General features: G+C 43.6%; 6 protein-coding genes, 1 long non-coding RNA gene, 8 other non-coding genes and 2 gene segments (V, D, J or C); 6 read left to right on the top strand and 11 right to left on the bottom strand.

Annotated features, from left to right (window-relative positions):
• Positions 1-44754: 44754 nt before the first annotated feature.
• Positions 44755-45452, top strand: LOC119941195. The segment is given in 2 exon segments: positions 44755-44812; positions 45001-45452. Coding segments are annotated over 2 exon segments (495 nt in total).
• Positions 45453-47715: 2263 nt separating this feature from the next.
• On the top strand, positions 47716-72991 carry LOC119941189. The segment is given in 6 exon segments: positions 47716-47726; positions 53220-53349; positions 53434-53503; positions 62984-63304; positions 66394-66462; positions 71950-72991. Coding segments are annotated over 6 exon segments (738 nt in total).
• On the bottom strand, positions 48720-48857 carry LOC119923530. Its single transcript, XR_005448875.1, has one exon. It is a non-coding gene; the product is annotated as a small nucleolar RNA SNORA7 (small nucleolar RNA).
• Positions 72992-86287: 13296 nt separating the features above from the next.
• STARD3NL (STARD3 N-terminal like) lies at positions 86288-159371 on the bottom strand. Its single transcript, XM_038742600.1, has 9 exons — positions 159300-159371; positions 112252-112549; positions 107997-108074; positions 105874-105951; positions 104600-104653; positions 104361-104478; positions 95588-95686; positions 89586-89674; positions 86288-86770 (listed from the first exon to the last, which is right to left on the bottom strand). The coding sequence occupies exons 2-8, from the start codon at positions 112474-112476 to the stop codon at positions 89622-89624; spliced, it is 705 nt and encodes a 234-aa protein (XP_038598528.1). The 5' UTR covers positions 112477-112549; positions 159300-159371; the 3' UTR covers positions 86288-86770; positions 89586-89621.
• On the bottom strand, positions 99073-99143 carry TRNAG-CCC. The gene has a single exon. It is a non-coding gene; the product is annotated as a tRNA-Gly (tRNA).
• Positions 159372-170611: 11240 nt separating the features above from the next.
• On the bottom strand, positions 170612-183754 carry RPSA (ribosomal protein SA). Of its 2 annotated transcripts, none has more exons than XM_038761082.1 (7): positions 183675-183754; positions 176465-176631; positions 175099-175217; positions 172983-173228; positions 171915-172043; positions 170920-171085; positions 170612-170793 (listed from the first exon to the last, which is right to left on the bottom strand). In XM_038761082.1, exons 2-7 carry the CDS (start codon positions 176595-176597, stop codon positions 170699-170701), a joined length of 888 nt encoding a protein of 295 aa, XP_038617010.1. In that variant the 5' UTR covers positions 176598-176631; positions 183675-183754; the 3' UTR covers positions 170612-170698. The 2 variants fall into 2 exon arrangements, with proteins under 2 accessions (XP_038617010.1, XP_038617019.1); XM_038761091.1 differs by having other exon boundaries at positions 170612-170790.
• On the bottom strand, positions 173885-174045 carry LOC119924688. The gene has a single exon (XR_005449385.1). It is a non-coding gene; the product is annotated as a small nucleolar RNA SNORA62/SNORA6 family (small nucleolar RNA).
• On the bottom strand, positions 175290-175444 carry LOC119924686. Its single transcript, XR_005449383.1, has one exon. It is a non-coding gene; the product is annotated as a small nucleolar RNA SNORA62/SNORA6 family (small nucleolar RNA).
• A 4857-nt stretch (positions 183755-188611) lies between the features above and the next one.
• On the top strand, positions 188612-204334 carry SLC25A38 (solute carrier family 25 member 38). Of its 2 annotated transcripts, none has more exons than XM_038761059.1 (7): positions 188612-188778; positions 195044-195165; positions 196524-196608; positions 197147-197326; positions 198098-198266; positions 199395-199561; positions 203329-204334. In XM_038761059.1, the coding sequence occupies exons 1-7, from the start codon at positions 188710-188712 to the stop codon at positions 203449-203451; spliced, it is 915 nt and encodes a 304-aa protein (XP_038616987.1). In that variant the 5' UTR covers positions 188612-188709; the 3' UTR covers positions 203452-204334. The 2 variants fall into 2 exon arrangements, with proteins under 2 accessions (XP_038616987.1, XP_038616997.1); XM_038761069.1 differs by lacking the exon at positions 188612-188778 and adding an exon at positions 192339-192380.
• A 7529-nt stretch (positions 204335-211863) lies between these two features.
• TRAK1 (trafficking kinesin protein 1) lies at positions 211864-341260 on the bottom strand. 8 transcript variants are annotated; one of them, XM_038759302.1, is made up of 16 exons: positions 341032-341260; positions 309173-309367; positions 270943-271019; positions 261751-261867; positions 257081-257181; positions 253851-253959; positions 250202-250280; positions 246670-246800; positions 245808-245882; positions 245085-245222; positions 242527-242603; positions 238013-238249; positions 235970-236286; positions 227010-227363; positions 221172-221274; positions 211864-214631 (listed from the first exon to the last, which is right to left on the bottom strand). In XM_038759302.1, the coding sequence occupies exons 3-16, from the start codon at positions 270991-270993 to the stop codon at positions 213866-213868; spliced, it is 2655 nt and encodes an 884-aa protein (XP_038615230.1). In that variant the 5' UTR covers positions 270994-271019; positions 309173-309367; positions 341032-341260; the 3' UTR covers positions 211864-213865. The 8 variants fall into 8 exon arrangements, with proteins under 8 accessions (XP_038615230.1, XP_038615222.1, XP_038615169.1 ...); XM_038759294.1 differs by having other exon boundaries at positions 340968-341232; XM_038759241.1 differs by lacking the exon at positions 341032-341260 and adding an exon at positions 339424-339466 and having other exon boundaries at positions 227148-227363.
• An 88176-nt stretch (positions 341261-429436) lies between these two features.
• Positions 429437-971827, top strand: ULK4 (unc-51 like kinase 4). The gene is made up of 37 exons (XM_038768285.1): positions 429437-429546; positions 435532-435728; positions 440540-440639; positions 444711-444850; positions 447062-447224; positions 452193-452294; positions 453162-453245; positions 455565-455640; positions 458287-458382; positions 467413-467540; positions 467691-467760; positions 470829-470925; positions 473453-473557; positions 474146-474206; positions 476195-476376; positions 480543-480589; positions 484009-484087; positions 528901-529008; positions 538688-538771; positions 564376-564537; positions 583107-583289; positions 610294-610421; positions 631872-632005; positions 633775-633896; positions 634059-634115; positions 640473-640524; positions 641443-641537; positions 663672-663723; positions 663823-663967; positions 671156-671248; positions 715662-715710; positions 752596-752701; positions 797071-797237; positions 809730-809828; positions 833318-833500; positions 967720-967808; positions 971198-971827. Exons 2-37 carry the CDS (start codon positions 435591-435593, stop codon positions 971256-971258), a joined length of 3837 nt encoding a protein of 1278 aa, XP_038624213.1. The 5' UTR covers positions 429437-429546; positions 435532-435590; the 3' UTR covers positions 971259-971827.
• LOC119925111 lies at positions 459597-459760 on the top strand. The gene has a single exon (XR_005449780.1). It is a non-coding gene; the product is annotated as a U1 spliceosomal RNA (small nuclear RNA).
• LOC119924041 lies at positions 555430-555567 on the top strand. The gene has a single exon (XR_005449028.1). It is a non-coding gene; the product is annotated as a small nucleolar RNA SNORA7 (small nucleolar RNA).
• Positions 557937-558074, bottom strand: LOC119924807. The gene has a single exon (XR_005449500.1). It is a non-coding gene; the product is annotated as a small nucleolar RNA SNORA7 (small nucleolar RNA).
• A 5298-nt stretch (positions 971828-977125) lies between the features above and the next one.
• CTNNB1 (catenin beta 1) lies at positions 977126-1016912 on the bottom strand. 3 transcript variants are annotated; one of them, XM_038772768.1, is made up of 16 exons: positions 1016851-1016912; positions 987865-987924; positions 986993-987220; positions 986555-986808; positions 985731-985969; positions 985444-985645; positions 984327-984471; positions 983538-983641; positions 982437-982775; positions 982019-982177; positions 979963-980082; positions 979699-979849; positions 979497-979618; positions 978684-978744; positions 978156-978377; positions 977126-977898 (listed from the first exon to the last, which is right to left on the bottom strand). In XM_038772768.1, the coding sequence occupies exons 2-15, from the start codon at positions 987875-987877 to the stop codon at positions 978169-978171; spliced, it is 2346 nt and encodes a 781-aa protein (XP_038628696.1). In that variant the 5' UTR covers positions 987878-987924; positions 1016851-1016912; the 3' UTR covers positions 977126-977898; positions 978156-978168. The 3 variants fall into 3 exon arrangements, with proteins under 3 accessions (XP_038628696.1, XP_038628714.1, XP_038628705.1); XM_038772786.1 differs by having other exon boundaries at positions 977126-977740; XM_038772777.1 differs by having other exon boundaries at positions 977126-977734.
• A 29112-nt stretch (positions 1016913-1046024) lies between these two features.
• On the bottom strand, positions 1046025-1152906 carry LOC119923033. The gene is made up of 3 exons (XR_005448754.1): positions 1152803-1152906; positions 1071534-1071664; positions 1046025-1046057 (listed from the first exon to the last, which is right to left on the bottom strand). It is a non-coding gene; the product is annotated as an uncharacterized LOC119923033 (long non-coding RNA).
• LOC119924829 lies at positions 1050741-1050878 on the bottom strand. Its single transcript, XR_005449517.1, has one exon. It is a non-coding gene; the product is annotated as a small nucleolar RNA SNORA7 (small nucleolar RNA).
• Positions 1152907-1153433: the final 527 nt, after the last annotated feature.

Genomic DNA, 1153433 nt, shown 5'->3' with positions numbered 1-1153433 from the left:
TCAATAAACATGATGGTTGTGCCACTTTCCTGCTGTGGGAGCTTGGGCACTTTACCTCAGTTTTCTCATCTGTAAAATGGAATTAAACTCCCTCCTACTTAGAGTATAAATCCCACATGGAACAGAAACTGAGTCCGACCTGATTATCTTGCATATACCCCAGCACTTAGTATGGTTTTTGGCACTTTGTAAGGGCTTATAATAAGCATCACAATTATTATTATTAATATTATCATTGATCATTATTTGACCCATCTGTGTTTCACTGAGGTGTGAGCATGAGGGAATTACTACAAAGAAGCAAAAACAGATCTACTCTATGCTAAATGCGTGTGAATTTGACTTTGTCATAAACCCTGGTGTCCTCTAAGGAACTGATGTTTGTCTACACAGAGGGACATAGTCCATGAAATATTTAATCATTAACAACTTGTACTTGGAGAAATAGTGTGGCCTAGTGGATAGAGCATGGGCCTGGGGGTCAGAAGGACTTGGGTTTTAGTCTGCTGTGTGACCTGGGGCAAGTTACTTCATTTCTCTGTGCCTCGGTTACCTCATCTGAAAAATGGAGATTAAGATTGTGAGCCCCATGTGGGACATGGACTGTGTCCAATCTGATTAGCTGGTACCTACCCCAGCACTTAGAACAGTGCTGGCACATAGTAATAATAACAATAATAATAATAATAAATATGGTATTTGTTAAGCACTTACTATGTGCCAGGCACTCAGCGTGGCTCAGTGGAAAGAGCACAGGCTTGGGAGTCAGAGGTCATGGGTTCAAATCCCAGTACTGCCCCTTGTCAGTAGTGTGACTTTGGGCAAGTCACTTAACATCTCTGTGCCTCAGTTCCCTCATCTGTAAAATGGGGATTTAGACTGTGAGCCCCATGTGGGACAACCTGATCACCTTGTATCCTCCTCAGTGTTTAGAACAGTGTCTTGCACATAGTAAGTGCTTAACAAATGCCATCATTATTATTATTACTAAGCACTGGGGTGGACACAAACAAATTGGGTTGGACCCAGTCCCTGCCCCACTTGGGGCTCACAAGTTCAATCCCTATTTTACAGGTGAAAGCCCTTAACAAATACTATAAAAAAAACCCGCAGGATTTTGTTCTTTGAATATGTGGTTTTATCATGAATGGCTCTACCGGGGGTGACTATAATAATGATAGCATTGATTAAGCACTTACTATGTGCAAAGCACTGTTCTAAGCGCTGGGGAGGTTACAAGATGATCAGGTTGTCCCATGGGGGGCTCACAGTCTTAATTCCCATTTTACAGATGAGGTAACTGAGGCACAGAGAAGTTAAGTGATTTGCCCAAAGTCACGCAGCTGACAATTGGCGGAGCCGGAATTTGAACCTATGACCTCTGACTCCAAAGTCCAGGCTCTTTCCACAAGCCACACTGCTTCTCAATATGTGGTTGTATTATGAAATGTTCCAACATGGGGTAACTTTTTGCATAGTTTTATGCATTATAAATTAGAATCTGTTTGAGAAGCTCTGGAGAAATTAATATGAAATTCCTTTACTACCTATATAGTGTAACAATAAACATATTATGATCATGAGTCTTTACAGGATGCTGCAGAGATAGAAGTTGTTGGTGCTGACTGAAGCAGAGCTACTTTCTTCTTCATTCAAGGACTTGTCCAGTAGACTCAACAACGGTGTTCTCATCTTCACTAAGTACCTTGCAGCAGGATAACATCTTCACAACATTTGAGATCCCCTAGGGTCTTTTTCTTTTTCAATCACTTTCATAAATGCATCCACTTAATCTCCAAATTTTAGCTGATAGTGGAGAGGCCTAACTCCTGCAACTTGTTTGATATTTTTAACGATGTGTTGGATTTTCAATGGGCTTGGATTAGGACGATTCCTCCAGTGAGATGCGATTGATTCATTGAAGTCTGCTTCATCCACTGTTCAGTTAAATAGCTTCTTTAGCTACCTGCTCAGAGGACTCCCTTATTCCTTGAAAATCAGACACCGACTGAACTTTCTCTGAACGCCAGGCTTTGCTGATTGCTTAAGGAATCAGCCCAGGGAATGAGGAGTTGGGGAGGGATTTACATACCCGTAGCGTTCAGCAGGAATGGTAGGGAGGTCAGGCTTTTGGGTGGAGTAAGGCAATAGACAATATAGGCTGCATCCCGAGGAAGAAGTAACATAAGTGTTGCAACCCTGTCTAAATTTCATATCAAACAATTTCTGCTCTTTCCCCAGGTTGTATTTGGCTTTAAAGCACTCAATCACTTTGCCCCCTCCTACCTTACCTTGCTGATTTCTTACTATAACCCAGCCTGAACACTTTACTGCCTCTGTATCTCGGTCTCATCTATCTCACCTCTGATCTCTTAGTTGCTTACCCCTTAAACATTCTGATACCCATCCCTGCCCCAGAGGACCTATGTACCTCCTATTTCCCCTACCTGTAATTTATCTTAATGTCAGTCTCCCTCTGTAGACTGAAAGCTCCCGGCTCCTCCAATTGTCAGCTGTGTGACTTTAAGCAAGTCACTTCACTTCTCTGGGCCTCAGTTCCCTCAGCTGTAAAATGGGGATTAAGACTGTGAGCTCCCCATGGGACAACCTGATCACCTTGTAACCTCCCCAGTGCTTAAACAGTGCTTTGCACATAGTAAGCACTTAATAAATGTCATTATTAGTAGTAGCAGTAGTAGTAGTAACAATAATTAAAACAATCAAACAATAACACCCTATTGCTAGAACTGTAAGCTCTTTGTGGGAAGGGAATGTATCTATTTATTGTTGTATTGCACTCTCCCATGTGCTTAGTACAGGGCCCTGCCCAGAGTAAGTACTCAATAAATACGATTGACTGACTGATTAGGATTAGACCAAAGGAGCAATAGTAGAGGGAAAACCAATCCCACAGCTCAGCGGGAAGGGAGAAACATGTGATCTCCTGCACACCTCGATTTACTGCTCTGAACCTAGCTGGCTCAGCGACCACTCCCCAACATATCCCTCCTCCCCACACCCCCACGTCCACCGAACTGGCAGCGATAATGCATATAAGCCACATCCCAGAGTTGAACACATTCCGTTCATTCCCCTCCCTTTCAAGGGAGAGATGTTTCATCCACTTCCTTTGTGTTTTTTAAAGTTGATTGGAAGTCGGGCTCCTTGTGAAAATGAACCTCCATGGAGACGGATTGAGACTTCAGGCAGTTCCTGGACGTCTCCCGCTGGGTAAATCAGTCAGGATGCTACACATTCCCCACCAGCACTGCCAGCTCACAGCTCTGAGCACAAGCTGAGGCTGAAGTTGGCCTCATGAAAGTCCTACATGTTGGCCAGAAGAGAAGAGGCAGAGAAACAAGAGGAAAGACATGTGAATGAAGGAAACCTGAAGTGGCCAATTAGCAAAACCACAGGGAGTAAATACTAGGGGAAGGGACTTTTTATGCTATTATTACTTTGTTCTAGGCACTGTACTAAGCACTGAGGTAGAGACGAGCTAATCAGTTTGGACACAGTCCGTGTCCCATGTGGGCCTCACCATCTTAATCCCCATTTTACAGGTGAGGTAAATGAGACACAGAGAAGTGAAGTGACTTGCACAAGGTCACACAGAAGATAAGTGGCGGAGTCACATTAGAACCCAGGTCCTTCTGATTTCCAGGCCCGTGCTCTATCCACTTAACGTGCTGCTTTCCTTGGGACTTGTTCTTGGGTCAAGATGTCGTCAAGTTGTTGAGAAGCAGTCTGGCTTAGTGGAAAGAGCAAGGGCTTGGGAGTCAGAGGTTATGGGTTCTAATCCCGGCTCCACCACTTGTCAGCTGTGTGACTTTGGGCAAGTCGCTTCGCTTCTCTGTGTCTCAATTACCTCATCTGTAAAATGGGGAGTAAGACTGTGAGCCCTATGTGGGACAACCTGATAACTTTGTATCTACCCTAGTGCTTAGAACAGGGCTTGGCACCTAGTAAGTTCTTAAGAAATATCATCATTATTATTATTATTATCAGCTCCCTGACTCCCAGCTGGACCTCCAGAAACCCTAGAACTTCAGACAGCAACAGCCCCCAGCCTGGCCAAGGCAGTGCTCTGGAAATGCTCCAAAACAGTTTGGTGATTGCTACCTTCATAACTACTGAGAGCCCAGAGGGGGACTCTCACCCAGCAGGCGAGAAAGCACTTACAAGCCTGTCCTTCTGGGCTCTGATAAGGCAGTCTCTCAAACAGTCAAGCAATCAATCACATTTATTGTGTGCTTACTCTGTGCAGAGCACTGTACAAAGCACTTGGGAGGGCACAATAGAATTAGTAGACTCAAGTCCCGCTCTGAAGGAGCTTACAGTTTAGCAGGGGAAACAGAGATGCTAAAATAAGCACTCAATCTCCTTGCCCCCTCCTACCTCACCTTGCTGCTCTCTTACTACACCAGAGACTGCTCACTTTGCTCCTCTAACGTTAACCTTCTCTAATCTCACCTATCTCGCTGCTGACCTCTCACCCATGTCAATCAATCAATCAATCAATCAATCAATTGTATTTATTGAGCGCTTCATGTGTGCAGAACACTATACTAAGCGCTTGGGAAGTACAAGTTGGCAACATGAAGAGGCAGTCCCTACCCAACAGTGGGCTCACAGTCTAAAAGGGGGAGACAGAGAATAAAACCAAACATACTAACAAAATAAAATAAATAGGATAGATATGTACAAGTAAAATGAATAAATAAATAGAGTAATAAATATGTACAAATATATATACATGTCCTACCTCTGGCTTGAAATGTCCTTCCTCTTTATATCTGACAATTACTCTCCCTCACCTTTAAAGCCTTAAAGAAGGTACATCTCCTCCAAGAGGATTTCCCTGACTAAGCCCTCTCCAACTCCCTTTTGCATCACCCTGATTTGCTTCCTTTATTCACCCTTCCTTCAGCCCCACAGCACTTATGTACATATCCATAATTTATTTATTTATATTAATGTCTGTGTCCCCCTCTGGACTGTGAACTAGTTATAGCCGAGAATGTGTCTATCATGTGCTTCTATTGTTCTCTCCCAAGCACTTAGAACAGCGTGGCTTAGTGGAAAGAACCCGGGCTTGGGAGTCAGAGGATGTGGGTTCTAATCCCGGCTCTATGCCTTGTCTGTTGTGTGACCTTGGGCAAGTCACTTAACTTCTCTGTTCCTCAGCTACCTCATCTGTAAAATGGGGATGAAGACTGAACCCCACGTGGGACAACCTGACTACCTTGGAACTACCCCAGGGCTTAGAACAGTGCTTGGCACATAGTAAGCGCTTAACAAATACCATAATCATCATAGTAAGCACTCAACAAATAGGATTGGTTGATAAGGCAGTCAATCAATCAATCATATTTATATGGTGCCTAGTCCATGCAGAGCACTGTACAAAATACTTGGAGGAGGACAATAGAATTAATAGACATGAGTCCTGCCCTCAAGGAGTTTACAGTTTAGTGGGGAAAGATGCTTAAATACATTACAGTTAGCGGGAAGCAATAGTGTAGTGTAGAAAGATAGGTACATAAACTCTACAGGGCACTGGCAGGTGAGGGGGAATAACCAAGGGCTGAGATGATGAATCAGTCAGACAGTCAGTCAATAGAGGAAGTGCGAAGGTGGCAGTAGATGGCATTTATTAAGCACTTACTATGTGCAAAGCACTGTTCTAAGTGCTGGGGAGGTTACAAAGTGATCAGGTTGTCCCATGAAAGCCTCACAGTCTTAATCCCCATTTTACAGATGAGGGAACTGAGGCCCAGAGAAGTTAAGTGACTTGCCCAAAGTCACACAGCTGACAATTGGCGGAGCCGGGATTTGAACCCATGACCTCTGACTCCAAAGCCCGTGCTCTTTCCACTGAGCCACGCTGCTTCTCATAAGGAAGCATAGAACCTATCTCATAGTAGATAGGGAGAGAGTCCTGTGATCTGGCTGCCCTTCCTGGACTGGAAAGTGGGGAAGGAACTTCCCAGGAAAGAAACAGTGAGGCTTTCACTCCAGCCAAAGGGTGACAGGCCTGGGAGCCAGACACTCAGGATTGGGGGTTGAAATCCCTCAGGGGGGCTCTGAAAACGTCAGACCTGATTTTTGACTTCCGCAAAAGAGATGCGACAAAACGAGAATGACAGAATTGAGAATGAACAGCCGATAACCAGGACGCTGAAAAAAGGGGAAATTATCCTAGTGGGAGGGGGAAGGGTGTATGTGACGACACTTGATTTGCCCAGGTAGCCTCTCTAAGCATTCTGGGGCTATGTGGGCATCCATATCTGCCAAATCCTAGTAGATAGGACCTGGGTTCTAATCCTGTCTCTGGCACTTGTCTGCTGTGTGACCTTGTGCGAGTCATTTAACGTCCCTGCGCCTCAGCTACCTCATCTGTAAAATGGGGATTTAGGCCGTGAGCCCAGCGTGGGAAGTGAAGTGTGTCTGGCACGTGGAAAGCATTTAAACAAACACCTCAAAAATAAAAAAACCTCCTCCAGGACTTTGGAGCAGTTCTTGGAGAGCAGTTCTTGGAGTTACTGGAGAGCAGAGACAGTGTCTTCTCCGGTTTTGGAGGGTACACAACCCACAGTATGACACAGGGGGGAGCTCTGGAAATGCTCTAAAAGTCTACAAAAGTCATCCTTAATCAAAAAGCACAGCTTCAGAAAGGCTTAATCCATACAGCCAATCAATGTTTTCAGAACTTACTAGGTGCAGAGCACTGTACTAAGCGCTTGGGAGCACACAGTACAACAGAAACAAATGCTCAGGCTACAAGCTGCAGGCTCCAGGCTGGACCATTATTTCTGTTAGTATTTCCAAGTTCTGAATAAAAGAAAAAGATTGAGTCCATATTCTTGTTTTCACTATCTCTAGATTTTGACTTTCTATCTTCCCAACAGTGAATGAGTTCACCTTTATCATTTATACATTATCAGCAACATCACCAAGGGCACTGGAGTTGACTACGAAGTTTAATCAAAGGAAGATTCCCCAACCTATTTCCCCCACCCCTGATCATATCATCCCAACACCGTGGCTCAGCGGAAAAAGCGCGGAGGAAAGTCACGGAGCCGGGAATCAGAGGATCTGGGTTCTAATCTCAGTTCCACCACTTGCCTGTTGTGATACCTTGGGCAAGTCACAACATCTCTGTGCCTCAGTTACCCCATCTGTAAAATGAGGATTAAGAGTGTGAGCCTTGTGAGCTCTGCGTGGGCCAGGGACCGTGTCCAACCTGATTATCTACCTCACTGTGTAGTACAGTGTCTAGCACCTAGTAAGCTCTTAATAAATACCATTTGAAAAACCCTCAGTATTAATTTGCACGATGCACATACTCCTTTTAATTATTAATTTGTTTTTTCATTTATTCAGTTTTTTCGTACCCTTACTACTACTTCTTGAGTCCATCCATCTTTTTCCTACTGCCTGCACTAGATAAATATGATTTATGGCTGTCTGCCTCCCTCATCAAATAGTTGACTCTTCAAGGGCAGGGATCATGTTTATTAATTTATTGTATTACTTACTTCTATTGTCTTTTGTTTCTTTTGTGCTCCCCCCAGGTTCAAGGTAAGTGTCTCTGAACATTACTGTTGGATTGATGGATAGATCCATTTAGGTTGAATGAGTTCCCTGCTGCTTAGTAAGCCCCATTTACATATAGATAGATAGATAGATAGATAGATAGATAGATAGATAGATAGATATAGATACGTATTTGTTAAACGCTGACTATCTCAGGAACTTTACTACACAATGCAGGTAGATATACAAGCTAATCAGGTTGAACACATTCCATGTCCCAAACTGGGCTCACAGTATTAATCCTCATTTTACAGATGAGGTAACTGAGGCACAGAGAAGTGAACTGACTTGCCCATTGACTCCAACTCGCCCCGAACCAAAGAGCAGCAAAGTCCTGAGCATAAAACACAAAAGCTTAGATAGCCTCAAACAGGGCAGGCAGGCTCAAATAAAAAGGACCTCAAATGGCAATATATTTAGAGTTTCCATAAGTTATTTAAGAGGGAGCAAACCCAAAACTCCCACTGAGATCTTCCTATCTCACCTGGTTCCTTGAATTTTCCATCTATGCCATGTAGTCTTGGCCCTCTGTCCTTTCCCAGATTCTTCTATTGAGCGGTGGCACTTACTGAGCACCTACTTTGGGAACAGCACTGTACTAAGCGCTTGGGAGAGTACATTAGAGTTGGTAGACATAATCTCTGCCCTCAAGGAGCAGTTTTTGTGCTCTCTTAAGACCTTCATTCATTCATTCATTCAATCGTATTTATTGAGCGCTTACTGTGTGCAGAGCACTGTACTAAGCACTTGGGAAGTACAAGTCGGCAACATATAGAGACGGTCCCTGCCCAACAATGGGCTCACAGTCTAGAAGGGGGAGACAGACAACAAAACAAAACATGTAGTCAGGTGTCAAAGTCGTCAGAACAAATAGAATTAAACTATATGCACATCATTAACAAAATAAATAGAATAGTAAATATGTACACATAAAATAGAGTAATAAATCTGTACAAATATATATACAAGTGCTGTGGGGAGGGGAAGGAGGTAGGGCAGGGGGGATGGGGAAGAGGAGAGGAAAAAGGGGGCTCAGTCTGGGAAGGCCTCTTGGAGGAGGTGAGCTCTCAGTAGGGCTTTGAAGGGAGGAAGAGAGCTAACCTTCATGAATCTCCCTTGTGTTATCTGCCTCTTGTAGGAGACACACAAACTGTCTGGCCCCAGTGATCCCAAAGCATCGCCCACAACCCCACATAAAATGGTGCTCTAGGGAGCATAACTATGGAGCACCCAACATTTCCTCTCCTACAGCTAGCGCTCCAGTGCAGCCACAGAGAATTGAAGCCACTTTCAGCACCTCCTTAACTGTGCAGAGAAGCCCGGACCATGGTGGGCCATCTCACCCTCCTTTCACCCTTCCTGGAGGCCTGGGCGAATGTGACCTGGGCCCCGGTGGTCTGGTGGAAGCCTGGAGTTGTCTTGGGAAAAAACTGGTCCTTCCTACTGCTGTTGTGTGTCCTCGTGGCTGCCGGGGATGCGATGGTCACCCTGGAGCAGGGGCTGGTCTCCGTCACCATCAAGAAGAGCCGAAATGTGGAGCTCTTCTGTAAGAGCACCGGCAAGCTCCCAAGCTACGTCCACTGGGACCGTTCACAGCCCGGGAAGCCCCCGCAGCGCCTCCTCTACTTCTCCACAACCAAGAACAACGTCAACTGGGATGAGGGCTTCAAGGATGAAAAATTCCACAGCATCAAGGAAGGTCTTCCAGGTGGAGAGCGACGCCGGCATGTATTATTGTGCCACCTGAGACCTCCTACAGTGCTCCAGGACACCCCACTCCCTGCACAAAATTGGGCTGCTGAGCTCGCTACCACCGTGCTTCTCTACCCGCTGGAGACTCAATCTCTTTTTCAGGCTCCAGAACTACCTTCCAAACCCTCAATTTTCCCGGGTTCGGGGGTACAGGAAGGCTCAGCTGGTGGGGCCTCATGCAGGAAAAGTTTCCAAGCTAAGGTGCCTCCCCTTCCCCCACCACCGCACCAAGTCTGAACATCCCCAGTGGACAGTCCATAAAGTCCATAAAGAACCTGAATCATATTCATTCATTCAATTGCATTTATTGAGCACTTACTGTGTGCAGAGCATTGTACTAAGCGCTTGGGAAGTCCAAGTTGGCAACATATAGAGACGGTCCCTACCCAACAGCGGGCCCACAGTCTAGAAGGGGGAGACAGACAACAAAACAAAACATATTAACAAAATAAAATAAATAGAATAAATACGTACAAATGACATAAATAAATAGAGTAATAAATGCTTACAAACATATATACATATATACAGGTGCTGTGGGGAGGGGAAGAAGGTAAGGTAGAGGGGAGGAGGGGGAGAGGAAGGAGGGGGCTCAGTCTGGGAAGGCCTCCTGGATGAGGAGAGCTCTCAGTAGGGCTTTGAAGGGAGGAAGAGAGCTAGCTTGGCAGATGTGCAGAGGGAGGGTATTCCAGGCCAGGGGGAGGACTAAACTCCTCCAGGGGCAGGGACTAGCGTGTCTCTGTACCCTGGAAGGAGCCTGGCCTAGACTGTGAGCCCGTTGTTGGGTAGGGACTGTCTCTATATGTTGCTAATTTCTACTTCCCAAGTGCTTAGTACAGTTCTCTGCACACAGTAAGTGCTCAATAAATATGATTGAATGAATGAATGAATAGTGAGCCCAAGGGCGTGGGTCAGGGAAGTAGCATGGCCTAGTGGACAGAGTACAGGCCCAGGAGTCAGAAGGACCTGGGTTCTAATCCTGACTCTACCACTTGTCTGCTCTGTGACCTTGGGCAAATCACGTAACTTCTCTGAGCCTCAGATCTGTAAAATGGGGATTAAGACGGTGAGCCCCATGTGGGATAAGGACTGTGTCCAACCTGATTAACATGTATCTACCCCAGACCTTAGAGCTGTGCTTGACACTTAGCAAGTGCTTAACAAATACGATTATTATTATTCTCTTGAAAGGGTTTGGTGAGATCTCCCTGCACAGCTGCAAAAACCCTGAATGGCAATCTCAGCACCTGAAAGGATGGATCATTCTGTTCTCTGACACATAATATGTTGGAGCAAGAAAGGCAGAGTCAGGGTAAAAGAAGCTGAGAAGAAACTCTAATCGACACAGGAGAGAAAGAGGTTGCAAGCCCAGAGATGCCTGGGCTTTATTGCTCTCTGAGAGCCTGGCTAGAGTCTGCCATCTTCTGGGAAGAGGACTGAGAGGAGAGGGATGTGGTTTGGTGAAGCTGAGATGGGGAGGGTGCTCCAGGCCAGGGGATGTAGTGAATGTAGGAGGGCAGAGACCTTGTGGACATTCCAACCGGTTGCACAGGATGCTACTGGGGTGGCTGTTCTCTCTGGCCTTGGTCTGGGCTGGTAAGTGATTCTCCAATCTCTTCAGTCCTGGGAAGAGAAGGGAGAGATCCTCTCCATTTGGGCCACATCCTCAATTCCCTCTAATTCCCATCCCTTTGATTCATAGCTGGACTTGAAGCCATTCAACCTAAGCTATCCATCGCCAAGACAAAATCAAAAACAGTCCACATCAACTGCAAGTTGGCCGGTGTCCAGTTGTCAGCCGCTAGCATCCACTGGTACTGACAGAGACCGGAGCAGGCCCTGCAGTGGCTGCTATATAGCCAATAATAATAATAATAATAATAATGGCATTTATTAAGTGCTTACTATGTGCCAAGCGCTGTTCTAAGAACTGGGGAGGTTACAAGGTGATCAGGTTTCCCACGGGGGGCTCACATTAATCCCCATTTTACAGATGAAGGAACTGAGGCCCAGAGAAGTTGTGACTTGCCCAAAGTCACACAGCTGACAACTGGCAGAGCCGGGACGATGGGCACCACTAGATACGACCCGGACACTGACAACAACAAGTTTGAGGTGGACAAGAGACCAAAGTCCTCCACCTCCATCCTAATGATTAACAGCTTAGAGAACGCTGACGCAGCCACCTACTACTGTGCCTGCTGGGATTCCCACGGTAACACCCGCTCACAGACGGCCTGTACAGAATCCTTCCTTCGTCCCTCGGCCTACATCAGTTCTCACCCAGGACCCATAATGATGGTTAAAATCCAGTGTGAGCTTCTAGAGAGAGCAGGAAGGTCTGGTTCTTTGCAGAAGGGGAAGCCCGGTATTGGCTTCACACGAGAGGGCAACACAGCTGCCTCTACATGTCCAGCGCTGACTGGCTGTTCCCTCAGTGAGTCACTTCCCCCCGTCAGTAAGGCCTCAGCCTAACCCACCGTTAAATCCCCCATCCGACGGCTCACACCTCACGCGTCCTGCCAAGATGGTCCTGCCGCAGCTCATCGTCGTGGTTTCCCTCTGGGCTGGTAAGTTCCATTCACGCCAATTCTTCGGTTCATCCCAGGTAACAGAAATCACACCTTCTATTCGGATGCTTTCCAGTCCGGGAACCAAACCTTTATTTCTCTTTGTTTGATCCCAGGGACCCATGGAGGAATAGTGCTGACGCAACCCGAACCAGTCGTGGTTAAGGAGAAAGGCAGAACGGTAACTCTAGACTGCAAAGTAGAGGGAGCTTCTTCCTTTGACAGTCTGTTCATTCACTGGTACCGGCAGAAACCCGGGGAGACGCTGGAACGAACTGTGCACTTCTCTACAAAGACGAATGCAGTTCACGAAAAAGACATTGATTCGAATCGATTTAAAGTGGAAAAGAGGCTTGCTGATTCCTCTTCCAGTTTAAAGATACACAAATCTGTTGAAGAGGATGCGGCAACGTACTACTGTGCCTGCTGGGATGACACAGTGAAAAGAAACCCAGGGAGACCGTACAAAAACAGCTTTCGGTGTCTCTGCACACAGATACCAGGGTAGTAACAAATGCTGCCTCTTCGGTTCCTCCTCAGAGACATAGACGTCCACCCGGGCTTGGTTTGGTGGTGGTCCTGGCTTCTGTCTGGATGGCTGCCCTATCGGGGAATTCTCTTTCTTCCTCCCAGCAGTGATTGGAATCTTAAAATCCTGATCACCCTGTCCTATTCCCTTTCTTCCTCCACCAATTATCTGTGGCAGCACCTGACATTGCCATACACAGTCCCAGACACCAGCAAACATTATGGGCAGGTCTAGAGTCCAGTCACCCCTTTGAGGGAGGTCTTGACCAGACCAAGAACAAACTATAGTACTCAATCATGCCCCTACCCCAGAGAAGTGGGGGGGTCAAACACTTGTGAAAAGTAAATTAAACACAGGTTTCATTTACAAAACTGTACCAAGGAACTATTCTCTAGTGCATCTAACTTTTGCCCCCAGCTTTCTGACCAGATTTCAATCAAGAATGCCCCGAGTCACGCACCACCTGCCCCTAACGGCTGGGGGAAATGCCAACTGCAGGGAGTGGATGGGACCCAAGTGAATTCTTCAGACAACATTTCCTAGTAGGATCCCACTCTTTTCAATCAGTCATTCAGTCAGTCAACCCTACCAAGTGAGCACTTTCTATGTACAAAGCACTGTACTAAGATCTTGGGGAAGTACAGTACAACAGAGTTGATGCTGCCTACAAGGAGCTTGGAGTCTCCACGGGTAGGTAACAATGAAAGTAATCTACAAATATGGGAAATAGTAGAGGGTGAGAATATATACCTAAGTTCTGGGAGGGGTATTCAACAGTTAAGGGGTACCCAGACAAGTGTATAGTCACCCCGGACGTGAGGGCAGAAAGGGGGAAATGAGGGTCTAGTCAGGGAAGGCCTCTTGGACAACCTCTTGGGTTCTAATTCCTGCTCTGCCACTTGTCTGCTGTGCGACCTTGAGCAAGTCACTTCCCTTCTCTGAGCCTCAGTTACCTCACCTGCAAAATCGGGATTAACACTGTGAGCCCCATGTGGGCAGGGACTGTGTCCAACCTGATTAGCTTAATAATAATGATAATAATTATAAAAGTATTTGTTAAGTCCTTACTATTTGTCAAGCACCTTTCTAAGTGCTGGGGTAGATACAAGCTAATCAGATTGGACACAGTCCTTGTCCCACAAGGGGCTCACGGTCTTAAACCCCATTTTATAAATGAAGCAACTGAAGCACAGAGAAGGTCATTCATTCACTCATTCACTCGTATTTATTGAGTACTTACTGTGTGCAGAGCACTCTACTAAGCGCTTGGGAAATCCAAGTTGGCAACATATAGAGACAGTCCCTACCCAACAGTGGGCTCACAGTCTAGAAGGGGGAGACAGAGAACAAAACAAAACATATTAACAGAATAAAATAAATAGAATAAATATGTACAAGCAAAATAAATAAATAAATAAAGTAATAAATATGTACATATATATATATATACATATATATATATATACAGGTGCTGTGGGGAAGGGAAGGAGATAAGGTGGGGGGATGGAGAAGGGGAGGAGGGGGAGAGGAAGGAGGGGGCTCAGTCTGGGAAGGCCTCCTAGAGGAAGTCAGCTCTCAGTAGGGCCTTGAGTGAAGTGACTTGCCCAAGGTCACACAGTAGACAAGAGATGGAGGCAAGATTAGAACCCAGGTCCTCCTGTCTCCTAGGCCTGTGCTGTATCCACTATGCCAAAGTGCTTAGTGCAATGGCTGGCACATTCATTCATTCATTCAATCGTATTTACTGAGCTCTTACTGTGTGCAGAACACTGTACTAAGCGCTTGGGAAGTACAAATTGGCAACATATAGAGACGGTCCCTACTCAACAGTGGGCTCACAGGCACATAATAAATGCGTAACAAAAAAACACTGAAAAAAAACCCAAAGATCTGCGAGGTACTGAAGGAGGGAGAGATCTGACAGAGCATGTTAAAGTAGTTAGTGAGGAGTTTCCTTTTGATGCAGAGATGGATGGGCAACCGTTAGAGATTTCTGAGGAACGGGGAGATACGGAGTGAGCATATTTTCAGAGAAATAATCTAGGCACTGGAGTGAAGTATGAACAGAGAGGTCAGTGACTAGAATCTGCACAAAGAAAACCTCAAACCCCCGGACCGAAGTATGGTCTTCAGCGATTGGCCCAGGCTAAGAAATACTCCTATTCTGGGCTACCTGATATCAGTTTTGAGCATACACAGGACCCAGATGCCAGAGACATGGGCTGCAATCCAGCTTCTCCTGTCCTCTTCCCCTGCTGAGAGGCAAGGCCTATGGCAGCGACACTTTCCCTCTACACACACCTTTCTGGGATACCGGGAGAAGCCAATTAAATAAATAACAATCCTGAATTTTCCTAACTGATCGGATTTTCAGTCACAGGTAGTCGAAAACAAAACCCAACTCCGATAGCATTATGTATCTACCCCAGTGCTTAGAACAGTGCTTGACTCATCATAAGCACATAACAACCACAATCATTATCCTGAGAAGCGGCGTGGCTCAGTGGAAAGAGCCCGGGCTTTGGAGTCAGACGTCACGGGTTCAAACCCCGGCTCTGCCAACTGTCAGCTGTGTGACTTTGGGCAAGTCACTTCACTTCTCCGTGCCTCGGTTACCTCATCTGTAAAATGGGGATGAAGACTGTGAGCCCCCTGTGGGACAACCTGATCACCTTGTAACCTCCCCAGCGCTTAGAACAGTGCTTTGTACATAGTAAGCGCTTAGTAAATGCCATGATATGATCATTATAAGTAAAATGGCCATTCCTCTGTTTTTATACCAGCAGGTTGATTTTCAGCTAGCAACACCCAGTCACAACCTGCACAGAATCCCTGTCCTCACTCCTCTACCTACATCCGCCTACAGCCGGGACGCGTAACAGTGGTTAAAATCCAATGTGAGCTTTTAGAGAGAGGCCTGGTTTTGTGCTGCTGTGGGAGCTGGATGTTGCCAAAGACCACTCCTTCAACTCAGATAACAACACAGCTGCGGCCACACGTCCTACGCAGGCTGGTTCTTCCTTCAGTGAGTCGCTTCACTGGCTCCAGTGAGACATCAGCCTCACCCACAGTTAAACCTCCCGTCTGACAGTCCAGAGCCCACAGGTCCTGCTGGGATGATCCTGCCTCAGCTCATCATAGTGGTTTCCCTTTGGGCTGGTAAGTTCGATTCACGCCGATTCTTCCTCTTCCTTCCGTCCCAGGTAACAGAAATCACACCTTCCATTCAAATACCTTCCAGTCCGTGACCCAAACTTCGATTTTTCTTTGTTTGATCCCAGGGACACAGGGAGGAATAGTGCTGATGCAACCCGAACCGGTCATCGTTAAAGAGAAAGGCAAAATGGCATTTCTGGACTGCAAAGTGAAGGGAGCTTCCTCCTTCAGTAGTCTGTACATCCACTGGTACCTGCAGAGACCGGGGAAAACGCTGGAACGAATTGTGTATTCCTCTACGAAGACAAACGCTGTTTACGAAAAAGACATTGATCCAAATCGATTTAAAGTGGAAAAGAGGCTTGCTGATTCCTCTTCCAATCTAATGATACACAAGCTTGTTGAAGAGGATGCGGCAACATACTACTGTGCCTGCTGGGATGACACAGTGAAAAGAAACCCAGACGGATTGTACAAAAACAGCTTTCAGTGTCTCTGCGCACATATACCAGGGTAGTAAAAATTGCTGCCCCCTCGGCTCCTCCTCAGAAACACAGACTTCCAAATGGGCCTGGTTGGGTGGTGGTCATTCATTCATTCATTCAATCGTATTTATTGAGTGCTTACTGTGTGCAGAGCACCGTACTAAGCGCTTGGGAAGTACAAGTTGGCAACATATAGAGACGGTCCCTACCCAACAGTGGGCTCACAGTCTAGGAATAAAACAAAATAAAACCTGGCTACTCTCTGGAGGGTCTCCCGAACAGAAGGCCTAGGGGTTTTCTCCGTCTTCTGCCCAGAAGCGATTGGAAACCTGCTCTCTCTGTCCTGCTCCCCGGGTCCCTCCAAAAAGGTGGAGGTGCCTGACATTGCCATTCATGGTTCTCTATCTCATGTCCAGCAGTGATTGCAAACTTGATCTCCCTGTCCTACTCCCCCAATTCTTCCACAAAGTGGCAGTGCCCAACGTTGTCATACATGGTCCCAGGCCCAAGCAAGCATTATGGATAGGTCTGGAGTTCAATCACCCAAGAGGTCTCCCCCTGACTAAGCCCTCCTTTCCTTTTCTCATTCATTCAGTCATTCAATTGTATTTATTGAGCACTTACTGTGGCAGAGCACCGTACTAAGTGTTTGGAAAGTACAATTCAGCAACAATATTCATTCATTCATTCAATCATATTTATTGAGCGTTTACTGTGTGCAGAGCACTGTACTAAGCACTTGGGAAGTACAATAAATCAATCAATCAATCATATTTATTGAGCGCTTACTGTGTGCAGAGCACTGTACTAAGCGCTTGGGAAGTACAAGTTGGCAACATATAAAGACGGTCCCTACCCAACAGTGGGCTCCCAGTCTAGAAGGGGGGTTGAGAAGGATTATTTCCTAGGAATAATCCCAAAGCAAGCCCTCGCCCACGGTACCTGGTAAAGTGGATTGATTATGACCAACCCAATGTTATACATTTGGGCTTTTGTACATCTCAGAGCTTTTCTTCCTCACTCCTGGTTTGGTGGCTTTGTGGAAAGATCTCGGGCTTGGGAGTCGGAGGATGTGGGTTCTAATCCCAGCTCTGCCACTTGTCTGCTGTGTAACCTTGAGCAAATCACTTAACTTCTCTGGGCTTCAGTTACCTCATCTGTAAAATGGGGACTAAAAGTGTGAGCCTCACGTGGGACAACCTGATTACCCTGTATCTACCCTAGTGCTTAAAACAGTGCTTGGCACATAGTAAGCACTTAACAAAAACCGTAATTATTATAGGTCAAATGAAATTGAACCTTAACAACAAAAATAGCATCTTCACTGTAACATCCATAATCACCGAGGGATTATGGAGGTGGTGGACCTATGTGAGCAGCCTGGTGCTAAATGTCATCCTTCTACCCAGACAGCAACAGCTGCAACCACATGTTCAATACCAACTGGCTGTTCCCTCAGAGAGTCACTTCCTCCGCCACTAGTGAAGCTTCCACATCATTTACAGTTAAACTTTCCATTCAACAGTCCAGAGCCCACAGGTGCTGCCACGGCTCATCATCATCATGGTTTCCCCTTGGGCTGGCAAATTGGAATCACTCCAATTCTATCTCATCCACTGGGACCAGGAAACAGAAAATATGTCTTTCATTCAATTCACCAAATGCCTGTTTTTTCTTTCCTTGTTCCCAGATACAAATGGGCAAAGAGGGCAGAATCAACTTGGCACAGTGGTCAGCAAGAATAAGGGCAACTCGGTTTTTGCAACCTGCCAAATGGATTTGACGAATAAGGACACAGTATATTTACTGGTACCGCCAGAGAGCTGGCAGAGCCCCTGAGCGGATTCTTATCTAAAAGATAACGAAGCTTCTGATCAAAAAAAGGATGAAACTAAATTTGTTGCCCAAAGAAAAGGTTCCTCCTGTCATCTCAGAATACACAAGCTTGTTGAAAAGGATGTGGGGATGTACTACTGTGCCTACTGGGTTGACACAGTGACAGAAAGTCCAGATTGACCTCACAAAAACACCCTTTTTGTTCTCCACCTATAAGCACCGGGGCACCGTAACCCTCTCCTCGGTTTTGCCTCAGTCAAACAGTGCATCAATTGATGGTATTTAGTGAGTGCTTACTTAGTGGACAGGGATAGCATCCACTGACTCTGTTTTGTTGCATTTTCCCAAGTGCTTAGTACAGTGCTCTGCACTCATTAAGCACTCAATAACTACCATTGATTGATTGCAATACAGTTGGTAGACACGATCCCTGCCCTCAAAGAGCTTACAGTCTAATGGGAGACATTAAAATTAAATAAACGTGAGGGAATTGATTAAGTATAAGGATATGTACCTTATTGCTGTGGGGTTAGGGAGAGTACCAAAGTGCTTAAAGGGTGGTGAGGGGACTAAGAGCATGGGTGATGCAAGAGGAAGGGAAAAGTGTGGGGGAATGGAAACTCAGTCAGGGAAGTCTTCTTGGAGGAGATATGATTGTAGTAGGGTTTTGATGATAGGGAGAGTGCTGAACTATTGGATATGTAGAGGGAGAGAGTTCCAGGCAGGGCGAAGTGAATGAGCAAGACACAACCCAACTTTTGTAGCAGGCTGAGGATCTCAAATTGGGCCTGGTTTTGTGATGGTCCTAGCTTCCGTCTAGTTGGCCACCCGACCAGGAGGCCCAGGGGGATTCTCCGCCTTTTGTCCAGTAGCGAATGAAAATCTGCTCTCCCTGTCCTGCTCTCCTGGCCTCTGTCCCACTCCCCCAGGTACTTCCACAGAGTGGTAGTACCCAACATTGCCATACAGCAAGAAGCAGCCTGGCTCAGTGGAAAGAGCAAGGGCTTTGGAGTCAGAGGTCATGGATTCAAATTCTGGTTCTGCCAACTCTCAGCTGTGTGACTTTGGGCAAGTCACTTAACTTCTCTGCACCTCAGTTACCTCATCTGTAAAATGGGGGTGAAAACTGTGAGCCCCCCGTGGGACAACCTGATCACCTTGTAACCTCCCCAGCACTTAGAACAGTGCTTTGCATATAGTAAGCGCTTAACAAATACCATCATTATTGTACATGGTCCCAGGCAACAGCAGGCATTATGGACAGGTCTGGAGTCCAATCACTCCATTGAAGGCTGTTTTGACCAGCCCCGGACCAGATTACAGTCCTCAATCATGCCCCACCACCCGACCCACAGGATCTGTGGATTCAAACACTTGGATAAAGTAAATTGAACATGGAGAAAGAAAGGAAAACTGAGCCTTACCAAACTGCATCCGGGAACTATTCTCTTGTACATCTATTTTTGCCACCAAATTTCGGAGCAGATTTCAGTCAAGTATCCTCCCAGCCAAACACAACCTGCCCTGAACGGTTAGGGGAAATGCCAACTGCAGGGAGGTGGGCGGGGAGGACACTGACCCAAGTGAATTCTTTAGACAACATTTTCTAGTAGAACCCCCTCATTTCAATTAATTCATGGTATTCACAATACAACAGAGTTGGTAGATATGATCCCTGCCCACCTGGGGAGGTAGATGTTAAAACAAATTGTATATAAGAGTAGTCGAGCATAAATATATATGCATAACAATAATAATAATCATAAATATGGTATTTGTTAAGCGCTTACTATGTTCCAAGCACTGTTCTAAACACTGGGGTAGATACAAGGTAATCAGGTTGTCCCACGTAGGGCTCACAGTCTTAATCCCCATTCTACAGATGAGCTAACTGAGGCACAGAGAAATTAAGTGACTTGTCCAAGTTCTCACAACAGACAAGTGGCAGAGCCGGGATTAGAACCCCCATCCTCTGACTCCCAACACCCTCCTTTTTCCACAGAGCCATGCTGCTTCTCTAAGAGAAGCATAGGAGCTGTAGGGCTGACGATAATCGACTACAGCATTACACGGTTGGACTTTTGCACATCACAGAGACTTTCTTCCTTACTCCTAAATTGGCAAAATCAAACAAAATTGAGCTCTATTGAAGAAAATGACATAATAACAATAATAATAATGGCATTTAATAAGTGCTTACTATGTGCAAAGCACTGTTCTAAGCGCTAGGGAGGATACAAGGTGATCAGGTTGTCCCACTTGGGGCTCACGGTCTTCATCCCCATTTTACAGATGAGGTAACTGAGGCCCAGAGAAGTTAAGTGACTTGCCCAAAGTCACACAGCTGACAATTGGCGGAGCCGGGATTTGAACCCATGAGCTCTGACTCCCAAGCCCGTCCTCGTTCCTTCACCCTAATGTCCACAATCACCCAGGGGGCTTGTGGAGGGAGTTGGGGATCCTGTGTTTGCAATCTGGTCCTAAACATCATCCTTCAACCCGGAAAGCAACACAGCTGCAGCCACATGCCCAGTACCGATTGGGCGTCCTCTCAGCGAGTCACTTCCCCCATCCCACTGAGGCCTCAGTTTCTCCCACAGTTGAACCTCCCATCCAACTGCCCGGAGCTCACTGGTCCTGCCGGGATGATCCTGCCTCCGCTCATCATTTTGGTTTCCCTTTGTGCTGGTAAATTCCATTCACGCCAATTCCATCTCATCCAATGAGTCCCGGTAACAGAAACCACGCCTTTCGTTCAATTCAACAAATATCTGTTTTTCTTCATTCTCAGGTGCAAATGGACAAAGAGTGCAGAATCAACTTGATACGGAGATCAGCAGGAAAATGGGAAAACGGTCAGTATTGACTGCAAAGCGGATCTAATTTTAGGAGTAATTATATTCACTGGTACCACCAGAGAGCTGACCAAGCCCCAGAGCGGATTCTCTAAGTCTCAGAAGACAATAAGGTTTCTTTTGATCGAGAAAAGAGTAAAAATAAATATGAGACCCAAAAGAAAGATTTCTCTTATCATTTAAGAGTACACAAGCTTGTTGAAGAGGATGCGGGGATGTACTACTGTGCCTACTGGGATGTCACAGTGACAGGATTCCCAGATAGAGTGAACAAAAACACTTTGCCATGTGTCTGCCCACATTCAGATGGTTCACCACAGTTTCCATCTCTGCTCTGCCACAGGGATTTAACACTGCTGTAGCTGCAGGCTTAGGGCTTGGTTCATTTCTGGCTCCTTTTTGGCTGCCTCTGGGGCTCAAGGGGCAAATTTGGACATTAATATCATTAATAATAATAATAATAACTATGGTATTGTTAAGTGTTTATTATGTGCCAAACAGTGTACTAACCCCGGGGGCAAGATACAAGATAAACAGGTCCCATATCGGGCTCACAACCTAAGCAGGAGGGAGCACAGGTATTGAATCCCCTTTCGGCTGATGAGGCAACAGAGGCACAGAGAAGTTAAGTCATTTGCTCAAAGTCACACAGCAGAAAAGTGGCGGAGCAGGATTAAAACCTAAATCCTCTTACTCCCAGGCCTGCGCTCTTTCCACTGGGCCACTCTGGCATTGTTCTTAGTGGACATGGTAAACTAAACTGTAAGCTGCTTGTTGGCAGGAAACGTGTCTCTTAGCTATGTTGTAGTGTAGCCTCCCGAGTGCTAGGTACGGTGCTCTGACCACAGAAAGCGCTCAATAAATATGATTGATTAATTCACCAGCCCATTCCTCAGAGCCTGTAAGAAGTATCCGTGTAAACACACACTGTAGTCATTCATGGACGCAGCCACAGTTGGTGCAGTGGGCAAGATTGAGGTAAAGTCACCCGGATCTGGGAAATGAATTCCATATTCCTCAGGGAATGCTGACAGAAAGCTCTGGGGAACCATGTGTCCAAACAGTGATGGAGAAAATTTAAAATGGAGGAAAGCCGAACTTTATTTTACTGATCCAAGGGACGCTTCTCTACGGGCTTTCCTTTCACTCCCAAACTCCTGAACCAAATTCAATTCCGACTTTCTCTCAGGCACACAAACCCTGAGAAAATAGCAAACACAAACGGGTGCATTTTCGCATGGCATTTTCTAGAAAAACATCCGTCTTTTGACCTAAATCCGCACAAAGGAATCCCCAGAGGAAACCTTCTGAGAAAAGGTCCCGTGAATCGCTCAGACCAGGGGACGATCCGAGCAAATACGATGTTGTCATCAAGTGGTTAAGTAATTCCAAAAATGCAGCAGCAAAATGTTACACAAAACTAAATGGACTAAAACAAAAATTCCAAGAGTACCAGGAGTAAATAAAATAAGCACCTACATTGTACTCTCCCAAGCACATAGCATACTTCTTTGCACACAGTCAGTGCTCAATAAATACAATTGATTGATAGAAAATTCAGTAACAAAAATTTTCTTGATCTCCTTCCCAGATTGCTACATTGAAACGTTACTGGTTTGGTCTGCCTATTCAAGACTTGGTAAAATAGAGGAATGAGCAATCATCTAAATCATTTTTTCTGTGGAAAAAAACAACAACTAGATAATTCTGGACAACTGACTGACTCTGGAGATTGAATCATCCATTTGGACTCTCTCCAGGAAACAAATCAACTGGATAGTTCCTCCATGCTCCACAGGCCGTGGGTTAGGTGGTTCCAGACATACTAGCCAGCCAACCAAAAGCCACAAAATATTCTTCCAATGTTTCCAATCACCTAGTTAAATTTGGATGGCACTGGGCCAATGACAATTTCTCCTCTCTGACTCTCCCCACCAAGCCAGGTGTGATCACGGCAGACTGTTTCCTGTAAAAAATCCAGAGCCAAACAACCCCTTAGGCGGCCCTTCGACGGTAGCACCCGATAAAGTGGATTCGTGATCAACCAACCGCAATATTACGTGACTGGACTTTTGCACATCACAAAGCTTGTCTTTCTCACTCCTAGCTTGGAAAAAATCAAATGAAATTGAACCCCATTGAAGAAAATGGCATTTTCACCCTAATATCCAAAATCACTCAGGGGACTTGCAGAGGGAGCTGAGAGTCCTGTGTGTGCAGCCTTGTGCTAAACATCATCCCTTCAACACAAACGGTAACATAGCCGCTGCCGCATGTCCGATACCAATTGGCTGTTCTCTCAGCGAGTCACTTCCCCCACTGTAGTGAGGCCTTGCAAGTTTAAATTTCCCATTTGACCGCCAAGAGCTCTCAGGTCCTGGTAGTATGTTCCTGCCGCATCTCATCATCGTGGTTTCCCTTTGGCCTCGTAAGTTCTACTCACACCAATTTCATCTCATCCTTTGGACTGAGGTAACAGAAAACTCATATTTCATTCAAATTCCTTCCATTGCTTTCACCAAATGCTTATAATTCTTTGTTCCCAGGGGCAAATGGACAAATAGAGGTGAAGCAACCAACCCCGGTGATCGTTCCGAATGAGTACAACATTGCCTATCTTGACTGTGAAGTGAAGGAGAATGGGTTTTGGTATGAAAATATTCACTGGTACCGCCAGAGAGCCGACGAAGCCCCTGAGTGGATTCTCAGTTTCCCATCAGATACTGGGGTTTCTAACCAGTTGGAAGAAGATAAAAGTAAATTTAAGGTCCAAAAATCACCTACTGGTTCTTTCTATTATCTGAGAATAAACAATCCTGATGAAAAGGATGCAGGGATGTACTACTGTGCCTCCTGGTATGGCACAGTCACTGGAAACCCAGAGCGACCATACAAAAACACCTTGCTTTTCTGTCCTTATGCACCTGGGACACTGTAGACACCTCCTCAGTGATACACCGTGGCCCTGCTACCTCAGGTTTGGTTCTGGCTCCCGTGCGGTTAGCTTGATTTCCCCAGCCCACTTCTTGGGCCCCCAAAGAACTATCTGCATGGACGCACCCTGTTGTCATTCATCAACACTGTCAAAGATGGCACTGTGGATATTTAAAGTAAAATCTCCCTGATAAGTGCAATTCCTCATGAGTTCACAGGCCCAACTACGATAATCCAGGAAAATCTGACAAACACTGTGTCAGAACCCTTTGAACGAATGAATTAAAAATGGAAAGTGGAGGAAAGCTGAACCTCACTTAACTGCTCCAAGAGACTTTCTCCCCTGACTTTTGTTTCACTTCCAAAGTCCTGAACCAAATTCAATCCAGACTTTTTCTCAGCCTGCCAGGAGTGGCCTGTCAACCACAGAGAAGAAGATCTGCATAGAGCCAGGGATGTTTTTGAATGGGAATTCTGATTCATGCATCCTTCATTTAACCCAAATCTGCACACATTGAAACCCCAGACCTTCTCAGTTAAGGTCCTTTATAACTGCCAAGGAAGGTACAAGCAAATATGAGACTGCCATCAAGCAGTTTAATAAGCTTCCAAAGTATAAATAGTAGAAGGATACACAAAAGATAACCGTCTAAAGAAGGAAGACACATCAACAAAAACAAACAGAAGGGGCATATAGAATAGCCACCCTAGTTAACTGTTTTAACTAATTTTTCTAGATATTCCTCCCACATTCTTGTATTAAAACATTACTAGCTTGAACTGCTTATTGAACACCTCCTGAAAGAAAGGAATGAGCAAGGAGCATTTGCTCTATGTAAAAAATGTTTCACTCCAGAGCTTGAATCACCTCGTTAAGCTGTCTCCATGGGAAAAATCAGCTAGATTGTTCTATCCTCCCCTGGTCTTATACTAGGTGGATCCAGATATGTAGCCTGCCATCCAGCAACCATGAAATGTTCTCCCAAGGTTTCCAGTCACCCACACAGACAGATCTGCAAGACTGCAATCGTTGTAGACCACTTTCAAGAAATAATCCAAAACCAAGCCCTTGCCCACAGTACCTGATGAAGTGGATTGGTGATGACCAACCCACTCAGAGCTTTTCTTCTTCACTCTTGGTTTGGATAGATCAAATCAATCAATCAATCAATCGTATTTATCGAGCACTTACTGTGTGCAGAGCACTGTACTAAGCGCTTGGGAAGGACAAGTTGGCAACATATAGAGACAGTCCCTACCCAACAGTGGGCTCACAGTCTAGAAGGGGGAGACAGAGAACAAAACATATTAACAAAATAAAATAAATAGAATAGATATGTACAAGTAAAATCAATCAATCATATTTATTGAGCGCTACTGTGTGCAGAGCACTGGACTAAGCGCTTGGGAAGGACAAGTTGGCACCATATAGAGACAGTCCCTACCCAACGGTGGGCTCACAGTCTAGAAGGGGGAGGCAGAGAACAAAACATATTAACAAAATAAAATAGAATAGATATGTACAAGTAAAATCAATCGTATTTACTGAGCGCTTATTGTGTGCAGAGCACTGGACTAAGCACTTGGGAAGGACAAGTTGGCAACATATAGAGACAGTCCCTACCCAACGGTGGGTTCAAATGAAATTGAACCCTGTTGACAAAAATGGCATCTTTCATTCATTCATTCAATCGTATTTATTGAATGCTTACTATGTGCAGAGCACTGTAATAAGTGCTTGGAAAGTACAAGTTAGCAACATATAGAGACGGTTCCTACCCAACAGCGGCATCTTCACCATAACATCCATAATCACTAAGGGATTATGGAGGAGGTGGACCTATGTGAGCAGCCTGGTGCTAAACATCATCCTTCTACCCAGACAGCGACAACTGCAACCACATGTTCAATGTCAATTGGTTGTTCCCTCAACGAGTCACTTCTTCCGCCACCATTGAGGCTTCAGCATCATTTACATTAAACCTTCCTTTAGACAGTCGAGAGCCCACAGGTCCTGCCAGGATGATCCTGCCACATCTCATCTTCGTGGCTTCCCTTTGGGCTGGTAAGTTGGAATCACTCCAATTCTATCTCATCCACTGGGACCAGGGAACAGAAAACATGTCTTTCATTCAATTCACCAAATGCTGGTTTTTCTTTCTTTGTTCCCAGATGCAAATGGACAACGAGGGCAGAATCAACTTGGCACAGTGGTCAGCAAGAATAAAGGCAACTCAGTTTTTGTTTACTGCCAAATGGATTTGACTAATAAGGATACTACATATATTCACTGGTACCGCCAGAGAACTGACCAAGCCCCAGAGCGGATTCTTTATATTTCTAAAGATAACAAGGTTTCTTTTGATCAAAAAAAGTTTGAAAATAAATTTGTTGCCCAAAAGAAAGATTCCTCCTATATTCTTAGAATACCCAAGCTTGATGAAGAGGATGCAGGGATGTACTACTGCGCCTGCTGGGATGACACAGTGACTGGAAGTCCACAACGACTGCACAAAAACACCTTTTCCTTCTTCACCCTTATACACCTAGAACACTGAAGCCCCTTCCTCGGCTCTGCCATAATCAATTAATCAATTAATGGTATTTACTGAGTGCCAACTGTGTTTTGTATTCTCCGGAGAGCTTAATACAGTGCCCTCCACACATCAAGCACTCAATAACTACCACCGACTGATTGCAATACAACTGGTAAAGATCCCTGCCCTCAAGGAGCCTACAGTCTAAAGGGAGACATTAAAATTAAATAAATGCAAGGGGATTGATTGAGTAAAAGAATGTGTACCTTACTGCTGTACCTTACTATTATTGGAGAAAGAGTCGTGTGAGAAGCAGGTTGAGAAAAATTACATTTCAGCACAGACTCATGAGAGAAGGGGGTTTACTTAGTTTGACTATGCTTTTGGTATTATTTATATGTAAGAGTAATGCATATTGGCTGGCACTAAATTTCTTTGGTTTTTCAACTTTTAAGTGATTTTTATGTAGAGCGGGTGGCAGACATTAATATAAATAAATTAATTAATATTTATTAATTTATTCACAAATTAACTAATAAATCAATGTCTGTCTCCCCCTCTAGAATGTAAGCTCACTATGGGCAGGGAATTAGTCTGTTTATTGTTACATTGTACTCTCGCACTTAGTACACCATGGCTCAGTGGAAATAGCCCGGGCTTTGGAGTCAGAGTTCATGGGTTCAAATCCTGGCTCCTCCAGTTGTCAGCTGTGTGACTTTGGGCAAGTCACTTAACTTCTCTGGACCTCAGTTACCTCATCTGTAAAATGGGGATGAAAACTGTGAGCCCCACGTGGGACAACCTGATCACCTTGTAACCTCCCCAGTGCTTAGAACAGTGCTTTGCACATAGTAAGTGCTTAATAAATGCCATCATTATTATTATTATTATTATTATTATTATTACAGTGCTCTGCACACAGTAAGCCCTCAATAAATGATAAATACTATTGAATGAATGAATGAAATGATCGAATAATAATATGAATGAATGACTGTCAGTGACTGCAACCTACGGTTTAGATACACTAATCAAGCCAGCATATTAATAACTGAGAATACCATTCAGAGTCATTTGGGTAAAAATGGGGTATCTAGCATAAACTCAGTAGCTAGTCTCCCATTTATGACTTTATTCCCATAAGAAAATTGGTTCTGAGTGTCAAGATTTTGGCTTCATGCAATTTTGGGGAACCAATCATGAAATAAGCCTGTGAAAATGGAGCTCTACACCGCAGCATGGTGTAGTGGAAAGAGCATGGGCATGGACGTCAGGGGTCATGGGTTCTAATCCCAGTTCTGCCACATGTCTGCTGTGTGACCATGGGCAAGTCACTTCACTTCTCTGGGCCTCAGTTACCTCATCTGTAAAATGGGAATTGAGACTGGGAGCCCCACGTGGGACAGGGACTGTGTCCAACCCAATTTGCTTGCATCCACCACAGAGCTTGGTATAGTACCTGGCACATAGTAGATGCTTAACAAATACCACTATTATTATTATAAGGGAAGTAGCATGGTCTGTTGCAAAAAGTATGAGCCTGCCAACCAAGAACCCAGTGCTCGTTTGCCCCTAGATTGCTCTCTGTCCTCAGGAAAGTGACTAACCCCTTCTGGGCTTCGGTTTCCTCACCTGAAAAATAGGATAAAAATCTTCATTCCTCATCACCCCCACCCCATGTCAAAAAGCATTTTCAAAATAAGAATCTTATGTTGAATTAACAATTTTAGTTTTCCAAGGCACTTTAACATCAGTTACTGTATTTTAACCTCAAAACATCCCTGTGAAATCAGAAAATATATATTTAGGACTTACTAGCATTTATTTATAATTCTCAGTTTGTATTAGCCCCATCATGTCATTTCTTTTAGTCAAGTACTACATCATTTGTTTGAGCCACTTAAATAAATGTGTGTGAGAGAGTATCTAAATAGACCTAGATTATCAAAGGATTTTAGTTTCATTTGCAAACCAGAGAAGCAGCATAGTCAAGTGGATAGAGCATGGGCCTGCGTGTCAGAAGGACCTGAGTTCTAATCCCACCTCCACCACTTTCTGTTGTATGATCTTAGGCAAGTCACAACTTCTCATTGCTTCAGTTACTTCATCTGTAAAATGGGGATTAAGACTGTGAGCCCCACGTGGGACATGGACTGTGTCCAACTTGATTACCTTGTAACAGTGCCTAGCACATAGTACGCCCTTAAAAATACCCTTAAAAAAATTTACAAGGGACATAGTTATATCCCAACCCAAATCTACCTGCCTTGCAACATTTACCTTTTCAATGGACTTCTTTGAAAAGCTGGGGGGAAAAAAATCCATATCTTTCAGGTAGCAAAGGCAGGCAACTGAACCTTGATTTCAATTCACCTGGTTCAGAAAATCAAATGCCCATAACTTCCCCATAAAATGCTCAGCTAGGAAGAGTGGATGTAAACAAACACTGAGACAACTGTCAATTATCCAGAGGCTTAGGAATGTACTTTTAAAACTAACTTCTTGGTTTTAAAGCCACATGATCTTCGAAGTCCAAGAAAATTAGACAACGAAGCTTTCCAGAGTAAATCTTCTAATGTTGTTTTTTATGGTGCTTGCTTGTTGGATATTAAAAGAAAATCATGGATTGCTTGTAAATGTTTTGCAGTTTTTCCTCTGTGGAATATGCATGTCTCCCTTTGCTCACCAGTGACTTTGATACATCCTTCACTTATCTACTCAGATTGCCTCCTTGTCATGTGTCTCTATAATAATTAATAATAATGGTATTTGTTAAGTGCTTACTATGTGCCAAGCACTGTTCTAAGCACTAGCTAGATAAAAGGTAATCAGGTTGTCCCATCTGGGGCTCACAGTCTTCATCCCCATTTTTTAGATGAGGTAACTGAGGCACAGAGAAGTTCAGCGACTTGCCCAAAGTCACACAGCGGCCAAGTGGCGGAGTCGAGATTAGAACCCATGACCTCTGACTCCCAAGCCCGTCCTGTTTCCATGAAGTGCTTCTCTATGTCTAGACTGTAAACTCACTGTGGGCAGGGAACATGTCTACCAACTGTAATACTGCTATATTATACTCTTCCAAGCACTCAGTACTTAATACTTAGCACTTAACACACAGTACGCACTCAATAATTATGACTAACTTATTGATATGTCTTGCACAGGTTGATCTGTTTGCAGTGTAAATCTGAATCACTCCCTAGTGGCTATTTTGGACTGTGATTTCCCCAGAGCAGAGACCGTGTTTGGTTACTGAGCTCGGCAAAGGCCTAAACCACTGACTAGATGTTTGAGGACTTTGTCAAAGGGACGAGGCTGGGGTGAATTTCAGTGAATCATTCATTCGTCTGGAAGAAAAATAATTATTACTCTGAGCTTTTCACATGCTTCAAAAGAAGCCCTGACTGTTGTGGATGGGATTCCACCTGGAGAAGTTTTCTGCATGGATGGGATTAGGACTGTAATCCCATCCATTTCAGAGGGGCAAAAATCCCTTTGTTTTCTAATGCAAATCCCAAAGATCAGTTTTATTGAATTGAAGTGAGAAAGAACCTTGCCCTGTGCCCAGAAGGTTTCAGGCACTCTACCTAAGTGTGAGGGTTTGGGGGTCTAATCAATCAATAAATCAATCAGTTGTATTCACTGAGCACTTATTAAATCCAGAACACTGTACTAAGCACTTGGAAGAGCACCTGTATATATGTTTGTACATATTTATTACTCTATTTATTTATTTATTTATTTTACTTGTACATATCTATTCTATTTATTTTATTTTGTTAGTATGTTTGGTTTTGTTCTCTGTCTCCCCCTTTTAGACTGTGAGCCCACTGTTGGGTAGAGACTGTCTCTATATGTTGCCAATTTGTACTTCCCAAGCACTTAGTACAGTGCTCTGCACATAGTAAGCGCTCAATAAATACGATTGATGATGATGATGATGATACAATATAACAGAGCTGGGTGGCTCATTCCCTGTCCACAGAGAGCTTACAGTCTACAGAGATTCCTAAACCACCATTGTCCCCAGAGTAGATAATAATAATAATAATAATAATAATAATAATAATAATGGCATTTGTTAAGCGCTTACTGTGTGCAAAGCACTGTTCTAAGCGCTGCCATCAGTCAATATCAATTTATTAAGCACTTATTCCGTACAGAGCACTATACTAACTGCTTGAGAGAGTACAAGCTAACACCACTATATAGTTTCTGGTAGGCTGAAAGCAAAGTAAGTTGGATGGAGAAAGATTTATAAAAATATTTACCATGGAACTGATGCCACTGGACTAAGTATATGAAGACAAGCATCTGTCCTTTAGAGAACAAGCAAAATGTAAGGAGATACCAGGCAGTTTAGAAGAGTGTGGAATAATCTGTGTTTCTCCTCAGCAATTCTCTCCGGCTCGTATCCCAGTGTAACACAGGTGGCACAATCAGCCGGGATAGAAGCTGCCGATACTTAAATGTCAGTGCTTCAGGAGAACCGAGCCTGTGATCTGCCCTCTGGGACCAATATATTGTACTGAGCTCTTGGAATATACAACAAAAGCACAAGAGAAACAGCGTGGCTCAGAGGAAAGAGGAGTCAGAGCTTTGGAGCTTTGGAGGCAGAGGTCACGGGTTCAAATCCAGACTCTGACAATTGTCAGCTGTGTGACTTTGGGCAAGTCACAACTTCTCTGTGCCTCAGTTCCCTCATCTGTAAAATGGGGATTGACTGTGACCCCCTGTGGGATAACCTGATCACCTTGTAACCTCCCCAGCGCTTAGAACAGTGCTTTGCACATAGTAAGCACTTAATAAATGCCATCATTATTATTATTATCTCTGCCCCCAAGGAGCTTACACTCTCATAGAGGGTTTATAGCCGATAGCTGCCGTGATATCTATAAGCTCCTCCTCCGTGGGTGAGAGGAACCGGGTCAACAGTCACGAGCCCAGGGAGAGTGAGAGCGACAGAGTCCGTGAACTGAAGTTTGCAGAGAATCAGCACCGTGTTGGAAGGTCCGAACTGCAGCCGGGATCGTGACCCCCTGACGGAGGTCTTCCCAGGTCATTCCCTCGGAGACCCCCAGCCGGTGCGGGTCCCCTCTGACACTGCCCCGTGACCTCCGCCAACACATCTCCCTCCGGCCCCCAGCATCCACGCCACAGGCCGCGTCCCAGCTGAGAGGATGTCACTGCTGTCTGTGCTTGCCGTGCTCACCCTATGCACCAGTAAGGTCTTTCCACCCTGCCCCCGGCCTGGGAAGAGATCCGAGGATTCTCTCCTTTTAGTCCCAATTCACGCTGTCTAGGGATTTTCTCTCTTTTCCTATTCCCAGTTGGATCCAGGGCGGTGAAACTGGAGCAAGAAGAACCGTACATCATCAGGCCACTCACAAAAACAGTCCGCGTGAAATGTGAGGTGTCCGAAGTTGAGTTTTCTACTGCTGTCATACACTGGTACCAGCAGAAACCAGGGGAGGCTCTGAAGTGGCTGCTCTTCGTCTCTTCAGCAGGCACCACTCAACATGACCCAAACACTGATAAGAAAAAGTTTGGGGCAGATAAGAGAACTCCATCCTCCAACTCCATCCTAACAATTAACAACATAGAGAGCAATGATGTGGCCACCTACTACTGTGCCTGCTGGCTTACCCACAGAAACATGCGCCCTCAGACAGTCCACACAAAATCCCTCCCCTCACCCCTCTGCCCGCATCCGTTCTTGCCTGGAATCCTCAACGACTTTCGACCTCGATCTCTTCCTGGCAAAAGGATCTTTAAAAAAACAAGCACAGAGACAGCAGTGTGGCCTAAAGGAAAGAAATTGGGTCTGGGAGTTAGAGGACCTGGGTTCTAATCCCCGCTCTGCCCCTTGTCTGTTGTGTGACCTTGGGCAAATCATTTTACATCTCTGTGCCTCAGTTTCCTCATCCGTAAAATGGGGATTAAATCCAACTCCCTCTTCTTAGACTGTGAGCCAGGGACTGTATCCAATCTGAATACCTCGTATCTACCCAAGCACTTAGTACAGTGCTTGGCACACAGTAACCACTTAACAAATACCATTCTTATTACTGTTGTTACTATTATTACTATTTTTAAATCCAATTCAGAGGAACCAGCTGGTGTTGCTTTTTTCCATGATCAGGTTTGCACACAAAGGCCTCAACAAAGGACCTGTAAAACAATTTAACCCCTTTATAAGCTGTTTCCTGCTTTGAACTAAGAGGAATTGATGTCACCAATTCCTAGTCTTTCCCTAATCCCACTTCCCCTACCCCACGAGCCCAGGCTGTTCACATACAACATCCGAACTGTGAATCCTCAAGGTCTCCATTGGGAACACCAGTGTCCTGCCATATACAGAGATTTGGCCAAACTTTTCTACCCTGCCCCATTCCCTACTCTCTGGCACCCTCAGATCTGGAATGAAAATCGACTGTGTCTGAGCCAGGAGGCCTGTAACTCTAGATTCTCAAGATTTCAGCAACCTTGTTGTGCCGCATTGAAACCTCATTGTCGTAATCGCCATGACGGACAGGATGTCACTGACAGGACAGAATGAGGGCTTCAGTGAACAGCACCACAGTCAAAAGTGCTGTGGGGAGGCATGTGACAAGTGTAAGGCAGGTCACTTCAATCAAAGAGCTTCCATTCCAATGGGAGAGACTAAGAAACATAAGAATGCCAACTACACTGGTGAACAGCGAAGTGCAGGAAGAGTAGAAAAATACCTAAGAACTTACTGTAAAAAGGGGGGAGGCACTTTCTCTAAAATTGACTAAGCAGTAGTTCAAAGAGTATGAGAGTGAATACAAATAATGAACACAAGAGAAAAAAGCAATGTCATGAAGCTCCTCTTTATATTCCTTTCAAATTGACACCCTCCCTCTTCATATCCGACAGACGATTACCGTCCCCTCCTTCTAAGCCCTATTGAAGGCACATCTCCTCCAGGAGGCCTTCCCTGACTAAGCCCTCCTTTCCTCTTCTCCCTACTCCCTTCTTTGCTGCCTTGATTTGCTCCCTTTATTCATCCCCGCTCCCAGCCCCACAGCACTTATGTACATCTCTGTAATTTTATTTATTTATATTATCTGTCTCCCACTCTAAGACTGTCAGCTCGTTGTGGGCAGGGAGTGTGTCTATTATATTAGTATATATAATACTGGACTTTCCCAAGTGCTTAATAATACAGTGCTCTGCACACAGTAAGCATTCAATAAATATGATTAACTGAATGACTGACGTTACTGGCTGGGGCAATGAAGGGGAAATCTGAGCGGTTATGCAGATGGTTTGATCTGTAGAAAGAGCTCAGTTAGATTATGCAAGTCACTATAGCCGCTCTGTTGATTAACTCAACAAGTTGGGCTGTCTCCCTGAAGCAAATCAACTGAATAATTGCTCCACAGGACTTGCCCTGGGCAGACCCAGCCACTGTAGCTCACCACTCAGTGACTAAGAAATGTCCTTCACAACTAGATCTGAGAGGAGTTTACAGTAATAATAATGATGGCATCTATTAAGCACTTACTACGTGCAAAGCACTGTTCTAGTTTAAAGAAGCAGCATGCATGGCCTCCTTAATGGAGCGAGCATGGATTTGGGAGTCAGAAGGACCTGGGTACTAATCCTGGCTCTGCCACTTGTCTGCTGTGTGACCTTGGGCAGATCACATCACTTCCCAATGCCTCAGTTACCTCATCTGTAAAATGGGGACAAAGACTCACATGGAATACGTCCCACCTGATTAGCGTGTATCTGCCCCAGTGCTTAGTACAGTGCCTGGCATATAGCAAGCACTTAAACACCATTAAAAAAAAATTAGTTTTCAACCCATCACCAAAGTCCTACTAAAAGTATATCTCCTCCAGGAAGCCTTCCCTGACTAATCTTTCATCCCAACACCCTTACTACATCACCAAAGCAGTGTGGCTCAGTGGAAAGAACCCGGGCTTTGGAGTCAGAGGTCGTGGGCTCAAATCCTGGCTCCACCACTTGTCAGCTGTGTGACTTTGGGCAAGTCATTTAACTTCTCTGGGCCTCAGTTACCTCATCTGTAAAATGGGGGATTAATACTGTGAGCCCCCCATGGGACAACCTGATTACCTTGTAACCTCCCCAGTGCTTAGAACAGTGCTTTGCACACAGTAAGTGCTTAATAAATGCCATAAAAAAGCACATGAGTTTTACCCTAAGCACTTAAATAGTCACCTCACCCTCTACCTAAACAATACTAATATTCTCTTTTCCTTCCCCTACCTGTAATATATTTTAATGTCTGCCTCCCTCACTAGATTGTAAACTCCTTGAGAATAAGAATTGTTTCTACACTATTGTATTCTCCCAAGGGCTTAGTACAGTGCTCTGCACTGTGGTCTAGTGGAAAGAGTAATTAATGGCTTTGGGAGTCAAGGACTTGGGTTCTAGTCCCGGCTCTGCCATTTGCCTTCTGTGTGATCTTGGGCAAGTCACAACTTCTCTGTGCCATCTGTAAAATGGGGATTAAATCCTATTCCCTTCTACTTAGACAAGGAGCCCAACATGGAACAGGGACCGTGTCCAACCTGCTTATCTCATATCTACCCCAGTGCTCAGCAGTGAGTTTGGCACGGGGTAAGTGTTTAAAAAGTACCATAAAAAACAGTACATGCTCAATAAATATCAATGATTGATCAATCGATTGAGCCGAACTGGTGACATCCGCTCCTTTCTGCCTCTCACCACCAAGCAAGGCCACGAACTCCACAGACCATCTTCTATAACTATCCTAACTCCAGTGACCCCAAGTAAAGCCGGACCCCCACAAAACCTGATCGAGTGAGATGGCAACCGACAAAAGCGGGGCGTTATTGGGTTGCTGCAAAACGCGGAGTTTTCTTCCTCACACTCGCATCAAAAGAAATTGAACTGCAGTACAGAAAACGACCTCCTCACCCTAAAATCCACAGTAATCTAGAGATATTATTAGATCAATCAACCAGTTGTATTTATTGAGCAGTTTCTGGGTGTAGAGCACTGTACTAAGCAATTGGGAGAGTACAGAGTTGGTAGACACGTTCTCTGTCACAACGATCTTACAGTCTAGAGAGAACTGGGAAGATAGTGTGAATAACGTGTTGCTAAAAATCACTCTTTAGCAGAGCAGAGGCAAACCTGCAGCCACACGTGTGACATGGATTGGCCGTTCTCTTAGAGAGTCACTTCCCCGTCCCCAGTAAGGCGTCAGCCTCCCCGCACCGTTCAACCTCCCATCCAACGGCCCAGAGCCCACAGGTCCTGCCAGGATGATCCTGCCCCTGCCCATCATCGTGGTTTCCCTTTGGGCTCGTAAGTTCAGCTCACGCCAATTCTCCCTCCTCCGTTCAGGCCAAGAGGCAGAAAGCCCACCTTTCGCTTAAATCCCTTCCTCTCCACATAGCAAGCATCTTCTTGCTTCTTGCTATTTCTTACAAAAAGAAATTTTGTTTGTTTGCAGGCACCAATGGTCAGACAGAACTGCAGCAATCCAAAGCCTCCACGGCCAAGAAAAAGGGCGGCACAGCCTACCTCGACTGCAAAGTGCGGGCAACTAATTTTGCCAGTGCTTACATTCACTGGTACCGCCTGAGAGCCAACCAGGCCCCCGAGCGGATCCTTTATCTCTCATCAAATGACGAAGTTGTTCTTGAGCAACAGCAGTATAAACGGAAGTTTGAAGCCACCAAAAAGAATAGCGATTCCACTTGTACCCTAAGAATTCATAAACTTGACAAGGAGGATGTGGGGACATACTATTGTGCCAGCTGGAAACACAGTGTCAGAAAGCCCGGATCTGTATTTTGCTGTACAAAATAACCTTCTTGTGTCTCTGCCTATTGGCACCTGGCATCCAAAGCCACCACCTCAGCCCCTCCACCACTTCAGCTCAGGACTGGTTGGGGTCTCTACCTCCTGACTATGTGGCTGCCATAGAGAGCACACAGGGAAGACCCTCTCTGTCATATTGTATTTTTTCATCATCATCATTATTATTATTATTGTACTTAAGTGCTTACTATGTGCCAAGCACTGTTCTGAGCACTGGGAACACAGGGAAGACCCTCTCTGTCATATTGTGTTTTTTCATCATCATTATGATTATTATTATTATTGTACTTGTTAAATGCTTATTATGTGCCAAGCACTGTTCCAAGAACTGGGATAGATACAAGTTAATCAGGTTGGAAACAGTCCCTGTCCCACATGGAGCTCACAGTCTTAATCTCGATTTGACGTATGAGGGAACTGAGGCCCAGAGAAGTGAAGTCATTTGCCCCAGGTCACACAGGGGACAAGCGGAGGCATGCTATTAATGCCTGTCTATTTGTTTTGTTTTGTTGTCTGTCTCCCACTTCTAGACTGTGAGCCCGTTGTTGGGTAGGGATTGTCTCTATCTGTTGCCAAATTGTACTTCCCAAGCGCTTAGGACCGTGCTCTGCACACAGTAAGCGCTTAATAAATACGACTGAATGAATGAATGAAGCGGAGGAGTCGGGATTAGAACCCAGGCCCTCCTGACTCACAGGCCTGTGCTTTTCCGCTAAGACACGCTACTTCCCTATACTCTGCCAAGCACTTAGTACAGTGCTCCTCACACAGTAAGCACTCAATAAATATGATTGACTGATTGACTAACTGACTACCCAGCAGGTAAGAGAAATTGATCCCATAACCTGCTCCCTCACCCTCCCAGGATGCATTTGTGCTGATGCATGATTTTTTTTTAAACAGGCAAGCCCACCAGATGATTGTAATTATCACTATTACAATTAAAGATCAATTGTAATTGAGAAGCAGTGTGGCCTAGTGGATAGAAAATGGCCCTTGGAGTCAGGAGGACCTGGGTTCTAATCCCGGCTCCACCACTTGGTTTGACCCAGTAATAGCACTGCTCCCTAACTGCTCCCTAACTGAGCTCCTTTGACACCATCAAAGATGAGATTGACAAAACAGCGTAGCTCAGTGGATCTAGCACAAGCCTGGGAGTCAGAAAGACGTGGGTCTTAATCCCGACTCTGCTACTTGTCCGCTGTGTGACCTTGGGCAAGTCAATTAACTTCTCCGTGCCTCAGTTACCTCATACGGAAAATGGGAATTAAGACTATGAGCCTCATGTGGGACATGGACTGTGTCAACTTGATTACTAATCACTACCCCAGTGATAAGTACAGTGCCTGGCATGTAGTAAGCACTTAGTAAATATCATTAAAAGAGAGAGAGAGAGAGAGACAGGAATCCAGCAATCTGGGGATAAGTAGACTCCTGCAGGGGTGAGGCTCAAGGGCTTCCATCCTACACATTTTATCTTTTCTTGCTGAATGGGAAAAAACCCCACAAGTAGCAAATCCCCCTTTGACACTGACTGGTGAATCAGAAATTGTGAGGGTCATTAAGACTCAGGAAGGTTCTACAAAAACTTTCCGCTCTAATGTTAGATTTGCCCCATGCAGACAAGGCAGTGGTGTCAGGACTATGATCACCCAAATATCGCAGAACGCGCATATGAAATAAAGGATGCTGTTCTAAACACAGGCCTCTTTCTGTTTCTATAGTGCTTGACTGCATAGTCCGGTTGGAGATGCCCCGTCTAGTGCTACTGGAAAGAACAGTCATTGGATTTGACCTCCACTAGCCATCTCCTCCTCCACCTACAACCCCAACCTGCTCCATCTCCCTTCTCGTTACCGATACCTCAGGTCTTCAGGTCCAAGACCGCCATGTCCGGTTTGATGCTCACCCTGGTAGTATTCACTGACGCTCGGGTTGGGGCCTGTAGGTTTGCTCTTCTCCTGACTTTCCCATCGTTGTGGAGTCAGCAGTGATGGTAAAAATCACTCCCAGGTGTTTCCACTTCACATGGATAACAGCTCTCGGCTTTGCCTTGCCAGCGTATGATCACGCTGGTACTGCCCATCTCCCAGGAAGTGGACAAAACCACCCTGGTAGCCTGTAAGCCATCTGACACTTCATTCAGCAGTGGCAAAGTTTCCTGGTATCCTCAGAGACGGCGTAAGGGTCTTCCCTATCTCGTCTCTGTCGGTTTGCCTCAGAACCAGCTGCGATTCGAGGCATCATCACCTTAATCATTAACAACTTTTCCAAGATTGATGTGGGCACGTACTTTTGTGCCTGCTGGTTATCTCATGGGGTCCAAACCCGGTGAGGACCGTGTGAAGGAAAAAACCCTGCTGCGGTTGCTGCCAATCAAACCACAGCAACCTCTTTGCCGCTGTTTCCCAGCCTTTGCCACTTGCCCTCATTCTTTGCCAGAGGAAGACAGCTGCGGTACAGTTCCTGCAAACATCTTGCTGCCGCTGTTGGAAAAGGAACATTGGGCTTGGTGGGCCTTTGGTCTAACCTAAGATGGCATGGCTCAGGGCCTTAGGAATTGATGGTCACTCTGTACAAAACCCTGCACTTAGTAAGCGCTTAGGAAATGTCTTGTGAACTGGCAAAAGGCAAAGCAGCATCTGTGGAGTCTTGGATTCAGACACTTTGGTGACGTCTAGAAACGGTGCACCCCCTGTTTTGACAGTGAGAGCAATCAATCGTTCAATGGTATTTATTGAGCGCTTTAAGTGTGCAGAGCAGTGTATTAAGGGCTTGGGAGAATGCAATTCAACAGAGATGGTAGACACGTTCCCTGCCCACAAGACAGGACAGAGGCATGCTGGAGAGATCTAGGCATTCAGCATACACGGATGAAGGATTGGTCTGACAGAAGGTCCCTTGTGGGAGACCTTCCTCCAGAGGCAATCCTGGGAGAACCTGCAGCAACTAATCAGGAAATGGTTGGGTTAGCTTTAGGCACCAAGTATTCATAAAGAGAAGCAGCACGGTCTAGTGGAAAGTCAGAGGATCTGGGTTCTAATCTCAGCTCCACCAATTTTCTGTTGTGTGACCTTGGACAAGTCCACTTCTCTGTACCTTGGTTCTCTCATCTGCAATATGGAGATTCAATACCTATTCCTCCTCTTACTCAGACTATAAGCTCCATGTAAGATGCAATTATCCAGTATATACCCCAGGCTCAGTACATTGTTTGACACAAAGTAAGCACTTAGCAAATACCCCAATTATTATTAGTAGTAGTAATAGTAGTAGTATTCGTGTTATTCATATTATTACTGCAAAGGGGGTGGGAAGGTATGGTCTCTTCATTGATCTGAGATGATGTATGGGGTTGTGATTCTGGAGAAAAGGAATCTGACAGGACATTGAAGTCTTCGGTATTGATTCTCTGGTTGATCTTTAATCAATCAATCAATCAATCGTATTTATTGAGCGCTTACTTTGTGCAGAGCACTGTATTAAGTGCTTGGGAAGTACAAGTTGGCAACATATGGAGACAGTCCCTACCCAACAGTGGGCTCACAGTCTGAAAAAGGGGGAGACAGAGAACAAAACCGAACATACTAACAAAATAAAATAAATAGAATAGATATGTACAAGTAAAATAAATAAATAAATAGAGTAATAAATATGTACAAACATATATACATATATACAGGTGCTGTGGGGAAGGGAAGGCATTTAATTGATTTGCCTCCATTTTTCATCATGTGTACCCATACTCTAATGCTTTGACATTTTGCATGTTTGCTAATTGTATCTGTTTGGGTCCCTCACTAGATTGCAAGGGCTGGGACTCTGCTTTTTCAATCCATCAGTGGTATTTTTTGAGTAGCTACTGAGTGCAGAGCACAGTACTGAGAACTTTGAGATTAAACAGAAAGCAAAATACACATTCCCCACCCTCGAGGAGCTTCCAAGACATTACTTCCGATATATATTCACAAGTGTCCAAAAGAGTGTTCTGCACCCAGTAGACATCCAATAAAGTGCTACGGCAAAAACTTACTGGGCACGGATGATATTGGTGATGATGATGATGATGGTGGTGATGGTGAATGCTCTGCACATAGTAAGCATTTAATAAATGCCATTATATATATATATACATATATATAATATACATACATGTATATATATATATATATATATATACATATATATATAAATACTTCAGGTTTATTTCTGAGAGCGATCATCTACAGAGGCTTAGGTTAAAACTGGCCGGAATTCAATAAATGATTCTCTGCTTATCCTGTAACTCACTTTCATTCACTCATATTTATCCGATCATATTTATTTATTTATATATATATTTATGGGGAGATGGAGGATGGGTGACGGGTAGAGGGGGGGGAAACAGCAGGTAGTCGAAACCGAGATGCTTCAGTGGTGACTTCAAGAGGGCTGGCCCAGGTACCCAGAATTAGCAGAGGAAGATTGAATAATGTTGACTAACTGTGGCTGCTCCCTTCACACTCCCCTACTCCATCTCCATGAGTATTTATTGAGTGGGCACCCTGTGCAGAGCACTATACCATCACTTGAGAGCATTCAATAGACATAAAAGACACAGCCCTGCCTTTAAGTACCTTGCACTCTAACAGAAGAGATAAGTAGGAAGCAACTGGTTACAAAGAATGGGAGCAGGAGGTAAAAATAGTTAATAATAATAATAATAATGGCATTCGTTGAATGCTTACTATGTGCCAGACACTGTGCTGGGGTGGATATAAGCAAATCAAGTTGGATACAGTCTCTGTCTCGCATAGGGCTCACACTCTTAATCCCCATTTTACAGATGAGGAAACTGAGGCCCAGAGACGTGAGGTGACTTGCCCAAGGCCACTCTGTAGACAAGTGGTGGATCCAGGATGACCCTCTGACTCCCAAGCCCTGCTATATCCACTATACTATGCCGCTTGCCTCATCTTGGTGAAATGTCATAAATAAACAAATAATAAACAAACAAACCTAAAGACATAATCTATGGGTCTCTTGAGACTGTAAAGTTGTTGTGGGGAGGGAATGTGTCTGCCGAATATAGTTTTTTTGTTGTTGTTCGGGTTTTTATGGTATTTGTTAAGCCCTTACTATGTGCCAGGAACTGTACTAAGCACTGGGGTAGATAAAAAAATAGTGGGGTAGATAAAAGCTAATCAAGATGGAAATAGTTCATGTCCCACATGGGGCTCCCAGTCTTAATCCTCATTTTACAGATGGGGTAACTGAGGCATGGAGAATAATAATAATAATGCTGATATTTGTTAAGTACTTACTATGTGCCAAGCACTGTTCTAAGCACTGGGGTAGATACAAGGTAATCAGGTTGTCCCACATGGGGCTCACAGTCTCCATCCCCGTTGTACAGATGAGGTAACTGAGGCACGGAGAAGTGAAGTGACTTGCCCAAGGTAACTCAGCAGACAAGCGGTGGAGCCGGGATTCGAACCCAGGTCCTTTGATTCCCAGGCCCATGCTCTAGCCATGCTTCTCTGTTGTATTGTACTCCCCTAAGTATTGGTACAGTGCTCTGCACTGCACTGCACACAATAAATCCTCAATCAATCAATATGATCAATTGAGAAGCACACATTCATGGTTCAGGGGCCTTTTTTTGTTTTTTTTTGGTGTATGTAAGTGTGTAGTGATTTGAAGCAACTAATAGTAGCATTTAAATTTGGGTCTTTGGGTTTTTGTCATTCTTTTGGTTTGAATGAGTGTGGCTTTGGGGTGTATAGTCACACCCAAATCCTCACTGAGGAATCTCCAGGCCTATGTGGAGGCTCAGCAGCCCTGCATTGCTCCACTCAGGCCTCAGTTTCCTCATCTGTAAAATGGGGATTAAGAGTGTGAGCCCTATGCGAGACAGGGACTGTGTCCAACCTGATTTGCTTATATCCACCCCAGCATTTAGTACGGTGTCTGGCACATAGTAACTGGTGATGGTCCAGATAACCTCAATTGTAGGTGAGGTTAGAGACTGGCCAGAGAAAAGAGACACCCTCCTCTGGAAAAGTGCAAAAAAATACAGCTTTCTGCACAGACCCGCAGGCCCCTGGGGGGAGAAGTCCAATCCTGCCTGTGAGAGGAGGCTATTATCATCGTCGTCATCATCATCCTCATCATCGGTAGTATAGCTTGTAGTCTAGAAGGGGAGACAGACACTAATATACATCAATAAATTACGGATCTGTACATAAATGCTCTGGAGCTGAGGGAGGGGTGAATAAAGGGAGGAAATCCAAGTGCAAGGGTGATGCAGAAGACAGTGGGAGAAGAGGAAATGAGAGCTAAGTCAGGGAAGTCTTCTTGGAAGAGATGAAGCAGTGTAGCCTAGTAGAAAGAGCATAGGCCCGAGGGTCAGAGGACCTGGGTTCTAATCTTGGCTCCGCCACTTACCTGCTATGTGACCTTGGACGGGCCACTTAACGCATCATCATCATTTACTGAGCACCTTCTGTGTGCAGAGCAAGATCAGACGGAGGCTGGAGAGTCCAAGGAGCACCGCTTCCCCCATGGAGTGCGTGCAAAATCCAACTCCCTTGTTGTGCCTGGGCTTCTTAATGTACACAGGAACCAACCGGAGACTAAGATTTGGGTTCAGTAGCACGGAACCAGGAAAAAGTGTTGTAAAGATGAGAGAGGAAAAGAAATCCGGGTTCTGAGGAGGAAAAACCCAGCTGTTGCGGATGGTATGCTTTGAAATGTTGGAGAGAACTGTGGGTCAGAGAAGTGAAGGGCGAAACTCTGTGTGTGTGTATGTGTGTGTGTGTGTGTGTGTGTGTGTGTGTGTGTGTAACTGTCAGTCTTGAGGACTTAGTTCAGGAGGAATCAATCAATCAATCAATTGTATTTACTGAACACTTACTGGGTGCAGAGCACTCTACTAAGTGCTTCGGAAAGCACAATATTAACAGAGTTCGCAGGTACGATCTCTGCCCTCAGTGAATTTATAGTCTAGAAGGGGAGGCAGACACTAATATACATCAATAAATTACAGATCTGTACATAAATGCTCTGGAGCTGAGGGAGGGGTGAATTGAGGGAGGAAATCCAAGTGCAAGGGTGATGCAGAAGAGAGTGGGAGAAGAGGAAATGAGAGCTAAGTCAGGGAAGCCTTCGTGGAAGAGATGAAGCAGTGTAGCCTAGTAGAAAGAGCATAGGCCTGAGGGTCAGAGGACCTGGGTTCTAATCTTGGCTCCGCCACTTACCTGCTATGTGAACTTATGAGCCACTTAGCTTCTCTGTGCCTCAATTCCCTCATCTGCAAAATGGGGATTCAAAGCTGTGCTCCTTCCTACCTAGAATGTGACCCTCATGTGGGACCTGATTACCTTGTATCTACACCAGAGTTTAGTACAGTGCTTGGCACACAGTAAGCACCCAACAAATGTAGTTCTTATCAATGGCAGCAACAATTTTTTATAGTATTTGTTAAGCACTTACTACGTGCCAGGCATTGTTGTAAGAGCTGGAGTAGAAACAAGCTAATCAGGTTGGACACAGTCCGTATCTCACTTGGGGCTCACGGTCTTAATCCCCATTTTACAGACGAGGGAACTGAGGCACAGAGAAGGCCTCAGGTCACCCAGCAGCCAAGTTGGGAGTCAGGATTAGAACCCAGGTCCTTCTGACTCCAAGACTCTTGCTCTATCCATGAGGTCATGCTGCTTCACATAATTATTACAATTATATGAAGAATATGTTTCTTCTAGCTCTGCCACCCCTGTTTCATCATCATCATCATCATCATCGTTAATGGTACTTCTTGAGCACTTACTATGTGCCGAGCACCATACTAAGCACTTGTATCGTACAACAAAGTTGGCAGACACAGGGCCTGCCCACAGTGAGTTTTCAATCTAGAGGGAGATGCGAACATTAATACAGCTTTACCATCCACAGTAGGACTTCAGCAATGACTCCTCTAGCTTCATTTCCCCAAGAAACCATGCTGCAGAAAATAACCATCGTTTCCACCAAGATTTGGGTAAATTCATGGAGGAAACATCCACAATGGGTTATTAGAGGGATGGAGAGGGAAGGCAAAGGAAAGCTGGGGGATTTTGGAAGGTCCTCCCCTAAACCGTTCCCCATCTCTTCTGTAAACTTTTTTTATGGTATTTGTTAAGCACTTACTGTGCACCAGGCACTATACTGAATGGGCAGGGATGGCGCCTAATTAATCTATTGCATCGTACTCACCCAAAAGCTTAGTACAGTGCTCTGCCCACTGAAATCGCTCAATAAAAACCATTGGTTGATTGATGATTGGACATAAGGAGGGCAGCCATCCTTTGCTTCTTTAATGCCACTGTCAAAGACAGACACTGGGATGGATCCTTGGTCTGCCTGATGATCAGTGAAGTCACCTGTGTTCTTATGTTCCAACTCCCAGCCCCAAGAGCCACTGAGGCACCAGTCCGGGAGAACACTCAAGGATTGCTTGTCCAATGCCACACACGGATTCATTTGTTGTCACTATGTAAGGGCTCAGCGGCAGTCAACACTTGGAGAACTTCCATTGGCAGTTATCAAAATGAGTCACTTCCTCCCAGTCTTTGCGCCCTGTTCCTACCCAGTTGGGTCAAAATCCCCCGTTCTCTGGGCTTCCACAGCACGCTGTACCATACAGTGAGGAAGATGGAAGCTCTCTGGGGTTGCTTGCTGGCTTCTCTCTGGGTTTGTAAGTGCTTTTTTACCCTTCTCCTGAACCCAAGGGCAGGGTAAGTGGAGAACCGCTTCTCCACGCCGGTTCCTTGCAGATGGAGTGACTGCGTTGTTTTACCTCTTCTCTTTGCTCCAGGTGGATTTGCCGAAAATCAACTTGCAGATAGAGTGACTGAATTGTTTTACCTCTTCTCTTTGCTCCAGGTGGATTTGCCGAAAATCGACTGCTTCAAGACCCATCAATGTCTCAGCAGCTAGGCCGTACAGCACGAATACCTTGTACAGTTGAAGGATATTCCATCAGTAACCTCCACTGGTATCAACAGAAAGAGGGAGAAGCTCTGCAGCGGGTGTTGTATTATTATCAGTCCAAGGTTTTTCCTGAGTCGGGATTCCCAAAAGAAAAATTTTTTCACTCTCTTAGCGGAACGAAGTCTTCCTTAACAATCTACAAGCTAGAGGTCAAGGATGCTGCGACCTACTATTGTGCTCTCTGGGACTCCACAGTGACAAACAGTGTTAGGCAGCCTGACACAAAACCCTCTGTCAGCTCAAACCACATCCTTTCAAACAAAGAAGCAGAAATGAAACACTTTCTCCTCTTTCCTTTAACTGTGAACATTTTATTGTCTTCAGAAAACAGCAGTATTCAATAGTAGTAGCAGTAGCAGTAAGTACTAGTAGCAGCAGCCTCTAGACTGCAAGCTCACTGTGGGCAGGGGATGTGTCCATTAAATTGTTATATTGGACCCTCCCAAGCACTTATCATGGCTCAGTGGAAAGAGCACGGGCTTTGGAGTCAGAGGACAGGGGTTCAAATCCCGGCTCCACCGATTGTCAGCTGTGTGACTTTGGGCAAGTCGTTTAACTTCTCTGTGCCCCAGTTCCCTCATCTGTAAAATGGGGATTAAGACTGTGAGCCCCCCGTGGGACAACCTGATCACCTTGTAACCTCCCCAGCGCTTAGAACAGTGCTTTGCACATAGTAAGCACTTAATAAATGCCATCATTATTATTATTATTATTACTCTGCAACTTGCAAATGCTCAATAAATTCAACTGACTGACAGGAGTTGTCGCAGGAATGGTAGTATTAGTAGCAAGAGGAGGAGGAGCTGTAGGTAGCATAGTAATAGTACCCATAGTACTATTAATAATAATAATAAGTGTGGCATTTGTTGAGTGCTTACTTTGTGCTAGGCACTGTACTATGCACTGGGATGGATATAAGCAAATCGGGTTGGCTACAGTCCCTGTCCCACATGGGGCACTGAGTCTCAGCCCCCATTTTACAGACGAGGTAACTGAGGCACAGAGAAGTGAAGCGACTTGCCCAAGGTCACAGAGCAGACAGTGGCAGAGCTGGGATTAGAACCCATGACCTTCTGACTCCGAGGCTCGTGCTCTATCCACTATGTAGTAGTAGTAGTTGTAGCAGTAGTAGTAACAGTAATAGTAGTTGTATCAATCAATCAATCAATGTCATATTTATTGAGTGCTTATTGTGTGCAGAGCACTGTACTAAGTGCTCGGGAGTGTACAGTATTACAAAACAACAGTGTTGGTAGACACATTCCCTGCATACAATGAGTTTATAGTCTAGAGGTGGAGATGGACATTAATATAAATAAATAAATTACAGATATATACATAATTATGGTACTTGTTAAGCACTTACTCTGTGCCAAACACTGTTCTAAGCACTGGGATAGATACAAGTTAATCAGGTTGGACACAATCCCTCTCCCACAGGAGTCTCACGCCCTTAATCGCCATTTTGCGGATGAGGTAACTGAGGCGCAGAGAGGTGACTTGTCCAGAGTCACAAACCGGAGCCGAGATTAGAACCCAGGGCCTTCAGACCCCCAGGCCCGTGGTCTGTCCACTAAACCAGGCTGCTGGGGGGCTGGGAGGCAGGGTGGTGAGTAAAGGGAGCGAATCAGGCAATGCAGAAGGAAGTTCATTCATTCAATCATATTTATTAACCGCTTACCCTGTGCAAAGCAGTTGGAGAAGAAGAAACAGGTTTATAATAACAATGATGGCATTTGTTAAGCACTTACTATGTGCAAAGAACTGTTCTAAGCGTTTATAGTCAGGGCAGTCTTCTTGGAGGAGATATGCCTAGTATTAGTAGAGGTAGGATTAGCAGAACTATCAATCAATGGTATTTACTGAGCAATCACTGTGTGCAGAGCACTGTACTAAGCACTTGGGAGAGTACAATAGAACAGATTTGGCAGGAGCTTACAAGGCACTTACAGTCTAAAGAGGTAGCAGTACTAGTAATATTAGGAGGAGGAGGAGAAGCAGCAGCAGTAGTAGTATAGATGTAGTACTAGTAGCAGTATTAGTTGTAGCAGTTGTAGTAGTAGCAGCAATTTTTATTGAGAATTTGTTCATTCAATAGAATTTATTGAGCGCTAACTGTGTGAAGAGCACTGTACTAAGCGCTTGGAAAGTACAGTTCAGCAACAGAGACAATCCCTACCAAACAACGGGCTCACAGTCTAGAAGGTGAGGTGATAATAATGGTATTTGTTAAGCGCTTACTCTGTGCCAAGCACTGTTCTAAGCCCTGGGGGAGAGATACAAGGTTATCAGTTTGTCCCACAGTCTTAATCCCCATTTTACAGATGAGGTAACTGAGGCACAGAGAAGATAAGTGGCTTGCCCGAAGTTACACAGCTGATAAGTGGCGGAGCCGGGATTAGAACCCACGACCTCTAACTCCCAAGTCCGTGTTCTTGCCACTAGGCCATGCTGCTTCTCTGTCCTAGAAGCCCTGTTCTAGTCTCTTGGGGATTACAGAGAATGAGGAAATGATATGTTCCCTGCCTTCCAGGAGCTTACATTCCAACAGGGGAGACAAATATAAAAATATTTACTACTAAAGTGGTCGAAATAAATAATGGAGTAATGGAGGATAGGTATGAATATGTTCATACGTGCAAGACTTGGCTGAGGGAACTTAAAGGCTCTGGCTGCTGGGAAATGAATCAGGGAAGGCTTTCTGGAAGGAGGTGAGATTTTAAGGGGGATTTGAATATGGGAAGAATGGCAGTATGTCTGATGTGGGGAGAGAGGGAGTTCCAAGCCAGGGGAATAGCGTGAGTGAGAGGAGGGAGGTGGGAGAGTCATGACCGAGGCACGGCTGGAAAGTTGGCATGACAGGAACCATGACAGTGTTCATACAACAGCCAAATGCATCCAATAATAGTTTTGAAGTTTAATTATCAAAGGCTACCATTAGCCTTTCCCTTTCCCTTTTTTTCTTTTTGGTATTTGTTAAGCCCTTACTACTTGCCAGGCACTGTACTAAGCTCTGCAAGCTAATCAAGTTGGACGCAGTCTGTGCCCTGTATGAGGGTCACAGTTAAAATCCCCATTTTACAGAGGAGGTAACTGAGGCATAGAGAAGTTAAGTGACTTACCCAAGGTCACACAACAGACAAATGGCAGAGCTAGGATTAGAGCCCAGGTCCCTCTGGGCCAGTGCCCTATTCCCTAGGCCACACTGCTTCTCCCTGCATCATCTGGGGTGAAACTACACCTCTGTCTTTCTATGTAAAGTGAATACTGTACAGAAGGAATTATTTGAATATTTCAGGCTAAAAAAAAAATCCTGTCTGATGTGTCCTGTAAAATCCTTTACCTTTCCTCAAGGCATCTTCTTAAACTCTTCAACATTACGTCTTGTCTTGTCTTATGCTGTCGAGTTGTTTCCGACCCATAGCGACACCACGGTTCCATCTCTCCCAGGATGCCCCGCTCTCCGTCTGCAGTCATTCTGGTAGTGTATCCATAGAGTTTTCTTGGTAAAAATATGGAAGTGGTTTATCATTGCCTCTTTCCGCACAGTTAACTTGAGTGTCCGCCCTCGACTCTCCCTCCTTGCTGCTGCCCAGCACAGGTGAGTTTTGATTTGTGGCAGATTGCCTTCCACTCGCTAGCCACTTACCAAGCTAGGAATGGAATGGGTAGGCCTCCGCTTGACTCTCCCTCCCATAGCCGAGACTGGTAAACTACTGGAAACTCTCCCGATGTGACCCCGAGAGGGTCAACTTTACGTGTTTATCTGTTTATTTATTTTTCTTTTTGTCATTAATTTACGTTGGCTTGTCCGCCCTAGTAAATTGTACATAGTAGTAGCTGCAAGAGTAGTATTTACCAAGTACCTACTGTGTGAGAAGCAGTAGGAAAAGTACAGTGGGGAGAATTAGACTCGGGATCAATCAATCAGTCAATCAATCAGTAGTATTTATTGAGTACTTACCAAGTGCGTGGGAGAATACAACAGATTGTGTCTGTTTATTGTTTTAATCTACTCTCTCAAGTGCTTAGTACAGTGCTCTGCACAAGTAAGCGCTCAATAAATACAATTGAATGAAAGAATGAATGAATGAATGAATATGGCAGAGTTGGTAGTCATGTTCCTCTCCTTTTCCTTTTTCCTCTCCTCCTCCCCATCCCCTTGCCCTACCTCCTTCCCCTCTCCACACTTGTATATATTTGTACAGATTTATTACTCTATTTTATTTGTACATATTTACTATTCTATTTATTTTGTTATGATATGCATAGAGCTTTAATTCTATTTGTTCTGACGATTTTGACACCTGTCTACATGTTTTGTTTTGTTGTCCATCTCCCCCTTCTAGACTGTAAGCATTTTGTTGGGTAGGGACTGTCTCTATATGCTGCCGACTTGTACTTCCCAAGCACTTAGTACAGTGCTCTGAACAAGTAAACGCTCAATAAATACGATTGAATGAATGAATGAATGTTCCCTGGCCACAGTGACCTTACAAGTCTGGAGGGATCAAAGAATAAAGGGGAGGGCTTGAGTTTGTCAGCAGACACATAAGGAAAGATGAAGGAATAAAAACACCAAAACAACAGAAAGGACAAGCACAATAATAAGAATGGTAGCAGCAATAAGGTGCCATTGTGTTGCCGACTTGTACTTCCCAAGCGCTTAGTACAGTGCTCTGCACACAGTAAGCGCTCAATAAATACGATTGATTGATTGATTGTAGACGAGCAGATTTACGGGATCTTTTAATAATAATAATGATGATATTTATTAAGCTCTTACTATGTGCAATGCACGGTTCTAAGTGCTGGGGAGGTTACAAGGTGATCAGGTTGTCCCACGGGGGGCTCACAGTCTTCATCCCCATTTTACAGATGAGGTAACTGAGGCACAGAGAAGTGAAGTGACTTGCCCAAAGTCACACAGCTGACAATTGGCGGAGCCAGGATTTGAACCCATGACCTCTGACTCCAAAGCCCATGCTCTTTCCACTGAATTACATTGCTGAGCCTGACAGGGCCAGTGGAAAAGGCCTCAGCAGTGGCCTGGCAGTGATGTGGCCTGGGTTGATCAATCTCCCATCACATGATTCAGGATCCCAGGATTCTGGAATTTATGGATTCTTCACTGCCACAGCTTAACCCTTTCACAGTCCCACAGGAGCAGGCCAACACTGTGGCCTAGTGGAAAGAACCCGGCCCTGGGGGTCGGCAGATCTGGATTCTAATCCCAGCTCCGTCATTTGCCCCTTTGCTACTGTGTCATCTTGGACAATTCGCTTAACCTCTCAGGGCCTCAGTTTCCTCCCTTGAGCATTCCTGGGATGTTATATAATCTAGGCTTTGTTATCTGGCATGCTGTTTGCCCACGCCTCCCATTCAATCAATCATCAGTCAATCCATCATATTTATTGGGCACTTACTACGTGCAGAGCACTGTGCTGTGCTTATGAGAGTACAATACAACAGTGTTGGTAGACACGTTCCCGGCCCATTTGCCTAGAATATGGGCAACTCAGAGCGGAAGGTTGCTGCGTGGGAAGCCATAGCCACAAAGAACTAATCCACGGTAACCCAAATGGGGTACAGAGTGTAAGCGTGGATACTCAAAACCTTGCAAACCAGGAGCAAGTCATCCTCATATCAACATCCTCATGTCCCCCATCTTCTCCCACTCATCAACAGGTGACCCATCTCTAGCTTGGGGAGAACAAGCATCGTCCTTCAGCAAAGGCTCTATGTTCCCCACACTTGGCGGCGTCACAAAAACTAAATCCAGTGGAAACAGAAGAGAAATTAGGCATTTACCCCATCCCACTGGCCCATTCTTGACTCGGGTTGGGCCCTGAAAGACTATGGTAACTGGCTAATTGAGTGAGCAGGTAAAGAGTCCTAGAGTCCTGGAAGGAACCTGGAACAGGTCATCTGGTCCAGCCCCCTGTCTCCAGATATATGATGATATAAGATGGAGACTCCATAACCTATGACCATCAGATGTTCTTTATGCCAACCGAAGTCTCTTGTGTTTTAGTTTCCACCTATTCTCTCTTGATCGGCCTCAGTCAGCAAAATCCCTGAGAGTATCTTGTCTTATGCTGTCGAGTCATCTCCGACCCATAGCAACGCCGTGGGCACATCTCTCCCAGAATGTCCCACCTCCATCTGCAATCGTTCTGGTACTGTATCCAGACAGTTTTCTTGGTACAAATATGGAAGTGGTTTACCGCTGTCTCCTTCTGCACAGTAAGCTCAAGTCTCCGCCTTCAACTCTCTCCCATGCTGCCGCTGCCCAGTACAGATGAGTTTTGAGTTGTAGCAGATTATCTTCAACCCGCTAGCCATTGCCCAAGCCAGGAATGGAATGGGTAGGCCTCCGCTTGACTCTTCCTCCCCTAGTCAAGACTGGTAGAGGACTCTAAGGGTTAGGGGGTGGGAGGCAGAGGAGGAGCCCGTGAAGGAGACTGAGAACAAATGGCCAGAGAGATAAGAGGAGAACCAGGAGAGGACAGAGTCAGTGAAGCCAAGATTGGATATCATTTCCAGGAGAAGGGGTGGTCCACAGTGTCAAAGGCAGCTGAGAGGTCAAGGAGGCTTAAGATGGAGAAGAAGCAGTTGGATTTGGCAAGGAGATCATTGGTGACCTTTGAGATGGCGGTTTCAATGGAATGAAAGGGATGGAAGCCAGATTGGAGGGGGTTCAGGAGAAAATTGGAGGAGAGGAATTTGACAGTGGGTGCAGATGACTCACTCGAGGAGTTTGGAGAGGAATTGTAGAAGGGAGAAGGGGCAATAACTGGAGGGAGCTGTGGGGTCAAGGGATTTTTTTTAGGATGGGGAGACATGGGCGTGTTTGAAGGCAGTGGGGAGGAAGCTATTGGAGAGTGAACTGTTGAAGATGGCTGTTACGGAGGGAAGAAGGAAGGGTGGCGAGAGTTTTGATAAGGTGCAAAGGATAAGGTGCCCCAGACTGAGCCCCCTTTTTCCTCTCCTCCTCTCCATTCCCCCCGCCCTACCTCCTTCCCCTCCCCACAGCACCTGTATATATGTTTGTACAGATTTATTTTATTTGTACATATTTACTATTCTATTTATTTTGTTAATGATGTGTATTTAGCTTTAATTCTATTTGTTCTGTCGCCTTGACACCTGTCCACATGTTTTGTCTTGTTGTCTGTCTCCCCCTTTCTAGACTGTGAGCCCGTTGTTGGGTAGGGTCTCCCTCTATATGTTGCCACCATGTACTTCCCAAGCGCATAGTACAGTGCTCTGCACACAGTGAGCTCTCAATAAATACGATTGAAAGAATGAATGAATGAATGAATGAATGAATGAATGAGGTCTGATACACATGTGGAAGGGTTGGCATTTGAAAGGAGGTAGGAGATCTCCTCTGGAGTTGCTGCTGGAAAGGATGGGAAAGTCATTTGAATGAATGAAAGAATGAAGAGGAAGCTAGGATGGGGAGGGACTCAAGACGGGGAGGGGAGACTTTAGGGACCTGATTATCTTATATCTACCCCAGCACTCCGTACAGTGCTTGACACATAATAAGTGCTTAAGAAACACCATTATAATTGCTAATAAGAATAACTGGCATTAGTCACTGCACCCTTGAGCAGATTTGCCCATTTATAGTGGCCTTGACCATGGATTCCAGCTCAAGACAGGGAGGAAAAATGGCTCCCGCCTGCTGGGATCATGGCCCTCACCTCTGACCTCTTACCAGGCATAACTTTCCAACTCCTCACACAGACAGGGCAAGGTCTGAGCCAAGAACAAGGGATCTGCTTCTCCCAACCTGTACCTCTGCTGCCTCAGGGCTTCAGAGCATCAAAGACATCTACCTTTGATGTCACAGCCAATCTGTTTCCTCCATGATTCATCAGCAGTGGAAAAACTCCGGCCCCCTCCCGCCTCTCCTCCCTCTGCCACACACCTAAGTTAATTTAAGGTGCACACAAAGAGCTTGGTGGGCTAATATGAAACTGCATAGAGTAAAAATGGACAGGCTTGTTCAGAAGCTTAACGAGGGCCTGTTCTCTCTCTGCCCCAGCTAAAGCCCGTCTGTCACCATGGAGCCAATCTCTCATCCCGGCTTCTGCATGTAGGAGCTCATTGAGACTTGGAAAGCTTGTGATAGCCTCGAATCAACAGAGAAAGACTGACCTTCCAGTGGATAAATGCTTCAAAATGTCATCTTTCTGGATTTCCACAGCTGACCAAGAAGTCGAGATTAGGGTAAAGGTGTTTACTCCTGGAATGTTCACAAATTAATTTTGGTCAAGGTAGGACCCCAGGGATTGTCGTCTGACTTTTCGTAAGCAGGCAAATCACCGTGATACTACAACAGCTATAAAGTATTTCGGAGCAGGAACCAAGCTGGTGATTTACGGTAAGTACTCTTCTGTCTTGCCTTCATGGTTTATGATGGAGCAACCCCAAAAATTTTTTTAAAAGAAAAAAGTCGTGGATGACGTGGTTAAGAATAACATTGTCCTTCCCATGGGTTTTGCCCTGTGGGCCTGCCTGCCACCAGGTCAAGGACCCAGGGTAGGGTAGGAAGGCATCGATGCACAAATAAGTGATGGTTCTCCCTGCTGGGGCTGGACTAAGGGGTCTCCATCAGCAGGACCAGGTAATAGAGCAACGAGTAAGGAGAAAAGAGGTCACAACTGTATCAACACAGAGAGGTAGCAGTGGGGATGGGGAGGATGATGGAGGGCATCCAACCCCATCTCCAGATACAGGGTTAGACTCCAGGACAGAGGGTACAACTCACATTCTTTGTGTCAGGTTAGAATGGCTAGGCTAGACTCTCTTCTACTTCTCCCTGGAGAATCATGCTAAAGCTTATCACATCACAATTGAGTTCCCATCCAAGAAGCTACACCTCAGTGACCCCTGTCCACCCCACAAGATCCTGTTCCCACTCTGTCCTGACCCAAGACAGAAGAGCCATGTGTCGGTCCCTTGAGAGGGGGAGAGTCCCTCGGTGCTAACTTGGGTCCTGAGTTTGAGAGATAATAGTCTTTGCCCATTTCCCATTTCCCTTAAAATCTCCCCTCACCTTCCCTGCCCCCCTTATCTGCAAACACAGCAGGATCCAGTGGGTCCAGACATGGTTCAGCCCCTGAATAATGATTGGGGACCCTGTCCATGGGGGACCCCTGAACATGTCTGCCGGCTCTTGGCCAAGATTGGGGTGGAGAGTGCCGGCCCAGTTCACAGCTGGAGACTGTAACCTCATCAGGATCCTTATTCCTGCCATCTGGAGTTCTCCTCTCTGTGCATTTGGGGGGGAACAACAAGTCAGCATCAATGAGAGGCAGGAAGAGGGGGCCCGGAGGGGAAGGTTTGTGGGAGAAGTGAGCCAGGTGGCCTGCTCTTCATTTCTCTTTTGAAGTAGTTTTAGTAGCGGTTCAGGGTGGGCTGGGAACAGGAGAAGATGGTTTTGCATCTTCTTCACTGTTCTGAGGAGTCCCTAGAAAAGGTCACAAGTCAGTTTGTAGCCCAACAGGGCCCTGGGAGTTCCCAGCTGCAAGAGAAAGGACACACTACTGTGGCACATGGCCCATTTGCCATAGGCATGAGCCACTCCTGACTGCACTGAGGGGGAGCACTGACCACTGACTACTGAACTGAGGATGTTCATAGCCAAGACCTGAACTGAAACAGGAAGCAAAATGGCAAATTAGCAAACTAAATGAAATAGAAAAAGACCTTTGAAAAAGACCAGCCTAGGATTCAAGGGGCTCCCACCACCTCATCCCAAATCCACACTCCTGAAAAGTGGCCCAACCGCCGTCTTGGAGAAAAACCATCGAAGGGGTACGAGCTTTGTTGTGTTGGAGGTGGTCCTTAAGCCAAAGTGCTGGGTGGTTTCCGTAAAAGGAGTTAGCACCGTGTCTGGAGTGAAGTACTTCGGCACAGGAACTAAACTGATAGTCACAGGTAAGTTTTAAACGGCTCGGAGTAGTTGAATGAAATGATCCAGTTGGAAGGCTCTAAACTGCGTTTAACAGCAGACAAGGTTAGACCAAGGTCAGCAAGCAGGTGTAGGATGGTGTAAAGTGCTGTACCAGTCTTGAACCCAATCTTATTCATAATAATAATAATAACAGTGGCATTTATTAAGCGCTTACTATGAGCAAAGCACTGTTCTAAGCACTGGGGAGGTTACAAGGTGATCAGGTTGTCATTCATTCAATCATTCGATAGTATTTATTGAGCACTTACTGTGTGCAGAGCACTCTACTAAGCGCTTGTCCCACAGGGGACTCACAGTCTTAATCCCCATTTTACAGATGCGGTAAATGAGGCACAGAGAAGTGAAGTAAATGGCCTAAAGTCACACAGCTGACAATTGGCAGAGCGGGGATTTGAACCCATGACCTCTGACTCCAAAGCCCGGGCTCTTTCCACTGAGCCACGCTGCTTCTCATTCATAGCAACTGGGAGAGACCGTGTATTGTAACAGATCTGTGCTTTCAGCGATGGTCAGTATAGAAATTAGCTGCAGAAGAGGAACAGCCCAAGAAACTCATTTTGGGGAGAATGTCCTGAGGACTTGGTAAGGATGTGGACCTATGTGTAACCAAGCTTTTCATTTGAAAGTGTTGAAGGGCATCTCTTACCAAAGAGAAAAAATTGGATGAAGGTGACTGAATTACCCCCAGTCCCCAGAAAACTACATTCTGAATCTGAGGCACAGACCAGTCAAACCCCAGGAAATAGCAAAGACTGGAATGAAACTCAGCCATGGATCGACCCACCCAGACTTTTGCCCATAGGGTCAGCCCAATGTTAAACCCCTGGGTCAGACCCTTGGACCCGACCAGGTTTTGGTCTTTCCCTGTTTGGAAACTCAGTGCTTCTATTTTCCGCCTTATGGGTATTTACCTCTGCTGTTTCAGAAGTGATGTTTGCCAGGAAACAGAAGTGAGTCTGTGGCCAAACGCCCCTGTGAATCATGTAAAGGAGAATCTGGCCCTTTAGGGACTGCAGAGATGCTTCTCCCCTGCAGTGGAAAGAGTTTTCAATTCCCCAGCTTAGGACCCTACCAGAGGAATGTCAAAAAATTACATGATGGAGCATTTCAGTTACTATTATTGTGATGGGACTTATGTAGGACAGGGGCTGTGTCTGATCTGCTTATAGCTACCCCAGTTCTTAGTTCGGTAATTGGCACATAACAAGCACTTAACAAACACTGTAATTATTATTATTCCATCTGATGTGACTTGAGCTCGTTGTGGGCAGAGAATGTGTCTGTTTACTGTTATATTGTAGTCACCCAAGCACTCAGTGCTTTGCACCACAATAAGCACTTAATAAATACAGATGAATGAATGAATGACAAGAAACTCTGAAGAAAGAAGTGAGCCAGCAAGCTAAATTCCAGGGGACATTGAGTTTAGGATTCAGCTCTGACCATGGAGCCAGGACTTATTTTAGAACAGGTGGACCAAATAAGCAGGAAACCGGAATCGAGTTCCTTGAGGGCAGGGAACATGTCTACCAATTCTACTGTATTGGACGCTCTTCATGGGCAGGGAATGTGTCTATCAACTGTGTTACACTGTACTCTCCCAAGCCGTTAGCTCCGTGCTCTGCACTCAGTAGGCGATCAGTAAATACGATTGATTGATTGATATATTATTCTCCCAAGTGCTCAGTTACAGCACTCGGCATACATTAAGCTCTCACTAGATACCACTGATTGATTCAAAGAAAGCTGAGGCAGAGGGTACTCTGGAATGAAACTCTAGGGCTGGGTTGGTATGGACTTTGTTCTAACTTAGTCTATCTGCAAAGAAAAGGCAGGAGAATGTACGCACACACACAGAACCATCTGTAGCCTCCAAGCATGTGGCTGGAGAGATTTCTATAAAGGGGTGACAGACTGTGGGACATCTGATGACTCCTTAATCAAAGTGTTTGGGTCCGGAACAAAGCTCATCATTTCAGGTAAAAGTTTCCATAAATTTAACTCGGCAAAGGGAACCAGACAACCGGGGGGCAGGCTTAGTGGTGGTACTACTTGGCAAGGGGCTCAGAGCAGAGGCCACTGCACTGGGGGAAAATCCCCTGCCTTTTTGAGGCTAAAGAGTGCTCAGAGAAAGCTCAGGGTGATGCCCATGAGTAGCTCTGGGTTCCTGAGAGGCCGGTGCTGCCAGATCAGGACAAAGAATGGTCATTCCTTTGGCCCTTTGATCCCTTTAATCTCATTCCCTGTGTCTTGAAAAGTGGGTTCAAAGGAGGCAAAGGAAGACTGAACCCTCTCTGGAGATCAAGTACTTAGTGTCGGGTCCCAGCCCATCTTGGGAAACACAGATGATGGACCCACCCTAGAATAAAGTATTTCCTGAGCTTCTCAAAGGGGCTGGAGAGCAGGGCTCCATCTCCTTCACCCAGTGGGTCTCTGGTGCCCCACTCCTGGGAAGCAGCCCACAAATAAAAGGTTTGCTGCAGGAGGGAGACATATGGACTTTTCCTCTCTGTGTCACAGGAAGCCCCTGGGGGCTAGGATTCAGGACACTAGGGTCTGTGTTTAATGCCTTCCCGACTAACAGTTTGTTTTTGAATCACTTACCTGGCCAAATCCCCAATTTCCTCACCACTGAAGGGAAGATCATCCCATCTCCCAGCTCCAGATCTGTCTCAAGGTTGGGGGAACACCGCTGAGGAGAAAAAAATCATAAAAGACTAAGAAGCTTTATTGGATCAATAAAGCTGGTGTGATCACCCAGATGAGTGTCTGGGAGAAAGGGAGCCAGAAGGAACAAATCTTTGAGCTACATGAATGGGTAGCGCTGAATTCTGGTTTCTCTAAGACTGTTATTTATGGGGAGATTAGACATCAACGGAGACAAATGCAACCGGCCACAGGGACTATAGGGAAGGGAGATTTGGAAATCCATCTCTGGGGTGATGGAAATCCCCATTGGCTGGGTGGTGGTTGGGGTGTCTGGGGGCTCTGAAAATTTAAAACTTTATATGACAAGGATGGAAAGGAAAAGGGAAAATGAAATGCCCTTTGTAACTGTCCCATGTTTTGTCTGATAAATATACTTGCACCATTAGCAACGTGCAGCAGCAGAGAAGCAGCGTGGCTCAGTGGAAAGAGCACGGGCTTTGGAGTCAGAAGTCATGGGTTCAAATCCCGACTCCACCAATTGTCAGCTGTGTGACTTTGGGCAAGTCATTTAACTTCTCTGTGCCTCAGTTCCCTCATCTGTAAAATGGGAATTAAGACTGTGAGCCCCATGTGGGACAATCTGATCACCTTGTATCCCCCCAGCGCTTAGAACAGTGCTTTGCACATAGTAAGCACTTAATAAATACCATCATTGTTATTATTATTATTATTGTTAAAAACACAAGCAGCATGAGAAACATCATGGCCCGGTGGAAAGACAGTGGTCCTGAAACACCCAGCTTCCAGATCACCCAGGAGAGGGAGGTGGCCATTTTAGGAGGAGTCTGGGAGGCTGATGAGAGGATCTGCAGGAAGAAAGGAAACCGCAGAGGTGGATTAGCCCCGGTGCACTGATTTCCCTCTGGAACTCAGCACTCACAAACTCTTGCATAGTGTCCCATGGCTACGTTTGTGTAAAGGGTTCGGGCACCGTGCCATCCAGAGCGGTGCTTATATTAAAGTGTTCGGTTCCGGCACCAAGCTCATCGTAAGTGGTAAGTATGGAGGTAATTCCTTCTGCAGAGATGAGGGTCCCGGTGCTGAGAGACCCCAGAAAACTTTCCAAATAGGGGCTCCTAGAGGGATTAGCTATGACACTCTGGGACCTCCTGACCACCCTAACCAAGACACCTTAGCTTTGGCTTGATTTACCTCTACCCCAACCCTTAGCACAGTGCTTTGCACTGAGTAAGCACTCAATAATACCATAACTAAGTAAATAACATTGGGTAGTTTGGCAGGAAAGAGCATCCCTGAAGGGTGACTTCATTGCCGAAGTTTCTTCCTCCTGGGAGTCTGATGCCCTTCCTTCTGAGTCCCAAGGAGAATCTTTTTGTGCCTCCAGGAAAAACAAAATAGTAAAACCCACTAGTATGGCTTAAATGCATATTTCAACTCTGCATTTGCTATCTTTAAGGACTTTGGAGGGTTTTTCGTAGTTCTGTGTCATACTGTGGGACTGGGGAAAGTCTTCGGAACTGGGACAAAGCTCATCGTAACTGGTAACGGAGTTTGGATTGACATGTTCGCTGTTTAGGCCATCCATAGACAGCCAACGTAGCCACTGTGACCTGTGGATGCTTTGAATGAAGCCAGAGATGATGGCTTGCATGTCTAAGGGTGTTTAAAAATGGCTTAGCGAGATTTCATTGCAGAAGTAATTGGGTATCGGGAATTCATTTGGTCCTTGAGTCCTCCTTGCCAGGGGACTAAGAAATAGGATGGTTTGGAGACTCCCTAGTCTCTGTAGAACTTTTCAAAGGTGATCAATCTATCGTATTTATTGAAAGCTTACCGGGTACAGAGCACTGTACTAAGTTCTTGGGAGAGTAGAATACAACAGAGTTGGTAGTCATGTTCCCTGCCTACAACGAGTTTGGTCTAGAGATGATGGCGTTAGAACGCCTTTCGTAAATAAACCCGATACAGTTCTGGGGAAAAATGGCCAAGCACGGGCACTCTATCACTCAATCTATCAATTAAAGGTATTTACTGGGTGCTTACTTTGTGAAGAGCACTGTACCGAGTGCTTGGGAGAGTACAATAGATTAGGTAGACCTGATACCTCCCCACGAGGAGCTTACTTACAGGCTTCTGATGGCATATGTGCAAAGTGATCCTAAATCCCATCGAACTCCTGTCCGGAGGTCAAATGTGCAGTGGAAGGCTTCGGCAATGAACCAGTAGGATTTCAATTGGACTTTCCAGAAAACCAGACAGACCCAAATGCTGAGAAACAGATTAAGCAAATTTAGCCATTCACTCACTAAAGCAATGATATGAACATTTATATGGTCTGACAGGGATTAAGCTCTTAGCAGTTTACAAAGTTAACACAGACCCAAATGCTGAGAAGCAGATTAAGCAAATTTAGCCATTCACTCACTAAAGCAGTGATATGAACATTTATATGGTCTGATGGGGATTAGGCTCTTAGCAGTTTACAAAGTTAACACAGATCGTGGAAGTTCCACAGCAAATTGTACCGATAACTGTCTTTTTTCATTTTTATGAAAAGTCACATTCAAAATGCAAATTTCCTCTAGGAAAACATTCAAATAAATTCCTTAAATAATACTAAGGAGAGCTGAAAAGAGTAGATCTGTTTATACATCAGAATAGATATGTGTTTGGATTTATTCTTTTCATGGCATTTGTTAAACACTTACTATGCATCAAGCAGTGTTCTAAGCACTGGGATAGATACAAGTTAACTAGGTCGGACACAATCCCTGCCCCACATTTAATAATTCAATATTAACTGACCATTCAACATGAATTATACCGGTTACTGTTTTTTTGAAATTGGTGCTAGAAATTCCATCATGGATTAATGGCATTTTGTGAAAAACATTATGATGAATATTGTCTTTCTAAAAATAGAATAATTCAAATCATTCAATCGTATATTTTGAACACCTACTGTGTGCAGAGCACTGAGTTAAGCGCTTAGGAGAGTACACTATAACAATGTAACAGAGTTGGTAGACACATTCCCTGTCCACATCGAGCTTACAGTCTGGAGGATTTATGATATATGTACTCTCAAAAGATGCTTAAATGTGTGGGGTGCACATATGAGCTTGGTAAATTCCACCAAGGATCACGCTGTGAAATTCTGGGACTGGAAGGAAGGGAGATGGATAGCTTTCAGTTAAAATTCTAGGAGAAAATGATCTTTTTTGCAAAGGGTAAAAACGTGGTGCAGGAGATATCAAAGCGTTTGGGCCAGGAACAAGGCTAACTGTTTATGGTAAGTGCAACCCCTAGGAATCCCAAAATAAACCGAGCCCTAGGGTGGGGGAATGAAGGGGAAATGTCCAAAGATTCATTCCTTTTGATGATCATTAGATGTGCTAAATTAATTAATCAATCAGTGTTATTTATTGAACACTTACTCTGTGCAAACCACTGTCATAAGTAAGCACTTGGGAGAGTACAATGCAAGAGTTGTTAGACATGTTCCCTCCCCACAAGGAGTTTACAAACTTGAGGGGGAGATAGACATTAAAATAAATGAATTACAGATATGTTGTGCTGTGAGGCTGAGGGCGAGTAAATATCAAGAGCTTAAAGGATACAGAGCCAAGTGCATAGGTGACCGCAGAAAGTAGAGGGAGTAGGGGAGAAGAGGGTTTCTGGACTGTAAGCCCATTGTGGGCAGCGACTGTCTATTGCTGAATTGTACTTTCCAAGCACTTAGTACAGTGCTCTGCACACAGGCAGCGTTCAATAAATACGGCTGAATGAGTGACTGGACGAGAGAGATGATGTGACATGGTTCTTGGCTTTTCATCTACGAAACTCAAGGCATGGGCTAGCTCGGTGGAGTTTTACTTTGGGTCAGGCAGAAGGGTCTGGGAGAGTTAAAGGAATTAGTATGAAACTACTAAAAATTAAAAATTTCACAGGAAGCCAGTGTAATAGCGAACCTTCTAAAATAGAATAATAAATGGTGGGAGATGGTTCCCAATTTGATTGATTCAATGGCACATCAATGTGGTGCCTATCTGTGGTGGGACATTACTCATCGATAAAATATTTGCCTTTGATCAGAAGTGAAGAAAATTAAGTAGGTTGACGTTTCAGTGCTCATCAAAAATGTCTTTGGGTGCCCATCGATGATAATATGCTATGAGTCTTTTCTTCCATAGGGTGAAAGGATAAAAATTGGGTTTAGGTTTTTGCGGGAGGGGGGTTGTGATATTTGTTAAGCACTTATTATGTGTCAGGCACTGTACTAAGCGCTGGGGTAGATACAAGCTTATGAGGAAGGATACAGTCCATGTCCCATATGGGGCTCACAGTCTTGATCCCCATTTTACAGATGAGGTAACCGAGGCACAGAGAAATTGCGTTTTATTGCATAGTCTGTTGTATTGGACTGTGTCCAAACTGATTTGCTTGTATCTACCCCAGGGTTTAGTACAGTGCTTTGCACATAGTAAGAGCTTAACAAATACCACCATTATTATTATCATTATTGCACTCTCCCAGGTGCCTAGTAAAGGGGTCTGCACACAGTAAGAACTCAATAAAGACCACTGACTGCGATACAAGCTTATCAGAAAGGATACAGTCCATGTCCCATATGGGGCTCACAGTCTTGATCCCCATTTTACAGATGAGGTAACTGAGGCGCAGAGAAATTGTGTTTTATTGCATAGTCTGTTGTATTGGACTGATTTGCTTGTAAGAGCTTAACAAATACCATTATTATTATGATCATAATTGCACTCTCCCAAGTGCCTAGTAAAGGGCTCTGCACACAGTCAATAAAGACCACTGACTGATTGATTGATTAAGTGATGGCCCAAGATCACACAGTAGACTTTGGCAGAGCTGGGATTAGAACCCAGGTCCTCTGACTTCTATGCCCATACTCTTCCCACTAGGCCACACTGTTTCCCGCTGTTCATTTCAGAACAGAAATTTTGCAAATCTACTCTCTTCTAAATGGCAATTGCCTCCCAGTGGCTTAAATTCCCAAGTTCAATGTGTTGGGTATCCATGGAGGTTTGAGCTCCCGAAATTGTACCACCAAACTTGAATCTCATAATGGGATACAAATCACCCATGTTTATAATCCATTTTTTTCAGGTCCGGCACTTTTTATTCATCAGTCTTAGTAAAAGTTGAATCTCTAAAAACGTTTTATGTTAATTTTCTCCCCAGAGGGTGCCACAAAAGTACCCAAACCAATCATGTTTCGTCCTCCATCTGAGCTGAAAAAAAGGAATGAAGGAATATACATTTGCCTCCTCGAGGATTTTTACCCTGAGTTCGTCACAATGACATGGCAGGAACAGGGGAGCACTACTGCTCTGCCCTCGTACCAGAGTGCCATAGAAAAGATGAATGAAGACAAAAAAACATTTTGGGCGTTCAGCTGGCTGCTTGTTAATAAAACAACGCAGGACAAGGTGTATGAATTCGTATTCAGTCATGAGCCAAGTAAAGAGAAAAATATTGTAGAATTTCCAGAAGCCGACTCAGGTAAGGTCAAAGTCACAGACTGCTCTATTGCTTTGGTTTAGTAAATGAGCAGAAACCTAAGAGATATTCATCCCCGCCTCTGAGCCCCAAGGCACTTATGTATGTATCTATTATTTATTTATTTATTATTTTTATTTACTATTTTTATCTATTTATTTATTTATTTATCTATCTATCTATCTATCTATCTATCTATCTATCTATTTATTTATTTATTTATTTATTTATTTATGTGTGTTAATGCCTGTCTTCCCCTCTTAACTGCAAGCTCTTTGTGGGCAGGAAATGTGTCTGTTTATTGTGATAGTGCACTCTCCCAAGCACTTAGTACAGTGCTTTGCACACAGTAAGTGCTCAATAAATACAATTGAGTGAATGAATGAACGTTCAACTTTTTGGAGATTTTTTCGTTCCATGGTAGTTGTTTAAGTGTGTACTATGTGCCAGGCACTGTACTAAGCTTTGGGGTAGATACAAGTTAATCAGGTTGAACATAGTCCAACAGTTCCTTTGGAGAGACACAGCAAGCTTACCTCTTCCCTATTTGCTGTGGCCAAATACCCTGTGAAAAGCTCCAAGCCCTTTCAGTTCTTGGATTGGGGTGTTTGCTTTATTTTTATCTGAAAGTGCTTAATTCAGTGTTCTGCACCCAGTAGGCACTCAAAAAATACTATTGATTGACTGACTGAAAGAATGAAATTACCAAGTTATTTGTTTCGTTTTGGGTTTTTTTTAACAGCAGTTGTTAAGCGCTTATTGTGGGCCAGGCACTGTGCTGAGCACCGGGGTAGACACCAGCTGATCAGGTTGGACATAGTCCCTGTCCCAAGAGTCTCACAGTCCTAATACTCATTTTATAGAAGAAATAACTGAGACACAGAAGAGTGAAGTGACTTGCCCAAAGTCACAGAAAAAACCTACTATTGCATCCTCTAAATAACTCGCTTCTTTGACGGATAATTTTTTTTATCACTGTCACTCTGTACTCTCTTCCATTTCTGCCCTTTTAGACTGTGAGCCCACTGTTGGGTAGGGGCCGTCTCTATATGTTGCCAATTTGTACTTCCCAAGCGCTTAGTACAGTGCTCTGCACATAGTAAGCGCTCAATAAATACGATTGATGATGATGTCCACTCCCTTAAGGGCTTAGTACAGTGCTCCGCACATAGTAAGCGCGCAATAAATACGATTGAATGAATGAATGAACAGACAAGTGGCAGAGTCAGGATTAGAACCCAGGTCCTTCTAACTCCCAGGCCTGGGCTCTATCCACATTTCTTGCACTTCACCGATGTATAAAAACCTTGCCTGCTTTGTGTCTTGGCGGGAACAAACTGACACTAGGAAATGCCGTCTTGAGGTCTCCGATGCAGTTCCGGTCCTGTGACAATTTTGGGAAAAGGTGTTCATCTTCTTCACCATCTCTCCAGCCTCTACCGTACAGACCATCTCTTCTTTATAACATTCCTAGTGACGGTCTCTATATGTTGCCAACTTGTACTTCCCAAGCGCTTAGTACAGTGCTCTGCGCACAGTAAGCGCTCAATAAATACGATTGATTGATTGATTCCTGTTGACGTGTCCTTCCCAAAGATGCAACCACTTTTCTCTATTCTTCCTCCTGACTTTTATGAAACAAAGAATTTCTGAATGTTGGGTCCAGCACCAGGAATCTCTGTTTGTTCTGTTACCTTTTAATCAATCAGTCAATCAATCAATCAATCAGTCAACTAATGATAATTATTGACTGCTTTCTGTGTGCAGAACACACATGATACTAAGCGCTTTCACCCGAGGGTGAAGATGCCAGGAAACCCACTCATTCTTCATCATGACCGTGTAGATTGTAAGCACCCTGTGGGCAGGGATCATGTCTACCAACTGTTATTTTTTACTTTCCCAAGTGTTTAGTACAGAAGGTCATGGGCTCTAATCCCGGCTCTGCCATTTGTTTACCGTGTGACCTTGGGCAAGTCACTTCACCTTTCTGGGACTCAGTTACTTCATCTATAAAATGAGGATTGAGACTGTGAGCCCCATGTGGGACAGGGACTGAGTCCAACCTGATTTGTCTGAATCCACCCCCACGCTTAGTACAGTTCCAGGCACATAGTAATCACTTAACAAATACCACTATTACCATTATTATTATTATTACAGTGTTCTGCACAATGTAGGTGCCCAATAAATACCATTGATGGATTGATTGCAATAATAATAATAATAATGGTATTTGTTAAGCACTTAATACATGCAAAGCACTGTTCTAAGCGCTGGGGAGGATACAGGGTGATCAGGTTGTCTCAGGTGGGGCTCACAGTCTTAATCCCCATTTTACAGATGAGGTAACTGAGGCACAGAGAAGTGAAGTGACTTGCCCAAAGTCACACAGCTGACAAATGGTGGAGCCGGGGTTTGACTTCGAAGCCCGAGCTCTTAGTGAAGGGCTCCATACACAGTATGTGCTCAATAAATACCATTAATCAATTGACTGATCGTATTAGTACAGTGCTCTGCACACAGAGAGTGCTCAGTAAATACCCTAGATTGATTGATTGTACTCTCCCAAGTGCTTGGTTCAGGGCTCTGCACATGATGAGCACTCAATAATTCATTCATTCAGTCAGTCAGTCATATTTATTGAGCACTTACTGTGTGCAAAGCACTGTACTAAGCGCTTGGGAGAGTTCAGTTTAACAATGAACAGACACATTCCCTGTCCACACGAGCTTACAGTCAAGAGGGGGAATAAATAAATATCACCAATTGATTGATTGCTTGATTGACCCTTGTGTGCCTAGCAGAATTTTTTGGGGGGGGGAAATATTCTCTTCCCATGCTGGGACATGAATGTCTGTGGGCCAAAGATTAATGTCTGGGTTTTAATGCAAAGATCAAAGATGTCATGTGCAGGTACGTGGGGTCTTGGTTTGAGCTGGAGAGCTACAAAGAACGAGGTTAGTGATGTAGGGTTTATTGGTCATTTTTCCCACTCGGAGTAGTAACATGTCTTTCTTCAGGGGTGAATGGGGATGTTTGTACTTAACTGACCTGAAAATAGCTCTAATTTTTGTTTTTGCTTCCCCTAGCTCTTCACCCCACCACTACCCCTACAGGAAAAATTCCTTGCACCGTCGGCCCAGATCACCATCCCGGGGGTAAGTCTCTCTCTGCTCTGAGCTGCGACCCAGGTAAAGGGCCCTTTCTGCTCTGTGGCCATTACCAGCTGGTGGCAGGAAGGGCCGAGCTTCTCAGCCCATAGCTTGTGGGAGAACGGACAGGTCTCTCGGAAAGGAAGGAGCTCTGATTCATTCGTTCATTCATTCAATTGTATTTATTGAGCACTTACTGTGTGCAGGGCACTGTACTAAGCACTTGGGAAGTACAAGTTGGCAACATATAGAGACAGTCCCTACTCAACAGTGGGCTCACAGTCTAGATGAGGGATGACCCATATGGAGGACTCCCCTGACCGTCACTGGAAGTTGCTGGGTGGCTAGAAGAGAGCTGGGGTCCAGGGCAGGGCCGGCTGTGAGGTCGCGGGGCATAACCACTCACGGAAATAAAACTCTCCCCATCAAGCAGCATTCCCAGTGGGTTTCCGGGCCCCTCTCAGAAACACCACCATCAGGACCTTCTCTCCTCAAATCCCCTCAGCTGCCTTCTCCTCCTCTTCCTCCTTCTCCTCGGTTGCCTTGTCCACATTCATTCATTCATTCAATCATATTTATTGAGCGCTTACTATGTGCAGAGCACTGTACTAAGTGCTCGGGAAGTACAAGTTGGCAACATATAGAGACGGTCCCTACCCAACAGTGGGCTCACAGTCTAGAAATCCCTCCACGTCTGGCTCTGCCGGTGGGGCTCTGGGTTCTGGACATCATTGCCCGCTTGGCTCGAAGCCCACAGTCCTGGACAGGGCTGGGTGACTCTATGCCCTAGAACTCTGGGGGTCCCAGTAGCCCCCCGCAACTCCCTGACCAGTCGCTCCATGTAACTGCTACCTCACCCTCCTTTCAGGTTGGGTAAGAGCAGGAGAGCTCTAACTCATCCCCCAGATAACTGGGAAGGTAGCCTGTCCCATGTCCCATGACATCTTTTAGACTGTGAGCCCACTGTTGGGTAGGGACTGTCTCTATATGTTGCCAACTTGTACTTCCCAAGCGCTTAGTACAGTGCTCTGCACACAGTAAGCACTCAATAAATACGATTGTTGATGATGATGATGATCCTGCTACCTTATTGAAGACCCGAGGTCTGGTCGGAGGTTCTGGATCCATGACCAGGGCAGCTGAAGGACTCTGGTTCCTCAGCAGCGTCTCACGGGGTGGATCAGATTTTTTTTATGGCATTTGTAAAGTGCTTACTATAAGCTGAGCACTGCGCGCCAGGGTGGACACAAACTAATCACGTCAGACACAGTCCATGTCCCAAGTGGGGCTCATAGTCCTAATCCCCATTTTACAGATGAGTTAACTTAGGCCCAGAGAAGTGAAGTGATTTCCCCAAGGTCACACAGCAGACACGTGGCAGAGCCCGGATTAGAACCCAGGTCCTTCTGACTCCCATGCCCGTGCACTAATCCCCTAAGCCATGTTGCTTCTCATATCCAATGGGGGCTTGGTTGTCTTTCCCCGTACCGGTTACCCGCAGCCAGCTGGAGACTGGAAGCTGCAGTGAGGAGGCGACTCTCCTGATAGAGGGAATATCTCTGTCCTCATTTTGGGATTGCCCCAGGCCTAGCTTCCAGTGGCCCTGGTTCCCCTCCAGCCCAAACTGAGGGAGGGATGGTGGACACCAGGAGAGTGTGCTGGTTTACATTTAGATGGGATGACCTGGAGGATTGGGTGTGCTGGACCCCTAATAATGACGGCATTTATTAAGCACTTACTACGTACAAAGCACTGTTCTAAGCAGTGGGGAGGTTACAAGGACATCAGGTTGTCCCACAGTGGGCTCACAGTCTTAATCCCCATTTTCCAAATGAGGGAACTGAGGCACAGAGAAGTTAAGTGACTTGCCCAAAGTCACACAGCTGACACTTGGCAGAGCCGGGATTCGAACCTCTCTCTCTCTCTCCTTGTGGAAAGGTCCCTGGCCTCAGGGTCAGAGTGAAAGCCAGGGCCCAGAAGCCTCTGTCTAGGGTTGGGATTGAGTTTCGGTAGGTGAAGGAGAGCTCCTAGCAGGGGAACCCCTAGGGCTGAATTTCTTTCTAAACCTTGTAAGTTCCTCCCATTTGCTCAGGTCGAGAGTTCAGGAGATCTGAGCTCCAGTGTCTCCCATCAATCAATCAATCAGTCATGTTTACTGAGTGTTTTCTGTGGCGATGGGGTGGAACTTCCAAACAGAATGGGATCAGGGGAAGAAGGTACTTCCCTGCCTGATGCCAAGTAAGAAGCAGCTTGGCACTGTACTAGACACTTGGGAGAGTACAATATAATAGAGTTCGTAGATATGTTCCCCGCCCATAACGAGCCTATAGTTTAGAGGGGGGAGATGGACATTAATACAAATGAATAAATTACATATATGTACATAAGAGCTGTGGGGCTTCACAGTGAGGGTGGGGAGGGTGGTGAATAAAGGGAGCAAATCCAAATACGGGGAGGGCAGTGAATAAAGGGAGCAAATCCAAATACAGGGACAATGCAGGAAGGAGAGGGAGAAGAGGAAATGAGGGCTTACTCAGGGAAGCCTTCTTGGAAAACACGTGCCTTCAATAAGGTTTTCAGGTGAGTTAAAAATTGTCTGTCAGATATGAAGAAGGAGGGTGTTTCAGGCCAGAGGCAGGATGAGGGCAAGAGGTGGGTGGCAAGATGGATGAGATTGAGGTACAGTGAACAGGGTGACATTAGAGGAGCAAAATACGTGGGCTAGTAGAAGAAGAAGCAGTGAGTAGTAGAAGAGCAGTGAGATTAGGTAGGAGGGGGCAAGATGATTGAGTGCTTTAAAGCCGATGGTAAGAAGTTTCTGTTCAATGCGGAGGTGGATGGGCAACCACTGGAGGTTCTTGAGGAGTGGGGAAACATGGACTGAATGTTTTCATAGAAAAATGATCCAGGCAGTAGAGTGAAGTATGGACTGACATGGTGAGAGACAGTTGGTAGGGAGGCCAGCAAGGAAGCTGATACAGTAATCAAGTACTTAAATCTCCACTTCCTCAGCGAATGACTAACTCCCTGTGTGACCCTGGGCAAGTCCCATAACTTCTGTGGGTTCGGGGTTTCAAGAGGGAGAGTCCTTTCTCACATGCCCAGGCCTGAGAGAAGTGTCAAGTCCTGAAATCTGGAGAGACGGCGCAGGGTTGGTCAAGGCCAGCACAGTTTTCCAGACACCTGAGAAAGATGGTCATGGTGGGGGTCTAGGGGAGGTGAAGCGAGGACTCCGGTAGGCTGTGAGACTCAATAAGATATATAAATGAATGAAGAGACCCTGGGTCAAAAGCATTTCTAGCCCTTCATCGTGGGAAGCAGAGCAAGACTTTCATGGACAATCAATCCAGTGCTCAGAACAGTTCCTGGCACATAAATACTTAACAAATACCATTAAAAAAAACCCAACTCAGCCACTGGAGAACCACCTTGAACAAGGGGTAACAAGCACCCTAAGTTACACCTGAGAAACTCATCGCCAGCCTCCCATTCATTCAATCATATTTATTGAGCACTTACTGTGTGCAGAGCACTGTACTAAGCTCTTGGGAAGTACAAGTTGGCAACATACGGAGACGGACCCTACCCAACAACAGGCTCACAGTCTAGAAGAAAATTTTATCTCGCACTCCTAGATGATTCATAATTAACCCTCCAGTATATTTGCAATTTTTTTTAACTATCATACCAGAGAGGGGATTAGAATCTAGGCCTCCAGGCTTCCACGGCTGTTACCTTTCCTCTAGGCCACTGCAGGCCTCACAACTACCCCCCACCTCCCACAAGAATGGTAGCAAGTCTGAGTCTTCTGATAGTGCTTAATTAATTGATTAACTAACTGATTGATTGACTGATGCTTTCCCTCACGGGATACTCCAGGAGTGAGCTGGGATGGTCCAGGGGTGGCGATGGGGTGGAACTTCCAAACGGAATGGGATCAGGAGAAGCAGGTACTTCTCTGCCTGATGCCAAGTAAGAAGCAGCTTGGCCTAGTGGAAATAGCGTGGGGCTGGGAGTCAGAAGGACCTCGTTCTAATCCCCGCTCCGCCATTTGTCTGTTGTGTGACCTTGGACAAGTCACTTCAACTCCTCTGTGTTTTGTTATCTCATCTGTAAAATGGCGATTAAGACTCTGAGCCCCATGTGGGTGGGTCTTGTGGGTTCTAATCCCGGCTCTGCCACTTGTCAGCTGGGCGACTTTGGGCAAGTCACCTAACTTCTCTGGGCCTCAGTTACCTCATCTGGAAAATGGGGATGAAGACTGTGAGCTCCAAGTGGGACAATCTGATTACCTTGTATCTCCCCCAGCGCTTAGAATAGTGCTTGACACATAGTGCTTAACAAATACCATTATTATTTATTATTATGTGGAACAGGGACTGTGTTTGAACAGGGACATCCTGTCCAACTCAATTAGCTTATGTCTGCCCCAGTGCTTAGTACAGTGCCTGGTACATAGTAACAAATAGCACAATTAAGTTACGTGAGGGCAGGGAGTATGGCAGGATGGCCCTGTTGGGATCCCCAACTTGGTAGCACCCAAATTTGCACTCTGGGCACCTCTTGGGCATTGCCTCCCCTTTCTGGGGTTAAAAATGCAAAATAAAAATCCCCAAGAACAGCACAACTATGTTGTCTGTGCAAGTCCAACTTGTTGTAGTCTTAATGGCATTTTTTGAGCACCTGCTGTGTGAAGTACACTGTACTAAACAGTTGGAAAAGTAAAACAAGCAGTACACGACAGGTTCTACGTCTATAAGGAGTTCATACTCTAATAAGGGAGAAAGAGATGGAAGTATTTACCAAGGGTGGAATCAGATCTAATAACTGAATGTGCGCTTGAAAATGTCCATACACCCAAGAGCTGAGAAGGGCTAAGGCTCTCACTTTACTTTTCTCATTTTTATCCACGGAGCAACCCCGTGAGGTACGTAGAAAACTTCCCTCAAATCAACTAATCGGTGGTATTTATTGAGCTCCTACTGAAGGAAGAGCACTGTACTGAGCACTTGGGAGAGCACAATAGAATTAGTAGATAGGATCCCCGCCCTCAAGAAGCTTGCAATCTAGCAGATACAAGAGGAGTTTGAACAGATTCATGGACAACAATAGTATTTACCGAGCTTCCACTGTGTGTGCAAAGCACTGAGCGAGGCACTTGGGTGAGTACAGTAGAGTTAGTGGGCAGATCCCTGCCCTAAAGGCACTTACAATTAAGTCGCTTCAAAAGAAGATTTGGACAGATTCACAGATAAGTGGTCCTCAGTGCGTGACCAGAGGCCAAGATAGGGACGTCACAGGTGAAGCTGGGGTGTTAGATGGCCCATCCGGACGGAGATATGTTCAGGAGGCCACCATCAAACCATTCCTCTGAACATCCTGTTTTTTGCTGTTGGATCTCGTCGTCCCTGCCACTGTCAGGGTTCCGGTTAACGGGGGGCCGCTGGTCTGGCGTTGACCTGGCATTGCTCACGTGTGATGTTTCTATTCCAGTCAAGCAAGACGTGCAGTTCATGAACACGTCCGCCTATTACACCTACACCATCCTGCTGCTCAAGAGCACCATGTATTGTGTCATCATGCTGTTCTTCGTGTACAAAAGGACCACGACCAGCGGCAAGGGGAGATGATCAGCCCGTTGACATCTCCAGAGAAACGTGTGGCAGCCAACGGGATTTTCCGGGACCATGCGCCAGGCTTCTCTCCGGACCTGCACGCGAGAAGCAGAGCGGCACATGGAAGTTGATATGTGTTATTTCTGTCACAATTACAAGCGTTTCTTTGTAATCACCGGGCAGAAGTTCATTTTATCATTTCATTTTTAAACTGTAACAAACCCTCTTTCATTGATGTGTTCTTTTTATTCTATTTTCTGGGATTATTTTAAACGTCTCACGTATTCTCTGCATCAATCTATCTGGTCACATAAATAAAAGCCCCACACCTACCTGCGATGTGTGTTATTTCTGTCGCAATTACAAGCGTTTCTTCTTTGTAATCACCGGGCAGAAGTTCATTTTATAATTTCATTTTTAAACTGTAAGAAACCCTCTTTCATTGATGTGTTCTTTTTATTCTATTTTCTGGGATTATTTTAAACGTCTCAATTTATTCTCTGCATCAATCTATCTGGTCACATAAATAAAAGCCCCACACCTACCTGCGATGTGTGTTATTTCTGTCGCAATTACAAGCGTTTCTTCTTTGTAATCACCGGGCAGAAGTTCATTTTATAATTTCAGTTTTAAACTGTAACAAACCCTCTTTCATTGATGTGTTCTTTTTATTCTATTTCCTGGGATTATTTTAAACTTCTCACGTATTCTCTGCATCAATCTATCTGGTCACATAAATAAAAGCCCCACACCCACCTGCGATGAAAAGTTGTTCTTTCGCTTGCTTCCACTACTTGTAAATAATTCATGTCTGTTTGTCTTCCCCATTAGATTGCAAGTTCTTTCCCCACGTAGGCTGGGAGCTTCATAATGGGCAGGAACTGTTGTATTTACCTCAGCACTTAGTACAGTGCTTGGCACAGAGTGAGCACTTAACAAATATTATTATTATTGCTATTGGTATTGGTATTATTATTATCCTTGCAGCAGGGACTGTCACTTTTATTGGTGGCTTCCTATTACCTAATACAATAGGAACTCAATAAACGGTATTGATTGAAAAATCTCCACCTTTGAACACTTTTTATTTCATTTTGACAAAATCAACCAAATTCTGCACAGCACTGAGGATCTAGTGGGGAGTAGAGGAAAGGGCGTAGAGTTGGCAGGAGGGAAATCTAGGTTCTAGTTATGGCTCTTCCCTGGCTCCTCTCGGTGACCTTGGACAAGTCCCTTTGCTTCTGTGGACCTCTATTTTCTCATCTGTACAATGGGGCTAACACTACATGCTGATTTTTTACCACTCAATGTAAAAATCACTGGGGTGGGGAGAGAAGGTTAAGGACTGAAATTACTCTATGCAAATAGAGAAGTAGCATGGTCTGGTGGAAAGACCACAGGCCTGGGTGTTAGAAGGACCTGAGTTATAATCCCAGCTCCATCACTTGAGAAGCAGTGTGGCTCAGTGGAAAGAGCACGGGCTTTGGAGTCAGAGGTCATGGGTTCAAATCCCGGCTCTGCCAATTGTCAGCTGTGTGACTTTGGGCAAGTCACTTAACTTCTCTGGGCTTCAGTTCCCTCATCTTAAAATGGGGATTCAGACTGTGAGCCCCCCGTGGAACAACCTGATCACCTTGTAACCTCCCCAGTGCTTAGAACAGTGCTTTGCACATAGTAAGCCCCTAATAAAATGCCATCATCATTATTATTATTATTGTCTGCTGTGTGATATTGGACAAGTCACCTAGCTTCTCTATGCCTCAGCTACCTCATCTGTGAAATGAGGAATAAGATTGTGAGAGCAATGTGGGACAGGGACCTTGTCCAACCTGAGCATCGTGTATCTACCCCAGCATTTGGTACAGTAACTGGCACATACTTAACAAATACCATTAAAAAAAATGGCTTTGGAAATGAAAAATACTACTGGCATTCCCCGTGACACAGTCATTCATTCATTCATTCAATCGTATTTATTGAGCGCTTACTGTGTGCAGACCACTGCACTAAGCGCTTGGGAAGTCCAAGTTGGCAACATCTAGAGACGGTCCCGACCCAACAGCGGGCTCACAGTCTAGAAGGGGGAGACAGACAACAAAACAGAACATATTAACAAAATAAAATAAATAGAATAAATATGTACAAATAAAATAGAGTAATAAACACGTACAAACATATGTACATATATACAGGTGCTGTGGGGAGGGGAAGGAGGTAAGGCGGGGGGATGGGGAGGGGGCAGTCAGCATATACTTATCAAGAAGATGGTTGAATCACAACCGGCTCAGCTATGTGGGGGACGTTTTCCCACAGAGCTACATACTATAAAACCTTGCAGAACCTCTGGAAAAAAATATGAAATTCCTTGACATGCAGTATTATGTAACATCTACCACTAAACTATTATTTATTCTCTACTAAAGAAATTCAGAGCATAGCATCACAATGGTAATAAAATAGGGAGCTGTAATATGATGTAATGTATAATATTAGTCTTTGCAGGAGGCAGTGGAAGTAAAAGCTTACTCTGCTAACTGAAGGTGTGATATTTCCGCTTCAGTGAAAAATTTGTCCAATTTAGGTTCAACAGCCTCCTCCTTTTATTCATAAGACACCTTGTAGTTGTAAAATCCTGATGAATAGCTCTGCCTACCTTTGAACTCCTCTATCAGGGTCTTTTTCGATCATTTCTAAAAGTCCATCTGATTCCTTAAAAATTGATACCAGACTCCTTTTTTTATGGTATTTATTAAGTGCTTACTATGAGTCAAGCACCGTTCTAAATGCCGGTATAGATACAAATCAATGGGGTCGGGCACAGTCCCTTTCTCACATGGGGCTCACAGTCTAAGTAGAAGGAAGACAAGGCATTGAATCTCCATTTTACAGTTGAGGAAACTGAGGCACGGAAAGGTTAAGTGACTTGCCCGAGATCACACAGCAGACAAGTGGCGAAGCCAAGATTAGAACCCAGGTCCTCTGACTCCAAGGCTTGGGCTTGTTCCATTAGGCCATGCTGCTTCCCAAGAAAATGGCCTGCCGTGAAACTCAGATTCTTACCTTGGTGGCAGCCATGGCACCCTCTTTCTTCTCCATCTCTTCCTCCTCCTCTGCCACCACAGAGGAATGGGGCTTCCTCCTTTTCACCCTAAAGCAACACAGAATTGGGGTGCAGTAGAAGGGCAGATATTTTCAATCAAAGGTCTTTATTGAGCACTTACTATGCACAGAGCATTCATTCATTCAATCGTATTTCTTGAGCACTTACAGTGTGCAGAGCACTGTAATAAGCGCTTGGGAAGTACAAGAGAGCACTAGATTAAGCGCTTGGGAGAGTACAACACAACAGAATAAGTGGACATGTTCCCTGCCCAGAACGAGCTCACAGTCTGGAGGGAATTTAGAAGATGGTTCTACTATGCCACAATTCTCTACCATTTTCAGATAGATCAGGGAAGCTAGCAGCTGTCGGTTTATTAATCAACAGTAATAATGAAAATAATGGTACTTGTAGAGTACTTACTATGTGCCAAGTACTAACCGCCAGCTTGGCTCAGTGGAAAGAGCACGGGCTTTGGAGCCAGAGGTCATGGGTTCAAATCCCGGACTCCGCCACTTGACAGCTGTGTGACTTTGGGCAAGTCACTTAACTTCTCTGGGCCTCAGTTATCTCACCTGTAAAATGGGGATTAAGTCTGTGAGCGCCACGTGGGACAACTTGATTACCTTGTATCTACCCCAGCGCTTAGAACAGTGCTTTGCACATAGTAAGCGCTTAATAAATGCCATCATTATTATTATCAGGTCAGACACACTTGACTCACTATGTAGGCGGGAGAACAGATACAGAATCACCATTTTAAAGATGAAGGAACAGAGTTACAGAGAAGTTAAGTGACTTTCCATGATCACCCAGAGGGAAAGTCCAGTCAGTCGATCGTATTTATTGAGCGCTTACTGTATGCAGAGCACTGTACTGAGTGCTTGGGAGAGGACGAAATAACAATTAACAGACACATTCCCCACCCACAAGGAGCTTACAATCTAGAAGGGGAGACAGACGCTAACATAAATAAATTACAAGTATGTACAAAAGTGCTGGGGACTGGAAGGAGGGGATGAATAAAGGGAGCAAGTCAGGGTGATGCAGAAGGACGTGGGAGAAGAGGAAATGAGGGCTTAGTCAGGGAAGGCCTCTTGGAGGAGATGTGCCTTCGATAAGGCACTGACGTCGGGGGGAGAGTCCCGTGAGATGAGAAGCCAGACTCAGAGGCAGCTGCTACACCAGCAGCAGGGCAGAAGGAGCCTTAGCTACGACCTCATAATCTTTGCATGCTCAATGGCCTGGCTGAATCAGCTGTGAGATCAGTCATTCACTCATCCATTCACTCATCCATTCACTCAAATACATTTACTGAGCTCTTACCGTGTGCAGAGCACTGTACTAAGTGCTTGGGAGAATACAAAATAACAACAAACGGACACATTCCCCGCTGAGCAAAATGAGAAGCGGTGCGGCTCAGTGGAAAGAGCCCGGGCTTTGGAGTCAGAGGTCATTGGTTCAAATCCAGGCTCCGCCACTTGTCGGCTGTGTGACTTTGGGCAAGTCACTTCAATCAAATCAATCAATCAATCGTATTTATTGAGCGCTGTGTGCAGAGCACTGTACTAAGCGCTTGGGAAGTACAAGTTGGCGACATATAGAGACAGTCCCTACCCAACAGTGGGCTCACAGTCTAAAAGGGGGAGGCAGAGAACAAAACCAAACATACTAACAAAATAAAATAAATAGAATAGATATGCACAAGTAAATAAATAAATAAATAAATAGAGTAATAAATATGTACAAACATATATACATATATACAGATGCTGTGGGGAAGGGAAGGAGGTAAGATGAGGGGGATGGAGAGGGGGACGAGGGGGAGAGGAAGGAAGGGGCTCAGTCTGGGAAGGCCTCCTGGAAGAAGTGAGCTCTCAGTAGGGCCTTGAAGGGACTTCACTTCACTTCTCTGGGCCTCAGTTCCTTCATCTGTAAAATGGGGATTAAGACTGTGAGCCCCATGTGGGACAACCTGATCACCTTGTATCCTCCCTGGTGCTTAGAACAGTGCTTTGCACATAGTAAGCGCTTAATAAATGCCATCATTATCATTATTATTACAGTCTAGAGATCCATTCCGCTTCACTTCAGGGACGCCCCCTCCTCCACCTCCACCGGCCCAATGGCCTGTGATTTTACAATGCCAGCACTGACCTGAGGGGAAAAAAATCCTGTAGGAAAGATTTAACACTAAGACTCCACACGCCTTGTATTTCCTGGAGATGTCCAGCTTTCTGTTTCATTCAGTTGATGGGGGAGGGAGGGAGAGATGTTTTGAGGAAGACTGGGAAAAGGAGATATTTTATATTCTGAATCACTAAGGCTCTCTCTTACTAGTTTTATCTAGCAAATACCAAAGTCATTGGTTGCTAAAGAAAGGCACAGCCCCATCATCAAATATAACAGTATTTTAAGAGCTTGGGGCTTCTAAGAGTAGTGCTGTACTTTGAAAACAAGTCTAATTTATATTTATGTTTTATCTATATACATATACACATATATATCACTACGCTGACGGTTATTCATTGCTAATAGAAGGCAGGGTCAGATCACTAAATAAAAAGTTATAAATGGGGGTTTAAATAGTCGTTCAGTCCATTGAAAACAACAATTCTAATTTTTTAAATATCATTTCATTTACAATTATTAAGAAGTGGCTCTTTTGATAACGTTTCCCAACCTACTTCTCCTACATGCCAAACAATTCATCAGAAAGTGTTCCCAACTAAATACTCAATCGCATCATCTCCAGAGTGTACAAACGGCCAAACCAAGGACACATCCTTCAACTAGACCCAAAAATGAAACAAACACCTCACCGGCAGCCTCAAGATGGTTTGCTTAAATGCAAGCGTCGTGGCTGTGTGCTGGCGGAAAACGGCCAGCTGAGGATGCTTAGTCCCTGGACGGACTTGGCGTGGATTCCCACCAATGCAGGGATGTTAATCAATAATCAATCAATCAATGGTATTTATTGAATGCTTCCTATGTGCAGAGCATTGTACATGACAACAGAATTAGTGGTCACGATCCCTGCCATGACAAGGTTACGGTCTAGAGGGGCAGATGAGCTTTAATATAAATCTTCTTCAAATGCCGTCGAGTCGTTTCCGACCCGTAGCGACTCCAAGGACACCCCCTCTTCAGAAGGTACCATCTTCTGTCATAAGTTTGTTCTGGTGTGTGTATCCATAGAGTTTTAGTATATAGTATAATAGCTGTAGAGTTAATATAATGTATAATATGCAATTTAAAGATATGTACAGAAGTGTTGCGGGGCTGAGGGTGGGGCAAACAGCAAATGTCCAAAGGTCAGTGATCTGAGCGCAAAGTTATAGAGGTGGGGGATTGGTGGCAAAGAAGCTGCCCCTGGCCTGCTTTCTATTTTGAGCTGATTGTGAATTGAAAAGAATTCGAACAAGAGGTTGGTAATGTGTTGCCACAATAATGTTACAACTGCAGAACTATGCTCCGTTCTTTGTGCTGGTATTTATTAATCCTATAGTGTTCAACGACCAGCGAGGCACAGGGCGGTGCATTTACTTCAAGAATTTCTGCATTTTTAGGTCAGTGCAGTTAAGACATATGACTAGGTTTCTGGGCTGCCCTAGGGATGACAGCGTTTTAGCACACAGGAAATGGTTCCCTCTATAAAAATGCTAAGAAAATTCATTTTTTAAAATGAGTTGCTGGATGTTAATGCGTTTCTCAATCAATCATATTTATTTACTATGTGATGGGCACTTGAGAGAGTACAGTTGGTAGATCCATTACCTGCCCAAGAGGAGCTTACAGTCTAGAGGGAGAGACGGACATTAACATGTCCACGCTCTCTCCTGGGCCATGTATGCACTTGGATCTGTGACTTTTGGACACTTGATAATAATAACAATAATGATGGCATTTATTAAGTGCTTACTATGTGCAAAGCACTTTTCTAAGCGCCAGGGAGGCTACAAGGTGATCAAGTTGTCTCATGGGGGGCTCCATTTTCCAGATAAGGTAACTGAGGCACAGGGAAGTTAAGTGACTTGCCCAAAGTCACACAGCTGACAATTGGCGGAGCCGTGATTTGAACCCATGACCTTTGACTCCTAAGCCCGGGCTCTTTCCACTGAGCCACGCTGCTTCTCCGATCACCCTACCTCCAACCCCACAACACATCATCATCATCATCATCATCAATCGTATTTATTGAGCGCTTACTATGTGCAGAGCACTGTACTAAGCGCTTGGGAAGTACAAATTGGCAACATATAGAGACAGTCCCTACCCAACAGTGGGCTCACAGTCTAAAAGGGGGAGACAGAGAACAAAACCAAACATACTAACAAAATCTCTAAATTACATGTTATAAATTGTTTATTTACATTAATGTCTGTATCCCCATCTAGACTATAAGCTTGTAATGGGCTGGGAACATGTCCACCTATTCTGTTTGTATCGTACCAAGTGCTTAGTACGGTGCTCTGCAAATAGTGAGTGCTCAACAAATATCACTGATTGATTGATTCATATAAATGAATAAATAAAATACGGGTATGTATACAAGTCCCTGGGGCTGAAGGTGGGGTGATTTAGGAGGGAAATTCTGTGCAAAAGTGATGCATAAGGGGGTGGGAGTTGAGGAAATAAGGGCTTCGTTGGAGAAGTGATGTTAATAAGGCATGGAGACTACCAAGGCCCAGCCTCCAGCTCAACCATTGGTCCCTCTGCTCCTGCTCCACAGGGTAACGCGGACCCCCGCGTCCTCTGCCCCCTTCCTGGTCCTCCCAAACCGGACCCCAGGAGCCCAGCAGCAGGAACAAAACTAAAGCTCGCTCTTGTCCTCACTGTCCATCTAGCCTGGGATGCCTGGGCTAACGCCTGCGGACCTCCGGTAGCCAAGCGGCCCACGAGCCGTCGCGACGGACCGGCACAGACGTCCGACGGTCCTGACCGTGCCGGGAACCCTGGAGTGAGGAAATACGGAAGTCCTCGTGCTCAGAGAGGTTTTTCGGGTTCGCTGGGATGGGAGCACCCCAGTTCCCCCTTCCACACTCCCGTCCTGGGCCGCGGTCCAACAGCGGGTGTTGCGGGGGCGGCTGTTTTCTCCTCGGACCCCAGTTGTGTTGTTTTGTTTTCATCAGCCTGCGGTCGGGGAGGAGGGAAATGCACTCGGTGGAAACCGGCCCAAACCGGTTAGGGATCCGGGAGGGGGCTGGGCTGTTTGCGAGTCGGAGCGAGGACAGTTAACCCACAGGCAGCTCTGGGCCCCGGACCCGGCCGCAAGCTAATGGAAACGCGGAAGAGCGGCGGCCCGCCCCAGATAGACATCAGGCGTGCGAGGGGGGCTGCGGTTGTCCCCGTGCCTCATCAACACCCCGGCACCCCAAACTACAGCTTCAGCGCATGCAAGACGCATGGCTCGTCCAGGCCTGGAGTCCGCAGGCAGCCATGGCGCGACCTATCCGGGCCTGTAGGCCTCAGTCACTCAGTCAGTCAATTGCATTTATTGAGCATTTACTGTGTGCAGAGCACCGTATTAAATGCTTGGGAGAGTACACTATAACAACATAGTCCCTGCCCACAACGAGCTTACAGTTCAGAGGCCTCACTAGCTGTAACAATAATAACTATTATTGTGGTACCTGTTAAGCACTTACTATGTGCCAAGCACCGTTCTAAGCGCTGGGGTAGATCCAAGTGAATCCGATTGGACACAGTCCCTGTCCCACATCATTTTACAGATGAGGTAGACTGTGAGCCCACTGTTGGGTAGGGACGGTCTCTATATGTTGCCAATTTGTACTTCCCAAGCGCTTAGTACAGTGCTCTGCACATAGTAAGCGCTCAATAAATACGATTGATGATGATGACGATGAGGTAGCTGAGGCCCCGAGAGAGAAGCACTTGCCCAAAGTCACCCAGCAGACGAGTGGCGGAGCTGGGATTAGAACCCACGACCTCCGCCTCCCAAGCCCGGGCTCTTTCCGCTAGGCCACACTGCTTCCCCAACTTGCCCAGGGTCACACAGCAGACAAGTGGTAGAGCCAGGATTCGAACCCAGGTCCTTCTGATTCCCAGGCCTGTGTGCGCTATCCATTAAGCTCTATCCATTGGGTAAGTCACTAAACTTCTCTGAGCCTCAGTTTATCATCTGTAAAATGGGGATTAAGACTGTGAGCCCCACAAGGGACAAACTCATTACCTTGTTTCCCCTCCCCAGCGCTTAGAACAGTGCTTTGCACATAGTAAGTGCTTAACAAATGCCATTATTATTATTATTATTATTATTATTATTATTATTATTAAGCCATGCTGCTTCTCCATGCTGTAGGGGAGTAACAGCATCATCTGTGCTCGGGACATACCACAGAAATGGCTTTTGTCAACTTTCCCTAACCACAAGGAGCGTACGCATCCATGGGGGAGACAGCAAAGAAAAATCACCAAGAAGTGGAACCTGAATCAATACAATCAAACACACTTTCCCAAGCGCTTAGTACAGCGCTCTGCACACAGTAAACTCTCGGGAAATACGACTGAACGAACGAGTGAATGATCAACCATAATAGGCTGAGCCGGGAGATTCATTCATTCATTCACTCAATCGTATTTACTGAGTGCTTACTGTGTGCAGAGCACTGTACTAAGCGCTTGGGAAGTACAAGCTGGCAACATATAGAGACAGTCCCTACCCAACAGCGGGCTCACAGTCTAGAAGGGGGAGATCGCATTTATTGAGCGCTTACTGTGTGCAGAGCACTGTGCTAAGCGCTTGGGAAGTACAAGTTGGCAACATATAGAGACAGTCCCTACCCAACAGTGGGCTCACAGTCTAAAAGGGGGAGACAGCGAACAAAACCAAACATACTAACAAAATTAAATAGAATAGATCATCATCGATCATCAATCGTATTTATTGAGCGCTTACTATGTGCAGAGCACTGTACTAAGCGCTTGGGAAGTACAAATTGGCAACATATAGAGACGGTCCCTACCCAACAGTGGGCTCACAGTCTAAAAGGGGGAGACAGCGAACAAAACCAAACATACTAACAAAATTAAATAGAATAGATCATCATCGATCATCAATCGTATTTATTGAGCCCTTACTATGTGCAGAGCACTGTACTAAGCGCTTGGGAAGTACAAATTGGCAACATATAGAGACGGTCCCTACCCAACAGTGGGCTCACAGTCTAAAAGGGGGAGACGGAGAACAAAACCAAACATACTAACAAAATTAAATAGAATAGATATGTACAAGTAAAATAAATAGAGTAATAAATATGTACAAACATATATACATATATAGAGAAGGGAGAGGGGGCAGCAGTGACCTTTCCTCACTGATGACGGTGAGTGGGGGCGGACTTCGGGGAAGTCACAGTCAGGTTGGCCTCCTCTCCCTCCAAACCACTTGCCATTAGGTCTGAAATGGGAGCCGGGTTTTCCCTTTCTCTACTGGTGCCCTGGTTTCCAATTTAAGACGAAGGAAATAACGGCCCCCACTTTGATTCAGAGAACGGGGTTGCGGGGAACTGTGGGAGAAGTCTTGGCCCAGGATGAGAGTTTGCAAACGTGAACTGGGTTCAAGTGGGCACGTCTGTGAGGCAGTGCAACTTGGGGTTAGAACCCGGGAAAGGAAGAAAAAAGACACTTTTTCACAGAGCGGGAGAGAAGCAACGTTGCCTAACTGATAGAGCACAGATATGTTGCCAATTTGTACTTCCCAAGTGCTTAGTACAGTGCTCTGCACATAGTAAGCGCTCAATAAATACGATTGATGATGATGATGAGAAGGACTTGGGTTCTAATCCCAGCTCCGCCACTTGTCCGCGGGTCACTTTAGGCTGTGAGCCCCACATGGGACAACTTAATCATCTTGTTACCCCCCAGTGCTTAGAACAGTGCTTTGCACATAGCGAGCGCTTAACAAATGCCATCACTATTATTTAGGCGAGTCCCTTCACTTCGCTGTTCCTCAGTTACCTCATCCATAAAACGGGCATTAAGACTGTGAGCCCTATGCAGGACACGAACTGTAACCAACCTGATTAGCTTACCCCAGCGCTTAGTACGGCGCAGGCACATAGTAAGTGCTTAAATATCGTAAAGAAAAGAAAAAACTAACTTTGAGAGAGAAAGCATGATCTCTCCGACCCAGTTGAACAGGAAATTTACCTAATTATAGCAACATCAGATAACAAAATCTAGCGTGATTCATTAGATTATAAACTAGAAGGTAGCAGCTGCGTCTTTTACTTCTCTTATGCTCCCAAGAGCCTAGTTCAGTGCTTTGCACCCAGATAATAATAATAATAATAATAATAATGATGATGGTATTTGTTAAGCGCTTACTATGTGGCCGAGCATTGTTCTAAGCGCTGCGGGGGATACAAGGTCATTAGGCTGCCCCACGTGGAGCTGTTTTCATCCCCATTGTACAGATGAGGGAACTGAGGCCCAGAGAAGTGAAGTGACTTGCCCAAAGTCACACAGCTGACAAGTGGCGGAGCTGGGATTAGAACCCATGACCTCTGACTCCCAAACCCGGCCTATTTCCACTGAGCTACGCTGCTTCTCTAATAGCCAACATATACTGAAGATAATAGGGCATCAGCAGTTTGAATATGTCGCAAAGTTGGCCGATGTTTTCCAAAAGGAACCACGGCTATTTTACACTGTTTTCCAGAACTGCAGGAGGACTTAGTGGCAGACTCTCTCCCTTGAGGCATGAAGCAGCAGGGAGTTTCCCTGAGGCTGACAGGAGGCACATTAGGGTGCACGTTAGATGGCTCCGCATCTAGAACCGTTCTCCAGCATTCAGCACAGTGCCAAGCTCTCTGTGGGCACTCAATAGATGACCAGGACTTACATCTGTCTCCCTCTCCCCACCCCTCCCACAGTGCCAGGCTCTCGTGGGATATCTTTCCATTCTGCTCACAGGAATGATAGTGGGATCTGAGGGGGAGAGAAGGGAAAGGATTGCTGATCAGTTACCACACGCCTTACTTAGGCTGAGATCTGTCAGAAGAAAAGATGCCAATGGGCACTGCCCTCTTCAAGGAGACGGACTCTGCTGGGAAGACCAAGTGATGCATAAAGCCTGGAGACTTTCCTTTTAGCAACAGCTCTTCATTTTCCCAAGCAAGCACGGCTGGGTCTGTCCAGCCACCGGGAAGCAGGGTGGGAAAAATCTCTGGACTCTTCCCGGGGACACGAATGCTGACACCGTCTGACTTACCGGCTAGCACAAGGAGATTTGCTCTTCAGTGTTCTTTACTGAGCCTTTACTATGTGCAGAGCACTGTACTAAGCGCTTGGGAGAGCACAATACACCAGAATTAGCAGACACATTCCCGGCCCCTAACAAGCTCATGACTTCATTCATTCAATTGTATTTATTGAGCGCTTACTGTGTGCAGAGCACTGTACTAAGCGCTTGGGAAGTACAAGCTGGCAACATACAGAGACGGCCCCTACCCAACAACGAGCTCACAGTCTAGAAGACTTTAGGTTGCAATCTAGCTCTCAGAAGGTGGTGCTGGAGCAGACGGCGAGTTCTCTCATTTGTCACAAGTCTTCTAGACTGTGAGCCCACTGTTGGGGAGGAACCATCTCTATATGTTGCCAACTTGTACTTCCCAAGCACTTAGTACAGTGCTCGGCACACAGTAAGCACTCCATAAATGATTGATTGATTGATTGATCGTGTCCTGAGGGCCGCTACGTGGCTGGGTAACCAAGGGGGCTACTGGCTGGAGCTCGAGGACTTGCCTGCCCGCCCGGGGAATTCCTCCCCAAGGTCTCCCAAGACTGAGGCATGGAGAGAGGTCAGCGAGGCTAGGGCAGCGGTGAGACTAGAAGGCTGCCTCTCTGTCTATTAGGCCCCAGGATATTGTCTGAGTCCTGGAACTGGCTTGGAGGAGGGGGCTAGTGGCTATAAAACTGTTGGCCGACTTGCACGGCGATTTCAAAAGACTCATCGGGTCCGAGCTGAGTGTCACGTTCATCTTCCAAAAGCTTGAGCCCTAGATAGATTCTCTCTCAAAATTCTCTTCCAGTCTCTTCTAGACTGTGAGCCCACTGGTGGGTAGGGACCGTCTCTATATGTTGCCGACTTGGACTTCCCAAGCGCTTAGTACAGTGCTCTGCACACAGTAAGCGCTCAATAAATACGATTGAATGAATGAATGAAAATGAGGATGCCCCGTGCAGGCCTGGTGGACCCTAAGTGAATAACTGGAGCATTTGTTAAGTCAATCAAGGGTAGGTTAAGTGTTTACTATGTACCAAGTGCTGTGCTAAATCCTGGGACTGCTAGCACTTAGTACAGTGCTCTGCACACAGTAAGCGCTCAATAAATACGATTGAATGAATGAATGAAAATGTGGATGCCCTGTGCAGGCCTGGTGGACCCTAAGTGAATAACTGGAGCATCTGTTAAGTCAATCAAGGGTAGGTTAAGTGTTTACTATGTACCAAGTGCTGTTCTAAATCCTGGGACTGCTAGCGCTTAGTACAGTGCTCTGCACACAGTAAGCGCTCAATAAATACGATTGAATGAATGAATGAATGAAAATGTGGATGCCCCGTGCAGGCCTGGAGGACCCTAAGTGAATAACTGGAGCATTTGTTCAGTCAATCAAGGGTAGGTTAAATGTCTACTATGTACCAAGCGCTGTGCTAAATCCTGGGACTGCTAGCGCTTAGTACAGTGCTCTGCACACAGTAAGCGCTCAATAAATACGATTGAATGAATGAATGAATGAATGAAAATGTGGATGCCCCGTGCAGGCCTGGAGGACCCTAAGTGAATAACTGGAGCATCTGTTAAGTCAATCAAGGGTAGGTTAAGTGTTTACTATGTACCAAGCGCTGTGCTAAATCCTGGGACTGCTACTACACAATCGGTTTGGACACAGTCCCTGTCCACACGGTCTAAGCGGGAGGGAGAGCAGGTATTCCATCCCCATACTGCAGAAGAGGAAACTGGGGCACAGAGAAGTCAAGTGATTAGCCAAAAGTCCCCCAGCAGATGGGAAAGTAGAGAAGTCATCTGACTCCCACTGGGCCACGCTGCTTCTCATCATCATGTGGCGAATGCAGAACAGGACACGGTGAACTCAATCCCACCTTGATATGTTGTCGTTTATTCACTTTTTACAACTGTACAAAGAGCAAGTCGGAATAAAAAACACAAATGGGGGAAATGAGGGGAGTTAAAAAAAGAAAATCAAAAGTACGCGAGTCATGAATTAAAACAATTCCATTTAGTGAACCCCAGGACGTAGCACACGCACCTGCATGTTACTGAAGAAGTGTTACTTCGCTATATTACTGGGCCTATTAAGCAGGAGGACAGCACGAGACTTTCCAGTCATTAGACGATCAGATTCAGCGTCGCTGAACAGAGAATGGACCGTGACATTATCTCCCCAGCCACAGCCAGGCTAATATACATACGTGGACGTGGTAAAGAATCCGTGAGGTAATACAATAAATAAGTTCTCGATGAGCAGCTCCGCCAGTTTACCCTCAATCGGTGCCGTTTCACTTCTCCCTTATTCCACTCCTTCCCATCCGGTCTCCGGCGTGGGTTTTCGCTCTGCGAGAGAAACCCGAGGAGAGGATGAAGGGAGGCTTAAGGGTCGGACGGAAACAAAAATCGCACAGGCTCTGAAGCAATGTTCCTGCGGTCAGCTTTCTCTGCCCCTAGCAGAAAACACCCATTCCTTCATCGGCAGCAATCAATCGTATTTATTGAACGCTTACTGTGTGCAGAGCACTGTACTAAGCGCTTGGGAAGTACAAGTTGGCAACATATAGAGACGGTCCCTACCCAACGGTGGGCTCACAATCTAAAAGTGGCATCAGCCACGGACGGATGTGTGGGGTTGGTCAGCGGCTTTAAGGCTTTATTGACTTCCCCTGGCTGAGTGAAGTTTGGTTTTACCAAGAATCGCTGGGACTAATCAAACTCTCCTTCCCACTAATGTCACCGGAAAGCCTCGTTCAGTAGGTGACAAGACTCTGAAACGGGGTTTCTTTTGTGATTCTGGAGACTAGAAGAATGTTATTATTGGAAGCGGTGCGGCCTAATGGAAAAAGGCCCTGGCGGGACGTGGGTTCTTATCCCAGCACTGCCACTTGCCTGCTGTGTGAACTAGGACGAGTCACTTAACTGCTCTGTGCCTCAGTTTCCTCATCTAAAAAATGGAGAGTCAATATCTGATCTCCCTCCTTAGACTGCAAGCCCCACGTGGGCCAGGGACTGTGTCCAACCTGATTAACTTGTACCTACAAAAATACAGAGATGCAGCGTGGCTCAGTGGAAAGAGCCCAGGCTTTGGAGTCAGAGGTCGTGGGTTCTAATCCCGGCTCCACCAATTGTCGGCTGTGTGATTTTGGGCAAGTCACTTAACTTCTCTGTGCCTCAGTTACCTCATCTGTAAAATGGGGATTAAAACTGTGAGCCCCCCGTGGGACAACCTGATCACCTTGTAACCTCCCCAGCGCTTAGAACAGTGCTTTGCACATAGTAAGCGCTTAACAAATCCCATCGTTATTATTATTATTATTATTAAAATGGAGATTAAGACTGTGAGCCCCCCATGGGACAACCTGATCACCTTGTAACCTCCCCAGTGTTTAGAACAGTGCTTTGCACATCGTAAGTGCTTAATAAATGCCATCATTGTTATTATTATCTGCCCCAGCACTTAATACAGTACTTAGCACACAGTAAGCACTTAAAATGCCATAAATGTTATTATTCATATTTTTGGAATCGAATGAAGAATACCATAGAGAAAGATAACATCTTCTAGACTGTGAGCCCACTGTTGGGTAGGGACTGTCTCTATATATTGCCAACTTGTACTTCCCAAGCGCTTAGTACCGTGCTCTGCACACAGTAAGTGCTCAATAAATATGATTGATTGATTGATTGATTGATTGGTAACATCTTACCATATAGAAGGCTAAGGCATACAACAACAATAGCCTACTTTTCCTTTTTTTGGTGCTTTTCCCCTTATCAGCCCATGGACTGTGACCATTAGCCTGTATCTACTAAGCTCTGGGGTAGATGCAAACTAATCAGGTTGGACACAGTCCATGTCCTGTATGAGGCTCACAGTCTTAATGCCTGTTTTACAGATGAGGTACCTGAGGCACAAAGAAGTCAAGTCATTTTCCCAAGGTCACACAGCCGACAAGTGGCGGAGCTGGGATTAGAACCCAGGTCCTTCTGACTCCATTAGGCCACTTTGCTTCCCACCTACTTCACTAGGCCATTCTGCTTCACTATTGTAAATAACGTGTCTGTCTGTCTTCCCGATTAGACTGTAAATTCCCTAAAGACGGGGACATCTCTTTACCTTGGCTGCCTTTTCCCAAACGCTTAGCCTAGTTCTCTTCACACAGGAGGTGCCCAATAAGTACTACTGATGGATGGACTCCTTAAAAGTCCTCTTACTTCAGCTATGAGCCCCATGTGGGACAGGGTGTGTGTGCAACCTTATAATCTGGCTTGGCACACAGCAAGCACTTCAGTACCATTCATTCATTCATTCAATCGTATTTACTGAGCACTTACTGTGTGCAGAGCACTGTACTAAGCGCTTGGGAAGTACAAGTTGACAACACATAGAGACGGTCCCTACCCAACAGTGGGCTCACAGTCTAGAAGGAGGAGACAGACAACAAAACAAAACATATTAACAAAATAAAATGAATAGAATAGTAAATATGTACAAGTAAAATAGAGTAATAATAGAGTACCACAACTAATAATGATAATAATAATAGGAGTATTTGTTAAGCGCTTACTTTATGCCAAGCACTGTGCTATTTCCTGGGGTAGATACAAGATAATCAGGTCTCATATGGGGGTCATAGTCTAAGTAGGAGTGGGAGCCGGTACTGAATCCCCATTTTTTAAATGGTAGTTGTTAAGCGCTTACTACATGTCAAACGGTGTTCTAAGTGCTGGGGTAGTTACAAGTTAATTAGGTCAAACACAGTTCTTGTCACACATGGGAATCACAATCTAAGTAGCAAGTAAAACAGGTGCTGAATCCCCGCTTTCCCACACCCACGCTCTTTCATCTAGGCCTTGTTGCCTCTCATATTGCATCCCCATTTTACAGATGAGGAAACTGAGGCCCAGAGAAGTAATGTGACTTGCCCAAAGTCACATAGCAGACAAGTGGCAGAGCCAGGATTAGAACCCAGGTCTTCTGACTCCCGGGCCATGCTGCTTCTCCTGAGTTGCTGGATACCATAATTATTATATTGTAGCATATAAAATAATAATTTCTCTTATATCTTAGCAACTCAGGATGGCTTCCTGATGGCAGGAGGACAAGACATATCCTGCTAACCACCCTAGGGCTTGCCCTTTCGGTTTCAACACTTACTTTTATTAATTAAGAGCACGCACGATTCACAGAATGTCACAGGACTGGCTTTTCACTATCCTGCTTTTCTTCAGATTCTTCATCAGATCCTACAATACAAAATCAGTGAGCAAATGATAAATCTGTTTGGCCTAAATATCAGTTGCCATTAAAGCAGAATAACTTTCTTAATAGTGCTACTCAGACATAAGCAAAAACATTTATCAGTCAGTTGTAATTATAGAGCGCTGATTGTGTGCAGAGCACTATAACTTACTTGTACTCACTTGGGAGAGTACAATGTAACAATATAACAGACACACTCCCTGCCCACAACGAGCTTACAGTCTACAGGAAGAGACAGACATTAATATAAATAAATTAGTGATTTTATCGAGGATTGTTTGCATTAGAAAGTAATGCGACTGGCGGTGAGAGTTCACCAGTACTGAAAAATGCCATAATTACCACATGCACAGGAGACAATTTTGTTTTCGAGGGATGGGTCTTATTTTTCTCTGGATTCTCTTCCTCCCAGACTAGGGAGAACCATATCCTCCAGGGCGGTTAAGACAAAAGTCGCTTCAGAATCCGTCTCTTCTAAATAGCTCATTTTCCTCTAGAGAAGGGCTGGTTCCTCAGTTCGTCAGTAAGTCAGTCGGTCATTCCACAAGAATTTCTCAAGCGTCTTCAGGGTTTATAGCTTCCACTGTAGAAGCTGCTTGGGTAGGTGCTAGGGAAGAGAACTGCACCCTGAAGAAGTTTATTAAAAGGGAATTTGAGGCAGACAAATAGGTAATCATCACCAACACACACAGGTGTGAGGGCTAGTCGCCAGAATAATCTGAGAGACGGGGCAGAGGGGGTCAGGGCCAGGGAAGGGAGTGAGATCATCATCATCATCATCATCAATCGTATTTATTGAGCGCTTACTATGTGCAGAGCACTGTACTAAGCGCTTGGGAAGTACAAATTGGCAACATATAGAGACAGTCCCTACCCAACAGTGGGCTCACAGTCTAAAAGGGGGAGACAGAGAACAAAACCAAACATACTAACAAAATAAAATAAATAGAATAGATATGTACAAATAAAATAGAGTAATAAATATGTACAAGCATATATACATATATACAGGTGCTGTGGGGAAGGGAAGGAGGTAAGATGGGGGGGATGGAGAGGGGGACGAGGGGGAGAGGAAGGAAGGGGCTCAGTCTGGGAAGGCCTCCTGGAGGAGGTGAGCTCTCAGCAGGGCCTTGAAGGGAGGAAGAGAGCTAGCTTGGCGGATGGGCAGAGATCCCCCTGGGTGCCATATCTGGACACGTTCTGGGAACCCAAGAGGGCTTTAAGGGTCAGAATTGAACCCTGCACTGCTGTACATCTCTGTAATTTATTTATATTCATGCCTGTCTCCCCCACTAGACTGCAAGCCCGTTGTGGGCACGGAATGTGTCTGTTATATTGTACTCTCCTAAACGTTTAGGACAGCACTCATTAAATACGATTGACTGACTGACTTCCCCCTCGCCAAACACCGGCACTGGGTTTACTGCATTTCCAACACCCACCCGGAGCTGGGGCCGGAGGTGGCTGAGAGGCCGCAGGGAGCCCGGAGGGCAGGGCGAAGCTCCCCTCAGAAGGCAGTGCCACCCCGCTGGGCTCCTTCGGCTCGGGCCCGGCCACCTGAGGATTGCTTTTCCCTACCAGAATCCCCAACTGGATTATGGCCAAGCAACGGTGGAGGAGTAATGGCTGAGAACCTCGCCGGGGATGCAATCTCACACTCCAACCCCAGCTGTTGCCATGAATTCCACACGAAACTTGCGGTTTGCCCAAAACGGTGCAACCTACGGGATGAAGTCGTGGTGTTTCGTTTTGTGTTTTCCACCAGACGACTCCCATGGTGTGGCTTAACTGCCCTCATACGTATTTTGAGGCCCCAAATCCAGATTTCCTGTTTCCTACCTCATAATGCACCTGCTGCTGCCGCAGATGTTATTCACCGACATGAAATGATTTTGTTTTCGAGAAAGGCCTGGGGGAGGGGGACAGTTCAGAGTCGAGCCTCTCAACTGCAGTGATCCGATTCCTCCTGCAGTTTCAGCACAATCAAATGTTCCTGAGTTGGGTTTTCAAAAATGTTCTTGGAGTCAGTGTTTGCGCGTATTTAGCTCTCCATTCACTGCGTTTCTCTTAAGCTGACGGCTTATAAGACCAGTTAAGATTTTATTGGCAGAGGTTGTTCCTCTACAATTTACTTGTTTCTCTTTATGGGTCAGTCTTCGGTTCCCATCTTCAACCTCCCCCGTTGTCCTGAGAAATGCAGAATATTAAGAAGCAGGGACCAGGTCTACAGCAGCTCAGGGATTGCGGCTTCATGGAAACAGCACAGGCTTGGGATGGGTTCTGACCTCAGTTCCATCACTCACCTGCTCTCTGACCATAACCAAGTCACTTTTTTGTACCTCAGTTTCCCCATCTGTAAAACGGGGATTAATACACGTTCTCCCTCTCCCCTAGACTTCGAGTTCTGTGCAAGACAGGGGCTATGTCTGACTCGATTATCTCCTATCTACCCCTGGAGATTGGTACACTGTTTGGCACATAGTAACAGCTTAGAGATTAGTACACTGTTTGGCACATAGTAACAGCTTAACAAATACCACGATTATTACGGTTATGTCGATGGATGATGATATAGAGGTCAAGAGAGTTGTGGTGAGCCAGGGCAACCAGGCCCAAGAGTTCCATAAGGCTAAGGCGTCAGGCAGGGGGAGGCAAATGGAGATGGAGAAAGAGGAATAACCAAAGGGGAAGAGAATCCAGAGGGACAGGAGTAATGGGAGAACAGAGGGAGAGATTTAGGATGAGCAAAGCAGAGGGATGGGCAGGGAAAAGCTGGACTGGGAGACAGAGAAAGGAGAAGGAAGGGACAGACAAGGAAAAGCACAACCAGCGAGTAAATGAAAGAAGTAGAGTAAGCAGGGAGATGGGAAGGCAACAATTTATTATTGTCCAATTTTTATGCTTTCTGGTTTTATATTTCAATCTTTCCTTACGTACCCACTGCCAACCCACTGTCCTCCAAACCCACCTTATTCTTAGCCTAATAGCTCCTACGGGGCCAGGGACCTTGTTTAATTCTATATTTTTGCTCTACTTTTTCCCATTATAGAAAAAATTCTATATTGTTTCCCAGGGTTTGGTACAGTCCTCGGTACCCAGTATGTGGTCAGTAAATACCACTGAGTGGAGAAGACAGAGGAGAGCTAAAAGGAAATGAGAACTGGTCTCATTTTGGGGGAGTGGAAGTGATAAAGCCTAGAGAGACAAAAGGGTTCCAGCTGGAGACGGAAATACAAAAATTCCGTGACTGTCATCGACTTTGGCTATTTCTTAAGTTCGAGAGCCCCCAAGTGGAACTTTGCTAACACTAGATTTTCTCCTCAGTCTTGAACAAACACTATGTGGAACCAAAGGTGCCATAATGAGCAAAGTATCATCATCATCATCAATCGTATTTATTGAGCGCTTACTATGTGCAGAGCACTGTACTAACCGCTTGGAAAGTACAAATTGGCAACATATAGAGACAGTCCCTACCCAATAGTGGGCTCACAGTCTAAAAGGGGGAGACAGAACAAAACCAAACATACTAACAAAATAAAATAAATAGAATAGATATGTACCAATAAAATAAATAAATAAATAAATAGAGTAATAAATATGTACAAACATATATACATATATACAGGTGCTGTGGGGAAGGGAAGGAGGTAAGATGGGGGGGATGGAGAGGGGGACGAGGGGGAGAGGAAGGAAGGGGCTCAGTCTGGGAAGGTCTCCTGGAGGAGGTGAGCTCTCAGCAGGGCCTTGAAGGGAGGAAGAGAGCTAGCTTGGCAGATGTAGTGACTGCAATCAATAATAATAGTGGCATTTATTAAGCGCTTATTATGTGCCAGACCCTGTACTAAGTTCTGGGGTAGATACAAGCTTATCAGGTTGGACACCGTCCCTGTCCCACATGGGGCTCCCAGTCTCAATCCCCACTTTACAGACGAGGGAACTGAGGCACAGAGAATCAATCAATCAATCAATCGTATTTATTGAGCGCTTACTCTGTGCAGAGCACTGTTCTAAGCGCTTGGGAAGTACAAGTTGGCAACAGATAGAGACGGTCCCTACCCAACAGTGGGCTCACAGTCTAGAAGGGGGAGACAGAGAACAAAACAAAACAGATTAACAAAATAAAATAATTAGAATAGCTATGTACAAGTAAAATAAATAAATAAATAGAGCAATAAATACATACAAACATATATACATATATACAGGCGCTGTGGGGAAGGGAAGGAGGTAAGGCGGGGGAGATAGAGAGGGGGAGGATGGGGAGAGGAAGGAGAATCAATCAATCGTATTTATTGAGCGCTTACTGTGTGCAGAGCACTGCACTAAGCGCTTGGGAAGTACAAGTTGGCAACATATAGAGACAGTCCCAAGGAGAAGTGAAGTGAAGTGACTTGCCCAAGGTCACACAGCAGACAAGTAGCAAAGCCGGGATTAGAACCTATGACTCCCACGCCAGTGCTCTATCCACTAGGCCAGGCTGCTTCTTAACCCACCGACCCACAAAGAAGACGACTGAAAAAAGAGGTTAAAATCCTTATTTTCCATTAGGCCTCCTAGGTTCAGTGTGAGCTTCCTTTTTACCTGGGCAGCTCAATGGGAGAGGCAACCATCACTGCTCAACAGGAAGCTCAAACAAGATTAAAAGCACCTTAACTAGACTGTAAATCAATCAATCAATCAATCAATCGTATTTATTGAGCGCTTACTGTGTGCAGAGCACTGTACTAAGCGCTTGGGAAGTACAAGTTGGCAACATATAGAGACAGTCCCTACCCAAAGTGGGCTCACAGTCTAAAAATCACTCCCACTAGGCTGAAATTCTGCCTTTACAATGTAAGCGCCCCAGGTAGATTTTAAGTCCCTCACAAAATTGTAAGCTCCCTCACCAGACTGAAAGTTCCCCCAGTAGATTGTAAACTCCCCCATGAAACTGTAGGCTCTTCCACTTCACTGGAAAGTAAAATCTCCCACTACCTTGTAAGCTCCTCCACTACAGTAGAAGCTCTCTCACTAGATTTCTAGGTTCTTAGCGGGCAAGGATCGTGTCTACCAACTCTGCTGCACTGAACTCTCCGAAGCATTCAGCACAATGCTTTACACCCAATAAAAATAATAATGATGATGGCATTTGTTAAGCACTTACTATGTGCAAAGCATTGTTCTAAGCACCTTGTAACCTCCCCAGCGCTTAGAACAGTGCCTTGCACATAGTATAGTAAGCGCTTAATAAATGCCATTATTATTACTACAAGGTGATCAGGTTGTCCCACGTGGGGCTCACAATCTTAATCCACGTTTTACAGAGGAGGTAACTGAGGCCCAGAGAAGTTAAGTGCCTTGCCCAATGTCGCACAGCTGACCAGCGGTGGAGCCGGGATTTGAACCCATGACCTCTGACTCCCAAGCCCGTGCTCTTTCCACTGAGCCACGCTGCTTGACTGACTATGGTCAAACATCATTCCGGTCCCTTGCAGATTTCCTGAAGGAGATCAGGTGGGATGATGCAAACAAGGCTCCTCCCTCTCTGACCGAGGAATCCGCAGCATTGCCCTACTGTGTCATGTCTTGTCGTTCACTGCTGCATCAGCACGCATTTGGGTCTGCATAATGCATATTTGGTGTTTTGGTTCAAACGCTTTTGGGAAATTAGGGCATGATCTGACAACCCAAGTCTATTTGGATACACCAGGCTGCCGTGCTGGGCCTATCTGGATACATCAGGTCTAAGTGGTGTAAGAAACGGCCTACACACGTGTGCAGCAGCATCAGACACAGGGTGACTACTCCGGTGTGAGTTTCTCTCAAGGTGAGGCTTGGCCAACTCCTGGGTTTGTTCTTGAAGTCCTCCCTCGGGGAAAAAGGTAGCGGTGGCGGGCCGAAGATTGGAGTCTTACCTGCTTCAGACTCAGGAGGGGAATAAAACTGTCCGTCGGAGAGCACTCCAGGCTGGATAAGAACTGCCCGCTCTGAAGCGTCCTGAACTATCAAGAGCCCTGGAAGAGAAGGGAAACAGACACCAGTAAATGTGTGGTCATCGGAAGTCCCTCCGAAGAAAGGGCTGGCAAAGAGGGTTACAAATATGTAACCGGACAGAACGTAATCATGCAAGCCTAAAGAGGTAATGGGATTGGACTTTGAAATGTTTGGGACTTTCTTCCCTTCAAAACAAGATCCCACCAAAAACTCCCTCTTACATATTTGACTAATTCATAATAACTGAATCGGGCCTCATTAATTCAAGAATGCAAGCTCCTCCTGCCATTTGGTGGGATGGCTTGTAGGGTCCTGAGATCTATAATTATTATTGGTATTTGTTAACAGTTTACCACGTGTCAAACCCTAAACATGGGGGAAAGCACATGCTAATCACATCAGACACTGGCCTTGTCCCACAGGAGGTTCTCAATCTAACTGTAAGAGAAAAGGGATTTTTTTTAATGGCATTTGTTAAGCACTTACTATGTGCCAGGCACTGTACTAAGCCCTGGGGTAGATACAAGTTAATAATAATGATAATGATAATAATGGTATTTGTTAAGCGCTTACTATGTGCAAAGCACTGTTCTAAGCGCTGGGGAGGTTACAAGGTGATCAGGTACCCACGGGGGGCTCCCAGTTTTAATCCCTATTTTACAGATGAGGTCACTGAGGCCCAGAGAAGTGAAGTGACTTGCCCAAAGTCACACAGCTGATAGTTGGCGGAGCGGGGATTTGAACCCATGACCTCTGACTCCAAAGCCTAAACAGGTTGGACACAGTCCATTTCCTACAAGGGGCTCACAGCCTTAATCCCCATTTTACCAATGAGAGAACGGAGGCCCAGAGAAGTGAAGTGACTTGCACACTGCAGATAAGTGGCAGAGTCAGGATTAGAATCCAAGTCCTTCTGATTTCTGGGTCCGGGCTCTATCCACTAGGCCAAGTGACTTGCCCAAAGTCACACAGCAGGCAACTCAGAGACCTGGGCTTAGATCCTGGGTCCTCGGACTCACAGGCCAGTGCTTTTTCTACTCAGCTACACTGTTCCTCAGTGGATCCCCGATAAGCAGCCGAAATGTACGTGAACCAAGCAGAGGGGCCTCAGAGGAACTCAAATATTGGTCTAGTTTCCCTAATGGAGCCTCACAAAAGGCTGGGAAACTCCTGAGAGCTCATCGGAACTCTTTGAGAGTTGTGTTGCCCAAGACTCCTTACTGAATTGAGGCTGAAACCCGAAGGGGAATACTGTTGAAAAGCCCCGTAAAAATCAAACAATCATCGTGGACACTCCACATTACTATTCCGAAGTGGTTTCTGGAGTGGTGAGTGGAATCAAGAAATGCACAAGTATATCCAATAAAGGGATGAGAGGGGGAGGGAAGGAGGTAGCCCGGGGGAGGCCTGGTCTAGCAAAAATAACACTGAACTAAGAAAAAGGGGCTGTGGATTATGCCCCCCAACCCAGCTTTTTAGCCACCTGAATCTGGGGAAGTCAATGACAAGGCCTCAATTTCCCTAACTGTAAAATGGGGATAAAGCCCCCCGTCCGCCCTACTTTACAAGCGGCATGCCCTACTGGAAAGAGCACAAGCCTGGGAGCCAGAGGACTTGGGTTCTAATCCCGGCTCGGCCACTTGTCCGCTGTGATTTCCTGGGCAAGTCACTTCACTTTGCTTTAGTTACCTCATCCAGAAAACGGGGATTAAATCCCCATTAGGGAAGCAGCGTGGCTCAGTGGAAAGAGCCCGGGCTTTGGAGTCAAAGGTTGTGGGTTCAAATCCCGGCTCCGCCACTTGTCAGCTGTGTGACTTTGGGCAAGTCACTTCACTTCTCTGGGCCTCAGTTCCCTCATCTATAAATGAGGATTAAGACTGTGAGCTCCCCGTGGGACAACCTCATCACCTTGTAAACTCCCCAGCGCTTAGAACAGTGCTTTGCACATAGTAAGCACTTAATAAATGCCATTATTAATTAATTAGTTAATTAAATCCTCCTCCCTCCGACTCAGACTGCGAGCCAAATGTAAGTCAGGGATTGTGTCCAACTTGATTCTCTTGTTTCTACAACCAGCACTTAGTACAGTGCCTGTCACATAGCAAGTACTTAACATGCACCATAAAAAAGATTGATATGAGGATAAAATGAGTTACTGAATGATAAGGGCTTTGAGTTATCAATCAATCAGTGGTATTTATTAATAATAATGATAGCATTTATTAAGCGCTTACTATGTGCAAAGCACTGTTCTAAGCGCTGGGGAGGTTAACAAGGTGATCAGGTTGTCCCACGGGGGGCTCACAGTCTTCATCCCCATTTTACAGATGAGGTAACTGAGGCCCAGAGGTTAAGTGACTTGCCCAAAGTCACACAGCTGACAACTGGCAGACCCGGGATTTGAACTCATGACCTCTGACTCCAAAGCCCGTGCTCTTTCCACTGAGCCACGCTGCTTCTCTCAAGTGCTATTAAGCACTTAATATGTGCAGAACACTAATTACTCAGAAGATTACAACACAAAAGTATTAGCAGACACTAATTAAGCGCTTAATATGTGCAGAACACTAATTACTCAGAAGATTACAACACAAAAGTATTAGCAGACGCGGACCCTGCCCCTAGCAAGCTTACAGCCTACTAGGGGAGACAGGAATTAATATTCATTCATTCATTCACTCAATCATATTTATTGACAAGCTGGGCTGGAGAAGGAGAGAAGGGAGGTGAGGTAGGAGGAGGCGAGGTGATGGACAGCCTTGAAGCCGAGGGTGAGGAGTTTTTAATATGAATTTGAGTATATAAGTAATTTATAATTTAAAGATATGTAAGTGCTGAGTAAGAAGCCACGGAAAATTAAGACAATTCCATATATTTTTTTGAATCATGAAGTACTGAGAAACCCCAACTGTTTGCATTCTGAACTTAAACGCTGGAAGCCCATTTCCCTCAGGGCCTGAAGTTACTTCCTGACCAAACACTGAGCACTTTGGGAGAAGAGCAAGCTCATCGGGCTATTACAGGGCCAGGTGCTGCACGCAGGGAGCAGACACTGCTTCAACGCCCTGCACGGTCATTCATTCAATCGTATTTATTGAGCACTTACTGTGTGCAGAGCACTGTACTAAGTGCTTGGAAAAGTACAACAATAAACAGACTCAGTCCCTGCCCACAACGAGATTACAGTTGGGGAGGGGGGGAAGACATTAATATAAATAAATATAGATGTGTACATAAATTCTGTGGGGCTGCGTAGGGACCGTCTTTATATGTTACCAACTTGTACTCCCCAAGCGCTTAGTACAGTGCTCTGCACACAGTAAGCGCTCAATAAATACAATCATTTAATCGTATTTATTGAGCGCTACTGTGTGCAGAGTGCTGTACTAAGCACTTAGAAAATCCCTGCATTGGCCGAGAATTGAACTCGGGTCTCCCGCGTGGGAGGCGAGAATTCTACCACTGAACCACCAATGCTCACATAACCATTCATTCCTTCATTCAATCCTATCTATTGAGCGCTTACTGTGTGCAGAGCACTGCAGTAAGCGCTTGGGAAGTCCAAGTTGGCAACATATAGAGACGGTCCCTACCCAACAGTGGGCTCACAGTCTAGAACCACCAATGCTCTGAAGGGAGAAGAACAAAGGGAGCAAGTCAGGACAACGCAGGAGGGAGTGGGAGAAGAGGAAAGGGGGGCTTAGTCAGGGAAGGCTTCTTGGAGGAGATGAGCCTTCAATAAAGCTTTGAAGGAGGGGACAGTAACTGTCAGGTTTGAGGAGAGAGGCAGGATGGGGGCGAGGGGTCGGCGGCGAGACAGACAAAATCGAGGCACAGTGAGAAGGTTAGTATTAAAGGAGTGAAGTCTGTGGGCCGGGTTGTAGTATGAAAGTAGCAAGGTGAGGTTCCTACTAGACCAGTGACAACAGCCCAGGCTTGAGAGTCAAAGGACATGGGTTCTAATCCCGGCTCCGCCACTTGTCTGCTGAGTGACCTTGGGAAGTCCCTTAACCTCTCTGTGCCTGTTTTACTTCACCTGTAAAATGGGCATTAAGACTGTGAGCCCCACGTGGGACAACCTGATTACCTTGCATCTACCCCAGCACTTAGAACAGTGTTCAGCGCGTAGTAAGTATTCAAGCGCTTAGTACAGTGCTCTGCACATAGTAAGCACTCAATAAATACGACTGGAGGCCTTCCCAGACTGAGCCCCTTCCTTCCTCCCCCCCTCGTCCCCCTCTCCACCCCCCCATCTTACCTCCTTCCCTTCCCCACAGCACCTGTATATATGTATATATGTTTGTACATATTTATTACTCTACTTATTTATTTATTTATTTATTTTATTTGTACATATCTATTCTATTTATTTTATTTTGTTAGTATGTTTGGTTTTGTTCTCTGTCTCCCCCTTTTAGACTGTGAGCCCACTGTTGGGTAGGGACTGTCTCTATATGTTGCCAACTTGTACTTCCCAAGTGCTTAGTACAGTGCTCTGCACACAGTAAGCGCTCAATAAATACGATTGATTGATTGATTGATTGACTGAATTAATTTAAGGTAGTCCCATCCCCAGGTCCCACACTGGGTGGAACACACAACCAGGAAAAAACTTTACACCCTGCAAGAGCCAGGACCTTTATTCCCAGGCTCCTTCTCCAGTCTTTGAGAGAAAAGGTTTACTTTCAGAAATCTGCAAACATTCTCACTGCAACTTAGCATAGAAACGGCACAGTCTAGTGGATAGAACACAGGCCTAATCCCGCCTCCACCACTTCTCTGGGCCTCTGTTAACTCATCTGTAAAATGGGACAGGGACTGTATCCAACCTGATTAGCTTGTATCTATCCCAGAGCTTAGTACAGTGCCTGGCCCATAGTAAGTGCTTTATTTTATTTTGTTAGTATGTTTGGTTTGGTTTTTGTTCTCTGTCTCCCCCTTTTAGACTGTGAGCCCACTGTTGGGTAGGGACTGTCTCTATATGTTGCCAATTTGTACTTCCCAAGCGCTTAGTACAGTGCTCTGCACATAGTAAGCGCTCAATAAATACGATTGATGATGATGATGAAGTGCTTAACAAGTACCAGAAAACAAAAAAATTGGGAAAAAAAAACCCCCACCAAATTGCCAAAATAAGAAGCAGAAAACAAGCTCGGTATTAAATTGCATAAAAGTGACTGAGCAAGGGTTTCTAGAGCATCATCATCATCATCATCATCAATCGTATTTATTGAGCGCTTACTATCTGCAGAGCACTGTACTAAGCGCTTGGGAAATACAAATTGGCAACATATAGAGACAGTCCCTACCCAACAGTGGGCTCACAGTCTAAAAAGGGGAGACAGAGAACAAAACCAAACATACTAACAAAATAAAATAGAATAGATATGTACAAGTAAAATAAATAGAGTAATAAATATGTACAAACATATATACATATATACAGGTGCTGTGGGGAAGGGAAGGAGGTAAGATGGGGGGGATGGAGAGGGGGAAGAGGCAGGAGAATATCTGTTCCCTTCAGAAAATTTTATTGGTAATGAACACTGACCTGCTGCAACTGGTTGCAAAGAAAGCCTTCACTTTGGTATGTCACTTAGCTTTAACATTATCGGTAACAGGACGGAGCAGTTCCCAGGATGAAACAGTTCCCTCAGATGCTATTTAAAGGCTTGCTTTCATCGCGTACCAAAGATCTTCTGGGTCTGGGGTCCATGAGTTTTTCTTAAGATGTTCTAAGCCTCAAGGGATCATCATCAATCGTATTTATTGAGCGCTTACTATGTGCAGAGCACTGTACTAAGCGCTTGGGAAGTACAAATTGGCAACATATAGAGACAGTCCCTACCCAAGTTTCCCAAGCAACAGGCACGAGACCAAATTTCTATTCGATGTTCTTTCCCATCCTCCGTCAGTCTCACCAACATCTACAATATTTTGCCTCACACGGCACTATAAGAGTCGGAGTCATCTGACCGCTCGACTCTCGGTTCTCCTTTTCCCTGTGTCTGTGGTCCAGCTGCTGACTAGAAATTGTTTAGGCAGCTCAGAACGAGTTATTGTCAGTCTCTCTCTCCCAGCCACGAACCGCCCTTAGAAATCCCAGAGATGTCACAGAGTAAAAGCCGAAGGGGAGGGCCGTCCCCCTGGCCAATATTTCTTCTCCCGCCTAACGTTTTGTTCGAGATTCCTTCATGAAACTGGAGCCACACCAGACCGAAGCCATGCCACAAAGACATTTTTATTCTCCGTCATGTTCTCTGGAGGTGAAACGGCCCCGTTTGAGTTCTTGGCCCAAAGCTAATTGTAGATCCTGGATTCAACAGGATTCTTATTGCAACATGGTTCAAGGGATTGGGAAACTAAGGGCTCTCTAGAAGACTGTTACTCAAAAAAAAGAGAGATAACATCCCATAGCTAGATGAAAGAAGATGAGGGATGGCCTGATAAGGGTGAGTCACCATGAACTTAAGAGAAGCAGCGTGGCTTAGTGGAAAGAGCCCGGGCTTGGGAGTCAGAGGACATGGGTTCTAATTCCGCCTCTGCCACTTGCATGGTGTGTGACTCTGGGCAAGTCACTTCACTTCTCTGGGCCTCAGTGACCTCATGTGAAAATGGGGATTAGGACTGTGAGCCCCACATGGGACAATCTGATTACCCTATATCTACCCCAGTGCTTTGAACAGTGCTTGGCACATAGTAAGCGCTTAACACATACTATCATTATTATTATTATTATTATTATAACTTGGCCATGTAACGCTCTGATACTCACCCCAGTCCCACAGCACGCTACATACCACCTCCCTCTCTGTCTGCCCACTTCTGTTCTCACACTGAAGCTCAACGTAAGAAACATCCTACTGGGAATTTTCACGGTTTTGCCATATTGCAGATATTTTCCCAAGCCGGTATCCTATCAATTCTGTGTGTTTTTTCTCCACTTCTTCTAAGGAGCTGCCAGTATGAAAAGTAGCATGGCCTAGTGGAAAGAGCATGGTCCTGGGAGTCAGAGGACCTGGATTCGAATCCCAGCTCTGCCGCTTCTCTGCCGTGTCGCTTAACTTCGATGTGCCCCCGTTCCTTTATCTGCAAAATGAGCCCCCTTTTTCCTCTCCTCCTCCCCATCCCCCCCGCCCTACCTCCTTCCCCTCCCCACGGCACCTGTATATATGTTTGTACAGATTTATTACTCGATTTTACTTGTACATATTTACTATTCTATTTATTTTACTTTGTTAACATGTTTTGTTTGGTTGTCTGTCTCCCCCTTCTAGACTGTGAGCCCACTGGTGGGTAGGGACCATCTCTATATGTTGCCAACGTGTACTTCCCAGGCGCTTAGTACAGTGTTCTGCACACAGTAAGTGCTCAATAAATACGATTGAGTGAATGAATGAATGAAAAAATGGAGACTCAATACCTATTTTCCCTCCTACTTAGACTGGGAGCCCTACGTGGGGCCTGATTATCTTGTATCTTCCCTAGAGCTTAGTACAGTACTTGACACATAGTAAGTGCCTTCCTGCCCTGCTAGGCATAGCAACATGTCACCCAGTCAATGCTCCAAGATTGGGTCTTTACCAGAATTCAGAGCAGACTGGCAACTCCTCCAAAGGTCACAGAGAGAACCACCCCTCAGCTCCCCACAACCTAACCCGGTCACTTATACCTCTGAGGCAGAAGAAATCGCTCTCCAGTAGCTACCTTGGAGAAGCAAATGGTAGCCCAATAGTGAACTTTTACTAGCCTTGATCTTTGGCTAGTCCCTCTCCTATAGCCTCAAGCCAATTTGGCCATTTCGTGTTTTCCCTTATCATCAATGGGGTTGATAACCCTGAAATAGTGAACTGTTTAGACTGCTACCCCCAAGCTTGGTAAGTAGGCATAAGTCACTGACTTGCCCCTGAGTATGTTTTCTTAGTCTTCCTTCCTGCCCATGAGCATACAAGTAGAAAAATTAGGAAAGTCATACTTAACTGGTACTTGCCTCAGGAGAGCCGGTTATTAGTCATCTTCAGATCCCACTGTCTACTGGAGCAGGTGAGTCTTACCGAAATAAGCATCTACGTCTTGGAAGCTAAATCACAGGGATCCTGAAATTCTGATCCACTAGGCACTGTGCCCTATTCATTTTTGGTCTTATTTTGTGTATTTGTCCTTTTCTGTTGTTTTAGTGCTTCATTGCTCCTTATAGGCCTGTAAACAATCCCCTCTCCCCTTTTCTAGTCTTAGATTGTGAACCTCTTAAGGTCAAGGACCTGTGTCTGACTCCCTTCTGTATATTCTTTCCAAGCATTTGGCATTGTGCTCTGCAAACAGCAAGAACTTCAGAATTATTATTGCTACTACCACCATCATTGGTATTTATTGAGCGCTTACTGTATGCAGAGCCTTGTACTAAGCGTTTGAGAGAGTACAACAGAATCGCTAGACAGTGTTTGCTGCCCAAGGTGAGCTTACAGTCTAGAGGGGGAGAAAGACACTATGATTATTACTACAACTACTACTACCCCATTGACTCTTCCTTCAATCTCCAATTGTATCTTCCCTTACAGGTTACCTAACAGCTTTCGCTATTTGAGGGGTTCTCTGAGAATAAAGGGGATAAGTCTCCTTCCACTGTGGAACCCCAATGAAACAGCTGTGATCACTGATCACTGAGGAGGCTATGATGATGGTAGATGAACTTACTGTTTTCTTCCTCAGCTTCCTGCGGCAAGACTTTGAAGTCCAGAAACCAGGTTTCGATCCAGGCCAGGATGAATGAAATGATGGGCAGCACATATCCAAAAGCACCTTGGGAGAAGAGCTTTAAAAAAAAAAAAAATCAAAGACAGGTAAAACCCTTTAACCCAGAAAGCAGATTTTTCTAAGAACCAAAGGCAAATTCATTTTAAAAATGGAATTTATGAGACTGCTCCTGCACCTACCTTGGAAAGAATTACTTTTGCTAACAAAAAGGCACTGGTCACTGCTGTCGTCAACTAAAAGAAAAGGGACTGAGTTCAGTTTAAACCAGATTTGACATAACAGCAATTGCATAACCAAAGTAAACTCAAACCATGTAAATAATTAATATGTGCATTCCAGGGTCAAGAATACAAGTAAGGCTGCGTTCGGGTTAATGGTTCACCCAGCCCACTATTCTTTCTTGAACGGGGCAGCAGGGATCGACCCTTACTGTTTCCCACTGCTCTCCTTGGCTACAGACCTTCCATCCATGAATTCCTCGAAACTCTTCTGGAACTTATTCAATATTTGCCACCCGGCAACTGCCATCTGCCATCTGGTCGCTGTGAACCTCCCACCTCCCACCTCTTTCCCTCACAGCCCTGGTCCCTAAAAATGAGAAGGGAGGAGACCCTCCCCTTTCCCCCACACAAGGTTGAAAATCTGGGGCGCAAAATGATCCATCCTGAATCCCAGGAGGGTGGCCCGACTAACGACCGCACATCTGGCCAGGCCCAACCTCTTTCCTTGCACTGAGACTTGTAGTCTCCCTGGGGACCCGGGAACTTCTGCACATGTGAGACTCACTGCACAAATACAACCTCCTCCAGGAGGCCTTCCCAGACTGAGCCCCCTTTTCCCTCACCTCCTCCCCATCCCCCCCGCCCTCCCTCCTTCCCCTCCCCACAGCACCTGTATGTATATGTGTACAGATTTATTACTCTATTTATTTTACTTGGACATATTTACTATTCTATTTATTTTGTTAAGGATGTGCATCTAGCTTTAATTCTATTTGTTCTGACTATTTTGACACCTGTCGACATGTTTGGTTTGTTGTCTGCCTCCCCCTTCTAGACTGTGAGCCCGTTGTTGGGTAGGGACCGTCTCTTTATGTTGCCGACTTGTACTTCCCAAGCGCTTAGTACAGTGCTCTGCACACAGTAAGCGCTCAATAAATACGATTGAATGAATGAACAAGACCGGTCACTTGCTAGCCAGAGGCCACGGTACTCATTCATTCAATCGTATTTATTGAGCGCTTACTGTGTGCAGAGCACTGTACTAAGCGCTTGGGAAGTACAAGTCGGCAACATATAGAGACGGTCCCTGCCCAACAGTGGGCTCAACAGTCTAGACCCAGCCCAAAATGTGAAAAGTCTTGAGATCTTGATCAAATCGCACTGACCCAGGTAACACGGTTTTCCAAAACCCAGTTTTCCAAGAATGTGACTACGGTGGTGTACACACTTACCGCTATTGCCCACCAATGGCGCAATTTGCACAGTGCATATGCAAATATTAACACTTTAAATCGGAAAACGGCCAAAAGCTGTAAAAACAATGAAATTCATTTCTCAGAAGAGTAATAAAGTTGTGGATCATAATTAATCTAGATTTTCTGTGTCTCTGGGGACATATTCATGTAAGATGTACCTAATCAGATACAGAACCATATTTAAACATTGGCAAACACACACACACACCCCCAACCCACTACATCAACCCAGAAGAATTTAGTTTGAGAAAAATGTTCAGCAGAAGAATGCAGAGACCATATTCCATTATCCAGGTGTAAAATCTAACAGTAGGACTTATAAGTAGTTTCTCTCTCTCCCTCTCTGTCTCACAGTCTCGTTCTTTGTCTCTCTCACAGGCTGCATATGTATCTCTCTGACATTTATTTTATTTGTACATATTTATTCTATTTATTTTATTTTGTTAATATGCTTTGTTTTATTCTGTCTCCCCCTTCTAGACTGTGAGCCCGCTGTTGGGTAGGGACCGTCTCTATAAGTTGCCAACTTGTACTTCCCAAGCGCTTAGTACAGTGCTCTGCACACTGTCAGCGCTCAATAAATACGACCGAATGAATTTGGGGGTCTTTGAGAGGTTCAAGCAGAGAGGGCACTGTGAGGGCACTGCGGGGGCCCACCGCTGCTTTCCATCTATACTGCAGCCAGCAATTAAAATGTAATTTTGGGTTCAGCCCCCTCTAGACTGTAAGCTCGTTATGGGCAGGGAACGTGTCCGCTAAGTCTGTCGCATTATACTCTCCCAAGCACTTAGTATTGTGTTCTGCACATTGTAAGTGCTCAATAAATACCACTGATTGATTCACATTTCTGGGAAAAAACCAGATATCATCTTAGCCGTACATCTGAGGGTCTGATAGAGACTGCCATCCAAGGGAAAGTGCTGCATCGGATCATGTCTGCTGCTAATTCTGTTGTACTCTCCCGAGTGCTTAGTAGGTTACTCCGCCCATAATAAGCACTCAATAAATACCATCAATCACTTGATCAATGCAGAGTGACCCGGCAGGAATCCCCCACCCTTTGAATTCCCTGAGATCACGTCTTTCGCTCCAGGAAACTCTGCTCTGCATGCAGTCATGACCGCTAGCTTGCTCCTTTGGGAGATCAGGGCTCTATTTACAGGTTCTCCAAACCAGAAACGTCCCCAGAGTGGTGAGAAGTCACCTGGGAAATGTCTTCTCCCACTTATTCATGAAGGAAATGGGGCAGGGGCTGGGTTGTAATGCTGGATTATTCCAATTTGATGGCATTTTCATTAATATTAACATTCCTCTAGACTGTAAACTCGTTGTGGGCAGGGACCACGTCTACCAACTCTTATACTGTGCTCTCCCAAGCATTTAGTACAGCGCTCTGCGCACAGTAAGTGCTAAATAAATGCTATTGCTTGAAACATTTCTCTTCCTAAATTGCCCATGGTACAATTTTGATGTATCTTCTAATCTGCAGCATTTTACAGTCCAATAACCTCAGTAACTTATTCTTGCCATATGAACCTCCAGTAGCTGTTCCTGCCGGTTGGTAATTTGCAAGGAGAGCATTTTAGGGAATTCTGTTGTATTGTACTCTCCCGAGTGCTTAGTACAGTGCTTTGCACAGAGTAAGCATTCAATAAATAGACTAAGTAAATTGGTTCCATACACAAATGCCAACTTTAAGAAGTCGAAGTCATAAAGTGGCATATACCAGTTTGGGCAACCTAGGTTCCTTTATTGCCCTGCAACAAGAAGGGGTTTTTCCAAGTCTCCCATCTCAATCCCTAGAGTACAGACACCACTTGGAAAACCTACCGGAACTCACTGATCTCATTACTGATCATTCCTACCATTCTCCCCACATAACTACTAGCCAATGCCCTAGCGGAATGGGAGTCTTCTCAAACAGAAAGAGCAGCATGTGGCTCAGATAAATGCAATGAGGATGTGGGATTGATTAAAGTAAGCCCCCTGTTATTTCAGGAAAAAGGGAACGTGAGGATGGAATGGAAAGCTATTTGAAAAAAGGGTAGCTTCTTGTTTCATCTCAATGCCTTAGGAAATGAAAAATGGCAAATACTTACAAATATATCAAAATAAGAAGAAGAGTAGTCATAATGTAAAACTTCCTTCTCTAAAGTGGTCTCGATACCCCCATTCACCTAGGAGTGGGGAAAAAAAGGCGATGAGAGGAGAAGAGTTAAGGCTGCAAACACAAGTGGCGAAATAGATTTTTTCAAAAGCATTTTTTCACTTACCTCACCTGACCGGAATGCTGAAGAGGGGGGAAGCGATGGATTATAGCTAGCATTAAGGATTAAAAAGGCTTCGAAACAGAAGGACAATGATCTAAATCTTTCTAGTAAAAACACCTGGAACAGAGGTTAGTTCAGGGAGCCAAAACTAATATTATTGAGCTGCCTACAGAAAATGTGTGTCAATTTTGTTCCGTTCTTTGACCATTTAAATTAGCCTGAGTTCAGATAACTCGTTGGCTGGAAGGCTGGCATTTGGGTGACAGACTTTCCACTTGTACAGTATTGGATTCTCTTGGGTTGGGAAGTTACATCAGACCCCTCATCAGTAATTTCCTGTGAAAGGTATCAATTTATGGTATCCACCTAGCTTAAGTCATCTTTACGGTCCCTCCAGCCCAAAGATCCCTGTATCATGCAAAGAATCAATCAATCAATCAATCGTATTTATTGAGCACTTACTGTGTGCAGAGCACTGTACTAAGCGCTTGGGAAGTACAAGTTGGGAACAGTTAGAGTGACTTATCGACATCTGCCATTTGTGGGAACCCAACCCAATACACCTTAGGACCGTCCTGGCTTAACTCATAGGACTTAACTCATCTTCTAAGCCTTCCTTCCTTCCTTCCTTCCTTCATTCAATCGTATTTATTGAGCGCTTACTATGTGCAGAGCACTGTACTAATCGCTTGGGAAGTACAAATCGGCAACATAACCATTCCCTAGTAAATTTCAACCTCCTCAGATCACGTCAGCCAACAGCCACCCTCCTCACTTTACCTCCTCCACTTATATATTCATCTCCTTACCTCCCCATTAGATTAAAAACTCTTTGAGAAAAGAGATCGTCTTTTCTGTCTTCTGTATTCTCCCACGCATTGCCTGTGGTAGGCGCCCAATAAATACTACTAATTGATCGGGAAGTAATTTCAGCAAAACACACACACACGACAATCCTAATTCAAATTCAAACAGAAAAGAAGTTAACTGTGAGTGAGAGGGCCCATAGATTCTTTGTATCGAGAGGTGTGAGAGTGAGAGCCCCGTTTAAAATCTGGCTACAACAGTCCAGTGCATATTAACGTATCTACTACACTAGTAGTGCCCTTGGGGAAAGTGCATTTAAATGGAAGTGCCGGTTCCCAAGAATCTCCCTGGCACACTTCTGGAAATTCCGTTCACACGAGAAGTTTTTCGAAAAACAGAATGAACCTCCTCTAAGGAGAAAAGATTGAAATGGTTCACTTTTTCCCCTCCCTGACTTTTGGTTTCAGAGATGATGATGACGCTGGTGGTGAGATTTTTATCTGCGTGGATAAATACGGCTGAGTGCAAACTCCACAGTCCCATCCAGTTTGAATGCACACACACTGACCCTTGGTGCATTTGCAGAAGATCTCATGCGGTGATCTTCTCGAGTCGTCTGCTCCAAGGATCACCTCGTTTCTGATGGTTAGATATCTGATGACCGCATCACCTGAGGTTCAGCTTGATCCAATATTCTGGCCTCTTTGTTCAGTCTCTCCCACTTCAGCTCATGTTGCACCAAGTCTTGGGCATCCTACGGGCAGCAAATCTGCGATTCAGTGGGCACTGCCTTGATGCTGGCAGATTGTGTTAAAGTACTTGTTGATTGTACTCCCTTTTTCTAAAAATGCTGTTGGTTAAGCACTTTCTATAAGGCCAAGCACTATACAAAGGACTAGGGTAGATGCATTGTTATCAGATTGGTCACAGTCCCACGTGGGCTTATAGTCTAAGGGGGAAGGAAGGGAGAACAGGTATTTCATCCCCTTTTAACAGATGAGGTAACTGAGGCACAGAGGGAGAACAAGTCTACATCCTCCCCCTCTAGACTGCAAGCTCCTTGTGAGCAGGGAATGTGTCTGTTGTATTGTTATAATGTATTCTCCCAAGCGCTCCGTAAAGTGCTCTGCAAACAACAAGTGCTCAATAAATACCACTGATTGTTCAGCTGATCTGCTTGATCCCATTAATGACTGGGAAAGGGGTGGATAAGGTGCTCTTTGACCATGGCTTGCGTCCTATCAATGAGGGGTAACCCTAGGCTCTTGACTCACTCTTCAAGTCAGCCGATCTAGTTCGGCAGTTCCGTGAGCTCAGAGGTCAGTCTGCTGTTGCCGTCAAAAGTTTTTATGTCGTCTAGAAACACCGTGTCCAGGTCTTGACGATGACTCCTACACTTCTCCTTGGTGTCAAAAGCAGCAAAGACCACATCTGCAGTGCTCTGGAGACACACTGTAAATCCAGGAGTGAGCAGATTTTATGTTCTTCGACATCTGGCTGGAATCCTGTGAGCCCTAAAGACCAGGGAGACATTTCCACACTCTGCTCTCTGCTTTCTTTTTGAAGGTGGGATTAATGGGATCATCTTTTACACCTTTTCTCAGCAGTGCCTTTATTGAAAAAGAACCTACGCAGGTGAGTGAGTGGACTGCAACCCCATAAACGTGAACTCCGCTTGTAGATCTTGCCAGATAAACCAGAGCTAGGATCTTTGCCAGGTAACTTTATTAAGCATTGGAGTGATGGCCAAGTTTTCACATGTTACGAGCTCTGCACTCTTTAGAGGGCCTCATGAGTGCTAGCAGGTGATGTGTTGAAGGAAGAATGAAGAACTGACCTATTCTTTTTAAGATTCCCTCCTTTTCTGTAACGAGGTTAGTGCCATGTACTCTTCAGGGATACACAGAAATCCTCAAAGCACTGAACCTACGGATACCTCTAAAAATAGTCCTTGGTACTCTTGGTTCTCTTCAGCTAGGGTGACCCCATCTGTCATGTACGTTTCTTTGAATGCTCTGGACTCCATGCTGTAGGCTTTGAGAATGCTGATCTAGAGCAAGGTGCCTCTAATGAAAATATGACTGAAAGCTCATTTTCAAATTTTAATCCCGATCCTCCTAAAACAAAGCGCAAAACCACCAAAACTTGGCAGCCTCGACTCTCCCTGCCCTTCTTCCATTTCTATTCTCAGATGTCTGTGGCCACAGCTTCCTCCCAATGTCCTGGGCAGCTGGTAGGAGCTGGCCGGGAGGAAAATCTGCCAACTGGAATAACGCCAGCAGGCAGTGCCCAAGCGAGAACTGTGGAATGCTTGACTGCCATTTCCTACCTGTTTGGGGGTGAGATCCAGCTCACCCCAAATCTACTGGGGTGACTAGAGTTCCCCAGACATGGTTCTGTAGGTCCAGATGGATCATGGGTCCCTGAACCAGCAGACCAGCCCTCGGGGATTTACCATATCTCTGAGCCTTCAGGTCCCTTGAAAGGGACACCTAACTAAAAGTGATGGTGAGTCCTACGCCCACCTTTCAAAAACATTCTCGAATCCCTGAGGTTTGGGGTCTCCCAAGCCATCTGCGTTCCCAGGGGAGCCCTAGGCCAATCTGGTTCCACCCAACTACCCAATCCCAGTGGATCTTACATCACAAGAAGGAAAACGGTCGGGCAATAAAGAGTTGGTCAGCTTCCCAGGCCTATCTTCCCTGGATTGGAGGTCCATCCAGCAACTTGAGACAATAATGGACCAAACCGCAGGCCTCCAAGAGACTTGACTGGATGAGAGATATAAGGTCAACCAACGGGGCCATAGGACACGAAAAAAGTCTGGGAAAGTCATGGCCAACGCGGCTAAGCCACTTTGACAAATGAGGCAAGCGGAACCCTGGGTGCAGCTTCTCCCCTAGCCCAGACTACTAATCCTATTCCAAGAAGCCCAAGCCAAATGAAAACCTTTAGCCAAAAAGGTTAAAAAAATAAATAAACGTAAAGCAGAGACAATAGAACCACATTTAAGTTCCCAGCTATTTTGATGTGGTAAATGATCACTAATTCAAAAGCCAAAGGACACATAAAAAAAGGACCTTAGGTTGAACTGGGGTGGGATTAACCAAGATGTTTTAAATCAGAGAATTAGGGCATTCAATTGAAACTGAAAGCAATTCTTAACACAAAGGCCGTGAACTAGAATCTGTGGGAAAAAAGATCATTTCTTCCCACTGATCATTCAGGAATCGGAGACTCAAGTAGAAAATTGTATCCGCGGGAAAGCCAAACTTACATTTAACTCTATTATCCACAGCAGAGTGACAAATAAGAGGTCAAAGGTGACGAACAGGCAGAAAGTCCTCCTGACATCCGATATGCCCTTCTTTTCCCGGCCTTCGTACGACTCGATCCTGGCCATCAGCTGGGTTGGGTTGATGGTGTGGACATCCCGCAAGGACGCGTGGGAGACCTGGCTACTGCTGAGGACGTTTTCCACATCCTCTGGCAGGTGATTCATCCTGTGAGCGGTTTAAAGGAGCCTCTTCCTGGCTTTACCATCACTAGCAGCCAGATCCATAGAGAAGAGAGACCTGAGGCAAGGGGAAAAGAAACAAGTGAACAAAATCAATCGCCACTTAGGGAGGGCGGTGAGGTCCGCACAGCCACGTTTGCCACGGGGCAACCGAGAATCTGGGGTCAGTGGAAAGCTATAGCACCACATCTAGCCAAGTGGAGACTCAAACCCTTTTAGGTCTAGAAACCTTCCACAGGGAGTAAAATAATGAATTTGCTCCAAGAAGACTGTTGTACCAAAGAAGACACAGGAAAAAGGGAAAACCAGGGGCTGGGGCGTGAGGCGGTGTCATTTGGAAACTCTGAATGAAACAGAATGGAGTTGATCAACCTACAGTAAAACCATGTCCCTCTATTTCCACCCAAGGGAGGCCCTGAAAAGCCATAAGAAGAAGAAGAAGAAGGATGATGGCATTTATTAAGCACTTACTATGTGCAAAGCACTGTTCTAAGCACTGGGGAGGTTACAAGGTGATCGGGTTGTCCCATGGGGGGTTCACGGTCTTAATCCCCATTTTACAGGTGAGGGAACAGAAGCACAGAGAAGTTAAGTGACTTGCCCAAAGTCACACAGCTGACAATTGGTGGAGTTGGGATTTGAACCCATGACCTCTGACTCCAAAGCCCGGGCTCTTTCCACTGAGCCAAGCTGCTTCATAGTCAGTGGAAGTACTCCCTGGACCCACTCAAAGCATGCCATGACAGACTTGGCTTTGAGCCATCAGCAGCAGCTCATTTACTAAGTGCCTGGATGCAACACGCTTGTAGAATAATAATAATAATAATAATGGCATTTATTCAGCGCTTACTATGTGCAAAGCACTGTTCTAAGCGCTGGGGAGGTTACAAGGTGATCAGGTTGTCCCACGTGGGGCTCACAGTCTTCATCCCCATTTTACAGATGAGGTCACTGAGGCCCAGAGAAGTGAAGTGACTTGCCCAAAGTCACACAGCTGACAATTGGCGGAGCCAGGGTTTGAACCCATGACCTCCGACTCCAAAGCCCGGGCTCTTTTCCACTGAGCCAAGCTACTGAAGATAAAGACAGGGCAACAAACTAGCATTTGAGCGGAAGTTAAGAGTGCTAGGTACAAATACTAAACCCAAGTGGATAAATAAATAACAACTACTGTAATGAGTATGTCGATTAGGACGTAGGAGAGCTGAGGTGGTTGAGGGAATGGTGAGACAGTGAAGGTGGGGCAGAGTTATCAGGGAATTCTTCCTGGAGGAGGTGGCTTTTTTTTTAAAGGACTTTGAAGAATGGGAAGGTCATGTTTGGCCCAGCTGAAAAAAAAAGAGCTTTCCAGTCTGGGGGAAAGGCACAAGTAAATGGGTCCAGGGTGGTAAGAGTTGAGAACAAACGACAGTTCATCTCGTGGAATAACTGGGCTCCTACCAGTGATTTTCAGGGGATGTCAAGCAGTCGATATAAGTGGGGTGTCAAGCAGTCGATATAAGTGGGGTCTGTTCTTGAGCCGGAATTCTAGCACATCCTAATTCTGATTAGAAACTCCTTCCTCACTGCAAGCATGTTCTGCATACAGTACGTACTCACTAAATACCAATACCATTGAGATTGAGATCTCACAAACCTGAACTAGTGAAATTTTGTACCTCGATCTCCTCTATCCCACTGCTGACCCCTGGCCCTCATCGTCTCTTGGGTCTGGAACTCCCTCTCTGTTCATATCTGAAAATCCACCATTTCCCCTGTCTTCAAACCCCTCCTAAAATCACATCTAAAATCGCATCTCCCCCCACAGCACCTGTATATATGTATATATGTTTGTACATATTTATTACTCTATTTATTTTACTTGTACATATCTATTCTATTTATTTTATTTTGTTAATATGTTTTGTTCTCTGTCTCCCCCTTCTAGACTGTGAGCCCACTGTTGGGTAGGGACCGTCTCTATGTGTTGCCAACTTGTGCTTCCCAAGCGCTTAGTACAGTGCTCTGCACACAATAAGTGCTCAATAAATACGATTGATTGATTGATTGATTGATCTCCTTCAAGTGGCTTTCTTGGCTAAGCTCTCCCCTATCTATTCTCCCCTCTGGATCGATTATGCACTTGGCTGTGTTAAATCAACCAATCAATCAATCGTATTTATTGAGCGCTTACTATGTGCAGAGCACTGTACTAAGCGCTTAGCACTGTACTAAACACTGTACTAAACAAAGTTAAACACTTTGATAGTCTCCCCAGCCCCACAGGAATTAGGTACATATCCTTACATTCCACTATTTTCCCTAACTATATTATAAGATCTGTCTCCCCCTGTAGACTGTGACCTCTTTGTGGGCAGGGATCGTGACTGCCAACTCTGTTGTACTGTACTTTCCCAAGTGTTTAGTACAGTGCTCTGCACACAGTAAGCACGCAATAAATATGTTTGATTGATTCCAGCAGCTCCTTGTGGGAAAATTCCCATTCTCGATTCACTCTGCCACCACTCAAAGCCAGCAATTTTGCCATGGCAAGAGAGCTGGGTTCTAATCCCACTCATTCCCTGACTCTGAACTGTTGCAATCGGTGCTTCCAATTCCTTGACTGAAAAACAACTCCACCTGCTGAGAATGGGCACATTTACCCATCTGATCTGCATTAGACTTTTAGACTGTGAGCCCACTGGTGGGTAGGGACTGTCTCTATATGTTGCCAATTTGTACTTCCCAAGCGCTTAGTACAGTGCTCTGCACGTAGTAAGCGCTCAATAAATACGATTGATTGATTAGTTGGCTCTGCCTCTCAATTTTACGGCAGCTACCACACCTAAGGGATGAATGGAATATCAATCGTTGGGGAAACAATATAGTTTACCTCCTTATCTCCGGAAGGAGTGTGATAATTAATAAGCTTTTTGGAAAGCATTGTGACAGGGATTTACTATTTGAAAACAATGGGAAGAAAGGCTTACTGGAATGAGCCCGGGCTTTGGAGTCAGAGGTCATGGGTTCAAATCCCAACTCCACCAATTGTCAGCTGTGTGACTTTGGGCAAGTCACTTCACTTCTCTGGGCCTCAGTTACCTCAGCTGTAAAATGGGGGTTAAGACTGTGAGCCCCATGTGGGACAATCTGATCACCTTGTAACCTCCCCAGCGCTTAGAATGCTTTGCACATAGTAAGCGCTTAATAAATGCCATTATTATTATTATTATTATTATTAAAGGCAGCCTAGTGGAAAGAGCCCAAGCCTGGGAGTCAAAGGACTTGGGTTCTAACTCTGGTTCTGCCAGTTGCCTGTCGTGTGACCTTGGGCCAGTCACTTAACTTCTCTGAGCCTCTGTTTCCTCATCTGTAAAAGGGGGATTCAGTACCTGTTCTCCCTCCTATTTGGACCATGAGCCCCATGTAGGACAGGAACTGTATCCGACCTGATTAATTTGTCATCTACACTCGTGCTTAGTTCTGTGGTTGGCACACAGAAAGCGTTTAACAAATATCACAATTATTATTTTTTTTTCATATGACAGAGCCATAGACAGCTGGGAGACAGGAGGGGAGAACAGACTGGCCTGGCAAGCAACATTAGAAATGAGATTATGTCTTAAAATGGAGGATTGGATAAAATTGTGGCATGAAGAGGGAAAAAAAAAACGAATGCAGAACCAGGCTTCATGGGAAGTAAATGTAACAGTGTCACAAGAAACAGTCCTTTATATGTATCTAATGTGGAAATAATAAAATAATATTTTGGATTTATACAATGCTTCTGTATAGATTGCTTCTCTTTTTCCAGCAGTTACCTCCTTTTGGCCTCATGACACCCCTTTGTAGTAAGGAGGGGCAAGCATTACCATCCCCATTTTACAGATGAGGAAGCTGAGGTACAAAGAGTTAAGTGACTTGCCCACACTCATCCAGCAGGCCAAGGGCAGCAGGGAAACAAAAACCAAAGGTCTTATCAGGAATCCTTCTATACACAGATAAAGTGGGCAGGGAACATAACCGACTCTGCTATATTGTTCTCTCCCAAGAGCTTAGTACAGTGCTCTGCACACAGTACGTGCTCAATAAATACCACTGACTAATCAATTTATAAAACCTCACAAAAGCATCATTTTGGTCTTTAAAGAAGAGCAATCAATATACCACTCAAAAAACCATAAAGATTGTCAGATTGGTAAAACAACTAAAATGTTTCCTGGGAGACAAAAGGATAGCAATGTTTTTTCTCCATAACCAATTCTGTGACTAGAATTTGCCACAACCTTCGAGAGTAGAGAATCCTCGGTGGGCTTTAAAGAAAAAAGTAGTATTTAAGCCCTTACTATATTCCAGGCACTGTACTAAGTACTGGGGTAGATACACAATAATCAGGTTGGTCACAATCCCTGTCTCACATGGGGCTCACAGTCTTAGTGCCCATTTTTACAGATGAGGTAACTGAGGCGTAGAAAAGTTAAGTGACTTGCCCAAGGTCACATACTGCAGACGCGTGGCAGTTCAGACCAGTCAACCCCAAACCTGATCACCTTGTAACCTCCCCAGTGCTTAGAACAGTGCTTTGCACATAGTAAGCGCTTAATAAATGCCATTATTATTATTATTATTATTATTATAAACCTGGTGACACACCATCAACATAAGGCTTTTTAAAAAGTCTGACCTTCCGTCATTTCCCATGGCATCCTTTCCAAACTCGCTGCATGGGAACAGCCATCTGTTTGCTGAATTTAAATAAGCCAGTCATTGAAATGCATTTTGGAGATAATATATACATACATTCTAAAACGGGCATACAAACGCTCCGTCATTTTTTCTTCAGAACTTGTTTTTTTCTTGCCTTTGTGAAACAATGTTTTTGAAAGAACCCAGCGTTTTTTGCAGATAAACCACGAGCCCTTTCCCCTGCATTTAACGGGGGGTGGGGAGAGTGCTGAAAAGCACTTCTGCTTTTAGACTGTGAGCCCACTGTTGGGTAGAGACTGTCTCTAGATGTTGCCAACTTGTACTTCTCAAGCGCTTAGTACAGTGCTCTGCAAACAGTAAGCGCTCAATAAATACGATTGATTGACTGATTCTGCAGAGGCTGTTCCGGCTGGTGTTAGGTTTGGCTTTAATCCTTCCTCAGCTGACAGAGTCATATGCGGGATGGCAGTTGGGTAAGTAAAAATGCTCTCTCAGAGTCAGCAAGTTTAAGATTTAAAAAAATCCAACGGAGCATTAGCCAAAAATTCCACCCCCGAACCACCTGGGCCTTTGGGGAGATGAGATGTGGGCAGTGCCAGCAGAATACCAAGTGGGTCACCGGGCCAGTTGCTAAAGTTGAGGTCACAAGACCCCAGAGACATCTGTCAGAAAACCAGGAGTTCATTCCGCAATCCTAAAGCAAATCCGGGTGCAAACGATTCCATCTGGTGGGAACAAATTCGCCAAGATGGCTTTAAGCGGGGGGGAAAAAAAAGGTTGAGAAACGCTCTGATGCCGCACTCCTATTCATAGTGGAAATTAAATTAACACTAGTCCCAGGGGGTGGTAGCTGGTGAGTTGGAGGTGTCAGCCACGGTGATGATGGTGGAAACTCTGATGAGGATGGGGCATAGCCAGCTTTGGGGAGAGGACAAGATAGAAGGCCGATGTGATGACAGCAACGAGGGAGAAACGGGTTCTATAATCTCACCTGGAATGGGCAATAGTACAGTAACCGATTGATTAGAAATCCCCCCATGTCAGTACAGGAATCAATCATATTTATTGAACGCTTACTGGGTGCAAAGCACTCCCCATCACCCTGACTCACTCCCCCTCCCCGCCCCACAGCACTTGTGCAAATATGTACATATTTATCATTATAATTCTATTTATTTTTACTAATGATGTGCATATATCAATAATTCCATTTATTTACAATGATGCTACTGATGCTTGTTAACTCGTTTTGATGTCTGTCACCCCCTGTCTAGAATGTGAGCCCATGATGGGTAGGGACTGTCTCTGTTGCTGAACTGTACTTTCCAAGCGCTTAATACAGTACTCTGCACATAGTAAGCGCTCAATAAATACGACTGAACGAATGAATGGTACTGTGTCCAACCCGACTACCTTGTATTTACCTCAGTGCTCAGAACGGTGCCTGGCACATGGTAGGTGATTAACAAATATCATTAAAAAAAGAAATATTCCCTGCCCACAAGGAGCTTCCACTGTAACAGAGGAGACGAGTACAGAAATAATACTGTGCAGTGGAATCAGAAGAAATAGAGTTGAATATTTGATCAAGTATCACATATATCCAGTTGCTTGAAGAGGGGCATAAATAATTTGATGTTCAAGTGCGAAAGGTGACTGGAGGGCTGATGAGATTCCTAGGGGAATAAACCCCCTTCCTCCCCCTCCCCATCTCCCCCGCCTTACTTCCTTCCCCTCCCCACAGCACCTGTATATATATATATATATGTTTGTACATATTTATTACTCTATTTATTTTACTTGTACATATTTATTCTATTTATTTGATTTTGTTAATATGTTCTGTTCTGTTGTCTGTCTCCCCCTTCTAGACTGTGAGCCCGCTGTGGGGTAGGGACCATCTCTATATGTTGCCAACTTGTACTTCCCAAGCGCTTAGTACAGTGCTCTGTACACAGTAAGCGCTCAATAAATACGATTGAATGACTGACTGACTGAATGAATACTAAGCGCTTGGGAGAGTACAATATAACAGGCACATTCTGGCCCACAACAAGCCCACAGACCAGAGAGGGTGGCAGACATTAATATAAACAAGCAAATAAATATATCAAATAATTAAATTACCGATCTCTACATATGTGCTGTGGGGACGGGAGGGAGGATGAATGAAGCAGCAGGTAAGAGTGGTACAGGGTTGAAGTCAGGGAGGGCTTCTTGAAGGAGATGTGCCTTCAATAAGGCTTTGAAGTGGGGGCGACCAATTATCTGTCTGATAATGAGGACGGGGGGCGTTCCAGGCCGTAGGTAGGATGTGGGCAAGAGGTCAGTATTAATAATAATAACAACAATTAGCAATACTAATATTACCATTAATAATACTGTTATTAATAAATAATAGCATTTGTTAAGTGCTTAGCATGTGCCAACCACTGTACTAAGCACTGGACCAAGCACTGTTCTAAGCCCTGGGGTAGACACAAGGTGGTCAAGTTGTCCCATGTGGGGCTCACGGTCTTAATCCCCATTTTACAGATGAGGTAACTGAGGCGCAGAGAAGTTAAGTGACTTGCCCAAAGTCAACTGAAAGTGAAAGTCAAGTGAAAGTCAAAGTCAAAGTGAACTAAGCACTGGAGTAAGTACAAGATAATCAGGTCAGATAGGGTCCCTGTCCCACTTGGGCTTCGCAGTCCAAGGGGTGGGAGAACAAGTACTGAAGCCCCATTTTACAAGTGAGGAAACTGAGGCACAAAGAAGTGAAGTGACTTGCCCAAGGTCCCAGAGCAGGCAAGAGGCGGGCTCTTTCCGTTAAGCTATGCTGCGCAGCCGGCTGGGTGGCAATGATATAAAAAATTATCATCACGCCTATCTTTGCTGTTGGCTTTGTTCAAGCCTTTGGCTGTTCAAAAGCAGTGGCCCTCCATGGTGAAGAATTAATACTGCACAAATGCATACACAGATGCTTCCTGTCAAATTGTGTCCATTCCTGCTCAAGACTGCTCCTTTAAAACCTTATCACCCACCCCCAACCTGAACTCCCAAGGAAGTACAAGCCTGTTTTGGCCTGCTCCTTACATAATCAATCAATGGTATTTACTGAATGCTTACCGTGCGCAGAGCACTGTACTAAGCACTTGGGAGAGTATAACAGCAGCATGGATAAGTGGAAAGAACACAGGTTTGGGAGTCAGAGGTCATGGGTTCTAATCCTGGCTCCGCCACCTAACAGCTGTGTGACTGGGCAAGTCACTTAACTTCTCTGTGCCTCAGTTACCTCATCTGCAAAATGGGGATTAAGACTGTGAGCCCCACATGGGACAGCTTGACTACCTTGTATCTCCCCCAGGGCTTAGAACAGTGCTTGGCACATAGTAACAAATACCATCATTATTATTATTACAACAGAATTAAGCAGATGCGTTCCCTGCCCATAACGAACTTCCAGTCTAGCCTGGAAACTCCCTTTAGACTGTAAGCTTATTGTAGGTGGGGAATGTGTCTGTCCTATTGTTGTGTTGTACACTTCCAAGTACTTAGTTCAGTGTCCTGCACACAGTAAACGCTCAATCAACACGGTTGACTGATAGAGGGTCAGACAATGATGGATTCCCTAGAACCCAACTTTAGTAGAAATGACCAGACCAGTAAGGGTCTTAGTTTATATTAGCCACCTTTTAAGCCTGAGAAAGGCTCCATTAGACAGTAATTTCCTTAAGGGCAGGGATGGGGTCTTTTAATCCTTTGGTAAACTCCACAGGGGGACTACTGTACAGTACCCTGATACTGATGGAAAAGGTCCAGGAGCCCTGAAACCTTGCTTTCCATAGCTAAAGGGAGATGAGGTGTTTTTATTGTTGTGTGTTGATGACTGTGGCCCCTGGGAACTGTCACCTTGGACAGCTTGTTGTCAACCACAGACCCAGCGATGACTCTTCTTAAGGCACCTGTGTTTCGGTAGTTTATTAGTCAGTCGTATCCGACTGCTCGGAAACCGAGGTGAGCTTCTGGGCTATTCCTAGGCCCGGGAACAAAAGAGTGGTCGTCAAATTCATTCATTCAATCGTATTTATTGAGCGCTTACTGTGTGCAGCGCACTGGAAGTACAAATGCCAGTGGGAGCAATTGTGCTCAAACACTGTCTCCCGATGGGGTGTAGAGAGCTAAGTCTCCTCTCTTCTGGCTCTGGTCCAGAAAAAGGTGTGGAGGCCTGATAATTTTTTTTTAACAGTATTTGTTCAATTCTTATCATAAGAATTATCACACAGCTACACTAGCAACCTTGATCACAGCAACAGTTGGTTGCCCCCATCCTGCCCTAGCCCGTCCATTGCCACGGAGGGGTATGGGGGGGAGGCAGGGTTACCAGCGGGGAAGCAGAAGGGGGACAGTACCCCAAACGGGGCTGGGGGCTGCGGCTCCAGTGCCCGGCTTGAGGAAGCAGCCGTCGGCGTCACTAGGACTAGCTTTCCAAAAGGAAACGAAATACGAGCGCCTGTGGCTGAGAAGTCAGTGAAGGGTCCAGTTTGGGGTGTACGAGGAAAGCTACAGGGGACAGGGGAGAGCGGGAAAGAAGCGGGGGAAGGGGACAGGGAGGGATTCACTCACTGACAGTGACTGCACCTTGTGTCAAAAGCAGAGTTTCTGGATGCTGTCTATGGTCAATCAACAAATATTTTGTTGTCTGTCTCCCCCTTCCAGACTGTGAGCCCGCTGTTGGGTAGGGACCGTCTCTATATGTTGCCACCTTGGACTTCCCAAGCGCTTAGTACAGTGCTCTGCACACAGTGAGCGCTCAATAAATATGACTGAATGAATGAATGAAATAGTGTAGACAGTATCCCTGGGCCACACATACTATAAAGTGGCTGTTATCCAGGCCAGGCCTGGAATACTGTATTAGTGCTTATTCAGTAGTATTTATTGAACACGTACTGTGTGCAAACAACTGTACTAATCACTTACCAAATCGCCAGTCATCCCCTACCAAATCAGGTTTCAGAAGCTGGACAAGTGGATCCCAATTTTTTTGGGGGGGGGGGGGGGGGGGTACTGGGGCACCCCTTTTATTTTAATGGTATTTGTTAAGCGCTATGTGCCAGGCACTGTGCGAAGCTCTCCATCCCCCCCGTCTTATCTCCTTCCCTTCCCCACAACACCTGTATATATCTATATATATATCATATATATATGATATCTATATATCATATATCATATATCAATGATATCATATATATGATATATAGATATCATATGTGTATATGTTTGTACGTATTTATTACTCTATTTATTTATTTTACTTGTACATATTTATTCTACTTATTTTACTTTGTTAATAAGTTTTGTTTTGCTCCTTGTCTTCCCCTTCTAGACTGTGAGCCCACTGTTGGGTAGGGACCGTCTCTATATGTTGCCAACTTGGACTTCCCAAGCGCTTAGTACAGTGCTCTACACACAGTGAGCGCTCAATAAATATGACTGAATGAATGAATGAAATAGTGTAGACAGTATCCCTGGGCCACACATACTATAAAGTGGCTGTTATCCAGGCCAGGCCTGGAATACTGTATTAGTGCTTATTCAGTAGTATTTATTGAACACGTACTGTGTGCAAACAACTGTACTAATCACTTACCAAATCGCCAGTCATCCCCTACCAAATCAGGTTTCAGAAGCTGGACAAGTGGATCCCAATTTTTTTTTTTTGGGGGGGGGGGTACTGGGGCACCCCTTTTATTTTAATGGTATTTGTTAAGCGCTATGTGCCAGGCACTGTGCGAAGCTCTCCATCCCCCCCGTCTTATCTCCTTCCCTTCCCCACAACACCTGTATATATCTATATATATATATATCATATATATGATATCTATATATCATATATCATATATCAATGATATCATATATATGATATATAGATATCATATGTGTATATGTTTGTACATATTTATTACTCTATTTATTTATTTTACTTGTACATATTTATTCTACTTATTTTACTTTGTTAATAAGTTTTGTTTTGCTCCTTGTCTTCCCCTTCTAGACTGTGAGCCCACTGTTGGGTAGGGACCATCTCTATATGTTGCCAACTTGTACTTCCCAAGCGCTCAGTACAGTGCTCTGCACACAGTACGCGCTCAATAAATATGATTGAATGAATAAATGAAATAATATAGACAGTATCCCTGGGCCACACATACTATAAAGAGGCTGTTATCCAGGCCAGGCCTGCAATACTGTATTAGTGCTTATTCAGTTGTATTTATTGAGCACGTACTGTGTGCAAACCACTGTACTAATCACTTACCAAATCGCCAGTCATCCCCTACCAAATCAGGTTTCAGAAGCTGGACAAGTGGATCCCAATTTTTTTTTGGGGGGGTACTGGGGCACCTCTTTTATTTTAATGGTATTTGTTAAGCGCTATGTGCCAGGCACTGTGCGAAGCTCTCCATCCCCCCCGCCTTACCTCCTTCCCTTCCCCACAACACCTGTATATATCAATATATATATCATATATGATATCTATATGATATCTATATATCATATAGATATATATAGATATATAGATATCATATATATATATCATGATATATATCATATATATGTATATATGTATCATATATATGTGTATGATATATCATATATATGTATATGTATCATATATATGTATATATGTTTGTGCGTATTCATTACTCTATTTATTTATTTTACTTGTACATATTTACTCTACTTATTTTACTTTGTTAATATGTTTTGTTTTGCTCTCTGTCTCCCCCTTCTAGACTGTGAGCCCACTGTTGGGTAGGGACCGTCTCTAGATGTTGCCAACTTGTACTTCCCAAGTGCTTAGTACAGTGCTCTGCACACAGTAAGCGCTCAATAAATACGATTGAATGAATGAATGAATGAAGAGCTGGGACATATATAAGCTAATCAGTCCCACATGGGGCCTCAAGGCTTAAACCCCATTTTACAGATGAGGTAACTGAGCCACAGAGAAGTGAAGTTGTGGGCAGGATACTTGTCTGCTGTATTGTTATGCTATATTCTCCCTAGCACTTTGAACAGTGCTCCACACACAGTAAGCGCTCAATAAATACAACTGATTGACTGATTAAAGTGACTTGCCCAAGATCACACAGCAGATAAGTGGCGGAGTCAGAACTAGAACCCAGATCCTTCTAAGTCCCAGGCTTGTGCTCTATCCATTTGGCCATGCTGTTTCATTTTTAAAACGTTTCCCCAGCATCTGTCCTCCAGCCACCCAGACAGCTACATCAGAAAGGTGACAGATTGTGAAGGTAAACTGTTCCAGGCTCAAATTTACAACTCAATTTAGTTATGGATTCTAATTCATTTCAATTAAAATAATGAAATTAGTGGCAAATTTTATTGCTGAGAGTCAACATTTGGAAATCAATGAAAGCCGATTAGTTCCTCTTTCTCAGACAAGGGGTTAAGATTCAAAGATGACCTTTAGCCAGAAAGGTGACAGATTGTGAAGGTAAACTGCTCAAATCTACATCTCAATTTATAGATTCTAATTTATTTCAATTAAAATATTGAAATAAATGGCAAATTGTATTGTTGAGAATCAACATTCAGAAAACAATGAAAGCCAATTAATTCCTCTTTCTCAGACAAGGCGCTAAGATTCAGAGATGACCTTTAGCTTAACTCTGCTTATTTTCCTTCAACTACCATTTTATCTTCCCTGTAGTTTAAACTGAAGAGACTTATAAGCTCATTTTTTAATATCACTCAGAGGAACAAAAGAGAACTACCCTAGAAGATCTGACAGGTTCTGACATCTTCTTTGAAAAGAAACTTCCCTGGGGGGAAAAAAAAAGCCTCTTCCTTAGAGAAGCAGCGTGGCTCAGTAGAAAGAGCGCGGGCTTTGGAGTCAGAGGTCATGGGTTCAAATCCTGGCTCCGCCACCTATCAGCTGCGTGACTTTGGGCAAGTCATTGGGCAAGTCAACTTCTCTGGGCCTCAGTTCCCTCATCTGTAAAATGGGGGTGAAGACTGTGACCCCCCCCGTGGGACAACCTCATCACCTTGTAACCTCCCCAGGACTTAGAACAGTGCTTTGCACACAGTAAGCGCTTAATAAATGCTATCATTATTATTACTATTATTATTAGTCTCTTTAAATTGCTTATTTCACTCCCTAATTAGCTTTTCGACACTCTGTTAGGGAAAGCACTCCCCTAGGTCGGAGGTTAGTGAGATTTTTACTAAATCATGCAACTAAACAAATTGATCCAGTCAATCAATGGCATTTATTGAGTGCTCACTGAGTGCAGAGCACTGTTCTCAGCACTTGGGAGCATACACTATAGCAGAGCTGGTAGAAACACTCCCTAGCCACAATGAGCTTACAGTCTAAAGACAAGCTTAAGACCGCACTAACCATCCTGCAGGACGCTGACACTCTCTCCCATCAGATGAAGCTTTTGAGCTCATTTGTAAAAGCTATTTAGTGAACAGGAGGACAGGGAAATGGAAGAGGCAGAGCCAGAGGAAGTGACAGGTGAAGAGAGCGGCATTCTAGTTTCCTACGCTTAGAGAAGTACCAGAACTGAAGTACTGCAGGAAAGCAAAACAAAACGCAAGGCCACGCATCTTTATTTGACATCTGAAGATATGCCTTCCGGCTCAAAATGCTACTAGCTTCTTTCCCGCTCTACGTCTGCCAAGATGAATAGTTCGATGACTAACCTCCAACCCAAATCATTTCTGAGCTTTCCAGGATCTTCAGGTGAATTTTCTATTGCCTCAGCCAGGTTTGGTAAGGAGAACGCTTTTTTAATTTAAACAGTGGAAAAGTACAGCAGCAACCCGGAGCGCCAGCATTATCGGAGTACAATCGGCCTACTTCATAAAATACGGGGCAAACATCAATGACCCATGTGTTTGGTGGAAATAGATACCAAATGTCACTTACACCAGCCGAGCACACTGTGGGCGCTCAATAACACTAACTGCACTGACTAAACAGGCTTTCACACAGGTTCGAGAAACATCAATCAGCAAAAATGTTTGCCAGCCCTGCCTACGGTCACTGGTTCTCTGAGTCCTCATTTCTCCTATCTGCCCTCCCCTCCGCATCCACTGTGTATTTGGCTGTGTATCCCTGAAGCACAATAATACCCACCCCCCGTTATGTAAATATCCCCATCCACAATATATTTTAATATCTGTCTCCCCCCCGGAAGACTGTAAACTCCTTGTGGGCAAGGACCGTGTCAACTGACTCTGTTGCACCATACTTTAAGTACAGTCTTCTAGACTGTAAGCTCCTTCTAGGTAGGGAAGGTGTCTCCCAATTCTGCTATACTGTACTCTCCCCAGCGCTTAGTACAGTGCTCTGCACAGAGTAGACGCTCAATAAAATACCACCGATTGACTGATTGATCAATTGATTGATCTACCTACAGGGAGTGCCAATGCCCTGCAGAAGGGTAGGATGTGCACATGAACTGTTCTTCCAGAAAGAGTGAGGAATTCTTTGAGCCATCCCAATCAATCAATCGTACTTAGTGAGTGCAGCACTGTGTGCAGAACACTGTGTGCTTGGGAGAGCACAACAGTTGGCACCAGGATAGTAAATCGCAGGTGTTTCACAATTTCCCTGCCAAGTTCCTTCAGAGGTGTTAAAGCAGAGGTTGCTCAGATGATCCTAAAATTTCCTGCACGGTTACCTCAGTTTTAATCAGAGGCTTCAAGGAAATCCAAAATCCAGGAGGCAGAATCAAAATGCCGGAGGAAGCTTGTATAGGACAAGTTCATTATGCACAATGTGCAGAAGGGATTGACAGTTACGTGGCGGCCTTTTTAATGGCATTCAACCCGCGGATAAAATCTCCCCACGAGTGGTGTCTTCTCCAAAATACTGAGGACAGTTGCCTGTGTACGGGCACCTCTCTGTTCATACAAATGGATTTGTACTGGAATGTTCCCCAACCAAACATTAACTTGTGGGAATCTGTGCTTAATAAACAGTATTATTGTTATGATTAGTATCAGTATTCATTCAATACTATTTTTCGAGGGGCTTACTGCGTGCAGATCAGCGCTTGGGAGAGTATAACAGAACAATAAACAGACACATTCCCTGCCCACGGCGAGCTTAGTATTTGTATTATTATCATCAGCACAGGCCTCGGAGTCAGTTCTAATCCCAGCTCTGCCACTTTGCTGTGTGACCTTAGGCAAATCAATTCTCTGGGCTCAGTTACCTCATCTGTAAAATGGGGATTAAATGCTCCTCCCTCCAAACGTGAGCCCCATGTGGGACAGACACTGGGTCCAAACTGATTGCCTTAAATCTACCCCAGTGTTTAGTATAGCGCCTGACACGAGAAGGCACTTAACACGTACCACAAAAAAAAAAACCCAAAAAACTGATGAGTTCAGTGTTGGCATTGTCATAATAATAATGATGGCATTTATTAAGCGCTTACTATGCGCAGAGCACTGCTCTAAGCACTGGGGAGGTTACAAGGTGATCAGGTTGTCCCACTGGGGGCTCACAGTCTTAATCCCCATTTTCCAGATGAGGTAACTGAGGCCCAGAGAAGTGAAGTGACTTGCCCAAAGTCACAAAGCTGACAATTGGCCAAGCAGGGATTTGAACCCATGACCTCTGACTCCAAAGCCCGTGCTCTTTCCACTGAGCCACGCTGCTTTTTGTCATACACTGAGGATAATGGTTTCATCATCCACTATACCATCAGGGCTTCTATCAGGCTACAGATCAACTTGATTGGGCTTTGAAACTGCAAGCAGTACAACAACTACTAGCAGATTCATTCAATTGAATGTATTAAGCGCTTACTATGCGCAGAGCACTGTACTACGCGCTTGGGAAAGTACAACAATAAAGAGTGACAATCCCTGCCCACAGCAAGCTCACAGTCTAGAGGGGAGGAGATCCAAGACATGAGGTTCATGTGAAAAAGCAGTACTGCCCTGAGGAGCTGAGGAAGCAGGCTAGCTGTCTTTACATCTGGAAAACCATTCTCCCAGTTTAAAATATTAAAAATATGGAACTGCTTAAAAACCCCGGAACTGCTTAAAAACCCCAGGTGAAGAATCATCTCATACTCAAGATTCATATTCCTCCATACCCTGACTGGAGCTCTCCTCGACACAGGGCAAATGTGGTACATGCAGTCTGCCCAGAAACTTACTCACAGTTGCTGCCAAACTTGAACTGTTAAATTTAGGTACAGATGAACCGGAAAACTTTTGTTTCCTGGGAACTGGAAAACTTTTCTTTCCTGGGAAATTTGAAGTTGTTTCTCATCAGGACCTACATTCTCTACTATTTAGTTTTACGCAAGAACAGAAAAGCCTCAGAATGAAGCTTTAGGGAGACCCCCGCTGTAGTGAGAGGATGAGAAGAGGAAGAAGCAGCACTTAATTAATCAATCTTATTGAGTGCTTACTGTGTGCAAAGCACTATACTGAGCTCTTGGGAGAGTAAAACACAACAATATAGGGACACATTCCCTGCCCACAGTGAGCTTACTGTCTAGAGGGGGAGACAGATATTACTATGAACAAATAAGTTACAGATATGTACATAAATGCTGTAGGGCTGGGGTCGGGGGATGACTAAAGGGAGCAAGTCAGGGCAATGCAGAAGGGAGTGGGAGAAAAGAAAATGAGGACTCAGTCAGGGAAGGCCTCTTGGAAGAGATGTGCCTTCAGTAAGGTTTTGAAGAAGGAGGACAGTAGCTCTCTGTTAGATATGGGTTGTGGTGGGGTGGGGTGTGACCTCCCCCAGCAAAGATAATAATAATAATAATAATAATAATAATAATAATAATAATAATGTTGGCATTTGTTAAGCACTTACTATGTGCAAAGCACTGTTCTAAGCGCTGGGGGGGTACAAAGTGATCAGGTTGTCCCACGTGGGGCTCGCAGTCTTAATCCCCATTTTACAGATGAGGTAACTGAGGCTCAGAGAAGTTATGTGACTTGCCCAAGGTCACACAGCAGACATGTGGCGGAGCCGGGATTCAAACCCATGACCTCTGACTCCAAAGCCCGTGCTCTTCCCACTGAGCCACGAGATAACATACCATACCCCTTCTAGACGGTGAGCCCGTTGTTGGGTAGGGACCGTCTCTATATGTTGCTTGGACTTCCCAAGCGCTTAGTCCAGTGCTCTGCACACAGTAAGCGCTCAATAAATACGATTGATTGAATGAATGAATAAAACTAGAAAGTAATGAAGAGAGCTGCTATTTGTGAGGCCAATACATAAACACAACAATAGCTTTCTTTTGTTCTGAGCCCACTTTCACTGCAACTGACTGAACAACAAGAGCAAAAAAAGGCTCCAAATGATAGCTCAAATGTTGCGGTAAACAAGACAATTACCAATTTAGCCAGGCAAGCTGCCTGTTCCAGATTCCCAAGCTGTGTTAGATGTCCTCCTACTTTGCCGAGAAGTGTGATAAATAATTTTCACTGAAGGGATCCGAGGTTGACAACAGAAGATAGAGATCAAAGCAAGAGACCTTGAGTGGATGAGGGAAGGTAGGTGATGGAATTAATCAATCAATAAATCAATCAATCGTATTTATTGAGCGCTTACTGTGTGCAGAGCACTGTACTAAGCGCTTGGGAAGTACAAGTTGGCAACATATAGAGACAGTCCCTACCCAGCAGTGGGGAATTAATGTCTCAGATGCAATTACTTTGAATAAAATGTAGTCACAATCTAAGAGGGAAGTGGACCTCAGTTCCAATCCCGGCTCCGCCACTTGTCGGCTGTGTGACCTTGGGCAAGTCACTTCACTACTCTGTGCCTGAGTTACCTCATCTGTAAAATGGGGATTAAGACCGTGAGCCTCACAGGGGACGGAGATTGGGTCCAACCTGATTATCTAGCAACCAGCGTTTAGAGCAATGCCTGGCACATAGCAAGCACTTAGCAGATACCATTAAAAAAATAAAATAACACAGAAGTCGGGCCAGAAATTCAACTGGGAAAGTCTCAAGCCCATGGAGAGGTCTGAAGTGAACCCGTGGACAGTTTGGGAGTCAGAAAGCATCCCTCTACGTCTAAACTTAAGACATGAAGACACGTGAGCCCCACGTGGGACATGGACTATGTCCACCCTGATGATCCTGTATCTGCCCCAGTGCTTAGTACAGTGCCCGGCATATAGTAAGCACTTAGCAAATATAACATCATCATCATCAATCTTATTTACTGAGCGCTTACTGTGTGCAGAGCACTGTACTAAGCGCTTGGGAAGTACAAATTGGGAACATATAGAGACAGTCCCTACCCAACAGTGGGCTCACAGTCTAAAAGGGGGAATATAATAATAATAATAATAATAATAATAATAACATAATAATAACATGAAAAGAAACAGCCTCAGTAGCATTTTACTGGAATATTATTAAGAGCAACCTAATGATATGCCCATGAAATGCTACCAGTTAACTCATCTGCAAGATGGGGATAAAACAAACACCTATTCTCCCTCCTTCTTAGACTGTGACCTGTGGGACAGGGACTGTGTCCGATCCGGAGTACTACACCAGTGCTTAGCACAGAGATTGGCACATAGTAAGTGCTTAACAAATACCATTATTAATACTATTACGGAATAATGTAGGGATGGGAGGGCCCCAGCGGCCTGGGACCTCTGCCCTACGTCTCCACTAGTTCCCTTCCGCCTATGGCCGTGGTTTGAGCCCCACCTGGGAAACCTCCCTCCTCACGGGTCCTGTCATCCCCTGACCCTTGAAGGAGAGAAGCAGCATGGCTACGTGGTCAGGGCATGGGCCTGGGATCCAGAAAGACCTGGGTTCTAATCCCAGCTCCGCCACTTGCCTGCTACCTGAACCCTGGACACTTCTCCATGCCTCAGTTACCTCACTTACAAAATGAGGATTAAGACAACGCACCTCATGTGGAACATGGACTGTGTCCAACCTGATAATCTGTATCTAGCCCAGCACTTAGAACTCTGCTTGGAATATACTAAGTGCTTGACAAATACCATTTTTTTTTTAAAAAAAGACTCCAGCAGCCTACTTCAGCCTCCCCTTGGCAGCTCAGGAACTGAAGAGATCTTCGATGGCATCTATGGGGAGGAGGCCATGGGAGGGAGATTCTCCCAATCAAACCCGTCCCACAAAAATCTTTCCACAGCTAAGCCCACTGCTCCCCTCACTACCCCTCAATGTGTCTGCTTATTGTTACATTATGCTCTCCCAAGCAGTTAGTACAGTGCTTTGCATACAGTAAGAGCTCAATTAATATGAATGAATGAATCTGCCACCACACCAGAGTGACTCCCCCAGCCCTTCGATTCTCCCCTCAAAGAAATCCCGGGCCATGCCTAACACCTTGGCTTGGTGGTTGGGGGCTGAAAGCCACCCTCTCACCCCATATAAAGCCACAGATACTTCACTTCCCTCCACGAACTCTCACTACACTGACGCATGGACAGACTGCACACAAACAGGAAAATGCAAAGGTTATAAGGAAGCCTACACTTGAGGCAGAAACCGAGGCCTCAAGTTGTGACACACACAGGACAAAAAGGCGGCACTGGAGCAAAGAAAGGCTCTGACAACTGCAGCAGAGAACCCCGGGGCAAAGTAGGGAGAGGAAAAGAAAGGCAAAAATAAGTTCATTTGCCCCTCTAAACCAGACTGACCCTGGGTATTTCTGCAGGTGGGTCAGAGCTAGGGAACTGTATCCTTTATTAGCTCTCCCGCTCCGGCCCATGGCAGCATGGATCCAGCAGGTCCTTGGACTGACCCCATGTCCCTCGCCCTTCCCCTAAGCCAGGGAGATGAGGGGATTTAGAGGGACGATCCCAGCCTTACCTCAATGTGTGAGCCTGGAGCAGTCCCTTGATTTTAGCAAGGTGCTGCCTTTGGGGAGGTGCCGGCTCTTTTCAGGGAGCAGCTGGGATCTGGCACCATTGGAAGGTGCCAGAAACAGAGCAGGAACTACACAGGCACACACGCTTGCGTGCATGGATACATCCACCCACACTCTCTCTCCCTCTCTCTCTCTCTCAGGTGAAAGCTTCCTGGAGCAGAGAAGGTCAGGGAGACAGACGGAGAACAAAACCAAGCATACTGGCAAAGTAAAGTGGATGGAGTGGATATGCACAAAGAAAATAAATAAATGGAGTAATAAGTATGTACAAACATATATACATATATATCCCTACCCAACTGCGGGGCTCACAGTCAAGAAGGAGGAGACAGACAACAAAACATTTAAAACAAATAAATAAAAAATAAATAGAATATGTACAAGTAAAATAGAGTAATAAATATGCACAAACACATATATATAAGCGCTTAACAAATACTGTTATTATTATTTGTTCACCACAGGTCCATGGTATTAAGAAGGCAAGGCCTCCCAGCACCTGGGGGGCTGGAGGTCTGATGAGTTATATATATGTGTATATGTTTGTACATATTTATTACTCTATTTATTTATTTATTTTACTTGTGCATATCTGTTCTATTTGTTTTGTTTTGTTAGTGTGCTTGGTTTTGTTCTCTGTCTCCCCGTTTTGGACTGTGAGCCCACTGTTGGGTAGGGACTGTCTCTATGTGTTGCCAATTTGTACTTCCCAAGCGCTTAGTCCAGTGCTCTGCACACAGTAAGCGCTCAATAAATACGATTGATGATGATGATCTTTACCTACAGTAAAGCCCTCTAAGCTATGAACCAAAAAGAAGAGTCGGTCCCCCTCTTTGTGGGCAGGGAATGTGTCAACCAACCCTATTATACTGTACTCTTCTAAGAACTTAGTACAGTGCTCTGCACACAGAAAGTGTTCAACATTCATTCAATCGTATTTATTGAGCGCTTACTGTGTGCAGAGCACTGGACTAAGCGCTTGAACAAAGCACTTCAACAAAGAAGCAGCTTGGCCTGGTGGATACAGCACGGGCCAGAGAGTCAGAAAGACCTGGGCTCTAAACCCGGCTCTGCCACTTCATTCATTCAATCATATTTATTGAGCGCTTACTGTGTGCAGAGCACTGTACTAAGCGCTTGGGAAGTCCAAGTTGGCAACATATAGAGACGGTCCCTACCCAACAACGGGCTCACAGTCTAGAAGGGGAAGACAGACAACAAAACAAAACATGTAGACAGGTGCCAGATCGTCAGAACAAATAGAATTAAAGCTAAATGCACATCATTAACAAAATAAATAGAACAGTAAATATGTACCAGTAAAATAAACAGAGTGATAAATCTGTACAAACATATATACAGGTGCTGTGGGGAGGGGAAGGAGGTAGGGCGGGAGGGATGGGGAGGAGGAGTTGTCTGCTGTGTGACTTTGGGCAAGTGACTTCACTCCTCTGGGCCTCCGTTCCCTCATCTGTAAAATGGGGATTAAGACTGAGCCCCACATGGAGAACATGGACTGTGTCCAACCTGATAAGCTTGTATCTACCCCAGCACTTAGTTCAGTGCCTGGCACCTAGTAAGCGCTTAACAAATACTATAAAAAAAATGTTTTAAAATGACTGATTAATTGATCCTTGTTCCTGAGTGTGAAAGGTCTTCCCTTTCAATCAATCAATCGTATTTACTGAGCGCTTACTGTGTGCAGAGCACTGTACTAATCAATCGACCATATTTACTGAGCGCTTACTATGTGCAGAGCACAGTACTAATCGCTTGGGAAGTCCAAGTTGGCAACATATAGAGACGGTCCCTACCCAACAGTGGGCTCAGAGTCTAGAAGGGGGAGACAGAGAACAAAACCAAACGTATTAACAAAATAAAATAAATAGGATATGTACAAGTAAAATAAATAGCCCCTAGGGTGGCTATTCATTGGGTTTTACACCCGAGAGTTTGATCTTCTTCAGTGGCCGGTCCGCAGCAGCCTGGCGCTGCTATGGTGATGACCACTTTTAAGCAAAGGGTCTTTACCGTAAGCATCCGACCTCTCACTGAGCCCCAAAGTTCAGACACAGCGCCCGCACTCCCAGGGACCTGGGAGGGGAACGTGATGACTGCAATAAGGCAGGAGGTCAAAGGTCAAAGGCAGGAAGTCTTAAATTATTAGACTGGGAGCCCACTGTTGGGTAGGGACTGTCTCTATATGTTGCCAACTTGTACTTCCCAAGTGCTTAGTACAGTGCTCTGCACACAGTAAGCACTCAATAAATATGACTGATTGACTGATTGATGTCACTTCATCTATAGACCATTCAGATGGAACTTACCTATCTGCTTTTTCGAGATCAGTAAAATATATATCTATAATTCTATTTATTTATATTGACGCTACGGACGCCCGTTTACTTGTTTTGATGCCTGTCTCCCCGCCTCTAGACTATGAGCCTAGTGTGGGCAGGGATTGTCTGTCTTTGTTGCTGAATCGTACCTTACAAGCACTTGGTAAAGTGCTCTGCACCCAGTAAGCACTCAATAAATATGATTAAATGAATGCTTAGTGCATTGCTCTGCACATAGTAAGCACTGAAATATCATGAGAGATATGAAACATCATGAGAGAAGCAGCGTGGCTCAGTGGAAAGAGCACGGGCTTTGGAGTCAGAGGTCATGGGTTCGAACCCTGGCTCCACCACAAGTCTGCTGTGTGACTTTGGGCAAGTTACTTAACTTCTTTGAGCCTCAGTTACCTCATCTGTAAAAATGGGGATTAAGACTGTGAGCCCCACGTGGGACAACTTGATCACACTGTATCCCCCCCAGCGCTTAGAACAGTGCTTTGCACATAGTAAGCGCTTAACAAATGCCATCATTATTATTATTATGGATTGGCATTTTCAGGTGTCATCAGCGGCCACTCTAACCCACATCCTCTCTCCTGTGCAAGAGCTTGGAAGCAGTGATAGAATAATAATGATGACGGTATTTGTTAAGCGCTTACTATGTGCCAGGCACTGTACTAAGCGCTGGAGTAGATACAAGCTTATCAGGTTGGACACAGGCCATGTCCCACATGGGGCTCACAGTCTTAATTCCCATTTTACAGATGAGGGAACGGAGGCCCAGAGGAGTGAAGTCACTTGCCCAAAGTCACACAGCAAACAAGTCACCGAGCTGGGATTAGAATCCATGTTCTTATTGAAATTCCCTGCATTTATTGAGCACTTTCATCTTTTTGAAAAAGGAGGGCAAATGGAATAGATACTAGGAGTTAACCTAAGTAATGTCTACCAACAAATATACCAACTCTGCTGTTGTCTACTTTCCGAAGCACTTGGCACAGTGCTCTGCCCACACTGAGTGCTCAATAAATACCAATGATTGATTAATAATTGTGACATCACTGAATAGGGTCTAGTGGAAGAACAAGGGTTAAGAATCAGGAGACCTGGATTTTAGTTCCAGCTCCATATTGGCCTGCTGTGGGACCTTGGGCAAGTCACTTAACCTCATCGGTAAGATGGGAAAAGTAATCTGTCTCCTTCCCTCATAGGGATAAGGTAGGACAAAATGAGATAACTTCTTTGAAAGCACTTGGAAAAAATTAAACAGCACTCTGCTGATTCGAGGTACTTAGTTTTGCCTTTTGGGTCACATTTTCTAAGGAACTTCAACACTTCTCCAATGAAGACAGTATCTTTTCCTCTGGCCACTGCACAAAAAAATTTTCCTGCCACATCAGGGAAATATGTTTTTTTAAGTCACTGTCTTCAGGAGGAAGCAAACCATCGGCTAAGCAAGGGAGAAATACATTCAGTTCCTATATTCCCGGGTGGCCCCTATTTCAGCCAGACACACAGATACATAAACCCTGCAGGGGAGTCCTTATGCTACAATCAGAAGCATTAATTGGGCACTTACTCTGAGTCAAGCACTGTACTAAGTCCTTAACCACACAGTAGGGTTGGTAGACATGATCCCTGCTCTCAAAGGGCTTACGGTTCAGCAGCAGAATCCTCCAGAAGGCTCCAAGAGGGACAGCCCACAAACCTTCTTCCTCCCATCCTTCAAATCCCAATTGAAAACTCACCTGCTCAGATAACATAATTGTCCCTTCAACTCAATATACTGGGATCTATGTGTCCATCTTCATTTGCCCCTGGTCCATGTAATAATAATCATTATCATTATTATTATTGCACTCCTAAGCACTCATTATGTGCCAAGCACTGTTCTTAGCCCTGGGGTGGATACTAGGTAATCAGGTTGGACACGATCCCTGTCCCCCGTGGGTATCACAGTCTTAATCCCCATTTTACAGACGAGGAAACTGGGGCATGGAGAAGTGACTTGCCCAGGGTCAACGAGCAGACAAGTGGCAGGGCTGGAATTAAAACCCAGGTCCTCTGACTCGCAGGCCTGTGCTTTTTCCACTAGACCCAACGGACGGTCCTGCAGGAAAAAACTCATTCTTGAACGCAATCGGCATGTGGAGGCAGGTCCTGAAGGAAGAGGGGCAGCCAGAAAGCAACGAAGGGGCCGAGTCAAGGAGAACAAGAGGGATGGAGGAAGGGAATGAGGGAACCGGGAGAAAGGGATTTGAAGGGACAGAGTAGAAGAGGTGCAGGCTCTGTCGCATTGGATGACCTTGGACAAGTCACTTTACTTCTCTGGGCTTCAAGCACCTCATTTGTAAAATGTGGATTAAGATGATGAGCCCTACCTGGGATGGGGACTGTGTCCAACCTGATTAGCTTGTATATACCCCAGCGCTTTGTATAATTAAAGCGCTTAACGAATACCACACACCAAAAAAGGGAAAAAAGACAAAGACAGTCCAAAGAGAGGACAGGGAGACGCAAGGCCTACTGGAAATCAGGACACCCAGCTTCTACTCCCTGCTCTGACACTGACCAGCTGTGTGACCTTGAGCAAGTTAAATCTCTCAGCCTTTCTCGGACTCTACTGCGTAATCTGTACAATGGGGAGGAGATGCCTTTTCACCCTACCTCTTAAACTGTGAGCCCTGCTAGGGACAGGGACTGTAGCTGCCCCAGTGCTTAGCACACAGGACTCGACAAACGCAACACAAATAATAACAGAACACAGAAGAATAGATTAAGAGAGTACAAAGAAAAACAATCCACAGGGACCCAGGGGGGAGTAAAATGTGAAGGGAGGGAGGGAGAAAGAGGAAGAGGAGGAAGAGATGAAGAGAAAAAGACAGGAGAAGAGCGGCAGAAAGAAACTAAGAGAGCGGGTAAAATTAGAAAAAAACAGGAAGTGAGTGAAAAGCTCAGAGAGCACAGTATAAACACATAAGGAGGAAACCCAGAGAGAGGATAGAAAGAAATACTAAAATCCCAAATACATTCCTCGGGCGTTCGCTAGTTTTTGAACTAGGTATCCAAGACTGTCCAGCCTCCTCTCTCTACGCTGGAAAATGTAAGAGAAGAACCACTTTCAACCCTGCCTCCTCCCATAGCAATGAGATCTGCATTCTAGTCCCACAAAGACACTGTTCACTGCAACGCACCGTTAGCTTTTCTTAAAAGAATGGCTCAAGAAGAAGCTTTCCCCTCCCTCACACAACTACTTTTCACTACCTTTCCTCCTGGACCCATTTTCTAACCTGCTTCAGGGACCCGGGGTTTAAACTCCCATGCACAATGATTTTTTTTTTTCTCATTTCAGCTATTCCAGACTCACTGTTTTGCCCTTTACCGTCCTGGGAAAGCCAGCGTTTCCTCTGTGCGCAATCTGCCTCCACCAACCCGCGGCTTCATTCTGGGCACGGGCCACAGATAGAAAGAAGAACCGTCTCTGTCCGGTCACGGCCTCTGGGCAGGCAATGGAAACCGGGTGGTGATTGGTTGGAAGAGAGCAGGAACTAATGGAGACGTACTGGCCACAGGGAAGGGAAGAGAAGGGAAGCAGCAGAGAAGAAAGGGAGGAAGCTTGGGAGACAGGAGGGTTGGGGCCTGGGACCGTCGGGACGGACTGAAAAACAATATCGGCTTCCATGTCGGGGGAAAGGCCAGGGCACAGAGAGGGGAAAGGACTACTGTTGGGCCACGTACAAGGCTAGGAGCAGGAGGAACAGTGACTATGGTCTAAATGATCCAGGGGGAGGGCCTCCTCCGCCTTCTCCTTCCTCCTCACGCTCCCAGGAGCTATCCCGCCCATTCCCGCTGCAGCTGCCTTTCCCAAGCCCACTCTGACCTCTCATATCCTGGCTCCTGCCTCCCATCACCCCCCCAGTCTGAGCACTGGAATAATCATTCTTCATGGAAAAAGTGAAAAAAAGGAAAAGAAATTCCTCCGAGGAAAGAACAGGGAAGAAGTCGGTGTCCCAGGGGCAGACTGGGAATTTCTGCCGGTCACAAGTGGAAAGAAACACTCCTGGAGACCTGTCCAATCACTTCCCTCTGGCTGAAAATGAACCACGGGGGTGAGTCTTGGGTTTGGAAATAATCGAACCTACTTGATTTTGAGATAAAAGCTCGATCCTGCAGGGCTAGTCAAGGTTTCCCTGACTACTGGGTAAATGGGAGTTTTCCATTTCTCGATTTTGCCATATAACTGCCGCAATCAACCCTGCCTGCTTATTTTGAGCAGGGAGGCCAACTTGGGGCAGAGGATTTAGGGGTGATGCACTAAGATGGAACAAAAGGCGGGGAGGGAGGAGACAGGACAGGAAAGACGAGGAAGAGAGGAGAAAGAAAGGGAAGAGAGAGAAGATGAAGAGGAAGAGGAAAGGGGCGCGGGAAAGGAAGGAAATGGATTTCTCATCACTCAATCAATGGCATTTATGGAGTGCTTACTGTGTGTAGAGTAATAATATAATAATAATGATGGCATTTGTTAAGCGCTTACTATGTGCCAAGCACCGTTCGAGGCGCTGGGGGATACAAGGTAATCAGGTTGTCCCACATGGGGCTCACAGTCTTAATCCCCATTTTCCAGATGAGGGAACTGAGGCACAGAGATGTTAAGTGTCTTGCCCAAAGTCACACCGCTGACAAGTGGCAGGGCTGGGATTAGAACCCATGACCTCTGCAAGCCCATGCTCTGTCCTCTGAGCCACACTTGGGAGGGTACGGTACAGCGGAGTTGGTCAACATGTTCCCTGCCCATGCGGAGCTTAAAGTCTGGAGAGGGAGACAGATATTGACACACATAAATAAAATATGGATATGTACGTGCGTGCTGTGGGGCTGAGGGTGGGGTGAATAAAGGGTGCAAATCTAAGTGCAAGGGTGACACCGAAGGGAGTGGGAGAAGAGGAAATTACTCTATTTTACTTGTACGTATTTACTATAATTATTTTGTTAATGATGTGCATCTAGCTATAATTCTACTTGTTCTGACGATTTTGACACCTGTCTCCATGTTTTGTTTTGTTGTCTGTCTCCCCCTTCTCGACTGTGAGCCCGTCGTTGGGTGGGGACCGTCTCTATATGTTGCCGACTTGTAATTCCCAAGCGCTTAGTACAGTGCTCTGCACACAGTAAGCACTCAATAAATACGACTGAATGAATGAATGAATGAAATGAGGGCTTTAGTTGGACAAGGCCTCTCACTAAGCCATAAATGAGGTCCAGAGAAGTGAAATGACTCGCTCAAAGTCGCACAGCAGACAAATGGCCGAGGTGGGATTAGAATCCAGGCCCTCTGACTCCCACGCCTTTGCTCTGCCCATCAAGCCATGCTGCTGCTCAGCGGCCCGCTGGTCCTAATAATAATAATAATAATGTTGGTATTTTTTAAGCGCTTACTATGTGCCAAGCACTGTTCTAAGCACTGGGGGGGATACAAGGTCATCAGGTTGTCCCACGTGGGGCTCACAGTCTTAATCCCCATTTTCCAGATGATGGAACTGAGGCCCAGAGAAGTGAAGTGACTTGCCCAAAGTCACACAGCTGACGAGTGGCAGAGCCGGGATTAGAATCCAGGACCTCTGACTCCCAAGCCTGGGCTCTTTCCACTGAGCCACGCTGCTTCTCTACCATTCAGGTGCTACCACTGACTAGACCGTAAGCTTGTCCACTAGACTGTAAACTCACTGTGGGCAGGGAACGTGTCTGTCTGTTGTTATATCATCACAGCGTGGCTCAGTGGAAAGAGCATGGGCTTTGGAGTCAGAGGTCATGGGTTCAAATCCCGGCTCCGCCAACTGTCAGCTGTGTGACTTTGGGCAAGTCACTTAACTTCTCTGGGCCTCAGTTACCTCATCTGTAAAATAAGGAATAAAACTGTGAGCCCCCCGTGGGACAGCCTGATCACCTTGTAACCTCCCCGGGGCTTAGAACAGTGCTTTGCACATAGTAAGCGCTTAACAGATACCATCATTATTACTAACAAATGCTCCAATCGTAATTATTATAAGCAACGAGAAAGCATGAACTATAAGAAGAGAAGCAATGTGGCCTAGTGGAAAGAGCACAGACCCGGGAGTGAGACCATCTGGGATCTAATCCAGGCTCTGCCATTTGTCCACTGTTTAACCTTGGGCCAGTCATTTAATTTCTCTGTGACTCAGTATCCTCATCTGTAAAACAGGGATTAACACTGTGAGCCCTGAGACAGGGACTGCGTCCAACCTGATTAGCTTGTGTCTACCCCGGTTCACAGTACAGTGCCTGGAAAATAATAAGCGCTTAACAAATACCTAAGTACTTTGGTAGGCATCTATCTATCTAGTGGTATTTGTTGATACCATTAAATACCATTAAATACATATGTATATAAAATTCAAAGGGAGAGAAGGAAGATTGCATCTTTTGAGAACACATTTTGGGTATTAGCACTTTTCTTTTTACAGATTGTGGTAAATCAATCAATCAATCAATCGTATTTATTGAGCGCTTACTGTGTGCAGAGCACTGTACTAAGCGCTTGGGAAGAACAAGTTGGCAACATATAGAGACAGTCCCTACCCAACAGTGGGCTCACAGTCTAGAAGATAATAATAATAATAATAATGATGACGGCATTTATTAATCGCTTATTAGGTGCGAAGCACTCTTCCAAGCGCCGGGGAGGTCACAAGGTGAACAGGCCATCCCACGGGGGGCCCACAAGTCCTCACCCCCATTTCCCAGAGGAGGGAACCGAGGCCCAGTAAAGACAATCAATCAATGGTCTTTGTTGAGCACTTACTCTGTTGAGCACAAAACTGTGCAGAGCACTGTAGTAAGTGCTTGGGAGAGTACAACACAGTGTCGGTACACGTGTTCCCAGCTCACAAGGCGCCTACAACCAACCAATCAATGGCATTTATTGAGCGCTTGCTACATGCGGAGCACTTGGGAGGAGTTCATTCATTCACTAAATCGTACTTATTAAGCACATAGTGTGTGCACAGCATTGTACTAAGCGCTTGGGAAAGTACAACACAGCAATAAAGAGTGACAAACTCTGTCTGTCTGAGGGGAGGTGGAAACATCCCCTGCCCACAACGCTCTTTCACACTCCCTGTGCTCCTAGGGCCAAAGCCCCAGGCTTCAAGGAATTTGTCATCCTAAGGAGAAAGCAAGCCCATGAAATATAAATGCAAAAAGGAAAAAAAAAACGGAGATGTGCACTAATTAAACTCAAAATAATTCATCTATATAATGATCTATCTATCCAGAGTGGAGGAGAATATGTGTTGGAGTTCACTCTAGGACAAAACTTGCTGCATAATTCACCTAAATCTAAAGATGAATGCAGGAGAAGTGCCTGCCAGGCTGAGGTGGGGGTAAAATTCAGAAAGCTGAATTTTACAGGACTTTTAATTGCGACTCTTTCACGTCAATGACCTCAATCACTCACATCACCTCGTTTTGAAGTGGGAAAAGCTCCAGACACTTGGTCGCTTAAAGAAAATCTTTCCCTTTGGGGTTAATTAGGTTAAGTCTGGGTTCAATCAATCATATTTATTGAGCGCTTACAGTGCGCAGACCACTGAATTAAGTGCTTGGAAGAGTACAACAGAACAAAGTTGGTAAACACGGTCCTTGCCCACAACAGGCTTACAGTCCGGAAATTCAGTCAGTTGCTGGATGTTGGTTGAGTGGGTGTGAAATTCATTCTTATTCATTTATATTCAGATCCGTTTCCCTCTTTAAACTCTAAGCTCACTGGGGCCAGGGAACGCATCTACCAACTCTGTTACAATGTCCTCTCCCAAGTACAGGGCTCTGCACACAGTAATTAATAAGTAATTCATACCATTGATTGATTCTTGAAAATCCAGCTTCTTGAACTCAGGAATCTTGTCTTCTCTACATTCTCTACTATAAAGTGCTTAGAGCAGACGTAGAGCAATGCCTGTACATAGTGACACTCATAAATATTATTGGGTGTCAGTGAGATTTATAAATTTGTCCCAAGGGTAGGGGGCAGAGAATTAGGGTAGGGGTTTGGTGGCCTGGTTTGGACAATCTAATACATTTTATGCTTTCCAATCCTCACTGAATGGAAAATGACTTTAATCTTCCAGTCACACAACTGTAGTTATTCCCATCCTTTGTGCTCCTCTAGATTAATATTTGGCGTTTGCCATTTGTACTCTTTTCTCATTCACAAACATACGTTTCTGCCATCTGTCTTGTGTCTACTGGGTGAGGCCATTTATGCTTGTCTATTTTTTTTAAAATCCTGACTCCCTCAAAAGACGTCAAGCGCCTTGAGAGGCAGTAATCAATCAGCTGTATTGATTAAGCACTTACTGTGTGCAGAGCACTGTACTAAGTGCTTGGGAGAGTACAACACAACAGTATAACTGACACATTGCTGTGCACCAAGTGCTCAATAAATATAATTGAATTCCCTGCCCATAATAAGCTTACAGTCCAGAGGAAGAGACGGACATTAATCTAAACAAATACATTTTAGAAATGTACATAAGTGCTATGGGGGTGGGATGAATAATGGGAGCAAGTCAGGGTGACGCAGAAGGGAGTGGGAAAAGAAGAAATGAGGGCTTAGTCAGGGAAGGCCTCTTGAGGAGATGTGTCTTCAATAAGGCTTTGAAGGAATGAGGTCGTCTTTAAAATCCCCCCTGCATAGACTGTAGGGTCCCACTAGGCCCTCTGTAAAATATGGTATTAACTTCTAAACTACGAATCCTCCCTATTTCTCAAAGCATCTGAGGGGTTTTTTTTTAATGATATCTGTTAAGTGCTTACTACGTTCCAGCACTGTACTTTGTGCTGGGCTAGGTTGGGCCAAATTCCACGGGGCTCGCGGTCCTAATCCCCATTTTCCAGGTGAGGTAACTGAGGCCCAGAAAAGAGAAGTGACTTGTCCAAGGTCACGCAGCAGACAAGAGGCAGGATTGGAACCCAGGTCCTTCTGATTCCCAGGCCCTTGCTCTATCCACTAGGCCATGCTGCTTCTCTTAGGCCACACTGCTCTTCTTGGGTGATGTCTTTTTACGATCCTGGGCCCACGCATGCTGAGGGGGGTCTCCACAGTGACAGGTAGGAGCCCCCTTCTCCCGTCTCCCCAGCTCCCGTCGACCCAAGTTAAAATTTCTAGGACCCTGCTGAAACAAACCAATCCAGATTTTCCGGTACCGCAGAGCTTTCTCCCTTTGAAACGCAAACACGTTATGGTCACCTGACGGATCGACTGCTAATAAAAGGGACGGACTTGTGAGGAAATACGAGAAAGAGAACAAACCTTCCAGAGAAAAATGAATGCCACCCTTCCTCTGCTTGGTATATAGACTTTCGTGAGCCCTATCATAATTTCACAGGTTGCACAAAGTCACTATTTTTCATTCTTTGAAGATAAAGCACAATTCTCAACTACGTCGTCGTTACAGACTAAATGACTTCATCTTATGATGTATCTCTCAGAATCGGACGAGGCTCAAGGATGTAACCTAAGTGCTTTCTTGATTACAGGGGGGAAAAGAGCATGAGCTAATTCCCAAAGTGAACCAGCTACTCCTGGCTGGTGTCCAAGCAGGCACCATACCATTAGAGAGGATGACGGGGCAGCGTTATTACAAGCAAATTTCCCTCAGCTAGGGACTTTTCATCTAAACTCCATGTCGGCTCTGTTTTTGAGCACTTTCCTAACCTTTCAAAACCTAATCCATTAAAATAATAAATAAAAAAAGAGACAAAAATAGCATCCAGCTCCAGACATTTTGACACTGAAATTTAGGTTTTAGTTATGATGCTGAGACCACAAGTTGTCTCCTTAGGTCTACAATCAATTGTATTTACTGAGTGCTTATTGTGTGCACCGCACTAAGCGTTTAAAAGAGTACAATATAGCTGAGTTGGTAGACGCATTCCCTGTCCACAAGAGCTTACAGTCTAGAGAGGAAGACAGGCATTAATATCAATAAAGAAAATTACAGATGTGTACATTAGTGCTGTGGGACTGAGGAAGAGGTGAATAAAGGGGGCAAATCCAAAGGCAAGTGTGACGCATGAGTGGGAGAAGATGAAGTGAAGGCCTCTTGAAAATGTGTTTTTAATAAGGCTTTGGAAGTGCGGAGAGTGATCGTCTGTCAGCTATGAAGAGGGAGGGCGTTTTGGGCTAGAGGCAGGATGTGGATGAGAGGTTGGCGGCGAGATAGATGAGATCAAGGCACAGGGAATAGGCTGGAATTAGAGGAGTGAAGTGTGTGGGTTGGGTTGTAATAGGAAATCAATAAGGTAAGGTAGGTAAGTCCCTTCTAGACTGTGAGCCCGCTGTTGGGTAGGGACCGTCCCTATATGTTGCCGACCTGTACTTCCCAAGCGCTTAGTACAGTGCTCTGCACATAGTATGCACTCAATAAATATGACTGAATGAATAGGAGCGGGGCATTCTGTTTGAGTGCTTTAAAGTTTATGATAAGGAGTTTCTGTTTGATGGAGGCGGATGGGCAACCACTGGTGGTTCTGGAGGACTGGGGAAATTATGGCCTGAACGGTTTGGGTCAGAGAAGCAGCATGGCTCAGTGGAAAGAGCACGGGCTTTGGAGTCAGAGTTCATGGGTTCAAATCCCGACTCCGCCAGTTGCTAGCTGTGTGACTTTGGGCAGGTCACTTCACTTCTCTGTGCCTCAGTTACCTCACCTGTAAAATGGGGATGAAGACTGTGAGCCCCCCAGGGGACAACCTGATCACCTTGTAACCTCCCCAGCGCTTAGAACAGTGCTTTGCACATAGTAAGCGCTTAATAAATGCTATCATTATTATTATTATTATTTGGGTAGAAAAATGAGCCAGGCAGCAGAATGAAGTATTTGGCCAGAGAGGGGAGGGACAGGAGGCAAGGAGGTCAGCAAGGAGGCTGATGCAGTAATCAAGGTTGGATTAGGATAAATGCATGGATTAACGTGGTAGCAGCTTGGAGAGGAAAGGGCAGATTTTAGCATTGTTGTGAAGGCTGAACCCACAGAATTTGGTGACAGATTGAATATGTGGGTCCAATGGAGAGGTGAGTCGAGGAAAACGCCAGAGTTATGAGTTTGTGAAACAGGGAGGATGGTGCTGTCCTCAGTGATGCGAAGGTCAGAGCGAAGACAGGGTTTGGGCTGGTTGTGGGCAGGGAATGTGTCTGTTTATGGTTGGATTGTACTCTCCCAAGCTCTCAGTACACTGCTCTGCACACAGTAAGCGCTGAATAAAAATGATTGAATGAAATGGGAAGACAAGGAGTTGTGTTTTGGCCTTCGGCGTACATTATGGAATGGATAGAAAGCTAGAATCCTCCAGAAGTGGCTACGGAACCCCTATCTCGTCCCCTGCCCCTCCTTCAGAGACCCTCCTACCCGAGGGAAGGCTTATTTCTCTGCTGAGGCACCTCGCCTGTCCCTCTGGTACTCCCCAAGAAGAGCCAAAGACGTCCGGGCAGAAGCAGAACCTTCTCAGCCGTCCCCAAGGTCATTCTGTCCGTCTCAGAGGACTCGGTAGACTATGCAGAAAACTTAGGTGAAAGGGAAGGAAAAAGACTGAAGGGAAAGGGAAGGAAAAAGATGAGGCAGAAACCGCAGCGGACTTTTCAAAAATTGGATCTTCCAGGAGGTCAAGTGCCAAAGACGCTGCTGGGGAGAGGAAAGGATGACAGGAAAGGAAGGCGTCAGCAGACTCTGCAGGCTACGGGGGTTGAAGTGTTCGGAGCCAGAAAGAGAAAGTGTAAGTCCTCAAATGTTAGAGAGAGGAACAAAGCAGAGATGAAAGAGAAACTTGGAAGGAAAAATAGAAAGGGAGTGTTAGCAACAGAATCAGTGGTCCAGGCGCACCTTAGTATGGTGGCCTAGTGGAAAGAGCACAGGCCTGAAAGTCAGGGGATCTGGGTTCAAGTTCCGGTTCTGCCACTTCCCTGTTATGTGGCCTTGGGCAGCAAGTCACCTCCCTTCATCATTCGTGGTATTTATTGAGCACTTACTGCATGCAGATCACTCCACTAAGCGCTTGGGAGAGTACAGTAATAACAGAGTTGACAGACAGCTTCCCTGCCCACAAAGAGATTATAGTCTAGAGACGAGTTTACTTCTCTGTGGCTGTTTCCTCATCTGTAAAATGGGAATTCAACACCTGTTCTTCCCCCTATTGAAACAGTAGGCCCCATGAGGGACACAGATTGTGTTCACTCTGATTATTTTATATCTCCCCCTGTACTTAGTACAGTGCTTGGCACATAGCATGTGCTTAAATACCACAACTGAATTCAGCACAGGTCACTAGTGAACCACTGCAGCACGCGGCGGTGAGAGGAAAAACAGGGATGCTTTCTGAGCATTTAAATTTAATAAGAAGAACAAAAATACCTTGACTCAAAGCTTCAGAGAGATGGGCCATACTTTGGATTTTACCAATGAGACTCTGAAGAGGTTTAATGTGGTCTCGTATGGCTTCACCGCAACAGGCCGTTTGGCACAATACGGTGTGCGACTGCATTCATTCATTCGATCGTATTTATTGAGCACTTACTATGTGCAGAGCACTGTACTAAGCGCTTAGCACCGTACCAAGTGTCCAGGGCAGCCTACAGAGCTGGGGAGCCCAACATCCCAGGCTCCGGCAGGCTACTCACTACTGAAGCCGATGGGTCTGCGTGTTTTTATCCGAGTGGATGTGATGATAATAATAATAATAATACTAATGATGGTATTTGTTAAGCGCTTACTATGTGCCAAGCACTGTTCTGAGCACTGGGTAGATGCAAGCTAATTGGGTTGGACACAGTCCCTGTCACACACGGGGCTCCTAGTCTTAATCTCGATTTTACAGAAGAGGGGACTGAGGCACAGAGAAGTTAAGTGACTCAACCAAGGTCACACGGTTGGCAAGTGGAGGATCCACGATGAGAACCTGGGTCCTTCTGACTCCCGGGCCTGAGCTCTATCCACTAGGCTAGGCTGTGCACGCCTGTGTGTGAGAATCTGTGAGTGAATGTGTACGGGGCTACTGAGGCGGCTACTCCGGTACCTGCCTGCTGGTCCATGGCACGGCACTGACGCCAAGCCACAGTCGGTTTGGCCGCAAGTGGCTTGTGGGCATAAAATGACGGTGAGCATCTCGCAATGCCCTTGCCGACCTACTCATCCGTGGCCCGGCAGGAACAGGAAAGAGTGTGAGTTGCGTTATGCAAACCTCTAGCACCCTAATCAATTTCTTAAAATCAATCAATCGTATGTATTGAGCGCTTACTGTGTGCAGAGCACTGTACTAAGCGCTTGGGAAGTCCAAGTCGGCAACATCTAGAGACGGTCCCTACCCAACAGTGGGCTCACAGTCTAGAAGGGGGAGACAGAGAACAAAACCGAACATATTAACAAAATAAAATAGAATAGATATGTACAAGTAAAATAAATAAGCACAGAAGCACAGAGAAGTGAAGCGACTCGCCCAAAGTCACACAGCGGACAGGTGGAAGAGCAGGGATTAGAACCCAGGTCTACTATCAGGCCCGGCCTCCTCCCACTAGGTCCGTGCTGTGATAGATGAGCAAGGACCTTAGGTTCTTTGGCTCTGCCCGCCAGTCTGTTCATTCATTCATTCATTCATTCAATTGTATTTATTGAGCGCTTACTGTGTGCAGAGCACTGTACTAAGCGCTTGGGAAGTCCAAGTTGGCAACATCTAGAGATGGTCCCTACCCAACAGTGGGCTCACAGTCTAGAAGGTCTCTCATTTCCCCACCTAATCCTAATCTCCCCAGGTGTTGTACAGATTTACTACTTTACTTTGTTAATATGTTTTGTTTTGTTGTCGGTCTCCCCCTTCTAGGCTGTGAGCCCGCCTTTGGGTAGGGACCGTCTCTGTATGTTGCCAACTTGGACTTCCCAAGCGCTTAGTACAGTGCTCTGCACACAGTAAGCGCTCAATAAATACCATTGAATGAATGAATGAATGCTCTTCTTCCCTTCTGAGTCACCTCTGTACCTGAATTCGTACCCCCTAAGCACTTTCATTCATTCATTCAATCGTCTTTACTGAGCACTTCCTGTGCGCAGAGCACTGTAACGATGGCATTTATTAAGCACTTACTATGTGCAAAGCACTGTTCTAGCGCTTCCCGCAGGTTCTCGGTTCCAGAGTCTTTGTGATTGGACCGAGGCTCACCCGACCTTTACGATTCTCCGTCTCCCCCTTTTAGACTGTGAGCCCACTGTTGGGTAGGGACTGTCTCTATATGTTGCCAATTTGTACTTCCCAAGCGCTTAGTACAGTGCTCTGCACATAGTAAGCGCTCAATAAATACGATTGATGATTGATAGCAGACTCCATCACCTGGATGGGCGTGCCAGGGAGAGGCCAGCCCTGCAGTGGGCTGGTTCCTCAGGGGGGTGAGAGGAGGGAGAGCCTCCTCCCACCTCCCATTTCCCCTCAACCTTCCTGGACGGTCCTTGTCCTTCTGTCCTATCCCACCGTCGTCTCTGTCCTAGTAAATCGTGTCCGCTTCCTCTACCGTGCTGAGAACGCGGGAGACTTGATGCTCCTTGAGGGCAGGGATTACGTCTATTTCATCTACTGTACTTTCCCAAATGCTTTGTGCACAGTAAGTTTCCTGAGGGCAGGGATGGTGTCTGCTGTACTGCATTCTCTCAAGTGTTTAGGACACTGCTTTGCACAGAGTAAACATTCAAAAAATACTGCCGACTGACTGATTCTGGCCCTCGCTGACCTGCCCTGCCTAGGTAGGAACTAGGCCACCTCAATATCCCCACAGTCTCTAGCCTGACCTGTTTATAGCCACCACCTGCCATCGCTCGCAGAATTCAAGCCTGCTGTGGTGGCTTGGTTTCCCCAGTAATACCTTCCATTTTCCCCAACCCCGCACGTTCGCTCCATTTTCCCCAACGCTCCTTCCATTTTCCCCACACTCCTTCCACTTTCCCCAACCACCTGCTATCGCTTGCAGAATTCAAGCCTGCTGTGGTGGCTTGGTTTCCCCAGTAATACCTTCCATTTTCCCCAACCCCGCACACTCGCTCTCTCTCAATCGCTCTCTCTGCGGCCAATCTGCCTTCTGCGTCCGGTCAACGTACCCATAATTTCCTTCCTGATTACCCCTTGGTCTGTTTTTCAGACCCCAAACTTTTCTCTAGGCACGTGACTCAACCTCCCTGGCTTCAGGACATGTGATCTGGATGATGTGGCCTGGTGTCTAATTTTTGATCCTTGAAATATCAAGCTCTTGAAGGGTATGCAATAGAACTCCTCACCTCAGGTCTGGACAAATATTCAGAAAAAATCCTCGGGGCCAGGAAATCATTTTGAAAGTTATCATTTCCCCTCTAGACCGAAAGCTCGCTTTGGGGCAGGGAACGTGACCGCTGATTCTGTTGTATCGTACTCTCCCGAGCTCCTCAAGAGTACGTGCTCAATAAATACCACTGATTGATGGATTGTTTGATTCCAGAGCAACAAAATTTCTCATTAATCAACCTGATTAACGTGTATCTACCCCAGTGCTGAGAACAGGGCTTGGCACATAGTAAGCACTTGGGCTAGTACATTCACCTCCTCCAATCCAAAAACATTAGCTGACAGCCGTATTACTCCTTGCCTGGGTCAGAAACGAGACGCAGAGGGGCTGTCGGCTTCTACCCATTCTCGGCTCCGGTGGGCAGATAGACCTTCAGAGCTGCCTCAGAGGGGTGGGATGATGAGGAGGGACCTGAGGCCAAATTTTTAGGCGCCCAGATAGACTTTAGTCTCACCGACAAGCGAGTCCCCCAATAATTTTTCACCCCTCTTTCAGCCCCAGTAATTTCCACTTTTTGTCACTGGAGACCGGGTATCTGTTTTAAGATTACTGGGGTTTTACCATCATATACGTCACCTGCTAAATCGCTGCCCAAGCAACACAGACGACCGTGAGACCCCCGACCCCCAGCCACCCTTGCCTGCCGCTGGCTCCGGGAGTCTTGGGGGTGTGGCCTTTCATTCATTCAATCGTATTTATTGAGCGCTTACCGTGTTTAGAGCACTATACTAAGCGCTTGGGAAGTACAAGTTGGCAACAAGTTGGCCTTGGGCAAGTCACTTCACTTCTCTGGGCCCCGTTCCCTCGTGTAAAATGGGGATTAAGAATTTGAGCCCCAAGTGGGACAGCGACTGTTAAGTGCTTGGTACAGTGCTTTGCACACAGTAAGTGCTCAATAAACGTTTGAGTGAATGAATGAACCTGACTAACTTGTATCTATCCCAGCGATTAGAACAGTAAGCACTTAACAAGTACCACTACTACTAATATTATTAAGACCCCCAGGGCTAACTGTTGAGGCAGTAAAAAAAAAAACATTTTTCAGCACCATTAGCCATGTGAGAAACCAGGTGGTTGAGAGGTCTAAGCAACTAAGACTTAATCCCGATGTATCATTTACTTTCTTTGTGACCTTTGACTGGTTACTTAACCCGACCGTGCCTCTATTTTCACACCTATAAAATGGAGATTGAGAAATCCTGTCTACCTAAAAAGCTTGTAATGAAAACTAATAAAAAGGTTACAGACCACGATGCTCTCTGCTTTCGGCTGACTGCTGTCTGAGTTTTAAGACCGAACTCCCTATATTAAGCTTTCTTGAAGTTGGGCCAAGAAAAATGCATCGGATGAGTCAGACTGATTTACATTCGCCAGACAATGACTCTTCAGAATCACAGCGGGGTCTAAAATACCGTCCTTCACAAAAGCACCCTGCCCTATGTACACTTCACACAGGGGCAAAGCTGCCCCTTCCTCAAATAAGATGTCTTTCTTGCTGCAAATGAATTCTCCCAGCATTTCATCCACTGATGCCTTCCTCTATTCATCTATCAAGAACCACGACAGGACTGCGAGCCTTTGATTTCTAAAATCTTAATCTAATCACCATCATCGTCAGTAGTATTTACTGAGGTGCTACTTGGTAGAGAGCTCCTCACTCGGCATTTAGGAGAGTACAGTGCAAACTGAAGGCTCAGTCCCTTCCCTCCTGTAACTTACCCTCTAATGGGATGGTGATTTGGTCTGCTCAATTTCTTAAATGAGAACTGCTGATTTAAACATTGAAATCGGCAAAAGTTTCCTTTATGTTACTTACAATACGGACTACTGATTTACTGTGGGGGCATCCAGTGATTTTTCCTTTTGAATTCATCCTCATCAACACTACGTATTGAGTGGCTCACGACCCCTCTCGCTAACCCCCTCCGTTGCAGAGTCCCAACCCACATCTCAAGGGGCAGTGGGGTAAAACAATGAATCCATCAGCGGCATTTATTTGCCACTTACTGTATGTGCAGAGCTTGGGAGCGGGCACTTGGGAGAATAAACTAAGCACTCGAGAGTACACGACGATACATCTGGAAGACATGAAAGTAGCCTGAAAGAGGGGCGTGCTTGTTGGGTATACGCCACTGATGGTGAAAGTTTCTATCAATCCACCAATCAGTCGTATTTATTGAGCGCTTACTGCGTGCCGAGCATTGGGAGACTACAATAACAGTTGGTAGACACGTTCCCTGTCCACAGCAAGCTTCGGTAAACCAAAGAACCACCTTGGGGATCTGGGGTTGTAAACAGATTCAGCAGGAATCCCACAGATAGCTGGTTAACATGGGCGGCAAAGATGACAGTGGCTTCCCACGAGGCCGCCCTGGCAACCATCTGCTGATCTATAATGCCTTAGCCACTTGGCCATGGACGGGTTTAGTATATAAAATTCTTGCTTGCACTGCCTAGTTAATCTGCCACCCCTGCTCACGCGCCGTCCCAGCAGGAACACAATTAGCCGGGAGAAAAGACGTGGGGAGGAGAACCGTGGGAAATTACCAAATAAGAAGTGGGTCATGTCCCTCTTCTCAAGGACTTTGCCATCTGATTGTGGAATTTATCATCTAACGGTTCGGCACCCTTCCTGCTACTACCTTGGTGGTAGCGTTCTGAACGTAAAAGTCGGTCAGAAGGTAAGAGTACTGCTTCAGGCAATCCTCAACTCCAGAGGCTGCGAGTAAAGAAGAGCCTGTTTCACTTTAAAACACTAATCTCCTTTATGGCACTAGCACCCGGGACAGGGGAAAATGAAGGAAGAATTTTAAAAACCAAGCGGGGTGGGGAGAAAAGAGTGGGAGAGGCCTGGGAAAGAGGAAAGGGGGAGGTTACTGATTGCCAAGCAAAGTCACCAAGGAGGGTCAAAATGTTCATATTTTCTCCCAAAGAAGTGAAAGTCTGCCACTCTGTTCTGGAACTTCTCTGACTCACTATAAATCCATCAATGTAACTAGGAGACTCATCTAGCCTTGACAGAGTACACAATCCTGGGTAATTTCATAAAAATAAAAATATAATTTTTTAAAAAAATAGAGTATCCAGTTAAAATCGAGTATCCAATCTTGGGTCAGTACGCAATTCCACATATATAAAGTCGTTTCTGACCTATGTTTCTCTTAACGACCCAGTTTTCAGGAACGGATTTTGTTGTAATTCCAAGGACCACCAATACTGGATTCAAACTGTGGTCCTATAAGATCATGGTTTTATTTCCTACTGGTTCGATAGGATGCTTGGAGAAACAGTGGGATGGCTACGTTTCCTGACAGCCATCCCCATGGGTAGATACCATGGTTAATAAAGCTAACACTTCCCTGTGAACCTCTAATCTTCCCTTTAGAGACCTGTTATGCACCTCCAGATTTTGAAATTACCCAAATCCCTCTCCAACCTACTGATATTTTCAGCCAGCACAATTTCCTCTATAACTAATCTCATCTTTATGTTGATAAATTACCCAATTGAGGTAATGTGCCTGAATAAAGAATACGTCTTGTCCAGTGTAGACATTCCTCCACCCTTGGAGAAGTTGGCAAAGCAGACCCTCCCGGACCGTCAGAGAGCAGGGAACGTGCCTACCAACTCTGTTGCACTGTACTCTCCTAAGCGCTTAGTACAGCTCTACCCACAATAAGCGCTCGATAAATGCCTTGATTGATTGGCCGGCAAGGAACGTGTCTGTTTATTATTGTATTCTGCTCCCCTAAGCGCTTAGTACAGTGCTCTGCACATAGTAAGCGCTCAGTAGATACCACTGAATGATGGCGAACTTTCAGCCCCACAGAGAGCAAAGCAATAATGATAATAATAATAATGATGGCATTTATTAAGCACTCACTATGTGCAAAGCACTATTCTAAGCGCTGGGGAGGTTATAAGGTGATCAGGTTGTCCCACGGCGGGCTCACAGTCTCCATCCCCGTTTTCCAGATGAGGTAACTGAGGCACAGAGAAGTTAAGTGACTTGCCCAAAGTCACACAGCTGACAACTGGCGGAGCCGGCATTTGAACCCATGACCTCTAACTCCAAAGCCCGTGCTCTTCCACCGAACCACGCTGCTTCTCAACAGAAAAATCTTAGATTAAAACCCCACCAGCAGACTATCAAGAGGCAGGCTGCCCCAGATCTCCGGCCCCAGAGTGGTTTCTTAATTATGGTATTTGTTCAGTGCTTGCTAAGAACTTGAAAGGCTGTGAGCCCGTTGTTGGGCAGGGACCGTCTCTATATGTTGCCGACTTGTCCTTCCCAAGCGCTTAGTACAGTGTTCTGCACACAGTAAGCGCCCAATACGATCTCCCCCTTCTAGACTGTGAGCCCACTGCTGGGCAGGGACTGTCTCTATATGTTGCCAACTTGTACTTCCCAAGCGCTTAGTACAGTGCTCTGCACATAGTAAGCACTCAGTAAATACGATTGATGATGATTGATTGAATGAATGAATGAAGAACGATTTCATCATCTTCTCAAGTGAAGGCTGATCAACCTGAATCCAGACAGCAGAGTAACAGGAAGGTGGAGTAAGAAATATTACGGAAGAAGTTACCCTTCAGTTTCCGATTTCCCTGTATGTAGTTGACCAATTGCTCCGGTTCGCTCAACCCTGCTAAATCCTGCTGGTTCTTCCTAATGTGACATTTCCTGATTCTGACCCTTCCTTTCCATCCGAACGGCTACCACCCTGGTCCAAATTCTTGTCAGATCAAAGCTACACTATTTTATCAGCCTCCTCATTGGTTTCCCTGCCTCCACCCTCTCCACCGCTTTTCGAAAACTGACGGCCGACCATTTCCTTCTTCATCAAGCAAAAACTTCTCACAATTAGCTTCAAGGCTCTCCTTGAACGTCGGCATGCACATTTTTTCTTTGGATTTGTGTATTCTATTACCTGTTCCGCTACTTCATTCTGATATAACCGAACCACTCTGGGCTCTATCTTCCTACGCACACTACTTGAAATAGTTTTTGTCACTTCATCTCCTTAAGATAGTGAGTTTCTTAAAGGCACGGAACCTATGATTGGCTTCTGCAGGAGACTCCCGAGTGCTTTGGACGGTGCTTTTCACATGCTAGGCACTCAGTGATTACACCCGTTGGGTGATGATTGATTTACAGTGCTCTGCACACAGTAAGTGCTCAATAAATACAATTGAATTTATTTCAAATAAGGCCACTCAGAAAAATAAGGGTTGGGTTTTTTTTCCATATATTCAGGAGGTCTGAAAGATTTCAAACCCTAGCTCTTTAACTAAATCGTAAGCTCCTTGAGGGCAGGGATCATGTCTACCAACTCCATTGTACTGCACTCTCCCAAGCGTTTACTACAGCGCTCTGCACTCAGACTGCTCAAAAAACAACAGGCCACGAAAAAATACGGCATATTCTTAGATCATCAGCAGATTTCTTAAAATACTGCCTCCTCAGCACTTGACAACAACTAATTTTCAGCAATCCTTAAACTACCTAATCCTTTTTACTAGCACATTCAAATAATCAAGGAGAGGCCTCACTGACGGTTTGGGCACATCCTAAGGTCTCCACAGCCAGGGCGTGATCGATCCAAACCAGAAACCGAAAGGTCACTGCTTTCAGAAAAAAGCAAAAACCTAACTGACCCCCAACCTGGTTTTCAAGGGGATACCTGAACTACCCAGACCCAAATCCTCCCGCATTAAGTAATGGAGAATTTAGATTTCAGCCTGCTCAACTGAAATTATCACAGAGGTCTGGAATGATCTTCCCATTTGACGGCAAGATGGTGCGGTAACTTCTCCGCTCACTCCTGACATCATCCCGGTGCTTTTTCACTGAGTCAGACGGAGCATTCCCTGGAACCCACAAACACCATATCCTGGGAAAACCGGCATTTCCCAGAGTTGAGGTGCCTGGCAGTGGGAGATAGGCAGTACCATCAAACCTCTGCATCTTCTAGACTGTGAGCCCGCTGTTGGGTAGGGACCGTCTCTATATGTTGCCGACTTGTACTTCCCAAGCGCCTAGTACAGTGCTCTGCACACAGTAAGTGCTCAATAAATACGATTGAATGAATGAATGAATGAATGAATGCATGCACAGGTAGCTCCGCCTTCTGTTTAAGCCCAGAGTCTGAAATTACATGACTAGGCTGACAACCTACTTAATGCAAGATTGTTCTTTCCTTGAGGGCAGAGATCATTCCACCGCTTCTACTGTATTGTCCTCTGCCACGTGCTTCGTATCTGCCACGCAGACAGTGAGCATTCAATAAATACCGGCTGATTGATCAGAACAGATACAGCTCCTCCAGTCAGGAAGCACTTGGGGTCACAAACAATTCAGATGGGTCCCTGGGAGAGAATGTTTTGGGAAACATCATTAAATAACATCAACAAGCCAAGTAGGAGCAAACAGCACAACAAAAAGAGAAGCAAGAGCTCACTGACTGACTCTGACCTCGATTGTTTAATTCCTAGGGTTCTTCAATTGCCAGGGCCTCTGGAGCACTGGACCCTAACAAGAGAGGCAGGTTGGGAAGGGGGTTTATTCATTCATTCATTCAATCGTATTTATTGAGCGCTTACTGTGTGCAGAGCACTGTACTAGGCGCTTGGGAAGTACAAGTTGGCAACACAGAGACGGTCCCTACCCAACCGAAGGCCATTTCAACGTATCACGCGTTTAGGTAAAATACTCTACTTTGTCAATTATTTATTCATTCATTCATTCATTCATTCATTCAATTGTATTAGTCCCGGGGCCCCCAGGATCCCTAAATGGGTGGATTCCTCAACATTTAAAAGAATGAAAGGGGTCAGAGGAATGACAACGCAGATGGGGATGGTCAGGAAACAGCAAGAAGACGGGGGTGCGGGGAGCAACAGGTGAAGCAATAAGGTAAAGGGCAATGTGGGAGTGGGGTGGCAAAACAAAAATACCACAGGTGAGGAGCCGGGATTCATTCATTCATTCATTCAGTCGTATTTATTGAGCGCTTACTGTGTGCGGAGCACTGTACTAATCGCTTGGGAAGTCCAAGTTGGCAACATCTAGAGACGGTCCCTACCCAACGACGGGCTCACAGTCTAGAAGGGGGAGACGGAGAACAAACCATATTAACAAAATAAAATAAATAGAATAAATATGTACAAATAAAATAAATAAATAAATAGAATAATAGTGTTAGCATGGGGGTGGAGAGGAATTCATTCGCATTTACCGAGTGCTTACTGCGTGCGGAGCACCGTATTACGTGCTTACGGGAGTGGAAGAGCGACGCATTAAAAAAGCGTTGGTCAGGGAAACGAGTTTAGAGGACACGATGGTAGGTATTTTATTATAATTATTATTATTACTGAAGCAGCTTGGCTTAGTGGAAAGAGTATGGGTTTGGGAGTCAGAGGATGTGGGTTCTAATTCCACTCCACCACTTGTCTGCTATGTGCCCTTGGGCAAGCCACTTAACTTCTCTGGGCCTCAGTTACCTCATCTGTAAAATGGGGATTAAGACCATGAGCCCCACGTGGGACAACCTGATGACCCTGTATCTACTCCTGGGCTCAGAACAGTGCTTGGCGCACAGTAAGCGCTTAAAAAATACCATTATTATTTGGGGAGGGCTGGCCGCACTGGACGTGATGCATAGGATGGGATGAGAGGACGGGTTAGGGCGAAAGGAACACGTAGCTGGGACATAATAATAATAATAATAATAATAATAATAATGGCTGGTATTTGTTAATTGCATCCTCCGCGCCAGGCACCGTACTAAGCGCCGGGATGGATCCAAGCAAATCGGGATGGACCCAGCCCCCGTCCCCCATTGGGCTCTGGGTCTCAAATCCCCATTTTCCGGATGAGGGGACTGAGGCCCAGAGAAGCGAAGTGACGTGGCTCAGTGGAAAAGGCACGGGCTTGGGAATCAGAGGTCACGGGTTCTAATCCCACGCTTGTTGGCTGGGTGACTTTGGGCAAGTCACTTGACTTCTCTGTGCCTCAGTTCCCTCATCTGTAAAACGGGGATTCAGCCTGTGAGCCCCAGGGGGACAACCTGATCACCCTGTATCCTCCCCAGCGCTTAGAACGGTGCTTTGCACAGAGTAAGCGCTTAACAAATGCCATTATCATCATTATTATTATTATTATTTAGCCAAGATCACGCAGCCGGCATGGGCCGCATGAACCTGGGCCCTGGGGATTAATAGAGTGCTCTGTACACAGTATGCGCTCAATAAATACGAACGAATAAATGAATGAATTCCACGACTGACCAGGCCATGCGGCTTCTCCGGGGAAAGAAGGGGCCGGGAGGGAACGGAAGAAGGGATGGGAAGGGAAGAAGGGAAGGGAGGAAGGGAACGGACTGGGAGGGGAGCGAAGGGAGGAAGGGAAGAAGGCTGGGGAAGAAGGGATGGGAAGGGAAGATGGGAAGGGCACGGACAGGGAGGGGACCGAAGGGAGGAAGGGAAGAAGGCTGGGGAAGAAGGGATGGGAAGGGAAGATGGGAAGGGGGGAAGATGGGGGATGATGGGAAGGGGGGATGATGGGAAGGGGGGAAGATGGGAAGGGGGGAAGATGGGAAGGGGGAAGATGGGAAGGGGGGAAGATGGGAAGGGGGGAAGATGGGAAGGGGGAAGATGGGAAGGGGGGAAGATGGGAAGGGGGAAGATGGGAAGGGGGGAAGATGGGAAGGGGGGAAGATGGGAAGGGGGGAAGATGGGAAGGGGGGAAGATGGGAAGGGGGGAAGATGGGAAGGGGGGAAGATGGGAAGGGGGGAAGATGGGAAGGGGGGAAGGGAACGGACAGGGAGGGGAGCGAAGGGAAGCAGGGGAGGGAAGGGTAGAAAGGAATGGGAGGGGAGCAAAGGGGAGGAAGGAAAGGGAGGGAGGAAAGGGAAGGGAGGGGGGAAGGGAAGAAGGGAATGGAAGGGGAGGGGAGCAAAGGGGATGAAGGGAAGGGGGAAGGGAAGAAGAGTAGGGAAGGGAAGAAGGGAATGGAAGGGGGGAGCAAAGGGGAGGAAGGGAAGGGAGGGAGGAAGAAGGGTAGGGAAGGGAAGAAGGGAACGGAAGGAAAGAAGGGAATTGAAGGGGAAGGGAGCCAAGGGGAGGAAGGGAAGGGAAGGAGGAAGAAGGGTAAGGAAGGGAAGAAGGGGAGGGAAGGAAAGGGCAGGGAGGGAGGGAAGAAGGGGAGGGAAGGGAAGGGGAGGGGGGGAAGGGGAGGGAGGGAAGGAGGGGAGGGCAGGGCAGGGCAGGGCGGGTGTCGGCGTTGGGGATTTTACGGGCGGCCCCGGAGGCCCCGGCAGCGGCAGCAGCAGCAGGAGGCGGAGGCCCGGGCCGGGGCCGGGGCCGGGGCGTCTCCCGGAGGCGGGGGGGGAGAAGGCGGCGGGCCGGGAAAATGGGAAAGGGGCCGGGAAAACGGGAAAGGGGCCGGGAAGATGGGAAAGGGAAAGGGAGGGGAGCGGCGGCTCTTACCCGGGAGGCGGCGGCGGGTCCGGCTGGTCCTGGGCCCGGTCCCGGGCCCCTCGTCCCCCGGGGGGTCAGGGGCGGGGGGCGGGTCCCGGATCCCGGTCGGCGGGGCTGCCGCAGGGAGCCCGGGGAGCCGGGGACGAGACGGCGCCGGAGGAGACGGAGGCGGCGGCACAGGGGGCGGAGTCCGGGCGGGCGGAGGGGGGGACGGAGGGAGGGAAGGGGCGGGAGGGGAACGCCTGCCTGCCTGCCTTCCTGCCTTCCTTCCTTTCCACACTGAGCGCACGCACCCCCGCCCCGACGCATAATAATAATGATAATAATAATAATGGCATTTATTATCAATCAATCAATCACATTTATTGAGCGCTTACTATGTGCAGAGCACTGTACTAAGCGCTTGGGAAGTCCAAGTTGGCAACATAGAGAGACGGTCCCTACCCAACAGTGGGCTCACAGTCTAGAAGGGGGAGACAGAGAACAAAACCAAACGTGCTAACAAAATAAAATAAATAGATTAGATATGGACAAGTAAAATAAATAAATAGATAAAGAGTAATAAATATGTACAAACATATATACATATATACAGGTGGATATTAAGCGCTTACTATGCGCAAAGCACCATTCTAAGCGCCGGGGAGGTTACAGGGTGATCAGGGCGTCCCACGGGGTGGGGCTCCCGGTCTTCATCCCCATTTTCCAGATGAGGTCACTGAGGCCCAGAGAAGTGAAGCTGCTTGCCCCGAGTCACACAGCCGGCCGTTGGCGGGGGCGGGATTCGAACCCATGACCTCCGACTCCAAAGCCCGGGCTCTTTCCACCGGGCCGCGCGGAGCCTGGAGGGGCGGGGCCTACTGGGGGCGGGGCCTAAGGACGGTGGGCGGGGCCTAAGGACGGTGGGCGGTGCTTGTGCGCATGGGCGGGGCCGCGCGGGTGCGATGAGGGGGCGTGGCCTGCGGGGCTGTGGGCGGGGCCTGTGACGCGTGGGCGGGGCCCGCCGTGGGTGGGCGGGGCCTGTTGGGGGGGGTTGTCTCCCCCTTCTAGACCGTAAGCCCGCTGTTCATCATCATCATCATCATCATCAATCGTATTTATTGAGCGCTTACTATGTGCAGAGCACTGTACTAAGCGCTTGGGAAGTCCAAGTTGGCAACATAGAGAGACGGTCCCTACCCAACAGTGGGCTCACAGTCTAAAAGGGGGAGACGGAGAACAAGACCAAACGTACTAACAAAATAAAATAAATAGGATAGATATGTACAAGTAAAATAAATAGAGTAATAAATCAATCAATCAATCAATCAATCGTATTTATTGAGCGCTTACTATGTGCAGAGCACTGGACTAAGCGCTTGGGAAGTACAAATTGGCAACACATAGAGACGGTCCCTACCCAACAGTGGGCTCACAGTCTAAAAGGGGGAGACAGAGAACAGAACCAAACATACCAACAAAATAAGATAAATAGGAAAGAAATGTACAAGTAAAATAAATAAATAAATAAATAGAGTAATAAATATGTACAACCATATATACATGTATACAGGTGCTGTGGGGAAGGGAAGGAGGTAAGACGGGGGGGATGGAGGGGGGGGGCGAGGGGGAGAGGACGGAAGGGGCTCAGTGTGGGAAGGCCTCCTGGAGGAGGTGAGCTCTCAGCAGGGCCTTGAAGGGAGGAAGAGAGCTAGCTTGGCGGATGGGCGGAGGGAGGGCATTCCGGGCCCCGGGGGAGGACGTGGGCCGGGGGTCGATGGCGGGACAGGCGAGAACGAGGGAGGGTGAGGAGATTAGCAGCGGAGGGTGCGGGCTGGGCTGGAGAAGGAGAGAAGGGAGGTGAGGTAGGAGGGGGTGAGGTGATGGATGGACAGCCTTGAAGCCCAGGGTGAGGAGTTTCTGCCTGATGCACAGATTGATTGGTAGCCACTGGAGATTTTTGAGGAGGGACACTGTTGGGTAGGGACCGTCTCTAGGTGGTGCCGACTTGGACTTCCCAAGCGCTTGGTCCGGTGCTCTGCACACAGGGAGCGCTCAATAGACACGACTGATTGATTGATTGGGGCGGGGCCTAAGGAGTGTGGGCGGGGCCTGGTGGCGCGCGGGGGCGGGGCCACCCCGCCTCCCATTGATTGATTCATCGGGTCGGGTCGCCGTAGGAGAGCAGCGAGCGACGGGACCCACTGACCGACCGACCGACCGACCGACCGACCAACTGACTGACTGACTGAGACTGACTGACCGAGACTGAGTGACCGAGACTGAGACTGACCGACTGAGACTGACTGACCGACTGACTGACCAACCAAATGACTGACCGAGACTGACCGAGACTGAGTGACCAACTGAGACTGACCGACTGAGACTGACCGACCAACTGACTGACCGACTGAGACTGACTGAGACTGACCGACCGACTGAGTGACCAAGTGAGACTGACTGACTGAGACTGACTGACCAACAGACTGACCAACTGACTGAGACTGATCGACTGAGACTGACTCACCAACTGAGACTGACTGACTGACCGAGACTGACTGACTGACCGACCAACTGACTGAGACTGACTGACCGAGACTTATTGACCGAGACTGACTGGCCGACCAACTGACTGACTGAGTGACTGACCAACAGACTGACCAACTGACTGAGACTGATCGACTGAGACTGACTCACCAACTGAGACTGACCGACTGAGACTGACTGACCGACCAACTGACTGAGACTGACTGACCGAGACTTATTGACCAAGACTGACTGACCAACCAACTGACTGACTGAGACTGACTGACCGACCGACTGACTGACCAACTGAGACTCACTGACTGACCAACTGAGTGACCGACTGAGACTGACTGACCGAGTGACCAACTGTGACTGACTGACTGAGACTGACTGACCAACTGACTGACCGACTGAGATTGACTGACCAAGACTGACTGACCGACCAACTGACTGACCAAGACTGACTGATGGACCAACTGAGACTGACTGACCGACCAACTGACTGACCAACTGAGACTGACTGACCGAGTGACCAACTGAGACTGACTGACTGAGACTGACTGACCGGCTGAGACTGACTGACCAAGACTGACTGACCAACCAACTGACTAAGAGTGACTGATGGACCAACTGAGACTGACTGAGACTGATCAACTGACTGAGGCTGACTGACCAACTGACCAAGACTGACTGACCAGCTGACTGACCGACAGACCAACTGATTGACCAACTGAGACTGACTGACTGACCGAGACTGACTGACCAACTGGCTGACCGACCAACCGACTGACTGCTCTAAAGCAGAGGGTCCCGACAGTCCCCTTTTAGACTGTGAGCCCACTGTTGGGTAGGGACTGTCTCTATATGTTGCCAACTTGTACTTCCCAATCGCTTAGTACAGTGCTCTGCACACAGTAAGCGCTCAATAAATACGATTGATTGATTGATTGACTTTCGGGTTGATGATGAGGCGGGGGGGGCAGTAACCACTGCACAGTCTTCAGGAGGTGCACAGTTGGGGGGGGGGGGCTGGACTCAACTGTTTGCAGGACCTTGGTGTGCTAATAATAATAATCATAGTAGTAGTACTCATTCAGTAGAAGCATTGAGGCACTGAGAAGTTGGGTGACTTGCCCAAAGTCACACAGCTGACAGTTGGCGGAGGCTGGATTTGAACCCATGACTTCCGACTCCAAAGCCCGGGCTCTTTTCCACTGAGCCACGCGGCTCCATGATGTGTGTAGAGCTCTAATTCTATTTGTTCTGACGGTTTGGACACCTGTCCACATGTTCTGTATTGTTGTCTGTCTCCCCCTTCTCCACTGGGAGCCCACTGTTGGGTAGGGACTATCTCTATATGGTGCCAGCTTTGGACTTCCCAAGCGCTTAGTACAGTGCTCCGCACACAGTAAGCACTCAATAAATATGATTGAATGAATGCCATTGAATGAATGAATACACACACATACACACACACACACACACACACACGTGAAGAAAGACATTCAGACAGAGAGAAAGGCAGAGAGATGCATAAAAGTGTCACATATACATATACACACACACAGAAAGATTGAGAAACAGGTAGAGAGATGCATAGAGTAACACAAACACAGGGAGAAAGACATTCAGACTTTGGGCCGGCTGTTTCTAGACGACTGTGAGCCCGCCGTTGGGTAGGGACCGTCTGTATATGTTGCCAACTTGTACTTCCCAAGCGCTTAGTACAGTGCTCTGCACACAGTAAGCGCTCAATAAATCCGATCGATGATGATGATGATAAATACGATTGAATTCATTCAGAGATCTATACAAGATCTTCAGATCAGAGCACAATCCCTGCCCCTCACCCAGCTCATGATATGAGAGGGATAGAGAGCTCATTTTACAGTTGAGAAAACTGAGGGCCCCGAGAGGGGAAGTGACTCTTCCAGGGTCACACAGCAGACCAATAATAATAATAATGGCATTTGTTAAGCGCTTACAATGTGCCGAGCACCGTTCTAAGCACTGGGGAGGATACAGGGTGATCAGCTCGTCCCACGCGGGGCTCACAGTCTTCACCCCCATTTTACAGATGAGGGAACTGAGGCACAGAGAATAATAATGATGGCATTTATTAAGTGCTTACTATGTGCAAAGCACTGTTCTAAGCGCTGGGGAGGTTACAAGATGATCAGATTGTCCCAAGGGGGGCTCACAGTCTTAATCCCTGTTTTACAGATGAGGTAACAGGCCCAGAGAAGTTAAGTGACTTGCCCAAAGTCACACAGCTGGCAATTGGCCGAGCCTGGATTTGAACCCACAACCTCTGACTCCAAAGCCCCAGCTCTTTCCACTGAAGTGACTTGCCCAAAGTCACCCAGCTGACAATTGGCAGAGCTGGGATTTGAACCCACCTTAGCTCCTTCCCCTCCCCACAGCACCTGTATATATGTTTATACGTATTTATTACTCTATTTTATTTGTACATGTTTATTCTATTTTATTTTGTTAATGGTTTGTTCTGTCTCCCCCTTCTAGACTGTGAGCCCACTGTTGGGTAGGGACCGTCTCTATATGTTGCCAAATCGTATCATCATCATCAATCGTATTTATTGAGCGCTTACTGTGTGCAGAGCACTGTGCTAAGCGCTTGGGAAGTACAGGTTGGCAACAAGGCTCAATAAATACGATTGAATGAATGAATCGGGGCATTTGCTGCGCAAATTTGGAGACAGAGAAGCAGCTTCGTGGCACAAAGGGCCCGTACGGGGCAGCTGCTGCAGCGTAAATAGCAGCCCAGATGTCACAAGGGTCCCCGTCGGGGCTGTTCATCATTCTGGAAGGGACCCAGGGAGACTGTAACACCCCCTAAAATGTGGATTTACCACTTTCTCCTCCTCCCCGACCGTAGGCCATGAAGCTGCTGCTCACCCTGCGCCGCTCAATTCTCCCTAGGATGTTGATGTGAATCTGAGGCTTTGTTCCTCAACAAAAAAAGCCAGGTTTGGGGACAGACGGTGCGTGTGGCTCAGGATTTTGTGCCGCCGTAATGTCTACGCTCTTCTCCTCCTCTGCCCCTGCCCACTTAATAACTGGGGTACTTATTAAGCACGTACTACTTCCTTAATAAGCGCGATAATTAAGCGTTAGGGTGGATGCAAGATAATGAGATGGGACACAGTCCCAGGTGGGGAGCTCCCTGGCTCCTCTTTTCCCTCCGCTTGTTCTCCACCCCCCACCATGCCCTTCTTGCCAATTCATTCATTCAATCGTATTTATTGAGCGCTTACTGTGTGCAGAGCACTGTACTAAGCGCTTGGGAAGTCTAAATTGGCAACATATAGAGACGGTCCCTACCCAGCAGCGGGCTCCCAGTCTAGAAGGGGGAGACACACAACACCACCAAACAAAAACCATCAGAACAAGTAGAATTCGAGAAGCAGTGCGGCCAAGTGGATAAAGCCCAGGCCCGGGAGTCAGAAGGGCCTGGGTTCTAATCCCAGCTCCGCCACTCAGCCGCTGTGTGACCTTGGTCAAGTCACTTCACTTCCCCGTGCCTGTTACCTCTTCTGTAAAAGGGGGATTAAGACTGTGAGCCCCGTGCGGGACAGCCTGATTACCTTGTATCTACAGGTACCTAAGGCACAGAAAAGTGATTAGTCAAAGGTCACACAGCAGGCAAGGGGTGGAGCCAGAATTAGAACCCATGACCTTCTAATAATAATGATGGTATTTGTTAAGTGCTTACTATGTTCTAAGCACCGGGGGGGATACAAGGTAATCAGCTTGTCTCACGTGGGGCTCAGTCTTCATTCCCATTTTACAGATGAGGGAACTGAGGCACAGAGAAGTGACTTGCCCAAAGTCACACAGCTAAGCGGTGGAGCCAGGATTAGAACCCATGACCTGACTCTTCAAGGCCCTGCTGAGAGCTCACCTCCTCCAGGAGGCCTTCCCAGACTGAGCCCCTTCCTTCCTCTCCCCCTCGTCCCCCTCTCCATCCCATCTTACCTCCTTCCCTTCCCCACAGCACCTGTATATATGTTTGTACATATTTTTTACTCCATTTATTTTATTTGTACATATCTATTCATTTTATTTTGTTAGTATGTTTGGTTTTGTTCTCTGTCTCCCCCTTTTAGACTGTGAGCCCACTGTTGGTTAGGGACTGTCTCTATATGTTGCCAATTTGTACTTCCCAAGCGCTTAGTACAGTGCTCTGCACATAGTAAGCGCTCAATAAATACGATTGATGATGATGACTCCCAAGCCAGTGCTCTTTCCATTAATCAATCATATTTATTGATTGAGCCACTAAGCCACACTACTTCTCATATCCACTATGCCATGATGCTTACAGATTACAGACGAGGTAAGAGGGGCAAAGAGGAGTTAAGTGACTTGACCAGGGTCACACAGCAGACGAGGGGAAGAGCTGGGATTAGAACCCAGGTCCTTTCGACTTCCAGGCCCGTGCTGTCCACTAGGCTAAGCAGCTTCCATCATCATCAATCGCATTTATTGAGCGCTTACTATGCACAGAGCACTGTACTAAGCGCTTGGAAAGTACAAATTGGCAACATATACAGTCCCTACCCAACAGTGGGCTCACAGTCTAAAAGATGATAACAGCATTTACTAAGCGCTTACTATGTGCAAAGCCCTGTTCTAAGTGCTGGGGTGGTTACAAGGTGATCAGGTTATCCCTCGTGGGGCTCACAGATTTAATCCCCATTTTCCAGATGAGGTAACTGAGGCCCAGAGAAGTGACTTGCCCAATGTCACACAGCTGACAATTGGTGGAGCTGGGATTTGAACCCATGACCTGACTCCAAAACCTGTGCTCTTTCCTACTGAGCCACGCTGCTTCCATGTTTCACGTGTCTTCCAACTGTTACATTGTACTCGCCCAAGTACTTAGCACGGTGCTCTGCACAGTGTAAGCGCTCAGTAAATATGACTGATGGGCAAATGAAATTGGAATCACCCCCAACCACCATTTTAAGAGATCAGTTTCAATGTAAGAGTTTAGTTTCAAACCTCCCTGTCCAGAGATGTTAACAAGTGTTAGGTTTGGTAATCCCTCCCTTCTGTTCCTTGTTCTTTGAGGGAGCAGCAGTGACAAAGCATCAGGGGAGAGGAGGGGAAAAGGAGAAATGAGGGCACAGATAACCCCCTGACTGTATAATCAGTCAGACAACTGACAACCCAAATCAGACAACACCATAGCCACTCAGGGGACTGAGAATCCACACAGGGCCACCAGCAATCTTGGCAGCCTTGCCTTTAAGCTAACATAGCGGTGAAAGAGGAATAAAATAAGGAGACCCCTCTACTCTTCTTGAGAAAGAGGACAAAAGGTGAAGGACACATTTTAAATCAAATAGGCATCTTATTACACCCATGTGTCTGGACCCCGTAGGCACTTCATAGTCACCCAACTTTCAGCCCCACAGCACTTGTGTGCATAGCCCTCATTTTTTTTAATTTAACCATCTCCCCCTCTAGAATGTGAGCTCCCTTTGGGAAGGGAATATATCTGCCAAGTATTTGTACTCTCCCTAGTGCTCAGTACAGTGCTCTGCACAGTAAGCACTCAATGCATACCACTGATGGATAAGGCATCCTATATGTAAGTCTATAATGAGGTTGTGGGTAATAATGATACCATTTATTAAGCGCTTACTATGTGCAAAGCACTGTTCTAAGTACTGGGGAGGTTACAAGGTGACCAGGTTGTCCCACGTGGGGCTCACAGTCTTCATCCCCATTTTACAGATGAGGTTAACAGGCACAGAGAAGTGAAGTGACTTGCCCAAAGTCACACAGCTCACAACTGGCAGAGCCAGGATTTGAACCCACGACCTCTGACTCCAAAGCACGTGCTCTTTCCACTGAGCCACGCTGCTTAGATGATCTTCCCCCTGAGGGTACTCAGTAAGTCCTAGCTGACAGCATCATCCTCCCTGCCTCTCCCACCTGCCAACATCCTTGACTCTTCCTTCTTCCAACCCCAATGCAGCGTGGGGAGGTTGTTATCCCATCCCCGCCCTCTGGCATTCCCAAGTCCTTTGACGCTAGCCTTGTCAACGGAGACTTGAGAGCCCGTTGTTGGGTAGGGACCGTCTCTAGATGTTGCCAACTTGTACTTCCCAAGCGCTTAGTACAGTGCTCTGCACACTGTAAGCGCTCGATGAACGAATGAATGTGCCAGGCACCGTACTAAGCACCATGGTAGGTACAAGGTAATTGCATCAGGATGCAAATTCCTGCCCCATAGGGATGTCTTAATCCCCATTTTAGAAATGAGGGAACTGAGACAGAGGGAAGTGACCGAGCCAAGGTCACCCAGGAGCCGAGTGGAGGAGCCAGGACAAGCCGCTGCTTGACTTTTGCAGTCCTTCCAAATGAGCTGAGTAACCCAGTGACTGCAGGAACGTGACGGGAAATGGCGAGAACTATCACAGAACCCAAAATAGCATCGGTTTTAAGCTTCCAGGGGCCACCTATTCAGAATTGATGCCGGCAAGAGGGGAACCAGCTCCTCTGCTAGCCCCTTCCACGTTCTTCTGGACCACGTCTATGCAGAGCGGCTATCAGTACCTGCTGCAGTCCTGCACGGCAGCGGAAAGGACCGAAGCTTTTCGGTGACGTCTGCAATCCAGGAGGGAGGCAGGCAGGCACATTTTGTTAGCCAGGACGCACTTTTACGCACTCCACGGCTTGCTAGTCTTCAAGTCGCAGCAAAGACGCTGTGTTTCCAATGAGGGTTAGAGTCTCCCCCAAAATGGTGGCCTTCTGGCCCGTTAGGTAAGCCGGTCCTCTCCTCACCGCTCTGCGGGTACCAAATCGGGGCGGACTTTCCACAAAGGGCTCAGCAGCCCGTGGATGACAAGAATTACGGGAAGACAAAACCGGTTGATTCGGCACCGCACCCACCCCCATCGACCTAGTGCTGGCACTGGATAGGTGATAAACTCCATCAACTATGTCAACACGATTACCCCTGAATAAAGCTCAGTATATATATATATATATATATACACACATATATATATACACACGCAGCATATCTATACACACACACTGCATCTATATATACACACACACTGCATCTATATACACACACACTGCATCTATATACACACACACTGCATCTATATACACACACACTGCATCTATATACACACACACACAGCATATACACACACACAGCATATATATATACACACACAGCATATATATATACACACACAGCAGATATATATACACACACACAGCATATATACATACACACACAGCAGATATATACATACACACACACAGCATATATACATACACACACACAGAGCATACACACACACACACACAGAGCATATATACACACACACACACAGCGTATATACATACACACACAGCGTATATACATACACACACACAGCATATATATATACACACACACACAGCATATATATATACACACACACAGCATATAAATACACACACACACACAGCATATATATACACACACAGCGTATATATACACACACAGCGTATATATATACACACACACAGCGCATATATATATATACACACACACAGCGTATATATATATATACACACACACACAGCGTATATATATACACACACACAGCGTATATATATACACACACACAGCGTATATATATATACACACACACAGCATATATCTACACACACACAGCATATATCTATACACACAGCATATATATACACACCACATATATACACACACAGCATATATATATATATACATAGTATATATGCATATATACAGCGTATATATATATATACACACACAGCGTATATATATATATACACACACAGCGTATATATATATACACACACAGCATATATATATACACACACAGCATATATCTACACACACACAGCATATATCTACACACACACAGCATATATCTACACACACACAGCATATATCTATACACACAGCATATATATACACACCACATATATACACACACAGCATATATATATACACATAGTATATATGCATATATACAGTGTATATATATATATATACAGTATATATACACAGTGTATATATATATACACACACACAGTATATATATATATAAACAGTATATATATACACACTATACTACACACACCCACACACACACCATCCTTGCATTTTTCCCCACAACCACAGGGATAGCTCAGATACTCTGGGCCAAGGGGAAGGCTTCCTATAGCTCTGAGGGTACTTCACACCTGAAAAAAATCAGTTCTCACACCCCTAAGCACTTTGGGTTCTTGAACTCCCAAAGCACTTAAAGCAGTGCCATATAATGGAGTCTACACTCATTATTGGAAATTCTGGGACAAGTGGCTGCTGAGCCACCAGTGAAGGGAGGAGGACTCCCACCTCCACGGCAACTTGGAGATGAAAGAATTCAGTCAATAGGAACCTATGAAGGGATCCAAACTCTGACCTAAAAAATAAAGGTGATCAATCTCATTGTGCTTGAATTAGGAAAAATCCTCAATACCAGTAGGAGCTGTAGATGGAGAGTAGAGTTCATTCAATCGTACTTGAGCGCTTACTGTGCACAGCACTGTACTAAAAGTCGGCGACATAGAGACAGTCCTTACCCAACAACAGGTTCCCAGTCTGGACGAGTCGGTGGCAGTGGTCCCTAAGTTAACTTAAAAACCGAGTACAAAGGAAATAACAAAATCTAAAACCGGCACTAGGACTGGGAATACCCGAAAACGAATCAATTTTGGATCCCACCTGTGCGAAAACAAAAGGAGCTCAGAGAGAGAAATCGAGGGATAAGAAACGGGATTTTTTAATTTTCCTTTTTCCATGGCACTCTAGGGCACTCCGCTGAAGAGCGAGAGGTGGTTTCCACTCAGGACCACTCGGTGGTAGTTCCCACCCATTCGGTGGCCTGGGCCGTGGGAGCGGCGGACCAATCTTCCGTGGCGGGCTGAGCGCTCCAGTCTTCTGAGAAGAATAACATACAGGCATCAGTTCTGCTCCCCAAAAACCAATTCAACGTGCCACCCTAGTCCTCCCTCCCCACAGCTCCACCCTCCACAGCAAGTCGCTACGAATAACCCTAAACCGTACCAGTAGGGAACTGCTGAATGGGCACGGACGGCACCTGCACTCCCTCGGACCAGTCGGCCACCTCGGGCTGGGCGGCGGTGAACTCCGGGGCCGGCGCGGTCCATTCTCCCTGGAACTCCTCCTTGGTCACGGCCTTCTCGGCTGCTGCCTGTTCTTCCTTCTCGATCTGGAGAACGCAAGATAAACACAAAAGGAAGGGTCACTCGAGACGTCCAGTACGGCGGCCACGTTTATTGGGAGAAAACACGCTCCACGAGACACAAACGCTACGTTTCTGACGCTTCCGCAACGACGGTATTGACGGGGCACCGGCTGGAGAACCCCTGCTTCAAACAGAGGGACGCAAAAGAGACTCGATGGATATTTGGATGGATGGCTGTGACAGTTGTTCTGAATGTCACCATGGTGAGCGCTGCCTAAGGTGACAAGCTAGGTGGAAGAGGGAATTCCAGGTGGGAAGAAGGGTGCAAGTAAGGGGGAAGCACGGAGATCAGTTTGAGTGGACCCAAGAGGGCTAGCTGGGGTGTAGTGGGGAAAACAGGGTGGATAAGAAGGGCTGGACACTTGCTTGAGGCCAAAAGGAACGTATAACCAGTGAAGGATCAAGTCGGGAGGTGATAATGATAATGATAATGGTATTTGTTAAGCGCTTACTACGTGCAAAGCACTGCTCTAAGAGCTGGGGAGGTTCCAAGGTGAGCAGGTTGTCCCACGGGGGGCTCACAGTCTTCACCTCCATTTTACAGATGAGGTAACAGAGAAGTCACACGGCTGACAGTTGGCGGAGCCAGGATTTGAACCCATGACACCTGACGCCGAAGTCCACTGTGCCACGCTGCTTCTCAGCGTGATGCTTTAGAAACGTTCTAGGTGGCAAAGTGGGCTGGAGGCAGGGGGATCGGTGGAGGCATTTGGGATAGGAGTGATCGGACCAGGTGGTGGTTGTCATCTGCACGGAGTGGAAACTCCACCACAACGCTCCCCACTTCGCTTACCTCCTCGGGATCCCTGTAGAAGTAGAGATCCGGCATGACCTCCCACGGGTGCTCGCGGGAGATTGTGCCGCGCATGCGCAGGACTTCACGGGCCAGCATCCACCACATCAGACCGACGGAGTGGGCCCCCTAAACGGGAAGATAAAAGGGCGATTCATTGCAAGCGCAAGGCTCTCTCCTTTCCTCACGCTGGCATCAATTACGTTTACTGAGCGCTTACTCTGTGCACAGCACTATAATAATCACCTGGGAGAATACAAGAGTCGATAGACCAACTCCCTGTCCACAAGGTCACGTCTAAAGCGGGAAAAAGACATTAGGTAAGCAGAACTGTAATAATCACTTGGGAGAACACAAGAGTCGATAGACCAATTCCCTGTCCACAAGGTCACGTCTAAAGGGGGAAACAGACATTAGGTAAGAAGCACTGTAATAATCACTTGGGAGAATACGAGAGTCGATAGACCAACTCCCTGCCCACAACGTCACGTCTAGAGGGGGAAACAGACATTAGGTAAGCAGCACTGTAATAATCACTTGGGAGAATACAAGAGTCGATAGACCAACTCCCTGCCCAAGGTCACGTCTAGAGGGGGAAACAGACATTAGGTAAGCAGCACTGTAATAATCACTTGGGAGAATACAAGAGTCGATAGACCAACTCCCTGCCCACAGGGTCACGTCTAGAGGGGGAAACAGACATTAGGCAAGTGCCATGGGGTTGAGGGAATAAAGGGTGCAAATCCAAGCGGAAAGGCAACAGAAGGGAGTGGGAGGAAAAGAAATGAGGGCTTACTCAGGGAAGGCCCAGAATTAAGGTACAGCACCTCCTTCAGCTTCAGCATTCCTCACAGCTCCTTAATTACCAGTTTTCATTAGGCATTGAGGCTTTTTAAAGAAAATCTGTAGCAAATACGCCTACTGTAATTCACTCACGGGGGCAAAAAGGCCGACCGCGTTGCCCTATCACACCCCGACTGCGGTAGTTCGATGGCCGGACACCGGCCTCAGCTCTAAACGTTCCCAGTCACGCTCCCGACGCTCTCCCCCGCCGGGAAGCCCACACACCTTGTTGTTGCACGGGATGGCGATGTCCACGTAGCGCAGGGGGGAGTCCGTGTTGCACAGGGCGATGGTGGGGAGGTTGACGTAGGAGGCCTCCGTCAGAGGCTGGTGGTCGGCCCGGGGGTCCGTCACCACCAAGAGGCGCGGCTCCCGGAAGGCCGCCTGGATCTGGTTGGTGAAGGTGCCCGGGGTGAAGCGCCCGGCGATGGGGGTGGCGCCGGTGGCCGCGGCGAATTTCAGCACGGCGCGCTGAGGGGGGGATTGACCGTTACAAGGAGGGGAAGGCGGCGCAGAGACAAAAAAACCAGACACGCTTCCTTTCAGTTGACAGAGCCTGAAACCAATTAAGAAAGGACGAAAAAGTGGAAGGAATGGGGGGGGGGGGTGGGGGGACGGAAGCCTATGCTTAACGTGTGCCGCCCCAGGCCCAACCGTGCAAACACCTCTACGCAGGGGGACAACGGGAAAAGCAGCAGGGCCTAGTGGAGCCAGGAAGACCTGAGTTCTAATCAATCGTATTTACTGAGCGCTTACTGTGTGCAGAGCACTGTACTAAGCGCTTGGGAAGTACAAATTGGCAATATATAGAGACAGTCCCTACCCAACAGTGGGCTCACTCCCAGCTCCACCTGAATCTGCCGTGTGACTTCGGGCAAGTCACTTAACTTCTTGTGCAGAGAGGCTCCAAGTGGCCCATCCTTCACCTGTTGCCCCTCACGCACCCCGAGCTCGAGGCCTGCCAGCTGTCCTGCTCCCATGGAGGGCTGGGCTTCCCAGGCTGGACAGCTGTCCCAACCCAACCAATCCTCCCTTTTCATTCCCTGTTTTCAAAGTCCCAACCCAACCAATCCTCCTTCTCACTCCCCCGTTTTCCAAGTCCTCACAGGGCACCGCGAGTTTAAAAGTCTTGTGGCAGATGTTACCATCAAACTCCACTCATCGGACCACAAAGGCCCTTGTGGCGTTAGCGAAAAAACCCGCCGCCCTTCGCTGTAGCACACAACCTACACTCGGTAGCTCATCGGCCGGTAACCGGCCTCAGCTCCAAGCTCTAACGGTGTGCAGACTGTCCGACTGTCCCGCGTTAATCCGGTAACTCCGCTTTCTACGGCGACTTCGGCAGCAGGTTTCCTTACTCCACCCGGCGCGGCAGGGAGTTTACCACGCACCGGCCCGGACTTGAGAACCCAAACACGACCAACCCGCTGCTGACTGAAATTATCCACATTCGTTCATTCAATCGTATTTATTGAGCGCTTCCTGTGTGCAGAGCACTGTACTAAGCGCTTGGGAAGTCCAAGTCGGCAACAGAGAGAGACGGTCCCTACCCAACAACGGGCTCACAGTCTAGAAGGGGGAGACGGACAACAGAACAGAACACGTGGACAGGTGTCAAGTCACCAGAATCAATAAAAATAAAGCTAGATGTCCTGCCCGAGGAGAAACTCTCCTTGCCAAAAGACTCTAAGCTCCCATATATACATATCTATATCTATATCTATCTATATCTATATATCTATATCTATATATCCATATATCTATATCTATATATATATCTCTATATATATATAGATAGATATATATATCTCTCTCTATATATATAGAGATATATATATCTCTCTCTATATATATAGATACATATATATATATCTCTCTCTATATATATAGATATATATCTATATATCTATATCTATATCTATATATATATACACACACCTTGTACCACAGCCTACATACTATGTAGGGGCGAGAATAGGTATTCAATCCCCCTTTTAGAGTTGAGGAAATAGAGGCAGAGAAGAGATCAATGACTTACCCAAGGTCTTTCAGCAGCCAAGTGGCTGAGCCAGAATTAGGACCCCAGTTCATTCAGTCGTATTTATTAATTTATTATCAATTAATTTATTAATAACACCACATCCCGAGGGCTGAGCCAAGCCCTGGCCCAGAGCAGCGCGGCCACCCCCACCTCTTTCCCCCACCCCCGGCCAGGTGAGCACCAGGCAACAAGGCCCAGGGGACCATCCTCCTCTTGGGCCGCCCCCCGCTCCAGGACGAGGGACGACGCGGGGACTTAGGGGTCAAACCTTCACGACTCTTATCCCACCAGGGCACTTACCTGCCCGGTGTTCCTAGAAGAGATGACACTGACGTCGGCGGGGTTTTCAATGGCAACGATAGCCCGGGCGGCCAGCACAAGCTTCTCCCACGTCCTCTTCAGATTTATGATGTAGATCCCTTAACGGACAGGAGAAATCACTGACGGCCCACCCAACGTACGGGCCGGGCAGCCCCTCCTAAAAGCCGGGAGCATGTGGCAGCGAGTACTATCAAACCCCAGTCACAGAGGCAAGCTCTCCTGGTGTTAGCGAAAATCCTGCCCGTTTTACTGTGGCACACTTCCGACACTCATGAGTTCATAGGCCCAGAACCGGCCTCAACTCTGAGCTTTAATAGTGTGCGGGACTCAAACACAAGAAGAAACATTTCCTTTCAATCACCCCTCCTTTTGTGCTCTAGTTTACCCATCACAACCATCATTAAACATAGGCATCAGGAAGGTGGGGGGGCCGGGGAGAAAGAGAGGACGACAAAACACTGAAATGAACTACCAGGGGAAGTTGGAGGTCTTCTAAGAAGGGGAAGGACAGAATGGTCAACCATCTACCCGGGGCGGTTTAGTTATTCACCTGCCTGAGGGCAGGGAGTTCCAGGTCCCTCCCAGCTCTGGGACGCTAGATTTCTTTCTGGCTTATGTCACACATTGCCTGCTACTCTGGTATATACTGTTGGCCGGGGTCTTGGGTATTTCATAAAGTGCCTGAAATAGACAGAAAAACCTGCTTCAGGAAATTTCAGAGTACAGAGAAGCACTCACTGAACTAAAATCCCCAAGGGAGAAACTGGACAGTGCTCGGCACATAGTCGGCGCTTAATAAATGCCATTATGATGAGAAAGCGGGCCTTAATTCTCAAAACAGTCTGCCCAGTATTTATCACTTTATCCGATCACTTAAGAGATACTAAACTGACCGTGGACTTTTAAATTGAGTAGAATTCAAAGTTTTTGGAAAATGGCTCCATTCAATTAAACACCAAATGGATTTAGTACCCCTCCCTTACTCAATTCTGGCCATGTGGCATACATAAAGAGTATCAAGCCCTAACTAGCCCCGGGACTTATACACATCAGAGATTAAATTAATCCAGGCTGTAACTGTGGGCATGTTTACCAGCGGTTATACATGTTGCACTCCCAAGCGCTAGTACAGTGCTCTGCACAGAGTAAGCACTCAAATACGATGTCAATCCAGAATTAACCCTTCTGACTGCAACTTTCCAAAGACCTAAGTGCGGTTTAGCCCCTATATGGATTGATGCTAACAGCATTTGGTCCCTAACTGGCCGACACTTAGCTGCAAGCCAGATGCAATTGGCATTTAAACGAGGGAAGCATCAACGCTCAAGGCACTTTGAAGACTCACCATCACTCTTCCTCTTGTAAATATACTGTTCCATCTGGAAGTCAAGGTTGGTGCCACCCAAGTGGGTTCCTGCGGCGAGAAATTTGAGGACATCCTCCTCCTTCATCTGCAGGACATCGAGGCCTCCGGACATCGTGAAAGTTTCCCTTGAAAGTTACGACGGGAACCTGGAAGGGTAAGGTAAGTCACGTTGGTGCGCCACATCCTATGTGCTCCCGGTGAAATCACTAGCAGTGCAAGGCACCGTTATTTTCGTCCCATCAACGTAGTCGATTAGTCACAAAACACTGTACTAAGCACCGGGGGGTATGAATGGTGGGAACAATCCCCGCCCCGAGGACCTTAAACTGAGCCTTAAATCTTGCGTGAAACAAGGATGGGCCAACTTGCCTCTTTTTGCATCCATTTCTGATAGGGCATCTTTAAACAGATAAATTGACAAGTCACCCAACTTCTCTGTGCCCTCACCTGTAAAATGGGGATCGAATACCCGCTCTCCCTCCTACTTAGACTGTGACCTCCCACCACGTGACACCTGATTATCTTGCATCTATCTCAGCTTCAGTACAGTAAGCTTGGCACTTAGTAAACGATCAACAAAGCGCAATTATTATTCCTGTTAACTGAAGTGGGGTGCTCTTCTCAGGGTACCCCGCAAGGTAAATGATAAATCGGGGATTCCCTCTCCCACCTGGAGTTGGAAACCGCTATCAATCCAGGTGAAGCAGTTTGGCCAGGTGGAAAGAGCCTGGGGACCTGATATTTAATCCAGGCTCTGCCACTTGCCTGCTGTCCTTTGGACTGTAAGTTCGTTGTGGGCAGGGATTGTACCAGTTTAATAATAATAATAATAATAATAATAATAATAATAATAATAACAAGTGCTTAGAACAGTGCTTTGCACATAGCACATAGTAAGCGCTTAACAAATGCCAATTATTATTATTATTATAATGATGGCATTTGTTAAGCGCTTACTATGTGCAAAGCACTGTTCTAAGCGCTGGGGGGATACAATGTGATCAAGTTGTCCCACGTAGGGCTCACAGTCTTAATCCCCATTTTTACAGATGAGGCAACTGAGGCTCAGAGAAGTTAAGTGACTTGCCCAAGGTCACACAGCAGACTTGGGGTGGTGTTGTACTGTCCTCTCCCAAGAGCTTAGTACAAAGTTCTGTACACAGTAGACGGACAATAAATACAAATGAATGAATGCTGTGTGACCTTGGATAAGTCACTTCTCTGTGCCTCAGTTTCCTCATCTGCGAAACGGAGATTAAGTCTGTCCAACCCGATTCACTTGTACCCACCACATGGCCTGGCACCCAGTGATGATGACATCTGTTGAGTGCTTATTATGTGCCAGGCCCTATATTAAGCGCTACAGTGGACACACTCTAGTAATGGTATTTGTTAAGCACTTACTATGTGCCAAGCAATGAGGGAGACGCAAGGTCATCAGCTTGTCCCACGTGGGGCTCACAGTCTTAATCCCCATTTTACAGATGAGGGAACTGAGGCACAGAAGTTAAGGGACTTGCCCAAGGTCACACAGCAAACAAGTGGCAGAGTCAGCATTAGAATCTACGACCTCTGACTCCCAAGCCCGGGCTCTCTCCACTGAGCCATGCTGCTTCGCTTTGCACATAATAAGCGTTTAATAAATGCCATTATCATCATTATTCTCAAATCGAGCTGGACCAAGGCCCCTGCCCTATGTGGGGCTCCCAGTCTCAAGCCCCATCTTACAAATGATGTACCCAAGGCCCAGATAAGTGACTCGTCCAAGATAATAATAATAATCATATTTGTTAAGCACTTACTATGTGCAAAGCACTGTTCTAAGCACTGGGGAGGTTACAAGGTGACGACTGTCCCACGGGGGACTCACAGCCTTAATCCCCATTTTACAGGTGAGGGAACTGAGGCACAGAAAAGTGACTTGCCCAGTCACACAGCTGGCAATTGGCAGAGCCGGGATTAGAACCCATGACCTCTGACTCCCGAGCCCATGCTCTTTACATCACAGTGTGGCTTTGCGGCAATAACCTGGGTTTGGGTGCCGGAGGTCTTGGGTTCTAATTCCAGCTCCGCCACTTAACGGCTGTGACCTTGGGCAAGTCACTTCACTTCTCTGTGCCTCAGTTCCCTCATCTGTAAAATGGGGACGAAGACTGAGAGCCCCCTGTGGGACAACCTGATCACCCTGTATCGTCCCTAGCGCTTAACATATGCCACCATTATTATTATTAGTGCTTACCGCGTGCCTGGTACTGTACTAGACACTGGAGTGGATACAAGCGAACTGGATCAGACACAGTCCCCATCTGACATGGAGCTCTGAGTCTGTAAAATGGGGAGGAAGCCTGGGAGCCCCACAGAGGACAACCTGATCACTTTGTATTCATTCAATCATATTTGAGCAATTACTGTGTGCACAGCACTTTACTAAGCGCTTGGGAAGTCCAAGATGGCAACATATACAGACAGGTCTCTACAAAACAAATTAACAAGATAAAATAAATAGAATATGTACAAATAAAATAAATGGAGTAATAAATATGTACAAACATATATACATGTGCTGTGGGGAGGGGAAGGAGGTAAGGCGGGGGGATGGGATCCCGGGGATTCACTCATTCAATCATATTTGAGCACTTACTGTATGCAGAGAACTGTACTGTACAAATATGCACACATATACATACACACAAACGTACATGTTTATGCATATACATAAACAAACATACATGTTTACACACAAATATACATGTATGCAGGTGCCGTGGGGAGGGAAAGGAAGTTGGGGGGGGGGGGGGGGAGAGGATCCTCCCCAGTGCTTAGAAGAGTGCTTTTTGCACATAGTAAGCGCTTAATACCATCATCATTATTGTTCTTCTCTAGGCCTCAGTGCCGTCATCTGTCAAATGGGGATGAAGACTGTGAGCCCCACGTGGGACAACCTGATTGCCCTGTCCCTTGGAGTCAGAGGTCATGAGTTCAACATATTTGTACAGATTTATTCTACTCATTTTATTTTGTTAATATGTTTTGTTTTGTTGTCTGTCTCCCCCTTCGAGACTGTGAGCCCGTTGTTGGGTAGGGACCGTCTCTAGATGTTGCCAACTTGGACTTCCCAAGTGCTCCGCACACAGTAAGCGCTCAATAAATACGACTGAATGAATGAATGAATCCCAGCTCCGCCAATTGTCCGCTGTGTGGCTTTGGGCAAGTCCCTTCACTGTGCCTCAGTGACCTCACCTGGAAAATGGGGATTAAGACTTTAAGCCCCCCGTGGGACAAGTTGCTGATTACCTTGTAACCTCCCCAGCGTTTAGAACGGTGCTTGGCACAAAGTAAGCGCTTAAGAAATGCCATCATTATTATTATTATTAGAACAGTGCTTGGCACATAGTAAGCGCTTAAGAAATGCCATCATTATTATTATTAGAACAGTGCTTGGCACATAGTAAGCGCTTAATAAATGCCATCATTATTATTATTAGAACAGTGCTTGGCACATAGCAAGCGCTTAATAAATGCCATCATTATTATTATTATAACAGTGCTTGGCACATAGTAAGCGCTTAAGAAATACCATCATTGTTATTATTATTAGAACAGTGCTTGGCACATAGTAAGTGCCTTATAAATGCCATCAGTATTATTAGAACAGCAGTTGGCACATAGTAGGCGCTTAACAAATACCATCATTATTATTATTATTAGAACAGTGCTTGGCACATGGTAAGTGCTTAATAAATGCCATCATTGTTATTATTATTAGAACAGTGCTTGGCATATAGTAAGCGCTTTATAAATGCTATCATTATTATTAGAACAGCGGTTGGCACATAGTAGGCGCTTAACAAATACCATCATTATTATTATTAGAACAGTGCTTGGCACATAGTAAGCGCTTAATAAATGCCATCATTATCATTATTAGAACAGTGCTTGGCACAAAGCAAGCGCTTAATAAATGCAGTCATCATTATTATTATTAGAACAGTGCTTGGCACATAGTAAGCGCTTAATAAATGCCATCATTATTATTAGAACAGTGCTTGGCACATAGTAAGCGCTTAATAAATGCCATCATTATTATTATTATTAGAACAGTGCTTGGCACCTAGTAAGCACTTAATAAATGCCATCATTATTGTTAGTATTAGAACTGCTTGGCACACAGTAAGCGCTTAATAAATGCCATCATTGTTATTATTATTAGAACAGTACTTGGCATATAGTAAGCGCTTTATAAATGTCATCATTATTAGAACAGCGGTTGGCACATAGTAGGCGCTTAACAAATACCATCATTATTATTATTATTAGAACAGTGCTTGGCACACAGTAAGCGCTTAGTAAATGCCATAGTTGTTATTATTATCAGAACAGTGATTGGCATATAGTGAGTGCTTTATAAAAGCCATCATTATAACAGTGGCTGGCACATAGTAGGCGCTGAACACATACCATTATCACATCCCAGGCAAGTGGGAGAGGCGGGATTAGCACCCACGACCCGCCTCCCAAGCCCGTGCTCCATGTTTCTGTTTCTGAAATAAGGGCCAAGGACCAGTTTTGACGAGGGGGAAGGAGAACGAGGAAGGTGACCCTTAGGCCCAAGGCGCCATTTTCCCTCCTCGAGCAGGGCCTGGTACTCTCTCCCCAGGCGCATCTGCGCACGCGCAGAGCACGGACGTGCGCCGCCGCGTGCGCCCAATTCCACGCGTGCGCAGTACTGTCCGGGAAGCGTGCGTCCCCTTCCACGCGTGCGCAGTACAAACCGGGGGGGGCTCGCGCCTGTCTCTCCCCCCCCCCCCTCCACGCATGCGCACTCCGGCCGGGGCGCTCCCCGAAGCCGCGCCGTACCGCCGCCGCGTGCGCCGGACAAACCGGGGCAAGTGCGTCCCCTTCCACGCGTGCGCAGTACAATCCGGGGCAAGTGCGTCCCCGGCCTGCCGCCTTCTACGCTGTGAGCCCACTGTTGGGTAGGGGCCGTCTCTATACGTTGCCAACTTGTAGTTACCAAACGCTTAATACAGTGCTCTGCACACAGTAAGCGTTCAGTAAATACGATTGAATGAACGAATGCCAACGCGTGCGCCCGCTTCCACACGTGCGTCCCCTCCCACGCGTGCGCAGTACGAACCGGGGCGCGCTTGTGCCCCTTTACACGCGTGCGCAGTACAAACCGGGGCGCGCGCGCCTCCTTCTACGCGTGCGCAGTACAAACTGGGCACGTGCGTCCCCTTCCACCCGTGCGCACTACAAAGCGGGAAGCACGTGTCCCTTTCCATTGGTGCGCCGTACAAAGCGGGGCGCGTGCGTCCCCTTCCATGCGTGCAGTCCTGGCCGGGGAGCTCCCCGAAGCCACCCCCTTCTAGACTGTGAGCCCACTGTTGGGTAGGGGCCGTCTCTATACGTGGCCAACTCGTAGGTACCAAGCGCTTAGTACAGTGCTCTGCACACAGTAACCGCTCAGCACACAACGGGGCAATCGCGTCCCCTTCTACGCGTGCGCAAAACAATCCGGGGTCCGTGCGTCTCCTTCCACTTGTGCGCAGTACAAACCGGGGCGCGCTCGCGTCCCCTTCCACGTGTACGCAGTTCAAAGCAGGGAGCGTGCGTGCCCTTCCACGCGTGCAGTCCTGGCCGGGGCGCTCCCCGAAGCCTCCCCCTTCTAGACTGTAAGCCCACTGTTGGGTAGGGGCCGTCTCTATATGTTGCCAGCTTGTACTTCCCAAGCAATTAGTACAGTGCTCCGCACACAGTAGGTGCTCAGTAAGTGCGATTGAATGAAAGAATGCCGCCGCGTGCACCCGCTTCCACACGTGCACAGTACGCACAGGAGCAATCGCGTCCCCTTTCACGCGTGCGCAGTACAAACCGCGGCCTGTTCGTCTCCTTCCACGCGTGCGCAGTACAAGCCGGAGCTCGCGCTTCTCCTTCAACGCGTGCGCAGTACAAACTGAGACACGTGCGCCCGCTTTTACGCGTGCGCAGTTCGAAGCAGGGAGCGCGCGCCGCCTTTCACGCGTGCGCAGTACAAACCGGGGCGCTCTCGCACTCCTTCCACGCGTGCGTAGTTCAAAGCGGGGAGAGCGCGCGTCCCCTTCCACGCGTGCGCAGTCCTGGCCGGGGCGCTCCCCGAAGCCGCCCCGGCCTGCCGCCTTCTAGACTGTGAGCCCACTGTTGGGTAGGGACCAACCCTCTATGTTGCCACCTTGTACTTCCCAAGCGCTTAGTACAGTGCTCCGCACAGTAAGCGTTCAGTAAATTTGATTGAATGAACTGATGACGCCGCGTGCACCCGCTCCCACACGTGCACAGTACACACCTGGGCAATCGCGTCCCCTTCCACGCGTGCGCAGTACAAACCGGGGGGGGCCGTGCGTCTCCTTCCACGCGTGCGCAGTACAGGCCTGGGCGCGCGCGCCGTACAAACTGAGACACGTGCGTCCGCTTCCACTCGTGCGCAGCTCGAAGCGGGGAGCGCGCGCCACCTTCCACGCGTGCGCAATAGAAGGCGGGGCTAGCGCGCCTCCTACGCGTGCGCAGTTCAAATTGGGGAGCGCGCGCGCGCGTCCCCTTCCACGCGTGCGCAGTCCTGGCCGGGGCCCCGGCCTGCCGCCTTCTACACTGTGAGCCCACTGTTGGGTAGGGACCAACCCTCTATGTTGCCACCTTGTACTTCCCAAGCGCTTAGTACAGTGCTCCGCACAGTAAGCGTTCAGTAAATTTGATTGAATGAACGAATGCCGCCGCGTGCACCTGCTTCCACACGTGCACAGTACAAACCGGGGACCGTGCGTCTCCCTCCACGCGTGCGCAGTACAACCCTGGGACCGTGAGTCTCCTTCCACGCGTGCGCAGTGCAGGCCGCAGCGCCCGCGCGCCTCCTTCTACGCGTGCGCAGTACAAACTAAGACCCGTGCGTCCGCTTCCACGCGTGCGCAGTTCGGAGCGGGGAGCGCGCGCCACCTTTCACGCGTGCGCAGTTCAAAGCGGGGAGAGCGCGTCCCCTTCCACGCGTGCGCAGTTCAAAGCGGGGAGAGCGCGCGTCCCTTCCACGCGTGCGCAGGCCGGGCCGGGGCGCTGCCCGAAGCCTTGCCGGCCTGCAGCCGGGCCTGTCGGCGTCGGATCCCCCGCGTTGCTGCTGCTGCTGCTGCTTTGGCCGCCGCCGCCCCCCGCCCCGACTCACCGGCTACGACGCCGTATGGACGCCACGGTGGGTATCGCGGAAAGAGGCCGGGCCCGCGGAAGTGACGTCCCTTTATAGCCCCGCGCCAGCCAATGGCCGCCGCGGCCCGGGCCGAGGGGGCGGGGCTTCCGCCGGCGCCGCGGAAGTGACGTCGCTTTATAGCCCCGCGCCAGCCAATGGCAGCCGCGTCCCGGGCCTAGGGGGCGGGGCTTCCGCCGGCGCCCGCCGCTCGGGCGCCCCCTGCCGGGCCGCCCCGAACCACCCCGCCCGACGGGTCTTCAGAAATTCATTCATTCATTCATTCATTCATTCATTCAATCGTATTTATTGAGCGCTTACTATGTGCAGAGCACTGTACTAAGCGCTTGGGAAGGACAAATTGGCAACACAGAGAGACAGTCCCCACCCAACAGTGGGCTCACAGTCTAAAAGGGGGAGACAAGACCAAAGATACTAACAAAATAAAATAAACAGAATAGATATGTACAAATAAAATAAATAAATAAATCATCATCATCATCAATCGTATTTATTGAGCGCTTACTATGTGCAGAGCACTGGACTAAGCGCTTGGGAAGTACAAATTGGCAACATCTAGAGACAGTCCCTACCCAACAGTGGGCTCACAGTCTAAAAGGGGGAGACAGAGAACAAAACCAAACATACTAACAAAATAAATAGAATAGATATGTACAAATAAAATAAATAAATAAATAGAGTAATAAATATGTACAAACATATATAATAATAATAATAATAATGGCATTTATTAAGCGCTTACTATGTGCAAAGCACTGTTCTAAGCGCTGGGGGGATACAAGGTCATGAGGTTGTCCCACGGGGGGCTCACAGCCTTCATCCCCATTTTACAGATGAGGGAACTGAGGCCCAGAGAAGCGAAGTGACTTGCCCAAAGTCACACAGCTGACAAGTGGCGGAGCCGGGATTTGAACCCACAACCTTTGACTCCAAAGCCCGGGCTCTTTTCCACTGAGCCACGCTGCTTCTCCTATAATGATAGCATTTATTAAGCGCTTACTGTGTGCCAAGCATTGTTCTAAGCGCTGGGGAGGTTACAAGGTGATCAGGCTGTCCCACGGGGGGCTCACAGGCTTTATCCCCATTTTACAGTTGAGGGAACTGAGGCCCAGAGAAGCTAAGTGACTTGCCCAAAGTCACACAGCTGACAAGTGGTGGAGCCGGGATTTGAACCTATGACCTCTGACTCCAAAGCCCGGGCTCTTTCCACTGAGCCACGCTGCTTCTCTAATATATATATATATATGTATATATGTATATACATATATATGTATATATGTATATATATGTATGTATATATGTACAGATATATGTATATATATGTATATATATATACATATATACATATATACAGGTCAGTCAATCGTGTTTATTGAGCGCTTACTGTGTGCAGGGCACTGTACTAAGCGCTTGGGAAGGACAAGTTGGCAACGTATAGAAACGGTCCCTACTCAGTTCCCTCATCTGTAAAATGGGGATGAAGACTGTGAGCCCCCCGTGGGACAACCTGATCACCTTGTAGCCTCCCCAGCGCTTAGAACAGTGCTTACCTCCTTCCCTTCCCCACTGCACCTGTATATATGTATATATGTTTGTACATATTTATTACTGTATTTATTATTTATTTTACTTGTACATATCTATTCTATTTATTTTATTTTGTTAGTATGCTTGGTTTTGTTGTCCGTCTCCCCCCTTTTAGACTGTGAGCCCACTGTTGGGTAGGGACCGTCTCTAGATGTTGCCAACTTGGACTTCCCAAGCGCTTAGTCCAGTGCTCTGCACACAGTAAGCGCTCAATAAATACGACTGATTGACTGATTGATATAGAGACAGTCCCTACCCAACAGTCATTCATCTGTAAAATGGGGATGAAGACTGTGAGCCCCCCCGTGGGACAACCTGATCACCTTGTCACCTCCCCAGCGCTTAGAACAGTGCCTTGCACATAGTAAGCGCTTAATAAATGCCATTATTATTATTATTATTATTATTATTATTGTTCATTCAGTCGTATTTATTGAGCGCTTACTGCGTGCGGAGCACTGTAATAAGCGCCTGGGAAGGACAAGTTGGCAACATATAGAAACGGTCCCTACCCAACAGTCATTCATTCATTCAATCGTATTTATTGAGCGCTTACTGTGTGCAGAGCACTGGACTAAGCGCTTGGGAAGGACAAGTTGGCAACATAGAGAGACGGTCCCTACCCAACATTCATTCATTCATTCAGTCGTATTTATTGAGCGCTTACTGTGTGCAGGGCACTGTACTAAGCGCTTGGGAAGGACAAGTTGGCAACATATAGAGATGGTCCCTACCCAACAGTCATTCATTCATTCATTCGTACTTATTGAGCGCCTACTGTGTGCGGAGCCCTGTACTAAGTGGCTAGAACAGGGCTCGGCACATAGTAAGCGCTTAACCAATGCCATTATTATTATCATTATGATGATGATGATGATGAGCCCAGCGTCTAGAACAGGGCTGGGCACATAGTAAGCGCTTAACCAATACCATGATGATGATGATGATGATGATGATGATGATGATGATCCCAGCGATTAGAACAGGGCTCAGCACATAGTAAGCGCTTAACCAGTACCGTGATGATTATTATTATGAGCCCAGCGGTTAGGACAGGGCTGGGCACATAGTAAGCACTTAGCCAATACCGTTATGATGATGATGATGATGAGGCCAGCGGTTAGAACAGGGCTCAGCACATAGTAAGTGCTTAACCAATGCCCAGCACTTATTACAGTGCTTTGCACATAGTAAGCGCTTAATAAATGCCATCGTTATTATTATTATTATTATTATTATTATTATTATTATTATTATTATTATTATTAGCCCAGCAGTTAGAACAGGGCTCGGCACATAGTAAGTGCTTAACCAGTATTATTATTATTATTATTATTATTATTATTATTATTATTAGCCCAGCAGTTAGAACAGGGCTGGGCACATAGTAAGCGCTCAACCAGTACCATGATGATGATGATGATGATAATGATGATGATGATGATGATGATGATGTGCCCAGCGGTTAGAACAGGGCTCGGCACATAGTAAGTGCTTAACCAATACTATTATTATTATTATTATTATTATTATTATTATTATTATCATTATTATGAGCCCAGCGTTTACAACGGGGCTCGGCACATAGTAAGCGCTTAACCGGTACTATTATTATTATTATTATTGTTATTATTGGAGCAGGGCTTGGCACATAGTAAGCGCTTAACCAATACCATTATTATTATTATTATTATTATTATTATTATGAGCCCATCGGTTAGAACAGGGCTCGGCACATAGTAAGCACTTGAGCAGTACTATTATTATTATTATTATTATTGTTATTATTATTATTATTATGAGCCCAGCGGTTAGAACAGGGCTCGGCACATGGTAAGCACTTAAGCAGTATTATTATTATTATTATTATTGTTATTATTATTATTATTATGAGCCCAGCGGTTAGAACAGGGCTCGGCACATAGTAAGCACTTAAGCAGCACTATTATTATTATTATTATTAATTATTATTATTATGAGCCCAGCGGTTAGAACAGGGCTCGGCACATAGTAAGCACTTAAGCAGTACCATTATTATTATTATTATGAGCCCAGCGGTTAGAACAGGGCTCGGCACATAGTAAGCACTTAAGCAGTACCATTATTATTATTATTAATTATTATTATTATGAGCCCAGCGGTTAGAACAGGGCTCGGCACATAGTAAGCGCTTAAGCAGTACCATCATTATTATTATTATTATTATGAGCCCAGCGGTTAGAACAGGGCTCGGCACATAGTAAGCGCTTAAGCAGTACCATTATTATTATTATTATGAGCCCAGCGGTTAGAACAGGGCTCGGCACATAGTAAGCGCTTAAGCAGCACTATTATTATTATTATTAATTATTGTTATTATGAGCCCAGCGGTTAGAACAGGGCTCGCCACATAGTAAGCACTGAAGCAGCACTATTATTATTATTATTATTAATTATTGTTATTATGAGCCCAGCGGTTAGAACAGGGCTCGGCACATAGTAAGCACTTAAGCAGTACCATTATTATTATTATTATTATTATGAGCCCAGCGGTTAGAACAGGGCTCGGCACATAGTAAGCACTTAAGCAGTACCATTATTATTATTATTATGAGCCCAGCGGTTAGAACAGGGCTCGGCACATAGTAAGCACTTAAGCAGCACTATTATTATTATTATTATTAATTATTATTATGAGCCCAGCGGTTAGAACAGGGCTCGGCACATGGTAAGCGCTTAACCAATACTATTATTATTATTATTATTATTATTATTATTATTATTATTATTATTATTATGAGCCCATTGGTTAGAACAGGGCTGGGCACATAGTAAGCACTTAACCAATACCATTATTATTATTATTATTATTATTATGAGCCCAGCGGTTAGAACAGGGCTGGGCACATAGTAAGCGCTTAACCAATGCCATTATGATGATGATGATGATGATGATGATGAGCCCGGCGGTTAGAACAGGGCTGGGCACATAGTAAGCGCTTAACCAATACCGTTACGATTATTATGACTATCATTCGGAATAACAGTAATAATTAGCAACCATTATTATTACTATTATGAGTATGAGCCCAGCGGTTAGAGCAGTGCTGGGCCCGTAGTAAGAAGCGGTTGAGCAGTGGGGTGATGCTGGTGGTGGTTGTGGTTGCTGTTGTTGTTGTTGTGAGTGTCGTTGTGATGATGGTTGTTGTTGTTGTTGCTGTTGTTGTTGTTGTGAGTGTGGTTGCGGTGAAGGGCGGGGCGGGGCCCGGGGCGGGGCCTGGGGGCCGGGCCCTCCGGGGGCCTTTCCCTTTCCCCCTTTTTCCCTTTCCCTCTTTCCCTTTCCCCTTCCCCCTTTTTCCCTTTTTCCCTTTCTCCTTCCTTCCTTCCCCCCCCGGGAGCAGGAAGGCCGGGAGCGGAGGAGCGCGGGCCCATGATCCCCAAGCGGCGGCCCCCGCTGCTGGCCCGCCCCGAGGCCGCGGAGCAGGCCGCAACGCACAGGGTGAGCACCCGACCCCTTGGGGAGGCGTCTACTAGGTGCCCGGCACCGCTCTGAGCGACGGGGACCAAGGGGGTGGGGTGGGGATACAGCCTCATCCCCCTTTCCCAGGTGAGGGCACTGAGGCCCACCCAGAGAATCAGCAGCAGCAGCATCATGATCATGGTATTTGGGAAGCGCTTACTATGTGCCCAGCACTGGGGACCGGGGGGCAGGGGGATACAGCCTCATGAAGGGGGACGGTCTTCATCCCCCTTTCCCAGATGAGGGCACTGAGGCCCACCCAGAGAATCAGCAGCAGCAGCAGCAGCATCATGGTATTTGGGAAGCGCTTACTATATGTGCCCAGCACCGCTCTGAGCGCCGGGGATACAGCCTCATCAAGGGGGGATGCTCTTCATCCCCGTTTTCCAGATGAGGGCACTGAGGCCCACCCAGAGAATCAGTAGCAGCATCATCATAATCATGGTAGTTGGGAAGCGCTTACTATATGTGCCCAGCACCGCTCTGAGCGCCGGGGATGCAGCCTCATCAGGGAGGACGGTCCTCATCCCCGTTTTCCAGATGAGGCCAGAGAATCGTCATCATCATAATCATAGTATTTGGGAAGCGCTTACTATGTGCCCAGCACCGGAGACCCGGGGGCGGGGGGAGACAGCCTCATCAAGGGGGACTGTCTTCATCCCCGTTTTCCAGATGAGGGCACTGAGGCCCGCCCAGAGAATCAGCAGCAGCAGCATCATAATCGTGGTATTTGGGAAGCGCTTACTATATGTGCCCAGCACCGCTCTAAGTGCCGGGGATGCAGCCTCATCCGGGGGGACTGTCTTCATCCCCATTTTCCAGATGAGGGCACTGAGGCCCACTCAGAGAATCAGCAGCAGCATCATCATAGTATTTGGGAAGCGCTTACTATATGTGCCCAGCACTGCTCTGAGCACCGGGGATGCAGCCTCGTCAGGGGGGACGGTCCTCATCCCCGTTTTCCAGATGAGGCCAGAGAATCATCATCATCATAATCATAGTATTTGGGAAGCGCTTACTATGTGCCCAGCACCGGGGACCGGGGGGCGGGGGGATACAGCCTCATCAAGGGGGACGGTCTTCATCCCCCTTTCCCAGATGAGAGCACTGAGGCCCACCCAGAGAATCAGCAGCAGCAGCATCATAATCATGGTATTTGGGAAGCGCTTACTATATGTGCCCAACACCGCTCTGAGCGCCGGGGATGCAGCCTCATCCGGGGGGACGGTCTTCATCCCCATTTTCCAGATGAGGGCACTGAGGCCCACCCAGAGAATCAGCAGCAGCAGCATCATAGTATTTGGGAAGCGCTTACTATATGTGCCCAGCACTGCTCTGAGCGCCGGGGATGCAGCCTCGTCAGGGGGGACGGTCCTCATCCCCGTTTTCCAGATGAGGCCAGAGAATCATCATCATCATCATAATCATAGTATTTGGGAAGCGCTTACTATGTGCCCAGCACCGGGGACCGGGGGGCGGGGGGGATACAGCCTCATCAAGGGGGACGCTCTTCATCCCCGTTTCCCAGATGAGGGCACTGAGGCCCACCCAGAGAATCAGCAGCAGCAGCAGCAGCAGCATAATCATGGTATTTGGGAAGCGCTTACTATATGTGCCCAGCACCGCTCTGAGCGCCGGGGATGCAGCCTCATCTGGGGGGACGGTCCTCATCCCCGTTTTCCAGATGAGGGCACTGAGGCCCACCCAGAGAATCAGCAGCAGCAGCAGCATCATAATCATGGTATTTGGGAAGCGCTTACTATATGTCCCCAGCACCGCTCTGAGCACCGGGGATACAGCCTCATCAAGGGGGGACTGTCTTCATCCCCCTTTCCCAGATGAGGGCACTGAGGCCCACCCAGAGAATCAGCAGCAGCAGCATCATCATCATGGTATTTGGGAAGCGCTTACTATATGTGCCCAGCACCGCTCTGAGCGCCGGGGATGCAGCCTCATCAATCAATCAATCAATCAATCATATTTATTGAGCGCTTTCTGTGTGCAGAGCACTGTACTAAGCACTTGGGAAGCCCAAGTTGGCAACAAAGAGAGACAGTCCCTACCCAACAGTGGGCTCACAGTCTAGAAGGGGGAGACAGAGAACAAAACCAAACATACTAACAAGATAAAATAAATAGAATAGATATGTACAAGTAAAATAAATAAATAAATAGAGTAATAAGTATGTACAGACATATATACAGGGTCATCTGGGGGACGGGCCTCATCCCCGTTTTCCAGATGAGGCCAGAGAATCATCATCATCATAATCATAGTATTTGGGAAGCGCTTACTATGTGCCCAGCACCGGGGACCGGGGGGATGCAGCCTCATCAAGGGGGACGGTCTTCATCCCCATTTTCCAGATGAGGGCACTGAGGCCCACCCAGAGAAACAGCAGCAGCATCATCATCATCATAGTATTTGGGAAGCGCTTACTATATGTGCCCAGCACCTATCTGAGCGCCGGGGATGCAGCCTCATCAAGGGGGGACGGTCCTCATCCCCGTTTTCCAGATGAGGGCACTGAGGCCCACCCAGAGAATCAACAGCATCATAGTATTTGGGAAGTGCTTACTATGTGCCCAGCACTGCTCTGAGCGCCGGGTACCTGGGGACACAGCCTCATCCCCATTTTCCAGATGAGGGCACTGAGGCCCACGCACAGAATCAGCATCAGCATCATCATAATCATAGTATTTGGGAAGCGCTTACTATGTGCCCAGCACTGCTCTGAGCGCCAGGGACGGGGGTGGGGGGTGGGGATACAGCCTCATCGGGGGGATGGGCCTCATCCTCATCCTGAGAAGCAGCGTGGCTCAGTGGAAAGAGCACGGACTTTGGAGTCAGAGGTCGTGGGTTCGAATCCTGGCTCCGCCACATGTCTGCTGTGTGACCTTGGGCAAGTCACTTCACTTCTCTGAGCCTCAGTTCCCTCCTCTGTAAAATGGGGATTAAGACTGTGAGCCCCACGTGGGACAACCTGATGACCTTGTATCCACCCCCAGCGCTTAGAACAGTGCTTTGCACATAGTAAGCGTTTAACAAATGCCAACATTATTATTATTATTATTAAATGCTACAGTTATTATCGTTATTATTATTATTGTTGTCGTTCAATGTAGGCCTCTCCCGGGTCGGGCGCGCCTCCCGAGCGCCCCCCTTAACGACCGCCCTGCCTCCTGATTGGCCGCGGCGGCGGCGGCCGGCCGGCTGCATCCTGATTGGCCGCGGCGGCGGCCGGCTACCTTCTGATTGGCCGCGGCGGCGGCCGGCTACCTCCTGATTGGTCGCGGCGGCGACCGGCCGGCTGCCTCCTAATTGGTCGCGGCGGCGGCGGCCGGCCGGCTGGCTGCCTCCTGATTGGCCGCGGCGGCGGCCGGCCGTCTGCCTCCTGATTGGCCGCGGCGGCGGTCGGCCGTCTGCCTCCTGATTGGCCTCGGCGGCGACCGGCTGCCTCCTGATTGGCCGCGGCGGCAGCCGGCTGCCTCCTGATTGGCCGTCCTGGAGGCGTGGGCGGGGCCTGCCGGCTTTCTGCTCCGCCCCCCGGCGCCATGGTCCTAGCAGAGCCGTTACCCGGGGTGGGTCGAGGGCGACCCCTGGCGGCGGCCCCTGGCGGGCGGCCCCATCAGTCACTGCTATTTATTGAACGCCTCTTAGGTGCACAGCACTTTCCCGGACCCAGAGAAGCAGCGGGGCCCAGTGGAAAGAGCCCCGGCTTGGGAGTCAGAGGTCATGGGTTCGAAAAATAATAATAATAATGATAATGATAATAATAATAATAATAATAACAACATTTATTAAGCGCCTACTCTGTGCAAAGCACTGTTTTAAGCGCTGTGGAGGTTACAAGGTGATCAGGTTGTCCCACATGGGGCCTCCCAGTCTTCATCCCCATTTTACAGATGAGGGAACTGAGGCCCAGAGAAGTCAAGTGACTTGCCCAAAGTCACACAGCTGACAGTTGGCGGAGCCGGGATTTGAACCCCTGACCTCTGACTCCAAAGCCCGGGCTCCTTCCACTGAGCCACGCCGCTTCTCCGTTAATGATGACATTTATTAAGCGCTTACTATGTGCCAAGCACTATTAATTAATTAATGATGACATTTATTAAGCGCTTACTATGTGCAAAGCACCGTTCTAAGCGCTGGGGAGGCTACAAGGTGATCAGGTTGTCCCACATGGGGCTCACAGTCTTCATCCCCATTTTACAGAGGAGGGAACTGAGGCCCAGAGAAGTCAAGTGACTTGCCCAGAGAAGTCAAGTGACTTGCCCAAAGTCACGCAGCTGACAGTTGGCGGAGCCGGGATTTGAACCCCTGACCTCTGACTTCAAAGCCTGGGCTCTTTCCACTGAGCCACGCCACTTCTCCGTTAATGATGACATTTATTAAGCGCTTACTATGTGCCAAGCACTGTTAATTAATTAATTATGGCATTTATTAAGCGCTTACTATGTGCAAAGCACCGTTCTAAGCGCTGGGGAGTCTACAAGGTGATCAGGTTGTCCCACATGGGGCTCACAGTCTTCATCCCCATTTTACAGATGAGGGAACTGAGGCCCAGAGAAGTCAAGTGACTTGCCCAGAGAAGTCAAGTGACTTGCCCAAAGTCACGCAGCTGACAGTTGGCGGAGCCGGGATTTGAACCCCTGACCTCTGACTCCAAAGCCCGGGCTCTTTCCACTGAGCCACGCCACTTCTCCGTTAATGATGACATTTATTAAGCGCTTACTATGTGCCAAGCACTGTTAATTAATTAATTATGGCATTTATTAAGCGCTTACTATGTGCAAAGCACCGTTCTAAGCGCTGGGGAGTCTACAAGGTGATCAGGTTGTCCCACATGGGGCTCACAGTCTTCATCCCCATTTTACAGAGGAGGGAACTGAGGCCCAGAGAAGTCAAGTGACTTGCCCAGAGAAGTCAAGTGACTTGCCCAAAGTCACGCAGCTGACAGTTGGCGGAGCCGGGATTTGAACCCCTGACCTCTGACTCCAAAGCCCGGGCTCTTTCCACTGAGCCACGCCGCTTCTCCGTTAATGATGACATTTATTAAGCGCTTACTATGTGCCAAGCACTGTTAATTAATTAATTATGGCATTTATTAAGTGCTTACTATGTGCAAAGCACTGGGGAGGCTACAAGGTTGTCCCACGGGAGGCTCACGTGGGACAACCTGATTACCTTGTATCCCCCCAGCGCTTAGAGCAGTTTAAGAAAGGCCATCGTTGTTATTATTATTATTGTTCTCTGGGCCTCAGTTACCTCACCTTTAAAGTGGGGATTAAGACTGTGAGCCCCATGAGGGACAACCTGATTATCTTGTATTCTCCCCCAGTTCTTAGAACAGTGCTTGGCACATAGTAAGCGCTTAACAAATACCGTCATTATTATTATTATTATTAGGAGAGGAGCAGGGCATTAGCCAACACGTTCCCTGCCCCAAACGAGCTTCCAGTCTAGAGCATCCTCGGAGATGGTCCTGCCCTCTGTCCCCGGGGTGCCCTGGCCTCTCTCCCTAGGGTTAATCATCATCATCATCATCAATCGTATTTATTGAGCGCTTACTGTGTGCAGAGCACTGTACTAAGCGCTGGCGGGCAGATGCCCCGACCCCCACCGCCCGCCTTCCCCTTCGTGCCCCCCGCTCCAGTCACCAGGAGCCCCCCAGGACCCCGCCAACCCGGCGGGACCCCAATTTCAAGCCGATTTCCCCCGTCCTGCCTCTGGTCTCCCAAAACAGGAATGGGATCAAACAAAACCGATCCCCAGAGGGTCAGTGAATTACCGGGTTAACTGTAGAGGGATTTATCAATCAATCAATCAATCAATCGTATTTATTGAGCGCTTACTATGTGCAGAGCACTGTACTAAGCGCTTGGGAAGTACAAATTGGCATCACATAGAGACAGTCCCTACCCAACAGTGGGCTCACAGTCTAAAAGGGGGAGACAGAGAACAGAACCAAACATACCAACAAAATGAAATAAGTAGGATAGAAATGTACAAGTAAAATAAATAAATAAATAGAGTAATAAATATGTACAACCATATATACATATATACAGGTGCTGTGGGGAAGGGAAGGAGGTAAGACGTGGGGATGGAGAGGGGGACGAGGGGGAGAGGAAAGAAGGGGCTCAGTCTGGGAAGGCCTCCTGGAGGAGGTGAGCTCTCAGCAGGATTTGACCGGAGCCCCATCAGGATGCCAAATTCATTTCAAAATGCAATCGTATTTCAGTTCCATCCAGCAATAAAGGCCTTTGTGTGTGGTTCCATCAGTGGGACTTGCTCCACTCTCCTCTTTCAGCCACTGGACCTCCTTAAAACCCGACTGCAGACCCTCCAGCCTTCTGCCCATGGGTAGGTACTCAACAGCTGCCATCCGCCTGTCACATTCTCCGTCTCTACCTCCTGCTTGCTTCATTCACAATCAATCAATCAATCAGTCGTATTTATCGAACGCTGACTGTGTGCAGAGCACTGGACTAAGCGCTTGGGAAGTACAAGTTGGCAACAGTGGGCTCACAGTTCTGAATGAAGGTTAAGGAGAAACTAATCACACTGACGATCAGCTCCTCTCCTGTCCCTGGGCGTTACGGTAGCTTGAATCCGCCCTGGTAATATTTAATTTACCCCAATCCGTCTTGGGTTTTCTTTATCATTACTTCTGGAACGGAAATCTTCACGTCCAGTGAATTGTGGCAGTCGCTGGCATTTATTGGGCCCCTACTGTGTGCAGAGTGCCATATATTATATATTATTTGGGAGAGTATGACAGGAGTGAAAGACATTCCTTGCCCTCGAGGAGATTAAAGTCTGGTGGGAGGCTGGAGAAGTCTGATGATTTCTTAACAGCATCCAACACTCTTGTTTATTGTGGAACGGAAACCTTATATTATAATCATTATAATATTATATTATATATTATTTGGGAGAGTATGACAGGAGTGAAAGACATTCCTTGCCCTCGAGGAGATTAAAGTCTGGTGGGAGGCTGGAGAAGTCTGATGATTTCTTCACAGCATCCAACACTCTTGTTTATTGTGGAACAGAAACCTTATATTATAATAATTATAATATTATATATTATTTGGGAGAGTATGACAGGAGTGAAAGACATTCCTTGCCCTCGAGGAGATTAAAGTCTGGTGGGAGGCTGGAGAAGTCTGATGATTCCTTAACAGCATCCAACACTCTTGTTTATTGTGGAACGGAAACCTTATATTATAATAATTATAATATTATATATTATTTGGGAGAGTATGACAGGAGTGAAAGACATTCCTTGCCCTCGAGGAGATTAAAATCTGGTGGGAGGCTGGAGAAGTCTGATGATTTCTTAACAGCATCCAACACTCTTGCTTATTGTGGAACAGAAACCTTTAGGCCACCACACTCTGTTGCTTAATAAATGCCATCATTATTATTATTATTATTATAGGCATAATTGTGTTATCGCAAATGGCAGTCTTAGGGAAGGGCTGGTGCTTGGCTATATAGATGCCTCTGAAATTCATTCATCCAGTCGTATTTATGGAGGGCTCACTGTGTGCAGAGCACTGTACTAAGCGCTTGGGAAGTCCAAGTTGGCAACATATAGAGCCGGTCCCTACCCAACAGCGGGCTCACAGTCTAGAAGATGTCACGCTTAGGAAGGGAGGGTGAAATCTACCTAAACGTTGCATTTCATTTTCTCCCTCTCGCTTTTTCTCTTCCAGATCGGGACGGGTTGGAATGGTCGCCCTGTTCGTTAGAGTTGTTCGCACAGAAAGCCTGTGGGGACTTTGGAAGGGAATCTCTCCAGTAAGCAACCCTCAGATCTATCCCCTACCATCGGGAGTATTGGCATTGCTTAGAAGCTGTAGCCGTTATTAGTGACCGCTGCCAGCTTTTGAATCGGAGAAGCAAGATAGGGTCTGTTTTTCCAGACTCTTTCTCTCGGCATTCTAGGCTCCAGATGAGGAGAGAAAGCCTCTTATCCCCCAGTTTCATCATCATCATCGTCATCAATCGTATTTATTGAGCGCTTACCATGTGCAGAGCACTGTACTAAGCGCTTGGGAAGTACAAATTGGCAACATCTAGAGGCAGTCCCTCCCCAGCAGTGGGCTCACAGTCTAAAAGGGGGAGACAGAGAACAAACCAAACATACTAACAAAATAAAATAAATAGAAATGTACAAATAAAATAAATAAATAAATATATAGAGTAATAAATACGTACAAACATATATACATCCCAGATTCTGAGCCGCCCGAATAGAGCTAGTGTATGCGTCCGGGGTGAATCGGGTGACCCCTGCGCCGCACCCGGCTCTCATTTCCTCTCCTTCTCTCCGCAGTCCATAGTGAGATGCGTCCCCGGGGTCGGGATCTACTTCGGGACCCTCTACTCCATGAAGCAGCACTTCCTGGTCGGCCGGCCTCCCACGGCCCTGGAGTCTGTCATGCTGGGGGTCGGCTCCAGGGCCGTCGCGGGGGTCTGCCTGCTGCCCATCACGGTGGTCAAAACCCGCTACGAGGTGAGTCTGGCGGCCTCCGGACCGGCCACAGCGGAGACTTCCACGAACTCTAGTTGACGGGTTTTGCCGTTTCGTCCGTGGGGCAAATTGGAAAGAAGTGAAGTAAGCGTGATTTCATTAGCTCCGCAACTGGCTCACTAGTGTGAGGAACAATTAAAATTAGGAAATGCTTCATAGAGGATCGTGTTTTAAAAGCATTTTATGCGTGATGAGCCAAGCTTAGTGGGCAGGGCTCTTCGGAGACCGAGATCTCTAATCTCCAGCTCCCCAGCTCGGAAGAGCTTGAGGGGCTGATATTAAACAGACCAACATCTCTAATGCTGATCCGATCTCCAGCTCCCCAGCTCGGAAGAGCTTGAGGGGCTGATATTAAACAGACCAAGCTCTCTAATGCCGATCCGATCTCCAGCTCCCCAGCTCGGACGAGCTTGAGGGGCTGATATTAAACAGACCAAGCTCTCTAATGCCGATCCGATCTCCAGCTCCCCAGCTCGGAAGAGCTTGAGGGGCTGATATTCAACCTCCCAAAGGACAGGATTGTTGACTGCAGGGCACAGGTGATAGACCGGATGAAGAAAAACCCGAAACTAAGCGCTTCCTGACCCGTACGTGCCGTACTGCTGTATCAACGAGGGGCCCACGGTCGTAGGACCCAGTTTAAAACAAAACTAGAGAAAGGGTCACCGCCACGCGTGAGGTATTTGTGGAGTTGTGAGCCACACAGACCCAGAAGGTGGGACGTGTGACCTTGGTTTTGCCTGCATCCCGCAGAGCGGAAAGTTTGGCTACGAGAGCGTGATCGGCGCCTTGAAGAGCATCTACCGGACAGAAGGGCACCGGGGCCTGTTCAGTGGACTGACAGCAACACTCCTGCGAGATGCCCCTTTTTCTGGCATCTACTTGATGTTTTACAACCAAACCAAGAAAGCCGTAGCCCACGGTAAGGCTCAAGGCGTGGACGTTTGACCCAGGGGAAAGGTCTGTTTCCTCTTATCGATTTCGGTGGGCTGTTAGTTTTGATTCAGGAGTGGGGTTAGAGCAAGGGTGAAACGTTTGGGTAAGCGGACACTTGCAGCTTTGAGGGAGCTCTAAGAATGGCTAAGAAGTTTGAGGTCGGGGAAGCGAAGGAGGGAATAAAATTAGCCATCGGCCTGGAGGGCACGAGTGGTAGGGTGCATTTCAGGCGGCAGTGTCCCTTCTCGCATCTCTCACCCGTGTCTAATCTTGTAATGGTGTTGGGGAAGCTCAGTATTCATGTTAGCTGGGGAAGTGCTCTTCTGTCAGTCAGTCTGTGGTACTTAGTGAGCACTTACTGTGTGCAGAGCACTGTACTAAGTCATCAATCGTATTTATTGAGCGCTTACTATGTGCAGAGCACTGTGCTTCGGAGAGTGCAGTCCAAGAGATTTGGTAGATACAATCCCTGCCCTCAAGGAGCTCACGGTCGGCGACAAAAAGTATTCCAAAAGTCACTCGAGACGGTGAGGATACGATCACTTAAAATTTCTGTAGTGCCTCTCTCCCGGAGAGGCTGTTTGGATCTTGTTAAGCCTCGCAGCTCCTCTGGGAACAAATCATTCTCAAATAGTTGATCTGCTACGCAGGGTGGGAAATAAAACATCAAGACATTTTATATGCCCTCCCCGCACCATTTCTGATCTGACTTGAACAAATTGCATTTATATCAGAAGGGGTAAATGTTGTGTCATGGCTAAAGCAGCGTGGCTCATTGGAAAGAGCCCGGGCTTTGGAGTCAGAGGTCATGGGTTCGAATCCCGGCTCCGCCACATGTCTGCTGTGTGACCTTGGGCAAGTCACTTCACTTCTCTGAGCCTCAGTTCCCTCATCTGTAAAATGGGGATTAAGACTGTGAGCCCCACGTGGGACAACTTGATCACCTTGTATCCCCCCCAGCGCTTAGAACAGTGCTCTGCACGTAGTAAGCGCTTAACAAATGCCATCATTATTATTATTATTATTATTATTATTAAAGGCTGGGCCTATTTAACGGCGGCTGGCCTGACGCTCGGAGAGAGTTTCCGTATCGGTCTGTCTGCGTCTGTTTCAGATCAGTTGGACCCAGCCGTCACGCCCTTAGCCAACTTCGCTTGTGGGATCTTCGCTGGTGTTCTGGCATCCGTGGCAACCCAACCCGCGGACGTCATCAAGACCCACATGCAGCTGTCGACTGTGAAGTATCGGCGGTTAGGCCAAGCGATTGCTCTCATCTTCAAGGTAAGGCGGAGGCGGTTGTGATTGACCAGGCTCAGCCGGTGTGCGCTCTGCCTGACTCACTCCAGTGAAAAGCTCCACGCCAGCTTTTACTGTTTCTGGGTGGGGGGGGGCAGGTCTTCAGCTTACAGGGATGCCCATTCCACATCCTTCTTTTAAAAGCCCGGATCAGGAATCTCCAGGATCCACCCCGCTGTTTAGCCATCGAAGGCTCGTGTGGTAGGTGGATCGGCAGCCACTGACTCGCTTCCAGCACCCCATCTCTCGGGCCTCTCCATATACAGGCACCCTCCCCTTGAGTGGCACCTATACTACCTGCTCAGTTCACCTCATCTGTGGTTGGGGGCTCAGTGCCGATTGCGTACGGCACAGAGGGGGAGATGCCACCCGAAGCATCTGAGTGAAAATTTCAGCCGCCCTATCTTGAGGGGCAGCCCTGACTCCTAAAAATTGAATCCCCAGGAGTTGAAATACTCATTTCCACGCAAGGACTTTCACCCCGCAAAATCCAGGAAAGGGCATACCGGCCAGTCTTGCATTTGTCTGCCCTCTTTAGAGCCACAGGACATTAGTTCAGTGCTGGTCTTGGTAAGCTGGACTTTCACAATTATAAATAATAATAATAATAATAATGATGGTATTTGTTAAGCGCTTACTATGTGCAAAGCACTGTTCTAAGCGCTGGGGGGATACAAGGTGATCAGTTGTCCCACGGGGGCTCATAGTCTTCATTTACAGATGAGGGAACTGAGGCACAGAGAAGTTAAGTGACTTGCCTAAAGTCACACAACTGACAATTGGCAGAGCCGGGATTTGAACCCACAACCTCTGACTCCAAAGCCCGGACTCTTTCCACTGAGCCACGCGCCCTAGGGACACCGTTCTGGCTCCACTCCACCTCCCCAGTTTAACCCTCCCGTAGCTCTCCAGCCTCCACACGAAGCCCTCTTGTTTTTATACAGATTTCCATCGCCGATCGCAGGGGTCAGGCTTAGGAGCAAAAAGTGGGGGACTGCTCAGCTTCAGTCGTGCCGGGTGAAATTCAAGAAGGTCTGTGGAAATCAGCAGACCAAAAAAAGCTACTTCTAATCGTGGGACCCACCCAGGCTTCTCTGCTTCACCTCACTGTATCACTGTAATGCTGTTCATGAGAATGAAGCGGGGAACTTAATCGGGACCACATAAAATTCAGTGCCGTCCCAGGTTCAGCAAGCGGGCCCTGTCAGGCACTGTTACCAAAGTGGCCAAAACTATGCACTGAGAAGCAGCGTGGCTCAGTGGAAAGATCCTGGGCTTTGGAATCAGAGGTCATGGGTTCAAATCCCGGCTTCGCCACTTGTCAGCTGTGTGACTGTGGGCAAGTCACTTAACTTCTCTGGGCCTCAGTTACCTCATCAGTAAAATGGGGATTAAGACTGTGAGCCCCCCATGGGACAGCGTGATCACCTTGTAGCTTCCCCAGCACTTAGAACAGTGCTTTGCACAGAGTAAGTGCTTAATAAATGCCATCATCATCATCATCATCACTGAGAGAGTCAAAATGCCATACACTGAACAGGGAACAGCATGGGCCGAAGAGTCGGAGGAGCTGGGTTCTCAGTCTCAGCTCTGCCACTTGTCTGCTGTATGACCTGGGGCATGTCACTTAACTTCTCTGTGCATTGTATCTCTAATTTATTATATCGAATGGATCATATCTGTGATTTATATTTACATTCATGCCTGTCTCCCCCTCTGGATTGTAAGCTCATTGTGGATTGTTGGACTCTTCCGAGCACTTAGTACAGTGCTCTGCCCGCAGTCAGTGCTCAATAAATACGACTGGTTGATCGGTTACCTCACCTGTCAAATGGGGATTAAACCTATCTCCCCCTTCCAACTTAGACTGTGAGCTCTATGTGATTATCATGTGTCTACCCCAGCACTTTGAACAGCACCTGGCACAAAGCAAGCACTTAAAAAATACCATTAAATAATAATAATAATAATAACGGCATTTATTAAGCACTTACTATGTGCAAAGAACTGTTCCAAGCGCTGGGGAGGTTACAAGGTGATCAGGTTGTCCCTCGGGGGGCTCACAGTCTTAATCCCCATTTTACAGATGAGGTAACTGAATTTATAATAATAATAATAATAATGACATTTATTAAGCGCTTACTATGTGCAAAGCAGTGTTCCAAGCGCTGAGGAGGTTACAGGGTGATCAGGTTGTCCCTCGGGGGGCTCACAGTCTTAATCCCCATTTTGCAGATGAGGTAACTGAGGCACAGGGAAGTGAAGTGACTTGTCCAAAGCCACACAGCTAACAATTGGCGGAGCCGGGATCTGAACCCATGACCTCTGACTCCGAAGCCGGTGCTCTGTCCGCTGAGCCACGCTGCTTCGCTATCCAAATACCATTTGGAGACTCAAAAACTGCAGTTGAGAAGGGCAAGTTATATTTTCAAAATTTCCAAGGTCACCCAGGCCTGAGACTACTGAACATGGTGGAAGCAGAATGAGGAGAAAAGGATGTTGCAAGTGGGGGCTCCCCAGTGAGTGGTTTTTGCGGGGGCATCAGCCGGCTGCCAGTAAGCTTCTTGGGGAATCTGGCCTTAATAATAATAATAATAATGGCATTTATTAAGCACTTACTATGTGCAAAGCACTGTTCTAAGCGCTGGGGGAGGTTACAAGGTGATCAGGTTGTCCCACGTGGGGCTCACAGTCTGAGGCCTTGCCTCAGGTCTCTGGCAGACTCCTGTCCTGAAAGGAAACAGGTAATCCTAGACTGCTCATGTATTGGCAGAGGTGATGTCGGATTCCTAGACTGGGCAATCCGCTAGTTCTGCTAGTAGGTGGCACGAGCACCCACCTTGCAGCAGAACAGACCTCTTCCGAAGGAATCAAGTTGATCTGAGGAGTATATACAGCGAAGGGCAGCTGAAATAATCAGCGGACCGCAACTGCTTTGAGACCAGAACATGACAAAGACAGGCAGAGGTTGAGAAGAAATAATGGAAGTTTGCAAAAAAGGATGTGGACAGGGTGCCTGCGGAATTGTTTAGCAAATTCCACCCAACCAGAGCAAGGAGAGACCCCCGGAAGCTGGATGGTCGCTAGTTCCAACGAACAGTTCTTCACCCAGCCTGTGAAGAACGTAGAATTTGTCCACTGCAGGAAGTCTCAGAAACTCTGAGGTCTAAGAAGGGTTTGAATAAATTCACGGATGGGTTGCGGGGTTCACGGCAGGTTATTAGGAGGCCAAAGTTAACCTAGTTGGTCCATCCTCAAAGTATGAGGAGCTTGAGAAAGATAACCATCACATGGGTCCTTCAGGGATCCTTTGATGGAGACAGAATATTGGACTGGACGGACTATTGCTGTGATCCATTCTGGCACTCGTGGTTCTTTCCATCTTAATGACAAGGTTTCTTGGCATAAAATGAGTGCTGTTTCTCAAGATAATCAGTCGTATTTATTGAGCACTTCTGTGTGCACAGCACTGTACCCAGCACTTGGGAGAGTACAGTATAACAATAGACCAGAGTGGTAGACATTTCCTACCCACAAGGAACTTACGGTCTAGAGGAGACTGAGTTTGGGAGCCGAGCTCTTCCCAAACTGCTGCAAAGCTTAAGCATTCTAATTATTATGTATCTGGACCACAATTCCCCCATTTTAGGGCAATTTGAGCCTCTTCTTTGTCTGGCAAGTTTTGCAAGAGAAGATATTCCTATAAAGGGTTTTCTTTTTCCACTGTTTTTATGACTTCCTTTCATTGGCAGGACTTTGGGCTGCTCGGCTTTTTCCACGGCGGCGTGCCCCGTGCCCTTCGCCGAACTCTGATGGCGGCGATGGCCTGGACAGTCTATGAGGAGATGATGGCCAAAATGGGGCTGAAGTGGTGAAGGGTTTACGATCTCCACCTGTTCGTTCCCTCCCACCCCTCCCGAGATGGCGAGACCCAGCTGGTTGCCTCATCGCTACCTTGTCCCCACCAGACAGTGTCTCGGTCCGACGAGGGGATTGGGGATGAGGGAGGAACGTTGGGAACTCTAATATAGGGGACCAGGCAAAGATGTTTTATTTCCCGGAAACGGGAAAGCAGTGAATGTGTTCTTTGCTATCGGAAGCATTCTGAGCGATCTGTAACCCCGCAGGACTTGCCTTGGCGAATCCAGGTGTCCAGTAAAACCCCCGAGGGGTAATTCTGTTTTAGCCATGAACTTGCGTCGGGTCCTCTCGTAGGACAAACCTGTTGAGCAAGAAACTGAGACACTGGACGTCAATATGCCAGTTGCTGGGAGAAAAATCACGGGGTTAGCTACAGCCACCTGTTTGAGCGGTGACCTGATATTCTGTCAACAGACAGAATTTTAGAGGAGTGGGAAATTTCCTTTCGCCTATTTCAGGGCACATTTGTGGTGGCTTTTGGTTTTTCTGATCCCCCAGGACAGCCGTTGCTAAAGGGGTTCAGCCCTTCTGAGCAGGTAGCTTTCCACACTTTAATCGTCTCCCACGTTGTTGACTTGTGTTGCGTTTACAGAAAAACACAGTGCTACCTTTGGCCTGCAGCCTATTTTACCAAGAGCATCCACAGGAACTAGAGTTACGGGAAATAAGCAATGCTATGATCGCTTGGCTTTCTGCAGAATGTGGCCCATGAATCATCAGTCATATCCGTATTATATTGAAGGTTGCCTATCCCATTTGCCCCAGTATAATGTCTTAGAGACTCTCTTTCACCTGCAGCTAAGATCGCCTGTTGGGCCATGCATTTGGCAAAGCTATAAATTCTCAATCAGTGAGGTCATCCTCTGCCTAGAAACCAAGCATCTTCATGTAAGACTCCTCCTGGGAAATCTTGCACCTAGAAATAGCGGGACCTGAATACAGTAGCAAGTGAGCCCCGTTTAAAGAATAAAGACTTCCTTCTTCAGGGTCAGCTTCAGACTCTCCAGCGATCCGGTCCCCGAAGAGTCACCAAGTCCTGGGGAGGTTTTCAGGCCATTGGTGTTAAAAAAAAAAAAAAAGCCAGTTCGTTTCCTTAAATTATTTATAGAAACATAAAATTGTGTTATTTTAAGATTGAGAGTAAACCGTCTTTCCCGGTTAAGAACCTTCTGTGAGTGGAGTGGGGGAGACCCTTTATTTTGTTAAATTCATCTCTATTAAATTATTTTCTGTTTTACCCCGATTTCAGGAGCATGAGCCCCTGGAGTTGTGTTTGTAACTGTGTGTGTGCGCTTGCGGGGAGGGGGCGTTGTGTGTGCGGGCGCGCACACAAGTGCTAGAGAACATTAGTACAGTGCTAAGCGCTTAGTACAGTGCTCTGCACACAGTAAGCGCTCAATAAATACCATTGAATGAATGAATTAAAGGAGAAAGTGCTTAGTTCCGGTCAGCCAGTGTATTAAACTGTGACAGCCACTGAGGAAATGTAAAAAGAGTGATGGGAAGGGGAGGGGGAGCTTCTTTTAAAGGCCCTTTTTTGGTGGCACTTTCAGGACTTTGAGAAGCTCTTTGAGCAGCAGTGGATTCAGCACGGGCCTGGCAGAAGACCCTGGGTTCCGATCCCCGCTCCATCACTTGTCTGCTGTGTGACCTTGGGTAGGTCACTTCACTTCTCTACCTCAGTTTCCTCAACTGTAAAATGGGGATTAAAACTGTGAGTCCCCCGTGGGACACGGACTGTGCCAGGGCTTAGTAAAGTACCTACCTCCAGCGGCATCCTTCCCACTGACCTCCTGCTGAAATCGGGCCTCCTTACAGTGCAGCGGGCAGAGCTTGAGAGTAGGAATCAGTAACTCCCTCCTCTCGGCCTCCAAGGTATCATAAGCGCTTAGTACAGTGCTCTGCACACAGTAAGCGCTCAATAAATACGATAGATTGATTAGAGCCCCGGGCCTGTTTGGTTTCAGTTTCTTAGCTGAAGAGATTGCAGCCCAGAGTGTGTTTCATGTTACCTCTAGTGCTCTTCAACAGCACTCTCCCCTTTCCATCGGATCCAAGCTGGTTTCCTAGGAATCCTGAAAATTCATTTCACACATTGAATGCCACATATTATTCAGCAAAAAGGATCCTGGAAACGTTAACTCCCAGCCTGCTGTTAAGAGCAAGGAGAAGGCAGGGAGAGTTTCTTCAATCATCTTGTGCTGTTACTCACCCTGGTAGGCTCTAACTTCTTGGCGGTTGATGGGAAAAGCAGCTAGTTAAAAAAACAAAACTTTTTCTCTCCTTGTGGCTTTTCTCACCAGCTGGTGACTGTTCACATTCATGGGGCACAACCACTCTGTGCTCCTGGACCACAGAAGAAAGGGAATCCTTGCGTTCCTTCCTAATGTGGAATATATGGTGAAACGTCCAGCGTGTTCCCTGTGTTAATTGCCTAGAGAAAACTGGTGTAAGGGAGCCAGGAGCTCCATTTTATTCAAGAAAGGAAACTCCAGCTGAGGCTAGCTCAAATATAGCCGCTCAGTGAGTTAGACATTCGCTTACAGGTATTTCCCTTTAGCTCGTCCTTTGTTCTCTTCCATTTCTTTGTTACTTCGTTTTCTAAGAACAGGAGATCGTGGGAATGCCACTTCTGGGTTAGATAAATGATCCATTCAGTCAATCAATCAATCAATCGTATTTATTGAGCGCTTACTGTGTGCAGAGCACTGTACTAAGCGCTTGGGAAGTACAAGTTGGCAACATATAGAGACAGTCTGAAAGTCCAGTACTGCCTCTGACAGGGGAACTCACTACGTGATAGTCGTCCTCCTTAACCCTCACCTTTATATTTCAAGATGGGCTATCTTGGCTTACGCTGTTGAGTCGCTTCTGACCCAATCTTCCTCTATTCGAAAGCCCACTGGGGCATTTGTGAAACACTTACTATGGGGTAGATGCAAAATAATCAGGTAGGACAACGGGGTCACTTGGGGATCACAGTCTGAGTAGGAAGGAGAACGGGTATTTAATCCCCGTTTTGCAGATACGGAAACCGGGGTCTGAGGGGAGGGGGCGCGGATAGAGGTCGGGGCTGGATGGGAAACGCCGGGGTGGTTCAGGGTTTGAGGGGAAGGGGAGAGTAAAGAGTGCTGAGCCTGTTTTGCTACTCTGCCAGAGATCTGCCAGAATATTGGACTGGACGGACTACCAGAGATCTGCATATTGGTGATTGGAGAATGCCAGGGTGGAGGCTTGTAATCTCCCTCCTTCAGCAGGCTCCTGGCCCGGGATCTGGGGGCCCAGCCAAATCTACCAGGAGAGAAGGTGCCATCTGGGAGCTAGGGAAACGATTTGAGGCTGGTTTTATTGTCCCTCTTGTTGTGCCGAGAATCAGCGAGTGAGACCCAGGTAGTAATTTAGAAGTGGATTTTATTAGCGCGCGGCTGCAAGGGGCCAGGACCCCAGATCAAGCAGCCCCGGTCCCATTCTCACTGTGTCTTTTACTGAGTTACAGCAACATGGGAGGGAGAATTTAGGAATTTCAGGAATCCAATTGGGACCGACAGGATGCTGTAAATTCTCTGTTTTTACTGCCTTGTAAAGGTTGGCCCTATGGCCTTGTATAAATAGGTGTGTAAATTCTGTTATCTTCTGTTGCCACTGTCTTGTCAGGATGTCATCTGACCTAGGACCTTACATAGATAAGTGTTACTTGTTAATGGCCTTGAAGGCATCTGTTGCAGACAAAAAGGAGTTGGTCTCTCAGCCTGCACAAAATGGAGGGTTCCTGTCAGCATCCACAAAATGGAGTCAGTCATGTCAAGTCCGCTAGTGGACAACAGGGATGGCTTTTGTCAGGCAGGTCAGGGTGGGGGAGGCCTTTGTTAGGCAGGTTTTGTGGAAAGGGAAGTTTTGGCGGGCATTCTTCTTCCATGAAGAAGGGTGTACAGAGGGATGGGAGGAAGGGATGGGAAAACAAAATGGAGATCAGACAAACCCCATCACAACACTCTCTCCTCCGTTTTCCCAGGAAACTGGGAAGAAAATGGTCTCCCGAGCAAGTTAGGAGCAAGGAAAGGAAGACGGCTTGAGGCCCGATCCACGCTCTGCAGCTGAATTCTCCCCAGAGCATAGTATAGTGTTAGAGTGGATAGTGTTAGAAAAGCAGCATGGTTCAGTGGAAAGAGCCCGGGCTAGGGGGTCAGAGGTCATGGGTTCAAATTCCGGCTCCGCCGCCTGTCTGCTGTGGGACTTGGGGCAAGTCACTTCACTTCTCGGGGCCTCAGTTACCTCATCTGGAAAATGGGGATGAAGACTGTGAGCCCCACGTGGGAAAGCCTGATCACCCTGTATCCTCCCCAGCGCTTAGAACGGTGCTTTGCACGTAGTAAGCGCTTAACAAATGCCATCATTATTATGGACAGAGAAGCAGCGTGGCTCAGTGGAAAGAGCCCGGGCTTGGGAGTCAGAGGCCATGGGTTCTAATCCCGCCTCCCCCACTTGTTAGCTGTGTGACTTTGGGCAAGTCGCTTCACTTCAAGCGCTTAGTACAGTGCTCTGCACACAGTAAGCGCTCAACAAATACGATTGATGACTTCACTTCTCTGTGCCTCAGTTTCCTCATATGTAAACCGGGGATTAAGACTGGGAGCCCCACGTGGGACAACCTTGATTACCTTAGATCCTCCCCAGCGCTTAGAACAGTGTTTGGCACATAGTAAGCGTTTAACAAATACCACTATCATTATTATGACAGAACATCAAGAAGAGATACCGAGCAAAGAAGTGAGGAAAAAATTCATGGTACTTACAGGCCTTCTCAAATAATCCAAGAAACTCTCCTGAATAAAAGTCTAGGTTTTATGCCCAAAGAGTGAAAAGGGAGATGGAAACCAAGTTCTTACACTTCACTAATCAACAAAGTTGCAGTACTTACCCCAACATCATTAATTAACCCAGCTTTTGTAGTCAAATAAGCCTTCTTGGGCCCCATTGTGTGCTTGGGTCCCTATTCCCTGTTTTTAGTCACATGAAGGTAGACAACAGCAGGAAGAGGGCAAAAGACACTCCTCCCCAGCGCTCAGAACAGTGCTTTGCACATAGTAAGCGCTTAATAAATGCCATCATTATTATTACAGGGAATGGCTCTACCAACTCCGTTATATCATACTCTCCTAAGCGTTTACTACAGTGCTCTGCATAGAGTAAGCCCTCAATAAATACCATTGATTTAATTAATAATCAGCCACACTCACAGACTTTAATGGGATTTCACTGTCTATTGGGCCTTTCAGAAATGAAGAACTGCTGTGTATACGAGAAGCAGCGTGGCTCAATGGAAAGAGCCCGGGCTTTGGAGTCAGAGGTCAGGGGTTCAAATCCCAGCTCGCCACTTAGCTGTGTGACTTTGGACAAGTCACTTCACTTCTCTGGGCCTCCGTTCCCTCATCTGGAAAATGGGGATTAAGACTGTGAGCCCCCCGTGGGACAACCTGATCACCTTGTATCCCCCCAGCGCTTAGAACAGTGCTTTGCACATAGTAAGTGCTTAACAAACGCCATCATTATCATTATTATACTTCTTGAAGTGAGCCCGCTGTTGGGTAGGGACTGTCTCTATATGTTGCCACTTTGTACTTCCCAAGCGCTTAGTACAGTGCTCTGCACATAGGAAGCGCTCAATAAATACGATTGATGAAGTGGAGGATAATAAGGAGTGCACCTCAGCGATCGATCAGAGAAGCAACGTGGCTCGGTGGAAGGAGCCCGGGCTTTGGAGCCAGAGGTCCTGGGTTCAAATCCCGGCTCCACCACATGTCCGCTGTGTGACCTTGGGCAAGTCACTTAGCTTCTCGGCGCCTCAGTGACCTCATCTGTTAAATGGGGATTAAGACTGTGAGCCCCATGTGGGACCACCTGATCACCTTGTATCCCCCCCAGCGCTTAGAACAGTGCTTTGCACATAGTAAGTGCTTAACAAATGCCATCATTATTATTATTATCGATGGTATTTATTGAGTGCTTAATCTATACAGAGCACTGTACTAGGCACTTGGGAGAGTACAATACGGTCGGTCCCTCAGGGAGCTGACAACAGAACAGTACAGAAAGCCTGTCTGGACTACATCCAATATTACTCTATTTATTTATTTACTTATTTTACTTGTACATATCTATTCTATTTATTTTATTTTGTTAGTATGTTTGGGTTTTTTTGTTTTTTTTTTCTCTGTCTCCCCCTTTTAGACTGTGAGCCCAATGTTGGGTAGGGACTGTCTCTATATGTTGCCAATTTGTACTTCCCAAGCGCTTAGTACAGTGCTCTGCACATAGTAAGCGCTCGATAAATATGATTGATTGATTGATCGATCCGAGTTACCGGTCTCATTAGACCGAAAAGTCCAAGTCATTGGGAGATCCACTCCCACCACGGGCTTGGCAATCACAAAGAGCTGCAAAATTAGGACGTTGGATAGAGGAGAGAGCAGGGAAGAGGAGCTCACTGCCCTGTTGAACCCTGACTGTGCATTGGCAAGGGTCTGGCATGGTGGGGGAAGCAGACCCCAGCCTTCCATCATCATCATCAATCGTATTTATTGATCATCAATCAGATTTATTCCACCCCCAACACCTCAGCCTGAAGCTGCTGCTGGAGGGAAGACCCCCTGTTAATCCCCTTAACACCCATGCCGATGCTTGCCTCCAATTTTTAGCTTCGGGAGGGCAGGCTCGCGTCTGCCAACTCCATTGCACGGACAAACGCCACCAGGAATCATTACTCTCCCAAGCTGGTGCAGTGCTCTGCGTAGGGTGAGTGCTCGATAAATACCGCTGATTGATAAGCAGCGTGGCTCAATGGGAAGAGCCGGGGCTATGGAGTCAGAGGTCATGGGTTCGAATCCCGGCTCTGCCAAGTGTCAGCTGTGTGACTTTGGCTACTTAACTTCTCTGTGCCTCAGTTCCCTCATCTGGAAAATGGGGATTAAGACTGGGAGCCCCAAGTGGGACAACCTGATCCCCCTGTAACCTCCCCAGCGCTTAGAACAGTGCTTTGCACATAGTAAGCGCTTCCTAAATGCCATTATTATTGATTAATTTATAAGGATTCCTGGGGAGCGTGCCACAACTCGCCTTTGCCCATCCTCCTTCCGACGAGTCCCGATCATTGTACGATGTACCCTCCCCATCCCAAGACTGTTATCTATTGGAGGTGTGGTTTTTTTTTAATGATATTTGTTAAGCGCTAAGTGTTCCACCCTGTTCTGAGTTTTTTAATGATATTTGTTAAGCGCTAAGCGTTCCACCCCGTTCTGAGTGCTGGAGTAGGTACAAATCAACTGGGGCGACACAGCCCCCGTCCCCCACGGGGCTCACAGTCTAAGTAGGAGGGGATTTGACACGGGATCCCCATTTTACAGTTCAGGGAACCTGAGGCACAGAGAAGTGAAGCGATCTGCCCAAGGTCACCCAGCAAACAGCTGGTGGAGCCGGAATTAGAACCCGGGTCCTTCCGACTCCCAAGCCCGTGCTCTATCCACATGAGAAGGAGTGTTGCCCAGTGGAAAGAGCACGGGCTTGGGAGTCGGCGGTCGTGGGTTCTAATCCCGGCTTTGCCACTTGTCAGCTGTGGGACTGGGGGCAAGTCACAACTTCTCTGGGCCTCAGTTACCTCATCTGTACAATGGGGATTAAGACTGTGAGCCCCACGTGAGACAACCTGATTACCCTGTATCTACCTCAGTGCTTAGAACAGCGCTTGGCACATAGTAAGCACTTAACAAACACCATCATTTGTTTTTCTCAGGCCAGGTTGAGTCTATAATACTGTCAGAGATAAAAAAAAGTGAGCCTACTACCAACTTAGTTCCCCTCGAGGAAGGGCTGTGAACTTTTACTTGATCCCATCATTTCTTTTCCCCCCTGCTTCATCTCTTCCCCTTATACTGGATGGCTTAAATCGCTAGAAAATATTCATCAGACTGGAGGTTCCTTAAGGGCAGGGATCAAGTCTTCATCTCCATTGTTTTTCCACTTAGTGGAGCACTCTGTTTCCAGCAGGTGTTCAATAAATACAATTAATTGATATAATTTAAATGTAACAGGACTCCTTTAATAAACTGCCTTGCTTTTCAATGTACTTCCCAACAAAGAGCGCCTTTTCTACACATCCGAGAACGTTTAAAATAACTTGGCATAAAAAAAAACCCAAACCCAGATTCTGCATTCTGTACACTATTCCCCTTCGTTTTATCAAGGCTCATTAATGCAGGAAAATTTTATTGTAGTTCTCTTTTTTGATGTATTACAACCCACTTTTTGGTAGTGGCTGTAGAGGGCCTACTATTTACTCAAAATATGAAATACTGAACACATACCTCCAAATGGCATGGTAACATTCACATGTTTAATTCCCTTATTTGTGGTAACTCTCTTAGGATACAGAAAATGGTCCATTCGGTCCACAATTTTCAGATTCCACTGTAGTCACTCAGTCTACTGCCTTAAGATACATTCAAACAAAAAGATACTTAGGTTATTCGCAAGGAGTGCACACATACAACAGCGAGTCAAGCTGAGACGTACTTTACTAAAACACTTTTAAGTCCGCGGAATAAATAAAAGTCTGAAAACACGGGTCGTGCTTAACGTGTCCTCTCAAAAAACACCTTTAGTGTCCATAGCACACACACACACACGTACTTCACTCCTACCATCCTCTCTTGGGTCACGTAAGTGGAGGTGACGTTTTTACTTCTAAAAGAAACGATCAGTGCTAATCGCTTAGTAACAGTCGGGTACGAAGGGCACCTGAATCCAGGGTGAGGGGTGATTGTAATAAATAAACCGGCTGCTGGCTTTTTGAAGCCAAGAGCTAAACGTTTGTGAAGGAAGGGCAGGGTGGGGACTTCTAAAACGTGGCTAGAAACCAAAGCACAAAAATCGTCTATACCAGTTAGGACCTTCCTGGACGACGCCGATTCTTTCAAGTCCTTCTTGAGCTTGCTGTAAGAACCAAGCACGGATGACGATGAAGAACAAAAACAATGAAAACACCCCACGGCGGACAGGTCTGACCGAAACCATCGTCTCCCAATAAAGGGGCCAGATTGGACCACGCGCTCATCATTCGATCTGCGAACGCCCAGATGCAAAACGAGTGGCAATTCTCGCACTCTGGGCCAAATCAAAACCCATACGTGACGGTAAACCCAAGGAAGGCTATTAGCCACTGGGCTTGCTGGATAATGCACCCAGAGGGGAACTGAACGGGAAGCTCAGAGTTCGAGCCGTTGCTTCCCTTCGTCCCTACATCATCCTATCCCAACAGTCGGCCGCGGTTCTCTCCTCCGCGACCCGGCACCGCGTTCGTTTTAAAATTTCGGCCGGCCGCCTGTTCTCGCCTGTGATCTTTGGCGCAAGTCTTCACCCGTCCGCTTAGAGGCTTTGGCTTCCGGAAGGCTGCTGTCCTTTTACTTTATGGAGACAAAGGAGATCGGTTGAGGGTGGTGGCCGTGAAGCTTGTGTTTCAGTGCTATGACAAGAAAATACAGTATCGAACTGCCACCGCTGGTCAGTGGCATATATAGATAGATAGATATTTATATAAAAAAAGAAAGATGTTCCCCCCACCGCAAACCAAACACAACATCCCTGTGCTGGTTGGTGACCCGTGGGAACGAAGCGGGAACAGAGAATCATTCTCTGCCCCTCCGGCCAACCGGGCTGACTGCCGATGACATCGCACCGGGTTTCGGGTTTGATACACGGAGGGCACGATCTTGCCATCCCAGGCTCCGTGACCATTCACTTGGGCAGAGGGGCAAAAGGTTCTGGGTGTGCTAGGTCCCTCCCCACAGCAAAATAAACCAAAGACCAAGTTGGCCGCTCCACCTGGTATCGAAGAAAGGATGAAGACTCTCCCAGTCTTTAAGGAGCCAGCGTCTGCTTGTCCCAACGAAGGCCCAGACGTTTCACGATCCACATCACCTAGCAGCCTTCCGTTGTCCAGGGCAACGCCCGGGATCCCATTTCCACCAGACTTGGAATTCCCTTTTTTCTATCCACGGGATAACGGAGTGTTTTCTATTTTCAGCGCACCTTAAGATGAAAAGGCCGGGGGCAAGGGAGGGAGGGGACAACCTTTGAGAAGGTTGGCTAGTTAAATTCTTCACAGGGCCGTTACGGCAAAGGAACAGCTCAACCAACCTCAAGGTCTCTGGTCCGTATTTACACATTCTGCAAAGGGTACGCTTCTCCCAATTAGGCACAAGGTTGATCTGTCAGATTCGGGAGCGTACGGAAGGAGCAGGGGAGGGAGAGCTGGGGGGTGGGGGGAAAAGCAGGGTGGGAGAGGGGGATCTTAGAGGGACGAGTCCCGCCCCCCCTTCATCGTAGGCTTGTCTGCTTGGGGAGCTTGGCTCCCATCAGGATGCCGGAGGTGAGGGTCACGGGGGCCTTCATCTGCATGCTGGACCCCACCATGGTGGGGAAGCTACGGTTCCTGCGGATGCCGGCGTTGAGCTGCAGGCCGCCGAGGGCGGGCGGGACGGCGGGGCGGCCCAAGGGGGGGCCCTCCGGGCCCAGGCTGCCCACCACGGGGGCCATCCCGTCCCCCGCCGCGGCCGGGGCCCGGGCCGGCCCCGCGCTCACCACCCTGGCGAGGCCGAACCGCTTGACTTTGTCCACGAGGTTGAGGTTGGAGACGGACACGTCGGTCTGGCTCTCGCTGCTCCGGGTGCTCCTGCTCTCCCTCACCTCCCTCAGGATGGAGCTGGCCGGCTTCGACGCCAGGAAGGTGTCGTACGGGGGACTGGTGCACTTGAACTCGAACGAGGGCGGGGGCGACGCGGGCGTCTGCATAGGCGAGTTGGGCGGGGTGGAGGGGATGGCGGCCATCCCGGGCAGGAAGGGGGTCAGCAGGGCGCCCCGGCCGGCCCGGTCCCGGCTCTGGGGGTCGTACACGGCCGCCGAGATCCCCCTCTCCTTCAGCAGGCGGACCAGCCCCAGGGACGTGCTCGTGGTGGTGGTGGACTCCCGGAGGTTGGTGAAGGACTCGGCCAGGCTGAGGCGGCGAGGCGTGCACGGCGTGCCCACCGGCGTGGGCTTCGAGCTGCCGGCGCTGCCGCAGGCCGGAGAAGGGACGGAGTTAAGGCTGCGAGGGAGAGAGGGGCCTGGTCAGTTATTCGGACAATCCGCCGATGGGGTTTACTGAGCGCTTACTGCCTGCAGAGCAATGCACTAAGCGCTTTGGGAGAGTACGCCGGAACAGTAGTCACCGGGGGGGCACGCGGAAAACCGGGGAGCCGCTGTGAGGGCTCGCTTTCCCGGGAGCCATTCGGTCTGCAGGTTTGATAGTTGGGGGGCTGCTGGGGTTGAGGGGGTGCAGAGGGGCCTTCCCCAGAGCAGCCCACCCGCCCTGACCGCTGACGTGCTGCTTCTCAGCTCCTTGCCAGGCCAGGAAACCCAATGAAAACAGGACTTTCCCCCCCACCCCATCCCCTTTTGGTATTTGTTAAGTGCTTACTATGCATCAGGTACTGAACTAAGCGCTGATGTAGATACAACCTAATCAGGTTGGTCACATCCCTGTCCCCCAAGAGGCCTTCCCACACTGAGCCCCCTTTTTCCTCTCCTCCTCCCCAACCCCCCCACCCTACCTCCTTCCCCTCCCCACAGCACCTTGTATATACGTTTGTACAGTCATTACTTATTTTACTTGTACATATCACTATTCTATTTATTTTGTCAATGTTGTGCATTTAGCTTTAATTCTGTTTGTTCTGATGACTTGACACCTGTCCACATGTTCTGTTTTGTTGTCTGTCTCCCCCTCCTAGACCTGTGAGCCCGTTGTTGGGTTGGGACCGTTTCTATATGTTGCCAACTTGTATCATCATCATCATCATCAATCGTATTTATTGAGCGCTTACTGTGTGCAGAGCACTGTACTAAGCGCTTGGGAAGTACAATTTGGCAACATATAGAGACAGTCCCTACCCAACAGTGGGCTCACAGTCTAAAAGGGGGAGACAGAGAACAAAACCAAACATACTAACAAAATAAAATAAATAGAATAGATATGTACAAGTAAAATAGAGTAACTTGTACTTCCCAAGTGCTTAGTCCAGTGCTCTGCACACGGTAAGCGCTCAATAAATACGATTGAATGAATGAATGAATGACTCCCCATTTCACAGACGAGGTAACAGGCACAGAGGAATTAAGTGACTGGCCCAAGGTCACACAGCAGATAAGGCGTGGAGCTGAGATTAGAACCCAAGTCATTCTTACTCCTAGGCAACACTGCTTCTCAACTATGCTGTTTCTTTTAAATAAGAGTGAAACATGGCCTGCTGCCGCCTTCTCAGGATCTGCACAGCCTCCTCCTGTTCAGTGCCCGTGAAGAGGCCCCATGGCCCACCTGAGCAGGGTGGGCAATGCTAAGCCACAAGCAGCCCCCACAGTCCCGGGAGACACTTTGGGGATCAGTTCACCATGGGGGAGGCTGAAACCAGCCACCGGCCATTTGTGGCTGGTGATCCTGTGCCCTGCCGTTGGGCTGAAGTCAATCACTGAGGCCTTCAGCCCATGGTTTGAGCGGGGATGGCAATAATAATAATAATAATAATAATAATAATAATAATAACAACTGTGGTGTTTTGAACCTGGTGAGCCCCCCCGCCACTCCCACTGGAAGCTCCTTCCCTAGATTGTGGACTCCTTGAGGAAAGGGATTGCCCCTACTTACTCTCCTCGGGCTTAGTACTGTGCTCTGTATACTGTAAGCGCTCAGTAAATACTATTGATTGGTCAAGGTAATAGTTGCTCTGAAACAATCCTAACCAGGATGTGGAGGAGTAAAGAGGGAGACGGGGAGAAGCCAGAGTCGGAAGTTTTCAGCAAACCTGTGGTGTTCCAGAGTGGGAGACAGAGTTGCCGACTGTACTTTCAATGAGGGGGTGAGAAGGGGTTTTGCGTGGAAGGAAGAACGAGGTTTGGGGCTTGGGAGGAATAGAGTCAACAATTTGGGATTTAGTAATAGTTGTTCTGAAACAATCCTAACCAGGATGTGGAGGAGTAAAGAGGGAGACGGGAAGAAGCCAGAGTCGGAAGTTTTCAGCAAACCTGTGGTGTTCCAGAGTGGGAGACAGAGTTGCCGACTGTACTTTCAATGAGGGGGTGAGAAGGGGTTTTGGGTGGAAGGAAGAACGAGGTTTGGGGCTCGGGAGGAATAGAGTCAACAATTGGGGTTTTTCAACCCCACTTAAATGCTCTGACTCCTTCTGCTGGAATGGTCTCCACTGGCCCCAGGGAGCCAGACCCCACAGCAGGGGATGCTCACTCCCGTCCTCCCCGTTCCCCACCCCTCCGACATTGCTCTTGGGATAGAGTGCTGCTGGAGAACGCGGAAACGTTCTCCCGACAACGTGCATTCACCAACGCAACATCCAGAGAGATGTCCGTGAGTGCGTGTGTGTTTGTGGGATGCAGTGGTTTGGGTGCGAGAACCGTCACGCTAGTTCCCCTTAGCTTGGGCTTTGACAAGAACATAACCCTCGCGTTGCAGGACAACTGAGTGAATCTTTTGGGGGACAGTATAGGGAAAATCGAAAGCCTATTAAAACTAGAAAAGTTAATGGGGAAGCTTAAAACTACTGAACGCCCCTGGACTATAAACTCGTCATGGACAGTTTACATGTACTCTCCCAGGCACTCAGTACGGTGTTTGGCACACAGTAAGCGCTCAATAAATATAATCGATGGATTGAATGCCCAGTACAGGTCTCTCCTCATTCTTTCTTTGGGATCCTGAGGAAATTCCGTCTTGCAGCAGCCGAAGGCTCTCAGAACCCAGGCGCCCGGGCCCAGCTGGGGTAGTAAGGTGCCCCTCTAGAATAGGATCCCATTACAGTAGAGCTTCCTTCCACCATCTGATGAGCTAAATGGAAACTGCAGAAGCTGCCTCCATTATCAGCAGTGGGAGCCAGCAGCCAGGGCTCTGGGCTTGCTCCACTGGGGAAGGGGCTTTTTAACGGTTACGGTAACCAGGAGGCAAGGGGAGAGAAACCCCCACCCCCCGCGACCCCCGAGTCATGCTCAAGCAGGAAGCAGGCACCGGGAAGAGGATGGAGTTAGCGGAGACGCTCTTAGGGCAAGGGCATAAAATGGGCCAAAGTCAAAGCTCCAAACTATTATAAGCAACACTCTTCTAATTAAAGCCAAGTGACCTTTGCCGGATTAGTGTGTGGGGGGAAGAAAATTCAACGGAAACAGGCAACCCGAACCTCAAACAACTTCAAAGGCATGACTGGGAGGGGAGTAAATGTAGCCCACTGAAACACCCAGGATGGAGAACAAAAGTTGAGGCTGCCGTCTAAGGGGGGAGCTCAGTTTTTGGAACAATTCGGGTGGAATTCTGTAAGCTCTTTCATAAGCAAGGGGAGCAGCCTTTTATGGGATGGGTAATAGTTGGCTTTGGGGGAAAAAATGATCACTCCTGAGCCGTGCTGAACCATCTGTCTCTGAATAAGCTGTTCTGGGCACTCTTGGCTCTGTTGCATTCTTCCTTCTGAATTAACGGCCCAGCTCGTGGAGGGCGGGCCTTTCGCCGCTCTCCCTGTGGAACGGTAGAGCACTAGAAGAGGTTTCTAATCACCACGGCTCCTGGGCCAGGCTGATCTGCTCAGCTGGCTTTGTGGAGGCAGAGTCTGTGGCATAGGGAAATTTTTCCCGCCCTGAGTGTCCTTCAGTTTCTTTTCATCGAAGTGTTGCAAGGAACTTAAAAAGGGGAAAGGAGAAAACGAAGGAGGAGGAGGAGGAAGAGGAGAGACAGAGAAAGAGAAAGAGAGAGCAGAAGGCAAAAGAGAAAGGGCAGAGAGAGAAAGAGAGGAAGAGATGGAGAAGAGGGCAGACAGTTGAGGAGAGTGGGCAGAAAGGGACTGTGAAAGCACAACTTCCCCCCTCTCCATCCCCCTCATCTTACCTCCTTCCCTTCCCCACAGCACCTGTATATATGTATATATGTTTGTACATATTTATTACTCTATTTACTTATTTATTTTACTTGTACATATCTATTCTATTTATTTTATTTTGTTAGTATGTTTGGTTTTGTTCTCTGTCCCCCCCTTCTAGACTGTGAGCCCACTGTTGGGTAGGGACTGTCTCTATATGTTGCCAACTTGTACTTCCCAAGCGCTTAGTCCAGTGCTCTGCACACAGTCAGCGCTCAATAAATACGATTGATTGATTGATTTAATTACAGCGTTACATCATTAATAAGTCAACAGCTACATAGAATTTAGACAGATTAGGAACGCCGTTAACCTGAGTTAAAACGTTAGCCCGGGTGAAGTGTCAGCGTCTGGGATCTTCAGGTTAGTCTGTGTGGGAGCCACACAAGCATGCTCACACACAAAGGGTCCCGCTCCCGGACCCTGCCGGGCCGGGCACGGCAGGCAGCATGGCTCACCGCGCCTGCCCACCTCGGTCAGTCACACAGTCTGCCCTACGTCTCCTCTCAGCACAACGGCACCTAAGGCTGTTCCATCGGCCTCCTCATCAGACCTGTGGAGAATGATTGAGCGTTTACGGAGCTTCTCAGGGTCGGAGGGGTATGGGAAGGGGGCAATCACTTCCACTGAGGCACTTCCTCCCCGTCCCACCCTACTGTCCAAACTTCTCGTGATGGACCAGATGGGCAGCCCCCTCTGCTAATGGGATGCTGGAAGCTTCCGATGGCAGCCCATCTGTCATGTCACAGATGAACTTCAAGACGACGCTTCTGTCCTGCTCTCTCCTAACTCCTAATGTCCTAATGAGGAAAGAGGCAGTTAAAATCCACTCTTGATGCCTGAGGGACTGAGGATTCAGAGTAGAACTGATCTGGGGCATTTGCTGCTCACCACACCTTCTGTTCCCTGAAAATAGAGGCTCAAAGTCCTCCCCTTTTGGTTACAATAAGGGACTTCGAAAGCTGAGTCCACTACTGAGTGCCTTAATGGTCTGTGAAACAGAAAATCCTCAGTAGCACTTAAGTTTTAGACCAACACATACATTAACTCAACCCACTCTACACTTTGAGGTTCTCAAACTGGGCAGAGGCAGGGAGAGGAGATGAACCCGGACTCCAGTCATTCTAGTCCTTGTTTGGAGCTCTAGTAATAATAATAATAATAATGATGGCATTTATTAAGCGCTTACTATGTGCAAAGCACTATTCTAAGCGCTGAGGAGGTTACAAGGTGATCAGGTTGCCCCACAGGGGGCTCACAGTCTTAATCCCCATTTTACAGATGAGGGAACTGAGGCCCAGAGAAGTTAAGTGACTTGTCCAAAGTCACACAGCTGACAATTGGCGGAGCGGGGATTTGAACCCATGACCTCTGACTCCAAAGCCCGTGCTCTTTCCACTGAGCCACGCTGCTTCAAAGTAAAAGATTTGGGAGGAAGAATGTGGAAACCACTGGATGGCCTGTGGACTGCAATTCTCTGTTGTGCCTGTCCCAATATCCGTGAAAAACTGAGAGTTAGCCCAAGTGGCATTTTGTAAGAAGGAATTAATCATTACAATGAAAACCTAAAGTTACACTAACCGATTTTTCCTCCAGAGGCTCTTTTTGCCTTTGAGATTCTTTCCTGAACTGGTCTGATGTGGCCACGTGTCAGCCTAAGCTTGACATCTACACTTTGGCCTTCCCAGAGGGATCCGTTGCCCTGCTCTAGAAAAGGAACAGTTTCTTCTATGAATCTGATAATAAAGGAGGCACGTGTGAGGCACCAGGAATGGTTTAATCACTGGCCTCTCTACTCCAACTTCCAAAAGCATAAATTAATTACGTAAATGTTACGGGCCTGAGGAGCCTGGCTGCCCATCCATCAGGAAATGCCTGGAGATCGGATTTATTTTAGAGCCCTGACCTCTCTTTGGAAGACTAGCTATGTTCTGAGCATTTCTAGCCAGAGCACCAGGACGGATTTGAAAAGCATATGCTCGGGTCCAATCAGCCCAGTGATTACCGAGGCAACCGGCTGCTGGGTTTTTTTTTCCCATGGTATTTGTTAAGCACTTACTACGTGCCAGGCACTGTACTAAGCACCGGGGTAGATACAAGTTAATCAGGTTGGACCCAGTCCATGTCCCACACGGGGCTCACAGTCTTAATCCCTCAATTGCAGATGAAGTAACTGAAGCACAGAGAAGTCACTTGCCCAAGGTCACACAGCAGACAAGCGGTGGAGTCAGGATTAGAACCCAGGTCCTTCTCACTCCCAGGCCCGTGCTCTATCCACTAGGTCACGCTGCTTCTCGGCGTGGACCTCAAATCCCTGGAGGTTCTGACAATGTTCTGCACCCCTTTCCCACCTACTTGCTCACCGGTGTCCCCGAGGGAACACCACCGGCTGGGAGGAGACGATGAGAGTCGGTGCTGAGCAAATCACGACCATGACCATCAAGTCCTTTGTGCCCATTCTCCATTCCAGCGGATCCCATCATCTCCCCATCAGTATAAGATGGAGCCCCTTGTGTAAGTGAGGGACAATGAGAAAACTAACTGGGTGTCACGGGGAAGAAAAGGCAACCTTTAGTGGGAGGAGCAGGCAATGCCTGGGGGGGCAGGGGGTGCTCGCCCATTCTGGATGTGCCAACTGCCGGCACGCCCCGCTCCCTCACCAGGCTCGAACCCCTTACCTTGGGGTGACTCGGGTGAGCTCGTCGGAAGGGTGCAGGATGCGGCAGGTGGTGAAGGTGAAAGTGGAGTTGGTCTGTGACATGCACTTCCCGGGATGATGGGCTGCATTTAACAAGAAAAACAAGCGGATTTATCGGGCCGATACTAGCGTGATAATAAAGAACACCTACCCTGGTCCTCGACAGACGCAAAAAGGAATGTGATGCCTCTGCTGGATCTGCATATGGAAGCTGACACCCAGACTTTTTTATTTTTTAATGGCATTTGTTAAGCGCTTCCTAGGTGCTAGGCACTGTACGAAGCGCTAGGGTAGATGCAAATTGATCAGACCGGACACGTTCCACGTCCCACATGGGGCTCACAGTCTGAATCCCCATTTTACAGATGAGGGAACCGAGACACAGAGAAGTCAGTTGCCCAGGGTTACGGAGCAGATAAGTGGCAAAGCCAGGTTTTCTGGGTCGCAGATGGGCCCTCTAAAATGCCCACAGTTGGAAGAAAAAGCTGAAGAGTGCTCTGACTGGGTAGTCCCCCTAGTCTCCATTCTGATCTAGGCAAAGGCAACCCATGTCCTGGTTTATTCAGTCAGTAGTGGACTCAGCTTCTGAGGAAAGCACAGGACACCAATGTGGAACTTGAAGGTTTTGAAGGGCACACGACAGAGTTCTTTAGAACCCTGTAGACTTGGGAGCTCCCTAAAATTAACTCTATTCATCGCCCCCAACCTTCCACCCCCGTGAAAAATTGGTTCCCCCTCTTTGGTTACAAAAGGGGATGTGGAAAGCTGAGTCACTACTGTCTGAGCGCTTTAATATTTTGTGAAATAGAAAATCCTCAGTAGCACTTAACAACAACTTTTAGACCAACACATGCATTAACTTAACCCACCCTAGAAATGCAAAAGATGTTTAGTAGAGTAGCGGGTCGGAATTACGTTTGCTCGCCTGGCCTTTCTTCAGAAATGATAATCTGAATTATGAAAGGCAATATGCCTGGCAGGAAAATATTTGCCAGTTTATCTCCCCCTTTCCCTTTCTTTTTAAAAGTTGTTGTAAGTGGCACTGTGGGCTTTTGTGATGTAAATCAGAAGCCATGCATGACAATTTGCTGCTGGAAGAAGTTGAATACTAGATCAAAGATATCATGATTGCATAGGATTGCTCCAGGGGTCATAAATCAGTTTTGTTTTTTTAAATGGAGACTGCTCCACATGCAGAAACACCGACATTTAACACCCATTCCTCAGCCCTCAGAGACTTCCGGTGAGTAGACTAAATTCAGAATCACGTCTCCTTTTTTGAAGACTCAGAGGTGTGTAGGTGTCTTTCAAAGGCAATACTCCAGAGACCTTCTTTGTTCCAATTCAGGATACTTGATCCCTGTGATGGATGCACTCCCTCTTTGATTTGGAAGGGAAAAACAAACATTAAGCAAAACAGATTCTGAAAGCATACTAACTTGGGGGCAGCAGATCAAACCCTGAAAAGAAACTTGGAAATTAATGGAGAAAAAAAAAATGTGCGACACACACACACCATGGAGGGGTGAGGGGTGGGTGGAGTCAGAGCACAAAGATTGAAGTGAGTGGAGAGTCAGTATGACACTTATTTTCTCAGATATTTTAGAATACAACATGTTTTAATTGGCACACTGCGGCTCAGGGGAAAAAAAACGGAATCATGTAAGAATCGAGAAAAAATTAAAAAGAGGCATACATATATTATTACATCTACTTAACCTTCTTTCTCAATGACTAAATTAAATGCTCGGGGAGTTCAGGTTATTTGGGAAAAACTCCAAACGTACGTTGTGGGGAAAGTTTTGAAGCCAGCCTAGCAATCATGATTCTCTTACTGTGGCATGGGAAAAAAAAATAAAGAGCGCAGCAGAAGAAAGGCACCCCAAAATCAGGCATGAAACGTTATCTGGGAGTGAGAAAAGAAAATGCAGTTGTAAGAGAAAGATGAGAAACAGTTCTTTGTTAGAAGACACACAGAAGAGGACAAAGCAGGGCTGTATTTAAATTGCACATCAACCCTCTTAGCCCAAGGTGAAAAACCAGACTGCAAAGCCACCTCCGGCCCTCCCCGCTTCACCCGTTATATATTACATCTCAAATCGCAACATTTATTTTGAAGTGGGCATTTTTAAGACGTAGCTGCATTAGCAGAAGCAAAACCCATCGCTGACGAATGGGTTTCTGGGACAGGAAAAGGCTGCTAAGAGTACAGAAGTCATCATTTTCCAAAGCAATGGCTAAAATTAGGAGAACCAGGAGATCGATCAGGTTTCAGAGCCAGAAATGCAACCCCTCCAAAGAAAAACCTGAGCCAGGGTCCCGCTCCTTCAGTCAATACAGGCTGCCGTGACGCTGAAGCACTTTCCTTCCTTGAGACACAACATAAAAACGATGAGTGCTCACTCTGGAGCGGACCCTGAGATACCTTTGGAGGGTACATCAAATGGAAGCAACAGGGTTATCACTCAATCAATCAATCAATCGTATTTATTGAGCGCTTACTGTGTGCAGAGCACTGGAAAAAGTGCTTGGGAGCGTACACTATTACAGAGTTGGTTGAGGTGTTCCTTGTCCACAATGAGCTTACAGTCTAGAGGGCTACTCCTAAAGTTCAAAATTTCAACAGAGGATGCCTGCTGGCACACACGAGGAATATCTGATTTTTACTTTCCTTATCTGAAAACAAAGATTTGTTTTCCTTTAGGTCTTTCCAGAAACCCACGTCATACTAATAATGATAATGATGAGAATAATGATGATAATGGCATTTGTTGAGTACTTTGCGCCAAGCTCTGTACTAAGTGTTGGGGTATATTCAAGATCAAGACGGTCACAATCCCTGCCCCATATGGGGCTTGCAGTCTAAGTAGGAGGGAGAATAGGTAGTGAATCCTTATTTTTTACAGATGAGGAAACTGAGGCACAGAGAAGTTAAGCAACTCGCCCAAGGTCACGCAGCAGGTAAACGGAGAAGCTGGGATAAGAACCCCAGTCCTCTGACTTCGAGGTCCATGGTCTTTCCAACTAGGCCTCAGTGCTTTCATGGAAGCCCTGCTTTAACTGGTAATAAACTTTTGTAACACTGAGAGATGTTGCAACTTAATCATTATCAGAGCTACCGTGAGGATAAATGAGGCTTACTAAATAAATAAATGGTGGCATTTGTTAAGCGCTTACTATGTGCAAAGCACTGTTCTAAGTGCTAGGAAGGATACAAGGTGATCAGGTTGCCCCATGTGGGGCTCACAGTCTTAGTCCCCATTTTACAGATGAGGTAACTGAGGCACAGAGAAGTGACTTGCCCAAAATCACACAGCTGACAATTGGCGGAGCCGGGATTTGAACCCATGACCTCTGACTCCCAAGTCCGTGCTCGTTCCACTGAGCCACACTGCTATAACTTCCTGGCTTTATGGCATATCTGAGGAAGGAGGGCTGATCTACTTGTGCAAAAAGGTGGCTTGCCTGTACTCTGGGCCTGCATCTGAGTAAATCACAATAGGCTAGATGTATTCCAGATGTAATAAGAACAATAATTGTAGTATTTGCCAAGCACTTACTAAGCACCAAGACCGTATTAAACACTGGGGTACGTATAGAGTCCCACGTGCCTGTGTCTGACCTGATTAACTTGTATCTACCTCAGTGCTTTAGAAGAATGTTTGACACATAGCAAATGCTTAATAAATACCAGGACAGTAAAAAACGATAATCCGGTCAGACACAGTCCCTGTCCCGCGTGGGGAAAAAAGAAATCAACGGTATTACTGAGTATTTACTGTGTGCAGAGCACTGTACCAAGCCCCTGAGAGAGTACAATAACAGAGAAGGTACTGAAAACTAGTGCGGTGATTCCAATGTCGGTCAAAAGTTTTAGCAGTTATTAGATGTTCACATGGCACTCGAAGAAATGGCTTTAGAAGAATCGTCGGCTCTTATTTTTTAAAGTCAAGCACCCACTCCCCTTCCCCAGTTGCAGATTCTGATGTATAATCCCGATCTTTCTGTCACAGAGACAACTTGAAGGATAATTTGTTCTTAGTTATTTATTACCTTTTCAAAATAAGGAGTGGATCCTTTACCCGCAGAGATGGGCCATGTTGGAAAGCTGATTAATAAAGCTCGTGGCTCAGTGGAAAGAGCCCGGGCTCGGGAGTCAAAGGTCATGGGTTCTAATCCCGGCTCCGCTACACGTCTGCTGCGTGACCTTGGGGAAGTCACTTCACTTCTCTGAGCCTCAGTGACCTCATCTGTAAAATGGGGATTAAGACTGTGAGCCCCACGTGGGACAACCTGATCACCCCAGCACTTAGAACAGTGCTTTGCGCATAGTAAGCGCATAACAAATACCATCATCATTATTAGTATTAAAACACTCGGCTAAAGTGAAATAAGCAAAAACCGCAAGAGGAAGAAGTGTTGACAATTCTGTCTTTCAATGACCTACACATCTGCACAGTTGATTCCTAATTCTAAGTGTTTGCAAGCATACTTACGGTGGAACAATCTGGGGTGATTATCCTGAGTGCTTACTGTCGGTAGAGCACTGTACTAAGCCCATCGGAGAGTCCAACAGAGTTGGCAGACACGATCCCTACCCTGAAGGAACTTAAAATCCAGTGAAAGAAAACAAATTACAGCTAGGGGAAGCAGCGGAGTATAAGGATAAGTACGGCGTCCTAATCTTAATACTTTCTCAGTTCCATGTTGGCTTTTTAAAATAACAGCACCACACGTTGTTAACTCATCTTAATTTTGAGGACAACCCTCACTTCCAGTTCTTAGTCCCTGTAGACTGTAAGCTCCTTCTGGGCAGGGATAGCTCTAACAACTATTGCACTGTACTTTCCCGAGTGCTTAGAACAGTTGTCGGCACAGTGTAAGCGCTCAGTGCTCAATAAATGCCATTGATTTATTGATTTTCTTCAGAACTTCTCCTAAAACGCCTTTCTCCAGCCGCTGTTTATGTTAGTTTTTAACCCTTATGCCATATCTTGTGCCTGCCTCCAAAGAACTTCACCCTGTTTTTGTAAACACCTGCCTAACTAGTCCTGTCAGGGACTGTCTTATGGGACTGAAGCAAAAGCCTTCCTCAAAGCTATTTAGTTAGTCTGCTTTTAGTCAGACACATTGCTGCCTCTGTTTGTTCACCTGTGATACACCCTGCCTCCCTCTCACAGCCCAAGCCCTCCACCCTCCAGTGTGAAAACGTGTCTGAAACACCACCAGGGACTGGGTGAGTAGTAGTAGTAGTAAGCCTCTTTACTGAGCGCTTACTGTCCGCGGAGCACTGTGCTAAGCCCTGGGACGACTTGCCGCCTGTCCACATGTTTTGTTTTGTTGTCTGTCTCCCCCTTCTAGACAGTGAGCCCATTGTTGGGTAGGGACCGTCCCTATATGCTGCCAACTTGTGCTTTCCAAGAGCTTAGTACAGTGCTCTACACACAGTAAGTGCTCAATAAATACGACTGAATGAATGAATGGGAGAGAAGAAGCTTTGCCAACGTCTTGATACCTGCCCCCCCCACCCAAAATGAACCACGACTTATAGCAGCCTTCCCCTGCTCCCGCTAAAACAGCCCCCGGGAGATCATGCACCTATTAACTGAACAGAGATCGGTTAGCAAGAGGAGGTTTTCTGAGTTGGAGTGTTAGAAATCAACAAATGGGAATGCTTTTAATCATCATCCGCACAACCGTGCTGAAGTTACACAGAAAGCGCCACTATGGACGATGCTCTGAAAAGATGGGAGGATGGCCCAGTATTTAACATCCTGTAAAGATGCCTGGTTTACAGGACTTAATGCAGTTCCCTCACCGGACCCCTCCTCCTCCTCCTCATCATCACCACCAGCACTGGCTGCCGTCGGCTCCTGCATCTCCTCTGTGAATGCCTGAGAGCGGGTCGGGAGGCTCTCGCGGGCTGAAACCGTCCCTTGTGCTTGTGACCTCTCACCTGAGGTCTCTGAGTGCTGAACGGGTGTCGAGGTAGTTAGGCCCTTGTAAGAAATGTCACCTGACTCATCTTCTTCAAAATCGTTAAGGCAGTACACTTCGTCCTGATCGACATCCAGCGTCCGAAACCCCTTGGTCACGACACCGGGCCGGGGGTCTAGGATGCCCCCGAGGTGAGGCTGGGCCAGCTGCTGCCAGTGGTGAAGGGTCACGGAACCTGGACGGGGGAAGACAAGAGGCAGAGAAAGCGGGGGGAAGAAGGAAGGAAGGGATAAAGAAGGGGAAGAAAAGGAGGAGGAGAAGGAAGGAAAGGAGGAGAAGGAAGGAAAGGAGGAGAAGGAAGGAAAGGAGGAGAAGGAAGGAAGGGAAAAAGGAGGTGGAAGGAACGATGGGAAAAAAGAAGGGGAAAGGAGGGAAAAAAGGAGGGGAAAGGAGGGAAAAAAGGAGGGGAAAGGAGGGAAAAAAGGAGGGGAAGGGAGGGAAAAAAGGAGGGGAAAGGAGGGAAAAAAGGAGGGGAAAGGAGGGGAAAAAAGGAGGGGAAGGGAGGGAAAAAAAGGAGGGGAAAGGAGGGAAAAAAGGAGGGGAAAGGAGGGAAAAAAGGAGGGGAAGGGAGGGAAAAAAGGAGGGGAAGGGAGGGAAAAAAGGAGGGGAAAGGAGGGAAAAAAGGAGGGGAAAGGAGGGGAAAAAAGGAGGGGAAAGGAGGGGAAAAAAGGAGGGGAAGGGAGGGAAAAAAGGAGGGGAAAGGAGGGAAAAAAGGAGGTGAAAGGAGGGAAAAAGGAGGGGAAAGGAGGGAAAAAAGGAGGGGAAAGGAGGGAAAAAAGGAGGGGAAGGGAGGGAAAAAAGGAGGGGAAAGGAGGGAAAAAAGGAGGGGAAAGGAGGGAAAAAAGGAGGGGGAGGGAGGAAAAAAGGAGGGGAAGGAAGGGAATGAAGAAGGGAAAGGAAGGGAATGAAGAAGGGAAAGGAAGGGAAAAAAGGAGAAGGAAGGAGGGGGAAAAGAAGATAGAAGAGGAAGAAAGGGAAAAAAGAAGGGGAAAGGAGGGAAAAAAGGAGGGGAAAGGAGGGAAAAAAGGAGGGGGAGGGAGGGAAAAAAGGAGGGGGAGGAAGGGAATGAAGAAGGGAAAGGAAGGGAATGAAGAAGGGAAAGGAAGGGAAAAAAGAAGGAAGGAGGGGGAAAAGAAGATAGAAGAGGAAGAAAGGGAAAAAAGAAGGGGAAGGTTAGGAAGGAAAAGAGGAAAAGGAGGGAAAAAAGAAAGAGAAAGTGAGAGAGAGAAAAAGGAGAAATAAGTCACCATGCAATTCTTGATGTGTGTCCCCAACATCTTAGTTCAAAATCTGAGTGACTTGTTCTAGGTAATGCAATTCAATTATATCAGTTTCAGCTTTGGTGCTCAAGAGACTGAAATCACTACATCACTGGAGTATGACACATCACCTTATATACCAACCCAGGACAGGTCTTTGAAATTAAAGAATCAAAAGTTATTGGTCTAATCAATCAGCTGTATTTATCGACTGTTTACTGTGTGCAGGGTACTGCATTATGCTTTTGGGAGAGTACAATATAACAGAGTTGGTACAAACAATCCCTGCCCAGAACAAGTTTACAGACTAGAGGGGGAGACAGATATTATATTAATACAAAATATGGATATGTACATAAGTGTTGTGGGCTGAGGCAGGGGTGAATAAAGGGTATAAATCCAAGTGCAAGGGTGATGCAGAAAGAAGTGGGAGAAAAGGAAATGAGGGAAGGGCTCCTATAGATGTACTTTTACTATGACTGAGAAGGTCGTTTAAAAACAAAAAACAAACTCACCATAGTATGACCTGGTTATTTGGTCACATATACATCTACAAAGGTTTTGCTCTAGTTCTTTCCTCTGTACACTACGATTGCTCTTTCTTTGCCCTCCCAGGGTTAAATTCATACTAACTACTCAGAAACGCCGTACTTTAAGTTTGTTAAAAAGAAGAAAAAAAAAGGTAACAGAATATCATGCCAAGAACTGCAATGGCAGAATCTTTTTAAAAACACATTGCCGGGCAAGAATCAAATCACCACAGCAACAAAATACCAAGAAACTGCCAGACATGAGAATGCACATGTAAAGTGAAGAATGTCAAATAAATGTAAATAATTTAGAGGATAAGTTTAAAAGAAAGTAAAGCAAGTTAAAGGGGAGCATCTGTGGAATGCATATGGTGGTCACATACTCTACCGCATCTTTCCCTCTATCCTCAGGAGCCTGATGTTTCAGGGAGGGTGGTGGTGGGGAGACAGAGGGGAGGAGGAGATGAAGTAAGTGTGGCAAAGAGGGTAATTCTAGCCAATGCACCAAAGCAGAAAAGACAATTTACCGGGTGACACGTGAACCCAGGGATTCAGATAGTATCATACATGGTTTGTAATAACATCTGAGTCCAGAGATAACCCAATCAATCTTCACCCATTACTCATTTATGTTAAAAGGAAATAAGTCCTGATGGCAGCACTTAGGCACTGCTAAGTCCTTCAACATCACTCAGTCCAATTCTGATAGGACACAGAGGCCCAGATGTTGGAGAGTTTCACTTCCCCGCAGCCACCCTGAAATGTCTTTTACACACAGAAGCTGCAATCATCTTAGCTCAAAACCTGAGTGACTTGTTTTGGATCATGCAACTTAATTACGTCGATCTTGGCTTTGGTGCTCAAGCGACCGGTCACTATGTCACTGGAGTATGCCACATTTTACATAGAAGCCCTGGACAAATCTTTGAAATGAAGGAATCAAAAGTTGTTGTTTTAATGAATCAATCAATGGAATTTATTTATCTTTGGAAATCTGGGGTAAGCCAAGCTTTTGGTGGGATGGTTTGGATTATTAAATGGCAGAGCACCTAACACTTTCACAGCTCTGTCTTGGGCTGTGGGCTTCACGATTTCATAGGTGCCTGCAGAGTCAGATGCTGTAATGGTTTAGAGTCTGAAATCTGGACCTCATCCAATGGAGAGGAGCAAAATTTGGATTAAGGAGACTGTCTGTTTCAGGCCGGGGTGAGGGAGACATGGAGAGAGCTGGGAGGATGAGCAGGGCGAGCAGCACGCAGCCAGTGACAGTCCTGTCGGGAGTCGGAGCTCGATTTCCAGGCTCATGAAGGGCTCTACAATGGCAGTGGTTTCCCACACAGACTAGTCTTAGTGGCCTGAACTGTCAGTGCCTTTTTGGTGGGCTGCTGCTGCTTCTTTCAGAAGAAATAGAATAATGATATTGACAATAATAAGTACAGTAGTTGTTAAGTGCTTACTCTGTGCCAAGCACTGTTCAAAGCCCTGGGGTATCTATAAGGTTTTGAGTTTGGACACAGTCTCTGCCCTACAAGGGGCTCACAGTCTAGGAAGGAAGGAATAATCTTGGCCAGATCATATGGCCAATGCCCCTGATTTGAGAAAACAACTCAGGATCTTCATGACCCGCTTCAGCCCGAGGGCTATCTAGGGGGCAGAGCCTGGAGTGGATGGCCTGAATTTGAGTCCCAATTCAGAGACCGACTCACTTGGGTAAGTCAGAGAGATTGCGTGTAGTCCCAAGGTAAACCCGTGTCAGCACTAGCTTCCTCCCAGGTGAAGATAGATGCTAGGATACAGGACAATTCTCTCTGTCTCCATCCAAGGCGTTATCACTATTGTGATTCAAGAAATGCCCTTCCAACAGTCCAGGAGCCTTCTCGGGCCATTTCAGCAGGGGCTCCTGAGGCAGATCCCAGCCAACTACCATCAATTCTCTGAAGCGTTTTGGATTTTTCCCCCATCAGGCTTTCCCCAAGCAATATTGACCTGACCTAAACCTGCTTGATCGGGGAAACCTGGTGATAGTTACAATTCAAGCTCGGCATGTAAACTTCACAGACGAGACCTGATGGAGTAGACCCCGGTTCCCAGGCCTCTCACCCTGTCCCATCCCCTGCTGGGTGACGTTTCTCTCATCAACGAGAAGCTCAGCTAATAAAGTACCCCATCTCCATGGTGAAAAGTGTGTAAAAGCCTTTTAGACTTTATATAACTTACTAGGAACAGTATTTATTAAGCTTACTGTGTACTGTGTACTTAACAAATGCTGTCATTATTATTATTACTGAGTGCTGGGAAAGAACAGGCAGGTGGTAGTTGGACACGGTTCTGGTCTCTCAGGGGGTTCACAAACTAAAGAGGGAGAGAGGGGACTCTATAAATGCAGTAAATCCCAAGCAATGGGGATACTCCATTATCACTTTCACTACTGACAATAATAATAATAATAACAACGATAATAATTTGTTAAGTGCTTACTCTGTGCCAAGTATTGTTCTAAGCACTGGGGCAGATACAAGGTAATCAGGTTGTCTCACTTGGGGCTCACAGCCTTAATCCCCATTTTACAGATGAGGAAACTGAGGGACAGAGAATAATAATAATCATGATGGCATTTATTAAGCGCTTACTATGTGCAAAGCACTGTTCTAAGCGCTGGGGAGGTTACAAGGTGATGAGGTTGTCCCACGGGGGGGGCTCACAGTCTTCATCCCCATTTTCCAGATGAGGTAACTGAGGCACAGAGAAGTGAAGTGACTTGCCCAAAGTCACATAGCTGTCAAGTGGCGGAGCCTGGGATTAGAACCCACAACCTTCCGACTCCCAAGCCAGTGCTCTTGCTACTAAGCCACACTGCTTCTCTACCATACAGGCAGACAATACTGGGCACTTTAAGCAACTGGTCAGAATTTTAGGCATAAAAGATAGCTTAGGGTCACAGGGGCAGTGGGGAGCCGGAATCTCACCCTCTTCATTTCTCACTGCCACTGGAGAAAACCATATAGAAAAAGCTCTCTGTCCTCAGGTTTCCTTTAACACCCCCTCCTCCCTTTTCTTTCCTTCCAGGTCCCAGTGTTTAAATCGACATGTTCTCCCAGCAGAAGCTAAGCAACAGACTTTGCACAACTCATTTCAACCATTCAAAATTCAAGCCTTCTGTTTCCTGTAGTACTGAGCCGGAAGGAATGTACCACTTGCTGGTAATCAATCAATCAACGGTATTTATTGAGAGGTTCCCGCGCACTGTACTATGTGCTTGGGAGAATACAATATAACAGAGTTGGTAGACACGTTCCCTGTCCACAACAAGCTTAATGAAAGGCTTAGCACAGTGCTCTGCACAAAACGAGCACAGACGAATCTACAGGATGGCCTCTTTTCAGAAGGAACGAGTTAACCGTTCAAACACGTCAGTCCAGTCCAGTTGGCCTGTTTCAATTGCTTGGTTGCCTCCAGAGCATCAATCCTCACTCAATCCTCACAGAGCTACCTGCATGATGTGTAGGACATACAGGAACGTGGACTTTCCAGCAAGGAGGGTTGATAAAGTGGCGAAGGGGCTGAGGGAGGGACAGAAGGTGGGGGCAGGGAAGCAGCATCTCCAAGAAACACTGCCTTTTAAATTAGCCTGTTCAACGTGATTCACTGGCTCCGGGCAACCAAGTTAGCTTTAAAAGCTGCTGCCTGCATTTCCTGTCTGTCACAGCATATCCTCTGTAACTAGTCAAGGGCAAGCCAGCCCAAGCCCATAGAGAAACCTCTGCTTTGAGGTTTTTCTAGGTCCCCTCTAGACTGAAAGTTTGTTGTGGGCAGGGAACATGTCTATCTACCCTGTTATTACTCTCCCAAGAGCTCAGTTACAGTTGGTACAAGAAGAGCTTGGTTAATACAATTGATTAGAGATGCTACTGATCCTCTGCTTCTCCCCACCATCATTACGGGGCTTCATTCAGGTTGTAGGGGCTTATGCTGCAGCAATTTGGAAAAACCCTGGGGATAACAGCATCAGTCCCTGCTACCTCACGGGTGAGGCACGATGAGAGGTCACAGCCAAAATCCCTTTAAAGCCCTTCCCAAAAAAACAAGTCCTTCTCTAAACCATAAGATCTTTGTGGGCAGGGAACGTGTCTGCTCCTTGTACTCTCCTTAGCACTTAGTGCAGTGCTCTGCACACAAGAAGCACTTAATAAATACCACTTATTGACTGATCGAAAGTGTCCAGCCAAGATATCGTCAGGACTGTTACATAGGGAAAAGCACTTCTCCTGCCCTGGACTTCCATCCAGACTGGGGTCCCTCACTCGGGGCGAGGGGCGTGAGGACAGGGGAGTCATGGGTGGCAGCTGTGGATAGGGGAAGGATTGGTGAGCAAACAAGTCTCCATGAGCAGCTTCTCTGCTGGAGCACGAAGCTGCCGATCCGGGACTGGTATGGATCATATCCCCTTGGCTGGCGCTCAATCCCCTCTTCCCAGAGGCTGGACGGGAGACTCCGCAATCCAGAGAGACGAGAATATACTGGTATTCCAAACTACAAAGCTGAGAAACTGGAAGACTGATGGCCCAAAGATCCCTGTAATGTGAGAATCCTCCAGAGAGCTACGTTACCGCACTGGACACTTCCATGAGCCAGCTGCCCACGTGCACAGAGGAGCCGGGACGAGTGAAAAAGGTCCAAGAGATGAAAGCAGATCTAGTAGCGGCTTTTCACCTCAGCCAGCCACAAAACTACTGCCTTTGGCCCGGGCAGAGGCGTGAGACCAAAGGCAAAATGGATCATTTTGGGTGACGGTATTTCATGAATTAAGAAAACAAGAAAAATCAGCAATTTGGATGTGTTTGAATCTGGAGAGCGCACAATAAAAAGCCACCTAAATGTGCCAAGAGCCAAATATAGACTATGGAGAAGCAAAGTCCTCTGATGATGATAACCCCGTGAGAAACAAGAAGCTGAGAGATGAAAGAAGAGAGACAGGTGGAAAGATTTATGGAAACTGAATGATTTTATTGAAAGCAAACACAAAAAAATGAGAGGTGAGAAACTCACAATGTTCGCAACCAATAAACGAGATAACTGAAATCAGAACTCCCTCTTCTGATCTCTAACACTTTCCGGCTGTGTGACCAAGTCTCTTCACTTCTCTATGCCTCAGTTTCCTCAACTCTAAAATGGGGCCTCAATACTTGTTCTCCCTCTCCCTTAGACTGTAAGCATCATGCGGAACAAGGACTGCACCTAACCTGATCAGGTTGTATCTACCCCAGCGCTTAGTGCAGTGCTTGGCAAATGTCACAATTATAATTATTGTTAAATGTTTAAAATAACTTTAAATTGAATACAGGAGAATCACATTGAAGAGGAAACGCCTTCCCTATACAAGTAGGGCCCCTTAAAGTACTCTTCCCCCTCTGAAAAAGCCCCCATCTTTAATTAATGCTGAAAATGATGTGTGTCTTTAAATATCAGTTGGTATAGAAAGTGCATGCTGGCTGATGAATGCAAATCACCTCATGAAGTTATAAAGTGCCAAAGGAAGAATTGGGTTAAGAGTCGGAAAGAAGAATGCTATCAATTCCCGCGTGGAGTGGGAAGAAGAAGACAATAAACTACAACACAAAGGGGCATTTTTGGGGTGGTAAAATGGAATTTGTGTTTTTACTCCCTCAGTGGTTTTAGTAATACTCCTGAAACTGAGGATTTGCAGCCGTTGGAAAATCTGACCCTTTTTGTAGTACAGCAATTCACACGCTTCCATTCCCCACCTCCCCTTCCTAAGCAACACCTGCTCTGTTGGTTCAGAGCCTAGTCAGTTCGCCTCATTCCTCTTTGGCAAGCTGACTCCACCCATTTTGAAGAAAGACAAACACAACCTGACAGGGGGATCAAGTCAGGCAAGAAGAGAGCCGAGCCAGATGGCTTCCAGACACCTCACTCCCCACCCCGGACTCTTTCCTGAGAGGTGTCAGACTCTGCACTGACCCACTGACTCCTCCTGGTTCCCCAAAACACATACAGGTACTTTATCAACCACTCTTACTCTCTTCGGATTCTAGACTGTAAGCTCGCGGTGGGCAGCGAAAATGGCTACCTACTCTGCTGTACTGTACTCTCCCGAGGGCTGAGTACAGTGCTCTGCACACACACGGTAAATGTTCAATAAATACCACGGATGGATAAAATTCTAGACGCAAAGCAAAGGGGATTAATAAATCAACAGCAAACTAGCGGAAAGGACACAAGACTGGGAGTCAAAAAGACCCAGGTTCTAATCCCGCCTCTGCCACTCTCCTGAGAAGCAGCGTGGCTCAGTGGAAAAAGCCTGGGCTTTGGAGTCAGAGGACATGGGTTCAAATCCCGGCTCTGCCAGTTGTCAGCTGTGTGACTTTGGGCAAGTCACTTCACTTCTCTGTGTCTCAGTGACCTCACCTGTCAAATGGGGATTAAGACTGTGAGCCCCCCCATGGGACAACCTGATCACCTTGTAACCTCCTCAGCGCTTAGAACAGTGCTTTGCACATAGTAAGCGCTTAATAAATGCCATTATTATTATTATTATTGAGCTCTCTATGCCTCGGTTTCATCCTCTGTCAAATGGGAATTATCTATTCTCCCTCCTGCTTACACTCTGAGCAACATGTGGGACGGGGCGACGGGCAACCTGATCATCTTACATCTATCCCAGTGCTTGTCACAGAGTAAGCGCTTAACAAATACTACAAATATTAACAGCGGATGCATTGAAATGCCAAAACAACATCTCCCCTACTGCGCTCTCAGTTTCATTCTGCCCCCTCAACTGGTAAGATTAAGCGACGGTCTTACGGAGCACGGACCAGATTACCCTAAAAAGATTTCGAACCAGCACCGGGGGTGGCTATCTCTAAAGTAAAAAGAATAAGCGTTGCAGAGGTTGCCCGCTTTCCGGTGGTGGATGAGGGACCACAGGGAGTCACTCAGTATGACCGAGAGGGGCCGGGGCACGCTGCTATCACCTTCCAAGGGCTTCACGATCTGCAGCTTCTCCGGCAGGTAGGAGCGGCTGCTGATGGACATGCCGGAAAAGCCGGTGAACTCGGAGAACCGGGAGTGGGTGCCGAGGGACATGATGCTCTCCGTGGGGGTCAGGGAGCCGCTGTGAAGCTCGCCTTTCTCCGCCAGTTCCCGCAGCTTCCTCTCCTGCTCCTCCTCGAAAAACCTCCGCTCCGAGAGGTAGTTCTCTCGGCGGAGAGACAACCGGCGCAGCGCCGTCTCCAAGTCGTTAGAGCCCGGCGTCCCTGGGGTGCCCGGTTTCTTGTTTTTGTCTTCACTGCTGCAGGGAAAAAGAGAAAACAAGGAGTCACGCCCGAGAGGCAAGACAGACAGAGGCTTGGCGCCTGGTTAGAAGAGGGATCGCTTCCTGGTCATTCCAGGAAAAGGGATCTCTAGACAGGAAATTGAGCGAGACATGTCAGGAGTTGAGTGGTGAGTCATGGAGATGAGGACGAGAGGTGACAGAGGGAAATAATTCGATTCCGCAATGGAGAGGATGGATTCCGCGCCGCCCACTATCAGACTTCCTTTCCTTTGTAGATGTCCACACAACCATTTGACACCCTGTGGGTTGGGAATCGGTACATAATAAGACGTTCACATACCACTGAACTTTCGCCTTTTTGGTCACACTGTTTCGCTTTCCAAATATGCTTGATTTGGGCACTTTGGGGTCCTGCCAGTACTCTGCTGGCAGAAATGAAAGGAAGAGATACATTTCTCCATCTAGTTGGGAAGACCCCCTGTTTGCTCAAAAGGTCATTTGTTTCCTCTGTAGGGTGGCCAGAGATATTTTGATAGAATGCTGGGGCAAATAAACAAATTCTGCATGGGGTAAAAGGACCTGGTGGTGGCATTAAGGACAAAGCGTGGCTGTGGAATCTAAAACCACGGGAAACCTAGAAGCTATACAGGTGTCCGGTTCTCCCTGACATTGGAGCAGATGTCTGACACAGGACTGCCAACATAGATTTCAAATCTAGGGCTCAAATCACAAGAGACATTCATCTACCGTCTTTCAGAACTCTGAGCAGGCAATGTCTACAGGACTGATTCATCCAAATACTCGGCGCATTCAGGGAGGAAACTGTACTCTCATAAGATAAACTGGAGAAGGCAAAATTGTGTATTTTTAGCATCTGAGTTCAAGCATTTCCTCTTCACACCACGTCGTACTACTCTAGAGCTTAGGATCAAAGCTCTAGCTTTGAGTGATCGGAGGCATTAAAGAGCGGCAAGTTAGCAAGCTGAACAGGTGGGAAATGCTTGTAGATAACCCAAACTTGTTCATGCCATGCTGAGAAATGGCGTTGGAATAGTGGAAAGAGAACGTGGCTGAGAATCAGGGGACCTGGCTTCTAAGCCCCATTCTGTAACTTGCCTGTTGTACGGCTTTGGGCACGTCACTTAACTTCTCTATGCCTCAGTTTCCTTATCTATAAAATGGAGATTAAATACCCGTCCTCTCTCCTCTGACTGTGATTCCCACGTGAGACGTGAACTATGTCCGTCCTGATTATCTTCTATCCATCCCAGTGCTTGGTATATAGAAGAATAATAATAACTGTAATGATAATATTTGTTAAGCACTTACTATGAGGCAAGCACTGTTCTAAGCGCTGGGGTAGATACAAAGTAATCAGGTTGTCCCCCGTGGGGCTCACAGTCTTTAATCCCCATTTTTCAGAAGAGGGAACTGAGGCACGAAGAAGTTAATCAATCAGTCGTATTTATTGAGAGCTTACTGCGTGCAGAGCACTGTACCAAGCGCTTGGGAAGTACAAGTTAAGTGACTTGCCCAAGGTCACACAACAGAAAGAGATGAGAACACCCATCCTCTGACTCCCAAGCCTGTGCTCTTCCCTCTAAGCCACGCTGCTTCTCATAGAAAGCACCTTTCCAACCTCTCCTTGGGAGACGAGGGGGCCGTGGGGGAGGGATGTCACTGAAGGAGCTGTTGGTTCAACGCAATGTCCCGCCGAAAAAGAATGCCGGGGCTTACAGACCCTGTGTCTGACGATTCGGTTTCCAGGATGATGCTGTTGGTCTTGTTGTCGATCACGATGTTGGTGATGTCTCCCCCGTAGAGGCTGGAGCGGGGAGTGCTGACGCAACTGGAAATGATGGAGTTCATGGCCGAGGACTGATTGGAACCAGGGATGTTCATGGGCGATGGCGTCAGGGACCGCTGCTTGACCACTTGGTTGACATTCCGCACCGTCTCAAAAACACGTTTCTGATAGCTGGACGCGCGCACACACACACACACACACACACACACATTAGACTTTAGTGGCCTCTGAGAGAAAGCAGCAGTAATCATAATAATAATGATGGCATTTATTAAGTGCTCACTATGTGCAAAGCACTGTTCTAAGAGCTGGGGTGGTTGCAAGGTGATCAGGTTGTCCCATGGGGGGCTCACAGTCTTAATCCCCATTTTACAGATGAGGGAACTGAGGCCCAGGGAAGCGAAGTGACTTGCCCAAAGTCACACAGCTGACAAGTGGCAGAGGTGGGATTTGAACCCATGACCTCTGACTCCAAAGCCCGCGCTCTTTCCACTGAGCCACGCTGCTTCTTGGGATAATAACACAACCACCTTCCAGAAGCCCGGTATCCCTCACTCAATGGCATTAATCGAGTGCTTATGGTGTGAAGAGCCCTGCACTCAGCACTTGTGCCTGCTGGGGATCGAGGCCGAAAGATGTTAAAATGTGGCAGATAACTGAAGAAGTTTAATTCTGCAGTTAAATGCTCTAGGGAGCTTGACCAATAGCTGACGATCTTGTTCCATGTAGGTTGAGTCCCCTTTATAGGGAATTGATTCCAATTTTCTGTCCTTAAGTTGTTTTAAGCAGCGTGTCCTAGAGGAAAGAGCCCGGACCTAGAAGTCAAAGGACAATAATATTCTAATAATAATAATAATGATGGCATTTGTTAAGCGCTTACTATGTGCAAAGCTAACTGTTCTAAGCACTGGGGGGATACAAGGTGATCAGGTTGTTCCACGGGGGGCTCACAGTCTTTATCCTCCTTTTACAGATGAGGTAACTGAGGCTCAGAGAAGTTAAGTGACTAGCCCAAGGTCACACAGCAGACACGTGGCAGAGCCGGGATTCAAACCCATGACCTCTGACTCCAAAGCACGTGCTCTTTCCACTGAGCCATGCTGCTTCTCTGCTAATCTCAGTTTCACCGCTTGTCTACTGTGGGACCTTAGATAAATTGCAACTTCTGGGCCTCAGCTTCCTCATCTGTAAAATGGGGATTGAGACTGGGAGCCCCACCCGGGACAGGGACCGTGTCCAACCCCATTTGCTTGTATCCCCCCCAGCACTTAGTACAGTGCCTCGCACATCATCATCATCAATCATCAATCGTATTTATTGAGCGCTTACTATGTGCAGAGCACTGTACTAAGCGCTTGGGAAGTACAAATTGGCAACATATAGAGACAGTCCCTACCCAACAGTGGGCTCACAGTCTAAAAGGGGGAGACAGAGAATAAAACCAAACATACTAACAAAATAAAATAAATAGAATAGATATGTACAAGTAAAATAAATAAATAAATAGAGTAATAAATATGTACAAACATATATACATATATACAGGTGCTGTGGGGAAGGGAAGGAGGTAAGATGGGGGGGATGGAGAGGGGGACGAAGGGGAGAGGAAGGAAGGGGAAGTAAGAGCTTAACAAATCCCATATTTATTATTTAAATCCTACAGTCCTACTTAGACTGTCAGCCACATGTGGGACAAGGGAATGTGTCCAACTGAGTTATCTTGTATCTACCCCAGCTCTTAATACAGTGAGTGCCTACTAAATAATAAGCTAATAACAAGTACCATAATTATTAGTAGTGGTAATAGTAACCCAAGGATGTTTTCACACCAGAGGCGAAATATGCTTGGAAACCAATTGATCTTCCTAACACATGCCCTTATCTGAAGTAAAATTGTACTTCTTTTGAAGGGCAGGCCATATCTTGCACTGCCTGAATCAAATCACGAGGCCCTGAGGATAGAGTTATGGTTTCAATAAGACATAATATAAAGAAATCCATTATCTACTACTAATAAGCTACGTTGTTTGGCTTCCCAAGTTCGACTGTTACTTCTGGTGTGCTTTGATAGATAACTCTAATTAACCCAACCACTTTTGGGCATTAGCTTTTAGGCTAGATCTGCAATCCGGGAATAGAATTGTTGCTGTTTTTGTTTGGGTTAGGGTAAGGTTGCATACATTATCATCATCAATCGTATTTATTGAGCGCTTACTGTGTGCAGAGCACTGTACTAAGCGCTTGGGAAATACAAGTTGGCAACATATAGAGACAGTCCCTACCCAACTGTGGGCTCACAGTCTAAAAGACGTAATGACTGCTGATATTTGTCAATATCAATACTGCATTAGCTGCCAGACTGAATTGGTCTTTAGGAGAAATTCTTTGGGTCGGGTTTACACTCCTTTCAACCCATATGTTGAGAGATAAAGAACCTTGCCAACTCTCCAGGGCCATCAACTGCTTGCATCAGGTCATCAGCCTGGGTCACTCACTGGATGACTAAGAACCAGCTCCAGACAACAATGTCCCTCATTTTACTGGAACTGAAACCACCTCAGCTCTTCCCGGGTGTTCTCGAAATGAAGGAAAATGGGTCCAACGCAAGTAAAAAGGATGCCCCATGGACAATTTGCTCTCATCTGCCAGGGATCTATCCCTTCAAAACAGCTGTGTACTATTTCTGCAGATCATCAGCTCCTGTTGAAAGGTGCTGGAATTTGTATAGCCATGTTGGAAGGCTGTTTCTGGCAATCAAATAAAGCTGTCATTATCAAAGGCTGTCTTGGTCCTTTAAAGCAAGGAGATGCTTATTGCAGCAGACACCTGGAATTTAGGTCAGGTCTGAGGATCCATGCTACTATCTGCATAAAACCCAAATGAACATAGTGGGCTTCATAATAATAATAATAATTATGGTATTTAAGAGCTTACTTTGCGCCAGACACCGTACTAAGCACTGGCATGAACACAAGCAAATTGGGTTGGACACAGTATATTCACTTTAATGCCACTAAACTTAGAAAAAGCACACTCTAAGCAGGCAAGCAAGGATGAAAAATTACCCAAAGTTGCCCTTAAACCAAAAAGTGTGCATTTAAAAATCTAAATATATTAATTTGATGCACAGTGAACACATATTCTGCCTTGTTGATCATGGAAACTGGGAACTTCCGTTTCAGAATCAAGTGCTGTAAATAAATGCCTCTCACCCTGAGAAATCCTTTTAAAGCTGAAAAACCTAAGAGAAAACTATGCAGCCACCCTCAAGAATTACGAAAGGCCAAAGCCAATGAAAGAGCACCACAAACATTAATTTTCCTGGCTCGAGGCACAATGCCATTTGTAAAGCAAGCTCAGTTACTGCTTTAACTGAATTTCAAAGTCACATCCATTGCCACTCCCTTACATAAGAAGTCACCAAGACAACATGGCATAGGCAGTGCGATTGATTCATTGATCATTTGAGAAGCAGCGTGACCTAGGGAAAAGAGCACAGGCCTGGGTGTCAGAGGACCCGGGGTCTAATCCCAACTCCGCCACTTATCTGCTGTGTGACCTTGGACAAGTCGCTTAATTTCTCTGTGCCTCAGTTCCTTCATATGCACTAAAGGGATTCAATACCTGTTCAGCTTCCTACTTAGCCTGTGAGCCCCGTGTGGGACCTGATTATCTACCCCAGTGCTTAGTACAGTGCTTGGCACATAGTAGGGGTCTAACTACTACTACTACTACTATTATTAGTGGTTGGGGCTTGGTATTACCGTTGGTTGTTCATCCCAAGCCAAAGCTCGGGAACCAGAAAGACCTGGGTTCTAATCCCATCTCTGCCACTTATCAGCTGTGTGACCCTGGGCAAGTCACTTCACTTCTCCGGGCCTCAGTTACCTCACCTGTAAATGGGGATTAAAACCGGGAGCCTTATTTGGGACAGGGACTGTATCCAACCTGATTAGCTTGTATCTTCCCCAGCACTTAGAACGATGCCTGGCACAGAGTAAGAACTCAACAAATACTATAAACAAAGAAATAAATAAAAGCTGACTCCAAATCCCCCTCTAAACTGAGAGCTCACTCTGGGCAGGGAATGTGTCTGTTGTTGTATTGTACTTTCCCAAGCACTTGGTACAATGCTTTGCACATAGTAATTGGTCAATAAATACAATTGAATGAATGAATGAAATGCCCAATCATCCCTTCCTGTGGAGCAGAAAGGCTCTCTGACAGGTCCAGCCCATCTCTTTGTCCTCTATATCACTCTCAACACCCTCGTTTAATGCCATCCCGGTTGCCTGGGTATTTAATTTAATACACCCACTGGCGAGACTCCTTCGAAACAAAATAAAAATCAATGGTTCTTCCCAAGCACGTCATCTCTGAGTCACCAAATATCGTCGACCCCCTGTATGTGCATGTGAATGTTCGGTATGAAATGCGCCTGGCCTTACGTAATGTCAGGAGATTCAGGCTCTTCCATCTGCAGTTCTTTCCGCATTGACCCTTCTATTTCCGCTGCCAGGGAGTCCTGGAAAAAAACAAGCAGGGCAATCAAATCATCCAACGACACAAGGGCCGGTGGCGTAGGTCTGTGGGCATCGGCAGAGTCCTAACCAGGCCAGACGTTGGGGTGGGTGGGGTAGCACCAACAGGAGACAAGGACGATCACAGGCCCTAAGAGAAGTTAGGCATCAGGTCTAAGAAACAGAACAGTAAAGTCCTCTTCTGCTTTCAGGTTTCTTCATAATAACAATGATAGTGGTGTGGTAAGTTGTCTATGCCAAGCTTTGGGGTAGGGATAAGATAATCAGGTTGGCCACAGTCCCTGTCTGTCTCTCTCTCTTTTATTTACTGATATTTATGTGCTTACTATGTGCCAGGCACTGTTCTAAGCACTGGGGTAGATACAAGGTAATCAGGGTGAACCCATTCCATGTCCTATATAGGGCTCACAGTCTAAGGGGGAGGGAGAATGGATATTTCATTCCCATTTTACACATGAGGAAACTGAGGTACAGAAATGTTAGGTGAATCATCCAAGGCCATACAGCAGACAAGAGGTGGGGCCATATGCCTTGACTCCACTAGACCACGCTGCTTCTTAGGATGTAATAATAATAATAATGATATTTGTTAAGCGTTTACTCTGTGCCAGACACTATACTAAAGTGCTGGGGCACTGTACTAAGCATGTAATAATAATAATAATGATATTTGTTAAGCGTTTACTATGTGCCAGACACTATACTAAGTGCTGGGGCACTGGACTAAGCACTGGCATTGGTGGATGGATTTAATACAGGCAGATACTCATATTCTCTTAACAAAGAGATCTGGGGAACCAGGTGGGATGGGGAGACGGAGAAGAGGAGGATGGGTTCCAGATGGTGGAAACCCATATTCCTGGGACAGATGGATTTTGAGGACCAGAAGGTCCTCCGCTGCTGCCAGGTCCTACAGGCCAGCTGTCCTACCGTCCAAGTTGGCACTAACGTGGCCTGCCTCTCGTCTGGGAGATAGGATCTGCTGCCCTCACTGCCAAGGCTTTTGGCGAGGACATGGTGAGAGAACCGCAGGAGTCTAGACTGACCTTTCCGACACTTGGGCCTGAATGGCTGCTGAGGGCAGCCCGTCTGTTGGGGACCTTGGGGCTGCTTCCGAATCCTGGCCACTCGCCATTTGGCTAAATCTGGGCAAGCTGGTGCACAGTTACCCAGGAGCTAAAGTCTGGCTCTTCAAAAGCTTGGTTTGACTTCTCTGAGGCCCTGGTCTGACCCCTGGAAGGGTAGGGGGAGCGGGAAGAGGAGGAATCAATCAATCCTATTTATTGAGTGCTTACTGGGTGCAAAGCACTGTACTAAGCACTTGGGAGAGTACACTATATCAGAGGTGGTAGACATATCTGGAAGCCCTCCCATTTGTCCAGGAACCCCTCGAGTCTCGCAAGAGTTCCAGCCCCACAGCACTTAAGTACATAGCCTTAATTTATTTATATTAATGGCTGTCACCCCTTCTTGACTGTAAGCTCGTTGTGGGCAGGGAATATGTCTGCTATATGGCTGTGCTGTACTCTCCCAAGCAGTTAGTACAGTGCTCCGCACCCAATAAGGGCTCAATAAACACGATTGATTGATTCCCGGGGCAACCTCAGCCATGCAAATCAGCACGGACCCTTAAAGCCCAGGACCGCTAAGGAATCAGATCATGACTAAAATAAATCAGGCAGGTGGCAAGCAAGGATCAGACTAAATTTAAAGAATACAATACCCAGCAATATTTTTAAACTTCTAGCTTCTGATGCCCCTGGCCATCAGGTGCTTGGATGTAAGGAAATGTATGAAACTTTTAGCCCAATAAATTACGGCTGTGTTTCAGAAAAAGAACATTTTACAGGTAAGATCATTTCTAATCTTCCTTTGGAGCTCCATAACCTTGATCAAACTGGTCTGCAGAGACTTCGAGTTCCAAATCCTCCAGTCTAATTGGGGTTCTCGTATCCCTTCTGAACGCATTATTTGGGGGCAGGAAAGGGAGGCCCAAGAAGAAAAATTCAGGATGGTTAGATGGATGGATGGATGGATAGATGGATGGATGATATATGGAACATTCTGTCCAAGCAGCGAGCTTGGAGCTGCCTCCGTTCTTACACTTTTGAGCTCCTCTTGGCTATCATTTCCCTGATACTTCAGCACATTTGGGCTTCCTATCTGGCTCCAAGCCACAAACTTCCAAAGGTGCTAGGGTGAGATCTCAGAGGGTCTCCATTCCACAACCTTTCCTTTAGATCTGGAATGGTTTCCAGAGAAAAGTGCGGCGGATGGGGAGGGGGTGCACAGCAAGGAGGCTCTGACAACGACAGTGCTGGGAATCTTCCTGATACAGGGTGGCTGGTGGAAGTGGGGAGGACGCCTGGAGCTGGGATAGAGATGCTTTGTTCCCAATTGTATTTTCCCGGCCCACTTTGTGGGCAGAGAGGTGGGTGTGCCCATCGGTCAGGGACTCTGCTCACCATGGGGAAGAGGCCCAGGGAGTGGTAGCGCCGGGAGATGGTATTCGGCATTGTTTTGTTGCGAAGGTTTTTCAGCTCTTCCTGCGCCTCATGAAGCATTTCCATGCACTCTGCATACTTGTCCTCCAGCTCCCGTAACTGTAAAGGGCAACAGAGACCCCAGAGCATTAGGGGTGACAGCCACGGTGGCTGCCCAGACGGGTCAATGGGACTTTGGGAAATAAACTAGAGCTAACGTGACAACCGACTGCGATGTGGGAGGCGAGCCTGGGCTGGAGCAGGGCAAGGACACTTGCAGACAAAATCTCAACAGCAACAACCGTTTTTCCCTTTGTTTCTGTAGTAGGGATTCAACCGGCCTGGCTCTAAAAATACCTCCCTCTGCCCCTCAACAAATCACTGCATTGAGATAAAAGGCATTAAAAAAACTGAATAAAATTTCGCCTTTTGGTCCAAGGCCTCATGTCAAGGCACATTCATTAAATGCTTTGCGTGGGTTGTGTGTACTGGGAAGTAAGAAAATGGTTTTGGGGACAAAAAAAAAACCAAAACCAAAAGGAGATGCAGTGAGAAAATACAAATGATGGTGTCCTGAAGCAAATTTGGACACCTCTAATTTGCTGTGATGTATTTGTCAGAATACATCAGAGGGCAGGAGGAGCCTGAAAACATCCTCAGCTAATCTCCAAGTTCATAACCAAGAGAGGCTCTCAGTCCACTTACCTCAGCCGTGAGCTGTCTTTGGGCATCTTTGGCGGCTCCCAAATGCTGGACAAGTTCTTCATTTTCCACTGCACACTGAAACGAGTCAGAGAACGTGAAACTGTGAGCTTTGCTCAATATTTGTTGAATGACTGACTTGCTAAATGCCCAGTGGATTTTAAATAACTAGGGTTAGATGAACCCCCCACCACTACCTCCCTTCCCTATCTCCCAAGAGTATAACTTGCTTTCAAAGCGACTCTGCTGATCAGAGTACGAGTTTTATGAGGCTGTTTCACAAATGAATTAATGGAAAAGAAACTTATCTAGGTTTGAGAACAAAGCAATGAAAACACCCTTATTCCCACTCCCAGTAGAGGAGAAATTGTGACTCAATTTTTGGTAGCATCTCAGGCAAAAATCCAAACTTCAGACTGATGTAAGCTCTTCAGAGATATTTTTCCTACTTCACATTGATGACTGAAGAGATGGTAATAGCATTCATTATTAAATGGAAAAACTGAAAAAGAATAATTCTTTGAGTTTTTGTGGAGTCCACTAGGATCCTAAAGCCCTTTTACTTCATACAACATTCTTGTGAGGTAAGGTGGGAAAAGATATTACGGCTTTTGAGACCATAAGATGGGGAAAGTAATGAAGAGAAAATTCCAGTGACACATCTAAAACTATTCAATGAATCTGGGCCTAGCCAGACATGGACAAGGACATGTGTGACTCACAAGCTGTTCTACCTCCAAAGGAGGAAGCAAAATGGCCTATAACTAGGGAAGATTTTCCTGCAGGGCAACAGAAACAAACATATCTGGCTTGTGCTTCAGCTTAACGAAGCTTTTTCTGAGCAGGGAAAATGTAAATGTCTTACAGCTTTTGCCTTCTTTTGCAGATCAACTATTTGAGAAAGAAGGTGGGTGATTTCTTCTTGCTGTCGAGCTGCGTCTTCAGTTTTTTTAGCTAGTTCCTCCGTTATACTGGCAATTTGGACATTGGCATCCCCTTAGAAGATAAAATGATAATTAGAACTAGCAGTCATCAAAACATTCAAACCCTGCCCACTACTATAGCCACCAACAGAATGCGTAGATATCACGGCAAGTTCCCCATGATCAAGAGCCAAAATATATACGCTTTTCAAAGTTATGTTGGCTTTTTTTTCCCCCCAGATAAACACAAAATCCTTTACATATACATGTATGGCAAGTAGCTTAGCCTAGAGGCAAGAGGGCCTGGGTGTCCTTTCAGAGTTTCCTCGTCTGTAAAATGGGCATGCAATACTTGTTCTCCCTCCCACTCAGACTCCGAGTTCCATGAGGAACAGGGACTGTGTCCAACCTGATTGACTTGTATCTACCCTAGCGCTTAGTACAGTGCTTGGCACAAATAGCATGGGGTTTGCCAGTGTTCAGTGCTCTCTGCTCTGTGCTCAGTGGAGTGCTCTTTGGCCTGTTCCAGCCAACAGGGCATGTGATTGCTGTAGCAGTTCTGGCTCACCAGAGGAACGTGGGCCAAGAGCCAGAATTCTCGAGTTCTCTCGGAAACCTACAAACCGTGGATCTGCAAGATGAGGGAACTCTTTCTCAGGCAGAAACTCCTCACCCCGGGCTTCAAGGCTGTCCATCACCTCGCCCCCTCCTACCACACCTCCCTTCTCTCCTTCTCCAGCCCAGCCCGCACCCTCCGCTCCTCTGCTGCTAATCTCCTCACCGTGCCTCGTTCTCACCTGTCCCGCCATCGACCCCCGGCCCACATCATCCCCCGGGCCTGGAATGCCCTCCCTCTGCCCATCGGCCAAGCTAGCTCTCTTCCTCCCTTCAAGGCCCAACTGAGAGCTCACCTCCTCCAGGAGGCCTTCCCAGACTGAGCCGCTTCCTTCCTCTCCCCCTTGCCCCCCTCTCCATCCCCCATCTTACCTCCTTCCCTTCCCCACAGCACCTGTATATATGTATATGTGTTTGTACATATTTATTACTCTATTTATCTCACTTGTACCTATCTATTCTATTTATTTTATTTTGTTAGTATGTTTGGTTTTGTTCTCTGTCTCCCTCTTCTAGACTGTGAGCCCACTGTTGGGTAGGGACTGTCTCTATATGTTGCCAACTTGTACTTCCCAAGCGCTTAGTACAGTGCTCTGCACACAGTAAGCGCTCAATAAATATGATTGATTGATTGAGGGTGTTCTTGAGGCACATCTCCTCCAAGAAGCCTTCCCTGACTAAGCCCTCCATTCCTCCTCCCCACTCCCTTCAGCATCACCCTGACTTCCTCTCTTTATTCACCCCACCTATCCCAGTCCCACAGCACTTATGTCCATAACTGTCATTGATTTATATTAGCATGTGTCTCCCCCTCTAGACTGTAAGCTCACTGTGGGTAGGGAATGTGTCATATTGTTATATTATACTCTCCCGAGTTCTTAGTACAGTGCTCTGGACGCAGTAAGTGCTAAACAAAAATGACTGAATGAATGAAAATACCATCATTATTATTACTGAATAACTTCATCACACCTCCAGGATCCCCAGCTGAATAACAGAGAAGCCGAGGCATGAGGAGTTTATACTATTTCAAAGTCAACGGTGGAACCAGGAAGAGCCCAGACACCTTCAACTCTGTGGCTAGAGCTCTCCTAATCACCTAATGCCATCCATTATGGGTAGAATGATTGCTGAGACCAAACCCATGGCAGAACTGCCTCTTGAAAAGCAGCAAAACATTTCGGCACCATACAGGAGGCGACACTAAATAAGAAAGCCTAAATTTGACACCCAACTCAAAACCCTTCATGCAGGCAAAGGAATGTAGCTATTTACAGAAAAGTCTTCAGAAGGTGGACACTGTATTTCCATTACTATGAAGAGATTTTTCAAAACCTCAACCCATTCTGTTAGGATTGAGGAAGGACGGTACATCTATCTTATCCGACATATTTTTCTTGGAAGAAATTCTCAGTTTCAAATTGACTTTTGCCCAGATTCTGTACGGAGCAAACTGCAATTCCAAAAAATAATAAGGAATATTTGTCAAGGAGAGACCAGTCTCATTATTACAAACTGCACAACTCTCAGCAACTGCTATCATCACACCTGATGTTACTACGTTGACCTGACCCCAAATACTTCAGGTTTTGCTTGTACTAAGCCCCCTGCCAGCTGGAAGGCCTCAGGGATTTTCCCGAAGTCCAGAAAGCTGGTGGAGGGAGGGGGTAGAAGGGCACGGCTATCACACATCTGTCAATCATGGAGAATCTTGAACCAATCAGGAAATATGCACTAAGAAACACCGCCACAGACCAACTACTTTGTCTCCAAAAATCCAAAGAGCAAATTCTATGCAAACCAGGCTGAATTATAGAGAAGCAGTGTGGCTCAATGGAAAGAGCACGGGCTTGGGAGTCAGATGTCATAGGTTCAAATCCCGGCTCCGCCAAATGTCGGCTGTGTGACCTTAGGCAAGTCACTTAACTTCTCTGTGCCTCAGTTACCTCATCTGTAAAATGGGGATTAAGACTGTGAGCCCCATGTGGGACAACCTGATCACCTTGATATCCTCCCCAGCGCTTACAACAGTGCTTTGCACATAGTAAGTGCTTAACAAATGCCATTATTATTATTATTATTTGCAGCAGGAGGCCCCAGTGAAGAATATTTTGGGTTGAAAGTGAATTGTCAAGTGGTTCAGAAGTGGAGGGGACCCATTCACACTCCTTCTGCCCCCCTGAGCCATACAGATCACCTGACAGAGACTATGATACTCTTTTTTAATACCTGTTTGTTTTTCAATGGAAAATCAAAATCAGTAAGGAAGGTGGCTAAGGATTCTGCAAAATCAAAAGGTCTGAATCTGAGCCCGCTGCTGGGTAGGGACCGTCTCTATATGTTGCCAACGTGTACTTCCCAAGTGCTTAGTACAATGCTCTGCACACAGTAAGCGCTCAATAAATACGATTGAATGAATAAATGAATGAATGAATCACACAGGCACCCAAACAGAAAATTGCTTAAAACTAGAGTGTGGCTTGTTCTGTTCCTAATGAAGACACTTTGGCCACTAAGCTTGATTATCAAGCTACTTTTTATTCAAAGGCTTCACAACACAGGTGACATCCATAAAGCTGAGAAAGGAATCAATTAGAATTTAGATGTCACTAATTGACCCTATTAGATGCAAACATGCATGATCTCCCCTCACCCTAGTTCTTGGGATGCGTAAGATGGGCTCTCACAAAAAAATGGGTCAATACTCAACTCAAATGCCTGGGAGGTGAAAAATAAGAGAAGAGAGAGAGGAAGAGAATGGAAAGAGGATGTGTGAGGGGAAATGACTCACTAGAGTCTATACATCTTGCTGCAAATGTCAGATACAAAGTAATAAGGGATGAAGGGTAAAATACATACTCAGTTCCTTCACGCAGTCGTTGACGAGCTGCTGCTCTTTCTCTTCAAAGGTGATTGTTTCGGTCTTCAGCTGAGAGGCCTAAATAAAAAAGGTCAGATCAAATACCCCATGCTTAAGGCTGCTAGGAAGAGCGTTACTCAGGTCAATCTGATTTGGGATGACAAAGAGAACGCACACACATGCACACATGTACGCACACACATACCCCCGCCCCCTTTTGCCCCTCTCCACCACGCATCCATTTTGGGGTCCTTCAGAGAAGGGGTTCGGCAAAAGCCCCCTTGTTGATGGGATTTGGATGCAGGATTTGGATCCCTCCTGTGTCACAAGCCCGCAACCTTAGTGTCATCCTTGACTCCGCTCTCTCATTCACCCAACATAACCCATCCGTCACCAAAACCTGCTGGTCTCACCTTCACAACATTGCCAAGATCTGCCCTTTCCTCTCCATCCAAGCCACTACCTTGTTAATATAATCATTCATCATATTCCAACTGGATAACTGCATCAGCCTCCTTTCTGACCTCCCAATCTCCTGTCTCTTCCCCACTTCAGTCTATACTTCACTTTGCTGCCCGGATTATCTTTTTATAGAAACTCTCTGGGCATGTCACCCCGCTTCTCAAAAATCTCCAGTGGTTGCCTATCAAGCTTCGTATCAAGCAAAAACTCCTCACTCTCGGCTTCAAGGCTTTCCATCACCTCGCCGCCTCCTACCTCAACTCCCTTCTCTCTTCCTACAGCCCAGCCCGCACCCTCTGCTCCTCTGCCGCCACTAACCTCCTCACTGTGCCTCGTTCTCACTTGTCCCGCCATTGACCCCTGGCCCATGTTCTACCTCTGGCCTGGAATGCCCTCCCTCCTCACATCCACCAAACTAGTTCTCTTCCCCCCTTCAAAGCCCTACTGAGAGCACACCTCCTCCAGGAAGCCTTCCCAGCCTGAGCCCCCCTTTTCCTCTGCTCCTCCTCCACTTCCTATCACCCCTACTCCCACCCTCTACTCTATCCCCCTCCCCACCCCACAACATTTGTGCATATCTGTACATATTTATTATTCTGTTTTATTAATGATGTGTATATATCTATAATTCTATTTATTTAAATTGACGCTACTGATGCCTGTCTATTTGTTTTGTTGTCAGCCTCCCCACTTTTAGACTGTGAGCCTGTTGTTGGATAGGGTTTGTCTTTGTTGTCGAATTGCACTTTCCAAGCGCTCGATACAGTGCTCTGCCTACAGTAAGTGCTCAATAAATACGATTGAATGAATGAAGGAAGTAATCGAGCTTAGCATGTCACCTCCCAGGAGTCATCATAATCTTGGAAAAATCACAGGTGCTTCAAAGACTATTCAGGAGATCTACTTGGGTTCTGTTCCGGCTGGTGCTCTCTCTTCTTTCCCTAAGAGGTCTGTTCCCCTCAACTCTGTCAGACAATAACTATTTGAGGAAAAGCAGACATAGTTCCTCATTCCACAAACCACACTGGAGTTCATTATTTCAAAAATAAGTTTGAGGTGACGTGAGCAATCCATACTCCTACTGGGATATAAAACTTGCATGACCAGCATGCCTTTTACAAGCCAACTCTTTATCCTCTTCTTCTTAAACTATTCCATTCGATATTGACTGAACCACTAAAAAAACGAACTACACCACAATGCCTCTTAGAAGCAGTGTGGCTTAGCGGAAAGAGAGCACAGGCTTGGGAGTCAGAGGTTGTGGGTTCTAATCCTGACTCCGCCACTTGTCAGCTGTATGACTTTAGACAAGTCACTTAATTTCTCTGTGCCTCAGTTACCTCATCTGGAAAATGGGGATTAAGACTGTGAGTCCCACTTGGGACAACCTGATGACCTTATATCTCCCCCAGCGCTTAGAACAATGCTTGTCACATAATAATAATAATAATAATGGCATTTATTAAGCGCTTACTATGTGCAAAGCACTGTAAGTGCTGGGCAGGTTACAAGGTGATCAAGTTGTGCCACAGGGGGCTCACAGTCTTAATCGCCATTTTACAAATGAGGTAACTGTGGCACAGAGAAGTTAAGCGACTTGCCCAAAGTCACACAGCTGACAATTGGCAGAGCCAGGATCTGAACCCATGACCTCTGACTCCAAAGCCCGGGCTCTTTCCAATGAGCCACGCTGCTTCTCTATAAGTGCTTAACAAATATCATCATTATTCTCCCTTTCTCAGCCTGCTGTGGGCAGGGATTACCTCTCTGTTGCTGAATTGTACTTTCCAAGCGCTTAGTACGGTGCTCTGCACACAGTAAGCGCTTAATAAATACGATTGAATGAATGAATGAATGAATATACCTAGCACCCCCTTTTCCACAAGTGTGGATAAGTTTTTACAATACAATAGCTGAGGCTCTCACCACCACAAGGTAAAATCTAGTTAAGGTGAAGTGTGCTCAATTTGCAGTTTTTTACTACTGGCTCAACAGCACTCCATTTTCCACCAAGATGATGACGGGCGAGCACAGGAGAGTTGCACGTGGAACGGCACAAACCACTAGAGCTACTGTCAATTTTTCTGCATGGATTCTCGGTCCTGAAATCTCAAGCCCAAAGCTCATCCATCATTCCCAATTGGAAACGCCAACACACAGCTGACCAGGTGATAGTAAGTCAAAACCAGGACAACAATGGTAGGTTTTTGTCACCTGGGCAGGAAATGTGTTTACTAACTCTGTTATATTGTTTGATTGCACTCTCCCAATCACTTAGAAATGTGTTCTGCACACAGTAAGAGCTCAGTAAATACGATGGATTGATTGATTGACTTTCAGGCAACTTGAGGGGTTTAGGCACTTTCTCGAGTGTATTTTTTCAAATAAGTATTTCTACCATTTAAAGCGGACTGATCCTAAAAAATTACCCAAGTAATTTAGGCTCTGAAGTGAAGTTTAGTCTCAAATATTCAAACATATAGAAGTTTGATACCTCAGAGTGTCTTTTATTTATTTTGGCTTTTTTTAGGGCAAAAGCATTTAGTCCTATTAGTCTTTACTAAATCAGAAAATCAGAGCTGCTAGTGTATACCTGACCTTCATGCTTCCTTTAAAAATAGCTTTGGAGCCAGTTATTATAGTAATTACTGGAATTAGTAACTATAGTGACTAAATTGGAATAGTACCTATTACCTTGGTACCATTTCTCCCAAGATAAGGGAAGCAAAGTTCCCACCCGTTTAAAATGAGATGAGGAGTGAGTCCTTCTCTGAGTTGTGTCACCCTTGCACTTGTATATTTTTACCCATATTCACCCATACTACAGTCCCACAAAAATTCTGTACAGATCCATAACTTATTTTAATGCCTGTCCCCTCCCCGCTAGACTGGACACCTGTCCACATGTTTTGTTTTGTTGTCTGTCTCCCCCTTCTAGACTGTGAGCCCGTTGTTGGGTAGGGACCGTCTCTATATGTTGCCAACTTGTACTTCCCAAGCACTTAGTACAGTGCTCTGCACACCGTAAACACTCAATAAATAAGGCTGAATGAATGAATGGAAGCTCCTTGTGGGAAGGGAATGTTTCTACCAGCTCTGTTAGACCGTGTTCTCCCAAGAGCTTAGTACAGTGTTCTGCACCCTGTAAGCACTCAATAAATAATATTGATTGATTAAGAGCCTCACCTCTGATCTAAGTACAACATTCTCTTCTTCAAGGTCCTTTAGTTTCTTCTGAAGAGTATCCAAGTGAAAGTAGTTCTGGACAGAGGAGGAAGACTCGTTCCTCTTCAGCCTGGCAAAAAATACACATTGAGATTTTCAAGGCCTTTTAGACACACAAACACACACACACACAGCCGCCCCCATGTCCAACATCAGTGGAGATGCAAACCAAGAAGTCGCAAAAACCTTTTAAATCACTCCAGTTTATCTGCATTTCATGGAGTTGTGCCAATGTATCAACACCAAAGTGGCTGTGAGGACAGTTTACATGATCCTCTCTAAACGGTAAGCTCCTTGGGGGAGGGAACATATCTACCAATTTGGTTATATTGTACTTTCCCAAGCACTCAGTCCAGTGCTTTGCACCCAGGACATTCTCAATAAATGATCGATTGCTGGCATTCATTCATTCAATCGTATTTATTGAGCGTTTACTGTGTGAAGAGCACTGTACTAAGCGCTTGAGAAGTACAAGTCGGCAACATATAGAGACGGTCCCTACCCAACAACGGGCTCGCAGTTTAGAAGGGGGAGATGGACAACAATACAGAACATGTAGACAGGTGTCAAAATCGTCAGAACAAATAGAATTATAGCTATAATGCACATCATTAACAAAATAGAATAGTAAATATGTATAAGTAAAATAAATAGAGTAATAAATCAGTACAAATATATACAAGTGTTGTGGGGAGGGGGGGATGGGGAGGAGAGGAAAAAGGGGGCTCAGTCTGAGAAGGCCTCCTGGAGGAGGTGAGCTCCCAGTAGGGCTTTGAAGGGAGGACGAGAGCTAGCTTGGCGGATGTGTGGAGGGAGGGCATTCAGGCCAGGGGAAGGACATGGGCTGGGGTCGACGGCGGAACAGGCGAGAACGAGGTACATGAACCATGTTCTAGCTTTAGATCACCATTGGGTCCCCAACTTTAAACATTTCAGGGATACAGAATCTCCAAAAGAGTTGTCCGCAGAATGGACAGCGTTTCTGGAACAACATTTCCCAGAAAGCTTTATTACTTACGAAGCCTTCCTTTCTCGTGACCCCACTCTCAAACACTGGGCCCCCCGCCCCTTCCTCTGATGAAAGCCCCGGTCGAAATCCACGCCTTCATGAAATGATCAGAAGTGAAAATGGCTAATGCCCTTCCCCTGTGCAAAACTAGGAAGTGCCAAAGGACCCGTTTAAGGGGGAAGTCTTCCAAACCTGCAAACATCTAAGTCAAACTACACCCCATGGGCCAGAGCTCCACTGTGTGATTGCTCCATGGATACACTTGAAATAAAAGCTATTCCACAATCCTGAGTCACGTCGGTCAATGCTCAAATGGCAGGCAGCACGGGGATAGGAGGAAACCTCTCCTACTGACCAGAGGATGATAATGATAACAATACTAACAATAATAATAATAATGATGGCATTTATTAAGCGCTTCCTATGTGCCATGCACCGTACTAAGCGCTGAGGTCAATACAAGTCCCACCTGTGAGCCCACTGTTGGGTAGGGACTGTCTCTATATGTTGCCAACTTGTACTTCCCAAGCGCTTAGTACAGTGCTCTGCACACAGTAAGCGCTCAATAAATACGATTGATGATGATGATGATGACGGGGCTCACAGTCTAAGTAGGAGGGAGAACTACTTAGGAGGGAGAACTTCCCTAAAGAAGGAGTCACTTCCTTAGGAGGGAAGCAGCGTGGCTTAGTAGAAAGAGCACAGGCTTGGGAGTCAGAGGACATGGGTTCTAATCGTGGCTCCGCCACTTGCCTGCTGTGTGGTCTTGGGCAAGCCAAACTTCTCTGTGCCTCAGTTGCCTCATCTGTAAAATGGGGATTAAAACTGTGAGCCTCACATGGGACAACCTGATTACTTTGTACCTACCCCAGAGCTTGGAACAGTGCTTGGCACATAGTAAGCGCTTAACAAATACCATAAAAAAAACTGGTACCGAATCCCTGTTTTGCAGATGATGGACTGGATCCCTTGAGAAGCAGTACGGCATGGTGGATGGAACACGGGCCTAGGAGTCAGAAGGTCATGGGTTCTAATTCTGGCTCTGCCACTTGCCTGCTCTGTGGCCTTGGGCAAGTCGATTCTTTTCTCTGTGCCTCAGTTATCTCATCTGTAAAACGGGGACTGAGACTGTGAGTCCCACATGGGACAGGGACTGTGTCCAACTTGATTTGCTTGTATCCTTCCTTCCTCTCCCCCTCGTCCCCTTCTCCATCCCCTCACCTCACCTCCTTCCCTTCCCCACAGCACCTGTATATATGTATATATGTTTGTACATATTTATTACTCTATTTATTTATTTTACTTGTACATATCTATTCCATTCTATTTTGTAGTATGTTTGGTTTTGTCTCCCCCTTTTAGACTGTGAGCCCACTGTTGGGTAGGGACTGTCTCTATATGTTGCCAGCTTGTACTTCCCAAGCGCTTAGTACAGTGCTCTGCACACAGTAAGCGCTCAATAAATACAATTGATGATGATGATGATGATCCACCCCAATGATTAGTTCAGTGCCTAGCATCATAGTAAGCACCAAACAAATACCATTATTATTACTATTATTATCCCTTCTAGATGGCCACCAATCGGACACATCCCAGAATCAAATTGTTTCCCCCCACCCCACTGACCACCGATGGGCTGGACTGGCCAACGATTTTCAAGAGAATGAATACGCATATTGATGCTCAGGGGAGAAATGAGATTTGTAATTCTGTCTCCTCCAACAAATATCCATTTTTTAAATGGTATCCGTTAAGCGCTTACTCTGTTCCAGGCACTGTACTAAGTACTGGCGTAGAAACCAGTTAATCAGGTTGGACACGGTCCCTGTCTCACAATCTTAATCGCCGTTTTCCAGATGAGGTAACTGAGGCACGGAGAAGTTAACTGCCTTGCCCAAGGTCATGCAGCGAACAAGTGGTGGAGGTCTTTCTGATTCTCAGTCCCAATCTTTATATCCACTAGGCTACGCTCCCCTTTTCTTGGGCCTTGAATCCACTCCATCAACTCTGACCTAGAGGCCAACAAGAAGAGGTGAGAAAAGTGGCCACTGATAGCTAGCCCCGTCACATAATGTTCCTCTTTTGGCTCAGGCGGTTTTGCCCAACTGTCCTGAAAACACCTGTCAACAAACCCTCTCTTCTCTGGCTTTTGGGAAGAGGTGACTCCTCTGGGACTTACGGGGTGGAGCAGACGGACTCTGGCTCACTCTCCTCAGCAGCACTGGTGTAGAACTGGAGCAGCTCATCCTTCATGGACAACTCATGGCGCAGCTGACTCACCTGATGGGAGACAGAGCACGGCCTCAACATTTATTTTCCTGAAGGAGCCTTAGCAGCCAACCCATCCCAGCACTTGAAACCAGCTTTTATCATCAAACACCACCAAAACCCCAACGCTGAACGATCCTAAGTGCCTTGCCATCTGTTCTGGGGATAAGGAATTGATCGTCAGAGGGGAAAGGAGGCAGTGGGAAGGAAAGAGGTTTGTCTCGCTTAAGAAAAACAATCCAACGTGCTTCGGCATGAGTTTCCCCGCCTCGGCTGATTCTCCTCTTTGTTCTGGGAAAGAGGCGGTGGCCGGGAGAGGAGAGGTTCTCGAATGGATGTCTTGTTCACTCCTCAAAGCGTCTGTCTCCCAATCTCTTGTAATCAAACAGCACCGGGCCTTTAGAAATGTACAGATGGACAAGCGGGGACCACTGCCAGACAAGCAGGTCATATTGCAGGGTGAAAGAAGAGGCCATTTCACTCCTCCGGAAATCAACTCCCATCTAAAAACGAGTGGTAGCTGTGCCAACTCCAGGTGGGACACAACGGGCACCATGACTGCACGCAGCCTCCTGCCTGCACAACCTTTGCTCTCTCTGCCAAACAGCCGAGGCAGCTTCAAACTAGCCGGTGCTCCAGGAAAAGCTTGCTTGCTCACGGTCCAGTCTACATTTGCTATAATAATAATAATAATGGCATTTATTAAGCACTTAATAAATGCTATTATTATTATTATTATTATTACAAGGTGATCAGGTTGTCCCACGGGGGGCTCACAGTCTTAATCCTCATTTTACAGATGAGGTACTGAGGCACAGAGAAGTTAAGTGACTTGCCCAAAGTCACACAGCTGACAGTTGGAGGAGCCGGGGTTTGAGCCCATGACCTCTGACTCCAAAGCCCGTGCTCTTTCCACTGAGCCACGCTGCTTCCCTTCTTCTTCACATACACACAAGTAAACACACACTCAATAAGCTATAAGCACTCCCATGTGATGTGCACGAAATCCCAGTGTGAGGATGGGATTTGAGGGCAGGATTCTGCCCCCTTTCCTTCCCCGCCTCCCTGTCGACACCCCTTGGTAGGAAGGAAAAGGGAGTGGGGGGGCCTTATGAGGGTTGTCTAGGCATAGTAAGCGCTTAATAAATGCCATTATTATTATTATTATTATCGAGCACTTTCTTCTGTCCAGGGTATAGGAGGGACTTGGGCACTGCGAGGCAGAGTGTATCACTGCTGGTGGGCCATGTCACATAAGACCCTGGAGAAAGGCATACAAATCACAGGAGAAAGCTTACGGTTTTCCTGACGCCCCTGGTCTCCCCACCGCAACACCCACCCAAGGCGCACCCCCAAAGGAGAATGCTAGGGAGGACAGGGGGTGGGAATATGGGGCTGGAACAGCAGTTTAAGTCTTTTGAGTTCTGGTGGCATGGCAGTTTGTAGGGATATAGGAACCAAGCAACTTGCTGAGCCCCCCACACTCATTTTAGGGCCAGGGTTGACACCCCCACCCACACTTTATCCAGATTTACAGTGAGCGCATTCAACACCACATACACACAAGTAAACACACACTCAATAATAATAATAATAACAATAATGATGGCATTTGTTAAGCGCTTACTATGTGCAAAGCACTGTTCTAAGCACTGGGGAGGCTACAAGGTGATCAGGTTGTCCCACAGGGGGCTCACAGTCTTAATCCCCATTTTACAGATGAGGAAACTGAGGCCCAGAGAAGTGAAGTGACTTGCCCAAGGTCACACAGCTGACAATTGGCAGAGCCGGGATTTGAACCCATGACCTGACTCCCAAGCCCGTGCTCTTTCCATTGAGCCACGATGCCCCTACTGTGTGCAGAGCATTCTTCATGGTGTATTGGGGACATTCAAAAGAAACAAGAGATCTCTGTCCTCTAAGAGTTTGCAAGTGTGTGTGTGTGCACACACACATACTCACACACACACTCACACACACACAATCTCAAATACACACTGCAAACTCCTTCACTTTTTCATCTTACACGCCCCAATGTCATAACTGAGATGCATTAGTTCCCAGAGACCCAGAAACCTGCCCTCAATTTCAAAGAGGCATTGTCACTCAGTTGTCTTTACTTGAAAAAAGTTGGGTGTTTCTTTTTTGATTATCGAGAGGCGAGAAGATTGGAGACGTAGCTGGCTCTCTCCTGTGATCCCACACAGGGATGTTTAGGGTGCCGTCTGTTTCCAAGGAAAGCCCTTGTTGTTGATCTTTCTGAATACTGCCGTGATGACTGACTTGGGGTTTTGGAAGGCTTTCACTGTTTTCCTTTCGAAAACATTGTACTTTCGAGGGTGTGCGCATGGATGTGTAATTTGTAGAAATATCTAGCGATTTGAATAGACAAATGTTCTGATTGAACAAAAACAGACCTAACTAGCCTTAGGGGATTTAAGCAGGGTCATTTCATCTCTTCAAACATAACCTTACCAGACAAAGGTCCTGTGTTTGATGGGGGAAGGAGGAGGGAAGGAACAAAGGGGAAGAAAGGAGAAAGGGAGAGAGGGGTGGGGGGACTAGGGAATAAAGCCAGATGGGAGGGTGGGATTATGACTGGAGAAGAAAGTTGAAAAACCCTCCTGTTCTAACAACCACCACCAGATTCTTGCCCCTCCAGGCTGAGTCCTGGAGAAATAAGTCAGCTGATTAAGGCTAAATGCAGATGTTCTGTACCTTTTGTCTTAACTGTCACAGTGGCTAAGAAGGCATTGATGCAGTATCTCAGAACAAAGAGAGCTGAGCCAGACTGACTAAATCTCTGTCCTTTCGCCCAGACTGGGCCCAGCGCTTAGAATAGTGCTTTGTACATAGTAAGCGCTTAACAAATGCCATCATTATTATAGCCTCCTCATTCTATCTCTAAGAAGCTTAATGCTAATGCAACCCCCTTGCACCCCAAACGATTCCACTCTCCAGCAAACTCCTGTAAATATTGCACTTACCTAAACAGATTTAATTGTGCTGTAATGCATTACCGTTGATTAAAAATTTGTGCTTTTAACTTCTTCTCAGGTTTTTGAACTCCTCGAGGGCTGGGCAACTTCTAATTATTAAAACATAACTCAACACCTTGTGTTCTGATAGTTGGGTAAGTCAGTCTAAAAGACCTATTTCTGGAACTTAAGACACTCTGGTAACGCACTGACTTGCCTGGGGGTAAGCAACAAAGAGGAGATGCAGAAAGGAGGGAGCCACCACATCCATCAATCAATCAATCGTATTTATTGAGCGCTTACTGTGTGCAGAGCACTGTACTAAGCGCTTGGGAAGTACAAGTTGGCAACATATAGAGACAGTCCCTACCCAACAGTGGGCTCACACCACATGATGAGAAGCAGTGTGGCTCAGTGGAAAGAGCACGGGCTTGGGAATCAGAGGTCGAGGATTCTAATCCTGGCTCCGCCACTTGTCAGCTGTGTGACTTTAGGAAAGTCACTTCACTTCTCTGAGCCTCAGTTACTTCACCTGTAAAATGGGGATTAAGATGGGGTTTACAATCTTAATCCCTGTGTGGGACAGGGACTGTGTCCAATTTCATGGGGCTCATAGTCTAGGTAGGCAGGTAACAGGAATTTAACTCCTTCTCAGGTTTTTGAACTCCTCGAGGGCTGGGCAACTTCTAATTATTAAAACATAACTCAACACCTTGTAGTCTGATAGTTGGGCAAGTCAGTCAACAAGACCTGTCTCTGGAATTTAAGACACTCTGGTAACGCAAAGAGGAGATGCAGAAAGGAGGGAGCCTGATAGGGGATCTGATGGAGACAATTTCTCTGGGGCTGCTTTTTTTTTTTTTTTTAACGACGCATAGAAAGCTTCTGTTTGCTATATCTAAAGAACTCCCAAAATCCAATTTGGGGGGTTAAACAAAGGAAATAAGAGAAATAGATCTGAGTTTTGTTGCAACATCTCTCACTGTTTTCCATTTTACATTTTACAGTTCAGGGAATTTGAGGCACAGAGAAGTGACTTCCCCAAGGTCACACAGCAAGCAATTGGCAGAGCTGGAATTAGAACCCAGGTCCTTCTGATTCCCAGTCCTGTGCTCTATCCACCTGAAAAGCAGTGTGGCTTATTGGAAAGAGCATGGGCTTGGGAGTCAGAGGTCGTGAATTCTAATCCCAGGCCCCACCACTTGTCAGCTATGTGACTTTGGGCATGTCACTTAACTTTTCTGTTCCTCACTTACCTCATCTGTAAAATGGGGATGAAGTCTGTGAGCCCCACATGGGGCAACTTGATTACCTTGTATCTATCCCAGAGCTTAGAAAAGTGCTTGGCACATAGTAAGCGCTTAACAAATACCACCATTATTATTATTATTATGATGCCACTTTTGACAGTAGGTCACAAGGCTTCTTCCATTATATCCAAGCAATAGCCTCCTCGCTTCTCACCCTCAGAAGACCCGGCTCTCTTGTTTTAGCCATCTTTCCTGCCCAACATCCACGAAAACCACAAACCTCCGCTTCGAGGCCCCTAAACCTCATGGGGGGCTGTGACCAAAGGAGTTTTCGGTAATCTGAGAACTCTTACCTCTTCCCTGATATGCTCGACTTGTTCCTCAAGCAGTTCGTTCCTCTCCGTTAGGGTTTTGTTCTTCTTCAACAACGACTGGCCGATCCGAGCAGCTAATTCTAAATCCCGCTCTTTCTGTCAGAGGAAAAAAACAGAGTTTCAAACAGGTTCCTATGGCAGGCTCCCGCAGGCGGAAGTAGTGAAAACGGAGCAAGAAGAAAGAAGAGTTTTTAAAAACAAAGGAATTAATCATTTGTCTCTCATTTTAATGCTAATGACCTGATTAACAGCAGATAAAACAGTTTGTGACACAGTAAGTGCTTAACAAACATCATAATGATAATAATGGTAATAGGGGTTTCAGCTGTGTCTACCTATATTTTGAACAGTTGTCTTTTAGTATTTATTGAGTGCTATGTGCAGAGCACTGTACTATGCGCTTGGGAGAGTACAGTGTTCTGCACATAGTAAGCGCTCAATAAATACTATTGATTGATTGGGGATCTGATGGAGACAATTTCTCTGGGGCTGCTTTTTAACTTTTTTTTTTAACGACACATAGAAAGCTAAGAGTTCTATATCTAAAGAACTCTCAAAATCCAATTTGGGGGGTTACACAAAGGAAATAAGAGAAATAGATCTGAGTTTTGTTGCAACATCTCTCACTGTTTTCCATCCACTGTCACCCCGATTGAAATGAAAATGGACAGTTAATCTGGAGCTAACCACCCTCAGCCAATACATGATGTGTAGTGGGGGAGCAGCGTGGCTCAGTGGAAAGAGCACGGGCTTTGGAGTCAGAGGTCATGGGTTCAAATCCCGGCTCCGCCACTTGTCAGCTGTGTGACTTTGGGCAAGTCACTTCACTTCCCTGGGCCTCAGTTCCCTCATTTGTAAAATGGGGATGAAGACTGTGAGCCCCATGTGGGACAACCTGATTACCTTGTATCTACCCCAACGCTAAGAACAGTGCTTTGCACATAGTAAGCGCTCAACAAATACCAACATTATCATTATTATTATTATGTGTGTTAGAAATCCTTGGGCATTTTGGGACAAGGAGAAGCAAAAGTGTAAATCAATCAATCAATCAATCAATCGTATTTATTGAGCGCTTACTATGTGCAGAGCACTACGTGTAAAGATCCTGATAGGACATCCCCACAGTTTACAGGCGAAGCAATGTAACAGAATACCATTACTTCAGCTCACTCGGCCACTTAGAGCTGACCATGCTGGTCCAGGAATGTACAAAATGAAACCAAGCCACCCTTGCTCTTTCCAGAAATAAAAATGCCAACTAATGCACTGATAGCATGCAGAGGCTAAAATCTTATTGATCCCATCTAGAGGAGCGCTTAAAGCAAGGCAGGCATCCCATTTCACCCCAATGCAGGGTAACAAGGTCTCAAACTACTATGTGGCCCAAGGGCCAGAGTCAAAAGAGGTTATTTTAGGACAGGTAGTGAATTCTGATTGAAGATACACCACTCCGGGATGGATTTATTTTCATCTTGGCCTCACCCATTCTTCCCTTCCAAATGAAAAAAAAAAACCACATTCTCTTTGGAACAAATTTTACTAACTACATGGAAATTTTTAAAGTGCAAAAGAGCCCATACCCCCATCAGATAATTTCCTGAAATCTGACGACTCTGTTCTTGGCTAATCAAAAGGAGTTCAGCTGCAATTTAGGCATTCCTATCCACACCCTGCATGTCCATTGTTCCCATTTCAGTGAGAAAAAGTGTGCTTTTGTGACAAGAGTTTTGGATTAGCACCTGGGAGTCTTTTACTTACTCAGCTAAGTCATTTAACCCTCTCTGAGAGTCAGCCTTTCCCAGCTAAAAATCCAGTGCAACATCAACAGCCCCATCACCTGCCTCACCAGGTTACCACTTAATTTCTCTGTCCCTCAGTTTCCTCATCTGTAAAATGGGGACTAAGACTATGAGCTCCATCAGTTACCTCATCCGTAAAATGGGGATTAAGACTGTGAGCCCCATGTGGGACAGCCTGATAACCTTGTAACCTCCCCAGTGCTTAGAACAGTGCTTTGCACATAGTAAGCGCTTAATAAATGCCATAGTAATAATAATAATAATAATAATAATCTACCCCAGTGCTTAGAACAGTGCTTGGCACATAGTAAGCACTTAACAAATACCATCATTATTATTATTATATGGGACATGGAGTGTGTCCACACTGATTATCTTGTATCTCCTCCAGTGATTAGAACAGTGCCTGGCACATAGTTAGCACTTAAATATCGTAAAATAAAAAATTAAAAGTGGCGGAACCCAAGCCCCCACAGTCCCAGGCCCATGCTCTTTCCACTGGGCCAACCTGTTCTCCATCCTTGTCCCAGGAACAAAACCACTGCTCCTAGCAAATAGTAGTTATACAGGCAATGTGATCCATAGCTAAGATTCCTTCTGCCTTCTACAGATTCCTCAAGGTCCCTGCTTGACTACAGTAACTCCACTTTGGTGGCTGGGGAAGTTGGGAGGGGGTAGGATCCAGCTGGGTCTACTGCGAACCAAGGTGATGGAACAGAGGAAGCCACAGAGTTTAATTCTCTTATAAGAAAGGGGTATCAAACTCATGGCTATGTCAGAACCAATGTCCGGATGTCCCTTAAGGGCTCTACCAGTAGTGATGCGGGATATATCCAGTGCTATAAACTAACTGCAAGTTCTTCTCTCTAGAGTAATAATCACAGAAGCAGCGTGGCTCAGTGGAAAGAGTCCGGGCTTTGGAGTCGGAGGTCATGGGTTCGAATCCCCGCTCCGCCGCTCGTCGGCTGGGTGACTTGGGGCAAGTCACTTCGCTTCTCTGGGCCTCAGTTCCCTCATCCCCTTTTACACTCCCCTTTTAGACTCCCCCCTTTTAGACTGTGAGCCCACTGTTAGGTAGGGACTGTCTCTATATGTTGCCAACTTGTACTTCCCAAGCGCTTAGTACAGTGCTCTGCACACAGTAAGCGCTCAATAAATATGATTGATTGATTGATAGAGTGTAAGTTCTTTGCGGGGAGGGAATGTGTCTGCTGTATTGTGTTCTCTCGCATGCACTTAGTACAGTGTTCTGCACACAATAAGTGCTCAATAAATATGATTGACTGAACAAGAAGAAGCAATGAATAGCCAAGGTGATAATGCTATTTTTCCTTTTCATGACAAAATATCTGACTTTGACTAGCAGACCTTGATCTGTTTCTGGGACCACCCTTCAGGTTCAGAATCTGTGGCTTTAGACCCACAGAATGTCAGGTTTTTGAAACGGCCTACCACAATTCCGGCTCCAGCTGAAGGAGTCTGCAGGAATCAGAGTTTCCGGTTCTTTAGCCGATTTTCACCGGCAGAGGCGATTTTTGCTTTCCCTACATGACTCAGGACTTTCTACCCTACATTCAAGGTTAGATAATAATAATAATGATGGCATTTATTAAGCACTTACTATGTGCAAAGCACTGTTCTAAGCGCTGGGGAGGTTACAAGGTGATCGGGTTGTCCCGCGGGGGGCTCACAGTCTTAATCCCCATTTCACAGATGAGGTCACTGAAGCATAGAGGAGTTAAGTGACTTGCCCAAAGTCACACAGCTGACAATTGGCAGAGCTGGGATTCGAACCCATGACCTCTGACTCATTCATTCATTCAATCATATTTATTGAGCGCTTACCGTGTGCAGAGCACTGTACTAAGCGCTTGGGAAGTACAAGTTGGCAACATATAGAGACGGTCCCTACCCAACAGCGGTCTCACAGTCTAGAAGGGGGAGACGGACAACAGAACAAAACATACTAACAAAATAAAATAGATTCCAAAGCCCGTGATGTAAAATCTTCCCCAGAATAAAGTATATCGACTGCTTGTTTCTCTCATTAATGCTCATTCCATTCCTAAAGGTTCAACACTAACCTGATCCTGGGAATATCTGAGTGCCTTCAGATCTTGCGGGCAGACATTCGAGCAAGATGTAGATAGTGGAATAGGCAATTAAATGAATGGCAATCAGCTCCACTTTGCATCTTGCATTCCCCCCGGAGAAGATGTTCTCTCAAGACTTATCTGCCGAATCGTTTTTCCATCATAATGAACTGTGTCTGGGGGCCCCCTTTTTCACTGGGAGCAAGATGCTGGGACACACCTAATGACCATCTCCAGATCATCTATTTAATAGACACCATGTTGACAGAATGGACCACCAGTCATCCTTAGGAACTAGAAGCCAGGAACCAGGCCCAGGCCCATGTTCAAAGCCTCCTCCTCACTGCCCTCAGCCTCAGTCTGCCCTGGGAGCACTCAGGCCCATTGAAGAGCTGGCCCCCATCACAAATGACAAGTCTCTCTGGATCTATTGCGAGTTGATGTGTTATCATGACTGTGTTTTTTAGACTGTGAGCCCACTGTTGGGTAGGGACTGTCTCTATATGTTGCCAACTTGTACTTCCCAAGCGCTTAGTACAGTGCTCTGCACACAGTAAGCGCTCAATAAATACGATTGATCGATTATCATGTTGGTTGAGCTCTCTGTGGGCAGGAATCATGCCTATCAATTTGATTGTACTTTTCCAAGAGCGTAGTACAGTGCTCTGCACACAGTAAGCGCTCAATAAATACGATTGATCGATTATCATGTTGGTTGAGCTCTCTGTGGGCAGGAATCATGCCTATCAATTTGATTGTACTTTTCCAAGAGCGTAGTACAGTGCTCTGCTCACAGTAAGCACTCAATAAATACAATTGAATGGCTGATTGGTCCACAAGAGTACTTAGTCTAGTGCTCCATATGCAGTAAGTGCTCAATAAATATGATTGATTTATAACTGGGAAAAGACTGTCTACTCTTGTAAACTCATGGTGGACACTGAACATTTCTATCAACTCCACTGCACTGTGCTGTCCCAAGCACTTAGTGCAGTGCTCTGCATATAGTAAGTGCTCAATAAATGCCACTGGTTGACTGATTAACCTACTCAATGAATTACCAGGAGCAACGCTCAAGTAAGCTCTCAATAAATGCAACTGATTGATTGATTAATCTACTCAAAGAATTACCAGGAGCAATGATCGGAACAACACAGTTTTGCCACCAGAAAACTTTGGACCTTTCTAGTCATTCCTTTTATCATCAATGACTCACTAATGAGACAAATAACTACTTTTGGGTTGGCATTTTGCACCTCAGGTCCAGGGGATGTAATAAATACTTGTAAGCTGATTACTCAAGCAAAGAAGAAAGGTACCCAAATAGCGACAAGTCTGTGTAATCTCCCAGGCTCTCAACATTATAAGCCATGCGCTTAGTACAGTGCTCTGCACACAGTAAGCGTTCAATAAATACAATTGAATGAATTATGAGTGGCTTCAGGTGGTAGTGGCCTAATCAATCGTATTTATTGAGCACTGTACTAAGCACTTGGGAGAGTACAGTACAAACAATATAACAGAGTCGGTAGACACATTTCTGCCCACAATGAGCTTACAGTCTAGAAGGACGATTTTATAGTCTTGACTGTGAGTCACTTAGATTCACACACCTGTTATCCTCTACATAATCCAGTTTCAGAACCTGACTCAGACTCAAGGCTATGTCTCATGCTATGTCTCACCCTAATCTATCTCTGCAACCTTAGGGAAGTCTGTCTGGGAGGCCTCATAAAAAAAACATTCACCAGGGAGTTCCTGCCATGTAGGATTGAGTGTCACAATAAATCAATCCTCAAAGAGAAGCAGTGTGGCTCAGTGGAAAGAGCCTGGGCTTAGGAGTCAGGGGTTGTGGGTTCTAATCCCGACTCCGCCACTCGTCAGCTGGGTGACTTTGGGCAAGTCACTTCACTTCTCTGTGCCTCAGTTCCCTCATCTGTAAAATGGGGATGAAGACTGTGAGCTCCACGTGGGACAACCTTGATTACCTTCTAATCCCCCTGTGCTTAGAACAGTGCTTGGCACATAGTAAGCGCTTAACAAATACCAACATTATTATTATTATTATTATAGCAAGTTCCCCACCTAGAATACAAAAAAAGAAAAACAAAAAAAAAACAACCCAAAAGGCCCATCCCCTTGAATTTCAACCCAAAACTATGCATGCATTCCTCCTGACTCTCTCTTCCAGTATAAAAGCCTTCTTTGCTGAGAGATGTGGGCTTTCTTTTCCCCAACCAAGGCCCTATTTCTTTGGCTAAGTCATATCTATGAACTTGGCAAATGATGGAAGACATTAGGCACCCTTTTCCTAGAAATAATTGGCCTGGTGGGCACCTCTAATGAGATGGAAGACCCCGCTTCCAACCTATCAGCATTTATTGAGCTCTGACTGTGTGCAGAGCTCTGTACTAAGCATTTGGGAGAGTAGCATACAATAAGAGGTGGTAGACATGACCTCTGCCCTCAACGAGTTTACAGTCTACCATATAACAAGTAGGGCCTAATTCTTCCTCTACCAGCAGGCCAGTGACAGGGACTATTTTACCTGCAGCAAAACAAAAAGGATGAAGTCTGATGAGGAGGAAAGGAGGAAAGCCATCATCTCCACCTTCAAAATATCTGGGGGATGAGTTAATGCTTTGGTCTCTCAATGCCAATTCCTCCAGAGCAGCATCCCCCTTCCCCAGACCCCTCCACTCCCTTTCCATTCCCTCTCACAGTACCTTTGTTCTAGACCTCTCTTATTCTTCTAAACAAAATGTCACGTTTACCTGCCCTTTGAGTAAAAAAACTACTAGTCTGCCCCGTGACTAGAAAAAAACAAAGAAAAACCAAATGTCTCTTGTAACTGTGGTCTGATATTTTCTCAATTACGATAGAGTATTAAGCTGTGCCTTAATTATAGTAATCTACAGAAAACATCAGACAGCTCAAATCTGACAAATCAAGAACAGCTTTGAAAAAGTGCCCATATACCCCAAAAGCCACATTCCAAAAATCACTTATGTAGAGTAAAGGCAACTTTATACAGTCAACTCTGCGAGAAGCAGAATTGACAGGCTTTCAGGTTTTAGTGCCTCCTTATCTCCTCTATTCAACTTCTGTCTGAACATAGTAAAATGAGAGGTAAGAATATTAGAAAGCAGTAGCAGTATCAAGGGACAAGAAAAATACAAACTGGAGAATTATCCTCTGAATAATTAAAGGCTAACCATACCCATTTCAGGATCTGACTGAACCCCTGTTTTGTTGACTAAATGCACTGAACAGGATTGTTATTCACCCAGTGAAACTTATTTTCCGTTATTCTCTGAGCATAAAACACTCTAGAAGCCTGAAAAGGTTAAAGAACTTCCCTAAAGGACCAATTGTCAAATGACCAACTGTCAGAAATTAAATTGATAGTCAAGCATGGAGGTGACCACTTCACTGACATGTGTCAACCAGAAAATCCAACTGTCAACAAAAAGCAACAAAAAACCACATTGGGGTTGGGATTAATACTTGAACATAAGGAAGCCAGTTTTGTGTGGCAACAGACTTAAAAATTTCTGATTTTAGAGGAATTAAGGCTCCAGCTTAAAGAAATGGTCAGGAAGAACCAAAAATCTGAATGTCTATTGGACTGCACAGCCAGTAAATAACTAAACCTGGAAAGAGTCTAATCTCAGTGGATTTGTTGGTGGCTTGAAAAATACTAATTTAGGAAAGGTATGAGACATCAAATCTTAAACCTATATGAAGAGTAAAGATCTTGATATGTTGGGCCGAGGGCTAGAGAGGCCAAGTGCAACAATTAGTTCGCTCACCTTTTGAAATGTCAGTGGATTTAAGATTTGATACTTGGATATGACAGCACTTTGCTGCTGGCTATGTGCTTGTCTGTGGTTCGTATAGCAATGATCCAATTTCCTCTATACTGTGAGCTCACTGTAGTGTAAACTCTGTTGTAGTGTACTCTCCCAAACACTTAGACAGTGCTCGGCACATAGTAAGCGCTCAATAAATACTATTATTGATAATGATGATCCAAGAACACTGAATGAGTTCAAGATACCTTTTCTGGCCCTTTGTTTGAAAAACACATTTATTTCTGTTTCAGGGAGAAATAAATACTAGGTCAGAGGTGCAAAAGAGTGCCGAACCTCTGTATCCTATTTTGGAGCATAAAGTAAACCATATTTGGGGAAATGAACTATCTATTTCTAAGTCTTGAATTCAGTTTGAAAGTGACCCCATTTCAGGTTCATTAGAGAAGACTGAGCAAAAGGAGAATTTATCCACAGATATAAACTGGAAAGTCTAGTAGGAGTTACGAAGTTGTGCAAATTCTCCAGAGCTCTAGAAGACAGTTTCAGGTTCAGGCCGCTCATTCTCCATGTTCACCATGGGTGGGGATTAGGGGAGTGACAAGCAGCGTGGCCTCATGGACAGAGCACAGGCCTGGGAGACAGAAGGACCTGGGTTCTAATTCCAGCTCTACTGTTTTGTTGGGAGACCTTGGGCAGGTCACTTCACTTCTCTGTGCTTCAGTTCCTTCATCTGCAAAATGGGAATGAAGACCGTGAGCCCCATCAGGGACAGGGACTGGGTCCAATCTGATTAGCTTGCATTTACTATTGTACCGTACCTGACACTTAGTACGGCACATTGTACAGTACCTGACACTTAATAAATACTATAAAAAAGGGTGGGGTAAAACAAAAACCTGGAACTCCTGGCCTCAGTCATTTGGGGACTAGATTATGGGCTTCGGAGGCTACCAAATTCTCAGTGCACGTGCCCCAATACCCCAAAATTGGGCTGTTTTCAGAGCCACTCAATGTTCAGGCTAGGCAAAATGGCAGACATTCCCACAGACTAAAGTTCATTTTAAATTTATTTTATTTTGTTAGTATGTTTGGTTTTGTTCTCTGTCTCCCCCTTTTAGACTGTGAGCCCACTGTTGGGTAGGGACTGTCTCTATATGTTGCCAACTTGTACTTCCCAAGCGCTTAGTACAGTGCTTTGCACACAGTAAGTGCTCAATAAATATGATTGATTGATTGATTGATTGACTGGACAACCCTTTAAGGTCTCAGGCAGTAACAGCAGAGTTACTGCTTAGTAGTTCCAGCTCTACTTTTATAACCTAAATGAAGTTCCCAAATTTATGATCATGGGAATCAACACTTCTTGGACAACTGATATTTTTAGACACACCATCAACAAGACCGCTTTTTTATAATGTCGTTGTTGCAAACAATCATATTTCCTCTTCGAGACAGGCTTACCTCCTCTAGAAGACGTGTAACAGCATCTATGTCATTGTATGTTTTAGTCATCTGGCCCACTCTTTCGGCGCATAAAACTGTAAGAAAGCAAATATAACAATAATGAAGACATATTTGGAAAAACACTAAATGATTTCTCAAAAACGGGGACGGAGGCTCTACACATATAGAACACACCATTCATTTTGGCAGTTTGTTAACCTTGACTTGAGTTAACCAGACTTAGACGCATCATTTTCTCACTTGTCTCAATTCAGTCTTTCCAAATAGAGGATACCGAAGCTTCTTCCTCACAGAGCAGGTGTTTGAAAATTGATTAAGTGTAGAGCAAGCAGTGCTACCAGATGGACTGAATTAGTAAAATTTCATCGTACAAAACCATGGGAAAAGAATAAAGTCAATAAAACGATCCTGATCATCAATGCAAGGATCTCTATAAATTATCTCAGTAAGAGTTAAAGCATAAATAGAGGGTGGTCTGAAAGTGACCCTAACTTTTGGAAAGCATTCTGCATAGAATGCTTAAATGTATTTTTTTTTACAGTATATGTATTTTTTTCCAATGGGAAAATTAACTGGAGATTGGAAAAAAAAGTGGGACTGGTTTTAATCTTAAAAAGGCTAGTTTCTTTAAATCAACTGGATTTCTTTGGCTAAATTTAGAGACAAGTGATTGATTTGCAGGGTCTGGCCTCCCTCCCCTCCAGCTTCTTTTGTGGACATCATTTCCCTACAAAGAAAGGAAGGACGAAAGGGTGCATTCTGTCACTCACTTGAACGTTAACTTAATAAGTGGCCAGATCGACTACAGCACAACTAATGCTTATTGTACACTCCCAAGCACCTAGGACGCTATTCTGCACAGAGTAAACACTCAATCAATACTATTGATTAGGGCTCTGCTCAATTTTTCTGAGCAGTCTGATGCAGAGATAGCTCATATTATGTAACTGGAGGACATCCCTGACTCTAACTGCAAAATGTTTAACTGAAATAAGACAGGCTCCAGCTACATTTTGTATTATATGCAAGTGATGCTATCATCAGAACAAACAACATGGGAGAAAGGTGAGCTAGTGGAATTATTTGTAAACCTTGGAAGAAAGGGCGGCCCTTGCTTTTCGAGTCTTGCTTGCCAAGACTTGGCAAAGTTTCGAGTCTTGCTTGCTTGCTTGCTTGCCTCCTGCTTGACAAATCCACCGGCTCATACTCTATCCTAATCCTCCTCCAGCTCTCAGCTGCCTTCGATACTGTGGACCACCCTCTTCTCCTCAACACACGATCCAACCTTGGCTTCACTGACTCCGTCCTCTCCTGGTTCTCCTCTTATCTCTCCGGTCGTTCATTCTCAGTCTCTTTTGCAGGCTCCTCCTCCCTCTCCCATCCCCTTACTGTGGGGGTTCCCCAAGGTTCAGTTCTTGGTCCCCTTCTGTTCTCGATCTACACACACTCCCTTGGTGACCTCATTCCCTCCCATGGCTTCAACTATCATCTCCACGCTGATGACACCCAAATCTACATCTCTGCCCCTGCTCTCTCCCCCTCCCTCCAGGCTCGCATCTCCTCCTGCCTTCAAGACATCTCCATCTGGATGTCTGCCCGCCACCTAAAACTCAACATGTCCAAGACTGAACTCCTTGTCTTCCCTCCCAAACCCTGCCCTCTCCCTGACTTTCCCATCACTGTTGACGGCACTACCATCCTTCCTGTCTCACAAGCCTGCAACCTTGGTGTCATCCTCGACTCCGCTCTCTCGTTCACCCCTCACATCCAAGCCATCACCAAAACCTGCCGGTCTCAGCTCCGCAACATTGCCAAGATCCGCCCTTTCCTCTCCATCCAAACCGCTACCCTGCTCGTTCAAGCTCTCATCCTATCCCATCTGGACTACTGTATCAGCCTCCTCTCCGATCTCCCATCTTCGTGTCTCTCCCCGCTTCAATCCATACTTCACGCCGCTGCCCGGATTGTCTTTGTCCAGAAACACTCTGGGCATGTTACTCCCCTCCTCAAAAACCTCCAGTGGCTACCAATCAACCTACGCATCAGGCAGAAACTCCTCACCCTGGGCTTCAAGGCTGTCCATCACCTCGCCCCCTCCTACCTCACCTCCCTTCTCTCCTTCTCCAGCCCAGCCCGCACCCTCTGCTCCTCTGCCGCTAATCTCCTCACCGTTAGGCCTCGTTCTCACCTGTCCCGCCATCGACCCCCGGCCCATGTCATCCCCCTGGCCTGGAATGCCCTCCCTCTGCCCCTCCGCCAAGCTAGCTCTCTTCCTCCCTTCAAGGCCCTGCTGAGAGCTCACCTCCTCCAGGAGGCCTTCCCACACTGAGCCCCCTCCTTCCTCTCTCCATCCTCCCCCTCTCCGTCCCCCCCTTACTTCCTTCCCTTCCCCACAGCACCTGTATATATGTATATATTTGTATGTATTTATTACTCTATTTATTTATTTATTTTACTTGTACATATCTATTCTATTTATTTTATTTTGTTAATATGTTTGGTTTTGTTGTCTGTCTCCCCCTTCTAGACTGTGAGCCCACTGTTGGGTAGGGACCGTCTCTATATGTTGCCAACTTGTACTTCCCAAGTACAGTGCTCTGCACACAGTAAGCACTCAATAAATACGATTGATTGATTGATTGATTGGAGTGAGTAGCCTCAGATAATGCTTTCCTGCTTTGCCATGCAGTGGAGCAATGGGATGATGTCACACAGTACACAAATCATGACATCATCAACTAACTTGAAAGGTGCAGAAAGAAGAGGAAGTCCATGGAGACATTAAGGAAAGGAGTGAGGAAGAAAAAACAATAAAACAGCTCTTAAGGTTTTTTTTCCTTTATGCGACTAAGCGCTTACTTTGTGTCACACACTGTTTTACGCGCTGAGGTAGATACAAGTTAAATAGGTTGGATAGAATCCCTGCTCCACAAGGGACTGACGGTCTAAATAGGAGGTAGAACAGGCACAGAGAAGTCAAGTTACTTGTCCAAGGTCACACAGCAAGCAACTGGTAGAGCTGGGATTAGAACCCAGGTTCTCTGACTCCCAGGCATGTGCTCTTTCCATTAGGCCATGTTGCTTCTATTGTGTGTGTTTCATGAATTCTGTCTACAGAAGCACTGTGGCTCAGTGGAAAGAGCCCGGGCTTGGGAGTCAGAGGTCATGGGTTTGAATCCTGGCTCTACCACTTGCCACCTAAGTCACTCGGCAAGTCACTTAACTTCTCTGTGCCTCCGTTCCCTCATCTGTAAAATGGGGATTAAAGCTGTGAGCCCCACGTGGGACAATCTCATCACCCTGTATCCCCCAGCGCTTAGAACAGTGCTTTGCACATAGTAAGTGCTTAAATACCATCATTATTATTATTATTCTTTGGACTGAAATGTGAGGGAGGGACTGACCTGCCAATTCACACAGTGATACATGACTCTCTCAGTTCTTGTTGCTATTGTGCGTGAACAAGGCAACTTATCCCCTCCTTAGAAATGGAATTCATTTAAATAAAACAAAAACAAATCAACAGTCCAACACATCCACAGATACCTGGATTAGAAAAAGCAACCATATACAAAGTCACCCTCTGTTGAAGTGTAAATTTCCTCCAAATTGCCACACCACCTTTGGACGGAGAGTTATCGCCTCATTATCTAGAGCTAAGTCAATGCCAACAGAGATACAAATGTCATGAGGCAACTAGACATAAAAACATGCAAGGTGACGCCTTTAAGGAATTTCCTTGAGAAAAGGGTGTGGAAGGGGAAGCAGGGAATGAAGGGGCCTATCTATGCAATTTTTAGATAGGTTCTGGACTACAGTAAATGAGCAAATTGGACTAAAAATCAGAGTTTATTTTGGGAAGTAGTAATCTGGATGACTCAAACCAACGCTCAAGACAAGAAACAGATGTGTAATGTGAATGTGAACAAATACAGGGAGAGAAGCCACTGAGTAGAGGGGTTTCAAGAACCATTTGAAATGACTAACCCCAAAATCTAAGATTTGGGCATTAGAAATAGAGACTGTGGCTGTAAGAATTAAACCCTAGGAAAACAGTACGGCAGAAGCCAAGATAAAGGTAGACAAGTGAGGTCGGCAAGGGAGGAAGAAGGAGAGATTCTTCTGGAAGTGGTAAAGAAGAGAAGTCATATAATAATAATAATAATGTTGGTATTTGTTAAGCGCTTACTATGTGCCAAGCACTGCTCTACGCGCTGGAGTAGATACAAGGTAATCAGGTTATCCCACATGGGGCTCACAGTCTTCATCCCCATTTTACAGATGAGGGAACTGAGGCCCAGAGAAGTTAAGTGACTTGTCCAAGGTGACACAGCTGACAAGTGGCGGGGCCAAGATTAGAACCCACGACCTCTGACTCTTCAGCCCATGCTCTTTCCACTGAGCCATGCTGCTATGATTCATTCATTCAATCGCATTTATTGAGTGCTTACTGTGCGCAGAGCACTGTACTAAGTGCCTGGGAAGTACAAGTCGGCAACATATAGAGACAGTCCCTACCCAACAACGGGCTCACAGTCTAGAAGTCTAGAGTCTGTGATGCTTCAGAAACTGGAGATTCTAGAAATGTCAACCAGATTCTCACATCATCTTCACAAATCTACCTTTCATTTTATCATATAAAACTGAGTTCACTTTACTCAGTCTTTTCTCAGAACCTGTGCCCAGTAGAAAGCACCTGGCTACTAGAGGTGCACAAAACCAACAATTTTGCATTGTCATTGAATAATCAATCAATAATCGAAAAATAGATGATACCACCCTACAATTGCTGGAGTTAAATAACCATAGGCAGTTGTATTCTTAAAGTAAATAAAATGAAGACATTAGCTTCCATATTCCTGAAACAAAAGAATAATTTCATTTCTACTTCTGTCAAAAGGTTAGCAAAAAGATAACTCTGCCTCTCCAGACTGCCATAAGTCACACATTCCCAAATCTAGAAAAGGGGAAACCTCATGATCATCCTCATGAATATTTACTGAGCACCAAAATGGCAGAGCAATGTACTGGGGGCTTAGAGAATGTACAATCAGTTTTCCGGATCTACCTTCACATCATCGCTAAAATCCACCTTTTCCTCTCCATCCAGACTGCTACCGTGCTGATTTAAGAAGTTATCCTGTCCTGACTAACCTCCCTGCTTTCCTGTCTCTCCCTACCCGAGTCCATACATCACTCTGCTGTCTGGATCACTTTTCCAAAAAAAAAAAACATTCAGCCCATGCTTCCCCAATCCTTAAGAACCCCCAGTGGCTACCAATCCACCTCAGCACAAGAGAGAGATTCCTTACCTTAGGCTTTAAAGCATTCAATCACCTTGTACACTTTTACCTTTCCTTGCTGATGTCCTACTACTACTACTACTATTATTAATAATAATAATAATAATAATAATGGCATTTGTTAAGCACTTACTATGTGCAAAGCACTGTTCTAAGCGCTGGGGGGATACAAGGTGATCAGGTTGTCCCACGTGGGGCTCACAGTCTTAATCCCCATTTTACAGATGAGGGAACTGAGGCACAGAGAAGTTAAATGACTTGCCCAAAGTCACACAGCTGACAATTGGCGGAGTCGGGATATGAACCCAAGACCTCTGACCCCAAAGCTCATGCTCTTTCCACTGAGCAACGCTGCTTCTCTGTGTGTACAATAAAAGGTGCACTTTTGCACCTTAAAGAAAAAGATAGTAGCAATACATGTGTGGAGGGGGAGAGGGACATGGATGGGAAGGGCCGAAAAGAACTGATAAAACAAACACCAGCACACCTTACTGCTTAAATACGTGGCAGGTGAGTACATTTAAAGAGAGACTGCATATGTCCAATGAACAAATGCAGGCAAGCACACACCCCAAAGAGCTGGCCGCAACCTAACAGAGGAACAGGAAGAGATTTTCTTTTCTCTATGAAAATAGCAACACAATACACAATGTGGTTTGAACAGCCCCCAGTTCTGTTCCATGGAATTCCGATCCAACTGAAGGAATGACCACAGGATTACTCAAGGGCAGAAAGTAACTCCTAGGATAGCACCAAGCTGCTGTCTTAAGAACAGGAAGCACCGTGATCTAGGGGGAAAAGCACAGGCCTAGGAGATAGGGGACCTACATTCTAATCCTGGCTCCACTACTTGTCTGCTGTGTGACCTTGGGGAAGTCATGTAACTTCCCTATGCCAGTTTCCTCATCTGTAAAATGGGAATTTAATAGCTGTTCTCCTCCTACTGACACTGGGAGCCCCATGTGGGTCAGGGATGGATCTTGTATCTCTCCCAGTGATTAACAGAGTTCTTGGCACATCTACCTGCTTAACAGATATTAAAAATGACTAATTATTAATTAGCAAGCCACCCCAGCATTGTCCTTTCCAGGATAGATAGGATAGAAGTTCCACCCTTTCCTACTTTGTTCTGCCTTTAGACATTCCTACCTAAACCATAACAGGATGGTAGGGGATTTCCTGAAAGATAGCCTGCAGAAATCAAATACTGTAAAAGGATTACCACAGACTAAAACACAAGCTGACAACTTCATTAGTAAATCTACCTGCTTCAGGTAGCTGAGCCCAGTCCTCGGCAGAAGTCTTTCCCTTCTCCTACTGCTAGCTGCAAACTGTTGAAACTGACCAACCCTCCTCGCTTCACCAGTAATTTTGCATTTTCTTCAAGACATGTGGAACCCAAGTTACCTTGAGCCCAGTTGCAACCATCTTTGAGAGGCCACAGGTGAAATTCAAAGTCCCTAGAGTCCAATACTGAATAGGAGAATTCCACAACAACGCTCTTCTTGACAGCCAGGAAAAAGCAAGTATGATATTACTACATGTAACATCACTAGCTTCTGATGCTAATAGTTACCCCATCCCCAAAACAGTTAGTGGGTTTACTGTCAGAAGGAGGAGGTTGGGTGCAGAAAGGAAGAATTGCCACTATTAATCTCATTTAGTTTATAAAATGCTACCAGCATCATAAGGTCTGCTGAGAGCTCACCTCCTCCAGGAGGCCTTCCCAGACTGAGCCCCTTCCTTCCTCTCCCCCTCTCCCCCCCTCCATCCCCCCATCTTACCTCCTTCCCTTCCCCACAGCACCTGTATATATGTATATATGTTTGTACATATTTATTACTCTATTTATTTATTTATTTATTTTATTTGTACATATCTATTCTATTTATTTTATTTTGTTAGTATGTTTGGTTTTTTTCTCTGTCTCCCCCTTTTAGACTGTGAGCCCACTGTTGGGTAGGGACTTTCTCTATATGTTGCCAATTTGTACTTCCCAAGTGCTTAGTACAGTGCTCTGCACATAGTAAGCGCTCAATAAATACGATTGATGATGATGATGATAAGGTCAAAAATACCCAATAGTTTACTGGCCTGTATTCTTGAAAATGCTTACTCTGAGCATTTTTTAAAATTTAGCAACTACATCTCTTTTCCCTTCATTTGGAGTCCAAGAATAGAATGGTTATGTAGATACTCTAATTTCAGAATTAAGCAAGTGAGTTCAGTTTCTACCATTCTGCCCGCTTCACATTGCACTCAGTCAATCTCTACAAAATCAGCTAAAGACTGGGGGATTAAAGTACCCCAAATCCCTTCTCTAAAAATGTTCTTTTCCCCTTATACCTATAAGTACCATGGGGGCCTGGGACCTGTCCTATATATTGAAGCCTGTGATACCTGACATCAGAAAAAGCCATTCTAAATGCTGATTCTGTGTTATTCACATTCACATCATCAGAGAAGAGGTTGACAGTCTGAGATTAAATAAGGAAATGGGAAAAATGATCCAGATTCTTGATTCTCTTTATTTTCCCCTAAGGATGGTCTACTGGCCACCCTTGAGGATACCAGTCACAGAGTGAAGCTTAGCTTTCTCCCTTTGTTACACCTACCCACTATGGCTTCTCCTCCCCGCTTCAGGCTACTGAATGAATACAGGTTGTGAAGCCTATAGTTGCTACAGCCTCTATCAAAGCCTAGAACCAGTTCGTACTCGCTGTAAGTCTACAACCAAGAAAAAAAAATCAGTTGCCCTGGTAATTATTTTCAACCTCTAGGAATTGTTTTCTTTATACTCCCTGACATGCTCAACTCCAGAACCTAGACAGCAGCACAGTGTGAATGGCCAGTATACTCTATCAACCCACTTAGCCTGTTCATTCCAATGTACTCTCCCAAGTACTTAGTACAGTGTTTTGCACAAAGCACTCAATAAATACAACTGGATGAATGAATGAATGAATGTTTAACTGGACAAAAGACCCTTTTCCCAAGGAAATCGGGCCCTTCCTTAATATAACTAATGATGCTGAAGGCTTTCACTCTCTAGAGCTGGCCAGTGTTGTCATAAATAAAAGCTAGAGCTGTTCAGTTTCTACTGTCTTATAGGAAAATGACCCTCTGAGGGAGCTGAAATTGGCAATTAAGCATTTTCCCACCTAAAGATGGGTATAGTGATGGGAACAATAAGCAGCTGAACTGAAACTGTATTTTTTTCCATCGAGACCCCAAATGAATGCAAAATACTGACACATCCCAATTTTTTTTTCAAAAAAGAGAGATAACTGCCACATGTATTACTGAAATCTTAAGTGGCTATGTATTCCATAGCTCTGGTGACCCAAGACATTACCTCTCCATTCAAATAAAGTGTCACTCCATCCCCAAGGCCCTTATGGAGAGTTTCTCACAGTTAATATAATCACCTTTGAATACAAAGGGCAGATTATATATACTTATAATATATATATATACACCTATACATTTGTATTTATATAAATATATATGTGCATGTATGCACAGAGAGAGAGAGAAAGAGACAGAGAGAGGGAGAGAGAGGACAGAGGAAAAGGAGAGGAGATGATGGAGGGGGAGGAGTGAAAAGGGAGGGAAAGGATAGGCCTCTAGTTTCACTTTTAAAAGCAGGGAAGGGATATATTGCAAAAATATCAATTCCCCCTGTCCCCAAGCCTCAATAAAAAGCCCCCTAAAAGAATCTTTGATGATGAGGAATCGATGGGAGTATCCTTACTTTTTTTTGGACTGAATCAATCTGTGATGGTGAGGAGAGACATTCCAGTTCCTACAGAACCCTAATTCCCAAACCTGGTTATTCCTTCTTCTTGGAGTGCTTTGCTAGCATGCTTCTAGGCTAGGAGCAAAGCTCTGAGTTCCTCCTAATGCTTCTCAGCCCTGTCATGCCTGGTGTCTGCTAGAGCCGAAAACACGCTTGGCTTCCGATAACCTGACATGACAAGAACCCGAGTGAGTTAAACGGAGTACAGTGGCACCCGGTAACAGTCCTTACACAGCAGGGTGGGGCTCGCTCAATTCTTAATAACAAAAGGTCTCTCTCTCTCTGGACAAACTAGTCCTCCCTGTTCTTTGACCGATCCATCCCCTCCGCACCACCACGCCATCCCACCCTTCAATGCAGGACACCTACGGGGAGAGGGAAGAGCAAGGTTAGGGAAGAAGGAGAACTGCTGATGGGAGAAGAAGAATTAGAGAAGCATATGGCCTTGTAGATAGAGCACGGATTCTAATCCCAACTCTGCCACTTGTCTGCTGAATGACCTTGGGCAAGTCACTTCACTTCTCTGTGTCTCAGTTACCTCATCTGTAAAATGGGGCTTAATACTGTGAGCCCCACATGGGGCAAAGACTGTGTCCAACTTGATTGGCTTGTATCTTCCCCAGTGTTTCATAGAGTGTCTGGCACATAGTAAGCACTCAACAAATGCCATTAAAAAATAAGGAATATGCCTAAACAGGGAGAAGACATCTTGACAAGTCTTAAGGAAACTAAGAGGGTGGGAGGAGAGAGGAAAGGGGGAAGGAAGACATTTAGTGAAGAGAAAGAATAGGGAGAAAGTAGCAAAAATACAATTACTGCAATACAGATTTGGTATTAATTCGACAGCTCTGCTATAGCTCCTTTTTCCAAATAACTTAATGCTTAGACAGACAGGGTGGGCAGGGCATTATCCGCATTTCATAGAGATAGGAAACAGGGGCAGAAAGGTTCAGTGACTCAGCCAAATCCAGAGAAAGTCAGAATCCAAACTAATTGCAGACCTCTCATCTTTCAGGTCCAGCACTGGAACTTTAGCATAACTACTTTATGCAAGTTTGCCCCTGCTTAATTTCAGATGAAATCCCAAGCACTGTACACATAAGAATGTCAAGGACATTTGATTTTTTCCTGTTTTGAGGATCAGAAAGCTGGGAGATAGGCAAGAGAGCCAAATAACCTTGAACTGCATACCACTGAGGACCTGTTAGGGTAAGTGTGAGCCCACTGTTGGGTAGGGACCGTCTCTATATGTTGCCAACTTGTACTTCCCAAGCGCTTAGTACAGTGCTCAGCACACAGTAAGTGCTCAATAAATATGATTAAATGAAGGAATGAATAAGTGAATTTAGACAAACGTTTTATTCTAAACCAGGCAGGTGTGATTTTTTTGGAGTATTTCCCATGCCACAAGTATAAATGTCTGAAAAACATTTTGGGATCCAGAAAGATTTTATTTAAAAGTTTCGTCCACAGTAGAAATCCTGCAACTTAGAGTGAAACTAGTCTTTGCTGTAGCATGCAGTAATCTTCCAGCCTAGGACTTCTGTTTGGAAAAGATTTCTGCCACTTGTCTAAAGCCAGCATACAATCAGGGCTCAGTAAGTACAATTGATTGATATAGTCAAATCTGAACTATCATAATTTTCCAATACAGAAATCGCCTTTAAGCTCCTTACATAAAACTCTTTCTGCCTCCCAACTAAACCCCTGTCTTGGCCATGATTTAAGACCTAGGCGGGTGGTGGTGGAACTGTTCCTTTCCTCTCCCAAGACCGGCTTAAGCCCTTCCCAGCCCAGGAGAAATCCAGGCTCCAAAAGCAGGTTCTTCTGTATGGTGAAGCATTCAGGACCTGAGGTTTTCACCTCAGATCACAACCTTTCACAGCCACTCTCCTCTCTTGCACTAGCGTTTTTCCCTTTCCCTCCTATCAAATCGGCACTGCTTAAAATAGGCATCGAGATTTAAAAATTTACTGAAAACATAAAACACAACATTTGGTCAGGATGCCCCTGATTGTTTGATTGGATGGATGGGGTAGCCAGAAAGAGAACAGGTTCACATTTATAAAATGACCCACCAGACGCCCTTCTATTAAGTTTAGAAAATCTAGTTCACGTAGTCCATGATCCCCTTACCCCGATACAGTGAAAATCATACAAACCTAATTCTTACTTTTTAAAAGCCATGAAAAAATTCCTGAGTGTTAAAACAGGAAACTAGGTCTCCATTTGTTCTTTGGTGGAGAAAAACACAACTTGGAAAAGAATAGATGAAATCAAGAGACACAAGCAGGTGCTGTGCTAAAAACTCATCTACTCATACGCTAAACCCCCAACAGCCAGCAAAGACCCTGGAGGTTCACCCAATTTGGCGAAATGGCCAAGCCTGTTTGTCCTTTAGCCCGAGAAAAGAGAGGATAGAATTTACCCTCTTCCAAGAAGTCCAGGCTTTCATGGTAAACACTGCAAGTTTTCGGCTGTTCATTCTCATAGTCAAACTCGAAGCACTCCTCTTCATTTTCATTTTCTTTTAATGACATCGCTGAAGTCACTCCAAAGCCAGGACATTATCTTATACTCTACGGAGTGGGGTGAGCCCCGGATACTTCTTTGGCCATGACCCGGGGACTCTTCCCACAGCCTGGATATCATCACCGGTAGCTAGCATGCCTCAACTAAACCCTTGGATGCTTATTTGTGTATAGAGCCATTAACACCACAACTCAGCAAAGGAGGGGACAGGGCGAGGAAGAGGAGGGAGGGCGGAAGGGGTGGCTGGAAGGGATGAGGAAAAAGAAGGAAATAATCACCTCATCCAAGATTTCGTATAAAAGAATGGCTCCCCACTGGCTGTGCTGGTTGTCAGGTGCACATTTTAAACCAAAAAAAGCTTCGTTCATTTTAAAGTTTTCCACATCTGTTTTACTGTCACACACCCTCTCTCCCCTGTGAGCCACCTAGAAATGGTAGCTTCCTCCAAGTTTCATAGCAACTGCAAGCGGAAATGCAGACCGATACTTAAATTACTACACACCTGTTTGAAGGCGGAGAGCCAGCTGGCGGGTTTCCTCGGTAAATTATTGCCTAATCTACAGAAACCACCGATTTCCAAGGAAGTCCGCCCACCTTTATTTTGGAATTTTAAGGAAATCTGATTTGGGGAACAAAGAGGACAAAGGGTGCAAAGAGCCTTCTGACCTGAAATTTAAAATGGAGCAACTGAAGAAACTCCAACTCTATCTTAGCTGAACTTGATTCCCATCATTTTCCTGCAACTGTATGTTGCAACTGCCTCATTCGTCCATTTGTTTTCTACACTACCCCTGGGACGACCATGACCTCGAATCTTTGCTCCTCTCTCCGACTATTTCAATAGACGGCCCTGGGATTAAAACACCAAAATCATGTGAGTTTTATCTAGTGCCAGAGAAAAATGAATGCCATGGCCAAGAGGATCTTTGTCAAACAAAATGCAAATGAACTTCCACTCCCCACCAAACACCCTCTACTTCAAATTCCATTTAGTTTAATTGAACTACCCTTTCTAAACTTCCATTCCAACAACATTTCCCCTGGACAGCAAGAGCTTTCATTAAACAGATGGAAAGCCTCTTGAACTTCAAGGAAAATCCACAGCTGATACTGTATATTGTGACTTCTTTATAAGTCATTCTTTTTAGTGAGTCATAGCGGATCACTCTGTCCCTAACGGCATCACCCTAGGGGACCCATTTTCCCAACTTTTAAGGAGGGATATCAGGGTCATCAACAGCTTGAATTCTGCTAGAATCCCTGCTAGTCACCAAGATGGAAGAATCTTACAAAAGGCAAAACACATGTGACCACAAAAGAAACTAGAAATGATGAAGGTTTTCAGTACTACAAAAATCCACAATGGCTTCAAATGATTCTTTCAACTAGAAAAATCAGGCTGTAACACAACTTGTCTGCTAAATGTTTAATGCTACAAGCATTTGAGTTGATTTTTTTTTTTTTTTGGTAACTGAATATAAGGGTCATCGTGGAACAACTCAAGACCAAAGCATTCTAAAAAGTTTCCGGAGGAAAATAAAACAGCCAGGACCCTAATGACTGTTCTTTGTAGGAGATAACAGCAAAGGGCAAAACAGCGCAAGTTTAAGTAACCATGCTTTATTCCTGAACATAACACCACTGATAGAAAGATCCTATCCATATGTGCAAGGGTGGATAGAAAGACGGACACGTGACCAGCACATCCTGTCACTCTGCACTTAATAAACCCTTGCTACATCATCGGGTTGTTCAGTATTTCTGTTTTGGAGCCTGCCTCTATGTATCCTGATCTTCTCAAAACCTTTTCTCAAGGAGAACAAGCTCTCTCCTGATTACTGTATGCTGGGCTGCTCTATCCCCTGCAGTGGTCTCCCAGCAGTCTGCTGCATAACCACACTATTTAAGACTGAACTTCACTGTACTTACACTGTTTATTTTCATTCATTCAATTGTATTTATTGCGTGCTTACTGTGTGCAGAGCACTGTACTGTGTTTATTTTGCCCTCTGGCCTTGCATGTGCCTCAGTTCGTTCACATGAGTTGGTGAGTTGAGAAATTCCTGGGTCTACATAGGAATTTCTGCCCAATCAGGAACCTGCTCTAGCTTCTCTGAGTGAAAGGAGTTGGAGAAACAGACTCAAGGAGGAACATTTAGCCAGGGAAAGGGAGAGAAATTTGGGTGTGCGGAGCTAGCTGTTTCAATTTTTTTTTTAATGGCATTTATTAAGAGCTTACTATGTGCAAAGCACTGTTCTAAGCGCTGAGCACTGCTCTAGGTTCTTCAGCCTTCCTTACTCCATTCAGTAAGGAGGGCATGCAGAGCAGCATGGTGTAGCAGAATAGCATGGCGCAGTGGATAGAGCATAAGCCTGGGAGTGAGAAGGTCCTGGGTGTTAATCCCGGCTGTGCCACATGTCTGCAGTGTGACCTTGGACAAGTCACTTAACTTCTCTGTGCCTCAGTTCCCTCATCTGTAAAATGCGGATTGAGAATGTGAGCCCCATGTGGGACAGGGACTGTGTCCAACCTCATTTGCTTGTATCCACCCCAGCACTTAGTATAATGCTTGGCAGATAGTAAGCGCTTAACAAATACCGCAATTACTATTATTATTATGCCTCCCACCCCAATGACAGTTGTCTTGGACCACACTTTAATTCCTCATGCCTGTTCCACAGCACAAATCCCTGCTTCCTCCTGCGTTCCCTAGCTCACCCTCCCACCAATCACTTCCAAATCAAGTGCGAGTCCTCTCCCTCTTCCTTGGATGCGGGCATTTGTTGTCCATGTATAATAAAGGCAATGATTGCATACCTTTGGATCAATAGAATGGGTGCAAATTTTAGTCCCTGAACTGACTCACGCTAAGATTCACCCATGGCAATAAAATGCTCTCCCTCTTTCCTGTAATTATTTTATTGCCGGTTAGGATCACTAAGTAAAAGCCTTGGTAAAAACCTAGAAACAAACTAGGTCTTCTACTAATCACGTGGAAAGAATGACATGGTATGCTAGGCTATAAAAAAATATCGACAACAGCTGACCCACAAACATACAGACCATTCAGTGTGTACTGTCTCTGAGTTTGACGAAGCAAGGCTAGGGAATAACAACAATAATCCAATAGAACAATAGTTTGTGCAGATACTGGCTTCTTCTCACATGGAGTTCTAGAAAAAGTGTTAGACACACAAGGAGAAATACAATATCCTTTCTCCAGAAATCCCAATAGGAGCAGATTCAGTATAAAATGTGCCATTCTTTTTTTAATGGTATTTGTTATGCACTCTATATGTTGCCAACTTGTACTTCCCAAGTGCTTAGTACACTGTACTGTGTACAGTGCTCTGCACACAGTAAGCGCTCAATAAATATGATTGAATGAACTTACTAGCATGGCCTAGTGGAAAGAGTATGGGTCAGAAGGACCTGGATTCTAATCCCAGCTCTGCCACTTGTCTGTTGTGTGACCCTGGGAAAGTCACTTAACTTCTCCGGGTCTCAGTCCCCTCATCCATGCCAGAACAATGCCTGGCACAAAATAAGCATTTAAGCAATACCACAATTGTGCCAGGCACTGTACTAAGCACAGGGGTAGATGCAAGCTAATCAGGTCAGACATAGTACTGACATTTGAGGTGTAAAACTACTGCATTCCAAAGCCACTTACCTACCTCTGTTTATTACACAAAGAGTGACAGCAGGTTGTTTCTGTATCATCAGATGTCCCCCTTCAAAAGTCATGTGAAGGACAGGCTTGCTTAGCTGGATTAGAAATCAACTACTGTTAGCTGTAATGATGATAATAGAGCCTTCAATCAATAGTGATGGCCTCAGTCTTATAATAATAGTAATAATACTAAGAGGAAGGGTATTTATGAAGCGTCTGCTTTGGACCAAACACTGTACTTACTAAGTGCTGGGGAAGAAACAGGATAATCAAGGTGGACGCGGCACCTGTCCTACAAGGGGCTCATGGTCTAAGGGGGAGGGAGAGCAGGTATTGACTAAAAGTTCTGAGGACCAAGAGGTTGGTCGGCCTAGTGAACAGAGCACTGGGAGTCAGAAGGACCTGGGTTCTAATCCCGGCTCTGACACTTGTCTGCTGTGTGACCTTAGGCAAATTCACTTCACTTCCCTGTGCCTCAGTGACCTCATCAGTAAAATTGGGATTAAGATTGTGAGTCCCATGTGGCACAGGGACTGTGCCCAACCTGATTAACTTGTATCTACCCCAGCACTTGTAAGCACTTACAAATGCTATTATTATTATTATTTTACTAATGACAGTGCTTTGTACAATCACTCATCCTCTATCACCCAGGCCTCTCCCATTCAAAGGGTATTTTTTTTCTACTTGGAAGACTCATTTATGGCTGAAGTGACCCCCCCACCCCCGCCCTTGAATAGTTCCAGTGCTGCCCCACAGCATCATAACTTGTACTTCCCAAGCGCTAAGTACAGTGCTCTGCACACGGTAAGCGCTCAATAAATACGATTGAATGAATGAATGAATAACCCAGCGGGCAGTTGCCTTGGTAGATATTTTGGTCTCTGCCACCCACATCAGCCAGATAGTTTTCATGATTCCTGCTGGCCTTGCCACCTTGTAGAATTCTCTTGGTGGTTCTTTATTTTAATGTCTACCTCACCCTGTAGACTGTAAAGTCCTTGGGATCAGGGGGATCGTATCTACCAACTCTAATACATGCATATTTTAAATTGCATTTATTAAGTGCTTACTATGTGCCAGACACAGGAAGCACTGGAGTAGATACAAGATAATCAGCTTGAACACAGTCCCTGTTCCACACAGGGCTCACAGTCTTAATCCCCATTTCACAGATGAGGCAAATGAGGCATAGAGAAGCTAAAACACTTGCCCATTGTGAGCTCATTGTCTCTAGACTGTGAGCTCATTGGGGGCAGGAATGTGTCTGCTGTTATATTGTCTCCCAGGCCCATTTTATTTCTACTAGTGGCTTTTTATTACATTGTGCTTTCCCAAGAGCTTAATACAGTGCTTTGCACATAGTAAGTGTTCAATAAATACCACTGGAAGCCTCCATTGATGGCCTTGCCTCAGCAGACATTTCCTTAGTTGCAGAGCTGGGACTAGACCCTAGTTTGCTGGGTTTTTTTAAATGGCATTTGTTAAGCACTTACTATGTGCCAGGCCCTGTACTAACTGCTGGGGTACATACAGGATAATCTGGTTAGACGTAGTTCCTGTTCCACATAGAGCTCACAGTCTTAATCCCCATTTTACAGATTAGGTAACTAAGGCACAGAAAAGTGAAGTGACTTGCCCAAGGTCACACAGCAGACAAGTAGAGGAGCCAGGATAAGAATCTGGGTTTTCTGTCTCTTGGTTCCTAAACAGCAGGGTTTTGCTGTAATAATGGCTCTGCGAAAAAAGTATCTATTATTTTATTTGTTTATGGCCAAATACAGGTGGACAGGTCCCAAAGGGAACTGTGCAGAATAGATGTCAGCAAAACATTCTGGGTTTTTCAAAATCTGTAACCTTCAAGGAGCTTTTGCTTTCTATTTGGAGGATTTAACAAAACCTAATCAGAGGACCCGGGAAGAAGAGCGGAGAGGAAATTAATCTTTATAATCTGCATCCTGAGAGTCTAAAAAGAATACAAAGCACACCATTTCCTTCAAGGACAAAAATCAGAAAATTCCAAAACTAGCCAAAGTGTCTTTTTTTACGACCATCACCAGTGCCCAAAATCAAACTCCAAAAGGGATGTGTGGCACCTGCTGGGACCATGCACTGACATCACAACACACACATAGCCTAAAATCAAGCTCTGCTAGAAATGTGCAGGGGCTTAATCATAGCTGTTGCTGGCAGGTAGCTGCCTCTTTTCTGCATAATCCCTTAGCAGGCTGTGTGTATCTTCCTTTTAAATTAATCACCTTTTCAAAAGCTTAAGAGAGTCTCTCTTGCTAAAGAATTAGGGAAAAGCACTGTGAAAGGAAGCCTTCCCTTATCAACTGCCCCCTTATCTGTTGGCATATTTCCCTGGGCACCGGGGCTGCTTTGAGACTGTTTATACAGATTGTTTTTTCAATTTTCCCTCTCAAAAAACAAAACCAAACCAGCCCCCATTCCTAAAATTACAAAAACTATTAACACAGCCTCAACCTAATAAGGTTCTGTTTCAAAGACAGAATGGGGACCCGATTTGCTTGTCATTGAGATTTTAAAAACTACAAATCTCTTGCCATCTCCAAGTATTTCTGCTTTTCCCAAAGAATACCCCAAGTTAGACTGTAAACTCCTCGCTACTTTATTGTAATAATAATAATAATTATGGTATTTGTTAAGCGCTTACTATGTGCCAAGCACTGTTCTAAGTGCTGGGGGAGATACAAGTTTATCAGGTTGTCCCAAGTGGGGTTCACAGTCTTAATCCCCATTTTACAAGATGAGGTAACTGAAGCAAAGAGAAGTGAAGTGACTTGCTCAAGGTCAAACAACAGACATGTGGGAGAGCCAGAATTAGAACCCATGACCTTCTGACTCTCAGGCCCGGGCTCTTTCCACTAAGCCACGCTGCTTCTCAAATTGTACTCACCCAAGTGTTTAGTACAGTGCTCTGCATACAGCAAGAGCTCAGTAAATACCACTGATTAACTGATTGCTTGCTCTTCTGCAAGGGAGTATTCGTCACTATTTATTTTGCAATCCACATAAATCAATATTTTAACACACCTCAAGTAATTTCTTTTCGTGGGAAATAACCAGGTACTAACAGCCCCAATACTCTTCTGGAAATATATTATGATTTGCCTTGTGAGAGCAATGTTTCAAATTCTGGAAGCGACGTGGCTTAGTGGATAGAGCACAGGCCTAAGGGTCAGAGGAACCTGAGTTCTAATCCACTAATCCAATCAAACTAATCTAATCCCAGTTCTTCCACTTGTCTACTGTATGCAAATCACTTAATTTATCTGTGCCTCAGTTACCTCACCTGTGAAATGGGGATTGAGACTGTGAGCCCCATGTGGGACATGGACTATGTCCAACTTGATTTGCTTTGTATCTCCCTGAGCACTTAGTACAGTGCCTGACACTCAGTAAACCCTTGACAAATACCATTAAAAAAATTCAGTAAAAAGTTCCACTCATCTATGATTCAAAAAGCAGGCAGAGAAGAATAGCATCCACTAGCTACTCCTACTTATTAAGGACACTATTAATATCTTCCACCAAAATTCTCTAGTAAATCAACTTACTTCAGGGTTAGAATTATGAAATATTATAATCATTAAATGGATTTGCACACTTTTCTGAACTAAAGTCACGGTGAATTTGGAGCTCCGTTCTGATCTAAGAAGCAGTAGGGCCTAGTGGACACAGCACAAGCCTGGGTGTCAGAAGGCTCCCCAACTGTCTGCTATATAACCTTGGGCAAGTCACTTCACTAGGCCTCGGTTACCTCATCTGTAAAATGGGGATTAAGACTGTGATCCCCACGTGGGACACGGACTGTGTAACCTGATTGCCTTTTATCTACCCCAGCAATTAGTACAGATCCTGCTTAACATAGTAAATGCTTAACAAATGTTTTAAAAAACCCAACAAACTTGTCACAGTGGCCGCCTTCGTCCGCATCCGGTGACCAAGGAAGAAGTTAAAGTGACAGCTTGCCACTAATTTGTGGTATTTAACCACGGCAAGCCCACACTAAGTTCTAATCTGCATTTCCCTGTCCCTAAGGGACCGGCAAACTATTTTACAATTTTATAGGAGGATTTTCATTTCCCAGCAAAGGAAGATTAAAGGATCAACCGAGAAACTCACAGAAGTACAATGCGTGGCTTCCTAATTGAGTGCATCGCTTTTAAGCCCTTCTTTATCGGCTGCGTTCGGTGCAACAGAAAGATGCAGAGGTGGCCACTTCAGAGGGGCGGTGGCCCTGGCAGCTCCCTGAGCTGGATTTGCAGACTCATTCACCACAGGTCTCTGACAAGAAGTGCCAGTTGCTAATCAGGACCCCCAAATCCCCAAAATGGTGGCTCTCTGCCCTCAACTCTCTCTAAGATGCCAGCTGTCTTCTGGCCCCCACACTCACAAAGCAGCAGAGTCAGCTCCTCTGAAGAGATGAATCCTTGACGTTTGTTCTCTCAGAGAACAGTAGCGCATCCGAAACCCAAGTCCCTTTGCCACGGTTTCAGAATTTCTCATTACGTGCTTTGTGATCTAAAAATATCTCCCAGCTCCAAAAGCACCTCTCCCCTTCCCGACATAACAACTGGCAGCGAGCGCTCGATTCCGGCCAGATTCCCTCTTTGAAAAATCATCTGGTTACTTTTCCCCGGTGGCAGGGCCAGGGCCGAAGTGGAAAAAGCCGACAGGGGAGTTCTATGTCGACTCCATAGGAAGCCTCCTCTTTCGCAGCAGGGCTGGATGACTGAGACAAGTGGTTTCCTCAGCCATGGGGCAAGGGGTGGGGACAACTGAGTTCTAGAAATATTTGGGTAAAGGTGGCAAGAAAACCTTGCCACACACCCTTCTGCTCCAGTTCTAAGCCCACAGACCTCTCCACCACCTCCATTTAACCGCCCATTGACTATTATAATTTCTCCTTCCCGGGATGGGATTGATTTGTCCTATTACTCACTTGCCCTAATCACCACCAATTAATTCAGTCACACGCAGTTCACAGAGGGGAAAAGGAAGGGGCCTGATAAATGAACCTCCCCAAAACATTAGATGTTTAGTAGGGTAGGAGTTTCTCAACAACTCTCTATGTCTTTTAACCACACCCTGGACTTCCCCCAAATTTCCATAAACTTCCTACTTGGTTGGTTGCCCCAAAGGAAGAGCAAAAAGCAGACTGGCTCCAAAAGATTGGAACTCAAGGGAAACTTTCCAGACTCCAGCAACACATATCAAATTCAGTGATTAGACTGCTTAATAGATATACCTTCCTCTCTCCACTCTCCAACACCGTCACCTCCAAAGATTTTATAAGCCCTCAAACCCTCAAACCTATGCACAGAACAGTTAAGGGGGAATAGTCTACTGGCCTAATCTGTGCAGCACTGGTCACTCTGATTGGAATTACAGAAGAAATTTAAGTGTGTCATACCTCCAGTACCAGAAACCCTCCTGGGTCTTTTTCCTTTCAGAGATATTTGTGGCTGAATTCAGTCGAGAAAAAGAGATAATGATTGTTCTCATTCTCCAGCTTGCTAACCAGGTCAGCTCAGACCATTGCATCATTCAGGCTAAGAAAATGTCTCAGCACTTGAGACATCTGAAAATGGCAAGTCATACGATATCGTTGGAAGTACAATCACGACCCCTAAATCCTGCATCTGTGCAGGGGAAAGCACTTTCCTTAAACATCTGGAGGTGATCCAGGCACTTTAAAATAACAAAAAATTTCCATGTTGAGATTTGGGAATCCTGCTGCTGAGGAGCAGTGTGGCCTAGTGGAGAAAGCATGGGCGTGGGAATCAGAAAGACCTGGGTTCTAACCACTTAACTTATCTATGGCTCAGTTTCCTTAATGTGAAATGGGGATATCTGTTCTTCCTCCTACTTTTTTTTTAAATGGCATTTGTTAAGCGCTTACTATGTGCAAAGCACTATTCTAAGTGCTGGGGGGGATACAAGGTGATCAGGTTGTCCCACGGTGGGGCTCACACTCTTCATCTCCATTTTACAGATGAGGTAACTGAGGCTCCAAAAAGTTAAGTGACTTGCCCAAGGTCACACAGCAGACATGTGATGGAGCTGGGATTTACTTGTGCTATAAGCCCCATGGGGGACAGGGACCGTGCCTGATCTAATTAATTTGTAACTGCCCCAGCACTTAAAACAGCATTTGACTATGTGCTTAAAGTAAGTGCTTAAAAAACACCATAAAAAACCCAAGAGTCATTACCAGAAAATAAATCAATGAAGATTCCAGGTAATGTATGGCAATGCATCATTTTGCTGTTTAGCATTCTGGTATTAAAGCTAACCTGCAAAAGAAACTTCTTAAATCACTTTGAGCTGCTTCCCAAATCTATTACAAAATGTTTCCACTGAGATCTCTTTTCCTAAGCTCTCTTCCTTCAGCCTGGGGTCATGGAAGTCCTGTCATTCTCTGGAATACACCTCACCCACATTCTTTAGCCTGAAAATCCTGAAGGAGATGTCCGCGTGATGTTACTGTTCCAAATGACAGCATGCCAACCGGTAAGTACCTGGCCCAGGTTCAGATTGTGAGAGAGAGGCCATTTGAACAACCCGCCAAGTGAGTGATATAGCTTCTGGTATGTGTGTGTATGTGTGTATTTGTGTTTTATGTGTGTGTTTCCCCCTGCTACCCACACCACCAGTTGCCTTCAGAATGAACCCATTCTAGGCAGGGAGAAAAAGCAAATTTTTCTAGGCTTAGAGTTGATGCTCAGGAACGAGATGGAGGCAGCCGTTTAACATAATGCACTACATGCTGTCAACTCGTCAGTAGCACATAGTGCAGGTTTTAGTTTAGGTAAATTCCAGGTACAATGCCAATCCAGGTTACATTTGCTGACTGTAGCAGGCTAGGCTAATTATAAAACCACACAATAATATTCATGTGACAGGCATTATACAACCACTTCTGCTGAGCAAATGTTCAAATATCTGAATTGGGCTCAACCACCGCATAACTCCGTGGACTGCAGGCATCTGAGAGAGGTTTACAAAAGACATTCAAATTTACAGGATAAGTACCTCGGCTGCACCAGCCCCAATGCCTCTACCTCTAACCAGTTTCCTTCTAAAGAACACAGACCCACCCATTAACAATGCATCTACATCCCGCCGTTAGACTATGAAAGGCCATAATTACCATCTGTACATTCTTCATAATACCAATCCAGTTCATAATAATCTGCTTCGATAAATTTCTGCATAGTCAGTATCCTTCGGGAGAGTAGAACCGATTTCACAGTGTTGCTGAGGTCAAGTAAAACGCAGCCATGCCTCCCTGCCCTTACAATACGTTAAACTGAAAAGCAGCCAACGAAACCCTGAATTCGAGCTACACATTCTCAATGGCAGGCTGCAGCCTTTTCCCACCCCCGCCCCCCCAAAAAAAAAAACCTAAAAAAAAAAAGAGAGAAAGAGAAATAAGGAAAAGAAAGGAAAAAAGATGAGAAGGCAAAAAAGCAAGGGAGGGAATGCTGATGTTCTGGCAGCCCGCTCTAATAAAGAAGCTCTGTACAGGAGCCTTGAATGGGAGTTGACTAAACCGTCCTATCGAGAGCCCGATCTGGTGACGTCAGGGACACACACCACCACTTGGTTTTTCTAACTCTATCCTCTCCTCCCTGTTCTCCACACATCTTTCAATCTAGCATGTTGCCATGGAGACCGGCTGGCTCTGAAAGCGATGCGGGGATGCAGGAAATGTCTTCCGTGGATGCTGGATCAGAAGCCTAAGGGTATCTTGCAGGGAGAAGGTGAGTGGAGTTTAGCCAAGTGCTAACACAAAATTGCACAGAATGTAAAAGTATCCGTAGGTTCATTTTGTCTCCTTGATTTTAGATATGTTTTGAACATACATTATACATTTCAATTAATATATATTCTCTTTAAATTAACGTATTCTGAGCCTGGGAAAAAATATGTTATGAATACTGAGTAGCCCAAATTTTTTGTTTTGGAAATTGGCTTTATAAATATAACTGAAACAGCAAGCTCTCCTTTGCACTATTTTCCCAAAAGAAACAAATTGAAAAAACAATGGAAAATGGAATTATACTTGAGCCTCGGAACCAAGCTTAGCCAGTTCTTGGCTCCCCATTTTCCAAATGCCAGTGACCAGCTTACTCCTCAACTTCTGTTTTCTTATTCTACATTTAACTTCTGGTTTCAATAATTTCCCTGCAGATGATTAGCAGTTTTCCACTCAAACCTATTCAAGTCGATGCTGGATGACTTTAAGGCTGTATGTGAAGTACTCTAAAAGAGTCTGCCACTTGGGGAATGTAAGTTTCTCTTTCTCCCCTGTCTCTTAATTCAGAAACTCTGAGAGCTCCATGCAAAGATTTAAATAAGAGCCGTGTACACCATTCAATCACCCTGTATTAGTCTAAGAGAAGGCAACCATAACTGAATTAAAGTTATATAGTTATAAATATCTAACTATACATACACAGTTTACATTATACAGTTTAATAGCATTCTATGCATTCTATGCATTCTAAGTCCTTTGCCATTTTCCAAAATTAGGAAAATGAAGTCCAGATAGGCCCTGCTTCTCCTCTGTTTTACTACAGACCAGATTTAGTTTTTCCAAGGAAAAGACCAAGTTCAATTATCACAAGGTCTTCATGCGCGGAAGAAATTCTTAGTGAGGGATTTAGGTGGGGGGCTGACTAAAGGAAGAGTCATGATGTAACATTTGGAGGTGGCAGCATGGGCTAGTGGAAAGAGCACAGGCCTGGGAATCAGAGGCCTTGGGTTCTAATTCCAGCTCTGCCACTTGCCGGCTGGGAGACCTTTGACAAGTAAAATGGATATTCAGGATCTGTTCTTCCTCCTCCTTAGGTTTTGAGCCCCATATAATAATTATGGAATTTTTTTAAGTGCTTACTACGTGCCAGGCGCTATACTAAGCGCTAGGGGAATACAAGCAAATTGGATTGGACACAGTCCTTGTCCCACCTCGGGCTCACAGTCTGAATCCCCATTTTCCAGATGAGGAAAGTGAGGCACAGAGAAGTGAAGTGACTTGCCCAAGATCACACAGCAGACAAGTAGCAGACCTGGGACAAGAACCCATGACCTTCTGACTCTGGGACTATGTTCTATCTGATTATCTTTTATCTACCACAGCACTTAGTGCTTGGTGCATAGTAAGCACTGACAAATACCACAATTATTACTATTATTATTATATTATCATATTTTTGAGGGACAGGTTACAGGGGCTTGCAGACTGTATGACCTTGGGCAAGCCACTTAACTTCTCTGTGACTCCGTTACCTCATCTGTAAAATGCGGAGTAAGACTGTGAGCCCCACATGGGACAACCCGATCACCTTGCATCCCCCGAGAGCTTAGAACAGTGCTTTGCACACAGTAAGTGCTTAACAAAACCCATCATCATCATTATTATTATTATTTCTTGATACTACAAGGAAAAGATCCAGGGAGGGACTGATGATCACAAACTGGTAAACAAACATGGGCCATGATGAGACATGAAGGGCGGGGACATTAGATAACTAAAAATGGATTTTAACAATTCTAAAGTTCAATCTGATGGCAGAGGACAGTCAAAAAAATCTGGGAATCACTGCACCACAAAAGACTATTTTTCTGAAATCAGGACACGCTGTTTGTTCAGAGTACTCATTAGGGCTTCACAAGTGCTGGCTAATCAATCCATCATATTTATTGAGCGCTTACTGTGTGCAGAGCACTGTACTAAGCACTTGGGAAGTACAAGTTGGCAACATACAGAGACAGTCCCTACCCAACAGTGGGCTCACAGGGAAACTAGTACACTGCAAATGAGACATTTTAGGCTAGCAGAAAGGGTGCAGGCCAGGGATTCATAAGAATTGGGCGTAGTCCCACCTCTGCCAATGGCTAGCTGTGGGACTTTGGACGAGCCACCTAACTTCTCTGGACTTCAGTTCCCTCATCTGTAAAGTAGGCATAATAATAGCGTGCCTCATATAGCCACACAAGATTGTTGTGAGGGTAAAATGAGATAACTACTTAAAAGCACTTTGGAAAAAAAATCAACACCGGCTCAAAGTATTATTATTTTCAAATGGGCAAGGCTCAAAGTATTATTATTTTCAAATGGGCAAGGCTCTTCAACTGGAGACTGGTGGTTTCCAAGGATTCATCTGAAAACCCAAGGCCTCGCCAACTATATACAAATGGTATTATCCTCCAAGAGGAATGGAAGATAAAAGAGAAGTTCTCTTAATGTAGGCCTGCTCTTTGATGGGGTCAAATGGATACTTAAAACATTTGGTAAATATTCAAGGAGACTGTGTTGCTTACCCTTTGCTTAAGGCAGCAGAAACCTACAGCGATTCTCTCTGAGCTGAGCTATGTATCAATCGATGTCTACTGATTCTCCCATTAGATTGCAAATTTAAGGGCAGGGACCATGTCTTCAACTTCTTTTGTAGGCTCCCCAGGTGCCTAATATACTTGATATTATAGTTTTTCCCAACCCCCATATTTGTTAAGCTCTTACCCTGTGCCGGGCACCATACCGAGCTCTGGAGTAGATACAAGCAAATCAAGTTGGATCCAATCCACGTCCCACATGGGGCTCACAGTCATAATCTCCATTTTACAGATGAGGTAACCGAGGCGCAGAGAAGTGAAGTGATTTGCCCAAGGTCCCATAGACAAGTGGCAGAGCCAGAACTAGAACCCAGGTTCTTCTGACTCCCAAGTCCGGGTTCTTATCCACTAGGCCACGCTGCTTCTCAATGATAATTCTGATATCCACTTGCAGCCAACTGGGAAATAGATTAACATTTTGCATAGTGCTTACTACATGCAAAGCACTGTACTAAGCACTCAGCCCTGCTTCACATGAGCATTATGACTAATATCAGGATACCTAAGCATCTGCTGAATGGTGAACAGAAATAGGGCATGAACAAGTTGGAAGAGCAGAACAAATGCTTTGAATTCATCATGGGGAACAGACTCGAACAAGTGATGTTATCAGAGGGCCATGGGGGGAAAAGGAGCAGCGGACAAATCAGCTCGGTGAGAGGCAATCTGGGACTGAGAATCAGAGGACTTAGATTCGAGTCCCGACTCCGCCACTGACCTACTGTGTAACCTTGGGTTTGTCACTTGGGCCCCAGTTTCTCATCTGCAAAATGGGGATGGTAGATTGTTAGCACTGCTTGGGACAGGGACTGTGTCCTCTCTGATAATCGGCATCTGCTCTAGCTCTAAGCACACAGTAAGTTCTGGATAAATGCCCTTATTATTATAACCACATAAGGCAATCTGCATGGAAAGCCAACCCAAACCCCACCCTCCCTGGGACTTATTCAGATTATTCTAGGTCGAGAAAGGAGGTGGGAAAAGCTCCTACACCTCTGAAATGTAAGCCTCCAGAGGACAAAGATCATGTCTGCAAACTCTGTTGTAATATACTCTCCATGTGCTTAATTCAGTGCTTAATACATATCAATCAATCATATTTATTAAGCACTTACTATGTTCAGAGCACAGTTATAAGCACTTGGGAGAGCATTAGAATTGGGAGAGCAACAAAATTGGTATACTTGTTCTCCGCCCACAACAAGCTTACACTCTAGAGGGGGAGACAGACATTAATATGAATAAATCAGTAATTTATAATATATAATTTAAAGATATGCACATAAGTGCTGTAGGGTTGGGGAAGGGCAAATATCAAATGTCCAAAGGTCATTCGGACATTTAGCACTCAAATACTATATACTAAATAGAAATACTAAGTACAAATACTATATACTAAATACTATAGTATTTAGCAATACAGCTAAATACTATACTATTAAGGAGAAGCAGCATGGCTCAGTGGAAACAGCACGGGTTTTGGAGTCAGAGGTCATGGGTTCGAATCCCGGCTCCACCACATGTCTGCTGTGTGACCTTGGGCAAGTCACTTAACTTCTCTGAGCCTCAGTTCCCTCATCTGTAAAATGGGGATTAAGACTGTGAAGCCCCATGTGGGACAAACTGATCACCTTGTATCCCCCCAGTGCTTAAAACAGTGCTTTGCACATAGTAAGCACTTAACAAATGCCATCATTATTATTATTATTATTGACGATTGAACGAAGTAATCTCAGGTCAGAAGAACTTTCAGATCTAGAGAGTGCCAGGATATGTTCACTCTCTGCAACCAGTATTTTATTATCTGTCTTAATGATGGGCAGCTACTAGAACCATAGGATATACATTATTTATTTACATTAGTGTCTGTCTCCCCCTCTAGACTGTAAGCCTGCTGTGGGCAGGGAATGTGTCTGTTAATTCTGTTGAATTGTACTCTTCCAAACACTTAGAACAGTATACTGAAGATAGAAAGCAGCATGGCATAATGGATAGAACATGGTCTTTGGAGATAGAAGGTCATGAGTTCTAATCCTGGCTGTGCCACTTGTCTGCTGTGCAACCTTAAGCAAGTCACTTCACTTCTCTGTGCCTCAGTTACCTCATCTGTAAAATGGGAATGGAGACTGTGAGCCCCACATGGGACAGGGACTACATCCAACCTGATTTGCTTATATCCACCCCAGTGCTTAGTACAGTGCTGGCACAAGAGTAAGTGCTTAACAAATACCATTATTATTACTACAATTATTTTTTATATTGATGTCTGCTTACTTGTATTAACTGTTTGTCTTCCCCTCTAGAATGTGAGCTCATTGTGGGCAGGGATTGTTTCTCTCTACTGCTGTATTGTACTTCCCCAAGCACTTAGCACAGTGCTCTGCACACAGTAAGCATTCAATAAATATGACTGAATGAATGAATGATGTGTTCAATAAATACCATTGATTGATTGATAGAAGAAACTGTAAAACACAACAGACTGTCTTGTTCAAATCGCTGTGCTCTGACCGCTGCCCCTAAAGCATTAGGGGCCCTTCCTTCCTCTCCCCCTCGCCCCCCTCTGCATCCCCCCCGTCTTACCTCCTTCCCTTCCCCACAGCACCTGTATATATGTATATACGTTTGTACATATTTATTACTCTATTTATTTATTTATTTTACTTGTACATATCTATTCTATTTATTTTATTTTGTTAATATGTTTGGTTTTGTTCTCTGTCTCCCCCTTCTAGACTGAGCCCACTCTTGGGTAGGGACTGTATATGTTGCCAACTTGTACTTCCCAAGCGCTTAGTACAGTGCTCTGCACACAGTAAGCGCTCAATAAATACGATTGATTGATTGATTGATGAGTCCGAGCCCACTCTTCTGGAGCAAATAGATTCTGGGTAGGCTGGACTAGAATCTGGTGCATCTCGCTCCTGAAATGGGGTTAGCTTTGCACTTCACTTTTCTTGCAAAAAGAGAAACTGTCAGTGATGTCTAAGCTCTCTCCCCACCACACCTACACAGGTTCCTCTTTTTAAGGAAAGAAAATTCCACTGGCGTGTATTGTCTGAACGGGATAACAACAGGCTAGGTGTGAGGTCCTGGCGTATGACTGGTGTGACTGGGCATTATCATCATCAATCGTATTTATTGAGCGCTTACTATGTGCAGAGCACTGTACTAAGCGCTTGGGAAGTACAAATTGGCAACATATAGAGACAGTCCCTACCCAACAGTGGGCTCACAGTCTAAAAGCATTACTGCTGAGCGGCTGTGGGTGGAGATCAGCAGAGAGGCTACAGGGCAGTCAGGCAAATAGTTAGCAATTATTTATCCTCCTGCCACTTTTGGCACTGCCCACCCAGTTGGCGAGGGGAGAATGAGGCAGCAGCTGTTATCCACACTGGAAAATGGGGGGTGGGGAAAGAAAAGCTCAGGTCAAACTCTTGTCCAGTACCTCCTTTTCCGCATGTCCAAGAGATGGCTATGGGGCTGAGTAGCCAATGGCCCAGCAACCTTTCCTCAGGGCGAGCTGATGTTCTCTAACGAAGCTGGAGGCCACACTCATTGAAAGTGCATGCCAAGTAGACAGTCCCACACCTTCTGTGGGGAACCAAATGTCACTCACTGCCTAAGCTATTTCTGGGGACCAAAACGATCCCTTTACCCTCAGCCTACTCTTCACCGCTAAACTTTACATTATTCAGTTTCATGGGGGCTGGAATGGGGAAGGAATGCTAGAACAACAGTAAATGGAGCGAAGCAGCAAATTTAACAGAACTCCAATTTTTAGAAATTGGCCCAATTCATCCATCTCCTAGGTGACTTGAATCCTTATATTACATTTGAAGTTATGCAATGAATTTTACGCAATGAATTTGAGGCACCACCACCTTAGAGATCTTCACATACAAGTCACTCATCTTTCATATTTCACAGAATTATATCTTGACAATAATTCCACTTGACAGCTAAAGGGTAAATCTATTACACCCTTTTAAGCAACCAGAAAAAAATGAAATGAAAGTAAATCCGTATGGACCTTAATTCTACATTTCACGATGCCTAGTGACACAAAAGGCAGACAGGTTCTACCCCAAAGGTGCTTCTTAATTCTAGCTCTGGCTTCACAGACTATTTTTTAAATGGCATTTATTAAGCACTTACTATGTACCAGGCACTGTACTGAGTGTTGGGGGTAGATACAAGTTAATCAGGTTGGACATAGTCCGCGTCCCATATGGGGTCACAGACTTAATCCCCATTTTACAGATGAGGTAACAAACAGAAGCCAAGTGCCCAAGATCACAAGGCAGGCAAGTGGCGGAGCTGGATTAAGAACCCAGGTCTTTGTGACTTCCAAATCTGTGCTCTACCCACTAAGCCACGCTGCTTATTTGTTTTAAACATAAATTCCCTGAGGGCCAGATGAGGATGAGCACTCTCAGAAGAACTCTTTTAGAATTTCTGATCTTGACTGGATTGTTTCTGGGACAGGGACAGGTTGACTTGAAGTGATAATACATGGCTCTTGAGTGCAGGGGAGACAGGAGACTTCACAAGACCCCTGGAGCCCACCAAAGACCCAGAAATGGAAGTCCGTCGGTAGCCACCGCCCACCCCCTCTCCGATACCACTGCAGAGTGGCCCACCTCGACTGACTATATTTTATACGTGATATTTGTTAAGCCACTTACTGTGTGCCAAGCACTGTACTGAAAATAAACCTCAGATTCAAGAACTCTCATTGCTTTTGCTGCTTCCCACATAGCAACATCACTGATGGCTTGGAAAAGGCATGTAATTCATAATTGTTTTTAGGAAACTCTCACTTCAAGTTGTCCTACACAGTGCCTTCGTATTTTTAGGATCTGCCTTGTACATCTAAAATTTTCCGGGTCTCGCATGAGAGAAAATGCTGCTAAAAAAATGCTTAGAGTACGACTCCTTGAAAAATATGAGAGAAGCAGCATGGCTTAGTGGAAAGAGCACAGGCCTAGAAGTCAGAGGACCTGGGTTCTGATCGTTTGCCTGCTGGGTAACCTTGGGAAAGTCACTTCACTTCTCTGTGCTTTTGGTTTCCTCATCTGTAAAATGGGGCTTCAATACTGTTCTACTCCTACTTACACAGTGAGTCCTCTGGGCAACAGGGACTGTTTCCAACGTGATCATTTTGAATCTACCCCAGAACTTTATTATTATTGATAATAATAATACTTATGTTAATATACTCCACGGGCAAGGCTCTTTACATTCCCCAGGGGAGTCCCTTTGAAAATCTGCACTATCATCGACGGTATTTACTGCGTGTTTACAATGTGCAGAGCACTGTACCAAGCACTTGGGTGAGTACAATTCTAGAGAGTTGGTAGACCCGTTTCCTGCCTGCAATGAGCTTACAGTCTACCAGAGCTACCATCTTTCAGAGCAGCTCCAGGTGGAATGGTGGGATGGTACATGCACTTTAAGCACCAAGAAATGTCCTTAAAGCCAATGACCCTAATTTAGTTCTCTGCTAAAAACTGTTTTCTTCATTGGAAAATGATGATTTAGTAGAGTCTGGCCATGAGCACAAAGCTTGGTTGATCCCCTGTGGGTACCTGGACAATCAGAGGAAGTGTGATCCGGGAAGGGGCTAAGTCCAGAGGAATTCTGTAAATGATTCATGTGAGCGATGTTAGAGACCTTTGGGCCACTATAGCAGGACCTCACTTGCATATGCACTTTTGCAGTCAATCAATCGCATTTATTGAATGCTTAATGTGTGCAGAGCACTGTATTAAGTGCTTGGGAGAGTACAACATACCAGACACATTCCCTGCCCACAAGAGTATACAATCTAGATGGAGAGAGAGGTGAAAAGTCCACATGTACCTAAGTGCTATGGGTATTTGAGCATGCAAAAGTACTCGAGAATACTGAATTCACTGCAATCCTTGCCAAGAGTTTGCTGAATTTCAGAAAAAGTCCTAAAATATATTAACCTGTCAGCATTCACCATTGCTGAAAGTAGCAGAATTACTTAAAATCAGCTGAAAAATTATGTGTGTGTGTGCTCTTTACTTAAATACTGGAATTAATATAAGCCAAGGAATAACAAAAAGCCAAATTAACAGAATATGAATTTCTCATGGTGATCCCGAAACCAGCTGGAAAAATCCATGAGACTCCAGAGGGAGGGAGATTCAGCTCTTCTAATTACTACACAGCTGAGTTTCAAATGAGTAAAGAAATGTGAACATCAACCTTTCTTTTGGTACTTTTCTTTTTTGGCAGGAATATCATTCAAAGGAAAAGCTCTATTTCAACTCAGGAAACAAAACTAAGCGAGTAATGATGCAGAATCACCATAACAAGTGTGCTAAAGCAGTCCATTAATCCATAACTTGAACCCAGAGCTGCCAACTGAGAAACATGTTTCTCCTGGAGTAGAACCATCTCCAGATTTTATTTTCACTCTAAAAAGGCCACTTACGAACATAAGAAATAACAACTAAATTAATTTTCTAAAAGCAACTCCCTTCAGAGAATTGAGTGGGATTCGTCTCCATTTCAGTTTGGGGGGTATTTTTAGAGGCAATGAGTAAATCTGTGTCACTTGGCTAAAGCCAAGTCCAGTTTACAGAGCCAGATTCTTGGGAAGCAAAGATGTAAGGATATGACTCAGGATTCTGGATGAATAATAATAATAATATTTGTGGTATTTGTTGAGTGTTTACTACATGCCAGGCACTGGTCTAAGCGCTGGGGTAGGTGCAAGCTAAACAGCTAACAATCAACACCGTAAATAATCTTCTCTAATGTTGCAAGTTTTGGCCTTCACTCTTCTAGTCATCATCTGTGGTCCTTTTCAATTGAACTTCTCTGAAGCTATTTCATCAAGGGGGTGACCAATTTGATACCTTTCTCCTAAACACTGTTAAAGAATATTCTTTCCAGAAAACTACACAGGTGGTCTGTTCCCTAAGTCACATATGAATGTTCACCTTTTCTGCTAGTTACTGTCCAATGACACCAACATTATGGGGGAATTCAGTCCTGGAGAGAAAAACTACCAACTGGGGTGGCTTCAAGAAAACTAACTGACCTGAGGTGGGGAAAAATTTACATCTCCTTCAATTCCACATGACGTCACACGTGATATTTTGCAGAATAATTGTTTCATGGTATTTAAGGGCTTACTATGTGCCAGGCACAATACTAAGTGCTGGGATGATACAAGCTAATCACGTTAGATACAGTTCATGCGACACATGAGGCTCACAGTCTTAATTCCCATTTTATAGATGAGGAAACTGAGGCACGGAGAAGTTAAGTGACTTTCCCAAGTCACTCAGCAGATTAGCGGCAGAGCTGGGATTAAAACCCAAATCCTTCTGACTACAAAGCCCATGTTCTATCCACTAAGCCATGCTACTTCTGCCGGACTTCTCCTTCTTCTCCTTGATTGAGTTCCCTGCTCGTTTGTTTTTTAATAGTATTTGCTAAAGCACTTACTACGTGCCAGGCACTGTACTAAGTGCTGGGGTATATACACGCTAATCAGGTTAGGCACAGTCTATGTCCCACATGGGGCTCACAATCTTAATCCCCCTTTTACAGATGAGGTAACTCAGACTGACAAAAATTGACTGGCCCAAGTCACAAAGCAGACAAGTGGCCGAGCCAGGATTAGAACCCAAGTCCTTCTGACTCCCAGAATGATGATCTATCTGCTCGGCCGTGCTGCTTCAAACTCTCTTCTGCCCTCAGAACTGAGGACAGTTCTGGTCTGATGTCTGCCCTGCTAATGCACCGGTTCCATCCTGTGCAACATACACAACCCCGATGCCACCATGCTAGAGACATGAAGCCCTTATTTCTGCCATCTGCCATCACACCGGGCTGCCCTTTCCTCACTCCACCACAGTGCCCCGAGGGTGGTTCCTTACATCCCGTACTGTCTAGAGCTGGCCCGACTACCAGACAACCTGCAGGTTTAACACCAAGCTGTCTCTAAATTCCCCAAAGTGGTACTATGTTTGTGGAGTTATATTTAATTAGGAGATGTCACATCATAGTACTTTATGTCAGCCTTTTCATCATCATCAATCGTATTTATTGAGCCCTTACTGTGTGCAGAGCACTGTACTAAGCGCTTGGGAAGTACAAGTTGGCAACATATAGAGACAGTCCCTACCCAGCAGTGGGCTCACAGTCTAAAAGATGGCCTTTTCCATCATTCATTGGGTGGCAATGTAAGCAAGTTGGCAGCAGAAAACCAGGTTCGAGCTATTTAATAACATATTTGTTTGGGGAAGAAAACCTTGAAGGCAACGACTTTCCAGTTAGAGCTGGAGGTGGAGCTTTGCGGAGTGGGGAGAGGGAGAGGAAAGAGGAAAGAGGTAGGACAGGAAGAGGACAGAGAAAGCAGCAGGACAAGCAGTGGGTAGAAAATGAGGCTAACCTCCTCTTCTTCAACCACTACCGCTTTGGTCTTCACTTGGCATCGGGGCTGGGTATAATTAGGGGCAAGGTACAAGCATCTCCCTCACTCCTGCCCCAAAGCCTCTGGGAAGGAGCCATGTACCTGCTTGCCTTGCCCCTACCTGGAAGCCCTGGGATCCACCAAGTAGGCAGCTCACTACCCACTGACCACCCACAGACCTACTGGGCAGCCAGTCAATCGTATTTATTGTGTGTTTACAGTGTGCAGAGCACTGTATCAAGTGCACCCCCACACAAACACTGCTGCTCTCAGGCCAGTCAGTCCATTGTATTTACTGAGTGCTTACTGTGGGCCGAATATATATATTCAAATATATATATTCAAATATATATATATATTCAATAAGCAACACTTTGGGGAGAAAAGGCATTGGGAGATTTAACAAGGCGAGATGGGGAGAGAGAGTAAACTGGATTCCGGTTTCATATACTCAGCCATTTTATAGGATCCTGCATCCTTGCCATTTGGAAGGACTTCTAAAAAGCATTTCTTGATGCCATTAAGGTGTTCTCTGCTACACATAATATCTGGTTTGTAAAGCAGAAAAGCACCTTCAATTTAATGTTCAATGTCTTCCACTCGCTGGAAAAAATGGTCCTAGACATCCCAGGTACCTCTTGGTAATTAAATCTCTTCATTACAGGGCTTGCTGAGGTTTAGCACTGCACTGGAGTTACAAATCATACTGTGAAGCCCAACCCTTACAGTCAGCAAGAAAAGGAAACTCAATTAGCTCTTTTTGCACCCTGGAAACCTGTTTACCAGATTTATTTGTTGGCATTCCTTGGGGCTGGGTGTCAGGAAGGTTTTGCTGGAATTGAGCTCCATGACACTGGGCCAGGGCCACAGTCATCATCATCATCATCAATCGTATTTATTGAGCGCTTACTGTGTGCAGAGCACTGTACTAAGCGCTTGGGAAGTACAAAATGACGGCAAAAGGAAATGGCATGTTCAGTATGGGAGGCATTTATTGAAGGGGCGTCCTCGCGGGCTTTTGACTTAGGTGGAAAGGGCAGATGGAAGTTCTTTCTTTGATTTTAACTGGTGCCCAAGAGCCTAACTATGACTCGTTTCTAGAGCAGCAAGTATTAGATTGGACGATTCAGGTAGCCGTGTCAAAAATAAATGTTTTAGGGTAGAAGTGACTTTTGGGGCATTTTGGCTTTTTTTTTTTTGCTTTACTTTGTGCTTTTCAGGCTTGGGATGGAAAACCACAAGCTACGTCTGACTGACTCCAATGACCAATGGTCACTCAGCCCAGTTCACACAGTGGCACTCCCCTCCCCACCCGTTCCCTCTTTCAGCTCATTTATGGCACCACAAACAGCAAACGTGCGTTTGGCTTAGGACAGTCAGGCCGTATGTGCACTCATGGTGTGGGAAAGGCGGCATGACCACTAGACTGTAAGGTCCTTGACATCAGGAATCGTGGATTGTACGTTCCCTAGTGCTCACTGCAGTGCTCTGTACTCAGTAATTGCTCAATAAATACCTAGATTGATTGAGTGACCTGTTCTGCATCTGCCTTTGCAGCCACACCACACCCAAAAGTAAACAAAGGACAGTGACTTCAGCTTCAAATATGAGGGATAACTAGGTACAATGAAGGCTTTGTTAGAAGGTTGGAGAAAGGGAGTGGTTGGTTAGTTAAAAAAGCAGGTCCACTAACTAGCACTTGGGGTGGGCCAGCAGAAAGTGCTGAACACAAGACCCTCCAGAAGCTCTGAGAGACAGAGAGACAGAGAGAATGAACACGAGAGAGAGAGAGAGCGTGAGCTTGTACACACCTGGCATATCCAAGAGGAAATGCAGACACTGTAAACTCCTTCTACCCAAGGGACCTAAAGACCCAATTTATTCAAAAATGGATTCTCAGAAACAGTGTTTTTTTAAAGCCACTGACCATTGAAACAAAGCTCCACAGCACAATCACGTGTGTTGGGTATATGGATACACACACGTATGCATGAATAAACATATATGGACTTTCCATCTCTTCGGAGGTTTCTTTTCTGAAAGTTCCTGGCTTGGAAAATGTGAGTTGGGAAAAAGAGATGGATTTTAGAAGAAATGTATCACAATGAAAAGCAACTTCCTTCTAAGAAGCTGAAGAGAAAAGCCCCAATTTTTGTTTCCACAAAAGATAGGGCAGAGCCTGGAATATATATCTGTTTCAGAATCTCCTGCCCTGTTTCCAGATGGAGGAATTTATTGACCAGAAGAGAAGAAACTTTCAGGGAGAGTGTTACTCAACAGATCACCACAGCTGTTGAGACACAGGGGTTTTTGTTGTAGGCATAGATTTTATTTTGGAGTGACATATGGTAAACAGAGCTTTGGTTTTTGAGAGGAAGATATTAGGGTGTGGTTGAAAGAGCCGAATTTACAGATAACAGAGGAATCTTTTCCTGGGCCATTAACGAAAAGGAACACAACCAGAGAAGTCCTGCACCACCCATGAACACCATCACCAGACAGGGGCATCCACACCAATCTAGCTTTCTTCCCCACAATCTCTACCCAGTATTAGGTAAGCATAGCCTGTGGAAGCCAAGAATGGTGAATGAGGAAGCAGCAGAGAGCTAAACCTAGCTTGGCAAATTGACTCTGGTGATTAGAACAGTGCTTTGCACATAGTAAGCGCTTAATAAATGCCATTATTATTATTATTACTATTATCTGGCACTACTCAGAAAGACCAATGGCAGCTTGGAGAAGTGCTCAGACTTGACTGAATTCCTGCATGCCCCAAAGTGGATTCTTGAAAGTTGGGAATGTAATGAGAAAATGTTTTTTATTTTTAATGGTATTTGTTAAGCCCTAACGATGTGCCAGGCAGTGGTACTAAGCGCTGGAGTAGATACAAGCTAATCAGGTAGGACACAGTCTATGTCCCAGTGGGACTCACAGTCGTAATCCCCATTTTACAGATGAGATAAACCGAGGCAAGGAGAAGTTAAGTGTCTTGCTCAAGGTCACGTGGCGGAGCAAGGATTAGAACCCAGGTCCTTCTGGCTTCCAGGCCCATGCTTGTGGCTGTCCTTGTGCGCAGGAATTGTGCTTACTCTACTGTCTTGTATTTTCCCAAGCGCTTAGTACAGTGCTCTGCCCCCAGTAAGTGCTCAGTAAATACCACTGATGGACTGACTGGTGGATAGTAGATTTATGATGAATTATTTCAGGGAAAAGTAGACAGGTTTGGATGGTCCACCCTTACTCATCCCATGGTTCTTAACCCAAATCCATCCAGGGTCGTACTCTGGTTTCCCCAAACTATGCCAGGTTAACTGTTTGTCATATTCAAATGCTCAGGAACAGCGCCATCGCTTTGACATAGCCGTGACCAAGCGGAAAGACCACAGGCCTGGGACTGAGGCCCTGGGTTCTAATCCCGGCTCGGCCACTTGCCTGGTGAGTGACCTTGGGCAAGTCACTTAAAATCTCTGTGCCTCAGTTTACTCAACTGCAGAATGGGGATTCAACACCTGTTCCCCCTTCTACTTAGACTGCAAGCCCCATGTGGGACCGGATCCAAACTGATTAGCTTGTATCTGTCCCAGTACTTACCACAGCGCTTGACATATAGTAGCATGTGCGTAACCAATATCAAAATTATTATTGCCTTCCAGATGAGCCAATTTCCGGCTAGCAGGTCAAAGGAATTCCCATGACAGCCTCGGTCTGACTGTGGAACCAAATATCTTCAACGGTCCTCTTCCATGCGGATCCAAAAAATCCATATCCTCGCTGCATCCATAACATTCTAGCTCCCACCTCCTGCCCCAACACCCTCCACTGGGACCAGTCAAAGTAAGGAATATTCCTGGAATTTTACACTCAACGCACATGTCCCTTTATCCATTTCATCACCAACCCCTCACACAGAGGTCGTGTTTCCTGTCTGAACACCCCGTCTATTCTTCCAAGAGGAGCATGTCTCCTCGGTGGGAGTCTGGGACCGGCGGGGGAAAAGCCACGATGGCCCGGCCAAAAAGGAGGGATGACTCACGGAAGTATTTCAGCGTCTCTTCTATCTGTTCGGTGGTTAAGTCGATGGTGGCATCGGGAGAGATGAGGGGAGTGTGCAGCCAGTCGTCGTGGTCATAACCGTAGATCGTATCGGCCCTTAGCTTGTAATGAGGGAGCTGTTCCTCCAGCAGGCTGATGATTTCAACTTCCGGAAGGTCGGTACTGTTGCACACATCTGACAAGAGAAGAGCCACAACCGTGTCGTTAATGCCTCAAAACAGAGGCACGTCAGGGAGGGCCTGGTAGATCGGTGAGCCCCTGGCATAAGCTTCGCCATCCAGCTCGTTTCTCCCAGTGTACCAGGCTGGGGATTGAGCGGAAAACAAGAGGTCAGCTTGCTTGGGATGACTGACAAAACATTTCTATGAGCCCTTCAACTATACATTTCAAACAATCAATAGTATTCATTGAGCATTTACTCTGTGCAGACTACTGGACAACGTGCTTGGGAAAGTACAATAAATGCTTAGTACAGTGCAGTAAACGCTCAATAAATACAATTGAATGAATCAATGAACAGACACGATCCCTGCCCTTAAAGGAGCTTACGATCTAGAAGGAGAAAGACACTAAAATACAGATAGGGGAAGCACTGGCGTATAAAGACATGCATGTAGGTGTACATATCTATTCTATTTATTTTATTTTGTTAGTATGTTTGGTTTTGGTTTTGTCTCCCCCTTTTAGACTGTGAGCCCACTGTTGGGTAGGGACTGTCTCTAGATGTTGCCAATTTGTACTTTCCAAGCACTTAGTACAGTGCTCTGCACATAGTAAGTGCTCAATAAATACGATTGATGATGATGATGATGATGATGTAGGTGCTGAGGGGAGAGAGAGTTCTTCCCAAAATGCCCTCAAAACTGTGACTATAGTTGATTCAAGTATCCAAATGAGAAACAGAAATTTGCTCCAGATCAGAGATCTAAGTTTTAGTCTCTCACCGTCCCACTGAATCATGTCACCTCAACAAAATGATGGCCTTAGTTGATTCTACTAGTCAGATCACTACATAACCTTGCCCAACAAGAACCCATACTAAACCCTGAATTTTAAAGACATAATTACAAGAACTCAGGGCTAATGGGCAAGATTGACTCCAAAGGACACTTGTCTGAGTGATAGCAAGCCCTCTCTAGAATGCAAGCTCCTTGTGAGAAGAAAACATGTCTAACAACTCTGAAGCACTTAAATACAGTGCTCTGCATGCAATAAGCACTCAATAACTACCACTGAATGAATCAAACAGACTCCCCCGAGAGTCTCTTCCCTTGGGTAGGATTCTGCAGAATGTTATAGGTCAGCAACAAGATGATTTGGCAAAGATGGAAGGCAGAAGTCCTGGGTTCTAATCCCAGTTCTGCCATTTATCTGCTGTGTGGCCTTGGGCAAGTGACTCTACTTCTCTGTGCCTGTTACCTCATCTGTAAAATGGGGAGAAAGACTGTGAGCCCCGATGTGGACAGGGGCTCTGTTAACCAGATTTGCTTTTATTCATCCCGGCACTTAGTATAGTTCCTGGCACATAGTAAGCACTTAAATACCACAATTATTATTATTTTTATTATTATATTTTCTGCAGGAGATTCTACAACCTTCCTAAGCCATCGCAGTGCTCTTCACCATGAATAAACTGCCTTTCAAATACACTCCCTGGATCTTGCATTGCTACCTCAATACTGACAAGTCCAGCAAAAAGGATGGCTATCCATTTACAGGGGTAATTTGGTCTACGATACTAATTTTCAGAAAATCAGTAAGCTGCAGCTTTGAGTGTAAAATATTCTGAAAGCCGGGTGGAAACTTACATGAGAAAGGAAGAAGCTTAAGAATAAATATGACCATCTGCCAAGCAATAAACACAACTCCCATCTTAAAGTGGCTGACTCTACCTAACATGGGAAATGTCACAATGACTGAAATTTGGCATTTCTAAAATAACAAATTTAAAATCTGCACTGGGCTTTTATCTCTTGCTGAAAAGGGCTTCCCAGGACAGATGTGACACAAACAGGCTAAACTAGGAAGCTTGCTATTTCCCTTGCCCTCCAATTCTACAACCAAATACCCCTTCAACAGAGCTAAATATGTGACCCAAAATGAACAGCACACTACTTTCTACAAAACACAATAATATTAGTAGCAGTGTGGCTCAGAGGAAAGAGCACGGGCTTGGGAGTCAGAGGTCATGGGTTCTAATCCTGGCTCCGCCACTTGTCAGCTGTGTGACTTTGGGCAAGTCACTTAACTTCTCTGGGCCTCAGTTTCCTCATTTGTAAAATGGGGATTAAGACTATGAGCCCCACGTGGGACAACCTTGATTATCTTGTATCCTCCTCAGCACTTAGAACAGTGCTTGGCACATAGTAAGCACTTAAATACCAACATTATTATTAGTAGACTTCTTCTACTTCCCAGACTGAGCCCCTTCCTTCCTCTCCCTCTCGTCCCCCTCTCCATCCCCCCATCTTACCTCCTTCCCTTCCCCACAGCACCTGTATATATGTATATATGTTTGTACGTATTTGTTACTCTATTTATTTATTGATTTTACTTGTACATATCTATTCTATTTATTTTATTTTGTTAATATGTTTGGTTTTGTTCACTGTCTCCCCCTTCTAGACTGTGAGCCCACTGTTGGGTAGGGACTGTCTCTATATGTTGCCAACTTGTACTTCCCAAGCGCTTAGTACAGTGCTCTGCACACAGTAAGCGCTCAATAAATACGATTGATTGATTCTACCAGACTTCTTCTTCTAGACTGTGAGCTCATTGTTGGGTAGGGACCGTCTCTATATGTTGCCAACTGGAACTTCCCAAGCGCCTAGTACAGTGCTCTGCACACAGTAGGCACTCAATAAATACGATTGAATGAATGAATGAATTAGTAGTATTTATTAGGCATCTCCTATGTGCCAAGCACTGTGTTCAGCACTAGGGTAGATACCAAATATGCAGACCAGACAGTTCCTATCCCTCACAGGTATAGAGGGGGAACAGATACTGCATCCCTATTTTACAGACGAGGAAACTGAAGCAGGCAGAGGTTAAGTAACTTGCCCAAGGTCTCAGATCAAGTAGGAAAACCACAACTCCAGACTCCTAATTCCATGTTCTTTCAACCAAGCAATTTTCTCAGTTCCTTTCTTCTTCCCCCGCTAAATATTATCTTTCTGCTTTCCTCCTCCCCACTGAGAGAGACAGCCATTCACTGTACGGCGGCTTCCGAAACTAGCACACACGTGCTACTGGAAGGCGTGAAGAGCGATCATCAGTCTGAATTTCTTGGTTAATCATAGATTCGGAAAAACCAGGCTTCTAATCGGGCAAGCTGCTCCATCACTTTAGCGCTCTTAAATATGGCCTCCCCAAAGCACTGACTGTCTCTGTCACTAACAGACAGAAAACTTGCAGACACATTTTCTTGTAAAAAGCATAATGCTAACAAACTATGTATTTTTTTTTTTTGTTTCATTTTCTTCATTTTATTTTGGTTCCTTCTGACTAGCTGAATGTCACATGCTGGCACATGATTAGCTGGGGAAGTGTCTTATGTACAGAGCAAAGCTCTGTCAGACACGGCTGGTGTTTGATTTGCCCTTCCACATATCCAAAACCTGAAAGGTCAAATTATTTACTGAACAAGTTCCTGGACCAAATAGATATAGCTTATGCTAACATATGCGATGCTTGGGGAGATAAAGTATCACAAAGCAAGGTGGTACCAAATTATCTTTTTTCGCATTTGCTTTTTCACTAATAATAACGATGGTATTTGTTAAGTGTTTTACTATGTGCCAGGCACTGTACTAAGTTGCCAACTTGTAATTCCCAAGCGCTTAGTACAGTGCTTTGCACACAGTAAGCGCTCAATAAATATGATTGACTGATTGATTGATTGGGGTAGATACAAGCAAACTGAGTTGGTTCAGTGGCTGCTTCTAAGATACAGACCATAAGCTTGTGGGCAGGGAATTCATTCATTCATTCAATCGTATTTATTGAGAGATTACTGTGTGCAGAGCACTGTACTAAGTGCCTGGGAAGTCCAAGTTGGCAACACATAGAGACAGTCCCTATCCAACAACGGGCTCAGGGAATGTGTCTACCAACTCTATTTTACCATAATAATAACAATTGTGGTATTTGTTAAGCATTTACTATGTGCCAGGCACTATACTAAGCACTGCGGTGGATACAACAATAATAATAATGATAATAATAATAATAATAATAATAATAATAATAATGGTATTTGTTGAGTGCTCACTATGTGTAAAGCACTGTTCTAAGTGCTGGGGAGCTTACAAGGTGATCAGGTTGTCCCATGGGGGGCTCACAGTTTTAATCCCCATTTTACAGATGAGGGAACTGGGGCCCGGAGAAGTTAAGTGACTTGCCCAAAGTCACACAGCTGAAAGTTGGCGGAGCCGGGATATGAACCCATGACCTCTGACTCCAAAGCCCGGGCTCTTTCCACTGAGCCACGCTGCTCCTGTCCCATGTGGGGCTCACAGTCTCAATCCCCATTTGATAGATGAGGTAACAGGCACAGAGAAGTAGAGTGACTTGTTCAAGGTCACACAGCAGACAAGTGGCAGGCGTAGGATTAGAACTCATGACCTTATCACTTCCAGGCCCTTGTTCTATCCACCGCACCATGCTACTTCTCCCAAGCGCTACTCTCCCAAGCAATAAGTACGGTGCTCTGCACACAGTAAGTGTTCAGTAAATACCACTGACTGATTGATGCAGGCTTGCAGTATGACAGCAATGTATTCTTCAGGGGAGAAAGGGAAGAAGATTCCTTCAATCAATCCATTAACCAATGGTATAATAATAACCAATGGTATAATAATAATAATGATAATAATGATAGCATTTATTAAGCGCTTACTATGTGCAACGCACTGTTCTAAGCGCTGGGGAGGTTACAAGCTGATCAGGTTGTCCCACAGGGGTCTCACAGTCTTCATCCCCACTTTACAGATGAGGTAACTGAGGCGCAGAGAAGTTAAGTGACTTGCCCAAAGTCACACAGCTGACAAGTGGGGGAGCCAGGATTTGAACCCATGACCTCTGACTCCAAAGCCCGGGCTCTTTCCACTGAGCCACGCTGCTTCGTGAGTACTTACTCTGTGCAGAGCACTGTACTAAGCACTTGGGAGAGTCCAAAACAGAGTTGGTAGATGTGACACCTGTCCGTAAGAAGCTTACAGTTTACAGGGAGAGACAGACAGGAAAATAAATTACAGGGAGGGAAAATAGTAGACAATATTCATTCATTCAATCGTATTCATTAAACGCTTACTGTGTGCAGAGTACTGTACTAGGAACTTGGTAATAAACAATTTTACAGATGTCATAAACAGTGACATTCCCTGCTCACAGCAAGCTCACAGTCTAGGGCGGGGAGACAGACAATAATACAAATAAATAAAATATGTATAGAAATATTTTATAGAGATATATACATATATAGAAGTGCAATGGAGTGGGAAGGGGAGGGAAGAGTAAAGAGAGCAAGTCAGGGTGATGCAGAAGGGAGTGGGAGATGAGGAAAAGTGGGGCTTAGTCTGGGGCAACCATTGGAGATTTTTTAGCAGGGGTGGTTGGGGGCAGAGGGAGGATGTGTCCTGAACGTTTCTGCAGAAAAATGATCCGGGCAGTGGAGTGACGTATGGACTGGAGTGGGGAGAGACAGTAGGTTGGGAGGTCAGCAAGGAGACTGATACAGTAATCTAGGCGGGATACGAAGAGTGATTGTATTAATGTGCAGTTCAGATGAAAAGGAAAGGATGGATTTTAGCAATGTGTACACAAGTGCAGGGGCTCCGAGACAGTGGGAAGTCCAGTACAGTGTCCACAATTGGAAGTAGATGACACCAATTATGGCAGAGTGGCTTAGTGCCAAAAATAAAAACCCGACAAACACATCTGGTAGGGGAACTGGACAAGCCAGCTGAACACTGGACAACTGGCCACTCCTAGCAGCATCCCATTTCTTCAGGAGTTTCTCCTAAATGCCTAGTGCCTATATGACACCCAAGGCAACCTGAGGTCAAATCAAGGTCCCTGGGGGCCTGGGGGACATGGGAGGGACACCAAATGATTGCCGGCCCTCGGCTGGACTTGAGGCAGAATTCACCAGGTGAGGCCACTGACATGGTGAACCCCGATCAAAGGGGCGCAGAGTAGACGAACAAGAGACGGAAAACATCCTCGGTGTTCAGAGTTAAGACGCACGGGCTGTGGACCATGGGCAAGGGAGGACAGCCAACCTTCCAGCAGCGTGGCTCAGTGGAAAGAGCCTGGGCTTTGGAGTCAGAGGTCATGGGTTCGAATCCCGACTCCACCACATGTCTGCTGTGTGATCTTGGGCAAGTCACTTAACTTCTCTGGGCCTGTTACCTCATCTGTAAAATGGGGATTAAGACTATGAGCCCCACGTGGGACAATCTGATCACCCTGTATCCTCCCCAGCGCTTAGAATGGTGCTTTCCACATAGTAAGCGCTTAACAAATGCCAATTATTATTATTATTATTCCAAAGTGGTAGACTTGGGCCACTGGACGGAGGGAGGTAGGGGCGTATCATAGGTGCCATTATGGGAAGAGTCAACCAAAACACCTAAAAGGAACAAGGAAGGGACATCGCACTAGCTGAGCTATCTGCGGACACAGAAGCCTAGTCACAGGATAGGCTCGCCAGGGAGGGAAAAGGAGAATTCCCAGGATAAGAGCTGGCTTCTGTGATTGAGAAAGACAGAAGACTCTTCCCACTGCAGGTGCTGGAAATATTTTGGTACCAATCGAGCAATCAATCATACTGGGCACTTACTGTGTGCTGAGCACTGTACAAGGTGCATAGGAGAAGCAGCGTGGCTCAGTGGAAAGAGCACAGGCTTTGGAATCAGAGGTCATGGGTTCAAATCCCAGCTCTGCCAACTTTGGGCAAGTCACTTAACTTCTCTGTGCCTCACTTACCTCATCTGTAAAATGGGGATTAAGACTGTGAGCCCCACATGGGATAACCTGATGACCTTGTAACCTCCCCAGCTCTTAGAGCAATGCTTTGCACATAGTAAGCGCTTAACAAATATCATCATCATCATCTGTAAAATGGGGATTAAGACTGTGAGCCCCCCATGGGACAACCTGCCCACCCTGTAATCTCCCCGAATTTAGAACAGTGCTTTGCACATAGTTAACAAATACCATCATTATTATCATTATTATTATTATTATTATTATTAAGAGAGAACACTAGAACAGAGTTGGTAGATGCATTGCCTGTCCGCGAGCCCTGTTGCTTCCAACAGCAGTTGACAAAGATCATGACAAAGAAAGACTTCTGGAAGCTCCATGAGCAAAGAAATCCTAGTTGTCATTTGTCCAGCTCCCTTTCTGGGATGGACAGAGATGAGTTATGCCCATGTGACCCATCGGGGCAGCTAGAAACACGCAGTTACAAGTATGACACCCTGCATAAATGCTTCTCCGTCTGCCTCTGCCTGACACATCGCGCTGCAACTGCCACTGCTCAGAGGGCAAACCACCCAGGCTTTACAGAAGTGTGGCCCAGTGGAAAGAGCACAGGCCTGGGAGCCAGAGGACCTGGGTTCTAATTCCAGCTCTAACACTTGTCTGTTGTGTGACCTTGGCCAAGTAACTCCACTTCTCTGTGCCTGTTACCTCGCCTGTAAAATGGGGATTAAGACTGTGAGCCCCATGTGGGACACTGAATGCATCCAACCGGATTATTTTGTATCCACCCCAGTGTTTAGAACAGTGCCTGGCACAAAGTAAGCGGTGAACGAATACCATTTTAAGCACTTGGTACAGTGCTCTGAACATAATAAACTCTCAATAAATACCACTGATTATCCAGATTGGGAATGCTTTTTCTCTGAGGCCCCCATAAAGCCTAATAATAATGATAATTGCGGTATTTGTTATCCAGATTGGGAATGCTTTTTCTCGGAGACCCCCATAAATCCTAATAATAATGATAATTGTGGTATTTGTTAAGCACTTGCTATATGCCAAGAACTGTACTAAGCACTGGGGCAGATCCAAGATGATCAGGTCTCACATGGGGCTCACATTCTAAAGTATCAGGTCAAACAGGTATTGAATTACCATTTTGCAGATGAGGGAACTGAGGCACAGAAATGAGGTGACATGCCCAAGGTTACACAGAAGGTAAGTGGCAGAGCTTGGTCTAGAACCCAGGTCCCCTGATTCCCAGGTCCATGCTCTTTCCTCTGTGCCTTGCTGCTTTTCAGGAAAATTGAATTTCCTCCAATACACATTTTTTTTTAATAGCATTTGTTAAGCACTGGGGTAGATACATACAAATCAGTTTGGATGCAGTCCCTGTCCCACATAGGGATCACAATTTTAATTCCTAGTTTACAGATGAGGTAAACTGAAGCCACGTCACATAGCAGATTAGCTACGGAGCCGGGATTAGAACCCAGGTCCTTCTGACTCCCAGCTCATGCTCTACCCACTAGACACACTGCCCTTAATAATAATAATAATAATGGCATTTATTAAGCGCTTACTATGTGCAAAGCACTGTTCTTTCCTATCCCAAATAAATACTCCCCTCCGGATGAACTTTTCTGGGGTTGGGATTTGCAAAGAAGCACAAACAGGAAAAATGAGTTCCAGGGGTCAAAATGGGCTCTCTGACCCTAACCTCTTCACCCCAGCTCTGGCTCGGGGCAAACTAGGTTGAAAGCCAAGGGGCAGTCAGCCTGTTGGCCTTCTCCTGCTTTGCCCAGCCGTCTCCACTCTCTCAGGCTAAAACACACTTTGTGTGTGTGCATGTGCACGCATGCACCCATTTATTTTAACCACTCGAGTTGTAAAAAAAAAAAAATGTTATGTTCAACTCCTGTGTTAGAGTGTGAGCTCCATGTGGGCAGGAATGTGTCATTTCTTTATCCTGCACTTCCCAAGTCTCTCATCCTATCCCGACTGGATTACTGCATCAGCCTCCTCTCTGATCTCCCATCCTCGCGTCTCTCCTCATTTCAATCGATACTTCATGCCGCTGCCCGGATCATCTTTGTGCAGAAACGCTCTGGGCATGTTACTCCCCGCCTCAAAAATCTCCAGTGGCTACCAATCAATCTGTGCATCAGGCAGAAACTCCTCACCCTGGGCTTCAAGGCTGTCCATCCCCTCGCCCCCTCCTACCTCACCTCCCCTTCTCTCCTTCTGCAGCCCAGCCCGCACCCTCCGCTCCTCCGCCGCTAATCTCCTCCCCGTGCCTCGTTCTCGCCTGTCCCGCCATCGACCCCCGGCCCACATCCTCCCCCTGGCCTGGAATGCCCTCCCTCTGCCCATCCGCCAAGCTGGCTCTCTTCCTCCCTTCAAAGCCCTACTGAGAGCTCACCTCCTCCAGGAGGCCTTCCCAGACTGAGCCCCCTCCTTCCTCTCCCCCTCCCCATCCCCCCCGCCCTACCTCCTTCCCCTCCCCACAGCACCTGTATATATGTTTATACAGTTTCATTACTCTATTTTACTTGCACATATTTACTATTCTATTTATTTTGTTAATGATATGCATCTTGCTTTACTTCTATTTATTCTGAAGACTTGACACCTGTCCACATGTTTTGTTTTGTTGTCTGTCTCCCCCTTCTAGACTGTGAGCCCGTTGTTGGGTAGGGACCATCTCTATATGTTGCCAACTTGTACTTCCCAAGCGCTTAGTACAGTGCTCTGCACACAGTAAGCGCTCAATAAATACGACTGACTGACTGAACGAATGAATACTGTGCCCGGTTGGTGCTCAATAAATTCCACACCATCCTCAACTATCTGCACAGTCCAGAGGGATAATTAGGGTCACTGAGGGAGGGGAACCAACACCTGTTCTAGGCCGGAATGAGACCCTCCCACCTGAATTGAGTCTTGAAGAAAACAATTTGGCTGGAAAAGTCAGCTCTATCTGCCAAATGCCCCAGAATTCTGAGTTAAAAGCTTCCTCAGATTTCTCTTGCAGTCAAATTTTAGAAGCTATAATGGGGCAGGAGACAAGGTCTAAACAAGTGGGTGGAATAGGCAGAGGTATTGTAAGAGCAGCAAAAACCTGCTTTGAAGCCCATCAGTCGCATATAGTTTACATCTCATTCTTCTATTTAAAACACTCATTAAAAATAGGCAAAGAAGAGGATCTGGATCATCAAACACAAAGCTGAAATGAAAGAAGAGCTATCGAAAAAACCCAAAAACACAGATGTCACTTAAAATAGAGCTAGGAATCTGATATTATGTGGGACAGGGAAAATTGCTACCGAAGGAGATGGCAAAGCTTTGGGAACAAGAGTGTTCAGATCATGGAAGACATGGAAGAGCGCCAATGGCCAAGAAATTCTGCTCTAGAGAGCTAGTTCTAAGTCCAGCTTCACAAGCCAGGAGAAATTCCTACTAAAAATGTTTTTGAGGACAAGGGTGCAATGTCTGCTTTACTCATGCTTGACCAATGAAGCCACTGGAACTGCAACTTTCTTTCCTCTTTTGATCGAATTCGGCCCTGAGCCTGCTGAGGGGAGAAAAATGTGGAACGGAGGTCATAGGCTACAGGAGAAGACTAAAATAGAACCCTAAAAAAACACTCCAGCTCTTTTATTCACATTCGTGATTAAATTTTGTCTCCCTCTCTGGACTGTAAACTCATTTGGGGCACGGAACACAACTGCTAACTCTGTTGTACTCTCCCAAGTGCTTAGTATTGTGCTTTGCATGTAGTAAGCACTCAATAAAAACCACTGAATGAATGGACTTTGCTAATTGATTTCAATGAGAACCAACACAGGGAAAACATCTAATAAAGAATGAACAACTCTTTTGCTTTGACGGCAATTTCACCGGCATATTATTTATCCTTAATACGAGTCCTGCTGTTATAAAGCTCCCAGGACCCTCTACTCAGATTCTAAATGGCCCCTCTCCTTTACAGTGGCCTTACTGTCAGTAGCTGAACGGATGTATGTTATGATGAAAAACCGAAGTGTAAGGCATTGATCTGCTGGTTCATAGGGAAGAATCAAGATTCAAGGCCCTCGCCTACCCTGCTCTATGGCACTCAAACAATTAAGTGGCATTTGGAAATAACATATTTGCAAATCCCTGCCAAAAGATTTGATTCTGCAAACTGTATTAACAACTGCATCTAGTTTTTTTTACAAAATGGAGACATCTAGTGCCTCCTACCACGAAAGAGTTATGATTTAATATTCATTATATTGGGAAGCAGCATGGCCTAATGTATAAATCACGGGTATGGGAGCCAACGCTCCTGGCTCCGCCATCAGCCTGCTGTGTGGCCTTGGGCAAATCACTTAACTTCTCTGTGCTTCTGTTTTCTCAACCACAAAATGGAGATTGAAAACCTGTTCTTCCTCTACTTGGACTGTGAGCCCTAAGTGGGACAGGGACATTATCTGGCCTGATTAACCTGTATCTGCCCAGCACAGAGAACAGTGAAGGCACATAGTAAGCGCTTATATAGTATAAAAAATTATATCGGTGATATTTGTTGAGTGCCTATACTGCAGATGTTAATAAAATTTATGGAAAACATCAGTCTCTGCTCTCAAGGAACTTACAGAGTAGAGGAAACACAGCAAGCAAAAGATAATGAACACAATTAGTTAAAAGCGCACACACATACGCAAGTGAATAAATAAGTATGGAGACAAGGTCCTGCTCCATATTATGTTGGCTGTAGGGGTTAGCTAAGAAATGGCTTCTCTCATATCACCAGAACAAATAGTAATGCTCTTAAGATGGGATAAGACAGACCAAAATGAAAGATTAAGATGTGTTTCTAAGGGAACGATCCATTACGTTGCCCTCCTTCCCCACTTTCTCTGCAGCCTTTTGCTAGCAAGCCCATTAGCAAAAGTTTTCTTTGGGGACAGAAAAGGGAATTTTGGCAAAGTGAATCCATCAACCGTATTTAACGAGCGCTTCACTATGCGCAGAGCACTCTTGGGACAGTACAACACAGAGTTGGTAGACACATTCTCTGCCCGCAATGAGCTAGGAGTCTGGAGGGGAATTTGCGCATTTCTCCGACATCTTCCCAGAAACACTAATTGAATCCCGTCCTAGAGGGGAGAAGTTTTCCATGATTTTTTCACTGAGCATTTCAAGTCAGAGAGTCTTAACACAATGGCACGGCAGTAGATGCTGCCATCTAGTGAATCACAGGGCTCTGAAACAAGATAAAGTGATGAAAAAGAAAAAGAGGACCGGTATCTGCCCACATTTTCTATAATTCTACCCTCATAGATGCAGGCTCACGGTCGACAGCATCACCGTCACCCTGAAGGCCAACTCTACACGTGAAAAGCATTCATTTCATTATTCTTTCCCAAGTGTTCCTGCACACCACAATAAGCGTTAGATAAATACCATTAACTGATTAAAACCAAAAAGTCCTCAGTGGAGGGAAATCAAAGGGCCCACTGTTGCTCTCCCAAAATTATTCCACAGGTGCTTGGACGAATCAGTAGCAGTGTCACTGACAGTCTTCAGCCTTCCCCGAAGAGCAGAATATAGGAGAGAGGTTTTCCCCCACATCTTACCTCCTTCCCTTCCCCACAGCACCTGTATATATGTATATATGTTTGTACATATTTATTACTCTATTTATTTATTCATCTTACTTGTACATATCTATTCTATTTATCTTATTTTGTTAGTATGTTTGGTTTTGTTCTCCGTCTCCCCCTTCTAGACTGTGAGCCCACTGTTGGGTAGGGACTGTCTCCATATGTTGCCAACTTGTTCTTCCCAAGCGCTTAGTACAGTGCTCTGCACACAGTAAGTGCTCAATAAATACGATTGATTGATTGGTTGATTGATTGAGACAAGATGACTGAGGTACAGAAATGAGCCGCTCTTTGGTTCTTGAGCCAGTATTGGATCTCGAAGTGGAAATGGGACTTAAACTCAATCACACCAGCAGAGCAAATCCTCTGCCTCTTTTCTCTGTGTTCCTCTATCAGGCATCCTAGATCCCACAACTTGTTTCCTCTCCTTACTGTTCTTTTTCTACCCTAGCCATCAATCCATCATTCACCAGTATTTATTGAGCACTTACGGTATGCAGAGCACTGCATTACACACTTGGTAGAGTATAATACAGGAAAGTTCACAGACACACACTCACTGCCCAAAAAGAGCTTAAAGTCTAGAGGGGGAGAAAGGAAATATAAATAAGTTACAGATATGCACGTAAGCCCTGAGGGGCTGAGGGTGGTGTGATTATCAAATGTTTAAGGAGTACAGCTCCAAGTGCATAGGCAACTCAGAAAGGGAGGGAGAGGGCTTAATTGGGGAAGGCCTTTTAAAGGAGACGCAATTTTAATAAGGCTTTGAAGCTGGAGAGATTGTAAATCAATAGGTACAAAAAAAATGCCACAGTAGGTTGCAATTGCCTAAATGCTGAGGTGGTAGTGGGGAAGATGAAAAATTAATCCAGGACCATTTCCTAAAGGAGGTGGGATACAGGAGGGCTTTGAATATGGGGAAACCCATTGGCTTTAATACACTCTTTCAGCTCGTCCCATCCTACTTCACCTCGCTAATCTCCTCCTAGGGCCCAGCCCACACACTCCGCACCTCTAGCTCCAGCTTATTCATCGTGCCCTGACCTCATCTAGCTCATCACCAACCCCTTTCCCACATACCCCCATGGTCTAGAACTCCCTCCCCTCTATATATGCCAGACCACCACTCTCTCCACTTTCAAAGCATTATTAAGGTCACATCTCCTCCAAGAGGCCTTCCCCAATTAAGCCCTATTCCCAGCTTGCTCTCCCTCCGCACTGTCTACACACTCGGATCTGGGACCTTTGGACACTTGAGAAGCAGCATGACTTAGTGGAAAGAGCACGGGCTTGGGAATCAGAGGATGTGGGTTCTAATCCTGGCTCCACCACTTGTCTGCTGCGTGACTTGGGTAAGCCACTTAACTTCTCTGTGCCTCAGTTACTTCATCTGTAAAATGAGGATTAAGACTGTGAGCCCCACGTGGGACAACATGATTACCTTGTATCTATCCCAGTGCTTAACAAATACCAAATCATTATTTGATATTCACCCCACCTCCAACCCCACAGCATTTATGCTCACATCTTTCAATTATATATTACAATTTATTTATTTATTCATATTAATGTCTGTCCCCCCAGACTGTAATCTCATTATGCACAGGAGGCATATCTGCTAATTCTGTTGTACTGTACTCTCCCAAGCACTTAGTACAGTGTTCAGCAAAAAATAAGTCCTTAATACATAACATCGATTGAGTGATAGGGAGTATAAGGCAGGAGGAAAGGTGTGAGCTGGTAGGAAGCAGGAGAATTAAGAATGAAATGGTGAGCCTGGGAGGAAAAGAGTAGAAGCTGGGATGTAGTAGAAGAGAGTGGGCAGGTAAAATGGAGAGAGCTGAAGGGGTGTCTAAATAGCCAATGGTCAGGAATTTGTTTGATGAAGAGAGGAATGGACAGTCATTGATTACAAGGAGATGGTGTTTTGGAAAAATGATCCAAACTGCAGAATTTTGTGCCAACTGGAGGCTGGAGACAGAGAGTCCAGTGAGGAGACAAAAGAAGAAGGACCAGTGAGAGGGATCAATGTGTCTTCAAAGTGGAAAGCAAACCCTATAGACATGAGATTGCAGACGTTCAAAGGAAGTAATTATTGTTTTTGAAAACAGACTGTTTCAGTAAATCCGTAGCAAAATCACACCTGTGAAGACTACTGAGCAACCTGACATCATTAATTTCTTTCTTCTAATTATCATCTGGAGATTGACATTTAGCTTTGTGAAATTCAAAAAGTCTACTGAACTGGTCTGTGCAACACAGAAAAATGACAAGAAAATCAGGAGACCATATGGTGGAACAAGAGACCCACAGATTCTAAATTTATCTTTCCTCCCCAGAAACAATAGTTCCATTCTTCTCCAAATGACAATGTTTTAAGCCAGCAGACAACAAAGGTCTGTTTCTAATATTTCCAGACCAGATTTAAAGCTAAACCACTGAAACGTTCAATTTACCAAAATAAAAGGCAGTAGTGACACACATACCCAGATCCTTAGTAAAAGAAATCAAGTTCAGGAACAGTGTATTGTAATTGTTATACATAAAGCTCACCCCTCCTTGAAATTCTATCTGGTCCTCCAAAAACAGATTTGGTGTCAATAGGGAAACTTTCCCAGTGAGACCACGCTTCTTCTCTGCCAAATTTTAGCCAGCTATTCCAGAATCCTGGAATTCAATGGCACCTGATCATTCTGACCCTTCCTAACTCTGGCTCAAAGGGAGGGGAGATGGGTCTTACCACTCCAAATGAATAGTAACTCCAGAATTTTCTAAGGGATTACCTCTTCCCAATCTATAATCTGGAGCTGCCTCATATAACTGGTAATAATAATAATTGTTATTGTGGTATTTGTTAAGTGCTTACTGTGTTCCAAGCATGGTGCCAAGCACTGGGGTAGATACAACACAATCACATCCCTTCACCCACGGAGCTCACAGTCTAAGGGAGAGGGAAAACAGGTATTTAGTCCCCATTTTACACCTTGGTCTCTCTCCCACATAACTTAAATTACTCCTGAATGCAATGGCTCTGCTACCTATCTACTGTGTGACCTTGGGCAAGTCACTTAACTTCTCTGGGCCTCAGTGACCTCATCTGTAAAGTGGAGATTAAGACTGTGAACCCCACGTGGGACATGGACTGCGTCCAACCTAATTATCTTGTATTTACCCGCGGCTTAGTACAACGTCTGGCATGTAGTAAGTGCTTAACAAATACCACTAACGAAAAAACACACAGAAATAAAGAGAAGGCTGATACAAATTACTCAATACAGGCACTTATAACAGGGTGCTTTGTAATGAGTTATGGGTACAGGATAGGTGGGTAATGTCTCAATTTGGCCCAAGGCTCGGGGACAGCTCCAGTAGCTTGTAAATAAATGAATAATGATGATAACAATAATAATAAGGGTATCTTAAGCACTTACTATGTACCAAGCACTGCAGTAAGTGCTTGGGTATATTACAAGATAATCAGGCCCCATATGGGGTTTCACAGTCTAAGTAGAAGGGAGACCAGGTATTGAACCCCCATTTTATAGATAAGGGAACTGAGGCACAGAGAAGTGTTAAGTGACTTGCCCAGGGTCACATAGTGGGTAAATGGCAGAGCCAGAATTAGAACCCAGGTCCTCTAACTCCCACGCCGGTGCTCTTTCCACTAGGACATGCTGTTTCTAAGAGGAGGGACACGAGACAGAGATCTGCCAAACATACTGTATCCCTTATTTTATCACTTTGTCCTGCATCAACTCTTGATAGCAAATTGGACGCAGAATATTCTTTTACGCTAGGTACTTGGGAACACACCAAAAGGAGCAAAAGTCTTGCAAAATTGGCCTGTATTTGAATGAGACAAGCCCGACTCCCTAAAGGAGCAGAGAATCAGTGCCAGGGAAACTCAGTCCGAGTCCTGATTTCCAATTGCTCATAATTGAGATCTGTCAGCCACGGATAAGGAATCAATCAATAGTATTTATTGAGCATTTACTATACGTAGAGCACTGTACTAAACGCTAGGAAGAGTACAATGCAATAGAATTAGCAGACATGTTCCCTGCCCGTAACGAGTTTACAGTCTAGAAGGGGAGACAGACATTAATGTAAATAAGTGGAAGCAGCGTGGCATAGCAGACAGAGCATGGGGCTAGGAGTCAAAGGGTCATGGGTTCTAATCCCGGCTTTGCCACTTGTCTGCTGTGTGACCTTGGGAAAGTCACTTAACTTCTCTGTGCCTCAGTTACCTCATCTGTAAAATGGGGATTCAGACAGTGAGCCCCATGTGGGACAGGGACTCTGTTCAACTTGATTTGCTTATAGCCACTCCCAACGTTTAGCACAGTGCCTGGCACATAGTAAGTGCTTAAACACCATAATTGCTAAAATTAAATAATTATATATTATTATTATATGATACTAATAAGTAGTCATATTTATAAAAGACTGGAAGGTGAGAAGGGAGGGAAGCAGCAGGAGGAGGGGAAGAGAGAGCAGGGTCCTGTTGTGTGGCTTCTGAAGAGATAAATTTCTTGTGTCCTAGAGAAGTAGCGTGTCAGAGCAAAGCCTGGGATTCAGAGGACATGGGTTCTAATCCCAGCTCTGCTACTTACCGGCTGTGTAACTTTGGGCAAGTCACTTAACTTCTCTGTGCCTCAGTTCCCCCATCTGCAAAATAGGGATTCAATTCCTGTTCTCCCTCCTACTTAACTGTGAGCCCCACGGGGGAATTGATTATCTTTCATCTGCCCCAGGGCTTAGTACAGTGCTTGGCACATAGTAAGTCAATCAATCAATCAATCGCATTTATTGAGTGCTTACTGTGTGCAGATCACTGTACTAAGCGCTTGGGAAGTACAAGTTGGCAACATATAGAGACGGTCCCTACCCAACAGTGGGCTCACAGTCTAGAAGGGGGAGACAGAGAACAAAACCAAACATATCAACAAAATAAAATAAAGAGAATAGATATGTACAAGTAAAATAGAGTAATAAATATGTACAAACAAATATACATATATACAGGTGCTGTGGGGAAGGGAAGGAGGTAAGACGGGGGGGATGGAGGGGGGACGAGGGGGTGAGGAAGGAAGGGGCCCAGACTGGGAAGGCCTCCTGGAGGAGGTGAGCTCTCAGTAGGGCCTTGAAGGGAGGAAGAGAGCTAGCTTGGCGGATGGGCAGAGGGAGGGCATTCCAGGCCCGGGGGAAGTGCAAAACAAATGCCACAAATGCCTTCAGCCCCACAAATGTCTCTTTGGCTCTTCCACGTCAACCAAGCACTTGGGTAGTCACACCCATCTACCTCTCCCTGCTATACTATAAGCTCCTTGAAGACAGAGAACATGTCCACCAATTCCACTGTACACATAGTAGGTGCCCATTAGGAGGCCTTCCCAGACTGAGCCCCCTCCTTCCTCTCCCTCTCCTCCCCTTTCCCATCCCGCCCGCCTTACCTCCTTCCCCTCCCCACAGCACCTGTATATATGTATATGTTTGTACGTATTTATTACTCTATTTATTTATTTTATTTGTACATATTTATTCTATTTTTTTTTGTTAATATGTTTTGTTGTCTGTCTCCCCCTTCTAGACTGTGAGCCCGCTGTTGGGTAGGGACCGTCTCTGTATGTTCCCAACTTGTACTTCCCAAGCGCTTAGTACAGTGCTCTGCACACAGTAAACGCTCAATAAATACGATTGATTGAATGAATTGAATGAATGAATAATTACTATTCTATTCATTTTATTTTGTTAATATGTTTTGTTTTGTTGTCTGTCTCCCCCTTCTAGACTGTGAGCCCGTTGTTGGGTAGGGACCGTCTCTGTATGTTGCCAACTTGTACTTCCCAAGCGCTTAGTACAGTGCTCTGCACACAAACGCTCAATAAATACAATTGATTGAATGAATTGAATGAACGAATATTTACTATTCTATTTATTTTATTTTGTTAATATGTTTTGTTTTGTTATCTGTCTCCCCCTTCTAGACTATGAGCCCATTGTTGGGTAGGGACCGTCTCTATATGTTGCCAACTTGTACTTCCCAACCGCTTAGTACAGTGCTCTGCACACAGTGAGCACTCAACAAATACGATTGAATGAATGAATAAATAATGTTTGATCGACTGCTTCGGATTTGTTAAAATGAGTGGCAGGACACAAAAAGCTGAAGAGCAGTAACGGGAGGGAGGTAAGGTTGGGCAGGTTTCAGGTATAAACTTGCCTTCCTCTTTCTCGTCCCTTCCGCAAGTTCCTAGCAATCCTTTTCTGGCTGTCCCCACTGTCTTAATAATAATAATAAACATAATAAACATAATAATAATAATAACAATAATAATAATAAACATAATAATAATAATAATGGCATTTATTAAGCACTTACTATGTGCAAAGCACTGTTCTAAGCACTGGGGAAGTTACAAGGTGATCAGGTTGTCCCACGGGGGCTCACAGTCTTCATCCCCATTTTACAGATGAGGTAACTGAGGCCCAGAGAAGTGAAGTGACTTGCCCAAAGTCACACAGCTGACAATTGGTGGAGCCGGGATTTGAACCCATGACCTCTGACTCCAAAGCCCATGCTCTTTTCCACTGAGCCACGCTGCTTCTCTACAAAACCTTCTCTACAAAAGCTGCTTCTGCAAAACCTCACAGTTCCTCAATTGCTGCTGGATGGCAGGGTGGGGGATGGAGGTTGGCGAGGAAAGGAAGGGGGAGGGTAGCAGGGTGAAGATCGGCTGTCTGCCAGAAGGAAGCGGGTGATGGGTGCCGGTGTGGTAAAGTCCTGGGGGCAGTGGTTTGGACCCTAGGAAAGGGAAGCACAGGGAGCCCCGCTTGGGTTTGGGACAGTTTACCAATCCCGTACTCTTGGACAATGTAAGACCAGGTCAAAAGTCAAACCTGGCTAGGCTAGATTCTCCTTTAACTATAACCATCATGACATTTGGGCAGGGCAAGTGTCTTAACAACTCTCGTGTATTGTACTCTCCCAAGAGCTTAGTACAGTGCTCTGCACAGAACAAGCGCTCACTGAATAACAACGCTCAACAAGCGCTCAGAGAAGCAGTGCTCTGCACAGAACAAGCGCTCACTGAATAACAATGCTCAATAAGCGCTCAGAGAAGCAGCATAGCCTAGTGGCAAGAACATGGGCTTGGGAGACGGAGGATATGGGTTCTATAATAATAATAATAATAATGGCATTTATTAAGTGCTTACTACATGCAAAGCACTGTTCTAAGTGCTGTAATCCCAGCTTCTGCCAATTGTCTGCTGTCTCCCCCCCACCTTACCTCCTTCCCCTCCCCAGAGCACCTGTATATATGCTTGTATGTATTTATTACTCTATTTATTTATTTTATTTGTACATATTCATTCTATTTATTTTATTTTGTTAACGTGTTTTGTTCTCTGTCTCCCCCTTCTAGACCACGAGCCCACTGTTGGGTAGGGACCGTCTCTAGATGTTGCCAACTTGTACTTCCCAAGGGCTTAGTGCAGTGCTCTGCACACAGGAAGCGCTCAATAAATACGATTGAATGAATGAATGAATGTGACCATGGGCCAGTCACTTAACTTCTCTGTGCCTCAGTTACCTCATCTGTAAAATGGGGATTAAGACTGTGAGCCCCATGTACCTTGTATCTACCCCAGTGCTTAGAACTTGGCAGATAGTAAGCGCTTAAAAAATACCGTAATTATTACTATTGAATGTTGTTCATTGGTACAGTTTGTGCCCACACTGAGCTCACAGCCTGTCTTAACCCCATTTTACAGATGAGGAGGGGAGGGAACAAAGAGATTAAGTGACTTTCCAAGGTCCAAAAATAGGCTAGTGGCAGGTAGGACAAGAAACCAGATGTCCTGTCTCCCTGCCCAGTGATCTTTCCACTAACGCCACCTTCTCCTCTTTCTTTCTCCCTCCCCCAGCCCTCCTCCTGAAGCCTGCCCCTTTAGCCCTAGACAGAGGGTGAGGCAAAGATTTTGTTTCCTCATGGACCCGAATAGCTTGCTAATATTTACCCCAAGTATAGCACAGTAATTTACCTTTTTCATTCGAGCCACGTACGAGGCTGTTGTACAAGGATAACTGCACATGGGTGTAAACATCACCCCCCGCCCCAAGCAACTGAGAACAGCCAAGATGGAAGCGAGGGGGCATCGCCTCGGAAAAGCTCAAGCCTCAGAAACTGACTCTGCCCAAAAAGACTGAGTGAATTCATCCTGAGTTCAAAGTTGGCATTTCCCTCCAGTCTCATCAATCAATCAATCAATCAATCGTATTTATTGAGCGCTTACTATGTGCAGAGCACTGTACTAAGCGCTTGGGAAGTACTCATCTGTTGGAATAGCCCAGCACAGTCCCCACTTCAATCAACCCATCAGTTGTATTTATTGAGCGCTTACTATGTGCAGAGCACTGTAATTAGAGCTTGGGAGGGTTTAATAGAACAGTCTCTGTCCCACAGGAGGTATACATTCCTAATCCCCGTTTTACAGATAGGGTAACTGAGGCATGAAGAAGTGAAGCGATTTGCCCAAGGTCACACAGCAGACAAGTGGGATTAAAACCCAAGTCTTTCTGACACCCAGGCCAGTGCTCTAGCCACTAGGCCAGGCTGCTTCTCAAAATTCTCACTTCCCTGAATTCCCTAGGAATTTGGAAACTTCTAGGACATTCCTGGAATTTTCACTGTTGTAGTGGCAGTAGAATTTATTGATTTTTCACTTGAGATGTATAAAATAGCAAAGTGACACATTCCCTGCCCACAAGGAGCTGAGACTAACTAGATTTCTACTTTTTATTTACAAAAAGTGAGGTTAAAGAAAAAAAGAATCTACACTAGGTGGGTAAAGGCAGCATCCATTCTTTCCATTACACCAAAGCCTCGGTCCAATCCAGGGGGAGAAGACAGACCAAATCCAAATTCACAAGGCAATGAAAACACCCGGGATACGATGCCAATTTTTCCCATCACTAACTGTGCACGTAGGACCGAACTTTTCCCAGTTGCCCAGCAATACTGTAGACACTTGGGATTTCACACCGAGATTCCTTGCTAACGCAGCTTATACTCCCTAGGGGAATTCTCCGTCATTTTAAGCGCTGGGACAGCTGTTCTCTTGTGGCATCTGACTCGGGGCGAGTCACTTCACTTCTATATATAGTGTATATATGTGTGTGTATATATATATATATTATATATATATATGTACACTAGATATGTATGTATCTATATGCGCTGTATACACTATATATACTGTATATATGTTTGTACATATTTATTCCCTCATCTGTAAAATGGGAATGAAGACTGTGAGTCTCACATGGGACAACCTGATCACCTTGTATTTACCCCAGTGTTTAGAACAGTGCTTGGCACATAGTAAGCACTTAACAAATACCGACATCATTATTATTTTGTACATATTTATTACTCTATTTATTTATTTATTTATTTTACTTGTACATATCTATTCTATTTATTTTATTTTGTTAGTATGTTTGGTTTTGTTCTCTGTCTTCCCCTTTAAGACAGTGAGCCCACTGTTGGGTGGGGACTGTCTCTATATGTTGCCAATTTGTACTTCCCAAGCGCTTAGTACAGTGCTCTGCACATAGTTAGCGCTCAATAAATACGATTGATGATGATGATGATTACATATCTATTCTATTTATTTTATTTTGTTAATATGTTTGGTTTTGTTCTCTGTCTCCCCCTTCTAGACTGTGAGCCCACTTTTGGGTAGGGACCGTCTCTATGTGTTGCCAACTTGTACTTCCCAAGCGCTTAGTACAGTGCTCTGCACACAGTAAGTGCTCAATAAATACAATTGATTGATTGATTAAGCCTACTATCTCTCACCCCCTTGCCCTCACTCCGCCATGACCAAACTAGAAATCATCCCAAATTGAACCCAGCAACAAGTGGGTTCACATGCCAGTGATTTGCTTTAGTACAGAGCTCTAGACACAGTAAAAATGAATGAATTTGCTTAGGGTTCCCATGTATTTTGCTCACTTAGCTTGCCTAGCTTTGTCCTAAAATCCTTACATTTGGTTTGCATAGGTGCCCGCTCTATGCCTTGGCTTATAAACTCCAGCTTATGCTTCAAATTAAGCACTATTTCTGGTCTGTGGACATGATGCATCAAAGCTCTCAGAGAGTACTGCAGCCCCCTGAAAACTGGGAACCATCTACTGAGGCTAGACCAGCAGGCTAGCAATCAACCAACTGAGGCTAACATTCATTCGTTCATTCAATCATATTTATTGAGCGCTTACTGTGTGCAGAGCACTGTACTAAGCGCTTAGGAAGTGCAAGTCGGCAACATATAGAGACGGTCCCTACCCAACAACGGGCTCACAGTCTAGAAGGGGGAGACAGACAACAAAACAAAACATGCAGACAGGTGTCAAATAGAATCAAAGCTATATGCACATCATTAACAAAATAAATAGAATAGTACAATCAACCCATCAATTGTATTTATTGAGTGCTTACTGTATGCAGAACACTGTACTAAGTGCTTGGGAGGGCATTCATTCAATCAATCGTATTTATTGAGCGCTTACTGTGTGCAGAGCACTGTACTAAGCGCTTGGGAAGTACAAGTTCGCAATATCTAGAGATGGTCCTTACCCAACAGCGGGCTCACAGTCTAAAAGGGGAAGGCAGACAACAAAACAAAACATATTAACAAAATAAAATAGACTAAACATGTACAAGTAAAATAAATGGAGTAATTCATTCATTCAATCGTATTTATTGAGCGCTTACTGTGTGCAGAGCACTGTGCTAAGCGCTTGGGAAGTACAAGTTGGCAACATATAGAGACGGTCCCTACCCAACAGCGGGCTCACAGTCTAGAAGGGGGAGACAGACAAAACAAAACATATTAACAAAATAAAATAGACTAAATATATACAAGCAAAATAAATAAATAGAGTAATTCATTCATTCATTCATTCAATCAATCGTATTTATTGAGCGCTTACTGTGTGCAGAGCACTGTACTAAGCGCTTGGGAAGTACAAGTTGGCAACATACAGAGACGGTCCCTACCCAACAGCGGGCTCACAGTCTAGAATGGGGGGACAGAGAACAAAACAAAACATATTAACAAAATCAAATAAGTAGAATAAATATGTACAAGTAAAATAAATAAATAGAGTAATTCATTCATTCATTCATTCAATCGTATTTATTGAGGGCACAGTATCACAGAGTTGGTAGTTATGTTACCTGCCCACAAGGAGTTTGTAATCTTGAGGAAACAAAATAGAACAGGCTCCTTCTAGGTACGAGAAACATGGGGTCGACAAAGAAACTATTTCTTGGTGCTGCAAGCATCGAACATGACAACTTAACAATGGAACAGCCTTTGTGTGTGCAGTGTGGCTGGACGGATGGTTCCCACCTTGGGATTTTTAGACATAGACGCACGCACACACACACACACACACACACTCACTCTCTCTCTCCCCTCACAGTGAATTTCACAATCAGTGGTGTCTTCTTTGAATACAAATCTTAACCAGTCAGTCTGCCATTTCTTGCTAATATTTATCCTAGTTATTACGCAGCAATTTATCTTTATAATACTTAATACACTCCCAAGACACAACAACCTGACTTGCTCATTCTACAAAATTGGGGGCGGTAGGAAAAGTAGAAATAAATCTAGCTCCCTTTCTTTCTTGAGGCAGTCTGCCCCGGTCGGCCCACTTTTCTGAAATTTAAGTGCAGGGGCAGAGATGGCTAATGAAGAGAAAAGGGCAGAGAGAACACAGTATTATGTTGCAGAGTCTTTGATCTCATCTGCAGCCAGAATGGGATCGCTGGCCCAAATCAAATCACAACAGTGGAAGGCTCTAACAAAGTAAAACAGTCTTCTTCCCTCCCCCTAAACCAATCCCTTGGGCATCTCCTTAGAAAATAAGATAGCTGCTTTGTTCCACACCTTAGAAGGGACGTGGACTTCCATATGCCTGGGAAAACCAAGCAAAGGAAAAAGAAAAATTCACGAAGCCCTTAAACCTGGAAGAATGGTACTTTTCCCCTTGACTGGATATGAAAGGGGAATATCTTTGAAAACAAAATTGGAATTCCAATGTGAGGACAGAGAAAGTGAGACTTTTTGCTGATTAAAAACTTTTCTGATGTTAGACCTCCTGCAGTGAGTAAATTTTCTGGCAGTTAAAATCCCTCCAGAGAAGTTAAACTCCTGGAAAGTCTATTGTTTTCTGAGTGAGCCATATAGTGAAAAAGCATCAGAAAACTCTGATCGGAATGGTCATGTGCAAGTTTTACAAACTGCAATGTGGGACGTGATGTTGTTTCAGAAGAAATCTGGGATATTTTTATTAATATTAGTACTAGTATTATACCAAAGGAAAAAAATTAAACGGAATAATCCCATAAAAATGGGATGTCTGTTTTGTTAATATGTTTTGTTTTGTTGTCTGTCTCCCCCTTCTAGACTGTGAGCCCGCTGTTGGGTAGGGACCGTCTCTATATATTGCCAACTTGTACTTCCCAAACACTTAGTACAGTGCTCTGCACACACAGTAAGCACTCAATAAATACGATTGAATGAATACCCAGCTGAGGAAAGGAGGTAATTTAAAAAGCCTAAAACTTGAGCTGTGTACTGAACTCTCTGCATGGTTTCCAGCCTCACGTAGGAAGCAGCGTGACCCAGTGGAAAGAGCACAGGTCTGGGAGTGAGAAGACCTGGGTTCTAATCCCAGTTCCACTTGTCTTGGGCACCTCACTTAGCTGCTCTGTGCCTCTGTTTCCTCATCTCTCCCTCCCCACCGGATGGTGGGACAGAGACTACGTCTAACTTGGTTACCTTTTATCTACCCCGGCACTTAGTGCTACGTTTGGCACACAGAAAACATAGAAAGCAACGTGGCCCTGATGCAAAGTGCATGGGCCTGGGAATCAGAAGGGCCTGTGTTCAAATCCCAGCTCCGCCATTTGCCTGCTGTGTGACCTGGGGCAAGTCACTTCACTTCTCTGTGCCTCAGTTACCTATCTGTAAAATGTGGATTGAGACTGGGAGCCCCATGTGGGACATGGACCGTGTCCAACCTGAATAGCTTGTATCTACCCAGTGCTTAGTACAATACCTGGCACAGAGTATACACTTAACAAATCCATTAAAAAAAAAAACCCATCTCCACAGTTATTATGATATAATCAGACTAACCTTGGGGACACAAAGGGATAATTGCCCTCTCTACCCTGAGACTGCACTCTTTGGTACCCTCTTTGGGATGGGGACTGTGTCTGACCTGAATAATTTGTAACTACCCCAGTGCTTAGTACAGTGCTTGACACATAGTAAGCACTTTACAAATATAATCATTGTAATGATGATGATGATGATGATAATGGTGGGCAATCTCTTGAGGGGGCGTCTTGTTGCCCCAATCCAGTTCCAAAGTAAAAATGAAAATGAAGCAATTTACCTAAAACCCTGAGGGAAAATACCTAAAATCAAATATCTATCAAGTATCTAAAAATCATCAATCGTATTTATTGAGCGCTTACTGTGTGCAGAGCACACCTGGAATTTGCCTTGCTGCTAGCCAGAGAATCTCCCTTTCCTGATTTTTCAGGTACAAGGGACCTGGCTGGATTTTATAATGCTTCATGACTTTCATGAAGCATTAAAGGAGTGACACCAATCTCTGAGCATTGGTTTTTATGTATAATGCTGAGTTTTTGAACTGTTTCCCGTGGACTCCAAGTTTTAAAGGTCTCAGAAACCAGAACTAATGTGGTTTACCTTGGTGGTGCTTGAGACAAAGTGCTGCCTAAAAGGACAACAGGGCAGAATTGGGCAGGCCACAGTCTGTGCTGCTGATACACTCAGGAAAGAACGCTATGCCCCTCTTACACAGGGCAGTAGGTCCCCAGGTAAGACGCATCCACTCCCCGGGGGCATTTTAGAGTTTAATGGGATGGAAAGATTTTTTTCCTTTTTATGGTATTTGTTAGGCACTTACAAAGTGCCAGGCACTGTACGTTTAAGTAGAGGCAAGCTAATTAGGTTGGACAAAGTCCATGTCCCCACATGGGATTCACAGTCAATCCCAATTTTACAAAGGGGGTAACTGAGGCACAGAGAAGTGCCCCGCCCATGTCCTTCCCCGGCCTGGAATGCCCTCCCTCCACACATCCTTGTGACCTTGTGTGTGACCTTGGGCAAGTCACTTAACTTCTCTGAGCCTCAGTTACCTCATCTGTAAAATGGGGATTAAGACTGTGAGCCCCCCGTGGGACAACCTGATCACCTTGCATTTCCCCAGCGCTTAGAACAGTGCTTTGCACATAGTAAGCGCTTAACAAATGTCATTATTATTATTATTATTATTACATATCCACCAGATAAGCTAGCTCTCTTCTTCCTTTCAAAGCCCTACTGAGAGCTCACCTCCTCCAGGAGGCCCTCCCAGACTGAGTCCCTTTTTTCCTCTCCTCCTCCCCATCCCCCCGGCCCTACCTCCTTCCCCTCCCCACAGCACTTGTCTATATTTGTACAGATTTATTACTCTATTTTACTTGTACATATTTACTATTCTATTTATTTTGTTAATGACGTGCATATAACTATAATTCTATTCATTCTGACGATTTTGACACCTGTCTACATGCTTTGTTTTGTTGTCTGTCTCCTCCTTCTAGACTGTGAGCCCGTTGTTGGGTAGGGACTGTCTCTATATGTTGCCGTCTTGTACTGCCCAAGCGCTGAGTACAGTGCTCTGCACACAGTAAGTGCTCGATGAGCTGGGATTAGAACCCAGGTCCTTTGACTGCCAGGACCTTGCACTATCCACTAGGCAACACTGCTGCTCAGTGGAGCATGTTGCCATGGTGGCAAACCCATTTTAAAAGGCGACAAACAAAATGCAGAAGCCCATCTTCCTCCTCCCCCTGAGAGCTGAGGTGGGAGGGAGGGAGGGAGAAGGCTGTTTCTCTCTGTAGTTTTTCTTCCTTAACTCTCCTAGCATTAACGCTTAGATGACTTAACTTTATCCAAAACCCAGATGACTTTTCACTCCACAACAGTGTTCTCACATCTGACTGTTACCACTTTTGGGTAAACCTTCTACATCCCCCTGGATTGGCCCTACTTCTGGCCAGGATAAGCATAAAGACATTTAATTCAGGTGTTTATCTTCATTCAACATCCCCAGTTCAGATGTCAGAAAGAGAAGAGAGGGTTTCTGGCACATGGACAGATTCTCAACCTCCAGCCTGGAATTTAAAGACCTAGAAGGAAGAAGGATTCTGTTTTGGATGTGCCGTACTTTTGAATTAGAAGTCACAGGAAAGCACAAAGCCTTTGGTTTTAAAGTTATTCAGGGATCGTTTGGGGGTGATCTGATACATTCACCAGAGAGCACCAGGTTTTTCCATCTTGATCCCAAGAGCCAAAACACTGATTTGAGTTACCTGGGCCTGAATTTTCCACCAACGTTGTCATATTCCTCTTTTTGCACTACACCCAGGTCTGCCATTTTCAAAAGCAGCATGGCTCAGTGGAAAGAGCACGGGCTTTGGAGTCAGAGGTCATGGGTTCAAATCCCAGCTCTGCTGCGTGACTTTGGGCAAGTCACTTAATTTCTCCGTGCCTCAGTTACCTCATCTGTAAAATGGGGATTAAGACTGTGAGCCCCACGCGGGACAACCTGATCACCCTGTAATCTCCCCAGCACTTAGAACAGTGCTTTGCACATAGTAAGTGCATAATAAATGCCATTATTATTATTATTATTATTATTATTATTATTATTATTATTATTAAAAGCTGTTCCAATTCCCCATCTTTTTTCTCCTCCCAACATCCTCTTTCATTCAATCGTATTTATTGAGTGCTTACTGTGTGCAGAGCACTGTACTAAGCACTTAATCAGCTCTTCTGGCTGATTCCCCCTATTTTTGTCCTACCCATCCTTTTCCCAAGAACTTCTGGTGCGAGAACCTGGAGTAATGATCTCTGCTCATTCTACAGCGACAGATCCTAGACCATTCCCCTCAGCTCATAAACAGAAGGAGAGCATTTGAAAAAAAGCATAAAAAGGCTATACAAATAGGAACATAAAACCACTCCTTATGCTATTTTTAGCTAAATGCTACTTCCCCAAGCTTCAGCACCACACTCCTCTTGAAAAATCAGATACTAAATAAATATTTTCATTAGCATTGTGACATTTCTCTGAGTGAGAGAGCGTGAAAGAGAAGCAAGATTGTGTTTATGTTAATGTGTTGTGCTTTGGAGAATGATGCTTGCATTGGAGCCTCCTTAACCTCCTCTCTCCCAAGTGAAACGACGCCCCCCTGGTCCCACCCCGGAGCAGGGAGGGCAACAGCTAAGGAGACCTAAATTAAAGAAGAAAACCAACACTTAGCAGGGACTTGAGCTCAAACAGCAGACAAATCCTCTTCACTGGAGAGGCTGAACAGTTGCCTAAAGCAGATGAAGAAGCAAACAGATCTTCCTCATCCTCAAAAAAACAGCACACTTGAGGGGGTTAATGCAGGGTGTTATCTGACAGAAAATTACTCTCCCCACCTTCACATCCTTACTGAAGGTACATCTCCTCCAACAGACCTTCCCTGACTAAACCCTCATTTCCTCTTCTCTCACTCTCTTCTGCATCAACCTGATTTGCTCCTTTTATTCACCCCTGCCTCAGCCCCATAGCACTTAAATAAATATCCATAATGTATTTATATTAATGTCTGTCTTCCCTGTAGACTGTAAGCTCATTTGTGGGCAGGTAATGTATCTACCAACTCTGTTATATTGCACTCTGTCAAGCACTTAGTATAACACTCTGTCCACAATAAGTACTCAATAAATACCATCGATTGACTGACTGATGCAAGCAATTTGGATCCCAGCATTACCTAGGGAACAGCCAAGTGTTACTACACTTATAGGTATTACCTGTTGACAGCATCATTACGTCTGTAATTGAACAGCAACCCTGATCTAAATATCGCCTTTTTACCACACTCACATTTTCCAATTATTAACTAAGTGGTTTCAAAGTCAATGCAGAAAACTAATTACTCCCCTGATCTCTCAGGTTTACTTCTCCCAGCTGCACTAAATTCCTGCTCCTTATGCAGCAAAGATATGACCAAGAGAACACTGAATTTGAAATGAGTTTTTAAAATGGAAAAAACAGAATCCATCTATTTCACTTCATTCTGCTGCACCTTTCCCTTTTGCTTTGTGAAAAACGGGTAGCCAATTACGCTTGTAGCACAGTGCCTTCAAACACCAAGGAAAATGACAACACTGGGTCATAATCAATGGTTTAAACTACATGTTTCCACAGAGGGGGACTTACAACAACTCGGGAGAGAAACTGTGGACGTTTCTACCAATTACCCCTAGAAAACTGTTAAAAATGCCAGGACAAACCAAGACTTAAGAAATAGCTGATCATTCTCAACACGTGTCCTTTAAAAGAAGAGAACCATTAAAACATCCACAGTTCTAACACTTTCAGCATGTGTCCTTTAAGAGAAGAGACACATTAGAACATTTGCAGTTCACTTACCAGATTTGCTTCTCCAGGTGAATTTGGCTGGCTGGAATTTTAGAGCCGCCCCAGTCCCTACTGTCGGAGTCACCAAAGCCATAGTTTAAAAATGAAAACTGAGCAGCAATTCAGAAATAAGTGCAAAATCCTTCATCCCAGCCAAGCGACCCCCAAACACGGCCCAGCCAGCTCCATTCCTAGGGATGACGTGGCTCACCCTCCTCTCCACGTACTTTGAAGATTTTGTGCGCTGGGGTAAATTTTTAAGGTCTAAGATGAGAAGGACAAGAACCTATTTTGTAACTGAGAACTGCCTGCCCACATTCTTGCCACCTTCCTGTTAACTCACCCGTGGCAGAGAGAGATGATATAACTGGCAGAAAATGTACTCGCCTTTCAGCCGGGGGGTTTTGTTGGGTTTTGCATCTGTGCATTTCTAACTTGTCGCTTACTTCTTTGCTCACGGAGGACTTTGAGGATAAAAAGGTTTCCCCAGAGGCCAAATAGATTTTATCCTGGGCAGGGGCCCAGAGACCTAGAAGTTCCCATCCACTGCAGGATTTAAAGTTCTTTGCTTTACACTTATTAGCATATTACGGGGACCAGGGGCTCTTCTTTGAAGACAAAGAATAATCCTGTGTTAACAGTTCAAATCCAAAGGAGCGCACCACCCTTTATCCTTTGCTGCATAAGCCTGAGAGGACGCAATCCAGAGTCACATATATCTACAGCGCAATGGAAACATTAGGGTTACTCATTAAAACAGGAAGCCAAATGTCTTAAAACAGCACAGTCCAAACACAGCAGGGGTGACCTTGATATTCTGGAGAGGAGACCGGCAGGCACCCAAAGTCAAATGGCCCTGAATCCCTGCTAATATCGGTCACTCTCTGTAGCGGTGCTTCTTACGTGCTTACTATAGAGTCGCTATGGGTCGGAGACGACTTGACAGCATAAAACAAGACAATGTGTCAAGCACTGCTCTAAGTGCTGGGGTAGATGGAAAATAGTAAGGTTGGACATAGTCCCTGTCCCACGTGGAGCTCATGTGAACCCCCATTGGGCATATGAGGGAACTGAGGCATGAAGAAGAGTTACGTGACTTGCCCAAGGTCACACAGCAGATAAGTGGTGGAGTCAGAATTAGAACCCAGGTCCTGTGATTCCCAGGCCTGTCCTCGTTCCACTAATCCCCGCTGCTGCATAAGGTGACATTTCCCTTCTACCTCTCTAATACTCTCCCACGCATTTAGACTGTGGAGACTTATAGACTGTGAGCCCACTGTTGGGTAGGGACTGTCTCTATATGTTGCCAACTTGTACTTCCCAAGCGCTTAGTACAGTGCTCTGCACACAGTAAGCGCTCAATAAATACGATCGATTGATTGATTGATTTAGAACAGTGCTTGGTGCACAGTAGACAGGCAGTAAATACTATTCATTGCTGGCAAAGGAGTTGAGTAGCACTGGTGCAGAATGAAACTACTTCTTGGAGTGCTGGTTTATTTTTAGTTCTTTTCATAGTTTACCCCCTCTCCCCAAGGTAAAGCACTGGAAGTTACCGGTAATGGTGCAGGCATCTCGGTATTCTCTGAATTCTGGCACATCTTCCGCGGCTTCACTTACATAGTGCTCTTCGTGAATGCCCGGGCTGCAGGCTACAACTGCATGGTGGCAGGTCTCCGAGAGGGGCACGGTGGTGGCCAAAGTGTCGACGTGCAGAGCTGTGGCGTCCAGCTTGGCAGGTTTCACGGGGATATGCAATGTGCCATCGGGGGGACCCGAGCTGGAAACTGAGGCTGCAGGCAGAGAAGCCACTTGGACTCTGCCTCAGCCGTGACTCCAGAAGAGGGCTCTGAGGATCAAGCGGGACAAAGAGGAGCGTGGTTAGTCTTTCAGTTTTTGCCTAGGCACAGCAGACCCTCAGGGAAAAATGCTGGGCTCTCCTTCTCCAGCCCAGCCCACACCTCCTCTGCCGCTAACCTCCTCACTGTGCCGCATTCTCTCGCCTGTCCGCCATCGACTCCCGGCCCACATCCTTCCCCTGGCCTGGAATGCCCTCCTTCCACACATCTGCCTCCCTTCAAAGCCCTCCTGAGAGCTCACCTCCTCCAAGATGCCTTCCCAGACTGAGCTCCCTTTTTCCTCTCCTCCTCCCCATCCCCCCGCCCTACCTCCTTCCCCTCCCCACAGCACTTGTCTATATTTGTACAGATTTATTACTCTATTTATTTTACTTGTACATATTTACTATTCTATTTATTTTGTTAATGACGTGCATATAACTATAATTCTATTTGTTCTGACGATTTTGACACCTGTCTACATACTTTGTTTTGTTGTCTGTCTCCCCCTTCTAGACTGTGAGCCCTTTGTTGGGTAGGGACCATCTCTATATGCTGCCAACTTGTACTTCCCAAGGGCTTTACAGTGCTCCGCACACAGTAAGCGTTCAATAAATACGATTGAATGAATAAATGAAAAATGAGATTGACATCACCCATCATACTCAGAAAGCTTCTTAGCCAGAAATATTTGAATCTTTTTTTTCAAGTGATTTTTACCAGAGAAATCCCTTGCCCACATCCTCTCTCTGGCCAGGAACTCCACCCCACTTCATTTCCAACAGATTAATACTCTCCCCACACTCAAAGCCATCCTAAAATCACATCTCCTCCAAGAGACCTCTCTTGACTAAGTCCTCGTTTCCCCTCTTCACCCTCGCTTCTGCATCATTTGGATCTCTTCCCTTTAAGCACTTGATACTGATGCCACTACTAGCATCACAGAACTTAGGCACATATCCTATTCTCTACCATTTATGATATACGACATCATGTACGATAGTTCATTCATTCAATTGTATTTACTGAGCGCTTACTGTGTGCAGAGTACTGTACTAAGTGCTCGGGAAGTACAAGTTGGTAACAAATAGAGACGGTCCCTACCCAATAGTTATTTTAATGTCTATCACTCCTCTAGACTGTAAGCTTCCAGGGGGCAAGTTTACTGCATTGAACTCTCCCCAATGTTTTAGTAGAGTTCCTGCACACAGTAAGCACTCAATAAACACCACCGATTAACCCATCTATTAAAGCAGACTTCCTCAACTGAAGTTTTGGAAACCCCTACATTAATGCATTGCCAGAGGGTTTGCACAGTGTAGAACATAAGAGGTTGCTGTGAACCCCTGGGAGTATTGAGAAGCAGCATGGCTCAGTGCAAAGAGCCTGGGCTTTGGAGTCAGAGGTCATGGGTTCAAATCCCAGCTCCACCAATTGTCAGCTGTGTGACTTTGGACAAGTCACTTAATTTCTCTGTGCCTCAGCTACCTCACCTGTAAAATGGGGATGAAGACTCTGAGCCCCGCGTGGGACAACCTGATTACCTTGTATCCCTCCCAGCGCTTAGAATAGTACTTGGCACATAGTAAGCACTTAATAAGTGTCATCATCATTATTATTATTATTATTGCAAATCACTATTTGGAGGATAGTCATGGCACACATGGGGAGTGAATAATGAGAATGTTAGAGAGTCCAGCAAAAAGTTGCAGCAGAGGGAGTATCTAGCTTAGTGCTTCAAGCTAATGAGGCTTAAACGAGTCGTTTTATTTTGTCACCTGTCCAGGCTGCTGCTGATCTCTACTTAAAAAATAAAAAACTTAAATAAGATAGCTCAGCCCCGATGAGTGAAAATGTTTAAGAGAGGATGCGAGAAGTCGTCCACGAGGGTAGGAGCCTTGAATGTAGGAAGAAGGGAGCTACGTGAGGGGGGGAAACCTGTGTTGTGAATGGTACTTAACAAGCCTCAAGACCTGATTGGAAATTTTCCTTAAAAAAGCCTGAAAGGTCCTGCACTTAGCAGTCCCCTTGCCATCTAAAAGATTAAGAAGGAGTGTGACCCAACAGAAAGGGCACGGGCCTGGGAGTACGAGGACCTGAGTTCTAATCTCAGCACTGACACTCGCCTGTTGTGTGACCTGGAGCAAATCACTTAACTTCTCTGGGCCTCACTTGCCTCATCTGTAAAATGGGGATTCAATGTCCATTCTCCCTCCTACTTAATAATAATAATGATAGCATTTATTAAGCGCTTACTCTGTGCAAAGCACTGTTCTAAGCACTGGGGAGGTTACAAGGTGATCAGGTTGTCCCACAGGGGGCTCACAGTCTTAATCCTCATTTTACAGATGAGGTAACTGAGGCACTGAGAAGTTGAGTGACTTGCCCAAAGTCACACAGCTGGCAATTGGCGGAGCCGGAATTTGAACCCATGACCTCTGACTCCAAAGCCCGTGCTCTTTCCACTGAACCATACTGCTTCTTGCTTACTTAACTGTAAGTCCTGAGTCTGACCCAACTGTTTTGCATTTACTCCAGTGCTTGGCACACAGTAAGTGCTTTACAAATATTGATATTATTATTATTATTATTGATATTATTATTATTATTAGCCCATGTTTTCTCACATGGTGCTTCACATACTACCAGTGGGACCCCAGGCTTCAGGGGAAGGGTCACTGCAGCTGACTCCAAGCTCTCCTCTCCTGGGATCAAAGTCCTTAGAGCTTGGGATGGGGAGGAGCATCAGTGTGAAAGGAGATCCAGAGCCCCTTGGCTGGTTCCCTCCTCCCTCCCCACTTTTTCCCTCCAGGGAAAATGTGTAACCATTGGTAATCGGACTCAACAACAGTAACAACATGGACACAGATACATCCCTATTAATGGCTTCACCATATCTATTAAAGTTCTTGTTGACAGCAGAGCAAATTTCTCACCAGGCCTAAGAAAAATTCAGCAGCCTGTATTGTATGTACCAGCACTGAAGTTCAAAGTACACTTTTTTTTTGTACCCAGCAAATGACAATGAAACTACTGCTTTTTTTCCCCTGACATGACTAAATTTCTCTGGGTGTGTTCAGCTGTCATCTTTTTTTTTTTCTCCACAAAGGGAGGAAGGAAAGGGATTTGAAATTTGGTCCTTCCAAGATTGTTCTTCAAGTAAATCAACCAAAGCAATCACCCAAAGGAATACTTCCATTTGATCATTCCCAGCTCTACCTTTCAAACACCAGTGATCAGTACCAGTTCCCGTTTTGCCCAGTACCTCATCAGCCTTCGGATCACAAGCATTTGCTTATCAACAGACTTTAAATCTGAATTCTAAAATAGTTTTGAAATTTCTGCATTAACTACCCAGTATCCAGGTTTTTAGGACACTGTTAAAAACCTTGGGCATAACAATAATAACTGTATTTGTTAAGCACTATGTGTCCAGCATTGTACTATGCTCTCGGGTAGGTACAAAATGATCAGGGCCCATATACGTATATATGTTTGTACGTATTTATTACTCTATTCATTTATTAATTTATTTTACTTGTACATATCTTTTCTATTTATTTTATTTTGTTAGTATGCTTGGTTTTGTTCTCTGTCTCCCCCTTTTAGACTGTGAGCCCACTGTTGGGTAGGGACTGTCTCTATATGTTGCCAACTTGTACTTCCCAAGTGCTTAGTACAGTGCTCTGCACATAGTAAGCGCTCAATAAATGCGATTGATGATGATGATGATATGCAGCTCATGGTCTAAATAGGAGGGAGAAGAGGTACTGAATCCCCTTTCTGCAGATGAGGGAACTGAGTCACGGAGAAGTGACTTGCTTAAGGTTACACAGCACATAAATGGTGGATCTGGAATTAGAATGAACCCGCCCCCCACCAAAAAATCAATGCCAACCCAAAACTCAGATTGTGATAATTAGTGCCCATTTTGTTGCCAAACAATGGACTCAATTAACCTGGCCCTTAGGCTCAGTTACAATCAAGCCACGGGAGTGCATTCATTCATTCTATCATATTTATTGGGCACTTACAGTTTGCAGAGCACTGTACTAAGCGCTTGGGTGCCAACTTGTACTTCCCAAGCTCTTAATACAGTGCTCTGCACACAGTAAGCGCTCAATAAATACGATTGAATGAATGAATGAAATGAATACACTACAACAATAAACAGACACATTCCCTGCCCACAGTGAGCTTATATGTTTCTTGACGCTAGACCAGAGGAACAGAAATGTAGAAAATGCTTCCAGGGATTCCACTTTCTTTTTACCAATGCTCAGTTTTCATTTTGGGTAATTACAGCAGCTGGTATTGAACTGAAACAGAAACCTCAATCTCCCAGAAAGAGATAGCCCAATTTTTATAGATGTTCCCACAGTTCATCCAGGAAGCTTCGAGACAGAAGAAATGTTGACCCAGACAAAAAAGTTATGGACTCTTTCTTTCTTTTAGATCCAGTTAAGGAAAGAAGGCTGGACCATGCCTGTCATTTCAACACCCTTGTATAATTTTTCATTGCTGAGAAGGGAGAGAGTAGGAAAAAAAATGGAAAGGACAGAAGGAGAGGAGAAGGGAGAGAATTCAGTCCTGTTGCATTTCAGGCTGACTGCTAAGCACATCAATTAACACGATGGAAGAAATTTAATGATGATGTCACTCAATCACATTTACTGAGCACTTTCTGTGTGCAGAGAACTGTACTAAGAGCTTGGGAGAGTATGACATAATGATATAACAAAGCTGGTAGACACATTCCCTGCCCACAATCAATCAATCAATCGTATTTATTGAGCGCTTACTGTGTGCAGAGCACTGTACTAAGCGCTTGGGAAGTACAAATTGGCAACATATAGAGACAGTCCCTACCCGACAGTGGACTCACAGTCTAAGCTCACACTCCTTTCCACTTCTATCACCAGTTATAATCCCAAGGGAAACATCTTTAGGAATGTTTAAATGTCAAGATTCTCAGCATTATAACTGCCCAGCCCGATTCTGGCTTCACCACGTAGATTTTTATAAACATTTAAGATCACTACAGTATAGAAGTGAGAACAAAGGAAATTGAGTCATGGCTAAAACCAGAAATTACTGAAACCAAGTCCAAAAAGCAATTAACCTTCTAAGGGGGCTTGCCAAGAAAGCACTGGAGCATTAATGCTAATTTATAAAAAAACAAGACATAGGTTAAGAGAATGAAACAGCAATTTAAACACATACGTTCTTACTTGGAATGAGCTTATTTATGTCAGCCACCCAAACCACTGTTGTGGGCAGGGACTGTCTCTCTTTATTGCTGTACTGTACTTTTCAAGCGCTTAGTACAGTGCTCTGCATACAGTAAGCACTCAATAAATGTGACTGAATGAATGAATCGATGAATGAATGAACAGGGGCCACCAAGCAAACACTTTCTTAGCCACACAGACTAGCTTGAGATTTAAGTTAAATTTTCATAACACACTTAATCTTGCTAAGCACAAAGCAAACCATTTTAGCATGGAAAAGCAGAAGGGGGGCTTGAAACATCCTATAAAATATGTCCATAAAATAATAATAATGACGGCATTTATTAAGCACTTACTACGTGCAAAGCACTGTTCTAAGAGCTGGGGTGGTTACAAGGTGATCAGGTTGTCCCACGGGGGGCTCACAGTCTTAATCCCCATTTTACAGATGAGGTCACTGAGGCCCAGAGAAGTTAAGTCACTTGCCCAAAGTCACACAGCTGACAATTGGCCTAGCCGGGATTTGAACCCAGGACCTCTGACTCCAAATCCCGTGCTCTTTCCACTGAGCCACGCTGCTTCACGAAAATTAGCTTCCCATCCCAAAATCTACAGCTACACCCGGTGTCCATTCATCCTGGTTTTCCCAAGATAGTCCCGGATACGGAAACTTTCCACAAATCCCTTTTATGGATTTGTGGCAACTACACCAGATGGTCTCGGAGCAAATGCTCCTGGGATTCACAGTCTGAGCAACACTTCCTTATATTCAGGGCCTGCCCAGAGCCATGCATGAGACCGGGAGTGTCTGCGGGCAAAGGCTCTTGGAATAAGGCTCACCGAGACACGTGCGGATTAGGAATCTCCCGCTCCCACTCTCAACCCAGCTGGAGGGATAGAGCCACACCCAGAGCAAAATGCCCAGTCATTACCTCTGGACATTAAGATGGCTCAGTGGGATGATATTTTAGAAAATTCCAGGAGCTTGCATCCAAGTTCTCCTTTTCATTTTTATGGTATCTGTAAATATGCTTTAACATCTAATAATCCTACGCATTCCCTTTAAACAAAAGCACAATGCCACTACCTGGAGAAATCTCTGTCATGAATGGAGTCGGACTGTCGTGGGTTCAAATCCCAGGCTCAGACCACTGGTCTGCTGTGTGGCCTTAGGCAAACCACTTAACTTCTCTGTGCCTCAGTTTTCTCATCTGTATATGGGGATTAAGACTGTGAGCCTCATGTGGGACCTGATTACTTTGCATCTAGCCCAGCGCTTAGGACAGTGCTTGGCACACAGTAAGCATTAACAAATACATTATTATTATTATTGTTATTAAGTCACTTCACTTCTTTGTGCCTCAGTTCCCTCAACTGTAAAATGGGGATTAAGACAATGAGGCCCATGTGGGACAGGGACTATATCCACCTCAATTAGCTTGTATCCACTCCAGCGGTTAGCACAGTGCCTGGCACATAGTAAGTGCTTAATAAATACCACTATTATTATTATTATTATTTAAAGTGAAGCCTCAAGATCTCATTGGTAATGTTCCTAAAAAGGATTGAAAGCCACTGCACTTCACAGTCCCCTTGTGACCTAAGATTAAGAAGCAATAGAACAGTGCTTTGCACATAGTAAGCACTTAATAAGTGCCATTATTATCAAGCAGCGTGGCCTAGTGGAGATAGCCTGGGCCCGGGAGTCAGAGGACTTGGGTTCTAATCCTGTCTCCGCCACTTACCTGCAGTGTGACCTTAGGCAAGTCACTTCACTTCTCTGGGCCTTGGTTCCCTCATCTGCAAAAATGGGGATCCAGTACCTCTCCTCCTTCTTACTTATACTGTGAGCCCCACGTGAGGCTTGATTATCTACTATCTATGCCAGAGTTTAGAACAGTACTTGACACATAGTAAACGGTTAACAACTACCATAATTATTATTCAGGGCCTATGCCTGACTGGACATATATCATCCAAGGCCCTACTGAGAGCTCACCTCCTCCAGGAGGCCTTCCCAGACTGAGCCCCTTCCTTCCTCTCCCCCTCGTCCCCCTCTCCATCCCCCCATCTTACCTCCTTCCCTTCCCCACAGCACCTGTATATATGTATATATGCTTGTACATATTACTCTATTTATTTTACTTGTACATACCTATTCTATTTATTTTATTTTGTTAGTATGTTTGGTTTTGTTCTCTGTCTCCCCCTTTTCGATGTGAGCCCACTGTTGGGTAGGGACTGTCTCTATATGTTGCCAACTTGTACTTTCCAAGCGCTTAGTACAGTGCTCTGCACACAGTAAGCGCTCAATAAATACAATTGATTGATTGACTGATTGAAGAGGAAGAGTGAAAAAAAAATTGTGCAGAAACTTTAGTATGGCCTCATGCTGCAACAGGGCAGAGCCCAATGGTCTTCACCAGCCAAGAACCCTAAAAGAAATGCACACAACGGTAACACTTTGATACACAGAGCACAGTGGGCTTGAGCACTAATTAGACAAATTTGGGTACCCAAGTAAATTCTAATCATATGGCTGGTAGTGTCTGATAGGATGAAATCTTTTCCCCTGATCCATTCCTTATAGCCAATGCAGTTAAGCAAAACTGCCGAAATGTTGCCAACTTCCCAAGCGCTTAGTACAGTGCTCCGCACACAGTAAGCGCTCAATAAATACGATCGATTGATTGATTGATTGAAAACATCCCACCTTATTCCTGCCGGTTGAGGAATCAACAAGGAACATAGTGATAAGACGACACACTGGCTCTTCAGGGAGACTCTCAACAGGCAAAAGGAGATTCCTGAAAAAGTCTCAGACATTCATTTGGAAACTACTGCCCGCTGATGACTGCTGCAAAAGGTCACAAAAGGGGACTGGAAGGGGTGAGTACCGTATCAGGTGTCAGCAATGTCATAAACAGTTTCGGGGGCCAAAGGTTTCCATCAGCAATGTAGAGCTGAAAGCTGTCACCAAAATGCTGGCAGCTGGGAAGCACACTGTCCAAAGTCCCTCTCAGAGGAGGCCTGGTGAATTTAGAAGATGGTATTTTAAAAACAGCTATAGAAATATTATCACGATGGAGGGAGGGGAGAAGTCATGCAAAGGTGATAATGAGCCCGGGGTTCTCTTCAAGGCAATCTATTGCAATTTAAATGCATTTTATCTAGTAGATTTGCCCACATTAATTCATTCATTCATTCAATCATATTTATTGAGCGCTTACTGTGTGCAGAGCACTGAACTAAGCGTTTGGGAAGTACTAGTTGGCAACATATAGAGATGGTCCCTACCCAACAACGGGCTCAGTCTAGAAGGGGGAGACAGACAACAAAACAAAACATGTGGCCAGGTGATCCCACCCACCACTCCATCACTTTGAAACACATGCGATGACAGTCAAATTATCCATTTAAGGCACACAGAACAAATTTCCAGGACGCCAGGCTACAGGGCAGGTCTTCAATATGTCCTTTGTTTTTAAATGGACAAGGATTTTCAGCCTCCGAAACAGCTCACTAAAGCTTTACTAGCCTTCTCATTATCTAGAAATGAAGAAAACTACCTTTTTCACTACCTCCTAGCTAACCCCAACTCACTTCTGACATGTCCTCCTCCCTCATCCCCTTTCCTTCATCCCCCAGCCTCTCTCCATTCATTCAATCATATGTTTTGAGTGCTTACTGTGTGCAGAGCACTGTACTAAGTGTTTGGGAGAGTACAATACAACAATAAACAAACACATTCACATTTCCAGCTCATAACAAGCTTACAGTCTGGGGGGGGGACAGATAATACGCATAAATAACTTATAGTATACAATTCATAAAGCAGCGTGGCTCAGTGGGAAGAGCACGGGCTTGGGAGTCAGAGGTCATGGGTTCTAATCCCAGCTCCGTCACATGTCTGCTGTGTGACCTTGGGCGAGTCACTTAACTTCTCTGAGGCTGTTACCTCATCTGTAAAATGGGGATTAAGACTGTGAGCACCACTGGGGACAACCTGATCACCTTGTATCCCCCACTGCTCTCAGAACAGTGCTTTGCACACAGTAAGCGCTTAACAAATGCCATCATTATTATTATATATAGATGTGTGTGTGTGTGTACGAATATTCATTCATTCAATCGTATTTATTGAGCGCTTACTGTGTGCAGAGCACTGTACTATGCGCTTGGGAAGTACAATTTGGCAACATATAGAGATGGTCCCTACCCAACAGTGGGCTCACAGTCTAGAAGGAGCAGATCTGATTTTAGCAGAGTTTGAAAATGGGGAGACTGGCAGTCCATATGAAGGGAGAGAGAGTTGGGCAAGAAGTAGAATATGAGCAAGGTGACAGTTGCAAGAGATATGAGATAATAATAATAATAACGGTTACTATATGCCAAGCACTGTTCTAAGCACTGGCGTAGATACAAGGTAATCAGGTTGGACACAGTCCCTGTCCCACATAGGGCTCACAGTCTCAATCCCCATTTTACAGATGAGGTAACTGAGGCACAGAGAAGTGAAGTGACTTGCCCAAGGTCACACAGCAGACAAGTGGTGGAGCTGGGATTAGAACCCACAACCGCTGACTCCCAAGCCCGTGCTCTGCCTCACAAGAGATCCAAGGCACAGTGGGTAGGGACTGTCTCTATATGTTGCCAACTTGTACTTCCCAAGCGCTTAGTACAGTGCTCTGCACACAGTAAGCGCTCAATAAATACAATTGATTGATTGATTAAATAACTTAAAAGTCGAGTGAAATGTGTGGGCTGGGTGTTAGTGGGAGAGGAGCAAGGCAGGCTTGTCTAACTCTGGCGAAGGGAAAAGTCCCATTCCACTAATAGTCGCATTCCCAAGTTGAGGCATTTGTGCTTGTTACTGATATTTATTCTCCCCACACTCAGCCTTACGGCACTTGTGTACATATACACAGCTTATTTTAATGTCTGTCTCCCCCACTACATAGTAAGCTCCTTGTGGGCAGAGAACATGTCTACCAATTCGGTTGTACTGAACTCTCCCAAACGTTCAGTACAGTGTTCGGCACACAGGAAGCACTCAATAAATACCATGGAATGATGAATTCTCCCATCTTTTACTTGTGTATTTGTAACCATTTATGTCTGACTTCCCCATTCGACTGTAATTTAAGTGGACAGGTTACATCTCTCACTTCTTTTCCCAACTTCCTAATATTGCACAGTTGCTTTTTTCACAGCAGGAGTATGACCCATCCTGTCTTCGATGAGGATTGTGAAGGGGGCCTGAGAGGAACAAAGGTGGAAATGTCCAGCAGGCAGGACAAGAGATGATTACTCCTTTCTAGCTCCCATTGTCCTCCAAAAAAGGCTAAGACAAGGTAAAAACTTTCAAGGTCACCACTTTCAACAGACCTGAGCCATGACAAAAGAATCCTCCCCATCCCAACCCCCTCCCCCAACTCCCCTTTCCAATTCTCAGCGCTACATGAAGAATTTAGGAAAAATACATGAAAACTTTGGCAGGAAAAACCAAGGGATGCCAGCGGACCCATGAAAGATATTCTCTTTTATTTACATGTCAAGTTAAGTATAGTGTGTGCTTGTTACCTGATGCTTCAACAGTACTTGCAGTGGGCCTTAAAAATAAGTACTTTTGATACATCATAGAAAGGCCCACAAGAGACTCTGAACTAATGCCAAAGGTGCTTGTTTTTATGGGCCCAAATAGACAAATACAATTTGTAAGCAAGCAGCTGTGTTGAAAAGAACCACCAAGACAAAGTAGAAAACATTGATATTACCCACAAATTTGTATGTGTTTTTTTTCCTACCAACTACCTTCAGTTTAACCATAACATTGGTTTTCACTATGTATTTAGGATAGGCTGCAATAGCACAATTAGGGAACATTCTCCAACCCAAACTTTTTCCACGCATCTCTCTGGACATCTGAACTTTTGAGTGAATACCTTTGGTATTCACCCCACACTCAGTCCAACAGCACTTACGTACATATTTATAGATTATATATTATAAGCTACTTATTTATATTATTATTTATTTATTACTTATTTATATTAATGTTATTCTCCCCCTCTAGACTGTAAGCTTGTTGTGGGCAGGGAGCATGTCTACCAACTCTGTTGCTTCTGTCCTCTCCCAAGTGCTTAGTACAGTGCTGTGCACACACTAAGTGCTTGTTGGGTAGGGACTGGCTCTACATGTTGCCGACTTGTACTTCCCAAGCGCTTAGTACAGTGCTCTGCACACAGTAAGCGCTCAATAAATATGATTGAATGAGTGAATGAAATACCATTCATTGATTGAGAAGCAGCTTGGCTCAGTGGAAAGAGCACAGGCTTTGGAGTCAGAGGTCAGGGGTTCAAATCCTGGCTCCGCCAATTGTCAGCTGTGTGATTTTGGGCAAGTCACTTAACTTCTCGTGCCTCAGTTCCCTCATCTGTAAAGCGGGGATTAAGACTGTAAGCCCCACGTGGGACAACCTGATCACCTTGTATCCCCCCAGCACTTAGAACAGTGCTTTGCACATAGTAGGTGCTTAACAAATACCATCATTATTATTATGATTATTATTATTATTGATACAATGTGACAGTGTCAGGTTGTGTGTATGCGATGTATGTGTGTGGCATGAACATGACCCATGCACAAAACACAAGTTTTCCCTAATTTGGGGTTCCACAAGAACACAACCCCTGCATTCTAGGAGAACTGGGTGTATAATTTTTTTAAAATGATTAGAATAAACCTCCATTAAACCTCAAAAAAGCAAAAAAAATCCAAACTAAATTTGGATTTGCTCCTTTCACAATGAAGTAGCAATTCTAATTGAAATGAAACAATGGACCCATAAAGCAGTGGTCTAATGAATGGCAAAGCGGATACCTGGGTCAACATGGCCTAGTGGCAAGAGCAAGTCTTTGAGAGTCACTGGTCATGGGTTCTAATCCCAGCTCTGCTACTTGTCTGCTGTGTGCCCTTGGGCAACTCACTTAACTTCTCTGTGCCTCAGTGACCTCATCTGTAATATGGGGATTGAGACTGTGATCCCCATGTGGGACAGGGACTATGTCCAACTTGATTACTTCGTATCTATCCCAGCACTTGGAAGAGTGCTTGGCACATAGTAAGGGCCTAATAAACACCATAATTATTATTATTACTCTGGACTTTGATCTTTTCCAATCGAAAAGGTAACTGCTTTCTGTTTCTGTTTTGTGAAGGTAAACAAGCTTTTGAAAGGTAGTATATCATATTGCAGTTCTTGGGGACAGTCAACCTCTTTACTGTTTTAAAGATTACACTTCACACATCAGTAACACTCAAGCACCTTCCTTGATGGTTCAAAGCTTCAGGTTTACAATTGAGTAAAACTTTGGATTTTTGAATAAACCAAGGGGTCTCTAAAGACATAAACTTATTAACAGTCTAAATCAGCTTGACATAAATTTGAGACAGACTTCCTGGTAGCGAAGGACATGAAAAAGCCTATGCAGATTCTTCTGATATTGGATATCCTGTTGAAGGGTTTGAACGTATTCAACTTTAAACACTTCTACATTTTTCAAAAACTCATTCTCTTTGAAAAAGATCTGAAGCACCTGAAGCACTATGTTTGCCGATTGTAGTGATCTACTTCCAGTTGGAGTGACTGGCATTTAGGGTGTTTGCTTATGAACACTATTATCTGCAAGGTACCAACTTTACCGTATTGTTCCCTCTCAAGTACCTTGTTCAGTATTTGCCCCACAGTAAGCGCTCAATATATGTACCACCGATGGATTGATTTGTGAAAAGCATCATTTTGCATGTGTTCAGGTTGTCTGTCAATATCTAAAGTGGAACAAATGTCCTCCAAGTCCCTTTGATCTAATGTCACGGAGCTGTCGCCCAAGAGTGCACCATTCAGATGAATCTATATATTTGCTTAAAATCAACACCACTGCAGCTGTTGTCCATGGGCCTTCAAATAGAAAGTATATTTTTAAATGAATGTAGACCACTGCGCAAACACAGCTTTTACACAGTTCAAAAGAAACAAAGATAACCGGCCTTCCTCCTTAGAAAAGGGCTGTCAAACCAATTGTAGAAAATTGACAAATTGAGATTCACCACCTGGCGGGGTCTTTTTTTAAAAAACAACAATAATAATAATTGTGGCATTTAAGCAGTGTATTAAATACGGGGATAGATACAAGATAATCAAGTCAGACAAAGTCGCTGTTCCCCATGGACCTCACCGTATCAAATTCCCATTTTACAGATGAGGAAACTGAAGGACAGATATGTTAAGCTAGAAAAGCAGCATGGCCTAGTGGAAAGAACACAGGCCTGGGTGTCAGAATCCTAACTCCAGCTCCAAAACCTGTCTGCTGTGTGACCTTGGGCAAGTCACTTTACATCTCAGTACCTCAGTTACCTCAACGGTAAAATGGGGATTAAGACCCCATGTGGGATGTGGACTGTGTTCAATCTGGTTACCTTGTGTCCACCCTAGTGCTTAGTACTGTGCCTGGCCCATAGTAAGCACTTAACAAATACTATTTTTTAAAAAAAGGAAATGGATGGAAATGCAGGAAATTCTGGTTCATCATCATCATCATAATAATAATGGTATTTGTTAAGTGCTTACTATGTGCAAAGCACTGTTCTAAGCACTGGGGGGATATAAGCTGATCAGGTTGCCCCACGTGGGGCTCACAGTCTTAATTCCCATTTTACAGATGAGGTAACTGAGGCACAGAGAAGTTAAGTGACTTGCCCAAAGTCACACAGCCGATAAGTGGTGGAGCCGGGATTAGCACCCGTGATCTCTGGCTCCCAAACCCGTGCTCTTTCCACTGAGCCACGCTGCTTCTGTCATGGAAGACGAAGTGCTCCAAGAGGGTAAATTCAGTTGGTGAGGTGAGCATGGGAAAGAAAAGGGAAGAGAAGGAAGTTGCTAGGCTCTCCCCACAGCTCTCTAATCTTCCTGGACATCCCCACCCCTATTCGGGTAGAACCATTTTGAAAAAGAGGAGTCAATGAACAATGGTTTCTTCCTCTCCTATCACACATGTGCAGCACTGTCACTCATGGGACAACTGCATACGTGTGAAAACATCAGGTGCTACTATTGGCGGTGCCACCTGTAAGTGAACCCAAAGCTCCTGCTATTCCCAATAGGATCAAGACCAAACCGTACCCCTTCAGCCACTGTGAGATTCAGTTCGGGTGTGAAAATGTAGCTTATACAGGGATGAAACGGGATTGCGGGTGGCAACCAAATACATCTGCTACAAATAGGCAACCATCTTAAATGGCCTGGAGTTGGCAGACATGGCTAGTTTCACTGTACCTGTTGCCATTTAATATTGAGATTTACAGCTAAATATTTCTTGAGCAATCAGCCCTCGTTTCCTGTTTTGCCACTCCCTTCAGCATCACTGGAAATATCAGTAATTTATTTATTTACATTGTCTGTCTCTCCCTCTGGACCCTAAGCTCAATGAGGGCAGGGAATGTGTCTGTTATAATGGTGTTGGACTCTCCCAAGCACTTAAAACAATTCTTTGCACACAGTAAGCACTCAATAAATACGATTGATTATTGCACGTGCGTGCGCACACACCCCCTCCCCGAAGAAGCTCACAATCTATCAGGGGATAGGTAATATCATCATCATCACCATCAATCGTATTTATTGAGCGCTTACTATGTGCAGAGCACTGTACTAAGCGCTTGGGAAGTACAAATTGGCAACATATAGAGACAGTCCCTACCCAACAGTGGGCTCACAGTCTAAAAGGGGGAGACAGAGAACAAAACCAAACATACTAACAAAATAAAATAAATAGATATGTACAAATATGTTAATGATTATGTTTTATAATGGTATTTGTTAAGTACTTGCTATGTGTCAAGCACTGAGGGAGATATTTATTCAATCGTATTTACTGAGCGCTTACTGTGTGCAGAGCACTGTACTAAGCGCTTGGGAAGTACAAGTTGGATACAAGGTAATCAGGTTAGATGTAGTTCCTGCCCCACTTAGTCGCAGTCTAAGTAGGAGGGAGAAGAGGTAATGAAACCCATTTTACAGACAAGATGATCTATAGATGATTATAAAAAAGAGTGATGTTAGATGACAAGATAATTAAAAGATTAATTACACCATCAAGTATGAAAATGAAGAGGTTTCAATTATGGAAAGCTTCCTGAAGGAGGAGAAGGAGGCTAAGCCACATGTGAAGAGGAATGAAGTAAGCAGCAAGGCCTACTGGATAGAGCACAGGCTCGGAGTCAGAAGGACCTGGGTTCTAATCCAACTCTGCCTCTTGTCTGCTGAGAGAGCTTGAGCGAGTCAATTGACCGCCTCAGTTACCTCATCTGTAAAATGCAGATTAAAACCGTGAGCTCCACGTGGGACATGAATTGTGTCCAACCTGATTTAATTGTTATCTACCCCAGGGGTTAGTACAATACCTGGCACAGAATAAGCACTTAAATACCACTGGAAAAAAAAAAAGGTCAGAGCAATTCAGAGGAGACTCCGAAGTGGAACAGAGAGTACAGATTGCAGTGTACATAAAAGGGCAAACTTGGTTAGAAGGGCACTGCCAGGGTTATAGCAGGAAATGAGAGCAGGCACTGGGGCTGGAGGGCAACTTTGAAGGCCAGAAGCTTCCATTTGGAGCTTGAATTTATCTGGAGGCTGATGGGAAGCCACTGGAGAGATTATAAGTAGCAATGTGACAAGTTCCAAGTGAGAGGCATGGAAAATTATTTTAGCTGCAGTGCTAACAACATTTTGGAGAGGGTGGATACTGGTGACTGGAAGCCAGCGAGATTACATTAGGCTATGTATCAAGTGACCAGAGACTGGATAAGGGATTTGATGAGGGAGGAATGGTGAGATTTAAGCAAAAAGTCCTATCTTTTTCCTTCTCTCTGACATTGTCCCTTTCTCAATTGTCCAAATTCAGAACTTCATAAAGACCTCTATAATCTCTCAATGGTGCCACCATTCTATTCAAATCAAATACCTTGATAAAATAAACCTTAATAAACCAGACACCAGTTTCAAAAGCAAGGAACAAAACCATTTCCCCCTAGTTTTCTTTCATTACCTAAAAGCCAATAATAATAATAAAATAATGGTATTTGTTAGGCGCTTAGTATGTGCAAAGCACCGTTCTAAGCACTGGGGGGATACAAGGTGATCAGGTTGTCCCACGTGGGGCTCACAGTCTTAATTCCCATTTTACAGATGAGGGAACTGAGGCACAGAGAAGTTAAGCGACTTGCCCGAAGTCACACAGCTGACAAGTGGCGGAGCTGGGATTTGAACCCATGACCTCTGACTCCAAAGCCCGTGCTCTTTCCACTGAGCCATGCTGCTTCTCTAGAAGCAATAAGAAGCTGTCTACTGCTACACCCAGTTATAAATAAATATGGTCTAGAAGGGTTATGTCCCCAGTTTTTAAATGATATTTGTCAAGCACTTACTATGGGCCAGGAACTAATCTAAGTACTGGGGTAGATTCAAGGATGGGTGCAGTCCACATGGATGCAGGCTCACAGTCTCAATTCCAATTTTAGAGATGAGGAAACTGAGGCACAGAGAAGTTAAGTGACTTGCCCAAGGTCTTTTAGAAGATAAGTGGCAGATCCAGGATTAGAACCCAGGTCCTCCGACTCATAGGCCCATGTTCTTTCCACTAGGCCACACTTATCCCCAAGTATGTTTTCAAGCTTCAGGAGATAGCCATACTCTAAACAGTGATGTCCTTTACAGCATTTCTGAACCTGATGTCTGAAATTGACTCTTTTTAAGGCCACTTCTTGTTCTAGATGATCGACTTGGGGAAAGGAAGAGACATGAGAATGATGGGCAACTGAAACATTAAGAACACCATTTCGGTTCCTCGGTTGGGCTTCTTTACTGTACTTCCCAAACCACTAATGGTGGCGGAGTGTTTTGAGGTTTCAGGATGTTCAAAAATAAAGCACAGCAGTTGGGGAAAATCACTTTGCTCTTAGATCTAGTCAGATCATCATGCAAGAGAATTCTTCCAGCACCAGGGAAAAAATAAGCCTTAGGAGGAGTGATAATATATAAAGTCACTACGGGATTGAAAGGAAAAAATAAGCCTTAGGAGGAGTGATAATATATAAAGTCACTAGGGGATTGAAAGCTACTTGGTCTTTGGGCAAGTCACTTAACTTCTCTGCGCCTCAGTTCCCTCATCTGTAAAATGGGGATTAAGACTGTGAGTCCCCTGTGGGACAACCTGATCTCCTTGTAACCTCCCCAGCACTTAGAACAGTGCTTTGCACATAGTAAGCACTTAATAAATGCCATTATTATTATTATTATTATTATTATTATTTAACACCCCAAATTCTGCCTCAGGAGCGATCTTCTGTTTTTGAACTTGATGAATTTCTTTCTACCTTAGTGCTTAGAACAGTGCTTGGCACATAGTAATTGCTTAACAAGTACCATAATTATTATTTTAGGTCATCAGCCAAAGGTGAAACTACAAAATACAGACAGCCTAATGGATTTTCCAGAAAGGAAATGGCTACAAAAGGGAGAACAAGGGCAGCCTCCTTGGCTTTTAAATAGTAATCGATATTCACTGAAAGCTAATCCAAAATAAGAGAGAACTCAGGTGCTCAATCTTTTGGATTTGTACTTTTTACCCGCATCTCTCCTTAGCTTATTCCTCCACATTCCCCGTCGCTCATCACTGGAGTCGGGGACAGAAGGGGAGAGAGAGAGTGGTGTGCTGGTTTATGAGAAAGTCTTTGAAGCTGCACTCTCATAAGCGGACAAAAAAGAAGTCGTCCTCCCTGGGTCAAAAAGTTATGAAAAACTTCCAACACTTCCTCCTATGTGTTTGCTCACGGCGGCGAAAGCAAAGAGGGCAGAGGGAAGATATTCTTTTCAACCCTATTGACTCCCTCTCTCCACCCATCCCGTCTGGGTCTGGGTCTACCACCTTCTGTGCCCCATGAAAGACTTCCATCGGATCCTCAGGACTAGGCTCATTATTTGGCTGGCAGAGCCATTGTCCACAAACACAAAACAGTCTTTCCCAAGGGAACAGACGGACGTGCGGCCTCCACGCTGGGTTTCAGAAGCCCTAGCAGACAAAAGAGCAAGAAACAGGACTTCTGAGCCAAAGTCTGGGCCCCTGCACAGTGAAAGTGCTTGGCAGCCTCCAGTCTACACTGCTACCAGTCCCTTGCCCACCCCTCTCTTCCCTCTCCCCACGAGTTTACGGGTTTGCAGCGCGCACTCTGTCCAAAGCCATGATTTGTCCTTGGAGATTCTGAAAACCCAATTCCTTCCCAAGGAAGTTTTGTGATCTTCAGAGGCCTTTTCTTTGAATGGCTCCTTCAAGTCTCAAGAGCGGGTTTACTATATAAAACAAGCCAGAAGGAAAATCCATTACAAATACACAGCCACAGCTAACCCTTTCAGCCCTATGGGAGGCTAGATTCAAACTCTGTCCTCAAGCCCACCGTGTAACTGACCAACCCACGTTTCAATGTAACAAAAATTATGCAAAAAAGCAGAACAATTATGCGCGTAAATATGATACCTGCTGTGGGCTCACTCCGGATTGATGGATTAGAAGAAAATTTCCCACATGCTAGTTTTAGCGCATTCTTTAGTTCAACAGCCTACGAACGGTTGTATGACAGGCATTTGTTTTATCAGATCACTGTTTGTCTTCTAAAGAGAGATGAGTCCAGGCAAAATAGTTGCCCCTCCTTTGATAATGAAATGGAACCCTCATTCCTGAAGAGAGGCTAAAAAAATGGGACATTCCCATGCCTTCTGTAAAATTGTATTTCTCCTCCTCTTCCTACTCTCCTCTCTATCCTAAAGGCCACTCTGCAGGTCCAGGCACATGCCGTAGACCAGTCTAACTCCTGCATCAGCCTCCTTGCTGATTTCCCTACCTCCAGGCTAATCTGTCTGTAGTCCAACCTTCTCTCTGTTGTCCAGATCATTTTTAAAGCACTGTACTACATTTGTCTCCCTACAGCTCAGTGGAATGAGCACAGGCTTTGGAGTCAGAGGTCATGGGTTCAAATCCCAGCTCCACCAATTGTCAGCTGTGTGACTTTGGGCAAGTCACTTAACTTCTCTGTGCCTCAGTTACCTCATCTGTAAAATGGGGATTAAGACTGTGAGCCCCCCGTGGGCCAACCTGATCACCTTGTAACCTCCCCAGCGCTTAGAACAGTGCTTTGCACATAGTAAGCACTTAATAAATGCCATCATTATTATTATTATTACTCCTTAAAATCATCCAATGGTTCCTCTCCATATCAAGCATAAACTCCGGGCCATTCATTTTGAAGTACTCGATTTGCTCTTTGCCTCCTACTAATATGTTCTCTTCTCCCACTGCATCCCCAGCTCACAATTTTCATCCCTCTCCACCAACCCTACCCTTGTGTCTCATTCTCATCTTTCCCATCACTGACCTCTTGCTCACATCCTCCCCACTGTCGAGCACTCCCTCCCCCTTCCTATGTGCCAGACCACAGCCCTCCCCATCTTCCAAATCTATCTGAAATCGCATTTCTTCCAGGACTGCCTTTTCTGAGTCCTCATCTCCCCACTTAATCTCATCTCCCTACCTTATATCCCTCAATTGCCATTTCAGCCCTTTTGTGCCACCTAAGCATTTAAGGTACCCCTTATGAATATACACTATTATTCTCCCTTTCTGAAATCTAGTCAATACTACACTGCTACACTGTAAGATCCTTGAGGGCAGGGTTTGTGTTTTCTAACTCTTTTGTACATTCCCAAGTCCTTCGTACAGTATTCTGTACCCAGTTGGTGTCAATAAATGACTAGAAGATAGACTGTAAGCTCCCTGTAAGCAGGGATCTTGTCTACCATCTCCATGGTAGTGTACTCTCCCAAGCACTTAGTACAGTGCTCTGCACACAGCACCCGTTCAGTAAATGCCGCTGATTGACAAGGCATTTTAATCCAGCCTTCCAAAAGACAAGACAACTGGTCTCTGAGCCTAGGAAAGCCTGGTTGGGATTCTAAGTATTCAGGCGAAGATTGTTACTTTTAACAATCAAATTTGGTGGGGATAAGGGCTCATAAGAAGGAAAGCGTTTTACTGGGTCATTCTTTCCATCCTTAATGAAAGTGCACTGGGAGTATCACTCAATAAATCATACTTATTGAGCGCTTCTATTGGCAGAACACTATACTAAGTGCTTGGGAGAATACAGAACTAAAGAGTTAGCAGACATGTTCCCTGCCCATAACAAGGTTACATTCTAGAGAGGAAGACAGACATTAATATGAATATTAATATGAATAATTTATCATCTATAATTTAAAGATACAGGGCTGGGGAATGTACAAAGATCACAGATTGAAGTGCACAGGCAATGCAGAAGGGAGAGCGAGCCAGGGAAAAGAAGGCTTAATTGGGAAAGGCCTCTTGGAAGAGTTGTGACCTTAGTAATACTTTGAAGGTGGAATGAATGGTCACCTGGTGTATATGGAAGGGAGGAATTCCAGGCTAGGAGGAGGATGTGGGAAAGGGGTCGGCACTGAGATTGGGGCACAGTGAGTAAACTGGTGCTAAAAGAGTGGAGTGTGAGGGCTGGGCTGTAACAGATTAGTGAGGTGAGAGAGGAGAGGAGAGGGCGAGCTGATTGAGTGCTCTAAAGGCAATGGTAAGGAGTTTCTGTTTGATGCAGAGGTAGAATTTAAGTAGGTAGGACAGTATAAATGTTACATGGCCTAGAGGCATCATTTTCTCCAGTGGTGCTGTGCAAAGTTTTGATTGGCTTGTGGATTTTGGCAATTCTCTACAAGGCAGTCTTAGCCCAGCATGACCTCTTTTCTACTCCTTTTCTACCGGACTCCTTGGCAGCTAATGGAATACCACTACAGAAGGGCTGTCCCTGGCTTCCATTTCCATCTTATCTTTCTCCAGCCTCATGTAACCTTTTTGACACTTGCAACTCTGGCCTTTCACTTCTACTCAGCCAAAGCCTGAAATAATGGGCCTGTGGTTAAGAAGTGGAATATAAAGGACGTTTAGCCGCGAAAAGAACAAAAATGAACTATACGGCATTTAGAGAGGGCAAGGTAGGGAAGAAGACATAATCATGAATTTGAAATAGGTCTGGAAAAACATAAAAGCAGTGAGAAAAGTGATGGACTCTCAGCAGACGCATGTTTGTGCACACATGGTGGAGAAAAACAAAAATAATGGAAACAATAACTGAAAAAAGAAGGCAGATCAGGAAAGAATACTTTAAACAGAGTAAAAAAACCCCTCAGCTCAAATGAAGGAAGGAAAATTTGGGCTAGACTGAAAGAAAGAAAAAAAAAAACCCTGAACTTCAAGAAAAGCTTATAACCCTCACTAGTACAATAATAATGGGCCAAATTGCATAAGTGCAATTTTGCTGATTTCAGGAATAGAAATACCAGCAACAGCTACATTTGTTTCAAATGGAGGAGGCTGGAGAAAATAAAAAAAACAGGACTCAATTTATCCACAACAGACAATTTTTGTAGACTTCCCATTGAAAAAAAAAATCAACATATTCAACAATGCTTACTTCCTGTTCCTGATTTCTTTCTTTCTCAGAAAGCTTTTCTATTGTCCACTGTAAATTTACCTATACATGTGTATCACTTGTTGGTATAAATCATTTTCTGCAAATTTTAGGGAAGTGGGAAGGGGTAAATGAGGGGAAGAGGAGGAGAAAAGGATAAAGGCCCTCAACAAATCCCATTACTTTGAGGGAGTCAAAGTTCTCTTCTGTTACCCTGTACCTAATAGTAGGGTTTTCCTGTATCTATTTGTCAGCAGGACACGTAATAAATGATTCTGCTGCTTTAGGATTATTTGATCACCTGAATCAAAACAGCTGATTCACCTTAGGTGGTGATCCATTTCCTACTCAGAAATCCTAAATTGTTCCAAGCAAGCTCCTAAATGAACGACAGGAGACAATGAAATCTCAGGAACAGGAAAAAAGAGAGTGGCAGCCCCAAAAGCAAAATAAAAACACCTCCACACTTGGAAGAGTAACGACAAAAGCAAGGAGGATCACCCTCTAAGAGCCCCGACTTCTGATCCTCTGTGGAGGAAATGAGTTCCCAAAACCACAACGGAACAAGCTAGCTGTAGCACAAGTATGAAACAAAGCAGCGGTTAACTGTAACCCTACTCTAAATCTGCTGGTCCTATCACCGATTCATGCTTCTTTTCACCAACCCCCAAGTTAGAACATGCACAGACCTTTAATTTCTCATCAGCAGCATTACGCTGTAAGTGAAACAAAAAGCCACTTAATGGCTGATTTCTCACCAGCGAAACTTAATGTCATGTGTGAACATATCCCCGTTTCCCAAAGTATTCCAACCAAAGCAGGGACAAAAGGCAGCGACAGCAGTCCGCGCTTTCCATATGACCTTCGCTGTCACATATGTGGGAGAGAGAGAGGGGGAGGGAGAAAGAGAGAAAGAGAGAGAGAGAGAGAGAGAGAGAGAGAGAGAGAGAGAGAGAGAGAGAGAGAGAGAGAAAGGGCGTAATTGGGAGAGGAACAGAGCACACCGTCAGCTTTACGTAACACTTCCCTGCCTACTCTGGCTACTTGCTGTAGCTTTATGAGAACCTATAAATAGTTATTTTGCTTGGAGAAGGGAACCAGAGAGCTAGAAGGCTGCATTACCAAGCCCCAGAGAAACACTCTGCTTTCTTGCACTTCATGGAAACTATAAGTGCATTTTGGCACCAACAAAATGAATTTTAAAAGGGATGGGAATAAGAGAAAAACAAAGAGTGACACAGCCACAAAAGACACACACTACCTCACTGCTACCTGGGAGACAGACCTGCAGTGCCTGTCCGTCACAAAGCAGTAAGGGATTCTTGAGGGGCTCGAGGAATTTGAGGGTCCACCCTCAATGAAATCTCAAGAGATGCAAGAACCGTAGCCACGTGCATAAGGAGAGGAAAGGAAAATGCTTACATCAGTTTTACAGAAACAGCCTTAAAGGATGAAACAAAAGAACTCGTACGAGAAAATTAAATATTCACGGCTGAGAAAACCTGGAGGAGAAGGAAGAGGATGAAGGACGGGGTTCTTACTTAACCCAAGATTAACACCAAAGCATTCCCAATCTTTGCTGGATGCATTGCAGTAAATCAATCTGCAGGGTTTAAGCTAAAGGTGCACAGAAGCACTGGGGCTAGGAGGGACATGGTGACAGTCCTGTGATTGACTGCCCACATCCACCAGAGAAAAGCCAGAACCCCTCCTATGCACTCTGAACGTGCGGTAGCAAAAACCAGGGGGGGAAGCCATTCAAACAATCAGTCAGTCAAATTTATTGAATGCTTACTGTGTGCAGGGCACTGTACTAAGTGCCTTCCTGGAGAAGGAGAATGCCGGATAGCATGGTGCCCATTTAGAAAGCGCCTCCCTCAACGTTGCAGATGAAGGGATTTTTGCATCTCGGATGCAAGGAGAAGGTTTGTGGAAGGATGTGGGTGTGCTGGGAACTGTGGGGGAGGGAGGGACGGATGGAGGCCTGGGGAGGGAAAAGGAACCAGGGACCACAGTACAGTAGCAGCAGTGGGAGGTTGTCATACAGTAACAAACTAAACTTCATGGCTCGGCCACAGAGTGCTATCACAAATCAGTTCAAAACCAGGTCAAACAGAAGGGGACACTGCAGAACATTATACAATAGCTATCTAGAAACCCTGCCCCTCAGTGCAGACAGGTTAACCCCTACCTGAAACAAAAATCCCCATGGGAAAGAGCTAGTACTCACTGAAAGCATAGGGGAGGGAGAAGTGGATAGGTGTAGGTGTGGGAGGGAGACAAAACATGCGGGGGTATGGTTACCAGTGACCTTGCTTACTTTTGGATTTTAACTGCCTTGCTGCGGTAAATGGGAGACCAGTAAAAGGTGGCTTTTAAATGATCAATTGAGGTCTCAGGATGAACCGAACTAGTGCTGAATTGAAGATTAAATCTGCCTTTATGTGTAAGAGCCTACTCCTTGGGGGCAATGGGGGGCAAGAGACCCCAGAATTTTCTCATCTAGACTACCCAGACTTGCTCCTTCCCAGTCTCAAGACCTGAGCTTTCAATCAAGCCTGAAAAGGCCCAATATGGTAGCTTTGAAACCTGTGTCCTCCCAGGCCTCATCAATCAATCAATGATAATTATTCATTCAATCAGATTTATTGAGCTCTTACTCTGTGCAAAGCGCTTGGGGGAGCATAATACAAAAGAGTTGGTAGTCTCCTCATCTCCCATAAAATCCCGGCCCATTTTTTGCCTCTGTGCTCAAAATGAAAAGTTGGAACCTCCGTAGGTTTCTTTTGTACTTATCTTAATGTCTGTAAGCTCCTTGTGGGCATGGATTGCATCTTCCAATTCTATCATTCTGTAATCAATCATATTTATTGAACACTTACTGAATTCAGAGCACTATGCTAAGTGCTTGGGAGAGTACAATATAACAGTTGTACTCTCCCAAGCACTTAGTACTGTGCTCTGTACAAAGTAAACATTCAATAAATGCTACTGATTGACTGGCTGAATTCCTTTTCTCTGAGCATAGGAGAATTTTTCCCAGTCAGCTTTGGGTACCATGGACACATGTCCTGCTGAGACTTGTACAGGTCTTTTCCTTGAGCAGGTCATCAAAAGATAACCCTCCCTTGAACCCGAAAAAGGTAGGGCAATGTTTCTAATTGGGGAAAGCTTAATCAAGAGTATCTGACTTCAAGTTGATGATAAAGATATGTATATTTTAAGAAACCACAATTTAAGGTGGTTGAATTAAAAAGGAACACACCACCACTCCCAACTCTTACTGCCTTTGGCAAAGTTCATGCCTTATGCCCAACTGGATTAACAATGCTTAAGCATTTCTTCTACATATCTCTAGTTATTTTAAAATATGTATTTTTTAAAAAATATACAGTTAAAAAAAAGATATTTTTTCCATTAAGAGTTATTATTCCACAACTCTTTCCCCACCATCTCCCACTTCAGTCCAATAATCACCACTGCAAATTTGGCAGGGTAAGAGGGTGAGAAGACAATATCACAATAGGTTACTAGACAAGAAAAGGAGATTACTTCTACCAAAACACTGTATTCAGCTCACCTGACACATTTCCTTTTCTATTTTCCAACCTCTGTCCTTCTCTGCAATCGTATATTTCCCCCTGCCTTCAGAACACTTATACCTCGATGTCCTCCTTCTACCTGGATGTCCCACTGACACCTCAAACTTAACACGTCCTCATCATTTCATCCAAACTTTCTGTGACTGTCAACAACAACGCCATCCTCCATCTCATGAGCCTGAAGCCTTGGCATTATCCTCGACTCATATTCAGTTCTAGCTTCACAACATCTGTAGAATCCACCCCTTCCTTTCCACCCAAAGTGTCACCACTTTGCTCTGGGCACCTGTCATAACCTATCTCAACTACTGTATCAGCTGATCTCCTTACCTCCAGTTTTTCCTATCTCCAATTCAGGCTTCACTCTGCCATCCACATCATTTTTCTATAATACAGTTCTGCATATGTCTTCCCCACTCCTCCAAAACCTCCAATGGTTAGCCATCCATCTCTGCATCAAGCAGCAACTTCCCATCACCAGCATTAAATAACTCAATCAACTATCTTTCCTTGTTCCTCTCCCTCTACAACCCAGCCTGCACACTTCATTACTATTAAGCCAATAAGACTGCATGCTAGATCCACTAGATTGTAAACCCCTTGAGGGCAGATTCATATCCTCTAACTTTACTGTCCTTTTGAAGCACTTTGTCCAGTGCTCTGCACACAGTTGGTACTCAATAAACACTACTGATTGGTTAAGACAAATGGAAACTTCTCTCTTCCACTAACAACCCATCTCTTCATTTAAGGTATTGGTTAAATGTGTGTCTGACATAACTATTGAATCTGCACAACAAAAATTTGTAAAGGACTTACCTGTTCATACCATAAGATAGCAGCTCAACATAAAGTAGACTTGTTTTAATACACTTCAAAAGTGTTTGCAGCCATAGAACTGAATTATAGAACTCCAGCATTGTTTTAAAGGACACATTAAGAGAGCTCACCAAAGAACAGATTAAACAAATACATTTTAAAAGGGAAAGATTTTTAAATCATTTTCTGATTTTACCAAACACATATGAAGAAAAGTCTCTTCTAGAACAGCATCTCTTCCAATTGAACTTGACAGTGAAATCATAGCCCTGTGTTTTCAAAAACAGAGTTTGCAACCATGGAAACAAAAGATGTCATTACATACTGACTTCCTTGCAGAATCAAATGAGAAAAGACATTCAGCTGGGAGAGGAAAAAATTTTCTGAAATAATACATGGATAAGACCAGTACAAGCATAAATGAAGAACAAAAAACCTGAAAAACAAGAGCCTAGTTCTTTCAGATAAATTTACTGGAAATATTCTCTGAACTTAAGGTCCTTCTTTAATACAATGCTTACTCGCATAAACTTTTATTCTATTAGCCGCATAAAAACTTCCAGTTTACAGTTTTCTCATTTTCAAATTAAATTATGTAGTACAAAATATTTGATGATGTCAGCTACTCTGATTTGCTGTGGAGCTACAGGTAAAAATCCATAGTATCTACGCAAACATTTAAGTACCTTGTGTGTGCGTACTGAGACCACTAGCACCAAAGCAATGTTCAATACACCGATCCTTAACTGGGAGGAACATGATCTAAGGTGTCTGCAAACAAATGTGACATGTTTTAAGGCACAGAATCAAAACCTTCAACAAGGTGATATAGTAGGGGTCAAAAACAGCCAGGAGCCAAGGAGATCAACCTGGGGCATAACAGCACTGAGAAATAATAATAATAATAATAATGATGATGGCATTTGTTAAGTGCTTACTATGTGCAAAGCACTGTTCTAAGCGCTGGGGAGGTTACAAGGTGATCAGGTTGTCCCATGGGGGGTTCACAGTTTTAATCCCCATTTTACAGATCAGGGAACTGAGGCCCAGAGAAGTTAAGTGACTTGCCCAAAGTCACACAGCTGACAGTTGGCGGAGCGGGATTTGAACCCATGACCTCTAACTCCAAAGCCCGTGCTCTTTCCACTTGAGCCATGCTCAGTGGCTCAGCTGAGATGGTGGAGTTGGAACAGAAATTTTAAGATCATGACATTGAGAAAGAAACAAAATCAATCAGTCGTATTCATTCAGTGCTTACTCTGTGCAGAGCACTGGACTAAGTTTGGGAGAGTACAATATAACAAGTTGGTAAACGTGTTCCCTGCCCACAGTGAGCTTAAATGTTGCCAGACCCAGCAGAAGAGTAAAAGGCAATCTTTATTCATACCAGTTGTAAGAGAGATCATCAGTCATGCCTTGTTCTCACTGGCTACGCTCTCACTCTTTGAAAAAAAAAAATCTCATGATCCATAGGTCCATCTTGGAACCCAAAGGACAGTTAGATGTATACATATATTTTGAGAGGATAGAAATCAATACTAGCTTGGCAAGGAAGGCAGCTCATTGCCTAAACTGACAATTGATTTAATATACATATTGAGAGAAAATAAGTCAGTATTAGCTTGGCAAGGAGACCAGCTCATTGAATTAATATTGAGTATCTTTTGCAAATACTGTTGAGAAAGAAAAGTGACTCCTCCAGTGCTCTTCAGTCAACAGAAATATAGTGACAGAAGTTTCTACTACCCTTCAAGCCCACAGTAGACAGAGCCAGAAAGTGCACCATTACCAAATCCCTGAGCTAAAAGCATGGCTAAAGTTGTGGCCAGTAAAAACGTTTGTGGGCTGATCGTAAATTCAACTGCCAAAGGGCAGCCAGCACCAATATCACAAAATCGTACGACCAATGGAAATGAGAAGAGAACTCTCCCCAATAAAGCTGCAGCCTGCAGATATTTCAGTAACCTCTACAGATGGAACATTCACCTTCTTGCCAAGAATGTGTCTGCTGTCCAACTGTCGTGTCTGTTCTTCCTCAGCTCAGCAACCAGGCTGATCCACTTGATTCCTTCTAGGCCCTATTGAAATGTGGGTCCTTACCCACATTCACCTTCAGTGATGTTTTTGTTGAGTAAAATTTCAGTTCTTAGCCGGTGGGATCATACTCTGAAAGTTGGCTGTCTTAGATATACTAGGTTACACTCAGAATCACTTGGATCTTTTCCCAAAAGATACCTCTTTTGACAAAGCAAAGACATGGGGTGGGGAACTGCGAGAACCAGTGTTGCCTAGTGGAAACAGCACAGGCCTAGAAGGCAAAATGACCTGGTTCTAATCGCATCTCCGCCACTTGCCTGCTGTGTGACCCTGGCCAAGTCACTTAACTTCTCTGAGCCTCAGTTACCTCACCTGTAAAACGAGACTGTGAGCCCCACATGGGACATGAACTGTGTCCAACTTGATTAACTTCTATCTACCCCAGGGCTTACCACAGTGCCTGGCACATAGTAAGCACTTAACAGATACCATCAAAAAAGTGTAAGACAGCCCATTTGCGAACTTTGGGGCTGGAATGGATGAGCTGCTACCTCATGAGGCAAGCAGGCCTTCTGCGTCCTGATTTTGCAATGAAAGCAATCCGTTTTCATAAAATTTAGTATTCTTCCAACTTTAATGACATCAGATAATTCCTGATCACCTTTGCAGATGACTTTCCGGATTGGATTTTTAGAAGACTTGACCCAAGGTGGCTGGCTCAAAGCAGTTGATCTCTGATTCAGTGAACTGGAATGCTCTTCAGGGCCGGACTAAGTGCCATGAGAGAGTTAAAAAAAAATATTGCAGGAGGAGTAGGTGACTGTATGGCCTGTGATTCAGGAAATCTTAGAGAGGATTCTGAGTTTTGCCATTTAACAGAAAAGCATCCTGGGTTCAGAGTAACAAGTAGCCGCATGTTTTAAAACACTGCCCCCATAGTTTTGGCAATACTGCACTTTTCCAGGACCTCTGATTAGGATCAAATGCATCAAATTACAAGGTAAAGTATTAGCAAAAGAAAATTCAAACACGAAGCTGTTCTTGAGCCTTGACCTCACCCTCAGGGCTAATTCATGTATAAGCCAGACTAACCCAGACATTTTAGGAAGGGTCAAAACTTGGCCCCACATGCAACTCTCCCAGGTTAGAGCTCATGAGCCTGGGGGACTCCTCAAAAACTACACCCCAGACTTCAACAGTTCACTGATTCAACATCCCACAATCCACCCTCAAAGTTGCCAGGAAATGACATGAAAAAGATCCTGCCAACGCAGGGAGTCAACTTTGGAACTCTCTAACTCATCAAGGTAACAAGACAGCCTTCACAAATAATATCCCTGTTTCCTGAAAAGATGTAAATGCAAACAGGCTGAATTCAGTATTTTGGAAAACAAGCTTGAAATGAACTTTACTCATTTGTTTTTATCTATAGAGTTTGCACAAAAAATCAAGTCTTGAACCTTCTACAATCTTGACATCCATGCCCATCCCTCAATAACCTGGCAGTTTTTCAGATCCCAAGTAGCATCTTGGTCACAATCACACAACCTCAGTTAAAAGATCTCAGGAATCCTCCCAAGTGGTTCTTTTAGCCATCTATTCACATTGCCTAGTTAATCTAATGGTTTATCTTGCACTTTTCCCTAAACCTCTATGGTCATAAAAATCTGAGACACAACCCCCAGTCATTCTGGGATATTCCCCCTATTATCATTTTGTCAGGTAAGTGTACAAGAGCTAAAAAATGACTCCCTTGATACCACTTCTGAAAAGTGAAGCTTTTCAGCTTCTACCAGCTGAAGAGTCACTGGTCAGCTCTTGATTCATATCCTGCAGTTGTGAGACCCCCATTTGCCAGTAACCATAGTCAGCCGCAAGGAACTGAAATAGCTTTATGAAGTGAGAAAATGCATGTCAACTCTTACTGTTTTCCTTCCCATCAAGGATAGAAATGCTAATGTCCCTTATTTGGCCCTGATGACTCCACAGTTAAAAGCTGTTCAATAGCAACTGGGAAAAAGTCCCCAACATCACCCTTCTGATATGTTAAACTATTTAAAATTACTTGGGGAGATGGGCAGGAAAGAGGAATAGAAATACTGGATTTCAAATAAACCTGGATGAACAGCAGGGCTATTTCCCTATTCCAGACTATGGATTCACTCTTAAGGTCCAATCTAGAACCGAATCCTCAGGCCTGGCCGGGGTCTAAACCATCCTGAACCAATATAGGAGCTTCCTTTGTCCTCAAGAAAGAAGATTGTAAGACCCACCTCAGGAATCCTACCACGATTGCTGTAGGTCTGACCTAAATTCCTCCTACTGCCACAGAAACCCATTTCCTTGATCTGTTTACAGAAGATCTGAAGACTAGCTGATTGCCCATCACCATGGGAAAATAGGAAAAATGTTCTCAAAGATTTACAAAAGGACTCACCACAGTTTTCTCCTCCGGGTTATATGAACCCTATTCTCTCAATGCATTCCATTCCTTATTGGTTCTGTTTCCTAATTCTTAGTCATCTTCATTTTCCTCCTCTGGAGTCTTTCCAAATCTCTCTCAAGCTCTGCACTACGCTCAGGACACTAATAAGGCCCAAACCAATGCTAAATTTAGCAAGAAGAATTATTTTCCCCAATTCTTCCCAAAACCTTGCTCCCCAAAACATGACACAAACATGATCATCTTTCATCCCGGATGCATTCAGTTTGGGACTTTAGACCCCTAGGTCTTTAACCTGCTATGCTTCCAAACAGTGAGTTCTTCTCCTTGGGTTTGTTCAGGGCCTTCCATACAGAAAATCTCTAACCAATGCATTTACTACAGTATTTCACCCTCATAATATCCACTGGTAAAAAGCAACTGTAGCAGTTCTTTGTTAAACTGTAAGCCCAATGGTGGACAGGGACTGTGTCCAACCTGAAAATCTTGTATCTTGCCCAGTGCAAAGAATAAGCACTTAGCAAGTACCACAAAAAAACAAAATACAGCTGCTCCAACAACGGCCAGAGGATCCTGGGGTTATAGGAGGAGACCCTTTGCTCACACCCTTCCTCCTGCCTGGATCTCCTTCCCCCTTCATATCTGAAAGCCTTACTAAAATCACCTCTTCCAGGAAGCCTTCCCCATCTAACCTCATTTCTCCTCCCTAAATGCCCTGCCTTCTGCAACATCTATGTACTTGGGTCTGAACCCCAAACACTTTGATACTCAACTCGCCCCTAGAGCACTAGTGTACGTACCCTTTTAATCTGTTGCTCTCCTGATCTGTAATTTCTTTTATTGTCTGTCTCTCCCACCAGACTGTAAGCTCCCTGGGGACAAGTAGCATATCTATCAACTATATTGTAATCAATCTATTGTATTTATTGACCTCTCACTGTGGGCAGAGGACTTTACTTAGCACTTGGGAGAGGACAATATAAGAGAGTTGATAGACATGTTCCCTGCCCACAACGAGTTAACAGTCTAGAGGGGGAAACAGACATTAATATAAGTAAATAAATTATGGATAGGTACATAAGTGCTGTGGATCTTGGGGAGGGTGAATAAAGTGGCTTCGTGGATAGAGCATGGGCCCAGGAGTCAGTAGGATCTGGGTTCTAATCCCAGCTCTGCTGGTGATCCCAGACAAGTCACTTCACTTCTCTGTGCCTCAGTTACCTCATCTGTAAAATGGAGATTAAGACTGTGAGCCTCACTTGGGACGCAACTGTCCAACCTAATTAGCTTGTATCTACCTCAGTGCTTGGAACAGTTCCTGGCACATAATAAGCATTTAAATACCATTAAAAATAAATACATACATGGTGCCAATCCAAGTGCAACGGCAACACAGAAGGGAGTGGGAGAAGAGGAAATGAGGGCTTTGCCTTCTCCCAAGGCACTTCATTCACTGCTCTGCACCCAGTTAAGTGCTCAATGAATACCACTGACTGATCAATCAAGACAATATCAGCACTTAGGTTTCCACTCTCTCAAAGAGTAACCTTCCCATGGTGCTGCCTTTTCTCCAACTCAAGATCCCAAAGCCTCCCACACCACAGAGTAGAAGCCCCAGCCCTTTCATGGGTAGGATTTCCCCTCATTCCAGCTGGACAGTAGATGCTGAAGCAGCTGTCTCTCTGCCTCCGCCCCAAAGGCAACTGGGGACGGTTAGGAGGTGGCATGGCATTCCGCAGGGAGGCTAGGTCCCAGCCCTGTCGGCTGATTATGTGGCGCCTGCGATGCCATTTGGACTGCGTATCTAAAGCCTGGGACGCGAACTGGAGTCCTTCCAGGAAAAAGCCCTGGGTCCACCTACCACTCGGCGAGATCAGCGGGTGGATTCATCCACCCTGCGTTATAAGCCAAACGGTTCACATTCTTTTCCTTTGATTCCTGATTTAAAAATCCACCGAAAGAAAACTGATTTGACTCGGCAGGCCCGGGTCCTGTAAATATAACCGGAATACTGTTATATCCATCCTGTGCAAGTTGGGATTGTCACATGGTAGCTAGGGTCTAGCTAAATTAAGTCACTTGGGGCAGTGTTCAACTAAATTAAGCTTGTGGCACGGAGTTCACATGACCGTCAAGGCTCATGAGGCAGCTGATTCTATTCTATTCTCACGATAGAGCCTGCTTTAGAGCGGAGAAGCAGCGTAGCTCAGTGGAAAGAGCATGGGCTTTGGAGTCAGAGGTCATGGGTTCAAATCCTAGCTCCATCAATTGTCCGCTGTGTGACTCTGGGCAAGTCACTTAACTTCTCTGGGCCTCAGTTACCTCATCTGTAAAATGGGGGGGGGGGGGGAGGGCAGGATACAAGATAATCAGGTTGTCCCACGTGGGACACGCTTCACATAATGCTTGCAACAACTTCACAATCATTAAACGAGTTATCAGGCTAATTATTGTACCTAATTATTACAGGAAAGCCCAGGAAGCTGATGCCCTGAAGCCACTGGGAAAAATAAGCAATCCTCTCCTTCCAAAAAAAGTTGGCAGTTGATACAATTTTTAAAGTTTCTTTTATCACTCAACCTGCTCTAAATGCAGCCACAAAGACACTGAAGATGAGCTACCTTTCTCAATGCAGCACCTGAAAACCTTTGTTTTACATGAAAACACTTAAAATCTAACCAAAAAACAAAAGGGCCACATGGAATAATGGAGCAAACATCCCAATTAATTCAATAGCTTTCTCTCTTCGACTATTTTGTATTTAAAATATTGTAGATAAATCTAGGTTGCTGGTTTACTGTGGGAAGGATGGATGCCCTGTGCCTATGAGAACTAAAATATGGAAGTTTATAACTTTAAAATGAATTTAAATTCTCCATATATGAATATGAGTCTAGAAATACCCTCTAATTGAGCTCTTTATCAACATCACATTATTTACTGCCTATACAGTAGAATTTTACTCAGCATCACAGATCTACCGTACCCAAAGAATCAGGCAAAGCAACTGAAACCAAGGAAAGTGCAGGCTCTGGCCTGTAACTAGAAAAGGCAAAACCTTCAGCCATCACTAATGGAAGATTAAATTATCTACCAAAATCTTAAAAATAGAAACCGCCAGGATGAATCTTGAAAAGCTGACAAAAATTAGACTACTTAAAAAGATACCTATTTGCTTCATAGATACTACTGGTTGGTTAACTGGGGAAGGAATGTGAGTTCTTATAACCAGAGTTGAATGCTGCTAACATATAGGAGTGTGGCCCAGGGGAAAGAGCACTGGCCTGGGAGTAAGAGACCTGGGTTCTAATTCCACTCCTATACTTACCTGCTGTGTGACCTTGGGCAAATCCCGTTATTTTTCTGGGCCTCAGTTTCTTAATCTGCAAAATGGTGATTCAATAACTGTTCTCCATGCTACTTAGACCGTGAACCCCATGAGGGAACTGTTCATCCCATATCTACTCCAGGGCTTAGTAGAATGCCTCGGAGCATACAGTAAGAGCTTAACAAAAAACACATCATTATTATTATTATTATTCACATAATTATTCTCATTATTCACATGAGAAGCAGCGTGGCTCAGTTGAAACAGCATGGGCTTTGGAGTCAGAGGTCATGGGTTCAAATCCTGGCTCCACCAGCTGTCAGCTGTGTGACTTTGGGCAAGTCACTTAACTTCTCTGTGCCTCAGTTACCTCATCTGTAAAATGGGGATTAAAACTGTGAGCCCCCCGTGGGACAACCTGATCACCTTGTAACCTCCCCAGTGCTTAGAGCAGTGCTTTGCACATAGTAAATGCTTAACAAATACCATCATCATCATCATAACCAGAATTAAATACCTGTGGCTCCCCAAATCGTGTTGACCCCTCTGATTGCAAGTCCTGGAGGGAAGCACAGTTGCTTGCAAGGCTGCTAATTATGTCCTCATCCTAACCCTCACGTACTTTTGATTTCCTTCACCTGACTCCGCACCTCAAGTCCCAAGATGACAACCTACTGGGCTTGCTCATCTCCCAGGCAGCTCCTGCTTGATGATTTCTCCCATCAGGTTTTACCCTGACTGCCCAATCTTTTACCAAAAAGTGGTGATCATTAAACTATGTTGAAAAGCCTTCCTTCACAACCCCTTCTTATCTAATCCTGGGAGAAGATCATCTGATCACTCCTCAGTACTCTCTGGTACACTCCCACAGTGCTTTGCCTACAGTAGGTAGTAAATAAATACCATTCAGTGAACTGAGTAGGTGAAAATGAGCTCAGTTTGTACATATTTCTATTTTGGCTTGTGTTCCATATCACAGCTTTACTGTATCACACAGATAGGTGTGAAGTCTTTACCTTACTGGCATGGCACTTACAAATTTCAAGAAATTAAGCTCAAAAATAGCACTTTTGCAATCTAAACTCCCTGGCTGATGACATTCCAATCCTAAATATTACTTACACTCCTTCAACGGGTAGGCAGTTACTTGATGAGTTTATTATTAGCAGAGGTTGCAGTAAATCGGGTGCCCTTCAAGCATACTCTGTTCTATCAATAGCTACTGTAGGTATATCACCTTACATGTTGGCTTAAATTCATTTATAATTGACTGGCTTTTTGCCTAGGGGAATTTTTGATAATTCAATCTCTCACACAGATTTTCATCTGCTTAAAAATCCACAGATTATGGCCGTCAAGAGCCCAGAAATGGGAAATTAAAAAAGAATAGTCATCACCTGCTGTGTGACCTTGGGCAAATCACTTAGCTTCTCTGTGCCTCAGTTACTTCATCTGTAAAATGAGGATTGAGAATGTGAGCCCTATGGGGGACATGGACTTTGTCTAACCAGATCAGTTTGCATCTACTCCAGCACTTGGTAGGGTGCCTGGTACATAGTAAGTGTTTAACAAATACCATTTAAAAAAAATTACCAACATACTAAACCTGGCCACTTTGGAAAAAGTTTCTGTGCCCTGGGAAACAAACATAGAGAAGTTAAATGATTTGCCCTAGGTCACATGAAAAGCAAGTGGCAGTGTCAGGATTAGAACCCACGTCTCCTGAACTCCAGTCCTGTGGTCTTTCCTCTAGGCCAAGCTAGTGAGTTCATTAAAAATTACTTTGTTGGAAATGAGAGACCTCAGAGCAAACCGCCTTAAAGAATGAGTAAAATGCAACCTGTTATTATTCAGTTCCTATATTAACTTCACACAAATAAAAAGGATTTCATTGTTTATTGCCAGTCTGGAAAGCTAATAAAAGAATCATTGTTTCAGGGAAAAGACTCAGCCAGCTTTATTTAATGAAGAAGATGAAAAAGCAACATTCAGCCAGTTTGCAGACTAAGGGACTCTAAATGTTAAATGGACTGGATCGCTTGATGCCTCTGCTTTTTCGCTGCCTTAAAAAGAACCCACACTTCAAGGTGATTTTGAGGCAGCAAAATACTATGTTAGAGTATGCTCAAAAACCACAGTGAGGGAAAAGTATCTCCTTGTGTGTAAAGACGAAACACCCTTGGGCCAGACACACAGACCATAATTCTGTCTAGACACAGAGTTTAATCACTTTTCACTGGCCACAAGAGTAATGGCAGGGTTCGAATCTCTGCCTCTTTTTGGTGTTAACCTGGGTTAGTAGCTGCTTTCTGAACACTTAGTCTGTTTATTCCCACCCACCCCAACTTTTACCCTTCAAACTTACACCACCGGCACTTTTTCTTGTTCCGTAGTTTCTGACTCCTACAAGGCTGTGGTTCAGAGTTTCAGCACATCCCTAGATGTTTGTCTCATGAGAAAAATACACAGTCCTGTAGACAAGGCATCAGCAATGTTTTCATTGTGCCGATCGCCAGGGTGGTCTGGGGAAAATGGGTGGGCTCAGCAGGTGCTGGGCTGCCCCACCACTGCCACTCTGGCATCATTCACTGTGGTTGCTGCTTACCATTATTCCCCTACCCCAGTGCCTTGCTGCCTGAGTGGTGGCAAGCAGTGGGCGGGACGAGAAGAGCAGGGGCTCAATGTGACTCCAGATTGGCAGCTCTGAACTGAACTAAATATCTATTGACATTATTGTCTGTCTCCCCCTCTAGACTGTAAACTCACTGTGGTGTGGATAAGGGAGCGTGTCTATCAATTCTGTTATATTATACTTCCCCAAGCGCTTAGTACAGTGCTCTGCAGACAGTAAGCGCTCAATAAATTCGACTGGTTGATAGAGCTGGGACTTGCTGACCAAACATCTTCTCTCAATTAGTTCAGCTGGCAGAAAGCCTGAGCAGTGCTGGGATGGGGAGAGTTAAAGAAGAGAGGAGAAAAAAAATAAATTTCTGGACTGTCCCCTGACCACAGAGAAGGGAACAGATCAGAAAGAGACCCAGGCTTACTTCCATTTTTCCATCAATTACAACTAAAAAGGTTTCATGGGCTGCTTATCCAGTTCCCTTCCCCTTCTCTAATACCAGTGAATATCTGATTTTCATTTTCACACTGTTCACTAGTTGTAACACAAGTAGCTATCTAGAGGGAATCAAAAGAAAATGCTCCAGTAATGTTCCCAACCTTCTTTCCCACTAACCCATGGACTAAAATGGGATTTGGGTTTTAATCTCCACCCATTCATTCCCTGTCCCCCAATTAGCACAGACAAGCAAGAATAGGTTACTAACAGGCATTCCATTTTCTTCTTAAATTGAAAACCTTGTCAGTGTATTCCAGTCCTACACTCTTCAGGCAGGAAGATTAAGACCCCAATAGATGAAGACCCCAAAAGGCCAGAATTTCTCTTTGATCAGCTAAGGAAAAATTATTGGGGGTAAAAAGGGGAAAGAATAAAAAACTGGGGTGAGAAACAACTGCTTAATTGAACATATCCAATCAATAACTGAAGACCCATACATTCCAAATGCTATAAAGTGCTGTTACCAGGATCTCATTTCAATGTTTGGCTATGGATTACGGCCGTGTAGTTAAAAAAGAAAAGTGTTGTTACCAGGATCTCATTTCAATGTTTGGCTAAGGATCACTACCATGAAGTTAAAAAAGGGATTTTTTTTTCCCCTCAGAATAATCGATGTGGTTTTGAATCCTGACTTGATTGAACTGGGTGAAAAAGCCCCAGCTAAGACTTCCCTCTACAGCCATCTGGGATCACATCATTATACCAGCTTTAACAGATCATAACCAAGGAAGCTAGTCAACTGAAGATTTTTTTTTCCAATGACACCCACAAAACAAAATGTCTGCAATTCAGTATGCTAAATGCCACGTGAAGATGAATCAAAACCTGTTTTCTCAGCAAAGGAAGCACTGAAGCTTCAAGAGACATGAATGATGGTGCACCCTCAACCCCCACCATCTTTTCAACGTCAGACTTTTCTTTCTGAAAAGAAATTTCTCTAGTGAAACCAAAGTGACCTTGACCTGAGAGTGGCAAAACACCAAGTCAGCTAGATGACCCTTACTACCCAGAAGCTGGAGACCATCACGAATTGTAATGCAAATGTAACGTCTTTGCCTGCACATTCTGCATATCTTCTCCTCTCTCCTAATATTTACCGCAAAGTCAGGATCTGACTGTAAATCAGGAGATAGAGCCTACCAGAGATTGCACTCTATTTGTTAAAATTAGTTTTTAAAAAGCCATTTGACTGAAATGAAGCCACCAAAACCTGTTTCCTGCTTAATCCTCACATATTTTAGCTGCTGATATTTGTGACATTTAATTTTAACACTTTATCTTGTTTTGATTACAACATTATTGTTCCTTATGTTTGTCCTATTCCGGTTTAGCTTCCATCCCCCCAAAAGGGAAAAACAGGAATCAAAAGAACAACTTCAGAGCAAAGAACATTATGAAGCTTACTCTCTCCATTTATTTACATAACTTTTCTTCTGAATAACTGAAAACAGGGTTGTCAGGTTTCTTCAACAGACACTGGCCACAGTTGGCCTTGCCCACCTCCTCTTTTCAAGAAAGGCTGAATTTATGTCTTGTTCTCTTCTCAACAGATCCTTCCAGGGAAACAAGAACAAATGTAATAAAATACAGGGACAACCTTTTTGTATGGAAGCTCTTACCTCCTAAAAACACAACACTTTCCGGAGATCTTGTTGATCATGCCAAAAGTCAATCAATCCCCAAATACTGTGCCATCCCTGATTTTTAAATCCAGAACACTGGGGTGCGTAGAGTTACCCCAAGGTTGTAACAGTGCCAGGGCTAGAATTCAAATCTAGATCTTAGAACTCACAATCCAGTGACATAAATAATGAAGTTAGATCCCTCCTAAATGTAACCTTTCCTAAGATACCCAGCATGTACCCTCTCCAAGAACAGAATGATCCTTCAACACCTGAAAACCCAATTTAGAAATTAAATTACTCTTTGCAAAGATTTAAAAGTGCTCCAAGTTACTGCCTTTATTTTCAACAGAGGATTTAAACTAGCCAAATATCTCCTCTGAAAAAATTAATCACAATTTAGCACTAGAGAGCACTTGAGTTAGTAAATGTATGATGTGGGAGTATATACACTAAAAAACATGGTATGTACTAGCAGTCATTATCCCAATCTCCTCCTCACCCTACCCAAACTCACTGATAAAATTTCAGAAGGAAGGCAGTGGGGCAGGTAATGATTGCCACTTCTGTTAAAGAAATTTAAATTTCCATCACTTTAATTTCTTAAACAGAAATGCTGAAAAATTATTCTCTCCATGGAGAGGGAATAAATGAAAAAAAAAGATGAAATCAAAGAGCAAAGACTAGCTAGCAAGCTATCAACACCTTTCACTATGCCTGTTTTATGGTAGTAACAGATCCCTCTACCTAGCTTTATTCAACCCATGGAAACTTAAGGCACCAAACTAAGAGGGAAAATTGAAATGGTGTCTTTTCCTCCCACACTGTTATTTCAGAGCCATGGATAGAAGCAATGGAAAGTATCCACAGTACTGCTTTAAATCTCACAGAGAATGTAATCAGCACTCTTGTAAGAAGCAAATAAACTGTTCTGAATCAGTCCGACAAAATTCTTCCAACAATATTCCTGACACTAAAATTCCAAAATAAAAAAAAACACACAAAAATGAATCCAGAAACAGATGCATTCAAACATCCAAAGGGAGATTTCTTGTTTTCAAGTTAGTGGTTAAAGAATTCTTTACTGTCTCAGCTTGTCAAGATAAGTATATGCTTAGGGTACCACACTTACCATTTTGTGACACTGACATTACCATTTTCCTTCTCTAGACTGTGAGCTCGCTTTGGGCAAGAAAATTGTGTTTGTTGTTGTATTGTACAATCCCAGGCAGTTAGTGGAGTACTTTGCACATTGTAAGCACTCAATAAATGTGATTGAATTGATCTGCTTTGGAGCCATTTGCCCAAATATTTCTGAAGTTCGAGAATCTCGATGATACACCTAAGATTTTGGAATTCCTACTTCCAACTGGTATTAATAAAGAAAGAACAAATCTCAAATAACCTTAGCAGCACAGCCTTTCCTTGGAAAAACAATCACAGTGGAATTCCTATTGGGAGGAAAGGAAAGCTAAAAACATGGTAGCATGCTCAGGAAAAATGTGCCTTTTGAATATATTTATCGAACTTTATACTTTCAACTGTGTCTAACAGTATCCCTCTGATTCGGGCAAGAGCTCATTATTTGGCTTGCAGGTAATTTTTTAAATGGTATTTGTTAACCACTTACTGTGTGCCAGGCACTGAACTAAGCAACAGTGCTTCGCACATAGTAAGCGCTTAACAAATAACATCAAAAAAATGGGGTGGATGCAAGTTAATCAGGTTGGATGCGGTCCATGTCCCACATAGGGCTCGCAGTGTTAATACCCATTTTACAAGTGAGGCAATTGAGGCAGAGAAATTAAGTGACTTGCTCAAGGTCACAGAGCAGAGAAGTGGCAGAGCACGGATTAGAACCTAGATCCTCTGCCTTTCAGGACTGCGCTCTACCCATTAGGCCACAATGCTTCTTCCCCCTGCTTAAGGGGAGAGAGAGGCAATGCTACCTCTTCCCTGCTTAATATGTAACCCAACATCCAAGAAGCAGAGGGTCAAAATGAAGTCAAGGTACAAAAGACATACAAGAAACTCACTGGGTTTACATTTGCCTCAGCAGATACTACTATCACCTTTCCATAATCTTGGGTAGAGGACTCAGTTGGTGAATTAATCTGGCCACTTGTCTTTCTGTCACCTACTTGCTTTGCCCCCATTTAAACAACGACACTTTTCATTTTTGCCTAAAGAAAAAAATCTTTGAGTATCAAATTCATTCACCAACTCTGTTACACCGCAGTCTCCCAAGCACTTAGTGCAATGCTCTGCACACACTAAGCTTTCAATAAATACGATTGATCAATTGCAGTCTCTGACCACTACATACTCAGTTGCTAAATTAGCACTGTTCAAAATTATCAATCAATAGTATTTATTGAGCATTTACTCTACAAAGAGCACTATACTAAGCTCTTGGGTCAGTACAAGAGTTGGTAGAGGCGATCCCTACCTTCAAGGAGCTTACTCTACGAGCTTTTCAATGTCCTTTAATGTGCTGTATGGATTTTAAAGATTAGTTTATTAGTGTGTTCAACTACTTAACAGATGGATTCATGAGTATTAGCTATAATGGTTTCCCAAGAGAAGGCCATTTTAAAAAATCGAAATAGAAAGAATGATAGATACTAGCCTCAGTTGGTCCAGAAAAATAACAGGCACAGCTACCAGTCAAAGTACCATTTTTCTTCTCCTCTTTCTGTAGTCATTGACCCAAATATTTACTGGAGTCCAAGATTTCAGTCTTGAAACTACACACAAGGTCCTGGATGCACAATATGTACAATAATAATAAAAATAAATAAATGTGGCATTTGTTAAGCACGTACCGTGCCCTGAGCACTGTACTAAGTGCCGGGAACATGCAGAATAATGAAGTCGGACACAACCCTTACCCCACACTGAGTTCAGTCTAAGGGGCAAGTGAAGAGGTATTTAATCCTCATTTTACCAAGCGGAAAACTGAGGTACAGAGAAGTGGATTGTCCAAGTTCACACTACAGGCAGGTGCAAGAACCAGGATTAGAACCTAGGTCATCTGGCTCCCAGGCCCGGGCTCTTTCCGCTAGACCACACCGCTTCAATGTATATTCAAATGTGCATACATACAGACATTAGATCAGGGATTTTCAAAAGTGTTCCACCACTAAATTGGGAGGCTATCATCCCTAACATTAGTCAAATCAAAATCGGCGGCCTCAACCGCAGCACAATATTCTTTGGAAACCACCGGCACAAAGAAATATTTTTATGGCACAACAACTCTAGCATCAAATAATGAACATATAGCCCAACAAATTTAATTCCTTCACACCTGTAACAGAACATGTTATAAATGAGGAAATACTTTAGTTCCCCATGCCAAATGGAGACAAGAGTACTTTGATGAAAACTCGTATTCAATCCCCCTGCTGATACAGTTCTGTTCCCACAGTGGACTTTATGACACTGCATTTGAGGAAAATATTTAAAGATGATCTGGGTAGGGGTTTCCCCAGGGAATAAACTGTCTACATTATTGTAAAAATTTTCCAGGGCTAGTCTAACTTTTCAAATAACCCCATACGCAGCGACTTCGCTGGTGGCTGTTACTCTCAGAAAACCAGCCCTTTTAACACAAGGCCAAAGCTGACTACATTATTTATGCTCTGGAAATCCTATTAATTCATATAACTACTCTCCAATAGCCCTACAAGTTTGAGTTTTGATGGTATGGGAGCACCCTAATTACGACTCAGATCATCTCCAGGAAAGAACAGAACAATTACCAGCCTTTTGCGATGTAATGAGCAGTCAGTGGTGAACATGCTTACTGTACTTATTAAATCAGTAGGCAACAGTAATTATCAGTGGCCCATTAAAAAAAGAGAGAGGAATCCTGTTAGTGCAACTTGGCTGCACAAGGTAGCTTGGCAATGGCAAAAGGAAAGTTTTCAAATACCAGTTTAGAAAGATTACTCTTCACAGCTTGGGATTTTATACTCTTTAATGTTCGAAAGATGTCACTGGAGAGTAGCTCAGTGTGAATAAGGCAAAATCCAAATATGTAATACAAAGCTATTTCAGAATTTATGGTAATAGCAAGTACAGGTTTATTGGAAGAGGCATAGTGCACATGCATTTCTCTTTAATTTTTAACAGCAGGGGCTCATAGGCCCTTCTAGACTGTGAGCCCACTGCTGGGTAGGGACCGTCTCTATAAGTTGCCAACTTGTCCTTCCCAAGCGCTTAGTACAGTCCTCTGCACACAGTAAGCGCTCAATAAATACGATTGAATGAATGAATACAGAATGAGCAAAATAATTTCTATCAGAGTTCTATGATTTGGGGATGAAAAGAGGAAGGGGAGGGGGAAGGAAGGGACCAGCGTGGCTTTAGTGTGAAGAACACAGGCCTGAGAGTCGGGAGATCTGGGATCTAATCCCAGCTCTGCCATTTGCCCGCTGGGTGACCTTGGGCAAATCACTCGACCTCTGTGCCCCAGTTTACTCATACTCATCTGTAAAATGAATATTGACTCCATACCTGTCCTCTCTTCTAGACTATGAACCCCATGAGGAACAGGGACTGTCCCTCCTGATTATCTTGTATCTACCCTGGTGCTTAAATACCACAATTGTCATCATTATTGTTACATTGTTATATTGTACTCTCCTAAGTGTTTAGTACAGTGCTCTGCACACAATAAGCCCTGAAATATGATTGACTGACCGACTCATCATTAGCATTAGAGTCATCACTTACCAAATGAAGTGACTCCCTCCCACACCCAGACACTACCTATGAGGGGATAACCTGAGACAGGCAGAAATCTTTGTTCCCAACTTCCAGAACGATGGGAACATTTAGACCTTGGTAATAATAATAATAAGAATAGTATTTGTTAAGTGCTTACTAAGTGTCAGGCGCTATACTAAGCACTTGGTTGGGTACAAGCAAATCGGGTTGGACACAGTCCCTGTCCCATATGGGGCTCCCAGTCTTAATCCCCGTTTTACAGATGAGGGAACTGAGGCACAGAGAAGTTAAGAGACTTGCCCTAGATCATCCAGTAGACAATCCCTCCTGAAGCAGTAAGAGACACCAGGGTTACTCTTCCCCAGCAGTAATGTACTACCACTTTTGTTGGGGTAAAGTTGTTGTTTTTGCCAAATTTACTCAGTTGGTTCTTTCAGTGTCTGACTGCCTCTTAGATTGTGAGCCTCCTGTAATAATAATAATAATAATGATATTTGTTAAGCACTTACTATGTGCCATTCATTCAATCGTATTTATTGAGCGCTTACTGTGTGCAGAGCACTGTACTAAGCGCTTGGGAAGTACAAGTTGGCAACATATAGAGACAGTCCCTACCCAACAACGGGCTCACAGTCTAGAAGGGGGAAACAGACAACAAAACAAAATATATTGACAAAATAAAATACATAGAATAGTAAATATGTACAAGTAAAATAGAGTAATAAATCTGTACAAACATACATACAGGTGCTGTGGGGAGGGGAAGGAGGTAGGGCGTGGGGGATGGGGAGGGGGAGAGGACGGAGGGGGCTTAGTCTGGGTAGGCCTCCTGGAGGAGGTGAGCTCTCAGTAGGGCTTTGAAGGGAGGAAGAGAGCTAGCTTGGTGGATGTGCGGAGGGAGGGCATGCCAGGCCAGGGGGAGGAGGTGGGCCGGGGGTCGACGGCGGGACAGGTGAGAATGAGGCACAGTGAGGAGGTTAGTGGCAGAGGAGCGGAGGGTGTGGGCTGGGCTGTAGAAGGAAAGTAGGGAGGTGAGGTAGGAGGGGGCGAGGTGATGGACAGCCTTGAAGCCAAGAGTGAGGAGTTTTTGCCTGATGCGTAGGTTGACTGGTAGCCACTGAAGATTTTTGAGGAGGGGAGTAACATGTCCAGAGCGTTTCTGCACAAAGATGATCCGGGCAGCGGCATGAAGTACAGATTGAAATGGGGAGAGACAGGAGGATGGGAGATCAGAGAGGAGGCTGATGCAGTAATCCAGTCGGGAGAGGATGAGAGATTGAACCAGCAGGGTAGTGGTTTGGACGGAGAGCAAAGGGCAGATCTTGGCTTGTTGTGCAGGTGAGACCTGCAGTTTTTGGTGACGGACTGGATGTGAGGGGTGAACGAGAGAGCAGAGTCGAGGATGACACCAAAGTTGCGGGCTTGTGAGACGGGAAGGATGGTAGTGCCGTCAACAGTGATGGGAAAGTCAGGGAGAGGGCAGGGTTTGGGAGGGAAGATAAAGAGTTCAGTCATCTTATACTTTCTGTACATCAGAAACTCTGTTAAAATCATTATCCTGGGACATTTGCCAGCATTTAATATCAATCCTCCCTATCTCACAAACCCATAATGTGGCATTATTCTCAATTTCTCTCCTTTATTCAACCTGCATATTCTGTCATCAAATCCTATCAATTCTACCTTCACATCATCTCTAGAATCTGCCCCTGCCTCCCCACCCAAACTGCTATAACCCTGTCAAGACTACAGCATCAGCTTCCTCACTGACCTCCCTGCCTCTCCCCTCGCCAGTCCACATTTCACTCTGCTGCCTGGATCATTTTTCTTAAAAATACAAAACAAACAAAGAAAAAAAACATTCAGTCCATACCTTCCCTCTCCTCAAAAACTTCCAAGGGTTTCCCGTCCAACTCTGCATCAAACTCCTTACCATCAGTTTTAAGACACTCAGACACCTCCTCCAAGAGGTCTTCCCTAAGCCCTCTTTTCCTTTTCTTCAACTCCCTTCTGCATCACCTTCACTTGCTCCTCTTATTCATCCCCCATCCCAGTCCCACAGCACTTATGTACATATCTGTAATTTATTTATTTATATTAATGTCTAGACTGTAAGCTTGCTTTGGGCAGGGAATGTGTCTGTTATACTGTACTCTCCAGAGCTCAGTATTTTGCTCCGCACACAGTAAGCACTTAATAAATACAACTGACTGACCTTGCCCACTCCTATCTTACCACACAGATTTCTTATTACAACCCAGCCCACTGACTTCACTCCTCTATACCCAGTGTACTTACTGTACCTCAGTCCCTTCTATTGCACTTATGACCCCTTGCCATCATCCTCCCCTTGGCCTCACACTGCCTCCTTCCCTCTTCATATCCTACAGACCATCACTCTCCCCACCTTCAAAGCCCCCCTAAAAATCACATCACCAAGTGACCATCCTCAACTAAGCTCGCATTTTTCCTATCCACCCTCCCCTCTGTATCACCTATGCACCTAGATCTGTACCAGAGAAGAAGAGAAGCAGCATGGCTACAGAGAAGCAGCATGGCTTATTGGAAAGAGCACGGGCCCTGAAGTCAGAGGACATGGGTTCTAATCCCGCCTCTACCACTTGTCTGCTTTGTGACCTTGGCCAAGTCACTTCACTTCTCTGGGCCTCAATTCCCTCATCTGTAAAATGGGGATTAAGACTGTGAGCCCCACGTGGGACAATCTGATTACCATGTATCTAACCCAGTGCTTAGGACAGTGCTTGGCACCTAGTAAGCACTTAATAAATACCATCATTATTATTATTATTACATCTTAACCCCTTAATATTCACCCATCCTCAGTTCCACAGCACTTATTTACAGTCATCTGTAGTTTCTTTTAATGTTTGTCTCCCGGTCTAGACTGAAGGCTCCTTAAGGGCAGGGATCATGTCTTCCTACTCCGTTATATTGTTCTCTCCCAAGCGTTCAGTACAGTCCTCTGCATAGGGTAAGTGCTCGATACACATTTCACATTTTAGACTGTGAGCCCACTGTTGGGTAGGGACTGTCTCTATATGTTGCCAACTTGTACTTCCCAAGCGCTTAGTACAGTGCTCTGCACACAGTTAGTGCTCAATAAATACGATTGATGATGATGATTGATGATACACACCACTGAGTGATTAAAGGGTATTTATTAAGCACATAGTTTGTGTCGAGCACTGTGCTAAGTAATTGGGAGAGTACAGTACAACAGAGTCAGCGGACATGATCAGTGCCCTCAAAGAGTTTACAATCAAGTCCGGGAGACAGACACCAAAATAAATTAAAAATAGGGTGCAGCAACAGATTTTAAAGGTATATAAATGTTAAAGGAGGTTGGTGGGTAGGGTGGGGAAGTACCCAAGCCCTAATGCTAGTGTGTAAAGGTGCAGTAGGGAGAGCAAATTGGGTGGGTGGAGAGATGAGAGGTTAATCAGAGAAGCCCTCTCAACGGAGATGTCATTTCAGAAGGTCCTTGAATACGGGGGAAAGCAGTGGCCTGCTGAATGTGACAGGGAGGGAGGGAGGGAATGAGCGAGAAATCGTTGGCACAAGAGATGAGAATGAAGAACAGTGAGTCGTATCGTGCTTCTCACAAAGTAAGGGCTTAACATATAAACAAAAGAAATTCAAATCAAATACATCAGGGCAATATTTTTGAAGAAACACTCAGGGATCAGGCAAGTAAGAAGCTTAACAAACACTGAAAATATGACAGTAAGGCCATATTTCTTAAGGCTGAGGCTCTTAGAAGCATCTCCATGTTGACACGATGGAAAAGGGGAGGGGGGAGAGTTTATGAGCTGGGAAAATTGTTTGTGGACAGATAGGCTGTATAAACATATTGCTACATGGTTTGTTCTTTAGCAAAATTGTATCAGCAGGAATGTGAGGCTATAAATAGTATTGCATAACTATTTGATGAGGAGAAGAGAAGCAAAGCTTTAACTCTATTGTATCCTCCCAAGCCTTTAGTATGGGCTCTGCACACTGTAAGGGCTAAATAAATGTGAGTGATTTTGAACTGTCATAAGGAGAAGTTTCTGTAGGCACCTTAAGGTTGGTGCGTATTTAAAAGTACTATATAAAATCCAAAAGTTTAAACATTTGCTTACCCACTCTATGACCCCCAGATAATCAAATTGGTTAACTAGGTCTGTCCTATGTGCAAACAACCTATAATGCAAGACAGCATTTTCATCCTATTACATTTCTGCTCTCCAAATATTTTAGATTCCAAGAACACATAAGCTCAGACCTCTTTCGAAACAAGAACGGTCAGCTCTCCAGGAGATGCTTTCAGAATGACGTTTGGCCGATTTCTTCTGGGACAGTGCCTGCTGCCTTTAAGATTCACTCAGGCAGTTTCAGTAGATGAAATGCAATTGTTAAGCCAGAAAGCGACACACTCTCTTTGCCAATGGTTCACTGTTAAGGGAACTTAAAATCATCAAGGTTACACATTTTTTTTATCTCTTTCAGTTTTACAGGGGCAAAATGATTTTCAATCCTTTCAGTTAAGTTAGCAGGGTAAATCAAACAGACACTTAGAACTTTAATCTAGTTATCTTCTCCCAGGTCTCAAATTCTGATCACAAAAAGCTGTGTTGTTCATCTCTTGGGAACTGACCGATGAAAGAATGAACTTCCCAGCAAACACCACTCTGGATTCGAATACAGCAAAAACATAATCTAGCCTAAGAAGACATAGTATTGATTCAGCCCGGAAAGACCTCAAAAACTATTTTATTGCACCTGAAAGAGGCATTTAGTTTTACCAGAATCCATTTACACACGGAAACATGTTAGTATTCATATGCATACCACTCCTTTGGGACTGGTTCAGAAAGTCCCCCCCATCAACCCAACAGTTTGGGATAGTGCCTAGTTTAATTAACACTTCCAACCCCCAAGCTGCCAATGTACCAAGAATAGACTAGCAAAAATAGTGCCTTTTTCTTTCCTCCTTTTCATTTCTGATTTTACTGCTTAGAACAACACCTTACCTTAGAAGTGGCTGAGATACCTTTAAAAAATACATTTAACCCTGGCATAAATTCAAACATAGTTCCTAAAGAGTCCCTGAACCATTAACACTCTGGGGCTCTAAAGCAGTGGAACTAGTGGGCCATGATGTAATTTATTATAAATAGAAAGAGAGTAAGCAAAGCATCTGTTAATGAAATCCAAGGCCTCAATGAGCTGTGGATGGAGCCTAGTTAACAATAAAAACGAATGATGGGCAAAAATAATTAGCAGATATTTGACTAATCTTATTCCAAGATAGCACAAGCGTACATTTGAATGCAGTGAGCTAAATTAGGTCTCTAAATCACCTGCAACTTTTTCAGCATTTCAATTGACAAGTCTGCAAATGCGCCTAAAGCAGAAAAATATTTCTCCATTGTTTTTTTTTTGCCCTTTCTACATAATAGCCAATTTTAAATCCACCTAATTTCCTTGTATTTCCTGTACTTTGCTCATGAAACTCCCCAAACCCATGTTTTTACTTAAGACCGATTCCCTCCTTTCAATTTAAAACATCCATGCATTTGGATTTGTTAAATCCGTACAGCGTTACCTAGACACACACACAAAAAAGCCATACATGGGAAAACACTGGTTTGGTTCATGGAAAAGCTATTTGACAAAAAGTGTCTCTCTTTCCATGTACAGCATCATGCCATATGCTGGAAGTGAACAAGGCTGGGATCCAGGCGAGGAACATCTGCCACAGACTTTAAAATCCCTAATAATAGCACAGCTGGTGTCCCCAGGCTAATGACCTCACCATCCCATCACATGATTTCAGTTTCTCCACAATCTCGAAGCGGCAGTCCCTTCCAGAGAAGAGGGAGAGGCACCCAAGCAGTGCTTCCTTCTCAGCTTCCCTTCAACCAGTCTCATTTATTGAGCCCTTACTGTGTGCAGAGCACAGTGCTAAGCACTCCGGAGGGTACGAGCTGATGGAGCTGATATAAGAGCTGATGGACATGTTCCCTGCCCACAGTGTGCTTGCAGTCTAAAGGGGGAAACAGGCATTGATATAAATAAGTTATGGAGATGTACATAAGTGTTATGGGCCTGATGGAGGGGTGAAAAAAAGGGGCAAAACCAAGTGCAAGGGCGACGCAGAGAGGAGTAGAAGAGGAAATGAGGACTTAGGGAAGACCTCTTGGGAGAGATGTGCCGTCAATAAGGCTTTGAAGGTGGAGAAAATAATTGTCTGTCCAATAGGAAATGAAAGGGAGGGTGTTCCAGTTCATTCCCACTTTAGAAATGAGTAGCAAAAAAGCGACATGCCTTCTCTAGGAAGAATGGCTCAACACAATTTCTGTTTCTACCAGTACAGCATATTTACTTAAAGCCTGCTTTGACCTGGGCATGCCCCATTGACTAGCTGCATAACAGACTATTTCTCTTCCCAAGTACCTGCTATGCCTCTTTTTATGTGATTCTCCTATCACCTCTTTACCCTCCTAAAGAGAGCATTTAGCAAGGGATTCCCTTCCCAGAGAAGGCCTAGCATTTAAATAGTCCACTAAATAGCAGGATAGGCTAGTGGGGCGACTTTAGAACAAACACGGAATATTTCAGCAGGCAATCCATTATGAATCATGGTCTGGCACCAAAGGTCTTTGTAGAAGAGTAGCCTTTTAGCCGCATTACATTGGGTGTTGCTATGAGAAACCAGGCTCCTCTATCCCACAGAAAAGAAGGCCTGAGAACAAAGGCGTGAAGCTGGTTGGGAAAAGGCAGAGTTCTCATTCCCTCCAACTTATTATGCAGGCTTCAATTCTTTGACAACCTTTAACCCTGGCTGGTATTGGTTCCGATCACAAAGCCACCCCAGGAAATGAATGCTGCTCATTCTGGTTGGGAGCTCCTCTTTTTCAACCAAAAGAATAATTTAACCATTCTGCGAAATAATTTCTCTGAACTAGGAAGGAAGAAAGCAAACTTCTCTATCAAGATTGTCACTTCAAGAAGGGCAACAACAAGGACATTTTTCCTGTTTCCAAACTAATATGTGAATGAGTAGGGAGATCTGGTATACCCCACACATCAATTTCCAAGGACTGTATTGGTCAAAGCTACTGCCTAAGCAGAGGAGAGAGATTCCTACCAGCATAGATTAAAAATAAATATTGACTTGGTTAATACATTACAATTTGAATGTGCTCCTCCTACAATCCGATCAAAAAGCAAGAAACACTTAAAATGAATTTGCAAGACAACATGCCATCAATCAATGGTATTTAGGGAGTGCTTACTTTGTGCAGAGCACTGTATTAACACTTGGGAAAGTACAATACCATAGAACTAGCAGACATGTTCCTCCTCCTGGTTATATTATAAAAACACCATGTAATTTGATCACCTCTGCCTGTACAGCAGAAACACAGGCAAACATTAACTTATTCAACTGCTGAGGATACTTGTAATTCTAGCAGCCAACATTTTACTTTGCCCCTTTTCATCATCATCATCATGTTTACTGAGCGTTCACTCTGCAGAATACTGTACTAAGTGCTTGGAAGAGTATAATACACAGTTGTTCATTACCATAATTATATGAGCAGGTCCTCATAAGCACCTGCTCATTTTCACTAGTATGAATAATAACTGTAGTGAATTCTATCATATAGAGCTTCTCTCATTCATTTTTTTAAATGCACATACCGTCAAGATGGATAATTTTAGCTTTAAAAATTCCTAAGCCAAATAAGGAAAAAATACTAGTACGATTTCTGTCTTGAAATTTAACTAAAAACCAAAAACACAACAAAGCCAAAAGTACCGGTTCTTGTTATGGAATTAAGAGCTAGTGGTTCATCGGTTCAGAAAGATCACTGGAGCGACTAATAAAAATATTAACTAAAGAAGTCAAAACTAAGGGAACTGAAGGGAAGTTGAAAAGGGAACTGAAGCACAGAAGTGACTTGCCCAAGGTCACACAGCAGACGAGTTGGGGAGCCAGGATTAGAACCCAGGTCCTCTGACTCTTAGGCCCATGCTCTTTCCACTAGGCCATGCTGCTTCTCTTTATCCTCCTGGTTTGGATCTTTGGGGGTCTACACTGATGTTACACCAGTGAAGATGGAGCTAGAGGAATTTCTCAGTAGGTTGGAAGGAACCAATCCAAGATCTCACGTCCACGTGAAAGCAAGCATGGCCCGTGCTTTTTCCACTCAGCCATGTTGCTTGGTTAGCTCTCTGAAAAACAGTTTGCTTTTGTAAAAACAGATTTTAAAAGGATGTGAAAAGTCCACGAGGCCTGAACACCTGTTGGCCTCTTGGAAGTTAAGAAGGGTCACAGGGCAGGTTGCACTATCTGCTCAACTTAGAAGTACAAGATTCAGGAGCATCTGGGTATGACGGCCATCCCCGGCCCCCAAATCGAGCTCTGATAAAGAGCAGAGCAAACCTCAAAAGCTCATCTAACCCACCCGCTGCTTGCAGGTAAGTACCACTTGTTCCTTTGAGGAAATCCCTCCTTATATCTTCCTCAAATAAAATGGCTGGGAAGAATCAGGGTGAGATGTGAAGACAGATGCCATTTATACTACTCTGAACAGCCTAACCCTGAATTGTCACCAAATATTATCTCCACACTGATGTGTAAATTACCTGCAAAGTTTAGAACTGTCCACCATCAAGGCTCGAGAAAGATTATTCATTTAGTATACTTACAGAATTACTAGTAGCTTAATTCCTCAAATGTAAATGCCCTGTCGGGTAGGAAGAATAGTTCACATCCCATAAACTTCCGAATCAGGCCCAAAAGTAAACTGCAGCGGCAGGTGAAGTTTTCCAAATGTAGAGAAATGATCCAGTCCCTCACTTTAACCTTTCAAAGATAAAAGGAAAGAGAATCACCAGTTGAACAAATACTTTTTATTAATAATAATCATAATAATGGTAGTTGTTAAGTGCCTACTATGTGCCAAGCATGATTCTAAGCGCTGTAGTACATACAAGATAATCAGGTTGGACCTAGTTCCCATACCACATGAAGCTCAGTCAATCCCCATTTTACACATGTGGTAACTGAGGCACAGAGAAGCTAAACGGCTTGCCTAAGGTCACAAAGCAGATTAGTGGTGGAGTCAGGATTAGAACCCACATCCTGTGACTCCCAAGCATATTCTTGCCACTAGGCCATGCTGCTTCTCACTGGGCCATGCTGCTTTTATATCATGTTGGCACACACCATGCAGTTCAGAATTTCGTAACTATTCACTAACCCATTTTGACACACTTCCTCATTTTTCCCACTTTGCCATTCTTTGATGGATCTGAGGATTCATTTACAGAGGAAACATTTCTTCATTTAACGAGTCAAGCTACATAAAATTTGACACACTACCAGAATTTTGCCCAGATTAAGGAACTTACATTTTGTTTCTATTCGTTAATCATCAGCACTGACCACCCTAACTTTGCTTCCTGTTTCAAGTGAAAGATGAATGACTCAACCCATCGAGAAAACAGCTCATTTCCTTTAAAAAAAAAAAAAACCCACAAAGTGCACATTCACACCACACGAGTTTTCTCTCTTCTGGAACCTGCTGCAAGTCTCTTCATAGCTGATAATCTATTCTCCCTCCTACTTAGACTGTGAGCACCAGACAGAGCAAGAAATATCATCGACATGATTATTTTATATGTACCAGCACTTAGGACAGTGTGTAAGTGCTTAAATACTGCAGTCATTATTATTATTTTAGTATCTGTCTCCCTATCGAGATTTTAATGTCCTTGATGGCAAGGATCACATGCAGTGAATTTATTGCACTTTTCCAAACTCCTGGTCCTCTCTTTATACAGGAGGTGCTCAATAAATACTAATAATTAATAATCACAGCATTTGTTAAGTGCTTACTGTGTGCCAGGCACTGTACTAAGCACTGGGGTGGATACAAGCAAATTGGGTTGGGCCTGGTCCCTGTCCCACACAGGGCTCATAGTCTCAATCCCCATTTTCCAGATGAGGTCACTGAAGCACAGAGAAGTGAAGTGACTTACCCAAGGTTACACTGCAGACAAAATGCAGAGCCGGAATTAGAACCCATTACCTTCTGACTCCCAGGGCCACGCTCTATCCACTACACCACGTTGCTTCAGATTAATTGATATACCTCCTCTAAAAGTCAAGCTTTGATGAGGAGTTGCCACCCAACTGCTGTGGTACTTCACTGTATGTGAGCAAACTCGTTGCACATCAAAATCCGTGGTATCCGTTGAGTACTTTCTGTGTGTAGAGCGTTGTACTTAATAAATGCTTGAGAGAGTACAGTACAACAGAGCTGGCAGACACGCTCCCTGTCCACAACGAGCTTACAGCACAGTTTCCAAAGGTAAATATCATCAATCGTATTTACTGAGCGCTTACTATGTGCAGAGCACTGTACTAAGCGCTTGGGAAGTACAAATTGGCAACATATAGAGACAGTCCCTACCCAACAGTGGGCTCACAGTCTAAAAATATCTGAAGAAAATTCATGCAACATGTATCATGACCTACAACCCTAATCAAACATAGCAAATTTACCTTTCAAGTGTAAATACAGGCAGTTGAGACCAGTCTTCTTTGCCTTAAAATTCCAAGTCACATCAACTAGCCGGTCACAGGGGAATTCACGTGAGTGCTGGCGAAAAGGCCAGGGATGATTCTGCATCTCTTTCCGAATATCCTACACGCCTTTAAGAACATCTCAGCTAATGTACTTAATCCCATAACCAAGTAACCTTCCTTTCTGCTTTGACCAATTAAATCAATCAATCCTATTTATTGAGCACTTACTGGGTGCAGAGCACTTTACTGAGCACTTGGAAGAGTACAACATAACAGAGTTGGTAGACATGCTCCCTGCCCCCAATAAGCTTACAGTCTAGAGAGGGAGAAAGACGTTACTATAAATAAATTACGGATATGTGATTATTGTAGGTGTTGTGGGCTGAGTTCCCTGCCCTGAAAGGATGCACCCAGACACTGACAGACAAATCATACCCCATGTTTACTTGGTTCAATCACCAGCCAACCCTTCCAAGCTGGTCTTTTCACTTGCATCTGTACCCTTTGTTTACACCACCTCTCCCAACTCAGCCAAAACAACTCTCCCAAACTCTGAACACAGTGCTCTGAACACAGTGAGCACTCAATAAATACCACTGATTGGTTGATTGATCCGAGTTCTAGGAAGCTTGTCTTGCATTGGTAACATAGGTAACAAAGTGTTAAGGGACTACTGCCTTTTGAGTTGTCTCCCACCAGCAGACGGTACAATTCACACCACTGGTAAATCTTGAAAAACTACTTACATCAGGCTATTATGAATTTTGCATAACAGCAGAGAGCAGTTTCCAATTAAGCCTGTTGTGTCAGCTATCTCTGTTGTATTGTACAATTCTGTAGAAAAATGAGGAGATGCAGGAGATGCGAGACTGGAAAGAGGGAGAGAGATCAGGACTGGAAATGTATATTTGGGTATCATCCGCATAGAGGTGGTAGCTGAAACAGTGGGAGTGAATGATTCTCCAAGGAAATGGGTGTAGATGGAGAATAGAAGGGAATTATGTACACTTATGTACATATCTATAATTTATTTATATTAACATCTGCCTCCCCCTCTAGACTGTAGGCTCATTGTGGTTAGGGAATGTATCTGTTTATTGTTATATTGTACTCTCTCAAGCACTTAGTACAGTGCTCTGCACACAGTAAGCACTCAATAAATGAGACAATGAATGAAATAACTTTTTTTAAATGTCTCCACTAAACTGTTTTTCCCCCACTCTGAAACCCACTTTACCTATTTTCCATAGAAATGATAAGCCAGACAGGCAGGCATAATACAAATGAGTCATTTACATAGGCTTACAAATTGCTCATTTTCCCTTCCTCCTGATTTATCCTGCTTTGTTCCTTTTCTGTACAGCCCTTCTAGACTGTAAACTCGTGGTGAGCAGGGAACAACTCTCCCAACTCTGTATACTGTATGTACTCTCCCAAACAGTACAGTATTCTACACATAGTTATCACTCAATAAATACAATTGATTGATCTTTTTAACCAATCTTCTCTTACGCTTTTGTTTGGTGATCAGCTTAAAGTGTCTCTCTTAGTTAATAAGGGAAAGAGGGAGTTAACAATGATTAAATTCATATTAGGTCTCTTCTGATTGCACAGACCCTCAACTAGATCCATTACCGGGGTAAAGAGGGAAAGGCAATGTGGATAAGTGCTCAACATACAAGAGATATCTGCTCCACCATGGACTCTGGGTGCCACTAAGGAAATTCAGTGGTATTTGCTGAGTGCCTGCTTACTCTGTGTGGAGCGCATCAAAGAGTACAATACAGTTGGTCAGTTTCCCAGCTGGGTATTCTTTATGACCACTGCTGGTTTTCCTTTCCCACATCGGAAACAGCACGTGGGAGACAGAGAAGCAACATGGCATGGTGCATAGAGCACAGGCTTGGGTGTCAGTTCTGCCACTTCCCCGCTGTGTGACCTTTGGCAAGTTACTTCTTTTCTCTGTGCCTCAGTTACCTCACCTGTAAAATGGGGATTGAGACTGTGAGCCCCACATGGAACAGGGACTGTGTCCAATTCGATTTGCTTTTATCCTCCTCAGTGCTTAGTACAGTTCCTGGCACAAAGTAAGCGCTTAAAAAATATCATTATTATTATTCAACACTTAAGAAAGGGACATTTCAAAGATACCCACATGCATTCTGCCAAACTGTTACATTTTTTTTACATTTTTTGTTAAGTGCCTACTATGGGCCAGGACTGTACTAAGAGCTAGGGTAGACACCCTAATAAGATCGTAACAAGTCCCACATGAGGCTCACAGTCTTAAATCCCATTTTACAGATGAGGTTGCTGAGACACAAAAGTTAAGCGACTTGTCCAGAGTCACAAAGCATACAAGTAGCAGAGCTGGGATTAGAACCCAGGTCCTTCAGACTCCCAGGCTCTTTCTCTATCCATCAGCCCATGATGCTTCTAGATCAATGTTCTAAAAAATACTTCACAAGATGTAGTTACACCTCGCACTTCTGAAATAGTTGTGGCAGCTGAAATACGCACTGACTGACTGTTATTCCAGTGGGGCTACCCTATGGGGTTGCTTTTCTCGTGAACCACTTTAGAAGCCACCTAAAGCTAGTTTATTCACCCTTTCTCCAGACCCACAGCACTTGTGTGCATATCCTTATTCTCTGCTGCTTCCCCTATCTATAATTTATTTTATATGTCTGCCTCCTCCACTAGATTATAAACTCCTGAGGGCAGGAACTGTATATACTAATGATACTGTACTGGACACACCCAAGTGCTTAGTACAGCACTCTGCACATAGCTAGCAATTGTGCGAATACCTGCACAACATCTCTACCCTCAACTACCTTCTGAATGCAGATGATTTACAAATATACATCTCATTCATTCATTCATTCAACCGTATTTATTGAGCGCTTACTGAGTGCACAGCACTGTACTAAACTCTTGGGAAGTACAAGTTGGGAACATATAGAGACGGTCCCTACCCAACAGCGGGCTCCCAGTCTAGAAGGGGGAGACAGACAACAAAACAAAACATATTAACAAAATAAAATAAATAGAATAAATATGTACAAATAAAATAAATAGAGTAATAAATACGTACAAACATATATACATATATACAGGTGCTGTGGGGAGGGGAAGGAGGTAAGGCGGAGGGGATGGGGAGGAGGATGAGGGGGAGAGATCTCCAGCTCTGATCTCTCTCCTTCCCTGCAATCTCGTATTTCCTCCTGCTTTCAGACATTTCTTGCTGGATTTCCATCAACACCTCAAACTAAACACGTCCAAAACTGAACTTCTCAAACTAAACACGTCCAAAACCGAACTCCTAATCTTCCCACCCAAACCCAAGGGCTGGGGGAGCCCTTCTGCAACTTAAATAGGTGTTCTCTAGACTGTAAACTCATTGTGGGCAGAGAACATCTCTACCAACTCTGCTGTATTGTAATAATAATAATAATGGCATTTGTTAAGCACTTACTATGTGCAAAGCACTGTTCTAAGCGTTGGGGAGGATACAAGGTGATCACGCTGTCCCATGTGGGGCTCACAGTCTTAATCCCCATTTTACAGATGCGGTAACTGAGGCACAGAGAAGTTAAGTGACTTGCCCAAAGTCACACAGCTGATAAGCGGTGGAGGCAGGATTAGAACCCATGACCTCTGACTCCCAAGCCTGGGCTCTTTCCACTGAGCCACGCTGCTGTACTCTCCCAAGTGTTTAGTACAGTACTCTGCACACATTAGGTGCTCCTCACCTAGCATTGGTTAATTAAATGGGGTCTGCTGGTAGAGGCCCAGCCGGAGAAACTGAACAGGAAAATCTCGTTCCGTGCCTTCAGCCTGCAGAGAGGCTGAGAAAGATTCAGAAACTGAGGCTAAAGCCGAGCCTCCTCATTGACCCGGTAGATACCCACTTTCAAAAAGTTCAAATTGTACCCACTCTATCACCTCACGTATCTTCGGGACCCACAATTTCCCTCTGAAATTAAGCCAGGAAAAGAAGCAGGAAGAGATGCAAGCAGTGGGTGCCAACAAGCAACACAAGCTGCCCTGACCCTGGGCGATTTAGTTACAGTTTTAATGTGTATGAGAAACAAATTAACAGTGAATTCCAAATTGATCCTCCTAATTTAGTGGCTTCTGTAGCCAGACAACACTCTGCATGGTTGGCACATTTTAAAATTGGCTTATAGCCATTCAAAAATAGAAATTATTTCCAATTGAAGCCAAGGAGCTTAATAAAAAGGGGCAAAATTGTGCTAGAGTCTTGTTTCACACTCTGATAAAACAGTTTCTCCTGGATCCCAAACCTAAACTAAGTCTTCTAGTGTTATTAGAATTAAATACTCCAATTTCCTTTTCATTATTGTAAGACTATGAAAATGTCCCCCATATGCTGTAAATCCAGAAGACTATTTTCTCCAAAACTACCAGAAAGGAAAACAAACAGCCACACACAACACTCCATTGTAGTTAGCAGCAAATACAAGAAAAACAAATACGTCCTTCTCTACATAATTGAGTCTAAGAATTACTTGGGAAGCTAATCTCTTTGGTATCAATAAGCCTCTTTGCAGGATGAGCATAAGCAGGTTGACTTTCTGCAGCCTTTTTGCAATGTAATTCATTCATTCAATCGTATTTATTGAGCACTCACTGTGTGCAGAGCACTGTACTAAGCGCTTGGGAAGTACAAATTGGGAACATACAGAGACGGTCCCTACCCAACAACGGGCTACTGACAAGTAATTAAAAATATTGTTTCTCCAACAGTGCTGAAGTTTGCCTTTAGAAAAGCCAGAATTCACCCCGATCACAAGCTGGGTAGCAAATGGCCTAGTGGACAAAGCACAAGCTTGGGAGTCAGAGGACCTGGGTTCTAACTCCAGCTCTGCCACTTATCTGCTGTGTGACCTTGGGTGAGTCACTTAACCTCTCTATGCCTAAATTAACTCGTGTAAAATGGAGATTGAGACTGTGAGCCCCATGGGGAGCATGGGCTGTGCCCAACCTGATTAGCTTCTAACTACCCCTGCAACTTAATACAGTTCCTAGCATGACGTACGCTCTTAAAATAAAAATCACTTCCCAAATACAACTTCTTCAAAAGCCCCAAGAAGAGCTAGAATATTACCCCCAGGCCTGAACACCAATGTCAGCGTTTACATACATCTCATATTTGTAGAGTCTCCCCAATGGAGTTCCATTTTCTAAGAGATGTAAATCAACCTGTTCAGACCCTGAAGCATTCCTTCATAGAATGGCTGAACACATCACCAAAACAGGATTTTAAAAACAAGCTAGTCAACTATTCTTCCATCTCAGGTGACCCAGACAGGCAGCTCATAATTGAGTTCGGCTTCAGGATTATCACACACTTTAACAACTGAGTAGATTCATTATGGTGCCTTTGTTTCCTACGTATTGCTTAGAAGCATCTATACTTCTTTGAAGATTATTATTAATGGTTTCACCACAAAACTTTTGTGTTATCCGTAGTTGGCTTTAAGATATATTCCATTTTTAGGATCCTGAAAAACACATCCATATAATACTTTGAGAAGCGGCATGGCATAGTGGATTGAACCTGGTGAATCAGAAGGTCATGGGTTCTCATCCCAGCTCTGCTATTTGTCTGCTGTGTGATCCTGGGCAAGTCACTTCACTTATCTGGGCCTCAGTTACCTCATCTATAAAATGGGGATTGAGACTATGAGCCCTCTTGTGGGGCAGGGACTGTGTCCAACTTTATTACCTCATAGAGAAGCAGCATGGCTCAGTGGAAAGAGCCCGGGCTTTGGAGTCGGAGGTCATGGGTTCAAATCCCGGCTCCGCCAACTGTCAGCACTTGACTTCTCTGTGCCTCAGTTACCTCAACTGTAAAATGGGGATTAAAACTGTGAGCTCCCCCTGGGACAACCTGATAACCTTGTAACCTCCCCAGTGCTTAGAACAGTGCTTTGCACATAGTAAGTGCTTAAAACAAATACCATCTTTATTATTACTATTATTATATCTATCCCAGCACTTGAAGAGTGCTTGGCATGTAGTTAGTGCCTAATAAATACCATACTTATTATTATTATTACTCTGGACTTTGATTCAGCGTGGCTCAGTGGAAAGAGTCCGGGCTTTGGAGTCTGAGGTCGTGGGTTCAAATCCTGCCTCTGCCAATTGTCAGCTGTGCGACTTTGGGCAAGTCACTTAGCTTCTCTGGGCCTCAGTTCCCTCATCTGTAAAATGGGGATGAAGACTGTGAGTCCCACGTGGGACAACCTGATTACCTTGTATCTACCCCAGAGCTTAGAACAGTGCCTTGCACATAGTAAGTGCTTAACAAATACCAACATTATTATTATTATTATTATCTTTTCCCATCGAAAAGGTGTTTAATCCCCTCCCTCCACTTTCCAGTAATTCCATCCCATTGACCACTCTGATAAATCCATGAGTCCCAATGCATCCACCATTTATTTGCTTGTGTTCCCTAATTTCATTTATGTCTATTGCTTCTTATTTTGTAAATTCTAGGGCAGAGATGGCTTTCTGTCAGGTGAGACAGGGACTGTGTCCAACCCAATTAACTTGTACCTACACCAATGCTTAGAACAGAGTTTGACACCTAGTAAATGTGTAAGAAATGCCCGGAAAGACAACGGAAGCACATGATGATGATGACCATGACTGTAGTATTTGTGCCAGGCACTGTACTAAGCGCTGGGGTAGGTAGAAGCTTATCAGATCAGACACAGTCCCCGTCCCACATGGGGCTCATGGTCTTAATCCCCATTTTACAGATGAGATAACTGAGGCACAGAGAAGTGAAATGACTTGCCCAAGGTCACACAGCAGACAAGGGGCAGAGCTGGGATTAGAACCCAGGTCCTTCTGATTTATAGGCCCCAGCTCTAACTACTAGGCCACGCTGCTTCTCAATCATGACCCAATTCCCGCAAACAAGGGGAAAATAAGGACAGACGGAGGAGCGAGAAGACCGTAGGAAAGTTTACCATAGAGTTTGGGAAGGAAAAAAGAAAAAGGAAAACCACAGAAATACCCAGGAAAGAGAGTCGTGACAACAGTAGGGAACTGGAGATGGGAAACCAAATTCTGTTTTGCTCCCTAAGGTACCAAACAGGATATTCTATTCATGCTGACGCCAGAATAAAATCTCACTCTGCCAAAGTTTAGTGATATTTCTATCTACTTGGAGGCTAATGAATATCTTGCCTTTACAGAGAATGCCTCTAAGTACTCAGGAGAGCTTTAAACTAGGGCTCCAGTGTGACAAACCCTTAGGTCAACAGCAACAACAAAAACTCACATCAGTTTATCTTCCATGTTACCTCTGCAACTGAGCTTGAAACAAATCCATAACTGCCCTTCTTTTAAACACAATCCACTTCTGAATGGACTGAGAAGCATCCTCTATATGGCCAGGAGAAAAGGCCTGCTGTGAAACCTTCCACGAGTCACTTAACTTTTCTGGGCCTGTTTCCCCATCAGTAAAACAGGGATAAAATATCTGTTTATTTTCCCTCTCTCCTAGAGGGTGAAACCCTAGATAGGAGAAGGATAGCTGATGTGTTTATCCTGTATCCACCCCAGGGTTTAGCACATGTTTGGCATCTGCTAAATGTTTTAATATGTACCATTATTATCATAACCACTACTCAAATAAAAGTCAGTTCTGGGTTTTTTTTTCCCCACTAGCTACTTATCCAGGGGGTTGATTATCTAGGCCCTGAATGTCCTTTCCAAGCCAGTCTACCTATCATTCTCTCCCACCTCCACTGCTTCACTCCCACTGTTTTCCATCTTGGAACGACAGACCTCAGCTGTCTATAAAGCCCTCCTAAATCCCACCTCTTCCAACAAACGCTCCCCAATCCACCTCCCAGCACCTTACACTGTATAAGCAACTCAGGTACTTATTAATTTATTTACACCCATCCTCAGCACTCTTGTATAAGTTTTTTTCAATTGTACAATCAATTCTTTTACGGTATTTGGTACGCCCTTACTATGTGTCAAGCACCATTCTAAGCTCTGGGGTGGATACAAGGTCGGACACAGTCCCTGTCCCGCTATTTTGACTTCTTCTGTAGGCTCCTGTGGTTTTTTAATGTTTGTCTCCGCCATTAGTGTTCAAACTCCTTGTGGTCAAGGGGACACGTCACTTCTTTTTCTGAACTTCCCAAACTTCTAGTACAATGCGAAACACCAAGTGGGTTTTCAATAAACACATTACTTGTTTTGTTTTGTTGTCTGTCTCCCCCTTCTAGACTGTGAGCCTGTTGTTGGGTAGGGACCGTCTCTATATGTTGCTAATTTGTACTTCCCAAGCGCTTAGTACAGTGCTGTCCACACAGTAAGCGCTCAATAAATACGATTGAATGAATGAATGAATGAACTACTACTACTACTACTACTACTACTACTACTACTACTACTACTTCTACTACTACCACTACTCTGCCTGGCCAAACACGAGTTTGTCCACCAGAGTGTGAGAAAGATGACAAAATTCAAAAATCAGCCACTTTTTCATTCGTCATTTATTAAGGCACATAAAAATTTGGTGTGAAAAGATGTTTGTAGACTATCCAGGCTCGGGCTCATCCCATCCTAGATAATAAAAAGCAAGCGAAACAGTGTGGCCTAGAGGAAAGAGCACAGGCCTGGAAGTCAAAGGACCTGGGTTCTAATCCTGCCTCCTCCACATGCCTCCTGTGTGACTTTGGGCAAGTCACCGAACTACTCTGAGCCCCAGTTACCTCATCTGTGAAACGGGAATTAAGCTTGACTCTACCCCAGAGCTTAGAACAGCGCTTGGCACACAATAAGCGACTAAAAAAATACCATGACACAAGAGCCTACTGTCTAGAGGTGCCCCACCTCTGCAGGTAAAGCTCTTCCTAGGAGGTCCTGAGGATTTGGGGGTGGGTGGAAATAATAATAATTATAATAATGATGATATTTTGTTAAGTGCTTACTCTGTGCCAGGCACATAGTGCTGTACTAAGCACTGGGGGCTGAGAAGCAGCATGGCTTAGTGTTAAGAGCCCGGGCTTGGGAGTCAGAGGTCATGGGTTCTAATCCCTACTCTGCCACTTTTTTTTTGATGGCATTTATTAAGCGCGTACTATGTGCAAAGCACTGTTCTAAGCGCTGGGAAGGTTACAAGGTGATCAGGTGGTCCCTCGTGGGGCTCACAGTCTTAATCCCCATTTTACAGATGAGGTAACTGAGGCACAGAGAAGTTGGGTGACTTGCCCAAAGTCACACAGCTCACAATTGGCGGAGCCGGAATTTGAACCCATGACCTCTGACTCCAAAGCCCGTGCTCTTTCCACCGAGCCACGCTGCTTCTCCCTTGTCTGCTGTGTGACTTTGGGCCAGTCACTGCAGCGTGGCTCAGTGGAAAGAGCCCAGGCTTGGGAGTCAGAGGTCATGGGTTCTAATCCTGGCTCCACCGCTTGTCAGCTGTGTGACTTTGGGCAAGTCACTTCACTTCTCTGGGCCTCAGTTACCTTATCTGTAAGGTATCATTAAGACTGTGAGCCCCACGTGGGACAACCTGATTACCTTGTATCCACCACAGTGCTTAGAACAGTATTTGCATACTAAGTGCTTAACAAATACCATTACTATTATTATTATCATTATTAGTATTATTCTCTATGCCTCAGTCACCTCATCTGTAAAGACTGAGCCCCACGCGAGACAGCCTGACAACCTTGTATCTCCCCCAGCGCTTAGAACAGTGCTTGGCACATAGTAAGCGCTTAACAAATATCATTATTATATAAGCAAATAGGGCTGGACACAGTCCTTGTCATTCATTCTTTCATATTTACCGAGCGTTTACCGTGTGCAGAGCACTGTAGTAAGCGCTTGGAAAGTACAAGGCAATAAAGAGAGACAATCCCTGCCCACAGCAAGGGATCACGGTCTAGAGGAGGGGGAGAGACATCAATACAGATAAACAGGTGTCAATAGAAATAAACAGAATTATAATACTAATAATAGTGACGGTATTTGTTAAGCGCTTACTATGTGTCAAGCACTGTTCTAAGCGCTGAGGGAGATACAAGGGGATCAGGTTGTCCCATGTGGGGCTCACAGTCTTTAATCCCCATTTTACAGATGAGGCAACTGAGGCCCAGAGAAGTTAAGTGACGTACCCAAAGTCACACAGCTGACAAGTGGGGGAGCCAGGATTAGAACCCATGACCCCTGACTCCTAAATCCGTGCTCTTTCCACTGAGCCAATTATAGATAATAATAATAATGATGATTACATTTATTAAGCGCTTACTATGTGCAAAGCACTGTTCTAAATGATGGGGAAGTTACAAGGTGATCAGGTTTTCCCATGGAGGGCTCACAGTCTTAATCCCCATTTTACAGATGAAGTAACAGGCACAGCGAAGTTAAGTGACTTGCCCAAAGTCATACAGCTGACAATTGGTGGAGCCGGGATTTGAACCCATGACCTCTGACTCCAAAGCCCATGCTCTTTTCCACTGAGCCATGCTGCTTCTCTGATATATACATAAGTGCTATATATACATAGGTGCCATATATACATGTGCTATATATACGTAGGTGCCAGGTGGGGATCACGGTCTCACTCCCCCTTTGACAGATGAGGAAACTGAGGCCCAGAGAAGTGAAGTGACTTGCCCAAGGTCACCCAGCAGCCCCGGGGCAGAGGCGGGATTAGAACCCAGGCCCTTCCAGCTCCCTGGCACTACCCACTAGACCACGCCGCTTCTCGGGAAGCATGGTGGCTTAGTGGCAAGAGCCTGGGCTTGGGAGTCAGAGGTCGTGGGTTCTAATCCCGGCTCCTCCACTTGTCTGCTGTGTGACCTTGGGCAAGTCACTTCACTGGCCCTCAGTGACCTCATCTGTAAAATGGGGATGAAGACTGTGAGCCCCACGTGGGACAACCTGATTACCTGGTATCTTCCCCACTCAGCCGCATGCCAGCTCTGTGACCTTAACTTCTCTGTGCCTCAGTGGCCTCATCTGTAAAATGGGGATGAAGACTGGGAGCCCCACGTGGGACAACCTGATTGCCTTGTATCCTCCCCCAGCGCTTAGAACGGTGCTTTGCAAATCATCATCGTCATCAATCGTATTTATTGAGCGCTTACTGTGTGCAGAGCACTGTAGTAAGCGCTTGGGAAGTACAAGTTGGCAACATATAGAGACAGTCCCTACCCAACAGTGGGCTCACAGTAAGCGCTTAACAAATACCATCATTATTATTATTATTACCCCAGCGCTTAGACCAGTGCTTGCATAGTAAGCACTTAAGAAATACCTTCATTATTATTATTATGATGCCCTATGCCTCAGTTATTTCAACTGTAAAGACTGTGAGCCCCACGTGCAACAGCTTGCCAACCTTGTATCTCCCCCAGCGCTTAGAACAGTGCTTGGCGCATAGTGAATGCTTAACAAATACCATCATCATTATTATCATTAGTAATAATAACAATAATAATGGCATTTATCAATCAATCAATCGTATTTATTGAGCGCTTACTGTGTGCAGAGCACTGTACTAAGCGCTTGGGAAGTACAAGACGGCAACATATAGAGACAGTCCCTACCCAACAGTGGGCTCATTTATTAAGCGCTTACTATGTGCAAAGCACTGTTCTAGTAGTAGTAGTAGTAGTAGTAGTATTGTCCCCGTCCCGCCAACCTAACAACCAGAGAAAATCTGATGCTTAATAAAAACAAAAAAAGAAGAAAGACAGCAGAGAGGAGAAGGCCGGGGTGCCCCCTGGCTCCGCTAAGCACTGTGCAGTCCGGGGCAGGGCGAGGAAGGAAGAGATGAAACTTACCCAGGGCCAGAGCAGAGCGATGCCCGGTGCTGCGGGGGCCGGTGCCCGGTGTCCAGAGCAGGGGGCAGCCCTGACAGCACCTTGGTCCCTACCCAGGCGGAGACCCCACCTGCCCCTGCTGCTGCCCAGGAGGTGATTACTTGCTGCCCCCCTCCTGCTGCCCGGTCCCTGGAGGTGATGGCTTGCTGCCCACCTGCTGCCGGTCCTGGAGGTGATGGCCTTAAGTGCCTTGGGGCTGCCCTCCTGCTGCCTGGGAGGTGATCACTTGCTGCCCACCTGCTGCCCCTGCTGATCCTGGAGGCGATGGCCTTTAGTACCCTGGGGTTGCCCTCCTGCTGCAGCAACTGCTCCGGGAGGTGATGGCTTGCTGCCCTCCTGCTGCCCCTGCTGCTGCTGGTCCTGGAGGCGATGGCCTTTAGTACCCTGGGGTTGCCCTCCTGCTGCAGCAACTGCTCCGGGAGGTGATGGCTTGCTGCCCTTCTGCTGCTACTGGTCCTGGAGGTGATGGCCTTAAGTGCCTTGGGGCTGCCCTCCTGCTGCCTGGGAGGTGATCACTTGCTGCCCTCCTGCTGCTGCTGGTCCCTGGAGGTGACGGCTTGCTGCCCACCTGCTGCCCCTGCTGATCCTGGAGGCGATGGCCTTTAGTACCCTGGGGTTGCCCTCCTGCTGCAGCAACTGCTCCGGGAGGTGATGGCTTGCTGCCCTCCTGCTGCCCCTGCTGCTGCTGGTCCTGGAGGCGATGGCCTTTAGTACCCTGGGGTTGCCCTCCTGCTGCAGCAACTGCTCCGGGAGGTGATGGCTTGCTGCCCTTCTGCTGCTACTGGTCCTGGAGGCGATGGCCTTTAGTGCCCTGGGTTCTGCCCTCCTGCTGTCCCTGCTGATCCTGGAAGCGATGGCCTTTAGTGCCCTGGGGTTGCCCTGCTGCTGCCCTGGAGGTGATGGCTTGCTGCCCTCCTGCTGCCTGGGAGGTGATCACTTGCTGCCCTCCTCCTGCTGCCAGTCCCTGGAGGTGATGGCTTGCTGCCCTCCTCCTGCTGCCAGTCCCTGGAGGTGTTGGCTTGCCGCCCTCCTGCTGCCCCGAGAGGTGATCACTTGCTGCCCTCCTCCTGCTGCCGGTCCCTGGAGGTGTTGGCTTGCTGCCCTCCTGCTGCCCCGAGAGGTGATCACTTGCTGCCCTCCTCCTGCTGCCAGTCCCTGGAGATGATGGCTTGCTGCCCTCCTGCTGCTGCTTCTGTTCCTGGAGGCGACGGCCTTTAGTGACCTGGGGCTGCCCTCCTCTTGCTGCTGCTCTAGAGGTGATGGCTTCCTGCCCTCCTGCTGCCCCGAGAGGTGATCACTTGCTGCCCTCCTGCTGCCCCGAGAGGTGATCACTTGCTGCCCTCCTGCTGCTGCTGCTGCCCGGTCCCTGGAGGTGATGGCTTGCTGCCCTCCCGCTGCCCCGAGAGGTGATCACTTGCTGCCCTCCTGCTGCTGCTGCTGCCCGGTCCCTGGAGGTGATGGCTTGCTGCCCTCCTGCTGCCCCGAGAGGTGATCGCTTGCTGCCCTCCTGCTGCTGCTGCCCGGTCCTTGGAGGTGATAGCTTGCTGCCCTCCCGCTGCAGCTTCTGTTCCTGGAGGCGATGGCCTTTAGTGCCTTGGCTGCTGCCCGGGAGGTGATAGCTTGCTGCCCTCCTGCTGCTGCAGCTGGAGGTGAGGGGCTGCAGCCTTCCCCCTGCTGCTGCTGCTGCTAGTCCCTGGAGGTGCTGGCTCCTGGTCCTGGAGGCGATGGCCTTTAGTGCCCTGGGGCTGCCTTTCCTCCCTCCCTCCCTCCCTCCCTCCCGCTGCTGCTGCTGCTGGAGGTGATGTGTTGCAGGCCTCCCCCTCCTGCTGCTGCTGCCGCTGCCGGTCCCGGAGGCGCTGGCCTTCCTGGTGGCCCCGCTCGGGCCTCGGTGGCCTCCGGGCACGTGGGGAGGGAGGGCGCGGCCCGGCTCCCTCTGTCCGCCCGTCCCTCCGCCCGCCCGCCCGCCCTCCCGCCCGTCCCGCCGGGGCGAGGGGGGGTCGGAGCACGGCTGGGTCCCTTGGGCTCGGCCCCCGGCCGGTCCCCGCTTCTCGCTGGGTCGGTCGGTGGGTCGGTCGGTCGGTGGGTGGGTCCGTCCCCGGGCGGGAGGCTCGGCCCCCCGGCTGGCCCTGGCTCTCTCCGCCCGCCCGCCCGCCCGTCCTCCCTTCCTCCCTTCCTCCCTTCCCTGGGCCTTAGGCGGGGCCCCGGGCAGGCTGCCTCCCGCCCCGCCCTCTGACGTCACCCGCCGGGCGGGGCCTGGACCGCCCGGGATCTCCCTCCTCCTCCTCCTCCTCCTCCTCCCCCCGGCCTCTGACGTCACCCGCCCCTGACGTCACTGGGGGCCCTGGACCGCCCGGGATCTCCCTCCTCCCCCTCCCCCCCGGCCTCTGACGTCACCCGCCCCCTGACGTCACTGGGGGCCCTGGACCGCCCGGGATCTCCCTCCTCCCCGCGGCCTCTGACGTCACCCGCCCTCTGACGTCACCCGCGGGGCGGGCCCTGGACCGCCCGGGCTCTCCCTCCTCCCCCCGGCCTCTGACGTCACTGGGGGTCCCGGACCGCCCGGGATCTCCCTCCTCCCCCCGCCCCCTGACGTCACTGGGGGCCCTGGACCGCCCGGGCTCTCCCCCTCCCCTGCCCTCTGACGTCACCCGCCCTCTGACGTCACCCGTCGGGCGGGGCCTGGACCGCCCGGGATCTCCCTCCTCTCCCCCCCCGCCTCTGACGTCACTCGCCCCCTGACGTCACTGGGAGCCCTGGACCGCCCGGGGTCTCCCTCCTCCCCCAGCCTCTGACGTCACCCGCCCTCTGACGTCACCCGCCGGGCGGGGCCTGGACCACTCGGATTCTCCCTCCTCCCCCGAACTCTGATGTCATCCACCCTCTGATGTCACTAGGGGCCCTGGACCGCCCGGGATCTCCCTCCTCCCCGAACTCTGACGTCACCGCCCTCTCTCTGACGTCACCCTCTGGGCGGGTCCTGGACCGCCCGGGTTCTCCCTCCTCCCCCGGCCTCTGACGTCGCCCACCCTCTCTCTGACGTCACCCTCCGGACGGGTCCCTCCCTCCCCCGAACTCTGACGTCACCCGTCCTCCGACGTCACCCACTGGACGGGGGCTGGACCACCCGGGGTCTCCCTCCTCCCCCCCACCCTCTGACGTCACCCGCCCTCTAACGTCCCTGGGGGCCCTGGACTGCCCTCCCTGCTCTCCCAGACTCTGACGTCACCCGTCCACTGACACCATAATAATTCAATCATTCATTCAGTCGTATTTATTGAGCGCTTGTTGTGTGCAGAGCACTGGACTAAGCGCTTGGGAAGTACAAGTTGGCAACACATATAGAGACAGTCCCTAACCAACAGTGGCTCACAGTCTAGAAGGGGGGAGACAGACAACAAAAAAAAACGTGTAAACAGGTGTCAACACTGTCAGAATAAATGGAATTATAGCTATTATTAAATAATAACAATAATAGTAGCATTTATTAAGCGCTTACTATGTGCAAAGCACGGTTCTAAGCACTGTGGAGGTTACCAGCTGATCAGGTTGTCCCACGGTGGGGCCTCACAGTCTTCATCCCCATTTTACAGATGAGGGAACTGAGGCCCAGAGAAGTGAACTGAGTTGCCCAAAGTCACACAGCTGGCAGTTGGCGGAGCCGGGATTTGAACTCATGACATCACCCTGGGGGGCTCCTGGACTGCCCAGGGTCTCCCTCCTCTCCCGGTCTCTGACGTCACACGTACTCTGACATCACTGGGGGCCCCCTGGACCACTGGGGATCTCCATTCATTCATTGATTCATTCAATCGTATTTATTGAGCGCTTACTGTGTGCAGAGCACTGTACTAAGCGCTTGGGAAGTCCAAGTTGGCAACATATATCGACGGTATCTCCCCAACGTCACCCGGACTCTGACATAATAATAATGATAGCATTTATTAAGCACTTACTACGTGCAAAGCACTGTTCTAAGCGCTAGGGAGGTTACAAGGTGATCAGGTTGTCCCACGGAGGGGCTCACAGTCTTCATCCCCATTTTACAGATGAGGGAACTGAGGCCCAGAGAAGTGAAGTGACCTGCCCAAAGTCACAGGAGCTCTGACACTGGAAACAGGCTGAAATTGCAGTTGGAGAAACTTGGGCTAGCTCAAAGGAACACTCTTCCAAGTCAGTGTGGGCTGGTGGGCATTAGGGTGAGCACATTTGGGGATACTGTTTTTAATAGGATAATTCTCACCTAAAGAAGACAAGAAGAGGACTCATCCCTCAAATCCTTCCTAATGCCAGGAGATGCTCTAGGTAAATACTATTTCATTAATGCCTCAGGGAAGCTTGTGTCATCAGTGGTGTTTGGAGCTGAGGCCAATTTCTCACCCCAATCCTGCCCCTCATCATCATCATCATCATCATCAATTGTATTTATTGAGCACTTACTGTGTGCAGAGCACTGTACTAAGCACTTGGGAAGTATAAGTTGGCAACATATAGAGACAGTCCCTACCCAACAGTGGGCTCACAGTCTAAAAGGGGGAGACAGAGAACAAAACCAAACATACTAACAAAATAAAATAAATAGAATAGGTATGTACAAGTAAAATAAATAAATAAATAAATAGAGTAACAAATATGTACAAACATATATACATATATACAGGTGCTGTGGGGAAGGAAAGGAGATAAGATGGGGGGATGGAGAGGGGGACGAGGGGGAGAGGAAGGAAGGGGCTCAGTCTGGGAAGGCCTCCTGGAGGAGGTGAGCTCTCAGTAGGGCCTTGAAGGGAGGAAGAGAGCTAGCTGGGCGGATGGGCAGAGGGAGGGCATTCCAGGCCCGGGGGATGACGTGGGCCGGGGGTCGATGGCGGGACAGGCGAGAACGAGGGACGGTGAGGAGATTAGCGGCAGAGGAGCGGAGGGTGCGGGCTGGGCTGGAGAAGGAGAGAAGGGAGGTGAGGTAGGAGGGGGCGAGGGGATGGACAGCCTTGAGGCCCAGTGGGAGGGGGGATACTTTTTGCCACTTGCTTCCAGTAACAGCAGGCAGATGCCAGTTCTTTCTGGTCCCTTGGGAGGGCTTGTGTCTTCCCCCCTCTCTTCTCTTTCCAATAATCCTGGCTTGCTGGGCCAGATGGAAGGCCTGCCTCATCCAACACCTTGGTTTTGGGCTCTGTTGTCTGTAATCTGCATGAGGCAGCTACTGGCCTCCACTTGCTTAATAGCAGGGAAGGAAAGCAGACATACAACTAACAACAGCAGCATATCCTAGGTTCCAGAGCATTTCATTGCCTCCAATTTATTCTACTTCACTAGTTCATTCATTCATTTAATCAAATTTATTGAGCACTTATTGTGTGCAGAGCACTGTACTAAGCGCTTGGGAAGTACAAATCGGCAACATATAGAGACGGTCCATACCCAACAACAGGCTCACAGTCTAGAAGGGAGAGACAAACAACAAAACAAAACTTCTTTTTCTTTCTCTTTTTTTCTTTCTTTCTCTCTCTATCACACTCTTTCTATCCCTCTTGTTCCTTCAAGCAAGGTGCCCATTACCTATACAACTATTGCCAAATTTTTGCCACCTGCTCCCTACCCCACTCCCAGCCCCACTTCAACGCTAAAGGTCTCTTCTCCCCGTCCTCTTCCCCTGCGAGGCTGTCAGTGGATATGTTGGCAGGGCTAGCAGTGAATGAAAAATACAGGATCCTCTCCTTAATTTTTCTTAAAAGTTTGGAAATGCTCATTTTGGAAAAGTGAATTCAAACCTGTCAGCTTACAGGTCTAAAATTCCTTAGGGTCAGGACATCTTAAAAAAAAAATACCTTAACTACTCAAGGACCAAATTTTCCCAGTATTTTATTGAATTTAATGTGGATGAGAATGCAGGGATGGTTCGGAGACTCCAGTTGCCAGGAGTATCTTGAAAGTTAGCGTTTTGTAGGGGATTGGGGTGGGGAGTGATTGCTGTTTAGATTGTTGGTGAGGTGGAGGAGAAAGCAAGAGGTGATTAAAAAAACCCTTTTAACTGGGTTCCAAACTACTTGGATTATCTCTGGCATTAGTTTCCTACTAAATCCTGATTTAGTATGAAACGTCTTAGCTGATTATATTGTACCTACCCCAGTGCTTGGCACATAGTAAGCACTTACCAAATCCCATTATTATTCTTTGTAAAAATAATAATAATGATAATAATAAAATCCAACACAGTTTGCTAGTGTTCAGGGACTTTATAGATGTTCTAGAGCTTTTATGAATGACAGTATGTAATAATAATAATGGCATTTGTTAAGCGCTTACTATGTGCAGAGCACTGTTCTAAGTGCTGGGGGTGGATACAAGGTGATCAAGTTGTCCCACGTGGGGCTTACAGTCTTAAGCCCCATTTTACAGATGAGGTAACTGAGGCTCAGAGAAGTTAAGTGATTTGCCCAAGGTCACACAGCAGACATGCGGTGGAGCCAGGATTAGAACTCGTGATCTCTGACTCCCAAGCCCGTGCTCTTTCTTCATAAATAGACTATAGGAATTTTAGAAATTTTGACATAAAAATGGAATAAAGGGGCACTAGTAGTGTTTAGAAGAAAATTGTACATGGAACATGCTGAAAGCATTGTTGGGTAGGGACTGTCTCCATATGTTGCCGACTTGCACTTCCCAAGTGCTTAGTAATAATAATAATAATAATAATAATAATAATAATAATAATAGCATTCGTTAAGCGCTTACTATGTGCAGAGCACTGTTCTAAGCGCTGGGGGTGGATTCAAGGTGATCATGTTGTCCCACATGGGGCTTACAGTCTTAATCTCCATTTTACAGATGAGGTAACTAAGGTTCAGAGAAGTTAAGTGACTTGCCCAAGGTCACACAGCAGACATGCGGCGGAGCCAGGATTTGAACCCATGACCTCTGACTCCAAAGCCCGGGCTCTTTTCTAGACTGTGTACTGACCTTCTTCCTGAAATTTCTTATAACTCTTTGTCTAAGGGGATGAAAGGCAGGAATCAAGGAAAAGGGGGGCCATGAGGGTTGGGGGACAGCAGGGGAAGGGGAGCCAAAAGGAATGGAACTACAAGAAGCCCCCCAAATAAGTCTTGCCCTAAAGTAGAGGAAGCAACATGGCCTAATGCAAAGAGCACAGGCCTAGGTGTCAGAGGACCTGGGTTCTAATCCCAGGTCTGCCATGTGCCTGCTGTAATGACCTTGGACGAGTCACTTAACTTCTCTGTGCTTCCATTTCACCATCTGTAAAAGGGGGATTTGATCCCTGTTCTCCCTCCCTCTTAGACTGTGAGCGCATTAAGACAGGGTCTGTGTCCCACCTGTTTATCCTTCATTTTCCCCAACGCTTAGTACAGTGTTTGACCCAGAGTAAGTGCCTCAATCCTTATTAAATATTTAAGACAGTATGGCTCAAGGAAGTTCTCAGAATCCTGGCAGACTGACAGCAGGGTGAGGGAATGAGCTCAGGCTCACCCATAAAACTGGGCTGTCAGTCAAGCCCCCTCACAGGCTAATCAATCAATCAATCAATCAGTTGTATTTATTGAGGACTTACTGTGTGCAGAGCACTGTACTAAGCGCTTGGGAAGTACAAGTTGGCAACATATAGACACAGTCCCTACCCAACAGTGGGCTCACAGTCTAAAAGGGGGAGACGGAGAACAAAGCCAAACATACGAACAAAATAAAATAAATAGAATAGATATGTACAAGTAAAATAAATAGAGTAATAAATATGTACAAACATATATACATATATACAGGTGCTGTGGGGAAGGGCTAATCAGGAGGAGTACAAAAGGAAGCAATCCCTCAGCCACCCTCCTCCATCTTCATGAGCACACATCCTAGCATTTCCCTTCCCTGCCATGCTGAGCTGGACAAAAAGAACCAGCTGCCAAGTCCCTTTTAGTTGACTGGTTCAAAAGTCAGGTCATGTTGGTGCTACTGAGAAACAAGAAGAATTTGTGTGTTTCTTTTAATCTGGCAACAGGCCTGCCCTGGGTCGATAAGAGCTTGGTCTGCCTGAAGTTCACAGTGTAAGGAGTAGGAGGAGGAGGATAGATGAAAAAAAAAAAAGAGAAAAAATGATTTAAAAAACAAGAACAGTTAAAAAATTGTGTGGGGGGCAGCCTTAGGGTTGTCTGACTGCATGTTTTTGTTGGGTTTTTAAAATAGCATTTGTTAAGAGTTTAGTATGTGCCAGGCACCGTTCTAAACGCTGGTGGAGGTACATGATAATCAGGTTAAACACAGTCTATGTCCCACATGGGGTTCACAGTTTTAATCCCCGTTTTACAAATGAGGTAACTGAGGCACAGAGAAGCTAAATGACTTGCCTAAGGTCCTACAGAATACAAGCGGCAAAGCTGGGATTAAATCCCAGATCCTCTGACTCCCGGGCCTATGCTCTTTCCCCTAGACTAAACTACTTCTTAGGAGCAGAGGGAGGTTCTAGGCTTCTGTCCTCCCTCTGCTCCTTCAGGTGAATAGGCATCATTCCCTCCAAGGTTGGTGGGATCAGGAAGGTTAATTTATTCTCGGGAGAGCAACCTCAAATCCAATGCAATATTTAATATTATTAATATTCGCAGGGCATAAAGCAATTTAAATTCCCAGTTTCTTCTGACATCAATTTTCTGCCTCAGTTTTCTCACCAGTAAAATGGGGTTAAAATATTTGCTCTTCCTACCTCTTCAACTGTGGGACCTAATTTCTGATCTGATTGTCTCATCAATCAATCAATTGTATTTATTGAGTGCTTACTGTGTGCAGAGCACTGTACTAAGTGCTTGGGAATACAAGTTGGCAACGTATAGAGACAGTCCCTACCCAACAGTGGGCTCACAGTCTAGAAGACTATAATAATAATAATAATAATGGCATTTATTAAGTGCTTACTATGTGCAAAGCACTGTTCTAAGCGCTGGGGAGGTTACAAGGTGATCAGGTTGTCCCACGGGGGGCTCCCAGTCTTAATCCCCATTTTACAGATGAGGTAATTTAGACACAGAGAAGTTAAGTGACTTGCTCAAAGTCACACAGCTGACAACTGGCGGAGCTGGGATTTGAACCCATGACCTGTGACTCCAAAGCCCATGCTCTTTGCACTGAGCCATGCTGCTTCTATCCCAAGGTTTGTCATATTGCTTAGTACATAATTAAGTGCTTAATAAATACCATAAAATGACCTTAAACATTTTTGTAAGGTCATTTATGATATATATACACAAAAATGGTTAAAGAATGGTATTTTTATATATATGTATAATAATAATAATAATAATAATGATAGCATTTGCTAAGTGCTTACTATTTGCAAAGCACTGTTCTAAGCACTGGGGGGGATAAAAGGTGATCAGGTTGTCCCATGTGGGGCTCACAGTCTTAATCCCCATTTTATAGATGAAGTAACTGAGGCCCAGAGAAGTTAAGTGACTTACCCAAAGTCACACAGCTAAGTGGCGGAGCCGGGATTAGAACCCACGACCTCTGACTCCCAAGCCCGCACTCTTTCCATGGAGTCACGCTGTATAAGGAGGGAGGGGAGGGAGAGAGAGAGACAGAGAAAGAGAGAGACAGAGAGACAGAGAGAGAGAGAGTGAGAGAGAGAGCGTTTATATTTTGTTTTTATGGCTTTACTGTCCTGGTCTTGGAGAAATAAAGTACTAATGGAGCAGTGAAATAAGGTTCATCCTGAGCAAGAATGTAGACGAATTGGTCAATCAATCAATCATATTTATGAGCACTTACTGGATGCAGAGTATGATACTAAGTGCTTGGGAGAGTAATAATAATAGCATTTATTAAGCGCTTACTATGTGCAAAGCACTGTTCTAAGCTCTGGGGAGGTTACAAGGTGACCAGGTTGTCTCCCGCGGGGCTCACAGTCTTCATCCCCATTTTACGGGTGAGGTAACTGAGGCACAGAGAAGTGAAGTTACTTGCCCAAAGTCACACAACTGACAAGCAGTGGAGCTGGGATTTGAACCCATGACCTCTGACTCCAAAGCCCGGGCTCTTTCCACTGAGCCACGCTACAGTACCACAGAATTGGTAGACACGTTCCCTGCCTATAATGAATCATCTCACGTCTTTAAAAATCAACTCAAACAAATGCCAGTTATCTAAAATACCTGGTTGCTAATTTACAATGCAATGAACAAAACTCCCAAGAATGTGATGATAAAATTCTGTGGTCACAGATTTGAAATGGTGGATGGTATTATCGCTGCTCCGCTATTTTCAGTGCCCTGGTCTGTAACTTTACTGGCTAAACAAAGTGCTGTCTTTCTCAGCATTTTCCTAAATAGGGCACTTTGTTAGGCCATACCACCTACTGCATTTTTTAAACACAACAAACACTGAGCATTCTGTGGCTTTTCATCCCAACCCGAAAAGCTCACTGGAAATGATAAGCTTCTGCAATTGGTCTGAGAACATGCTTAGACAGACTTCAATAATTTATTTCACCTAGAGGCAGGGATGGTGACACTTTAGATGATATTATCATTCAGCATTGAAAGGAATCACACTGGTGTAACGAGAAGCCAAAGCCTAAAGACACAATCCTTGCTCTCAGGAGGATATTGTCACAAATCATTTTCCATGCGTGTATCATGATGGGGTATTGAAAAGAAGCAATACCAGAACTTGATTTTTTCCATACAAGACAAATTCTAGCAGCTATTACAACCTTACTAACAACATTTTGGTTATGAAAGTTTTATAGATGTGGGTGCTTCTTGCATTTTGTCTGTAAAATCATTTTTGAAATTTCAAATAAGTATATGAGAGAAGTATAAGACTAAGTATATGTATAAGAAGTATAAGTATAAGAATAAGTATATGAGAAGCAGCGTGGCTCAGTGGAAAGAGCCCGGGCTTTGGATTCAGAGATCATGGGTTCAAATCCCAACTCCACCACTTGTCAGCTGTGTGACTTTGGGCAAGTCACTTAACTTCTCTGTGCCTCAGTTCCCTCATCTGTAAAATGGGGATCAATACTGTGAGCCCCCCGTGGGACAACCTGATCACCTTGTAACCTCCCCAGCACTTAGAACAGTGCTTTGCACATAGTAAGCACTTAATAAATGCCATTATTATTATTATTATTATACACCATTAAAGAACAAGTTAAAACAGCTAACATATTCAGTAAATAAATGGAGGTCGTGAGGAACGTTTTAAGCTTAAAAACCAAAGCCTATTTCCATGTAATGAACTCTTCCATCAGGTATCAGAGTTGTGAGTACAATTACGTTATTCTTGTTTTCCAATTTTCATTGACTGTTTCAGTCGCCCAGAGCCTCACAGTCCAGCATATACACCAACTGGGGACTTTTCAAATCCGTAGCTATTGACCATTTCCAAATTTAGACAAATTTAGTCGTAATTTGGCTCAAAAGGCTGCACTGATGGTGACAGCAAAGCTTGGACTTTGACCTGCTTTAAAATGACAGATAAGCCAGACGTTGCTGTTGCCAACAGTCCTTTGATTGCTGCATGTCCCAGAAAGGAATAGTTGATCAACCACTTACTCTAGAGTTTGCCAGAAAAGTCACAGTGAGGAATTTCAGTTATTCACAAGAGACTAGCAATATGGCTTTCATATCAACCACATACAGACCAGTCAATTGGTAGTATTCATTGAGTGCCGACCATTTGCAGAGCACCTTACTAAGTGCTTGGGAGAGTGTAATATAGACACTAGACATGATCCCTGCCCTTACAAAGTTTACGACCTAGAAGGGGACACAGAGGCAGAAGTAGAAGGAAAACAGAAAAAGGGATATGCATGAACTTCAATGCTCCCAGGGGTTGTAAGAACAAAAATACTGGGGTGCAGAAATGTTAAAATGGCAGTTAAACGTTAAGGCAGATATGCTCTGGGAGAATAAAGATTAATCAGGGAAGGCCTCCTGGAAAAGATGTGATTCTGGGAGGGCTTTAAATGCAGGGAAAAAGAAGTCCGCTGGATTTGAAATGGAAGGGAGTTCTAGCTAGGGGGAGAAGGTGGGAGCAAGAAGTCCATGGTGGGAAGAGATGGGAAAGAAGCCGAGCGTGTAGATGAGCTTGAGGGGAGCAAAGAATGTGAGCTGAGTTGTGGAGCGAGAAGAGAACAGATAGTAGGGAGGGGAGAGCTGACTGAGTGCTTTAAATCAACCTGAGATCAACCTTCTCCTTACAGTCAGAGTTTGAGAGCATGCTTACAAAACATGGTTTCCCTGTTTTTACATAAACCCAAAATATTGGGCTTCTCCAACATACATAACAAAAACACCATGCTCTCCAGTATTTGTTTAATTTATACCATCCTTTATAAAGGTAAGAGTGTTGGGGGTTCATTTTTACCAACGCCCTTTCTAAAATAATTTGAAAATCAGCCTCCTTACCTATTTAAGCATATTGCTGAAATTTGAAATTAATCCTTTTTAAGCATGTCATCGTTACACAGCATTTTTAACGCAAGCAATATACAACAAAATGCAATTTACAAATGCATCAGGATGTCAAAGTGAAAAATAAAATGCGAATGGCAAAACAGCTGTAAAAATAGCAGGTGTCTCCAATTTCTATGTCTGTGGGTATGTGGTTTGTATTTTTCATGGCTGGAGAAACAGTGTGGCTCAGTGGAAAGAGCACAGGCTTTGGAGTCAGAGGTCATGGGTTCAAATCCTGCCTCCACCACTTGTCAGCTGTGTGACTTTGGACAAGTCACTTAACTTCTCTGTGCCTCAGCTCCCTCATCTGTAAAAATGGGGATTAAGACTGTGAGCCTCCCATGGAACAACCCAATCACCTTGTAACCTCCCCAGCGCTTAGAACAGTGCTTTGCACATAGTAAGCGCTTAATAAATGCCATCATTATTATTATTATTATTATTATTATTACTAGGTGGGATGTCAGCTAGTATTCCCAGCCTTAGGAGAAGGATGGCCTCTGAGAGTATTCAACCCACTGCCAGTCTGGAGGTAATAGATGGTTTTTTTATGGTATCTGTTAAGTGCTTACTACACTAACCGCTGGGGTGGATACAAGGTAATCAGACTGGACAGAGCCCATATCCCACAGTCTTAATCCCCTTTTTCCAGAAGAGGTAACTGAGGCACAAAGATGTGAAGTTACTTGCCCATGCCACACAGCAGACAAGTGGCGAAGCCGGGATTAGGAACGAGGCCCTTCTGAGTCCCAGGCCCATGCTCTACTCACTGGGCCATGGTACTTCGTTATGTAATGCACATTACCCAACTTAACATAATCACTTTAAGGGGTACCTTTAGCTAAAGTAGATGGCACTTTAAACGATGTCACTGGTTGGGCCCCTGGCTAGGATGGCCATCTGGCTGGTTTTCAGCTGCCCTGCTCTTGTCTGGTCCCTCCTCCTCTCCCAACTCCTTCCCTCCTCCTTTCCCATCTCCTTCCCTCCTTCTTTCCCATCTCCTTCCCTCCTCCTTCCCCATCTCCTTCCCTCCTCCTTTCCCATCTCCTTTCCTCCTCCTTTCCCATCTTCTTTCCTCCTCCTTTCCCATCTTCTTTCCTCCTCCTTTCCCATCTTCTTTCCTCCTCCTTTCCCATCTCCTTCCCTTCTCCTTCCCCATCTCCTTCCTTCCTCCTTCCCCATCTCTTTCCCTCCTCCTTCCCCATCTCCTTCCCTCCTCCTTCCCCATCTCCTTCCCTCCTCCTTTCCTTTCTCCTTCCCTCCGCCTTTCCTCCTCCTTTCCCATCTCTTTTAGACTGTGAGCCCACTGTTGGGTAGGGACCATCTCTATATGTTGCCAACTTGTACTTCCCAAGCGCTTAGTACAGTGCTCTGCACACAGTAAGCGCTCTATAAATACGATTGATTGATTGGTAGTACAGTGTTAAGTGCTTAGTATAGTGCTTTGCACACAGTGAGTGCTCAACACATATGATCGAATCAATATTGATACGGAACATTCTTATTATGCCTGTTGAAAAAATTTCACCACAGAATTTCCCTCTTCCACTGCTCCAGCAACCAGGTTCCACTGCTTGGATGCGGCTCTAGAGTTCACGCAAAACTGAAAGGACTCTGGAGGGAGTGTGGAAGTGGGGTTAAGGGGCCCTTTTTATGGTATTTGTTAATTGCTCACTCTGTATCAAGCACTGTTCTAAGCGCTGGGGTAGATATAAGCTAGTTAGGTTGTCCCTGTCTCACATGGGACTCACGGGTAGGCAGTGGGTCTGCTAGTTCATTCATTCATTCATTCAATCGTATTTATTGAGCACTTGCTGTGTGCAGAACACTGTACTAAGCGCTTGGGAAGTACAAGTTGGCAACTTATAGAGACGGTCCCTACCTAGCAATGGGCTCACAGTCTAGAAGGGGGAGACAGACAACAAAACAAAACATGTGGACAGGTGTCAAGTTCTGTAGTAATGTACTCTTCCAAGTTCTTAGTTCAGTGCTCTGCACATAGTAAGTGCTCAGTAAATGTCACTGATTGATTAAGAAGGAGGGAGAACAGGTATTGAATCCCTATTTTGAAGCAGTGGAAACTGAGGCACAGAGAAGTTAGGTGACTTGCCTAAGGTCACACAGCAGGCAACTGGGGGAGAAGGGATTAGAACCCAGGTCCTTTAGCTCCCAGGCCCATGCTGTAGCTACAAGGCCATGCTACTTCCCTTGGACAGAAATGGCCAGCATGATGCAAAACTGCAAATGTGCAGCATTCTTTGCATTTCCTTGTGTGCAATCGTGAGGGCCGCCATGGTTAGGAAAGTACTCTGCACACAGTAACTACTCAGTAAGTATGATTGATTGAATTCCATCCCAACTTACCCAATCACCAACTTGGACAAATACTCTATCTCATCATCTCTAGTCACTGCACAATCTTTACCCTCACCAATTCTGAATCCTCTCTATCCGACCACAACCGCCTCACCTGCCTTCTCTCCCACACACTTTCTCCCCGAAAATCAGTGCTGTTCCACCACAGAGACCTCCGACCTTTTGACCCCATCCAGTTTTCTCAAGTCATCATGCCCCATTTAGCCTCCATACCCAAACTACCTTCCCTTGATGACTAAACTGACAGTCTCAAAACCACCATCTCTATTGAATTCAACTCATTCGTTCCCCTATCCCTTCTTTGATCTCATACCATTAACCCACAACCCTGGATCACCCTCCACAGTCCACCCCCTTCACTCTTGTGAGTGAGCCACAGAGTGCTGCTGGCGGAAATCCAGACATCAGGCCGACTCCATCCACTTCAAGTTAATCCTTGTGTGCTTTAACTCTGCCCTCTCTTCTGCCCAGAAAAATCATTTCTCCCTTCTTATTGACCCCCATGCCCATAGCTCTCTCCAGTTGTTCCAGACTTTTAACTTCTTCCTCCAGCCTCCTCCTCCCCCCTTCCCCCCTTGCCCCCACCTCCCCCATCCCTTATTCCTAATGTCCTGGCCATGTACTTTATTGAGAAAATTGACACTCTCAGGTGTGACCTCCCTAAAATTTCCCCTGCCCCTCCCCAGTCCCTCCCCACTCCTGCCCCTTCTTCAACTTTCCCATCTTTCCCAGCAGCATCTCTACAGGAAATCTCCAGCTTTCTCTGAAAATCCATCTGCACATCCAACCCCATTCCTTCAAACATCATCAAAACACTCGCCTTCTCCCTTCTTCCCTCCCTAACCGCCATCTTCAACGGCTTCTTTCCCACGTCTTTCAAACGTCCCCATGTCTTCCCTATCCTAAAAAAAAACCCTCCCTCGACCCAACGGCTCCCTCCAGTTCTCACCCCATCTCTCTCCTACCTTTCTTCTCCAAATCCTTGAGCGAGTTGTCTATTCCCACTGTCTCAAGTTCCTCTCCTCCAGTTCACTGCTTGAGCCCCTCCAATCTGGCTTCGGTCCCCTCCAATCCATAGAAACCACCCTCTCAAAGGTCACCAGTGATCTCCTTCTTGCCAAATCCAATGGCCTCTACTCCATCCTAATCCTCTTCGACCACTCAGCTGCCTTCAACTGTCGACCATCCCCTTCTCCTGGAAACACTAGATTGGCCGCTCAGTCTCATTCTCTTTCGTGGACTCCTCCTCTGCCTCCCACCCCCAAACTGTGGGGGTCCCTCAGGGTTCAGTTCAGGGTCCCCTTCTATTCTCCACCTACAACCACTCCCTTGGAAAACTCATTCGCTCCCATGGCTTCAACCGCCACCTCTAAGCAGATGATACCCAAATCTACATCTCCAACCCTGATCTCTCCCGCTCTCTCCAGTCTCACATTTCCTCCTGCCTTCAAGACATCACTACTTGGATGTCCTCCCGTCACCTCAAACTTAATTTGTCCAAAACAGAGCTCCTTATCTTCCCACCCAAACCCAGCCCTCTCCGTGACTTTCCCATCACTGGAGATGATACCATTACCCTATCTTTCCTGCCTCACAAGTCCATGAGGTCTTATCCTTGACTCCTCTATAATAATAATAATGATGATGGCATTTATTAAGCGCTTACCATGTGCAAAGCACTGTTCTAAATGCAGGGGTGATTATAAGGTGAGCAGGTTGTCCCACGGGGGGGCTCACAATCCCCATTCTACAGATGAGGTAACTGAGGCACAGAGAAGTCAAATGACTTGCCCAAAGTCACACAGCTGACAATTGGTGGAGATTTGAACCCATGACCTCTGACTCCAAAGTCCGTGCTCTTTCCACTGAGCCATGCTGCTTCTCTATCTCATGCAGCCCACGTATTCAATCCACCACTAAATCCCGTCAGTTCAACCTTCACAACCATCGCTAAAATCCACCCTTTCCTCTCCATCCAAACTGCCACCATGTTAATACAGTTGCTTATCCTATTCCACTTGGATTATTATATCAGCCTCCCTGCTGACCTTCCAGCCTCCTGTCTCTCCCAACTTCAGTGCATACTTCACTCTGCTGTCCAGATCATTTTTCTACAGAAACTTTCAGACCATGTTATTCCACTTTGATTATTGTATCAGCCTCCCTGCTGACCTTCCAGCCTCCTGTCTCGCCCAACTTCAGTGCATACTTCACTCTGCTGTCCAGATCATTTTTCTACAGAAACTTTTAGACCATGTTATTCCACTTTGATTATTGTATCAGCCTCCCTGCTGACCTTCCAGCCTCCTGTCTCGCCCAACTTCAGTGCATACTTCACTCTGCTGTCCAGATCGTTTTTCTACAGAAACTTTCAGACCATGTTATTCCACTTTGATTATTGTATCGGCCTCCTCACTGACCTTCCAGCCTCCTGTCTCGCCCAACTTCAGTGCATACTTCACTCTGCTGTCCAGATCATTTTTCTACAGAAACTTTCAGACCACGTTTCCCCACTCCTCAAGAACCTCCAGTGGTTGCCCATCCATTCCCGCATCAAACAGAAACACTTTACTATAGACTTCAAAGCAGTCAATTTCCTTACTCCCTCCTACCTCACATCACTGCTGTCCAACTACAACCCAACCGGCACACTTCACTCCTTTAATACCAACCTTCTTAATGGACATTAATCTCGCCTGTCTCACCGCCAACCTCTCGCCTACGTCCTGCCTGTGGCCTGGAACATTCTAAGCGCTTAGTACAGTGCTCTGCACATAGTAAGCGCTCAATAAATACGATTGATGATGGAACACCCTTTCTCCTCATATCCGACAGTGATTCTCCCCACTCTTCGAAGCCTTTCTGAAGGCAAATCACCTCCGAGAGGCCTTCCCTGACTGCCTTCCTTTCCTTCTCTCCCACTCCCTTCTGCATCGCCTTGACTTACTCCCATTATTCATCCCACTTTTAGACTCTGAGCCCACTGTTGGGTAGGGACTGTCTCTATATGTTGCCAACTTGTACTTCCCAAGCGCTTAGTACAGTGCTCTGCACACAGTAAGTGCTTAATAAATACAATTGATTGATTGACTGATCCCCCCTCCCAGCCCCACAGCATTTACGTACGTATCTGTAATATATTGATTGGTATTGATGTCTGTCTCCCCCTCTAGATTGCAAGCTCATTGTAGGCAGGGAATGTGTCTCTTCTAATGTTATAGTGCTTAGTCCAAGTGCTTAGTACAGTGCTCTGCACACAGTAAGCGCTCAATAACTACTGACTGACCCTATCTCTCTCCTCCTTTGCTCCAATTTTATGACTTTCCCCTTTTCATTCATTCAATCGTATTTATTGAGCGCTTAATGTGTCTGTTCTAATGTTATAGTGCTTAGTCCAAGTGCTTAGTACAGTGCTCTGCACACAGTAAGCGCTCAATAACTACTGACTGACCCTATCTCTCTCCTCCTTTGCTCCAGTTTTATGACTTTCCCCTTTTCATTCATTCGATCGTATTTACTGAGTGCTTAATGTGTCTGTTCTAATGTTATAGTGCTTAGTCCAAGTGCTTAGTACAGTGCTCTGCACACAGTAAGCGCTCAATAACTACTGACTGACCCTATCTCTCTCCTCCTTTGCTCCAATTTTATGACTTTCCCCTTTTCATTCATTCAATCGTATTTATTGAGCGCTTAATGTGTCTGTTCTAATGTTATAGTGCTTAGTCCAAGTGCTTAGTACAGTGCTCTGCACACAGTAAGCGCTCAATAAATACTGACTGACCCTATCTCTCTCCTCCTTTTCTCCAATTTTATGACTTTCCCCTTTTCATTCATTCAGTCGTATTTATTGAGTGCTTAGTGTGTCTGTTCTAATGTTATAGTGCTTAGTCCAAGTGCTTAGTACAGTGCTCTGCACACAGTAAGCGCTCAATAACTACTGACTGACTCTATCTCTCTCCTCCTTTGCTCCAGTTTTATGACTTTCCCCTTTTCATTCATTCAATCGTATTTATTGAGTGCTTAATGTGTGCAGAGCACTGTACTAAGCGCTTGCAAAGTATAATACAGCAATGAAGAGAGACAATCCTTGCCCACAATGGGCTTACACTTCCATGCTTGGGAGCACAGACATAAAGGCATTTGAAGGCATACCCCTATCAGAGAGGGGACAGACAGTTGGACTTAATTGTCCAGACTGTCTCCCCCGTTCTAGACTGTGAGCCTGTTGTGGGCAGGGATTGTCTCTATTTGTTACTGAATTGTACGTGGCTCAGGGGAAAGAGCCCAGGCTTGGGAGTCGGAGGTCATGGGTTCTAATGCCGGCTCCGCCACATGTCTGCTGTGTGACCTTGAGCAACTCACTTAACTTCTCTGAGCCTCAGTTCCCTCATCTGTCAAATGGGGATTAAGACTGTGAGCCTCATGTGGGACGACCTGATCACCTTGAATCCTCCCCCAGTGCTTAGAACAGTGCTTTGCACATAGTAAGCGCTTAACAAAAGCCATCATCATTCTCTGAGCCTCAGTTACCTCATCTGTCAAATGGGGATTAAGACTGTGAGCCTCACGTGGGTTGACCTGATCACCTTGAATCCCCCCCAGTGCTTAGAACAGTACCTTGCACATAGTAAGCGCTTAACAAAAACCATCATCATTCTCTGAGCCTCAGTTACCTCATCTGTCAAATGGGGATTAAGACTGTGAGCCCCCCATGGTACAACCTGATCACCTTGTATCCCCCCAGAGCTTAGAACAGTGCTTTGCACATAGTAAGCGCTTAACAAAATCCATCATCACCATTCTCTGAGCCTCAGTTACCTCATCTGTCAAATGGGGATTAAGACTGTGAGCCCCACGTGGGACAACCTGATCACCTTGTATCCCCCAGTGCTTAGAACAGTGCTTTGCACATAGTAAGCATGTAACAAATGCCATCATTATCATTATTATTTCCAAACATTTAGTAGAGTGCTCTGCACACAGTAAGCATTCAATAAATACTTATGAATGAATGGATGGATAACTTCTCTGTGCCTCAGTTACCTCATCTGTACCTCAGAGAAGCAGCATGGCTCAGTGGAAAGAGCACGGGCTTTGGAGTCAGAGGTCATGGGTTCAAATCCCGACTCTGCCACATGTCTGCTGTGTGATCTTGGGCAAGTCACTTAACTTCTCTGGGCCTCAGTTCCCTCATCTGTAAAATGGGGATGAAGACTGTGAGCCCTACGTGGGACAACCCGATCACCTTCTAGACTGTGAGCCCACTGTTGGGTAGGGACCGTCTCTATATGTTGCCAACTTGTACTTCCCAAGCGCTTAGTACAGTGCTCTGCACACAGTAAGCGTTCAATAAATATGATTGAGTGAATGAATGAATGAATCACCTTGTATCCCCCAGCACTTAGAACAGTGCTTTGCACATAGTAAGCGCTTAACAAGTACCATCATTATTATTATCTGTAAAATGGGGATGAAGACTGTGAGCCCCCCGTGGGCCAATCTGATCACTTTGTAACCTGCCCAGTGCTTAGAACAGTGCTTTGCACAAAGAAGCAGTGTGGCTCAGTGGAAAGAGCACGGGCTTTGGAGTCAGAGGTCATGGGTTCAAATCCCGACTCTGCCACATGTCTGCTGTGTGATCTTGGGCAAGTCACTTAACTTCTCTGGGCCTCAGTTCCCTCATCTGTAAAATGGGGATGAAGACTGTGAGCCCTACGTGGGACAACCCGATCACCTTCTAGACTGTGAGCCCACTGTTGGGTAGGGACCGTCTCTATATGTTGCCAACTTGTACTTCCCAAGCGCTTAGTACAGTGCTCTGCACACAGTAAGCGTTCAATAAATATGATTGAGTGAATGAATGAATGAATCACCTTGTATCCCCCAGCACTTAGAACAGTGCTTTGCACATAGTAAGCGCTTAACAAGTACCATCATTATTATTATCTGTAAAATGGGGATGAAGACTGTGAGCCCCCCGTGGGCCAATCTGATCACTTTGTAACCTGCCCAGTGCTTAGAACAGTGCTTTGCACAAAGAAGCAGTGTGGCTCAGTGGAAAGAGCACGGGCTTTGGAGTCAGGGGTCAGGGGTTCGAATCCCGACTCTGCCACATGTCTGCTGTGTGATCTTGGGCAAGTCACTTAACTTCTCTGGGCCTCAGTTACCTCATCTGTAAAATGGGGATTAGGACTGCGAGCCCCATGTGGGACAACCTGATCACCCTGTATCCTCCCCAGCGCTTAGAACAGTGCTTTGCACATAGTAAGCGCTTAACAAATGCCAACTATTATTATTAGTAGTAGTAAGTGCTTAATAAATGTCATCATTCATTCATTCATTCATTCAGTAGTATTTATTGAGCGCTTACTGTGTGGAGAGCACTGTACTAAGCGCTTGGGAAGTCCAAGTTGGCAACATATATCGATGGTATCTCCCCAACGTCACCCGGATTCTGACATTAGAATAATGATAGCATTTATTAAGCACTTACTATGTGCAAAGCACTGTTCTAAGCACTAGGGAGGTTACAAGGTGATCAGGTTGTCCCACGGAGGGGCTCACAGTCTTCATCCCCATTTCACAGATGAGGGAACTGAGGCCCAGAGAAGTGAAGTGACATGCCCACTTGTGACCGTAGAGACGGTCCCTACCCAACAGCGGGCTCACAGTCTAGAAGTCATCATCATTATTATTATGATGATGGATGGATGGATGAGTGGATGGATGAATGAATGAATGGATGGATGGATGGATGGATGGATGGATGAATGAATGAATGGTTGGCTGGATGGCTGAATGAATGAATGGATGGATGGATGAATGAATGGATGGATGGATGAATGAATGAATGAATGAATGAATGAACAAAACGTGTCGAAGCGTCACCGTGCACGAGGATGGCAGGTGGGCGGAGCCGGGCTTGGCGGTTGGTCGCTAACGTCGGGGAAAGGCCCCGCCCCTCCCGGCCTCGGCCAATCAGCATCGCCGCCGCTGAGCCAATCGCGTCCCCGCCCTCCTTCCGGCGTCCAGCGGGCTGCCATGGCAACGGAGTGGACCGGTCCAAACGCGAAGGTGGGGGGGTTCCTTCGAGGCCGGCGTGCTCCTCCCCGTCGAACCCACGGCCGACGCGAGGCTCCTCCCAGCCGTTCTCCCCTCCCAACCTCGGGAGTGGACCGGTCTTAGGCGGGGTGGGAGGGGGGAGTTGGGGACGCGCAGGCGCAGTGTGTCCTTGGCCGCCCGGGATGCTCCGCCGACGGTTAGTGCGCTTAGCGGGCCCGGGGGGTCCTGGGTTCTAATCCCGCGCCTCCCGGGTGACCTTGGGCACGTCACTGCTCCGGACCGCAGTTCCCCCGCCTGCCCGGTGGGGATGAAGCGCGGGCGCCCCCCGTGTACCCGCCCCCAGCGCTTAGTACGGTGCCCGGCCCACAGTAAGCGTGGACGAGCTGCCGGCACGGTTCGGATTTCGGATTGGGGCCCCCCCCCTCCTCCTCCTTCTCCTCTTCCTCCTCCTCCTCCTCCTCCTTCTCCCGTCCTGCGCGTGGCCGCGGCGCGCCGCCGTCTCCGGTTGCCATGGTTGCAGCCACGCTACGCCCCTTCCACACGTGCAACTCTGGCCCCCGGGCTGCTCAGACCTCCCTTTCTCTCTTCCTCCCTCTTCTTTTTTACTTCCTCCTTCTCTTCTTTCTCTTCTTTTTCTCTCTCCTTTCTCCTCCTCTTCTTCCTCTTCCTCTCTCTCTTCTTCCTCTTCCTCTCTCTCTTCTTCTTCCTCCTCCGCTTCTCTTCTTCTTCTTCTTCCTCCTCCTCTCTCTTCTTCTCTCTTCCTGTCCTTCCTCCTCTCTCTTCCTCTCCTTCCTCCTCGCTCTTCCTCTCCTTCTTCCTCCTCCTCTCTCTCTTCCTCTCCTTCTTCCTCCTCCTCTCTCTCTTCCTCTCCTTCTTCCTCCTCTCTTCCTCTCCTTCTTCCTCCTCTCTTCCTCTCCTTCTTCCTCCTCTCTCTCTTCCTCTCCTTCTTCCTCCTCTCTCTCTTCCTCTCCTTCTTCCTCCTCTCTTCCTCTTCTTCCTCCTCTCTCTTCCTCTCCTTCCTTCTCCTCTCTCTCTCCTAATTTCTCCTGTCCCTCTTCCTCTCCTTCTTCCTCCTCCCTCTCTTCCTCTCCTTCTTCTCTTCCTCTCTTCCTCTCCTTCCTCCTCCTCTCTCTTCCTCTCCTAATTCCTCCTCTCTTCCTCTCCTTCTTCCCCTTCCCTTCCTCTCGTTCCTCCTCCTCTCTCTTCCTCTCCTTCTTCCTCCTCCTCTCTCTTCCTCTCCTTCCTCCTCCTCCTCTCTCTCTTCCTCTCCTTCCTCCTCCTCTCTCTCTTCCTCTCCTTCTTCCTCCTTTCTCTCTTCCTCTCCTTCCTCCTCCTCCTCCCTCTCTTCCTCTCCCTCTTCCTCCTCCTCCCTCTCTTCCCTCCTCCTCCTCTCTCTTCCTTTCTTCTACTTCCTCCTCCTTTTCTTCTCCCTCCTCTCTTCCTCTCTCTTCCTTTCTCCTCTGCCTCTCTCTTCCTCTTCTGCTTCCTCTGCTTCCTCTCTTCTTCTTCCTCCTTTCATTCAGTCATTCGTTCAATCGTATTTACCGAGCGCTTACTGTGTGCAGAGCACTGGACTAAGCGCTTGGGAAGTACAAGTTGGCAACATATAGAGACGGTCCCTACCCAACAGCGGGCTCACAGTCTAGAAGACTCTTTCTCTTTCTAGAAGACTCTCCTGTTTCTCTTCCTCTCTCTTCTTCTTCCCCCTCCTCTCCCCCCTCACTTTCTCTTCCTCCTCCTCTGCCTCTATTTCTTCCACTACTCTTGTCTTCTTTCTCCTCCTCTTCCTCCTCCTCTTCTTGGCTCAGTGGCTACAGCCCGGGCCTGGGAGTAAGAAGGTCATGGGTTCTAATCCCTTGTCTGCCACTTATCTGCTGTGTGACCTTAGGCAAGTCACTTCACTTTTTTGGGCCTCAGTTCCCTAGTCTGTAAAATGGGGATTCAGACTGTGAGCCCTATGTGGGACATGGACTTGGTCCAACCCAATTTGCTTATAACCACCCCAGCGCTTAGTACAGTGCCTGGCACATAGTAATTGCTTAACCAGTACCACAATTATTTTTATTCCTTCTTTTCCTCCTCCTTCTCTTCCTCCTCTTCCTATTCATTTATATTGATGTCTGTTTATTTATATTGATGTTTGTCTCCCCCCATCCTCCTAAACTGTGAACTCGTTGTGAGCAGGGATTGTCTCTCTTCATTGCCATATTGTACTTTTCCAAGTGCTTAGTACAGTGGTCTGCACGCAGTAAGCACTTAATAAATGTGATTGAAGAAATGAATCTTCCTCCTCTCCCTCCTCTTCCTTCCCTTCCCCCTTCCCCTCTCGGTATGGGGATCCGTTTTCTTGCTGAGGAGAGACCATAAAGTCGTTATGGGCAGGAACTGTGTCCCTTATATCTTCCTCTTCCAAGTGCTCTGCACACAGTAAGCGCTCAAAAAATACCGTTAACTTGACTGACACTGCCTGGGACTCAGAAGGACCTGGGTTCTAATCATAGCTCTGCCACTTGTCTGCTGTGTGACCTTGGGCAAGGCATTTCACCTCTCTGGGCCTCTTATCTTCCCTTATCTGTGAATGGGGATTAAGACTGTGAGCCCACGTGGGACGGGGACGGTGTCCAACTTGATTTGTTTGTATCCACCCCAGTGCTTTAGAATAATAATAATAATTTTAATAATGGCATTTATTAAGCGCTTACTATGTGCAAAGCACTGTTATAAGCGCTGGGGAGGTTACAAGGTGATGAGGTGGTCCCATGGCGGGCTCACAGTCTTCATCCCCATTTTACAGAAGAGGGAACTGAGGCCCAGAGAAGTGAAGTGACTTGCCCAAAGTCACACAGCTGACAAGTGGCGGAGCCGGGATTTGAACCCATGACCTCTGACTCCAAAGCCCGGGCTCTTCCCACTGAGCCACGCTGCTTCCCCTGCTTAGAACAGTGCTTGGCATATTATAGGTACTTAATAAATACCATAATTATTATTAGTGAGTGGCAAAAGCGGCATGGCCTAGGGGATAGAGCCTTGTCTGTTGTGTGACCTTGGGCTAGTCACTTCAGTGGTCCTCAGTTTTCTCATCTTTAAAATGGGGCTTGAGACTGTGTCCCCCACGTGGGACAGAGACTGTGTCCGACCCGATTTGCTCGAATCCACCCCCCAGCGCTTAGTACAGTGCCTGGCACATAGCAAGTGTTTCACAAATACCGTTATCATCGCTATTAATATCATCATCATCATCAATCGTATTTATTGAGCGCTCACTATGTGCAGAGCACTGTACTAAGCGCTTGGGAAGTACAAATTGGCAACACATAGAGACAGTCCCTACCCAACAGCGGGCTCACAGTCTAAAAGGGGGAGACAGAGAACAAAACCAAACATACTAACAAAATAAAATAAATAGGATAGGTATGTACAAGGAAGCTGGTTGTGGGCTGGGAATGTGTCTTTATTGTTACAGTGTATTCTCCCAACCGCTTAGTACAGGCCGTTGCACTTGGGAAGCGCTCAATGAATGCGATCAAGTTATTTTTAAAAGCCTGCAGGTGCTCACGGATTAAACCACCTGCACTTGTAGAGGCTGGGGAGGGGTCTTGGCAGGTGTGATGCCCCCCGGCCTGATTGCCCTTCAAGCCCCGTGGGATTTATTACCAGCCAAGGGCTCATCGCTTTAGCTTCAGGCTCACTATTTCCTCCTTTTCAAGCTATTATCTAATTTATTACGGATTTGGACGTTGACCGGTTTTGGAATCGTTGCCTTTGTTATATCTTCTTACCTCCTTCCCTTCCCCACAGCACCTGTATATATGGTTTCCTACCTCCTTCCCTTCCCCACAGCACCTGTATATATGTATATATGGTTGTACATATTTATTACTCTATTTATTTATTCATTTATTTATTTTACTTGTACATTTCTATCCTATTTATTTTATTTTGTTGGTCTGTTTGGTTCTGTTCTCTGTCTCCCCCTTTTAGACTGTGAGCCCACTGTTGGGTAGGGACTGTCTCTATGTGTTGCCAATTTGTACTTCCCAAGCGCTTAGTACAGTGCTGTGCACATAGTAAGCGCTCAATAAATACGATTGATTGATTGATTGATTTGTTGACTTGTGTTGTTTGTGGTCCATTGTTTTCAGCTTGCCTCTGAAGTGGGAGTCCTGGGTGGAGCTGTGTTTTGTCTCCTTTTGTCTTTTATCTGCTCAATAATCCCTACTCAATCAATGGTATTAATTGAGCACTGATTGTATGCAGAGCTCTGTGCTTGGGGGAGAACTGTATAATGGGGGAAATAATAATAATAACAATGGCATTTGTTAAGCGTTTACTATGTGCAAAGCACTGTTCTAAGCGCTGGGGGGGATACAATGTGATCAAGTTGTCCCACGTGGGGCTCACAGTCTTAATCTCCATTTTTACAGATGAGGTAACTGAGGCTCAGAGAAGTTAAGTGACTTGCCCAAGGTCACACAGCTGACTTGTGGTGGAGCCGGGATTCGAACCCATGACCTCTGACTCCAAAGCCCGGGCTCTTTCCACTGAGCCACGCTGCCTCCCCTGCTTAGAACAGTGCTTGGGCATATTATAGGTACTTAATAAATACCATTATTATTAGTAACTGGCAAAAGCGGCATGGCCTAGGGGATAGATCGATCAATCTATCAAAGTATTGAGCACTTACTGTGTTCAGAGCACTGTACTAAGCGCTTGGGAAGTACAAGTTGGAGCGCTTGTGAAGTAATAATAATGATGATGGCATTTATTAAGCGCTTACTTTGTGCAAAGCACTGTTCTAAGCGCTGGAGAGGTTACAGGGTGATCAGGTTGTCCCACATGGGGCTCACAGTCTTAATCTCCATTTTTACAGATGAGGTAACTGAGGCACAGAGAAGTGAAGTGACTTGCCCAAAGTCACACAGCTGACAAGTGGCGGAGCCGGGATTTGTGCAATTTGGGAGATGCTGTACTACAACAAGCTTTGTTTTCCCGAGGGCTTAGTTTGGGTCCGGCACTGGGCTAAACGCTGGGGAGTAGGGTGAAGTGGCCGCAAGGTTTATCCTGGAGGATTTTTACAGTCTAGCAGGGGACGTGGAGTTTATAACAGACTGCGGGCAGGGACGGAGATTAATGGTTTGTGCTTGAATTTTGTGGTCGGGAGGGATTGGGGAGAGTTCTGAAGCCATTAGAGGTGGAGAGGTTGAGGGAGGAGAAGGTGAAGGGTGGAGGGGAGAGATGAGAAATTGGGGTTTCCAGAAAGAGGAGTGATTTTAGAAGGGCTTTAGCACCCAGTTGAGTAAATCGGTAACACGGCGACTTTTGTAAACCAGCTGTTTTAATCTTTTTATGGTAGTTGTTAAGCGCTGACTCTGTGCCAGGCCCTGTTCCAAATGCTGGTTGGACACAATCCATGTACCACAGAGGGCTCTTAGTCTAATCCCCATTTTACAGATGAGGCTCAGAGAAGTTAATGACTTGCCTAAGGTCACACAGCAGGCAGACAAGTGGTGGAGCCGGAATTAGAACCCTGGTCCTGCAGACTGAGGTTGGTCCTCTGTACACTAATAATAATGATGATGATGGTATTTGCTAAGCGCTTACTGTATGCCAAGCACTTTTCTAAGCACTGGGGTAGATACAAGGTAGTCAGGTTGTCCCACGTGGGGCTCACAGTCTTCATCCCCCTTTTACAGATGAGGTAACTGAGGCACAGAGAAGTTAAGCGATCTGCCCAAAGTCATACAGCTGACAAGTGGCGGAGTAGGGATTAGAACCCAGATCCTTCTGAGTCCCAAACTCGGGCTCTTTCCACTAAGCCATGCTTTGGGGCAGTGGTTGTGGTCAGTTATTTATTATATCACTGACCTACCCTGGCCTCCTGTTTCATATTTGAAGATAAGCAGTATTAATTAATGCTTATGCCAGAAGCAGCGTGGCTCAGTGGAAAGGGCCCGGGTTTGAGAGTCAGAGGTGGTGGGTTCGAATGCCAGCTCCACCACTTGTCAGCTGTGTGTCTTTGGGCAAATCACTTCACTTCTCTGTTCCTCAGTTACTTCATCTGTAAAATGGGGATGAAGACTGTGAACCCCACGTGGGACAAACTGATTATCTTGTATCTCCCCCAGCGCTTAAAACAGTGTTTGACACATAGTAAGCACTTAAATGCTGTTATTATTATTATTATTATTATTATTATTACCTGCCCTGGCCTCCTATTTCATATTTGAAGATGAACAGTGCTAATTGCTTTTTTTGGTTTATGATGCCCTGTGCAAATACTGGGAGAATGCTTTGCCAAAATGTCTAAGTGTGAATTTAAAAAACCTAGATTTTTCTTTTCCTTTTGTTCTAAGGTGGTGGGAGTAAATTTCAATGAACACACATCATTTATGGGATGTAAATTTATTTGAAGATGGACAACTTTATTCTTTATGAAGAGATTGGAAGAGGAAGCAAGACCACTGTATACAAAGGACGGCGGAAAGGCACCATTGATTTTGTGGCCATTCTTTGCTCTGATAAAAGCAAAAGAGCTGAACTAACTAATTGGGTAAGAAAAAAGTACACTTATATTCTCTGGTAAAGATGGATTATAAAACTAGTTTTAAACTAGTGGCATTGAACTTTTCCAATCCAAGCTCCATACTTTAAATGGTTTCTTTTTCCAGGTGTGAAGATGAAAACTCCTAATTTTCACCTTTGATTTTACTTGAAGAGTGAATATTTGCAGAGTTAGGAGAGGAATTCAGTAATTCAATCAGCCACATTTATTGAGTGCTTACTGTGAATTTATCTGTGGGGCTGGGAAGTATTATTATAATCCCAGGATAGAGCCAGCCTCATCTTTAACATTGAAGAACAATTTTAAAACGATTTACACGATTGTATTAATCCAGCCTCACACATAAATTAAAAAAGATCTTCAGGTTGCTGCTCACAAAATTGGCATCACCCTTATTCATATCCTTTATTCCCCTGCTCACTGCAGTCAAGTGATCTTGATAAATTAAGAAAGCACAACTATTTCCCCTTTAATATTTTAGATTATCAACACTAGACCCCATATAAATTAAAAACTGAGTAAATTTAATCTTCCTGCCTGATTTTTTTCACCTCCTGATTTAAGCACGGAGCATGCAAGTGTATAACTTTCCCAAGCTCTGCAAACAGTAAGCACTCAAATACCACTGGTTAAGCAGGGAATTTGTCAAAGTAAATCCTTCCTGCTTCAGTGAACTTGCTGTCTGGGCAGATGAAAGACTTTTGCAGAGGAAGTCTCAAGTCAGACCTGAGAGAGTCAAAGCCAGAGTATTTGGGCACATACATGTGGAGCTGTAGCTTTAAATAGTTGCCCTTCATAGCAAGTTTGGAATTTTTAATTTTTCAGGCTTTAGACTATGATGCGCCTTTCAATCTTTACCCCACATGTTCATTCTCCTAATGCATTCTTTTGGTACTTAAAAAAAATCAAGTTCCTTTTGTTAAGGACAGTGGTTCACTGGTCTTGCACGGTCACTCAGAATTTTAAGTGAATACTTTAAAAATACTTAAATGATATTGGCACTTCCTATGTGTCCGTGTCTCACAAGGGGTCCACAGTGTTAATTTCCACTTTACAAATGAGGTAACTGAGGTACAGCGAAATGGAGTTGCTCAGTGTCCCACAACAGACAAGTGGGAGAGTCTGGATTAGAACCCAGGTCCTTCTGACTTTATGCAATAGGCCATGCTGCTTCTCCACAACTCCTTAAGAGCAGAAGAAATGAGAAGGCGTCCGACTATTTTCTCGTATGCTACATGTGAAAGCTTCAAATTGTGACTACATCAAGCAGTGTAGCTCTGGAAGAGGACACACCGTAAGCTCCTTGTGGGCAGGAATCAGGTCTTCCAACTCTGTTGTACTTGCCCAAGTGCTTAGTACAGTCCTCAGCACTTACTAAGTGCTCAGCAAATACCATCGCCTGACTGACTGTGGTCTAATCAGGCATGGGAGACCTGTAATCTAATTCTGGCACCACCACTTGCATGTCATTTGAATTTAGACAAGTCATTAAACTTTTCTGTTCTTCTGTTTTCTCATCTGTAAAAATGGCTCTCTCAGATTGTGAGCCCAGTGTTGGACAGGGACTATATCCAGTCTCTGTATATTGAATCTACCCATCACTTAGCACAGTGCTTGGCACATAGTAAATGCTCATTAAATACCATCGTTATTGTTACTATTAACACATTTTCCAGTGGAACCTATTGATTTTTTTCTGGTTAATTATGGGAAATTCAATGCAGTTTTTATCAACTTTTCAAAACTAATTACAAGTGCCGTTATGGCAACTGTGGATAAATATAAAAGAACTTCATGCCTGTAAAACTTGGCACTCTTACCACTCAGGCATACTGGTCCCATCTCTTCCTCTCTTAACCCCTATCTGTCATTCCCTTCTTTAGAACAAACGTATACAAGGGTCTGTTTAAGAATGTACACCTGGTCCTCTTGCAATACGCTTTCATTAAACTTGAGTTAATAAGGACTAGAATATCAAATGATCCTCTAGACCGTGGGCACGGAATGTGACTACCAATTCTGTTATGTTGAACTCTCTGCAGTAAATGTTCAATAAATACGATTGATTTAATTTCTTTTAAACCTACTCCCTGACTTTCCACTAAGGTCACCTCGACTGAAACTCTGGTGTTGAAATGAGCTTGACTCATTTTAGGTTTTGCTATGTAAGCAGTCAGTTGTATTGATTTGTACTGTGGCTCAGTGGAAAGAGCACGGGTTTTGGAGTCAGAGGTCATGGGTTCAAATTCCGGCTCCGCCAGTTGTAAGCTGGTGTGACTTTGGGCAAGTCACTTTACTTCTCTGTGCCTGTTACCTCATCTGTAAAATGGAGATTAAGACTGTGAGCCCCCCGTCGGACAACCTGGTCACCTTGTAACCTCCGCAGCGCTTAGAACAGTGCTTTGCACATAGTAAGTGCTTAATATACGCCATCATTATTTTATTATTATTTTTTATTTTCAGGTTGTCTGGTGTGCATGACTCGTTTTGCCCAATGAAAGGTTAAGGTGGTGACATGTCACAAAGGAACGAGCTTCCAAGGGTGACCTGTTCCCCTATAACTGACATCTAACTGATGCACTTTAACTGCCTTCATCTTCATTTTCCTCATACAAAGGCATTATGATTATTATGTCCTCCATTGAATGTTGATAAATACCCTCGGGGAAGTCATCAAATGAATCAGGAGGCTGCCCGGAGAGAGGAACTTTCTGGCATTATTAGACTTGACTCTGCCCCCAGTAAACTGCTTTCCCTATTCCTGCAGTGCCCGGGGACTTCTTGGGAAGCTCAAGCCAGAGAATCCTTACTGCTGTGGGCCTGGTTTCCCTAGGGATTTCTCGCACCTGCCCCTCATTTCCCCTTCCACTTTTCCAAAAGAATCCTGTGCCCCTAGGTACCAGCTGTTTATTTGTGGAATGGAGTAGGGGCAAGGCTTTGAAGGGTTAGTTTCCTAGGAGGTGGTACTTTGAGGGTTTGGGAGCAGAAAGGGCAGCCCTCTCAGCCCCTGGTGATGGCGCGAAGCGTAATGTCCAGCCATTCTGCCCATCTAGACTCCTGAGCTTTCCCCGTCCTGCTCAATTTCATCTATTTTTATTTGATCCTCCCTTACTATATTTTATCCAGAGAGATTTGATCTGACGGATAAAATTAAACGTTCAGTCAATCGTATTTATTGAGCGCTTACTGTGTGAACTTGGAAATGACAATAAACAATAACAATGAACACACAATCCCTGCCTCCAGTGAGCTGACAGTCTAGAAGGGGGAGACAGACATTAATCCAAATAAATTACAGATATGTACGTAAGTGCTGTGGGGCTGGGAGAGGGAAAGAACAAACTCCTCATCTTTGGTGTTCTTTTTTAAAGGGGAGTTTCATCCGTTGTTGGGAACTTGATCTTTTCCAAGCTCATTTTTGGATGCATTTCTGTTTGAATGTATAGCAAGATAAATCAGTGGAATAAATCATCTTAGAACTTATCCCCCTGACTGTCTTCAGAGTCACCATTACCACCCACAAAAGATGTGGGTACCTATCCAGGGATGGACTCTACTTTTAGAAGCAGCGTGGCCTAGTGGATAGAGCATGGGTCTCAGAGTCAGAAGGATCTGGGTTCTAGTCCTGACTCTGCCACCTGTCTGCTGCGTGACCTTGGGCAAGTCACTTAATTTCTCTGTACCTCAGTTATCTCATCTGTAAAACAGGTTAAAACAGTGAGCCCCATGTGAAATAGAGACTTTGTCCAACCTGATTAGCTTGTAATTACCCCAGTGCTTAGTACATAGTAAAAGCTTAACAAATACCATAAAAAGTTGTGTATTGAACTGTTAAATCAGTTTTGCAGTGCAGTATCTCTCTTTTTAGGTGTAATTTCCACATTTTGGTTTGTGAAGCTTACATCTCCGTAATATATCCTTCAGCTGTTTTAAATATTATTTAGTTTGGGGATATCTGCTAACCATTTGATATTTGAATAAAGGGTCTCATTAACTTTATTCTGAAATTCAGCCCACCCTGAGAATTGGCACCCAAACCTTTCTTTGTTTCCCAACACCTGTTGTGGGTTTAGGTGCATCTTGTTAGGCCACACTAACTGCGATTTTCTTTTGAATTCTCTTTCCTACTTAAAAGATGAAAAGAAGACATTTTCTTCAAATAACATGTTTTTTTAGACCTTTCTTGTGACCATTGTTAGGTGTTGGTTTATTGTCTTTAAGGTTTATTTAGTGTGTGTTTCCATAAATATTCGTAGGTATATGAAGTTCATTTTTAAATGGTTTTTTGGAACAACTTTCCTTGAGAGAATATGAACTGATAATTTGAATAATAATGATAGTAATTCTAGTACTTTAACACTTTGTGCCCAGCACTGTGCCTGTGTCTTATGGCTCTCATAGGCTAAGTAGGAAAACAGATATTGAATCCCCATTTTATAGATGAGGGAATTGAGACACAGAGAAGTTTGGTGACTTGTCCAAGGTCACACAGCAAGCAAGTGGCAGAGCCAGGATTATAAACCAGGTCCTCTAACTCAATCAATGCTATTTATTGACCATTTACTGTGTGCAGAGTTCTGTACTTTTTCCACTTAGCCATACTGCTTTCCTAGGTGTGAGCTCCCTGTGTGGGGAGAAAACAGTGGATGTCATAGAACTAGTTGAGCAAATGAGCAGTAGTAGAATTTACTTGAAATTTAAGAGGGGAGAGAGTAATGATACTTTCTCAGGTTAAAGGATTTTATAATTGCTCAATTTTATGGTATGACATCCGTACAATAAATATCATTTTGTTACAGGTTCGTCTTACCCATGAAATTAAACACAAGAATATAGTAACTTTTCATGAATGGTATGAAACCAGCAACCACCTCTGGATGGTACTGGAGCTGTGCACAGGTAAAGGCAATCCATCAGTGGGATTTATTGAGTGCTTACTGTAGGCAGAGCACTATTTTCAGCACTTGGGAGAGCACAAAATAAATGTTATTGTAAAAAATCTTGGTTTTTTTTTTTAAAAAAGCTTAGATTAGTGGTTCCCAAGCTATTTGATGAGGTCGCACCACCCTATTTGCAACAATAGTAATATGTAATATTTGAATAATGTTTTTATTTTTCCAAAGAACTTTTTCACATTATCTCATTTTAATCCTTGCAGCTCTTACAGAGAAGCAGCGTGGCTCAATGGAAAGAGCCCGGGCTTTGGAGTCAGAAGCTCATGGGTTCAAATCCCGGCTCCACCACTTGTCAGCTGTGTGACTTTGGGCAAGTCACTTCACTTCTCTGGGCCTCAGTTACCTCATCTGTAAAATGGGGATTAAGACTGTGAACCCCCCCATGGGACAACGTGATCACCTTGTCACCTCCCCAGCGCTTAGAACAGTGCTTTGCACATAGTAAGCGCTTAATAAATGCCATCATCATCATTATAGGGAAAGGGTCTTCTTATCCCCATTTTGTCGTTGAGAAAAGTGAGGCAGAGGGCAATAAGCCACTTGCCCAAAGTCACACAGCTGGGTGGTGGTAAGGTTGGGACTAAATTCCAGGTCTTCCAGACCTGTTCTCTTCCTACTAGACTCCATTGCCTCACCCTCAGAGTTTGGACACATATAAATCATAACTTGAAACTCTGGGGATGGGTGGAGGATTCTGTGGCTTGGTGGTGGAAAGGGAGTTTGTAGCTCTGAAATGATCACACAGGAAGGCCGGGGCATAAGAACTCACAAGCTCCGGATCTCAAGTTGGGAATGGCCCCAAATTGCCCCCCAGTGGATCTCAAGTTGGGAATGGCCCCAAATTGCCCCCCAATGTCTGTCCCTACAGAGGGTTCATCTCCATCTTGAAAGGCCTAAAGCATTCTCTAGTGCTGCAGGTGTCTGTTTAGCAAACTTGGTGTGCATGATCTTGTTACACGTTGTAGGGATGTTAATTGCAAGTGGCAAAGTAATTGGGATAGAGTCACAGACAAGGGGGAACCATTACATCAGATGATGGATTAAAATCCCCTTTTAAGTCATCCATTTATTCACTCCAGTCTATAAAATTAATTTATCCGAACAATGTGTTCTGAGTTGACCAGATTAGATTCTGTGAAGGTCTTCTGGCCTTTGCATTTCTGGCCTCGCTAATCATCATGAAATAAAATAATTAACTTTAGCTTGGAAGTAGCTATTCCATTGGCATTTCTACATTCACTTTCTACTTTAAGAGACTAGTGTCAAAAAAGGATCAGGAAATAAGAGGTTTATGGTTATTTGGGGTTTTCAAATTTCTTACTTAAATTACTTAGACATTTAGAATATAGTGCCTTGTAGCTGGGTTGAGTCCATTTGCATTTTCTTTTCCTCAGTTGAGATAAGGCAGTCTTGAGCAGAATCAATCAAGGAAACATTTCGGCTAACTATTTGCAACTAGTCCAAATCCAGTGTTGGGGAAATTTACATTTTTCCATTAATATTTATTAATCTGAAATTAATAATAAAGCTTTGCCTAAATTATCTCCAATTTCTGTGATAAATTATTCCTTGCAATCTGGGATTAGAAAGTCAGTTCTAAATGAATACATTTTTTTAAGGACTTTATTCAGTCATAAATGTCTCCAAAGAGTCAATCTTCTTATCCCCAAATAAAAGCCCAGCTTTTAATTAAAAGTATAAGCGTCCACACAATCTTATCTCTTCTTCCAAGGCCCTTTGGGGAACAAGAAAATAAATTTGGAGCCATAAAATGGGTGGCAATTTCAGAGGAAACATTCTTGGAGAGATAATGAACTACCCAAATGAGCATGCTGCCAAAAGCAGAAGCCAGGGTAAATTGACAGAATTTTGGTGAAATAATGGCGATAAGACATGAGATAAAAATTCATGGAAGACATCAAGGGGAACAAAATAATTTGAAACGTCTATTCTAATGTTTTCTATAGGTTTTTTTCAAATCCTAGAAAATTGGTAGCTATGCCCTCAGACTAGACGTGAAGCAGAGGTGGCTACTATGTCCAGGACCCTAAGCTTCTCTGTATTCTCCTGGACATCTGATTAAAGTGCCCAGTCAGTGGTATTTATTGAGTGATTACTGTGTTCAGGACACTGTACAAAGCCCTTGGGAGAGTAGAGTACAACAGAGTTGATAGCCCAGCGCTTAGAACAGTGACCAGTGCTTAAAACAGTGCTCTGCACATAGTAAGCGCTTAATAAATGCCATTATTATTATTATTATTATTATTATAGACACTTTCCCTGCTCACAGTGAGCCCAACAGACCTAGCAGTTTGGGGGCGGTCCGTAGCAGAATTCCACTTTGCCATCAGGGAGCTGACCCCCTTAGTATGTTGTAGAGCAACAGGAGTGGCAGTGCTTGTGGCTCTCCTCTCCCCTTATTGTTCAGGAGAGAGAGTCTGGTGGAATACACCATGACTTGAGAAAGTCATTGTGTTCTTTGGCTCACCAATTCTTCCTGCTCGTAATGTTGGTCAAATGCCATTAAAAAAAAAAATACATTTTCCTTTCTCAGATGACCCTTCCAGTTGGTAAAGAAACTCTGCCTAAACAAAATGTCCAAAGGTTTGGTGTAATACTAATAATAATGATGGTATTTGTTAGACACTTACTACGTGCCAAGCGCTGTTCTAAGCGCTAGCTTTGTGACGTTATCTCCAGAATAATTTCATTTATTTTTTTTTTGTACGCCATTCGGTCAGTTGTATTTGAGTGCTTACTGTGTAGAAAGCAGCGTGGCTCAATGGAAAGAGAACGGGCTTGGGAGCCAGAGGTCACGGGTTCAAATCCCAGCTCCGCCAATTGTCAGATGTGTGACTTTGGACAAGTCACTTAATCAATCAATCAATCGTATTTATTGAGCGCTTACTGTGTGCAGAGCACTGTACTAAGCGCTTGGGAAGTACAAGTTGGCAACATATAGACCATCACCCCCATCTTACCTCCTTCCCTTCCCCACAGCACCTGTATATATGTATATATATTTGTACATATTTATTACTCTTTTTATTTTACTTGTACATATCTATCCTATTTATTTTATTTTGTTAGTATGTTTGGTTTTGTTCTCTGTCTCCCCCTTTTAGACTGTGAGCCCACTGTTGGGTAGGGACTGTCTCTATATGTTGCCAATTTGTACTTCCCAAGCGCTTAGTACAGTGCTCTGCACATAGTAAGCGCTCAATAAATACGATTGATTGATTGATTGATATAGAGACAGTCCCTACCCAACAGTGGGCTCGTACCTCATCTGTAAAATGGCGATGAAGACTGTGAGCCCCACATGGGACAATCTGATCATCTTGTATCCTCCCCAGCACTTAGAACAGTGCTATGCACATAGTAAGCGCTTAACAAATGCCATTATTATTATTATAAAGCACTTTACTAAGTGCTTTGGAGAGTAAAATATAACAATAAACGGACACATTTCCTGCCCACAATGAGCTGACTTTCTAGAGGGGGACAGGAATTAATATAAATAAATCACAGATTTGTACATAAGTGCCCTGGGGCTGGGGGCTGTGTGCAGGGAATGAATAAGGGAGCAAGTCAGGGCAATGCGGAAGGGACGGGGAGAAGAGGAAAGGAAGGCTTAGTCAGGGAAGGTCGCTTGGAGATGTGCCTTCAATAAGGCTTTGAATGTGGGGTGAGTAATTATCTGTCGAATATGAGGAGGGAGGACATTCTATCGTATTTATTGAGTGTTTACTGGGGGCAGAGCACTGTATTAAGCACTTGGGAGAGTACAATACAACAGGCCATGGTGCAGGACGTGGGCCAGAGGTCAGTGGTGAGTTAGATGAGATTGAGGTCCAGTGAGAAGGTTAGCATTAGAGGAGAGTTGTATTTGCCAAATTCAGAAAATATACTTGTTGTCTCTCTGCACTTGTAAGAGTAGCATGGCAGCCATCGTTCTTTCCATTCTTACTTTATTATTTATTCATCAGGAATGATTCTTATTCATATATTGTAGGTGGTTCCTTAGAAATGGTTATTGCTCAAGATGAACACCTCCCTGAAGATGTAGTAAGAAAGTTTGGTATTGATTTGGTTACTGGGCTACATCACATTCATGACCATGGAATTCTTTTTTGTGATATTTCACCCGGAAAGGTAATCAAAGCATTGGTTTTCTTGTTTCTATATTAGTATGTGATGTTCTCTGAGTTCCCTTTGAGATATTCTAATGATTGTGAAACATAACAGTACCTTCAGTCCTTCATTTCTGCAGGGTATTTTAAAATTCTAGGAACTATTGAAAACCATATCTGTAACATATGTATGATCATGTGTGTCTCTCCCTCTCAACTGTAGGCTCCTTGTGGTCAGGGAGCATACCTACCAACTCTGTATTCTCTCAAGCACTTAGTACAGTGCACTGCCCACAGTAAGCACTCAATAAATAAGACTGATTAATAAAACCACTTGATTAATCAGAATTGAAATTAAATTAACCCATATAGGTAACTATTAGAGCATAAAACAAGTTCTCCCTCCTTTCCGAGCTCTTATAGTAATTTCTTTATATAGCTCCTAGTTAAGGCCCGAAAGGTAAATGTAATAGAGGAAATAAGATTACACAATATATTTTTAACCTCCTGAGCAATATTGAATGCAGAACACAATTGGCTTTATTCATCATATGAAGGCATTCTTTTTCCTTCATTAGTGTTTGTGAATTTAGGATTTAGGTCTGTCCTGATACATGAGTTTTCAGGAATTAATCTTTGTCCTGGTTAATTCTAGGGCAGAGTAACCCAAACTAAGTCTCTCTGACTTCATGGGGAAAAAACATGGTGGGTAATGGGTTAATTTTTTTGTGAATATAGGTAGCTGAACTAGATAATTCCTCAGGTCTTCCAAAAACTTTCGCATCAATAACAGGATTTTTTTGAATTGATTGTCCTCAGCGGTATGTGGAAGCCACAGTGATACATGGGGTACTTAGGATGCTCATTAATCTGATGTCATGTGAATCACTAGAAAGTAATTATGATATTTGAGTGCTTACTGTATGCAGAGCACTGTACTAAGTACTTGGGAGAGTATGATATAACAGAGTTCATAGACACATTCCCTGCCCACAATGAGCTTACAGTCTAAAGTGGAAGACAGACATTAATATAAATAAATAACAGATATGTACATAACTACTGTAGGGCTGAGGGAGGGGTGAATAAAGGGAGCAAATCTGTGTTCCTTTGGAAAGTCGTGAAACTCTTAAGCAATGGTAATATATAATCTCATAGTCATCAACATTTGTTGACCATCTATTTACAGAGCACTGTACTGGGCACGTGGGGAAAATACAGTAGAATTTAAGACATGGTCTTTGCCCTTGCCTTTAGGGGAAATAAGCAGATATAAATTGCAAACATAATGAAAACAAGAATAAGAGCATTAATACTAATGATAAACACAGAAGCAGGCAAATCAAATAGATACACATGAGACTGTAGTCGTTATGGGCAGGGAACGTATCAGGTGTATTTGAGTGCTTCCTGTGTGCAGAGCATCATCATCATCATCAATCGTATTGAGCGCTTACTATGTGCAGAGCACTGTACTAAGCGCTTGGGAAGTACAAATTGGCAACATATATTGGCAACAGAGCATTGTACAAAGGACTTGGGAGAGTACAGTATAACAGAGTTAGCAGACACATTTCCTACACACAACAAATTTACAGTCTAGAGGACTGTATGATGTCTGCTGTCTGTCCTATTGTACTGTTCCAAGAGCTTAGTACAGTGCTGTGCACATAGAAAGCGCCCTGGAAATACCACTGATAGACTTGACCCAGATCCCCTTCTCCATCAGATGACCGTCTCCACTGCAGCTCTCAGGATCTGTTGCCAGCATGCCCTGGCCATTGCAGGCTGCCCACATGGACTTGCTTGCTTCTTGGTATTTGAAGAAGAACCCACCCTTGGCAGTGAAGTTCTTCTCTGAGTGTAAAAGGCCAATGTGGGAGCCACAGCCTCAACCCTGTTGGGTGCACAAAAAGGGCTGTTTCTTGTGTTGGCCTTAATATTTGTAATGCCTGGGCCGGTTTTCTCTGTTGAATTCAGTCATCAAGATACAACCTTAAGTACATCTGTCCTCGTGATTTTTTTTCCAGGTTTAAGTGAGGTGTTTAATTGTGACTTCATTTCCACAATTTAATGTGTCCCAGCTTTAATGATAAAAGTAACTCAGGGAATTATAATTAGTAAAAAAAATTGTAGTTTAAATATTCCATATACCAATTTAGTTGAAATTGAAAAAATTTTATCCTTGGAATGAATTGAATATTTCAGGGGTGCTTGTTTTTCATACCCATAGATACTCTTGGAAGGGCATGGTGCATTGAAATTCAGTAATTTTTGCTTGGCTAGAGCAGAAGGTGAGAATTTGGAAGAGTTCTTTGCTTTAATTACCACAGAAGAGGGAGGAGGTGATTGCGGTGAGAACACTTCCCAGAAGAACCTAAAAAATAAAACTAAAGGTAAGTTGTTGTTATGGCGTTCAAGGTAATCGAAGCTATGTACAGATCAGACTAAAGGTAACTCAGCAAATAATGTGCTGTACTTAGAGTGCATTGGAGTCTGACTAGTAGAAAATATGGAAATAATAGCTCCCGGAATTAAATCTGTAAGACGGGTGAACTATTTAATTTGTCCTGTAATATACTTCTCCTAGGAAGAATTTAAATATGCAAGTAAAGGTAAAGTGTTTAGAAAATATCTTCAAGTAATAGGCTGGAAAGCAAGTGCTGAGAAATGACTAAGTGGAAAATCCTATTTATTTGAAGCCACTGGTCAGTGGAACTAAGGCTAGTTAGAATATTCCCCTCCCCCCAAAATCCAGATAACTTCACATGATTGACTTGAGTTTAAAGTAGGTTATCCAGACTCTGAATGATCTAAACTATCATTTGTCCCAATTAGTTTGGATAATCTGTGTTCTATTGTATGTAGAAATGAAAGCTTTATTCTAACTGAATGTATTTGAAACAACACAATTCAGGGCTCAAAATATCTCTTTAAATGAGTGACTATAACAATTTTATAAAATGGCAAGCATTTCCTTGTTAAACTTAATGTGGATTATGGTTTATCAGGAATTTTAGTTGCCTAAGTATTTCATTATCCAGTTAAGTACTGTACTAAGTTCTGGGGAGTTTAAATACCAGGGTATTGATACAGTCATGGTCTTTGGCCCATGTTACACTTACAGTCTTCAAGGTTGGCTGGAGAAGAGCACTTGGAAAGAAACCAAGCTGCTTGAGAGCGGGGTACAGCTACCTTGCTTCTGTTCTAGTCTCCTAGGTACTTAATACAATGCTTGGGCCATTGTGTTTCATTGTATGTAGAAATGAAAGTTTTATTCTAACAATGTATTTGAAACAACACAATTCAGGGCTCAAAATATCTCTTTAAATGAGTGACTATAACAGTTTTATAAAATGGCAAGCATTTCCTTGTTAAACTTAATATGGATTATGGTTTATCAGGAATTTTAGTTGCCTAAGTATTTCATTATCCAGTTAAGTACTGTACTAAGTTCTGGGGAGTTTAAATACCAGGGTATTGATACAGTCATGGTCTTTGGCCCATGTTACACTTACAGTCCTCAAGGTTGGCTGGAGAAGAGCACTTGGAAAGAAACCAAGCTTCTTGAGAGCAGGGTACGGCTACCTTGCTTCTGTCCTAGTCTCCTAGGTACTTAATACAATGCTTGGGCCATTGTGTTCCATTGTATGTAGAAATGAAAGTTTTATTCTAACTGAATGTATTTGAAACAACACAATTCAGGGCTCAAAATATCTCTTTAAATGAGTGACTATAACAATTTTATAAAATGGCAAGCTTTTCCTTGTTAAATTTAATATGGATTATGGTTTATCAGGAATTTTAGTTGCCTAAGTATTTCATTATCCAGTTAAGTACTGTATTTAAGTTCTGGGGAGTTTAAATACCAGGGTATTGATACAGTCATGGTCTTTGGCCTATGTTACATTTACAGTCCTCAAGGTTGGCTGGAGAAGAGCACTTGGAAAGAAACCAAGCTTCTTGAGAGCAGGGTACGGCAACCTTGCTTCTGTTCTAGTCTCCTAGGTACTTAATACAATTCTTGGGCCATTGTGTTCCATTGTATGTAGAAATGAAAGTTTTATTCTAACAATGTATTTGAAACAACACAATTCAGGGCTCAAAATATCTCTTTAAATGAGTGACTATAACAATTTTATAAAATGGCAAGCATTTCCTTGTTAAACTTAATATGGATTATGGTTTATCAGGAATTGTAGTTGCCTAAGTATTTCATTATCCAGTTAAGTACTGTACTAAGTTCTGGGGAGGTTAAATACCAGGGTATTGATGCAGTCATGGTCTTTGGCCTATGTTACATTTACAGTCCTCAAGGTTGGCTGGAGAAGAGCACTTGGAAAGAAACCAAGCTTCTTGAGAGCAGGGTACGGCTACCTTGCTTCTGTTCTAGTCTCCTAGGTACTTAATACAATGCTTGGGCCATTGTGTTCCATTATATGTAGAAATGAAAGTTTTATTCTAACTGAATGTATTTGAAACAACACAATTCAGGGCTCAAAATATCTCTTTAAATGAGTGACTATAACAATTTTATAAAGTGGCAAGCATTTCCTTGTTAAACTTAATATGGATTATGGTTTATCAGGAATTTTAGTTGCCTATTTCATTATCCAGTTAAGTACTGTATTAAGTTCTGGGGAGTTTAAATACCAGGGTATTGATACAGTCATGGTCTTTGGCCCGTGTTACACATGCAGTCCTTAAGGTTGGCTGGAGAAGAGCACTTGGAAAGAAACCAAGCTTCTTGAGAGCAGGGTACGGCTACCTTGCTTCTGTTCAACTCTCCTAAGTACTTAATACAATGCTTGGGCCACCCAAAGTGCTCAGTATCGTGAACTGAAAAAACAGTTCACCTCTGATGAAAGCAACAGGCAGAGAGGGAACCGTCCTCAGATCTTCATCACTTCATCTTGGGGCAAATTGCCCTAATTGTACAGCTTGATGGGGTGCCCTACCTGGACCTCTGCCAGTTTGCTGAGGGAGTTGCTGGTCGTCTGGCACACTGCAGGCTGGCCCTGTTCTGCAGCCTTGGGCTTAGGCCTGTGGTGCCGCCTACTCATTGACCCACAGCCCAGAAAAGGACAGCCCACTCCACCTTGCCGTGGTCCACGCTTGGCTTGGCTTCATAAAAAAATGCTCCCCCTTCCCCTGAAAAGTCTGCTTTGAAATAATTCCACCCAGGTCTGGCTCTCTAGCCCTTCTCCTTTTGCTGGTGCTCTGTTCTGAACCATTTCATTGTATTTTTTTTGGGTGGGTGGGGGGGGATTTAAGCGCTTTCCATGTGCCACACACTATACAAGGGTAGATACAAGCAAATCAGGTTGGATACGGTCCATGTCCCACATGGGGCTCACGTTCTTCATCCCATGAAGCAGCGTGGCTCAGTGGAAAGAGCATGGGTTTTGGGAGTCAGAGGTCGTGGGTTCTAATCCTGGCTTTGCCACTTAGCTGTGTGACTCTGGGCAAGTCGCTTAATTTCTCTGTGCCTCAGTTCTCTCATCTGTAAAATGGGGATTGACTGTGAGCTCCATGTGGGACAACCTGATTTCCTTATATCCCCCACCCCCAGTGCTTAGAACAGTGCTTGACACAAAGTAAGTGCCGAACAAATACCATCATTATTATTAATCCCCATTTTACAGATGAGGTAACTGAGGCACAGAGACATGAAGTGACTTGCCCAGGGTCACGCACAATAGAGAAGTGGCGGAGCCAGGATTAGAACTCAGGTCCTTCTGAGTCCCAGACCCATGCTGTATTCATTAGGCCAAACCGCTTCCACACGTGCAGTTGTCCCAACAATTGAACATGCTGCCAAGGTGTGCTTGTGCCTTGCCTGATCTGGCTTCACCCTGTCAGTGGCAAAAGGGGGGCTTCAGGTGTCAGGAGCCTCCCCCTCTCCCTCTCGAGGCCTGATGTCGAAGGAACAAGTCAGAATACTTAACTGCAGGTTCTACTGCCCCATGACTTTTCATAATATTGGGTAAGCAGTGGGCATTTAAAATTTTCAACCCAGGTGACACATTGATGATCTTTCTACAGGTTTTTGGTGAGGAAAAAATGATCTGTCGTGGGTTGAATATGAATAAGTAATTTAAAAAATAAAGATATGTACATAAGTGTGGTGGGGAGAAATATCAAATGTCCAAAGGTCACAGATCCAAGTGCACAGATAACACAGAAGGCAGAGCGAACTGGGGAAAAAGAGGGCTTCAATGGGGAAGGTCTCTTGGAGGAGATGTGATCTTTGAAGGTGGAGAGAGTGGTGGTCTGGTGCATATGGGGCAGGAGGAGAGAGGTTGTGAGAAAAGGGTCAGCGATGAGATAGATGAGACTGGGGCACAGCGAGTAAACTGGCAGTAGAGGAGGACAGTGAAGTGAGGTAGGGTGGGGTGAGATGATTGAATGTGTTAAAGGCAGTGGTAAGGAGTTGGATACAGAGCTGGATAGGCAGTCCTTGGAAGTTTTTGAGGAGTGGGGAGATATGGACTGAAAATTTTTGTTGAAAAATGATCTGTGCAGCAGAGATTTGAGTCGGGGGAGAGAGGCAGACGGGAGATTAGTGAGGAGGCTGATGTAGTCATCAAGGTGGGTTAGAGTAAATGCTCGGATCAGCATGGTAGCAGTTTGGAGAGGAAAGGGAGGATTTTTAGCCACGTTGTGAAGGTAGAACTGACAGGATTTAGTGGTAGATGTAGGTATGTGGGTGGAATGAGAGCTGAGCTGAGGACTACTCCAAGGTTATGGGCTTGTGAGATAGGAAGTTTACAGTGATGGGAAAGACAAGGGGAGGACAGGGCTTGGGTGGGAAGATTAGGAGTTCCGTTTTGAACATGTTTAATATGAGGTGTTGGGAGGTCGTCCAGGTAGATATGTCCTGAAGACAAGAAGAAATGTGAGACTGCAGGGAAGGAGAGAGGTCAGGCCTGGAGATGTAGATTTGTTCTACCTGCTCCTTGAACTCGTGTTCCTTGAGAGGAACAAGAATATGTCTGTCTGGTAGGAATAATTAACGATCCCTCAACATTTCCAAAAAATAGATTCCCGAATTAATTCTTTAATATGAAAATTTTAATTTCAAAATGAGAAATGAGATGGCATAACAAGCAACCATACTCTACATTTATCTTTAGTGCCATTATTTTTAAGTATAGGCATTAGTCCATACCAGTGCTCTTCTAGAGCATTTTCTTACTGAAAAACCTCCCAAGAAACACCGCAAATTGAAGCTAGCGAACACACGAGGATTTTGGCAGCATAACTTTCCACTTCACTATTTCCTCCAAGCCAACTTTAAATGGAACTAGTAAAATGCCTGTGTCTAATACAGTTATAATTATAGTATGTGTGTTTTATTGTAGGAGTGTCGGTGTATACGGCTCCAGAAATTGTGACAGGAACTGATTTCTCCATAGCTAGTGATTTGTGGTCTTTAGGCTGTTTGCTCTATGAAATGTTTTCAGGTAACTCCTTTCTCTTTAAATTTATAATTAAGATAAGGAAAAAGCATTGATTTTTTTGTTAGTATTCATTACTGCATGAGTTTTTGCATTTTACTGAATTGTGAACTTAATCGGTTAGAGACTGGTGTGTATATTTTTGTATACCATATCTGTTTAGAAAGACCCTTTGTTCAATCAATAGTATAGAGTGTTTACTGTGTGCAGAACACTATTAAGTGGTTGAGAAACTACAGTACAACAATCACGAACAGTTGACTTTTTATTTGTGCCATGCTGTGATGGGTTGCATTTATTAATGTTGACTCTGGAAACGGAGCTGGAGAGGCTTATATGATGCTTAAGCCAGAACAGGTTATAAAAAAAACTCCAAAAAACAAAATGTCCTTTCCTCTTTTCTGAGTTTGAGCTTATTCTCCTGATCTCATCTTGGTGTTTGCAAAGAACTTTTTCCACAGGAAAAAAGGCTTCACTGTAAATGTTGAAAAATAAATACAATTTTAATCAGTCTTGAGCTTTAGGGGCTCTGAGAGCAATAAATTACTACCCTGAAGATATATTCATATACCTTAAAATAGTAAAAATACAAAATTAAAAAGAAGTTTTCCATAACAGAAAATTTGGTACTATATAATTAACTTATTGGATTGTATGTATTTGCTCAAAATTACATTATTATAGAAAACTGTAGTTACAGTTTTTCACTGAATTATGTGATAAGTGCCACAGGGTGAGACTGGGCATTTTTGGCCCACAGCTTATCAAGAATTGAGTAGCACTGATTTAGATAAGTTCAACCAATATTTATTTTATAACATTGGGAGACAGTAGAATATTGCTTAACTTGACAAAGAACTTTTTATTTTTTAGGAAGACCTCCCTTCTTTTCAGAAAGCTTATTGGAATTAATTGAACAGATTTTGTGTCAAGATCCTCCACCCCCTTTGGCAAAAGGTAAAATTTCTACAGAACAGATGACTTTTTTACACTAAGCAAATGAATGATCCTGGAATTCTTATTAGAGGCACCTGAGCCTGATCTTTTTGAAGCTTCAAATTTTCCATGGACTCAGATATTTCACCCCTGACTTTTCAGGAATTTGTACATAATGAAAGTGGAAGTATCCTACTTGAAGCGATTTAGAGATGTTGTAAAACTTCTGTGTAGCCACTGTGTAAACACAGCTAAGGAGCTCACATCTTTTGCCTAGCTTCACTTTTTTTTTTGTTGAAGTTCTAGGATGATGTCACTGTCATGTTCATTAATCTAATAATTAATGAGCTTTATTTGAGCTTTAGGGGGCTCTGAGAGCAATAAATTACTACCCTGAAGATATATTCATATGCTTTAAAATAGTAAAAGTAAAATAGTACAAAATTAATCTTTATTAGTCTGTCTAATGACACATGTGACAGAGCTTTCTAGCTCTGCCACTTTTCTGTGTGACCTTGGGTAAGTCACTTCTCTGTGCCTTAGTTATCTGTAAAACAGGGATTAAGATTGCATGTTCCATGTGGGAATATGGACTGGGTCCAACCTGATTAGTTTGTATTTAGAGACAAAGCATGGCTTAGTGGACAGAGCACAGGCCTTAGACTCAGAAGGACCTGGGTTTTATCCTACCTCTGCCCAATGTCTGCTATGTGTTCTTGGGCAAGTCATTTAACTTCTCTGTGCCTCAGTTACCTCATCTGTAAAATGGAGATTAAGTCTGTGAGGCCCATGTGAGACAGAGACTGTGTCCAACCCGATTTACTTGTATCTACCCCAGTAATAAGGGCTTAACAAGTATCGTTTAAAAAAAAGAAAAGAAAAAAGTTTCTGGCTCTGAGGAGGCATAGTAGAGCTCTATATAGTAGGTCCTTTAGGTCAGTAGGAACCAACCATGTCAGAATAGGTTGCCCAGAATAGGGCCAAACCAAGCCCAACCCAAATTTGGCTGGGGAAGCACCCTTCCTTGTGTATTCCTGTTGCCTAAATTCAACACTTAAGGATATGCAAGGAAGAGGGGGGGGATAGTGCAATTTACATGCATTTTTGCTCTAATTTGATCTCCTCTGATAGGAGCAGGGTACAACTGAGTATTTTACTCTCCATCCAAGTTGTGGCCGCCGGGGCTTTCCTCCAGAGTTGCCCGCCTCATTTTGGGAATGCCATAGAAAATCAATCAACCAACCAATTAACTTACGATATACAGAGTACTGTAGTCACCATTTGGGAGAGTACAGTGCAGTTGGCATGTGACCCTTGTATGGCTTTTTGTTTCTTTCTGGTTTCATTCTTTAGCAAAAAATCAGGTTTTGGAAAGAACAGGGGTCTGGGAGCTGGGGGAACTGGGTCTAGCCCCTGCTCTGCCATTGTCCGTTAAAAATAAAAACTCCTCACCATTGGCTTTTAAGCACTCAGTCCCCTTGCCCCCTCCTACGTCACTGCTGCTCCCCTACTACAACCCAGCCCACACACTTCCCTCCTGTGATGCTAACCTTCTCACTGTGCCTCTGTTTCTCCACATCTGCCTCTGGCCTGGATCACCTTTCCTCCTCATATCTAACAGACAATTCCTCTCCCCCCTTACTCTTAGTATCTGACTCTCCCCCCTGCCACACCCCCACAGACTGTAAACTCGTTGTGGGCAACGACTGTGTTTATTGCTTAGTACAGTGCTCTGCACAAAGTGAGTGCTCAATGAGTATGATTGAATGAATAATCAATGGTATTTATTGAGTGCTTATATGTAGAGAACTATATTAAACACCTGGGGGAGTACGCTACAACAGAATTAGCGGATACATTCCGCCCATGAGTTTACAGTCTGGAGAAGCCACTTGATCTTTTTGTTCCTCAGTTTCCTCATCTGTAAAATGGGGATAATAATACCTACTTCTTCCTGCTCCACTGGGAGGTAGATAGTTGACGTGAAAGTGCTTTTGAAAATAAAAAGTCCTTAACAAATTCAAGGTTCTAGCATTTTTATTTTTCCTCTTTGTCTTAATTATTTTGTTGATTGACTGAAGGCAGAAATCAATCAATCAATCAGTCGTATTTATTGAGCGCTTACTGTGTGCAGAGCACCGTACTAAGCGCTTGGGAAGTACAAGAAATGAATAACTACCTTCACTGGATGTTTTGAAGACTGTGTTGGTATTTTTAAAGCATTTTGGACCCTTTTGCCTGAGAGGTGTATGTAAAGAATGATTAAAGTGGCTTTTTAAAAATTACTGAAATGTAGTACTTTCACTTTTCAAATTTTAACATTTATTTTTGCACATTTAGGTTCCTCTGCTTTGAAAGCATCTTCAGAATTGGTTAATTTGCTCAATGGCTTACTTCAAAAAGACCCTCAGAAAAGGTAGAGATTTCCAAAAATAATGATTTAAAAACATGTTTTTGTATGTAGCTTACCTTTCAACTATGCCCTGCTCTTGACTCACTTCTTAGTTATTTCTGGGTGTTGATTTTAAAGGAAGGCCTATTACCTTTGTCCAGGAGGATGTTATTACTGAAATTGAGGTAAATTGGATGTAGTGATGAAGTTGGAATAATCAATCATATTTGAGTGTCTCCCCCTTCTAATAATAATAATAATAGTAATAATGATGGCATTTATGAAGCGCTTACTATGTGCAAAGCACTGTTCTAAGCACTGGAGAGGTTACAACGTGATCAGGTTGTCCCACAGGGGGCTCACAGTCTTAATCCCCATTTTATAGATGAGGTCACTGAGGCACAGAGAAGTTAAGTGACTTGCCCAAAGTCACGCAGCTGACAATTGATGGAGCTAGAATTTGAACCCATGACCTCTGACTCCAAAGCCTGTACTCTTTCCACTGAGCCACGCTGTAGATCAGCGAGCTGATTGAGTGCTTAAAAGCCAATAGTAAGAAATTGGCTCCTTCCCAATGATGAGAGTACAAAACTGAAAAAATACTTTTCTTATAGGATCTTTAAATATATATTTTTTTCTCAGTTGTAATTTATCTGAAAGCCAAAAGGATTTTAATATGGTCAGAATCCTCTCCTGAACATAAAATTAGTGTGAAACAGTGCCAAACATGAAGGCCCAAACTTGTTTCTAAATGAGCAATAGAACACTTGTTGCATCACTGTACCAGAAGTTTTGAATTATTTTAAAATTAGCTATCCACTTCATTTTTTTCTTAAAATGACATCTTTATTGTATCTACCCCAACACTTAAACAGAGCTTGTCACCTAGTAAGCACTTAACAAGTGCCATAATTATTGCAGAATGTAGAGGCAACAGCAGCCGGAGCTTTTCATACTTGCTTCTGCCTCTGCTGCTCTGCTTTCCAGGTTCAGTGGAGGTGAGGTTCCCTGGGAACTCTTCAAGAAGCTGAGGGGCAGGAACTCCTGCTGGCCCTGCAATCATCAGTGTTGCTGTGGTTCTCCGCCAGAGGAGAACATTTTGCCCCTTTAAGGCCCTTAGAAACTAGGACCCTTGGAGCTATACAGAGTTAGCCCTCTCCCAGCCCCTTAGCCTGGCTCGTACCCCTCCCTCCTCTCTCTGGGCTTCAGTGGCTTTTAGGCATTTTGGACTCTCTTCTTCTTCTGCCCCTGCCCCAATCCTGGACATGTTCCCTACTTCTCAGAAAAACCTCCAGTGTTTACTCACTCCTCAGCATTTCACCTTTGGCTTTGAAGGATTTAATCAGCTCTCCCTGTCCCGCCTTTCTACTCTTTTTCCACAACACCCGAGCTCATGTTCTTTGTTCTTCCCAAGCTAACCTACCCCCCACCCCTGCCTGCTTTCTTCTCCTCTCCTCTGTTGCCAACCTTGCCTTCCCCCTCCTACTTGGAATTCCTCCCCAGTCCAGATATGACAGAGCACATCTTTAAAGCTTTTTGGAAATCACATCTCCAGGAAATCTTCCCCAATTAATCTCTAATTTCCCGTGGCCCACCTCAGAGCTTCTGTGCCATCTAAGTGCTGGTGAACTCATGCCCGTAGAACTTACGTATTTATCTTGCATGCTCTAGTAAGTACTCATTAACTCACATATTTATCTCCTTTTCCTTATTCCTCCTATCTGTAAATTACTTTAGTGTCTGTTTCCTCTTTAGAGCTCTCCCAAGCACTTAGTACAGTGTTCTGTCCACTGTAGGTGCTCAGTAAATATTTATTCCCAAATTTATTTTTATAGATCTTTTTCTACAGCTCCAATATGTTGGACCTTGTGTCTGCTATTATTACCCCAGCAAATTCTGTGTCTGATGATCCCAGCTTTCTGGAATGGCAGAGCTGGGGGACCTTGGCCCCTGGTTTCACCCTGGCCGTCCCCAGCCACCTGACTTTGCAGTCCAGAAGGCAGGTACCACTGGACACAGAATGAGCCTGGAAGAGAACATCCTCAGAAATGAGGTCAGTCGCCTTGGAGCAATAGAAGAATGAATTCTAAAATGACTTAGAAAAGAGAGCAGGGCAAGGTACAAGGGAGACAGGGGGATAATCTTGGTGTTCAGGGAGATGGGAACCAGGAAACCCACAGGAAGGGCTGAGATACAAAGGACGGAATGGGACTGCTTCCCTGGAGAATTGGCTGAAGCTAAGACTTAATTAGCTCTCATTTTGAGAAGTGATTCTGCCTGGCTATTGAGGAACCAGCTTTTTGTCATGGCAGCTGTGATGGTTGTGGTGACAGCATCCAGTAGTTTCTGGCCTTAACTGTTCCTTTTTTTTTTTCTTGACATACGATGTCAGCTTTGGTAAATGGCCCTCTGCCTTCATATGCCTTTCCCTGTCTGTGCCTCTTTAATTCAGGGAAAAATGTGGGTAGTGTTTCTTTTGGGGGGTGGGGGGGGAATATAAAAAAAAATTCAATCATGATATTCATTAATTTAATCATATTTATTGAGTGCTTACTGTGTGCAGAGCACTGTACTAAGCGCTTGGGAAGTACAAATTGGCAACATATAGAGATGGTCCCTACCCAACAATGGGCTGGGATTTAAAAATGTTTACTTTCTTATTTCATAAAGATTGACCTGGATAGATTTGCTACAGCATCCATTCTGGAAAGAGGCTTTCAGCAATATTGATGGTGTGTCTGTAACCACTCAAGAAGCCAAATTCAGGTAAATTTATTTTTAATGACATTAATTCTTCATAATGTGCGGTAGAAATTTTTAAAAGCAATTGGGATATTATTTTTGGGGTGATTCGTTTTATGTTCATTTTGGAAAGTAATTTTAATTTGACATGACTCCTTGTCATTCATTAATAACTTTTATTAAGTGTTTACAATGTGTAAAGTACCGTATTAAGCGCAGGAAAGAATATATGGATGTTGATTTAAACATGGCCTCTTGCTCGAAAGAGCTTCACTCTTTAAAGTACAATAAGATACAGATACGAAACAAACCAGATTAAATTCACAAGGGCTGTCTTTCTGAAAGAATACCCAGAAATGTTGTCCTGACATCCCTCTAGTGATTGAGGGGAAAAGAACATGTAGGTGTTCTACATAGAGTTAACAGCAACTAAATCTTGTTGGTTACACCTTTATAACATCACTAAAATCCACCCTTTCCTCTTCATCACTCATTCAATCGTATTTATTGAGCACTTACTGTGTGCAGAGCACTGTACTAAGTGCTTACTCCATCCAAACTGCTACAGCATTAATACAGTCACTTATCGTATCCCACTTTGATTACTGTATCAACCTCCTTGCTGATCTCTCAGCCTCTTGTCTCTCCCTACTCCAATCCACACTTCACTCTGCTGCTCGAATCAGTTTCCTACAAAACTGTTCAGGACATTTTTTCCCCCACTCAAGAAACTCCAGTGGTTGCCCATCCAACTCCACATCAAACAAAAACCTCTCACCATTTCCTTTAAAGTTAGGTGAAGAAAGAGGATTTGGGAAGGAAAATGAGTTCGGTGTTGAGATTGAGGTGCTGGCGGGACATCCAAGTGGACTGGTGATATCCTGGAGGCATTTGGAGATGTGAAATTATAGGTTAGATCAAGATCCAGGGCTAGAGAAGTTGATTGCTTAGGGGTGGTCTTTCTGATCTCCTCACTCATTTTCTCCCCCATCCCACTTCCTGGGCTGACAACCACTTTCAGATATGAAAGTCAGTACTGCTACAAAAAAATTTTAGTTAAACAAAAGGCTTGTTTATGTATTGTTATGTAATATGTTGATACAAATTTCACGTCCTCTATTCAATTCCAGCTTTACTCTTTTATTCATAATGTATGACATGCTTTGCCAATGACTTTTGGGAATTTTAAGTCTAAGCATTTCAACTTTCAGATTAAACCCCTATGTGCATGACTGTGTATACTTACCTGGCAGGGGCAGTACCATGGTCAGATAAGTGTTTTTCCCAGGGTGAGGCTGATCCATTCCACTCTGGTTGTGCTGGTCCCTGCCATTTCCACAAATGGAGGACACACAACTACATAATTTGTGGTAATGGGGGACAGCATTCACTCTGTCCTCTGACATTTTGTTATAAGAGTAGAGTTTCTAATAGGTAGGTTTTGTGTACCCATATTTAGGGGTTTGTTTTAAGGGAAAGACCTTGATAACTGAGTTAGCTCCCTCATTCCAATTCTGAGTAGTAGGCCACAGTCTGCTGTTCTGTTTGTCTTTCAGTTAGGAACCAAATATTTTTCATTCAGTCAGTCATAATTTTTGAGCACTTACTGTATGCAGAGCACTGTACTAAGCACTTGGAAAGTACAATACAGCAATAAAAAGAGATAATCCCTGCCCACAATGCGCTTACAGTCGGGGCGGGGCGGGGGAGGGGAGTTTTTCCCCTAATTAATTGAGCTAGACAATTTGTCCAACTTGATTATAAATTTTGTGTGTGTGTGTTTACTGTGGACTGAGCATGTGCCAGGGTATTTATATTAATGCCTGTCTCCCCATCTAGACTCTAAGCTCACTGTGGGCAGAGAATGTATCTACCAACAACCCCCTTCTAGACTGTGAGCCCGCTGTTGGGTAGGGACCGTCTCTATATGTTGCCAATTTGTACTTCCCAAGCACTTGGTACAGTGCTCTGCACACAGTAAGCGCTCAATAAATATGATCGATTGAATGAATGAATATTGTACTCTCACAAGCACTTAGTACAGTGCTTTGTGCTCAGCACTCACTACATTGGGATGATGATATGCCAGGTGTATGAATGTCTGCTTTAGGGGTACCCCAGGTCCTGAGCAACTGTAATAAAGTCCAGCAGTAATGCCATGCATTTATTGCCAATGTATCTAGGATGCATAAGCTGTGCCCCTGACCTTATGTCTAATCGTTGCAAGGAAGTCAATTCTTTCTCCACCCTTTCCTCCCTTTGTCGTCCCTCCTCCTCCGCCCGCCCCCAAGTTCCACCCCTTCCCCAGTTACTGACCTGAGCCCAGTTTTCCACTTTGGCTGGGCTTGCAGGGCGGAGGCAGCACAGATGTGACAGGATGGAAGGGAAAGAGGTTTAAGTCTGACTCTGGCTTCCCTTTTTACCCTGTCCCTATCTGGGCTGCCTTTGGCCAAAGTGGCAAAATCACCACTCACCTCCCCATCCTCTCCCCCACCCCAAAGCATCTGCTGCTTCCTAAATACTAGCTTGAATCCGAGCTCCTCAGGGTTGGAAGGGGCAGCGGAGGAGGGAGAAGCACCTTGGGAGGGGATTTCTGCTCCTTTGTCTCTTGGCTCACTTTTGGTTCCTACAGATTACTCATTTCTTGGCTGTGCGTTATGGCCCCGGCAGGGATACTAGAAACAACAGGCTTCTGTTTTCTAGGAAATGAGGGAGGTGTATGCAGGAATGGGTTGGAGAAGGTGGGGGCTGAGTCAAACTGAGCTGGCAGGGAGTCCCTTGGGACAGGGAGGAGAGCCTGGAAACTAGATGTCTGGCCATTGGGTGGTGTTTGGACCCTGGTAATATCCCTTCCAGCTAGTGAGTGAAGCTTGAATGGGGCAACACATGACTCGATTAAAAAATAACAGCAAAATACCACCTTGTCATATGCTGTTGAGTCATCTCCGACCCATAGCGACTCTATGGGCACATCTCTCCCAGAACGCTCCATCTGCAGTCGTTCCGGTAGTGTATCCACAGAGTTTTCTTGGTCAAAATATGGCAGTGGGTTACCATTGCCTTCTTCCGCGCAGTAAACTTGAGTCTCCACCCTTGACTCTCTCCCTTACTGCTGCTGCCCAGCATAGGGGAGTTTTGACTTGTCTTCCACTCACTAGCCAGTGCCCAAGCTAGGAATGGAATGGGTTTGCCTCTGCTTGACTCTCCCTCCCATAGTCGAGACTGGGAGAGTACTGGAAACTCTCCAGGTGTCATCCTGAGAGGTTTCCTCCCCTTGGCCACCCCACTCCACCCTCTCCCCCAAAAGAAAAAAAAATATTGGCTGTGGAGGGGATCAAGTTTGGACTGCATGGGGATTGGAGACCTCTAGGAACAGGGGAGGTGGAAGGGAAGATGGGATGGGAGGAGAGCGAGGGATCTACAGTGTAAATTGTACTTGCCTTTAGGATTTGGCCAAGATGTTGGAGCTGGTTCTGGAATGGAACGTAACATATCCCAGAACCCAGCTGTGCATGACGCACTCACTGTGGAGGAACATATTACAGACAGGGTTACAGCTGTGTGTAAAATATTCTTCAGACCCTCTTATATGCTGCAGTCTTTGTTTCAACTCAAATGATTGTTACCTTTGATTTATGGTAAATATCAGGCTGGTTCAAGTTTATATAAATAGACACTACAATAGGAGGAGGAGCGTGGCTTAGTGGCAAGAGCAGGGGCTTGAGAGTCAAGAGGACAGGGGTTCTAATTCCGGCTCCGCCACTTGTCTGCTGTGTGACCTTGGGTAAGTCACTTACCTTCTCTGTGTCTGTTACCTCATCTGTAAAATGGGGATTGAGATTGAGTCCCACGTGGGACAACCTGATTACATTCTATCTACCCCAGCACTTAGAACAGTGCTTGACACATAGTAAGTGCCTAACAAATTCCATTATTATTATTATTTTCTAAAATGCTTAGAAAAATCTTTTTGATATCTGAACCTTCCAAGTTGGATTTTCCATCATTTTTAAATTTTGGAAAGACATGTTTCCCATGAAGGCCAGACTGGTTTTTAATTGCTCTAGATAGTAGGGTCTCCATGGTTCTTCCTGCTAATTCCTTCTGCTAACGCTCAGCATACATATGTGAATAAATTTACTACATGATTCTGATGATCGGCTTCACTTAATTTATATTCTGCTTGCTCGGATGGCTTTGACTGTAATTGAGGTGGAAAGAACCAAACACGGTGTAGCTGGAAGCCAACTCTGTTGTCATCCCTGTCGAGGCAGGAGAACAATTACCCTGAGAAATCAACTTGCAAAGTGACGGTTTGAGGGATATGAAACAGATTGTGTTGTTTTCCCAGGTTGTTATTCCTTGGATTCTTGCCTGTTCTAAGGCATTGCAAATGTCTTTTTTATCTCATGAAAGTGTTTGAAAATAAATTACATCTCATTAAGAAAGCCAAGGGATAGCATGCCCAATTCATGACTGCTTCCACTCTTCCATCCTTCAAAGCACTGTTCTAACCAAAGCATATATGCCGTGAAGCTGGGAATGCTGTGAAAGTGTGAAATGATGAAAGCGGATATAAATTAGAATGAAATACCAGAATATTGTTGTCATTCATTGGCATTTAATACGCTCTTAGTTAAAGGTACTGTATTAAGTGCTTAGCAAGAGTAAAAGGAGAATAATTCAAACGGCCCTTGGGCTACTGGAGGCTCATTGCCTAAAAATGGGGGTTGTTTGTAGGGCTGGAAGCTGCTGACACGCAGGGAAAGTAACAACAGAGCGAATTCAGCAGAAACAATGAGTTGGCAACAACAAAAGCAACAGTCGGATTTTTGCTGGGTGAGCCTTTTAAATCATCCTTAGTCCTCAACTTTTGAAAGTGAAAAATCAATATTCCCGTAGTTGAACAGTTTTTATAATTTAAGAAACATCGAGTATTGCCAGTTCTTAAATGATTGGCTTCCCTTTTTGCAGAGTTCTCACTTAAATAATTTCACATTTTTCACTCCTGTTGATTATATTTGAAGTGTTTTTTATAGCTTATCTTTTAAAAATGCTTTAAGAGGATGTCATTAATAATAATATAGCAGTAATGGTAGTAGAGAAGCAGCGTGGCTCAGTAGAAAGAGCCTGGGCTTGGGAGTCAGAGGTCATGGGTTCCAATCCTGGCTGTCAGCTTGTGACTTTAGGCAAGTCACTTAACTTCTCTGTGCCTCAGTTACCTCATCTGTCAAATGGGGATTGATTGTGAGCCCCACATGGGACAACCTGATCACCTTGTATCCTCCCCAGCACTTAGAACAGTGCTTTGCACATAGCAAGGGCTTAACCAATACCAAAATTATTATTATTATTATTTGTCCCTACTATGTGCCAAGCACTGGGCTAAGCCCTGGAAGAGACTCACTGTAATCAGGAGAGACACAGTCCCTGTCCCAAGTAGGGTGTACAGCCTAGTGGAGAGGGAGACAATTATTTAATCCCTATTTTACAGATGAAGAAACAGAGGTTCAGGGAGGTTGTGACTTGTCCACGGTTGCACATTAGGCAATTGGCAGATCTGGGATTAGATCCCAGGCCCCCTCCCAGATTTGTTTTCCTTTTACTAGGTCATGCTTTTTCTTTTTAGGTTTTTTTTTTCTATATTGCTTTCATACAAGGTGATTTTTTTTTAACAAAGGGGCCTTTTTTACATCATTATCCTGCCCTAAAGGAGTTTTACGGAGTGCCTCTGGCAAGGTCTTGCATCCAGAGGGCCCTCAGATATAAGTTATTGGCTATCATGATGCTGACTTAACTATAGTCCTAAAAGATTAAAAATGTTCTGTTTTCATAAACAATATATGATGGTAGTTATGCGCTTACTGTGTGTCAAGCACTGTTCTGAGCACTGGGATAAATGCAATTTAATCAGGTTGGACACAATCCCTGTCCCACATGGGGCGCACAGTCTTTATCCCCATTTTACAGATGAGGCAACTGAGGCACAGAAAAGTGAAGTGACTTCCCCAAGGTCACACAGCAGACAAGTAGCAGAGCCGGGATTAGAACCCACATCCTCTGATTCCCAAGCCCGTACTCTATTCACTAAGCTTCGCTGCTTCTCTATCAACCAACATAATTGCATTTGGTAGCTTTCCTTACAGTAAATCTGTATTTATTGAGCACTTACTGTGTGTGGAGCACTGTATTGTGTGCAGAGCACTGAGAAGCAGTGTGGCTTAGTGGAAAGAGCACAGGCTTGGGAATCAGAGGACTTGGGTACTAATCCCGGCTCTGCTACTTCTCTGCTGAGTGACCTTGGGGAAGTCACTTAACTTCTCTGTGCCTCAGTTACCTCATCTGTAAAATGGGGATAAAGACTGTGAGCCCCACGTGGGGCAATCTGATTACCTTGTATGTACCCCAGCATTTAGAACAATGCTTGGCACATAGTAAGCACTTAACAAATACCATTATTATTGTTACTAAGAATTTGGGAGAGTACAGCACCACAGCCTTGGTAGACACGTTTCCTGCCCATCATGAGCCTACATTCTTGAGGGCAAAACAGATATTAACATAATTATATAATTTATAGATATGTACATAAATGCTGTGGGCTTGAGGGTGGGGTGGATACCAAATGCCCAAAGGGTACAGATCCAAGTGCATAGGTGAGAAGGAGTAGGGGGAAAAAGGGCTTAATCCTCTTGGAGGAGATGCGAAGTTAATGAGGCTTTGAAGGTGAGGAGAGTGGTTGTGTGGCAGATATGCAGTACAGGGTATTCTAGGCCAGTGGGTTAAGGGCACTTATCGAGAACAAGCATTTATATCAATTAGCAAATGTTAATAGGCTTACTACTCCTGTAATCCTAAACCAATTTCAGTGAGTGCTTAGGCAAAAGCTAAATTCTCCCTGCCATATTCTAAAGGCAATTGCTAATACCATACGAAGAGGTAAGATGGACAGAGAGTAGCTGCTGATCACCAGGTAGGAGGAAAGCAGTGGATACTTTGGAAAAACGACTGGAAGAAGAAAGCATGAAAAGAGGAGACAGGCCCATTTTACCCTTTACCTACCTCATTTTACCTTCTCTTTGCTAATGCTCTCTTCTTGATTTTACCCACTTTCTGCCTGGTCAACTGACTTCTACTCTTATCCAAATCAGGACACCAAGTGGTCCCCTCTCCATCCCAGTATTATACAATTCCGTGCCCTGGATAAAATTATGTTAACTGGTCCACTCATCTTCCTCCCTCCACTCTTTTAATCTTCCCATTCCTTCTCAGTTTCTACTAATCCTCCCTAGTAAAAGTCTCTTTCCTCCACATTTTTGCAGTTTAGCCAGTCTCCTGACCCCATAGCTCCCCTTGCACTGTGGCACTGGTATTATGGGGCTAGTATCCAATTTTTAATCGAACCACTTTCTTCCCCTTGACTCCCTATTTCTATATAGTCTTGAGCCTTTCTTAAGGATTTGTTGATCTCCTCCCTTGGGGTCACAGCCATAGTAATAAGTAGTAGCAGCATTAGCATCGTAAGTGTCCACTTGGTGCGATGCATTATAGTAGGCAATTGGAACGTGTTGAATAAAAAAACGACTAGTTCACTGCCCACAAGGAGCTTATGCTCCAGTGGATGAGGTGAGGTGTGTGTGGGGGGGTGGGGGGGATGAAATATATGCACATATTTGACTAGAGAGGTCAAAAATAATGTAATAAACGTATGAATGCAAAGGTGAGTGCAGATAGTGCTAGAAATAGCTGAAGAGGAGATATGTCCCATGTGGGACAACCTGCTTACCTTGTATCTACCCCAGTGCTTAGAACAGTGCTTGGCACATATTAAGCACTCAACAAATACCATAAGTATTATTATCAGAACAGTGCTCTGCATATAGAAAGTGCAAAGTAAAACCACTGATTGATTATAGAGGGATTTCTGTCATATGGGAATTTCATTCCGAAAGACTAGATATGTGATATCAGAGTGACCATGGAAAATCCATTTTCCCTTTGGCACTTTGGCTTCTCCTCTTGGTTTGTGGGAGAGTGGTCTGAAGTGATGGCTGGGGATTTTGTGAATACTGAGAAGTACTTTATGTTTTTATCAGGGTTTTTGTTTTCTTTTTCCTTTTATTTTCGTGGCGTTTTCCATGAGGGCCTTAACTGGCTGCTTGGTATGGAAGATTTACTCTTGATATGGGCACTTGGAAACCACGGGCTTGCCCAGCCTTTAGTACTGCTTCAGGGGTTTGAGACTTTTGATTCTGAGGAAAAAGAGGTATAAGTAGAAGGAGATTATTTTTCTCTCTATAGCCCTAGAATTGTTGTTCCCAGTGTTTCTATTTATTCCCCATTTCAGTGGCTGACAGGAACCCCAACCTACGATTGAAATCCTATTCCTGCATGGATTTTGAGTTAAAACGAGGAAGCATCCCAGTTTTGCCATTAGTTCACTCTGAGTCTCTTAAACAGTTTCCCTGTCTGCGTTTTAAGAATGATAATGTACAGCCAGGCCAGCTACTTGGGTCAGATTGAGAATGAACCGATGGTATTTCTTGAGTGCTTGTACGCTGAGCGTGGTACTAAACACTTGGGAGAGTACAACACAACAGAGCTGATGGATGCATTCCTTGCCCACAACAAGCTTACACTCTAAAGGGGGAGAAATAAGTTAATGCCATTTGAGCTGGAGGAGGAAGGTATTTCAAGAATACAAACCCATATGGGTCATTATTTTGATATGTTTTTTTAAAGATAAAATCCAAGTCTTGTTCATTAACTATGCATTTTTTTGTTCCATTCCTAGTTGGAAAGGATATACAATTACAATACAATGGTTTTAATTAAATACAGTGGTTTTTAAATGAATCTTAAGTAAAGATGAATATTCATTTCAAATATTTGAAAAAGTCTTCTTTTCTAAATTAGAAAATCTTTTCTAAATTAGGAATTTGTCCGCCGAATGGTGGGCATTGATAGCACCTTTTTAAACGTTTGTTCTGCCTTTGTAGTGCTCTGAATTAAAAGTAGAAAACAGATAATGAATGGCTTTCTTTTTCTGAAAAGCCAGGAAACTGCAGTGTGCACAAGGCCTCAAGACTCTGAGGAACTGTTGGACAGCCAAAGAAGCCCTCAGGATGCACAGTCTACCAGGCTGAAGAACAGTCAGCAATTTAACCGCTCTTTCAAATTAGGTAAGGCTTTGTACAAGTAATTGTTAATTCTAAGAATGACTATTGCTAAATGTCTCCTATAACAGGGCTGTGACCCCACCGTGCCTCCTTTTATGATGATTTTGGTAGCTTTTGTAGTCAGTACTAGTAATATGCCACTTCTTGTCTCAGAAAATCCAGCGGAACTGCGGCCGAAAAGTGCCCTTGGTGGTGAGGTTCTTGAATCTATGTTTCTACTCAGGTATGTAAAGTGAAAGATTTTACTTGCCTTTTTTATGGTATTTAATATCATAAATACGATTCGAGCATGGTTCTAAGTGCCGGGGTAGGTACGAGTTTATTGGCTTGGACATGGTCCCTGGCCCCCATGGGGCTCACAGTCTTAATAGGAGGGAGAACAGGAATCCCTCATTTTATGGTCAAAGAACCTGAAGCACAGAGAAGCAAGTGACTTTCCCAGGGTTAAACAGCAGGCAAGTGGCTGAGCTGGGATTAGACCCCAGGTCCTCTGGGTTGTGTATTTTTTAAGAGTCAGAAAGTGCCGACCGCTCTTGTGACTAAGAATGTCACACAGATTTCTTTTTGTTACTGCCAGGCTCCCAGGGAATCACAGATATGATTTTTAGGATTAGAAACACTGTCTGATCTTGGCTTTACTGACACTGTGCTTTCCAGGTTCTCCTCCTATCTTTTTGGTTGCTTACTCTATCTTGTTTTCTTGAGCTTCTCTTCTCCCTATCACCCTCTAACTGAGGGAATCTCAAGGCTCACTTCTGGGTCCTATGCTATTCTCCATCTACACCCACCCCCTTGGGGAACTCGTTTGCTTCCGTGGCTTCAACTACTACTATATGCAGATGATTCCCAAATCTACATCTCCAGCCCTGAACTTTCTCCTTCTCTGCAGTCTTGCGTTTCCTCCTGTTCTTAGGACATCTTTACTTGGATGTCTCACTGACATCTCAAACTTGTCCAAAGTAGAACTCCTCATGTTCCCACCCAAACTCTGTCCTCCTCCTGACTTTCCCATCAATATAGAAAGCGTCGTCATCCACCCTGGCGTTATCCCAGACTCACCTTTCTCATTCAACCCTCATATTCAATCTTTCACCAAATCCTTCCAGTTCTACCTTCACAAAATCATTAAAATTCACCCTTTCCTCTCCATTCAAACTGATACTACACTGATCCGAGCGCTTGCCATATTGCTTTAGCTTGGCCCTTCAGATCTTAGCTCTCTAATTTCCTACTACAAGCCACGCTGCTCACTTCGCTCCTCAAATGCCAACCTACTCACTGTACCTCAAGCTTGTCTATCTCACCGCTGACCCCTCACCCACATCCTGCCTCTAGCCTGAAACTCCTTCCCCTTCATATTCAACAGACCACCCTTCTCCCCACCTTCAAAGCCTTATTAAAATCACATCTCTTCCAAGAGGTCTTCCCCAACCAAGGACTCATTTTCCCCTACTCCCCCTCCCTTCTGTGTCACCCTTGCACTTGGATTTGTACCCTTTTAGCCCTTAATATTTAACCCACCCTCAGTCTTACAGCACTTAGGTACATATCCACGATTTTATTTTAATATCTAGGCTGTAAGGTTCTTGTGGCTAGGGAACATGTCTGTTAACTTTGTTATACTGTACTCTCCCAAGCACTTACTACAGTGCTTTGCACACGGTAAGTGCTCAGTACATGCCATTGATAAGGATTGATAGGCTTAGTAGTTAAGGGAGATTAGATTATTGAGAAGCAGCGTGGCTTAGTGACAAGAGCCAGGGCTTGGGAATCAGAGGTCGTGGGTTCTAATTCCGGCTCCACTACTTGTCTGCTTTGTGACTTTGGGAAAGTCACTTAATTTCTCTGTGTCTGTTCCCTCACCTGTCAAATGTGGATGAAGACTGTGAGCCCCATATGGGGCAACCTGATTGCCTTGTATCTACCCCAGCGCTTAGAACAGTGCTTGTCACATAGTAAGCGCTTAACAAATGCCAACATTTTTATTTAGAAAAACTAAACATATGTTGAGATTTTTTAGTGTAAAGAGACTGTGGCTCTTCCCCTGAACCACTGTTAAAGTTGTTTAAACCTAAACTTTCCACGAGTAATAGGAGTTCTTAACTTGAAATGCCAATTTCTTGATCTTGATCACCAGTGGGTAACCAGTTCAAGTATGAACTGAATTGCAGTCACAAAACATTATCACTTTTGCTGTGTCATTTCTTGAAGGTGGTTTCATTCATTCATTTATTTGTATTTATTGAATGCTTACTGTGTGCAGAGCACTGTACTAAGTGCTTGGAAAATACAATTCAGCAACAGAGACAATCCCTACCCAACAACGGGCTCACAATCCCGCAGGGGAGAGACAGACAACAAAACAAGTAGACAAGCATCAATAACACCAAAATAGATTAATAGAATTATAGATATATACACCTCTATGGTTTAGCGCATAGAAGATGGCTATAAGAATCCCATTATATGAGGGATATTATGAAAGTTTAATAACTGACACAGTTACAGTTTTTCCGGTTTACTGAAATGAACACCAATAATGTGTGCAGATGACTGATAAACCTTAGTGTTTGTGTTTTGGTAGTGAGGGGTCAGTCTTTTTTAAAAAAATAATTTTCATAGCACTTTTGAAGTAATTCATTATTAATGTTATATTTGGGGTGAAAGTTCATCTGGGAATTATTTTGGATAAGATCAGAGTCCATTTTGTACTTTAACCTGGTTCCAGTGAGGGGGTTCGACCTGCACGTTGAACTTGCTGATGGCTGCTGCTACAACACCAAACCTTGTGTATTAGGCATTTGCCCCATCAAATAATCTTTTTATGTTGCTGAATCCAAGCAGCACTGTTGTTTGGCTTACCAGAATGTGTTTGTCAGACATTCATTGTAGTAGTTTATTGAATGTAAAGTTATGGCAGAACAAGTTATTGTTTGTGCCGTCAGAATTTCCCATGCATTTTCTAAATGTCTCTCACTGGCAGGCCTGTGGAAACAATGCTGTGTAGACTTTATTTTTTCAAAAAAGGTTTCCTTCATCAGAATCTACCTGTTAAAACATCTGTTGTTCATTTGCTGTTGGAGACAAGATCAATTAGTAAAACTGAGGGTGGAAAAGATGAGGATTAAATTAGTTTAATGTGTATCATTTTCCAATTTGAAGGCACCCTCTGCCCCTGAAGTGGGATTTTTTTTTAGTCTGAAACTGATTATCTTAAAAATATTGAACTTATGAATGAGTAGATAGAGAATATAAGTGTTGAGAAATATGATTTTGGGTGATTACTTTCAGTTCCCGGCCCACTCCTAGAACAAGTTGTACAGTGATGATGAACCATGGTAATGGAAAAACTCAGCAATCAGCCCCAGAAGCTTCTCATCTGGCAAGGGTGAGTAGATAATCGAGGGAAACTTGATTTTTGCCTAGGAACTTTGAAGAAGTGCAATTAAGAATTGATTTTTAATTATCTTCATTCACTGTTCATCATTCATATGGTAACATATTGGTAATTATGGGTGATAAAACTAAGTTATAGTCCCGGGTACATGTTTATTCTGCTAATAAACACATCAAGGAGAGTAATAGCTCCCTGTTGCTTTGTAGATATATTGGATGCCCAGTCTTATAAACCAACCCCTCATAAAAGGAAAGAGTGGATTAGTGAGCTCTTTAGAATGTGTAAAATAACTGAAGCAACCTTTAGTTTATAAATGCAATTGCAGTTGCTTTTGATGGGTTTGTTTTCACCCTTATATATTTTGCAAATAGCTTAACTTTATATTTGGTGGTTACATTAGATGTGCTGTAGTTTTAGAACTCAGGTGAGAATCAAGTCTTCCTATGCCAAACTTTTGGTGAGTACAATTTTTTGCATAGGCCTACACTAATTCTGTAAATTAAATTTGATTCATAAATGAATGTCATCAGTTTATATTTACATTGCTCCCTAGTTATGCACATACATGTTCATTTTAATGTTATCACTTTAGAAATGTCATTTTATTTCATTTCAGGAGCACTTTACCTGATTTTTCTCTACAAAATGCCTTTTTATAACCAGGGAACACATAAGCAACCATACTGAAATAGTTCTGTGTATATTAGTGCTCTTATAGGTTCTGAATTTATTGGTTCTTTGTAAAATAAGTAGAAAGTGTGACTTAAAAAGCAAATATTGTATTTCATTTTTAAACTAGCTATTGTAGCCTTTTCTCTCTATGGTATTTTAAAACACCTATTACCTGTGGTGCTTTCACTGTGTTTTGGCTAGAACACTGAAAGGAAACAAGGGTATGTTCTTCTTTAGTACTTGTGTGTATGGATAGGACATCTTTTAGTTTCAGAGTAGGTGGCTGTGTGCAGCCGTTGTGGTGCCAATAAAGGTATGAGTTGTCTTTCATGCAGACTTTAAGAGCATTGCTCCATCACTATTCAAGAACTGAGGGTGCTTTTAAATCAAACCATGAAGAGGAATCCTTAATAGGTGCCAAGTTTGTGGTGGTTATGTATGGAAAGAAACTTAACGGAAGAAATGAACCCCTTTTGAGTAGATCTACTGATAGATCCCTCCCCTTCTTAGGGGACGTAGCCCTCACTCTTGACTCTCCCACCTCTGTCCCCTAGTTCACATTGTTCCATCAGCTTGTAACTTCCTTGATCCTATATCAGGCCGATTTGCTGCCGATTTGTACTTCCTAAGCACTTAGTACAGTGCTCTGCACACAGTAAGCGCTCAATAAATACGATTGAATGAATTAATGAATCAGGCAGATCACAGTTCTCCCCACATTTAAACCCCTCTTTAAATTGCACCTCTTCCTCCACCTCTTCCTCCTCCTCCTCCTCCAACAAGCCTTCCCTAACATTTTCTAGCACTCTAAACCATATCAACCTGCAGCCAACTCTGGCACTTAGGAACGGATTTGCACCCACTTATGTCTCTGCTTTCCGAGGTTTTATCTATTTGTAAATATTTTTCTTTGTCTCCCCCACTAGGGTGTAAACTCCCTGTAGGCAGGAAATGTATCATTTTGTTATTCTGTACTTCCCAAGTGCCAAGTATGGCACGTTGCACCAAGTGAACATCGAATAAATGTCACTACTGCTGCAGACATTGTGAAATCATTTTCATTCTCAGAAATGTAGCACCATATAGCACCCGAATATTGAATTTTTCTTCAGTTCTACAAGTTAGTAGGGGAAGATCCATGGAGTAAGAAATAAAATGGACAGTTAGAATAAGGTCTTGGCTTTATATTGGCCAGTTGATTATGACTTAGGAACTTTGTATTTATGGCGACTGTCTCGTGGGTTGCTCTTTAATGTTTGTTGTTTTGCTGGGCACCTTCAGGTTGGCCCAGTTCAGGGCTCCCACACCTATGTACAGTGGAGAAGAGGGAGGGTAGTGCTGTTTCATTAAAGATGTGGTTTTCAACTTCTGACTCCAAAACAGTACGAAGGGAGAATTGTGGGTACCTCCATGAAGCGTATAAAATTGGTCCAGTGTCAATGCAGAGTACTTGTATCATTCATGTATTCAGTAGCATTTATTGAGGGCCTACTGTGTATAAAACACTTTATTAAATGTGGGGGGAAAGGACAAGGATGTGAATTAGATATGGTCTCTGGCTCTTAAGAGTCATGATTTAAGAATAAGGTGGGGAGAATGGGGTTGACTATGATCCTATAAGGAAAGATGAAAAACAGAACCCCACAAAACCAACATAAAAATAGGACACATATTAAAAGAACTTTGAGGTTGGAGGAGCAGAGTTTCAGATCACTTGCCACTCAGGGCTGTTCAGAGTCCAGCAGTATGGTTCCTGCAGTATTGTTTAAACTGATATTTCTGGGAGAGCTTTTAAGTGCTTTTTTATTAGAATTTTGCATTAATTAAATTTTGATGCTTGATCCAGGTTAAAGATACTCATTGTAGTCAGCAAGACGTGAAATCCAAGATGAAGGAGCTCGTCTACACAGACTCTGACCTGATTGTGACCTATATTATTGACAATCCAAAGGTATGGAAAGATGAAATAAGTTTGAAATACGGTCTGACATTGATTGCTGTAAATCTCAATATTTGTTATGGAAACAGCTCGTTATTAGAACTAATCTGGTCAACAAGCAGTTATCTAAATGTAAGCATACCCTGGCTTCACTTTGCCTGGCAGGCCATCCTGTGCTTCCAATAGGGCCCTACTTGAACCCCCTGGGTGATTATACGCGACCTCATAAATCCTGTCAGGGTTCTGCTCTCGGGATAATGTGATTAGGAAATAGTCCCCTCGAACCTGTTGCAGGCCTTTCTGTGTAATTATAAAAAACCTACTGGGCACCCTTGACTCTTTAGACAATTTGAAGTTTGAATTAACTGGTTTCTCTCATTGGCTAAGTGTGCCAGGTAGCAAAATCACCCAAAATAGACTGTTAACAAAGTCTGTATTTGATGGATTCAGTGGTGTTGACTTCAATAATGGGTTCAACACAAAGGCAACATGAAACAAAAATGTCTTCGACTATATTTTAACACAGCAGCATTCTGTTTTCGTTTTGAATCTAGTTGACTACTGCTGTCTGAAACATTTTGTCAAAATATTTCTCTACAGATAATCAAACAGCCGTCAATAAGATTTGACCCCAAAATATTGTCTTTACCAGCACATTCAGGTATGGTCCTGGAATTATTGCTAATTAGTCTAAATACTGAGTAAATTTGTGCTCCATTGTAGTCATCTGTCTAATTTTAACACAACTTCAGTTATGTTAAAGGCAGTTATTGCAGAGTTGATTGTTCGAAGATAGAGGTAAGCGTAAAACTTCTAATTATTGTATAACACTAGGTATCCATCAAGTGGCAGAGCTGCAGTAATCAATGTTCATTAAAAGAAAGACAGCAAATTAAGGTTTGAACTGCTTTACCTGAAAAACTTTGCTCCAATAAAATATATATATATATTTTTAATAGATTAACCTTTCTTGGAATCCTAATGAAACTCCTCCCAAGTGCCTTTTGGGTTAAAATTGGGGATGATTTTGCAAGGAAGTCCTGTTTTCTTTGAAATATGCTTTTCAAAGATTATCCATACTACACAGTGTCTAGAGACACTGAAAATTGAGGATTAACTGAATCCTTGAATGAGCCAGTCAACCCTTCTGCTTTAATGTTTCATTTTTTGGATTATGAGGAACTTTAATATATGGAAGGATAGAAATGCATTTTCAATCCTTTTTCTACAAAAATGGAAAATATTTTTGCTTTAGTGTTCTTTTCAAATTTTGTCAGGCTACTAAAGTAATAATTATGGTATTTGTTAGTGCTTGGCACATAGTAAGCACTTGTTCCAAGTGCTGGGTTAGGTACAAGGTAATCAGGTTGTCCCATATGGGGCTCACAGTCTTCAACCTCATTTTACAGATGTGGTAACTGAGGCACAGAGAAGTTCAGTGGCTTGCTCAAGGTCACACAGCAGACAAGTGGCAGCATCCGGATTAGAACTCATGTCCTCTGACTCCTAAACCCATTTTCTTTCCCCTAAGCCACGCTGCTTCTCTGATACGCAAATACCTTTTCATTCAGTATAATGCAAGTAAAGTGATCTTTCCTCCATCATCAATGGCATTTACAATGCAAGCAGAGAGTACAATACAGTGGAGTTGTTAGAATTCAGTGCTGTTTGTTTTCTAGTGACATGATGATATACCTATCATCCTTCCTCAGTGGCAAGAAAATAACACTATTTGAACCTGACGTTCCCTTTCATGCAAAGAGTTTTGTGTCAAATGAATTGGCCTGTGTGGTGCAGAGGTGCCCAGGAATAAAAATGCAACCATTTTAGGCATAATGTGTATTTTAGTTTTTAGCTCTCACCAGTGGTTCCTAAATTTTGTTTCCCAAAATGGAAGATAGTTGGGTAAGAAGAATACCAAAGGGAGGAGTGAATGATGACTCAGGTTAGAGAACCTGCCACCCAGGCATCATAGATTACTACCTTAAGTATTAAATGAAAGGGTGTGAAGTTATGCCATGCCTTTACTTTGGTATCCTCTGGTCCTATTTTCTTAATATCTTGGAAACGTTCTCTCTCACAAACTTTCTCTTTTTCTCTAAATACGATGTCACATATAGTATTATTCACTCTGTATGTAGTGGATCGTCGATCTATTATATCTATGGATCGCTTACTATGTGCAGAGCACTGTTCTAAGGGCTTGGGAGAGTGCAATACAAGATAAATTAGAAGACATGTTCCCTGTCCATAGTGAACTTAAAATCTAGAGGGCTCATGTAGCCTTATAATAATAATAATAATAATAATAATAACTATTATTATTATGATATTTGTTAAACACTGTGTGTGAGGCACAGTACTAAGCGCTGGGGAAGATACAAGCAAATTGGGTTGGACGCAGTCCCTGTTCCACATGGGGCTCAGTCTCAATCCCCATTTTATAGATGAGGTAACTGAGGCACAGAGAAGTGAAGTGACTTGGCCGAAGTTACACAGCAGACAAGTGGCAAAGTTGGGATTAGAACCCGTGACTTTGATTCCTAGGCCCATGCTCTATCCACTATGCCTTGCTGCTTCTCAGGAAATTCACCTCACTTTTTTCAAACTTTTACTATTATGTGTTTACATGTAATTCATTCTTTGCAGCGGACAAGCTAGAATTTCTGCAAGACCGAGACTGGGATGCCTTTTTGCAGCAGTTATGTCTATTAACTGAATCCACTGAGAAGAGTACAAGGATTTTGAGAGCAAAATTGAACCTGTTTAGCTACTTGTGCACTGTGGCTAACCATAAAGGAGTAGCAACCAGGTTAATCGGCTCACAACTGGTAAGTGATAAAATTCAGTTTATGAAGATGTTGGCTCCACCGTTAGTATTTATTGAGCACCCACTGTGCAAAACACTGTACCTAACACTTGGAAGAGTAGAGCATGACCTGACCGGAAAGAGCACAGGCCTGAAAGTCAGAGGGCCTGTGTTCTAATTTGCCACTTCCTTGCTGTGTGAACCTGGGCCAATTGCTTAACTTCCCTGTGCCTCAGTTTCCACATCTGTGAAATGGTGAGCCAATACCCCGTCTCCCTCCTAGAAATTAGTCTGTGAGCCCCGTGTGTGATAGTTCAGATTCGTGTATGTACTTCAGCACGTAGCACTGTAGGTCATGGGTTCAAACCCTGGCTCCTCCAACTGTCAGCTCTGTGGCTTTGGGCAAGTCACTTAACTTCTCTGTGCCTCAGTTACCTCGTCTGTAAAATGGGGATTAAAACTGTGAGCCCCCCATGGGACAACCTGATCACCTTGTAACCACCCCAGCACTTAGAACAGTGCTTTGCACATAGTAAGTGCTTAACAAACACCATCATATTATTAGTATTATTACTTAAAATAATATAATATATAATATTCATATACATCATTGTGGACATCCCCAGCGTCCTCCTTGTCTCATTAGCCCATATCCTAGGCATTGTTCTTGACTCATCTCTCTTTCAAGCGACGTATTCAATCTATCACCAATCCTGTCTGCTCTATCTTCTCCATATCACTAAAATTCACCCATTCCTTTCCATCCAAACTGCTACTATGCTGATCCAAGCACTTATCATATCCCGCCTAGACTGCTGCCTCAGCCTCCTTGCTGACTTTCCTGCTTCCTGTCTCTCCCCTCTCAAGTCCTTACTTTACTCTCCTGTCCCGATCATTTTTGCAAAACAAGTTCAATATATGTCTTAGTGTGCCTCATGAATCTCCAGTGTTTGCCCACCCACCTCCGCATCAAATAGAAACTCCTTACAGTTGGTTTTAAAGCACTCAATCAGCGCTCCCTTCTGTCTTATCTCACCGATTTCCTACTACAGTCACTTCACTCCTTAAATGCCAATTTATTCGCAATACCTCGATCCCATCTAGCTGAAGATCCCTCGCGCACATCCTCCCTCTAATAATAATAATAATGATAATGATGGCATTTATTAAGCGCTTACTATGTGCAAATCACTGTTCTAAGCGCTGGGAGGATACAAGGTGATCAGGTTGTCCCACAGGGGCTCACAATCTTAATCCCCATTTTACAGATGAGGTAACAGGCACAGAGAAGTTAAGTGACTTGCTCAAAGTCACACAACTGACAAGTGGTGGAGCCGGGATTTGAACCCATGACCTCTGACTCCAAAGCCCGTACATTTTTCACTGAGCCACGCGGCTTCTATAGCCTGGGATTCTCTCCCCCTTTATGTATGACAGACCACCACTCTCCCCACCTTCAAAGTCTTATTAAAATCACGCCTCCAAGAAGCCTTCTCTGACTAAACCCTCTTTTCCCTACTCCCTTCTGTGTAGCCTAGGCAACTTGCATCTGGACTCTTCAATCAATCAATCAATCAATCGTATTTATTGAGCGCTTACTATGTGCAGAGCACTGTACTAAGCTCTTGGGAAGGACAAGTTGGCAACATATAGAGACAGTCCCTACCCAACAGTGGGCTCAAGCACTTAACATTTCACACCGCCACTCCCCCCCACCCCAACCACTTCAGCCCCACAGCATTTATATACATACCTGTAATTTATTGTAATGTTTGTTTCCTCCTCTGGACTGTAAACTCCTTGTGAGCAGGAAATGTCTACCAACTCTCTGTATAGTACTCTAGCAGCTGCTTAGTGCAGGGCTCTGCACACAGTAAGTCCTCAGTAAATGCCATTGATTAATTGGCACATAGCAAATCCTAGTAAAGCCACAATTATTATTAATAAACCGTAGCAGTCCCCTCCCTTGTGGTTAAAAAAATGACAGCTACTGACTTGTTACGTGAACTTGCTTTGGGCAACAAACCCCACTTTTTGTTTATGCTGTTTTAAAGTGCTTACTGTGTGCCAAGCACTGTACTAAGCACTGGGGTAGATAGTAGATACAGGCTAATCAGGTTGGACGCAGACACTGCCCCGCAAGGGGCTCACAGTTTTAATCCCCATTTTACAAGTAATATATGATATTGAGCACTTTCTATGTCCAGAGCACTGTACTAAGCACTTGGGAGGGCACAAGACATTAGAATTAAGTAAGTGAGTGATTAAGTGATGCCTGTTTACTTGTTTTGATGTGTATATATCTAGAACTCTGTGTTGATGCCTGTTTACTTGTTTTGATGTCTGTCTCCTCCCTTCCAGACTGTAAGCCCAGTGTGGGCAGCGATTGTTTCTCCTTATTGCTGAATTGTACTTTCCAAGTGCTTAGTACAGTGCTCTGCACACAGTAAGTCCCCCTCGTCCCCCCTCCATCCCCCCATCTTACCTCCTTCCCTTCCCCACAGCACCTGTATATATGTTTGTACATATTTATTACTCTATTTATTTATTTATTTATTTATTTTATTTGTACATATCTATTCTATTTATTTTATTTTGTTAGTATGTTTGGTTTTGTTCTCTGTCTCCCCCTTTTAGACTGTGAGCCCACTGTTGGGTAGGGACTGTCTCTATATGTTGCCAATTTGTACTTCCCAAGCGCTTAGTACAGTGCTCTGCACATAGTAAGTGTTCAGTAAATACAATTGATGATGATGATGATGAGTAAGCGCTCAATAATGATTGAATGAATGAATGATTTAGCAGGCACGTTCTCTGCCCATAGTAAGCTTACAGTCCAGATAAGGTAATTGAGGCACAGAGAATTTAAGTGACTTGCCCAAGGTCACGCAGACAAGTGGCAGAGCTGGGATTAGAACCCTTCTAGTCTACTTCCAAAGACTAGAATAGTAGACTAGAAATACATACGTGGATGGAGCCAGGCACAGCTATCGTCAATGCTGGGTATTTAAGAGCATAGTATTTAGACAAGGAAGCCCAGGGAGTTGGTAGAGGCAGGGAAAGCTATCCAGAAATGTGATGGTAAGTCTGTTATCGTAATGGTAGGCACGTTATGGAAACTGCTCTAAAAATTGTTGGGCATTATCTGTATTAGTGTTGGGCATTATCTGTATCACATCCAAGCCGTCACCAAAACCTGCCGGTCTCAGCTCCGCAACATTGCCAAGATCCGCCCTTTCCTCTCCATCCATACCACTACCCTGCTCGTTCAAGCTCTCATCCTATCCCGTCTGGACTACTGCACCAGCCTTCTCTCTGATCTCCCATCCTCGTGTCTCTCTCCACTTCAATCCATACTTCATGCTGCTGCCCGGATTATCTTTGTCCAGAAACGCTCTGGGCATATTATTCCCCTCCTCAAAAACCTCCAGTGGCTACCGATCAATCTGCGCATCAGGCAGAAACTCCTCACCCTGGGCTTCAAGGCTCTCCATCCCCTCGCCCCCTCCTACCTCACCTCCCTTCTCTCCTTCTCCAGCCCAGCCCGCACCCTCCGCTCCTCCGCCGCTAATCTCCTCACCGTACCTCGTTCTCGCCTATCCCGCCATCGACCCCCGGCCCACGTCCTCCCCCGGGCCTGGAATGCCCTCCCTCTGCCCATCCGCCAAGCTAGCTCTCTTCCTCCCTTCAAGGCCCTGCTGAGAGCTCACCTCCTCCAGGAGGCCTTCCCAGACTGAGCCCCTTCCTTCCTCTCCCCCTCGTCCCCCTCTCCATCCCCCCCATCTTACCCCCTTCCCCACAGCACCTGTATATATGTATATATGGTTGTACATATTACTCTGTTTATTTATTTATTTATTTTACTTGTACATATCTATCCTATTTATTTTATTTTGTTAGTATGTTTGGTTTTGTTCTCTGTCTCCCCCTTTTAGACTGTGAGCCCACTATTGGGTAGGGACTGTCTCTATATGGTGCCAATTTGTACTTCCCAAGCGCTTAGTACAGTGCTCTGCACATAGTAAGCGCTCAATAAATACGATTGATGATGATGATGATGATTAGTGGGAATCTGTAAGAAGTCATACTACTCTTGGGGAATAAAATTCCGGTTTCCACTGTTTCATACACGGTTCAAGAGTCAAGGGTAAAGTGTGTTTTAATTTTTCTTATTTTTTTAAATTCTAGTTCCCATTGTTAATCCAGCAGTTGCGAGGAGCTTCAAATTGGGACTTGTAAGTAACAGTTGCCTTTCCTAGCACAATGTTTCTCAGTTTTCTCATCATGATCAAGTCTCACTTTGTAGGAATTATTGATAGTGAGTACATACTTTAGGTCTGCAGAGCACTTTACTAGGGACTTGAGAATATAGATAGAAGTAATAGACTCCATCTCCGCCCTCAAGGATTTTTTTCCTCTATTGAAGGAGGCAAGCACACAGACTGCCAACATTCAACAGGGAAACAATTAAGAGCATAAATACAAATTAAATGGAATAAAAAATAAAAGGAAATAGATGTATTCCCCTGAGTGGTAAAATTTGTATTTTGGGAGTCATAAGAGGCATTGTGGTCAGGGAATTTGTCTACTACCTTTTCTGTAGTATTGAAATTGGAAGTATTAGAAGCAGCGTGGCTCAGTGGAAAGAGCACGGGCTTGGGAGTCAGAGGTCATGAGTTCTAATCCCGGCTCTGCCACTAGTCAGCTGTGTGACTTTGGGCAAGTCACTTAACTTCTCTGTGCCTCAGTTCCCTCATCTGTAAAATGGGGATTAAGACTGTGAGCCCCAGGTGGAACAACCTGATAACCTTGTATCTATCCCTGCGCTTAGAACAGTGCTTGGCTCGTAGTAAGTGCTTAACAAATACCATCGTTATTATTATTATTATTATTGCGCACTCTGTAGCGCTTAGTACAGTGTTCTGCCTATGGTCAGCAAGCAATAAATGCCTTTGAGTTGTCTCTAGGTTTCAAGCAATTTGGCCTCAGGCAGTTCAGTATTACTAAATTTACATATTCTTTACAATATGAAAGAATTAGGCTCGGTGCTACACAGACTTTTAGTACCTGTTCTGTTTTCTCATAGTGCTTACTCTTTTGGTAATATTTTATAAAGGATTTCATACTTACAAATGTTCTGCTGTGCTTTGAAATTATAAATTGATGAAGAATGGACTATTTATAAACATCGTAGTTTGAGATTATAGGCTATAGATTTTGGTTAGCAGTAATAATAGTATTAAGTGCTTACTGTGTGCAGAGCTCTTTACCAAGCGCTACACATGTGGAAATTAAACATGGTTCCGTCCCTTTGTGGACTCACAATCTAAGATAGCATTTTAGAATTAACTTTGCAAACTTGGTGTTTTTCTTGTTTAATGAACCAGATTGTGTGTGATCTATTTTAATCTGTAAATTAGGCACTACAGAAATAGCATAACTCTTTTAGACCATTATTATAGCATCGAATAACTTATTCTTTCAAAATTCCCATAGCCTGCAAGAATTAATGCAGTTCCCAAAAGTGTCTAATTTACTCCTGCAGTAGTTTACCTATGAGAAGAGTGCCTCTTTTTGTGTTACTCTATTGGAAGTGTAGGGTAAAATGCAAGTGATGTGATATACAGAGATATTTTCCTCCCCAAAGTTGTACTTCCTCCAAAGTATGTCTTTTGATACAATATGAGAGATGAACGTCTCAAAAATACTTGGGGGCCAGCAAAACAGCAGTAGGAAGAGCAATAATTTATTGGCTTTTTTGTGGTATTTATAATTGCCAACTCTGTGCTAGGTACTATACTAACCAGCGCTTAGAACAGTGCTTTGCACATAGTAAGCGCTTAACAAATGCCAATTATTATTATTATTAACTGGTACTAGCCAGGTACTACCCCCAGGGTAGATACAAGCTAATGAGGTTAGACACAGTCTTTATCCCACATGGGGCTCGCAATCTCAATCTCCATTTTACAGATGAGGTGACTGAGGCCCAGAGAAGTCACACAGCAGCCAAGTGGAGAGCTGGGATTAGAACCCAGGTCCTTTTGACTCCTATGCCCTATCCCAAAGGCCGCACCCCTTCCCTTTTTGCAGCTTTAATAAGCAAAAACGGCTTCAGCCTAAATTCCATGTATCTTTTAGTTTTAGTAAAGGAAGTTTTACTTTGCTAGAACCTTTTCAATGTTTCAAATTTTGACTTGTGACTTTTGAGCTAGTCAGTAGTCAGATTGAAGTAAAAATGATGCTATAATTTCCACGCTTTGATTAATTTAAAAATATACTGAATGTAAAGAAGTGAACACTGATCTCAAATGTTATCTAATAAAGCAAAGTGTAGTCGTCTTTCCTGAACCTGGAAGAGACCGTATAAAATAGAGCCGTCTGCTGGATTTTTAATAGACACATTTCTCTAGATTCCTTGTAGAAGGTTGTTACAGAGGCTGTTTGTTAATTAGGGGCCTGGGAACCACTGGTCCCTTGAGAATCATTAAAAGGGAATACTGCCAATATAGCAGTAAATAGGGAGAGGTAGTAGATGAAGGGCGGTATATGTGGTGTGCGATGGCTGGCACATGGGGAGAACATAAATGAATAGGTGGTTGGTACTTCAGCTGAAACCTTGAAACTGCAAGGGTACAGTTTCTTTAATGGTAATAAACTTTTACTTTATTATAATCCCAGTTTGACTTCCTTAGGTATACTGTAAATTAGGCCATGATTTGCATTGTCATGTTTGTTTTTAATAAGTATACTCTTTCCACTGATATTTACAGGATGCAATAAATTACTCTCACTGTACTATAATAATAATAATGATGATGGCATTTATTAAGCGTTTCCTCTGTGCAAAGCACTGTTCTAAGTGCTGGGAAGGTTACAAGGTGATCAGGTTGTCCCATGGGGGGCTCACAGTCTTAATCCCCATTTTACAGATGAGGTAACTGAAGTCCAGAGAAGTGAAGTGAGTTGCCCAAAGTCACACAGCTGACAGGTGACGGAGTGAGATTTGAACCCACAACCTCTGACTCCAAAGCCCGGGCTCTTTCCACTGAGCTACGCTGCTTCTCAGCGTGTATTTATCACAGTCCTTGTTTCATGATATTATTTCATCCTTATCTTTCACCACCCACTCACTTTCTCTTATTCATAGTCAATCAATCAATTAATCAGTCAATCGTATTTATTGAGCGCTTACTGTGTGCAGAGCACTGTACTAAGCGCTTGGGAAGTACAAGTTGGCAACATATAGAGGCAGTCCCTACCCAACAGTGGGCTCACAGCCTAAAAGGGGGAGACAGAGAACAAAACCAAACATATTAACAAAATAAAATAAATGGAGTAATAAATATGTACAAACATATATACAGGTGCTGTGGGGAAGGGAAGGAGGTAAGACGGGGGGATGGAGAGGAGGACGAGGGGGAGAGGAAGGAGGGGGCTCAGTGTGGGAAGGCCTCCTGGAGGAGGTGAGCTCTCAGTAGGGATTTGAAGGGAGGAAGAGAGCTAGCTTGGCGGATGGGCAGAGGGAGGGCATTCCAGGCCAGGGGGATTATGTGGGCCGGGGGTCGATGATCTCACCCGGACATTTAATGAATACTATTATTATTACTAGGTGTTTTTTTCCAGAGGTTAACTGATTTCTTTTAATTTCCAGACGGTCCAAAGTTGCTCGGGTGATTGGTTTGCTGGCGTCACGTACAACAGAACTTAATGAAAATGTACCGGTTATTGAGGTAATTTTTATTACATTTAAGTGTTGTGAAAAGTGAAAGTATTCTGATTAACAGCCTCCGAGGTTTACACAGCTTTATTTTTCTTCAAGTTGTTGTGGAAAAGATTAATGAAATAATCAGAAGCCTATACGCTGGAAGCACAGATCCATATTGAAATATTGATCACTAAAAATCTAGCCATTGTTAAAAGTATTCTTGGTAGAATTATGAGACTCACATTGCTTTGACCAAAGTTGTTTTCATTTTTTAGAAGGATAACTTCATTATTGTTCTCATAGGAATAATTTTGGGGAGAAAATGATATCAGAAATTTGGATTTTGGCATTTATTGTTATTATTATTTAAGTGCTTATGTGTCACGCTCTGTACAAAAAGCTAAGGCATCTACAAGATAATCAGGTTGTCACAGTGTCTATCCCCCATGTGGCTCACAGTCTAAGTGGGAGGGAGAACAGGTATTTAATCCCCATTTTACAGATGAGGAAATTGAGGCACAGAGAAGGTAAGTTACTGCCCAAAATGACATAGGCAGGTAGTAGAGCTGGGATTAAGTCCCCTGACTCTAAGGACCATGCTCTTTCCACTAAGCCATGTTGCATTACAGAAAAAAAAAAATTAGCAAAAATCGCTTTTGATTTTGATTTGAGGGTAGTTTTCATCCTCTCCAGTTGTTACGCAGTTATCTGCGGGCACAGAAACATTAGAGAAACATTCAGACCAGTCAGATTGCATGAATTTTACATCTTAATTCTAAGAAATTATTTGCTGTTTTGTTGCTGGAGTGCATTTTCCATTGATTTAATCCAGATGTCAGTGATTTCAGTTATTCCATGGTGACAAGTTGAGTTTTCTGTCTAGTAGAACAGTAGCATATAGATTTCTTGTTGCAAATGCTCTAAAGAGCTGAGTAAAGCAGTTGAAGTTGAGGCCTAAATCTCTAAGAGGGCGTGTTTCCAGCTATGTAGTCCTGAATGGGCGCCTGTAATCTCCTTCTCACTGATCTTCCTTTTTTCATACTGGTTCACTCCAATTAAATGTGTACTCTCTACAACCATTTCTCTTGATAACCACTGTAATGTCCCTCCATCTGCTTAGAGTCAGCTTCCTAGACACCAGCAGCATGCCTTGTGAAATGGTTGGTTCGGGTATGGGAGCAATTTGTGACCATAGAACAGTGTATCCCTACCTGCCTTCAAGCAGCAGACTTTGCTGTGACTTTACTCGACTCAAATACCGTTGTGGAGTGAGCCACTCAAGTCCTGCCGAAACAATCGTTGAGGTCTTTAGGAAATCAGGTATGGGCTGTGGCCATGGAACAGAATATAATAATAATTGGCATTTGTTAAGCACTTACTATGTGCAAAGCACTGTTGTAAGCGCTGGGGAGGATACAGGGTGATCAGGTTGTCCCACGTGGGGCTCACAGTCTTAATCCCCATTTAACTGAGGCCCAGAGAAGTTAAGTGACTTGCCTAAGATCACACAGCAGACATGTGGCAGAGTCGGGATTCGAACCCGTGACCTCTGACTCCAAAGCCCTGGCTCTTTCCACTGAGCCACGCTGCTTCTCTATGTGCCCTCTCCACAGCAGACCCTACTGTTGCTCAAACTGACCTGTATGAAGGATTGGAGATCCAATAATAATAATAATAATGGCATTTGTTAAGCGCTTACTATGTGCACCACACTGTTCTAAGCGCTGGGGGGATACAATGTGATTAGGCTGCCCCACGTGGGGCACACAGTCAGTCCCCACTTTACAGATGAGTTAACTGAAGCTCAGAGAAGTTAAGTGACTTGCCCAAGGTCACACAGAAGACATGTGGCGGAGCCGGGATTCAAACCCATGACCTCTGACTCCAAAGCCCGTGCTCTTTCCACTGAGCCATGCTGCTTCTCAATAGTTATAGAATGTGAGAATTTTCTTTGTATTGGAAAGTTTTTTTATTTTTATTTTTTAATGGTATTTAAGCACTGACTTGTTCTAAACTTTGGGGACGATAGAGGTTAATGATGATGATGGTGGTATTTGTTAAGTGTTTACTAAGTGCCAAGCACTCACTGTTCTGAGCACTGGAGTAGATACAAGGTAATTAGGTTGTCCCATGTGCGGCTCACAGTCTTAATCTCCATTTTACAGATGAGGTAACTGAGGCACAGAGAAATTAAGTGACTTGCCCAAAGTCACACAGTTGATAAGTGGCGCAGCCAGGATTAGAACCCACAACTTCCGAGCCCCAAGCCTGGACACAGTCCCTGTTCCACATGGGGCCCACAGCTGAGTATGAGGGAGAACAGATATTGAATCCCCATTTTTCAGTTGAAGAAACTGAGGCCCAGAGAAGTTATGTGACTTGCCCAAGGTCACTTAGCAGGTTAGCGGTGGAGCTGGTCCTCTGACTGCCATGCTCCTCTTTCACTAGGTCACACTGAGTGATATCAGGGAGTTGATACATCAGCCCAGAGTCGACACTTAGAAAACAACTCACTCAACTTCATTAACGACTTAGCACCACTTTGGGCCAGGAGGCTGCTCCACCCCTCCGGGGTTACAGAAGCCAACTCAGAAAGAACACCAAGAAATACCGTATCAGCTCACCTAATTGTCCCACCCTGATTTTTGAGGTGAAAATAAGATTCTCGGTACCCCACAACTGCACGTGGTGATAGCAGTCTGTGCCGGACAAGGAGGAGGAGTAGGGTTCGAAAGCGCTAATGCAGCAGAGCTGGCTTATGCCAGGGGAGGAGAGTTATTTTGATATGGGTGATTTCTTGGGTGCTCTCTGGGGAGGAAGAGAAGGGAGGTGGGAGTTAATTGAGTTCCTATTGCTTGCAGCACTTGGGAGAGTGTAGTAGACGTAAGAGGTACAGTCTCAAGTGCCCTCATCTTTTTCTTCCTTCTCTCCTCCTTTCTTCCTCCAATTTCAATTATTGCTGGGCTTAATTTGCCCCATGTGGTGGTCCCACACTGTTATAATGTTACAAAAATTTTGCACAAGGTGGGGCACCAAAATGACCTAAACGAGACAAATGTCTGCTCTCCCTCTGGGCCTAGCTCTAAAGAGGGGACCCCAGAGCCTCTTGTATCCAGGTTCAAAGGCTCCATCTCCTACTGAGAACCATCACCTATCCATTGGTAAGAACCAGTCTGGGTTGACCCTTAGAATAAAGATTTCACCGAAATCTGCTGATGGCTTAATTTGGTCAGGAGGCCTCTGACTCGTCCTGAGCCAAACAGAGAGAGAACCAAAGAAATAAGGAGATGGTCTAAAAAGGAGGAATGGTGATTATGGTCTAACTAGAATGAGGAGGGATAGATATCCAGGAGGCCAAGAAGAGAACAGCGTCTTAGTGGAAAGATCCCGGGCTTGGGAGTCAGAGGTCATGGGTTCTAATCCCACTCCACCACTTGTCAGCTTTGTGACTCTGGTCAAGTCACTTCACTTCTCTGAGCCTCAGTTCCCTCATCTGTACAATGGGGATTAAGACTGTGAGCCCCACGTCGGACAACCTGATTACCTTGTATCTACCCCAGTGCTTAGAACAGTGCTTGGCACATACTAAGCGCTTAACAATGCCCTTATTATTATAAGAAAGAGTTGGTGGAGGAGTTATAATATGCCATTGGTAGACAGTGAAAGGGGAAAGACAGTCTGGTGAGTAGCAATGACGAGAAAGGCTGCTAGCCTTGGGCAGATTAGCTATGAAGAGGCAGTCTAGAAAACAGTGCTTTTAAGCGCTTAGTACAGTGCTCTGCACACAGTAAGCGCTCAATAAATACGATTGATGATGCTTTAAATTGCCCATAAGGAACTTGCCTAAATCCTCACTATGTGAAATGGATCGTGCATAGATCTTCTCAACCACATCCATAGCTAAGATCTTGCGTGCAGTGTTGTCATCTTCAAAAATGATGAAAAACATTGCCCTCAGTATGTTGACCTGTGTGATTTGAGCTCTACCACAGGTAATTCAGTGAGTAGCTTTAAATGGGAAGGATTGGAAAAAAATGGACTTGGATTTAGTGTTCAGAATACTCAAAGTTTTTGCTAACAATAGGGCATCTAATTGGTTGGGAAAAAGCAGTTATTTTGAGGGATGTCATTTGGAATAAAAACTGTATGTCAGTGGTATTTATTGAGCACTTACCTTGTACAGAGCAGTGTACTAAGTGCTTGGGAGAGTACAATATAGCAGAGTTGGCAGACATGTTACCTGCCCACAAGGAAGTTAGAGTATTCTATTATGTTAGTTTTCCTTGTTTGAATCAGCCAACATATAATCCTGCGCTTTTTAATTTTTCAGACCTCCTGGAGCAGCATTTATTGCTAATCCCTGTGGAATAATTGTCTATTTTAGGGAATGGGTGTGATCATTTGAGTAGCCAACAGAGGTCATTCAAACACCAAAAGCCACAAAATGCAAGCTGAAAGGCTTTTTCTTCTAAGCTTAAGTTCAAACAGCTAGTGCAGAAACTCAGCAGGCATTTGTTCCTCCGTGTCATCTTGAGTTTTAAAGGTTTAGTTGTGACTGAAAAGTAATTTTATTCCATTAGTACTTCATTATCTGGCCTCCACGAACAGGACTCTGTCAAGAAAAATGTCCTTATTAGTAACCATTGGGGTCTAACCGAGAAGATTCTTAATCTTTTTAAAGTGCTGAGTTAATTTAAAAATTCAATTACATGATTAGCTTTAATTCTCATAGTAAGGATACAGTATTGGACCTGAATGGTTGACAGCCAGGGAGATGAGACGTGTGGATGAAGAGGGAAGCGGTTCATTCTACATGCCAGGTTGTCATAGCTCCCACTGGAGTTCATAGGCCACGTGAAATGCTGCTCATAAAGCTATAGGTTGAGGACTTGATTAGCATTTAATGTATAAACATTTTTGCTGAAACTCAGTAATTGTGTTCCTGAAGAAACTCAATTTCGTGGAAAATCATAGTGCCGCTCGTGGTATTATAATAACCTGTTTACTACAAGGTCAATAGCTTGTGGGCAGGGACTTGTTTTTATACTTCTGTTGTACTTTTCTAAGTGTTTGGTATCATGTTTTGCAAACAAAATAGTTCAGTAAACACTATTGCTTGATAACCATGGATTCCACAGGAATTAATGCAATAGATGATTTGAGGATATCACTGCCATTTTTTCAGTCCAAATTCCTACAGTTTTCTGTTCACTGCTGTTAGCATGCTACACCCTTGCCACTTGTTTTTCTGTATTAAGTACTGTAAAGTTTCATAAGTACAAATACGAAGTACTGTGTGGTATTGTGCAGTAAGGCTGAATCTGGGAAGTGTAGCAGTTACCCCACCTTGAGTAATGCCATGCTCATGCAACTGGTAGTTCCTTCCCATACTGAGTCTACCTGCACCTCTGTGTGGACTGCGTTATACCAGAAGAGATCTGTCTGGAGGGAAGAACAATTTCTAACTCAAATCATGAAATGAAAATGTGTGTTGTAGCAGAGCTGATTACTAACCCGAGTCCCCACACCTCAATCATGTTAATTCCCTTGATCACCCAGAGGTGGGAAATTAGAAGTGTTGGGAACCATTTATTAATTTAAACTTTGAACCACACAGAATTGTAGTATAAAGGATCCCAATTCTTTGGATTTTTTGGGGGGTGGGAGGGTAGAAAAATGGTAGTGTAACCCCCTAAACCAGAACATTTGCAAAGTAAAAGGTACTTTTACTTGGCTTTAAACCAGACTTGATAGAGTGACAACTCTTCATAGTTACCTGTGCAGTAGTGTATTGGGGTTAGAGGGAGTTCTTTCTTAGTTCTTTTAGTTCTTCAGCCTTCACAAGATCTTACCTAAAATATGCTATATGTGTTTTTTAAGCACCTCTAGTGTAGAAGATTCAAAACCTTTCTTACTGATTGCACTTTAAGAAACCTTTCAAGTTTTTAATCTAAATTTTCCATCCAGTTCTTAAGTGCCAGCCTCCTTTTTCTGCTCTTTGTGGAAATCACCTTACTTCAAGCTCTCATCATTTCCCTGTTACACATTACTGAACAGCTTCCTCACTGTTCTCCTTGCCATTAAACTCTAAAAGGTTTGAGGGGACTCTTGGCTCTATGGTATACTCCACCACCTAGATTGTCTTTCCAAAATATCATCTGGAATATATCTCTTCACCCCCCCTAAACTCTCCAATGGCTACTGATTTCCCACAGCACTAGGCAAGAATTTCTGATGATTGGCTTCGAAACAGTCTGCCAGCTTTCACCATTTTTCAAAATTTGCTCTTTTCACCCACTAATCTAGAGCCCACCTGGAAAACATACCATAACAAGTAGAAGGGCCAGGGTCTTGAATCATGTGCTCTTAGCTAAAAGCTCCTCTCCTCTCCCCGTGCTTGCCTCCCCAGAGCAGGGAATTTATCTCCCAACTCTGTCGTGTTGCATTCTTCCAAGTGCTTAGTACAGTTCTCTGCACACAGTAAGTGCTCAATAAATACCATTAATTGATTGCTCCACCACTTTCCCTCCCTCACCCCTTAACAGAACAGAGGAGATGAAAAGGCCTCACAAATTTGAGGACCCTGGGGAAGCAGAGGCAGTTGGCAGCTCAACTGCCTGAGGGAAGATCTTGATCTTGAACTGGGTAGCCTATCCTCCTCACCCTTTCCCTCTCCTCTTTTCTCCAGATCCATGCTATTCCTTCCCAACACCTGTCACCCTTATACTCCCCACCTCCTGTTCTCCATTTCTGCCTTCCCCCCTTCCCACAATCTCACTCCACTGTGGGCAAACTTCCTGTCATTCATGACTGTTCCTTCCCAGCTTCCCTCCCCTCCTCATCACCACCAAGACTTGGCTTATGCCTGGTCACGGTCTCCTTTGTTTTCTCTCCCTCTCTCTTTTTCAAGAGACATTTCATATTCTCCCACTTCTCCCTTCTTATGGGGGAAAATGCCATTTTTTGCTCCATCTCACCCTCTCCTTTCCTTTCAAATCACACACCATCCATCTTTATCACCTTCTGCTGTTACTTCTTATCTAGGGCTCTCCTGGTTCCACCTCTAAATTTTGTATTTATTTTTGATGTTTTTCTCATCCTCCTCCTCTTGTCCCTTCTCTTAGGTAGATCCTAGGCCACTTCAACTTCAAACCGATGATCTTTCTGACTGTCCAGCCACCTGTTTCCTTTCACTTCCCAATTCTGCTGACCTTCTGCTCCGCCTATCCTCAGAGGCCCACTAGATCTAATCATCCTGAAGCACTATGCCATCTCTAGTTAACCACAACACTCTAACCCAACATTGTATCATCTCTCCCCCACACCACTGCCCCTTGGGCAAACTTATTCCTTCTTCTCCTTCTGCAGCCTAATACTCTGGGCCCACTTCTCATCACACCCATTCTGGAATCTTTGCCCACCTAACCCCTACTTTGATGTTGAAATATGGTGCTGTGAACTGGGCACCCTCCACTTTTGCCCTCTACCCCCACAGTCACCCCCGCAGTCTGCTTCCTCTGCCCCGTGTTTGAACAGTTGAATGCAAGATGACAGAAATCCAGGCACTTGCTTAAATGCCGACCACTTCAAGTTCAATGAGCCTTCCCAAAACTCCTCATAGAATCTCATACCCAGCACCTCCCTCCCTCCCAACCCCTGACAAGCCTGCTAAATTGGGAAATTTAAAACCTTCAGGGGAGAGCTTTCCAAAAGTTTCTCCATCAGTCAATCAGTGTATTTGAGTACTTACTGATTGCAAAGCCTTGTAATCAGGGCTTGAGAGAGTACCGCGCAATAGAATTGGGAGACACAAATTCTGACCTCAAGGACTTTACAATTTAATGGAGGAGATTGGCGTTAAAATAAATTACAGTTGGGAGAAAGAGCAGAGTATAAGGATATGTACTAAAGTGCTGTTGGGTTGGGATAACAAAGTCCTTAAAGGGTACAGACCTAAGTGCATATCTAATGCAGAGGGTAGCGCTAATACGGAGGGAAAATAATGGCTTAGTTGGGGAAAGCTGCTTGGAGGAGATATTTTAGTGAGACTTTCCAGATGAGATTTGTCTTTAAATAATAATAATAATAATGGCATTTATTAAGCACTTACTATGTGCAAAGCACTGTTCTAAGTGCTGGGGAGGTTACAAGGTGATCAGGTTGTCCCATGGGGGCTCACAGTCTTAATCCCCATTTTACAGATGAGGTAACTGAGGCCCAGAGAAGTGAAGTGACTTGCCCAAAGTCACACAGCTGACAATTAGCAGAGCTGGGGTTTGACCCCATGACCTCTGACTCCAAAACCCAGGCTCTTTCCACTGAGCCACGCTACTTGGTGGATATAAAGTGAGAGAGGATAACGGGAAGGGGGAGGGGAGCGGGAGAGCCAGAGGGAGGACATAAGGAAAGAATCGATGGTGAGAGAAATGAAAAGTAGATTGGCATTAGTGCAGTGAAGTGTGCAGGCTGGGTTGTAGTGGGAGATGAGGTATCCTAAGTGTGAAGGGGAGAACTGATTGAGTGCCATCCTGCCTCACCACTCTTCTACCCTCCCTTGATCTTTCTCTTGTTTTTTCAAGGTGGCGCTTCCAGTCTACTTTCTAAGTCCACCCTGTCTTCAACTTTCAAGGTTTTGCTTTGCTGACACAGTGATGACCTGGTTCTCCTCCTACCTCCGGCTGTTCCTACAGTTGCGTTCGCTGGCTCCTCTTCCACCTCTCATCCCTTAGCTGTCTGTTTCCTGTTCTTCTGTGTCAGCCTTTTCTTTTTGTTCTCTATCCACTCTCTCTGGGTGCTCATCTGTTTATAAGGCTGCAGCTACCACTTCAAAGTGGACGACTCAAGCCTGTAACCTTGGTGTTATCCTTGACTCCCCTCTCTCACTCAACCCATATATTCAATCGGTCACTAAATCATGTTGGCTCAACCTTCACAACATCACTAAAATCCACCCTTTCCTTTCCATCTAAACTGCTACCATGTATTAACATTACTCCCTGGGTCCCTCTACATTAAGCCCTTATCACTGTCACATAGATAATAATAATAATAATTAAGTGCTTACTATGTGCCGAGCACTGTTCTAAGCACTGGGGCGGTTACAGGGTGATCAGGTTGTCCCAGGTGGGGCTCACAGTCTTCATCCCCATTTTACAGATGAGGTAACTGAGGCACAGAGAAGTCAAGTGACTTGCCCAAAGTCACACAGCTGACAAGTGGTGGAGTCAGGATTTGAACCCATGACCCCTGACTCCAAATCTCGGGCTCTTTCTACTGAGCCATGCTGCTTTTACAGGGTGGGATATCAATCTAAACCCAAGGAAGTTTCCTGGACTATTCAATTCAGCCCTACTTCAGAAAGAATCTACAACTAGGAAGAATGAGCTAAAAGATAATAAGTGGAGAGAATTTCTGCCTCTTGTGCTCTAAGTATAATAATAACATTAATAATTGTGGTATTTAAGCACTTACTATGTGCCAGGCAATGTACTGAGCACTGGGGTAGAGACAAGATAATTTGGTTGGACAGGGACAGAGACCCACACAGGGCTCAAGGTCTTAATCCCCATTTTACAAATAAGGTAACTGAGGTCCAGAGAAGTGAAGTGATTTGCACAAGGTCACACAGGGGACAAGTGGGAGAGTCAGGATTAGAACTCAGGTCCCTCTGACACCCAGGCCCGTGCTCTATCCACTAGGCCATGCTCCCTCTCAACTCTTATGCCATAGGATTCTCTCTTGTGTTAAACACAAACCTGTCCTTGTACAAATAACATGAGAGCAAATCCTAAAATGCAAAACAGTCTACGATTTTATCTTTTTTGTTGTTGTTTGGGCTGGTATCAGTCCCAAGTTCAAGAACTTGACATTGATTAAAAACTTCAGTTTTATTTTCCTGACAAATTACAGGTTTTTTGTTTGTTTTTTTTTTGAAATCTCCAAAGAGTAACATTGAAACTAGCACAGTGGAAGAAAAGGATGAAATTTACAGTGAACCTATGTGGCTCTCCCAGAAAGGGTAGGCTTGAGAGAGGAATGATGTAGAGGGACTTACTAAGAGGGTAAAAAACACTTTAAATGGCAGATGAGGGACTTCATTAGGTCCTAAAAGCAGGACAGGAGTTAGATTTTTTTTTTTAAATCCAGGTCTCCTAATTCACCTTCCCTAGTATGCGTGTTTTTAAAAAACATATTTGTTCAGCGCTTACTATGTTTCAGGCACTGTACTAAGTGCTTAGGTAGATACAATCTATTCATTTGGACACAGTCCATGTTCTACATGGGGTTCAGTCCTAATCCCTACTTTTCAGATGAGGTAACAGGCACAGAGAAGTTAAGTAGCCTGTCCAAGGTCACACAGTAGACATGTGGCGGAGCTGGGATTAGAACCCAGGTCAATCAATCAATCGATTTGAGCGCTTGTTCTGTGCAGAGTATTGTACTAAATGCTTGGGAGAGTATAGAAAAACAGAGTTTTTAGACATGTTCCCTGCCGGTTCCTCCGACTCCTAGGCTCAGGCTCTTTCCACTAGGCCTTGCTGTTTTTCCAAAGCATAATTCCAGAGCTTCATCAGTGAGGTAACAAAGTGAATCATAATCTTTGTTTCCCCTAATTCAAATAATGAGTTTTCAGTTACTTAAAGGTCAAATTTTGAAAGATGGTACAGGTGACAAGTGGGATAAAGTTCTTGGGACCACTAATTTCCGGTTGATGTGCCCAATGTTGACACTTTTCCACATCAAATTTATTTATTTTATTTTGTTAGTATGTTTGGTTTTGTTCTCTGTCTGTCCCTTTTAGACTGTGAGCCCACTGTTGGGTAGGGACTGTCTCTATATGTTGCCAACTTGTACTTCCCAAGCGCTTAGTACAGTGCTCTGCACATAGTAAGCGCTCAATAAATACGATTGATGATGATGATGATCAAATGTTAGAGAGTCTAGGTGGCACACTGCAATGAAAATGTTTTTGTACTATACGGTAAAGTTTAGTTAGCAAAAGGCCTGTTCCTTCTTTATATTAATGTAAGCCGAAAATTGCTTTTAAACACTTTCTGAGCCATTTAAATAAATACTACTATCTGAAAAGACTAAATATAAACCGGTCTTTCTGGATGGCCATAATTCACTGCATTTTAAATAATCATCCTTTTTTATTATAGGCTATGCTTACCACAGCAGGTAATGTGGCATTTAAAAGTCATTTTATGAGGCTTTGTATGAAAAAATGTAAAAGAGAAACAAAATTATTACCAAATTGCTTTGCTTTTTAGAAGGGCTTAAAATCCCCAGTGCCTTTTTTAATTCACTATGAGATAAATACACATTATATAAATGAATACTATCAAATGATCTGTAAATTAGGTTTTTTAATTATCAGACCTTCACGAGACATTTTAGTTGCATCCCTTCTTTCTATATAGTGTACATTTTTACATAAAATAATGTATTTAACAACTAATCAAATGTATTTTTTTCTCATACAAATTGATTCGGTTTATATTAATTTGGGAACTTCTAAATAGAATGAATTTCTAGTGACATTTAAAGCTGGTGCTTAGAACTGGTTGCAATCTGTTGTTGTTCCACTTTCCAGAACATTTAGCCAGAGCATAGATGGGACAAAAACCTTGCAATAAAGCATAGGTGTCTAGTCTTCGAGAAGAAATAACTAATGCAGAGAAGACCCTCAAAGATGGGTAAAGGGCTGTAAAATAAGACTTCTGAAGAAAGGTTTAAATAATTAGAGTTGTTTATCCTGGAGAAGAGTTGGGAAAAGGGCATATGATGTATATGAGAATACCTTATTAGAAACCTGTTGAGTAATTTAAAAAATTTGCATTTGTGCACTTAGAAGAAAGTGTATGTGGGGATAAGTGTTCATCTGGCTTTGGCTTTAGTGCCCCCCTCTTTTGGAATTTTGCAGTTAAACTTATACTTGTAGATTAGTTGTGAATATTTAGGGATTTCTAGTGAGACATGGCCTAGTGGCAAGAGCACAGGCCTGGGAGACGGAAGTTGTGGGTTCTAATCTCGGCTCTCCCACTTGTCTGCTGTGTGCCCTTGGGCAAGTTACTTTTTTTCTCTGCGCCTCAGTTCCTTCATCTGTAAAATGGGGATTGAGACCGTGAGTCCCACATGGGACGGGGATTGTGTCCAACCTGATCACCTTGAATCTACCCCAGCACTTAGAACAGTGTGTGGCACGTAGTCAGCGCTTAACCAATAACCATAATGAATTATTACCGTGAATTTCACTCGGGCTCCTCTCCCAGTATTCCTAATAAACCAACTGGCCTCAGAGCCTTCTGTATATCCACCGTGGTCCTGTAGTTAATGATCACAGGCCAAGACATCATGAAGGGCTCAAGCCCCAACAGCCCCAACCAGGTCTGGACAGGAACTCTCCTCCAGACAGAACTCAGTCTATGTGCTTACGCAAGCTCTCTTCTTTTAAGTACTGTGGCTTTAAAGCACTCAATCAGCACTCAAGAAGCAGTGTGGCTCAGTGGAGAAGAGCACGGGCTATGGAGTCACAGGTCATGGGTTCAAATTCCGGCTCTGCCAATTGTCAGCTGTGTGACTTTGGGAAAGTCACTTAACTTCTCTGTGCCTGTTACCTCATCTGTAAAATGGGGATTAAGACTGTGAGCCCCCCGTGGGATAACCTGATCACCTTGTAACCTCCCCAGTGCTTAGAACAGTGCTTTGCACATAGTAAGCGCTTAATAAATGCCATTATTATTATTATTATTAATCAGCTCACCTTTATCCTATCTCACTTCACTGATCTCCTACTACAGCTCAGCCCACACTCTCCACTCCGCTCCTCTGTCACCAGCTTACTCACTGTGCCACCATCTCATCTGTCTTAACGCCGACCCCTTTCCCTCATCCTTCCCCTAGCCTGGAACTCCCTCCCCGTCCTCATCCACCCAGCCGCCACTCTCCATCTTCAAAGCTTTATTATTAATAATAATAATAATGATGGCATTTATTAAGCCCTTACTATGTGCAAAGCACTGTTCTAAGCGCTGGGGAGGTTACAAGGTGATCAGGTTGTCCCACGGGGGGCTCACAGTCAATCCCCATTTTACAGATGAGGTAACTGAGGCACAGAGAAGTTAAGTGACTTGCCCAAAGTCACACAGCTGGCAATTGGCGGACCCGGGAATTTGAACTCATGACCACTGACTCCAAAGCCCGTGCTCTTTATAATAATAATGGCATTTTCCACTGAGCCATGCTGCTTCTCTAAAGCCACATCTCCTCCAAGAGACCTTCCAAGATTAAGCCCTCTAACCCAGCACACTCTCCTTTCTGCATCATCTGTACACTTGAATCTGTGACCTTTGAGCATTTGATATTTGCCCCAACCCCACAGCACTTACGTACATGTCTTTATATATTATAAATTACTTATATTAATGTCTGTTGCCCCCTCTAGACTGCGAGCTTGTTATGGGTGGGGAATGTGTCTGCTACTTCTGTTGTATTGTACTCTCCCAAGCTCATAGTACAGTGCCCTGCACAAAGTAAGTGCTCAATAAATACCATGGATTGATTGAAGTGGTACCGGGCCACTGGAGGATTTCCTCCACCATCATCAATCGTATTTATTGAGCACCAGGTGACACTAACTAATGGGAACTCTGTTCCAGGCAGAACGCTACCGTAATTCTCCATAGGTAGTATGGGTCCTATACCAAGAGTCTGTTGGGCGTATTCTTCCTCCTCTCCAGGCAAGAATAGCTCTCTGGCTTGACTCATAGAGGCTCAAACCTCCTAGGGCAACAGCATTTCCAGTGAGGAGAACATCATTTGGATTCTTTCCAGCCCTTGATCCTCCCAGGCGGTCAATCAATTGTGTTTATTGAGCAATTACCGTGTGCAGAACACTGCGCTAAACTCCTCAGAGAGTGCAGTGCAACAGATCCGGTAGTCATGACCCCTGCTCACAAGGATCTTACTTTCCACAGGGGAGGTAGGCATTAAAATAAATTACAGCTGTGTTCCTAAGCGTTGTTGGGCTGGGGTGAGCATCAGTGCTACAGGGATGCTTAGACAAACAGAGGGGAGGGGATACAGGGGGCATTAGGGCATAATTAGAGAAGGCCTCTTGGAGGAGATGTGACTTTGTGGGGGTGGTTCACCTTGTTTGAGTCCCCCAGTGAGGTCTATCCTAATCCTCCTCGATCTCTTCGGTGCCTTTGACACTGTGGACCATCCCCTTCTCCTCAACATGCTATCCAACCTTGGCTTCACAGACTCCATCCTCTCCTGGTTCTCCTCTTATATCTCTGGACGTTCATTTTCAGTCTCCTTCATAGGCTCCTCCTCCCCTTCCCATCCCCTTGCTGTAAGGGGTTCCTCAAGGGTCATTTCTTGGGCCCCTTCTGTTCTCCATCTATACTCTCTCCCTTGGTGAACTCTTTCGCTCCAACGACTTCAATTATCATCTCTACGCTGGTGACACCCCAATCTACATCTCCGCTCCTGTTCTCCCTCCCTCCAGGCTCTTATCTCCTCCTGCTTTCAAGACATCTCCATCTGGATGTCTGCCTGCCATCTAAAACTCAACATGTCCAAGATCGAGCTCCTTATCTTCCCTCCCAAGCCCTGTCTTCTCCCTGACTTCCCTGTCGCTGTAGACGGCACTACCATCCTTCTCATCTCACAAGCCTGCAACCTTGGTGTCATCCTCAACTCCGCTCTCTCGTTCACCCCTCACATCCAATCTGTCACCAAAACCTGCCGGTCTCACCTCCGCAATATTGCCAAGATCCGCCCTTTCCTCCCTCCAAACCGCTACCTTGCTGGTTCAATCTCTCATCCTATCCCGACTGGATTACTGCATCAGCCTCCTCTCTGATCTCCCATCCTCCTGTCTCTCGCCTCTTCAGTCTATACTTCACTCTGCTGCCTGGATTATCTTTGTACAGAAACGCTCTGGGCATGTCACTCCCCTCCTCAAAAATCTCCAGTGGTTGCCTACCAACCTTAGAATCAAGCAAAAACTCCTCACTCTCGGCTTCAAAGCTCTCCATCACCTCGCCCCCTCCTACCTCACCTCCCTTGTCTCCTTTTACAGCCCAGCCCATACACTCTGCTCCTCTGCCGTTAACCTCCTCACTGTGCCTCGTTCTCGCCTGTCCCGCCGTCATCCCCCGGCCCACGTCCTACCTCTGGCCTGGAATGCCCTCCCTCCACACATGCGCCAAACTCTCTTCCTCCTTTCAAAGCCCTACTGAAAGCTCACCTCCTTCAGGAGGCCTTCCCAGACTGGGCCCCCCCTTGATCCCCCCCCTCCTCCTCTTCCCCTCCCCATCGCCCCCCTTCCCCTCCCCACAGCACTTGTGTATATTTGTATATATTTATTACTGTATCTATTAATGATGTGTATATAGCTATAATTCTATTTATTCTGTTGGTATTGACACCTGTCTACGTGTTTTGTTTTGTAGCGTGTCTCCCCCTTCTAGACTGTGAGCCCGTTGTTGGGTAGGGACCGTCTCTATGTGTTGCTGATTTGTACTTCCCAAGAGCTTAGTATAGTGCTCTGCACACAGTAAACGCTCAATAAATACGACTGAGTGAAGGAATGAAAGTCGGTTGCTCATCAGATGTTTGAGAACTTGGTCTAACGTGCAGCCCTGGGAAGGACTCAGATTATTCACCAGATGGCAGCATATTCCCCCTGCATTTCTGCCAGTTAATTAAAATTGTGGAAGTTTCTGCCGCTTTGCTATGGGAGCAAGGGGTCCTTTTCCTCTTTTTAGTGTCCCCTTGGAAGACTAAATAATATCCAGGCGTTTTCTAGTGCACAATGAACTCGTTCCATGCTCCTGGAAGCTTTCTACAAAAAGCGGCATTGAATGAAAAACAAAAAGAGACGCTTGATCCATTTAAGAAATCAACAAAGTCATTACCTTTAAATCCCTTCTTGCTTTTAGAAAACCTGATTGACCTGAAGCCGATGCTGCTTTGGGACATTCGGAAGTACAGTAGATAAATAAAGCTGGTGTTAATTACCACCCTTGTTTGGCATTCTGCAACTCGAATCCATTAGGCGGGATTGATGAAGCTAAATGAGCCAGAGTGTTTTTGATACTGCTATAAAGAGTGTGTCTCCTATTATTTCAGTGGTTTGATGCCCTCTTCGTTTTACGTGTAATGTTGTTCATATTGATTTTACTTGGCCTAATGTTTTTGTTTGCTTCGCTGGAGTTATCTCTGCAAGATCACTCGAGAGCATGGTTGTTTGTAAGTCCCCTGAAGAGTCTCCATCTGGTCGCATGAATCTTGGAATTAGGCTTTCTTTCGATCATTATTTCTGTGTGACTTGGCAGTCCGTCATTTCAATTGCTGTAGTTGAATTACGAGATCGTTCTTAAATGTGACACATCTAAAAGATTCATCTTGAATCTGTGTGCCTTCAGTTCTGTGATATATGTGTGTGTGTGGGGGGGGGAGACAGGCTGCATTGTGGCACAACTTCGTAGTAGTCCTGGTGTCTAATACTATGGGCAAATGGATGCTTCTCACATACTACTACTTCTCACAAAATACTACTACAAACTTGATTTTTGAGAAATGGGGTGACATGTCCTGAACGTTTTTAAGATAGGAGGAAGCAAATCCTGACAGTGGGGGTTATTAGACATTGGAATAAGTTACTGAGAGGGGTTTTGAAGTCTTTCTCTAGAGGTCTATAGAAGGGAGGACAGATGCTCGTATCTCAGAGAGTTTAAGCGTAATTTTCCCTGAAAATGGGAGGTTGGGCTTAGTGTATCTTCCACCTATGTCATTCTGTAGCTTCTCAGAATAAGTGAGGAACATTTTGTTAGCCTAGGAATTTTAATGGTTTCTAAATCAATATTCCTCCCGTTTTTGTTTTTCGTTGCCTTATCAAGTTTGTCATAGTATTTTTGTAGCAGTATTTATCAGGCACTTACTGCATGCAGAACACCGAACTAAGTACTGGGAAAGCTTATATAGGTGGGCATTAGACACGGACCTCATCTCTTGAAGAGCGTACAGTCTATTAATAAAGGTGGGGAGGCCTGGAGACAATGGATGAATCAATCTATGGTACTAGCCATTTGTATCTGTTGAATGCTTACTTTGTACCAAGCACTGTACTAAGTACTTGGCAGAGTACAGTATAACAAACACATTTTCTGCCCACAACAGGTTTGGCACAGAGCACCATACTAGGCCCTTGGAGAGTACATTAATATAGAGATGCAAGACACATTCTCTGCCCATAAGTTTACAGTGTAGAAGGCGAGATGGACATTCCAGTAGGTTAAGGATATGTATATAAGTGCTGTGTTACTGAAGGTGAGTTGCTCAAAGGGTACAGATCCAAGTGCATAGACAATATAGAAGGGAGAGAGTGTCAGGGGAAGGATGGTTTAATTGGGGAAGGCCTCCGGGAAGAAATATGATTTTAATAGGGCTTTGAAAGTGGGGAGAGTGGTGAATTGTGGTATATCAGGGGGAAGGAGTTGCAGGCTGGAGGGGGGACATCATGGGTAAGGAGGTAGTGGCAAGATAGGTGTGATCAAGGTTATAGTGAGAGGAGCTGAGGGTGTGGTTGGGTTGTAGAAATCAGTGAGGTAAGGTAGATGGGGGAGAGCTGATTGAAAGAGTGTTTTAAAGCTAACTGTAAGGAGCTTTTTGCTTGAAGGTTCTTGAGGAGGGTGAAGACAAGGACTAAATTTTTTGTAGAAAAATGATCTGTAATGGAGACAGGCAGAGGTATCAGCAAGAAGGCTGTTGGAGTAGTCAAGGAGGGATACAAGTACTTGCATCAGCATAGTAGCAGGTTAGATGGAGAGGAAGGGTGGATTTTAACGTTGTGAGGGTAGAACTGACAAGATTTGGTGACAGACTGAATGTGTGGGTGGAATGAGAAATAAGGATAATGCCAGGGTTATAGGCTTGTGAGAGCGGGAAGACAGTGGTGGTGTTTACAATTATAGGAAAGACAGGGTTTGGGTGGGAAGATGAGTTCTGTTTTGGGCAGGTTCAGTGGGAGGTGTTTGGTGGGGGATAGCCAGTTAGAGATATCCTGAAGGAGGAGGAAATGAGAGCCGGAGAGAAGGAAGGACTGAAATATTAAAACATGAAAACAGCTTGAGGCAACGACAAATATGCGACACACAAAATAAAAAGCCAATAGGGAACTGCAACTAGAGGAGCAGAATATATCCTCGTGGTTGAGTACACAGTAATGGCTCTGCAGCCACTACCTGTCTCAGGGTTGTATGAGACCTTGTGCTGCAGGTGCTGTTCTCATTCCTGCCAGAGTGGTGGAAAGCAGGACGGGATGGGACCTCCTCGATGGGGCGGAGGGGGCCCATATCTGTAATTTATTTATATTAATGTCTGTCTCCCGCTGTAGACTGTAAGTTCACTGTGGACCTGGACCGTGTCTGTTATATTGTTATAGCGTGCTCTCCCAAGCACCAACGTGGCTCAGTGGAAAGAGCCCAGGCTTGGGAGTCAGAGATCATAGGTTCAAATCCTGGCTCCGCCTGTGTGACCTTGGCCAAGTCACTTCACTTCTCTGTGCCTCAGTTACCTCATCTGTAAAATGGGAATTAAGACTGTGAGCCCCACGTGGGACAACCTGATCACCTTGTTATCTACCCCAGTGCGTAGAACAGAGCCTTGCACATAGTAAGTGCTTAACAAATACCATTATTATTGAGAAGCAGCGTGGCTCAGTGGAAAGAGCCCAGGCTTTGGAGTCAGAGATCATGGGTTCAAATCCTGGCTCCACCAACTTGTCAGCTGTGTGACTTTGGGCAAGTCACTTAACTTCTCTGTGCTTGTAACCTCATCTGTAAAATGGGGATGCAGACTGTGAGCCCCACGTGGGACAACCTGATCACCTTGTAACCTCCCCAGCGCTTAGAACAGTGCTTTGCACATAGTAAGTGCTTAATAAATGCCATCATCATCATCATTTAGTACAGTGCTCTGCACACAGTAAGCGATCAATAAATATGATTGTGTGGGGCCGGCCCCAGGTGAGGAGAGAAGGCTGTTGGCTAGGCCACAGTGAGAGGGGCTGAGAGCGCTTAGAGAGGTGCGGCTGACAGTGCTGGATGTTTTATTTGAATAGCCCTAATAAAATGCACTTTGATTAGGTGGTTGATTCTGTGCATTCTGCAGGATTCTTGTGGGCAATAAAATACTATTTAGCAGCAAAGACTGAGCACAGTCAGGTCGGATCCATACGGTAGCCTCGAGGAGGATTGCGAGTCATTTATTGGCCTTTCCATTGCTACTTTTTGGGCATATTGCACATGTACCTTACTGTTAGGTCAGCGTCTCTTCTCCCATTTTAATACGCTTTGTGAGATACGGACTGGTTTGCAGTGATAAAAGCAAGAATCTAAAGCTATCAATTTTTGTGTGGCACGAAGAAGTTAAGGCATTTTGAATTACTTTTCTGGGTAAGGTTGGGATATTGAAGTGCAATTCAGGTGGGAAATGACTGCTTGAATTATGTATGCAAGTAACCTGTCTCACATCAGAATACTTTAAAAATATTCTGCCTAATTACTTAGAATGTTGCAAGTCTATTTACTGTCTTACCTGGTGCCTTGAAGAAAAATATTCATCTTATATTTTCTGTAATCACTGATTTTTTTCATTATGAATTATAACTAGTACACATGCATACCTTTGTACTATTTTTAGAGTACGAGTTCAGGGTTCTATTTACAACAAAATGTAATTTTGTGATCCATATGAAACTAGAAAGACATCACATTTAGTTTTCCGTGAGATGAAAGAACCAGAGAAATGGGAGACATGATGGAGAGAAATTATTTGAAACACAACTAACCAGAACCTTTCCCTGAAGTAGAAATGCAATTTAAAATTGGCTTTACTTGCACTTCTGCTATTTAAGAAATATTGAGTATGCACTTTTAAAATTATAGTAGCAAGTAAATTTAACTATTCTATATAAAACAAATTGAAGGTCTTTCTGTGATTATAGTCCTTTAATTACCTTAGGTTTGCAAAATATAGCCCTTGTGATAGCCTCACTAAGAGGAAGGTCCAGGGTCCGTTATCATAGTAGTTCCTCTTAAAAAAAAAAAAAAAAAAAAAAAAACCCACCCCCAAAAAAACTTGTGCCCCCAAACTGGGGTATTCATGTTTGTTTGTTTTTTTAATATAGTATTTGTTAAGCATTTACTATGTGCTAAGTGCTGGAGTAGATACAAGCTAATAAGATTGGACACAGTCCATGTCCCACATGGAGATCACAGTCTTAATTCCCAGTCTTAAAATGAGGTAACAGAGGCACAGAGAACTGACTTGCCCAAGGTCACACAGCAGACAAGTGGTAGAGTCAGGACTAGAACCCAGGTCTTTCTGACTCCCGGTCCCATGCTCTATCTACTCATCCACGCTGCTTCGAAGTCCTAAGGACTATTGAAAGTCCTTAGTGGACAAGCCTACTTTGTCAGAATTTCATCTCCCCCTTCTAGACTGTGAGCCCGTTGTTGGGGGACCATCTCTATATGTTGCCAACTTGTACTTCCCAAGCGCTTAGTACAGTGCTCTGCACACAGTAAGTGCTCAATAAATATGATTGAATGAATCCTTTTAAAACCTTATTTTGTAGGAGCAAAATTGCTATGGTCCATTTGGGAGCTCTCCGTTTATCAAATGATCCCACAGAGACTATCTCAGATACACAGCTTGGGGTAGCTTCATGTCCCTGTTAGGCAGAAATCTACGTATTCAGCATTTCCTCTAAAACTCACTACCAACAGATATCTGTTCAAAAATGGAAGGTCTGAACTGCTGTGGGTCTTTTTTTGCTGGTCTCAGGAGAGCTGGTTTCTATCGTGACTCTGCCACTTGTGTGCTGTGTGACCTTAGGCGAGTCACTTCACTTCTCTGTGCCCCAGTTGCCTCATCTGTAAAATGGGGATTGTGACTGTGAGCCCCACGTGGGACAAGGGTTGTGTCCACCTTGATTTGCTTGTATCCGCCCTGGCGCTTAGTTCAACTCCTGGCTCACAGTAAGCGCTTAACAAATATCATTATTACTGTAGTGTCGGCAGCTCTCTGGCAAGTAATGCTGGTTGTTGGGTCTATCACAGGTGTCTGAAGAAGTAGTAGTAATAATAATAATAATGATGGTGGTATTTAAGCGCTTACAATGTGCCAAGCACTGTTCTAAGCACTGGGGTAGGTACAAGGGAATCAGGTTGTCCCATGTGGGGCTCACATTCCTAATCCCCACTTTACAGATGAGGTAACTGAGGCCCAGAGAAGTTAAGTGACTTGCCCAAAGTCACACAGCTGATAAGTGGTAGAGCCAGGATTAGAACCCATGACCTCTGACTCCCAAGCCCGTGCTCTTTCCACTAAGCCACACTGCTTAGTAGTGGAAATTGCATTTATTGAGCACCCTCATGGTATGGTGGCTTGTTCTAGGTGCTGCGATAAAGTACAGGATAAAGAAGTGACGTATTCCCAGCCCACAAGTTTGTGCTCTAATGGGGAAGACAAACACAAAATAATTTACAAGCAGCACATCTTAGTGGAAAGATCGTGGGCCTGAGAGTCAGAGGACCTGAGTTCCAACTCCAGCTCTGCTTTGTGACCAAGGGCAAGTCACTTAACTTCTCTGTGCCTGTTAACCTCATCTGGAAAATTGGGATTAAAACTGTGAACCCCCTGTGGGATTTGGACTGTGTCCGTCCTGTTTAGCTTTTATCTATCGCAGCATTTAGACAGTTCCTGGCACATTGTAAGAACTTAACAAGTACCATGAAAGCCCCAAAACTTTAGTCAAAATAGAATGTGTGTGTGTGAGTGCTACAGTTCACTGAAGGGATCAGATGACTCAGGGAGACAAGTTGGGAAAAGTTGTCGGAGTTGGAATTTTAGGGGAGCTTTGAATGTGGGGTGAGTTGTGGTCCCCCTGATGCCGGGAGGAAGGGAGTTCCCAGTCAGGGGAATAGCACGAGTCGAGAGACGGAAGCAGGAGAGCTAGAAAGTTAGCTAGGGAGAAATGAAGGCGGTGAGGAGAGAGGGTGAAGAGAGCAGATAGGCAAGGTGAGGCCAATGGTTTGGAGGCTTGAGGCCAACTGTAGAAGATTTTGTTTGAAGGAGAGAAACACAGGAAGCCAGGTGCGTTTTGAGGAGAGACATCTTTTCAGTGCTTTGGGTAGGTGATTTGTGCAGCAACAGGTGTATAGATTGGAGAGGGGAGCCGGGAGATGGGGTGATAGCTGGAGTGGACTGTCAGGTAAAGAAAGGCCTTCTTCAAAATGAGGGAGAATTTCTTGCGTTGAAGACAGAGGGGAGGGAATAATTGGAGAGTGAAAGGTTGTCTGTGAGAGACTGTAAACTCATTGTGGGCAGGGAATTCATTCATTCATTCAATCGTATTTATTGAGCGTTTACTGTGTGCAGAACACTGTACTAAGCGCTTGGGAAGTACAAGTTGGCAACATATAGAGACGGTCCCTACCCAACATTGGGCTCACAGTCTAGAAGGGGGAGACAGAGAACAAAACATAACATATTAACAAAATAAAATAAATAGAATAAATATGTACAAATAAAATAAATAAATAGAGTAATAAACACATACAAACATATATACAGGTGCTGTGGGGAGGGGAAGGAGGTAAGGCACGGGGGATGGTGGGGGGGGAGAGGGAGGGGAGATGTATCTATCAACTCTGTTGTATTGTACTCTCCCAAGTGTGTGGTACAGACCTCTGCACACAGTAAGCACTTAAGCCTGCGAGTCAGAAGGACCTGGGTTCTAATCCTGGTTCCACCACTTGTCTGATGTGTGACCTTGGGCAAGTCACTTCTCTGTTCTCTGTTACCTCATTTACAAAATGGGGATGAAGACTGTGAGCCCCATGTGTGACAGGGAGTGCGTCCAACCTGATTAGCTTGTATCTATCCCAAAACCTAGAACAGTGGTCAACACATAGTAAGCGCTTAACAAATGCCATCATTATAAATACCATTGATTTATTGAAGAGATATGAGGGAAGGGAGGAGAGTAGGAATGCATAATTTTTAGGAGGTAAATTGTAAGCTCCCTGACGACAGGGATTGTATCTTAGTCTACTGTACACTCCCTAGCGATCAGTATGGTGCCCAGTATACAGTGGCTCTGCCATCTGCCCGCCGTGTAACCTTGGGGGAGTCCCTTAACTTCACTCGGTATCCATTTCATCATCTGTAAAGTGAGGATTTAATACTTGTTCTTCCTCATATTTAAACCATGAGCCCCATGTGGGACAGGGACTGCCTCTGGTCTAAGCCCCTGTGCTTAGTACAGAGCTTGGCACTTAGTAAGTGCTTAACAAATCTTATAATTATGGTGCTGCTGATGGTGATTACGAAATCCTCAATAAATACCATCGATCGAGGGGATAATGTCTGAGGTGAAGGTAGGAGGGGGTGAATTTATAGAGCCGACAGGAGATTTCCTGGGAGACCGCTGGGAAGCAGGAGTACAGTGTGGAAAGGGGTGGTGTGATGACTTTGGAAAGTTCATGCCTGATAATGATAGGGAATTTAAGTGCTTACTATGTGTTGAGCACTGTTCTAAGTGCTGAGGTAGGTGCAAGTTATTGAGGTCCGACACAGTCCCCGTCACACATGGGGCTCACCCTCTAAGAAGGGAGAACAAGTATTAGACCCCCATTTTATAGATGAGGAAATTGAGGCACAGAGAAGTTGTCACTTGCCCAAAGTCACACAGCAAAGTGGACAAGCTGGGATTAGAAACCAGGTCCTCAAAGTCCCTGGCCTGTGCTCTTTCCAATAGACCATGCTGCTCTTTTTGTTGATTTCACCAAGAGAGTAGTTCATTCATTCATTCAGTTGTATTTATTGAGCGCTTACTGTGTGTAGAGCACTGTACTAAGAGCTTGGGAAGTACAAGTTGGCAACATATAGAGACGGTCCCTACCCAACAGCGGCTCACAGTCTAGAAGGGGGAGACAGACAACAAAACAAAACATGTGAACAGGTGTCAAGTCATCAGAATAAATAGAAGTAAAGCTAGATGCACACCATTAACAAAATAAATAGAACAGTAAATACGTACAAGTAAAATCAATAGAGTAATAAATCTGTACAAACATATATACAGGTGCTGTGGGGAGGGGAAGGAGGTAGGGTGGGGGGGATGGGGAGGGGGAGAGGAAGGAGGGGGCTCAGTCTGGAAAGGCCTCCTGGAGGAGGTGAACTCTCAGTAGGGCTTTGAAGGGAGGAAGAGAGCTAGCTTGGCGGATGTGTGGAGGGAGGGTATTCCAATCAATCAATCAATCGTATTTATTGAGCGCTTACTGTGTGCAGAGCACTGTACTAAGCGCTTGGGAAGTACAAGCTGGCAACATATAGAGACAGTTCCTACCCAACAGTGGGCTAACAGTCTAGAAGGGGGAAACAGAGAACAAAACCAAACGTACTAACAAAATAAAATAAATAGAATAGATAGGTACAAGCAAAATAAATAAATAAATAAATACATAGAGTAATAAATATGTACAAACATATGTAATTCCACGCCAGGGGGAGGACATGGGACGGGTGTTGATGGCGGGACAGGCGAGAACGAGGCACAGTGAGGAGGTTAGCGGCAGAGGAGTGGAGGGTGCGGGCTGGGCTGGAGAAGGAAAGAAGCGAGGTGAGGTCGGAGGGGGCAAGATGATGGACAACCTGGAAGCCGAGAGTGAAGAATTTTGCCTGATGCGTAGGTTGACTGGTAGCCCCTGGAGATTTTTGAGGAGGGGAGTAACATGCCCAGAGCGTTTCTGCACAAAGATGATCCGGGCAGCAGCGTGACGTATAGACTGAAGTGGGGAGAGACAGGAGGATGAGAGATGAGAGGAGGCTGATGCAGTAATCCAGTTGGGATAGGATGAGAGTTGTTGAGGTCATTGTAATTAGAGGTCAGGCAAGGAGGTGGTGGGAGGATTCAATCAATTGTATTTATTGAGTGCTTACTGTGTGTAGTTCATCGTACTAAGCGTCTGGGAGAGTACAATATAGTGGAGTTGGTAGATCCATTCCCTGCCTATGGTGAGCTTTCAGTCTAGAGGAAGAGACAGCCATTAATAGAAATAATGGCTTAGTGGATAGAGCACGGGCCCGGGAGTCAGAAGGACCTGGGTTTTAATCCTGGCTCCACCACCTGTCTGCTGGGTGACCTTGGGCAAGTCACGAAGAAGAGGGGGCTGAAGGAGGGAGGGATTGGAGAGGAGCAGAGGAGATTTTAGGGAGTCCTGTAACTTTCCAAGAGAACCCATGGCCTAGTGGATCGAGCAAGGCGTGGGAGTCAGAAGGACCTGAGTTCTAAACCTGACTCTACCACTTGTCTGCTGTGTAACCTTGGGCAAGTCACCTCAGTTCTCTGTGCCTTGGTTACCTCATCTGTAAAATGAGGATGAAGACTATGAGCCTCAAGTGGGACAGGGACTGTTTCCAACCTGATTAACTTGTATGCACCCCAGTCCTTAATACAGTGGCTGGCACATAGCGCTTAACAAGTTCCACTTTGGGGAAAAAAAACAACACCTTAACTTGGCTTCGCACCTTACTACTGTGAAAGTAGTAAGGCCTTCCCAGACTGAGCCCCTTCCTTCCTCTCCCCCTCGTCCCCCTCTCCACCCCCCATCTTACCTCCTTCCCTTCCCCACAGCACCTGTATATATGTATATATGTTTGTGCATATTTGTTACTCTATTTATTTTACTTGTACATATCTATTCTATTTTATTTTGTTAGTATGTTTGGTTTTGTTCTCTGTCTCCCCCTTTCAGACTGGTGAGCCCACTGTTGGGTAGGGACTGTCTCCATATGTTGCCAACTTGTACTTCCCAAGCGCTTAGTACAGTGCTCTGCACACAGTCAACGCTCAATAAATACGATTGATGATGACTATTGATGATGAAAGTAGTAAACCAGCACCTTAGCCTACCTGAAGATTTAGTTCTCTCCTTTGCTTCCTGACAGCTCCCCTGATGCCTCTAGAGGGAACTCTGGCCAGATGTTTGGAAACCACACATCTCTCACCAAAGAATGATTGCTGTAGTGAACTGCAGTTTAGTCTATCATAATCTTCAGGGTCTAAATTCCTGACCCAAGAGCAACTCAGTTAGTGGCATTACTCACTATAGTCATTGATTAGGTGTTCTTAGTTTTATTCCATTTTTACCCCTATTTCCCCCTTCTAATTCATCTTATCCATTCAATCGTATTTATTGAGCACTTACTATGTGCAGAGCACTGTACTAGGCACTTGGGAAGTACAAATCGTCCTGATATAGGATCAAAGGAGTTACAAGCTGATGGAACAGTGTGAACTAGGGGACAGAGGTGGGAGAGTCAAGAGTGAGGGCCACATCCCCTAAGAAGGTTGGCCTATCAGTAGATCTATTTAAAAGGGGTTCATTTCTTCCGTTAAGTTTCTTTCCATACTTAACCACCACAAATTTATAAAAATTGGGGTAGTGGCTGAATAAACTGTAAGCTCCAGATTGTGTCTGCCTGTAGAACTCTTCTCAGCTTTGTGGTTTGCTTCCTGTTCCATGCTATATCTGCCACTTCTTTTTACTCTTTCTCTTACCACCTTTCCTGTCACCCGATTCCCAGTCAGCTGCATTGGCATGGTTTAGCATTTCGGAAGCGGACAGACAGCAGTGTTTCAGGGATAATTCTCAGAGGTGTTGGGATCATATGCCATGATCCTAAAGGGCTTCCTACCTGCTGGCCCAATCTTTACCCTGCCTCCTTGTGATTTTTAGTCCCCCAGAGTTGTAGTTTTTCAAACTACCAAGTCTTGGTCTAGAAACAGTTGAAGAAGTAGGTTGAGCCCTTTTGGGGCCACTCTAAGTTTTGTTATGCCTGAGTCCTATTAATCCATGCCTGTATGCCATAATAATAGACCTGACATATTCATTTTTGACCTAATTAAAATTTAAATGCCAACAATAGTTGCATTTTTATCAGAGAGGTCTGGACCCCTGAAGGCTTTTTACACAGTCAGAATATATCTGCAAACCTAGAGATGTCCTTTGCAAATAAGTGAAATTTGTTTCCTTTACTTTCACTATTTCTGATGGTGACCATTAGGTAACTTTGCACGTGCCTCACATTTCACACCTCATTTTCTTTTACACTGGCATAAAGGTCAATTCCTTTTAGTAATCTTTGGATATTTTATTGGGAATAATGTTAAATCATCATCCATGGTATTTATTGAGCCCCTAGGATGTGCAGAGCACTGTACTAAGTGCTTATGTAATACCTTTGACACTCCAGAGGTAAGTTTGGGTTATTGTACCATCATATCTTGAGGAGAAATAGTAACTTGAGTGGGTGATGGTAACAGTAGTAGTTGTAGTAACTAGTTATGCATCCCCTGAACAAAGCCCTACTACAGTCATACTTCATCTAGGGAACCTTCTCTGCCTATCCTTGTCCATTTCTGCATTAAACAGAAACTCCTTGCCATCGCTTTAAGGGACTCAATCAGTTCTCCCCCCCTCCTACCTAAAATTCACTTGTCTCCCATTACAACCCAGACTGCACATTTCACTCTTCTCACCCCAACCCATTTACCTTATCTCAGCCTCATCTCTTGCACCATCGACCCTTTGCTCAAGTCCTCTGTTCTGCCAGGAACCCCCTCCCGCTTTGAGTCCAACAGATCAAGTCCAGCAGATCACCGCTCTTCCCATCCCCAAAGCCCTTCGAAAATCATATCTCTTTCAAGAAGCCTTCCCCGACTAATCTCTCATCTCCCCAACCCCGCTCCCTTCTGCAGCATTTGGGCATTTGGGTCTGTACCCGCTAAACCCTTGAATCCTCATTCCACCCCTCCATCACCTAAATGCATATTCTTCTACTTTTCTTACCCGTAATTTTAGTGCCTATCTTCCTCATTGGTTGTAAGCTCTTGAGAGCAGACTGTCTACCAACTTTATAGCTAAGCATTTGAGAGAGTACAAGTGCACAGCACAGAGACACTCAGTAAATACAATCAGTTTAATATTTGAATGCCCCCTTGACATAGTCCACTGTACTAGCAACTTGAGATGTGTTCTATAAAGAAGTGACATGGTCTTTGCCCACCAGAATTTTACACTCTAATGGGGAGGCAGACATAAGCTATGTTGCCAACTTGTACCTTAGTACAGTGCTCTGCACACAGTAAGCGCTCAATAAATATGATTGAATGAATGAACTAGAATGGTTAAAATAAATGAGTGTATGCATATGAATCTATGCATATAGATATATATCTGCCCCACAGCACTGATGTATGTATCTATAAATTGTATATTATAAATTTTTTATATTGTCTGTCTCCCCCACTAGACTGTAAGCTCACTATGGGCAAGGAATGTGTCTACTAACTCTGTTGTACTGTCCCAAACATTCAGCACAGTGCCATTTCACACAATAGGCACTCACTATCTACCATTGATATTGATATAAGGGCTGAGTGTGGATATTAATACATTCATAAGTGCCAGAATTGACTGGTGGAATTCTATGGCTTAGGGTTCTGGGGGATTGCGGAAGGTTTGTGAGAAGAGGTGGGATTTTAGGAGGGCTTTGAATGTGGGGAGAGCAACAGTTTGTAGGATGAGGGGTGGGGTGTTCCAAGCTGTGTGCAACGCATAAATATGAAAATGAGGCAGGAGAGTTGAGAACAGCATACAGCTAGAAATTTGGCTTCGGAGGAATAAAGACAGTGAATTGGGGAATACCGGGTGAAGAGCTGAGACAGGTAAGGTGGGTTAAGTTGGCAGAGAGCTGTGAAGCCAGTTGTGAGGGAGGAGATCTTGTTGAATGGGATGGATGTTCCACTGAGACTTCCAACTTAGCATGTCCAAATCAGAACTCCTTATAATAATTGTGGAATTTAAGGGTACCAAGCACTGTACTAACCACTGCAGTAAAATACAAGATAATCAGGCCCCACAGGCTAAGTAGGAGTAAGAACAGGATTGAATTCCTTGTTCACGCCTTTCCTCTGACCTGGAACTCCCTCATCCTTTACATCCGACAAACCACTATTTTCCCCACCTTCAAAGCTTTATTAAAATCACTTCTCCTCCAAGAAGCCTTCATTTTCCCTACTCCCTCTTCCTTCTGAAAAGCTCTTGCACTTGTATTTGTACCCTTTAAGCACTCGACGTTCACTCCTCCCTCCACTGCACAACACTTACAAACATGTCCTTAATTTATTTTAATGTCTGTCTTCCTCTTTAGACTGTAAGCAACTCACGGGCAGGGAACCTGTCTGCTGACTCTGTTGTAGAGTACTCTCCCCAAGTGCTTAGGACACCATAAGGAGGAAGCAGTGTGGCCTAGTGGAAAGAGCACAGGCCTGGTAGAGGATTAAATTCTAATCACAGTTCTACCACTAGTCAGCTGTGTGACCTTGGGCAAGTCGTTTCACTTCTCTGCGCCTGTTTCCTCATCTGTAAAATGGGGATTAATTCTTTCTCTCTCTACTTAGACTGTGAGTCCCATGTGGGCCTGGGGCTGTGTCCAAATCGAACATCTTATATCTACCCCCAGTGCTCAGTACAGTGTGCGGCACATAGTAAGCACTTAACAAATACCATAATTATTAAAACTAAATACCACTGATTGGGCTGAGTGATGCTTCTTGAAGATGATTTGTGCAGCAGTATGTAGCATAGTTTGGGGTGGGGAGAGGCTGGAAGCTGGAAGACCAGCAAAGATGCTGATGGTACGGTAAAGTGTCAGGGCTGACACTATAGAGGTAGAAGTCTGGGTGGAGAAGGGACACATCCGAGAAACGTTATGCAGGCAGAGTTTCGCAGTAGACTGAATGACAGTGAAGGGTCAAGGAAGGCACCAAGGTTACGGACTTCTGAAGCAGGGTGACAAGTGATCTTGTCAACAGAGTTGGGAAATTTACAGGGAGGACTGAGGTTCAGGGATGAAAATGAGTTCATTCAATCATACTTGAGTGCTTACTGTGTGCAGAGCACTGTACTAAGCCCTTGGGAGAGTATAATAATAATAATAATAATGGCATTTATTAAGTGCTTACTAAGTGTAAAGCACTGTTCTAAGCGCTGGGGAGGTTACAGGGTAATCAGGTTGTCCCATGGGGGGCTCACAGTCTTCACCCCCATTTTACAGATGAGGTTACTGAGGCCCAGTGAAGTGACTTGCCTAAAGTCACACAGCTGACAAGTGGTGGAGCCGGGATTTGAACCCATGACCTCTGACTCCAAAGCCCGGGCTTTTTCCACTGAGCCATGCTGCTTCTCTCTAATAATAATGGCATTTATTAAATGCTTACTATGTGCAAAGCACTGTTCTAAGCGCTGGGGAGGTTGCAAGGTGATCAGGTTGTCCCACAGGGGAATCTCAGTCTTCATCCCCATTTTATAGATGAGGGAACTGAGGCCCAGAGAAGTTAAGCGACTTGCCCAAAGTCACAAAGCTGACAATTGGCAGAGCCGGGATTCGAACCCATTACCTCTGACTCCAAAGTGCGGGCTCTTTCCACTGAGCCACGCTGAGTTTGAGGTGCCAGTAGTTAAGATGTGGTATTGCCCTTGAGAGATCAGGGCTAGAGAGAGCGGTTAGAGAGTCATCCACATAGAGGTAGGAGTTGAAGCCATGTGAATGGATGAACTGTTTGCATCATTTGCATCATGTGTTGCCAACTTGTACTTCCCAAGCACTTAGTACAGTGCTCTGCACACAGTAAGCGCTCAATAAATGCGACTGATGATGATCATTTATAGAGCAGATGGGAGAAGGCAGCTGGGAAGCGGGAGAAAGATGAGGAAGCAGGAGTAGAGTGTTGAGGGAGCAATGGCGAGACTTTTTGGGAAGCTTACGCCTGATGGCTTTGATTTTGCCAAAAAAGTATTTGGTGAAGTCACTGGGGGTGGTGGAGGGCCTGGGAGGATAGGGGAGCATGTTGGAAGGCAGCGGGGAAGCAGCTTTCAGAGACTCGGCCGTTGAAGATGGCAGTTTGAGCAGGTAGAACTGGAGCTTTCTTCTTAGTCTTAGCGCCTGATTCGCCCTTCCTCATTCAGTGCTCAGCCAGTGATTCCAGGTTACAGAAACTTTGACGAGTAGTAGAGTGGAATTCTTGGAAACCACTGAATATTTTCAAATTGCATCTTTTCAATCAAGGAATTAGGTGGATACTCTTGAAATCACAAATGATGAAAAAATAGATATTTTTGCCAGTGGACAAATATTGACGTAGTGTTTAGAGTAGGTGCCAAGAGGCGAGGGGATTTCTTACCGCTTTCCCACCCTCAAACTTTGTCTTCCCTTTCTGTTTCCTCTATATTTATACTCTTAAACAGAGACTGTGTTTCCTTCTCAAATCCTGTTAGCACCCGTGTTACTTTGGGACAGGGTGAAGACAGAGCTCCTTGAGGAAGGCATAGAGCTCATATCCCAAGAATACAGTCAGTGGGGAGTGGAACTCTCTACTCTTACTCTCCAGGTTTTGGGGGGATTTTCAATGCTTACTGTGTGTCAAGCACCATTCTAGGTGCTGGAGTAGATGTAACTTAATCAGGCTTAAAATAGTCCCTGTACCACATGGGACTCACAGTCTAAGTAGGAGCAATGGGCTGGGAACACCCTCCCTCCTCATATCCAACAAAGCCTTCATATCCTTCAAAGCCTTAATGAAGGCACATCTCCTCCAAGAGGCCTTCCCTAAGCCCTCCTTTCCTCTTCTCCCACTCCCTTTGCATCACCCTGACTTGCTCCCCTTTCATTATTATTATTATTATTATTATTATTATTATTATTATTATTATCCCTGCTCCCAGCCCCACAGCCCTCATGTACATATCTATAACATTTATATTAATGTCTGTCTGCCCCTCTAGACTGTACTGTAAACTCATTGTGGGCAGGGATTGTGTCTATTGTTGTATTGTAATAATAATAATAATAATAATGACATTTATTAAGCGCTTACTATGTGCGAAGCACCATTCTAAGCGCTGGGGAGGTCACAAGGTGATCAGGTTGTCCCACGGGGGGGCTCACAGTCTTAATCCCCATTTTACGGATGATTTAACATTAATTCCTGTGGAGAATTACACTTTAAAGCTCTTTCACTTAACACTTATTCTCATGGAACAGATTGAAAACACTGCTTACTCTGTCCAGCTTGATTTGTATAAATCCATCTAGCAATCAATCAATCAATCGTATTGTACTCTCCCAAGCACTTAGTGCAGTGCTCTGTACACCGTAAGCGCTCAATAAATATGAATGAGTGAATGGGACTGAGGCACAGAGAAGTTATGTGACTTGCCCAAGGCCACACAGCAAACAAGTGGCTGAACTTGTGTCCTTTGATTCCAAGACCCACGCTTTATTCCCTAGACCATACTGCTTCCCACTTCCTGCTGTTGAGCCCTGAGGCTAGAGAAATTGCTTCAAGAAGTGGAGTTAGCAAGCATTTATTCCAGTTCCTGGATGCTGTTGAGACCCCACAGATCCTGGTCAAATGAGCAATTTAGATTAGCCTTCAGCCTTCTTCCTCATGTGAATGATCCTCTGCTACTTTTTTTCTTTAAAGTTTTATTTTTCATTTGAGGCTTATCAAAACTTTAAAACACTTCCTGAAAGGTAGCTTGGTATTTTATTTCCCTCTTTGATGCTTCCTCCCCCCCCCCCCAACTCCCCCTGCAAATTAAATCTTCTGTGAAGTTTAATTTTAAACTTGCGGAACCATTGTGTTGTCTGTCTTGTGGTTTGATAGAAATAGACAGATCTTTTTTTGTAACATGAAGCCATGCTTAGAAGCTTTTGATTGTTAGGTGAAGTAGGGAAGAAAATGTTTCACTGATTTCTGCACGTATCTTGTTGTGGATAGGTTTACAGAAATGTTCAGAGATAATAATAATAATGGCATTTATTAAGCCCTTACTATGTGCAAAGCACTGTTTTAAGTGCTGGGGAAGTTACAAGGTGATCAGGTTGTCCCACGTGGGGCTCACAACCTTAATCCCCATTTTACAGATGAGGTAACTGAGGCACAGAGAAGTGAAGTGACTTGCCCAAAGTCGCACAGCTGACAAGTGGCGGAGCCAGGATTTGAATCCATGACCTCTGACTCCAAAGCCCGTGCTCGATGTACAATGGGCATGAGAAATCTATTTTAAGGGAAAAAAACCCAAAAAAATTCCACTTAAGCAAAGACGTGTGACTATTTTACAGTGTAATACCTTTAAATAATTCTGTCCCTTTGAATTTTTTTTTACATCAGCCTCACCAGGTGAAAGTTGATTTCAGTTTGTTGGAAGTTTTGGAATGGGGACTGCTTTGAATAAAGTCAGCAGGAGGCAGAATCAGATTCCCACCCTAAACCTTGTCATCCTCTGTTGGAGTCATTCTCACAGTTACTCTACATGATCGGGAAGGAAAAAAAAATAAGCAATTTAGGCCAGTGCAAATGTAAGATCTGTAGTCTTCAAAGGTAGAAATGGGACTACTTTTTTTTGTCTTTGTGTCTTCCCTGCAATAAACCATAATAGTGATTCATCGAGGTGATTCTCCTGAGACGGACATTCCATTTGATTTTCAAGCCTCCCACAGTATTGTGAACTCGGACGGTCAGTAAGGGCCTGCTTCTATATATTGACGGTTACATAGGTGAATTTTTTTTATTTTTTAGAAAGGAGCAGATGACATTCATTTTTGGCAATGGCACCTGCTAATTTATTGCATTTAATGTGCTTATGAAGTGATTTTAGGGGACCCTACTTGTAACTTATTTTCTTGTCCATCTACTTTGCTACCTTGAGGGCAGGGAGCCTGTGTTCTTTACGGTACTCTCCCAATCAATCAATCAATCAATCAATCGTATTTATTGAGCGCTTCCTGTGTGCAGAGCACTGTACTAAGCGCTTGGGAAGCACAAATGGGCAATATATAGAGACAGTCCCTACCCAACAGTGGGCTCACAGTCTAAAAGGGGGAGACAGAGAACAAAACCAAACATACTAACAAAATAAAATAAATAGAATAGATATGTACAAATAAAAGAAATAAATAGAGTAATAAATATTTACAAACATATATACATATATACAGGTGCTGTGGGGAAGGGAAGGAGGTAAGAAGGGGGGGATGGAGAGGGGGACGAGGGGGAGAGGAAGCACTCTCCCAAGTGCTTAGGACAACTCTGCACACAGTAAGTACCCAATAATAACTACTGATTGATTGATAGGTCCCGAATTCTGTTCCTAGATGTCTCACAGGGGCAGTTACTATTGACTGTGGAGAAGTAGTAAAGCTGTGTTGAAATTTGACTTTTTTACAGTGTTTTCTAAACTATTAAAAATGCTGCTTCCGTAACTTAAATTTTGCAAAAATCAGCTCTAACTACCGCATACTGATAACATTTGGTACACTCTTTCACCCAAATCTTCTAAATATAAGAAGGCTAAAGACGTTTTCAAAGCTTACATTGAAGCATCACCTGAAAGAACAGCAGATTTGCATAACATGAGTTTTTGTTCCTCAAAAAAACAATTTGCCTTGTTCTCCTAGCTCCATTTAGTGTTGGCATTTTCAAATGCCAGTGTATCTAGGTCAGAGCAAACATCTTTCTCCCTTTGGATTGTATTAATGCATATTTTGAGATTCTTTAGCAGAAGCATGCAGTAGCTTTTCTTTTCACTATACACTCTACATCCATTTAAGTGTTTTAAAAAAAATAGCAAACGCATAATCTCTACAAATAATACTACCTAGACAGTTTCACTTATCAGTGCTAATTTTATACATAACTTTTGCACCCAAGCAAGGTGACTTTGGTTAAAGGAATGCGAAGTTGTTTTGGCATTACCTGCACACATTATATGATGTGAGTCTACTTAGAAAACAATGAGCTCTAAAGCAATTTTTATTTCCCTGGAGGCACCAACAATTTTATCTCCATAAGGGTCTGCAGCATTAAAATATGTTTTAATTCCCAGTAATACTTGCTGACACCAAAGGCTAATGGATTAAAAATAAATCCCTGCCACTAGTATCATAAGACAGTAAGCTAGATCTCATTTGTGAACAGACTGTGATTTCGACTTGTCTTTTGTAATATAAAATAAAGAATTCCTTCTGAAATACAAAGAATTTTTATGCAACCTAAGATGGGTTGAAATTCCAAGAAATAATTTTTAAAAGTTCATATGTTCTCACGGCATAAATGCAGCTAATGAATGCCTTTCAGATTTGAGTCTTGTATGTTCTCACTTTTAATGGAACTAGATCTATTATATCCATCTAACTTGACAGCTAATATAAAATGCCTAGTAAATGTATTAAATTGAAATGCTCTCCCAAGACATCGAGAGTGGTATTGTTCATTCCTGATTATAATATAGGGAAAAGGTGCATTGGGAAAGAAAAAAATATGCCAAATGTGGAAGAGTTCTTGGGTCTTGGCACATTTTAGATAATAGAAATATCTTTTGCTAGAAATTACTTTGACATTTTTGCTTTGTAAGTCAGTAATGCAAATTCTTCATTTTTAATTTACTGCCTTAATTTTTTACTTCACTTTAATTGCCCTTGAATGACAATGGCATCGCTGAGCTTTCTATGTGTGGTTCTCAAAGTTCAGGGGCAATAACCTTATTCCCCAAAGATAATTTACATTTCTTCTTTTACAATATGAAAGGCAAGTCTGATTCAAGGGACCTATCGGGGTTCCTTGGCTGTAGAAGCAGGGTCAGGAGCTTAAATGGGCATTTTGTGAGAGAAATTTAAATGTGCGTATAGCTGTGGTTATTCTGTAGGCATTTAATTGGGTTCCAGAAAGTGTGTAATTTTGTAGGGTGATGGTATTTGTGCCAGTGCAACTTAACAACTTTATTATTGTTGTTCCTTGAGTTCCTGAGGGTCACCTCTGTCACAGTTTGTCCTAGATCCAGCCACATAGGCCAGGATCACCTTCTGTGTTTCATCGAAGCACTACTGTTACCCTCTGTGGTGTGTATAGTTTTCCTTTGTACTTTAAAACACCTCTGAAGTACACCTATGGGTACAACTGTGGCCAAAAATGCCAATGTGTGACCTGCTGGGCACACAGACTGTCTTTTGTGGTGCTGTTGTGCTGTAATATTTGTTATTGCAGTACTTGGTGGCGTGTTCACTTTTCCCTCTTTGTCTTGTACTAGTGCAAGTGGGTAAAACAACACAAAGAAATATCTGCATCCTGTAACCTGAATTCTCACAACTGAGGAAAAGATATTGAGGGAGACTTTGGAAAGACCTCAGACTCTGATAGAAGGATTCAGTCTAGTAATGATAATTGTGTCGTTCAGCTCTTACTATGTGTCAAATGATTTATTTATATTAAGATATGTTTCCTCCCCCCTCCAAGACTGTCAGCTCATTGTGGGCAGGAAATGTCTACCAACTCTGTATTGTACAAACACTTAGTACAGTGCTCTGCATAAAGGAAGCACTCAATAAATATTAGTAATCATGAATTTAATCAGATTGATCACAGTCCCTGCCTCTATTTAATCCTCATTTTGCAGGTGAGGAAACTGAGGCCCTGAAAAGCTAGGTGACTTGCCCAGGACCACACAGCAGGCCAGTCTTATTCAGGAAAATGCTTCCAATACTTTCTACTTTGGGAAAACTGTGGGGAAACCTACTTTTTTCTCTTTATCTTCTGTCCTTTGCTCCTTTCTCTGTTCCCATTTTCCTTTCATCCCTTATAAAAACCTGGTACTTGTAGGGAAATGAGGAAGGAGGAGAAGAAAGGAATCAAAAGGCAAAGAAGTGGAAGAGAAGGAAAGAAAGAAAACAGCAAAGAAAGGGAAAAAAGAGGTAGAGAGAGGAGAAGGGCTGTGACTTTTTTTTTTCCCTCCAAGTCCAGAGTCAGAGGTACTTAAATGGGCCAAGAACTGAAAATAAGATGTTACTTGGGAAGCGGTAGGGCTGGTTTGTGATAAGAGAAAAATCATGGTGAGAACTAGGAGTAGGGCCGGTACGTAGGATGATAGTTTGGATACCAGAATTATCCTACCAGGTTTAGTGGGACTACTGCCTTCCCCTGCTGATTCTCCCAACTCTTGCCTCTCTTCACCTCCCTGCCCCAAGCAGGAGCAAGGACCAGAGCCCTTATGTACTACCAGTATTACTTTAAGTACTTTCCCTTACCAGTAATTAATTTTTTCTTCTCTTCTGGTTCGTAAGCCCCTTAAGGACAGATATCATGCCTATTAATTCTATAGTACTCTCCCAAGTGCTCAGTACAGTGCTCTGCCCAGAGTAAGTGCTCAGTAAGTACTATTGATTAGTTGAAATATGAAGATATGAGCTTCAGGAGAGAGGGAAAATGTTAGGAGTTGCAGCCTTACATATTGAGCATTCAGTTGGTGTGATAATAATAATAATAATAATAATAATAATAATAATGATGGCATTTGTTAAGCACTGGTTATGTACAAAGCACTGTTCTAAGTGCTGGGGGGGATACAAGGTGATCAGGTTGTCCTACATGGGGCTCACAGTCTTAATCCCCATTTTACAGATGAGGTAACTGAGGCTCAGAGAAGTTAAGTGACTTGCCCAAAGTCACACAGTTGACAAGTGGCAGAGCCGGGATTGGAACCCATGACCACTGACTCCCAAGCCTGGGCTTTTTCCACTGAGCCATGCTGCTTCTCCCAAATAATAATGATGACATTTGTTAAGCGCTTACTATGTGCCAAGCACTGTTCTAAATACTGGGGGAGATACAAGGTCATCAGGTTGTCCCGCGTGGGTCTCACGGTCTTAATCCCCATTTTACATATGAGGGAATTGAGGCACAGAAAAGTGAAGTGACTTTCCCAAAGTCATACAGTTGACAAGTGGCAGAGCTGGGATTGGAATCCATGACCTCTGACTCCCAAGCCTGGGCTCTTTCCACTGAGCCATGCTGCTTCTGCTGTGATGCCTTGTACTATGCACTTGGTAAGTGTGGCGTAACGATGTGGTGTGTTCTCAGCCCTCAAATAGCATGGGAGGAACAAGCATAAAGATATTTACAACCAGAGAGATTAAAAATAAAGCCAACATGTATTCAGGAGTACCAAGGAAGGCGGTGTCTGCTGTTTGGAAGATGAGGAGGAGGAGTGAATTTGTGGGAAAACAAGCTTAATGATCACTTCAAGTTCAAGATGGCGATGGGATGACCTTTTGAGTTGTCCCAGGAATGGGAAGAAATGCAAAATTCTCAGGCAGGTGGACGGTTGGGGCTACAGGAGATAGATTTTTAAGTCAGTTGCATAATCAATTTTCCAGAACGAATGGTGGCACTCTCTAAAACTGGCTGGACATGGAATTGTCATTGAAGGAAACTAGTATACCTGTTGAAGCACAGTTCTCAGAAACAAGTCCTTTAAATTCCTTCTTCCAGAGGGACTTCCCTTCTTTAGAGGGGCATAAGGTAGCTATTGAATTTGCAATCACACAGTCCTTAGTCTCTGGCTTCCCAAATCTGCCCAGAGGCATAAATGACCAACTAATGACCCCGTGCCTGACTGAAAAGCAGAAGCTCTTTGTGCTACTGTCATTAGCACATATACCCCAATGACAAATAGCAACCAAGAGAAAGATAAAATTCGATAAGGATTTGGAGGGACTCACTTTAGCAGCTCCAAAATCTGACAAGCTAATCATCCTGGGAGATTTCATTGCCTGAGTGGGTAGTGAGGTTGAAGCATGGAAAAAAGTAATCACCCCTCATGGGATTGGAAGGCTAATTAGAAGTAGTCTACTTCAGCTCAGCAAATGTGCCAAATGTCAGCTGGTGATCACCAAAACTATCTCCCACCTCCCAAATGAAAGAAAGACATAATGGAAAATGAGGTCTAAAGGATGGCATCCCTTAGATTTTTATCATTGCCAGTTGGATTTTATAACTAGCTCAGTGCAGTCGCGTGGAGCTTTGAGGACTAGCGGATCAACAGTGTGGTCCAAAGTCAAGCTATCAAGATAGCTAGGATATTGAAAAATAACATCTAATCCATCAGGAAGCACAGTGGCATAGGGGAAAGGGCTTGGATCTTAGAGTTGGAGGACCTAGATTCTAATCCTACCTCAGCCACTGGCCTACTGTGTGACTTTGAGCAATTCTAGGCCTCCGTTTCCTCATCTCTAGACTGTAAGCACAGTGTTGGCAGGGAACATGTCTGTGCTCAGCACAGTGCTCTGCACAGTGTTCAACAAATACCACTGATTGTTTTATAAAATGTGGATTCGATACCTGTTCTCCCTCCCGCTTAGACTGTTGAGTCCCATGCAGGACCGGGACTCTCAAATCTGATGAGCTTGTATTTACCAAGGTGCTTGGAACATAGTAATGGTTAACAAATACCATTTTCATCAAGAAAGATAAGTACCAAGCTCTTGAAGAATAAAAAAATAAGCAAAATGTCCTTTGACAAAGTGTAGGTCCAGCTAAAAGTAAATGGGCACTTCAAGTCAAACTATAAATAGTATTTAAGCACTGACTACACAGAGCACTGTATCAAGCACTTCAGAAAGCAAAATAGTTCATAGACACAATCCCTGCCCTCAGAGAGTTTACAACCTATCAGGCGACCATCAAGAATGTGGGTGTGACAAGAGAAATCACCAAAAATAGTTTGAAGATAATGACTCAGATGGAAAAAGCAAAGCAAGAAATTAATCAATACTTTGTATCTCCTCATGATTATAACAAAATGAAAGCTTATAAAAACCAATATGGGACATGCAGATCAAGCCCTAAAAATGTCATGATCAGTGGTGGGATGCCAAAGTTAAAGAGGTTCAGGAATATGTGGAATGACATTAAAGTAAGGACTTTTTAGACATCGCTGAAGAACCATAGGACCACATCTACATTACCACAACACCACTAATGAGTACAAATCCACCCTTCTCGCATACATAGTAGAAACCTTAGACAGAGGTCAAGAACACTTTGATTGTCTTCTGGACATGCCTGCTACCATCAAGAATGAGGCCCTTTGAAGCAAAGAATACAGGTCAAAATTTGAAAGTTGGACCTAGCTCCAACCATTGAGGAAGTAACACTTCAAGCCACAAAAAATGAAGTGCCAGGATCTGAAGGTATTTCCGCAAAAACGTGTCTGCCAGGAGGAGATCTGATCCTCCTACATGAGCATTTTCTTATTATAAATGACATGAGCATTTTCTTATTATAAGGAACATTGAATCAATCAATCATATTTATTGAGCACTTACTGTGTGCAGAGCAGCACTGTACCATACAACTTGAGATATCACCATAAGTCACCATTTTCAAGGAAAAAAATCTAAACTATTGGGACATCCGTGTTCTTTCTCAATAGCAAGATTTTATTCAAATCGTCTGAACAGGCTACTAAAAATATAGTCAGGCACCTTCTCCCTGAATTACAATGCCTTCATAACAAAATTAGAATAGCGGATAGGCCTTTAGAGGCATAAAAGAGATGGGGGGAAAATGTGGAGAGCAACACCAAGACCTTTAATTATTTCCATAGGCTTTGCAAAACCCGTTGAGGTCAGGACTTTGGAAACAGCTAAACAAATCTGTCTGCCCTCACTTTACCAAGACCATTAACCAGCTACATGATGGAATGATCTGTTATCAGAATAAAAGGTGCTCTGCCTGATCGCTCAAGGTCCTTAGCATTTATGTATTTGCATAAATATAATAATGGTACCTCTTAAGTGTTTACTATGTGCCAAGCGCCATTCTAAGCACTGGGGTAATACAAGATAATCGGGTTGGACACACACCCAGTCCCACATGGAGCTCCCACTCTTAATCCCCATTTTACAGATGAGGTAGCAGATGTCCAGAGAAGTTAAGTGACTTGTCCAAGGTCACACAGCAGACAGGTGGAGGAACCGGGATTAGAGCCTGTGCTCTATTCATGGAGCCACACTGCATCTCATTACTATGTAGATTACTGGCCGATTATATATGTTGCTTGTTTTTTCATCTTGCATCTCATTACTATGTAGATTACTGGCAGATTATATACATTGCTTGTTTTTTCATCTTGCCATACTCCTGCTAATTCCAATTTTATCAATTTTTTTCTCCCTTTATTTGTAAAAGAAAAATTTCTGTCTTTAGATTATTAATACCTTGTGGTCAGGGAATGTGCCTGTGACTCTCTTAGGAACTTAATGGTGAGCTCTGGACATATTAGGCACTCTAAAAATACCACTGATTAATTGACTGATTGGAATCTGCTACCTTTGTAGTATACTCTCTAGTGACACACAGATAGACCAAGAAGTAGAAAACAGAATCAAAAAGGGCACATAGTTTGGGAAAATTGAAGAGTTTGGGAATAGTGAAGTGTAAAGCTTCATTCAAAAACCAAAGAGCTCTAGGGCTATAATGGTATTCATCCTTAACTATAGCTGAGAGACCTTTTCAGAAGATGCTTTTGGTTCCTTGAAAAGTTTGACCAACATTAACCGTGAGCCAGACTCAGTATCACAGGTGGTAGGAGAAAATAACTGACAGGGAAGACTTGAAATTCAGCTCACTTTGTGCTGAAGCAGTACAGCAGCACCACTTGGGTGGGATATGGATAACAGGCTACCCATGGAGCTGTTGCATTATGAACTGAAAGGGGGTATATTCAAGCAAACCACTCGAAGACTTTGTGAACCATAGTTTCCCGTAAACTGATAAGGCAGTGGATTATTGGGCATGCCCTATAGCCAGCTGCTCAGACTGACGACAATCAGGAGGGCGTTATTCTTCAAAAATTACTTTTAAAATCAGACACAGGCCCTGAAGGGGACAAACACATTAGTACAGCAAGGAGTTCCTACATGTGTACATAGCGTGAAATATGGCTTCAATTACACATTGGTCTTTTTAGCTACACCCACATGTATGCATTGGATTTCGTCATCATTAGGGTCATCTTCAAACACAAAGGCTATCAAATGTGGGTTTAGTGTATACATTTATGAATGGCTTCAGTCCCATCAGTCAAAGCCACGTCCAGTGGTGTAATGATTGGTTTTTAGATGGGCTGGCATTAATTTTTATTTTTATTTTATTCCTTTGACTTTCTGACCTTGTTTTGACTATGCAGTATCTCAGATCTTTCTAAATGGTGTAATTTAGTGACAGAGAGTAGAGAGTAATAGAAAAGTCCCCTAGAAACTAATTGGTAGGTTATAGAAAAGGAGGGAGGCAGTTGAGTCTATCAACATTCCAACTGAACCTATGTTTTTACTGTCTTAAGATTAGAAGCATGCTCTAATTTCCACAGGTAACTTCTAGAGAGGCCTTTCTTTCAAAAGAGAGTTTGCATTCTGAAATTGACAAGGCAAATACCCAATATACCGTTGTGGAAGTGAGATTTATAACATTTTTTTACTTTGCATTTTCTCCCCTTTTTCTTTCTCTTGGAACAGATGATAGTAGGGAAAAGGTGAAAGATGAAAGGCAAAGCAAAATGATGAGGAGGATGGAAGTGGAGGGTGAGGAAAGACTATGGTGCTTAGTAGCAGCATATTGGTGTTAGGAATGAACAGAAGTAAAGGAAACGGGAAGAGTGATGAAACACATTGCCTCTAACATATATATATATATCTCAACAAATAGATATCTGTGACTGAGATTGGAAGAAAAGGCAGGGAGATGAGAGGGAAGACATTTATCAAGCACTTAGTGCAGTGCTCTGCACACAGTAGGTACTCAGTAAATACTGTTGATTGGCCGATTTAGTTATTGAAAGTATGCACCAGCATTTTCTGTTGCTACCTGCTCTGGTCTGGCTCTTGTGTCTCTCCTCCGCTCCTGTAAAGTGGTTCCTGGGAGAAGCTTAGGAACCGGGCCATGGGAGAGGATCGTAATTCTTCCCAGTTTTTATCTGTCCTTGTAGGCTGATGTCCTTTTTGATTTGATTGAATTTGACTGGCAACAAAATGACTTCCAGCAGCATCTACAACCGGTTAGCTTTATCAGAGTACAAACTGTGTTTTTACATAGGCTTGTAGAGCTTGATCATACTCTTCACTCCTCTCACTCAACTGTGTAATACTAATGTGATTGTAATATTGAAACTGCTCTCCGAAAACTAGAAAAAGACTTTCCCAAGGACATGAACTGTCCTTCTGAACTACGTATTCATGAACTGGATTTATTAGCAACAAAAGATCTAATGGACTGGAGCATTTTTTTGTGTGCAGTTTTCAAAGCCAATTTTATGCAACTGTGAACCTGTGATGATACACCTATAAAATGTGTTGTTGCAGTATTCCCCTCTGGACCCTCACAGTATATGAATCCAAATCAGTTTTTGTTTGAACACATTAGTAATTCTCTGTGAGAATTAACCCTTTTAGACTACAAAGGGCCATTTAATATACCAAGGTGTTTAATACTAAATATGAGTACTTTCATCCCAAAGTACCAACTTATTATCAATAACTAACTAAGGCACTGAGAGGAGCAGGCTCAGTATATGTGAAAGTATGTTTTGGGGGTTGTGTCTGACTCCCCATCTAGATTGTAAGCTCCCTGTGGGAAGGTATATGTCTACCAACTCTGTTGCATTGTACTCTACACACAGAAAGCACTCAATAAATACCATCAATCGACTGACAGTTTGCTTTCCAACAAAACCTGAAGGCATGTCCAAAACTGAACTACTCTTCATCTTACCTTCAAACCAACTTTTGAGAGTTGGTTTTACAGTATTCATTCTGCTCTTTCCCTCTTACCCACTCTCCTCTCCTACTACATCCCAACTTGCACCGTTTGCTCTTCTCAAAAGAAGCTATTCACTGTGCTTCATTCTCGTCTCTTGTCTCTCTTGCCACTGACCTCGTGCCCACTCCACACTGCTTCCCCATTCCTCTGACAGACCACAGCTCTCTCCATCTTCAGTGCCCTTCTGAAATCACGTGTCTTCCAGAGGCCTTCCCCAATTAATTTATTATCTCCCCACCCTTATGTCCCCCAACAGCCTTAAGAACTCACAACTCCTAACTATTCTACCTGCGATTTACTTTAATGCCTGATACCACCCCAACTCCCCAATATATTAACCAGTCAATAGTATTTATTGAGCACTTACTGTGTGCAGAGCATTATACTAAATGCTTGGGAGAGTGCAGTGCAGCAGAGTTGTAAACCCATTCCCTGCCCAGAAGGGCCTTACATTCGAGAGGGGAAGACAGATATTAAAATAAATGAATATAGATACTTATATACGTAAGTGCTGTGGGGCTGAGGATGGAATGAGTATCAAGTGCTGCTTAAAAGGTACATAAAATATACCAATGCTAATGCTTTGCAGTAATGAGAGAATGTAATTTATATATATATGTGTGTGTGTGATAGAATTTCTTTTTCATGTATATGCCTGTACTGAAAGAGCATGAGCCTGCAAGTTGGAGGACCTGGGTTCTAATCTTGTCTCTGTCACATGCCTGCCATGATATTGGGCAAGTCACTTAACTTCTCTGTGCCTCAGTTTCCTCAGCTTTAAATGAGTGTTAATTACCTGTTCTCCTCCCTACTTAGATCATAGGCCCCATCTTTGACAAAGGACTGTGTCTGATCTGATTATCTTATGTCTTCCTTAGTACTTTAGTACAGTGCTTGATGTTCAACAAATGCAGTTGTTATATATTGAAAATAACCATTCGGGAAAGAATTCTTGAAAGGAAAGTGAAATGTACATTATAACGTAATGTTATAACCTTACGAAGGGAAGATGTGCCAATGTATTCTTTTTCTTGTTTCAGGCAATCACTCTCTTAACTGAGCTAATTAAAGAAAACTTCAGGAACAGCAAATTGAAGCAGTGCCTTCTACCAACTCTTGGAGAGCTAATCTACCTGGTAGCTAGTCAGGTAAGATTGTCTGATTCATGTTATAACTTGGTTGAACAGGTTCTGAAAGATTTGCATCAGGGAAATGAGTACTTTATAAAAAAAATATTTTGGTTCTGTGCCCTCAGCATGTCTACAGAGTCTTCCTGGCTGTCAGTTTTATCCCTCAAGATCCATACATCATTTGCCTCACTGGGACTCCCTAGCATGATTAGCTTAAAGTTTGGGAGATTTCACAGGTGGAATTTTCACACTGTTGGACTCAGTTCCCCTCTCGCTTTCTAGGTTTTTCCATCTTTGACTCAAGTGAGGGAAGGACATACCCAGAGCCAGCATTAAAGCTCCATTTTGGTTTGAAGTAAATCCTTTTTATACTAATGAAGTTTTGAAAGTGGCCATGGGAATTTTTGGATACCATATTAGATTCCCATTTCAAACAATTCTGCCACCAAAAGCAGCAGAAGAACAGGTAGTGTTTTATTAACATGTTATTTGGCATATAATTGGATAGGTATTAAAAATTAGTTGGGGTGAGTCTGAAATAGTGCACTTTTTATGAGTTTTCAATAAGTCCTGGAAATGCACTGACAAATTAATTGCTACTCTTTGCTTTCTTACGGTCCTCACAATTGCTTAAAATAAGTCGGTGTGTTTAATTTTTCATCCCTTTAATTTTTTTCCTTTTTCTTCCTCAATAATCCTGACTTTCAGTTTGTTCCAAAGTAAAAACTAACTTGATACTTCGTGTCATTGTGTCAAACTTACTAATCGTTTGACCTTACAGCTCTTCTCTATGCTATCCTTATTGTGGTATTGTATGCTCCCAAGCACTTTGTACAGTGCTCAGCACACAGTAAGCACTCTAAAAACGGTTGACTGACTGCCTAATCCTCTTTGACTTCTTGGCAGCCGAGACCTTGGGCCACTCCCTTCTCCTAGAAATGTTCTCTTACCTTGGTTCTTCCAAAACAGTTCCCTTCTGCTTCTCCTCATAACACCCTGGATAAACTTTCTCAGTCTCTTTGGCAGGTTTTTCTTCGGTCTCCTACCCCTTCACTGTGGGTGTCCTCAAGGTTCCATTCTGAGTCCCCATATCTTCTCAAGTGGATAGAGGGTATCTCCTAGTGGATAAAGAATGGGCTTAGGAGTCAGAAGGACCTGGCTTTTAATCCCAGTTCCTCCTCTTGGGCAAGTCACCTTTCTTCTGTGTACCTCAGTTACCTCATCTGTATAATGGGTTTTCAGACTATGATCCCCAAGTGGGACATGGACAGTGGCCAACCCAAGTAACTTGTACCTATTCCAGTACTTAGTACAGTGTCTGACACATAATAAACACTTAAAAATACCATAAAAAATACCTTTACCCCTTTGGGGAGCTTATCCACTCATGGCTTCAGCTATCACCTCTACTTGAATGAATGGTCTCTCACTTCTGCATTTTTGTATTTCCTCTTGCCTCCCAGACATCTCCACTTAAGGTCAGTATGTCTAAGACTGAACTCCTCATCTTCCCTTTCCACCTGACTTTCCTTCCACCTGACTTTCTTATCACAATGGACTCCACCACCATACTGCTTCCTCTCTTTCAGGAGTCACAGTCAGTCTGTCACTAAATCCTGTCTGGTTTTCCTACACAGCATTTCCAGAACTGCCCCTTTTTTGACATCCAAACAGCCGTCATCCTCCTAACCTGGGCACTAGTTGTATCCCAACTAGACTTCTGTATCAGTTGTGTTACTGGTCTCCCTCCTTTCAGTCTCTATTCTTTCCAATCTGTACATCATTCTGCTCTTCAGTCTGTATATCATTCTGCATGATTCTCCCCACCCACCAGAATCCTCCAATGATTACCCATTCCTCTCTGCATCAAGCAGAAACACCTGACCATTGGCTTTGAGGCACCCACTCTTACTTGTCCATTGACTTCTCCCACTACGTCTCTGCTTGCATTCCTCCTCTTTCCTCTCAAGCCCCCCTTCTCACTGTGCTTTGTTCTTGACTCTGCTTCTGACGACTTGACATTCCCTCCTGTCTGCAACTTCCTGTCTCTTGAAATCAGCCAGACACACACACCTAACAAGGAATTTTTGGGACAGCAAAACACAGCGAAGGCGTCGAGGGTGACGCTAAAGGTTTTAGCGTCCTGGGACAGAGGGGTTGATTGTGTTTCTGTCTGAGATGGGAAAGTTAGGAGGGCGGATGAGATGTTCAGTTTTAGACATGTTCTGATTGAGGTGTCAGTGGAGATGCAAGAGAAGGAAACGCAATAGGCCAGGGCAAGAGAGGAAGATTGTGGAGTCATTCACGAAGACTTGAGTGGCCCCAGAAGTTAGGAGAGGTGGAAGGGGGAGGTGAAAGAGAAGGAAGAGCCAGTGAATGAAACTGAGAAGGGGCAATTAGAGAAGTGGGAGAATCAGGTGTTTACAATGTCGACAAAACCACCAGGACAGTCAATCAATCCATCAACGGTATTGTGCTTACTGTGTGCAGAGCACTATACTAAGTTCTTAGGAAAGTACAATATAATGGAGTTGGTAGACACACTCACTGCCCATAAGAAGCTTACAGTCTATGGGGGAGAGGGAAATTAAAATAAATTACAGATAGGGGAGAGTATAAAGATAATTACACAAGTGCTGAGGGGCTGGGGTATAAAGGGCTTAAGGGATACAGAGCCAAGTGTATAGTCGACTGCAGGAGGAGGACAGATGGACTTAATGAAGGCTTAATCAAGGAAGACCTCTTGGAGCAGAAAGATGGAGATATATATTAATATACATATTAATCAGTGGTCTTTAGAAGGAAAACAACTGAGTTCAACGGGACTAGAAATTAAGTTTAATCAGGAAAACAGATCTCAAATGACTATGCAAACCAAATACTTTTATGCAAATCCAGGAACTCCACTTATAAATTGAATTTTGAAATTTATGTTGATGCTTTTCTTGAAACTGTTTTTCCGAGAGTGCTACTGCATTTGCATGCGAAGAGGGGAACTTCTGTGACAGGAGAAAAAAGGACCAGCTACAAAAGAAAATGGTTTTAAAGACTGTAATTACCTTCTAATAGGAATAATTAAAAAGTACCCATTGTCAATATGTCAGGGTACAAATGAAGGGATGCTCCACAATTGTTTTAGGAAATTAGGTATCTTTTCATTCATAACTTTGGCTTTTTAATATTTTTACTTCCCTTTCCTGTGGCTTGCATGAAGTTGGTGGTATTCTGATCATGGGAAATACCACTAGCCTGAAGAAATCAATATGGACAATTCTGCAAATTGGGTTTTTGAACACAACTTTCCTGCCAGGATTTCATTACTAACTAAAGTGCAATTTAAATTCACTGATGGAGTGAGTGCCTGGCTCCTACAATTCCCAGTTCTCCTGTCAACTGGATTGGCACAACCTTTGTTGAAAGACTTATTAGTTTTAAGTTTAAAAAAGTTTCTTGAACTCGTGTGTGTGTGTGTGTGTGTGTTGTGTGCACGCGCCCACAGGACTGTGTGTATGATTCTCTACTTCCAGCAACGATTGGAGGAGGAGGAGCAGTGTATAAAATTACTTAATAAGGTTTCTGCTTCTTCACTTCTTATTTGGTGCCTCAGAAGTCGCTCAGCAATGGCCAGTGATGTTTTCCTGCTGCCACCCCAATAAGTCTCCTGTATTTGTTAGTGACCAGAACAGAACTCAGGGAAAGAGTATCCTCAGCTTTAAGTTTGAAACATCTAATTTGATAATGTGCATATTTTAAAAAATTTCTCAGAGCTCTGCATTGTTTGTATGTGTTTTATTCCCTGAAACATCATCCTGAGTTCATTTTCTCTTGGTGGGATAGGGATGGAGAGCAGAGGGGGGTCTGGAAATTGGGCATGCTGTAAAGTTGAAGAGAAATCATTTTATTGTAATTAGAATTCTCTTCAGGTTGGGCTGGCCCAAAAATCTCCCTTTTTCTTTCCCTATAAGAATTAGCATTCTTTTAAGTTATTTGAAAACTTAGCTTAGTTCCGGCTAAGAAGAAATCGACCATAAAGGCAATTATATACTTTACTCCTGTATTTTTCCCATGAGGCGTGCGTACTTCGTTCATCCACAGTTTCCCATATTAGCTTTCAAGTTTGCACCCAAGGTCATGTGCCTGAGGGTAAAAGACCAGAGTTGTCGATCTCTCAAGGATATTAACATTAGGGAACTCCAATTAGAGTTCCACAGTTTTCCTTTCCTTTGTTAAGAATGTGATGTTTAATTCTGTGGCATACGCGCAGTCAAGTTTATCCTTACAAGCGCCTAGTTGAGGCTCTTAAAACTGACGCTATGATGATTGACCAAGCAGCAGCCTTCATCTTTAGGTGGCAAGACCTTTCTAGTTCATGCTTAGGCTCTGGTTTTAATTTAACTGAAGGGACAGCTTCTCTTTCAAATTAAGGAGTTGATACTCTGAAACTGTGTAAGCAGCCACCTTCCATGATTGAACCATGGGAGAAACAGGATTCCACTGGAGGAATCTTTGTCTTCTCTGATTCATAAACTTCGACATCAGTTGCTTTTAAACTATTAAAGCTACACAGTTTTACCCTTTTCATTATTTTGATGATGGCCTTTTCCCTCAAGACGGATCCGTTGCCGGAACTTGAAGGTCTTTCCAATTCCAATATTGAAAACTGATATTTGACAGTTTCACTGTAAATGCCTAATGGGTGTACCACAATCCATGTAAAAATGATTTCTAGGAGGAATAATATGCTGTTTTGCTGCAGTTATGCTCTTAAGTGTTGCTTTCACTTATTATTTTATTTCTTTTTAAGTGTTCCCAATTCCAAAGAAGTTCTTCTTTCCCTATTGAATTTACTTCCTTGTTTTTGGCAGTGAAGTCAGATTTCTGTTTTGGTTAATTGACCTGGGGAGTTTTATTTCATTGATCACAGCCTACATGGTTTAAATCCCCTGCCTATTCAAAGACCATTTGCTTTCATCTCCCATTCTCTAGCAGTCAATACCTCTGTTGCCTTACTAAACAACAGATTGAAGTCAGATTACTTTAGCAAGTAAGTGAATTTGAGTGTCAATTTGCCTTGGTTGGAATTTAAAAGTTGAGAGCTAGGGTTAACTCCAGTTTTAATAAAATGCTTTTTACCCTTTTTTATATTGCAAAAAGAAATATCCATATATCTAGTATTCTGGATAACCTTATTTACAACCACATTATCAGTAGAGGGGCCAAAAAGGATATCAGGAAGAAAGCCATTTTTCAACAAAAGGACAGGATTTAGATGATTGAGCCCTAACTAATCCCATTGCCACTGTGGTGAATAATTTTCAAGACCCTGGAGAGTAGCCTGGAATATTTTGTAATCTCAGGGTGCTTTAGCTGGGAAATTCTCTGTAAAGTTGAGCGGAAAGCTGGGACTCATGAGTTAGGAAAGCCATATTTAATGCAGGTACAAATGAATACTCTTGGGGATTCAATTTAGAAGTCCCTGGGGGGAACAAGCCCACCGTATCGCCCGCTGGTTGGGTATTATGGGTGAACCTGCTCCCCGATGGGTTTGCTGTTTACCTATGACTAACACTTTTATGCAGAAAAGAGTAAGTGATCTCCAGCCATGGGTCATAGCCAGATGATCCAGCTAAACAATTTCTCATGATGAGTAGTGGTGATCCAACAAACCCTATGTCCCGAGTTCCTGGAGACATCCAATGCAGCCATTATATGAACTTCCCAACCCATTAAGGGGGCTAGGTGCTCCAGAAAGAGCACAATCTTTGAACATGATTTTTAGGTAAAATTTTGGAAATCCAGTTGTAAATCTGCAGGCATTCCCACTATTTGTCATCCATTAGTAATTACCTCAGACTTCTTCAGTCTTGTTGCACTGATTTATGTATATGTATGTATATATACATGTATGTATAAACTACATACTCCTTTCCTCCCTTCCTCTTAAAGACGCAGCATGGCTCAGTGAAAAGAGCACGGGCTTTGGAGTCAGAGGTCAGGGGTTCAAATTCCGGTTCCGCCAATTGTCAGCTGTGTGACTTTGGGCAAGTCACTTAACTTCTCTGTGCCTCAGTTCCCTCATCTGTAAAATAGGGATGAAGCCTGTGAGCCCCACGTGGGACACCTGATCACCTTGTATCCCCACAGGGCTTAGTGCTTTGCACATAGTAAGCACTTAACAAATACGATTATTATTATTATATCCTACAGGTGATCACTCTCCCTACCTTCAAAGCATTATCTAGGGCCTTCCCTAGAGAGCCTGACTAGGCCCTCATTTCCTCTTCTCCAACTTACTTGTGCATCGATCTTGTACCTCGATTTGCATCCTTTATTTATCCCTATATGTGTGAATCCTGAGTCATATATGGGATTCAGATCCAGTTGAAGTGATTGGTTTAAAGACCAGTAAAATCATTTGACTTGTTTATGATTGCGGCTTTTGATGTGCCGCATATCATATTCAGTTTCTTGATCAAGTTACTTGATCATATTCAGAGAAGCAGCGTGGCTCAGTGGAAAGAGCATGGGCTTTGGAGTCAGAGGTCATGGGTTCAAATTCCAGCTCTGCCAATTGTCAGCCGTGTGACTTTGGGCAAGTCACTTCACTTCTCTATTCCTCAGTTACCTCATCTGTAAAATGGGAATTAAGACTGTGACCCCCCTCGTGGGACAATCTGATCACCTTGTAACCTCCCCAGCGCTTAGAACAATGCTTTGCCGTAGTAAGCTCTTAATAAATGCCATAAAAAAGCCACAAATACTGGTAAATGACAAAACTGAGCTATGGAATAAAGACAGTCTTTTACTATTAAAGCCATGTTTGCTGCAACCAAGTTCTGCAGGGTTGAACATGGTGTAGCTGTGAATGAACGCCAACAAAATTAATAGTTTTGGTTCCCTGGATAGTTTTCTGCAAGCTCTTTCAGCCTCTAAAAGATATTCATTTTTGCTTCTGTGCTTCATGAACTTGAAAAAGGGAAACAAGAAGCTAGACCAAACACTTGCAATCTGATGAATTAAACACTTGCATAAAATCCCTAAACATCTGAAAGTACATCTACTTTAGTCATGTAGTCTTCTGGAGCAGCAGAAAAAGAGCTTTAATAAATAGGGTTAGAAGTATTTATGGTATGCAAAATTTATTTACAAATTCATATATCTGTACTAGTTAATTCATGAGATTAAGGCAGGAACTGGTACACTCCCCCTTTTCCTCTCCTCCTCCTTCCCTCCCCATCACCCCCCTCCCTCCCTCTGCCTTACCCCCTTCCCCAACCCACAACACTTGTGTTTATTTATGTACATATAGCCTTGTGTTCCTGACTACTGTTACTCGTACAAAGCTGGAGAATAAAATTCAGTATGTTTCATAGTAACCTGAAGAAAATATTAGGTTGCCTTTTGTATTCCTGATAGAAGTATATAAAGCATTCCTATGTAAATAAATGCTCACGTTGACTTGCTTGGAGGAGTATTTTCTTTGGAGCATCGTATTTTCTGCTTAGAGAGAACATACATTTATTTGCCAACTTAGCATTTGATTACCTTAGGGTGTCTCTACATGTCTAATACAAAATAAAGACCCAATCTGTGTTGAAAATTAGACATATTTTGCACTTAGTGAAGATGGTTAGCTCGTTCTACCAGTTTTGAAATCATGCAGTAGAATGTTGTTGTCTGAATGAGATTGATTTTAAAAGATGTTACTTATTTTCAGTGGCACAAAATATTCTCCTTCTATTCTTAGGGGTAGACGTCCTTTGGATTTGATTCCTGGAGGGCTTCATGGTTACCTACATCGAACAGCAACTCCTGACACTCCCTTTTACCTTCTCACTCTCTTCTCAATTCCCACCTCACTCTCTGTTTCTTGAAAGATCACCTGCTCAATGAACCTCATTCCTGACTCTCCCACTTCTGACCTTTGCCTGGAGCTTCCTCTTCCTTCAAATCAGTCAGAACTCAGCGTGTCCCATCATCAAAGCCCTTCTAAATAATTTCATTTCTTCCTAGATTACCAATTCACTAGTACCTCAGAAATCTTGCACTGCTTAGGACTTTTGCGCTCACAGCTTCCCATTGAACTTTTATGCAAATTAAAGAATTTCATCTAATCTGTACACTTATACCTCTCCACTAAAGTGTGCACTATATTGCACTACCTCTGCACTATATTATGCTCCTCAATCTAAATCCTAAATCACTGTCACTAAATCCTGACTTTTCATCATCCACATCACTAAAATCCACCCTTTCCTCACCATCCAGACTGCTACCATGTTAATCCAATCACTTGTCCTATTCCACCTTGATTACTGTATCATCCTCCTCACTAGCCTCCCAGCTTTCTCCCCACTCCAGTCCCTACTTCACACTGCTGCCCGGATCATTTTTCTGCAAAAAGTTCAGCCCATGTTTTCCCCTACTCCTCAAGAGCCTCCAGTGGTTGCCCTTCCACCTTCATATCAAACAGAAACTTCTCACCACTGACTTCAAGGCACTTAATCACCTTGTTCCCTCCAACACCTCGCTATTCTCCTTCTGCAGCCCAGCCTGCACACCTTGCTCCTGTACCTCGATCTTTGTACTGCACCCTGATAATAAAAATGATGGCATTTATTAAGTGCTTACTATGTGCAAAACACTGTTCTAAGTGCTGGGGAGGTTACAAGGTGATCAGGCTGTTCTTATCTATCTCACTGTGGCCTGACTTCTTGCCCAGGTACTAGCTCTGGCCTGGATTACCCTCCCTCCTAATATCGACAGGCAAGTACCCTCCCTGCATTCAAAGCCTTATCTCCTCCAAGAAGCCTTCCCTGAATAAGCCCTCTTTTCTTTTTCTTCAATTCCCTTTTGCATCACCCTGACTTGCTCCATTTATTCACCCACCTTTCCCAGCCCCACAGCCCTTATATAAATATCTGTAATTTTGTTATATTAATGTCTGTCTCCCCTTCTAGACAGTAAGATCATTGTGTGTGTGTGGGGGGGGGGGGGGAATGTTTCTTTTATATTGTTATATAGTACTCTGCCAAGCACTTAGTACAGTGCTCTGTACACAGTAAGCTCAATCATCATCATCATCATCAATCGTATTTATTGAGCGCTTACTATGTGCAGAGCACTGTACTAAGCGCTTGGGAAGTACAAATTGGCAACATATAGAGACAGTCCCTACCCAACAGTGGGCTCACAGTCTAAAAGGGGGAGACAGAGAACAAAACCAAACATACTAATAAAATAAATAGAATAGATATGTACAAGTAAAATAAATAAATAAATAGAATAATATGTACAAGCATATATACATATATACAGGAATACGACTAAATACGACTAAGGTGCTCAAAAAGGAATACTGATCAAATCCCGATTCTTTTCACTGTGCTATCCCTTTCTAGTGAAAGTGATGCTAGTCTGCTGTAGAAAAAAATCAGAACTTTTTAAAAAAACCTGTTTATATACTATACAGACATTGAAAGGAACAAAACTGTATTTCTCGACAGTTGGATAGCAGCAAGAAAATGGGATTGAAAGTTTAAATCAGGACTCTAATCTTTCTCAATGGAATTACTCTCAGTAGAATTAATTTAGTCTGAAGTTTCGGCTGTTTTTTGTTTGTTATGCGCCTAAACTTGAAGGGGTTAATGTCGTTTGAGCCGCTAGCTTCATTGCGATTCCTTTCACTTCATTTCAGGAAGAAAAAAAAGGACACCCCAGAGAATGCTCGGGCCTTCCCTTGGCTGCTTACACTGTGCTAATGAGGTGCCTTCGGGAAGGGGTAAGGTCCTTTTATTGTCCTCAGTAGAAATTCTCCATTGTAATAACCCTTCAGGCATGATGTGAGGATTGTAGCCTGAAGCAGTGCAGTATCTTGTCAACCCAGTATTGCTCCGGAATTTAAATAATCGTGACAAGACCATGACCCGCACAGGAGCATGGCGCAAAAATGAAATGTGGTTTTTTCTATCACTCAGCACCCATAAGTCGTCACACGGTCTCAAAAAGGAAGATAGTAAATAAAGAATTAGCTTGATGAGCTGATTTGTTCCCGGAATAGATTTCTTTTGATGGCAACCAGTTCAGCAGCATATGCTTATAGAGATTTTCTTTTCTGAGATTGATAAAGATAGTTGATGTTTACAAGCTTCCTACCCTCCACGATTATCTTGTCAGGTTAGAACTATTCTTTAGAGGTTTGAAAACAGTACATCTGAAGCCGTATAGATGGTATTGGAAGTAGCGCTCATTCTGCTGAAAGTTGTTTGATGGATAATTGAGCTCTTCCACCATCCCTATTCTGCCAATGTTAAATTGGAAGATTTTAAAAACTCCAAACAAAAGCATAACATTTTGGGAAAAAAATAAAAAAGGGATTTAGGAAGAGAAAATGGCTAAAAGCTTGGCATTTGCTGTTTATTTGAGACCACTCGATATGACTTTTACCTGGGGCAAAGCCAAAGGCTAAAAACATTCCTCACAGCTTGAAAGAAGAATATCAAGATAAACATCTTTCTTTTGAGCTCATTATTCATTACAGGAATAGAATAATGGAATAATTCCCTAGATACACAAAAATTATCTGCTTCTTTCACAGTGACCAGTTGCATTCAGTTGATATTGTGCTTTGGACCTTTTCCAACCAATAGTAATGGGTTCACAGTAAGTTGCCCTTCTCAGACGAATGAATCCAGTAAATGCATAATATTTGAGAAATAGTAGATTTGAATAGAGTGTTTTTATATGGTATTTAAGTGTTTACTATGTGTCAAGCGCTGCTCAAAGTGCCGGGGTCGATACAAGTTAATCAGGTTGGACAGAGCCCTTGTCCTATACAGGGCTCACAGTTTAATAAGGAGGGAGAACATCCCCATTTTATAGTTGTGGAAACCGAGGCACAGAGAAGTTAAGTGACTTTCCCAAGATCACACAGCAGGTAAGTGGCAGAGCCGAGATTAGAACCCAGGTTCTCTGATTCCCAGGCCTGAGCTCTTTCCACCAGTCCATGCTGCTGCATGTTGACAAGAGATTCCTTCTGACATCCACTGGAATTGGGTTCGATAGGACATTTAAAAAGAAAAGTGCACCCAGAAGTCGTTACTAAAAGGTTTTCAAAGTGAATGTTTGGTTTTAAAAGGCGGTTAATTCCTAACCCAAGGCTAATATCCTTGTCGTATAAGTTTTCCCATGCTGGGGTTAAAACCCAAGTCCTTCCGACTCTCAAGCCCATGCTCTCTCCAGTAGGCCACACTGCTTCTCAGCCACAGATAGGGTGGCCTTATCTTTGTTGGGCCTCCTCAGGCGTTCCATCATCATCATCAATCGTATTTATTGAGCACTTACTGTGTGCAGAGCACTGTACTAAGCGCTTGGGAAGTACAAGTTGGCAACATACAAAAGTCCAGAACTCAGGACTTCCTCGGTGCACCGTCTGACATGTACCTTATGATTCCCTAAGGTATCTGCATGTTGGATCAGTTACTGATCATTTGTGAGTAATTTGTATGTGAGGAAACCTGAAATTCTAAATGCAAATCCACTCCCTGTACTCTGTTCACATTCCACCCGACCTCACACACATCAGTTTGGGCCTAGAAGGGTCCTTGCCCATATAAAGATGGGTCTGGAGCTAGGACTGGGCTTGAGGTGAGGCAGAGTCTGGAATATTGACCCCAGGATTGCTGTACCTTTTTGACTTTGGGTGGTCTTAATGGTAATTTGACATGAGCAAGTTCTATTACCTAATTGAAAAGCAGTGTAGCCTAATGGGGAGTGCATGGGCCTGGGAATCAGAAGAACCTGGGTTCTAATCCCCATTCTGCTACATGTTTGCTGTGTGACCTTGGGCAAATCACTTCTCTGTGCCTCAGTCACCTCATCTGTAAAACGGGGATTATGGTGGTGAGCCCTTTGTGAGACAGGGACTGTGTCCGGACTGATTGGCTTATATCTGCCCCAGCACTTAATTACCATGCCTAACAGTACTTAACAAATACCATTTAAAACAAACAAACACACAAAAAACCTACTGGGAGAAATAATTTTGCAGGGCTGAGACTATTCTCTCATTCATTCAATTGTATTGAGCACTTACTGTGTGCAGAGCACTGTACTAAGCGCTTGGGAAGTACAAGCTGGCCACGTAGGAGGAGTAATAGTAGTAGTAATAGCAATAGTACTTATTAAATAGCAACTGTGTGTAGAGCTCTATAGTAAGCACTGGGGACAAATACACAAATGAGAGTTAGACATGATCCCTGGCCCTCCAGGGGCTCACAGTCTTAGAATAATAATAATAATAATGGTATTTGTTAAGCACTTACTATGTGCAAAGCACTGTTCCAAGCGCTGGGGAGGTTACAAGGTAATCAGGTTGTCCCATGGGGGGGGCTCACAGTTTTAATCCCCATTTTACAGATGAGGTAACTGAGGCACAGAGAAGTGAAGTGACTTGCTTAAAGTCACACAGCTGACATTTGGCGGAGCCGGGATTTGAACCCATGACCTCTGACTCCAAAGCCCGTGCTGTTTCCACTGAGCCACACTGCTTCCCAAGGATGGTAAGGATGAGGTGGTTTAAAAAAAAAAGAGGAAATCTGCATGTGGGTCATATTTCCTTTAACTCTTCAAATGTTCTCTTTGCAGGCCTTAAAGGCCATAGGTAGAGAAACAAATGAGTGGGGTTTTTTGGGTTTGTTTTTTTTTGTGGCGTGAACCGTATTAGTCTTTGTCCCTCATACACTGAATACACTGACTCTGCAGGTCTTGAAAAGTTTCTTGCAAAGGTGGCAGACATGAAAATCTGGTTAACACTCCCCTCCCAAGCCTTTGATACCTCTAATATTTTCACTGGAAGATTTGATTGAGCACTCTCTCATTATCCGTCTTCTCGTTTTCCTCACCTTTCTATCTGCAGTTTATTTTGTGTCTGTTTCTCCTGCTGGCTTTTATGCTTCTTCCGGGCAGGAATCGTGTCAACTAATTCCATTGTCCTGGGCAAATGCCTTGATTTCTGATCACTTTCTCTTGCCTGAAACTCCCTCCCTCTTCAAACCGGCCTGACTACAGCTCATCCTATCTTCTAAGCCTTCCTGAAATCCCACCTCCTCCAGGAAGCTTTCCTCAACTCAGTTCTACTATCCGTGGCCTTTTCCTTGCAGCAGCCTTCAGTAGTACTTCTGGATAAATTGCTTGCCTTTCTCCATTTATTTATTCAATTCTTAAATTCATTTCCATACTCTTGATCTGATTTGTTGGATCTCTGTTTTCCTTCCTGCTCCTAGTCTATGTATAAATTTAGGTCTGCCGGTATTCTTCACTGGGTTAAGAGTTCTTTGAGGAGGTCAAGGAAAGGATCTCTTTTTAATTGTACTCTTCTACATGCCCAAAACAGTGCTCTGCAAATTATGAGGTTCAATAAAAACTACTGAATGAATGAGAAATACCCCTGAACGAATGAATGAGAAATACCACTGAATGAGTGAATGAGCATAAAACACATGCTGAATGTCTGGAAAGAACTTCAAGGAGTTACCTAGTTCCTTTTTCCTTTTTAATTTCTCTGCTCTATTTCGGATTTCTGGGCATGTTATTTATTCAAACTCAATCTCATGATGTATTCATTTTAACATAGGATTTCTTCCAGGTTTGCGGGCCGACTATCGCCAGGGTTTTTCTTCTCTGCTATACGAGGTTATTGATTTCTAGTTTAGTTGCCAGCCGTTGGAGTGGTAGATGTGGTGGAGGTTTTGTGCAAAGAGGGTTTGTCGATGTGGTTTTAAATCTTCACTGTTCCTTCTAGCCTCCCAAATTCCTGACGCTTTAATGCCATCAGACTAATCATTGCGATGACACTGATCCACAAGATAAGGGTGACTGAAAGGTTATAGGCTCTTAAAATTTTTTGTGGGCTAGTATTTTTTGAACCAAGAGAAGGTAGAGTAATCTATATTTCTGACACTTTTTTCCCCTTGGGCAGAATGAGTAAGTTTTGCACAGTTTAAAATGGTGGCTTATGCTTGTCTACAGAAAAGTGATAGAATTCTATTTTAATAAAGCAGTTATCCTGTCATTTTTTTCTTTATGTGGTGAGGCTTTAATCCACAAATTTAATATTAAAAGGCACCTTGACTTTTATTTGGAACAAACTAGCATGCTTGGAACATCTTTCCTGTGGCTTGTTTAATTTGCACAGGAACATTAAGTAACATTGTGTGTGTAAATGGTCCTGTGATGCTTTTTCATATTTCTTCAGTAATGGGCCTCAGACTCCAAGGATACATTAATGCATATTTGATCTGAGGTATGGTGCTCTGTAGCAAGCCCCAATCAATCCCATGTCCAATAGCCCATGCGAAATTCAGGATCTAGTATCTCAGAGCATCATTGCTTTAAGTAATTCTTATAGTCTGCTACAAACCCTCTTTAAAACCTGCTTCTTTTACGAAGCCTTCCTATACTGACAGCACCTTGGTGTTTTCTTGTATTTATTAATTTTGTTCCAGTGTCTGAAGTTAGATCACTAGTTAGCATTTCAGGGCAGAGATCTTGCCTTTCTGTGACTTGCAATGCATCACCTGTTCCTCAAGGGCTCAAGAGGTAAGAATTAGTAGAATTTAGGAGAAATGTTTTTATTGTTTCACAAGCAGGCTCTTGGGCAAGTCATTTCACTTCTCAGTAACTCGGTTGCCTTATCACTAAAATGGGGATTGAATACCTTCTGTCCCTATTGGACTGTAAGCCCGCTCGTGGACAAGAACTGTCTCACCTGTTGGACTTGTATCTACCCCAGCACTTAGAATAGTGCTTGACACATAAGTAGTGCTGGAACAAAATACCATGAAGAAAAAATGAGAGTATAGGAGAACTGACTGGATTGAGATTAATAGAATTTAGGAGAAATGTTTTTATTGTTTCACAAGCAGGCTCTTGGGCAAGTCATTTAACTTCTCAGTAACTCAGCTGCCTTATCACTAAAATGGGGATTGAATACCTTCTGTCCCTATTGGACTGTAAGCCCGCTCGTGGACAAGAACTGTCTCACCTGTTGGACTTGTATCTACCCCAGCACTTAGAATAGTGCTTGACACATAAGTAGTGCTGGACAAAATACCATGAAGAAAAAATGAGAGTATAGGAGAACTGACTGGATTGAGATTAATAGAATTTAGGAGAAATGTTTTTATTGTTTCACAAGCAGGCTCTTGGGCAAGTCATTTCACTTCTCAGTAACTCAGTTGCCTTATCACTAAAATGGGGATTGAATACCTTCTGTCCCTATTGGACTGTAAGCCCGCTCGTGGACAAGAACTGTCTCACCTGTTGGACTTGTATCTACCCCAGCACTTAGAATAGTGCTTGACACATAAGTAGTGCTGGACAAAATACCATGAAGAAAAAATGAGAGTATAGGAGAACTGACTGGATTGAGATTAATAGAATTTAGGAGAAATGTTTTCATTGTTTCACAAGCAGGCTCTTGGGCAAGTCATTTCACTTCTCAGTAACTCAGTTGCCTTATCACTAAAATGGGGATTGAATACCTTCTGTCCCTATTGGACTGTAAGCCCGCTCGTGGACAAGAACTGTCTCACCTGTTGGACTTGTATCTACCCCAGCACTTAGAATAGTGCTTGACACATAAGTAGTGCTGGACAAAATACCATGAAGAAAAAATGAGAGTATAGGAGAACTGACTGGATTGAGATTAATAGAATTTAGGAGAAATGTTTTTATTGTTTCACAAGCAGGCTCTTCGGCAAGTCATTTCACTTCTCAGTAACTCAGTTGCCTTATCACTAAAATGGGGATTGAATACCTTCTGTCCCTATTGGACTGTAAGCCCGCTCGTGGACAAGAACTGTCTCACCTGTTGGACTTGTATCTACCCCAGCACTTAGAATAGTGCTTGACACATAAGTAGTGCTGAACAAAATACCATGAAGAAAAAATGAGAGTATAGGAGAACTGACTGGATTGAGATTAATAGAATTTAGGAGAAATGTTTTTATTGTTTCACAAGCAATCAATCAATCAATCAATCGTATTTATTGAGCGCTTACTATGTGCAGAGCACTGTACTAAGCGCTTGGGAAGTACAAATTGGCAACATATAGAGACAGTCCCTACCCAACAGTGGGCTCCCAGTCTAAAAGGGGGAGACAGAGAACAGAACCGAACATACTAACAAAATAAAATAAATAGAATAGATATGTACAAGTAAAATAAATAAATAAATAGAGTAATAAATATGTACAAACACATATACATATATACAGGTGCTGTGGGGAAGGGAAGGAGGTAAGATGGTGGGGATGGAGAGGGGGACGAGGGGGGAGAGGAAGGAAGGGGCTCAGTCTGGGAAGGCCTCTTGGAGGAGGTGAGCGAGGCCCGGCACGGGGCTGTAGTGCCCCCGTCACACTCTACAGAGAAGCAGCATGACCTAGTGGGAAGAGCATGGGCCCCGGGGTCGGTCGACCTGGGTTCTAATCCTGGCTTCACCTCCTGTCTGCCGGCTGATCCTGGGTCAAGCCGCTAAATTTCTCCGTGCCTCAGTTACCTTGGAGAAGCAGCGCGGCTCAGTGGAAAGAGCCCGGGCTTTGGAGTCAGAGGTCATGGGTTCGAAGCCCGGCTCCGCCAATTGTCAGCTGTGTGGCCTAGGGCAAGTCCCTTAACTTCTCTGGGCCTCAGCTGGAAAATGGGGATTAAAAGTGTGAGCCCCCCGTGGGACAACCTGATCACCTTGCAACCTCCCCAGCGCTTAGAACAGTGCTTTGCACATAGTAAGCGCTTAACAAATGCTATTATTATTATTATTATCTTGGGCAAGTCATTTAACTTCCCAGTAACTCAGTTGCCTTATCACTAAAATGGGGATTGAATACCTTCTGTCCCTATTGGACTGTAAGCCCACTCGTGGACAAGAACTGTCTCACCTGTTGGACTTGTATCTACCCCAGCACTTAGAATAGTGCTTGACACATAAGTAGTGCTGGAACAAAATACCATGAAGAAAAAATGAGAGTATAGGAGAACTGACTGGATTGAGAATACTGTCTCCTGAAAGGATATGCATTAGTATTAATATTAGCTCCTTCATTTCCTCTCTCCCTTCTCCTTTGTCTTCCTTGTCAGCTTGTTGTTCTCCCTGTGCCCCTCTGCCTGTGCTCTTATCTTTTAACTTTCCTGTCCCCCTCATACTTCCCTCTCCATGGCCTCTTCCTAATCTCCATGTCTCCATTCCTCCAGCATTCCTAGGGCCCCAGGGTTCTTGCTCTGCCACACCCTTCTCTCCTCACCAAACTCGCTGTAGCCAGGGGATGGGGTAATTCTCTTTATTTCCCAAGCAAGCGCTCAGTGCAGTGCATTGCAACTTGTAGGCCCTCAGCCGGTACCATTAGCACTCCTCCTCCTTTTGGGAGGGGATTTATCTCATTTTGAACCAAAATAAAGGAGCACATTTAAATGAGTATTTTGTTCCCTTCTTTCCCCTTATCCTTAATGCCCAGTTGAGGAAGGAATGGGAGATGAGTATTCCCACCTGGGCCCAACCAACTGGATTTGTTGCAGTGCTTGCAGCGTGCACTCAGAACTCTTGGGCAAAGAGTGACTGGGATTGGCAGATATTCATCAATATTTTATATCCCATCTACCCACATAGATAAAATTTCATTAATAGTAGTGTTATGTTGGGGCCTGGGCCTGGGAATTAGAAGGGTCTGGGGTCAAATCCTGCCTTTACCACTTGTCTGCTGTGTGACCTTGGACAAATCACTTAAATTCTCTGGGCCTCAGTTACCTCATCTGTAGAATGGGGATTAAGACTGTGAGCCCTGTGTGGGACAGGGACTGTGTCCAACCCAATTCTCTTGTGTCTACTCCAGTGTTTAATACAGTGCCTGGCATGTAGTAAGTGTTTAACAAATACCGCACTTATTATTATATTATTAAAACCTAAAGAGCAGCTTAGGTGAAAGATATATATATATATATATATATATATAGAGAGAGAGAGAGAGAGAGAGAGAGAGAGAGAGAGAGAGAGAGAGAGAGAGAGAGAGAGAGAGAGAGAGAGAGAGAGAGAGAGAGAGAGAGAGAGAGAGAGAAGCAGCATGGCTCAGTGGAAAGAACATGGGCTTTGGAGTTAGAGGTCATGGGTTCAAATCCCAGCTCTGCCAGTTGTCAGCTGTGTGACTTTGGGCAAGTCACTTCACTTCTCTGTGACTGTTACCTCATCTGTAAAATGGGGAATAAGACTGTGAGCCCCACGTGGGACAACCTGATCACCTTGTAACCTCCCCACTGTTTAGAACAGTGCTTTGCACATAGTAAGTGCTTAATAAATGCCATTATTATTATTATTATTATTATTTGCAGTTCACTTATACTTTCACCCTTTATTCATCCCTACCTTAGCCTCACAACACTTATGTACATAGTGGTAACCTATTTTTCTTAATATCTGTGTCCTCTCTGAACTGTATGCCCATTGTGGGCAGGAAACATTTCTACCAACTCTGTTATGTTGTATTCATTCATTCAGTTGTATTTATTGAGCGCTTCCTGTGTGCAGAGCACTGTACTAAGCACTTGGGAAAGTACAATATGGCAATAAAGAGAGACGATGGGAGGTGAGGTAGGAGGGGTAAGGTGATGGAGAACTTTAAAGCCAATGGTGAGGCATTTTAAAGATAAATAAAGAGAGACGATCCCTGCCCACATGAGCTCACAGTCTAGAGGGGGGAGACAGACATCAATACAAGATAAACAGACATCAATATAAATAAATAAAATTATGCATAAGTGCTGTGGAGCAGGGAAGCGGGGGAAGAGCAAAGGCAGTGAGTCAGGGTGATGTGGAACTACCACTACCATCCTTCCTGTCTCACAAGCCCGCAACCTTGGTGTCATCCTCGACTCCGCTCTCTCATTCACCCCTCACATCCAAGCCGTCACCAAAACCTGCCAGTCTCAGCTCCACAACATTGCCAAGATCCGCCCTTTCCTCTCCATCCCAACCGCTACCCTGCTCATTCAAGCTCTCATCCTATCCCGTCTGGACTACTGCATCAGCCTTCTCTCTGATCTCCCATCCTCGTGTCTCTCTCCACTTCAATCCATACTTCATGCTGCTGCCCGGATTATCTTTGTCCAGAAACGCTCTGGGCATATCACTCCACTCCTCAAAAATCTCCAGTGGCTACCAATCAATCTGCACATCAGGCAGAAACTCCTCACCCTGGGCTTCAAGGCTGTCCATCACCTCGCCCCCTCCTACCTCACCTCCCTTCTCTCCTTCTACAGCCCAGTCCTCACCCTCCGCTCCTCCACCGCTGATCTCCTCACCGTACCTCGCTCTCGCCTGTCCCGCCATCGACCTCCGGCCCACGTCCTCCCCTGGGCCTGGAATGCCCTCCCTCTGCCCATCCGCCAAGCTAGCTCTCTTCCTCCCTTCAAGGCCCTGCTGAGAGCTCACCTCCTCCAGGAAGCCTTCCCAGACTGAGCCCCTTCCTTCCTCTCCCCCTCGTCCCCCTCTCCATCCCCCCATCTTACCTCCCTCCCTTCCCCACAGCACCTGTATATATGTATATATGTTTGTACATATTTTTTTACTCTATTTAATTTATTTGTACATATCTATTCTATTTATTTTATTTTGTTAGTATGTTTGGTTTTGTTCTCTGTCTCCCCCTTTTAGACTGTGAGCCCACTGTTGGGTAGGGACTGTCTCTATATGTTGCCAATTTGTACTTCCCAAGCGCTTAGTACAGTGCTCTGCACATAGTAAGCGCTCAATAAATATGATTGATGATGATGATGATGATGATGTGGAAGGGAGTGGGAGAGGAGGAAAAGTGGGGTTAGCATCAGTGGAGTAAAGCATATGGGCTGGGTTGCAGAAGGAGAGATGGGAGGTGAGGTAGGAGGGGTAAGGTGATGGAGAACTTTAAAGCCAATGGTGAGGCATTTTAAAGATAAATAAAGAGAGACGATCCCTGCCCACATGAGCTCACAGTCTAGAGGGGGGAGACAGACATCAATACAAGATAAACAGACATCAGTATAAATAAATAAAATTACGCATAAGTGCTGTGGAGCAGGGAAGTAGGGGAAGAGCAAAGGCAGTGAGTCCGGGTGATGTGGAAGGGAGTGGGAGAGGAGGAAAAGTGGGGCTTAGTCTGGGAAGGGCTTTTGGAGATGTGCCTTCAGTAAGGCTTTGAAGTGGGGGAGAGTCATTGTCTGGTAGATTTGAGGAGGGAGGGGGTTCCAGGCCAGAGGTAGGACATGGGCCAGTGGTCAGCGGCAAGACAGGTGAGATGGAGGCACAGGGAGAAGGTTAGCATCAGTGGAGTAAAGTGTATGGGCTGGGTTGCAGAAGGAGAGATGGGAGGTGAGGTAGGAGGGGTAAGGTGATGGAGAACTTTAAAGCCAATGGTGAGGCATTTTTATATGCTATGGAGAGAAATAGGCAACCCCTGGTGATTTTTGAGGAGGGGGTGACATGCCCTGAACGCTTCTATAGAAAGATAATCTTTCCAGAGATGGGAAAGTCGGGGAGAGGGCAGGGTTCGGTAGGGAAGACAAGGAGTTCAGTCCTTCCCTTCCCCTCAGCACCTGTATATATGTTTGTACATATTTATTACTCTATTTATTTTACTTGTACATATCTATTCTATATATTTTATTTTGTTAGTATATTTGGTTTTGTTCTCTGTCTCCCCCCTTTAGACTGTGAGCCCACTGTTGGGTAGGGACTGTATATGTTGCCAACTTGTACTTCCCAAGCACTTAGTACAGTGCTCTGCACACAGTAAGCGCTCAATAAATACGATTGATTGATTGATTGATAATCTGGGCAGCTGAGTGAAGTATGGACTAGAGTGGGGAGAGGCAGGAGGTTGGGAGATAATAAAGGAGGCTGATACAGTAATCTGGGTGGGATAGGATGTGTGATTGTACTGACTTGGTAGTGGTTTGGATGGAGAGGAAAAGGCGGATTTTAGCAATCTTGTGAAGGTGTGATTGACAGGATTTGGTGATGGATTGGATATGTTGTACTCCCCCTCTTGCATAGTACAGTGCCCTGTACACTACAGGTGCTCAATATTAAGATTGATTTGTGGTCAGTTGGGATGAAGAAATTCCTCCGTTTTAAAGAGCAATTGATTGGAGAGAAATGGTGGAATGTTGAATATTTTCACCTTGGCTGTTACAGCACAGACTGTGAAAAGTATTTTGTAATAAACTCTTGGATGCGATGTTTACACTCCACCTCTGCAGATCCGTTAGTTTTTCTCTAGGCTCAGTAGAAAGTACCTGCATGCCCCCAGAAGGCTGTGTATTTTTTTTTTTTCTTTCTGGCAATAGTCTATAGAGAATTACAGCACATTTAAATGAGTAGATTAATGTATGCAACTGAATTTAATCAACCACTTCTCTTTTATAGCTTTCCTAATAGCCTGAATAATGATAAGATGTTGAACTGACTGTTGGCACACATTGAATTTCAAAATGTGAGGTTTGGAGAAATTGTTTTATGTATATATTTTCATACTGTGACGTTTGTAAGAGTTTTGATAAAGTTTATACTACCTAAAAACACTCCAGTTTTCATCTCTCATGCAAGGTGCTTTTCGTAAGGGATAAGTAGTACATTATTGCATTTGTGTATATTTTGGAGGCCAGGGTTTAAATCTGAGCTAAAGAAACCCTACATATAGATGCTAGCTATTTTTTATATTTAATTATTTCAGTTTTAAGATTCCAACCCTCCCAAACAAGAAAAAGTAGTTAGAAAGTCTCTGATTTTAGTTCCTGAAATGTAATTATAGATGGTTTCTAGTTGATGCTCCTTTTTCTTTTTTTTCCCCTCCAGTTTGTTAATACTACAAATAAACCTTATGCCACTTCATATAGTCACTTCTTCTTTCCTTGATCTCTGTTACGAAAGGAAATGAGCCAGAAGCCGCTGGTTGCAAATGCAGGAAAAAACACAGAACAACGAACTGTGTTTCTGGGACCTTGATTAGTCCCTAAAGGAAACAGTGCTGTAAATTTAGGTGGCAGTTTGAAGATCTAGGGGACGGTAGGAACTGAAGGGAAGGAAGGTAAAAAGCTGTGATAGTTATTATTCATTCATTTATTCAATTGTATTTATTGAACGCTTACTATGTGTGAAGCACTGTACTTCACACTTGGAAGAGTACAATGTAACAACAGATACATTCCTGCCCACAACGAGCTCATAGTCTAGAGGGGGAGAAGAGTCCCAAGTGGGTGATAGAAGTTACATGAGCATACAGGACTTTACTTTTTTTGTGAGGCAATTTTTGTATTTGGTTTAGGTAATGAAAGTGCCCATGTTCTTATTGCTTTTTATGTTGCCAAGTGTTAGATTGTCCAGGGTTAGATATGATCTAAATTTGGGCTTGTAATTCAATCAAAGGTCCCGCTCTATTCTCCCTCTACACCCTCTTCCTTGGAGAACTCACTCGCTCCCATGGATTCAATTACCAGCTCTATGAATTCCAAAATCTACATCTCCATCCCCGACCTTTCTCCTGCCTTGCAATCTCACATTTTCTCCTGCCTTCCAGACATCTCTATTTGGCTGTCCTGCCGATACCTCAAATTAAGAATGTCCAAAACTGAACTCGGTATCTTCCTACCCAAATGCTGTCCTTCCCCTATCTTTCCCATCACCATAGACAACACCACTGTCCTCCCTACCTCACAAGCCCCTAAACTTTGGCATTGTCCTCCAGTCATCTCTCTCATTCCACCCCCACATTCCATCTTCTAGACTGTGAACCCGCTGTTGGGTAGGGACCATCTCTATATGTTGCCAACTTGTACTTCCCAAGTGCTTAGTACAGTGCTGTGCACACAGTAAGCACTCAATAAATATGATTGAATGAATGAATCTGTCACCAGATCCTGTTCAGTCATTCATCCATTCGTATTTATTGAGCGCTTACTGTGTGCAGAGCACTGTACTAAGCACTTGGAAAGTACAATTCAGCAACAGAGACAATCCCTACCCAACAACGGGCTGTTCTACCTTCACAACACTGGTAAAATCCACCCTTTTCTCTCCTCCAAACTGCTACCATGCTAACCTAAGCACTTATTCGATCCCACCCTGCCTACTGCATGCATTAGAGAAGCAGCGTGGCTCAGTAGGAAAGAGCCCGGGCTTTGGAGTCAGAGGTCATGGGTTCAAATCCCGGCTCCGCCAATTGTCAGCTGTGTCACTTTGGGCAAGTCACTTAACTTCTCTGGGCCTCAGTGACCTCATCTGTATAATGGGGATTAAGACTGTGAGCCCCCCGTGGGACAACCTGATCACCTTGTAACCTCCCCAGCGCTTAGAACAGTGCTTTGCATATAGTAAGCGCTTAAGAAATGCCATCATTATTATTATTATTACTATTATTATGCATCTGCCTCCTAGCTGACCCCCCGGCCTCCTGTCTCTCCCCACTTCATACTTATCTTTGCTGCACAAATCAACAAAAAACATTCAGTTCATGTCTCCCCCACTCCTCAAAAACCTCCGATGGCTGCCCGTCCACCTCTGTATCAAACAAAAACTCCTTACCATGGCTTTAGAGTACTGTCAGCTCACCCCATCCTACACCGTGTCACTGATAACCTACTACAGCCCAGCCCCTGCACACTCTGCTCCTCTGGCACCATCTTACTCACTGATTTGCCCTGATCTTGTCTATCTTTCCACTAACCCCTTTCCCACATCCTCCCATTAGTCTGGAACTCCCCTCTCCTCCAGATGCCAGACCATCACTCTCTCCCCTGCAAAGCATGACTAAAGTCACATCTCCTCTAAGAAGCCTTCCCCAATTAAGCCCTCTTTTCCCTAACTCACTCTCTCTTCTGTGTCATCTATGCACTTTGATCTGTGACCTTTGGACACTTGCTATTTGCCCCACCCCAAAACCACAACACTTAGGTACATATTTTTAAATTATATATTATAAATCATTTATTTAATCATATTAATGTCTTTCTCCCCCTCTAGTCTGTAAGCTTGTTATGGGTAGGGAATGTGTTTGCTAATTCTATTGTATTGTACTCTCCCAAGTACTTAGTAGAGTTTTCTGCACATAGTAATCACTAAGAAAATATAATTGATTATATCCCTCAATCAGTCGTATTGAGCGTGTACATGGCCTAGTGGATAGAGTACAGACCAGGGAATAAGAAGGACCTGGGTTCTAACTCCAGCTCTGCCACTTATCTGCTGTGTGACCTTGGACAAGTCACTTAACTTCTCTGTGCCTCAGGTACCTCATCTGTAAAATGGGGATTGAGACTGGGAGCCCCAATCCCCCCATTCATGAAATCAGCACAGCAAAATTAACAAGGAAGGATGATAAAGCACTTAGATTTGAATTTATGCCTATCCAAATGTTTTCATAAGGATGCCTTGCCAGATAGATTTTTTTCCCCTCAGCATATGGAACATCTAGGAAATACTAAGCATTTCACCGTTATTACCATCTTCAAGAGGAAAGATGAGAAAGTTGACAACAGGCTCTGTTGTCAAAAATCTCAACCAGAGATAAGGGAAAGTGTCTAAGTGTTTAATAAATGCCATTATTATTCTTATTACTAACTCTGTTCTGTTGTACTCTCCCAAGTGCTTACTAAAATCCCCTGGACACAGTGAGCGCTGAATAAATACGATTGATTGGACTGATTAGTGAAAAATTTCATTAACCAGGTACTACCGGAATCACAGTGTGGCCTTAGGCCATAATGTGGTTCAGTAGACATAATCCTTGCAGTACATAAGATCTAGGATAATTACAGATAATAACATCAATACATCTACAAGGCTCTTCTCCTATTCCCTCTCCTCTTCTCCCACCCCTTTATGCATCGCTCTTATTGCTCCTTCATTCCCCCACAGCACCTATTTATATATCTGTATATATCTGTAATTTATTTATGTATATTAATGTTTGTCTCCCCCTCTAAACCGTGAGCTTGTTGTGGGCAGAGAATGTGTCTGTTGTTATATGGTGCTCTTCGAAGCCCTTAGTACAGTGCTTTGCACACGATTAACTTGCAATAAAAATGATTGAATGAATGAATTGTACACTCTACAAAAGCACTGAGTACCTTCAGTAGGTCTGTAGTCTAGTATGTACTAAAACTGACTGCTATGAGAAATTTATATTAGCTTAAAGGCTACATCAGTCGTGTCTAAGATGAAGTTGCCCATTCTGACCCTTAAAACATCACTATTTGAATTCATAATGATGATGAGAATAAAAACAGCGCTTAGTGCAGTGCTCTACACACAGTAAGCGCTCAATAAGTCCGACTGAATATTTAAGCAAGGTTGTGCCCAATCGTGTGCTATGGAGCCATGCCACAAGTTTCACAAGTATATAACTTGGTGTTAAAATGTGAAATATGAAATTGATATTTAAGCAAGGTTGTGCCCAGTCGTATGCTATGAAGCCATGCCTCAAGTTTCACAGGAAGTATATACCTTGGTGTTAAAATGTCATAATATGAAATTGATATTATGTAATTAATTCTCTGGAAAGAAATCAGGGGCTATATAGAAGTGTACACTGTTTCTGAATTCTGCAACCTAACAGCAAATCATTCAGAAACTCCTCACCATCAGGCAGAAACTCCTCACCCTGGGCTTCAAGGCTGTCCATCACCTCGCCCCCTCCTACCTCACCTCCCTTCTCTCTCTCCTTCTCCAGTCCAGCCGCACCCTCCTCTCCTCTGCCGCTAATCTCCTCACCGTACCTCGCTCTCGCCTGTCCCGCCATCGACCCCCGGCCCACGTCATCCCCCGGGCCTGGAATGCCCTCCCTCTGCCCATCCGCCAAGCTAGCTCTCTTCCTCCCTTCAAGGCCCTGCTGAGAGCTCACCTCCTCCAGGAGGCCTTCCCAGACTGAGCCCCTTCCTTCCTCTCCATCCCCCCATCTTACCTCCTTCCCTTCCCCACAGCAGCTGTATATATGTATGTATGTTTGTACATATTTATTACTCTATTTATTTATTTTATTTGTACATACCTATTCTATTTATTTTATTTTGTTAGTATGTTTGGTTTTGTTCTCTGTCCCCCCCTTTTAGACTGTGAGCCCACTGTTGGGTAGGGACTGTCTCTATATGTTGCCAATTTGTACTTCCCAAGCGCTTAGTACAGTGCTCTGCACATAGTAAGCACTCAGTAAATACGATTGATGATGATGATGATGATTCCTGGTTAGGTCAGGAAGAAAGGAAGAATCAAGATGGCCAGCACAAAGTAATAATAATTGTGGTGTTTGTTAAGTGCTTACTATGTGTCAAGCACTGTTCTAAGTGTTGGGATAAGTACAAGGTTTAGGAGAATGGCAGATGGCACCAGCAAATTCTCCACTAATTTGGCTTACCTAGTATTCACTTCCCCTCTCAAGGTCTCAATTGGAGAGTTTCTAATACTCTACCAGTCTCGACTATGGGAGGGAGAGTCAAACAGAGGCATACCCATTCCATTCCTAGCTTGGGCAGTGGCTAGCGAGTGGAAGGCAATCTGCTCTAAGTCAAAACTCACCCATGCTGGGCAGCAGTGCCTGTTACTTTTCTCAGCACACAATAAGCACTCAGCAAATATCATAGCTCTCTCTCCTATGACATGCCCACCTTATGGTCTCTAGTCTGCCCAAGTTGACTTCTTCGCCAACTATACACTAGACTTTTCTGAGAAACTCTATTCTATTGGAAGCCTAACAGTGAACATAATAATAATAATGATGGTATTTATTAAGCGCTTACTATGTGCAAAGGACTGTTCTAAGCGCTGGGGAATTTACAAAGTGATCAGGTTGTCCCACCTGGGGCTCACAGTCTTAATCCCCATTTTACAGATGAGGTAACTGAGGCACAGAGAAGTGAAGTGACTTGTCCCAAGTCACACAGCTGACAATTGTTGCAGCCGGGATTTGAACCCATGACCTCTGACTCCAAAGCCCGGGCTCTTTCCACTGAGCCACGCTGCTTCTCCTTAACATCAGGCTATCCTAGTGCAGCATCCCTAAGGCTGAAAATGTCTGTATAAATCCTGTTTTATTTTTGCCCGTCTTCCTCAATTAGACTGTAAGCTTCTTGTGTTTAGGGACTTTGCTATTCACTTGTAATTCCTATCAGCTTTACTTGTTGCCCCAAATATGCTCTAAGTAATTCTAAATAACATCAACTCTTCTTGTCATCTTTTCTGTTTCCTTGGTTTTCAACTTTAATTTCCATGTTTGAACATGATGCAATTCCATATGCGGTTCCTTATGTTCAAAGAAAAAAAGCAGACTATAAATCTGAGTAAATGGGATGTTCAAAAGTTTGAAAGGGAAAGTATCAGTTTTTAAAATATGAAATACCAAAATCCCCCAAATGAAAATTATAGTCTTTTGGCATATTTAGTCCTTAATTCCTTTTAATTTTTTTAACTCTAATCATAATAAAACTGATTTTTAAAGCCTTATACAGTCTATTAGCGGCAATCTCCTTCAGCACATTGTCATCTTTGTGAAGAGTGCATAATTTCAGCTGTTTTTATCCTTCCCTTGGCTAATATTTTATCACCTCTCTAACCCTTTTTCTGAAATTAACTAGAATCTGGGAAAACAAACAAAAACCCCATTCTTAAATCTCATCTTCTGTTAATGAAGCTATTACACGTTGGCTGAAAAAATGATCTATGAGGTTGTGATGCTGGTGAATGAAAACCTTTTAATCATATCTTGTGATCTTGTGAATCCATTTTCCCCCCAACTAAGATAGCTTCTCGTAACATGACAGGAATGCTCCTTCAGTTAAAAGGCCAAATATTAGTTTAGCTCCTGATTTCTTTCCAGAGAATTAATTAAGCAGAAAATGGTACAAGTCTTGTTGCTCGTAGTCTTCAAGAATAGATTCCAGAGGGGCTAAAATAGCCACTCTCCAGTGACAGCAAATTGAATTAGTGTGACAGCCTCATTGAGTTTATAGAACACTGTGACAAAACATGACCCTTTTCCAGCCAACTTGCTAAAATGACCGGTTTTCTGGCGCTATGTGTGACTCATCTCAGAACTGGGTGAGAATTTTGAAAGTACACCTTGAGGAATGAATTTTGCTAAATTGCAGCACAATAGTGGCATTCTTAATAATTGCTCCTTGGTGCATACACTTTGATTTTTGACTTGCTCATGGAATTTTAATCTATGTATTAAATGCATCGCTGCCTTTTCAGAGTGGTACAGGAGCCCCAATTAGTGCTTCTAATTACTAGTGATCTGCAAGCCACACATAATAGTGTGGTTAATCTTTTGAAGTTAGAAGGGGATTGGTGAACATCCCGTGAACATTCTGTAAAAGCATATGGTAGTGCCAGCAGTAATATTGTATTACGTTTTCATTACATTGCATTTTCAGCCACACAAGGAATCTGAACTACAAAAATCACTCGATCAATCATGTTTTTTGAGTGTTTTCTATGTACAGAACATGGTACTGAGTGCGTGGGAGAATACAATTTAACAGAGTTGGTAGACACGTTCCCTGCTCGCGAGGAGCTTACAGTTTAGAAATGCCAAGATGTTGATTGCTTGTTTGGTAAATGTAAGATTGTTCCTTAAATTCCTGATGTGCAGCCAAGAATATGTTGTTAAGAACGGAAATATTTGAACCTGTAACAGGCAAATGCCAAAGCAGTCAAGAGGCCAACTCATTTGTCTTGTGTTGTTGTCATCTCCGACCCATAATGACTCTCTCCCAAAACACCCCACCTCCATCTGCAGTCGTTCTGGTAGTGTATCCATAGAATTTTGTTCGTCAAAATATGGAAGTGGCTTACCATTGCCTTCTTCTGCGCAATAAACCTATCTCCACCCTCAACTCTCTTCCATGCTGCTGCTGCCCAGAACAGGTGAGTTTTGACTTGTAGCAGATTGCTTTCCACTCGCTAGCCACTGGCCAAGCTAGGAATGGAATGGGTATGTCTCTGCTTGACTCTCCTTCCCGTAGTTAAGACTGGTAGAGTCCTGGAAACTCTCCAGGTGCGATCCTGAGAGGGGAAAAGACCAACTACTGATCTGTTTTCTTTGGGAGAAACAACGTGAATTCTGAAAAGAAAAAGTGTGCTTCACTAATCTGCTGGGCTCATTTGAAGAGATCAACAAGCATTTTGATAGAGGGGAAACCCGTAGGTAATTTATTTAGAATTTCCAAAGGCCTTTGAGAAGGTCCTACACCAGAGGCTCTTGGAAGAACTGAGTAATCATGGAGTAGATAGAAAAATGACTGAACTTATAGGAAAAACAAGGGGGACGTGGTCCATCTTCAGGATTGCGTGCTAGATCTGGGAGCATGCAGTGAAATGTCCAAATTCCTAGCTGATGTTAACTTCTGGGTGATGAATTGCCTTAAAGATGGGGATAAACTTCAGGAGGACTTCAAAGTTTGTGTGAGTGGACTGAAAAATTCATTCATTCAGTCGTATTTATTGAGCACTTACTATGTGCAGAGCACTGTACTAAGCGCTTGGGAAGTACAAGTCGGCAACATATAGAGACGGTCCCTACCCAACAACGGGCTAACAGTCTAGAAGGGGGAGGCATATGAAAAATGGCATATGAATTTCATTGTGAGTACAGGGTAGTTGCACCTAGGAAAAGCAATCCAGATTTCAGCTATGTGAACTCTACAACTAAGGGAGGTGATCTTAGACATATTATTGGCTAGTCTTATAAGTTTTTGTTAAAATAATAATAAAGATAGTTATAATAATGATCATTATTATCATATCAATTAATATGCTCCAGTCACTGCACTAAGCACTGGGAAAGATGCCAGATAATCACGTCCCACATGGGGCTCAAAGTCTCAGTAGGAGGGAGCAGATGTATCAAATCCTCATTTTGCAGTTGAGGCATACAGAAGTTAAGTGATTTGCCTAAGGTCACAGGGCAGACATGCGGTAAAGCCAGGATTAGAACCCAGGTCCTCTGACTCCCAGGACCATGCTCTTTCCAATAGGCTATGCGGTTTCTTATATTAGCAGTGGCAACCAAAGGCCCAACCATAAAACTGTGGTATGCCCGCACCTGGAATTCAGCAGACAGTTCTGGGCACTGCATTTAGGGAAAAACATAATGGACTTGGAGGAGATACAGAGAAGAGCAACCAAGGTGATGTTCAGGATAGCAGAGAAGCTGTCTTTCGAGGGTAGACCTAAAGAATTAGGACTCTACAGTCTGGTTTCAAGATGTCATAATTCAAATCTATAAAATCAGGAAGGATGTGAACAGGGTGAAAATGGAATTGGTCATAAAATCTCATAACACCAGGACAGGCTTGTGTGATAGGTTCCAAACAAACAAGCATCCTTCTTCAATATTGTTTTCATCATCCTCACCAGCTTTTACTGAATGCAAAAGAAATACAAGACTGGTCCATGCCCTCGGAGTGCCCAAATGTCTTACGGCAGCCCTGGTTCAGATTTAGGAATAACATTGCTTAAGTTTTTATAAGGGATTGTAATAGCTTAGCTTCTTCTCAATTGTACCCCGACTCTCTTTACTTTCTGTAATTTTATGTTTAAAATCTTAAATATTGGACGTCTTCAGTTGACTGACAAGTAGCATGGTCTAGTGGGAAGAGCACAGGCCTGGGAGTTGGAGGACTTAGGTTCTAATTCTGGCTCTGCCGATTCTCTGCTGTGTGACCTTGGGCAAGTCACTTAGCATCTCTGTGCCTCAGGATGCTCATCTATAAAGTGAGCATTACATTCTATTCCCTCCTACCTATACTGTGAACCCTAAGTGGGACAGGGACTATATCCAGGCTGATGACCTTGTATCTAGCCCAGGGCTTAGTACAGTGCTTGACACATAGTAAGCACTTAAGAAATACCATAGTTAATGACTTAAGCTCCTAGAAAAGGAATATCAGATTTTGTACATTTTAAATCATGAGTAATTTATACTTTAAGAAATTTATCTTGTGATAGTTTTTGAAGGTGCTCGTTGTTATTCTGAGTTGGAGGTGGTGAAAACATAATATATATGTTAGGAACCTGGAAAATAAAGCAGTATTCAAATAAAATTGAGACTAACCTACAGAAGGAATCCGTGAAATAAGACCATTATTCTGTGTTATTAGTGAAAGAGGTGACTATATAAGTTGCAGTGCTGACAGATTAAATCCCTGGAATGTAGGGATTCCTTTTTCCTTTATTAAATTTATTGCTGGCCAAATCATGAGTGGCATGGGACTAAATCTAGAAAGACATTGTACATTTACCACCATACTGTACGAGAAGCTTTTTGTTGGTGGTGATTTGAGAATTAAATTTGAAGAGAGATATACCACGTTCCTACACTGAGTAGGTCTGCATTAGAAGAGTGAAATATGCGGGCTCGTTTGTAGATCAGTGAGTGAGGTAGGAGGAGGAGAGATGGATGTTTTAAAGCTGATAAGGGTTCCCGTTTGATGTAGAGATGGATAGGCAACTAGTAGAGGTTCTTGAGGCACGGGGGGAGATGTGAACTGACTCTATCATTTTCTCTTCCATACCTGAAGGGAAGCAGTTGACATTGTTGTTCAATTAATGTCTGAGTGCCTGAATAAACCTGAGCATCAGTGACATTCTACACACCTACTGTGCATGTAAAGGTACCCTTTGCTGCTGTAAGTCTGCTACTTGCAGGGAAGATCAGAAGCCTCTGCCATAGAGTGTTTTTCTGTAATTAATTTTTACAGAAGATGTTTTCTTCTGAGTGTGGTGTCTTGGAGATATCATAGGACTGGGAGTCAGGGGACCTAGGCTCCTACTGCAAAATCATCACTCTGTGGCTCTCAGTTCCAAAATCTGTAAAGTGAGGAAGATACCACTTCCTTCTCCCTCTATTATAGGGTTTTTGTGAAGATAAAATGAGGCAATTAATGTTAATTTGGTAAAATACAGAACTAAACAAAATTACGGCATAATTATATTCATTATACTCTTAACTACCTCTTGCTCCACCTTCTCCCATTCAACTTTCTACTCTCACGCATTGTCCCTCTCAACAAACTGTGAATTTTAGTGCTGGTTAAAATGCACTAATTAAACAGAATAAGGTTGCTTTTTGTTTTTTTGTTTCGTTTTGTTTTAACAGTGTATACTCTTTTCAGCTAGCAAGGGCATTTTCAGCCATTTTATATAACCCAGTTAGGAAAGAAGGTGATCGGAAAAACAATAAAAAAAGCTGTCACAAAATATAGAAACGTGTTGTTTGTAAAGATCTATTGCTGCTGTTAGCTCCATAAAATTCTTTGCCATTCTTTACAAGGAAAAAGGAGGCGTGAATTGATGAAAGATAAAATAGTAGCCAACCAAAGATGTTGTAATGACAAAGCACTGATGGTCATCCTTAAACAGCCATGTATTTTCATTTGCTTTTACAATCAGCATCACAGATTTAAAATGATAGCTATAGTCACTTAAACCTTTCTCCTCCTATCTTCTGTTGCCGAGGCCTTTCTGTTCCAGTCCTGTTATATTTCAGGGAGCTAATGTTCTGGGATCTTAGTGTCAGGGCTTAGTTGGGACTGGAAGAGATGCCCCTGAATTAGGTGCCGGTACCTCTCCCCATCTTCACCCTGGAATAAGCTTTCTCTTGGCTGCAAAGCTGAAGTTGTTTGGTGGGTGGGTATGGGAGGTGTTTGAAGAGCAGAAACTCCCCTCCAGGCCCACATGCTTTAGTTCCAGATTTTGGGTTGTCCTTTGTACTGGGCTTTGCACCTGTTATTCACCCCTCCCTCAATCACACAGCATTTACGTACATAGCCATCATTCATTTATTTATATTAATGCCTGTCTCCCCGTCTACACTGTAAATTTGCTATGGTCAGGGAACATGTCTGCCAACTCTGTTGTACTGCACTCTCCCAACCGCTTAGTACTGTGCTCTGCACACAGTAAGCACTCAATAAATACGACTGACTGACAGTAAGCGCTTAATAAATATGACCAATTGATTGACCAGAAGGAGCTAGGTTCTCACTTTACGCCAGCGGAGAAGGACATTCAGGGCTCAAGGTCTAAGTAGAAGGGAGTAGGATTTAATCCCCATTTTACAGATGAAGAAACAGAGGCACAGAGAGGTTAAGTGACATGCCCAAGGTCACGCATCAGGCAGGTGGCAGAGTGGAATTAGAACCCAGGTCCTTTGAGTCTCAGACCCGTGATCTTTCCACGTGCTGCTTGATTATAGTGTAGTAAGCGCTTATCATTTGGGGCTAAATCTAGGAAGGTATGAATGCCTTTGGTAGCAGGGATCCCCTCGTCTCTTGATGAGGACTCACTCTGGAGAGGTACTTAGGTCTGAGATATCCTGCAGGGACCCCAAGGTGACTTGTTCATTCATTCATTCATTCAATCGTATTAATTGAGCGCTTACTGTGTGCAGAGCACTGTTCTAAGCGCTTGGGAAGTACAAGTTGGCAACGTCTTCATTCATTCAATTGGATTTATTGAGTGCTTACTGTGTGCAGAGCACTGTACTAAGTGCCTGGGAAGTACAAGCTGGCAACATATAGAGATGGTCCCTACCCAACAGCGGGCTCACAGTCTAGTCCTCTCCTAGCTGTTTGCAAGTCTTTCCCCAAGCAGCACTCTCCTGATGAGCCCCCCTTAAAAACAGCTCAGCTCACAAGGGAGAGAAGTCACCATCATTCATTCATTCATTCAGTTGTATTTATTGAGCGCTTACTGTGTGCAGAGCACTGTACTAAGCGCTTGGGAATTACAAGCTGGCAACATATAGAGACGACTTGTTCTGATCCTAGTGGAGGTCTGGGCCAAAGAGAATGGACTAGGCTATATGTGTGGGCACAGTACCCCTTTTCTGGGCAAACTAGGTTAATGAATCTTGTTCGGGCTCCCCTAGCCCTCTTCATTTAAAGCAGAATTCAGGTCAAATACTAGCCAAGGGATCAGACCCGCACACACACACACACACACACACACACACACATCCAAGGCAGCTGGGCTTTGGTTATTGTTAGCACCGAGGCAACAACCTACTGTGCAGCTATGATAATCATGTCCTGCCTGTACCCCATTTGCCATTCATGGTGGCCTTGGATAAATGGCTTCAAACGTTAAGATTTTTTTTTTTTAGAGGGTACACAAAAGAGAATGGTATTCATTGCTACTTGTCAGTACCGAACAAGACCCGGAGAAAATATATTACATTTCCAAAAAGTATTAGAATGACTTTTGAGCCTCTCCCCCTCTAGACTGTAAGCTTGTTGTGGGCAGGGAATATGTCAGTTATATTGTGTTGTACTCTCCCAAGCACTTAGTACAGGGCCCTTCACAAAGTAAGTGTTTAATAAATATGACTGATTGAAATAGATCTTGATGGCTTTAAAAGACCTACTGCAGATTTGGCCACTATTCAGCTAAGTCCACCGGTCCAGTACAGTGAAGTGGTAATTTACTAAGCAGGATTGGGAAGACCTGAAAAGTGAGGGCAACTTAGCATCAGGAAGAATCTCTGGCCTTGAAAAATCGAGCTCAAAAGTCAGAAATCATGCTCTCTGGCTCCCTGGAAACCTCAGCGTTATTAAAGAAATGTTGCTCTTGTCCCTTCCTCCAGGAAGAGCTCTGCTGGCACTGCAGGCTGTCTTCATGTGGTAGTTTGGTTACTGCCTTTTTCCTAATGGATTGTGAAAATAAAATAAATCTCCCTGCAATTTGTTTTGTTTTGAAGTTACACTAAACTAGCGATCACAAAAGCAAATTTAATCTGTGTTAATTTTTGTGTATATACTTTGGTTTTTACATTTTGTGCTAATTTTGTATCAGAAGTTTAAGAGCCTTCATTCTAAATTCAGTTGTATTTATTGAGCACCCACTGTGTGCAGAACACTGTACTAAGCGCTTGGGAAGTACAAGTCGGCAACAAGCAGAGACAGCCTGCCGTGCCATCAGAGTTCTCCCTGGAGGAAGGGACAAGGGCAGCATCTCTTTAATAATGCTGAGGTTTCCAGGGAGCCGGACAGCATGATTTCTGACTTTTGAGCTCGATTTTCCAAGGCCTGAGTTTCTTCCCGATGCTAAGTTGCACTCACTTTTCAGGTCTTCCCAAGCCTGCTTTATTGAAGACATAGCTCTGATCAGCATTTAAGGAAGTACGATACCCCTCCGGGGTAATGATGTCAGAATGTTTGAAAGGAATAACAGACCTCTAACTTATATCAGGGCTTATTCATCTTTATGACTGGCCATGGGGTTTTTTGGGTTCAAATCATGAAGGAGAATGGTCAGTGTATTTTAATGTGAAATAATACTTTTTCTTGATTTTTTTTTTCCCCTTCGCTCTCTAGGAAGAACGGGTGGTGAATCACATGGCAGCAAAAATTATTGAGAATGTCTGCACTACAACCTCCTCCACTGCGCAGGGCTTTATTTCAGGAGAAATTGGACCAACTCTATGGTACCTGTTCACTCATTCCACCATAGATTCACTGAGAATAACGGCTATATCGGTAAGCTTAAACCAACTGAATTATGTAATTGTACATTCAAATCAGGCCTTCACGATGTCAGTTTTATGATTGAAGTTAATTGGGGGTTAGGGTATGTAGATCACGATGTAAGAGAGATATTATTTAAATTATTTAAAGGCGAAAGGGTATGTAGAACATGCAGCCTCTTCCACATGCTCCTGGTGGACAGGGAATGTGATTGCCAGGTCTGTGGTATTGTACTCTCCCAAGTGCTTAGTACAGTGCTTGGCACACAGTAAATGCTCAGTAGATGCCATTGATTGCAGAACAAATAGTTTCTCAAAAGTTCTGAATATAACTCTACTTGTTCTCCATGCCATTTTTTTCCTTATGTTTCCATTTGCCTATCTTCCTTTCCCTTTGGTTTCAGGGTTGATATCTTATTTTGGGTTTACCTAATTCTACTTGTTCTCCATGCCATTTTTTTCCTTATGTTTCCATTTGCATATCTTCCTTTCCCTTTGGTTTCAGGGTTGATATCTTATTTTGGGTTTACCTGGAAGTCTGAATGAGTTTCATGGTTTCATTTGTGTTCCTCACATTTTCAAATGTATTCATTTCATACATTTGTTTAAGGCTCTGACAGGCTAGGGCGCTGACCACTCAGGATCCCCCTTTTGTGACCACAGAACAATAAATTTAATCCCGAATCCAAGAAAATACTCCATTTTAGATATTTTTTTTACCTAAAAAGGTAACGTAACATCTGGCATTACCATCTGCTTTGGCTAACACAGCCAAGAATACATTTTCAAAAAACTATTACGGAGGTTGGAACATGCAGCATGCTGTGAAAATTCCTGTGGCATCAGGTTCCTGCGCAGGGATTTCTGGGGTTTTGAGGTTTTAGATGCAGTGCAGGGTTCGTGAGGGTGGGATTTCCTGGGATTAGTGACATCGTTGACCCTAGAGGGTATTCATTCTTTTGCCTGGTAGCTTGTGTTTGTGCAGGAATTGGACGAGCCTATTTTCAGCGTGACTCACACTCTCCCATCCTTCCCAGTGGTGTTCCCACAGTCCTTTTTCCCGCACTGCCCTTGTGGGAACACCACTGGATGGGGTGGGAGAGTGCAGATAGGGCGGTGTAACCACCAAGGACCTTTATTCACTTCTTTATATCCATTCTCTATCCTGACATCTTTGAGACTGGACCAAGACTCCTCCATAGTATATTGTGGGAGACTCCATTCCTATCCAGTTGCCCCAAGGCTCAGTGTAGCAGTGAAATGGCACTCCCCTTTTCCTGGTAGAAAAGAAATGGCTGACTCACCTCTTCTGGGCTTGTTTTCAATTACTGGACTCGATCCCCCTGGTATGAATTTCTTCATGGGTGAATGTAATTCTCAGTAAGAAGGCTTGGTGACATTGATGTTGTGTGAGGGTGATGCTAATGACAGTAGTGGTGGCTTGTCGTTACTGTATAGATTTAAGTGGCACAGGCTCACTCATGAGGGAAATCAAGCCATTTTCTAGGGGCATCTCCTTTCAGGAAATATCTTTAAGGATAGTAAGTTAAACTAGGGTTTTCAGATTTTAGAATAGAACAGATTTTGCTTGGTTTGTTTTTAGCATGTGGGAACATTGACAGCACAATTTCTCTGAACTGTTTGCAGAGTTAAATAGAAGCTGTGGCTTGGAATATCACAAAAACAAAGTTCTTTCTGCAGATTCAGGCTTATGCTTTTTTATACCAAAACTTGCCCGCCGTGGATGTAGAGGTATTTGAGTATCACAGAAGCTCAGGAACGGATTCTCTTCAAGCCTGAGGAGACTGAGTCAAGTTGGGTCCTTAGGCAATAGATGGATCAAGTACTTCTCCAACCGCTTGCTGTGTGTAAAGTGTTGTACTATACGCTTGGGAGAATACAATACAATAGATTTGGTAGGCATGATCTGTGATCTCAAGGAGCTTATAGTCTATGCCATTGTTCGCCTCCTGAGAAGGACTGAACAAGCAATGGGTATGACTGTGTAGAGCCTCTCAAAACCAGGGCCCAGACTCCAAGATGCAGCCAGAGAGAGCTCCTTTGTGGTATCCAGGAGACTGACCATTTCAGCTGAACTGAGTTCAGTCACATTCCCCTTTGGGCACCAAACATACTCTTTGGAAACAGGCTCTGCTTAACTTCACAAAGCCTGGGGAGATCTAGAAGGAAACATCCAGACTTGGGTGACTTGTCTAGGCTAGGAATAACCCAAGAAAGTTGGAACTTAATCCCTATTTCGTTCTCTAGAATTGGGCTCACTTGGTTAATTCTCCTTGTACTGCCTTTTTGCCAATGCAATCCCAGTATAAGTTTCAGGAGAGCTCTTCAAGCTTCTCTCGAGGAGGAATTGATTGCCTCTGGGTCTTTCTTTGGTCTAATTGTTCATAAGTCAGGAGAATTTGTGGGAGACTAACCTCACCTCGACTTAAGCTGGAGGCAGACAGGAATGGCCAAACCATGCAACCAAAAGCCAGTTCAGTTAAGGGTTGCAGATACTGGGGAGGTTCAACTCAGGCTTCAGAAGAGAACCACATTATTTGCAGAAGCGTTCATTTTCTCACTCTGGTATATGCCTTAAATTTAACTCCTGAAGTGACATTACAGAGGTTCAAGTAATCCACTAGAGTGTGCATACGGCTCTCTTTAATTCTATATCCTATTATATTTTATTCTAGTCCTCGCATTTTAAACACTTAAATCTTAACCGGACCTTCTTAATTGGGGCTTAATTGTGTAGGTGATAACTCACTTATATGTTCTTTGAAAATGCACCCTACTAGTCATTATTGATCCAGTTTTTTGCTGCCCATGGCAGATTTACATACCTACGGTATAAGAAAAGTAGTGACAACTGTGAGAATTATACCTCAGAGTTCCAATGGCTATTTTCCTCTGGGGAAATTTGAAATTGTTTCCTGAATGAGAACTGGCAGTTGAGTTTTGGTGTAATGAAAAACTTCAAAATAATATTAAATGGAAGTACTTCTGTAATATCGATGATGATGTTGATAATGGTATTTGTTAAAGCACTTATTATGCCTCAAACACTGTATTAAGCAATGGGGTAGCAACAAGATATAGTGGAAAAGTACGGGCCTGGGAATCAAAAGGTCATGGCTTCTAATCCTGCTCTGCCACTTTGCTGTATGATCTTGGACAAGTCACTTCACTTCTCTGTGTCTTAGTTACCTCATCTGTAAAAATGGGGATTGAGACTGTGAACCCCATGTGGGACAGGGACTGTGTCCAACCTGAGTAGCTTGTATCTACCCCAGTGCTCAGTGCGGTGCCTGGCATATAGTAAGTGCTTAATAAATACCATAAAAGCAGCAACAAAATTAAAAACAAAGATCAGCGGCAGAGCCAGGATTAGAATCCAGGTGCTTTGACTCCCCAGCCTGGGATATTTCCACTATTTTATTCAACAATTTTATATAGACAGATCACTCCCAACCTCTTATTTGTGTCCCCTCCTGCTTTCAGGACATTTCCACATGGTTGAGCTTTTAGCCCAAGACTGTAAACTCGTTGTGGACAGGGAACGTGTCTACCTCCTCTCTTGTACTGTACTCTCCTAAGCGCTTAATACAGTGCTCTGCATGTAGAAAGTGCTCAATAAATACCATTGATTATGTCAAAAATTGGAACTCCTCATCTTTCCCTTAAACCTACCCTTCCCAACTCTCCTGTTACCATCGACAGCACTTTCATCCTCTCTGTCACTGAAACTGGCAATCTTGGCATCAACTTTGAATCCTATCGGTCTCTTTTCCTCCCCCATTCAGTCTGTTTCTGTAGCCTGTTGGTTCTTCCTCTGCAATATCACCCCTTCCTCTTCACCCTTATGGTCAGCAGCCACCCTGAATGAAGCGGTTGTCATCTTACTGCTATCCATGCCTCCAGGCCCCTCTTGAGTTAATGATATAAAGAGATGTTTGGATCATCTACCTAAAAACTACTTAGAAGGCATCATCACTCCCTTGTCAAAAACTCATTTCTCACCCCCCAAAAACTCCTATCCATTTGCTTTGGGGCTCTTTCCCAACTGCTCTTCTCTTGCACATCATATCCCAGCTCATACTCTTCATTCTCCCTAAGCCAATCTTTTAATTATTCCTTGCTTGGCACTCCCATCTCTAACTCATTGCTCATGCAGTGATGGAGCAATTCCACCCATCCACAGCTCTTCGCGCCTTCAATATTCTCCAAAAAAGCAACCTCCTCCAAGAGGTGTGCCCTGATTGCATCCTCCTGACGACTACCTCTTAGCCCCTTTGGGCCAACACTGCACTTAAAGCACTCACAGCCATCTGTAGTACTTCTGTGTGTATACACAGGTACACACACATACGCACGAATTCTAGTGTGCTTAAAACCACAAACTCATTCACAGATCTATATTTCCATTCACCTTTTCTTCCTTTCTATAGTTATTTTGTGTTTGTCTCCCCAGCTAAATTGCTTGGGAGTCAGAGGTCATGGGTTCTAATCCTGGCTCTGCCGCTTGTCAGCTGTGTGACCTTGGGCAAGTCACTTAACTTCTCTGTGCCTCAGTTCCCTCATCTGTAAAATGGGGATGAAGACTGTGAGCCCTATGTGGAACAGCCTGATTACCTTGTATCTACCCCAGCGCTTAGAACAGTGCTTGGCACATATAAAGCGCTTAACAAATACCACTATTATTATTATTATTATTATTGTTAAACCCTTTGAAGGTAGTGGTTGTACCTTCTAAGTGTATTGTTCTCAGGTGCTTAGGGTAGCATTCTATGCAGTAGACACCCAGTACGTTTTATTGATTAGAGAATCACTGCCTCTCTGGTGATTACTCCTTTAGTTTCCTTTAGCACGCATGTGTATCTAATTCATTAAATTGCCTACTTTTGTTTATCATTGGTGTTTTCATGCTCTTACACTTGTATCTTCTATATTCTTGCAAGTTCTTACTAACTTGTTTCCCCTATAAAATTATAAGCTCTTTGAGAGAAGGGATCTTGCAGGGACCTTATCTTGAGAAGCAGGGTAGCCTAATGGAAAGAGCACAGCCTGGGAGTCGGAGGACCTGGGTTCTATTCCCAGCTCTGCCACTTGTCTGCTGTGTGACTTTGGGCAAGTCAGTTAACTTCTCTCTGCCTCAGTTTCCTCATTTGCAAAACGGGACTTCAATATCTGCTCTTCCTCCTACTTAGGCTGTAAGCCTCAGGTGGGACCTGATGATCTTATATCTTCCCCAATTTGACATATAATAAGCACTTAAATACCACAATTATCATTATTATTTTATTTTAAATCAGGATTCGGAAGTATTGTACTCTGTATGCAGAAGGCACTCCATAAACACTGATGATGATGCTGTCTGTGTTCATTTTTTGAATTAGGGACTGTGTTTTCTATGTGTTCTGCTTACATGAGTGTGAGCAGGTCTTAATGGATGACAATTGAAGTGGTGAATTTTTTTCTATTAGTTATATTTTTGATGGCCCGGTTGGTATTATCCCCTATCAAAGATTCTATGATCCACAGCAAATACCGGGAAGCTACTTTTCAATCCTGTCTCTTTGGTTCAGGAAAAGGACATCCATGTGCATTCTCACCTCTCACTGGTGCCTTTGAAGATTTACCTCTGAAAAATGGCATATTTATTTTATTCTTTATAGGGTAATAGAATCTCCTGTTTTCCTTTCCGAAGGTAGATAAAGATTTTCCTCTAAAATGGGGACTTAAAACTCAAAAGCAATCACTGAATTACAAATGTGTGACACACGATTGTGTCTTTCCTCCAGAAATTTTCTCAGCAATATATGAAAGGGATGGATGCTCCTTGCAAAATAGGATGAACAGATATATAGCTTAGCTTCTTAAAGGAAATTTAATGGGCCCGAACCAGTCCTTTTTAATGCTCATTCCATGTGAATAGACTTTTAGAGTCTTCCGGAAAAGATAAACTTACCTGGAGGATGGGAAATACTCTGGCAAGAAAAGAATCAAAAAGAGGTCGTTCAAACATCTTCTTGATGGCTCACGTGATCTCAGAAGATGATCTCAATATTAAACTTGCATCTGTTTCTCTACGTGTAGGAACCTGTTCATGGTTTTTAAGCCCTGGACAAATACATCTAGTAGAGCTGACCTAATTTTGGAGTAATTGCCAGGTTACAAGATGGGCCAATTAGGCTTTCTTGGGTTGGTGATTTGTGAATTAAATGAAGGAGGGACATCTGGGAATCCAGTTCCGGGACCATGGGGCCTACTGGCATTCAAATCATAGACTAGCCTTAGTTCCCACGGTTAAGTAATTTTTGTTCTTAACAAAATTTAAGTCATTATGCTGATCGCAATCAACTTCAGAAAGCTCAGCGATGCACTCACTGGCGCTGAGAAGGGAACATAGCTTCGCTGTGTATTCTCTTCAATTTTGTGCTTGATGCAGGCACAACCCTGCTTCAAGCACAAAAAGCTTCAGGGTTTGTGCTCCCTTTTCTATGCTCTGTAACATTACAGCCAATCTGGACCACATTTCTTCTGCCGACAGCAGCCTGGCTGGAGACCACTGGGCTGCCAGGGGGCTCGGAGTAGCCTCAAGGGATCCACAGGGTCAGAGAGTCCACATCACAAGGCATTGGGTTGGCTTGGGGGGTGGCCCATGCCTGCTGTATTTAGGCAACTGCTGTGCTGGAGACGCCTAGCCCTGTACTCAATTCCAAATGGGATAGTATGGCATGCCCCTCTTCTGCATGTGTGTAGATGGGTAGGATACACCACCATTGTTTTATAATAATAGCACTGATGATAATGATGGTGATGGTAATGGTATAAGCGCTTATGTGCCAAACACTGAGTTAAGTACTGGGGTCTATACAAGATAGTCATGTTAGAAACAGTTCCTGACTCACATGGATCTCACGGTCCGAGGAAGGAGATCAAGGATTTTGTTCCCATTTTACAGACGAGGAAAGTGAGGTATGCAATCTAAGTGCCTTGACCAAAAGTCATACAGTAGGCAAGTAGCAGATCTGGGACTAGAGCCCAGGTCTTCTGATTCCCAGTCCCATACCTTTCCCAGTCGGCCACAATGCCTGCTTTGCTCTGCTCTCCCCCTCACCCCCAGAGACTTCTTTTTAGTTGGTAGGTCATCTGTACAGTCTACAGCTTTGTTGATTCTTTGAGGAGAAGCATCAGAAATGATGTTATTTGCGAAGCACTAACCTAGGGACTTGGGAACATATATATAAAAGGCTTACTATATCCCTGTCCTTCCATTCATTCATTCAATCGTACTTATTGAGCACTTAGTGTGTGCAGAGCACTATACTAAGCGCTTAGAAAGTACAGTACAGCAATGAGAGACAATCCCTGCCCACAATGGGCTCACAGTCTAGAGGGGGAGACAGACATCAATACAAGGAGAATAGGCATCAATATAAAAAAAATAGAATTATAGACATATACATGTATGCACAAGTGATGTGGGGGGAGGAGCAAGGGGAGCGAGTCATGGTGACGCAGAAGGGAGTGGGAGCTGAGGAAAAATGGGGCTTAGTCTGGGAAGCCCTCCTGGAGGAGGTGTGCTTTCAATAGGGTTTTGAAGGGGGGAAGAGTGTCTGGGGAATTTGAGGAGGGAAGGTGTTCCAGGCCAGAGGTAGGATGTGGGCCAGGGGTCGATGGCAAGACAGGCGAGATTGAGTCATAGTGAGAAGGTTAGCACCAGAGGAGTGGAGTGTGCCGGAGGGGTTGTAGAAGGAGAGAAGGGAGGTGAGTAGGAGAGGGCAAGGTGATGAAAAGCTTTAAAGCCAATAGTGAGGAGTTTTTGTTTGATACGGAGGTTGATAGGCTACCACTGGAGATTTTTGAGGAGGGGGGTGACATGCCCTGAACGTTTCTGTAGAAAGATAATCCGGGCAGCGGAGCGAAGTACGGACTGAAGTGGGGAGAGGCAGGAGGTTGGGAGGTCAGAAAGAAGGCTGATGCAGTAATCTAGGTGAGATAGGATGAGTGATTGTACTAACATGGTTGTGGTTTGGGTGGAGACGAAAGATCAGATCTTGGTGATGTTGTGAAGGTGAGACTGGATTTGATGACGGATTGGATTGTGGGTTGAATGAGAGAGTGAAGTCAAGGATGACACCAAGGTTAAGAGGCTTGTGAGACAGGAAGGGTGATGGTGCTGTCTACAGTGATGGGAAAGTTTGGTAGAGGATTGGGTTTAGGAGGGAAGATAAGGAGTTCTGTTTTGGACATGTTGAGTTTGAGGTGGCGGGAGGACCTCCAAGTAGAGATGTCCTGAAGGCAGATGTCCTTGAAAAGTGTGCAATCTAATGGGGGAGTCTAGTGAACATAAATTGCCAAAGAGACAGTAAAAACAGTGTGAGCCAAGACACCAGTGATAAAAGCAAAAACAATCAATTAAGCAACGTGGCCTAGTGGAAAAAACACATGACTGGGAGTCAGGAGATCTGGGTCCTAATCCCAGCTCTGTCACTTGCCTGCTCTGTTACTTTGAGCAAGTTTGTGCCTCAGTTTCCTCATCTGTAAAAGGGGAATTAAATTCCGCTTCTCTCTCTCCCTCAGTCTGTTAGGACAGGGGCTATGTCTGATGTGATTGTATTTTATCTACTCCAGTGCTTTGTAAAGTTTTTGTCACATAGCATTTATAAAATACCACAATTATTCTGGTTAATAAAGCATATGTAAAAACATATGTGCTATGGTGATTAACTGGGGAGGGGAGGGTAAACCAGGAGTACCTCTTGGTAAAGGTGAGATTTAAGGAGTGCTTCGAAGGAGAGGAGGCAGATAAGATGGGAGGAAGTTGCATACAGAGGGAAAATTGAATGCAGTGTTTCAGACACACAGGAGTTGTGAGCACAGATCTGTGAGAGAGGTGCATCTGAAGAGCCTAGTGACTCTGCAGGAGACTCTGGTGTTTGCTTATACTTCCCAAGCGCTTAGTACAGTGCTCTGCACACAGTAAGCGCTCAATAAATGCTATTGAATGAATGAATGAATATTATTATTATTACTAATAATAAACTCAGTGTGGGCAGGAAGGTGTCCATAATAATAATGGCATTTAAGCACTTACTGTATGCAAAGCACTGTTCTAAGCGCTGATCAACCCTAAGCATTGTGGCTCAGCAGATAGAGCATGGGTTTGGGGAGTCAGAGGTTGTGGGTTCTAATCCCGTCGCCGTCCCTTGTCGGCTGGCTGACTTTGGGCAAGTCACTTCACTTCTCTGGGCCTCAGTTTACCTCATCTGTAATAATAATAATAATAATGGCATTTATCGATCGCTTACTATGCGCCAAGCACTATTCTAAGCACTGGGGAGGTTACAAGGTGATCAGGTTGTCCCATGGGGGGCCCACAGTCTTTATCCCCATTTTGCAGATGAGGGAACTGAGGCCCAGAGAAGTTAAATGACTTGCCCAAAGTCATGCAGCTGACGATTGGCGGAGTCGGGATTCGACCCCATGACCTCTGACTCCAAAGCCCGGGCTCTTTCCACTGAGCCACGCTGCTTCTCTAATGCCTCTTTTGCTGTCTGTCTCCCCTCTTCTAGACTGTGAGTCCACTGTGGGCAGGGAGGGTCTCTGTTGCTGAATTGTCCTTCCCAAGCGCTTAGTACAGTGCTCTGCACACAATAAGCGCTCAATAAATACGATAGAATGAATGAATGATTCATTAGGGCAGACCAGTGACTGGTGATTGCATGTAGCCAACCATAGCAGCATACTGGGAGACAGATTTGACTTTGCCGAGCTGTTCAGTCGGGCGTAGTCTCCGCCATTGCCATTCCTTAAGCTATTGCTCGCAGCGTTATTCATTTTTGTTTTTACAGGCATGCCCCATGATGCATGAGTTGTGGTCCTTGAAAATGGGGGTTCTACCGTGGGGTATGTTTTCCCATCGATTTCGGTGTTATAACTTGGGATCCATTCCAGAATGCTCTGGAAGAGTAATGTGAAAATCCCTTTATATGCAGTATACCCGCATGATAAATTTCATTAATGATCCATTTAATCTTTATTAAAGCAATTTAGAGAGTAACAGCACCGTTGGAAATAATTGAGGAGCTGAACGATTGAGTCTTTCAGATAGCGGTGGAAGCGTGTTCCGCTTCTGGTTGTGCTTGTGGTTTTTCAAGCTTGGCAAGGAATAAGTCCAACTTACATAGTAACTGTGGTATTTGTTAAGCTCTTATTGTGTGCCAAGCACTGCTCTCAGCACTGGGGAAGATACAAGGGAACCAGGTCAGACGCAATCCCTGCCCGCAGAGGGCTCACAGTCTAAATAGGAGGGGGAACGGAGGGCTTTCTCAATAGCCTGCTTTTCATCTTAAAGCACCTTGTAGCAGGCTGACTCTAAACATGCTTGCACACCTTCCAAACCCCTCTCTCCTTCAGAGTAATTGTCTTCAATCATATTTATATGTCTGCTTAAAAATTGACGCAAGAGGTGGAACTCCCTAACTCTCCAACTCCCCAAGCACTTAGTACAGTGCTTAGCACTGTAAGCACTCAATAAATACAATTGGTTGAATCTCTCCCTCTCTCCCCTCCCGGACATAAGATACATCATGGGATGTTCCCCTTCTCCACTCTATGTGCCTTGTCTTAAAGATCTTTCTTGTTGAGGGATGCGTGAAATGGTATTTCCCGTCGCAGTAGCTAAATTGGGCCAAAGAGGCTGGGGAAAAGATTAGCGGTTTTGTTTTTGCTGTATTGGAAATTAGTTGTTGGCATTGCTTCAGAGTTCGGTTTTGGAAGCTTTAAGTAGGAAAAATTCTGAGGTACAATACAATGGAACTAATGACAGCCTATAGAAAAACCTTTGTTACAGTAGCTATTTATTGATAGATATTATTTAGACCATTCTGTAAGCACTCAAGAAATACAATTGATTCTTCATGAAGATAGTGTATCTGTTACTGTAGTATCTGATCAAATTATCCAGATACCTTCCTGCTTTAGTAAATGTGAAGAGAATGATGCCTTTGAGAATTGTTTGAGATAATTCATTTGAGGGCTTTAGAAACATTTTCATTGTGATATCATTTTAGAAATTTTGAGGGACTGTAATTACCCTACTATTTCAGTTTGAGACAAAACTTGGGATTATTCCTATTTAATATTTCATACCAGTTGTTCAAAAATAGTGATTTTTGGCCCCTTATCTGAGTAGTTACATTTGTTATGTTTTAAAGCTCTTTTCTTTGGGAGACTGCCCATACTAAATTCATTTTGGGAAGAATACTAAATTCTAGAAATGATATCAGCTAGGGGAGCCATTCCTCCTTCAGAAATTAATTTGGTTTTAGAAATGGCTGGCCCGTTCTTTTTGGGTTCCCAACTCCTACCTGGATTTTTTTTTACCATAATTATATGATTTCCTATTGAGGGACAGTCGTGAGATATGATACCTTTTTTTTTTGATAATGAAATTACAAGCACTTAGGATATGGAGCCTTAAAAGCATGCTTTCAGTTGCTCTAAAGCCCTCAACAGTGTCTTTTGAGAGGTTATTTTCTATTAAATCTGAAGCCGCTACATGTTTTTCAAAATGGAAAAGTCTATGAAGCTTTCAAACACTTTTAAAGATGCAGCATTTTAGTCAACCCAAAACTGGCTTTGAATAGTCTGTTTACAAGTATACCAGAGAAACCTTTCATCAAGTAGTTCCTCCAATTTATTTGGACGGGGATTTTATGTCAATAGAAAGTCAAGTTTTGCTGTGCCAGCTGCTCCAGGAATCTTTACAATGCTAATGGGACTGATTGTTTCTCTCTGTTCAAATCACTCCTAATTTATTTGGAAACTTTCTGATGGTGTGATCCCCAGGGAATTCATTTATTTATTTATTTTTGGTCTGTGGGTCCAAATAGTCAGTTTCCCATTTTAATTCATTGAAAATTCCATTTTAAAAAGCTTTTGTAATTTCCTTCTTAAAGAAATTTACTGTAGACTTAGTTTAATCAGTCTAGTTAATTATTTGAACCTGTCCCTGGAAAGTGTTGTTACTACTTCACTACAGTAATTCCATTGTAATAATAATAATAATAATAATAATAATGGTATTGTTAAGCGCTTACTATGTGCAAAGCACTGTTCTAAGCACTGGGGTAGATACAAGGTGATCAGGTTGTCCCACGGGACAACCATGTACCATTGTACCATTGTACCATTTTTACTTTTTGTTTCTAAGAGCTTTTCTCCCATAATGATAATAATAGCATTTATTAAGCACTTACTATGTGCAAAGCACTGTTCTAAGCGCTGGGGAGGTTACAAGGTGATCAGGTTGTCCCATGGGGGGCTCACAGTCTTAATCCCCATTTTACAGATGAGGTAACTAAGGCCCAGAGAAGTTAAGTGACTTGCCCAAAGTCACACAGCTGACAATTGGCGGAGCAGGGATTTGAACCCATGACCTCTGACTCCAAAGCCCGTGCTCTTTCCACTGAGCCATGCTGCCTCCCGTGTCTGTTTTACCCTTCCTCTTCAATCTGTCAAGGTGGTTTGTCTCTGATCTACTCATCTCTAGATCCCATTTTGGCATTGGTTAGGTAGCAAGGGTGTTGTAAAAATCAATAAAATTGAACGGAAAATTAGCAAGCACTTAAACCCAAACATCTAACTGAATTTATTGAGCACCTCCTGGCTGTGCTTGCATGAGGCAAAACCCATGCTCTTTTTTAGTTTAAATCTTGAATCTGTATTTTTTTCTGTGGTATTTGTTAAGCACTTGCTATGTGCCAAGCACTGTACTCAGCACTTTGGTAGATACAAGCTAATCAGGTCAGACACGGTTCGCGTCCCTCATGGAGCTCAAAATCTTAACCCCCGTATTACAGTTGAGGTAACTGAGGCACACACAAGTTAAGTGACTTGGCAGGCTGACAGGTGACAGAGCTGGGATTAGAACTGCCATCCTTCCAAATCTTAGGCCCACGCTCTAACCACTTCTAGTGGCCTAGTGGAAAAAGCGTGGGGCTCAAAGTCAGAGTATTTTCCCTCTAATCTTAGCTCTGCCACTTGTCTGTTGTGTAGCCATGGGAAAGTCACTTGATGTTTTCCTGCCTGTCTCCTCATCTCTAAAATGGGAATTCCATGCCTGTTCTCCCTCCTAAAACTGTGAGTCCTATGTAGGGTAGGAATTGTGTTTGAACTAATTATCTTCTGTCTACATCAGTGCTTAATTCAGTGCTCTGCACTTAGTGCTTCACAAATGGTACAGTCATTATTACTGTTATTAGTTTTGGAAAAGAGATTTGATGGACAGTTAATATGGGGAACGTGAACAGGGTAGAAGTAAAGAAAGAGCTAGATCTTGGTAAATCAGAAAATACTGTTGTGGGTACCATATCTACAGTTGGGGCACATTAATTTTTTTTTTCAATTTTGGTTGGGGTAGGACCCGGGGAAATTATCTGAGTTGATTGCAAACTCACAAGGGGCTATAAAAATATTGATGGACCGTTGGTATTCACATGTAAATGTGACCCAGTTGCGGCCCAAGACAGGACGTTCTGAGGAAAATATATCCACAGGGTCACCATGAAGCGAAACGACTCGACACTTGATAATAATAATAGTAATAATAATAATAAATAGTCTTCTAGACTGTGAGCCCACTGTCTTCTAGACTGTGAGCCCACTGTTGGGTAGGGACCGTCTCTATATGTTGCCAACTTGGACTTCCCAAGAGCTTAGTACAGTGCTCTGCACACAGTAAGCGTTCAATAAATACAATTGAATGAATGAATGTAAATGAACTTTCCTCCGTAACAGGGGTGGGAAACCCTTTGAACCTAAGATCCAAACAGAACTACATCTGTAAGCTGAAGCACAACCATACTGTGGGCTAAGAGTAATGCACTTTCAAACTCTCTATTCAGATTGGGCAAGTGAATTGGAGTGCCACCAAGGAGGAACTACTCGTCCCAGGAGGCAAAGGGATTGTCTGCCAACAATTCCCAGCGGCCACTAGGGCTCTCCGGGAGGGATTTTCCTTCCTTTTCAAGAGGAAAACTATGCCCACTCCTTCATTCATTCATTCAATCGTATTTATTGAGCGCTTACTGTGCGTAGAGCACTGTACTAGGCGCTTGGAAAGTACAAGTCAGCAACAGATAGAGACAGTCCCTACCCAACAACGGGCTCACAGTCTAGAAGACTCCAGAAGACACTCCTCTGTTGGAGCTGAGCCTTTATCACTAAAGAGACTACAAAATATCTCTCTCTCTCTCTCTCTCTCTCTCTCTCTCTCTCTCTCTCTCTCTCTCTCTCTAAGACCTTGTCAATATTCCGTATGGTGAAGCAGCGTGTCTTAATGAAAAGAGCACCCGCCTGGGATACAGAGGACCTGGATTGTAATGCTGGCTCAACCCATTGTTTGCTGTGTTAACCTGGGCAAGTCACTTAACTTCTCTGTGCCTCAGTTACCCCCTCTGTAAAATGGGGATTAAATCCCCCTTTTAGACTGTGAGCCCACTGTTGGGTAGGGACTGTCTCTATGTGTTGCCAATTTGTACTTCCCAAGCGCTTAGTACAGTGCTCTGCACATAGTAAGCGCTCAATAAATACGATTGATTGATTGATCATGAGGTCTGAGTCCTATCCCCTCCTATTTAGACTGTGAACCCCATGTAGGACAGGGATTGTGGCCAAAGTGATTAACTTGTTTCTACGCTAGTGCTTAGAACAGTGCTTGGTACATAGTAAGCTCTTAAGAGATCAATCCATCGTATTTATTGAGCGCTTACTGTGTGCAGAGCACTGTACTAAGCGCTTGGGAAGTACAAGTCGGCAACACGTAGAGACAATCCCTACCCAACAGCGGGCTCACAGTCTAGAAGGGGGGCGTGGCTCAGTGGAAAGAGCATGGGCTTTGGAGTCAGGGGTCATGGGTTCGAATCCTGCCTCTGCCAATTGTCAGCTGTGTGACTTTGGGCAAGTCACTTCTCTGTGCCTCAGTTCCCTCATCTGTAAAATGGGGATTAAGACTGTGAGCCCCCCTTGGGACAACCTGATCTCCTTGTAACCTCCCCAGCGCTTAGAACAGTTCTTTGCACAAAGTAAGCACTTAATAAATGCCATCATTATAATTATTTTCACAATTATTATCATTATTATTACTCTCTCTCTGCTTAAACAGTATTTAAGGTAAACAGTCCAGGGGCATAAGAACTGAATTTTGGGATATGTGTTTCCATCCCTTTTCAGAGTAAAAGTGTTAGAGTGCAGTGCACATGTGCTTTCAGGGGGAGGGAGGGTCTTGATCTGAGCACTAAGGCAGATGCTTTTTTAATCAGGCAATTGATCTCAGTCTGTGTGGTTGTAAATTTCCATATGGATATACTTTATGCCTTCTTTCCAATTGGAATATTGAGTAAACGTTGACTTTGGCCATTTTTCGGTACAGGAACTATGTTAGCTGTGATTCCTGGGTGTTTTGAAAAGTTCCCCTTCAAATCTTGGCCTGACTCTGTACCTGCTTTGTTCCTCTCGAGTGCCTGGGTGCAGAAAGGTTCAGTAATGTTCCTTTGTCTTCAGTGGGTGTCAACGAGGCAGTCCCAGGGTCAAAAATCTTGCATGACACAGTGTGATGGCTTCACCTATCAGCCGGTGCCCCAAAGCCATCACCATTTCCTTTTCCCAGCTCTCTCTCTCATGTCAGCTCATCCCTCTCCACCTCCCATCCCAAGCCCTAACCAGCAACGGGAAGGCAAAGGAGATGGCTGGAGTGGCGAGATGAGCTGGGACTGGCTTTTCTGTCCACAGCCACATCATCATCATCATCATCAATCGTATTTATTGAGCGCTTACTATGTGCAGAGCACTGTACTAAGCGCTTGGGAAGTACAAATTGGCAACATATAGAGACAGTCCCTACCCAACAGTGGGCTCACAAATTAAAAGGGGGAGACAGAGAACAAAACCAAACATACTAACAAAATAAAATAAATAGAATAGATATGTACAAATAAAATAAATAAATAAATAAAAAGAGTAATAAATATGTACAAACATATATACATATATACAGGTGCTGTGGGAAAGAGAAGGAGGTAAGATGGGGGGATGGAGAGGGGGAAGAGGGGGAGAGGGAGGGAGGAAGGGGCTCAGTCTGGGAAGGCCTCCTGGAGGAGGTGGGCTCTCAGTAGGGCCTTGAAGGGAGCTAACTTGCTCCCATCCTGACCTGCGCAGGCCAAGGTTAAGTAGAGAGTCCAAGTGGGCTATAACGATCTGGGATAAGTGGAGGGGATCTAGAGATCAGAGTCAACTTCTCTCCAGTGTTTTAGTACTTCATCATCATCATCATCAATCGTATTTATTGAGCGCTTACTATGTGCAGAGCACTGTACTAAGTGCTTGGGAAGTACAAATTGGCAACATATAGAGACAGTCCCTACCCAACAGTGGGCTCACAGTCTAAAAGGGGGAGACAGAGAACAAAACCAAACATACTAACAAAATAAAATAAATAGAATAGATATGTACAAATAAATAAATAAATAAATAAATACTTGCATGTATCTGTACCAGAGTGTATAGGTGAATAGGTGCATTTTTTGTTTAGATACACATTTTATTTTTTCAATGTGTCCCATTTTAGCAGTCAGTGAATGGTATTTATTGAGTGCTTCCTGTGAGCAGAGCACTGTACTAAGGACTTGGGAGAGTACGGTACTACAGAGTTTAGAACAGCCAGCGCTTAGAACAGTGCTTTGCACATAGTAAGCGCTTAATAACTGCCATTATTATTATTACAGAGTTTGTAGACACGTTCCCTGCCTTCAAAGAGATTACAGTCTACGTGGATCTATATTCATTACGTCTTCATTATTATAATGTAGGAAAGCAGAGATCTGTGTTTTCTCCTTCCTTTACAGTGCCTCACTTGATAAACTCTGTTGACTGACTGAGAGAGTATCATCCCGAGTACTGATTGTATTCCTTTAACACTCTTAGCTAAAGGGATGTGGATTTATATTCATTATGTCATCATTATTATAATGTAAGAAAGCAGAGATCTGTGTTTTCTCCTTCCTTTACAGTGCCTCACTTGATAAACTCTGTTGACTGACTGAGAGATTATCATCCCGAGTACTGATTGTATTCCTTTAACACTCTTAGCTAAAGGGATGTGGATTTATATTCATTATGTCATCATTATTATAATGTAAGAAAGCAGAGATCTGTGTTTTCTCCTTCCTTTACAGTGCCTCACTTGATAAACTCTGTTGACTGACTGAGAGATTATCATCGGGAGTACTGATTGTATGCCTTTAACGCTCTTAGCTAAAGGGATGTGGATTTATATTCATTATGTCTTCATTATTATAATGTAAGAAAGCAGAGATCCTGTTTTATCCTTCCTTTACAGTGCCCCACAGTGCACACAGCTGACACTTGATAAACTCTGTTGACTGACTGAGAGGTTATCATCCCGAGTACTGATTGGATTCCTTCAGCACTCTCAGCTAAAGGGAAGAGTTGAGGGGAAAAAAAGTCATTTCACTGCACATCCAACTCATGTCTCCACATGGTACGGTGGATGCGGATGAAGCAGGCAGAAATAGGGCAGCGCTTGCTGGGGCTAAGTCATCAGGGGGAGGCTTTCTGGCTGAAGAATCGCCTCCGGTGTCCTGCGTGGTGGGCAGGCCTATCAGCAATCCTGAAAAGAGCTAGCTGTCGTGGGCAGCGAAGACGGCAGTGACTACCCAGGCTGCTATCGTGGCCACCCCATGCAGCTCTTTGGCACCACGCCTCAGTGACAGAACTATTCTCTTGTCATTTGGGCCATAAATAGCCTTTTGTTTGTCAAATTTTTTTTAGTGGTATTCACTAAGCGCTTTCTATGTACCAAGGCACAGTATTAAGCACTTGGGAGATAGTTTTTTTTAGTGGTATTCGTTAAGCGCTTTCTGTGTGCCACACACTATACTAAGCACTGGGGAGATACAAGTTTTTTTTAGTGGCATTCATTAAGCGCTTTCTATGTACCAAGGCACAGTACTAAGCACTGGGGAGATACAAGTTTTTTTTAGTGGTTTTCATTAAGCGCTTTCTATGTGCCACACACTGTACTAAGCACTGGGGTAGATACAAGATAATCTGCTTGGACACATAATCCCTGTCCCAGGTAAGGTTTGCTGCCTTGCTGTCCATTTTACAGATGAGGTAACTGAGGCCCGGAGAAGTGAAGTGACTTGTCCAAGGTCACACTGCAAACTAGTGGCAGAGACAGGATTCAAACCCAGGTCGTTCTGAATCCCCGATCCATGGTCTATCCACTAGGCTACATTGCTTCTCAAATTCTCACATGGACTTGTCTGCATGCTGGATCATTGCCTGCCTTCTCACCTGTGGCCCCTATTTCTCCCCTGAGAACAGTGGTGGGAGAGACGAGAGAGCGTGTCATCGTCGTTGAAATCAAACTCATTCTGTGGGTTCTCAGTCTATATGAGGCTCCTCTGGGAGCATACCGTCATCTAGCAGAACAGTGTATTTGAGGGAATATAGCTATACCTAACAAAACATGTTGTCCTTTCCATACAGGCTTTATGCAGAATCACTCGCCATTCCCCTAGCGCTTTCCAGAACGTCATTGAAAAGGTGGGATTGCCTGCTTTAATCAATTCACTGGCATCTGCCATATGCAAAGTTCAACAGTATCTGCTGACCTTGTTCACGGCTCTGCTGTCACATGGAATTCATCTTCAGAGGCTCATTCAAGAAAAGGTTTGATGCATTTATTTTTTTAAATCTACCTTACCTTTGCTCTTCTCCTCCAGGACTTTTTCCTACTAATTGCTTGATAGACAGTAAGATTCAGCAACAGTAAGATTCAGAGAAGCGGCATAGCCTAGTGGCAAGAGCACGGCCTTGGGACTCAGAGGTCGTGTGTTCTAATCCCGGCTCCGCCACTTGTCTGCTGTGTGACCTTGGGCAAGCCACTTAACTTCTCTGGGCCTGTTACCTCATCTGTAAAAATGGGGATTAAGACTGTGAGCCCCACGTGGGACAACCTGATTACCTTGTATCTACCCTAGTGCTTAGTACAGTGCTTGGCACATAGTAAGCGCTTAACCAATACTGTAATTATTAATTATTATTATTATTAATTTCCACCAATGCTTTAAACTCTGAATTAGTAGGTTCATTGTTGTTGACTTCTGGCGTCAGCAACTAGTTTTACAAGGAAGATATTTTCTTTTGAAGGTGCTAATCTACCCTAACCCCCATTCAAGAACATGCTGTGCTCAATGCCTAGTCACTGGTCATGATTTTAGCCTGCCGATGGCTGATTTGGTTGGCCAGCCAGGCAGTTTTTTGGATAGATTGGAGGAAATCTCATGCGGAAAGTCTTCTTGGCTTGTGCCCCTAATCTGTCAGCTGATATCCAAGGCCACAGCAGTCCAGCTGCATACTCCACCTGTCATAGCAGGTGGGGCCCCGTTTTCGAAGAGGCCAGCCCAGTTCTGTACTCGAGGATTATCCTTCTGTACTTGGGGCCACCCATTCCCCAAATGCCACGCTCTTCCTGTCAACTGAGAGGTGGGCAGCTGTGGAAAGTGGGACCCTAGGGCTCTGTAAGGGCCATGGCCACCCTGTTTGAATGGCAGCTCCCAGGAGGGTCACTGCACTGCCCAACAGGACGACACTAAGGTTGCGGTGAAGGAGGAAGAGCTGCGGAAGAGTAACTGATGAAAGTATGATCAGAGGAGCCTTCCCTCCTCACCTTCCCCCAGTGACTTCCCCCTCTAAACCGTAAGCTTGTTCTGAGCAGGGAATGAATCTACCGAAATCTGTTGTATTGTACTCTCCCGAGTGCTTAGTACAATGCTCTGCACACAGTAAGCGCTCAATAAATGCCATTGGTATATTGATTGAAATATTTTGAGGCTTGCAACTACAGTTACTACTTCCAAACCCAGTCCAAGATCAAGAACTTTTGAAGGTGCTGGCTCCATTTCAAATCGACTTAGTTAACAAATTGGCCGGACTGGATTAATGCAGGGGCTTTAGCTCTGGGTGTGGGGGCAGAAGCAACTCTGGCTGGGCCAAAGAAATGTTGGCTCAAGCTGTTGCCACTTCAGATGACAGTCACACATCCCTTGACCATAATGCAAAGGCTACTTTGTGGGGCATTATGAAGATGGGGCCCGAGGTAGACCTTCGCAAAATGACCACCACACATTTGCAAAATTAGAAGGGACAGGGCAGCAATAGCATTAGCCTACAGTTTCCATACCCTCTTTCTCCTTCCCTTCCCTCCCCTCTTCTCTTGAATGTTGCACATGTCCCCTGGTCATCTGGGCAAGATCTATATCTGATGTCATCATCATAATGTTCCTAGTGGAAATAATAATAATAAAAATGGTCCTTGTTAAGCGCTTACACTGTGCCAAACACTGTTCTTAGCCATGGGGTAGAGACAATCAATTATATTTATTGAGCGCTTACTGTGTGCAGAGCACTGTACTAAGTGCTTGGGAAGTACAAGTTGGCAACATATAGAGACAGTCCCTACCCAACAGCGGGCTCACAGTCTAGAAGGGGGAGACAGAGAACAAAACCAAGCATATTAACAAAATAAAATAAATAGAATAGATATGTACAAGTAAGATATAGAGTAATAAATATGTACAAACATATATACATGTATACAGGTTATAAGTTAATCAGGTTGGGAACAGTCCCTTTCCCACATGGGGCTCACACTTTTCATCCCCATTTTACAGATGAGCTAACTGAGGCCCAGAGAAGTCAAGTGACTTGCCCAAGGTCACAATGCTGACAGGTGGCAGAGTTGGGATTAGAACCCAGGTCCTTCTCATTCACTCATTCATTCAGTCTCATTTATTGAGCACTTACTGTGTGCAGAGCACTGTACTAAGTGCTTGGGAAGTACAAGTTGGTAACATATAGAGACGGTCCCTACCCAACAGCGGGCTCACCGTCTAGAAGGGGGAGACAGAGAACAAAACCAAACATATTAACAAAATAAAATAAACAGAATAGATATGTACAAGTAAGATATAGAGTAATAAATATGTACAAACATATATACATATATACAGGTTATAAGTTTTCCCCCTTTTTCTCTCCCCCTTTTAGACTGTGAGCCCCCTGTTGGGTAGGGACTGTCTCTCGATGTTGCCAATTTGTACTTCCCAAGCACTTAGTACAGTGCTCTGCACATAGTAAGCGCTCAATAAATACGATTGATGATGATGATGATGAAGTTAATCAGATTGGGAACAGTCCCTTTCCCACATGGGGCTCACACTTTTCGTCCCCATTTTACAGGTGAGCTAACTGAGGCCCAGAGAAGTCAAGTGACTTGCCCAAGTTCACAATGCTGACAGGTGGCAGAGCTGGGATTAGAACCGAGTTCCTTTTCATTCATTCATTCATTCATTCAATCGCATTTATTGAGTGCTTACTGTGTGCAGAGCACTGTACTAAGTGCTTGGGGAGCACAAGTGGGCAACATCTAGAGACGGTCCCTACCCAACAGCGGGCTCACAGTCTAGAAAGGGGAGACAGAGAACAAAACATATTAACAAAATAAAATAAATAGATTAATATTAATAATAATAATAATAAATAAATAAGGTCCTTCTGACTCCCAGTCCCAGCTGTATCCACCAGACCGCACTGCCTTCCCGTGTTGGCCACGTTGGTAAGGTTAAGAGGCTGGCTCTGACAGAGCATCCTCCCTGCCAAGCACAGCACCAGGGGAAAGACTGCCCAAACCAGTCCGGTGTCATCATCATCATCATCATCATCGTATTTATTGAGTGCTTACTATGTGCAGAGCACTGTACTAAGCGCCCATGGCCTGAGCTGCTGACAGAGCCGCCTCGGAAAGTGGCTTAGCAGGACTCAATTGCAGGCCAAGATGTAGGCGGCCCGAGAGAGGAGCTGGCGCATCCTGGAACCAGCAGATGAGGTAGAACTGTAGGATTCCCTCTGCCACCCTTTCCCACCCCAGTTTCCTGGAAAATCTGTTGGGATGCTGGATATCTTATTAGGGTTGGTTTATGTGGTATCTCCCATATGCAGAGCACTTTCCTAAGTACTTGGGATAATACAATAAAGGTAAAAGACATAATCTCTGCCCTCAAGGAGATTACAGCCTAATGGGAGATGGGCATATGCAAAGGACATCAGACAAAAACTCCTGACCATGGCTTTAAGGCAGTCGATCAGTAGTTCTTTCTCCCCACTTATCACCCTCTTCTCCCGCTTTACTCCAATTTGAACACTTTGTTCCTCTCAAGCTGACCTACTCACAAGTCTGGTTTATATTTTCTCCTGCTGCCAATGTTCTGGTCACGCCTTTCATTCTGCTCCAACTCCCTCCCCCTTTCCTATGCAGAAAACCACTGTTCCCCCATCTTCAAAGCCCTTTGAATTCACATCTCACTGGGAGGCCTTTCCTGATTAATTTCTAACCTCCTCGCCCTCAGTGCCCTCCAAATGCCACTATAGCACTTCTGCCCTTCCTAAGCATACTCGTGTACATGTCTTTATATTCTGTTGCTTCCTCCTACCTGTAGTGTGTCTCTCTGCTCCACTGCAAGCTCCTTGAGGGCAAGGACCATCCCCCACACTGCCCTACCTCCTTCCCCTCCCCACAGCACTTGTATATATATTTATACAGATTTATTACTCTATTTATTTTACTTGTACATATTTACTGTTCTATTTGTTTTGTTACTGATGTGCATATAGCTTTAATTCTATTTGTTCTGAGGATTTTGACACCTGTCTACATGTTTTGCTGTCTGTCTCCCCCTTCTTGACTGTGAGCCCGTTGTTGGGTAGGGACCATCTCTATATGTTGCCGACTTGTACTTCCCAAGCGCTTAGTACAGTCCTCTGCACACAGTAAGCGCTCAGTAAATATGATTGAATGAATGAATTAAATCTCTTGTCCTCTCCCAAGTATTTAGTACAGTGCTTTTGCACAGATTACATGCAATACTCTCTTTTCTAGGAGAATGGAAAGATACATAGATGAATAAATAAGTGTGAATTAACATCAATTGAGATGTGCATACGTTTAAGGATACACCTAAAAGTGCCAAGGATGGCTGTTAGAGTGACGAGACCTGGGATGTCTCTTGGAGATGGGATTTCAGGAGCACCTGGAAGATGGAGAGTTGTGTAGTTTTTTTAAATGTATTTATTTTTTAATGGCACTTGTTAAGCACTTGCTATGTGCCAGGCACTGTACTGAGTGCCAGTATAGATATAAAATAAACGTGCTGGACAGGCTAAGATGGGGGAGAGAGTCCCAGGCCAGAGGAAGGGTGTGAGCAAGGAGTCAGAGGCCGGAGCATTGAGAGGAAGGCACAGCCAGGAGATTAGTAGTGAAGAATATGAGCTGGGGTGTGATGGGGTGATGAGAGCAGAAATTGGAGGAGGAAAGCTGGCAGAGTGCCTTGAAGCCAGTGATGCTTGATGAGAGAAATGAGTGATGGAGTTTTTGAAGAACCAAAAGATATATGCAGACCGTTTTAGGAAGATTATCTTGAATGCTACCTCCCCATTCAGGCGTGAAAATAAATCCAGTGTACTTGGAATTTGTGAGGGAGAATAAGAAGAGTATAAGCTCCAAATTCCATCAGTCAGTTTTTTAGTTTTAATTCCCCAAATGTCTTTTTCTTCACATGTACTTTTATTATCCTGCTTTATAATTTAAATGGTGGGAGACTGATAATTTGGAAGAATTCATAATTGTGTTGAGGAGAGACAATTTACTATAAAATTAGGTAGCCTCATTATAGTTTAATACAAGTCTCCTATTTGTTTTTGATCCACATCATTAACAAACATTGATTGAAGGTTTGCTGTGTTCAGTGATTTGAAGGTAACTTTAATTCCTGCCTACTGAATTGTTGGCTTCAAAAAACTATTGTTTTGGTGGGTTTTTTTTCCGTGCTGCAGTAGATACCAGTTAATCAGGTTGGCTACAGTTCCTGCCCCTGTCCCACATGGGGCTCACAGAATGTTTACGGGGGTTAAAAAAGTGACATGAATTAAATTTCGTAAAGGACCGAATCCTATTTGAGTGACTGTTCCAATAATAAGGCAAGATCTTTCTTTTCGGCTCTGCTATATTTTCCAAGCCCATGGATCCAATCCAGAAAATGACCTGGGCACTTTGGAGCCTAGGATAGGGAGACTGCACTTCTTTGGACATTCTGGTTATTGGTTGGCTTCTTGCTACAAGGAGAGAAGTGTGGATTTGTTCAGAGTTGGTCCGCTTAGCACTGGTGGTTGGTGTCTCCTGTAAGCGCTTAGTACAATGCTCTGCACACAGTAAGCACTAAATAAATATGATTGAATGAATAAATATAAGGCACAGGCAGTGGAGGCTGGGAAAAGGATGTTAGTAAAGGGGGAATGGGATGACACAGTGCCAGTGGGGTTTGTTCCTCCTGCATAGTGATGGACTATGAACTCCTTCTGGGCAGGAATTGCATCTACCAACTCTGTTTTATTGTACTTTCCCAAGTGCCTAGTTCAGAGCTCTGCAAAAAACAACCACTCAATAAATACCATTGTTTGGTTGATAGATTCCATGCAAGTGCTTCAGGCTCAATAGATCTGTGTGTTCAGATCAATCAGTGGTATTTATTGAACGCTTACTTTGTGCACAGCACACAGCTTGGGAGAGTACAATTAAACAACCTTAGCAGACACATCCCCCGCAGATCCATCAGGTAGATCCTTTTGGTTGGACATTTGAACATTTCTTAGTGCCACTCTGCCCCATAGAAAGGTGCAGGCCATTAGTAACAAGCTCGCGTGTTCAGAGAAACACAGGCATGTCTTCAGAAAATATTTTTTAACATTTCATAGTATTAAAAAATACTTAGTTTTTAGTTCTTTGTAGTTATTTATTAATCCCTCCAAATCTCTACAGACTGCACAATTTGTTTTTTGCATTTGATATATACTGAGAAGAAGGTAATAATTATCTTGCGATCATGCTCCATTTTCTTGTTTGAAAACAGGATTGAAGGGGCATATTGAAGTTCTCGTCCAATCTAACCATGGGCCGTAGTCCATTTAGTGGCCTTTAGTAATTTCTTGGAGTTTCTGACTAAGGAGCTAAATACCCAAGTTGCTATGCCAAGGGAGAACCTTAACTAGGAGCTGCCTAAAATACCACAGCTGCTGTTTCTTCCTCCTGCGGGGTTCATTCATCAATCAGTCAGTCAGTAGTATTTATTAAGCACTTACTGTGTGCAGAGTGCTGAACTAAGCACTTGGGAGAGTACAATACAGTAGAAAAGGTTGACAGAATCCCCGCCCTCAAGGAATGTACAATCTAGAGGGGGAGAACAGACTAGAATTGCATCCAGGCTATTGAGGGAAGTGAAATCAGAGGCTCTTATGGCATGCTAAAGTGGCAGAAGGATCAGCATACTACAACAGAGAAAACCCCTTCAAGAGCAGCTATTCATAATGAGAGTCGTCAAACAGGCGGATAAATGCAGCCTTATTTGTGTTACCCTAAGCTTTGCAATCCAAGAGGCAAAAAGGCAAATTGTCAGCAGTCTTCTAAGTAGACATTTCCCTGCAGTAAGGGCTTAATTGGGAGAATCTCTTCCATGGTGGGCAAGAGATTTCTCATGTCCGCACTTGTTTGTGCCTTGCACTGGGTAGTTTTCAGATTCCCTGAAGTCCCACAGTGAGTATTCATTCATTCATTCATTCATTCATTCATTCATTCAATCGTATTTATTGAGCGCTTGCTTACTGTGTGCAGAGCACTTTACTAAGCACTTGGGAAGTACAAGTTAGCAACATATAGAGACGGTCCCCACCCAACAGCGGGCTCACAGTCTAGAAGGGGGAGACAGACAACAAAACAAAAATACATATTAACAAAATAAAATAAATAGAATAAATATGTACAAATGAAATAAATAGAGTAATAAATACGTACAAACATATATACATATATACAGGTGCTGTGGGGAGGGGAAGGAGGTAAGTTGGGGGGGGAGGGGGAGAGGAAGGAGCGGGCTCAGTCTGGTATTCATGCATTTCTTCTGCCCAGTAGATATAGCTCAACAAATTGGCCAGGCCCAGGGTGGGTCAGGACCACTGGAGAGCATGATAGAAACTGGGGGTTCATTTACAAAAACGCTTTTGTCTCTTAAGGAGCCCCAAAATTCCTTAGTGCAGAACGACAGAGGTTGGATTGATTTCTGAGCCTCAGCTATAAAGTCAGCAGCTGCTTTCTACCTTTTGGGGGGTCTGTAACTTTCGGAGCTGCCAGAGCTTGGGATCCACAGATGATTCCTGTTGGGAAGGGTCATTAGGAAAGACTCCACAGGACCAGGATGTTACAGGATGTGAATACATTTGCCCAGCTAATTTCAAAACTAGTTCATATTATGAAAAATAGCACTGTTTTGAAACGACGGCCTCTTCAGAGTTTATAAAAATACCCTGGTTTCATCTCTGAGCTCTAATAGGCGGTGTCAGTAATATAGAGCACTGTGAGTGTATGCCTTTCAGGTTAGCCAGCAGTATCTTGGCTGAGAATGTATTAAATGCATGGTCACAACCCTGTCATTACCCACTGTGTAACTCAAGCTTTTTCTAACTCTTGAGCCATACCATACCTTAGCTTTATAGGCAAAGGAAAAGGGCCTCTGAGACCGCATTATAAATTTGTCTTTTTTCCCCCTCACCTCGTTTGCTCTTTATATTTTTTTAGCTCAGCAAACCGCAGTGAGTTATTTTTAGAGGTTGTTGAAAGCTGTGGCTTGTGAACTGGGCTGTTTATCTAAAGAATTATGCCGATTTGCAAATCTGCCCTGTGATTATGGAAACCAAGCATTTAAGTGGAAGTGACCCTTTTCATTGACTCTATCTTGATTTAAAAACCCTCTGGCAAGTGATCTAAAGCGGGACAACATCACTTTCTTAAAAATGATTGCCCCCTCCCCCCCCTTTCTTGATTACATGAATGAGAAAACCCTCCAATATGGGGACATTCCAACATTTTTTCTCTCTGGGGCCTTCATCTACTCCTTTTTACTTGGGTGCATCCCTTTGAGTACATGTAACTCCATCCACTGCTGTTGCTAGTGTGCCCAAGGAAGCAACATTTCATTACAGGGAAGTTTTACACTTATGCCCAAGGAAACAGCATTTCATTATAGGGAAATTTACACTTAATCTAGTAGGACCTTTATTCAGCCACTGGCATACCTCAGAGTTTCAGTATTATTCTGTATAACCAGACAAGGGAAAAATGAGGAAATGAAGGTATTAAGGGAATGGAAAAGGCTAGTATATACTGGGAATAGGGGAACAATATTTCTTAGGTGGGTAATTGGTTCTTTAATTCTGAATATCTGTTACCTTGGGAGTACCATCCTGAGACACATTGTTCTCCTATCCCCAGAGTATCTAATGTTAAGCATTATTTCACGTTTAACAAACAAAGATTTCTTGCCAGCAGACTACTTTAGGATTGGGAAAAAAACCCGAAACAATGATGTCTATCTTGATGGGGGTGAAGAGATGGAGTGTGAGTCTGTCTGTATTCATCAGAGTTAATCTTTACCTTACTTCAGGTTACGAGGCTGTCTGTAGCCCTGTTAGTAAGAGGTAGAATAGGATTTTTCTATTATTAGCCTTTTGTGACCCTCTCCTATTGTTACAAAACTTCCTTTCCAAAAACCTCTCTTTTAACCTGAAGTTCCTCATGGTTGGCCTTAGGCAAGAAAGGGGCATGGGGGGGGATGCTTGAAGTTAATTGGACCAACTATTATTGAGTAATGGTTCATAGAAAAATAGCCTCTTTCATTTTTGAAAAAGTATACCAATCGGTTTTTTTCCCTCCCCTTGGACTTAGGTAGTGCTGTTCTCTGAAATTCAAACAATTATATCCCGACACTGAGCTAGAACTCCGGTCCCTGTGGTGTGACAAAGTTTACTTTACAAATGGAAACAATGATCCGGGGCAGAGGTGTCTCCACTTTTGTAAGGTGCTTGATAAAAATGACACAGCCATTGGTGTTTCAGGAACATTTATAAAAATGGTAATTTCTGGATGACTTTTGGCCTGTGTCATCCAGGCAGCATTAATTTCACAGGCTGTATCTATGTCAGGTAATTTGAAGGATTCCATTGCTTAGACCTCTGAGGGAGAAGTTTTCCATTCCACTGTGGATTAGGTCCAAAATCCATCTCTTCTGCTTCAAAGCCTTTCACCAATTTACCCCAGAATTCCTCACTTCCATTATCTCTTTCTATCATTAAGCCCTCCCATTTCACTTCTGTCAGCCAGATTTGCTCAGTGCCCGATTTACTCATCCACTCATTACATTTCCACCTTTCCTAAATAATTGGAAGAAATTGCAAATTCTCCCAGCCTATTCATACTACAGCGAGGATTTTCTGTACATTTCCCACCTCACAATATGGATTTACTTTGTACGTGTTGCTAAATTTATTTATCTATTTAATGTATTTGTTCAAGGTATATGTTTAATTGCCTGTATTCTCCTTATCCGTCTGTCTGTAAGGGTGTTTGCTTGCCTTATACTGTAAATTTCTAAGAGGCAGGTGCAAGGCAACTCTTTGCAGAATCTGGCTTCATTGACTTTGGGGGTTCTTTCTCCCTTTCCCTTTGCCGAGTTGAACATAACTTTAACCCCCTCTACTCTTTGAAGTGATTTTGCAGGGAGGATGTGGGGAAGCTTAGAGCACACTTGTTTCCTCTTCCAGGTTGTATACTGAATTGGCAAGGGGTAGGCAGATTGGCGAGTGGTTGAAAGCAAGTGGGCAGCAAGGATAATGGTGCTCCCAAGGGTGGTGGGATGTAATAGGCATATCTTTATCTTCAGCACCTACTAATCTGAGGTTTGGGTGAAGGACCCTACTCACCCTGATCTTCACCCAGTCCTGTATAAGCTCAGTCCTTACTTCAGTCAAACTCTTTGAAGCATCGTCTCATTGAGTGGACGGCAGAAATTCTCATTGCATAACACCTAGCCGAGTGTTACTTGAAGACAGGGCATTGTAAACACTTATGTGAAACAAGATGACACATCGCAGATAGTAGTTTCCCTTTTCTTAGACAGTCATGTCCCTAATCAGATGGTATGGGCAGAAAGAGGAGCTGCAGTCGGATGACTCTGGGCACCCCCACCTCTGTCTCCCATCATTGGAATAATGAGACACGATGAGGGGAAGGTGGATCTGCAGCATATCTGCAATGATTGCTGGAAGAGTCTTGCCCTTTGGACCTGGAGTTGCCCTGCCAGATTGGTGAAGAGCTTGAAACTTCAACCTTAATGGACTGCACCTTTTATTGTTCTTAGTATTTTATTCATCTAGTTTATTTCTTTGCTTGTCTTTTGCCAGTTCGGTTGGTCTTCCCCTCCCTCTCTCCCCTATTCTTCTCCCCCTTACCCCTTTATTTAAGTTGAGGTAGGGCTAGGGACCTTGTCTGAAGTATTATTCTTGTATCTTTCCCTCCAGTGGTTTAATATGGTGCTTGAACAAAGAAAGCACTCACCATTGATAAACATAATAGAAAAGGTGAGATGATGGTGTGGAGACTCCCAATATAATTACTTACTGCCATATTTAGTTTATGTGGTAGGTAGTCACGTGGCTGTCTGTGGTTCCATAGGCCATTTTATATGTCTGTTAGCATTTCTGTATCTGTTGTCAGTTCTAAACTTAGCTAAGACAGAGAACATGTACAAGTTGCTCAATATTCCCAGCATATTGCAAACATTTGGGCCTTTTATAAATGCTTTTGATAATATGGTCAGGGATAAATACTTGACCAAAGGCGGTACAAAAAGTCCATGACTAAACTGGTATTAGAGTGTAAGGGCTTTTAATTGCTAGATTTAGTCATAGTCCACTGAGCTGTATTGACTCTAACCTGAATGCAGCAACTTACAATAGCTCATAAAAGTACACAGAATCCACCACTGATGCCAAATCATGCAATCTTTTGCTTGGGGCCTGTAACTCTGTGAAACCCACATTTCAAACTAGTGCTTGAAATGTGTTGTTAGCACTTATTGCTTGAGATAAAAACAAATCAATCAATAAAACCTTAAATTCCTCATTGTTATATCTGTTCCACATCTCACATGGGAACTTAAACATGCCCAGCAGAGGCACCCTCCCCTTCCATTCATCTCTGCCAAAAACTGGAGATTCTGTTTAATCTTGGGTATTTTTGAAGTCTTGATGAGGGAACTCTGTTATCCAGTGTAGTTTAGATTTATTTATTTATTTATTTTATTTGTACATATTTATTCTATTTATTTTATTTTGTTAGTATGTTTTGTTTTGTTGTCTGTCTCCCCCTTCTAGACTGTGAGCCCGCTGTTGGGTAGGGACCGTCTCTATATGTTGCCAACTTGTCCAAGTGCTTAGTACAGTGCTCTGCACACAGTAAGCGCTCAATAAATACGATTGAGTGAATGAATGAAAGGAGATGAGGGTGCTAACCTGCTCTACCACTTGCCCGTTCTGTGGCCTTAGGCAAGTAAGTTATGCTTGCTGGACCTCAATTTCCTCATCTGTAAAAGTGGGGATAATATACTCATTTTCCCTTCTTCTTAGAGTGTACAAGCCTGAATGGGACAAGGCCTATGTCTAATTATCGTTTATGTACCCCAGTGCTTAACACAATGTTTGACCCTTAATAAATACCATTGCTTACACCAACAGAAAGTTCGGAGGAAGACTCTCTCCTTTCTCTCCTGCAATGGAATTTCATGAATGAAACAAGGCAGATATTAATTTCTTCAAAATGTAATTGGTGTGGTTTCCTGGACCACAAATCCAGTAAGGCTATGACAATTAGTGTTTTACGAAACTTTATTTGGTAATTTCTTGAGTAGTTTTTGCAGCACTGCTGTTCAGTTTACACCTACAAGTAAACTGAGTTCATTTTTGGATTTTGATAGAATCCAAGTATTGACTTTAAAATCAGATTTGTCTTATACAAGTGGATGAACAGTTTATATCATTGCTAATCATATGTCTGAAATAGACTGAAATTAAATTTCACACATTAATCAGATTTCACAGTGATAGTTTTTGAATTTTGTTTAAAGTCTATCCGAGTTAATAAAAAGAAGAGTTCTGCAAGAAGCATTTCACTTACAAATTAGCTCAGGGTCCTTTATGGAGCATACAATCCAAGAACAGCTTTAGAGTCAATCAGTACATTCATTATCTTTCCTTTAAAATGTCTAAGGAAACTATGTTAAAGTAGTTGTCCTCATGCATTTCTCGTTGCTTTTCCTTGGGGCTATTATCAGTTGATGGCCAGGCTCAGCTCATCGAATTTTCGCTGTGGCAGGGAATCAGGAGCAGATCAATCTCACCTCTTGAGATTTGCAGGGGATCAATTCGGTGTTCTCATCCTCATTATTTTACACTTACTTATTTAACACATTCTGTTCTTGTGCTGTACACTGGAGGAATAGTTCTGTTCATCCTTTCCTGAAAGAGAAATCTGCTTTTTATTGTACTGAAGTAGGTATTAAGGAAGCTGGTTACTTCAAGCTAAATGTAGATGGGTAATAATTGGAGTTTTCTGTAGCTCTGTTTCACGTTTGCTCATAGCTGAAAATGGATAGAACTGACAGAGATGCCTTCCAAAATACCTATGGAAAGCCCACCCAGTCTGACTTCTAGCCTTCTTTATCTTATGTGCCAGGGAAAAACTCTTGGAGTGTAAAGTTCTGGGGGAGTCTCACCCTGACTTGGTCTGCATGTGTGCACAGTTTATCCTCTTCATTATGCTTCCCTCCTATCGCCCTTCCAAGTTTAGATTAGGTAGACTGGAACATTTGGCAAAGAGATGAATGTGAATCATAGCTGAGTGCACAGTGGACTGCAGGCTGAACTGTTTGTTCTCTAATTATACACACCTACTACTAATTCTTTGTTCAAAGGATATGAGCCTGAGTTGAGATTTCTGACCCACCAGCGGCTTAGTTAGGAGCCCTGCAGAAGAGTTCTCCAAAATTGGGTATTACTAGTGAGGAATGTGGCCTCGTTATTCTTCCCTTCCCTGCTGCCACTTTCCATCATCTAATGTCAAAGCATTTACTCCTTTCATTGTCTTCTCTGCGAATGTAGCCAGAATAGAATCCATCTAAGACTCTCTAGAGCAGCAGTATGTAACCTGAAATTGGACCCTAGATTATGGTGGTGTGTTTAATTTTTGTTTCGTTTTTCACTTGACTATGGATTCTCTTCTAGGTCAGGAATCCACACATGCTGAGACCCCATCATAACTGGGAGGACCAATTATAATGGGATTTAATTATAGCTGGTTACCCGTTAAAGAAACAACTACTAGCAGGGTACCCCACAGCTCAGGGATGTTCACCATGCTGTTGGGCAAGATATTCTGTGCATGCTATATTTCCCATTGAAATAATTGTTTCACTTTTTTTCCCCACTCCTGCCCCAATCAGTCATATCTGCAGAACACCGTACTAAATGTTTGGTAAAGAATAACAAAACAAAAGACATGGGACCTGTTCCCAAGGAGCTTAAATCCCCATTCCCCTGATCCTTAAAGTGCTGCTAGTGCTGCTTTTCTGTACCTGACCTCTTCTCCACCCTCTTTCCCCTCACCCCACACCCTCCCAACTCACTCCTTCCTTCTTCCTCCTTGGGGATGGCCCAATGCCTGAAACTGGCCCCGGCTTCTCTCTTTACTTGTAAATTTCTTTCATGGTATGGTGGAGCCCCACCACTGCACTCTTCACCTCACTGTCCCGTTTCCCCAGCTTGCAGCCCCTTGCCTCCTAGAACTGCCAAAGCCGGGGGAAGGGGACCGGCTTGGAGTGGAATAGGGTGAAAGGAAGGTGGAGGTAGGGGTGGAGGACTGGGAGGGTATTGCCTTCATCCGCCTTACCTCCATCCCCATAGCATTCTCACCCTGGATCCCTAGCATTGGAGGTCCCAGAAGATGTTTGCAAACTAGGAAGAAAAGATGGTTAGGGTTGCAAAAAGATAAAAAAAAAAAGTCAGGGCCAAATTCAGATGCTGGCCTGGTGGGATGAGAGTGGGCAAGTCTGGGAAGCAGGGACAGAGGATAAGAAAGCCATACTGGGGATGAGTTAAAGAATGTCAGGGGCAGGGCAAGGGGAGGCGGGGAGGGAAGGGTTAGGTATTTGGTCACAAGCTTTCTTGGAACGGTCCAAGACGACAGTGACCACGACTGCCCCTTTCCACTCCTGTCTTTGCCTCCCTCCACAAAACTAGACTCTGCATACTTATTCTCTTCCCTTCTTGTCTCAATTTCTTTCCTGCTGTTTCTTTTCTCAATAAACAAAATCCGGGATACTTGGAAAGTTACGTCCTTATAGTAAGCATATGTAGCTTACCTTTGTGTTGAAAATAGCAGTACTGCCAGTGGATTTGATCCATGTAGATACCCATAACCATGTAAGTTGCTTGTTAGTATCCTAGGTTCTTTTAGGAGGCTGCAAATTAGTTTATTTATGGTTTGCTTTCCTTTAATGCTTTGAAAAATTTTTTTTTTCTCTCTCTCTCTCTCTCTATATATATAATAGAGAGAGAGAAAGAGGTAGACATAGCTATAGAATTTGTCCACTGCCATCCATCTATGCTTAATACACCTCAGTTTGGAAAGATCCTCTGCAGTAAAATTCACTGGTTATGAGAGAAAGGTCCCTAATGACTTTTATCCCTTCTGATGTGTCTCCTCCAAACACATGCATACTTAACTACACCCACTTATGCAGCCACATGCACACATGCAAATGTAGGTAGGATAACATTCACATAAACCCATTAGTTATTTGCTAACACATTTCTTTGCACACATAAACCCACATACACTGAAGAAATGCCACATTACTATAATCACCGGTTAGAGACCACCTAGCTAAGGAAACTCTCCTAGGATCTCATTAACTACCCAGATCACATTGTGGCTTCAGATTACAACTCATCAGTATGACAGAATGATAGATAAAGAAGTTCAGGGGATAATAGCAAGGCTGCTAAATTGTTTTCATATGTCTTTTTCAAAACAGTTTGACACCAATTATAAAACTGGGCTCTGGCAAATACTAAGCTACTCCACTGAGGTGTGGCAGATGAGTCAGAGTTAAGAGTATCATATTCGATCTTCTCCCCACTAACATCCGAGTAAAGCAAGCCCAGGTGAATATTGGTTCCATCCTGTTTCAACTGTTCTGCCATCACGCTTAAGGATGTGCTGAGGTGCTTGGAAACTGGTGTCAGAATTCTCTTCCTCTCCACTGGGAAGCTCTATCAACTCGGGCTTTTGAGGATCATTGAAAAGTTTAGAGAGTCATTTAGTTACTGCTCTAACTCATGATATACCTCTTGAGGCACACAGGCAAGAAGACATATCAATGACTATGAATTACATGGCAAAATCAGTTCAGTAAAGTGGACTGACCATAAACCTGAAGAAACCCACCTTACTCGTGAGGTGCCCTACCCACAACAAAGATTTTCCTTAGCTCCATTGACTTTAGTGCTGTCACACAGTTCTGCCAGATAGGCAGAGCACTATTAACTGATGCATGGATACAAAGTAGAAAATAAAATTGAGTAGACTAGCATGGCCTCTGGGAGTTTGATGGGCAGAATTTAGTGGTAACAGGATATTGAGCCTTATTCCAAATAGAAATAAAAGTGATGATCAACCTTCTATATGGCTGTGACACCTGGCCTAACACAAAAGGCCTATTTGGCTTTTTCAGCAGTTTCACCATGACCCCTATGGGGTCAGTTTAACATCAAGTGGCAGAATAAAATAACCAAAAATGAGGTCCTCAAATGAAGTCAACTTCCCAGCACTGGGAGTGTTCCTTGCAATAGGACTCCATTGATTGGGTGGTGGAGATGAATGACTGTGGGCAGGATACCCAGAGCTGTTCTGTGATGAACTGAAAAAGTAAATGCAGGAGAAGAGGGGAGAATAAACTTTTTTAAGACCTCATTTCAAACAATGTGATATACAGAGGACCGTTGATAGACACCAGCAGCAGAAAGGCCGACCTGGAGAGTTACAACTGAGAGAAAGGTTGTGTTCCTTCACCGGAGTCTTCAGGAAGTTCAGCATAATAGCAGGCAGTCTTAAAAAACAGAACAAAAAAACCCAGAACTGATAAGTGGCCAACATAGCAGTTCAGCAAAGAACTATCTTTAGATCCTCACAACAATGGGTATGAGTCTTTTCAGCCACACATTCACATGTGGATACAGTCTCACTTCAGTAGCATCGTTTTAATATAGGACTCAGGTACCAGGGATTTAAGTGTTCCAACAGGCTAAGTCTTTCAAATCTTGATTTCCTCTCCAGAAGTTTCCCTTGTAGCCAGTGAGGCATATGTGTCTTTACAATGCTACAGCCAATCAATCAGTGGTATTTATTAAGTGTTTACTCTGCATATAGCGCTCTACTAAGAACTTGGAAAGAATACCATACAACAGAGGTGGTGGACAAGTAAGAGGGCTTAGTCAGGGGAGGCCTCTTAGAGGAGATTGTTTATTAACAAGTGTTAAATACCTATACCTGTGTAAAAAAAAAAAAAACAAGATAAAAGCATAAGCAAAAATAAAAAAAGGAAAATATACGGGATGCATAAGAATTTAGAATGATGAGTGAGACCAGATAAAGTAGGGGATGACTGGAAAAGAGTGGCTAAAGCGGTGGATTGGAGATGACAATATGTGGGTAGGAGAAAGTGGAGATCAAGTAGAAGAGGGTAACTGACTAGATGGATGAGAGATAATTGCCGAGGAGATGGGGCAGGTAGTCTGGAAAGTGACCATGGGATGTTTAGTATAAAAGGATTTTCTCAACTTTAAAATACTTGGAAGAAACAATTTTCCTAATTTATATAGCTGTTTACTGGGTATCCTTATTTTCCATTCTTTTTTTTTTTGCCAATTTATACATGTCCAATGCAGTAGACAATAACAGTAGGATTGCTTTATGCAATTTCTCTCAACATTGACAGTTTATTACGACCAGCTCCACAATTACACTGGTGTCTACTAGTAAATCAAGCACATACATGGATTATTTTTATTTGGACAAAACATCTGTGTTTTAAATGGATTTTTCCCTCTACATTAAGTGAAAAGTTTATTGTCTGTAACATAATGATTCTGGCTGCCATAATGCTAAATACTGTTATGGATCATTTCAAGAGAAGTCAAAACAGAGTAAAACACTAGTGGATTTAACATAAATTGTCACCAAATTGGATTTTAGGTTTCTTGCTGAGTTATCTTTCAACTATGTTGCAGTTTTCCAAGAATGAATTGCTGAGCATATTGAGCAAATGCTACACTGTCAGGCATTGATTTTTCAGTCACCTTGCTACAAAGAAATCAAATGATGACTGAGTGCTTTTATTGTCTCTTGATATCAAGGAGCCTAACTTACTGATTTTAGTGTTTGGGTTACTTAACTCATGTGCCATCCACTATAAAAAAATACATGAATAGTGGGTTTTATGACATCCATACCCTGTTATTTGTTTGAATGTTTGTTTTTCAGTAATGTGATTGCCATTAGGATTGAAAAAAAGAGATTCTACAAAACTCTTATTGGAACAGTCTTTGGAAAAGTTAGTGTTTTTTGAAGTGTGTGCATTCCTCTCTTTTTAGTCCAGTTATTTCAGCAACCCTTAAGACTTTGATGAGTATTTATAAATTGTGTTTACTGGTTCCTGTTAGTTTTTCTCATGTGTATTTACTATGTTTTCCCTTTTTTTTGTCATGTTCATTTTACAGACATTTAGATACTTAGGTACTTGAGCTTGTCCTGTACCTTCTTTTAGGTTGTGAATTTCTCCAGAATAAGATTGGGGCTATAGTCTTTGGTAATGCTTCAAAGCATCAAATGCAATCCTCTTCTTTCAGGCAGTGCTTAGTAAATGAGATTGGCTTATTAGTCTTAATAGCTAATGGAAAAATTGAGCTTCCAGTATTTAGTTTGGAAGCCTTATTTATTTTCGAAGAGTTTGTTGAATCAAGATACATTGCAAGACAAGACAAGAAAGCAGTTTTTTGAGTCGGTGATATTAAATAGCGTAATTTAAATCTTTACTTGAGAGTTCTGCAGATCTTGGCAACCTAGGTACAGCACAACGTCTGCATTTAATAACAAGAGTTTAGATTTGGCTTTAGTAGATGAGAAAATCAGCCTATAGTTCTCATTGCATTTAGCCCTGTCCTCAAAATATTTGAACATGATTCGAAGAGGTCAGGAAGAGCTTAGTTGGTCCCTTTAACTTTTGGGACATTCCAAGAGTAAAAGTAGTTTATTCTTCAGAGGGAAATGCCCCTTAATGTTTCAAAACATATTTGAATGTACAGATATGAAACATTCATTCCCGGTGATTTTCTTTGTTACAATAGTAATAATAATTATGGTACTTGTTAAGAGCTTACTATATATGAAGCACTGTTCTAAGCACTGGGGTAGATACAAGTTAATCAGGTTGGACACAGTCCCTGTTCCCCATGGGGCTCACACTCTTAATTCCCATTTTACAAATGAGGTAACTGAGGCCCAGAGAAGTTAAGTGGCTTGCCCAAGGTCACACAGCAGACATGTCGTGAAAGCAGAATTAGAACCCAGGTCCTTCTGACTCCCAGACTCATGCTCTATCCACTAAGCCACTCTGCTTCTCCTATTTGATTATTGGGTCTTTTAAGTTGGTGTGAAAGTCTTGAAAAACCAGTGCAAGAAATGAAAACATTTTCAAAGAAAAATCTTCAAAATTTTCAAAAGAGTTTACTGTACTAAACTCTTAATACTATACTAAAGCTGTACTAAATGCCAGAATTCACCTCTCCCACTCTCAGGTGTTAGGATATTTCTGTGCCCAGGAAGAAATCTCTGTCACCAGGATATATCCGAAGTCACAAAGTCTGGGTTAGTGGTATGGGGTTGCAACTATTGATATTAATCATTGTAATTGTGGTATTTGTTAAGCATTTACTCTGTGCCAAGCACTATGTTAAACTCTGGGGTAGTTATAATACAGTCTCAGAGATAGTCTCTGCCCCACATGGGGATCGCAGTCTAAGAAGGAGAAAGTACAGTTACTTAGTCCCCATTCTACAAATGAGGAAAGTGAGGCACTTTCTTAAATGACTTGCCCAAGGTCATATGTTAGACAAATGCCAGAGTGGAATTAATTAGAACCTAGGGGGTTCCATAGTGCTAGTGCTACCTTATTAAGAGTTTATATTAAAAAACATTAAAAAAAATAACCTTTATTGATTCTTTAGTATACACAACAGAGCCCTCTATTTTCCCTATGGGATATTAATGTTGATAGTAGGCTGGATGCAGAATACATACAGAAGAACTTTCAGGTAATATAAAGGCCATTAAACAGCAAAGCCAGTTTAGGCTGAATGTACTAACTCAGCTCTCTAAAAACCTCTATCTAATGTAGTGTATTTCAGTGAAATTGTAAGGCCTTTCTCAAACTCTATTTGTAGAGCTTTTAAATGAACTGAAAATATGAACATTTGCGAGAAAAAAAATCAAAGGTCTACAGCATCGGTCAAGTTGATAGGATTGCAGTGTTCAGAGTACCCAACCCTGCAGACCTTATTTATTTTATAATCCATAAGCATGGGAGAAGTTAAGTGAAGAATATCCCTATTTTGTGTGGTTTTTCCTACAGAGAACATTTGAAACTACTGAATAAATATCAGACACCTGAGAAAATTAATATACTCCCTTTTTTGCCTCACTGAATTGTGGTCTGTAAAAAAATCAAACAGACTTCTTTTACCTCCCGTCTCTCCAACCTAAAGATCTCAAAAAGCAGCTTTCATAAATCCCTTAACCTGTGAGTTCCATATGGATCAGGGACTCCGACCAAACTGGCTGTCTTGTATCTACTCCAGTGCTTAGTTCAGTGCTTGGCACATAATAAGTGCTGAACAAATACAAGTATTATTATCATTTCCACCACCATTTTGGAATGTGGGCGTGAAAAGGAAGAACAGATCAGAAAATAAGGTCTTTGAGAGATGAATGACTATTAGGTTAAAAAAAATGTATGTATGCTTCGGCTGGATAGTAGTGACTGACAGAGTGTGTGTTCCTCCAAAAGTGTGAATTTACAACTAAGCCTAATTGAGCCCACATAATAATAACAATGATAATGATGGCATTTATTAAGCCCTTACTGTGTGCAAAGCACTGTTCTAAGTGCTGGGGAGGTCGCGAGGTGATCAGGTTGTCCCACAGGGTGCTCACAGTCTTAATCCCCATTTTACAGATGAGGTAACTGAGGCACAGAGAAGTTAAGTGACTTGCCCAAAGTGACACAGTTGACAATTGGCAGAGCCGGGATTTGGACCCATGACCTCTGACTCCAAAGCCCAGGCTCTTTTCCACTGAGCCACGCTGCTTCTCATGTGGCAGAAGGAAGGAGAGATTAAAAAAAAAAATGTCTTCGGTACAGGGAAAATCTGTTGGGGAAGGTGCTCCTAAAATCCATCTGGGAGTTGTTTTCTTGAACCCATATTTCAGTGTGACTCTTATCCTTTAAACCACCACAGTTGAGTGGTGTGTTATCAAAGCATGCATTTCCTGATCAATCAGCTGGTGCCACTGGCAGCCCCTTTCTCTCTCAATCTGCTGCAGAGAGGAGAAAAGCGAAGGTCCGTGCTTGCACTGAGTTATTTTAACACAATATGTTCTAGAAATATAGCTCGTCATGCTGCATTAAAATAGCTTCACGTCTGCACAGATGGCACCTATTTACAGCCATTAAATCCAGAGGGCAGATTCCAACAATTGAGCACCTACTTCTCCAAAGCCTAGCTAAAGTGTGCTCAGACCTTTCCAGATTTTGTCTGGGTGTCCAATCAGTCAATCAATCAATCGTATTTATTGAGCGCTTACTATGTGCAGAGCACTGTACTAAGCACTTGGGAAGTACAAATTGGCAACACATAGAGACAGTCCCTACCCAACAGTGGGCTCACAGTCTAAAAGGGGGAGACAGAGAACAGAACCAAACATACCAACAAAATAAAATAAATAGGATAGAAATGTACAAGTAACATAAATAAATAAATAAATAGAGTAATAAATATGTACAACCATATATACATATATACAGGTGCTGTGGGGAAGGGAAGGAGGTAAGATGGGGGGATGGAGAGGGGGATAAGGGGGAGGGGTCCACCGCTGCCAGTGCCAGGAGACTGCTCTGCCCACAGCTCCCCAGGACGAGGAAGAGCATTGTCAGCCTAGAGCTAGGAGCAGTGTTGCCTAGTGGGTAGAACATGGGCCTGGGTGTCAGAAGGACCCAGCTCTACCACTTGTCTGCTGTGCGACCTTGGGCAAGTCGGTTCACTTCTCTGGGCCTCAGTGACCTCATCGGTAAAATGGGGTTTAAGACTGCGAGACCCATGCAGGGCATGATCTGCCACCTGATTACCTTATATCTACCCCAGCTCTTAAAATAGTGCCTGATACATAGTAAGTGCTTAACAAATACCATAAAAAAAGGCAGGGGATGAGAGTTGTGGGACAGTCTTTTTGGCTGCTTGTCTCTCCTACAACTGAGAACTGAAAGATCACTCTCACTTCTCGACAAACTATCGTCTCCCAACACCACTGACCAAAGCTTTCATCCTCAGCCAAGGCATTGCTACCTTCCACTCTTCTTCCCCACGTATAATACTATTTTGCTGCACCTTGTGGAACCTCTACTCTATCGTGGCCCAAAACCGATTTCTTGCCATGATCACTTGACCTTCTCGGCTTTACCGTTCTCACAATCCTAGTATTATAATGACCCTGATTCTCACCCCAGAGGAAATCTCATCTCTCATTTTCATGGGAAAAGGTGGTGCTTTCATTCTACTGCTTATTCCCCAATGTCCCTTCCAGGCCATCCAGACTTTTTTCAATAGCCTTCTCATATTGGAAGTCCTCCCCTTCGCTCACTATGACCATATTATTATCATTATTATTATTATTATTTTCATACTTGTTAAGTACCTATGTACCAAGCACTATTCTAAGCACTAGCCCAGATACAAGATCGTCAGGTTGGACACAGTCCTTGTCTCATAAGTGGCTCACAGTCTAAGTAGGAGGGAGTAGGACATATTCCCTTTTTTACAGATGAGGAAATTGAGGCATAGAGAAGTTGTGACTTGCCCAAGGTCACACAGCAGACCACTGGTGGATTCAGGATTAGAACCCAGGCCCTCCAACTCCCAAACCTGTGCTCTTTCCCCTAAGCCCACGCTGCTTCGCATACCCATGTCTACATTTCTGGATAGGTTTGCTATCTTTCTCATCTTTGCCCTTTCACCTCTGTCACATGAGTTGATTCTTATAAACTTCAACATCCAAGTTGATTGTGTATCTGATTTGTCTGGCCTCTTACTCCACTTACTACTCAATTATCCTGATTTTCTGCTCCACCACCTGTCATCAACACACCAATATACAGTCACCATCTTCTTTTCCTCTCAAAATCATTACTCCAACACCCTTTCCCTCTCATCGTTGTGTTCACCTTCTATCATCTAGGTCTTCCCTTTCTACTTTAAGACAAGCCTTTCCAAACTACTTGCAGTCTTCAGGTCTTTTCTTCCACATCTCTTCTTGATCACTTGCAATTTAAATTTCCTCTCCCCTTCACTTAGAGGCCACACTCTCAAAAATCTCCAACGGCCTCCTGGTTAAATCTAATGGATTCATGTATGTCATAATCCTCCTCTACGTTTCAGCTGCCATTGGCACCCTTGACCATCCTATCCTCTTGAAAACTATCTGCCCTTGATTTTAGTAAAATAGAAGTCCTGGTTCTCTTTCTAATCTAACTGTTCCTTTTCAGGTTTTCTAGCTGGTCCTTCATCCTCCACTCCACCTTAAGTATGGGTGTTCCTCTTGGTTTTGGTTGCTATACTTTTCTGGCCTTCTTCTCATTCTCTTGGAGGGCTCATTTGATCCCATAGTTTCACCTTCCACCTCTATGAAAGTGACTCCTAACTCTGCATCCCTAGCCCTGATCTCTCATTTCCTTTTCAAGCTTATATCTCCTACTGCACGGGGGAAGCAGCGTGGCTCAGTGGAAAAAGCACGGGCTTTGGAGTCAGAGGTCATGAGTTCAAATCCAGGCTCCACCACTTGTCAGCTGTGTGACTTTGGGCAAATCACTTAACTTCTCTGTGCCTGTTACCTCATCTGTAAAATGGGGATTAAGACTGTGAGCCCCCCATGGGGCAACCTGATCACCTTGTAACCTCCCCAGCACTTAGAACAGTGCTTTGCACATAGTAAGCGCTTAATAAATGCCAGTATTATTATTATTACTGCCTCTTGGAAGATCTCCACCTGGGTGATTTCACTGACACTTAAAATCAATGTGTCAGAAATTGAACTCCTCATCTTCCCTCCTAACTCTTCTTTTTATAACCTTCCCCCGTCTACTGTCAACCTCACCATCCTCCCATTGCAGATGTTCACAACCTTTCCATTATGTTTGGCTCCATTTTGTCATTTCAGCCTAGATTTAGCTGGTGGCTAAATCTTGCCGATTCTCCCTTTATAATAGTGTATCTTTTGATTCTTGTCCATCCTAATGGCGACCACTCTTATTCAGGCCTTAATCACTCCTACCTTAGGACAGTCCCTTCTTCAATCCCTACATTCAATCTCATGCATCATCTTTTGAAAAACATGTTTCTGTACACGTCACTCTCTTCTCTTGGTCCATCCCAGCTTTCATTCTTCCCAAGCAAGCCTTTCAACCATACTTCACTATTTTTGCTTCTCTCAGCCCTAACTCACTGGCCACATCTCTTCCCTTGAATGGAAACTCCTCTCCCCTTTCAAATCCATCAAGCTGTTTCACTCGCCTCTTTCAGAGTCCTGAGTATTAATCCCCTATCTTCTCTGTCATGTCACCCACGAGTCACCTAAGAAGTCATATATACCAGTGTGGCTCAGTGGAACGAGCACGGGCTTTGGAGTCAGAGGTCATGGGTTTGAATCCCGACTCCACCGCATGTCTGCTGTGTGATCTTGGGCAAGTCACTTAACTTCTCTGGACCTCAGTTACGTCATCTGTAAAATGGGGATTAAGACTGTGAGCCCCACGTGGGACAACCTGATCACCCTGTATCCTCCCCAGCACTTAGAACAGTGCTTTGCACGTAGTAAGCACTTAACAAATGCCAATTATTATTATTATTATTATTATTACATTTTCCATTTGTACCTATGCTATCTTTCACCTGTTGTATATTTGGCAATGTATGTTGTGAATCCATTAGATTGCAATCTTCTTGAAGGCAAGGAAAGCCTCTAACTCGTGTTACCTATTACTAAGTGCCTAGTGCAATGCTCTGTACTCAGTAGGAACTGAATAAACACTGCTGATAATATGATGATGAGGTAAATGTAGTGATGAGCCATTTTGTTATATTTAGCATTTTTTTCAGGTAATAGCGCCTATGAAGGAAGGCTTATCCTGGCACTGAGGCGGGTGCCACAGCTATTTTTTGGTCAGAAGATTCAGTCTTACACACTCTTAATCCCTAAACACATCTTAAAACCAGAAGAGCATCCTGAAAGGACACAGAATTCTTAGAAATGTAGATAGGCCGGGTGCACCTCCTGGGGGATGGCCCCAGTGAGAACAGTAAGACCATGAGGTCCGGTGACAAAATTGCTTTGCCTCTCGATCCCATGAGGAGATGTCGACAGTTGTCTGCATCATAGGGATTAGCAGCCTTTCAACTCCTCACTCAACTCCACGGGGTTTGAGGTTTCCCTCAGAACCATTGCCAATCTCTGTGCCAAACTTCTGCTCTGACATAAAATCTCAAGAAGCCAACATGCCTTATCGTTTAATAATAGATCTGTCTCCCTTGCAAAATAACAGAATACACATGTATTAGCAAATTAGAGAAGCAGCGTGGCTCGGTGGAAAGAGCCCGGGCTTTGGAGTCAGAGGTCATGGGTTCAAATCCTGGCTCTGCCACTTGTCAGCTGTGTAACTTTGGGCAAGTCACTTAACTTCTCTGAGCCTCAGTTCCCTCATCTGTAAAATGGGGATGAAGACTGTGAGCCCCACGTGGGACAACCTGATCGCCTTGTAACCTTCCCAGTGCTTAGAACAGTGCTTTGCACATAGTAAGCACTTAATAGATGCCATAAAAAAACCTAATGCATTCTGCATCGGGCCCTCTATTATATGGGGACTCCTTGATATAAATATAACTCCGAGAGCATGTGGAGAAGCAACTGGTGCCTTTCTGTGAGTCAGGTGCATTTTATGCATGTGGACACATTCATCACACTGTCACATGGGTATAGAGCTGCTGATTACTTGAGCGTGTCCCAAAAAGCAAGAAAACCAAAATCTCAGTGAGATCTGCGTTTGTACCTGGCACCTGTTATTCATTGTCATGTCATTATGCTTAGCTCATTTAGTGAATCAAAGACCATAATGCAGTTTATTTGAATTGGCTGGCTGTTGAGGCTTGCGGAATCTAAATTTAGATTTACCAGCTGTAGTTGGGTAGAGGGTGTGGCTCTCCATGAAATGCTAGCCCTGCAGATTATCTGTAATTTATTCATTTGGGGATGCAAGAGTGATACTGATGTAGTGAGGAATTCTATATTCTGAAACAGCAGGAAAACCCAAGTGAGTCTTTGGATAATTAAAGAGCCTGCTTAGGGGGTTGTGAAAATCCAAGAGTATTTTGCCTTTATTGTAAAATGAGATATTGGAACAATGTAACTTCATGACTTTGGTTTTTGTGCCCAAATTGATTTTTTTGATACTGAAGAACTTTAAAGATCCTCCAAAATACAGTTTTGTTTCAACAACCTAGGTAACATCATTTTTAAAGGAAGAAAAAACTGAAATGTTCAAACCATACATGGCTGGACCCAAGCAGCATCATTTTTTGGAGGTTCATTGTGGCTTCACTCCACTGTCATCTTGAGTTATTTAATGTCTTAATTACACTGTTGAGAAAGTACATGGTGAACTTAAATTGGTAGAGAGGACGTGGAGATGGATTTCTCTTAAAATCGGAATGCCCTTTCCAAAAATCTATACCTTCATATTAAATGGGTTAATAACATAAATAGGTGTAGGTTTATGTATTAGCATAGAAGACAGTGAATTGGAAGATTAGTCTGATCTTAAAAAATCTTAGAATTCCAAGTTCATTTATAAAAAAGGAAAAATCCTGTTACCTCTGTATAGTTTACTATTATCTAAGGGAACAAATTTCCCCAGTATGTATATGGAGCACTTAGTACAGAGCTTTGCACACAGTAAGTGCTCAATAAACATGAATGAATGAATGAATGTAGTTCGAAATAATTGGCAATGTCTACTTTAATTGGAGCTCAGTATTGTTCAGTTAAAAAAAAACACTTTTAATCTCTTAGGACACAGATGACCACAGCTACTGATCGGGTTTATAGGGTAATTTATCTGGAGATCAATGCCTTTTTGTGGTGGCTGAATCTAGTCAGATGTAAATATTATAATGGTTATACCAAATTTGAATGTAATTTCTATCGTGGTTCTGTTGGTCATGGACAATCTACTTCTACTAAAAGAAGAGGCTGGCTGGTCATTTTCTAATAAGTCTGATCAATTTTTTTTCTTTCCCACAGGGTTTTGTTACCACGATCATCCGTTTATTTGACAGTCCTTCAACTTCAATTCGAGCTAAAGCCTTTTTGGTCCTTTTACATGTTTTGATTCATAACCGAGAGATGCTGCTGCTTAGTTGCCAAGCAAGGTATGATTTGCTCTCTTGGTTTAATCAATATGTTTAAATCTATACTGTGAAACAAATCAAATTGTGGCATAAGCAGCACTTGAATCAAGTGCTTATATTACTATTACAGCCAGAGAATGTTCCTGAGTCAACTTTTCCAAAGTTGTTAGAAGTAGAGAAAAACAGATTTCTGTAGGTTTTCATCCAGATCTAACACTGACCTGTAATCTTACCGTTGTATGTCTGTAGTATGTTCCATGAAAGGCAGAGAGGTCAAAACATAAATCTTTTGGATATTGGCCAGGAGTCAAATGAATCAAGTCAACTTTGCAAAGTTAAAAAGACCCATCCACCACTATCTAATAGTGTTTAACAGGTGCCCAGTTCTGCATGGCTCTGTTAAAACTCTTCGATACTGTACATGCCTGGTCTTTTCAGAATTACTATGTGTCGTTAAAGTATAATTCTCAGAGATTACTCTTTATCCTTATTCCTGTCCTGTGGTAATCAGAGATACATGGGGTCATCAAGTAGAGGCTTCAGGAAGATACACCATGAGGATGAATCTAAAGTGGTGCCAAGTACTGCAAATAGCAATTGCAAATTCACAAGAAAGTATTTTCTTTATGTATGAACAATGTAGATGGTTCTGCCAATAACAAATCCATGTTTAGCCATCCACAGTAATGGATTAAGTACACAGTTGGTGGCATGATCTCAAGCATGAAAGACAGCTAAGCATTAAACACTCCCTTATTGTGTATATATATGGTCAAAGACATACTATATATTGCCATCCAAATTCTCACCTTCCTTGGCAGTTTCTTATAAATCCCTCGAGAGAGTCTTCTGAAGCAGATTTCCTACTTGCTTTAAGCAACTCTTCATTCATAAAAAGTGCACTGAGGAAGATATAAATGTGATCTTTTTATTCTGATTCCATATTTTTAGTGGCAATCCTGTGAATTTGAGCAATGATGAAAGGTACTACATTATCTTGATATGGAGGTTTTAGTGTTCATCCCTAAAATATAGCTTCAGTTGGAAATATCTTACATATATGCATAAATTTTTTTTTGTGGAAAGTCTGTGTCTCGGCCATATTGTAAATGCAAAGTAAATGTAATGATAATCCTTTGAATTTTGTAGAGAGCTTTAAAAATGCTTTTTCGAAAGCACTTTCACCTCCCTCATTTCCGCTGACAGTGCAGGCAGTATCCTCAAAGGTCCCAAATAATCAAAAGAAAAAGAAATGAAAGGCCGTGCTCATCCCTGCTCTGAGACCACTCTGTGGTTTTTATTTCCTTGCTTAGTTCTGTCTCTCCCTATCTGGAACAGAGATGTGATGTGTAACCTTTGATGAGATGCACTCTGTGCTTATTCATTTTGTGTTGCTGGAATGAACCTTTTTGGAGGGCTAGAAGCACACCGTCCAGCGATGGGTTCAACCCTTTCAGTGCCTAACTTCAGATACTCCCAGCTTTCATAGCCCGCTGACGTGGACTGGCCGAAGATGTCTGATCCTTCCTGATCTGTACCCAGTGATTTTTGCTTGCCTTTGGGAGACTGCACAGGGAGCCAGCCATAGGTTTGGGTCCACTCATGTAGAAGGATGAGTGAGCTCAGGCCCAGGCGGGACAGTTAGCTCCAAGGAGATTTTAGGTCTTGGAATCTGCTATGTTGACTGAGGGTGCACAGCTTGGGGCTGTACGGTTGTTCAGCAGTGTGCACCTCTGGCACTCCTGGAAACAACACACCTCAACTCATGTTGGCAGCCTTCAAAAATGATCTAGTTATCCTAGTGCAGGCGTACACTCTGCTTAGTATGCACACTGTTGGCTACTCATGGTTGTGAACACTATAGAGAAGCAGCGTGGCTTAGTGGAAAGAGCATGGGCTTGGGGGTCAGAGGACGTGAGTTCTAATCCCAGCTCCACTGCTTGTCTTCTGTGTGACCTTGGGCAAGCCACTTAACTTCTCTGTGCCTGTTACCTCATCTGTAAAATAGGGATTAAGACTGTGAGCCCCACGTGAGGCAACCTGATTACCTTATCTTTACCTCAGGGCTTAGAACGGTGCTTGGCACATAGTCAACACTTAACAAATACCGTTATTATTATATGATATTGGCTGTCCTCTGTTCCCCCTCCCTCCCAACCTCCTGCCCCGACACCCAATTGCCAGGACGCAGGATATTTAAAGATTAGTGGTGAGGAATGGAGAGGTCTCTAGAATAGGGTATAGGGTGAACATGAAGAGAGAAACATACATGGAAAGATTAATGGTGAGCTGGGCTGGAAGAAAAATTTGTTAGGGGTAGGGGCAAGGATTGCTGGGTGCTTGAAGTGGTCCATCTTTGCCCTTTCCTCTCCATCCAAACTGCTGCCATGTTAATCCAAGCATTTATCGTATCTCGCCTTGATTACTGCATCAGCCTCCTTGCTGACCTCCCTGCCTCCTTTCTCTCCTCTCCCTACTCCAATCCATACTTCACTCTGCTGCCCAGATGATTTTCTACAGAAACATTCAGTCCATGCTTCCCGACTCCTCAAGAATCTCCAACCACCTCTGCATCAAACAGAAGCTTCTTAGTATCAGCTTTATAGCACCTTCCCCACTCCTACCTTACCTCACTGTTTTCCTGTTTACAAGCTAACCTGCACACTTAAATCCTCTAATGCCAACCTCCTCACTACGTCAGTCTCATCTATCTGATGCCAACCTCTTATGCACCTCCTGCCTCTCGCATGGACCACTCTCCCACTTCATATCCAACAGATGATCATTCTTCCCACCTTCAAAGCCTTACTGAAGGCACATCTCCAAGAGGCCTTCCCCAACTGGGCCCTCATTTCCTCTTCTCCACTCCTTTCTGCATTGCTTTTGCACTTGGATTTGCACCTTTTATTCCCCTTTTCCTCAGCCCCACAACATTTATGTAAATATCCATAATTTGTTTATATCTGACTATTCCATCACTGTAGATGGCACCACTATCCTTTCTGTCTCACAAGCCCATAACCTTGGCATTATCCTTGTCTCCTCTCTCTCATTCAACCCAAATATTCAATCCATCACTAAGTCCCGTCAGTCCCACCTTCACAACATAGCTAAAATCTGCCCTCTCCTCTCTATACAAATTGCTCCCACATAAATAAAATCACTCATCCTATCCTGCCTGGATTAGTGCATCAGCCTCCTTGCTGACCTCCCAGCCTCCTGTCTCTCCCCACTCCAGTCCATATTTTACTCTGCTGCCCTGATCTTTTTTCTACAAAAACACTCAGGATATTGTCTCCCACTCCTCAAAAAAACTCCAGTGGTTGCCCATCCACCTCTCTATCAAACAAAAACTCCTCACCACTGGCTTTAAAGCACTCAATCACCTTGCCCCCTCCTACCTCATGTTGCTACTCTCCTACTACAACCGAGACCACACATTTCGCTTCTCTAATGCTTACCTTCTCACTGTGCTTCTTCCGTGTCTATCTTTTCACCGACTCCTAGCCCTTGCCCTGCTTCTGCCCTGGAACACCCTCCCTCCTCAAATCCAACAGACAATTACTCTCCCCACCTTCAAAAACTTATTGAAGGCACATTTCCTACAAGAGGCCTACCCTTACTAAGCCTCCCTTTCCTCTTCTCTCACTCCCTTCAGTGTCACCCTGACTTGCTCCCTTTTTTCTTCCCTCCTCCCAGTCCCATAGCACTTATTTATGTATCTGTAATTTATTTATATTAACGTCTGTCTCCCCCCCCTCCCCCTTTAGACTTTACACTCGTTGTGGGCAGGGAATGTGTCTGTTTATTGTTGTACTCTCCCAAGTGCTTAGTATCATTCTCTGCATGCAATAAGCCCTCAATAAATGCAATTGAATGAATGAATAAATATCCATCTCCGTGTCTAGGCTGTAAGCTCATCATGCGTGGGTAGTGAACATGTCTACCAACTCTGTTATACTTTCCCAAGTGCTTAGTACAGTGCTTTGCAAACACCATAAGTGCTCAGTAAATACGATTGATTGAATTTCTGTAGGGTGTGAAAGTTTGAGGATGGGGAAGTTGCAAGAATGGCAGTGAGAGACGTGGCAGAGGACAGGAGGGAGTTTGCTTAAGGAATTGAATTGGTAACATTTAATAAACTGTGATAGTGTATATTTTTCTAGTTTGAGGTTACATTTTATAATAGATGGAGGATTTTGAGTCATGTTTCTCCGTGGAGGAGATTATATCATTTGCATTTCTAAAAGAAGCATCTATTTGACAGAAATTGTGCCTTGAGGCTGTTTTAAATATCACACTAGTTGAAATATGAAAATACATAAAAATCCTTAGCAGAAGTGATTATTAAAACATGCAAATAAAGTCACACAACTTAATATAAAACAGCAGATCCATCACGCCGTATCATGGGGGAGAAGGTGGCTTATTCATAGATTCTCTGTATCACAGAGGACACCAAACTAGAACTGACCCAAAACAAAACAGGCAGGAAGACTTCTAGTTGATAATCCTCCATGAAATTGCTCTGCCTTCAGTACCCTGTAGTGAAAATTTGAGAACCGATGGCAGATTTGCTTCTATTAGCCTCAACTGTTTTGAAGGGTCGTTTTAAAGGAAAAGCACCCAGTGTTCACACTATAGAGGATCGGAGCTGCAACAAACATGGTCTGCATGGTCCTTGACAGTATGGCTTAAAGAAATTAAAGCTGCATGACATAATTCAAAGTTTATAGCCCTCTAGAATGTAAGCTTGGCTCTCTAGACTGTAAGCTTACTGTGGGCAGAGAAAGTGTCTGTCAACTCTGTTGTATTGTACCCTCTCAAGTACTTAGTACTCTGCACATAGTGAGCACTGTATAAATACCGATGACTACGATGATGAGGGTATCAAACAATACAGTAGATTACTGAGGACATTTTGGGAATTTCTTTCCCTGGAAATATAGACAGCCATTTGTTTGGAGGGTACCAATTTGGCTTGTTTCCTGGGTGAGGATGGACATAGGCAGACAATAGGGAAAACTCCTGAAGATGCTATGTCTACCTTTTTGTAGGTTCCTAAATTATCTACTTATGACGTTGTCTTAGTCCTCTGTTCACTGAGTTAGTTCAAAAGGAAATATGGCTAGAAATTTAAGGCACTGTAAGTTTCACTCTCAATTATGTCACTAAAACCGACTACATTGTCCTGGAAAAAAATATGTGAAATTCTCTGGACCTTAGTGTCTCTATCTGTAAAATGAGAGCCATGTTAAATTACCTCCTTTGGTTATGTTATGATCTATCACATTATGTAAAACACACATTTGAGTAAAAAATCTGTCCTTTGTGGTCCCAGGTGACACTGAGATGTTATTGATGAGTACAGGTATACTCAAAAACCTCCACAGGTGGCCCAGTTAATAATAATAATAATAATAATAATAATAATAATGATGATGATGGCATTTGTTGAGCACTTACAATGTGCAAAGCACTATTCACATCAATCAGGGGTTCCTGACCACTGGATTTAGAACACTCAGGCATCTCCTTACCTCCTTATCCTCTCTTCCCCCATTACACCCCAATTCGCAATCTTCGTTCCTAATAAACTAACCTCTCACTGTGCTCGTTCTCATTCTTAAGAAGCAGTGTGGCTCAGTGGAAAAGAGCACGGGCTTTGGATTCAGAGGTCATGGGTTCAAATCCTGGCTCCGCCAGTTGTCAGGTGTGTGACTTTGGGTGAGTCACTTCTCTGTGCCTCAGTTACCTCATCTGTAAAATGAGGATTATGACTGTGAGCCCCCCGTTGGACAACCTGATCACCTTGTAACCTCCCCAGTGCTTAGAACAGTGCTTTGCACATAGTAAGCGCTTAATGAATGTTATTATTATTATTATTATCATTATTATTATCCCTCCTGCTGCTGCCTTAAAAATCCGTCCCCTTTCATAGAACAGAACTCATCTCTCTCCATCTTCAATGCTCTTCCATTTCATGATATTTATTTAAAGAAGGAGTGTGGCTTAGTGGGTAGAGCATGGATCTGGGAGTCGAAAGGACCTGGGTTCTAATCCTGACTCTGCCATGTGTCTGCTGTGTGACCTTGGGCAAGTTACTTAACTTCTCTGTGTCTGTTACCTCATCTGTAAAATAGGGATCAAGAGTGTGAGCCCCATGTGGGACGGGGGCTGTGTCCAGTCTGATTAACTTGTATCTACTTAGGTGCTTAGAACAGTGTTTGGCACATAGTAAGCGCTTAATAAGTACCAAAATTATTATTGATCACTTACTCTGGACAGAGCTATCTCTTCCAGTCAGCCTTCTACGTCCTATGTAATCAATCAATCAGTTGTATATCCAGACCCCAGGTTAGTACTTTCATATCAGCACTTTCACACTACCTAAGCACTTAAGTTCCTACAGATCTATATCACTTAAATACATATTTTATGGAATAGTATTTAATGATTACTGTGTGCAAAGCACTCTACTAACGAATACGAAGTTGGGAAGTACTTATGGTTTCTGTTCCTTGTGGGCTCATTATATGAGTGTACACATTTTATATACTCTCTTAATCCCCATATCTGTAATTTTCTTAAGTTTCTGTCTACACTCCTAGGCCAGTAAGCTCCTTGAGAGCAAGGATTGTATCCTCTCCGATTTTTGTACCCTCCCACGCACTTAGTACAAGGTTCTCTATATAGTAGGTCCTCAATAAATGCTACTGATTGATTGAGGAGAAGCTGCAAGGTCTCAAAGATACTAACATCTCTATCTTCAAGAATAAAGATGAAGAGAAAAGTCAGGAGGCTGCAATTATCAAGGCATCCTCTCCATTGTCGACTGGATCAGAGTAGTCCTGTTAGCCAGAGTATTTCTGAATCAATTGCTGGAGAATATTGTCGACCAAATGCCGCTGGGGTTACTTTGTGACTTCAGCTCAAAATATGACCCAGAGGGCAAGATCTTTGCAGCATGTTAGGTCAATCAGTCAGTCCATTGTATTTCTTGAGCAATTACAGCGTACACAGCACCTACTGTGAGCAGGACACTTATTAATCACTTGGGAAAGTACGATACAGTATTAATAATAATAATTATGGTACTTAAGTGCTGACTGTGCACTAACATTATTTCAAGTGCTGGGGTAGATACAGGTTAATCAGGTTGGACACAATCCTTGTCCTACCTGGGGCTTACAGTCTTATCCCTAGTTTACAGATGAGGTAACTGAGGCCCAGGGAAGTGAAGTGACTTGCCCAAGGTCACAGAGCAGACATGTGGTGGAGTCAGGATTAGAACCCAGGTCCTTCTGACTGACAAGCTCGTGCTGTATCCACTAAGCCACAGAGTTGGTAGGTGCGCTCCATGCCCATAAAGAGCTTACAGTTTGCATTAGATGCAGGAAATTCACATAACATTATCATTCGTTCAGTTCATTCAGTCGTATTTATTGAGTGCTTACTGTGTGCAGAGCACGGTGCTGAATGCTTGAGAAGTACATCAGGACCTCGTTGTGGTTTTCATAGACTCCGTAAAAGCATTTGACACCATCAGTAGATGTTGACTCTGGAAACTGCATAGCAGATCTGGTTGCTTTGAAAAGTTCATTAAGATTCTGTGACTATTCACAGTGGCATGGCTCTCACCAAGCCAGAGCAGGGGTGTCCTTTTTTATGGTACTGAGCGCTTACTAGGTGTCAAGCACTGTTCTAAATGCTGGGTTAGATACAAGTTAATCAGGCTGGGTACAGTAGTGGAGCTCACGGTCTAGGAAAGGAGGAGAACAGGTATTGCATCTCCATTTTACAATGGAAGAAACTGAGGCACAGAGACGTTGTGACCTGCCCAACGTCACACAGCAGACAAGTGGCAGAACCAGGATTGGAAGTCAACTTGTCTGGCTCCCAGGACCATGCTTTATCCACTAGGCTACATTCTCCTGTCTGATCTAGTCTACATTTCCAGGGGGTTGTAGTGGGGATGCATGGTATTCAATTGATTCTACATAGCTGAGTCCACATTTCCAGGGGGTTGTAGTGGGGATGCATGGTATTCAACTGATTCTACATAGCTGTGCTGGGGATACAAGAAGAGAAGTGGGTGCAAGTATTAGAATATATTTCATCAATGGAATTTATTGAGGGCTTATTGGGTGCAGAACATTGGGAGAGTGCACTACAACAAAGTTGGCAGACACTGTCCATAATGAGCTTACAGGCTCTGCTCCCTTAGGGAACTCTTCCAATTCAGTAGACTTCAGGCATCATCCCAAGTCCTGAAACTGTCAGTTAAAAATTGCTGTCTGTAGATGACTGGTGCCCTAGGGGCACCTCTCTAAGAAGATAGCAAATGATCATAAACCTCAGGCTGCTGATAAACTTTAGATAAACATGAAGCAATCTGTTAAGCTGCAAGATTGTGTTGGAGACTGTATGCTGACTACGGGCAGGGAACGCATCTGCTAGTTCTGTTGTGTTGTACTGTCCCAAGCACTTAGACCAGTGCTCTGCACATAATGCTCAATAAATCAATATCATCGAGGGAAAATAACTGTACTTGTCATTGTCACAGGGGCATAATATAGGAGGTACAGTAGCAGTTTTACCTTCCAGCTACTGAAAAGTCTTTACAGAAGTCATTATCAAATGTTCCGATTTCTTTGCACCAAGTGAAAATTCTTTTTGTGACTAATGCTTTCTTAGGCTGATTGACCCTTAAATATTCTCTGGAATTCAGTCCGCTACATAGATGCACTGGGGAAATGGGTCATTATATGGAGATGCAGCTACTCTGATAGCATTTATGGATCCCAGGGGCATTTTATTTATCCCAGCAGTGACAATGGATGTTTTCTGAAGGCTTAACGGGTGTGCATTGATGTCCTTAGCTATTCGAGAGAATTGCTTGCCTTGAGAAAGTACTGTTAAGCCATCTCTGAACTCTTAAAATTAAACAACACTGAATAGTTTTAAGATGGGAAACATCATTTTATAAAGGATTTCATGTTTGAAAGATTACTAATGACATTGGGCCAAACTTGGGAAAATCTTATTAAAAATTTTTGTTTTGGGTTCTAAAGTTTTTTTTCAAGTAACATTTTGCTGAAGGTTAAAAAAAAACCATAGTCATTTCCTTTAGTACATATTATATTGCTTCTGCACTATAAAACCTAGAGATAAAAGACAATCAATACACAGGAATAGTTCAGCGTGAATTAGTTGAACCAGATGATACAGCCGCAAAAGTAATAACTATCCTGAGGCCACACAACATAGATCTCCACAGTGCAAGATAAATGTTTTTCCATTTGGTTGTGGACAGGATTTTATTTCAACCAAGGTATCAAGATTAATATCACTGTGGAGCTTTCTGTGAGTTGTTATTGTGAATCTGTAAAAACTGTAGTATGTGATTTGTATTTTTCATAAATTCAATAACTAAATTGGTCAGGATCTTCCAGGTCTGGTATCTTTTTTGAGGGTTTTTTTGGCAAATAGAAGAGCTGAGATTTTTACATTTGGTTGGAAAAAGTAAATCTAATGCTTCTTTACATTTTCAGTGTAAGCCCTGCATGCAAGGAGCCGACAAGGTAGAAGATGCAAATGTAAATTATTCATCATTGAATGGCAGATATTGGATGGACTAGGAAATTGTTAATAGGATATGGGGCATTTCATCTTGTGACTATAAAAAAGAACCCCTTCATTTCAGTTCAGTAGGAGTAATGTTTTTCAGAATATTTTGAAGGAACCAGAAAGAGGGTGTTTGAAATTGGCTATTTGATTTAGTTCACAACATCTATATCATAAAAACATATAACAGCACCACAGTGTGCTTATAACCCTCTGCTTGACAAATCTCATCCCTGGCAATAATCCCTTCTGAGTCTTGTTGGCAGAACATTAAAGGGCAGGGTTTATTGGCAGTTCACTACAGGACAACTTGCCCCCCTACTAACAGCAACAATAACTGGTTGAGACCAAAGAACAAAATAGTCACAGGATTTTAAAGTGGGGTGTGTTTGTTTCTTTTCATTAATTTTTCTTGACAGGGCTTTTTTTTTTGCATTCTCTACTTTTTTTACCTTTTTAAACACCTTTCATTTCCAGTCTACTTCTCTGATGAACTCTCTCTCTCTCTGGAGCACACACACTTCTCTCCCTCTCTCGTGCCCCCTTCCTCTCACTTGTTTTCTCTCCTCCTTATCTCATCCTTTATCTCCCTCTCCTCTCTCTTCTGTCGGTACAAATCTTTTGCCAGAGTGGACTTTCCCCTCAAGCAGGACTGTGGAGGCAGTGAAAATTCAATGCTCTTTTCATGCTGTTGTGAGAACATTCACTCTAGTGACTGTACAGTACTGGGTGAAGTGTGTAGAGGAGTCAAAAAGTTCAGGTCCCCCTGTAAGTTTGGTTCTAGCAAAGTCTGGGAAAACTTAAGGTTTCTTCTGGGTTTCCTGACAATTTTCAGTTCTTCCCACTGCCCCGACAGCACTGTATTTTCTGCTGTCTATCCCAGCCAGTTGGAGTCTCTTTCTCCTACCCAACTGGCTTTTTCTTCTCTGCTCCAGCCCTCCTACTTCCAGCAAAGCCCTCCACTTATCCAGTTTGGCTCACTTTCCATGTGTTGCTAGTTTGTGGGGCTGGGCCAGGTCAATACAAAGCTAAATTTGGTTCAGTAAGGCCAGATTCGAACGCCCCATCCAAGTCCCTGCAGATTTCTGAGTTTGTAACTGTGGCAGGAGATATTTTCTTTCATGCCTCCTTTGATGCCACTTTTAGAAAGAGAATTATTCAGGTTGGGTAGGTAGGTGATTGTTCTAACCTGCTATGCTGTTGCTTATGTTCCTATGAGTTGCTTTTTACACATGTTAAGTTGTTCTAATGGGCTACTGGGACAACTACCCTTGTGCAAAAACCCTCATGTATAAAACCACTTAAAGCTGAGCCCATCCATCATCATCAATGGTATTTATTGAGCACTTATTATATGCAGAGCACTGTACTAAGTGCTTTGGAGAATACAGTACAACAGAACTAGCAGGCATGTTCCCTGCCCATAATGAGCCTCTAGCCTAGTGATCACTTTTTCTCCAGCCCTTTCAACTTTGCTCATTGCTCAGATGCTGGGCTGCTATTGCAAGCCATGCAGTTACTGTTACTACTACTTACAGGGCATTCAAATATTTCTACTACTATTACTACTTCTCCTCCTCCTCCTCCTCCTCCTACTACTGATCATGGGCCAGAACCGGAGTTAGCCTTGTCTCAGATCTCCAGCCTAAACAGTCTCTTACCAGCTGGGCTCTGCCTTTCTCTCTGCCACCTTCCCATCTATTTATCTGTTGTATCATGCCTTCTCAGCTGTCTAATTCTTCTCCTTCTCTAGACAGCTAGATCTCTTTCTCTCTCGAATCATCTGTCCGTGCATATGCAGAGAAGCAGCTGCAAGCACATTTATGGGACAGATGCCCTATGAAGATAATATATAGGCATTAAGAACAATACTTTATATTAATCAAATACCTTATTGAAGGGTCTCAAAATACTTTAAAGACATTTGTAAAGACATTATTCTTACACCAGATATGCTTCATGCTACAGTGCTATTCTAAAAAGCTTCCTTCAGTTTCTTCGGTTTAACAACCTGGTATCTACCAAAAAGTTTCAGTGGCCCTTTTCTAAAAAGAAAGCAGATAGATTATTTAGTGTTTTTATTGCTTGATAATTTTTTTGTCATTTTCGGGGCATTTTAGAATTCAGTGAGCGATGGGGTTTGAAAAATGATGATTGAATTGAAAGTATTCATAATCTTTCCGTCCAAGTGCTGGATTATAGAAAAGAGCTTGTGACTTTCATAATTAATATATTGTGATGAGAATTTGGCACTAGATCTGTAATCTTTTTAGAACTTTGGGGGATATTGAATGAGCTCTAGCTCTCACCCCTATCTCCTTAAACTATTTTTACAGCTGATATTTTAAAATTCACAATAGTGTTCCCAAGACCATTCTTAGGATTTGATACAACAGATTCATCTGTTTCCTTTATATTTTTACAGTGATTATATTTTGTCCCACTGTCGTCATCTATGCTTTCTTTTTCAATGCAGTGAAGCAGTGTTTTGCTGTGGACTTGGAAGTTATGCCAGAGGAGCAGTGTCACATTATAAAACGTGGGGTGGGGGCACGTGTGTGTTTGTGTGTTTGTGTGTGTGTGACAGTTTTTCTTGACTTCCCTAAAGCAGCCCCAGAAACCACCATTGTCTTGATTGTAAATCTAAAGATGATGGCTACTGCGGCTAGTATCCTATTTGCATTCCCTACTGATCTTTTCTATAGCTACTCCTGTGCTTCCCCTAGATACAATCCAGCAATCATTGTCACATTTACTAAGCACCTACAGAGCACTGTACTAAGTGCTTAGGAGAGGACAATTCATGTCCTCAAGGAGCTTACAATCTAGCAGTAGGGGACAGATACAAAATAATTTACTGATAGGAATAAAAATAAAACATAACAGTGTTTAGGTGGATGGGTAAGAGTTTAAATAGGAGAGCATGTAAGTCAGTATTTACAGAAGCACAAGGGTGATTGTGAGTGTATATGTGCAGAGGTTCTGTAAAAATGTTGAAGTGGTAGTTGGGAGGAGATGACTTGCGGAGAAGAAAAATTAATTGGGGAAGGCTTCCTGGAGGAGCTCCAGGCTCTCTTGACCTTTGGGCTCCTCAGTCATTTACACAATTTCTGTGCATGCCCTAAGCTATTTAAATGCATGCAGCATGAGCGGAACTGTATTTCTAAAGGTAGATTTGACATCCCTTAAGAAAACAAGGTAATGTTGGAAGCATTAGGAAGGTATGCTTAGTTTGCTACCCACAATGGTATACTTCTGTTCCTGCAGCCTAAAGAAAGTAAGAGTACCGAATGCACATTTCAATAAAATGGACATTTTGTTGACTGTATTTAGAAAAGCAGCATGCCAGCGTGGAAAGAGAAGACGAATAAGGCCTAGGAGTCCTAGGTTTTAATCCCAGCTCCACTATGTCAATTTTGTGTGACCTTGGACAAGTCATTTATATGCTTTGTGATTGAGTTTTCTTGCCTGTAAAATAGAGATGAAATACCTGCTCTCCCTCCCGCTTAGACTGGGAACAGTGACTGTTGTCTGATCTAATTAAATTAAATCTGTACCATTGCTTATCACAGTGTTTAGCACATAGTGCTTAACAAATCTGTCTTATGCTGTCGAGTTGTGTCTCACCCATAGTGATGCCATGGACACATCTCTCCCGGAATGCCCCACCTCCATCTGCAGTCGTTTTGGTAATGAATCTATACGGTTTTCTTGGTAAAAATAGGGAAGCAGTTTACTTTTGCCTCCTCTTGTGCAGTAAAAAAACCTGAGTCTCCGTCCTTGACTCTTTACCATGCCGCTGCTGCCCAGCACAGGTGAGTTTTGACTTGGAGGAGATTGCTTTCCACTCGCTAGCCACTGCCCGACCTAGGAATGGAATGGGTAGGCCTCTGCTTGACTCTCCCTCCCTTAGTCGAGACTGGTAAAGTACTGGAAACTCTCCAGGTGGCTTAACAAATACTGTTATCATTATTATACTTCCACAATGAAGTAACCGTGTTCCTCTTTTTACTTTTCTTCCTTTCTTCTTCCTGCAGATCAATCAATCAATCAATCAGTCGTATTTATTGAGCGCTTACTGTGTGCAGAGTACTGTACTAAGCACTTGGGAAGTACAAGTTGGCAACATATAGAGACAGTCCCTACCCAACAGTGGGCTCACAGTCTAAAAGATATTTTGATATTTTGATATGCAGATATTTTGAGAATAAAATGACTCAGAAAGTAAAAAAAATTAGGGCATTTTTCATCATCAATCGTATTTATTGAGCGCTTACTATGTGCAGAGCACTGTACTAAGTGCTTGGGAAGTACAAATTGGCAACATATAGAGACAGTCCCTACCCAACAGTGGGCTCACAGTCTAAAAGGGCATTTTTGAGAATCAATATGGCCTTGTGGAAAGGGCATGGGATCCAGGGTTCTAGTCCCCATTATGTAATTTGCCTACAATTAACCTTAGGCAAGTCACTTAATTTCTCTGCTCCTTGGTTTCTGTATCTGTGAAATGAGGATAACATATTTGTTCTTCCTTCCTTGTTGACTACGAGTCCTGTGTGGGACTGGGACTCTGGCTAGTCTGCTTTCTTGTATGGACCACAGATCTTGACACAGACGTGCTTAATAAATACCCTTCTCATTGTGCTTTCCTTGAAAAAATGGACTGTAGAAAGCTAAGTACTACTTAAACTTTTCCCAGTATTTAAAAATAAAACAGTTGATAATTGGGGCTAGGCTATTCTCATTAGAGCAAACAATTCTTTAAAAAGTAATACATCCTTTCTTTGGTTTTTCTTCCCTTAGGAACTTGATGGCAATTTTAGTTTGTAATATACATTTCTTGTTCTATTTTACTATGGAGAATTCCTAAGAGCTAATACTACAACTTTCTATGGGAGGTGTTAGAGGCAAAAACTGTTCCTCCTCTTGCAGTGGTCTTTCCAGTGTTTGTGTTTTAAGTACAGAGGACTTTTGTACTTTTAACTCAGTTAACAGTTAGGTCGTGTGAATATTGATGCTCTAATCTCCATCCATCTGTTAATTTTTGCTGCAAGGCATGTTCCAAACTATATTGCTTCCAAACAAGTCAACCGTTTCATGGATTTTATTTTCCACATTTTTTAAGCTCTAGTCCCAAAATACTCTCGGCATCAAACCTAATTGCTGTTTGCATAGTTTAGGTTGCTCATCATTGATTTCAAACAAAGATAGTGTTAGAACTTGGGTACACCATGACCAGTCTGTGCCTTGAAACCCAAAGTGTGAAAACCACTGTGGGTAATTGTCATGGGTGCTTATTATGCCACAATTGGGAAAGTTGGCCTTTTGAACAGCGAAGAAAATCTGTGATCATCTGCATGTTAGCCACAGATTGAAGACAAGGAAAAAAAAAACTCTGTTGACCTAATTTCCTGCAAGTGAAGCAAACTATTAATGTATTTGACGCACACACAGGGTTTTTGCTTGCTGTTTGGGGATGGTACCTAAAAAAAATTGAAAAAGAATGTAGCCCTTTTGTGATCTTCACTGTTTTTGATTCTCTATGTTTGTCTACTTTCTGTGGAAAGGAAGCTTCTTAAAACGAAGCAATACATGATTATGCAGTGGTTTTATATGACCTGTGAGATGCCATTATTTAGATTTTTTTGTATGCATCTATAATGCCTGCTTTTATTTGGGTGGTGGAAATTACTGTTGACGATCAGAACTGAATTTCATAGCCTGGACTGAACAGACATAGACATTGCTCTTTAGCTTTCGGATCCCGTAAGGCCCAGTGAGATTCTGCCGTGCTCCAGCTACCTAAATTGTGATCTCCCATGATGATCTGTGTGTTAGATTTTCGAGCCACCTTATTGAGGTCCTCTAGATCCTGATGACTTCATTGCTGTGTATTACTGTGGGCATATACACTAATGAAGGTAGCAAGGGGCCTTTTGCTTTAAAGTCAGGCATAGGGTCATTGTTGGATCACGTATGCCTCTGGGCAGATTTAGGAGGCCAGAGACTAAGGATTGTCTAATTGCTAATCCAACACCTGAGGGATGCTGCTCTGAGGAGAGGGGACTTTTCCAGTAGAAGCAATATGTAGCATTTATTTCTGCAAACAGTCCTTTATCAGGCTGTGAACCTCACAGCTGGCCATTTATCCCCTAGACTGTAAACCCTCTAATTATTGCTGTGTACTCTCCCGAACCCTTAGTACAGTGCTCTGCACGCAGTAGGGGCTCAATAAATAGCACTGATTGATTGATTGAAGTGCCATTCTTCTTTGTGAGCAACACTTACCACTGTCACAAAGTCCTGATGTCCGTGAGGTGATGATTAGTTCCTTTTTCGTCATTCATTTTCTATTAGAGAACTGCAAATTAAAGTTCACTGGCTATGGTCCTGTGGTGAGCATGTTGGCATAGTGGATAGAGCACAGGATTGGGAGTCAGAAGGTCATGAGTTCTAATCCTGGCCCTGCCACTTGTCTGCCGTGTGACCTTGGGCAAGTCACTTCACTTCTCTGTACCTCAGTTTCCTCATCTGCAAAATGGGGATTGAGACTGTGAGCCCCAGGTGGGACAGGGAGCCCCACGTGGGACTGGGTCCAACCTGATTTGCTTGTATCCACCCTAGTGCTTAGTACAGTGCCTGTGTGATAGTATGTGCTTAACAAATACCATAATTATTATTCTTATATTTTGAATATGGAGAGATGACAGTTTCAGTAGGGTACCTTTTTATCCCCTTCCCCATTTAGGGTGACCCTGGAGTGTTCCCAAACACTACTGCGGCCTCATCACTTTCAACCAGTTAGCCAATATCATATAACTTGTGCATAGATAAGGCCTAAGTGCTGGCATGGCAGTAGTGGAGGGCCTAGGATGGGGAAATAAGAGTTTAATCAGAGAAGGCCTCTTAGAGGAGTTGTGTTCTGTGTAAATAGTGAACTCTCAATGAATAGCATAACTAGCTAGCCATCCTACACACCAGCCCAAAGCATCAGGCATTTTTATTTACCTCTAGCTTTAGGCAGGTCTAGGTGAAAGGGTCGGGGTTGGAGTGTCCTAAGCTATAGCAATGGGAAGCAAATATCTATCTTAGCTTCCACGAGTACCTCTTCTGGTAGCCCATAATAACCATTTCTAGTAAGAATTTTTCTCCCTTCCCATCACTTTCTTGCCATTCTTTAATTGTGCTAATATTATCTAATTCAATTTCAATGACAAGTTTTTGAATGGTCCAATTTTAACTAAATTCATTCCCGAGCCAAGAACAGTTAAGACAGCAGGTTTTTCTGAGTGCCATTATTATTTTTAATGAGAAATTAATGGGAATTGGCAATATCCTACTACCGCTTCTGAGAGTGATTGTAAAATGTGTCTTTTTTTGTATGCCACAGGCTAGTCGAGAACAGAGTTAGTCCCTAAAGAACAGGTACGGGAAAGTGCCGGCTTATATTTGTGTGTGCATGAAAAGATTTAAATGGATAGGTTCTCTAGTCTGGTGCAGGTTAAAGTAGGACTATTTTATTAAATTTTAGCTTCTTATCCTAAATTCCAAAACAGAATCACCTCTTCTTCCCGTAACCCCAAATTTACACCCGCACTATATATGCAAAAATTAGACCTTTGTTGCTGTCTCGCTTACTCTGGAGACCTCAAGTTTTAAAGTGCTGCCCCACCTAATATCTGATTATAAGGCTTGAAACAACAACACATACCACATCAGGCCCTTGGAACAGTTCCATCACTGTTATTTATAGGTCATGCTTAATATCTCTGTTAATCATTGGTGTCTGAGCAATGTTCCTCTGGAATGGCAAGGGGTTGGGAAAAGTGCACGATTTTATTTTCATGAGCACAGTGCAAATGCATTAGAGATTGTGTCTCAATGACAAGCGCACTCCTGGATACACCTTCTCCATCCTCTGTGTTGTGTTGGAACTGAAGGACACCTTTATCCTGCATTCTCACTGTCAATTGGCAATCCTCGATCCCAAACAATGAGTTGTGGGATGAAGTCAGATGGCTACAGCATTGAAGCTGTGCTCATCTCAACACACCTTCTTGATTGGACATGTGAGGAGAGTGGTTGACAGTAGAATACACCAACAGCTACTTTATGGCGAGCTGAAACAGGGGGACTGAAAGAAAGGGAGGAAAATGACATGCTTTAAGGATGTAGTAAAACACAGCCTCAGACAGTTCATGTCACAGCTGAATGTTGGAAATCAACTGTGGCAGATGAACCAGCTAATGTGCCGCAGTCAAGGAAGGAGTGACTCTCTGAGCGGAAACTCGAGAGATTCAGGAGACTAAGACAAAAACAAAAACAGCCCCAGGTGCTACAGACAGTCATGAGCACAAAAAGCAACTGCCTTTGTGGGTAGGTAGTGTGGTGTAGACTGTCAGCCTTTCATTGGCTTTTTTAGCCACAACTGCTCCCATAGGTAAAGCTTCACTATCAGTGGTGTCATCTTTGAACCAAAGAACAACTACACACACACTCTCTCTCTTTCTCTCTCACTCTCTCTTATTTCTGTTTTTCATCTGCCTTTCAGGTGCTATTTTTCCAAGTATATAAGCCTGGATAAGTGGAATTCCCCTTCTCAGCTTCATGTGAAGTTCTTTCTTCCCCCAAATCTTATGTTTTTACTGTAATGCGTGGCACTGGGCCACCAATATCCAGAAGTCTGAGTCCTAATCACATCACTTTAGTTTTTTGAAGATCACCTCATCAACAAATATCCAGATGAAATAATTTTTTCACTGATATCTTGTAGCCTCTTGCATTAATTAGCTAAATATTTTACCCCACATTTTTCCTCTTCTAGTTTTAACGGTAACATGCATTCAGTTCTAGGCCTTTAATTGTGACCTACTTCTTGAACTCTGGATTCCCATAATTCAGAGAGCTAAATGTAATATATTGGGCTTTTTTCGTCAAAACTAAGATGCCTCAATGTTAATTTTTTTTTTAAAAAAAGGCCAGAGACTGAAAATCACAAGCAAGGCCTCATAATTGAAGTGAATTCAACAAAACTGAGGCAGTCTATTGCCTGAGGAAATATGGGGGTTAGGAAAGAGGAGAACAGAACTTTCAGCGGTGTTTCCTATAAAGTGAAAAAAAATCCTCACATTTTGGGAAAATCTGTCAGACCCTAAGATCCATGTGGACAGGGATTGCATCTACCAACTCTGCTGTATTGTACTCTCCTAAGTGCTTAGTACAGTCCTCTACAATAGTAAGTGCTCAGTCAGTACATTGATTGAAAACAAATTTCTATTTTATACACAAAAAAGTAGCAAACCATATCAACTTCATATTCCAGTTGCCACTGCCCAGGATTGTCAACATGTTAGAGATCCAATTTAAATTAAATAAAGAATATATTCTTAAATAGTTGGCAAAATGGAAACAGGAGGGAACATGTAACTTCTGAAATAAAGATTAGTACATACCGTTCATTTTTGGGTTGGGTAGGTTATGATGTTGAAAGAGGGGCTATGCATTCTTTTCTTAAGAATAAGTTTAATCTCATGTTTTTGAAAGAATCTGCTTCTAATTCACAACTTTGGCCCAGGAAAGCCCAGTTTGGAAATTTCCTAAGGTGCACATGAAATCTTCTAAAGCCAGAGTGGTGAACTGTCTTATGTGGAGGGGGAAGGAATTCCGGACAAGAGGAAGGATGTGGGCAAAGGATAGACCTGAGTAGTGAGAGACTCAAAATGAAAAGTTGACAGCTCCGATGGAGGCCTGACTCAACATTAAAAAATCATGAGAGGATTAGATAAAGTGTCCATGGAATTGTTGTTAAACTATTGTCACAACACCAGAGCACAGGACAACCACTGAAGTTTAGAAGTAATGTATTCACGCACACTAAGAAGCGCTGCTTCATATAACTGATGGTAAGAAATTGGGATACATCACCACAGGAAGTTGGACAGGCAGAAACTCAAAATTCAAGAAGGGTTTGGATGAATTCAGGGACCACAGTTTCATGAGTGAGTTTACGTATGCATCCTTCACCATCAAGGTGGGTTTTTGGTGTGGGGTAGGGATGGGTGCGAGGGAGAGCAGTCACCACACTATATTCTGTTGTCTCAGCGGAAGACTGAATACTGAGCTGAATAGACTATTGACATTTTTTATATTAGCAGTATGGGAAACCTCAAGGAGTAACCAAAAGGCCAAATCAGTTTATGAGGGGATAGGGTTGATGGCAAGAAGAATTTGGAAAGAATTAGGATGTGGAGAAATAGTGAGTATCTATCAAAGGCTATTATTGAGTTCTTACTGTGTGCAGATTAGTGTACTAAGTGCTTGGGAGAGTACAATCCATGCCCTTAAAGAGCTTGGGGATAGGATGTTTTCTGGAAAACATTGCGTGACACAGTAGCAGCGTGGTTTAGTGGAAAAAGCCTGGATTTAGGAGTTGCAGGTCATGAGTTCTAATCCCCCCTCTACCACTTGTCAGCTGGGTGACTTTGGGCAAGTCACTTAACTTCTTGGTGCCTCAGTTACCTCACCTGTAAAATGGGGATTGTGACTGTCCTTCCCCCCCGCCTTACCTCCTTCCCCGCTCCACAGCACCTGTGTATATGTATATATGTTTGTACGTATTTATTACTCTATTTTATTTGTACATGTTTATTCTAATTATTTTATTTTGTTAATATGTTTTGTTTTGTTCTCTGTCTCCCCCTTCTAGACTGTGAGCCCACTGTTTGGTAGGGACCGTCTCTATATGTTGCCAACTTGTACTTCCCAAGCGCTTAGTACAGGGCTCTGCACACAGTAAGCGCTCAGTAAATACGATTGAATGAATGACTGTGAGCCCTTCGTGGGACAACCTTTTTACACTGTATCTACCCCAGCGCTTAGAACACTGCTTGGCACATAGTAAGCGCTTAACAAATACCGATATTATTATTATTAGTACTATTTTCCTGAACACTCAGTTCCCATATAGTGTGGGGATGATGAATTTTGATGAACTCTGTTGAGCAAAATCTGAATTCCTGCCTTCATTCCTTGATTGATGCCATAAACATGAGCACAGCCATTTCTTCCAACCTTTATTTGTTAAGCACTTGCTCTGTGTCAAGCACTGTTCTAAGCAGTGGTATAGATACAAGTTAATTAGGTTGGATCCAGTCCCTGACCCACATGGAGCTCACAGTCTAAGTAGGAGGGAGAACAGGAGAACTGAGGCACAGAAAAGTTACATGACTTGCCCAAGGTCACACAGCAAGCAATTGACAGCGCTGGGATTAGAAATATGATTGAAAAGAACCCAGGTCCTCTGATTCCCAGACCCACACTCCTTCCACCAGGCCATCCTGCTTCTATGCATCATGTTCTTTTCAGATAGACGTACATTGTTGGAAGAGTGTTCTTTAGCAGTATGCTAACCAAAATGTGTATTAAAGCACTATTGAACTTAACTTTCTAGATTATCCAGAGTTTCCTGTATTGGTGTATGGGCCCAGTTGATGTGGATATTAGAAGTAGTTTTAGGAATGGAAAATATCTGTTTTGAAATAAATAGTTCTTCTAGTCCTAAAATTTGTGACAGAAAGACTTAGAAAATTTAACCATGTGGTTGACACACGACTGCCTACCCAATGCCACAGCAAGATCCATTTGAATAATTTTCTTTTCGAGTGAATAAAAATTGTTTTTTCCTTTCTCCTCACGCTGAAATGTCTATGACAAGCTTCTACTACATCACCTAAATGTCACTTTGAATCTGTGCCCTGTGGAAATCCTGGCCTCAGTGGCATTTTTAGAGAGATGAGATCAGTTTTTGTCAAGAGAGATAATCTTTCTGCACTTGCTTATATGTAGACTGGTGATGTACATCGAAAGAGACAGCAGGAAGGCCACACCAGGAAAGGAGCAGCAAAGTGGCAATGAATACCTGTCAAAATGCCTGGATCTTCTCATCTATCACGTTGTGCAGGAGCTGCCAGGAATTCTAGGTAAATTGAGTAGACTGATGGTGAATGTCCTCCATTTCTCCCCGGAAGGCGCAGGAAAGTCACAAAGATGAGGGCTTTTACCCTTGACACTTACTGGAATTTATCTTTTCTCTATTTGGTAGGGCAGATTATGAATCTTACATCTTAACAGTAGGTCAATCACAGAGTTTAAGGGTTTTGATATCTAGGCTACTCTTAACATTTTTGTTTTCAATGATTTTACATTTTAAATGTTTTTTATACTCCAGGTACAAATGGTGGCTGATAGTAAAAGCAGCTGCAGAGGGAGGTAGTGATTAGGGACTGCTCAGAATTTTGGGAGGTGATTAAATTTAGAAACCCAGAATGTGATCTGTTTAGTTCTTTTTTGAGGATTCTTACTTGCTTTTAATAATAAAGTTTTTCTTCACCTTTCAACCCAGGCATTCTTCAGAGGTTCTCTATAAGTATGTGAGAATGAGGAACGGTGTTGCAGTTATTATGGCCTGGTGGAAAGAGCATGGGCTAGGAATCAGAAGGACCTGGGTTCTAATCCCTGCTCCTCCACTTGTCTGCTATGTGACCTTGGGCAAGTCACTTCTCTTCTCTGTGCTCAGTTACCTCATCTGTAAAATGGGGATTAACGGATTAAGAATGTAAACCCCTTGTGGAAAAGGGACCCTGTCCAACCTGATTAACTCATATCTACCCCAGGGTTTAGAACAGTGCTTGTCACGTAGTGAATGCTTAACAAATTCCATTGTTGTTATTATTATTATTTTCAAATTTCTTAGTGTTCAGAGTAGTGAAACTCCCTTTCAAATAATGAAGAAGAATTAGTAATGATTCATGTTAATATTCATATAAACGGGGCTCTCCTAACAACCATGGCAGTCAATTAAAAAATGAATCCAAATATCCATCTTGTTTTTAGGAGATATATTAGGGGAATTTCTTTTCGTTTTAGCTCTCCCTCTAATCCCATCATCTTCCAGCAGATGTAGCTAGAAACCAGATATGTGTAAAATTTGAAGTGAGTCATAATGATGAACCATAAAAAAAATCCATGGAAACTCAAGTCTTGCTAGGAAGGCATCCTTTTTTCTCAGTTAATATTTATCAAATGGTCATTTCTAATATGAAAGAACATATGTTTTTAACAAATTTACATAAATACTTAGTTGTCTGTGTATAGTTGTACATCAGGGTGGCCAAATTTAATGACTCTTCATAGTTCATGCAATAATCTTGAGAAGTTAGAGCACTCCAGAATATACATAACCTTCAGCTTATGTATCTCACAGCTCTATTATGTCTTTATCATCCTCAAAATTAACTAAGGTTCAACAATTTAAATGTAAAAATCCTAATTTCTTATGGTCACAAATGTGGTCTTTTTTTAGAGCTTCCTTCTTTTGTCCTTTTCCCCCAGTTTTCCTACCTCTCCTCTTTTTCCTTTCACACTTACCTAATCAGAGACATACACACAAATGTTCTTTATTGCAAGCTCTATTCTGACACCAACACAATGGCACACAATTTTTTCTCACACATTTTTACCTCAAGCACATGTTAACAGCAGGATGTCCATAGCTTCCAATTTCTTTCCCCACAGTAATTCTAATCTCAGTTGATATCAGTTCCTCAATAAAGAGATCTACAAACCCTATTTTTTACATTGGTTTGATGATTCATTGTTTCAGAAGTAGGCGTCCTGTTAAATCAGTGACTAACTTTTACCTTAAATCAGTTATGTTTCATTTCCTAAACTGTGTATGCCATGCTTTCAGATGACATTCTTCGAGTGTTGGAAAATGTTTCTGGACGTAAACATCCATCAACGATTCAAGCTAAGCAACTAAGAATATACCTTCCCATGATGCCAGTGGTGCTTCATCTTGTGACATCACAGGTATTATTTTTCATAAAAATCTAAGGGAAAAGGATTCATTTTCCGCCTTCAGGATTTCGGGAAGTCCACCAAAAATAAAGAATACATACTTTAAATTTCTTCCTCTCTCGGAAATATGTACACACTTTCATTATGTAATTTGGTACAACTTTTCTCAAACAGGTATTCCGCCCTCAAATTATAACAGAGGAGTTTCTTTTCAACTATGGAACTTTGCTTGTAAGTAACAATTTCAATTATTCAAGTGTCTATGCCTAAAAATATTTAAATGTAGTAAATACATTTTTGTGGGCAGAATGAGGCAGTTCCAAAATCTAAGTGGGTTTTCAGTTTTCTTTGGGAAAGAAACTTTTTTATCCTCTGGCTTTAATAAAGAGAATTCTTCTCCAGTAATTTATTTGCTCAGTAAACAGTTACAAATAGGGTGAATTTCTCCATAGAGACATGATTCCAGTATTTGATATTAAATATGAAAAATCTTTAAACAATAAAAGAGATGAAATCAGAATTTATAGGACACCTCATGTGTTGTATAGCAACACATAATTTCTTGTTTTTATTAACATTTAAAAATTGTGTGTGCTCTTGAATTAAACCCTATGAAACAGAAATGAAAGATTAACTATGACACCAGCTTTACTTTCAAAATGCCATTCAATAAAACAAATTCTCCCTTAGTTTAAGGATGTAACTCTTGTGAATTACGCTATCTTTTTCTCCTTGCCAGCACAGTTACACTATATTTAGTTGATGAAAAGCAGAGCCACATAAAGGAGAATTCGAAGACATTAGTCACATTCAGCATCTCCAGTAGTAGCTCTGATATGAACAATAAAAACTGTGCTGGGATTTCAAATGTGCCATAGAGTTATACAGTTAAAATGAAGTAGTACTCTTCAATTGTACTGTTAGTTCAGAGAATAAAACTGATTGTCACTGACAAGTGAAGAGGACCTTTCCGAGAAGTTCATTTCAGAGTGAAACATTATGTTTTGTAATGTACTTCGTCAGTGACGGCCCCTAATTTTAATGAAGCATGTCATGTATGCCTCTATCCAGTTTTATCTTTCCTAGCTGTTGTCCTGCTACATTTTAACTCATGCTTTCCACTTCAGTGTAGCCATCCTACTCACTGTCCCACACATATGCCTGCATACTACAGAGCTATTAGTCATGTCCTCTCTTCTTGGAATACTTTCCCACCTTCCACCTCCCTTCTTTGAGACTCTGCTCAAGATCTAGCACTTCCATGAGTCCTTTCCCAGATGAGGCCCTCCACCTTTGAACATTCCGATTACTCTAGCTACTCTAGCAGTTCTTGATCTCTGTAAATGGGGGGAAAATTAATCTCAATCTTTCTGCCCCTGCACTTATCCCAAACTCCCTCCTCCACCTCACCGTTCTGCTACCACTTCCTCCTCAGTCAAGCAATGGCATTAAATAAGCGCTTACTGTGTGCAGAGCACTGGACTAAGTGCTTGGGAGAGCACAGTACAATAGAGTTGGTGCACAAAATCTTTGCCCTAGAGGGATAGAGACTAAGGGAGAAAGGGAGAAACTGTTTTATCCCCATGGTAAAATCTGCTTTCCTTTCATAGCAGCGTGACCAACAGCACGGGCTTGGGAGTTAGAGGGCCTGGGCTCTAATCCTGGCTCTGTCATTTACCTTCTGTGTGACCTTGGGCCAGTCATTTAACTTCCCTGGGTTTCAGTATCCTCATTTGTGAAATGGGGATTCCATATCTATTCTTCCTCCTATAGAGACTGTGAGCCCCAACTGGGACAGGGACCCCACCCCAACCAGCCATCTTGCATCTCCCCCTAGCACCTAATACAGTGCTTGACACAAAGCACTGAACTCCTCTCTCCTCTTTTCCAGTTGCCTCTTAAGAAATCTTCTGCCTGTTTTCTAATTACTCTCATTTCTAAGTACTCACCCCTCCAACCTCATCCCTTCTCATTTCTTAAACACTCTTGCTCCCACTCTCCTCCTCCTCTCCCTTATTGGTATCTTCAAACTTTCACTCTTAGGTGACTCATTTCTTTGCCTTAAAATACATTGAAGTCTCATCTTTACTAAAATAGCCTTCTCTGGATCCCACAGTCCCCTCCAATTATTGCCCCATGTCCCTTCTTCCTTTCAATCAATCAGTCAATCAGTGGTATTTATGCTTACTGTGTGCAGAGCACTAAGTGCTAGGGAAAGTACAGTGCAACAATGTTTTGGTAGACACGTTCCCTGGCTCTAAGGAGCTTACATTCCACAGAGTTTCCGATCCAAGCTCTTTATCTACCCCTCTTCACTTCCTCTCGAGCTCTCTTCTTTACCTACCAGAGTCAGGTTTCATTCCCTTTACATGACCAAGATTGCCCTCTCCAAAGCCACCCACAGTCTTCTCTTAGCCAAGCCTAGTGGGCTGTGCTTTGTCCTAACCCTCCTTGACCTTCATTACCTCTGAGACTGTTGACCACCCTTCTCCTTGGAATATTATTAGGTTTTGGCATTACCAAAATGGTACTCTCCAGGTTGTCTTCCTGACTCCTTTTATCTGTTTCTTTTGCTAGCTCCTCTTCCATCTCTCATCCCCTAACTGAGGATGAACCCCAAATTCTGGGTCCACTCCTCTTTTTGCTCTGTGCTCACTTGCTCGGATAGCTTCAGCTGCCCCTTCTGTGGAAGATTCTCTGTAGCTTTTACCTGTCTGCCACTATTTAATGTCACATCTCCTCTTGCCTGCAGGCCGTCTTCACTTGCAGAGCACCTAAAACTCAAAAAACTGTCCAAAAGTGATTTTCCTTTTTCTTTTTTAGGGGCATTTGTTAAGCACTTACCATGTACCTGTCTCTGTTCTTAGTGCTGGTGGGATAGATACAAGATAATCGGGCTGGTCACAGTCCATGTCCTATATGGGGTTCACAGTCTTAATCCCCATTTTACAGTTGAGGAAACTGAGGTACAGAGAAGTTAAGTGACTTGCCCAAGGTCACATAGCAGACAAGTGGTGGAGCTGGGATTAGAACCCAGGTCCTCTGACTCCTAGGCCCGGGCTCTTTCCTCTAGGCTGCATTGCTTTTCATCTTCACTCCAAAACTATCCCCTCCTAACAACTTTCCCATATGCATCAATAAAATCACTCTTCTCCCTGCCCATGAAGCATCCAACCTTGATTTCTTCTTAGGCTCCTCACTTTCATTGAGCTTTCTAGTGCCACTTCCCTCTACAAAACTTCCCAAAATAATTCTCAGTAACTCAAGATGTATTACCCCAACAACCGCTTCTAACACTTACCTTGCTCAGTCATGGCTTGATTGAGGGTCCCTTGTGGTCTGCTCTTGTTGAGGTCTCAGAAGTATTGGATTTTGTGACCACAGGCTGCATCTGTTCTCTGGAACAGCTGTTTCACAGTATGTGCCAATGAGCAGAGGGAAATGGGGTAAGGGAATGTAGATGGTGAAGTGTGTATTATCACTACTCCTCACTGTTGGCTTCAAAGCGCTCCATCACCTTGCCCCCTCCTACCTCACCTCCCTTCTCTCCTTCTCCAGCCCAGGCCACACACTCCGCTCCTCTGCCGCTAACCTCCTCACTGTGCCTCATTCTTGCCTGTCCTGCCATTGACCCCTGGCCCACATCTTCCCCCTGGCCTGGAATGCCCTGCCTCCTCACATCTGCCAAACTAACTCACTTCCCCCCTTCAAAGCCTTACTGAAAGCTCACCTCCTCTAGCAGGCCTTCCCAGACTGAGCCCCCCTTTTTCTCTGCTCCTCCTTCCCTCCCTATTGCCCCTACTCCCTCCCTCTGCTCTACCCCCCCGCCCCACAGCACTTGTGTATATATTTATTATTCTATTTATTTTATTAATGATGTGTATATATCTATAGTTCTATTTATTTTGATGCTATTGAAATTGATGTCTGTCTACTTGTTTGGTTTTGTTGTCTGTCTCCCCCCTGCTAGACTATGAGCCTGTTGTTAGGTAGGGATTGTCTCTATCTGTTGCTGAATTGTAGTTTCCAAGCGCTTAGTACAGTGCTCTGCATACACTAAGCTCTCAATAAATATGATTGAATGAATGAATGAATGAGTACTGCTGCTAAAGCAATTTTACTGACAATAGGATGTATTTTTTGCTCCCCTAACCTCCCCTCAGCTGAATGACAAGGGACCTGAAAAGATGAACTGTTGTATTTTCAAGGATAAAGTGTATGGATGTAGTGTCATCATCTGGATAGTCATCTTTTCTCTGAAAGAGAGCTCTATTCCCATGGGCTGGGAGCTTGTGTTGTGCATCTGTTGTGCTTTCCAAGTGTTTAGAACAGGACATTGCACCCAGGTGCTTAATAAATACCATTACTACTAATACTACTTAGCTGTCCTTTTTATTCTTTTCTTCAGTACTGCCATTTTTATCCATTTGAGTGGTCCCACTTTTGTCTTTTTGACTATTCCAAATCATGTTTGGCCAATTAGAATCTAGGTCTTTGAAGGCAGGGACTTGGTTTGAGCTGCCACTCATTCTTGAAATACTCAGTCCAATGCTATGTAGATGGTGATTAATGATGGCATTTATTAAGCGCTTACTATGTGCAAAGCACTGTTCTAAGCGCTGGAGCACTGTTCTAAGCACTGGGCACTGCTCTAAGCGCTGGGTACTCAGGAACTGCTTGCTTGCTCGCTTTCTTTGCTATCTATTAAATGCTTACAAGGTGTAGTAGTAATAATAGCAGCAGCACTTTTGAAACATAGACTTGTTACATTGCACTGTATTAGGCACTTGGGAAGAATAGATGTGACACTTACCCTGCCCACAGTTGTAAATAATTTATGCTGGTTACTTAATGGTGGGGATAAACATAAAAAGAATTTACAACTTGGGTGGTCAAAGGGAATAATTGAATACACATGTATACATGAGTACCAAGAAATGTGTCAAGTTATTAGGTGCAAGCATTGGATGAAGCAATGCTGTGTGGTAAATCAATCGAGGAAATCCTATTGGAGGAGGTGGGATTTTAAGAGGGCTTTGAATGTAGGGACAGCTGTGGTCTGCATTCCTTCTTAGGCTCAAGACTCATTTCCTCCATGAAGGAGATACTTATCCTATCTGGTTAAAGACAGTTTAAGTACTATAGCAACTCCCACTGACGTTTTTCCTTCCCTTTTTCAGCTGTTCTCGCTTGTGAATATGTTCATTGGTTTCTGTCACTCAGTTTTCTGTTTTTATTAGTATGTTGTCTCCCTCCCATCGCTTGGTCAGCATTGTAGTGCCTCCTTCAATTATCTATCCATGGTAGGCCGTCAGTAAATTTCGGTGGGTTGACTGCTTCCCATACTCGAGATGTCAATTCCCTCAGACATAATCACCCAAATCATCATCAAAGACATGGCTTTTTTAGTTCATATGTGTAAAATATAATTCAAGACACTTTTGTGTTTCTTTGGGTAAATTAACTGTGCCACTTACTCATTCCCTCTGGTTGGATGGTAGTGAAATACGATTGAATGAATGAATGGAGGCTGTCTGAGATTGTCCAGTAGAGCCCTCTGGACCAACAGAAGGTAAAGGTGAGGAACAGGAAAAGAGCCTATGCAACGTTCCCCAGTGTTACATGGGCTCCTTCTGCAGAACGACTGATGCTCACATGACACTTGCTAGGATTAGTGATTTGTTTAGTTTATCCTAAAGAAATGTCCTCTTGCCTTTATGGATCTCCATGCAGTCCTCTGTGAATCTAAGTGTAAGTACAAGTAGACCTTGCTATTAGCTTGGCTATTTTTGTGGAATTTGGAGCTGTCTTGCTAACTAAAACCACCAACCACAAACAGTTTATAGTAACATGGGGTTAGGTTCCTGCTTTTGTTAGTTCTGGGTCTCCTAGCTGCAATCAGATAGTGAGCCTCTTAGCCATTTTTTGAGGTCCATATAGCTCTCTCTCCCACCATTATGTTCTTAAGGCTTTGAAGCAACCCCAGGCTCCCATAATAGGAGAACTACATTCTTACCTGGGGCAGGAAGAAGCAAGGAAGCCAAAACATGCAGGTCTCTAATCCTAGTTGTACAGTTGGTAGGAATTGCTCGCTATTTATGGTTTTTGCATTTTGTGCTGTGAATCAGAAATGAAATAATTCATGGGGACTCTGCAAACTTCAGAGCTACAACAGCAAAGACTACTTGTATAGGCATGTAGCATATGTGATGTATAAGTATGAACAAAGAGGAAAAGAAGTAAGAAAATTGCATTCCAGAAGATTTTGGAAGCATGTCAGGAATCATTTTATTATGGTGGTGTACCAGAAGTTCCAAGTCCCTTTCAAAGTATGCTTTGGTTACTATTAAAATTCACTATAAAATTGCTTCATTTATATCTGTGGTAACTTTGTCATTACTAATGGTCAGTTTGTACATTACTTTTTGTTTCTGCATTGAACTGAACTGTAAGGTTAAAATATGCAATATGTTTATAGATAACCTAGTTTTAATACTTAAGATCATCTGTGAATATGACAAAATTATAAGCATCTGCAATTTTTGTAGATTTTATTTAAACTTTTATTGTCTGTTTTATTTTTCACAGAATCATATTAAATCAATAGACTCACGAGAGACTAACATAGATGGAGCTTTGGGTAAGTAGTAGTGTTTATTAAATGTTTACTTTCATTCATTCATTCAGTCATATTTATTGAGTGCTTACTGTGTGCAGAGCACTGTACTAAGCGCTTGGGAAGTACAAGTTGGCAACATATAGAGACGGTCCCTATCCAACAACAGGCTCACAGTCTAAAACGGGGAGACAGACAACAAAACAAAACATGTGGACAGGTGTCAAGTCATCAGAATAGATTGAAGTAAAGCTAGAATGCACATCATTAACAAAATAAATAGAATATTAAATATGTACAAGTAAAATAAATAGAGTAATAAATCTGTAAAAGCATATATACAGGTGCTGTGGGGAGGGGAAGGAGGTAGGGCGGGGGGAATGGGGAGGAGGAGAGGAAAAAGGGGGCTCAGGTTCACTGTGTGCATAGCCCACAGTACTAAGCCTTAGAGACAAAATATATGTAAGAATGAGAATGAGATACCTCCTTGACCCCAAGGGGCTCTCAGTCTAAAAAATAAGGGAGTGGGGATTGGTATCAGACACACATAGAAAGATGAAGTAATAGAAGAGATGTAGATGGTGATAAATACAAGAATAGTAGGGCACTGTGACTATGGAAACAGGGTTTCAGGCTCCTCACGGCTCAGTCCAACTGTCCCAATAGCCACGGGCATGGTCTTTTCCAAGTTTAAAAACTTGAGAAACCTTTAATGGTGCACAGGAATTTCCTCTTCTGTCTCAGCCCGGAGCAGGGGCTGACAGGATTCCCGTTGGCAAGGAGCCGGGCAGCTTTTCTCCTGCATGGCAGGCCCTGGCAGTCAGCTCATCGAGCACTGGTCGGGAGCCCGCTGCCTGGACCAGCCCTTCCTCCTGAGTTACAGAACTTGGTAGAGAAATGGTGACTTTAAAATGGAGGTAGCTAACAATTATTTATTTTTAGGTCAAAGTGCATCAGAAGAATTAATTAACATCACTTTGTTGGCCTTGGAAGCGGTAACACAGCATCCAATCTTCTTGACACTCTTTCGCTCTACGGTCAGTCCCCTTGATGAAACCCTGGTTTATTTTGGGGGGGGAGTTCCTAACAATCAAAGGACTATTTCCAAGGGAGGCAAAAATCATTCATTGATTTCCCAAAGTCATGTTGTTCAGGATCGGTATGTTGCAGTTGCCAGCGCTTGAACCCAAAAAGTTGAGTATCGAGCGACAAAGCTGAGTATCGAAATCTTACTGTGCACCTACCCTAAACATGCCTTTTGGAATCCGTTTTGGGTAATGCTCCAATTTCAATTTCTGCCATTCTGAAGTTTTTTGGGGGTATAAAAATCCTAGTTGGTCTTTAAAGGTTAATGTCTTTTCAGTCTTTGCCTATATCCCCTGAGGAATTAGCATTATAAGATTAAAAAAGGGTACTGTTAGGATAAAAGTTTAAATTGGGGTGTTCTTTTTTTCTTTTGTTAGATCACCAAAATTGAAGAGGTATATGGAACTATTTAGCTTTGCCTAACAGTATGCAACATTTTGAAGGGCTGTACTAGTTGAAAAGGAAATAAGCTCCTCTCTCTTCTTCCTTTCCCCATCTTTGGAAGCTGAGGTTGTATTTTCCTCTCCAAGCAACCCTTTGTAGTGGTTATTGGATCAAAAAATAGTACCATGTCTGAGATTGGGAGAGATCCTCCTTGAGAGCAGGGAACATGTCTACCAACTCCATTATACTGTATTTTCCTAAGCGCTTAGTACAGTGCTCTGCACAAGGTAAATGCTCAATAAATGCCATCAATTGACCCCCACTGATTTAAGCCCTTCATTTAAAAATGAAGCTGATAAGACTGAGGAGTGTGAGCATGGGCTTGCAAATATGATGCTTTTATTAAATTGAGTATTTGCATTTATGCATTCGAGGGGCTAGGGTTCTCAGTGGGACCTTGTGCTTCACAAAACACATATATAATGCTAAAGGAATTTCACTCAAGAATGACATAAAAGAGTTAGAGAAAACCACAATGAATGAAAGAAAAAAAACCAGAACCATGATGAATTTCCTTTGGGACTTCAGGTGCTTGTTAGAACACCATATACATTTCATAATCTCTAGGATAGAAGAACAAATGGCACAGTCAGGTACTAGGATGAGAACCCCATATTCCAAAGAGTGAAGTAAAACTTTAATGGCTTCAATATTTCAGGTAGTAGAGAAGCAGCGTGGCTCAGTGGAAGGAGCACGGGCTTTAGAGTCAGAGGTCATGGGTTCAAATCCCAACTCCGCCAATTGTCAGCTGTGTGACTTTGGGCAAGTCACTTAACTTCTCTGTGCCTCAGTTACCTCACCTGTAAAATGGGGATTAAGACTGTGAGCCCCCCGTGGGACAACCTGATCACCTTGTAACCTCCCCAGCGCTGAGAACAGTGCTTTGCACATAGTACACGCTTAATAAATGCCATTATTATTATTATTATTTCAGGTAGTGTTCACTTTTTCAGATTCTCCCAGTTCTTTTTTAAAATTTTCACAGTGTCTGTGTATTGAGTTCATTCTGTCCTTTTCAGCTTCTCAGTCATTTGTTTTATTATATCAATGTTTTAATAAATGTTGGGCCTAGGCAGGATAATAATAGTAATAATGGTATTTAAGTGCTTACCCTTACACTGTCCTAAGCACTGGGGTAGATAATCAGGTTGGACACAGTCCCTGTCCCACATGGGGCTCACAGTCTTGATCCCCATTTTACAGATGAAGCAACTGATGCACAGAGAAGTTAAGTGACTTGTCTCACAGCAGACAAGTAGAAGAGCTGGGATTAGAACCCAGGTCCTGCTGACGCCCAGGCCCGTCCTGAATCCACTAGCCCATAAATGCTTCTCCATAAGTATCAAGTAATGAATTTCCAAAGAATCAAACAAATTCAGGTTTTGTGGAGTGAAAGTGTGAAATTTTCAAGGTTTATTAACATGTCTTAAGCATTGCTTAAGAAACACATTAACAGAAGACATCCAAATGGAATTTCTTATGTTTTTAAATTCTAGACATATGGAAGTAGCACAAAAATAGTGTTTCTATTTGGGGTTTTTCGTTTCTGGGCCAATCCATGGGAAAATGGCAAATAGAAAATGCATTGGCTTTTAATTACAACTTTTTTGGGTCCAAGCCAGTCAGTGCTTTCCAGTTAGTGGTCCATTAAAGGACTTAAGCTGCCTTACAACCATTGCATAATTAGTGTTGCAACAACTCTGCCTGCTGAGTTCTCATTAAAATGCTTAAGTTAAAACCATTTTACTAATTCATGTTTGCCTTTTGTAGCACTAATAGATTCATTTTACCATTAAAATGACTTAGTAAAAGGTTATTATTTTTCAGTTACTTCCACGAATTTCAAATAGTCACCCAGTTTGGAGTATTCTAACGTATTGTTTTAAGTGAGTGCTTTTGACCAGTCCAAAGGTGGTGGTATTTTATCTTACCAAAATTATCATACCAAACCTAGTATTTTTCTACTAAATCTCCCTTTGACTGGATAATAGTTGCACAATGCTTCGTCATTAAGTAGTGCATCTTTCCCAAATGTGAATTTCCCAGCCTTTTTCAGATTTGCTGAATATGTTCTATGATTTTAAAAATGATTGTTTTTCAGGGGAGGGAAATTCCAAAACTTTTCTCTGTTGACCTGCTCAGCAGAACTCCAGTTGATGATAATAATAATAATAATAATAATGATGATGATGATGGCATTTATTAAGTGCTTACTATGTGCAAAGCACTGTTCTAAGCACTGGAGCGGTTACAAGGTGATCAGGTTGTCCCACAGAGGGCTCACAGTCTTAATCCCCATTTTACAGATGAGATAACTGAGGCACAGAGAAGTTAAGTGACTTGCCCAAAGTCACATAGCTGACAATAGGAGGAGCCAGAATTTGAACCCATGACCTCTGGTTCTAAAGCCCGTGCTTTTTCCACTGTGCCATGCTGCTTCTCTAAGCAGCGGATATTTGATGGATAAGCTAATTGTCCGTCAAATCTATTGTCCTGATGAAAAGCATCTTTGGTGGTTCCATCACAAAAGGATGTTACTGTAACTATATCTTTCATCTGGGACACCAACATGCTAATTATTGGCTATACAGATGATAGTACTGTGGAGAAAAGTGCTACTTCATATTGCATGATGCAGGTGGAATATTTTTAGAAATTCTGTAACTCATGGGATAGCTTCTAATTACTTCTGGTTGTGCGTGACTGGAATTTATGAATATAAATACCCACACCCAAAGGAACTTAGTGCCGTTTGAAAAGTTAATGCAAGGCCTGTTCAAGGTTCCAGATCAATACTTCAAAGTATAAAGGTGGTTAAGAGGACATCCTTCTTCCTGACCAAAAAAGCTTACCTTAGATTAGACCCCAGTGAGTAGGACAGTTTAGCTACACAAATATGGCAATCATTAATATAGTGTAGAGGGGAATAAAGGGTATGAAATTGGTTTGGTTTATAGAGAGCCTTTGCTCCATTTTCTCAACACTTTTTTTTTTCTTTTCAAAAGAGCTTCAAAGGAAGAAAGAAATGTTTTCTTATGTAAAAGTCAGATCATTCAATTCAAAACCTGTTTCTACTACATTCCCAAGTTAAAACATAATAAATATTATAGAGGTAGATTTTTTTTAAAATAAATTAACTGAAAGCCTGGCCCTGGGATATATTACCTAGAACCAATGAATCATGGAATGATTAATGGGCCCTTGAGAAATCCTGTGGCCCAGCCCTCTGCCCCAGGACAGATGGTGGTGCCTTCCTTAGTAAAGACCCCAAATCTTCCCTCATTAGCCACTGTTTCGGTAGTGTCAAACAGTTTCTTCTTAAGTCCACCCCAAAATCTCTGTTGCTATAATGATCGTTTCCTCTTATTTGGTTCCTGGTGGACCTGGAGAATAACAGCTTACCACCCTCCCAGTAAAAACCTGTCAGAACTCCAAAGGTAATTATTAAATCACTCTGTAGCCATCTCTTTACCAGGTTGAGCAATCCTAATTCCTTCAATTTTTCCTCATAGGATTGATTTTGCATCCTTTAATTGTTTTTGTCATTCTTATTTGAATTTTCTCCAGCGTCTACATATCCATTTTGAAGTTTGACCAAAACCAAGCGTAATGCTCTATTAATACTCTATCAGTGCAGATTATAGGGAAAGAACAACTTGCTGGCTCCCTAATGCCGTATATCCCAATACTGGGTTGCTTTTTAAATCATGGCAACACATTGCTGACTCTCATTAACTTGCAGCAGACTGATTCTTCGTTCTTTCTGTTGTTTTTGTGCTTAGATTATCTCCCCATCCTGAATTTGCGGTATTTTGTTTCTGTTTAAAAGGGTATACATTTCATTTGTCCCTATGGGACATTATCCAGTTTATTCCTCTTATTTTCAATTTTATTCCAGGCTTCTAAAATATTAGCCAACTTGCTCAGTGCCATAGTTCTGCAAATTGGTGAAGATTTCCTCTGTTCTTTTATCCATATTACTGGTAAAGATGTTAACCAGGCATTATGGAAGTTTATTGGGGACTGACTGTGCTGGGGTAAATACAGGATAATTGAATCAGACATAGTTCCTCTCTCACCAGGGTTTATAATCTAAATAGGGCAAGGCGAGCACAAGAAAAACAGCAACAAATTGTGATTAATGGTAAGGGACAAAACCAACCAACCAAGATAGCAATGTTAAAATAAGTTTGAATAGGCAGGACAACGTGCGATGCACAGTTTCAGCCACATTGTGTGTACACAACTATGTTTTGTGTTGTTACCCAGCGTTTGGCACTGTTTTCTCTTTTGCCTTCTTGTCTCCTTTTCTTTATGAATTTTCTACTATTTCTTGATAACAGTGCACCACACTGGTTTATCCTCAGCAACTGACTCCCAGTTTTCAGTAGAGATGTGGCATCGGTTGAGAGTCCTTTCCACAGTGCCCTCGACACATTTCCCTTGCCCACCTTGCTTTGATTTCCCAGTCACAGCTCTCCATTCAGCAGCCGTGTGTGCATCCTGCCGCCGCTCATTCTCTTCCTATATTCCACCCAACGTGGCTGTGCGAAGCTGAGATTAGCTTGGGGGCTATCAGATCAGAACTAGATTGTTTGTGATGTTGTCTTGACAGCAGGGTTCAGGTCTCACAGCCGTGTAGAGACGGTTGGACCACACTACCACAATCCCCCTCTAGACTGTGAGCTTGTTGTGGGCAGGAATGTGTCTGTTGTTAATAATAATAATAATAATAATGGCATTTTATTAAGCACTTACTATGTGCAAAGCACTGTCCTAAGTGCTGGGGAGGTTACAAGGTGATCAGGTTGTCCCACAGGGGGCTCACAGTCTTAATCCCCATTTTACGGATGAGGTCACTGAGGCACAGAGAAGTTAAGTGACTTGCCCAAAGTCACACAGCTGACAATTGGCGGAGCTGGGATTTGAACCCCTGACCTCTGACTCCAAAGCCCATGCTCTTTCCACTGAGCCACGCTGCTTCCTGTTGTATTGTATATATTATAACAACAGCCACGCTGTTGTTATATTGTACTCTCCTTTGCGCTTAGCACACAGTAAGCGCTCAATAAAGGTGATTGAATGAATGAATGAATGCTGCTCTGTTGGCCTTTGGTTTGGTCCAGAGCCTGATTTCACACTACCCCTACACTCTTGTAAACACAAGCGATGCATCCGAGTATGCCATTCACTCAGTGGTCTTGTCAGCTATCCTTTCATTAAAGTCTTACCATAAACACCACCATCTTTCAAAACAAAAGAGAGCTAGTTAATACATGTGGCCTTTGAGGTCCAGAGCTCAGGCCCGGATGAATCTCCATGTTGTGTCTGCAGTGTTTAGTACAATGCTTCTCACCCAGCAAGTGCGTAGGTAACATTAATGGTGCTTTTAATCTATCGTTCTAGTGTGAGTGTAGCTCCAAGAACTAAGTTGTGTTGAACTGGGTAAATGCTGAACATTTGGAATCAGCAAATTTAAGCCCCAATCTTTGGAGGAAATGCTACTAAAACAAGTGAATTAGGGTTATTAGGCATGTCTAGTAAAGTCATAAGAAATGAGGCCCATTTAGATTTACTTAAACAGAAGCCGCAGGGAGATATTACCGAGGCAGGTGATCTATTTGAGCCCATAATCTCACTTAGTGTCAGCGTTCTGTTTGTAATAAAGGTTTTGTAGTTTGAGCTGTTCTGTGATGTAGGCAGGGTAGATGATCAGCTTACTTATTAACACCATCTTTTATGCTTTGTTCACTGTTATATTTAAAATTCCTAGTGTATTCATGTAATTTAAATTGGTTGTTTCCGTTTTCCACCCAGCAAGAGTCCTTTTTAAAGAATACTTTTAGTTTCCAACCTGCTAATACCTCATACCATAGAATGCCACATGACGGTGTCTCTCGTTGAGAATGGCGATGAGGCCTGCTCGACCCTGAGGCCTGAGAACCTGCACCGAGACATCGATTGTGGTGATAGTGGTTTGGGCAGAGCCCCTCAAGCATGCTCTAATCCCTGTTAGTCTTTTATTTTATGTGATGGTATTTGTTAAGCACTTACTCTGTGTCAAGCATTGTTTTACAAGCTAATCAGGTTGGACACAGCCCATGTCTCTCATGGGGCTCACAATCTTGTTACCGATTTTACAGGTGAGGAAACTGAGGCACAGAAAAGTGAAGTGACTTGCCCAAAGGTCACACAGCAGACATGTGGCAGAACCGGGATTAGATCACGACCACCGACTCCCAGGCTTGTGCCCTTTCTTCTAGGCCACCCTGCTTCTGGGTGAAGTGAAGTGACTTGCCCAGAGTCAGACATCTGACAAGTTTGCAAAAACCCATTTATGGCCCAAGGGCCAGAGATCAGCAGGCAGTTGGCCAGGGAAAGTCACCTTGGCAGTTGACACTCTTCCCCCTCAACTCTCCCCCTACCCCCATAGTGTAAGGTGGTTATTTTCCAGATTCCTGCCGAGTCTGAAACCTTCACCACTGGTGGCCCTTGCAGGAGGCTTCACTCCATCTCCATCTCCCCCAGTCGCAGTGAGCCATAGGTCAGACTGTGGAGTTACATCATACAGCATGTAGATCATAGAAAACATGACTTCCATATATGTGTTTTCACAGGGAAATAGACAGCCAAACGGTACTGTGATTATCTGACTTGGATCTTGCCCCAAATGCCTTGCCTTGAGAAACTGAAAACGCAGACTTGAAATATGGCTAGTTTGTCAGACATGGATAATGAGAAGCAAAGCATTATTCATGAATACAAAGAATAGTTGACACCCTATGTCAAAGTTAGAAAAGTGCTTTTCTGACACAATTTTGCCTACTCTATTTCCCATATTCTGTTTGGCTCATTAAGCATGTCAACTCCATCCTTGTGTTTTCCAACTTCATTTTCTGTTGGTTCCAACCTTGAAATCATACATATGAAGCTTCAGTAGGATTTTACTGCCTCGCACTAATTAAGAGACTCACTGTGGTAAACCAAAATTTGCAAAATCACCAATGACTGGAAGAATGAGATTTGATCAATGCTCTCTTCTTTTTTGAGACTGCCAAGTTTAATTTGGTTTTAATTATTCATCATTGTGCTGTGCTTCATTGACTAAGGATAATATGCTTAGGGTTTGGGTTTAGACCCATGGGATCCTGACGTATTCTACAATCGACCGGTCACACTACAGCCCTTTTGGACCATCTTTACCCTCCCACAAACATTCCTTCTTTCCCTGTAGCTCTCACCCCATCTCCCACATCAAGCAGTGCTTTCACTTGAAAGCATTAAGTTCACTGGCACCATTTTGGTGACTCCAATTCCTTATTAATTTTGAAAATTACTCAGGCGGATTTTAAAAATCATTCATCAGCCTTGCCTTTACTCTTTCAAGCATTTCAAGCTATTTTTTGCTAAAGCTAAAGTTTTTCTGTTCTTTTTCATGTCAAAAATATACCAAGATTCCCCCGCCCCCCAAACAACTCTCATTGAGAACTCAGGACTTACAGCTACTTTCTTCATTCAATCGTATTTTTTGAGCCCTTACTGAGGGCAGATCACTGTACTAAGTTCTTGGAAACTACAATTCAGCAATAAAGAGAGACAGTCCCTGCCCACACTGGGCTACGTAGTGGTTTTGGAGTTTATTCATGGGCATTTTATGCAGAATAAAAAGACCCAGTGCTTAGTGCTGTTCTCTGCCCGCTGAAAGTACTCAATAAATACCACTGATTATTCGTTGCCTTCATATTTGCAGAGGACAACACTAGCAAAATTCATCTAAGAGTGTATATGTGGCTGAAAGGCTAATGTGGGACCCTGTGTTTACAAAAAGACTATCCCTTGTTGTGGTGCTATATTTAGTGTTTTCAAGCAACTGGAAATGTCCTCTCTTCTGCTGCTTCCTCTTTTGTTCTTTATGAAGCTTTTACTTGAAAAGAGTTGCTCCTTTTGTGGTAGCAGTAAGCTATGCTGGTCTGGTCTCAGCAATTGAAACCCCGTTTTCAGCTGGGATTCAGAATTGTCTAAAGCTTTGTTTTACCTTGTTTTTCAAATATTTCCTCTGTGCTCTTTTCTGTGTCTTTCCAATCTTAGCTCTCCATTCGGTAGTTGTTTAGGTAGCCCTTTTTTGCTCATTCTCAGCAGAGTGAAGTATGGACTGGAGTGGGGAGAGACAGGATTCAGGGAGACCTGCAAGAAGGCTGATGCAGTGATCAAGGTGGGATAGGAAAAGTGTTTGGATTAACATGGTATCAGTTTGGAGGGAGAAGAAAAGGGCAGGTTTTAACGATGTTGGAAAGGTTGAACTGCTAGGATTTGGTAACAGATTGATATGTGGGTTGAATGAGAGATGAGTTGAGGAAAATAACAAATTTACGGGCTTATGAGACAAGAAGACTGGTGGTGCTGCAGTGATAGGATACTCAAGGGCAGGGCATGTTTTGTGCGAATATGAGAAGTTTTGTTTTGGACACGTTAAGTTTGAGGTGTCAGTGGGACGTCCAAGTAGAGATGTCCTGAAGGCAGGAGGAAGTACGAGACTGCAGAGTAGGAGACTGATCAGGACTCAGCCAAAGGAGCTGGGTGTTGTGTGTCTGTGGTGCTGAGGTATCCCAGCCGAAGAGAAGGTTAGGCGGTACATTTCTGTGGACCTTTCATTTGGTAGGCTGCTTCCATACTCTGTTCATTCATTCAATCATATTTACTAATAATTGTGGTATTTAAGTGCTTACTATGTGCCAGGCACTGTACTATGCACTGGGGTAGATACAAGTGAATCAGGTTAGACACAGTCCCTGTCCCACGTGGGGCTCACAGTCTCAATCCCCATTTTACAGGTGTGGTAACTGAGGCACAGAGAAGTGAAGTGACTTGTCCAAGGTCACACAGCAGATGAGTGGTGGAGCTGGAATTAGAACCCATGACCTCCTGACTCCTGGCCTGTGCTCTATCCACTACACCATTATTGAGCACTTATAGTGTGCAAAGCACTGTACTAAGCGCTTGGGAGAGTATAATACAACAACAGAGACATTCCCTGCCCACAACAAGCTCACAGTCTAAAGGAGGAGAAGTCTCCCAAAAGCTACGTTAGCCTCCTTGATTTGGTTTTCTACTTCACTGTGTCACTGGTTAGTGTGCTCTCTAGATAACAGAATTTGGTGACACCAGACCACCACTGTCTCCACCTTCAAAGAATTACAAAGATTACATTTCCTCCAAGAGGCCTTCCCCAATTAAGCCTTCTTTTTCCCAGCTTGCTCTCCTTTCCGGGTCATCTGTGCATGTCAATCTGTGACTTGATAGTTTCCCCAACCCCACAGCACTTCGTACATATCTTTTTATGTTATAAATTATTCCTATTAATGACCTGTGGACACTTGATATTCTCCCCAACCCCGCAGCACTTCGTACATATCTTTTTATGTTATAAATTACTCCTATTAATGTCTGTCTCCCCCTCTAGACTGTAAACTCATTATAGGGAGGGAACATGTCTGCTATTTCTCTTGTACTCTCTGAAGCACTTAGTGCAATGGTCTGCACATAGTAAGCGCTCAATAAATATGGTTGATTGATTGATTGACTGTGACAGCACTAAGCTCTGCTTGGCCAAAATACACTTTTGGTTTGGTGTATGGCTTCCCTGGTGCAGGCTGTACATCTCATTTGTTTCCTTTAGCCTTATCAGCCCAGGATGTTTGGCTGATAAACAAGTACCCCTACTTTACTCCCCTGGCAATAGTGAACGCATCAGACCAGGAACTCTTGGCTCTGACCTGAACAGCCAGGACATCATAAAGTAATTTCACCATGTTCATCAAAAATAAGACCATAAGCCATGCCATTACATGGTAGGCCAGTATTTGGTTTCCGGCAGTGATAACATAATAGTTATGAGAAGAATAATTATGAGAAGAAATAATAATAATAATAATTATGAGAAGAAATATAATGAGAAGCAGCGTGGCTCAGTGGAAAGAGCACGGGCTTTGGAGTCAGAGGTCATGGGTTCGAATCCCGGCTCTGCCACATGTCTGCTGTGTGACCTTGGGCAAGTCACTTAACTTCTCTGAGCCTCAGTTACCTCATCTGCAAAATGGGGATTAAGACTGTGAGCTCCACGTGGGACAACCTGATCACTTTGTATCCCCCCAAGCGCTTAGAACAGTGCTTTGCACATAGTAAGCGCTTAACAAATGCCAACATTATTATTATTATTATTAATTATGATTGTGATATATGTTAAGTGCTTACTGCATGTCCAGCACTGTACTAAGCACTGGGGCGGTACATGATAATCAGATTGGACACACTCTCTGTCCCCCATAGAGGTCACAGTCTAAACAGGAGGGAACAAAATCAATCAGTAGAATTTACTGAGCACTTACTGTGCAGGGTACAGTACTAAGTTCCTGGTAAGGTAAAGAGAAAGAAAGGTGGAAAGGTGCACAGGCCTGGGAATCAGAAGACCAGGGCTCCAACTTTGGCTTTGCTGCTTACCTGCCGTGTGACCTTGGGCAAGTCACTGACTTCTCCGGGCCTCAGTTCCTTTATTGGCAAAATGAGGCTGTCCTACCCCAGTTAGAACAGTGTTTGACACATTTGTTAAGCACTTAACAAATACCATTAAAAAGAGGATCATGCCAAGATTATGGGCTTGTGAGACAGGGAGGATGGCAGTGCTTTCTACAGTGATGGGAAAGTCGGGTGAGTTAGCCATGGTCCCATCCCTTAAGGAGCTTGTGGTCTAGCAGGGGAGATGATGGGAAAGGCAGGGGTGAGTTAGACATGGTCCCATCCCTTAAGGAGCTTGTGGTCTAGCAGAGGAGACATATTAAATTAAATTACAGGTAGAAAAAGCAGTGAAGTGTTGAATTATGTTTGTAAGAGTTATGTAGGTGGGGGGGATGTGAGTACCCTAATGATGTTGAAGTGGCAGCAATCAATCAAAGGTATTTATTTAGTGCTTACTGTGTGCAGAGCACTGTACAAAGCACTTGGGAGAGTACAGTAATGGAGAAATAGGTTGATGAGATGAAAGATTAAACAGGGATGGCCTCCTGGGGGGAGATGTGATTTCAGAAGGGCCATACAGATTGGAAAGAGCAGTGGTCTGCCATAATAATAATAATAATAATAATAATAATAATAATAATAATTACAGTATTTGTTAAGTGCTTACTGTGTGCCTAGTACCGTTCTAAGCTCTGGGGTAGGTACAAGGTAAGCAGGTTGTCCCACGTGGGGCTCACAGTCTTATTCCCCATTTTACAGATGAGGTAACTGAGGCACAGAGAAGTTGTGTCTTTCCTAAGGTCACACAGCAGACAAGTGGGAAAGATGGGATTAGAACCCACGTCCTCTGACTCCTAAACCCATGCTCTTTCCACTAAGCCACGCAACTTCTCTAAAGGAGAAAGGAGAGGGAGTTCAGTATAGAAGGTGAGGGCTTGAGTAAAAAGTCGGCAATGAGAGAGATGAGAACAGGGCATAGTGAGTTGGTGGGCTTGATCAGAGTGAAGTGGGAGAGGAGTGAGGAAAAGTAGAAGAGAGAATGCTCACCACCTTAAAGCCAATGACTGGGAGTTTCTACTTGTAGATGAATGGACAGCCATTGGAGGTTTAGGAGGCATGGGGAGAGGAGTGCGAAATTGTGTTTTAGAAAAAATGACATGAGCAGCAGAGTGAAGTATGGACTGGAACCTGGGAGGACACTGAGGAGGGTGTTGCAGGACCAGCGTAATGCCAGGATGTGGAGAAAGGAAGGGGTGGAGAGGTGAAGAAAATTCTAATATGATTTGGTGACTGACCAAATTTGGGGGTTGGAAGAGAGATGAGTCAAGGATAATGCAAGGTTGCAGACTTGAGAGTCTGGGATGATGGTGGAGTTGCCAGCAGTGTTCGGAAATTTAGATGGAAGAGAGGATATGGGAGGGAAGATGACAAATGAAAATAAAGTGAATGAATTTTGTAATTGGAGATACTCACCCTAGAGTTATTTCCCTTTTTACTTATCTTAACTATTGCTATTATGACCCTTAAAGTCAGTAGTCTAATAATCAGAGAAAAATAATAATATTTTGAAATATAGCATTCATCCTTTTATAACAAATCAGGCTATAACTGATTGTAGTTAGTGCAGATGTGATGTAAATAAAAGAGAATGAAAATGTCTTTTCAGTTGAGGGCTATCATCATAATAAAAATACAATTACCGAGCCACGACTTCAGTCATCACACTTAGTCACTGTGCTTCTGATGACAGCCTTAGTTCATTCATTCATTCAGTCATATTATTGAGTGCTTACTGTGTGCAGAGCACTGTACTAAGCACTTGGGAAGTACAAGTTGGCAACATATGGAGACGGTCCCTACCCAGAAGCAGGCTCACAGTCTAGAAGGGGACATCCTCAGTAGCCTGACGATGTCAAATGCAGTACATTCCTGATTGTCTGCAAACGGTCAATCAATCAATCAATCAATCTATTTATTGAGCGCTTACTATGTGCAGAGCACTGTACTAAGCGCTTGGGAAGTACAAATTGGCAACACATAGAGACAGTCCCTACCCAACAGTGGGCTCACAGTCTAAAAGGGGGAGACAGAAAACAGAACCAAACATACCAACAAAATTAAATAAATAGGATAGAAATGTACAAGTAAAATAAATAAATAAATAAATAGAGTAATGAATATGTACAACCGTATATACATATATACAGGTGCTGTGGGGAAGGGAAGGAGGTAAGGAGGGGGATGGAGAGGGGGACGAGGGGGAGAGGAAGGAAGGGGCTCAGTCTGGGAAGGCCTCCTGGAGGAGGTGAGCTCTCAGCAGGGCCTTGAAGGGAGGAAGAGAGCTAGCTTGGCGGAGGGGCAGAGGGAGGGCATTCCAGGCCCGGGGGATGACGTGGGCCGGGGGTCGACGGCGGGACAGGCAAGAACGAGGTACAGTGAGGAGATTAGCGGCAGAGGAGCGGAGGGTGCGGGCTGGGCAATAGAAGGAGAGAAGGGAGGTGAGGTAGGAGGGGGCGAGGTGATGGACAGCCTTGAAGCCCAGGGTGAGGAGTTTCTGCCTGATGCGCAGATTGATTGGTAGCCACTGGAGATTTTTGAGGAGGGGAGTAATATGCTCAGAGCGTTTCTGGACAAAGATAATCCGGGCAGCAGCATGAAGTATGGATTGAAGTGGAGAGAGACATGAGGATGGGAGATCAGAGAGAAGGCTGGTGCAGTAGTCCAGACGGGATAGGATGAGAGCTTGAATGAGCAGGGTAGCAGTTTGGATGGAGAGGAAAGGGCGGATCTTGGCAATGTTGCGGATTGTGTAGTCGATATACATTACAAATTATATACCTCAATCTGAGGAAGTTCTGCACTTCACCTATCTCAGCTTCCTTCGGCTTCCCTGTCTCACAGCTGGAAGCAAGGAGAGAAGTTATAGTAAATAATGGGTTATCGGTGCCACCCTTCTTATTAGAATGGATAATCAAGGGTATCTTTTTCTAGTGTGGATGGCAGCATTTACAATTTTTATTGACGTACTTGCCCTTTGTTTTGATTTTTTTCATACATAACTCGATTATGTTCAAGCCCTGGACTTCTTGGGCCTGTACTTGTTTCCATGGCTACTATGTAACATACCTTGAGAAAATATTAGCCTTCTGGGAATTGGAAGTCCAAAATAGAATCCTACTTATGCATCAATTTCATGCATCAGCATCTTCCATCTCTGACTCAGTGTGATGTTTCATTCCTTCTAATCAGAGTTCATCCACAGTTTAGCTGACATCAAATCTCCGAAAGCAAATTGTCCTTGTAAATTAATTTTAATTTGCCTGGGTAAAGGTCTTCTGTTGGAATATTTTCACTCAAGTATTTTTTTAAAGAAGTGGAAATTCCCTTTTTCACAGCTCCATGATTAATATGTTGGAGGAGTTGAAATAGATGACTTTACAAATCTGCAATTCCCTGGATTCATGTTTGCCCTTTCCCATTTTTCAATGTCCTCCATGAGATTTCAGCAATAATTACTTATGGTCTCAATACATGTGCTTTTGTTTCTCTCCAGTGGAGGAGTTAGAGAAAGGACTGGGGATTACATCAACCCCTCTGCTGATTTAAGAACATTTACATTTTGAAGTATTCTTTCATTTGTTCCTTCATGATTTTGCCTTCTGAATTCCCTTCTTCATCAACTGCATTGCATTAATCCTCCTACTATGCTTTAGTGCTGCCAAGCAAAGTAGATATATAGAATATTTAAGCCCTTTCTTTCTCTGGCATGTCTTATTAACTGTTGTTTATTACCTTTTAAATGAGAAAAGCAATCCTTTTCTTCACTTCATGCATTTACAAAAAGTGTAAAGTTATGATTGCTCAACCTCCTAAAGTCATCCCAGTTTTGTGTCCTCTTTCGGGCATTGTTCCTGCATTTTCTTGTTATTATTTATAGTTTTTCCTTTAGGGTTAGAGATTTCATTTTTATGTTTCTCAAAAGCCCGTACTATAATACCTATAGCTCTTTCCTTTTCCCTCATCTGTTGCATTGGGTGGGTTTCCTGAATGATGCAGTAGCCTGAGAATAAAGTGGAATGTAATTGATCTTGAACCCATATAATCTGCTCACTCCCAAGCCAAAGAAAAAAAACCAAACTACAAATGCGAATCTTTGTACGCATATGAAATTACACATAGGTGTATTGCATATGTCTTTTTATTTACCTCTCAGAATTATTTTCTTAACCTTTACCTTCCTCCACATAGTTACTCCTACTTCGGCCATTAAAAGGAACCCCCCGAGGGCCACATTTAACCTCAGTGGTTGACTCCTTCCCTCCACTCAGTGCCTAAGGAGTGTGTAAACTACCTCAATGGAATGCTCCTTATTGCCTGTTTTGCCTTTTAAGGCTGAATATCAAGTTTAATCATGCTTCTCATACTTCCTTGCCTCCATCTTTCCCTATTGGGAAAATGGGCTTATCTGTGCTGCACTTTCTTCTGGGGGAGGCATGCTGGGGAGGTAAAGTGGTCCCCCCAAATCCATAACTATATAGATCATGAGAACATGCATTTAATTATTCATTATAGTTATCTGTTCCCTTTTCTTCATTATATCATCTTGTTGCCTATTCTACAGTCACAGTCATTTATTTTAATAGCAAGGATTATGGTACTTGTTAAGCGCTTACAATGTGTGAAGCACTGTTCTAAGCGCTGGGGTAGACACAAGATGCAAGGTAGGAGACATGGGACTCCCACCCTTTATCCTCATTTTCCAGATGAGGTAACTGAGGCACAGAGATGTGAAGTGACTTGTCCAAAGTCACATAGCATTCATTCAATCACATTTATTGAGCACTTACTGTGTGCAGTACAGAGCACTGTACTAAGCACTTGGGAAGTACTCATCGGCAACATATAAGAGATGGTCCCTACCCAACAACGGGCTCACAGTCTAGAAACAATGATGGTATTTAAGAACTTACTATGTACCAAGCACTGTTCTAAGTGCTGGGTTAGATACAAGGTAATCAGGTTGTCCCATGTGGGGCTCACAGTCTTACTCCCCATTTTCCAGATGAGGTAACTGAGGCACAGAGAAATTAAATGACTTGCCCAAAGTTACACAGCGGACAAGTGGTGGAGCTGGAATTAGAACTCAAGACCTGACTCCAGGCCCGGGCTCTTTTCACTAAGCCACACTGCTTCTCATAGCAGACAAGTAATGGAGCCAGGATTAGAACCCAGGTCCTTCTGACTCCCGGGCTTATGCCCTATCCACTATACCATACTGCTTCTCTCCATAGTATACCTGATTTTGAGATTGTCCTCAGTTATTATGCCTCTAAGGACATCACACCCTCCAGAGACCCTGCCCAGTGGTCTGAAAGGAAAATTTTCCCTGCCTTATTGGTCACCATAGTCCCACTGTGACACTAACCTTCTCAGTCTTTATTGAAATCTAGAGCAGTTCTGCCTCTTTAAGAGCTCTCTGCCCAGTCCCAGGAGAAAGGGGAGGGGCAGGGAGGGATGGAAGCAATTTTCAATCTGCTTATCAAAAGGGCTTAGTGTGCTCCATTAAGTATATCATCACATTTGGGCCAGAAGGCTTTTGACAGTAAGCTGTACCATTCTGGTGATAAAAAGCACCCTCATATTCAGGCTAATTTCAATTTATAAGCTGTCAACTATTCAAAACCATTTTTCTCTTCTATTTTAAGGCTTTGTGGCTTTACCAGTTGTCTTAAATGTGATCTTCCATACATGCCCCTTGAAGGCCATTATCCTCAGAAACTAAAGACAAATGACCTCTGAGATTTACAAGGCAAGGGCACCGTTTGAAACATTTTACTTTTTAAAATTTTATTTTGCCTTCATGTGCCTTCTGCCTGAAACCGTAGCCTAGATTAGCAGCAGTTTAATCAGTTTCTTTGCTTCAGTCTTTCAAGGAAATGCATTTTTGGAACCTCGTATTCGTCAATCTTCTAGCCAGAGCCACTCGTATTTTACCCTGTTAGTTTTAGGTATTTCTCTGTCTCTGGGTCACATTCTCAGTCTTTTAGAAGATGTGTTTAACCTGAAAGTCATTCATTATTTAGTTCTGATAATTATCTCGTGTGATTAAGTATTGATTTTTAACAGATTCATCTTGTATTAAGCAGCTTGCTATAGGTGCCAAGTGTTAGAATCCTTCTATATCTCATCTCACCTCTTGTTGATGTTATCCCTCTGACAAGGTGATCACTCAGTCACCCTTGTTACAATTTTTCAAGAAAGTCAGGTCACGGGGTGTTGCTCCCCTAATGTAAGGAAATTTCAGTGCATCAACTCTGTAGAATTTCAGGACACCTCTCATCATCATCAGTCATATTTATTGAGCGCTTACTATGTGCAGAGCACTGTACTAAGCGCTTGGGAAGTACAGATTGGCAACATATAGAGACAGTCCCTACCCAACAGTGGGCTCACAGTCTAAAAGGGGGAGATAGAGAACAAAACCAAACATACTAACAAAATAAAATAAATAGAATAGATATGTACAAGTAAAATAGAGTAATAAATCTGTACAAACATATATGCATATATACAGGTGCTGTGGGGAAGGGAAGGAGGTAAGATGGGGGGATGGAGAGGGGGACGAGGGGGAGAGGAAGGAAGGGGCTCAGTCTGGGAAGGCTCACCTTGGCTCACCTGAACTCTTACTAGCTTTCCCATACTTTTCAAAGCCATGCATTTTGTAGCCACTCCAACTTGCCAGCCGGATTATTCTGGAATACTCGGGTCCCAGCTTCCGTTCCTTCCATTCCTGTGGAGCCAGTTACTGCTGTCTTCAGCCCCTGCTGTTCTCCCTGTGATGCCCTTGGCCTCTGCCCCTTCCACCCAGTGAGCCTACTCCCTGGCCCTCCCTCTTTCAATGGTCCTATCTCATCAGAGCTCCTGCAGCTCTCCCCCCAACTCCCGCAACGCCCTCCTCCCTCGACTCTGGAATAGTGGTTCAGGATTAATCAGGGCACTTAAACCACAGCCTCAGCTTCCCTCCCCGGCCGGGGATGGAACAACTTACCTGTTGCAGCCTTTGCGTCCGAGATAGGGGAACCACCCACTTCCCCTTTTTCTTTCTTGTGCCCCTGTTCCCAGCTTGTGAATCCCATGGGCCTTCAGGTTCCCCCACTGATGTCCGGTTGCCCCTTCTGCCCCTCACCTTGCATCCCCTGGATTTCTTGCTCTCCACCCTGGTTTCAAATGGCGTATCTGGAGCTGCGTACCTGTTTGGCTTCAGGATGGGGGAAGGATGAAGGGAGTGGGGAGAGAAGAAAGTGAGGTCCTTTACATTCTCCCCTTCCCTACCTCCTGACCTCTTCCCCACTTCTCTCTCACTGTCTCGTTTCTTTTTTTCTTCCCTTCCCTTTTTATCTTCCCTCCCCCTCCCCTTTTTTGCCACTTCTCTCTCTTCTCTTCTCTCTTTCCTGCTCTAGCACCCTCCCCTTCTCTTCTTTGGTGTCATTTCCTTCTGCCCCCAATTGCTTGGCTTGGGAGAGGGGTTCAGGGGGCTGCTGCTTTAGAATTCGGTATCAGAACAAGGCAGGGAGGGAGTAACTATGGGTTTTATATAGCTCTGAGTTGTTCCCTTTGCCCCTCTGTCCCCCAGCACCTGGGTACGTTTCCATGCAGGGCTCTAACCCTGTTTACATAGCCCTTGGCATCATGTATCTGCTAGATTCCATAACTGTTGCCCAATTACCATTTTTCAGTCAATCAGTGGTTTTCATTGAGTGCTTATTGTATGCAGAACACTGTACTAAACACTTGGAAGAGTACGATACAACAGAGTTAGTAGAAATGTTCCCTGCCCACCAGGAGCTTACAGTCTACAGGGGAGGCAGACATTAAAATAAATTATAGCTATGTGCTTTCGGCCTGATGGCAGGGAGAATATCAAGCGTTTACAGGGTATAGATGCAAGGGTATTGATAATGCAGAAGGGAGCGGGAATAAGGGAAAAGAGGGCTTAGTTGGGGGAGGCCTTTTGGAGTCTGCACACTTCATTCCTCTAATGCTAACCTTCTCACTGTACCTCAGTCTCTCACCCACATCCTACCTCTGTCCTGGAATGCCCTCCCTCCTCATATCAGACAGATAATTGCTCTTCCCCACTTCAAAACCTGATTGACGATACATCTCCTCCAAGAAGCTCTCCGCTCCTCTCCTCCCACTCCCTTCTGCGCCATTCTTACTTGAGCCTTCATTCATCCTCCCACCCATCCCCACAGCGTATATGTGTATATCTGTATGTATCTGTAATTTATTTATATATCTATTTATTTACATTAATGTCTATCTCCCCCTCTAGACTGTGAGCTCATTGTGAGCAGGAATGTGTCTGTTGTTATACTGTTCTCTCCCAAGCACTTAGTACAGTGCTTTGCACACAGTAATGAATGAATAAATAAGGAGGGATAAGTGCTTGATTCAGCGTAGTTTGGACGGAGAAGAAATATACAATTATTTCACTAAGAAACCCTGAAAGTAAAATCTTTTTCATACTTTTTGTGAAAACCTTTCTCAGCAATTGGCAACTCTGGCATAAATGTGCTTTAGAGAAGCAGCGTGGCTCAGTGGAAAGAGCCCGGGCTTTGGAGTCAGGGGTCATGGGTTCAAATCCCGGCTCCGCCACTTCTCAGCTGTGTGACTTCGGGCAAGTCACTTAACTTCTCTGGGCCTCAGTTACCCCCTCTGTAAAATGGGGATGAAGACTGTGAGCCCCCCGTGAGACTACCTGATCACCTTGTAACCTCCCCAGCGCTTAGAACAGTGCTTTGCACATAGTAAGCGCTTAATAAATGCCATCATTACTATTACCATCACTATATAAATTCCAATTGCAAAAATGCATTCTTACAGCTTTTCTTTTGTATGTACTCCTTAGTAGGAAATTCTAATACCTGGGCTGGAAGGGAGGGGCCACAAGTGAATATAAATGGTGTTAGTTTTTTCTTAGCATTCTGCTTGGCTTGGGGAGTTGCTGCAAGAACCTTGTAGGCCCGTGTTGATAAGATGTACGACTGACAGACAGGCCCTTGTAGAACACAATGTTCAGCAGGGCATGGCAGTTTTGTAAGGGTTTAGGACATGAGATGAAGAGTATTCTTTTCAAGGACAATGGCAGAAAGAATCAAAATGTAGTTAACATGCAATACAAGAGGACCCATCTCATATCATGCTGAGAAGCAGTGTGGCGTAGTGGAAAGAGCACAGGCTTGGGAGCCAGAGGTCATAGGTTCTAATCCTGGCTCTGCCACTTATCAGCTGTGTGACTTTGGGCAAGTCACTTAACGGCTCTGTTCCTCAGTTACCTCATCTGTGAAATGGGGATTAAGATCGTGAGCCCCACGTGGGACAACCTGATTATCTTGTGACTACCCCGGTGCTTAGAATAGTGCTTGGCGAATAGTAAGTGCTTAATAAATACCATCATTATTTTATGAGGAGAGAGTATGCACTGCTTCAAATAGTATTTGATAGAAAAGAAGAAAGTCAGTCCTGAAAGTCAGTCCACTCTGCAAGGCAGTATCTTTCAAAATAGATGTAATTTTGGTTCTCTAGTCACACTAGATCTGAGTTTTTGCAAGCATAATGAAATAGTTTACAGGGTTGTTCCTGAGCATCACGTCCAGTTGAGATCATGAACTGACCTGTGGCCATTCACTAGCACCAAAAGCCCCCTGGAGCCCCCTGGAAGGGAGCACGGGTGAAACAATAAGTGCCGTTGTCTCGTTGTGTGGTATACATTATTTGAAAGAGCCTCCTGGGGTGGTGACGGAGGGAAAGCGTGCCCGGACTCATGCTGCTCCCACTCTGTCAGCTGGCAGGGCCTGGCCAGCAACTTCACTGGGCATCAAGGTGAGCTGGAGCAGCTCTTCCTGCCCATTCTTTCTCCCCACCTCCTCCTCCCTCCCTCCCTGTCCCACCATACAGAGCCTACTTGTCTGTCTCCTTGCCGTCTCTGACAGTTTTAGATACCATGTTCTCCCCCATTCCTCCACCTGCTCAATAACTGCTCTTACTGGGACGGCTAGGTATCGACCATGGCTACAGTGGCATTCTTCAATTCCTTGTCTTCCATCCACCCACCTCTTCCTCAGCCCACATGCAGACACACAATGCCCACTTGCTTTTCTGGTAAAGCCCTTTTTTTCCCACTTTTCCCGCAGGTTGTGACTATACTCAATGCTGGTAATGCCTGTTGCTACTGTAAATTATGGTCTGGGACTGCAGACCTTTTGACCAAGCTTTAGAAGACATGGGCATAAGGCACTGAATAAATTCTTGATAACATTTCTGGGATTGGGTAGTGATTCCATTGAGGGCCCCTATCCAAACTTGATTGTGCCCCAGTTAATTGAAATGATTTCAGCGTAAAGTTTATTTTATCTTCCAAAAATGACCGATGCCAATCAGAGGTAATTGTAGCAGTATGATTCCACTGTTGGGTCACTGTTTCTGTGGCTGACTTTGAGAAACAGCATGGCCTAATTGAAAGAGCATGGGCCTGCGAGTCCTGGGTTCTAATCCCACTTCTGCCACTTGTCTGCTGTGTGACCTTGGGCAAGTCACTTCACTTGCCTGGGCCTCAGTTCCCTCATCCATAAAATGGAGATTAAGACTGCAAGCCTTATGTGGGATAGGGGACTGTATCCAATCCGATTACCTTGTATCTACTCCAGTGCTTAATACAGTGTGTGGCACATAGAAAGCACTTCACAAATATCATTATTATTATCTTATTTTCCCCAGTTATAAAGGGGACTATCTTACACATGAAGTGTGAATCCTTATTTCATTAACTTGGAACCATAGCTTACATAAGCACAGGATCGTAAATTTTATGTATTCAGTTTTGGTGATGAATGCCCCATATCTTGGAACCTACTGTTTTGATTTAAACAGTGCCTCCAATGACCAGAGTGATTTTTCCAGGGCAAACTGAGTTTGATGGTCTAGTAAATGTGATTATAGTATGCATTTCTAGGATGGTTGAACTCTTTTAAATACTTCAGCATGGGAGTACCCATAGATTGTTCTATTTAAGTTCTATTTTTTCTTTGGAGAAATCTGATCCTTGTCTTTCTAAAACTCTCTTTTAGGTTGTGGACTCCATCCTCCCGCCCCTAGTTTCTTTGGTTCTCAGTCAAAATGGTAAGTGTAGCCGCATCAGCAAAAATTTTTTTGGGAATTCCACATTATGTTTTTATTAGACTTCAACGTGGTCACATTTTTGGCTCATCTTCTTTCAAGTGGAACGGAGGCTCTTCAGCTTGCGGTTGCTCTCAGAAACCACATCACTTCTTGTGAGCCACGAGGTCATGGCCGGGGAGAAAGAGGAGAGACTGGACTCGAACAACAAGCTTCTGTCTCTCGTTAGAGAGATATTACTTCCTCAGTAAGTACCTTAATCCCTCTGAAATGGGGAGTAATTGATGCTACCCAATACATTTCTGCCCAGTTGGCTTGTGATTTAGCCAGCACAAGAAAATGGTAATAATCATGGGGAAGGTAGTTTTTCTGCTGTTGCTCGTTATTGAAGAGTGCCCATTGTGTAGCAGGCATTGGAAATTATAATGATGGAAAATTGGGGTGAACATTATTATTATTGTTAACAATAATACTAATAATAACTGCAGTATTTGTTAAGTCCTTACTATGTGCAGGTACTGTACTAAGTGCTGGAGTGGATACAGGCACATCGGGTGGGATACAATCCCTGTCCCAAGTGGGGCTCACTGTCTCAATCCCCATTTTAGAGATGAGGTAATTGAGGCACAGAAAAGTGAAGTCACTTGCCCAAGGCCACACAGCAGACGAATGGCGGAGGCAGGATTAAAACCCATGACCCAGGCCTGTGCTTTATCCACTACGCCACTCTTTCTGGATTTTATTCCCTGATGATTTCACATGACACCTCTCTAAGGGGGAACAACCTCAGTGCCCCATCTGTAGTACAAAAGACATAGTAATAATAATAATGATGGCATTTATTAAGCGCTTACTATGTGCCAATCAGAGGTCAGGCAGGATTTGGTAAAAGGAACCAGTAATAATAATAATAAACAAATAAAAGGTCCCTTGTTTGGTCTGGGAGACCATCTGGTTGATAGCTGCTTCTTTGGGAGATAATTGCTCTCACCTAGCTGCTTCACCTCTGCCTTACTTATTCTTTGGGGAATTCCTTGACGTTTCCCAGTGGGGCAGTGGAGATGGAGGGTGATTGTCAGACATAAAGGATGCTACAAGTAGGGCTAGTAGTTGTTCAAACAGATTCAAATGATTTTTTTACCAAAATATTACCATCAAAAGAGTCCATCTTCCCCATTTAGAAATGATCAAGGTGTGTGTTATTTATATGCAGAATTTGACCTAAGACAATCCTAAAGTGAATCAGACCATATTGCTATTTTTGCCCTCCCACTGTGGCATTCCCATTTATTCTCTTTTACCACAGGGGTTTACTGAGGCACTGAGAGCCTGGATTTAGTGAAAATCATGTGAAATTACACAATTCTACTTTGCATATTCTTAAAGTTCTGTGAAATGTGATGTTCTCTGATAGGCAAAATAATAACTTGAGTCTAGTTTTACAAAATATATTTTGGGGTGGTGAGTCCCTTAAAGAGATATTTTTACATGAAATATGTGCTTATTGTTGATTGTGTTTCTGCTATCTGAATATAAATTGTAAAGTTCATTTCTGCCATGTTATCATTCTACACCTTCAAGGTAATGATTTACTTGCAGAGCTTTCTGCATTCTAGAGGTATTTAGCCAGCATGCACATCTAATGTATGGATCCAAGTATAAATTTGTGCACAAAGAAACTCTCTAGCTTTTGGAAAGTTCATAAAATGACAAAGTAAAGCCTGTGAAAATAACTGGTTTTACTGCAAAAACCAGAGTAAAGTGTATCCATATGCTTCAAACCAAAATTTTGATATTATAAGAGATGAGGTCATGAAGAATCAATTTCATTTTTTAAAATGCAAGAATGTAGGACTGCTATGTGAGCAGAACCTTTCAGTCCCCCACCAGATATCTGTTGGAATTCATTTGTGAGGATAGATTAGAAATTTCAGCAAAAATTGTGAAAAAAGGTGGAGAATGTTTGAGCCCATGGATGTATGTGTGTTTACTTCACACACTTGACATTATTAAATAGTAGAGAGGTAGCACCATCGGATACATAAAGGCCTACAACTGAATCAATACCAGTTTGGTGGAAATTATAGTACTACTAATAATAATGGTATTGTTAAGCACTTACTATGTGCCAAGCACTGTTCTAAGCACTGGGGGAGATACAGGGTTATCAGGTTGTCCCACGTGGGGCCCACAGTCTCAATTCCCATTTTACAGATGAGGTAAATGAGGCACAGAGAAGTTCAGTGACTTGCCCAAAGTCACACAGCTGACAAATGGCGGATCTGGGATTAGAACCCACGACCTCTGACTCCCGAGCCCGTGCTCTTTCCACTAAGCCAGGCTGCCCTGGACCAAATCATCTTTTCAGCCAACTCTAGGACTTATGAATTTATTTATGCCCTACTTAGGACTCCCTAGGAATTTATTTTTGACTTCTCTAGTTGTCAGTATTTTTTATGTTGGTTTACAATATAAGAATGCAAGCTCCTTGTGGGCTGGGAATGTGGCACTTTGTTATTCTGAACATACTTGGCACTTGACTACTACCAGCTATTCATGTCCTAACACACTGACCATCACATTTAGTTAAATTTCAAATTTAGACTATTTTTGTCATATTGATTTAGACTTCCTGAAGCACCGGAGTCGAATATGAGGTGAATGATATTTGATGTGTTTATGGTGGAGCACTTAGGTTGGTTTTTGAAAGGCAAGTTATTTCAGACTTAATCGTTGGACTCACAGTGTTTTCTCCCTAGCTCTTTGTTTACATGAAATTAAAGAGGGCTGACTGACTGACAAAGTATCTGGAGTGATTCATTGACAATCAATTAGGGAGGCTTTTTGTCTTGAAAAACAACACAACAGAAACAAAAGCTTGAAAATAAAGGTGAAAAGCAAGGGTAGGAGAGACCATTGCGAATATTAAGATGTTGCCACATAGTAAGGATAAGAACTGCCACCTGATGATTAACAATATTAGTAGAGTGAAACATCTAAAATTAAATTGAGTAGCTCATCGAAAAGTTATTAAGCTTTAATCAACCAGAGTTTGTCCAGCTAGAATCTGCCTCAGAGGAGTCTGACCGAGGGTTAGAGAGAAGATAAGCACTACAGACTCCTCCTGAGGTCACAAGTCTGACTGTACTGAGGGGCTAGAAGGAGCATGGGAACATGGGTCAAAATGAGTCAGAACATCAGGCAAAAACTCCTCACCCTGGGCTTCAAGGCTGTCCATCACCTTGCCCCCCTCCTACCTCACCTCCCTTCTCTCCTTCTACAGCCCAGCCCGCACCCTCCGCTCCTTTGTCGCTAATCTCCTCACTGTGCCTCATTCTCACCTGTCCCGCCATCGACCCCCGGCCCACATCATCCCCCTGGCCTGGAATGCCCTCCCTCGGCCCATCCGCCAAGCTAGCTCTCTTCCTCCCTTCAAAGCCCGACTGAGAGCTCACCTCCTCCAGGAGGCCTTCCCAAACTGAGCCCCCTCCTTCCTCTCCCCCTCCCCCTCCCCCCTGCCTTACCTCCTTCCCCTCCCCACAGCACCTGTATATATGTATATATGTTTGTACGTATTTATTACTCTATTTTATTTTGTTAATATGTTTTGTTCTGTTGCCTGTCTCCCCCTTCTAGACTGTGAGCCCGCTGTTGGGTAGGGACCGTCTCTATATGTTGCCAGCTTGTACTTCCCAAGCGCTTAGTCCAGTGCTCTGCACACAGTAAGTGCTCAATAAATACGATTGAATGAATGAATGAGTCCATTAATGGTATTTGTTGAGCACGCACTGTGCTCAAAGCCCTATTCTGGGCTCTTGAGAAAGCACAATATAGTAGAATTGGCAGACACAATCCCTGCCCACAAGGACTACAGTCTAGAGGTGACAGATACTGAAATAAATGATAGGGGAAATGGCAGAGAATAAGGACGTGTACATAAGTGCTGTGGGACAGGGGTGGGGGTATCAAAGCACTAAAGGGGTTACAGTTCTAGGTGCTTAGGTAATAGTATGGGAAAATGAGGGTGAATCAGGGAAAACCTTTAGGAGGAGCTTGGCCCCTAAACCTTAGAGATAAGGATAAATCAGCACCAGTGAAAAACCAGGATTGAATAATCCACTTTTTCCATTGTATCGGAAGTTTTCATGGGACTGGCTTGAATGAGCTTTCACAGATTTCTTTGGTGGTTGGTTAACTATTTCCTGAAAATCATTCTTCTTTAGAAATATTTGTGCGCACCAGTTTCCTTAACTGAGGAATCTCCTACTTATTTAAATGACAGAACAATCTAAGGAAAGTCAGGTTGAAGTCACATAATGCCCCTCTACACCAGAGCATTTGTGGTTTTGCGTGTGGAATTGGAGTTGCAAGTTGGCTTTGATATAGAATCACATTTCCAGTTTGATAAAAGCCTTTCATTCATTCATTCATTCATTCATTCAGTCGTATTTATTGAGCGCTTACTGTGTGCAAAGCACTGTACTAAGTGCTTGGGAAGTACAAGTCAGCAACATATAGAGACGGTCCCTACCCAACAACAGGCTCACAGTCTAGAAGGGGGAGACAGACAACAAAACGTGGACAGGTGTCAAGTCATCAGAATAAATAGAAATAAAGCTAGATGCACATCATTAACAAAATAAATAGAATAGTAAATATGTACAAGTAAAACAAATAGAGTAATAAGTCTGTACAAACATATATACAGGTGCTGTGGAGAGGGGAAGGAGGTAGGGCAGGGGGGATGGGGACGAGGAGAGGAAAAAGGGGGCTCAGTCTGGGAAGGCCTCCTTTCTCTCCCAGTTTATTTTAACATTTTATTTAACTTAAGGGCTTTTTCATTGGACTTTGGTATTGCAAATATGCTTTCAACTGTCTATTTTGTTTATCACTACTGTATTCAGTATATCTTGCTTATGAAAAATAATTATCTCCTTTATCTTTGTGCTTCTAGTATGACCCATACAGCCACCAGGGCCTTAATGACTTAATAAATTATTAAGTTTTTTGGGGGTATGAAAGAAATAAATATATTCAGTTCAAATGAGAAATTGTAGTCACTTTGATGAATTGAAATTGAGAAAGAGGGTCCATTATTGTTAGCATGGTATAGAGCTGCCTGGATATTTTAAAATAATGTCAGGCCAAAGAGATGAGTTGTTTTCCCTAACCCCTATGCTGGCAGGAATGATGAACACTCTGGTGATTCAGAGTAACTTGGTCTCAGTGAACAGTGACCATTTTCTATTAATTTAGGAATGACTTTAACCAGCAATGACTAGAATCCCAGATAGAGCTGGAAGTTAAGTCAGTTGATAAGTTCTTTCTTAAGATCATTTCTTCAAACCAGTGCACTCTGGAAGTATTCTGACACCCAGGAGGAATAAGCTTACAATTCTGTCCATTTTTCTTTATTATCAAATAGTTCACACCTTCTGATGTAAATGGGGTAAGATGACTATTGTCTGACAAATTGTGGTTTCAAGGTGAGGAGACAGCATGTTCCTGTGGAGAGAGAATGGAACTGGGAGTCAGGAGACCCAAGTTCTAATCTCAGCTCTGCCACTTGCCTGCTGTGTGACCTTGGGTGAGTCACTAAACTTCTCTGTGCCTCATCTGTTCAATGGGGATAAAGTCACTATTCTCCATCTTTCTTAAATTGATCCTTTTGTTGGATAAGGGACTGTGTCCAATTTGATTATCTACTTCACCACTTGGCACAGTGCTTGGCACATAGTAAGCACTTGATAAATGCCATCATCATGTGGAATTTACAGCCTCCTCTTATTGATGAGAAGTTTTACTATTAGGCAGAAAGGCGAATGATCTGTGTTTGCTCTCTCTAGGTCGAGGCTTTTCCGGCCCACCTTTGGTCAGTTTTCTTGTCACCTCTTTGAAATAAAAGAAAGGACAAACCTTGAGGGTCAGTGAACTGAAGTTCCTGATTCTGGAAATAAGGCTAGAGCAATCGTCCACATTTCACTGTTGGTTAGTCCTCTTTGGGGAAAAAAAAAACACTTTATAGAAGATCTGGTTGGAGATTGAAAAATAGAATCGTAGGCCTGGAAGGACTTGGGTAACACCAAGATATTCATAAAATTCAGATTTTTTTTTTTTTTTTCACGAGGTCCAAGATCAGGTAGAAACCTTGGTGCTGGAAAGGAACTCTAGAGGCCTCTGATTACAGACAGAGTCTCATTTAAGTTGGTAATTGGCTATCAGTGCTGTTCTTCAGATACCCAGAGAAGAAGTTTGTTTTAGACTTGAGCAACTTTCACTGATACAGTCTTCTTCCTGCTCTTTAACCTAAATTCCTCTTTCTTCAACTCGAACCTATTTTAGTTTATCCTGTTCTCCTTTAAGATACATTAGCACCCTCAAGGTGGCCCGTTGTTGGGTAGGGACGGTCTCTATATGATGCCGACTTGTACTTCCCAAGTGCTTAGTACAATGCTGTACACACCGTAAGCGCTCAATAAATACGATTGAATGAATGAATGAATGAGTGGTCTCCCAGAAGTTCTCCAGTCTGGGCCAGGGCATTTTCAGAACCCAGTGGGACCGCCAGAGACTTCTCTGACTTGAACCAGTTCAGGCTTCAGTTTTTGGTATTATATTCCGGAATGCTTATTGATGCTAAACTTCATTTCCTGTGAATGCTCTTGCTTTCTTCCCATCATCACAGTCACTCATTGGGTGCTTACACTGGATGAAACAGTGAACACAGTGCAGGAAGCCAGGGAGCCCATGGTCCCTTGCTCATATCGTAAAGAGGGAAGTCTTTTAAAATAACTAAAATATTATTTTTTAATTTTAATTAAAATCAATCAATTTTAATTTAATTAAAATTTAAATTCTAAGTGGTATTAATTATAACAATACAATTATTTTATTAAAATATTTCAAAATAATAAAATATTATTGATGATAACAATTTAAAATATTGAATTTTAATATTGTTAAAATTTGATTCAAAATTCAGCCCGTCAAGGTGGCAACTAATAAAGGTGCAGCAATCCAAAGATCCATCAGTAGAAGATTGGGTCACTCTTTATTGCATCCTTTATGGTGGTATAAAGGGAATCTCAGTCCTCAGGCTCTCCACCACTCCAGGAAGAGACAGCTCTGAGACTCCGGGTAAAACGGAGTTTTCTGTGGCACCATTCCACCCTTACATAAGAGTTAAGGTTCCTGTCCCCTCTCTGTCTCCGTGAGGGTTGTGACTTTGTCCTTGCAGTGGTTATGGGGGTGGAGGAGGAGCCTGCTGGTCTTCACCTGGGAATCCTGGAGCTCAGAAATGGGAAAGGTCAAGATCATGTGTTGCCAGTCTCCTGCTATCCTGGTTCTGTGTTTTGAGAAGAATTTTATGGGCCAGTCATTTGTTGCAGACATTTATTTCAAATCCTCAAAAACTTTGTATTGTTGTTTATTCCAGATGTGAACATATACTTCTGGAACCCGATCCGGTCCCTGCTTATGCCCTGAAACTTCTCGTCGCAATGACTGAACATAGCCCCATTTTTACCAGGTACTGCACTTTTAAATATTGTCTTCTGATCAAAAGTCTCCTCATTTTCATTCAATGATTTCATCTGTAAAGTGTTGAGAGTCTCGAGGTAAAGGTTTAAGCAGTGCAAATCGATACACTTCATGCTTTGTAATATCCATCAGTTTGGCTTCTTAGACTCTTAATTTTTACATTTCTATTTATTGCAGTTTGTACAATATTTAGTGTGGTTCATCCTGCTTTGAAATGATTTAAGAAAAAAAGAGTAATCCAAGGGATTTCTGAAAAAAATGCAGTGGACCCTTTGGCAAAAGTTTGTGATACTCAGTTTTGCCATAAAACACTAGAATACAGCAGAATTAGGAAACATTTTTCTGTCATTGTTCTTCTCTCTGGGTAAAGCATGATGTGATGATAAAAGAAAGGGTGGTTGGGCTCATGCGTCTGGTGGCAGATACTGGGTGACCATGCCAACGGGTTGTGTAAGATTGTGATGCAATATTCTCAATGAACTGGATGACCTTGGGTTTTCAGTTGTCAAGATTTTTGGTATGACTCCTATATTAGAAATGGTAAATATGGTAAATATACTAAAGGTCATCTTTATAAGCATTTGTCAATGTAGGGTTCTTGCTGGGCTATTTGAGCACTTCTGAAATGAATTGGCTCTGCACGCTCTGTGAACTACCCCTTGTTGTCCTCCTTTCCCCTGCTTGAAGGTACCATTAAACAAGTTAGGGCCACACTGGTGGGTTGGAAGTCGATGGAAAAGCTCCCTTCCACAACAACATACATCCTCTGCTCCCAAACCCCCTGACCCATGCCCTATTATAAGTCACTGAAAGGCCTTCGCTGATCCCCTTGCTTCTCCACCCTATTTTCCCTCCCGTCTGCATCACATATGCACTTGGTATGTACCCCTTCAGCATTTGATACCCCCACCCTCAGTCCCACAGCACTTGTGTACATATCCTTATGCTCTGCCTTTTCCCCCCAGTTGTAATTTATTTTAATGCCTGTCTCCTCTTCTAGACTGTAAGGTCCTTGTAAGCAGGGATCTTGTCTGCCAACTCTATTGTACTGTATTCTCCCTAGCAGTTAGTACACTTTTCTCCACATAGTAAGTGGTCAGTAAATGTCATTGATTGATTAATTTCCCATCAGGGCATTTCTGGGACCCCTGGTTTGTTTGGTTTTTTTAATAGAAATATCAGATCTGGCCAAGAGTTAAAATAGTCCATCACTAAAATCAGAATAATCTCACCTTATGCCCCTTAAAGACTTTCATTCCTTTAATTGTGGGCAATGTCTTAGCTGGTTTTAGGGCTGTAGTAATCAATGGCTGTTGGCAGCTTCTCAGGGATTTTGAAGTTACTGCACCAAAGAAAAGAGAAAAATTAGAGGCAAACAAAGGCCAAAATTGGAAGCAACAGTGGAGATTGAGGATGTGTTCACCAAGGGATAGTCATACAGTGGGAAGTGGAGCAAGTGATGCTCAGTGGCCCAGAACTCCAAGAAACAAAAGCATCAACCAAGAAGTTTGAACTGAGTTTTGCCTGATAAAAAGCCCAACAAGCACCAAAGCTGGACTGTTGAGGCAGTGAATTAAGTGCTCAGCAGAAATGAATTCACTGTTACTTGGAAATCATACAATTAGAAACTGAAATTCAGATATAGACAAGTCATGTTGAATTTTAGAGCCAAAATCCTTACTTAACAGTGAGGGCAACTATACAAAATGTAGCCATTATGGTAAGGAACTTGGTTTTGAAGATTGAAATTAATATTATCTGGCAGAAGGTCTCGGGACAATGGGAATTAACAGAAATGTGGATAAAGAGATCCTTGTAAATATAGATCAGATGATGGAGAGCTACTCCTAGGTGAAGAAGAATGAGAAGTGAAAGAAGAACCAACAGTAATTGTGAATAAAAGTCATGGAGTTTGATTAGTTAGAACTTCTGTAACAGGTCAAATTATGGTGCTGTTTCATAGCTGTTTCAGGTAGTTGAGTATCCGATACACACACTTAGAGGTACAGACAACCAGCAAGTTATCCATTTCTGAAAATGCCATCTAATGGGCTATCTATCTGCATAATCCATTTTGCCTCAGTATCTTAATGAGAAATATCAAACCTGAAATATGTGCATTATATAATGAACTGTGCAGCCGTCCCTGAAATAAGATCAGTCTATAAAGAACGCCAAAGCTTAACAATAAACAAGTCAACAAGGTGAAATGAGTCACCAGTGAAGATGCCTAGAAAAAAAATCCACTAATTTCAGTAAACATCTGAGGCTTAGCCAAAACAAAAAAAGGCAACTGATAAAAAAAATTGATCAAACTGCTTGGATAATCACTCTTCTTGCACTAAGTGTGAGCCCACTGTTGGGTAGAGACTGTCTCTATATGTTGCCAATTTGTACTTCCCAAGCGCTTAGTACAGTGCTCTGCACACAGTAAGCGCTCAATAAATATGATTGATTGGTTAAGCAAAGATAAATTAATTGAAATAATGAAAATTAGCTATTCAAATGGTTAGGAGGACAAAATTAAGAGTGAAAATAATCAAAATATGGGCTTCCCTACTAGTTAAAAAAATGTGTCAGTAGAGAATGAGAATATGAGAATGAATGACTATATACCAGTAGTTGAAGATGCAATGGAATTCAACTGAGGTTTATGAGGGAAATGCAGATACTACACTATAAGCAGTATGCTTGTGAAAGATAAGAGCGAACAGATGGAATCATGAACACGGGCCACCCTAAGATACAACAATGATGTGTTCCTCAAACATGGTTTTAGTTTGCAGACATTTGCAGATGCAGAAGAGAGCCTGGAAGCTGAAAGAGGGCTGTAAGAAGAAGGGGCAACAGTCCCTTCCTTTGCCACCTTTCCATTATCCCTACCCAACCGCTCCCAGTGATTTACAAGTCTAGGTCTCCCTTCACTTTGGAGAGGCTTCAAGTTGGAAAATGGTGGGCACGGTCAGTGGAGGTGGGAGGAGGGAGTGGCTGAACAAGGGTTTTTCTACTTTGCATAACAATGGCACAGAATTAGGGTGGGAGAGAAGGGGTGGCTTAAGTCAACTTAAGGCCTCTGCCTCATGCATTCCTTCCCCGTGTGTGCCGTCTCCCTCCTGAGGCCCTGGCTAAGACAGAGAACTCAGCCTGCAAATCACTGATTAGGAAGCGGTGGGGTAGTTATGGGGCAAGGAGAAGAATGACTGCAGAAAGTATCAACTTCCCAGCATTGACTGGACATCATGTCGGGGTAGGGCTGACTGATCCCGGGCTGCGTCAGCCCTCAGTGCGTGACATAGGTCTGGATTGTGGTCCCTTTCATTCATTCATTCAATCGTATTTATTGAGCGCTTACGGTGTGCAGAGCACTGTACTAAGTGCTTGGGAAGTTCAGTTCGGCAGCAGATAGATACCCAACAACAGGCTCACAGTCTAGAAGAGGGAGACAGACCACAGAACAAGTGGACAGGCATCCATGCCATCAAAATAGATAAACAGAATTAAAGTTATATGTGCATCATTAATAAAATAGAGTACTAAATATGTACAAATATACACAAGGGCTGTGGGGAGGGGAAGGGGGTAGAGCAGAGGGAGGGAGTAGGGGTGATGGGGAGGGGAGGAGGAGCAGAGGAACTGGGGGTGCACCTGTGCCTCAGTAATTGTCTCTGAAGATATTCCAATATGTGGCAAAGCAGCTATTAGTTGGAAAGCATCATAATTTGACTTGTTAAAGATCTGTCTCAAGTAGCTCATAATACCATACTTTATTGCAAGATATTTCTTACATATTGGCCATCGCCAAGAATAGCAGAATTTTCTCATTTCTGTAAGTGTTTTCCTTTGGCCAAAATATAAGATTAATTCAAGTCAAGTCAAGAACAGGCTGCTAGAAATGAAGGTCTACCATTGCCAAGGTAAGGAAAGCCATTTTGACAAAAAAGGAAAAATACTTTATGCATGTGTACACAGTGAAATGGTGGGAGTGGGTGGGATGTAGACATTGGAAGTACAGCTACTTCTGCCTGTGATGGCTCTAACCTGCCCAAGACCCCACAGGGAATAAATTCCTGGACTCCTGTCATGCCGCTTTCTCAGTAGTGCGAGACCAGTAGGCTCCTGAGTAGATCCGTGGCTACCAAGCTACTGATGAAGGAGCTACCGTGGGCCAGTGGCCCTCTGGAAGCAAGTCAAAAGGGGGTGGTGTGCAAGCTATATTGAGCCCATCCCATTATAGACTGTGATAATTACTTTATCTCAAACTTCTCAGAACAAAATCGGAGTAGACAATCTATCGTTTACAAAAACCTTACATTCAGGTCCTCAAACTTATAAAATAGAGGCTCTAAGTGTTAATAAGATTGAATCTTTGCTAGGTTTTTGCAGAATGAGTACTTGGTTACAATTCTCATGCATGGTAATCAAGTGAAAGGATTAGGAAATTAAAAGGAACACAGTATTCCTAAAATGCCAGAGTTCCAGTCTTGTGAGGACAATTCATGGTGTGGCGGTCATCAGTTTCTGGTGTTGCACTCTTGTATCATGTGTGTGTTCACAAGCTGTTTCTTCCAGCACCACAGAATTCTGTGTAAAGTCTTGCCTTGGTGGGCCAGTTTCTCCCAGTTCCTTCCAGTTCCATAACTTGATAGTCAAACACATAGTGAAAACATATGTTCCGGGAGAATTGGGTGTCTGCACATAGGAAGTGCTCAATAAATACGATTGATAATGATTTATGAAGTGAGAATATTTCAAGATGACTTGCTTAGCTCTATTCCTATTTTATTTGGGATTGAATCCCCTAAGCAGAAAATTAAACTGGAATTGGTGTTGAAAACAAAATACAATGATGACTATCGTATCATAAGCCATTTTCTCATACTTGGTTGCTTTGAACATCTATTAACTCTGAAACCTAGCTATCAAAATTTTAAAAATCCCTTAATCATGATATAAATTGGAATTTGACACATCAATTCAAATGGTGAAAGGACACTTAAGTATGATAGATTAGATCACTACCCATAAAGACCAAATTATTGAAGACCTACTCCAAGAGAAAGCCGAGGAAGATTTGGGTTTACTACACGTCAAAAGCAATAATCACATCACAATGCAAGAAAAGCTGAAGAAAATGGCTTGGTTTAATGTACGGAGGAAACATTAGTCACAAATGTATTTCCAGTACAGTTCTAAAGATTCTGACATTGTGGCACGTGGACGTATGGTTCTGTCTGCCTCACCATCAGTGGGCACGCGGGAAGTTGGGATGGGGATTAGGGAGGAAAAATCCCTGTCTCACTAAAGTTCATTGGAGTGTGGCTCAGTGGAAAGAGCCCGGGCTTTGGAGTCAGAGGTCATGGGTTCGAATCCTGGCTCCGCCACATGTCTGCTGTGTGACATTGGGCAAGTCACTTCACTTCTCTGGGCCTCAGTTACCTTATCTGTAAAATGGGGTTTAAAGATTGTGAGCCCCACGTGGGACAACCTGATCACCTTGTAATAAATACCAAAATTATAGAGAAGCAGCGTGGCTCAGTGGAGAAGAGCACGGGCTTTGGGGTCAGAGGTCATGGGTTCAAACCCCGGCTCTGCCAATTGTCAGCTGGGTGACTTTGGGCAAGTCACTTAACTTCTCTGGGCCTCAGTTGCCTCATCTGTAAAATAGGGATTGAGACTGTGAGCCCCACCTGGGACAACCTGATCACCTTGTAACCTCCCCAGCGCTTAGAACAGTGCTTTGCACATAGTAAGCGCTTAATAAATGCCATTAAAAAAAAGTGAGGAGTAGGCATAGTGGTAAACTAGAGAAAGATCAGTTGGATGTATTCCATTGCGCAAAAGCCACTACCTTGCCTTTTTGAGAAACTCATGGGGTTCCTGACATCATAATAATAATAATAATAATAATAATAATAATGGCATTTAATAATGGCAAAGCACTGTTCTAAGCGCTGGGGGGATACAAGGTGGTCAGGTTGTCCCACGGGGGATCACAGTCAGTCCCCATTTTACAGGTGAGGTAACTGAGGCACAGAGAAGTTGTGACTTGCCCAAGGTCACACAGCTGACAATTGGCGGAGCTGGGATTTGAACCCATGACCACTGACTCCAAAGCCCGGGCTCTTTCCACTGACATGCTCTTCTCCCATTTCTGCAAACAGCATTTTGCAGTTTTCCAGGGTGGATGCGGGAGGAGGCCATCACCCATAAGCTATTCAGGCATTATCTTTTTCTTCTGGTATTTGTTAAGCACTTACTATGTTTCAGGCACTGTTTTAAGTGCTGGGGTGGAATCAAGAGAATCAGGTTGGACACAGTCCCTGTGCCACATGGGGCTCACATTCTTAATCCCCATTTTAGAGATGAAATAACTGAGGCACAGAGGAAGGGAAATGACTTGTCTGAGGTCACACAGCAGACAAGGGGCAGAGCTGGGCTCAGAACCCAGGTCTTTCTGACTCCCAATCCCATTCTGTATCCATTAGACCATGAAGCTTCTGTAAACTAGGACTGAAGGGGCCACCAAAGCTGAAACACAAGCTGTAAAGCGTAGCACGTTATAATCTGAGTGTTGTTCTTGACTGTTGATCATAGTTTTACAAAACTAAAATTAGAGCATATGCAGTATGCTGCAGCAGCAAAGCTACAATTGAACATGAGGCTGAGATCTGGATATAAAAAATGTTGACCAGGACAACTCATCAGTTTTAACGAAATAGCATAGCCAAAACCATGGCAACTTCTGGAAGATTGAAGGCTTTAATATATGTTGTAGGGACTGATGGACCAGCTATAGCTGTCTGTGGTAGAACCGTTGGGAAGGAAAATCAGAGTAGCGTGGCTCAGTTGAAAGAGCATGGGCTTTGGAGTCAGAGGTCAGGGGTGCAAATCCCTGCTCTCCCAATTGTCATTCATTCATTCATTCAATCGCATTTATTGAGCACTTAGTGTGTGCAGAGCACTGTACTAAGCACTTAGGAAGTACAGGTTGGCACCATATAGAGACGGTCCCTACCCAACAACGGGCTCACAATCTAGAAGGGGGAGACAGACAACAAAGCAGAACATGTGAACAGGTGTCAAGTCATCAGAATAAATAGAAGTAAAGCTAGATGCACATCATTAACAAAATAAAATAAATAGAATAATAAATTCTATTAAATAGTAAATAGACTTGTCAGCTGTGTGACTTTTGGGCAAGTCACTTAACTTCTCTGTGCTTCAGTTAACCTCATCTGTAAAATAGGGATTAAGACTGTGAGCCCCCCCGGGACAACCCGATCACCTTGTAACTTCCCCAGTGCTTAGAACAGTGCTTTGCATATAGTAAGCACTTAATAAATGCCATTATTATTATTATAGAGTAGGTATGTACTAAAAAGGAATTCATTTGACAAGAGCAGATGATATGTTGTGACCCCGAAGGTATTGGATCGGGTACAATTGGAGTTTAATTGACAATAATAATATTAATAATCATGGTATTTGTTAAGCGCTTCCTGTGTGCCAGGCACTGTACTAAGCGCTGGGGTGCATGCAAGCAAATCTAGTTGGACACAGTCCCTCTTCCATCTGGGGCTCACAGCCTCAATCCCCGTTTTCCAGATAAGGAACTGAGGCCCAGAGAAGTGAAGTGACTTGCTCAAGGTCACACAGCAGACAAGTGGAGGAGCTGGGATTAGAACCCATCAATCAATCGTAGTTATTGAGCGCTTACTGTGTGCAGAGCACTGTACTAAGCACTTGGGAAGTACAAGTTGGCAACATAATAATACTAATACTAATAATGGTATTTGTTCAGCATTTACTATGTGCCAAGCGCTGGGGTAGTGATGAGGTAATCAGAGTGAGCCCACAGTCTTCATCCCCATTTTTCAGCTGAGGCCCAGAGAAATGAAGTGACTTGCCCAAGGTCACACAGCAGATAATTTAGTGCTTAGTACAGTGCTCTGCACAGAGTAAGCACTCAATAAATACAATTGAATGAATGAATAAGAGTGGCGGAGGTGGGATTAGAACCCACGACCTCTGGCTCCCAAGCCCACGCTCTTTCCACTAAGCCACGCCACTTAGGACCAGCCAAGGGGGAAACGACTTGGATTGCAGCAGGAGACTCCAGTCAGACCCACAGAAGAACTTCCTGGGGTCCAGAGGGAGACCCATGACCTTTTGTCTCCCAGGCCCATGTTCTATCCACTCCTCCATGACCTCTGTGTTGCTTAAAGTGTCTATCAATGGCAGGTCTACAGATTCAAATTATTGAAATTATGAAAACAGGAACATGTATAGAGACAGCTGGCAGAAGTTGCCTAAGAAGGAGCCACAATAATTCGCTCACACTTCCTCCCTTCCTGATTGCCATCTGCAGCCACTACTCCCTTGCTTTCAAACATGCCCATACCTCCCGTGTCCTAAGAACACCCTCTCTTGACCCCACAACCATCCATCCAACTATCACCCCATATCCCACCTACCATCTCCGTCCACACTCTCTGAGCAGGTTGTTTACATATACTGCCTCCATGTCCTCTTCTCTGCTCTCTCCAAAGACACCATTGATCTCCTCCTTGCCAAATCTAACAGACACTGTCTGTCCTAATCCACATCGTCTCTAGGCTGCCTTTCTCCTGGATATACAATCTAACCTTGGTTTCTCTGACACAGCCTTTCCTTTTTTCCCCTCCAAGTCTCTTCCACTGATTGTTCTACCCCCCCAACTTCCTAACTGTGGGAGCCCCTCAAAGCTCAGTTCTTGGTCCCCTTCAATTCTCCATTTACACTCACTGGCTTGGGAAACTCATATGCACCCTCTCAGCTTCTACTACTAATAATTATGGTATTTGTTAAGTGCAGACTATGTGTCAAGCTCTGTTGTAAGCACTGGAGTAGACACAAGTTAATCAGATTGGACCCAGTCCCTGTCCCACATGTGGCTCACACTCTAGGAGGGAGAACAGATATTTAATCCCAGTTTCCCGGGGGAGGAAATTGAGGCACCGAGAAGGTAAGCGACTTGCCCAAAGTAACAAAGCTGGCAATTGTCAGAGACAGGATTAGAAGTCAGGTCCTGTGACTCGCAGACACGAGCTCTTTCCACTCAGCCATACAGCTTCAACAAGCACCTCTATTATGGTTGACTCCCAAGTCAACCTCACTAGCCCTGATTGATCTCCTTGTCCACTGTCCTGCATCTCCTCCTGCTTCCAGGTCATTCTCTATATGGATGTCCAAATGGCAACTCAAGCTCAGTATGTCCTAAACTCTTCACCTACTTTTCCAAATCCTTTCTTGCATCTAACTTTTCCATCACTGCTCCCTGGTAGGCTTTCTAAACATTTTAGGGAACTAGGAATCTATTTGATACGGTGAACTTAATTCGAAAGGCAGTATTACTGGACACTTGTCAAGTTTTTTATTTCAAGAAAAGTTTTATTTCAAGAATGTATAGTGATCGTGTTTTTAACTAATTCCAATATTAAGATAATGTATAAAGATCAGATTAATCAGCAAAAAGAGAAGGAATAGTATTAATCATTTTAGATTTAAATAGCACCTTTCCTCCAAAATTACATTATTTCCACTCATTCTGTATGTAGCACTATTTGGCATTTAGTAAAGCATAGAATTGAAGTACGACGATAAAAGAATAATGCGAAATCCAAGGGCACAATTGTTCCTTCTTTACCCATTATTCTTGGCTAGCCTCCTCCGAACATTGTTGCTACTCTAGTTTTAAGATTGTTACAATTGTTCAAATGCCTGTGCTTTGGGGAGGTTTAAAAATAAATATTTGGGCTGCATTTAATATGAACTCAATTTCTACTGTTTGCGAAATAGTGCTTCTGAGAAGACTGTCATTTTCTGGGGTTGAACTAAATTTATCAAGTTTCTAAATCATTATGATAATTCTTATAATAAGGAGGTCTTCCCCAACTAAGCCCTCATTTCCCCTCCTCACTATCCCTTCTGCATTGCCTGTGCACTAGGATCTGTACCCATAAAAACACTTAACATTCACTCTACCTTCAGCCCCACAGCACTTAAATTGCATATCTGTAATTTATTTTAATATCTGTCTCCCTGTCTAGACCATATGCACCTGGTGGGCAGAGAATGTGTCTACCAACTCTGTTATATTGTACTCTTCCAAGCGCTTAGAGCAGTACTCTGTAGACAATGTGTCAAACACTACTGATTGATTTTTCCCCCCCTCCTTAATATTTAACTTATTTGTAGGAAATTACTTAGGTTTCTTGCTTGGCTCACCCCTGTGGTCTATTTTCAAGAGCAATATTCTTACATTTCAAAATTTGGAGTGACTCTGTGTTGCATCTCCTTTTAAAGTCTTTGTATTTTTAAAATCTAATCTTCTTGCATCCTCACAGCTGGTAATTGGAGAGGAGCCCACTAGATTTAAATAATAATGATAATTATGATGGTATTTGTTAAGCACTTACTATGTGCAAAGCATCGTTCTAAGTACTGGGGAGGAGTTAAGGTGATCAGGTTGTCCCAGGTGGGGATCACAGTCCATTTCCATTTTACAGATGAGGGAACGAGGCACAGAGAAGTGAAGTGACTTACCCAAGGTCACACAACTGACAGTTGGCGGAGCTGGGATTTGAACCCATGACCTCTGACTCCCGAGCCCATGCTCTTTCCACTAAGCCACGCTGCTTCTCTCCAGTGCTCAGATTGGGGTGGATCTACATTGCTTTAGGTGAAAATCCCCTTGTAGAGTCATTTTTTAAATAGAGAAGCTTCTGAAGACTTTTGAGTTCTTTCCAAAGTAGGTAGGGATCAAGTATCATTGGCAAATCCATCTTCAAAATGCAGTAGTGTGGGTCCTAGACACAAATCTTCCCCCCAACCTTCATCCTGCCTTACAAATTGCTCTTGCTGGGGAATGAAAACTCTTACTGGTGGAAGAGGTCAGTCTGGTCAGATCCTGCCCCATCTATTTTCTAAAGAGTCAAAGCACATCCCAGTCCGCATCAATGTGTATCTAACTGCCAAATACAGGCAGCTCAAGGGAGGTAGCAGCTGCTGCTGCCATGGGCCCTTCGGTTGAGATTCTTCATCTTGTCTCGCTGAATTCAGCTGCCAAACCTGCACAGAGCAACCCCTTCTCCAAAGTCATTTGTTGCTGTCTGTGTTAAATAGGTGATTAATAATTGGAGAACAAGAAGTCTGACGCTGGTTTAGTGGTGCTTTACTAAGCAAGCCTAGAAAAATCAGTCCTCCTAAGAAGCTGTGTTTTACACTGGGATCATCATCGTCATCATCAATCGTATTTATTGAGCGCTTACTGTGTGCAGAGCACTGTACTAAGCGCTTGGGAAGTACAAGTTGGCAACACATAGAGAGAGTCCCTACCCAACAGTGGGCTCACAGTCTAAAAGGGGGAGACAGAGAACAAAACCAAACATACTAACAAAATAAAATTAATAGAATAGAGGATGAATGTGAGGGTCTAGTGGGTGTTCAGTAAATACTACTGGTACTGATGCAGCTACCTCAGTTTACTGAATGGCCATCTTTTAGACTGTGAGCCCACTGTTGGGTAGGGACTGTCTCTATATGTTGCCAATTTGTACTTCCCAAGCGCTTAGTACAGTGCTCTGCACATAGTAAGCGCTCAATAAATACGATTGATGATGATGATCTCTGCTTAAAAGGAAGCTGTGCATATTCTATCTAGTGAGGTGCATGGTAAAAGCTATATTAGGGAAGTTTGCCTACTCTTCCTTGTCTGATTAAATCGCTCCTCTCTCTCCTTCAGGAACAGTAAATGCACTCATAATTTAAATCACAATAAGGACAATGGCTTTCTCCAGTTTATAAGGAGTTTTTGTGAGGAAAATCTTTTGAGTGCTTAATTAGAACAATTTACTCTATTGTGATATTGGTAATTATGTAGATTAGGCTGAGAAGCCTATAACAAGAAAAGTTGTGGACTAATGAAATTCATCTCAGAACAATTGAAAAATTGTTTTATGATAGATTCCACCCCCATCCCCTTTTTAATTACTTTTGAAAGATTGTACTTGCGAAATTGTTGGAGGAACTGAACTCATGAACTTCCATTGGGAACAAATGGTTGAAATATCCAATATATATATTACATATGTATAATTCTACCTATGTGAGGACTACAAGCCACTAGAACAACATAATTAGGTGTTTTATGTTTTGTCTGATTATGAATTAGATTTAATTCTCACAGAAGGGTTTAAAAATGTATAATTTAAATAAGCATTTTCCCAAATTCTTTTATGTTTTCACAGTATTATAATGATCTTGTATAAAATAATAAGAAATAATTATTCAGAGAGGATGGATTATTTGGTTGGGGTCTATAGCTATTTTTTAACAGATATTTTCTCCTAGGTTTTTATGTAGTTACAATTATAATTATCAATATTTCATTTCAGTAATTATGGCATTAATTGACATTATAAATAATAAGCCTTTTAAAGGGTGAACATATTTTACATTTATTACTTCCATCCATGTGATTGTTTTTCTGGAGCATTACGACCAAATACTTATTACCCATTTTTCTTCTCTTATGGTGATTCATATGCTATATGAATGTGCTGAGAACTGCTTTCTCATACAGATGAAGGCTTTCCTCTCCTGGTCTGGTATGCACAGTTGGCATGTGCTACTATAACAGGTCATCGACAATCAAAAGATAAATAGTTAACTAATGGCACTTCCAGGTAATAAAACTTGGCGTCAGCTTGCTGAACATGCAGGGCTGACTCCAGGAACCCTTGCGCTGGGAGGTGAGAAGCAAGTTCCCGCCTCCGCGCCGTAATCACATACCCTATTGATGGTATGTGTTGTTCCCTTTGTGGTATAATCATTTTGAACTACCTGTGTGGGAAAGTGTGGAGCACACGCAAGGGTCACAGGCTCTGGTTCTAGGTAGCAGCACCTAGCTTGCCTGCCGGGAGGTGAGGCATGCCTCCATCCCTTCAGTGCACCATTTTGAGGAACTCTTTACCTTGCTCACTGTCAAACCCAGTCTTATAAGCATCACCCAACCTAGTCACTAGTTAGAGCTGGAAGAGAAGGCATGATGATGCTTTCCAATTGAGAACTGACCCCTCAGAAGTCGCACATAGATCGGCTTCCTAACTCAGTTCCTAATTGTCCACCCGGAATGATCTTTGAAAAAGACCCTCTACCCATAATTTTGTACTCCTAACTCCCCTTCCCCCTTTCTTCTGCAGTCGAATCCTGATCAGCAATTCTCAAATTAGGTAGAAGTCATCTTCATCAAATTGGATACCGTCTCCATCCGCTCAGAGATCATATTTTGGGGGGCAGGTGAACCGGGTCCTGCTAAAGTGATTTTTATTTTTTATTTTTTACCTGCAAGTGATTTGTCATCAAGCGAATGTCAGATTTTGACATTGTGAGATGTTTTTGGTCTGACATAAATTCTGACAGTTTGTCAACAGCTAGTATGTTAGCGAGTGTGTTTTCCATATGCTGAGTGGTTGCTGGTTTCACTGTACATGTGCCCATGCAGCCAGAATGGAGAGGACACATATAGCCCACTCCCTCCAAGCCCAATGGACAGCTGCTGGATTGCTAGCCCATAGGCAAGCCTGATGGGGAGTGAAAAGTCAGAATGGGAGTAGATCTGAAAAGAGGCATAAAAAATGATAGTTCAAGCTAATAAGCCACAGAACGAAAAACTGCACGAAGAAGAAACAGTGCAAACAAAAAAGTGGAAAGGGAAGTTTTTTTAAAAGAGCTTACAAATGAGAAAATAGATTTTTTTTTTAAAAAAAAGCCAAAGAACAGTTTTGCTAAATGACATAAAAAAACAAACCTACCATGACTGCTAAGTAAATTGAAAATCTGAGTGGGGGAAAAGTACACATAAGGAAAATGGAAAACGTACTAGAAAAAACAGATAGAAAAAGTCAATTAAATGATTGAAAAACAAAGCCCAGATATATTCACAATATAATGAGTCCCAAAGAAAAGAGACAGTGAGTTTGAAATAAAGGAAAAGTAAACACTTTTGCTCCCTAGAAAGAGAAAAATAGTCCAAAAAATGAGAAGAAAACCCCCTAAAGCCTACTGGAACTTTTGAGAAAGTGAATGCCAATTGGTTCTTAAAAAAGACGGAAGAGGGAAAACTATGTAGCAGAAGAAAGATGAAAAGAAGATAGGGGAGAAACCACCAGAGGGGAAATTGGACTTCTTTATAGGACAGCGAGAAAGAGGACTGAAGAAGGAAACTGGAGAGAAGCAGCAGGGAGAGGAAACAATATTACCAGAGATACATGAAGAAAGAAAAGGAAGGAAAGTGAAAACCATGGTAAACACCTACTCAATATGTCTAAGGAATGATACCTCTGAAGAAATGACAAAACTGCTTTCCGAGATTTTCTAGATAAGTGGTAATGTTGAGGTTACAAAATGAGTATTCATCCCATTTGCTCATTCACCTTTATGGAATCTATTAGTCAATCAGAAATATTTATTGAGTGCTTCTGTATCCAGAATACTGTTCTAAGCACTTGGGAGAGTACTGTTCAATTGAGTTGGTAAACATATTCCCTGACTATATGTTGACAATTACTATCCCCACCTTCAAAGCCTTAATGAAGGCACCTATCTTCCAAGAGGCCTTCCCTGACTAAGCTTTCCTATCCTCTTCTCCCATTTCCACAGCTCTTCAATCAATCAATCAATCACATTTGTTGAATGATTATTGTATGCAGAGCATGGTGCTAAGTGCTTGGGAGAGTACAGTATACCAGACACATTCCCAGTGTACACATCAGCAATTTATTTATATTAATGTCTGTCTCCCCCTCTAGACTGTGTTTTTTGTGGGCAGAGAATGGGTCTGTCTGTTTTATTGTACTCTCCCAAGTGCTTAGAACAGTGCTCTGCACACTGTAAGTGCACAATAAATGCAATTAAATGAAGGACTTAGATATTGGAGGCTGTGAATAATCCCTATATATCAATCAATCAATCAATCGTATTTATTGAGCGCTTACTGTGTGCAGAGCACTGCACTAAGCGCTTGGGAAGTACAAGTTGGCAACACATAGAGACAGTCCCTACCCAACAGTGGGCTTACAGTCTAAAAGGGGGAGACAGAGAACAAAACCAAACATACAGCTGTGTGATCTTGGGCAAGTCACTTAACTTCTCCGGGCCTCAGTCCCCTCATCTATAAAATATCTGTAAAATATGCTCTTATACTTTCTCTTGATCACACATCTTCAGGTCAAGCCCACCTGTCCCAACTCTCCCATGATTGGTCTGTTGTGCTATGACACAGCATGAGCCTTTTATGCTTATCACTTTGGTTTTTAATGAGTTTTGTACATTAAATTATTTCATGCACTTTTCAATATTCCACACCCCTGCCTTTGTACTCACTTATTGCACCCATTGTCTCAGCAAGAAGATCACTGTCAGGACAAGATAATTCCTTCAGGCCGGCTCTCGGTCCAGAGGTCTTCAAGACTGGACTCTGGAGACGCGTACTGGAGTGACACAGCAGCAGCTCTGACCAAGCACCCTAAGAACTATGACAGGAGAATTTGGAAAATTGTCAGGGCTTTAATGGACATTTGAGTCTGTCCCAGGGCTCAGCTAGATAGTGGGGGAAGTCATTCAGAAACGGTGCACGAAGCACTTGAAAATCAATTACAGGGATAATATGCCATGCAGATAACTTATGTAGGGATAATTAGAAATGCACTGTATCCCCATTTCCATAGGATGTACACTTTTTAAACATAACCTTCATTTTTTGACACATCCTTTTTTTAATTGAAGTCCAAACCGAAAACTTTCTCAAGAAGTTTGATCAGCAGCGTGGCTCAGTGGAAAGAGCATGGGCTTTGGAGTCCGAGGTCATGGGTTCAAATCCTGACTCCACCAACTGTCAGCTGGGTGACTTTGGGCAAGTCACTTAACTTCCCTGTGCCTACCTCATCTGTAAAATGGGGATTAAAACTGTGAGCCCCCCGTGGGGCAACCTGATCACCTTGTAACCTCCCCAGTGCTTAGAACAGTGCTTTGCACATAGTACATGCTTAACAAATACCATCATCATCATTATTATTATTGAATACTTCTTGTGTATTTTTAGTTACAATTACGTGAGGGTAAAATGTCATTATAAAAAAAAGCGTGATTTAAGGAAAGTAATTTTAGAAAACTATTTCAAAAACCTCTGTAATCACATGTTTTAATCTCAGGAGCATTAAGGCTTTGATTAGCAAAGGTGAAGTGAAATGTTTTGCAGCTCTCTGGATGATTTGACGCTAGCCAACAACCTGTCAGGCAGACAGATTTTGGAGGAGTCTGATTTGCTTGGAATTGCTGTTATGACAGTCCTAAATTCACCAGATCATTGCTCAAACCTCTGCATTTTTGTGGACAGAGATCTGGCCAAAGACGTGGTCTTCTAATACCCTGGAACAGTCAGGGTGAACAAATGCAGTTGGGTTTTTTTTTATACTTTCAGAGAGTTATTTGCTCATGAGTAAGATCTGTCCTATTTCTCTATGTCCTGTGCTAAATGATCTGTCCTAAGCTCTATGTCAGCATTAAAACTGAAATTTCAATGCAGCAAAATCCATCTGCCTTCATCACCAAGGTGGCCAATAAACGGACACCTTCATAAGGTACTGTTTACTAGGTAGCCTTTGGGAATGACAAAAAAAAAAAACCCCACTGGGGCTGGCTTGAGGAGAATGGATCAGAGAGATACAGTGTAGGTCCTCATGAGACTGCACTCCTACTGAGAGCTCACCTCCTCTGAGAGGCCTTCCCAGACTGAGCCCCCTTTTTCCTCTCCTCCTCCCCATCCCCCCTCACCTCCTTCCCTTCCCCACGGCACCTGTGTATGTGTTTGTACAGATTTATTACTCTATTTTACTTGTAAATATTTACTATTCTATTTATTTTATTAATGATGTATATATAGCTATAATGCTATTTATTCTAATGGTATTGACACCTGTCTACTTGTTTTGTTGTTTGTCTCCCCCTTCTAGACTGTGAGCCCATTGTCAGGTAGGGACCGTCTCTATATATTGCCAACTTGTACTTCCCAAGCGCTTAGTACAGTGCTCTGCACACAGTAAGCGCTCAAGAAATATGATTGAATGAATGAATGACCCTAGACAAAAGGGGTGCTTTTCAAAGCCAGCTGGCTACTAGTAGCTATTGCTGGCTACTTAGTCTGAGCCTTTCCAGTTCACATTGGAGAAAAGAAGGACTGAAGTTTTAGATTCAATCATGTTTACCCCATAGTCATGCTCAGGAATGTAATAAGGAATCCTATAAATCAATGAATCAGTGGTATTTATTGATCACTTACTATGTAAGTACCAAGTGCTTGGGAGAGTACAAAGCTTGGAGGGCTCCTTCAACTCAGCAGACCAAGAGCATCATATATGAGCTTTGCATCAGTCATACAGAGTCCCCTCTGCCATGGTTATTGTGATCTAAAAGCACCACCCTAGGAAAACACAAAGAAAGCCATTGAGCAATGTGCTGCAGCAGCAGATGGGAGGGAGGAAAAGACTGGGCATTCATTCATTCAATTGTATTTATTGAGTGCTTCCTGTGTGCAGAGCACTGTACTATGCGCTTGGGAAGTACAAGTCGGCAACATATAGAGACGGTCCCTACCCAACAATGGGCTCACAGTCTAGAAGGGGGAGACAGACAACAAAACAAAACATGTAGACAGGTGTCAAAATCATCAAAGCAAATAGAATTAAAGCTGTATGCACATCATTAACAAAATAAATAGAACACTAAGTATGTACAAGTAAAATAGAGTGATAAATCTGTACAAATATACACAAGTGCTGTGGGGAGTGGAAGGAGGTAGGTTGGGGGGGACGGGGAGGAGGAGAGGAAAAAGGGAGCTCATTCTGGAAAGGCCTCCTGGAGGAGGTGAGCTCTCAGTAGGGCTTTGAAGGGAGGAAGAGAGCTAACTTGACGGATGTGTGGAGGAAGGGCATTCCATGACAGGGGAAGGACATGGGCTTGGGGTCGGTAGCGGGACAGGCGTGAATGAGGTACAGTGAGGAGGTTAGGCTCCTCAGGCCTTTCGGCTATATTTCTGGCTATATAAGGAGTGACATTTTTCAACATTGTGCTAGTGAAGGGCCAAAGGGAGAAGTGAAATCAGTTTTTACCAGTATCAATACCTGCTTCAGCATTTGTGGAGTATCCATGCCAAAAATTACTATCTATCTAACTGCTTGCTATCTTATGGGATCAGTGAACCCCATAGAATGCGCGCTCTCTCTCTCTCTCTCTCTCTCTCTCTCTCTCTCTCTCTCTCTCTCTCTCTTTCTCTCTTTCTCTTCCTGGACTCATGAAATACATACACTTTCACCCATCACTGTTATTTACATTCCATTTATTTTTCACTAGTTGACAGTGGATTTTGCTCATAGTTTTGCATCTGTGTCAAGTGGTGTAATTTTGGCAGGGTGAACCAGGCCCTGGGGAAACCCAGAAATACTTTCACAGCTTCAGCTTCCCGATCATGCTCCTGACTCTCTATGTGGGCTGGCAAGGTTCTGACGAACCCCAAGGGGCACATTCAAACAAAGGGCCATTGCTTAGTGAGAAGATGCATGGACAACAGCTCCAAGATGCAAAGTCCATCACATGAATCACCTCAGCATGAATGTGATGGTGTCATGTGAATATCCTATTTGTGGCAGCTCACTGGATTCCACCCTAATCTAGGGTGTGTTTTATTGGGCACCACAAACTCCCAATTTGCTTCAGAGCCATTATCCCTGTGAACACAGCCAGTGGTTCTGAGCCATGAAACTCACTGATAGGAAATTTGGTGCTGAAAATATAAATACCCTGCTAGGGCCTCTTTCCCAAGTGGTTTTATTTTAAAGCTTTTGATTTACTCAGTTCAGTGGTAGCTTTTTTTCCCCCCACTGCATCGATGTAAGGGGCTAGACCCTTTTTTTTTTTTAGCATTTTTCAAAAGGGTTTTCCAAATTCCTTTAATTGATAGTTTAATTAATCTTAAGGAATTTAAAGAACATATTAGGTGCATAAATAAGGGGAGAAAACAGTCAATTTAGATAATGGTAAAAGTGCTGTTTATTCATTCTTTCACATTGAGGACTCTGGCTTGTGGGAAATATCAAATAGTAAAATTATATAAAGAATCCTATTGAAAGCCCCTCTGTTAAATTATCATTTCGTGTGGATAAGAACCAAAGGATCAAACACTTAATTAGTCTCTGAATGTTGCATCTAGTCATTAATGTTATCTTTCCCCACTGGCTGGGTTTCTCTGATGGCTGTTTTAATGCTTGCTAGACTATTTTTAAAAGAAACAGCAGATTAAAGTAGCCCAGGCTTTCTCTAGAAGTGATGATCCCATGAATGACGAATTATAAAGCAAATAGATTAGGGACGTGTTCCGAATGTGCTGATAGAGCTAGTGACATTGGGGATGGAAGCTGGAGTTCTGCTAGAGGAGCCCAAATAAAGGCAGAAATAACAACTCTTTAAAGCTGCTCAGGAAGAATTAGGCCTAAAGGAGTTCTTGTCTTTTGACACTGAGCAGTGTTTTCTTGAAGGATGATTTCACTCCAAACATTGTAGGGTAGTGATGCTCTGTTCAGTTTGCTTTTATGTTTCCTCTGTAGTTAGACCCATTGCATTATTTCTGGGTTGCCACATTCCCAGGCCCTGGCTATTTTAACAAAATATGTACCTATGAGTACAGTTTTTTTTTAAATTTTTTTTAAATGGCATTTGTTCAGCACTTACTATATGACACGTGCTGTTCTAAGCTCTGGGGTGGATACAAGCTAATCAGGTTGGACTTAGTCCCTGTCCCAAAAGGGGCTCACAGTCTTAATCCCCATTTTAAAGATGAGGCACAGAGAAGTGAAGTGATTTGCCTAAGGTCATACAGCAGGCAAGTGGCAGATCCAGAACTGGAACCCAGAATTGGAACCCAGGGATTCTGACCGACACGTAACTATACCTGCAGATTTTGGAGCAACTCTTGCTGGAATATGATAGTCATCAAATAGAACTGATGCTAAATTTGAGGTACTTCTAATGACCGTGGCACCCAAGTCAGGTGCGCAGGACAGCAGATTGTGGGATGAGAGTGGGATCCCCTGCAGCAAAGTGAGAGGTCTGGAGTAGCTGGCTGCCTGTGATGTAATAAAAGAGGTGGGAATGTAATTGATGTTACTTTGTCATTACTTCCACTCTAATCCTTCTGTGTTCTTCAGTTTGCTATTTACCTGCTTCTGTTGTTATTAGAAAATTGTATAATGCCTAAATTCCTTGTCAGGCATTATACAGTTAAAATTACTAAAGGCACTGTTCTGTTCCAAAATTCATAGATTGGGCTGGTGAGGTAGATTTGAAAGTCGCCTACAGAGAGGTGGTAACTGCAGCCAGGTGAGCAAATGAACTCCCCAGAGAGTGAGGGTACCGGTCTGAATAGGGAATCCAAAACAGAGCCCTGACTTCACATTTCCTTTTAATGCATTTACATTTGCTCACATTTCGATGAATTGAGGAATTTGACTATCTCATTTTCTGGTGCTTGTTCCTTGAGTTGACAAAAGCAGTAGAAGAGTTTGCCTTTTTCTCATTAGAACTGAATGCAGATAACTTAATTGCTTTTGAATCTGAAAGTAAGGTCTTTAATGCACAAGTTCTATTGTCATTTGTAATGACTGCGATGGAAAAGAGAAGATTTAGATTACAAAACATCCCCGAATGCATCTACTTAATTTTCTTCTGAAGTGAATTAATGAATGTTTGTATAATTTATTGAAAAAACATTATGGGTAGTTTTAAAATGAATGGTTTTACACCAGTTTTATTTTAGTTTTTAGGGTTCTGCATGTAACAGGAAGAGTCTGAAACTAAACTTGAATTTTTGAGGGGTTTTCTACTCATTTTAATATTTTTAATATGTGTTGGAGGGGAGTTACCTAAAGTAATTATGAATGCTCCCCAGTAATGAGGAAATCTATCTTTTCCCACTCGTTGTTTAACCAGTAAGTCAACTATCATTAGCTAAAACTCTATAACCAGACTGTCATAGCATTGTAAACCTGGAAGGGCCCATGGGAGGTCATCATGAGTTTATCCCACTGGCTTCATATCCTGTTGTATAGATCTTGAATCAATCAATCAATCAGTGGTATTTATTGAGCACATAGTAACTGCACATTGCTGTATTAAGTGGTAGGGAAAATACAACAGAAGCAAAGAGTACCTATCCATTCCCTCATGAAGCTTACAATCAAATGGGAAAGACAGGCAGAAAAACAATTATTAAGAGGGTACAGGCAGAAGAATGAAGATATAGGTAGGGGTGTGAATGTCAGAACAAAGTAACAGAATGAATAATTGAATGTATGTGTATTCATAATTGTTGAGGAGGGGTATAAGTGCCTAAATGCTAAGAGTGATTGGGTTGATACCACTTGGGACTTTTGAAATCAATCACTGGTATTTGTTGAGGATTTACTGCATGCAGAACACTGTACTAAGTGGTTGGGAGAGTACAAGAAAACAGAGTTGGCAGACACATTGCCTACCCACAGCAAGGGAGACACAGACATTAATATAAATAAATAGTTTACAGAGTTGTACGTAAGTGCTGTGGTCCTGAGGGTAGGGAGAATACCAACTGCCTAAAGAGTACAGATCCAAGTTCAGTTAGGGAAGGAGGAGGAGTTGGGATTTTAGGAGGCTACTGAAGATGGTGAAGACTATAGTCTGTGGATCTGGGCATCAAGGGAGTTCCAGATCAGATGAACATTGTGAACAAGTGGTTGGAGGTGGAAGAGTAGAGAGAAAGGTACATCCTAACTGTCATCGACGTCTCAGCTGTCTTCGACACTGAGGACCATCTCTCCCTCAACCCTTTTTAATAGTATTTCTTTAAGCACTTACTATGTGCCAACCACTGTACTAAGTGCTGGGGTAGATACAAATTAGGTTGAACACAATCCCGGTCCCACATGGGCTCAGAATCGTAATCCCATTTTACAGATGAGGTTACAGGCACAGAGAAGTGAAATGAGTTGCTCAGGATCACACAGCAGACAAGTGGCAGAGGTGAGATAATAAATAATAGTAAATAATAAGTAATTATGGTATTTGTTAAGTGCTTACTGTGTGCCAGGCCCTATACTAAGCGCTGGGTGGATACAAGCAAATTGTGTTGGACACAGTCCCTGTCCCAGGTGGTGCTCACCGCCTCAATCCCCATTTTATAGATGAGGTAACTGAGGCACAGAGAAGTGAAGTGCCTTGCCCAAGGTCATACAGTAGACAAGTGGAAGAGCCAGGATTAGAGCCTTCTGACTCCCACGCCCACTGTGCCATGCTGTTTCCCATGATGGATTAGAATCCATGCCCTCCGACCCCAAGACCTTTGCTCTTTCGAGTAGGATGTGCTGATTCCCCTTCCCCTGAAAATATTTAACTTTGGCTTCACTGACACTGTCCTCTCCTCACTTTCCTGGTTCACCTCCTGTCTCTCTGACTGGTTCTTCTCAGTCCGTTTAACAGGCTCTTCTTCTGCCTCTCACCCTCTAGCTGTGGGAATGCTCAGTTCTGGGCCCCCTTCTATTCTCCATCTACATCCACTCCCTTGGGGAACTCATTTGCTCCCAAGGCTTCAACTAGCATCTCTCTGCAGATGATTCCCGAATCTCCATCTCCGACCCTGATCTTTCTCCAGACCTGTAATTCCTTTTGTTTTTTTAAAAAAAGGTATTTCTTAAGCACTATGTGCCAGGCACCGAACTAAGCACTAGGGATACAAGATAATCGGGATGGACACAGTGCCTGCCAATCATTCATTCAGTCAACTGTATTTATTGAGCTCTTACCATGTGCAGAGCATGGTTCTACGCTCTTGAGAGAGTGCAATACAAAAATAAACAGACCTAGTCCCTGGCCACAGCAAGTTTACAGTCTAGAGTGGGGAAGACAGACGTTAATAGAAAAAAATAAATTTTACAGATATGTACATAAGTGCTGTGGGGCCAGGAGTGGGGAAGAACAGAGGAAGCAAGTCAGGGCAACGCAGAAGGGAGTGGGAGAAGTCAGGGAAGACCTTCTGGAGGAGATAATGCCTTTAGTAAGGCTTTGAAGGAGGGGAGAGTAACTGTGTGTTGAATTTAAATAGGGAAGGCATTTCAGGCCAGAGGCAGGACATGGCTGAGGGGTCAGCGGCGAGACAGGCAAGATTGTTGATCAAAGGAGTATATTAGCTGTCCTGGCCTCCAGAGTTTTCCCTCATCTTCATTTAACAATATTTTGCTAAGAATCACGTCTCACAAAAAGCACCCTGCTAGTTTATTTCGCATAAAGGCTCCATGAACTGCCAGTAAAGCTTCCTTTTCCAACACACTAAACTTTAACTTTTTCACAGTTACTTTGGAGGAAGTGAAACTCCCCAAATGTTGCTTTAGTATTATCAAGAAAAAAAATAACTGAATATTATCACAAGGGCATAATAATATAAGCAATTCCAGTTCTGGACCAGACCAGTGATCCATCTAGACCAATATTATGTCTTAAAAAGAGCACCCAGCGCTTAGAACAGTGCTTGGCACATAGTAAGCGCTTAACAAATACAATAATAATAATAATAACTGGATGCTAGGAGCAACTAAACGTTACTTTATACTTGATGCAGAGGTTCATGTTGGTTTCTGTTTGAAGCAGAAGTGGATGGGCAATCACTGGAAGTTCTTGAGAATTAGGGAAACATGGACTGAATGTTTTTGTAGGTAAATGATCTGGACAGCAGAGTAAAGTGGGGAGAGACAGGAGGTAGGGAAGTCAGCAAGGGGGCTGATGCAGGAATCAAGGCAGAATAGTTTAACAGCCTGGATCAATGTGGTAACAGTTTGGATGAAAAGGAAAGGGCAGATTGTAGCAATGTTGTCAAGTTTGAACCAACAGGATTTAGTGACAGATTGACTATGAACATGGCCAAAAGTCATACCTTCGTTTTTTGGGATTTATTTTTTTTTCGGTTCAAGAAATTTGCTGGTGTTCTTTGGGCTCTGGGCTCAGAACATGGCCTACCTCATTAACTTTTCCTTTCTCTGACTGTCGAGAAGAGTCCTGTAAGGTGGAGAGGAACTACAATTTTAACTGGATTTTCATGTGGTTTTTTTTCTTTATAATTTATGGGACAGAGCTCTATGGCAGTGGAATGTTTTTATAAATCCAATAAATAATGCAAACTCTGAGTTGTTTGCAAACTGTGACTATCAACATTTTATAGCTCACTGAATTTTAAAAATGGAGAAAATTGTATTTGGTAGAAAGAGAAATACATCCCATTGGTGAGTAAATTACTTCCTGGATATAAATTACACTCTTTTTGGAGGAAAAGTGACCATTTTCAGGCTACTGGAACACAATTTAGCAAAATGGAAGGGCAATCGTATGGATTAGTGGATGCAATTCTTTGAGTTTCAGCGAACTGCTGAAGGTTGTACACTTAAACTGTTTGTTCATGATGCCTATCAATAAAATTGCTCTGGAATTTATCGTATAAAGAAACTTTATGCTATATCCCCACAGATTTTCCCACCCATTAGCATGTTTGTCCTTGAGAAAAGCTGTATCAGTAATATTGAATAGATCTTTACTTTTGTGAGCATAGCGTTAGATGGAGTCGAATCAATTCATTCATTCATTCAATAGTATTTATTGAGTGCTTACTGTGTGCAGAGCACTGTACTAAGCACTTGGGAAGTACAAGTTGGCAACATATAAAGAGTGTCTCTACCCAACAGTGGGCTCACAGTCTAGAAGGGGGAGACAGAGAACAAAACAAAACATATTAACAAAATAAAATAAATAGAATATGTACAAGTAAAATAAATAGAGTAATAAATACATATAAACATATATACATATATACAGGTGCTGTGGGGAAGGGAAAGAGGTAAGGCGGGGGCATGGAGAGGGGAAGGAGGGGGAGAGGAAGGAGGAGGCTCAGTCTGGGAAGGCCTCCTGGAAGAGGTGAGCTCTCAGTAGGGCCTTGAAGGGAGGAAGAGAGCTAGCTTGGCGGATGTGGGGTGGGAGGGCATTCCAGGCCAGGGGGAGGACGTGGGCCGGGGGTCGACGGCGGGACAGGTGAGAATGAGGCACGGTGAGGAGATTAGCGGCAGAGGAGCAGAGGGTGCGGGCTGGGCTGGAGAAGGAGAGAAGGGAAGTGAGGTAGGAGGGGGCGAGGGGATGGACAGCCTTGAAGCCGAAAGTGAGGAGTTTCTGCCTGATGCGTAGGTTGATTGATAGCCAATGGAGATTTTTGAGGAGGGGAGTAACATGCCCAGAGCGTTTCTGGACAAAGATAATCCGGGCAGCGGCATGAAGTATGGATTGAAGTGGGGAGAGACAGGAGGATGGGAGATCAGAGAGGAGGCTGATACAGTAATCCATATGGGATAGGATGAGAGCTTGAACGAGCAGGGTAGCGGTTTAGATGGAGAGGAAAGGGCGGATCTTGGGCAGTGTTGCGGGGGTGAGACCAGCAGGTTTTGGTGACAGTTTGGATGTGCTTGACGTGGCTTGCGTTAATAATGGCATTTATTAAGCACTTACTATGTGTATAACACTGTTCTAAGCACTGGGGAGGTTACAAGGTGATCAGGTTGTCCCACAGGGGGCTCACAGTCTAAATCCCCATTTTACAGATGAGGTAACTGAGGCACAGAGAAGTGAAGTGACTTGCCCAAAGTCACAAAGCTGGCAATTGGCGGAGCCGGGATTTGATCTCATGACCTCTGACTCCAAAGCCCATGCTCTTTTCCACTGAGCCACGCCGCTTCTCATGAATGCTTCTGTACAATGTTTTTACTATACTTTTCAGTAGAATTTCAATTATCCCCACCCTTCAGTATTTTCTGGAGAATCTGTAGAATCCTTTGCGTAAATTCTCCTATTTTTGCATATTCTAGCAAGCCTAGCACTCTAGAGTCAGTGAGTGACAGAAGCAGAACTGAGGTGAGTGAAGAGACGGGGTTTTTCTCCACAGTCAAACAAGAGTTCTGGACTGATGGAGAAATGCATGCCTCTTTTCGAAATTGCATGCTCTCAAAAAGCAGCCAAGAATCCTCTTGCAGCTGAACAAGAAGTGTTTCTCTTCTGCTGGAGAAATCCTTGCAATTATTTGAAAGTACCCAAATCCACAGAAAGCTTCTGAGAGGAGGTGAACAGGAGGAAGGGAGAGAGGGGTGCTGGTCCATTTAAAAATTCAGCCCTGGCTCCCGGTAAGGTAAGGAGGTCAGAGTTAGGTTCGAAGAATTGAAGGGAATTGAGATCTGAGGGTCTGGAGGGCTGAAGCTAGTGATAGTACAGTGCTCTGCACACAGTAAGTGCTCAATAAATATGATTGATTGATTGATTGATTGATAGTGGTCCAAAGCCTCATTTGAAAGCATCTTCAGAAGTTCAAGTGGACCAAAGGACTGTCTCCTGAGGGCCCAATTTTAGAGATTGAGCAGAACAATTTTTTTTTTTCCCCAAAAGGGTCTCGCAGCAGATGGTTACCTCATGTAGAGCTGAGGAAAATAAAGTACAAGTTGAGGGTAAATAGTTTATCCACTCTAGCATAGCATTATTGGGATACTAGCCAAGGTTCTGAGCCAAAAAGCTGACACCAGACTAGAAACAACATATTGGAGTATTCTAAAGTACCATTCGCTCACCTTAGAAACTTTGGCAGTTACTTTACCATAGCTGTATTTCCATTTCCAACCCCATCTCTCACTCCGCTACCATAACGATAATAGACTTAGGTTTTAAAGTATTTATCTTTAATTTCAATGTTTCAGTAAAAATGGATGTAAGTGTGTTACATTCATTTGAGAAAAACATTGAACTGGGAAACTTAAAATGGTCATTACAGTGGTCAACAGAGATTTTTCTTGGTTTGAAAGTACTTAATTTCTGGTTATTTACATAGCTACATAATAATAATCTACTTTTAGAACAAAATTACTTCTAAGTGGATATTGATCTTTGAACAGCTGTTCTGTAAGTTTTGTTGAATGTTGTTAATGTGCCACAAGCAATATCCTGATATTATAAGAATCTGTAGTCACATTCTGGCAAAAATATCAGAAGAATACATTTAGTGCTTGAGCCCTGACAACAAAAAAATAAACTTTAAGTGAATGTCTTGGAATTGTAAAGAGGACAAAATTTGCCAAACTTTCATCTGAACCACTTGCAAATTTTAGGCTTTGTAGGCATAAACTGAGGAATTTTATGGGACTGATAAAAAAGTGTTTTGAAGTAGAACGATGTGGAAAAGGAAAGCTTTTCTTTTCAACTTAATTCTCTAAATTTATGATATGGAGTTGAGGTTTATCAAAAGTTAATCACATTCTTGGTCATAATTTAAAAGTATGGTGCATTTTCTCTGCTGTTGAAGGCTCAAAAATACATACATGTGTGTTTGTGGATATTCCACAAAATTAATTTTGAAATACATTTCTTCAAAGAAAATCTGAATTAAATTTCCATATGCCACTATCTCACCATGGTTGAACCTGGATTATTATCATTCATATTGACTAACAGATTTTTAACAATTTTTGCCTTTGCACATGCAGAGGCTAAAGAGCAGTCTACAAAGTTTGCATTTTTATTGTTTTAGTACACATTCAATCTAAGTAAATTTGCTTGTTAGCAGTTCTTTGTGGGCAGGGAGCATATCTCTTCATTCTGTTGTACATTCCCTAGTGTTTAGTACAGTGCATTTTACCCCTTTGGTGCTCTCTCTGTAGGTACCATTACTACTACTAGTAATAAAATTGATCTTTGCAGCAAATGCATACATTTACTTTTAACTCAAAATTAGTATTGAAAAATGAGTCCATAAGAGTTGGTCCATAAAAAATGGTGTCCTTAACCCCTAAGTCTTGGGATAGCAAATTGGAGCAATTCCAAGTTGAACACAAGAATAGGAGTTATATGCTAATTACCCTGGCCTTGGTAAATGAGAAGTTCAGAGTAGGTGCAGAATTATCTTGCCTTTTCCTGAAGGAACACATCAAACAGGAGAGGAGTTAAAATCTAGACTGGATTGCCCCTCATCACTATTTCATTTCAATTGGTGCTCCTCTTAGAAATGAAGACAAAAATCCACCACAAGTTGTAAGGTTCCAGTTTTTACCTAATTTCCCTCGCTATACCATAGCTTGGCCCTAAAAAAGATATATTACAAAATATATCTAAAAGCATTATGGTTGTGTGATGTGCGTTTAAATCATACTTTGACTCTGAGTTCAGGAAGAAAGCTAACTGTTGGAGTTTTTGCAGGGAAATAAAAACACCTGAGTTCATAGACACGGAGAACTTTTTCCATGTTATTCTCTTGTCGCTCCTTTTTTTAAGTAGGGGTAGGTATTTACTTGAAAAGTGTCCCTTTTCAAAATCGTGTTTTTGATATTAAACCAAAAATCCTCAAACAAAAGAATCTGCACAAATTCTCAACTGGTAAAGATGCCTAACACCATCCTTGGACTAGCTTTTCATGGTTAGTTTCATTGTCCTTTTATCTTGCGTGACTCCAGCTGAAGAAGGCTAGTTGTATAATTTCATCCTAGATCATGATTGGCAACACCTCTGGGAGTTTTGACCATCGTATGTGGAGCAGGGTAGGAGCATTTTTCCCTCAAATACCAGTACTACTAATAATTATGCAGTTTGTTATGGGCTTACTGTGGATCAAGCACGGTTCTAATTGCTGGGGTAGATACAAGTTAATCAGGTCAAACAGTCCCTGGATCACAGGCTAAGTCGGAGGGAGAACAGGCATTGAATACCCATTTTACAGATGAGGAAACTGAGGCCCAGAGAAGTTGTGATTTAGGTCCATTGACTCCCAGACCTGTGCTTTTCCCCACCAAGCCACACTGCTCCTCCGCCATCTCCCAGGAACAGGTGCATAATATTGTCCCTATATAGCTCAGTGTCAATCTGGGTCAAATAGCCTCTAAAAGTGCCGCACAACTCACAATGTAACCTCTCAGAAATTAATTTTTCAGTGATCCACTACTGATTTCTAACATGCTGATTTTTCCCCCCACCTTTTAGTTCTTTCCCTTTTCCATTTTAGTGATTTACTGAGAAATTTTTCACCATTTTTCACAGGGCTGTGCGTATTATCAGTTTTTAATAAATGATAGTGTTTCAACCATCATTAGAGCCACAGATTGCTGTGCTTTTGTCAGTATTAAACTTAGATGCATTGCAAACTCTTCCAGGCACAGTGAAGCTAAATAAGGTCTAAGAAAAGATAGATGCTTTTGTCTTAAAGCTCTGTATTGTAAACAAGCCGAAAATAATCTATGCCCTTCTTCCTTTCTATGTACCTTACTACTTTTTCTTTTCCCTCCTGCGTTTCTGCACCGGCCTTTGACCCCCTCCTCCCCAAGTTTTCTCCTCTCTTTCCTTGCCAGTCTTCCGCATCCTTTCCCTTTCCCTGCCTCTTGTGTTTGTTCTCCGTTGCTGCTCCTGTCCAGTGGGCAGGGAACGTGGCTACTAACTCTGTTCTGTTGTACTCTCCCAAGCGCTTAGTACAGTGTTCTGCACACAGTAAGTGCTCAATAAATACCACTGATTGATACAGTGGCCCAGCCCCAACCCATCCCATTGAGAAGCTGCATAGTATATTGGGTAGAGCCCGGGCCTGGAGGTCAGAAGGTCATGGGTTCTAATCCTGGCTCTGCCACTTGTCTGCTGTGTAATCTTGGGCAAGTCACTTCACTTCTCTGGGCCTCAGTTACCTCATCTGTAAAATGGGGAATTAAGATTGTGAGCCCCACACAGGATGGAGACTTTGTCCAACCCAATTTACTTGTATCCACCCCAGCTCTTAGAACAGTGCCTGGCACATAGTAAGCGCTTAATACCATCATTATTATTACTACTATTGGTGATGTCTCTGAGTCCAGCTTGCAAGCTTGACTGGAGACCCAAGTAACCAAACTATGGCCCTTGATATGAACAGTGAATCCTCTTAAATCTGAGGCCACTGATCTAATAAAGTGAAATGGAGTACAAATGGCAAGTTACATCACAGCTCTGTTGTTCTTGATTTTTCTCTCCTTTTCCCTCTGCCTCCTTGCAGTGAACATCCTATGCTCTGCAAGGTGAATATCTTAGGAAAATCACATTTCATTCTTGGATTCACCTTCCATGAATTTGAAAGTTATCTGTAAGTGTGTTCTTAATACCTAAAGTTTTGAGCAGACCTTTGTCAGCTTTGCAGAAAAATGTACTCACCTAACAACTGAATGAAATGTAATGTGATACCTAAGGCACAAACTCTGAAGTCATTTTTCAGGTCTCCAAGCCAAATCTTCTTTCATATCTTGCACTGTGTGATTTTGTTAGATGGCACTTTCTGTTCAGTGCCCGTGGCTGTGTTTCCCCTGCAGATGGGGATATTTATGCTGCATAATGAGAGAGAACATGGACAACTAGACTAAACAGTAGTCTGTTTCAAAGTGTTTGGCGATTCCTTTGGCAAATTCTATTACAGGCACAACATGTGTTATTTTATTTTCTTTCAGTGGTGCATTATCCAGAGGGTGGAGAAATAACTGATGGTAATTTAGGCTAATCATTGCATCCTCATAATGAACTGTTAAAATTGTGTAGTAGATTTTTTCTGTTCAGCAGAGAGACTTAAATTCCATCTGCCTAATATAACAAGTAGAGTATGCAGCTATTTTGGCAACACCTTACTAGATAGGTTGAGGTCCTAAAGTAGGGGTTATGTCTAACTGATTGGAGTCCAAGACCCCCCGCATACATTGGTGTGGTAGACCTAAGCATTGTCGAGAAGCAGTATGGCTCAATGGAAAGAGCACGAGTCAGAAATCATGGGTTCAAATCCCAGCTCTGCCATTTGTCGGCTGTGTGACTTTGGGCAAGTCACTTAACTTCTCTGTGCCTCAGTTCCCTCATCTGTAAAATGGGGAGTAAGACTGTGAGCCCCCTGTGGGACAACCTGATCACCTTGCAACCTCCCCAGCTCTTAGAGCAGTGCTTTGCACATAGTAAGTGCTTAATAAATGTCATTATTATTATTATTATCTGCCAAGTGATGCCACCTCTCTGTATTGGTACCTAAATTCCAGTGGTCTATAAGCCTTCAGTTTGGCCAAGGGGGCATGTATATCTAACTCCCTAAATATATTGACCAATGGGAGGGGGCCCCAAAGCATCTTTTGTGACCATCAGGACTCCCCAAATGGCCTCTGCTACTCCAGTTTCTCCTAGGAGATTGGGGAAGCCAGAAAGGAAGATCCAAAATTATGGAAGTTGGGATGAGGATTTTTTTTGGTAGCTCAGGCCCCAATAATTCTGGCAACATAAAAAGTTTGGGGGATTCCCATTGGATTACTGCCATTCTAAGCACTCTCCCTACCCATCCCAGTCCTTGTGGCAGTCTTTCCCTCATGGTTGTCTCAGCGAAGATACTGGGGGAATCCATGAGCAACAGCTGCCATAATAACACTCTCCACCCCCTCCTTCCCTAACCAGACATGCCAAAGGCTAAAATAATTCCTAGTAAGTTCTCCGAGCCCCTCCCCGCAGCAATCCCTCCTTCAGAGCCTTATTGGAGGCACATCTCTTCCAAGGGGCCTTCCCTAAGCCCTCCTTTCCTTTTCTCCCAATCCCTTCTGCATCACCATGACTTGCTCCTTTATTCATTCTCCTTGCCATCCCCACAGCACTTATGTACATATCTGTAATTCTTTTTATTTATATTAATGTCTGTCTCCCCCTCTAGACTGTAGGCTTGTTGTGGGCAGGGAATGTGACTGTTCTATTGTACTCTCTGCATCTTGCAATGAGGGGCTAGGTTTGGACTCTTCTAGTCCCTTCTAGACTGTGAGCCCGTTGTTGGGTGGGGACCATCTCTATATGTTATCGATTTGTGCTTCCCAAGCGCTTAGTACAGTGCTCTGCACACAGTAAGTGCTCAATAAATACAATTGAATGAATGAATACACTTAATACAGTGATCTGCACACAGAAAGTGCTCAATACATGATTGAATGAGTGAATTAAGGCTGTGCCTCCAGCAGATGACCCAGTGACACCCTATATTGCTTCCCCCTCTGTGTGATTTTGTCATAAATGGCTTCTTTTTCATGTTCACATAGGTTCCTTTCTAAGGTTACCCAGGACTACATATTAAAGAGAAGCAGCGTGGCTTAGCGGAAAGAGCCTGGGCTTGAGAGTCAGAGATCGTGGGCTCGAATCCCGGCTCTGCCACTTGCCAACAGTGTGACTTTGGGCAAGTCACTTAACTTCTCTGTGCCTCAGTTACCTCATCTGTAAAATGGGGACTAAGACTGTGAGCCCCACGTGGGACAACCTGATTTCCCTGTATCTATTCCAGTGCTTGGAACAGAGCTTGGCACATAGTAAGCGCTTAACAAATGCCATTATTATTATATTAATATTTTCATATTAAACTCTTAAATGCAATTCCAAGACCAGTTTTCTATGTGGTAGGAAAAAAAATCCTCTTTTTTATCATTCTCAATCAGCAGTGCTGTTCAAATGAAATAACACATAGTACAGGGCAGGCTAGAGCAAGTATTTTAAGGAGAAATGTTGCTAACATTATTGAATACAAAGACATTACTGCTTCCAGTGTAGACATAATATTATACCGTAGCTAAACATTATGAAAGCAATGTTTTCAAAAACTGCCCCACTGATCCAATAAATTGCAATCCAACTTGGTTCTGCAGAACTTTAATTTAAAATGCCTGTCTTTGGCTCTCTGGACTGGTGAATTATGTAAACAGTCAGAAATGGAGATTCCTGTTTAGTGTTCATTTCTACACTAGGGCTACAGTTGGTTGTAGAACAAATAGTTTGTCTAAAATCCTACTGTGTGTTGTTCGAAAGCCAAGCCAGCATAATTTGCATTTTTTTCTTATTAGAAGTATGAAGTGTCATGCTGAATCAGGAGCACTGATAACTATCATTGGAGAGTGTTCTTCATGCTGTGGGAATCATAGAGCTGAGCGGGAAGTTTTGAGAGGTCATCCAGGCCATTCCCCTGCCTCTAAGCAGGATTTAATTTAAGACATTCCAATTGCATATTTTAATAGTAGAGAGATGTTTTGTTTATTTTAGGTCACATTTTTGTGATTGAGAGGCCTCTTCTATTCATTTGAGAATTTTTGTTCAGTATTTATTGGGAATTCACGAAACACTATACTTCAGAAAATGCATTCCGCATGGTTTTCGAGGCTTGCAGAGGTGGCATTGCCCAAGACTAACATATGCGGTAGATCGATACTACACAGCTATATGGAGCATATTGGTTTTTAATTTCGATTTATGTTTATTTCTCAAGGGCTTTTTTCTTATTTTTTAATAATCTTTTGTCTGTGAGTCTCAGAGATACCATAAGGAAGGGAAATTAATGGATTTTTAGGAAGGCTGAGGAAGCAAAGAATTACCTATTTCTGCAGTTTGGTTCTACATTTTGAAATGACTTTAGGAAGCTGTCATCCTATAGAGGAAAAACCCCAAGAAGAAACTGGCCTCAATGGGGAGATTCCCCAGAATTAACATTCAGTTTTGAGAAAACCCATGGGAAAACTGCTCTTCCCAAGTGTTCGCAGGATGGGGGCTCGGCTGGAGCATTGCTGGGAGAGGTGAGAGTGGGAATTTTGCCACAGGTCGCTCTTGCTCTCTTGCAGTGTCCTTGGAGCTGGCCTTTATACGTGTTGATTTTCATTAGAAAATCGTATTTGCCACCATCCAACTGTAAGCACGGCTGTGGTGGCAGTCAGGTAATTCTCCGAGGGGGCCTGGCTGTCTTGGAGAATCCAAGGAAGGAGAGGGAGGATCTCTCCTTCTCCTCGCATCCCAGGAGGGCACGTTGTCCCTCCCATCAATTGAACAGGAGAATTGAGCAGAATAATAACTCGTGGACATCTGTGTGGCTTCCAAGCCCTGGCCTCTAATCGTCTTGGCCCTGGACTTGGGTATCCAAGCTAAGCCCCCTTGGCACTGCTTCTGGATCAAACTGGAAATGGATCTGGATTCACATCCACATCTTAGAAGGGCCAACATGTGCTGAACTGGCACCTCAGCCTAGAGGTGCTATCTAGGTGAGGCCCACGCTCACATCTGGTTGAATGGCAACCCAGCCACCAAGCCATGTTGTCCTCTGCCTGAAAGGGATGCTGAGAAGGCCTAATGGCCTCTTGAGCCCCAGCTGGTTTGGCTTTGAGATGGCCTAGCCTGTTGGCCCCTTGGTCTAGGGGTTTGGTCCCTTGGAAGATCTCTGAGCTCCCATTTGTTTTCCTCTTTCTCTTCACAAATACCAAAGACAGGCACCATCATCTCACTTGTATTAGAAAGTTGAGTGCCAGAAATAGAGCTTGGTGTAAAGACGTGAGGAGATAAGTAGAGAGTTTGAAGCTTCATTTGAATCAATAACATTCTAATGGGATGTCTCCTTCAATCAAATATTTTTTGAAATCCAAACTAAGCATTTGTAGAAGCTTTGGTTGAACTGAGTAGTAGGTTGGACATTAGCGAAAATGGGTTCCCTGGGAATTTTCTAAAATTTTCTAAAATTCTCTTTGGGGGAGGAGATCATTGGAAAGTTAAAATCTGGAGTCTCAAGATTTTTAGGAACCCATTCAAGCAAAATGTGCTTTAAAAACTTGCCAATCCAAAGAATACTCTGAGTTTTGGGGGGAAAAAATACCCAAATCCCACACATACATTAAATCCCCACGAATCAGCAGAAACAAGACCTCACAAACAAAACTCGCTCACCACACAAAATCTCTTATTAAATTGTGCTATAAAAGCAACATTGCCGTCAAAGTAGTCATAGTAACTGTACTGTGGAATTATAGTACACTTCACTCAGCACGAGCACCCATCAGGAACTATTTAAACACAGCATGCTTCTGCAGCTCACATTTCTGAAGAAAATTATTAAACTGACTTGACTATAACCTAGTAGGCTTCTTAAAGTAATTTGAAGGTTGGGAGAATGTTTTAAAAGTTTATTATTAGTATTATTAATAATAATAGTAACAATGATAATTTAGTTATCAGTTCTGAATCCCCTTCTGTTCTCCATCTACACCCCCTCCCTTCAAGAACTCAATCGCCTCCTTGGTTTCAACTATCTATGCAGATGATTCCCAGATCTACCTCTCCAGTCATGACTGCTCTCCTTCTCTGTAGTCTCACCTATCCTTCTGTCTTCAGGGCATCTCTACTCAGATATCCCACCGACACGTCAAATTTAACATGTCCAAAACAGAACTCCTCATCATCCCAACCAAACCCTGTCCTCCCTCTGTCTTTCCCAACACTGTAGATAACCCCTCTATTCTCCCTATCTCACAAGCCCCTAACCTTGGCATTTCTCAATTCATCTCTCTCCTTCAGCCCATATAAGCAGCGTTCTGTTTTCACAACACTGCTAAACTCCACCTTTTCCTCTCCATCCAAACTGTTACCATGTATATCCCACTTAGAGAACTGCATCAAACTTCTCACCAAGCTCCCTGCTTTCTGTCTCTCCCCATTCTAGTTCTTACTTCACTCTGATGCCCAGATGATTTTATTAAAACACTGTTTAGTTCAGATAATCTTCTACTCTTCAAGAACTTCCAGTGTTTGCCAATCCACTGCCATATCAAATTGAATCTCCTTACCATTGAGTTTAAAGCACTCACTCAGCTCTCTTCTCTTCCTGTTTTACCTTGCTGATTTCCTACTACCACTGCTACTAATAATAATGATGGCATTTATTAAGCGCTTACTATGTGCAAAGCACTGTTCTAAGCACTGGGGAGGTTACAAGGTGATCAGGTTGTTTCAGGTGGGGCTCACAGTCTTAACCCCCATTTTACAGATGAGGTAACTGAGGCACACAGAAGTGAAGTGACTTGCCCAAAGTCACACAGCTGACAATTGGCAGAGCCGGGATTTGAACCCATGAACTCTGACTCCGAAGCCCGTGCTCTTTCCAGTGAGCCACGCAACCCAGCCCACATGCTTCACTCCTCTAACATCAGCTTATTCACTGTAGCTGGATCTCATCTATCTTACTGCCAGCCCCTTGTCCACATCCTCCATCTGGCCTGAAACTCCCTTCGTAGTTGACAGACCACCACTCCCCCCACCTTCAAAGCCTTATTAAAATCACATCTCCAAGAGGCCTTTCCCAACTAAGCCCTTTTTTCCCCTGCTCCCTCTATCTTATATGTTTTCTAGACACTTGGATCTGTACCTTCAGCCCCACAGCACTTATATACATATCCATAATTTATATTCATATCTGTCTCCCCCTCTTGACTATGAGCTCCTTGTGGGCAGGGAACATGTCTACCAACTCTGTTGTGCTCTCCCAAGCACATAATACAGTGTTATGTACATAATAGCAAGTGCTCAGTAAATGCCACTGACTGATTTGATAATAGCATTTAAGTGCTTAGTAGATGCCAACCTCTATAGTAAGCGCTGGGGTAGATACATGATTACCAGGTTGAGCACAGTCCCTGTCCCACATGGAGCTCGCTGTTTAAAAAGAGAGAACAGAAATTTAATCCCCATTTTACAGATGGGGAAATTGAAGCATAGAGAAGTTAGGCGACTGCCCAAGGTCACCCAGCAGGCAGGTGGCAGTTCCCAGATTAGAACGCAAGTCCTCCGATTCCCAGCCCCACACTTTCCACTTGACCATGCTGCTTCTCAAGTTCCTAGTACACATTTGGCTCAGGTTAAAAAAAGGTTCAGACAATTCTATCATTTATCCTTACCTTTTCAAAACTCACCAAAAGAGTATTCTTTTTGACATGAAAAGAATAGCCACAGGGAGTAAAATAATATTTGTATTTTAAAAATCATGGTGACCAAGCCTGCCATAAGATTAGAAAAAAATTCAGTGTCATTTTCGGCGTCATTTATTGTACAGACTGCTGCACTTAGCTGTTTAGGGTGCATAAACCAACTCTATTGCGTTATACTCTCTCAAGTGCTTAGTGTACAGTTCTGCACATATTAAGCACTTTTATTTACCGAGTGCATACTGTGTTCAGAACACTTTCCTAAGCACTTGGGAGAGTATAATACAACAGAGTTGGTTGGCACATTCCATGCTCAGAGTGAGCTTACAGTCTACATGGGGAGATGAAAGACCCAGTCCCTGCTCTTAAAGATCTTAGAGTCCAAAGATGGTGATGAACAAACAGAAATTGCCAAAACAAGAGTTAAAGAGTGACTGTAGTTTCCGGCCGTTGACACAAGTGAGGAAGTAAACCCAATAAACGTGTGAGTCCTAACTTAGCTCATGGGGTGGCATAGCCTGGAAGGAGGGGGCTTTAGGGAATGTTTAAACAGGAAGCACATTTGCTTTATCTCTTGCACTAATGTATTATGAAGATTTTAGTACTTTTGGGTTGATGAACAGGGCAAGATTTGGGATAATTGATGAAAAATGACAGGTCATTTGGTTTCTTTGCAATGAACGTTCTCAGAAAGATTTAGTGGACTGTTGGGAAAGACAAATGAGGATGTAAGAAGGTATCCAAGAGTCTTTTGTCTTTAGAAAAGGTAATTAAAGTAGATTTAAACTGCGTTAACACCAGTTCTGCCCACTTTGTGCAGAATGTTGGAATACTTATTGCTCCTGTTTGAAAATCTGCTCTTCTACTGGAGAGGTTCAGTTGTGAAATTAGACCAATGGTGTGTGTTATTATAATGATGTGATAATGCATTATACCATGTTGGACTGTAGATTCTTAAGGTCCTATTGCATATCATCATTGAAAATCATCATCTCTACAGATTTTAATCACATCTACTCTTCGCAAACTCAAGTAGACCATTGAAAAAAGTATCCATGTGATAAAAGAGAACACATCTGTCCAACTAATCTACTTCTTTCCGATATGAATGCAATCTCTATTTATTTCAGATCTCCAGTCACTATGTCGTGGTGTCAGGTGCCAAATTAAGCCAGAATCCAAAGTTTTCTTACAGAAAACAAGAGCATGACATGAAAATTTACTGTATGAATCCACATTATTTCCTACTTGCTGTCTTCACCTCTCATTTGAAGATTGCAGACTCCTTTGCAGCCAATGATGATTCTAGCAGTCTGGTCCTCTCTTTTGCAATGGAACTGACCCTGAAGGACTGCAGCCCCAAGGATGTATCTTCTAAGCTTTCTTCAGAGTCATTTTTCTCCCTGCGTGTTTGCTCTTGGGCACTGTGTTTGTGTGTGTGCGTGTATGTTTAGCAAACAGAATCTTCTGGTTCTTAGTATTTTCTTCATCTGTCCCTTTGTCTCACCTTTAAACCATCACCTTGTAAAACCATTGCTATAAGAGTCTCATTAGTCTTTCTGCCTCAAGCTTCTTCCCTCTTCACTCTGCCCTAACTACAGATGCACATGCCATCTTTGTAAAATGGCAGTTAGTATATACTTCTTTTATATACCCAAGTGTCTAGTGCAGTTCTCTGTGCTTTGTAGGCACAGAACATTGGTCTGCCCACACTGCTGTTCCCATTCCAGCTTGTTTAATTGTCAGATACATGGCTATAATTATGGTTTTCTATTGACCTCTGGGTTCAGAGAAAAGGACAGTGTTTCAATTCAAGGCCCCGATGACTGCACCAGGGCCTTTTGGGATGGACTGGAGGGTGCCAAGAAAAAATATTTGGGCAAAGGAGGTCAGAGGAGAATTAGAGCTTGAAAGGTGAGGCATGTGGAAGAGACTACCTTTTGTGCTTTTACCAGTTTTTGTCTCAGGTGCCTACATTCTCAGTGTTTTTCCAGCAGGGATCATTTTCCTCACAATAGAACCCCTGTTTTCTGTCACTTTAAATAATTCAAGAAGTAGAAAACTAATCTCTTTGGGGGTATGAATAAGTAGAAAATCCTGGTTTTTAGGATTGTTAATTTGTCACCTTCTAAGAATATTATGCTTACTAAAATGTTCAAGTATTTTGCTCATTGCCAACAAGCCACATGAGACATCCAATGGTAAAACAGCCTGGTGCAATCAATTATTGATTATGATTACTCTGCTGGTAAATGGATATATTCAGTCTGTCTCCTCTGCTAGAGGGTAAACTCACTTTTGGGCAAGGAACGTGTCTTGGGCTTCTGCTGTATTTTCCCCACCGCTTAGTATAGTATGTGCCACCCATTGGGAGCTCAATAAACGCCATTCCTACCAACAACAACCATCATTCCTTGCCTCCTTCTCTTCTGTCAGCTAATAGTGCTAATAATGATTGTGGTATTTAAGCACTGGTTAGAGCATGGGCCTGGAAATCAGAAGGACCTGATTTGAATCCCAACTCCACCACTTGTCTGCTGTGTGACCATAGACAAGTCACTTTGCTTTTCTGTGCCTCAGTTCCCTCATCTGTAAAATGGGGATTAAGACTGTGATCCCCGTGTGGGACAGGGGCTGTGTCAACCTGATTAGCTTGTATCTACCCCGGTGTTTCGAACAGTGCTCAGTGCAGAGTAAATGCTTAATAAGTGTTGGGATAGATGCAAGATAAGTAGACGCCCCGTGGGGCACACAGTCAAGTATGAGGGAGAATAGGTGTTGAATCCCCAATTTGCAGATGAGGGATCAGAGGCATAGAGAAGTTAAGTGACTAGCTCAAGGTCACACAGCCAGCATGTGGCAGAACTGGTATTAGAAGGTCACAGCGAGAGCAGTGTGTTTTAAAACCCTTTCCAGCACATCTAGCTAAAAGGCTGTCAAGAGAATTGCAGGGGAAGAAAGGGACAGATCGATGGACTCCGAAATCCATGGTGCAAAGAGGCTAATTTCCCTTACCCAGAAGCTATTGGGATATTCTGGGAAGAGTTTGGTGTCTCTGCTACTAGTAATGATAGTAACAGTGGTACTTGTTAAGCGCTTACTGTGTGTCAAGCACTGTTCTAAGCGCTGGAGTAGATACAAGCTGATCAGTTTGGACACAGTGGTTACAGGTTACCCTAGTGGAAGAGCTCCACCCCATCCTCCGTGGAGTGAAGTTTTCCACAGAAGGAATTTACCAAAAATCTTCAGTTTGTCTGGGACTCTGGTTCCTGTCTATTGCTGCCCTGGTATCTGGCTAGAAGAAGAGTTCATCATGGTGATGCATTTTCCTTTGCTTAAGCTCCGCCTGCAGTAAAGAAGAAAACCAGGTTGAGCTAATTGGGATTTATTTTAATCAAAAACTTCTTCTATCCCCTAACCCCAAGTGAAGCACATGGTGAGTGATTTCTGGTAATTAGTCAAGCTCTGCACTTGGAGCCTAAAATATCATTCTGTACAGAGCAATCTTCGTCTTTTGTTTTGCTATTCTGTCCAGTTTGCAATAGTGATTAAATCTTGACTTAGGCCATATTCCTGTTTGGGAATCTAGTTCCCCGTGATTCCTGTGAACTTCACGGAACTGTCAACAGGATCCTGGTCACAGAACTGTCAACAGGATCCTGGCTGGAATTTCTAATCCTGAATCTCCCCTTGGATTGCTCTGAATATGAAACAATCCATTTTCACCCTAGTTTGGTGTTATTCAGCAGAGGCCCCTGTCTCAAACCTGTGAATCTCTTGGTCTTGCACTCTTGCAATCCCTTGAATCTCTTGCAGTGTCTTACACTTGGATTTGCACCTTTTATTCACCCTTTCCTCAGCCCCACAGCACTTATGCACATATCCACAATTTATTTATATTAATATCTATCTACCTAGAATGTAAGCTAGTTATGGGAAGGGAATGTATCTACCACCTCTGTTATATTGTACTTTCCCGAGCACGCAGTACAGTGATCTGCACATATTAAGCACCCCATAAATAGTTTATTGATTGAGTGTGAAGCAGAAGCTTCTGAATTTAACCAGTCGGTCCTGAATTGAATGATGAAATTCAAAAAAGCAGCTGAGCATCATAAACTCTTATTCCCAAGAGCCCTCCAGAGGTGTCTCTTTCTCTACACAGCAGGTCTAGAATTGGTCACCTAACCTCATGAGGTGGCCCTCTACCCACCTTCGTGGTCAGGCTTTCACCAGTGCCCCTGGTTCTTTTTCTAGGCACCTATGAAGGAAGAGTAGGTGAGTGACTTTTTCATAATTGGCCTAATTGAGGTTTGGATAAATTAATCCACATACTATAAATGGTGTAACTGTGGTTAGAAACCTCTTCAGATCAGGTCATACTTAATATTCCATTTAAAAATGGAAATTTAATCCCCTACTTCTCATAATTTTTCCCCAAATGTACATCTTCCTTCTTGCCCCTGTACTTCCAGTAAAGTGGTTCTTACAAGATCATAAGGCTCCTTATTTACTTTGAGAAAGCCATTCAAAATTAAAATTTGGAGGAGGAGGAAGTTAGAATAGCAGTGTGACCAAGTAGAAAAAGCCCAGGGCTGGGAGTCCAAGGACCTAGGTTCTAATCCTGGCTCTGTCATTTGCCTGCTGTGTGACCTTGGGTGAGTTACTTAACTTCTCTGTGCTTCAGTTTCCTCATCTGTAAAATGGGTATTAAATACCTGTTTTCCATACTACTCAAACTGTGTGCCCCATGTGGGACCTCATTATCTCTTTTATCCGCTTAATAGTAATGATGGCATTTGTTAAGCGCTTACTATGTGCAAAGCACTGTACTAAGTGCTTGGGAGGTTACAAGGTGATCAGGTTGTCCCATGTGGGGCTCACAGTTTTAATCCCCATTTTACAGATGAGGTAACTGAGGCTCAGAGAAGTTAAGTGACTTGCCCAAAGTCACACAGCTGACAAGTGGTGGAGTCGGGATTAGAACCCATGACCTCTGGCTCCCAAGCCTGTGCTCTTTCCACTGAGCCACGCTGCTTCTCTTACTTGACATCTGTTCCTCCTCCCTCTTGGACTGTGAGCCCCATGTGAGATAGGGACTGTTTGAACTGATTATTTTGTATCTACCCCAGTACTTAGCACAGGGCTTTGCCTAGTCCTTAATAAATGCCACAATTATTATTATCATCATTATTGTTAAAGCAATGCCGATTCTTTGAGAGGCTACATTTTAAGTGTTGTAGTATGCTTGTATTAGAAACACCATTATTGGGTCAGACTAGCAATCTAACCAAGTCTACTATTTTGTCTCTGACAGTGATAGAAATGATTGCCTTCTTTGACGTTCATCTTAATGTTTAAGGATGTTTCATCTGAACCCCTAAGGGAAGGCAGCACTACCTAGTGGATCGAGCACGGGTCTGGGATTCAGAAGGACCTAGGTTTTAATCCTGGTTCCACTACTTCTCTGCTGCGTGACCTTGGGCATGTGATTTAACTTTTCTGTGTCTGTTACCTCAGCTGTACAATGGGGTTTCATACTGTAAGCCCCATGAGGGGCTTGGACTTTGTCCAACCTGATTACCCAGTGTCTACCCTAGTGCTTAGTACAGAGCCCGGCACATAGTAAGTGCTTCACTAATGCCATAAAAAGCCCCCTCCGCACCATTTTCCCTCTAGTAACCTAGAGCAGACCTCTGTCATGGACTGGTCCAGACCCCTCTTGAACCTGCTGATGTTTCCAGGCTGAACAGCCAATTCCATATGCTTATCACTTGCCATGTGAAGAAGTGTTTCCTTGATTTGCTTTGAACCTACCACTTTCAGACTTCACTGGGCATCCCATTGGCCTCATTGTTGTGGGGTTTGGTGAATAATTTCCTAATTCTGTAGACGTTAATCATGTCCTCTCTCAACTTTTCTCCCCACCCCCTTCAAAGCTTTATTGAAGGCACATTTCCTTCAAGAGGCCTTCCCTGACTAAGCCTTTGCTTCCCCTTCTCCCATTCTCTTCTGCATTTCCCAGACTTGCTCACTTTATTTTTGCCCCCTCCCAGGCCCACAGCACTTACATCCATATCTACAGTTTATTTACTGAATAATATTAATAACCATCTCCACCTCTAGACTGTGTTATTTGTGGGGAAGGATGTGACTGTGACTTCTAGACGGTGAGCCCACTGTTGGGTAGGGACTGTCTCTATATATTGCCAACTTGTACTTCCCAAGCGCTTAGTACAGTGCTCTGCACACCGTAAGCGCTCAATAAATTCAATTGACTGATTCCCAGACTGAAGAGTCCTAATCTCTTCAGTCTTTCCACTTAGGGTATCTTCTTCACCCAGATCCAGTCATGTTTTAGGTCCTTCTAGACAGGTAAGATATCTTGTGCTTTAGCTGCAATTCCCAAGCAATACTGTTACTACTGTTATTTCCTTGACAAGATGCAGTGACCAGAACTGTACAGACATATCTCAGGTGTGAATCTACCGTGTTTTTCATAGTGGCCACGTTATGCCTTTGTTTTATTTTCTATCCCCTCCTGATGCTATTTAGCCAAGTCAATCCATTTAAAAGAGTGCCCATTTTAGGACTATTATGATTTTCTTTCAAATAACTTGAGGAAAATTTTCCTGTTGTAATAGGTGGCAATTTAGATCTAGCTTTATGGGTGTAAATGCATAGAATCTACTGGATGAGCAGTGTCTGACTTTTTTTAAGCTAAAGATGCTGGATAGTCATTGTACATTAGTTCATTAATTTGGAAAAGATAGCTAAAGTGGCATACATAAAAAATGATGGGGAGGCATAATGGTAGCTTAACGGTATGCAGTGTGAGTTGTTCAAATTATTTCAGTCTACATTATATACTGTGATGATCCTTAATGATTTTTCTTCATTTTAATTCATTTCTCCATTTAAAAAATATTAATCTACCCGAGAGTTCCACTTTCTTGCTTTAGAACAGTAAGGCAGAGCAAGAGGTAATTTGCAAAGAAATCTTCTATTTCTTGTGCTGAATAGCTCTAGAGAAGCAGCGTGGTTCAGTGGAAAGAGCACGGGCTTTGGAGTCATAGGTCATGGGTTCAAATCCCAGCTTTGCCAATTGTCAGCTGTGTGACTTTGGGCAAGTCACTTAACTTCTCTGTGCCTCAGTTACCTCATCTGTAAAATGGGGATCGACAGTGAGCTCCCCGTGGGGCAACCTGATCACCTTGTATCCCCCCCAGTGCTTAGAACAGTGCTTTTCACATAGTAAGCACTTAATAAATGCCATTATTATTATTATTATTATCTAGTTGAGTGTATTAATGTGAACAGTCAATCAAAGGCTAAGTTTTGAGGTCATTGGTTTTAGCAACACAGGTTTTGTATAGCACTGTCCCATATCTAAGTGCAGTGTTCTAGGTTTTGGAAGATTTACTAAATACCTGAACTTAGAAAAGTTTTATAGAATTTTCTTTTTTTTTTTAACAGCCTCATGAAGGAAAGCAAGCTGGTTCCAGTTCTTTTTCAAGTTATTCTGGTAAGAAACTAAATCTGCATTTTAAACATAAGCAGTAAATCGAAGAAAGTATTGAATAGTATGTCTAGACGTGTATTTTATCATTTGCTCTCTCAGATTCCCTCTGACCTTTGGCTCTCCTTTGGAAAGCTTCACTATTTTATTGCTATTGCCAATCCTGCTCTTCCTTGGGTTAGTGCTCTTAATTGGCTCCATGATAAAAGTGGTGAATGAAAGAAGGCAAAATGAAGTCCAAGACCTAAAAAAAAAAGCAACCAAATCAATATACTATATTAAATGGTTATAAAAATAGTTATAAAGGAGTTATATTAATAGTCTGTAGTAATATAAAGCACTCAATCACTTTGCCTCCTGCTACCTCACCCTGCTGCTCTCCTACTGCAACCCAGCCTGCACTCTTCACTCCTCTATTGCTAACCTACTCACTGTACCTTGATCTCATCTATCTCACCACCAACCTCTAGCCCATGTCCTGCGTCAGGCCTGGAATACCCTCCCTCTTCATGTCCGACAGACAATTTCTCTCCCTGCCTTCAAAACCTAATTGAAGGCCCATCTCCTCCAAGAGGCCTTCCCTGACTAAGCCCTCTTTTCCTTTTCTTTCACTCCCTTCTGTGTCACCCTGACTTGTTCCCTTTAGTCACCCCCTTTCCCAGCCTCATAGCACTCATGTACGTGTCTGTAATTTATTTACTTGTGTAAATGTCTGTCTTACCCTCTAGACTGTAAGCTTGTTGTAGGCTGGGAATGTCTGTTATATTGCTATACTGTTCTCCCCCAAGAGCTCAGTACAATGCTCTGCACACAGTAAGTGCTCAATAAATATCATTGATTGATTGTCAAATAGTAAATATGAACCAATAATTAAATAGTTTTTCCACATTTACGTAAGTAAACATTTAATTTTCATAGGGTTATCTTTCACAAACTAGAAATCTATCATTATCTAGAACACTTAAAGAAGAGCAATATTATGCCAGACGGCTTCAGATCTCCTTTGGCATTCCAAATTGAATGAAGCTGGTGTTTTCTTCCCTAGGAGTAGAATAAAACTTTTCCACACCCTAGCCCGTCTCTCCCAGACCCAAGGAAAACACTAGGTACAGAACAGGACTATTTTTGGTTTAACTGATCAATAATTCTAGTCAGTGGAGTTTATTAAGGATTTACTGTGTGCATAGACCTGGATAAAGTGCTTAGGAGAGTACAGTATAACAGAGTTTGTAGACACGTTCTCTGCCCACAAGGAGCTTACAATCTAGGGACAGACATTAATATAAATTACAGAGGTGTACATTAGTGCAGTGAGGCTGAAGGTTAGATGAATATCAGGTGTTTACAGGATACAGAGTCAAGTGCATAGGTCGCACAAAAGGAATAGTGACTAGGGGAAATGAGGGCTTAGTCAGAAAGGCCTCTTGGAGGAGATGTGATTTTAATTAGGCTTTGAAGTTGTGTAAAGTAGTAGTCTGTCATATACGAAGTGGGAGGGAGAGAGTAGGTTGGTGTTAGAGGAGCAAAGCGTGTGGAATGAGTTGTAGTACCAGACATAGCCCTGTCTCAATACTTTTGTCTCTACAAGGCTTTCCTGGGTTGCAGAACTGAGGTCCTAGAAGCTCCATACTTAACCTAGGTAGATGAACAGAAGGAAAAAATTTCCTGATGCATTTTATTCAAATTTGAATCTTTGTATAATATGTTATGTAGCTATACAATATTTCAGTTGATGGAGGTTTTTTTAAACTAACCAAAAGTAATTGACCTGATACGCTTTGGAAAAACAAGACATTTCTGTGGTAGATTACTTCATTCCAACACAGTTTAATAATCAGTTGCACACATTTGCTTAAATGTGGCTCAGAATCAACCTTGTTTTTTTCTTAGGACTAAGAGTGTTTATCTTTTGCCCTTTCACTTCAGTAATTTATGTATTCTTTATCATGAATCACCTTACTCCCAAAGAATTTGAGTTCTATTTTGTTGGAAAAATGGTTAGGCCTGGCAGACTTTCCAGTAGCATCCTAAATACCGTGATGTTGTGGCATTTTATATGTATGTTCCTGAAGAAATTTTCATGGCAAACATTAACTGCAAATGAAGGACAGGCAACGTATTGGGTAGACACCTTAATTATTTTTGTAGTTCTGTGAAATTACAACTAAAGAAGATAATAGAATGGGCATGGTAGCCTTCATATTCTGGTGCTTATTTCCTCATTTTTCAAAGTGTTCACTTCCCTTCCCCAAATCATATCATTTTCACCAATGGGAAAACTGGGTAATACAGAGATAAAATAGCTTTCCAAAGCAGGTGTGAAAAGTTCCCAAGGTAGCAGAGAGTAAAAGTTATGATTCTTTACTCTGAAAACTTCAGCTGCTGGATTGTGCTCACTTAAATCTTCCTTGTTTTTCAGGAACCTATATAGTAATAATAATGATGGCCTTTATTAAGCACTTATTATGTGCAAAGCACTGTTCTAAGCGCTGGGGAGGTTACAAGGTGATCAGGTTGATCCCATGGGGGGCTTACAGTCTTCATTCCCATTTTACAGATGAGGTAACTTAGGCACAGGGAAGTGAAGTGACTTGCCCAAAGTCACACAGCTGACAGTTGGCGGAGCTGGGATTTAAACCCTTGACCTCTGACTCCAAAACCCGTGCTCTTTCCACTGAGCCACGCTGCTTCCCCTATATGTTTTTCTCTGAAGCAAAGAATTTGTGAAGCTTATTATATACTGAAATAGAGTTGTCAACAGAAAGTTTACTCTATTGGATTTCGGATTTTGATTAAGTATAACAATAAACCATCTATGGGCATCTAATTTCTATTGCTTTTTGTATTTGTTTTCTTGGGTGAACATAAAAAACTGAATTTATGCACCCAACCACAACTGCAAATGATTTCTCATATTTCTCTGGGAAGCTTGATAAACTAAAACCATTTTATGAATTTATGGAGTAAGTAGAAGTTTGCCAGGTGTGGGCTCATTCAAAGCTTTTGATTTCTTCAGGCTCAATGTTGCTCAAAGACCTCTTTGATATATTTTGTAAAAATATAAATTTAAAGCTAAATAAATAGTAGATGTATAGATGTGAAACAAGAATGTTTCGTACATATAGCCCAAAAGATCCCTCCACAACAGGGCTGTCTTCTAGTTTGTCAACAATATTCATTCATTCAATCGTATTTATTGAGTGCTTACTGTATGCAGAGCACTGTACTAAGCACTCGGGAAGTACAGTTTCAAAGAGCGTAAGTTAAAATAATGTTCCTTATTACAAAAATGCATCTTCTTTATAAATAATACTAACCTCTGATGAACTATTAAGGATTATTCTTAAAATTTCCTCTAAAATGTATCCACCTTTTGACAAATTTTTTTAGGGCATATGTTGCCTATTTTGAAATCAGCTTATCAACCCCATTTCTTGCCTCTTTCATGAACCGTTTATTTGGGTGCTTATGAAGATTTTTTTCTCTTGATTTTGTTGGTGATAAACTTTTGGAGTCTACTATTTTTACGGCTTTTAAAATGAAAAACAGCAAATTAAGTAAGTGACATGAATGGACAATGCAGCACAGCACATTCTTTGCAGAAGCAGCAACTAAGGTTAAATATAAAATCTGGCTTATTCTTTTTATTCCTCCTGCCTGCTAGTGTGCACTAATGTTGTTCCTATATGTTTGATGCCTGTTAAATTAAAATTCATGTTATGGCTGTTCCCTGAAATTAGTCAGTATGAGGACATTGTTCTATTATCTTTATTGTAATATAGCTTCTGTGTTTTCACCACTGAACTCTTCCTGCTGCATCTTATTAGTCTAGGGCAACTTCTAGATTTAGTTGTAAAAATGATTCATTTTCTTATCTGTGGCAGGTTTTCCTTTGAAATATATTACCCATGCACTTTAGGAGATTGCTCACATATGTCTCTCGGTCTGTTCTTCAATCTTGCCCTATACCTGTGGAATGCAAGGCGGTGTTACTATTACTTCACTCCAAAATGTTTTAGAGTTTCTTCCATAACTTCTGTTTTGCTGCTTTTGATAATATATTAGAAATTGTGATTTTGGAGTTATGTTTTAAAAAAAAATGAAAAGCACACATAGTTTTCCCACTTGATAGGATAAGTAAAATGGTGGTTGATGCTGTGGGTGGTTCTTACATTATTATCATAGTTTTATTTAGGCTCTGTGAGTAGTTTGCCTAAAAACAAAGAGGTAAAATGTACAGAGTGCAACATTATCATTAAAGAAGCATCGTGGCTCAGTGGAAAGAGCACAGGCTTTGGAGTCAGAGGTCATGGGTTCAAATCCTGGCTCCACCAATTGTCAGCTGTGTGACTTTGGGAAAGTCACTTAACTTCTCTGTGCCTCAGTTACCTCATCTGCAAAATGGGGGGGGATTAAGACTGTGAGCCCCCCGTGGGACAACCTGATCACCTTGTAACCTCTCCAGCACTTAGAACAGTGCTTTGCACATAGTAAGTGCTTAATAAATGCTATTATTATTATTATTATTATTATTATTATTAGGGATAGCCCTCCCAAGTCTCTTGGCAATATCACTGCCCTCCACCCTTATCCCTACCTTTTGCAAATATAAATCTCTTTATTCCCCCTGCCCATCTTTCCAGACCCTTAAGTCTTTCAAGCATCCTTCTCTCACTTGAAATTCCACACCACCTCTAGCCTGAATTCTGCTAACTGAAGCATCTCTCTAATGTAAAAGGTCTACAAATCCAGCAGAGAGGAGAGCCTTGTGCTTTTCTGCCCGTGAACATGCCTCTGTTCTGGCACAGTGGGACCTCCATTAACCAAATTCTGTGAGAATTTCTCTGAGAGCCCCAAATGAACTACAAATGTTAAAAAAAAAATGTCCTTGCCAGGAGCAGCATAATGCTGATAAATTTCCAGTTCTTCATGTACACCTACACTTTGGATTGCCAAGTCAAACTCGGCTAGAACGAAGACTTTAAACTTCTCTATTGGATGGTCCTGCATAAAAACTAATGTTTGGCCTTACGTTTTGAAAAATCATATTTATAAGAGAGTTCGGAACAATTCCCCAAGGTAATCTGTTTTGATGTTTTTTTAAGTGCTTTCTATGTGCCAAGCACTGAACTAAGTGCTGGGATAGATACAAGATAATCAGGTTAGACACAGTCCCTGTCCCACAAGGGACTCACAGTCTTTGTCCCCATTTTACAGATGAGGGAACGGAGGCATAGAGAAGTTAAGTGATTTGCCGGCTCCGCCAATTGTCAGCTGTGTGACTTTGGGCAAGTCACTTAACTTCTCTGGGCCTCAGTGACCTCATCTGTAAAATGGGGATTAAGACTGTGAGCCCCCCGTGGGACAACCTGATCACCTTGTAACCTCCCCATCGCTTAGAACAGTGCTTTGCACATTGTAAGTGCTTAATAAATGCCATTATTATTATTATTATTTGCCCAAGGTCACACAGCAGACATGCAGCAGAGCCGAGATTAGTACCCAGATCCTTCTGACTTCCGGGCCTGCGCTCTATCCACTAGACCATATTGTTTCTCTATTGAGTTTAGACTTTAGAATTAGATCTACAACCAGATTAGAAATCCCAGATGGAAGATTGTGATTTCTTAGTTGCGGTCCTGGTCTTCTTGGAACTGAATATCCCGATTGCCAGTAAGGATTTCCTCTCGGCTGAAAAGGGATCGATGAAGGAACGTTGGGAAGCAGCGTGGCTCAATGGAAAGAGTGCGGGCTTGGGAGTCAGAGATCCTGGGTTCAAATCCCGGCTCCGCCACTTGTCAGCTGTGTGACTTTGGGCAAGCCACTTAACTTCTCTGTGCCTGTTACCTCATCTGTAAAATGGGGATTAAGACTGTGAGCCCCAAGTGGGACAACCTGATCACCTTGTATCCCCCTCAGTGCTTAGAACAGTGCTTTGCACATAGTAAGCGCTAAACAAATTCCACTATTATTATTATTATTATTATTATTATTATTACAAGGTTTCCCCCCTTAATACACAGAAAAGCTAAAAGCGTGCCTGGTCACTCGGTAACTTACCAAGAGGTGCTGCCCATATTGAAAGCGTTGATCTGAGTCCACCCCAAAACTACATTTGAGGCATATTTGTAGGGGCATCTGGCCTCCAAACATCCCCAGCAAGATTGGGCTAGCTGGGATGACTTTGTTGGACAGTAGCAGAAAGCCAATTGGAACTGGAAAGAAGGGTTAACCCTTAATTCATTCATTCATTCATTCAATCGTATTTATTGAGTGCTTACTGTGTGCACAGCACTGTACTAAGCACTTGGGAAGTACAAGTTGGCAACGTATAGAGACGGTCCCTACCCAACAACAGGCTCACAGTCTATGACATCCAGTTAGTTCCACGTTCTTCTCCAGAAGGATGCAGCAAAAAAACAAACAAAAAGCCAAACCAACACCCAACTAAACAGTTCATGTATAGAAGGGTCACCCAGATGTAAAGCCTTTTAAAAAAAAACTTTTTTTTAATTGGTAAGACTGTATTTATTTACAGTTTCACAGTGCATGGGGCAGATGCCCGCCTGTTTATCTGCGTATGTCAGATAATTGAATGTAAGCACTCAGCCAAATATAGCCCAGTTGTTTCTCTGCATGCCCATTGAACTCAGACCCCTGGTGACCTCAACCATGTGGAACTATAAGGGACCCTCATTGAGTCCCATAAGAATTATTGTGTTGACCTTGAGTGAATATGGATTTTGCACAACTTTGTTTTTTGTTTGTTTTACTGGGATGTGTTAAGTGCTTACTATTTTCCAGGCTCTGTTCTAAGTGCTGGGGTAGATACAAAATAATCAGGTTGGGCACAGTCTCTGTCATACATGGTGCTCACAGACTTAATCCCTATTTTATAGAGAAGTGAATTGACACGCCCAAGGTCCCACAGTAGTCATGTGGCAGAGTTGGGATTAGGACCCGGGTCCTTCTGACTCCAAGGCTCATGCTTTAATAATAATAATGTTGTTATTTGTTAAGCGCTTACTATGTGCTGAGCACCGTTGTAAGCGCTGGGTTAGATACAGGGTAATCAGGTTATCCCACGTGGGGCTCACAGTCTCAATCCCCATTTTACAGATGAGGTAACGGAGGCACCGAGAAGTTAAGCGACTTGCCGAAGGTCACACAGCTGACAAGTGGCGGAGGCGGGATTAGAACCCACGACCTCTGACTCCTAAGCCAGGGCTCTTTCCACTAAGCCACGCTGCTTCTCTAGTCACTAGATGATGTTGCTTCCTTGCTATGGGAGGAGCAGTTAAACTTAATTCAGGCTGCATACTTTTGGGTTCACCAAGTGTCAGAGAGACAGTACCCTAGAAGGGACAGTGCTCTTGAGCCAGGGTAAAATCATTCATACAGCACATTAGAAAGAAGCATGATTACTGCTCTGATATCCCCGCTGCCCATTTCCAGATAACTGAGTTAACAGACTCTGTGTTAGAGAATATTTTCTGGGTTGGAAACTTCAGCATGATGAAGTGCCATATTTCAATGTTAGTAACAACACCACATTATTTAAGAAGGCCTTTAGATGGAAAAATAATTTATGGTTGTGCAGGTCACGAACATGTATAGGATGGCAAATTACAGGCCAAATGATGTAAAATAATTGGCAGTACTGGTGGTGGGGCCTACCAACCATAATGGTATGAAAACTTGATACACAAGACTCTGGTTGAAAGGTCAGCTCAATTCTCTGTTTTGGGCTATTTGCGCAATAGGTTGGGGTTGATGGAAAGACGAAGATAAATTCTAGGCTTCTTTGCCTAGTGGCAGATTTCACCTCCCTATACTGCAGATTTATGGTCGCGAATTGCAGCGGATATTATTTCGACAGAGATGAATTTGCTGTACAGTTAATTTTTCCTTATTGCAAGAGCTGATGGAATGTTTCAAATTTCAGCTAGACTAAATAGCAAAAGACAAACTAAGATGAGCCCTGTTTCTGACACTGAGAGGGTCTTTTGACAATTTTTTTCCCTAGGTAGCATTTCAGTCTAACCCATTTGTTCATCTAAAAACTAAAGCCAGTGTCCATGATCTCCAAGCCTGATTGAGATGGTATAAGATCTTTATCTGAAATGGTGAATGTATGATTGCCTTTTAATTTTAACCTTAACTGATTCTCACACTGTTTTTGTGAATTTAATATCGGTATCCTTACTCTGATATTGTCTCTTAGATATTGATATCCTTAGAGAAGCTTAGAGAAGCAGCGTGGCTCAGTGGAAGCAGCATGAACTTTGGAGTCAGAGGTCATGGGTTCAAATCCCGACTCCGCCACTTGTCAGCTGTGTGACTTTGGGCAAGTCACTTAACTTCTCTGTGCCTCAGTGACCTCATCTGTAAAATGGGGATGAAGACTGTGAGCCCCCCGTGGGACAGCCTGATCACCTTGTAACCTCTCCAGCACTTAGAACAGTGCTTTGCACATAGTAAGCGCTTAAAAAATGCTATCATTATTCATCATTATCCTCCCCAGCTCTTAGAACAGTGCTTTGCACTTAGTAAGCATTTAACAAATGCCATTATTATTATCATTATTATTATTATTAATATCTTATTGATATACTTATCTAATATTGATAATGACCCATATTCTCTAATTAAGGGTAAGTGGCTTTTTGGCTGTGGATAACTTTGACATCCAAAGTATTTTGTGAACTGATCCATGAACATATTTGATTTTTAATAAGTTCACCGGAGAGGAGTTATTACAAGACACATGACTCCTATAGGCATCTCTGATGAAGTAGATGGGCCCAGAGGGGTATCAAATATTAGTGTAGAAGAAAGATAGAGTGCTATTAAGACTTGCAGTTTACAGAAACTTTAGACTGCGCATACCTGCTCATTTCCAGGAAGTTGGCTCATTCAGCATCCTGGACAAGTTACCCTTATTACATTAATAATAATGATAATAATAACAATAATGATAATGGTGTTAGGAGATTTCTGTGTGCCCAGCACTGTACTAAGCCACTGGAGTTGATCCAAGATAATCAGGTTGGACATAGTCCTTGTCCACATAGAGCTCACAGTCTAAGTAGAAGCGAGTAGGATTTAATCCCCATTGCACAGATTAGTAAACTGAAGCACAGAGAAGTTGACTTGACCAAGACTGCACAGCAGAAAAGTGGCAGAGCTTGGATTAGAACCCAGGTCCTCTGATTCCCAATCCCTTAGTCAAGCACTGAATTAATTTATGAGCTGAAGGCAAGTGTTTGTTGCTGTAACATATGTTTGACAAGGAATGTGATGTTTAGGTGCCGTGGACTTCAAATTAGATTCTATTTTTATATGCCATAAAAGGGGACTTTGCTATCTTGTGATCATCATCCTTTGAAATAGGGAGCTGCTGACAAACCTTACCACAGAAGCAGGGCTATTTTAAAGAAAAGGATTCAGCTTGCTGATGAGTGGTGGTGTTTTTTTTTTTTAAAGACTCAGCTAGAGTTAAGTGGTCACTAAGAAGGTTAGGTAAACAGGAATAGTGAATAAGGGGAGAGCAGAATTTGTAATGTGAATGTTACAGGGAAGCCCTCTTGTCTCTGAGGATGCTATTTTCATAAGCCACTGTTAAGGGGCTTTTGGGAGTTAAAGCTTCCCTTTTGTGCTGGAAAAATCCCAGTGAACTGGGGAAGCATTTAGAATTGAGGCATCATTTGGATCTGGAAAAAAACCTGTGGTGAAAGATGGTTTGACCACTGACAGATGTTTTGCATTCAGCTACATGGTACTGATCTTGATTTTTCTTCTCCTTTTAGCAGAATATGCTTTCCTGTTCTAAGCCCCTTATTCAGATGATCTATTATGCTTCTAAATTGTCAGTTATTTTTCTTTAATAGGGCAGTTAAACCCTTACACAAGTAGATTTTGTGCCCCCAATTCAGTTGATCTTCAGCCATGATACTACTGGATTGCCAGGCTTCAGAAATGTTCGCCGAACCTGCACAATACAACCTCCTCCACCCTTCCCTTGATAGTAGCTTGGTAATGGTATTTGGTAAGCACTTAGTATGTTCCAGGCTCTGTACTAAGAACTGGGGGAGACACAAACTAGTCAGGTTGAATTCAGTCCATGTCCCACTGGGGTTCACAGTCTTAATTCTCATTTTATGCATGATTACAAATTCAAGCCCAAGCAGGTTTTGTTTCTACCTGAAGATTCTCTTTAAAAAAGATACCTAGCCCAAATTGGTAGTTTCTACCTAAACATAAGAAAAAGATGAGAACCGTGGAAAATGCTAAAGGTGGAATTTATTTTTTTCTAAAAGCAAGTTGATTTTGAGGCCATACATGGTGTGACAAAAGATTAAAAACTGACTTGGAAGATGAAGTTTTCTTTTCAGCATGGCTTCAGTTACTGCTGTCTGCGGAGGCAGTAAGATGGTTTGTGTTCTCTAACACTCATAAGCACACATAAACACTAAGGAAAGATAGATATGAAAGCAGAACTGTACTGCAGTGTGACTCAGGATTTGGGCTGGATGAGATAGCATCTCAGAATTGCCGTTTTAACATGTTAAAAAAGAAGAGGCTGGATAGCATATGCTCAGTTTGCATTGGGTTATAATATGGCCCTGTGCCTTTTCTCCCACCTCCCCGAGAAGTCAGGTTGAAGCTTATTTTTGTTCCATAAATAATAGCAGTGTGTTCTTTACTGCTACTTACAGGCTTGTTTCTAATACACTGTGTGTGAACGTCCCTTATATGACCAAAGACCTTTGATGGATTTTTTTTTTAAATAAATTTGCTCTTGACATGACTTCAGGATTTTTGAGTTCTTAAGTAATTAGCTCTCATTTGCAGACTTAAACCTTTCTACTTTAACTTTTGAAAAGGCAAAAACTTTAATTTTTTTTAGAAATGAAAGTGCTTCATTTCTTCCTAGAAGCAATCATTGAATATAATTCCCCAATATTTATATGAACTCACATTTTATAAGTAGATAAAATCACAGTGCCTGAAAAATGAAAATTAAGCTACTGCTTTTCATTACAATTAGCCACATTATTTTATAAAGATGTGGGTTTTCATATATATAATTTTCCAAAAAATAAAAGTTTGAGTTTGCATACCAACATAGGATGGGCTGAACTTCATTGTAGCATCCCAATCCAATACTGAAGTATTGTTAGGAAAGAGATCTTTGAAGTGAGCTTAAAACTTGAAATGACACAACTTTGAGGAGAAAACCAACTTACTTTCCCCCCCATCCCAGATGACTTGAGACCTAATCTTGAGGCTTTTTTTGCACCTTAAAAATGATTTTGATTGGACCAGGAAAACAAAGTGTGATATTATCTACCTTGCTGTATCTTATATCGAGCCTGAAAAAGTTTCTAGTGATTTATATATACATATATATATTTATAACTGAAGATAGATTCATTATACTTTTTGACACTCTATTACCTGTTAAGGTAGTCTTCTTAACTGTATACTGCCTTTCTCTCTAGCCATTACTAAAGGGACTGGGGTCATTTTTATGATGGGTCCTCTTTATTAAAGGGCATCAGTAGCCCAGTGTCTGCTGTGGGCAGGGATTGTTTCTGTTGCTGAATTGTGTTTTCCAAGTGCTTAGTACAGTGCTCAATAAATGTGATTGAATGAATGAATGTGCCAGTGTGCACCGTCCCAGCATAATCTGGTAGATGCACTCTTTTGAAGTGGAAGCTTGTCCCCATTGTATCCTGAGAAACCCAAATTACCAACTGCTTCCCCTAACTTCTCCCTTTAGTTCCCAGTTCATAAGAGAGTCCCACTTGATGATCAAGTTCATTTTTTGATGATTTTATGGGAACATCTTTTTTTGGCACAGTGGGGGGAGATCTTTTTTTTTTAATTTTGGCAAGTGGGAACCCTTGAGAAAATCCCTATGTCTAGTGATTCAAGTAGTTCTGGCCCCTTCTTCTTTTGATGCTAATATACAGGAACACTGTAGGCAAGAGATCATTGATTTGATGATGGCATGCATGAATCCGGAAGAAGAAGGTGCTGCTGTTTCTGGAAGCCCTTCTTTCAGGACTGACTTGTTCCAAAGAAGACCAAACTACCTGTCCTGTGTGATGCAGTCTTGGTGTGCTGCCTTGCTGCTGTTACTTATTCTACAGCCAGCACACTGCAGCTGTTCAATCAATTTATCATATTTATTGAATGCTTACTGTGTTCTGAGCACTCTACTAAGCACTTGGGAGAGTATTCTATATCAAGTTGATAGACACGTTCCCTGTCCACGTGAGCTAACTCCCACTGGACCATTGGCTATATTTTCTACCTCTACTTTCACTCTCAGAGATGGACACCATATTACTTTAATCTGCTAGCTTTTTTTGGTTTAGAGAAATCCGATTTTCAGGATGGAATTTGGAGTTTATGCATAAACTCTCCATGGTCTTTGACCTTCCAATTACTGTTGGGAGTTTAAATCTGGGGGACCTTATTTAATTGTATTCATTGATCAAATTTGCTCTTTAGTCAATTTAAACAATGATGTTTCCTATGTAATAATGGCATCTGTTGAGGGCTTACTATGTGTCAAGTACTGTTCTTAAGCACCAGAGTAGATACAAGCTAATCAGGTCAGACACAGTTCCGGTCCCCATGGGGCTCAAAGACTAAGTTGCAGAGAGAACGAGTATTTAATCCCCATTTTACAGATGAGGCCCAGAGAAGTGAAGTCACCTGCCCAAAGTCACAAAGCAGACAAGTGACAGATCTGAGATTAGAACCCAGGTCTTCTGCCCCCCGGGCCCATGCCCTTTCCACTAGGCCATCCTGCTTCTATGTAAATAAATAATATATAATACATTATGTAATTTATTTAAGGACTAAGCTTACTAAGGTCTAAGCACAGTCTTTATTGCTTCAGTTTACTGCCTTCCCTTTTCCAAAGTTTTAATATTTGCAGGAACACTTATTTTGACCAGTCATTACAACAATCACATTCTGAACACTCTCTGTGTACCATTCGCCATAAGTGGCCATACTTAACGATCCCCAAATTCCCCATAAATTGTGTTTTTATAGCTTCATGTATCCTTAGATTGTTGTGGTGAGACTTGAACTAGATTTTTAAGTGTGCTCAGAGATAGGGCATTGGAGCCATTTATGTGGTCATCTTTTCAGCCCAGAAACTTTTTCATCTTGACGCTTTGGGAAGCAAATAGACGTTGAAGAGATTTCTAAAATGACATCTCTGTATATTGACAGTTCCTTCTGTTCCTGCAGAGAGCCAAGGATTACAACCCAATTTGCTTGTTACTGTACTGTGTGATGTTCCTTATCTGTGTGCTCTGTGACAATTTCTTGGATGGTTTTCTAAATTCACCAAACGTAGCAATCTTCAGGATTCACATCTGGATGGCATTGCAGGAGCATATTGCTGAAAGAAAAAGACTAGCAGTTTTGATCAATAACAACGGAGTCTCTGAAAACACTCTAGGCCTGAATAAGATTCCATTAAAAAAAGAGGGAGGGCAAAGAGAGAGACTGTGAATCAGGAAAGAGAAGTTGTTTAATGCAGTCCATTTAATGTAGGACTCTCCAGAGAATCAAGTAGGGATTATTACTGCTGCCCTTGCTATTAAAGCTGGAACACAAAATGCTTACTGGTTGAATGTCATCTCCATAGCATACGCTCTATTACTAGTGAATAAGATTCTAATTATGCCTTAATGATTTCAATACAAATAGCAAAACACCATCTTCATCTATGCGAATGGCTTCATTCATGGCTGCAAGATGGGCAAAATTTTAGATTGTCCATCTCTTTTCCCTAATCCCGGGGGGCTTTATTGTAAAAAAAAGAGACTTGTTTATGGTAGAGAATCAAATTGCTGTAAAAGGTTATTTCAATAGATAGTAGGGAAATCATAATAAAATAATTTCGTGAAAATAGGACCTGAAGTAAGCTTAATGGAACATGATTAGATTTAATTTCCTTACCATTTCAGTCATTAAAGGTACATTATCCTTTCGGAGACCTCATTTCGGCTCCCTGCCACAAAGCCGTTCAGAGAAACTTACATAGGAGAGGATACTGAGAGTTGTAAGTTCCATTAGCAAATGAAAATAGCTAATAATAGACCACCCTTTCATTTTTCCTGGATGTTATTGCTGCCTTTCACCCATCTTTTAGATATTTTCTTCTTTCTCCCCTCACTTTTTAAACTGTAATGATCATCAAATACAATGAAAAGATACGTTCCACAGACTAGAATATTGTCAAATATCAGCAATCAGGAAAGACACGTTTGTTTCTTTGGTCCACCACGAAGCCCAGTGTTGCAAAATTATAGGATTGGAAGGTGGGTTAGGAAATGGAATCTTTCGCTCTGCCTGCAGGATGGTCATACCTAAAGCACCTGGTTAATGATAATCTGCTCAACCTCATTTCATCTGTAATTTAAGTTTAGAAATGCCATTCTCTGAAGGAATCTAGAAGTTGAAAAATCGTATTTAAGTTTTAGCTTCTCGTCCTATTGGAGGCCAAGAACATTGAATTCCTTTAGAAACTCCTCTGAAATTACAGTATAAAAGGGCATCATGAGGATATTGTGTCATTCATTGGAATCATTACATTGATTTCTAACTTTTCAAAATGCTGCTATATTTAAAGATGATTAAGGAAATTGAAAATCCACCACAAATAAAGGCTTTGCCATTTTTAGAAAAAAAAAAAGAGCCAGGTACAAACTGAGAGTAAATTAGGCACCCTGGGAAGGGAGAGAAACTTTTTAGACCAAGAGAGGGTTATTTGGTGCCTTGAGTCAATAATTCATTGTGGCCTCCTGGTGATCTGAAAGAAGGAATGCAAACTGCCAAATCTTTGTGATGTAATTTACCCTTTAAAGAAAAGCAAGTCAGCCTGGTATAACGTGGGAGTGTGTCTGGAAAACTGAAATATTGTAACAACTAAGACAATGGAAGGGACAGGGAAAGGAGAGACACAAAGGCTGGGGGTGGGGGGGAGCTGAATATTTTTTAAAATCCCACCCATATGTCAGATGTGTCCTTTACATACGTGCGATCCGAAGTAGGTTGGAGCTGTGACATGTTTTCCCCAACTACTGGCTTTATGCTGCAGTTAGAAAATTGGTTTTCTTGCATCTCTGTAGTATGTAAAAAAAAAAAGCAACAAAAAACTTGCATATATTCTGTTGCAGAATGAATTGTTCTGTCTTCTTTTGGAAGTGGGAAGAAGGATATCCACATAATCACATATGAGAGACTTCCAAGGATATCTGAATGTAACAGCCTTTCAGGTTCAAATATGAGAATACTGAGGTTGTTTTTTTTTAATCAGTGTGTTCATGTGTCCAATGGGACTGATGAGTGACAGACAAGTCTTTCCCCTATCATGGACATATGAAGACTGCCTGATTTCACACTGTGGCGTTTTCTTCCTTCAATGTCTGGTGCCACTTTTATTTCTCTTTGGGTCACAGTCTTTCCCAAACAGGTGTTTTAAAGTAGTCACCCCGTTTTCTGATTGTTCTCTCCCAGGCTGATCTGTGTTCTGTTGCTTCCTCCCAGCCACCCACAACTATGCCACCTGGTTTGCGTTCCTTAAGGATTATTTTCTGTCCCCTTTTTAGTCTCCTCATTTCGAACATATGGCAGCCCTTTAGTTTTCTGCTATTATCCATTCTGTTACCAGCAAAAAGCGCTAACCCACAGCCGCCAACAGTGTCACCCCATTTATCTTATGTGTCTCATCTGGCAGAAGTGGGAGGTGATGAGCATTTCTGCAGGGATGGCTGACTGACTGTGATTAAGGACTTCATTCTTTGTGATCTTATCACAATCTTTGATGATCAGCATTATATGGCAAGCCTTGCTTTAGATTCAGTGGACATCTATTTCTCTGTAAAATGGGAACTTCCTTATTGAAGGCACATCTCCTTCAAAAAGTCTTCCCTGCCTAAGCCCTCCTCTCCTCTTCTCCCACTCCCTTCTGCGCCTCTCTTAATTGCTCCTTCATTCATCCTCCCTCCCACCCCGGCAGTACATATGTATATATCTTTATACATCTGTTATTAATTAACGTATCTACTTATTTATTCATTTATATTAATGTCTGTTCCCCCTCTAGACTGTGAGCTTGTTGTGGGCAGGAAAGTGTCTGTTGTTATATTGTACTCTCCCAAGCACTTTGTATAGTCCTTTGCACACAGTAAACAATCAACAAATACGATTGAATGAATGACTTTATACCTGTTCTCCCTCCTACTTAAACTGTGAGCTCCTTGTGAGAGGAGGGACTGTGTCCAACCTGATAAACTTATATATCGACCCCAGTGCAGAGAACAGTGCTTGACACATGGTAAGCGCTAAACAAATACCAATTTTTAAACAATCTGGCCTGGGTTGTAGTCTCAGTTCTGACAAAGGGGCTATGCCACCAATGTGGAAGATTTCTGACTAGAGAATCACCTAGAGCATTTTGGAAGATGGATAGGCCCAACAGGAATTCGGAAACAAAAGTTGCTGGACAACACGGTTGGCAGGGATGTGGTGGCTATCAACCTGATCAAAGCACTACAGCACAGCCTCAACATCATGCTGCGCTCACTTTAGCAGCAAATGGGTCCTAAGTAAATAAAAACCGTCACATCTACTTCAAAATATGCTGCAAGCCTGCCTGCTCAGTAGTACTAATGCTAGGACTTCCCTCTCTATCCAAACTGCCATGTTAATACAATCACTCATCCTGTCCCTCCTGGATTACTGCATCAGCTTCTTGCTGATCTCCCAGCCTCCAGTCTCTCCATACTTCACTCTGCTGCCCAGATCATTTTTGCCCCAAAACGTTCAGGACATGTCATCCCATTCCTCAAAAAACTCTAGTAGTTGCTGATCCACCTCTGCATCAAACAAAAACTCCTCACCTTTGGCTTTAAAGCACTCCACCACCTTGCCCCTTCCTACATCACCTCACTTCTCTCCTATAACCCAGCCCACACACTTCACTACTCTAGTGCTAACATTTTCACTGTGCCTCCATCTCAACTATCTCACCACTGAACCCTAGCCCACATTCTGCCTCGAGCTTGGAACACCCTCCCTTCTCAAATCTGACAGATAATTACTCTTCCCCCCTTCAAAGCCTTATTGAAGGCAAATCTCATCCAAGAGGCTTTCCCAGACTAAGCCCCACTTTTCCTCATCTCCCACTCCCTTCTGCGTCACCCTGAATTGCTCTCTTTGCTCTTCCCCCCATCCCAACCCCACAGCACTTACGTATATATCTGTAATTTTATTTTTTTGTATTCATGTCTGTCTCTCCCCACCACCCTCCCCAAGACTGTAAGCTCATTGTTGGCAGGGAATGTGTCTGTATTATTGTACTCTCCCAAGCAGTTGGTTCAGTTCTCTGCAAACAGTAAGTTCCTCAATAAATATGATTGAATGAATAGATAGTTATTAAGCACTTACGAAGGGCTGGAGAAAAAATACACAGGTGAAAATTAGATGTAGATCCTGGTCCTCACAATCTAAGAATCTCATTGCACACTAATCTGGTCTCTCATTGTCCTCTGGGCTTCTGCAGGAACTTACCCGACAGGGAGGAGAGAATGTGAGTGGTACTGTGTATTTACTGTTCTAAAATATGAGATAGACACCATCATCATCATTATGTAGTGCCTTTGTTTAGCTCAGCGTGGCTTAGCAGAAAGAGCATGAGCCTGGGAATCAGAGGACTGGGATTCTAAAGCCAACTCTATCACTTGTCTGCTGTGTGACTTGGGCAAGTCATTCCACTTCTCTGTGCCTCAGTTACCACATCTGTAAAATGCGGTTGAGCTCCGTTTTGGACATGGACTGTGTGCAACCTCACATCTATCCCAAAACTTAGTATAGTGTGTGGCACATACTGCTGAACAAATGCCATTAAAAACAACAACTCTATAAGTCATATGTGGTATCTGTAGTGCTTTCAAGTCTTACCAACTTCTAGAATATTGGGCATGACAACTGGTGTTTTGATCTTCCATTACAGCTAAATCTTGATATAATAATAATAATAATGGTATTTGTTAAGCACTTACTATGTGCAAAGCACTGTTCTAAGCGCTGGGGGATACAAGCTGATCAAGTTGTCCCACTGGGGGCTCACAGTCTTCATCCCCATTTTACAGATGAGGGAACGGAGGCACAGAGAAGTGAAGTGACTTGCCCAAAGTCACACAGCTGACAATTGATGGAGCCAGGATTTGAACCCATGACCTCTGACTCCAAAGCCCGGGCTCTTTCCACTGAGCCACACTGCTTCTCTAATATGATATCATATTGGCATGGCAGTTTTTCTTCATCACCCAAAAGAACATTAGTTACCTTAATTGTTTTTTGCCTCTTTGTTGCTCCCTGTATCAGTGGTCAGTGGGCTGTCCAAGCAATAGTATTAAGGGATGGCACTTAGTTGTCTTTGGGCCATTGGAGATCATTAGCCATTTGAAAGTTGTCAAGGTACATAACCTTGGATTTCATCTGGTTCATTGTCAGGCCATACCACTTTGCTGACTCTAAAATGGGCTCATAATCATGTGTGTATCTTTGTATATATTTGCTTCTAGAGCATAGTTCTCAGCTTATAAAAGTTCTTGCATGAATGATTCAGGAACTTTAGATGATTCTTTCAGTCTGTTGATGTAGCTTCCCAGAGGATTAGACTCATATTCTGACCCCAACATCTAGAATCCTGTTGTGATTCTGAGTGGCTATAAAAAATAAGTTGAACCTTGCTGGAAGTAATGTACAGCACTGTTTTACTCTATTGATGATGGGATAATGACCAGAGAAGGTCTTCCCTTCATATAATTATCATATCTTGGAATAATTGTAGAATGTTGATCAACTTTTCAGGGTAATCAGTGTTTCAGCAATTGCCAGAGCCCCAGTTTACCAATGCTGTCAAATGCTTTTATGAGGTCTGCAAACACCATATAGTGGGCTTAATGTTATTCCCCACACTTCTGGTGTGTAATGAAGGTCACTGCCGTTGTGCCTTCCTGTGGTCTGAAATTGCATTGAAATTCTGTGAACACCTGGTTAACCATGTTTTCCAGTGGTTCCTCCGGGTAGAATCTTGCTGGCAATGGACAGCAATGAGATTTCCCTGATGGTTCCCACAGTCAGCTCTCTTGCTTTCGCTAATTCCAGTGAAAGATTGTGACATTTCTGAATTACCTAGCCCCCTTGTTTCCCCTACTTTGTGAGGAAAGGGAAAAGCAATGAAAATCAAATTCATCAACAGTAGGTATTGATTACTGAATCTGTCATCAGTCACATTACCACACTTATTCGTTTGGGCACATTTCAGGGTGACTTAATGGAACAGGATGTGTGTATTCTGACTAGAGGTTCCTATTGAACAATAATATGTTTCCTATAAAATAATTTACTCAAGTGTGGATTTCTCCATGCACTCAACTAGTAATTTCAGTGGAAATTATAGTATGTTTGTGAATTGAATATGAGTATTTTTTCAATTTTATGTGGTTTGGGGTAATACTGGCCAAGAACTACTTCTTCTAAAAAAGAAAAATCAACCGAAGGGATTTATTTTGGTCATTCCCATTTTACAAATGACTAGATATTTAAGCACAAGCACCCCAATATATTTAATTTTCTCTCTAGTAGTTTTGCACTTAGGGCCTTTAAAAGAGTTATTGAACTGAAAATATGGGGGAAAAATTCCTCTGGAGCCACAAGCATCAGGTAGTTGAGGCTATAATTATCTGTCTTACAGGATTTCAGGAAACTGATCTTCAGGTTACTTTTTCAAAGCAGGAGGAAGAGAGAATTGGGACACACCATTAAAAGGGCACATTTTTATAGGAATAGTCACATATCCCTAGGATTCTAATCCCTGCTCTGTCACTGACCTGCTGTGTGACCTTGGGCAAGTCACTTGTCCTGTCTGTGCTTCAATTTTCTCATATGTAAAATGGGGGTAGTAAACTGCTTGTGGGCAAGGAATGTGTCTTTCTACTCTGTCTTACTCTCCCAAACCTTTAATACCTTGCTCTGCACACCATAAACACTCAGTAAATACCTCTCATTGATTGGGGATAAAATGCCTTCTCTTTCAGTTGTAAATCCTGATACTATCAAGGACTGTCTCTAATCTAATGATCCTTGATCTGCCCTAGATTTTCACACAATACTTGATCCATAGCAAAAGCATAATAAACGTTCATAATGAAAAAATTAGGGTTTTAGGACAATTTTAAAAAGATAAACTGTGCTCCAATATTGGAACTATCATGACTCAATTTATCAGCCTGCCTTTCACCTATTCCTAGCTATTTTTGCTCAATTGAAATGCCTAAGCTTCCACACCTGGGCAGCAACATGCACAATACATTCTCATTTTAGGTCCTACAGTATTCTAGGATTTATAATATGCTATCCTAGGGGACAGTAATCCCAAAGTACTCCACTCTTCAAGGTCCATTGTTTATTAAGAGGGGGTTGGAGAGCATTCAAACTAGATAAGATGCCCCAATATTCTAGTCTTAACAAAAATAACGTATTCAACTCATTAACAGTAGCATCAATAGTTGGAACTTCTTAGACAATTTAGAAACAAATTTCTTAGAGTCTCTTGGGACATCTCAGAAGCACCATTTATGACAAGCAAGGTTTTCCATTTTGGAGAGTACCTGGAGAAGTGCAGAGGTATTGCAACAAATGGTATTTGTGTTGGTGAAAGGCAAACAACTTCAGATCATTGGAATTTACCAAGCTGTAGAACATGCCATTAGCCGACCACACTAGTCTCAAGATTAATTTCTAGCAAGCATTTCAATTACTTCTGACAAGGAATATTCATTATTACACCCAGGCTGTGTCAAATTCATCAGCAGTTTAGTTTTTTTGGTTGGGTATTCACCATTTGCAGGTTCTCATGCATACTGGCCTCTTGCAGGATCAGAAAAGTGTTAATTGATATTGTTGATGCTTTTTTTTTAGAAATCTAGATCAATCTCCCTTCTGTGATTCACTCATCCATCACTTTATATGAATTTGATTCCCTGTGTAGCATAGATTACAAGCACCTAGGGCAGACAGATATTCATTTGTGAAATTCTGGGGAATATTTCTGAATACTCTTTGCATATACCTTAGTTAAACCAAGAACTCTCAGTAATCAAGTGCCAAACTGTAAAGATCATCTCTTCAAAAATCATTTTAATTTGCCTTAAATAGTACTGAGACAAAGCCCTATTCTTAGACTGAAATTATCTCTAGTAGCAGAAAAATCCAATATATAGAGATGAAAAGGTATAAACTCCTTTTATCCTTCAGTATGCATGAATACATTATAATTTTACCCCATAAAGTAGTGTTTTGATAAAGTAGACATGATCTAATTTTTTCAGGGGATCACACCTGGGAAAACATTAGCTATTGTTTAAATGCAAGCAAAATGTGAGTGTGGGATTAGAGGCTGTGTCTGATATAAGAATAATAATAATTGCATTTATTAAGCACTTACTATGTGCAAAGCACTGTTCGAAGCACTGGGGAGGTTACAGGAGAACAGGTTGTCCCACAGGGGGCTCACAGTCTTAATCCCCACTTTACAGATGAGGGAACTGAGGCACAGATAAATTGTGATATGATTATCTGCCTACCCCAGCACTTAGCAATCAATCAATTGTGTTTATTCAGTACTTTGTGCAGGGCGCTGTACTGAGCACTTATACAACAGACACATTCCCTCCCCAAAACGAGCTTAGAGACTTGTGGGGTTGGGGAGAGACAGACATTAAGATAAATAAATTACATTTATGTACATAAGTGCTGTGGGGCTGGAGTTGGGGATGATAAATAAAGGGGGCAAGTCAGAGAGATGCAGAAGGGAGTGGGAAAAGGGGACATGAGGGCTTAGTTGGGGGAAGGCTTATTGGAGGAACTGTGGATTTGAAGGCAGGGACAGTAATTGTTGGATATGAAAAGGAGGGCATTCAAGGCCAGAGGCGGGAGGTGGGTGAAAGGTCTGCAGCAAGAGAGATGAGATGGAGGTACAGTGAATAGGTTAGCATTAGAGGAGTCAAATGTGCAGGCTGGGTTATAGTAGGAGACTAGCAAGGTGAGGTTAGCACATAAAAGGAAGGACATAGTAAGAAAGTTAGCTCATACTAAATTTCTTAATAAATTCTATTATTATTATAGGTTCTATGGCTTCTTTGGGCATATGATCTTGTGGCATATGAAGTCACATCCCGAGTGATTATTGACTGATGAATTAATCAGTCAATAATTAATGGTATTTATTGCATGCAGAATAGTGTACTAAGTGCTTGGGAAAGTACAATTCCACTGAGTTGGTAGATGTGATCCCTGCCCTCAAAGAGCGATTAAAAGATTAAAATGGGAAAACATTTCTGGGGAGCATTAGTGAAGTTTTAATGTAATTAGATTGAGCAAACTAGCTAAAATTGGGGTTGGGACTTTTGAATTTCATTTTTAACTTTATGACCAATTTGTATTCCAAGTTAAATAAAAGTCACTTAACTTCTCTGTGCCCCAGTTACCTCATCTGTAAAATGGGGATTAAGGCTCTGTGGGACAACCTGATCACCTTGTAACCTCCCCAGCGTTTAGAACAGTGCTTTGCACATAGTAGGTGCTTAATAAATGCCATCATCATCATCAAACAGTCCCTGTGTATGGAGACTTGGAACTCTAGGTGTGTGGTCATGCATAAAATGTTAACAGTGCAAGCAGCCTTAAGCCATTGATTTTTGAACACTCCACATTCAGGCTTTCCATTACTCTAATGGCTGAAATGTTACATGATCAGAATAGTATATAAGAAAAAGTATGTTCTCTTTTAAAAACCTGAACTATGACCAACTATGTGCACTGTGAGATAGCAAAGCCCGTGGAGGCATCCTCTCTGCTACTGAAACAAGCTGATTAATCCTATTAGATTCAGAAAACGTTTGGTTTTGGGGGCCAGCCAGCATTATTATGAGATTTTTCCCATTTTCCCAAGAGTAACTCACTTGACACTCCGATAGAAGAGCTGACCGCACCAGACGAGGCTTAAGAGTTGAACCAAAGCTACAGCTGTAGGGAACAATATTATGAAGCATTAATTCCACTGTTGCTTAAGGAATTGTTTAGAAAGAAGGTAGGGAAACTGCCTAAAAGCAGCCATCAATTTCATCAATAGCCTCTGATTAACAAGAAAGCTCTCCAATATCACTCTTCACGTGTATGCATTTTTGAGCCTCACAGTTTTCCTTTGAGGTAGGGAAGATAAGCATTAATAGTCTTATTTTACAGAAAAAGAATCAAAAGCACAGAGGGTAATAAATTTGAACAGGACCATCCAGTAGGCGATGACCTACTGGTCATAAAAGATCACCCAAATCTCTTGATTCTTAGAGCAGCATTTTAGTCCCTAGAATTGTTGCCCAAATTACATTCTCCCTGCTTGTGGCAGTTTTTGGTTTTTCTCTCCTTTGGAAAGCTTAAGTGCAGTCCTGTCTAGCTGTAAGAAGCATCATTGCTTCCAGCTCCGAAGAGGGAAAGTTACTTAGCAAATGGTTTGTGAAAAGCAGAGCAAATGAAGAGAAGTTCTTTGGTTTTGCCATTCTGTTTTTGAAAAAACCTCTCCCCCTCTCATAATAGCAGCTCCTCACTACAGAGAGAGCTGTGCTGAGAAAGATGCCTAAAGAAATAGGCACTCCTTATAATGAAGCTTTTACTATGAGATCTAGGGAAATCTGGATAACTGGATATTCTGAATCCTTGAGTCCTCTGTATTGCCACAGAAGTGATCAATCTGGAGTTGCTGTGACAAGTTGACTTTCAGCAAATTTAGCCCTCCTGCCGATATTGCTGTTAGTACTCTGGAAAGTTGAATTTTGGAACATGGGAGTATTACTGAACTATTTAGGAGGAGTAGATCCTTTCGAAGGGAAGATTATGCCTCCGGGTTAAATGAATTAGAAAGATCCCTGAAGCTTTCTAAAAAAAAAAAAACCAAACATATTTTTATGAAAACCACCAAAATAAGAGTCTGAGTGGCAGTGGTTCTCACCTCTCTTCATTTGTTTCTCAGGGGAAACAGGTGAAACAGCTTATATGGCCACGTGCACAATAAAGCATTAAAGTGCCCAAGAGTGCCCCACCCCCTTAATAGGAAGAGGAAGGACTTTTCTTCAGAGTTGATTTGGATTTTATTAGTGTTTAAACGTATGTTTTCATTCAGTCATTATTCAGATTACCATTTGGGTTTGTCACCAAACCCCTACATTGAAACTGAAAAAAAACCCCAAGTGTCTGCCTTCTTTCAGTGAGATAAGATAGTGGTTTGAAATAGTGAGTTCTCCTATTAAGACATATTTGGTCATTAATGAAGCCTTAATGATAGAATCAGATTATTAATAAGGAATATGACATTTTCTTCTCATAAATTTAAGGCAATATTATTGAACAATTAACACCTTCATTATGAAATTCTTTGACCCATTTTTTTTCCTCAGTCCCACATCATCTCCGAAATTGTAATTGCGTTTACAGATTAAAGATCCTCCCCTAAGCATTGTGATCCCAATTACAAGGCAATTTAGGAGTAATAATGACTTATTGAGTCCCCAGTGGGTGCAGTACATTTGAAGTAAGCACTTAAAAAACGTATTAAAGAGGATCCCTCCCTTTATCAAAAGTATTTTCTTCAAGTCTTTACTTCAGCCAATTAAGCTATAGGCTATGTGAGATGACAACCTTCATATAGAGAGCTTAAATGCTGTTTGAAAACAAAAGTGGCATATTCTTGGATCTGCCAAGGTACTTTGTCCATCACTGGATACTTTGATAGAAGCAGTTCTTTATGTACAGCTTAATTTGTTCCTCAGTAAATACTCAGGGCATGGCACTGAGAGGAAGGGGAGAGAAGAAACAAAATCAAGACAACAGACGTCATCAAAAATATAAGGAAAACTTTGCTTTCATGGTGGTAGATGAACTTTCCATTATCTTCTTGTTTTGCCCCGTTGGCTACTAATTTTAGTATAAGATTCCTGTAGCAATATCAGTTGGGCAGGATAAATGTTATAATTCATCACCCCATCACCTGGGCTAGGCTCATCAACAAGGCTTCAGAATCAGTCCCACCTGCCAAAGGACAGGTACGTGGGGTTTCAAAGTGGCACAGCTGCTGGTGGTTGAGTTGATTGGCAGAGCAGAACTTGAGGTAATGACAAGTTTGGAGCAACATCTAAACTGTCTCTGAGGAGAGAGACCTGCAGTCCCTGCCGTGCATGTCTATAAAAAGGGGGGACAATGAGATTTATTTTCTGGGTTAATGTTGCCCATTTACCTCTACGTAGCTGACTGGTGAGTCAGGAAACAAGTCAGAATCTCCTCTGAGGTTATCTGAGCTCTGCTGTTTTTCCATGTCCTCTAACTTCCGAATCAAGTGGGGCTGAAGATCATGTCTATCCATGCATGGAGCAAGGCCATTTGTCGGACTAACCTGGTAAGAGGGAGGAATTAAAGAAGATGGAAAAAGGAAATGAAAAATGATTGATGAATATTTTTATTTGGATTTTAGATGCCTCATTGCCCAGTCTCTATGTACTTCCTTAGAATGTACTAGCACCAGTACTGTTGTTCTGCCTGGATTTGGAAGATGTAGTGGTTCTGTCACTCCCCTTTTTACCTTTTCCCTCCCTTCTCTCCTGTAATTATCTCTTTGCTACTTCTTTTTGTCTGCTCCTCTCCTTGCCCTTACTGAGCTGGAAGACGTGGGACCCAGACAGGTAGGCTTTAGGGAGTGGGTAAGCCTAGTTTTTAAAAAGTGCAGCTATTATTGGTGGTAATTTTATTTTAAGAACTACATTTTTTAAGGTGTAGGGGAAATGTGGGAGTGTGTCCTCTACAGTTTGGGCACGTTATGAATAACAAAGAGTAACAGAAGAGGAGTGAGGTTGCAAAATTTCCATTAAAAGTAAAGCCACTGAATTTCTTAAATCACGCTTGACTCAAAAAGAAATGTGTGGGTGAGTAATGTTGTGGAAGCTACTTTCTCACACCTAATGGGTGCATTTGTTGGGAGGGTGTTTCTGGGCTGAGAGGTTTGCAACCAATCAGTTATTGATCATGGTTTTTCACTTGTGTATTCTAGTAATAAAGTGTTCTCATTTGTCCTCTCATTTTCTGACTGGCTCAAGTAGCACAGGCAGAGTGTGTTCCAAACAGATTGGCTTGTCTTTCAGTGCTCAGGGCAGGCACATAAAAGGGTTGAACTCAGTCTCGGAGGACAATAGCGCTGGCTACATTTCTCTTCAGCGCTTCTGCCAACTGATTCATCAAGGAGCATTACTGGCTCCATCCCACCACTCCTGCCTTGAGGCATGAGGCCTCTATAGCAGCCAACCGAAAATGTAGCTTCCTGCTAGAACAATAAATAATGTGCAGGGACAGGGTTGGAAAATTCAAGTGGTAAAATTAAATGGCCAGAAGTACATACATCATAGGTATAGTATTCAGTTGTCTTTCGGTTAGAAGACAGTGTGACAGGTGGTGAGATTTTATCCATGTGTCTTAGTGTCACAGATAACCTCTTACATACTTTTACACCATGTCCGTGGAAATGAAGTGGCACACCTTTCATGGCACCTGGCCATTTGGGGAGAACATTGATCAGGCCCCAGGCATTAATAGGGGAAAGGTATGTCCTACTGCCAGCAGGATACGTGCTTGAGTTGTTTTTGCAGGAGATTCAGTGGTTTGTGTTTAACCAGCCCCGTTCTGTTGCCCAATTCCTGTGTGTCCAGTGGCAGTCAAAGGGAATACTGAAAGAGAAATCCAGCGTTCTGATTGGCACATTTGTTCCAAAATATCTTCCATATATCAACTGGGACATGATTACATAATCACTATATTTGGCTGATGCTTAAGGACTCTAAGATCCCAGGTAGCCAAAATATATGAAGATTTTTAAGCCGTTTTTCTCAAAGTACAAACAATTTTTACCATCCAATCATTTGGGATTCTTAAAAATAGAGCGATAAATCATAATTAAAAAATGTCTTCAGAAGGTTACCAGCATTGCAATGTAGACTCCATCCGAGGTGGGAGTATTAAGTGAGGAGAATTTCAGATTGGCTTTGACGGTATGGAAACTCCCTTTGAGGGGCTCAGAACGAGCCCAATCTCCCAGTGGATATCTGGAACACCAGGAGTGAGCCCCGACTTGGGCTGGCTCCCTAGAAGTTGTTCTAGATGAGAATGAGCCCCTAAATCCAACCAAGAATTAACCAGTGGGAGCAGAACCAGTCTGAGTCTTGGGGCGCGCTCACCCAAGTGTGTCATGGGCTATAGAATGGCAGTTTTCCTTTCAAAATCACTGTCTTTTCGTCCTGCTATGCAGCCAACAAGGACGACCTATATTCTTCCAAAATCAAGACCTGAATAAGTTACCCGTGTTTTCCCACCTGGAACACTGTGGAGGACTGTGTCCAACCTGATTTGCTTGTATCCACTCCAGTGCTTAGTACAGTGCCTGGCACATAGTAAGCGCTTAAGAAATGCCACTGTTATTACTTGAAGGCATGACCTCTTTTTAGTAGTAATAGTATTTAGTGGTTATGGCATGCAAGAAATGAACTAAATGCTGGGTGAGAATTAGTTGAATCCATCCCTTCAACTCCATCATGAAATCCAGGGTCCTCCAGGGCCTGTTTACTACTTCTGCCCTTCTGAAGTCAGTGCTGTCTCTGCTAGTGAAGTGACCTTGTCTTGTCATGCCTCCAGAATATGTAACATGTCCATCTTCTTCCATTCTTGGGAGAGGTCTGTAAGTGTAACTCACTTTCAAAGACTGTGTGTGGCATGATGAAAGCCCACTTTGCTCTCCATCCCTAAAATAAACTTGTAGCACATTTTTAGGCTATTTTCTCTGTCTTCCATCCAATATGTTTCTCCTGTGCTCAAATGGAGCCAAGCAGATCTAAGTGTTAAAAGGAACACATATGTGCCCCAATGATGTCATTAAATGAAGAGAAATCCCTTCAATATTATCACCCAACTTTTCTTCTGTAGTAGACTTGAAGTTATGAGCGTGGCAGTCTGGGTGGGGCCTGTGAGAAACCAAGTTCATCACTTGGGACTGAAATTTGTGGTTCCATAAAAACAAAAAACTACATTTGAGCCTAGTTAGAACTAACCATGTCAATCATAAATTGTTGCCTGTCCTCTGATATGGTGGCTTTTGTGGACACACCCTTTTCTTTACTGCCATCCAAATGAAAACCTGGGAGAGTGTGGAATGGGAATGCATATATGCAAGTGGATGTATTTGTGTAGGTATGGCTGTGCAGTGTACTGATACAAACAGTATACACATCCACCTCTCCGAGCTGCAGGTGTTTTCCAATCTGTAGACTGTTTACGTGGCTTGCAGATACATCCTTAGGCTGTTATTTGGCATTATTTATGATCCACTTCAGGAAAGAATGTAGTACTGCTGTAATTCACCCTGCTCTGTTGCAGAAAATCACATTCTCACCTTGCTAATTTGGAACAACTTACCTAACTTGTTTAAACAAAAATTTGAGTCATATCTTTCATTAACACACAACCCTTCAAATTTAGAATAAAAAGTTTAATGGCCTATATACAGTGAAGTCGCTTTGAAAAGCTGATTTCTTTTTTTTTGAAAACCCGTTTTTCCTTGTTATGCCCTTGGTATTTCATAGCTGTCCTGTTTAAGCACTGAAGCAATTAGTTTTGAGAAGGCTGATTCTTCAGGGTCCAGTGCTTTCCTGCCTTTCATTTGCCGAAGCTGTACATTTTAATGAAGTTGTTTCATCTATGTTGCCAAACACTAGAATTTTGCTGCTTCAATTCTAATTATCTCGGCTGGCGAATGCTATGTTTTATTAAAGCTGTCAAGTGCACTGTTCATTAAATGTCCACAGTCTGTGGTGTCGTGCACACAAATTAGATCAGCTTTGCTCATTGATGGATTACGCGGAAGTTAAGTATTTTCTTCATAAACCTTTAAAATGAAATGCAGCAGCCATTCATGGCATCTTGGGGTAATCTGTGCACACTTTTGGATTAGCCAGATTTAATATATTTTAACAATCAGCAAATGCTAAAATCTAAGCTATTTAACAAAATCGCCTTGCAGTAAATAGGTTCCCTATAGTATTTATTTTGTTCCTTCGGAGAGCACATTTCTTCCTTTCCTGCAGCTACTTCATATTATTTACCGAAGTTTAGAATTGTGCATCTCGTAGTATATTGAGTTGCATTATGGTGCCCTTTTAATACAAGTGTAAGTACCTCCTTGAAAAACTCTGACTAGAGGCTTACATAGCCATTGATTTATAATGAAGAAATCATTGGCATCGTTTAAATAGCCTTAATTTTGTGCCCAAGGGACACAGTATACTTTGAAATTGCCCTCTTCTTTATTAGTGTAGCCATAATAAAAGGGTGAATTTGGTCATTAAAATATTCATTAGCAGTAAAATATTCATTAACACAGCAGGATCGGTGGTTGATTATTAGGAATCTCCTGTTTGCACAGCCCAAGTTTCTGAACAAATCATGCCATCCTATTGCTCATCTTCTTTCTTTTTACCCCTCTTTCCCCCCAAAAAATGGCAGGTCTGGGAAGAGGTGGCTCAGAGGAGCAGGGTAGCCCTAGTGGAAAGAGTATGGGCCTGGGGGTTAGAGGATCTGAGTTCTAATTTCGGCTCTATCAGGTCCATGCTACTTAACCTTTGGTAGGTCGCTAAATTAATTGTATTTATTGAGTGCTTACTGGGTGCAGAGCACTGTACTAAGTGTTTGGGAGAGTACAAGCAGCATGGTTTAGTGGATAGAGCACTGGCCCTGGGAGTCAGAAGGTCATGGGTTCTAATCCCAGCCCTGCCGCTTGTCTACTGTGTGACCTTGGGCAAGTCACTTCACTTCTCTAAATTACCTCATTTGTGAAGTGGGGATTGAGACTGTGAGCTCTATGTGGGACAGGGATTGTGTCCAACCCGATTTGCTTATGATAGTGCCTGGCACATAGCAAGCACTTAACAAATGCCATAATTATTAATATTACAGCATAACAATATAAAAGAGTTGGTAGACTCGCTCCCTGCCCACAGTGAGCTTAGTCTAGTGGGAAAGACAGACACTAATATAAATAAATAAATTACAGATATGTACATAAGTGCCGGCCCTCTTAGGGCCACATCTGGAGAGTTTCCACTAGTCTACCAGTCTTGACTTTGGGAGGGAGAGTCAAGCAGAGGCATATCCACTCCATTCCTAGCTTGGGCAGTGGCTGGCAATCTGCTACAAGTGAAAACACACCTGTACTGGGTAGCAGCGGCATGGAAGAGGGTCAAGAGTGGAAATTCAAGTTTAGTGCGCAAAAGGAGGCAATGGTAAACCAACTCCATATTTTTACCAGGAAAACCCTAAGGATACACCAATTGCAGATGGGGGTGGGGTGTTCTGGGAGCGATGTGTCCATGGTGTAGCTATGGGTCGGAGATGACTCGACGGCATAAGACAAGACATAAGTGCCGTGGAGTTAATGGAGCGGTGGATCGAGGGAGCAACTCCAAGTGCTTAACTTCTTTGTGCCTTAATTTCTTAATCAGTAAAATGGGGATTTAATGCCTGTTCTCCCCCCGACTTAGACTGAGAGCCCCGTGTGGTAGTGTGTCCGAACTGATTCATTTATATCTACCCTAGTGCTTAGAACAGTGCTTGATGCTTAGCAAGCTCTTAACTACAATAATAATAATTATGAGGATCACAGGGGTTGGGTCTGTCCCAGGCCCTTGGACCTCTCCGCGAGATCACCTAGGCTACCTGACTGCTAGTTCCCCTGGCACTCTTCGGCCCTCACCACTACTGCAACAGTGTCAGGTGTCAGAGCTCTTAGACTGGTATCAAATGATGGATCTCTCCAGTGAGAATTTTTTATTCCCTGAGAGATGGGAGATTGTGCAAAGAGTGTCATGTGCCATTATGTTAAATGGAGAGATTCACTTGTTTCACATTTTTATTTTTTACAAGAATAGGTTTCCTATGTATCATTAGTTACTTTGTCATGAAAAACACGGACTGCTATCCTGGTGCTTATTAATTGATCGCCCTTCAAACCAGCCTTAGGAGAATTAATTGGATTTAAACTGGAAGCAGACATCAGATCTGCATTTTTTGAGCCGAAGTTGATGTGAATCCTAAAACCCCGTCACCTCCTACAAAGGCATCTTTGGTCTTGGGAGCAAATCGATTTTCTGCATCTGTGTATGTCGAAGGCTCTGGTAGTTTCCATCCCATTTGGACACGGCAGGAAATCTGAGGGCAGAGATTCAGATTCCTGCTGTTGTCACTGAAGTTAACAAGGACTATTTCAGGGCAAGGGAGGTAGTAACTATTTTATTTTCATTTGTATCTGTAGTGGGCTGAGACTTTTCCTGTCCAGCTCTGCTCATCAGCTCCTAGGTCTAAACTAGTAGAACTAGATGATGGTGGTTAGAGTATTAGAATCTTTGATTTTTTTCAGGACCTTTCCCCCTCTGCAAAGAAAACAACTCATTTATAGACAGAAGAAAAATCATCTTAATGGCTGTTTGCAAAGATGGAGGAGGAAGAATCAACATTAAAGTTCAATTAGAAGGTGATAGTGGGAGCAACAAAGGGTGAGAACTGGAAAGTAGTGGGTAAAGAGATCCAGTACTTAAGACAGGGATAGATGGCACTTTGTATATCTGTGATTTATTTATTTATTTGGCATGCATCTCTCCACCCCTCAAAGCTCAGCTTGCTGTCCATCAACCAAAATTTCTTAGAATTGGTTTCAAGGCTCTCCTCCATTCATTTGATTGCTTACTGTGTGCAAATCACTGTACTAAGCGCTTAGGAGAGTACACTATAACAATAAGCAGAAACACTCCCTGCCCACAACGAGTTCACAGTCTGGGGGGGAGACAGACATTAATATACATAAATAGATACAGAAATAAGTTACAGATATATACAGAAGTGCCATCTATCCCTGTCCTAAATACTGGATCTCTTTACCAGTTCTCACCTTTGGTTGCTCCCATGGTCACCTTCTAATTGAACTTTACTGTCGACTCTTCTACCTCCATCTCCTCTCTCATGCTGTTCCCCCAATCTGGAATTTCCTCCCCTCTCCCCACATCTTCCAGACCACAACTCTTCCCATCTATGAAGCCATCCTCAAATCCCACCTTCTTTAGGAAGGCATCCCTGAAAAATTCTCAACTTCCTAGTTATCAATCAATCAGTGGTATTGGAGTGCTTACTGTCTGCAGATCACTGTATGCTGATCACTGCAGATCACTTAGGAGAGTTCAATACAGTAGAGTTGGTAGACATGATCACTACCCCCAAGGAGCTTACAGTTTAAAGGGGGAAGCAGATATTAAAATAAATTACAGATGGGGGAAATGACAGAGTTAAAGGATATGTTCATAAGTGCTGGGGACTGGAGTGAGTAATGAAGTGTTTAAGGGGTATACACTCAAGAGCATAGACAGCACAGGGAGGCGAGTGAATTGAGTGGGAAGTAAAGGATTAGTCAGGGAATATATGAATATATGAATATATATCATATGATATATGATTTTAGTAGAGCTCTGAACATGAGGAGAGTGGTCTTCTATCAGATATGAAGGTGGAGGGTCTTCCAGGCCAAAAGGAGGGCTAGGGGTTGGCAGCGAAACTGAGATCAAGGTGAGCTCAAGACACATTAGAAGGAGCATGTCCAGATGGATAAAGCATGTGCCTAGGAGTCAGAAGGACCTGGGTTCTAATCCCCGTTCTGCCACTTGTCTGCTGTGTGACCTTGAGCAAGTCACTTCTTCTCTGGGCCTCAGTTACCTCATGTGTAGAATGGGGATTATTCATGTATTTGTATAGGACAATTTTGTCAGAATTTCAATTTTCATGTTCATGTTTACCCTCTAGGTTTTTTTTTTTCTGCTTTGAATCTTTGGCTGTCTTTGCTGTTTAATTAGACAGTATGACTGCTTATCGATCAAATTCAGATGTGCAGTATCTCTTATAATAAATATCTCCTATACTGCAACATTACCATGTTTCTTGGGGAACAATTTGCAAAGGCTAAGAAAAGTGCCAGTGGAAGTGTGGTGTTAGTGGGAGATTATCCGTCTGGAAGTCGAATTTATTTTGTTAGTATGTTTGGTTTTGTTCTCTGTCTCCCCCTTTTAGACTGTGAGCCCAATGTTGGGTAGGGACTGTCTCTATATGTTGCCAATTTGTACTTCCCAAGCGCTTAGTACAGTGCTCTGCACATAGTAAGCGCTCAATAAATATGATTGATTGATTGATTAAGAATGTGAGCCCCATGTGGGACATGGGCCGTGTCCAACCAAGCACTAGGGAGCTTAGTACATTGTCTGGCGTATAGTTATCTCTTAAATACCATTAAAAGTAATTGAGATACTGAATAATCCTTAATAATAATAATAATGGTATTTAAGCGCTTACTATGTGCCAGTCATTGTTCTAAGCACTGGGGTAGATACAGAATAATCAGGTTGGACACACTCCCTGTCCCACATAGTTCTCACAGTCTTGGCTCAGTGGAAAGAGCCCGGGCTTTGGAATCAGAGGTCATGGGTTCTAATCCTGGCTCCACCACTTGTCAGCTGTGTGACTTTGGGCAAGTCACTTAACTTCTCTGGGCCTCAGTTACCTCATCTGTAAAATGGGGATGAAGACTTCTGAGCCCCACGTGGGACAACCTGATCACCTTATAACCTCCCCAGCGCTTAGAACAGTGCTTTGCACATAGTAAGTGCTTAATAAATGCCATTATTATTATTATTATTATTCCCGTTTTACAGATGAGGGAACTGAGGTACAGAGAAGTTAAGTGACTTGCCTGAGGTCACACAGCAGACAACTGACGGAGTTAGGATTAGAACCCATGACCTTCTGACTCCCAGGACCATGCTCTTTCCGCTGAGCCGTGTTAGAGGAGTGAACTATGTGGCCTGGTTTGTAGTGGGAGATTAATGAGGCAGGTGCATCGTGGCTCAGTGGAAAGAGCCCGGGCTTTGGAGTCGGAGGTCATGGGTTCAAATCCCGGCTCCACCAACTGTCAGCTGTGTGACTTTGGGCAAGTCACTTAACTTCTCTGTGCCTCAGTTACCTCATCTGGAAAATGGGGATTAAAACTGTGAGCTCCCTGTGGGACAACCTGATCACCTCGTAACCTCCCCAGCGCTTAGAACAGTGCTTTGAACATAGTAAGTGCTTAACAAATACCATTATTATTATTAGGTGTACCAGTGTGAAAGCTGACGAATGCCTTAAAGTCTGTAATAAGGAGGGGTTTTTTGTGGAGGTGGTTGGGCAAGAGAGTGAGGATGAAGTAATCAAGGTGGAATATAACTGTTTGGTTCAGTTTAGTCAACTCTTTTTTTAATGTTGTTTGTTAAGCACTTACTATGTGCCAGTCCCTGTAGTAAGAGCTGGAGTAGATGCAAGGTTGGCCACAGTCCATCTCCCACATGAGGCTCACATTCTTAATCCCCATTTTACAGATGAGGTTTATTTTACTTGTACATATTTACTATTCTATTTATTTTATTTTGTTAATATGTTTTGTTGTCTATCTCCCCCTTCTAGACTGTGAGCCCGCTGTTGGGTAGGGACTGTCTTTATATGTTGCCAACTTGTACTTCCCAAGCGCTTAGTACAGTGCTCTGCACACAGTAAGCGCTCAATAAATACGATTGAATGAATGAGGTAACTGAGGCACAGAGAAGTGAAGTGACTTACCCAAGGTCATACAGCAGACAAGTAGTGGAGCCGGCATTAGAACCCAGGTCCTTCTCACTCCCAGGCCTGTGGTCTTTCCACTAGACCACACTGCTTCTCCAGGAGCCATAGCACTTACGTATTTCATTTTATTTCCTATCAGCGTCTACCTATCAATGGACATTTTTATTTGGATTTTCACTTGTTTATTCAATTATTTACTATGCTAGATGCAGGCTGAGTTTGGCCAAACTGACCTAGGTAGCAGAATTTAACGACCGGCGGAATTTGCTGGCAAAATTCAGTTCTGTGCGCTGATGAAAAGTCTTTGGTCATTTATAGAGTTTTCCAGGTGGAGACTAGTCTTAACCTTGCTTTCTTTGGGCTGTGAGTGCATAGCCCTGTGCTGACACTGCAGAGTGGCTTATAATCATCTGCAGACCTTCTCTCTTCATCCCTCCAGGGTCCCATCAGTTGCATAAAGCAGCTTCTGGATGATTGTCTCAAGGACATTCATTCTGTGGTGCACTGCAGCAGCATTGAGCTCTGCCTGGGCCTGGAAGAATTTGGCCCCAGCTGAGTCCCAAGCAGCATGCCCTCTTCTATCAATCAATCAATCAATCAATCAATCATATTTATTGAACGCTTACTGTGTGCAGAGCACTGTACTAAGCGCTTGGGAAGTCCAAGTTGGCAACATATAGAGACAGTCCCTACCCAACAGTGGGCTCACAGTCCAAAAGGGGGAGACGGAGAACAAAACCAAACATACTAACAAAATAAAATAAATAGAAAAGATATGTACAAGTAAGATAAATAGAGTAATAAATATGTACAAACATATATACATATATACAAGTGCTGTGGGGAAGGGAAGGAGGTAAGATGGGGGGAATGGAGAGGGGGACGAGGGGGAGAGGAAGGAAGGGGCTCAGTCTGGGAAGGCCTCCTGGAGGAGGTGAGCTCTCAGTAGGGTCTTCTAGACTGTGAGCCCACTGTTGGGTAGGGACCGTCTCTATATGTCGCCAACTTGTACTTCCCAAGCGCTTAGTACAGTGCTCTGCACACAGTAAGCACTCAATAAATACGATTGATTGAGAGCATGGGACTTGGAGTCAGAGGTCCCGGGTTCAAATCCTGGCTCCGCCAATTTCAGCTGTGTGACTTTGGACAAGTCACTTGACTTCTCTGGGCCTCAGTTCCCTCATCTGTAAAATGGGGGTGAAGACGGTGAGCCCTCCGTGGGACAACCTGATTGCCTTGTAACCTCTCCAGCTCTTAGAACAGTGCTTTGCACGTAGTAAGCACTTAATAAATGCCATTATTATTATTGTTATTCTCTGTGTCTCAGCTACCTCCTTGTTAAATGGGGATTAAGACTGTGAGTCCTATGCAGGGCAGGGACTGTGTCTAACTTCATCAATCATCAATCGTATTTATTGAGCGCTTACTATGTGCAGAGCACTGTACTAAGCGCTTGGCACTGTACTAAGCATTGCTGAGTACAGTGCCTGGCACATTGTAAGCACTTCTCAAATGCATCTAAAAAAACAAAAAAAGAAAAACCCAGGCCAAGGTCAGTGAAGGTCTGCCGGTGAAGTGCAGTCATACATATGCTCCTTCTTTTCTGTCGCAACAGGGATTCATTTCTGGGCAGTGTGAATGCACCAAGCAAGTGGCCGAATATCTCATCTACTGCTACCTTTCCTCACTGTCCCCCCTCCAACTCCCAGGCCACCCAAACCTGTTCTAATCAATCAATCGTATTTATTGAGCGCTTACTGTGTGCAGAGCACTGTACTAAGCGCTTAGCCCAAGATTGTTCTGTGGGGCAATGGTCCTGCAGTGGCCAGAGAGTGTAACTTTCCATTAGGATGAGAGCCAAGCACCTGGGAAAATCTGGCTCATTAAGTTTCAAATGCTGATAATTGAACTGTGAAAGGGGAAAAAAAAGTTGGGCAAGAACATTTGCTCATTCATCTTTCTTAGTAACATGATTTGAGTGGGCATGATCGTGATGCTAATGATTATCTATTGCAGAAACACCAGGACAGCGTGCTGGGTAATACTATGTGGAATGTCATCGCCTTACTCAACAATTTGATTGCCTCTAAAGATTTGGAAATGAAGTTACTTTATGAACAAGGTAAGAATTCCTTTGCGTTGATCTCTGCCTCATTCCTCCGATTCTATTTCAGAAATTGATCTTCAGTTGCTTAAACTATCCTAGTCACTGCCCTGATTTTGATATAATATTTATCTCTTTGTTGACATATTGACTGCAGTTAACTTCAGTGTTGGCATTGATCTTCATTTCTGATTCCTCTGTATTATTGTTTCTGAATTGTCTACTCTGTCCTTTTTTAGAATTAACTGCTCAGGCCTAATTAGGGTTCTTTGGGTACTGGAAAGTTACTTAGCTATAAGCTTACAATGATCTATGGGACTTGGAGAGGTTTCAAAGCTTAAGGAAGGGCTTAATTTTAAATCTTTACCCTGTCAAATCTTCCAGACTCCTAATTATTTAAAATAGAGAGGAAAAAGGCTGAGAGGTGACTTTGTAAACAGATGTAAAGTATGTGAAAAACCACTTTTGGGAGGATGGTAAACAGATTTTCCCCTGCCTTTACTGTGATGAGAACAAATGCCACCCCTTTCACATGCACATTGGACCCCATTCCTCCACACCCTATCAAAACTGTCGCCCCTTCCCTCCTTCCCTCCCTTCCCCAGCCGTCTTCAACTGTTTACTCTCCAATGGCTTCTTCCCCACTGCCTTAAACATGCCCATGTCTCCTCTATCCTAAACGCCCCCACCTTGACCCCACAGCTCCCTCCAGTTATTACCCCATCTCCCTCCTACCATTCCTCTCCAAACCCCTTGAGTGAGTCATCTACACCCGTTGCCTCAAATTCCTCTCCTCCAATTCTCTCCTGGACCCCCTCCAATCTGGCTTCCGTCCACTTCAGTCCACAGAAACTGAAAGGTCACCAATGATCTCCTTTTTTGCCAAATCCAAGGGCCTCTACTCCATCTTAATCCTCCTCAACCTCTTGGCTGCCTTCCACACTGTGGGCCACCCCCTTCTGGAAACGATATCCAACCTTGGCTTCACTGACCCTGTCCTCTCCTGATTCTCATCTTATATCTCTGCCCACTCATTCTCAGTCGCTTCATGGGCTTCTCCTCTGCCTCCCACTCCCTAACTGTGGGGGTCCCTCAAGGTTCAGTTCTGGGTCCTCTTCTATTCTTCATCTATACTCATGCCCGTGGAGAACTCATTTGCTCCCTTGGCTTCAACTACCATTTCTATACAGATGATACCCAAATCTATATCTCCTCCCCTGATCTCTCTCCCTCTCTCCAGGCTTGCATCTCTTCTTACCTTCAAGACATCTCTGCTTTGATGTCCTCCCATCACCTAGAACTTAACATATCCAAAGCAGAGCTCCGTATCTTCCCACCCAAACCCTGTCCTCTTTCTGACTTACCCGTTACTGTAAATGGCACCACCATCCTTCCCATCTCACAAGCCCATAACCCTGGCATTATCCTTGACTCCTCTCTCTCATTCAACCCACGTATTCAATCCATCACCAAATCCTGTCAGTCCCACCTTCACAACATCTCTAAAAACTGCCCTTTTCTTTCCCTCCAAACTACTGCCACGTTAATGCAGTCTTTCATCCTATCCCGCCTAGATTACTGCATCAGCCTCCTTTCTGACCTCCTGACCTCCTGTCTCTCCCCACTCCAGTCCGTACTTCACTCCGCTGTCTGGATCATCTTTTTACAGAAACATTCAGGACATGTCACCTCCCTCCTCAGAAATCTCCAGTGGTTGTCCATCCACCTCCGTATCACAGAAGAACTCCTCTCCATTGGCTTTAAAGCACTCCATCACCTTGCCCCCTCCTACCTCACCTCACTTCTCTCCTTCTACAACCCAGGCCACATACTTTGCTCCTCCAGTACTAACCTTCTCACTGTGCCCCTATCTTGCCTGTCTCGCCACTGACCCCTGACCCCTTACCTTCCTGCCCTTGGCTTGGAAGACCCTCCCTCAAATCAGACAGACAATTACTCTCCCCCACTTCAAAGCCTTATTGAAGGCACATCTCCTCCAAGAGGCCTTCCCAGGCTAAGCCCTATTTTTCTTCAACTCCCACTGCCTTCTGCATCACCCTGACTCACTCCCTTTGCTCCTTTTCCCCTCCTGCCACAGCCCCACAGAACTTATGTACATATCTGTAATTTTATTTATTTGTTTGGATGTCTGTTTCCCCCATTCTAGACTGTGAGCTCATTGTAGGCAGGGAATGTACAAGGGAGTTTTTTTTAATGCTGATATTTCATTCATTCATTTATTCATTCAACAGTAAGCCCTTAATAAATACTGCTGAATGAATAAATGAATGGATGAATGAAATCTCAGCATAAAAAAAATCTCCCTTGTAAAACAGCAGTGTATTCCTGAGGGTTGTTATGGAATTTTCTACCCTAACTTCAGTTAGGATAGATTTACTGGCTTGAAGGGTAATACATCATATATGTAAAAGCAAGGAAGTAGACGTTTATTGCTCTGATTTTATGGATAAGTTTTAAACGACTTTCTTATAAACCTTTGTATAAAATCAAATGCAATTCTTATTGACTAATCATTGGACAACCACACCTAAATGCAAAGAGATTTCATTTGTAAAACTTTTGGGTAAAAATTCCACTTATGAAGGAATGTGTGTGTATGAAAGCTCCCTTGAATGTTGTTTATAACTACTTTTAAAGAGTCAAGTCAATGATTGGCCATGCTTATTTACATATATCATTATCAAGATTTTAAGTGAAGAGCCATTGACTAAATCTAACATAAAACTGAATTTTAAAGTTCATTTCATGGCACAATTTTAATGGTGTAGAACATTTTTATTTTTAAATGAAAGATTTTGTGGAAAAAGCATTCGTAGCAAGAAGACCTTTTGTTTGTTTATAGATTTTAAAAATAACTGAATTATTAACATTTAAAAGCTGGCTGCTGTTGAGTGCATGTGCACTGACCTTTATATAATGGATATTAATGCAAGTTTCTGTATTATCAACATGACTGTCTGAATGATAGATTTACATGACAAACAAAAACAATCCAGTAGATAAGAGTGTCTCCAAAGGAGTATTTAAAGAAATTAGCTATGCTCTCAACAACTCATAATAGCCCAGTTTAACTGTGGGCTTATTACAAGATTGCCCAAAATGTACATCTATCTGTATATATTTACCCAAGAGACCAGAAAAAATCGCAGTGGGTACCACTTTGGCGTTATGCGTCAATACCTTATTCTTTATAATTTGGTGAGAAACCTTTCCTCAGAATAAAATTTGAACTAATGTTTTAAATTAACATTCACTCGAATGCACGGATTCTGCAGGTATGTTTTGCCTCTTTCAGGCTAAGCATTAGTAAGAGTAAGTAATAATTTCAGTCAAAAGATCTTCGTCCGCCGTAACAAAAGTATTTTGTGCCCTTTAGGCAGAATTTTGTATTAAATACTGAGACGCCCAGAACTTTGTATTTTTAACTAATATTCATTAAAATCTTTAGAGTGTAGCTTTTGCTTTCACACTGGTACAGGTGAAAAGAGGAAAGCAGTCCTAAAGTGAACTTGAAAACAGTAAATAAATATGGAGGTGGTTGAGCAGAATAAAATCTACAAATAAGCTTCAAAATAATGGTACTGTAATGATGGCCTGAGGAAAGGAGAGATTAGCAAGAGGGGCCATTGACCCCTGCTTCCAAATCAATCAGTAGTATTTGTTGAGTGTCTCCTGGGTGCAGAGCGCTGTAATGAGCACTTGGCAGAGGACAGTAAAGTGAATAGAGATGATCCCTGCCCTTGAGGAGCTTATACTCTAGCAGGGGAGATAGACCCTAAAACAATTTACAACTAGTAAGAAGGAAAATGGATATTTCAGTGAGTGAAGGCTTAAGTAATAGGACATGTGCAAAAGTTGTTCAAGTGGATGAGTACGTGAATGTGTGGTTGGTGCAAACTGCTGGGCTGGAAGTTGGAGAGGATAAAACAGTGGGAGAGGAGGCCAGGCATAATAATAATAATAATAATAATAATGGCATTTATTAAGCGCTTACTATGTGCAAAGCACTGTTCTAAGCACTGGGGAGGTTACAAGGTGATCAGGTTGTCCCATGTGGTGCTCACAGTATTAATTCCCATTTTCCAGATGAGGTAACTGAGGCACAGAGAAGTTAAGTGATTTGCCCAAACTCACACAGCTGACCATTGGCAGAGCTGGGACTTGAACCTATGACCTCTGACTCCAAAGCCCATGCTCTTTCCACTGAGCCATGCTGCTTCTCAGGCATCTAATCCATTATGTGAGGAAGTGATTGGGAGCGTTGGAGGCTTCCAGATGAAGGCAGACTCTGGAACCATGGTAGCTGCATATCCCTCTTCTGGGAGCATCTTTCCCCCACCACATCTCCTGATAGCTAAGGGGGTGAGTCGTGTGCCCCCGGCCCCTTCAAGTATAGATGGCTACATTTTTTGATGCAGACTCCTTTATTACTGTTATATCCACCCCTCTTAGAATGCTCCCCACCCACGTACTCATTTTCAATTTACTGTATCAAATACTCAAAGTTGTGGAAGCACAGCACAAGAGGGAAAATCTGGGAAGTGACCCCATGCCTTGACTTACACTGTGCAGGTACATACCATTTCTTCCTAAAAAACGAATCTTCAGCCATGTCACGTGTTGTGCTACTACCAGAACATTCTCGTGTTGAAGAAAGAATGTTCCCTAATTCGTCCATCACATCATAGCCAAACTGTGTAATTGAAACATAAATCGGAGCAGAGCTGGGTGTACATGCCTAGGTAGGTGTGCCGTGAGGGCAGACGCTGTAGGGTAGTGGAGAAGACCTGGGAAAAGGAAGAGACTGACTGCAAAGTGATTTTTTTTGGAATAGTACCTTCTGTAGCCCTCTCTAGATCGGTCATGGGTTTACTTTTCAGTGTGCGGATTATCCAGGTTCTTTGTTTCTTTTCATGCTCCTCCTGCTGCTTGCCTTGTGGGCATTTCACTACTCGTTGTCACCGGTTCTCTCTGTCAATTCCATAAAACTCAATAATATGTTCCCCCAGATTGTGGGTGGAGAGACTAGAAAGTAGCGGAGTAATGCCCGAGCAAACAGAAGGATCTTAAAGTGTGCCTTGAAGAGAAAAGCTAGATTTTTTTTTGAGGCAGCAGGGGGGTAAATTAAAGAGCCTTCTCTAAGACCTCTTCTCCTGCAAGAAGTTCAAACCAGGAGGGAGCTTCGAGCGAGAGTGCCTCAGTTTGTTCCCAGCCACCATGATGAGGGACGTTAGGTAAAGAAATGGTCTCTGAGGTAATCTGGCCCTAACCCACTGAGAGCTTTATAGATCAAAGTCTGTACTTTGACTGCCCCCCTCTCCCCTGCCACCCAACCCCCAGGAAACAAATTGGTTGCTAAAGGCAGACTATGAAGAAATAGGTGTTTGATGCTCCCTTCAGTTGAGACTCGAAGGCACACAAGCCTCTGCACAGAGCATGAGCAGAAGTTTCAAGAGTAACCCCAAGTAAAGTGCTTTGCAATAATCCAATCTGAAGGTTACAAAGGGGCCCAGATAACTGTTGAGAGGTCTAAGTCTGTGAGGAGAGATAAGTGCCAACACTACAGAGGAAAAGGAAAGGGCATACATGATCACCACTGCAAACTCTGATTTCAGGAGCACATGGGGAGGCACAGAGCCCTATGGGTCTCAAGTCTTTGTAGCTAATGAAACTTCAACCCTTTCAACACAGGAGGTCCCCGAGCCCTGCTACTTTCCCTGGATACCTTCTTCAATTTACCAGTGTGATTTCATTTCTATCCAACTCAGGATGTTTATCTCCAGGTGAACATTTGAACATCCCTATTCTACACATCGGCCACAGTCTTGGACCATGTTCAGTGTCTTTGTTTTGCTTTCTCTTCGGGGACAATCATTTCACCTCTCCTGAGCAAGTTCCTGGCAGTTATCTGCTTTTACATATTTAGGGTCATCAGTGGGGAAATCCAGTGGGGAGCGACAAATCTCAGCAAAATAAATCATTTAAAAATTTGAAATAACATTTAAACAATTCCATTTGGCATTTTCACTGTATTTGGTGACTGACTTAAAGCGATGAGATTTCGCTCTTCGGGTCACCTGGTTCCTGAACCTTCCTACTATCCCATGCCATAAAACCCTCTATAATAGATCATGGCTGTTTCATATTTTTCTTCTTATTCCCAAACTTTCATATTTTATGAACAGTCTCATTTTATCCAAAGCAAAATTTAAAATGGCAAATGAAAATTATGAGGAGGCAGTAATTCAGCACTAGTCGCTGAGGTGCGAAGAGTACCGAAGCCTAGACATTTATTGTGAAAGCTAAAACTTTCAAATACAGCTGTAAACCATGGATATTCCATAAGAACAGCAAATCTTAGAACAGAAAACTTTAGAAGGATGTGGCATGAGAATTGCTTGATTTGTTTAGCCCATAGTGGGTAAAATACGATACCCATGATTTGATTCACTCCAGTCCAAAGAGTGAATGAGTTGAGAGGCCAAAGTGGCCTTGCTTCTGCTCACAGTGATGCTTAATGGTCTCCAAGCCTTCCACTGATGCTGTCAGCTGCATGCAATGTTATCAGTTGATGGCATTCATTTACTGTATGCAGGGCAATGTACTAAGCGCTTTAGAGTGTACAGTATAACTGAGTTGGTAGACATGTTTCCTGCCCACACTGAGCTTACAGTCTAGAGGAGGAGATGGACTTTAAAATAAAGTATCGATACAGATGGAAGTGCTGTGGGGCTGAGGGTCGGGTGATTATCAAGTGCTTAAAGGGTACAGATCTCAAAGTGTAGGCTACTCAGAAGGGAGCAGGAGTAGGGGAAATGGGAGTTTAATAGAAAAAGGCCTCTTGGAGGAGATGTGATTTTAATAAGACTTTGAAAGTAGGGAGAGTGATTGTCAGATGTGAAGAGGGAGGGAGTTCCAGGCCAGAGGTAGAATGTAAGAAAGGGGTTGTGAACAAGAGAGACAAGATCAAGGTACAGTGACTAAGTGCATTAGAGGAGTACATTGTCCAGGATGGATTGTAGTAGGAAATCAGTGAGGTCAGGTGGGAGGGGGAGAGTGGACTGAATGCTTTAAAGCTGATGGTAGGGAGTTTTTGCTTGATGCAGAGGAGGATGGATAGCAACTGGAGGTTCTTGAGGAGGGGGGAGCTGTGGACTGAATGTTGTTTGAGAAAAATGATCCAGAGTAGCAGAGTGAAGGACTGGAGAGGGGAGAAACAGAGAGGTCAATGAGGAGGTTGTTGCAGTAGCCACGGTGGGGTAGAATAAGCACTTAGATCAGTGTGGTTGCAGTTTAGCTGGAGAGGAAAGACTGGATTTTTGCAGTTTTGTGAAAGTAGAACCGACCGGTTTTGGTGACAGACTGGGTTGAATGAGAGAGATGAATCAAAGATAATGCCAAGGTTATGGTCTTGTGGGACAGGGAAGGTGGTGGGTTGTCTGCAGCGATGATAAAGAAAGAAGAAGGACAGGGCTTGGGCAGGAAGATGAAGCAGCGTGGCTCAGTGGAAAGAGCCCGGGCTTGGGAGTCAGAGGTCATGGGTTCTAATCCCAGCTTCACCACTTACTGGCTGTGTGACTTTGGGCAAGTCACTTCACTTCTCTGTGCCTCAGTGACCTCATCTGTAAAATGGGGATGAAGACTGTGAGCCCCACGTGGGACAACCTGATCATCTTGAATCCTCCCCAGCGCTTAGAACAGTGCTTTGCACATATTAAGTGCTTAACAAATACCATTATTATTATTATTATTATTATTATGAAGAGTTCTGTTTTGGACATGTGAAGTTCAAGGTCATTGGCAGGGCATCAGAGTAGAAGATGTCCTGATGTCCTGAAATGTGAGACTGAAGAGAAGAGGAGCTTTGGGGGCTGGAGAAGTAGATTTGGGAATCATCCACATGGAGATGGCAGTTGAAACAGTGGGAGAAAGTGAGTCCTCCAAGGGAGTGGGTGTAAATGAAGATTAGAAGGGGACACAGAACTGAACCTTGAGGGACCCCCACAGTTAAACGTTGGGAGGCAGAAGAGAAGCCTGAGAAAGAGACTGAAAAGGAGCAGAGAGGGAGACAGAATCAGGAGAGGGCAGTGTTAGTGAAGCCCATGTTGGATGATAATAATAATAATATCATTTATTAAGCGCTTACTATGTGCAAAGCACTGTTCTAAGCACTGGGGAGGTTACAAGGTGATCAGGTTGTCCCGTGGGGGGCTCACAGTCTTAATCGCCATTTTACAGATGAGGCAACTGAGGCACAGAGAAATTAAGTGATTTACCCAAAGTCACCCAGCTGACAATTGGCAGAGCCAGGATTTGTTTCCGGGACAAAGGGGTGGATTATGGGGTGGAAGGAAGCTGAGAGGCCAAGGAGGGTTAGGAGGGAGAAGATCAAGCAGATCAAGACAGACGGCGTGTGCGGTTGCCGCATGCATTTGCAGCACACTCAACCATAATTTGGTCCTGCTTAGGGCATGATCACAGAGAAGCAGCATGGTTTAGTGGAAAGAGCACAGATTTGGGAGTCAGAGGTCATGGGTTCTAATCCTGGCTCTGCTACCTGTCAGCTCTGTGACTTTGGGTAAGTCACTTAACTTCTCTGTGCCTCAGTTACCTCATCTGTAAAATGGGGATTAAGACTCTGAGCCCCACCTGGGACAACCTGATTACCTTGTATCTCCCCCGGCGCTTAGAACAGTATTGGCACATAAGAAGCGCTTAACAAATACCATCATCATTATTATTATTCTGTCTCCTAACCAGGCCCCACTCTCTCTCAGCCCATTCATCACCTTGAGATATATGGCCCTCAACAAAAATCATCTCGTTAAGTGGCACACAGAACAAATCATTTGCCCACCCCAGATTTAACCATTTCACAAATGATACCAAAGGTTAATACCTGCAAAAATGTAAGAGGTTCATAGGCTAGAGGTACTGAGAAGTACTACTTCTCTAGGGTAGATTTCCAGCCCCCACAACTTGTTGCTTAAACTGCTTTCTTTGATCCTTTAAGCTACTGCTCTGGTAAGCTGAACTGAGTTAAAACTTTCCCAGAGGCTGAGGAAAAGGCAGAGGAAAACACCTCCAGACTCTCAGAAAACACATTCTCTTTGGTGTAATAAAAAAGCAGAGCTATCTTTAGAAAGTCGTGCTTTATTCGAGCTCTTAGAACTCTTTAAGAATTCTAGGTAAAAGCCATAGTTCAAGCAAAAATTCATTGTACCTGCCTTTGAAGCAATATAGATGAGCTTATTGCCCATGACGTGTAGTGTCAGCTAGGAGTGTGTGTACCATCTGTTTGAAGATGATGTTATAAATGGTGACTGGTGTATGCAAGTGTGGCTGATGAGACCAGTACGTGACTGGCAATCCTATCCACATCATGTTTATGCAATAACTGCCCTTTGCTGCACTTTTTGTCCACAGTGCTTGGTGCTGTTTTTGCTTCTTCCTTTTGATCAATCAGTCGTATTTATTGAGCACTTACTGTGTGCAGAGCACTATACTAAGCGCGTGGGAAGTACAAGTTGGCAACATATAGAGACAGTCCCTACCCAACAGTGGGCTCACAGTCTAGAATAAGTTTTGATGAAACTAAAGCTCTACTCCAAGGCAGTCTCCCCTCTTAGGAGCAATATATGCCAGGCTGATGGAGCTCTGACTGACAGCTCCCCGTTGTCCACGACTATGCATATAATTTGAGATTTTGCTTCATTTGTTTTTAAAATGCTTCTTATGTCCACCATATTTCCATTTGCCCCATTTTACCGCACCATAGAGCAATAGCTGTTTGGGAACTGGTTCTAAATCGTATTCCTCCCCTTCACTGCCAAGTGAAGGCATAGGGTGCTTCTTTCCTGGATTCCAGGACCTTATTGTGATGGTGTTTTACCATTTGATTTTACACTTTGCTTGCAGGAGGCAGGCATTGTTGGAACTGTTCTAGAAGTTGAATATGGTATATGTAAAAAGTCGAAGTACCATAGCCATAAGGGAAGCAGCGTGGCTTAGTGTAAAGACCACAGGCTTGGGTGTCAGAGGTCATGAGTTCTAATCCTGGCTCCGCCACTTGTCAGCTGTGTGACTTTGGGCAAGTCACTTAACTTCTCTGGGCCTCAGTTCCCTCATCTGTAAAGTGGGGATTAAGACTGTGAGCCCCACTTGGGACAACCTGATTATCTTGTATCTACCCCAGCACTTAGAACAGTGCTTTGCACATAGTAAATGCTTAACAAATGCTATTATTATTATTACTATTATTATTTTAAGGGGCCATGAAATTCCATTTTCATCTGAATCCTGATTCTATGTTGGTTTCTTATGTCACTCTCTCTCAGAGCATAATAATAATATTTATGACATTGAGTGCTTTTTACATGCTAAGCACTGGGTAGATACAAAGGTTGTCAGATCTGTCCCTGTCTCACATGGGGCTCACAATCTATCTTATTCCCATTTTAGAGGTGAGAAAACTGAGGCCCAAAAGAGCTTAATTATCTTGTCCAAAGTCATAGCAGACCAGTGGTAGAGATGGGTTCAGAATCTGGGTCTACTAACTCCCAGCTGTGTGCTCTTTTCCCAAAACAACCCTGCTTGATTCTATTTTTGACCTCCTTTTCCATCTTTAAATCACTAGACTCTGCTGCCCAGGTAGTCAAGTTCATTGAAAGTCTACAGCTCTGTGTCACCAATAGAGAATGGTATCAAGTATGGGCTGGTAATTATCCCTGCTTTTCTTCACACTTAATGTCAATCGAGAGCCTTTTTCTGAATGCTTTAGATCAAGAAAATGTCATCTTGGGTGTGTACCTGCAAAACATAGCCAGGAGTATAGAGAAGCCTCCGGTATGAGTGATTCATAGATAGTTGATGATGCTTTTATCCTGTTTAGTGGGAAGGGTTTCCCAGAGGATCAGAATTGTGTTCTGGCATCAGCTTCCAGATTCCTCATTACCGCCTTCTATCTAACTGCATACAATAGGTTGCAAAAAAATGGGACTTGGTACACAACCCTGTTTTACTCCATTGGTGATGGAAAAATAATCAGACAAGCTCCCTTCAATTCTGACGCAACCAGTCATTCTATGGAGTGTTTATCAGATCTCGATTAACTCAAAAAGGTAGCCAAAATTGAAATGACAAACATTTACAGTAAAAAAACCTTTCTGTCTCTACCATTGTGATCAGCAACTGGGTGTCACTTGAGGGTGTTTTCTACCAGGAAGCATTTAAAACTGGGAGCACTGGTAGAAGGACTGGTTTGGTGGACATAACTCTATCAGAGATTGATTTGCCGCAAAGCAGAAAAAGCACAGGAATCTGAGGACCTGGATTCTGATCTCAGCTTCACCATTTGCCTGCTGTGTGACCTTGGACAAGTCACTTCACTTCTCTATATCTCAGTTTCCTTTTCTGTAAAATGAGGATTCAGTACTGTTCTCCCTCCTGTTCAGACTGTGAGCCCCATGAGAGTGACTGTAAGCCAACAGGGATGGTGTCCAACCTGATTATCTTGAATCTACCACTGTCCTTCCTTCCTTCCTCCCTTCCTTCCTTCCTTCCTCCCTTCCTCCCTTCCTCCCTTCCTCCCTTTCTTCCTTTCCCCTGCCCACAGCGGCTTACAGTCTGTTGGGGAAGACAGACATCAATCAAGTAAACAGGCATCAATATAAATAGAATTTATTGATATATACATATATATGTAAGTGCTGTGGGGTGGGGGGGAGAGAAAAGGGAGTGCATCAGGGTGACGCTGAAGTGAGTGGGAGCTGAGGAAAAGTGGGGAAAAGGAAAAGGAAGGCCGCATGGAAGAGGTGCACCTTTATGAGGGGTTTGAAGGAGGGGAAGAGTGATTGTCCCAACTTGTATTTCCCGAGTGCTTAGTACAGTGCTCTGCACACAGTAAGTGCTCAATAAATACTATTGAATGAATGAATGACTAGCGGATTGGAGGAGGAAGGGTATTCCAGGCCAGATGTTGGACGTGGGCCAGAGGTCAATAAATCCGATTGATTGATTGATTACTGCTACTTGTGGAAGTGTTGCCCAAAGGTGCTTTTACCTTGATCCTTCCTTCTCTTATCCTGTGTCAGACTGTCTGGATTCTATAACTCATCCTCAGATCTCCCTGGTGGCAGTGTGGTGGGGAGAATTAGAGCTGGGGTTTGGAAAAAACCCAAATTCAGGGAATAACTTAGATCAAGGTGTGCTGAATAGGGCAAGTTCTGAGGCAGGAATAGTAGTATGTGATGCCACAGACAGTCCCATCTGTGTAGCATGATTCCCCTGCAAATGTGAGGCTGGAATCTGATATTATGTTTGCCCTGTGCAGGTTGAGTAGTGGAAATGAAATTTTCTACAGAAAAGTTTTTGAAACTGTTTCAGTTTAATGCAGTCTCAGCAGCGTGGCTCAGGGGAAAGAGCATGAGCTTTGGAGTTAGACGTCATGGGTTCGAATTCTGGCTCTGCCACATGTCTGCTATGTGACCTTGGGCAAGTCACTTAACTTCTCGGAGCCTCAGTTACCTCATCTGTAAAATGGGGATGAAGACTGTGAGCCCCACATGGGACAACCTGATCACCTTGTATCCCCTCCAGTGCTTAGAAGAGTACATTGCACATTGTAAGCACTTAACAAATGCCATTATTATTATTATTAAGGAACTGATTCCTACTCCTGGTTCTGCCCCAATTTACTATATGACCTTGGGCAAGTTTGATGGTTACCTACTTGTAAAGTAGTTATTATACTTATCTCCTTCACACAAGTGCTGGGAAGCCTAATTAATTAATGTCAAAGACTGTTTTGCGATTTCAAGTGGAAGGCACTGTGGCAGAGCATTTTTTGTCTTATGACAGCTCCTATTGTTAGGATTTTATCTCCTCAACCCTTCTTATGAAATTCTGCAAAACCAGACATTATTAAAGGCAAGTGTATTTTTTTCAGGCATTGTTAATTTCCAGTTGATTAATAGGGTTAGGAACAGTCATTACAGTGTAAGAATGTTTACTATCAATACCTCTTTCTTAAGCTATCCAGTTATTTTATTGTGTATCATTGCTGTTACAATTGAAGGATTGAATCTTATTTTCCTCAGGCCTAAGTCTCTAACCTGATCATTTAATTTAGTAATTATGGTTAGATTAATCTCCAAATCTTTAAAACAACTCTTGAAGCTCCATTTTCTTTGGGGGAAACAAAACCTGGGATTTCTAGAGATTTAATCACAACTGGCATTCATCATTCCACCCAGCTACCTTCCTTTGTGCTTTTTTTGGGACTAGCATTGAAACCACACTTCACGGGAAGTTATTTTTTCACAGTTCAAATGAAAGACGTAAACCGCTTCCTGTTCTATATTTGCAACTCCCTCTTCCACAGCCAAAAAATATTTTTGAAAGTAGATTAGCAATTGCAGTTTGTTAGTTCAATTTTCTCTTTTGGTCTATGTTCCCAGCTGTTGTTCATCCCCTTTACAGAGTTGTGATGGATGGTGTTTAAACGCTAGCTATATGCTAAGGGCTGGGGTAATTTCAAGATAATCGGTTCAGACTCAGTCCCTGTCCTACATGGGGGACACAGTCTAAGGGAGAGGGGGAATGGGTATTGATTTAATCTCCATTTTACAGGAGAGAAAGCAGGCACAGAGAAGTGAAGTGATTACCCAAGCTGACCCAACAGGCAAGTTGGGGTTAGACCCAGGTCTATGAGCCAGGCACCGTACTAAGCACTGAGGTAGATTCGACCTAATCAAGTTAGCCACAGTCCATATCCCATGTGGGGCTCACAGTCTTGATTCCCATTTTGCAGGTGAGGTATATGAGACACAGAGAAGTAAAGTGACTTGCCTGAGGTCACACAGCAGACAAGCAGTGGAGCTGGAATTAGAACCGGTCCTTCTGACTGTCAGCCCTGTGCTCCTTCCATTAGGCCACACTGTTTCTCAGCAGTAGCTCTTGGATTTTGAATATGTCAGAGTTGTGACTACCACATTAACACTTTTCCCCTATATTATTCTGGATTGTTAAGTCAGTTTTAATAATAATAATAATAATGACAGCATTTATTAAGCACTTACTATGTGCAAAGCCCTGTTCTGAGCACTGGGGAGGTTACAATGTGATCAGGTTGTCCCAAGGGGGGCTCACAGTCAATCCCCATTTTACAGATGAGGTAACAGGCACAGAGAAGTTAAGTGACTTGCCCAAAGTCACACAGCTGACAATTGGCGGAGCGGGGATTTGAATCCATGACCCCTGACTCCAAAGCCCATTCTCTTTCCACTGACCCACGCTGCTTCAGTGTTCTTACTTTTGTGTTTTGCTTTTTTAAATATGTCCTCCCGAGTACCTGTAATTTGGGGGCTGTCCTCCAAGAGCATAGATATAGTAAAAAGACATGACCAATATAGTGTCATTCAATCGTCAATCAATCAGTCGTGTGGGTAGAGCATGGGCCTGGGAGTAAGAAGAGCAGGGGTTCTGATCCCAGCTCTGCCACTTGCCCACTGTGTGACCTTGGCCAAGTCACTTCTCTGTCCCTCAGTTACCTCATCTGTAAAAGGGGGGTTGAGACCGTGAGCCCCATGGGGACAGGGACTGTGCCCAACCCAATTTGCTTATATCCTCCCCAGTGTTTGGCACAATGTAAGCGCTTAAAGGCCATCATTATTTATTGAGTGCTTACTTGTGCAGAGCACTGTACTAAGCTCTTGGGAGACTACAGTATCACAAAGTGGGTAGACATGTTCCCTGCCCACGAGGAGTTTACAGTCCTAGAGGGCTGCTCAATCTGAAGCATTAAAGTGGGAAAATGGATCCCCATAGACCCTCTCTGGGGCAGAGAAAGATGATGGAGGGGGTTGGGGGTGTTTCCTTTCTATTTCCAGTTGTGCTGGGACTCTGCTTCCACCTGCCTCCCTGAGCACATGCATTTTTTAGGAAGAGCATTCAGCAGAAGCCCCATCCTAGAAATAATGCTGGAAGGATTTTGCCAGCCGCACTATTCAGAGAAGGGGTTAGGAGTTGAGGAAAGGCCACCAGGAGTTGTCCCTCCTCCTATGGTGAAAATTTTCAGCCACAGAGGCAGCATTCTGGCTCCAAGCCATCTGGAGGTGGGTCATGACTAACCAATTTAACACAGCAGCTTGGCCTTCTGAATCTGCTGCTACTGTACAGTGTTGCTTTCATTGCCACACAACTTCTTGAACATGAAAATTTAAGTGGCCCCTTTCATGATCACTGATTAGGCAGGAAAACCTCATCCACAGATGAAGCCCAGCCAACTTCCAGTCATGGAAGCATAACAGTAGAATTTAGGAAAGAAAGGAAAGATATATGAACAGGCCTCACTTGGATCCTTGACCTTTGGACATTTAAGAGCCCGGGCTTTGGAGTCAGAGGTCATGGGTTCGAATCCCGACTCCGCCACATGTCTGCTGTGTGATCTTGGGCAAGTCACTTAACTTCTCTGAGCCTCAGTTACCACATCTGTAAAATGGGGATTAAGACTGTGAGCCCCACGTGGGACAACTTGATCACCTTGTATCCCCCCCAGCGCTTAGAACATTGCTCTGCACATAGTAAGCGCTTAACAAATGCCATTAGTATTATTATTATTATTTCCTGGTCAGTGGCTCATTGTGCAGGAAAGTAGATTTTATTTGGTGCACAAGCCAACTCCTAAGCCTCTTGCTTTCCTTCTCTTCCCCAGTTCTGATGGTGCAAGAACATTCAGATGAGGACAGGTCCTATCCCTGAAGCTCTGGGACCCAAGAAATTAAGTTCCACTACACTGAAGAGCCTTAGGCTCTGGCTTATATACACAAAATGGTCCAGTCAATTTCCAGCAGTAGGAATTGAAATGGTGATGGTTGCATTCCTTGGCATCTGTCTTATGATTAGGGGTTATTGTCCAGGTCCTTAACTCCCTCTACATCCTTCTCTTTCCCTGTAGTATCCCATTATGGCTTTCTCATCCATGATTTTATCCAAACACCTCTTGAACATCCCACTTGTCACATATTGCTGATCATTGGAGACCAGTGAGCCTGTTTTTGACAGCTGCTTCCTGTCTCCAGGCTCAAATTTATCGTCATCAGCCATGAGCTAAGCTCTCTAATTTCAAGATTTATTTACAAAATATGGAAATTCTAAGCAAATATAACAAGAGGTAGACTATCCTGACAAGCTGGAATCTGGCTACAATAAGCATAGAAAGAAGGAAGTAGAAAACCAAAATCAACAATCAGTTGTATTTGTTAAGCATTTACAATATGCTAGGCACTATACTAAGCAGTGGGGTAGATACAAGTTAATCAGGTTACATATACTTCATGTCCCTCATGGGGCTCACAGTCTTAAACTCCATTTTGCAGAAGAGGTAACTGAGGCCCAGAGAAGTGAAGTGACTTGTCCAAGGTCACACAGCAGACAAGCAGCAGAAATGGGATTAGAGAGGGTCCTCCTGACTTGAAGGCCTGTGCTCTGTCCATTTGGCCACACTGCTTCTCAGGCCATGATACTTCTCATGCACATGCATCATCTGGCTTGTTATCACTTTCTGTGCCCTCTCAAATGCCTCCATATTGGCGTTTTTATTTTGGACATATTGCTGACTTTTCCCCTGCAGTCCAATGGAGCAAAGTGTGGTATTTGAGGATGGAAAGGAAGATGTCAGCTGTTGGAAAAAGAGAGAAAACTGGCCAGAAAAATTGGGTGGCTGTAGGCAAGTCACTTAACTTTTTTGTGCCTTGATTTCCTCAAATGTGAAATAGGGATTAAATACCTGTTCTTCCCCCGGTGGGACAGGAACTGGGTCCAACCTGATTATCCTGTAGCTACTCTAGTGCTTAGTATTGTACTTGGCTTGTAGTAGCTGCTTAACCAATACCATTATTGTTTTCTTGTTACATAGCAGTAGTAATAATAGTAAATACTTACGTTGTGCAGAGCATTGCTCCAAGCTCTGGGGAAAAAAAAATATGCAGGCAAAAATTAGAAGCGGTTCCTGGCCCTCAAGGACTTCACCAGCTAAGACTAAGGGAGGGAAGACAGGATAGACATCCCATAGAAAGGATGAAAAAGTGAAAACCCTTCAGTCTGAGTTTATTCTGAACTTTTTAAAAAATGCTATTTAAGTGCTTATTGTGTGCGAGGCACTGTACTAAGCACTGGGGTAGATTCAAGCTATTTAGATTCAAGCTAATCAATCAATCAATCGTATTTATTGAATGCTTACTGTGTGCAGAGCACTGTACTAAGCGCTTGGGAAGTACAAGTTGGCAACATATAGAGATGGTCCCTACCCAACAGTGGGCTCACAGTCTAGAAGGGGGAATCAGGTTGGATATAGTCCATTTCCCAAATGGGGCTCACAGTCTTAACCCCCATTTTACAGATGAGGGAACTGAGGCACAGAGAAGTTAAGTGACTTGACCAAAGTCACAGAGCAGACAAGTGGCAGAGCCAGGATTAGAACCCAGGTCCTCCTGACTCCCAGGCCTGACTTCTAGTCACTCGGCCATGCTGCTTCTCCAATCTAAATTAAACTAACAATTAACGGCAATACTTTCAGTAGTTAGCTCAAATTCTCCTCCTCTCCCTTCCGTCTTCATTCCCCACTCTTCCCTGACCCCTGCTTTTACCCCCTCCCCACCTCCTTCACTCCCTGGGTTGCATAGTGCCCAACATCAAATGGAAGCCAAAGCTCCCTGAAAATGTTTCCAAAAAAAAAATCCTTTTTCTTGTCATATTTCCCAAATTATGGGAATCCGCAGGAGTAAGCACCAAAATGGAGACGAGGAAATAAATTAATGTAATGGAAAGATATTCAGATGTATTTCATAAAATGTTCCTACAACGTATCAAAGCATCCATCCTCTTTTATTCTGTTCAAGCTGCAGACATTCAGGGACTGTAGCTAAAGATGGTGGTGCCATAAAGATGGTTATGATAGCCAACTTATGGCTCCTTCTGGGCAGGGATCATGATTCCTACTCTCTTGTACTCACCCAAGCACTTAGTACAGTTTCTCTGCATGCAGTAAGCACTCAGTAAATACTACCGATTGATCACTATGGCTGTTATGAAAGGTTAAGTTCTGGTGGATCCAGGACAGCCGAGTCTTTGGTGAAACTGAGGATGTGAAGGAAAAATCGTAGAAGAAACAAAGAAGGAACCTGGCAGTGGGCTCACATCACATCCACTACCGCTGTTAAGGAAGGCCTGGAACACTTAAAATGAATATAGTTATTAAAAGGAGAGGAGCTGCAATAAAACTCTGTTGAAGGATCTTAGTAACTCATTTGCACCTCATGAAAAAAGATAATAGTCAACCTTCATGGGTGAGGTATCCAATTCATCTTGTGGTCCACCGCTTTGACTTTTAGTCAAATGTCAAGAGATTAATTAGATTTCAAATGCCTTTATGTGTGTCTCAGTGTTGAAGTCTGCTGAATCTCCCACACTTAAAAAGTGACTCCCCAAAGAGTAGCAATCTAGCATTAACATTTTTAATAAAAAAGGTCATGTGTCAGCCCTTCGCATTTACAGATGTGTAAATGTGATAGGCAAACTATAAAATGTTCTTTCCTTTGGATAAGCCCCCAAACATTTGGACTATATCCAGACCTTTTAAGGTTATCCTCTTCCTTTCCCTCCCCCTACATATCATTCTCTTACCTAACTGTAAAATTCTGTTGTCCTTCCCCTCACCATCAATCTGTCAATCATTTTTATTGAGTGCTTACTGTGTGCAGGGCACCATACTAAGCGCTTGAGAGAGTACAATACAACAGAGTTGATAAGACCCATTCCGTACCCACATTCCACACCCTTTTAACAACTTTTTGATAAGAATGATGCCCTATCGTTTCCCTCCCTAACACTCCAGCCACAATCCATCAGTTAACAAACCCCTAGACAAATTCACTTCTGCAAAATTGTTTGACTTATTCCTTTTCCTTTTCTCACTCCCCTCCACAGTGTTTGGACAGAGTTTTACAGCTTTCAACCCATACTGTGGGATGTTAGAACAGCTACCCGGAAATTTGTTTTTAAGAGCAAGACACTGGGGAAGAATAAGGGCAAAGATGTACTTTAGAGAAAGCAGAATTCAGAAAAGAAGTAATCAGCAAGACCATGTGAATTTACTTATCAGTGCCTATTTCTTCATAAGCCCTGAATCAGACATTAAAAGTTTGAGCAGACTTGTGTTTTATAGGTCCATCAGCTTCAACTACAGAACTAATGTGATTACCAGTAGTGAAATGTGAAATCATTCAGTTTCCATTCCATGCCCTTATGCCGAATTCAAACCAATTTTCAGATATTACAGTGAATAGATAAAGATAGTGGTTTATGATTATGGTTAAGCCTGATTCATAAACTCATCAAAAACTGCATCAGGTAATCCAGCCATTGTCCTGAGGTCTAATATTTGTGGATCAAATGTTGGAGTGGAAGTCATCTCTTCACATTGAGCGATTAGCTTTTCTTTGTAGAACATAGTTTTCGATGGTGAAATGTGTGTTAATGAAGTTGCTGGAATGACCCCTCGTTGTGATTCCCTCTTTATCTGTGATGACAGTGAAGCCATTTCTCCCGAGTGGTGCCCTGGTAGACTGAATGGGTACAATTACCCTCTTCAGAAGTACATAGAAGTCCAGGTTAGGATTCTGTGTGACTAGTCTCTTCAGACCAAAGTAGAACACACAGCAAACGTGATTTCTGCTGCAAGTCAGGTATGGGAGAAGTTCAGGCACCTTCATCGAGCACCCTACTAAGTGTTGATTAACTTTAGAGAATTGATACCATCAGCAGATCTGGGCCCTGGCAGCTATTTAAAAAAGGTTGACTGCCCTGAAAAGACCATCGAGATCCTAAGGTGACTCCATGCTGATGTGCCTGTCTGCTCCTTTCCCCATATCACATACAGAGCAAAGCCGGATTGGGTATTAAATTCAATCCTGTCAACCATCCTTGAGGATGCAGTCAGGAACCTGATTCCGGAATGTAATTCCGGTCTTATGGAAAACTTTCAGCTAACCAGGTTGACCACATTATCCAGTGTTCTTGAATCATATGTAGGTAGATCTGGTCTAACTCACCACTGAACTCTTGTTCACATCTTGCCCCTGTTCTGGAACACCCTCCCTGTTCATATCTGACAGTTACCCTCTCCACTCTCAAGGCATGATTGAAGGCACATTCATTCAGTTGTATTTATTGAGTGCTTACTGTCTACAAAGCACTGTACTAAGCGCTTGGGAGAGTACAGTATAACAATAAACAGTCAGATTCCCAGCCCACAGCTCAGTCAACTAGCTCAGTCACATAACAGAAGCAGCATGGCTCAGTGGAAAGAACACGGGCTTTGGAGTCAGAGGTCATGGGTTCAAACCCTGATTCCGCCAACTGTCAGCTGTGTGACTTTGGGCAAGTCACTTAACTTCTCTATGCCTCAGTTACCTCATCTGTAAAATGGGGATTAAGACTGTGAGCCCCCGTGGGACAACCTTATCACCTTTTAGCCTCCCCAGTGCTTAGACCAGTGCTATGCACATAGTAAGTGCTTAATAAATGCCATTATTATTATTTATCTCTTCTAAGAGGCCTTCCCTGACTAAGCTCTCGTTCCCACTTCTCCCACTCCCTTCTGCATTGTCCTAATTTGCTCCCTTTATTCACCTCTTACCTCACCCCCACAGCACTTGTGTACATATCCACAATTTATTTATATTAATGTCTGTCCCCCACTCTACACTATAATCTTGTTTTGGGCGGGGAACATGTCTTCCAACTCTGCTATTGTACTCTCCCAAGTGCTTAGTACAGTGCTCTGCACATAGGAAACACTCAATAAATATGATTTGTTTGATTCATCTACTGAGCAGTTGTAGCACCTGAGCTGCTTTATCCTGTGAGACACAGACCAATCATGGATGCAGTATCCAATTCCTAGAAAAGTTCCACTGATGTAGTGTATGCCATACTTAACCTGAAGTAAGACCAGTTCACAAGTCAATAGGTTTCTGGAACAGAGTATGTTTATAAGGATCAAAGCACTGTTATCGTATCACACCTTTACTGGACAGGAGATATGAAGAATAATAGCCACTCCACTCCAACTTAATGCTCTTTATTTCTCCCAAGATAGCCTTTCTCAGGGCCTCATTCTCAATTGTCCCACTTCTGAAGCCTTGCTTACACTCTTCCTCTTGCCTGGAACTCTTTCCCTCACAGAATTCCCCATCTTCAAAGACAGAATAATAATTGTGGTATTTGTGAAGCACGTACTATGTGCTAAGCACTGTACCGAGTGCTGGGCCAAATAGAAGATAATCTGGTCAGACATAGTCCCTCACCCACGTGGGTCTCACAGTGTAAGAAAGGGAACAGCTATTGAATCCCCATTTTACAGATGAAGAAAATGAGGCACAGAGAAGTTAAGGATTTGTCCAAGGTCAGCAGCAGGCCAGTGGCAGAGGTGGGGTTTGAACCCAGGACCTCCAGCTCCCCAGGCCTGTGCTCTTTCCACTAAGCTGTGCTGCTTCTCAAAGTCCTCCTGAAATCCCATTTTTCTTTTTCCCCCCAGTTATAGCACCCTAACTCCCTCCTTTCCCCCTTAATACTTATGAATTCACAGCTGCCCATGGCACTGTTACACTTCTCAGTTCATGAACTGTACTGTTTAAGCACTTATCCACCAATTCAACTTTCCATTCCCTTTTTTCCCCTATTGTGTCTTTCTCTCCCCTATTAGATACTAAGCTCCTCTAGGGTAGGGACTGTATGTTGTCCTAACTCATTAAGAGAACTTTTTTATTATTATTATTGGTAATTAATAGTGATCACCATCATCATCATCATAATTTTGGTGTGTAAGTCCTTGCTCTGTGTTGAGCACTGTTTTAAGCACTGGGGAGCATAAAAGATAATCAGGTCAGACACAGTCCCTGTCCCACACAGGGTGCTTTGTCTAACTAGAAGGGAGAACAGGTATTGTATCCCCATTTTACAGATGAGGTAACTGAGACACAGAGAAGTTAAGCGAGTTGCCCAAAGCCACACAGCAGGCACAAGGCGAAGCCTGGGTTCTAGCTCGGATTAGAACCCAGATCACCCAACTCCCAGGCCTGGGCTCTTTCTACTAGGCCACACTGCACCTCTTTAAGCTGGTGTCAGAATATGCTTTCGATCACTGGGAAAATATTCCAGCTGAACAGGTGGAGCATCATCAGAATCTTTCAGACCATGATTCAGGAACTGCTGTATGCCGATGGCTGTTCTGTAGAGGCATATACAGAAGCAGACATGCAAGTAACTTGAATCACCTGGCAGATGCAATACAGTGCTGTAATCTGACAATGACTCGAGGAAGCAGAATTCTTGTATCTGCCTATACTCAGGAAACCTAAAACAAAATCAAAGGGTTTTTTTTATTTGCAATACAGAACTTAAAGCCTTTACTAAATTGTGCTACCCAGGCCATAGGGTTTCCTCCCGTGCATGAAGAATAGAGATAGAAAACAGAATCACAAACATTGTCAGTGACCTCGGGCAGACTGAGGTCTGAGGGCAGGGATCCTGTCGACCTATTTTATCATATTATTCTTTCTCAAGCCCTGAGTTCAGTATTTCCAGCTGGCTGGGAGTCCCAACTCCGGCCAACTCAGCTCAGGAGGCCCCAATCTCAGCTTTGGGAAACCATGGAGAGGAGAGAGAGTCTCCAGATACTAAAGGAGAGAAGGGTGATCACCCCCTTACCTGCCCTTTCCACTCATTCCCCTGTTTCCAAAACTCTTGACAGGTTTCCTGTCCAAAAGAAGACTTTAGGCCTCCTGCCATTGGGAGGCAGAAAATGATTTATGAGTTTGAATTGTCCACTGTCTCCAAGGGGGGAAATAGGGCCTGGGGAGAGGCAGGTGACTCCAGCCTCTGGAGGCTTGGAAGACGCAGGAGTTGCTTGCTCTGCTCTCTGAGGGTGCTAAACTAAATAAGAACAATAGGCCTCATATATATGTTTACATGGTCCTCTTTAACTGTGGTGGTTCATCCTGAAATTTACCCAGAAAATGAATGGTTTCTTCTAAATTAATCAGTATGTGAAAATAAGGACATGTAGATTGAGATAACCATACACCTCTGGCAGAGAACATGGCTCTGAGAGATTTTGCCTAAAGCACCAAGTTCAGTTCACCAAGGAAGAGAACTGTCTTCCCTGAAGGATGTTATTCAATTTGCACAACTGCTAATCAGATGGTGCGGGGTTTTATTAGTGAGAACAGAATGAGGGTCCGTAGCAGAGGAGGAAGTGTTGAACCTTACACATACACTCCTGAAGCATTTATGTTGAAGTTGTGTCAGGGTCTGACGTTAACAAGACTGTGTTTGTGTCAATAGCCGTTTATTTTGCAGTACACTGTCATATGGCTAATGATGTACTACTCTCAATGTTGGGGGAAAAAACGCCTATCTCTAGCTATAAGTATCTTTATAATTGCCAAATCATTCAGTGAAGAAAAGAAACCCACCCTACATGTTTTATCACCTTTTCAGCTCTAAAGTTATCTCCAAGCAAGAGAACACATGTTAATCAGTCAAGCAATCATATTTATTAAATGTACACTACACCCTACATGTTTTATTACCTTTTCAGCTCTAAAGTTATCTCCAAGCAAGAGAACACATGTTAATCAGTCAAGCAATCATATTTATTAAATGTACACTACATGTAGAGCACTGTAGTAAGCACTTGGGAGAGTACAATGTAACAGAGTTGGTAGACTTTTTTAATGATTTTTTTAATGGTATGTTCCCTGCCCACAACAAGCTTACAGCCTAGAGTGAGACAGACATTAATATAAATAAATAAATTACAGATATGTACAGAAATGTTGTGGGGCTGAGGGAGGGCTGAATAAAAGGTGTAAATCCAAATTAAAGGTTGATGCAACATGGAGTGGGAGAAGAGGAAGTGAAGACTTAATCAGGGAAGTCTTCATGGAGGAGATGTGCCTCTAAAGCATCATGGCTCAGTGGAAAGAGCATGGGCTCTGGAGTCAGAGGCCATGGGTTCAAATCCTGGCTCCACCACTTGTCAGCTGTGTGACTTTGGGCAAGTCACTTAACTTCTCTGTGCCTCAGTTACCTCATCTGTAAAATGGGGATTAAGACTGTGAGCCCCCCATGGCACAATCTGATCACCTTGTAACCTCCCCAGCGCTTAGTATAGTGCTTTGCACATAGTAAGCGCTTAGTAAATGCCATTATTATTATTATTATCTGTAAAACGGGGATGAAGACTGCCAGCCTCCTGTGGGACAACCTGATTACCTTGTATTTCTCCCAGCATGTAGAAGCACATAGTAAGCGCTTAATAAATGCCATCATTATTATTATTAATGAGGCTATGAAGGTGGGGAGAGTGATCACCTGTCAGATATGAAAAGGGTTTCCAGGCCAAAGGCAGGGCATGGGCAAAACTTCAGTGGTGAGATAGAAGAGGTGGAGGAACAAGGACTAGGTTGGCACTAGAGGAGTGAAGTGTTGGAGTGAAGGAGAGAGTTGTAGAAGGAAATCAAGGAGGTGTGGTAGGAGGGGGCAAGGTGATTGCTTAAAAGCCTATGGTAAGGAGATTTTGTTTGATATCAAAGTGGATGGGCAACTACTGGGGGTTCTTGAAGAGTAGGGAAACATGGACTGAATGCTTTTGTAGAAATATGATCTAGACAGCAGAGTGAAGTATAGCCTGGGGAGTGGAAGAGACAGGAGCCAGGGAGGTTAGCAAGGAGGAGATATATACTGTATATAACATTTAGAATATCATATTAGTAGAGCATTGAGCATCCACTGGGCTAAGTAGATTATACTGAGCATTTGAGAAAAGTACAACTGAATGAAAAAATATATTCCCTGCTCACAAGGAGTTTGCATTCCTATAAAACAGAAAATATTGACAGAGTAAATCATAAATAACTGTGTACAATTAAGTATATATATATATTTATATACATGCTGAGGATGGGAATAGAGAGAGAAGCTCTAGACAGGGCTGGTGAGATTATATGATTTGGGGTGTTCGGATTTAATCAGGGATAGCTTGTCATATTTAGGTTGTCCTTCAGTTACTTCAATTCTAGTCATTGTAGTAATGCCTTCCATTTTCTTCATTTTTTAAAAAATGACATTTGTTTATTCATTCAATCATAATTATTGAGTGCTTACTGTGTGCAGAGCATGGTACTAAGCACTTGGAAAGTACAATTCAGCAATAGACACAATCCCTGTCCACACTGGGCTTACAGTCTAGAAGCGGGGAGACAGACATCAAAACAAGTGAACAGGTAAGTATAGCACTTACTATATGCCAGGCACAGTACTGAATGTGTATACAAGCTAATCAGACTGGACATATTCCATGTCCCACATGGAGCTCACAGACATAATCCCCATTTTAAAGATGAGATAACTGAGGCACAGAGAAGTTGTGACTTGCCCAAAGTCACACAGCAAATGAGTGGTGGAGCTGTTAGCAATGAGAAGAGACCGTAAGCCTGTAGTTGGGTAGGGACTGTCTCTATATGTTGTCAATTTGTACTTCCCAAGCGCTTAGTACAGTGCTCTGCCCACAATAAGCGCTCAATAAATACGATTGAATGAATGAATGAATATCGAACCCCCTAAGTTGGTCCTTGGCTCTTGTTATATTTTTGAAGGCATCGTAATTTACATTCAGACCACAAAAGCACTATTTGAAGTTCCATCTTTTTTGTGTGTGTCTTACTTTTTATTCATCTGACAATACAACACAGGATAGCCTTTTTGTGTACCTCATGTGGCTGGTATTCTGGTCTCATTTTGGCCTTTCAGTCCCACGGGAATTCAGTATTGAACTTCAGGATCAGTGTGGTGTCTCACTTTGAATATGATGGATAAGTACAGTGCTCTGTACATAGTAAGCATTCAGTAAATATGATTGAATGAATGAACCATGTATATATATATATACACACACACATGCCCTTTACTCTTCAAGACCCTAGAATTCATTTTCAAGAAAAAAACCACTTGTTAAACCCAGGCAAGTCCATTGTCATAAAAATTGGTATTTGTGAAATCATTGTTCTTTTCTCTTTGTTCCTGGAATTTTTATAATATTATGGTATTAGAATAATAGTTGTTATTCAAACAGGTGTTACCTGTAGAAAGTTTAAAAAAAAAAAAACGCCCAGGCCTATTGAGGAAGCAGAGAAACCCGACAGGTTTTTCTCCTGTATCCATTTAAAGGTAGACATGGTTTGTCAGCTTTTTCCCTGGTTAAGAGCACTTATGAATCCCCAGCCAAGGAAGGGCAGATTGGAGTAGGATCATTAATAACTAAGCTATCAAGGTGGGAATAATTTTGCTGGGCAGAATTTGAGCAGGCAGGTGAGTTTTGTGAATGTAATTTCAAGACTGTTTTAGCGGTTTCTGTAAGTAAAATTGCAGTACAATTTATTAGTTACCATTGATTGCTTGAGTAGTTCCAACAAGGGATCCTAATAAATCTCTGAAAGGGGCCTGAGATTCAACCCAAACAAATTATGTCAAGGCTCTCCTGTGTATTACCCAAAATATGGTTTTGTTGTTGTTGGAGATTCATTTTGAGGCAGGGAGAGCTTTAGTTTTTTCAGGCATACTTTTTTTCAGGCAGATTTCTTCAAAGTAGCCCATTGAATGTGACTCAGAAGTCAGAGGCATCATATTGTTGGAGGCCTTATTGAATAAGTGGAACATCTTCATAATTTTCACATGGATCGAACTGAATTTTAAAGCACTGCTTATCTCCTTTCTAGAACTGAGATGATTTATATTTATGTGAATTTTTTTTTAAGGGAGATGATGGCCTAAGGAGATCATAACAGAAAAGTAAATAAAACTGAAAGAGTCTTAGAATGCTCACTATATGTACTGAAGAATACTGCATAGGTATATGTATTATGCCAATCAATCAATGGTAATTACTGAGTGCTTATTGTGTGCAGAGCACTGTACTATGCATTTGGGAGGGTTCAATACAACAGAGTTTGTGGACACATTCTCTGCACACAGGAGGTAAGACTATGATCATTTTTATTTTGTATATAACATTGAGTACATAGCATCTAATGCTTGTGGGAGCTCGAGATAAACTACAATAAAATGGTGTAAGCTTAATCTTGACTTTTGCCCTTTTGCAAATAATCTTTTGCCATTTCTTCTTCTTAATGACTATCATTGTATGTCCATATTGACGTGAGCTGTCGCTTTATAAAGTCAACTTCTTTTAAGTGGCTGGAACTCAGATTTTGGTCATTTATTTTCTCCACGACTTCTGTCCTAAACTTGAAAATAAAATCTGTTCCCTATTGATTTTGTTTTTCCCTCGAGTTGAATGTGTAATATAGCATTGCATTCTCTGTGAAATAAGCTGGAATGCACATACTTGGGAGTGGCATATTAATAAACAGATGCCATTTCCAAGTATGTGTCGTAAGAGAGTGGTTCCCTAATTTTTTCCCCTAGTGACCCACTCCCCCTCCTCCAGACTCCCAGGAATCCTCTGGCCCACAGTATTCTTCCACAAAAAGGCCAAAGATGTAGAGAACAGGGCTAATAGCTTTTTTCCCATTTCTTGTCCAGATAAATATTCATGCTAATGAATTGTCATGAACTATGCCCCTGGTCAATGCACCTTTGGAAGAGTAGTCTGGGGAAAAATATCACTTGTCTAGGAGAAAATAAGGAGGGAGAAGAAGGAGTTTTGGGAAGAGCCCTTTGTTCCTAGGGCCCCAGTTCTGGTCACTAGGTTCCTCCTAGTTCTGGACTTCCTTACTGTCTCCAGATGGAAAAACCCAAGATTCGTAACAATCAGTTGCCTGGAGATTTGCAATTTAAAATGTTACCACCAGACTGATGAACCTGTAGGAAAGCAAGTGTGAGCAAGGAAAGACAGGAAGAATTTGAGGTTTTCTATTTTTATGGATTAGGGGTTTCTTGGGGATCTCCCCCGTCAGCAGATTTTCCCCAGGGCAGAAGATCTGTGGCAAACAAGATCTCCAGAACAACACCCTGTTAGGAATCCTGGTAGAATCACAGCCTTGCATAGCATGTAAATGCTGAAATCATTTTTGAGAAATACAAGTAAAGATAAGTACTTTCAAATAGGAGGCATTGACACCAAGATGGTTTTTCGTTAGTATTGTATTTCTGGGTGACCAATGGCCGATAAAGGTCTTATTATTACAGGTAGAAGTTATTGGCTTGCGTTGAGCCGTGATGTTTAGTCGTCCTGACCCAGGATCACTCCTGATGTCATTTTATAGGCAGTTATCTCAGTATGTGAGTTAGCATGAAGAATGGAACTATTGCTACACGATTAATCTCTCCTAGTTGATTGGCTTGAAGGTTACTGATTTTTTGCTTTTAAGCCAATCAGAATGAATTTCATAAATGCACTTCCCAATATGTGCACAGTGTGTCTATAAACATCATGATCTCTGAATAGCGGAAATTATACTTTCAGGCCTTTGTCTTGGGGAAACAGTCTCTCATTTATCAACTTTATTGGCTGGTCCAGATTGCATTTATTGAAATAGTGGATTCTGTGGTCTGAATGGCTTAAACAGTTCTCAAGGAGTACAGCATTAAAAATGAACTACTGTATTTGCGGGATTTTATTGTAGACCTGATCCAGAGCAAAGTGAAAGGGCCAGAATTGGAAAATAATAAATGTTTTTTATCTCTCTCCAACGAAAGAGTGTATGACCTTTCAAGAACAGATACATAGATTTCTGTGCACATATTCTTTACTAGCTGTGAAATTGTGTGAGTACCCTTCAATTTCTACCTCAGAGTCAGCTCTTAAATCCATTGAGGGGTCTTGGAAACTGAGGCTTTGTCATTTCTTATCATTTTCAGTCCAAAAACTCCCGAGACCCAGGCTATAGCAATTAGCCTGGTAACTTTCCTCAAAGCCTCTGAACACTGCATTGAGCTGTGACAGCTTATGACAAATAGTTTAACTAAGTATCCAGCCATATTGCTCGGATCTGAGTTTAATAGATTTTATCCAAGAAGCGACTTCCCAAGTTTGAGTGTACTTACACATTTGGGAGAAAAGAAAGTAATGCAAAACTAGATTTATATGCAGCTTTTAAAGGCAGATAATCCAGGATTTTTCGTATACGGCAGGTATATGTGCTCAAAACGACGTTACTGGGTCTCTTCCATTAGAATGTAAGCTCCTTGTGCGTAGGGAACTTGGTCGCTTCATTATTCTGTACTTCCCACTTGCCCACTACTGCACCAAGTGAGTGCTCAATCAGTCGATCCATCAGTAGTACTTATTGAGCACTTACTGTGAGCAGAGCACTCTACAAAGTACTTGGGAGAGAAATAATAATGAATAATTGTGGTATTTGTTAAGCACTTACTGTGTTCCAGACACTGTAGTAAGCACTGAGGTAGAGACAAGATAATCATGTTGGACACAGTCCCTGTCCCACATAGGGCTCCCAGTCTCAATCCCCATTTTACAGATGAGATAACTGAGGCACAGAGAAGTTAAGTGACTTGTCACACAACAGACAAGTGGCAGAGCCGGGATTAGAACCCAAGTCCTTCTGATTTCCAAGCCAGTATGCTATGCAGAAGGCCACGCTGCTGTTAGACACAGGCATTATAATACTGTAATTTTCTGTACTTCTGTATCTGATGCGCCTTTAAGAGCATGCCCACTGTAGCACACCATGGTCTAAAGCCACAGTGTGATTCTGGGGTTAGCAGTGTGGCTCAGTAGAAAGAGCAAGGACTTTGGAGTCAGAGGTCATGGGTTCGAATTCCGACTCCGCCACTTATCAGCTGTGTGACTTTGGGCAAGTCACTTCTCTGGGCCTCAGTTCTCTCATCTGTAAAATGGGGATTAAGACTGTGCGCCCCCCTGTGGGACAACCTGATCACCTTGTAACCTCCCCAGTACTTAGAACAGTGCTTTGCACATAGTAAGTGCTTAACAAATACCATTATTATTATTATTAATGTTGATGTATTTCATTATTGGGCCAAGAAGCACTCTAGGTAAGATTTTTTTTTTCCAAGCCCGTTATAACAGAGTTGGTAGACACACTTCCTGTCCACAATGAGTTGAAGTGCTACTACTGTGGTAATATTTATCCAGGTGTGACTGAAAAGGCATATTGGCAACCAACAACCCTTTCATTTATTCTGACCTTGCTTATAATCCTTTGTCCTTCCTCCTCCTTCCTCTTTCCCTCTCCACCCCCCTTGCAGACAATCATTCAGGCGAGTTTTGGGGATCTTGTCGTCCATTCTCTTTTCACATGCCCCACCAGTGACACTGAAGCATGACGATCATTTCTTCCCTCCTGTCGGACTGATTGTGTTCTAAGACCTCATTGCATGTGATCCCATATTTTCATTTGATTTTAAATAAGACAACTGTTTAGTTGTCATTGAGGAAACTGTCCAGTTAGTAATCTGTGATGTCTGATAGGGCCAGGTTTCTCGGCCAGGTAGATGACTGCTTTGTAGATCCTAAAATATATATATATATATATATATATATATATATATATATATATATATATATATATATATATATATATATATATATATATATATATATATTAGTACAGTGCTCTGCACACAGTAAGCGCTCAATAAATACGATTGATGATATGAAGTTTAATAGTACTCTTCTTCACTGTCAGTCTCCCACAAAACAGGCTGACTTTCTGGTCTGGATTTCATACTTATTTGTCCATTATATTTGAAGTCTGTTGAGTTTGAAGTTTCCCAGAGGATGGGGGGCATTCTCTTACACTGTCTTCCACTTTTCATGTTGCATACTCAAAAACTGCATCATAATAATAATAATTATATTAAGTGCTTACTATGTGCCAGGTACTATACTAGGTACTGGGGTAGATACAAGCAAGTCTGGTTGGAAGCAGTCCCTGTCCCATGTGGGGCTCCTTGTCTCGACCCTCATTTTACAGATGAGGTAATTAGGGCACAGAGAAGTTAAGTGACTTGCCCGGGGTCACACAGCAGACAAGTGGTGAAGCCGGGATTAGAACTCTTGACCTTCTGACTCCCAAGCCTGTGCTCTGTCCATTACACCATGCTGCTTCTCCAGAACGGTTTGAGCCCGTTGTTGGGTAGGGACCGTCTCTATATGTTGCCGATTTGTACTTCCCAAGGGCTTAGTACAGTGCACTGCACACAGTAGGCGCTCAATAAATACGAGTGAATGAATGAGCAAGATTGAATGCATTACATAAAACATCTTTTCGGCATTCCTATTAGTAATGGAGAAAAGGATCTGACTAGGCCCCTCTGACATGACTAGTTATGATAATATTATTATCACATTGCAATTACAGTATCATGATGCATATTGTGGATTTGTTTTAAGATTCTTGATAAATTTCATGCCTGTGAACTTGTTCATTAGCTACCAAAACTGAGCAGACTTATGGTGTCCAAAACTGGAGAGGGCTTCTAGACTGTGAGCCCACTGTTGGGTAGGGACCGTCTCTATATGTTGCCAACTTGTACTTCCCAAGCGCTTAGTACAGTGCTCTGCACACAGTAAGCGCTCAATAAATACGATTGATTGATTGATTGTTGCTGTTTTCTGTACTTCTGTATGTGACATGCCTGTAAGAGCATGCCCGCATGCCCACTGTAGCACACCATGGTCTAAAGCCACAGTGTGATTCTGGGGTTAGCAGTGTAGCTCAGTAGAAAGGGCACGGGCTTTGGAGTCAGAGGTCATGGGTTTGAATTCCGCTCTGCCACTTATCAGATATGTGACTTTGGGCAAGTCACTTCACTTCTCTGGGCCTCAGTTCCCTCATCTGTAAAATGGGGATTAAGACTGTGAGCCCCCCGTGGGACAACCTGATCACCTTGTAACCCCCCAGTACTTAGAACAGTGCTTTGCACATAGTAAGTGCTTAACAAATACCATTATTATTATTATTATTATTAATGTTGATGTATTTCATTATTGGGCCAAGAAGCACTCTAGGTAAGATTTTTTTTTCCAGCGATTGAGAACTGTGAGATCAATCAATCCCTCAGTGGTATTTATTGAGCATTTGGTACAGAGCTCTTGGGAGAATATAGTACAGTGGAGTTGGTAGACACATTCCCTGACCACAGTGAGCTTACAGTCTAGAGGAAGACAGACATTAAGTAAATAAATAAATTACAGATGAGTGCTATGGGCCTGAGGGTGGGGAGACTATCAAGTGCTCCAAGGGTACAGATCCAAGTGTATAATAATAAGAATAATGGCATTTTTTATTAAGCACTTACTATGTGCAAAGCACTGTTCTAAGCGCTGGGGAGGTTCCAAGGTGATCAGGTTGTCCCACGGGAGGGCTAACAGTCTTAATCCCCATTTTACAGATGAGGTGACTGAGGCACAGAGAAGTGAAGTGACTTGCCCAAAGTCACACAGCTGACAATTGGCGGAGCCAGGATTTGAACCCCTGACCTCTGACTCCAAAGCCGGGGCTCTTTCCACTGAGCCACGCTGCTTCTCATGGATGATTCAGTAGGGAAAGGGAGTTGGGGAAGAGAGGGCTTAATCAGGGAAGGCCTCTTGGAAGAGATGTGGCCTTGATGAGGCTTTGAAGGTTGGGTGAGTGATGATTTGGTGTATGTGGAGTGGGAGGGAATTCCAGGCCAGAGGAAGGGCGTGGGAAAGGGGTCAATCAATCAATCAATCATATTTATTGAGCGCTTACTATGTGCAGAGCACTGTACTAAGCACTTGGGAAGTACAAATTGGCAACATATAGAGACAGTCCCTACCCAACAGTGGGCTCACAGTCTAAAAGGGGGAGACAGAGAACAAAACCAAACATACTAACAAAATAAAATAAACAGAATAGATATGTACAAGTAAAATAAATAAATAAATAAATAGAGTCATAAATATGTACAAACATATATACATCTATACAGGTGCTGTGGGGAAGGGAAGGAGGTAAGATGGGGGGGATGGAGAGGGGGACGAGGGGGAGAGGAAGGAAGGGGCTCAGTCTTGGGAAGGCCTCATGGAGAAGGTGAGCTCTCAGCAGGGCCTTGAAGGGAGGAAGAGAGCTAGCTTGGCGGATGGGCAGAGGGAGGGCATTCCAGGCCCGGGGGATGACGTGGGCCGGGGGTCGATGGCGGGACAGGCGAGAACGAGGCACAGTGAGGAGATTAGCGACAGAGGAGCGGAGGGTGCGGGCTGGGCTGGAGAAGGAGAGAAGGGAGGTGAGGTAGGAGGGGGCGAGGTGATGGACAGCCTTGAAGCCCAGGGTGAGGAGTTTCTGCCTGATGCGCAGATTGATTGGTAGCCACTGGAGATTTTTGAGGAGGGGAGTAATATGCCCAGAGCATTTCTGGACAAAGATAATCCGGGTCGGCAGCGAGATAGAGTAGAATGAGGTATAGTGAATGAGATGGCACCAAGAGGAGTGAAGTGTTCTTGGCCAGACTGTAGTAATAATAATATAATAATGATGGCATTTGTTAAGCACTTACTATGTGCAAAGCACTGTTCTAAGCTCTGGGAGTGATACCAGGTGATCGGGTTGTTCCACGTGGGTCTCACAATCTTATTCCCCATTTTACAGATGAGGTAACTGAAGCCCAGAGAAGTTGTGACTTGCTCAGAGTCACACAGCTGACAAGTGACAGAGCCGGGATTAGATCCCCTGACCTCTGGTTCCCAAGCCCGGGCTTTTCCCACTGAGCCACGCTGCTTCTCTCATTGAAGCAGAAAGTAGAAAGTCACTGAGGTAGGGTAGGAGGGGACACACTCATTGAGTGCTTTAAAGTTGATGGTTCATTTCTGTTTGGTGCAGAGGTAGATAAGGAGCCACTGGAGTTTCTTGAGTGGGGAGGCTTGGACTGAATTTTTTTCTTTTTTTAAAGAAAATGATCTGCCCAGCGTTGTGAGGTTTAGACTGGAGTGGGGAGAGACGGGAGGCAGGGAGGTCAGCGAGGAGGCAGGTAAATGATGATGGCATTTGTGAAGTACTTACTATGTGCCAAGAACTGTACTAAGCGCTGGGGCGGATACAAGCAAATTGAGGTGGACACAGTCTCTATCCCATGTGGGACTCATAGTCTCAATTGCCAGGTGAGGTAACTGAGGCCCAGAGAAGTAAAGTGACTCATCCAAGGTCACACAGCAAACAAGTGGTGGAGCCAGCATTAGAACCCATGACCTACTGACTCTCAGGCCCGAGCTCTCTCCACTATGTGGTTATCGAGGTGGGCTAAGATAAGTGCTTTGAATAATGTGGTAGCCATTTGGATGGAGAAGAAAGGGCAGATTTTAGTGATATTTTAAAGGTAGAATCGACAGGATTTACTGACGGATGAAATGTGTGGGTTGAATGAGATATGAGTCAAGGATAATGCCAAGATTGTGGGCTTGTGGGATGGGGGGATGTTAGTATTGTCTACAGTGTTGGGAAGGTCAGGGGAGTGTAGGGTTTGGACACGTTTGAGGTGTTCGTGGGTCATGCAGGTAAAGATGTCCTGAAGGCAGTAGGAAATGCGAGGCTGCAGAGAAGGGAAAAGGTAGATTTGGAAATCATCTGTGTAATGAAGATAGCTGTAACTATGGCAGTGAATGGGTTCTCCAAGAGAATGGGTGTAGATGGTGAATAGAAGGGGACCCAGAACTGAGCCTTGAAGTATTCCCAAAATTAGAGGGTGGGAGGTAGAGGAGGAGCCTGTGAAAGAAACTGAGAAGGGGTGATTAGAGTGACCGGAGAACCAAGAGAGGACAGTGTCAGTGAAGCCAAGGTTGGATGAAGTTTCAAGGAGAAGGAGGTGGTCCACAGTGGTTGAATAATAATAATAATAATGGTATTTGTTAAGCACTTACTATGTGCAAAGCACTGTTCTAAGTGCTGGGGAAGTTACAAGGTGATCAGGTTGTCCCACGGGGGGCTCACAGTTTTAATCCCCATTTTACAGATGAGGTAACTGAGGCACAGATACGTTAAGTGACTTGCCCAAAGTCACACAGCTGACAGTTGGCGGAGCTGGGATTTGAACCCATGACCTCTGACTCCAAAGCCCGGGCTCTTTCCACTGAGCCACGAGGCAGCCGAGAGGTCTAGAATGATTTTGATGGAGTAGAGGCTATAGAATGTGGCTACAAATAGTATCCACAGTCAGCCTTCACACCTATTTCTTTCTGAAAATGATGGTAACGTTGGCATCTTTGAAATTCTGTGGCATTCCTCAGTGTTTTTGATGAAGAGCCTGTGCAGGTAAATCCCCTGCTTGCTTATAGATACCGATAAGTTTGCCATCAGAGTCTGGGCTTTGTGTGACAGAGAGCTTATCATTAAGTGCAGGTCCCCTTAGAGAAAGTACTGGTTGTAAATTAAAGCTGCGCTTCAAAGGGGCACGGGCATATTCTATTTCACGGCTCCAAACTGCACCTGTAGTTCTAATCGATCCCCTAGCAAAGACTATTATTGGTCACCGGTAGATCGGGCGAGAGAATGGAGCTGCTCAGTGCAAATCATAACCACTGCTGGAAAAATAATTCAGCCAGTGTTCTTCTGGCAGTGGGATAGCACCACAAATGAGGAGGGGCTAGAGAAGTTGTCCTAACCATTGCCATTCTCCAAACTAGCTCCCAAGAAGGAATATTCCAGGTAATCTTTAACCTAGTGATGCAGTAGTGAATAGAGCGAGAGCTGAGGTTGAAAATGAACGGGATGTATGAGACAAACTTTTTAGCACAGTCCTCACGGGAGAACAACACAGAAGAAAGTATGTAGCACAGCAGTCCTTTCAGCCACTCTCAGCCGTCAGCATCATCTTCGAAGACGAAACAACTGTTTATAAATGTATATACACAGAAGGTGAGTGAGAAATTAATTGTTTAAAATCCGCAATAATATCAGGGAGGTCTGAGCAATCTGTCACTTAACTGCTTGTTGCCTTGGGCAAGTCACTAAGCTTCTCTAAGCTCCTTGTGGGCAGAGAGTTTGTTATATTGTTGGGTTATCCTTCCCAAGTGCTTAGTACAGTGCCCTGCACACAGTGAGTGCTCAATAAATACAATTGAGTGTGCCTCAGTTTCCTCATCTGTAAAATGGGAATTACAAACCAGTTCTCTCTTCTACTTAGTCTGTGAGCCTTGGGTGGGACAGGGGCTGTGTCTGACACGATGATCTTGTATCTTCCCCAGTACTTAGTACAGTGCTTGCTGCATAGTAAGTGTTTAACAGGTGTTGTTATTATTATTGGTGTTACTGTTATTATTGTACTCATTTAGCCTCAAAGGTCCTGGGAAGGAATGTTTTTCTCTGCTCATTTGAAAGGTATATTCTTTAATAATAACAATAATAATAATAAGAATAATGGCATCTGTTAAGCACTTACTATGTGCAAAGCACTGTTCTAAGCGCTAGGGAGGTTACAAGGTGATCAGGTTGTCCCACGTGGGACTCATAGTCTTAATTCCCATTTTACAGATGAGGTAACTGAGGCACAGAGAAGTTAATAATAATGATGGCATTTAAGCGCTTACTGTGTGTAAAGCACTGTTCTAAGCGCTGGTTAAGTGACTTGCCCAAAGTCACACAGCTGACAAGCGGTGGAGCAGGGATTTGAACCCATGACCTCTGACTCCCAAACCCGTGCTCTTTCCACTGACCCACGCTGCTTCTCTTCCATGCCTTTGAATTGACCAACCATAGTTTGGTTCCCATGCCTACTGATATCGGGTAGTGAGAGTGGGGACAAACTGGTAAATTCCATATCAAAATTGAGAGTGTACACCTTAGTAAAGAACTGAGACCTTTAAAGAAGCCGAAGCAGAAGAACCAAGATTTCACCGACCACGGTCCTCATCTAAGTAAAGGGAGGAGCATGCCTCATTTGAATTCTGAGGAAGGGCTCCCTTGACAAGGAAAGTATAAGGGCAAGACCGTTCCTCACTGAAAGGAAAATTCCAAGCATCAGTTGTTCATGGGCTGGATGCCTGAATATATTCCTGAAAGAAGAGAATAAATTCTCACTCACCTTTGGTGTACGGCTGATTGGGAGGGGAGGTCCTACAGAGCTTTTCTCTGCCAGATTGCTATATTGTCTGACAGTACATTTTCATTACTGGGAAAACTGTAGAATCTGGCTGAGAACATGATATACTGAGAGCTCACCTCCTCCAGGAGGCCTTCCCAGACTAAGCCCCTTCCTTCCTCTCCCCCTCGTCCCCCTCTCCATCCCCCCATCTTACCTCCTTCCCTTCCCCACAGCACCTGTATATATGTATATATGTTTGTATGTATTTATTACTCTATTTATTTATTTATTTATTTATTTTACTTGTACATATCTATTCTATTTATTTTATTTTGTTAGTATGTTTGGTTTTGTTCTCTGTCTCCCCCTTTTAGACTGTGAGCCCACTGTTGGGTAGGGACTGTCTCTATATGTTGCCAATTTGTACTTCCCAAGCGCTTAGTCCAGTGCTCTGCACATAGTAAGCGCTCAATAAATACGATTGATGATGATGATGATGATGATATGGGAATCTCAGATATAGAGGAATAATGCTGGAATCAGTTAGAATACATGGACCCCTGAGTATTGGTCCCCTGAGGACTACTTAAGTAAACAACCAGTAAATAACAGAGATTGCTTGGTTTAGCATCCACTGGTTTTTTGGCAGGATCGTGAGGCCAGGTTGTGAGGTGCTTGGAACTGGGATTCTTCATTCTTCAAAGTCTTAAAAATGTCCTTTCAACAAAGTAGTTATCCATTTGCTGTTAGGATATCTCGTAAACAACAAATAGCGTGCTATATTTAAAATTGAATTTTACAAATATGATGTGAAATATGGCATAATCCATATTCATGCTATTCATATATTTTCTTCAGAATGAAAAACAGATGATAATACCTCACTGTGACACAGAAAGGCCTAATGAAAACCGGTAAAAGGGGGTTTTGTGATTCATAGTTGAAAGGACAGGGTACAAGCATCAGTGATGAAGGTAGTAGGGATTTATTATGAAGCAGGTCAGTGGAGAAATGTACAGTATGTTGTGTTAAAGGAATGACATGGAGTCGTCAGAGATTTTGGAGAATCAGGAAATTTAATTACGTGAACCTCCGTGTTCTTTTTTCTGCTACCTTGTGTTAAAGGTGACCATAACAATGCTTCAAATCTGTAAGAATATTTAGCCACAAGAAATACTGAGGTCCCATTATTTCTGAAAGAGGGAATCCAGTGAAGGAGAAGATCTGACAGGGTGTTTTTCAATCCAGATGTTCTCCAGTTAACTCACATTCCGATTCTGACAAATCAGTCTTGACATGATTGTCTTCTATTTTATTTGCTGGGGTGGGGCTTGGGGGTTGGTATAGAAGGGAGATTTTAACCCATCTTGGGAGTAACATGTGTCACCCTTAGAAACCAGAAACCTGCCAGGTAGGGAAAACTAGAAAATGCTCAGCTTTCTTCCTTTGCTATTCATTCTTCTGATCCTGTCTCTCTAGTAATGTCTTTTCGTTCATTCATTGTCGTATTTATTTAGCACTTACTGCGTGCAAGAGTACTGTACTAAGCACTTGGGAGAATGCAATACAACAACAAACAGACACATTCCCTGCCCACAGTGAGCTTATGAGCGAGACAGGGAGAGACAGGCATTAATGTAAATTAATTACAGATATGTACTTAAGTACTGTGGGGCTTGGAAAGGGGGAGAATAAACTAAGTCAGGGTGATGCAGAAGGGAGTGGGAGAAGGCGGGGGGAGCTTAGTCACGGAAGGCCTCCTGTAGGAGATGTACCTTCAGTAAGGCTTTGAAGCAGTGGGAGAGTAATTGTCTGTCAGATTTGAGGAGATAGTGTGTTCCAGGCCAGAGGCTGGACTTGGGAGAGGGGTAGATGGTGGGATAGGTGAGATCGAGACACAGTGAGAAGGTTAACATTAGAGAAGCCAAGTGTGCGGGCTGGGTTATAGTAGGAGAGAAGTGAGGTAGGTGAGGGCAAGGTGATTGAGTGCTTTAAAACCAATGGTGAGGAGTTTTTGTTTGATGCAGAGGTGGATGGGCAACCACTGGAGTTTTTTTGAGGAGTGTGGTGTCATTTTTGTAGAGAAATGATCCAGGCAACAAAGTATGGATGGAGTGGGGGAGAGGCAAGAGGCTGGAAGGCCAGCAAGGAGCCTGATGCAGTAATCCAGGCAGGATAGGATGTGATTGTATTACCGTGGCAGCAGTTTGGATGGAGAGGAAAGGGTGGATTTTCTATTTATCCTTTTCACTCTCTGTTACCCACTAATGAATGAGGAAGCACACTGCCACACTGGACTGTTGTCAGGGCAGGCCTGGATATGTGAATCTGTTCCAGGGTTCTGACTGAAAACCATAATGAACATCCCAGAATCAGAGATGAAACCTAGATATCACCTGACTCTGTTGCAACCATGAAACCCAAGTAGTAAACTGGCTATTTGGACTCCCTTCCCACCTCATGTTCATGGCTGCAAAGGGAGTCCAGAGACTCCCGGGTCCCATTTCCAGCCCTGAATGGGAAGGACTCACTGGGTCATGAGAAAACAGCTCTTGGACTCCTCTTGAAATTGACTCCCATCATTGTCACATCTTAAAAAAATGATGTGGCCAACCAAGTTTTCAAATGAGGTTGTACAGTGCCCAAAGTCTTCAGGAGCCCCACTTAATCACTCAATCATATTTATTGAGCACTTACGGTTTGCAGAGCACTATACTAAACACTTGGGAGAGTACAGTGTAACAGAGTTGGTAGACCCATTCCTTCCCACAGGGGCATGGAGAAGCAGCGAGTTCTAGTGGAAAGAGCACGAGCCTGGGAGTGAGAGGACCTCGGTTCTAATCTTGACTCTGCTATTTTTCAGCTTTGTGACTTTGGGCAACTCCTAACTTCTCTATACCTCAGTTACCTAATCTGTAAAATAGGGATTCACTATCTGCGCTTGCTCCTACTTAGAATGTGAGCTCCTTGTGGTACCTGATTATCTTGCATCTACCCCAGCGCTTAGTACAGTGCCTGCTCCCCTCTAGACTGTAAGCTCATTACGGGCAGGGAATATGTCTGTTATATTGTACTCTCCCAGGCGCTTAGTACAGTGCTCTGCACACAGTAAGCGGTTAATACATACAATTGACTGACTGACTCATAGTAAGCGCTTAACAAATACCATTAAAAAAAGAGCTTACAGTTGAGAAAGACACTAATATAAATAAATAACTTACAGATAGATATATATATATATATACAGATATATATATATATATATATATAGTGCTCTGGGGCTGAGGAAGGGGTGATTAAAGGGTGTGAACTGAAGTGCCAGTATGACACAGAAGTGAGTGTGGAGGAAGAGGAAATGAGGGCTTAGTCATGGAAGGCCTCTTGGAGGAGATGTGCTTTTAATAAGGCTTTGGAGGTGGGGTGTCGGATATGAAAAGGGAGGTTGTTCCAGGCCAGAGGGAGGATGTGGGCAAGGTTTTGACAATGAGATAAGTGAGAGCTAGGTATAGTGAGTAGGTTGGCATTAGCGGAGTGATGTGTGTGGGTGTAATAGGAAATCAGGGAATTATGGTGGGAGGGGGCAAGGTGATTGAGGGCTTTAAAGACTATGATAAGCAGTCTCCAGCTGATGTGGAAGTGGATGGGCAACCACAGAGCTTCTTGAGGAGTGGAGAAACATGGGCTGGACAGTTTTGTACAAAAAAATGATCTGGGCAGCAGAGTGAAGTATGGACTGAAGTCGGGAAGAGACAGGAGGCAGGAAGGTCAGCAAGGAGGCTGATGCAGTAATCAAGTCTCAGGATAAGATAAATACTTGGAATAATGCGGTAGCAGTTGGAATGGAGAGGAAGGGCAGATATTTAGTGATGTCATTAAGGTCGAACTGACAGGATTTGGTGACAGATTGATATGTGGGTTGAATGAGAGCGATGATTTGATAACGCCAAGGTTTTGGGCTTGCGAGACAGAAAGGATGATGGTGCTGTTTACAGTGATGGGAGAGTCAGGGGGAGGACAGGGTCCCCCCACCCCAGACTGTGAGCCCATTGTTGGGTAGGAATCATCTCTGTATGTTGCCGATTTGCACTTCCCAAGAGCTTAGTAGAGTGCTCTGCACACAGTAAGCACTCAATAAGTACGAATGAATGACTGAATGAAATGTGAACAGTAATTTAAAAAAATAGCCTCACTCCAGGTAATGGAACACCATTTGGGAGAATTTCCTGCCTTTCCCTGGGGAAAGGCATGAAATGGGCATCCCATGATACCCATTGCCAGGAAGCAGTAAGTGTTGTCCTTCTTGGAGTCCCATAATCACAGACCAGTTTCCTCTAATGCTGCAGGACACCTGGGCTGGAAGCCCCCATCTTTGCATGGAAGGGGGTGGGCAGCCACTGAGTCACGCTTGGTCCCAAGACCCTTTAATACCTGGGCTCCAAGGTCAGCAGGGGCCTCCTCATCAGCTCTCCCAGTGGCCCAGGATAGGGGAAGATGACTTTTACAGCCTTTTGAAGCCTGGGAAATTCTGAGGACCACATCTCCAAGATCTCTTCTGTTTGCTTGTCTTGACATTCTCGTAGCTTTTTAACTCCTGCTTCTTGTTGTTGCCACCCATTATTATCTGTCTACCCTTGCATCTGTTATGAACCTCAGATGGGGCAGGTACTTACGTGTGTGATCTGTTATGTTTCTATCTGCCTTATTGCTCGGTGTTAGTAGGTGTTTAATAAATATCACAATTAACTAAGCACAGTGGAGCACTGGAGCTCTCTTCCAGAACTCTGATTCTGGACTCTTTCTTTGCTTTACAATCTAAAATTGCTGAGCACGCAGGACGAATATGCTTACCCGGGTGTATAGCTCATGGGTATTAAATTGCATTTTCATTCATTCATTCAATTGTATTTACTGAGCGCTTACTATGTGCAGAGCACTGTACTAAGCGCTTGGGAAGTACAAGTTGGCAACATATAGAGACGGTCCCTACCCAACAACGGACTCACAGTCTAGAAGAGATGTCTCCCAGAGAGGCTTTTGCCAGCTTTGCCCATCAAGCAGAGGGATTGTTTGTTTGTCTTGATTGTTGAGGGTATATGAAATTACGCCAAATGACTCATTCAACTGATGTCGTGACTAGTGGGGAAATATTTAACAATAGGAGTAGGAATAGATTGTACTTAGGCATCTCCTGCTGGCTCTTGCCCTTTGATACATACCTGTCTTTGTGAGGGTGTTTAAATTAAATATATCATTCGTTATAACAAAGATCATCAGTTTTGTCTTGCATGGCTCTGCTACTAAGTTTGGAGGTAGAAGGGAAGCCCCTAGGTGACAGTGGTGATGTTACACAAATGTACCCCAGGTTATGGTATCTTTTTTAAATGCTGCATTCAAAATTACTAATAATGTTTTTAGAAAAGCCAGAGAGGTGAATAAATTGAGTAAATATTTTTTGAAATTATTTTTAGTGTGTGTCCTTAGTTGAAATAGAGCTAAGACATTCAAACTTTAGCCTGGCACTTGGTTTGTAACTCAAGCCATTGTGGAAAAAGTAATAAGTATGCAATTCTATGAACTGAGAACAGCTTTACATATTAATATTGAATGTACTGGATGGTGGGTGTTACATCTTTTAAAAGAGCTCTTTAAATTTGGCTAGCTGCTGGGCTTTGCCAGACAGGGATATGGAAAAAAAAAATCAAAACCTTTTTCTTGGAAGTTTTGTGTAATACTATTTGGTTGCTCTCCCTTTTTCCAAGGAAATAATGATAGTTCTACCAAAACTTTAATTTCTTAGAATAATACATTCTAGAGCTCTTCTCTGAGCTTTTTTTTTCCAGGTAGTATCTATCAAGGCCCTACTGAGAGCTCACCTCCTCCAGGAGGCCTTCCCAGACTGAGCCCCTTCCTTCCTCTCCCCCTCGTCCCCCTCTCCATCCCCCCCATCTTACCTCCTTCCCTTCCCCACAGCACCTGTATATATGTATATATGTTTGTACATATTTATTACTCTATTTATTTTACTTGTACATATCTATTCTATTTATTTTATTTTGTTAGTATGTTTGGTTTTGTTCTCTGTCTCCCCCTTTTAGACTGTGAGCCCACTGTTGGGTAGGGACTGTCTCTATATGTTGCCAATTTGTACTTCCCAAGCGCTTAGTCCAGTGCTCTGCACATAGTAAGCGCTCAATAAATACGATTGATGATAGCAATTCCTCACTAATTCCCAGTAGGTTAGATATGGATAGGTATTATCGCCTTCCTTTGTAGATGAGAAACCAAGTCACAGAGAAGATTAGACTTCAACCACATCCCCTCTCAGTCTCTCCTTTCCAGACTGAAGCATCCTAATCTTTTGAGACTGTCCTCATTCAGAAGATTCTCAAAGGATCATTACTTGCCCTTCTCTGGCGATTTTCAGCTCTGTTCTGCCCTTCCTAAGATGTGGTGACCAGAATTGCCAGCAGTTTTGCAGGTGAAATTGGAGCCAGACCTCTTAGTGCCCACCCACCCTCAGCCTCACTGCCTCAGGATGGCCTAGCTCCTTCCCCTCCCCACTCCCTTTCTCCACAAAGACAAAGAATGGTGTCTGTGCCCCTAACTGCTTGTGGACTTCAGGGCCTACACACTAGCTATTATTTACTGAGATTGTTTGCCCTAGCTAACCAGTTGCTAGTTGCATTCAACTCAGTCAATCGGATTTATTGAGTGCTTACTGTGTGCACAGCACTGTACTAAGAGCTTAGGAGAGTAAAGTATAACAATATGATGGACACAGTCCCTGACCACATGAGCTTACAGTCTAGAGGGGGAGAAGTCCCTGACCACATGAGTCTAGAGGGGGAGACAGACATTAATATAAATAAATAAATTACAGATATGTACATACAGCCGTAAGGCTAATTAATGATATACATTTTACTGAGAAAAATCACATCCTTCCTGTCAAACTGGCTCTCGCTTGCTTACTTCACAGCAGGACTTATAGAGCCATTGTCCATCCTTACTCACCTCTTGATTCTCTTATCCATATTTCTGTTCTCCTCTTCTCCTATCTGTAATTTATTTTGTGTCTTACTCCCTTTCTAAATTATAAAGTCCTTGAAGACAGGGATTATGTCTTCTAATTCTCTGGTCCTCTCCAAAGCACTTAGTGCAGTAGGTGCTCAATGAATATTATTGATTGGTTGATGGATTGGTCTTCAAACACGTTTTATGTATCAGAATTTGGAGATTTATTTTGTCATTTTTTGCTCCCTCAGGACTGGTCTCTCACGTCTGTCACCTCTTAACTGAAGCTGCAGCAGCGTACCTGGATACGGACAATAAAAACAGAATCAAGACGGCAAATACACTGCTGCTTTCTCTGCTTGACACTTTACACTGCATGCTAACTTATACCTCCAACATTGTCCGGCTGGCTTTACAGGTAAGGAATCTGTTTTCCAGTCCAGTGAACTTCACAACAGCCATGCCATGCTCCTCCCTAATCTTACCCTTATTTAAGAATCTTTGATAATGTATATCAATTTAAATGAAAAAATGTACTATGAAAGAGAGCGAGAGAGGAAAAAAGAGGAAGCACACAACTAAGCTTGACAACAGAAAAAGAAGATCCGACCAGGGCCTTGCTAAGGCACCTCTGATCTTCCCAAATCTCCAGCCTTAAGGGCCATGGAAGAGTGCCTCATTCACTGGGGGCTTCTCCAAGGTGGATTTCAGGCATTGCAAGGCTGTGGGTCTGCTACATTTGTGTGTGCATGTCTGTGTGTGTACTGGCCATCTGGAATGGCTTGAAAGGCTGTTTATTTGTGGGATTTTTCTTTATGGTATTTGTTAAGCACTTACTGTGTGCCAGGCACTATTCTGAGCACTGGGCTAGATACAAAGTAATCAAGTTGGACGCAGTCCATGTCCCATATGGGGCTCACAGTCTTAATCCCCCTTTCACCAATGACATAACTGAGGCACAGAGAAGTGAAGTGACTTGCCCAAGTCCCCAAAGCAGGTGGAGCCAGGATTAAAACCCAGGTTCTTCTGGCTCCCAGGCCTGTGTTTTATCCACTAGACCAAACTGCTAACTGTGTTTCTATTACAAGACTATCATTTGAAATTTTTGAGTACCTGTAAGAACTAAAATGTCCTGTGGAGTATTTCGTCGGAGTGATAGTCCCTCTCCTTTGGGCACTACCAGATGTAGTTTGAAAATTCAGAATTTCATTAATCTAGGAGCATTTCACTAATGAGGCATGGAATGTGTATTTCAGCCATGGTTACCCTCTACTGAAATCCTTGAATAGTTACCTTGAACTGTCTGTTTAGATGTTCTGAAAGAGGTGAGACACTTAGGTTCTACATTCCCTCTACATACTAGGTCTGTAAAGAAATACCTAGCAAGAATCAGCTAGAAGTCAGAAAATTTCTGCTAATCAGTCAATCAATCAATAATATTCATAGAGTGCTTACTGTGTGCAGAGCACTGTAATAAGATTAATTTAATTTAATGATGGCATTTGTTAAGTGCTTACTATGTGCAAAGCACTGTTCTAAGTGCTGGGGGATACAAGGTGATCAGGTTGCCCATGTGGAGTTCAAGTCTTAATCCCCATTTTACAGATGAGAGAACTGAGGCTCAGAGAAGTTAAGTGACTTGCCCAGTGTCACACAGCAGACATGTGGCGGAGCTGGGATTCAAACCCATGACCATGGATCTTTGGAGAGCACCATATAACAGTATAACAGAGTTGGTAGACACATCCCCTGCCCACAGTGAGCTGAAATTTGCCACTTAAAATAGAAAGAGTTTAGTAAAATCAAGTTGTAAAATGTTCTAAGATCTAAATTTTCTCATTGCATAACACACCTGGCTGTAGTTTGGGGTCAAAATGTTGGAATTGTTAATAGGATTTTATCAGTGCAGCTGATATGTGAGCAACAGTCCTTTCCTCATTGTGTACCCTTATCAATTGACCCTTATAAATAATATTTGTTATATTTAAGTGCTTACTGTGTGCCAAGCACTGTATTAAGTGCTGGGGTAGATACAAGATAATCAGGCTCCAAATGGGGTTCAGAGGCCGAATAGGAGGGAGAATAGGTATTGAATCTCCATTTTGTAGATGAGGGAACTGAGGCACAGAAAAGTTAAGTGACTTTCCCAAGGTCACATAGGTACATGGCCAAGCTGGGATTAGAACCCAGGATCCCTGATTCCCAGGCCCATGTTCTTTTCAATGGGCCAAGTGATTATTTGCTATCCCCCCTGCCTGAAGGCACTGATATCATTTATGCTTTTGATGTAATGATTTTGAAGAACTACTGTCCAGAAATTCACCCTGTTTTTAATGTCTGTATTCCAGGCTAGACTGCCTTTTGTTGCAGACTCCCATTTATCTACTGCTATGCCATAAATTTTCAGATTTAGGATCATAGTGTTTTTAAAATGTTGCTTCTGCCTATTTGTTTCTGTTCTGCCACTTTCAGGATATCATTCAGCATGTTTGGACAGTCCATTTTTATCCATTCTCTAGCCTGTTTTCTTCAATAATTTTTACTGAACAGAATTCTGTTTGAATAGCTTGAGTATCATACCAAAGAAAAAGACACAATCCCTGCTCTTAAATGGGGAATGCAGACATAAATTGACAAATGCACAATAGAAGGTAACTTTATGTCATCAACACTGATAAGTAAATCAGTAACAAATAAATAATCACGAAGGTCTAGAGGGCTGGCCCAGAGCACCTCTGGACCAAAATATACTTCCCAGATAACGCTTGTTCATTCAATCGTATTCATTGAGGGTTACTATGTGCAAAGTTTGTTCTTGTCTTGGACCACTTAGTGAAGATATGATGCTGTGAACGTTATTCTTGACTCGCCTTTAGACTGTAAGATCCTTGTGGGCAGGGAAAGTGTCGACCAGATTCGTTGAATTCTTCTCAAGTGCTTAGTACAATGCTCTGCACACAGTAACCGCTCAATGTATACTATTGATTGATTGACTGTTGTGTTTCTCACCTGCCATTTGATGCTAAGAATATTTGGTGGAACTGCTGGATTGATTGACTTCTTCTGGAATACAGATGTGGTATGTGAGAAGTCCAGGAATGAACACCTAAATTGTTTTACCTTCCACAGTTTTGTAGAAAAGTTATCGAGAAGCTTGTTGATCAGTCTCCCAAAGAACATGCTGACCTCCTTGATTTTGTTTTCTGTTTGCCTTTTCATGATCTGTTGACTGCCCAGATAAGAGTTCAGTGACAGCAATGAGTTCTGTGATTTCCTTGGGAAAACTGATAAGTACCTGGATTTATTTAGGCTTATTGTCAGTCTATAGCACTGCAGCAACACAGTTCAAAATCACATACAGGTCTTCTGGTATGTTTGTCTCCAGAAAGCAGTCAGTTATTGGTATTTGAGCACTAACTGTGCAGAACACGGTACTAAGTGCCTGGGAGAGGACAACAAAGTAGACACATCCCTTCCCCTTTAAAAACTTACAATTTAGCCAAGGTGTCTGACATTAAATTCTGGGTAGTGTAAAGTGTAGGCTGAGTACCTACGTGCTTAGGAGGCATGGGCTCAAGTGCTTAGGTGACACAGTAGGGAAGGAAAATATGATGGGGAGCAGAAAAATTATTCAGGGAAAGCAACCTGGAGAAGATGTCATTTTAGTAGGCCTTAGTTGCTGCTAGATAATGGTCTCAAACATTTTGATGATACTTTTAGCCTTTTTAGTTGCAAGAGTTTCTTGTTGGATTGAGAGCACATTCTGAGAGCTTTCCAAGTTCCTCCTTAATTTCTCAAACATGGAAACTTAGAGTTGTTGGTGCTCTCTCTCTCTCTCTCTCTCTCTCTCTCTCTCTCTCTCTCTCTCTCTCTCTCTCTCTCTCACACACACACACACACACACACACACAGAGTAAGCACTCAATAAATACAATTGAATGAATAAAGTGGCTAGGCAGGGAAACTTCTAGGCTGTAAGCTCATTGTGGGCAAGGAACAGCTCTATGAACTCTGTTGTACTATACTCTCCCAACCACTTAGTACAGTGCTCTGCCCACAGTAAGCAGTCAATAAATATCATCGATTGATTAATTCTTCCTCAACACTGACTTGATTCATCCAGGTTCTTAGTACGGTGCTCTCTGTACGCAATAGGCACAAAATAAATTCTTTTAATGATAAAGATGCAGTGATCAGTGAGGGATCCTGGTTCTTTCCACCAGCACCTCTCTACCGCTCCATCCAAACTGCTACTACGTTAATCCAAGCATTTATCCTGTCATGCCTGTCTCTCCCCACTCCAGTCCATACTTCACTCATTTTTCTACAGAAATGTTCAGGCCATGTTTCTCCAGTCCTCAAGAACCTCCAGTGGTTGCCCATCCACCTGCACATCAAACAGAAACTCCTTACCATCGGCTTTAAAGTGCTCAGTCACTTTGCCCCCTCTTACCTCACCTCGCTGCTCTCCTACTACAGCCCAGTCCACACACTTCGCTCCTCTGTCAACCTACTCACTTTATCTTGATCTCATCCATCTCATCACTGATCTCTCACCCACATCCTGCCTCTGGCCTGGAATGCCCTCCCTCTTCAAATCCGACAGAAAATTACTCACCCCTCCTTCAAAGCCTTATTGAAGGCCCATCTCCTCCAAGAGGCCTTCCCTGCCTAAGCCCTCCTTTCACCTTCTCCCGTTCCTTTCTGTGTCACCTTGACTTGCTCCCTTCATTCATCCCCGCTCCCAGCCCCACAACACTTAAGGACATATCTGTAATTTCATTTATATTAGTATCTTTCTCCCCCCTCTAGATTGTGAGTGCATTGTGGGCTGGGAATGTGTCTGTTATATTGTTGTGTTGTTCTCTCTCAAGGGCTCGGTACAGTGCGCTACACACAGTAAGTGTTGACTAAATATGATTGACCGACTGACTTCTTGTCGACATACTCTAGAGTTCTTTGGTATTTCTTTAGTATTTCATAAGTTAAGGAATAGCCTGTGTTGCCATCTGATGCTCACTCAGTCCCCTAGACCGACCACAGGGGCCCGGGTGGTTTCTCCAGTGATTTGAAAAGGACCAGATGGAAGAATAGGGTTGCCATAATGAGCTGTGAATTGGTTATAATGTCTACCACTCTGCCAGGATTGCCTGCTTACCATAATGAGCTGTGAATTGGCTATAATATGATGGGACTCTGCCAAGATTGCCTGCCTAGCCTAATGAGCTGTGAATTGGTTATAATGCAATTCAACTCTGCCAGGATTGCCTGTTATAAAGCTCGTTTCAAGCAGATGACAGAATCAGGGTGACAAGCTAATGAAAGACTTGTGTCCCACAACCATCTTGAATTTCACCTGGTCGGGTAGAAGCCTTATACTGTTTCAATTGCTTTCAAGCCATCTTTCCGCATTCCCTTATTTACCATTGAAAGAGTGGGACAAACCCGGGAATTAGTTGACCTGGGTTCTAATTCTGGGTCTGCCACTTGTCTGCTGTGTGTTTCTGTTCCCTTATCTGTAAAATGGGGATCAAATCCTACTCCTTCTACTTCGACTGTGAGCCCCACGGGCAGAAAAATTATCTGTTTATTGGTGTACTGTACTCTCCAAGTGCTTAGTTGAGTGCTCTGCACACAGTAAGCGCTCAAATAAATATGATTGAATGAATAAATGTGGGACAGGTACTGTATCCAACCTGAGTATCTTGTATCTACCACAGTGTTTGGCACATAACATGCACTTAAATATTATTCATTCATTCATTCATTCAGTCGTATTTATTGAGCGCTTACTGTGTGCCGAACACTGTACTAAGCGCTTGGGAAGTACAAGTTGGCAACATATAGAGATGGTCCATACCCAACAACGGGCTCACAGTCTAGAAGGGGGAGACAGACAACAAAACAAAACATATTAACAAAATAAAATAAATAGAATAGTAAATAAGTAGAATAGAGTAAATAAATAAGTAAAATAAATAGAGTAATAGATCTGTACAAACGTATATACAGGTGCTGTGGGGAGGGGAAGGAGGTAGGGCGGGAGGGATGGAGAAGGGGAGAGGAAGGAGGGGGCTCAGTCTGGGAAGGCCTCCTGGAGGAGGTGAGCTCTCATTATCAATATTATTATTATTATTTTCCAACGGGATGTTTTGAAAACATGAAGGCATTCGAGCATTGACTGCTGTTTGGTAGCAAGAATACCTGTACTCGGCATCAGTGTGTTCATGGAGGCCGTGGAACACAGACAGCTCAACAGTATCGAGTCAGTGCTCAGCTCAAACAACTTTATCCGGCAGGGAACAAGAGAAGAGTGAAAGCTAGTTTCAGGCCTAACCTGCGAGTGTTGAACTGAAAGGGAGAACCAGCCAACAAGAAGGGCAGAAAAAAGGGTTTTAAAAACCATGATGCCCAGCCCAAACAGTATGGTGTTCCATGGGCGTTTCAGGTAGTGACCCCAGTGGACCAGCAGTAATCAGTACAACTCAGCCTGCATACTTTCTCCTCTAACGCCAACCTACGAGCCCGGGCTTTGGAGTCAGAGGTCATGGGTTTGAATTCCAGCTCCGCCACATGTCTGCTCTGTGACCTTGGGCAAGTCACTTAACTTCTCTGAGCCTCAGTTCCCTCATCTGTAAAATGGGGATTAAGACTGTGAGCCCCACGTGGGGCAACTTGATCACCTTGTATCCCCCCCAGCGCTTAGAACAGTGCTGTGCACATAGTAAGTGCTTAACAAATGCCATCATTATTATTATTATTATTATACCTTGATCTCGCCTCTCTTGCTTCTGACCCCCCGTCTACATCCTGCTTATAGCCTGAAACTCCCTCCCCCTTCATATTCAAACAGACCGTCCCTCTCCCAGCTTTCCTAGCCTTATTAAAAGCACATCTCCTCCAAGACTTCCCTGACTAAGCCCTCATTTCGCCTACTTCTACTCTGTTTTGCATCACCCTTGCACTTGGCTTCATACCCTTTTATCACCCCAGCCTCAACCCCAGAGCACTTATGTACAGATCCATTATTTATTTATATTAATATCTGTCTCCCCCTCTAGAGAAACAGTGACCCAGTGGAAAGAGCAAGGACCTGGGAATCCGAGGACCTGGGTCCTAATCCTGACTCTGCCCCGGATCTGCTGTGTGACTTTGGGCAAGTTACTTCACTTGTCTGTACTTCAAGTACCTCATCTGTAAAATGAGATTTAACCCTACTCCTTCCTACTTAGAAAGTGAGCCCCATGTCTGATCTGATTAACTGTATGTACCTCAGTGCCTAGGAACTCTGCCTGGCACATAGAAAGCACTTAACAAATACCAAAGTAGTTATTAGACTATAAACTCCTTCTATCAGTCAGTCAATTGTATTTATTAAATGCTTACTACGTGAAGAGCACTGTACTAAGCGTTTGGGAGAGTACAAAGCAACAGAATTAGCAGATACATTCCCTGCCCACAATGAGTTTACAATCTAGAGAGGGAGACAGACATTTATGGGCAGGGAATTTACCAACTCTGATATATTGTACACTCCCAAGTGCTTAGTACAGAGCTGTGCACACAGGAAGTGCCCAGTAAATGAGATTGATTGATTTTACTGATTTCATCAGAGGCTTTGAGAAGTTTGGGATCCCAAGGGGCTGTCTTGAAAAGAAACCCTTCAGATGGCAAATGCAACAGTTCTTCTAAGAACTATCTTTTTCCATGCTCATCCTGAGGAACGGACTGTGGGTTGTAAATAAGTATTAGCAACATCAACGTCTTCTCTCAAAATATATCTTGGGGGAAACAGGTAGCAAATGCTAGTATTCTATTTTATATGTTGACATATTAACATCAGAATAATATGGCCTACTAAGAAGTGTGTGGCTTAGTGGAAAGAACAAAGGCCTGGTAAATCAGAAGGACCTGGGTTCCAATCCTGGCTCTTTGTGGCCTTGGGGAAGTCACTTAACTTCTCTATGCTTCAGTTACCTCATCCATAAAATGAGGATTAAATTCTCCTCTCTCCAAATTAGACTGTGAGCCCTCACGTGGGACAGGGACTGTGTCCAACCTGATTATCTTGTACCTACCCCAGTGCTTAATACAGTGTCTGGCAAATAGTAAGCACTTAAGTTCCACTGAAAAAATAGCAAAAGCAACAAATAATGAGAGTAAGGCACTTCAGAAAGACCATGGTGGCGTAGAAAAAATCAGATCCAAAAATATATTAGCCATCATCTGTAAATCAGTCAGTGGTATTTATTGAGCACTTAACCGCATGCCGAGCATTGTACAGAATGCTTGGGAAAGTACAATACAGCAGAGTTGGTGCACACGTTCCCTGCCCACAAGGAGCTAAACCTAAAAGGATGATAGCATTTTTTAGATTTCATTTTGCACTGACAGCTTGTATGATAATTGAATGAGGTGGTTTTACAGACATCTTCCCAAGTTTGTTTAAGTTAATACCAAAGGTGCTTCCTGATGTCGGATCAAATTGTGCTGTCCATCAATCAATGGTATTTATTGAACGCTTACTATGTGCAGAGCACTATACTGAGTGCTTGGGAGAGCACAATATAATGGAATTTGCAGACAAGTTCCCTGCCCATAAGAAGCTGGCTCTCTAGAGGAAAAACCAGCGAATGGAAATAAACCTCAAAGCCCCATCTTTCAGATGGTCTGCAGAGCCCCCAGAAGAGCAAACTGTATCAGGGTTGTCAAGTTCTCATGAAATCGTGAGCTTATATTGTCTTTTCCTTTATTACATGTCATGAGAGAAGAATGAAAAGTCTCTATTTCTTATGAGTGTTTCACTCCTTATTACCTATTCCACAGTGGAGGTTATAATTCTCCGTGATACAAAAGATAGTTACTGTCAAGAAAGTCTTTGCTGCTCCAGAGAAAGATCATTGGTGGTAGATTGACGCTATAAAAGGTTCAGGGGCTGAAGAGCTACAGAATCCTCTTCCAGGAGTGGTCAGAATGACAGAAAGAAGCAAAACCCAGTAGTTGATAGTTTTTCTCAAAAGTTCATATTTCCACTCTTTGGTGATTTTGAAGTGTTACTGATAGCCTCAGATCTCTTCTTCTCACCTCTTCACCTCCCTCTTCTTCCAGGATCAGTGATCAGTGCCTTTGATTGCTATTCACAGCCAGGCATCCTGGCTGTGGTGTGGGTCAAAGGAGCCTGGAAATATCCTGGCAAGCAGGAGTGAAAAGGGGAATATGTGCACCAAAAAGATATGATAACAATAATGATGGTATTTGTTAAGCGCTTATGGGCTTGGGAGTCAGAGGTTGTGGGTTCTAATGCCGGCACCGCCACTTGTTAGCTGTGTGACTTTGGGCAAGTCACTTAACTTCTCTGTGCCCCAGTTACCTCATCTGTAAAATGGGGATTAAGACTGTAAACCCTGCATGGGACAACCTGATTACCTTGTATCTACCCCAGCACTTAGAACAGTGCTTGGCACATAGTAAGCACTTAACAAATATCATCATCATTATTATTATTATTACCATGTCCCAGGCACTATACTAAGCACCAGGGTGATTACAAGCAAATTGGGTTGGACACAGTCCCTGTCCCACATAGGGCTCACGTCTCAGTCCCCATTTTACAGATGGGGGAACTGAGGCACAGAAAAGTGCAGTGACTTGCCCAAGATCACACAGCAGACAAGTGGCAGAGCCAGGATTAGAACCCATGACCCTCTGACTGCCAAGCCCATGCTATATTCATTACACCATGCTGCTTTTCTGAACCCCAAACCTGGACCTACAAGTCGTCATTCTTTTCAACTCTCTTGAACATAAACATCCACACAGACTTTGTAGGCTGTTCCTAAAAATTAACATTTGTGATTTATGAAAGGAGAGATGCTTGTTATATTGTACTCTGCCAAGCGCTCTGCATACAGTAAGCGCTCGATAAATTCATTCATACATTCAATCGTATTTACTGAGCGCTTACTGTGTACAGAGCACTGTACTAAGTGCTTGGGAAGTACAAGTCGGCAACATATGTATAGGATTGAACGAAGAAATGGAAAGTGAAATGAAAACAAGACTACTGATGGTGGAATTTTCTCAGTGCATATTGGGTATGACTGATAAGACAAAGGAGTACAGATTGACCCAGACTCCCATCCTCACTGGGTGCCTTGTGGCTCTCTCTTGCTTGCATCTGTTACCCTCACTAACAATTCTGGATATTTAGGGACTGCAAGGTGTTGGAAATTCATCACTGGCTTTTTGGCAAGGTAGCCCCTGTTTGCTGAGCCATTCGTGAACCTGTCTTACTGGCACCATTTTATGTCACTTTTAAAGTCTCTGGAGACCACATCTGTCTTGATAAAGAGGGGAAATGGGATCGCAGGAATGGCTTGGCTTGATGCAACGTGGCTCAGTGGAAATAAATAATAAATAATAATAGCATTTATTAAGCGCTTACTATGTGCAAGGCACTGTTCTAAGCTCTAGGGAAGTTACAAGGTGATCAGGTTGTCCCACGGGGTGTCACAGTCTTCATCCCCATTTTACAGATGAGGTAACTGAGAGAAGTGAAGTGACTTGCCCAAAGTCACACAGCTGACAAGTGGTGGAGCCGGGATTTGAACCCATGACCTCTGACTCCAAAGCCCATGCTCTTTCCACTGAGCCATGCTGCTGGGCTGGGGAGCCAGAGGTCATGGGTTCTAATCTCGGCTCCGCCACTTGTCAGCTGTGTGACCTTGGGCAAGTCACTTAACTTCTCTGGGCCTCAGTTCCCTCATCTGTAAAATGGGGATGAAGACTGCGAGCCCCACGTGGGATAACCTGATTACCTTGTATCTACCCCAGTGCTTAGAACAGTGCTTGGCGCATAGTAAGCGCTTACAAAAATACCAACATTCTTCTAGACTGTGAGCCCATTGTTGGGTAGGGACCGTGTCTATATGTTGCCGCCTTGTACTTCCCAAGTGCTTAGTACAGTGCTCTGCACACAGTAAGCGCTCAATAAATACGATTGAATGAATGAATGAAAGGGGTTAATTTTCCATTTTGCCATTTAATGGGATTTCCTAGTCTGGCAGACCTTAAAGTGGTCTGGGAAGTAGCCCGAGAGGGTCGAGGGGCTGGGAAGATGGAACTGGCCTGAACTAGAACACCAGTGACTGCCAAAACAGGGCCCATTCCTCTAAATTTCATGGCACTTCTGGCTAGATGGACATAGAAATGAACTGCAAATGGAGGAGTCATTGTCACTATGTGTGTACAGAGGATATGCGAGCATCAGGAATGCACTGCCCATTGGCTATCCCGGTCTTTTAAAGCCAATCAGAGTTTATGCGCATATCCAGTTCAAGTGATTATCTCATAAACTTCCCCTGTTCCTTTTCAAAACTAGTATTATGTTTTCCAAGAAGGAAGCTTGCTCACTGATAAGAGGGAAAAGGATATTAAAGTCAAAAGAAAAAAAATACTTTTAGATTGATGACCTGTCACACCTCCTGCTTCAGGGATTAGGAAATCACTAGTTTGGAACTGAAAGGGCTTGCTCTTCTAAGAGAACACTGCAACTGTTACTTTTGTGGGGAATTTTCCCCTTCTTATTGCAACACTCAATATAAGCTACCAGAAAGAGAGAATACCAGTGAAAAGTCCAGAAGAATACCCGTTTAGTCTTCAGGAATAGATGAACCATGTTCTGAGAGGACCAGTTATTTTAAAGCAGGTTAATGTTAATGATCAAAGAGTCCTCTGACAAAAAAAAAAGGAGAGGGGGACCTATAAAAAATATTCTGGTGATTGAACTCAAACTTGCTGGGGGAAGGAATCTCTGGTCCTCCCTGAGAGGAGAAGCAAAGACTAATGTACATAGTTACATTAGAGTTAGCGTAATGTGTTAATGTACATATGTAGGTGGGAAGTATAGGGGAATTTGTTACCTCAAGAAGTTGGGGAGGGTGCAGGTATCAGAGGTTCAAATTAAGGATGTTGGATGGTTCATTCGTAACTATTAGGGTTGAGGTCAAGGAGAGCAACCATTAAATGGTATTCCGAGCCCCCTGCTGCATTTTTGGAAACCAAATAGTCAACTCTCTTAAAACATGGAAGCAGTATTCTTAAGGATCCCCACATTCAGGAAAATTTATGTTATACTCACACTCACTGACACTAGTCATTTCTTCCATCATTGCAACCCGTTCTCTCCAGATAGATGGCTGTTATTGGAAGAATATTCCCTAATTCCCCCACAGTCTTTTATCAAAAATGCATTGTGAAAACATACATTATGGGAGAACTGAGAATACTGAGCTGAAGGAGCATAGGTCTAAGCTGGTAATGGCTTTTCTTTCATTCTTCTGAATGAAATGTATACCTACCAAAGATTCTGTAACAATATTCCTTCTCTCCTAAATCATTCAGGCTTTGAAATAGTAATTTTAGTTGGCTATTCATCATAGAACTCCTGTGAGAATATGGTCCTAAAATATAGATCTATTTTATTTCCCTTGTTTCAGGTTTAGCATAAATGCATACTGGCCTCGTGTTTCAAGACTATCAGTGCAATTATATTCAGTAATGTTACCTATATACAACTCATGCCTAGGTGGCATAGGTAGATAGATATATTGGTGTGAATGTTCTTGGAATGCTTTCGAATAAATAGCTTCCATTCTCAATTTTTTTTTAACATCGAAATGAGTGTTGTGACGTGACTGTGTGAATGGATGTTCTTGCATCTTGAGCTTGTATGAGACAACAACTGCTTGTTTGGGGGCGCGAGGGGGGTCTCCATTTTCTCAAGCATCAGAGTAAATAGAAATGCATCTCTTTCCCTCATTTATATTTACCCCACCTAATGGATGCAGTGTGCCATTCCAAAATGAACATTCTCACTGTGAGTCTTTTTCTTTCTGCTTTCTCATTTAAGGCCCAGAAGTCTGGGACAGGAGGGGACACTCAGGCTGCTGAAGACCTTCTGCTTATCAATAAACCCCTGACCGACCTAATTAGCTTGCTTATTCAGCTGGTAAGAATTTTCTTGTTTGTATGTCTGTTGGAATATTGCTGATGTTGAAATTCCTCATTTGAATTTCACATCTCTCAATGCTCAGTGCTGGATTTTCATTTGTTTTAGGGGCTTTAGCGGAGAGATGTTGCTAAAGGACTGCTTACTGAAGAATATCAGAAATTTTCCAGTATTTTTCAGACCAGGGTCAATACAAAGATAGGGCTAAATTCCAGTAGGTTCTCAATCCAGTACCTTTTTGGTGGGCTTGGGAAGAAGTAGGAAATTAGAAAACCTGGCTAACCTAACTGGGAAGGGGAAGCCAGCGCTTCTTAAATAGGTACATACTGTACTCTTCTATAGGCCTGGTCAAATAGTGAGAGAATGAGGACAAACATTGTGAGAATGTGGGCAAACATTGTGGAGGAGGCAGTGAAGTTGTAATTGGAGAAAAGAGTAGCCCAAGGGAGGTTGATGGTGGAGAAAGGACAAGGGGAGTCAGTGAGGGACCTTTCCGTGGGAAACCTGGCTTGGCTAGCCTACCCTCAGCCCTCTCTCCCCCAACCTCTGCTCTTCTGCTCCTCCCTGAAACACTCTCAGGGACAGCTCTCTCTTTGGTGTTTCTGCTTCGCCTCGGAAATGGGGATAGGATGGATGGTGATCAGTCAGATGCTCTTAATATTTATTCGGTTCGGAGTTTTTGATAACTGGCCAACATCCTTGCCGCATTAATACTGTGGTTAGAAAATCTTTACTGTAAAGAAATGACTCTTGCGTTTTCAGAAAATGCAAACTAAAGTAGGTTTAATGCTTTTTGTACTTAATAATGTTATCAAATTGGTCTTTCCTTTGGCAGGATTAAAATTGACTTTTCAACTCTATTGCTGATCTAATAATCTGTGTCTCAGAGGGTTTAGTACTTCCTTCCAAAGTGGAATTATTTACCATCAGGTTACCTAGCAATAAGTAGCCTCATCTAGGGTGGTTGTTACTTATTTTGGATTGTTTTATCAGAATATCCAAGTTGAAGGGAATCATAAAGTGATCATTAAATCAATAAAATAGTATTTTTTGAGAGCTTACTGTGTACAGAGCACTACACTAAACGCTTGGGAAAGTACCGGACAATAAGTAGGTAAGCATGATTTCTGCCCACAGGCTGCTTACAGACAAAAGAGGGAGACAGGCATTTAAGCAAAATTTCAGATGACTATGTATGTAATTGCTTTGGATTTGGAATGAAAATCAATGGGCTTAAGGATTAGAGACCCAAGCGCTTAGTTGATGCAGAAGGAAGGATGATTAGAGAAAATGAGGGCGTAGTCAAGGAAGGCCTATTGGCGAGGACATGATTTTAGTAGAGCTTTGAAGCTGGGGAGAATGGTTGTCTGTAAGATATGAATGGGGAGGGATGACAAGCCAGAGGGATGACAGCCAGAGGGTTGAAATAGGTAAGGGGTCAGCCGTGGAAAAAAAAAGGAGGCCACGGTACCGTGAGTAGATTGGCATGATGGGAGTGAAATATGTGGGCTGGGTTGTAGTAGGAGATCAACAAGATAGAATAAGAAGTGATAGGAACTGATCGGTAGGATGTCTATTTTGTTGCCCTTGCAGGAAAGCAAATGGGTAACTTCTTACTTGAAAGGCCTGCTTGCCTTACAAACAAACCTTGTTTTTGAGTTGCTCCTCTCAGAAAATCAAGGGAAGGGAAGCAGCATGGCCTAGTGAATAGAACACAGGAGTCAGAAGGACCTGGGTTCTAATCCTGACTCCACCACTTGTCTGCTCTGTGACCTTGGGCAAATCACTTAACTTCTCTGAGCCTCAAATCTGTAAAATGGGGATTAAGACGGTGAGCCCCCTGTGGGATATGGACTATGTCCAAAATGATTAGCTTGTATTTACCCCAGCGCTTAGAACAGTACTTGACAAGTAGTATCTAACAAATGCCATTATTAAAAAATAAAAACACCATTTAAACAAATACTTGGGAGTTTAGAAGGACAACTTTCCCCATTTTCATGTTGGGGAAGAAGAATCACAATAGGAAAGGTGCCACTAATGGAAAAAATAGGTAGAATTTCTCACTTCACAAAGCTTCTCTTTTTCAGGAAGGAAAAGGAAGGCAGTTATTTTACTTATCCCCATCACGTAGTAATATTCAATCCCTTAACAACTTAAGATATAGCACTAATGAAGACAGTCCTGAAGAATGCCCTCGTGGCAGCATAAATGTCTCTGATGAGCCTCTGTTTGATTACAGTATTTGTGCCTGTCACCCTCTTGGCCTTGTTTGTTGACAGTGTGGCAGGTTTCAGCTCAAGGCTCTAAAAGAAGCAGACTACCCTAGCTCTGTCTCCCTCCCTGCAGAAATATAGGAGGATCAGCCTCTTTCAGAATTGTTTGTTGAGCATGTTTCTGTCCCAGTAAACCCAACTACTGTAACAGACCATTAATGGGAAAAAAAAAATTCTGGCAATAGTGCAATTGTTAGAACTTGAAATGGAGTTTCGATTCTATACCCTGAAGCGGAACATGTGCTGCGTTGGGAGTCAGCTTGATAGTCCTAAAGTAGATGAGGAATATAGACACAAGACTGTCATTTTTGGAGAGCCTGGAGCCGACGGGCTTGTCTGCACAGGAAGATATTATTTGTTAAACAGATGCATACACTTCTACCAAAGTCGAAATCCGGCGTCAGTCGACTGACTTTAGGTACGCAACGGGTCCAAGCGGTTGTCTTTGAACGGAGATGGTGGATATGATATTTCTGTTTAAAGATTTACTGGGCTGTATTCTAAATAAGCCACTAATTGACAGAGCTTAGCATCTTTCCTTCTGAACTTCATCCATTCTTCTTATGCAGTATTAATCATCAGCATCAGTAGACAGTCACCACCATTTTTTTCAGAATTGTTTGATGGTCGCTCATCACTGACTTTGGTTGCATCCTCTCCTTTTCGCTCACAGCTGGGCAGGTCAGGCCATTTATTACCTTATACCATCTTCCAAATGCAGCCTTTCCTTTTTCTCCAGTAGCTTAGGTATTGACTTTTGGCTTGAGTAGGCCCCCGGTGAGTCCCAGCATGCATGAACCAGAATGGTACTTCAAGACATTCTAGCTTGCTGTATCCTTGGTTCTGGCATGGGAATCAGAGCTTTTCCGATTTCAAGAACCATCCACACAAACACGCCCAGCCTTTTGATGTCATACCTTCTGCCACTGTCTCGTCCGATGATGCCTTGACTCAGGGGCAGAAGCCCCAGGGAACACTGTGGACCAGTAGCAGAATGGAACTGAAGCAAGCAAAAGTGCTTCAAAAATCTACTAACTCTGAAGAGTCTCTCTGGGGGCAGCTTGCTCCCCACTCCCTTCCCCTTCAAATTCCCCAGGCATCATCCACCCCCTGGCACCAAAACTGGGAAAAGAAAAATTTGTGCTAGTCATTGCATTGGTCCTCCTTTTTACATTGCTATCTCCTACATTATAAACTTGCAATGCCACTTCTAAGGGCATTTTCCTGTTCTCCTGTCTCCCCCTTCTAGACTGTGAGCCCGTTGTTGGGTAGGGACCATCTCTATATGTTGCCCGACTTGTACTTCCCAAGCGCTTAGTACAGTGCTCTGCACACAGTAAGCGCTCAATAAATACAATTGAATGAATGAATGAATGACCTTCTGAATCCCAGGCCTGTGCTCTATTATGCCATGCAGCTTCTCATCTGACTTGTTATCCCTGTAGCCATTAACTTTTAAAGTCAAGGTTAAGTCTTTTACTATATTTTCCCACCTGAACAGAGTAGCAAGCATGTATGGCTACATATTATTAATAATTATAATAGGCAATTGTGAGAAATATCAGTGCTAAAGATGAAATTCATAGAGATTTTTGAACAGGTTTTGTAAGAAACATGTGGAATCTCTTTTCATGAGGGTGTTGGATTAGAATATACAAAACATTATTTTCAGTGTGGGATGAGATCAGTGAAGTTCCTTACTGAAGCTCCTGCATCCTGACTAGAAGTATCGTAAGAACCACTCTAGCCCTCGGATGCAATGAAATCTCTTTATGCCACTTAAGTGTGAATTCTGTGTATAGTTGTAAAGTACACTGATATATCAAAGGACCTCTTCGTTTAAAATGTCATTTTCCCCTGAAAAGTAAGAGCTAAGGCAATCATTTAGATAGAAATATGTGACACACATTATCTCCCTAAAAAATAGGAAATTAAGAATGCAATATGGTTTAGTTGGTAGTACAGGGGCCTGAGTGAGTGCTAATCCCAACTCCGCCACTTGCCTGCTCTGTGACCTTGGATGAGCCAATTAACTTTTTTATGCCTCAATTTCCTCATTTGTCAAATGGGAATTCAATATTTGTTATCCCTTCTATGTAGACTCTGAGCCCCATGTTGAAAAGGGACTTTGTTTGCCCCAATTATGATGTATCACCCAGCACTTTGTACCTTGTTGGACAAATAGTAAGTGCTTAAGAAATAGCATGAATATTATTATCATTATTAATATTAATAATAATAATGGCATTTGTTAAGTGCTTACTATGTGCAAAGCACTCTTCTAAGTGCTGGGGAAGATACAAGGTGATCAGGTTGTACGTGGGGCTCACAGTCTCAATCCCCATTTTACGGATGAGGGAACTGAAGCACAGAGAAGTGAATTGACTTGCCCAAAGTCACACAGCTGACAACTGGCAGAGCTGGGATTTAAACCCATGACCTCTGACTCCCAAGCCTGTGCTCTTTCCACTGAGCCACACTGCTTCTCTTTATAACAATGATGGCATTTATTAAGCGCTTACTATGTGCAAAGCACTGTTCTAAGCAGTGGGGAGGTTACAAGGTGATCCGGTTGTCCCAAAGGGGGCTCACAGTCTTAATCCCCATTTTACAGATGAGGTAACTGAGGCCCAGAGAAGTTAAGTGACTTGCCCAAAGTTACACAGCTGACAACTGGTGGAGCTGGGATTTGAACCCATTACCTCTGACTCCAAAGCTCATGCTCTTTCCACTGAGCCACACTGCTTCTCTATTATTATTATTATTATTACTGGCTTGCTCTTATTACTGTACATTTAATGATACAAGAGAGTGCAAGAGCTGGCTACCTTGTCTCAAAAAACTTTTGACTTCAGTTATGCAGAACATAATCTGTTTTTCTTTTTTCTGCATGTAATCTGTTGATGTTGAAGGTGTTCGCCACCCTATAATATTTTGTTTTGGTCTTTTGGTTTTGATTTTGAGGCCTACTTATTTCGTGCTTCCTCCTTTAGGAAAGGTACACCGTCCCCTCTTATGATATATATATGAATATACTAGTTCCTAGCATTCTATCGAAATAGCAACCACTCTTTCTACGAGATGACTAAAGGGCTGAAACAACCTCTGCCAGTTCTTTCATTCTTCTGCTAAGCACTTTTCTGCTTTTGTCAATGATCGTGTCATTTATCTGCTCTCATTACTGAGATCATAATTTCTGTTTAGAAAAAAACTGTGGAAAATTAAGCTGCCAAAACCAGTTAATAAGTGCAGTCAAAATTGATTTCGTTGTGCTCTTTTCTATTTTCTTTAAGTTATTAATTTAGAAGATGTTTTGCAGAGCAAGAAATTTTCTCCCACACTATCTAATGTGTACGTGATAATTACCTATCATAAGTGAGTGCATGTTTCTGTCCTGGTAATGGAAATTTTTCTTTGTGCCATTTCTCAAATTATTATGTATTGGGTATAGCTCTCCTCGCTGGTGGGAATGAAAATCATTTTCTCTAGGCTCTCCATTTTATTAATCATTTACATTTTGTAAATTTGGATTCTGCTAGAAGCGGGAGCTTTCAGAATTAAGTTTGCATTTGTTCCACATTATTTCAACCCCTGCTTTTCCATGGTCTTACTGTGTGGATGTCCAAGACAATTAGTCTTTTTAATAATCAGTGGTATTTATTGAGCACTTACTGTGTGCAGAATCCTGTATTAAGCACTTGGGAGAGTACAACCGAATAAATAGATGCAATCTCTGCCCTCAAGGAGCTTAAAATCTAATGGAATTTTAACCACAGACAATAGGAGCCCTTACACTCTTCCATGCTTTTAAAACTGAGGTCCAGGACTTTTACTCCTGAGAAGCAGCGTGGCTCAGTGGAAAAAGCCCGGGCTTGGGAGTCAGAGGTCATGGGTTTGAATTCTGCTCCACCACTTAGCTGTGTGACCTTGGACAAGTCAATTAACTTCTCTGAGCCTCATCTGTAAAATGGGGATGAAGACTGTGAGCCCCACATGGGACAACCTGATCACCTTGTATCCCCCCCACCCCAGCGCTTAGAGCAGTGCTTCGCATATAGTAAGCGCTTAACAAATACCATCCTCATTATTATTATTAATATTCCCTTAATTTTTTTTATGGTATTTGTTAACCTTTGGGCCAGGCATGGTACTACGTGCTGGGGCAGGTGCAGGTTAATCAGGTTGGCACAGTCCCTGTCCCGCATAGGACTCACAGTCTTAATCTCTAGTTTACAGATGAGGTAACTGAGGCACAGAGAAGTTGCCCAATGACTTGCCCAAGGTCTCACAGCAGATAAGTGGCAGAGCAGGTCCTTCTGACCCATGCGCTGACCTCTATGCTATGCTGCTTCTCCAACTTGTACCTAACTCTAACTTCCCTAGCTTCTCTTAACTTGTAAGGTTAAGAATCGTATTATGCGAATGCCTGATACATGTACTTTTTTAAATAGTTCATGAATAAATCTTTGATTGAAAAGGCATATGATTATACCTAGAGCTGTGTGTTCATCATCCTAAGCTTGATAAAAGAAATAGATGAAATAAGGTGGCCACTATATATTTCACATACCTTGGAAAAAACCGTGACGAGGAGAATATATTTGGGATTATAATTTCCAAAATGCTAATTTTGTTTAAGGTCACTGGGAAGGTAATGACGGCTCCTTCTGGAGGTCAGGGGATGTTGAGGAGGATGCCTTACGAGCTCTTTTCACGGCCTTATTCTGTCGCAACTCTTTTGGGGAAAAATACAATTTCACCAGTTTTCTTCTTTCCTTAGCAGTGATCACTCATGTTCCCCACAAAGCTCGTCCCTCAGGTTCTCCCTCCTTTCCAAAAATAAAGCCATCTGGCTCTTTACATCACGCTAGCACTGGGGCCGACCTCTCCTTGTCTGTCCATGCTGTAGCCAGTAATTTTTTTCAGCTAGATTTACAGCAGACCTTCTTGATTCCAGTGAAAGTTTGCTGGAGAATCTGTGCATCTGCTAGTCAGGCATTCGGACCTCCGTGCTGGGCAGGATTTGAGCCATTTAGCATGCAAACCACTGATGTGGATCTTCCTATGAAGTGTGGTTATAAATCTCTAAGGGTTTGTTCCCTAAAATGTAATTGGGTCTAGAGATTTACCTCATAGAGCCCCAGATTTCTGTGCCTCTTTCTGTTGATTCAGTCAGTAGACTGGCTGTCCATAACTAACCACCAACAGTTTTGCAAACTCCATTTGGTTTATAAAAACTGAATTTGTATTCATTGGCTCCAGCTTTGTAAAAGCTTTGTTTTTGATGCTGAAATTCACCAATTTATGTGTTTTGTTATTCATTTAGCAACCACTTTTATTCAAAAACTTGGGACTCTGCTGATTAATTTGAGGCTAACATGAGATTTTCCCCCTAAGGAGCTCTTCCTAAAGGAGGACCTGCCCCTATCATTGCAGATGGCAGTTTACAGGATGGCCTTTATGTTAGTCTTCTCTCCATACATCCTGATCAAAATGAAAATGAGAGGTCCAGGCCTTCAAAGTCTCACCAGTCTGTAAACAGCTTAAAGAACGTTTTAACCAGGATTTAGTCAGTCAGTGTTCCCTGAGTAAATTTTGCCCATATCGAGATTGAAGGAACCGTATAGATTATCAAGATTTTGGATTGAAGGAAGAACTGTCCTCCCTTTGCAGACGATGAAACTGTGCACGACCTACAACATTCATACATTTATTTAATGACAGAAGCAGCATGGTCTAGCAGAAAAAGCACAGAACTGGAAGGCAGAGGACCTGGGTTCCAATTCCAGCTCCACCCCATGCCTGCCAGGGACTGTGCAGGACCTGATTGCCTTGAATCCACCCCAGCAATAAACCCAGAGCTTGGTTCATAATAAGCACTTAATAAATACCACAATTATTATTAATTCCTATTGAGCTCATTACATTGTTATACCAAAGAATTTCCAAGCACCAGTTCAGTACAAGAATAGAACTGGTGATGGGCACTTTTTGTAAGAGCTTAGCTCTGGTTCATAGCTACATCTCTGTTGTTGCCACTATTGTACTGCTTTTCATCAATCCATGGTCTTGAGCACTCACTATGTGCAGAGCACTGTGTTAATAAGCACTTGGCAGAGTACAATGGATTTTATAGATGTTATCCCTCCCCTCTAGGAGTTGACAGTCTAGTGGTGGGAGACAGATATTAAAATAATGTTACATAGGGGAAGCAGCAAGATATAAGGCTAAGTACATAAGTAAGAGAAGCAGCATGGCTTGGTGGGAAGAGCAAGGGCTTGGAAGCCAGAGGTCATGGGTTCTGATCCTGGCTCCACCACTTGCCAGCTCTGTGACTTTGGGCAAGTCACTTAACTTCTCTGAGCCTCAGTTACCTCATCTGTAAAATGGGGATTAAGACTGTGAGCCCCACGTGGGACAACCTGATCACCTTGTATCCCCCCAGCGCTTAGAACAGTGCTTTGCACATGGTAAGCGCTTAACAAATACCATTATTATTATTATTATATTACAACAAACTCTTCTTCAGGGAGGCAGCCACATCTTTGTGACAGACTAGAGAGGTGTTGAGGGTACATGAAGTGTGTGATGGGCTCTGGATTTCCCCATCCCACTCTGAATTACCCCTCTGATTTCCAATTTGACTTCCACTTTTCATGTTCAGAGAGTTAACTGGCATTGGAGCGTATGATCGGAATAAAATGGCAGAATGCAGTCAAAGCTAAAATGGCTGATGTCCCTGCCTCCAGTCTCTCCCCTCTCCAGTCCACATTTCATTCACTCTGCTGCTTGGACTTTTCTAAAAATATCATTCTGCACACATCTCCCCATTCAACACAACCCACCAATGGTTGCCTGTCTATCTTTACATCAGATAGAAATTCCTCGCTATCGTCTTTAAGGCACTAAATCAGCTCTCTTCCTGACCTTACTCCTCTTCCTCTATGACACGGCCTAAACAATTTGCTCCTCTAATACCAATGTACTTATTATACCTTGATCTTGTCTCTCTTGTCATTGACCCCTTGCTCACTCATGCCCCTTCATAACCAGCACTCTCCCCATCTTCTTGCTCTTTCCACTGAGCCACGCTGCTTCTACTATTGGAAAAAAAATTATTCTTCAAGGAAGTCCTTGAAGAAATTACTAACTAAAGAACATCCTCCCTGTTCAGTCAGAAATGGTAGTATTCTAAATCCAGTTGTACTTAATGCCTCGCCATGCACTTGGATGGGCTCACTGGTCTCCCTGGGGAATTAAAGCCTTCAGGAGAAATTAGTCAGCAGAAGTAGTCGTCTACCTGGTCTTCTTGGTGTTGTATAGATTACACCTGCTAAAATTCCAGAAGTATTACTTGACTCTATCTTAATTATTTGAAAATGAAAAGATAGTAGAGGGAGGTCCCTGCTTGATATTTCTTTTTTTAATAGCTGTCTCTTGGCCAGATATATAAAAGAAGGTTTGTGACTTTTAAAGTCTGGGATTAGAATCCCGATCATCAAACTCATGATAATTTGAAATTCCAGTTGATTTTCTTACCCAATTTTGCATTCAAAACAACTCAAAATTTCAAAATTTAACCTGAGGGCATACACCAGGCCTCTATGAAAGATTCAAAGCCCCCAGTCAATTAATAGTATTCATTGAGCCCATACTATGTGCCGAGCACTGTAATAAAGTACTTGAGAGAGAATAGTAGGGGTAAAAATAATAATAATAATAATAATAGTGGCATTTGTTAAGCGCTTACTATGTGCCAAGCACTGTTCTAAGTGCTGGGGGAGATACAAGATAATCAAGTTGTCCAACATGGGGCTCACATTCTTAATCCCCATTTTACAGATGAGGTAACTGAGGCACAGAGAAGTTAAGTGACTAGCCCAAAGTCACACAGCTGACAAGTGCCAGAGCTGGGATTAGAACCCACAACCTCTGACTCCCAAGCATGAGCTCTTTCCACTGAGCCACACTGCTTCTCTGGCGCTATCCCTGCCCTCAAGGAGTTTACAATCTGCAGGGGGAGACAGAAGCCAAGTGTTACGCAGATGAGAGGAAGAAGAGACTGAAAGGTAGATATATGAAAAATCAAGAGTTTGAATTGCGGAGTATGTTATGGGGTGGGAGGTGGAAGCGGGGTTAGCAAAAGAGACTGAGAAAGTGGCAGAAACGTAGGGGAACTGAGTCGATAAAATCAAGGTGGTAGTCTTTCCAGAAGAAGGGAGTGTTTTAGCATTTCAAAGTCATCTGAGAAGTTAAGGAAGATGAGGAGTGAGTAGAGTCTATTAGACTTGGTACCAAGTGAACCTTGGAGAGTGCAGTCTCAGTGGAGTGAAAGTGCCACACACCAGATGGGAGTGGATTAAGAAGGGGTTTGCAGAAGGGGAAATGGAGGCAGTCCTTTCAAGGATTTTGGGCAGGAATAGGAGTAGGAAGATAGGATACTACTTGGAGGGTGAAGTATTCTCTTCCCTCTCTGCCTTGCATATTGGAGGCTCTCAATAAATAATCAACCACAGAATTGTTGTGTTGTGCACATTGTCATCATCAATCGTATTTATTGAGCGCTTACTATGTGCAGAGCACTGTACTATGCGCTTGGGAAGTACAAGTTTGCCACCAGCAATGAAAAAAATGTTCCCCAGTTCAGATGACAGTTCTCTTGATTGCAGAATAAGAAAGGCTAGGCACTCATCCATAGTGCTGCAGTACTAGAATAAAACTTGTTTTGGTCACCAAATAAGCAGCTATGACTCAACAGCCTCCAAAACAGGTATGTTGAATAAGAGACTGTAAGCCCGTTATTGGGTGGGGATTGTCTCTATTTGTTGCCAAATTGTACTGTCCAAGCGCTTAGTATGGTGCTCTGCACACAGTAAGCGCTCAATAAATATGATTGAATGAATGAGTGAATATCACTCTTAAAGTCTGATTTTCTGGCTACAGCTAAGACTGCGTTCAACTATGTACTTGCCTAATCACCCACATTTTGCCTTGCAACCCCCAAGAAGGACAAGAATCATTAGGCTTTTTTGAAAGCGTTTATTTTGTGAATCTATCTCTTGTGACATTCACTAGTACCAATTCATAATACCTGCTTGAGGACAAGGCGGCTGACTTTTAGGACTTTTGAAAAGTCCCCACTTTTTAGACAGCTATAATTCACTTCATATACAGTAAAAAAGCATTTCAGCACACAATGAACATGACCATTTGAGATGGGCTTCCATTTTTACAAACTATACACGATTTCCTTATTCTCTGGCACATTTCTGAGTTTTGTTTATCTGCTGAATTTCACAGGTATTTCAAATGTTTATCTCTCTTATGCCCCTAAAATTGGAAAACTGGATTAAATCTGGACACCCTCTTATCCCAAGCTTGGCATGTGTTTTAGCCTCACCCAGGAATGAATGCCGCTTGAGGCCAGGGGAAAGAAACTTTGAGTGCCATTCCCTAAGACAGTGGGAGCATGTTAGTGTACTTGTATCGAAGGCATGTTTGTTTTGTTTTATGACACCGTATACATTTTTGAGGCCTAGAGTATCAGAGGAAAAAAATAAATTGGTCTAGCCTCATTTTGAAATTTAACAGGACAAAGCATGAAAATAAAAAATAAAAAAACATTTCCTTAGCGGTATTGGAATTATGGTGGCCCCATTTTAGCATTTTGATTATTATAGTATGGTAGTACAGTGAGAGATTGAAGGGAAGGACCTAAGAAGCAGAAAGGTGAGATGCCTTGCAAAATAGATGTGGTTACTCCATTCCCCAGGAAAGAAGGCCTGGGGGGGATTTATTTTGTCATGATCAAGCTATTCTATTATTGCCTGTTATTTAAATGTTGAAATGTCAGTAGATAATTTAAAAATAAAATTGAGTTTATTTTAAACTATAATATGACTTTTTAACGAAAAGGGGATCACAAAATCCTCTGCATATATGCTTATTAATTGAGGCTTAATAATTTCTAGGGAAGACCACATAGTGAGAACTTAACAATAGCATATTGTCCATATTACCAAAGAGTAAATTTGTTTGCTGGTGAATCAATCAATCAATCGTATTTATTGAGCACTTACTGTGTGCAGAGCACTGTACTAAGCGCTTGGGAAGTACAAGTTGGCAACATATAGAGACGGTCCCTACCTAACAGTGGGCTCACAGTGAAGTCATCCCTATCATAATTGTTTGGCCAAGATGCCCCTGTTCTATTCTTATCTTCCTTTTACTCAGTGTGAGTAGAAGAAAATTTAAAAAGTGAATAATTTTTTGATAATTGTGGTTCAGCCCATCAATAAAGACACAGATGAAGCAAAGTAGGGAACTGAGATTGCATGTAAATGAGACTGCAAAGCTCTTAAGAATATGGAAACAGATAATTACAAAATCCATCATGCTGAAACACTGTAAATACCAAAAATTTAATATTTAATCCACTGATCGGTATTTCCCTTAATTTATCACTCAGCGCAAAATGCATTTTTAATTAATCAATTATTTATTTACTTAGTGGTATTTGCTAAGCACTTACTATGGGTCAGACACTGTGCTAAGCACTAGGATAGGTACAAGATAACTAGGCTGGACACAATCCCTGTCCCACACAGCCTAAGAGGGAATATGATTTAATCTCCATTTTACAGATGTGGTAACTGAGGCACGGGGAAATTAAGTGACTTGCCCAAGGCCACATAGCAGACAAGTGGCAGAGCCGGGATTTGAGCCCCATATTCTCTGACTCTCAACCTCGTACTCTCTCCTCTAGGCCACCCTGCTTCCCACTGAGTAAGTGATGCTAGATTCTTCTTGGAAAGTATTGTTTAATAACAGATTGCATCAGTGTATTTTGGTCATTAATGCAAGCATTTGCTAAATACAAAAGTGCCACGCAACTTGAATAATTAATAAAAGATATCAGGAATGATTAAATGGTGCATGTTTACCACATGGAATGTGGGAATATTTGTAGAAGATCTCAAACACAAAGTATTATGGAAGGAATGTTAACTGTGCATTTTCCAGCGTGTGGTGCTTATGCAAGCACTGTGTCTTGGAATTTTGTATATTTTGCGTAGGAAAGAAGATGGGAAATAGGTTAACATATTTTATACTAATGTGAGTTGTGAGCTCTTGAGTTAAAGTTGATGTATCTTTCGGAAACTTTTCCATGTAGCCACAACTGAGAAGTGAGATTGTCACAGTCTGTGCACTCTAAAGCAATGGAGCTTTGTGATGGCTACTAATTCCGAGTCGTGGTTATAATAAAGGAACTTGTTTATTTCCCCAATGACTTAGACAGAGCAGGCTTTTCTTTCAGCATGTGCAATACTCCAGAGAGAGTGCCCTTTTCAGGAAGGACTGATTTCCCTCGAGTCTTCCGTACTGTTCCTCACCACTCGTTCATTGCTAGTAAATGGGACAGGACGAAGACATATTACAGTATATTGTTTGGATTGGAAGCTGGGGGAAGCAAAGTCCTCTTTAAGATTGAACTGTCAAAAAACAATAGATAATGTCCATGTTCTGTAGTTTTTTCTAATGCTTTTGGGTCACTTGATCTCATGTTCACATGTTCAGTAAATAACAGAATTTGGTATCTCAAGCTCCTTTGTGGAGAAGCACCAGAAGTAGGTGGTGTGACAGAAGCCACTTTAGGGTTTAGGGTAATGCTAGGTGGGTAGGGAAAGTTCTTTTTTTAATCAGTCTTCAGTAATTCCTGATTCTTGTTGTGCGTAAACTGATATCGTCACACATTGCAGTAAGTTTCTATTTGAATATCTCCCTCCATTGATTTGTCTCAGTGGGCATTTCTTTGTGTATCTAAAGGGACAACTACCTGCCCTATTAGATGGGCCAGAGAAGATGCGCACTTTTTCTGAAATGTCAAGCATGAAAATAAGGCCCTTGCTTTCTTGGTAATTAGACCGTGTTTAAGATGAAGAGCACAGCTCCTCAGTTTTTTAAGATCATCATCATCAATCGTATTTATTGAGCGCTCACTGTGTGCAGAGCACTGTACTAAGAGCTTGGGAAGTACAAGTTGGCAACATATGGAGACAGTCCCTACCCAACAGTGGGCTCACAGTCTAAAAGAAAAATGGCATTTATTAAGTGCTTACTATGTGCAAAGCACTGTTCTAAGTGCTGGGGAGGTTACAAGGTGATCAGGTTGTCCCACGGGGGGGCTCACAGTCTTCATACCCGTTTTACAGATGAGGGAACTGAGGCACAGAGAAGTTAAGTGACTTGCCCAAAGTCACACAGCTGACAATCAGCAGAGCGGGATTCGAACCCATGACCTCTGACTCCAAAGCCCGCACTCTTTCCTCTGAGCCACACCTTGTAGAGGACTAGACCATCCTCTTAAAGCCAGAAACTGCTGTTAGGCATTCTTTGAAGGAATCTCATCTGACAATGCAGTGATTACTATTAACAAGAATATAGTAAAGTTAGGAGTTTGAATAATGATGTTTCGCTTTTGTATTTTGTTTAGTGTTTGCAAAATTGTCTTGTCTATGGCTCCCAAAGGCCCCTTCTAGTTTGGCATATTCTGTAATCATATTACTGATCTAATGAGCATCAGTCCTTTATTATAATAAACTCTCTTTGTGAATAACCTTATTAATTTCCTGAAATAATGCACCCATGGGGTGTTCCAGTCAATTCCACTGTAGTTCCAAACTGAGATGCCCTAAACAACTCCATCTATGTGAAGCATTTCAGCTGAAATGATCACACATATTTTTCAATGCTTTGTGGTTCATGAACACTGATAGAATAGAGCTCAAAATTAAATTACTTTGAATGCCTTGGGTTGTGAAAGTGCAGAAGTTCAAACAAACTGTCTTTTATTTGAACCTGGCATAATTTCAACAAACAGATGATGTGTTAGACTGTACAGCTGAAAAAGACTTTATTCAACTTTGGTAAATTTCCAGCCAGTAAATGTCTGCATGGTCCAGTATTGTTTTTTATTTTTCATTCCCCATTCCGTCAAGTAAAATTTGCAATATTTTGCGTAATTTCAGGGAGTTTCTCTCCTTTTTATTTGAAAAATCCTACCTACTTCATAACGTGAATTTTCCTATTCCTTTTTGGGTCTCTGTATTTTTGTCCTGAGTTTACTGAAAGCAATCTTAGAAATGAACTTGGATGAACTTAGATATGAAAAGAGGGATTTTATTAGATTCATGGTATAAGTGTTTGCACTGTTCAGGATGAGTATATATCAGTACAGCAACTGATGATAGAGAATTTTCCAAAACATACAATTCTAAAGTACACTTCTGAACTGCAGTAGGGGAATCTGGTATTTCGGAATTTCTGTGCTCATCGGTTGATAGTCATAACAGACAATCGATCAGTGGTATTTATCGAGTGCTTCTTGTGGGCAGAGCACTCTCCTTTGGGAGAGTACAGTACAACACTGTGGTTAGGCATGTACCCTGCCTACAAGAAGCAGCATGGTCTAGTTGATAGAGCACAGGCTTGGGTGTCAGAAGGACCCGACTTCTAGCATGGACTGAGTGAAGCGTGGACTGGAGTGGGGAGAGACGGGAGGCAGGGAGATCAGCAAGAAGGCGGATACAGTAATCAAAGTGGATTAGGTTAAGTGCTTGGATTAATGTGGTAACAGGATGGAGAAGAAAGAGTGAATATTGCATTGTTGTGAAGGTTGAACTGACAGGATTTAATAATAGATTGAGTATGTGGGTTGAATAAGAGAGAGAAGTCAAGGATAGCACCAAGGGTACAGGCTTGTGAGACAGGAAGGATAGTGATGCCGTCTACAGTGATGGGAAAGTCATTAGGAGGACAAGGTTTGGGTGGAAGATATGGAGTTTTGTCTGTGACATGTTATGTTTGCGGTGATGGCAGGACACCCAAGTAGAGAAGACTTGAAGATGGGAGGAAATGTGAGACTGCACAGAAAGAGAAAGATCTGGGCTGGAGTTGTAGATTTGGGAATCATCCGAGTAGAGGTGGTAGTTGAAGCCATGTAAGCGAATGAGTTCTCCAAGGGAGTGGATGTAGATGGAGAATAGAAGGGGACCCAAAGCTGAACCTTGAGGGATGCCCACAGTTAGGGGTTGGGAGACAGAGGAGGAGCCCACGAAAGAGACTGAGAAGAAGTGGCCAGAGAGATAGGAGGAGAACCAAGAGAGGCCAGAGAAGATGAGGCCAGAGAAGATGAGGTTGGATAATGTTTCCAGGAGAAGGGGGTGGTCGACAGTGTCAAAGGCAGCTGAAAGGTTGTGGAGGATTAAGATGGAGTAGAGGCTGTTCGATTGGGCAAGAAGGAGATCATTTGTGACCTTTGAGGGAGCGGTTTCTGTGGAGTAAAGAGGACAGAAGCCAGACTGGAGGGTGTCAAGGAGAAAATTGGAGGAGAGGAATTTGAGGCAGCAGGTGTAGACAAGTTGATCAAGGAACTTGGAGAGGAATGGTAGGAGGGAGGTAGGGTGAGAACTGGTGGAAGCCATGGTTTCATAGGAGGCTCTTTTTAGGGTAGGGGAGACATGAGCATGATTGAAAGCAGTGGGGAAGAAGCCTTTGGAGAGTGAACAGTTGAAGATGACGGTCAGGGAGGGAAGAAAGAAGTGGGCAAGTGTTTTGGTAAGGTGTGAAGGAATGGAACCAGGTGTTCACATGAATTTTGAGAGAAGGCAGGAGATCGGCTCTTGAGATATTGCTGGGAAGGATGGAAGAGTTGAAGGAGGGACTGAAGAGGAGCAGGGGAAATTTTAGAGAGATCATGCTTGAAAGATTAAATTTTCTCAATAAAGTAGTTAGCCAGATCATTAGGGGCAAGGGATAAGGGAGGTTTGGGGGGAAGGGGTTTGAGGAGGCAGTTAATCTACGGAACAGCTGGTGATGGCAATAGGCATGGGTTTTAATAAGATGGAGAAATAATTTTGCCAGACAGAGAAGAGGGCAGAGTTAAAAGCACACAAGGATAACTCGAGGTGGAAGAGGTCGGCCTGATGCCTAGATTTCTGCCAGAATTTTCCTTTCTAAATTTCATTCTAATGCTGACTCTATAAGATTGCATTTGTAATTCCTTAATTGAGTTTGTGAACATAGGACTATCCTCCAGATTTAACAGATTTGATCTGAGGGAAGGAAAGGTGGGATAAGAAAGAGTGAAAAAAATACACTCCTATGGCATCTAAACAACTAGTCCAAAGTAAGAAGCAAGGAAAAAAAATACCTTTTTTCTTGGAAGCTGCATTTCTCTATCTTTAAGAGTTGTCGCATATCTTGTTTGTCCAGGGGCTGGATGTTTATTTCATTCTATATTGACTCTGATGATGATTTTTATTTTTAATAAGCTTTGTTGCATTCTTCCGCTGTGACTAAGAAAAAGACCATTTCATGATCCTGGTACACAACTGAGGAAATTGTTAGTATATTTGTTAACTGCTTACTATGTGCCAGGCACTGTACTAAATGCTGGAGTAGATGAATGTTAATCCAGTTGGACACAGTCCAACATGGGGCTCACAATCTTAATCCCCATTTTACAGATGAGGTAACTGAGTCACATGAAATGACTTGCCCAAGGTCAAAGCAGACACGTATCAGAGCTGGGATTAGAGCCAAGGATCTTCTGACTCCCGGGCCTCTGCTCTATCCATTAGGCCCCCGTGATCTTTGATAAGTGGATCAGCACTATCAGTAGTTTGAAAAGTACTAATTTTAAATTTCTCAGTATTATGGAAAACTACATAATGATGATGGTATAATGCTAATAATAATTATGGTATTTGTTAAGCGCTTACTGTGTGCCAGGCACTGAACTAAGCACTGGGGTGGATACAAGCAAATCAGGTTGGACACAGTCCCTGTCCCACATGGGGCTCACAGTCTCAATCCCCATTTTACAGATGAGGTAACTGAGGCACAGAGAAATGAAGTGACTTGCCCAAGGTCACCCAGGAGACAAGTGGCGGAACCAGGCCCATGCTCTACCCACTCCACCATTCTGACCTCTTGGGCATGTTTAAGAAGTTAGGATAGTCCAGGGATAAGAAGACTTATTTTATCCTTCCAATGACTTTCTAAAATGTTTCCTTATATTTCCTTCTTAATACTCCCTGATAGTATATGGATTGGGTCAACTGGATCGATAAATGAATTGGCAGAGTCTCTTCTTATAAAATCCAGTGTCATGGAGTCCCTTGAGGCTTGGGTGTGTCCTTATTTCTCAAGATACGGGGATAGTGTCAAAGCCAAAGGCAGTAAAGTACTTTATTCAGCTAGATTGCCTAGAAGTAGCACCATTCATCACCCTATGGCTAGTTAATGTCATTTTATTTCTGCTTTTTCAGCAAAGTTTAGTGAGTAAGGATGTGAGCAAATCTAAGGGAACAGTGATTGACAGAGTCGAATTTGAAAGCCTTGTAACTTGTCAGTGATGTCCCAACAATGAGGAGGAAAGCTTTTATAAAAGAGATGCCAACAGGCCGTGTAGGGACAAAATTTAGTTTTCAGCAAATGACAGTCTAAAGCTTCATATTAGCATATGTGTTTTGTGACTTTTTAATGCAATTTAAATTTAAATCTTCTATTATTTGGATTCAAGTGTAGTAATACATAATCCTTTAGTGTTTGCTCCCAAGCAGGTTGCTAGTTCCATAAACTGACAGTAAGCAAGAATGATTCAGATTCTGCCTTGATTTTTATTGTCTAAATTGAATGACGAGAAGGAAGTAAACAAAGCAGCGAAAATGGTGAAAAGGAAATTAGATTTTGAAATTTCAATTCTCAGTGGAAATGTAAGGGACACAAGTTTTGTTTCTGCTCTTCAAGACCTCTGCCTGACAGTTTTCTTTTAGTATGAGTAGCCCTAGAGTGGTAGAGATCGGAAGAACCTCAGAAATCAGAGAATGCATCACTTTGTTTCCCAGGGAAGACCTCTCCCCTCCTAACAATCCATTTATGCTACTTTCTAAAGATCTCCACATTATCCCTCAGTAACCTGTTCCCTTCCATTGAAATATAAAACTTGTTTCAGAAGCACTGACTTCCAAAAAGTGTTTGATTGCATTATTTACAATCCTTATATTCCAAAAACCAGGAGAGACTCATGCAAGATTTATGGGATTTCTCTTCCCCAGTGTCGTTATGTTTCCTATTCCTTCTGTGTCTTTTTCCTTTTCTTCCTAGTTGCTCTTATGGTTTCCACTCTCCTGGGCCCTTTCCTACTCCTGAGGCCTTCAATTCACAGTTATCTCATGTGTATGTGTGTATTGGGTTTTGTTGGTCCCTATTTACATTTGTGTGGGTGCTCACATGTATTTTAATTTGCCTGTGGCCTTATTTGTGTTAGTTAATCATATTGAGCACTTACTGTGTGCAATGAACTGTACTAAGCGCTTGGGAGAATACAGTATAACAATATAACATATACATTCCCTGTCCACAAGGAGCTTACAATCTAGATGGGGAGACAGATATTAATATAAATAAATAAATTATAGATATGAACATAAGTGCTGCGGGGCTGGGAGGGGGGATGAATAAAGGGAGCAAGTCAGGATCATACAGAAGGGAGTGGGAGAAGAGGAAAGTCAGGGAAGTCCTCTCGGAGGAGATGTGCCTTCAATTCCTTATATGGGTGTGGAGAGAAGCGTGTGTTTTCATTCATTCAGTCGTGTTTTTTGAACGCTTACTGTGTGCAGAGCACTGTGTACTAAGCGCTTGGGAAAGTACAGTACAGCAATAGTGACAGTCCCTGCCCACAATGATCTCACAGTATTGAGGGGGGGAGACAGACATCAATACAAATGAACAGACATCAGTACAAATAAATAATATTATAGATATGTACATAAGTGCTCTGGGGCAGGGGGTTGGGGGAAAGAACAAAGGGAGCAAGTCAGGTTGATGCAGAAGGGAGTGGGAGATGAGGAAAAGTGGGGCTTAGTTTGGGAAGCCCTCTTGGTGGAGATATGCCTTCAGTAAGGCTTTGAAGGGGGGCAAAGTAATTATCTGGTGTGTTTGAGAAGGGAAGGTGTTCCAGGTCAATGGTGAGTTATTGTATTAATATGGTAGCAGTTTGGATGGAGAGGAAAGGATGGATTTTAGCAATGCTGTGAAGGTGGAACTAACAGGATTTGGTGACGGATCTAGTATGTGTGTTAAATGACAGAAGAGTCAAGGATCAAGGTTCTCTTGCTTCCCAGACATGTGGTCTTTCCACTAGTCCAGGCTGCTTCGACATCATATCCAACACTCACCTTCAGCAGCCCCTTGCCTAATCCCACTTCAGTCTTGGGAAAAATCTCATCATTTCCTCGTGAAGACAAAGAGAATGCAGCATGGTAGCATTTTGGTCTGGTGGAAGGAGCCCAGGCCTAAGAAGCAGAGGACCTGAGTTCTAATACCAGCTCTGCCACTTTCCTACGTGACATTGGACACATCACTTAACTTCTCTGGCCCTCAATTTTCTCATCTGTAAAGTGTTCCTTGTGTGAACCTGTGTGTATCTGTTTCCCATTGTTTCTGAAATGGGGCCTCTGGGCCCTGAATGCCTTTATCCACGTGGGCAAGGGTGTCTGAAAAGATCAGTCCACCACTACCAGCAGACTTTTTCTCTTTGCATAAGTTTGTGGCCAAGGATCATCCCCAAGAAGCCCTACAGGGGCCACGGTGGTAACTTCATGTGTGGGCCAAAATGAAATGTGGATTAGGTACCGTCTGCAATTCCACAAGACTACAGTGCCCTTCCCTTAAGTCCTTCAAACTGGCACCGTCAACAAACAAATGGCCTAATAGGCAATTAACTATCAAAAGCATAGATGCTTCTCATATAGGGATAAAACAAATCTGAAGATTATAACTGAACTGATGAATTGAGTTCTATGAACTATTTTTCATAACTTCTAGTTCACTGTGTGCCAAATCCTCTCTTCAAAAAAAAAAAACAAAACAAAATCCTCATTTGGTTTGAAAAGTCATATGCATGTACCTATGTACCTAAGTAGCTATGTACCTATGTACCTACCTATGTACCTAGGTACCTATGTACCTAAACGCGTGTACCAGCACTTAGAACAGTGCTTTGCACATAGTAAGTGCTTAATAAATGCCATCATTATTACCTGGATAAAGACAGATTTTAAAGAGTTTAGGAGAAGGGAAGGCAATTTGACAAATCCTGTACTTTTGTTACTGAAACAAGTATAAAGCAAGTTTAAAATGTGCACTGAAAAGCCAGGAAATCAGAATTCCTAATTTGTATTGTTGTATCTACTTTCTGAGAGTCATGGGGCATATGAAGTCATCCATTGTTCTGAAGTCTCTTGGTAGATCCTGCATCCTTTTTGTGCAATTCTTAAGTGAGAGTAACAAGTTGGCATGCCAGCCATTTATGCAAATTTTTTGACATTTCCTTGATAGTGTAACATTCTATTTTTAGTGCAGACGCCTGAGAAAAATAAAAGGTTAATCAGCAGACCAGAAGAGAAAAACGCACTTTGATCATTTTGCTGGACCCCCAAATCAGCCTGAAATCCATCACCCACCACTATTCCTAGAGCAGTTCAACCTTAGAGTGAAGAGTAACTTATAGTATGGTGCTAAAGCACTAGAGCAGATATAAGATAATCAGATAAAACACAATCTCTGCCTTAAATAGGGTTTACGTAGTCTATAAAGTAGAGAGAGCCGGTATTTGATTACCTGCTAGGAAAATTGGGGCCCAGAGAAGCTCAATGACTTACCCAAGTTCCCTCAGCAGGGCCAGTGACAGAGGTGGGGTTAGAACCGTGGTCTTCTAATGCCCAGTCCCATGGTCTTTCCACTAGATCATACTGCTTTCTTTTCTCCTGCTCTGTGATACTTTTCATGGTCTGAGAGAACTCTGTGCTGCTGTGAAAGAAAGTTGCAGGGCAGAAGGCCTTGCCAAAATGGAGAAAACACAAAAACTCCCTACCTGAGTAGAGGCCATAAGTACTTTGTTCCAGGTAGGGAGTTATTCTGTTTTAATGAACAGAGTTTTTCCTAAAAATGCAATAATTGCCGTCTAATGGCAAGGATGATAATGATGATGAAATGTTATAAAGTCTGTCAAATGATACTAAGTTGCATAGGAATAGGAATGAAATTCCTAATGTTAATGCACTGTTTTAAAAGTGTCCCACCCAAACTTGATGAAATTTAATAAGGAAAGATTGTGGGAAGTAACCTTCGAAGGAATCAACAAACGAAACAAATACAGGACGAGGAAAGATTTACTAGGCTCAGGTACACCAAAAAAAGTCCAGAGAGCCTAAAATCTATCACTCAGCACCTGATGTGAATGAGCGGTGTAGAACCAGCCTGGTATTCAAATTGGCTGTATGAGCTTGAGTATGATCTTGTCTAATCCTGAAAACTGGTTTATCCACATCCTTTTTAATACATGGGTATCATAACTGGGCGCAATACTAAAAACAAAGAAGTAGCTCTCTGGTTTCAGTTATGTAGAATTGCAGAACTCGAAGGGACTTTTGAGAGATCATCGAGGCAGACTCTTGCCTTGAGGAAGAGATAGAGCACCAGGGAGTCATGTATTTACCAGCCAGGCCCAAAAAACCTGGAAAACATCCAGGAGAGAACATTAAACAGTATTAGAAGGATGGGAAATAATCCTAAAAAGTTAGGATTATTTAGCATGGGAATGAGATGGGTAAAACCTTCATATTCTTGAAGATAGTTATTGAGGAAAGAGCTGACTGTTTGTTCTCCATGAACCCAGAGTACTGACAAGGGGAAATGAGCAAGACAGAGTTTGGTCAGACTTCTTGATTATCAGCGTGATGAAACACTTAGGTTATCAAGGGGATTTCCAGCCAGGGAGATGTTTGAAATGGAGAACGTTCTATCCTTGTCATTTGCCGGTCTGAAAATGAGACTCAATCAGACAGTCTCATAAGGTCCCTTCCATGTCTATGATTCCATAGCTTTATGATAGAGCTAATGGCACTGAAGATCCATCCAGGTTTCAGATAGCCATACAACAAACATAGTTATCCTGCTAAAGAGCAAAGACACCAGCAAGGTAAGAATGTTCATGGTAACATTTATACCCAGTTCCTCTTAGTTAAATGTGGATCAACTTGGAATATGGCAGGAGAGGTGATAGGGAATGGTATAAAGGGAGTGCTAGCATTTCTACCAGATATCTTCTGTGGAATAAAACTGTGATGTTCCACTTTTTATTTTTAGCTTCCTAGTGAGGACCCTGAAATATTCGAAAATTCATCAAGGTGCTTGTCAATACTGGTTCAACTGTATGGCGGAGACAACCCAGACAGCATGTCTCCAGAAAATATTGGGAACTTTTCTAAGGTACTGAAGACCAAGAAGCCAAAGGAACAGAAGCTGTTGTTGAGAATCATGAAGAGACTGGTGAGTGAAGTGCATGTCTCTATTTTGTACAACAGTAAGTTTATGCTCATTTAAATAGAAAAGATGCACTTGGTTTAAAAATGAATTTCTAGTTACCTGCTTGTTTGCTACCCAAGAAAGAGTTTGGCTAGAATATTGATATATATTATCCTGAACATCTACAAAACTAGGTCTTGAGCATGCAGTTTTTATCAGGTTTAGAGTCAGTACAAAGAAATGCAAGTGTCCTTTTCCATAGTTCTCCTTTCTTTCCAGTCTTTTGTCTCAGCCCTATAGAGTCACCAAATTACAGTGGTAGCATGAGCTCAGCTATTTAAAACTGGATTCCAGCTGTTGACTTTACTGTTCAATAGGAAACTCCTTTGTAATCTGCATGAATGTGATCTCATTCATTCTTGTTCACAGTAATTATTCACTTGTATTGTTCAACTGACATTATATGCTTGTGTTTAGCATCAGGCTAAATAGTCTAAAAAAGAATGATTTGTTCCATTTCAAGAAATCAATATGAAGGAGATGTCTTTTATAGGGCAGCATTCTTTTCGATAATCTATGTTTAGAAAATTCCAGAGTGGGAGGAGTATTGGATTTTCTGTTCTGATTTGTCAGAAAATTGGAATTTGTTTTATACTTTTACTTGGTCTTCTATCATATCAAATGCAAAGGAAAATTCTCCACTGGATTTCCATGTTTGCCAAGAGACTAAACTTGCAATCTTTGGATAGCGATAAATTTTCCATAGTAGTGATTGTGGGCTTTTAAGAATGACCAGTTTCTTACAATCCTGTTGATTACACAGGATTTGTGGTTGAAATGGGCTTGGACCAGTGCTATTGACTATTCTTTCGCTTCATATGGGGGGAAATGATTATAGTATAGATCCTGCGCAAACGAAAATCACTCAATCACTTCAGTTTAAGATCTCGAAAAGTCACTGATGTATTGTGGCTTCCAAACCTCTTGTTTCGTCTTAACACAGAGAGAAGGCTGCTTCTTTGAGCGGGATTAATATTATTGATCTGTCTAGGATATTTCTCTCCCCACTATCCTTCTCTGCTTTAGGAGATCTCTTGATGTTTGGTAAATTCTGTTGTGCTCAACCCCTTTCCATTTCACATTATCTCAAAGATACATTGGCCTGAGCAGAAGTCAGCTTTTCTTGATACCAGATATGGCTCCCTAGCCTACGTACCCACTCTGCGGCAGCTTGGGCCCCACGAACTCAGCCTCATGTGGACAACACCTTTAGCTTTACCCCCAAAACTTTGGGGCAGGAAGTAATTGCACCACCCCAGCCCTTGGAGCCAGAAAGGGTGCAAGTGGAGCCAAGATGGAAACTCCACCCCCTTTCCTCTGTTGGCAGAATGTGACCCTGCTTGGCCAGGGGACTGGTTGGATTTCCATCAGTCTCACCAGACATCATAAGTCCCTGACTCTGAGCTACCCCTCCTGTGCTGCTCACTCACCCGCCTGATGCTGCTATTGGCAAGCAGCATCAGTACCAAGGCCGGCTAGCCAAACTGGGCAGCAAGGGGATTGTTCACCTCCCCAGATTGCAGGAAGAAAGGCTAAGAAAGTCTCATGGGTGTGCCACATTCCTACAATGCAGTCTCTTTAGCCTGTGTCCCTCCATGCCCTCCTCCCTGTCCCCCATGGTTTAAAAACCCTGCACCTCATACCCCTCCCCCAGGCTGAAAGCCAACAGACTTTCTATCTGTCCAACTTGAATTAAGGCTAGCACCCTTTAGCAAAGTGTGTATAATGTGTTAGCAGGGGGCTTTGTGGCTCTGGCATCCCAACTGCCCCCTTCCTGAAAAGGAAACTTCATTTTCTCTCTTCCTGTCTTTCCCCTTTCTCCTCTCCTTTGCTATCTTCCCCCCCTTTATTATTATTTCATAATTACACCTCTACACTGAAGTAAGCTACCTTTAAGTCAATTTAATGTGTGTTTAATTCTTATGACTGGTTCTCTGCATGTCTCCTGCTCAAAGATTTCATTTCATTTGTCTCTCTTCTTCATGAAAAGATTACAGACCCCTGGACTAGACCCTTGCTGTTAAAAGAGGAGTACAGTGCCCTCCATTTCCTCTAGTTTAGGGTGTCTTCCTCTTTCTTTAGAGTTCCAGGTTTAAAAGAACCCGAAGAACACTATGGAGAAAATTAGGATTTTATGAGAAAATTATTTTCCTTTCCATTTCCTGATCACCAAAAAAAGTAATATCTCTTGAGGTGCTTCAGGAAAATAACCTCCAAAACCTCTTCTACTCTCCAATAACAGATCCTTCTGACAATAATAGTAATGATGGCAGTGTTAATTAAGCACTTATTTATGAAGATACGAGATAAGCAAGTCAATGTTATTAATTGAGCATTTTCTGTATGCTGAACACTTTACTAAAATTGGACCGTTGCTATCTCATACAGGGCTCATAGTCTAAGAGGGAGGAAGAACAGGTTGTTTAATCTCCATTTTGTAGATGAGGAAACTGAGGCACAGAAAAGTTAAGTGACTTACCCAGAGTCACACCATAGGCAAGAGGTAGAGTTGGAAGTTCAGCTGTTGGCCTCCTGACTCTTGAGCCTTTGCTCTTTTTTCAGGGCAACACTGCTTCTTTGATATTTCAGGATCACCTTGTAGGAAATAGATGTGGTATAAATGATTGAAAAGGAGTGAAATACTCAGGAAGCTCTAGAAAGAGCAAAACAGGAGGTGCTGTGGTGATTGACTATTTAAAAATGGATAGATTGGCATAAAATGAGTGTTGTTCATTAAGTAATTCTAAGAAGACTCAGAGAATACTTTCACTAGATCAACAAGAATGTCTTCTTTCATTAAATCCACGTAAAACTATATGTTCATGAGAGTAAGCAGTATCCAGCTACACTGTGGATTCAGAATTTACCCAGAGGGTTTGCCACTACTCTAGATGATTTTGTTGCATCCTTCCTACTCTCTATATATAGGCTCCAGCGAGAAATTTCTCTAGAGATTTTAATATAGGCAGCCTCTGGAGGCAAATACTCCAGAGATGTTGATCTTTGTGATGACAAGCCAGTAACATATTCCCCAAATTAATAGGGTGGGTATTACTTCACGCCACCCCTAGCTCCCGAGTGAATAATACTTCCAGGAACCATTTTTGAAACTGACTACTTGTTTTAATCAAAATTGAAAACTGAAAAATTACCTGTGAAAAGACACTGGAAGGGAAATGAATCAGCAGTGAGCCATGCCTGGTAGGAACAACATTTAGGTAAAGACAAAAAGTGATGTCCCCAAATTTAATCGTGTCCAAAAGGTCCAACAACAACAACAAAAAAAAATCCAGGAATTGGTGTCCTTGAAATTTCAGCCAATCTTTTCTCTTCCTAATTTTTCAGTGGAATATCTACTCACTCTGATAAAGGGAAAAATCTCCAGAGAATGGTGAGCCTCTTGTCGCAATGCATTTGCCTTCCTTTGTAGCCTTAAGCAGGATGCACTATCCGTGTCTGAGTTAGAACCAAAAAGGAAGGTCCCTATAATTAGGAAAGGTAAAGTACATTTTATAGGTTAGCTAATTTGATAGATATTTTTTGTACTTTCTGCTACCCTTAAAAATTCTTATTCTCAAGCTCTTGTAATCCTGCCTGATTTAGATGATGATGATGATGGTGTTTGTTCAGCACTTTACTATGTGCCAAGCACTGTTCTAAGCGCTGAGGGAGATACAAGGTTATCAGGTTGTCCCACTTGGGGCTCACAGTCTTAATCCCCATTTTACAGATGAGGGAACTGAGGCACAGAGAAGTTAAGTGACTTGCCCAAAGTCGCACAGCTGATAAATGGCGGAGCTGGGATTAGAACCTACAACCTCTGACTCCAAAGCCCGGGCTCTTTCCACTAAGCCACACTGCTTCTCTAACTTTAGAGTAACTGTAAATCGCGGAAATGAAATCAGATGTATTTAAGATGATTCCGACTAATTTGCTTCTATTCTTCCACTTGGAATTGTGACCTTGGGACATTTGATATTCGCCCCCCCCCCCCCGCCCCACTTATGTACAGATCTTTAAATTCTGTATTATAAATTATTCACTTATATTTGTATCTGTCTTCCCCTCTAGACTGTAAACTTGTTTTGGGTAGGGAACATGTCTGCTAATTCTGTTGTACTGTACTCTTCCAAGTGCTTAGTACAGTGCTCTGCACTCAATAAATACCATTGACCTTTGATTATTCTTAGTGAACATTTTAACCCCAGTTTGCTGAGATCATTAGCTACATTGGGGCTACCAATGCTAGACAACAAACTCATTTGCTAATCAGGAATTTCATCAATTGGTTCTCCAATACTGATTTTCTTCCCTCTTAAAATGAATTCCTGTTAGAAATGTGTTTAAACATTAGCGACAGATAGTTGACTTCCATGAGATCTGGACAAGGGGGATGATCTTTTAGGCCTGGCCTTTTCTAATGAACTTTAGTCTAATCTATTTTTATTACTTCAGAAACATTTTTAAACCCTATATTTTATAAAAGAAAACAAATTCTTCCAGAAAATCTGTTTAATGAAAGCCTTCATCAGGCTTGGAAAAGTGTATATGCCAAAGGGCTTTATTTTTATTAAAAAAAAACCACAAAGCACAGTCTCAAAATGGCCTAGGGAAGAAAAATGTCCTTCCCTTTGCAATTTTAAAATGTTTATCTGAAAGTGGTTTTCAGTTTCATGCTGTTAGACACCTTGCATTTAAAGAAGCAGTCTGACCTGCTTTTTTTTTATCAAGCCTGAATTTGAAATGCAGACCAGAGGACTGCAAATTATTTGACTAAATTGATTTAATGAAATATTATCAGGCACCTGGACGTTTTAGAGAGTCACCACCAGGGTAGGGCTATGTAAATGGATAGAATTGTCTTAAAGCTTAAGCATTATTTTTTTGTTTTGACTTTTTTCCTTTCAAGTCAAAAAGTCTATGTGGGAAGTGTTGTCAAGGCATAGGGGCCAGCACCTCTGCTTTACTATTTGCAAAGATGCCAGCAGTGTTGCAGCAGTATGCTGGAGAAATGTTATTTTTGATAATATCACACCCAGCAGTTGTATTGAGATACTTAGCATGGAGAACGAATGAGGTTCTTATTACAAAAACTATCAATTTCCACCACCGCTATTCCCTTTGCATGTTTATGCATAAAGCACTTTCATATTTTCCTTAAAGTGCCAAGTCTAATAACATTTTATACCAGGTGCTAAATAGTTTTATGTGGTATCAAGGGAAAACTGAGTCTTCTCATGTAAACCTAATCAATACTGAGTCACATTATGTGTATCACTAAATGAGAACTGTTTATCTGAAATATTGGGTTGCAGATGTAAAAGTCTCGGTTTCACTTTATCCCTTCCTATTGTGTCAGAAAAGCTCTCAAGCTGTTTATAAACATCACATGGGCCTTTTGTATAATAGTTATGGACAGGTTTTAATGAAATTTGAGAGTCTCTAGAGATCACAGATACGGAGGCCTTTAACTCTGTGGTGTTGCTTAGCAACCTTAAGCCATTACATTTCCGAGCTCTGTAATAACATGATATACTGCTCTTCTACCAGTCCCTGATGAAAATGTAATGGAAATAATCCCATTCTAAAGGTTGTACTCCATGAGCATTTAGGTGGAGAAATAGAATTTTTTCCCCCCCTCATCACAGCTAGGCCAGGTTTTAATCCAGTTCACAAAGTGAGGCAAAGTATTGTTTTCTGAATACTGCCTGTGTCCTTATGAAATGCACCTTAAGAGGATAGCTTTTAAAAGCAAGACATAATACTCTGGAAGAATACTTGGAAATAGCACTGAAACTAGTTGTACAATTTGAGATATCCACAACCTACCTTTGTGCTGTAGTATCAAAATCCAGCACTCTGCAAGAAGAATTGTAGATTAGAAGAGGTAGTAATTGCATTTATTGAGTGCCCGCTGGATGCATTGCATTGTACTAAGTGCTTGGGAAGTGAAAAACAAAGTGAACCATTCCCTGCCCACAAGGAGCTTCCACAAGCCTTCATTATCCTTTGCTTTCTATTCTCTGTCTCCCAGAGATCTATAGGTCTCATTAACATAATGGGGTTAATCTTTAGGCCCACAAAACTCATGAATTCAATTTCCAATTTGAAACCTCAATAAATATGTACGTGCATGTGGTAACTCATTGATGATAGGGAAAGGATTGGGTCTGATCAGATTATCTTGTGGTCACACCAGGATATTGCACAGTGCTTGGTGTAAAGCAGTCATTTCGTAAATACCATAAGTCCGTACACGCTAAATTTTACTCTTAGCATTTCCTTTCAATGTAACTGGACAGTAATCCTAAACTATGGGGGATTTTTCATTGAAAAGGCATGTAGCTGCCTTTCTCACTGGCCTAAGAAACCTCGAATCAAAACTGCTGTGCATTGCCTTTCCTGAGTTCTATTTTCAGAGGCTGTATTTAAGCAGAGATGAGGGCCATGGTCGACATCATGAAAAGCAGGAATTCTTGAAATGCTTTTGGCTTGGCAGCAGCAGAAAGCAACCCTTGTAGCACATTAAGAATCATACTCTAGACCTTGGTTTGTGGTAGGTTATGTTTGCTGAGTGTTCAAATGAACCTAAGTGGGTTCCTTTACTGAATCACACATATTTTGAGACATTAGATTATGCCCTTTGAATGTTTTCCCAGCTGGGTCACCCCTGTGCTAGATGAGCAGGCCAAAATGCTTGCAGTTGAAGATGGATTTTTCCATTGCATCAGCATTTGAAATTGGTAGTGGACTTTATTTGTCTCAGAGGGTGGCATATGGAGGAAAGGCCATTCATACCTCATGCTTGATGAAGTTGTCTCATCATCTTGGTGCACTTAACTACCTGTAACCTCTAGAAGCTCATTAGCTGATCAAGGTGACACTGGTTTGATTGGAAGAATGTCTCATGGGGGCTTTGGGAAGTAGGTTGTATCAGTGTTGAAACTATGAATGAGTCCCTTCCTGTTGGTCTCAGTAACGTATACTAAAGGTAAGCTTCAGAGCATGAAATGTTCTTTCCCATTTACCTCAAGAGCCTGCAACCCTGCTTTGCTCCATCTGGTGCCGGCACAATGGAGCCATCCGTTCCATTCTATTGTACCAATCTCTGCATCTTTTAGAGCTTGAGGATTAAGAATGTTCTGCCATACAGCCTAAGTAATTAACTGATGTCTATCTCTGGTGATTGCTGCACCAAAAGTTTCATAATCAATTCAGTTTATAATGCATGGTGACACAAATAAGTGCAAGATGTCCTACTTAAATATCCAAAGCCTACTTTGGACATATTCCCTCCTCTCAACTAGCTGACAGTCTCGGGGTGGATGAGGAAGCTTACAGGAGTACATTATACTTCTTGAATGCTTAGTACAGTCCAAGTGAGCATTCAATAAATGGTACTAAAATACTAATAATAGTGTTTTTCTTGAGTGCTTACTATGTGCCAAGCACTGTACTAAGAACTAGGGTAGATACAAGGTAATCAGGTCCCACATGGGGCTCACAGTCTAAGTAGGAAGGAGGACAGGTATGAAATCCCCATTTTGCAAATGAGGGAACTGAGGCACAGAGAAGTTAAGTAACTTGCCCAGAGTCACACTGCAGAGTTGTGGCAGAGCTGGGATTAGAACTCAGGTCCTCTGACTCCCAGGGTCGTGCTCTTTCCGCTAGGCAGGGCTGCTTCTTGTAAAAATTTGTAGATAAAATATTTTTCTAACACCAAAATTTTTAGCATTGGGAAGTCAGCTTAAGTCAAGCTTTACTTGATGAGACCCCATTCATTTTCTTTAAAACCCAGTTCCTATCAGACATAGGAGAGGAGTAGAAGGTTGATTACCTGATGCTGTTTTTTTGTGGTCAGATCCATGTGAGACTGGTGCAAAAGGGGCATGGTGACTGGCAAAGATAAAGATGTTACACTTCTTCCATAGCCTGGCCTACTTCCTTGTTCATTCAATTGTATTTATTGAGCGCTTACTGTGTGCAGAGCACTGTACTAAGCACTTGGGAAGTACAAGTTGGCAACATATAGAGACGGTCCCTACCCAACATTGGGCTCACAGTCTAGAAGTTATCTCCCACTCTCAGGATTTAAGCATACCTTTTTAAAATTTTGTAAGAAATAAAGTCCTGCCAATTCCCCTGTGTTTTCAGTGTCAAAAAGTAAAAATGAACCAGGCTAAGTTCTCTTCATCATCTTTCTTCTCAGTGATTTCAGTGCCACCTTCCACCTCCATTTCAGTAACAGAATTGGCGCTGAAAAGTGTGCCGATGTTGTTGACACTGTATTAGGACAGCAGATTTCATAGCAATAATGGAGTCTGTACCACTTGCCTTCATTTCCTATTATTTTCTGTGTCTGTGTTCATGACAGGCTGCCACATATTGTGAAACTCTTTTTATAAGTCTTTTACCTCCTTGTCGTTTAGTACAAAATATATTAGTATTTAACCTAACCTGCTTCTCATACTTCTGGTAAAAAAAAGAAAAAAAAATCGTAAGGTCGGGGGGAATTATAGAGGCTTCACTGTGTCTTTGATTTCTTGGGCCTCTTTTAAAGGTGACTTCTGGTCCGACAGACTCCATTTCCAGCATCTGTTTCATCAGTAGTTCTCTATATTGGCCTTTCTGGGTTTGGCTGGGCCAAGAAAGCCTACACATTCCAGGAAGGGAGATATCAGTCTAACATGTGCTCTTTGATTCAGATATTTCTGGAAGCCTATTTGCTGTCTTTTTAGCATTTGGCCCAGAGAACATTCCTCATCTTAACAAAAATGTCCATGTTTGTGTTTGAGCCATGTATGTTGCTTGGACCTGGGAGTGACACATCCGTCATAGTGGAAGGTGAGTTGATCAGATTTCTGTTTCCGGCATCCAGGTCCAGTTTAAGATTCCGGTGAGCAGAGACAGCCTGCGTGGTCTCTCCAGGTCAATGCTTGCTCCCTTTGACCATCCCCAGAGCATCAACGTCCTTGCCTCTTCATGTTTTGGGTTTTTTATGTTGGTGTTGCAGTTTTTCTTCCTCCCCAACCCTGCCAGGGCTATTTTGAATGCAGAGTAGTGACTGAGATAAGAGTAGATGGTGAAAGGTTAGGTCCTGCACTGGGAACAGTGGGCCTTGAGGATGGCTGCCGCTTGGACCCAGGGCTGAGGTGGGATCTCCTGAGGCTGTGGCCCACGGTAAGGGTAGGGTAAGGTAAGATTTGCCCAGAGGCTGAAGCAACCCTTTGGGCACCCTAGGATCCGGTTAGAGATCTCAGGATAACCAGGCCAGGTGCACCTTCAGCTTCGCTTGTGGGGCGATAAAATATCGGCTGAGAATCCAGATAAAATTACTGTGTGAACCCAGGATGCTGGTAAGAGGAGAAGGCTGGATGCAGGGGTCAGGCGCTGCCGAATACTAAAGCAGGCTAAGAGAAGGAGCCATATACTTGGGCTCTAGCTAGTTCTGATGGGGATGTTTACTTTGAAAATCAAATTTATCTGCCCCAAATATATAGGTTCTGAGCAACCCCTTGCATGATAAATTCCTCAAGGGAAAGCCCAAGGCTTCGGTTTCTTTCATTCATTCATTCATTCATTCAATCGTATTTATTGAGTGCTTACTGTGTGCAGAGCACTGTACTAAGCGCTTGGGAAGTACAAGTGATTTCTGATTCCCAAGTCCCTAGAACAGTTCTTTGCACTCAGTAACTACTCAGTGAGTACTCTTGTCAATGATAGCATCTTTCAGAAGTGACATCAGCCTTTCTTTTTTTTTTATCCTCGGATATTTCCTTATTTCCTTGACAGAGGAAAACGTGTGTGTGTGTGTGTATGTGTGTGGACACACATAGCTACTCAAATATGGGCCATTTAGGTTATTTCAGCAGAGATTTAGCACTAGGTGGCCAGAGAAAAGTCACTTGCACTAGACAGCATACATTGTTATATCATGTTTCAGCCATGAGCTAAAGATCTAAAGTCAGCCTTGGGGTGAGCCAGAATATGAAATGGAGAGGCAAGACTGTTTCAGCGGCAGTTCCCACCAGGACAAAGGAGGCTTCTGTCGGCCTATAGCCCAGAAACCACGGACCAGCTTCTTTGTGTCTCAATCGAGATAGAGCCAAACAGTAAATAGAATGCCTCATGACTTATGCATGAAAATGGGTTATCCCATCTGGCCTCACCCGGGTCTCCTGACCCTTCCCTAACACGTTCCCTGCTGCCAGCATTTAATCCCCATCCTCTGGAGAGTCAGGTGCCTGGTTCCAATTACTGGAGGTAGCTCTACATTCCCCCCAGGAGTGTCTGTTGTCTTGTTAGGCCTAATTGCTTGACCACTGAAGACTAGAGCCTCAGGTAGCAATCCCATCAGTGGTTCTTGGACTTTCTGGTCTCCTTACACAGCTCTTAGCCTCCTGTTACCAGACTTCCTCCCTATCCTGAAACTCCCTCTCGGGCAGACCTCTATTCTCCCCTTCTTCAAAGCCTGGCTAAACTCTTATCTCCTCCAGGAAGCCTTCCCTGACTAATCTCTCATCTCCCCTTCTCCCCACTTCATTCCCCTCCCTACTGCATCACTCGGCACTAAAATAGTCCCCTCTCCCCACCCAACAGCATATATGTGCATATCTTTAAAGTGTCTGTCACTTTGCCTCCCCTCCCAATACAAACACACACATTGTAAACTTTTTAAGGGCAGGGATCTTGTCTACTAATTCTATTGTTCTCACTCAAGGACTTACTAAGGTGCTTTGCACAGAGAAAGCAGTCAATAAATACTATTGACTGATGGAAAAATCTTCAGAAGAGAGAAGCTGGGTGTGTGGTGGATTTTAGTCAGCATCAAAAATCTCACTGCAATTATGAGGTGATAGCAAAGAATTAAATGGATGTTAACCCATTCGATTTGTTTCTGGAGAATCTTTGAAGGTTAATTTTGGCATACAGAGCGATAAGCGCTACTGAGAACCAATTAATCAGAAGTATTGGCCAACATTTGGGACTCAACAAATGTAAACGTGGCTTTGATGTGGGTTTTTTTTTTGTAATTCCTACTCATAACAGGCTTTTTGACTGGCACCTCTTCTTCAGCCTCTCACCTCCTCTGGGAATCCCTCTGGGCTTTGTTCTTTGTCTCCTCCACTTCTCACTGGACATTCACTCCAGTCCCATGGTTCTAGCTACCTCCTCTTATGTGGGATGACCCCCAAGTCTGTCTCACTAACCCAGCTCAATATCCCCTCTGAAATCTCACAAATCTCCTCCTCCCTCCAGGAAATCTCCACATATATGACCCACTGTCATCTTAAGCTTTAGCTTAATCAGTGTTATTTAATGAGTACCTCCTCTGCAGTGCACTGTACTGAGTGCTTGGGAAAGAATACAGTAGAGCTAGTAGGCATGATCCATGCCCTCAAAAAGTTTGTAGTCAATTGAGGGAAACAGACATGAAAATAAATGCAATAATCATGGAATGGAAAAATAAATAATCAGATAGAATAATAATAATAATGGTATTTGTTAAGTGCTTACTATGTGCCAAGCACTGTTCTAAGCACTGACAGAAGTAATAGAGTTAAAGTGCTTTGAATGGTGTGAGTACCCAAGTGCTAAGGTGATGTGGAAGTTCAGTGATGAGAGTTAGTGGAGAGAGGAGAGATTAATCAGTGAAAGTCTCCTGGAGAAGGTGGGATTTTAGACCCTCCCAAGTCCACTCCTCCACCTAAATTTCCCAGAATAGTTGACACCACCATCATCTTCCCTAACTCCAAGACCTACAATCTAGATACTGTCCTTGACTTCCCATTTTCTTTCACCTCTTACATTGTCTATCGCAAAATCCCGTCTACTTTTTTTTTTAAGTGCTGGGATAGATACAAGTTAATCAGATTGGACACAGTCCCTGTCCCACATGGAGCTCACAGTCTTAATCCCCATTTTATAGACGAGGTAACTGAGGCACGGAGAAGTGAAGTGACCTGCTCAAGGTCACACAGCAGACAAGTGGTGGAGTCAGGATTAGAACTAAGGTCCTTCTGACCCCCATGTCCATGCTGTATCCACTAGGCCACGCTGCTTCTCTACAACATTTTTCCTCCACAGCATTTCCCAGAACCATCCTTTTATCACCATCCAAACAACCACCATGCTGTTTCAGTTGCTTGTCATATCCCACCTATCAGTCAGTCAATCAGTAGTATTGAGTGCTTACTGTGTGTAGATCACTATAGTAAGCACTTGGGAGAGTACAGTACAACAGAGTTGGTAGACCCATTCCCTGTCCACAACAAGCTTAGAGTCTAAAGGGGGCGGCAGACATTAATATACATTATTTAATGTAATTGTGTGATATATTAATGTTAGGGATCTATAAGATGAATAAATAATTTGTAGAGATACATGTAAGTGCTGTGGGGCTGAAGTTGGGATGCATGCCAAATTCCCAACTGGGAAAATGTGTCAGCCTTCTCATTAGCTCCTTGCCTCCAAAACAGCCCCAGTCCAGTCCATACTTCACCCTCCTGCCCAGATTATTTTTCTAAAATGTCATCTTCCCACTCTCAAAAACCTGGATGACTATCCATTCCTCAGCCCCATCAAGCAGGAATTCCTGACCATCGGCTTTTAAGGCACCACATCAGCACTCTCCGTCTTATCCACCTTCTTCTCCAATTATACCTGTAAGCCACTCACACACTTTTGTACTCACAAACTCCTGTTGTGCTGAAGTAAATATCTTATTACTGAAGCACTAACTCCTAAATATATCCCCTCTTGCTCCTTTCTCCCCTCTGCAAATCATTTTAGTGTCTGTCTTCCCTGATAGATTGCAAGCTTTGAGAGCAAGAAACATGTCCACTAATTCAGTGCTCAATAAATACCATCGATTAGTTGATTGACTTTGAAACTGTAGTTATTCGGGGAGGCTCTTGCTTCCTCTTTTCTCCATCAGAAACAGAATAGTAGTTTCTCACGTGCATGATTTGTGTTTACCTTGAAACATTACATTTACCTTGAAACATTACCCTTCTTCAAGAGCAAGAAGTAGGGAAGCAGTGTGTGACCTAGTGGAATGGAAAAAGCAAGGACCTGTGTTACAAACCCAGATCTGCCACTTGCTTGCTGTGTGGCTTTGGGCAAGTCACTTAACTTCTCCATTAACTTCTCCGTCCCTCAGTTTCCTCATCTGTAAAATTCATTCATTCTATCAATGGTATTTATCGAGTGCTTACTATGTGCAAAGTACTCTACTAAGTAATTGGAAAGTACTATATAGCAAATTCATTCAATCGTATTTATTGAACGCTTACTGTGTGCAGAGCACTGTACTAAGGTCTTCAATAACAAGAGACAATCCCTTCCTACAGCGGGCTCAGTCTAGAGGAGTTTAGAGGAGGATTCTAAACCTGTCCTCCCTCCTACTTAGACTGTGAGCCTCATGTGGGACAGGAACTGTGTCTGACCTGATACAGTGTTTGTAACATAGTGTTTAACAATACCGCAGCTATTATTATTATTAATTTTCTGGAACATGCAGGCAGATAGAGAAACTTTTTAAATATCAGTCCACATACGCTAGCATCATCAATTCAGCAGGTCTTCTTGCTACTCCTACCTCTATCCAGTGATGAAAAGCCAGAGAAAATGCATTTTACAAAGCTCTACCATCCCACCCCAGCCAATCTAAAGGAGGACTAAATCTGTGTCCAACCCGATTTGCTTGCAGTAATAATAATAATTTTATTTAAGTGCTTACAGTGTGCCAGGCACTGTACTAAGTGCTGGAGTGGATACAAGCAAATCGGGTTGGACACAGTACCTGTCCCATGTGGGGCTCACAGTCTCAATCCACATTTTACAGATGAGGTAACTGAGGCCCAGAGAAGTGAAGTGACTTGCCCAAGGTCACACAGCAGTCAAGTGGCAGAGCCGGGATAAGAAGCCATGACCTTCTAATTCTCAGGCATGTGCTCTATCCATGACACCATGCTGCTTCTCTAGAACTATAAAGGACCTTTTAGCCAAATTTAAACCAGTCACCTGAGGATGTCTAAGAATTCAGTAGTTCAGTCCTCCATTCTACCAGCTGAGCTATCGAAGGCCCACATCCACCCCAGCGCTTGGTACAGTGCCTGGCACATAGCGCTTATCAAATACCACAATCATTATCATTAATCATTATTATTATTATTAAAGGGAAGTTAGACAGCCTGTCACTGTTCAGCATGATCGACACAGTCTCCGCTCACTCCCCCAATATTCTTCTTCCCTTTCGTAGTTGTTGATGATGATTCCCCTACCACAGTTGGTCCCTTGAACTGGTCATTGTAATAACAGAGGATTTAAGATGCTTCTTGAAAATAATATACTGCCTCTGTGAAAGACTTGCAGCTGTATTTTTAAAGTAAGAAGTTAAGAGGAAGCCCATTGGGACCTGATACAACTCAGTCTGCTGTGTAGTTTTACATTTTATCCTGAACAAATCTATAACATAAATTTCAAGCTTTTCCATTTCTACAGTTGCAAGGTATTAATCAGAATGGATGCCATTGTCTAGTTTTTTATTTGGTAAGTGAAATGAACCAGAAATGCTAAATTGCAAATACCCTTCCTGGCATTTTCCTTTTTGCCAAAATTCCTTTAGTGTTTTACAATGTCTTTAGTTTAGGTGAAGCAATGTGTCACATTTTAGACTTCTAAGGATGAAATGGTAAGTGTTTTTATTTGGTGTATTCTAGAGTCAATCTGAAGCTTTTTAAGGTGAAAAAAATTTAATTCCAATGTGAATCAAGCATTAGATGTCAAAATTAGTATGTAAGCCAGTTAAATATCCTCATTAAGTACTGCCGTGTTTCTAATTCATTCAATCGTATTTATTGAGCATTTACTGTGGGTAGAGCACTGTACTAAGTGCTTGGGAAGTACAAGTTGGCAACATATAGCGATGATCCCTACCCAACAACGGGCTCACAGTCTAGAAGGGGGAGACAGACAAAACAAAACACATAGACAGGTGTCAAAATCGTCAGAACAAATAGAATTAAAGCTAAATGCATATCATTAACAAAATAAATAGAATATTAAATATGTACAAGTAAAGTAAATAGAGTAATAAATCTGTACAAATATATACGAGTGCTGTGGGGAGGGGAAGGAGGTAGGGCAGGGGGGTGGGGAGGAGGAGAGGAAAAAGGGGGCTCAGTCTGGGAGGGCCTCCTGGAGAGGTGAGCTCTCAGTAGGGCTTTGAAGGGAGGAAGAGAGCTAGCTTGGTGGAAGTGTGGAGGGAGGACATTCCAGGCCAGGGATAGGACTTGGGCCGGGGATCGACAGCGGGACAGGCGAGAACGAGGCACAGTGAGGAGGTTAGCGGCAGAGGAGTGGAGGATGCAGATTGGGCTGTAGGAGAGAAGGGAAGTGAGATAGGAGGGGGCGAGGTGATGGAGAGCCTTGAAGCCGAGAGGGAGGAGTTTTTGCCTGATTCGTAGGTTGACAGGCAGCCACTGGAGATTTTTGAGGAGGGGAGTAACATGCCCAGAGCATTTCTGCACAGAGATGATCCAGGCAGCAGTGTGATACAGACTGAAGAGGGGAGAGACAGGAGAATGGGAGATCAGAGGGGAGGCTGATGCAGTAATCTAGTCGGGATAGGATGAGAGATTGAACCAGCAAGGTAGCGGTTTGGATGGAGAGGAAAGGGCAGATCTTGGCGATGTTGTGGAGGTGAGACCGGCAGGTTTTGATGACGGATTGGATGTGTGGGGTGAACATGAGAGTGGAGTTGAGGATGACACCAAGGTTGCGGACTTGTGAGACGGAAAGGATGGTAGTGCCTTCTACGGTGACAGGAAAGTCAGGGAGAGGGAAGAGTTTGGGAGGAAAGATAAGGAGTTCAGTCTTGAACATATTGAGTTTTAGATGGCGGGCAGACATCCAGATGGAGATGTCCTGAAGGCAGGAGGAGATACGAGCCTGGAGGGAGGGAGAGAGAGCAGGGGCCGAGATGTAGATTTTGGTGTCATCAGTGTAGAGATGATAGTTGAAGCTGTGGGAGCGAATGAGTTCACTGAAGGAGTGAGTGTAGATAGAGAACAGAAGGGGACCAAGAACTGACCCTTGAGGAACCCCTACAGTAAGGGGATGGGAGGGGGAGGAGGAGCCCACAAAGGAGACTGAGAATGAATGGCCGGAGAGATAAGACGAGAACCAGGAGAGGACGGAGTCTGTGAAGCCAAGGGTGGATAGCAGTTGAGGAGAAGGGGGTGATCCACGGTGTCAAAGGCAGCTGAGAGGTCGAGGAGGACTAGGATAGAGTAGGAGCCGTTGGATTTGGCAAGAAGGTGGTCATTGGTGACCTTTGAGTCTTCAGTGTCTTCTAATAGTATTAGAAATACTCTGATCTAATTACAAAAAAGATCCTTATTTTGTTTTCACTTCCACTTTACTATGATGGTCTTTTTCCCATAGAATTCTGCTTCCTTTTCTATCTCAGTCTCTCGATAGAGTTGATTTGCCTGTTCCATTTTTGAGCAAAATCTCTATCATTTTTAAAATCCGGAATTTCCAGTTTGCTTCCTACACTTTATCTCATTTATTAAATGACAAATTTTATTAGGTGGAAAAGAGTTTATGGGATTCAAATTTCTTGGCATTAAAAGGCAAGCTATAAATAAATATGTTTTAAATCACTCTCCAAGATGTTGAATAACTAGTCACACTAATAGATAGTCTAAGGTTTTCACTTAATATCCGTTAGTCACATTTTTTCCATATTCCTTCTTCTTGTCTTTTGTATACGTGAAGTAGAGAACTATATCCTATTTCCTTGTCAATTTCCTTGTGGGGGGGTGTTTGTTTCTCCTCCTCCCTTAACTTTCTGATATCTTATTACCACCCAGCTGACACACTTTGCTGTTCTAATGCCGACATACTCCCAGCTCCGCCACATGTCTGCTGTGTGACCTTGGGCAAGTCACTTAACTTCTCTGAGCCTCTGTTACCTCATCTGTAAAATGGGGATTAAAACTGTGAGCCCCCCCGTGGGACAACCTGATCACCTTGTAACCTCCCCAGCGCTTAGAACAGTGATTACCCTCCCCATCTTCAAAGCCTTATTAAAAGCACATCTCTTCCAAGAGGCGTTCCCCGAATAAACTCTCATTTCCTCTTCTCCCACTCCCTTCTCTGTCTCCCTTGCATTTAGATTTGCACCCGGTATTCATCCCACCCTCACTCCACAGCACTTATGTCCAAATCTGAAATTTATTTATATTAATGACTGTCTCACTCTGTAGACAGTAAGCGCAGTCGGCAGGAAACGTGTCTACCAACTCCGTTGTATATGACTCTCCCAAGAGCTTACTACAACACTCTGCGCACAGTAATAAATACGATTGATTGATTGATTGATTGCTTCTGCTGGTTTTGGTAGTGGTTTGGCAATGTGTCTAGTGGAAAGAGCATGGGCCTGGGAATCAGAAGGACCTGGGTTATAATTCCAGCTCCACCACATGTTTGCTATGTGACCTTGGGCAAGTCACACTTCACTTCCCTGTACCTTAGTTACCTCATCTGGAAAATGGGGATCAAGACTGTGAGCCCCATGTGGGACAGGTCCCATATCCAACCTGATACCTTGTACCCTAGCACGTAGAACAGTGCCCAACACATAGTAAGCACTTAAACACCATTAACAAGAACACTACCTGCATATGTGACCGCTCTTCAAATTTTTGATGCCTCCTTGTTTCCAAGACCACTGTCTGGTTCTGTAATGTAGCCCTGGTCCTATCTGTGCAGTTGCATTTCATAGTTTTGTTGCTGATCTAAAATTTTTCAGAAATGACTGAACAGCAAGACTGCTTTTAAACCTAAACACTGACTGCTTTAGTATCCAAACATATCAGAAGTCTAATGAAAGATCCATTTTTGGAAATCAGTTATTTCACACATAGATTTAAAATTCTAGTGAAATAAAGGGAATTGTGCTAAAAAATGCACTTTTTAACAAATATCACAACATTGTCCATCTTCCTACTATAGCTTTATAGGTAATTGGCAAATACGTGAAATCCACAGGGGCCACCTTGCCATTTCAGCGTGGCTCAGTGGAAAGAGCACGAGCTTTGGAGTCAGAGGTCATGGGTTCAAATTCCAGCTCTGCCAATTGTCAGCTGTGTGACTTTGGGCTAGTCACTCAACTTCTCTGTGCCTCAGTTACCTCATCTGTAAAATGGGGATTAAGACTGTGAGCCCCCTGTGGGACAACCTGATCACCTTGTAACCTCCCCAGTGCTTAGAACAGTGCTTTGCACATAGTAAGCGCTTAATAAAATGCCATCATTATTATTATTATTATCATCTGGTGGACCACAAAATTCTGCTGTATTACCTTAACCTGTACAGGATACCACCAGTATCCTGCCCTCTCCCGGCCTGGGGTCCTCTCCAGACAACTTGTCCTATTTCCCCGTGTGTAAAGCATCTCTGGAGAAGGAAAGAGGCCCCCTTCCCCCCGCCCCCAACCCTCTCCTTTATTGTCATAATCATCTCTTGACATTTCAGAGTCATGAGGAGAATCAGAACCAAAATTTCTATTTGTACCATGTGTTGATTTTTTACTTTGGTAAAGCTCAGTGGCTCAGTGTGTTGATTTTTGCCATGAAGAAGCTCTAGGCTGTTCAGCAGGTGAGTCTAGAAATTCCTCTCAGCATCACCTTTTTGTTTCAGAAACTGATCACTACATTTATTGTTAATTCCATTTCCCTGCTTATTTTTGTTGCACCTGCTGAACTTCCTCAGATTCCATAAACTAATCATAATAGCCATAATTCCAGAAGACTGCTCTCGCTGTAGGGAGAGAGAGCTAAATAATAGCTCCATAAAGGATCGAAATGGAAGGCACCAGAGTGAGAAAGTAGGGGATCCTTGTCTTTTTTTCCTCCTCCATTTTATTAAGGAAATGTGAAGGAGTCATTTTCTTCTCCTGCCTTCTTTCCCTTGGCTCAATCAACTTCAGATTACCAGCTGTTTCTTTGACATATCCTTGTGACGACTTCTTCTAAATGTCAATTTGCTGAAGTCTGGATTTCCCCTAGGGAAACTAATTTTTCTACTGAGAAAAACAGGTTAGAAGTGTGGTCAGAAACTTGATGGTCAGAAGGTGTATGAAAGGGTCATAAAGTTGGATGAAGACCTAGCCTGAAGAGAAGGTTAAGGGAGTTCTGTGTCATTCATCTTAAACAGGAGATGGTGAGCAGTTATTCTCCACCTCTACTTAAAAGAAAGAATCAATAAATAGTATATTTTGAGCATTTAATATGTGCAGACTACTATATAAACAGTTGTCAGAGTACAATAGCTTGTAGTCATTGTTCCTCCCCTAATCAATCAGTGGGATTTATTGAGTGCATACTGTGTAGTGAGCACTTGGGAGAATACAATACAACATATCATAGATAAAGTCGTGGCCCACAAGGAGCTTACTGTCCAGAAGAGATTTCAGTGTAGAGTCCCAGAGGAGCCTATGATCAAGTAGAATAAGAGGGAATGAGGTTAATATGCACAATGAGAGAATTAGGTTAGGTATAGAGAAAAGCTTCCTGTCAGTGAAGATTGTTAAGTATTTGAATGAACTACTAAAGAAAGCTGGCCTCATTTTTTGGAGAGTAAATTCTCATTTGTCTGGGGTGGTTCAACAGTGATGTCCTACAACTATAGGGGAATAAATCTCTTCATGGCCAGTCCAACTATGGGATTCTACTATGGAGACTGCAAGGTTTTATGTTTCTTGGGAGTTAGGATTGGTTGGCTAAAATTCTACATGGATCCAGACCTTATGTTTTAAGGGTGTTGATTCTTTCTTTTTAAAGCTCAGTCCTTCATTTAAGCATTTCCTATGATAAAATGAACAACATTTGAATTATGAGGCAATGCTAGTTAAACATTTATAGAAGCCCAATCCTGTCATTTCCTGAAACTATTAAAATGTGATGTTTTTATATGAACATCATTATAAATTTATAACAAATGGAATCTGTAGTGATGTACTGTTCTATGGACTGTGAATTATTTTCCTAAATTTAGCATGGCAGATGCTGTCTCCGAGTCGTGGTGCTTAGTTGATTAGTTCAGGTGATGCAATATAAGAATATATCTCCTCATTTGCATACAAGCACTGCAATGATTATGCTCTTTCATTTGCAATCTTATAAAATATGTTTTAAAACTCACTTTATCAATGGAAGTTGACTGCAGTACTCTGAATGCTATTCCAAAATTGACCTGCCTGAAAACCTTCTTATGAAACAGGCTTCATTCAAAGAGAGGGATGACCCACTTTAAAAGGACCCCAATTAAAACCTCAATAAATTAAGTGTAGCACTTTGCACATGCTAAGATAAGCACTAGAAGGCATAAATTTTTTCGATGACTGGCATCAAATGTTGTCCCCTGTAAAGGTTACCTTTAAAAATGTCAGCTGAGAATCACATGTTGTAGGAGAGCATGTTGAAAATCAGGCTCCACGCTTCCGAGGGGCTTAATGGTGTCCTCTGCTTTTAGCCTTTAGAATATAGTGTTTGGAGGTGAATGAGAGGAACTTTATCAACTGAGCAATGACTTGGAGGAGCTGAAGGAGGCAGGGCATAGCAGAGGAGAGGAGGAGTATCAAGTGGCATTCTGGAATTGTGTTGCATTGTTTATTTCCTTTTTGTTCATAGTGACCTAAGAGAATGACTAACTGGACATTAGTAAGCACAAAATAATAATTCTGAAGTTCTTGTCTTTCCAAGGAGCATAATCTCCGCTTCTCTTTTCCTTATTTCCTGAGTTTTGTTTCTCCAGTTTCTTTATTCCCTTTTCCCTTGCCATTCCTGCATTCTAGAAAGAATGATCTAGCCTTGCTAAATTGGAATACCATTCTCACTGCTTGGGGTTTTCTGACCACTGGTCAGGAAGAAGAGAAAATCCTCTCTCAAACACAACTTTGCTACTAATATGAAGATAAAAGTAAGTTAACGAAGATTATCAAAACCATTTATAGCCCAGGGCCACAAGTAAGTGTGTTCTTGAGAGACAGGGAAAGAGAGAAAGTTATAACTACAAAAACTTTTTTTTCTCTCTGCTTATCTTTATCTTCTAAGCTTCTACAAGAAAATGTTCTATATGATGAATAGCAGGTTAGTATGAAGAATGGGAAAAGATTTGTATTAGTGAAGAATTGATCTTTGCAACTCTCATTTATCATGAGAACTTTTGAATTATAAAAATGTTTATATTCATGGTATGAACGGGATTATATCTGGAATGGCATTCAAAATTTATATCAATGTTTAGTAATGGCAAGATGGCCAAAGTAATCTGTCTCGTTCTTCATTATGATATGTGGCCTTAGTGGTACACACACACACACACACACACACACACACACATCTATTTACAATTTTCTCAAAGTAAAATATATAAACATATTTTTGCTTCAAGGGAAAATATTATTACTTAATGAAAAATTATGACAGTTAAATGAATAATATACCTTAGGTTCCACAATTTCACCAGGAGACCCTAGGAAGAAAAACTCCTGAAAAACCCCTATGATTTATTTGTGTGACCAGAACTCAGGGAGGAAATCAGAGGTCTCTCTTTGTATAAGATGACCATTGTTTTTGAAGTCCAAACTAGGACTCTCATCTCCTCATCATGGACACCCTTTCTTCCTCTTCTCTCCATGAGATTCTTTTGGCTTTCAAGGCTACTCCATCTCTCACTGATTCCTCCTTCCCTCTTCTAAGAAGGGCCCAATCCACAGCTAAACAGATATGGAGCTTGTGGAGCTGCAGTATTATGTCTACAACAGAGGCAAAAGGTTGCATGAAGGATCCATGTGGTAGTTATTCCTATTGACTTCCATTCTCATGGTTGGGGATGGACCATCTAATATCACAAAGCCTTAACTTTACCTCTAGTAAATACTAAAGGATGGACTACTTCATCATTAATGTATCCAAAGCACCTTTTAATCTGTTAGTATATTTGTCCCGTTCAATATCCTGTCTTGTCTTATGCTGTCAAGTCGTTTCTGACCCATAGCGACTCCATGGGCACATCTCTCCCAGAGTGCCCCACCTCCAGCAGCAATCATTTTGATAGTGTATCCATAGAGTTTTCTTGGTAAAAACACAGAAGAGGTTTACCATTGCCTTCGTTCATGCAGTAAGCTTAAGTTTCCTCCCTTGAGTCTCACCCATGCCTCTGCTGCCCTGCACAGGTGAATTTTGACTTTTAGCAGATGGCCTTCCACTTTCTAGCCACTGGCCAAGCAGGAATGGAAGGGGTAGGCCTCTGCTTGACTCTCCCTCCCGAAGCTGAGACTGGTGGAGTACTGGAAACTCTTCAGCCATGATCCTAAAAGGTGTTCAGTATCCTGTCGCACATGCGTATCACAAATTGGGTAAAGAAGGGTTTCCTATTCTATTTTTTTCAGCTACCACCCTCAGCCTTCAATAGATGTCCCCTTGTCCTCTTATTGTGGGATTTGGTGAGCAGCAGTTCGGTGTGTGTTCTATCTGTACCCTTCAGTTTTTTTGTAGGCTTCATTCATGTCATCTCTCAACTTTCATCTTCTCAGGCTGGAGAGTTTTAATTTTTTCAAAATTTCTCCCCATTAGCTTCAAGGCTCTCCACCAACTCACTCTTCCACAGTAATTTGTTCTCTTACTCCACTACTCTCCAACCAGCTCTCTCCATTCCTCCCCAGCTAGTTTTCTGAGTACCTGACTCTTGACTGTCTCACTTCATTCCCCCACTCCCTTTGTTTTTCTGCTTTGGAACTCCCTCCCTCCCCAATTCTGTCAGGCCATATCCCTTGCCAGGTTCCAAGCCCTCCTGGAAGACCACCTCCACTAACCTACCCACCCTGGTTAATTATCAGTACGTGGAATTACTCCATCATGTCATCACTCTGTATTTCCCCTGTACTTCATACAGTGAGTTGCCCCTAGTAGGTGCTCAATTTATCAGAGTAGTCCTACTACTCATATACTTGTTCAGGGTAGGGAAAAACTAGTCTACATTTTCAAAGATCAATTTCAGAATCAAAATTGCAATTAAGCCAGTTTTCTTGGCCGCTTTTCAGATGAATTGTGATGAATCTGTGAAATCCTCTGCAAGTTTGCTTGCAAGTTTGGGAAGCTTGGGAAGTTTGGGAAGCTTGCAAGTTTGGGAAGCAGCGTGGCTCAGTGGAAAGAGCATGGGCTTTGGAGTCAGACTTCATGGGTTTGAATCCCGGCTCCGCCACGTGTCTGCTGTGTGACCTTGGGCAAGTCACTTAACTTCTCGGAGCCTCAGTTGCCTCATCTGTAAAATGGGGATGGAGACTGTGAGCCCCACGTGGGACAACCTGATCACCTTGTATCCCCCCAGCGCTTAGAACAGTGCATTGCACATAGTAAGCGCTTAACAAATGCCATCATCATCATCATCATCATCAGTCAGCTGGTTGCACAAAAATATGAACTCTCAATTTAAAGCCTGGGACATTCCAGTGATGCAATAAGTACCTTTGATTGATTGATGCATGTATTCTTTGGGTTTGGCCATCAGCTCTCTTCTTTTGGTGAGTTTACCTGCAAAGTAGATTGAGTACATTTTGAAGTGTTAGGGGAGTGTTTTGTATGTCTAGTAGATGAGTCGTTTTAAATTATGATATTGGTATTGAATATGTTCAAAATAGAAGGGCTTTTTTACTTTATCTTCTTAATATGCCTACAAATGTTATATTTCAGTGTCAGGAAATTGGAATGATGCAGTAAGGATTGGTTGAATTTAGTGAGTTCATTTTACTTAGCTTTTACCTGATCTTCCTTGTAGAAAAGAACTTTAAAGTTAATGAAACAGCATTGAAATCAGGTTGCAATCACTGTGGAACTTTTATTTTACTTCTCTGAAGAGAAGAATAGATCTTTACTTTGGGACTGGTGTTCTTTTTCAGCATTTTGCCAGGCATTAGAAAAAGCTCCAATTAGAGACAGTTGCAATTGGAGTTCTTTGAAGATAAATTCAGAGTATTGGTTCCTGTGTAAATTTTACATGTGGGGCTTTGTGAACTTATTAATCTTGGAAAAATTTGGAGCTCATCAGAGAAAAAGTTTGGTGTGTGTGTATGTATACTTGTCTATCTTTAAACATACTCTCAACTAGAAGTAAGAGGATGGTTTAGAAAGTGATAATCTGAAAAAAGCAAAGGTCCAAGTTGTCTGATTACTTGTGTATTTTGGAATTTTTTTTACTTGCAAGTTTAAAATATTTTCTCTTAGTGGAGTTTTTTTTAATTTGTTCTTCAGTTGGTCATGTATAGTAGACACTATTCAAAATACTGGCAGTTCATGGATCCACAACAGAGTTGGTTCCTGAACAACAGTGCTTTATGTCAAAACACTGGGTATAAATCAGAACCAATTTTCTCATAAAATAATATTGTATTGGAGGATTGGTTAGTTGAACGAAGAGAAGCAGCGTGGCACAGTGGAAAGAGCTTGGGCTTTGGAGTCAGAGGTCATGGGTTCAAATCCCGGCTCTACCAATTGTCAGCTGTGTGACTTTGGGCAAGTCACTTCACTTCTCTGGGCCTCAGTTACCGCATCTGTAAAATGGGGATTAAGACCGTGAGCCCCCCCCCCCCCCCCCCATGGGACAACCTGATCACCTTGTAACCTCCCCAGCGCTTAGTACAGTGTTCTGCACATAGTAAGCGCTGAATAAATGCCATCTTTTTTTAATAACCTATTTTTACCAAAATTATTCAGAATTTTGTTCCCAGTCAATTATTAGTTAGAAATATGGCTTCATTAATGTATTTATGTGACAGTGACGTTTTGTTGTTTTGGTTTTTGTTTTGTTTTGGGGGTTTTTAATGGTGTCTGTTAAGCACTCACTGTGTGTCAGGTTACTGTACTAAGGACCGAGGTAGATCCTTGGTAGATAATCAGGGTGGGTTCAGTTCCTATCCCACATAGGCCTTGCAGTCTTAATCCCCATTTTACTGATGAGGTATCGGAGATAACAGAGAAGCTAAATGATTTGCCCAAGGTCACACAGCCAGGATTAGGATTCAAGTCCTCTGACTCTAAGGCCCATGCTCTTTCATAGAGTAGTGGACTTCACCATCATTGAAAATGAAATAAATGTGTCAGTACTCCATGGTAACCTCCCTCCTCCCCATCCTCAGTCTCTCCAAGTCCATGCCCACCCTGCACTCCTTAAACTATCCCTTGTTTCTCCCCGCAATTCTGACTGTTCAATCAATAATATTTATTGAGCACCTGTTGTATGCAGAGCACTGAACTAAGCACTTGACACCATCCCTGGGCACAGGGATCTTTTAATCTAACTGGTGAAAAAAATATCAAATAATTTGCAAAGAGGAAGTGCCTCAGATAGTGCGGTATGTAAAATGACATGTACAAAATTGCTGTAGAAAGCGAGTGGTGCAAAAAGGCTGAGATAATAGAAGAGAGGGTGTGCGTTGGGGGAAGATGGGAGCTCAGAAGGGTTTCGTAGATGGGTAGAGCTGTTTTGTCTTGAAGCATACAAGGGGTAGGAAGTCACATGCAGAAAGAAGAGTGAAAGCCCAGGCATCATAGTTGGCAAATTTGAGAATGAGGTACAGTGTTGAGATTGAGAGGAATGGTGATTGCAAGTTGAGCTTCTGTGGGAGAAGAGAATGGCTAGCTAATAGGGAAGAAATAATGGAGTCCCATAGAGGCAATAATCAGGAGTTTCTGCTTGATGTTGAGAGGAAAGTTTTTGAGCCTGGGGAGATGGGTACAGAATGATGTTTTAGAAAGATGAGCTGATCAATAGAGGGAAATATAGACTGGAAGAAGGAGAGGTTGGAAGATGGGAGACCATGGAGGAGACTGATTCAGGAGTCAAGCTGGGGTATGCTGAACATCCGGACCATGGTGGAGATGGTGGTGGTGGTGGTGGTTTGAATGGTCAGAAAAAAGCAATTTCAGGAAATGAGGAAGAACTGACAGCATTTAGTAAAAGACTGGATAAGAGAGTTGAAAGAAAGTTGGACACCTGTCTACATGTTTTGTTTTGTTGTCTGTCTCCCCCTTCTAGACTGTGAGCCTGTTGTTGGGTAGGGACCGTCTCTATATGTTGCCGACTAGTACTTCCCAAGCGCTTAGTACAGTGCTCTGAACACAGTAAGCGCTCAATAAATATGACTGAATGAATGAAGATAATGCCATGGTTCTGGTCTGACAGGGAGGGTGAAGAGGGGGTAGGGAAAGGAAGTCAACTTTGTCGGGGAAATTTTGTGGAAAAAATGGATTTGGGAGGGAAGATGAGTTCATCTTTTGCAAGGGGCTCTTTTGGGGGTTCGTAGTAGCAGTCCAATAAAGACCTCTAGACTGTAAGCTTGTTATGGGCAGGAAGCATATCTGCTAATTCTGTTGTATTGTACTCTCCCAAGTACTTTGTACAATGCTCTGCACCTAGTAAGCACTCAATAAATATCACTGATATATTGGAAGTGGAAGAAAGAAGAGGAGGCTGAGAGTGTGTCATTTTTAGCCAGTCAGTTGTATTTACTGAGCGCTTATTGTTTGCAGAGAACTGTACTAAGCACTTTTTTAAATTACCTCTAGGGCTAGATCATGTCGGCCTGGTTCCAGAATGGGGCCTCATTGAATTTAAGTCTCTGAGAAACCAGACTCTGCTATAGGACAATTCACAGTATTTCTGGGCTTTTGAGGAACATATTAAGGATGTATCTTGTAAAGAAGCAGCTGCGAGAAGCAGCATGGCCTAGTGGGTTAGAGCACCAACCTGGGAGTCAGAAGGACTCAGATTTTAGAAGAACTTAGGTTTTAGTCCCATCTCTGCCACGTGCCTGCAGTGTCGTCTTGGGCAAGTCACATCACTTCTTTGGGCCTCAGTTACCTCATCTATAAAAAGAGGATTAAAATTGTGAGCTCCATGGGAAGCATGGACTGTGTCCAACTGATTAGCTTGTATCTACCCCGGCGCTTAGTATCTGCTACATAGTAAGCACTTAACAAATACCATAAAAAGGAAGTATATAAGTGGTAGAGATGACTGATCCATTTTTAGGAATTGGGATGCTAGGAATTAATCAGAGAAGGCTTGCTGGGGTGAGTGGGATTTTGGGGGGGCTTTTAATATGAGGAGGGGGGAGAGCTGTGGCCTGTAGGATTTGGGGAAGAAGGGACTTCCAAGCTGGAGGACCAGTGTAAGCTAGGGGACAGAGGCAGGATTGTTGAGAGTTGGGAACAGCGAGATAGGTACATTGTAAGGCTATTGTTTTTTGCGCTGTCACATCTGCCATTCACTGCACCCAATGCAGTATTAGTTTGGCTTCCTTGTCTCGTGAATGTTTCCAAATATCTGCTCCCAAAGAACTGCTCTTTTCTCGGTTTGCAAGTTCCATGCTGGCCTCTCTGCCGCAGTTATCTCCCAGTTCTTGATTGAGATGTAGTATCATCTGCAGGTCCTCTGCCAACCACTCTATCAGTGGAATTTATTGAGTGCTTACTGTAAGCCAAGTTGGTAGACACATTCCCTGCTGACAACAAGCTGTCCCCCTTTCTTTGAATGTCCCAGTTTAAGCTCACCATACAGGAGCTGTTTAAGTATCCTACCATCAGCTGTTGTCTTTCACATATCCTACCCAGCTTAGCTGTAAGGGCTGAAGTGGCATTTGGGGGATATAAAGCGGAGAGATTAGCGATTACTCAGGGAAGGGCTCCTGGAGGAGATGAGATGAAGAGAGACCATATTCCCCCTTTAGCAGAATTCCACATGGACTTGGTTCCTCCTCAGGGATGATCGCATGAAGATGCCAGTAGTTGTGTTTAAGTAGTGGAGAGAACATTATTTGGGGAGGCAAGGAATCTGGCTTTGCTCTCTGCTCTTTTGTTGATTTTCTACAGAACACAATTTCCTCATCTGTAAAATGGAGATCAAACCTACCACCTCCTCCCTTCCTCCTAGGAGGGCAGAGAGGGTGAATTTGTGAGTTGTCTTGAGGTTCTTTGAAGAAATGTGGTGGGAAAATTAAAAGTATATTATAATCAGTATTCTGTTAATGAATTTTCAGAAGTGAGAACTGACACTAATCAAGAGTTAGTGTGACTTAAATGTCAAGTATGCCTTCCCTCGGTGTTGATAAAATAATGATGACTGAAATGAAATCTGTGAAAAGGAAACAGCACTAAAATCTTTATACAAGGTATAAAAATAATCTCAAACTATTGCACATGAAGTCATGTGATTGTTAGTGTCTCTTAAGTGGGTTATAATGCCTTTCATTTAAAGCTTGTAAAGTGAAATTGAAGACTGCGTAAAAATTCATCTAGTTTGCAGAACCCATTCTTTTCAGTGGATTTTTTTTTTCCTGACAGTAATCTTTTCTTAAAGAATGTAGTTGAAAACAGAATGAAAATTAGCATTCGCTCTTTGAGAAGATGCAAGTGACAGAGGCTTATTTATTGTTATGTGCAATTAAAATGTGATGTGAACTCATGAGGATTCAAATTAAAAGAAGACAACAGCTTGTCAGTAGCTTTCTTTTTGTTGACTTTACTTTTTATTAGGCCATAGCTGCTTATGTACTTTTTTATGCTACTTTAACTTTCTAATAACAGTAGCAATATCTCAATTATTGGACATCTCTAAGCCAGCTTCGATTGTGAAATAGAGAGAAGGAACCCATTAGCAACTTGACATGTAATGGCAATAGAAGATCTTGATATGAGGTTATAAACACCTCCTGGTCAGCTATTTCTTTCAAAATATGCTGAGCTCTATGCCATTGTAGCAAAAAGGATAAAGACTGTTTGTAAGACTTGGCAGGGAGATCTAGAAACTTTGACACAAACCAGAGTTGGAAGAGATCGAGTTTTAGCAGGGAACATGTCTACGAACATTTTTTAATGGTATTTGTTCAGTGCTTATTTTGTGCCAGACACTGTACTAACCACTGTGGTAGATACATGACAGGAAGGTTAGGCACAGTCCTTGCCCCACATGGGGCTCACAGTCTTAATCCCCATTTTACAGGTGAGGTAACTGAGGCCCAGAGAAGTGAAGTGACTTGTCCAGGGTCACATAGACAAGTGGCAGAGCTGGGATTAGAACCCAGGTCCTTCTGACCTCAGGCCCATGCTCTTTCCACTAATTTTGTTGTAGTATACTCTCCCAAGAGCTTAATACAGTGCTACTCTAAGTGCTCAATAAATATCATTTATTGATTAATGATTCCCTAGCTCTTTAATTTCCCCATATAAATCTCACCAAATGTTTTGAGAGGGTTTCCACAGCCCACTGTCCCACTTTATTCCAGTTCATAATTATCCTGCAAAAGATTGTCTCTTGCCTAGTCCAAAGTGTACTTAGAAATTAATATTTTTTATGATATTTATTAACCACTTACTATGTGCCAGGAACTGTTCTAAGCACTGGAGTAGATACAAGCTAATCAGGTTGGACACAGTCCATGCTCCACATGGGGCTCATAGTCTTAGTCCCCATTGTGCAGTTGAGGTAACTGAAGCACAGGAAAGTTAAGCGACTTGCCCAGAGTCGCACAGCCAACTAGTGGAATATATATATTCCATTGTATATATGTTTGTACATATTTTTTACTCTATTTATTTATTTATTTTATTTGTACATATCTATTCTATTTATTTTATTTTGTTAGTATGTTTGGTTTTGTTCTCTCTCTCCCCCTTTTAGACTGTGAGCCCACTGTTGGGTAGGGACTGTCTCTATATGTTGCCAATTTGTACTTCCCAAGCGCTTAGTACAGTGCTCTGCACATGGTAAGCGCTCAATAAATACGATTGATGATGATGATGATGATGGAAGAGCCAGGATTCGAGCCAGGTCCTTCTGACTCCCGAGTCTGTGTTCTATCCACTAGGCCATGCTGATTTTCCCATTATATCCAACAAATGATCGATTAATCGCACCTGCTGAGATTAGGGACTGTACTTTCTTTTTCACACTTTGGTGGCTTGTTCATACTTAGCTCAGTGATCTGCTTTCTAATTTGCAAGCCAATTTACACAAACAGTGTCCGCCGCTTGGTAGCGTAAAGGAAGGACACGGATCAGAAACACGTTAATTGCATGAGTTTATTTCTCATTGTTGGTGAACACGGGCACCGTAATCATCGTAATAGTAATGGTACTTAGTGAGTGACTCCTGGGTGCATGGCACTGAAACAAGCTCTTGAGAAATACAGCAGAAGCACAGGGCCTGTTCCCTGACTCCAAGGAGCTTATATTCCTGCACGGAAGGCAAGCACAGAAATATTCACAAGCAGTGAGGCGTTTACGTTGAGCATGGGCCAAACGAATGCATAAATGCAAGTGGCACCATTGTAGTTGTTGCCCTTCAGTTTGAGGTTGATACTGCCATCTGTGATACTGCATCCTCCTCAAGCGTGATTATCTTTCAGGGAAAGTCTCTGGCACACTTGCACACTTTGTCCATGAAAATATGGTAGTGCATTATTTTCTGGTCCCTCATCATTAGGGTGAACAGTATTCAAACACCAGCCTAGACATATGCCTAGGTTCCATGCTCTGAGTATATTTTACACAGGCTCAGATGGAAATAGCCTGAACATTAATGATAGAAGAAAAAATTGTGTCAGCCTTTGTATACTACCTGGAAGGAAAACTGAATTGAACCTTGTGATATACAGGTGTCTTTACTCTTGGTAAGGCATCTTGTTTTCAGAAAACCAGTTGAGAAGGTTTTTGGATGACAGGTAACTTAATAATAATAACAATAATGGCATTTATTAAGTGCTTACAATGTGCAAAGCACTGTTCTAAGCGCTGGGGAGGTTACAAGGTGATCAGGTTGTCCCATGGGGGGCTCACAGTCTTAATCCCCATTTTACAGATGAGGGAACTGAGGCACAGAGAAGTTAAGTGACTTGCCCAAAGTCACACAGCTGACAATTGGTGGAGCCGGGGTTTGAACCTATGACCTCTGACTCCAAAGCCTGTGCTCTTTCCACTAAGCCACACTGCTTCTCGACTTAACAGACTCCCGTTGCCCATCAACTCAGTTATTTTGGGCGTGCTTATCATGTTTGTCAATGATCAAGGCCCCTTTATATTCTTCTTTTTCCCTCCTGCTTTTCACATTTTGTTCCTTGTTTACCTGTCAGCCATGGACAGCAAGGGTGGAGGACATTGAACTTCTTAACAGACAACGTTGCATCCACTTAGCAATGCAGCCAAAGTTTCTCAGTGTGGGCAGGGAATGTGTCTGTTTATTGTTATACTGAACTCTCCTAAGTGCTTAGTACAGTGCTTTGCACACAGCAAGTGCTCAATAAATACCATTGAGTGAATGAATGAATTCACAGGTTAGATAATTGAATATAGAGGCTAGAGTGAAGTTTGCGAATAGTCTGGGAATTTCACTTATTCATATTGCCATTTTCCCTCCAACATGGATAACTGAAGTCCCTACAATAAAAAGTAAAAGATCAATAGAATGCTTTCTTGCATTAGTGAATGGGAAATGTGTTTGTAGTACGTTCTGTCTCATTCAGTCATTTATTAATTATTAATATTTATTGAGCAGTGGTGAGCATAGAGGAAGGGGGTTGCCCATTTTGGTTTTGGGGTTTTTTTTAGTATTTACTCCAAGATGAAGTAATATATGGAAGTCACATGAGCAACAAAGAATGGGGAAAGAATGCTTCCACTTTTGCTGTTCTCAAGGATTTGAACATTAGAAATACAATCAAACATCAAAGAACTTTAACACAGTAGAAATAATGTACTTTCCATCCCAATTAAAACACATGCTCCTAGCAATATAATTATGTAAATGTGACAAAAAACCAATGATGCTGTGTTAAGGGGAAAATGAGAAGATTATTAAGCTAAACCCTGCCCCGACACTTTTCTTTTATTATTTTTCACGCAAAAATGATGTTGATTTTCATGCAATATTTGGGTGAATACTTAATTTTTTGAGGCGCAACTGTGAAAGTGTAAACTTACAGTAATGAAATCCTCTCCGTGCCCATCAGTGTGACTGAAAATACAGGTGTGCGATTGACGCTCTTCTAGATTGTGTGCATCTATAGAGCTTTGTTGGCCCAAGAGCCTTGCCCTATCAAAGGCTCTTCTTGCTTTCCAGTCTACTGCTTGACCTCTTGATATTGCAGAAGGCTCCAGGAAAGGAGAACCATGTGCCAATTGCTGCTTGCTAAGCTGGTTAGTTTGCTGCAGAGGTCTCGTACTACACTACTATATAGCAGTGCTTGACACTCCACTTCACTATGTCTTTAAAAAGTTGGACTCCCTTTCAGTTCACCATACAGCGGCTGCTTAAATATTCCACTAGCATCTATTCTTGTGTCTCCTTCCTAGCTTGTGGCTATTAAGACTTGCTCGATGTGGGTCTTTGCCTTGAATGACCTTGGTGTTAGCCTAGTTTTTAATGGCATTTGTTAAGTGCTGTGCTAAGCACTGGGGTAGATACAAGCTAAACAGATTGGACACAGTCCAAGTCCCATGTGGGACTCACAGCCTTAATCCCCATTGTGCAGATAAGGTAACTGAGGCCCAGAGAAGTTAAGGGACTTCCCCAAGATCCCACAGCAGACGAGTGACAGCCAGGATTGGAACCCAGGTCCTTCTGACACCCAGGCCTATGCTGTATCCACTAGGCTACACTGCCTCTCTTGCTTCTCTCGCCCTGCCACATCGTGGTGTTTGACTTATGGGTGATGCTGGGGAAATAGCTCAGGTAGCTGGATGTGTTTCTGTAGTAGATCTGTATAGAGAAGGTTGAGCCCACTGTTGGGTAGGGACTGTCTCTATATGTTGCCAATTTGTACTTCCCAAGTGCTTAGTACAGTGCTCTGCACATAGTAAGCGCTCAATAAATACGATTGATGATGATGATGGGTACTGTTAAGAGTTAGAAACCTTCAAGTTGGCATGGTGCCTGATGCTCCGTGGTCCTCCAGTTCTTGAATGCCTCCCCCCAAATCGTCTTAGTCTTTTTTGCTGTGTTTTATACTTCTTTGTCTGCCGGAATATCACTGGATTAGTGTTCTGCCTTGGGTGAATAGTATTTGATGTAGTTCTTGGCTGCCAATGAAAACGTGTGCTAGGGCTTAAATACACACTGGATTACGTGTGCATATTATTTGAGTTCCTAGTGCTGTGCTGACTCTGTGAAGTGGCTCGTTGTCCCTTACATATCTTCTTTTGCTAACACCTCAAGAGTACACTCATCTACGGACCGCGATTTCTGGATCGCTGTCACAAAGTCATTTGATGATGCCTTGTGAGTCGAAATATTTTTTTAATGGGTCGAACTCCTACCTCCAGAACCCTCACAGCATCCTCAAGAAAGGAAGGCTGGAATAGACCTGCTTTATGCGATTGGGTGAGAGGGAAGGAGTCGGACTGGACACCATAACTCAGATTTGATAAAACCATGCCGGTGTTAAGCAGGTCCCAGAATTCAGGTGTAATGATGAAATTAAATGGCTTTGTCCGGTCTTCAAAAGCAGTGTAGTGGTTTTGATGTGTCCTGCTCTTTGTCCATATCTTGCTTGGTCAACCAGTCAAGCAGTGAAATATTTTTGAGCACTTTCTGGTTGTAGAGCACTGTACTAAGCACTTGGGAGAGAACAGTACAGTTAGTAGACACAATCCCTTCTCTTGAGGATCTTACAATCTAGCGGGGGAGACCAACATCAAAATAAATTACAGGTAGGGAAAGAAACTGAGTGTAAAGATCTGTACATAAATGCTGCTGGGGGGCAGGGGGGATGAGCAACTATGTGCTTAAGTCATCAGATGTAAGCTCACGGTTGATGTGATGGGGAGATGAGAGATTAGTCAGGGAAGGCTTCGTGAAGGAGAAATGATTTTAGTAGGGTTTTCAAGTTAGGTAAAGTATGGTCTCTTGGATGACAAGAAAAGGTCTTCCAGGCAAGAGGGAGGAAGTGAGCAAGGGGTTAATGCCTAGAGAAGTGAGAATGAGACAGCATGAGTAGGTAGGTATTAGAGGAGCAAAGTCTAGGAGCTGAGTTGTAGTGGAAAAGGAGTGAAGTTAGGTAGGGGGAAGAGAGCCTTAAAGCCTAGAGTGAGGAGTGGTGTCTACTTGATTACGCTTATATCCAGTGTTCTCAGATATATCCAGTGTGCTGTGTTTTGGTCTGAAGCCACATATGTACTGGACTGAATCGGTTCGACTATATTCTTCAGAAGCCTGGCCAAAAGGATTCTTGCTAGTTTCGTGTAGGCCGTGGAAAGCAGTAAAATGCCTCAGTAGTTTCCACCACTCACTCACTTTCTCCATGAAGATGGTGATTTTTTGGAGGCACCAAGGAAATCAGATGGTATTTCTTCAGATATTAAACATTAGGTGTCCTCCGTGTGTGAAGATTTGTGCAGGAATGCCATCAAACCTGGGTGCGTTTACCACCTTTCACGGCTTTGACTGCAAAAGTTACTTGCAGATTTTGGCCAGTTTTGCCATTTGCTGAATGTAATTGATGTCTGGGGCAATGACAAAGAAGTTAGGTCAGAAGCACGTAAGTTGGCAAGCTCTCCTCATCCTGCTGCTTGTGCTGGCTCAAATGCCGAGGGAGAGATTCATTCCAGAGCAGCCCCAATGGACCCTGGAGACATCAACTGGGCAGTTTACTTTGGGGTTGTTTTGGAATTCAGTCATTCCGCTGGGCTTACTGTGTGCACAGCACTGTTCTAAGTGCTTGGGAGAGTACAATATAACAATAGAAAGACAGATTCATTGTCCATAATGAGCTTTTAGTCTAGAGAGGGAGACAGACATGAAACTGCACCCATATTAGAGGCAGCATGAGAATCTGGGTGAGAAGGGCTTGCCAACTCTCTGTGAGCTCCTTGAGAGCAGGGATTGTGTCTTCCCTCTGGATTGTGTTTTCCCTCTGGATTGTGTTCTGCCAACCACGTAGTATAGTGTTCTGCACAAAGTTCTCAATGAATACCATTGATTGATCAGAGAGAGAATCAGAAATTGATCCCTGATTGTTTCCGTGCTCCTCTTATGCCACTGCTCATCTTCGCTGCTTTAAGTTGATAGGGGGTACCATTAGTATGTCAATAATCAATTTATTGAGGGTCTATTGTGTGCAGACCACAGTACTAAATAAGTACTGTGGAGAATGCTACAAAATTGGGAAACATGATCACTGCCTGCAAAGAGTTCACAGTCCAGTGATGGAGACACACTAAAATCAATTACAGGTAAGGGAGAAGAAGGAGTTGTATTTTTAATTGGTGTTCCGTACTCAGAAGAATGTAATCGAGGATGTAGCTTGGCTTAGTGGAAACAGCATAGGCCTGGGAGCCAGAGGGCCTGGGTTCTAATTCTGCCTCTGCCACTTGTGTACTGTGTGACCTTGGGCAAGTCACTTAACTTCTCTGTACCTCAGGTATCTGTCAAATGAGGAATAAATCCTCCTCCCTCCGACTTAGACTCTGAGCCCCATGTGGGACAGGGACTGTGTCCAACCTAGTTATCTGGACCCCACCTCAGTAATCAATCAATCAATCATATTTATTAAGCGCTTACTGTGTGCAGAGCACTGTACTAAGCGCTTGGGAAGTACAAGTTGGCAACATATACAGTCCCTACCCAACGGTACTTAGAGAAGCAGTGTGGCTTAGTGGAAAGAGCACGGGCTTTGGAGTCAGAGGTCCTGGGTTTGAATCCCAGCTCCGCCACTTGTCAGCTGCGTGACTTTGAGCAAGTCACTTAACTTCTCTGTGCCTCAGTTACCTCATCTGTAAAATGGGGACTAAGACTGTGCGCCCACGTGGGACAAGCTGATAACCTTGTATCTACCCCAGTGCTTAGAACAGTGCTTTGCGCATAGTAAGCGCTTAACAAATACCATTATTATTATTATTGCTTAGTACAGTGCCTGGCACATAGTAAGTGCATAACAAATGCTATTTGTGTTAAAAATGTGTAAATTTGAAGTGCCACTACAGTGCTTAAATTACTAAGACCCTGGTAGTTTGTATCATATTTTGTTTGGCATTGTGATTTTTTCCAGTCTGTTCTTTATTTGGCAGTTAAAAACTTTATACTTTTTTATGGTACCTGTTAATCACTTACTATGTACCAGGTGCTGTACTGGGATAGATACAAGCTAGTCAGATTGGGCATAGTCCAAGTCCCCCATTTCTTAATCCCCGTTTTACAGAGGCACAGAGAATTTAAGTAACTTGTCCAAGATCACACAACAGACAAGTGATGGAGGTGGGATTAGAACCCAGGTCCTTCGGACACACAGGCCTATGCTCTTTCCTCTAGGCCACACTGCTTCTCTTCAAAAAATCTGAAATTTTTTTAAATTCTGAGAAAAGCAATATTCATGCCTATATGTCCAGAGGCTCTGCATCTTTTTATGACATTGTTTTCACCATTGACGTTTTAAAAGAGGCAATTTAAGAACTTCTGAGTTTCTGGTCTATTAGAACTTTCAACATCAATAAGATATGTTCAGATCTATGTTTTCTAATCATTAAAAATAACAATTTACCCATTTCTACTTAACAAATTTTCTGGGTTTTTCATTATTGGTGCTGATGATTCTTCTTCAGGGGAAAAGTATTTTTATAAGTAACAAAACAGTTGGGTATGTCTGTTTCATTTTTCTTAGATATGTTCTGTTGCCATAGTGCTAAATTATTTCCCAATGACAGTAATTTACTTTGGGCATATATTTTAATAGTTTCCAGCTCTACATTGTTCATAATATTAAATGGAAAGAGATTCTTGTATGCATAATACAAGTACATATACACAGCATTATTGGTACCTACTAGTGCCAGTTACACGGTTCTGTGTTTTACTATATTTTATGGAAAAATATACCATAAAACATGGCTCCTTACATTTGAACCAACCTTGTTATAAAGCTATCATTAATCAACATTAAATAACGTGGTATTTCACATTGCCATACTTGCTAGCTCAAGTGAAATTAACTAAAACTTCACTTTAAATGAAAAAACTTGAGCATTTATATCCTCCTATGTGGGTCTAAAAGAACCCTCTTAAGGAATGGGCATTTACTGTACCTTAAGGCACTTTATTCTATTTTCCATTGTGGCAGCTTCAGTTTCTTTGCTGAATGTAATTGATGTATCAGGCAACAGACATGGACGTTCTTGTTTTTCATTGAGCTCAGTGAAATCTCCGGTACACCATTAGCTCCCTTGAAATATCGGTTCCAACTTAATAAGGTGAAATATCTTAAAGCAGACTTTGAATGGCCATCCTGCTAATTTCTCAAATGTCCCCTGAAAATGACCTGCAATTTTAGAACCATCCCTCTTCTCCCACTGACCCCTTACGTTTAATCAATCAATGGTATTTATTGAGCACTGTACTAAGTGCTTGGGAGACTACAATATAACAGAGTTCCTAGACAGGTTCCCTGCTCCTTATGAGCTAGAGTCAACTTTGACCGCCTTTCCTTGTTTCCCATTTCTTCATCCCTATCTCTTTTTGTCTTCTTTCCCCGCACTGATGAATAAAAACACAAGAAAATGAAAACCTGCAAAGTAGAAAACAGGTTTACTGTATCTGATGGTTTTCCTGAATGTAATTAATGTCGCTATCCTAATAAGCATGTGTATTTTTGCAATATCAAAGGATCATATGTGCTTAGAGGGCTAAGGCCCCTGCCTTCCTTTTAGATGGTCTCTAGCACAGCCCTATTTCAATAATGGTGCTTAATTAAAATGATTAAATAATAGTAAACATATTCATCCTTCCCCTCATAGTGAAATAGGTCCTTCCACTGGGGAAGCAGGGTGACCCTGTGGGAATAGCATGGGTCTGAGTGTCAGAAGACCTGGGTTCTAATGCTGACACTTCCTCCGGCCTGCAGTGTGACCTTGAGAGCTTAACAAATATTGCAATTATCATTAGTAGGGGTGAAGAGAAGTTAAGAAATGTCATCCTCATCCAGACCCAATAGTCTGCTCAGGCCAGTATTCATCTCTGGTAGTGGCTAAAGGATGCTCAAAAAAACCAACAGCCATATGATAGATTCCCTCTTTGACACTCATTTTCATCTATCCCTAACTTTTTGGTATGAAAAAGGAATTCCGATGGTTAGAACTCTATCTTTTGGCCCGTGAATAACAAGTCCTTTAATATTGCTGCAGTTAAATGTAGATCTTGCTGTTTCGGGTTACCCCATTAACTGCCACAAATGCTGTGGTAATCAATTTGCATTAGCTAGAGAATTGCTAGGGCTGTCTGGTTTCATCTGCTCAAGTAGTTCCATTCAGTGCCACTCCATAAAATATCATCAATACGTGATGTTCCTCAAGGCCTGTTCTGTTTTTGATACTCATCTACAACGCTGCCTTTGGGAAAGATTCTTTTGGCGATATCACGGCCGTGAATATTTTTCTGCCTCTCTAGTCTTAGCACAGTTTCCAGGGCTTGAAGCAGTGCTTTTCAGAAACTCTAGGTAGAGTGACTACAGCTGATTTGGTATGGCTGGGAGCTGCTTCAGGAAGTCATTGCTGAATGCTAATTGGCCATAAGTTGTGGAGTCTTTGTTCAATTCTTGGATACTTTGTATCATTTCAGGAATTTTCTGTGAGGTTCAAACTTATCCCTATCCTCAGAATTGGGCTAAATCATAGTAATTGTATTTGTTAAGCACTTATTGTGTACCAAGCACTGTGCTAAGCCAAGGGGTAATTACAGTCAGATCAGACACAGTCCCTGTCCAATACGGAGCTCACCATCTAAGGGGGAAAGAGAACAAGTATTTAATCTCCATTTTATAGATGAGGAAATAGAGGCCAGAGGTGTTGTGACTTGCAGAAGGTCACACAGCAGGCAAGTGGCAGAGCCAGGATTAGAACCTAGGCCTTTTGACTCTGTCCTGTCCACTAAGCCACACTGGTTCTTGTGGTTGGCCTGGTACCCACTGACAAGGACTTGGACCTTTTCTTGACCATTGGTGTAGCATAGAAGCTGAGTTCTATTTTCTTTTCCTTTGTCATTTAGCTACCAGTATCTGAATGCAGTGGCAGCTTGTTATATCTTCTTATGCAAACTACTGTACCATGCAATCAATGGGTACTCTGTGGTCATAGCTAGACTTTAAATGGGACGCTGCCAAGCATTCTTGATATTTACATTTATGTAACTTAAAACTTACTTTCATTTTTACATATAGTCCTCTTGCATCCTTACTTTCATTTTTACACATAGTCGTCTTGCATCCTTACTTTCATTTTTTACGTATAATCCTCTTGCATCCTTACTTTCATTTTTACATATAGTCCTCTTGCATCCTTACTTTCATTTTTACACATAGTTGTCTTGCATCCTTACTTTCATTTTTTACGTATAATCCTCTTGCATCCTTACTTTCATTTTTACATATAGTCCTCTTGCATCCTTACTCTCATTTTTACATATAGTCCTCTGGCATCTCTCTCTGAGTGAGACACAGACTGATATTAACTTCAGCGTTTACCCAGTATGTTTTTTCAGGAGACCAAGAGGAAAAAGTAAATGCCAAAAGCATTATGCTTTCTGGCCACTAAATGGCATTTTAATTTTTAAACATTTCCTTCTAGAAAATGTTAAGTTTGGGAATGACAATGTAATGTGGCTACACCATGGAGCTCCCTATGCAGTATCTTGTACAGTGATATTTAGAGTAAATAGAAAGATAGAGCTTTGGGAGATTCCTAAAGGCATAGTTAGTCTTATATTTATGAACCTTCTTCCAAGGATCATAAATCACTATTCCAATCTTAAGACCATCATTTTTATATAGTACTAGCAAGGTTATCCCAGCTTCTCTCCCAAAGAGAAGATTGGTAAATGTAAAAGTCATTGTTAAAAGACTTAAGTCTGACATCAAATTTATTTAACCTTAGATGTCTATTTCCCCAGTTTTGCTGAATGGAGAGTAACAACATTATGACTTTCTAAGTGTGGACAAAAATGCTGCTGAAATAGACTGACCGTACGCTTTTTTTCCAAGCAAACCAGGATCCTGGGTGGGGATTTCAGAGGGCAGGACTTTGAAATGGCCTATCCCAACCCCTGCAATTTCAGCAAGTTTCCCTGAAATTCAATAAGGCGAGGTAACTAAAGGGTTTATTTTCCTATATTTTTCAAAACCACCCATAGTCCTTGCTATTCTCTGTCCCTAAATTCTTCTTCCATGTCTTTGCCCTCTTCAGTAAAATCGTGCTGTTTTCTTAACGATATTTTGTTCATCTCTGAGCTAAACTGTGAGCTCTGCCTTTATCCTGTACCTTTTTGTTTTGTTTAGTGTTTTGTGGGGGCTGTGAAACCTTCTGGGGCTACCCTGGTCCGGGACCGGAGTGGCCCAGTGGTAAGCCTTCTTGGTAGCCAGTGCCCTTGAAGATCGGTAAGAATTTCAGAGGCAGGTCAGTCCCGGTCTGTTACCACTCTGCCTCTGACACTCTCCCATCTATCAACACAGATTTGTCTGCTACCCGGTCATTAAACCAGCCTCCTTGGGATGGTCTTTTCCAGCTATTCACCACAGCCCAAGAAATCTACCTCACTGGCAGGTTTGGGGCCTACTATTCTTCTATTTTCTCTCTGTCAACCTTTAGGCTTCTTTTTAAAATGGTGTTGTGTTTAGAAAGTTACGGGGCTAAGGTGGTTAGGCTACTGTTTTTGTAACTGGGCTCTCTTCTCCCCGGCCCCTATTCTTCACTCTTCTCCTGTCCCCTCCCTTCTATTCCTTTCCCTCACCCTCATCTCCCTTACCTGTCCTGTGGCCTTCTCCCTTGCCCAGTCCCCTGGCTATGTGATTAGGTCCAGACTGGAAAACCCCAGAAGTTGGACTGCTGGTGTAGTTGCTGCTTCCTGCCCAGAGTCTGGGGTAATGCGTCTCAGGCCTTCAAAGGCAAAAGAGTGCCATGGGATGTAGTTGAGTGCTGAAGTGGAGGTGAGAGTTGGGTTTTTGCAGTGGCAGCCAGGAAATTGGATTCCTATGGTTGTTGGTTGATGTTGGGGTAGAAACATGCTGGATAATTCTATTTCCCGGAAGGAGGAAGATGAGAGAGTGGGGCATCAGAAGTGTGGTGGGCATTGGGAGGGAGATGGAGTAAAAAGGGGTCTAAGGGAAACATGGAGGTGGGGTATAACAGGGGCTTCAGGGGCAGTGTCTGCGTCCTTTCCCACAGATTAGTGGGATTTCTATTACTCTTTGAGTTAGCGATCACTCAAAGTGGGAAGACTGATACCATGAGAAAGGGGGAGGGAAGTGGACAGTGGAACTTCTACTCTACGGCAGGGCATTTTCAAGTAGCCAGAAACCCAGCTGAACTTGGATAGGTAAACCTTTGCTAAAACACAGTCCCTAGCTATATAATTGTACTTCCCAAGCGCTTAGTACAGTGCTCTGCACACAGTAAGTGCTCAATAAATACGATTAAATGAATATAATTATCTGGCAACAAGGGGTCCCCAAATACCATGTTGATGTAGGGTACTCCAGGGTGGCTGGAGCGGCCTCAGAGATTTTGCTTCAAAATCATAGCCTCTGAGGAGGAGCGAGACTGGAGACATCTAGGACAGGACAGATTCAGGGTCGTCCAGCTCATAGATTTCTGATGGGCTGAAAAGGAAAATTATGGGGTTCCCAGTTTTGTCCTGACCAACCTAAGCCCATCAGAGACTCCGAAGGTGCTGTTGTTTGGGAATCTCTGAGTTTCTGATGGGTTTGGATGTGCCATGAACCTCCCCATAAACTGGCTCAAGTCCTGATAGTCCTGTTTGGCTTCCTAAAACCAATGTGGTAAATGGCCACTTTCCATCCTGTTGAGAACTAGAATGGCAGAACAGTAGTATGAAATAATAGTGTTGTTCCACTACTTCTCCAAGTCCCGTATTACTTTGCTGTAAGAACTCAGCTGTTGAACAGTAGAAATCTTCGGGACTCAATGTGGATGATCCTGACAAATGTAGGCCACACGAGTCAGGGTAATTATCCTTATTAATTAGCAAGTGTGGCCAACAATAATAATAATCATGATATTTGTTAAGTCATGGTATTTGTTAAGCGCTTACTATGCGCCAAGCACTGTTCTAAGCACTGGAATAGATACAAGGTAATCAGGTCATCCCACGTGGGGCTCACAGTCTTAATCCCCATTTTACAGATGAGGTGACTGAGGCACAGAGAAGTTAAGTGACTTGCCCAAAGCCGCACAGCCAACAAGAGGCGGGGCCGGGATTCAAACCCACGACCTCTGACTCCAGATATGTTCAGGCCAGAAATGTTCAGGCACTTTGGGAGAGGTGGGAAGATGGCTAAATAATATGGTTTTCACAGAACTAGGTTATTGTGAAGACGTTTACGAAAACCAGTATATATTACTCATTTCTCTTATAGTGCAGGGGCTACATTCTTGATGAACTCCAGATTAAGGAAGACTTGTGTTTTGTTGTGTGAGCCCTTATCTTCATCACAGCTGTTTCTTCTGTCACCACATCACATTCTATCTAGAAAGAAGTGAGTTATTGGAAGCACATTCCTTAGTTCTCTTAACAATGTTCTGTCCTAAATTCAGAGTGAGACATGCATTCTGGAAAAATGGAGTGCATTGTAATTGGTATCTTTATGAAGGGTTTAGTGTGGCCTTAAAACCTCTTTTCTCTTTCCCACGGAGAACCCCAGGGTAGTACCTTCCATTTTCATTATATCTGGGTTCATATTAAGTTAAAAAAAACTGTTCAGGGAAATATACTGCCCTTTAATGGTTACTATGATTCATCCCAAGCTTGCATCCCCACAAAGAGGTGGGAACTTAAAACTTCACTTGTAACATGTCCACTTTTTCCATTCCTACTGTTTCCCTGGCCCGTTCCTTCCTTTGTCCCTCATTCCCTAATGAACCAAAATCTTGGCCTGTCCTCTTGGTTCATCTCTGAACTCCATTTCACCAAAAGAATTTGGTATCAACTGAACTCCTCTCTCCATCATACTTCATCTGTTAGATGACTTATTTGTTGGAGTCAACTCTTTGGCTTGACATTTGGGTTTGTTCAAGTGTCAACTTACTGTGTGATTCATTCGTTCATTCAATTGTATTTATTGAGCGCTTACTGTGTGCAGAGCACTGTACTAAGCGCTTGGGAAGTACAAGTTGGCAACATATAGAGATGGTCCCTACCCAACAGTGGGTGTATGATGCATCTCCAGTCCCTTTTGCATCATCAGTTTGCTCTATTTCCTGCTAGGAAGAATTTCTGCCAATGAAGGCCATTCCCTCCTTCATCAATCAATCAGTTGGGCAATCAGTGGTATTTATTGAGTGTTTACTGTGTGCAGAGCATTGTACTTAATGCTCGGGAGAGTATAATTCAACGGCATTGGTAGACACGTTCATTACCCGTGAGGAGTTTACAGTCTAGATACAGATATCATGCAAACAGTCTTAATTTTGGGGCTCCCCATAGCTCTGCTTTCCTATGAGGGAGTTTCCTGAACATCATGCTTAGGATTGGACTTTGAGTGCCCATTGCATCTGGGAGTTTAGTTGGTACTAGCAGACACTTTATGCAGAAATAACAGCAAAGCAAGCGTTTTCAACTGGAAAGATAAATTCAATGAGAGAGGGTGTGCATTTTCAGATGGTCAGATGGTTTTTGACATCTAGATAAAGAAACCAATAAATAGTTGCTACCATTGAAAAGTAAGTATAATGCTGAAATCCACTGAGCTGATAGTGAAGGAGCCTTAAATTTATTGATGAAAGATTAAACAAGAACAACCCAGAAGAAGAGGTAGTCAGAGCGAGATAGAGGAGCAGTGAGATTGTCTCAGGTCAGGTTTACTACAAACTGTATTTTGATCCACAAGTCCAGGGAAGTAAGAAAGCTCATCAGTAACATAGCAAGATTTATCATCAAGAAACAGCTTTTTGCTGCAAGGGAGAGAGACGTTTAACTGTCTGGAAGGAAACCACAGAGCTTGTGTAGGTAAGGCTAATTAATGTGATACCAATCTAAAACTTATTCATGTTAGTACAAGCTAGGGAACTGTGATTTTTGCATTTATAGCCAAATAAACCATTTATTTCTCCTATTTTTTAATCCTGCATATTTCTTTTATTATGTCTTAATGTACTATAGTTTGGCAAATCCAACAAATTTTTAAGAACCAACCAAGGAGCTTCCTTAGGAGGAGAGATCCATGTTTTTCATTCAGATAATTTAAAAAATCAACAGAGGGGTAGGTGATCTGATTGTTCCAAACTGGATTCTCTGTCTCTCACAGTAAGCCAAGCACCTATGGAAACATGAAAAATCAGGGAATAGCCAGAGGTGTTCGATACAATACCACTGATTGATTGTTTGATAGACTCATGATGATTCCTGCTCTCCACCTCCCAGCAAGTTGTCATTGGCCTGAGCCATATTGCACTTGAGGAAGGGAAATCCTGTTCCCGGAAAATGGTGACTGATTGCCACTGCTTATTAATAATAATAATAATAATAATAATAATAATAGTATTTGTTAAGTGCTTACTGTATGTCAAGCACTGTTCTAAGCGCTGGGGTAGATACAATAGGTTGGACACAGTCCCTGTCCCACATGGAGCTCACAGTTTTAATCCCCATTTTACAGATGAGGGAACTGAGACTCAGAGAAGTGAAGTGACTTGCCCAAGATCACACAGCAGAAAAGTGGCGGAGCCGGGATTAGAACCCAGGTCCTTCTGACGCCCAAGCCCATGCCCTATCCACTAGGACATGCTGCATCCCTCATGTTGCTTGGCAACTAAGGCATCCATTTGCCGGTTTCAGTTCCACCTCAAATGAATAGCATCTTTGGGGAAGTATCTTATAATGAGCGTTTTTTTTTTTAATGCTGAAGAGGCATAAATAGTTTGTGACTCGAGGAGTTCAGCACAATCCATCAGTGGTGTTTCTGAGTGCCCACTTTTTCCAGAGCGCTCAACTAAGACCCAGCTCCTGCCCTCGAGAAACCGTAATCTGAGGGAGACATTAGCAGCGGAAGCAAGAGCGAAAACATAAATAAAACTGATTATAAAAAGAGACTGGCAAGATGAATAAGTGAATACGTAGTGGAGTATTTTAAACAAAATAAAGGGCAGTGGACTCAAAGAGACGTTTTAGATGTGAAGTCAGAGTTCCTTCCCCTGAGGCGAGGGAATGCCTAATCAAGGTGGCATTTCTTGCCCCAGCAACTGATTTTCTATCCGAAATGCCATATTTGCCACCCAGAAGATGTTAAACCTTCTTTTAAAGTTCCCTGTGCACCTCTCCTCTCACTTTGAAAAAGATTCTGTGTGATTTTGGGGAGGTGCAAGTGTTGTGTCGATTTTTCCATCTATCAAAAGCTGATGTTAATTGTATGGTTTTGTGCTGTTCTCAGGATGCTGTGGCTGTTTGGCGCCACATTAAGTAGAATAAATCATCACTGTTATTATTATTACCTCCCAGTGAGGTTAGCTGGATCCGTTGGCCCTTTCGCTTTGGCGAGCACTAGAGTTGTGTAATTATAAAATAACTAAACATCTGGTTATGTCTCTACCTTAATTGCTACACTTGAAAGGTGACTACTAGCTTACTCTAATACAAAAAGGCGTTAATTATGATAATAATCAGGGAATTTATACCTGCATAGCCCAGAGCCCATTGTTGGGTAGGGACCGTCTCTGTATGTTGCCAACTTGTACTTTTCAAGCACTTAGTACAGTGCTCTGCACACAGTAAGTGCTCAATAAATATGATTGAATGAATGAAAAGGGGCAACTAAATAATTGTGCTGAATGATGTCGAATTTAGTGGACTGTAGAGCAAGCCAGTGCCTACTAGAAATCAAGGGATGAAAAGTTACACAAAGGGAGTCACAATATGTAAGGGCATAATGCCAGGGTGATTTTAAAAACTGGAAGTTATAAATGTCCACTGAGGCAATTTGTTGGGTAATTCCGAAAGCATTTTGTTTGTGATGACAAAAAAGGCATAATGAATTGGAAAGTAGTCTGGTATAAATGCTATTTGACTCCTTCTCCTGTATATCAAGGGCTTTGCATTAGAATCTTCCCAAGGAATAAAGAGACTTGGGGGTTTTTTAACGAGAAATATCAGAGGGTTTCATTCCTCCCGCGGTCCCACAGCACTTATATGCATATACATAATTTCTTTGTTTATGTTAATGCCTGTCTCCCCTTCTAGACTGTAAGCTCACTGTGGGCAGGGAATGTGTACCATCTCCATTATATTGCACTCTCCCAAGTGGTTAGTACAGTGCTCAGTACACAGTAAGTGCTCAATAAATATGGTTGATTGATTGTTCCCTTCGGTAACAGCTGAACTTCTCCGCTCCTGCTCTTGGTGCCTACCAAAAAACAATACCACCTTCGCTGTCCTGAGACCCTCCATTTCTAAGCTCAGGCTGACGAGCCTAAAGGTTGAATTACAATGAAGGGGAATTCTGCTCTCTAATTATGAAATGATTCCTCAATTTGATATCGTCTATAGCAAAGAGATAGCAAATGTCATGCTGAGATTCCACGAGATTCCCTCACACAGGTGAGAAAATAGGGGTTGGAAGTTTCCCCCTGTGCTAACATAGGTTGGTGTAGTCCCACATTCTGTTGACATAAAGGTGCCTTAGATGACAAGTGTGATGGTTTTGATGGAGTCGCCTGTCAAGAACAATGAACTAGCCTCCGTCTCAAGATTTCAGGACTGAGAAGATGTGCAGAGAAATTGATTTTAGAGCAACCAATTTTAAGGACAGCTGCCCTATCACTCTGGCTTTTATTCCCCACACTTTACAAACATCCACCCCCAAAAATCTACAAAACTTTCCAACAGCAAAATGAATGCACTTGCTTCTTATATTTCCTTAGCATTTGAAGTATTTACTGTGAATAAATCTGCCTTCCCTCCTCGGCTTCGCAGCTCTTTCACCTTCAGAAAGAACTGCCTAGTAATGAAGGAGGGAAAGGCACTCTATTTTATGTGGATTTACACACAGTCCTGCGGGCACGCACGCGCGTACACACAACACACACACACACACACACACACACGAGCTCAAGAAACTTTTTTAAACTTAAAACTAATGAGTCTTTCAACAAAGGTTGTGCCAATCCAGTTGACAAGGAGAACTGGGAATTGTAGGAGCCAGGCACTCACCCCATCAGTGAATCTAAATTGCACTTTAGTTAGTAATGAAATCCTGGCAGGAAAGTTGTGTTCAAAAACCCAATTTGAAGACTTGTCCAAATTGATTTCTTCAGGCTAGTGGTATTTCCCATGATCAGAATACCACCAACTTCATGCAAGCCAAAGGAAAGGGAAGTATAAATATTAGAAAGCCAAAGTTATGAATGAAAAGATACCTAATTTCCTAAAACAATTGTGGAGCATCCCTTCATTTGTACCCTGACGTATTGACAATGGGTACTTTTTAATTATTCCTATTTGAAGGTAATTACAGTCTTTAAAACCATTTTCTTTTGTAGCTGGTCCTTTTTTCTCCTGTCACAGAAGTTCCCCTCTTTGCAGGCAAATGCAGTAGCACTCTGAAAAACATTTTCAAGGAAAGCATCAACATAAATTTCAAAATTCAATTTATAAGTGGTTTGCATAAAAGTATTTGGTTTGCATAGTCATTTGAGATCTGTTTTCCTGATTAAACTTAATTTCTAGTCCCGTTGAACTCAGTTCTTTTACTTCTAAAGACCACTGATTAATATGTATATTAATATATATCCTCCATCTTTCTGCTCCAAGACTGTGAGCCCACTGTTTGGTAGGGACTGTCTCTATATGTTGCCAACTTGTACTTCCCAAGCGCTTAGTACAGTGCTCTGCACACAGTAAGCGCTCAGTAAATACGATTGATCATCATCAATCGTATTTATTGAGTCCATCTGTTCTCCTCCTGCAGTCGACTATACACTTGGCTCTGTACCCCTTAAGCCCTTTATACCCCAGCCTCCTCAGTACTTGTGTAATTATCCTTATACTCTCCCCTAGCTGTAATTTATTTTAATTTCCATCTCCCCCATAGACTGTAAGCTTCTTATGGGCAGGGATTGTGTCTACCAACTCCATTATATTGTACTTTCCTAAGAACTTAGTATAGTGCTCTGCACACAGTAAGCACAATACCGTTGATGGATTGATTGACTGTCCTTGTGGTTTTGTCAACATAGTAAACACCTGATTCTCCCATTTCTCTAATTGCCCCTTCTCAGTTTCATTCACTGAAACTCATTCATTCATTCATTCACTCCTTCTCTTTCACCTCCCCCTTCCACCTCTCCTAATTTCCGGGGCCACTCAAGTCTTCGTGAATGACTCCGCAAGCTTCCTCTCTTGCCCTGGCCTATTGCGTTTCCTTCTCTTGCATCTCCACTGACCCCTCAATCAGAACATGTCTAAAACTGAACGTCTCATCCTCCCTCCTAAACCCACCTGCCCTCCTAACTGTCCCATCTCAGACAGAAACACAATCAACCCTAAAACCTTTAGCGTCACCCTCGACGCCTTCGCCGTGTTTGGCTGTCCCATTCAGTCAACTTCAAACCCTGCCAGCTCTTCTTCCACGATACTTCCCGGATCTTCCCATTCCTCTCCACCCTTCCCTGCCTCTTCACCCGAGCAGCCCTCAACCTGATTCAAGCTGTCATCTGTCATATCACGATTAGATTTCTGGGCTGACTTCCTCACTCGTCTCCCAGGCTCCAGCCTGTTCCCCACTTCAGTCTATAATGCATGCAGCTGCCTGGTGGTTTCCTTCTTTAAATGCTGCTTAGTAATAATAATAATAATGGCATTTATTAAGCGCTTACTATGTGCAAAGCACTGTTCTAAGTGCTGCGGAGGTTACAAGGTGATCAGGTTGTCCCACAGGACGCTCACAGTCTTCATCCCCATTTTACAGATGAGGGAACTGAGGCACAGAGAAGTTAAGAGACTTGCCCAAAGTCACACAGCTGACAATTGGCGGAGCCAGGATTTGAACCCATGACCTCTGACTCCAAAGCCCGGGCTGTTTCCACTGTGCCACACTGCTTCTCTACACCTTTACGCTCTTATGAGAGTTTTCCAGTGGCTTCCTACACTCTTTACTCCTCCCAAATTCACCTTCCAACTGCACCTAGCTCTCAACTCTTCCACTTCCAGTCCCTCACTTGTGCTGTTCCCTCTACCTGAAACTGCTGCCCACTGCAAATATGCCTAGTGGATAGAGCACAGGCCTGGAAGTTGGAAGGTCCTGGGTTCTAATCCCAGCTCCGCCGCTTATCTGCTGCGTGACCTCAGACAAGTCACTTGACTTCTCTGTGCCTCAGTTACCTCATGTGTAAAATGGGGATTAAAACGGTGAGCCCCATGTGGAACAGGGACTGTGTCCAACCTGATTGGCTTGTATCTACCCCAGAACTTAGAAAACTGCTTGACACGTAGTAAGCACTTAACAAATAGCATTATTATTATTAAAATCCCATCTTTTCCACCCCAATAAATTCCTAAACTCCAAGTTGCATCAATCATACAGCCACACGTAACATCTCCAAATTTATCTGCATCCTCAGTACTTACATTTTAAAGTCATTTAACAATAACTTTAGCCTGGCTGTTAATCCAGTTGATGGAATACAGTTCTAGGTAACAGGAAACCTGGATTCGAGTCCCAGGTTTTGCTGGCTAATGTGGGCAAAGACCATGCTCACACTTTGTAACCTGCTGCACCCTCGCCTGCCTACTCTCTCTGTGTGCTCTGTACCTCAGTGGGACTACCACTGGCAAGGAAGAGAGAACGTAAAGGGAGCTGCATAAACCACTAGCACTGGAATCAATCCCTCTGTGCAAGTTCTCCATTCTGAATTCTCAGGACCAAGGCTTATCTGCCATTCCTGCCAGAAGAGTCCGTCATATTCAGTTGCTCATCCGATGTTTCCCCCTCACACATTTGTAGCACCAGTAGTTAATATCTTTGTTCTTCATCCTGCTCCTACTATTTGTAAAAAAAAACAAACCGAAAAAAAGCCCACCAAAAAAAATGGTCCGTACACCCCATTAGATTGCAAGCCCTTGGAAGACATAGTCTGTGTCTTCTGGTGTAGTCTCTCATGTACTTAGTACTCTGCTTTGTATACAGTAGGCACTTATGCCATTTATTGAGTCCTGAAATTCCTTGTTTTTCCTCTCTCCCACTCCAATGCCTCCGTAGTTTCTTTTTTCTTTTTTTTTTTAAGTCTAACTGAGGGCAAATCCAGTAGTCATTGTGTTCAGGTGGGTTTATAGAGAGCACTTCACTAAGATAGATGTTACTTTCTTCAAAAAGCCATTTAACTGAGAAATTTTCTAGGCTCATATGTTACAGCAGGATCTAAAACTTAATCCAACAGTCCTTGGGGACTAGGTATGCATGGCCAAACCACACTTAATGAAAAACTTACCATCTAAATAGAAAATTGTAGGTTATAATTTGGAAAAAAAAAAGGCAGCATTAATGTAACTGTTGTAAGCTCCATTGAGTCTCAGCTTTTTTCTTATCTCCACAACAGACACTATCATTTTGCTGGGTAATTGCCTCTTCGGAATAGATGGTCATTTCTTTTTAGCCAGCTGCCATTAATATTTTTTTCACTATAATGTTTTGAAAGAACAGCAATCCCCTGTGTATGAGTTGCACATGTGTAGTTTGAATGGAAATGCTGGTTTCACAGATAAGTTACCATAGTGGAATCCCACAGCCATTGTGATGTAAGAGATAGTGCTGTGTCCCCACAAACATTAAGATGTTAGATGCTCTATGGGCTCCTGGCTAGGAAAATAATTTAAGAGAAACAGAGAGAGAATAAATGGCAGGGAACTGCATTAATGAAACACATTCAGCAATGTCTCTCATGCATTATGTTGAGTTGCCGCGTCTAACCTATTTAAGATGCCTAGTAAATCCTGAAAGAAAAGAGACCAAGGTTAGGTCGTCCTAGTCTTCCCTCCCAATTAGAGAAGGCAAGGTGTGATTGAATGAGGGTTAACTTAGAAGGCCTGCAATGAGGTTTGTGCCCTCAGTTTGGCATCTGATTTTCTGTTTCTCTGGTCAAATTAGTTACTTCTTTGTATCTTGTTCCCTACTGGTAAAGTGGCGACACTCTGAGATAATTTGTAAATGGATCCTAGTGATTTGAAAGTAAGATGGTAGTGCCAATCCCCTATTACATAGCGATAGATAAGAGAAAATTGCCAAAGATGTGATGACAGCAGTTGTTCTTAATACTTTTCAAGGGGTCAGAAATATTTTCTTGGAAAAAGAGGTTGGATTTTTCAAAGGACAGGAAATTTAACAAGAATGGCAACGATAACGCTAGCCATGAATGGTTCATTCCAGCCTGCCACTTTGTAAGAACAGTGGTGCAGTTTATTTAAGATGTAAAATGATGGGTGTGGTCCTTGATTCCACAAAGGTGCTCCCCTTTTCATTCAAATGAAAATCTCTTTGCTGCTCTGGAATTATATTACTTAATTTCAAGTACTAGCTGGGTAGATATAGGCTTGCTTTTAGAAGAGGGATGTTCAGATAGACTAATCCCACTCAGCAGGCTGATCAAATTCCTGGGATACCAGGCCACTGACTGGATGTCAGGATTTACTTAATAATAATAATAATAATGTTGGCATTTGTTAAGTGCTTACTATGTGCAAAGCACTCTTCTAAGCGCTTGGGGGGATGCAAAGTGATCAGGTTGTCCCACGTGGGGCTCACAGTCTTAATCCCCATTTTACAGATGAGGTAACTGAGGCTCAGAGAAGTTAAGTGACTTGCCCAAGGTCACAAAGCGGACATGTACTACACACTTGGGAGGGTACAGTACAATAATAAGTATGGTATTTGTTAAGTGCTTACTATGTGCCAGGCACAGTACTAAACTCTAGGGTGAAAACAAATTGGGCTGGACACATGGGGCTCACAGTCTCAATCCCCATTTTACAGATGAGGTAACTGAGGCCCAGGGAAGTTGTGACTTGCCCAAGGTCACACAGTAGACAAGAGGCTGAGCCGGTATTAGAACCCATGTCCTTCAACTCCCAGGCCCGTGCTCTATCCACCTGTCCATGCTGCTTCTCGAACAGAGTAAGCAGTCACATTCCCTGCCCATAGTGAGTTTACAGTCAAGAGGAGTTGAAGAGGATAAGGACAGAGTAGAGTCCATTAGATTTGGCAAGGTTCAAGAAAGGTAGTGGTGGAGCAAGTGTGTGGCAATATCTGGATGTTGCAACGGGATCAGGAGAAGAGCTTTGTTTTGTTTTTTAGTCATGGAATGTATCTGCAAATTTTTAAAATATAAACTCCTTACCAGCTTACTGAACCACGTACAATGCTTAAAACAATGGGAAAATTTAGAAAATAAAAAAAATGATAATTGAGCATTTCATTGCAACAAGTGGGCAGGTGTCAATGCCATCAGAATAAATAGAATTATAGCTATATACGCATCATTAATAGAGTAATAAATATGTACAAATATACACAAGTGCTGTGGGGAGGGGACAGAGGGGGAGGGGGTTATGGGGAGGGGAGGAGGAGGAAGTGGGGGAAAAGTGGGGGCTCAGTCTGGGAAGGCCTCCTGGAGAAGGTGAGCTCTCAATAGGGTTTTGCAGGGAGGAAGAGAGCTAGTTTGGGGGATGTGTGGAGGGAGGACATTCCAGACCACGGGGAGGACGAGGGCCCGGGGTCGACGGCGGGACAGACGGGAATGAGGCACAGTGAGGAGGTTAGCAGCAGAGGAGCAGAGTGTGATGGCTGGGCTGAGAAGGAGAGCAGGGAGGTGAAGTAGGAGGGGGCGAGGTGATGGAGAGCTTTGAAGCCGAGAGTGAGGAGTTTTTACTTGATTCGAAGGTTGATAGACGACAACTGGAGATTTTTGAGGAGGAGAGTGACGTGCCCAGACTGTTTGTTAGCAGAGATTTGTTCTGTGAAACAATAGCAACAAAAATCCTAGGTTAAAAGTATATAAGTAAAAGGAAGAATTATATTAAAGTGTTTTCTAATCAAAGTGGTGATGGCCATATTCATAGAAGGAACTGTTGGCCACTTAAATCTGACATTATGAGGCAGCAAACTCCATTTACAAGTGGAATCTGTGGGGAAGAAAAGCTTTTATTTGAAAGAGTTTGTTAAATTTTTTATGCCACCTAGTCCTTTTCACACTACTGCTGAATTTCCTACCATCTCTCAAGTCTTCCAAGATGAGGAAAGGTGTTTCTGTGGCCATTACCACTCTAATTAACACCTCTCCTCCTCTTTGAAAGGAACCCATGGGGTAGTTAATGGAGCTGTGAGAGCTTGGGGAAAAACCCTCCTGGAGAGCAAGCTTGGGGTGTGAAAGATAAAAATAATAAGAGCAGAAAAACTAAATTAAAGCCCTTGGAAAATCTTATACCCTGGAAAAAAAACCAGACAGGAATAAATAGTTACATTAAAATACTAAATCTTGAACCCTAGCAATCTGATGTTAGAAGATGGGTTATCTCAGGACAGGGACAGGGTGGATGGCTAGAATTTAAAGCAGTTGCTCGGCAGGCAGGAGACTTCTCATGACCTCCCACGCTTACTATCTCAGTTTGTCATCTGTCCGGATTTCACAAGCTCAGCAATATCAGGGCTCTGTAGGAGACAGCCAGGCGTCACTCAAAGTAGGTGTTGCTTTTGCTTAATAACCAAATTCGTAGATGGCCTTTAACATCTCTCTGCTGAGTTTCAGCCCTGCATCAAGGCTGGGGGAACTGTTTTCTGACAAGGGTATTAAGCTCAGGTTGCACCATTTGTGATCATGTTGAATCTGGGCTTGGAAGACACTTTAATAATAATAATAATAATGGTAATAATGGCAATAATAATGGCATTAAGTGCCTACTGTGTGCCAGGCACTGTATTAAATGCTGGGCTAGATACAAGTTCATCAGGCCGCATACAGTCCCAATCCCACACAGGGCTCACAGTCAGGTAGGATGGAGCACAGCTATTGAATTCCCATTTTGCAGTCGAGGGAACTGAGGCACAGAGAAGTGACTTGTCCAAGGTCTCACAGTAGACAAGATGCAGAACCAGGATTAGAACCAGAACCAGCGCTTAGTACAGTGCTCTGCACACAGTGAGCACTCAATAAATACGATTGATTGATTAGAACCCGGGTCCCCTTACACCCAGGCCTGTGCTCTTTCCACTAGGAAACATTGCTTAAAATGTGCAAAACACGGAACTAAGTGCCAGAAAAAATATCTGGATATGATATCTGCTAGACTGTAAAATCCTTGAAGGCAGGGATCATGAATATTCATTTTATTTTACCCTCCCAAGCACCTAGTGCTGTGTTCTCCACACAGTAAGCATTCAATAAATGCTGTTGTTTAATGAAGGCTAGGAAGGCACAAATGACACTCAAAACTATTAGGCAGAAAGAGGCATGTCTGTCCACGATGTGACCTTGGGCAAGTCACTTCAATTCTCCGCACCTCAGTGACCTCATCTGTAAAATGGGGATTAAGAGTGTGAGCCCCATGTGGGACAGGGACTGTGTCCAACCTGGTTAACTTGACTCTACCCAGGGCTTTGAACAGTGCTTGGCACGTAGTAAGCACTTAAGTACTATTATTATTATCATCATTATCCACATGGCATCCACATGGCACATAGTAAGCACTTAAGTACTATTATTATTATTATTATCATCATTATCCACATGGCATCATCTGTGAAACACTGAGCACAGATTGGAATGGTATCAAACCACTATCAATCAATTGTATTTATTGAATGCTTACCGCTTTCCAGAAGTTTGCCGAGTTAACCTGAATCTAGAGCATTTCTCCAAAGGGGACCCCATCACCAGAAACTTTGAGTTCAACTCCCTCTAGACTGTACACTCACTGTGGGCGGGGAACGTGACTACCATCTCTGTTATATTGTACTTTCCCAAGTGCTTAGTACAGTGTTCTGCGCACAGTAAGTGCTCAATAAATACCATTATTGGTTGGTCTCCCAGTTACCTGTTAACCCATGCATTATTTCAGAGAACCTGGAGTCGGGAGCCATGGAAGAGGGAGTCTGGATGCTGAAAATGTAAATACTGGATCAAAAGGCATCTAGGGCTATAATCACATCAAGCGGGGACAGATCAGCAGAAAACCAGACTGCCTGGTGTAAAACCAGAAGGCACTCTCTCAGAATCCTAAATGGGAGAAGGGAGACTGAAACTTTTGGAAAAGTAAAAAGAAAATTACGGAAGTATACAAATTTACCCCAGGCACCTGATGAAACTAGCCATCGTTTTCCCTTTCGTCATGTGGTCCCTAGATCTGTGTTACACAACAGTAGATACCAGGGCATCATTACTTAATTAAACCCAGGAAATCATCATGAACTAATGATGCCACAGAGTCTTTAGCTCGGGCCTGTTTTGATTTCACAATGCAGTTCATTTATCAATTCTGCCATCTCAGCAAAGTGGATAATATTAAATATCCTAAGTGATTTTTAATAGGTGGTGGTAAAATCTGCATTTCTGTAGTGGTAATTGGATATACTACACACTTACGATGCCCAGTATACTATGCCCACTATACTGAGTGCCGGGAAAGCCCTCAAGGAGCTCACAAACCAGCACTCAATACAATTTTATTTCACATCTTTAAGCCCAACCATTAAAGGGCAGAACATGCATGATTATGATATCTAGAAATCAGTGAAAAGGGTTAGCTTGGTGAGAAATTACCCAAGATGTGTCCTATAAACTGCAGTTTCACTACTCTCCTGCCTGGTTTGCCCACCTTAACTTCTCTGTGCCTCAGTTACCTCATCTGTAAAATGGGATTTAAAACTGTGAGCCCTATGTGGGGCATGAACTGTGTCCAACCTCATTAGCTTGCATCTACCCAGCACTTAGTACTGTGCCTGGCACATAGTAAGTGGTTAACAAATACCATTAAAAAACAAAACAAAACCAGGGAGGAGCTTTGGTCCAGAGTGAGAATAAGTAATTCAGGTTCTAGTTCCATTCAGGATTGAATGAACACCAAAGGGCCCCTTCAAGCAATTTTGATTTGATATCTTGGCAGTAAATGTTTATCGTGTGGGCCTTTTGCAGTTTGTGGTAATATATTTTGACTGGGAGTCTCTTTACTCACAGGATACTGGTAAAAATCTATTCCTAAAGGCAAAAGGCATAATAAGGTATCGATTGTTGAATGCCACTGTCAACTCCTTAGCCTTTCAATTTCAATACATTCAGATGTTTTTGCAATATTATAAAAACTAATTTTCAAAAAGAAAGATAATCTGCGTAGTTGCTCTATATGTCTGTTTCTTTATAGAATCTGTGTAGTGTGGGAGCAAGGCGGCTTAGTGGAAAGGGTGCAGACCTGGGCGTTAGAGGACCTGGATTCTAATCCTGGCTCTTACACTTACCCTCTGTGTGACCTTGGGCAAGTCAGTTCTCTTCTCTGTGCCTCACTTCCCTCAGCTGCAACATGGGGATTCAATATGTATTGACCAACTCTGTTATACTGTACTCTTCAATTGCTTAGTACAGTTCTCTTCACATAGTAAGTGCTCAATAACAGCCATTGATTGATTCTTGTTCCTCCTACATAGACGGTGAGCCCCGCGTAGGGCCTGATTATCTTGTATCTACCCCAACACTTAGTATATTGCCAGGCACATAGTAAGTGCTTAACAAATTCCTTTATTAATAGTTTTATTATTAGAGTTAATGAGGCTGGATTCTATTTGAAGAATCTAGACCATCCTTAGGTTAAATTGGGAGTACAGTTTTCCTTGGGTGGGAATGTCTAATTAGGAATGTCCAATTTCAGTCTTTGTTTTTTTTCCCCAGAAATTTATGGTATGCGTTAGCCTGTTCGAGCACTATTTGAAGAACTTAGGATCAGGTTTCTTTGCTTCTAAGTAAGCCCGTTGAGGACAGGGACCATTTCTATTTTACTGTGTGTACTACCCTTCTCTCCACCCAAGACCCCAGCTATTGTGCCTTGCCTGCAGTAAGCAGTAAAATGGTCATTTGTTCCTTCATTCAATCGTGTTCATTGAGCGCTTACTGTGTGCAAAGTACTGTACTAAGTGTTTTGTCAATGATGGCTATCATAAACAAGTCTCTTCTCAAAAACAATGGATGAGCATTGGGCCTGAGATTTCAGGCCATTGAACCCGTCTGAAGCAGTTGGTGGTCGTGGTAATGCTCTGTGCAGTGTCATTCGCACTCTTGTCGCTGCCAGTTGTGTTCCCTTTGGGTCAAAGGGTGCAACAAGTGAGTCAGTGGGAAGGAGTGCATCTGGGGCATTAGAGAAGTTAATGGAAATTGTAAAAGATACAGTCCATGCTTCAAGACCTGAGCCTACATAGGGTAAAGGGAGGGAGAAAATTTTCAAAAACAATCAATAGAAATAAACACCACAGGAGCCCAAGTGTCCAACAGCCCAAGGAGTAAAATTACAGTCGTTTAGCACCCAAAACTTGAAGATCCTCCAGACTAGAGACTCAGCAACTCAGAGTTCTGGCTGCCTCATTTTCCTTGAAGGATTGGGGTTTAGGTACTGCTGACTGGATAGAAAGAGGGGGAAGGAACCCCTTGATGCCTGGGTGGTTTCCCAAAGACCCTGAGGATTGGCCCCAGAAACCCCAGGAGCTGGGGAACCCCCAAGCAACATGGCATTGACATCTGTCAGCCAACCATTTCTACCATGACTTGATTCTCACTGTCCTAATAATGGTCTTGCAACAAAGCACAAAGCTTCACCCAATTCCGTGCATTTGTGTGAATTTGTCTCTGGCTTCCCTTTATGGCTTGTAATGCCGAAAGAATGACAGAACTCAGAATGTACTGCATTTTAGCACACATTCTTCTCTCATCCCTCCGTCCCCCATTAGAATCCCCGTGGGAGAAGGGGAAAAGTTGAGAGCTACTGTTTCCATTGAATTCATAAATAATTCACCCTGAGCCCTGTAACAAGAGTACCGGCTACAACCTATTACAGGGAAGTGACAGTAACAGTGTCTCCCTATGGGAGGAGAGAGGCAGAGGAGGCTGTTGTAACTAATTTTCTTCAATCACAGTAAGATTACTGTAAACAGATATAAAAGAGGAGTAGCTGGCTTCTACTTTCTCAACTTTTGAACTAGGAAATAAATCTGCACACAGGCTGCAGTAATTGGAATTCATTTTGGCATGTTGAGGAACACCAATATGTAGGTTGAATAGCACTGTGCTGTGAGATAAATCAAAACATCCACTAAAATATTTTATTAAATTTTCATCTTCCAAATTGCAGCTCCACTCAGTCAGTCATTCATCCTGATGTTCACACCATAATAAAATCAGTAATTTGTTGTTTAGGGGAACAAATGACTTGACTAAGGAAAAAGAGTTGCTGCAGTTTGCTTATTCTACATATTGGAGGAAAGAAAGTAGCCCACCCAATTGTATTTATTGAGCACTTACTGTGTGCAGAGTGCTGTACTAAGCGCTTGGGAGAGTACAGTACAATAATAGACATGTTCCCTGACCGCAGCATGCTTACAGTGTAGAGAGGGGAAGACAGACATCAATACAAATAAATAAACTACAGATATATACCTAAGTGTCATCGGTCTTTGAGGGGGGAAGAAACAAGGGAGCAGGTCAAGGCGACACAGAAGGCAGTGGGAGAAGAGGAAAGGAGGGGCCAAGTCTGGGAAGACCTCTTGGTGGAGATGTGCCTTCAGTAGGCTTTGAAATAAGGGAGAGTAATTGTCTGTTGGATTTGAGGAGGGAGGGCGTTCCAGGCCAGAGGCAGGATGTGGGCAAGGGGTCGGTGGCAAGTTAGGTGAGATTGAGGCACAGTGAGAAGGTGAGCATTAGAGGAGCAAAGTGTACAGACTGGGTTGTAGATGGAGAATGGCGAGGTGAGGTAGGAGGGGACAAGGTGATGGAGTGCTTGAAAGCCTATTGTGAGGACTTTTTGTCTGTTACAGAGGTGGATGGGCAACCACCGGAGTTTTTTGAGGAGCAGGGTGACAGTCCTGAACTTTTTTGTAGAAAAATGATCCGGGCAGCTGAGTAAAGTATGGACTAGAGTGGGGAGACACAGGGGACTGGCAGGTCAACAAGGAGGCTGGATCCTATCCCCTAATCCAGGCAGGATAGGATGAGTGATTATATTAATATGGTAGCAGGTTGGATGGAGAGGAAAGGGCAGATTTTTAGTGATGTTGCAAAGGTGGGACTGACAGGATTTAGTGATGGATTTAATATGTGGGGTGAGTGAGAGAGAGGAGTCAAGGATCACATCAAAGTTACAGGCTTATTAGACAGGAAAGATGGTGGTGCCATCTACAGTGATGGGAAAGTCAGGGAGAGGACAGGGTTTGGGTGAAAAGATAAGGAGTTCTGTAAAGCTTGAGATGATGCGAGAACATCAGGCAGAGATGTCTTGAAGGCAAGAGGAAATGTGAATCTGCAGAGAGGGAGAGAGATCAGGACTGGAGATGTAGATTTGGGTATCACCCACATAGCACTGGTAGTTGAAGCCCTGGGAGCGAATGAGTTCTCCAGGGGGGTGGGTGTAGATGGAGAAGGAGGAGCCTGTGAAGGAGACTGAGAATGAATGGCCAGAAAGATAACAGGAGAACCAGGAGAGGACAGAGTCAGTGAAGCCAAGATTGGATAATGTTTCCAGGAGAAGGGCGTGGACCACAGTGTTGAAAGCAGCTAAGAGGTCGAGGAGGATTAGGATGGAGTAGAGGCCGTTGGATTTGGCAAGAAGTAGATCATTGATGATCTTTGAGAGGGCAGTTTCTGTGGAGTCAAGGGGACAGAAGCCAGATTGGAGGGGGTCCAGGAGAGAATTGGAGGAGAGGGATTTGAGACAGCAGGTATAGGCAACTCGCTCAAGGAGTTTGGAGAGGAATGGTAGGAATGTAAATCAAATGGCATGTGAATTCTCTTTTTTTAAGTAAAAATTTGCAGCTGCCGTAACCAGCTCTGTTATGTGGAACTTATATAAAAAATGTAGAGTTTAAAAAAGTTTTTAAGTCTAAATACCTTTTCTCTTTCCTACACCAAGTATGGTTCCAGTGTGGTAGTGACCGTTTTAAAATTCTAGCCCTGTTTCACTTTGTGAAAAAAACACATTTTATTCAGTTTTGATTATTGTCACAATTCCTGAATTAAGTGACTTCAACTGTATAGTTTTCACAAAGCTTTTTTGACCCCACCCATCTACTTTTGGCTCGTATTTCTTTAAGGGAGAGAGTACAGGATATGACCGTTAGTATGGTGCTCTTGGCAAATATTCATCCTTTTCTGAGTCTCACATACCAAATTATTAAGTAGTCTCCTCTGACCTGGCTATTAGCATCCAAGGTTTGCATCTCAAAAGTACAACTGGACTAAACTGGACTAAATATTTTTCAAACAGATTATAGGCCTCTTAAATTGCCCTTCCCTGTCTGATAATGCACCAAGTGAAAATTATACACATAAGTTCACGTAAATATCCGAAAAGTCTAGAAGACAATTTCCTTATACTTAGCATTCCTGTGGATAGTGTTTATTTTGGAAAAAATTGTGACATAGCATATTGATTCTGCATCAGTACAATAGGAAATGGGAGTTTAGTGATATCCCTAACTGGGAATTTTCATTCTATAGTATCCTGGCGCTTGAGCTGTGCTTTTGTATGCTTTTCTGTCTACACGTATATGTCCAGTCTTCCATGCCTCAAGTAAATTTGTTGAAATCCGATGCTTTAGTTTACACTAAATTATTGGACAAAAATAGCTTACCTTTGGAAATAGCTAATTTCTTACTGTGTCAGATCGTTTATTCCAAAATATTCAATGGATGGTCTGAAAATTATGGTTTTAACTAGCTTCCATTAGGGTTCTTAGAAGGTGAGATTTAGGAATAGTCTCTGGGCTTATTGCATTTTTATTTGATTATGAGGTAGATACATTTTTATCATCATTAATCCTGCCTCAATATGGTATTTTGTTTTGCTATAGTTTAAGGATTAGTGGGCATATAATGCAGCTTCCCATGCTTAAATGATCACTTTCAGGTTTGTTATTTCCAGTGAAATATGGTCTTGTGCTTGCTGACACATTTTTAGTGTTTGATTATGGACAGAATGTTAGTGTTTTTCCACCAATTTGAGCTTTTCCTTCAGTGTAGCGCCTCCTTTTTCTTTTTTGAAGCCATTGGCCACTTTTGTTGGAACAAATCTCACAACATCTTAAAAAATATGATAGATTTCACCTACTTCCTTACAGCCCCAGTGGGCTAGTCAAATACCAGTAGAAGCAGCATGGCCTTGTGGAAAGAGCATAAGGCTGGGAGTCAGAGGACTTGGTTTCTAATCCTGTCTCCTCCATTTAACCTGCTCTGTGACCTTGGGCAAGCTGCTTAACTCTCCCGTGCCTCAGTTCCCTCATCTGCAAAATACCTGTGTTCCCTCCTACTTAGATTGTGGGACCTGATTATCTTGTATCTACCCCAGCACTAAATCCAGTTCTTGGCATGTAGTACATGCTTAACAAATACCACAATTATCATTATTATTGCCATTAGGGGATCTGATACTCATATTTGTGGTTTGCTCTTCAGTGGTTAATTAAAATTCTGGTATTTGTTAAATGCGCACTGTGTGCCAAGCACTTTTCTAAGTGCTGGGGTCTTCTTCTTCAAATGCTGTTGAGTTGTTTCTGACCCATAGCCCCTGCATGGATTCACCCTCTTCAGAACATCCCATCTTCTGTCATAAGGTCCTTCTGTTATGTATATCCAAAGAGTTTTCTTGGTAATGATATGGAAGTGGTTTACCATTGCCTTCTTCTGCACAGTAAAAATTTGAGCCTCTGCCGTTGTCTTTGATCAATGTTTTGATCACTTTGACATTTCGGCTTAGACCTTTCGGTTCTGCGAAGCCCTATAGGGCATAGCCCTAAGCTCCATCAGCATACGCGAACTCTCCTGCCACAATAAGGTGTCAATTCATAGGGGTACTGGGGTAGATACAAGTTAATCAGGTCTAACAGAGACCCTGTCCCATATGGGGCTCAGAGTCTAAATAGGAGGGAAAACAGAAATACTATCCTCTCTTTCTTCATGATGCTTCCTGATAGGTCTGGGAGTTGCCCGATTGACAGGAGCAATGGCAATTCTCCACTCACCCTCATCTCCTCGAGCCTACCTGGATCCTTGGTCTATCTTAGGGTCCCCAAACTCTGTTACCTTTTTCTCACTATTAACTTTAGAATGCTTCAATCTGCATATACATCTCCATGCTCACTTTCTATTGTAAGCTCTTTGAAGGCTAGGATGGTGTCTTTTCAATCAATTATTGCTATTTATTGGACACTTCCTTCTTTTGTGTGCTCCCCAAGCTTCTAGAACAGTGCTTCCTACACAGTAGGTGCTCAGCGAGTATTATTGATGCTGGTTCTGCCTTTAATGGGGAAGCAGCATGGCTCAGTGGCTAGAGCACAGGCCTGGACGCCAGAAAGACCTGGGTTCTGATCCCGGCTTGCCACGTGTCTGCCGTGTGACCTTGGTCAAGTCACTTCCCTGGGCCCAGTTATCTCATCTGTAAAATGGGGATTGAGTGTGAGCCCCACATGGGACAGGGACTGTGTCCAACCCAATTTGCTTATATCCATCGCAGTACTTAATACAGTACCTGGCACATAGTAAGTGCTTGACAAATGGGCAATTATTATTATTAATTATTAATTATGGTGAGATTTGTGGTGCAGTTCTACAAACGTGCCGGTCTTGTTTATTCGGAGCAAACTCCACCAACATGAGCTTGGCACTAAACTTACGATTTGCCCTTTGCAGAGTCAGTACAAAAATATACACCTGTTTTATGCAGACACAGCCACTGTCCTCTTGGTGTGCAAATGTATTTAAATAACTCCATAGCAAATGGCATCTATTGGAAAGAGAATTGCATTTCAAGATGCAGACCGACTAACCTCAAAAACTTTAACAAAAACTTGTCACACACTCAAAATCACTACTCTTTGATTAAAAAAAAAAGCTCCTGGAATTTTCATGAAAGTTGATGTTTTCTGCATATGCTAGATGGATTTTTATGTTCCATAGATGCCTTTACCCTATTCAATTTCAGTTATTGTAGCAATATGTGAACTTTCCAAGAGTAGAATTGTATTATCACCCAACCCAACAGCATTGCCCAGGATTTATTCTAAATACAATGCCTTTTTTCTTCATTGTGTTTCAGCACAATACTCTTCCCCTTCTCTTTCCTCTCCCTGGGACCCTCCCCTACACCAACCACACTAATAGCAAGTTTTACTATTTGTCATTCTTTTCATTCCCTCACTGCGCTGCCAGTTGTATAATGGAAGAGTCCTCGACAGTCTGAAATGATAGTGATTCAGTTATGTTCCCTGAGGATCTGTTTCATTCTTCCCTTCTTTCCGCTCTTGGCCAGTTGTTCAACTTTTCTTGGCCTGCAACCTTCCCAACGCCATTTACTAATGGTCAGAAATATTCCCATTCCTTCTGCTGTGCTCCTGGTACTCCAGTTCCTTCCATTCTCATTTTCTCCACTGCTGAGTGTCTGCATTACATTGAGGCAAGGACCCGGGCCTCTAGATGTGGAATGAGAGCTTTCTGTGGGGCAAGAACAGAACTGGCTTGGTGGAGAGAAGTGCATTCTGTGCTCTGGTTTAATTTTTATTATTATTATTATTATTATCATATTTGTTTAGCACTTACTATGCACCAGGCACTGTACTAAGCACTGGGGTAGATACAGTTTGGGTACAGTCCATGTCTCACATGGGGCTCACAGTCTTAATCTCCATTTTACAGATGAGGCACAGGGAAGTGAAGTGACTTTCTCAAGGTCACCAAGCCGGGATTAGAACCCAGGTCCTCCGACTCCCAAGCCTGTGCTCTTTCTACTAGGCCACGCTGCTCTGGGCCATCAAGATTTTTCCCATTATTCCAGAGGCCATCTGTCTCAGATTTTAAATGTGTGGTCCCGCCTCGGGGAAGATGATCTACTCTGCAGAGCTCTTCCAATCCTGTGACCCAGGAGCCAGATTTTCCCCGCACCTAGGCCACTTGTGTTAGGTATAGGTTAGTTGCCAAGGAAACAAATCAAGCCTGTGGAGGCTAAAACCTTTCTTTCATTAAGGTATCTCTCTTAAGCTCCTAACTACATGGTTCTTCATGACTGTCCATCAGGAGAAGAGGTCCAGAGGTCAATATGGTAACTTAATTTCTCATGGAGTAGGCCGGATATGGAATTCAAACCCAAAGGCCAGCAGGCTGAAGCCTATAAATAATGCTGCACATATATCTGTCACCCAGAATAAGGCTTCAGCAATAGATGTGTTTCATGAGAGCTCTGAAGATAGGTCAGAGGGTATATTTCTTCAGCCACTTCATCTACTCCAACTTAATTATACCCAAATGACAAGAGATAATTTAAGAATACCTTTGCCCATGAAAAGAGAAGCCATGTTGTCAGGTGTTTAGAGCAGGTCTGGGAGACAGAAGGACCCGGGTTCTAATTTTGGCTCCACCAGTTGTCTGCTGCGTGACCTTGGGCAAGTCACTTAACTGCTCTGTGCCTCAGTTACCTCATCTGTAAAATAGGGATTAAGACTGTGGCCCATGTGGGACAAGGATTTGTGTCCAACCTGATCAGTTTGTATCTACCCCAGTCCTTAGAACAGTGCCTGGCACATAGTAAGTGCTTAACAAATAGCATGAAAAAAAACCACAGGCAATATGACCAGATTTGCCCAGTTTTCCAGAACAAACCTTCTTTACTATTACTCTGAGCAGTCATCTTGGGTTGGAAGGGAAAGGTACCTAGCATGAATGACTCGGGATCCCATCTGCCTTTTAATCCTTACGTCCCCTCCCATGAGCTCTTACCATTTTCTGTTTTGGGGGGGGGGGGGGGGGGCACGCTACTGCATTCCCTCTCCCCCACAACTCTTGATGCCTGTATATTCCTGTCAGTGTGGACAAGAAAGTTTTATCTTTTTAGACATCGAGGATGGACTTTACATCTGGATGCACTAGTGTAATTTTGGGAAAGTTATCATTAAAGCTTGATTTTTGTCATGCAGAGAGTGAAGAATATGAAATCCAATGTTGTACAATGTTATAAATTACTTACTTTTATCAAATCCATCATAGCCCAACTTGATCATATTACCAAGTCAGACATCAGATATTTGTCTTATAAACACTGAACTTGCTATTGATGTTCCCAAGTGTCAGACAGTTTTCAATCTTGCTGGAAGACCTGGATAAAAATCTTAATAGCATCATATTTGAACCCAAAGGGCAGCTTTACATGGTTCCCTACTGGACTCTCATTAAGAAAGCTAAACCTCACTTAGGACTGTAATTAAAGCTCTGAAAAAGTCACACCTTATGGAGTAGCGTCTTTTAAAATATTGTCAGTGAAAACCCAGATTTTTACTGTTTTAATATTTTGACAAGTATGTATTTAGAATGGTTATTACTCACACTATCTTGAATCTCTATTTTCATTCTTCCATTTTAATACTGTGATCATTTTACTAATAATAAGCATGTGGCACAAACCTGAAAAAGCAGTTAGTATGGTACAAATAAATGTATCTTGAGAAATGAACCTGAAGGACTAATGGTGACATTGGTGAAGCTACTGGCAGTAATTATCTAATGAAGTATTACCGAAATTGCTGGAAGCGAGTGTAAACCAAACTTGCAAGGTTGGTTTACACTGAGCTAGTCCTCCTGTTGAGTAAAATCCAGGTTTCCATTAAGGCTTGGCCTCGTTCCTCATTTAGCTAAAATTGGGCTTGTCAAACCAAATCTTACCAGGGTCAAGTTAGTGCATCTCTTGGGTCGCTTAACCATCTAGGAGAGCCTTGAAGAATTCCAGCTTTTAATGAAAGAAACCCTCCAACCCAGTGAATTGCAGTGTTAATGGAAATATTGCTGAAGGATTTGAACTCCCATAATTCTCAGTCAATCAATCAATTATATTTATTGAGCACTTGCTGTATGCCGAGCACTGTACTAAACTCTTGGTAAAGTACAACTGCTCGCAAGGAGCTTATAGTCTAGGGGGGAGACAGATGTAAAGGGAAGCAGCGAGGCATAATGGATAGAGCATGGGCTTGGGATGATATAGAAGCTCGTGGGTTCTAATTCCAGGTTCACCACTTGTCTGCTGTGTGAGCTTGGGCCAGTCACTTCACTTCTCTGAACCTCCGTTACCCCATCGGTAAAGAGGCAATTGGGACTTTGAGCCCCATGTGGGACAGGGAGTGTGCCCAACTCGATGTGCAAGTATCCCCCCAGCATTTAGTACAGTGAGCACTGAACAAATACTACTATTGTTACTGTTGTGATTCTCATTACATAAATTATGGTTGTGTACTTGAGCCCTGCGGGGCTGAAGGTATGGTAACGTCAATGTTTAAAACATTTGGGAGTTCCAAATAAATGCCTAAACTGTTATCTTAGTGCCCGTGATTACAAAATAATTCTTGCAACATGCCAGTGGTCATCCCACTGGGGAAGCAGCATGGCTCAGTGGAAAGAGCCTGGGCTTGGGAGTTAGAGGTCATGGGTTTGAATCCCAGCTCCTCCCCTTGTCAGCTGTGTGACTTTGGGCAAGTCACTTAGCTTCTCTGGGCCTCAGTTACCTCATCTGTAAAATGGGGATGAAGACTGTGAGCCCCCCTTGGGACAACCTGATCACCTTGTATCCTCCCCAGCGCTTAGAACAGTGCTTTGCACATAGTGAGCGCTTAACAAATGCCATTATTATCATTATTATTGTTATTATTATCCCCTCTTCTGGATACCAAGCTAAAGAAAGTCAGGTTTTGGGGTTAAATGATTCATTTTGAACAACAGAGGGCGTGAGTGTCATAGCGGAGCCTTGAACTCATGATTGTCTGACCCGAATCCCACTCAGACTGGGTATTTATTTCTCTAGGGCAATTTGTGACTTCAAAAAAAAAAAAAAAAGGGAGGGCCCTAAATTCCCAGACAGAGCTAATCCTCTCTAAACCAGGTTCAAATAAATCAAAAAAAAAAATTTAAAATCAGAAAAAGCACTTATGGACATAGAAGAGTATCTTAGTAAAACATTTAAATCTTTCTACCATACCTGACCAACATTCAGGCTTAGTAGAGGTCCAAATGGTTGTCTTCTTGCTCCTGGAGGAAGCTGGTATTTTTATCAGTACAGTTCCAATGCTGGGTTGTTGTTTTGTCTGTTCTCATCAACAGAAAGACTGAAATTCAGGCACTCGATTTTCAGGAGAATCTAAACCCGAGCCTTTTTTTTTTTTTTTTTAATGTGTATCTCAGTAGTTCTGGGGGTTTTGGTTTTTTTCTGTTGGGCATTAACCCGAGTATTAGGCCTGCAGTCAAGTATAAAATTATTACAGTTATTAGTTACAGTTTTGTTGGAGGTTATGTACTTGCTAATGATAGTTTAAATTTGCTTATTCCCTATAGACATATATGAAAACCAGAGTATTTTGGAATGATCTGGCAAGTTAAAATTTATTGCTTACTGATTCATAGTAATTACTGTTTATAGCTTAGGCATTAAAGGTATTGAAACTGTTAGCATCACATTGCAAGTATTGTTCATTACCCTGAGCAATCTTCCTGATTTATGCATTCATCTATTATGACGGTATGAAATAACGTATCTGATCGTCAGAAAATTCGGCATGCCCTGTTGATCATTCAATAATAATAATAATAATAATAATGGCATTTATTAAGCATTTACTACGTGCAAAGCAATGTTCTAAGCCCTGGGGAGGTTACAAGGTGACCAGGTTGTCCCACGGGGGGCTCACAGTCTCAATCCCCATTTTACAGATGAGGTAACTGAGGGACAGAGAAGTGAAGTGACTTGCCCAAAGTCACACAACTGACAATTGGTGGAGCTGGGATTTGAACCCTTGACCTCTGACTCCAAAGCCCATGCTCTTTCCATTGAGCCACGATGCTTCTCTACACTCCCAAACACTCAACATTGAACACTCTCGAATGATGTCCAAGCCATGTCACTGCAGAACAGTAGCTCTTGCGATGAAAATACCCAGGCGGTTGGAGGGCAGGGCAGTGTTAGATGGGTGAGAAGCCGCTAGGCCATATGGCTGCTGTTGCTTCACTTCTTGTCTCTTTTGCTCTCATGGGGCTTGACTTGATTGCCAGCTCTGAGGAGGGTGTGTGGGCAGGAATGATGTCTCTCCTTGATGATGATGATGGCATTTATTAAGTGCTTACTATGTGCAAAGCACTGTTCTAAGCACTGGGGAGGTTACAACGTGATCAGGTTGTCCCATGGGGGGCTCACAGTCTTAATCCCCATTTTACAGATGAGCTAATTGAGGCACAGAGAAGTTGTGACTTGCCCAATGTCACACAGCTGACAATTGGCAGGGCCAGGATTTGAACCCATGACCTCTGACTCCAAAGCCCAGGCTCTTTTCATTGAGCCACGCTGCTTCTCCTTATATCCAAGGGCTCCAGTGAAGGAGAGGCTCCCACGCCATGAGGCTTTCTACCTATCCAGCTCCAGTGGGGGATGACCCTGAATCATTAAACTCAGTGCTTCACCCTATGATGGCATTTAAGTGCTTACTATGTGCAAAGCACTGTTCTTAGCTCTGAGGGGGGATACAAGGTGATCAGGTTGTCCCACGTGGGGCTCACCGTCTTAATCCCCATTTTCCAGATGAGGGAACTGAGGCTTAGAGAAGTTAAGTGACTTGCCCATGGTCACACAGCAGACATGTGGCAGAGCTGAGATTCGAACCTGTGACCTCTGACTCCAAAGCCCATGCCCTTTCCACTGAGCCACGCTGCTTCTCTACTATCAATCAATCAATCAATCGTATTTATTGAGCGCTTACTATGTGCAGAGCACTGTACTAAGCGCTTGGGAAGTACAAATTGGCAACACATAGAGACAGTCCCTACCCAACAGTGGGCTCACGGTCTAAAAAGGGGAGACAGAGAACAGAACCAAACATACCAACAAAATAAAATAAATAGGATAGAAATGTACAAGTAAAATAAATAAATAAATAAATAAATAGAGTAATAAATATGTACAACCATATATACATATATACAGGTGCTGTGGGGAAGCGAAGGAGGTAAGATGGGGGGATGGAGAGGGGGATGAGGGGGAGAGGAAGGAAGGGGCTCAGTCTGGGAAGGCCTCCTGGAGGAGGTGAGCTCTCAGCAGGGCCTTGAAGGGAGGAAGAGAGCTAGCTTGGCGGATGGGCAGAGGGAGGGCATTCCAGGCCCGGGGGATGACGTGGGCCGGGGGTCGACGGCGGGACAGGCGAGAACGAGGTACAGTGAGGAGATTAGCGGTGGAGGAGCGGAGGTTGCGGGCTGGGCAGTAGAAGGAGAGAAGGGAGGTGAGGTAGGAGGGGGCGAGGTGATGGACAGCCTTGAAGCCCAGGGTGAGGAGTTTCTGCCTGATGCACAGATTGATCGGTAGCCACTGGAGATTTTTGAGAAGGGGAGTAATATGCCCAGAGCGTTTCTGGACAAAGATAATCCGGGCAGCAGCATGAAGTATGGATTGAAGTGGAGAGAGACACGAGGATGGGAGATCAGAGAGAAGGCTGGTGCAGTAGTCCAGACGGGATAGGATGAGAGCTTGAATGAGCGGGGTAGCGGTTTGGATGGAGAGGAAAGGGCGGATTTTGGCAATGTTGCGGAGCTGAGACCGGCAGGTTTTGGTGACGGCTTGGATGTGAGGGGTGAATGAGAGAGCGGAGCCGAGGATGACACCAAGGTACTCCTCCTCCTAATAATAATAATAATAATAATAATAATAATAATAATAATAATGGCGGTATTTGTTAGGCACTTACTATATGTCAAGCACTGTTCTAAGCGCTGGGGTAGATACAAGCTAATCAGGTTGGACACGGACCCTGTCCCAAAGGGGGGGCCCACAGTCTTAATCACCATCTTACAGATGAGGTAACTGAGGCAGGGACTTAACCAAGATCACACAGCAGACTAGTGACAGAGTGAGGATTCGAACCCAGGCCGTCCCAACTCCCAGGCCCGCGTGCTGCTTCCCACTTGACTCACTTCAGTTGGTTCGCATCTGTGCATAGACTCTCATGGGTCTACACTTATCCCATCAGGCGCTTAGGACCATATTTCGTTGTCCCTTTGGAAGACAGTCCTCCAAGCTCGGAATGTGGCTCGCCTAGTCAATTGCTATGTTGCATCCCATATTCTTCCTCAGCCATCATTCCCGCCTCTGAGGCGGGGAGGAAAATGGTATTTATCCTTGTGGCATATCAAAGGTGAATTGTTATGTATGTACATTTTTATTTAAATCAACTCAGCACTCCTCTGCAGCCCCCGTGACACCACCGCCGCCACCACCAGATGCAGGTGTCCATGTTTCTTTCTTTAGAATAACTACATCACACCGGCTCTCCCCAAGCCCTGCAACCTCCGCAAGTTCCCAATCTGATTCTTTTCAATTTTTTTTTTTGTCACGGTTTCAATTGATCAAATGAGCATATTCACTTTAGCCCCCAGGTAACATTTACATCAAAAACAAGTTGTGATCAAACCATCCCTTCTTCCCAGGGCCAACTCCTCCACGGTGTGGTTTCCCCTGCTTCCCAACCCAAGGGCACTTCCTCTATCATGTAATAATAATAATAATGATGGTGTTTGTTAAGCACTTACTATGTGCCAAGGACTCCAGCTGAGCCTTCAATTGCCCAAACCCTCCCATACCTAGATGATGATCCCCTCCTCCCCCTACACCTCCACTCTTTAGAGGCCACAGCAAAGTCACTGCCCTGGAGGGACCACATACAGACCACATACCCCATGGGCTAACTGCTCAGACAATTGGGAGAGGAAATGCAATTTGGAACTTCCTGTGATGGTAATAATGGCAATTAATAATTGTGGTTTTGTTCCGTACTTAATTGTGTGTAAAGCACTGTGCTGAACTTTGGGGTGGGTACAATGCAATCAGATCAGACACAGGCCCTGCCTCCCGTGGGGCTCCTAGCCTAAGGGGGAGGGAAAATAAGTATTTAATCCCCATAGTACAGATGAGGAAACTGAGTGCCAAAGGAGGTTGTAACGTGCTCAGGATCATACTGCTGACAAACGGTGGAGCTATTGTGATATGCTGTGTCTGGCTTGCTCTCCTGAGACCAGCAGGAAGAAATTCCATAATAATAATGATGGCATTTGTTAAGCACTTACTATGTGCAAAGCACTGTTCTAAGCGCTGGGGGGATACAAGGTGATCAGGTTGTCCCACGTGGGGCTCACAGTCTTAATCCCCATTTTACAGATGAGGTAACTGAGGCTCAGAGAAATTAAGTGACTTGCCCAAGGTCATACAGCAGACATGTGGCGGAGCCGGGATTAGAACCCGTGACCTCTGACTCCCAAGCCCAGGATCTTTCCACTGAGCCACACTGCAATAGTAATAATAATATTATTACTATTAACAAATTACTATTACTACTATTACAAATATTATTACTATTAACAAACTAGTAACAAATTGCTATTAACAAAGTTAAACCCTTACTATGTATCAAGCACTGTAAAAGCACTGGGGTAGATACAAGATAATCGGGTCCCACTTGGGGCTCCTAGTCTAAGAGGGAGGAAGACCAGGTATTGAATCCCCATTTCGCATATGAAGGAACTGAGGCACAACAAAGTTAAGTGACTTACCCAAGGCCACACAGCAGACGAGCGACAGAGCTGGGATTAGAACCCAAGCCTGTGCTCTGTCCACTAGACCACACTGCTTCTTCATGTGATAAAATATTTCTGCTTACTCTACCTGGGTTTAAAGGGAAGCTAGGGCAAGCAAATTTGGAGATTATTTTAAATTAAACTCCTCTCCCATCTCCTTCTCCAAGCATAGACTCTAGATGTCCAAGACCCATTGATGTCTGAGCTCTGTTCATCAGATCCCCAAATTGGCCCTCACATTTTGGATTTCATCACCTTTGAATATTACCTTGTTAACCTCCACGATGGTATTTTCTACTGTTATCCTCTCCAATTTGTGGTTCTGATTAAATTCTGACTTCAGTCATTGCCATGTTTGGGAATATCAACTGTGGTCCCTCAGGCCTTCTAAACTGGGCCCTGGCTGGAGCTTTTAATTACATATTTTCCTTGGATGGCCCTAAAGGCAGGATAGCTAATTCTGATCCTAGTTTGAGGTTGATTAAACAACCAAGTGGCCCCAATTTCCATCTCAAGAGGCCAGAGCCTCTGAGTCTAATATCAGCAATTCATTGCTGATCCCACTGATATATCTTGGGATTGTGTGGAAGATAGCCTAATGTTTTATTCAAAACATTGTCACTAAGTAAGCCACTGGCTTACTGGAACTGTTTAAATGCTAGTTAAAAAGTGTAGTTGTCCCACTAGTTCAGGTCATTTCTGAGCCTACTATACAAATACTCTTACTTAGGTCACATAAATTATTGATCTCTTTTTCTCAAATAATCAATGGTATTTATTGAGCACTTACTGTGTGCAGAGCACTGTACTAAGCACTTTGAAGAGTGCAATGCAACAGAGTTGGTAGACACATTCCCCTCCCACAGTGAGTCTGCAGTCAAGGGGAGTCTAAGTCTCCATTCATTCATTCATTCAATCGTATTTATTGAGCGCTTACGGTGTGCAGAGCACTATACTAAGCGCTTGGGAAGTACAATTTGGCAATAAATAGAGACAATCCCTACCCAACAATGGACTCACCATCTAGACAGACACACACAGACACGCAAACACTCACTCTCTCTCTCTCTCTCTCTCTCTCTCTCTCTCTCTCTCTCTCTCTCTCTCACCACAGACAGACGGAGATAGACAAAACGAGTTTCCATGGCTCCATCAACTCTTCACTGTTTGCCCTTGGGCAAATCACTTCAGTTCTCTGGGCCCCGGTTTCACATCATTCATTGATTCGATCGTATTTATTGAGCGCTTACTGTGTGCAGAGCACTGGACTAAGCACTTGGGAAGTACAATTTGGCAACAAATAGAGACAATCCCTACCCAACAATGGACTCACCATCTCGACAGACACACACAGACACACAAACACACTCTGTCTCTCGCCACAGACAGACGGAGATAGACAAAACAAGTTTCCATGGCTCCATCATTTCCTATCCCCCAATAGCAAAAATGTAGCTTAGCTTCCTTAAGCACTGTTCAGGTTAGTTCTTCCACAAAACTTAAACACATTTATTTGTCTTATGGTACTCGTTAAGCACTTACAATATGCCAGGCACTGTACTAAATTACGGAATAGACACAAACTTATCGGGTTGGACAAAGTCTGTGTCCCACGTAGGGCTCACAGTCTTAATCTCCATTTTACAAATAAGGTAACTGAGGCCCAGAGAAGTGAAATGACTTGCCCAAGGTCACACAACAGACAAGTGGCAGAGCCGGGATTAGAACTCAGGTCCTCTGACTCCCAGGGCCCTGCTCTATTCACTAAACCTTACTGCTTTTAACCAATCTTTTAATCAAGGATTGCTGTATTTTGTATCATTTTTTTACCGTCCTTTTATTTACCTCTTGGAATTTTTATAGTTGACAAAACTCTACCACATCCTGAGATTTCCTGTATGGGTTTTTCCGCTTCTGTGTCTTACTATTTATGATTTCAAGCTTTAGAAACAGTTTGGTCTAATGGATAGAGCAAGGGGCTGGGAGTCACAAGGACCTGGGTTCTAATCCCAGCTCTGCCACTTTTCTGCTGTGTGTAACCTTGGGCAAGTCACTTCACTTCTCTGTGCCTCAGTTACCTCATCTGGAAAATGGGGATTAGGACTGTGAGCCCCAGGTGGGACAGGGACTGTGTCCAACCTGATTAGCTTGTATTTACCCCAGTGTTTAGTACAGTGCCTGACACAAACAAATACCAAAAAAAAAAAACAAAACATGGAAACAAACAAATCAGTCAGTGGTATTGAGTGCTTACTATGTGTAGAGCACTCTACTAAGAACAGGAGAGAAGACATTATAGTAAATTGTCCTTGCCTTTCAAGGAGCTTGAAATCTAACCAGGGACAAAGACATTAAAATAAATTAAAGGTAGGGGAATCAACCAAGTTTAAGAATATACTATATATTCTATATATACTATATATTCTATATATAGTCTGTATATACTAGTATATATACTATATATACATATATATGCTACTACAAATCTACTATATGTATATACATAGTATACTATGTATATATATATATATGTGTTGTGGCTGGGGATTATCCTAAAATGCCTAGGGGGTGTGAACTCAAGTAAATTGGTGATAAAGAGGGAGGGGAAATAGGGGAAATAGGGTAGGGAGACCAGTGATTAATCTGGGAAGGCATTAACACAATAATAATACTACTAATGGTGTTTGTTAAGTGCTTACTATGTGCCAAGCACTGTTCTAACTGCTGGGGGGATACAAGGTAATCGAGTTGTCCCAGATGGGACTCACAGTCTTAATCTCCATTTTACAGATGAGGTAACTGAGGCCCAGAGAAGTTAAGTGATTTGCCCAAAGTCACTCAGCTGACAAGTGGCAGAGCCAGAATTAGAACCCATGACCTCTGACTCCCAAGCCCATGTTCTTTCCACTGAGCCACGCTGCTTCTCATAGAAGAGGTCTGATTTTAGTAGGACTTTCTAAATATGGAACACTTCATGAATTTTCATATCACCTAATATTTATATATTATATAATATTGTATAATATTATATAATATTGTATAATATTAATATTGCATGTTATGATATTATAATATAATATTTATTTATATTTATTTATATTAGCATTTATAAATGCTAATATTTACTGTATTGTTCCAGTTTTAGTATATGTGCAGTCGAGGATATCAAAACTTTCTTTGAAACTCCTTTAGTAATAGAAATAATCATAACAGTGGTATTCAAGAGCTTATTATGTGCCAAGCATTGTACAGTCAACTTAAGTTAAATATAGTCTCTGTCCCACAGGATGCTCATAGTCTAAATAGAAGGGAGAACAAGCATTCAAGTATGAGGAAACAGATGCAGAGAAGTTAAGTGACTTGCCTGAAGTCACACAGCAGGCAATGGAGCGGTGTGGGAGTTAGAACCCAGGATCTCTGACACCCAGGCCCAAGCCCTCTCCATTAGGCCACACTGTTCCTTTTAAATGCCTTTTGTGTCCTTTTTGGTTCCAGGCATCTTGGTAGGCAATTGCCATGCTCCTTACTCTTCCACATAATGTAATAATAATGGCATTTGTTAAGCACTTACTATGTGCAAAGCACTGTTCTAAGCGCTGGGGGGGATACAAGGTGATCAGGTTGTCCCACGTAGGGCTCACAGTCTTAATCCCCATTTTACAAATGAGGGAACTGAGGCTCAGAGAAGTTATGTGACTTGCCCAAGGTCACACAGCAGACATGTGGCAGAGCCGGGATTCAAACCCATGACCACACAGGGTTATTACACAGAGCACTCACATATTCAAATCCCTGTTTAAAATCCATAAAAATGTAGTCCTATTAGCACTCTGGGGATTGGAGGGGGAAAAAAAATGAATCACGGTTCAAGGAATTCCATGCAAATATAAGGCCTTTACAACCCATTTTTTCCCCAGTGTTGGGGTACCCTTTTGTCAATTGTTGACATTGCTGTGAGGGGTTTTTTTTATCATTGGAGGAGTTTACGGACACACTTTTTCCCAACCAACTGTTCTGCTCTATCGTCCCCTTCCTGGATCCCACTAACCCAACTTGGGAAAGAAAGTAACCTTTCTTTAGAAGATGTAGGCCATTTGGCCTAGCTGCTGAACTTTGGTGCCAGTGGGTAACAGTATATCCAGCTTCTAAGACTAGCCCAGCAGCTGGTATGAAGAAGATTCAATGTCAAATTTCCTCATACCACCACCCAGTTTGGTCTCTTTCTCCGGTCCATTACCGGATCATTTTCTCTTCACTCACATGCTGCTTGGGAGGCTTGACTTAATAATCTTACCCTTCCGAGTTCTTGTCCAGATTTTGGAGTACCTCTTGAAAGATAATTTTTTATGAAGAATGGGATTCTTGAGTGAACTGTGAACAGTAGCCAAAGAACCTAAAGGTAGGAGCCAGAAAGATTCAGCTGAGAATATAATAATAATATCTCATATTTATGTGCATATATTTATTAGCTCCCTAAGGAGTTTAGAACACTATGCGACCGTCTCATTAATCATCACAGGTTATTATTGAAAGCCTTTTTCTGGGGTGTCATTCAAATGGGGGAGGGAGGGGGTTCATTTATAAGCATGTTAAATGACAGTTGCAAAAACCTACTCTGTATTCTGACCTTTGGATGGTTTCCTTTTTCAATCAGAATCTATTTATTTTTACACATCTCATTTTAAAAGCTGCTAATGTGAAAGAGTATCTGAATATAGATTTTCTGCTCCAGGGAGAGTGTCTACCTACCTTTTTGTAATTTACTCTCCCAAGCTCTTAGCCCAGTGCACTGCACACAGTAAGTACTCAATAAATGCCACTGATTGATTGATTATCCTACCACACGTTTCTTCTCTTTCTCATGTCCCATTTTCTTCCCGCTTTTGTTGTTCCTCTCTTTTTAACAGCCTTATCGCCTGTCTCTCCTCCAATTCTCTCCTTAACCCCCTCCAATCTGTGTTCTTCCTCCTCCACTCCACAGAAACTACCCTCTCAATCAATCGTATTTATTGAGCACTTACTGTGTGCAGAGCCCTTTACTAAGCACTTGGGAAGTACAAGTCGGCAACATATAGAGATGGTCCCTACCCAACAACGGGCTCACAGTCTAGAAGGGGGAGACAGACAACAAAGCAAAACATGTAGACAGGTGTCAAAGTCATCAGAACAAACAGAATTAAAGCTATATGCACATCATTAACAAAATCAGTAGTAAATATGTACAAGTAAAATAAATAGAGTGATAAAGCTGTACAAATATATATACAGGTGCTGTGGGGAGGGGGGAGATCATCGGTGATCTCCTTCTTACCACATCTAATGACCACTACTCCATCGTAATCTTCCTCTACCTTTCAGCTGTCTTTGACACTGTGGACCACCCCAACTCCTGGAAACATCTCCTATCTCTCTGGCTGCTCATTCTAGGGCTATTTCATGAGCTCCTTCTCTGCCTCCCACCCCCTAACTGTTGGGATCGCCTTCTATTCTCCGTCTACACCTACTCCCTTGGAGAAGTTGTTCAGTCCTATGGGTCCAACTACCATCTCTATGTGGATAATTCCCAAATCAACATCTCCAGCCTTGATCTCCCTCCTTCTCTGCTGTCTTGTATTTCCTTCTGCCTTCAGGACATCTCTACATAGATGTCCCACTGATACCTCAAACTTAACAAGTCCACAAGAGAACGTCTCATCTTCCTACTCAAATCCTGTCTTCCTGCTGACTTTCCCATCACTATAGACAGCACCACCATCCTCCCTGTTTCACCAGCCAGTAACCTTGACAATATCCTCATCTCATCTCTCTCATATATTCAGTCTGTCACCGAATCCTGTCAGTTCTACTTTCACAACATAGCTAAAATCCACTCTTTCCTCTCCATCCAAACTGCAGCCACATTGATCCAAGCACTTATCCTACCCTGCCTTGATTACTCCATCAGCCTCCTTTCGAACCTCCCTACCTTCTGTCTCTCCCACTCCAGTCCATACTTCATTCTGCTGCCCAGATCATTTTTCTAAAAGAAAACTGTTCAATCTGTGTTTCCCCACTCCTCATGAACCGCCTGGGGTTGCCTATCCACCTCTGCATCAAACAGAAACTCCTTTCCATTGTCTCTAAAGGTCTCTATCACCTTGCCTGCTCCTATCTTCACTGATTTCCTTCTACAACACAGCATGCTCACTTTGTTCCTCTAATGCCAAATTATGCACTGTACCTCGATTTTGTCTATCTCACCGCCCACTCCTCACCCATGCCCTGCTTTAGCATTAAACTCTCTCCCCCTTCCTATCTGACAGACCATCACTCTCCCCACCTCCAAAGCCATATTAAAATCACATCACCTTCAAGAGGCCTTCCCTGACTAAGCCCTCATTTCCACTACTCCCTTCCCACTCCGTGTCACATTTGCACTTGGATTTGTACCCTTTATTTACCCCCATAGCATTTATGTACATATCTGTAATTTATTTTAATGTCTGTCACCCCTCTAGGCTATAAGTGCCTGTGGGCAGGGAACTTGTCTACCAACTCTGTTGCACTGTACTTTCCCAAGCTCTTAGTTCAGTATTATGCACACAGTAAGTGCTCAATAAATGCTATTGATTGATTGATAATTAGTGCTTTTTGACAATGCTTTTATTGTCTTTCAGTTTGTAAAATATTCACTATTGTGATTACCCTTTAACACTCTATTTTCCATCCTCACCTTCCCTCACCTTTTCACATAGTTCTTATGACCTTCCCTAATAATAATAATAGTAATGGCATTAAGCACTTACTATGTGCAAAGCACTGTTCTAAATGCTGGGGAGGTTACAAGGTGATCAGGTTGTCCCACGTGGGGATCACAGTCTTCATCCCCATTTTACAGATGAGGTAACTGAGGCACAGAGAAGTTAAGTGACTTGCCCAAAGTCACACAGCTGACAAGTGGCAGAGCCAGGATTTGAACCCATGACCTCTGACTCCAAAGCCAGTGCTGTTTCCACTGAGCCACGCTGCTTCCCAATCCCAATACCGAGCACACTTAGATCTGTAGCATTCATTCTGCCTCTTCTTCTGGTTGCTTCCCAAAAAAGTTCTTGGTATGGGTTGAGGACCACCAAGTGCTCTTTCATTCCTTCTTCTAGCCATGGAGTAGGCTTGTTTCTTAGCCTCTCAAATTCCATATCTCCCTTAATGAGCAATTTCCCACATTTTATTTCTCTGGCAGTTTGATGTACTTAAAATTCTGCTTTACATTTATCCTTCGTCCCCCAAGTAAATCCATAAAAGCAGCATGGCTTAGTGGATAGAGCCCGGGCCTAGAAGTGAGAAGGACCTGGGTTCTGATCCCAGCTCCTCCACTTGTCTGCTGTGTGACCTTGGGTGAATTCCTTAACTTCTCTGTGTCTCAGTTCCCTCATCTATAAAATGGGGATTAAGAGTGTGAGCCCTATGTGGGGCAGAGACTGTGTCCAACCTGATTAGCTTGTATGTACCCCAACACTTAGAACAGTGCTTGGCACATCTTAAGCACTTAAGTGCCATAATTATTATTACAATCATAAACTATTTGTGGATCTTCCATCTTCATTCTTTGAGGTTCTCCTTTTTTTTTTTTGTATTTTCTTCCCCTACTCTGATCACCTGTATTTCTTTCCATTAGTTCTGAACCCGAATAGTTAATGTTACTTAGGATAGAATTAAAGTAGCAGTGCACCTCCTCCTTATCAGAAGTCTTATCTGAGTACACGGGAAGGTGGGAACATGGTGAAGCCGTGGGAGACGAAGGCATGTGTACTGATGTGCCTCCAGTGTGTGACAGCCCCTCTGCAGACAGGACATCAAGTCCCCTTTCCTCCCAGGTCAGTGCTGGGCCAGGGTTGTCACCACATTCCTAAGGCTCAGCTCGCCCAAGGCCAGGTTGAGCCAGGGAAGTCTTCGTTTCTTACCAACGCAAGGGTTTTGTGTGCATAAGGGACTAAGTGCTTGCAAGAACAGGAAAGCTCTTTTAAAAAATGCCTCCTTCCTCCTTCCCTCCAGTGTTTACTCCCCTGCCCTTTTACTATTTGCCATTCATTGATCACCTACTGTTTCTCTGTCACCTCCTTCTTTAACAGAGGGACCACAGTTTCTTCCTTGCTTTCTTCAGACCACGAACCAGTAAACACAGTCTATCCTCGGCTGAGGGAGAAGAGTAAGGGGGCGATTGGTTTGGTGGGGGAACAGGAGGGTTGGCAGCAAGACCTTTGCAAAGTAATAGTCAATTTGTGGATGGGAAGTGGGAAAAACTTGGCCCAAGGGTGGAGCTGGAAGAGGCGAGGAAACCAGAAGATGCACCAAAGTCTCTATTCCCAGCTCACTTTCAGGTGTTTGGGGCTGTTGGGAATTTTAATAGAGGTGCTTGAGAGCCTACTGCAGACACAAAACGTTCTCCTACCTCTAGAATGGCTTTAGCATTCCAGCTGGGGAAATAGTTGATTTCAAGAAAGAGAACAAGCGGTAGGTTGAGAAAAAAATTCTAAACTCTGAAGACAGCTCTCATTCTGAAGTGGGAGGATTTTTTTTCCTTCAGAGAAAGAAATCTTTCATAATTAAAATTATGGTAAAGATTGGCAGGAAAGATGACCTCTCTCAGTAAATACTTACAATTGAAACTCTGAGTTCATCCCAATAAAACGGCTTTTGGTCTGTGATACAATATAATAAAAACACTGATACTATGTCCAGTGTTTACAAAGCTCTTTTAATAGGAGGACCTCAAAGCACTTTAAGAAATGCCATAAGTAATTAATGATAATAACAATCCTGTAAGGCAAGCAGCATTATTTTCCCCATTGTCCATGTGGAGGGACTGGTTTTCAGAAAAGTTAAATGATTTTGCCAGCATCATTCAGTGATAGAGTGAAAATGTTTCATTAAACCTGGGTTGCTTTGGCAGTGTCTGCCAGAAAGCAAATGTTTATCACTGTCTTCATTGGCAACCCTTGGGAATATGCAGGGGCCTCATTTCCTTTCACACTGCCTAAGACAACAAACTCACATGGCATTATGGAATCATAAAATTGGCAGGGCTTTCAAATGGCCATTCATATCACTCTGTGCCCTCCAAATAAGTCTGCACCTAAACCTGACAAGTCTAAATCTAAATCATCCTAGGCAGAAAGCCACCCAGCATCTTCTTCAAAATATCCAGGAATTACATTTTCTAGTCATCTCTTGGTAGCCTGTTCAGTGTATAATTACCGTTACTGTTTGAATGGTCTTCTTTACCCTGGAAATTCTTTCTGTATATGGTGTTGATGATGATATTATTGTGATGATGATGATGTTAGTATTGAGTAAACACTTACAGTGTGCCAAGATCTGTATAGATACAAGATAATCAGATTAGAAACAGCACTTGTTCCTGTCCTTCACAGTCTAAGTAGGAAGGAAATCAGGTATTTTTATCTGTATTTACAGATGAGGAAACTGAGGCACAGAGAAGTGAAGTGAGTTGCTTAAGTTCATGCAGGTGGCTCCTTTCTCGTCAGTCCTTGTGCTCTTTAATGTACTGTGAAGTGGTTGCTTTTCCCACAGAGTTTAATCTTTTCACACACATGTGAAAAATCTTTTTAGTGATTTTGGTGATCATCTCAGGCTTAAGCTTGCTAGAATAACCAATGAGAGCAGTTAGCCCAGCCTTGCAAATTAAAAGGGGCTCACAGGTCCAAAGCCTAAAAGAAACTTAGCCAAATTGTACAATTGAATAAAATCAGAGATTGTGCCCCAGCAAAAGTGCTGAACATCAAGTATCCAATTCTCATTGTTTTCAGATGCATCATTTTGAAAATAATGAGAATATTGAAGTTTCCAGTGAACAATTTATAAATTTATTTTCAAGGCTGAGTTAGCCCATTATGATATTTTTCATCAGGACTGTGGATTAACAAATCAGATTCAGGAAGCTTCAGTACAATCCCAAACAAGTGCTGGGACTTTAGATCAGACTATTTGGTTAATAATAATAATGATAATAATAATAATAATGGTATTTGTTGAGCACTTCTTATGTGCAAAGCACTGTTCTAAGCGCTGGGGGAGATACAAGGTTATCAGGTTGTCCCATGTGGGGCTAACAGTCTTAGTCCCCATTTTACAGATGAGGTAACTGAGGCACAGAGAAGTTAAGTGACTTGTCCAAAGTCACACAGCTGACAAGTGGCAGAGCTGGGATTCGAACCCCTGACCTCTGACTCCAAAGCCCATGCTCTTTCCACTAAGCCACACGAACAGTTTAATTCCCTTCAGGTTCTTTAATTCCCTTCAGGTTCAGAACTTATTCCTGGAAGTCAGCTAAATGCTTCTCTCCTCAAGAACCCAGCTGTTTGAATGACACCAGGAAGTCTGGAGGTGTCACAGTGGAAGGAATTGTGTAAACTTTTTCTTTCCTTAATACATACCTCTATGTAGTATTCTGAAAAGCAAAGTTAGTTACACCATAAAATTTTACCCTTCTGACTCCCAATTTGGGTTTTATTTGCAAAGGGATTTTAGTTCAAGAAAAAAATGTATTTAAGGAAACTGTAATTATCCTTCAACCACAGTCCAAATTCCTATCTCTGGGGGAAAAAATGAGCAGTACATAATATCATTTCCCTTTGTCATTCTATTCCCTAACCAGAAACCAACTGGATCTCTCTTTCAGCCCTTTACCCTCCTCTTTTTCTCCTTTTGACTTCTTCCATTTCTTCTGTCATTAAAACAGAAATGGCATAGCCTAGTGGATAGAGCGTGAGCCTGGGAGTTAGAAGGATCTAGGTTCTAATCCCAACTCTGCTAGTTGTCTGCTGTGTGACCTTGGGCAAGACACTTCACTTCGTGTCTGTTACCTCATTTGTAGAGTAGGGTTTAAGACGGGGAGCTCCATGTGGGATATTGACTGTGTCAGACCTCATTAGCTTGTATATAGCCCAGCTCTTAGAATGGGTAAGTGTTTAATGAATAATATTAAAAAACAAACAGACAAAAAAGTATGTAGAAGGGAACAGCACTTTCTAATTGTAAAAAGAAATCAATTTTAGCCAGTTCTTTTCTATGTTAGTCTTTTAGTTACCAGTATCCTTTGGATTATTTCAATGCAATTCCTTATTCATCTTCACTTACCAGCCCCCCTCTCTTTCTCTCTGAAATGTAAGGCAAACCGCACCTCTTAGTCGCCCATCGACACATACTTTTTGCTGCTTCTCCTAGTTGTCCCCACCTACTTATATTTCTCACAGAACTATTTTTGTTTACTCCTTTGTTGTAATTGCTATAGTTTGCATTATATTCATATGATCAATGCATTATACATTAAAATTACCTCTGTGATTTCCCTCAAGGCCATCCTTACCTCTCCAATACGCAAAGCCTTTTAGAAAACAAAGGAATCTAGGATCCTAGTGTGTGTCCGGAGTTGCAGCAAAATAATGCTTTGGAGTCGTAACTGATTGGTAATGTTCAAGGGGAAGGAAGGGAGGGAGAAGAGATAAGTGGATTTTGCCACAGGTTAAAACCCCTAAATCAGAAAGTGATAGAGATGGCGGGGAGTTTGATATGGTAATGGTGGCCCACTGAGTCAGTGGAATTAAAGACTCTTGATTCCTGCCTTCAGACATAACCACTTGGAGAATGAATAAATGATCTCTCTACCCACACTCTACCTATATATTTTGCTGTACTCTGCTTTTTTCAATGTCTTTTTCCATTTTTTCTCCTAATTGCAAACAGAGATTTCTGCTTCCATCTTTCCTTGCTTTTTCCTTATACTTCATTCTTTCCCTCTTCCTTTGCTATGCCCTCTTCACATTCCTCCTCCGCCCAACTCTTAGTATCAGAGTTACCAAGTTGGAGTGGCTTAAAATTGTCTTCTACTCTACTGTAAGCTCATTTTGGGCAGGGAACATGTCTGCTAATTCAGTTGTATTGTACACTTCTAAGTGCTTAGTACAGTGCTCTTCATGTAGTAAGTGCTCAATAAATATCACTGATTGATTGATTCTAGCCTATCCTCCCTACCTGCAGGTAGGACTGGGCCTAAGCCTTCTGGCAAAGGAAATTTCATATTTTCCTCTGGTAATTTTCTTTAGCATTTCAGCTTTTTCCCAATGCCATAGTCGATCTATCAATGAATTATGAATATTTATTGAGCACCTACTGTGTGCATGGTACTAAGCACTTAGGAGAGTACAACGGAGTAAAGAGACATGATCACTTCCCTCAGTGAACATGCAATCTAGTGGAAAAGATAGATATTAAATAACATGTAGGGAAAGCAATTGAGTTGAAAGATGGGTACATAAGTGCTTGTAGGTTTGGGGGGCATGGTGATACCTATGTACTTAGCGGGTACAGACTGAAGTGTATATGTGATGCAGTGGGGAAGGAAAATCAGATGGGGAGAGGAGAAATTAGTAAAGAAAGGCTACCTGGAGATGTAATTTTAGTAGGGCTTTGAAGGTGGAGAGAGTAGTCATTTGTTGGATGTGAGAAGGGAAGGAGTTGCCAAGCAAGGAGGGAGGAGGTGAGCAAGGGGTGGATGGTGAGAGAGATGACAGTGAGGCAACTGGAGTAGGTGTTAGAGGAGTGAAGTGAGTGGGCTGAGTTGAAGTGCACGAGGAGCAAGGATAAGTAGCGGGGAAAGTGCCGATTGAAGGCCTTAAAACTGATGATGCATTTCTACCTGAGGCGGGGATGGATGGGCAACCATTGGAGATTTTTGAGGAGCAGGGAGATGTGCACAGAATGATGTTTTAGAAAAATGATCTGGGCAGCAGAGTGAAGTATAGACTGGAAAGTGGCAAGGCCGGAGGCAGGGAGGTCAGCGAGGAGGCTGTTGCAGTAGTTGAGTTGGGATATAGTAAAAGTTTGGGCCAACACCTTTCACTGAAAGCTCTTTGCTACATCTAAGTTCTCTAAACAAAGGTCATGACAGAAGACCTACTGAATGAATGACTAATGGTAGTAGAAAAGGTTTCCCCAAATCCGCCTGGATCTTAATAGCCCTAATAATCCCTCATTTATTATCCAGCTGTAGAGTTTGAAGGAAGTATATGTCTACCAACTCTGTTATATTGTCCTCTCCTAAGCGCTTTGTCCAATGGTCTGCACACAGAAAGCACTCAATAAACACCACTGATGGATTGAATGATTGATTCAGAGCCAGGAGACCTGATCTGTGTGTGACCTTGGGCAAGCCACGTAACTTCTCCGTTCCTCTGTGTCCTCTTCTGTAAAATGTGAGCCTCATGTGAGACAGGGACTGTGTCCAATCTTATTGTCTATTTCTACCACAGTGCTCTGGCTCCTGGCTCATTCTGTGCACAGCCCGGTAAGATTCAAAACTGGTTATTTAGGTTGGGCAGACTCATGAGATAATTCCTTCATTCCTGTTCACCAGATTAAAAATTGCTGTATGGAATTATAAGTGGCTCAAATGGCCACATTGGGGACTACGAAACTGCCCATTTGCTGGCCCCCATGCTGTTGTCCAGGTTCCCCTGGCTGGAGTTGCAGACAAGACCCATGGACCAAAAACATGACTGCCAACTCCATTGCCCCAACCCTGCCGAACATTAGCACGGCACCTAATTTGAAGTTTGCCCCAAATAGATTCAAAGAACAAAAATTATGGAGAGGAATATTCTATTTTAAATATATGCCTTCTTAGAGAGGCAAGGTTTTTTCATCTTAGCAGCCTTTTGACCCTAGAAACACTGCCAGGGTTTTCCAGCCTATAGCTCAGCTCAGTCTAGGAAAGAAAAAGACAAAAAAGGGAAAAAAGAGAAGCACAGTGATGTAGTGGATAGAGCATGGGCCTGGGAGTTAAAAGGACTTGGGTTCTAATCCTAGCCTGCCTCTTGCCTGCCATGTGACTTAACTAGTCACTCAACGTCTCTGTGCTTCAGTTACCTCATCTGTAAAACGGGGATTCATATTTTGAGCTCCTTTAGGGTCGTGGACTCTCTCCAACCTGATTAACATATATTTACCCAAGTACTTAGTACAGTGCCTGGCACAGTGTAAGTGCTTAACCTTAAAAAAATCATCATCCAGGATTTGGGTATCTACCCTGACATATGAATTGCATGGTATCATAGCAGGGAGATGGTATCCCAGGCAGATCTCAGCCTGCCTATCAAGGCAAAGACCCCAAAGGAAGTCACTTTCTAGATGGATAGAGAAAACATGAATTCCACATCTGGGAAGGATTCTGCCCAATCTGTGAGGAAAACACAATCCTGGAGGTTTTGTGTTGGAAGACTTTCCTTTTAATCCCATTTCTCTGGGCAGTTTTTTTTTTTTTTTTTTTTTACCTCTGGGACTATTAAGACTTCTGAATAATCGGGAAGACGTTCCATTTTTATACCCTCTGAGCACCTTTCCATTTTGAACAAAATGGTACATTCTTGGCTAGTGGAGACCACCAGACATGAATAGCTAAAGTACTCTCCGATGTCCCATCATGCAGGATTTACATTCCTGAGGAGCCCTGCACTGTGTCCATCAGCAAACGCATGTGCACCATCATTGCATCGTACTGCAGTTTTTTTCCAAATAAACGAGTGCTGTCAGAAGAGCATTCCAATTGCCTAACATCGTCCTGACCAAAGCCATCACCCATCTCTTGCACATGTAGATTTATCTTTCCCTATCATGCAGCTATATCTTTTGATTACTCTATTTGTAAATATTTTCTTGTCTGTCTTCCCCATTGGAGCACAAGCTGTCATTGCTTTGTTTTGCCCCTTAGGTCAGTTCAGTGGGTGTTCACTAAATGCTGTTACTATTCATTCATTCATTCCTTCATTCATTCAATCGTGTTTATTGAGCACTTACTGTGTGCAGAGCACTGTACTAAGCGCTTGGGAAGTACAAGTAGGCAACATACAGAGTTGGTCTTGCTACCTACAGCTGCCTGGCTAGGTGGGCTATCGGAGTGGAAGGTGGAGGAGGAAAGCCTGAATCAACCAACCTATCAGTGGTATTTATTGAACACTTACCACGTGCAGAGCACTGGACTAAATGCTTGGGAGAGTACAATGCAATAGAGTCTCATGGGGGACACAGACATTAAAGGAAACTACAGGTGGATATATGTACAAAAGTGCTGTGGGGCTGGGTGTGGCATGAATCTTTCTGCCCACAGGAAATGTTCGCTAAAATAGCAAGGCAGCAGATGTGGAGGAATATTTATGAACCGGCTCCGCATTGAGCCAGAATTGAATGGAGACTACCAGTTCAGTTTGTTCTATTTTGAACTTTTAGGCATCCATCAAGTGGCAACAACTTTGAACTGGCAGTTGAGAAGCACTGTAAAACACCTTGTATCTGCAAGCCACCCACCCTTTGGCTGTTCTCTTGAGCCCTATTCCAGTCTTCCTTTGAAAGTGGCATTTCCTGAAAGAAATGTTTCTGCTAGTCACTTCAGCAAGAGGAGCAGATGAACAAGAGGCTTTGATCTTCCCCGGATTCTTTTTAAGTTTGATCTAGTGATTTCTATACTTTGTTTTCATATTCTTGGTAGTTTGCCCCCAAATAATCTAATTATTAGGTCAAATAAGACAAATGACTTCAAAGGCAAAACTCATTCTCAAGTTTGATTTTTAACACCCGACTAAGTTAAACCCTTAAACTGTTTTCTTAATGTAGCAAATTATTTCTAACCTGTCAAAAAGGAAAATAAATCCTCTAGATACATTAACTCTAAGGAAAAGGATCACAGACTTGATAAGATCACAAATCTCCTTTAAATTGCAAATTAGGAATCAGGAACTATTCTTTGAAACTCTTGTCATTTTCTTTTTAGAAATAAGTGGAGCTATCTGATTACAAGTGTACTAAGTAGTAATTATGAAGCCCCATTTATCATCTTGTCCTCTTAAACCCATTTATTTAAATACATGTAAGGACAGTATGTGATCCTCCTGTTTCCCTTGGCCTTCTTAACAAAATCATTATTTGGAGGCATTGTCTTCCTCCTGCCTCTTGAAACTTTGCCCAATTGTCTTGTGTCCATGTAACAAGTTTTCTCCTATTTTTAAACCACCTCTCTCATCCTTCCTTCATATTATAGCCCCAACACCTGGTCCCTTTCCCAGGTTAATACAGTTTTCCAGCCCACCAGCCTAATCAGACCTTACAGCGCATCCTAGACCACTGTAGCACACTATGCTAGTTAAAGATGTCAGTTCTGGTGGTCTTGCCTCCCCTATTTATGTAAGCTCCTTGAGGGCTTACTAGCACATACTCTCGCAGCGTGGCTCAGTGGAAAGAGCCCGGGCTTGGGAGCCAGAGGTCATGGGTTCTAATCCCGGCTCTGCCACTTGTCAGCTGTGTGACTTGGGGTAAGTCACTTGACTTCTCTGTGCCTCAGTTACCTCATCTGTAAAATGGGGATTAAGACGGTGAGCCCCAAGTGGGACAATCTGATCACCTTGTATCCCCTCCAGTGCTTAGAACAGTGCATCTCACATAGTAAGCACTTAACGAATACCATAATAATTATTATTATTATCCTACATGCTTAATAAAGTTCTGCACCGCACCATGTAGCCACTCAAAAAAGTAAATGGGCGTGAAAAGGTTTGGGGCAAATGTGTTAGTGGTGGGCATGAGGTTCGTGGCACCCCGAGGTTGTAAATTGCATTCCCTTTCCCCTGCCATTTTCCAACAACTCAGTGGCCCGAGCCACGTTGCTAGAGAAGTACTTGGGAGTGGTGTCAAGCTCCTGCCCATCCCTGATGGCTGATTGTTTTGATGCAAATCCCTCCCAACCTAGTTCACATGGACCTGCCCAGCCTCAAGGGAGCACCCCTTGTGCAGATATTCCCTGGCCTCCATGTCCAGAGGCAAGGAGAGCTCATAATAGTCTCCCTGCCCTTCAGTGAGAGTCCTTGATAGCTCCCCTCTCCCTACGGAGAAAAATTTGGTGAATATAATTAGTTGACAGAATTTGCTCATGTTGATTTTAATGGGATGTTGCTTGTCACAACATTTGAAGCCAAGGACCAGACTTATAGACAAAATGTGGCCCCTTTCCATACTCGAGCAAAATATGGCCGCTTTATTCATTCAGTCATATTAAGTGCTTACTGTGTGCAAAGCACTGTACTTTATTAGGCCACATAGAGTGTCTTAAAGGAAGTCTTTGCCTACTCTTAATAGAAATTTTAGTGTTTTCCAAAAAGAATAAAATTATGTACAGTATCAGTTAGTATTGGGTACCTGATATCTTAAGACTTTTTTTTAATGGTCTTTGTTAAGTGCATATTAAGTGCCAGGTACTGTACTAAGCACTGGGGCAGGTACAGGGTAATCAGGTTGGATAGGCCCCTGACCCACACAGGACTCACATTCTTAATCTCCATTTTACAGATGAGGTAACGGAAGCACAGAGAAGTCAAGTGACTTGTTCAAGGTCACCCCACGGATAAGTGGTGGAGTAGGGTTTAGAACCCAGATCCTCTGAGTCCTAGGCCCCTGCTTTTTCCACTAGACCACAGAGCTTCATTATTGAAAGACTCCTTTTCAGTTTTAGCTGATTCCCTCTATGCCTAACTTGGACATCTCCTTTCTTGATATTCAAGCACTGTGCAAAACGTGACTGAGCAATCTGTTATCGCTACTGAAATATATTCATGTTTGAGTTTAAATTAACAACACAGTTGGGGTAGCTGATTTTACCCTCCATTTCCAGGAAACACCCTGTCTGTGATGACTGTACTCTAAATACAAAATAATGAGGCAGCGTGTCATCAGAAATGACTTCAGATTGAGAATCTCTTCTCAAGTTTGTACAAAAATATTTTTACAGGATGATAAAGCTTAGCATCCGATTTAAGTAGGTCATCTGCAAAAATGATATGTTTGGGGTAAGCCAAACTCCTGCTGGCTCTAAACACCAAATGGGTAGTTCTCCACCCAGGAGAAGCCCCAGGACTGGAATTAGCAGGAGATGATTGGGGGCCTCAGCTGCTTAATTCTGCAAAGCAAGTCTTCTGCTGGATTGGTGGCAGCTGCTGTAGCTGAGTGCTGCAAAGTCTCCGCTTGTAAATCTCTGCCAGATAGGCTATGTTGGTGAAGAGGTGGCCTGGAAGGAGATTTGAGGGCAAAACTGCACCAGGTCTGTCAGCAGAGTTTCTGGCTCAGGACAAAGCTGCCGGAGCCTTTCACGGACAAAAAGAGAAAAGACCAAGCATCATAGAAGGCAAACCATTTCCATAAGTGAGCATCGAATGTCGGGAGGAAGACATTAGTCAAGAGCCCGGATTAACCTGGTGACCCTTTAGATGGAGTGGGAAGGGCAGATCCTGGAAATGCTGTGGAGGAAGTAATGACAGGATTTGGCAACAGGCTATGCAGATTGCAAGAGAGGGAGGACTCAAGGATAATGCCACAGTCACAGGGTTGAGAGATGGGGAGGATGCTGGTATTGTCAACCGCGATGGGAAACTCCAACTGCGACGGAGGAGAGGATTTGGAGGGAAGATGAGGGGGCTGAGTTTGGCATATACCGAGCTTGAGGTGCCAGTGGGACATCCCTATAGAGATGTCCTGGATGCAGGAGGAAATGCGAGATGTCAGAGCAGGCTAGGTAGATTTAGGAGTCATCCTCACAGAGTGGTAGTTGAAGCCATTGGAGCCAGTGTAGACTGAAAAGAGAAAGGGACCCAGAACAGAGCCTTGAGGGACACCCACAATTAGGGATTGGGAGGCAGAGGGAGAAACAGATTGGCCAGAGAGGTATCTATTAATCAGTTGATTGAGTGCCGTCTGTATGCAAAGCACAGTACTAAGCACTTGGGAAAATAAAATACAGCAGAGTTGGTAGATGCAGTCCCTTCCCACAAGGAGCTTACCACCTACAGTGGGGGACAGGCATTAAAATGGATTCGGGATAGGAGAAATAGTAGAATATAAGAATAGAGAAGCAGCGTGGCTCAGTGGAATGAGCACGGGCTTTGGAGTCAGAGGTCATGGGTTCAAATCCTGGCTCCACCACTTGTCAGCTGTGTGACTTTGGGCAAGTCACTTAACTTCTCCGCGCCTCAGTTACCCCATCTGTAAAATGGGGATTAAGACTGTGAGCCCCACGTGGGACAACCTGATCACCTTGTAACCTCCCCAGGGCTTAGAACAGTGCCTTGCAGATAGTAAGCACTTAATAAATGCCATTATTATTATTATTATTATTAACATAAGTACTGTATGGGGCTGGGGTGAGAATCAAAGTGCCTGAAGGGTACACAGCCAATGCTTATTTGACACAGAGTGAAGAAGGAGGACCCTCTAGGCTGTGCACTTGTCATGAGCAGGAATGTGTCTGTTGTTATATTGTACTCTCCCAAGCACTTAGTTACAGTGCTTTGCACACAGTAAATGCTCAATAAATACGATTAAATGAGTGAATGAACCAGAAGAGGAATCATTTCAGAAAAACCAAGGTCACATGATGTTTCCAGAAGGGAGTGGCCCAACCAACCACTGGTATTTATTGAGTGCTTACTATGTGCAGAGCACTGTACTCAGCGGTTGGGAGACAACAATACAACAGATCTGATAGACATTCATTCATTCAGTTGTATTTATTGAATGCTTACTGTGTGCAGAGCACTGTACTAAAGCACTTGGGAGAGTATAATGCAACAATAAACAGACACATTCCCTGTCCACGATGAGCTTACAGTCTAGAGAGGGAGACAGACATTAATAAATTATGGATATGTACAGAAGTGCTGTGGGACTGAGGGTAGGGTGAATATCAAGTGCTTAAAGGGTACAGATCCAAGGACTTGGGTGACACAGAAGGGAGAGGGAGTTGGGGAAAAGAGGGCTTAACCAGGGAAGGCCCCTTGGAGGAGATGTGATTTTCAAAAAGGGGGAAGAGTGATGTTCTGTTGAATTTGCAGAAGATGTGGGCAATGGGCCAGGGGTAGGATAGAAGAGGTCGAGTCAGCTGGAATTAGAGGAATGAATGGGCAGACTGGATTGTGGTAGGAAATCAGCGAGGTAAGGTAGGAGGGACAGAGCTGATTGAGTCCTTTAAAGCCGATGGTAAGGAGCGTCTGTTTGATGTAGAAGTGGTCGGGTAACCACTGAAGAGTCTTGAGGGGTTGGGAGACATGGACTGAACTTTTTTTAGAAAAACTATCTGAGCAGCAGAGTGAGGAGAGAAGGGAGGTGGGGAGATCAGCAAGGAGGCTTGAAACAGTAATGAAGGTGGGATATAAGTGCTTGGACCATATGGAGAGGAAAGGTCAGATTTCAGCAATGTTGTAAAGTTAGAACTGACAGGATTTGGTGACATTGAATATGTGGGTTGACTAATCCCAAGGTTATGGGTGGGTGAGATAGAGAGGTTAATAGTGTTGTCGACAGTGATGGTAAAGCTGAGGGAGGATAGAGTTTGGGTGGGACTGTGAGGCCCACAAAGTCAAAGGCAGACAAGAGGTAAAGGAGGAGTAGGATGCAGTAAGAAGTTGACGGTGAGCTCGGTGGAGGTAAAAGGGACCAAAACTGGATTGTGGAGGGTCAAGAAAAGTATTGGAGGAGAAGTGGAGGCAGCAGGTATATAAAACCCATCCAAGGAATTTGGACGAGAGACGGAAGAGAGAAATGGGGCAATAGATGGGAAGTGCAGTGGGGACGTGGAGAAGCATTTTTTTAGGATAAGGGAGACATGAGAGTATTTGAAGACAGAGGGTAAGGAGTCATCAGAAAGTGAGGAGATGAAGATGGCAGTCAGGGAGCAACAGAGAGTGAGAGGCAAGTAATTTAATAAAGTGGTGTACTCCCCCAAGCACTTAGCACGTTGTTCTGAATCCTGTAAGCTCTCAGTAAATACCACTGATTGATAAAATTGTGAAGTGATGGGGAGTCCTAAGCACAGATGGAGGGGTGATAGTATATAATACAAGAAGGCATCCTAGCATGTCTCAGCAAGCACTTGATGACAAAAAAGAAGTAATAAAAAGTATCCCAAAGCCAGTGAACAAAAGGCTGCAAAAACAAGCAGAAGATCATCTCTTGAGAAACATCCCAGAAGAGTATCACAGTATTTGGAGAGGTAGAAAGGAATGGAGAAGTGATTTTGCTCTCAAAGAAGTTGGCAAAGTCATCAAAGGCAAGATAGGAGGAGAAGGAGGCTTTGGTTGTTCAAGAAGGATTTGAATGTCTGGTATAGTTGGTGGGATAAAGGAACGTGGAAGTTGAGGGAGGGGATGTAGCATTGTTGAGTGAGGAGAGGGCCGAGGAATAGCAGGTGAGGATGTTTGTAATGAACGAAATTGATCTGGTGTTTGGATTTCTGCCAATGGCTCTGACCATCATAAGTGCAGATGAGGAACAACAGTATTGAAGAGGTGGTCCAGAGCTGGGTATTGGTGGTGCAAGAGTGGAAGAGGAGTAGGGGCAAAGTGAATAGAGTTTGGCAGAGAGAGCAGAAATGAAGTCATCAATTTATGCTACAATAGAAGAAAGGTTGGGGAGGGAGTTCAAATAGGATAAGTGAAGGGGGGTAAAACATAAGAGGTTTTTATTGGGGGAGAATATTGCCCAACAAATAATAGTAAATGTGGTATTTATTAAGCACTTAGTATGTGCCAATCATTGTACTAAGACTCAAGATAATCAGGTCCCACATGGAGTTTACAGTCTAAGCAGGAGAAAGTACAGGTATTGAATCCCCATTTTGTAGATGAGGGACCTGAAACACAGAGAAGTTGTGACATGCCCAAGGTCACACAGAAATTAAGTGGCAGAGCTGGGATAAGAACCCAGGTCCTCTGGCTCCCAGGCCTGTGCTCTTTTCACTAGGCCACACTGCTCCTCAATACTATTGATTGATTGAGGGGGTCCGTGGGAGAGAAGGCTAGGTAGGAGTTTGTGGTTGGAGAGTGGGATTTCAGGTTTGGAGAGGTTAGAAATAGTACAATAATTAGTAATGCTGCGATCCAGTGTTGTGTTCAGGTCGGTGAGTGGGTGAGGTGGGGTGGAGGAGGAGGCGGGTGGAAAGACAACATAATAAATAGTACAAGAAGGCATCCCAGCATGTCTCAGCAAAGTGCTTGATGACAAAAAAGAAGTAATAAAAAGTATCCCAAAGCCAGTGAACAAAAGGCGGCAGCTGCTGGACTCATGTTTTATTAGCTTTTTCACAGTGACTTAACCCATACTCTTACTTATTAGGTCCTTTAATGCCACCTCAGGAGAATCAGAATTCTAAGTTGGATTTCCATGGCAGTTGTCAATTTAAGGATGTATGTAATGTCTGCAGGCTGTGGCGTGTTTTTAGTATTCCTGGGGGACCCGGAGAAAGGGTTCAGGAACAGCCTGCATTTCAGGAAACATATGCATTTGTGTAGGTATGCCAGCAGGGTGGAATTGGTGGGATGATCAGAACCAGTTGTCCAGACATAAAACAAGGAGAGCTCCTTCTCCTACTCACTCAAATCACCCTCTAGTTCACCTGCCAAGGCCTGCTCCCCACTTACCTCCCTTATGAGAAAGGTATGTCCCTCTCCTAGGGGAAGGAACAGAACTTCTAGAATGTGAGCCCGTTGTTGGGTAGGGACTGTTTCTATATGTTGCTAACTTGTACTTCCCAAGCACTCTGCACACAAGTGCTCAATAAATACGATTGAATGAATGAATGAAACTGTTTCTAACAGAGATCTCCCTCCCCACAGGAGAATTCTGGAGGGGTCCGCTTCCCTGTGTGAGTTAAACAAGGAGAGTCTTTTTCCACAAAGTGGAAAAGCCACTCAGGCCCAGTCTGATACCTAAGAGGGCTCAACCTGATTTCTTTGCAGCGTGTTTATGAGTGTCCAGTTGTCTTTGTAGTCCAGATTTATAATCCCAGCAGCCCCTAAGGGTCCACTGGTCATGTGCACCTGAATGTTAGCAGCATTACCACTGGGCTTGCCAGGACCCTTGGCTTCTCCTCATGTTAGGGTGTGCAAGCCTTGGAGGAGAGCGATTATTGGCCTCAGCATGATCCAGGCCCAAATATCCTTTTTACAGCCTAGCCAGCCCAAGACTCTAGTTGATGGGATCTAGTTGATGTAATTCTTTCTCCTTTGGTTTTGCCCTTAGCCCACATCTGAACAAAGATGCCTGATATAGGGGAGCCTGGGAAGCTGAGAGAATATACTGAGTTGGAAAAGAGCCTTCTGGTCACCCTCTCTCTCGCCTAATGAAAAGAGGAAATTCCAAAATGATCCCACCCTCCATCAAAAATACTGTCCCAGAATGAATCCCAGGATGTAATATTCACATGAATCTTTCTTGGAAGATAAAGATAGGCTAAGATTGCTGTCAGGCCAAGGCAGGCAGAAATGTAGACCCTCTCTTTAACTTGTATCAAGGTATTGGCTGTCAGGTGGAAACTTTGTCAACTTTGTCTTATGAGCCTGAAAAATGCTATGGCCTCTTCCATCATCTTTCTTTTCCAACCAAAAGTGGGAGATTACTGGGCCCTGGAATGAGGGGTGATTTGTCTTCCTTGCCCTTCCAGTAATTATGCAGACCACATTTCCTCCAGCCCCAGCTGCTAGCTCGAGCCAGATCACTCCATCTATACTGTCAGCAAGACATATCAGGTACTCCTATTTCTCCTTAAGCAGAGCGAGGCTTTGGTCTTTCAGGCCTTGTTTTATTGACAGGAACTTGGTCACTTGCAGTCCTACCTCTAGCACACGCCATCTGTATGGTATCACATCCCTCTTTTATATTTGGGTTTTCTTCTGATGGAATGTGGTGAAGGGTAAGGCAGAGGTCCTTGACCTTTCTTTCTACCGTGATCTAGCTATAGTATTTGTAAGAAGAGGGAGGGAGAGAGAGAAATAGAGAGAGGTAAAAGGACAGAATTTCATTATACGCATTACCTACGAAGAGAGAGGGCTGTTTGGGTGATGTACTGTCATTACAAGTCACTGTTGTAAATCATTTAACCTCATCTTTTAGCCCTTCTGTTTGTGCATTTGCAGCAGAGAAACTCTGCAGTGCTCGCTTTCATTTGCTTCACTTGTGCCTTCAATAGGACTATGAAGAGCAGTAAAAGCAGCGCGGCTCAGTGGAAAGAGCACGGGCTTGGGAGTCAGAGGTCATGGGTTCTAATCCTGGCTCCGCCACATGTCAGCTCTGTGACCTTGGGCAAGTCACTTAACTTCTCTGAGCCTCAGTTACCTCATCTGTAAAATGGGGATTAAGACGGTGAGCCCCACGTGGGACAACCTGATCACCTTGTATCCCCCCCCAGTGCTTAGAACAGTGCTCTGCACATACTAAGCACTTAACAAATGCCATCATTATTAGAGAAGCAGTGTGGCTCAGTGGAAAGATCCCAGGCTTAGGAGTCAGAGGTCATGGGTCCTAATCCCGGCTCCACTGCTTGTCAGCTGTGTGACTTTGGGCAAGTCACTTTGCTTCTCTGGGCCTCAGTTCCCTCATCTGTAAAATGGGGATTAAGACTGTGAGCCCCACATGGAACAACCTGATCACCTTGTATCCTCCCCAGCACTTAGAACAGTGCTTTGCACATAGTAAGCGCTTAACAAATGCCATTATTATTATTATGGCAGGGATAGCTACAGGAGTCTGTTGCACTGAGAGTTGTTTGAATCTGGAATTCAGCTAATTGATGGAAGCCCCCCAAACTATGAGCAAGGAACTATGAGTAAGTGAGCTGAAGGAACTTTTCACTGGGTGGCTGGAGAGGTTCAGTGGAAGTAAATTTGTCTGTGGAGTTATAAAATCATTATCTGTTTCCTGACATTAAGGCAACCAATGAGATGGGAGCCTCTGAGGTCAGCAACACTAATGGTGTAGATGGTAATTCTGATGAGATCCTAAGTTAGAACTTTCCATCTTTCCTCGTATGCCTAGATTTATCTTACTTTAACAAGGCATATCTGCAAGCATCTCTCTAGGGGTAGTTGCCCCTTGAGGGCCAGGATCACACCCACCGAGTCTTTTGTATTACAGTCGCCCGAGTGCTTAGAACAGGGCCCTGCGCAAAGTAAGTGCTTAATAAATACCAGCAATTAATTGAATGATTGATGAGCTGATGAAGGCAGGGGTGCCTATAGGTGGCATGGAGCAAAAGTCACAGATTTTGAAAACTGCTCCAAGGCCTCAGTAAAGGCTGCCTTTCAGTCGTTGATGCTAATGCTGTAGTCTGTGCGTTAAAATAAACATCTGCTTGTGGGGGAGTAAAAACAACGTCCACATGTCTCATCTTCACAAATGCTTGCAGGCTCATTTTTAACCACACAAGAGGAATTTTTAGAACTAAGGGCTTTGGCCACAAGTTGGCAAAAAATAACTGAAATCTGTTTGTTGAGGTATTACGGGCAGGCTTTTTTCTTCCTGTGAGATTGTGAACTCGTGGGTGGTTCCTGGTTGGCCTGGATATCTGCCTAATGGGGAGCTGCAGAGTCAACCTCACCATTCATTCATTCATTCATTCAATTGTATTTATTGAGCGCTTACTGTGTGCAGAGCACTGTACTAAGCGCTTGTGAAGTACAAGCCGGCACCACCATCCTCTCTGTCCCAGAAACCTACAACCTGGGTATTAGTCTTTTATCCTCTCTCACTGTTTCAACTCTCATCATTCAGCCTGTCACAGATTCTGCAATTTTTTCCTTCAGAATATTTCCTGGTTCCCCCCTTCATCTCCATCCAAACAGCTACTACTCTGGTCCAGGTAATCAGCCTGTCCTGGCCCTACTCCCGTATCAACCTTTCCCATAGCTAGCTCTCTTCCTCCCTTCAAGGCCCTGCTGAGAGCTCACCTCCTCCAGGAGGCCTTCCCAGACTGAGCCCCTTCCTCTCCTCCTTGTCCCCCTCTCCATCCCCCCCATCTTACCTCCTTCCCTTCCCCACAGCACCTGTATATATGTATATATGTTTGTACATATTTATTACTCTATTTATTTATTTATTTATTTATTTTACTTGTACATATCTATCCTATTTATTTTATTTTGTTAGTATGTTTGGTTTTGTTCTCTGTCTCCCCCTTTTAGACTGTGAGCCCACTGTTGGGTAGGGACTGTCTCTATATGTTGCCAATTTGTACTTCCCAAGCGCTTAGTACAGTGCTCTGCACATAGTAAGTGCTCAATAAATACGATTGATGATGATGATGATCAACCTCCTTACTGGTCTCCCTGCCTTCAGCCTTCCCCCTCTCCAGCCCACTCTGGTGCCTGGGTCATTTTTTTTAAGTGTCATTCCAAACAAGTCTCCTCACTCATCCCTTCCACAGCAAACAGAAATTCCCGGGCAGTGATTTTAACCACTTCTTCAGTTCTCTTCCTCTTATCAGTTCTTCTTCCACCCCATCCCAGCTCACAGTCTTCATTTCTCCTAAAACCATCTTCTCTTTGCATCTCTGAACTCTCTCATTTCTGATTCTTTGCTGACACCCATCTTCCTGCCTGGAACCATCTCCCCCTTCAGATCCAGCAGACCACAGCTCTCTGCATCTTAAAAGCCCTTCTGAAATCCCACCTCCTCTAGGTAGCCTTTCCCAATTAATTTTCTTCTCTTCTCAATACCACCTCAGCATGTAGGCACCCAGAGCCACCGTTACTACTTAAACCTCATTTATCTATCTATCCATCTTTCTATTCTCTTTTTTTCTATCAATAATTTAGTCTGTGACTGTCTACCCTTTTAGAGTTTATCTTCCAAAGGGGCAAGGATTGTGTCTTTGACCTCTACTTGTTTCAGTGTTCTGCACAGGGTAGGTATACAAAAAGTATTAGTGATAAGTTGAAGTGCTTTTCCTTTGGTTCTTGATTGCACAGTAAACACTCAGTAGATATGATTGAATGAATGAAAGGTATTTAATCCGTATTTTACAGTTGGGGAAAGTTAGGCACTATAATAATAATAATTATAATAATGGCATTTATTAAGCACTTACTACGTGCACAGCACTGTTCTAAGTGCTGGGGAGGTTACAAGGTGATCAGGTTGTCCCACAGGGGGCTCACAGTCTTAATCCCCATTTTACAGATGAGATAACTGAGGCACAGAGAAGTTAAGTGACTTGCCCAAAGTCACACAGCTAATTGAAGTTAATTGACTTACCTAAGGTCACACAGCAAGCATTGGAAGATCTTTGATTAGAACTCAGACCCCCTGACTCCCAAGCTCATGATCTTTCCATTAGGCCTTGCTGCTTCTCTTAGGGCACAAACCACACCAATAGTTCTGCTGCCAGGAAGATGGCTGATAAATTCCCAGGCAGTTTTCCCCTCTGTCCCCCTGGGTCGAACGCAAAGAACAAGGCCAGCAGCAAAAGAGAGAAGCTGGGAGAAGTGACAACTGGACCAGGTGCAAACCTAGAGACAAATTTTTCTCCAAGGTGGGAGTGACTTTTTTTTTATATGCCCACAAGACCAGTTCTGGCCAGTGAGAGCTCGGAGGGGTGAGCAGCAGGAACAGCTTGATGGGGAGGAGAAGGAAACAGATAGAAGCAAGGGCAGCCAGACACTAATGCAGGAAGCTCTACTCCAAGCGTGGATGAATGTTTAGTACTGACAGCAGAGAGATTTCAGCTGAAACTAATCCAGAATACTTCCTTCCACCCTGGGCCAGGGGAAAGGGGAAAATACACTCTAAATTCCTGAGGCCCGAGGGAGGAAGTCCAAGAAGATAAGATGTGGAGTGGAGGGCCTTTGAAAGAGAGTGTGACATTTTGGCATTAGCCATTATTCTCCTTGATGTTTCATCTGTCAGGGCTGAATAGGTAGCCCCTGGCCACCTGAACTACAAATGCACTGCCACTGGAGGGGCCTGCTGACTTTTGGTCCCAATGTTCTCCGGTTGGTTTCAACTCGCTGGGTTGACGGTGAATGTCCGATTCATTCATTCAATCAATTGTATTTATTGAGCACTTTGTGCAAAGCACTGTACTAAGAGCTTGAGTGGGTCCAGTATAACAATAAACAGAAATATTCCTGCCCACAACAAGCTAGTGTGCCAGACAGAAGGTTTAAAGTGGAACTGGCTGTAGATGGTTCCAAGAGTCCCTAGATCTTCTCTATTCTTGTCACATGATATACACGCAGGCAGGGAGCATCATGGTGGTCCATGGCGCTGTAGAGAAGCAGCATGGCTCAGTGGAAAGAGCCCGGGCTTGGGAGTCAGAGGTTGTGGGTTGTAATCCCGATTCTGCCACTTTTCTGCTGTGTGACTTTGGGCCAGTCACTTAACTTCTCTGTGCCTCAGTTACCCCATCTGGAAAATGGGGGTTAAGACTGTGAGCCCCATGTGGGACAACCTGATTACCTTGTATCTCCCCCAGATCTTAGAACAGTGCTCAGCACATAGTAAGTGCTTAACGAATACCATCATTATTATTATTATTAGTAGTAGTAGTAGTAGTATCTAGAGGGGGTGTGGACATCCTCCAGAATCCCACATTCATCCCGGGGGCTGCTGTAGTGACTCTGAGCCACGAGGAGCCTGAAGTTATTCTCCCCAAGGCACAGCAGCCTAATAATAATGATAATTGTGCTATTTAAGTGCTTACTATATGACAAGCACAGTACTAAGCACTGGGGTAGGTACAAGTTATTCATGTCAGACACTGACCCTTTGTCACATGGGGCTTATATTATAAGTAGGAGAGAGAACAGATATTTAACCCCTATTTTACAGGTGAGGAAACTGAGGCACAGAGAATTTAAGTGAGTTGCCTAAGATCATACTGTAGGCCAATGGCAGAGCTGAGATGAGAACCCAGGGCTTTTAACTCCCAGGCCTGTGCTCTTTCCACTAGGCCTTGCTGCTTCCCTACTGATTTTTGTTTTTATTTTGTACATTTGTCCTTGTCTTTTATGTCATTTTACTGTTTTATTGTTTCAACACTCCTTATATGTTTGCCTCCAATCCCTGCTCCCTACCCTTAATAGAGTTTAACAAATACCATTAGAAAAGATAAGAAAAAAACCCACCTTTGATGGCTAGGGACCATGTCCAATTTTCACCTGTGTACCTTCCCAATGCTTACAACACAGTAAACTATTATTTCTGCTACTACTACTGTCCTTCATATTCAAAGACATCACTGACAATGATAATGCCCAGTGAATAAGTCGGTGGCTGAAAAGGCCAATGGTGGAACCACAGTCCCAACCACATTTGTTTGTGGTATGTGTTAAGCTCTAACTATGTGCCAGGCATTGTACTAAGTGCCGGGGGGTAGATACAAGATAATCAGGTTGAACACAGTCCAGGTCCCTACATGGGGCTCCCAGTCTGAATTCCCATTTTACAGATGAGGTAACTGAGGGGTAACTGAGGTAACATAGCACTTACTATGTGCCGAGCACTGTTCTAAGCGCTGGGGGAGATACAAGGTAATCAGGTTGTCCCACATGGGGCTCACAGTCTTAACCCCCACTTTCCAGATGGGGTAACTGAGGCACAGAGAAGTTAAGTGACTCGCCCAAGTAGCTTGCCCAAGGTCACACAACACACAAGCGGTGGACCCAGTAATAGGTCCCTAGCTACACATCATGCCCATAAAAGATCTGTCCCTTATATTGTCATTCATAACGTTTGCAACGCCTGACAATTTCCCCTTCACCATCTCTTCTCTTTTTCCCTCCAAAGCTTTTGCTCGATGAGAGCCACTCCTTTCTTGATAGCAGTATGCCATGCTGGTCTGTCCTCAACAATTGACTCCAATTTCAGCTGGGATGCAGCTTTATCATAGGATTTGTTTTATCATGTCCTTAAAACATTTCCTCTGCCCTCCTTGCTTTGAGTTTCCCAATTCCAGCTCTCCGTACTGCAGCCGTTGGGGTTGGCTTGCTGTCGCATATTTTCTTTCCACATCCCACCCAGTAGAGCGGTGCTAAAATGGGCATAGCCCGGATGCTAGGAGACCGATGGATTTCCAGAACCTTACTATCCATGATCCTGTCGAATTTATTTATCAAGCGCTTCCTGCATGCGGAGCATTGAACTAAACGCTTGGAAGAGTATGATATGGCAGAGGTAGACATGTTCCTTGCCCACAATGAGTCTTTCCATTTGATCTTGCGTTTGGAAGCACTGTCACCTCAGAGACTCCTTTCAGTCTTTTGTGTTGGACAGTCCAATCCTCTCCTATCTTGTTCTCCCAGGGAACCGCATAATTATAAAGCAAACTAGCCGGGGACCCCCTGAGGTAAATGGATTTGGGAAAAAGAGCTTGGGGCTGAGAATCCAGGTATTCCTGGATTCTAGTTCTAGCCTTGCCACCAGTCTGCTGTGTGACTGAGGGCAAATCACTAAACCTCTCTTTGTTGGTTTTTAGAACAGTGCTTTGCACATAGTAAGCGCTTAACAAATGCCATCGTTATTATTATTATTGGTTTTCTCATAGTATGGGGATAATAGTATCTGCCTCACAGGGCTATAGTGAGGATAAAGTGAGATAATCAATGTGAAAGCACTTTGGAAAAAGCAAGTCACTAACATATACAACATGGTATAGCCTATATTATACTGAGTGCCTCTCTGGGATACCGCACAACTTCCTGTATTGTATTGTCTTTCATTTCCATAGGAAACTAAATTCTTTATGCCAAATCAAAATGTTCCTATCGGGGCGGTTGGTTAGAGCAGTTATAAGCAGATTTTCCAAACCAACTCTATTATGTTCTGCACTTTTACCTCACTGGCTATAATGAACTGAAAGTGGTTCACTTATGGTACATTTTACGGGTAATAAATACATTGGGAGAGCCCTGGATTGAACATTGAAAATTGGCTGGCTGGAAACAAAAGGCAGGTAATTATAGATATTTTTCTCTTACCAGACAATATCTTTGATTAAAGTCAGTAATGCCATGCCCTGTAGCAAACCAGACTTCCATTAAGTAGTTATGTACCCTATCCAGTGACTGTGGTTATAGGTGTAGTCTTTTCAGGCAAGTAGGTGGACCAGGTTGATTTGTGCAGGGCCACAGAAGGAGGAGAGTTGATATTTGTATTTTTCCTGCAAACAAAGGTCTGGGTCTGTTGATGGCTGGGTCCTCAGTGATGTTAAGTGATGACAGGAGGAGGGTGGTTCTTTAAATAACTTCTTCCCTCCCCTCATCTTTCACTAACAGCAATTTGCACTCTTGCTGTTGACTTGCATTGAGCACCTATGCTATTTGTTTTCTGGCACTTACTGTATGCCAGGCACTGTACTGAGCACTGGAATAGATATGAGATAATTGGGTAGGACAAAGTCCCTGTTGCACACAGGGCTCGGTCTTAATGCTAATTTTACAGATGAGGTAACTGAAGCACAGGGAAGATAAGGGACCTGCCCAAGGTCACACAGCAAGCAAATGGCAGAGCTGGGATTAGAACTCAGGCTCTTTCCACTAGGTCTCACTGCTTCTTGGCATTGTTGTACAAGAACCAGAACTCCATTCCTGGGCATCCTGCTAAACATGGAGAGCCCTGGGATGTACATCTGTGAATTCATTCAATTCATTCAATCATATTTATTGAGCGCTTACTGTGTGCTAAGCGCTTGGGAAGTCCAAGTTGGCAACATATAGAGACGGTCCCTACCCAACAACAGGCTCACAGTCTAGAAGGGGGAGACAGACAACAAAACAAAACACATTAACAAAATAAAATAAATAGAACAAATATGTACAAGTAAAATAAATAGAGTAATAAATACGTACAAACATATATGCATATATACAGGTGCTGTGGGGTGGGGAAGGAGGTAAGGCGGGGGGATGGGGATGGGGATGGGGATGGGGAGGGATGAGTTCGAAAGATTGAACCAGTCTCTCCCTATGAACTGATCAGAAAAATGACCTAGTTGCCTTTTTGAATGTCAAAGTAGCCATCCTTTCACATTTTCTCATTCTCCAAATTCCCAATCCATTAAGAGGTGAGAAAAATGGGCCCAAACTGTAGACTCACAGGATCTTTGGTTCTGAGCAGGTATGCCACATCTGCTTCCTCTTCCAGGCCATGGCACCAACGCTGGCTGGGAATGCCATCCCTGACACCTGGAAACGCTGCTTCCTTGCCACCAAAATAATAAGTGACTGCTCGATAGGACCTGGCCAGCCATGCAGCCAAGAGCATGTGTTTGAGATGAAAATGCTAGTGACATTTCCATGGAACAAATCAGTCAGTCAGTCAGTGGTTTTGTTGAGCACTCACTGTGCAGAACACTCTTTGAAACCCGTGGGAGAGTACAGTTTTTTTGTGTAAATATGACCCCTGCCCTCAAGGAGCATACTGTCTAACGTGGTCAGGCAGCCTAAAAGAGGACTTGTCCAACATGTTTGGGCAAGGATTTCCCAGAGATCGGATGGTCTCTCAATAGCAGGTGTAGCTATCTGCCTGCTTCACATTATTGTTAATGTTCTCTGTAACTGTTTCCATTAGAGAAGCACCATGGCCTAGTGAATAGAGCATGGGCCTAGGATTCAGAAGGACCTGAGTTCTAATCCCAGCTCTGCCACTTGTCTGCTATGTGACCTTGGACAAGTCACTTCACTTCTCTGTAGCTCAGTTCTCTCATTTGAAAAATGGGGATTAAGACTGTGAGCCCTATGTGGGACAGGGACTGAGTCCAACCCAATTATCGTTTATCTACCCCAGTGCTTAGTACAATGCCTATCACATAGTAAATGCTTAACAAATACCGCAATTATTAATAATAACGATAATAATGATGGCATTTGTGAAGCGCTTGCTGTGTGTCAAACACCGTTCTGACAGCTAGGATCGATACAAACTAATCAGGTTGGACACAGATTGACCATGGGGCTCCATTTTACAGATGATATAACTGAGCCATGGGGAAATGAAGTGGTCATGAGCCCTTGTGAAAGCCCAGGAGATGGGAGACAGTGGACTGAGGAAATGGAAACTGGTGTTCACTTAGCATTATCATTATTATTATTGGAGATGGCAGGGTCAGGGAGAGAGGGTTTGTGAGAGGGCAAGGAAAGAGGGTAAGGAGGTGGCCCTTTAAGAAAAGTTCATCCGGCAAAATAATATCCACAGATGGTAAATGTAAAAGTTGCAAAGACTCTGGTAAATAGCAGTGGTCAGAAATGAGGAAACTAATACCATAAGTAATATTTGAAGGGACAGATGGAATTGTTAAATTTATTCTAGGTGTGGTACAGATACCATAACGCATTGCGTCTTGGGAGCACTGGAAGCACTGCCTGAAGGGATAGATAAAAAACTCAGACATTATCATTGGGAAAGAGCCATCAATCAATCAATAGTATTCATTGAATGCTTACTGTGTGCAGAGCATTTACTAATTGCTTGGGAGAGTACAGTACAACAGAGTTGGTTCACCTGTTCCCTGTCCATAAGGACCTCACGGTCTAAAGGGGGAGAGAGGTATTAAAATAAGTTGCGGCTCTGTACATAAGAGCTGTGGGTCTGAGGGTGGGGTGAATATCAAATGCTTAAAGGACACAGGTCCAAATGCATAGACTTAACAATAGGGAAAGGATTAGGGGAAATGGGGGTTTAGCTGGGGAAAGCTTCTTGGAGGAGATGGGATTTTATTTTGACTTTTAAAGATGGGGAGAGTTGTGGTTTGTTGGATATGAAGTGGGAGGGAGTTCCCGGCCAGAAGGGGGACATGGACAAGGGATCAGCGTGGCCTAGTGGAAAAAGCATGGTCCTAGGAGTCAGAGGACTTGGGTTCTAATCCTGACTCTGCCACTTGCCTGTTGTGTGACTTTGAGCAAGTCACTTCACTTCTTTGTGCCTCAACCGTAAAATGGGGATCCAGTTCTTAGACTGTGAGCCCCATGTGGGACAGGGGCTGTGTCCAACCTGATTTCCTTGTATCTACCTCAGCGTTTAGAACAGTGCACACATAGAAGGGCTCAATGAATACAATAAACAGGGGGTTGGCGATCAGATAGATGAGATGGAGCTCCAGTGAGTAGGTTGGAGTTGGCGGAGCAAAGTGCAGGCTGAATGGTAGTAGGAAATCAGCGAGGTGAGATAAGTGGGGGAGAGCTGATTGAGTACGTTAAAGCTGACTGTAAGGAGTTTCTATTTGATAGGGACATAGATTCATTCATTCAATCGTATTTATTGAGCGCTTACTGTGTGCAGAGCACTGTACTAAGCGCTTGGGAAGTATATATACAGCCCCTACCCAACAGTGGGCTCATAGATGGACAACTACTCGAGGTTCATGAAGAGTGGGGAGAAATGGACTGAACTTTTTTTTAGAAAAATGATCCGGGCAACAGAGTGAATAAAAGACTGGACTTGGGAGAGACAGGAAACAGGGAGGCTGTTGCAGCAGCGAAGGTGAGATATGACAAGTGCTTGGATCCCTGTGGTAGCAATTTAGATGGAGAAGAAAGGGCAGATTTTAGCAATGTCGTGAAGGTGGAACTGACAGGATTTGCTGAGCGATTGAATAAGTGAGTTGAATGAGACAAGAGTCGAAGATAATGCCAAGTTTACTGGCTTGTGAGAAAGGAACTGTAGTGGTATTGTCTAGAGTGATGATGAAGTCAGTGGGAGGACAGGATTTGGGTGGGAAGATGAAGAGTTCTATTTTAGACAAATTAACTTTGAGGCATGGGTGGGACACCCAAGTAGAAATGTCCCGAAGGCAAGAGGAAATGGGAGACTGTAGAGAAGGAGGGAAGTGGGGCTGGAGAGGCAGGTGTGTTCATTCTTCAGGGTTCTACCCCAAGGCCAAGCATTCTGACTTAAGTGTGAGGAAGACTGTACAACATTTTTCAATTCATTCACTCATTCATATTTATTGAGTGGTTACTGTGTGCTGAGCACTGTACTAGGCACTTGGGAAAGTACAATACAACAATACACGGTCACATTCCCTTCCCACAATGAGCTTATTGTCTAGGGATGGGGAGGCAGATATCAATACAAACAAATAAAATAACAGATACAAGTGCTGTGGGGCTGGGAGGGGGGAAGAGCAAAGGGAGCAAGTCAGGGTGATGCAGAAGCGGGTGGGAGATGACGAAAAGTGGGGCTTAGTCTCTGTCCACTGAGGTGGACAGTTTGAACACTGCAAAAAATTTCTTAAGAGATAAAGGAAGGTCAAGCCCCCCTCTCAAACATTATGTAGTAACTAGAGGTCAGATGTCCAAATGCCATCCCCGTGGCCAAAGGTTTTACCTCTGGAATACAGCCTGCCTTTTAAGATGCAAGAGAGCTGGTATGTCTCAACAAGCTGCTAGCAGAAATTTCTTTGAACTAATAATAAACATGAAAAAAAAAACAGCTGAAGAAGAAGCAAAGTATACATTGAGAGAGAAAAATAGAGGGGCTGGACAGATAGGTTTAGTTCTTGAAATTTAAGCTCTCTGAAGTAGATTTGTTGTCATGGTTACCTGCTTGTTTTTACATGTATTTATGAGATCTGAAGGCTGCAGATTTTAAGTAATCCTGGGGTGTATGAAATGTATATCTATAATGACACTTGCCAAAGCACACCTGGAACACCCCTGCTTATCCCACTTTCTTCTCATGTTTTTACGGTCCATCAGTGTTGCCCAGGCCTGTTGGAGGGGTTTGTGATTGGAGATGTAAAGTTAACGTGCCTTTCCTTTACCACGCACACAGACACACATTTGCAAACTCCGGAACTATTTATAGCAACAGGCCTTCACAGAAGACAGAAAGAATAAATACTTGAATGCTACTAGAAAAGGAAATGGCCAAATTATATTTACAAGTTTTAAAATGTCTCATTTGTGAAGCAGTGTTGCCTAGTGGAAAGAGCTTGGGCCTGGGTTCTAATCCTAGCTCCGCCACTTGTCTGCTGTGTGTCCTTGGGCAAGTCACTTAACATCTCTGTGCCTGAGTTACCTCATCAGTGTCTGTTCTCTCTCCTACTTAGATGGTGAGCCCCATGTGGGACAGGAACTATAAATGTCCCAATTACCTTATATTAACCCCAGCCCTGTTAGAGTGCTAGGCATATTGTAAGTGCTTAACAAATACCACAATTATTATTATTATGAATGAGCCACTGTAATTTTAAAAATGAAAGTCATAGACTGCTGAAAGAAAGGGACTTGAGGAGATTATACTCTTTAGGCAGATAAATGACCAAACCATGCAAGACAGATGCCCATATCGAGCTTACATTGCCGATGCATCCTGTCTTTGTTTTCATATGTCGTTTTGTTATTATTGGGCAGGTCACTTACTCCTCTGTGCCTCAGTTTCTTCAACTGTAAAAGGGGATTAAATACCTGTTTTCCCCCCTACATAGACTGTGAGCCCTATGCAGCACGGGAACTCTGTCTGTCCTAGTTGACTTGGGCCTACCCCACTGCTTAGAATGTATTGACACATAGTAAGTGCTTAGAGAAGCAGTGTGGCTCAGTGGAAGGAGCATGGGCTTGGGAGTCAGAGGTCATGGGTTCTAATCCCAGCTCTGCCACTTGTCAGCTGTGTGACTTCGGGCAAGTCACTTAACTTCTCTGTGCCTCAGGTATCTCGTCTGTAAAATGGGGATTAAGGCTGTGAGCCCCACGTGGGACAACCTGATCACCTTGTATCCTCCCCAGCACTTAGAACAGTGCTTGGCACTTAGTAAGAGCTTAACAATTACCATCATTATTATTAATAGTAGTAGTAACAAAAACCATTTTTTTAAAATGTCTGACCCAGTAAAGACATTCATTTCTTTTTGGTTTTATTATTTTGTACATAGATGCTTTTTCTTTTACTTATAGTACGTTCGGTGATGTGCTTGTCCACCTCATTAGATTGTAAGATCCTTGAAGCTCTGTGTTTTACAGCCAGGTATTACATATTCCCTAAGTACCTAGTAAAGCATGCCAAACACAATAGCACTCTAACATGGCCAATTCGGGTTGGACACAGTCCCTGTCCCACATTGGGCTCACACTCTTAATCCCCATTTTTTTACGTATGAAGTAACCGAGACACAGAGAACTGAAGTGACTTGCCCAAGGTCACACAGCAGACAAGTGGTGGAGCTGGGGTTAGAACTCATGACCTTCTGATTCCCAGGCCCGTGCTCTATCCACTGCACCACACTGTTTCTCAGCCTCTTGGAGCTTTTCCACATCCATTTTAAAGTGCTGTGATCCGAATGAATTTGGGGCAAAATATAGGAGAATTACTTCCTGACTCTCGCACACATTACTCCTGTTAAAAGGTAGCTCAGTATTATATATATGAGCTTGTATCTTTACATAGCCCTACACTGCCAACTCACTGAGCTTATATTCGACTCTGATCCCAGGCCTTTTTCAGCCAAAATTGAACCTAACCGCACTTTCCCCATCTTCAATTTGTATTTTTGGTTTTTGTGTAATCTCCTGCCCTTCCCCTGCTGAATCTCATCTGGTTTTCTAGAGCCATTTTACCATCTTATTAAGGTAACCTTGAATTGTATTCCTGTCTTCCAAAAATGACTAGCAACCCTGAAGACCTCGGGTCCAGCCTTAGTCATTGCATTTTGAAAGGATGTGGAAAACTGAAAAGCAACAAAAATGATTAAGGAGAAGGAAGATGGTTCCATTCTGTCCTCAGGAAAGATTTTGAAAAGATCTTGGCTCAGAATTAATCCCTGTGAGATGCGATTGAGTCCTTCCATACAAGCTGATACTGAGCTCATGGTGACCAGTGGCTGCCCTCAAGCTAGTTGTGCAGACACCAAATACCAGCCCAGTTTACTCCAGGCTTTTGTACCTGGTCATTGAGAATGGCAGGGGGAAAGGGATCAAAGGCCTTACTGAAGTCTAGATTATTTGCACTTATTTCTTCCCTCTTGTCTACCTGACTTGTCACTCTACCACAGATGGACATTAAATTGACATGGCCTGATTGCTTTTCATTAAGTTAAAATGGTCGTTTCTTGGAATCTTATGCTCTCCTAGTTGGTGCAAATTGATTGCTTGGTTATTCTAGTGTCATCCCAGGTATCAATGGTAAATGAACTGAACTGTAATTGTTATTCACATCCTCTCCCCCTGCCCCCTGCTTTTTTTTTTTTAAAGGCCACTGCATTTGTCTTGTTCATTTTTCGGGGACTTCTGTCCTCTGGGAACTCTCAAAAAAATAGCTAGTAGTCCTATAGTAACACCTGTCCATTCCTCAAAAACCCTAAAATCCATTTTTATCAGGTCCTACTTATATAGTTCCCAAAGGAAGTGAATTCATGAAGCAAAACCTCAATGTGGTTGACACCCCTCACTTCTAGAGAGACAGGGAGACTCCCTGGATAAGGCACTTTTCACATTCAGTCAAAGCCCTCCATTTGTCCAGAGCCCTTCCAAGGAAAGCAGCTTTTGATCTCCCACAAGAAGCTTTAGCTCTGCACTATGATTAACAAAAGCCTCAGTTAAATGCATTATTCCAGTTGTGCAGAAGGGCAGGGAACAGTAGCAGGCTCAGGACAAGATAAGGCAGCATTTCCCGTTTTCTCTGTGTTCAGGTTTAAAGAGACAGTCAGAAAAAGAGACAAGGAAGAAGAAATATGGCAAGAGTAACACTTAAGTCAGCCTACAAGACAGTTTCCTTCTAATAGAGAGAACCATCACATGACATTTTTCTGTCTGATTTTTAATCTTTAAGCACTTTCCTTTCCTGTTTTAGTTTGGCTTTCTTGCCTCCCATCAAAAATAGTGGATTGTTTCTATTTTGTGGGAATACATATCCAACCTATCTCTTCACTTTGAAATTTTTCAGACTTAAGGATTGCCAGCTCACTTTTGTAACTTCAAAGTTATGAAAGGCTAGGAGGCAAATGGCACACCAATATTAGCATTGCTGCGTCGTATTCAGTGAAATTGAGAGCCCACCCAGTGAGTCAGGGGAGAATGGATTAGGGTTAAAGTCATATTTTCTCCCTGAGTCATTCTGCTGTTCCTTTAGTCGGTGATGCTGTGAGTGTGTGTGTATGTTTATCTTTGTGCATATTTGTACAGACGGTTATTAATGTTTCACCATCATCCCCATCTGTATTAAGTGTCTATTGAGCACATAACCCTTTTAGTAGGCTCTTGGGAACATAAAGTAATTCCTGCTACAATGTGTTGATTGTGTTCCTGAAAAACTCCACATTATTAAAAAAAAGGTAGTCAGTCAGTCGTAATTATTGAATGCTTACTGTGTGCAGAGCACTGTACTAAGCACTTTTAACATTCTGGCAATCATGGAGATGGGAAACTCAAAGGGTCAATCTTCTGAATTAATCCATCAGACCAACAGTATCAGCTGGCACTTTTGGCTTAGGATCTGTGAAAGGCAGAAAGCTGCTACTTTCCCTGCGGCTTTCCTTAGCTAGAACCACCATGTGCTGATTAATCAGCAGACAGAAGATGTGAGATGGGCAGCCCCTTGGATGGGAATGTTTAACAACCAAGTGCATTTGAGCTGAAAGAAGTAACTTTAATATCAATTACACCTTAAACCAATGGCTGTGTTGACCATTGTTTCAATGAGAAAGAGAGGGTTGAGGAAAGATGATTCAAAAATCCCAGCATTCACCATCAAGAGAGAAGAAAACCAAGGTGGAGAAGTAGAGAAGGTGGGCTTGTGGAAGGCAGTACCTTTTCCAACAATTTATTTGTTAAAAAAAATAGCTTCAATAGTTATAATCTACAAACTTTCAGACCTATACGTTTGTAACCACTTATAAAACGTTACCTAAACATCATCAAGCAAATCTTCTCTTGTTTGGCAGCTTTAATTTTATTCTGTAGGAGTTCCGTGCAAGGGGTCGAAGAACTTTTCACTCCAGTTATTTGGCCACTGCTGTCATGTTCCTCTGACTTAATTCCTCTTCTATTTGCTGAAGCATCGTGGCTCAGTGGAAAGAGCACGGGCTTTGGAGTCAGAGGTCATGGGTTCAAATCCCGGCTCCGCCAATTGTCAGCTGTGTGACTTTGGGCAAGTCACTTTACTTCTCTGTGCCTCAGTTACCTCATCTGTAAAATGGGGATTAAGACTGTGAGCCCCCCCGTGGGACAACCTGATCACCTTGTAACCTCCCCAGCGCTTAGAACAGTGCCTTGCACATAGTAAGTGCTTAATAAATGTCATTATTATTATTATTTGCTGCAAAGATGGTAACAGAACAGCTTTGTTCAGCTACATCTCCCTCGGTGACACACTCTGATTCACCTCCCCAACCAGCGGAAACACCTTTTTTTTCTTTTTAATGGTACTTGTTATAGGCACTGTACTAAGTGCTGGGGTAGATACAAGAGAACCACGACAAGTCCGCCGTGCAGGAGCCCAGCCCGCACCCTCCGCTCCTCCGCCGCTAATCTCCTCACCGTACCTCGTTCTCGCCTGTCCCACCATCGACCCCTGGCCCACGCCCTCCCCCTGGCCCGGAATGCCCTCCCTCTGCCCACCTGCCAAGCTAGCTCTCTTCCTCCCTTCAAGGCCCTGCTGAGAGCTCACCTCCTCCAGGAGGCCTTCCCAAGCTGAGCCCCTTCCTTCCTCTCCTCCTCGTCCCCCTCTCCATCCCCCCCATCTTACCTCCTTCCCTTCCCCACAGCACCTGTATATATGTATATATGTTTGTACATATTTATTACTCTATTTATTTATTTATTTTACTTGTACATATCTATCCTATTTATTTTATTTTGTTAGTATGTTTGGTTTTGTTCTCTGTCTCCCCCTTTTAGACTGTGAGCCATCTGTTGGGTAGGGACTGTCTCTATATGTTGCCAATTTGTACTTCCCAAGCGCTTAGTACAGTGCTCTGCACATAGTAAGCGCTCAATAAATACTACTGATTGATTGATTGATTGATAATCATGTTGGACCCAGGTCCTGTCCAACGTGGGGCTCACAATCTCAGTACATGGGAGTAGGATTTAATCCCCACTTTGCCAATGAGATGACTGAAGTGCAGAGAAATTGTGACTTGCCCAAGTCACCCAGCAGACAAGTGGTGGAACCTAAGAGAACCTAAGTCCTCTGAGTCCCAGATCTGTGCTCTCTTCATTGGGTCATGCTGCCCACTCCTCTCTCTGGCAATCCAGCAGCACCTCAATGTCAGCATCATTCCCCTCCTCTGACCAAGCAACACACTGGGACAGGAGCCTCCTCAGCAGAGCAGACTGCTCATCGAACCCCTGAAAGCCGTTCAGCGCATGTGTGTTGCTTGGCAGCAGGGTGCACCACACAGCGTTTGAGCACGATGCCCTAACAGCTGCACGTACCAGAGCAATGATGTCAGTGACATCCTTGTTGCTAAGCTTTCCCCGTAACTCCTTAACACTTGATTTGCCCTCCTCATCCGTCATCTGTTAGCGTTGCAATTGTCCCAGATAGCTGGTAAGTCTGGAAGGCAGAAAAAAGACTTTGGTCCGTTGGCTGAAGCAGCAAAGTCATGTTTAGAGGTTGAGAAACAACTTGACCATCTCTGACAATCCCATAATGCACACCAACTTGTACTTCCCAAGTGCTTAGTACAGTGCTCTGCACACAGTAAGCGCTCAATAAATATGATTGATTGATTGGGGCATTGTCAATAATCAGGAGACTCTTGAGTGCTTCATTTCCTGCCGTTAGGTCCTTGGCTCATCATCATCATAATAATAATGACATTTGTTAAGCGTTTACTATGTGCAAGGCACTGGTCTAAGTGCTGGGGAGGTTACAAGGTGATCAGGTTGTCCCACAGAGGGCTCACAGTCTTAATCCCCATTTTACAGATGAGGTAACTGAGGTCCAGAGAAGTGACTTGACCAAAGTCACACAGCTGACAACTGGCAGAGCCGGGGTTTGAACCCACGTCCTCTGACTCCAAAGCCAATGCTGGCTCAGAAAAATCTTGAAGAAAAATTCCTCCTGTGACCCCCTGTTGCTTGAATAACAATGTTCGGGGAGTTGGAGCTTTGCTGATCCATTCAGGGCTCAGGGAGTGGTAGCAGGGTAGGTCAAGCCGGCTTCCAGATCCCAGCCACCTTCGATATCAGCCGCAACATAATAATAATAATAATAACAATGGCATTTGTTAAGTGCTTACTACGTGCAAAGCACTGTTCTAAGCACTGGGGAGGATACAAGGTGATCAACTCGTCCCACTGGGTCTCACAGTCTTAATCCCCATTTTACAGATGAGGTAGCTGAGGCACAGAGAAGTTAAATGGCTTGCCCAAAGTCACACAGCTGACAGTTGGCAGAGCTGGGATTTGAACCCATGACCTCGGACTCCCAAGCCCATGCTCTTTCCACTAAGCCACGCTGCTTCTCTGCCACATGAAGATGCTCGATCCTGAGCCACCTTGAACCCCAAAGCGGAGGCCTGTTTTTTGTTTTTTTTTCAATAGCATTTTGTTAGGCACGTTCGTTCATTCATTCATTCAATCGTATTTATTGAGCGCTTACTGTGTGCAGAGCACTGTACTAAGCGCTTGGGAAGTACAAGTTGGCAACATATAGAGACGGTCCCTACCCAACAGCGGGCTTACAGTCAAGAAGGCACTTACTATATGCCAGTCACTGTACTAACCACTGGGGTAGATACAAGTTCATCAGGTTGGACACAGTCCATGATCCACATGGGGCTCACAGTCTTAATCCCCATTTTACAGATGAGGTAACTGGGGCACAGAGAAGTGAAGCGATTTGCCCGAGGTCACACAGCAGACAAGTGACCGAGCCTGCATTAGAGGTCCTTCTCTATCCAGGCCTGTTCTCTATCCTCTAGGCTATGCTGCTTCTCTTTTGAAATACATCTGCAGACTGGCTTTCTCTCTCTCTAAAGAGGCTGGACTCCTGTTATTTAAAGTTTTGCTCTGGAAACACTCTCTTCTTCCCCCTCTTCCACAGTTTCCTTTGACACTACAGGGAAGCTTGCAGCTGTGGCTTCATGCACACTGGAAGTTTCACCCATCAGTTTAACACTAGGCAGGTTAAACCTATTCTTAAATCCAGCAAACCACCCACCACTGGTGCTGAATTTCTTCATTTCCTCATTTATCTGATAAGTGGTTTTTTCTTTGTGGTGAAGAATGGGGTTCTTGATTGTCTCCTGGTTTGTCACTGAACCCAAGTGTCTGGGGTTTTTTCCAACTGCTCAATCATGCCATTGCTCTTGCGCTGACCTGAATAGCCATTAGTGGTATTTATTGAGCGCTTACTTTGTGCAGAGCACTGTACTAAGTGCTTGGGAGAGTACAACAAATGGGCACATTCCCTTCCCACAACAAGCTTTACACATCTCAACTTCCTTTCATTTTCTCAGCCTTTGCACAGATGGTGTGCTGCTTGGATTCAGTTCATTTCATTGCTGTGATATTTCAGGTTCTTTTGTTCCTAACAGAACGCTTCATCACATCAAGGTAATTGTGTTTCTCTTCTCCATTTCACGGGCACCAGGCTTCACACGCTTCCCGCTCATTGCTAGTAGAGAATCCTTATAAAGCAATCTTTTCATGAGAAGCACAAGTTTCCTCTGGGTGTCAGGGAGCTGGTGGGGAGTTTCGAAGCCAGTGGTCAGGGATTTCTATGTGTTTCATAGAGAAAGAGTAGCCATCGGAGGGGTTTGAATGGCATTCTAGAAAGGTGAGAATTGGGCGGCTGAATCTGGGATTGGCAGGAGAAGGGACAAATTTGGGGCAAGAAGGTAGTTAAGGTGGTTGAAGGCATTGCAGAGCCAGGCTGTGATGAAAACCTGAACTGAGGTGATGCATATAAAGTGGAGAGGAGACTGCAGGCTCCAGACTTCATCTTAATGAAGAGTCTGGCCTCTGATTAGGAAGTGAACCATTCGCATAGCTTTTGTCATGGAAAAACAAGTCCAGCCCACCTACAAAGACCTATTTGAATCTCATAGATTGTGCTTAAATGACAGAGGGCAGAATCCTTAAAGAGTTGCTTAGAGAAGGCAGGGCTAGAAGAGATATATTGATCAAAAATGTGTGGCTTGTGTTTTAATTTTCTAATTTTCACATTTTGTCGGATGGGGTACAGTGACTCCGGTAGCGTTTCGTGGTTGCTTAATGCTAATATGAAAAAATGAAATTGCATTTTCTTGTCCTGGAAAAATCGAGAGTAGGTGTAAGTAGAGACGGTGGGGGAAAAGAATATTAGATTCAGCCTTTTGTTCAGTTTGATTAGAGTTGAAGTGATAATAATCTCTAGACTGTAGGCTCCTTGTAGGCAGGGAAAGTGTCCACCTACTCTGTTACACTGTTCTCTCCCAAGTGCTTAGTTCAGGGCTCTGCACATAGTAAGCGCTCAATAAATGCCACTGATTGATTGATTAATAATCCGGCTGTTGAGGAATCTCCAAGTATCAAGCCCAGAATTAAACCATAGTGGGGCTCATCCTTAACGGAAGATGTGTTCAAACTTTCTCAGCAGCTTGCATCTGTAATTTACAAAAAAACAAAAAACCCAACAAAATTTATGCAAACTTCAGGTCAAAAAAAAAATGTAGTTGTCTCTTTTGAAAAGAGCCATTATCTAATGGGCAAGCTTTGAGGTCCAAAGAATTCCCCATGAATTGATGTGCCCAAGCTTTGAGGAGCAGTGTGTGTTATCCTACAGATCGAGCTCCTGCTCAGATGGAAGATTCCAACTCGTTTTTACAGCCCTTAATAAGGGAAGAAGAAACTATATTCTTTGGGGGTGTCAGTGTGAGTCACTCCTCAAGTTCAGTGACTGCAGACATTTGAAAATTTTGAATCACCAACAGTGACTGACTATAGGAAAAAGTTTAGTTTCGCAGTGCCAGGGAACTTGAGGAAACATTGAGCCTCCTTATCTTTCCTGAGAGTTCTCAGACCAAATTTTGCTCTTATCCCATCTTAAGAATCCATGTTTTATCAAATTCTAGATTCCGTTTATCTCATTAGCACTGAAATAAAGTGCTTTCTGTGAGTTTTTCATCTTTTCATTTTTTTCTGCTCATTTAATGTATTTGCAATTAGTATCACCATATTACCTGAACAGCTAGCTAGTCTATAGTTTGGGAAATAATGGTATTTATATATCAATTATGCTTTTCCTTATGACTCATCCTAGCCTACTATAATTGAACAGAAGAAAGTTGCCATGTGGTTATTAGCTTCATAAAGAAAAATCATTTTGAAATGTTAAATCGCAAGGAAATTGCCACTAAACTGAGTTTTAATTACTTTTTTAATTAAAGGACCAGTTACTGGTGGTAAGTCACTGAGCACATGTTGTAAACCTACGGCAATATATCAACATTATGATCAGAGTTTTCTAAACGATCTGGGAGCAACATAGTGGAACTCCCAAACCGTGAAAGAGTGAAGTAATGACCCCTTTGCCCATCTGCATAGTATAAATATTCTAAGCTAGCTGAGTATTTGAGTGTAATAAGTACATTTTTATCAGTTATCTAACAATCTAATTGTTTGTGTTCAGCACCCAAATTGAAGTTAGTGCTGTTATAGTTGCTCCCTGGCTTAGCAGTGTGCAGTGAATGAATGCTTAAAAAAGGTGGTCATCTGTCTACTCCGGTTGGAGTAGAGATTCCTGAAATCCCCCAAAACATATCTCATTTCCATTTTGATGAAAAGAACTGTCAGCCAAATCAGATTATTGTATTATGTACACATATTCATCAGATTTTAATGTGATGTTCCTCCTGAGGCCTCAAAATGCTGAACGTAATAGACCTTTCTAGACATCCACACTGGTCCAGGGTATATTTATCAGTTTCTTGCTACCATCCCCACTTTTCGATTGTTAGCACCTTGAGAGCAGGGATTTTTTTTTTTTAATGGTATTTGTTTAGCGCTTACTATGTGCCAGGCACTGTACTGAGCACTGGGGTTGATAGAAGCTAATCAGTCCATGTCAGTCAGTCAGTCATATTTATTGAGCGCTTACTGTACTAAGCACTTGGGAAAGTACAATATAACAGTCTAACAGACTCATTCCCTGCCTATAGCGAATTTACGGTTTAGAGGAGGGAACAGACATTAATATAAATAAAATTACAGAGGCATACATAAGTGCTGTGAGGCTGAGGGGGGGCGATGAATAAAGTGATCACGTCAAACCGTCATAGAAGAGAGTGGGAGAAGAGGAAAGGAAGGTTTAGCTAAGGCCTTCTGAAGAAGGCCTCATATCCCACATGAGGCTCACAGTCTTAATCCCTAATTTACAGGTTATGTAACTGAAGCCCAGAGAACTGAAGTGACTTGTCCAAGTTCACACAGCAGACAAGTGACAGAACTGGGGTTAGAACCCTGATCCTTCTGGCTCCCAGGCCCTTGTTCTGTATAATAATAATAATAATAATTTTTTGTTAAGTGCTTACTATGTGCCAAGCACTGTTTTAAGTGCTGGGGTATATACAGGTTAATCAGGTTGTCCCACGTGGGGCTCACAGTCTTAACCCCTATTTTACAGATGAGGTCACTGAGGCCCAGAGAAGTCAAGTGGCTTGCCCAAAGTCACACAGCTGACAAGTGGCAGAGGCGGGATTAGAACCCACGACTTCTGACTCCCAAGCCCGTGCTCTTTCCACTAAGCCACGCTGCTTCTCCCATTAGGACACACTGCTTCTCCATCCCATCTTTACTTTTACAAGGGCCTAGGACAGTAGTCTCTCCCCATTACTCCCTAAAAACTCTCCTTTCAGAGTTTTGGCTCAACTTTCCCACCACTGCCATCAGCGAAAGGGGCTTGGCTTAATAGTGGATGTACCTCCCCTCACCTGAAATTTCACCCCTTGCTGAGGTTTGAGAAAGCGTCTTCTTGGAAGATGGATAGCCACGTGGCTTTGTGTAAAGAAGTCACAGGTTACCCAAGGAAGACCTCACTCAATCAGTGGCATTTATTGAGCACTTAAATTTTTGTCAGCTCCAGCCACCACTCTGAACCAAAAGATGGAGGAATCGGCCAAGCCTTCCTCGAAAGCCAGGCATGACTGCCAGCCATGTCATTTAACATTCTCAGAGGGCCCAAACTCACTGGGCCTATGACAGAAGAATAGAGATGAAACTTAATAGCGGCTGACTTAACAAGGTGGATTCACATCAGGAAGCATTGTAGGTTTAGATGCAGCTGCTTTGAGGATTTTTTTTTTTTAAGTTTCAGTCCAGGGTGGGATAGTAAAGGCCAACTCCTAACAAATGCATTTCTAAAAGAATAAAACTCTGTTCACCCCAGACTTCATCCACAGGAACGAGTTTTTTGGACAGGTCATTTCTAGAGGGTGTAAGGTGTATCAATTCTAATTAGCAAACTTGTTATACTGAATACTCCCTCGAGGTTGTTTTAATAAGTTCCCCAGAAAGTGTAAGTCTTAACATTCTTGGTAGAGGCAATGATGGTAATAAAAATCTCTATTTATGTAGTGCGTTGCGAGGGAATCTAAACATTACTGTATTCATTTTTGCGTGTTATTTCTCTGTGGAGTAAATCGGTTGACAGTGTGATTAACCTCATTTTGTAAATGGGGATTCCCTACTGTTGAGCCGTGGGCAGGATTCTTCTCCATAATGTCCTGATTCGTACCCTTTTATGTCTGCCCAGAGGCAGATAGATTCCATTTGCAAGAAAAACGCTTAGCAATATCCGAAGGCACAAAATCCATCTTTAAGTTTGGCTACTTTATATAGGCTTCTCTATTTAGCCGTCTTTTCATCTGGATTTCTATTTCTTGGGAAGCCTCCATACTTCAGAACAGCACAGCAGTGACAAGCCAGGCTGTGGATGGCTTGATTCAGGATGCAGACTGCTTCTAACAGCTTCTAACCCTCACCTGTTCTTCAGAAATGATGGCCACTGTCTGTCTCATCATTTCTCAGCTTCTGGAGGAACGCTTTTCACCTGGGTTACCTCCCAGGTGGAGAGAAATTAATTTCAGGGTTTTTTAAAAAAATTATTTTATAACCAGGCTGTAGTGGGCAAAGGTGGACATGGAGTTTGCTCGTAACGGTCTGCTCTTTCTATTGTGATCCTGTTGGATTTTACTCTCCCAAATGCTTAGGAGAGTGTTCTGCACATAATAGTGCTCAATAAATGCCGTGGATTGATTTATCAGTCTGGTGACCCTTTTCCCTTTTCGCCCTTTCTCGGGCAAGTGAAAATAGCTCAGGTCTCAGCAGGAGATCTTTCTTCCATGAGAATTCCAAAAGGGGCCAACAGCCCAAGTCATGAGTGTCACAGGTAATGCTGTCTAGGTGGCTCCTTATAATCACAGAGAATTTGGAAATTACCAATGCATTTCTACTTGGAGGAAAAAAACAAAGCCACTGTAGGAATCGTAATGATTTGGGTATGTATTAAGCCTTTACTCCATGTCGAATCCTGTGCTAAACAATGGGAGAGGTACTAGTTAATCAGATCAGAGTGATCAGATACCAGTTAATCAGGAGAAGCAGCGTGGCTCAGTGGATAGAGCATGGGCTTTGGAGTCAGAGTTCGTGGGTTCAAATCCCGGCTCCGCCAATTGTCAGCTGTGTGACTTTGGGCAAGTCACTTCACTTCTCTGGGCCTCAGTTACCTCATCTGTAAAATGGGGATAAAGACTGTGAGCCCCCCGTGGGACAACCTGATCACCTTGTAACCTCTCCAGCGCTTAGAACAGTGCTTTGCACAAAGTAAACGCTTAATAAATGCCGTTATTATTAGTATTATTATCAGAGTCTGTGTCTTGGCTTGGGCTCCCAATCTGAGCGGTGGGGAGAGCAGGTATAACCTCATTTTGCAGATGAAGAAGCTGAGACACAGAGAAGTTAGATGACTTGCCCCTGGTCACCCAACATCCAGTGGCAAAGCTGGAATTAAAACCCAATCTCCTGCTTCCCAAGCCTGTGCTCTTTCCACTAGACCATGCTTGTCTCCAACAAAGAGAAACTGTTACCTAAATCTCCTTTTCCCACCATGTTGGCTGGGTCCTGCATTCTCTCCATGGACTGCTGTTTGCCTCTCCTGCCCTGACCCCAATAAAGAAGCAGCGTGGCTGAGTGGAAAGAGCATGGGCTTGGAAGTCAGAGGACATGGATTCTAATCCTGGCTCTGCCACTTGTCTGCTGTGTGACCTTGGACAAGTCACTTAACTTCTCTGTGCCTCTGTTACCTCATCTGTAAAATGGGGATTAAAAGTGTGAGCCCCACGTGGGTCAACCTGATTACCCTGTATCTACCCCAGTGCTTAGAACAGCGCTTGGCGCATAGTAAACGCTTAACAAATACCATAATTATTTTATTATTATTTACTGAAACATCCAGGGCTTTCAGAAGACAGAATCTCTGGTCTTTTCCCTGATGCTGTTTTGGGGCACACAGACCAGAGGGATCAGTGGCCAGAGTTTGGAATCAGGAGCTCCGTGGGATTCATTCATTCAGTCGTATTTATTGAGCACTTAATGTGTGCTGAGCACCGTATTAAGTGCTTGGGAGAGTACAATATAATATAACAGACACATTCCCTGCCCACAATGAGCTTACAGTCTAGAGGGGGTCTCCACACTCAGTCCATGGGCCCACTGACCATCAGGAAGCATTTCTGGGACCACTACTCTCCTTTAAAAAGGACCCATTAAATCTTTGGCCAAATGCCCTCAAAGCATGCCAGATTCTTTAATTACAATGAAAAAAAAAATTCCATTTTCTTGAAAAAAGCAGAGAATGTAGACCAGCTTTCTTCAGTACATATTCTCCCCTCGCCATCTGGACTGGATTTGCACCTGACTTTCTAGGACAGCTCATTTTGAATGAGGGAGCAGGATTTGAAAAATCAGGTGCAGACCCTGTCTGAAATAGCACCCAACTTTTGGAGTGTTCCTTCAGAATGGATTTGTACTTCAAAACATCAAACGTGACTTCGTAATTGCGCTGGATCTGACATTTCCAAATGGCACTACCTTGAACTCATCAAGTTGGGTGTAATTTCAGATTGAATTTGCGTGTCTGGCTTTTTAAAGTGCAAATCTCTGCTGAAATCGCAACTCACTTCCTGGGAGCAATTGGATTGAACTAGAAATCGGTCAGTGTGGTCCCCTCAGAAAGATGAATTTGGAGCCACGCGGAGAGGCGAATTTATGCAGATGCACTTCCGAGTGCCCGACTTGGTTTTCATTTCACCTCTGACTTTCCTTTTCAGTGTTCAGCCTCTCAAAATATACTGGGTCAGATGGTTGTGATCAACCGAAAAGAAGAGGCTGTCAAAGTCCATGGGTCATCAGTGGACATCACTGACCTCTTATGTAAGCGTGGGTTCAACCTGTCTTCCATGTTGAATCGATTGTACCCTCCCAAACATTTAGTACAGTGCTCTGCCCATAGTAAGTATTCAATGAATACCACTGATTGATTGATTTGGAGAACTAGAATGGCATCTTATAAAAGGTCAGAAGTCTCACTTCTTGCCCTGCAGGCAAGGGCATTCCCAGTTTTGTCTTCCCATTCTTTGAAATGAATCTGGGAAATGAATTGTTTCATTGTCTGACTCAGCGATCAGTCAGAATAGCATTTCTTATTGAGCATCTACTGTGTGCTGTACTAACATTTGGGATAGTACAGTAGAGTCATTTGACACAATTTCTGCTTCCAAGGAGGTTACAATTTATCAGACTGAGACAGGTACTAAGATAACTTACAGACAGGAGGAAGAAGGAAAAGGGGTTTTGTACATGACTTAATGGTTACATAGTAGGGTATGTAAGGTAAGTAGGTAAGTACTACAGGAGATTGTGAGTTCCTGAGAGGTCATATGCCACCATAGTATTGAAGTGAAGTGAGAAGCAACATGGCATAATGGATAGAGCACAGGCCTGAGTGTCAGGAGGACCTGAGTTCTAATCACTACTCCATCACTTGTCTGCTGTGTGACCTTGGGCAAATCACTTGACTTTTCTGGGCCTCATTTACCTCATCTGGAAAATGGGGATTAAGACTGTGAGCCCCATGTGGGACACGGACTCTGTCCAACCTGATTAGCTTGTATCTACCCCAGTGCTTAGAACAGTGCCTGGCACATAGTAAGGGCTGAACAAATACCATTAAAAAAAGAGGTGGGGCGGGGGGGGGATATCTCCCAGGGAAGGCCTCACGAAATAGATGTGATTACAGGAGGGCTGTGAAGAGGAGAGCAATACTCTTGTCAGATGTGAAGGGGAAAGGGAAGTCAAGGCAGGGGGAAGGATGTGGGTAAGGGGATTGATGGCAGGATAGGTGAGAACAAGGCCCAGTGAGTAGGTTAGATTGAGAGGAGTGAAAAGTATGAGCTGGGGTGGAGTGGGAGAGTGAATAAGTAGGAACGAGAAACCTGATTGAGTGCCTTAAAGCCAATGGTTAAACATTTCTGCCTGATGTGAAAAGGAGTGAATAGGCATTGGAGGTTCTTGAAGATTGGGGAACATGTGCAGAACAGTGTTTTAGAAAAGTGATCGGAACAGCAGAGTGAAATATGGGTTGAAGAGGGATGCAACTGGAAGCAGGGAGAAATGGGATCAATCAGTGGTATTTATTGAGTGTGAAGCACTCAAAAGTATACAATACAATAGAGTCGGGTGACATGATCCCTGTCCACAAGGAGCTTACAATGTAGAGGGAGAGAAAGTCATTAAAATAACTTTCAAATAGGGGAAAAGGCAGATTGTAAAGATATGTACCTAATGGAGTCAGGGATGGGACATCAAAGTGCTTAAGGAGTTCACACCCAAGTACATAGGTGCTGTATAGGGAATGGAAAATTCGGATGGGGAAATGAGGAGCTAGTCAGGGAAGGCCTCTTGGAGGAGGTGTGATTTTTGTAAAGCTTTAAAGCTGCGTAGAGAGATGGTCTGCCAGATATGAAAGGGAAGGGAGTTCCAAGCCTAAGGGAGGATGTGGGTAAGGGGTCGGAGATGAGATTGAGGTACAATGAGTAGGTTGATTCATTCATTCATTCATTCAATCATATTTATTGAGTGCTTACTGTGTGCAGAGCACTGTACTAAGCGCTTGGGAAGTAGAGTGAATTATGTGGGTTGCATTGTAGTGGGAAATCAGTTAAGTGATATAGAAAAGGGAGAGCTGATTGAGTGCCTTAAAGCTGATGGTAAGGAGTTTCCATTTGATATGGAGTTAGATGGGAAACTAATGGAGGTTTTTGAGGAGTGGGAAAACATGGACTGAATTTTTTTTTTTTTTGAAAAATGATCTGGTCAGCAGAATGTTCTATGGATTAAAGTAGGGAGAGACAGGAGGCAGGGAGGTCAGCGAGTTTTTTCCAGCTGAAAACAAACAAGGCACCTTTTCCCCCTGGTTTTCCCAATAGTCAAGGTGGGATAGGGTAAGTGCTTGAATCAATGAGGTAGTGTTGTCAACCATAATGGAAAAGTTAGGTGAAGGAGAAGAGTTGAGGGGGTAAAATAAGGTGTTTACATGAGGGAAATATAACTTGTGAAAATTTTTCCAGCCCGAGAATATGGTTTCGATCAGAATCTGCAGAAGGTGAAACCTACCATCAGAAGGTTGTGGCAGTTCATTCAATCGAATTTATTGAGTGCTTGCTGTGTGCAGAGCACTGTACTAAGCAATGTGGAGGAAGCTAATGATTTGGCAACTTCCTCATCGCTTTCTCCAGTAACCTTGCTGTCAGGCACCAGGGGAGGTGTGGGCATGTCTGCCTGGCTTATGCACTCCCACCCAGCCCAGGCTCCAGCCCACGTTGCTGCCCGGGGAGTACTGAAGAAAGGAAATGCCCTGTCAAATCAAGAATGCAAGCAGAGTTTCAGAGAACTCTTAATTGCCAAACTTGCTTGCCTGCTGTTTATGAAAAGGGAGAAGGAGCTGAATGACCTCTGGGAAGAGAGTTTTTTCCAGCTGGAAACAAACAAGGCAGCTTTTCCCCCTGGTTTTCCCAATAGTTACGGGCCTGCCAAGCAATTACAGTTAGCACCTCCTCAGAACGGGCTGTGTGTCAGTCTAGCAGACTCTGGGGTCAACCAGGATGTGTGGTATTTGTTAAGTGCTTACTGTTTTCCAGGCACTGTACAAAGCACTGGGGCAGATACAAGTTAATCAGGTTGGACACAGTCCCTGTCCCACACAGGGCTCACAGTCTTAATCCCCATTTTACAGATGAGGTAACCCTGGCACGGAGAAGTAGTGTGCCTTAAATCACATGGCAGGCACGTGGCAGCCGGGATTAGAACCCAAGTCCCCTGACTCCCAAGCCTATCCTTTCTCCATTAGGCCACGTTACTTCTCTAGACTTAAAAGACACAAAAAGCAAGGCCCGGTCCCTCAAACTAATAGACTTCAGCTGATCCATAAACATTTCCATGGAAAGAAAAACTGGCAAATCCCCTTTTAGTTACCTTAAAAATGAGACCGTTGTGTATATGCTGCTAACCAAAGCGTATACTACTGAAATGAACCCGTGTTAGTTTTCTCCAGTCGGACTCACTCATCCCAAAACGAGAGTCACTCTTCCTCAGCAAGGGCAGCTGGGCCTGAGACACCCGGGTTCAAATCCTGGCTCCGCCAATTGTCAGCTGTGTGACTTTGGGCAAGTCACTTCACTTCTCTGGGCCTCAGTTCCCGCATCTGTAAAATGGGGATTAAGCCTGTGAGCCCCACGTGGGACAATCTGATCACCTTGTATCCCCCCAGCACTTAGAACAGTGCTTTGCGTATAGTAAGCGCTTAACAAATACCATCATTATTAATAATAATTATAACAACAGTATAACAATAATATATTATTATATCATATTATTATCATATTATATAATTATTATTATATTGTTACATATAATATATCATTATATTTCATTATATTATTATGATCATTCTCATAATATTATAATTATATTATATTATATATTATATATTACATATTATCATAATATATCATATTAATATATATCGTTATAATACATTATATTATATTATATCATATTATATCATATTATATCATATTATGTTATATTTTATTATATTATATTATATCATGCACAATATTATTATATCATATATTATCATTACATTATTGTTACTTTATTATATAATAATATATTATTGTATATAATAACAATGATATTATATGTATAGTATATCATATTGTAATTATTATATTATTATAATAATATAATTATGTTATATAATATTATTATTAGCAGTGATGATAATTAATAATAATCATCATTATTGATAACAGTGATGGTATTTGAATAATAATGATGGTATTTGAATAATAATGATGGTAGATTACGGGCAGATTACGATTCTCGGGAAGGTGAAAGGCTCATCGGTGTCACCGCTGTTTTCTCCTCCCTCCCTCCCTGAAGCAGGGACCCCCGTTGGGTGGTTGTGTGAGGGTGTGGAGGCCAGTTGAAGCCTGCCCATAGCTGCGTGGACGGCTTCCAGAATCACTTGTGCCTTGGTGTGAATTCTTGTGTATCCCTTCACAGGGACAACTGCTTATCCCCCTGCTTCCCCACCCCCAACCCCCCTCCTATGCCAAGGGCCCTTTCTGAAGTCGTTGCCAGATGACTTTCTCTGTAGCCTTCCCATCCCTCTCACTGCTCTTGGGGGAGGATTGCGGGTGGGAGTTGAGGAAGCTCCTGAGGGACATCCATGGTTGATGGCAGGAACTTCCATTTCCCTTTCTTGAAAAGGTCAAGCACACTGGGATTTCGCTTATATATATATACACATATATATTATATATATAATATATATTAGTATATATAGTATTAGTATATATATAGTATATATTATATACATTTCGCTGTATATATATATATATGTTTGTACATATTTATTACTCTATTTTACTTGCACATATCTATTCTATTTATTTTATTTTGTTAGTATGTTTGGTTTTGTTCTCTGTCTCCCCCTTTTAGACTGTGAGCCCACTGTTGGGTAGGGACCGTCTCTATATGTTGCCAATTTGTACTTCCCAAGCGCTTAGTACAGTGCTCTGCACACAGTAAGCGCTCAATAAATATGATTGATTGATTGATTGATTATACACAACTCGGCCCACCGAACCCCAAGGCGTGCAGAGGGATCTCAGACTGCAAGCAGCATGGCCTAGAGGCGGGACCCGGGTTCTAATCCTGCCTCCACCGCTTGCCTGCTGTGTGACCTGGGGCAAGTCACTTCGCTTTTCTGCGCCTCACTTGTAAAGTGGGGCTTAAAACCGTTAAGCCCTGTGTTGGACGTGGACTTTTTCCAACCTGATTAGCTTGTAGCTATCCCAGCGCTTAGGACAGTGCCTGGCGCATAGTAAGCACTTAACAAATGCCATTAAAAAGAAGTAGGGATCTCGGCAGTGGCATACAAGAATTCCCTGGGACCCAAGATCAGGCTGGGAGAGGGGGAGCATGCCTCCCCCCTGCTCTGCCCCAGGAACACCAGCCTTCCTTTCTTTTTGGCAAGGCCAGCAATGGAAGCCCTGGCCCAGAGCAAAGCCTGAGCCCTCTCCGAGGTTATCACGGCTCTCGTTACTTACCCGCCGCCAAAACGGAAGCGTTAGGGCCTCAGTGACTCACTTTGGACAAATCTTCATCCTCACAAGCACTTAAGGAGTACTTATTACGAGAGAAGCAGCGTGGCTTAGTGGAGAGCCTGGGCTTGGGAGTCGGACGTTGTGGGTTCTAATCCCGACTCCGCCCTTATCATCTGTGTGAATTTGAGCAAGTCACTTCACTTCTCTGTTCCGCAATTACCTCATCTGTAAAATGGAGATTGTCTGTGAGCTCCACATGGGACAACTTCATCGTCATCATTATTGAGCGCTTAGTATGTGCAGAGCACTGTACTAAGCACTTGGGAAGTACAAATTGGCAATATATAGAGACAGTCCCTACCCAACAGTGGGCTCACAGTCAAAAACTTGATTACCTTATGTCCACCCCAGCGCTTAGAACAGTTCTTGGCACATAGTAAGTGCTTAACAAATACCATCATCATCATCATTATTATTATTATTCCATTCTTCTAGACTAAACCTTGTTGGGGTTAGGTGATGTGTGTTTTTTGTTATTTTGCACTCTTCCAAGTGCTTAATACAGTGCTCTGCATACAGTAGGCGCTCCGTAAATACAACTGACTAGACTAAACCTTGTTGGGGCTAGGTGATGTGTGTTTTTTGTTATTTTGCACTCTTCCAAGTGCTTAGTACAGTTCTCTGCGTACAGTAGGCACTCAATAAATACAACTGACTAGACTAAACCTTGTTGGGGTTAGGTGATGTGTGTTTTTTGTTACTTTGCAATCTTCCAAGCGCTTAGTACAGTGCTCTGCATACAGTAAGCGCTCAATAAATGCAACTGACTAGACTAAGCCTTGTTGGGGTTAGGTGATGTGTGTTTTTTGTTATTTTGCACTCTTCCAAGTGCTTAGTACAGTGCTCTGCATACAGTAAGCACTCAATAAATACAACTGACTAGACTAAACCTTGTTGGGGGTAGGTGATGTGTGTTTTTTGTTACTTTGCAATCTTCCAAGTGCTTAATACAGTGCTCTGCATACAGTAAGCTCTCAATAAATGCAACTGACTAGACTAAACCTTGTTGGGGTTAGGTGATGTGTGTTTTTTGTTACTTTGCAATCTTCCAAGCGCTTAATACAGTGCTCTGCATACAGTAAGTGCTCAATAAATGCAACTGACTAGACTACACCTTGTTGGGGCTAGGTGATGTGTGTTTTTTGTTATTTTGCACTCTTCCAAGCGCTTAGTACAGTGCTCTGCATACAGTAAGCGCTCAATAAATGCAACTGACTAGACTAAACCTTGTTGGGGTTAGGTGATGTGTGTTTTTTGTTATTTTGCACTCTTCCAAGTGCTTAGTACAGTGCTCTGCATACAGTAAGCGCTCAATAAATACAAATGACGACTAAACCTTCTTGGGGTTAGGTGATGTGTGTTTTTTGTTATTTTGCACTCTTCCAAGTGCTTAGTACAGTGCTCTGCATACAGTAAGCGCTCAATAAATGCAACTGACTAGACTAAACCTTGTTGGGGTTAGGTGATGTGTGTTTTTTTGTTATTTTGCACTCTTCCAAGCGCTTAGTACAGTGCTCTGCATACAGTAAGCGCTCAATAAATACAACTGACTAGACTAAACCTTGTTGGGGTTAGGTGATGTGTGTTTTTTGTTATTTTGCACTCTTCCAAGCGCTTAGTACAGTGCTCTGCATATAGTAAGCGCTCAATAAATACAACTGACTAGACTAAACCTTGTTGGGGTTAGGTGATGTGTGTTTTTTGTTATTTTGCACTCTTCCAAGTGCTTAGTACAGTGCTCTGCATACAGTAAGCACTCAATAAATAAGATTAACTGACTGGAAGCCCTGTACTGAACACCCATGAGGAAAGATCAGTGAAAAAGACACCACCCATGAAGGAATGAAAAGTTTAGCAGACAGAAAAAATTAAACAGTTCACAAACTTTCAGCAGCTCTCCAGTAAACAATTAAGATGACACATGAGCCCAGCTGTCCAGGAACCTTCCGAACAGGTGGAGAGGTTTCTCGTGTTTCAGATACCTCACAAGAAGGGGCATCTTAATGGAGCCCCATGGGGGACACGGACTGTGCCCAACCTGATTTCCTTGTATCAACCCCAGCGCTTATTACAGTGTCTGCCACATAGTAAGTGCGTAACAAATACCATAAAAATTAAGGCTGGGGGGTTTGGGAAGGGCAAATCTCTGATGCCCCTGGGAGCCCCAGTTGATTTTATTTTTATGGTATTTGTTAAGCACTTTCTATGTGTTAAAAACTGTTCTAAGCACTGGGGTAGAGACCAGTTGGATCCTGTCCCTGTCCCTCATGGGGCTCACGATGTAAATTGGAGGGAGGAGAATGTTGAGGTAATAAAAGGGGAGGGTTTGTGGAGTCCCTAGAACCTCTGGCAGGGGCTGAGTCCCAGTCAAGCAGTGGTATTTACTGAGTGCTTACTGCGTGCAGAGCACTGTACTAATTGCTTGGGAGAGTACAATACAACAGAATTGGTAGGCACATTCCCTGCCCACAACGAGCTTACAGTCTTGCGGGGAAGACGGACATCAAGATACAAAAATAATTTTTGAACACGTACAAAAGTGCCATGGAGCTGAGGGTGAGGTGAATATCAAATAACTGAAGGCTACAGATCCAAGTGCATAGAACACCTCACCGGGCCTCGTTCTCGCCTGTCCCGCCGTCGACCCCCGGCTCACATCATCCCCCGGGCCTGGAATGCCCTCCCTCTGCCCATCCGCCAAGCTAGCTCTCTTCCTCCCTTCAAGGCCCTACTGAGAGCTCACCTCCTCCAGGAGGCCTTCCCAGACTGAGCCCCCTCCTTCCTCTCCCCCTCCTTCCCTCTCCATCTCCCCCACCTTACCTCCTTCCCTTCCCCACAGCACCTGTATATATGTATATTTGTACGTATTTATTACTCTATTTATTTTACTTGTACATGTCTATTCTATTTTATTCTGTTAATATGTTTGGTTTTGTTCTCTGTCTCCCCCTTCTAGACTGTGAGCCCACTGTTGGGTAGGGACTGTCTCTATATCTTGCCAACTTGTACTTCCCAAGAGCTTAGTACAGTGCTCTGCACACAGTAAGCGCTCAATAAATACGATTGATTGATAAAGGAGAGGGAGTTGGGGAAAAGGGGGCTTGATTGGGGAAGGCCTCTTGGAGGAGATGTGCTCTTAATAATAATGATGGCATTTATTAAGCGCTTACTATGTGCAAAGCACTATTCTAAGCACTGAGGAGGTTCCAAGGAGATCAGGTTGTCCCACGGGGGGCTCACAGTTTTAATCCCCATTTTACAGATGAGGGAACTGAGGCACAGAGAAGTTAAGTGACTTGCCCAAAGTCACACAGCTGACAACTGGCAGAGCTGGGATACGAACCCATGACCCCTGACTCCAAAGCCCGGGCTCTTTCCACTGAGCCATGCTGCTTCTCTGCACTTAGGTATGTCTCTCCAATGCCATACCTCTTAATGAGGCTTTGAAGGTGGGTAGGGTGGTGGTCTGGCATATATGCATGGGGAGGGAGTTCCCAGGCTGCTGAGCTGCTTTTGTCTGGGCATTGCTTGGACTCATCCCTTTTAGACTGTGAGCCCACTGTTGGGTAGGGACTGTCTCTATATGTTGCCAACTTGTACTTCCCAAGCGCTTCGTACAGTGCTCTGCACATAGTAAGCGCTCAATAGATACGATTGATGATCCCACAGGAGTCAGGGGAAGGAAGGGGGAACCCGGGCAGTGTCCCCTTGACAGCCAGCCATTGTCCTTTGGAGCCCCAGGGGTGGAAATCCATGGACCCCGCCTCCCCACATCCCTCCCAGAGGCTAGAAGAGGCGCCTCTCACAATGGAGGGGCCAACCTTACCTACCCCTCACCCCTCCCTGCCTGGCCCCGCACCCCAGTGCCCATCTGGTGATCTGAGGGCTGATGGGGGAGGAACTGGGGAAGGGGGAACCAAGATCCGGCTCTCCTGCCCTTCCTCCTCCCTACTCCACATGCTCCAAGTATTTGTGTTTGGCCTCAGATGTTTTTTCCAGAATTTCAGGCCCAGTCAGCAAAACCATTTCAGCTGTGTGTTTTCCCCCCAATCCGAAGCTGGGAATCATTCTGGCAACAGTGTGTCTCTCGCTGTGGCGCACACATCCCCACCCACACACACCGTGATCAAGGGCAAGAATCCATCCCTGCTCCGTATTAAGAGCTGAGCTCACCTCCTCCAAGAGGCCTTCCCAGACTGAGCCCCGTTTCTCCTCTCCTCCTCCCCTTCCCCCGCCCTACCTCCTTCCTCTCCCCACAGCACCTGGTATATATGTTTGTACAAATTTATTACTCTATTTTACTTGTACATATTTACTAATCTATTTATTTTGTCAATGATGTGCATTTAGCTTTAATTTGTTCTGACGACTTGGCACCTGTCCACATGTTTTGTTGTCTGTCTCCCCCTTTTAGACTGTGAGGCCGTTGTTGGGTAGGACCATCCCTATATGTTGCCAACTTGGACTTCCCAAGCACTTAGTACATTGCTCTGCACACAGTAAGCGCTCAGTAAATACAATTGAATGAATGAATGAAGGCAGCATTGTATTAAGGCAGCTAATTCAGCTCTTTCCCAGGAAAAGTGGGCTGAGTCCCGATTCCCTGAGCATGGCCAGAGTGTGCTTGTTCAAGGCATGGACGCTGCCCTCTGGGCCAGGCCCTCTGAGCCTTAGGTCTGTGTCCTGTGCCACCAAAGTGAACTATCCACTAGTTCCCACTGCTGCTGCAACATTGTCTCTTCCCTCTGCCTCCAGTCTGGTCACTGGAGCGGCCTCTCCTTCTTCCGTTACTCCCTTTCTGGCTACCTCTGTCTCATCTCAGCCATTGTTTTACCTTTGTTTCTTTCCAACTTCTTTAAATATCCATATTTAGGTCCCAAAACACCTTCACGCACCTGTCTAATGTCACAGCCTCCCTTGTCCTCTTTGACATGGCCACACAGTGTCAGACATTTCCCTTCTGCAGTTTGGATAGTTGGTCATCGCTTGAGTCGGTCCCTTGTGTGGTTCAGGTGGACATGTGAGAGCTACCTCTCTTCCTCCCCTCAAGGCCCTACTGAGAGCTCACCTCCTCCAGGAGGCCTTCCCAGACTGAGCCCCTTCCTTCCTCTCCCCCTCGTCCCCCTCTCCATCCCCCCATCTTACCTCATTCCCTTCCCCACAACACCTGTATATATGTATATATGCTTGTACATATTTATTACTCTATTTATTTATTTATTTATTTTACCTGTACATATCTATTCTATTTTATTTTGTTAGTATGTTTGGTTTTGTTCTCTGTCTCCCCCTTTTAGACTGTGAGCCCACTGTTGGGTAGGGACTGTCTCTATATGTTGCCAACTTGTACTTCCCAAGCGCTTAGTACAGTGCTCTGCACACAGTAAGCGCTCAATAAATACGATTGACGACATGTGACCAACGCCTGGACAATCCCTCTGGGTGACAGCGGTCTCTTTAACAGAGACAGAGACTGTCTGGTGGGCCGCAGGTCAGGGTTTGTATGTCCAGGACAGTAAGAACCCAATGCTCCTTGAGGGGAAAAGTGTCCCTTCGACTACTGCTTCACCTTTACACCCACGACAGTGTCCAGGGAACTTTACATTTGAGCAGCCCCAGTACCCAGGCCCTGTGGTCCCACAGAAACTACTCTTCTCTCTCACTTGGACAAATTCAGGTTCGGTGTCCAGCCAACGACATTCCTTTTTTTGGTGTACTGTTTCCTTAACTGCCTCTAGCCCTTTCCCCCGTGATGTCCTGCCTTTTGGAGTTCTCCTCCGTCCAGAATAGAAGCCCGGGCCTGCCAGGGCCAGATTTTGTGGGGGGCCTGGGGAGGGAGAGGGGATGCTGGATAGGCAGAGGCTAGAAGTATGTGTCACATAAGCCGCCGGACCCCTTGCGGAGAAGGCCTGGGCTTGATGAGGGGTTCACAGGGTGGGCACTGATCCGGTGGGCAGCAGTGGATTTGCGCTGGAGGTCCGACCTGGCCCACTGAACATCCAGTCCCTTGGCCTGGTAGCTGGAGGGCAGAGTCATGATTTGGGTCTCGGGGGCCACAGACAGATAATAATAATAATAATGATGATGTTTGTTAAGCACTTACTATGTGCCAAGCACTGTTCTAAGCACTGGGGTAGATACAAGGTAATCAGGTTGTCCCACATGGGGCTCACAGTCTTAATCCCCATTTTACGGATGAGGTAACTGAGGCACAGAGAAGTTAAGTGATTGGCCCAAAGTCACACAGCTGCTAAGTGGCAGAGTTGGGATTAGAACCCATGACCTCTGACTCCCAAATCCGTGCTCTTTCCACTAGGCCACGCTACCAGGCCGGGCTTGAAACCTGGAAGAGAATGAATACCCCTGGGTTAACCCAAGTCACTCGGGTGGGAGCTGAGCCTTCTTCCAGGCCCGGCAACGTGCCTGGGGGTTGGGGACGTGGCTGTGACAATGAGAGGGGTAGTCGGGAGGCAGGAGGAGAGGGAGACAGTAGGGCCGTGGACTCCTGAATCCCTCAGAGCCATTCTGCTGTGCTGGGGACTCGCTGCCTCAAGGGTTCCTGCCAGGAGTGGGAAGGGCGAGGAGGAGGAAACGGAGCTGGGCTTCTCTCATCTGTTGCTGCTTTAATTTTACATTCCACTGAGTAGCGCAGCCATTGCCATAACTTGTTTCCTTCTCTTCCTTCCCCTCCCTCCTTCCTCCTTCCCAAGAAAAGCACAGACTGCTCTGCCTTTCATAACTCTTCCCTTTCATTCCAGATCACTTCAAACAAGCAGCACTTGGAGAGTCTGAGGAATGATGGAGGAATTCTCATCCAAGCCCTGGAGGAAATGGCCCCGACTGCCAGGTGAGCCTCCTCAGGCTCCGGGAATTTCCTGGGACCCACACTGTGCTCCCCTCGCGCCCCCCCCCTCCCGCCATCTCCCACTCCCCCTCCGCCCACCCCCCACCCAACAGGGAACCGAGAGCATGCCCCAGCTTCGCGGCCCCCCAAGCACTACAAGCTTCTCCAATTACCTTTCCTGTTTCCCAGCCGCCTCTCTCCACACAACGCCCTCCATTCAGAGCTTTCCAGTGCTGGGCTGGAGCGGCTGCAGGGTCCTTTGATCCTCTGATGAGAAAATCGGCAAACCTACTTCTTTAGTTCCCTCAGACTCTGATACTGGACCATTGTTCCCCCGTGTGCTGACAGCCAAGTGTGCTGCCGCCTTCCTCCCAGTAATGGCGATGGTGCTGTTGTCCGGTCAATTCGCATGAAAACCATATGGTTTTTACTTCTGGATTGGGTTCCATTTTTCTTTCTTTTTTCGGGTGTTAATTTAGATGTTAGGGCTTCTAGAAGCAGAGCCAGAATGTTACTCATTCCAGCTGGGGGAAGGAGAATGGGGGGGAAGAGAAGGCTCTGGGGACCTCCGTCTCCCTCCACCCCAAGCTTCAGGTCACCCCAGTTCAGAGGATCCCGGGAGGCTGGTTAATTTGGGGGCCAGGATGGGGTCCCGTCTCGGGGAGAGCCGGGATTGTGAATCAGTCCGAGGTTACTCTGCTTCTGCCACCCCCATCAGCCAGGAATTCTCCCCCACCTTCTTCGGAAATAAGGGCCTCCCTAAGGTGACTCCAAGCCAGAATGTCCTGTCATTTCCCCGCCATTGCCTCCCGGGCCGCGGGATTTGGTTTGGGAAATCCCAAACCGGGGATTTGGTTTGGGAAGCTGTTTGCTGGGCTGTTCACTCTCTGACCAAGTGGCCAAGGCTGTGCTGGGGGTGGGGATAGGGGTGGGATGAAGGTGAAGAGTGCAACCCACTTTGGCTAGCACAGACATTAGAGCATAGCCTCTGGCTGCCCTGAACTGACCAGGGAAATCGGACTAACACCCGCTCTTTCTAAACATGGAGGTGGAGATCCTGGCTGTTTCCAAACAGGGCACGTAGCCGTGCTGCCTTAGGAGCAGAAGAGGAAGACACCTAAAGGGATTTCATTTTGGGGGACGTTTATATCTTCGAAACCACTGATTCAGAAATCTGGGAGCCTCTTAAATCTGGTTCAAAATGCAGTTAAAATGGTAACCGGAGAACCACAGAAAGGGTCTCTGGTTATTATTTTAGCTCCCACTGTCCCGCTTGTTTGAATGAACTTGGTCTATCCCAGCTCTCCGTTCCCCCGTAGCATTGTAGGCGGTGAGCCCAAAGCTAGTCCCGGACGGGCCGGGCTCAAGCGGTAGAACTCATCTTTCAGATGTACAGCTGCTAGATTCACCCTCAGATTCACAGCTGACATCCTCCTTTCTCTGCTGCAGTTGGGTGCCACTTGCTGGCACAGAAGCGGGACAGGTAGCAGACAGTGTGTCACAGAAGCACATTTCCCCCTCTGACGCCCTTCCATAAAAGGCTGCCCGACATGGGAAGGAATTATTCCTCATTTCAAGAAGCCCCTGAATCTAGAGCGGAGGAGAGAGCACCAAGGCTGAGATTGCTCCCTTTTACCCCGACTCCCGCAGGGAGACACCAAACCAGAGAAGCGAGAAAGGCAGGTAGGGTCCCCTGTCACAGGGCTGCGTCGGCCCCAGCCTAGTCTCTGGCGGGCCACCAGGCACAATATTCCGCCCGAATGTGACATCAGGAAAGATTTTTTCAGTGGCTTTCGTTTCCCTCGGTCCCAAAAGGCCGGGCTCGTGTCCGCCGCCGCCCCGAGGGGCCGCACGGGCACGCGGGGCCCGGGGTAGATCAGCCAGGAAGGATCCTCAGACTAGGTCTTCTCAGAAGCGCGATCACAAACCAGTTTCTCACTCTTCCAAGCCGTCAGGCCACTTTGTCTTGAGTGGCTTGGGTCGACGTGGGGCTGAGCCGCGATGAGGACTGAAGGGGAAATACGATTTCTAGCCCTTGAGATCTCCAGGTCTCCCTTCCGCTCCTCATTATAACCACATCATGTGGTAGGGGCAGGGATTCTCCCAGGTATATCTGCTTTTTTGGCTATCAGTTCAGTAGAGTGAAAGAAACCATGCTGTACTTACCAGGCAGTACTTAAATTCCCAGCAGTGATCAGGGAATTCAATAAGGGAATGGCCCGGCCCCTTCGGGGTTTGAACCGGGGTTAGTGCTGTCTTGCCGAAAGTATGTTTCTCCTGAATAAAGCCACCGTAAACACTCAGCTGTAGGCAGCTGAGAGAACAGGCCACATCCTTTGTAGGGTGAGTGTGTGTCTAGGCGTAAGTATCGAATTGTTCCCGTTCACCTTTCTGTTCTGCTGGAGAGGCCTGGCAGGCTTCCAGCCCTTTCCTGGAGTTCGGATTACAGAACGAGCCACAGTTCCAGCTGAGAAATGTGGTCCGTCCCCCTAACTAACCCCGTCTTTCTAACCAGCGAGCAGGCAGGCTCCCTTCAGAGACATTCCTGCTGTCGCTCAGGAACTTGGGCAGGCGGAGCAAGAATGGCGGATGCCCTTTCCTCTGCCAACTCACCCATTCAAGACCGAGGGCCTTTTATGTAGCTTGCATCTCGCTTTTATTTGTTAACTGCTCTATTTTTGTGAAGTCCGAGGGTGCCATGGACTAATTTTATACTTCAAGGCTCAGGGCTATTTGATCTTCGTTCTTTCTTTGATAACAGTTGTCAGGGCAGGAGCTTGAATCGGTTTCAGACAATGAGCTCAAATAACGAGGTTGCCGTTAGAAGCTGCTCATCCCAAACATACACCGGACGGGAAGCCAAGGGCCAAAAGGCTCGTGACTGAGTTGGGAAATGCCGGAAGCCGGGACCCACTGCTGGCTCAGCGTTTTCCAACCCAGCAGCCGGGGCAGGACTCGACTCCAGCAGGTTCCCCGCCAGGCAGGCACCCATCCAGGTCCGGGTCTTGGGGCCTGGGATCCGGAATAAGTCGCCGTCAGACAGAATTCCCGTGCAGGTTCGCTCCTGAGCGAGGATTTGTGTTGCAGTTGTAGCTCTCAGAGAAAAGGGGTGCTCGTCTCCACCCCCTCACCGCGCCCAGCAGGCAGCAGCAGCTGGAAATTGCGAACACAAGATTGGCTACACATTACCAATAATAATATGAATTATGCCGCCTATTTTGTGCATCCTAAAAGGTCCCCACTCTCAGCAGCTGCTTTTCAGCCAGTGGTGTGTAGGCACATGGGAAGGGTTCAGATCAGACCCTGTGGATAACAAGATGGAGAATTGGAAACGGGACATTCAGCCCTAAAGACGCTTAAACCTTGCTTCTGTTTTTGTTTTTCTTGAACAGCGGTGCTGCTGACACTATTGCTTCCTTGGCTTCTGAGATTCTCCAATCGATCAGATGCTAGAGAGATCAAGGGCCGCTTAAGCGTCTCGGTTTGCGCATCCCAGCCCTGGCTGTGGACGGGAGCCCCCCCTCTGAATACTGGGAAAGCAAAGAGCAGCAGCTTTGGAAGCCGAGGGACGTTTCGGTAGCCGTTTCCTGCGGGGGAACGCTTTCTAGCTTTCGAGCCGGGCCACCCCGACTCAACTTCGGCATGGGCTAGTTTCGGTGCCTGTGGTCACGCTGAATTCACCTCAGTTTGTCTTTCCGAAGGCTAGAGTGGGAGAGCGGCCCCATTGTTTGTCTCACGCTGGCCAGGACACTGGGCCTTGCCCAAATGGGATCGAGTTGCAAATAAAGGGTTGAATGGGAATGGAAATTCCTCGGTTCTCCATTTCTCAGATCACCTTCCTGTCGGAGGCAGGGAGTATAGAAACGGGGCCAGCTGCCGATGGAGGGAATGCTTTTTGAAGCTCAGTTTAGCCTCTAATCCTCCTCCCACTTCACCTGCCTTTCTTGTTTTCCTTTGGGGTATAAACTGACACCAGGAATGCTCAGCCGAACTGTAACCGACATCACTGAAAGGCAGAGGTAGCGGGGACCCTTGTCTCGGGGAAAGCAAAATTCCTCCAGGGAAGGCTTGTTTGCTTCAAGTCCTGCCCATCTAGATAAGACGACGGCTTAAAAGCCAAATCTTCTCAGCCCTTGGGACCTTTCCTCCCCGCTTCTTAAAAAAAAAATGCCTGTGTGCAAAATGGCCTGGAAGGAGCTGAGATCCAAGGAAAACGTTTTTTAGGGTCCGGGGTAGGATCCGGTTACTGCAGGATGATCCGGTCAGTTAAACTGAGGAGGAGCCTTGCGGTTTTGCCCTGGACTTGAGGATCCCACCCTCAATCCAAAGAAGAAAACTGAAAAGTAAGCACTAAAGTCGTAGCAGCCTCCTTTTGCCCTTCGAGATCTAGGGGACTCTCGGCTCTTCTCCATTTTGCCATGGCTGCGGAGTCCAGCCCAGGACCGGTTGGGTTGGGGGTCCCAAAGGGAGGCCGGGGGCTTGCTACAGTCTGCCCCCTTTGCCCCACCTCCCTCCCACAGGGCAACCTTCTCATCCAGTGCACAGCAAATTGGTGGCTTCCTGGTGAGATTTCCTGGGCGGCCTCGGCGGGACTTCGGGTGGGAAGCGGGAGCGGTCCTCCTTTCTGCGGCTGGGGATGAGAGAGGACGAGGGGGGTCTCGGACAGAGCCGAGGAGCTGGGGTCGGGACCGTTGGTTAGAGCTGGGCAGAGAGGAGGCTCTGCCGGACAAACAGGAAAGCTTTGAACGCTGGCTGATTTTTGGCTTGCCTGGAGGCACTGGCTATTTGAACTTGAGAAGCAGAGCGAGACACCCCAGACAAGACTGAAGTGGGTATTGACAAGCTCCGTCGGGCGGCTGAAAGGCCTCTCCCAATCAAGGGCGGCGGGGCAGTGGCAACCTCCTCTCTTGGTTAATGATGGTGTTCGTTAAGCGCTTACTATGGGCAATGCGAGATGTCAGAGCAGGCTAGGTAGATTTAGGAGTCATCCTCAGAGTGGTAGTTGAATAATAATCATAATAATGGTATTTATTAAGCGCTTACTATGTGCAAAGCACTGTTCTAGGCGCTGGGGAGGTTACAAGGTGATCAGGTTGCCCCACGGGGGGCTCACTGTCTTAATCCCCATTTTACAGGTGAGGTAACTGGGGCACAGAGAAGTTAAGTGACTTGCCCAAAGTGACACAGCTGACAGGTGGCGGAGTCGGGATGTGAACCCATGACCTCTGACTCCAAAGCCCGGGCTCTTTCCACTGAGCCGCGCTGCTTCTCGGTTGTGCCTGACTCATGAAAAGAAACTGAGGACTGACTGCAAGCCTCAGTCTGGCCTGTACTAGAGCACTGAGTTGGGCCTGAGGCTCTGCCATTGAGCCAGGGAATCAATCAGTCGTATTAATTGAGCGCTTACTGTGTGCAGAGCACTGCACTAAGTGCTTGGGAAGTACAAGTTGGCAACATATAGGGACGGTCCCTACCCAACAGTGGGCTCACAGGGAAGAAAAGTGGAAGTGATTCAAGGTGAGAAGTAGGACCTCGGCTGGGCTCGAGGCCGACTTGCAGAATCCACTACCACCTTGTTGTAGTATTTGAGGTGTTTGGAGGGCACTCTACCGCCCTTCACCTGACAGGCTAGATCTCTGGGTTTCCACTCTCCCTTCCTTTTCTCTTCCCCCCCTTCCGATTCTTCAGACCAGCCACAGTCATGCGGCGGAGGAAGAGAGGCTAGATGGCACGGGGGCATTTGTGTCTGGAAGCAAGGGGCAGCGGGCTCTACGGAGAGCCCGGTGAACGGGGTTATCGGTCAGATATGATTGTGCCTGCCTGCCTAACCTCCCAGCTGCCCTGGCCTCTTTTTCAGAGAAAATAAAAACAAAAGCCACGGCTCATTGCCAACGGTCCGCCTTAAAAGAGTCTTCTTTTCCACACGCTTTCAAATAATTCATTTACCCCAGTTGAAGAAGTAGGCCGTGCCATGCCCTCCATTGTGGTGGAAAAGCAGTCTCCTTCCCAAAGCATCCAGCCACACACAGGGCAGTCGGCTCGATTAGATGGAACTTGTCAGAGAGTCTTCTCAGGCCGGTCCCGGGAACAAACGGGTGCCCACTGGCCTTCCTTCCCCCTCCTGCCCTGGACTGCCAACTGCCTTCCCGCCAGCCAGCACCTTCCCAAGGAACGACACCTCGGCCGCTACCCAAGGAACGACACAGCAGCCGTAAACCTGAATTCAACAGCCTGTGCTGAGATACCCTCCAGCTCCTTCGGATGAAATGCGACCGAGGAAGCAGGAAAGAGAACTCTGACCGTTTTCGAAAGTAAGTTTCTCCTGACACTTGAAGTCATTTCAAGACTTTTTATGGTATTGGTGAAGCACTTTACTATATGCCAGGCACTGTCCTAAGCGCTGGGGTAGATACAAGCTAATCAGGTTGGACACAGTCCAGGTTCCAGTCTTAATCTCTGTTTTACAGATGAAGTAACTGAGAAACAGAGCAGACAAGTGGTGGAGGCAGGATTAGAACCCAAGGCCCGTGCTCTATCCGCTAGGCCAGAGTGCTTCTCTCCATGGGTGTGTTGGGGAGGGGTTTACTACCATGGCAAGAAAAGGTTAGTTATTGCTTGCTTCTGAAACCCTGAGGGGGGTATGTCTGGCGCTTTAAGAACAGGTTTCGACTTGAAATTCCATGCTCCACCTCTCCTCCACTGCAGACATTTTGGTCTCTTTTGTTACTTCCGATTCCTGCAGACTTGGCCCGTGGAAAGGAATTGGAGACCTTTGGAATTCTGCTGGGTCAAGTTACTCTGTCACTGAATTTTTCCCACAAGGAAAAAGAAAGGGAGGGAGGGGAACAAAAGTGATGGCTACAACAAAAATCCTTGGTCACAATTCTCTGACCACGTAAAACATCACGGCAGTTGTTACTAAAGTTTTCTATTACAGAGCTCCTTCAGAGCCACGAGCAAAATTCCAGTGCAGGTAAGGTTGTCACCATTCTTGAAAAGTATAGTGCTCTGCACACAGTAAGCGCTCAGCATGGCTCAATGGAAAGAGCATGGGCTTTGGAGTCAGAGGTCATGGGTTCAAATCCCAGCTCTGCCAATTGTCAGCTGTGTGACTTCGGGCAAGTCACTTCACGTCTCTGGGCCTCAGTCACCTCAACTGTAAAATGGGGATTAAGATTGTGAGCCCCACGCGGGGCAACCTGATCGCCTTGTATCCCCCCCAGCGCTTAGAACAGTGCTTTGCACATAGTAAGCGCTTAACAAATACCATCATTATTATTATTATCAAGTACCATGTTGAAAAACCAATGTAAAACAATTCTGTTTGTCAGAAGGTTTTTGTAATTTTTTTTAATCCAGTGGTTTGCCAAATTCCATTTTGGCAATAGCTCTAGTGACTAGTACATTTGGGGGGGGGGGGGGGGGGGGGGGGGCAGAGGGACCAGCAGCTCTACTATAAAGATGATTTTTTTTTAAATGGTATTAAGTGCTTTTAATGATGACAAGCTATCCAGGTTGGACACCATCCATGTCCCACATGAGTTCTATCTTAATCCCTATTTTACTGATGAGGTAACTGAGGCAGAGAAGTGACTGGCCCAAGGTCCCACAGCAGAAAAGCGGCAGAGCCAGGATTATAGACCACACTGCTCCCCTCTCTGTAAAAGGAAAGCTTGATGTATTGTGAAGAGAACAGTTAAAGCAGACACAGAGCAAAATGACCGCCATTTATTTGGATTTTATATTGAGCATGTGTATCCAGGTATTTTTTTTTTTTAATTAAACTTTGATTACATTGCTAAAGACTTGGCTGAAGACTCCGTAAGGACCCAAGGGAGTGAGCAGACAGACTGGGAGGCCCAGCAGTGAGTATAAAAGGGGACCAAGTAATGGGCGAATAATGCTTCTTACTGTTATTTTTTCTGATGTATGAAGTCCCTCTTAGACAAGGGGTAGCAGAAGTTGATTGCTTTAAAAATTAAGGTTTAGGGCAGCCCGGCCTCCCACCATGCCTAAGTTTTTCATGAAAGAAAATCTTGGCAAATGTGTTAGTTACAGAGGATATGATAAATATCCCTTAAAACTAGGTTCTTGTTCCAAACTGTCACTTCCTCTGCACTTTTCTCTACCCAAACACACCCAGTTTCTATGTGGTGCACTTGCAAAACCCTGGGCTAAGGACATGCGTGTTGGTTTCTTCCAACACGATGTCGGTCAAAAATGCCCCAGTAGGGCTCTAGTCAAAAATGTGTAGCGAAATCACATGTGATGGCAGAACTGCGTGTACTTAAATATTTTTTCCCCTGGCTTGAATTCTTAGCTCACCCTCACTTCTCTTTGAACCAAAACAATTCCTAAAACAGTTTCCAGCTTTAAACAAGCATCTGGTATTCAATGGATGAACTATCAGTCAGTCTGCGAGAGGCTTGCTTGGTAATTCTGTTCTTAAGCTGGTATTTTTTTATTTATTCATTTATTTATTTTTATTATTTATTTTTATTTTATTTATTTAATTTATTTATTTACTTATATGCTGCAATTATTTTTCCCAGGAGTTCCGGCAGCGTTGGTCCTGTCAGGAGGAAAAGGCCGTAGTCCTGGCCCACGGAGCCGCTAGCCTCCCACTAGGAGATGGATGGGCTCCTTCTCCCAATCTTCTGGGGAAAATGTTTATGTAAGTATCAAGGCTTTGGTTCCTTCAAACTTGAGGCTCCAAACCAGAGGTTAATCAATCAATCGTATTTATTTATTGAGCGCTTACTGTGTGCAGAGCACTATACTAAGCACTTGGGTACAGTGCTCTGCACATAGTAAGCGCTCAATAAATACGATTGATTGATTGGGGAAGTACAAGTTGGCAACATATAGAGACAGTCCCTACCCAACAGTGGGCTCAGTCTAAAAGGGGGAAGACAGAGAACAGAACCAAACATACTAACAAAATGAAATAAATAGAATAGATATGTACAAGTAAAATAAATAAATAAATAGGTTAATGTTGAATAATATTCTGTTTTTCCATGTTCTGTAAAGCTAACTAACCTATTTGGCATCATCTTAAATCTAGGGAAGCTGCCATTCAGGCTGGACCAGTTCATGGAGCCTGTGTGCAACCAAAGGTGTAATTATTAACCCCTGGGAACACAAGCAGCCCCATCGGACAAGGCCAGTTTTATGCCAGCGCCTGGATCTCAAGGTGAGTGGCGATATGAAAACCGACAGCTTTACTACTTCATCCTAAATGCGCTCCCATTTAGTCTTTAACTAGACCTGAACTACCCCCGGCTTCAAATTTTGAAAAGAAACAAGTGACGCAGCTGAATGAATTAAAAGTTTACTCTTTAATTCTGAACCATTTTTATAACTGCATTTTCTCATGAAGCTTCTGTATCACAGCAGGTTACAACAACTTTGGGATAAAAGGCAACTGGTAAACTGTCCAATACAAGGTTCCAAATAACAGTTCTGACTGGCCCCCACCCAGACATATCCCAGATAAAGTTTTTTGATCAAAAACATGAAATAGATCCACCTGCTTATTTTAAGCATATTAAAAAGGAAACTAATTGGACCATTTCTATTTGTCTATTTTATACAAAAAGGCTACACAATGTTACACTTTATTCAGAATACAATTAGAGTGATTATGAATTAGTTAGTGTTCTACACTGTTATTCGATCCTTTAAAATTAGAAACTGCTGTAGCAATAATCACTATAACTTAACACTACGAGAGACTTAAAAAACTAACAGTTACTGCAAAAAAAAGGCTACTTTCAAAGCAAGCAAAGTCAGTACCATTACAGAGATTTAAAAAAAAAAAAAAATTAACAAGCAAGGCTAGGGTTTGATAAATTCCATCTTGTGATCCAGTCTTGTGCACTCTTCATTTCTTGAGTCACGCCCAAAATCCATTTGTATTGTTACTCCTCGACCAAAAAGGACCAGAACAAAAAAGTTTACTTCAATTGTTCCCATAGGAAACTCAGCTTGGTTAGTGTGTCAGGCACTTTCTGAGCTACTAGCCCACCCCTCGAGCCCTCTCAGCAACTCTACAGGCCAATCACAATGCAAGTTCATTCAGACAATACAGCTGTATAAAAAGAGAAAGGCTGCTATTAATTTTTTAAAAACAGCAAATGTTACCCAGAAGAGTCTTAAAACACGCAAAAAAGCTGTAGCACACAACATTGAAGTTGATAACTTCCACACACAACCAGAAAACCGAGAACTTTTGGAGACGAATCTCCGCCAAACACCTACACCGGCCCAGCCCCTCCTCGCCAACCAAGTCCTCTCAGAGTTCTGTGGTTGAGTACGGTATTTTTACCCCCGTTTTGAACTTCTTACCTAAAAGATGATTTTACAGGTCAGTATCGAACCAGGCCAACTGATTACTATCGCCCGGAGGAAGCCCATCCATGAGATCCTGGGCGTGGCCCAGGTCCGGCAGCCCGTCGACTGGGTAATCGGCCCCAGGGTGGTGGCCCCCCATTTCATGCTCCATCATGGGGTCCATCCCCAAGGCATCTTGGCCGTAGCCGCCAGAGTGGAAGGAACGATAGCTAGGATCTAGGGAGGGGTAAAGGGAGAGAAAACAGAACACGATACCCTTTACGCTACTGTTAAAAGTATCACGCTTCGAGCTTCTTGTAACTTTGACAATGCAGTGGCTTTTTTGTGTGTTTTTTGTTTTTAAACAACTAGTTGTCCCCTCCTGCTGGATCTGCCCCCCTCCACCGTGGCCGGACAAAAGCGGGGACTATTCATGGTAAGTGGATGGATTTTTCAAGCAGTATTTCAAAACAGAGCGGCCTAAACCCCTGGGGTCTGCCGTGCTGCAGAGGCCCCTTTAAACGTAGAGTCAGCATCACCTACCATCTTGACGGTATCCCAGGGGTTCACCTTGGGCAGCAATATCAAGTCCGAGATCTGCAGTCTAGAAGAGGATATAGGTAAGAGGAGAAAACAGATTAGCATTTACGTTTCCAAATACCTGGTGCTCAGAGGAGGAGTGACTACTCTCTGCTTCAGGTTGCTGAGCCAAGCAGGCTAGGGAAGAGTGGGACATTATAACCCAGGGGTTGCCCTGTTAACACAGAACCACCCCGCTACTCCAGGCCTTACAACAGTTTGCCCTCCAATCGGCCAATCATATCTGATTGTACGTGAGGGGGCTGGTAAGTTTGTGTGTGCAGAGCACTGTACTAAGCCCTGGGGAGACTAACAGAGCGATAAACACGTTCCCTGCTCACAAGGAGCTGACTGCCTAGAAGGGAGACAGACATTAACATACATTACCAGTATGTATATAAGTGTTTCAGGTTGAGGGTGGGGTGAATAAAGGGTGCAGGAAGGGAGAGTTCCAGACCAGAGGGCAGGATGTGGGTGAAGAGATCAAGGTACAGTGAGTAGGTTGGCGCAAAGTGAGCATGTTGGATTGTAGTAGGAAATTGGCAAGATAAGATAGACGGGAGCAGGGACGGTGAATGAGTACTTTAAAGCCCAATGGTTAGGAGTCTGTTTGACGCAGAGGTCTTGAGGGGTGAGCAGAGGCGGAGAGGTCAACAAGGAGGCTGATGGAATAGTCAAGGTGGGATCGGAAAAAGTGCTCGGATCAATCGAAGTAGTTGCTACTTCTATGCTGAAGGTTATGCCGTTTCATTAGGCTTTGAAAGATTTCCTCCCTACCTCATTCCAAGCCATTGGTTCGGTTCTGAAGAGCGAGCTTGTCAGCTCAACTGAAAGGCGTTTTTTGTAATCCTGCGGTTTGTCCTCAGACATTCGGAATAATACTGCAGCAGCGTATGTTGCTGAAAGGGGAAACGCGGGTTAAGATGAGAGGCCGAGACTTCACTGAAACCGTGCTCCCTGTCCCGTTTCCCCCGCTTACCAACACCCTCATTCCTCGAGTGAAGCAACTCCGTCAGGGGAGCAGTGGCTCCTTCTGCTTCGATAGCTTCCGCGGCTTCCTTGTCCTGCGCCAGTTCACAGAGCACCCCGGCAGCTACTCTCTGGATGTTCTCGATGGGAGAATACAGCAACTGAGGAGGAAAAAAATATTTTCAGGAATGGTAGAGAACTACAGGCGAAGAGCAGCCAGGAACGATCCTTGACCAGGCCAAGACTCTAGGGTCCAAGATGAAATCTCACCTACCTGCACGAACAGCGGAATGGTATTTAGGCCCCTGATTACAATTCGGTTGTGGACATCGCGCGCCAGGATATGGAGGGCTCCAGTGCAGCCTTCAACGATTTCTTCCATACGTACGCCCTCCTGAAAGAGACAAAAAATGACGGTCAGTTCCATGTCATTTCACATGGCCATATAGGAGATTGGAGTGCTGGCTGGCTGTGCTAGTGTAGGAAGAAGCAAGTTAGTTAAGGAGCAAGCACTGTGGAAGCTCAGTCACCTGGAGCAGGTTAGGTTAGGGAGCCTTTGCCTTGGTAGGTAAGGCAAAGGGGGACTACAAATGTCAAAGGGAACCAAGTTCAATAATTAAAGTTGGCCCATCCCATTTAGTACAGTGCTCTGCACACAGTAAGCGCTCAATGAATACGATTGATTGATTTACTCTTTGGGTCCCCCGTCATCGGGCAGCCCTCCAGTTTGTCAACTTGATTCTTCAAGGTCTGTGCCTGTCCCTGAGAAGCAGCGTGCCTTAGCGGAAAGATTGGAAATCAGAGGTCATGGGTTCTAATGCCAGCTCCGCCACTTGTCAGCTGTGTGACTTTAGGCAAGTCACTTACCTTCTCTGTGCCTTAGCTACCTCATCTGTAAAATGGGGATTAAGACTTTGAGCCCCATGTGGGACAACCTAATTACCTTGTATCTACCCCAGCGCTTAAAACAGTGCTTGGCACACAGTAAGCGCTTAAATACCATCATCATTATTATTATTATTATTTCCCTTTCCTTCGGTCCACTGACTTGTGTATTTCTACTTTTCTTCCAGGGGAGGTTCCAACAGACTGTTCTGTGAATCGGTGGCCACTCCTGAGCCAGCAATGTGCTCACACACATACTTGGCTAATAGGTATGTATCAGTGTTCAGGACCGTCATCCACAGAGAATGAGGAGGGCTTTCAGAAAACAGACACAGACAAAGAAATTCATCTCTGGCAAAGCCTACCCTGAGCTACTCTTGCTCAACAAATACCTTAGTAAGAGAGCGGTTTAGCACCTGCTCTCTATCTTATGGGGCAATAGACGTTCACAATCACTTTCTGGCCAATCCAGCTCAATCACTTTTCTTTTAATGCTCTTTGAATTGATGCTACTGAGTCACTGTAAGAAATACGGGCATTAGGTCTCAGAAGTGTTTTTATGGTTCTTTCACCAAGCACTCTGAGGAAAAAAAAATGCCTTTGAAATATTTTTGACTAACAGCCCATTTTAATTTAGCATTACACAATAACAAGATCCCTAATTTAGCACAGGGTGTCCTTTTGCCCCATAAAAAATTAACAGTATATACTGCATGGCTATTTGATTGTGAAGCTATTGGTTGCACCCACGGCCCCAGTGGGAACAATCCCATCAGACCACATAAGGGGATCATAATTGTGTGCCCATGTCCATGAAAACAGCAACAAAAGACTCCAGGGACCCAAGGAGTCATCTTATTTACATTTTTAAAATGGTACTTGTTAAGTGCTTCCTATGTGTTAAACACTGTTCTACACGCTGGGGTAAGTACCTGTTAATTACGACAGACACAGTCCCTGTCTCACATGGGGCTCAGAGTTGAAGTAGGAGGGAGAATAGGTATTAACTCCTTCCCTCAGTGGAAAAATGGAGGTTCAAGTGACTTGCAAGGTCACACAGCAAGCAATTGGCAAAACGAGAATTAGAACCCAGGTCCTCTGACTCCGGGGCCCATGCTCTTTCCACTAGGCTTCTAGGGAGCCAAGGGGGAAGAAAGATATTCTGGAAATGACTGTCTAAATTTCCCCAATTAATACTGTCATATTACCTGGATTCCTTCCAGAGTAAGCTCAACTGTGGGCAGGAAACATGCCTACTAATTATGGTGTACCGTAAGCGTTCAATACATGCCAATGACTGATGATCCAAAGGCAGGTTCCCCCCCCCAACCAACTGAATCATGCTGGACTTGCCCACTTCTGCACCTGGAACTCACGGTGGCCAAGACAAAATTAACCCAGACCAAGTCGGATCTTTTTAGTTTTCCTTATCAAGGGGTACATACCACAAACTGCTGTTGTGTCCCACCCATCGATGTACGACGCTGGGTGTCTTGATGCGCTCTCACCAGCAGCTGAACTAACCGTGGAATGGCACCTTGTTCACGCAGGGGAGCGTGATTGGCCGGACAGAGGGCAAGGTTACGGATGAGACCGACAGTAGCCTGTAGAAAGGAAGAGAATTAATCTATGCCTTCCCGCTAGACTGCAACACCCTCCCCCAATTCTGCCAGATCCACTAGCACCATCTTCCACCGATCGGTACACACGTTTACGTGATTTCAGACTGTGCTTTCTCCCCCGTCTACTCTCACCCACTGCTAAACCTAGTGGCTGGCTAACTGACCGACCGACTGAATGTTCCTGAGCCACAGCAACAAAACATTCTCACTTGCACTCTGGCCTGACTTTACAGACACTTACCTTGATCAGAGGCCAATGAGACGGTGGGTGGAGAAGTTTCACCACAACGGGAAGTCCATAATGAAGGCGGACGGCGTTTTGAGCCATCTCCGCTTCCTGGTGCCTGCTGGTCAAATGGCGAAGGGCACAGATAGCAGGCTCGGTGATATCCTCCCTGTCACCAGCACGCAGCACGGTACGCACCAGCGCTTCGATGCCCCCAACCTGACACACCATCATCTTGTTCTTGTAATTATTGCAAGTGAGGTTGGACAGGATCCCGGCGGCACAAGTGACGACGTTGATGTCATCTGAACCTAGAAGTTGGACGAGAGTCCCTAGCAGTCCTTCCATTCCTTCCTGTGGAGAGACGCACATTTAGAAAAGTATTTCAGTTCAGGAATCAGAGCCTGCCTGATGGGGGATCCTGGGCAAGTTACTTAATGTCTCTGCCTCCATCTATAAAATGTGGATTAAAAAACTATTACTATGCTGTTCGTTAAGCACTTCTGTTCTGACTGGGTATATATGTTTGTACATATTTATTACTCTATTTTTTACTTGTCCATATCTATTCTATTTATTTAATTTTGTTAGTATGTTTGGTTTTGTTCTCTGTCTCCCCCTTTTAGACTGTGAGCCCACTGTTGGGTAGGGACTGTATATGTTGCCAACCTGTACTTCCCAAGTGCTTAGTACAGTGCTCTGCACAAAGTAAGCACTCAATAAATACGATTGATTGATTGATTGGGTAGATAAAAGATAATCAGGTCAGGCGGTCCCTGTCCCACATGGGGTTCATAGTTTAAGTAGGAGGGAAATCAGGTATTGAAGCCCCATTTTATAGATGAGAAAACTGAGGCACAGGGGCAAGTGGCAGAGCTAGGATTAGAATCCAGTTCCTCTGACTCCCAGGCTGATGCTCTTTCCACTAGGCAAGCTGCTCCTCCAACTCCAAGGTGCTTCCCCCTCCTACCTGGACTGTGAGCCCCATGTGGGACAGCAACCATGTCTGACCTGATTATCTTGTATCTACCTCAGTGCTTGGCACACAATCCTAAGTGTGCCACAACTATCAACAGAACTTTTTCTTTTGACCCTTTCTTGGCTCAGAACATTTACCTGTTTAGTCGCAGCATCTGAAAGGTTCCTTAGAGTCCAGAGGCAGTTCTGCACAAGACGCTGGCTTGGATCTGTGAGATGAAGGCCTAGAGCTTGCATTCCACCTGGAAAAATGTTAGAGAGGTTTTTAACCATTCATACAGCATTTTCACATTGAATGTTCCACCTTGAACCGGACCCCTGCCACCTCTCTAATCTAGTTGAACATAAGTCACTGTTAGCTGGAGTCTGTTGCTTACAGGTGTTATAGATTCATCTGTACTGTCACCCCAGAGAATACTCCTCCTCCGCCCCAACAAATCCACATCTCTGCAGTTTGTGCGACAAGAAGTCAAGGTTCCAACAGAACTTTTACATTAGTTTTGAGAACCAACCCCTGCTCTGTTGGCAAAGGAAATTATAACTTTCCAGGAACATTTTCTGGTAGCTCGAGAGACACTGATTGTGTTGGATCACACTAAGCTATAGGGCAGATTTTAGGAGTACGAGTCCTAGTAACACATGGAAACATCATACAGCATGCAGTTATGATTATCTAAGGACATGCATGTAGACTCTAAGCTCGTTGGGAGCAGGGACCGTGTCCGTTTTAGTGTTGTATTGTACTCTCCCAAGCTTTTAGTACAATCCTTTGCACACAGTAAGCACTCAATAAATACGATTAACTGACTTGTAAGCATGGATCTTATCTACCAACTCTTGTGTTATACCCTCCCAGGTGCTTAATACAGTGCTTCGTACACCCAGTAAACACTCAATAAATATAACTGACTAAGGCAAGACACTTACCTGCTTCGACAATGGCCGGCTTGTTACTAGAGCAGACTGACAACACCTTCAGTACTCTACTTGTGGTCCAAAGTAGTTTTTCATAGGTATAAGTCCTCATTATATTTACTAGTGCCTGAGGTCCTCCACTGGCCAGAATGATCAGCTACAAAAAGGTAATTAGTTTCTTTTAATATATTTTGGATTAATTCTACAGTTAATAAAATGCCAAAGGAGAAACATATCAACTCTTTGTTCAGTGGCTAACTGAAGGATAAAAGGCAGATGTTACCTTTACCTGGGTATCAATCATCTTTAATAACTACCGTGGACCCCACCTGTGTCTATTTCCTCCCTGGACAGCCCTACCTGTCTTCCTTTTGTCCTGACATGGCTCAATTCAGGAAAAAAAATACAATTAAACAAAATAAATGATCCATGTATACATATACATACACACGTAGAGACTTCACATTTTTAGTAATGTGAGGTGCAAACTGTTTCCTTATGGAGCTGTTCTGGAGCGACCTAACATCCACTACAGAACATATTAATCTACTCAACAGCATGCCTGCACTATACATAAAAAAACAAAACCCAAAACTGACCCTGACACCCACTCAACTAAGCCCTCTCTTGTCATGACAACAGGCCAGAGCAAACAATCCCCCTGCTCCTTCCCACCCACCCAATTATACAGAAGGACCAGAAACATGGGTGCCCAAAGGACCACAGCTATTTTGGGATTAGGGGACAGTGTTGGAATTGCATTCAAAAAAGCCAAGGACTTTCCAAATGAATGGTAGTTCATGCATTTATGAACATAATAATTATTATAATACATACAAATGAAAGAACTATTTCACCAGGCTTGGCAGGGGGCTAAACCTTTCCCTTTCAGTTTAGTGAATCTATTCACTCCCATTGGTGATCACAATCTTTGGTAGGAGAGCTACTGACAGGGAGGTCTGCCCTCCTCAAATAAATCCAATCAATTCCATTCTTAAAACACACATCTGAGTAGACAGACAGCCCTTCTGTGACTCAGGCCCTATACGGACCTTGTGTCAATCACGGTCGTCTCAGTACCATTTGAGACCAGGTTTCCCAGAACAAAGCACTGCACAGACAGACTTACCTTGCTTTCTTGATTGCCATAAGCTAAAATCTGAAGGCAGTCTGTTGTGATAGCCAAGAACTTAACGTTTGTTTTGTTGAGCAAGGCAACCATTTTCTGCAGCCCACCCGCTAGACGCACTGCCATTTTAGCTCCTTCTTGATGCAATAAAAGGTTGTGAAGAGTAGTAATGGCATAGAACAATACAGAGTCCACTGGTGACCTAGAAACAAGAGACCAGTTCTAGTCAGCACCTCCCACCGGCACACCCGAGACAGCGATCGTTTTCACACTAGAAGTTAACATACCCAAGCATTTTCACCAGAGCGGGGATGCCTCCAGATTTGAAGATGGCCAATAAGCCTTCCCGGTGATGAGAAAGATTATGCAAAGTCCCAGCAGTGCAACGGGCTGTTTCCACATCATTTGTATTTTGCATGGTACGTACAATAGCGGACACCATCTGAGGAGAGCGCATGATGGCATGTCTGGAGGCTTCCTTTTTAGATAGCTGATGGACCATAACCGCAGCCTTATTAACCACCACCTGTGAAGGATGAAAGTTTCAGAATACTTTTTAGAAATGGGATACGGGCTAGGCATTAGGAGCCCCCATGTCAAGAAAGGAGCGGTTCTCTTGAGAAAAGTCTTCACAGGAATGAGATGAGGAAGCAAAGGGGAAAAGAGCACCAGACACGGCAAACATTAAGCCTGTCAATATAACAAGGAACGGTCTGCTTTTGCGTGCACAGCATGGCTGAGGCTGTGGTCAGAGTGTATGCAGTGCAAGGTGAACTTCACCATCAGTCGTGTCTCTCTGAATATGAAGGGCAACTAATATATATAAGATATATTATTAATATATATTAATTATGTATATATTTTAGTTGCCCTTCATATATAAAGAGCCTAAAAGTCTAAGTCCAGTAGTTAGTCACAAGGATATACAGCCTCCCAGATCTTATTAGGACAATGTCATCCTATCTCTAAACCGTAGGCTCGTTGTGGTCAGGGAATGTCGGCTTATGGTTGTACTCTACTTTCCCAAGAGCTCAGAACAGTGCTCTGCACATGGTAGGCGCACAATAAATAAAACTGATTGAATGACTCAGGAAGGTCTCTGGAACTTTACCTGGTCCTCGTCATTAAGCAGTTTGGTCAGTTCAGGGATGGCACGAGTGGCAAGTTCGGCATCATCTTGGTAGTTAATCAAGTTTACCACTGCATGTTTCAGCATCTGAGAAGGTTCGGCCAAACGCTGCACGTTGGTTGGGTGAGCTGCATCAAACTGAGTAGATGGGATCTGCATGCCCTCGTCCAGAGTTTCCGGGAACATGGCAGCACGCACTCTCTGGGCTCTGGTCATTGCATATTGTCCATCGATATCTGCAAGTTATAAATCTGAAGTCAAAAAATTACCATAAACTGCTCAAAATTTTAACTGCCTGATTGCAAGCCTAAAAGCTGACAAGCAGAAAGGGATTTGATGGATAATTCACTTCCCATTACTGTGGTACTGCAAGTTACTCAACGTCCTATTCCATAGTGATTAGCTGACCGCTCTCCTTACCTGCCACTTGTTCCTGGGTAAAGGACTGAGAGAATCCCTGCTCCCACTCATACAAGACTTGGGTGGTGTCGACATCTTCCTCCTCGGGATTCCCCTTGCCACTCAGGGATGGAGCTGTGGTTGTGGCCCCAGAATGGATTCCAGAGTCCAGATATGATTGTTGCTGCCAGTGACTGACAGCTGCTTTTCTATCTGGTTCCATCGCCATGTCCAGCTCCATCAAATCAGCTGAAACAGAATATGCACATAAAAGCATTAGCATTCAAGAAACCAAGCAACACTAACAACCAACACTATATCCCACCTAGGAGTTTTAGACAGAATAGCAAAGGATGCAAGGAGGAAGTGTGACGACTATCCTCCTATACACCCTTGCCTTGAGGCTGTCACCTAACTTTTTTCCGCCAGCAGATTCATGGACATTTTAGGTCAAAGACGTACCACCTGAAGAGCCTTCCAACTTTTCCCTTTTATTTTGAACCAATCAAGGGAAGTTTCTCCACTACAGTCAAATTGAAATGGCTTTATAAATACTAAAGTCTGGTCCAAAAAATAACCAGAGAAAACGTGATGGCCAGAAGCAGCTTAGCAATCACATAATTATGTTTTGGGGGTGGGGTAGATGGCCACTATACAGTTACTTACTGAATCAATAGGAAAAAAAAAAAAAGGCTGTGCTCTTGCTGGTGGCTACTTGTTTGCTATTTAACGAAGCCATTAAGTAGTGGTCATCAGAAAATAAGGTAAAAGGCAGCCTGACAAATAAGCAAGGAGAAAGAGGAAAGCAAGGGGGTCAGGGCCAGACAGACTGGGTTTGATGCCAATGAAGAAGACCCAAATTCAAGAGTGCTTGAAAAATCTATGATACCAACCTTGGGTAGCCATGGCCCTTGCTGTGTTTCCAGAACTGTCACCAACTCTGTTTCAGGGACCTTAAAGAAAGTTAAGTGGAATCTATTAGTTATGTAAAGTGTTGGCAAGCTTGCATCTAAGTATTTTTCACTAGTCAGCTGGTAGGGCTTTTGCACCTGGAACTTCTTAAAGAAGGTTTTGACAATGGGGTCCTGCTGCTGAAGAGACTAAATAACAGAAAATTGGAGCTGCACCTAGTAGTCGCACCATTTTATTGTGTGCTCACTTGATGGGATGCACTGTACATTAGAGGCAAAATAATTACAACAAGGAGCTTACACTCTAAGGGGAGAAGAAAATTCAAAATACTTATAACCTGAGGCATCAAAATAAATGAATACACATATTAAAAAAAAACAAACACATGAGGGCTAAGGACTAGGTCAATAAATTCATATGTCCTCCAGCTGAATGACTGGCACAGGGTGCTGGGAAACCTTCAACACCAAGTCCCAGTTTCACTAGCTGCTAAGAGCTTTTAAGTGAAAACTAATCTTTAACATGACCTCCTTTCCTAAATTTTACTCATCCTATTCATGAGATGCTCGAAACAGAAATTTTGACTCCCAGAGGCACTTCGGATGAGAAAACTAAATAAAAAGAAAAGGCAAATCACTTACACAGTAAGGTAAGTGGTCTCTGCCACAAAAGTAAAGTTAAATAATTCTGAGGGTCAGCTGTTCTATGCATTTTACATTTAACATTTTCTAAAATTAGCTTCCAACTTCCACTGCATTTAAATCAGTCAAGATAACACTCCAGCATTCAAACTATTCAAAGAATTTCAAGGAGACCTTGCCAAATCTTCAGCTTATTTCCTCGTTCTAGCTACATCCAACTCCATATACTAGAAGCATAAGGCTTGTGATACAGTCAGACTCTCTCTACACACAAGGTAGAAGTGTTTGCCAGTGAACTTCTTCGTTTAAACAGCATTGAAGTTCTACTTCATCAAGCCCAAATCAAAAGTTGTATGAAGTGATGAGCACCTGGGAAATAATAGCTGTGAATTAAGCATTAAAGCAGCCTGGCAGCTTAAAGAAAATTCAACCATGCCTACATTCTATAGAAGTAATCCAGCAATATCCATTTTCTACCCCAGGAACTCAGGTTGAATCTGAATTGAATACAATTCAGCAGTAAACCAGTTATGATTGTTTTACTCAAAAGGTTAGAAGCAACCCTCCAAGTTAGACTTGAAATAAAAGTTCACAGACTTAATTATGTTTTTGTTAATCATGTCATACATTGTTCGGAATAACTTTCTAAAAATGATTTAAATCTTCCCAAAGCAACTGCTTACCTTCTGAACATTAATCCTAAATCTCCATTTTCAAAGCTTATGGTCGCTAAAACTAAGTTTACACAGCAAAAGATATTTCCCAAAAAAATATTTACTTGTTTCTAATTTATTACATGGCTCTTAATGTCAAATTGATGTTAACTGGCTATGTAAGATCAAGCAAAACTTTAGACGCTTTAAAAAAGTATCTGCCTCTGTTCCAGAGCAGAAGAGCAAGTTAGAGCAACGTGCAAAGCATCTAGAGACTCAGAAAGTGTCAACACTGAAACCGATGAGTCAAATTAGTTTTTTGTGATCAAGTTAGGATTTTGTGGCAATCTTGATTTATTCAAACACTCGCTATACCCATTTGATATTATCTTGTATCATTTTCAGTTGCCACAGAACATTTAAGAAACTGATCCTTTAGCAAGGCATGTATAAATATCTATGTACAGGAACATCCATTGCACAATGGGAAGCAGTGTGGCTCAGTGGAAAGAGCACAGGCCTGTAAGTTAAAGCAGCTTCTAATCCCAGCTCCGCTACTTGCCTGCTATGTTACCTTAACTTCTCTGTGCCCCTTCCTCATCTGTAAAATGGGGATTCTATATCCTATCCCCTTCCTACTTAGTTTAAACCGTGAGCCTGTGGGACAGGAACTGTGTCTGATCAGATTAATTTGCATCTTTCTCAGTGCTAAGAGCAGTGCCTGACATATAAGCACTTAAATAAATTATTATTATTATTGTCCATTTTAAAAACTGGCCCATTCTTTTGGGAACTATAAATTCAGCTTTGCTGATTAAAATAAAGTCATCTCCTCCCCACTGCATTCCTCTTTTGCCCCTGTATTTTCCCCAATGTTACTCATTTTCTCCCCCTACCCCTTCCCAAGCTCTTCACCTTCTCCAAAGGGGCAGAGTGGGGAGAGAAGAGATGACTTGGGTTGGTAATAAACAATGGGGAATGACTCTTGGTTGCATGAACCCCAAAATGATTATAGTTCTCCAAATCCAGACTTCTCTCTGCCTCAGTTCCCTCATCTGTAAAATGGGGATTAAACACCAATTCTCCCTCCTAGTTCCAAGGGGAGCCCCAGGTAGACAGGGACTGTAGCTGACCTAATTGCCTTGTATGTACCCTAGCACTTAGTACAGTGCTTGACACATAACCAGTGCTGAACAAATACCACACCTTTCACATGAAGTGGTTGTTCTTCATGCTGTTGATGCTCACTGTCGATTGAGCCTAACAAGTTCTGAATAAATCATTGGATCTTCATTCTTTAGAAGAGGAATTTTAAAAAATTACACAAAAACATTATCTGCACCAAGTTGGGTTGATCTACTTCTTTACTTCACTCTCCCAGGCTTGCAGGGGAAGACTAAAAATTTTTCCACGCCTGGAGGTTTCTTTACACATTAGTAGCTTCCTCACTTCAATTTCCCCCTCCTTTTAAATGTAGGCACCTCACTGACACTTTTCCCTGTCTCTGCAGCCCAGCTCTCTGAAAACTCAGAAATACAACTTCCCTCTAACACCATCCAGGTTGCAGTCCTTTTTTTTTTTTTTTGGGAGGGGGGGCGGGCGGCAAAAGGGAAAAATAGTGAGAGCCAAAAAGGACGAGGTCTGCTTTTCCCTTCCCATCCGAAGTGCTAGCTTTCTCTTGGTTCTTTTGTTTTACTACTGTGCTCCCATTTATCAATCCTATCAATTGTAAAGCAATGTCTCCTTTGTACTTTACGATTTTACCTTTAAAAACTTTACTCTTCCTTGGCAATTGGATCTACCTGTAACTTTCTAGGCATCCCCACTGTGTATGAACAGTAAACCCCATATAAATATTATGGTTTAACACAGCCATAAAGTGTTAGATTGAGTCATTCTTGTCACAGTGTGGGGCACACAAATCTATTGGTACAGGCATCTCCCTCCGGCTTTATACACCTGGTTGCTTTATTTCATTCCAAGTACAGAAGCTAAGATTCTATTTTACATTCTTTAAGTTAAGAAATTCTAGCAATTCCCCTGATCTTAAGAAGGTTGCATTAAAGAGCCAATTTAAATTGCACTATATCTAATTCCCTTACCCCCCCAAAAAAATACTTAAATAGCTTTCAGATCTCACCAATTTAGGATTACTTTTGGTACATAAAATAAAACTAATGTGCCATAAAACTGCTTCCTAATTAAGGCTTTTGCAGACTTATTGCAGTGATCTGTCAGTTCATGTAAATATTTAGTTTCATTTGAGAATTCTGATGTGGAAGAACGAAAGAGGGGAAATGACTCAATTCTTACTGAGCCTACCCAAAAGGAGTGAAATAAAACTAGTTCATTTCAAGAGTATGGGTTAGGTGTGTAACAACGGACTATTTGACAACAAAGCACTTATTTACCAAGATGAAGAAATTAATATCTCCCTGTGTTGAGACACAATGGGAGTCAAATGCACTAACAACTCCTTGTGACAAATGCAGTCATAACAATAAACCCTTTGCCCTCTGAGACACATCATTTTTAGTCTCCTATAACAATAATATTAAGCTTTCTTGACGGATTTCATGATTAGATTTAAACCTTGTACTTTCATTTCTGCATTTTAGAAAATATACACAGTTGGACAAATAACTATAAACTCACTGGGTTGCCGCACTAGGATTTAACAGTTTAAAAAACAGCAACTGCAGCCTTACAACCTAACATGGAGAAGCAGCATGGCTTAGTGGAGAGAGGATGGGCTTGGCAGTCAGAGGTCGTGGGTTTGAATCCTGACTCTGCCACTTGTCAGCTGTGAGACTTTGGGCAAGTCACAACTTCTCTGCCTCAATTACCTCATCTGTAAAATGGGGACTAACACTGTGAGCCCCATGAGGAACAACCTGATAACTTTTTATCTACCCCAGTGGTTAGAACAGTGCTTGGCACATAGTATGTGCTTAACAAATACCATCATCATCACCATTCCCAATTTAGTAATGCGTTAATCAACTTCATACAGTAAATTACAGCAAATTAAAAAGCGTTATCCTTCTGATTCTTGCTCCAAAATTTAGATGGATTAACCCCTGCTGCCTTTACTACTTTAACTTTTATGAATCAGCATGGCTCAGTGGAAAGAGCACAGGCTTGGGAGTCTGAGGCCATGAGTTCTAATCTCGGCTCCGCCACTTGTCAGCTGTGTGACTTTGGGCAAGTCACTTCATTTCTCTGTGCCTCAGTTACTTCATTGGTAAAATGGGGATTAAGACTGTGAGCCCCATGAGGGACATCCTGATTACCTTTGTACCCCCCCAATGCTTAGAACAGTGCTTGGCACATAGTAAGCGCTTAACACATATCATCACTATATTATTATTATTAATAATTATTACTACTAAACCCAGATCTAGTTATCATAAAAGATTCTCATAAAAGGGAGAAATAGGGGCTAGAGACTATGCTCTCCCTTCTCTCCTTCCACATCCCAGCCGACACACTCCGGTCCTCTGGTGGTAACCTTTTCAATGGGCCTCCATCCCTCCTGTCTTGCAGACCCCCTGGCCCTCATCCTACCTCTGGCCTGGAATGCCCTCCCTCATCAAAACCGCCAATCACTCTTCCTCCCTTCAAAGCCCTACTGAAGGTGCACCTCCTCCAGGAGGCCTTCCCAGACTAAGCCCCCTTTCCCTCAGCTTCCCCTCCCTTTTGCATCACACCCACTTGTTCCCTTTGCTATCCCCCCTTCCCAGCTCCACACCACTTACATATGTATATATCTGTAATTTTACACACACACACACACACACACACACACACACACACGTTTACCTGTTTTGATATCTGTCTCACCCCTCTAGCCTGTAAGCCCACTGGGGGTAGGGACGGTCTCTACTGCTGTATTGTACTTTCGTAGCGCTTAGTACAGTGTTCTGCACACAGTAAGCACTCAATAAATACGACAATGAATACACAGACTCTCCCTCCAGCAACAATAAACTGTGGTTCTAAGACTCAGGACTGCGAACCAGCATACCAAAAATGTATACTAAAATTTCCATGGATTAAAAAAAAAAAAGCCCCACACTGGTAAACAAACTTACTTGAATATACAACCTTAATTTTAATGTGCAAATGGGTAAATATGAAGTTCTTTGGAGGAATTGACATCATATAATGCCGTGAGAATTCTTTAGTTTGGCCAGTTAACACTATGCCATTTCATTAGTTTATTTCTCCAGTTCCTAAGGTTATCGAGTGCTGTGTTGTTTTCAGTCCAATTAAGCACACCAGTCAGAATTAGCTGCAAGTCTTTTTTAAAAACTTCTTCAATTCAAAAGGTGAGCCCAGTAAACTGAGCATCACTTTGAAGGTGCACACTAAATTCTGCCATCACTTGGACTTTCACAGTGCATTTTCGTTAAAACGCTGCCAGGAAATTTGGGAACATTCTTTAGATAATGTGTTAGCTGTGTTGGAACACTTGTGTGCTCTCACCCAGCAATCACTGCAGGTATTACAAGTTTTTCCAAACGTGGGGTTTTGCAAAGACCCAGTACCCACGTTATAGGAGAACTTGGTATATGTACTACAAAGTTTAATTTAAACTGATCGCTAGAGGTTAAGCATTGATTTTTTTGTGTTTGATGATGCGTCTAACTTTGAAGATGATCACAAACATTAAAACAATCTACATCGCCAACTTTTGATTCAAAATAAAAACAAAAAACCCCAAAACTTCAAAAATGGGTGGGGCAAGTTCAGTGAGCAGAGGTGAGAGGGAGGAAATGAACCAGGGAGGTGAGCAAATCCTGGATAAGGGGCTGGGGGCGAGGGAGGGTGGGCATGCAGGGAAGGAGGAATAAATCTCTTTAATGTCCCGCTCTAACCCTCACCAAAGCCTCTGCACATGTTCAAAGAACACCCAGGTCACAGTAATAGAATAGACTGTTCTAGAGTGCTGGCGTGCTCTGAATGTCTAAACTGTTCTGATGCTTTAAACTTTGAAGATCAAGTGACAAACGAACCCATTGTATTCATAAGAAAGAGTTGCCTATGCTTTCTCCTAAAGGCTATGCCTCTGTGTCGTGGGGAGAGTACCTGCTAAACATGTTCAAATAAACTTGACATTTCTCCATCTCTACCATATACCATCAGCCACTGCTTTTATTACTGCAAATCTAAACTGACAACAACGAGAGCTATCTTCCACTCAGAATACCTTTCAGAGCTTGTAAGCAGCTCCTTAAAAACTGTGGCTGCCCGGTCCACAAACCCATCGCCTAAAAAAAATCAAAATTTTAGCCACCTCTAAGACAACGGATTGGAGCTCAATGGCTCCCTGACAGTCAGTGCCTGGGAGAGGAAGAGACAAAGGGAATGGAAGAGGAGCAGGGATTAGGAATACAGAAAAATCAGGAAAAAGGAAGTTTTGGGTGCAAGTTACCAAGCCTTGGAAGATAAGTTCAGCTACAGGGAACAGGACCAAGGGCACCCAGACATTTCTGGTAATGTTTTTGAAAACCATGTATTCTCTGAAAAAGTCCAACATCAAAGTGATCTCTTCTGAACAGAGTATAAAAACCACAGCTGTACATTAAGAAAGTAATTTTCAAATTCTAATAAATCCCAAGCCAGTTCTGCTTTCTAATCAAGTGACTGAGAACCTTCACAGCAAAAGTGCATTTGTAAAGAATAGCTCCATGTTAGTCATATTTTTATTTTTAATAATGTGTCACTTGAAAGTCTTAGATCAATGGCTCTTATGTGACCAATAAAGTAAACTCAAACTTAATAAAACCACAGAAAAAACAAAATCCTTAATCCGTTATTTACCTCGATACTTCCATTTCAAAACCATTTATCATGTTTAACTTATTTTGTTTTAATGTGCTGCCAGGGCAAAATATTATTTGAAAACCACTGCTCTATTTTTCTACAATTAAGCAGGATTTCAAAATGTTATCCTTTGAGATTTAGCCTACTGCTGATCTAGCAGTAAAGGACCACACTTTACCAATACTTTGAGAAGCATTTTTGAGGAGCTTTGAGGCAGGATATGAATTAGTTTTGTCATTTCAAAAGTATTTCCTTTCCTGTTTATCACTGACAGTTAAAGGGCATCATTATGACAAAAGAAATGGCTGACAATGACAATTCAAATTCTATTTAAAGCGGTATTTAATGATATTAAAGCAATTTTGATTTCTAACAGACAAAATGCCAAATCAGAAATTGCAGAACGAGGATTAAGATGTCATCTGCAAGTTGAACTCAAAAACACCACCTGAGAAAGCCTTGATGGGGGGACTACTGCCTAACTTCAAACCATAGTTTTATAAGCAGCATGACCTCTTCTTCATTCACCTTTATTTTTCTCCCTATTAAAGATCAATTCCATAAATGGAATTATTTGTGCTTTGGACTTTATTATACTAAAATTGCCTTTAAAAATTATCTTATATGTCCCTATTCCAATTCCATAATAAATGGAATATGTGTCAATCCCAGCATAGTTGCTAAAGTGGCCAACATGATTTACTAATCTAGCGTTTCTGGTTAAACAATGGGGTGGGGGGGGGGGGGAACTAAAGTGACTGATGTTCTGGAAAGCAGGATTTATGAGAAGGTCAAGGAATTATTATACTGTCAACACTATAAAATACAGTGTAAGGGTATTTCACATACATAAAACTGAAGTCTTCCAGAATGTCTGAGTTGACATAATCCCAAAATGAAATATGGTTGCCAGGAGGGTCCACTGACCACAGCTCTACAACCCATCAGTCAGAGGGGCGGGGAAGGACAAGACTAGAAGGATTAGAAGTCCAGATAGACAGGCTCTCTGCATGAAGCCACTGGGAGGGGAACTCACTGGCCGCGAGTTAACCCACTCAACTCCCCTCCAGCATGAGGGGAGGAGGGTCTCAGCAGGACACAGCATCAGCACTCCCTAGCACACTGACTGGGCATCTCCATTCTCCAGAACGGATCTCTTCTGGGAATAAAGGGGGAGGGAAGTGGAAAGGAGTTTCATTAAAAGTATACGTCTAACATATGTCAAACTATATGAAGCTGAAACATTCAAGTCAGTTTACAAGCTCTGGTAGATAGCATTTTAAACCCCACTGGAACCCCAGCACTTAGAACAGTGCTTGGCACATAGTAAGTGCTTAACAAATACCATTATTATTATTATTACTGTTATTATTATGAACCTACAGTAAAACTATTACATTCAGATTCCAAATTTAGGAATTCATTATATAATTTGGACCTGGTGCTACCTCCAGCATCATTCTTCTTTGTCCAAGGAAAGTAGGTTTTTCTCTTAAGAAGGAAGCTTTTGTCCTAAACTGTGGAAGACTCTCTCTCTCTGTCTCTCTCTCTCTCTCCTAACCTGCCTAATGTGAGTGTATTCAGTGGCATTCGGCATTCCTGCCCTTCAAACTTAAAAACACAAGAGACATAAACATCAACCACAATGCTGTACTAAAATTGCCTTTAAAAACAATCTAAGTGCTTACTGTGTCCACAGCATGAGCTAAGCACTGGGACAGATATAAAACTATCAGACTGGACACAATCCCTGACTCGCACGGATCTCTCAATCTAAGAGGGAGAACAAGCATTCTATTACCATTTTGCCATTTTATAAATGAGGAAACTGAGGCACAGAGAAGGCACAAGGCAGAACCACACTTAGAACCCAGAACCTGGACTCCCAGTATCATGCTCTCAAATGTTTCACTGATTCAGACTGGATGTAGTCCCTTTTCATACAAAGTTAGGTTTTACTGTAGTTTCAAGAATCCCCCATTTGGTCTTTTACCAGCACTTAAAACAAAGTAGGACAATTGGTTGAGTGATCACTTTTGCTCACTCACCTTCTGATGGAAGTGCTGAGGAGCAACAAGCAGAGGTAGTTTTCCTATCATATCTGTCCAGTGAGCTCTGCAAAGCATAAATGCCAACATTTCCACCTTTCCTCATCCTAGATAATGCCATTGCTCTTAGCCTGGAAAATGCCAAAGTTGGAAGAGGGTCAATCCTCAGGGATCTCACCTACACTGGGCTCTCCTACCCTGAGTCCTACCCTACACCCCCAGTAGTTATCACTTTCAAGTTTCCTATGTCCACGTGAAGCAGCACTAGGCTAGTCCCAGAAATCTCTCCAAACCAACCACCCCGAGGTCCTGAATTTAGGAATTGGTGGTGCTGCTACCATTGATTCCTGCCTCTCTTGCCACTGCTTATAGCTGAGGTTCCCCTCATTGAGCTGCTACTCAAGTCAGTGTAAGAGAAAATGGAGATGAAAGAGTACCGTGAGTCACTTTCCAGAAAGTTTTCCTCAATTCCCACACTTGTGCCATCAGTGTATCTATCAAACCTGGTCTGGTCCAGATCAGGAACTGTGTATCAGAAACAGGAGTAGCTCAGAAACTGCCCAAGCAGATGATTCACAGCCTTCCCAGCACCACCACTTGAGTCCAACTAAACTCACCCAACTGAATTAATTCCCAAGTTCCCCTCCTGTTTGCTGCCCTACACCCTCGTCACATGCATATAAAATGTGTTTTGTTTGGCTCTCAAAAGTCTTCTCTTTACGATTGATTATTCACAGCTTTAAATTAGTAGTATTATAGTGAAACATTGCTATGTTTTGCATATAAGCATAACCATAAAGCAGGTGTATTTCGAATTTTAACGAGTCCCTGCCATTTTCAAAAAACACTTTGCAGGGGAGAGAGCAAAGAAGTCTTCAGCCAAGAGAGAGTAGGGGGAAAGAGGATGAGTAAGGCCTAAGACCTAAGCCTCTTTGGTTGGATGCCAACTGGAGGAGACTTTTTTTCCCTTGCACCACTCTGAGAAACCTGCCTTTTAATCAAAGAACCAGAGGCCCTTGGGGTGGCAGTCTGCCCTGGAAAAGGTATCTTTTTTTTGAAATTCTTTACCAGCTGTATGTACTGCACTATTAATTGTAATGAGTAGGTTTTATTAAAGGGTTGGAACTTTTCACATGCTTATTTTAAAATGAGACAAACTTACTATTTTTATTGTCCAATATAGTAAACTTCATAAACAGTGATGTTATCGTCATGTACTTGGATCTATAGCCTTTGGGCATTTGATATCTGCCCCACTTTCAACCCCACAGTACTTATGCACACATCTGCATTTATTCATTCAATCATTTATTGAGCGCCTACTGTGTGCAGAGCACTGTACTAAGCACTTGGGAAGTACAAGTTGGCAACATATAGAGACGGTCCCTTCCCAACAAGGGGCTCACAGTCTAGAAGGGGGTATAAATTGTTCATATTAACGTCTGTCTCAAATTCGGCTGTACTGTTCTCTAAGCACTTAGTACAGTGCTCTGTACACAGTAAGCACTTAGTACCATTGATGATGTATATTTAGTTTACATTTCTCCTAGTGCTATGAAAGTATTTGCCATACTGCAGTGTTTTAATAAAGATCTGTAATGATGATAGAGACCATGAGTGATCTTTTAAAAAAAACCCAATCAAATTACTTGTAATTTCAATTCAGGTTGCTTGGAAAATGCAATAATCTGACTGATTTATACCAGACAGAATCAAGCTGAGAGAGAAAATACCTTCAACTCATTTAGATTAAACCAAAATGGCAAAAAAAATCAAGTGCACCCACAGCAAAACTGGAGAACCAATTATCCCAAGTTGTACGGCAAACTTACAACATATAATAACTTGAAGAAACAGCCCTTCCCACTCATTTTGTCCCACAATACTAGTGGCATCTTCTGAGACTAAGGGTTCTGATCTGAAACACTTGTTTGGAACGTGAAACAGCTTGGCCCAGTGGAAAGAGCATGGGCCTTGGGTTCTAATTCCAACTCCATCACCTGTCTGCTGTGTAAGCTTGGGCAAGTCACAACTTCTCAGTGCCTCAGTTACCTCATGTAAAATGGGGAGGTTTAGACTGTGAGTCCTATGGGGGATTTGGACTGTATCCAACCTGATTAGCTTGTATTTACCCCAGCATTTAGTACTATAGGAAAAAAAAAAAGGTTCAGATTCAGAAGTACTTGCTGATGGGATCAGAGAAACTGAAAGGGTATATAGAATAAAATTCAGTGCTGCCCTCAAGAAACATTCTCTCTGTATTTAGTTCAGGTAGCACTATTCTCTGCGTACAGGTCAGGAGGTAGGCAACAAGTTTCTTATCCAAGATTGTTCAGCAAGGAAGTGAAGATAACAGGACAGGAAGTCTACCAGTGGTTTTTCAAATTGAAAACCGAAATCTTTCCACATTATTTTCCATAACACAAAATCTTAAACTTCTATGCAAGGCATCTGAAGACAAAGTACAATAAATATCATGGTTTTTTGTCAAAGAAACCCCTAGAAATTGTAGTAGTTTTAAGATGCAAACAACCACTCCAGATTTTTCTTCCTCTCAAAAGGTAGTTTAAAAAAATAGATTTTCAGTGGCTCAACTGCTTCGGCCAATTTTTTTTTACAATAGAAAGAAATAACAAGCAGCATTCATATTCCCTTCTATTTGTCACTCCCATAGCAATTATGATACTAGATGTCACTCAAGTATGAGTGGAAGAAACTTCAGAGGAAGAAACTGAGGCACACAGAAGTTAAGTGAACTGCCCATTGTCACAGCAGGCAGGGTACTCAAGGTTTTGGCTAGAACACTGTTAGGGAATTAAAGGGTACTTTTCCCTCAAGTCTGTTTTGGTTGTAATGCTGAGGAGAGCCCTATAGATCCAATTCTCCTTAGGGCAGGATCTTGCAAGAACGTATCACGCAAACCATAGGAGAACATGGTACAGTTGACTTGCAAAGAGAGAAAACTGATCTTTCATTCCTTATGTATTTAGTGATCAGGAAGATTATTCTGACTTCACTGCTCATGTCCAGTTTTATGCCTATCTGAGCTAATTAAGCTGTGGAAGTAAAATTAAACTGCTGCATTTTTTCAGTAGTTGGGAGGAATTTCTCATTTGCGTACTTCAGCACTTTCCTACAGTGCAGGGGACTGGAACTCCACTTGGAAGGCTGCAAAGATAGTTTGAATGCAACTTTTTTTTCCAAGACTCCCTTGTTCCTTGCTCATACATGTGGAATTCATCTAGCAAATTGAGAACTTCAAAGTAAAACAGCTTTCCCATTCCCAACAACTTCACAATTACATTGTTTTTTTTTAAAGTATCAGGCACAGCTCAAGTCTGTTTACTTGCTGCAAGACATTTGGCAGTTTGTAACAATTATCCCCTCAATCCAACAAATTACAACCATCAATACTGTCTTCCATTAGCCTACCCATGGAAACTTCACCAAAACATTTCTAATCTTTGATTGGTTAGCATTCACCTCTGAGTTTAAACATGCTATACACCTTATTGCAGAAATCATACAATAAGTTTACCTGCCAGTATATTTTATCAAATGAGCTTGAGAATTAGATACACAAAATAAGAGGAACAAATGATCCTTAATCAACAAATGCAAAACCTAATACTTCAACAGATTTAGCTGCAGAGACCCAGTCACATTAACTGTTCTAGCTAGCCAAACACCTATTATAATAATAATTGTTATTATTAAGCACTTACTATGTGCAAAGCACTGTACTAAGCTCTGGGGTAGATAAAGGCTAATTGGACAGTCCCATGTGGCTCACAGTCAATCCCCATTTTACAGCTGAGGAAACTGAGGCACAGAGAAGTGAAGTGATTTGTCCAAGGTCACACAGGAGACAAGTGACAGAACCAGCATTAGAACCCAGGTCCTTCTGACACCATGGCCCAGACTCTATCCACTAGATCATGCTGCTTCTCAGACAAACGAGCACAGACAGGAGAGTGTAAGATAAATGTCTGTTGAATGGTCAGGCCCCCCTCTGACATGCAGGAATCTGACTGCCAGCCAACATCCTTGTTGTGTAAACATAGTAGATAAATGCTCTTCAAGAAAGGACAGGTAACAGAAGTCATCCTAATAAGGTAGTCAGTCAGTTTACCCTGCCCCGGTATTTCAGGCATCTCACACATACTCAGAGCTACTGTGCAGCAAAAGCAATGGATTCCTCAATGTTAAGTCCCATTCCTAACTTTAGTAGATAGTTAACATTCATACTGCCTTTAGCCAAACAGTCCTTCTCAAGGCAAGGAAGCCAGTCACAGAGCACCACAGCTACTTGTTGGATCACTAGAAGTCACCCCTAAAGCTCACCAAATCCCTTCATTTTGTTCTGAAAGTATGGAAAATGCTGCTGACACACTAGTCAACAGGGTTTCCAAAAGGAGAATCAGCTTCCCTTTACTGCAGGACACCTGCTGAAATAAAAAGCACGGGTGGCAACATTGTTCATGTAGCACTGTGAGTCTCTTTAGGCTTGGAAACCTCTTTATTTCAGGGGGCTCCACTCTGTAGACCAGAGGGGAAGACTGAGCAGGAGGGGGATTTGAGAAGCTGCCCAGGGACCTGAGGGAGTTCTACTTTAACCCTAATTCCTTTCCCATGCCTCTCCCCGCTCACAAGGCAATCAATCCTCATAGATCCCTGAGGGTTAATGGACAACCTAGTTTCTGCCCCTCAAGTGTCCTCTACCTAGCCAGAGGACATTCTGGTTCTTGTTTTGTTTGTTCTTTAATTTGTGTGGTTCTCTTTTGCTCAGGTTTAACCAAAAAAAGGCCTCTGAATAAACTAAACCATGTTTACTGACAATAGGAGAATGACAGATAATCTAACTAAACTGTACCTAATTCCCTTGCCTAGAAATTGAAGTCATTCCCTTGTGCTAGATCCCAATCTCCAGATGAGGATTTTGTCTCCACCAGTAAACTGGTATCTTGAAACCCTTCCTAATTAAACACAGCATCATCACCAGTCAAGTGCGAAGCAAGGAAAGGAGCACTCGACAGACATTTTTAACAAAAGCAGTTGCTATATAAAAGTTTCCATCATGTTTATTTCTTAATTCGGCCCAAAAAGTACATGCCAAATCAAGAATCCCCAAGGACAAATGCCTTTAAAAGAACCATTAAACTTCCTCACCAAATTATCAGTACACCTCTTTACTGGGTGGGAAAGTCTGGCACATTCTTAAAATGCCAAATTCCCCTTTAGTGTTTCCAGGGTTAATGACAAATCTGTTTGTGGCCCAGGGGCAAGAGAATTCTGAAGTTTAAAGATGTGCCCGTAAGCTCACTGAGGGCAGGAAATGTCTGTTATAGTGTTGTGTTGTACTCTCCCAGGCACTTGGTACAGTGTCCTGAGCAGAGTAAGCTCTCAATAAATACAACTGTCTGATCTGCCTAAGTAATTTCTACCTGTAAAGGCCTCATTTCACACAACCTCTTAAGGAAAACGAAAGCAGCAGAATAAACTTTATGGCTCAAGATTCCTTTGGTCACCTCACAGTTTTTTTGAAGACTGGAGGGATTTGTTAAAATTTGAAACCTAGACCTCCATGTTGGAAGGTCAAGCACTTTCTGAAAAATGCTGTTACATTTTAAGAAATAGTCTGCTCATTTCTTGGAATGGGCAGCATGGACAGCATCTTAATAACAATGAGCAAAACAATGATATGGTATTAGTTTAGAGCTTACTATATGTAATGTAATGTAATAATGGCATTTGTTAAGCACTTACTTTGTGCAAAGCACTGTTCTAAGTGCTGGGGGGGATACAAGGTGATCAGGTTGTCCCACGTGGGGCTCACAGTCTTAATCCCCATTTTACAGATGAGGGAACTGAGGCTCACAGAAGTTAAGTGACTTGCCCAAGGTCACACAGCTGACAATTGGTGGAGCACTGTACTAAGCACAGGGTTAGATACAAGACATTCAAGTCATCCATATTTCCCTGTCCCACATGAGGTTCACAGTCTATGAGAGAGGGAAAACAGGAACTGAATTCTCATTTTACAGGTGAGGAAAGAGGCTAGCCCACGGTCACACAGCAGGCAAGTGACAAAGCCAGGATTATTCATTCATTCAACTGTACTTATTGAGCACTTACTATGTGCACAGCACTATACTAAGTGCTTGGAAAGTACAATTTAGCAGTAAAGAGAGACAATCCCTGTCCACAAGGGGCTCGGATTACAACCCAGTCCTTTGATTCCCAGGGTCCATGCTGCTCTTTCAAATCAGTGACTTTTTTTTTATAGCGTTTGTTAAGTGCTCACTATGTGCCAAACAGTGTTCTAAGCACTGGGGTAAATACAAGGTAATCAGGTTGGACACAGTCCCTATCCCACATGGGGCTCACACTCAATCTCCATTTTACAGATGAGGTACAGATGAGGCCCAGAGAAGTTAAGTGACTTGCTCAAAGTCACACAAGTGGCACGTGGTGGAGCCGGGATTAGATCCCTTGTCCTCTGGCTCCCAAGTCCTTGGTCTTCCCACTAGGCCATGCTGTTTCTTATTGGGCACCTATTGTGTGCAGAGTACTGTACTAAGCATTTGGGAAAGTATAACCTAAAAGTTGGTAGACATGATCCCTGCCCATATGGAGTTTACAGCCTACAGGGGGGAGACAAATATTAAAGTGGATTACAGTTAGGGGAAACAGAATATAAGAATATTTACAGTTTGGCCTTTCCACTAGGCCATGCGACTTCTCTACAGGCCAGCCCAGACAGCCAGGTAATGGTGATCCAGCCAGAGTCTAAGAAATGGGAAGTACAGAATGGACTGTTTTAGACACAGTTCACTGATTTCACATCTAGCCCATCTTTGGAGAACTAGAAATGATTTCTGGGCTCCCAAAGGAGGGAACAAAATACTTACATTTAAATACCTGGGAGCTTTAAAAATTATTCAAGGTTTGTAAGCAACGACCCCCCTGCCCAGTCACCCTTGCTCCTATCTCAACCACAATGGCAGAAATCATTGGAAGCAGCAATGGCCTAGTGAAAAATGCAGTCCTGAGAAACAGGATACCTAGGTTCTACTCCCTGATCTGAGACTTACCTGCTGTGTGACCTTTGGCAAATCACAACTTCTCTATGCCTCAGTTTCCTTAACTGCAAAATGGGGATTCAATACCTGTTCTCCCTCCTATGTAGACCTTGAGTTCTGTGTGACAGAGACTGTGTCCAACCTGATTATTTTATATCTACCCCAGTGCTTAGCACATGGTAGCAGTAATAATTATGGCATTTGTTAAGCACTTACTCTATGCCAGGCACTGTACTAAACGCTGGGGTGGATACAAGCAAATCCTGTTGGACACAGTCCCTGTCCCACATGGGGCTCACAGTTTCAATCTCCATTTTGCAGATGAGATCACTGGGGCACAAAGTGAAGTGACTTGCCCAAGGTCACACAGCTTACCAGTGGCAGAGCCGGGATTAGAACCACTACACCATGCTCCTCCTCATCATTATTATTATTACCATTAACATAATTCCACATCTGACGGAACAAGGAAGGTGAAAAACATCACCCACCTTCAGAAACTACAAGACAGTTTAGCCTCGATAGAACCATATGAAAAATTTTAAGTGTTCAATGGACCTGGCTGGGAGGATATTACCGTGCAGATTTTCCACTCAAAACTTAATTACTAACAAAACATTTTAAGGTATTGAAGCTTCGCTGTGCGTTCAGATCAATTCACCTCAAGGGCAGAAGCCGCAACTCATTTCTTCCTAATTTTCCAAGTACGTAGCATAGTACTCTGCAGGGTGGGTAATGCAACTGACCCACATCTTATTGCGGTGGTGGTCATGGAAGGGAGGGAGGTGGGGAGTCAGAAATAGAGGAGGGAGGGAGAGAGGTGGGGAGCCAGAAAGAGAGGAAGAGCTGTTGGGCTATGCCATTGGTGGTGGTTTCTGACTTAAAAACCGCCTAGGGCATTGCTCAAGGTCAACAGACCTAGCAGCAATCCTGAAAATTGGGTGCTAAAGACTGTAGCAGCTACTAAAGGGATTGCCTGCTGGGTTAGGGTGCTAAAGTACAGCATCGACACTGTGCTGAAGTCACTATATATAAATATATCTATATAAGCTCAAAGAATGATCTTTAGGTTCCTTTAAAAAAAAAAAGGCTACGAAAGTTCAGGTTTAAATTTCAAATTTTGGCTTTTTATTTGAATTTTTAATTCATCTAGCAACCCCTCTAGGGCCAGTGTTTCTTTAGTAATATTACTCCTTTCTGGCATTTGCACATTATGCCAACAGTAAGAACACTTGACATCCCAGCTACCAGTTGGCATACCTAGCAATACTTAAAATAACACTACTTTAAACTTAGGGTAGTGAACACGGCTGTCAATCAAAACTTACCAACTACATACTAATTTGAAATGAGACTCTGCTACATTGAAGAACCCTCGCACAAATGACCACAGAGGCCTTCAGAAATGTGGGAAGGAAACCCATGCTCTCTCAGGGGGGACCAAGAAAAGAAAAACCAATCAATTTTGAAAGTGATGTCTTCCACTTAACATACACATATCCTCTACAGTTGGTAGAAATAAGTAGACAATTCACCAAAAAGGCACTAAATTGGCTTTATCCACCAAAATAATATTCTTAAATTTGCTTATTTCCACTGGGAGTAAAAGAAATTAAAAGCAAATTTGGGGGTTAACCCTAACTTAAAAAAAAAAAAAAGGACTTATGGAGTACAAATTGGTTTAAGTTGAAATCTCCCCCAAAATCTACACCCAAGTTACAGAATACTTCATATTTTTCTCTTGGAATGGAGGCAGTGACTGTCAAAAAGGAGCCTCTCAGGCTGAGCCACAAACTGCAAATGCCTTCATTAGAAAATTTTCACCCAAGAAATAAGGTAACAAGGCTATGGGTGAAAGTCATTCAAGGCTGAGCCTCATCGAAGGAGGGCAAGGTCTCTGCTCATTCTCCAGTGACGTTTTTGTTGTATTTCCACACTCTTTCAACCACTTTGTACACTGCCCCTCAAATACTATTTGGGCTTGTGAGAAAACAATGTGTTTGCTGAAGGCAGGATGCATAGTGTTATGGGTGGGATTGACAAAGCAAGGAAGGGAAGGAAAGCACAATATGATCAGGTTCTCCTTTAACAAAAGTGTTAGTTGCCTGCTGTTGGTTCTGTGGAAAGAGCAGAGCTCTGGACACTGGGCGACCTAGATTCTAAGACTGGCTCTGCAGGTAGGGATATGTCCTTTGGGTCACCCGTGACACTCCACGAGGTCTCAATGAATCCTGAAAAATAGCTGGCTGACATAGGTAATGGAGCCCATCTGCTGGGTTACAGTGATGTGGCACAGCAAAGACACAAAGCTGCCATCAAGTCAGCCATACTAAATGGGTCCTGCACATCAGCCTGCCTGCCTACTTGCTTGTTGCCCTCCACGCCCAAGCAGCAACGTGACTGGCAGAGACAAGTGCCAGTGGCACTGGCCAAATGGCTGTCACTTTAATCAATTCCTTTATCCAAATTCCTGGTCCTGAAAGTCTCGGGGCTGAAAACTGTCAGTTGTTCTCAACTGCTGTGTGATCTTCGACAAGTCACTTAACTTCTCTGGGCCTCAGCTACCTCATCTGTAAAATGGGGGTTAAGAATGTGAGCCCCATGCGAAATGTGGACTGCATCCAACCTGATTAGCTTGAACCTCCTCCAGCACACCTAGTACTGTGCTTAGCACATAGTAAGTGCTTAACAAATACCATTAAAAAAAACCCAAAACAGATTCCTAGCAAACCTCATAGTAAATAAAACTTATGAGATGGTACACAATTATCATATAGTGTACTGCCCAAAACATTCAGTAAGAACACCTGCTACAGAAGAAATGGGTAAATGATAAATGGGACCCAGCAGACATATCCCTATTTGCAGAGCCAGGCTTAGAATCTAGGTCGCCCAGTGTCCAGGGCTCTGCTCTTTCCACGGAACCAACATAGCAAGAATTATCCTGAAGATGAGATCTGTAGTTTGATTTAACATCATCCATCCCTACAAGAGGATGGCTGGCTGGAGGCAGGGCCTGCCCAGGGGAGCTTCAGCAGGGGTACCAGGTGGTTTACCCCCAACCTCTCCTTTCCCTAAACCTCCCGACACACCACCTAGTTTGGTGGAGGCATTAGATTACTACAAATTTAAGAATAAGGTATTCAAATTCTTTTGGAACTGTGCTGCGATATACTGGAGACAAACTGATTCAAAAGCTACCTTAGTTCTCATCTAAAAACCATAATGAAATACTAACCTCTCTCAAACAAGAACACTGTTGATAGTAATAATCTCCCAGGAGGAGGAAAATCCCTGATCTGCTGAAGCCTCACCTTCAGCTATTCCGGTTGGTTACAGCTCACCTCTCAACATAGTGCTAAAGACATTAAACGAAGACTTCCTTGTTCAGGTAGTCTTGATGCACATTCAAGACCTGTCTAAGCATGTCTGAAAGATAACTGCCTTCAACCAGGACTTGCCTGTCTAATCTACCAAACAGGATCAGATAAGTCAAAGGAGTGGTCATGAAAGTATTAGAATCCAAAAGCGAACAAAGGATCCAAGGAAGTTTTTTGTTTGTTTGCTTTTTGTTGTTCTTTTGCTCTAACTGCAGCAACCCAGGCCAAAACAACAAACAAGCTTTCAGGAATTTATAATGCATGCTACTCTGCTGTTTTGATTTGCCCAAATTGTGGAAACAACAGTTGCTAAAAACGAAAGAGTGTAGTGTGCAATTGTTGCCCAATTTCAGTAAATTCAAATCCTCTGTTCCACGTACATAAGCCATAGCTTTTGCACCTAATTTGGCACCCATACCTTAGTTTTAATTTTTAGATTTAAATTAATGAAAACTAAAGTTTAGGTGAAACTTCTCTAAGTCCTAAATCAAAAGTAAGCACACTAAAATACTGTAGGTGCAATACTTTGAGTACGTGAGCAATAGCAACTCATGAAAATAGCTTTTTTTTTGGTTTCATTCACTCAATCGTATTTACTGAGCCCTTACTGCATGCCAAGCAGTGTCCTGGACCTAATATTCCTTCTCATAGTATATGGACTACAGAAGAAACCTACTCCAGTGCTCTGGGACCTTAGGTTCTCTTTTGGAAGCATTAGATCATTTCCCAAATAAAGTGACCTCCAAACATCAAATGACTTGTACAAAACTATCCCCAAAACACTCTTGAGATTTGTCATTCAAGGATTCCTTCAAAACTGCATTTACACAGAGACAACCTTTTACTTCCACCAGAAATTTCGCTTCAGCATGTTGGCTGTCAGTCCCTTGTCCCGCTATCCTTCCTCATTACTTTCCCTAAACTCCCACACTTTCCCAAAGGTATTATGTGAGTAGGTTGATAATGAGTGCCTACACAAGGTCACAGGGCAAAATTACGAATCTGTTTCAGTGTATCAAAGACACTTTCCAATCACTAGGAAGGTTATTTCGGTGCCATTTCCCCCAGCCCTCCACAGATGAGGAAAACAGCCTTCTCAATTTCAAATGACTCTGCCTTTTTCTACAGTATACATAATTAAGCTTTTTATTACATGACAATACAAGATGGAAAATTTACATTACAAAGAGTTACATCGGAATATCGATTTATGGGTTAATTGCTGTTCCCTATTTATCTGGTAAACTGCAGGTCACACTCCATAGTGAAGATACTTCTGTAACTGGTTATTTTTCCTGCTTCTTTAGATTTTGTGATGCAATTTTAAAAGTGCTGTACGCACTCTAAGCTTTCAGAAGGTAAGGGACTGAGGTATTTCCTCTATATAGTTCCATCGACACAAGTATGGACAATGATGATGGTGATAACAGTATGCTTCCCCATCCCCCAAAGAAACAACAAAAAAACACACACAAGGTTAGGATTGACTTTAAAATTCAGACGAGAATTGCCCAGCCAGAGGTTCCAACTGGGCTAACAATTCATGGTATTTGTTCTGGAACAGATCCTTCCAGAATTGTTTTCTAAACGTTATACTGTCACTTCAATTTTTTTTTAAAAACTTAGGTACTTCACTAACCAAAAAAGAAAAAAGTGAGTTACAATTATTACATTTAAAACTTGGCTAATTGGGGAACACCCAGGATTATTTGACACATACAGAGGTTACGTGCCTCTCCCTACCTTGCAGGGAATGATGTGACGATAAATAGGTAATGGATGTCAAAAGGTTATTTGGGAAATAAAAATGTCATTCAAACTCAAAGTATTATAGACAGTCAGTCATTGGATTTACAAACACACTTGGTTCCTAAAAAGACCACGTTAAGGGAGCCCAATTTTCTCATAGAAACACTGTTCAAGGTGGGGGACTGGTTCCTGAACTCACGATCAGCTATCCTAATAAACAAAATTACATGTTCAACTATCTGAGTGACATACCTACATTTATGTATTTTTGAATCAAAGCAGTTCCACAACAGGGTAGCTTGACTTACTTCATCTGAGGTAAAATGGACATGTTGACCCTTTAGGCTCAGTGTTCCCCTTCCCCCCGACACTGTAGCTTCTAAAATTATTTTTCCATTTCCCACCACTCTGGTTTTCCTCCCTAAGTCCCCCCTTTGCAACACCCCTCCACACACATACACCAGCTAGTGCCACAAAGGAAAGCCAAGACTAGGCATCCGTTTACAAATGTTTTAAGTGCCATTTGTCTTGAATCAAGGAACAACCTGTACTGGTGACGGATTGTATGTAGAACTGCTATGAAAGGCCGTAACATTATAATTTTTTGGCAGCATATCACAGTTCAAAGTTCAAGTTGTATTTACCGTGTACTTCTATGTGCAAATGATCCTGTACCAAAGTGAGCATTCATTTTTCCAGAGACTAAATAATTTATATCTTAACTACTCTAAAATGTTTCAATGCGGCTTGCCCAGAGATAAGGATATCTCTGATTTTTTATTTAAGATGAACTTTGGAATAGTTTCTCATACCTCCTAGAATCGATACTCACAGGAGGGAGGAATTTGGTTAGGCGGTAGAAGTGGGTCGCTTAAATAACCCACAAGTCTCAAATGTCTTAGTGGGAAGGCTAAAAAAGGCCATGATTTAAGGAAAAAAAAATGAATAAATGATATCAAAGCTACAAAGTATTTTCAGAAAACTACCTGAAAATTCCATTTTGGTCCGTGGGTGGTTTTTCACAGTAATCTTTATAAACAGACTTTTAATATTTTGGTTTGTCTACAAGAATGAAAAGCTTGCTGATGAGGTGTTCAACAAATTGTTAAAGGTATGACAAATTATGCCTAAATGCTAACGGAAAGCATTCAAACACTAATATCAAGTGCTCAACAGATGTCACAATTATTCTATTATGGAGGGGTTATTCAAGACAGTTGCAAAATCTTGCCCAGCGCTAGTTAGCACGTGTTTAGCATTATTTTGGCCACTGGAGGGCACCCACATTGGTCAAAGAAAAAAAATAGAAATATGCCCCACAACTCATTTTCTTTCACCTCAGGTAGTTTCAAGCAATCCACAACAAACAATACACATCATTAACCCATCTACCTTTCCTCAGGAAAAAAGAAATGATCAACTTAAAAGCTTAATAACAGCTGCACACAACTTCTGATAGTTACCCTCCTTTAACCTAAGAATGTGGTTAATAAGGATTCAAGCTTCCCTAAGGCTGGATCCTTTGAAAAACGCCTGATACGAAATACCATAACACAAAATTAAAATAAACTATGGATGATGTACTATCGGGTATTATCAGGCTGAATCTTGTAGGAACTACCAAGAAAACATCTAAGCACTGCAACAGCTTTATTCAGGTTACTTTGGGAAAGTTAGAACTCTATCCTTAAAACTAAGATGATTAAATACAGTTTAGTCAAAAAAGTCTCACTGACTTTCAAGCTCATAAATGAGCAGCAGTTTCCTAATTGAATCTCTTATCTTCCTCAGGTTCTCTCTCAAGGTAACCCAACTTGATTAAAAAAAATATATATTTGTGACTCTAATGAGAGTGCACTGTTACTTTGGGATGCTACCAAGTGATGGTGAGAGCAGAACTTGGCTGTGCAGTGCCCTGGGACCCATGAAAGGCTGCTACTACCCCAAACGTCTGAACCAAGCAGCTCTCCTCTGGTCCCTCTGCAATTTCTTTGGGGGAATCGAGAGGGAAGGCGAAGAGGAAGAATGAACGCAGTGCAGACTGCTTGCCTGATGTATTCGCAGGAACTTCAGATAATCAAGCATCCTCACTGTACGGAGGTAGAAAGGCCCACTACAAATACTCCAAATTATGCTTAGAATTACAACCACACTACATAGCTGATCTCTGTAGTGTGATCATTTCTCAAAACCAAACTGGTAGACTTTCGGGGCATTCACCTCCCACGGGTCACACTGATCCCAGGAAGTGAACAACAAGGCTCCGGGGGAACGGTGAAATTAATAACAGCATTAAGAATTATAAAAGTGTTGTACTAGCCTGTTACAAGACAAATGCCAATGCTTTACACAGACGTCATACAATTTAAAATCCAATGTCATTAAGTCTTGATTTCATACATGACAACTGATTAAATGAAGCACAACTTCAATTAAGTTACTGTAAAAATTTTGCCAAAACTCTTATACCTAATAGAACATCCTACTTGGTTGTAAGCCATATCATGCAATGGTTTTTAATTATAAGGAGGGTTTTTCATGTTTATTTTACTAAGTTGGAATTTGGCTGACAATGAAACGAGGTAGTTTTTGAGTCAAATCAATGTGACATTTGCAATTTCTCCCCTCATCTTTACTGTCCACCTGAAAAAACACATGCAATTTTAGTGCATTTTAAAAGCAGTTAGCTCTTTTTTAAACAAAACCTTGAACACATTTGCCAGGACAATTACAAAAATGCACTAAGTCGGAGCACAAGTTTCAAAACCCTACTTATTTACTTGCTCGTTTAAATCATGAAGTACTGTACTCTGCACAAATGCCCCATTATATGCACACTCCCGAAACAAGTATCGTAATCTACATCTTTTGAACAAATGTTAGTTCACTCTGACTTCAATTTCAATAGACTGCTCCTTTCCTGTGCCTTTAGTTAAAAATGCCACTTACTGCCGAACGTTGGTATATAGGGGTTTCAAGAGAGGTTATTCCTACCAGAGAGTACCGACTGTCGCAGAGCAGAGCAAATATTTTAGATGCGATTAAATCCCGAGCACAGCTTATTAGTTAAGTGAACAAGCCAAATACTGAGGAGTCATTTTAGTTAATTCTACACTCCCAACAAACCACAAAAACTACAACAGTCTGGATAGGTTACCAGTCTTTGAAGACTGGAAAGTTTCAGTACTACAAACTTGGTTTCACTCTCAAATCTCAAAGTTTCTTCGAAAGTTCCAGCCTTAAGTAACCTATGCAATCTGAGGAACGCTTTCTTGTTTTCAAAAGCCTTCACTTGCCGCTTTAACACATTTGGGATCAGTTATTGTAGCCTCGCACACGCAAATCACCGAAGCATCTATGCCCTCGTTTTAAAGATGCTAATAACAACCTAACTGGGGAAAATTACCACTGAATCTCCGGACGCTTTTACTGTGGGGATAGGTCAACAGGCGATAGAAGTAACTACCCAATCCAATGTAGGAAAAATCCGGTCGACACCGCATAAAACGGGATGGCGAGCACAAAATATTTAATGTCAGCCAGAGTAAAAGTAAAGTCTCTTGAAAAGGAGATGGTGAGGAAGGGGGAAAGGAAGCGAGGGGGAAGAAATCCATCAACTGCTTGGTACTGAAAACGTATTTTGAAGGGATCGGATAAAGGCACAACGATAGTTCTCATCAAGCAATCCAAAGAAAAAAAATACATGTTGCATTAAAACTGGATCCATCGCATCGGAGGAAATCCTCCAAGTCAGTCTAGCCTGGGCCCTTACTATTCATGACACAAAGCTCCCATTTCACTAAAACTCCTCCTCGATTTCCTTCTGCCGACCTCTGCATACCAACAGCCCGGCCTCTCTCCATTCACCGCTCACATTCTTTGGGGGAGGGGAGACCAAGGATGCCTGGGTTAAAACTAGCAGAAAGGTTGCACAAAAATGGGAAAAGGGGGGGGAAGAGTAAAGGGGGATTTGGGGAGGGGACGGGGACACGGGACGAGAGAGCTGTAGATCTACAAGTGGGGGAGTTTCAGGAAAAATCTGGGAAGAAAACAGTCTCCCCTACACACACACACACACACACACACAAAAAAAAAAAAGCACTCGAGGCTGCAGCCCGGTATCGAGTTTCACTTATTTAGCACGGAAATCGACGAGACACAAAAGAGCTTTCCAAAGTTTCCCAGCCACTAACGGCGGACCACGGCGAATACCGGGTGGGGAAGACGCTTTTAAGAGAGGAAGCGCCGTGGAAAGAGCACGAGCTTTGGAGTCGGCGGTCGCGGGTTCAAATCCCGGCTCTGCCAATTGTCAGCTGTGTGACTTTGGGCCAGTCGCAACTTCTCTGGGCCTCAGTGGCCTCATCTGGAAGATGGGGATGAAGACTGTGAGCTCCCCGCGGGACAACCTGATCCCCTTGTAACCTCCCCAGCGCTTAGAACGGTGCTTTGCACAGAGTAAGTGCTTAATAAATTCTATTTTTTTAAAAAAAAAAAACAACTCCAAGTCGGGTGGGAAAAGCGTGCAGGACCAGAAGGGCTGCCCCTGCCCGTGCAGCACGAGAAGCGACACGACTCTCCCAACTGTAGCCCACCCCTTGAAGTCTGATAACAATAACAATGATGACGGCATTTATTAAGCGCTTACTATGTGCCAAGTACTGTTCTAAGCGCTGGGGAGGTTACAAGGTGATCAGGCTGTCCCACGGGGGGGAGGGACTCAGTCTTAATCCTCATTTTCCAGATGAAGTCACTGAAGCCCCCCCTTCTCGACTGTGAGCCCGCTGTTGGGTAGGGACCGTCTACTATATGTTGCCAGCTTGGACTTCCCAAGCGCTTAGTACAGTGCTCTGCACACAGTAAGCGCTCGATAAATACGATTGAATGAATGAACGAGGCCCAAAGAAGTGAAGTGACTTGCCCCAAGTCACACAGCTGACCACTGGGATTTGAACCCACGACCTCTGACTCCAAAGCCCGGGCTCTTTCCACTGAGCCACGCTGTTTCTCCTGATTGGGGAGATATAATTTAATTCAATCGTATTTACCGAGCGCTTACTGTGTGCAGAGCACTGTACTAAGCGCTTGGAAAGTACAAGTTGGCAACATACAGAGACAGTCCCTACCCAACAGTGGGCTCAGTTTAGAAGACAGAGACGGTCCCGAGAAGCAGCGTGGCTCAGTGGAAAGAGCCCGGGCTTTGGAGTCGGAGGTCATGGGTTCGAATCCTGACTCCGCCACACGTCTGCTGTGTGACCTTGGGCAAGTCACTAACTTCTCTGAGCCTCAGTGACCTCGCCTGCAAAATGGGGATTAAGACTGTGAACCCCACATGGGACAACCTGGTCACTTTGTATTCCCCCCCCCCCCCCGGCGCTTAGAACAGTGCTTTGCACAAAGTAAGCGCTTAACAAATGCCAACATTATTACTCATTCAATCGCATTTATTGAGCGCTGTGTGCAGAGCACTGTACTAAGCGCTTGGGAAGTACATTCAATAATATTTATTGAGCGCTTACTGTGTGCCCTGTACTAAGTCCAAGTTGGCAACATAGAGAGACGGTCCCTACCCAACAGTGGGTTCACAGTCTAGAAGGGGGAGACAGACAACAAAACATATTAACAAAGTAAAATAAACAGAATATGTACAAATAAAATAGAGTAACAAATACGTATAAACAGAGTCTTGAAGGGGGAGACAGACAACAAAGCATATTAACAAAATAAAATGAATAGAATAAATATGTACAAGTAAAATAGAGTAACAAATACATGCAAACAGTCTTGAAGGGGGAGCCAGACAACAAAACACATTAACAAAATAAAATGAATAGAATATGTACAAATAAAATAAACAGAGTAACAAATACGTGCAAACACAGTCTTGAAGGGGGAGACAGACAACAAAACATATTAACAAAATAAAATAAATAGAATATGTACAAATAAAAAAAGCAGAGTAACAAATACGTACAAACAGTCTTGAAGGGGGAGCCAGACAACACAACATATTAACAAAATAAAATAAATAGAATATGTACAAATAAAAAAAACAGAGTAACAAATACGTACAAACACAGTCTTGAAGGGGGGGCCAGACAACAAAACATATTAACAAAAGGAATAGAATATGTACAAATAAAATAAACAGAGTAACAAATACGTACAAACACAGTCTTGAAGGGGGAGCCAGACAACAAAACATATCAACAAAATAAAAGGAATAGAATATGTACAAATAAAATAAACAGTAACAAATACGTACAAACACAGTCTTGAAGGGGGAGCCAGACAACAAAACATATAAATATGTACAAATAAAATAAACAGAGTAACAAATACGTACAAACACAATCTTGAAGGGGGAGCCAGACAACAAAACACATTAACAAAATAAAATGAATAGAATAAATAGGTGCAAATAAAATAAACAGAGTAACAAACACGTACAGACATATACACAGGTGCTGTGGGGAGGGGAAGGAGACGGAGAGGGACAAGCCACGTAACTTCTCCGGGCCTCGGTTCCCTCATCTGTAAAATGGGGTTGAAGACTGTGGGCCCCCTGGCTGTGCCCCGCTCACTCCAGCGCTTAGTACAGAGTCGGCGCTTAAAAAATACCAGCCTCACCCCAAGTGGGCCTCAAAAGGGCCCTCCCTCCGTTGGCTGGCACCAACTTCTAGACTGTGAGCCCGTTGTTGGGTAGGCACCGTCCTCTCTAGGTTGCCCACTTGGACTTCCCAAGCGCTTAGTCCCGCTCACTTGGCCTGGATCCACCGCAGCGCTTAGTACAGAGTCAAAACTACCAGCCTCACCCCCAGTGGGCCTCAAAAGGGGGCCCCCCTCCCGTTGGTTGGCACCAACTTCTAAGAGTGTGAAGTAGGGACCGTCCTCTATGTTGCCCACTGGGGCTTCCCAGGCGCTTAGTACAGTGCTGTGCACACAATAAGCGCTTAATACGAATAAAGTGATGGGATGGCAGGGATCATCATCATCATCAATCGTATTTATTGAGCGCTTACTATGTGCAGAGCACTGTACTAAGCGCTTGGGAAGTACAAATTGGCAACATAGAGAGACAGTCCCTACCCAACAGTGGGCTTACAGTCTAAAAGGGGGAGACAGAGAACAAAACCAAACATACTAACAACATAAAATAAATAGAATGGGGGTCAGGCCTGGGCCTCGCCCAACCCGGGCCTCCTTCATTCATATTTATTGAGGCGCTTACTTTGTGCAGGGCACTGTACTGAGCGCTCGGGAAGCCCAAGTGGGCACCATCTAGGGCCGGCCCCTACCCAACAACGGGCTCCCAGTCGAGAAGGGGGAGACGGACGACGAAAAAAGAACATGGGGACGGGTGTCGGGATAAACAGAAATAAAGCTAGATTCATTCCTTCGTATTTACTGAGCGCTCACCGCGTGCGGGGCACTGTACTGAGCGCTTGGGAAGGACAGGCTGGCAATAGAGAGATGGTCTCACAGCTCCTATAAAAGTGGGTCACAACACACTATTAACTAAATAACTAAATAATAAAATAAATAGAATATCTTCCCCCCTCCTTCCCTGAGGAAGTTTCGGTCTCACCCTCCGCCTGGGGCCACGGTCCGTCGGCCTGTCGGTCCGCCCTCCGGCCCGCCACCCACCGACAGCCTTAAAATGGCGCCGCGCAACCCGCTCTTATAAGCGCCGCGCCGCCGGATCCTGCCGCCGCCGCCGGCGCGGAGCGATCTACTGAGCGCGCGCGCGCGAGGACGAGAGGACGGAAAGTAGTCCCCAGGCGGCGCGCGCCCCTTCCCTCACGCGGTGGGGGGGGGGGGGGGGGGGGGGGGGAGGAGCGCGCGCCCCTTCCCTCACGCGGAGGGGGCGGAGGGGGGGGAGTGATGCGGCCCGCGCGGGCGGTGATGAGGCCCTGCGGCCTCCTCTTCCCTTCCTCAGGCCTGCTGAGGAAAACCCCCCTCCCCACCGCTTAGCACAGTGCCTTGCACGTAGTAAGCGCCTAATAAACGCCATTCTGAACAAAAGCTGCAGCCCTGTAGCAGTGTTTACCAGAAGTTTAGTTCATTCATTCATTCGCTCGGTCGTACCTCCTCCAGGAGGCCTTCCCAGACTGAGCCCCTTCCTTCCTCTCCCCATCTTACCTCCTTCCCTTCCCCACAGCACCTGTATAGATGTATATATGTTTGTACATATTTATTACTCTATTTATTTTATTTGTACATATCTATTCTATTTATTTTATTTTGTTTGTGTGTTTGGTTTTGTTCTCTGTCTCCCCCTTTTAGACTGTGAGCCCACTGTTGGGTAGGGACTGTCTCTAGATGTTGCCAACTTGTACTTCCCAAGCGCTTAGTACAGTGCTCTGCACATAGTAAGCGCTCAATAAATACGATTGATGACGATGATGACTGTCTCTATATGTTGCCAATTTGTACTTCCCAAGCGCTTAGTACAGTGCTCTGCACATAGTAAGCGCTCAATAAATACGATTGATGATGATGATGATGATTCCCTTCCCCACAGCACCTGTATATATGTATATATGCTTGTACATATTTATTACTCTATTTTATTTGTACATATCTATTCTATTTATTTTATTTTGTTAGTGTGTTTGGTTTTGTTCTCTGTCTCCCCCTTTTAGACTGTGAGCCCACTGTTGGGTAGGGACTGTCTCTATATGTTGCCAATTTGTACTTCCCAAGCGCTTAGTACAGTGCTCTGCACATAGTAAGCGCTCAATAAATATGATTGATGATGATGATGATGATGATTCTATTTATTTTATTTTGTTAGTGTGTTTGGTTTTGTTCTCTGTCTCCCCCTTTTAGACTGTGAGCCCACTGTTGGGTAGGGACTGTCTCTAGATGTTGCCAATTTGTACTTCCCAAGTGCTTAGTACAGTGCTCTGCACATAGTAAGCGCTCAATAAATACGATTGATGGTGATGATATTCTATTTATTTTATTTTGTTAGTATGTTTGGTTTTGTTCTCTGTCTCCCCATTTTAGACTGTGAGCCCACTGTTGGGTAGGGACTGTCTCTAGATGTTGCCAATTTGTACTTCCCAAGCGCTTAGTACAGTGCTGTGCACATAGTAAGCGCTCAGTAAATACGATTGATGATGATGATGATGATTCCCTTCCCCACAGCACCTGTATATATGTATATATGTTTGTACATATTTATTACTCTATTTTATTTGTACATATCTATTCTATTTATTTTATTTTGTTAGTGTGTTTGGTTTTGTTCTCTGTCTCCCCCTTTTAAACTGTGAGCCCACTGTTGGGTAGGGACTGTCTCTAATGTTGCCAATTTGTACTTCCCAAGCGCTTAGTACAGTGCTCTGCACATAGTAAGCGCTCAATAAATACGATTGATGGTGATGATATTCTATTTATTTTATTTTGTTAGTATGTTTGGTTTTGTTCTCTGTCTCCCCCTTTTAGACTGTGAGCCCACTGTTGGGTAGGGACCGTCTCTAGATGTTGCCAATTTGTACTTCCCAAGCGCTTAGTACAGTGCTCTGCACATAGTAAGCGCTCAATACGATTGATGATGATGATGATTCCCTTCCCCACAGCACCTGTATATATGTATATATGTTTGTACATATTTATTACTCTATTTATTTATTTTACTTGTACATATCTATTCTATTTATTTTATTTTGTTAGTAGGTTTGGTTTTGTTCTCTGTCTCCCCCTTTTAGACTGTGAGCCCACTGTTGGGTAGGGACTGTCTCTAGATGTTGCCAATTTGTACTTCCCAATCGCTTAGTACAGTGCTCTGCACATAGTAAGCGCTCAATAAATACGATTGATGATGATGATATTCTATTTATTTTATTTTGTTAGTATGTTTGGTTTTGTTCTCTGTCTCCCCCTTTTAGACTGTGAGCCCACGGTTGGGTAGGGACTGTCTCTAGATGTTGCCAATTTGTACTTTCCAAGCGCTTAGTACAGTGCTCTGCACATAGTAAGCGCTCAATAAATACGATTGATGATGATGACGATGATGATTTACTGAGCGCTTACTGGGTGCAGAGCGCTGTACTGGCGTATCATTCCTTCAGTCGTATTTCTTGAGCGCTTACTACTACTAAGCGCTTGGGAAGTCCGAGTTGGCAACATATTCGATCGTATTGATTGAGCGCTTACTACGTGCAGAGCGCCGTACTAAGTGCTTGGGAAGTCCAAGTTGGCAACCTATTCATTCCATCGTATTTCTGTATATATGCTTGTACATATTTATTACTCTATTTTACTTGTACATATCTATTCTATTTATTTTATTTTGTTGGTATGTTTGGTTTTGTTCTCTGTCTCCCCCTTTTAGACTGTGAGCCCACTGTTGGGTAGGGACAGTCTCTAGATGTTGCCAACTTGGACTTCCCAAGCGCTTAGTACAGCGCTCTGCACGCAGTAAGTGCTCAATAAATACGATTGATTGATTCTTGGGCGCTTACTGCGTGCAATGTCGTATTTATTGAGCGCTTACTGCGTGCAGAGCGCTGTACTAAGCGCTTGGAAAGGACAAGTTGGCAACATGTTCATTCATTCACTGAATCATATTTATTGAGCACTTACTGCGTGCAGAGCGCTGTACTAAGTGCTCGGGAAGTCCAGGTTGGCAACATATTCATTCAGTCGTATTTATTGAGCGCTTACGGAGTGCAGAGCGCTGTACTAAGCGCCTGGGAAGTCCAAGTTGGCAACATATTCATTCAGTCGTATTTATTGAGCGCTTACGGAGTGCAGAGTGCCGTACTAAGCGCTTGGGAAGTCCAAGTTGGCAACCTATTCATTCCATTGTATTCCTTGAGCGCTTACTGCGTGCAATCAATCGTATTTGTTGAGCGCTTACTGCGTGCAGAGCGCTGTACTAAGCGATTGGAAAGGACAAGTTGGCAACATGTTCATTCATTCATTGAATCGTATTTACTGAGCGCTTACGGCGTGCAGAGCGCCATACTAAGCGCCTGGGAAGTCCAAGTTGGCAACATATTCGTTCAATCGTATTTCTTGAGCGCTTACTGCGTGCAATCATCAATCGTATTTATTGAGCGCTTACTGCATGCAGAGCGCTGTGCTAAGCGCTTGGAAAGGACAAGTTGGCAACATATTCAAACATTCATTCAATCATATTTATTGAGCGCTTACTGTGTGCAGAGTGTTGTACTAAGCGCTTGGGAAGTCCAAGTTGGCAACCTATTCATTCCATCGTATTTCTTGAGCGCTTACTGTGTGCAATCAATCATCAATCGTATTTATTGAGCACTTACTGCGTGCAGAGCGCTGTACTAAGCACTTGGAAAGGACAAGTTGGCAACATATTCATTCATTCATTCATTCAATCGTATTTATTGAGCACTTACTGTGTGCAGAGCACTGTACTAAGCGCTTGGGAAGTCCAAGTTGGCAACATATTCATTCATTCATTCAAGCGTATTTATTGAGCGCTTACTGTGTACAGAGCACTGTACTAAGCGCTTGGGACGTACAAGTTGGCAACGCATAGAGATGGTCCCTACCCAACAGTGGGCTCACAGTCTAGAACGCGGAGACAGAGAACAAAACATATTAACAGAATAAAATAAATAGAATAAATATGTACAAGTAAAATAAATAAATAGAATAATAAATATGTACAAACATATTCATTCATTCAATCGTATGTATTGAGCACTTACTGTGTGCAGAGCGCTGTACTAAGTACTTGGGAAGTCCAAGTTGGCAACATATTCATTCATTCATTCAATCGTATTTATTGAGCACTTACTGTGTGCAGAGCGCTGTACTAAGCGCTTGGGAAATACAAGTTGGCAACATATAGAGACGGTCCCTACCCAACAGTGGGCTCATTCATTCAATCGTATTTATTGAGCGCTTACTGTGTGCAGAGCACTGTACTACTAAGTGCTTGGGAAGCCCAAGTTGGCAACATATTCATTCATTCATTCATTCAATTGTATTTATTGAGCGCTTACTGTGTGCAGAGCACTGTACAAAGCGCTTGGGAAGTCCAAGTTGGCAACATATAATAATAATGATGATGGCATTTATTAAGCGCTTACTATATGCTAAGCACTGTTCTAAGCGCTGGAGAGGTTACAAGGTGACCAGGTTGGCCCACAGGGGGCTCACAGTCAACCCCCATTTTCCAGATGAGGTAACTGAGGCGCAGAGAAGTGAAGTGACTTGCCCAAAGTCACCCAGCTGACAAGTGAGCCCACTGTTGGGACGGGACCATCTCCATATGTTGCCAACTTGTACTTCCCAAGCGCTTAGTCCAGTGCTCTGCACACAGTAAGTGCTCAACAAATACGATTGAATGAATGAAAGTGGCGGGGCTGGGATTTGAACCCATGACCACTGGCGCCAAAGCCCGGGCTCTTTCCACTGAGCCACACTGCTTCTCTGCCAGGCACTGTACATTCATTCATTCAATCGTATTTATTGAGCACTTACTGTGTGCAGAGCACTGGACTAAGCGTTTGGGAAGTCCAAGTTGGCAGCACAGAGAGACGGTCCCTACCCAACAGTGGGCTCACAGTCTAGAAGGGGGAGACAGGCATCAAAACAAAACATATAAACCAAATAAAATAAATTCATTCATTCATTCAATCACATTTATTGAGCGCTTACTGTGTGCAGAGCACTGGAGTAAGCGCTTGGGAAGTCCAAGTTGGCAACATATAGGGACGGTCCCTACCCAACAACGGGCTCACAGTCTAGAAGGGGGAGACAGACGACAAAACAAAACCTATTAACAAAATAAAATAAACGGAATAAATATGTACAAGTAAAATAGGGTAATAAATTCATTCATTCATTCAATCGCATTTATTGAGCGCTTACTGTGAACAGAGCACTGTACTAAGCGCTTGGGAAGTCCAAGTTGGCAACATATAGGAACGGTCCCTACCCAACAGAGGGCTCACAGTCTAGAAGGGGGAGACAGACGACAAAACAAAACATATAAACCAAATAAAATAAATAGAATATGTACAAGTAAAATAGGGTAATATGTACAAACATATATACATGTGCTGTGGGGAGGGGAAGGAGGTGAGGCAGGGCGGGGGGGAGAGGAAGGACGCCCGTGGTGGGGGTCTTCATTCATTCATTCAATCGTATTTATTCATCCATTCATTCAATCGTATTTATTGAGCGCTTACTATGTGCAGAGCACTGTACTAAGCACTTGGGAAGTCCTAGCTGGCAACACAGAGAGACGGTCCCTACCCAACAGCGGGCTCACAGTCTAGAAGGGGGAAACAGACAACAAAACAAAACATATTAACAAAATAAAATATGTACAAGTAAAATAAAGAGTAATAAATACGTACAAACATATTCATTCATTCATTCAATCGTATTTATTGAGCGCTTACTGTGCGCAGAGCACTGTACTAAGCGCTTGGGAAGTCCAAGTTGGCAACATAAAGAGACGGTCTCTACCCAACAGCGGGCTCACAGTCTAGAAGGGGGAGACAGACAACAAAACAAAACATATTAACAAAATAAAATAAATAGAATATGTACAAATAAAATAGAGTAATAAATCCATACAAACATATATACATATATACAGGTGCTGTGGGGAGGGGAAGGAGGTGAGGTGGGGGGGGCGGGATGGGGAGGGGGAGAGGAAGGAGGGGGCTCAGTCTGGGAAGGCCTCCTGGAGGAGGTGAGCTCTCATTAGGGCTTTCTCTGGGCCTCAGTCCCCTCACCTGGAAAATGGGGATGGAGACTGGGTGCCCCACATGGGACAAGGGAGCAGCGTGGCTCAATGGAAAGAGCGCGGGCTTTGGAGTCAGAGGTCATGGGTTCAAATCCCAGCTCTGCCCATTGTCAGCTGGGTGACTTGGGGCAAGTCACTTCACTTCTCTGGGCCTCAATGACCTCATCTGTAAAAGGGGGATGAAGACTGTGAGCCCCACGTGGGACCACCTGATCACCTTGTATCCTCCCCAGCGCTTAGAACAGTGCTTTGCACATAGTAAGCGCTTAACAGATGCCATCATCATCATCATCACCATCAAGAGCCCGGGCTTTGGAGTCAGAGGTCACGGGTTCAAATCCCGGCTCCGCCCATTGTCAGCTGGGTGACTTGGGGCAAGTCACTTCACTTCTCTGGGCCTCTGTGACCTCATCTGTAAACTGGGGATGAAGACTGTGAGCCCCACGTGGGACAACCTGATCACCTTGTAACCTCCCCAGCGCTTAGAGCAGTGCTTTGCACAGAGTAAGCTTTTAACAAATACCATTATTATTATTATTATTATTATTATCACCTTGTAACCTCCCCAGCGCTTAGAACAGTGCTTTGCACATAGTAAGTGCTTAATAAATGCCATAAAAAAAGGGATTGTGCCCAACCCGATTTGCTTGTATCCATCCCCAGCGTTTAGAACGGTGCCTGGCACTTAGTAAGCGCTGAACAAATACGATTATTATTATTATTATTATTATTATTATTATTATCCGAATCCATCCACCTTTTCCCGGCCGTCTCTGCAGAGGCCAATAAAGGCTTGCAGATGTTTGAGGACTTGGGGAGGGGCGGGGGAAGAACATAGTAAGCGCTTAACAAATACCATCATTATTATTATTATTTTGGGGAAGTGTTGGTGGGAGGGGAGTGGTGGAGGTCTCTGTCTCTGTGTCTCCATCCCCCGCGGCCCAAGCACGGGGAATTAGGATCGGAGGGGGTCCGGCAGCCTGCGGCTGAAAAAAAGAGACTGAGAAAATCATGCAATCGGCTCAAAGCCTCCTGTTCATTGCATCCTCTGCCTGTTTTACAGATAATCACTTATTAAATGAGAACGTCCACGGTCTACAAGTCTCATCTCTTGGTTCACTTTCGGGGGGTTGCACGGGAAGCGACTCCTTTCCTGGAAACACAGGTTCCAAAATCCAAAACCCTTTTCAGCCCAAATCTTACTTTATCACATTATGTCCCTCCAAAGGCTCAATCTTATTTAAAGCATCCAGGCAGGCGGGGAGAGGTGTTCATTCCCTCCCCCGCCCACCCCTCAACCTCTCCTTTGGTAATCATTTCTAGATATGAACTTCTGGGGCAGCTGATGCAATTTTGATTGGCAAGTCTTTTAATGTCCTTGAATTTTTATGCTTTTTTATTTCTCGCGGCTTAAACACAATGGAGAAAGTACAAAAAGAGACAGGAGAAAGTTATCTTGGCTCCTACAATGTAGGTCTATAATTAATACATTCGCAAACAATAGGTCATTGCCTACAGGTATTGCATACCAAATCTAGTTATTCACTTCAGGAAGGATTCAGGGCGTGGTATTTGGAGTTTTGGAGAGGGTTTAGGGCTGCTATGTTCAATAAATGAATTTACTGGGGTCTATTTTAAAGGGAATTTTGCCCCTTGGTAAGAAAATCTGCTCCAGCACATGTATTTCCCTGAGCCATACAGACTGCTGGCAAAATATTCCAATGCAGAAGCCCGATTTTGTAATCTTGGTTTTATTTGATACCGTTGGCAGTAATGCCTTAGGATCCACTTACATACAGTGCTCTGCACATAGTAAGCGCTCAATAAATACGATTGATGATGATCATAAACGATAGAGGATAAATAATAGTAATAATAATAATAATGACTATGCATAAATCACAAACTAACCATCTCCAACATACTTCTTTTAAGGAACATGGCATAAATAACAAGTATTCAATATACGGTAAATTCAAAGTAGAATGAACAATATAAGATGAATCAAAGGACTATTCTCAAATCTTTGATCTCAAATTCAGAGCTAAAAGGATACAAGTAATTTGCTTCAAGCCATACACATTTTAAAAACTGATTACCAAATCAATACTAAACATTTTTAGAATTCTGGCGTTTCTACTTACAGTTTGTCATTCTTAAATACAGCTCGCTGTGGCACCAAAAGAACAATGCATTTCTATTGTAAAATGTATAGGTTAAAATGCCCCTTTGAACTCTACCATTTATGTGAATACGTGAAATGCATGAATAAAACTCTTGCACAGTTTATGCATTTTAGTCTGCTTATGTGACTTAAGATCTAGAATACCTGCGACCCAAGTAGGGATGGCCTTTACTAAATAAATTAATATTAGTTGAAGTAAAGCTTTCTACTCTATAATATCGTGGGATCACAAAGCAGGCTAGCTGGATGTGACTTGCGGCAGTTGAATGGCGTAGAGATGAAATAGTTAAATATGAATCTAAGACAAAAGTGAGGCTCACAGCCAGAAGGAGACTATGTAAGATCTATTGACTCTTAAGGCTAATCATAAGCTGGGTTATAAGAAATTCAAGAGGCTTACGAATGTTTTAAATTAAAAAAGCCACCCTAGTCCCAAAGGACACGTGAGGGGCTGTGACTGTTGATCAAATATAGCGATAAGTTTACAAAATATATTGCCCTAATGAAATTCATATAATTAGAAGGATATTCCATGAAATGCTAAGGATAAAAAAAAGATGTGCAGATTGCTGTTTGTTGGGGTCTCTAACTGCTGGGTGGTAAAGATTGGGATTTACCTTTACAGAGGTTCAGGGGAAAATGAGTTTAACAGACCTGAATCTTTGGGGTTCACCTTGTGGAGTCTCTTCACAGGGCAGCAAGATAGAAGCAGCTTCTCCTCCGGGGGCTGTTTGAACGATCCCGGCAGGCTCCCTGACTAGAGGCTGGCCGGGTCCCTCCAGGAGTCCCTTGGGCAGAAAAAAACCTTAAACAGGGTGAGAACCATCACATCCTCCTAGTCTTAATCTATTTGCACCCTTTATTCACCCCACCCTCAGCCCCTTAGCACTGATAATGTATTTATAATAATGCCTGATGTACATATCCATAATGTATTTATAATAATGGCTGTCCCCCTTCTAGCGTGGCTCTGTGGAAAGAGCCCGGGCTTTGGAGTCTGAGGTCATGGGTTCAAATCCCGGCTCCGCCCATTGTCAGCTGGGTGACTTGGGGCAAGTCACTTCACTTCTCTGAGCCTCAGTTAGCTCATCTGTAAAATGGGGATTAAGACTGTGAGCCTGACCACCTTGTAACCTCCCCAGCGCTTTGAACAGTGCTTTGCACATAGCAAGCGCTTAATAAATGCCATCATCATCATTATTATTATTATTATTATGAATTGTGCGCTTCTTGTGGGCATGGAGTGTGTCTACCAATTCTAATGTATTGTATTCTCCCAATCCTTTAGTACAGTGCCTCTGCACATAGTAAGCGCTCAATTAATACCATTGATTGACCGATTCATTGTCTAAAGGGGTAGAGAGTCCACTATTAGATTAGACAGGCTATTTTCTATAGGATAAGCAGCTCCTTAATGAGGAGGGAGACACTGTGACCTTCTTTCTCAGCAGAGTGGCCCCGGGTGAAACGAGAGAGCCCAACCCAGCAGAGAAGTTCCTGATGGACTCGGACAATCCCCCTCCTGCCCCAACACCCCAAAACATTTTCTACAAGTGTTTCATGCCCCTCGCAAGCCGAGTTGTTCCAATTGATTTGTGAAAAGTACAAGCTACATGAACACTATAAAACAGTCTTACCAGAGCACAAAAAGTTGGAGTTAAAAACATGACATTAGTTGGTTAGCTTAATGGTGTAAAATACCATGATTGTTTTTCTCTTAAATAATTCGAATCATTAAAACGCCGATATCCTTTTCATGGATCCCTTGCATTCTAGAACATCTGATATCTGTCTCAGACCAATTCATTCAGTTTATGAAATCGCGACAGCAGTTTAGTCTTAGGTTTCAGGTTTGTTTATAGAGTACAGATACAGTATCCAACTGACAATAGATGTTTTACTTATCACAGGACTTCTTTCTCTGAACAGGAACAGTGGAATCGGAGTAGAAGAGTTTCAGTTACCAAAACACATGTTTTTAAATGTCAAATTAGTAAATAGCCAGATTGTTTTGTATTTACGAAAGAAATGCTAATCACGCGTTTTGTGAGTGAGGCCTGTCCTCTTTTTGGCCCGCTTCCTCCCTTTGAGAAGTTAACTCTCACAAATCCCATAGGAAAAAAAGGGTTGTGTCTATGTAAAGACAATTAAGCCTGACTCCCTCTGATTACATCCCTTGGCTTTTCAGCTAAATCAATCTGTGATTGCAGTCAGCTTTGCTTCAAAAAAAAAAAAATAACACCAAACTGCAGACAAACAAAAACAATAGCAATGAATGCAGAGGTGTGACCTCCTCTCTCTCCAACACTGTCCTTCTGTTCATGGAGACATTGATTTCCCATTCCTGTGTAACACTTTAAGTATTGATAATATCGAAGGGGAAGAAAGCTGCAGAACAGCCAGCACAGTGGAAAGGCAAAACACTGGCTTTGCCAATAGGAACCCGAATCCCCATTTTCCCTGCCAACTGCCCTTTCCTTATGACAACCCGAAAACCTTTAGCAGTGGGACCAGCTATTCATTTAACAGATCACCGAGTGAGCTATTTATGGATTGGGACTCTTGATTTGCAATACATCATCTCATAGCTCAGTTTAATCTTTTGATTTCTTTCCAGCTGAACGGACTACGTAGTTGTACATACCTCTTGTCAAACTAGAAGGTTAGCTACGCGCATACCCATAAGTAATCTAAGACACCGTTGGGAAAATTCAATGGGAGTTGCTGTGAAACTTTGGAGGTCTGCGTTGTAGTACCGTGGTAGAGATAGTAGTGGTAGAAGTAATCCGAGTAGAAGTCGTTGTACTCGTTGATAGGAACACGGCAATTATACCAAGAAAACCTTGCCTATTTCTCCGGTTTACGCTCTCAGTCCCTTAGCAGTTAGAAATAACAATTCTGAGCATACTGGAGGAGTAAATATTCCTGGCCACCATTGAGAGTGGAGCAGAAGCGACGGAGAGCATCGCCTGAGAAACTCAAATGACACAAAGTGTTCATGGTGGCTTTTTCAGTGTTCTCTAAATGCAGAGCAAATATCATCCCATTCTTTAGAAATCATCATTTCAAAATGGTTGCAGATTTTTCATTCACGAAAAGGTTAAAGGCGTTTCCCCATCGCAAGAAGGATTATCTTACCAGAGGATTCTGGGACTGCAGATGTATACTGCGGCAAAATCCTAAATTCATCGAAAAAAATCATTTCTAGACTCCAGCTGCTAAAAATAATAGAATTATAGTAAATCATTGATAAGATTAAAACATCAAGCCATTTTTACATTCCAAAGTGGTTCTAAAACATGATTCTTTTCTTTTAATTCATTTCTTAAACAATGCAAATTTTAAAGTAGCTTTTCTATCCCAAGCACGCAGCGCCATGAAATCGATAATTTTTGATCTTTCGGTTAGTAGGCAACATGGTGAGCTATTGCAGTGACTGCAGGCAGCAGACATGTTCTTGTCAGCTAAAAATTTTCATATTGTTTTTGAGTCCATTGAGATTTGTAGATGAGATATCACCGGTTTTAGTTTCAGCTCGCCCTTTGCTATGGGGACATAAAACCACATAGTTTATCGACATATACATGTGTATGTCTATCACGCTATATGTTTTAAAAACAAGGAGTCTTACTGGATCTGAAACAAAAAATTATGTAAAAGGAGTGGCTGGTGTGATTATAATCACATCATGCAGGGTCCACGGTTTCCATTTAGTGAAATTTCGCAGAGGGCAACTTCTTAAGAACATCCCTGCTGTGCAGAGTGAAAAGCATGAACAAACCAAAGACAGAATTCATCTGTGTTTATATTTTACAAACAATGAAAAACCTACTCTTTGTATGCCTTTTTTTTTTCCACCTTATTATTTCATGAAAACTGCAGCATTTTCCCCGCCCCCCATCCGAACACTCACCGCCCTAGCACTGCGGTGTTTCGCTGCTTCTTTTTCTTCTTCTTCTTCTTCTTCTTCTTCTCCTTTTTCGCTTTCACAAATTCTGCACGCGCCATCTTTGTGTGGGGGTATTCTTTTCTAATTTCACTTACCCATTCTCTTTCAAATCAGTTAATAAATAGAAAATTAGAGTATTGTCCGCTACTGATTTGTTTACATTTCTTTCAGTTTCCACTTCTGACTTGGAAAAATTGAGAACAATTTTTAAAAAACTCCAAATAGTCCTAGTATTAGCATAACCTGTTGTATACAGTGGTGATAAAAAATATTATTAACATAATAGCAACAGCTGCAGCCTAAATAGAAGCTATGAGATAATTAATGTGCTACAACAAATTAATTTGCTGCAGGTGTGCTTGTGCTCTGAACTGCATAACCCAAGCCATTTCAAGTCTGAATACAATTATTATTCCCCCCACATGCTAAAACAAAACGCAGAGCGAAATGTCCTGTTATAATAAATATTCTGTGTGCCTATTGTCCAAACCATTCTCACCCACAAGTGTCTTAGTCATTAACAGGTAGGTGTGGAGCCGAGGTTTTTAAAATGATAGAACTATAAGGCATTTTTAAAACATTTTAGTTTCTACAGTATGTCCAACTTCAAAAATATAGTCTATCTGGAAATTGCTCTTAGTTCATTGACACTGACCTACTAGACTTAAGGTTTTCTTTATAAAAATATTAAAAGTATTCTTAAGTGTTTGTGTGCATAACTGGTGGGGGTGGGTGGGCGGGAAACCATGTCGAACAGTAAGTGATCTGAATTTGTGTATTTTGGGATCATCTATTCATTTATAGCTGTGGGAAAAATGTATTTATAGGTTAGTCAGTTTTCATTGGAGTGAATGGAAACATGCACTCTTTCCTGCTGACAAATTTTAGTGTTTATGGGCTTGACAACTGGTTTAATGGCTCCTCTATATGCCCAGAACACCTAGACAGCATGTGAAGCAGACTAATAAGAGCAGAGATGGCGTGAAGTCAAAGTGCCCAGAAGTCACTGTCCATTTATTACCTTTGAGCCCTTGGAAAAAATAATTGTGTGCATGTGAAAAAGGAAAGAACTTAAAGGTTCGTATTTCCAAAATCCATCCGGAGAAGGGTTTTAGGCTTTGGTTGGACTGATTTTTCCCAATTAACATCCTTAACTCTGAGAGTAGGTAAATTAGTCTCCAGCACAGACACGTGAACTAGCTTATTAGTGGAATCTAAGAATAGTGAAATGTATCATTAAATCAATACGTTTTTTCAAGATTATTGACATTTCATTTCATTCAGTACTCTTAAAAACAAAGTTTGTGCCTCGAGCAAAAACATAAGATACAGTTCTGGTACAACTGCTCAAACTTACACCATTGTTTGATTTAATTTCACTATAATTTTAGAATGAGAGGGATGAACAATTGTGCGGAATTCTCCTTACGTTGCATGATTGCTAGGAGATTCAACGAAAAGGGAACCCATTAAAACTGAATTCCTATTTCATTAAGTTCTTTCAAATGTTGAGAAAAGCTCAAAGATAGCAGTATTTCCTCAATTTAAAAGCCGTACATTTCTTGAAACGATCCTCATATATTTAGTGACACATATTCTACTGTATATTTCCTTTGTTTTTTAGATTTTTCCTCAATCTATTTTCAAACCCGCTTTCTTTTTAAATTTATTACCAGGAAAATTTAGAGTGGAAAAAAATCAGGAAGAGACCATAAATACTCCTCTGAAATGTACTGTTGTAAGAGAGCCTTTTAGACCAAGAGAATGTGGAAACATTAGACTCTTGGAAAAAAATACCAAAGTTGACATGGATATGATTTGCACATCTTTTCCCACATCGCCTTTATTTGTGATATCCCAATTATTTTTGTGACAGCTGATTGTGACGTCTCATATAAATAAAAGATTATCGCTCAACTTACTAAAAGCAGGTATAGGGAATAAAGTCATAGGGAAAAACAGAGAATGCCTTTTTTTGTTGTGGTTTTTTTTTTTTCAAAATGCATGCCATTCTCAACCCTTTTCTCCCTCCACAGGAAATTAGATAGTAAGAGATGAAAGACAAAAGATTCAGCCATATGTCTGGATGAGCATAGCTCCATAAAAGGGTTGGGTACCATCTCTGAGATTGTAAGACTCATTTGAATTGTTTGCAAGAAAAAAGAAAGTAGGTGGAAGCTTTCATAATCATTAATAAAAAGGAGTGGTTTTCCTCTTACCTCCCAAAGGGTTATATAGGATGAAACTCTGCCTCGGGATACATCTAAGAAAGACATAAAGAGGTAAAAAGTGGGGTGACAGAATGCCTGGTGATGAGGGAACAGCTATAAACATAATGCATTACTGAAATGTAACACAGGCGAGAATTTTTGTGGATTACAATGAGGAAAGTTCAGGCAAACTGTACATGCTGAACTTTCGTCAGTCCTTTTAGAATAATAAACCTTGGATTTCCCAGCCTTGCAAAATCCACCCTGTGTAAAAAATTCTGTGGCTGTCTTTCACATCATTTTGTGGTTGCTGCCTAATCCATATTTAGGCTTAGTTATGATGGACAAGGGAAACACGGATAATTAAAAGCCACTGATAATCCCGAACCTCATTATAGCCATTACTATAATTGCAAACCTTTCCATCACTAAATCTTTTCTGGAGTTGCTAGCAAGTAGAAAAATAGATTGGGGATTCATCTACTTTCCTAGACACTGCTCCAGAACTTGGCATGGGTGGCCAGAATTCTCTACCCTGCCATGGCCCCAATTCTTATCCAGCACGGCTGAAATGGAGGTCTGGACTGCAACGTCAAACTACAGTTCAGTCTAACCCTGCCTAGAAGCAGCCCAGGCAACCCTTCCAGTGATTGCTGGGAAATACTTAGGATTGGCTTCAGGTTTCAGGAATTTTCCCTTATGGCAGTATTCTGAGGTACCCATAAGTGTTGTGAGGCTCCTGAATAATCAATCAATCAAACAGCCAATCAGTGGTACTTATTGAGTGCTGTGTGTAGAGCCCTGTTTTATGTGTGTGAGAGAGAATTGTATGATAATAATAATAATGTTGGTATTTGTTAAGCGCTTACTATGTGCCAAGCACTGTTCTAAGTGCTGGGGTAGATACAGGGCAATCGGGTTGTCTCACGTAGGGATCACAGTCTCAATCCCCATTTTACAGATGAGGTAACTGAGGCACCGAGAAGTTCAGTGACTTGCCCAAAGGCACACAGCTGACAAGTGGTGGAAGTGAAATTAGAACCCACGACCTCTGACTCCTAAGCCCGGACTCTTTCCACTAAGCAACACTGCACGATCCCTGCCCACAAGGATTTTACAGTCTAGAGGAGCTGAATAACGTAGCCATTGGAGAGCACACTGGTTCTGAGCTCAGTTTTAGGGGAGAGAGGAGAGGAAAGAAGCTATAAGAAGGGAAACAATTTACAAATAGAGTTATTCTGCTCCCTAAACTCCTCCCTTTCCTCCCAGCCCTTTGAGACTGAACCCATGAGCCAGTGGTTCCAGAGAATGATTTGGTTCCACATTATTATTATTATTAATAATAATAGTAACGATATTTGTTAAGCACATAGTTAAGCCAAGCACTATACTAAGCATTGGAGGGGATACAAGCAAATCGGGTTGGACACAGTCCCTGTTCCACGTGGGGCCCACAATCTCAATCCCCATTTTACAGATGAGGAAACTGAGGCCCAGAGAAGTGAAGTGACTTGCCCAAGATCCCAAACCGGGATTAGAACCCATGACCTTCTGATTCCCAGGCCCATGCTCTATCCACTAAGCCAAGCTGCTTCTTTACATTAGCCACTGTAAGCCTGGTTCTGCAGGGACACACAGGGGGCCTGGAAATCTGGGACCCCTGAAGCACAGGGCCTGGAGCAACTGTCTCAACTAACCCTGCCCTAGGGATGCTATTGGTTATGTCAACATCTAACTTGAATCAATCAATCAATCAATGGTATTTACTGAGCACTTCCTATGTGCAGAACACTGTACTAAGCACTTGGGAGAGTTCCATACAACAGAGTTAGCAGCTACGTTCCCAGCCCACAATGAGTTTACAGACTAGAGGGGGAGACAAAAATTAATGTAAGTAATTTACAATATATAATTTAAAGATATGTACAGATATGTAAAGATATGCAGAAGCAGCGTGGCTTAGCAGCGAGAGCACGGGTTTAGGGGGGTCAGAAGATGTGGGTTCTAATCCCAGCTCTGCCACTTGTCTGCTGTGTGTCCTTGGGCAAGCTGCTTAACTTCTCTGTGCCTCTGTTATCTCATCTGTAAAATGGGGATTAAGAGTGTGAGCCCCAAGTGGGACAACCTGATTACCTTGTATCTCTCCCAGCGCTTAGAACAGTGCTTGGCACATAGTAAGTGCTTAACAAATACCAAAACTACTATTACATAAGTGCTGTAAGATTGAGGGTGGGGCAAATATCAAATGCCCAGAGGTCATAGATTCAAGAGTATAGTTGACACAAAAGGGAGAGAAAGCTGGGGAAAAGAGTGCTTAATTGGGGAAGGCCTCTTGGAGGAAATGTGACTTTAATAATGCTCTGAAGGTGGGAAGAGGGGTGATCTGGGGAATATGGAGAGGGAGGGAGTTTTAGGCTAGGGAGAGGAAATAGGAAAGGTGTTGGCAGTGAGATAGACGAGATCCGGGCACAGAGAGTAAGGAGGCACTAGAGGAGCAAAGAGTGTGGGCTGGGCTATAGCAGATCAGTGAGGTGAGTTAGTATGAGGGGAGCCTATTGAGTGCTTTAAAGCCGATGGAAAAGAGATTCTGTTTGATGTGGAGGTGCATAGGTGGCTATTGGAGGCTCTTGAGGAGATGTGGACTGAACTTTTTTCAGAAAAATGATCCAGAGTGAAATATGGACTGGAATGGGGAGAAACACGAGGCGGTAAGGTCAGCGAGGAGATATGCTTGGATCGGTGTGGTAGCAGTTTGGATGGAGAGGAAAGTGGATTTTTTTCAATGTTGTAAAGGTAAAACCTGCAGGATTTGGTGACAGATTGATTATGTGGAAAGAAGGAGAGAGATGAGTCGAGGACAAGACCAAGAACATGGGCTTGTGAGACAAGGAGGGTAGTAATATCATCTACAATGATGGAACTCTCATTCCCCTCTCATCCCACCTCAATTCAGCCTTTTGGTCTCAAGTTGTTACGAGTTTCTGCACCAGGGTTTGGCATCTAGCTCTGCTGAAAATCGTACCCATAATATTTCTTGTTCAAGCTATTCTAACTCAGCCCACAGTGAATTTAATGGACAGGTCTCTAGACTCCAGATACTACATCATCATCATCAATCGTATTTATTGAGCACTTACTGTGTGCAGAGCACACTAAGTACTGCAGTACTAAGCGCTTGGGAAGTACAAGTTGGCAACATATAGAGACAGTCCCTACCCAGCAGTGGGCTCACAGTCTAAAAGGGGGGATTACTGCTATTATTTTGCAACATGAAAAGTCTAGTTGGCAAAAATACCAAGGGTCTTCAAATTATGTAAGGAATATGCTGAAATTCAAAATTAAGCAACATCATTATCTCCAACATCCTGGACTTCACTAATTTTCTTTCTCTTTCAGTATTGAGGTGAAAACTGCCATGAAAGCAATCTGTGTTTTTTCCCTTTACAGGCTAAGTTGTGGTCTTGTGCTTTTTTATTTTTCCTGTGGTCTTGTACTACTTTTTTTATTAGGGTAAGTACCTCCTGTTTTGTGGTTTCTTTATCTGCAATAGCTTCCCTATATCTTTTTGCTTTCTCGAGCCCACATTTTATCTCAGCTGAAAACCTATCTTTTTTTCCATGACCCATAAATCTTCATTTCTCCTTTCCTCTGTTAATATGAGAGTAACTCAGATGGTGGGTCTTTTTCATTAAGGATAGCACATCATATAAAGTTTAAGCATTTCATCAAGAGTTGGACAGTTATTTAATTCTGAGGCACAAAATACTAAAAAATGAAAAGTGTTGATCTGAATTTTTCTAGCAAACAAAGAAATGTAAGAGGGCCAACAGTCATTTTGTCAAATTCTTTACATAGCCCAGCAGATTCTTTCTGTTGCTCACCACATTTGAATGTGATTTGCATACTTAACACGAGTTCCTGTACTGCAGTTTTTAAACATTGCCAGAAAAAATAATTTTCTCATCCACCAAACTCATAAAATGAGCAAAAACATGAACATTATTCCGTTGGTAGAATGTTCAACTTCAATCTTCGTATTAGTGAGATCAAACTCTACGGCCATCTCTGCTTTCAGCCAGGTTTTTAATTTTGGTTTTGGAACTGTACAAGATGCAAGTCCACGTTTGGCCCAAGACTGCCAAAAACACACCTAGTTTTAGGGACCAACCCAACGAAACCTGAATATGCACTTATCAGAAAGAGTTAATGTTTTTAGATCCACTAGAATCCGCCTTCAATCTTCACTTCAGCACATCTGGCTGATTGGCAGACTGCACTTCAGATTTTCCCTGAAAATCTGCTTCTGGAGAAACAGTGTGGCTCAGTGGAAAGAGCACGGGCTTGGGAGCCAGAGGTCATGGGTTCTAATCCCGGCTCCGTCAATTGTCAGCTGTGTGACTTTGGGCAAGTCACTTAACTTCTCTGGGCCTCAGTTACCTCATCTGTAAAATGGGGATTAAGACTGTGAGCCCCACGTGGGACAACCTGATCACCTTGTATCTCCCCCAGCACTTAGAACAGTGTTTCGCACATAGCACTTAACAAATGCCATTATTATTATTATTATTCTCATTACCCCTATTTCACTGACACCCTCGGTGGTCACAGGACAGTCCCCATACCTTCAGAAGGCTGGTGGAAGGGTAAAGGGGAAGTGTAGGACTTTCACATCCCCTAAACCGCTTTGGCTAATTAAGTTGATTTCTAGGCCAATCACAAGGCCCACAGGAGGAGAAAATTTCACTCACAAGGAAAATGGCTGTTGACGTGACTTTAATACTTTCTCAGTCTTTGAACTCTGAACTGGGGCCAGAAAGTAATAGTATTAAATTCCCTTATCTTCACCTAGGTTACAAGTCAATTGTTAGGGCTACTAATAAATACAAAGATCCTATAAAATGTTTTCATCCTAGAACCACTGCTCCCAAGATTTATAAGTAATTTTCTAGCTTGGTGATATGGACAAGTCTGAATCTGAGAGTTGGAAGATCAGGTTCCATTTTTACTTCTGTCGCTTGCCTGCTGTGTGACTCATGCCTTGGTTTCCCAATCCACAAAATGGGGATTAAAACACGCCTGTCTTTCCCTACCTCGGGATATCCCGAGGACAAAAATGACTTAAGTAATGTAAAAATATTTTTGAAATAAAAGTGCCGCTTAAAATAATGGAATTAGTATTACTATTATCATATTGTAAGATGCTTTTGGACAGGGAACATGTGTTTTGCCTCTGTTGTGTTTTCTTGAGTACTCAGTACAGGGTTTTACACTCAAGAGGAGCTCAATAAATGCTATCAGTACGAGTTTTTGACCCTCTACAATCCAGTTTCTGCTCTCTTCACTTCACTGACACTACCCTCTCTAAGGTCACCAATGACCTGTTTCATGCCAAATCTAATAAGCTCTTCTCTGAGAAGCAGCACAGCCCAGTGGAAAGATCACAGACTTGGGAGTCAGAGGACCTGATTTCTGATCCCGGCTCCACCACTTGTCTGCTACGTGACCTAAGGCAAGTCACTTCATTTCCTTGTGCCTCAGTTCCCTCATCTGCAAACTCGGGATTCTATATCTGTTTTCCTTCCTACATATACTGTGGGACCTGATTATCTTGTATCTACCCTAGCGCTCAGTACAGTACTTGGCACACAGTAAGTACTTAAAAAATATTATCATTATTATTATTATCCTCTATCCTCATTCTCCTTCATGTATAAGCTGCATTTGACACTGAGGATCATTCTCTTCTCGTGGAAACTTGATCTAACTTTGGTTTTACTGGCACAGTTCTCTCCTGGCTTTCCTTTACCTCTTTGGCCAGTTCTTCTCAGTCTCTTTTGCCAACTCATTCTCTGTTTCCCACCCCCTAAATGTGGGTGTGTCCCTTGCAAGACTCCATTCTGGGTCCCCTTTGCCTCTCACTTTGCACTCATCCACTTCCATGACTTCAACTAATACCTTAATGTAGATTACTTCAAAATGTATCTCACTAACCCTGGCCTTTCTTCCTTCTTGGGTTCTCACATTTCCTCCTTATTTCAGAACATTTCTACATTGGTGTTCTGCCAGCAACTCAAGCTCAGTAAATCCAAAACTGGGCTTATCTTCTTACCTCAAATCCTGTTCTTCACCTAACTTTCCCATAACAACCGCTGCTGCTAATCTCCTCACCGTGCCTTGTTCTCGCCTGTCCTGCCGTCGACCCCCGGCCCACGTCATCCCCCTGGCCCGGAATGCCCTCCCTCCCAACATCCGCCAAGCTAGCTCTCTTCCTCCCTTCAAGGGCCTACTGAGAGTTCACCTCCTCCAGGAGGCCTTCCCAGACTGAGCCCCCTCCTTCCTCTCTCTCTCCTCCCCCTCCCCATCCCCCCGCCTTACCTCCTTCCCCTCCCCACAGCACCTGTATATATGTTTGTATGTATTTATTACTCTATTTTATTTGTACATATTTATTCTATTTATTTTATTTTGTTAATATGTTTTGTTTTGTTCTCTGTCTCCCCCTTCTAAACTGTGAGCCTGCTGTTGGGTAGGGACTGTCTCTATATGTTGCCAACTTGTACTTCCCAAGCGCTTAGTACAGTGCTCTGCACACAATAAGTGCTCAATAAATATGATAGAATGAATAACAACTGTGACATTATCCTTGACTCCTCCCTCTTTCAACCCCCACATTCAGTCTTTCACCAAATCCAACTGGTTTCTCTTTCAGATCTTATCCAGAATTCACCTTTCACCATATTGGTCCAGGAAACTGTCATATCCCAGCTTGACTAATGCATCAGCCTCCCCACTGGACTCTCTGCCTCCGGGCTCACTCTCCTCCAGGCGATATCTCTGCTGCTTAGATTATTCTTCTCAAACATCATTCTGCACTCTTCCCATTCCTCAGAAACTTCTAATGATTATCCATGCCCCTTCAGCAGAAATTCCTCAATCAACTCTCTCCCTCCTACTTATCCTCTGCCTTCTCCCATTATACTCCAGTTCATTCTCTGAGTTCTTCTCAAACTAATTTACTCATTGTAATCCATGCTTGTCTCTCTCACTGCTGACCTTTTGCTCACGTCCTCTCCGTTACTTCCCCACTGCAAAGCCCTTCTGAAATCACATCTTCCCCAGCAGGCCTTTCCAGCTTAATTTCCAATATTCCCAGTTTATGTCCCTCCAATGTCACCCAGAATTCCAGAAGCACTTTTTCATCCATCTTACACAAGCTATCACTTAAGTCATAACAAGCATATATTTCCTTCTCTTCAAAATTCATTTTCGTATCTGTGTCCTCCTCTAGATGGCTAACTCCTTCTAATTCTATTGTGCTCTCCCACGGATTTAACATAATGTTCTGTACACAGTAGGTGCTTGATGAATGCTATCGACTGATTAATTGATTGACCGATTAATTGATTACTGTAGGTTGGACTCACACAGCCAACTGTCTAGGGCTTTCTTCTATTAGTTAAATAGTAAACCCAAAATTCCTAGCCTCCTCTCCTGGTACTACATAGCGCTGCAATAATAATGATGGCATTTACTAAGCGCTTACTATGTGCAAAGCACTGTTCTAAGCGCTGGGAAGGTTACAAGGTCATCAGGTTGTCCCACGGGGGACTCACAGTCTTAATCCCCATTTACAGATGAGGTAACTGAGGCCCAGAGAAGTTAAGTGACTTGTCCAAAGTCACAGAGCTGACAATTGGCAGAGCTGGGATTTGAACCCATGACCTCTGACTCCAAAGCCTGTGCTCTTTTCCACTGAGCCATGCTGTATGCCACTAAACAAGGCCCTGTAGCCGGCATTGGTTAAGGAACCAGTCAGTCAGTCAATCATATGTACTGAGCACTTGCTGTGTGCGTAGTACTGTACTAAGTGCTTGGGAGAGTACAATCCTACCATATTCATTCATTCAATCATATTTACTGAGCGCTTACTGTGTTCAAAGCACTGTACTTACCGTTACAGACACATTCAGTGCCCATGACGAATTTACAGTCTGAAAGGATAGACATACATTAACAGTCATTGAGCTGTCAGGCCAAGTTAGATGAAGGGAGTCTGAGAGAGGATGGTTCCTTTTAATACTCTAGCCCTTTCTTTCCATCTCCCCACTGCACTTTATTTTTTTAAGCCTCCACATCCAGGCTGACCACATCCCACCTCAGCACCTAGACGGGGGCTCCCGCCACCCCTATTAACTCCTGGGTACAACTTAAAATTACTGAGAGTCTTGCCACCGCTCCCCCTCCCCCAATAACCTTCTATCAAAAGTGGGGAAGGGGAAGGCAGAAGAAAGTCTGTGGTGACGAAGTGTCTTGAAAGCTTTGTCCCTGGGGTTAAGAAAGGGATCTACCTTATTGACTGCCTCTTCTCTCCACACTCCATCCACTCTCCCCAGATTCCATACTATAATCACTCACAATATCTATTACTTGGGTGCTGCAGAACATTTTTTTTCCACCATGCTGGCTATATCTGATGGCCTTTCCACCTCTTGTGCAACATTTTATGCTATGCTCTATTGTGACAAGAAACAGACGACACATAAACCTACTCCAGTAAAATATCCAGTGTCAGGGCAAGTCATGATTCTTGTCTCTCCTGACCCTTCTGTGTAACTTGCACATCTCTATGAGGGATCAGGATTTCCAAGAAAACAACCTGGAGTGAAGAGATAATTGTTTTTCTCCCCTGCCTCCATATCCACCTCCTATCTCCAACTGTTCTTCACATTCGACTGCCAAATACAGATCTTAATAACTCAGGAACTCTTCATCCTGAGAGATTCCGTAGGTGCATTCCACCCTCCTCATCACAATACTCTCTCTCGAGTGTCAACTAACTGCAGGATCGTATAAGATATTATTAAAATCAGGGTGACTATGGTAGATCTTAAAGTAACTGAGCTCTGAAGTAAAGGAGCGGTGCATCAGAGAGAGTCGGAGCTAAGAGACTGATAATGAGGGTGGAGAGTACTTTTTCTGCTTATGGGTGGAAAGGCAGAGGCGTCTCTGTTTGAAGACAAAGCACATAATAATGTGATCACAGAAATATCCTAATAGGGGCTATATGATGTACCATAAATGTATTCCTTTCACTGCATTATGCTTATGGTCCTTGGAGTGTAGTTTCTTTAAAAAAGTGTTTACTCAGAGTAGCTAATGTAGTGCCTGGATAGCTGATCTGCTTATTGTATAAAGCAAAGTTATATAATTGTGTTTAATTGTATGCATTAAAAAAACAGATCAAAAATGTGACTTTCTCTAGATTGGGGGAAGGAAAAGTGATTTTGGAAAAGAAACCCATTGGTAGTCTCTTGCTTTCTCACTGAAAGACCCTGTTAAATGCACTGAGAGAACACCGCCGCCTTTTCACCTCCTAGCCCATTAGATGGCTTTTATGGAAGCATGTAAATTGTATTTTCAGCTTCAGTTTCTTCTGAAGCTAATTAATTCTCGTTTCAAAGTCTTTCTCTGGGAATGTACTATTTCTCTAGGGTCGCAGCCTTCTGATCAGTGATCAGGAGGAAAAACCAGCTTTCTCTCTTCTCCCTTCTTTTCTACCTTCTCTCAAACCTGCTTCTTTTGGAACTGTATCTCAGTCAGTGGAAGGAAATGCAAATACCTGAGTTCCTATTTCTATAGGAACAGTGAAACAGAGGACCAGATTCATTAAGGCTGCTAAACTAAGTTGATATGACCTTTTCCTTTCTATTTGTTCTTCTCTTGATTCAGGCAAAGTAGGACTGGCCCTTTAGGACGATGCTTTAAATTTTGAATTCCTTAAGCAAATGTTGATGTTCAGAAGGTTTCTGATAGGTCTGGTATTTCCACATCAGCTCCTTAGCTTTCTCAAAACTTCATTTACTTGGCAGTTTTGCTTTCTGTTATGACAATAGGTGATGTATTAAGGAATGTTTCCTAAGAGAGCCAAGATAGCATTTGAGGTGCTCTCTTCAGATATTTCAGAGATCAGAGATGCAGGTGCTTAATCCTAGAATGGAGGAGGGATGATTCACAGTTTCATTTTTAGTCTTGGATAATAGTTCTGCTGCTGTTACTTTACCAATTAGTAATATTTTGAATTTAAATAGCGTACTCCCAATCCCTCAAAATACTTTCTATCCAATGATTTATTTGTCCCCACATCCCACCTAAAAGGTGAGAGTACAGATGACATTTTTCTCAATAGACGGAAAAAGAGAATTCCCCCAAGGTCCTTACCTAGGCAAAGGCAGAACGCAGGTTTCCTGATTCCTGGTTCATTACTTTTCCTCATGAACCATCCTGCCTCCTTTTGCCCCGGCCATCTGAGAAAGAGCAACAGAATTCCCATATGGATCATGGCAGCTAATTAACTTTCACTATTCAAAAATATTCCAAGAAGGTCAACAAAATAACATTTCTTGCCTTTGTTTTCATCCAGTTCACCACATCCCTATTCCGCAATGTCAATTTTCTCCACATATGTCAGGAGAAAGGGGCCACTTTGGGGGTCCCAAGCCTCATATTAAAGACATATTTTATCATTGCCTCTCACTACGAGTCCCTGCTGGTGCAGATGGGAGCTTCGTTCAAAGAAGGAAAAAGAAATGCAACCCTGAGTTGTGAAATGCTTTCCTGAAGCAAGGTGGAGAGAAGATGTTACTGTTACCGGATGCTATTTGTGGCCACAAAGCCGGTTCTACATTGTTGTTGCAGCTGGCCGGTAATAAGTCTATTTCTATGCAGAAGATATTATTGCTAATACTTTTTATGCCAGCTTTCAGCCTATTCATGAAACACTTTTTTAAAAAATCAGGTGCTAACAAAATAAGGAAGAAAAAAAAGTACAGAGTCAGTAATTACCAGCTAGCTCCCTTTGATGAATCCATCCTGGAATTTATTATCTCCAGCCCGATGTAAAAAATGCATTCACTTTTATTAGGAATTAATGTATTGGGATTTCACGATACCTCTGGGATGTGCAGAGAATCAGTATTCATAAATAACAACATTTCCAGCTATTTGTACCTGGTCTTCAATTCATTTATTTCAGAGGTGAGGTCAGGATACAGAAGATGAATGTCACATAACTGAAAGGGAATTTAGAACATCTGATAGGAAATTAAAGACATTCTGCGGGAACTTAGTGTTCCAAGGTACAATCTTACCACGTTAAAAGTCGGTGGCCATAAACGGGGATATGACATAATCAGGAAGGCCACAAATCTGTTTGCATAAAAACTGCATGAAGTTTGTGCTAGTCTTGCATTTGCAGCCTAGACTGCTTGCTCTCAGACCCTTACCCGTTAAAATGGTATTATTGCCTTCCTCAAGGCTGTCATTTATTGATTTTTCCTTTCACTTCCTCCTCTCCCGCCAACCATCACTGACCCAAATCCTCTACCCTAGAAGTATACAGAAATAGTAAGGGTCGCCCAGAAGCAGAACTGTTTCATCTTGCCTTACTAGGATGCTAATAAACTCCAAGGACCCATCAGTTTTAGGACAATCCACCCAAAACTCTTGCCAGGCCACTAATGATCGAGCGATCTGTGGGCCACAAATTTAGTGCATGGTTTTAAGTCCTTGTGCTGCACCAAAAAATGTGACTTCATTTTTGCTGGAGAAATAATAACCAAACAAGGAAAAAAGAAAAGTTTTGAAAATTAGGCTTAGGCAATAGAGCCTGAGTGCCTTTTCCACTACCCAAAACAGCCCCCTAACATTCCTGTTCTAAACTTACTACTTTCCTAAGACATTAAAAGTTCCATTTTCAATGCTAGAGGCTCCTGTTTCCACATAGTTCGTGGGCCAGGGTCTGTGTCCAACCTGATTAGTTTGCATCTAGCCCAGCTCTTAGAACAGTGCTTGACACATAGTAACAATACCATCATCATCAAATCAATCAATCAGTTATATTCCCTGAGCATTACTTGGTGCAGAGCACTGTACTAAGTGCTTGGGAGAGTCCAGTACAGTTGGCAGATATGATCCCTGCCCTTAAGAAGCTTACAGTCCAGTGGGTTGTACGGCATTACACGCTTACAGGTCCAAGGGTGAAGGCCAGGAAGATGAGTGCATCAACTGCACAGCAGAAATGCAAGAGCCTCTTTTTATAGAGAAGCAGTGTGGCCTAATGGAAAGAGCATGCGCCTGGAAGCCAGAGGACCTCAGTTCTAGTTCCGGAGTTCTAGTCCTGGCTCTGCCACTTACCTGCTGTGTGAACTCAGGCAGGCCACTTAACTGCTCCGTGCCTCAGTTTCCTCATCTGTAAACAGGTAATGTTCTCCCTCCTACATAGACTGTGAGTCCCATATGGGACAGGGATTGGGGCTGCACTGATTATCTTGTATCTACGCCAGTGAGCCCACTGTTGGTAGGGACTGTCTCTATATGTAGCCAACTTGTACTTCCCAAGCACTTAGTACAGTGCTCTGCACACAGTAAGTGCTCAATAAATATGATTGATTGATTCATTTATTGAACAGTGTCTGGCACACTGTACTGTCTTTAGCTGTCGAGTCATTTCCAACCCATAGCGACGCCATGGACACAGCTCTGCCAGAACACCCCACTCCCCATCTGCAATCGTTCTGGTAGTGTAGCCTTAGAGTTTTCTTGGTAAAAATATGGAAGTGGTTTACCATTAACTCCTTCTGCGCAGTAAATTTGAGTCTCCTCCCTGGACTCTTTCCCACACCACAGCCTGCCCAGCACAGATAAGTTTTGACGTTTAGCAGATTGCCTTCCACTCGCTAGCCACTGCCAAGGTAGGAATGGAATGGGTTTGCCTTTGATTGACTCTCCCTACCGTAGTCAAAACTGGTGGAAACTCTCCAGGTGGGACCCTGCAAGGGTCTTGGCACAAAGTAAGTGCTAAACAAACATAACAATTATCATTATTATTTCTCTTTCAGATTCTGGAGCAGCCTGAGAAAGCCCCGAGAGAGTTGAAATAGCTATGTGATGCTACCCGCGATCTCCAATGCACTTTCTCTTCTTGTTCTCTCCAGTGGCCATCTGGTCTAAACCAAGAAGGTGTAGGTTGGGAGGAGGGGAAGGGAAAAGAGAGTGGAGAGGAGGTAGAGGACCAGAATGGTGATGATCATGTACTGAAAAGTGATGGATCAGAGCAGCAGGGTCTAGTGGATAGAGAACAGGCCTGGGAGTTAAGATGACCTGGGTTCTAACCCCAGCTCCGCCACTTGTCTGCTGTGTGACCTTGAGCAAGTCATTTCACTTCCCTGTGCCTCGGTTACCTCATCTACAAAACGGGGATTGAGACTGTGAGCCCCATGTGGGACAGGGTCTGCATCCAATCCAATTTGCTCGTTTCCACCCCAGCACTTAGTACAGTGCTTGGCATATAGTAAGTGCTTAACAAATACCACAATTATTATTAGTATTGTTACTTTACACTTTCTCTTTCCCTCCCTCTGCACCTGGTAGTCATTTCTCCCATTATGTTGTCTTCCCTCACCAGGCTATAGGAAAACAAAATAATGAAAGGATTTGCAGTAGTTGATTTTGTTCAAATGTATATAGACGGGAAGGTGTTTATTATTATTAAGTATATATAATATACTAAAAATTATAATTGTGGTATGTGCCAAGTACTGTACTAAGCACTGGGGTAGATACAACTCAAGTAGACTCGATACAGTGTCTGTCCCACATGGGACTAAAGGAGAGGAAGAGAGGAAGAACAGATATTCGTGGCTTAGTGGAAAGAGCACAGGCTTGGGAGTCAGAGGACGTAGGTTATAATCCCAGTTCTGCCACTTGTCTGCTGTGTGACCTTGGGTAAGTCACTTAACTTCTTTGTGCCTCAGTTACTTCACCTGTAAAATGAGGATTAAAAGTGTGAGCCCCACGTGGGACAAGCTGATTACCCTGTGTCTACCCAAGTGCTTAGAACAGTGGTTGACACATAGTAAGCGCTTAACAAATACCATTATTATTATTATTATTTGCAGATGAGGCACCTGAAGCACAAAGAAGTTAAATGACTTGCACAAGGTCACTCAGCATTCATTCATTTAATCATATTTACTGAGCACTTACTGTGTGCAGAGCACTGTGCTTGGGAAGTACAAGTTGGCAACATATAGAGAGGGTCCCTACCCAACAATGGGCTCACAGTATAGAAGGCAATGGTGGGGCCAGGATTAGAACTCAGGTCTCCTGACTCCCAGTCTCATGCTCTTTCCACTGGGCCATGCTGCTTCTATTTATTTTGGGCAGGCCGACAAGGATTTATTTTTATGAGATTGAATCCTCAGGCTTGGTTTCAGATTGGCTCAGTAATTGGCCGATTGGCAGTTGTTGCTCAGAGTAACTGTCTCTATCTCTGTCTCTCTTTAGAAAAGGATATGTGGCAAAATTAGAATTGTATTAGTTTTATTCTTATTACGTAAAAAATGCAATCAATTTATTTCTCTGAGACTCCATATCCAAAGATAGTAAGAATGGTAAATGCAAATTGCAAAGCTAGGATGTGAAGTTTTGCATGACAAATACGGGGTACTGAATTACTTTGGGATTCAAAAAGTGGGTAAATTTCTTACTTGCGTTCTAGATGTTTTCCCCTCCAGGGACAACATTCATCCTTGTTGTGTTACACCCTTTCTCGCCCTTATAGACCTTTTTTTTTCCACTTCCCTCACCTTTCTTCCTACTTGCTCTTTTCCCTTCTCCCTGGTGAGTTCAAAGCTCCTGGCCACTGCATCAAAAGAGGAAGGGAAGAGGGGGAATGGGAGGTAGGGGAAAAGACAGAAACGGAGAAAAAGTAACAAAAACAGAACCACCTCCTCACCAACCAGCCTGCACCCTCTGCTCTTCTGCCACTAACCTCCTCACTATACCTCGTTCTCGCCTGTTCTGCCGTCGACCCCCGGCCCATGTCTTCCCCCTGACCTGGAATGCCCTCCCTCCACACATCCACCAAGCAAGCTCTCTTCCTCCCTTCAAAGTCCTACTGAAAGCTCACTTCCTCCAGGAGGCCTTCCCAGACTGAGCCCCCTCCTTCCTCTCCCCATCCCCATCCTCCCCGCCCTACCTCCTTCCCCTCCCCACAGCACCTGTATATATGTTTGTACAGATTTATTACTCTATTCATTTTACTTGTACATATTTACTATTCTATTTATTTTGTTAATGATGTGCATTTAGCTTTAATTCTATTTGTTCTGACAACTTGACACCTGTCCACATGTTTTGTTGTCTGTCTCCCCCTTCTAGACTGTGAGCCCACTGTTGGGTAGGGACTGTCTCTATATGTTGCCAACTTGTACTTCCCAAGCGCTTAGTCCAGTGCTCTGCACACAGTAAGTGCTCAATAAATACAATTGAATGAATGAATGAATGAATGAGTGAATGAATGAACCAGAGGCTTGATAGGACTGGGCCACGTGCGAAACCCACCTGTTGGATGTGGAAAATGACCATTCATTCATTCATTCAATCGTATTTATTGAGCGCTTACTGTGTGCAGAGTACACCAGAAGTATGCGTAGTCAGACTATCATTCTAGAGGGTATCCTAAAGTTGGGGTTCTAAGGGTTTTATTTTCTAGACCGCAAACTAGTTGCGGGTGGGTAATATGTCTACTAACTCTGTTGTATTATTACGATGCTCTGCATATAGTTGGATTTTAGTACCCGCTGTTGATGATGTTGAGGATGATGATTGATGATGATGTTGGTGGAGTGCACTGTGAGACAGGAGAAGAGGTACAGTACTCCAAAACGTTATTTTTTGCTTGTGAGACACAACCTCCACAAGCATTCATTTAGCAGTTAGTATTAGCTTTCTCCTGTTAAAATTGACATGTTCAGAAAAAGCAGCTAAAAGCAGCAGGACCTAATGGATAGAACAGAGGCCTAGGATTCAGAAGAACCTGGGTTCTAATCCCAGCTCATCCACTTGTCGGCTGTGTGACCCTGAGCAAGTCACTTAACTTCTCTGAGCCTCAGTTACCTCACCTGGAAAATGGGAATTCAGACTGTGCACAACCTGATCAGCTTATATCTACCCCAAGCAGCGTGGCTCAGTGAAAAGAGCCCAGGCTTTCGAGTCAGACGTCATGGGTTCAAATTCCGGCCCTGCCAATTGTCAGCTGTGTGACTTTGGGCAAGTCACTTCACTTCTCTGTGCCTCAGTTCCCTCACCTGTAAAATGGGGATTAAGACTGTGAGCCCCCCGTGGGACAACCTGATCACCTTGTAACCTCCCCAGCACTTAGAACAGTGCTGTGCACATAGTAAGCAGAGAAGCAGCGTGGCTCAGTGGAAAGAGCCCGGGCTTTGGAGTCAGAGGTCTTGGGTTTGAATCCTGGCTCTGCCACGTCTGCTGTGTGACCTTGGGCAAGTCACTTAACTTCTCTGAGCCTCAGTTACCTCATCTGTAAATTGGGGATTGACTGTGAGCCCCACGTGGGACAACCTGATCACGTTGTATCCCCCCAGCGCTTAGAACAGTGCTTTGCACATAGTAAACGCTTAACAAATGCCATCATTATTATTAAGTGCTTAATAGATGCTATTATTATTATTATTATTATTATTACTACTACAGGATAGTAAATGCTTAAGAAATGCTATTAAAAAATCATCTCAGAAAGGATGCTGGCTCCATGCAGATGCGGTCAAAGTGAATCACTGACAGGGGCCAGGGTACTGAGAGGTCCAGATGAAAGGTGCCATTTCCTTTTCAACATCAAGTGCTGTTATTCATCTGGCAGGGGGCACACAGTAAGGAGGAGTCTGCTTTCTATTTATTTTATTTTGTTAGTATGTTTGGTTTTGTTCTCTGTCTCTCCCTTTTAGACTGTGAGCCCACTGTTGGGTAGGGACTGTCTCTATATGTTGCCAACTTGTACTTCCCAAGCGCTTAGTACAGTGCTCTGCACACAGTAAGCGCTCAATAAATACGATTGATTGATTGATTGATTTCAGAAGGACTGCACAGCACGGTGATCACACCAAGCGGCATGTTCCCAGCCAGCGGCCCAAAGCTAGCGCCTGACGGGTGAGAAGTTGGGTGGATACAACATAATCTGATTTACCATCTGGGTTGTCATCCTGCTTTGGGTCTTTCATTTCAGCCGATGCACCAGAAGCCCCACAGAGTGAGTGTTCAGGGCTGGATTTCTGGTGAATTTGAATCCCTAGATGCCAGGTAAAATGGCCCACTAGGAGAACAGGCTGGATGACATCAGGCCCCCTATCCTTACCACCAATTCCTGAATTCTCAGTGAGACTGGTGAGGAGTGACCTAAATTGAGAGTTGCATTGCTATCCTTCCCGGCAACCAAAATGATCCAGCCTCCTTCTACATTTAACAAAGTGATCATGTCACTATCTGGACAGCCAAAAATTGGGCCCATTGATATTTTGGCTACAGCCTTCAAAATAACAAATTCTTGGGTCTCAGGGAGTTAGCATTCTTCTACCTCACAACAGAAGCAAACACTCCAAACACCCAAAGTAGGATGGCCTAGTGGATACAGCACAGGTTGGAGTCAGAAGGACTTGAGTTCTAATCCTGGTTCTGCCACATGTCTGCTGTGTGATCTTGGGCAAGTCACTTAACTTCTCTGTGCCTCAGTTACCTCATCTGTGAAATGGGGATTAAGACTGTGAGCCCCATGTGGGGCAGGGACTGTGTCCAACCTGATTAACTCATACCTACCATAGTACAGTGCCTGGCACATAGTAAGTGCTTAACAAATGCCGTTAGAAAAAAAATTCAAACCATGAACCTCTTGAGACTGTTTTGTAAAGGGAGAGAAAACTTCATTTGTTGGATTATTGTACTCCCCCAAGTGCTTAGTACAGTGCTCTGCAGAGGGTAAGCACTCAATAAATGTGATTGATTTATTGACTGATTGTTCCTTCAAGAAACGGCACCATCCTGCAATGGCCGTTCTTGAATAACTACATTTGTGCATTTCCATTGACCTCAAAAATAGAACAAGGAGTGTTAAAGAAAATAGCTGTGGATCTGAGAAAGGCAGTTTCCTGGATGCCACTCTGTTTTTCTGTGGTGGATAGACCATGCCTTGGAAACATGAACATGGATGCATATGTTTATGTTCTAACAATCCCAACTCTTCATTGAGTGCCTCTCCAATCTCTTCAACAAACATGATCCCGCTGTGAGGTAGGTGATAATGACTTTTTCTCAGCTAATGGGTCTCCTGAGGGGTCACCCAAGTTCAGTGATGAAGCTGAAGCCATACCCAGGATTCTCCATATCTGTTCTTCGAGTTTGATCTTAGCTAAAACTCTTCCAGCCAGTATGAACCCAGGCATTTCTAAACCTTTGGCAAGACCATAATTCTTAGTCTCCCCCTAATCTCCGGGGCCCTTATCACATTCACTAGCATTTATTTTAAAGAACTCCACTCACAGGGCCTCACTCCCAGGCCTTTACCACCTTTTCTACATGTCCCTGTCAGCTTCGGATGGATCCTGAAGGAGGGTCAAACAGAACAGCACAATCCCACCTCATAGAAGAAACCTAATTTAAGACTAACTTTCATTTCCATAGCATAGATTATCCTAGGATATGTCAAGATACCACAAATAGTTTTTCATAGTATTTTCAATATCTAAACAAGCTGTGAATTGGAGATTTTTTTATTTCCAAACCCAGCTCTGGGGATGATAAGGCATCTCAGAGCATGTTTACCCTTCAGAAATTCTCCAAAGAATTCAGCTGCATCCTAGCAGAATTTATGTGCCTCCGGAGAATTTAGTGAAGAAGAAGGAAGAAAAAGGTTGGAGAGCTTCTGCGGGTGAACCTTCTTAAGGGAAATTTTCCTGAAGACTTAAGTCAACTAAAGCCTGGGCCAAAACTGAACATTATACACTAGACCAACCCCCCCCCCCCCACATCTGTCTCACTCTCCTGCTCCTCAACTACAGTCTTTCATCAATTAAAACCTCTTAGAGGGTTTTTCTCCTCTTCCTCCTCCCTCTCCTTCACAATGCCCTATTATCCTCATCCTCCTGCAATCACATAAGAGAGACCTTGTATAGTGGAGTTGTTTCCTTCGGAGAAACATCATTATCAGTCACCAATCCTATAAAAGAGACACAACACTGCTGCATTATGCCTTCAGCAAACCCATCCTTAATGTAGGCCTGATCCTGTGGCATTTCAACGAAGTCTTGCCTTGTCTTACGTTGTCAAGTCATTTCTGACCCACAGTGGCTCCATGGCCATATCGCTCCCAGAACCCTACCTCCATCTGCAACCATTCTGTTAGTGTATGTTCGTTTGTTTTTTTTCATAAAAATATGGAAGTGGTTTATTATTGCCTTCTTCCGGGCAGTCAACTTGAATCTCTCTCCCCTTGACTCTCTCCCACACCACAGCTGCCCAGCACAGGTGAGTTTTGACTTGTAGCAGATTGCCTTCCACTCACTAGCCACTGCCCAAACTGGGAATGGAATGGATATGCTTCTGCTTGACTCTCCCTCCCATAGTCGAGACTGGTAGAGCACTAGAAACTCTCCAGGTGTGATCTTGAGAGGAGTTCAGTGAAGTACCAATAGCTTTTTTTTCAGAACCTGTCATCTTGGTTTCTCAGGAGCTTCGTCTGTGCCATGGAAACCAAACAATCGTATCTGCAGAGGATGGAGTGTTCTGTTTACGTTTTGTTACTTTGGAATACGATTTTGGGAGAGGCTTGCTCCCCAGGCTCCACGGAAAGCACACAGAAGTCATATGGTTTTCCCTCCAGCAGAAAATTTAAATACATTTAGATGTCATGACACTCATTTCACACTTACTTAAGGGGGCAGAAAGAGGGCTGACCACAGGGTCCTTTGAGGTTAAAGCAGTTCATTTGTTAGCTAATAGTTTATCCCTGTGGACTTCCTCTTTCAGAAACAGCTTCTTTTAATTGCATTACTCCTTCCTACAGAACTGCATCTCTGGGGCTTGATAGGAGAAAAGGGCTTTGCAAAACTTCCGGAGAGTTCAGCTTCAAGGAATCAGAGCTTTTCATGTGTTCTAGAATCTGTCATCGTGTTCTCTGAAAACAAGAATCAGGGGCACAGATTTGTTTAGTTAACCACTCGGCAGATTCTAGCACAGAGAACCCAAGCTCAAAGAGTTTCCTTCCAATGTGGAATATAAAAAAGGTCACTCCCCAAGGCTTCCTTCCTCAGCTACTCTGTTTTGAACATTTGCATCTTGTACAATTATGGAATTCCTTTAGCATAAAGGAATGCCAGGAATTATAAAAGGTGAATGTTCTTTATACATTCAGCCCATTTCTCTTTCTTGTACATGGAGGAGGGTGGAGATTGAAATTGGGGCATTAAAGATATTTAAGCAAGGGGAGAGCATGCAGAAGGGTAGAGTGATCCAGACACCCTCTCCTTCAGAGTGGAGAGGAGAGATTAGAGCCTGCTTTTCCATTCCTAACAGGGCATTTTGATCTTCATTTCATCATCATCATCATCATCAATGGTACTTACTGAGCACTTATATGCAGAGCACTATTCAAAGCGTTTAGAAGCGCGCAAAATTTAGATGAAATGCTTGCTTTTACTGAACAACTTGACACTCAAACCATTGGCTACAATCTCATTCTTAGCAGTGCTATCTTTGAACCAATAAACAGCTTTACTATTCAAAGGAGTCATTTACTGAGAGTTGGTGTGATTAAGGAGCTAAAGGTCTGTTTGGTTTTTTAGTGGAAGAGAGCCTTATTCCTACTTTACAGCTGGGGCAACTGAGGCCAGAAGGGATTGGTGATTTTCCCAAAATGCCCAGCAAATCAGGGGAAAAAGCCAGAATTGTCAGTCTGAACTGCTGCAGAATCAACAGTTGTCACCTGGTTATAGTACAAGCTGGGAAACAAAGCTGGGGTATACTGCTTCCAAAGAGGCCTTCTGTAAAGATTAGAGTAACTGTTCAAAGGACCCAAATTAAGCCACAGGGCAAACCTACCCAATTCCAGGACCAACTGGGTCATGGTAGAGAGCCTCTTGTTAGTTGCTTCACCCCTATTACCACCTGGAGAGAGGGAGCAATTTTTGCCTGCATCATGTAAGACTTTCAATATGCTATAATAGAGCACTCCAGGTCAATAACTTAGTGATGTCTGAATTTATTTAGTAATACCAGAATTCACTACCATACAGGTAATGTAGGTAGGCCTAGGTTTGAGGTTTATATTTCTATGACAATACAATTCTATAAGGTCACCAGGACAACTTGACATTGGCCTAATCTGGAGGCCACCCAACTGACCAATGGGGGAGAGGTTACACAGTTTTCAGTCCTCCCACTCCTCCCTACAAAACTATTGTGTTTTCTCTTCTGCCCCTGTTTTCCTTGCCACTCATCATGCTCCTCCCCTCCCCATGTAGCAGGCAGGAACTACATGGCAAAGGCACTTGAACTCCAATTAGGCTCCCTATTGCTTTGCCGCCCAACTCTTCCTCCCCTTTTAGTTTTCCCTCTCTGGTTTTCCTCTCGCTCTTCCTTCCTCCTCAATCTCCACAGGCCCTGACTCTTAGCCTTCTGTTGCTGGGTTCGTGAGGGATATTGTGTTGGAAGTTAGGAGTCCTTTTTTCAGCACTTTGAACTCTTCAAAATCGATCAATCAGTAGTGTTTATTGAGTACCGGCTGTGTGCAGAGAACTATACTAAGACCTTGCGTGAGTAGAGTTAGAAGACATGATTCCTGCCCTTAAAGATCTTACAATCTAATAGGGGGAACAGTCACAAGATGAATTATGAACAAAAAGAAGAGAATTGAGTGATGAATTTGTGTATGAACAATAGTTTAAATAGTAGAGAATCTAAGTTAATATGTACAGAACCGCTATGGGTGGAAAGCTGCATAAATGCAAAGATGATGCAAAAGTCCTGGAGTGTTAGTCAAGCGACTAAGACCTGGGGAAAGAAAATGTAATTGGGAAATGCCTCCTGGAGTTGCAGAGAGGCTTTGAGGAAAAATTTTGGAAAGGAGCTTTGAAAAGGAAAGTTGTTTCAATGTTACCTTTTAAAAAGTATAAATTAACAAATGCACACATACAAACATCAGCACTTGGAGAAGAAGCCAGTCTAATGGAAGTGAGGTCGCCCTTACCCCAGCAATAAGATGCACAGAAGGCTCAAAAGATTTTTCCCAGATTCATAAATATCTAACAGGTCACCACTACAAACAAAACAGGAGGAGAAAAAAGTGGTAGGCCAGTCTATTTTTACTGTGGCATTTCAGAGTGAAATAAACGCTTTGAGATTTCTCCTTCCAACTTTGTCTGCCAAGGGTGCATTCCTAGTGTCTTCCTCCATGTCCATCTACACAGGATCAGAAGAAAGATCTTATGTAGTGAGATCACAATTGATTTATGTGGTGTTTTTTGCAGAATATATTGATCGCAGCCAAATTCTCTGCATCTCCTGAGCACTTAGTACAATGCTTTACATACAGGAGACACTCAATAAATACTATGGTTGATTGATGTCTACTTTTTTCTAGACTGTAAGCCTTCTGGGGTAGGGAATGTCTCCACCAACTCTGTTGAATTCTACTCTTCAAAACACCTAGTGTAGTACTTTGCACACAGTAAGCATTCAATAAATACCATTAATTGATTGATTAGTAAAAGAGAAAGAACCACTGAGTGCTGAGCCTGTTATAGACACATATACCTCCTTTACTTTCCTTGGTAACATCACAACTGAAAAATCTGAAGAGAAAAAGTTTGTGTAACTCCTTGAAAGACACATATTTCTTTATATTCTTCTGTAACATGTGAAATTGAATGCAATATTTTCAGGAATATGCTGCTTCTTGCATTTCCACTACATTGTCTTAAAGATCTAATTAGCCTTCAAGAACCTTGACCTAAAGCCTCCTTTGGCTTCTTTTTCTTTTCCTGTGTGTTTGGGGTGGGGAGTGGATTTGTTTTTTTCCCACTGACCTTTGCAAATTCCTGTCTCGATAATTGGCGATGACTTTTAAAATGACAATTTAGCTTTCAAATGTTTCAACAAATGTAAGATTAAAGCAAGCACTAGAATTTCGAAAAATAAACAGTGACTTCCACTGAAAAAGAAAATGGCTCTTTTCTAAAAGCACCAGTTAATTGCTGCTTAGAAAAAAAAGAAAATTTTAAAAAAAAAAGGTTTAGAGACAAACCTATTTCCCTATTGGGGGAAAATATTCCAAAATATTACACTGTGGAATCCTTTTTTTCCCCTATCCTCACCCTGCTCCTTAAGTATCCTAAAAGAGTTAAAGAACTGCATTTAAAACGTTTAAGGAAAATGTCTGGAAAGACTGGAATTTCAAATAGAGACAAGAGCAATATTGGTTGAAGATGACCACAATCACAATATTCTTCTAAAGAAAAGTTCTATGACTACAGGTTGGGGGGCACTAAAGGAAGCTTGAAGGTGAATAATTCAAAAGAACCAAAGAAAAGTCTTTTTCGTATTGTGGATAAACATATGGAATTCATTACCATAGGAAGCTGGGTAGTCAGAAATCATCAGCAGATTCTTAGCCAAATTTTTGGTAAAGCAGTCCATAAAGAACTGTTAGAGGGAACGTTAGAGATTCTAGAAGCAATAGGAAGCAGGGTGGCTTAGTGGAAAGAGGATCTGGGTTCTAATCCCAGCTCCACCACTTACCTGTTGTGTGACTTTGGGCAAGTCATTTAAAGTCTCTGTGCTTCAGTTCCTCCATCTGCAAAATGGGGATTCAGTACCTGTTCTCCCTCCTAGTTAGAATGTGAGCTCTGTGTAGGACCTGATTATCTTATATCTACCCCAGCACTTAGTACAGTGCTTGGCACACACAAAATGCAAGAGAAGTAGCATGGCCAACTGGAAAGACCACGGGCCTGGGAGTTAGGAGACTTGGGTTCTAATCCCAGCTCTGCCAATTACTTGCTGGGTGATCTTGGTCAAGTCATTTGACTTTTATGTGCCTCAGTTTCCTCAACTGTAGAATGGGGATTAACACCTGTTCTTCCTCCTATTTTGACTGTGAGCCGCGTGAGGGAAAAGGACTATGTCTGACCTAATTTACTTGTACCTAACCCAGCACTTAGAATGGTGTTTGACATAAAGTAAATGCTTAATAAATACATTAAAAAGTACCATTATTATTATTATTATTATTATTATTATCAGAAGGCTCAAAAAGAAAACCCAAAACTCAAACAGGAAAGCTAGATTTACAGAAGACTGGTCCCTGATGGGGTATTAGAAGGAGAAGTTAAGGATGGTAGATAGTCCATCCACACCATGGGAAAGGACAACCATCACCCTGTTCCTCCTGCGATGGCCTGTTGCCTCAGCTTGAACAGAAAGTGCTTCAAATAAAAACACTTTCCCGTATGAGCACAGAAGTCTCCATCTCTCAAGGAGAGTCTGGGTCTCCAGTCTGGACCTCCTCTCCTGCTCAAACCCAGAGGGTCTAAGCAGGTTACAGATTGACTGGGATCAGTTTCAGAGCGAGCTGGGCCAGAGACTTAGAGTTTCCACAAGGCAATCTAACAAATCTAACAAATCATCTAAAATTATCGAGTAAGCTTGCATCAAAACATCACTCGACCCAGCTAGAATCCTCTTTCCTAGCCTGAGGAGGCTGCACCAGTTGATACCTTTTCTGTTCAAAAAGAAGGGGCTGCAGCAGACTGCACCTGGTCCATGGGCCTGGAGGCCACCTGGGGGAAGGGCCCAAGAGAAAGGTTGATGTGTGATCACCTGTGGCACTAATATGCGGGTGGGAAAAGGATTCCCTCTGCTCCAGTGGACAGAGATTAGATGGGAAATATAGCCTCCTTCTCTACAATGGCGAAAGTTATTCCAATTAGAACAGTTTCTTCCCTACCAACAGGCATAACAAACAATCGTGGTATTTGTAAGCACTCACTATGTACCAAACACTGAACTAAGTACTTAGGGTTGGACTCCAGATGCAGAGTGACTCAGTGGAAAGAGCATGGGCTTTGGGGTCAGAGGTCATGGGTTCGAATTCCAGCTCCACCAATTGTCAGCTGTGTGACTTTGGGCAAGCCACTTAACTTCTCTGTGCCTCAGTTCCCTCATCTGTGAAATGGGGATGATGACTGTGAGCCCGCTGAGGGACAACCTGATCACCTTGTAACCTCCCCAGTGCATACAACAGTGCTTTGCACATAGTAAGCGCTTAACAAATGGCATCAATATTATTATTATTATTATATACAGTCCCTAACACAGAGCTCACAGTGGAAGTGGGAGGGAGAACAGGTATTATACCTCTATTTTACAGGTGAGAAAACTGAGGCACAGAGATGTTAAGTGACTGTAGACTGTAAGCACCTGTAGACTCTAAGCTCTTCATAGGGAAACTAATTCTGTTGTTTTGTACTCTCCCAAGTGCTTTGTACAGTGCTCTGCACACAGTTAAGTGCTTAATAAATACCATTGATTGATTGTTTGATTGATAAGTGACTTGCCCAGGGTCACCCAGAAGGTAAATGGTGGAACCAGGATTAAAACCCAGGTCCTGTGACCCCCAGGCCTCTTCCCATTAGGCCACCTGCACACAGGTAGACTGTACTAATCTGGTACATTTTTATACTGGGTTGGACAACTTATATTACCTGACGATTTGTAAACCCGGGACCATTTTATGTATAATTTTAGGCAAGTTGTTTTAGCACCTTTAGGACTTTCTACAAATCTAACCCAGTATTTGCCAAGCAATCCACACAGAATTGCTAGAAAAATACCTATTATTTAAATAGCTAGTATTTACTGAGTGCCTATTGTGGACAACGCACTGCACTGAATGTTTGGGAGAGTAAAATAGAGTTAGAAAACATTTTCCCCATTCTCAAGCAGCTCACAATCTAGTGGGGGAAACAGACACCCAGTAAGTTTGTGGAAGAAAGAAATGACCAGAGAGATGGATACTAGTTACTAAATTACCTCTCATTCAATTGTAAATTGTGCTGAGAAGAAAGAGGTGCAAGCCACACAATTTCTTTTAATATTACCTCTCATTTATTTCATGTGGACAAGCATTTTCAAGTTGGGTTTTTTGGAAAGGTGCCACCATGAAATTGCTGAACTAGTGAACTTGTCAGATTAGTTTGGAACCTTGCTTTGAGCTCAGGCCCTGGATAACCCACTGGTTGTGTGATGCTATTTTCAGTTGAATTTTCCAGGAGAAGTTTCCATGTAAAGCATGCTTGTAACTACCCAGCGCTTAGAACAGTGCTTTGCACATAGAAAGTGCTTAACAAATGCCATCATTATTATTACCTGCCCAATGTTAGCCATACCCTGGATGAAGGTTTTGGGGCAATGCTCACTCAACTCTCCATTAAGGAAGTTCCCACTACTAATCTCACCTTTGGGCCTATATCAGGAATTCTGTCCTACTTGAATGCATTGAGCTGTACTAAGCACTTGGGGCATACAACAGAAGAGCCAGATACGTTCTATGCCCATAGGGAGCTTACACTCTAATGGGGGAAGGCAGACATAGATAGATTCAAAAATAGTGAAAACAATATATAACACTGAATAATCAATCAATCAATGAGTGATATTTATTAAGCACTTACTGTGTGCAGAGCACGGGCCTAAGCACTTGGGAGAATACAATACTACAGAGTTGGTTCAAACAAATCTCACAAATGCTGAGGAGGAGCATAAATAAATAAATTCCAAAGTGCAAGAGGTGGCCGAAAGGTTGATAAGAGGCCAGAATATTCCCCTAAACCCAGGAAGGAAGGTAGCAGAGTTAGGGGGAGAGACCAAGCCACAAGATTAAACAGACCTCAGGGAAAATCTTACATCCTGAATGGCTGCCTCTCTCCATATGCTCACTCTGCTTCTAGCATAGGGAACTGTTCTAAATTGTGACAGAAATATTCGTTACCAACTCCCTCTTTCACTGGGTTGAAAATGAGTCTGTGAGCACAGTGGCTATTAATAAGCAGGCAACAGTCACTCAGATTTCTTATATTTCTTCAGCTTCTGTGGAGTTTTCAGCCCCAGTTTTTTAAAAAATTAATTTTCACACTGTTCATCTCCTGTAGACACAGTCACTGTTTCTGCTTCCCTAATGGCAAAGAGAACTAAAAAATAAGCACCAGCCTTCACAGGGCCATTCTAAAGCTCTAGGAATTTATTTGGGTTTTGAAAATGCTTTAATAGAGCTGAATGAAAGGCATAGAACAAGTACAAAACATGAGGTGGTTTGGAACATTTTACCAAGGTTTAATTGGGTTTTTGAAATCCACCAAAAGCTAGCTTGTTGTTTTTGTTGTAAATAAAGTTGTTTGCAAAGCTAAGAAAAAGTAGACTCTCAAAGCCATATGGAAGAGACACCTCTCCTCCTTGCCCTCTGGTAAGGTGGAAGAGAAGGAAGGTGAGTAATCAAATCCTTGGGTACCTTTTTACCTCAGCTGATAATTCAAGTGTAATGTCTATGAGCTATCACAAGAAATAGCATCAGGGAGTTTGTTTTTTGGTGGGAAAAGGAGATTGGAGGGTGTGGAGAAAGGTTTCTGACAATCACATGTTTCTAAGCAATGCAGTATCCTAGCTGTTTTATCACATTTTTCTTGTCAGCATCAGGGCTTCTCTGCACTGGATTTCCTAAACCCTTGAATATATCTTGAATATAATGGGCATATGGGGAAGACGTTGGAGAATGTGCCCTTGGTTTGTCTCTAGACACAACAAAGTAAAGTGGAGAATTGAGATAAGTTTCTTGACAATTCAAGGCTCCAAACACTTTCTCACGAAAGAGCTAGACAATTGAGGCCAAAGTATGTGTTATCAACCAACACTCCAATCTGTATATCATGGATGGCAAATCTTCCTTGTTTCTTCAAAGTTCTTGGCCCAGTAGCAAAACTCCCTAATCTAACGGCCTTTACTCCATCCTCTCCCATTCTTGAAACATTGTCCAACCTTGGCTTCACTGACGCTGTTCTCTCCAGGTTCTCCTATCTCTCTGACTGCTCCTTCTCAGCCTTTTTCACAGGCTCCCCCTCTGTCTCCCACCCTCTGACAGTGGGGAGTCCCTCAAAGGTCAGGTCTGAGTCCCCTTTTATTCTCCATCTACATCCACTCTCTTGGAGAAGTCAATCATTCCCATGACATTAACTACCAGTGGATGATTCCCATATCTACATCTCCAAGGCCTGATCTATCTCCTTCTCTGCAGTCTCACATCTCCTCCTGCCTTCAGGAAATCTCTATTTGGATGTTCTGCCAATACATCAAACTAAACCAATACAAAACAGAACTCCTCATCCTCCCATCCAAACCCTGTCCTTCCCCCATCTTTCCCATCACTGCAGACAATACCGCTATCCTCCCTATCTCACAAGCCTGGGACCTTGGCATTATCCTCAAATCATCTCACGCATATATATTCAATCTGTCACCAAATCTTGTTGGTTCTACCTTCACATTACTAAAATCCACCCTTTCTTCTTTATTCTAACTGCTAGTATGCTTAGTCAAGCACTTATCATAGCCCACCTTGACTACTGCATCAGCCCCCTTGCTGACCTCCCTGCTTCTTGTCTCTCCCCACTCCAGTCCACACTTCACTCTGCTGCATGGATCATTTTTCTAAAAAAAAATTCAGTCCATGCTTCCCTACTCCTCTCAGCCTCCGGTGGTTGCCCATCCGCCTCCACATAAAACAAAAACTCCTTGCTTAAAACACTCAATCAGCTCACCCCCTCCTTGGTTTCCTCACTAATTTCATTCAATCGTATTTATTGAGCACTTACTGTGTGCAGGGCATTGTACTAAGTGCTTAATTTCCTACTATAACCCAGCCCACACAATTTGCTCATCCAACTCCAACTAATTTACTGTACCTTGATCTCCCATGCTGACCCCTTGCCTACGTCAATCAGTCGATCAATTGCATTTATCGAGTGTTAACTATGTACAGTGCATTGTACTAAGTGCTTGGGGGACTACAATATAACAGAGTTGGTAGACACTTTCCCTGCCCACAGTGAGCTTACAGTTTTGAGGGAGACACATCCTCTGACCTACTCCCTCCCCGTTTATATACAACAGACTACCTTCGAAGTCTTTTAAAGTCACATCTCCTCCAGGAGGCCTTCCCCAATTAAGCCCTCTTTTCACCTACTCCCTCTCCCTCCTGCATTGCCTATGAATTTGGATCTGTATCCTTTGAGCACTTGATATTCATTCTACCTGCAGCCCCACTACACTTAAGTACATATCTGTCATTTATTTAAATTAATGTCTTTCTCCCCCTTTAGCCTGCAAGCTCCTTACTTCTCCAAGCACTTACTACAGTGCTCTGTATACAAATAGCACTCAACAAATACCACTGACTGATTGATTTTGCTGAAACAAATCCATGATGCTTCCCTCTTCCTCGGGCGTTCACTGTCGAATATGTTGACCACTTTCATTTCTTGGCTGAGGTTAATGTGGTTTGTCACTTCTTCAATTTCTTGCCTTTAAAACCCTCAAAAACAATCATGAGTTTCTAAAAGAAGGGCCAATCACCACGGAAAATATATCCAGTCATTTAGAGAACTCTTAATTGAAATTGGAATAGGAGCCCTCTTATTTAGCAACTGACACCCACACCTCAGGCCCACTTGGGCATCTAAATGGAAAATACCAATATGTGAGTCAAATACATGGATTTCAAGAGCACCAAAGGATTTACTCTGAAAAATATCAGGAAGGAGCCTTAAAGCGTGTGACAAACAGGGGACTTTCCTTCCCATTTTCTTTCAGAGGTTGCTCAAGTCTACAGTCGTATATCTAAATTTTAGTTTAGGAATGGAGCAAAATCTCCTTCCTCAGTTCAAATTTCACGAGGCTTTTATTGTAGCAGAGGGTGTATTCTTTCATGAACTAGGGTGAAACTGGGGCGGGGTGGGAGGGGAGAGAAATATTGAACCCTCCAGTCTGAAGAACTCTTGCCTTAGCTCCATCCTCATGATTTACCAGTGACACAACCAGAGTTCCCACAGCAAAGGGTTTCATTCTTAGTAATGCTGGCGGGGGAAGCCGGATCAGGGACTTCTTCTCAGACTGCCTCAAGGTTAATTTCATTTCCTGGGGTAAGCTTTAACTATAGTAGAATCATCCATCCCTACTTTCTAGTCCAGGACAGCCTGTTCTCTGGTGGATCACCCTTTTTATGCACCCATTAGAAACAGAAAAAAAGATTTCATTGATTCAGTCCACTGAAACCTTATCTCCTTCCCCACCCACTTGTATGGGCATGATTTAAGGATCCCACTAGTGAAGTGTTAATTGGTATAATGATTCCAACTAAAAGATTGTGGTGCACCTTGCCTGGTGTTCTGTTCAGTGGCTGAACTTGGCTTTATTGTTCATAGAATATTGCCTGTTTACTTCTTTTGATGCTGGTTTACTTGTTTTGATGAGTATATATCTATAATTCTATTTATTTATATTGATGCTATTTATGCCTGTTACTTGCTTTGATGTCTGTCTCCCCCTTTCTAGACTGTACGCCTGTTGTGGGCAGGGATTGTCTCTATTGCTGAATAGTGCTTTCCGAGCACTTAGTAAGGTGCTCTGCACACAGTAAGAACTCAATAAATACGATTGAATGAATGAATGAATAGAAATTTAAAATTGCAGGGGACCACTAAGCACCTGGCTTGCCATCTGCCAAAAATGGCTACAAGACACTGGCACTGAGTCTACATCAGTCAGGGGTGGAGAATCTGGTCATCTCTGGAACCGTTCAAGGGGAAGACTCACGGATACCACCATCAACAGAAGGATCTCTCAAGGAAAGGATTCCCATTAAAGGAGAAGGGGTCAGAATTGCTTACATCATCAGAAGAGGAATTTCTATGGAGAAAGGGTTTCCACATGTTCCCGCCTATTGTCAACTAAAGAAAGGAGGAATCTGTTCATCATGTGGGACTCTTTGTTGGACTGGGGACTAAGGAGGGGAGTCTGGGATGCATTTGGGAGTTTGCAACCTTTTAGCTACATGAGGCAAGTTGTGTGTCTACCAGATTAAACTGGGATGGTGCAGCCTGGTATGCGGGGCCAGTTGGTCTCTTCAATAAAGAGGATTTGTGATCTTGATGTGTGACCCTATCAGTAATGATTACCTAGTGGGACAGTCCTGTTACCCTAGAGGGTCAGTGGTGATAACCTCCAGGTAGATTAGTAATTAACCTCTTGACCAATTAATCAATCAATGGTATTTATTGAGCACTTACTGTGTTCAGAGCACTGTACTAAGCACTTGGTATACTGGGTATACTGCAACAAAATTGGTATGCATGTTCTCTGCTCATAAAAAGCTTACAATCTAGAATGGGGAGACTGCCTGCCTACATCAATCAATTGATCAACTGCATTTATCGAGTGTTAACTATGTGCAGTGCACTGTACTTAAGTGCTTGGGGGACTTGTCTGCCTACAATATTAATGTACTCAGAAATTGTCAGCCCTGGATTTATGATGATCCCCTTAAAACAGGACACTTAAGAGTGGAAAAATAGTTTACTTTTCCATTCACCTTTCTCCTTTCATCATCCTTATTTCCTGTCTCTTTAAGTTCACTCTCCCTGCACCTTCCCCACTATTTTCTTTAATTGAAAATCTACACATTTTAAAAAATCACACTTGTTTGCAATCATCAGAGCAGAAAGCCAGTGGTGGCAAAACTTCAGGCCTCAGGAGGTGAGAGCTCTCAAACACACACACACACACACACACACAAAACATACATAGCCACATAGAGGGAAGATTGAGGTACAGTAGAAGCGAAAAGCAAAGAAACATTTATAGTGTTATTTGTCTATGATATCTTTTGGGAGTAATTGAATTGACCTATGTTCTTGTTTTTGGATGGCCTGCACAGTAATTCGATTGGGTTTGTATTCTTCAGTGTAGAATCATATGGCAAGAGTGGATTTTGAGAAGTCAGGATCCCTCCCTCCCCCTCCTTACCTCCTTCCCCTCCCCACAGCACCTGTATATATGTATATATGTTTGTACGTATTTATCACTCTATTTATTTATTTTATTTGTACATATTTATTCTATTTATTTTATTTTGTTAATATGTTTTGTTCTGTTGTCTGTCTCCCCCTTCTAGACTGTGAGCCCGCTGTTGGGTAGGGGCCGTCTCTCTATGTTGCCGACTTGGACTTCCCAAGCGCTTAGTACAGTGCTTTGCACACAGTAAGCACTCAATAAATACGATTGAATGAATGAATGAATGAATCCCTCTGCTTGAAGGCAGGATTGTGCCTAAGCCATTCTGGATAAAAGCAGCATGGCATAATGGATAGAGCATGGGCCTGGGAATCAGAAGGTCATGCATTGTAATCCCAGTTCTGGCACTTAATAATAATAATGATAATAATGGCATTTATTAAGCACTTACTATGTGCAAAGCACTGTTCTAAGCACTGGGGAGGTTACAAGGTTATCAGGTTGTCCCACGGAGGGTTCACAGTCTTAATCCCCATTTTACAGATGAGGTCACGGAAGCACAGAGAAGCTAAGTGACTTGCCCAAAGTCACACAGCTGACAATTGGCGGAGCTAGGATTTGAACCAGTGACCTCTGACTCCAAAGCCTGTGCTCCTTCCACTGAGCCACACTGCTTCTCTGGTTTGCTGTGTGACTGTGTGCTTTGGGCAAGTCACTTCTCTGTGCCTCAGTTACGTCATCTGCATAATGGGGAATGAGACTGTGAGCCCCACACGGGACAGGGACTGTGTTCAACCCAATTTGTTTGTATGCACCCCAGCGCTTAGTACAGTGCCTGGCACATAGTAAGTGCTTAACAAATACCATAATAATAATGATAATTATTATTATATTCTATTGCTTTTCAACAAAATTTGGCACTTGGGTACACTATGGAAATCCTCCTTTAACGCACTGTTCGTCCTTGGACTCCAGCTGTCAGAAGCCTTCAATTTAGAAGTTTCCCTGCCACCAAAGGAGAAGCAGTGTGGCTCAGTGGAAAGAGCCCAGGCTTTGGAGTCAGAGGTTATGGGTTCAAATCCCTACTCCGCCAATTGTCAGCTGTGTGACTTTGGGCAAGTCACTTAACTTCTCTGCGCCTCAGTTACCTCATCTGTAAAATGGGGATTAAGACTGTGAGCCCCCCGTGGGACAACCTGATTACCTTGTAACCTCCCCAGCACTTAGAACAGTGCTTTGCACATAGTAAGCGCTTAATAAATGCTATTATCATTATTATTATTATAAATTGTCAAATTGGAATGGACAACTCCTCTAGTGGCTGGTTTCCCCTCTCACCTTTCATCTCCATCAGAACAGCAACCCAGAGTTTCTTTACTTGAGAAAGCACATTTGTTTGCTACCTGCAGATATGCTTGGACACAAGGGGACTAACATAAAGAGAGGAAAGACTGGACAGTTTCTGCAGTTACTGATTGAAGCAGCATGGCTCAGTGGAAAGAGCCTGGGCTTTGGAGTCAGAGGTCACGGGTTCAAATCCCAGCTCCACCACTTGTCAGCTGTGTGACTTAGGGCAAGTCACTTCACTTCTCTGGGCCCCAGTTACCTCATCTGTAAAATGGGGATGAAGACTGTGAGCACCCTGTGGGACAACCTCATCACCTTGTAACCTCCCCAGAGCTTAGAACAGTGCTTTGCATATAGTAAGCACTTAATAAATGCCACCATTATTATTATTATTGAGCTTTCTGGAACGTGAGACAGGACCTATGTGCGCATCTGTTTCTACATGGTTGTGGGACTAACCACGTTTGTTTCTAAAGGTTGCTTTACATCATTACTCTTTATTACCAGCAGAACTCCCATCTAGGTTGGCCCTAAATGCCTTACGCCACATGAGCTAATTAAGCGTGCATTAAGAGAAGCAGCCACACATTTCTGGGCAATAGCTGCCAAAAGATATCCCAACCCAAGCCAGGAATTTTCATTCAGGTCAAACATTCTGAAGCTATATCATCACAGTCTGCAGTCATCTTAATTAAGAAGTAAACAGTCCCACTGCAAAAAGTGTGTACTTTATATAAATGCTGCAAGTTTTCTCTATTCCCCTGATTTTAAATAATGAGAAGTCTTTCACTCACAGCTGTTAGCTCATCCGTAACTCAGTAACAGTGCAGCAGAGTAAAAGAGGTAAATCGTGGCGTGGATTTAAAAATTCCACCTGGATGAGCTGTTTCTAGCCTTGTGATGGTCCCTCTCAATACACCCTTCCTTGGCAGATTTACTCCGGTGTGCACTTGGTGGCTTTAACAGTAACAGTCTGGCCACACTTTAACACTCACGTGCCCGATCTCTCCAGTGCTGGCCCTCTCATTTCCCCAAGGTTTTCCTTTGTCTCTATGGCATTAATTCAGCATGCAATTAGGGATCTAATAAAGCAAACATAATGCAACTGTAGGAGAAGTCTGATCCTGGGATAGAGTAGAATGGGTTTTGTGGAGCCTGAATTGGGGAGCCCAAGCTTGTGTGTAAAAATGTTGGCAATAAATCATGCCCAGGTAGCAAATGATGGCCATGGGGGCATGAACTGAGGATGCATTTTCACAATAAAGAGAGACCGGATGTGTACAAGAAATGGAAGGAAATGAGTTTGGGGCCTTACTGAGTTATCATTCTGATTTAAGACCTGCACACACAAACATCAACCCCTTCATCATTTCAATGATGAAATGGTTCACATGGTAGAATTATCCAACAAAACCATTAAACCGAACCAAATTCAGAGAAAACCAACACTGTATTTGCTTCCAAATGAATATGGCAAGTGCAACAAGCATTTAGGATGTGAAATCAGCTTTTATGGGTGCGATAAGTCTTTGAGCGAGAGATAGCACAAGGCACTTGCTCTAATGAAGGCCTCTCCACTCTCGCTTGATAAGAGATCACACAGACCTTTGGTACGACCTGGTAGGCTGACTGAAAATATTTCTGCCAAGCCCGACGAAATTCCCACTAAAGATCTGGAGGAAGATGAATGGTACTTAAGCAACACAAAGACCGTGAAATCAAACCATTAGAAAACAATCTCTGAACCAGTCAGTTTCTTTCACCTTCTTTTCACAATGACAAAGCCCCTAGAAAGGCATTGAACGTTTCCTTTAATCTTTTCCCCATGCCGATGTGTTGAATTTCATACCCGTTTTATTATGGGCCCAGTGAGGGTTCTTACCAATTTGGAAATACCGTCCTGCCTTTCTCTCTCCACTCTTTCTTAGGATATCGCCGTCTTGAAGAAACATAGTGGATTTGGAGGAGGGGAAACTAATGGTAGAAATGAGTTGTATCCCAAAATGCAGAGGCAGTAAGCCCTACTTGGGTTGTTCTGGAATTTCACATGGAGCCAGAGTGGGGGATTTGAACGGCTGGCCAGCTGACAGTTAGTCGCTACATTGTACTCTCCCAAGTGCTTAGTACAGTGCTTTGCACACAGTAAGAGCTCAATAAATATGACTGAATAATCCTACAGGCCACCTTGGTTTTGGGTCAGTCCTGGGAAGTGAGGGAAGTTCTGAACCGGTCATCAATCAATCGTATTTATTTATGAACTGTGGTCATCCACAGTTTTGGTAAAGTTTTGCACAAGAAGACAAAAGTCAGTATTCATGTCAGGCCTAACCTGTCCCAGCCTATCCATCCCCAGTTCCAGCGCAGTGAGCACTGAACTGGGTAAAAAGTTCAGGTCAAACCAGAAGCTGCTCGCTTCTGGAAAGTGCCACCATTCATATGACATAGGCCTTGGAGCTTCTGGAAGTTGGAGTTCCAGCAGCTGAGGAGACAACTGGACATAAGTGACGTGGAATTACAACACATGCATATCCCAAACTCTATGCTGCTGTTGACCCCCCAACTTAAAACCTTTAAGATGGAGGTGTTGTGGCGGACCACAGTCACCCAAACTTAACTGGACTTGGCTTGGTGTTGTTCTAATTAGACTTAATAGAATTCAAACCTCTGGGCCTACAGGAAGTACTTTAGGTGATCAATCAATCACTCGTATTTCTTGAGTGCTTACTCTTTCCAGAGCACTGTACTAAGCACTTGGGCGAGTACAATATAAAAGAGTTGGTAGACACGTTCCCTGCCCACAGTGAGCTTACAATCTAGTGGATGAGCTTACAGTCTAGAGGATGGAACTGAACCACTTTAACTTGTGTTAAGACTAGGATCCTTGGGACCTTCCTCAGGGCAGTCAATGATTATTTCCTTGGCAGTTCTGAGCACTCGGTGTTGACTGATAATGATCACGATCTTTCGAGGACTGGCAGGACTGCAATGCTGAAGGATGCAAACAGTAGTAGTACAAAAGAAGTCCTTGCTTTTGTCACAGCTACTTTATTGGCCTGATCCAAGTGCACTGTGTTCTTGGCTTGCAGACTCAGATGCAGGTCACTAAAAAGGACAAGGATGTAGGAACATAACTAGTCTCCCAGCTTTTTTCAACCTTCTTTGCGTTAATCTAGAAATGGGGAGAGCCAAGCCCACTGATGTCTAAGGAGTCGGTTTAGGCTAGGGGGGAATGCCATGACAAAATTCTTTGCGGGGAAGGAAAGTGTTTTATCTTCTGAAGAGCAGACCTGGTCTCACATAGTTGTTGTGGCCCCACCCAAGGCCACAGAGGGTTCCTGCAGTTGCTACCTTTAGCATTGTACTGCTGGCTCCTCTTTTTTAAAAAAATGTGGTATTTATTAAGCACTTACTATGTGCCAGGCACTGTTCTAAGCACTGGGGTAGCTACAAGCTAATCAAGTTGGACATAGTCCTTGTCCCATATAGGGCTGACTGTCTTAACCCCCATTTTACAGGTGAGGTAACTGAAGCAGAGAGACGTGAAGTGACTTGCCCAGAGACCCACAAGTGATGGAGCCGGGATTAGAAACCAAGGCCTTCTGTCAGGCCAGTGCTCTATCCACTAGGCCATGCTGCAACTGCCCGAGATGGAGTAGGAAAGAAAAAGGACATGTATAGAGATTGGGTAAGGTCAAAATGTATTCTTCTGTTCCAATCCTGAGCCCAATTACTGCTTGAAAAGTACAATTTGTTTATCTATTTGCTTGCTTTTGTCTTATTATTTGTATTTATGCTTTCACTTTTTTCCCTATTATATATTTAGAAATTTAATTCTGACAGTCTCCCTTATTAGATCATCAGCCCCTGGGAGCAGGGATTGTTTCTTTGGGAACAGTGCTATTCACACAGTAGGTGCTGATGATCATCATCACCTTCATCATCGTCGGTATTTATTGAGATATGGGGACAAACGTTGAAAAATAAAAAGGGTTAGAATGGGCCCAAGAGTAAAAATAACCAGGTCTAATTCTGGAGTGAGAAATTTTTGTTTGGGTATCACCTCATTCCATTCCTGAGCAAACCACCGGGCAGTGATGCCATCAGGTTTTAGAGTAGATGGCCTCCATTCTCACCACCGACCGTTGCATCCTATATTCTTGGGTCAGTTCTCTCCAGTTCCCAAGAGTCACTTGCGGAGTTCCCTCAAGTATGTCCTGAAAACTCATTTCTTCAAATCCATCTCCTGTCGAGAACCATTCCCGGCAAAAGCTCTTATTCTTAATTTGGAAGCCTCCCTTCTCTTACCTGACCTACTGAAACTATTTCCTATTGGTTTACAGGCCCTATCCAGGAAACAGACTCTCATCCATAGCAATACACTAATTAATCAGCAGGACCAGAATTTGCCACCACCTAGGGACACTGAACAATTAAAGCAATAAAGATGATAATAATAATAGCCGCCCCACTTCAAATTTTCTAAATGGAATGTTTTCTTTTAAGGAATGCCAATGACTTTACATTTGTAGCTCTCATTTTCCTGTGAGAAATAGTGAATAATCTGGAATGTGGGGCCAAGGCCATATCTAATTCCCACTTATGTATTCTCTTCCAGTGCTTAGTACAGTGTTCTGAACACAGTAAGCTCTCAACAGATACTATTACTACTACAACCACCACCACCAACATCAAGATAGCTTAAAAGGGCCACCTGGGTTCTGAAAATCCTGTTAATTTTACTTGCTCTGCTTTAGGTGGCATATGAGCCAGGGGAGTTAAAAGGGGACTGGGGAAACAATATATGCCATATATACAAAAATATGCAATAATAGATGCAAAGGGAGAAAAGACATTTACTCCCAAATACCCCATCCCCACCCACGGCTCTGAGAAGCCAGGGAGAGCATATAGGCTCACACAACACTATTTTGGGCCAGTACTTTGATCATTCTTATCTGAAAGGGTGGATTCAGATCTTTGGAGTGATCTTGCCAGACCATATGGGGTTTGCTAAGCAGAGACAGTTTTTGGGCTACTGCTTAAATTTTTTTATGGCATTTGTTAAGTGCTTACTATGTGTCAAACACAGTTCTAAGCACTGAGGTAGATACAAGTGAATTAGGCTGGACACAGTCCCCGTCCCACACAGAGCTCAAGTTCTCATTAGGGGGGAGAACAGAAGAACTGAGGCATGGAGGAGGTAAGTGACTTACCCAAGTAACACAGTAAGCATTTGCTAGAGCCAGGATTAGAACCCAGGTCCTCTAACTCCCAGGCCTGTGCTCTTTCCACTAGGCCATGCTGTTTCTGTATCCTTAAGCCCGTCGGAGGCAAGTGTTATACTAAATAGGACTGCAGTTGCTTCTGCCAGAGATTATCGCAGGGACCTTGGAATGCATCTTCCCATGAGGTGCCCTGCTTTGCAGGACAATTTGCACCCCTTTAGGAATGGACTTTACGCTGCAAAGAATAGCCTTGTAGTCTTCAACCCCTGATTCCCGACATATCTCAGGAGTAGAGTTGATGCCAGAGGTCGAAAGGTGAAGCCAAAAATCTCCTTTCATCTATTTCATTCACCTCACCTGCTTCCCATCCCATCTGGCCACATATTCATCATCATTTCATGGAGGCAAGCCCAGGATGAGGGTCCTTACTGAGGCAGGAAATAAGGCCCTGGAGAGGAAGACACCCAGCTTCCTGGTCTTGCTCTGTAAAGCACTCTGGGCTTGGAATCCAGGGCCTGTTGGAATAAATGACCCTCTGTGCTGCAGCCAAGCCTGGAAGAGTGTTTGCTTTATTTTAATACAATACCTTGGACTTATTACCTAGTACCTTGTTTCCCCAGAGCTTCAATACTCCCTACACAGGGTCTCCTTGACCCTTAGAGTCAGGGTTGGACTAACCAGCTGCATAGTCCTAGCAAATTCTGCCCAAAGGAGGCCCGGCATGGGCTCAGATCAGGTTTTGAACCGGATCAGATCAAGTCCAAAAACAGGAGGCAGGATGGCTAGTGCCTCTAGGGCCTCTGAAGTTGGAAGTGGCCCCCAAAATGGTAGCCAAGGGGGCCAGGTCGATGTTTGTTGACTCTATGAATCTTGAAGACACAATAGCCCAGAAAAACAACTACTCAATGCTCTCCTCTCCTAGAAGTAAGGTTGGGTGAGTGGGGGGCAGAATGAGGGGGTTCTGCTTAAGGTGTGTCCAGGGCAGCCCTATATTTCTCAGCCAATGAAGGGCCAGTCCACTCAGAGACCCAGCAGAGTGAAAATCTGCCCCTCCTGCCTTTATCATCCCTTGGAAGAAGGGGCAGGATTATTCCTACACGGGAAAACAAAGGCCCAGGCAAAGCCAAACCTGACCTGAGAACATCCAGGCTGCCTAGATTAGACAGGGGGTTGTCTCCTCAGGGACATTTATCCTGATTCATCCATCTCCATTCATCTTTACGATGGCAAGATCCCCTTGCAGAAAATGTCTAAACTCCCCCAGAGAGTTAAGCATACACTAACTCTTGAAACCACTCCCTAAAAACATGGAGGAAGAAAGAGGTGGGTTCAGCAGAGTGCCTGTAATATTTATGCTGAGCACAAGATGCACTTCTGCAATGGGGCTTCCTGCGGTTTCAACAACATTCCTCGTTCCCCCTCCTCCTCCTCTTCAGTCCCCTCCCTTTCCAGCGGATACTCCAGAGGCCGCCAAAACAAACATAGCACGTGGGAAACAGTCAGTAAATCCAAAACAAAGGAGGATTTCTTTTATCAGCTGTTTCCTGTTGTCAGAGAATAAATTACCAGCTTTAACCTGGAAAAAAAAAAAGAGGAGCTGTGCTGTGTGGAAACGAAATAGATGGAGTAATAGTGTGATGTACCTGAGTTTTCTTCATTCAGCTCTGTTGGGAAGGTGAAACCTGGGAAGCTTCTTTCAGGCTGAGGATACAGCTCAGAGGTGGAGCAGGAATGAGGGTAGAGGTGGAGCCCAGACAGCCTTAGATTTCCCTGCCTAGAAGAAGGGGAAAGGACTTGATGACTTCTGGTCCCTCATTCATTCATCCTGGACAGAGGTCTTATGTTAAAGGACCTGGGTACAAGACTTGCTTCCTGTGTGATCTTGGGCAAGTCTCTTAACTTCTCTGTGCTTCTCATCTGCAAAATGGTTCAATACCCTCCCTATGGGGGGGTCCACTGTAGCAAGCATAAGTAACATAATTTAACAAATCAATCCATCAATCCATGGTATTTCTGGAGCATTTACTATGCACAGAGCACTCTACTGAGTACTTGGCAGACTACAACAGAATTCGTGGGTACGTTCCCTGCCTATAACAAATTTACAGTCAGGAGGACTGTACAAATACCACAGTTATAGTGGGTTGTCTGCTGTGTGAACTTGGGCAAGTCACTTAACTTCTCTGTGCCTCAGTTACCTCAATAAAATGGGGATTAAGACTATGTGCCTTATGGGGGATAGGAACTGTGTTCAACCTGATTAGTTTGTATCTACCCCAGAGCTTAGTACGGTGCCTGGGTCACAGTAAATACCTAGCAAATACCAGAATCTTTCTAAAAATGGGATTTTGAGGCTTCTTTGAAAGGCAAGGCAGGGGGCAGAAAATGTATCTTAAATTGTCGTTCAGTTCCATAATCAATCAATGGTATTTATTGAGCACTTATTCTGTGCAGAGCCCTACACTAAGTGCTTGGGTGAAAATACTAGAGTAAGCAAACATGGCCCCTGCCTTCAAGGTATTTACAATCTAGGCAAAGAGACAGACATCAAAATCAATTCCATAGACCTCCTTACTTTCGTACCCTTGTCCTGGAAATACATTTTGTATTCCTGGCCACCCACCAGAAAATTCACTCTCTGTACCTAATCTGATTATTTGACATCCACCCCAGTGCTTCGTTCAGTGCTTGGCAGAGTGTAATTTTATCATTCGTATTCATATTTTAAGTTCCAGCAGGTCTCTGCTCTGGCATGTTTCTCGGGGTTGGGGGTGGGAGGCACCACTCCCAGGAGTCAGGCCAGGCTTTGAGATCTTTCTGTGACCTCTGAGCCAGGGAAAGCTGGGGACATGCCCAAGAAATTCAGGGACATTTGCCAACATAGCAGGTGAAAGCTTCCAGCGATGCCACTAAACCAACCTGGGGCACAAGGGCAAGACTGGTGTTAGCCCTTCCACGGCCTCTGGCAACCTGGCATTGGCTGGGCTGGGGCCAGGGCAGGGTTTAAAACATGGAACTTTCTGCCACTTTACTGGTTGTGCTCTTTGAACCACACCCAACTACCTTAGGACTCAGGAGGCTTTGGCTCTGGGTTTTTACACTGTCCCAGGCTGGATCTGGGAGGGGGGAATTTAGGGAAGTGAACTACTGGAGTAATTCCAATTCTTAAATCCCCATCCCTGTCCAATCCAGGGTCATGAAATCCCGTCTTTTGGGGGGCTACCAGAGCCTTCTCCTCAGGGTGGGGAGGGGCCTAAGAGAAGCTCTGCTGGTTTACAGGGAGGGGTGGAGCGCAGAAGCAGCCACCCCCTTCAACCACCGGCTTCGCCTGCTCCTAAAACTGATTCTGGTCAAAGGGTGATGAGCTTTCTTCCAAATGACTTGGAATCCCACAGGCCTTCTTCCCCCAAGTTGGGCTCAGCCCACAGAGCTGAGGTTTGAGATTCTCCCGCCGCTCTGGCAGCAGACCTGTTCCTTTTGAGTCGGAGGGCTCCCGCAACTCTCATCCCAGCAGGGGTGGGCTCCTCGCACACGCTGAAAGGCATCCAGTAGATGAAAGGGGCCGATTTAACACTGCTGGGAAGACGGCTCTTGGGCTGCCTGGCTCTCGCTGAGGCCTGCCGGTGCCTTTGACTTCCCAGCAGTGACATAACCAACTTACTCCGGCCCCTCCCCTACTACAGAGTTTTCTCACGTCCCCCCGCTCCTCCTGCTACCCTTACTCTAGGTTCTCTCCCTCTTCTCCTTTTCGTTCTCCCCACTTACTCGCCCTTCTCCCTGTTCTCCTTGCTTGATTTCCTGGTTCAGTCCGGAGTACACATCGGGGAGAGCAGAGTGGGGTGGCTGGGTTCCTTCTGGCTCCAGACTGAAGCTGACCGCTTGACCCGGAGATGCCTCTAGCAGGTCTGATTTGGGCAGCCAGGGCCTGCTTAGCCATTGCCTGCTGGGCTTGGGGATGAGCCTCCTCTCTTTGCCGCAGCTCAAGAAGCAGGCTGGCGTGTCTGACTGGAGTGTCCTGCCCCAGAGACTCTATAGCAATACCATCTGTTACTACAGTGAGTCTGGCATGGCTCCGGGTGGAGCGTGGGGGCTCCTGGACTGCTCTGAGGTAGGGGGATGGAGGGAATTCTGGCTCCCGTTCCCACTGCTCCAGATCTTCCGCCATCAGGGTGCTGTCCTAGACATGGCGCAGGGACCTGTGAGGTTCCCATCACACAGCAGGGTGAGATGGAGCAACTCTGGTGCTACTCCTGCTTGCCTACTCTCTGCAGCCATGGTTTCAAATGCTTTGCCCTTACCCCTCACCCACAACGCCCACTTGCTATTCCAGTAAAATACATTTTTGGCTTTCACCCCTGAAAATGAGCCTGCTATAACAAGACTGGAAGAGTTTCAGAAGGAAGAACAGAGTATCTGGGCTCCTCTTAGGGCCAATAAGAGAAACTTCTGAATTAGGGACTGTTTAAGGATAACTGGATGGGCCCCGTGGGGAGTTGAAGGTGATAGGAATAGGGCCAGACCCACACCACAATCAGCATCCCTGCCACTGCACACTTCGAAGAAGAGGTAAACTTGCTTGGTTTGGGCACAGAGCTCTTCCAGTATCTCTGCCAGAATCAACAGTTCTAATTGATTATCTATTGTGGCCAGAATAGCGGTTTAAGTGCTCAGCGAATCCACTAGAGATGGAAAAGACATTGTTCCAGTAGATGTAAACTCAGTCAATAGTACTTATTTAATGTTTACCATACTAAGCACTTGAGTGATTACAATATTAGGAGTAGCGGAGTCTTATTTTATATGCCTTTAGACAGAAGAGCTGAAAATGAGAAAAGAAATATAAATAACAGGTACAAGTGGATAACCAGGTACATAGATGAATGCTGAGGTGGTTGAAGGGATGGCTTAACTGGGACTAGGGTGAAGGGGGTATCTATCACCTGGAGGAGGTGACTTTTTACCAAGGCTTTGAAAGAAAGTTTATGCCAGTTCATGGTATATGTTAAGCATTTACTATGTTGCAAACACTGTTGTTGAAGCTGAAGGAAGAAGTCATCCCAGAAGAGGCGGGGGAAGGCTTGTATGACGGGTTGGAGGTGAGAGGATCAAGAGCAAGGAATATGTACATACTTTTGGATGACTGTATGACATCTAGCATAGCATTATGCCAATGGGTTTAATAATATTCTGAATGGTATTTGGATTGAGTGGGGTTACCATTGGATTTGGAGGAAAACAACCTTTTGTGAAGCCCATTTTCTTCCAGAAAAGGTCTAAACTGCAGATATAAAAGGCAAAAGTATACATACCTATGTATATGTATATATACATATTCCTTGCTTTTATATAAATGTGTACACACATAAATACACACACACATATATATACACATATATGTGTGCGTACACATTTATATATACAGAGAGAGACAGAGACAGAGAGAAAGGCAGGCAGAGGCATTCCTCGGGAGCATTAAAGGCCTGCTGGCAGTTGACAAAAGTGGAAGTTTGTGTTCTCCAGCATGCAATAAAGATGCAAACGGAAGCCTCTTCCAGTGGGTACTGAGGACCTCATCTCTTTCCTTCCCCTCACTGTAGCCCCATCCTCATTCCCCAGTTCCCTGCTGACCAAAGGGTTGCCTCATTTAATCAGGACAGACTGTTGTGGAGCGATTCCCATTGTCCACCATCCCTCCTGGTGCCCTAGTTCATCATCTCCATGAGTTACTGCAGCAGGTCTCCTGCCGTGTTGCGGACTACCTCTGCTGGGCCCTGTCCCACCTGGGAAATGCCCTGGTTATCCTCAATTGAATATGCCCGCCATCCAGATTTGGAAACTTTGCAATATCACGCAATATCTCCCCATATTCCACATATCCACAGTTTTGACTAGTTAGAGCTGAAGAAGTGGTGATCTTAACTCTCTTCCCCTTTCTAACAAGGCGCTCATGCTCCACAAACTCCTATTTGCACTGAAAAATGATTGCGGTATTCTCTCTGTCTCTCATTTAATAACCTAGTGGTGTTTGAACTATTGCTATTTTGTAATGTTGGTCTGTATTGAAATACTTAGGTTTAATAGATCCTGGAAAGCAGGAATGGGTCTACCTTGGTTTGTACATTCCCAGCTGAACATAGGCGGATATTTCATATGTCCTCTTTGATGAAGCCTAGCTTTAGACAGCTGGGAGACAGTACCAGAAGGCAGACCAGCCTGGGGTACAGCAATTAGAAGCGGGGTAACTCTCCTGGAACAAGGAGTTCAAGACAATCGTGACACAAAGAGAGAGGAACAAAAATGGTGCCAGATTCTGTCGAGGGGGGCAAAGGAAACACGTGCAACACGGCGTGAGCTTTATGTGTGCAGAGTGTGGAAGGGATTGTTGTTTCGGCATTTGTCTTACCAGTTATACCCACACCCATAAATAAAACACTCACTATTAGTTTTTATAATCTTTGAACCTAAAGGAAATTGATCTATCTGTGTTATCTCTCTATCTTATCTGATGACAATGATAAGGATTACTGCCTAATTTTGGTGAAGAGAGACAGCGTATGGGGTTTTCCTGGAAAAATCTCAGCTTCTAGTTGCCACTGAATTTTTAAAAACAAACAAAACAACTTTATGCATTATGGAGAAAAAGTGAAACCACTTAAAATTTCTTTACTGAAATTCATATTTGGATGAAGTTTTAGGCAAAAGTTTAGGCCAAATTTATTTTATGGGTACCTCCTCGCCCATCCCTACCAATAATGCTATTTGAATCTTTCCATGTAATTAGTGAGTGAGGGTAATTAATGCCTAGGAGAATTTGGCTGAACATATCTTTGGATGCATGAGCATTTTTAAATAGACCAGAAGGTAGTAAAGTACATGCTTCTACTTGCTGACAGTGAAAATGTCTAGTCAGAATTAAGGTGTTATTTCCACATGCCAATCTGCACACCATTTATATGCTTCTTAGGTGGACCTAGTCTGTTGGTGGAAAAGAAAGGAGTTTATCGGGAGCTCTGAATAGTGTGGCATGGCATTTGGAGTAAGGTGGAAAAAGGTGGGTGATGGGAAAGTGGTAGTTTCTCAGTTGATTGGTCATAGTAGTATCTATTTGCTTGTACATATCTGTTGTTAGCCCACAGCAAAGAGCTCACTGGTCATTTGGTTAATCAGTCACTAATGAGCACCCACGGAGGGCAGAGCCCTGTAACTGTGTGATGGAAGCATTTTCATAGGTTGGAAGGAGGGGAAGGCTTCTAGAGGCCTTTTATATCTGCAGTTTAGACCTTTTCTGGAAGAAAACGGGCTTTGCAGAAGGTTGTTTTCCTCCAAATCCAATGGTAACCCCACTCAATCCAAATACCATTCAAAACATTATTAAATCCATTGGCATAATGCTATTCTAGATGCCACACAGTCGTCCAAAAGACCTTGAGAAACTCACTTTCTAAGGAAAAGCCAGCAAAGCCAAGGAGAAATTCAAAACTGAACCTTCCCTGACTAGGCCAGGCAGGCAGTTGCTATACTGGTTTTGACAGACCACTACCCTTTCTCAAATGAGGCCTTAGGTTCTGGTTTGAAACAATTATCATCATTCACACGAAGCACTTAAATTCCCATTTCATATTGTGCGGAGATAAAGACTGAGAATTCATGTCTCTGAAGGTCTGGTACAAATGAGTGAAAATAAAACATCTCCAGACCTCCCCCTCAAAGACACAGACTTTATTTATTTTCCTCAGGAGTGGAGTGCCTAGTAATAGGTACCCTTTTCAATTCTTTTTTTTTTTTGGTTTAGTAGGGCATAAAATTTAGGGAGGCAGGCAGCTGGACTATACTTAATCTTTATTTAAATTTGGAGCTTGTTGGGTGTAGTCACAGCTCAATTAACCAGAATGCATGGAGCCTAGCAGAGTGTAGACAGTGCGATGTGCTGGATAGGGGTTTATCTAGGTTTATGTGCTGTAACTGACTGTGAGCCCAATGTTGGGTAGGGACTGTCTCTATATGTTGCCAATTTGTACTTCCCAAGCGCTTAGTACAGTGCTCTGCACATAGTAAGCGCTCAATAAATATGATTGATGATGATGATGATAACTGAGGTGCAGGGGCACTACTAGATTTACTACAGGTTCTCTTCCAAATAGGAGGCTTGTGGGGCTACAATACTGCTACTGCAGGGCCCTTGCGGAGGGCAGCTGCATGCTTCTTTGTCAGAAACAGCATGGCCTAGTGAAAAGAGCCCATGCCAGACTGTCAGGATGCCTGGATTCTAATAATAATAATAATAGTGGTATTTGTGAAGTATTTACTATGTGCCAGGCACTGTACTAAGCACTGGGGTAGGTACAAGATAATTGGGTTAGACACAGTCTCTGTCCCACACGGGGCTCACAGTCTTAATCCTCATTTTACAGATGAGGGAAACTGAGACCCAGAGAAGTTAAGTGACTTGCCTGAGGTCACACAGCAGACATGTGTTGGAGCCAGAATTAGAACCCAGGTCCTCTGACTCCCAAGCCTGTGATTTTCCACGAGGCCATGCTGCTTCTAATCCTGGCTCTGCCACTTGCCTCCTGTCTGACCTTGGGCAAATCCCTGGACTTAATTGTAACTTGGTTTCCTCCTCTATAAAATGTGAATGAAATACTTTTTCTCTTATTGTACTTTCCCAAGGGCTAAATACAATGCTGTGCTCACAGTAAGCACTCAATAACTACATTGATCATTTGATTTTTCCCCCCATTCCCCCTCTTAGACTTGAGCCCAATGTGGGACTGGGACTGTTTCTGATTTTCTTGCAACTACCCCAGCATTTAGGATAGTGCCTGGCACAAGATAAGTGTAACTATTATTATCATTATTAATAAATCTCCATGGGGTCTCTGGGGCCACAGTATTTTTCCATCTTTCATGCTACGATAACACAGGTTTGGAGAGACTGAAATGCTGAGATCTCTGGATATGTGGAGTCAAGACTGTAAGCTCCCGCTAGACGGTAAGCTCATTGTGGGCAGGTAATGTGTCTTTTTATTATTATATTGTACTCGCCTAAGTGCTTAGCACAGTGCTCTGCAAACAGTAAGTGCCCAATAAATATGACTGATTGAGTGAATGGGCATGATTACTTTCGTTAGACTATATGGCATGAAAAAGCACACCGTCACTTGATCCTAATGCCTGGATATAAGAATAAGAGACTTGAGGTGCTAGCTTTTTTTGGGGTTTTTTATGGTATTTGGTAAGCACTTACTATGTTCCAGGCACTGTACTAAGTGCAGGAGTAGATACAAGCTAATTAGGTTGGACACAGTCCATGTCCCACAGTCTTAATCCCCATTTTACAGGTGAGGGAACTGAGGCACAGAGAAGTTAAGTGACTTGCCCAAGGTCACACCGCAGACAAGGCATGGAGTCAGGATTAGAATACAGGTCCTTCTGACTTCCAGGGCTGTGCTTTAATTACTAGGCCTTGTTACTTCTCATTTTGTAGCAATGGCCGTCCATCCACATCCCAAACTCTGGCTCAAGAAACAAGGTTGCGGGAGCACAGTCCTTCACCTGAGAGATCCACAGTGACACCGAGGATTGCTATCATATTCTCCTTTCTAGCATCCTTTGCTGTGACGGTCGGAGAAAGAATCCCAGGATGAAGAGACCATTGGTCTGGCCCATAATGGCACTCCTTTTGGTCTTATTCTTATCAGAGACCGAAGAGAACTGTGGCTCTTGATTCTGCAGATCAGACCTCAGGGACCATGGCCATGGCTGGATATTTGTTAACACCGGTCTGGTTCTGAGGGAGACAGGCCAGCTCAAGGATTACAAATGAAACCAGAAAAAAAAAATGTACGTTCAGTTGAAAACAAACAACATTTAGGAATAAACATGGTTGCTCACCAAGATGTTTGCGACTGGGAGACCTTTGTAGGTCAGGGCATGTGTCAAATCTGATTATCTTGCATTTATCCCAGTGCTTAGTACAGTGCCTGGCACATAGTAAGTGCTTAACAAATACCATTAAAAAACAGACGGCCCTTGTAATTGAAATACTGTAATTACAGCCAAAGAAAGAGGATGACTGAAAAGGAGATGTAGAAGGAAGGACATAAATGTATAGCACAAGGATAGAAGGCAAAGAGAGAGGGGCTGAGAAAATACATAACAAGAGAACAGAATAAATGAGAAAGGATACAAGATGAAATAAGCAAATGAAAATCAATCAATCATATTTATTGAGTGCTTACTGTGTGCACAGCACTGTACTGAGCGCTTGGGAAGTACAAGTTGGCAACATATAGAGACAGTCCCTACCCAACAGTGGGCTCACAGTCTAGAAGGGGGAGACAGAGAACAAAACCAAACATATTAACAAAATAAAATAAATGGAATAGATATGTACAGGTAAAATAAATAGAGTAATAAATATGTACAAACATATATACATATATACAGGTGCTGTGGGGAAGGGAAGGAGGTAAGACAGGGCTTAAGGGAGCAGAGGACCAAAAAAAAAATGAAAATGCAAATATATAAAGGGGAGGTAGAAAAGCAATGAGAGATGCATCCATTTCACCAGGAGGTTTATGGGGGACAAGGCAGTGAGAACTCCTGGAAAGGGTGAAAAGAAAGCCCAGGGGCAGGAGATAAAGTAAAAATGAAATATCGATGGAAAGGAGCACGGGAAACAATAATAAGCACAAATCTTGTTATGAGAAAATACAAAAATAAGGAAGCAGAGAAAAAGATAAATGAATGGAAACTTTCCAAAAGATGGTTTATTAGGGGCTTTTCTTCATTAAAATGAAACTATATCTTATTAGAGAACACGAGTTGTATGCATCTCAGCCCAGGCTAACACATCTTTAGGTATGTTGCTCTCTTTTGACAGTTAAGGTTTATGGAAAGGTGCCTGGTAATCTGAAATTAATCTTCTAGATCAATTAGAAGACTGAAGGAAATGACCGGCTCACTCAGGGAAGCTGAGATAATAATAATAATAATAATAATAATAATAATAATAATAATAATAATAATGTTGGCATTTATTAAGCGCTTACTATGTGCAGAGCACTGTTTTAAGCGCTGGGGAGGCACAAGGTGATCAGGTTGTCCCACAGGGGGCTCACAGTCTTAATCCCCATTTTACAGATGAGGTAACTGAGGCACAGAGAAGTTAAGTGACTTGCCCAAAGTCACACAGGTGACAGTTGGTGGAGCCTGGATTTGAACCCATAACCTCTGACTCCAAAGCCCGTGCTCTTTCCACTGAGCCATGCTGCTTCTTTGCAAGCAAGCTGGAAGAAGGCAAGAGGAAGAGGTAAATAAGTTGCTTCGAGAGTTAATGTTAGGGCAAGTTGGTAAGGATGCCAGCTTTCCCTAAGGGGTGCTCTTGCTCTTTTTTGTGTAGATAAATTACTTTGCTTTGGAACATTTCCTTCTGGCATAGGAATGTCCATGGCCAGATTGCTTCTCCCTACAGGCCTATTGAAGGAATGAGGACCTAAGAATGCAACATAGGTGAATAGAAAATAAGAGGGTAGGGATTGTGTCCACCAATTGTATTGTACTCTCCCAACTACTTAGTACAGTGCTCTGCACACAATAAGCACTCAATAAATATCTTTGATTGATGGACTGAGTATGAAAAAACTTGAAACAGAAGGTTTAGCAGGAAGAGGAAAATGAAAACCTATGAACAAGGAGGTGGAGAAAGAACAAGAAAGTGCCAACATAACTATTATGAGAAAGGAGTTCGTGATAAATTCAAAAAGGAGGTATTGAAAGAGTCAAGGAAAGAATGGAAAAGGAAGAATAGAACAGATTTGCAGATGGGTTAAAAAAATCTACTTCACATTTTCTCTAGTTCTGCCCGTTTTTCACAGTATCACAGAAATGAAGTACCTGATTGGTGAAAGTCAGCATCAGGAACCTACCAAAGCATCTTGCTAATATTTTGGCTAATGCTTTCCACTATTTTTCACATTTTTCTGACTCATAGCCTATTATTTTTTAAAGTCTTGAGGTAATGAATCAGTGCCAATTCTTATGGCTATTCTGTGGTCATAGGTCAAATCAGACAGTATTTGCAAACCTGTAGAAATTTTCCTTAGAGAGGGGATATTGCAAGAAAAAAAGCCAGTACTCATTAGATGACAGGGTCATTAAGATTCCTCAGATTTAATCCCATACAATTGAGGTGTGGTTCATTTCAGAGAATGAAGTATATCTTGTTAAAAGTTCATTTGCGATATACAATATATGTGTTGCCTTCAAGGATCCCTGAGGGGGAGAAAGGATGAGTTATCTTCTCTCCAGATTCTCTGTCTACTAAAATTTCCCAAGTAAGTGGTAGGAATATCCAAGTGAGTGTGTAGAAAATACAGAGTCCAGCAATAGACTGGCTTTCTGTCCACTTATTTTGCACTCCTGGATACAAGAATTATTGGACCCAAGATCTTGGCTGGGAAAAGATCACGGCTACATTCTGTGGGAATGCTACAATGCAAAATTTCTAACTCTCCAAGTCACCAACCCTGCTGAAAAAGCAAGTCAGCAGAAGGCTCCAACTTAGAGGGCGGAAAAAGAAATCCAATTTTCAACACTGCCTTGGCCCAGAGGCTCATTATACAGGCATCTTTATCTTTCTGTAGTCCTGCATCTTTCTGTAGTCCTATTCAACTGAAACTGGACCAGAATTTGCAGTGTCCTTCACTGACCTCATTGTCAATTGGACTGCTGTGTCAATGCCCATGGCCCTGGCTTGGTCTCAGATCACCTTCCTCACAGCCTTTTTTGTTTTAATGGTACTTGTTGAGCGCTCAGTAGGTGCCAGGCATTGTACTAAGCCCTGGGGTCGATACAAGCTTGGACCCAATCTCTGTTCCACATGAATCTCACTGTCTTAATCCCCGTTCTACAGATGAGGCAAATGAGGCCCAGAGAAGTCAAGTGACCCAATGTCACACAGCAGACTGGTGGCAGAGCCGGGATTAGAACTCCAGTCCTTCTGATTCCCAGCCATACTCTATCCACTAAGCCATGCTGCTTCTCTGAGCCTTTTCCTCCCTGGCTTCACTGTCCACCATCAGCATTTCCTTTCTCCCACTTGCTAGACAAATCTGCTTTACTCGCCACAACAAAATAACTGTTGCCCCGGTTCCTTTTCCTTCAGAGTGTACCCTATAGAAACTATGCCTTATCCTTCCAGTTCTTAAGGACTCCCCTACCAATCGAGGTCAGCCAAGGGGAAAAGACTATCCCCCAGGGACACTATGGTCTCAAGCAACATTTGGCATGTTTTGAGCAGGGGAAGTGAAGAAAGCTAGCAGTTACCCAGGTTAAGGGGGAGGCGGTTTGGGAATGAGGCTGAAAAAGACCAAAGGCTCTTTTGAGGCTGACAGCCCTACTTGAGATGGATCCGGCTAAGGATGGGTGGGGGGGGCGGTGGCAATGGGGTCCCTCCTACGGTAGTTGTCTAGAATTCAGCTGGCCTCTCCCCTGTCTGGATCTGATATGGCGCAAGACACTTTAATGTGCAATTTAAAACATCTTCCCTCTTCTGTGGCTCACACATGGTGGCAGATAGGTCACTCGGTCATGGGAAGGAAACACAGAGACTCTGGAGAAAATGGGGATAGCAAAGGCACGGCATGGCCTAGTGGACAAAGTAAGTGCCTGGGAGACAGAGGACCTGGATTCTAATTCCAGCCCTGCCAATTACCTGCTGGGTGACCTTGGACAAGTCACTTAGCTTCTCTGTGCCTCAGTTTTTTCATTTGTAAAATGGGGATTGAGTACCTGTTCTCCCTCCTACTTAGACTGTGAGTCCCATGTGGGACAGGGACTGTTGTCTAAGCTGAGCACTTAGAATAGTACTTGACTCACTGATTTCTTACTTCAACCCAGCACGTTCACTTCACTCCTCTAACACCAACCTACTCACTGTACCTCAATCTTGTATATCTTACCGCCAACCCCTTGCCCGTGTTCTGCCTCTGTCCTGGAAATCCTTCCCCCTTCATATATGACAGCTGATTATTCTCCCTACCTTCAAAGCCTTATTAAAATCACATCTCTTCCAAGAAGCCTTCCCCGACTAAGCCCTCATTTCCCTCTTCTGCCTCTTCTTTCAGCATCACCCTTGCATTTGTACTCTTTATTCACTCCACCAACACCCCCACAGCACTTATGTCTGTCTCCCCTTATAATAATAATAATAATTGTGGTATTTGTTAAGCACTTATTGTATGCCAGGAACTGTACAAAGTGCTGGAATGGATACAAGCAAATCAGGTTGGACACAGTCTCTGTCCCACATGGGGCTCATAGTCTCAATCCCTATTTTACAGATAAACTAACTGAGGCACAGAAAAGTGAAGTGACTTGCCCAAGGTCACGCAACAGACTAGTGGCAGAGCCAGGATTAGAACCCATGACCTACACTGTAAGCTCCTTGTGGGCAGGGCATGTGTCTACCAAGTCTCCCGAGGGCTTAGTACAGTGCTCTGCACATAGTGAGGGCTCAATAAGAATGAATGATTGATACATAGTAAGCACTTAAATACTATAATAATAATAATAATAATCAGAGGTCAAGAGAAATGTCTCTAATTTTGCAAAACTGGCATTCAGTGCACTGTACTAAGCTCTTGGGGGAGTACAAGAATTGATAGACACATTCCCCACAAGGAGCTTTCAATCTAGAGAGGGAAACAGACATCAAAACGTTCGCCATATTGTTTGGTTATAAATCATCACATTGCACTGCATGCCCACTGTAACACATATATTGTCATGTATGTCTTCTTATCCAGTTTTTGGGAGGGCTATCCATGCCACTCTAGTCCTTGCATGTATTAAGAATTGGTGACAGCACTATATTGATTATGGTGCCACACTCCAAGTGAGTTCAATTCCAGTTAGGGCTGGGACAGAGACCTCGGGACCACCTCTAAATTTCAGGGGGTCTGGAGTGAGAATATTTGCTGACACCTCACTGAAATACTATTGTTTGGCCCCCAAAACCCTCAGGTGGGGGAGGTACCAACAGTGGATTGGGTGAAAGGGGATTCTGGCCCCCAAACTCCAGATTGGTGGAGGAGCCTGGCAGAGGGACCGGTGTGGAGTTAGGGGTGGGAGTTGGGCTTGGGGGCTCTTTAAGGAGCTGACAGGGGGGCTACCACAGCGCTGAGGGAGGGAGGGAGAGAAGAAGGGAGGGAGGGAGGTCAATTGTATAGTTTAGATGGGGGAGAGACAGGCTCTCCTCAAAGATGGCTGCTGACACTAAGACCAGCCAACAGCAGCAAGAGGTGATACTGGGCTGAAATGAGAACTAGCTGGAGGCAGCACCCAGTTCAAGCCAGGTGCCAAATGGAAATGTTCCTTTGCCCTTCTTATGGATGGCTTTGCCATTATTGGCAGCAGAGTCCCTGGGCATGTGGTCAGCAGTGACTTCAAGATCCACTAGACTGTAAACTCCTCAAGGGCAGGGATCATGTCTACCACCTCTACTGTACTTTCCCAAGGACTCGGTACAGTGCTCTGCTCACAGAAGCACTCAAGAAATACAATTGATTGATCGCTCTGAATGTCTGCCTCAAAGGAGAATCCCTGTCCTTCATCCCCAAAAGAGAAAAGAGTCAGGCTGAAGGAGAAGCATAGTGATCAGAAGAGCCACCTCCTCACTAGGGAACCGCAGCAAGGACCTCCCAAAGGGGGGGACCCAAACAGTTTTGGGGGACTGAGGGCAATTCCTGCCCCAGGACATGGTTTATGGGTGGGCTGGTCCGTGGGCAGGGAAAACCCGTTGCTAAAGAGTTACAGCTGGGAAAGCAATAACTCATTTCCCCTTTTCCTCTACCCCCCACAAATAGGATGTGATGGAATATGGGTGGGAAGAAGAGGATTGGGAAACCAGCTGTGTAGCTTCTTCAGGAAGCTTCCATACAATAATGCTGGCAGCAAGATGTTTGCATGACTCCTGTTCAACAGGTTCAGCTCATTCTCTACTGCCAATAAGATGTTAACCTTCAGAAACTGAATTTGTGAAAATGGCACTTCTTTATGCCCCTTGAGAAGGTGCCTCATTTTCAGGAAGATGTCAGGACTCCACGGAAATCTTACTATCCAAACCCAATAAAAAACCCAAGTGCAGGGTTTTGTTTGGATGAACTGAGCTATCAGGCTAGAGAACCCATTTTTCAATGCTGTCACACCTCTGTTGGAGTCCCACGATGACTCAAAATGAGCTGGCAGATGACTGGAAGGTTCTGTCTGGAATCCAGTTTATGAGAGGCTGACGGATAACAGCGACCCAGTGAACTGGAATCTTTTGATAGGGCATATACTGCTTGGTGACCATCCACGCTGCACACCATCAATCATATTTATTGGGCACGTACTAAGTGCAGAACACTGTACTAAGCACTTGGGAGAGTACAATACAACAGAATTAGCAGATGCATTCCCTGCCCGTAATGAGCCTAGAGTCTAGAGGGAGTTTATAGTCTAGAGGGCCTGTAAGACAGTCAATGATCATTGACCTTTAATGATGGAAGTGGTCAGGTCCAATTAGCTGTCCTGTCAACTTATTCTAATCTTTAGTGTCTCAAAAACCCATTTTAAAAATTGTGTGCAATATGCTTTCTTCTTAAAATAAACTGAAAGGCCCTCAAAATACCATCTCCTTCCTACCCACTTCCTCCCTTTTCTCCCTCTCCCTTCAGGTGCATTCAAGCACATCATCATTAGAGAGAAGCAGTGTGGCCTAATGGATAGAACACGGGCTTGAGAATCAGAAGGACCTGATCCTAGCTCTGTCACTTGTCTGCTGTGTGACCTTGGGCAAATCAGTTCACTTCTCTGGGCTTTAGTTACCTCATCTGTAAATGGAGATTAAGACTGTGAGCCCCATGTGGGATGTGGACTGCGCCCAACCTGATTAGCTTGTATCTGCCCCAGGACTTAGTACAGGGCCTGGCACATAGTAAGAACTTAACAAATACCACTAAAAAAATCAACATTCAACATCAATAACATTTATCAACTACCTGTTGTGTGCAGAGCACTGTCCTAAGCACTTGGGAGAGGACAATAGAGTTAGCAGATATGATCACTGCCCTTAAGGACTTTTCAATTGAGTGGGGAAGTTGGACTCTAAAATAAATTACAGGTAGGGGGAAACAACAGACTTTAAAGGCATATATATAACGGCTATTGAGAATGTGAAGGGGTAGGGAGATCCAGGCAGGTGGGAGGATATAAGCAAGTGGTCTACAGTGAGAGAGACGAGAACAAGACACAATGAATAGGTTGGTTTTAGAGCACTGGAGTCACAGCATTTCATTTTCAGCTGCGGTGACTAGGGGTGGTTATGAAAGCTTCCATTTTCACCCGATTCATTAAACACCCACAGTGGGCTATAGTCGGACGATGCAAAGGATTTAATGAGGCAAGTGATCTTTTTTCCTGATGGCCTGGGCCTTCCACCCCTTGAAAAACCACTCAGATCAGTCCCAGAACCACCTGGTCTCCTGAGGTTCCTCTGGACTGGACAAAGACTCAGAGATGTTGAGGATGACAGGATCCAAGCAGAAAGAAGAGAAAGGAGGAGGAAAGGGAGAATACAAGAAAGGAGAAACAGAATGAAGGTTAGAAGAGAGAAGCTACTGGCTTTCCCAACTCAGCTCCTTTGGAAAAATGTCATATCCTCCAGGGGTGAAGTGTCAGAGCATCGGGGAGAACTGTATTTTGTATTTGACTGCTGAGGCCCTAGGCCCGGAAAAACCAGAGTTTCTTTAAGGGTTTGGTCAAGCCTGTAGCCCACATCTCTTCATCCTTCCCACAGACAGATCTCGCAACGCCCCAGGGTTTCGGCACACAGATTGTGTTGGTTTCCTTCTGCTGTTGCAACAAGAGCTTTGGAAGCAGAGCAGCTGCCCTTGGTAATGAGCCAAGGAATGAAGAGAGGAAAAGCTCTTAGAAGGAGACAAAGTGGATCAATCATGTGAGGTTTATCGATCCTGCTTGAGTCGGTCAAGGGTTCTGTTCACTACACCCTCTTTCCTTGACACGGGGCGAGAAATCACAAAGATTGTGAGCAAATAAAGAATTGTTAATAAATGTGGATGCCCACAGTCCTAAATGAGGATAACATCATCATCATCATCAATCATATTTATTGAGCGCTTACTGTGTGCAGAGCACTGTACTAAGCGCTTGGGAAGTACAAGTTGGCAACATATAGAGACAGTCCCTACCCAACAGTGGGCTCACAGTCTAACAGTACTGAATGCTCCAAGTGGGCAGGGATCATGTCTACCAACTCTACTATATTGTACTTTCCCAAACACTGAGTATAGAACTACTCACAGTAAGCATTCAGTAAGTGCCATTGATTGATTAACCTCCTACCAAGACAGTAAGGCCATAGATTTGAGGAAACTTAGAATTTTAGGAATAAGGATAATTCAAAAACCTAAATGTTATTATATACAAAATAATATTAATCTCAATTAGCTTGCTACTTCCTACCTGCCCTCACTCTTCTCCCACTATAACCCAGTCAGCATACTTTGATCCTCTAACAGCGGCCTACTTTAAGTACTTCGATACCTTCTTTCTTGCCTTGATCCGTGGCTCACACCCTCCCTCCTTCCTGGAACTTTCTTCCCCTTCCTATTCAACAGACTATCACTCTCCCCATTTTCAAATCATATCTCCTCCAAGAAGCCTTCCCTGACTAATCTTTCATCTTCCAACCTTATTCTTCCTTCCTTCTGAATCACCTATGCATTTGGATCCTTACCTCCTAAGCATTTCAACACTCCCCTGATGCCCACACACTTATATACATATCCTTATATTCTATTTTTCCCTCATCTGTAATTTATTTTAAGGCCTCTCTCCCTCACTAGATGGTAAAACTCCTTGTGAGCAGGGATCATGTCTCAACAACTCTACTGTTCTCTCAGTGCTCAGTATAATGCTTTGCAAACAGTAAGCACTTAAAAGACATCACTGGCTGGATTAATGATTTAATCTCAGGCTTCTTTTAGACTACAGGTGCTTACTGTTCTCAGATGCATCATCCCTTTGACACAGCAAAAGTGGGAATAATAATAACAACAATGTTGGTATTTGTTAAGCACTTACTATGTAGCAAGCACTGTTCTAAGCACTGGGGAGGATACAAGGTAATCAAGGTTGTCCCACGTGGGGCTCACATTCTTCATCCCCATTTTTACAGATGAGGGAACTGAGGCCCAGAGAAGTTAAGTGACTTGCCCAAAGTCACACAGCTGACAAGTGGCAGAGCCGGGATTAGACCAATGTCACTTTCCCTATCTTTTTCTGGTGGTTGACAGGTTTTAAGACCCATACTGCCAAGCCAAGGTAACCAACTTGTGTGTAGTCCTTGAGCTTCACAACCTAATGGACAGTGTCAGTGAAAAATAGCCAGACCAGTCTGCATGGAAGCATGCATCCACGTTCTCTGAAGGGATACCAGGAGACCTGTATAAGGCTAACCCCTCTAGGGAAGGTAAGTGAGACCGAAACATCATTCTGAATGATATGACGAACTAGAACATCACTGCTCTAGAAGTGACAAGAATTTTGTCTCTTTGGGTGCAGGGTTTGTGAGTTGGACCCAGAGAGATGGTGTGAGCATCTAGTGCTGAAGGACTGACTTGGGAAGATGGGCAGCTGAGAATCTAACATTTGACTTGACCCGCCCACCATGCTCTCTCAATATGGTCATACCTGGCATCTGGCTCGGGCTAGACTCTGGGGTAAGTGAAAGGAAAAGTCTTGAGGGAGAGAGAGTCCAATGGGTTAGAGATGCCCAGTGGAAAGAGCACTGCTCTGGGGATTCAGGGAACCTGGGTTTTAGCTCCAGGTCTGCCTGTAGCTGGCTCGCATGGGTGAAAGACGACACATAAAATTTGCAGTGTGCTGCGGCCCTACCCATCTACTTGGGTGTTGCCTTCTGTGCCCCGTTGAGAACTGACTGGCAGGGAGAAGAGAATGAGAGCAACACTGCTCAAGCAACTGCCACTATCATCCATTCCTCTAAGCAAGTCTCTGTCCTTGAAGAGTCAAGACCAAGACTCAGCCATGGTCGCAGGCGGGGAAAGGCAGACTTCATTTCACCCCTTTGGTTTCTCTCTTACTGATGAGACTAATCATCGTTAGCATTACTGTTCCTTCCTGAGCGAGGATTCATGGCAGACCTGTTCAGAACGTGGAATTAAATGTGACCTGGGGGCCACTGGACTCCATTCTTCATAAGGATTTCTGGAGTGACCTTATTGCCCTCTGCACTTAATACCCAGACGTGGAGGGATAAGTCACGGCTCATTGGGGTTTGCTCGATTCAGCTGGACCCCATGGGGTCCTCTTTAGACCCGTAAAATGATGGGGAAGGGAATAAAAAACTGGGGTCTGGCGCGTGAATTCCTAAAGGCTCCTGCTTTGTCTGCTAGATTATTGATGTTTGCTTAGGTGATCTTTGCAACAATATCCGTGTAATTAAATTGCCAAAATAGACATTTTCTGCTAATATGGACATAGGCAACAATATAGTTACTGATTAAATTATGTAGTCCTATGGTGTAGCAGAGTGAAAAATTATTTGAATTTACTCAGGCATAATAATATCAATTTTCATCTTTTAAGTAACTATAGGAGTGATCTTTCTTCACTAATGACAAGCTGTGAATTATTTAAGATATTCCATAGGGGACCTGTATTTTGACACAAGGGTAAACAGTTCACTAAGCCTGGGATGACTGGTGGAAAAAACCTTCCCAACTTCTTCAGCTGTTCCTGGATTTTTATCAGGTGACTGTCCCCCATCAATTGTGGTGGCTCCCTGATATTCCTTAAGGCTTGTGCAGGATACTGTACTTCTAACAAGCTTGGTATTATGGCAAGATGGGCTATTGGTGGAGCAGCTAAGTGGGATATGTTTATTTTAAACAGTTTGGGGACACCCTTGAGTGCTCCATTTCCACTGGAATGTGTCATAATGTTGCCGGATGGGTTTTGCAGACCTGATTCCCAACCAACTCCTTCTCGGTTTAGGGAATTATCCTGCATAGGTGAGTTGTGCTCCACTTCTTAGGGCTATCATTCAGGACAGGCTCTCCTCCTCCACCCTCATTTCTGCTTTGTTATTTCCTTCCTTTCCCTCCCTCTGCAGTTAACCTGTGCAGGGAAGGATTTAGTACTTAGCAAAGAATACTTTTCTTTTCCTCTTGCAGTAGGTCTAGAAACAGCCCCTTTCTTAAATATGTCACTTTATAGAAGGAGTAAGCAATTTGTTCATAAATTCCTCCACCAGGTCATAAGCTCCCTGAGGGCAGGGATGGTGTCTCCCCTCTCTTCACCACCGCTTATTGAAACAGCCAGTAATTGCAGTCTCACCTCACCATGGCTGAGGAACTCTCTGTGCACCCCAGGCCCAGTATAAAAGCCTGGAAAGATCACAACCCTGGGAGCCAGAGGACTTGGGTTCTAATCTTGATACTGCCACTTGCCTGTTATTTGACTTTGGATAAGTCACTTAACCTCCCTGTACTTCAGTTTCCTCATCTGTAATTTAATATGAATTAAGTATCTATTATTAATAATAATAACAATAATAATAATTGTGGCATTTGTTAAGCTCTTACTATGTGCCAGGCACTGTATTAAGCACTGGAATGGATACAAGCAAATGGGTTGGACACAGTCCCTGTTCCACATGGGGCTCACGGTCTTAATCCCCATTTTACAGATAGGGTAACTGAGGCACGGAAAAGTGAAGTGACTTGCCCAAGGTCACACAGCAGACAAGAGGCAGAGCCAGGATCAGAACCCAGGTCCTTTTTGACTCCGAGGCCCATGCTCTATCCACTAGGCCATGCTACTGTGAGGTCCTTATGAGACAGCGATTACATCTGACCTCATAATCTTGTACCTACTCCAGGGCTTAGTTCAGTGCTTGGCATATAGTAGGCACTTACCAAATACTACAATTGCTGTTTTATTATTATGATGATGATGATTATCATCATCATCATCATCTAAAAACCATACAAATGACTGGATCTCTGTCAAGGCCTTGAAGGGCTTTCCCTCCTTTTCAGTCTTGACCATTAGGGGCTATGAAGGAAACAGGTTTGGGCAGTAGCAGGACTGAAGCAGGCTAAGCAAATTTTCGGGATACCTGGCCACCTGGTGGGGCATGGTTTTGGGGTGGGGCTTTCAATTGCCTAATTCATACCGTAAAAATTAAATAGACCAGAACACCTCCAAGCCACCAAAATTATAGCCTTCCTACTCTTAAAAACCACCTCTCTCCCCCAGCCAACTACCACTGCAAACTCTTCCCAATCCCCTGTGAGTCAGCCTCTCCTAAGCCTTGGCTTTGTAGAAGGCTCCATCCCCACCAGACAGGTGCCGTGGCCCAAAGATTGCAGGATCAGGCACAAAGGACGCTCCACCCTCAAACAGAACTTAATTGAAGCAGCTCTACTGAACTGGCTTACTTCTTTTACCCAGACAGCCAAAAAGGCACCCACAATGGCCTATACCCCTTTTCTGGGGTTCAGGCTCTGTGCTTGGCTCTCTGTTTCTGTCTCCTCTCAATTCACATCACTTTTTATTTGCTTCCATTTCTCCATCTCCTCTCTCCTTTTTTTCTCTCTCGCATTCATTAAATCATATTTACTGAACGCTTACTCTGTGCAGAGCACTGTACTAAGCACTTAGGAGAGTACACTATAACAATAAACACATTCCTGCCCACAACGAGCTCACAGTCAGCTCACAGTCTTAGAGGGGGAGACAGACATTAATATAAATAGATAAATTACAGATAGGTGCATATGTGCTGTGGGGATGGGAGGGAGGATGATTGAAGGAGCAAGTAAGAGCGGCACAAAAGGGAGTAGAAGAAGAGGAGATGAGGGATTAGTGAGGAAACGTTTCTTGGAGAAGATGTGCCTTCAATAAGGTTTTGAAGTGGGGGAAAGCAATTATCTGTCTGATGTGAGGAGGGAGGGCATTCCAGGCCAGGGGTAGGCTGTGGGCGAGAGGTCTTTGGTGAGACAGATGAGATTGAGGTACAGTGAGAAGGTTAGCATTAGAGGAATTAAGTATGCAGGCTAGGTTATACTACGAGAGTAGTGAGGTGATGTAGGAGGGGGGCAAGGTGATTAAGCACTTTAAAGCCAATGGTGAGGAGTTTTTGTCTGATGTGGAAGTGGATGGGCAACCACCGGAGTTTCTTGAGGAGTGGGGAAGCATGGTCTGAACGTTTTTGAAGGAAAATGATTTGGGCAGCAGAATGGAGTATGGACCAAAGTGGGGAGAGACAGGAGGCAGGGAGGTCAGCAAGGAGGCTGATACAATAATCAAGGAGGGCTAGGATAAGTCCCTCAATCAAGGGAGCCTTTCTGACTTGTAAACATCTATGGTTCCTGTGTGCAATCTTGGGAGAGGTTTTAGGGCACCACTCCCTCTTCCCCTGGATCTACCCCAGGGTTATAAATGGCACCTGGACATCTTAGACTCCCCTCCCACTGGGCTGCATGGAAGTCCAATACATTTCCATTTCTGCCCCTAGGGTGGATTCCAGGAAGTTCGTTCTAATTCAGAAATACACCATCTATAATGTGGAGAAGGTAGGGTTTCCTCATAGCACCTGGAGACCTCTCACCATCCTCTTTCCACACAGGTAAGTCTCGCCTGCAGGCTCACAAGCCCTGGAGACCCAGCAGGCCAAGATCTTCCCAGGTTACCATGGAGCTCTCACAGCTACACCAAAGAGGTCCCAGGGGGCCTCGGCCAGGACACCAGTGATGTCATGTGGCCCACCACAAGACCTCTTGTGAAGCAGCGTGGTTCAGTGGAAAGAGCACGGGCTTGGGAGTCAGAGGTCATGGGTTCAAATCCTGGGCTCTGCCAATAGTCAGCTGTGTGACTTTGGGCAAGTCACTTCACTTCTCTGTGCCTCAGTTCCCTCATCTGTAAAATGGGGATTAAGACTGTGAGCCCCATGTGGGACAACCTGATCACCTTGTATCCTCCCCAGTGCTTAGAACAGTACTTTGCACATAGTATGTGCTTAACAAATGTCATTATTATTATTATTATTATCATCTCTTCAGGGGGCAGGGCTGGGGCACTAATGCAGTATCAGCATGGGGGAAGAGCTGAGCCCAGTTCAGTTGCCAGTCCATCTGTGCTGTCTGGTATCTCTTGTTTTCCTAGACCAAATGCTTAGGGAACCCCAAGTGGAACAGGGAATGCCAATTTTTAAAAAATGCTATTTGTTAAGCGCTTAGTACAGTGCTCTGCACACAGTAAGCGCTCAATAAATATTCTCGAATGAATGTTAAGCGCTTACTATATGTCAAGCACTATTCTAAGCACTGGGGTGGGTACAAGTTTATCAGGTTGGACACAGCCCCTGTCCCACATGGGGCACTCAGTCTAATTTGGAGAGAGGGGGATTTAATCTTTATTTTACAGATGAGGTAATTGGCTGAGTTGAGGTTAGAATGCAGGTCCTTTGACTCTCAGGCCTGTGTCCTTTCCATTAAGCCATGCTGCTTCTCTAATAATCTTGTAGCTACCTCTTCATTTAGCATAGTGTTTAGCTCATAGTAAGCACTTTAACAGATACCACAATCACTACTATCTTCATCTACTGGGAAAATTCAGTCTGGGAGGAGTAGCCTTCCTTTTCCGCTGTATCTTCTGATATTGCTGTCCACTGGCGGAGGCAAGACACTGAACCCAAGGACCTTTGCTGCAATCAGCCATAAGTTGTTTCTGGTGAGGAGCAGCTGGGTTTTGGCTTCAACTCTGAAGTTCGGGTGAATCCTATGGGATAACCCTGTATCTTGCCGCCAAAGGGAGTCTTGAACAAGTTCAGCCAAAGGGGAGGGATTTGGGATTTTGGATCCCCTCAAAACCCAACCCTGTTTGAGGAAGGGCACGGGTCTGCTGTGTGACCTTGGGCAAGTCACTTAACTTCTCTGTGCCTTAGTTCCTTTATCTGCAAAATGGGGATTCACTATGTGTTCTCCTTCCTACTTAGACTGTGAGCCTCATGAGGGACTTGATCATCTTGTATCTACGCAGCAATGTGGCTCAGTGGAAAGAGCACGGGCTTTGGAGTCAGGGGTCAAGTGTTCGAATTCCGGCTCTGCCAATTGTCAGCTGTGTGACTTTGGGCAAGTCACTTAACTTCTCTATGCCTCAGTTCCCTCATCTGTAAAATGGGGATTAAGACTGTGAGCACCCTGTGGGACAATCTGATCTCCTCGTAACCTCCCCAGCGCTTAGAACAGTGCTTTGCACATAGTAAGCGCTTAATACATGCCATCATTACTATTATCATTATTATTACCCCAGTGGTTAATACAGTAACACAATACAGCACATACTAAGTGCTGAACAAATACCGTTACAGAGCTCCAGCTGGCCCAGAGTACCCCACAAGTATGGACTGCACAAGGAAGTTGCTCGTCTTCTATACCAAGGAAACTAAGGGCATAGAGGGCAGTTCCTTCTTGGAACTGAATTCCACAATTTTCCAGGGAGGTTGAGCTGTTTATGGAGAGCAATGTCCTTCTATACACTGTTCCAGGTGACACTGCTCCAGGTGAGAGGGTCACCTGCTGTGAATGGAATTATCTGGGTCCAGCCACTTTGTAGTTCAGGTTAATGTTTAGCTATGTAGAGGCTGGAAGAGCAAAACTCCTCAGTGAGGTGATTTGCAAAGGTCCATTAAATAGTTAAGTATAGGTTTCCTCTTTCTTAGGCAATTCCGTGTTAACCATGAAGTTTAAACAGATGGAACAGAGAGGGCCCTACTGGCCTTTCTCATCCTGCACTTCGGTTTCAACATGACTCTTGAAAGAGAAATAGGAGCCAATCCAAACCAACCTTTTGGCTAAGCTTGGAGTGTTGAGCTTAAAACCAGCTTCTTCTGGCAGGAGGCCCAGAAACAAAAGTTGGTATCTTGGTGGGGATCCAGTGCACATTATGAAGGCTTCCTGGACTAGGTGACTTTAGAAGTGCTAACCCCCCTCAGAGATCACTGACTGAGTCGCAATTAATTTGTCCCAAGATACCCTCTTCAACAACAACAGCTAGGAAAGAGAGATGGAAATGAAAGGTTGGGAGACCTGGACAAAGCTAGCCAGTAAGAGGAATCTGCTCATGCAGTGATATTTATGGACAGCACATCAGTTGGAAACGGCCCGTCATTCAAGCAAACATTGATTCACAGGCTAAGCCAGTATAGAACGGGGGCCAGGCTCAGGTCGATTCTCCCCTTCTAGCCAAGAGGGGGATTTTAACAATGTGCCCTCCCAAGTGGAAACCAGAAAAACCTTCCTCTGCCTCCCAGTGGAATATGCATCACCTGATTGAAAATACATTTTCAAGAGCCAACCAGCCAGATTATTGCTCCCTGGTTCCTGTCATCATCATCACCATCATCAGTAGTATTTATTGAGTACTTACTTTATGCAGAGCACAGTACTAAGCGTTTGGGAGAGTACAGTACAACAGAGTTGGCAGGCGTGTTCCCTGCCCACGATAAGCTTACAGTCAAGAGCAGCCCCTCTCTTCCAGAGCCTGGAGGAGCCAATCGACTTCCCCCTCCATCACTTCTCCTTTCTGGCCATGCCCATCGGCACCATCATAGAGGTGGATTTCCATTCCCACCGATATCCCAATCCTCTCAATGTCCCCTAATGCCCAGAACATAATCAATGCTCCACAACTGTATAATGAAGGGGAAACAGCTAGCACTGTACAGTCAGTGCTATTAAACTAAATTTAGAAATACTCTCAGTTTTTGGAAGGCTGAAACCGAACACATGCATTTTTAAAGATAAAGATCTTAGGACTGCAAATCAGCCCTCAAGTCAATTGGACAATTTGCATTTAAATCCTAAATTGTGTTATCTGGGATGCAAGACATGCTGCCATCAAGGAGGTATTGGGAAGCAAGCACTTGGCAGGGTACACAGAGTGCAGAGACAGATCTGCATTTCCATTTTCTGATGTGCCACCTTAATCCCTTGATTTTTATCTGTGACACATTATCACACTGCAGCCTACGAGATCACATCAGAGATCGAGTTTAGGCAGGGGCGGCTTAAAATAGGCAAATCTTGCAAGGAAGGAATGCTCTAGCTCATTCATTTGTCTTTTTCCTGTAAATAGCAAAAAACAGCTTGCCTTTTTAACTTCAGGGGGATCACTGGGACATTTACAATTTGGGGTATTTTTTCAGAGCTTAATAGAAAATGTGATGCACTTGGAGAGACACCAGAGTCAGAGGCAGAATGGCAGCTTGGAGACTGTCAGAGGCGGTAACAAGTTGCTAGGAATATTAAAGATTAACACTGAATACTTTGTTGCTATTTAACTCCGGGATGTTTCATGTCGCTGAAGCAGAAACAGACCATTTTTCCCCCTCCCTCCCATTTGCAGAACAGAGGAGCAAAGGAACAGATTCAGGAGCCAAGGATGTCAGATGCCAACTCCTGAAGGGTTGAAATGGCTTTATATAACCAACAGAGAGGGGGAGCTTACAAAATGAAGAAAAGAATCAAATTCAGTACTCCAGCTGAAAGTGTGAACTGAATATGGGAGAGGAAAATTTCTTAAAAATAGTTCACCCAGGAAGAAGAATGCAGCTTGTCTCACAGTGACAGCACAACCCTTGGGTGAATTATAGGAACCTGCTGAAGCCCTTTTGCATTCTTTTTTGAAATGTTGATTACAGTTTGAATTTAAGCCTGCCGTTGGCTGACACATTATTCAGTCCCAGGCAATGAATGGGACTGTCAGAACTCCATCTGCCTTCTGCACGTGCACCATGTCACTGGGATATTTTCCATTCCATTCCATTCATTATTTATGCAGCGCTAATCAGGTTGGAGCCTAAACCCTGACAGAAAGTAATACATCCAAATATTGCACGGGATCAGGGTAGGGAGGGTGGAGGGAAGGAGTTGGTGAACTGAAGACATATCGGGATGGAGGTCATGATAAAGGCAGAGAAAGGGAGAAGAGGGTTGGAGAAAAGAGGGGAGAATGAAAACAGAAAGGGACCCACCAAGAGGGTTGGAGGAAAGACGAGGGGAGAATGAAGACAGAAAGAGACCTACCAAGAGGGTTGGAGGAAAGACGAGGGGAGAAGTACAGTGCTCTGCACACAGTAAGCACTCAATAAATACGATTGACTGATTTATTGACAGAAAGAGAGCCACCAAGGGAATGAAGGGAGAAGCAAATGCCAAGAGAGAAAACAGGAAGATTTTTCTGCTTCTGGCATCTGTACGGACTTGCCTGTCCAGTGCTAAATGGGAGCTGGTTGAACAGGTTAGGGTTTCCCACACTCTGCTCCTGCCATAGAGTGATGGTAGATGGTTGTAACCAGTCTCTTCCCCCACCACTTTTGAACTCTTCCCTTCAGTCTTTTAAAATAAGAAACTTGTCCGCTTTTATCATCTTATTTTATCCCTGCATTTTGTTTGCTGTTGTCAATAATCAAAGAGATGACAGATTGTTTTCTGGGCCATTTTTATAGCTAAAAAGTGCCTCTGGCTTAGGACAAAGTCCTCATGGGCTATACTTCTGGCAAATGGTGATACTTTACATTTAAATACCTTTATATTCATCGCATAACCAGTTTTTGTGCATTTTTCTTTCCTGGCTGATGGTTTCCATTTGATTTGAGGATACCACTGTACAAGTCACCCAATCCTCACGTTTTCAGTCAGCCTGAAAACTGGGTGCCTGCCCATTTTTCCATCAGTGGGATGCAGGGACCCAGATTGCCTCAATTATCCATTCTGGCTTAGGTGCTCCAGCACAGGAAAAGCAATTTGTTGAGAGAGGCCCCAAATAGTTCATCCCAAAGGGTCTCAGAGCCTTAACCGCAATACAGTCTTGCAAATCTTAACAATTCCAAGAGGGACAAGGAGGGCATGACTGGCAGCATTTTTTGCAGCGCCAACGACTAGTGTCATGTGGCCGGGAACATTCTCCCACATTTTTGCATCCGATTACTCAGCTAAAGTTACCACTTCTCATCTGGGTTGCCCCAACCAAATACCTAAGAAGATGTGGCTGGAGCCCTGGACAGTCTCCATGGCAACTACCAGAGAGCTGCCTCAGTTCTGACGGCACAGGACATATTTTCTCACAGGACTCATTCTGGGGTTCAGAGGAACTCTGCAGTTCGCTGGACACCCTGGGAGACTCCAACCAGGGTTAGAGAGTTGCAATCAGGCCCTTGGAATATGCAGTCAGTCAGTCAACAATTATAGATTGCTTTGCACCCAAAGGTCACTCATTGTGTTAGGCCCTGGGGATACATGTTCCAGAACCTAGATGGGAACTGCTCTTAACAAGCTTGAAACCTAAGACCAAACAGACCAGACCACTCTGTCCATATAAATATAATCATTCTGCAAGCTCTCTTCTAAACGCTCAATTTTTGCAAATTTGAATGTTGTCATAAAGAGTGAGCCTGCCTGAATTTCTCTCCTTCCTCCTCCTCTTCCTCATTCTCCTCTTCTGAAATAAGCCTCTTATATCTCTGGGTTGTTCAGGAGAAGAAACACTGGAGAAAGCAATACTGTGTCTGGGAACAAGCTTTTCTTCTCTAGTAATGCAAGTCATCATCTGGGTCTGTGAGAGACTTAAAGAAAAAGTCAATGATTGCTTCGGTCTCGGATGCAGTTTGGCCTTACCGCATATGTAAGCCAGTCTTGTGTTTGTGGTCTTGGGAAAGAGACATAAAGACTTGAATGGCTTTAAACGTTAGTTAAACATGCCTTTTGGAGCAAGCGATCCATTTCAGGAGTACACATTACAAGGCTGTCCTTGAAGCCTTGACCCCCAGCCAAGCACACCACAAAGGGAAGTTGTTGTCTTTAACTGCAGCGGAGGCTGGGTGGATGGGTGTGGTGTTGGAGGGGGGGAGGTGCGTCAGCAGCAGTATGAATACAGCACTACTAGTGCCATTTCCTCTCCTCCACTTCCTTGCTTTCTCTCCACTCCCCTGCTGAGAAAATCCCAAATGATTCCACGACAAAAAGGAAATGTCAGAGTTAAAGTACCCCTTCCCCCCCTATTTATGTAACAGGAAATGTAAGAAGGTTGTATTAATGCCTACAATAATTTCTCTGGTCAAAAACCAAGCAATTACCCCTGCAATCGACTTCGGCAAGGCCACTGATTTGCAATAGCATTAGGATCGCTTTGTAAAGATCCCGGGCATAACTCAAGAGGAGAAATACTTCCTTCCCATTCACAGCTAGAGGTTTTTTGGGTTTTTAAAAATCTTTTGTCAAAGCTGATTTCAGGGATTGAGTCTGATGCTGGTTATGGAGAAGGGAAAGCCATCTAAGGGCGCTGCCAATTCTCTTCTGGTCCAGGAAATCGGAACATCTGACACGTATTGTGCTTCTAGGTAGGGTCCTATTCCAGAAGAAGTGGAAGGAAGAGAGGAAGGGAGGGGAAGGGGGCTAATGAGAAAGTGAGGCAAAAGCATATCGGGTAAGGAACTTCATTAAAACTCACAGAGAAATGGAATCTAAAGGTATGTGGCATGTTAATGGGCCCCTACACTTTATCCCCCAGGCCCCTAGTACATAGAATGATATTCATAATGCCTAAAAAACTCTTTGCATTACTATTTAGCTTGGTGTAGAAGTGGCAGACTCACCACAACAAACTTGGCAGAAAATAATAATGCAATACCTAGGAGAGTCAGTACAATTTACTATTATTAAATTTGTCAACCATCGAGAATTGACTCTGACAGGCAGGAAATCAAGAGGTTTGTGTCTGAGCAGAAAGAGTTCTGAAGGTCTGAGGATGTGGAGGGTGCAAGGCCTGCTGTGTGGCTGTGTTTTTCTCACCTTATTATGCCAATATATTCAATTGGTCAATCAATCATCCAATGGTATTCACTGAGTGCTTACTATGTGCAGAGCACTGTACTAAGCCCGTGCGAGAGTACAATGTAACAGAGTTAGTAGACATGTTCCCTATGCACAACAAGCTTACAGTCTACAGGAGAGGACAAACATTAACATAAATAAATTACGGATATGAACCTAAGTGCTGTAGGGCAGAGGGAGGGGTGAATAAAGGGTGCAAATCCAAGTGCAAGGGTGACCCAGAAAGGAGTGGGAGAAGGCTTAGTTGGGGAAGTCTTCTTGGAGGAGATGTGCTTTTAGTAAGGTTTTGAAGGTGGAGAAAGTGATTGTCTGTTGGATATGAAGAGGGAGGGCATTCCAGTCCAGAGGCCCGAGGTGGATGAGGGGTTGGCAGTGATATAGACGAGCTGGAGGTATTAGTGAGTAGGTTGGCATTAGAGGACTGAAGTGCACAGGCTGGTTTGTAGTAAGAAATCAGTGAGATAAGGTAAGAGGGGGCAAGGTGATTGGGTGTTTTAAAGCTGATTGGCTAGGAGTTTCTATTTGATGCAGAGGTAGATTGGAGGTTTTCGAGGAGAGAGGAAACATGGACTGAACAGTTTTGCAGAAAAATGATCTGATACCATAGTTAAGTATGGACTGGAGTGGAGATAGGTAGGGAGATCAGCAAGGGATGAAAATAGGATAGGATAAGTGCTTGGATTAATGTGGTAGCAGCTTGGATGGAGAGGAAAGGGTGGATTTTAGTGACGTTGTGAAGGTTGAACTGATAGGATTTAGTGACAGATTGAATATGTGGGTTGAATGAGAGAGAGGAGTCAAGGACGATGCCAAGGTTATGGGGCTTGTGAGACACGAAGGAGAGTGGTGCTGTCTACAGGAATAGGAAGTCAGAGGGAGGACAGGGTTTGGGTGGGAAGGTAAAGGGTTTTGTTTTGGACACGTTAAGTTTGAGGTGTCATACCCCCTTCTAGACTGTGAGCCCGTTGTTGGGTAGGGACCGTCTCTATATGTTGCCAACTTGTACTTCCCAAGTGCTTAGTACAGTGCTCTGCACACAGTAAGCGCTCAATAAATATGACTGAATGAATGAATTCCTGGAAGGAAGTCATATGCCGGGGATACTGGGTGCAGAGGCTGCTGCCAGAAATTTGCAAACAGCCCTCCTCTTTGTTCCTCTTCTAGCCCCATCTCCACCTGTACAGTTGCCAAGAACTGTGCTAAACACTGGGGCAGCTACATCATCACTTTAGACATGGTCCTCCTCCTACTGGGGGTTCACAGTCCAGGATGTAGGGGAAGCAGTTATCTCATTTCCATTTTACAGCTAGACTGAGTAGTTTAATCTGGAAACTTCATTTATGGGAATTGAAGACCATGAAAATCTGGAAATCTCCCCGCTGAATCTGGATGAATGGCCAGCCTAAAGTTAGAGAATTATGTTGGGAGCCCAAAGTAGTGGGTTACATTCCTGGCAATGACAATAATCTGCCAGGAACACTGAGCAATGGAGTCTCAATCAATCAATCAATCAGTGGTATTTATTGAATGCTTACTATGTGCAGAACACTTTACTAAATGCTTGGGAAAACACTATATAAGAGAGTTAGTAGAGACAATCCCTGCTCACAAAAAGCTTACAGTCAACAGCGTGCTCGTTGTTGGGTAGGGACCAGCTCTATATGTTGCCGAGTTGTACTTCCCAAGCGCTTAGTACAGTGCTCTGCACACAGCAAGCGCTCAATAAATACGATTGAATGAATGAATGAACTGGGGGAGACAGATATTAGATTAGATTATGGATCATAACAGTGAGCCTCAGTCCTGACACTTCAGGACCAAGAACCTGTGTGGAAGAATTCGTTGGAGTGCAGTCTCAGCTAGTCGTGGGCATGGAACATGTCTATCAAATCTGTTCTATTATACTCCCCCAAGCACTTAGTACAGTGCTCTGCAGATAGTAAGTGCTCAGTAAGTATGATTGATTGATGGTTTGCCCAGCGCCAACATAAGATGCTCTTAAGCAGTTGTGTTCCCACTGGGAAAGCAATGACCATGTAGACAGGCAAGAGTTCAGCACACTGTGAAGAGTACACAACAGGTTTTTGTGTGTGTTTCCGGTACCCATTTATGGTCAAAGGGATGGTGGCATAGTGCTTGGTTGCCTTGGTAATCACTGTAGTCTTCACTGCCAAAGTTAACCAGAAATTGAGGAGATTTCTACTGGGCCTGTCTATCTCACAGAATGGTTTAATTAATTCTTTGGTTATCAATCTTCATCATTTATGACTTAGTCCCAATAGGCTTTTCCATACTTGCAGAGCTGAGTGAGACTAGAACCCAGGTGTCTAGATTTCCAGAGCTTTGTTCTTTCCACTTCAATCAATCAATCGTATTTATTGAGCGCTTACTGTGTGCAGAGCACTGTACTAAGCACTTAGGAAGTACAAGTTGGCAACATATAGAGACAGTCCCTACCCAACAGTGGGCTTACAGTCTAGAAGGGGGAGACAGAAAACAAAACCAAACATACTAACAAAATAAAATAAATAGAATAGATATGTACAAGTAAAATAAATAGAGTAGTAAATATGTACAAACATATATACATATATATAGGTGCTGTGGGGAAGGGAAGGAGGTAAGACGGGGGATGGAGGGGGGACGAGGGGGAGAGGAAGGAGGGGGCTCAGTCTGGGAAGGCCTCCTGGAGGAGGTGAGCTCTCAGTAGGGCCTTGAAGGGAGGAAGAGAGCTAGCAGGGCTGGAACATTAAATAGCTGTCAACTCAACATGTCCAAAACTGCATGTCTCATCTTCCCTTCTCCTAACTTTCCCATCTCCATCAGTAACACCACTATCCTCCCTGTCCCCGAAGTCCATAACCTTGATGTCATCCTCCACTCTTCACTGTCATTCCCCTCTCACATTCAACCAATTGCTAAATCCTGGTGCTTTCTCCAAAACATTTTCTGGCTCTGCTCTTTATTCTCCACACAAGCAGCCACCACCTTAGTTCAAACATTTGTCACATCATGGTTAGATTACTGTACCAACCTCCTCCATATCAGACCCTAATCAATTAATCAATTGTATTTATTGAGAGCTTCCTGTGTACAGAGCACTGTACTAAATGCTTGGGAGAGTACAACATGACAACCCAACAGATGCATTCCCTGCCCACAGTAAGCTTACAGTGCCTCCCTTCTTCAGGCCACACTTCTGAGTCCATACTCCTGCCCAAATCATCTACCTGAAATTTTCCTCAGCTAATGTCTTTTCACTCCTCAAAATCTTCCAGTGGTTGTTCAACTCCCTTTGCATTAAAGAAAAGATTCCTTGCCACTGGTTCAAGACTCTCTACTAGTTCTCTTCTCACTTATCTTCTCACACATACTGAGAGCTCACCTCCTCCAGGAGGCCTTCCCAGACTGAGCCCCTTTTTTCCTCTCCTCCTCCCCATCTCCCACGCCCTACCTCCTTCCCCTCCCCACAGCACCTGTATATATGTTTGTACAGATTTATTACTCTATTTATTTTACTTGTACATATTTACTATTCTATTTATTTTGTTACTGATGTGCATCTAGCTTTACTTCTATTTATTCTGATGACTTGACACCTGTCCACATGTTTTGTTTTGTTGTCTGTCTCCCCCTTCTAGACTGTGAGCCCGTTGTTGGGTAGGGACCGCCTCTATATGTTGCCAACTTGTACTTCCAAAGCGCTTAGTACAGTGCTCTGCACACAGTAAGTGCTCAATAAATACAATTGAAAGAATGAATGAATGAACATCAGTTCTCTACATCTGCTAAACCTCTTCACCTGCTAATCCTCTGCTCATCCTTTTCTAAGTCTATTTTCTAACCGTACCTCACTCGGGACTCTCCTGACCCCTTGTTCATGTTGTTCCCCAAGCCTGGAACTCCCCCTCACCAAATCTTCCTGACCTCAGTCCTCCCACTTACAAAGTCCCCATAAAAATCCCACCTCCTCCAGGAAGTCTTCCCCAATTAATTCCCAACATCCCAATTCTCAGGATTTATGACAATATGATTTTCGATAATTCTGATATTTCATCCTAGCATATTTTTTCTACTCTTTATCTGATTCTCATTTTTCCTATTGCTCCCATTACTTATAAATGTTTTGGAAGTCTCTCTTTCCCCCTTAGATAGTAAGGTTCTCGTGAGAAGAGAATGGTTTTTTTTAGCTTCTGTTGTACTTTCCCAAGTGTTTAAGACAGTGTGTTGAACTCACTGGGTGTTCAATAAATACCACCACTATTACTATTACTTCTGCCACAACCTCTCTCACCAATTTCCTCGCCCAGTTGAGGAAATCTGCATTGGATGCCTGCATTTTTCTAGGCCACTCATTTGTGGAAGAAGCATGTGCTGGGTTTGTGTTTTTCTTTTCGACAAAATTGCCTTCAGGTAAATAATTTTAGGGCTATCTGCACTGAACTAACTGGGTCATTTGAATTCCTTCTCTGTGAAATAATTATGGCCTTTGGGAAATGTAATGAGTAATACAGTTTTATGATTGGAAACCAAATGACAGCCTCTCTCTCCCTAGACCCCCTTTCTTGCCTTATCTAGATGAACTATGAAAAGTCAAATTAGCAGGGTCTTACACTTCTGGAGGCAAGCACTGCTCTGAATTACACTGTGGAAAAAACTCAGGGAACAAGGACAGCCATGGTGCACAATGGTGAAATCACATTCCCCCTACCTCCTTTGTCTTTGCCTGACCACTCACAATAATAAACATTATTTCATGGACACCTCTGCTCTCCCTCCCTGCACACCATACAAACACACATTCTACCTTTGTGAGGTGTGCCTGGTCATTACCATGATGTATACTGTTTGTTGGGTAAACAGAGGGTCAGAGAAGTGAAATTCCTTTCCCACTAAGCTCCTTCCCTGGAAAAAGCGGCTCATGATCAGGTAACGTTTACCAATTTATGGTAAATTGACAAGTTTCTCAATGATCCTCCCCTGACTCTAATCTGAGAGTAGCTTTACTGTTCCTTTCTGGATAATGTATTTTCCCACTGTCCCCTGACATTAAGTCAAAAGACTCCTCCACAAGACCATTTCCTTCTTTTCCCCTCCAAGGAGAAGTCTGGCAAAGTCAAGAATTAGAAGGAAAATTTCTCTGCTAGAGGCTTTGCGCAAGCATTTTCATTCATTCAATCGTATTTACTGAGCGCTTACTGGGAGCAGAGCACTGTACTGTGCTTGATTGGTGGATGTTTATTGAGACATCCTAAAGTTTAATATCTCAAGACATCGCAGAGACTGATACATTTTACCTAGTTTTAGAATAACGGGACCCTCTCAATGATTCCAAAAATGTTAAGCATTTTAGAGAATTGTGAAGACCTGCGTGGTCAAAAGACAGGACATCGGGTCAATCAATCAATGGTGATTTATTGAGAGCTTACTGTGTGGAGAACATTGTACCTAGCACTTGATAGAGTACAACAGAATTGGTAGAAATGATCCCTGCCCACGAGGAGTTTACAATCTAGTGGGGTTGGAGATGATGAAGGGGAGAAAGAGAAAGGGAGAGACGGGAACTTCTGGGGAAATTATTTTTCTTCTATTTCTAGGATGACAGATCTCATGGTGGCAAAATGTTATTCTGTGAATACAAGAAGTGCTCTAATGAGAGCAAATTAGCTTAACTCTCCAAACTCCTTAAAAGAACATTCTCTAAGTACAGTGAATCCTTATTTACACTTGCTGTCAACTCAGCTGGGAACTCTGCAGCCTCTCCTGACCTCTCTCTCAGGCTCCATCTGTCAGAATCTGAGCCCTGCGGCAGAAAGACTCTCCACCAGGAGCCCAAACTCAATTAGGGACACTGACACTGCCTCTCCGCACTCTATTTGATTTTCCTTTTTAAAAAAAAAAAATTGGTATTAAGCGCTTACTATGTGACAGGCACTGTACTAGTCTTCTAGACTGTGAGCCCGCTGTTGGGTAGGGACCGTCTCTATATGTTGCCAACCTGTACTTTCCAAGCGCTTAGTACAGTGCTCTGCACACAGTAAGCGCTCAATAAATACCATTGAATGAATGAATGAATACTAAGCACTGCGATAGATACAAGCTAATCAGTTGGACATAGTCTCTGTCCCACATGAGGCTCACAATCTTAATCCCCATTTTACAAATGAGTAATTGAGGATCAGAGAAGTAAAGTGACCTGCCTGAAGTCACACAGTAGACAAGTGGTGGAGCTGGGATTAAAATCTAGGTCTTTCTGAGTCCCTGGCCCATCGCTTAACTTCTCAATGCCTCAGTTTCCTCATCTGTAAAATGGAGATTAAATACAGCCTCTAATTCTCTCAAACTGAGCCCTCCGTGGCTCAGACCATGTGTACTGATTGTACTGAATCAATTCATCAAGCAATCAATGGCATTTGAGCACTTACTGGGGAAGCAGCATGGCTCGGTGGAAAGAGCATGGGCTTTGGAGCTGGAGGCCGTGGGTTCAAATCCCGGCTCCACCACTTGTCAGCTGTGTGACTTTGGGCAAGTCACTTCACTTCTCTAGGCCTCAGTTCCCTCGTCTGTAAAATGGGGATGAAGACTGTGAGTCCCTCGTGGGGCAACCTGATTACCTTGTATCTACCCCAGCGCTTAGAACAGTGCTTTGCACAAAGTAAGCGTTTAACAAATACCAACATTATTATTATTATTATTACTGTGTGCAGAGCACTGTACTGAGCACTTGGATCTAGAATCTAGCACAGTGCTTGGCACATAGCAAGCACTTCAACAAATACCATGATTATGATTATTCTGAGGCCATTTCAAAGTTCCATAGTGGGTATAGTCATTATGACAGAAAGAACAGCAGCTCCTGCCCCACTGTCCTGCCATGCCTTGAGCAGATGCAGTTGGAAGAGGTGAGAAAAGAAACGGTTCCTGTTGCCATTGCTCCCAACTCTGGACAGACTGTGCCTCTGCCAGGAGCACAGCAGGAAGCCGGCTCACAGCCCCAGAGGGATCAGTACAGTGCCTGGCACATAGTAAGTGCTTAAATACCATAATTATTATTTCTATTATCAGCTTTGGGGAGTCAGGGACAGTACGGGAGCAATTTCTCTGCCCACCTGGCTTTACATGCTGCACTGCTCCCACGGCTGTGAGGAGCCAGTGAGTGTTCCTCTTTGTGAGAGAGGCTGGGGAGGGGAGGGATACCTGAAGACTGCAGTGGTATCTCCCTCAAGGAGGATTTCAAACCTGGGCTCTAGCCCATTCCCCCGCCCCTTAGGCGGGACCATACCCACACCACCTCAGATAGATGGGAATCTCTTTCAGTCTTTTAAAGGATCCAGATAAAGAGATTCCATTCCAATGTCAACAACCCTAGTGTCAGGAAATTGCTACTTAACGGCTAACCTGAATCCCACTTGCTGTTGTTTAATTCCTTTTATTCTGTCCTCGGTGGAGATTGAGGATAGTTGATTGCTATCCTTGAAACATTATCATTAAACCACTTCAGACGTCTCTTCTACAGGCTAAATCATCCTACTTCCTCTAGTCGGTCCTCATAGCATGTATTTACCAACTCTTTTTTCATGTGGGTTGAACTCCGGAACCATTTCCCAGTTCCTTTTATAACCGCTGACCTGGGAGCTAATTTATATAATCTCAGCTGGTCCCAGGATCCCTGCTCTTAAGGTTGTGCCAGTCACATTTAGAGGGGGAAGGGTGGGGCCAGGAGAGGAGAAAGAGAAAGGGAGAATTTTCTGTAAGAAAGTGAGATTTTGAGGAAAAATTAGGAGAACTGATTTTGCTGTGACTCAGGGCAAGTATGGCCAAATAGCTTTAAAGACAAAATGATGGAAAATGCTAAACATCAAATGCTTTATGCTATAACATAACTTGTCTCTAAAATTCTGAACCGAGGCTATGCTGAGGCGTGTGTGTGTGCGCGCACAGGGGACAGAGGATAAGAGGGTTAGCTTGGGAAATCCAAACTGATGCCAATAAAACTTTGGGAGACAGATGCCTTACAGACATGGTGGAGAGGAAAGCTGATGCAATATATTTTTAAAAATTTTATGTTGACTTTGACCACAGTGATGGAGGGGATGTTGGAAGAATTTCTGCTCAAGCCACCCCAAGGCCTGAACTCTGGTCAGCTGCTCCCTTCCTTCTGTGGGGAGGTATTATTTTGAAAGACGCATTTTGTGGGTGACATCTTCATTTTAAAGAGTCTGGCTATGGTCACTAAAGTGAAAATATGTGTCAGTTTACCATCTATATTTCAGTTGAAAATGCACAGTCTGTCACAGTGCATTTCCATCAGCCTTAGCAGGTTGGATTTTTAATTTGCAAATCAACTCTCCATCTTCGGTTTGAGAAACACTCAAGGGTAATAAATCAGCGTGAGCTTGTTGGAAAAACAACTAAATAACCATGGATATCTTTGAGAGATATAAACAAAGTAGAGAAACAGGCTACAGTATGTGTAATAATATGTTGACAAAGTACTTCGTGAAATCATCCTTCTGATAAAGCCCCTTAATTAGGACTACCAAGGGGGGACCAGTCTGAATTAGTGAAAGGCTGTCTCTACTAGCTGCCCAGCGTGGGAATGTGTAAGTCAGCTTTTCCCACTATGGAGGATGGGACGATTGACTTTGAGAGCAGGGAATCAAGACCAGTCTGTTCTCCCACAGCACCCACTTTTACTAGGCATTTTGGTTAGGACACTGTTGGGGAGCTATGGCATGCTCTTCGGACAATGAGCACACATTTGATGAGAGCACGATTATAACGTGAGGCGAAACGGTTGCGTGTACGCACATGGCATCACGGGGTTGGTCAAGTTGTGTGTCCTATGATGCGAGTTTTCCTTAGAGCAGGGTTTGTCAAGAATTTGATAACTGGATTGTAAGGGAACTTGAAGAGGGAAAGGCTAACAAAAGGGTTGGTTACCTACGCCTTGGGAGCCATAGCTGACTCTTCTTGGAATCTAATGTGTCAAGCCAGAATGGCAGGGTGAGGGATTTAAAACTGCCACCCACAGCTTTTGGCAAAGGTGGGGGCCCCTGATGAATACCCCAAAATGCACTGTGTTGTGACCCTAAACAGCACTACTGCCAGAAGTTACAGGAAAGTCAAGAGGCAGATAGTATAGGGGAACTAGGCTCTGTCCAGCTAACTGCTGCAGGAGCAGGAGGGCAAAGGAAGTCAAAAACAGGCAACCTCACCAACCCAAGAATCTGTCAGCATCAAACAGTTCTTTCAGAATTCCTCATCCAGCAGAAGTGGGGGTGAGTGCTGACCCTTAGAAGGTCACAGACCCAGTCCCCCCAACTTCGTGGTGGGGGAGGGTGGCCGCTTGGGTCACTCAGCCTATATCATTGCGACTGGGGAATCCACATCTCATTCTGACCAGGGAAGAGATTCCCAACCCCTCGTGGATGGGATCCCATCCATTCTGAGTCTCTCACAGGCTCAGTGGCTCTTTGGAGCTGGGAGAGAAGGAGGAAGGCAGTGTCAGGTAGGCAGGAGAAGGAAGTGGGGCAGGAGCAGAACTTAGACATCCAATGACTGGCCTCAGGAAGACCTTATTCCACCTCGCAATCAAGTAGAGCAAAAACTCCTCACTCTCGGGTTCAAGGCTGTCCATCATCTCGCCCCCTCCTACCTCACCTCCCTTCTCTCCTTCTTCAGCCCAGCCCGCACCCTCTGCTCCTCTGCCGCTAACCTCCTCACTGTACCTTGTTCTCGCCTGTCCCGCCGTGGACCCCCGGCCCATGTCCTCCCCCTGGCCTGGAATGCCCTCCCTCCACACATCCGCCAAGCTAGCTCTCTTCCTCCCTTCAAAGTCCTACTGAGAGCTCACCTCTTCCAAAAGGCCTTCCCAGACTGAACCCCCTTTTTCCTCTCCTCCTCCCCATCGCCCCCTGCCCTATCTCCTTCCCCTCCCCATAGCACCTGTATATTCATTCACTCATTCAATCGTATTCATTGAGCGCTTACTGTAAGCAGAGCACTGTACTAAGCGCTTGGGAAGTACAAGTTGGCAACAAATAGAGATGGTCCCTACCCAACAGTGGGCTCACAGTCTAGAAGGGGGAGACAGACAACAAAACAAAACATATTAACAAAATAAAATAAATAGAATAAATATGTACAAATAAAATAGAGTAATAAATGTTTGAACAGATTTATTTCTCTATTCGTTTTACTTGTACATATCTACTAGTCTATTTATATTGTTAATGATGTGCATCTAGCTTTAATTCTATTTGTTCTGACGACTTGATACCTGTCCACACGTTTTGTTTTGTTGTCTGTCTCCCCCTTCTAGACTGTGAGCCTGTTGTTGGGTAGGGACCGTCTCTACACGTTGCCAACCTGTACTTCCCAAGAGCTTAGTACAGTGCTATGCACACAGTAAGCGCTCAATAAATATGATTGAATGAATGAAAAAGTAGAGTCCCAGGATCAGCAAGTCTGGAAGGCCAACTTAGAAAACTGTGAGGGTGCCATCGCATCACGGGGAGTCGGAATCGGCATGGAGTTGGCAACTCTGAGCTTTGGAGGCTCCCAAGGCTCCAGGGAATTCACTGGGACCCTCCTCTCTACAGCTTTTTGACTAGGTCATTCCTATTCAGACTCAGGGATGGATTAGTTCTTGTCAAGTACTAGGGTAGAGGGTTTGGAAAAATGCCATTTGGGATGTAGTGTGGGTGCAGAAACATGACTGCTGATGAAAACATCAACTTGCTTGTATAAGCTGTGCTATCCTGCTCAGACTACAGTTCACATCTAGGACCTTCTCCCAGGATCTTTGGGACAGAACCCATTCTGGGCTCTGGAAAGGAGGACTGGGACAAAGAAAGAGGGAGATGGGTATTCTGGGCCTTGGTGTTTTTTTTCTAAAACTCCAGCAGAAGTTACATTAATATGATGTTCATTCTTGGTAGCTCAGTGCCAGCTGCCAATTCAGGAAACAGCAAAAATTAAGTAAATAACTTACTAAATGGCTCAGTGCTCCCCTGATGTAGGAAGATTAAAACCTGGAATATCCCTATCCGTCCCCCATGGTTAAAAGGTAATAAAGAGTGGATGTGAGAACACTGGTGAGGCGGAGACCGCAGGAAAGGAGAAAATTTTTTATCATTGGGAACCATGGGGTGAAATCAGAAAAGATAAAGGGATAAAATCCAGGAGTTGGATAACCCGAAACATTTCCTAGCATGATATCAATGTAGGGGTTAGTGGACTGGAAAGATAGGGGAATATTCTATTAGTGGCAGCAGTCAAAATTAGACTGGCCAATGCTCTGCACACTCTCCTGTAGGAGGTCTTGTGTAGTTGGGGGGAGACGGACAGGGTTTACCACTGCTTTTTATAGGCCACATACTAACCTTGATCCATGCAAAAAAAATCCTCATAAAAGTTAATGGGGAGTTCTCTATAAAGTCAGAGAGGAGACTATGGCTTGATGAATCTATATGACTATTCCATAAAGCTTTTCTGAGATAAATAAGGCCCTTAATAGACTTGTTTATTGGTGAGCCGTTTACATCAACGTACGTACGTACTATCAGTCGGAATGCAATAGACAATCACAGAGAATAATGCCTGGAAACAATTACAGCATTTGGCTCTGGAAAATGCTCACCCCGTGGGAATGCAACAAATAACTGCCAAATTACAAAGATTATAAATCGCAGCACTGGGCACGGTGTTCCAGAGAGCCAAAAATCAGCATTTGCCCACACCCGACCCTTATTTTCCACACGCACTAAATCCGCATCTGTGCCGGGGCAAGTGGCACAGATGCCTGAGGAGGACGATTCCATGTGTAGGGACTATATCTCTCTTCACCTTCAGAGCCAGGCCCAAATTAATCATTTCAACATCTCTGGGAGAGAGTTAAGGAGAACAATCCTATAGTCCACTGGGAAGTATGAGACTTGCTCAAGGTCACGCAAAAAGTTTGCCAGGCAGCCCACACCTACTATCAAGAGTGCCTAATTTCCTTCCCTGAGCTTCTGCCTCTTGCCAAGTCGCGTTTTCCTTCTCCTGCTCAAACACTGCTGCCTGCCCTGGATATAAGAGTGACCTTTAGAGTTAAAAGCTACTGCCACATGGCCATCTCCAGATGGTAATCTACTTCAGCTGCTTTTTTAGAAGTAAAGAAAAGGTATGTAGAATAAGACTCTAGACTGTAAACTCAATGAGAGCAGGGGACGTGTCTATTGACACTGCTATACTGCACTGTCCCAAGTGCTTAGTACAGTGCTCCGCACATAGTAAGTGCTTCAATAAATATGATTGATTGAAAGAATAAGTAAACAATATTTGCTACATCTTGCTCAAGTGCTTTAGATTCTTCTGGGTGGCTGCCTACAAGACATTCTCAGATGTTTTCACTTCTTCTGACTCCTTTTTGTGTTTCCTGTGCTCTATGTCCCTTCAAGATCAAGGCCATAGACATCCACTAAAAAGTGACTGAAGTTCCAGAAGCTGAGGACCAGACTTCTCATGTCTATACATGGTCCTTCGGAAACTGGAATGACAATAAATTTCCTATCTTCCAGGGGCATTTTTGTGAGGAAAAACAAGAACAAGAAAACCTCCTTCCCTTCCCCACAGCACCTGTATATATGTATATATGTTTGTACATATTTATTACTCTATTTATTTATTTTACTTGTACATATCTATTCTATTTATTTTATTTTGTTAATATGTTTGATTTTGTTTTCTGTCTCCCCTTCTAGACTGTGAGCCCACTGTTGGGTAGGGACTGTCTCTATATGTTGCCAACTTGTACTTCCCAAGCGCTTAGTACAGTGCTCTGCACACAGTAAGCACTCAATAAATACGATTGATTGATTGATTGATTGAGGAGGAGGAAAAGGAGGAGGAGGAAGAGGAGGAGGAGAAGGAGGAGGAGAAGGAGTAATGGTATTTATTGGTTACTGACTGGGTGAACAGCACTTTTCAGAGCTCTTGGGAAAGTTACAACAAAAACACAAGGCACACTCCCTGGGTGAGAGAACTGGATGAGATGTCTGGTGGTTTCCCTGCTCTACAGTCCTCCTCAAGGCAAAACCCACTTTGGATTTATTAGGGGCTTTCTCTGAAAAGAGAAGAGCAGGCAGAACAGAAATAATCCTGAAGAGGCACTGCACAACCATGGTTCAAATCAAAATTGATCTGATAGGCTGAGCACCAGTGCTTAGCTCACATAAAAGTGTAAGAATAGAAGAAATGCTATTTCTGAGTCAGACTGATGGTCTATCCAGCCAGGTAGTCCATATCTGACTGTGGCAATAGGACACTGGGAGGAACTGGGTGATGGCATCCGTCCTTATTCGCATCCATCCTCTCCATTACACAGGCACCACCTCATAACCCCAACACCCCTGACTTTCTCTCTTGTCAACCATTATGGCCTTCTCATCCCAGATTTGTCCAACCCTCAGCAGTGTGGTGTAGTAGAAGCAGGGCCTTGGAGTTAGAAGGTCACGGGTTCTAATTCCAGCTCTGCCATTTGTTGGCTGTGTAACCTTGGGCAAATCACTTCACCTCTCTGTGCCTCAGTTACCTCAACTGTAAAATGATGATGATGGCATTTATTAAGCGCTTAACTATGTGCAAAGCACTGTTCTAAGCGCTGGGGAGGTTACAAGGTGATCAGGTTGTCCCACAGGGGGCTCAAGTCTTAATCCCCATTTTACAGATGAGGTAACTGAGGCAAAGAGAATCCCCATCCTCCCGCCTTTCCTCCTTCCCCTCCCCACAGCACCTGTATATATGTTTGTATGTATTTATTACTCTATTTATTTATTTATTTTATTTGTACATATTTATTCTATTTTATTTTGTTAATATGTTTTGTTTTGTTCTCTGTCTCCCCCTTCTAGACTGTGAGCCCACTGTTGGGTAGGGACCGTCTCTATATGTTGCCAACTTGTACTTCCCAAGCGCTTAGTACAGTGCTCTGCACACAGTAAGCGCTCAATAAATATGATTGATTGAATGAAATGAGTGAATGAATAAGTGACTTGCCCAAAGTCACACGGCTGACAATTGGCGAAGCCGGGATTTGAACCCATGACCTCCGACTCCAAAGCCCGTGCTCTTTCCACTGAGCCACGCTGCTTCTCTACGGGGCTTGAGACCGTGAGCCCGAAGTGGGACAGGGACTGTGTCCAATCCAATTTGTTTGTATCCACCGCAGTGCTTAGTACAGTGCTCGGCACACAGTAAGCACTCAATAAATACGATTGACTAGGGCTTGGCACATAGTAAGCGCTTAAATACCCCAGTTATTATTATTATTATTATTTGGATAATTTCACTGTAGTAATAAATCCCATAGTTTACAAACCACAGAATGGAGAAGCGATTCCTTCCCTTTTATTTTGACCTTAGCATCATCAGGCTACAATACTGTGGGATTTGCTCAGGATTTTGGAGACTCCAATCAGGTCCTCTCTCAGCCCACATCTTTCCAGGTGAGGAAAGAAACTTCTCGACTTGCATCGATCACTTTGGCCACCCTTTTCAGATGCTATCCTGTCCTCCCTAAGGTGCAGCAACCAGAGCTGCGTAGTGTATTCCAGGTGGGGTCCAACCATGGTTTATAGAATAGCAAAACTGTGCACTTTGTTTTCTACATCCCTTCTGATGGCACTCTACCCCTTTCTCCCAACATATTTGCATTGAAAACACACAAAGAAGCAGTGTGGCATAGTGGATAGAGCACAGGCTTGGGAGTCAGAAGGACCTAGGTCTGCGGTATGACTTAACTTCTCTGGGCCTCAGTTATCTCATCTGTAAAATGGGGACTAAGAATGTGAGCCCCAACTGGGACAGGGACTGAGTCCAACCTGATTAATTTGTATCTACCCCAGGGCTTAGAAAAGTGCTTGGCACATAGTAAGCACTTAACAAGAACCATAATTATTATTACACAGATTGGAAGAGGGCACAAAATCCTAAATTGCAAATGGCAATAGCATTAGTCTACCCACCAAAGTCAGAAAGGAATGGAATGACAGAGATGTATTGCAGGAGCGATCGGACTAAGAAGCTTTCTTCGGCGGCAGGGTCGTAGTGTTTGTTCCACCTTTAGGAATGTGGCCATGAACTTGGCAAACCTCCTCCCTCTTTGTGCTGGCAATACAGTGTTTAGTAAATTTCTTCCTGTTTTTAAGCCCAGAATTGATTGTGTTGGTGGCCAGAGCAAATATTTTTCTAACAAAACAAAGTGGGCTGATGGAAAATGCTTTCAGTATTTGCAGCAACCTCCCCGCCCGCCCCCCCAAAAAAACTCTACACGGCTAAACGTAAAACAGAAAATTTCAGAGCAATCACCCCCATATTTATAAGTAATCTGACAAAGTGTTGAAAGAACCATTTGGCATTCAACGGCACTCATGGAAGTGAATGTAATAGTTAAGGCTGAAGTGCTTCTTTCATAAACTCATATTCCCAGGGTTATCACTTTCTATAACATGATCTCTAGCAATGGAAAATATCTACGTTTCATTCAGCCCCAGAGAAAATGGAGAGGGAAAAAGCCGGGCTCAATTGATCAAGGCATTTCTGGGCCAAGCCAAGGAGAACTAAGTGCAGGCCTGTCCCTACAACAGGGTAGATCTAATTCTGGATCGTGGACTCCACTCCAGGGTTGTTTTTTTTGTTGTTGTTTGTTTTTTAAATGGTATTTGTTGAGCACTTATGCCAGGCACTATACTAAGCGCAGGGGTAGATACAAGCTAATCAGGTTGGACACACTCCCTCTTCCACATGGGGTTCACGCTCTTAATCCCCACTTTACAGATAAGGTAACTGAGGCCCAGAGAAGTGAAGTGACATGCCCAGGGTCACATAGCAGACAAGTGGCAGAGCCAGGATTAGATCCCAGGTCCTTCTGACTCTCGGGCCCCGGGCTTCACCCATTAGGCCACACAGCTCCTCTTGACCCACGCCCCTCAGAAAAGTCCTCTGGGCACAAGTGCAGTGGCAGAAGGAAGGTGGGAGCACCGAGCGCTTCCTCACTCCTCCTTTGTTCTTCCCTTGCTCTCTCCTCCTCTAGGAACCCCATCTAATGGCAGCTCTTTAGATCCCTACACCCTAGATGCCAGGTACAGTAGGATTGGGAATGGCTGGAAGGTGCTGCCTCCATTCCACTCCTGGCAATACCTAGGAAAGTCCAGGGCCAGCACCAAAAGGGACCTCTGCACCCCAAGCTCTCAGAGATGCTGGGGCATCACTGGGGTGTCAGGAGACTCCAACTTTGGGTTGTCCAGTGTACACTGTGGGGGCACTTGCTGAAGGCACACCTCCTCCAAGAGGCCTTCCCTCACTAAGCCCTACTTTCCTCTTCTCCCACTCCCCTCTGCATCACCTTGACTAGCTCCCTTTATTCATCCCCACTCCCAGCCCCACAGTCCTTATATACATATTTTAGACTGTGAGCCCACTGTTGGGTAGGGACTGTCTCTATATGTTGCCAATGTGTACTTCCCAAGTGCTTAGTACAGTGCTGTGCACATAGTAAGCGCTCAATAAATACGATTGATGATGATGATACATATCTGTCATTTCATTTATTTCTATTAATGTCTGATTCTCCCTCTAGACTGTAAGCTCACTGTGGGCAGGGAATGTGTCTGTTATACTGTACTCTCCCAAAGGCTTAGTACAGTCCTCTGCACACAGTAAGCGCTCAGTAAATACAATTGATTGACGATGCGGTAGAGCAACAGGTGCAGGGGTGGGCCACCAGCAAATTTCTGCCCTTTAAATATCTCCCTCCCTGAAAGATGGGACCCTCCTGCACCACACCAGGGACAGCATGAAGCTGAGGAACCACGACTGTGACAGAGTTTAGATTACAGAAATGAAGTTTAGATTTCATTACAACGGGGACCATGTGACAAAAAAGCAGGGAATTCTGTCCATACATCAAAGAGGAGACAGCTGGGATACCTTTTTGATTTTTGTTTCAGCACTGGGTAATTCCACCTCAAAATTCCTGAGGGGTACCAGAAAACCATAAACAAAATTTAAAAAGATCTAAATTTCATTATGATCGAGCTAGATGCAAAGGGGGTGTGGGGAATATGCAATGAGGGAGCATACCCTGGTGGTGACATAGGCTGTGGCTTCCTAAAGAAGCTTGTATCCTAACCACTTAGTCACCAATTCATCACCCTGTCTGTCCAAGCTGTATGGAGATTACTCCATCTTAAAATGAGGTGGGGATGGTTAGGTGCTAACCTCCCAACTCAGTCTTAATTGCACTAAATTTTCAAACTGGATCAGGTTTTATTTGACTGCAGAGTCAACTTCTACCTTAACTGTTGTTTACAGTCTCTTCCTTAAGCACTGCAATAAGGGCTTGGATCAGAAAATATTTCCTGCATTGAAAATCGGTGCTTGAGTTATTGTTCATCCTTATTTCCTGATTTTTATATGACCAGTGCTCCTCAAGATGTGTGATGAGCGTTCCACATTTGTGCCAATGGTTCCCTCTGACCAGCAGAGGACAGATGTTTGGCTGTTTGTGATCTGCAGTGAATCACTTACATAAAAAAATGCTGAAAACCACAGACCTTTATGACTTTCCCACAAAGATTTTTAATTGTCCTTCATTTTGAAAAATGCTGGCCTAATTTCCCACATTCATCCTCAATTACTATTTACTGAGTGCTCCCGATGCATCAGACTCTGAGTGGAAGAGATGAGTGAGATGCAGCCCTGTGGCTCCGTGGCAAGAGCCAGGGCTTGAGAGTCAGAGGTCATGGGTTCAAATCCCGCCTCTGCCACTAGTCAGCTGTGTGATCTTGGGTAAGTCACTTCACTTCTCTGTGCCTCAGTGACCTCATCTGTCAAATGGGGAATAAGACTGTGAGCCCCATGTGGAACAACCTGACTACCTTGTATCTACTCCAGGGCTTAGAATAGTGTTTGGCATATACGAAGCACTTAACAAATACCATTATTATTATTATTAATGAGAACAAAGCCAACAACCCATATCCTCTTCACAATCTTTTAATTTTGCCCTTCCCTTCCAAGGGGGCATTTTTCTCTGAAACAGGAAAATGCATACATTTCCACTGAGGGAAGTCTTTGTAGAGAAATTTGGATTTTAGGTGGGTTCTAAAAGGAAGGAAGCTTGGCAGACATTGAGTGTGGAGGTTGTGACCAACAGAGAGAGTAGGATGGTACTGGGAATGCAAGGGGCAGATGAAGGAGGCTGACAAAAAAGTGAGGTACTTTGGAATCGAGTGAGCCAGCGGAGGAGTATGGTGGGAGAAGGAAAATGATGCAAAATGAGACAAGTTAAAAGGAACTACGATGCCAGGAGGAAGGTGTTTGGTTTTGATGCCAAAGGTAATGGAAATCCTGAGTGACCTTTGAGGAGAGATAGGACATCGTCAAAGCAATGAGGCTTTGAGAAAAAGAGTTTCGGAGAATACTTGGAAGCAAGCAAACTTACAAGTAGAGAAGTGGGATAAAGACTTAGTAGTGAGGAGGGAGGGATAAGGGGCCAATCCAAGGGAGAGCCTAAAGAAAGAAACAGTAGAATTTGGTGACAGATTGAGTGTTGGGAGATAAGAGTATGAGGCTGAAATGCTGCCAAGTTCCTATGTTTGGGAAGAGGATATGGCTGGCATGAGCTGGCCAGTTTGGTTCAGTCTAAGCCAAGCCTGAACCCAATGGTTAGTTTCTTATGCTCATTTTTCAGCATCTGCTACGTGTCAAGCCCAGTACACTGTACAAAGCACTAGAGTACAAGATAGTAGTTATAATTATAATTATGGTATTTGTTAAGCTCTAACTGTATGCCAGGCACTGCACTAAGCGCTGGGGTGGATACAAGCCAATTGGGTTGGACACAGACCCTGTCCCAAATGGGGCTCACACTTTTAATCCTCATTTTACAGATGTGGTAGAGGCGCAAAGTTAAGTGATTTGCCCGAGATCACACAGCAGACTCTGAAGCCCGTGCTCTATCCACTATGCCATGCTGCTTCTCATAATCAGACCAGACCACGTTTCTGACTCTATTCATAATTGTAATTGTGGCATTTGTTAAGCATTTTCTCTGTGCCAAACTCTGTACTAAGCATTGGGGTAGATACAAGATCATCACATCCCACATGAGGCTCCCAGTCTAAGTAGGAGGGACAACGGGTACTGACTCCTCATTTCATAGATGAAGAACTGAGGCACAGAGAAATTAAGTGGCTTGACCAAGGTAACACAGCAGACATGTGGTAGAGAGAGGATTAGAACCCACATCCCCTGACTGCCAGACTCATGCTCTTTCAAATAGGCTACACTGCTTCTCATGGAGTTCACAGTCTAAGAAGTAGGGAGCAGGTATCATATCCCCATTTTCCAGATGGTGAAACTAAGATGAAAAGAAATTAAATGACTTGCTCACTGTCATGCAACAGGCCAGTGGTAGGACTGGGACTGGAACCTGGGTCTTCCGATTCCAAGCACCTGAAAGGCTGCTGTCTCCCAGTAAGTATCTCAGCATGGTACCAGCCCCAGACCAACACCTGTTTATTCTCAGCCCAACTGGATTCCCTCACTTTTCCCCTTCGCCCAACTCACCCTGGAGCCTGAAGCAATATTGGCTCCTGGGTCTGGAGCCGGAATACAGCAGTAGCTCCCTCGTTCCCCCGCAGCGCTCTCCTTTCCTGCTAAAGAGTTTCATGACTTTGCTTAAGGTCCTAACCAGAAATTCAAGAAGAGATTTCCTAAGAGAGGACAGTGTGGAATATCACTTTGAACTGGGGTCCCTTTGTAACAGAACAGAAAAAAAACCCCACACTGTTCTGTGTAAAGATTTGAACTGTGCCTCTATAATTCTGATGGAATGTCACTGTCCTCCACATTGCATGAGGGAGAGTGGTAATTAAACATGGAAATTCCATTCCCTGGAAATTAGTATACTCCCTGTACTTTACTACAATAAAACCCTGCACACAGACCTCCCCATATTCAAGGGAGAACTCTCAGCCTGCTTTTGATTCTATCTTTTCTTTCAAGAACTAAAGACCAAACCTAATACTATAGTACATTATGAAGGCTTCCATTCTTCCTAAGCAATTTTCCCTCCTAATAAACTGACGAATCGTATGTCTTGCTCTTACGTTAGGAACTTCATTTAACAAATGACCTAAGTGTAACTGGATTCAAACCATTCCTAGAAGTACCTAGATTTTATTTAGCTGTGCAGGAGGGAGTTCTAAGCATTTAGTCTAAGAATGGGGCCTTCCCTTGGGACATGGCATTGCATTTGATGCACTCAGTCAGGGCCTTGGTGAATCAGAAAGCCTGTTGCCCTGGGATGCTGACTAGCCCCATCCCTAGTCAAGGAGCCACAGCAGTAGACAGGGATTTAAATAAATTATTAAGGGAAGGGAGGGGTACCCTAGGCAGTTTACCATTCTTGTGGGAACTGAGAAATGGAAAGTTCATCCCTGCCTGCCTCTACACTTCGGGCACATGCCTCTAGCTTCATGTGTGCCAGAGCTATTTTGGATTTATGCTCGGGAGTACTGGGTTCTAATCCCGGCTCCGCCACTTATAAGCTGTGTGACTTTGGGCAAGTCACTTCACTTCTCTGTGCCTCAGTTACCTCATCTGGAAAATGGGGATTAATACTGTGAGCCCCATGTGGGACAACCTGATTACCTTGTATCTCCCCCAGTGCTTACAACAGTGCTTGGCACATAGTAAGTGCTTAACAAATACCACAATTACTATTATTATTACTGGGGAGGAAATAGTGGGGGTGGCATAATATGCATATTGTCAAATTGCCCCCAGTGAGTCCCCTTATGGTCAAAGGAGGGTAAGGAGAGGGTCTATATAATAATAATAATAATAATGGCATTTGATAAGCGCTTACTATGTGCCAAGCACTGTTCTAAGCACTGGGGGGGATACAAGGTGATCAGGTTGTCCCACGTGGGGCTCACAGTCGTAATCCCCATTTTACAGATGAGGTAACTGAGGCCCAGAGAAGTGAAGTGACTTGCCCAAAGTCACATAGCTGACAAGTGGCGGAGCCAGGATAAGAAGCCATGACTTCTGGCTCCCAAGCCTGTGCTCTTTCCACTGAACCATGCTGCTTTTATATGCGGGGAGCCCTGAGCAGTGGTTGGGTCAGTTTGCCCAATAGGGAAACTGAGCAAATGCTCCATTTGCTTATTGGACAAACTGGAGATGACTGTGGCTAGGTCTGCTTGAGGCAGGGCCTATTTTGGGGAAAAAAAAAATTTATCCTTGGAAACATACATTTTTGACAAATATATTCACAATAGATTTCTGCAGACAAGGGATTTGTTTGCAGTAACATAAAAACTAGCTCCATCTCAAAGCTTGCCGAGGAACCCTGACCCTTTTCCCACCTGATTTCTACTCGCCTTATGCCAGGATTGAGGGTCCTCAGGGCAGTACCCAGCAATCCAGCAGTGGAGAAGGGGAGTGCTCTGGCAGCATGGTGGCTAGAGGAAGCAGGGTACAGGCCTGGGAATCAGAAGGACCCTGATTCTAATCCCTGCTCCACTACTTGTCTGCTGTGTGACCTTGGGCAAGTCACTTAACTTCTCTGGCCCTCAGTTACATCATCTGCAAATTGGGGAATAAGACTTTGAGCCCCATGTGGGACAGGGATTGTATCCAATCCGATTTGCTTATATTTACTGCAGTGCTTAGTTCAGTGCCTGGCGCATAGTAAGTGCTTAACAAATTCTACAATTATATTAGGAGAGGCAGTGTGGCCTAATCGATAGAGCACGGGCCTGGTGGTCAGAAGGACCTGGGTTCTAATCCTGGCTCTGCCACTTGACTGCTTTGTGACCTTGAACAAGTCATTTAACTTCTCTGGGCCTCATTTACCTCATCTGTAAAATGGGAATTAAGACTGTGATCTCCACGTGGGCCACGGACTGCGTCTGACCCGATTTGCTGCATCTTACCCCAGCACTTAGTACAGTGCATGGCATATAGTAAGCACTTAAACACCACAGTTATTATTGTCCCCTTCTCCTTCTTCCCCAATCTGTAATTTTATTTTAGTGTCTGTCTCCCCTACTACATGGTAAACTCTGAGGAAAACAAAATGCCCACACATCCTCAAACAACTTTCTAATTCAGAAAATACCTGCAACATTACAAAAGAGCAGGGGGCAAGGGTAGGGGGGTCTTGGAGTTTGGGTTTCATGGAGGATTGAGATCCTCTGAACTGAGTCCTCTCCTCAACTCTGTTTTGGGCTTGATTAGGTGAACTTGTGGCAATCTTGCAAGATGGCTATAACTGAATATCCTTAGGATTTAAAAATGGGGTCAATAACACCAACATATTGAGATCTTTGCTTAAAAGGGGTTATGTAAAGACAGCAAAAGTGTCAAATCCGGGGTTCTTGGATGATGAAAAGGTTGGAGAGACATAATAATCAACATCAATGGTATCTGAGTGCTTACTAGGTTCAGAGCACTGAATGTACTAAACACTTGGGAAGTACAATACAACAGAGTTGGTAGACATCTTTCCGTCCAAAGTGAGCTTTTGGCCTAGAGGATGGCGGGGTAGGAGAGACAAAAGGAACTGTGAGAGAAGGAAGGCAGAGTAGGAGATTTGGCCAGGACTTGTGATATAATTACAATAGAAAGTTGACTATCTGAACATCTTTTCTTAAAAACAAAAAACTTAGATGAGGCTAGCTTGGATATTCAAATAAAAATATGCCCCCATAATAAAATAAAACTGGGCAAACTCTTGTCCAAGATAACCAAACCCCATTTCATCAGGTAATCTAAGTTTTTGATGATATGTTTTGGCCTCATTCTTGATTAGTTTGGATATTTCTTTTTATCCTGGATAAAGGGTCTTACCAGGAGCAAAAACAACCTTCCTTGAGTTGCAAAGTACCCAAAATTCCAGGGTTTCCTCTGCTAGGTGATCCCCAGCCTTGAGTTTGATTGGAAATTGTGTTTCATTCCCTCAATTCCCCTGTATTTTGAAAGAGCAATTTGCACTCTAATTGCCAAATGCTAAAATACATGTTAGTCAGGTACAAACTGCTGTTGTTGAGCCACATGTAATTTGTGATTGCAAGAAAAACAAATAAAGACATAGCACTTTGCATTTTGCACTATGCTTTGTGTTTCAAAGCTTTTTACGATCCCTAATTAGCTATTAAACACTGAAGCCTTGGTGGATAGGCTACATGAACCTTTATTCTCGAGAAAGCAGAAAGAAGGCTCAAGATCACAACCTTAAATCAGGTATAGGCAAAAGTTAAAAGTCCCCAGCATCTCATCCCATTTATAGATGACGTGGGACAACCTGATCACCTTGTAACCTCCCCAGCGCTTAGAACAGTGCTTTGCACATAGTAAGCACTTAACAAATACCATCATTATTATTATTATTATTATCTGGGTATCGTGCCATCGATCTTGCTGCAGTCTGCGAAAGTGGGCAAGGAAGTGTTCATTCAATAATTAAAAAAGACACCAGCCAGGACTCTGCACATGTTCAAAATCCAAGTTGTGGGTATTGGGGAAAAAAGTCACTTATAAATATAAAAAGGATTATCTGGGTAGATAAGACAGGATATGTCTTGTTTTCTGAAGATCAACAGATTTAGGCTTTTCTGATTCATTCACTCATTCAATCGTGTTTATAGAGAGCTTACTGTGTGCTTAGTAGAACTTAGTAGAAGTAGTGCTTAATGCTTATAGAAATAGTCTACTTACTTAGTAGAACTGTACTAAGCGCTTGAGAGAGTACAACAATAAAAAGACACATTGCCTGCCCACAATGAGCTTACAGTCTAGAGGTGGGGAAGGCAGACATTAATATAAATAAATAATTACAGATATGTAATAAGTCCTGTGGGGCCTGGAAGGGGGATGAAGAAAGACAGCAGATCAGGGCAACGCAGAAGGGTGTGGGAGAAGAGGAAAGGGGTGTCAGGGAAGGCATCTTGGAGGAGGTGTGCCATCAGTAAGACTTTGAAGGAGGGAGAGTAGTTGTCAGATTTGAGGAGGGAGGGCATTGCAGGCCAAAGGCAGGCCATGGGCAAAGGGTCAGTGGTGAGATAGGCGAGATCGAAGCCCAGTGAGAAGGTTAGCATAAGAGGAGCGAAGTGTGCAGCAGGCTGGGTTGTAGAGGTAGGAGGGGGCAAAGTGATGGAGTGCTTAAAAGTTGATGGTGAGGAGTTTTTGTTTGATATGGAGATAGATGGACAACCACTGGAGTTTTCTGAGGAGTGGGGAAACATGTCCTGAATGTTTCTGTAGAAAAATGATCCAGGCAGCAGAATGCAGTATGGACTGGAGAGACAGGTGGCTGGGAGGTCAGCAAGGAGGCTGATGCAGTAATCCAGGCCGGGTAGGATGAGAACATGGTAGCAGTTTAGATGGAGAGGAAAGGGCGGATTTTAGCGAAGTGGGACCGACAGGATTTAGTGGAGGATTGAATATATGGGTTGAATGAGAGAGAGGAGTTGAGGATAACAGCTTGTGAGACAGGAAAGATGGTGGTACTGTCTACATTGATGGGAAAGTCACAGGGAGGACAGGGTTTGGGTGGGAAGATAAGGAGTTCCGTTTTGGACATGTTAAGCTTGAGGAAATGGGAAGACATCCAAGGAGGGAGAGCTTGAAGGCAGAAGGAAATGTGAGACTGCAGAGAGAGAGAGATCAGGGCTGGAGATATAGATTTGTGAATCATCTGCACAGAGGCTAACGAGTTCTCCAAGGAAGTAGGTGTAGATGGAGAATAGAAGGGGACCCTGATGCTATGGAAGAAAAATGGGCAGACTTTGGCACTACTTCATGGCTGTGTTGCACTGTAAGAGAAAAATTTAGACAAGATCCTCTCCCTTCCCTCCACTTCTCGCCCCCTCCTCTCTCTCATTATTCATCTTTCTCTCTCTTAACTAAAGACCCAATTCTGCCCTAAGATATTCATCTCTCACTTTCCACAGGTTCCAGAGGGAAGAGTTTAGATAAGCAGTTACAATTCAACCCTGGCCATGGGGAGGAATTCCTTGTGTCCCGACAATCAGGGAACAGTGCCACGAAATCTTGTCTGGGAAAGCAGAGAGGGATTAGCCGTAGAGATCTGAGAAGAGAATTCTCTTTATGCCTACGTTCGAGTGTCTGGCTATTGGGCTCAAACTTCCCAACTCTTTGAGTTAGTTCCTTTGAACTCTTTAGAAAAATAAGAGTGATATTAACATCATAAGAGGTTAAAATAATATCCCTTTGGATTTATATAGCACCTTTCTTCCTAAGAGCTCAAAGGACCTCCACTTCTATAATCTCAACACCCCCTGCAGTGGGCAGGAAGCAAGTATTATCATTCCCATTTTACAAATGGGGAAACCAAGGCACAGCAGTGCAACACAAGTCACCCATGGTCATATCATGTAGAATGAGAACTGGATGACCTTTGTCCCAAGTCATGTCCTTTGTCATGACCTTAAGCAGGATTTTCACGTCTCCCATTGCTGGACTATCAAGGTTTCATATTACAATTCCAACCACTGTCCAAACTGAGGCCAGTGACTCATCACTGACCCAAGGGAAGATTTAGAATCGCTCCCAGCAGCTGATGGACGAAGTCCAAAGCTTCTGCATTTTTCAAGAAAAAAGGAAAAAGTTTTTTTGGGGAAAACTGATCCTTTTTAACCTTCACATTTTAGTTAGAGATTGTTATTAAAGTATAGTATAGGCAGATGGTCGCACCTAGACTGAAGGAGGATCTCGCCCACCTGTGTACTTCACCCTGTTGTCTCTCTGACAATCGAGGGAGGTGCTCACCTCAGTAACTGCAGTTACTATTTCCTGGTATAACTGCCAGGGAAGACATGGCTGGGAAAGCCAATGTGTGTTCAGGCAAACAGGACAGTGGATGAGGGCGATAAAGATTACCTGTTTGTTCAGACACATGCGTAGCTGTCTATACCTCTGAGTTACATAAACAAAGACTGTATTAATGAGGCTCAAAAATAGGAATGTCAAAGTACACACACACGAACACGCTACCCAATGCACAGAAACATTATGCAGCCTGTATACCGTATAGGAACACAGATATTTTTAAACAACTATTTTGTCTTTCAGGATCAGTCTGATTCCTTCCCTACCACGCTTGTTTACTCCTTCTTTTGTCTTCTTTCCTACCAAGCACAGACTCTGGATGTGATGTTGAGATAGTATGTACGAAAACATCAAAAATCAATCCCAATGTTTAGAGAACTTAATCAAAAAGGCTCTGTCTAATGTGGCCCTTAATATCAAAGATGATAATATTCAGGAAGACCCGGTCTATAAATAGGTAGAAAACAATCTTTAGGCCACAGAAGTATGCACAAACCAGGAGCTTGAGTTTCAATTCACTAAAAAATTCGGACCCACATCCATCTTTGGGTTACTGAAAGGGAAGTTAATGATGTATAGGGAAAGATGCCACCGTTGGAAATAGAATACTGCATTGGATGGACCACTGGTGCGACCCAGTAATGGCAGTTCTTATGTTCTCCTCTATCATCACGAACGGCTACTTACAAAGCACTTTTTGTATTTTAAATGTACAGAAAGGTTCAAATGATGTTTTGAACCAAACAAAAATCTTTCTCTTCTGACTGAATCTAGCTTCCACTGACAAAAGGAGGTTCATAGCATTTCTCCGGTGGTTGAGTTACTCAACCTTGGATTTTGTGATTTGTCAAAATGACAGAGGCTTGGAATAATTGTATGGGCAGTCATGGCTTGGTTTTCATTATCGCTGCTAAAGAGCCCAACTATCCTAACAGACTTTGGGGGAGAAAATAGAATGCAGATAATGAATAGAATGCAGATAAATGAATATTAGTCACCTGAAGCCCTCCCCTTCCCATACTGCCCTAAAGGAGAAGCAGCATGGCTCAGTGGAAAGAGCCCGGGCTTTGGAGTCAGAGGTCAGGGGTTCAAATCCCGGCTCCGCCAACTGTCAGCTGTGTGACTCTGGGCAAGTCACTTGGCTTCTCTGTGCCTCAGTTGCCTCATCTGTAAAAATGGGGACTGAAATGGTGAGCCCCCCGTGGGACAACCTGATCACCTTGTAACCTCCCCAGTGCTTAGAACAGTGATTTGCACATAGTAAGCATTTAACAAATACCATTTTTTAAAAAAAGGAGTGGAACAGTGGCAACCAGCTGTTGAATGGACCTACCCACTTGGTCAGTGAGACTTACACCAGATTTCACCAATATCTGGAGCCACATCCCCAATGACATCACACGGGACATCACATAGGCTGTCGCTAATTCTTCAGGCCCTATTTTTGGATAACTTCCCCAGTCTCCATGAGAGTGCCTGCTCAAGGACCTGGGCTCTATGGTATTTGTCTAGTCTTGCTAGAGGAAGGTTAATCACTTCTGGAAGTAGAACTAGATCTGGGTAAGCCTGGAAGCCTGTCAATCTGTGATATCGAGAAGCAGCGTGGCTCAGTGGAAAGAGCAAGGCCTTGGGAGTCAGAGGTTGTGGATTCTAAACCCAGCTCTGCCACATGTCTGCTGTGTGACCTTGGGCAAGTCACTTAACTTCTCTGAGCCTCAGTAAAATGGGGATTAAGACTGTGAGCCCCAAGTGGGACAACCTGATCATCTTGTATTCCCCCCAGCGCTTAGAACAGTGCTTCGCACATAGTAAGTGCTTAACAAATGCCATCATTATTATTATTATTATTATTATTATTATTATATCTGACTCAGTCCTGCTTCACCCCTCCCTTCGCCTTCTCCTACTAGCCAAAGACAGGAGGAAAGGAGACTGAGGCTACTTAATAACTTTGACAAAACAATAATAAAATAATGGTATTTGTTAAGCGCTTACTATGTGCCAGGCACTGGACTAAGTGCTGGGGTGAATACAGGCTAATTGGGTTGGACACAATCCCTGTCCCATGTGGGGCTCAGAATCTCAATCCCCATTTTACAGATGAGGTAACTGAGGCACAAAGAAGTGAAGTAACTTGCCCAAGGCCACCCAGCAGACAAGTGATAGAACTGGGATTAGAACCCATGACCTTATGATTCCCAGGCCCGTGCTCTATCCACTGCTGCTTCACATAACATGAGTGTTCAGAAGTGTTGGAACTACCCTGGGTCCCAAGGAGAGATTGACTGTTAAACTACAGAATCTTAAGAAATAGATGGGAAGCCTGCCATAAACCAAATTGAACTGCTTTTTATCAGTCAAGGAAGAAAAGTCAAAGGGATTAGGCCAATCAACCCTTTATTATTGAGTCAACAAACTCCTTTGAACTCCTTTTCTTGCACATGCTTCGCACCTGTAAACTGCCTTTTATCAGCTCTGGTCCATCTGTGGTCCACTACACCTAACACATAGGAACTGGAAATCATAAATCCATAAACTTGTAAGGGAACTCAAGAAGTTATCATTTAGTCTATCCCCCTGCCTGTAGGCGAGTTTGCACAAGACTTGTTCCCAAAAGAAAGCTGTGCCCACTTCCTTAAAAATTTCCAGGGAAGGAGCCGCCACAATCTTCCTAACTATTTAAATGTCTCACAATGGGTTTTAAGAAATATATAAAGATTTGTTTTTAGTCAATATGTAATGATATTGAATATAGGAAAACAGCAAAAATGATTTGACATTTTTTTCCCCAATCTTCCTACTTAAAATCCACAGAACTAGCTCTGTGCCACGTAATGACTCAAGTACTCCCAGCAACCCTGGTAACAGAGAAGCAGCGTGGCTTAGTGGATAGAGCACGGGCCGGCAGGTCAGAAGGATGTGGGTTCTTATCCTGGCTCTGTCCCTTCTCTGCTGTGTGACCTTGGGTAAGCCACTTTACTTCTCTGGGGCTCAGTTACCTCATCCGTAAAATGAGGATTAAGACTGTGAGCCCCATGGGGGGCAAGGACTGTGTCCAACCTGATTAATTTGTATCTATCCTAGAGCTGAGTATAGTGCGTGACACATAGTAAGTGTTTAACAAATACCATAAAAAACCCACTATATTCACCATCTCTTAAATACTCCATTCATTCATTCAATTGTATTTATTGACTGCTTACTGTGTGCAGAGCTGTACACATTGTATCTGAAATGTATTTGAGAGTTTGTCTCTTCTGCTAGATTGTAAGCTCTCTGAAAACAGGGGTTATGTCTACTAAGTCTATTGTACTCTCTAAAGTATCTAGTACAGTGACCTTCACAAAGGAGGCACAAAAATCAACACTATAGATCGATAAATGGATTTGCGAAAAGGCACAGAAACCCATTCCAATAGGCACACCCTATTATGGCAAAGTTAAACAGTGGTGAGAGCTGAGTTCGCTTGAAAAAAATAGCAGTGCAGAAACAGCACATTTACAGACTGCAAACTGCACCTACCTAATAATCTAAACAGGTTGAATTGAGGTGCCGCCTCCTCCAAAGTTTTAAATGTCAGACTGATGTGTCCAGATCTGATGGCATGACAGACAAGCAAAACTTTGAGCCCCTCTTGCTTGAGTAGCTGGCTATATCTTTGTACCCCACCAAAGAGCATGAAATCATCAAGCAGTGAGCACCTCCCAAAGTCAGACGATAAAGTGGAAAATGCACAAGCAATTATAGGACCTCACTAGGTTCTCAATCTTGAGGGAGAGCTGAGGGGAGGAGTGGGAAAAGTTCTCAGGCTAGTTTTAGTTTTAGTTATCAAAAAGAATGTTTCAGGACATTAAGTATCTAAGCAATGTCCTTCATCATAGAGTTCTTGGTCGTTAGGCTATTTAGCATTTTCTATGTAACCTTGTACTGCTATCTTCTTTGAAAAAAGAGTCTTGGTCCACTGCCTTAGGACTTCCTTTCAGAGCAGAGCACAGCGCAAACGCCCAACCAGAACACTGTGACATGGATTGATGTTGGAGCCATCAATGGACAAACCCATTCCTAATCCTGGAATTCAGAGAACTGACTTAGGGTGAACTGGTTCCCAAGATACATGCACTCTATTTCCCCACAGAACGGAGACCTAACTTACGGTGATATGGTTCCTAAAATATATAATTACTATTATGGTATTTGTTAAGTGCTTACTATGTTCCAGGCACTGTACTAAGCGCTGGGGTGGATACAAGCAAATCGGGTTGGACACAGTCCTTGTCCCATAAGGCTCACAGTGTTAATCTGCATTTTACAGATGAGGTAATTTAGACACAGAGAAGTGAAGTGACTTGTCCAAGACCACACAGCAGACAAGAGGCAGAGCCGTCATTAAAACTCATAACCTTCTTACTCCCAGGCCTGTGCTGGGAGTTTTAAATGTGTTAAATGTGTTTAAATGTATTAAATGTGTGTAATGTGTTAGTTTAATAATAAACTATTAATTTAATAGTTTTAAATTATCCACCAAGAGTGGATAATAGAGCTCCCAAACTTAGGTCTCAAGAAGTAGCAGAAGTGCAGAGCTACTCCCAAGTCTGCTAGTTACTGACTAGCAGTTGCCAACTTGTACTTCCCAAGTGCTTAGTACAGTGCTCTGCACACAGTAAGTGCTCAATAAATATAATTGATTGATTGACATTCTGGGTTTGGTATGTGTTGATTTCTATAGTAGTACCTGTTCTCCTCCAAGGGCATCAGCCATTGAGGTAGTTATTAGTCTGCAGCAGTAACAATTTTCCCATAAGTGGCACTCATTGACTCTGGACAAATCACACTTAACTTTCTTGTACCTCAGTTTCCTCATCTTTAAAATTCATTCATTCAATCATATTTATTGAGTGCTTACTGTGTGCAGAACACTGTACTAAGAGCTTGGGAAGTACAAATTGGCAACATATAGAGATGGTCCCTACCCAACAACGCACTCACAGTCTAGAAGGATGATTTAAAATGAGGATTTAATACTTGTTCTCCTCTCCTGCCAACTTAAACTGTGAGCCCGGAGCTGCGTCTGATCCTCATATACTATATCTACTCCAGCACCTAGTAGAGTACTTGGTAACCCAGTAAGCGCTTAACAAATACCACGATTATTATTATAACTTACTCCACTTTAGTCTCAGTGCTGCCACTGGACTGCTGTATGACAGGAAACTCATTTAACCTCTCTGTGCTTCTATTTCCTTTTCTGGAAAATGGGAATAATGCCTCATACCTCTCCCTACCTCCCAGGGATGCTGGAGGATGAAATGAGCTAATTGGCATGAAAGCCTTGTACAAATTCAATGAATCATTATTAACTGACACTTCAGGGGCAGAACTGGGACAAAGCTGAGACCAGAATATTGAAGCTCTTACCTCTTTTCTCATTGCTGCTTAGTTTAGTAGACCACCTTGAGAGGCTGTGAGGGTGAAGTATGCCTCCTATTTGGTGTGAAATGCCAGTGAAAACAGTTCATTTCTTTGATTTCAAAGCATCAGTACCTGAGATGGTTTATTACTGACTTTGAAAGCCACCTAATTCCACTTGACATGTTAGTATTTGGAGGGCAAGAGCTCTGGGTTTGGACATGTTTACCTGTCCAAGTGGCCCATACAGGACATAATGAAAGAAATGAAACCTCTTATCCATTGCATGGTGTCAATTCCCACTGACCTTCCCTGCTGAGAAATGAAATGTAATTTAAAGCACTTTAGCAGGAAGCCTTGGAGGAGAGTTTCAGGTCAATGAAGAGAGTCAGTGTGGGAAGCGGGTGGTGCTCATTATTAGGATCCCTTAAAAAGATTGAAAAATTGACCAGAAACTAACTGTTTGCTGGCCCCAACAGCTCAATTCTGGCTTAAGAGGGGCAGAGAGTATCATGCCTCTCGGAATGAATTCAATCCTACTACCAGTCAGTTGTACTTATTGAGAGCCTACCATGTGAAGAGGCCTGTACTGAGCCCTTGGGAGAATACAATAGAAAGAATAGATATGACCTCTCCCCTCAAAGAGCTTACAATCTAGCAGGGAAGACAGACACTAAAGTAAAATTACAGATAAAGAGGAATACATTATATAAGATATATTCATAAGTGCTCCTGGAGGTTGTGAGCACTTCAGTCATGCATTCTGGGGGCTTTAAGCTCATTATGGTCAGGGAAACTGTCTGCTAATTAAGTGTTCTGCACATAGTAAGCACTCAAAATACAAATGATCGATTGATTATAAGGTGGGGAGATTAGAAATTGATCAGGGAAGACCTTCAGGAAGACAAGTGATTTCAGAAGAACTTTGAAGTTGCAATAATAATAATAATGATGATGGCATTTATTAAGCATTTACTATGTGCAAAGCACTGTTCTAAGCACTGGGAGGGATACAAGGTAATCAGGTTGTCCCCCGTGGGGCTCACAGTCTTAATCCCCATTTGACCGATGAGGGAACTGAAGCACAGAGAAGTGAAGTGACTTGCCCAAAGTCACACAGCTGACAAGTGGCGGAGCCGGGATTTGAACCCATGACCTCTGACTCCCAAGCCTGGGCTCTTTCCACTGAGCCACACTGCTTCTCTAGAGTTGTGGTCTATTGAATATGAAGTCGCAGGGAATCTCAGGCAGAGAGTGTGGAGGGTGGGATGAGCAAAAAGCCAAAGGCCTCAGTTTGGAGATTGGGCCACTTGCCATTCAGTATTATTACTTTTATTTATCTTTATCAAAACAATTCAAGGACTAACATCACAACATTAAACTACACAAATGAGAAGCAGTGTTGCTTAATGGATAGAGCACAGGGCTGGGAGTCGGAAGGACCTGAGTTCTAAACCTAGCTCCTACCACTTTTCTGCTGTGTGATCCTGGGCAAGTCATTTAACTTCCCTGTGTCTCAGTTACCTCATCTGTAAAATGGGGATTAAAACTGTGAGCCCCATATAGGACAAGGATGGTGTCCAACCTGATAAGCTTTTATCTACCCCAGCTCCTAGTACAGTGCTTGGCACATAGTAAGTGTTTAAATATCGTAAGAAAGTGATTATTTGTTTTTCAGGAGGCTGAGGAAGTGGAATCTTGCCCTGCTGACTGTTAGTGGTTTTTCACCTTTAATGAAAAATGTGTTCAGTTTAAGTTGAACAGCTTCCATCTTTTCTTAAAGCACCTTGCAGTTAGCTAAGTACTTCTGAGCATCTGGTTAATTACTTCTGAACGTCTCTGCACATTTTTTCACTCTATCTGAGTCTTCTTCAATCATTCCTAAAACTTCAACTGCTTTTTAAAACACTGATGCCGGACTTTTTAAAGAAAAATCTTAGCTAAGATCCTAGCTTTAGTAGAAGCCGACACACCCTCCCCTCCTCTGCCTCAACTGAGAAGTGGCGGTTTCTCCCCTTCATCCTAAAAAAGCCCAGAATCAGGATGAGGTAGAAGGGCAGCAGTTTGAACCACACTTACACAGCTTTTTCTACTTTGCTGTCATTCTCTGCTCCCTTCAGATAGAGTAGAGAAGCCGGCTTCTAGCTTGTATCCAGGGAGGCGTATAGAAGCAGGATGGGAATGGTCACATCTCCTCTAAGAGACCTTCCCCTATTAAGCCCTCTTGTCCCTGCCTCCCTCTCTCTTCTGCATTATCTATGCACTGGGATCTGTGACCTCTTGGCATTTGATATTCATCCCACCCTTAACCCCACAGCAGTAATATACTTATCTTTAAATGATATACTATAAATTATTTATATGAATATCTGTCTCCCCTTCTAGATGGTAAGCTCACTGTGGGCAGGGAACATGTTGCCTAACTTTGTTGTACTGTACTCTCCCAAGTATGTAGTACAGTGACCTGCACAGAGTAAAAACTCAATAAATACCATTGATTGATTGACTGATTAGTAAACACTAAATAAATACCATTGATGATGATGATTATGAATTGAATTCCCTGAAGAGACTGGGTGGAACAGCACGTGGGGTTACTGGACTCCATCAGCAATTAGTGCAGGATGTTGATCCACATTTCACAGAGAACCAGTAAATACTTGCATATTTTCATTTATTTAAATTTACTTATTTATTAAGATAAGGATTCAGTTATTTGTTCAGCTGTTTCATCCTGATGTCCATTCTGTTTTTGCTTTATCTTTGTTCTTCCTCCTGCTTTCAGTATCTGAAAATGATTTGTGTGGGCCTCCTATTAAATTGTAAACTCCTTGAGGGAAGGAAACATGAGTTTTGCTATCATTGTACTCTCCCAAGAGCTTAATAAAATGCCTAACACTCAGTAGGTGTTCAATAAATACCGCCGCTTGACTGATTGATTGATTCTTTCTGGGCGAGTGGTGTTCCTGGGGTACAGAGAAGAACATCCCCATTTCCAGGAGGACATGACCCTCGTCTTTTCTGTTTTTGCCAAAAGCCCTATCAAGAAGAAGATAGACTTGCCAGGCAAGAGCTGGCAGCCCCGTGTTCCAGGCTGTGTTAATAAATAACAGTCATGATGGTATTGGTAATTTCAGAGCTACCTATGGCCCAACTGAGAAACTCGAATGTTCAGATCCTACATTAGAAATGCTAATGAGTGTAGTATTTCTTTCCTCTTAGCTGGGCACATAAGCATGAGCATCCTGTGCTCTTCTTAAATATTTGAAAGGAGTTGTAGTCTTTCATCAAATGTATGATTTGATTGCTAGGTCATTCCTGGTCTAGCTTGTACATGGAACCCCTACAGTGTAGGTGCCAGTAGGTTGGGGACCAAAGACCATTTAGGCTGTACTTTCAAAAATCAGCAGAAAGGTGAGCACAATTATAAGGGTGAAACTCTACCGGGCATCTAGGATCTGAGGGTGTTCTTGACAGGGGTCCACCTCAGTGTTCTGGAGATCCACAGTCCACAGATTCATCAAGGACTATGGAAGGTGATGAATTCCCTAGGGGATGAATAGTTCAAACTCAAAACACAACCATAGCCCCTGCTCCTATCCTAAAAGTCTTCAGTCTTGTCAGAGAGTAAACTCAAAAGGAGGTTGTCAAAAAGGCAGGAAAGAGCACCTTGAGAGTCCTGGTTTGCAAAGCCCAACCCAGATGAAGATTCTAGGAAGAGGGAGTGGTTGAATCAAAGGCAGATGAGAGACTGAGGAAGATTAGGGCAGAGAAGTTTCCTTTGGATTTAACCAAAAGAGAGTCCCTCAAGCTTACAGGGGCTTGAGAAGTGGCTAGTAGAGAGAAAGGGAGGTAGCAAGTATATACAGCCTGCTCGGGAAGTTTGGACAAGAATGGGGGCAGGGAGGTGGGTCATAAATTGAAGATGCTTAGAATTGAGGGTCTTGTTTCATCCTCTTCTCCTTTCCATAAGCACAGATAACTGAGTTTGACAAGATACAACATTGAAGGGATCATCTCCATGCCACCATAGGGAAGGAGTTCAAACACTTGTTCATTTCTGATTCTGGAAAGGTCACAAACAGAAAGCGTGTAAGGTTGGCATGTCGAAATGCTGTCAAACAATTGAATATGGACACTATGTCTGAGCGAAGACTTAATCAACCTCTATGGGGCCAAACCAATCCCAAAATCCAAAGTGAATAGGCAGGATCGTTGGGTGGAGGTGAGGGCGGGCAGCTAGGAATGGAGAGAATTGAGATGGGGAAGGAAGACTAGGGAATGATTCCAGAACGAAGGGTAATAGGGTTAAAACTGAGGAGGATGTAGCATATTGGCCTTGACATCTCGGGAGAAGGAAGGCAGTTCTGGCCCCAGAAAGCTAGAGGAGAGACACGCAATTATTGTTGTAAGTTGAAATGAGGATCATGATGGGGAATTCAGCAGAGATGGAATCAAAGTATTGCTACACATAGGAAATACTCCAGAGTTAATAGAAGGCAGATTTAGAGACACAGAGGGCAGCATGACTATATTGACAGCAAAGGAAAGAGAGGAAAGCAAATAAGATATGAACATGGGCAGAAAGGAGATCAGCAAGGGGGTCATTTCCATATGACACTAAATCTATTTCCAAAGGATTAGGGACAATGGAGGGATGGGAGAATGTGCGATTAGAGCTGTGAAGGGAAACACATTGATTTTACTCAATGTAACAATGTATATTGTTTATTTGATTCAGACTCAATTGTGACTACACCATAATACTTATTCATGTAAGGAATCTTGTTTCAGTGGAGAATTCAGATGGGTTGTCTTTAAATTTATGTTGGAGTACGGGCTCCATTACCGATATAATGAATAAAACTTGAAGGGAAAAATCCACTCAATGTATACAATTGTAGGGTTAGTTATTAGTGAGCACAAATCCCTTCAACTCAATAATCTCGATATGAGCGTCCTGTTCGTGTTACCGCTGAGCTGTAGTTCCATGAAAGAACTATGAAGAGTGTGATTTTTGGCTTGTACTGAACTAAGAAATGCCTTGTGATCTAATAGATAAATTAAAGAAGATGATGAATCTTATCCAATTTTTTTTTCTCACTTGTGCTCTCTTGCCAAACATACAGAGCACGAAAAAGGATCTATGTTGCTAAGCAACCTCCTAGGATGCAGGAAGAGGCTAGTCAATACAATCCTGAATTAAAGCTGCAACCACCCACAAAAATCCATCTTGAGAATTTATAGGAAAACCAAGAGTAGTTATAGTCTCACTAGCTGGTGGTGAAGTCACATTAACCCTGTGTATTGGACTATTTAAGATGAAATATCTGGGAAATGGATATCCTTTTGGAGGGGAATAATCTACTCCAAGACTGTCAAAATCAATAGGCCCCTTTGAAGTCTGGCTTGAGTCATCATCGGTAATGTTTTGGTTGTGTTTGTGAATCAACAATTCAGCAGAAATAAGGCCACTTAGCAGTTTCCTGAAAGGCACCATCCATCACGCTTTCTCAGGCAACCCTTCCACCTGCAGCAGGGCTCAGCATCTCCCAAAGACTTTTACATGGCCAATTGGGAGGTAGGGAGGCCCAAGGCAATAAGAATAAAGATGTGGGAGGTCTTAGCCGAATGTCGTTTTGCCCCCTCAGTAGGTATCTTCTTGCTATGTGGAAAAATGCTGAAGAACCCAAGTCAAGACTCTTCTCCCCCTCATAGGGATGGCAAAGTGCATTGAGAGTTTTTGATCTTGGGTGTATTCCTCCAAGCAGAGTCAAGACAACTTTTCTGTGCTTAAGATGTATCCAGCAAAAGCAACTCTTCCTGCCATTATACCCCTTTAGTGCTGCAAGATGTGATACACCATAAAACAACAGTGCAGATAAAAGTTAAATCAATGTGATCTCTAGCTCGCCTACATCTCCCAGAACTTTTATGGTTACATTCCGCTTTCACTTCTGAAGGCTTGTTCTGTTTTGCTTTGAAATAGCACTTTAAAAAGTGTTCATTGTTTTTCCACTCACTGTCACCAATCACTCCTCTCAGCTTCTGAGGGGGAAGAGTGCTACCAGCCGGCACCCCATGCAATGGTTCGGCAAAGTGGGCTTATCTTTGGAAAAATATACCTCTTTTCCTTGTCGCCACTGCTGTTCTGAGATCTTGTAAAATGCTACTTAGAAACTACCAGTGTGTTTTAATTTTACCTTACAATACAGAAGGCAACTGTGCTTAGCTTCTCCTTTGCATTTCTGTTTCTTGAATAGAAGCTCCTTGTGGACAGGGAGTATGTCTCTCTTCTGTTATGCTCTTCCAAACACTTAATACAATGATCTGCACACACTAGATACTCAGTAAATACTGTTGATTGATTGACCGATGGAAGAAGTAGGCTTTCAAATAGTCTGTAATTGTATAGAGTTTACTTTTTACCCAATCAACTGGTTAGTAGAATCATTTCTTGTCTATCTTTCTTAAACTCTAGGGCCTAATGGGAAGAACATGGGCAAGAGAGTCAGAGGAACTGGGTTCTAATCCTGGCTCTGCCCCGTGCCTGCTGTGTGACTTTGGGCAAGTCACAACTTCTCTGGGCCTCAGTTTCCTCATCTGTCAAATGAGGATCAAGTCCCCTGTTGTCCCTTCTACTCAGACTGTGAGCCCCATGTGGAACCCTGTAGATTATCTTGAATCTACCAGCACTTAGTACAGTGCTTGGCTCATAGTAAGTGCCTAACAAGTATTACAATTATTATTATTGACTATTCTCCTGTGAAAAGTCTCTGCTCCACTCTGACTCAAATCTTCCAAATGTCAGAGAGCATCCCATGTGACCCCGTCTTCAGAAATCTACAGATAGCCTAGGAATTTTGGCCTCTTTGTATTGTTTCCTGGAATCTGAGATGTGTAACTTGGGCTAGACAGAGAAACTGATCCCAAAGTTCGCTGAAGAACAAATGCTGGCTGTTCTTGAGAACTGTGGCCTCACCCTTCTCCTCCTTCTCACTTCTATCGGGAGAATGAATAGCTTTCATGGATCTGTCTGTCTGTTGGAGGAATAGGCAGTGAAGGAGTGAGACACTTCTGCCCTGACAGTCTGGTTAGGATGGACTATCCCTAACTTGGGAGAAGGGGTGCATTTGAGGAATATGGGGGAAGGAGCCCCATGGAAAATGCTATGTACATTGTGGCATGTGAGCACTCTAGTTAAAGAGGGGAAATTTGAAGAAAGTTGTGTCAGGAGAATATTTTTAATGACCAAAACAAACTGGACATGAGGAGAAGGAATCAAAGTTGCCACAGTCTAAATCAACATGAATTTTCCACTCCAACCCCACCCTCCAAACCCTCATCCAACACTTCGGAAAACTTTAAGTGACTACTGGAATTATCCCGGTTTTTATAAATGTTCTTAGTTCTTAGTTTTAGACTGTGAGCCCACTGTTGGGTAGGGATTGTCTCTATATGTTGCCAACTTGTACTTCCCAAGCAATTAGTACAGTGCTCTGCACACAGTAAGCGCTCAATAAATACAATTGATTGATTGACTGATATCCAGAAATAGTATTCCTGGGAGGGTGAATCCAGCCCCAACAAGAAACTACCAACTCATTAAAGCATCCCGGCATACCTACCTAAGGTGTGGCTTAAGACAAGGGAGAAAATGGCTATTTGGTCACCGCCCTCCCCTCAGCTCCTGGCTGAGTGAAAGGCAAAAAAGGGTGGAGAGTGAAATTCCGTTTTAATGCTCTAAAGGCTATTTTCAGGGGAAGGATTTGGCATAGTGAGAATTTGACGGGTTTTTCAAACTATACTCAATTGCCAGCCAGCAACTCTAAAGTGATAATGGCCTTTTGCTCTGCTCACGTCCTGAAAGGGCACGGGGGCTGGATCCTATTGACTGCTCCTCGCTGGCTGGGCCTCTCGCCCCAGTTTCTCTTAAAACAGCGATGAGGCCTATGGACTCCCCAGTACGAATGAGTTGTGTTCTCCCGCACATGCAGCAATGCCTTCCTGGGAATTTGCCTACCTCACTGCTCATTCTGAAAAGCAAGTCTAAAACTGTATGACTTCTCACTCTGCCTCGGGTTGTGAAGATAAATGCATTAATGTCTCTAAATCTCACTGTAGTACACTGGACCAAAGGTACTATTCTCAACAAAAGGTACTGAGATCATTGTGAGCAGGGAACTTGTCTACCACCTATGTTCTGTCATACTCTTCCCAAGTGCTTAGTACAGTGCTGTACTCACAGTAAGTGCTCAATAAATACTACTGATTATGATGATTGAGATCCATGGAATCCCTGGAATTCCAGCCCTTCCCTATTCATCTGGTAAGAAATTTGGTGTAAATGAGATGAAGTAACCTGATCTCTCCACTAAGTGATCATGGTATGCACCCTAGAGTTTTGCACAGGTCAGAAAGCTCTAATTCTTCTTTGCCTGTCTTTTCCTGCTCCCACCATCACATGTCCAGCCTAATGGAATCTCAAACCAGAGTGTCTGCGTCCAGGTCATCTGGTCATGAAGCGAGCCTAGGCTGGGTCTGAGGTTTCACTTTGGGGTGCCACTCTGCTTATGGAGTTGCCCGATAGGCTGCTGGAAGCTGAAATCCCATCAGCCCATGGGACAACTAACACACTCTCATCTGATGAAATCTCTCGCTCCGTCCCTCCTCCCCTCCTTAACTTCCATCTTCAACCGCTCACTCTCCACTGGTTCCTTCCCCTCTGCCTTCAAACATGTCCATGTCTCTCCCATCCTAAAAAAAAACCCTCTCGACCCCACCTCACCTTCTAGTTATTGCCCTATCTCCCTCCTACTATTCCTTTCTAAACTCCTTGAACGAGTCGTCTACACAAGCTGCCTCGAATTCCTCAACGCCAACTCTCTCCTCAACCCCCTCCAATCTGGCTTCCATCCCCTATGCTCCACAGAAACTGTCCTCTCAAAGGTCACCAATGACCTCCTGCTTGCCAAATCCAATGGCTCCTACTCTATCCTAATCCTCCTCAACCTCTCAGCTGCCTTTGACACTGTGGACCACCCCCTTCTCCTCAACACAGTATCCAACCTTGGCTTCACAGACTCTGTCCTCTCCTGGTTCTCCTCTTATCTCTCTGGCCATTCATTCTCAGTCTCTTTTGTTGGCTCCTCCTCCCCCTCCCATCCCCTTACTGTAGGGGTTCCTCAAGGGTCAGTTCTTGGTCCCCTTCTGTTCTCGATCTACACTCATTCCCTTGGTGAACTCATTTGCTCCCACGGCCTCAACTATCATCTCTACGCTGATGACACCCAAATCTACATCTCTGCCCCTGCTCTCTCTCCCTCCCTTCAGGCTCGTGTCTCCTCCTGCCTTCAAGACATCGCCATCTGGATGTCTGCCCACCATCTAAAACTCAATATGTCCAAGACTGAACTCCTTATCTTCCCTCCCAAACCCGGCCCTCTCCCTGACTTTCCCGTCACTGTAGACGGCACAACCATCCTTCCCGTCTCACAAGCCCGCAAACTTGGTGTCATCCTCGACTCCGCTCTCTCATTCACCCCTCACATCCAATCCGTCACCAAAACCTGCCGGTCTCACCTCCGCAACATCGCCAAGATCCGCCCTTTCCTCTCCATCCAAACTGCTACCCTGCTCGTTCAATCTCTCATCCTATCCCGACTGGATTACTGCACCAGCCTCCTCTCTGATCGCCCATCCTCCTGTCTCCCCCCACTTCAATCAATACTTCACGCTGCTGTGCGGATCATCTTTGTGTAGAAGCACTCTGGGCATGTTACTCCCCTTCTCAAAAATCTCCAGTGGCTACCAATCAACCTACGCATCAGGCAGAAACTCCTCACTTTCGCCTTCAAGGCTGTCCATCACCTCGCCCCCTCCTACCTCACCTCCCTTCTCTCCTTCTCCAGCCCAGCCCGCACCCTCCGCTCCTCTGCCGCTAACCTCCTCACTGGGCCTCGCTCTCGCCTGTCCCGCCGTCGACCCCCGGCCCACGTCCTCCCCCTGGCCTGGAATGCCCTCCCTCCCCACATCCGCCAAGCTAGCTCTCTTCCTCCCTTCAAAGCCCTACTGAGAGCTCACCTTCTCCAGGAGGCCTTCCTAGACTGAGCCCCCTCCTTCCTCTCCCCCTCCTCCCCCTCCCCACAGCACCTGTATATATGTTTGTATATATTTATTACTCTATTTTACTTGTACATATTTACTATTCTATTTATTTTATTTTGTTAATATGTTTTGTTTTGTTGTCTGTCTCCCGCTTCTAGACTGTGAGCCCGCTGTTAGGTAGGGACTGTCTATATAATGTTGCCAACTTGTACTTCCCAAACGCTTAGTACAGTGCTCTGCACACAGTAAGTGCACAATAAATATGATTGAATCAATGAATGAACATGGGCAAAACCTCCACACCTGGCCATAATTTGACCAGGTTTGGCTTTGGCTTGGCCCAGCTAGGGTCTGTCAAGGGTTGTGGTGGCATGGGGGCCTCATTACCTGGTGGACCTAAGGCACCAAGGAAGGACTTAGAACTGAGGGGAAATCTGCTTCATTGTTAGTATGAACTCCACCATCTGGGCAACCCTAATGATTCGAGAATCTACTGTTGAATAGCTGTAATCAAAAAGTCAGTAGACTAAAGCATTCTGATTCTAGTCAGCCATACTGCATTAACAAAGAAAGGCTGCGAAGGATGAAAAGAATGAAGACATCTCACAGCCAAACGACAAGAAGGCAGACACACACCACAGACCTGAGGAAGACCATGCAGCTCTCAGAAGGGTGGCTGAAGGAACTGCCTCTCCTGGTTGGGTGCACTATCTGAGGAATGTGGGCCCATTTTTTTGCTTACTGATCTGGAGAATGGCAATCATTTGAAAGGCAGAGTGCTTCCACTGTAGCAACATGAAAGAGGTGGGTTTCTAGCAAGTGAATCTGAATGTTCTTTAAAAGGCACATGGAAAGGAATGGGTGTACCATACATCACTGTGGTTTGTGTTGCCCTGGGGTGACTGGCTTCAAATTTATAAATGACTGCTGGTTGCTGGGAGTTTTGTGTGTGTGTTAAAACAAAATATCCATGATTAGCTTCCCTGTTATGCTTACTTTTTACAAGACTGTCAAATTACTTAGCACATTAAAATAAATCTAGTGTGACTCTACATTTTCCACAGTACTTTCACATCACCTAATTTAATATTCACAGTGTTCCTATAAGGAACGGAGGGGTAGGGAGTATCACCTCTATTTCACAGGTAGGGAAACTGAAACCCGAAGAAGTTACGTGATTTGTTCAAGATGGCAATAGTGGGTCTGTGTCAGATCCTGGACCACAATTCCATGCAGAAGCCTCCTACCTCAATAGGCTCTTGTGGGGAATGTAAAATTTGATCATTTTGCCATTTTGGTCTTATTCCCTCCAAGCCTGATTCTCTCCTGACCTTGTGCATGAGTTTTTTATATTACTGGAACACAGTGACTTGATGCAAAAGGGATACCAAGCTTGTGATAACACCCTGGGAAAAGCAATGTGAAAAATGAGACTCAGATTATAACCTGCCAGGCCCTTTTCCAACCTGAGTAAGATGGCCAACTGAGTGTGGAGCATAATTACTGGAGCCAGTCTCCCAAATCCTGAAGCAAAGGAAATTCTATAAACAAATATTACTTCCACAATTTCCTCAACACTACGGACATGCTGGGAATCTGATATGGGCAAGAGAAGAAATTTGAGTCCAACTGTCAATTTGAGATTGGAAGATGGTATGGTACGGTGAGATAGTCCAAAGTCCAAAGTCTAGGACCAAAGTTTCGGTAAGCTTGCAGTTCAGTTTCAGAGCACTTACTGTATAGCTTTGAGCAAGTCAACCCTTTTTTAGGATTCGGTAAAGCTGTTGGGATAGTATGGGCCAATCAATCATTTTTACTGAGCACTTACTATGTGCTGAGCACTTTACTAAGCACTTGGGTGAGAACAATATAAAAGAGTTGGTAGTCACGTTCCCTACACACAACGAGCTTACGGTCTAGAGGGGGATACAGACATTAATATAAATGAATAACTTATGGCTATGTACATAAGTGCTACAGGGTTGAGGGAGGGGTGAATAAAGGATGAAAATCCAAGTGCAAGAGTGACACAGAAGGGAGTGCGAGAAGAGGAAATGAGGGCTTATTCGGGGAAGTCCTCTTGGAGGAGATGTGCTTTCATTCATTCATTCAATCATATTTATTGAGCGCTTACTGTGTGCAGAGCACTGTACTAAGCGCTTGGGAAGTACAAGTTGGCTCTGAAGGTAGGGAGAGTGATCGTCTGTGGTGTATGAAAAGGGGGCCGTAGCAGGATGTAGGCAAGGGGTCAGTGGTGAGTTAGATGAGATTAAGTAGAGTAGAGGAGAGAGAGGCATTAGAGGAGAGAAGTTTGCGGGCTGGGTTGTAGTAGAAAATCAGGGAAGTAAGGTAGGAGGGGGTCCAGCTAATGCAACAGATCAAACTACAGTTAGTTCTGCCATAACCCATATTTTTAACTATGCACTTTGGACAAATACAATGGTGGAATTATGAAATTTTGCCCAACCCTGGAGCCTAGTAGAACATGTCACCAGGCCGGAAGAAATGTGTTTAGTACAGTGCTCTGCAGACAGTAAGCTCTCAATAAATATGTTTGAAAAGTGTGACATAAACTTTTCCTAATGTAGGGTTCTTCAAATAAACATCCCTGATATTATAATGATGTGACTGCACTTTGAATCTAGAGGGTGGAGTACATACTAGCTTATGGAGATGGTTCTTTTGGGGCATTCTTTTGGAATTCAAAAGAAAGTCATAGAAGTCAAGGATCCATTTTTATTTAAATTGACACCTCCCCCACCCCGCTACCCTTTAAAGACCGAAACCCACGTATCAGTTTCAGTATCAACAGTATCGATCAAAGGGCTACTCTGTGTGCTAAGTGCTTATTGAACTTACAAAAGAAGTAAAAGAAATGATGCCTCACCTCAAGGAATTTACAATCCAATGCGGGAGTGAGGTGACAAATATTGACATAGGTATGAGAGAACTGATGATATAAACAACTGGCAAAGTGAATTAATAAATGAAGAACAACCACCTCCAGTTTCAACAGTTCTAGTCATATGGAACATCCTCCCCTCATTTGGGGCCTTTCTGAGCTACACAGCTGGAGGGTGATGAGGGAAATATCATGAGAGTTCACAGAGTCACGAACATAAAAAGTTGTCAGTAAAGGCTAAGGGGACTGGGATTATTTTAATTTGGAGAAGAAAAAGCTGACAGTGACCAAATAATGGTTTTCAAATCTATGGAGTATTTTTAAAAAGAAGATGATAACTCTCTCATCTAGAGCCAGAACAAGAGAAAATGGGTTTAAGTTCACGAATGAGGGATATGGGAAAGAATGTACTGACAGTTAAAACCTTTAAACATTTGAATGGGTTACTGTGAGAAGCTGTTGAACCTTCTTCTGTGAGCAATTTTATGAAAAGGATAGATCCCATTTGTAGTAGTATTTAATAAGTGTTTAATTTGTACAGAGTACAGAAGGGCTGGGAAAGAAAACACAGTTGGGAAAAAGACAGTCCCTGGCCCTCAAGAGGCTCCCGATCTAAGAATATAAGGTTGGGGAGAGGGGATTGGTGATGGGAAGATAAGAAAGGATGAAGCAATAAAACACTAACGCCCCATAAAAGATAAGGATAAATTCAAAATAGAAAATAGCAATAGGGCACTGTGGCTAGTGGAGCAGAATTTCAAGCTCTTTGCACCTCAAACAGTCACAATCTGAAATGCGTTAGGAGAGATCCTTCTTGCAGACTGGAAGATGAGTTGGATGACTGCTCAAATTCACTCCCAGCCCTATTCGATGGTTCTTTGAGAATACATCAGTGCTTCAAGGTCTGCTCTTCAGGGCGACTTATAAAGGAGCCAAATTCTCATCATGCTGAGCTTATTTATACTGCCAACCCGGGAGCTGTGTCCACTGGGAGCTCTTCTTTGGGCAACCGAGGGTCAAAACAAGAATTTGAATTAAAGTGATCACAGCCTTCACCTCTCTCTTTCCCAACTCGGTCTTTTCCAAGAAATTAGGACAAGTTCTATAGAAAAAAAAGATGATCATCTACTTGACATGTTGAGGAGCAAACTGAAATAAAAGGCAGCATGAAAGTTTCATGCAAGACCTTGAAAGTTTGAGAGTAACCAGCTCTTCTGGTATAGTTTAGTTGCCTGCAGTACATAAGGCAGTTCCTCCACACCTCTGTAGGGACAATAACGTGTTGTCAGGAGTGAGCTGTAATGTCCTAATTAGAACCTCTGAGGGTTCATAAAGTTCCCCTGGCCTAATTGGAACTGACGCTCCAAGGGGAGAAAAAGCTACAAATTCATTTTAAGCCCCAGGCAATTATAACAACCTTTACAGTACCAGTGACAGTAAGAGGATTTATATTGGATTATATCTAATATTAACATGATCTAATGCTGCATGAACATCGCATCTCAGAGTTATGCCTGATTTTCAAAGACAGTTTCTGCTGTCTTCAAAGTCATTCCAAATTTTTAAATACATTAATTAAAAAAAATTAGATAATTGTGACTCTGGCTGCAAAATGGTGTTGTTGGCCAGAACCCAAAAGAAAAGAAAATAAGCAAATGAAAAGAAAGCTATAGCTGAGGCCATGGGCACACATAAAAATGCTGCTTGAATATGCTCAAAAATAAAGGAGAAAACACTCGAGGAAGACTGAGCTAAGGATTCTTCATTCAATCTAGGGCAAGTTATCACTAAAAAGCTAGCCACCAAATGGTAAGAATTCAGAGTACAACAAGGATAAATTAGGGGACAGGAAGACAAGATTATAAGGAAAGATTAAAATATCATTTGGGGAACATCCGCAGATGATAACAAATGCAAGGGTGAGAGAATAGGTACATTTGGAGTAGATAAAGAAGGGACAGAAAGAACTCTCAGGGGGTAAAGTATATATTTGCTAATTTACGTATAGTTTCCTTTCTTCCAAGGGGATAAGTATGCTTCATAAGTCTTAGAGTAACAGAATGAAATTAGTAAATCAGAGAAGCAAACTTTAAGATCAGTCAATCATTGGTATTTATTGAGAATTTACTGTTTGCAGAGCACTCCACTGTTTGGTAAGGTGCAATTCAGTAGAGTTGGTAGAGACCATCCTTGTCCATAAGGAGCTTACAATCTTCAGAATGATCAAGAAAACATCCTGACAATGAATTCTGCTAGTTAAGGAAAGAATTCTTGGAAGCAGGGAACAATGGCGGTTCCAAACTTGAAACATTTTAAATTAGTTTGTCCTGCGAACTAGTTGCCATGGTCTTTGCTTGCAATAGGCCGCCACCACCACGCCAATCCAATTTAGACTCTACTATTCTCTTGGTGAATTACCAAGTCAAGATGGAGTGTCTCTTTTGCTCACAGTTATGACCTCCAGTTTTCCCTCCTATCCTGCTTGGAGGGAAGTGGTGACCCAAGACAGGATACTGATATAACTGGGGTGAAAAATAAAAGAAAATATAAAAAAAAACCCTAGCCAACAGCCTTGATGTCAGTAGTTGTAACGTGTGTGACATCATGGGTGTTGGCTGGGAATTTTTTTATTTATTTATTTTGTTTGTTTTTGCCATTGGTTCCATCCAGTCTTGGGTCATCTCTCAGCCTGTGTCCTGTGATGATGCTATGGGCTGGAATGGAGGCCAAGTTCTCCAGCCTCTCCCCAGCCCCCATCATCAAGGAGTAGTCTTCCTCTTTAGACTGTAAACTCGCTGTGAGCAGGGAACGTGTCTACCAACTCTTGTATTGTACTCTCCCAAGTCCTAAATGCAGTGCTCTGCATACGCTAAGTGCTCAACTAATGCCATCCATGATGATGACACCACCCCCTCGAGAGGTGGCCCTTTCCTCTCTGCACATGTTGTGGCTCTCCCCACAGCCCTGTAGGAACATGGCTAAATAGTTCAGGCTGGCCTGGGCTGACACCTCCCACTCAGACTCTCCTTCCCTGGGACACACCCTTGGGTCCCACCGAAGAACCCTGGTGGTGGTGGTGAAGGGAAAGAAGGAGAGAGAGTGGGCAGGAGGGAGGAGAGAACAAACGAGCAGGCCACTATTACCCTGAAAACAGAGCTCAGAGGATGGTAGTAGTTGGATAGCAGCCATGGTTACTGGGTGGATGAAGAGCAGTAGCTGAAAGACTGGATTGGACAATGCTAGGGAGCACAGCATCCCAACACTTGCAGGTGTGCTGCTTGCTACCCTGGGTCTCCAAAGGGGCGGCTTGAATTAAGACCATTCCCTACCTTCCAGGTTCCATCCGGAGCTGAGATACCAGGACAAAGGAAGTGATGGTGGTCCACTGACTCACTCTCTCCACCTTCCCACTCTTACCACTCACCAGAGAAGCAGAAGATACTGAGTACACCCGCTCTTTTGTTTCCCTCCTGGTTCTGGGAATAATAATAATAATGGCATTTATTAAGCGCTTACTATGTGCAAAGCACTGTTCTAAGCGCTGGGGAGGTTACAAGGTGATCAGGTTGTCCCACAGGGGGGCTCAGTCTTAATCCCCATTTTACAGATGAGGGAACTGAGGCCCAGAAAAGTTAAGTGACTTGTGCCTCCATGTTCTGGCCCTGATTTTCTCGCCCAAACCCTCTTCTGGTGAGTTCCAAGTTACCTTCAACCCCGGCTATAACACAACTGGCTTTTGAAACCTGATGGAATCTGCCATTTCTGATCTAGTCAGTTTCAGGCGAAGCCAGGATATTGTGGTCTCCGAGAGGGGGCTATTCTGTCTTCGGTTGCACCTGGTTGGTTCCTTTTATGACTCACTTTCCCTTTGAGTTAGAGTTTGACATTTGTGCGGAGATCACTAGATTGTGAAGCTCCTTAAGGGCAGAAATTGGGTCTACCAATTCTGCTGCACTCTTCCAAGGGTTCGCCTTCCAAGAGTTTGCCCTGGTTTTGCCTTAGTAAGGTGCTCTGCACAGAGAAAGTTCTCAATAAATATGATCGATTGATTGATTGCTGCTTCTTAACTACTTGGTAAATATTTTGGGGAAAAGCTCTAGACGGAAAACGGGAACAACAAATGACACTGAAAGGGAAAGGATAAATATAAAACCTGATCTCTTGGAGCAATCTGAGATGCCCCAATGGAAAGAAGTGAACCTAGACTACTCCCCTCCCAAGTCACCGCTAACATCCCTCTCATTTTCCGATACTGATCTTCACCCCCATTAACTGATGAATTTAATAATAATAATAATAATAATGATGATGATGATGGCATTTGTTAAGCGCTTACTATGTACAAAGCACTGTTCTAAGCGCTGGGGAGGATACAAGGTGATCAGGTTGTCCCACGGGGGGCTCACAGTCTTCATCCCCATTTTACAGATGAGGGAACTGAGGCACAGAGAAGTTAAGTGACTTGCCCTGAGTCACACAGCTGACAACTGGCAGAGCCGGAATTTGAACCCATGACCTCTGACTCCAAAGCCCGTGCCCTTTCCACTGAGCCACGCTGCTTCTCCTGAGGCTAACCCATGTGGGAATTTACCACATGGGATAAACTCCAATCTGTTTCAGCCACTCACTGGTAGTGACTTGGAAGTAGTTGGTCCAAGGGCCCAGACTGTGGTTACTCCCTCTACCCCCCACCCCACAAATTCTTCAAACAAGAGCAACATGGCCTAGTGGAAAGACCATGGGGCCTGGAGTCAGAGGACCTGGGTTCTAATTCCAGCTCTGCCAATTGCTCTGCCAACTGCATGCTGTGTGACCTTCGGCAAGTCACTTAACTACTCTGTGCCTCAGTTTCCTCAACTGTCAAATGGGGATTCAGTACCTGTTCTCCCTCCTACTTTAGACTGTGAGCCCCTATTCAGGAGAGGGACTGTGTCAGACCTGATTAAATTGAGCCAACCCCAGCACCTAGAACGGTGTTTGACACATAGGCACACTTAACAAGTACCATAGAACAAAACACACAAGTCACCTAGCTTTGTTAGGTGGGTTTGGAAGTCATGAGGAAAATCTGGCCCAGGCTTCTTATTTTAATGTGGGAGAACATGTTGTCCTTCTTGTGACATTTTTGCAGGCCAGCCCTATTGTCCAGGAAGCCAGAGTCTGATGCCGAGCCTTAACTTTATCAGGCGACCGGCTCTGGCCTAATGCCCTGCCTTCTCAGTAAGGGGTTCCTCTTCCCCTGTTCTGTTCAAATGCTCAAATTGATCTGATGAAACTCTGAAAAATGGGGTCATGAAGGGAAGACGGTCTCGCTGGGTACTGCACCATCCTAATTTGTAATTTAAAAAATGTCAGAGATTACTGTGTGAAGGGTGATACAGCTACCTTGTCACAGAGCTACATCTCTGCTAAGGTAGAACAGTCTCGCATAAATTTTCTTGCCTTAACACACTCACTGTTGCGTTGTACTCCATAGCTCAGAATCAATAACGTCAAAGCAATTTCGCTAACATGCCATTAATAAGAGATTATGGAAGGGGGAAGGGTTCTCTTTAGTAGCTAATGCCTTACTAAAGTTCAAATGAGGCAATATACAGAAAAATAAATTCAATCTCTATTTTCACCTCTTGCAATTTTAGTGGAGACTAAATGAAATGGAACCATGTTGACTCTAACCAGTTCAATATATCTTCACTTTCTAATAACCAAGGTCATTTTTACCTTCATGGAAAGGGAAGTAAAATATAAACTACTTTCCCAGAATGAACCAAAATGCATTTGCAGTTTTGTGAAAGCCAGGTAGATGACTGATATATTATGTAATTCATTTCATGGTTCTGCTGAATGTTTTTTATAGACAGTGTTTAACCTTGCCAATTTCGCTTTCAGATAATCCCCCTTCTGAGGATAAAATGGTATATTTAACATAAAAGAAAAGGTTTTAAAAAACCCAAATCTGCCATGTACAACAAATAACAAGAAAGCTGTCTAACCAGAATGCTGACAATTGGAACACTTTCATTGCTGACTAGATGTATTCACAAGTAGCTATCATAATGGGAATAAGAAATTTGGAGGTAACAGCTTGTATATATACCAATTTGGAAGACAAAATGCTTAGAAAGCTTAAAAAAACTATAACTCTATTGAAAAGGGGACAGCATGAACTACATGCACACAAACAGCCATGCTTCCATCATAAGAGTCAGGACCATAGCCCACCACAGATGTCCATTCCACAAGGCTGGATTCCCGACTAAGGTTAATCCCAGTTCTCTAACAAGGCCTGAGAGTTTCCAATCAGCTCCACAAAATACCCCAAATAGAGGCTTTCTTAAACTCTTCGAATTTTGTCCCCTTCCAGTACCCATTCCTCCTAAAATCTTTGCCCTTTTCTCACACCTGTGCTCAGAATGAGAATTTAGGGCATATGTCTCTGACCAATTTCAGATCAATCTCAAACAGGTAGCCCTGAAGTTGGATGGGAGTCTGGGGAGATGAGGATGGAAAAAAGAATCTTCAGAGGGTTAAGGCTATCTGAAGAAACTAGAGCCTCAATTTCTGCATCAGTAAAATGGGGATGAGATAGATTGTGGTTCTATGTGGGGAAGGGACTGTGTCCAATATGATAAATACGGCATTTACCCCTCACTTAGCACATGGCAAGCCCTTAAGAAATGTCATTACTATTACTATGAGAAGAGAAAATGTTAGTAATGAAGAGAATATAACCAGCAGGGCTGAAGCTCGAAATCTAAACATCTAAAAATCTAGAACAAGCATTCTGAAAAGTTTAGCAGCCTACAGAGCTTTAGATAAACCTCTCCTATGTCTCTAAACTTTGGAGGCCTCTCCTGAAGCATGCTGCCAAAATGCCTATGCCTCACCCAGCATCACAACACTACATCCATTATTACAGAGGAAATTCATCACCGTGTTTGGAAGAATGGACTTGGGATCTGAAAAGCATAACTGGGGAATCTGGAGTCCTGAGCCGGGCACTTTTCCATTCTAAATTGCTAATACCCAATTCCGTGGGAATGTGGTTTCAGACTACCATTTTCACTGATGTCAATTATGTTCTGAGAAGGCAGGTGAAAGGAGCCAGGAAACACAGCTGTCTTTGTTCCCTTCTTTCATTTCCTTCTCTGCAAAATGGGCTGTTTGTGTTTCATCTCCATTTAGTGCCTCAGCCCATTTTCTACTGGAGGTACCAATGAGGAGTGAAATAGCCAGAAGGAGAAGAGGGAGAAACCAAGTGGGTGTAATAACTCCCAAAGTGGGTATTCAACAATTAGACAAGAGTTGATTGCATATAGCACACTGGATCAGTAGTCAGTCAATGGTAAACCTGTCAGTCAGCCAACATTTAAACACTAGAATTTACTTCTGATGCACAAAAATTAATATTACTCCCAAAGAACCTACCTGGCATCCTTGAAATAGATTTGCCCCTGGGAAAATCTGGTTCAGTAGTGGTTATAATTTTCTTTCCCCTCAGAAATTCTGCTTCAAATTTATTTTGGGATTTGGGTTGATGCTTCCCAGACTCCAGTTCATCCCCCTCATCCTTTGGGACACATCCCCAACCCAAGAATCTACTCACCATCTCTGCCAGAGCTTTTCCTGGGGAGAACCTTGTTGAGACGCAGCCTCCACGTTGAATAGAAGCAGCAATTCGGGTATCTGTACCTTCTTGCCATTTTTATGCACACCCTAAAAGAAAAACAACAGTCATTGAATGTGCCCAACAAAAAGCAGGTTCTTCCCAACAGCCCTCTAAAAACAGGGACAGTACAAAATGATTCACACCAGCAGCCAAATTACAAACCATTGACCCATCACCAGATCACCGGCTCTTGGGTCCTGTTTTAAAGAGCCGGGCTGTCCCTGGGGACAAGTTGAATAAACATTCTACTTAGAAACTGTTCTGTGCGTATGTATTATCCTATTTTGGGTGCTTCATTCTCCCTTCTACCATTAGCCCCACTGACAGGGAAACAAAGAAAAAAATAAAGATCTGTATTCCTGAAAGGTGAAGGAAAAACCTCTGGTATATAAATAACAGAAGTGATTTCTGTGTTTCATGAACTTCATAGGATGCTTATTAGATTTAGCCTCACCCCCCATCACGGTTAAAAGCATTCGATGCTGGACGGGGGAAAAAAAAGATTTACAAATGCAATTCTCAGAGAGAGCGCAGCAGGGAATTATTGAGTTTCTGGGTAGGGCAGGCC

This window comes from Tachyglossus aculeatus, chromosome 2 (assembly GCF_015852505.1).
Source record: "Tachyglossus aculeatus isolate mTacAcu1 chromosome 2, mTacAcu1.pri, whole genome shotgun sequence".
In the NCBI taxonomy this organism is placed as follows: Eukaryota; Metazoa; Chordata; class Mammalia; order Monotremata; family Tachyglossidae; genus Tachyglossus; species Tachyglossus aculeatus.
This window is presented reverse-complemented; position numbering and strand designations above follow the sequence as displayed.

Bases quoted from the DNA above. Each gene is read 5' to 3' on its own strand.
- RPSA (XM_038761082.1), bottom strand. From the start codon at position 176,597: ATGTCCGGAGGCCTCGATGTCCTGCAGATGAAGGAGGAGGATGTCCTC. The intron at 173,229-175,098 runs GTAAGTGCCCTG...TCCCCCCCTCAG, and splicing joins CTTCTAGGAACACCGGGCAG to CGCGCCGTGCTGAAATTCGC. The intron at 172,044-172,982 runs GTGTGTGGGCTT...CTTCCCGTTTAG, and splicing joins CCATCCCGTGCAACAACAAG to GGGGCCCACTCCGTCGGTCT.
- TRAK1 (XM_038759250.1), bottom strand. From the start codon at position 282,587: ATGTCATTAAAAGAAAATGAAAATGAAGAGGAGTGCTTCGAGTTTGAC. The intron at 253,960-257,080 runs GTAAGTCCCAGA...ATTTTTTGCCAG, and splicing joins GAGTCCGTCTGCTCCACCCC to GCTGAAGAGGAACGAGTCTT. The intron at 214,632-221,171 runs GTAAGGGGTTCG...TCTCCCTCGCAG, and splicing joins CTCACCCGAGTCACCCCAAG to CCTTAACTCCGTCCCTTCTC.
- SLC25A38 (XM_038761059.1), top strand. From the start codon at position 188,710: ATGATCCCCAAGCGGCGGCCCCCGCTGCTGGCCCGCCCCGAGGCCGCG. The intron at 196,609-197,146 runs GTAAGCAACCCT...TTCTCTCCGCAG, and splicing joins TTTGGAAGGGAATCTCTCCA to TCCATAGTGAGATGCGTCCC. The intron at 197,327-198,097 runs GTGAGTCTGGCG...TGCATCCCGCAG, and splicing joins TGGTCAAAACCCGCTACGAG to AGCGGAAAGTTTGGCTACGA.
- CTNNB1 (XM_038772768.1), bottom strand. The intron at 985,970-986,554 runs GTAAAGTTCCAG...CATCCTTCACAG, and splicing joins TGCTTAATGACGAGGACCAG to GTGGTGGTTAATAAGGCTGC. The intron at 978,745-979,496 runs GTAGGGAGGAAA...ATCCTCTTCTAG, and splicing joins AACCAATGGCTTGGAATGAG to ACTGCAGATCTCGGACTTGA.
- STARD3NL (XM_038742600.1), bottom strand. From the start codon at position 112,476: ATGAATCACCTGCCAGAGGATGTGGAAAACGTCCTCAGCAGTAGCCAG. The intron at 105,952-107,996 runs GTAAGTATTTGC...TTGTTTTTACAG, and splicing joins CTTCTTATTTTGATATATTT to CTTTTGGCCGTTTTCCGATT. The intron at 104,479-104,599 runs GTAGGTGCAGGA...TTTTTTTTAAAG, and splicing joins CAAAAGTAATTCTTTCCAAG to CTCTTCTCCCAAGGTGCTTT.
- ULK4 (XM_038768285.1), top strand. From the start codon at position 435,591: ATGGACAACTTTATTCTTTATGAAGAGATTGGAAGAGGAAGCAAGACC. The intron at 458,383-467,412 runs GTAAATTTATTT...TTTTCTGAAAAG, and splicing joins ACTCAAGAAGCCAAATTCAG to CCAGGAAACTGCAGTGTGCA. The intron at 663,724-663,822 runs GTAAGTGTAGCC...TCTTCTTTCAAG, and splicing joins TTTGGTTCTCAGTCAAAATG to TGGAACGGAGGCTCTTCAGC.